General features: G+C 41.7%; 34 protein-coding genes, 3 long non-coding RNA genes and 1 other non-coding gene across 87 annotated transcripts; 14 read left to right on the top strand and 24 right to left on the bottom strand.

Moving 5' to 3' along the window:
• The first annotated feature begins 8,977 nt into the window (after positions 1-8,977).
• Positions 8,978-16,780, top strand: nmu (neuromedin U). Of its 3 annotated transcripts, XM_054790316.1 has the most exons (9): positions 8,978-9,261; positions 13,062-13,117; positions 13,223-13,279; positions 13,348-13,401; positions 13,466-13,495; positions 14,889-14,960; positions 16,355-16,408; positions 16,485-16,527; positions 16,641-16,780. In XM_054790316.1, exons 1-8 carry the CDS (start codon positions 9,018-9,020, stop codon positions 16,518-16,520), a joined length of 603 nt encoding a protein of 200 aa, XP_054646291.1. In that variant the 5' UTR covers positions 8,978-9,017; the 3' UTR covers positions 16,521-16,527; positions 16,641-16,780. The 3 variants fall into 3 exon arrangements, with proteins under 3 accessions (XP_054646291.1, XP_054646292.1, XP_054646293.1); XM_054790317.1 differs by lacking the exon at positions 13,223-13,279; XM_054790318.1 differs by lacking the exon at positions 14,889-14,960.
• A 1,382-nt stretch (positions 16,781-18,162) lies between these two features.
• Positions 18,163-29,662, top strand: si:ch211-121a2.4 (transmembrane protein 205). 4 transcript variants are annotated; one of them, XM_054789665.1, is made up of 6 exons: positions 18,163-18,936; positions 19,645-19,741; positions 24,255-24,360; positions 25,941-26,159; positions 26,737-26,900; positions 26,968-29,662. In XM_054789665.1, the coding sequence occupies exons 4-6, from the start codon at positions 26,060-26,062 to the stop codon at positions 27,268-27,270; spliced, it is 567 nt and encodes a 188-aa protein (XP_054645640.1). In that variant the 5' UTR covers positions 18,163-18,936; positions 19,645-19,741; positions 24,255-24,360; positions 25,941-26,059; the 3' UTR covers positions 27,271-29,662. The 4 variants fall into 4 exon arrangements, with proteins under 4 accessions (XP_054645640.1, XP_054645641.1, XP_054645639.1 ...); XM_054789666.1 differs by lacking the exon at positions 24,255-24,360; XM_054789664.1 differs by lacking the exons at positions 26,737-26,900; positions 26,968-29,662 and having other exon boundaries at positions 24,255-26,051.
• Positions 28,944-42,888, bottom strand: LOC129188732 (UDP-N-acetylglucosamine/UDP-glucose/GDP-mannose transporter-like). The gene is made up of 12 exons (XM_054789670.1): positions 42,767-42,888; positions 42,545-42,578; positions 42,375-42,461; positions 42,218-42,285; positions 42,064-42,135; positions 41,917-41,985; positions 40,614-40,716; positions 37,608-37,700; positions 37,043-37,110; positions 36,844-36,922; positions 32,498-32,580; positions 28,944-29,854 (listed from the first exon to the last, which is right to left on the bottom strand). Exons 1-12 carry the CDS (start codon positions 42,874-42,876, stop codon positions 29,749-29,751), a joined length of 972 nt encoding a protein of 323 aa, XP_054645645.1. The 5' UTR covers positions 42,877-42,888; the 3' UTR covers positions 28,944-29,748.
• Positions 42,889-43,538: 650 nt separating this feature from the next.
• bloc1s2 (biogenesis of lysosomal organelles complex-1, subunit 2) lies at positions 43,539-46,673 on the top strand. Of its 3 annotated transcripts, none has more exons than XM_054789668.1 (5): positions 43,539-43,635; positions 44,689-44,805; positions 44,887-45,006; positions 45,073-45,177; positions 45,632-46,673. In XM_054789668.1, the coding sequence occupies exons 2-5, from the start codon at positions 44,763-44,765 to the stop codon at positions 45,661-45,663; spliced, it is 300 nt and encodes a 99-aa protein (XP_054645643.1). In that variant the 5' UTR covers positions 43,539-43,635; positions 44,689-44,762; the 3' UTR covers positions 45,664-46,673. The 3 variants fall into 3 exon arrangements, with proteins under 3 accessions (XP_054645643.1, XP_054645642.1, XP_054645644.1); XM_054789667.1 differs by lacking the exon at positions 43,539-43,635 and adding an exon at positions 44,354-44,546; XM_054789669.1 differs by lacking the exon at positions 43,539-43,635 and adding an exon at positions 44,364-44,436.
• A 94,515-nt stretch (positions 46,674-141,188) lies between these two features.
• plpp3 (phospholipid phosphatase 3) lies at positions 141,189-178,341 on the bottom strand. Of its 2 annotated transcripts, none has more exons than XM_054789634.1 (7): positions 177,810-178,341; positions 160,059-160,213; positions 155,481-155,573; positions 155,222-155,409; positions 153,387-153,444; positions 148,433-148,609; positions 141,189-142,745 (listed from the first exon to the last, which is right to left on the bottom strand). In XM_054789634.1, exons 1-7 carry the CDS (start codon positions 177,943-177,945, stop codon positions 142,617-142,619), a joined length of 936 nt encoding a protein of 311 aa, XP_054645609.1. In that variant the 5' UTR covers positions 177,946-178,341; the 3' UTR covers positions 141,189-142,616. The 2 variants fall into 2 exon arrangements, with proteins under 2 accessions (XP_054645609.1, XP_054645608.1); XM_054789633.1 differs by lacking the exon at positions 160,059-160,213 and adding an exon at positions 159,663-159,820 and having other exon boundaries at positions 177,810-178,333.
• A 706-nt stretch (positions 178,342-179,047) lies between these two features.
• prkaa2 (protein kinase, AMP-activated, alpha 2 catalytic subunit) lies at positions 179,048-202,269 on the top strand. Its single transcript, XM_054790228.1, has 10 exons — positions 179,048-179,301; positions 180,570-180,711; positions 183,220-183,313; positions 184,296-184,440; positions 185,905-185,992; positions 186,208-186,432; positions 186,496-186,658; positions 189,966-190,304; positions 190,370-190,496; positions 193,430-202,269. The coding sequence occupies exons 1-10, from the start codon at positions 179,202-179,204 to the stop codon at positions 193,678-193,680; spliced, it is 1,674 nt and encodes a 557-aa protein (XP_054646203.1). The 5' UTR covers positions 179,048-179,201; the 3' UTR covers positions 193,681-202,269.
• Positions 196,119-211,414, bottom strand: LOC129189008 (FYN-binding protein 1). 2 transcript variants are annotated; one of them, XM_054790227.1, is made up of 20 exons: positions 211,164-211,414; positions 209,563-210,623; positions 209,349-209,482; positions 205,330-205,521; positions 204,970-205,255; positions 204,805-204,902; positions 204,680-204,708; positions 204,566-204,600; positions 204,078-204,243; positions 203,612-203,771; positions 203,406-203,529; positions 202,205-202,239; positions 202,054-202,141; positions 201,944-201,978; positions 201,669-201,738; positions 201,497-201,568; positions 200,154-200,173; positions 199,274-199,307; positions 198,322-198,421; positions 196,119-197,357 (listed from the first exon to the last, which is right to left on the bottom strand). In XM_054790227.1, exons 1-19 carry the CDS (start codon positions 211,170-211,172, stop codon positions 198,325-198,327), a joined length of 2,745 nt encoding a protein of 914 aa, XP_054646202.1. In that variant the 5' UTR covers positions 211,173-211,414; the 3' UTR covers positions 196,119-197,357; positions 198,322-198,324. The 2 variants fall into 2 exon arrangements, with proteins under 2 accessions (XP_054646202.1, XP_054646201.1); XM_054790226.1 differs by having other exon boundaries at positions 196,120-197,354.
• A 5,872-nt stretch (positions 211,415-217,286) lies between these two features.
• dab1a (DAB adaptor protein 1a) lies at positions 217,287-540,907 on the bottom strand. Of its 10 annotated transcripts, XM_054789423.1 has the most exons (21): positions 540,810-540,907; positions 516,826-516,988; positions 485,523-485,649; positions 417,706-417,786; positions 355,150-355,200; positions 301,480-301,759; positions 270,002-270,141; positions 263,541-263,639; positions 257,396-257,527; positions 252,294-252,413; positions 251,976-252,014; positions 251,564-251,626; positions 247,370-247,423; positions 242,677-242,856; positions 239,157-239,219; positions 238,988-239,084; positions 236,176-236,576; positions 234,935-235,130; positions 234,708-234,856; positions 225,390-225,486; positions 217,287-217,510 (listed from the first exon to the last, which is right to left on the bottom strand). In XM_054789423.1, the coding sequence occupies exons 6-20, from the start codon at positions 301,550-301,552 to the stop codon at positions 225,406-225,408; spliced, it is 1,887 nt and encodes a 628-aa protein (XP_054645398.1). In that variant the 5' UTR covers positions 301,553-301,759; positions 355,150-355,200; positions 417,706-417,786; positions 485,523-485,649; positions 516,826-516,988; positions 540,810-540,907; the 3' UTR covers positions 217,287-217,510; positions 225,390-225,405. The 10 variants fall into 10 exon arrangements, with proteins under 10 accessions (XP_054645398.1, XP_054645396.1, XP_054645397.1 ...); XM_054789421.1 differs by lacking the exon at positions 485,523-485,649; XM_054789422.1 differs by lacking the exons at positions 485,523-485,649; positions 540,810-540,907 and adding an exon at positions 520,792-520,979.
• On the bottom strand, positions 540,798-573,994 carry oma1 (OMA1 zinc metallopeptidase). 3 transcript variants are annotated; one of them, XM_054789433.1, is made up of 8 exons: positions 573,341-573,994; positions 572,124-572,352; positions 571,884-572,057; positions 571,699-571,806; positions 566,875-567,003; positions 565,928-566,002; positions 564,347-564,496; positions 560,671-562,634 (listed from the first exon to the last, which is right to left on the bottom strand). In XM_054789433.1, the coding sequence occupies exons 1-8, from the start codon at positions 573,679-573,681 to the stop codon at positions 562,371-562,373; spliced, it is 1,470 nt and encodes a 489-aa protein (XP_054645408.1). In that variant the 5' UTR covers positions 573,682-573,994; the 3' UTR covers positions 560,671-562,370. The 3 variants fall into 3 exon arrangements, with proteins under 3 accessions (XP_054645409.1, XP_054645408.1, XP_054645407.1); XM_054789434.1 differs by lacking the exon at positions 560,671-562,634 and adding an exon at positions 540,798-540,913 and having other exon boundaries at positions 571,884-572,352; XM_054789432.1 differs by having other exon boundaries at positions 571,884-572,352.
• A 4,636-nt stretch (positions 573,995-578,630) lies between these two features.
• On the bottom strand, positions 578,631-589,164 carry mysm1 (Myb-like, SWIRM and MPN domains 1). 3 transcript variants are annotated; one of them, XM_054789453.1, is made up of 19 exons: positions 589,067-589,164; positions 588,756-588,825; positions 588,589-588,659; positions 588,366-588,440; positions 588,056-588,131; positions 587,867-587,965; positions 585,878-586,434; positions 585,664-585,794; positions 585,493-585,596; positions 583,740-583,817; positions 583,567-583,649; positions 583,421-583,487; positions 583,290-583,340; positions 582,015-582,089; positions 581,703-581,891; positions 581,496-581,628; positions 581,316-581,421; positions 581,188-581,245; positions 578,631-579,028 (listed from the first exon to the last, which is right to left on the bottom strand). In XM_054789453.1, the coding sequence occupies exons 1-19, from the start codon at positions 589,120-589,122 to the stop codon at positions 578,744-578,746; spliced, it is 2,364 nt and encodes a 787-aa protein (XP_054645428.1). In that variant the 5' UTR covers positions 589,123-589,164; the 3' UTR covers positions 578,631-578,743. The 3 variants fall into 3 exon arrangements, with proteins under 3 accessions (XP_054645428.1, XP_054645429.1, XP_054645430.1); XM_054789454.1 differs by having other exon boundaries at positions 583,421-583,475; XM_054789455.1 differs by lacking the exon at positions 588,756-588,825 and having other exon boundaries at positions 589,067-589,146.
• A 694-nt stretch (positions 589,165-589,858) lies between these two features.
• On the bottom strand, positions 589,859-639,988 carry suco (SUN domain containing ossification factor). 3 transcript variants are annotated; one of them, XM_054789449.1, is made up of 24 exons: positions 639,729-639,988; positions 616,145-616,262; positions 614,604-614,696; positions 614,221-614,537; positions 613,731-613,871; positions 613,303-613,489; positions 611,478-611,568; positions 611,148-611,269; positions 609,581-609,648; positions 609,385-609,492; positions 608,802-608,907; positions 605,502-605,522; positions 603,592-603,647; positions 602,908-602,996; positions 602,318-602,383; positions 600,218-600,304; positions 599,187-599,244; positions 597,611-598,885; positions 597,447-597,534; positions 597,267-597,371; positions 595,923-596,077; positions 593,242-593,333; positions 592,827-592,882; positions 589,859-591,963 (listed from the first exon to the last, which is right to left on the bottom strand). In XM_054789449.1, exons 1-24 carry the CDS (start codon positions 639,779-639,781, stop codon positions 591,406-591,408), a joined length of 4,110 nt encoding a protein of 1,369 aa, XP_054645424.1. In that variant the 5' UTR covers positions 639,782-639,988; the 3' UTR covers positions 589,859-591,405. The 3 variants fall into 3 exon arrangements, with proteins under 3 accessions (XP_054645424.1, XP_054645425.1, XP_054645427.1); XM_054789450.1 differs by lacking the exon at positions 605,502-605,522; XM_054789452.1 differs by lacking the exon at positions 613,731-613,871.
• A 1,896-nt stretch (positions 639,989-641,884) lies between these two features.
• tmed5 (transmembrane p24 trafficking protein 5) lies at positions 641,885-646,684 on the top strand. Of its 4 annotated transcripts, none has more exons than XM_054790884.1 (5): positions 641,885-642,230; positions 642,482-642,540; positions 642,670-642,767; positions 642,885-643,014; positions 645,245-646,684. In XM_054790884.1, exons 1-5 carry the CDS (start codon positions 642,179-642,181, stop codon positions 645,461-645,463), a joined length of 558 nt encoding a protein of 185 aa, XP_054646859.1. In that variant the 5' UTR covers positions 641,885-642,178; the 3' UTR covers positions 645,464-646,684. The 4 variants fall into 4 exon arrangements, with proteins under 4 accessions (XP_054646859.1, XP_054646858.1, XP_054646857.1 ...); XM_054790883.1 differs by having other exon boundaries at positions 642,834-643,014; XM_054790882.1 differs by lacking the exon at positions 642,482-642,540.
• On the bottom strand, positions 646,497-656,182 carry LOC129189298 (uncharacterized). 3 transcript variants are annotated; one of them, XM_054790868.1, is made up of 8 exons: positions 656,146-656,182; positions 651,711-651,755; positions 651,222-651,263; positions 651,033-651,131; positions 650,883-650,948; positions 649,693-650,797; positions 647,301-648,535; positions 646,497-647,215 (listed from the first exon to the last, which is right to left on the bottom strand). In XM_054790868.1, the coding sequence occupies exons 2-8, from the start codon at positions 651,748-651,750 to the stop codon at positions 646,608-646,610; spliced, it is 3,195 nt and encodes a 1,064-aa protein (XP_054646843.1). In that variant the 5' UTR covers positions 651,751-651,755; positions 656,146-656,182; the 3' UTR covers positions 646,497-646,607. The 3 variants fall into 3 exon arrangements, with proteins under 3 accessions (XP_054646843.1, XP_054646842.1, XP_054646841.1); XM_054790867.1 differs by lacking the exon at positions 656,146-656,182 and adding an exon at positions 655,900-656,035; XM_054790866.1 differs by lacking the exon at positions 656,146-656,182 and having other exon boundaries at positions 651,711-653,920.
• On the bottom strand, positions 654,066-684,245 carry dnm3a (dynamin 3a). Of its 4 annotated transcripts, none has more exons than XM_054790869.1 (23): positions 683,956-684,245; positions 683,084-683,335; positions 681,846-681,919; positions 680,132-680,281; positions 679,856-680,059; positions 679,688-679,786; positions 675,629-675,789; positions 675,417-675,559; positions 675,203-675,338; positions 674,661-674,728; positions 674,450-674,588; positions 674,282-674,368; positions 674,081-674,151; positions 673,946-674,006; positions 673,511-673,537; positions 673,000-673,104; positions 669,489-669,598; positions 666,824-666,935; positions 666,243-666,404; positions 664,178-664,395; positions 664,002-664,112; positions 659,005-662,983; positions 654,066-657,131 (listed from the first exon to the last, which is right to left on the bottom strand). In XM_054790869.1, the coding sequence occupies exons 2-22, from the start codon at positions 683,218-683,220 to the stop codon at positions 662,947-662,949; spliced, it is 2,412 nt and encodes an 803-aa protein (XP_054646844.1). In that variant the 5' UTR covers positions 683,221-683,335; positions 683,956-684,245; the 3' UTR covers positions 654,066-657,131; positions 659,005-662,946. The 4 variants fall into 4 exon arrangements, with proteins under 4 accessions (XP_054646844.1, XP_054646845.1, XP_054646848.1 ...); XM_054790870.1 differs by having other exon boundaries at positions 666,830-666,935; XM_054790873.1 differs by lacking the exon at positions 664,002-664,112.
• Positions 655,353-655,423, top strand: trnag-gcc (transfer RNA glycine (anticodon GCC)). Its single transcript has one exon. It is a non-coding gene; the product is annotated as a tRNA-Gly (tRNA).
• On the top strand, positions 659,244-663,121 carry pigc (phosphatidylinositol glycan anchor biosynthesis, class C). 4 transcript variants are annotated; one of them, XM_054790879.1, is made up of 4 exons: positions 659,244-659,879; positions 660,147-660,378; positions 660,900-661,091; positions 661,184-663,121. In XM_054790879.1, exons 2-4 carry the CDS (start codon positions 660,151-660,153, stop codon positions 661,556-661,558), a joined length of 795 nt encoding a protein of 264 aa, XP_054646854.1. In that variant the 5' UTR covers positions 659,244-659,879; positions 660,147-660,150; the 3' UTR covers positions 661,559-663,121. The 4 variants fall into 4 exon arrangements, with proteins under 4 accessions (XP_054646854.1, XP_054646855.1, XP_054646852.1 ...); XM_054790880.1 differs by having other exon boundaries at positions 659,249-659,879; positions 661,232-663,120; XM_054790877.1 differs by having other exon boundaries at positions 659,254-659,879; positions 660,900-663,119.
• A 128-nt stretch (positions 684,246-684,373) lies between the features above and the next one.
• On the bottom strand, positions 684,374-707,609 carry mettl13 (methyltransferase 13, eEF1A lysine and N-terminal methyltransferase). Of its 2 annotated transcripts, none has more exons than XM_054790875.1 (9): positions 707,446-707,609; positions 694,446-694,718; positions 693,910-694,384; positions 693,267-693,466; positions 693,015-693,204; positions 692,428-692,589; positions 685,184-685,396; positions 684,977-685,108; positions 684,374-684,905 (listed from the first exon to the last, which is right to left on the bottom strand). In XM_054790875.1, exons 2-9 carry the CDS (start codon positions 694,611-694,613, stop codon positions 684,640-684,642), a joined length of 1,806 nt encoding a protein of 601 aa, XP_054646850.1. In that variant the 5' UTR covers positions 694,614-694,718; positions 707,446-707,609; the 3' UTR covers positions 684,374-684,639. The 2 variants fall into 2 exon arrangements, with proteins under 2 accessions (XP_054646850.1, XP_054646849.1); XM_054790874.1 differs by lacking the exon at positions 707,446-707,609 and adding an exon at positions 695,369-695,614.
• Positions 695,759-699,335, top strand: itpa (inosine triphosphatase (nucleoside triphosphate pyrophosphatase)). 2 transcript variants are annotated; one of them, XM_054790886.1, is made up of 9 exons: positions 695,759-696,041; positions 696,227-696,284; positions 696,370-696,434; positions 696,524-696,597; positions 696,675-696,706; positions 696,790-696,902; positions 696,977-697,053; positions 697,608-697,759; positions 698,682-699,320. In XM_054790886.1, the coding sequence occupies exons 1-8, from the start codon at positions 695,979-695,981 to the stop codon at positions 697,720-697,722; spliced, it is 597 nt and encodes a 198-aa protein (XP_054646861.1). In that variant the 5' UTR covers positions 695,759-695,978; the 3' UTR covers positions 697,723-697,759; positions 698,682-699,320. The 2 variants fall into 2 exon arrangements, with proteins under 2 accessions (XP_054646861.1, XP_054646862.1); XM_054790887.1 differs by having other exon boundaries at positions 695,953-696,063; positions 698,682-699,335.
• On the bottom strand, positions 700,333-701,765 carry rangrf (RAN guanine nucleotide release factor). Its single transcript, XM_054790888.1, has one exon. The coding sequence runs from the start codon at positions 701,613-701,615 to the stop codon at positions 701,046-701,048; it is 570 nt and encodes a 189-aa protein (XP_054646863.1). The 5' UTR covers positions 701,616-701,765; the 3' UTR covers positions 700,333-701,045.
• vamp4 (vesicle-associated membrane protein 4) lies at positions 702,496-712,748 on the top strand. 3 transcript variants are annotated; one of them, XM_054790890.1, is made up of 9 exons: positions 702,496-702,667; positions 703,335-703,452; positions 703,734-703,835; positions 706,902-706,948; positions 707,130-707,180; positions 707,502-707,602; positions 710,561-710,640; positions 710,720-710,771; positions 711,828-712,748. In XM_054790890.1, exons 2-9 carry the CDS (start codon positions 703,450-703,452, stop codon positions 711,851-711,853), a joined length of 462 nt encoding a protein of 153 aa, XP_054646865.1. In that variant the 5' UTR covers positions 702,496-702,667; positions 703,335-703,449; the 3' UTR covers positions 711,854-712,748. The 3 variants fall into 3 exon arrangements, with proteins under 3 accessions (XP_054646865.1, XP_054646864.1, XP_054646866.1); XM_054790889.1 differs by having other exon boundaries at positions 703,332-703,452; XM_054790891.1 differs by lacking the exon at positions 703,335-703,452.
• Positions 712,276-725,763, bottom strand: LOC129189309 (uncharacterized). Its single transcript, XR_008572782.1, has 5 exons — positions 725,674-725,763; positions 722,161-722,362; positions 717,592-717,686; positions 717,079-717,515; positions 712,276-713,867 (listed from the first exon to the last, which is right to left on the bottom strand). It is a non-coding gene; the product is annotated as an uncharacterized LOC129189309 (long non-coding RNA).
• myoc (myocilin) lies at positions 716,930-725,379 on the top strand. Its single transcript, XM_054790876.1, has 5 exons — positions 716,930-717,521; positions 722,141-722,206; positions 722,294-722,377; positions 723,366-723,577; positions 724,057-725,379. The coding sequence occupies exons 1-5, from the start codon at positions 717,086-717,088 to the stop codon at positions 724,636-724,638; spliced, it is 1,380 nt and encodes a 459-aa protein (XP_054646851.1). The 5' UTR covers positions 716,930-717,085; the 3' UTR covers positions 724,639-725,379.
• Positions 725,764-726,693: 930 nt separating the features above from the next.
• prrc2c (proline-rich coiled-coil 2C) lies at positions 726,694-758,250 on the bottom strand. 2 transcript variants are annotated; one of them, XM_054789318.1, is made up of 34 exons: positions 757,874-758,250; positions 746,363-746,530; positions 746,053-746,227; positions 745,840-745,949; positions 745,591-745,713; positions 745,162-745,460; positions 745,013-745,092; positions 744,785-744,924; positions 744,466-744,553; positions 744,213-744,396; positions 743,497-744,139; positions 742,668-742,840; positions 742,326-742,584; positions 742,028-742,238; positions 739,487-741,943; positions 738,381-738,535; positions 736,295-736,449; positions 735,709-736,150; positions 735,545-735,630; positions 735,270-735,464; positions 733,159-733,416; positions 732,997-733,089; positions 732,766-732,867; positions 732,311-732,479; positions 732,011-732,223; positions 731,807-731,928; positions 731,517-731,671; positions 731,203-731,434; positions 731,016-731,126; positions 730,731-730,925; positions 730,558-730,658; positions 730,031-730,157; positions 728,042-728,287; positions 726,694-727,961 (listed from the first exon to the last, which is right to left on the bottom strand). In XM_054789318.1, the coding sequence occupies exons 2-34, from the start codon at positions 746,475-746,477 to the stop codon at positions 727,728-727,730; spliced, it is 8,448 nt and encodes a 2,815-aa protein (XP_054645293.1). In that variant the 5' UTR covers positions 746,478-746,530; positions 757,874-758,250; the 3' UTR covers positions 726,694-727,727. The 2 variants fall into 2 exon arrangements, with proteins under 2 accessions (XP_054645293.1, XP_054645295.1); XM_054789320.1 differs by lacking the exon at positions 757,874-758,250 and adding an exon at positions 755,935-757,857.
• Positions 758,251-759,244: 994 nt separating this feature from the next.
• On the bottom strand, positions 759,245-765,869 carry LOC129188582 (flavin-containing monooxygenase 5-like). Of its 2 annotated transcripts, none has more exons than XM_054789321.1 (10): positions 765,679-765,869; positions 764,505-764,643; positions 764,228-764,416; positions 763,397-763,562; positions 762,252-762,394; positions 761,793-761,989; positions 761,231-761,378; positions 760,947-761,154; positions 760,795-760,867; positions 759,245-760,344 (listed from the first exon to the last, which is right to left on the bottom strand). In XM_054789321.1, the coding sequence occupies exons 2-10, from the start codon at positions 764,634-764,636 to the stop codon at positions 759,927-759,929; spliced, it is 1,674 nt and encodes a 557-aa protein (XP_054645296.1). In that variant the 5' UTR covers positions 764,637-764,643; positions 765,679-765,869; the 3' UTR covers positions 759,245-759,926. The 2 variants fall into 2 exon arrangements, with proteins under 2 accessions (XP_054645296.1, XP_054645297.1); XM_054789322.1 differs by lacking the exon at positions 765,679-765,869 and adding an exon at positions 765,532-765,665.
• Positions 765,870-769,294: 3,425 nt separating this feature from the next.
• On the bottom strand, positions 769,295-778,673 carry LOC129189218 (flavin-containing monooxygenase 5-like). The gene is made up of 7 exons (XM_054790681.1): positions 778,343-778,673; positions 778,051-778,188; positions 774,573-774,761; positions 774,321-774,486; positions 774,103-774,245; positions 773,838-774,034; positions 769,295-769,758 (listed from the first exon to the last, which is right to left on the bottom strand). Exons 2-7 carry the CDS (start codon positions 778,180-778,182, stop codon positions 769,599-769,601), a joined length of 987 nt encoding a protein of 328 aa, XP_054646656.1. The 5' UTR covers positions 778,183-778,188; positions 778,343-778,673; the 3' UTR covers positions 769,295-769,598.
• Positions 778,138-786,815, bottom strand: LOC129189219 (flavin-containing monooxygenase 5-like). Its single transcript, XM_054790682.1, has 11 exons — positions 786,678-786,815; positions 785,440-785,628; positions 785,172-785,337; positions 784,954-785,096; positions 784,689-784,885; positions 783,813-783,948; positions 783,228-783,444; positions 782,302-782,374; positions 781,641-781,960; positions 778,343-778,435; positions 778,138-778,232 (listed from the first exon to the last, which is right to left on the bottom strand). The coding sequence occupies exons 1-10, from the start codon at positions 786,807-786,809 to the stop codon at positions 778,389-778,391; spliced, it is 1,620 nt and encodes a 539-aa protein (XP_054646657.1). The 5' UTR covers positions 786,810-786,815; the 3' UTR covers positions 778,138-778,232; positions 778,343-778,388.
• Positions 786,816-787,009: 194 nt separating this feature from the next.
• Positions 787,010-803,543, bottom strand: LOC129188907 (flavin-containing monooxygenase 5-like). Its single transcript, XM_054790049.1, has 10 exons — positions 803,412-803,543; positions 802,250-802,438; positions 801,983-802,148; positions 801,765-801,907; positions 801,500-801,696; positions 794,774-794,909; positions 794,461-794,677; positions 793,373-793,442; positions 789,219-789,579; positions 787,010-787,126 (listed from the first exon to the last, which is right to left on the bottom strand). Exons 1-10 carry the CDS (start codon positions 803,541-803,543, stop codon positions 787,010-787,012), a joined length of 1,728 nt encoding a protein of 575 aa, XP_054646024.1.
• An 8,068-nt stretch (positions 803,544-811,611) lies between these two features.
• LOC129189118 (flavin-containing monooxygenase 5-like) lies at positions 811,612-830,115 on the bottom strand. The gene is made up of 10 exons (XM_054790473.1): positions 829,148-830,115; positions 824,344-824,476; positions 824,071-824,259; positions 817,778-817,943; positions 816,208-816,350; positions 815,931-816,127; positions 815,421-815,556; positions 815,106-815,325; positions 813,663-813,735; positions 811,612-813,486 (listed from the first exon to the last, which is right to left on the bottom strand). Exons 2-10 carry the CDS (start codon positions 824,473-824,475, stop codon positions 813,120-813,122), a joined length of 1,623 nt encoding a protein of 540 aa, XP_054646448.1. The 5' UTR covers position 824,476; positions 829,148-830,115; the 3' UTR covers positions 811,612-813,119.
• Positions 830,116-831,463: 1,348 nt separating this feature from the next.
• LOC129188458 (flavin-containing monooxygenase 5-like) lies at positions 831,464-849,741 on the bottom strand. The gene is made up of 11 exons (XM_054789009.1): positions 849,577-849,741; positions 848,027-848,165; positions 840,837-841,025; positions 840,593-840,758; positions 839,850-839,992; positions 839,565-839,764; positions 837,761-837,896; positions 837,473-837,692; positions 836,002-836,074; positions 835,670-835,922; positions 831,464-835,599 (listed from the first exon to the last, which is right to left on the bottom strand). Exons 2-11 carry the CDS (start codon positions 848,156-848,158, stop codon positions 835,444-835,446), a joined length of 1,668 nt encoding a protein of 555 aa, XP_054644984.1. The 5' UTR covers positions 848,159-848,165; positions 849,577-849,741; the 3' UTR covers positions 831,464-835,443.
• A 191-nt stretch (positions 849,742-849,932) lies between these two features.
• plpp6 (phospholipid phosphatase 6) lies at positions 849,933-856,395 on the bottom strand. Its single transcript, XM_054789010.1, has 2 exons — positions 855,769-856,395; positions 849,933-851,360 (listed from the first exon to the last, which is right to left on the bottom strand). Exons 1-2 carry the CDS (start codon positions 856,226-856,228, stop codon positions 850,993-850,995), a joined length of 828 nt encoding a protein of 275 aa, XP_054644985.1. The 5' UTR covers positions 856,229-856,395; the 3' UTR covers positions 849,933-850,992.
• A 508-nt stretch (positions 856,396-856,903) lies between these two features.
• Positions 856,904-874,806, top strand: prdx6 (peroxiredoxin 6). Of its 3 annotated transcripts, none has more exons than XM_054789013.1 (6): positions 856,910-857,125; positions 866,006-866,051; positions 866,929-867,085; positions 867,917-868,057; positions 868,150-868,296; positions 874,579-874,806. In XM_054789013.1, the coding sequence occupies exons 1-6, from the start codon at positions 857,074-857,076 to the stop codon at positions 874,702-874,704; spliced, it is 669 nt and encodes a 222-aa protein (XP_054644988.1). In that variant the 5' UTR covers positions 856,910-857,073; the 3' UTR covers positions 874,705-874,806. The 3 variants fall into 3 exon arrangements, with proteins under 3 accessions (XP_054644989.1, XP_054644988.1, XP_054644986.1); XM_054789011.1 differs by lacking the exon at positions 856,910-857,125 and adding an exon at positions 864,439-865,397; XM_054789014.1 differs by lacking the exon at positions 866,006-866,051 and having other exon boundaries at positions 856,904-857,125.
• Positions 874,807-888,482: 13,676 nt separating this feature from the next.
• Positions 888,483-892,115, bottom strand: LOC129188729 (uncharacterized). The gene is made up of 2 exons (XR_008572689.1): positions 889,378-892,115; positions 888,483-889,258 (listed from the first exon to the last, which is right to left on the bottom strand). It is a non-coding gene; the product is annotated as an uncharacterized LOC129188729 (long non-coding RNA).
• Positions 892,116-979,193: 87,078 nt separating this feature from the next.
• Positions 979,194-981,174, top strand: jun (Jun proto-oncogene, AP-1 transcription factor subunit). The gene has a single exon (XM_054789661.1). It carries the CDS (start codon positions 979,511-979,513, stop codon positions 980,480-980,482), a length of 972 nt encoding a protein of 323 aa, XP_054645636.1. The 5' UTR covers positions 979,194-979,510; the 3' UTR covers positions 980,483-981,174.
• A 2,760-nt stretch (positions 981,175-983,934) lies between these two features.
• On the top strand, positions 983,935-987,353 carry si:dkey-86e18.1 (uncharacterized protein LOC557342 homolog). Of its 4 annotated transcripts, none has more exons than XM_054789726.1 (5): positions 983,935-984,059; positions 984,693-984,733; positions 984,822-984,896; positions 984,967-985,159; positions 985,239-987,353. In XM_054789726.1, exons 1-5 carry the CDS (start codon positions 983,993-983,995, stop codon positions 985,691-985,693), a joined length of 831 nt encoding a protein of 276 aa, XP_054645701.1. In that variant the 5' UTR covers positions 983,935-983,992; the 3' UTR covers positions 985,694-987,353. The 4 variants fall into 4 exon arrangements, with proteins under 4 accessions (XP_054645701.1, XP_054645703.1, XP_054645702.1 ...); XM_054789727.1 differs by having other exon boundaries at positions 983,962-984,059; positions 984,803-984,896; XM_054789729.1 differs by having other exon boundaries at positions 983,967-984,059; positions 984,838-984,896.
• A 9,907-nt stretch (positions 987,354-997,260) lies between these two features.
• faslg (Fas ligand (TNF superfamily, member 6)) lies at positions 997,261-1,002,401 on the top strand. Its single transcript, XM_054789852.1, has 4 exons — positions 997,261-997,586; positions 997,780-997,834; positions 997,913-997,978; positions 1,001,729-1,002,401. The coding sequence occupies exons 1-4, from the start codon at positions 997,290-997,292 to the stop codon at positions 1,002,148-1,002,150; spliced, it is 840 nt and encodes a 279-aa protein (XP_054645827.1). The 5' UTR covers positions 997,261-997,289; the 3' UTR covers positions 1,002,151-1,002,401.
• A 9,205-nt stretch (positions 1,002,402-1,011,606) lies between these two features.
• On the bottom strand, positions 1,011,607-1,015,662 carry LOC129189093 (lymphoid enhancer-binding factor 1-like). 3 transcript variants are annotated; one of them, XM_054790420.1, is made up of 8 exons: positions 1,015,555-1,015,662; positions 1,014,221-1,014,292; positions 1,014,023-1,014,084; positions 1,013,873-1,013,941; positions 1,013,631-1,013,790; positions 1,013,443-1,013,550; positions 1,013,308-1,013,344; positions 1,011,607-1,012,006 (listed from the first exon to the last, which is right to left on the bottom strand). In XM_054790420.1, the coding sequence occupies exons 2-8, from the start codon at positions 1,014,257-1,014,259 to the stop codon at positions 1,011,933-1,011,935; spliced, it is 549 nt and encodes a 182-aa protein (XP_054646395.1). In that variant the 5' UTR covers positions 1,014,260-1,014,292; positions 1,015,555-1,015,662; the 3' UTR covers positions 1,011,607-1,011,932. The 3 variants fall into 3 exon arrangements, with proteins under 3 accessions (XP_054646395.1, XP_054646393.1, XP_054646394.1); XM_054790418.1 differs by lacking the exon at positions 1,015,555-1,015,662 and adding an exon at positions 1,014,944-1,015,090; XM_054790419.1 differs by lacking the exon at positions 1,015,555-1,015,662 and adding an exon at positions 1,015,070-1,015,090.
• Positions 1,015,663-1,016,877: 1,215 nt separating this feature from the next.
• LOC129189370 (transcription factor 7-like 1-A) lies at positions 1,016,878-1,025,765 on the bottom strand. 2 transcript variants are annotated; one of them, XM_054791019.1, is made up of 8 exons: positions 1,025,514-1,025,765; positions 1,022,796-1,022,867; positions 1,021,416-1,021,477; positions 1,021,268-1,021,336; positions 1,021,036-1,021,192; positions 1,020,850-1,020,957; positions 1,020,737-1,020,773; positions 1,016,878-1,018,976 (listed from the first exon to the last, which is right to left on the bottom strand). In XM_054791019.1, exons 1-8 carry the CDS (start codon positions 1,025,646-1,025,648, stop codon positions 1,018,660-1,018,662), a joined length of 957 nt encoding a protein of 318 aa, XP_054646994.1. In that variant the 5' UTR covers positions 1,025,649-1,025,765; the 3' UTR covers positions 1,016,878-1,018,659. The 2 variants fall into 2 exon arrangements, with proteins under 2 accessions (XP_054646994.1, XP_054646995.1); XM_054791020.1 differs by lacking the exons at positions 1,022,796-1,022,867; positions 1,025,514-1,025,765 and adding an exon at positions 1,021,977-1,022,086.
• An 11,258-nt stretch (positions 1,025,766-1,037,023) lies between these two features.
• Positions 1,037,024-1,040,566, bottom strand: LOC129189371 (uncharacterized). The gene is made up of 3 exons (XR_008572792.1): positions 1,040,494-1,040,566; positions 1,037,181-1,037,235; positions 1,037,024-1,037,115 (listed from the first exon to the last, which is right to left on the bottom strand). It is a non-coding gene; the product is annotated as an uncharacterized LOC129189371 (long non-coding RNA).
• Positions 1,040,567-1,049,372: the final 8,806 nt, after the last annotated feature.

Here is a 1,049,372-nt window from a genome sequence, read left to right as displayed (position 1 = left end):
TACAAGAATAAACTCATATGGAAAAAAAATGTAACAGAATTGAAATATTAAAGAAGAGTTTATTTTAAATGTAATATTAGGAGAAACAAAGTTACTATTACGAATAAAAGACATAATTACAAAAACGAACATGTATGAAAGAACAGCTGCAATTTTACAAAAAAAAAGTGGTACTCAAATGAGGAAAAAAGTGGCAATTTTACGAGAATAAACTTGTTATATATATATATATATATATATATATTTTTTTTTTTTAAGTAGCATTTCATTTACATAAATTAGCTGAAATGCAGGTTTTTCTTGAAATATATAACTTCCAAGCATATCTGCATGGTTGGTTTACAAAATATTAAAGTGGGCCTTGCATCCTTCCATTTTCATTTAGCCTTTAGTGAATGTAAGATCAGGAAAGAATTTCAGGAATCGGGAATGTGCATGGATCCACTGTAATCACAAAATTCTAATTCCTACAACGTAACATAATACTGCAACACAGCTTGTGTAAAATGAGTGTAAATTAATTTGCGTGCAGTCAGTCAATGTGAAAATGATCACATTTGCCTCGGTGATACTTCCGATAGTCCATTATTAACAGCAATAATAACATATTGTATAACGCGAGTCCAAAGTTCTACTCAAACTGACACAGAAGGTGGCAACTTTCACTTGAACATCCATGATGGAGATAAAGTGCAGGATGTTTGCTGATGAAAAGAACGCTGCTCAACTTCCTGTGCTTTAATGTCCTATAATATGGAAAGTCAGGCTTGCCCTACTTTGATTGAGGATCTTTTTAGGAGGATGTGACTGGCTTTCTTCTTGTTTGAAGAGCTGTATGACAATGACGTATTACAGCTCCCACGTCAGACAGAGCTCCAGCTGCATTTTAAGATGTGTAGCGAAGCGTTTTTGTTAGCTTTTTACAATGTGGTGCATGTGTACACAGGTCCAAGGTGGTATCATATTACACGAGTGAGAATTACTGTTTGTCTGGGACTTGTTGCTAGGCAGAGTTCATAGGACTCAATCACAAATGCTCCAAAGGCCAATTTAAAAAAGTACAAATACTGTACATTCAAACCATGCCCACTAGACCAGGGGTGTTCCTTGAACAAGCAAAGTCAAATGCTCAAAAAAAAAATAAAGGCAACACTTAAATCACAATTACAGTCACACTTCTATAAAATCAAACTGTCTACTTAGGAAGCAAAAAAGATTGACGATCAATTTCACATGCTGTTGTGCAACTAGACAACAGGCCAACAGCAAGACGCCCCCAATAATAATAATAATAATAATAATAAATGTCACGGGCGGCGTGTAGCCGATAATTAGGATCCATAGATGCAGAGAGACAAATGTCCGTGTAACAAAAAATTTATTCCAAAGTCCAAAAAGAACAGAAACGTCAACAGGGAAAAAGTACAACAAAAACTCCGGGCCTAGCCGCGGCAAAAATATAACACAAAATAATAACTAATAACACGGGAATAGCAGAAGAAAAGACAAGGGGTTAACAAAAAACACTGTTAGCAGGACAAAAATGGCAAGAAGTGAAATAGCTGCTGAAAACCGAGCAGACTCTAAAACAGGGGTGTCAAACTCGTGCCATGGAGGGCCGAGACAATGCGGGTTTTCTTTCCAGCCGGTCACTAAAGCAGGTGATGTTAATGAGCAACACCTTCAATTTCAGAGAAGGAGCTCATCAATTAAATCACCTGCTGAAGAAACCGGTTGGAGAGAAAACATGCAGCGTCTCGGCTCTCCATGGCACGAGTTTGACATATGTGCTCTAAAAGGTACAAAGTGCAAAACAAAAAGCCACTGCTGCAAATCCAGCAAGCAGGGAATACAGGTACTCACAAGGCAAGGAAGGGTAGACCAGAAAGCAAGGGTACAAGGAGTTACTGAGACAGTGAGAGCAGGAGACAGGCATGCATGGGAAGACAACCTGGCAACAGGTTGAAGACAGAGCAGGGTATAAGTAGTCCCAAAGATAATTGACTGCAGGTGTGCGTGAGCTCCTCCCACGAGTGGACAGGTGTGCTGCAACACATAACAGACAGAGGGCAGCAGAGCAGCACCACAGCTCATGACAAATAATACATTTTATTTCCATTGATACTTTTTGTGTGATTTTCTTGTCAACGTATTCAATAAGAATATTTCATTCATTCAGGTCTAGAATGTGTTATTTTAGTGTTCCCGTTATTTTTTGAGCAGTGTATTTTCCCCCTTTAATTAGTAAATTGCTAAAACCAATCCGGTGTAGGTCAACATGTGCTCGTGATGCTAACTTTCTTCTAGAAACCTTTTTTTTCCCATTTCAGTGTGGCCCTAATTCTCTTACGTAACATTATAATGCGGGCCATGTTTATGTTTGTTCTTAGAATGGGGGTGTCCAAACATTTTGGATACAAGGGCCACACATGTAGCTATGCTAAGAAGTTCTATATAGTTCAAGAAAAAAATACATCTCAGCTTTGTCATATAAGTGAAAATATGTATTATAGTATGAACTATGCTCTTTGCTCTTTTTTCCCCATTTTTGCCTCCAGGAACAGAAAGGGCAGGGGCAGAGCGAGCCAAAGGGCCCACCAAAGGGCCTGCCCACCCAAGTCCACCAAACGCAATGCCCAGCAGACGACATGCTCAGCGACACCCTCAAATTCCCCGCGGATTATTTCTTCTGAACCTGATTAATGATGCGAACTGAGGTTCCACTGTATTTGTTTGAACATTTACAGTCTCTCACACAGACATCCAGTAAAATTGCAAAATCAGAGCTGTAAATCTACGTAGATCCGGCATTTTTTCGCTTGCGTCTTTTCCACAGAACCAAAGAAGGCGGCATTTTCCTGCAGCAAGATGCAGTTGATACAACACAAAAGGAAGGAGTAAGTGAGTCCTGGGTGTTGTACGTCACACCCCTGTAATGGGAATGATTTGGACATGCTTGCCAAAGTACGCGTACGCGTGTACAATTCAGCACGTTTGAAAAGGAGTAGGAAGAAGTTTATTCAATCCTAGCCATTCTCCACGTTTCAGCAATGACTGATACTTGGTTCACTTCCTGTCTTTAAATGTTACAATTTTCTAATGGGGAAATCAAATTAGAAGGATCGTACTGCCTGGCATTGTGGACTATTGCCTTACACACAGGTAACGTCCCGCCTCTGTTACTACCTGCGCCAGGTTGACTTAATTTCCTGAGTCTGTGTTGATGCTGTTTATACAGAAAAGATTAAAAACTGTGCGATGGGCTTCTAATCTGCCATTGATGACTTTGTATTAAATATGAAAACAAATGTCAATGATGTACATTTGTCCCTCGTAATATCGTGGTTCGATTATTGCTCCCTCGCTAGATAGCGTTTTTTCAGAAATTAATTAATTAATAAACAATCACTTTTTCGTGGTACATTATTGTCTATTATTAGTCAAAACATATTGAAATACAAGTGATATGTAGTAATGACACAATAGTGAAATAGAAAAGTGAAATGAAATAGTGGAGCAGCCCCCCTGGAAGGGATGTGGTGAACTGTCAGTGGGGGGCGTGAGAGGCAAGGAGGACTTTCAAGACCTGCCAACATGTATGAACTTGTCATACTCAGCATGCAATTTGACTCTTGTATTTGCTCTTATGCTTCATTGCACTCCATTTTGTTGCATTTCGCTGGTTTCAGTTTCGAGCTCAGTCTGTACAGTACAGATAAATCAATAGATACAGTCTTATCAGTTTCTCAGTAGTATCTCAAATCAGGAGGGGGGGGGGGGGTGTTTGTGGTGGTGGGGGATGTCCCCCAGAAAATAAGTGAGAACCACTGCATTACCTTAACACTGCATGAAGCCATGACGTCAGCCATGGCACATCCAACATGATAGAGTAAAAAAAAAGTCTTCCGCCCATTCCGTGTGGAAGTGGTATCTTTTTGGCTTCCTAAGTTTAGAAGAAATAAATTTGAGGCTAACTGGTTAGCTCACTAGCTTGTTAGCTCGCAAGCTTGTTAGCTTGCTAACTAGTGGCTGTCTCGAGTCCCTGCAGTATAAGAGTTGCAATGTGATATAAACAACAAATAATAGGACTGTAAATGTGACTATATCGGTGCTATTTCATACCTACAGGGCTCTAATAATGTTAAAAAACATATTTAGAAAGTCAGAAACAGGTTTTCTGTGCTCTAAGTATGAATACATTTCATTTGTTAACATTGAATCCTATATTGCGGAAATTCATTTATCGCGGTCGGGTCTGGAACCAACTCACCACTTTAAACGAGGGGCAACCCTATTTCCATCTTGACTGCTGCTGTGTTGCTTGACATGACCGACCGTGTGTTTCCCCGCCAGTGTAAAATCCCCCTCAGCACCTCTGGGTTTTGACTCAAACAAACCTTTTTTTTTAAACCAGCGCATGCAAGTCCCAGTCATAATCAAGTCGTTTAAAGGTCATGACATTTCAGTGCCTCCAAAGAACCCCGGGCCCTCAAGGGGAGCAGGATCAGGACGCTGAAACAAACTTGTCATGTTTCGAATCCACTTGGCCTAAGGATTAATTTTGCCACGGATGCAAGCTCTATATTCACTCGTTCGTCATTAGGACTTTTTTGTCCCTCCCTGAGGATGTGTGTGGTTGAGTGTGGGAGGATGACGAGGGTGTGGACTCCTTGGAAGTGCTCCATCTTTGCTGATCTGGAATCCTAAACACATTTGAGACCTAAAATACCATTTCTTGGTTATTGGTACTGCATAAAAATCAATAAACGTGATGAACCTGGATGTCTTTTCTTCATCTTGCACTCTACTGAATGCGGACATCATTACGGGACATTGGAAAAATAATGTTCATGGGTTAAACAAAAAAAAAAAAAGAAAAAAGACGACGAATTTTTGCGAGACCTCGCAAAACATTTGCAAGATTACGCAATACTTCTGCCAGACAGTATTGCGACTTATTACGACCCCAAATTTGGAGTTCTCAGATTCAGTGGCCATTATCAGCTGTTAAACCTCAGTAGTGACACTTTAATCAGGAATTAGATCAGGTACTATAACAATTAGAAGGTACAAAGTCCAAACTGTGATTAAAATGCTGCTGCGTCCATGTCAGCTAGTAGCAGATGTTTGTGTTCTATCTTCAAATTGAAAGCAGCACATTCCTTCATTTTCTGACAGGACAGTGTTTACTTATAGGACAAGCAGCGCACACAAGTGAAAGAATTCCATGTATGGCGTCATGTTGTGTGTTGTAGCCTGCCTTATTTCTGGTTTTATGCTCTTATTTGATATTCCTTCCATTTTGAATGGTTTGGTTTTCTGCTGCTTTTACGTTTCTTGATTCCACAGAGCGGTACCCTCCTCCAAGCCTCCCTCCTTCCGTCCCTTGTTCTGGTTTCGGCGATGAACGATGTCTGGAATTTGCCTTTGGAAGGGGGGCTAGTACCAGCAGCTGTGCGACTGATGATGCACAGTCCGCTCCTCTCATTCCTTCACCAGCAAGCCAGGACGCACAACTCTCTGCTTCACCGGCAAGCCAGGACGCACAGCTCGCTCGTTCTGCTTCAATTCCGGCGTCGTCCTCACTCAAGTCCGCTTCGCCTGGAGTTCCTGTCATGGCTCAGCCCATCCACTGGCTCCGCCATGCATGCCGTCCTGGCCGTCCCCCGTAGGAGTGCCGCCGGCTTCGCTATGCATGCCTTCCCGTCAGCCTCGCCGGGCATGCCGTCCCCCGGGGAGTCCTGCTGGTTCCGCTGAGCTCACCATCTCGGCCGTATCCCGCAGGGGTCCCCCTGGCTGCACCGGGCCTGCTGTCCCCGGAGCAGTCCTGCCAGCTTCGCTGGGTCTGCCGTCCTGGCCATGCCCAGGCTATCCTCCGGAGGGGTCCTGTTGCCTTCGCTGCACCTGTTGTCCCGGCCGACCCCCGGAGGGGTCCTGCTTGCTCCGCCGGGCTTGTCGTCCCGGCTGGCAACCCACCACGATGTGTGTTGTAGCCTGTGTGACAGTTAGTTTATTTTCACTTTTATGCCTTAGTTCCGATTTTATGCTCTTTAATGCTTTGTATTCCTTCCGTTAGCTCTGTTCGGTTTTCTGCTGCTTTTACGTTTCTGGATTTCACACATACGCAGCTTATTTAGGTTTGGATTATTTAGTTCTGCCTGTGGTATCTGTTCTCTGTTCGTGCATTGTGCTTCGTAGCTCGTCTGTTGCAACTATTATTAATTAAATGATTTTTACCTGCTATTGGGTCCCGTCTCTTCATACTGAGGTCATCGCCACAACACCACCATGCCAAGAAGTAACACTACAGTTACAATATCACTTTATACCTCTGCAATTGTACAGTAAGGGATGAGCAAATGCTGACGATGGAAATTGAATGTTGCATTTCCGTCCAATTTTTGCTATGTGGAGGCAAGCTATTACCGGAAGTGTGTCGTATAGCTTCACATAGTTTAGGACGTTTTGTGAGATAAATGCAGCCTATCTATCAGTCAGCTACAGATAGAAGTAGGCGATGAGAGTTTTCTTCAGCCAGGAGTAGGCTAACCTAGCATCATGTGCGTAGAGTAATGTTAGCACTTTAGCATAGCTATGCTAGTGTTTCCCACGTTGGAGTGCTTGTGTCCCACTCCTTAATGTTAAGTTTTACGCGATAAATGACATCTGTTATGTTGTGCAGAGTTGCAGTGTGAAAACCAATAAAAATTGCTCTTCTTGGAGAGACACACTCTGTCAGCGACACAAACACAGCTCATGAGCATTACAGACACACAAAACAGCGTGTTGCTAGTAGGGCTTACTAAAACGACTTTTCAACTGTCAAAATTCCAGCGTCAAGGCTAGATTTTAGCCAACACAAATACACTATTGTGGGACCACTGACACTTACTTAAAACAGTTGAAAGTTTCTACAATATGGGACATTTTAATGTTAACTTCCTTCCACAGGTTGTGGGATGCTTTGGATCATGTGCTGCTTGTATACTGTTCTAATATGGATTTGCTGTTCTTATCAGTGGACTGCAGCATGTTGTACACTTACATTCATGATCTCTTGATTGTCGATTTTGACAATGATAAATACAGTACCTTTTACAGAATATTCAGTTTCTTTTTTCCCCCCAATCTGTAGTTGTCTTCAATGCTTTTGGATGCTGGTGAGCTCAACACTGCTTTATTTCTTTGGAGAAACACCTACACCAATACAACAGGGGTGTCCGGACTTTTTCCATCAATGGCCACATACAGAAAAATGACAGAATGCGGGGGCCATTTTGTTTACTAAACATGCTAAACCTAACCCATCGTTGGTCAAAATATGCAAATAAGTTCAATATAATTAAAGAAAATTCAGCCTACACAGGGGCTTCCTGGTTTAATGGCAAAGCAATACTTTACACTCAAAAATATAAGCGCAACACTTTTGTTTTTGGTCTGAAAACTAGTCAGTATCTGGTGTGACCACCATTCGCCTCAAATAGGTAGTATTCCTTCTTTATAAACATAATGGAGCCATCTAGACATGAAATCACACCCATATAGCCACCTTTACATTCATATTAGCCAATATAGTAGATATAATCAGAGAAAATAAGCCATTCAAGACAGTGTACCTTTAGGGGAGCAGAAACAGTGGCAGACAGGAAGTGATTTCGGGCATTCAGAGTTGCGTTTTAGCTTGTTGTGGGCTATGGCTGCAACAGTATTATTATTATTACAGTGTTATTATTATTGTGCCTGTTTTGAGATGATTTAAACCTGCAAAAAAAGCTGATTGTTCAAGTTGCTGACACCTAATGACCAATACTACATTCACAAGTTGGTGGTTTTAATGACTTGTACTGTATTTGTATTTTAGTTCATTTAGCCATTCTTATGCTTGAAAATGCTTAATTTGGGCAAAAACTATGTACAATTTGCTTAAATATGCATATTTTGGACTCATAATAGACTGTAGTCAACAACAAACCAGCAGTCATTTATAAATTACTTAATTAAAAAAAAATGCGATAGAAGGCGTGATGTTTGAATCATGATGCAGCGAGGGACAGCTGTATGCCGATCCAGAGCATCCCAAACATGCCCAATGGGTTACATGCTGGGTGAGTATGCTGGCCATGCAAGTACTGGGATGTTTTCGTCTTCCAGGAATTGTGTACAGATCCTTGCAACATGGGGCCGTGCATTATCATGCTGCACCATGAAGTGATGCTTGTGGGTGAATGACACAACAACGGGCCTCGGGCTCTCATCACATATCTCTGTGCATTCAAAATGCCATCAATAAAATGAACTTGTGTTGTGGATGCAGTGCCCCATGGGGGCAGTAGAGTTATGGTATGGTATAGGCAGGCGTGCACGTTATGGACAACAAACAGGTGCATTTATTGATGCCATTTTGAAGATAGTGAGCATGTTTGGGATGCTCTGGATTGGTGTATAGCCCCGGGCCATCCCCAATACAGTTAAACTGCACATTTTGGAGTAACCTTTTATTAAGGCACACCTGTGCGATAATCACACTGTCTCCTCTGTATCTTGAGATGCCACTGACACAAACTGAGACAGATTTGTGAACAATATTTGAGAGAGATAGGCCTTTTGTGTACATAGAAAAAAGTTTTAGATCTTTGAGTTCAGCTCATGAAAAACAGGAGCAGAAACAAAAGTGTATTTTAGAAGCAGTGCAATATCTTCTCACATTCAACATTTAACTTGTTCTTTACAATGAAAAATGAGCTGTGGCCCACAAATACCATGATACTACGTTTATTTGCGATTGATATAACCATCCTAATATTTTTACTGTTGTTTTTATAGCCTGTGGGATGCAGTACTGCAAACTCCAAGTACAGCGATAAACATATTGTAATGATATTAGTACAGGTGTACCCAATGTTGTGTCCACTGGTGATGCCATGAAAACGTACCTCCTTCTCCTTCACGCCCAGTGCAACCTCCTGGTCCAATCCCATCTCCTTCCACGCGTGGGTCTCCAATGACGCAGTCCAGCAATGCGCCTTCATATTTCTCTGACTCCAGAGTCCCAACTCTCACAAATACATACACGGGCAGAGAGAGAGCAAAACATGCAGAACCAGAACCAGAGCCAGATCCAGAACTCTTTCGTGCAGCGCGGAGCCTCCAGCAGCAGCAGCAGCAGCTTGGCGAAGTTGAGCGGAGGAAGCATGAGTCCACTCAGCGTGACCGCCATCAGCCTCGCAGCCTTGCTGGTCCTCGTCACCCCACTCTGCCACAGTAAGTCTTTTCAACAAACTTTTTTTGTTTGTTCTAAATCTTACTTTGAAGCGGAAATAATTTGTTAGGTCTTAATTTGATGGTGAAATATTTATGTTTTCAATTAACCTTAAACAAATGTTTATTATTAAAAAAACACAAACGCAAAAAATAAAATAAAAAACTATACAACCCACAGTGCATGTGCACTTATTCATATTAGTAATAGTTATTGATGTTAGTGTTATGCATGCCTTTTTGTCGTTTTAATTCTTGATTTGCATTTTATTTATTTATTTACTGTCATGAAATCCATTCTGTGCATCTCATTAAGAATGTCGTTGACCTTTTTCAGTAGTTCCATTCAAAAAGTGAAACTCATAACAGAGCCACGACACAGGCTGAAATTTTTATAAGCCTGTATTTCTGAATTTCTCAATCATTTTGATGATTATAACTGATCCGGCTAATAAAACCCCCAAATTCAGGATGTGAAAAATAGTCAAAAAGCTCAATATTGTAAAAGTTTGTGCTCTGATCCACAAATGACCCGCAAAACCTTCCTAACTTTTGCATGATGGTTTTTTTTTTGCATGTTTATTGAGATGCATCTTAATTTCCCGTAGTGTTCTATTTTGTGTTTACAAGAACATCAACTAAATATGCAAATAAAGTCATTAACATAATGCATGCTGTTTGGTGGCCTGTATGTTTTATAATGAAGTCAGTACAGATTTATTGACATTATTTTTAGCTGTCTTATCTGCAAAAAAAGATACCGCACATAAACCTTTATTGACGCAATTGATGTGACTTATTGGTCATTTGCACTGGAGTGTCTGAAAGCTTTGATTTGTATTGTTTAGCACAATTAGAGTGACTGTTCTCGTAACACCATTATAACTTTTCTTGTATTACAGTGGCACCCGATCATGTCGACTCCCCTTGGATTGGCTGACTGATGTCAACATAGGTGGTTATAGCCGAAATCGAAACCAAAACTAGCCATTGCGAGCAAATTTATTTGCAGTTTAAATTACCTTGTGTACAAATTGTGCTCTATATATAAACTTGCCTTGCCTTGCCTTGATTTTGACCAGAGACGCAAGGCGAATGGCCGACAATAAAAGATTTTTGAACCTACGGCAGTTTGTTGACATAGTTTTCCTCCCTTCTTCTGTTTTTGTGTGATATTGTAGAAGTACTGTATAGTACAGTATAAGGTTCTGAGCTGTGACTCAGGGGTTGGGCTGTAGGGGGCATTGTTGTTTGCCTGCTAGTTAACCCCCAAATTGCAAATGACCATAACTCTTAAACTATTGAAATAATTCCAATTCTGAAGCGAGATAGTCTGCTCTCTGTAGTGATATACTGGACCTTACGGTAATCATAGGGACTACGTCACAGCAGCTCCTACTAACCAGAGTGGGTGGGGTCTGTGTGCAGAGCAGGGAGGCAGCAGGGGTATGTGACGGACAGAGATACAAGAGCCAGCTTTCTAGAACAACGTTCTGCAGAAAAGTTATATTTTATCAGACATTTGGTTTTGTTTTTTTTCACCCTTTGCTTTGCTTTGCTGTTTGACACATTTTTGCTGTGTTTTGCGTGACTGCAAAAAATGTCGAGGGGTTTGTCGAGGAAGTAAACAAGGAGGGACGTTCACATACTCTTAATATTCAATGTTTTACAGTGTATATCATAAATCCCAAATCCTTTATTCATGTACAGTTGTCCCTCGCCACTTTGCGCTTTGAATTTTGAGGCTTCACTGTGTCACGTTTTTTCAAAACATCAGCGCAGTTTCATGGTTGACTACAAAAATACACAAATTTAATCAAGTTTTACTTATTTCTGGCAAAGATGAAGCATCTTCAATCATAGAACTAGCTAAATGAACTCAAATACAAGATAAGACATTCAGATGCAAGTTTTGGATATGTAGTATTCTTCACTGGTCACTAGGTGTCAGTAATGTTACATTGATAAGACAGCAGCTGCAGTACTTTGCGTGACTCTCCCAATGCTAACTTGTGAGTCTATATTATTTCTTATTTATGTCTTATTTTGATTATTTTATGTCTACTATTTTGGGTAATACGAATGTCGCGGTGACTATAGGGGTGTTATTTCATGTATACAGGGCTCTAATAATGCTAAAAAACTGTATTTAGAAAGTTGTAAGCAGGTCTGGAACCAATTAACCGCTACAAACGAGGCATTACTGTACATTCGAGGTGTCAGTAAAAACCTGTAAAATTCAATTCTGTTTTTGAGGTGGTCTGTTGTAACATTTTTAGCGTTATATCGTTACTATGTGACTTTTTTCTTCTTATTATAGTGTGATATACTTTTTTTCGGCACTTTTTAATAGCTAAAATATGACAAATAATTCCGGGTGAACTATTACAATCAGGGTCACCGAATAGGGAGAAAAGTTAGCACATTCCACAAAAACGAGGTAATACTTAAAAAATAACAAGGGGGGGTTGACGTGAATTTTTTTTCATGGGGCCCACAATTCCTGGCAGCACCCGTGGTTACAATGATATGCGTTAAATAGGGTGTGTGTATGCATATATGTAAGACTGGACTGCCCACTGCCAATGAGCTGCACCATTGTCCTCCCAGACTACTGTTGTTGGATACCATCACAGAGAGTTTTTTTTCTTGGATGAGTTGAAATAGAGGAAATGTATGGGAAACGATTTAAAAGGAAGAGCCACGGGGAAAAAAAGGGTAAAATGTGGGAGTTTGCCAGGGAAACGTGGGGTCGACATGTATGGCCTATCATCCACCCATCTACTGTCATGGAAAAAATGGTTAGACCAACCTTTGTTTTTTCAGTTTATTTATCCATTTTAATAAGTAAAGGCACATTTGTTTGGACAAATATAATGATAATAACAAATATAGCTCAAAAGATTAGAATTTACGAGCTGAAATCTCGCATCACTTAAGTTCATACATGAATAGCTATAGTGTTGTAGTGCTAAAAAATGTAACTCTTATGAGCAATTTTTGTTGTCATCGTTATATTTGCCCAAATAAAGGTACCTTTAGTTGTATCAGGCATTAAAATGAAGAAGAAACTGAAGAAACAAGTGTAGTCTAATCATTTTTTCCATGACTGTATACATTCATCATCCATCTGATAAGACAGCTCCATTTATCATCTATATACATTTACCACCATCCATCTGTTTCATCTATTCATCCACTCGCCATCCATTCATTTATGCAACTATCCCTTCATCCACCCATCTGATAGATAAACCCACTTATCCATCCTTTCAGCATCCACTCATTTTATACAGCAGATATGGTTCACCATTTATTCATCCATCAGTAAACCGCCATCCATCATCCAACAGCCATGGATTCATGATCTACCACCTATCTACCCATCCAACATCTTGCTCCATCATTCGTCCATCCGATAGACTCCATTCATCTACCCATCCATGTAATCAGTGATGTGCGACCTCTTTGCGTGACACGTTCCTCTGGTGTCAAAGTGATCTTTGCGCTGGCGGCGGGCTGTCAGCTGCGTTCCATGGTGTGTTTTTGCTCGTCAGCCACGCTGCTTCATCAACATGGGAAGCAGCGGTGGAGTATTTTGAGTATTGAGTATTTTGCCTAAAGTATATCTCCAGCGGGGTCGCTAATCGCACGTCAACATAAGTGCATGTTCTAAAGTAAGAGCTTTTTACGTAGCTAATGGACGCTCACGGCAATCATCTGCAAAACACAACGGGAGAAGCTCTACCATCAGGGCATCTTCGTCATCAGACTTTAGGTTTAACGGCTATTTGTTTCTTCAGGTGCTCCAGCAGAGCTTCAGCAAGCCACAGCAGATCAGAGGCAGCTTCTCAGCCAGGTATGCAGCATCTTGTCTGCTCATCCTGCTGTCTCTTCGTATTTTCATCTTCTTATGTGTTCCCGTTCCTGCCGCTCATCATCTGCTGGGATGCTCTACATGCAGATGGATGCTGCTTGCTCCTCTTTTTTCTCCGCAGACCTCAAGTTTGCTCTCAGCGAGGTGCGCGTTCATAAGCTGGCTCAAAGCAAAGTAAAGATGTAGAGGGTTCACATTATTGTCTTTTCCAGGTGTCCGATGTCTTGGGGGAAATTTGCATCCTGATGCTGGTTCAGAAGTCAAAGGTGAAGCTAATCTTTCTGTTCGAGTGTAAAAAAGTAATGTAAAGTGCTTTTCTTCTTTTATCAGGAGCTTAAAGGGCGAGGAAATAACAAAAGGGTAAGAGCAGCAGTCATTTTCCTTTTTTTCCCCACAGTGGACTAAACAATAGGTACACTTGCACCATAAAATGACAGGAATTATGCCTTCACAAAGTTTAACTGCACTCAATCATACCTAGAGCCATTTCCGATATCAATGTGTGCCTGGGAGGCGAGTCTCTTCATTTTCAAAGATCTACATTAGGCCTGTCACGATAATCAATAAATCGATTAACTGAATGATAAATAAAAGTGGATCATTTAAAGAGAGAAAATAAATTGACATGTGCATGCTTCTTTGTTTTTCTCGCTCTCGTCTCTCTTTACCACACAGGCTGGATGAGGGTTCACTCTGCATCGTTTATATATACGTTCTATATACGCCACATTCTATAAGCGTCTTTGTCCCAGTAGGTGAAGGTGGGGCTGCTAGTGAGTTGACCCCAGAGAAGTCCGCCAGGTTCGGGTTAGCATAAGTTAGCGTCGTGAGCAAGCGAACGCAAGTGTGAGTGAAGGCACAAAAGCGGTTTCTAAGCCAAATGCCACAGCCCCAGTGTAGGAATGTTTCACTTTTAAACAGAATGAACAGTGTGAGTGTATGAACACCGACAAACTGATATGTGCCATTCGTTGGAAAGTAGTGACGATGAAGATGGGGAATACGAGCAACTTTCATGCGCACCTCAAACACAACCATAATGTCCAATTTTCCCCACTGGAAAAAAAAAAAATACCGCTGGAGGTGCAGCAGAGCCTTCGTCCCGACAGTCAACGCTTACTGAGGCGTTTGGCCGGCAAAGTAAACCTAAACAAAACTGCACAAAATGGTGCACACTCACAGACAGTGTTGTTTGTTACATGTTATGGAATAATACCCAAATGTTCATTATTTATTCAAGTGCAATTTTCTTTAGACTTGATACTCCATTTTGTGTATTGTTTTTATTGTTGTGTGTGCTTTTTATTGGAGTGTTTTCTTTTCTTAATAGAGACAGAGAGACAGGGTCTATTTCTTTTTGTTTTTGGTTGTGATTTTTCTTTAAATTTGATTTTCATTGGGAGGTTTTTTGTCTTTTTTTTGCTTAATTTGTTATGTTGTTTAACTTATTTTATTTAACGGCTCTTGACATTCCAATTACAATGTTGAATACTCTTGAGAAATTAAAGTTTATTGCTTTTTATACGATGTACTCGCATTATTATGCCATATAATTAATGAAAAAAATTGTCTAAGAAAATGCCGTCAATAATATCGATTATCGACAATAATTTGTAGGACAATTAACACCCAGCAAAATTTGTTATCGTGACAGGTCTCGTCTACATTCACTTATTTGATTATAAAAAAGATAAAAGGATTTTTTTCCCTATGCTTTCCTATGGGATTTGTTTTTATGTTTGTGTGTGAACAGAACCCTATACAGCCTCTCCTGCATCTGGTTTCTCATCTGCATACCCGAAGCGAGAGAGGACTGTCAGTGCAAGTATGTGTCACCATCACAGCCCTCCATTTTATGAAATAATACCAAACACAAACCCTCAGCGATCCTAAATACTACATTCTCTTGTATTGCATCTCATGTGCTGCTGTACTGTATTGTGTACCACATTCATGCAGAAGATTGTCAATGATTGTTTGCCTCTTCATGCGCTTGGGTGTAGTAATGTTGTTTCACATTAGCTGTTCTTTCCCAAGCTCAGCGTAATTAGGCTTTCACATTACAGCAAGTAACACAACCGAGCACTTGCATTAAAGATTGTTGTGAGCTGAAAAGGACAGGAAGTGTTTGTGTGTCCTATTAAGCACGTGAGATGCGGAAGCAAACAAAGCATCAAGGTATCATATACTGTAAGTGAGTGCCCCTCAGTAGAGAACAAACAGTGGAATTTTGTTTGTGCAGTTTGTGCAATCAGCAGTGTACACTCTGACAATAACCTCCTGCTAATGCAACAACATCAAATATTGCGATTAAAGCACAACGCAGGCCTAACTTAGAAACGGAAACCATAACGTGTATAATACGCGTTGAACGACATATGATGACGGGACTGTACCATTTTTGATCCAGAGGTTAGAGTTTCATTTAGAGTCAAACAGCAAATAAAGAACATACATTTCAAGAATGTTTTTTTTTGTTTGTTTGGTAGCAACCTACTTCCTGGTTCGTGCACGATAGGCTGGTTGTCGTTCTATTGTGACTGAAGCAAAAAGTAGAATGAAAATCCGGAATTGCTGTATCTTGAAAACCACAACATAGGTGCACATTATTTTTATTTTTATTTTTATTTTTATTTTTATTTTTATTTTTATTTTTATTTTTATTTTTATTTTTATTTTTATTTTTATTTGTCTCTAAATGTATATTATTATCATTATTTTTTAGTTTCATTATTATTACTATCACTAAATGGTAGGGCTGTCACAAGATGTCGTGAGATTAAAACTTGACAATTTCTCGTTCAGAAAAAAGTCTCGTGGGCACTAGGCCTGGGCCGATAATAAATTAATCACTCAATAATTTTGCCGGTCTGAGTACGTGTGCATGTGTGTCTGTTTTCCCCGTCTCTCGCCACCAAACAGGCAGGAAGAGAGTTCACTCTGTGCATCGGTTTCAGCACCCGGCCGCGGTTGTTCCACAGAACAACGGCATGAATGGAGTGAGCCCTTTTGTCAGTCATACAGTCTCTTTAGCTCGGTGGGTGGAGGCGGGGCCGGTAGCATACACACAGAGTGCAGAAGAGTTTAACATCATCTAAATTAAATTACTAGATTGAAATATATTGCCACATATATATATATTTTTTATTGCACTTTTCTTAAAAGTAAAGTTAAAATCTTGTCTCGTCTGCAATCTACTAAATGGTCATTTCCACACAGGCTGAACTTCAGGGACCCGCTGGAATCCAGAGCAGAGGCTATTTTCTCTATCGAGTGAGACTAAGAAATCAATCAAAAAAAGTAACCCTTATTATCATCACATGATCATTAGATGTTTGTTTTTTTGCAGCCACGAAATGGAAGAAGAGATTTAGAATACAAGTAGCAGAAAGGTAATCCCTGTTTTTTGCTACTGTCAAGATCACTGTATGACAATAGCACCTTTCACAGCCTCATTACAAGCTAATTGCAACATCATCGGCGCGTGTGTGTGCATGTGTGCCAGTTTGAGCAGACCACAGGACCCGCCGGCTGCTGCGGCTGCAATGGACCACCCAGTGACCAGGACTCCACAGCCCTCTGACACTGCTGTTTACTGAATGTACACCCACAATATAATAATAATACTAATAATAATAAAAGCACTACTCATTTGTCCCGTTTGTATTTTGTCCTATATAGCCCTATGGATGTGTGATTAGCAAGTCAAAAAACGTTCATGTTAGGTTAATTAGAGACTCAAAAGGAGTGGTTCTCAACTGGTTTGGCTGCGGTACCCACCATCACCCCTTAATGACAAGCGGCAACCTAAATTGCGGATATTTTTCAACTCAAATTTCTCAAATATCTTGTATTTAATGAAAGGTTTGAATATGAAGTAGTACAAAATAACAACAATGTGCCAGCACAAAAATTTTCAATGAACATTTCTGCAATAATACTTTTTAATCCACAAACTCAAAATTATTCCGACAAAAAGTGTAAAGCGCTAGCATCAAGGCTAACATGCTACCTCCGCAGACAGATAACAGAGTCTCAACAAAGACTCCAGTTAAGTTCCATTTGAGAGGCGTACTTTTAAGCACTGTAAGGCTGAACATACAGAAATGAAGTATGTAAATTATAACTTACATATTACAAAATAATTTATTTGTGACATAAATGAAATGCATTTAAGCAAATGCGCAAGCACCATCCTATACTGAAAACCCCTGATTAGCATTGTTGATTTTACATGTCGACTTCGAACACCTCCAACTAAGATGCACATTCCACTAAAACAGCTGATGTATAAAAAGCTCAACAAGAGGCAGGATTGTGGCACATTCAACAGTTTAACAGCCATAGACTAGTGACGTGCGGATCGATCCTGAAATATTGATACTTCCGATACCAGCTACACAATGCGCTAAAATCGATACTCAAGTCTATATATCGATACTTTTGATACTTGGCTATATTGCAAAACACCCTCGCTACCTCAATATACTTTAGGGTTTTAAATTAATAAATGTATTAATTAAATTAATTAGTATATTATGAATTTCTTAAAATAAAGTAATTTATTTAATTAATAAATTAATTAAATATCTTGTCTTCTTTATGCTATGATATGAAATACACCACTTATCCAAATTTACCAGACACGTTAGGTGAAATTAGGTATTAAGTATCAGATTGGAAACGAAATTAGTAGTATAGCACATCACTACAACAGACTACAAACGACTGTGGGTTTAGCACTACAGAGCGTTGTCGCCACCTATGGGAGAATTAATATACAACATCACAGTGCACTAAAAAAAACCTTCAGAATAAAAGCGCAAGATTATACCAAGCATGTGCTTGAGGCTCTGGTACACCATTCCAATCACACAAACACACATACACACACTTCGACGCTCTTGCCCTGTTTACATGCTGCTAATTCGGTATTTGGCCGTAGGTTGTTCGCCTCCGAAGCGCTCGGTGGCGCTTATGCCCCTTTCAATGCGTGTAAGTATAAAGCTTTTCCGGTTGACCTATGACGTCACATCAAGCCAAGGCGTCTTGGCGGCTCGTCACAAATGGGTCACAACCACTGCAGACATGAACGAAGTAACGGCTAAGTACATGGCGTACGTGTTGTACGCCTTAATACTGGTACACATTAGAACTACTATGGCTCTTGTGGCTATGGTGATATTCCAAAGCAGACAGCAACAGCGAACGCTCATCGAGTGTGCCATGAACACGACGTATGCTTTTTCCATTCGACTATCAAAGTCCTCTCGGAATTGCTGGATGCGAGTCAGAAGCAAAGACTGGTGGGAGAGAGTGGTTTTAACAGAATTTTCTGACAGCGAATGGAGAGAAACTTTTCGAATGTCGCGAGCTTCATTCGATAAACTTTGTGGATTAATGGAAGGAGTTTTGAGTCCGGAGGACAAGACCGTTCGTGCCCCGATTCCGCTTCAGATGAGGGTTGCCATTGTTCTGTACAAGCTCGCTGGTTCTGCGGAATACAGACTTGTTGCTAGCCAGTTTGGCGTTCACAAGTCCACCGTGAAGAAGTTTGTGTACTGCTTCTGCAAGGGAATGACCTCCTCAGTGATACACAGCCTTATTAAAGTGCCTACAGTGGAGGAAGCCATCGATATCGCACGTCGGTTCGAACAGAAGTTTAACATCCCTCAGATCCTTGGCTGTATCGATGGGACTCACGTTCCAGTTTTGCCTCCAAGTGACGGATACAAAGACTTTCTGAACCGCAATGGATGGCCTTCATACGTACTTCAAGCAGTGGTGGACGACATGTATCGGTGAGTTGGAAATAATATACAAGTCTAAAACACACGGATGCAGTACATATACCCAACGAAAATATAAATGCAAGACTTTGATTTTTGCTCCATTTTTCATGAGCTGAAATCAAACATCTAAAACTTTTTCTATGTACAAGAAAAGCCCATCGCTCCCAAATATTTATCACAAATCTGTCAAAATCTGTGTTAGTGAGCATTTCTAATTCATAATTCGTCCTCCTCAGAGGCAAATGAAGATGTTGATTAAACAGCATGATTATTGCACAGGGGTGTCTGGCGTTGGCCACAATAAAAGGCCGCTGTTGGATTGGATAATTACAGGCAAATTGTGCTCACACCGGATACAGATTGGTTTTCAGACCCCCTCCCACCTCTTCCCAATACAGTTAAACTGCACATTTTGGGGTGGCCTTTTATTGTGGCCAACTTAAGGCACCACATGTGCAATAATCTTTGTGGTTAATAATTCCAAGAACGCAGCCATACTGAGCTAGCAAGCTCTGTGGAGCATGTGATCACTTGCACACTGATACCATTATCGGCGGAAAAAACGATACTTATATGAACCGCTATTTAATTTTTATGTCAGTATCAACCAATAATACATAAGTAATATATGTTTGTGTATGTAATACTTTTCATCGTATCGTTATTTGTAAAAAAAAAAAAAAATCAAGTAATGTTTGCTTGTATTGTTACATTTAGGTTTTGGAACATCAACTGCAAGATGCCAGGACGTGCACATGATGCCAATGTCCTCAGACAGTCAGCGTTATTTGCACAGGCACATCAGTTACCAAAGGTTTGTCAATTTAAACAAATGTTAAAATATTGCCACATCCATTTTTTAGCATTTTGTAAGAAAAAAAAAATCTGGACTCCGTATGACACATCATTTTTAGGAACCCAGAGAAATCAACAGAATTCCTGTCAACCTTTTCCTCCTTGGTGATCCGGCCTACCCCCTTATGGACTGGCTCATGAAGGACTACATCCGTTCCCCAAATATCACTCCGGAACAGGAGTCGTTTAACGTTTATTTAAGTTCTGCTCGGACAACTGTGGAGATTGCTTTTGGTAGACTCAAGTCTCGCTGGAGAGTGTTGCTCAAAAGAAGCGATTTTCATTATACATTCACGCCGCATGTTGTGGCCACCTGTTGTGCGTTGCACAATTTTTGTGAACGTGAGAAAGAAACCGTCACTCCGGCCTGGCTAGATGAAGCAGCAATTTTGGAACATGACCTACCCCAGCCAGGGATGCGGTCATACCACGCAACAGACTGTGCAGGTGGTCAGAACGTGAGGCTGGCTTTAACAGAATATTTGAAATTAAATTTTCCTCTGCGTAGGTAGGTCATTGTCTTCATTTATACGAATGCCGACGTCTACATTCACACTTGTAATTTTTTTTTTTATTTTGCCCATCGTTCACCATCCTTATGTGAAACATGAACACATATTTCTTTCCCTTTTTATGTGCGTTCAAACGAGAGAAAACAAGTTAGTATGAGTCAGCTAACAATGCACACCATGGGAGGTACCTATTTTGACTCTAAAGCCCTAACAAAGAACCCTCAAAAAACGCCAATATTATTATCATCAATGTACTTGTTATGCATGATCACAACATGTATATAAGACAATAAAACGTTGTTAGAGTTTTTTTTTTTTTTTAGAAGGTTTATAGTCGAAATAGGTGCCTCCCATGACGTGCAATGTTAGCTGGCTCATGCTAACTCGTTTTCTCTCGTTAGAACGCGCAGAAAACGGAAAGAAATGTGTTAATGTTTCACATAAGGATGGTGAATGATGGACAAAATTCCAAAAAGTGCAGTTTTCCATTAAGTGTGACATGTTTTTATTGAAATAAGTTCAATCAAAAACTGCAAAAAAAAAAAAAACCCTACAAAAAGTCAAATAACATCAATTAAAAATAATACAGACCCTTTCCAAAAAATTTGAGTGTCATGGAAAAGTTGTTTAGTTTCCATAATTCCATTCAAAAAGTTAAACTTTCATAGATTATAGATTCAGGACCCACAATTTAAACAATTTCAAGTGTTTGTTTATTTTTACGTAATTTGGGCTTCCAGCTCATAAAACCCACGAAAACAGGAATTCAAAAAATTTGAATACTGTGAAATCACCATTTACTTCTCAGTTTTTGCAGAAAAAAAAGAAAGAAATTAGGATCACATCAAATCAATCAAAATATGGTACTTTCAAAACGATATGTCAATCTTAAATACTTGGTTGGGAATCTCTTTGCCTTAATCACTGCCTCGATGCCACGTGGCATTGAAGCAATCAGCCTGTGGCATTGCCTGGGAGTTATGGAAGCCCAGATTTCCTTGATGCTTGCTGTCAGCTCTTCTTTGTTGTTGGGTCTGGTGCCCCTCATTTTCCTCTTGAGAATACCCCATAGATTCTCAATGGGGTTTAGGTCCGGTGAGTTGGCTGGCCAGTCAAGCACTGTGATGGCATGGGCATCAAACCAGGTTTTGGTGCTTCTGGCGGTATGGGCAGGGGCCAGGTTCTGCTGGAAGATGAAATCTGCATCTCCATACAGATCCTCAGCAGAAGGAATCATGAAGTCCTCTAAAACATTCTGGTAGACTGTTGCGGTGACCTTGGATTTAAGAAAGCAGAGTTTACCAACACCTGCACCGGACTGTAGATATTTCACACTGGACCTCAGTCAGCTTGGGTTCTGTTCTTCACCCGTCTTCCTCCAAACCCTTGGACCTTGATTCCCAAATGAAAGCCACACTTTACTTTCATCGGAAAAGAGGACCTTGGACCACTGGCCAACAGTCCAGTCCTTCTTCTCCTTGGCCCAGTGGAGACGCTTCCTACATTGGCTCAGGTTCAGAAGTGGCTTGACCCGAGGAACCCGACAGTTGTAGCCCATCTCCCGGATGCGTCTGAATGTGGTGGTTTTTGAAGCTGTGCCTCCCGCCTCATTCCACTCTTTCTGGATCTCTGCCAGATTCTTGAATCTTCCCTGTTTGATAATCCGCTGAAGCCCACGGTCATCTCTTTTGCTGGTGCATCTTCTCCTGACACATTTTGCCCTCCCTCTAGACTTTCCATTGATATGCTTGGACACAGCACTCTGTGAACAACCAGCCTCCTTAGCTATGAACTTTTGTGGCTTACCCATCCTATGGAGGGTATCAATGATGGTCTTCTGGCCAGTTGTCATGTCATAATTTGAGCTGGAAGCCCAAATTATGTAAAAATAAACAAATAAATACTTGAAATCGTTTAAATTGTGGGCCCTGAATCTATAATCTATGAAAGTTTAACTTTTTTAATGGAATTATGGAAATTAACTTTTCCATGACATACAAATTTTTTGGAAAAGGTCTGTACTTCATAAACTTAATTAAAAAAAAAGTTCGAATTTTTTTTAAATGCAAAAAATATCTGCACAAAATACAAAAAACTTTAATAAAAAAACATGTTGTAATATTTTTTTTTAATGTCCCAAAAATTTGATGATATATAATAGGGTTGTGAACGATAAACCGATGCGACCGGATATCCGGTTTGATGAGCAAACAATTCGGCTGTGCCGGTAGAAGCCTCTTGTGTCGATAAGAACCTTTCCTGTCCTTAAATCTTAAGATAGTCGATTGTGGAGAGACTCACCGGGTGTCATGAGAGAGGCAATCGATTGAGCGAGTGTCTTAAACAATGGGAGAGACCGGGTTGCTGGCAAAAGGATTGTCGCGCATGTGCCATAGCTCTATTAGTCTGATTACCATTGTTATGACATTTTGAGTATGGAATTATTTACTTTTCCAAGCTAAGACCGCATTTTCATCTGTGCTTGGAAGAGATGGTCATTATTTAAGGGGGTTTGCACTATTTATTTATTTTTGCATTATTGATTGGACTGAAGGTTCAGACTTGTTTTTTCATTGTTATATTTTATTTACAGTGGTGTGGAGAAAGTGTTTGCCCCATTTCTGATTTCTTATATTTTTGCATTCTTATTTTTCTTATTCAATATTACACAAGTGCAGTTTTTAAATGAAACTTTTTATTAGTAAGGGAGAAAAAATTCAAACCTTCATGGCCCTGTGTGAAAAGGTGATTGCCCCCTAAACCTAATAATTGGTTGTGCCACCTTTTAGAAGCAACAACTGCAATCAAGCCTTTGGGAAAATTTGCAATGAGTGTCTTACAGCTCTGTGGAGGAATTTTGGCCCACTCATCTTTGCAGAATTGTTGTAATTCAGCCACATTGGAAGGTTTTCCAGCATGAACCACCTTTTTAAGGTCATGCCACAGCATCTCCATAGGATTCAGGTCAGGACTTTGACGAGGCCACTCCAAAGTCTTCATTTTGTTTTTCCTCAACCATTCAGAAGTGGACGTGCTGGTGTGTTTTGGATCATTGTCCTGCTGCAGATGGCCGGACATTCTGCTTCAGGATTTTGTAGCAAGTCTTCCAGGTCCTGAAGCAGCAAAGCAGCTCCAGACCATCACACTACCACCACCATATTTTACTGTTAGTATGATTTTCTGAAATGCGGTGTTACTTTTGCGCCAGATGTAATGGGACACACACCTTCCAAAAAGTTAAACTTTTGCCTCATCAGACCACAGAGTATTTTCCCAAAGGTCTTGCGGATCATCAAGATGCTTTCTGGCAATATTGAGACGAGCCCTAATGTTTTTGTCCAGCGTCTTTCTTATGGTGGAGTTATGAACACTGACCTTAACTGAGGCAAGTGAGGCCTGCAGTTCTTTGAATGTTGTTGTGGGGTCTTTTGTGACCTCTTGGATGAGTCGTTGCTGCGCTCTTGGGGTCATTTTGTTTGGCCGGCCACTCCTGGGAAGGTTCACCACTGTTCCATGTTTTCACCATATATAACGTTTTTCATACTGATAGATCTCAATTAATCTCAGTTACATTTTAACAGGGGGGCACTCACTTTCACCCAGGGCCATGTGGGTATGGATTTTTTTTTCCCTCCCTTAATAATAATTACATGTGTTTAATCTGAAACATTTTAATGTGACAAACATGCAAAAAAAGAAGAAATCAGGAAGGGGGCAAACAGTTTTTCGCACCATTGTAACTGCCAACACATGGCACGGAAACTATCTTGCAGGGGTAGCACGTTAAAAAGCTTTAATGTAATACGGCATTTGAAGAACAAACGGCTGACGGCATCGTGGGTTTTCAAGGCTTACGATGTGATCATCATTCAAATGCAGCCATGTAGCTAACACTTGCCCGTATGTGTGTGACAGTCAGAAGGCAAAGCTAACAACCCGAAAAATGATTGTATTAATCAGGCGAGATGTTCCCCGAGTGCTCTCCCACTTACCTGGAAGTCCTGCTAGAGCTCCACCAATGTACTCTCGCATCCAAAGTCCCCTCAAAGAAGGCACCTCATCCTCTGTAAGTTTCATGAGTGATATATGTTCTCTTCTAATTGTATTAGTAATTACCTATTTTTTTGGGCCGTCTGGCGTTCAGAAATTGGCCAATAGCACTCATCATAAATAAATGTATAATTAATCCATTTAATCAGTATCGGACAATTTCAGTCCTGGATGATCGGTATCAGCATCGCCAGGATACAATTAATATCTCCGAAAACATTGTCACACTGTGTTTATGAATCCGTTTAAACTGTAGGTGAAATTGACTGCAGATGGGAGTGAAACTGTGCAAATGTAACGCCATCAGACCTCTTTATCTTGTATTTGTATTTATATGGAATGTTTATTATTTATATATATATATATAGTATGTGTAAATGATCTAATAAATGATTGCACCATCATCTAAAATCCTTTATCTACAATGACTGAAATGAACGATGACAGTGGGTGTAGTTTAATGTGATAATGTGTAGTGGGCAGCGGAATAGTTATTGGTTTCCGTTTATGGTGACTGCTGATTGAGATAAGGGATGAGATTAAATAATCTTCGACCTTAGCCTGGTCTAGAGCAGGCGAACTCCACAGAATAAATCTCCATGGCAGTTTATGACAGAACATATCCCACTTTCCACTATCCCACTTTCGTGCAACCTGTTCACGCATAAATTAAGCCAGGATAACCAAGATATCCTAGTTTTGTCCAACGGGCCCCTGGTTTTCAGTCATCACAATATGATCTCCCTAGCATAGAGAGTCTTGTTTGGTAGATGCACAATTCAACCACTAGATGGCAGTAAATCTGACGATGGGATTGTTGTGGCCCAACTTGAATTGTTAATGTTATTTAGTAAAGTATAGCTATAAAATCGGGTAGCATTGGTGATATACACTGCTACAATTTCTCTGACCGGTGGGTGACCAAATCCAGGTGCTCCTGAAGGATGCCCGACCAGAACAAACTGTCACTTTCTTTCTCAATTGTCCCTTATTAGATGCAACACGATCAACACACGCTCTTCTATCGACACTGTAGGTGGATGTGGTTCTGCAATTATATAAATGCAAAGTAAATAGACGCTTGCAACTAATCCAAACATTAAATATCAAATGTTAATTCACCCTGATTGTTCACATAAGCGCTAACAGTTAAAAAGCGCCATGTCCAACGTACATTTAAATCCCTTTAAAGAGCGCATTAGGCTTATACTGCCCTCTAGCGATGTCTTGCTAATGTTTACAGCTCGCGTTTTTGTAACCTTGGCGCTTGTTAGCCAAACTTTGCTAGCTAAGATAGCAACGGTACCGCTGCGTACAAAGTTTCATTATATAAACGTCACTTTTATAACGCCAGTGCTTTTTAATCCACAGCGTGACGTGTTTTGCTTTCGGCAGGTTTATTTTGAGGTTAGTCTGGGTAGTTTGAGGTTAGCCATGCTAACGGTGGGCGTGCTCGTTCTTCGACTTAGTCTCTGGACAACAGCAGCAGCTCGGAAGTGGTTCAATTTCTGCACTTATTTCCAACTCATTAAAAAATATATATTTGACATACAAAATGACAACTTGACAAGAACTACACTGCTCCTTGTATTTTAGGCGTTGCATGGTTTCGATTCATTCTCTGACACCGCCTTCCTTGGCTTTACCGGCCTTTCCGGAAAGTTCTGTTTTGGAGAGTTCACCCTGCAGTCGAGGGCGACACCAGAGCAGCAAGCATGGCCGCCGACCAGGAGCCTTCATTCACCGTCAAGCTGACCCAGCTGCTGCTGCTCTCCACATACTGGGGGATGCAGATTTGGGTCACCTTCATTTCAAGTGGGTATAACACACACACACACGCACGCACACGCACATACACGCACATACACATGCATACGTTTCCACTGCATTTCATAGTTCTGTCTTGAGGGCACAGTGTTTGTATCATGCTGCCATGTTTGCATTTTGGACGATATCATCAAGGTAGCGTTAAATTCCTCAGATTTGTTGGTCGAACGGCATTTTGAAGCGCTTCTGGCATTTGATTTGTTGGGGCCACACCTCGGCTGTCGCCAGCAGTGAGCTTGCATCGGCGCCAGCTGATCGGGAACAGGATAAGCGGTAGAAAATGAATGAACCAACGACAAAGAATGATTTGGAGCTGTGGTTGTGTGAGGTAGCAAAGGCATGAGGTGTGTCCGAGATTGTGAATTATGACATTTGTCATCTGAGGAGAGAGTAGAGCAAAGGTTAACAGGCTTCATGTTCCTCTTTGCAACTTCGAAGCGTCTTTAAAAACAGGTTTTGGCTCCTTGTTGTTACATGTCTCTCATTTCTAACACAAGTTTCATTCAAAGCTTCAATGATGAAAAATGTGGGAATGCGCTGCCACATTGTGTTTTGCGCACAACAGGCTTTGTGATGGACAACCACCTGAACAGACACACGTACGGCTTCATTCAGAGCCGCCTGGTTCCCTTCTACCTACACCTGGGCTCCGCTTGCGCCTTCTTCAACCTCACCATCTATGCCATCTATCATCCCAGCGACATGCTAGACGACAGAGAGGCCTTCCAGGTTGGACAAGAAGTGTCCTCATACAAGTCTGAATAGTTTCCTAACCACTCTGCCCACTCACTGACAGATCTTCATCTTCTTCGTGTCGGTCACCATCGCGGCCATCAACGCCCAGTGGTTCGGCCAGATGACGTCGGAGATCATGGCCGACATGCACCTTGTCGAGCAGGCGTGCGGACTGGGCCAGGACATCGGCCTATCGTCCAATCGCGAGGCGTACGCCAAGCTGTGCGAGACGGACGCCAAGTACCGCCACCTGAGCGGGCGCCTGTGGCTCTACAGGCTGCTGTCGGCGCTCTGCAACATCTGCTGCATCGCCTGCAACTTCTACAGCCTCAGCTACATGGCCGAGAACCTCAGGGCGCTGTGATGCCGACCCACAGACTCTTCATTCCCTCCATCAAGGCCACTTGTTTTTTTTTTTTTATAAGGAGTAAATTATATATTTAATACATCTGTGCCTTATAATTCATGAAAGCATGCACTAGATTTGACTACTTCACCACTTGCCTTGTGAGAGCAAATGTGCCTTCACCAAAGTAAACATTAGTGAGTTGCTGCTGCCCAGTCCTGCTCCTCCTGTTTGGGTAGAACCCACGCCCAAAGGCAAGTTTTTTTTGTTGTTTGTTTGTTTGTTTCTCCGGGCTGGCAGCATGTACTACACCTTTCACAAGGTGAACATCAAAACTCTTGAGGCGAAACACTGTCAGACGTTCACAACCATCATTAAGCATACTGCTCACATCCAACATGTTCAAGCATCTGCTCCTATGAAAGCGACAGTAATAAGAAAGCAAAGTGGTCAGATTTTTGTTTTATTTGTAAAGTAAGGAGTTGTTCTCTTTTTCAATTACAGTTTAATTTAAATGTATTTAATCTATTGTACTGTATTTTACATGTCCGTGTGTTCTGTATATACTGCGAGTGACTGAGGAGTCTAGGAACCGAACTCGTACATAACCCAAGGACCACCTGTAAATCAAAAATGTATAAATGATTTTTAAAAAAATTGTACATAGTGAGCAGTGGAGGCAGTACTCAATGCAGGTACTAGGCTGCAGTGGTTGCTTAGGATCTGTTTTGGTGCTAACTTGGAGGGCCTTCAACAAGTTCTGTTGGAACGTATGAAGCAAGGCTAGGAACTGCTGAGATGAAGGGTGTTTGTCTTGAGCAGTTGGCATGTAAAGTGCATGACTCCCCAGGTTGTGTGTGTAAGGGAGGCACGTTTTTCAAGTTAAGCCTTAAAGGAAAACTGCAATTTTGGGGGGAATTTGCCCATCATCCACAATCCTTATGTAAGTCATGAACACACTTCTCTTTTCTGTCTTCTTAAGTTATAAAAACAGCTAAAAAGAGGCAACTTATTAATGCACAGAACTCGACACACCTATTCCACCTGCAAAGCCCGCTTTTACAACACCCCCAAGGTTTTATATACATGCCGTGACCATGTAGTAACAGCTACATTCCCAACATATACTGTAGTACTTACAGTATTTTGCCCTACTGTGGTCATTTTAAGTATTACCGGTTCTTCCTTCCCGGGTGCATTGATTTCACATAGCAACAGAAACAAACGCAAACACTAGGGTCAACTTTTCCAACAATGTTAAAAACAATGCCTCTGTAGCTTGGTTAACATGCAGGTCATATTATGTAAATGCCGTATTTTTGGTGTTTTTTTTTCAGAAGGCTTTATAGGCGGAATAGGTGTGTCTCATTACATGCATTCTTAGCCATCTCTTATGTTTTTATATCTTTAGAACGCACTGAAGAGACGTGCGTTCATGTCATAAGGATTGTGGATGATGGGCAAAAGGTCCGAAAGTGCAGTAGGTGATCATGTTTTGACCTTTGACTGCATCTAGGACACATAAATGGCAACAACAATGCAATATTACATATTTTTACTATGTATGTAAAGTTTGGGGTTTTAAGCTCTTTTCTTGAGGTGTGGAAAATAAGATTGTCAGAAAGCCACAAGTTGTGTGGAATAATTTCTGTGGATTTGATGATGTTCTTACTCAGGAAACACGTATGTCAATTATAAGGTAAAAAGCCAAAGCCGCAAAAACTTGTCTTGTGATCTGTAAACCTTCTGGGGACAAAAATTAAACTTCAAACATGAAGCAAGCTCAGCAAAGTTGAAAAAAGAGCAAGTGGCTCATCTTTTTATTCAAAATGTGCTGACATGCTCATCTCATTTAAAACCTTTTTTTGTACAAATCCACACTGAAATCAAATTCATGGGAACTCCTGCTACAGCATTCACAAATTGATAAAAAAAAATTGTAGCAGACTATTAAGAATGTAGATATTCATTGAGAATTTGGTTGTAGACAAAATGGTGAGGCAGGCTGCTCAGATAAAAGTGCCCCGACTGTAGCTTTACCGTGTACCGTTACTGCATAGAGAGCCCACCACACACACTGTACATCATGTAGCACTAAGTGTACCGTCTCCCAAACTTAAAGCCGAGGCTGTGTAACAGTGCATGTGCAAACATAACGTAACAGACTATTAAAGAGTGCACCGTTTGACAGTGTCAATGCATTGAAGGCATCCTATGTTACATTCTTGTAAACAGCTAGGTCACAAAATAACAGCCGACTGTGTGTATGTTATGTAACATCTCTAGGAATGTCAAATATGTCTCCCTTTTCAACACCAACAATATTAAAATACAAATATAAAGACAATACCATCTCTTAAAAAAAATCTTGTAACCATAGTAGCAACAGGAGGCAACCATCAGTTCCCTTGCCTTTACTTCTTGTCATAAATAAAAAAGAAACACTTAAGCTGTACACGCTATATATATAAAAAAGAGGTAAAAGAGAACCCAGTGTCATACAACAACCTTGCCCTTGATTTCCATTTTGGTGCTTTCACTGGCCTTGATGGGCTGCTCCTCTCTCAGAGTGATGAAGGAATACACCAGGCTGGCTGCAATACTGCAATCACAACAACAACAAAGCTAAATGTGCATTGGCGCACACACACACGGGATTGATCAATCCGATCTAGTATTGGTATCAGGTGCAGATACGGGTGTAATTGACTTATCGGAATTTGCCTGTAATGTAACTGTACCTAGCACGGCTGAAGTATATTAGTCCAGAGCCGTTCGTTTAAGTTACCGACACTATCAAAGACGGCAATGCTGACAAAAATCATTATCACTGGAGGACGACGACGAAATGATAACATAGGGAAGCCATGCTAACCGCTAAGCTAGCTTGAATGTAAAGTAGAATGTAAAAACAGTAAAGTGTTTCGTACACTAACAGACGTCTACCTAGAACTGCGTTACTGCCCAAGAGTAACCAGCTTTGAACAGGACACTACTGCACGGACGACCTACAGTGTGAAGTGACACACCGGAAATGACGCAAGTAAGCTGGACTGTCTTCTTCTTCGGTTTTATGGCGGTTGGCATCCTTCACTTTGGTGCATTACCGCCCCCTTCCAGTTGTGTCATAACTGCAGTCACAGCCTCACAAGTGCCACACGGAAACATGCTTCCTTCCCCATAATAAATAGTAATATATGATAAATAATAAACACCTTACTTCGCTACCCCATGTTCACCTTCCCTCATATTGTATTAAACAACCCTGTGCATCTTAAATACTCAAACAACTTCATTTGTTGTGTCCTTTCACCCATGTCCACTTTTCCTTTTAGTGTTATTCTTCCATTCCCATCAGATCCCTGCTCATTACCTCCCTTTGTGCATTCTACCTCCTGCACCTCAGTACCACATGCGCAACTGACTCCTTTTCCTGACACTTCACACAATCCAGTGTCATGCTTCCCCAGAACTTTCAATGTTTTGTTAACAGCAGTGTCCTATCCTTAATCTTGTCATCCCAACTTCTTTTCCTGCTCTTACCAAAAATTCTTGAATCCTTGACCTTTTGCTGGATTTGATAAAGGTGTCTTCCTCTTTTCTCTTAGTCCCACATGCTTTACCAAATTTCGTTAATGTTCCCCTTTATCGTGCTTTTCACCGCTGTCTTTCTTATACTTACTTGCATTTCAACCCTACGAGCCCTCTTGGCCAACTTGTCTGCCTTTCCATTCCCTTCCACCTCTACATGTGCTGGCACCCAAAGAAATGTGACCTGCCGCCCTTATTGTTTATCTTTGTGGCTGTGCGCAGAATCTGATATAGAATGTCCTGTCTGCCGCTGCTGACGAAATGATAACGGTCTTCTCTTGTGATGCTAACTCCACCCATTTGACTGCCACCAACACTGCAACCATTTCTACTTTATACCCACTCCTTTTCCTAGTACAGTCACCCAAAATCCTGTTACCCCTGTATCTGGACTTTTCGTCCTGTCAGTGTATACCTGTTCAAAGTCATCATATTGTTATTCTACCAAATACAGTAGCTGAATGCACTCAGTAGGTCCACTGTATTTCCTGTCCTTTTAATTTCTGACAATGATAAATCCACTCTTGGGCTCTTTAGTCTCCATGGGGCCTCTTCAGGGTGCAGGGCTTATTCGTACTCCTATTTCCAGCTCCTTTGCTATTCTATTTCCTACTTTGGCAAAATGCTCACTGGTGCTCTTCCCATTCTCCCAGCTTTCCTGTAATACATCAATTGTTGGGTGATTGGCTCTATTCCCCCTCAAATTCACCGAAAAATAAGCCATCAGTTGCTTCCTCCTTATCTCCAGTGGCATTTATCCAGTCTCTACCAGGATGGCAAACTGAAATGTGTTTTGAAATGGTTCTATTATTTATATGACAAAGTTTTAAACCGTTTCTTAAGTTTAGACTACAGTACATAGATTGGGGGCTAACTACTTAGGCCGCTCGCTTGCTAATGTTATAAAGCCATGGCTGTCTCTTGTGTCCCTGCAGTGATCCCGTAGCCTGCGCATTACTGTTGAGCAATGTGGTTTAAACAAAGAATAATAGGAGTGTAAAGGTGACTATAGGTGGTATTTCATGTCTACAGGGCTCTAATAATGGTAAAGATTGTATTTAAAAAGTCAAACAGGTTTTCTAACAACAAAAATATTCGATTAATTATATTGAATCCTACTTTGCGGAAATTCACTTATCACAATTGACAGCGATAAACGAGGGATTACTTTAGTTGGGATTTTTTGACATCGCCATCAGCAGTGACTTTCCCCCGCTTCGTCCCGTGAATCGAGTTTTGGTCAGTTTTTGGTGTTGAAGAAAGTAGTTCCAGCTAGTTGGTGGGATGTTTTGCTTTTCAAAACAATATGCGTTCAAGAGAGTAACATTTGCATCACAAAACAGTTTTCCATGGAAAAGTCAGACCTCACAATCGCTCAGCGTTATTTTCCCTGCCTTCGTATCACTTTGTAATGTCACCACTTTCTTCAACACCAAAAACTGACCAGAACTCACGGGACGAAGTGGGGGTAATTCACCGATGATGTACTACACTGATGAGGATATCAAACAACTTCATGTCAAAATATCCAAAACTATCGCTTTAAAGCAAACAGAGCTCTGGTATTGGCAGATATCCAAATTCAGGTATCAGGATTGGAGCAGAAGTGAAAAATGTGTATCGGTGCATCCCTAACACACACGCACATTATTACCTGATATTCAAACCTATGAAGTTAGTCCAGGAGAAGATGTAGTCCCCGATGAGCACCATGCCAATGTATGTCACCAGGACATTCTGCAAGACAGGAGGGGAATGTTAATTTTTTTGTCCGTTTTCATGACAGTGGAAACACAACCTGTTCAACCCCAGATTTGTTCCCCTATGAATAAAATAACTGAAATTAAAAGGCTATTCTAGCATTGACCCCTTCCAAATTCTGGGATGTTTTGGGGGGGAAAAAGTGCCTAAAGTCATGCCCAAAGTAAATATAGAGTAGAGAGTAGTGGCACGGCTTTGCGCTCTTTTGAAAGCTTTCTCCCCAACAGACTGAATACCAACACTAATACTTTATTTCCCAACAAGACCCTGCCCAGACCTTAACTTGCTCATCCAGTACGGGTCTACTGATAATGCTGTTGTTACTACTGATGATGCTGCTGCTACTGGTGATGCTGTGCTTGTGTCTAACTGCGACCCTCATGCTTATGGGGCTGCTTGTGCACCTTTATCTATTATCTATCTATTGGCCACACAGTAAGGAGATTGGGACAGCCTGGGTTCTAATCTCTGCTTGGGCATCTCTGTGAGAAGTTTGTATGTTCTCCTCATGCGTGCGTGGGTTTTCTCCGGGTCCTCCGGTTTCTTCCCACATTCCAAAAACATGCATGTTAGGTTAATTGGTGACTCTAAATTATCCATAGGTATGAATGTGAGTGTGAATGGTTGTTTGTCTATATGTGCCCTGCGATTGGCTGGCGACCAGTCCAGGGTGTACCCAGCCTCTTGCCCAAAATCAGCTGGGATAGGCTCTAGCATACCAGAAATCCTAACAATTGAATTAAGATTAAACCAACAGACAGCCAAAGATATCAATCACAGCATGTGATTATTCCTTCACTCATTAAAACTCAAACTTTGTATTGCAAAAAGGATTGAGTCTTATTCATATCAAAGCATGGAGCCTAATTAAAAAAAAAAAACTGATTACATTAGTGTTTGGGCTCAACAAACCAAGGCTGACATTTTTGTTTTTTTCTGCAACATGGCTAACAAACCAAGTGTCTGATAATGACATTGCTCTTCAGGGGTATAATGTTATCAGGACTGATAAGATGTCTGCCTTCTAGAGGTGGAGGTGTAGCCCTTTTTGTTAAGGAAAATTTCTCAATCAATGTTATCAGCTCTGTTGTCTGTCACAAAAAGTTTTGAATATTTGGTGTCTCCCTGAGTAACAGTGCTACCTGTACAAAAAGTGATTGTTGTAGGAGTATATCATCCTCCCTCAGCCCCATCATCTGCAATTTCTGATTTTTAGCTCATCAAATATCATCTCACCTTTCCTCAGAGAGAACATTACTGGGTGATTTTAATCTTGATTGGCTTAGCAATGTGTCTGATGGTCTCAAAGACCTGTGTACTGACCTAAACCACACACACAATGATTTCTGCCTCAACAAGGTCTGATACAGCTAACCTTGAGAAGGCTACCTTACTGGATCTCATTTTAAACAACAAGCCACATAACTTAAAATCCTCTGGAGTTCTCCCTCATGACTTTTGTGATCGCTGCCCAATAACTTGTATTAGAAATGTTAAACAAGAAAAATCTAAGCCTCATTTTATTACCAAAATGACTTAAGAACTTTGTGGATCCTGATTTTTATATGATTTGTCCTTGAGTGATACACATTCTATAACTGCTATGCCGGATCCTACCTTAGCTCTTAATGATTTTGTTCAAACTTTTAACTCTGTTGCTGATAAACATGCACCCTTTAAGAAATTTAGAGTAAAGAACTGAAATAACCCCTGGTTCTTCACCTCACAGGCCATTGCCTGGAACAAGGCCTGTGCCTCTGGACTGAGTGATGACTGGCAGTATTTCCGTTATCTCCGAAATAAGTGCCTTGTTGAAATCCGTAAATTTAAATCATCTGACTATGTTGTATGTTAATCAGACTGCTATGGCAATCCATCAAAGTTCTGGAAAATAATAAAAACTCATCATCTTTACCAGCACAGATCTCCCAAGACACTGTCTCCATCTCTAATAAAAGTTAACTGTGATATTTTCTATAAACACTTTACCACAAGTCATATCTTCCAAAACATAGGCCAGAATGTACCAATCAACAATTCTACATTTACATCAACAAACACAGAACACCATAGTTTTTCCTTGAAGCCTTTTACTATAACTAAAGTGTTCAATGTCCTCCATAATTTGGATCTCTAGAAGGCAATCGAGGCTGATAATTTGAACTCACGGCTTCTCGCACTTGCCACACCAGTTATGGCTGATGTTCTACTGCATATTTTTAATCTGACTCTGTAAACCGGGTGCATTCCTAAACTAAAACAGGAAAGCAGCTTATGTAACTCCTCTTCATAAAGATGGTCCCACAAATGAACTGAATAACTGTCGGTCAATTTCAAAATGACCACGCTAGGTGAAAATAACATCTCATAAGTGATCAGATTTATTCCTACCTACTTAAGTATAAAATCCTAAATATCTCTCAATCTGGTTTAAGACCTGGACATAGCGCTGTGTTAGCAACCATGAAAGTTGTGAATGATATTGTGCATGCTTTAGACAACAAGTGTTTACGAACTGAAACCCTTGTAAGTAGCAGTAGTAGTAGTATAGGAATAAATCTTGTCGTCCTCACTACTGCAGGAAGCAGATAATACAATCTACATTTTTAGCGGTTGTAGACTCTGGAGATGTCATTTATATGCATGCTTCACCTACTACATTAAAATCACTTGATTCAGTCTATCATGCTGCCATTGGGTTTGTTACAGGTGATGACCCACCAATGTCAATTATACCAGAATGTTGGCTGGACCTCATTAGCCCTGAGAAGAGAGCAACATTGCTTACTCTTTATTTATAAAGGCTCTTCTTCATAAATTACGTGCTTATTTAACAAATTTACTAAGTTTTAAAGGTATTCGTTTACTCCACGCATGCTCAAAATCCCTTAGTTCTAAATATCCCACATGCTGGGAGTGAGGTTGGAAATGTTGCTTTTGAGTATTTTGCACCTTTTAAAGGGAATAAGCTTTGATCACAACTCCAAATGGATATTTTTGTTCTTTTTGCCTTTGAAATTGTTGTTTTAATTGTTTTATGTTTACATTTAGGCCGCACGGTGGTCTAGTGGTTAGCACGTTGGCCAACACAGTAACAGCTTGGAGATTGGGAAGACCTGGGTTCGATTCTCCCCTGGGCATTTCTGTGCGGAGTTTGCATGTTCTCCCTGTGTGCGCGTGGGTTCTCTCCGGGTACTCCGGCTTCCTCCCACATTCTAAAAACATGCAGGTGAGGTTAATTGGTGACTCTAAATTGCCCATAGGTATGAATGTGAGTGTGAATGGTTGTTTGTCTATATGAGCCCTGCCATTGGCTGGCGACCAGTCCAGGGTGTACCCCGCCTGTCGCCCGAAGTCAGCTAGGATAGGCCCCCGCGACCCTAATGAGGAAGAAGCGGTATAGAAAATGGATGGATGGATGTTTACATTTATATTGTGATTGATCTGTTGATTTTTTTTCAGAAACCTGTGCCTTCCAAATAACTAGTCTGGTACGAACTGAAAAACAGAAAAGTTGCCACAGCTTCATGGTGCGTTCTCGCGTGTAGTTAGGTACTCTGGTCGGGAACAAAAATGTAGAAAAGATGTTTAGTGCAGTCTGGTTTATGTTCACACTAGTATTTTTGTCAGCAGACCAAATAATCCTCTCTGTTAAACAAAGTCGCACCTCCATTGTCCAATATCTTCTGGGTCACATACACTCACTATAGCAGAATTTTTGACCAGCTGAGATGTAAAGAAGAGGATATAAATCATATAAGACATTAAAAAGGTTTCCAGAGATGCGCTTCAAGGAGACGCCGTTTCTGACGACTTCTGGAACCATCAACACGACCCCTTTGTTGAAAAGAGCCACTTTCTCATAATCTTCACTTAGCTTTCTGTTGGGTGTTTTTAACCATCACATCTGGTATATCAGCTGTCTGTTAGTGCGGTCAGCATTCACAATTGCCTCACTCAGGCCTAGAGTCAGCTGGCAGCCAGACTGAGACTCATATCTCAGGAGTTCTGGATCTCCCAGTTTGGTTCTGGACTGCCATTACTAAACAAACTCTAGTCCCTTTAAACTGGACCAACTATGATGAGTGTGAACACACCCAGAGTTCTTACATAATCACATTTCAAATTTGACAACAATATTACAAAAATGTAGTATTTTACACAGGTTTCCCTAAAGGTTGAAATTCTATATGATTTTCCGGTTATAAGCTTCCATTTTACTGTGTTTGCGCTGCTAACCTTGATGCATCCCACAATGGTGGTGGTCAACGCAGAGTTGTACAGTGTACACAACACTGTGGAGTACATGAGGACAAACCTGCAAAAAAAAATAAAAATACCCGCCGCATCATCACACAAAGTTCTTAACTCAACACTTTGAATGCACAGGAAAAAAGATAGCACACTATCAACAACACGACAGTTGTGATCTTCTTACCCCATGATGCAGGAGAGGAAAAGCTGTATGAGGAAGAACGCATCTGACCAGCCGTCATACGCCACAACCTCATGAGGACAAATTAACATCTTTTTAAACCATTTGAAAAATCTATATGCTTTAGTGCTAATGTGGCCCACTTTTCTCGTTATACTGATCTAGCGAGCTGTGTATGAGTCTTGCCACCATCACAATAAAAACAATACACAGTAAATAAGTATAAAAGTATGATAAACAATATAGAGCAAATATACTTAAATATGTCTGTGTACTTGTTGGCTTAATATACATTGCCAAATTATCGAGTATCGGATTACCAAGCTGTTTTACTCTGTATCAAAGAAGGGGAATTTCTTTTTGAATGCATGGTGTAGTCAGTAGTAGTATGTGCTGCTGTAATGAGGTGCATAATAGCAGCTTTGTGTCTTTCTGGCTTCTGCTGGGCCTCACACCGGAAAAGTAGAAGGTCTCCAGCAGCTTTTGAGCATTAACAAGAGTTAGCTCACACTTTTGACAGCACACACCCACATAACTATTTAGGATTCCTGAAGAGAACGTCGCTTACCTTCTGCACGTCTCCAGTCACTTGAGCAAACAGCAGAGTGGGCAGGATCATGAATAGTGCGTTATAATACAGCAAGCCATATTTGCCCAGCTCCTGTCAAACGTGTGAGAAAGAAGCACGACAATGAGCTCGGTCCACAAGCTGTTACCTCTTTAGTTGAAGTTGCCCAATTTTGATTCACACAACAAACGTCTTTTTTTGGTGTCAACATCACAACTTAAGATCTGCCAACCTTGAAGAAATGTTCTGAGTATGCCAGCCCCCCATAGGGCCACTTTGATATTTTTATATATTTTGCTTTTTTAAAAAGGCTAAAAAAATGTTTTTTTAAAAATACACTCCTGATTAAAATGTTAAGACCATATGGAAAATTGCAAGAATTTACATCTTGCACTGTTGGATTTTAAGGAGGTTCGAAGTAGAGCTTCAAAAAGCAACAAGAAGAAATGGGAGTGAGACAGAAAAAAATTGAGTACCGTAAAGCACCGTGTATAAACCGCACCCGTGTATTAACCGCACCCCCATTTTCAGGCTCACGGCGGGAGAACATTTTTTTTTAGTTCATAAATGCTTGCCAACTCTTTCATCTCAAATCAACATGCGTAAAAGGTACTAAACAATTTCAAAAAGAAGAATAAAGGAGAAATCTGAACTTCGGCATCTAGATCTTTAATATTATGGCTAAGCACAGATTAATAATAATAATAATAATAATAATAATAAAATAAAGAAATTTGCAATTTTTAGAGATGTTTTGATATCTTATCTTTCACGGCTTCTCTTTTTCTCTATTATTATTTTATTGCATTGCTTCAGTGTGAATTTGAATAAACTCCAACGTTGTATTGTATTTTACAACTGCAATGTTTTAATGGAAGCTTAGGTTAGCTTCAGTGTATATAGAGATCGTTTCACTGTGTGAAAATACAGACAGCCATCAGATAAGTTAGTTGCATACACAAGCATTTTCAGCAACTGTACAGCAGAGGGCGCTAAAGTCAAAGCAACTGTCTGACCCACAGACGGCTATTCTAAAATGGGCTTCTCGTCAATTTCTGCGTCTGGGCACAGACCTGTCATCGTGTATAAACCGCACCCCGATTTTTTGCTTCTTACCAGTGGAAAAAAAGTGCGGTTTACACACGGTGCTTTACGGTAAGTAAAATAATCAAAAAAGGAATCAGTACTGAGTAGCTGCGCTATTCTTGTTAATCAACTTAAAAATTGGTTTGGGCATGCTTGATGCCAGTGTTTCCAGGAGTCTAGTGGGTATATTGCCCCAAGTGTTGAAGATGGCTTCACTGAGGGCATCCACTGTCTGGAACTGATGTCCATTTTTGCACATTTCTCTTGCCATCCATTCCCAAATGTTCTCAATTGGATTTAGATCAGGGGAACACACAGTATGGTCCAAAACTGTGAGGTTATTCGTCTGGAAGAAGTCCTTTGTCAGACGGGCATTGTGAACTGCAGCATTGTCCTGTTGAAAAACCCAGTCGTTGCCACACATAAGGGATGCTCCCTGCACCATGTCCACATAGCCAGCTGCCATTTGACGCCCCTGCACAACCTAAAGCTCCATTGTTCCACTGAAGGAAAAAGCACCCGATCATGATGGTACCATGTGGAAAACAAGGAGATCCCACCTGAGAGGTTTTCTACCCGGCACAGTCCTGGAGGGGGGTCCATCATAGTCTGGAGTGCTTTTTCATTCAGTGGAACATTGGAGCTTCCGGTGGTGCAGGTCGTCAACGGCGGTTGCTTACGTGCAGATGTTGCAGCGGGCATCCCTGAGGGCCCTGGTCTGTGTGGTAACAGCTGGGTTTTTCAACAGGTCAACGCTGCAGTTCACAATGCTCGCTTGACCACGGACTTCTTCAGGGAGAATAACATCACTCTTTTGGACCATCCTGCATGTTCCCCTGATTTAAATCCCTTAGAGAACATTTGGGGATGGATGGCAAGGGAAGCTTATAAAAATGGCCATCAGTTCCAGACAGTTGATGCCCTTTGTGAAGCCATCTTCACCACTTGGAGCAATGTTCCCACTAGCCTCCTGGAAACACTTGCATCAAGCATGCCCAAACCAATTTTTGAAGTGATTAACAAGAACGGTGGAGCTACTCATTACTGAGTCCTACTGGGAACATTTTTTGTTCTGGTTTGGAGAGTTTTTTGTTATTTTTTGAGCGATGGTCTTAAACTTTAGATCAGCTGATAAACAGCCTATTTCAGTTTAATTGTTGCTTTCAATAAATTACCTTTTCAAAGTATTTCTTGTCTCACTCCCACTTCTTGCTTTGGCATATTGTAGCTTTACTTAAAACCTCACTGAGATCCAAATGTGCAAAATGCAAATTCTAGCAATTTTCCAACTGGTCTTAAGATTTTGATCAGGTCTGTATATGACCATGGCTGTTTTGGCGTGGTTGTTAGTTTCAAAGTGATTGCTGATCGACCACCTCCCATCATCTTCTTCTTAACGTCTGGGCAAAAGCCAGTATTTTATATCCACACAAAAACATTACAATCCACGAGATTGGCGGATGATGTGTTTCCTAGCATGCTTTGTTGTGTGTGTATTGTAGAAATCCAAAACTGCACCAAAATGTAAAGGGTCTTTCCCTTAAGTCAGCCCAATAACATACTAAGAAAATGCACCTTCCTGGTGGAGGAAATCAGAAAAAATACATCACATAACTTACTTTATAATTCAGTGAAAGGTACACCTAGCTCCAAATTTTTAAAAAGAAGATTTTGCTGCATTTCTGCCAAAAATGAAAACTAACAAAACATTTTATTGGCCAGTAACGAGAATAAGGCCTTTGTTTAAAAAAGAAAACATATAGTAAGTAGGTCAAAAGTATGCAGAGAGTTCCTTGAGAGCAAACGTTTAAGGACAAGCCTGCTTCTCACATTCACGGACACTCCAGCCTGATTCCAAAAACAGCTCTCGACAAGCCAACAATGGCTGCTATTCATGCGCGGGTGCCGAGTGCCACATACCTTTGCATCTAATTTCTGCTTCATGTACGCGCCGTTGGCGGCGGTGAGCACATCATTGAGGAGGATGACGATGTAGCCTTGCAGGTCAAAGGACATGTCGGCGCTGCGAGACAAGAGGACGGGTCAACGTTAACGTTGTGTCTTTGATGTTGTCATTTACTCAACTGCAGAATGTGCCAGGCAACTATTGAAGGTAAGGCATTTACAAATATAATAAAATATTAATATGACACATGCATTATGGCAGCCATTGCTATTCTTCCTCTTCCTGTGCACCTCTTCCCTAACTTTCACCAGTGAGGGGTGCTCTCTTGTCAGCAGATATCAGATGTTTTATTGCGGCTATCGAGCAGCTTTTGTTCCACTTGTACTTTCTCTTTAAAGTTCAGCTTTCCGCACACCATTTATTAATGTAGTGTCACATACTTTTTCCACAAGTGCAATTGAGTTTTTTTTTGTTGTGCTCGATAAAGACATGAAATACCAAAAAAGTGTTATCATTATTTTAAATAAAAGGCATGGAAATTAAATACCAAAAAGCCAAGAAATTCCAAAAGGTTCACATGCTTTTTCTTGCCGCTGTATGCTAAGCCTGTGAATCTTCTCATTCATCCAGGTCATTTTATTCTCAGGACATTCAATCAATCGCAACTGGACTGTTCAAGTTGTCTTAGAAGACATTTTGCCTGCCATCCGAGCAGGCTTCATCAGTTCATGCTCAAAGACGAGGTGGGACACACCAGTCAGACTAGATAGGACAGCTGTATCTGTGTGTCCCACCTGGTCTTTGAGCATGAACTGATGAAGCCTGTTCGGATGAGAGGCAAAACGTCTTTTAAGGCAACCTGAACAGTCCAGTTGTGATTGATTGAATGCCCTGCGAACACTGTATGCTAAGCAATCTGAACAGAACATCCACATATTCACTTTGTGCTATATCTGCAAATTAGTAATATTGAATGTATCTCATTTATAAGAATTTGTAAAATATTCCAGGGCCAATAAAAAAATAAAAATTACATTGCGGGCCAAAAATGGCCCCTGGGCCGAACTTTGGACACCCTTGGTATACAGAGTACCGTCAAACCTAGGATCAGTCCAACAATTCAGAAATTGACAAGGGTCAATAGGATTGCAGGAAATGAATTGAAAATGAATGAATGAGTACTGTGTGTACACTTGAGAAAAATCTCCCCAAAAGAGGCATATCAGGGCAGGGAGAGCACTAATGAGGGCAATTGAGGTGAGTTAACAACCTAGTAAATCTGGATTTAGTGAAAAAACAAAAACAAAAAACAAGTACCTTGCAGCTATGAAGGCCCCGAGGATCATTGTAAATACCGTCAGCTGGACTGACCTGGAGAATTTCTTCCTGTCGAAAGACACTACAATGAAACCTATTGTATTTTTTTTTTAAAACAATAGTTGAGTCCAAACAGAAGGAACTGACTTAAGCAGAAATCCCTCGGTCAGCATTGTGAACAAGATGGAGAACCTCCTGAGGACTGTAAACATAGGCAAACTAGGAGGAGGAAGGAGGAAGACAGAACGATTAAACACGTCAGTGAATTACCTTCCATGGAACCTCTAATAAGACAACTTACTTGAGCCTTTTCGTTCCACACAGACCCGTAATTTGATTACCCACATAAAGGAGAGGTAGAGGAAACGTCTAAACGTATGCATGTTATTAATAAGGCAATAATTAACAGAGTTTATAAAAACACAAATACATATCGCACAGATGGTCATTCTTCTTACCTTGCGTGGTACTTTCTCGTCTAAGTCCGGGAAGTTGATCACCCTCGCAGCCTTGCCCACCCACAGGACAAGCACCGTGGCCAACATCTGCACACATTTCCAATCACTGCATCTTTGCTATAATTCAGTCAAGCTTCTTGTGTTTTTAGGGAAACGATTGCAACACTCACTTGCCCAATACCCACGCATATTGACGACGGGAACCTGGAACACCAATAACCACGGTCATTGCTAGTGAAGTCAGTTAAAAGTGTATTAAATTTACACATAGCAGGAGTGGAAAGCTACTTTAATAGCAACAGTCGTATTATTCTTAGTAGTATGTCATGCTTGCCTAACAGCTAGCCCAAAGTTGTATTGAGCTAACTTAGCAATTTCCAGCCCCTCGTTACCTGTAGTGGGTCAGCACATTCTTGTTCACGACCACGATGAGAAACGAGCTCAGTCCGTAAAAGCCGGCGGCGAAAAGCTTCACAAACACCGTCGGAGGTTTGTCCGCCATCCCCAACTAGTTCTCATTCCCTTCTGTGTACTAGTGTCTTCAGTCCTGCCATTGCGTTGCTCTTCCCTCCCCATTCTCTCTCCCCGTTACACTACTTCCGCCCAAATTCTACTGCTGTCTCAATTCGCGCACTTCCGTACTTACACTTTAAGGTACACTGCCTACTTTGACAGTGTGGAGCTATCCCAAATCGATTACTGCCATTGCGCACTTCATGAAAATGACAATCGTTCCTCATATTCGGCTCCTTTTTATTTGAGAACTGAGTATAACATCCGAGCACTGGCGGCGCACTGCATTTTGCTGTAGTTCGCATTGGAACGCACTGACGTACTCAAATAGTGTGGGAGTAGGCGAATTTCAGCGTCCTAAGCTAAAACTTTAAATGTCACATAAATTAACTATAGTACACCACACAGAACACAATTACTTTTAAGTACGTCTTGTGTGTGGCTGTAGTACTGCTGACTGTAGAACATATTGCCCCTCGGGGATAATAAAATTACCTTGACACTTGACCATATTGAGATTTGACAGTTAAAAGAAGGAAGCACTGAACTCTACAACTGGAATGGCCCCGATCGCTTGCTGCGCATTGGAGGCCTGAAGCCATCGGAAGTATATAAGTCGCCATGTTGTTTCACCCAAAACAAGAAAGCCTCAGAACTAAGAGGAGTTCGAGATGCCGTCTTGTGCTGCTATTAATTGCACAAATCGTGATACTCGTGAAAATCGTGAGAAGGGACTTACATTTCACAGGTAGGTAAATGCTTATAAATAGTAAAAATTGTTTAAAAAAATAGATACTTTCAATCTGTAAGCATCTTTTCATCTAAGTAGTTGTAAATTACCACTTATTCTCCTTTAGATTTCCACACTGCAATGCTAAACTTTTAAAGCAATGGGTAGCATATATGCGGAGAGACAGGTGGATTCCTGCAGCCAGATCGCAACTCTGTTGTAGTCATTTCACCGAGACCTGCCAGACTGTTAGATTGCGACAAAATGCAGTTCCAACAATATTTGACTTACCTGATCATCTTCTAAAGGTATGTGTTGCATTTAACTTTGATACTAGGTAGATCCTTTTCATAACAAATACCTTGTGAACACCGAAATTGAGTTGTTATGCATTGTAATTTCACACCATAGAAGTAGGGAAAAAAAACTTAAACTGGAGGGAAATTTTGAGATTTGAGTCTAGTAAATTTAATCTGTTTCAATTGAATTCTTGTTAATTCGTGTTAATTTTTATACCGAAACATAATAAATGTAGTGAATGAAGATACATGGATGTGTATGCGCGTGTGCTCTTTTGGGTGAAGCAAGATGGCCGACCAATGGCTTCATGCGGTCAGCAAGGACGCCCCTTCCAATAGTATAGAGTTCAGTGGAAGGAAGGCTAACGCGATGAATTTAGAAGGAGGCGTGGCAGTGTGCTTTTGAGCACCGGAAGTGGTTGGCTCATGTGACGGGGGGGGGGGAAACTGGGCGTCATAATAGAAATATACTAATGGCTGCCACGGGAGACGACGCTGCCGCAATGGACAGCATCTCCAGGTCACCTGGTGCACATTCGGCTCCTCTAATCGTCACAGTAGAATGTAGGAGTAAAGGAGAAGGCTCAGAGGACGCACTGGTGCCCATTATTAAAAAAAACAACACCAACAGTGAGCCATTTTCCTTTACAGGTTCCGTAGCATGCTAATGCTAATATCGCATAAACAACCCAACTACTTACACCGCTTATATGGTGCCTTCTGTCTTAGAACGAGTATACTTAACTTCAACTTCGACTTTGTTTACGTTTAGGTGATGGCGGTGTGGAGACAGCAGAAGAGGCTGTGGAGCCCGCAGAGCCTGACATCAACGAGTTGTGTACCGACATGTTTGAAAAGATGTCCGTCTTCCTCCAAGGAGAACTCACTGGTGTCTTAAAATAATGCACTCATTTTGTTGTGTTTCAAGGACCAGAACAGACATTAACATTTTTTGGTTTATTTATTTCAGCCACTTGCGAGGATTACCGTCTGTTGGAGAACATGAACAAGCTAACTAGCCTGAAGTACATGGAAATGAAAGACATCAGCATCAACATCAGCCGAAACCTGCAGGATCTCAACAATAAGTGTGAGTCAAGCATAATAATTGTTTTTTCTTCTTGACCCTCTCCAGTGAATGTGTATTCTATTTTAGATGCCAGCCTCCAGCCCTACCTGGACCAAATAAATCAGATTGAGGAGCAGGTATCCGCACTAGAACAAGCAGCTTATAAACTGGATGCGTATTCCAAGAAACTAGGTACGAAACTTGTCTTGGTAATACATAAACCCTGGGATCTTAGATTAGTAAGTGTGAAAAAGGTTGATTCTGTGTTTGTTTTGCTTTTTGTTACTGTGCTGATTAAACTTACTGACAAATCAAAATGTTTTTTTTAAAAAAGGCAAATGCGTGAAGTGACGTGCCTTTAACCTTAGTCGTTAAAGTTAAAAACGGGAGTAGTATTGTTTTGATATTAACGGTACCTAGTTTATTTTTATGCTTGGATGCGTTTTTAGGAATATTGCCACTTAAAACACTGCCTGTACAGTTAATTGGTTAATTGATCGCAATAGTTTGATGGTGGTACCTTCTGCATAGCATTAAGTCCTCCAGTAGATGGCGATGTCACACTACAAACCAACCTCTGCTTAAACCCTTATGAGAGCATTTTGTTTGACATCTTTCAGCATGAAGCCTGCCTTTCTCTCCACAGAGGCCAGATTCAAAAAACTGGAGAAGCGTTGACTGTATCACAGATGCAGTGCTCCAATACCTACGCTCCTTCTCTCTTCACATCGGACACAGGCTTGAGACACAAGGCCATTTTTGACACCCACAAGAGGGTTAGTGAGCAGGGAGCAGATGAAGGCTGTGGGGTTTGAACGCCTATATAACTGACTTAAAGAAACCAAGGTGTGTATGCACTTTATCTAAATAGAAAGAGTATCAATCAGTTTGAACTGTATAGAAGATGCACACTAACTCCCTGACAAACAATAGTAATAGATGAACCGCACGAGTTGAACACCACTTATCAAGTGTAGTAACATACATGAAGCGTGCACAAAGACTACTGACGGTAGACATCTTCCATGACAAGCTTAATACGTAATTTATGGAGCTGCTCTCCATGTTAGTGCTTTTTGTAGAAAAAAAATCTGCAATTTGACATGAGTGAAATGTTGTTTTACATGTCAACATTTTATAGTCAAGGCTTTTAAAATAAAACACGACGTGTATTTGATTGCACTGACCTTTCATTCAAGGTTGTCACAGGTTTCTGTTGCAGTCCGACCCACTGGCCGTGACGCAATATAATGAGATCCAGTTCATGAATTGTGTAAACAGTTCTGCATTTACAAAGACGACAATGTTCAGTTTGGTTTGACACAGAAACATTTAAATGATGAGCGTTTCCCACTGGACTGCAAACTGTGAGGCTGAGATGAGGTCTTTGTGTAATTAGCCTTGACGCATGCGCATGTCATCTTTATGGATGCTGTGAGAGAGACAATAAGTGAAGAGAAAAAATACATGAAAAGCAAAACAAATAAGAACTTTCTTCTGTTGCTGCTTTTTGTGTGTGTGTGTGTTTTTTTTTTTTTTAATGTCACAAGCAAGATGGCGCTGCCTGTGAGGACCCACTGTTCGTTGAGAAGAGTGATATGTTCTTTAATGTTAGCGTCTTCAAAAGTGTCAAAAGACCAATAAAAGTTGCTAGATTTGGCACAAATCTAGAAGGGTTGGCAACACTCCCTCCTGCTACAGCTTCTTATTCTCTGGCGGACCAGGGGCCTCACTTATAAAACTGTGTGTGGAAATCTGACTAATAGTCTGCATACACAGAAATGCAAAATGTGCGAACTGACAATATTCAGACCTAAAAAAAAGTGGCGAACGCACACATTAATGCAATTTGTGCTTTATAGATCTAACCTGCTGGCCAAATGTGCGTACGCAACTCCACCCCACGTCACGCCCTCTTCATGGCTTCAATTTGCCTGCCATAAATGGTCAAGGTAAATTGGCTCATGAATGTGGCATCCATATTTAATGACCCTTGATTGCATTTCGCTCAGTTTTTCTGAATCATGGCTGCTGAGAAGCCAAAGATGAAGAAATTTACCGAGACTGAGGTGGAAATCTTATTTGGAGAGCTAGAGGCCCGTAAAAACATAATATTTGAAGGACACAGCAGTGGCATTACGAACAAGAGGAAGATGATCGAGTGGCAGCAAGTAGCGTCCGCTGTCAGCAGCGTCAGTGGAGCGTGGTGCACCGTGGCAGAGCTTTAAAAAAAGTGGTTGGAGGGCAAGGCACACATTTCACACATTTTTAGTGAGCATGTTTTTACATTTTTCCTAATTGATACAGTGTTTTGGATTAATATAAGCATAGCAAAATCTGTTTAATTTAAAAGTGGACGCAATGACTCAAAATGAGGATGAAGTTTTGTCAAAAATTAATTTCTGTAATTCCAGACGGATAGTTTAAAAATATTTAACTTGATGACATTAACACCATGAAAACACTGTCAAAACTAAACCAAACCAAACCAAAATATTACCTATATTATAATTATTTTATGAGGAACTAATGTATGTTATTTCAAAACATAACAAAATAAAAGAGTATGTTTACGCACACGGCCCTGACACCGTCCACACAAATAAAGGCCGTGGTTTTGCAACAAAAAACTATTATTTTTTTGATAAACTGTCAGGTTGTGTATGAGCTGTGTTAAAAACCTTAGTTCTGATGCCATCTACTGTATGGAGTTGGAACGACAAGTTACATTCACAGACGTCCCGTTTATAACGCGTTTGAGGACAAACATTTAGCACCAAATGTATTTGTGACATAAATAAATAAATGTATGGGAAACACTGATGATCATGAAAGAATATGTCTTTTGGTAATGTTAATGGTTTTGAACATGCTTAAAAAGAAGTATTAATGGTTACGCTCGCATAATTCAATATGTCCAGAAAGGAGTAGGAAGAAGCAGAGGATATTTAATCCTATATCCCTTCTCCAGGTCTCAGCCATTACGGATAATTTATTTACTTCTTGTGTTTATATTTTTACCTGTTACGTACTAGAATAAAGTAACTAAACTGTAAGTAAACTAAAGAAGGAAGAGTAAAAAAGATATGGTTGCGGTTCAAACTGGTGTACGCAGTTATTGAAAGTACTCCAATTTTTTGACACAGCTTTTGCATTGGGATTGATTGTGCAGCTGTACTGAAGGTTATGGCTGGTGAGTGTACAGTATACAGTATGGATTATTCAGTAGTAATAAGCAGTGTGCTCAAAGCAGCACAAGCACATCAACTTTTTACTCCATGCAACTGATCATCTTGACCGATCTCGACCCATCCACTGTTTCCCATAGTATGAGTGTACCTGATAGGTCCTGCACATGTGTTTGTGCAAGGACTAATCCAAAACAGGTCTCTGTCATTAATCCAGTTGGGGCCTCCCCTGGCCACAGAGGGAACTCATTATTCATACTGTAACATTATTTACTGTTGCTGCATTATTATCCTTCCATCTCCTACTTTTTTCTCCCGCTGCTTGTTTGCAGCACCTTGGGGTAGAAATTCAGCTTCTCTCCTCCCAGAGGCTCACAATTGGGGTCCATTAAATGATTCTGGGTTTTGTAAACGCTGTATGGGATGCCAGCAATCAGTCAAGCACAGAGGAGGTGACGTAGTAATTATAGGTAAATGATTCTTTGGTTACACTGTGAAATTACACACAAATGAGACTGCACAATTACGATACAGTTTGGGTGTGGAAATTCACTGAACGCTGTCCTAAACGCTTATTAGTGGTAGAATGCAGCATACATAATACTTAAACCACAGTAAGGAACTACAATTCTGCAGTAAAAAGCAGGTACACTGTATATATATGCAGTTGCAAAGTCAAAATGCCAAAAAATGAGAATTAAAAGGGTGATTAAGACATCACTGCATATCATAGCAATCTCCACATACCATGCAAATGTGCTGCCTAGCAGCTGAGATCAAAGACATCTTTTTGAGACTTATTCCAGTGTTCAGGTGTACTTAATGATCTGTCCTTTGCAGATGCAAAACAAACTAATCATCCCTTCGGTAATCGTTCGACATGTAGCTCCACCGCTTAGCTTCCCAGAGAATGTATCTTGAGAAAGTATTAAACATAAAGCAGGGAGAATCCGCGGCGGCTGAGCATTTCACGCTATGAATCTAACCTAAAGTGGAGACTGGGCCGGGGAACAATAACTAGGCTGGACGCCACGCCGCAGAGTTGTGTAACTACAGAGCGAGGGCAAAATATTGTGAAATGGCCTTCGTGAATGAGAAAGAACACACAGTCCTTTTAATGAGCACATTTTTTTTGGTGTCATAAACAAATTGTATTTTCTTGCTAAACTGATCTGAAGGTCCTTTTCATGCTTGCACACAAACACAACCACAATATAATAAACGGTAATGAAGACTAAAAATACATAGCCTTTAGATATCAAACCAAATGCTCAAAATTCATAACTGAGCATCTGTATACTTTTAGCATTGTCTGATACAGTAGTTTTCAACCTTATTTCAGTAAAGTACCCCTTGTGGAATATTTTTTTTTAGCCAAGTAAGCCATTTTTGGCTGAAAAAACAACTAAGACACAGCACTTTAGCATCACTATTGGATTTATTGCTATTCAAAACAGTGCTCGCTGTAGAGGTCTTGTTTGAAACATTTGGAAATAAAAAAAAAAAAAAAATAACTTCAATTGCCAACTTAATTACGCTTAAAAAGCTTTGTGCACATAAAATAATTACCAACTTAAAATGCCCTTTTTTGTCATTATAACAAGGGTGTGTTCTTAAATGCAAATTCCATCCCTCCGTCTTCTACTGCTTATATGAGGTCAGGTCGCGTTTCTCATTTTGGCCGCTGCAAAGTAAATTATTTAATATTGTTTTTTGTAGAGATTAAAAAATAGATAAGCCTACTATAACAATTCTCTACTGTTCATTTCTTTGTTTACCCACTGATAAACCTTGTTTATCGCAGTTAATTGGTTCCAGACCAGTGATAAGTGAATTTCCACGAAATGCATAAAAAAACCTTTATACAACCTTTTAAATATGGTTTTTAACATTATTAGAGCCCACTAGACATGAAATAACACCACAATAGTCACTTTTACAAAAATTTGAATATTGTGTAAAAGTTCATTTTCTTCTGTAATATAATTCAAATTTTAAAACCTTCATATATTCTAGGTTCATTGTGCATGCAGTGAACGATTCAAAACCTTTTTTTGTCTTAATTTAGATTTGTATGGCATACAGCTCAAGAAAACCCCCAAATCCATGTGTCATAATATTAGAATATTCTGACAGTACTCAGTTACTCAGTCTCAAAGTACTCTGTTTGCTAATTTAAAAATCAGCTAATCAACTCAAAACGCCTGTTAAGGTTCCCCGAGCCTATAAAAACTTGTCAGCCTGGTTCAGATCACAAAACCACAACCATGGGGAAGGCTTCTAACTTGACTGATAAGGAGAAGACCGCTATTGACATCCTCCATCAGGGGGGCAAGAAACAAAAATAAATTTCAGAAAAAGTTGGCTGTTCAAAGTGCTGTTCCAAAGCACATAAGAGGAAAGCTTGTTGGAAGATCAAAATGTGGGAGGAAACGCTGCACAAGCAGTAGAGATGTCCGGGAGCTTTAGAAAATTCTGAAGCAGAGCCGCTTCAAAAATTTGACTGAGCTCACAAAGCAGTGGAATGAGGCTGGACTGGGGACCTCAAGGAAAACAGTCCTCAGATGTATCCTAGAAATGGGCTACAGAAGCCGGATGCCCACGGTCAAGCCACTCCTGACCCCAAAACAAAAAAGAAATGTCTGACCTGGGCTTTGGATAAAAAGAATTGGACTGTTGGCCAGTGGTCCAAGGTCCTGTTCTCTGACGAAAGCAAATGTCTCTCATTTGGAAATCAAGGTCCTAGGGTGTGGAGGAAGACTGGAGAGGCACAGGACAGAAGCTGCCTAAAGTCCAGCGTGAAGTTTCCTCAGTCTGTGATGATTTCAGGTGCCATGTCATCTGCTGGTGTTGGTCCACTCTGTTTTATCAAGTGCAGAGTCAGTGCAGCTGTCTACCACGAGATCCTGCAGCGCTTCATGCTTCCATCTGCTGAAAACCTTTTTGGAGATGGTGACTTCATATTCCAACATGACCTGGCACCTACCCACAGCGCGAAAACCACTAGTCACTGGTTTACTGACAACGGTATTACTGTGCTGGACTGGCCTGCAAATTCAGCTGACCTGAACACCATAGAGAATCTGTGGGGTATTGTGAAGAGGAAGATGAGTAACATCAGACCCAACAACAGAGATGAGCTGAAGGCCCCTATCGAAGCATCCTGGGCCTCCGTAACACCTCAACAGCGCAACAGGCTGATTGCGTCCATGCCAGACCAAATTAAACCAGTGATTCATGCAAAAGGAGCTGCAATCAAGTATTGAATACAGGAATTAAACAATTTTCAGTGGATTGAAATTTCTGTATTATGAATCCCATTTTTTATTGTTTTGATGAAATATTCAAATTTTTTGACACATTGATTTTTGGTTTTCATGAACTAAATGCCATAAATATCAAGATTTAAAAAATAAAAGGCTTGAAAAAATTCCGTTGATGTGTAATAAATCTAGTACATATGAAGGTTTATTTTTTTTAATGATATTATAGAGAACAATTAACTTTTACACAATATTCTAATTTTTTGACATGGCTCTGTATAGTAGACATAATTAGAGAAAATATGCTATTTAGACAAAAATAAGACTCATGCTTGTGTGTCTCACAAAACAATCTTAACATTACTGACACCCAGTGACCAGTGTCACAATGTCATCACAGCGTCTTTCAATGAGTCTTCCTGAGTGTCTTTATATTTGTGTTTTAGTTCATTTAGCCATTTTGAAAAGGCTTAATTTAAGCAACAAATATGTAAAATTTGCATAAATATGCTTTTTTTTTTAAACTAATAACAGGCTGTATTCAACCACGAAACAGCATGATTTGTTAACATTTTTCAGTGAATGCACATAATTCAAAGCAAGTGGCAAGGGATTACTGTATTGCAAAATGACACCCTCTTTCTTGCGTGCACTCAATGCATCCACAACAATGGAATAAAAACCATCAAAACTGCACCCACAACCCTGAATTAAATCAGTAAATCAATGACAGTAGAAAGACCAAAAAAAAATCTATGTTGTGATCATCATGTTTGCATCCATACAAGGCAGCCAATAGATCTGGGAGGTATTTAAGCGCAAATATGAGCCACATGTAAGATGTGACAGTCCTTGCCACGAGAGAGGGGCATGACTACCCACGTGAGGTCTGAATTTGGCACCCCAATCACTCACACCTTCTTCATTCATGCACTGCACTGTACACAAACAACACTGCACAACTGCGGTATGTAGTATTCTACATTGGTCAGCAATGTTACTGTAATTATCGGTGAGACACAAAATCACCAGACTTGCCAAAACAACAGGCTTTTATTGCAGATTTAAGTTATCTCACAACAGGAACAATAATAATAACATAATGATCACAATAATAATTATAATAACAAGGGCTACTGTTGTGACCGTAACTCAACTCCGAACCACTGACGTCACATCCTGTCCGCCACCCACTCATCTCCCTGTACAATACATGCAAGCATGTTTGATTTATGTCTTATATGGCTTTTCTGTTATTGTATATACTGTGTTGGGTAATACGAGTGCAAAGGTGACTGACTATAGGGGTGTTATTTCATGTGAAGAAGGCTCTAATAATGGTATTCAGAAGGAAAAATATTCCATTTATAAACAAGGAATTATTACTTTGCGGAAATTCACTGATCACGGTCAGAACTGGAACCAATTAACTCGTTTATATGAGGGATTACTGTACAACTGTATAACGAAACGCAATCACATGAGACTGACGGCGAGTTCCGAAACAAATAAAACAACATTTTACTTAACAATCATATGAGTGTAAAAATAAGCTAACCACTGCTCAATAGCACAATATAAAACAACAAAATACTCAATACACTAGGTCCCCAACTTACGAACACAATTGGTTCCAGACGACCGTTCTTATGTCGAATTGTTCTTAAGTAGGGGAAAAGGTAATATTACCAATGATATAGGTATTACATGTACGTGTATACATATACAGTATATGCGTATGTATGTAAATATGAGTTTGGATGCAGTAGTAATATTAAACGAGGATAATTAATGAAAAAAACAATAATAAAAGTGATATAATAATCCGTAATGATAAATGTTATTTACCTTTGAAGAGGAGTGGTCGAGCATACATCGTTGGTTGTGGTGGAGGAGGAGGAGTTATTGAAAAAAAGGACAAATTGTCATCGTCGTTAGACTCTTCTAAAAGAGGTAGTGGTCTGTGGGTGTTGTAGAATTAAGCAGGCCTATTAACTCTTCATAAACTTTAATCACACGCTCTGTCCGGATTGTACAATTTAGCTTTCCTTTTAGCTTTACACTGTATCTCCCCAGCGTCTAACTCTTCCTCTGTTGGTCCCATTAGCAGTGTCACAGTGCCCTCTACTGGTCAAGCATGTACAGTAGCAGTATAAATACTGATTGAGTGACTACAAGGCAAAATAAAATAAAATATATACCAGTCGGCTTGTGTTCGTATCCGTGAATGCTCGCTAGTCGGGTGTTCGTAAGTTGGGGACCTAATGTATTGACTTTAATGACAAATATAGAAGTTGTTAGGTGATTTTTGGCGCAGGTGTGCCTCACACATCTCACTTTGTAACATTCTCTAATGTAAAAAGAAGTTAGCCACTATGAAACATATGGAATTTCTGGTGTGTTATCTTCTCTTCTCAATTTGCATTTCCCCCCCAAAAACTTTGGTCAAATTGTGAGTTGTATGACGTTCACTAATCTGATGTGAGGCCTTGTCCAGCCTTTCACAGGCGGTCTGTCAGAAGCCTCTTTTTTACAACCTGTAAAAAATCTGCAATTTCCCAGCTCTTTCGCTATTTTAGGTCGAGGGTTTTAGGGTTCTGTATAAACTGTTATTTTATTGTTATTTTAAACTGTTTATTTTTCATCATCTGAGGTAGTATTAGAGCCGTAATAAAAACAGTACGCCGCCCCTTGTGAGGGTATTTGGCAATGTTGGCACAAAAGCCTCCCACCCTGTTGTGTCGCTGTCCAATATCAGATACTGTATGTGTATCTCTGTGTAAAAGAGGCTCACTTCCAAAGATGGGGACTTACAACCTGCTGAACCTAGCATGAAATCAGGCCTGCATGTTCTCTGCTGTTGGTCTTACCAGCTTGACGCCTGCTCGAGGGCCCAGCCACCATGTGTGTCCAGTACTGTGTCTAAACGGACTCAGGCGTTCTTGGGAGATACCCCACACAGACTCTTTGGCACCAGAAGCTGAGATGTGAGAAGCTTGCTCAGCCCTGCGTGCGTTTTATATGGTAAACTGATGGTGACAAATAATTTAGTGATTTACAGTGTGCATATGTGGCTTTGAAGACCAAAGGCACATTCAAACATTAAGTGATTTCAAAAAAGAAATGTGATGATTTTGCATTGTGTAAACACACTGCTGGCAAGTTCGTAAAACCCCGTTGCAAAACCGACCATCGTGTGGGTGCTTTTTGTTCTAGGCCAGCAAAAGCACACAATGAACATCACGGCACACAAGATGCAACTACGAAGCAATATCCACTGATTTCACCAACAGTAAACCTGTGAGCTCTTTTATGCAATCATCCAGGAACTAGAGTCAAGTTGAACAAAGCTGGCAAAACGAATAGCAACATGCACACGTTGACTAGAACTGAACCAATTTTATTTTTTCCTAAAACATGTAAAATATCATTGAAAACATCAATAGAAAATAATTAATACACTTCTGATCACTCTGAATTTTAAGACCAGTTCAAATATTGCAAGAATTTACATTTTACACTGTTGGATCTTAAGGAGCTTCGATCCATCCGTCTATTTTCTATGCCGCTTATCCTAATTAGGGTCGCGGGGGTATGCTGGAGCCTATCCCAGCTGCCTTTGGGCAAGAGGCAGGGTGCACCCTGGATTGGTCGCACATATAGACAACCATTCACACTCACCTTCATACCTATGGACAATTTAGAGTCACCAATTAACCTAACATGCATGTTTTTGGAATGCGGGAGGAAACCCACGCACACACGGGGAGAACATGCAAACTCCACACAGAGATGCCCAAGTGGAGATTCGAACCAAGGTCTTACCAATCTCGAGATTGTGTGGCCAACATGTTAACCACTCAGCCACCGTAAGAGTTTGTAAGTATGTCAAAATGCGAAAAGAAGAAATGGGAATGAGACAAAAAAAATTTCAGTAAGCAACTTTTTTGCAAACATCAGCTGACCAAAAGTTTAAGACCACAGCCTTTAAAAATAAAAATCTTGAACAAAAACGTGGATGATTGTGATGTTACGTCAGGTATTCACATTGTCATGATCTCTTGATGGCCTCTCGGAATGTTGAGCTGCATAAGCAAGGCCTCTCGCAGCACGCCATTGCTGCTGAGGTTAGGCGCAGTAAGACTTCTTCAAAGATCATGAGGGTTATAGTGTCAGACCCAAAAAAATGTCACCAGCCCTGATCCAGAGGATCTGATTGGCTGACCGTCAAGACACTGGACCATACTCGGCCCAAAGGAAGATTGTAACTGGTGGTGAATGTAGTCCAATAACCATCAGATGGCATCTGCGAGAGAAGGGTTCTAAGAAGAAAAAATGTCTTCAAAGGCCTCATCTCCTTCAATGCCACAAAATTGCCCTTTTAGAATTTGCACAAGAGCACCAAACATTGGACATTGAAAGGTGGAAGAAAGTTTTATGCTCTAATGAGAAAAAAATGTAATCTTGACGGTCCTGATGGCTTCCAACATTACTGGCATGACAAGGAGATCCCACCTGGGATGTTTTCTACACGGCACTGAGGAGGGGGTGCCATGATCTTGGGTGCTTTTTCCTTCAGTGCAAGCATATAAATGTCTAAATAAACTAAAATACCAATATAAGGCATTCAGAAAAGGCATTGAAAGGAAGTTGTAAAATGTAATATTACAGTATATATTATATAATACAAGCCACTAGTTGTCAGTAATGTTACATTATGTTGCATTGGTGAGACGATATCCACCACAGTACTGGAAAGTAAAAAGGTAAGAACAAGGAACTCTCCTAATGCTATTACGTGTGAATCTATATTATGGCTCATTTTCTATTATTGTGTCTCCTACATGACATGTCTGCCATGTCACGCCACATCAAAGAGGCTGCCGACCCCTGGGCTGGACCGTGACTCTGATTCCATTTATTCATTTTTCCATCATCTTTTATAATCATTCATTAGTGGTAAATACCTAGACATTTTACAATTTAAAAAGTTTTTTACGTGTGAGGCATATTGTATGGCATTTTTATGGCTACGCCCATGACTTTGGGCGAGAGGCGGGGTACACCCTGGACTGGTCGCCAGCCAATCGCAGGGCACAGTTAGACAACCTTTCACACTCACATTGGCAGTTTAGAGTTGCCAATTAATTTAACTTGCATAGAGAATCCCCAAGCACGCACGGGGAGAACATGCAAACTCCACACAGAGATGCCGCCGATCTCCTGACTGTGAGGCCAATATGCTAACCACTCGGCCACCGTGCGGCCCTTTTGGCTATTATAAGCCAGGTTTTTCTCTTATTTGTTGTCTTTTTTGTCTTTAAAGATCATTGTCACGTATCACACGTATGAGAGACGGCATCTGGAGCAACAAGTGAGGACACGGTTCCCTCTTGTCAAGGTTCTGTTCTGTGTTAACGAGAGCACATTGGGTCAGTTTGTGTGGGGACATCCAATAGAACATTGAATTAAACATGCTTTCATTCCCTATTGAGGCTATTAGAGTTAAGTGAAGTTTTGAGAAAGCCAAAGCACAAAATGTACAATGCAACAATACTTTCTGGAGGCGATTCATGGCTTCATATGCTGTATATATATTTGATTCAATAATCTAATCAGCTGACATGCTAATAATGTTAATAATGTTGTTTCCTTTTCTCTTCTGAACAGGGTAACATTTTAGCTGCCAGATATTGTAACCCAGGAGAGTCCAAACTTTTTTCAGCGAGGGTCACGGTCAGAAAAATTGAAGGATGCGGGAGGCCACACTGATAAATTTTTTTTACATTAATGATGCTAAAACCATCCCAGTGTAGGTCAAAATATGCTATAAGATCTCTGAACACAACATAGACATTGTGTTATTTTTTACTTATAGGTGACAAAGCTAATTAGTGTAACATATAATCCATCCATCCATTTTCTATACCTCTTCTTCCTCATTAGGGTCACGGGGGCATGCTGGAGCCTATCCCAGCTGACTTCGGGTGACAGGCGGGGTACACCCTGGACTGGTCGCCAGCCAATCGCAGGGCACATATAGACAAACAACCATTTAGAGTCACCAATTAACCTCACCTGCATGTTTTTGGAATGTGGGAGGAAGCCGAAAACCCACGTGCACACGGGCAGAACGTGCAAACTCCACACAGAAATGCCCAAGGGAGAATCGAACCCAAGTCTTCCCGATCTCCAGGCTGTTACTGTGTTGGCCCACGTGCTAACCACTAGACCACCGTGCGGCCCTTCATGTAGTCATATTGTGATTAAATAATTGTATTTTTTACAAAATGCCGAGGGCCATTTAAACAAACAAGCTGCAGTCCTAAAATAGCCCCCAGGCTACACTTTGGACATCCTTGCTAAAACACGACTGCTTTCAGTCAACAGGCTGCAATAATATATGACACCAGGGAGCATAAACATGGCTGCACCTGACTCAGCAGGGTGACCAGGTTGCTTGTGTGTTTGCTGCTTGTAATGGCAGTGACAGGCTCAAAAATATCTGTTGTTTTTGTAGGTGTATCTTGTATGTGCAGTATTTGCTGCCCACAGGTTGTGTTTTTGTTGGCCCACAGCATATAAAAAAAAGAAGAAATAAATTAAATGGCCTCAGAACAGGAGTGCCCAAACTTTTTCCAGCGAGGGCCACTTACTGAAAAATGAAAGGATGCAAGGGCCACTTTGATATTTTCTAAACCAACACATGTAGACATACTGTACTAGTAAGTTATATAGTATTTCAGGTTAAAAAACATATTATAAGAATGTCTTTACTCTGTTTTTCCTGAAATACAGTATTATGGCTTTATTCCCATAATATTATAGATTTTTCTGCAACCTAATATTCCAAAAATTACGTTTAAATTTGATTTGATTCTCATATTACGACTTGCAAAAATAATTTTTTTATTATTTTATTTGTATTTATTATATTATATCATATTTATTTATATTTTATTTCTAAATGTATTACGAGTTAATTCTCGTAACAATTGCAACTCTTTCTCGTTAGAATCAAACTTTTTCTCAATATTTTGACTTCTCATAAAATGACAGCTGTTTTTTCATATTCTTCTGCGTTATTTATTTGTTTATTTTTGTACTTTTCTTGTTGAATCATATTTTTTTCAATAAAAAAACAGCCGGATGGCCGCAAATGGCCCATGGGCCGCAGTTTGGACACCCCTGCCCTAGAACATTACTAAATATGTTAAGGACAATATTGAAAAGAAAACAAAAAGTTACCAGATAAAACTTGTTTGCCATTTTAAAAAAGTATTGACCTTGATTTGGATATTGAAAAATAATTTCATTAAAATTGCAGATTAAAAAATTACATTAACCAGTAATTTTTTTAAATTGCAGATTAGAAAATTCTGGTATTACATTTGACTTTGTCAAAAAAAAAAAATACCAAAATGTGTTGGCTTGGACACTATAATATTTATATAGTATTTGGGTAATCTGGAAATTTATTAATTAACATTCTACATTACAAAATAGTTAGGCTTTAAAATGATTAAAATATTTTATCAAATTAATCACAGTTTTCAAATGAATTAAACATGATTAATCACCATTTGCCACTATGTGTAAAATATGCCCATTTTTCCTGTAAGAGAAAGATAAATGACAGGACACAATTATATATACACTACCGGTCAAAACACCCCAATTTTAAAACACCCCAATTTTTCCAGTTTTTCATTGAAATACAAGTCGTTCCAAGTCCAATGAATAGCTTGAAATAGTACAAAGGTAAGTGGTGAAGTGCCAGAGGTTAAAAAAAAGGTAAGGTTACCCAACACTGAAAAATAATGTGTATTGTTGGCAGTTGGTGCAACTAATTCCTACAGATGTTCCAAGTTCTGGAGTACTTACTACCTCCTCTGTCTGCATAAAAACAGTGTTCGGAACACGCTGTGGTACTGTGAACATCAGTTGAACAGCATTGTACTGGAGAAAGTAATTTGTTGTTACAAAAATGGCAAGAAAAAAGGGAATTAACAATGGAAGAGAGACAGACCATCTTAACACTTAAAAATGTAGGTTTTTCCTCCAGAGAAATTGGAGTGTTGGAAAACGTTTGACCAGTTGTGTGTATTTTTATGTATTAACATCTCCAAATGAACTGAAAATTTCAATCAAGCACACGTTTGAAAACGCTAGTCTCTTTAATAGTAGCAGAATCGCATTTTAATTTATTATGAGCCATGAAGGGTTGCTTTCAAAGACACCACGTAACTTAAATTGAATTTACATGTTATGAGTGTACTGTGGATGTATTTTCTGGAATTTCTGAGCACATTTAAATGCATCAAATTGTACTTCCGGAATAAGAGTTCCGTTTATTGAGTGATAACAATATCGACTTACTGTTTTTCTTTGTCATTCTGTTGATTTAGACCACACATACACGCACAATGAAGATGTTGTGATTTTCGGAGTGTCATTCCCAGGATGAGCCGAGTAGAGACGCGTTTGTGCGTAGGAGTCGGAATTGCACTGCGGTCAGAAAAAAAGTCATAAAAGAGCGGCAGACTGTGTTTCTGACTGTAACAAAGAGATGTGGCTTGACATGACGGGCATGTGTTAATGACGGTAAAAATGTTAACATAAATTAGTGACTGCCGTGAACGCACTATTTTTGACAGCCCTACAAAAAAAAGGAAAATATTTTATATGTAGTCAGCTATATCCATCCATCCATTTTCTATGCCGCTTATCCTCATTACGGTCGTGGGGGTATGCTGGAGCCTATCCCACTGACTTCGGGCGAGAGGCGGGGTACACCCTGGACTGGTCGGTAGTCAAATGTGAAGAATATCAAATATGTTATGATTCTCTCTATAATGTTGATATCGATTTCAGAAGTGTTTATTTTTTATTGATTTTTGTTCAAATTTTGTGACAACATTGCTATTTGACACGATTAAAAAGGGACAGAATAAGACTCTTAGGGTGAGTCCAGCTACCCTACGGAGGAAACTCATTTCAGCCGCTTGTATCCACGATCTCGTTCTGTCGGTCACAGCCCAAAGCTCATGACCATAGGTGAGGGTGGGAACATAGATCGTCATTGAGTTATCCGGGGTAGTCAAAACGCTCCCCAGTGGCAAAGCTCCGGGAGTGTAGGAGTTTCGCCCTGAATTCCTCAAGGCTCTGGATGTTGAGGGCAATCATTGGCAAAATATAAAAAAACAAATACGCCACGATTCCCACCCTGAGATCACTACCAACAGGATCAGTGTGTTTGATTGCTCGCACTAATGAATCAGTTTAAGCCAAAATCCTCCCCACCCATCTCTGCCGCTGGTACATTTTAGCGACATCAGTGAGTTTAACTACATATTTTACAATATATGTCAATATATAGGAGATTTTGGGCATTTGGATTGTTGCAGCATTCTGGAACCACTGCACTCTCTGATCACAAGTGTGTGAAAACCCTCTTCTTTTCGTCTCCAAACCCTCATTATCCTATCAAAGCTAAGACCCCGAGGACCTGTCCAAATATTAAATCAGCAGGCATGTGGCCTTTCATTCGGGTGTGTGTTCATGCTGACGTGCATTTAAATGTGCGCTCTTAGTGTGTGACTAACCAGCTTGTTATTTCTATTTTGAGAGAAAACAGGAAGCTGCTTTGACAGCAGCTATAGTGTAACAGTAAACACACATATGTATATAATATGTTCCTGCCCCTCCGGCCTCAGGCGTCATGCGTAGAGGCAAAAAGAGAGAAAGAAAGAAGGGAGGCATGATTGATGGCCTGACCCCCTCTAGTTTGAGATTCGAGAAGCGTGTAGCAACTCTAACCTACAACAGATGTGTGCCTTTTCATAGCATCACACTCTTATGAATACATAAGAAATGGGTGACGGGGTTTATGATGTTTGCCGGAGCGTCTTGAACGCGAGCGAGCTGTTGTCTGGGCGTGGAGACAGAAGTTGGTTTGTTTGGTAAACACGTCCTGCCAAAACACAGTGTTTTTTTTTTAAAGCAAACACGTTGTTTGCGGTTCTTGCTGGTAACACGGACACATAAAATGACTAGAATGGCACTGAGTCGAGTACAGATGCCTACCAAGTTTGAACCAAAATCATCCAAAGCAATTTTGTTTGCCCATCCATACACTATGTTAAGCAGGACTTACATCCCGACGTATGTGTTACCACACACACGGGCTCCGCAATTTTTGGGAAATTTGTTGGCCGTGGCCAGCACGTAGAGGAAATGGTATCAGAGGGGTTGCAAGTGTGTCGTACCTATGGAGCAAGTGGTTTGTGACACCCACGTGCAACTTGTGTGTGCTAGGTGTGCTTCATGTAAGGCTGTTGTATGTTTCACTCACTGGGGGCATCGAACGAGGCTTGTGAAGCCCACTCACTTCTATTGCAAAATGGGCATACTGACTTCCTACGGCACCTACGGCTATCATGACCGGGAGAACTGTACACTCTGTACAGCGGGAGGAACCGCCCGCCGTGGCTGGGTAAGGTGCATTAAATGTCGGATATGCTATGTGAGCAGATCGCCATGCGTACACGGAGGTCGGGAGAACCAGAGTGTACAGCTGGAGGAGTCACGGGAGGAGCTGCTGCCGTGGCCAGGCAATGTACACAATGTACTTTTAAACTTGCGACACACGCACTCCTCCTCTGCCTTGCCCTTGCGACCTGGCTGCGTGCAAGGTTTTCCTGCATGCATGCAGAAAATAATTTGCATCCCAATTTTCTTCCTAGGGGCTTTGCGCGCTGTCTGCGGGTTTGAAAATCCGTGCGGGCAATGTGTGTGTCTCTTGCGATTTTCCCCATTTGTGCACGTAGCCAGCAAGTAGAAGCACGTACATTGGGATTTAAGTCCCGCTTTAGCAGGCCACTTTCTGGTTCATGGATGATGACAAAAGCCCACTGGAACGTACCATTTTTGATTCTGAAGTGAGAGGAATGGTTTTGTTGTGACAAAAAATCAGGAACACTTATTTTTAAAAACTACATAGATAATAAATATATTTATCAGGGCTGTCAAATGATTTAAAAATGTAATCAAATTAATCATGATTAATCACCATTTGCAACTATGTGTGAAATATACCCATTTTTACTGTATTTTATGAACAAAAAGATAAATGACAGGACACAATTACATAAATATTTGTACGTATTTGGAACAGTTAGGCACCAGAAACAATGTGATTGTTTTTGGTATAAGTATATTAGTGCGTGTGTGAATGTATAAACGAGAGGAATTAACTTAAATTTCTTTGCAGAAAGGCGCTTTATGAAAGTAAGCACATTAACTTGTATTCATTTGCAGCGCAGCCTTGACCCATCAGCGGTCTTAATAAATTTGTATTATTTTATTCTGTTAATTTTGTTATCTTGAGGTAAAAAAATAATTATTGAACAGGTTATTTCCCATGTATTCATATTTATCCAAAACATGCATCAAATTAAATTCAGGTTTGAGTCAAATAGTACAAAAATCACACACAAATAACACAAATAAAGGCAACTCCCCCCCAAAACAATCCACCTAAATGTTTATTTTTCTAATATTTACCTATTGGCCAGGGGGCCTTGGAATTGTCTTACGGCGCCCCTGGTCCATAGCACTCATAATAAATAATTGAAAAATGTAAAATGAATCCATGTGGTCGGTATTGGCAGATCTCACTCGTGGATGAGCAGTATAGCATAAAACCCTGATCGGAGCATCCCTAGTTGTGATGGTACTGATGTGATACCGATGAGAAATAAATTACCCAATTTACGTCTGGATTGCACCCAAACCTAATGGGATCCTCTCCACAAAATTGTGTGTTTTTGTAAATTGTGTTTTTTGCGTCATCCTGTTAACAATCGGCCACATTTCTGAGAGGCTGACTTCCACAACGCTCGCCGTCATGTTAGTCTGTAAGGACGAAGCCTGAAACCGACACATCCCTTATGTAGTAGTAGTAGTAGTAGTAGTAGTAGTAGTACTTTATTAATCCCACAGCAGGGAAATTCATCTGTTACAGCAGCAAGCAAGATACACAAGTAAAGAATGCATAGTGACACATGGTTCAGGTGGTGCAGGTGTTGTAGAGCCTGATAGCGGTCGGTATGAAGGACCTGCGGAACCTCTCCTTCTTACACCGTGGGTGTAACAGTCTGCTGTGGATGTCTTTGCGGCCTCTGCAAAGGGAAATCAAGTGTGCATGCAGAAATATCCTTACGATTATAATATCAGCAGCAAAAGGATGAGGAAATGGCTATTTTGAGAGCAGCCAGCAAGAAGGGACATTGGCTGTGTTTAGTAAACAAAATGAGTATGTGAATTGTGAGTGCGTGTGTGTGAGTGTTGTTAAGGCGTGCCTGCCGGCCAACCTCAGATTCCCTCCTGTGCGACGTCATGTGACTTCCCCTCTTTGTTTCCCCAATTCTAAAAATGCCTCCTTGTTTCATGGTTCTCAACAACCCGTCTTCCTCCGTTTACTGAGGTGTGTGTGTTTGTGTCTGTGTGTGTGTGTGTGTGTGTTTAGAGATACCCTATATAGTCACTACTGAAAACAGGAAGTGCAGAGATGCAGATGAGGATGCTGAAGGGTGTGTGCATTTCCTTTCGTAGTGTAGTCAAGGATCATGTTAAACATGTGGAAAGGCGATGATGATGATGACCTCAAACATGTACTTTAGCTCCAACGCTTCACCACTCAACTCTGTACAGAATAACCTCCAATATGGGAATGTGTCCCCCAAAGACAGGCATGATGTAACTCCATTCTCCCTGGGTCATCACAGCTGTATTGAATTTTAATAGGTGTCATATTGTTATTGCATTTCACTCATTTTTCATCATACAAGGATCGTAATGGCTGCATCCTGACTTAATGGAAGTCCAAGAAAAGCAACACATGCTTTTGTCTTCAATGAAAAGTGGCTCGAGCCCAGGTTACTTCCAGCATTTCCAAAGCTTTCCTTACTGGGGCAGGATAACAATAAGAAGGTATAGGATGCACTTTGCAGAGAGCGCTGATAAGGTGATCTCTAGGGACATTTCTCAGTTGGACGGTAAACGATAAAGGGCTAAGTTTTTGATGACAAAACCACATGAGTGTTGTGTATGACTGTGTGGAGCTGATTGTAATTATATTTATGTAAGCATCAGGGAACGTATCCTCTTCCTGCAATTACTGCTGTGATGAGTCCAAAAATAATTGTTTCATTGTTAATCTAGAATGGCTCTGAGCACAGCAAGGCTAAACATTGTAATATTGCGTTAGGTCCAATGTGGACTCAGAATTGTCTTGTGTCTTCAATAAAAAACATGCACAGTAGGTGAGGCGCATTGAAGACTTTGGATTGTCTTTGTTATTTGGAAAAATGTACATTTGGGGCATTGAAGATGAACAAACACGTATGATACGTTAACTGACAACATTTTCTTTGACGTTTACAAGAATGTACGTGATGACTGATGACTTCTAGTTGTCTTCAATGTTTATACATTAAAAAACCTGTCATTAATTATTACATTAATTTACATTAATTTAACCTGTCTTTGCAAAAACATGCATGTCCATTGAAGACTCTCAGCGGTCTTCAATGTTTACAGTAACACTTACGTCATGTCCACATACATTTTCTTGCAGTGAGGACTATTATAATGACTATTATATTTCCGATTTTTTGGCTCATATGTGACCTGTATCAGATTGTTCATGTCAGTGTGAACAGTACAATTCAGAGTTTTTTCAAATGCGATTAATGCCTCATTCGTATGTAGATATAAATCCGATATGTATCCGAGCTACTGCAGTCTAAACGGTGAGGTCACATATATCCGACCTATACGTCATTGAATGGTGCCGTGCCAGACTTCGATAAAGGTACTCACTGATATAGGCAAAAGTTCTTCTTGTCATCTGAAAATTATTTAAAAAAAATGTCAGTGAAGCGGGTCACGTCAATGTCTCCCCACTCCTGGCTCCAACATCCACCCTCATGCTCCTCAGAACAGACGTCGCAGCAAGTTCTCCACAAACTGCCAGTGCCAGAAGTATTGCCCTTTTTCTTCTCAATCTTCATAATTTGGTTGAGAAAATTTTGACACAAAATCCTTGAAATTTCCACAAATGCGACGAGGAGATTGAGGCAACTTCCGTAAACACACAGCATAAGCGTTTGACATCATGCTTTTGTGCATGGGCGTCACTTCCTGGACGCTTTGTGTTCACATTTTCAGTGAAGTCACATGTTTTTTGTTAATGTGAACGACCACATAAAAGATCGGATTTTAACAAAAAAATCAGTGTTAACGTCACCTAAGTTGTCATTGATGTTTACAAAAATGTATATTAGGTTCACTGAAGACTCTCGTTGATACTGCCAAAAACACATACCTGTTTAGGTTAATTAACACAGGTGGGAGAAAGTTTTTTGCAAGTCTCAAGTAAGTCAGGTGTTTAATTCCAAGTTTCAAGTAAAGACATGCAAGTCCAAGTCATGTCTCAAGTCAAGGCAAGACAGGTCGAGTCTAGTCTGAAGTCATGGGCTTGAAATTTTCAAGTCCTTGCAAGTTATAAGCACTGTTAACTGTTTACCAAATAAAATACTATGACCTCGTAATAACGGTCACGTTAGTTGAACACTTTGAATGGGGACACATTTTACACAACACACTCACTGAAAATTTGCAGTATTTTTATATACAGTCAAACCTGTCTTAGCGGCCACCTGTCTATAACAGCCACCTGCCTATAGCGGCCACTGAAAAATCCCCCGCAGAAAATTTGCGTGTTATAGACCCTGTGTATAGCGGTCACCTGTCTTACGTGGCCAGCGCCCACCCATTTTGTATCCCTTGGTCAATATCTGACGGCATATAGTGGCCAAAATGCTGACTCAAGCAGAAGCTTCATGCACGAAAAAGTTGCGTTTTTCAATCAATGAAGCCGTCGTGTGTAGACTTTAATTACTGAGTCCTAGCTCAGTCACAATCATTCACAAGATCCACACAAACTGTCAGTAGTTCGGCATAAAAAAAGCCGTTTTCTTACTTTGCAATGCCGCCCTGCAAAGATTCAATGACGGCCAAAGCGGTAGTCTTCCCACTTTGCAATGCCGTCGTGAATAGATTCTAAAATGGCCAAAACACCTGAATAAAACATCTAAAATTTCACTTAATTGCCGACTAATTAGAGATTAGAAGCCCATTCAATAAGAAAGGAGCGATGGTATTGTAAGTTTACGACGGTCTTCGCACCTCCTCCGCACTCTATTGTTCACGTACACACCCATTCATGACTGCTTCACGCGCATCCTGTTAGAGCCCATTCCTCAGGCTCGTTCAGTAAAATTTTTATTTCTTGCTTTTAAAATCGTGTTTAAGAAAAAATAAAAGATGGAAATTAATTAAAAAAAATATTTATATTTTTATAATTTTATTACCTTCTTTGATTTAATTTTTAAAATTATTTTTAAACAATAAATTTTTAATTTTTGTGAACATGTTAATATGTGCGTGCACAAATTAAAAATGGCCGCCAACCTGTCTATAGTGGGCACTTTTGCCATTTCCCTTCAGCGGCCGCTATAGACAGGTTTGACTGTGGTCATCAAACTAAACTCTCGATGCCAAAGTCCAAGTCAGGTTGCAAGTCTTGTCAAATCGAGTCCAAAGTCATCAACCTTGTGACTCAAGTCTGACTCGAGTCCAAGTCACGTGACTCGAGTCTACACCCCTGGTAATTGAAGACTCTAAACTGTCTGTAACGTTTGCTCAAATGTACGTTAGGTTAATTGAAGACGAAATTGTACATTTACAAAAACGTATGTGATTCTAAATTGTCTTACAAAAATACTATTGAAGACTTATTACTCTTTACTGTACAAAAACGTACATTAGATTCATTGAAGACTTTAAATCGCCTAAACAAGTGCGTTACTTTAACTGAAGACTAAATTGTCTTTATTCTACGTAGAATAAAGGCCCAAACCCTATTGCAATCTGATGCGAGTGTCTGCCCGAGTATCTGCACTGAGGCTTGTTTGTTCCATAGAACAACAGCATGAACGGAGTGAGCCCTTTTGTCAGTCATACAGTCTCTTTGTCTCGGTGGGTGGAGGCGGGGCTGGTAGCATACACACAGAGTGCAGACGAGTGTCACGCAGTAATAGTGAAATTAGTAAATTGCAATATGTTGTTATATATATTTTTAATATATTTTCATTGTGCTTTTCTTAAAAGTAATGTTAAAATTTTGTCTCGTCTCATTCTTGTAAACCCAATCTCATGTATCGTCTTGCCTTGTGACTGTTTCGTAACACCCCTAATAGTTATACAAACTTTATCAGGACTTTATCAGATACAAAGGGACATACTGTATTTTAGGTTAATCAGAGCCTTTAGACAAGGAAATGCCATTAGAGAAACTTATGATGGGTCTGTATGACATTAATGTGTATCTCCACCTCTTCAGCTCTCCATTTCCACACACTCAACAGAGGATCCTGACTCCATCCGGAAATTCTATCCCTACTTTGCGGCCTCTCGCTCTTCTCTTTAAAGGCTGTTGTGGTGCTTCTGCTCTATTTTGGGACCCTGTGTGTGTGTTGTTTGTGTGTTTTCCGGTTTCGCCACTTGGAAATAGCGCTGGCCAAAAAGAGGAGTCTTCGATGTCCACCTTAAGACTGGTGCCATAAACAACACAGAATGGCATCTGCATGTTGTCTAAAAAAAGCTACGTGATGTTCAAAGATGAGCACAAATCTCAGGCCTGCTTTGAAGAAGACTACAGGGAGAGTATTGGGAGGCAGATGATTTATGAGGAAGAATTTATGAGGAAGGAACTGTCAGTATGTTCTGTGTGCAGCCATTGTGACACCGTGCAGCATTTGGCATTGGAATTAAACACTGGGGGAGCTCTGACCAGCAAACACTGTTTCTTAAAACCATTCCCTACCACCTACTGAACTGGGACCAGCTATTAGAGACCCCCTCAAAGCACCTTGAGGGCCACCACTGCTGTCAACCAAAGCTCATTTTGAAAGCAGGAGCCTACGCACGTGCATGCACTGTTGTTTGTCTGGCTGGGGATCACAGGACATCAGTTCTGCATTGCTAATATAAACTCTAGGAGATAAAAATAAAGATTAAAAAAACAACATAAAAGCCTCCTGTGGGAGTCGGGTTCATGCCTAAACACACAAAAAGTCACAATTTTGTCTGATGTCACAGTCCCGTTCCTTGTTGACAGACAGGATTTCCTGTCAGCAGGTTGTTTGCCTTACATGCTGTGTGCACAAGAAGCAGTGGGGGCTGGGTTTGAGACCAGCACCTGACCTCTACCCGGGTCACCTGCTCTGGTTGTGCCTGTGGCACCCTAACTTCCACCATGCACATTCGTGTAGTAATGAAAGTGAGGTCCACAAATGGCCTCCAAGGAGAAGAAGAGTATCATCTCCTCCCTTCAGGCCCGAACAACATCCCCACGGTACCGCCAACAGTTCACAGCCGTCACTCAGCATCAGTGGGGGTCCACTGTGTGTGCACACAAACACATCCAAGCCCCGCCCCCTCATATCGCTCCACACACCTGCTTTTGCTTTGTGGGGTCAGAGGTGAGGCATAGCTGGATCATGATCACAGGTCAGTCATGAGGCAGAGAGAGAGAGCGCGGACGGCCGTGACTTCAAGCAATACTGATCCCACAACACTTGTTCGCCGACACTTTTTGATTGACAGGGCTCATTTGGCCCGAGTCCCAGGGTGTATTTGTGGCTTATCGTCTTATCGATATCAGCTGATAGCAGAGCTCCGCATGAGGCAGCTGCTGGTTCAAGGAAATGTTGCAGTATACGGCTTGTCTTGCAACATAAACTCTCTAGTAAGAAGACTTTGGGGAATGACATATCCACCAATCAGGAGAGACTAATAGCACAACACAAAAGTAAATACATGAGGTGTTACAGTGGAACACGCTTCAGCATGTCCCGCTTATGTCCACAACCTGTCTATGTGGACCAACTCATCAAGTCCTGGTTCACCGTGTTCTTCCTATTACTTAAAAGTGCAGCTGAAGTTGACATTGACATACATGGTCAACCGCTTTTGTTGACATAAAATTTGAGAGCTAAAGGGGTAATTTCTATGAAAATTGGGTCAGTTTATGCCGACATGTGTTGTAGTATTGTTAACGTCTTCATTATCGCTAAGCAGCGTGAAATGACAACAGCGACATAACTACTGTCTGGGTACACATTAAAAACGTACACATAGCGACTTCCTGTTCAGGGCAAAGTAAGCTTGAAAATCAAAATTAACCTGGATTTTACCACAGAAACTAACAAAATACACCTATTTATTTAAAACAAATTTTTTAGATTTTATCCAGCAAAATAAATATTTGTGTCAGCGTGTGTTGTAGTATTGTTAACTTTATCATTATCGCTAAACAGTATGAAATGACAACAGCGGCTCTCGTCTTTAGGGATGTCCCGATCCAATCTTCAGAAATGGGATTGGCTGTCGATTTTGAAGATCGGATTATATAGGCTTCCGCCATGAGACTGGGCCGATCCGGTTGCCATATAAAGTTGGTAACTCTGGGCCACACTCCAACATGGTAGGTGCGGTAATGCGCCTCAAAGCGGGCTGCTACTCGACTTCTGCAACCCATAAGAAAAACAAAACGCAACACCACCATGCAGACATGTCTGCGGTGTACCATGGTGAAGTTAGTTCCATGTTGAACAATGGATATTCGTCTCCGTAGCTACAGTGGTAGTTTCCCGTCACTGTGCCTGGACTCCTGTGCCATTATGCGGGGAGCTCACATGCATCGTTACATGGCCGTGGCCACCCTTGGTCACTCTCCAGCCACCCCACTGGCCATCTAGACATCTGAGGTATCAAGTTTTTGCCACCCCTATGTGAGTAATGGTCTCACCTTGGTTACCTCAATGAAAAATTTCTGGCTCCGCCCACTGCTCGCACGGTATGTGCTTTTCTAACCGCTGGTTGTTTATACTAGAGACTGTCAACAAATTACTATTGCGCTGAAGAAAGTTTGTTAAAAAAAAAATGTTGTAAATCACACCACAAATTGATCGATAACCATGTCAAATGATTAGTCCTACGCTAAAACTATTTTGCACACCCATTTTTTCCAATTTTATCTTTTATTGGTTCTTTTGCTGGATTAGGGACCTGATTCTCAGAGGTTTGTTACAAAAGCCAAACAATATTGTTGGTAATAAAAAAGGAAATTCAGCAATACTTCGGTTGCATTATTTTTAATGCTTTGTAGAGCTATTTTAATAACCATATTCAATTATTCAATTCTATAAATTCATGTTTGTAACAAAAGCTTATTATTAAAAAAAAGAAAGGAGAGATTGGTACGGGAAGGGATCGGCAAGACTATAAAAAAGATCGGATCGGAACCCCAAAAATGTGGCTCGGGACTTCCCGTTTAAAAACGTGCACACAGTGATGTCCTGTTCAGTGCAAAGTAAGCTTCAAAATAAAAGCATGGCAGTAATAACCTGGATTCGGCCCCAGGTTGTCCTGTAACTAAGGCGTAAGTGGAACAACTTGAGTTCAATTAAATGTTTTCAGAGGAGGAGAATGAGGACTTAAATGTTGTAGTACGAATGAAGAGGTTTTTCTTTGTGTTTCACATACAGATGACGTTTTCCAAAGGATCCCCATTCTCACAGGGCCTGCAAAAATGTCAACAACAAAAAAACGCTGTCATTTGTATGCCAGGCCAGTAGTTGGCAATGTCACTTTGTAAAGAAACATGCCACACATGCTGGACACAGCAACTGCTTGTCCTGCTGGGTCTCACCCAAAACCATTTTTTGAATACTCTTGGTGGACGACCGTGTCAAAAGCTTTCCACTTTGAGACTCGTTCTTTTTGCTAGCTGCAGAATCCTACTGTTGAAAACAAATAGGCAAAATGCCACAATTTTTTTTGTTTTCCATAAAAGAAGTAGATTCATCCACATTCAAATTTTATTTGAGGTCACTGAAACTTTAATTCGCTCTGAAAAATTTCAATTTTGGTATTGGCTAGTCTCCTTTGTGTAAAGTCATGGTTTATTTGATTATTCTTTTGAATTGATTATTTATGAGAACACAGTCATTAACAGGAAAAAGGCATTAGATGATCAGCAACTACAGATAACACGTGAAACAGCACTGCAATAATGTATTAACATGCAATAATTGAATTGCAAGTGTGTTGCAATTTGTGACTTTTTACAATATATTTACCTCTAATGATATCATCAGCATCCCCCCCTACCCCCCATTACCCCCTTATTATTATTATTATTATGCCTTTTTCTTGTAATTTGATATGTGTCTTTAAAAATACACTTTCAGCTGTGGCACTTGCAGTTGCATAGATGACAGTGAAAATTGTTTTAATATATATCAGTCACATGCCATGGAGTCATCCACTCCACATGTACAGCACAATATGATTACCCTTGTTTGCAATGTTTCATGTCTCTTACTACATCTTCACGAAATTGCTTTCTTCCGGCTTGTCATTGGCTAAAATGTACATAGCATTGGGGGTTATAGTACCACCTGCCTAATGTTTTACAGCATATTTAGCATGGATGTTTTGGTCAGAGGTGAACAAGTCTTCAGGCGACCTTTCAACAAGGCTGCCCTTTTCCAAACGGTATCTATTGATTCTTTTCCCCATAGATTGCTGGAACGAAACCATCTGGTGTGTTGAAGTCCTGTACAGCGCTTTTCCACAGCTAGATAACAGATGGTTGCTTCAGGTTTCGCTTGTGAAAGTGAATTACTGTACTTGTGTGTGAGCTCATAAAGAAAGCACCATTGCACGTTGTCGAGTTAATTAGGTTAAGTGACTGCTGTTGTTTTAGTCTTACTCTTTCAACAGGTGCACGCTGACATAACTTCCATGTTGCTTTGATTATTCTCATGTCATGGCAATCACAGACTCATGCAGAAGGCTGTCATGATGGCACAGATATAATTAAAGAAGACTGAAGCCCTAATAGTAGTAGTAATGGGTCGTTTCTTGCAGTAAATTTCAATATTTCCTGCATTTTTACTCATTTTAGCAGCAGCACAAATAAGCAAGGATCACTGATGTAACACCAAGGACAAAAGTGCTTACATTCTCTTTTAGTGGTGTCTATTTTCACTTCATTAAGTTACTTTGAAGTCGGTAGAGTAGTCATGAGGAAAAAGCCTGTAATGGTGGTTCACATTAGAAGTAGTTACTTGAAGGACAAAATCTAAATCTAATCTGATTATGAAATAGTCTTTCTGATTAGAAAATACACACTTATTGAATAAAAAAATAACACAAACACAAAAGAAACAGAGAAAATGTAACTTTTCTACTAATTACAGTTACTTTGTGTTGTGTTCAGGCGTCACATATACTGTTGCCTACTGTATACGCTATAGAAGGGGTCGCCAACACGGTGCCCGCGGGCACCAGGTCGCCCCTAAGGTCCACATGAGTCATCCGCCAGCCTGTCCTAAAAATAGCTCACTTTCCAGTGAGCTGCATCTAATTACATTTTTTTTGGTTGCTATTCTTGTTTATATCACACTTACATGTAAAGTGGAAATGGGCGCGGCCATCTTTAATCACGCCCCAAGCGCCGGCACCCGCGTTGTCACCATGGGCACCGAGCCCACCCGTTCCCACGCACCGCGCACCTGGCTGTCTGTCGAAGGCAAGCGGCGTCCTGCGAAGCATGGTCGAGCTCTGCCTCCCAACATACCGTCAACAGCCGTCCGGTGTTTCACTTGCACAGACGCTAACACAATCACAAGGAGGTGGGTGATCAACAATCTCTTTATTACACAGAAATAATGGCTACTGTTGCCCGTAACCACGCCACCAAAAGCACACCAGCACATCTTCCGGACACCCAAAACAGTCAGACAACCAGAACTCAAACATGTACTATATCAGCATAACTTTAGGGTTGCTACACTATATAACCCTCCCCCCCCTCCCCAAATATAACATTTGTTATATTTAACAAATGTTAACTATAAATGAGCTCTGACATGGTATAGTTGAAGGTGAGTACTGTGCGCATGACCAAAACGTAGCGTTTGTGGAAGTCATACAAAACATGGTGGAAACAAGCTACTGGGCGCAGCGAAATTGAGGAGATGACTGACCCCCAAAAAGGTGGCAGAAAAAAAAAAACATATACCGGTACCATATACCGGTACAGTAATTTTCACGATGAATGGGGGGTAGAGTTTTTTTAAGGCACAATGTGGAGAGACATTTCACAACGTGTCACACAAGCAACCATGCTAATTACCCACAGGGAAGCCCGTGAGTTAAAGGCAGCTTTGTGCAAACAGCAATCTTTTTTTCACAAGACTGGTTAAAAACTCCCAAAAAGCAACCAATGCCTCATTTAGAGCTACGCAATTTTTGATTAAGAAAAATAAGGCCTTTTCAGGTGGGGAGGTTGTCAAAGTACCAATGATGGTAATTGCTAAAACTGTACTTGATGACGAGAAATATGTAATCTTCATTCTATGCACAAGAATTACCGTATAAGTCACACTTTTTTCAAAGTTTGGCTGGTCCTCCGACTTATATATCAATATACATATATAATTTAATATGTTTGTAATTGTTAACGCATACTGACTAACCTGAGCTAAGAAGTGAACATTACCATTGACAGCCATGAGTGAACGCTCAAGGCTTGTGACCACTATATGCTGCTCCTTCCATTCAGTGATGTGGAATGAGACTGGGAGTTTGGTGAACTTGATTTTCGATAATTTGCTTGTTGGACTCGCTGGCTTGTACAGTCATCAATGCCACTTTGCGTTTCGCACATCGCTCCCTCATGCTATCGCAGTTTAAAAAAAAATAATTAATTAATAACTGATTGCTGTTTTATGGTTGACTATCGCCTATTATTAGTAAAAAAATATTGAAAGACAAGTCATGTAGTATTCTACTAGTATTCACTAGGCCTCAGTAATGTTACATTGATGAGACATTACCTTACATTAACTTAACTTGTACTGCATGGAGTCAGTCATGGATGCAGAGTAAAAAACGTTATCCTCCCATTCCGTGCAGAAGTGGTACATTTTGGGGTTGTATTGGCTTGGCATTTGCTGGCTTTCTTGGTCTCTAGTGAGGCCATATTTTCATGAAATGGTGCTCAGTCTTAATAAAAAAGTGTTTGCTGCGTGACGCTCCAACATTTACAAAGTTGTTGGACCCGCGTCAAACCAACTTTCTGACAATGGATTCCTGCGGTTAAAGTTGGAGTTGCTTTGCAGAGTTTGGACCAATTACGCGAGCCATTTATTTGGCAAATACAATCACACAGGTTGGCGAGTAAATGCAGCGTTGAACACAATAACCTCAAATGTACATGCAGAGTTCCTGGAGTGCTTTCAAAATGAAATCTATGCTGAGTCAAACAAAAGAACATGACCACAACAACAACAGTTTATGTCAAAGTGTGTATTCTGATCCTACTGTGCCTGGAGTTGATGTGATATTTTTGTGTGTTTCTGGCACACTGAACCAGTAACCTTTGACCTGGAGATGGATTCGGTGTGCGCTCCAAATGAGAATGACCTCATGCCGAACCTAGCCCATCGGTCCTCCCCGTGATAAAAGGTACTGTAGGTCTTATTGCATGTTTTTCTTATATTTATCGTTTACCTCCAGGCATTGTTATTACACGACTGGATAGCGTTACTGTGAATATTATGTTTTCTATGCGTGTGCGTCTGTGTATCCACATCTGTTTTTCATTACTTACAGTTCACACACATCCATGTACATAGCCATCACACACATACTATTAAACATATACTTCATATACACAAAAGTCTGTTTCTCAAGACATTTTGAATTTTTGTGTATGAATTGAATATCCCATATATATCTATTTAAAGAAGAAGGAGCCGCACGGTGGATGAGTGGTTAGCATGTTAGCCACACAGTCACAGTTTGGAGAGCTGGGTTCGATTCTCCCTTGGGCATTTCTGTGTGGAGTTTGCATGTTCTCCCCGTGTGGATGGTTGTTTGTCTATATGTGGCGACCAGTCCAGGGTGTACCCTCTCGCCCAAAGTCAGCTGGGATAGGCTCCAGCATGCCCCTGCGACCCTAATGAGGAGAAGCGGCATAGAAAATGGATGGATTGGCAACATGCTGACATGTCATTCGCCATGCGGTGCGGTGCACTCAGATGATAGGCTCGGCTGCACACTTAAGATTCACCGCAGCTTCATCTCAATTTTCTGCATGGGTTTGATGAGAAAATGTTTGATGAGCCATTTTTACTTCAGAAAATGCAAAAAAAAACCCAACAAAAAAACAGATTATTTTGTTTTGTAATTTTCAAGTGCCCAAACAAAGCATTTCTTTATTGAGTGAGACTGCTGTATAACGCCCCCCCAAACTTTCTTTGGGCCAAAGAAAGTTGCGAGTGTCAGCAATTTGATAAGGAAGGTGAGAAACATTGGATTCGATCTTACCAGGTTGTACGGGAAGTCCACATCAACAATACGTTCCACCCAATCGTCATTTATAAATATTTAAAATTGCTTTCTGCATGTAAAAGTAATGATTTGGTAATATTTTTGTGTGTCTGGAATGGATGAATTGGATTTGCATTATTTCCTCGGTTTTCATACGTTTTGGTTTTCGTCTGACCTTTTGGAACGAATTAATAAGACAAATTGCGACATCATCCATTAAGTTTTATGTTGAACTCCTCCATCTTGGTTCCAGCACATGCAGTGTACCATAATTGGTTGTTTAAAAGTTGTGTAATGGTTTTGTTGTGAAGCCAGCAGTTGTGAGAGCGGTGTTGACACACTTACCTCAAGCATCTTAAATCATGCTTGACAGTACTATTGGAACGTAGAATACAATAAAAATATATCAGACTGAGAGAGTTCACTAGAAAGGTGACTGGAATCAATTAGAGGGGCGTGCAACAGCCAGGAGAGATAAGGAAGGAGGCGTCGCTACATGGCGCAGGTGTGTTTACGTTACATAGTGTCTTTGCCATTAGTAGCACACTTTGGCAACGTGTGGTGCTGTTGAGCAGCTGACTTCTCCAAAAGGGACCTGTTGCAAAAGACCAGTGTGTGTGCGTGTGCATGTGCGTGTGTGTGATGACCTGTAGATAGACAGGGTGCAAAGTGGATAGAACAACATATGAGATCAGAGTGTTATCACCACAGCCTGAGGCCACTTGGTCTCTGGAGAACACTTAATTAGCTTGTTAATGTGAATTAAAACTAGACTCATTCCATTCAAAGGCCCTTGCATGTGCTCTGGTAGAGCTCCGAGAGAGTGTTGTGTTTTATTCCTGCACATGTGCACTGTAATATCACATTCAAATGTTGGTTAAATGAGGAAACTGTATAAAAATGGTCATGGTTGAGTTTTTGAATATACTTGACAAAGTTACATTGAAGTGTTTACATGTTCACACATTTACATGTTACATGTTACACATTTCAACATGACCGAAAAGGAGTAGAAAGAAGCAGAGCTTATTCAAGCCTTCCCCTTCTCAGTGTCTCAGCAATCCTACTGATAGTCTGTTCACTTCTTGTGTTGACCATGCACTTTACTTTATGCATGTGGGGTATATTTTAATTCACAATGTTGTGGCAGCTAGGCGTAATATAGGAAGGTTCAAAGTACTCAATGAAGTGTTTAAACCTGATATTACTCACCACTGACAGGGGCTCGCTCTTTTTTTGTTATAGCTAATGACTTCTTGCAAATCCCATGGGAGTTCTCCATGTGATGCTGCTTCATATGCGCGATGAGGTTCGTCGTATTAAACTTCCCCGGTTCTGTGCCATCACGGGAAACTTGCACATGACAAGTTTTGCACTCAGCTGCAACGTCTTTTTACTGACACAGCTGCTCCTTGTTACTTTGTTAGCACGCTAGCAAACACTGTTGTTGTGATCACATGGGCTCTATCCGGTAGCTGCTGGATAGACATCCTGGGGTGAAGTCTGGAATTTACTGTTTATATTTTAGTGCCAATATTAGTGATTTGAGATATAGGCCAAGATCTACTTAAGTACGGGATATATGACAAACAATACCTTCATTTAATACCATTTCCTCTCTGCAAACAAAAAAAATCTCCCAGATTTATGGACTGCTTGTTTGTTGGTTATTCATCTACAAATGTTTTTGAAATTGGTTTATTTGTAACAAAGTAATCCTGCTAAAACACACAGAAAAAACAAAATCCACACAAATGCAAACATTGAATTACTGTGCGTTTGAGTTTGGGGTTTATTTTAGCCCCTGTCCATTGCCCTTGTGTCCATATGTTTCCTACCATCAAGCAGCTATCTATCGCACCATACTTAGAGTGGGATGTACCTTGCCTAACCTAAAGGATGAGGCAGGCTGGCATGTGCCGTCAGTACGCTTCCTCTTCGTACGTGACAGTCACACGCATCTGATTCTATTTGAGCTAGTTCACCTACGAAGCAAAAAAAAAAAACTAAATTGTGAGTTCAGCAGCAGGCTTTGCTGTGTGCGGCGCCAAGAAAAACAGCACAGAGTTTAGATGTGGAGAGACCGTATCCTGCTGGCCCCCGCTGCACTGTGTGACTGTATGTGTGTGTTGCTGGAGGAAGCCATTGGATCAACATGCACAGAGATGTTTGGGTGGGTGTATGCATGCACAAGCAGCTTTAAAAGGCCCTGAGTGTTCATATTAATGCACTTTCGGGGTCACGTCAGGTTCAATCACCTCTGTCACCTTTTAACCTGGTGGTATCATTTTGCATTAGGGACAAATGGCCCACCAGATGGCACTGTGGCAAAATAAGTTGCTTACAAAGTGGTGCAAAACTGATGTGTATAAAGAAGCAAATCATCAAAGTGTTCTTGTCATGTTCATCACTTCCTGTTCCTGCTAGCTCTCCTTGTCCTTTCTTTTCCAAAATGCATTGTTAGCACGACTAAGGTATGCCAACTTGATTAAATTGGACTTGATGGACACAAGTAATTAGGCCCCACAAAATCTGCCAATGAAGTGTATGGTTTCAACACATTTGAATTAAAGTCAATAATTTAAATATTGATTTATTTATATTACACATACATACACAAACAGATGTGCCATATAAAAAAAAATCTTGCAGGGAGAGTACATAGTTTTTGTTCACCTATGTATTTTATGTTTAATACAGAACAGTGATCAACTTGCAAAATGAATGAGAATTAATGGCATGATCCTTAGCAAAATATTTTGCCATTTAAACAGCTGAGTGGGTGTGGCTGGTACGTGCTATTTATTTTTTTATTATTGGCCAATAAGTGGCTGGCAGCAAAGAATGAGGGAGAAAAACGTGAGCGTTTTTGTTGAGGTATGTTGCTCTGTCTGATCGGCAAAAATGTTATGTCAGCTGTGAAGTTTCATAAGGAATCGCTCATAATTTTGTTCGCCGTTGTAAAAAATATTGGAATTATTAAAGCCGATCAAAGTGGTATGCCACCATTTTTTCTTTTTTAATGATAATATGAGAACATATAACAAAGAATATGAGTGATTTTGCAGATCTATGCCATAAAGTTCATCCTGTTATGAGTCGCTTTCTTACTTGATGACTTAATCGCCGACGTACTACCTGGCATCCGGGTCGCAAAACATTGAAGCCGTCAGTGGTGTCGTAAGACTTTAATGAAGCCGACAAAGAAGTGATGCGTGATTCATCACAAAGGGCACTGAGGTACCACGCTCAGAATGCTTTGACCTTGAGCCAGCCAACTGAGGGCCTCTAAAGGCACAAACAAGTGTACAACAAAGAGTTCCAAGCTGCAGGATGCTTGTGGATATGCCTTTGGACATCTACTCTGATACTCTTGTGATGTGTTCAAATGTTCTTCAGGGTATACAGAATAGCTTGCAGCTAAGGATGAGATGTTTATTTTGACAGCTAAGCCAGCAGTGTCCAGCTGCTTTCACTTTGGAACAATACTGGAGATTCAGCCTCCATGTGGTTCTGATTTCATCCTCCTCCTGAGATGCCTCCCTCCACTTTCTCCACCCCCACCATCCTTTCTCCACGGCCCGCTGTGGCCTGCATCTTCATTTCCTGCATATCTCGCCTTGTCTCTCATCCCTTCGTTTCACAATCGGTCTCTTATTTGTCTTATAGTCCCTTCACAAGGCCCTGATGATTGGAGCAGATGAAGTCATGAAAGGATTTATGTGTTATTGTGAGGAAAGGCAGTTGGCTAATCTCTCAGTTATTGGACCCAATGCTCCATTTCACACTCAGCAGGAGGCGTATTTACACCCTTCTCATACAGTTAGATCCAAACGTATTTGGACAACAACAGAGTCATTTTGAATTAAATTTGTCCAAATACTTTTGCCATGGAAAAGGGAGGTAGCTACTCTACATAAAAACGTCTGTAATTTTCCAAAATGGAAGATGCCGTATTTTTGTGAACTCACATGCACTCACGTTAATAGTTTGTTTGCTGTCTATTTGATGCATGGTCTCTTACAGTAACTGCTGGGAGTCTTGTCAGCTCATACCTCTCCAGTTTCACCATGTGGTCCAACTCTATTGGGCCTTGTGGTTGCTGGCCTCCTCGTTCCAGTAACGTGCTCTTTGTTTTTTCCCCTACCCTTCCTTGGTATCCTGTTTCAGATCAACACAGGCACAAACATAAACACCAGCCCATGTGTTATGTCCGTTGTGTTGAAAAGACACAGTTGCTATCTGACAATTGCCATAGTGACCCAAATATAAGACAACCCCTCTTTTTCCAGACCCGTTTTTGTAAAAATATCAATACTCCAGGTCACTGGTTGTGTAGGAGTGAGCGACAGGAAGAAAAGCTCAAAAAATTGGTTTGCATGTATAAATCTCTCGACCCGGAATATAAGATGACCTGCCATTTTTGAGACTTCTTTCCGAGCAACAAAAATACTCTTATATTTGGGTCGATACGGTATTTGGATGTTGTCACACGTGATCGACCGATAACTGGGTCAACTGGGTCGTCACATAAAGGCCTTTTTTTAATGCAACAGCCCATAAGAGATCCATTTAAAACTGGGTTATTTTGGTTATGATGCAACTTCTCAGTCTGCACCGGCGAAAGTTGGCAAAAAAAACTTTAAAACTCCTTCCTTACGGAGCGAGAATGAAGCTAGCCTGCGTGCGACTCATGGCTATATGAGTGTGTTTACACCATGTTGTGCATTTTACGATGCCCGCTGATGTTGTGCAAGTTCTGAGTGAAATAAGGACAGGAGGCACGTTTATCTTTACACCCAGCTGTCTTAACGGTCAAGACACATTCTCAACCCACAGAACACACTTCCAGCCTTTAAAATAAGACCGCCGTTTGCCACACACTGCCTTTAATTGTGTAAACAAAATAAGGGTGTCATAAGAAATATCTTACAAATTGGAATTGCATCGGTGACTGCGTCTTCCACAAGCACAAACCCTACAGTATTGTACTTTTTATTCACCTATAGTAATAAGGAATCTAAATGGACTCTAAATGGATAGGGCTGCTGACTCTACACTCTACATGCATGCAACAGAGTGTGGTACGCCATTGAGCAGAAAGTCTGCCATGATAGTGAGCAAGAGAGGTGGGCGGGGCTAGGCGCACAACAGTGGTCAATGTATTCACTTGCTCAGAGTCTAAAATCAAATTATGCGCTCTGCATACACTTTCATGAAGTGAAGGAATGTTATTCACTGTACACAATGAATATATATGTATATATATGTAAATATATGGCATATATGGTATATAGCCGCGCGGTGGTATAGTGGTTGGCATGTCGAGAAGACCTGGGTCCGAATCTCCGTTGGGCATTTCTGTTTGCATGTTCTCCCTGTGCGTGGGTTTTCTCCGGGTACTCCAGTTTCCTCCCACATTCCAAAAACATGCATGTTAGGTTAATTGGAGACTCTAAATTGTCCGTAGGTATGAATGTGAGTGTGAATGGTTGTTTGTCTATATGTGCCCTGCCATTGGCTGGCGACCAGTCCAGGGTGTACCCCGCCTGTCGCCTGAAGTCAGCTGTGATAGGCTCCAGTATACCCCCGCGACCCTAATGAGGAGAAGCGGTATAGAAAATGGATGGATGGATATATGGTATACAGTATACTGTATATAAATATGACCTACATGTAGATGTCAAAAAAACCTGAGCAGCAGAATGAAAGAAACTTTTTCCTTCTACCGGTTTTGTCCTTAGCCTATAGCCTAAATCATCATCATCATCACATATTGTGTGAGAGTCCCACACAATATATACTTTGTGAGCGTTGTCCACTGTCCTATTTATTTAACAACCAGTGTTATAAATCTACGTTTTTATCACAAATACCTGTCTTTGTCTGTGGGAAACGTGACAAATCTGTTTTTTTTGGACCCACTATTGGTGTAATTGGTGGAGTAACACAGAGTACAGAGTACAGAGTGCAGAGTACATGTTCACAATGCTATGTTTCTGGATTCTGCTCAACATCATGTCGGCCAAACCTGCACGGGGCGTACTACGGAAGTGGATGCCGGGTTGACAGTCCTATCCATTTAGAGTCCTAGTCCATGATAGTTTGTGTTATTATTTTTTTTCTTTCCAACCATATATTTAATTACATAAAACTTTTTAAACCTAATATCAAACATTTTTGTCGCCAATATTTTCACTTTTACTCCAAAATGAATATCAAGCATCTAATTAATCGAGGTCACTTGTCAGGTCACTTGTCTCTTTTTTTCCCACTCCTGCCTCTTGCGCAAAATAGCGGGTATTCTCCGTGTAGAGAGGGAAGCACGTTGTCATAGATTATTTTGTATCATTCCACATGACCATGTGCTGTTAAAAAATAGTACAATATTGTGGTATGATCACATGATCATGAGTTGGCTGACTCCTCTTTGGTTGATTTGCTGTGAAGCTAATCAATGGCCGACCGCCACTGAATTAACACGCTGGCTTTAACTTTAAATGAATGCAACCCAACTTGTCAACAGGAGAAAATAGTTGTGCAACAAGGACGCTGCGTTGGAAGGCAATGTAGTTTCTGATATGAAGGCTTGTTGTGATGGATGCACGCTGACAACCTTAAAAGCTCTCTGGCGAGTGCTGTGCATCAACACACAATATCCTCAACTACACCGCTACCCTGGGGATTATAGAATTAGCTTCATTGGAGCCACATTGGTGCGGTGCAGGAATTGAATGTTTGGAATTGAATTACGTTCTGGGGGTTCAGGGACATGATAGAGGCAAGTCAAACAGCCCCTGGCTCGCAAGTAAATGTATGACGTGTTGCTCGGTCGGTCTGTGTTGAATTAGTAGCGCGGAATCATTACTCAATGGAGAGAAGTGAGGGTGGAACATGGATATAAGCGAAGGGGCTTTCTAGAGAGGTTCAAGTGCACCTCCTTGCAGTTGATGGTGGTCTAGTTAACGACACATCTGCACTTGGATGACATGTCTGGAGGTCTTTGTTGGACACTTTGCTCCCTGTAAACATGACAAAAATTACAGTGACTTTGTGCTAACGGGAGGAGGAGACAGTGCACCATAAGATAATTTTTCTTTTTTTTCATTTTCTATATTTAATACAGAGCAATGATTAAGATGGGAGGGATTTCCTATTTGACTCTCTAAAGTTACCCGCCTGGTTGAGCCAGCCCCGTGAGTCGACAGCGCTAGCCGTCGAGCTAACAGCCCAGACTGTCAACTTGTTGCCCAGCACCTGCTCCTAAAGTTCCAGGGAGTGAGGTTTACCAGTGTACATCTGCACAGCTGGATCAGTTCCCCTTTGTTACACCTATTCCTGCCGACTCTCCCTGTCCTCTCTTGGTTGTGTGAGGCAATAAATCAAAACGCCGAACATTTTCCACTTTGTCACTCAGAAATGAAGAAAAATTTCATGCATGGTCTAATGTGAACCTATATGGAGAAAAAAAGAAAAAATTCTTACCTTAAATTCCGGATTATCGCGCGTCCATGAATACAGTTGTCCCTCGCTACATCGCGGTTTTTCAAAAATCAGTTAATAAATGATTGCTGTTTCATGGTTGACTTTGGCCTATTATTAGTCAAGACAAGTCATATGTAGTATTCTGGTCACTAGAGGTGTCAGTAATGTTACATTGATGAGACATTTCTTTACATTACATTACTTACAGCCAGTTCGACATGACAGTGGAAAAAGGTTCTCCTCCCATTCCATGTGGAAGTAGCACGTTTTTGGCTTCTTACTTTGTCTTTGTCTTTCTTCCTTTTTCTTCTTCCTCACTCAAACACATTCTTAGGCTAGCTAGTTAGCGCGGTAGCATGCTATTGTTGAAGCGGCAGCCGTCTCTTGTGTCACTTCAGGGATCCCGTAGCCTGCGCATGAGCGGTGCGCAATGTGATGTAAACAACACGAGCAGTATTGTGTACGTCTATGTATAGCAGATTAATGTTACACTGCCTGTCCTGTATATCATTCAAGTGAGAAACGTCATATTGACGATGGATGACAGGCTGGTGTTGAGCTATTTCGTTAACACCATGTGATCGAACCACATTACGTTTGAGTTACTACAACAACAAGGAACTTTTCAAATGCTAATGGTGAGTTATGTCTTATTACTGCTTATTATGTCTACTATAATAGGTAATACGAGTGTAAAGGTGACTGTAGGGGTGTTACTTCATGTCTAGAGGGCTGTAATGTTAAAACCCATTTTTAGAAGGTCATAAACTGGTTTTCAAAGCTCTAAATACGAAAAATATTTATTAATTATTGAATCCTACATTGAATCCTACTTTGTGGAAATTCACATATCACGGTCAGATCTGGAACCAATTAACTGTGATGAATGAGAGATGACTATATGACTGTACTGACCAAATTTAAAGAGAAAAATATGTTTTACATATATAGTCCACACTGTCTATAAACCACAGGTGTCCACGTTGTAACATGGGATATTTACACAGAAAGACACACTATAAACCTTGCAATCCAAACTACACTCGGTGGTCCCAGCATCACTTAGCTTCGATAAATGAGTCGTGAGACGCTTTTTTCATCGGAGTTCAACAGCTGTTGCAGTCCAAGCAGAAGCTGTAGTAAATATACACTTGATCAAACTTACTTAAGATTTGATATTTGTCAGATCAAAACACGATCGCTACAAAACGTGATTTAGCGTCCACTTCACAACTTCCTGAACCTGCACTCACGGCAACTGTAGCATTTTTAGCCATAAATTAGCCGCATCACCGCGTCATTGTTTAAGCCGCAGGGTTCAAAGCATGTGAAAAAAGTGCCGTCTATTATAGTCTGGAATTTACGGTAAATGGGTTGCTTTTTAAAGGTCCCCCATTACGCAAATGTGACTTTTCAATGATGATGGGTCCCTAGAGCCTGTTTATGAGCACCAAACATCATCTCACTCACTTGTTTGCTCCACTTGAGAGAAGAGGCGCTCAAATGCTTGCTTTTGAAGTTGTGTCTTTTCATGATGTCATCAAGGAAAAACCTCCTTCCTCATTGCCTCTAGCTAGATGAACCTGTGTTGTGTATACGTCCACCATTTTATGGAGGTCTTCTTTGTAAAAAAAAAAAAAGGAGCCAGGAGCTCGGCTAACTATTTGTCAGCTACAGATGTTCAGTGAATAGGTTCACCTAAAATGATGTTGCTGTTAAAATGTGACTTTAATGTTAGCACTGTTGCTATGATCCAATAGCTATCCTAATGTTGCTAATGTTCGTGTACTGCTGTCCCACTCCTTCATGTTACCTTGTATGTCATATATGGCATCTGTTACGTCGGACAAGCGCTTAGTGAGTTACAGTGTATATGTAAAAAGTTTACAACATTGTCATAAATATAACTGTCTTACTATCGCACAGTAAAGTCGCTCGCATGAAAAGCGCTCCAGCGGATGAAAACGCTTTCATATGCGTCAGCAAGCATCCACACGTCTGTTACCCGGAATGCTGCGGATGCTTTGCAGATGTTGCTTTCCATTCACTTTGATATGTTGCTCTGGTTTTTAATGAAAGCCACAGAGGGGAAGAAGACATTGTTGGAGGATATTTGTCAAAGAAATGAGATGCAGGTGAACTCTGGACTCAATCACAATCCTGTTTGTTTGTTCACCAAGAAAGAATGAAAGAATGATGACTGTCTTTTAATAGGCTTTGTTGTGTGTTTTGAAACAAGGAGAGATTTTTTTTCTGGATGTGATTGTGTGTTCGTAAATGTTTTTATATACACCATAAAATGGTGTGGCAATTAAAACTAAATACGCTATTCTTCTCACTCTTTGTTTCATGTTTTTCATTTTCATTTTGAACTGAACTTTGCTCTTTCATTTACATGACAACAGTGTTTTAAATTAATAAGTCATGCTTTTTCGTGGTTGAATACGGCCTACTATTAGTCAAAAAATATGCTTATTTAAGCAAATGTTATGTGTTTTTTGCCTAAGTTAAGCATTTTCAAGCATAAAAATGGCTAAATGAACTAAAATACAAGTAGAGTAGACGGCCCTACAATGTAATTAATTCGTTCCGAGAACCTTTATGTTATAGGGTTTTTATGTTATATGAAGCATAAAATAAATGTAGATAGCCTAATCTGTTCCAAGATCTTCCCAAACTCATCCCCTTGGCACTTCAAAATATTTAAAGTCCACTAAATATGGTGGGAAAATATAAGAAAACGTTAGCATAAACATAGTAGAGTAACATTCCGATATAAAATAAGGTAATAAATAAGATTACTGTAAATGAATAAAACTGAAAAACAAAAACAATCTTACTGTTCACGAGATGTCTTGATCAGGAGCGCAAGTGGAGACAGGAAGGAGGAGGAGGACTAGCCTGAGTCAAAACGCGACTCAAAGAGTCTAAGAGTCAGCTGGTCTCACAGACAAACGCACACGCACTACACGATAATGCTGTGTGCAAAATTTTAATTTGTAACTTAACTTAATTGTTTAAGTTAGTTTAAGGGGGACTACGAAGACGAAGGAGTTTGAAGAGACAAGCCTGTCTCGCACACAAACTCACGTACGCGCTGTATAACTCAGCCAATGAGATGAGAGCGTAGGCGGTGCCCCGATAATCAGCCAATGAGATGAGAGCGGAGGCGGTGCCCCAAAAATCTGCCAATGAGAGCGTGAAGCGTCAGAAGGCGTCACCAGTTAGTCTGAACTTGCAATGACTTGAGGCATTAATAAAGTTGATTGGAAAAAAAAAAAAAACTTGCACCGACTTGACGCTTTATGTTATATGGAACTTCTTCCGTAATACGATGCAAAAACTTTACATAAATTCTTCACGTTCAGTGGAATTTACGTAAAAGGAGGTTTATGTTATGCGAGGTACTACTGTACTGTATAAGGCATTCAGAAGGCACATTCAATAATGTCGATGAAATTTAGTATTCCACACTGGTCACTAGGTGTCAGTAGTGTTACTGTAATGTTTGGTGAGACACACAAGGATAATACTTAATCCCTGTAACAACAACCTGTTATTGCAGGTTTGAATTATCTCACTAAATAATCCCAAATAAAAATGCGTGTTACTTTTGTGGTCGTTACCCACCCAAAACTGAAACTCAACTCTGAACCGTCGACGTCACTTTCTGTCGGCCTCTCTTTCATATTTATAGTAACACACACGAACACGAGTCTTATTTATGTCTTACATGGTTTATTTAGTTTTATTGAATTTTTTAACAAGTGTAAAGGTGACTATAGGAGTGTTATTTCATGTCCAGAGGGCTTTAATAATGTTAAAAGCTGTATTTAGAAGGTCATAAACACGTTTTCTATGGTCTAACTATGAAAATATTCCATGTATAAATAAAGAATTCACTTATCAGGGTCAGTCTGGAACCAATTAACCGCTATAAACAAGGGATTACTGTATATGTAACTTTTTCCAGTATTTTTTTTCAAATGTATTTTCGAATAAATATTTAAAACTGTTTCTAATGTTTTTGATTTTTTTTAATGCAATTTTGTTTTAGAATTACATGTTTGAAACAGTTTCTAATATTTTGGAGATTTTTTTTAAGAATACAAGTACAATGTAGTATAATAAAGCCACTACAAACTGCCGTGACAATAAACGTTTAAAAACTCTCAACTCCCTTTCTCCGAAGAATAAAATACTGCATTAAATTTCACATTAAAAAATATTTTTGTGAAATTGTTTTGAAATAATGAATATTTAAAAATACTTTTAAAAAATAACAAATGAGAAACGGCTCTCAGAATGATGCAGTGCAGTAGTACAATACTGCAAACTACAACCACAATAATAAACACATTATTATGACTATTATATGAATTTTCTCAGGGCATTTTGTATTTTTTGGTTGCGGGTGTCACCAACTGTTCGTATGCTAAGGATGGTGTGTGGATGCATACAGTTGCCGGGTCTCTGAGGGCATCAGTTTGTCATTTCCTCCATGCTTGCATACATGCAATAATCTGTGTGAGCTCACACTAAATCAGTAAAACCCACAGTGGCCTTCGATCTAGTATGAATCAGTGGATGTGTATCATGTTTGCTCAGGTGCCAGCAACACCGACACCTCAACTCTTCCACATAAACCTGCTAAAATATTCACTTTATCTCATTCACATGACATATATGTTGTGGTGTTGTGTAGAAACTCGGTCGTTCTTTTCCTCCTCTCCACTCGTTAATAATAAACACCTCAAATAAGAAATCAGGATCAGATTTTGGCCCGGATGTTGAGCAGAGAGGCAACCTGAGCATGGTTTCAACTTCTCATCTATCAGTCTGGCAGAGGTTCAAGGGTAAATCAAATTTAGGGGTCTGGGTTGAGTGGCTGTTTTGCCAGAGGCGACAGTCACACACACGCCGCATCAAACTCATCCAGGCATCCCTTTAAGGACCTTTGGAGCTTAGTGTACTGGGAACAAAAACGGGCCTTCCCCAAAGCATACAATTGTCCAAAATGTTAATGGTAAAATGGTAAAAAAAAGAGTGCTCCAGCTATGAATCCAGCAGGAGATGCTGTCTCACAAGTCAATTCACTCAACATCAGCACCAGAAAATGCTTTGACAAGACATGATGTCGTGTAACTGCATGTTTCGTAAGTACAATAGCGTATACTGTATGCCTGTAATTGTTTCGTAACGTGTAATACTGAACAAACAAGTCAAGGAGATGATAGACTTGGTGCCCATAAACAGGCTCTAGGGACACATACTACTGTTAGAAAATCAATGAAAAGTCATTTTTGCGTAACAGGAGAACTTTAAGGTGCAGCAGAATCAAACTGAATCAAACTTTCTCATTCAGTTATTTGAATACTTCCAGAATCCTCTCAAGCTCAGATGAATTGACAGCTATTCTGCTGCTGCTACCATGGGAAAAAGGGATGTGCGAGAGAGAGAGAGGATTTGTGACTTAAGTCGGTGACAAACACTCATTTTCCGCCCTGATAGGCAGCACAGTGGGAACTTCCTGTAGGCAGCACACTCACACAGCAACTCAGTGGTCACACATGAACTCTTAACGACATGTTATTGTAACATCATAGTTACTTTAAACACGAGTCCATCCTTAGTCTAAAAAGTATTCATTTAAAACGTTGCCATCTAAACGCTTTGAACAGTCTCCTTAACTTCCTGAGTATGTGTGAGTTTTTTTAGAATGAATTTTTTTTTTAATAAAAACCGTTTCAACTACTTTATTCTTTATTTAGAAGTTAAAAGTATTTTAAATATTTTCAAATATTTTTCAAATATTCTATGGAATAAAATATTTTAAACTTCAAAATGTTTTGGATTTTTTTGTTATTAATATCTTTAGAAAAAGATCTTTTTAAAAATAGAATATTTTAAATTTTGGATTTGCTCAAAATATTTTTTGTATAAAATATTTTAAAAGGTTCAAATGTTTATGATTTTCTTAATGTTTATGATTTTTTAAAAGAAAATAATTAATAATTAATAAAATATTTCACACTGTTTATAGTATTTATGATGATGTTTTTTATATTATAATTTATTTTGGAATTTTTCAAATTTTATACAATTAATTTAATATTTTATATATTAAAATATGTTTTAAAAATAGTCATTTTTCACACACCACACACACACACATTTTTGCAGTTTAGAAAAAAAATTAATGAAAAAAACATACTGCCAAAATCAGACTACCTGACAAATGATGTCCAATCATCCAGTAACGTTTCATTAAAAAAAGAACTTCTAAATTTACAGTAATGTGAGTAAAAGTAATTTGCTACTTTCCACCTCTGTTTATTGAATAAAAGTCAACGATCTCATCCTGATTTCTCTGTTCCTCCATTTCACCAGCTCTCTTGAAGGAAGTCCAAGATTTATAAATTTAAAAAGCCGCTCTCCAAAAGCCATTTGTTTGGCTCAAAGTTCTTCATCACATTCTTTCCATGGACCTAGGTGCACGTCCACGTACGCAAACATGTCCACGTGTGTTGAATGAGTTAGGAGACATGGTAAAGTCATCATTTGCATGTGTTTGATGACATAAGCTAGTCATCGGCCTCTCTGTGCGTACACAAACTCCAGCGCTCAAGCTCCAATTCAGGTGAGAGCGATAGATCTTTTTGGAAAATCAAATCCAGGAATCACAGCCTTAAGGGATGCCACCAAATACTACAGTTCACTCATCAGCACAATAGCTGATGTAGTTTCCATTGCAGTAGTAGTGATGCTAGTATAGTATTAGCAACACTCCTAAATAAATGGGAATAATACATTAAATAAAAAAAATCATTACAAAATTAATAAAATCCCTTGTTGTATTTATTTACAATGTGGCAGGTTTTCTCTGTGTGTCTTTCAAACAGATATCCTGTAAAATTGCAGCATTAGAGTAGATTCCGCATTTATTAGTCTGTGCATTTCATACGGGACCCAGTAAACGAGGATACTGCAGCAACTGTGTGCGCTTTCACACAGTGCCACGGCATCCCGCCATCAGATGGTGGTTGAGAGAAGTGAGTATTAGGTGTGCTGCCTTTGCGTTATTCCCTTTCATACAACCACTGTTTTGTTTCTGATACAACCACTGAAGATAAAAAAAAAAATCCCAGGTTAACAAAAGGCGGTCATTTTACTGCTTTCATGGGATGTGTGAAAGGACTGAGTTGTTTTTTCTCGTAAAAGCAAGCTCTTTCCTGTGTTTTTTCCGTGTACAGTATGTGCTGTTCACACACAATCCAAAAAAGTGGGACGTTTCCGCAATCAGATATTGAGATGCGTGATCGCGTCAGTGACTGTGGCAATTACTTTCAACACCCCGGGAAAAAGGGTGGAAAATTCCAAGCTTTTAATACTCAGTGTGAAAGGGGCTACACAGTAAGTTACTGGTCAGGTTTTTTCCGTGTCGTAGCTGTTCACACAGAACCTACTAACGTTGGACATTACTGTAGATAAGTTGTGTGTTCACTCAGCGAAACAGAATCCTGGAATCAGATAATTAGATGCGGCTTTCCTGGGTTGACCTCCGCGTGGGTGCTGTGTACACAGAACAGCGATCCTGGAAAAAGGGGCAAAATTCCCGGCTTTTTGTTACTGGTGATGTTTTTTCCCTGTCTGTGCTGTTCGCAATAGGCTAGTTAGCTGTTTCAAGGTATACCACGCTATGAAAAAGTCAGGCTTCAATGTGCTGAAACCATGGGCATGACATGTGTTACTAAAAGTCGTGCAACTTGACCGTTGGGGCTTAGACAGCAGTGACGTTAGCTGCCTCGTTACCAACAAGTGGCGCCGAAGTGGCAAGACGTGTGCCCTCGTTTTGCATCCCGTAGCGTGCGGATTAGTGTGTATTTCACATGGCTTTGCAGCTATCCAACTAATGTGTAAGCACATAACACTATTTAAGTACATTTTCGACATGTTAACATGAATATCAAAACCTAATAAGTCGTAAATGTCATTGTTTAATTGCTTGTAGTGTAAACACACACATATTTACACTACATGTTGCAGCTTAAAGCGTATAGTAAATGACAAAATACACTAATATAGCATTAAAAAGTGAAAACATTGTACTCAAGTGACCGATTCCTTCAAACGGATGCACAATTACAAAATTTACTCCATTTTTACAGCAGGTTTCCCTGTATATGCATGCGCAGTAGCGGTAGGTTGCAGAACTTGATGAAGGCACACCTGTACAAAACCCGCCCGTACGGCCGTGCTGTTGTCATGTCGACATATTACTCACGTCGAGGGTCACCAAACGTGGAGATGTGGTTCAGAACAGAAGTCGAGGATAAGTGGTATAAACCGTTGACTCTCCACTGAACAACAAGCAACAACCCCGTAGCAACAGTTGCTAACAACAGTCACAGGACCCGGAAGTGAACCTTGGTGACGCAAACAAATGTATAAAAACTAAGCAAATACACGATCCACAGTTCCAAAACACTTGTGGACAAGTTGTGACCTGCATATTCACCATGCAGTGAAATAATAATGTAACATCACGAGTTTTAAACAATTATTTATGTTGTGACCTTTTTAGAGCCACTGATTGAGCCAGTGATTGCGTTTATTTGATTTTTGCTTTGTTTGTTTTAATTGTTTTTATTTATTTATTTTTTTTTCACTGAGAAAAAATGTATGATCTTGTTCCATGAGTCGCAAGACTAGCCAACACAGACTGCATTAAGAACTGCCTTTTATTTATTATTTATTTAGAAATAATTCAGTTCTTGTTTTGTTACTTATTTTAAATACATATGTTCCACTTCCATCATGGTCTATTAATGGTGTTTAAAAATGACTGTTCAACAAAAAAAACTGTTTTCCTCTTCTTGTCAAGATTGATATTTCAAAATAACACATTTTCCAGCTGTAATTATAATACCGTGAAAACGTGATATTTTAGTCTAAGGCAATCATATGTCAGAATCTCATAGCGTCCCATGCCTAGTTCACACGGAACCCAACAAAGCCGGACTAAATGTGTGACTAAATGTGTCAGTAACACTGAATCCTGCAATCAGAGCATTCGTTTCGTACCGTCGCCTTCCCATCTCTGTTACAGTCAGCAAATTGGCGGAAAATGTATGGCTTTAATTGAGAGTTTGAAAGGATTGGTTTGTTGTTGGATATAAAAAAACAGCTTTTTTTCCCTTGTCGATGCTGTTCACACAGAATCTAATGAAACGGATATTAAGGATCAAGTCACACAGCGACATGGAATCCTGCAATCAGATGATTCGATGTGGCTTTCCAATATCGTCTTTCACACAGCCGTTGTACCGCTGATGCTAGTGTGCTGAAAAGTCAACTTTTAGGTCAGTGTTGTTAACACAGAACAGAAACCTTGGGAAAAAGGCTTCAATAGGCAGTGTGCAAGGGGCTATTGATTGTTTGTCAAAAAAAGCCATCTTGGGTAAAAGAGGCGGTACAGCATCTGTGTGACATAAATGTTTTATAAGTACTTTACAACCAAATCAACAATATGTACTGTATATGCTGACAAAAGGGTATTTAGGGAGTACACTCTGCTCTTAGTATTTCTTTCCAAAGTGACATCGCCAACTACTGCATGTTCCATCATTTTCAGTTGTTTTGGGGGTTTTTGCAGGTCCTTGTGAACAGTTTTGTGTTGTGTGTAGTGGCATAGACAACCTACCACATGACCAGTCACAGGCGAGCACTTACCACCTTGCCCAGACATACCTTTACAAATGTCATTTAGGCGCATTATTAGCTAATGTGCGTCATGTGGCCAAATTGGAGCGGTGCACAATTTAAGGACAGGCAATCACATTAGGCAGGGGTCTCATAGGGGTTAGGGTGAGCGGGAAGTCCTGCTCGTTCCTCTGGTGTCTCCACCTCTCAGCATCACATGATGTGTGTGTGTTTGTGCAGCTTTTCCAGACGAGTCACATGGAAGACAGTTAATACACTCTTCAGGAGAAAAAGTACACACTTGATCCTAGTTTAGGGTGTAAAACTGCTGCTTTTACACCCTCAAAACTTCCAAGTTAACTCCAGTTATTTAGTTACGCTGTGGGGTGAATTCATATACGGTAGATCTGACCTTGAGGGACAGAAGTATAGGGACAGTGCACCTGCGAACCATTTTGTAAACACATTACTTTAAGATGTTGGGCAGGGCTTCATGTTTTGGCCCCTAAGGAGAAAATATCACCCTGAGTAATATAAAAAAAAGTTCTGAGAATTAATTGTGGTGATATTATTATTCCATATTTCTTTTAAAAAGTAAGTCACTGTTGATGCACTCCACTGCTGATGGGGATTTCATACAACTTCATGTAAAAAAAGACCAACTATTCCTTTAATTCTCATGAAACAATCATTTTTTTCCGTATAATATTATTAAGTTATCATATCGCACAGACTTAATGCTAGCAGTATGACGACAGAATTCTTTTAAAAATTGGACTGCTTAAAATCATGATTTAATTAGAATTTCTCCTCATAATGTTGTGATTTTAAGCTTGTGATATTACACGCGAATTCTTGTACAATTTGGACACATTTGCTTGTAATGTTATAACCTAATTTTGGGGATTTTAAAAGAAAATTGGTTTTTCACCATAAAGTATTTTTTTCTTGTAAAACTACAAATTAATTCTCGTAAAAGTCTTTTCTCATTTTACAAGTTTATTTTTGTATGAACAATTTACAATACATTTTTCCTGTTATTACTACATTATTCTTGTAAAAAAACATCTTGTAATAAATTATGACTTCATTCTCCTAAAATTCTATATATTTTTTCTTCATAATACATTTATTTCATGTATGTAAAATTGCTAATTAATTCTTGTAATATCGTGACTTTGTTCATGATATACAGTATAGACTTGATGCTTGTAATATTATGATTTCATTTTCCTGATATTTTTGTCACATGTTGACTTTCTTAATTTTATAATATTATTTGTGTAAAATTACAACTTGTCTGATAATATCTTTTTGTCCTTGTAATATTATGATTTTATTATAATATATGACAATATGACTTTAATGTTGTAGTGCTGTTATAGTTTTTAGTTTTTCCTTTTTAGTCTGGCCCTGTACTTTGTACACACACCTACACATGCACACAAACACGCACACACACACACACACACACACAGTTATTGGGAGAATGAACAGAATAAGATTTTCATTGCATGGTATAACTGCTGTTTTACCATGCACATGACAATAAAACTCTCTTGAATCTTGAATCTTGAATCTTGAAAATCATTTATTGCTCATTTAGGAAATGCCTCATAGATTTAATCATCTTTGGAAATGTTGATTTCAGTCATTTTTTGGTTGGTCAGCAGGCCTAATGTGCATTTATGTGTGTGTGTGTGTGTGTGTGTGTGTTGCATCAACACAGAAGGATTGTGGGGGTGGAGGTGGTGGGGTGTCGCTGCAGGGTAGTAGTGAGAGAAAACTGCTTACTCAGCAGTTTTTCTGAACATCATTCCCAGACTTTCATCCGGACTCTGGTTTATGAATGATGTTCAGGAAGCAGCATGAGACGCGGCCCAACGTGCACTTGTTGCGCACACGCACGCACACACGTACACAAAGTTTGGCGAAGAGGAAAGCTTTGATGCAGCACAGCATAAACGCTTTTTCTCACCACGGTTGCATAATCAGCGGCCTTTAGAAGCGGCAGCCAGCTCGATGAATGCCTAATGAAAACATCAGCGGCGCCTACAAACATATTTGCTCTTCATTTTACTCCAAAGCTCGGATTTGTGCGTCTTCATCAGAGGATGGTGGAGATAGCACAGTGGGAGCTTTGTGACCTGCAACAAAAGCTGCAGCGTATTAAATTAATGTTCATTCCTGGCTAAGTGGAGGTGTGCCAAGATGGTGGCATCCCTGGCTGAGAGAAAGTGTTGGATGCTGAGCTGCTGTTTATTACTTGAAGGTTCTGCTCGTTTCCTTTAGGCCAGTTAACAAAACAGCGGTGAGATGCTGACAGATGCAAACACCACCCTGGGAATTAGGATGGTGTTTTTGTTTATGGCTCATTTCCAGTCGCGGTGTGAGTGCACCACACTGCTAGCCCGAGATGGGCGCATTCAGGCCGGAGGTTAAAGGTCAGGAGGTCAAGTCATGGGAAGGACTTCCTGTTCAGACGTCAGCTTGTCTCACCCGAAAGACGAAGAACAGGCAAGGCTTCGGGATGAACTCCACACTTAGATTTTGCTTTTCCTTCTCTTTTTTTAAGACCATTGATGGCAAGAGGAAAAGTGTGACGACAACCATAGAATCGAAAAATGTAACTTATTTTAAACAAGGACACTGCCTGTCCTGGCTGCTCAGTAGAACATGGTTGGCGTAATTCTTCACTTTCACTTACTGTTATTTTAAAGCGGGATCACACTCCTCAGCTTCCCTGGGAAGGTCGATTTGTAGACCAAGGACACGCTGGAGGGATTATGTCTCACAGCTGGCCTGGGAACGCCTTGGTGTCCTCCCGGTTGAACTGGAAGAGGTTGCCTGAGTCTGGACTTCCCTACTGAGACTGCTGCCCCCGCCACCCAGACCCAGAAGCGGAGGAAAATGGATGGATGGATGGATATTTTAAAGCAATTGACTTCTTTTTACACTTATTTCTCAATATAGTGTCACCTTATACTCATAATATTGTTAATGAACCTTTTTCCTTTTAAATGTGTGACTTTTTTCAGCAAAAATCTTTTCCTTGTAATAGTACAACTAAATTCAAAATGACATGTCTCATATTGATGTTGACTCAGACTGCGCCAATCGATGCCAGTGTGTTTGATCACTCCCTTATACTCTTATTATGTGTTATTGTTTAGTTTTATATACTTATTTATTTAATTTTCTAATCAGCGGTTAACTTGTTTTTGCATTTGTAAGAAAGTTATATTTTTCTCAAAATGTTATGGCTTCATGCTTGTAATTGTACAACTGGAATTATTTCTAGTCGTACAGTGTAAATTTTTCTTGTGTCATGACAAAAAAAATACTATAAAATAGCTGTAGAATGATTACTAGTCGTATAGTATGACACATTTTTGACACAACAAAATTCTCATAAAATATGATGCATTTTTTTCACGTTACAACCTTTTTTACTTTTACATTTACTATCATATTGTGTACTTTATATACACTTATTATGCCGTCTTATTTTTTAGATTTATATACAAATTTATTTTAGTTTTATCATCAACGGCTAACTGCATTTTACACTTTATTGATGTTACCTTTTTGCCTAAAATATTATGACTTTAAGTCTGTAATATTATGACTTAATTCCTGTAAATTCATGAGTTTTTTTTATTATTAACTTGTATTATTGTGCCATTTGCATAACAAAAACAAAGATACAGTATTATTCTCATATAATTATGACTGAAGATTTATTTTTGCTCATTATATTACAACATTTTTGTTTTATTATTGAATATTTATTGTATCCTTATTATATACTCTTATTATGTAGACTTATTTAGTTTTATATGCTCGAATGACACGATAACCAATACACAGTCACACAAATGCACACGCAGACATGTGTACCATGCTAGCATGCTCAGCTGTTCTAGATATTCTAACCCTCCAAGTCACTCCGATTCCTCCACCCTGAATCATCAAAGCCTAGGTTGGCGCTGGTGGTAGTGGGTCATCATGACTAACTACTCAATGAGGACAATGTGCATACAGCAAAGATCATCAGCTCCACTATCTTCTCCATCCATCCATCTTCTATGCCGCTTATCCTTACTAGGGTCGTGGGTATGATGGAGCCTATCCCAGCTGACACAAACAATCATTCACGCTTACATTCATACCTATGGACAATTTAGAGTCGCCAATTAACCTAACTTGCATGTTTTTGGAATGTGGGGGTGCAAAATCTGCACAGAGGTGCCCAACGGAGATTCAAACCCAGATCTTCCCGATCTCCTGACTGTGTGGCCAACATGCTAACCACCAGGCTAACCGCTAGGCCACCGTGCGGTCTTCTCACTCCTTTAAAAACATCTTTGGTCCCCTTTGTGCACATAATGTCCTCTATGGTGTAAAAGTTTAGTGTCAGGCATGATATTGCATCCAGGTGGACGGGTCCTGACAGCAGTAACTCCTTGCACAGCAGCTTCCCAGAGTGCACGCCTTCTCTTCTTACACCACGGACCCACCTTCAATAACGCTTGCTATGCTTTGATCGCACAGCTGCTATAAATGGTGGCCATGAGTCCTGATCTACCAACCTTGGCACTGCCTGGTAGACCTAAAAACAGTTACCGCCAAGTGAGTGTGTGTGTGTGTCGGAAGTAAAGTGCGGCTGCAAGGTCAAGCACCAAATTTGTCATGTCTATTTTTACATACACACCCCACAGATCATGGATGTCCAAATATGTGGCATGTCGGCCATTTGCCCACGGCTGTTTTTTTTTTTTTAAATTGACCCGCGGCACATTCTAAAAATATAATTTAACAAGAAAACTAAAAAAAAAAAAAAGAAGAAGAAAAAAAGACAGCAGCTATAATGGAAAAAATCTGCAGTAATTTTACAAGAATTAAGTCAAAATATTCGGAGAAAAAGTTGTAATCTAATGAAAAAAAGTTGTAATTTTACGAGAATATAGTCAAAATATGTGAGTCGTATTTTAACAAGAAAAATAGTCACCATGTCACGACAATAAACTACTAATATTATGAGGAATAGCACAGAGTTGAAATATTAAAGAAAAAAAATCTGTTATTTTTTTAAAAGTCGGAATACTATGAGAAACAAACAACACTAAATAAACTTGCATTTTTTTTTATTAGATTGGGAAAAAGTTTGAATATTATGGAAATAGAGTCGAAATATTATTAAAAGAAAATTAATGAAGATTATTTGAAAAGAAATTTAAAATATTTGGAAAATAAAAAACAAACAAACAGAAAATATGGGAAAAAAAGCCCAAGACTGAAGTTCAAACTAATAATACACTTTTTCACGTATATCACAAAGCTGAGATGCTGTTTTTTCTTTAAATGTATATAACTTCTTAGCATATCTACATAAAAAAAAAAAATGTATTACACAAACTCACAATTTCATCCGTCCATCCATTTTCTATGCTGCTTATCCTCACTAGGGTCACTGGAGCCTATCCCAGCTGACTTTGGGCGAGAGGCGGGGTACACCCTGGACTGGTCGCCAGCCAATCGCAGGGCACATATAGACAAACAACCATTAACACTCACATTCATACCTATGGACAATTTAGAGTCGCCAATGCATGTTTTTGCAATGTGGGAGGAAACCAGAGTACCCGGAGAAAACCGACGCACGCACGGGAAGAACATGCAAACTCCACACAGAAATGCCCAAGGGAGAATCAAACCCAGGTCTTCCCGATCTCCTGACTGGCCAACATGCTAACCACTCGGCCACCTCCCAAATTCCATTTAATGAAATTTAAATAAATTAAATTACACAAGTAAAGTATAATATAGTATGTTGAAACCTAATAGATGAATTTCTAAAAATATGATTAAATAATAGAACCATTAAATTAAAACGTAATTGAAAATATACAGTAATTAAAAATGTAATTAATTTATATTTTTAGCAATTTATTTATTAAGTTTCAACAATTTCATATATATTTAACCTAAACATAAATCCATTAAATATGCATTGGATGAAAGGAAAAACTTCATTAAAGAGCCAAGTGACACAGTGTAACTCTATACAGGTACAGTAAGTGAAGTATAATGTAGTATAATATGGTGAAGCCTAACAAATAATAGTAATTAAAAAACACCACACAAGACAATGTGCACTGTATGTAAAATAGATGTAACGTGTAAGTGTTATTTACTGCATGCATCCTTCCTTTGTCACTCATTATGTGATCTTTGGTGATGGTCATAGTTACCTCCACCAAGGCCACATCTGAGGTTGGTCTGTTTTCACCTGGTCTGTCCGACAGCTGGGCGGAGCCTTGGAAGGCCCTGTTGAGTCTTGAGAGAGATCTGCTTAACGTTGCAGAACTTTAACGTAGATTTGGCCGAGGTAGCCTTGAAAACACGGAAAGTATTTGTTGCAGAGAAACAGACGGCCCAGGCTTATCACTCACTTGATCATTTGCAGAGCACCTGCACACCTTCAGGTTATTTTTATTGAGGTTAAATTAAATTCAAACCATTTGTTGCACATTGAGGATTATTATTTTGCAATAACATCCCATTCCCATATGGGAAGTAGAAGTGCAAGTACAAAAGCTCCCCTCTCCAAGCATGCGTCTCGCTTTCAATTCGGATATTGTTCACATGGCGTTCGTGTCTGACGTGCAACTATTTAAGCTCTTCCTTCTGTGCATTATTTATGAGCCTACTTATCATCTCATGTTCACCAGGAGAGCTGGAGCCAACACTGAACACTCCGGATGATCCGAATGGTCGCAGGGTATATGGATGCCACTTGGCCTCTGCTTAAAGGAACCGGAGATTCAAAATGTCACGTAAGTGTCAATGTAAGTGTGAAGCAGATCCCGGTGGTTAAATTAAGGAACGAGCTCATTTTTCCCTGATAACTTCACACCATGACTGAAGTGATGAGACCCTCCGCAGGGACTTCAGGCTTCCAGTAAGTGTTGCAAAATAGCACCACTGCCAGATATCTTTGGTCCACTAAGGCTGTGATCGTGTGTTTGCCTGGATGTGCTCATGGTTGCGTGCACGCGTGCGCTTCAGTGTCAGCGTGTGTCAGACCATCCAGCTCACGCATTCCTCCAGGATGGAGTCACAGTCCTGGAAGAGAACCTGCTGCCTGGCCATCAACACAATATTTTCAAGAAAGCGCAAGTGCATAGTTTCATTCTTGATATCCCAGAACCTGCACTTGTGCATCCCAGTTGAGCTCCAACCTATCAGCTCACCTAGTAGCAGGTGGGCCATCACTCAAAGTGTCTTGACTCCAGTAGTTTAGCCTCCTCCTGAACCTCACATTTTTTTCTGGCATATGTGACAAATCAACATTTTTCATCGTCTAGTGAACTTCTTACCTTTTGTTCCACTGCATCTCATTCAACAACATAATAAACTATGGGGAAACTTTTGACTGGTATTGCATACTGTATATACAGTTTAGACCACAGTTTTAAAATATTACCAAAAATGGAACCAAAATATTGTATTTGTTTGTATTGTTGGGCTGTATTGTGTGTGTCCAAGCTTTTGGCCTGTACTGTGTATTATAGTGATCTTGTAAATATACAAGATCCCCGTTAAAACATAACTGTGGTTTATCACACCTGAATTCAATTCGCCACACCCAGGCCTCGTTACTGCCACACCTGTTCTCAATCAAGAAATCACTTCAATAGGACCTGCCTGACAAAGTGAAGTAGACCAAAAGATCCTCAAAAGGTTGACATCATGATCTAAAGAAATTCAGGAACAAATGAGAAACAAAGTAACTGAGATCTGTCAGTCTGGAAAAGGTTATAAAGCAATTTCCAAAGCTTTGGGACTCCAGCAAACCACAGTGAGAGCCATTATCCACAAATGGCGAAAACATGGAACAGTGGTGAACCTTCTCAGGAGTGGCCGGCCAACCGAAATTACACCTAGAGCACAGCAACGCCTCATCCAAGAGGTCACAAAAGACCCCACAACAACATCCAAAGACCTGCAGACCTCACTTGCCTGAGTTAAGGTCAGTGTTCATGACTCTACCATAAGAAAGAGACTGGGCAAAAACGGCCTGCATGGCAAAGTACACTGTGTCTTTTAACAGGTTTTGTATAGTTCCATCTATTTTTTGCTAATCTTTTATATTTGCATTGTTCTCTTTAGAATCCTTTTACTGTTGTTTTACGGAGACAATGTTCAACATCTGTCCAGAAACAATAGATGAAAAATAGCCTTTTGTCTAATTCTGGTGCATTTGCAGCAATGCTAAGTAATGTACACTGTCCCTGTCAAATAAACCAAGAAAATAACTAAAATAAATAAATAAGACGAAAACCACTGCTGAAATAAAAAAATTGTTTCGAAGAAATCCGGAGCAAGCAAGGTTAGCATGTGTGCTCATCTGTGTGGACAAGGCATGCGGTCTCATTACAAATTCAATGTTTCGTTCTCGTGATATAGATCAAAACTGTACATCTGCCAAAACCGGCTGCATTTATGACACATTCTGTCCGTACTAATGAGCAGGGGCGTTTTCAGGAAGAATCTTCAAAGAAAACTTTCTTCTTGTAGACTTTTTAGACATTTTAGCGCATGACGTCATCTTTTTGGTGAGCCAGAGCCAAGCAGCGCTGGGTGGGTCCTGGTGAAAGTCCCATTTTTTTTTTTTTTTTACAGGGGACGCTGGAATGGTTCAAACTGGGATGTAATTTATGGTATTTTTTGTAGCATTTAAGATTAGCAATAATGTTTCTGCCATACTGGATGATTTATGCCACAGAAATGTTTTCTATGTTGAGCTCGTCTTACACTTGCTGTAAATTGGGATGGAAAACAGACTCCTTCTCGTGTGTCCACGCCGTTGAACGTCCTGTCCGTCTCTTATGTAGCCGAACATTCTGCAGATTGCCACCATATGTTATGTTCCTCCACACGGGGAACATTAGAACATGCCTCAGGATCCTTCAATACACGTCGGGGCCTCTTTAGGCGAAGTAACCATGGCAATGCGGGCGGTGTTTTACCTTTACACCTTTACGTCATGCACAGATCTTCTGTCTTGTGTCTCTTCACCTCCTCCATACGTCACCCTCATCCGTCTCCCCCGGTTTGTCCATTTTTCACAACATAGCAAGCTAGATTTGTGAACTACTGTCTTTAACTAACTAGATCGGGGTCGGCAACCTTTAGCACCAAAAGAGTCATTTTGCCTCCTCTTCCAGTAAAAAAAAATAGTCTAGAGCTGCAAAACATTACCCAGCTTATAAACTAGTAAAAAGTGTAATGTTTTTTAAATGTTACCTGTTTACAACAACAAAATTCAACAAACAAAAGTGCAGCAAGCATGTGTAGGACTCCTTTAGACACTAAACTCTGTCAGCGTTTTTGAGTGGTCCCCTTATTTGTTTAAACTTAAAACAAAATGTAGCCAACAAATTTCTGCGTATCAGTGATGTTTGCACAATAGCGTGAACATTCTATTTGTCCTATCCTTGACTATCTTTGCACAGAGAGGTATTCTTTCATTTTCGGAATCATTTCCTGTTTGTTTTTTCATTGGGAGAAAAGATGCTCTGATATTTTTATGAACGATTCTTTCATGTATTCTCCATCTGTGAATGGCTTCCTTCTCCTTCCAACCTCATGTGCAGCCCAGTGTCGCCAACTTGGCCATTTTCTTACTAAATCTGGTGACTTATTTTTCCAAAAGCAACTAGTGGCAAATGTAGAGACTGGTAGTTGGAGGCTTAGTGAAAGCACTGTTTTTTGGTGGACTAAGTGAAAGCACGTATTGTTCTGCGGTTGCTGTCGAGAGGTCCGCCCCGCCTCACAGCAGTCGCAAACGGTCAACAATCGGGCACACTATCTGCCTTTCCCGGAGTCACCTTCATGACACCAGCGTGTCACGGGCTCAAACACATAGCCACAGCGCACTTGTCGTTATAAAACATATTGCTATGCTCTCATTAATTAGATCATTAGTTATTAGAATTGGTTAATTCAGACTCAACTCAAAACTCCCTCACCTTTTTTGTCTCCAGTGAGACTCACTGCTTACACTAGCCTACCTCCCCTTCCCTTGCTCATCCAATCAGCAGCCAGAACGCAGTCCAGATGCATTCACGGACTTGCGGATAGTCGGATAGTTCACATTCTTTTTCAAAATGCACATTTCCCCTGCTTCGGTGTTCAAAACAATCACCGGGAGCCGCAACAAGGAGGCTGAAGAGATAGATGACACCTGATGTGTCGCCCTTGTAAAGTGAGTGACGAGCGAGTCATGTGGTGGGTAAAGCGAGAGAGAGCAGTGAGTCAGTGTCCAACAGCTTTATACATCTTGTCCTCTTCAGTGAAGACATGTTGCCATAAAGGTCCTTTCCAAATGTGTGTGTGCTGTTCCTGGCTGCAATAAAAGACTTCCCAACACATTGGAGACAATATAAAGTCTACAGCTCTCTTTTCGGAGCAACAAGTCACACATGCTCACGCCGACATGACTCTTTGCTTTTATGCCCGACAGCTGATTGCACTTACGTGTTGTAAACGCGCCCACAAAAAAAGAACAAAGCGCTCAAATTGAACGCCTCGTTTTACAGCACGTTGGACACAAAGATGAAGGTCATTGGCCCAGAGCTGTTGTGGCCCAGTTCAACATTGGGATAGCACTAGCATATTTTATTTTTTATTTTTTTTCCTTTCTGCCATTTAATGTATTTTGCTTGATAGTGTTAAGTGTAAAGATACCAACAATGAAAATAGTTTTAATAGGTTAAATATATATTTTTCTTTCTGTTATGTGATTTTTTTTTTTTTGTATAGCACTAAAAGTGCTGTGTAACGTTGACTATTTACGAAAATTTAAATGACAATAAACACAAAATAATGATTCTTGTATTTTATATAAAATATAATTTAATGTACTTTATTTAATTTATTATTTATGCTTATGGTCATTTAGAACTGTGGCTGAGGATTATACTTGTATAATATAGTTCTATTACTTATGTTCATATTATTAATAATAACTATTAATAATTACGTATGCTTTTTTTCAGATTTTTTTTTCTTGGATACCATCTTTTGAATGTGTCAAAAATGGATTCTTATTAAAATAGAATAAAATTAAGTCAAGTCAAAACATTAATGTCTAAAAATCACACAGTTTGCAGGTGGGAGAGTGTGCTTGAAAGGAAACTGTATCGTCATCACTTTATTATATTCGGAGGATACTTCTGACAAACTATGTTTGGTAGAGACATGAATAGTCATTCTGGTGTTAAAGTGCAGGTCAACTTGACAAGTTCATCACGCAGGTTTACAGTCTGCATGGACGTGGATCTCTTAAGCACAAGCCTCACAAGCTGCTGTTTTGTCAGACTGCATATACTTAACAGTTAAGCTTTGCCGTCATAAACCTTAAACAAGCCACAAATCCATCTATTGGCGCAGGTGAGCATCACTTGAACATCTCGGCCCTGCAGATCCCCTGAGGGAATAGACGAGCGGTGGTTATGACGGCCAGTCATCATCACCTCTGTTTATACTTCTCATCTTTCAGGCCCCTCTTGCCTCTCGCAGGACTCGATCTTTTGACTCCCAAAGCGGGAGAAGGGGGTCTGCAGTTTGGTCAAACCCCCCTTTGGACCCGGCCAAAAGGCACCACACAGAAAAGTACAAAGCTCACAAGCAAGACGCCAACAACATCAGCTTGTTTTTGCTCTTTGGAGGTGGTCCCTACTTAGAATAGAAAAAAATATTGTGGAGGATAAACCAGCAATGCTTTGATGCAAACCCAACCAGAACCAAGAATCCAAAGTCTTTAACTTGGAGAAACCAAGGAGTGAAAAAACCTACCTGATCTGTACTGGCAGCATTTACCGAAACATAAATGGACTGCAGCATAACTGGTTTTCCATTGAAAATTAACCCCACAATTTTCCAAGCACAGTAGAACCTCTGGTTTAGAGTTTGACTTCATATTTTGGTAAAAATGCAGCTAAAACCCGGAGTTTGTACTTGCCGCGCTGAGTGATGACACGGGACAGCATAGCAAGTCCCTTTGACACAAGATGTCTTGCAAAATCAGAGCTGTAACGCTAGATCTGGCTTTACTCTGGTGCTTAAGTATTTTATTTTATATTAATCTCATCTTTTTCATTTTAATTGAAATAATTATTTTAATTATATTGAGTTTTTGTAGGTCCGCACGGTGGCCGAGTGGTTAGCATGTTGGCCACACAGTCAGGAGATCGGGAACTGGGTTCAAATCCCTGCTGGGCATCTCTGTGTGGCGTTTGCGTGTTTGCATTTTCTCCAAGTACTCCGGTTTCCTCCCACATTCCAAAAACATGTATTTTAGGTTAACTGGCGGCCTATTCATAGGTACGAATGTGAGCGGAATGGTTGGCTATATGTGCCCTGTGAAGCGGCATAGACGATGGATGGATGGATAAATATTTGTATATGCTGTTACTTATTTTCATGTATTTTTTTAAATTCCTATTTTCTTTTTACGTACTGTTATGTGGTGGCACTTTAGTAAGATCCCAATGTAGGGGTCACCAACCTATGGCCCATGGGCCACATACAGACCTCAGGAGCGGAGCATTCAATCTGACGGGCCATGCAATCTCTAAAAAAAAAATAAAACCCCAGAGGAACTGACCAAAATAATAAACCCACAAATGCTTGTAATATATAATTATAAATATCTACACATTTTCTGATGAAGTTATTATGGCCCTCAGAAGACCTTATCATAACTGAAATGACCCCTAATAAGAAAAAGTTTGCTTTTTAATTTTTTTGTGTGTGATACTGCCACAGAAGGGTGCTAGAGATGACGAAAGTGTGACCATTGAACCGGAAATGCAACCTATTTTGCTGTGGATTAGCAACCCAAAGTGATACACACGTCCTGGCTGCTCAGCAATACAATAAGTTTACAGTTCCTACATTTCCCAATGCCTCATGCACTTTCCTGGTACCCGCTGCAACGTTAGCAAGACTATCACACAAGTCCTTTAACACAGTGTTGTCTAAGATTGAGTAAATCAGCCGGAATGTGAGTGGAATTCCCGCTGGAGTTCCTGCGGTTGAAACCAGCGAAACCTTGTGGTTGATTCCCAGCAGAGTGCTTGTAGTAAACACAAGGACGCGCCATGCCGTGGCCACCCACCACCCCTGCAAAACAGCTTGGCCGACTTTTGGTATTTCAGGTCGATCTGTGGCAATCGTTCCTTCATAGGTCATGTAAGCAAGACGGCTCTCGGAGCTGATCAGAGTGCTGAGAGAAATATGACATGATTGCAGTTAAAACTTTAAAACTGTCCCTCTGCATTACAATGTGTTGTCTTTTTTTCATTTGCGCATGCAGGAAATGACGCCGTAGCTTAGCATGTTGTGTGCTTGAGTAGTTTGATGCCTTGCTCGTGAGGCCTCAAACAGGAGACGAGTATTTCTTTAACTACTCGTCCCAATTTTGTAACAAATCTTCAACCCAAAGCGGGGTCTGAGGTCCAAAACTACCAGGCCCCAACGAGAACAGGACTCAGAAGCAGTGCTCTAATCACTGATATGTGAGGCCCTGGAAACTACCCTGCATAGGTTGGTTTTCGAAAAGTGCCTATGAAGCCAGAGAACTTCAAATTGGAGACGTTGTCCTTGTGAGCAAATCAAATCCTTGCGATCTGACAGTGGTCAAAAATAAACAAGGCCAACAAAAAGTAAAACAGGAACTAGCAGCTTTGACTGTTACGTCCTGTCTGGGCCAAAATGTAAACATTCCTGTTAAAACATCGAGACCCTCTGAATTTTTAAATTTTGGCACCGAAATGGCTATCTATTTAAAATTTCACAAAACCTAAAAATGGTGGCTCCAAACTAAAAAATAAAAAAAAATCAAAATGACTTAGTAGATTTGTCCCAGAAGGCTGTTCTGTTCAACCTTTGATTTGTTCACATTTAAATTCAATTTTAGCTGTAAGAATCAATAAAAATAGAATAAATCCATGACCTTCACCATCATAGCACATTTAAATACTGTACAGGTAACATTTTTGGTATAACCTTTTAGCAATAGCAATAAAATGTGTTTTTAAAGTGCGTACCACTTTCTGCATGAAGTTCATTAAAAACAGTTTTGATTGAATTAAAAACGGTTTTGGAGGGTAAAAATGCAGACTTTTGAATCAGGGATTGTTTTGAAAACATTGCAGAACATGAAACATGTTTGAAAATGTAAATAAATAAATCCCCTTAGTACAATTGTTATTAATACACCCAAGAGAGAAAGCACACACACAAAAGAGATTGAAAAATATGAACGACTTAAGGCTTTTTGACCAAATGTTAACATCTGGTTACTTCTGACAGAATTTTCCCCTTAAGAATCAATGAAAACAGAATTGTTTTTTTGTTTAACTAATTTCTGAGTTTTAAAAAGTGTTGGTTTTTTTTGGTAATCCAAAAACCCTCCCATTTTCTCTGCGAAACTCCCGTATTTTGAATTTCCTTCCTGATACTCTCCCGTTTAAATAGTTTCCCTTAAATTGACTGTATTTTAACTTTCATCAACAAAATTACAGTATTTCCAAAAAATGCAAATGTTGACTCGTATGAAAGGGTGCTTGGGGGACAGACAGGGGTCAACGTTAATGTGACACAGTGCAGTTTATGACGTTGCTTAGTTCAATCATCATTAGCATACTGAAGTGAAAGGGTAGAAAACACAAGCAACTTGAATTTTTTTCCCCTAACTTTTAGGTCCAATTCCAATTGTTTTCTATTCCCCACAAGAATCCATGAAAAAAAACAGTTTTACCACGTTGTTGTGTAAAAGCACTTTAAGTTCGATTGTCATCATTAATTTACCGATGGGAAAGGGCAGAAACTCAAAAAAACTCCCCAAAACATTGAGAAATACAAGCAACTTTGGACTTTTAGACCAAATGTTTGGTCCAACTTCAGTTGTTCGATTGCTGAAGCGTTCCATTTGAATCACTGGCAATGAACATCGTAAACTCAATATTTAAAAGCGTGGTCAGCGTTAATGTGCTTGTCTGTCTCTTCGCAGCCATTGTAAACATTTACAACAGACTTTCTCCAAGTCCAAGAACCATGTCGAAAAGTGCCCAATCAAAATCAATGCATTCCAGATAAGGGAATGATTCATGCGACCATGCATGCCTCCCAAATCTCCCTGATAGGAAAAACCTGAGCAGGCACCAGAAGGAGTGTCGACTGTCCTCAAGGAAGACCATGAAACCTGCCAGGACCCATGGTGACAGCCTTTAGAGCTCATCTCTAAATAAGCATCTATATTATAGAATGCTATTGTTCCTGGCAGTGACTTTCACCCCGTGCACTGTTTGTGTTTGTGCACAGGAAGTGCGTGGAGGAGCCCCACTTCATGATGATTTACCACCGGCTGGGTGGAGTCTTCCAGCTTTCCGAGGGCCAGTTTTGACTGAATGTTGTTTGCGGCGTAAATGACTGCTGCCATAACAAAGCATTCTTAGCACTCTTCCATAAAAAAAAAAAATCTTTCAGCAGCTATTCAAGAATGTTGCTGACTGTGCACACTTCCCATCGATACGCTAATGGCGGCCATTAAGTTTATTGTGGCCTTCCGCTGAAAGAGTCAATGTTCTTCCATTCAAACAAACATTGACAACCTGGTTGTAATTGCAAGAACGGCCGCTAGATGGGTGTTATGGGCCCTCAGTGATGCTGTCTTCAGGGGTTTTGGAAAAACTGCTTGGTTCAAAAGTCTTAAGCCACCACTAGTTTGTTCTTCATGGCAGTCCTAATAATACAATAGCATATTACCATTAGTATTGATGTAAATGTACTGTACTACTTTATTATTTACTAGAGTGTAGAAGGCTGAACTATTAACAGAAAACATCTAAAATGATGACGTGTGTTGTCAGACCGTATTGTAATGAGCGCCAATTTCTGCAATCAGCAATGTGCCCTCTGACAATAGATGGCAATGAATGCCCTTTATTTGAGTTGCAAAAGACAGCAATCACTGTCCTACTACTCAACATAAGAATGTAAAATACATCAACAAAAAGTAGAGGTGTCATGAGACACTCAGTTCATGAGACGAGATGATGTATGAGATTGGGTCTATGAGAATAAGATGAGACGAGATTTTAACTTTACTTTTAGGAAAAGTTCAGTGAAAAAACATATGACAATATATTGCAATCTACTAATTGAATTTGTACTGCGTTATTGTCTTCTGCGCTCTGTGTATGCTAGCGGCCCCGCCTCCACCTACTGAGACAAAGAGACTGTTTGACTAACAAAAGATCTCACTTCGTTCATGGGTGTCCGTTCTGTGGAACAAATGCGCTAAGGTGCTGAAAGCAATGCACAGAGTGAACTCCCTTCCTGCCTGTTTTGAGATGAGGAAAACAGACACGCATGCACATGGCAACATATTGAGGCTGGCAAAATTATCCATTTCATTTTCATTTATTGCGTGATTAATGTCCCCTGTCCTGCGCTCTTATTTTGGCAAGGTATACTTCCTGTTGGGTGGAAGAGGCAGACACTTCACGCCTGGTGGCAGCGCAGCTGTCGCCAATCACTGTTAGTGGCTGTTAAAATATCAGAGTCGTCAGACGTACGGCGCTTGTTCATTGTTGTTATTGTTGATGGACGTCGTCTCCTTACCAGTGCTGTCACCTAAAAGAATTGACTTACCTGTTTATACTATTTTCGTATTATTTTCCCACAGTTTTTCCTCTGTCGCTTTTGGTTTTTGTTCTTGTTCTCTTGTGAGTTCCTGCACCTGTGCAATTAAAATACTGTGGCGCATGTTGGACATAATTCACCCATAGGAACTTTATGTCAGTTGCAGTTTCACCTGGGCCCTTATGGTTGAGGGACCCTTGTTTTTCCAGTAGCGAGACATGTGCATTTTGCTCTGTCAGGTTGTAAGCTCGAGAGGAGCAGGGAAATAAATGTTCCCAGTTGCTGTTCCAATAACTCCGCCTGCGACTCCTTCTTCCTGGCACCACATTGGTGACCCCGACAGTGGACCTGTAGTCTCCGGGACCACAGCGAACACAATGGCGGACAACGCCACACTTAAGTTGCCAGAGTACTGGGAGTCGGCACCTGAAGCGTGGTTTGCGCAGGCCGAGGCGCAGTTCGGTCTTCGCGGCATTGAAGACGACGAGAAGAAGTTCTGGCATGTCGTTACGGCGCTAAACAGCAGGACCGCGTCCCAGGTGGTCCGCTTCATCACCTCGCCGCCGGCCCGGGATAAATTCGGCGCGCTGAAGGAACACCTACTCAGGGTGCACAGCCTGTCCCGGCGTGAGCGGGCTCGTCGGCTACTGGACATTAGCGGCCTTGGCGGACGCTCACCGACTCAACTAATGGACCATATGCTGAACCTCTTGGGCGACGAGGAGCCGGGTTCGCTTTTCAGGGAACTGTTCCTGCGACAACTCCCCGTGCAAGTGCGCACCGCCCTCGGCAACTCCGACGTCTCGGACCCGCGCGCTCTCGCAGAGGAGGCAGAAGCCTATTTTACTGCGACCCCTCATACGGCGCACGAGCAAGTGGCGCCGGTGCAAGCACCCTCCGAATACCTGGCCCCTGCGCGCGAGATGCGCGCATCAGCCGACCAGCGGGGGAGTCGACGGGAGCGCGACCATCGAGAAGGCTGGTGTTTTTACCACGCCCGCTTCGGGGCCAAGGCGAGGGCATGCCGGCCGCCATGCACTTACTCAGCGGCGGGAAACGCCGGTGCCCGCCCTGTGTAGTGGCCGGGGTGGCGGGCACTCCCAACCAGCTGCTTTTTGTGGTGGATTCTCTCTCCGGTCGCAAGTTTCTGTGCGACACCGGCGCGCAGAGGAGCGTGATACCGGCAGCGCCTGGGGAGCAGGATGATGCTTCACCCGGTCCAGCACTCCGTTCAGCGGATGATACACCTATACGGACGTATGGACTAAAGACTTTGGATTTGCGTTTTGGCAGTCAGCGGTTCGTGTGGGAGTTTATCGTCGCGGACGTCGCCTTTCCCCTCCTTGGGGCGGACTTCCTTTGTGCGCACAACCTGCTGGTGGACGTTGTTAATGGACGCTTGGTGGACGCTCGGACATTCCTTTCCATTCCCGGGGTCAGGGGTGCGGCCGGACTTATTTGCCTTTCCAACTCGCTCGCGGAGGACAATGTGTTTTGCCGCTTGTTACGTGAGTACCCAGACCTCACCCGCCCCACCTTCTCCGCCGTCTCCGCTAAACACGGTGTCGTTCACCGCATTGTCACATCTGGCGCACCAGTGCATGCCCGCGCGCGTCGCCTCGATCCGGCTAAACTGTCTGTGGCTCGGGCCGAATTCGAGAACATGGAGCGGCTGGGGATTGTTAGACGCTCCAGCAGCCCCTGGTCGTCTCCGCTACACATTGTGCCCAAGCACGACGGAGGGTGGAGGCCGTGCGGGGATTATCGTCGTCTTAACGACGTCACCACGCCCGACCGATACCCTGTGCCTCACGTGCAGGACTTTTCGGCGCACCTCGCCGGTTGCGTCGTGTTCTCCAAGATCGACCTGGTGCGCGGCTATCATCAAGTGCCTGTTCACCCCACCGATGTTCCCAAAACGGCCGTCATTACGCCGTTCGGGCTTTTTGAGTTTTTGAGGATGCCGTTCGGGTTGAAAAACGCTGCGCAGTCTTTCCAGCGGTTAATGGACTCAGTTCTACGGGACATGCCGTCCGTGTTCGTCTACCTGGACGACATTCTTGTTGCCAGCGAGGGCGTTCAGGAACACTTACAGCATCTGAGGGACTTGTTTGAGAGACTGAACGCCCACGGTCTTATCGTGAACCCCGCGAAGTGCGTTTTTGGGGTTGAGTCTGTACAGTTCCTCGGCCATCTCGTGGACAAAGACGGCGTGGTTCCGCTCCCCTCCAAAGTAGAGGCCGTCACCGGTTTCGCACGTCCACGGTTGGCGCGGGTACTCAGGGAATTTTTGGGGATGGTGGCTTACTACCATCGTTTCATGCGTCACGCGGCGCATGTCATGCGGCCGCTGTACGAAGCACTCAGTGGTATGTCTCCCAGCCAGGTCATTGAATGGTCGGCGGATAGGTTGGCGGCGTTCGAGGCTACCAAAGCTGCACTCGGACAGGCGGCGTTGCTGGAACATCCTCGGCCCGACGCACCTGTGGCCCTCACTGCCGATGCGTCTGATTACGCAGTGGGGGCGGTCCTTGAGCAGTGGGTTGACGGCGCCTGGCAGCCACTTGCCTTTTTTAGTCGCCAATTGGCGCCTCGTGAGCGCAAGTATAGCGCTTTCGATAGAGAGTTATTGGCCCTTTGGTTAGCGGTGCGTCATTTCCGTTTTCTTTTGGAGGGCCGTGACTTCACCGCGTACACGGATCACAAACCTCTCTCGTTCTCGATGTCGCGCACGGCGGAACCGTGGTCTGCGCGGCAACAGCGACAACTTTCGTATATTTCGGAGTTTACCACCGACATCAGACACGTCTCGGGGAAGGCCAACGTAGTGGCTGACTGTCTGTCCAGGGCGATCGCTAGCACGGTCCAGCTTGGTTTGGACTATGCCGCCATGGCACGGGATCAAGAGCATGATGACAGCGTGCGTGCTCTCCGTTCTGCAACCTCTGGCCTACACGTGCAGCGCGTTCCAGTTGGCGACTCGGGTGCCGTTTTATGGTGCGACGTTTCTTCCGGTGTTGCTCGCCCTTTAATCCCTGCACGCTGGCGGCGCAAGGTGTTCGATGCGGTACATGGTCTTTCCCACCCGGGTCGTAAACCGTCCGCAAGACTGGTGTCCCAAAAGTTCGTGTGGCGTGGTCTCAAGAAGGACGTGCTGGCGTGGTCCGATTCCTGCGTTGCTTGCCAACGAGCCAAGGTGCAGTGCCACATCAAGATGCCCCTCGAAACCTTTCAGGTACCTGAGCGCCGTTTTGACCACGTCAATATTGACTTGGTTGGGCCGCTGCCCGAGTCACAGGGGTTCACGCATCTGCTCACCATGGTTGATAGGACCACACGTTGGCCCGAGGCCGTTCCACTGTCGTCCACGTTCACGGCGGACGTAGCGCGGGCGTTTATTGGTACGTGGGTGGCGCGTTTTGGAACACCTTCTGACCTTTCGTCAGACAGAGGCGTGCAGTTTACGTCCGAGCTTTGGGGCGCTGTTGCCGGCAGCTTGGGAGTTAAACTGCACCGCACCACCGCTTATCACCCGCAGACGAATGGGCTGTGCGAACGTTTTCACCGCTCCATGAAAGCTTCACTTCGTGCGTCTTTATGTGACGGGGACTGGGTAGATCGGCTTCCATGGGTGCTGCTAGGTCTCAGGTGCGCACCCAAGGAAGATCTGCGGGCGTCTTCCACAGAGTTGGTTTACGGCCAGGTGTTGCGTGTCCCCGCAGATTTTGTGTCGGAAGCGACCGTTCCATGGTCAGCCGCGAATCAGAGGGCTGACCTGTTGGAGTTCGCCGGCAGGTTTGCCCCGGTCCCGACCTCGCGGCACTGCGTGCCCGATGTGTGCGTTCCGGCTTCCTTGCGTTCGGCGAAATTCGTTTTTCTCCGGCACGATGCGCATCGCGGGCCCTTGCGGCCACCTTATGACGGCCCGTATAGGATTCTGGAGCACAGGGACAAATGTTTGGTGTTGGACATTGGGGGCCGGAGGGAAACTGTCTCACTGGACAGAGTTAAACCTCCGTGTTTGGACCCTTTTCTGCCGTCGGAGGTTGCAGTACCTCCCCGCCGGGGTCGTCCCCCTGGTCGGCGTCGGGAGGAGTTAACGGATTCGTCGGTTCCCTCTCCCTCCGCCTTGGGGCCGCCGCGGGTCTCTTCCCCCCGACCTCCCGCACCTGCCGCCTCCCCACGGCGTACGCGTCGGGGTCGGGTGGTAGTGCCTCCTACCTATGCTGATTTTGCGTATGGGTGAATTCTGGGGGGGCTTGTGTGGCGCATGTTGGACATAATTCACCCATAGGAACTTTATGTCAGTTGCAGTTTCACCTGGGCCCTTATGGTTGAGGGACCCTTGTTTTTCCAGTAGCGAGACATGTGCATTTTGCTCTGTCAGGTTGTAAGCTCGAGAGGAGCAGGGAAATAAATGTTCCCAGTTGCTGTTCCAATAACTCCGCCTGCGACTCCTTCTTCCTGGCACCACAATACTTTTATTTGCACTCCACCACCTCTTCTCTGCATTCTGGGGGTCAAGCTTCCGACAGCTCAACCGAAACGTGACAGCTACATCTTGTAACACCACTAACAAAAAGCCTAATGCCACAGCACAAATCATAACCTCTCTATTCCTGAAAGCACTCTTTACCTTTTACCTTTTCAAACAAAAGTAAGTAACAGTTCCATTGCAACTCCAACATCCATCCATCCATTTTCTGTACCGCTTGTCTTCACTAAGGTCGCGGGTATGCTGCAGCCTATCTCAGCTGTCTTTTTAGGCGAGAGGGGTACACCCTGGACTGGTCGCCAGCCAGTAGCAGGGTGGTTTAGAGTCTTCAATTAACCTATCATTCATATTTTTAGAATGTGGGAGGAAGTTGGAGTACCTGGAGAGAATCCACACACGCATGGGAAGAACATGCAAACTCCACACAGACTCCACACTTTACCATCATTGACGATACCGATCGGTAATCGTATTGGTATCAGTCATGTGATCTGTATCTGTATCAGTTTGGAAAAAAAATATCGTTCATCCCTAGAAAATGTAGTACATTCCTACATTTTTACCAAGATCTGCACCAAAGTTAAATGGCTTCAGGCATAGAGTTACACGGAAAATGTCTGTGCAGTTGCTAACAATCAAAACAATATCTCTCCTCCTTGTACTTTATTGACATTTCTATGGCTTTATGGGAGATCCCCTGCCCGCATCACGAAGAGATGATTGAGGACAATTTGCAGATGAAACTATTGCGTTTGAACGACTCTAAATGATTGCCATGTTCATCCCCTGACAGCTTTGATTGAACGCCCCATTCAGTCTGCCAACTGAGAGACTTTATGGATGAGTCCTCCTGCCGCCTGTCGTTGTGTTTGTGTGATGTGGGATTTAGTTTTGCGCCCTCTCCCTCTCTCTTGCGCTCCATAAATCAATGAGGTTTTAGACAGTCTGAGTCTATTAGACACCACGGTCACAGTGACTTTTATCCCAGGCCGTCCGTTTTAAACCCTGCTATAGAGCTTCAGCCTGGATGGAGACTTAAAGGAAAACTGCACTTTTGGGGGAATTTTGCCCATCATCCACAATCCTTATGTAAGACATGAACACACGTCTTTCTCTTTTCTGTGCGTTCTAAAGATCTAAAAACAGATAAAAAGAGGCAGGTCATTACTGCATGTAATGGGACACACCGATGCCGCCTACAAAGGCCGCAATTAAAACACCTCCAAAAACCTCCAACAAGGTATTATGGTTTTAGATACATATTCTGATCATGTAGTAACAGGCACATTCATGATAACACGTAATACTTGCAGTATTTTGCCGTATATTGTCCTTTTAAGCATCCCCCGAATATCCTTCCTTGGGGCATTGATTTCACATAGCAACATAGAAACGAACGCTACACCTAGCATTAACTTTTTCAAACTCGAAAGCAGCAGCAGCTCCAATATGTGGTGTTACCTTTCGGTGGTGGCCTGAGGCATTGTGCTAATGCTAGCGGACTAGAAGTTATTCGGTGTGGTGTGGCAAGGTGTCAGTACGCCAGTGAAGTAGTTCTTTCGCATAACAGTGTTAATAATAATAATAAGAATGTCTCTGCAGGTTGGTTAATATGCACATCACATTATATGCAAAATGGAGCTGATTTACAATATAGTCAAACACATAGATAGATACATAACAGAGGGCAAAATCATATAAAATATGTCCATCCATCCATTTTCCCATGCTTATCTGGGTTCAGCAGTCCGAGTAGGGAAACCCAGACTTCCCGGTCCCCGGCCACCTCCTCCAGCTCCACCGGGAGGACACCAAGGCGTTCCCAGGCCACCTGTGAGACATAATCCCTCCAGCGTGTCCTAGGTCTTCCCTGTTACCTTCTCCCGGCTGGTCATGCCAGAAGTAGATGGCCGAGCCACCTCAACTGGCTCCTCTCGAGGAACAGTAGTTCTCCTCTTAGACCCTCCCAGATGACCGAGGTCCTCACTCTATCTCTTAGGGTGAGTCCAGCAAACCTGCGGAGGAAACTAATTTCAGCCGCTTGTATCGGTCACGACCCAAAGTTCATGACCATAGGTGAGACACGGTCGAACGCCTTTTCCAAGTCCACGAAGCACATGTAGACCGGTTGGGCAAACTTCCATGTACCCTCCTGTACCCTTGCAAGGGTGTAGAGCTGATCCAGTGGTCCACGATCGGGACGAAAACCACATTGCACCTCCTGTAGCCGAGGTCGTACCCTTCTCTCCAGCACCCTGGAATAGACTTTTCCAGGGAGGCTGAGGAGTGTGATCCCTCTATGTATAAAATGTATATTTTGCATGGTCGCATTTTGATAAAGTTTGACATGACACTGATAAACAGATAAGTAATCATCCTATCTATCCATCTATCTTTTATTCCAGTCTGATGTTGGCATCCATCTGTTTGAACGGCTTGAATTTGAGCTTCACTTTTTTTGTCCACTCACGATGGCTATGGTTTACAGTAAGTCCGAAGTAAAAAAAACAAAAAAAAAAACATACAACCAATGATAAAGCCTCATTTTAGGGGAATCCCCACTCACAGAGACAGGTTTTCACCGCTGCGACGTACAGGGACTGGAACACCAATATAAATGGAATCTTCAAGAAAACACTCTTATTGAACAAAGTAATCATCAAACTTACTTATTCGTTCATATAATGCCCTCCGTTCTCCTTGCGGCATGAGACGTTCAGATGCACTCGTAATTGTGACTGTTAGGCGCTAATTGTTTTAAATTTGTATTTACAGTACGTATCCCCTATTACAATTGCCATTCTCCTGGGGGAACGCGTACCCCAATTTGGGGACCTAGGACCGAGATAATTGGGTAGCCAATGTCAAAGTTGTGATGTTTTTGGAAGTGTTGTGAAATGTTCAACTTTTACAGCTTTCTTACTTTGCTCACTTTTAGGGGATTAAGCGCTACATAAAAGCAAGAACCCTGTTGATTTTGAGGATTCTGATCGCCAAGGTCAAAGGTGAGAATGGCAATCATGTTGCTTTTTAGCTTTCTGTGTTTTTTTCGGTAAACGTAAAAAATGTATGCCAAAATCTCACTTAGTTTGAGTGCATTTTCCGGTTAGCGTACAATATGGCATACGCCTTGTGCGTGAGTGCAACTGTGTCCTTAATGAATTTTTTATCACAAAACGTCCTATTTAACATCATATTAGCTTGCTAGTACATTCCAGACGTCAGCTCCGTCGCTAGCCTATGGTGTCATCGGCTGTTGACTCTGTAGTTCTTTGCGAACTAACACAGTTATGTCAAAAGTCTAATCTAAAATGTTAACAAAACACGTTTTTATAGTTTTACGACTATAGTTATACATGTATAAAACAAATTTAAATGCATATAAATGATGCATGAAAGGGAAAAATAAACATTTAAGGTTATTTTTACGTTGAATGAAGACGTGTTTTTGGCAAAGCTGCAATGTGGCAGGGATCAACACGGACACCACCTTCCTGTTTGGCTATGAGTTATTTCTTCAATTCAGTCGTGTTTCTCACATTCTTTATCAAATGCCAGCACTTTATTTCACTCCATTTTGGGTTAGTTTGTGTTGATCTCACTGCCACATGATGTCTTTGGCAACAGTCACTTTGTCAATGAAGGACAAAAGTCACCTCAAATGCCCCTTTATCCCTTTCATTCATCATGTTTTGAACATGTTTTGAATTGTTTTATGTATGTCAAACTATAAACTGTGTTTTGTGTGAACATTTTTGGCTTTTTGGAACGGATTAATTGGATTTACATTATTTCTTATGGGAAAAATTTATTCGGTTAAAGTATGTACGCTTTGGTTAGAACCGGACCTTTTGTAGCGGATTCATGACGCTAACCAAGGTTCCACTGTATATTTACTGTGCCGTAGTTTCGTGGAAAGTCCATTTTTGTTTCAGCAGAGCATGTCATCCTGCTTCTGCCTGTGGATTCGGACATTCTGAGTCATTCCTCTTCTTATTAGTCGGGAGCAGGTCATTTTCATTCCCGAGTGATCCCCAGTGATTCCCAGCGTGCCAGTGAATGCTGACACATGTACAGCTCAGCTTGAGGGACGATTCATTCATTGTACCAGAAACGATGATTAAAACATGTGCCGCTCATTTCCCTAGAAAAAGAATGCGGGAAGTTGGAGACTTTGTCTTTTATTTCTTTCATCTTCAAACAAGATTGCCAACGAGATCCACGTACACATAGGGCCACATGAATTTCATATTAAAGTGGAACCCGCTTATGTTGACTGACCTAACCAACCTAATCGAAATCGAAACCAGCCTGCACATTTACTTGTGAATAATAATCAAGGATTTTTCAACCTATGGCTGTTGACATATTTTTATTTAGATTCTTCAGTTTTCAGATTGTATTTTATACTCTTATCTAACAGAGCTGCTGCTTAGCGATAATGATGATGTCAACACGAAAAAATACGTTGACGTAAATGGGCTGATTTTTCAGAGAAATGGTGCTTTTGGATCTCAAATTTTATGCTGAAAAGCGCTCGACCATGTATGTCGATGCAGATTTAAACCGGCACTTTTTCGTAATGGGAAGAATACGGTGGATTGGCGTACAATAATCCCTCATTTATTGTGGTTATTTGGTTCCAGACCCGACCATAAGTGAATTTCCGTCATGTAGGATGAATTTATACATTTTATATTTTCATAGTTAGAGCAAAGAAAACGTGTTTATGACTTTCTAAATACAATTTATTTTAACATTACTAGAGCCCTCTAGTCACCTTTACGCTCCCATTACCCAACAAATAATCCATTTAAGACATAAATAAGACTCATGCCCGTGTGTGTTGCTATAAATGTGTTCCCTGGGGGAGTGAATGGGGGTTCAGTGTTGAGTGTCAGCTTGCCGTGGGTTAGCCACAACAGTAGCCTGTGTTTTTATTAGGGATTGTTGTGTCTGTTGTGAGTGACCAGTGTAGAATACTACATATCGTCAACATCTTTGAATGTGTCTTTTGAATGCCTTATATTTGAATTTGACTTTATTTAGCCCCTTGTATGCCTGAATGCTGCTTTTGAGCTGACAAACATGAACTCAAGCTGAGTCTTCCAAGGTGTAATCCATCTGCTCCCACACACAATCCAATGTTTTTCTTTTGGATTTCTTCTTTAATTTTACAGAGTAAGCAGGAAGCGTCCTCTGTGTCGCTCTCAAAATGAGATTATCGTATGAATTCATTTTGATTCCACCTCAGAGCACCTCCATCCTGACAAGTTCCCCAGTTCCTCCCTGTCATATGTTTCCGGAGGCTCGGTGTGACATAAAAACGAGCGGATCCTGATGGGTCGAAAGCTTTGTTGGTTCAGGATAAGTGGGCAAGTGTCTTTTCCTGGGGAAATGAGTCTTGTGGAGATAAGCCCTTGGAGTGCTTTTTTTATTTGGGGAAGGTCTGACGCACATGCTGCCAGCGCCATCCTCACTCTCACCCACAGACGTGGGTGAAGGGTCGCCCAATGCCGTACTTCCCATTCATCCTCGCGTCCGTCCGCCTGCTCTGTTATAGTGTCTCTTAGCCTGCAATGAAACATACTGTCCAGCAGATAGACGGCATCCTCATTAGCCTTCTGATCCCACGTTTCATGCCTTGCTAGCCACATCATCTCCTTTCCAGGAAGACCAGCAGTGCCATTTTTCTTCCTTCATAAATAATTAGAACCAAGTGGAATTTCCTGACGGCGGCAAGAGGCTGAACTTTGACACGTAGCACCGCCTAATTAAAAAAGATAGCCAGGCAACATGATAGGATTTCATGAATTCATGACATTTCGGAAAGGTTCACATCCTCCGAGCAGCTTGAGTCTTTCTTACCCTTTATTTGTTTCTGACAGGGCATCAATTTTAACTTGACCTCAGAGCAACTGTTTGACCTTTCCGGTGATGCCGGTCACCCACTCTCTTATGAAGCCGTCACCAGAAGCCAACTTGGCCATCCAATATATGGGAAAAACAGAAAATCTGTTACAGGGTCAAACCGTGCCAATGTTTTAATTACATTTTAACATTACTAAATGTCACACAAGTGTAAAAAACACTTGTTTTGATTGAAGGCGTAATACAAAATTGATTTGCATCACTACTTTTTAACAGTAATTGTCAATAAAAAGAAGTGTAAAAAGAAGCTAACCACTGTTAATTATATAACATAAAAAACAAAACACTCAATCTAAGCTTCTTGGACAAAGGCGTAAGGCAAAATTTAGTGGTTTTGCGACTTTTTTAAACATTCTTAATTGTCACAAGTGTAAAAAGAAGTTAATCACAGTTACTGGTAAAATACTAAATCAACAAAGCACAAACTTTTTTCATGAAGGCAAACAATAAGCAAGTACGAGTAGGCAGTGACGGTTCTGGCTTGAATGACACCCTGGGCGGACCGATGCTGTGGCGGCAACCTCGGCATCCCCCCCTTGCAGCGCCCCCCAAAACAATGCCGCCCTGGGCAATTGCCCATATGGCCCATAGCTAGAACTGACACTGCAAGTAAGGAACGCTTACACAAAGTTCAAAAGCATGTTAGGTTAATTGGTGACTCTAAATTGTCCATAGGTATGAATGTGAGTGGGAATGGTTGCTTGTCTATATGTGCCCTGCGATTGGCTGGCGACCACTCCAGGGTGTACCCCGTCTCTCGCCCATGGTCAGATGGGATAGGCTCCTTGAGTTGCGTTTTTGCTTTTTAACATTCTTTCCATAAAAGTGTAAAAAGAAGTTAACCACAGTTACCGGCTAAATACTAAAACAACAAAACGCTGTCAAAGCTTTTTTGACCAAAAGCAAAACTGTGTTTCATTTCAAGATTATCGTGCAAGTGTAAAAGGAAGTTAAACACTGTCAATGGTACAACATAACAAAAAAGTCTGCAATACAACACTCGTCTAAAACACTTGTATTAGCTTTTTTTTTAAATGCAATTGTTTCAATTTTAAACGCTCACAATTGTCATACAAGTGTAAAAATAAGCCAAATAACCATTGGTACTGATGAAACATGCTAAATTTAGTTGTGTCTTCTTCTTCTTGTCATTCTTGTCTTAAACGTGTGATGACACTGTTAATAATATCAAGTAAAAACAACACTCGGTCTCAGCTGAGGAATGCAGAATTGAGTTGGGTCGCTACTTTTAAAAAAAACATTCTTACTGTAGTTGTCATGCAAGTGTAGAAAGAAGTTAACCATAGTTACTGGTAAAACATAACAAAAATGTAACTGAGTCCACACTTTTTCCAATAGGGTGTCATGCAAAGTTAGCTTGCGTCAAGACTTATGAACATTCCTAATGGTCATACAAGTGTAAAAAGTAGTTAACCACTTCCACACATAAAATGAAAACACAAGAAAAGCAGTCATGTTTGAATATGATGAAAATTGAGGACGTTATTGTCATATAGCTTTCTGTGTATATTCTTTCCCCATCTGTTGCTATCCTGCATGTGACCTAAAAGAGCCTCACATCAGTGAACGGCAGTCAAATCCCGCGTCTGGATTGTTTTATGTAGAATAAAAAAAGAAACCCAGTTGAACCTCAGAGGAGTTGTTTGGTTTTGTCCTCCCCTGAAATCAATTAGGATTTAAAAAAGAAAAACCTTACATGTTTCAGATTATAGGGAGATAACAAAAGAGAGCATCTGAGACAGTTGAGGAGAATCTGAGTGTTGCATAATAAAGGTCTGGCATTCAAAGAGCTGGGAAGAGTCCAAATGAAACATACTGTAACAGGGCTTAGCTGTGCTTTGCAGCTAGTGGGAGTTACCATGCAGGCCTTGCAGTCCCACGTTGACAACCTGTGGATAATAAATAAAAAAGATGGATAAATAAAACGTAACCTGATGGATGATCCCTCACCTCTATATCCCCTCCTATATTTTATCCCGACATGGACACGGACTGTTACCGATTTGTTTTTTTTTCCAAAAAAATGCCTTCTCTTCGCATCCCTATTCATTTTTTTTCTCTCACTTTTATTAGTGTGTTGTCCCTGCAAGAAAACCACTTAGTGCCGCCCTGGGACCATTTGGGCCATAGTGTTATGCATGAGCATGTTTTAGTTTTCTGCAGTGTTAGGCAAATTACTTTTAAAAAGTTATAGTTATAGTTACTTTCCCAAAAAAACTGAATTACAGTGGAACCACAATTAGCATCATTAATCCGTTCCAGAATGTCATGAACGGCTAAGCCGGGGTTAGGTTCCCAAATGCAGAGAGCGACGCTTGATGGTGAACAAAGGTTTTAATCTCCAAAAAATAATGGTTTTCACAAAGCAAAAAACGAGATCAGAGTCCAACGAAAACACAAAGGCCGAGCCCAGCTAGGAATAACAAAAAACACAACTACATAAGGTAGCAGGGAAAAGGCTTAGGACAACAGGTAGCAGGAAAAGGACAAGGAGTCTCTTATAACAGAAACTGCAGAAACACAGGAACTACCGCTGCTGGAGTAGCCGAGCAGGGATAAGTACTCACGATAGCACTATAGCAAGAGGACCAGTCGGGAATAGCTAGTACAGTTGGCTCGAGGAGCGACATAGCAGAAGGTACGATCTGGCACCTAACAAGTCCAAGTGCCATGCCTAAGTACCCGCCGCCTGTGATAGTGTGCAGGTGTGCGCAAGTAGCTCCGCCTCAGCTTGGTGGTAACTGCAAGACACAGCAGACAGGCGGCAGCAAAAGGACAGACACAGAATGTGACACCAGAAGGTCCGACTTAAACCAAAACGTACTCCAACCCAATCAATTTTTCCTATAAGAAGGAATGTAAATCCAATTAATCCGTTTTAGTATAGTCCATGACTGTATATGATTAAATTTCTTGAACCTCACTACGAAATAACATCACGTCCTCACTTTAGACAGAAAGTTATACCAGCACTTTATGAAAAAGCTAAAAGTCAACAAGCTATCACACGCGCAACACAGAGCTATTTAACTGTAACTGTCCATTTGCCACAATGTTTAAACAATTGTTTAAATACAACAGTTTTTATTGTATTTTATTATTATTTTTCTATTTTAAAAAACTGATTATTACTACTTATTAATTTATTTGAAATATCACCCAAATGGGTCGCTTTTATTTATTTAAAACAAAGTTCTGTTTGCATTTTTTTTAATAAAAGCATTTTAAGTCTTTTTGTTCTCCCTTTTTTGTACCGAAAATTAACCAAACCAAGCACTTCAAGAAACTGAACCGAACCGAAATTACATTTTAGCGTACCGTTACACCCCTACAGAACAGCATATGCTAACTGAGGTTCCACTGTACTCCTTCATAAATGTAATTAGTTACCCCGGAAAGTAATTATTGCCATTACTTGAAAAAAACCCCCACTTCAAATATGTCAAAGAACTGGGATTGAGTTTTAGTGCTTCTAAGAGATGTTTGCAGTGAGTCACTCACAAAAGACGTTGCTTTGCTTCTGCATGTTCTCGGCTTTGAAAATGACAGTTTTAACTCGACAGATCCCTCTGGCTCGCCATTGGTCCATTGAAGTTTTCTTACCTGATGTGATGTTTGCAAACGAGTCTGGTCTTTTGAACGGCTCTTTTCAGATGATAAAAGAGACGTTCACCTAAAAGAGGTGTTCAAAAGACTCGACCCCTTCGTGAATGTCACACTTTTCTAAGTGTGTGAGTAACAATGGCGTTTGTGATGCCGATATTTGTAACACTGGTTTTGTGTGACTTTGGAAGCATTTTTTTCCTCAACAAACAAATGTCGGAGGCATGCGAGACCATGTGACATGCTTATATACTGTATCTTTAACCCTTTCGCCTTTAACCTTAATGAGGTTAGAGGTTACGCAGATAAAAGAGTGAACAAAAAAAACAGACTAACTTTGCACTCCTTGATGCTATGATAAACGCCAACGCATTATCTTATCTGCTGTTTTTCTTCCACGCCACACAAGTCAGGGAATCGTGGCACGGAATTCCAACGCAAGTAAGCGTCTACGTATTTCAATGAACCAAAGAAACCTCCAGGCCAGGAATCACGCAGGTGGAAATCCAACATGGAGGGAGCCATAAGGCAAGTAGCAGATGGCGCTGTCACTAAAATATGACAGCTGCCTGCTGGTTTTACACGGCTCACAGCTCAGAAGACCGCAGCATGATGTGGTCGAACAGGTCTGGTGTTTGAGTGATTCTGCAGAGTTCACAGCGGTCAAGTACTGCAAACTTTTACATTCACTGAATGTAAAGATTACATAAAACATCTCACATTTCAGCAATCATTGTTACTGCAGTATATCTTGCCAAGGGACAATAAAATATAAAGTAAACTTTCAAGTAGTCATTGAGTCAGTCAGTCAGTCACCAGGGAGATGTGGTTAATTGAGGGGAAACATGAATCCTTACATGTACTGTGACATTGTGAAGAGCTGCTCCATGGTCTGGGGCTGCATGAGTGCTGCCGGTACCGGGAGCTGCGGTTAAATGAAAGGTAAACATGAACCCCAACATGTGTTGTGATATTCTGAAGATCCGCTCCCATGGTCTGGGGCTGCGCGAGTGCTTCTGGAACCGGGGAGGTGTGGTTAATTGAGGGGAAACATGAATCCCAATATGCATTGTGAAATTTTGAAGATCTGCTCCCATGGTCTGCGGCTGTATGAGTGCTGCCAGCACCGGAGTGCTCCAGCTCATTGAGGAAAAATAAAACTTCCAAGATTCATGACAGTTTTCAAACACACCTCCAAGATGAAAAGGTGTTAGGGCTGTACTCATTTTGAGGGGATACTATGAGGTTGTTCTACCCCACGCTGGCACCGCTCTACAGCATTCGAGCTTCGACAGAGTCGCTCGGTTTACGTCTATTGTGAAAGGGGGTGTTTATCGTTAATAACCAGTGGGAAAAGCAATTAATTGTACGACATGGACATCGTTTAGGCATGAAGTGCCTGCAGTGATTTAGTTCCAGGCTGAGTCAGGTAAATAACGTCAGAGTGTGGGGGGTGACTCTGACTTCCCGTATTTGGCCCCAGCAGCCTCAGTCATGCATCAGGAATTGAACGCACGCACTCACTCGCTTGTGCTCTTATCCAAACAGCCCAGACGTTCTTACACAAGCGGTCGCATCTGACGCCGTGATGACGCTTACGCATGAGTATCGTCATCATTGTCTACCTGCTGGGTTCTCTGGAGAAGGAAAGGTCGGAAGGTGGCATGACGCCACCCAGTACCAAAGCAAACATTTGGAAAATGTGCCTTAAGGTTTTTATTTAGTACAGCTGCCTTCATTTGACTTTTTCATTGTACCATTGTTTGCCCCCACTCTCCAAGTCATAAAAAATGTGTATTTTACCCTTTGCTGTAGAGGGTACTTTTGGTATCCTCTATTGTTACCAAACGTGAAGGGTACTAAAATAACACATCAGTAGTATCACTAATGATGCTACCTCTGCTTAGCATTGTGGTTTATTAGCTTCAAACATGTCTTGCACTCGGCGAGCTAAACGTTCAATCTTACTTGGTTTCAGTGTATCATTGGCTAATACCTTTTGTATTTGTACAATTATTTCACATGTATATGATTCACGTTTTATGAAAACAATGGAAATTAGTACTACCAGATGGAGTTTGCCTACCAGAGGCCAAAAATTAACCTAAAGTGTAATGTCTAAAGGTACACCGATACCTGAACAAGTATTAAGGTGCTGTCTGCCTTGGTTAGGTACCGCAAAGGAGACGCTGAATGTCAAATCTGTGTATTCCACCTTTTTCCTGCTGCAACGCTGCGAGACACGCCCCACGCAACACACACGCACACGCATTAGTTTATCAGCTTTGGCAAAGTTTAGCTACTAATGTTAGCCATCTAATGGTGCTCTCAAAAAGAACAGTTCAACTTTTTGTCACAAGATTTGAAGGGTACCAAAATAACTGATTGTCATGTACCATTTTAGGGGATCTCGACATGGGTACCAAGGATATTAAGAGATCTGTTGTACAGGTTTTTTTTGTAGTTTTTTTGCACACTTCTATTGTCAGAAGATATGAAGGGTAGCAAAATAGTTTATCCATACTGGATTAGGGATCATTATGTGCTTGGTAATGTTGGCCTCACAGTCTGGAGATCAGGAAGATCTGGGTTTGAATCTCCGTTGGGCATTTCTGTGTGGAGTTTGCATGTTCTCCCCGTGCGTGTGTGGGTTTTCTCCGGGTACTCCGGTTTTCTCCCACATTCCAAAAACATGCATGTTAGGTTAACTGGCGACTAAATTGTCCATAGGTATGAATGTGAGTGTGAATGGTTGTTTGTCTATATGTGCCCTGTGATTGGCTGGTGACCAGTCCAGGGTGTACCCCGCCTCTCGCTCGAAGTCAGCTGGGATAGGCTCCAGCATACCCCCGCACCCCTAATGAGGAAAAGCAGCATAGAAAATGGATGGATGGATGGATGTGCTTGGTAATATGCCAGTTTCTGGCACCGCACCACTTGTTGACAGCATAGCTTTGTTAGCGTGTTAGCTGCAGGGCTCTTTATGAGGATGCAGTGACGCTGGCCTGTTCTTTTCATTATGTGCTTTTTACCTTGGCTTCAGCTAAATGAGGAATGTGTATGTTGGACCAGGACCAGAATGCTTTCTCTTCCTCTGACCTCCTGCAAGCTCTCAGTGGAGGTCATCTTCTCTGCATCATTAATAATATCAGACACGAGAGATGGTGTGTGTGTGATTGTGTATGTGTGTATGTGTATGGAGAGGTGTAGGAGGGGGTGCCAGGCTGGGCACTAATACAATGATGGGAAGGAAGGCGTGTTTGTGCCAGCTCCAATTTAACATTGCACAAGCTGTGAAACCAGAGTGTGTGTGTGACCACTACACACACCACAAAAACGTCCACTAAGTGCATCCAGAGACACAAACACACTATTTTCCCAGGATCTGATTCCCAAAACCACACATCATCCGTTTCCATGACACATGCACACACACACTGTGATGCTACAATAGGATCCGCCACTAGTCTGTAATGTCGCCATCAAGGAAGCTGCGGTGTGAGCTGTCATATAGATTTTGTCTATGTGCTCCATTTGGCGCACTGCTGAGGGACTGATCAGTGTCTTTTCCTGCTTGTGCATATCAGCAGGAACCATCAAGTAGCCTCCTAATTGCCTCGTTACCAGATGCTACACACACACTTTAGGCCGCTAACAGCTCCCTCCTGCTCTTCTAATAAGGCCATAAAGACAAGTGGCATTAATGCAGCCTGTTAAGAGTAACTTTGCTTTATGTCTACGCACATTCTGTAACCGCCCTGTGGTCCACCAACCAGGAAGAAGACGCTTAAGGCCAGTTTCCATCAAGCACTACATTTCAATCACTTTGATCCAAAAAACCTCAAGAGTAGCAAAGTAACTGATCTGCACTGGAAGACTTTTACCAATATTAGTGGTACTACAAGGGTGGGGTTATGCACATAGAGGAATTACTGTGTATTTGCATTTAGAGTAATAAAGGCACTTTTATGCAAATTAAACAACAGCATTAGATTTTTTTTGTATTTTCTTTTAGATTTTTGGACATTTTTTTGACAATAGCAATAAAATATTTGCATTTAAATAATAATAATAATAAAATAAATAAAAAGAAACATGACATTTTTTCCAAAATGTATTATTAAGCAATTAAAACAAAGGCAGAAGTATTTTAAAATACAATATATATTTTGTGAACTTTTTTGTTACTGTTGGGTAAACTTTGAAACGATGTTTACCACAGCCTCAGCCTGTCTTTTTAAGTAGTGAAATATAATTGGATCAGAAATAAAATGGACCTATTCACATTTAGAATGAGGACATTTTTAAGCAAATAAAACAATGGCGGAAGAACATTTTCAATGATTTTATTTTTTTTTACTGTTTTTGCACATAAGGTCAAGTTTAGTCTGTTATTTTATTTTTAATTAAATAAATCAACGGGCCGCACAGTGGCCGAGTGGTTAGCATTTTGGCCACACACCAGGGTTCGAATCTCCGCTTGGGTATCTCTGAGTGGAGTTTGCATGTTTCCTCCCACATTCCAAAAACATGCATGTTAGGTTAATTGGAGACTCTAAATTGTCCATAGGTATGAATGTGAGTGTGAATGGTTGTTTGTCTATATGTGCCCTGCCATTGGCTGGCGACCAGTCCAGGGTGTACCCCGCCTCTTGCCCGTAGTCAGCTGGGATAGGCTCCAGCATACGCCCGTGACCCTAATGAGGATAAGCGGCATAGAAGATGGATGGATGGATGGAAATACTGTAAATCAACTTTCGTACATAAGCTGGTCCAGTTTAAACACAGGAAGTGAGCAACTACTAACATGAAGAGGTGGTAGGATTAAATAAATGTCACTTTTTTGGACATGTTTTATTGTGCAAGTGAAAACATGTGACTTTTCAATGTACTGTAACTTTGTGAACTTTTTTAAAACTAAACCATTACCATGTGATAAACAAGTATTAAAGGGATAGTTCTGATTTCTTGACATGAAGTTGTATGACATCCCCATCAGCAGTGTACTGCAGCAACAGTGACTTACCCCCACCACAATTAGTCCCGTGAGTCCAGTTCTGGTCCGAGAGCCGTGACGAGGAACGGAGTTCTACTTAGTTGCTGGGGCCATTTTAAGTCAAGAGTTTGGCTTCTCAAAACAATATGCGTTCAAAGGAGTAATACAGACCTCACAAAACGCTTGGCGTTATATTTGTCTCCTGCCGTATCCCTGCGCACTATTGCCTGTGTGTCGCCTCGTGTGTATGTGATGAAGACGCTCGCATCTTCTTCCGCTGTGGAACATACAGTATACGTAAACAAGATGGCCGCGGCGCTCCGTCATGGTAGAAGAGTGGCATTACCGCGAGCATCTTCAACGCATACACATGAATGCAGAGGTGACAGTGCGCAGGGATACGGCGGGAGACAAATATAACGCCGAGCTTTTTGTGAGGTCTGATTTTTTTGAGGAAAAAAAAATCAGAAGGGCTGCACGGCTGCACGGTGGCCTGGTTAGCATGTTGACATTCAGGAGATCGAGAGTTTGAATTGTTAGATATTATTTTTACACCTTTAGATTCAGTCTATTAGGTCAGTGCATTGTCTGTTTAATAGCTTTTCATAGGAGGCCTTCCTGACATACACACTCGCATAGCACAATCAGAGTTGCGCAACACTTACATGTGACTGATAAAAAAAATACTGGGAGAAGAGGCAGACACACAAAAGATACATTGTTCTCACTGTCTCACACAAGTTTAACTTTCAGTTTCAGATAAACTTAACTTTCACTTTCTAGAGGGGCGCGGCAACTGCTACAGTATATAGACTACATATACAGTACAGTAGAACCTACCTTGCTGTCAGTTTTTAATACAAATTGAAAAACGTATGTATTGTGTGATCATTCACTACTTCTCTGATAGTAATGACCCAGAATAAAAACCAGAGTTTTACAAAATGTCCCCGTTTTCCCTGCGTATACTTCCTCCCAATTCCAAAAATATGCATGTTATCTTAAGTGGAGACTCTAAATTGTCCATAAGTGTGAATGTGAGTGTGAACTGCATGTATGTGCCCTGTGATTGGCACACAAAAATAAAATAAATAAACATACTTTTCATACAGATCATTTTAATTATCTTAAGTTTGTCTTTTTACTCTTTGAACAGATGAGTAACTGGTGAGATGGTGTCTTGAGGCCCGGCATTTATTCCATTTCAGGAAAGATGGTAAGTTACTTTCCTCACTGAACTTTCCAAAGTCAGCCCACGTAAACAATCTCAGATATTTAGTTTTCTCCACTTCGCCATATTGCTGTCTTGCTTGGACAGGAAGTGACAGTGGGATGTGAGTAAATCCTCCTCCAGGCCCACCGACTGCATACATCATCCTAATATTTCACATATCCCCAGTCAAGCTGGATAAATGGTGCTTCTGTAAATGTTCAATACAAAAACTAATTCAACACACCCTCTCTCTCCTGGGAACTTGGCTACATTATACCTCAGTGGTCCAAACATTCAGACCCCCTCAGTGGGCCTTTCTCTGCTAGCCAAGGTCCATCCAGCTCAAAATTTGGGTAAGAAGGTGTTCTGCATATAGAAACGACGTGTGAATGGGGGATTGTGGGATTGTGGCCACAGTGGCAGCTTGCAGGGAGAGAAGCGAACCGTTCACCCTGGCTGGAGCTCAGCCCTGACTTGAGTACACACTGTCAGCATTAGCATGGAGATTTGTAATGAATACACTACTCTCTGAGCCTTCACGCAGGGAGCCTTCATCTAGTCTCCTCTTGCATTTATAACACAATCCCATCCCATAACAATTACAAAAAAAATCTGAAGTGCAGGACTGCCAGATGTTCTCCAAATGGTCGCACCAACACGTCTCAGCTGGACAAAATCACCAAAAAATTAAAAATGTTTGAACATTTGGCCTTTATTTTCTGGCTATAGTATATTTAATTACACTTAATGTCACTGAAACCTTCATAGGGCACTCAATGAACTGAATGATTACATTTCTGGGAGAAATCAGCTGGTCCTAATGTCTGTTTTGACTTTTATCACTTTAAGTTACCACATATGCGTCCCTATTAACGAAAGACTCAGACTCAAGTTTAATCCTTCATCCTTCCACGTTTTGAATAGGTAACGCCATCATACTGGTCAACATTTGCAGAATAAAATAAGGGAAATGTTCCGTAAAAATAAGGGTAAATGTGGGGAAATAAGAGAAATTCTGCTCTTCCACAACCATTTCCACAAGCCCTCCCAAAAAACACAATATTGCAAGAATAAAATTGTAATTTTACGAGAATAAAGTTCTATTACAAGAAAATAGTAGAATGTTTAGTTATACTATTACAAGATAAAACTGTTAGTTTTACAAATACAACATGGAAAAAAAAATCACAATTCCACAAAATTAAACTCATAGTATTACAAGAAAAACAATCATAATTTTACAAAAATATTGCTCTATTTTGAGAAAAAAAAACTACTACTATGAAAATAATGTCATAACATAATGAGAAAGCACATTTATTTTACAAGAACAAAAAAGAAACAAATTTTACAGCAGGAACATACTATTACAGTTAAAATTACTTTTAAAACAAAACAACAAAAAAGTAATTTATGAGAATAAATGTATAATTTAAATTTAGAATAAATAAATCATGTAGAATATTAGTCATATTATTTCAATAATTTTACAGTCATTAAATTGTACTATGAAGAGTAAAAAATTGTACAATAAAACAGACGAAAACAACTAATAATTTCACTATAGAGTTGTATTATTATACACCTGGCATATACAACTGTCAGTTGGGCTATTGAAAGTGTCCTAGCTTTCCCCCATACATGGCACACCTTGCCAATAGCACTCATCATAAATATATTGAAAAATGTATAGTTAATACATATGATCGTTACTGGCCAATCTCACTCATGGATGATCTGTATTGGAATTGGCAGCATAAAACCCTGATGTAATAAACGGGTTTGTTACGGCACAAAGAAGGAGATGAAGTGAGTGAGAACAGACAATAAACAGAGCCCACAGAGGAGGAGGAGGAACACAGCAGGAAGGCTGGCCGCACACATCATCATCCAAGCAAGCCTTTGGCTTTCATCCCTCAGCAATCTGCGCTACCTGTTAACCCTTTCCACTGTCCTCACCTCTGACCTTTAACCTCAGTGGTTAGCGTCCTGTTGTTTATCACCCATTTGTGATGCTCAGCAACTGGGGAGGGGCTCCTCCGAGACGCCGGGTTTTTTCCCCCTTCCTTTGTAGCGCATCCATCATCCGGCATTGCCTGGAAATGAGCGTCATAACCAGAAGGGGGATTCTTGTACATGCTGCTGTGCTTACGTTTGTAATCTGGCCCCCGAGTGGAAGCAGATGTTGGTATGATGAATGTAGATGGAGCAACAAAAATGTGTCACCTCTGCGTGCCCTCCTTCAAGCATTCACTTTCCAGATTAGGGAGACAGAGATGAAGATTCATTTTATTATTGAGAAACGGTCGCATCTGACGCCGTGATGACGCTTACTTCCAGAGAGCATGAGTATCGTCATCATTGTCTACCTGCTGGGTTCTCTGGAGAAGGAAAGGTGGCATGACGCCACCCAGTACCAAAGCAAACATTTGGAAAATGTGCCTTAAGGTTTTTAATTAGTACAGCTGCCTTCGTTTGACTTTTTCATTGTACCATTGTTTGCCCCCACTCTCCAAGTCATAAAAAATGTGTATTTTACCCTTTAGAGGGTACTTTTGGTATCCTCTATTGTTAACAAACGTGAAGGGTACTAAAATAACACAAAAAAATAAGTACAATTTGCTTAAATATGCATATTTTTGACTAATAATAGGCCGTAGTCTACCACGAAACAGCGATCATTTATTGAAACAATGCGATAGAGCAAGGGGGTGATGTTTGAATCATGATGTAGCGAGGGACGACTGTACTGCTCAAAATTGTCCAATGTTTTGCATCAAGAAATGTAAGGATTTTATTCGCTGACACAGAAACCATACACTCCATGGTGGTAAAATAAGTGTAAAAGGTAAAAAAGTGAATAAAATAATCAATAAAAATGTAAACACAAAAAAGGGCCCTATAGGCTTAATAAAAGCACTTTTAAACTGTGTAAATTTCAGCAATAAGCCTAGATTACACTTCCACAATGCCATTGAGGGACTTCTTAGACCGTACAATGTCTGATTGGGTAAAATTATTGGGAAACGACATGAATAACCAACGTTTTCCCATGTCACGTGTTTATAGTTGTATCTGTTAAAGGGAGAATAATACAACAAAATAACTCCGAAAGTATTTATCTGCATGTGAGCAGTAACGCTGTCAAGGCAATGGTGCATTCTGTCCACTCCAGGAATGAAGCTTTTAAAAAAACATGTGAGTGCAGTAAAATACTCATGGCGTACATTGTCCCCTTTAGAGAGGTCATAAATATTCATGGACAGTTATTGTGTTCACTCTCAAAGGAAACACTATCTTTGTTGCTCCAACAGGCCTCACAAAGACAACAAACAAACATCTGCTGAGAGTTTGGAGCGTTGAGACGATTTGCGCAATGAAAGTGAATGGATGCTCGGTGGACACTTCATTAGGTACGCCTGCATTGTGAATGGGTTCCAATACAAAAATTCTGCATAACACAATAAAATTGTTAAATTGGGATCACCACAGCGAGTCGATCGCTTGAATGGTCTTGGCTTAGTTTTTACGTCGGATGCCTCAATGACGCGACCCGGGCTGGGAATCAAACCCATGCCCTCTGCTATGAAAGACAGAAGCATGTACTATTACAGCGCCATCTTAACATCTTAATCATTTGATGTTATTATTAAATTAATACTATTATTATATATTATTATATTAGGGCCGCACAGTGGTCTAGTGGTTAGCATGTTGGCCACACAGTCACAGTCAGGAGATTGGGAAGATCTGGCTCCGAATCTCCGTTAGGTATTTCTGTGTGGAGTTTGCATGTTCTCCCTGTGTGTGCGTGGGTTTTCTCCGGGTACTCCGGTTTCCTCCCACATTCCAAAAACATGCATGTTAGGTTAATTGGTGACTCTAAATTGTCCATAGGTATGAATGTGAGTGTGAATGGTTGTTTGTCTATATGTGCCCTGCCATTGGCTGGCGACCAGTCCAGGGTGTACCCCGCCTGTCACGAAGTCAGCTGGGATAGGCTCCAGCATACCCCTGCGACCCTAATGAGGATAAGCGTTATAGAAAATGGATGGATGGATGGATTATTATATTGTTAATTACTTAAAATAAAAAATACTTAGATGTATTTAAGTGTTTATTTCATGGTTGAATGTGTTTCATTCATGTAGAAAGGCCATTGAGTAAATGAAAAAATACCATTCATTACAAATAAATGTCATCAGATGATTAAACAGTTATTAAATAAAAACAAATGTCAAAAAAGTATTCATTCATTCTCTATGCCGCTTGCCAGCTGACTTTGGGCGAGAGGCGGGGTACACCCTGGACTGGTCGCCAGCCAATCACAGGGCACGTATAGACATTCATTCAGCAACCACTCATCCTCACATTCATACTTATGAACAATTTAGAGTCACCAATTAACCTAACATGCATCCACACAGATGTTCAGTGGAGATTGGAACCCATACCTTCCAGATCTCCTGACTGTGTGGCCAACATGCTAACCACTATGTCACAATGCGGCAGTCCAAAAAATATTTAAGAAAATAATAAAGAAATACATCATGAAATAAATATATTGATCATGAAATAAATAGTTATTTAAATAATTTATTTCATGTAATAGTAAAAAGTTTCAATAGAATTACTTATATTATATGATTATATAATATATTTCACAATTTAATGACTTATTGGGCAATTTGATACATTATTCTTTATTATTGAATAAGCTATCTACAAGCTATATTAACTTTACTATTACACATTTGAACCTTTTTTTTTTCTTTCTCTGTTAGAAAATTGGTATCCTTGGTTACATGTTAAACACAGGAAGTGAGTAGACTATGAGTAATTGCTGTTACGGAGAAGGGGTGGGATTAAATAAGCTCTGATTCTTCCTACTTCTTTTTGGACGTGCTGAATTGTGCAAGTGTAAACGTGCAATGTCCTTTAATGTAACTTGTTAAGCATGTTCGAAATGAATCATTACCATTTCACATTTTAATTCATTCATGTTCAATATAACTATTTAACTGGCTTTGAGAACAAAAACTCCCTGTTTGATGGTCTTAGTTTTTTTGTTTATTACCATTTTAATACTTTTTCAAACCCATTAAACACCCTGAAAATGCATCATGTATTGTTGCTGTAACTATGAAATTAAAAAGCAATAATGACTTGATACGAGGCGGGCGACAATGATCAGGCCATCAACCACATGTGGAGGTTGACTGCAGGCCAAAGACGAGCATGAAATCTCCCATAAAGGTTGTCACTGGCCGTCCCCCCAGCCCCTCTTCTTTTACAAAACTACACATGAAGAAAAAAAACACTCGTGAGCAGATAAGGTCCTGCGGGGTTAATCATCAGCGAGGGTGACAGATTAGTTGGGTCATGATGGCGATCCATTCCGACACATCCATAAACAAGCGGGACCAGCTCGAAGCTGATGACAGGAGAGCTTTGGGAGTTTTTTCCTAAAACATAACTTACAATTTAGCCCGCAAGACTTCATCACCCGGCCCCTAAAAGAACAGAAACAATAGCAGGCATGAGTGATGTGCACCATGCGCTATAATTCTTACTCTGCGGCTGTTGCCAGCTCATGTTTCAGCCTCAAATGTGCACATTCCACGAGATGACTGCAAGCGGCCATCGCAGTGTGAGCAGAAGGGCCGAATGCTGAGCAGGTCATCAACGTGTAGATGAATGCACCATCGATGACATGCAAACACACGAGGAAGGCCAGGAAATGAGGCAGCCGACTCGTAACTATCATTCCTTGACTGTGCATACGTACTTTAAAGCTGCAATAAGGGATTATTGGTAATGGTTTATTTTATTTCGAACATACTTAACAAAGTTACATTGAAGTCCATCACATGTTTACGCTTGCACAATTCAACATGTCTGAAAAGGAGTAAGAAGAAGCAGAGCTCATTTAATCCTGCCTCTTCTGCATGTCCACAAAGGAGTGGAAAGAAGCAGATTTGATTTAATCCAACCCCTTCAAGATGTCCGAAAAGGAGTCAGAAGAAGTGGATCTTAATCCTACCCCTTCAGCATGTCTGAAAAGGAGTAGGAAGAAGCAGAGCTCATGTAATCCTGCCCCTTCAACATGTCCAAAAAGGAGCAGGACCATGACAGTTTACCAGAGGTGTGGCCTCGAGTCACACGAGTTGGACTTGAGTCAGATTTGTGTCACAATTTTCATGACTTTGGACTTAACTTGACAATATCCTGAAAGACTTGCAACTCGACTTGGACTTTGACATCACTGACTCGGGATTTAACTCAGATTTTAGTCAGATGACTTGAAAATACTTGAGATTTTCAGTGAATGTGTCCCCATTCAAAGTATTCATCTACGTGATCGTTATTCCTGTATGTCACTATGTATTTTCTTCATTCTTATTGTTCTACTTTCTACTGAACTCCTCAAAGACATTTTTTTAACTTGGTCATAAAATGAAATGCCTGGTACATTATTTTTTCCGTGGAAGCATTAAAAATTGGAACGGAGGAATTAGGTTAATCCCTCCTTCGTATGCTCCACAATTAACATGAGCCTCAAGTCTAAGGCCATTCCGCGCCCCCTCATAGGATTGAGCTTTTATTGGGACATTTTTTAAAAACTGCCAAAACAGACAAAGAGGTAGTGTTCTCATGTGGGATCATGAGCAGAAAAACACCACGTTAATCCCTGATGTTAATCCTGCTCCCGCCTACTAGACACTGACTTTATTTTGGTGGTAGCATCCAGCACCCCGTTGTGTCCTCCTTTTACTGCACATCATCTATAAAACCAGGTTAATACTTAAAATGTGCAAAAAAATGTATTTTTACCTTTGTGCTATACGATATTATAATGATCGCGATCTAACGAGTGCAATATCAATGTTTTGTCCCAACCCACGTAGAAATGGTAAGGTGAGATGTTATGTTTCCATCATTTCTTAGTAGGGGCAGCGGTTCCACGACATACGAGGTCTCGCGATGTTGCAAGATTCATGAATATATCTGGTTTTAGAGAGAAGCTATCTCGCGAGAACAGGGCAGCCAGAAGCCAACCAGACTGTTAGCTGCAGCATCGCAACTGTGAATGACAGCACAGGTCTACAAAATTTGATGAAGTTGCAGAAACAAGAATGAAAACCATGCTTTTTAGCTAATTTGAGTGCGCTGATTTAAAAAATTATATTGGCTTTGTCGTACCGGGTCGTATTCTTTCGGAAATGTGATCTTATTTTTTTACTGTTGCACGCTGAAATGCACAAATTAATGTGAAGCTGTGAAGACAAAAGCAGGTACTAAGTGATGGATATGGCATAAATTAAGCACAGGAGGAAATACAATTACTTGGAACATAATGTTATGGTCACAGCTTCCTTCTATTAGATCAGGGGTCTCAAACACAATTTACCCGGGGGCCGCTGGAGGTAGAGTCTGAGTGAGGCTGGGCCGCATCAAGTATTGGGAGTAGGGCTGGGAATCTCATGGTACCTCACGATACAACACGCGATACATGGCTCACAATAACAATAATATCTTCATACAGTAATAGGGTGAATCAAATAAATAAATAAATCATTTCACAGTTTATATTTTGCTGCATTCAGCTGGGATAGGCTCCAGCTTACCTGTGACACTAATGTATCTTACCTGTGACAAGCGGTATAGAAAATGGGAATTTTTTAACCGCATTTTTTAAGTGACTCACTCACTTTTAGTTCAGTGTAGGCTTATGTGTGCATCCTACGAGTCACATTGACTTGTCGCAGGCCGTACGTATTACAGTCATCTTTGAAGACAAGTCACGGGCCACAAAATGTGACTCGTCGGGCCGCAAATGGCCCACGGGCCACGTCTTTGAGACCCCTGACTTGGAGCTTGCGGGCCGTATTTACAGTAGTCTTTCCTGTCAAGTCGCGGGCGGCAAAATGTGACTTGGCAGGCCGCAAATGGCCCACGGGCCACAAGTTTGGAACCCCTGTATTAGATTGACAGGAGTCTTCCGCATCCGAAGATTCAAGTATCAAACTCCAGCAGTAGTCTGCTATCATACTGGCATACCATCTTCCCGATACCTTTTTTCCATCACCTTTATGTCTTGGTGAAATCTTGCCTTATGACAACTGCACTAAGACCGCTAAGAGAAGTGAAGCTCAACAAGATGGAATACCACTCCTGCTTCTAGTGGAATGAACCAGTGAACCACTGCAAATTGAGCAGTTTCACCAAGAATCTGGCTTTCACAGCTGCAAATCTAGCGTACAGGACGCAGATTAGAAATTGATTTGCTTTGATTTTTGTTTTTGCTATATGGCATTTTTAAGCTTTTTAGGAGGAGTGAGCAGAAGATTACCAAAAATGAAGGCTGATATGAAAAAATGGACATCAGATTCTGGACATCAGATTCTAAATGTAGTGTAGTACAACGTAATATGGAAGTGGCATTGCGTGAGGCAGGATTGGAACCGCACATTGAGTGCTTTACGCACACTATAAACCTTGCAATCCTACATGCACTCAATGTTTCCAGCTTCACTTATTTGCTCAGGTAGGTGGCTGCTTTTTTTTTTTTCCTTTGCTTTTAACAGCTGCTTGGGTTGTTCATGTCCAAACAGAAGCTGTAATAATTGTACACTTGATTAAACCTAAGATTTGTCAGATCAACATACAACTGAGGCATAAGACTTCTATCGAAACGTGTGAGAGGCCCTGATCTACCAGATTCAGTAGAACGGATGCGGCAGCAAATTTGCAAATTACTTAAAAAAGTAATCAGTTAGAGTTACGAGTTACAAAAAAATAGTAATGGAATTACTCCTTCATAAATGTAATCTGTAACCAGTTAAAGTAATTATTGCCTTGCTTTTTTTGAAAAACCTTCAAGTATGTGGCATGTGCCGTTGAGAGCTTACCATATTAGTGCATAATGCAACGGCCTGCTTGTGTTTTGTGTTAATATTCAAAGTCTCGATGTCCGTGAATGCACCTTGTGTGAGATTGGTTGAGAATGAGGATGCATTGTGTGGTTGAGGATAGGAAGCACAGACGATGTGCAACTTGTAGATGTTGGAACTGAGCGCTACTGCTGACACGTTCAGTTCAGAGCATTAAGAGCGTCAGACTGTGTGACTGTTGGGACGCTTCAATAACAACGTTAACAACTGTTTGTAACAGTAACGGTGTTGTAACATTTGAAATAGTAATTAATTCAATGACCTATTACTGGAAATCAGTTACATCTTACAACACTACTTGTTACACATAGCATACATAAACTTGTCTAATGATCCTGATAGCGCTGCTGTTTCACTTGCCCTTCCTGCCATTCAAACAGACTAGTGGGCGAGACTGAGGGCCAGAAACTTTTTGTCATTGGCCAATGGGCATAAATATTTGTTTTTCACAAATTCTGCCTAGAAACAAGTGACAAACCACACTTGGCATTCAGACAAGAGAGGATGTTGTCCATCCAATTGTATGCTCACAGGAATTAGTACGGTTAGCAACATAAGATGGCCACGTGACTACAAAATGAAGGTAAACCTAGGCGCAGCTCACTGAGAGTGCAGAGAGGTTCGATGTAATGACTCGGGCCAGCACGGCTCCTGCCAAAAAACGCGACCACAACATGGGCCTCTTTCGGGCTTGGCGCCGGGCCCTCGGCTATTATAGCCACGCATGGCTAAGCCCAGTCAGGACCGCCAGCTGCTCACAGGCAGCACTTTGGTTCTGATTCTGGGCTGTTTTTTTTTGTTCTTAAATCTTGCTTTAAAGCTGACCTCGGAGCAGATGTACTGTCAGTTTCAATAAAAGGCCATGCTGAGGGTAAACATGCAGGCCATAGCCTTGAAAGCATCAAGCAACGACTTGTTAATCTCCTCATGTTTGGCCACAGTGGTGGATGAATGATGTAAATATGTGCTAACACTGCACATGCATGATGTAACTATGTGCTATCAGTGCACATGCATGATGTAAATGTGCTATCAGTGCACATACACGATGACTTGTAGAGTCAGTAGCGATGCCAGTCAAGTTTTACTTTGCTTTGTGGTGCACAAAATGACAAAATTACTCTGCTGGTTTTGGTCACAATCACAAACCGTGAAGTGGTTTGGTTTGCTTTTCTTTTTTTCTACTTTTTCCTTATTCTTCTTTTTTCACACGATGACACCAGATCCATTCAAGGATGTCACAAGGTGTGGGTTAAGATTAATTAACCTTAGGCCCTGTCCACCCGGGAACGCTCCCGAGGTTTTTTTTTTAAGCGAAAGTTGAAAAAAATTGCATCCACACTGTTGGATAAAATAATCACATCCACACGGGAACATATTACTGGTTGAAAACGATGTAGTACATAAGGCACACCTGCATGTGGCGCTGTAAACACACACAGAGACAAACCCATGTGACACACCAAAACAATAGAAGAAGAAAGAACGCATGCGCATAAGGTCAGGCGTCTTCTGCTTTGTCTGACTTGTCTAGACTGACGAGGAATTGGAATTGTTGACTGGTAGTCACACCAGGCGAAATATTCTGATATTATTTGGGATTTTTGGCAGCTGTACACAACCGCTCACTTGTGGTCATGTGATGGTAGCGGTTTGCTTGTCTACACGGCAACAACAAGCTGGCGTAAGCAGATTTTCCCACTCTGGAAGCAGTTTTCAAAAAATACTGTTTCAGGGCACCCAAAAAGCCAGTTCCGTGTGAATGAGAGGCTGAAAACATTCCCGTGTGGACAGGCTCTTAGCTCTAACCCAAAACCAAGCCCAGGCCCAGTCCGTTGTCTTGTGAGATGTGGCTCGTTAGGGTTAGTTTGTTTTACAGTTTGGCTTCAGGTTATGATTTGAGTTTGTTACGGCTTGGGTTTGTCTTAGAGTTATGGTTTGAGTTAGGTTTAGTGTGTTATCATGCACATGCACTGAGAGCACATATTTACATTTTTTATCTGCCATTGTGGGAGAACACGACTAAGCAAACTGGAGTTAGGGTGCTGTAATAATTATATATTTCAAAGTTGGTGAAATAAAAAAATTCAAAGCCAATGTGTGTTCTTAATGAGCTTTTTATTGCAAAGCACATGTAGTAGAGCTAGGTACAATTTGCAGAAAAAACAACAGCATTGCCACTATTTCTTCTGTACAAAAAACACAAGACAATACAAAAATACTAATATGGGATGTAATAAAATTGGGTGCATATTACAAACCTTACTATGACAATCTACAAAGGTTGACTCATCTAGATACAAAAGTCTTTCCGCTGATTGCTTTTCAAGCAGCACTTTGTAAAGAACACAGGTCTGTAATCATAGTGGATATATCTAAACATGTACACAGTTACTTTTTAGTGATCTATACATTATTTATACATATATATATATATATATATATATATATAAAACATGAAGATATAACGCAGAGAAGTGATCGGACGGACTACATGATGATGAAGATGTGCAACAACGTGATGACTGAAAGGGGGTGCTGTAACAATGAGAAGAAACATTATAGATCCACAGTTTTTAGAACCACAACTCCTTACACAGGTTTTTTGACACACAAAAACAGCTCACAGCGCACAACTCTCATACACCTCTACACACTTATTCACTACAACACACACACCTTGCCAATGAGCGCCAAAGGGCTGCGTTGGAGCCCCTCCCTGCCAGCAGGAAGAGCCCCAAACATCCCAACATGATGTGGCAATCCTCACCCTGTTTCCATGGTGATGCACTATGACCCCGCCCATCGTCTTCCTGTTTGGGAAGCCCCCACCCAAACACAGAGGGAGGAGCACGGCACAGCCATGCCCCCACACATAAGGTGCCTGGAGAAGCCACACCCACCCACCCCGACTTGATCTAAATCTAAGAAATGCAACATCCCGGGTTTGGGCTACACCGAGCGCGCTGGGAGGAAAGCCCGATGAGCTGACGTAAGAAAAGTTGGCGAGACATTCAAAAATCGCGTCGTCAGGTTTCGGCTTTGAGGCGCACCAGGCAGCGAGTGGTGATCATGGACAATGAGCTTTCAAACAAACAAACACACAAACTAACAGTGCTTTAAATTACATTTCGCTGTAGTAAAATCCTTCCTGTCGCTAAGGAAGTTGTTGCTGCTCCAAGGCCACAGAGACTTCAGAGAGTAAACATCACTAAAATTCCATCTCTCCTTTTGCAGGAGGTCTCTTCTTGTTCATGAATGCGGTTTTTTATTACCTCCTTCAAGCTCCGCCTGTCATTTTCCCCTTCATAATAGCTTCCAATTAGATTCAGATTGCTGTTGTAGTAGTAGTAGTTAACATAATATGAGCGGACCCTGCTGTCTCAAAAGGGACATCCCGATCCAGAATGAGGACGAGGGGTGGGGGCAGCTACATTCTACTGTCCAATGGGAGGGGAGCAGCGTCGTGATTGGCCGCCCGGTCGCAGAAGAACGAGGAAGAAGTGTGGGAAGAAGCATGACCTCCCTCACACCATGTTGTGGTGGTTGTTCCGCTCGATGATGTCAGATGAGGGCAGCAGCTCCTTCTTGATGGGCGATGGAGGGGGTGTGGCTGGTTTGACCCTTGGCTTAAACAGGTCGGACACATAGAACACCTGGTGGGGGAAGAAAAGAGGAAGAGGATTGAAGTTTCTTTTACAACAAATAGCTAAAGACTAAACCCAACACCTAACACTAACCCTAACATACACCCTAATCTGAACCACGCCCCTACCCTGATCTACACCTAAACCTCAGACTAGGGTTGTCACAAGAGTCGATACTTCGATACCAATTCAATATCAAAACACACATCGATACCTTCTTTTTTTTAGGTATTGTCAGTACTGACTATGTGACCCCCCCCTCGGCAAGCCCTATTGACTCTAACTGCCCACTAGGCAGTATATGCGGAAGTGCACTGAGGCGACTGAGCAGCTAAATCTGCGTATTAAGTGAATTTCGTTTTTTTGTAAAGTAGCTTGCAAATTCCCAAGTTTGCTGTTGTTTTGGACTTGTTTTCAGAGCTTGTTTCTCTAGGCAGTCTGGGCTGAAGAAGAACAACGCCTGCTATCTTTAAAAAAAAAATGGCTGAACATACACAGGGAAAGCACATCGACTGGCCTCAGCAGCGAGCAAGGTACGCGTGGAGATACTTTGCATTCGAGGCGGATGCATACGATGCCTCCAACATTTTCAAACCAAAGGAGGAAACACTTTGAACCTAGCTAACCACCTGAAAGACAGACGTGTTTCAGGAATTCAAGGTGATAAAGTTTCAGTTTACTATCACTGGTGTCACATGTTATACATGACCCGAATATACGGTTCCTTATGCTTGTAGGCTTCTAATACTCGCTCCCTTATATGAACAGAGGTGGTTAGCTAATAATGTAACGAAACCATCATGACAATGGTGACATTATGAGATGTTCGCTGACAGTCTCAGAGCTGATGTTATTTGAAGTAAACCTTTATTTTCCTTTCACACTGTAAAGCAGGGGTCTCAAACTCACAGACCACAGGCCATTTGTGGCCCACACTGCAACCCACTACACGGCCCACTACAATAAAAATGGAATTTTTAAAATGTAAAATAGTTGACTATTCTTATTTGTTTTTATATACTGGGAGTCTATAGGTCACTGCTGGGTTTTTTAATGTATAGTTACTTCTTGGCAGCTGCTACGGCAATTTAAATTCTGTACAAAAAGATGTCGGAAGCACAGTGATCTTAAAAACTTTTTAAAAATGTGTATATTTAAAAATCCATTGGTTGTGTTTTTTTTTATTGTGGTATCGAATAAGTATCGAGAATTGTGGAAACACAACACCTAACCGTACCCCTTACCAAAACCCAAACCCAAATTCTAATGACTTTGAACAAAACATTAACTAAAATACGTCAAAATGTATTCAAATGTGATTCTACCTGGATGTCTAGCAGAGGTGCCAAAATGTGTCAGGCAAAAGTTACATCACAAATTGCCAAACACATTCTGAACACTCCTGAACACGCCAGCAGGTGACTAATCCTGGAATCACTTCAGCACAGCTCACACCGACCTGAAATACAATATATTCTGGCTAATCCCCAAATTTGAATGGCTGTGGTGGAGAATTCCCCTGAGAAGTTTGACGGAAGAGGAAAGAATTGCACGCAAAAAAATCTCTTCCTGGCATCTTTGATGACATCATACAGGAAATGAGGCAGGAAGTGTAGAACTAAATGTGTCTGTCATCGCCCTATTAGTAAAATACCCACTGACCAAATTATGACTTTCAAGGGTGACCTTTGCCAGGTGGATTGACATCATGCGCTGCCTTCACACTCTTAAAGGGCGCCTTTGTGCAGGCTGATTAGTTTGTGCAGTGCATCATGACAATGTATATTCCATAATTAGGGGGCTCATATGTCACTCCCTCTGAGACGTCATGGGAAGCCGTGGAGACTGTTCTCCCATCGGAGGCAGCTGTGCTGCCGAAACCTTACGACCTTCACCCCCTGAACCCGTCACGGTAATTAACTTATGGCCACTTCCATGACAACACACACGTAGGCTCGTCATACAAAGCACTCAGAGTAAGAGTGTGCGCTCACGCCTCAACTTGTGTGTCCTTAACCACAAGTGAAATGTCAGGGCTGACACATAAAGATGCAGATGAGTCATGCAGGAAGAGAATGCGCGTGCAGCAAGAGTTAGTCACCAGCAGGCAAGCATGTACTCTCATTAGCGTGTTAACCATTTGGGTTGCAGGACTCTAAGTTAATGCGCTTGCCAAAAATGTCCCCGAAAACCACATAAATGTTTGTTAACAGTTTCACTAAAATAATGACAGGATCAATTAGCAAATTAGCAGTCAATTAATTATGCCGGCAAAGCCATTAAAGCAGCAGCGCAACCACATAAGTATTGGTAGTAGGTTTTTCCAGGAGCATTTTGAAGTGGCGAGGCATTTATGATGCTTTCAAGACGGCTGCTAAGGCGGAAATGTCCTACTTGGAGCTCACAAAGTCCAACCTCAAAGAATCTAATTTGAGCGTAAACAAAAAACATGGCTGATGACCACAATAAGCTACTACTGTATTGGCCCGGATAGAAAATGACATTTTTCCCCTGAAAAAAGTCTGAAATAGACAGGTTGTCTAATATTCCGGGGTCTACGGAGGATTTATGCATGCAAATTATCAGGTGGTGCAACCTTAAAGAGTTCCACTTGAATGTAAACAAAGGACATGATTGACAACCATGATATTGACCCAAATATAAGACGGAATTTAGTTTTACCTAGGAAAAACGTCATTTTTATTCTGGGTCTATAGAGGATTTAATAGACCTCAAAGAATGCCAGTTTAATGATGTGTTGTCTTATATTTGGAGTTAAAATGACTTCTCCCCAAGTCAAAGCTTTTCTTCCTTTCACTCACACAAACCAGTGACCCAGAGAGATGCAGCCACTTGAAAAAAGTGTCTCAAAGAGTTTATAGTTTAACCTTTTTTGTATTGCAATCTATCGGGATGCGTACCAAAACTACCATTAGCAGGCGATAGTAGATGTCGGTGCTGAATTAATAGATACTAATTTTGTGGCACCGAAATGAGGCAAAAATGAAAGTTCTTTTCGTGAGGGTGTTACGCTTGATGCAATTTTTTGTCCTGCACAGAAAACAATGCGCATCTCACTAACTCAGCCATCTGCAGCAAGTGCTTGAAGGTGATATTCTGATAGTAACGTCTTGTAAGTAACTTCATTTTGCTCAGTAATACACAATTCTTGCATGTAAGATGAAGTAGCAAACATTGTAACGGCTGTCTAACATGCCACAGTTGTTTAGCAATTATCATTTCCTGCTCATGTTATGCGTAATATATATACAGTATAAGTACAGCGATACCTCGGTTGTGCGTTTTTTGGTTAACATGCAAAATTTTTGTTAAAACTTTGCTTTGGCTTGCGTTTGCCCGCTTGTTTAGCGTCCAAAATACCGTCTGGTTTGTTTATGCCGCCATCTGGGCTCACATGACCAAGATGAAATCTCGCAATACTTGCATGTGCAATGCATTGTGGGCCGCGGGCACCATTTTCGAGCATTAACGTTTGTTTATATCAGAGTTGTAGAGAGATACACGGCGTAACAAACGCATGGACTGCACAAAAGAGAACGGTGATGGGCCATACCGAGACAAGGATGCAAGACATCCGATTTTTACAGCTTAAGACCATCATCATTTCAGAGGTATGTAGACAAAGAGCCGTGCTGTGTCGGCACGAAATGACCACGTTCCCCTCACGACTTACTTACATCTTGTGAAGTAGTGTTTACCTAATGTACAGTGCACAACAATAGTACTCATGACGTGCATTGTTCCCGCATGGGTATGCATTGTCACCACCACTTCCCGCATCCATGAAGCAGTCGTGGCATTATTTGGTCCTGCTGCGTCCTTTTTGAAGCATTGGTTCAGGCACTGTTTAAGCACCGGTGCCTTTTCAAAAGTAGCGATGTAGCACTCGTATCGGATAATACTAAACGATAACCAAACAATCTGCGTGCAATCCACTTCAAACTACAATTTTAACAAAAGACCATTTCTGTCTTGAAAAATATTTGCTGAAAAATGGGTCCTGAATACGAGAGGTTCGTCTTATATCGTGTTGCTGGTTGCAGACAAGTAGTGTACTTTATGTTGCCTTTGTTAATTCAAGACGAAAATAATCAACAATCAATTCCATATGACACCCATCTCCTGAATTAATGTACATCAGCACCCTAGAAAACCACCTCCCACATACACCTGGATTTTGAGATATACTGTAAATTCATGCATTATTCACTGGAGAAAGTAAAGCGTGTATTTTGTGTTGGTGGTAACCCTAATCCTTTCATGTGTAAACTTCTATCATGTAAGTGTTATAAATGGAACAAGTTTCCAATGTTGGTGCAGCTGCAGTGACGCATCATTATGTGTCATGTATCTTTGAATACAAGAGCCCCCCGCACCGTCCCCCCCACTGCAATGGCTGACCGGTCCAGTCTTGACCGCGGCGACAATGAACTTTTAGAGAGAAAAAAAACAAAACAACAACTGGCAAAGAGCTTTCGCCCAACAGCTGCTTCCTGCTGGATGTGCTCCTTTGACCTTTCTTCACGCCGCCTGTTGAAAAAATGGCTACCGCCGCCGTCTGATACGTAGGACGCACTTCCTGCTTTGGGTTTCCCTGTGACTCTTTAAAGTCTTTGACATCATCAATCATCATATCAGTGAAAGGCCAAACGGCAACACAAGCACTCTTCAATGCATCGCAGCATGCAGTGTGAGTATGTCGCCACTCCCCGTCTCTTTTTGAAGGGGGGGTTAAAGAGGTAACTGTAGCCTTGGGCAGCCTGGAATGACAGACATGCCTTAAAGTCACACGATAAGGACTCCGCCCTCATTAGTCTGGCAGGTATCCGTTTCGGAAGACACTTTTTTTCCCCATAATGGCACACATGGGGGCGATGTGTGCATGGGATAATTTATACAATGTTTGCTTCCCTGGTAAAAAATAATCTCATTGAAGTTAACTACGGAATAATTATTTATTTTATTTTAGCGACGCTTAAACACACACACAGGAAGTGAACAAACTATCAGTAAGTGCAGAGATACGGAAAAGGGGTGGGATTAAATAAAGATCTGCTCCTTGTTATTATAACACTTTGATGATGCTAGCATGTCTTCCAAAGCATTTTGACTACGACTCATAGGGAGTGCCATAAATGTAATACTGGAGAAGCGACAGTGGCGCTTGAAGACCCCAGCATGCGTGGTAAAGTGTGCCAAGGTCTGTCTTGGCGCTACTGCTCCATTCTTGCAAGATTTTATGATGCTAATCCCTTCCGAGATGCATGGATATGACTGTGTGTGTGCGTGCATACTTTTCCCAGAGGCAGCCTGTTGTGCCGCAAAATAATAAAAAAAAATGAAATAATTACAGCTTCAATCCAGTTTCAAAGGCTTATCATTTTTTTTCCTCTCCAAGCCAACGCAATTTTGCTGGCTTCTGCTATGATGATGACGAAAATCATATGGAGGCGTACGTTCACTCTTTGCACACCACACATGGCTCCGTGCATGTGTTCTTCATTAAAGGGAATCGCATTCTCCTCACTTCCTGAATCACTGCCACCGTTTCTATTTCCCAACAAGGCCAAGTGGAGCAGAGGGAGCTTATGTGAGAGCTAAGAGGAGGCAGATGTAATCCAAAGAACGCTATGAACACTACATAGCTGGATGTCCAGTACAGTGTAAAGACTCACTATGCAGTAGGCTACCAGGGCTCCCTGCACAAAGCCCGCCAGGACGTCGGTGGGGTGGTGCTTGTGGTCAGAGACGCGCGACAGGCCGGTGTAGAAGGCCATCATCAGCAAGGTGAACTGGAGCAGTGGGCGAAGGAGGCGGGCGCCACGCCACGTGAAGCGGGACTGGAGATAGAACTGCAGAGAGAGACGGGTAATGAGTATTTGAAATTGGACAATGTGACTTGACAATACCGTAGACCAGTTGTCCCCAACCTTTTTGTCAAGTGACTTTTGGCACAATCTTACCACTGTCACATGACTTTTGCCACTAATTTTCCGCCTTGCAGATCCACACACACATGTCTTGAGAGTCACACTGCAGTAAAGCTAGAAATATATTCACAGATTTGAAATTCCAGATCAATAACTGCCAAGCGAACGTCTGTCTGACAGCAAATGATACCGCTTTCCAACAGTGGTAACATTAAATCTTTTTTAATGAAAACAAGCAGTTCTCTGTGCAGTATGACTTACATTGATCTCTATGAGCTGCCGGCACAGAGACCAGACCACAGGGACCGTCTATGAATGTTGAGCATTCAATAATTTCACTTCCGTGAAGTGTAGTGCCACTAGACTCACCTCACGCATTAATTGCATCCTACCAGTTATACTACAGCAATTAGTTTGGGGAACGGTGTTTTTATATAGTTTTGGGGAAATTTTTTGGGGGGAATGACATTCAATCATTTCACCTCTGTGAGGTGTAGTGCCACCAAAATCACCTCACACATCAGTGACATCCTTCTGGTTATACTCCACCATTTAGTGCTTTTCCATCATTTGGGGGATTTTTATTGGGAATATCATTCAATAATCATTCACTTCTGAGAAATGTAGTGCCGTAAAAATCACTTCACACAGCAATTACCTGCTCCTGGTTATACTACACTCTTTCACATAGTTTTGGGGAATTCTTATTGGGAATATTGTTCAATAATTTCACCTGTAGACGGCGTTGCACTGTCATACTCAATTCAACCACTAACTGTCTCCCGCTGGTTATACTACAGCATTTAGTTTGGGAAAAGGTGCTTTTACGTACTTTTGGGGAATTTTTATTGGGAATAATATTCAATAAATTCACCTCTAGAAGGTGTTGCACTGTCATATTCAATTCAACCACTATATGTACCATGCCGAATGTACGACAACCCTTAATTTTGTAAAAGCTGCTTTTACATAATTTTGGGGACAATTGTTCAATCATTTCACTTCCGCGAACTGTAGTGCCACCAAACTCACCTCACACATTCATTACATCTTCCTGGTTATCCTACAGCAATTAGTTCAACAAGGAACAAAATGGGACGGCTCGCTGCTCGTCGAAACACAATGAAACAAAACATAATAAACTTAATGAAGCTACCTTTTATAATTTTTTATTTTTTTATCGTTGCGCCTGCAAGTTTTCCGCAGACTGGTTCGGCCCCCACGGACCGGTACCGGGCCACAGCTTGATGGTTGGGGACCCCCGCGCAGCCTTACTCAACAGCCTTATTAAATGACGTCAGACTGGCACACACGTTCAGTTCAAACCCTGGGAGAGTTTTTGTCAACGGTTTTGCAGGAAATTCTTAAAAACAGTGGCCGATTTAAAAAAACAGCAGAACACTCTTGTTGTAAATAGGATCCTTGACTGCCGTTTTTGCAGCAAATTCCTAAGAAACAGTAGTGCTTGTTCATCTGTTGACTTGCACCCTGCATACACACACCCACACACACACACACACACACACACCTGTGGTTGTGATTCTAGAACACTTCTGCTGTATTCTGCACCGCCTTTCTCACCCTGCACCTGCAACACTGCTGTGTTTTTGCGGCTGGGGAAGTCTAGACTGAATCAAAGAGGTCGTGGCCGAGCAGAAGTGGAGAGTCCACATTGCTTCACACACTCTCAACTGCCTGTGACCTGCATAGATGGGCCTGTTTCATGCTTCTACCTCCCCAGCTGTAAAAACATCAGCACTACAAAGAAACACACTAGCGTACACAGTTTTACATGAGGTTGCATACAGTACCTCCTAGAGGTTCTGGGTCATGATCAGGACCACTGGTAATTTTTACCAACATATTTCCACATACACGCTAAGCAGTGAGGTCAGACATCCTCTCATTTGCATTCAGCCTCCACTTCCTGTTTCTCACACCCTAGAAGACCTCAGCCAAGGTCTACCCAGCCTAAAAGCCTTACGTCTTATAATCAGTCAGGCTAACAATATCTCGCAGACGGCCGCAGCCAAGCCTAAAGAGCCCTTATAGGTGTGGACCCCTTAGGAAAAAAAAGTCTCCTGCGTGTTTCCTCTAGGACACTCTATCATTGTTACTTCTTCTCCGTTACGGAAAGGGAGGAAGGGGATCCCTCCCATCCCTCCCGAGTTTTTGGCGGGGTTGTTTAGACTGCAGACTTCCTGTGCGTTGGGTTCTCAGGTAGTGGGCGAGGACGGGCAAAGCAGCAACATCCTAAACCTCTCAAATGGAAGTTATGAGTTGACAAGGTGGTTTGGGGGGCCACATGAGGGCTTGGCTGGAGCCCAAACAAGGCTATGGTGATGTGGGAAAGTGTGGCAGACAAACAGGGTGGAATTCCCATAGAAAAGAATGAGCACTTATTGAGCAAACATGCCTTAAACACCTTCTAATTGTGCTCTTTTTGGAATCATTTCCTTCGTTCCTTCCTCTGCTACGTGAGGCACCTGTGCCCAAGCCCCAATTTAGCTCCAAACCCCGACACTTAAGAAAAGGTTAAGGGCTCAATAATCAAAGTATCCACCTAAACCACAGATGTCAAACTCAAGGCTCAGGGGCCAGATCTGGCCCACCATATAATTTTATGTGGTCCGCCAAAATGTGGAAATAATGCATTTGATAAAGGTTGTTGTTGAAAATTGTAATGGATGCAATTTAGTTTTGCTTCTGTGAAAATGTGAATTGTACTATGTGATGTATTTCATTTGAACTTGTATGCATGTTCAAATAAATTAAACCATTACCATCACCATTGATGTAACAAGACTTTTAGGTACCACAGCCCCCCTTTTTAGAATAAATTAGACAATAGTTGTGTATTTGAACATCTGCTTACCACTATTTTCCTTGACTCCTGATTTCAAAACCATCACTTTGTTGGTAAATAATGCTAATAATGAAATGCAGGGGCAATTATGGAATCAAAGGACGAGATGTTGGTACATTTATATGGTTTCACAGTTATAAGCAACCTTCAGAGACAACCTTAACCGTGATGCAGCCCATGAGGAAAACAAATTTGTCAGCCCTGAACTCAACACTTTTGCGTTTTAGCTTGGTTGAGCTTGAATAATTATTGCTTAAAAATGCAATAGTTGAAAAGTGCCTGGACTGTGACACATTAGACCAGCATGCCATCTAGAACCACATGTATGTGGTGTTATGAAGCAACATTGTGGAATCACTGTGTCAAAAAGTATCCTCAGACTCCCCAAAAAAACTGGTACTGATGTGACCCGAACCGCCTGATGTGAGTCGAGAGACAACAAAAGACAGAAACAAAAGCAGCTGGAGCAGATTCCCATGGAGGCAGCGACAAAAGCGACACAAAGTCTGGTGGTTCCGAAAAGGAATCCAACCCGCTCCTGGAACATCTTCTCCCCCCTTCCCTCCTTAATTGAGAGACTGAAATGAAAATGAAATGAAAACACACCGAAAAGTGTGATAAAATGACAACAGAGGAAGGGGGTTTGTTTTACATGCCCCTTCATCTTAACACCAGGCTGCGAGGAAAAAAGGCATAGCTGTGGTTCAGACCACAAATATCATGCGCATGTTGTTTCTATTTGTCCAACAAATGTTTGGCTCTTTGATATTTTGTGCATAGAATTGTAGTGTGCACACATCACAAGACATCCCCCAGTACCATCTCTGAAAGTTTCCGCTCAAACCACATCAGTCTTCAATGTTTTGCAGGAAATTGTTTCCAGGGTGGGTGTCTGTGTGTGGGAAAGGGGTGGATAGACTTTTGGCGTGTTTGTAGATTTATTTATTCAAAAAAAAAAAAAACAGGGACAGTGCATATTAATTAACATTGTCGTGTAAATATGCAAGATAATAGCCAGTGGCCATTTTCCATTGTTGATGTTAAATATAACAATAATATTTTACATAAAAGAAGACAAGAAAAGAATAAAAAGACTGTGTTATAAAACCGTGTTCATTTGACAGAACCATGAATCTGGGGAGACATAAGGCGATTGAGTGCTTAAGTGCGTTGGTATTAAAGCACTCGAGTGCTAAAGTACAGTTTGGGTGCAGAAATATTGATTAGCTTACTGGTTACCCTGCTAAGTGATGTGACGACTACTCCAAATAAGTCAGAATGATAGCTGCTAACATACAACAACAACGAAGGGTGTCCTGTGTTTTGTCAGGGTAAGGAGACTGACTGTATCCGAGATGAGACTGAGGGCAGCAAGGAAACGGATGACAAGTGGAGATTGTTGAGTAATAATACTGCAGCGTCCAGAAGAAAAGCACACCAACGGGGTCTTTTATCTATGAGGAGATTGAGGGCAGTGGAGTCATATAGTGTGTGTTTATTTTTGTCATGTCTGATGGTGCGTAATTTAGACCACCGGAAGCATTAAAATTCCTCCAGGGGGGCTCAGACGCTCACCAACAGGTGGATGGTGAGAAGTGAGAGAAGGGAGGGGAGGAAGTGCACTTGCAGCAGCTGCACTGAAGAAAACAGGTGGAGTGTATCCATCCAGCCACGCTTCACTCCAAGGAGGATGTTTTGTTTGCTTCGTTAGGGTGCCCCACCTTAACTCCCACTTGTTGGCTACCATCAATGAAGCACTGTGGACCATTTTGTCCACGGAAGACCCTCTGACATCCCCCTAACTTTTGTTGATGTGACGTGTGAGCTACTTACTGCCAAGTAGAGCATGGTGTACATGGAGAAAGAGGCGTGTCCAGAGAAGAAGGATTTCCTGTGGAGGAGAAGACCATAACTCAGTGTTACTCTACAGTAGAGTGTGTACATTTACACTTTCATACATTTTTCTCCACTCGAGACTCCAAAAACATCACTGCCTTCATCAAAGATTATTATTACAGACAACCTTGAATACATTTTATGAGTACTCCCACACGGCAATCTGAAAAATCGAAGGATGAGGGCGGTACTGTGATATACTGTATGTGTGTATATATATATGTGTATATATGTGTGTATATATATACTGTGTATATATATATATATATATATATTCACACACACACACACACATATACTATATATATATATATATATGTATATATATATATATATATATATATATATACTGTATGTGTGTGTGTGTGTGTGTATATATATATATAGTATATGTGTGTGTGTGCGTGTATATATATATATATATAGTATATGTGTGTGTGTGTGTGTGAATATATATATATATATACTGTATGTGTGTGTGTGTGTGTATATATATATATATATAGTATGTGTGTGTGTGTGTGTATATATAGAGATAAATATATATATACTGTGTGTGTGTGTGTATATATATATATATATATATATATACAGTATGTGTGTGTGTGTGTGTGTGTATATATATATATATATATACTGTATGTGTGTGTGTGTGTGTGTGTGTGTATATATATATGTATATATATATGAAGGATGTGTGTATATGTGTGTATATATACATATATATACACACACATATATTAGACACGCATACAAACACACACAATTACCTGTAGACATGTTACTCCTAATTATCACACTACTACTATGTGAGGTTATTTAAACTACATAAAAAAAGATTAAAAAGAAAGGAAAAGTGGAGAATACAACCTATGTTGTCATGGTTGTGAGAAAAGAAAAAGAAAACCTGTTTGCATGAGGACAAACGCATTAATACCATCATTTCCGGACTATAGAGCGTACCGGCACATAAGCAGCGACCACTACATTTAAAGACAAAAAAGATTTGTACATACTTAGTCTGCACCTATCCACATTGTAAGACCGTAATTTCTCATGTATAAGCTGCTACGTTTTTCTTAAACTTTGAACTCTGCGTCTTACACAGCTAATATATGACTACGTTCTAATCTCGTGACATCTCCTTTACTTCAGAACTATTACTAATAGTTTAAATACTGTGCCGCTTGCGAGCCAGAGAGGAAAAGGTAGCTCTTTCTTTGGCAGTAGCCAATCACGGGCTATCAGTGCACTAACTTGACAGCTGCATCATATGCATTTCTTTGTGTGTTTTCAATGATCAGGGTGTGTGCATGAAACGCAAAAAAAGTATATGAGACATTGCGAGATTAGAACGTAAATTAATCGCATCACTGTGTAAGCCGCAGGGTTCAAAGCATGAGAAAAAAGTTGAGACTTATACAGTACACCAAAAATTACGATATATTGGAAATTGGTTTTGTATTTGTATATATATTTAATATTACTGTATACTATTCTGTCTCTCTATTTAGTGTTTTGTTTTGTGTCAAAATGATGGCTGTACTAAAGAAAACAATTAGGCTCCATTAATAAGGCAAATGTAACCATTTACAGTTTGACGCCGGTTCTACGACAACTAAAATGACATAACCTCACCAAAATTGAAGAAAGATACCAATTGTGGCTTCTCAATTAACAGAACTGGCCCCTGTGTTCTGGAAACAAAACAATCACTGTGGCGGACTATGAATCCAATGTATCCCTCCTGATTGTCGCGCGCTCCCACCAACCTGGCCTCTTGCACGTCGCTGTCCTTCCCACTGCAGGTGTACTCTGTGACATAGCCCAGCGAGCAGTTGATGGCGGAGAAATCCAGTTTGCACACATCCAGGAAGTGCGGCCTCATCCGGCCCACCGACACCTTGGCGATGTCTGTGAAGGACTGGCTGATGGCGCAGCCGAAGATAAACACACCTATCTGCGAGACAACACGCGTTATTGGTTATTGGAAGTGCTGTAGTTAGCGGGAAGAGAGCGTAGAGGGCTGACCTGTTTGTAGAAGGCCGCCACATAGGGATTCCCCACAAAGGATTTGGTGCCCTCGTGCAGCTGGTGAATCCTGTAGGACTCTCCGATCACAATCTACAAAGATAGGACTGGTTGATCTTTGAAGGAGGTGATGGAGATGAGCATGCAGTACTCATGCAAGGACAGAAGGGACACACACACACACACACACACACACACATAGAGAATGAGCATGGCCTGCCTTTCCCTCGGGCAGTTTGGATGTGATGACAGAATATTAACTAATGGTGATGCTTTCATTAGGAGATGAGAAGATAAAGAAAAAGTCAACACAAGGTTAAGGAAGTAGGAAACCCCTCCTAGGCATGGTTCCTAAACAGACCATTTCCATGTACAGTTAAATGCGGTACTGTTCTGCTCGGTGCCGTAGGGTCCAACAGGTTTTAAAGAGATCCTAGCATTAATACGTCTACCATGAATGGACTGGCTTTGATGTGATTTAAATGGTACTAATGGTCTTAGCTGGGGTAGACTGTCCCCCCTGGGGTATTCCAACCAAGCGGTTTTATGTAGCCTAGGGCCCCATGAAAGGACCCCGTCTATACTTGAGGAAGGTTAAGCCCAGGCTAGCCTTCGAGCCAGAAGCCTGTCAATCACGTCCGAACCTCCAGGAGTGTCTGAATGACTGGCTGCGAAACAAGGCTTCAGTTTCTGGTTCCTACTTTAAATCTCATCCCTGGAAATGCAACTCAAGGCCCTGTTTGCGTATTATTGTAGTACTGTGTGTGTGTGTGTGTGTGTGTGTGTGTGTGTGTGTGTGTGTGTGTGTGTGTGTGTGTGTGTGTGCGCGCGCGCGTGTGTATCAGACCTGATAAACACACATATCCTGCCTGATGGGTGGTCGGTCAGCAGGCGGGATTCCAGCCAGAGCAAACAAACATTGGAGGTTTATTGGTGTGTTTGTGCTATTGTCTATGAATCAGTGAAATTAATGACAGAGATTAGAAGCCCCAGAAGGCCGATAGCAGACGTAAAAGCTTTACAGTATTTGGACTGTCAACATGAAGATTCAGTCTCCAGCATCTCACACTTATTGTTTTGCGTAGAGATAAGACAGCCAGTACGACGACAGGGAATTCCCTTACTCTCACATTTCAGCAAACATTTTTATTGTATCTTCTCAAGGGGCGATGCTATAGAAAGTCAATTATAATATCCACTAGAGTAGTCAGTGTACTGCTTGCCATGGTCTGGGGCTGGGAGATGCGGTTCTCTCAAGGAAAATATGAATACCAACATCCTAAAAAGAGCTGAATCTCTCCATGACAGGTTTCCAACCTGACAACGGGCCTAAGCACGTCTCCAAGATGACAACTGCCGTGCTGAAGAAGGTGAAGGTGATGGAGTGGACAATTGAGGAACCTTTTGTACCCAATTGAGCATCCTCAAGGAAGGAAGGCAAGGTGTCTAACATCCACCAGCTCCATCAGTGATGTCATCATGGAGAAGTGGAAGAGGATTCCATGCTAGAGACGACAGTGCTAGATAACAATGGTGCTCACACTAATATTCACATCAAGGACACAATTTGGACATGTTAGCTATTTAGCCAATAATGTGTTGACTCATTTTCAGTGGATAGTAATTCTACACTGCTATACAAGCTGTACACTGACAACTCTAAAGTGTATCACCCCGTGACAAGATACCGTATACTGTAATAAAGTGACTTTTGTGCGATACCGTATACAGTATATGTGCCTTACATACTTAGTGCCGGCATGAAAAAAGCCGCGTCGGCATGGCAGCAGACGCCACTAATGATGCACAGCTGCGCCAGACACGTCAACGTTTGCCCACACACATGAACGTGTAACTGTCACAAGCACATGGCCCTCCTGGTTCTAATAAGCAGAAGCGCTGAGCTAGTGTGTGCTGTGTTTTCAGTGTGTGTGCCCGCCAAGTTGAAGCGTCTCGTTGTGAGTCTGGGAGCTGCAAAGATCATTTAGCCTGAACCACGTGCCACTAATTGACACATACAAAGCTGACCACATGTCATTATAGCATGTTTCCACTAACCTCGACATCCCAACCCCCCCTCCCTCCCTCCGTTCCTGGAGTCATCCCTTCAGTGGAACACGAGTCAAGGAATGAACTTGGGCTACCAGCTCTTCAAGTATGGGATGAATTCTTGCCTGTGTCATGCTTCGGGACACTGGGGGCCAGGGGGCCCAGGATATGAGCGGGAGTTATGGGACTCATAAAGTGTTTTGGCGAGCATGTGTCAGCTTGAGGGACCGGTTTGAGGGGGTTTCTTACTACCACTTTCGTTAAAGATACATGAAACAAAATGGAGTATGATTAAGGAAGTATGGAAGGAAGAAGACATGTAAATCACATTTAGGCTGTATTCACACTTGTCACACTTGGTTTGCGTGAAACATTTGCTCTGCTAGGATTGGGTCGTTTGGCCAAGTGTGAACACGATCATCCGGACTCTAATGTGCACCAAACAAGTGGACCGAGACCCATCTCTCAAGAAGTCCCTTTTAAAAAGTGATTAAATAGGAATACATTTGTAATAATAAATACAAATAATATAATGAAACAGCCATTAAACAAGACAAATAAATCAAAAACATTGATAAATGTATAAACACTGCAGTAAAAATTTTGACTGAAACACACAATTTGTCAGTAATTTCTGTATATAAATTGAGCAATAGCTTATTGGGCATAATCATTAAAGGAAATGTGTTTCTTAATACAGTCATCCCTCATTTATCATGGTAAATTGGTGCTAGAATTTCCGCAAAATAAAATGATTTCTTTATAAATTGAATATTTATGGCATAGAAAAGCGGTTTCTGGTCTTCTACGTACGTTTTTCAAAATTACTGGACTCATTTGTATTGACCAATATAGCAGATATAATCACAGAAAATGAGACATTTAAGACAGTTCACCTTACCGTTTACCTGAGTTGAGTTTTAGCTTGTTGTGGGCTATGGTCGCAACAGTAACACGTGTTATTATTAGGATTATTATTATGTTGTTATTATTGTGCCTGTTGTAAGATCATTTAAACCGTCACTAAACGCTTGTTGTTCCGGCAATCAAGTCTGGTGCTTGTCTCACTGAACAATTACTGATACCTAGTGACAAATGTAGAATACTACATTCACAAGTTGAATGGTTGTCTTAGAGGCTTATACTGCATTTGCATTTTAGTTCATTTAGCCATTTTTATGCTTGAAAATGCTTAATTTGGCCAAGAAATATGTACAATTTAGAAATGGTGGAAGTACTATTCCTGCTCTTCTCTCCCACTGCGTGTGTGTGACAAAGGCGCTCTTTAATAGTATATTTTCGCAGATTTTCATGAAATCGGACCTGGTAGAACTAGCACAGTATAAAAACAACACTCAACGTTGGTCGTCTAGCACGTAAAGAAAGCTGCCCAATCATTTGCTTTATGCATTCATTTTTTCTGCGCTGCCTTTGGTCCCATGACAAAAACTACACTTGCACCAAAAAAAAACGTTCTCACTTTAATGCGTCTCTTTGCGCTGTCATGGGACTAAAAGCTACGCAGTACGCAACATATGCATAAAGTAAGGATTTCATTGATCATTTTTCATGACATACCACATAATGTCACCCCAGTATTCCAGACCAAAACGTCATGTGCTGGGCTGAATATGCAGGTTATTTTTACATTCTGTTATAATTCCCAGCTCGGTTTTCACCATAAGCTTCTAAAGTATACTCTTAAAGGGCAATGTTATCACATACACAGAGGGAGGGAGCAGAGCCCTTTCAGTGCATTAGTCATTTCTGCAAACTTTTTGCTGTCATTTTTAACACTGGTCTGTGTCATTGGTTTCTGTTGCGTAGCAAACTGCACCTTGAGTTCACTTGCAAGTGGACCGACACCCATCTCTAAAGTGGTCTCGGTCTGCTTATCTAGTGCACACCAAACTTTGGATGATCATCTTCACACTTCACACTTGACCAAGCGAACCGTACTGGCATATTAACTGAACCAAACTTGACAATTGTGAACGCACCCTTAGGAAATATGGATGACTCAAACACACTGGACTGAGGTGGATCTGCTAGCACCTGATGACTAGTTGAAGAACACCTGATGACTAGTTGAAGAAGAAGCAAACAAGTGGGAGGTGTTGGATGTGGACTTACAGAGATGATGGCAATAAGAATGCCAACACCGCAAAGCATGGCATCACTAATGGTGTCGCCCTCTTTTTGGGGGAAGCGGATGGACTCGTCCGAACAGTAAAACCCGCGCTGGTACGGCTTTATGGTGCTAGTCTCAATGATCAGGAAAGGCAGGCTAGCTACAAAAGAGAGAGGGAGAGGTAGACAGGAAGGAGGAGAGAAGAGAGAGAGTACCAGGTCAGTGACACGGACATAAACAGGAGAGGACACAAGGAGCGCTCTAGCACCGGGGGGTGGGGGGTCAGCTTAAGAGGACGTTATTTGAAAAAAAAACTTCCAAAAACAAACTGCCCCCGTTTCTGTCTCCATTGTCCCCCGATGCGAGGGTGCGCTCGTTGTGGCGGGTGGGCCACTTACGGACACCGCGGGCAGTGTCAACCCGACCGAAGTGAGCACCGAGGAGGGCACGGTGCTGTTCTTGTAGGGGTACTTCAGACTGGAGTCGCCGCAGTAAAAACCCCTCTGGTATGGACGAATAGAAGTACGGTGCAGAACCAGGCTGGGCAGCATTGCTACACACACACACACACACACACACACACATACAAATGCTTGGATGGATGGATGAACACACACACTCATACACACTTATATCAACACCTGCTGCAACATGAACTTACCTGTAACCTGAAGGAAAAATCATTACAAGACCTCACAGGTGTGTGCGTGTGTGTGCAAATGGGACGTTGATGCAGCAAACGCTCTCCTGCTGCTCTCATGACAAGAGTGACACCAAGCTGTTTATCTTTTAACCACCCCCCCTCCCGAGCAAATAGACACTAAGAGATTAGGGTTCATCACTGGAGACAAAGGAGCACATGGTACTGTCCTGTCATATAGAGGATCTTTGTTGCTCTTTTTAAGGACCTACTGCAAAAACACTAGTGCTCCAGTCATATACAGTAGAGGATCTTTGACTAGCAGTGTATTCCTAAAAGCAGCAGTGTGCCACTATCATATCGATGACTAGTGTTTTTGCAGTAGGGCCCTCAAAACAGCAGAGTGCTCCTGTCATATATATGATCTTTGGCTAACATTTTTGCAGTGTATTCCTTAAAAACAGCAGAGAGCGTGTGTCTTTGATGAGCTTTTATGCAGTGAATAAGGTCGTTAAAAGCAGCAAATCACTTCTGTATTATAGAGGATCTTTGACAAGCGCTAACATAGTGCTTAAGTTTTTATTAAAAAATGTATACATTTTAGAGGAAATGATACTTAAAATATCAAAGCATGTTGGAGTTGAATCTTCTAGGTTACAGGGATCCAGGGTGCCATTCCAGCTAGAACTTTGCTGTTCATTAACCTTAACAACATCTCACACTTATCTTCCAAACCTTGCATGCAAAACTTGACTTGCAAACTTGAGGGAATTTTTAAACTGCGTGTACATTTAAAGGCAAACAAATCCAAGCCCACCCAACTGTGGAACATTTCATGAGCACATGTTTGGCGGGCCTACACATCGCTGCAGTCGCTCAAGACACAGAGGCGTCCCGAAGACGCCCACATTTGATGTTTTTGTGCGGGCGGCTCCTTCGTGTGATTGAGATTTGGGTCAAAGCGAGAGGTTTCCCCCGTGCTTGTTCCAACCTAATGAGGCTAGGAACCACAAACCTCGTCTGACGGTCGAGTTGGAGATTGGATTACAGGGCCTGTCCTCAAAAACACACCAGAAATTCAGAGCAGAGCTTCTTATACAGAGCCACTTTGCATGCCAGGCTTGGACATCTGCTCCCACTTGAAGCAAGAATGCATCGCCCCAGGTGTCGGACTGACCACTGACTTAATATTAAAGCCATGTATACTCTTTCAAGCACTCTGGTTTGCAGACTGGGCTGCATTCCTCCTTAAAGTGAGCGTCATTGCAGTTGATGAGGGTAAATGTAGTCTAGGCAGGTGCACAAAGCACTATCAGGCTGCAGACGCCATAATTAAAATGACAGAACTGTTAAAGGTCCCCTGTTATGCCAAAATGACTTTTTTAATGTGCTGGCATTGGTAATGTGTGCCCCTAGAGCCTGTTTATGAGCACCAACCGTGAGATAAATGTATCATCTCCCTCACTTGTAGAAGAGCTGCTCAAACAGTCGATTTTGATGGCTTTTCATGATGTCATGAAAGAAAACACCCCTTCCTCGTGGACGTGATATTGTCTCTGACCCCCTACTATGTCAGTCAGCTATCAGTCTGACGTGTGAGCTGTAAGTTTGATTAGCGTCATGTTGCTGTTAGAATGTGAAACTTCTTATCGCTACGTTGTCGCTTGTGATATATGGCATCTATTATGTTGCAGAGTTAGAGTGTATACTGTATGTAAAAAGTGCATATAATGCACACCAGCAGAGACAGGCTTCGACAAACACAGCTCATTAGCATTAAAGCTACAGACACGCAAAATTGCGTATTCCCAGTTGGGCTTCATTACTGTCTAAATTCCAGCATCAAGGCTAGATTTTGGCCAAGTACTTCCAACACACTATTGTGGAACATCTGAGACAATTAATTGAAAAATAGTAGAATACGAGACCTTCAATTAACAAATCCTGTCACTATTTATCCAATACATACCGTACATCTTTTAAGATTGTTTAAAAACCTACAATATGTCAACAAACCTTACCTCAACCCAAACAACTTCTTGTTTTTGGAATGTGGAGGGAGTAGCAAAAAAAAATAATCACATTTTGACCGCTGGTTTAAAAAAAAAAAAAAGCATTCACATGAGTTCAAGAAGAAAGTGCCCATTTAATAGATTGGTCTGCTGTTGAACACCATGTGATTATCTCCTGAGCCTTAGGGGTCAACTATTTGGACATCTTGAGGGAAAAGTGGCAGAGGGCAGCAGATGGGATGGACGCAAAGACCGGCACCTGCGCAAACAGGGTGCAGTGCCAAGGCTTGATGGCCTCCAGACCAGGGAACCAGGCGTGAGCCCATTCCTGGAGAATGGCAATGCAGGAGTGTCAGCGTGATGTGAAACAAGCGCAACACTTCGCAGACATTCATGTGAGTTGCTTCAGCTTCATGCCTGAGTGAACTTGGCAGCGCTTTAATACCTTAAACACAGTGAAAACACCAGTGGGCGTTGCGCTAATGCCGCGCGCAAAGCCGTTCCCGCTGGGTAAACACTCATCACGAGTTGAATCGTTCCATCTTGTGAGCGGTGGAGAAGGTAGAGGAGAGGAGGGGAGAAGGGGGGGGGGGGATTCTCATGCTAATTCTGCAAAGTGAAAGAAGGTTATTGGCTTAACTGACATGAGAAACACGAGCACGCTAACCAAGGCGGAGGACACCATGGGAAACTGGAGTGGACCCCAGTTATAGCTGAAAGCCTCCCTTGTGTGTGCGTGCGGCCACCCCTACCAGCATGTTTCCACCAAATGGTACAGTTCAGTTCAGATCGGTATTGTATGGATTGGAACGCCAAACCCACACCTGCAATTTTCCATTCAAATCGCATTATAGCACAATGTGAGCTAACCTGCCCTAAGGTACCATCATTTTCAGTCACTAGGTCACCCTTAATTTACATTTGTGGCACCCCTTATAGGTTGTGCTCAAAATGCTTTGGAATACATGGTAGCATACATGTAATAAAGTTTGGATTTATTTTGTGTGCAGATTTCGCCTTTTGCGTGCAGCAGTTCAGGAGTAGAAGAGTAAACTTATGCAAACAAAGACATACAGTCAGGTTTATGGCAATGGTGCAGAAAGTAGCATACCAAGCTGAATGAAGCAGTACTTCCTAGGCAAGTCTAGAAAACACCCTCCTAAAGCAATGCTGCAGCTTCATCTGCTAGCGTCTGCAGGGGGAAGAAACATGAACTCCTTTGTTGGGATAAAGGGGGCGAGGGGTGGGGGTGAGGGGGGTTTGACCTTCACAGGGGCCTCCTGACCTGGGCTGAGTGGGAGAGGTGCGATTGTTGAAAACAAAAGTGAAGTGGGGAGAGAAAGGAGGTGGGCCAGCCCGCCGTGCGTCAGCGTATTACAAAACATTAGCTTTATGAGGTCGGTAACATTCACTGACGTTCGAGATCAGCTTGAAAACAGTCAGGATTCTTGCCGCTGTGGTCTGGGCCCTCTCCGGCCTGGGCCGCTTTTAAAAACCGACTCTAGCACCGTTATTCTTCACAGCTTGTTAAAGCGTACGAACACATGAGTGTGTGGCCGCTCCAATGTTGGAGGGAACAGTTCTATTAGTCTTATCAGATGCGGTCATGCATTTCTCCCTTTAAGCCTGCAAGGGGAAACCACCGCGGACCATTTGACATCACTCGCCTCCCCAAGACCTGAGAAGGGAGGAAAAGGGGGGGAGAGAGGTACTTCTCCGTCTGCTTGAAGTGGTGTTTATGTGCAGAGTTCACGGCTGGGTCTTGTACCCGTGTGACTGCCATTCACTCAAAATCCACACATCTTCACATGCTGCTGCTGCATGGACACGATTGGACCTTTCGAGGTACCGTACACTGGCTTGTCACCTTCAAAAGCACTGCTTTACTATCCTTAACAGAGGTGGGAGAAAGTCAGTGTTTTGCAAGTCTCAAGTATGTCTCAAGTCAAGACACATGTCCAAAGTTATAGGCTTGAAATTTGAAAGTGAGTCCTTCCGGGTTTCCGCCACATGTAATTGATAGTGGTGCACCGGCATTGCAAAATAAAAGCCACCACACCTTACAAATGATTACAAATATTTTTTTAAAATGAAAACAATGTTAAGCCAGGGGCCCAGTGGCCACCTCCACAGCTGGGGGACAATTTTGACAAACGTGGCTCTGTGGCGGCAGAACATTAGCTCAGCCTCACTGCCGTTTCCGCTTGGACGCATTTAATTGCAGCACACAACAGTGGCGGAGCTACGGGGTGGCCAGTGGTGGGTGTGGCCAACCCTGGTCACTCTCTGGCCACCCCACTGGCCATCCGGACAATTCAGGCATCAACTTATTGTCACCCCTATGTGACTAATGGTCTCACCTTGGCCAACAATGAAAAATTTCTGGCTCCGCCACTGGTCATGTGATAACAGATTATGGATAAACTAACTCCTATATCTAAAGCAAGTTATCTGTTCACTTGTAGCGGCTAGTTATGTAGAAAAAAGTCCACTGCTTCTTTGCTGTGCTTTGCGTCCTGAACTCAGCTATAGAAATGTTTGTTTTTGTTAGTTTGTTTTTGAAATATAATTTCATAATTGGAAAATGTGCCCATTGCTGGAACCTTTTTAATATGTTAACATTTACTTTGGCTGCATTGTCTTTTGCATAATTTTCAGTGTTTGTATATCTGTGTATATATGTTTGACAACAAACGCTAACTGCATAAAGTGCATGAAGTGTATGTACTGTATAATGAACGCTACGTAGCTATTTTCACTGGCATACTCTATTACTCAGGTTATGCACACAACTGCTGAGCAATTATGTGTAATTATCTTTATTACCATATTGAATTGTGAATTACTGAAGGATATCAACTATGTTAATGACCTGTAAACTTTGAAACTGTGAATGTGAAATACTGATCATTAAGTATTTAGTATAGTAGTTTCAAAGTTTACTGGTTAGATTTTCTATATGTTATACGTTTCATGGTCAGAGGTAGATCATTTTGACTTGTAACTTGCATGCTGAAAAAGCACATATTGACCACAATTACTTTGAAATAAAATTTAAAATATCATAAAAATGTTTCGTTCCGCTTTATTTGAAAAAGGTGCACCGGACTCGCCTGTCTGCCCTGTTGTCACTTGACAGACAAGGAGAGGAGGAAAAGAATGAGGGAAAGGTACTTAAAGTTAATTAATGCATTTCTTGTTCAAACGTGACCTTCAACGATCCAAATGTTCACATTGTTAGCGACAGTAAATTTAAATATTAAAAAAAAAAAATTGCTGCCACAACGACGCAGCAGCGGCATGACCTTCCATGCAGCCCACCACCACAGCTTCAAAAAATTCTAGAGGAAACACTGTCCAAGTCATAAGCACTCTCTTAGTGTCTCCCAAATAAGATGCCATGTCCTCGTATTATGCAAATGGAAATTAAATTTTCTTCGGTTGCATTTTGACACATCTCGGTGTTAATCAGTACCACCCCCCCTAGCAGTCTGGTGCTCACAAAAATGTAAGCCCCTCCCTTGTTGTTTGCTCTTAAACCTGATTGGATGTTAAGAGATGCATTCAATGAGGAAGATTATGTGGGATTTGGTGTCTTGCCGAAAATGATGTAATAAAGGTCACGTTAGTGCTATAATTTGAATGGGGACATATTTTACTCAACACACTCACCACTGAAATCATACATATAGATATTTTACTGAACCCCATTTTCTCTCAGTTTCAGAAAAGGTGTCAAATTTTGACTTCAAACCGTCATCATGTGTAGCGTCAGCAAATTTTGCCAAACTTTTTAATTTCCTTTGTTTACACCACAGAAGTGTACCAGAAAAGAGGAAAAAAAAACTTGATGATAACCGCAGAACCGGAAAGGGGCAGGAGAGTGTCCGGCTGCTCAGTGCCACAATGACGTCAAAGGGCGAGTAGTTTTACTTAATTTTAGTTGTATTATACTCTTATGATTACATGTTTTTACATGACAGAAGGTTACCAGCAAAGAGGAAACATGTAATGATAACCATAGAAATGTAAAGGAAAGTGTCTGACTGCTCAGTAGACGGATGTCTTCATAGCGTAGAGTAATTTTACTTTATTTTAGTTTCATTGTAGATGGTTTACTTCCTTTTTCCCCTTTCATAGAATGTTAAAATACAACTTAAAATATTCCCTGTAGTTTTTTGTTTTAAAGAATTCTTTCAATTTACATTATTTCCAGTGAGAAAAAAACCTCTACAACATAGAAGTCAGCTAATGTCATGTCATGGACCACATTTTGTTGAGTCGATGCAAACCATGTTTGTACACTTGCTACGTGAAGGTTGCGTGACACAAGTTACGTAGTCAGTGTCCATTTGATTGGCTTTTGGGTTAATTTTGGTATCGCGGGAGATTAGCAGCAAAGGCTGTTTTCCAAGTCTGAACGTGTTGATCCCTCAGACATAATGACAACAAAAATAGGAGCGATTATACTTTCGCTGGGGTGGCGATAGCTGCGTATGCTGCATCATAGCCCGCTGACATAACGTGTAAAAAAGAAACACTAACAGCTTTCCTGGTTCTGCCAAACTAACAGAAGATGAACAGCAAACAATGGCGGTCTCATGACAGCTAGATTCCACTTGACGTGATACTAAATATCCCTGTGCATCAAGAAGGCGTCTTCAAACTCCAACGCTAACAACCAGCACCCGTCTGGGCTGCTATTCTCATTTGAATAGGCATTCGTGGCTTTCTGGAGCAGAATTAGAACGAGATATCCTGATTATGAGCGAGCGAGTGTGCTGCAGCGTCAGTGTGAGGGGTGAATGGCATGAGAGGAGGAGGAGGAGGCGGGACCAAGCAAAGGAAGCTGTATTGTGGTTTGCCCTAATGGAGGATTTCCTCCTCCTGTCACTCAAATGCAACATGTGACCTGTCCTGAGAAAGACTGAGGCGGAGAGAAAAGAACAATTGGGTGGAAGGTTATAGCAAGGGGCGGAACAAGAGGGGCTCCCGACTTCATCTTTCTGCACTCTATCAAATTTTGCTGTCTTTGTCCAAGAAAATATATAACAACATGACACCCGATGCCTGTTCTGAGCAGGACTTAGTAGTATTTTGCACAAAAAGTAAGCGTTATTAACTTACACTTTAATATAATGCTAATATTTTAATATTTCAGCGTTAATGTTTGAGAACAACTCAAATGAAGCTCATTGAATGACACTGGATCTACGGAGATCATCATAACTTCAGCAAAACCGAAGCAAGAGATACCGTTTATGGCACATGTTGAGATCTGAAGTATCCATACCAAAGCGCCAATGTTGAACCTGACCAAAATAAACCATGACCTGTGTTCCACGCACAACAAAATCACTGTGGCAGATGGACAACTATAAATCCAATGCACTGTCTGAGGTGTTCAAAAGCTATTATTCCATTATGTATATGATTATATGATTTATAAATATATAAAATATAAATATCTAATGATAATAAATATGTATTATTTATTTAAAATACTTAATAAATTTATTACATTTATTATCCATCCATTTTATGGACCTCTTGTCCTCAAAAAAAAATAAAATCTTAATTCTTGTGCAAATATTTTCCTCATTCCTATATAGAAAAACATATTGCTGCTGGAACAGGATTTTGTACACAAAGTAAGTGTAATTAGTAGAAGCTGTTTTGTTGTTGCTTTTGTGTTATTTTTATTCAAGAAAAAAATATTCAGTTTACCCCGTACCCTTCATGTAATTCTTTTGTTCATTCATTTTACTTATTTATGTGGAAAACTTAACATTTTCACATGTTTCATCATCAGAAATATAGAATTTCAGCACTTTTATGCCAATATACATGACATTTCTCAGTGTTATAGTGTTGTCACCTAAACTGTGTGCCATTGTGTCCAGGCCAATGTGTATAGATCGGTTACTTCCAGGCCCATCCTGGTCTCTTGAGGAAACTTGACATACTTCCAGCAATTCAAAGCAAGTCTGCCTATAGCAAACACTCCAAGGCTGCCTCTGTGTGTGGATATCGTGTGGCCTTTCAATATGTGTATGCAGGACAAACAGGGAAAAATATACAAAAAGTTAAGCAATATATCTTACTTTCTAGATTTTAAGCGACCAAAACAATAAAAGTTTTTAGAAAAAGCTCTCGGTGTGATGCACACAGACAGTAATAAATAATGGCGGTATCTATCAAAACTGAGCATTATTAGCGTCCTTAATGCTAATTTATTGATTTTGTTGTGGCTAACTAGTGCATGCATATGCGGCATCTTCTGTACAATAGCTGGATGTACTTCTCGCTCTGCTTTGCTGATCCCTCCTGATGCTGTTAAGGCATTAATACTGTCCTGTGTGCTCCTTTGCACACAATGGGATTAACTCAGAGCGGCTCTCGGATCTCAGCTCTCTCAAATCCCGACTAACGTTTTGTTGTCTTGTTTTTATTCTACTACTTTGCTTGCGACTTTGGTCAAAACACGCAAGCGACTTACTGTCACCTCTTGAATAAAGCCGCCCTCCATGCTAGGAAAGCCTCCGAAAGGTGTGTGGCTTTTGGGAATGTAGTGTGCAGGCTAGCTAAAATGCATGACAGCCCTTGGAAGTAGCCACACAGGCCTGAAGGTGAAAGGTGAGGAAGGCTCTATGATTATACTGTAAAAGAGGAGCGTCACTTTAAGGCTGTCTCTTGTGTCTGTGTGGGCTCGTGTGGGTGTCAGTGTGGATGACTGTGGCTTTGCTGGCAGCGTCTGCAAAGATTTTCCTCCCCAAACATTTTTGAGATGCTAAACCACGGTAGGCTTCCGCAGTCCAAATACACAAACCGAGCTTGTTGCAAGCAAACTTTAAAGGTCCCACAATAGTGTATTGGAATTGTGTTTCCCACAATTTAGCCTTAATGCTGGAATTTAGACCGCTTAAAAGTGCTTTTAGTAATCTCTACTGGGTAGGCTCACATTTTAAGAGCAACATCATGCTCGGTTAGCCTATTAGCTAAGGAAAAACAATATAATCAGACTTACAGCTCGCACGTCTGGAGTTGACTGACGGATAGTTGGCCGAGCTTTATTTTGAGATGTGTAGCAAAGCCTTTTTTGTTTTGTTTTTTCAAAGATGTCCGCCATGAAGTGGTGGGCTTATAAACAGGGCAGGCTCATTTGCTAGGGGAGGGTCAGAAGTGGTGTCATGTCAGTTAAAGAGGAGGTTTTTCCTTCATGACGTCATAAAAAGCTGCAATGTCAAATGCGAGCATTCTTTCAAAAAGGGTGCAACAAGTGATGAGATGATAGATTTTATTCTCGCGTGTGGTGCTCATAAACTGGCTCCAGGAACACACGTTACTGTTAGAACATAAAGCACATTTTGTGCAATAACGTTGTAGGCATGTGTGCATACTGTACAGTGCATGTATGTTCATGTACTTTTTTGTTTCCATGCTGATGTGTGTCACAAATGTACTAAACAACAACACAGAGGAGTGGCTGAGGTCAGCAGAGTGAATCCCTGCCCTTTTACCCCTCTCTGTTGCGGTAGCCGGGGGCCTCTAGCTGAAGCATGTGCTTACTCAGAGAGATTTTATTCACAGGAATAAATGCCACTTTTTTTCCACAGGCACACGCTAGCTCACTCTGTGGAGGCCTTTCAGCGGCAGGTACCTGCTATTGCCGTTGGCTTGCGGGCATACTTTAAGACTTTAAGAGATGTCGGTGCCGCTGTTTTGTCAGAAATCAGATCCGCTCCCCCTGTTAGTGAGCTGCAGGAGGCCAGAGGATATTTATAATGTGTTTTAAAAAAGATCAACTCATCGACTGCGCTCTTGAAAGGGCAGGACGAGCGCTCAGCTGCTCCAAAGGAGGGGAAATGTGAGCAGAGCCCGAGGGGAGTGCGGGGTTGGCTGGCTGACTGGGCGTTGCTGTGTCGATACCATAATGGCATTATTACCCCTCGGGACAAAAAGTCTGGCTTGGCGAGGCTTTGAAACCTGACGCCTCTGTCTGGACATTCCTCCATCACGCTCATCTGCTCCTCGTTACCTTGCTCTTGATCAGGGAGGGGACAATGGGCGTTAAAGCTGAGCCCCCTGTGTGAAGGGTCTGCACAGCGTTGCGGTGCAGGGAGTCCCTGCTTCTTCTCTGTATGTAAACAGGATAAGGCTCAATGGCCGAGGCGCGAGATAAAGGCCTCGCTCCAATAAAGATGCAGAGGAGTTGATTAGGGGCAGAGAGTTAGCCCCAGATAAGCGCTACGACCCGCAATGCTACTAAACAATGAGGCTCAGAGCGGCAATAAACTATTGATAGATCATCACTGAACTATTTGCACCCATCCCCCGTTAAACTGTTGGTCCTCGTTAGGAGAAACAAAGGAGATGCATCAAAAGGCTTATTGTCCTCTGTGAAACAGTGAAATATCCCAACCCCCCATTCCCACTCCAAACGTCTCTAAATCTCCAGAATATGCACACACACACACACACACACACATAGACACATAGAGAGGATTGTCGTGGGCCGCGTAGTAAGAGAAAGTGACAGACAGAGAGGCCTGTGTAACAGCAGGGGAGGCCCAAGCCGGGACAGCATGGTGCACCACAGCCATGCAGCAACGACCGCAAGCTTTGTGTTTGGCAACTGTGAGCAAGCACTGATGCACAACCATGGATACTTTTCACACACAGGCCTCTTGTTTTCAAATAACACAACTGCATCTACCCGATAGTATTGACTCGTTTGGACAATTGTATGCTACCAAGAGGCTCTTTTGTTCCAAGTGCACAAAGCAAAGGACCATAAAAGCATGCTGAGATGGGTTTGGTCTGGAAGACCTTGACCTGAAGTCCACCAAATACCTTTGGTAATAGTTTATTTGTTTCAGAGATGCAAAGTGGCATTAAGGAACACCGCATGTTTACATTTGCACAGTTCAATATGTCTGAAAAGGAGTAGGAAGAAGCACAGCTTATTTAATCCTACCCCTTCTCCATGTCTAAGCAGTCATTGATGGCTTGTTCACTTCTTGTGTGTGACATATGCAATAACATGACAATTCTTATTATGTTTGACCAATTTCTTAAGAACAGTTGACTTGCCACAACACCGTTTTACTTGTTTCAAGCAAATGTTTTTAGTCAAATATGTCAGCATGTATTTTAGTAGTTATTAATCAAATTGGTCAAACATTGTAGGAAAAAATATATTGTTAGTGAAGTATTTTCAGGCATTTAATCTTGCTTAGATTTTACTTATGGAATATTTTAATATAACATTTAATATTAATAATATAATATTTAATTTTTGCACCTGCAACTTCACAAATGCTCTTTTAGACACGGCCAAATGTGGCCCTCCATGCAATAAAACCCCAAAGAAATCCCCCTAAACATACTCAACATCCACAAATGCTCCTTATGGGTATTTATATTTGTTTCCATTTATAAAATTGAAATGGTCCTCAATAAGAAAAAGGTTGTCCACCCCTGTTCTATAGGAATGGACAAAAAAATCCATGTAATTTACTAAAAGGCCTTCCCAGAAGAGCAGACGCAACCACTTCCTGTCAGTGTAAGGGCGTTGTGTCCCGATACTTTTGTCAAAATGTGGTAATATAAGAGTGTAAGCTAGATATAAGCCAAGCGCAAGAGAAAGCACCCACAAACTCTTATTTTTCATGGGAGTAAACAACATTATGTGCCCGCAAACGCGTTATAAAAACTCACAAACGCACAACAAGCTAAAGTTTACAGCGCTCTGGCCTGGAGGTGTAACTTACATTTATCTAAATAAGCACTTTATGGAGTGTGTGTTTACCTGAGAGGGCTGTAATCATAAATGACAGTAAAGACTATTGTTGGCTCCTCCTCAGTGCAGCGCCATTGTCAAACTGTTGGTTGCCATCAAGAATAAAGCAGATGAAAGACATCTGAGATGCGAGACAGTCACATCAGTCAAACTGATGCCTTCAGCGTCACCACGGCGACCACACACACACGTGCAGAGTGCACAGACGTTTTCACCCAGCGTCCATCTAATGACAGCCCATGGGACACAAACACACACACACACACACACACCTCTAACAGCAGCCCTTGTCAGACACACGCACACCCCCCGGGTGTGTGTCGTTTTAGTCGCCTGGCACGAACCGGGCCATATGTCGCAATGAGGGAATATGATGCCGCAAAAACCACCACAAAATTGAGACACATACTAAAATATACAGCCAAAAATGCATGCTTGCATTCACTGCATACATTCCTGCAGGGCAACGGCTGATCTTCAGTCCACAACTCACCGCAGGCAGACAACAGCACAGCATGACAGATCACATAGTCTGCATCTTCAGGATTGCTTTTGCAAAGATTTCTTGTGTGCGAGTGACATGTACGTGTCACAAATGTCACAGAGTACGTTTATGTGCCAACTATGTGTCTATTTCCCAAGTGACCTTTCACCCCATTTGGCAGCATCGGCAGCGGGACTGAAAGGAAACTCAAAACATTCAGATTGCATGTGGTCTCTGGCAGTTTCAATGGTACTAATGTAGCTTGAACTGGTACATATTAGATTGGATTACTAGGTTTTCCATTCTTTGTCATCTTGCCATAACATATAAGGTTCATGATGACAAAAAACACATTTGTTTTTAACAAAAACAAAAATAAGATATTATATATACTGTATATATGTTTATATATACAGTATATATATATATACATGAGCCTTAGTTTGGGAAACCCTGGTTATCTGCACACATAAAAGAATAATTTTAAAAAACAACTGCTTCTACATTACAACTCAATCTCAAGCCCTCAAGTGCATGCCAAAGCAACATGTGGCTGTATAAGACCTAACTGTGAAAGTCCATTTTAGCCAATCGTAGGCCTGAAGAAAGTCACTTGCGGAAAAGGTGATAACGATGGCTAATCTAGTCGATGTGGACTTCCGCCCAAGTATCACATATTTGAATACAACGTCAACCAAATGATAAACAAAAATAATAATGCTTAAGGAATAAGCAACCAGCAGTGGTTTAAGGGGCTATCTGCACAGGAACGTTTTCAAGTCAAAACAGTGAAGTATTTTATCGTTTCAGCCTCTCATCAACATGGAAACAGCGTTCTGGATGCTCTGAAACAGTATTTTTTGAAAACGGCTTCCACAGTGGGAAAATCTGAAAACACTGGCTTGTCGTTTTCGTGCAGACAACCGACACCGCTGTTTTACGAAAACGATGACGTCACAGACCAACGCCACCCCGTTGCTGTCCCGTGACCAGAAGTGAGCTTTGACGACAAACCACCATAACATCTGAATATTTCGACTAGCATGAAGCAGAAGTCATTCCACTTCTTATAAGTCTAGATGAGCCTTGGAAAGCGGAAGATGGCGCTTTTGCAAGACGACTTATGCGCATGTGTTCCTTCTTCTTTTATGGTTTGGTGTGTCACATGGTTCCGTCTGTGTGTCTGTTTACAGCGCTACACGTAGTCGTGTCTTGTGTATTACATCGTTTTCACCCAGTGATCCATTCCCGTCTGGATGCAACTATTTACTAATGCGGCACAGTGTGAATGCAAATTTTTTTCAACCCGCCAAAAGTCCAAGTCCATTGGTACCATACGGTATCAGCTGACCAGGCACTAGAAATACCTGCTTTAATACTATGCACAGAAAAGAATGACAAAGTGATCAACCGTTTACTATGCGTCATATTGACTCTACCTTTGAGCTTCCCACCTTTTTCCGGCATGACACCACACGCAAATAACCATACCCTCTGCTTCACTCACAAAATGACACCAGATGTCAGATCAAGAGTCCTTTGGCTGCTGCGCTGCAGCCAGATGAAGAATTTGAAGAGAATTCTGGAGGAAATATTTATGGAGCGGCTCAGCATTGAAGTGGAACAGGGTTAAAGCTGTCCTTCAGCTTTAACGAGCGGCCACATGACTGAGTGACTGACCGACTGGGGTGCCATAGCGGCTAATGGTGGAGGGAAGGATATTGGGTTCATGCCCATGGGATGCTCATGAAGCTGATTCCTCGGGGCTAAAAGGTTGACTGCAGCTACTAATTTGCTTGTATAGCACTGATCTAAGAGCAGAATGGCAGCTCATGTTAGGACATAATAAGCAACATTAGTAGTGTGTAAACGCCCCAGACAATCCCAATTTGGATCAACATCAACTCCCATGTACAGTAAATGCTCCAATTTACGCCTCCATCCAATATACCGCATAGTCTCCTTTATCCACCAAGTGTGTGGTCTGCAGACGAAAAGAACCGCTGGGGTCTTTTATTAGCTCTGGATCAAAAAACACAGGTGTTTACAGCTGTGGCTGTAGGCAACCTCCTGATGGCTAGGTGCATTTGAACTATCGTGAGTGGTCAGCTTTATACACCTCTGCATGCGCTTTCAAATGTTGGTACGCAGCTGCTGTCGTTGTGTTGTTTACAAGGAAGTCATCACCAACAGCATTGGATCTCTTGCTGCTGTGGTGTGAAGTATACTTGTTAATGATACAGTACAACCATGTGGCCAAAAGAGCTGTGCTTCCTTTCTACTTTCTCATGCACTCCAAATCATTGTTAAGTGAAAAAAATAACATTGTTATATAGTGTGTGAGGTTTCACATTTTAGCAATAACAGTTTGTTTCCTGTTATTTCCAATTAACGCCCTGTCCTTTTACAGTTTCAGTAAATAGACACAACGGCTATAATAAGAGAGAGCATTTGGGGAATTTAACAAAAATGTCCAAAAATGCACTAGCAACTGTTTTTTAGTCCTTTGACCTCCTTGGCAGGAATTCCATTTGTATTTTTTGTTTTAGATTTTAAATAGCTTCTCTCTACAACACTGCGGCCCACCTCTTGTGTACTCACTGGCACAAAAGTGCTTGCATTGTGCAAAAAAAAACAACACAACCACGGCTAATTTTGGAAGAATAAGACTCAATGAGAGTGTGCGACATCAGAACAAACAATTGTGTAGCCGTTTTCAATGAAATGTCGCAACTTGAGGACCAGTTGTGTGTAATTATAGACTCAAACGGGCTGCTCATAACAGGAAAAAGCTCAAGAAATTGCAGCCAAATTCTTTAACAGTAGTTGCCGCCACGTGTTTTCGCCTGTGTGTCCATCCTGCTGTGTTTATGCATCATTAGCAGCTTTGATTACCAGAAGCAATGCATGCAAGAGAGGCCCCCTTTTTGTGCACAATTGTTGCCTGAGGTTGTGTTGCTGCCTTCATAGACAGTGTATTTAAAATGTATTTGTGTGTGTGTCTGTGTGTGTGTGTGTGCACCAGCTGGTAGATGCATAAATGTATAGTGTGCACCTTTTCTCTTCATAACAGGACAATCTGAGGCCTTCACACACACCCACATTCCTTGTTTCTCATTCAGGACACACACACCCTCTCATCCTTTCACCCCCCTGCCCCACCCAGACCACTCAAAATGGGCCAACCAATCACCACGGAGCTTCCAGATTGTGTTTAGCATGACAAAAGTGTCTGTTGCATTGACAAGCTTGTGTGTTCTTGAGCCTCGAGGAAGTCGCTTTATGCCAGAAATTTGCCCCACTCATCTGTCTTTTTTTTTTTTTAACGAGAGCAGATGAAAGGCAAGCTGTAATAGTTTGCGAGCTTCTGCTACAAGGCAGTGAAAAGACATTTGCAACATCTCCAGGAAGTAAACTGCGGCTGTGTCACATGTTTGGCTTACTCTTACAACTACTACTCTGGCCTTGATGCTTTTTCCATAGCGCTCTGTGGCGCTGTTACTCCCACCTGCTCTCTCCGCTAAAGCCTGGTCAGCCACAGGTCCTCCATCCTCTCCTCTATTAGATCGGAGAGGCAATCCCTCATGCCGCAACACATGCTTAAGCAATTATTCCGTGCATTCCCTCGGATAGGGCTGCATAAGGAGAGCTTTTGATTGAGAGCTTCTGACAGCATCTGAAGTGGAGTGGTTGGAGTGGAGGGGGCAAGCTGGCCCAGGATTTGCAAGATTCTGAGAGGAAGAATGAAAGTGGAGCGCTATTGCCTTAATCCTTTGAAAGAGAAGGTAAAAAGTAACAGCACAGCCAATAAGAAGCTGAATCTGGCTACGAGGATCCAACAAACAAATTACAAGCGTAACAAATTACAACTGATGTCACAAGATGCAGTGGAACCTCAAATGCCCTATAAGTCACACAATTGGGACTTTTTTGTGACGACACCACAGATGACAACAATTCTGAAAAGTGTGAGGATGGCCATAGGACTGCTCTGGCTATTTAGTACAACAGCCACAATAAACAATAAAGGAGCCCGATGTACACTGCGGTTAGCTTATTTTTACACTTGCATGACAGTTAGGAATGCTAAAATCTTCCTTAAAAGGTTTTATGGTGGTGACAGTTTGTAGAAGGGTACCATTAGGGTACCATTAAACGTGTGATGATAACCGTAGAACCAGAAATAAAATGTACTGCAACAAAAGTGATACACAGGTCTCTGGCTTGCCTGCTCAGTACAACATGGCCAAGGCCAATCAAAAAGACATAGACAAACAAAGTTTTTTCACTTCTTTTTACACTTTTTAAAATGTGATCTGAAAACAAATACGCTTCTACAACTACAGATTGGAATGATGGTGACGGTTTTGCTTTAAAATATCTTAATTATTTACTCCACAAGTGCCTTTTTCTTTGGCTATTGTGCACTTTTAATGTTTGCAATGCCACCCTATAAGAGTATTAGTGCTGATAAAAATACTTAAAAGTGTGACGTGACCAAGGCAACAGAAATGGAACTTATTGTGACAAAAGTGATACACACGTCGCTGTCCTGGCTGCTAAGTACAATATGGCTAAACCCAATCAATAGGACCTTAACAATAAATGTGTACGAGTGTATGTACACAGTGGTTCACTTATTTTAAAGTCATTAAAATATACAGTATACAGTATGTATATGATACAGATTTTTAGGTAAGTTTAATTGTTTTTAGGAGGTTTGTCATCAAAATCAATGGAAGTGAAGGAGGTCTGTCTGGAATGGCACCTTTGAATCTTTCTGTAGGGGTCAAATGAGCAAAGTTTAAAGGGGCAGAGAAAAGGGGTGGAAGGGGGTTCTATTTAAAGGGCAGGTCACAACACTTCAAAACATTTATGCCCCCAGGGACATGCATACTGGCAACGGGGCATGTACAAAGTGAGTGGTCAGATGCTGACCTTAAATGATAGCACTGTAGAAAACATGCATTAATGTCAATACTTAACACTTTATAGTGTGTTTTTGTTACATACAATTGAATGAATGCGGTTCTGGAGCACCATGATAAGGAGCTTTATTCTTGATAATTTGCAATACTTTTTAACACGATAAGCTTTTGATGGACGACCGTTACAAAAGTCGCAACTTTTCATTCATTTCCATGCGTTGTCTGGAGGAAAAAAGTGCATACAATTCAAGAATGACAGATATAAATGTATGTATGCACTTACCAAGGAGAAGACAGAAGATGTCCAGTGCTATAAGGAGCTTCCTCTTGCTGTTGTCAACACCATTGTTGTTTAACGTGGAGGTTCCACCGTTCCTTGTCTCTTGGGCCATGGCTTTCTCATACATGTACTTTTGCATTGGACAACTCCACGTTCCGGCTCCAAAAATCTCCACGCACACTCACACCACCACCACTACCACCACCACCAGGCTTCAGGGTAAGCAAACGCTCAGTCCTCAGAAATTAAAATTAAAGGCGAGGTGTGTGGAGGTGACTCTTCAGATCTGCTGCTGAATTAAAATGAATAACAAATATGAAGAGTATGAAGTTACCAGCGACTCTAAAAAAATGAATGGAAGCCTTGAGCCACTTTCTAAATCTTTGCAAGTGAAAATAGTGGCGCACATCGACAGACGCTCTTGTTATATCTTCTCGTCCTCCTCTTCCTCTCCCCGCTCTCTCTCTCTGTCTCTCACTCGCTCTTTCAAGTTTCCCCAGCAGATCCAAGGCTCGGCCCTCCATCCCACAAGGAAAACTTTATGAGCAGCGACATGCAGCTGAGCGGTTGTACTTGCGCCCCCCAGTGGACACAAGGCTTTATGACACGCGCAGGAAATTGTTTTTTTTTTTGCTCTCCATTCATACCATTAGGTACGCCTATACAATCTAAAATTGCAAATTTGCAAATACGATCATGACGAGATTTGAAAAGGTACATGTGCATCTCAATAAATTAGAATATATTTGTTTGATAAGTTTGTTTATTTCAGCAGATTAATTGAAAATGTGAAACTCTTGTATTCTATAAATTGACTACACACAGAGTGACATATTTCAAGCAGCCCTCGTGTCCAGCACCAAAGGATATTGGAGAATAAGTTGTTTTCAGTATAAAATACATTTTTGAAACTTTTGTAACCTTACAGAGTACAACAATGTCAATGTGAATTTCGCTTGGAGATGAGTAAAGCGTCTATCAGTGGCTGGCTGTAGCATATAGTACTGTGTAGTATAGAGCTAGCCTGCCATCTTGTGGTTAAAAGCGTAAATTACTTCAACTAAGACTTCGTCGTCCAATTGATTATACTTTTCCAGGGATTTTGTTCACCAACCATTTCCATTTCAGTTCGTGATTCGACGTTTGTGAGCGACATGCAGTACAAAATAACGTTTTTATATGTATATCATTAATAACACATTAGCAGATATGAGAGAGCGTGACCCAGACGTTGGAAACAAAGTGCGTCCATGGATGGTCACCTTAAAAGCCGGGAGAGGCGGGGTCAACTCTGTTCCCCTTGAGCAAAAGACTAGGAGCGACCCGCCCCGCCCCTTAGTGCGCGGGGCTGATTGACAGGCAGCACACCCACCACTACCGTCGGTAACGACGAAGATGGCAGAGCGGCAACAACAGAAGCACGAAGGCAGGGTGAAGATCGGCCATTACATTCTCGGCGACACGCTCGGAGTGGGAACCTTCGGCAAAGTGAAGAGTTAAGTCGTGTTGGGAGTGGTTATTATGATTGTGTGCGTTTGGGTTCTGAAGTTGTTACTGTGAACCCCCTAGCCCCTTCACCTGTTTTGGACGTGCAGTGAGCGATGGTAGTGTTTTTGCGTAGCTGCCAGAAGCAAGGTGACCAACGCAAGCTAGCCACTGCGTAAATATGCTTTGAGAATAAGCTTGCTTGAACGTCAAATTCCTGCAGCAAATACACTATTAGTCGTATTGCTTGGCAGATGGAATTACGCAGACTATCCTGCGATCACGAATATATGAAATTACACACACGTTATTGTCTAGAGTTTATATTCTAGTTGTTTTTTTTGCCCCTATGTTGCGGGGAGAGGACACCGGTTTAGCCCTGACCTAAGAAACCTACTGATACTGTTTGAGATTAATTTGTTAATGCGACTCAAAGTCAGTTGTCGTAATTACCCTGTTGGGAGCTAAACGTAGCTATTTAAAAGCATATTCGTAGGGGGACAACATTATACCTTTTATAACATTAACATAGCTTGTGATTACACGTCAGTGTTTCTTGCTAGTTTTTGACCACCTTGTGTGTGTGTGACCTTGTGAGCTTGCAATGTAAACCATCAAAATAACATTTAAGAGTGCATTAAATGCACTCCCATGTGTGTTTACAAGTTGGAATATATTAAATAAAAACATTACAAACACCTAATTTAGCCTGAAGTAGCATTAACAGGGCTTATAACAGCATTTCTAATGCATAGTAATTGATGTGAGTAGTGAGGCTTTGTAGATACATAAACAAATGTTCCACTGTAAATAATGGGAGTGTGTGCAACAGGTTTCCAAAACAAGCCCATTAGCACCCTCACCCATGGCACCCATATGCTCGTACACTGTCCAAAACATAAGGAAGGTACGCCTGTTAATCGAATGAGATCTTGTCCTGCTTTAGATAGCTAAATAAGGTAACAAATAGTAGAAATAGCTCCAAGTAACATGCAGTAAAGTGGAAACTTCAACCTCATCATTAAAGCAATGCCTTTCTGACATTTTCAGCAAAATATCTTTGTGCTTCCTGTGAGATACCTGGTGTTGTAATGCCTTTTATGGCAGAGGGCATGGGTTTGATTCCCGCATTCCCAGGAAGGGCATTTGGTGTTAAAACTAAGCCAAAACCCGTCACGAGATTGACTTGCTGTGGCAACACCAGACAGGGAAAAGCTGAAAGTGAAAAAGTTCATTTGCACTTCCTGTTTTACATCTTGTTTTCCTTGTTGTCAATAGTCGGGGAGCACCAGTTGACGGGCCATAAAGTGGCGGTGAAGATCTTGAACAGGCAGAAGATTCGCAGCCTGGATGTCGTGGGCAAAATCAAGCGAGAAATCCAGAATCTCAAACTGTTTCGGCACCCGCACATCATCAAGCTGTGAGTGGAGAATACTGTAAATGCTGTTTCATTGTAGCCGGAGTGTTTTATTCACTTAAAGCACAAGAGGATGGGCCGTTAATGGAAGCGGTCAATATTTTCAGACAGTCTGTTATTTCTGAAATTTGAAAACTAATTTTATATAACAAGTAATAATTTGAAGTGCATGAGAAAGCGGAAAGGAAAACGGGAAGGAAAACATAGGTCTCTTTGATCACATGGGCTTTATTTATCAAGTACTTGTATATTGCACAACACAGAAGCAACAGAACCAATGTTGTAATAGCGGTAAGAAGCGTTAATACCCCAGGTGAGTGCATTGCAACCAACACAGGGTTTCTACTACATGTAATGGATTGTGGCGCACTGCCATGATAAAGTAAAAGCTGCCACACCTTAGAAATTGAGGGGTTTTTTATATGTTAAAACAATGTTAAAGAATATGTTGTATGAATGGACGTATGTGCTATATCAGGGGTGGCCATTACGTTGATCGCAAAGGTAGTGCGGGTCGATCGCGTGTGTTACCCACATCATAAACGTCACGTTGTATATATCATATGATCAATCAGCTGACATTAAGGTCACTGATTCCCTTTTGCGCCTCCACGGCAAAGTAAATGGAGAACCATCTTTCATCTTTATTATTCCCATTCCGAATAAACTGAGCAGTAAGATGCCTATATTTATAACAGAAGTTGTCCGTTCACTTGTAGCTGCGTTTCTTGACGTTTATTTGTGAAACTATTGTTTCATGATTAATTCGGAAAAAGTGCCCATTGCTGGAACCTTTTTAATACATTGCCATGACTTTGGCTGCATTGTCTTTTGCATAATCATTTTGACTGACATACTACTCGGGTTATGTACACAACTGTTGACAAATTATGGGTAATTATCTTTATTGCCATATTGAATTGTGAATTATTGATTGATATCAACTATTTTGATAACCTGTAAACTTAGAAACTGAATTTGAAATACTAATGTAGTATTTAGTATAGTAGTTTCAAAGTTTACGGTTAGATTTCATGTACATTATATGTTTTATAATAAAAGGTAGGTCATTTGGATTTGTAACTTGCATGCTGAAAAAGCGTGTGCACCCCTGATATAAATGTACATAAATTCTCACATTTATAAATATACTAAATACTGTATATACTGTATATATTCTTTATGTTTATAGTAGGAGGTAGATCTTTTGGACTTCGTCATTTTAAAAATAGCTTGCAGGCTGAAAAAGTGTGAGCACCCCCTGTGCTATATAGATACATGTATAGCCTATTATTTATGCAGATATTGACCACAATATTAAATTAAATCTCTCATATCAATATCAAATAACATAGAATGTTTCACTACGCTTTATTTTGAAAAACGTGCACCAGAATCACCTGTCTGCCCTGTTGGCACTTGACAGATTAGGAGAGGAAGGAAAAGCAGAGCGAAAGCCTGTTCAAGTATGTGAAAACGACCCTAAAGTTGACATAATTACAAACAGTAAATTTAAATATAAAAGAAAAGATTGCTGCCACAGCGACTCAGCAGTGGCATGATGCAGCAGTGGCAGTCCGCCTCCGATGCAGCCCACTACCACAGCTTCAAAAAATCCGAGGGGAAATCCTGCAACAGTACAATGTGTAACAAGCATTAGTATCACACCAACAGCTGAGCAGCTTAACCAACATTTTAAATTGCATACAGAGATAGATAAAGCTGCCTGATACTTAAAATGCAACTACGGCCAACATGTGGAGTTAATAAAAACCTAACCATTTACCATGCACCCAGCGACTATAGGAGACTGCGGTCAGTTGAATAGAGATGTCAATTGGAGCATTCACGATAGTCTGTTGTGGTGTTGCTTTGCTTGTGTGTGTTTGTTTATTACAGCTACACTAGCTTGAGCATGCCCACAGGGCTCACAGGAGGTAGAAAGAGCATACAGAGGTAAATCAGCTAAAGCTAATGTACCTGTATAGTAGAACTCTCCTGCATGGCTAAATCCTCATCAAGATGTCTGGGCCCTGCTTATAGTTTTCCTTTGACCTTGCCTACTTCCTCTCTCTCTCGCTCACTTGCTCTATCTCTGGCCTCGCTCTTCTGCCAAACAGCGTCTCAACAATGTCAGTGTTATTTTTAGGCCCCCTCAGCAAGCGTTAGTGCTCTGTCACACTGTAAGTTATGGTAGATATGTGAGCTCTTGAGGTTGTGTGCTGTGGATCACTGCAACTGACGTATACACAACCTTTACAGAGGGCTTCAGGGCACTGGATGCTGATGAAGCTCCCCCCCCCATGTGATTAAGTGCCACATTCCCTCCTAAAAGCAGCCATTCATGAGACTGTGACCTTCTATAATAATCATTACTCAGCAGCCATATATCACAGCTGGCTTTTAAAAAAAATATGTTTCAGTGCCTTTATGGAAAGTAGGTTTTGCAACAAGATAGGAACTTTGTATTGATAGTTTTGGACTTTTTGCAAATGGAAATTTGTCTTTCAGGTACCAAGTGATCAGCACACCAACAGATTTCTTCATGGTTATGGAGTATGTGTCTGGAGGAGAACTCTTCGACTACATCTGCAAACATGGACGGGTAAGAAGTAATTTAATTGTTTGCTGACTGAGACTGAAGGACTTGTTGTGAACCACTCTTATTTTGGTGTCCTTGGCATGAGCAGCAATCATCATTCACAGTATTGGTTCAAAGTGTGGCCCAAGGGCCACATTCACCCTGCAGCTATATTTTTTTCATTGGCCCTCAGCACATTCTAAAAATAAAATGATTTCATTAATAAGATACATTATTAGATATGACGAGGTGATGGTCGAGCAACAATCACTTAACTGAAACGAACAGGTTACTGTCGGCCGCAACCACTCCAAACAACATCCACAGCCATCTCTCTCACCGTGCACCCACACGCCCGGATCCCTGCCTTCCTCACACTCATCTAATCACCAATAACGACATGTTTACGGCCTCAAAAATAGTGTGAAATAAAAACTTAGAGGGAAGAACAAACAAACAAACACAGAGAACGTAATTTCTTGTTTGTTTTTGTTTTCATTGTCTTCATTGTTTTGTGGGTGTTTACAGCCTAAAAAATATGCATATTTAAGGACATTTTACATGTTTTTCGCCAAATTTAAGCATTTCAAAGCATTAAAATGGGTAAATTTACTAAAATACAAATATAAGGTTTTCAGAAGATGTTGCGATGATATGTAGTACTCTACACTGGTCACTAGGTGTCAGTAATGTTACTTTAATGAGACAATAGCCAACGCAGGAAGTATTATACAGAACAGGAAGTAAAAAAAAAAATGACAAGGAACTCTCTCAGTGATAATATGTGAGTGTATTTTATGTTTTTTTTTCTCTTATTATGTCAGTTATATTGGGTAATAGGAGTATAAAGGTTTAGTATTCAGAAGTATTCAACCTTCCGGCTATATTTTGACTAAATAATAATAGCAAATAATAATTGATCAAATAATATTTTGATCGATGACCAAAACCCAAACATGATAAACAAGAGTTCGTAACTCCTTCTTTTCCCTCGTCCTCTTGTCAGGTGGAGGACACAGAGGCCCGCCGCCTTTTTCAGCAAATTATCTCAGCCGTGGACTACTGCCACCGTCACATGGTGGTCCACAGGGACCTCAAACCTGAGAACGTCCTACTGGACGCCAGCAAGAATGCCAAGATTGCAGATTTTGGTAGGATTTTCTTCACAGAAGCACCAAACCCTACATTGGTTATTGATGGTTGATTCTTTAATTATGTATGGGCATACATGTTCCACCAAAACAATATACAGTTAAGTTTGAAGGTGGGATTTCAAAACAGTTTTGCCATAATAATATAATAGTATTAATAAATAAAAATAATCTTTTTCAGGGTCAAAGCTATGGCCATAATGAAACCATTATCAACTGTACATGCAATGTTTGAAATAACATTTGAACATTATCAACTGTCGTACAAGTGTAAATAGTTACTGCTGTATAATAAAAATATAAAAATATTTCAAGCATTACAGAGGCATAGTGGTTAAAAAATGGAAAGTTGACCTCATGCATGCTGTTATACAAGTGTAAAAAAAGAGCTATTCACTGTGTAATAAAACTAAAATATAACAAAACTACTTACTCTGTGATGCATGATGGAGACATATAATTTAAGGAAGTGGACAAAGAGGCAGACTAGAGGGGAGTTCACTTCATGCACTGTGCTGTAACTGCCCAAGAAATGCAAACAGAAGTTAACTGCTGTGCTATAAAATTAATGCTGGTAAATTTAACGTATGTACATTCTGTACTTGTTTGTTCTCTATTATTGATTTATATTATTATTGTCATTTTAGCCATATTGGACTGAACAGAGAATATGTCAGATTCTGTGGTTATTATCACACTTTTCCTCTTTAAAGGTGTTGAAATTTGGAGGTTCCATTGAATATCACCAACCAAGAGGGAAATACATTTTTCAAGCACCCTAAGGCCAAAGTGAGCAGAGGGGTGCGAGGGGGGCCCGAGTGACGTTTCCTAGCAACGGGCAGGTCTCCATATCAGGTCTGGCAGGACGCCTTGAGGCCCAGTGTCACCTGATAGGGAGAGAGAAACACAGGGGTTGTGCAGCGGGATGGCGTGTTTTGTTGAGGGAGCAACGAACTGGCGAGCAGTGAGAGGGCGTGTTAAGGACGGCGGGATGAAAGATAAACGGAAATGTCAGCACGTAGCACAGTGTCTGGTACCTAAGTGTTAGGCTGAAGTCCTGCCAGGTGTATGGGGGAGACTCATCCCATTAGATGGGCTTTCTGAGCAGAGATTAGAGACTTGGCAGGTAAAGGAGGATAAAGATATGTGTGTTGTTCTTACTTTTTCTTAGATTCTCTCACCTCACAGCCCCACCGGACACAACATTAGGTGCACCAAAATCCAATATGAGAGCTCAAAAAATAATAATGCCCACTATTGATGAGGTATCACTTGAAATATATTTTTATTATTGGAGGGTTTTTTTTATACAGAACCGCATTGCATCACACTGAGTGTATTTAGCTCAATGAGAGAGGCAAAATATTAGAAAAAGCTCTTAGTGTGATGCATTGCAGTGCAACAGCATTCGGTGTGACATTGTGCAGATGTGCCTAAAGTTGTGTATTTGCCACCTGCCAATAGGTCTGTCAAACATGATGTCCGATGGCGAGTTCCTGAGGACGAGCTGCGGATCGCCCAACTACGCTGCCCCAGAGGTCATCTCTGGAAGGTCTGAGTGTGTTACAGTGCATGAATATTTCACCTATCCATTAAAATAATGTAGTTTTCAATTTATTGTTTTAGTTGATGAGTCATAATCTGGCTGGACTGACTTTAGCATGCACACTAATTAACTAATTCATCTAGATTAGGCCTTGATGATTTGTTTATATACAGGTAGAAGTAGTTGAGGGTATATACAACAGTAAAGCCTTCTCATCACAGGCTGTATGCGGGCCCAGAGGTGGACATCTGGAGCTGCGGCGTCATCCTGTACGCCCTTCTCTGCGGCACCCTCCCCTTCGACGACGAGCATGTTCCCACGCTGTTCAAGAAGATTCGAGGTGGCGTCTTTTACATCCCGGAGTACCTGACCCGCTCGGTTGCCTCACTGCTGATGCTCATGCTGCAGGTTGACCCACTGAAGAGAGCCACCATCAAAGACATCAGGTCCTGAGTCGGTCCCTGAATCTAAATAATGGCAGAGTGGCTTCATGTCTGTCCTTCTTTCAGGGAGCACGAGTGGTTCAAACAGGATCTGCCAGGCTACTTGTTTCCTGAGGACCCGTCGTACGACGCAACGGTCTTGGACGAGGAGGCTGTCAAGGAAGTGTGTGACAAGTTTGAGTGCACTGAGTCTGAGGTTGTTTCCAGCCTCTACAGCGGCGATCCTCAGGTACACCCAGTCAGCCATAGTCACCATCTTTTTACTGTTTTATTAGTGTGCTTGTATCAGTGGTATTTTCTAATATTTAGGTTACCTAATTCAGTTACTTAGAGAGAGGGACGTAACACAGTAATCCCTCATTTATCACTGTTAATTGGTTCTAGACCCGACCGTGGGAAGTGAATTTCCGCGAAGTGGGATTCTTCATTAATAAATCAAATATTTTCATAGTTGGAGCATAGAAAACCTATTTACGACCTTAAAATAAGACTTGTGCTGGTGTGTGTTGCTGTAAATGTGTTCCGGGGCTAGGGGAGCTGAGTGAGGGGCGTACGGGAAGTGATGTCAGGGGTTCAGAGTTGAGTGTTATTTTGGCTTGGGTTACAGCCACAACAGTAGCCCGTGATTATTGTGCCTGTTGTGAGATCATTCAAACCTGCAATAAAAGCCTGTTGTTCCGGGGCAATCAAGCATAGTGCTTGTGTGTCTCACCAAGCATTACAGTAACATTACTGACACCTAGTGACCAGTGTAGAGTACTACATATCAATGTCTTGGAATGCTTCTGAGTGCCTTATATTTGTATTTTAGTTAATAATTTGACCATTTTTGTGCTGGAAAATTTGCACATTTCTTTTTTTTACGAATACATATTCAACCACAAACCAGCATGATTTATTAATTCATTCAATCTCAGCCATTTTTCAAAAGACAACCCTTCAGTACCGCCCATTTTAGACGATTTTGACTGATCTTTCAAGGCACACAGAATATTGTGTTCTATGGTTATATAAACATGGAACCTACCAAAAGAAAGACTAGATTCCCTTCTTTCATCAGAAAAAATAGTTTGTTTCCACCTTTTTCCGTTCTTCAGTAATCAGCAGTGGAACATAGGCAAGTTTCAGGAAAATATAAGTTCCCAACTAGAAAAGGGAGAAAATGAGCTTTTTGTGAAAAGATACAATTTAAGCATAACTTTCACTTCGGCACAAATATCTTTTGCTTTTGTGACAGCTCAAATATCTAAACAACTACAGTATACCAACATAAACAACACAAGGGGTCGTTTTACACCAAAATAATTTATTCACAAATATAACACCATGAACTATTTACTATTTTTACATTTGGAACTCAACTGTGTGTGCATATGTGTGTGCGTGTGCATGCGCTAAAATTTCCCTACAATGCGTAACCTTCTGCACGCTACACTGCTCCACGCTCTCACTTCCTCCTACCTGTCATGTGTGATTTTTCCATCTATGATCCCTGCCGAGCTCAGAGTGCAGAGTTGCATCATCACCTGATTTTGCCTCTCACGCAAAACTTTAAATACATATAAGTACGTTGTTGGGATCGGGCGTTCGGGTTTAAAAAAACCTATAAGTACGTCTTTGGTATTGAATGCTTAATATATGTTTGGAAAACAGAATAGAGTGAAGCCCCGAAATTACTGGGATTACTGTATTATACCGGTTGTTCTGGACTATAAATTACAGGTTTTTCATATTCCTGCAATTTATAGTTGGGTGCGACTTGTATATCCCAAAAAAAACCCTATATATATATATACATACAGTCACACTTGTCTATAGCGGCCACTAGAGGGAGTCTGCAAAAGTGGCCGCTATAGACAGGTGGCCTCTATAGACAGGTTGGCGTCCAGTTTGAATGTTGACCAGTAGAGGAAAAAAAAGGAAAAAAAAGGGGAAAAAAAATAATAATAATGTTGACCAGTAGAGGGCACTGCGGACTGCGGATAAAAGTTGTACAGCACTACTAGGCTTGTTATTATCATGGTTCATGGTTTTAATCCTGAACATGCTTGAGTCAAACAGTAGCACATCACATAGTATTAGACAGCAGCTCATAGACACATAGACAGCAGCTCAGAACAAACACACATCTCTCAGCATCGTCTCTCCTTCCTGCTTGCCCACAAGGCAAAGGTTAAACAAGCCCCACTACATAGCTGTCCAGCCAATGCCTGTAAGAAATGACACCGTTTATTTCCTGGTGTGCACTGGTCAATACTGTAATGCCGCTTGTTGTGGGGAAGGAGAGTCATGTCGCCGATGCACTTTAATGGCTTTATTAACAGCGGAGAACACTGCAGTACTTTACATCCACGCCAACATAAACACACTTCCCAACTCTCTCCAAACTCACAGCTAGCACTGAGCCTAGCTCTCCTGCTCGGGACGCCCACCGTCACTTCCCGTCACTTCCTGATGAACTAAAGCTGTAATGACGACTCTGCCGTATAAAAAGTAAAATATTAAAAACAAGCGTAAGACATTACTAGCACAGCTTTGTTCTGTGGGTCGTGGATATATTCTATCAGTTATTATTAAGCCTCTAGCTTCCTTTTAGTAAGTAAAAACCTTGGCTATGATTGCACTACATTGTCATGTAGACCTACAAAGTACACTTGGAAGAACAAGAGGTGAATAAATGTATTGCAACTGATGTGAAACTGAAGAGGGGTAGGATTAAATAAGCTTTGCTTCTTCCTACTCCTTTTTGGACATGCAAAATTGTGAATTGTACTATGTGATGTGCTACTGTTTGACTCATATGCATGTTCAGGATGAATTAAAACCATGAACCATGATAATAACAAGCCTAGTAGTACTGTACAACTTTTATCCGCAGTCCGCAGTGCCCTCTACTGGTCAACATTATTATTATTATTTTTATTTTTTTTTTTCCCTTTCTTTTTCTTTTTTTCCTCTACTGGTCAACATTCAAACTGGACGCCAACCTGTCTATAGAGGCCACCTGTCTATAGCGGCCACTTTTGTAGACTCCCTCTAGTGGCTGCTATAGACAAGTTTGACTGTATATATATATATATATATATTTATTTATTTAACATGTTGAAACATGTTTTAAATGTTAAATCATACTGACATGAACCACGATGTGGACATTACCATTGACAGGCGCAAGAGGGCGCTCTAGGCTTGTTTTTCTGGTTTTCATCAATAGATTCAGTGGTATGGAATGAGATTGGGAGTTTGGTGAACTTGCTTGTTGGACTCGCTTGTTTTGTTAATTTAGCCTATTGAGCTTCCCAGCGACGTTCTTTATGCTATTGTGTGGCTGAATAAGTGTTAACGTGTAACTTGCCTTTCCCAATTCATTCATGACGCAGTTTTTGACTGATGCGACTTATAGTCCGGAAAAATGGTAGCTCATGTATTGGATCTCTTTAGACATGTATCTAGTGAGTGTATAAAGTAGTAAGGTTTGTTGATACATTATGATTTCTCCATATTTGCTGTATTTAAAAATATTCTGCCCCCCGCAGGACCAGCTTGCGGTGGCCTATCATCTCATAATAGACAACAGGCGCATCATGACACAGGCCAGCGAGTTCTACTTAGCCTCTAGTCCGCCTCAAGGCTCCTTCATAGAGGAGGGCATGCCGCTGCCCCCCGGGGTCAAGCCCCACCCGGAGAGGATGCCACCTCTGCTGGCTGACAGCCCTAAGGCCCGCTGTCCCTTGGACGCCCTCAACACCACCAGACCCAAACCACTGGCCGTGAAGAAAGCCAAGTGGCACCTGGGCATCAGGAGCCAGAGCCGGCCCTACGACATCATGGCCGAGGTTTACAGAGCCATGAAACAACTGGGCTTTGATTGGAAGGTACGCCCAAAATACCTCTGTTCCCTTTCATAGCACACACATTGACAGCTGAATTTGTGCGGTAGGTGGTGAACCCGTACCATCTGCGAGTGCGCAGGAAAAACCCAGTAACAGGCAACCTGGTGAAGATGAGCCTGCAACTCTACCAGGTGGACAACAGATCCTACCTGCTTGACTTCAAGAGCATCGACGGTTGGTGACAAACAAAAACACAGCTCTTTACCATATAGTGATGCTGGATTATATTTACATCAAGCCAGAGTACGGTTGGGCATAGAGTCTCGAGCATCGACGGGAACCTGGGACTAACATTCGATTCTCCAAATGTTCGACCATTCAAATGTTTTTATTTCAAGTCCTAGTTTCGATGCCCACTTTGCCGACCGGAAGAAATAGCCGCGAACACGAACAAAGAACCAGCAAGCTCCAGCGAAGAAGAAGAGGCTAAAATATTTAGCTTAACTTCATAAAAAAAGTGCAGTCGGCTCAGTGCAAAATTTGCAACACAATGATGTCATGCAAAGGAGGGTGCAACATGATTACTGTTCACACATTCTTGGTGTAGAAATAACAGAGTACCACGTCCTTGATGCGCTACCTTCTCAACTTACACAACACACTTCCAGTCTTCAAAACAAGAGCGCTCTGAACTATATTCTGTTTACTTGGATTAACACAATAAGGATGTCATAAAAAATAAATTACATCAACACTGAGGCAGCAAACAAAGTATACTACATTTCAAAAGTAAACATCTTTTGTGCATTAAATTTATATTCAAGTAGAATGCTTTGATATTTATACTTGTATATTGGTTGAAAATACCCCTTTAAGAAATTTACAGTAAAGTTAATAAAAAGTTGATGTCATTAAACAATTCATTGAGAAGTTCAGACTTCTCATCCAAAAAGAACTCTGGTTAGCTCCATCATTTAAGCCATGCAAACCTTTATGACTCTGCCTTTTAAAAGCATCCGTATCGAGAATTGTTAGGAACGGGAATCTAAAGTCAGGCTTCCTTTCAAAGTCAGCTTTGATGTCGCTGTACTAGGTTTTTATTTTTATTCAATACCGTGCATGATATGATGCATCTTTCTTTGTGAGAGCCACAGAGTCAGTTGATTTGAGGATTTATAATTTCAGTTTATACATCACAATGTGACAAAGCTGTATTGATGTCGATGTGACATCAGCATTAGCAAGTGCAGTGATGTTGCTAGGTGCGCATCCTGCATTACTGACTCATAAAATCTGAAATGACGCAGTCAACTTGCTATCGATGTGTACCAGGGACACACCTCATTTCTGCCATGAACAAAGATTCATTGTGAGCAACAACTCGTGTTTAAAATCTAAGTTACTCGCAAAGACCTGCCAACATGCACATATGTTTTGTACTCGGCATGGATTTTGACATTTAAATAAGCATGTACATGTATGTCTTTGCTGCTCTCCAGGTACGTATTGTATTGTGTCTGAAAGCCTATATTGGCCTAATGCGCAGCGTTAAGCCAGAATTACGTAGCTCCCTTGAATGCATCATCACCGGACACAAGGTGCATGGACACGGCAGAGATTATTTTTCTCAAAGTGAGTGTTAAACTATATCCAGTAGGACATCATCTATGTCTGAAAATATTACAGAGATGTGACAATGTGTAGTCATGACGTTATTGATTTTATGATTGTTTTTTTGTTACTCTTTGTAAACGGTCCCTACTAGAGTTGCCAACTCCCGGAAAAAGAACCGACTTGACTGTTATTTATTTACACTCATTATTATTTTGAGGATAAGACATTATTAAGAGCAAAGTAGTTTGACACTTTCAAAAAGTAAGTTAGCATTTACCACATAAACATCATAGCCACTTGTTAGCTTCCCCGTGGGACAAAAACAAGACAAAATATCACTGTAATAAAGACACATTTGACCAGACCAGAAGCTAGGCAAATAGCTCTAGCTAGCTAGCTGTTGTTGACAGCCAGGCTCAGTGTGTTCATAAAGATGCCAGTAAAGGCAAATGGCAATGAGATTGATAGGCAAGCGATCAGACATGCTGGCATCGATTGGCTTAGCCTGCGACAAGCTGTCGTCAATAGACTCCACATTTTACTACGAAAATTTTGATTCTCATGGTAATAAGGGAAAAAAGTGCATCCTTTGTCAACTCAATACAGGCATGTACTTTATTTGTAAATATGGGATGATTCCGTTTTCAAGGGACGGTTGGCAACCATCGTCCATACGCACTCGTCTCAACGTCAGCTGTCAGAAAAGCACAATGTCCTATCTCCTGCTCTGAACACAAATGTTGCTGAAAATCGGCTTATAGTTCATTGTCTGCCTGTCAGTGGCTAGAAAGAGGCATCGTTTGTGTCTCCCCTTCTCTCTTAAATTACTACCGTTCAATAGCGACGATGGAACAAAAGATACATAGTTGTGGTTAGTGAATGTTGTGGTTCCTCACAGAGTCGAGCAGGGATGTACAAAGTACGGCACGGGAGCCATTTGCGGCCTGCAGCACATTTTATATAGGCCCGTGGCACATTAAGCAAAATGACAAAAAATGGCAAAAATAGATGAAAAGGAATCATGTACTGTGAACATTTTAAATGTTGATGTTAATAATAATAATAACACGCTGTGAATTTCAGATAACAATTTCATGTACTGCAACATTTGCACTACTTGCAGCAGCACAGGCACATCCATGCACAAAAATGCTACTTTATTTGAATATTGGATGCCATGTTGCTTTGCTATAAATGTTTCAGATATGGAAATGTAATTTGTTTTATTTCAGATGTCATTTTGAACTTAAATGAATATATCTGTGAATTGTAACCATGTCATACCATACCAAGTTTAACCCTACAATTTAAGAAAAAGAAGAGTACTGTATAAGAAATTGATTTTTTTTTTTTTAACTGGTGACCCAATGAACCTCAAATCACCACCTGTGGGTCTCAGGGACTCACAACATTGAAAATCTATCAACATGGCTGCAAGTGCTTTGTGGCAATGTTGTCAGGTTATTGATTTGATGTTTAAAACAAAAAGATAGGGAGTTTAATTTACACTGCAGATGAGATTGTCAGTTATTGAAGTCACTGTGTCCTCACAGACGACATCACCGAGGCGGTGGGCTTCAAGTCGGGCTCGTCCACCCCTCAGCGGTCCGGCTCGACGGCGGGCCTGCACCGGCCTAGACTCAGCATGGACTCTGCGAGCTCGGCGGTGGAGGTGCTTCAGCTCAGCTCGTCGCTGCCGGGCTCGCTGTGCGGCAGCTCGCCGACGCTCGCCCCGCGCCAGGGCTCGCACACCATGGACTTCTTTGAGATGTGCGCCAGCCTCATCACCACGCTGGCCCGCTGAGGCTGGGAAAGACGGAGGGCGGAAGACGGAGGAAGACAATCAGATCAGAGCAAGATTTTTGTTTGAGGTGTGGGGACTGGTGTTCCAACAAGCTGATCCAGGAGCAGGCAGGTGAGGGCTCAGTGTCCCTTTTCACCTGAGGGAACATCCCAACGCTGATCAGAGGTCAGTCTGTTGTCTGAGAGAACACATGATGGTTATCCATGTATATTATATTTCTGTCACGATGTAGCTGAACATGAGGCACTGCAAACAAAATCACTTTATATAAATCATACAAATATTTATTTTTGGATAGATTATTTCTAGGCATTGAGCACACATTTATTTAAAAGCTTTTTTTTAAATTGCTACTGGGGAGCAGATTATAGAAATGAGAGTGACAGAAGGGCTGTAGTAGATTATTAACATTTATGACAGCACAGACACGCACCATCTCTCACGCAGGCTCCAAATATATCTCCAAATCTGATGGCATCTTAATATAAAACACTTGTACTTAATTCAAGCAAGCACGACATTGACAAGACACAGCGACCTGTCACGTGGACAGTAAATTAAAAGCAAGACTGCTGCTCTACTTTGAACTTCTTCATTATTTCCCAGTCAAAAACTAATGAAAGTGCCCATCACTAGAGCCTCGTGCACATCAACGGCTCCACCCATTTATTTATGCCAATGCTGTGTTTTTATTTTAAAATGCAACTTTAACACTTAAACAAGCCCTGTGAGATGGTGTGTGCAGGACTGAAGACGCCACAGAAACCTTCCTCCGGCTGCCTTAAAACAAATGCAACCAACTCTTTATATATGTTGTATGTACCAGTATGTGTGTATCATGTGACGGTTGAGGGTCGAAAGGCAATTTTTTTGCTGAGTTTGCACACAAGACTCCCGTGTGTCTGTACTGTTGGCTGGAGCACAGTCTGCTGGTCAAGTACCACATAGCAACACTATTTCTGTTTCTGAATGTGCATTTAATGTAAAAATAATATTTTGAAATATATACTCTCTGCTTTACGTTGACGGGGAGCACTCGTGCACTGTTGCCTTTCTGCTGTTAAGCGTTCCGAAATCGAATCGCACAAAACTGCCAGTTTGTCGTTGGATTTTGTCAGGAGTGTTTGGGCCATAGTGGAGGGGAAGAAGATATTGCAAACAGGAAGGGGTTAAGAAAAAAAAGTTGTAGTTTTCATGACAACAGTGGTAATGCAACAAATGTTACTCCAATAAAGTTTTAAATTTGCAAAAAAAGTTGTAATTTTTGGAGGAAACATTGTTATCCTACCAAAATTAAATTGTAAAGTTCTGAAACAAAATATTGCATGTTGCAATATCATGCAAAAAAAAGTTATTCTGCAAGAATAAAGTCAAAGTTGTGAAGGTACAAGGAGTAAGTTCCCACGAATAAAGTCAGGACGTTGTACCTTTTGAGAAAAAAGTTGCAATGTTACGAAAAAGAAACGTTGCAAAATAGTCATTTTACAAGAGCAATGTTGTAAAGTTACAAAAACAAAGTTGTGCATTTTGAGAAAAAAGCCGTAATAGAAGAAGTACGTTATGAAAAGAAAAACAAATGTCCAGAAATAAGTTGTAGTAGAAGAATTAAGAAAGTGATCGTACATTTCGGGGAAAAGTGGTAATATCGCAAGAAAACAAAGTGATGTCATCTGACTTGTAAAGTTACAAAAATTATTGAAAATTCAAGAAAAATGTAGTAAAAATTGTATATTCTGAAAGTAGTAAATGTAAATGTAAATTAATAAGAAATGGTGAAGTTACGAAAATATTAGTACAATTCAAGAAAAAGTGATAATATGGCAGGGGAAAAACGCTTATGTGCAAGTCGTAACGTTACAAAAAGAAAGTTGTAAAAATAGAAAAAAGTCATAATGTCACATGACAAAAATTGACAAAAAACGAAAAGTAATTTTGCCTTATTTCTTGTAGTCAAACTTCGTATTTTTTTCTTTTTCTGTGTGGCCCGAATACTCCTGAGATTCATGAAAAAGTAAGCTAATCATCATAATCATAAGTCATTCATTTACATGAAATCCTTCATGTCTTCTGTTTGATTGTATTGCTCAACATATTGTACTGTTAGGTGGGGAAACCACTCCCCCAGTGGAAGGCACATGCAACTGCACCCACACAACTTCCTGTCAGGCCTTCTGCAAACACGCAAGCAAACACACACACACACACACACACACACAGCTATGTCCTAAATGTCCAACAAATTTGCAGTATTCAGACTGAATGGAACAAAGTCTTGGCATGTTAGTTATGTAAACTTGTAAAAACACATCACATGCAAACCGCACATGTGCATTGTTTATCTGTGTTGGGCCGTCTATGTCTTTTTGCGTTACCAGACGTTAATGTGGGCGTCTCTGCCTGGCCGTTGGTGTTTATGTCGTTATGCACTGCATGAAGTTGCTGTTATGATTTTTGCACTTTAATAAGTATTTATTGAAAAAATATAACAATAAACAAACATACAAAAGGAAGATGTGTTGTGATTATTAGTTTGTGGAGGGAAGGTCTTGGAAGGTACATAAAAAGTAAAGAAAATTGTGGGGTTTTTTTTGGATGATGTCTCTTTCAGAAGATCCCGTAATGCACAATTTAATAATGCCTAATACAAGAATTCATGTCAAATTGCGAGTAACTGTGTGATAGTTTGGGTAGCCACATAAGAGGATTAAAATATTAAAAAATATGTAAAAATGCATATGATGATAAACAGATTGTTGAAAACAAATTACAAGAAAGAAATCCGTATGTTACGATAATAAAGTATGTTTTTAGAATGAAGTAGTAAATATCATGGAAAAAGTTGCAATATTACACCAAAGAAGATGCACAAGTGGAATAAAGTAACAATATTATGAGAAGAACATTCAACAAAAACAAGTCGCAATATTACCCGAAATAAGATGAGAATTAGCGCTGCTAAGTTACGAGAGTAACACCGGAACTTCTGAGAAAAATATCACAATACTACCACAAAGGAGTTAGGTTACTGGAATAAAATTGTATTTTTCAAGAAAAAAAGTGTAAAGTGGCGATAATGTTGTAAAGTAAAGAAATTGAGACTACACAAATAAATTGTTACAAGAATAAAGTTAACTTAATAATAGGTAGTCTTGTATTTAGTCTTGTAAAAAAAGTATTGTGAGAAATCAACATTTTTCACCTTTAAATCAAAGGTTTTTGCTACCGGTCTTGTATCGGATGTCATTAGATGTGCGTTCAGTTTCCGATCAGGCATTCATGTTGTAACGAAAGACGTTCACAGATAAAATTTGGATGAAAATGGAGGACATGCTCAAACAGAAGACAGCAACTAAAGAGAATGATTAGTTAGGAGTAATACATCAAAGATCGTATGTGGTGAAAACACTAAAGTGGTAAATGATGGCGTGGTCCCATTTCACGATAACCATGGAAAAATCCAATCCTGATTGCATGCGGCTTGTAGCTCCTTTTTTCCAGGGAATCAACAGTTCAAATTACCCATCTTGGTTTATTGATTTCTCACTGAGACCAATAACACAAAGAAGTCCATTGCTGAGATGGTACCACTCTCTTTATGAATCCACACGGTTTTAAAAAAATAAAAGAACAGTTATAAAAAGTCACAGTGTGAAGAAAAGTCCCATCTTCCTGGTCTGCTGCAAACAAAAATAAATACGTCTTAGCATACACTCAGTACTCAGCAGCAGGGTTGGGCATTGTTTGAACTTGAACGATTCCGATTCCTCGTTTTGATTGCGGTTCCGACGCTTTTAAAAGGCAGGGTCATAAAAGCTTGCATGGTTTAAACGAGGACGCTAAACAGAGTTCTTTTTGGATCAAATGTCTGAACTTCTCCATGAATTTTTAATTATATGAGCTTTTCATCAAATTTACTATGCATTTCCTACAGGTCTATTTTCAACCAGCACAAAATATCAAAGCATCCAACTTGAATGTAGATGTTATGAAGTTGTTGTTTTTTTTTGCAGGAGTACATTTTCACAAAAGATGTCTTTTAGTAGTAGTCTACTTTTAAGTAGTATACTTTCTTTGCTGCCTCAAGGTTGCTGTAAGCTATTTTTAATGACACCCTTATTTTGTTGACACAAGCAAATGGGAGCGCTCTTATTTTGAAGGCCGGGAAGTATGCTGTGTGAGTTGAGAAGGTCCCTTGACTGTTACTAATAGAGAGGGATTGTGCAAATGATAAACTCGCCTAGTTATTTACGCCAAACTTCCACATCTGCCAACATCCTGAAACTGTCGGTTACACTGGCATGAGACAGACGTCATGAACGTGTGAACATGAATCATGTTGCTCGTGCACGCATGACATCATTGTGTTGCAAATGTTGCACTGAGCCGACCGCGCTTTTTGATGAAGTTAAGCTGCTTCTTTATTGTTATGTTATTCATTATGTTATGTTGAGTTATGCTGCTTCTTCATTGGTGTTCGCGGTTATTTTTTCTGGTCGGCAAAGTGGGCATCGAAACTGGGAATCGAAATACAAAACATTTGAACGATCTCGGGAGAATCACAATGTTAGTCCTAGTTCCCATCGATGCTCGAGACTCTATGCCCAACCCTACACAGCAGTGATTATGATACGTCATCCTTGCCTGTCACTCCTTGTTAACGTCGGCGTACAGCTCTGGAGGAGGTAAAATCAGCATGTCAGGATGTTCGAAGCCCTCTTCCTGGATTGAACTCGCCTGTGGCCTTGTTAAAAAAATGAGAAAAAAAATCAGAATGAATATTAAAATAAGTATTCAGTATGCTCTCTCTCAAAAAAAAGCCGATTAAGTCATAAAGGTACGAGAATAAATTCGTAAACCTTGAGAAAAAAAAGTCATAAAATTATGAGAAACTCATCCATATGGAACAAGCATCGAGTAGCTATGAGGAATTAAGAGAATAAATTCACAAAAGTACAAGAATTGACTTGATTGAAACAGCAAAGTATGAGAATACAATTGTAAACTTCAAGAAAAAACAAGAACTCCTCACACATAGATCGTATAAATAAGTGGTAACGTTACGGGAAAGTAGTCGTCATGTTCCAGAAAAACATTGCAATGTTACACAAATAAAGTCGAAAAGATATTAGACTTGTAAAGGTACCAGAATGACATTGTTCACTTTGAGAAAACTAGTTGCGATATTACGGAAATAAGTTGTTGAGAATAAAGCCACAATATTTCCAGAAAAAGTTGTAATTACCACTTTTTGCACTATTTTTTTCACTTTTTTTCTATTGTGTTATTTTTTTCCTCTCATAATATTTTGACAAATAAAAAAGCATTGCAGATATATAATATTGCAGTAGTCCTATTATGTTACTGTGTTAGAGCAAATACTAATAGACAAACATAGTCATTGTGTTACTCCAAATATGGTCATTTCCTCAACACTCGTTCACAGTCACAAAGACTCATTCACTTCCCGGTTGGGGACGTGTGGCATTCCTACACAGTGCTGGCATGCTGTCTGCAGACACGCTGAGTGTGTCTGCGTGCGTGTGTGTGTGTGTGTGTGTGTGTGTGTGTGTGTGTGTGTGTGTGTGAGACTTACTGATGAACCACGTTTTCTCTGTGATGTACAAGACCTGGGGAGCAACCACAAGTTAATGACTGCTCGTGACACCTGACAAACAACGAACCTCACAGGAGGGTTCCATGCTACTGAAATATTCATTTACACACTGAATAATGAACATGAGCATTGTTATTGTTGTTTAGGCAGAATGTGTCATAAGACTTACGCAGGTGTACCTAATGTTATGACTGGTGAGTGAGTACCGTGGAATATAAAATGTAAACTTTGTCCAGAAAACACTTCTTCCCTCTCTAGGGACGTCTGCTATCGACAAACAGTGTGCAGATATGTGAAGTGGTTCTCCTCACAAACAAGCTGATGTTTATCTAACACACACACACATACACACACACACACACACAAAACCACATTTGACACAGATACACACACACACACACACACACAAGACCACATCACACAACGGGAGCTTGTTCATTTTTGCCCTTCTTCTTCCCCAAGAAGACTTTCAATGAGTTTCAATTAGCTTGGAAAAGCTGTTGTTTGTGTTTTTGAGGCGGTGGAGTGTGTAGACATATCTGACTTGTCCAAACACGCCATGTCAAAACAAGAACACCAGCGATCGTCACTGATACCTCAGACAAGTGCAAGTACACGAGTAGCACTCGAGCTAGCTGAGTTCGAAGGTTCCAGCAGTCTCCAATTCCTATTTAGTGTCAGTCTTAGATCCTGGATATGACAGGAGCACTCTACTACTGCAAAAACGCTAGCCAAAGATCCTCCATATGACAGTTTCTTTCTTCTTCACTGTCTACTTTTTAGGGATCATCGTTTTTCATGCAACAAGACAGGATCTTAATATTTTGGGCAAAGATATGATTTTTGAGGCATTACTTACTTGTTTGGTGTTCAGTGACGCTGTAAAAAAAATAAAATGTATTAATAAATAAATAAAATACAAATAAATTTTAAAAAATGTATTAAAATGTTATTTGCATTGTTTTGTTGTGACGGTGTGGCATTGTGTTACATTGTGTTTCATTGTGTTGCCTAGTGATACTTGTACATTGTGACAGTGTTCCATCATGTTATATCGTGCTCCATTGTGATGTACTGTGTTTAGGGATGCTCCGATCCATCGGCCACCGAACAATATAGTCCCATTTCCGTGGAAAAGCACGTGATCGGCGTATGCCGATAAATGCCTTTCCACACCCATCACAAAAGCCCATCACCTCTGGCTAGTACGCCTTGGAGAAGCGTCCCCGCCCACTTTCCTTACACTGTGCAGGCCTGCCAAAGCCAAACATACCTGCCATTTGTGAGAGCGATATCAAATGAAAAACATGCCTCACATGGGTAGCACGTTAAAAAGCTTTAATTTAATACGCCATTTGAAGAACAAACACATGACAGAGTATGGTGAGTTTTCGAGGCTCACGATGTCATCATCAGTCAAAGGGCGGCTAACGCAGCCAAAATGGTGGACAACACTCGCCCGTGTGTGCCTGACAGTCAGAGGCTAAGCAAATAACCTTGGAAATAACTGAATTCATTGGACGAGATGGCCAGCCTGTCAGCAGTGCCGACAGCTCTCTCACTTGGAGCCCCGCTGCATGATACCTGGAAGTCCTGCTAGAACGCCATCAAACTACGAACTCTCCCATCCAAACTGTCCTTAAAGAAGGCGTCTCATCCTCCGTAACTCATCCTCTCATCCTCACCCCCCCCACCTTTTATTTTTTAATAGTTACCTATTTTTGGGGCCTGTATTGGCCGATTTCACTTCTATCGAAGATAATCGGCAGCATAAAACCCTGATCGCAGCATCCCTAATTGTGTTGCATTGTGTTACATTGTGATACAAGATACAATGTGTTGTATTGTGGTACATTGTAACACATTGTGCTACGTTATGACAGCGTTCCATTGTGTTACACTGTGATACACTTTCTTTTACTTTGCTTTACTTGACTTTATGACAGTGTTACATTGTACATTGTGACACATGATGCTATGTTGTGACAACGATACATTGTGATACATTATGACAGTGTTACATTGTGTTCTTGTGACAGTGTGACATCGTGTTGCAATTTGCTGCATTGTGACACAGTGTGTTGTGTTGTACTACGCTGTGATAATCTTGCTACGCTGTGTCGTGTTGTGTTACATTGTGTTGCACAGTCTGACTGTGTGTTCATGTGTAAACTGTGTTACATTGTGTTGCTGCAGGCCTACCCGGCAGTCGGCTGTACAGTTTTTGGCGAACGGAAAAATGTGGTCAACTTTTGAAGTGCTTCATTTTTGGCTCTGATGAAAAGATAATATATGACATGATATTATTTTCATGATACGCAGTATGATATACAGTATTTGTACTTAATGTGTTAAAGTAAGCGTGTCAACTCACTGTTCATGGGCTCCGCCTGCACTGACGTCACTGTGACTGTGCTGGTGGTTCACATGGAGTTCTGGGTTGCCTTGGAGAACATAAAGCCAATATTGGGAATAAACTTTATTGAACAGTACAACCTGCTGCTTATACGACACAATTCCTGTTTACGCCAGCAGTGAGTCACATGTCTGTCTGTCTCTCAAAGACACAACACACTCAGCCAGCTGAGATATTTGATGAAGTTGGAGAAAATGGAGAAAGTGGTCAACAATGCACGCTGGCTTTCTTACCTACGTCCGGCAGGGAGAATGCACGGCTGTGGATCCTGCAGATGGACACATAACAGCATTGAGGGATGAAAGACAAAAAAAGACAAACGCCACGTCCAACAATAACTCACACGGCATCTGGGAGGTACACAACTGCGTTGGTTGGAGATGGGAAAGTCTCGTCGTCGTCTGCCGCCCATTCCTCGCTGTCATCTGAAACTGAACACGCCAAACATGAAAAAGTTGTGTGCAGTCACTTTGTAATGAAGAAGAAACACTTACAGCTTTCTGCTGAGTGTGGGAAGTGATTTGCAATGCTGGAAAAAATGGAAAAATCATTAAAAACACCATAAATACTCATTGTACTTTCCATGTTTGCTTCAGTGTTAACATAAAGACTCTAAATTGTCTGTATTGGTTACAAAAATGGGTATAAACTGTCTCTGTTGTAAACACAAATGTATGTTTAAGTTACACTTGAAATTGTCTTTAAAGAAAGTTACACATATTTCATATGTATATTCCAGGCTGAAGTTATCTGAAAACACTGACCGATTAAAGTGGAGAAAGAAGTCTGAATTTTACCGAATTTTTTGGGAGGCTGACATTTTTTGTCCTACCTTGAATGTAAGATTTTGCTTTAAATCAGACTTCAGAAAAATGGTCCATAAAAAAAAGTGTTGCTGCCAATCGAATCTAATATTATTAATAGTACTATTAATAAGTAAGTAGAATTTTATAGTATCGTTCTAGTAAGTAAATACTCCTTGAAATACTGTATGTTTTATGGAAATTCTCTTTGTTTTTTGTATGTACATCAAAATAAAATAAAAAAAACAGTTGAGATACTGTATAGCCAAAACCTCCAAAGTACAAATACCTTTTTTGATATGTAGCTTTCCAGCTGCTGTAGCTTTAAAAGAAAGCTTAAAGTTGAAAAAAAAATATGTGAGTTCAATAATCAAATAGTTTTACAGCAGGTTTTGGGAAGCACACTTTTTTTGTCATTAGGACCTTGAGTGTGTTTGAGTTTTGTTTTTTTTTAACTGACACCAGGAAAAACAATGCACAGAAAATCTAAATTGCTGCCAGAGCATCACAATAATAATAATAATAATAATAATAATAATAATAATAATAATAACAATACAAATAAAACACTTGAGCAATGTAAACAAGGTAAACATACTAACCCTTTTTGTCAACAAACTGACACCGTAGGAAAAATAATGCATGACATAAGTGCTTCTTATTAATACTAATATTACTTGAAATTAACTTTATGCAAATTGTTTTTAGTTTTATAAGATTTTACAGCAGTTTGTGAGAAGATGACATTTTTAGTCGTTAGGGACAAATGTGTGCCAATATTTCAATGACTTCTTAAGGGTTCATTTGAATAAAAAGCACACACAAAACATACGTCTAGGCCCTTATGGATATGGGGTGGTGTATCGAATGAACACATGTTTTCCATACGTACTTGCTTCCTGTGTTGGCGACATCAGAATCCCTGAGTTTGCTGGTGTGAGTGGGGGCAGCTTTCTTTCCCAGCTCCAACATCTCCTTGATGTCCAGCTCCACGTGGTCAACTGCGACATACCCGTCTAAAAAAAACAACAAAACCACTGATGAGGAGTCCGTTTTTCAGTGTGCTCATCAAGCATCATGATGATCATGCTAACTTACAGTTGTTGGCGAAGTCCCGTGCTAACCATTTGCCTTTGGGACAGTTGGTGGTCCTGATGATGCTGATGCTGTCGCCGTTACTGACGGGCAGGTCGTCCTTGCGTCCTTTCGTCGTCACGGTGACAGTCGCATAGTACATGGCCTCCTCGTAACCTGAGATCTAGTGAAGATAAAAAAAACATTCAGGGATGAAATTAGTAACGAATTAGTGGACTCCTTGATCGCAGTACTTGGCTGCAGCCAGCCGAGGCGCTGTTGATGCAGTTTTCACTAGAACGTCCTCTTCTTTCCTTTTTCCTTCCTAAATCTCAGCAGCAGTGAGGCAATATTTACACAAAGTACTCCCTCACACCTGCAGGCGCTGCCCAGGTCGGCCAGTCCGCTGGGAGGAATGAATCCCGACAGGTTTGTACGCCCATCACCAACACGAGCACCCACTCCCTCCCTTTGGCGACGTATGGCTTACCTTGAATTTCTTCTTCATCTCCTTCTCCCTCTTCTCCTTCTCCTTTTGCTCCTTCTTCTCCCTCTCTTGTCTCTCCTTCAGTTCTTTCTTCTCTCTCTCTAGGCGCTGCTTCTCTCTCTTTTTCAGCTCCTTTTCATCAGGACCTTCCACCACATTCTTGTCATTTCTGCAGGACCACACATAGAGTGAGAGTGAGTATTTGTAAAGAAAGTAAAAAAAAAAAAAAAAAGCAATATAAACAAATATTTAAAAATAATGAGAGGATGAAGTGGACAAAAATGGACATACAATTTATTTTAAAATATACTTTCTTTAAACAGACTTTAAAGTCAATAAAATAAAATTAATGAAAATACTCTTTAGAAAAAAGCCCCTTTTTCAATGTTGTTGAAAAAATATTTTTTGTTCAGTGTGAAGGGAAAATAAAGATAAATAGCAACACAAACAAACAAGCAAATGAATGGCTAGAATGAAATTAAAAGCCTTACTTTCCCAACCTGCCTGTCTTGGTTTTCTCTTCATTCTGCAAAAAGGAAGCGTGATGTAGTTTACACTTAACTGTGACTCTCTTCAACAGACAACTGACAAACAAATACGCTTACAAGTTCTTGCGAGGCCTCGGCATATGGATCTGTGGTAGGACACAAACAAATTTCAATACTGTTGGTCTGTCTACCTGTCTATCACCTATCTAGCTATCTGAATACCTATCTATAGTTGTTCTTACTCTTTGGAGGTCCTTTCCTTTTCTTGCCCCCGTCACTCTTTGCCTTTTTTTTAGCCATGTCGTCGTAGTAAGAATTTCCCGTAGCGACGCTGTTGTGACTTGTGGGTGAAACACAGAAGTGAGATAATCTTTCTACCTCATAAAAATTGAATCAGTGCATCCTACCCTGCCATCGCTTGACTGTCCAAGGGGATGAAAAAGGCCGACTCTGCCTGATAGGGAGGTGGCTGGTCTGGGTATTTAACACCAAACCCTGTAGCCCCCTGGGGTGTAGCTCCTGGCATCACGACACCATTGCTGTATGATGGTGGAAGGGTCACTCCAGCTGGAATATCTGGACTGGTGGACCCCCCATTGGTCCATTGTGGCATCTTTGGAGAAGCCCCGCTGTCAAGGTATCCCACATTCCTGGTGTCTTTCTCTGAGAATTCCAAAGGCACTGCAGGGATCTCTAAAGTACGAAGCAGCCAACATCAAAATCAACATGAAAACATCTTCAAGTGCAACAGTGAAGGGAAACATTACGTTGGAGTGGAGAATTTGGGATAAAGTCAGGAAATTTGAGGTTGGAAGGTTTGGCAGGCTTCTGTGGAGGAGCCGCTGGAGTGACTTGGTCCGGGGGGACACTCCTGGGTCGAGGGGGTGGGACCACCAACAACTCTGGCACGTCTTCAGTCCCATCTTGGTCTATGCCCTCTAATGCCGGAGAGCCTTGTCCTGCAGGCAGTTTTACACCACATTAGTCCCAAAACCTCAATTTGCGGTTTTTGTTATCACTCTTGATGTCTCACTTCCAGAGACAATGCAATCAGAAAAAGTCCAAGTTGGACCTTCAGGTGAAGGAAGGAAGTCATCAGCAGGTGAAAGCGAGCCGAGTGACAAGAGTTGGATTTGTGAGGAAACCAAACCAGTTGTGAAAGAGACGCTCCTCCTGAATGTTTGTCGTTAGGTTGACGTGCTAATCTTTGCTGTAAACGCACTACAGAGGAAATGTCGAACTTTTACGACATTTCTACCATACAAAGCTTTCAGCAATGAGCTCTCAAAGCAGGAAATCCAAAAGAGGATTCCATAGACCGTCTTTGCTACAAAACCCATTAACCATCATCGTGCTAATGGATGCCTTGAAATCTTTCATCATGCCTCTTTCGTTTGGATTATTTGTCATTTTTCATCTTGCAATTCCCTAAAAAAACTATCTATGGACTGCTAGCAGGTGTAGAATACTATGAGAAGGTAGTATTATCTTTAGTATCAGCTAGAAAAGATACTATGGTCACATTGCTGCTGCGTGTACAAATGTATTTTTCCTAAGTAATCAGACATGAAGGTGCATCGCCAAGTCTCAAGGGGTTTTCCAAAATAACCTATTGACACTGAAAGTGAAAGTACTACAAATGGAAAACAACGTCCTGTGGCCCATGCGGCACCACTGCACAAGGCAAAGTCGCAGGTGACTTAAACTGTGTATGTGATGTACAGGTAGAGTCCACACGGGACTGTACCGATTTTGGAGCCGGGGGGTGACGGGCTGTATGGTGAAACTGTAAAATGTGCGATAAAATCCTTACAAGACACAATTGCAGTCATCCCTCGCCATTTCACGCTCCGAATTTCACAGCTTCAGACTAGCACAGTTTTTAAAAAATATAGGATTTAATAAATCATTGCAAAAAAAACACAAGTCGGATTGATTTAGAAATGTTTTTTCACAAAATTCAAGACCACGAACAGACGTTTCATTTGAAAAAGCAAGTTATTCAGCTACACAACAGCATAAAGAACGTAGCTGGGAAGCTGAATAGGCACAATTAACAAAACAAACGAGTCCAACAAGCAAGTTCACCAAACTCCCGATCTCATGCCACATCACTGAATCTATTGATAGAAAACGTTGTCGCAAGCCGAGAGCGCCCTCTTGTGGCTATCAATGGTAATGTTCACTTCTTGGCTCATGTCATTCAGTTTGATTTAGCATCTTAAATTTTATATATATATACTGCTATATAAGTGGCACCTGACTGTATGTTGCAGGATCAACCAAACTATGAAAAAAGTGTAATTTACAGTCCGGAAAAAAGGGTATAACAAGTCGTCCCTCAACACTTTGCACTTCAAATTTCACAATTTCACTATATCATGGTTTTTTAAAAATATATTAATTAACAAATCATACTTTGTGGTTGACTACGACCTAAGAGTCAACACATATGCATTATTTAAGCACATTTGACATATTTTTGGCCTAAATTAAGCATTTTCAAGCATAAAAACCGCTAAATGAACTAAAACACAAGTATAAGGCATTCAGAATATGCATTGAAAGACATGCTGTGATATGTAGTACTCCACAGGGGTCACGGGGTGTCAGTAATGTTACATTCATGAGACAAAAGCCACCACAGGAAGTACTGGAAATAACAAAGGAACAACAACAATGAGCTCTCCCAGTGCTGGCATGTCTCAGTCTGTATTATGTCATATTACTTATTATGTCTACTATATTGGGTAATACAAGTGTAAAGGTGACTATAGGGGTGTTATTTCATGTCTAGAGGGCTCTAATAATGTTAACAACCGTACTTAGAAGGTGCACCAAAATTGAATGGGATCTTGCTATGCACCCTTGCCACCTATATGCCAAGTCTTTGTAGCTTTGCACTGAACAGAGGTAGTTATCATTAGTTATCAATTATCTCTAAACCATACATTTTTTATACAGCTTATTCTGTTTAGAGTGACAGGTAAGCTGGAGCCTACACCAGCTACACTTTTAACAGCAGTTATAGTGCTCTTGTAAACATGAGTTGGAATTGATCTCATGGCCAAAGAGACGGCTTTGTTTTGTTCACAATGATGTTGATTACGTACATCTGGGATTATGGATTGTTCAATATGAAGAATTAGGTGGTGGTAATGCACGGGAGAGGATTCCGGAGGCTTGTCACTATGACGGGCATGCTTGAAATTCCTTCAGCCTGCGCTGATGTTTTAAGCGCACAAGAGAAATGTCAGGACTGTTCCTTTATAGGCTTCCCTCTAAGTAGTCAGAGTACAGCTTGTAAGGGAGTGTAGGTTTACTGGCCAATGAAAATGTATCAACACACAACCGTTATTGTCTAAATATCTGGCAACACAACTGAGTAGCAAGATAAATGTGTCCCGCATGGTGGTGGTCGTGTCATGATCTGGGGCTGCCGCCACTGAGGGGAAAGATAAATTCCAACATTCTGAAGAAGTGCATGATCCCCTCTGCAGTTGTCCAACATGATAAGGAGCACCAACACGCCTCCGAGATGACAAATGCCCTGCTGAGGAAGCTGAAGGTGAAGGACTGGCCGAGTATGTCTCCTCCACACCTGAACCCAACTGAGCACCTGGGGGGTGGGTATCCTCAACTGGGGGGACGGAAGGTGGAGCAATGGAAGGTGTCGAACATCCACCAGTGATGTCATCAAGGGAGAGTAGAAGAGGATTCCAGTAACAATTCCGTGCCCAAGAGGGTTAGAGCAAGGCCGTGGGAGATAACAATGCTGTTCACACGAAATATTCACACCAAGAACACAATTTGGAGATGATAGTCACTTGTGTTGCCATTTATTTAGAAAACAATGGCTGTGAGTTGACTCATCTTCAGTGGATAGTAAATCTATACAGCTTTGCCAGCTGTACACTGACTACTTTAAAGTATATCCACGTTTACTTTCTATGGTATTGTCCCCTGACAAGATATAATAAAATGCTTGCTGAAATGTGAGATATGGTACAGTAGATCCCCCACAAATTCACATAATCATGTCCTTTTTCTGCTTTAAATTATTTTGGGGTTTTTTAAAATGGTAAATTAAATAGAAAGTGGTTTGATGGCGTTATCTGCAGAGGAAAAAAAAAAAAGTACTGCAGCTACGAATCCAGCAGAAGGCGCTGTCTCACAAGTCAATTTACTGAATATTTTCCAGCAGGAAGATGCTTTGACAAGATGTGATGTTGTGTGCCTGTAATAATAAGTACAATGCTGTATACTGCCTGCATGGAATTGTTTCTTAATGTGTAAAACTGAATAAAAATGTGTTTAATAACTGTGAGCGGCATATTATAGGGCAGGGGTCACCAACACAGTGCCCGCGGGCACCAGGTAGCCCCCCACGACCACATGAGGCGCCCGCAGGCCTGCTTTTCATTCAGGTTTTCAGTTAATAATGTGAGAACACTAGAAAGAAAAGTATTCTGAAACATCAAATGTGAGTTGTGGATACCAGCATTTTGTGAATGTTTTGGTAAAACAAGCACATTTGATCTGTTTGGGTTGAAATAAGGTATGATAATCATTTCTACAAAAATGAGTAGCTCGTGGCCATTTTCATTTTCTAAAAGTAGCTCTCACGAGAAAAAACAATACCATCATGATGACTACTGTGCATGATACCATCATGATGACTACTGTGCATGATACCACCATGATGACTACTGTGCATGATACCACCATGATGACTTTTGAAATCGGCGTTTAATTGATAGACCCCAAGAACAACAGGAAGACTTACTGTGATCCATGCCGTTGAGTTGTCTGGCCGTCATGGAGTCATAGTCGATGGGTGGGAGATTTGTAAGCGTGCTCTGAGGAAGGTAGAGATCCTCAGGAGGAAGTGTCGCGCAGGTGGAATTGTTCGTCTGGACGCTGAGAAGAGAAGTGTTTTCTGGTTAATGCTTTATCGGGATTTTATTATGTAGTAATAATAAATCAAGTGTTGCTTTTACTTGTTGGTTAGCTTCCTGCGAGCATTCTTCAGAGCGTTCAGGATCCTCTGGTCTGCTGGGGAGGTCCTCCTCACTTGGTTCATGTCTTCCGCCCTCTCCAAGGCATAAATGGGCGACAATGAATTCTCAGCTTGTGGAGATGATGGGAGGGACAGAGGGTCTCTGGGTGGTGGGTTGAGCAGCGCGGCTATGCTAATAGGCGGTGGAGAGGAGACTTCAGGCGGAGGGCTGAAGATGGTCTGGTAGATGGTTGGAGAGGTCTCCACTGGGCTGATATCACCTTGACTGTCAGGTATGTAAATGGGCAGGGTGGGGGTTTCCATCTCCAGTGGGGCTTCACTCACAGAGGACGGGAGGTTTGGAGGTGGAATATCTGGAATGAAGGCGGGGGGAGGCGTGAAGCCAGGAGAGGCAGGGTTTGATTCCACTCCACAATCAGATAAGGAGAACATGTTTGGTGCTTCTGAGGTTTCAGGCTCCGAGTCTTCAAACTCAGGAGGTGTGGGATAGACTGGGGCTGGTCCAGGAATGTCCAAACTGGGGGTGTCCAAGGTGGGATCAGCTGGAATGTCATCTGAGTTACTTTTTGCTGACCATTTGAAGCCCATTAAGCCGTTCTTCTTGGTGGTCTGAGCTTTAGGGGGCACTGGGGACGACAGCAGGTCTGCAGTGGTCACCACAGGGAGCTTCTCGTCTTTACTGCTGTCTTTCTTCTCATCAAGCTCCTTGCTTCCTTTCACCAGGTTGTCTTTGCCACCCCTCAGCTTCCCTTCACTCTTATCCAGCCCCTTGGAGTTAGTCTTGATGAGAGGCTTCTTACTGTCCTTATCATCCTTGAAGACCACCCTGGGGACCAAGGTGTTCCTTCCCTCCAGGCTCTGGTTGATGGAGGTGAGCAGGGATGGGCGAGCTCCAGCTGGGAGGTACTGCGTGGGGCTGTGGGGAGAAGGGACCACTTTGGGTTTCTCTGGGAGGGCGGGTTTCATCCTGGGCTTCTGCCTTATGAGGAGATCTTCCTCTTGGAACTTTGCCCTCAGGGCCTTAAAGTCCATCGTCTCATCCTGGTGGAGATCAAGACAAGTTCAACACAAGCAGCATTTCACTCCTCATCAAGAAAGTATCAACCAGAGTTTGGTGTCTGAGCTAACTCTTTTACTGCTGAACTGCTGCACACAAAAGGGTAAAAATGAGTTGCCTGTGCTATTAGCTTTCTGAAAAATACACCACATGGCGGCGCTGTTATTAAACCCCAAAGTTTGACCCCAGCTAGTCGCATTGACTTGAAATTGCACAACGAAACACCCAAAGTAACTTCAGGGTGTTTAGGCCAATCACCAAGGATTTTGGTACGCACCTTTAGAAGACTGGCAAGCACGTGTGTGTAAAACATCAACCATTCGTGTATTGATTATAAAACTTTGTGTGTTACATGCATGCTAGCATGTCTTACAAAGCATTTTGACCACAACCCATAGCGAGCGCCTCAAAGGTCATTTACCGTCAAGCAAAAAAGTAAGGACACCCCATGTGAAGTATAGCAAGGCAGCAGTACTATCATAATACTTGCTTGCATTGGTTCTTACATGGTGAAGATAACATACCTGATTCATTTTGATGTTCCTGGAAAGTAGGCACAAAATCCAACAAGTCAGCCTCTCATCTTAGGTGCCACCCAAACATGTCAACCAAAAAAAACAAATAAATGCAGCCTTCTGGTACAAAATCCAAACAGAAGAGTGTGTGTTTGTCACAGCGGTCCCATGCGTACTGCAGATGGTTGCTTCCAGTGGCGGAATGAGGCCAAGTAGGAGTCTTAAAACAGTCCTATCCCGTCAAACGAGTCAGTCCCAGGTCCATTGTCAGCCTTTAAAGACGGATTGTCAAAAGTGGTTGGATGCTTTTTTTTTTCCATCCTGAAGGAATGTGGCCGGGCTGGTGTGATCGCCATACGTGAGTCACTGTCATGAAACCTCGCCACTGCCCCAGAAGTTGTGTACGTTTTTTAAAAATCAATAAATACACAATAGGACTCTTATATGTGATATACAAAGACTGTGGAATATTTTGATTTAAGAACAGATGACTTGAGTGTGTTTTTTTTCCAATTTCTCTGTAACCTCCAGCCTGTGAGACATGAGAAACAAGAGAAGAGGTTGAGCAACATTCCAGGATGGTTACACAGAATAAGACACCGTGTAAGCAGGCAGGTGTAATATAGCATACATCACATAGGTGTCGCACACACGCACTTTCATGACATCATCATCCTCTCTATGACCTGTCTGCAGTATCTCACCAATTTTATCCATGGAATGTTAACGTTTAACCTCAGAAAAACTGACACTTGGGACCCGTGGGACCTAAATGCACCCCCTTGGAAAAAGTGCTATAAGTCACACTTTTTTCATGGTTTGGCTGGTCCTGCCACTTATACTCCGGAGTGACTTATATATGTTTTTTTTTTCCCACTGACAAACACGAGAGGATGCTCTAGGCTTGGGTGCCACTACCTGCTACTCCTATCACACCTGTACCACTTACAATGTAAACATCAACTTAGAAAGACAACTGAGAAAAACGGAACACAAATGGCCCCCAAAAAGAAAATGACATTGTGCAGATTGCGAGCTGCAAGTAAACTAGTTACAGTATGTTATGTTGTTTAGGCTATAGTTATCTGAATAACTTCATATGTTACGTTAACATACCACCTGTTCACGCTACGTTAACAGACGCCTATTTAGCCTGTTGTTCTCCATTTTATTGTTATTACTGTAACTTGCCTTCCAAGATGAAATGTCTGCTCTTGGTCTCTGATTTTATAAAATAAATTTCCCCCCCAAAATGTGACTTACAGTCGACTGTGCGACAGTGCGACTCATATGTTTTTTTCTTCTTCATTGTGTATTTTTGGTCGGTGCGACTTATAGTCCGGAGTGACTTATAGTCCGATAAAGACGGTATTTGTTTTTTCTACTTTCAAAGCTTAAATGTTTTATTCAGCTTCAGCCCTAATCAGAAATATAAATCGTTATTCCTTTTTAAATATGTGTTCACTTTATTATGTTTGTCATCACTACGGCACACCCCCTATTTTAACACACAAAATGATGAAGTTCAGAGTGCAAATTTAACCTGATGTCAATAAATTATAGCAACAGCGATTTTGATGCACTTTTACATTTTGAGCAGTACTAGTTTATACAAAATGACCCCAAGCACCCAAATGGATCCTATCAGAAATGGTCCTACAAAATAATCATATAAATGAGTATTTCTTCCAGTTTTTTTATTTTTTTTTTTACATTTTTAAACCAATAGTGCATGCCCTATTTTAACAGGAAATATGCATGTGAAATATTTGCAGTGTACAGTATGTCAAATTATAGCAACAGTGATTTTTATGCATTATTATTTGTGCAGCAAAACTATTGTTACAGTCATACCTCATTTGTCGTGGTTGACTGGTTCCACCGCGGTAAGTGAATTTCCGCGAAGTAGGATTCGATGTTAAAAAATCCAACATTTTTGTATTTTAGAGCATAGTAAACATGTTAATGACTTTCTAAGTACATTTTTTTTTAACCATTATTAGAGCCATGTAGACATGAAGTCACACCCCTAGAGTCACCTTTTCACTACTATTATTTTTTGTTAACACCTTATTGCTAATGTGCAGGCTATAGGATCACTGCAGGGACACAAGAGACGTCCATAGCATGCCAGGGAGCTAACTAGTTAGCCTCCAATTTGTTTATTGTAAACTTAAGAAAGGGTTTCAAACTGAGTGGGGAAGAAAGACAATATAAGAAGCCAAAAACCACTTCCACACAGAATAGGAGGAGAAATTATTTTCACTCCTTCATGTTGGACATGCCATGGCTGACAACGTTCAGTATGTCGGTAATGTGATGTAATGTCATGCACTGTTGCCAATTCCTTAGTAAGAAAAGTCGCTATTGTCTGTCCTAGAAGTTGCTTGAGGATGTCATCACATAATTTGCATGTTATTTGCAGGTGACGTAACATGCTGTCGGAAAAAAGCATAACCTGGACAAAAAAGTGAGTAAAAACACATTAATTACCTTTAGAACTACAAATAAACTTGATTTGTTGATTGAAAACTAGCCAACACTTCATCAAAATAAAATAATTTAATTTTTTTTAGCTTAGCCAGCGCCAGCGTCCTATTGTAATGATTACATACGGACTCACCACCAGCCTCCACCGTTTATCTTGCAGTTAGGACTACTTGTTTATCACACAACGTTCTTCCATCACATGTTCTGACATACTGACAGGTAAGTGACTGAGTCTGAATGAGGCTTGAGCGTAATGAGTACTCATGGATGCATAGAACTCCACTATGCTCTGACTGCTTTGGGATGGAGCGGACCTCAGCAGCACCGGCTGCTGCTCAGTGAGAACAGAAACTGCAGAAAAATAGGCGCTTTCACTTTTAAGTCCCAAAATCCCAGAAAACTCTGCAATGACGCCAGAAAACATCACTAGATTTGTCACTACTTGCTTTTGAGAAAATATGTCGCCAGATTTATGATGTTTTGTGTCATTACTGACACCTAGTGGCCAGAATACTACATAAACCTTGTATTTCAAGACAAATAGGCCATAGTCCACCACGAAACAGCAATCATTTATTAATGAATTTGTTTTTTCAAAAACAGTGATAATTCAAATTTAGCGAGGGATGACTGTATATCAAAAACTCACGCTTATGACCCTCACGACTCAAATGGATCCCTTCAAAAAGAGTGAAAAAAGTATTTTTTTTTCCCCCACTTTCAAAACGCAACTCTTTTAATTATCTTAAAGTTGAACTTTTAATCATATTTTTTTTATCACGTCCTTATATCCATATCTACTGTATATATATATAGCTTTAAACTGTGACGCTTCTAAGGGAAAAAAGTGAGGAAGAGAAAGAGGAAGAGGAAGCATTGTGGTGACAGCTTGCATTAAGACGTCGCCACCGCAGCACAGTTTGACGGTCCATCAAGAGTGTGTTGAATTACCGCCACAGAATGTGTCACATTAACGCGAGGAGGGAGGGTCACCTTTGCACCACACACACACTTTCACACTTTTACAAATGACAACAACAGGAACATAATTGGGATGTGTTTATTTGGAACAGTAATACATGGTCAGTATATGGAAATCAAGAGAAACCGAATAACAAAAACAAAAAAAGAAATCATCTAAAAAACCCACCGTAGAATGTTATACTGTATATTCATCAAGATAAAAAATAATGTGTCAATTTTACATTAAGAAATTGTTAGTTGAGGTAAACCCTAGAAATGTTCCGCTTCCCTTTTTTTTTTTCTTTGCTCATAACAGCAGTGGCTTGATAATCAACATGAGGGTCCAAAAATGTGTGATGTGAGGAAGACTCTGGCCATGAAACAGGGAGTCACTGGATGAAGATGCAGTGGTTCATCATATGGATTAGTATGATACAGGAGACCCTCTAAAGTTAGTCAGTTTGTATGCGTTATCCTCACAAGAAATAATGCAAATAGAACTTATAAGGTTACTGGGGATCACTATTATATCATTCATTGTTATTATTATATTAGTGGCCTAGTGGTTAGCATGCTGGCCGCACAGTCAGAAGACCTGGGTCAAATCTCCGTTTGGGCATTTCTGTGTGGAGTTAGCATGTTCTCCCGTGCGTGCGTGGGTTTTCTCCGGGTACTCCGGTTTCCTCCCACATTCCAAAAACATGCATGTTAGGTTAATTGGCGACTCTAAATTGTCCATAGGTATGAATGTGAGTGTGAATGGCTGTTTGTCTATACTGTATGTACCCTGCCTCTCGTCCAAAGTCAGCTGGGATAGGCTCCAGCATGCCCCCACCACCCTTGTGAGGACAAGCAGCATAGAAAATGTAAATATTATTATAGTAATAAACATTTATTATTATTATATTTGATTATTATTATTATTTTAATGAATTACTCCATTGGTGGTGCTGCTCCACTGGTGGTACGTGGGTTCCATCTAATGGTGCTATGGAACACTAGATTTCGTTTTGAATAAGAATAAAATGGGATCACAAAACTTACACATGTGAAGCAATCGTACAAATAAGAATTGATTTACCGACGGTTCACTGAAATTGATTTCAAATTTTCCTTTGCTGAAATATTAATGTTTAACTCACCTCAGATGTCCCAAGCCAATTAGCTAAAATATTTCTCAGGTGATTCTCTGTGCTGGAAAAGTAAAATCACAAAAAAAAAACCCACAAAGCAAGAAAAGCTAAAGAAAAAGCCAAACACACAGTTTAGATGCAAGATCATGGAAACACATTGCTGCCGCCCAACAGTTTTGCGTTTGAACTTCCGTTTTCCGCAAGGAGTTACAAGTTTAGTCAAAACGTTGTACGTTTGTAAATTTTAATTTAATCCGTTTCACTTCTTTCACCGCTAGAGTTACCTTTTAACATCACGTATTTTACGAGTCCGACGTGGCAACGCGGCAGAGATCCTCTTCATTTCTGTCAGCATCATGTGCCAATTTTTGCTACAACGTAAAAACACAAGTAAAAAGGTAAACCCTATCAAGTTAAAGTGTAAAGAAAAATGGTACAATTAAAACTTCCTAACATAAAAACTGATCAAGTAAATATGTGAAACTCATCAAATAAAAACGTAAAACTCATCAAGTAGCAGAATGGGCTTTGGAAGAATATTTTTTTATTGAAAATACCTTCCCCCCACACCAAAAAAAAAATCTAAATTTGTTTGATGAGCGAACTGTTCAACTTTAGAGGTTCCACTGTATTCTAAAGGGGGGGTGAGCTGCATGAGAGGAATATAGGCAAGGTATGGTGCCGGTGAACTGTAAATTTGAGAGGGGGACAATGAAGACAAGCAAAGGCAGGGAAAACGCATGTCGCTATTGCTTGGATTAAGAATTTGCATAACTGGAAGCCTCCCTATTTGATGGCACAGGGGTCCAATGCGCTGTTGTACTGTAGTACTATAGCAGTAGTACTGTACTGGTAGTCGTGATGGTGCTGATGTTTATTTACAAAATGGCCAATCCCATGATCAAGATGCCTTTGAAGCCACTCTACGACACCCCCTACAGAGCTGAACCCCGCATTGTGGCTTTCATTTGAATTATAAAATTGTTTTTTTTTTTTTTTTCAAATTTACTGTTCTTAGTTCTTTCCCGTCATTAGTATTGTACAAAAGCTAGAGAGAATGTCACCATGGTCTCTCCGGCTGCGTTTCCTTCACGTTTTCTGGTCCTTTCAGTCTTTGTCTGCGATGAGACACATGAGGCCAGTGCATGTCCAACTGTGTGTGTGTGTGTGTGTGTGTGTGTGTGTGTGTGTGTGGCGAGTGAGTAGCTCCCAGAGTTTCTACACAAGTCCAACCAATCAAAATTCCAAAGACAGGCCCTGCAGAGTCCATCTCCACTACAAGGTCCACACTTTATCCCATGTTTATGTGTGTGTCATGTATTTGCCAAGAGACATGGAGGCACCGCTCGATTCGGACCCGCCTTTTTGCAGCAAAGTCACTGTCCAGGAGGCAGAAGGAAGCAAGGTGATGACAAAGATGGAGGTGCAGAGTGAGGCTGGCTATGAGGCGAGACGACAGGAGAGGAGAGGACAAGGTAGGGAACTCTGGATCTGTGTCAATACCCTTCCTCCATGGAGCGATGCTGGGGAGAGAAGAGGCTGTAGAGGGGTGGGGGAGGAAGAGATGGCTCTTGATGGGAGTAGATGGCACAAACACACACACACGCACACACACACACACCCACACACACCCACACACACACACACAGTCACACAAAGAAATGAAGCTTCTCCTCCAGTCTTCTCAGTGCTGGTCCGGGCCGCCTTCCTGTGTGTGTCTCTTTATTTCTTCCCTTTGTTAATCTGGGCGTAGAGAGGGTCCTTCACCTTCTGTGGGAGACAATCAAAGACAATTTTTTTCTCTTTTTCTGGAATGCATAATACTAAAACTCTAATTTATAAAGTAAAGCACCACCTCCGCTACTTGCAGATTATTGGCAACATCAACACGTGGATGTTTTCCCGACAATAACACAACGTATGATAATAATACTGCACTATGGCTATATTACTCTGCATGTACATGACTCCTAACTAGTTATCTATGACTATGTACACAACCAGTCAATAGTTTGTAGACAACTTCATCATGATATTGAATGAGAAAGTGTCTCGAAATTTTTGACTGGTAATGAACAAATCAGAAATATTCTTATAGAAACTTTTTACTTCTTAGATGGTATTTTATTTAAACTTACTGAATTTATGATTTTATATTTTCATGTAAATAATATTTATAGTAACAATATTGTCATACAGTGTAAATGAAAAAAAATATAGAATACAAAAATACATATTCAATATTTTCCTATAATTTAAAAAAATGACATACAGGGTGACGACAATTTAATATATTCCTATTGTTAAAAAATTATTATATTAAATATTAAAATTACATTTTTAAATAATACATAAATAAATTAAAAATAAATAATAAATAATAAAAAAATTAAAATCACAAATAAATGAAATAAAAATTATGTAAGGGATAATTTTTATGAACAATTAACATACTGGTATGTTAAAAAGTAGATGTGAATGTGTCCAGTGCATAGTAAGCTAACAATAGATGGCGCTATAACCCCTAATTATAACATAATTGCCAATCAAAAACCTGAAGAAAGTAATATGTGGAAAAGACATACAGTAATAACGAGCAAAATTGAGGTCTAAACAAGGAATATGGACACACTTGAATAGAAAGTATTATGAAACAGTGCTCATGCAGGGAGACAATAGTTTACATTATGACAACTAAAAGTCACTTGATCCAAAAGTTCATATGAATGTAGATTTTAAAAAAAACTCCTTCGTGGGACATGACAGGATTCCTGGTATGTTCCTAATGTGACCACCAGGTGGCAGTAGCACACAAGCCTCTCAGAGATCCATCCTTTCTCTCAGCATCTTCAGGGTTCTGCTCATTAACTTGATACATTTCTATGTTCATGTTTCCTCGCACTTCGGCCGGCGCTCTTCCCTACAGAAGCGTGGACTTCCGTCTTGAAAGAACAGTTGTGACTCATCCCGTCTGTTCCGCTGCAAGCGAGCCCGAGGACAAGAGCGGATGATGGAGCCTCAAAGCGAAGCAGCTGCAGTCACTCACAATGGGCCGCTTATTATTGTACATATAATTACAGTCGCCCACTCCATCTGCCGTGCAGACAGCTTGATGGCAGGGCCGGCCTATAATGTTGTGGAGGACTTCTCTCACTCAGCAAAGTGACTGTGAGTTTGAGCGCTCCCACACACGCACCAAAACACGCCACTGAATGGATAGTGAGTGTGAGAAGAATGCAGAGGCGGGGAATTTATGAGGATGTGACAGCGCTCTCTAAAGGCATGTTTCAATCAGGCAATGCAGGTCAACTCTGTTTGAAAAGGAACCCTTTGGCACAGTAATGCAGTTGGAGTTTCCACCTTGAGGGCAAGCTGTGTCATTTGTGAACATCAAAGCTGCCTCTTTCACACAAAGAGGCCGGAAAATTGGTGGATCTGAGACAGTGTATTGGCCTGTGTCTTTCACACAGAACCAAACAGAAAGGCGACAATTGCTTTCAACACGACATGCAAGGAGAAGTGAGAAGTGAGTCTCTGACGTCCTGACATCACTCTCCGGTCACACCATAGCAAAAAACCCTTTCTATTACAACTCTGATACTACCTGAAAAGCTGTCAAATTCAGGCTTCAGCTTCACCGACTTTGCCCGCTATGTGTCACAAACTTGCCGGCTTTTGTAGGCTGTGTGAAAGGGGCTCAAGTAAACCGCCAATGAAATCAATGCAGACAAAAAACACAAAGTAAATAACGAGAAAGGTGCACAGTAGAGTGCAGATGCCCGTCCAAGATATTTCAAAACATGCACCCCGACTGTGTTGCCCTTGCTATTATTTTCCTGACAAATAAGCCACATGGTGGCGCTATTATTAAACCGACAAATTTTGACCCCTGTTGACTTGAAGTGTCTAGAACAGCTCAATGCGGTCTACAAAACACACACTATAACTGTAGGGTGTTTCGTCAAATCACCACAAAATCTGGTACACACCTTTAAGGAATTGAAAAGCACAACCCTGTAAACTTTTAGCAAGATTGGTTGAAAAACATGGCCGCCATCAAGCAAAACGTCTTTAAACGGGCACGGGCGAGACTAAGCTACTAAGTGGCGGTAAGTCATTGACCATATGTCCACTGATCTAACAAACTGGAAGTTATCTGTATTACATGCGTGCTAGCATATCTTCCACAGCGTTTTGACCACAACCCGTTGAGTGAGCCGCCACATGACTGCATGTTTGTATTTTTGTTTTTAGGATTCAGAAGTTGCAAACAACTCACAAGCTAACCCAATTTAAAGGGTTGTCATAAGGAACGACCAATCAATGTATCGCTATGTCTCGTACCACAATGGCTGCACCTTGAAAGGTAAGTTATTTTGGTAGTTTGTCATAATAATATGTAATGTAATGTAATAATAATAATAGAAACAACAAAATGCAAGTACTGTAAAAAACAAGCTATAGTTCTCAGTGGCGATGACTTCCATGACACCGCATCACCGGCACTAAATAGTATGAAGCAGAGAGAAGACCACCTCAAAACGTGCTGCTCAGTTGCATTCGCCCAGTTCCGTCTGGGAGGGCTGAAGCTCTGGCAATTGTGACAGTCAGCAGAATGCTGCTGCCAGCCCCCCAGCCAGTCGCTCGGAGCGAGGCGACAACTAGCGGATGTTGAGAGCCTGCGGTGTCATCCTGCAGTGTCACCCTGCATCATCTCGGCAGCACCCTGTATGCTGCCGTATAAGGGGAAAAGTTAGGAGAATTCCAAGGTGCCCTGACTACCAGGGGTGATGGGCTCCCAACGTGATTTTTTTTTCATGGGGCCCAGAATTCCTGGTTGCACCCCTGCTATTGGCTATAAGATATGAAAATGGGAAGCATAAAATCACCTTCATTTAGACCAAAACATATTTGACTTACTTTTTCAAGAGAACATTTATCACTGGTGAAACGTACAGAGGTTGAGACGCCTTCTTTAAGGAGAGTTTGGATGTGAGAGTACATAGTTTGATGGCGTGCTAGCAGGGCTTCCAGGTGTCATGCAGCGGGGCTCCAAGTGAGAGAGCAGTCGGCAAACCCGGTGTCTCCCACCGCTGAGAGAGGCTGGTCATCTAGTCCGATGAATTCAATTATTTTTTGGGCTATTTGCTTTAGACTTTTGACTGTCACGCACATACGGGTGAGTGTTGTCCAGCGTTGGCTACATTAGCTGCCGTTTGACTGATGATCACATCGTGAGCCTTGAAAACTCACCATACTCCGTCATGTGTTTGTTCTTCAAAGGCTGCATTAAGTGAAAGCTTTTTAACGGTTTTTAGGGTGCAACATTTATATTACTCCCACAAACGGCAGGTAAGTTCTACAAGGTAGACATGTTTGTTTTGGGTTTAGCATGCCTGTGCAGTGTGAAGGAAAGTGGGAGGGTGAAACTTGCTACAGGCTGCATGCTGCAATAGTATGCGCCAGAGGTGATCAGCTTTGAAAGGCATTTATCGGCATATGCCGATCACATGCTTTTACACGGAAATTGGTCGATATTGATCGGCGGCCGATTGATCCCCAGTATGCAATAGCTGGCAAAGGATTTACCCTTATCCTGTTCCGAAGCCTAACCCAGCTGACTTGGTAGGGCAAGAGGCACGGTAGAGTTGGACAGAATACCAGAGTCTTTTACAAAACTATATACGTGATTTTTGTATTAAATACTATAGAGAGGCCTCTATGGACTGAGTTTTGGATCTTGGGAGAAACCAAACATGCAAACCCCAAACCCTGCAAAAAACCCAAACAATGCATTATTTGTTAAACTGTTTGCACAAACGGAAGCAGTTTCAAGGGGCTATAAAAATTAGGGGTACAACAATACAGTACATATCTCTGTATCGAACCGTTCCATACTATGAATCAAACGATACAGTAACCCAAATCAGGACCGTCGCAGGGCATCAGTCAGCTGACATCAAAGTCCCCTGTTGATTTGCTGTTGCTCCTCTGTGGCAAAGATAAAATCCCTGCAAGTGGACGCAATCAGCTGCTGCCACTGTGGCTGGCAGCATGCAAAACTGCAATATCATCTTTATTAAGGATGAGCGAGTACACCACTATCTGCATCTGTGTCTCTGTGTCTGTTCACCCATCTAAATTATCTGTATATGTATCTGTACTCAAAGTGGGTGTGGTTTAACAGGAAATGGGTGGGGCTTAAATCGGTACATTATTTTATAAGTCTGAAATTGACATGGATTGATCACAAGTGGCTATATTTCTTGTTTATTATTCAGCTATATGTGTACTGTGTATGTGTGTAAGTGATCCGGAAGACTTTATTATTTAATTATTTTTTAATGATCTGTGTGATGTTGGAGATTCATGTAAACATCCAGTGATGGCAAACAGGGAAATCATCTGTCAGACTTGTTCACTGTAGTTTTCTTAAAAGCACCGCGTTCAGTACTAAGAGCAAAGTTTTCCAACTGACTTTACAGTATATCACCAGCCAAATTAGAAGCAAGCAGACGGAAAAAAAAAAAAACAAGACAAAAAAATAAAAAATAAGACTTGGAGCCGAGCACAGATTTGACCTTGAAGAAGTGCAGCAGAATGCTACTGTTGATTTTGGTTTGAGCACTTGTTTGCTCATTTCAAAGTGTAATAAAGTTTTATGAGCTGATTAAACACAGATGGAAGGGTCAGGATTTTGGCTAATGCCAAGCCAATGAGTCCTGGAACGGTGGCACTTGTGCCATTTCCTGTTTTAGCCTCAAAACGTTTAATTTCTATCTTTTTTGTGTTTTTTGTCCAACTATAACTTATGTTGCCAGCTATTTCAACAACAATGGCTGTTTCCTGAGTCATTATCAGTGGATAGTAAATCTATAGTGCGATACAAGCTGTACATGGACTGGTGATAAGTACTGTAATTTCCAGTGTATAAGCAATTACTTTTTTCTTGAAACCTGGAACCCTGAGGCTTATACAGCGGTGCAGCGAATTTATGGCCGTGTTCTAATCTTGTGACATCTCCTTTACTTCAGAACTACTACTAATCATTTAAGTACTGTGCTGCTCGCCATTCAGTGAGGAAACAGTAGCTTTTTCTTTGACAGGAGCCAATCACTGCTGCTTCCGGCTTATACACCGGAAATTATGGTCCAGTGTTCCCTCGTTTATCGCAGGGGAGAGGTTCCCAAAATAGCCCCCAATAAGTGAAATCCGCAATAAGTAGCCAACTTTATTATTTTTTCTACCAGTATTACGTATGTTTTAAGGCTGTAAAACCCCTCACCATACACGTTATCCACTTTTCTCAGACAGGCATTAATATTTTCAAACCCTTCTCTCTTGTTTAAACACTTTCAAAGTTCAAATTTCGTTTGAATTTTAATGATCAACCGACTAGGGTGTACACAAAAAATTATTAAGTGACTCACGCGTATTTAACTCCTCTGACTGTGCCTCTTCGTCCTGGTGCTGCTCCGCTGAAGCATTTTTGTATCCTTGTTGTATTTTCCTCCTCCCTTTCCTCTTCCTTGAACCAAAGATTCATTTACAGTATTCCGTAATCGCGAAAAAGGTAGTTATGGTGACCATGAAGGAGCAAAATCTCAACATACATGTACGGCGTACGAAATATCCGAATGTGCGTTGGCCATATTAATTACGTATGCGGGGTGCATGTGTGGCGCATGACACACATAGGAGTCCGCAAGTGCGACGTACAAGAAAAATGTACATTTTGGCTAAACCTGACACCAGCAAACGTACGAAAGACACATGTTGGCTGTATGGACGACGCATGAAGATGTACATAGTGCGTAAGTTTGTCTTGCAACCCGTAGGGCCCATTGAGTTTGTTTGACATGACATGAACCTCTGCTGCCGGTCTGCTGCCGGTCTGCGGCCAGTCTACGGCTTTTTTTGCACGGAGTCTGTAAGACCAGTTGTGACCTAAGCTTAATGTTGTGTGATAACATTGTGTTATGCAGTGCAGTCATACCGTGTGTTTCCACTGAAGTCCATGCTACTAATCCATGAGGGCAAAAGGAGGTCCTACTCAGTTATTAAAACAGTGTTTCTAATCAAATGCCCAAGTATGTGTGTGTGTGTGTGGGGGGGGGGGGGGGGGGGGTGCTGTCTAGATGCGGAGAGTTGTTGGCATCAGGAATGGACAAGAGCAGCGAAATGAGATTGTTCAGTGAACCGTCGCTGTGGCGGGTCGTTTCACTGGCGAGGCTCGAGAGGCTCTCACTCTGGACGACCCCCTGAAATAACCCCCTCTCTCATGACTGCAGTGAGACACACACACACACACACGCGTGCACACACACACATGTACACGCACACACACACACACACATATTGGCTGTGATACCAGCACAGTTGGTCACAGTATCAATCACAGGTGTGCTTGTCGCAGGGATAAATGGGCCTAATAAGCAGGTGTGTGTGTGTGTGGTGTGCGTAGGTGTCTAAAGTCGACGTGATCGAGCAAGTAAACACCATATGGGAGGAACATCATTGGAGCGGCACCAAAGCTGCCCACCTCCAACAGAGGAACAACTTGGAGCCTCTGGCCAAAACACTCCATCTCGCCCGCCAGATTTACCACTTAGTCACCCCCCCTTGCCACCCCTTTCAAACTCCACCTGCTGCCCTTCAGCTTCCAGACTCTCTGAAGACGAGAGGACGGGTTGCCATCCACTCTTCTCCTGGAGTGAGGGGGTTGGTAGTGAGGTAGGAGGCTTCTTGGGTTTTTAATTAATGCCAATTAGTTGGGGGCAGTCATTAATCTTGGCAGCCCGGAATTAGCTGATGAAAACAAAACCTTTGCCGCCTTTTTCTCATGACTGAGTGCCAGCAGCTATCATTAAAGAGCCACCGTCTGGAAGCATGCGGGTGAGGACACCGGATGGCGGAGGGTCGTCTTTGAGAAGAGTTTGTCAACCTAGTGTGGTGGTGGCGGCACCTAAAAGACAACTCAAAAGCCCCCTTTTATGCTGCCTGCAAAAGCTGGTGGGTTATTTCCTTGTCTCCGTCTATGAAAGTGCGACCTCAGTGAATGAACGCTGACTTTGTCGTTGCTCTGACTTGGAATTGGGGAACAAAAAAGGTGCGACAAACTTGTGAAGTTTTTTCCTTAGAGAGAGTTATTTCCTCACCTCCATTGTTAACATTTTTGCTAATGTGGGGTTGTGTCTTGTTCTGTATAAAGGGCACCAAGAAAGCAATTTTCCATGACACTGCTGAGAAGCTGGTTCTGTTTGAGGTTGATTCCTTCCCTCTGTCACCAAAGTGCTTGCTCATGTGGGTTTTAGTTGGTAAAAGCTGGCTTTGTCGCTGTTCTGTGTAAACAGCACCAACATAGAGCTGGGAAACATAGTCAAAGTCTCGATTCTACTTCAAAGGTGTCTTTCTTACAGTGAGATTATCCTTGCCTCTGTTACCAAAAGGCTGACACAATGTGGTGCACTATGGTCACATGATCATGCTTGGTGGATTTGCCTCAAAACTCACACATGAGAGATCAGGACACAGTGAAAATGAAGCATTATCGCATGCCTTCCAATCACAAATGTCAACACTGGAGGAAACAAGATGGAGATGGATGATGGCCATATCAGGCGAAGAGAAGGAGAGGGGTTATACCTACCCTGCCCTGTTGCTATCTAGCTCCCAGCCTCTGGACTGGCCTGGTCTGGGCTGGGCCTTGTTGGCTCACTGGGGCAGGGCGACTCAGAACCACAAGCCTAAAAGCACCAGTGAGGCCATGGAGGAGCAGGAAGAGGAGATAAGGTTGGAAAGAAGAAGATTGTGAAGAATTAAGAAGGGAAAGAGAAAACATCTACAAGTCAGACTGCAGGTTGTTAACAAGAAGGGACGTGACAAGGAAGTAAAGAGGAACAAAGTTGTTAAAGCTAATAGTCTAAGGACAGGGGTAGGAAACCTATGGTAAATGGCCCACGAAACCACTTGATCCGGCCCACCATGCGATTGTAAAAAACAAAATAAAACCTAAAAGAATGCTCATAATATATCATAATAATCATTTCTTTGATGTTGCAACACATTTTTGCATACATTTACGATAGCCCTCTCAGAGGAAAATGGTTCCCCACCCCGATCTAGGATCCAAATTGCTAAAGGAGGTAAATTTTCACTCAGCTCCAAGACAACAAAGTATAAAGAGGTCCGACATAATTTAAAACAAATAAATAAAAATAATGTAACCTGACCCGATGAGAATTGACATTAGTATGTGAGCAACGCTTTATAAGGTATTTGGTAACACAAACCTCGAGACAAATGACATGCATCTCCTTATAAGGCAGTACAACGATGTGGTGATGAAAATTAAATATAACAAAAGAGTAATGTGGATGCTAATGTTTTTAAATGTATTTTACATTAAATAAAAAAAATATCTAATTTGTTAAAGTACACCTTTTTAATATTCAAAAAATGTTAGGGATGGGTACCTTTCACATTTGAACCAATACGGTACCGATGCCCGGTACCTGGGAATCGGTACAGGTACTCCACGGTACCAACTTTATGTACTTTTGTGTGTGTTTATATGGTTATTAAAAAAAACTATTCACATGTTTTTTTCAATGTAAAACATTTATCTCTCGATATATAAAAAACAACAAATATATAAAATATATCTAACTGATATATATATACAATATCAAAACAACATCCAACTGTTGTATTGTAACATAACAGTTATTTCACAAAATTCATCATAAAAACCGTGATGTTTTTTCTTAATAAAACCTAAAACGCAAATATTTCTTTGGATAAAAGAGGAGGGTGAGTTTATACTTTATTGTTAGTCTATTGCGACTCTTTATTTGTAAAATGAAGTGGATTAGCTTCCAATTCTTCAATATGTAGAAATGTAAAATGTAAGTAATTGATAAGCCTTCTGCATTGCTGATATTTGTGAAGCTCAGTTGCTATTACATATGTATATTCAGCAGAAGAGTGTGCTACTCACAAAGCACACTGAGTCATGTTAATGTGAGCCATAGAATAAACACAGCATTTTCTGCTTTCGCAAATGTGCTAATTTCAAAAAGTTCTCAATTACCAGCATGTGATGGGAGAACTTTGAGAGACGCTGGCCGAGATAAGTTATTTTATTTTGATGAACTTATGGCCAATTTTAAATGAACAAACCAACAATCAAGTTTATTTGTATTTCTAATCCTAATTAAGGTGTTTTTACTCACTTTTTTGTCTCTCCGAGGTCATGCTTTTTTCCTACAGCATTTTACAACATCATATGCAAATGATATGCAAATTAGACTATGATGTCATCTACAACTTCTAGGACAGCCAATAGCTACTTCTCTTACTGAAAAGTTGGCAACAGTGAGGGGGCGATTGTGGTCATTGAATGGGGTCTGCTGGGAACGTCTGGCAGAGTCCAATGAGGGAGTTTTAACTCCCACCTCCGGGAGAGCTTCGGCCATGTTCCAAGGGAGGCAGTGGACATCGATGTTCCTTTACTACATTGTCGAGGCGGCTGATTGGGGCTGTGGCCGTATGGTGGTCGTTTCCTGTCGTGGCGAGAATCCCAGAATCCGTTGGTGGACACCAGTGGTGAGGGATGCCGTCAAGCTGAAGAAGGAGTCCTATTTGGCCTTTCTGGCCCATGGGACTCCGGAGACAGTTGACATGTACCGGCAGGCCAAGCGGTCGGAGGCCCTGGCAGTCCAGACGGCTTCGAAGAGATTCTGGACCACCATCCGCAGTCTCATAAAGGGAAGCAGTGCACAGTCAACCCCGTTTAAGGTGAGGATGGTGTGCTGCTGACCTCGACTTGAGATGTTGTGGACCGGTGGAAAGAATACTTCGAAGACCTCCTCAATCCCACCGACACGTCTTCCAATGAGAAAGCAGTGCCTGGTGACTCCGTGGTGGACTCTCCTATCTCTGGGGCTGAGGTTGCCGAGATGGTCAAAAAGCTCCTTGGTGGCAGGGCCCCGGGGGTGGATGAGATCTGCCCGGAGTTCCTTAAGGCCATGGATTCTGTGGACGTGTCTTGGTTGACACGACTCTGCAGCATCGCGTGGACCTCGGACCTAAGGTCTATTCAAGGGTTCTGGAGAGGAGGAACTACCGGAGTATTTGAATCATGGATTAAGGAAGAGCAGTGTGGTTTTCGTCCTGGTCCTGGAACTGTAGACCAGCTCTACAGCTCTTAGCAGGGTCCTTGAGGGGTGCATGAGAGTTTGCCAAACCAGTCTACATGTGTTTTGTGGACTTGGAGAAGGAATTTGACTGTGTTCCTCGAGGAATTCTGTGGGGAGTGCTCCGGGAATATGATTATAATTCAGGTGGTTCTTTCCCTGTATGACCGGTGTTAGAGTTTGGTTCACATTGCCGGCAATAAGTCAAACCCGTTTCCCGTGAGGGTTGGACTCTGCCAGCGCTGCCCTTTGTCACTGATTCTGTTCATTACTTTTATGGACAGAATTTCTAGGCACAGCCAGGGCGTTGAGGGGATCCGGTTTGGTGGCTGCAGGATGGGGTCTCTGCTTTTTGCAGATGATGTTGTCCTGCTGGCTTCATCGGGCCGTGATCTTCAGCTCTCACTGGATCAGTTTGCAGCCGAGTGTGAAGCGGCTGGGATGAGAATTAGCACCTCCAAGTCCGAGTCCATGGTTCTCACCCGAAAAAGGGTGGAGGTCATCTCCGGGCCGGGGATGAGATCCTTCCCCAAGTGGAGGAGTTTAAGTACCTCGGGGCCTTGTTCACGAGTGAGGGAAGGATGGAACGCGAGATAGACAGGCGGATTGGTGCGGCGTCTGCAGTGATGCGGACTTTTCATCGGTCCATTGTGGTGAAGAGGGAGCTGAGCTGAAAGGCAAAGCTCTCAATTTACAGGTCAATCTATGTTCCTCCCCTCACTTATGGTCATGGAGTTTGGGTAGTGACCGGAAGGACAAGATCACGGGTGCAAGCGGCCGAAATGAGTTTTCTTATGACTGGGCTCTCCCTTAGAGATAAGATGGGGGCCGCGTGGGGCCGTCCGGTGTGGGGTGTGGGGGCCGGCCTCTCCCCCTGGTGGGGGCGCGGGTGCCTGAGCCCAGCTGCCCCCGCGGAGCCATCTCCCCTGGGTGGGAGGGTGGTTTGGGTTGCCCCTTTTTATTTATTTATTTTTATTTTATTTTTTTTTGGTCCCTGCTGCCTGCTGGTGTCAGGCTGGTCCTTGCTTCCGGGCCGGCGGTTGTCTCCCTCCCTCCGGGGTTTCCCCCTTGGCGTGTTGGTGGATGGGCGGGGGGTGGGGCGGTGGCCGGTCTGTGGCGTGGCGGTGGGCGGGGCGGGCGGGGGCATCTGCTTGGGCGCCGGGCGCGGGCCGCTCCTCTCGCGGGCCCGGTCGTGCGGTGCTTGCTTCTCTGTCCCTCCCTGGCGCCTCTGGCCTGCGTGCTTCGTGGGTGCGGCCGTGCTCCGCTCTATGTGGGGTCCGGTGCTCTTGTGGTCGTCGTGGTGTTGCTCCCTTGCCGGCCGTGGTGGTATGCGGGGGGCGCGTGGGCGCGGCTCCCGCTGTCCTGGTGGCGGTCGGATCTGCCTTGGGGGCGTGTGGCTTGTCCGTGGTGTTTGGCGGTTCGGGGGTGGCGCTGTGAACGCTACCTCCGGTGGGGCTCCGGTGTTGGGGGGCGCTGGGGCTATCGCCTCTGGGGGGTTGGGTGGGCCGGACTGGGCATCCTGGCGGGCCGGGTAGGGCCTGTGGTGTGTCCTGCGGCACGCCCGAGCCTGGGCTGTGGTGGGCGGCCGGTCGGTCATGTGTCCTTGGTCCCCCCCCTGCTCGGTTTGGGCGGCGTTGGGGTGTGGGGCCCCCGTCCTTCCTGTGCCACTGCACCACCTCACATATATATAGGACACTGGGGGGTGGCCTACGGTCGGGCGTGATTGGGGAGGGGAGCTGCCTTGCGGGGCTCCTTTGCTCCTGCTGTGCCACTGACCTGTTGCCCCCCAATTTTAATCGCAGAGTAGACACTTAGGGTTTGGGGGGGCTGGCCAGGTGAGGGGCCCTCCGAGCGGCAGCTGTCCCCCGATTTTAATTGCATCATTAGCTATCATCCACATACACTCCATATACATGCACACAGATACACCATCCTCTTTTATTTTATTTTATTTATTTATTTATTTTTTTTAATTGCATCATAGACACTATCACACCTTATCACATACACGGGTGGGGCGGGCTGGATTGGGGTGCCTCGTGCACCTCGGCGTCTGCCCGCCAGGGTCGGCGGTGTGGCCGGGGGCCTGGCCGTCGCGGTGGCTCGCCCGGGGCGGCCTGGCCTGTGGGGTGCCCTTGTCTGGTTCGCCTGCCCTTCCCTGGGGTAGCCCTCTGGGGCCTGTTGATGCCGGGGCTTGCGCCGGGGGGGGCGGCTTGTGGTGCCCCCCCTGGACTGACACGTGCCGCGGGCGTCTCTGCGCTCTTGGGGCGGGTTCGGCGGTCTCCGGGGGGCGGTGCTGGTGCTTCGGGTGGCCCGTGTGCTGTCGCGGCGGCCGGTGGTTGCTGCGCTGTGGCGGCTGCTGGGGCGCCGGGCCAGCTGGTGGGTTGGGGCTTGGTCATGCTTGCGGGTACTGTGGGCCTGGGTGGCGGGGTGGGGGTGGGGGGGCGGGTGCCCTGGGGCCGGGCTCGCTGGGGGGGGTCGTGCTCTGCCGGGCGCTTGGGCGTCTGTCGCCGTTGCGCTTTGTGCGCTGCCGGGCCGCTGTCTGTGTCCTCGCCTCCCCCGGTCTGTCTGTGGGCTTGTCGGGGGTGGGGCTCCGGTGCGCGGGTGGTGCGCTGTCGGCTCTGGTGGCATGTGGCTGGTCTGGCTTCTGGTGGTTTGTGGGGGCCGTCGGCTGGTCGGCTGCTGGTCTCGCCTTCTCGGCGCTGGTGCTTGGCCTCCCTGCGGCTTGGGGTGTGGTGCTCCCGCTCTCTCTTCGGGGTTTGCTGGCCCGCGGGTCTCGGTTGGCGCTGTGTGGTGGTTCGCCTGGCTGCTCGCCCGTTTTCCCGCCTGCCTGCTCGGTTTCCCGCTCTCCTCCTCGCTGACTCCCCTGTCTGCCTCGCTGGCGGCGTCCTACCGCTGGGGGGGTGTGGCCGGGTGTCTTCCTGCTCCCCGGCGGTCTGCGCTCTCCGCCCCTGGGTTCTGAATCGTATGTCTGGGACCCCGGGGTCCCCGGCTCGGCTGCTCCTTGGGTTACCAACGGGGGATAGGGTGGGGCTTCCAGGTGTCGGGCAGTCGACCACTGTGTGTGTGTGTGTGTGTGTGTGTGTGTGTGTGTGTGTGTGTGTGTGCGCGCTTGAGTAAGTAAGAGTGTGTATGAGCGTGCGCATAGGGGTGTGTTTGTGCGTAGGAGTGTTTATGTGCGTGTGTGTGGGTGCGTAGGAGTGTGTATGTGCGTGCGTGTGTGTATTTTTATTTATTTATTTATTTTAGTTATTTATTTTGGGGGGGGGCATACAGGGGTTTGCTCCGTGGGGTCAGGTGCTGGGCGATACATCTCTGCCGCCCGTGCCTCCGCCGGGTGGGTGGAGGGTGTGCCTCCTGCATCCCTTGGCGGGGCGGCCCTGTGTCGGGGGTCGGGCGGGGGTTGGCCCGGGGCGGGCCGGGCTCCGCTCCCTGGGGGTGGGGGTGGCGGTGGGGGGGAATTGGCGCTTCCGGCGCGGGCGGGCTTCTTTCCGGCTGTGGAGGCGTCTCTGGGCCTGCCGGTTTGTGGCCCCCGGTACCCGTCCGCCTTTGTGGGGTGTGATCTTTCGCTGGTCTCAGGGGTTGGCAGTCCTCCGGCCCGCTGGCGCCCTGTCCTTGGCTGGGATTACCTCTCTTCGGCCCCTTACTGGTCTTCCCGGGGGGGGGGGCTCTCTGGGCTGGCTCTTGGGGCACTGATCTTTGTGCTGCCTGCCCCTATGGGCCTGGTGGCCTTCTGGCGGCCGGGGCCCGGCCTTGCTATTTGGGGCGGGGCTCTCTGGGAGGTGGAAGGCGGCCCCTTTCCTTTCATGCACTCTCAGTGACAATCACACGCCCACATATTCCTGCACCTTTATATATATATGAAGTCTTCCTTACATACAGAGATACCTGTACATATGCACGCTCACAGTACATACGTACTTCCCCACATTACTCACTGAGTTATCCAGGGTGTTATTATGTTGTTGGTTTTATTACAGCGACGGTGATTTCAGCAGTATGACTATATATATATATGTGTGTATGTGCGGTATATGTGTGTATATATATATATATATATATATATATATATATGTATATATGTATGTATGTATGTGTATGTATGTATATGTGTGTGTATATGTATATATATATTTTTTTTTTACAATGATGTGCATTACAGTAACTTTGATTCTATTCACTATCATGGATAATCATTTCATTACTACAGTTATGTGTGACTGTTTCAATGCGGTATTATCATGGTGATCACTATCATAATTCATCATTTCATGACTGCTATTGTGTGCGACTGTTTCAATGCAGTATTGTCATTGTGATCACTGTCATAGGTCATCATTTCATGACTGCTATTATGTCTGATTGTCATTGACAGCTTTGTCATTGTGGTTGTTGATATTGATTTGTCCTTTATCCTTGTTCGTCTTTATAGTTGTCACGGACATTTATTTGCTGATGTCGTTCTGTATGTTTCTGTTGTTCTGTCACAATTGTTGTTGTTGCTGCTGTTGTCCTTGTCTCTTGTCTCTCTTTTTTTTGTTTTTGTCCCCTCTCGCCCCCCCCCCCCCCCCCCCCCCCCCCCCCCCCCCCGTTTCCTTTTCTCTTCTTCTCTGTCCCCTCCTGCTCCGGTCCGGGCGCTCCAAATTTGCTTTATAACAAGCATCAAGGTCGAATAAATTTTGTATGACAGGGGAAGTGTATATCACACTTCTCTCTGGCAGAGTAAATCTGTTGAGCACTTGACGGCATTTAGGTATACAATTCTATCTGCTTTAAAGGCTGGACAGGACAGGGGGAAAAAAAAAAAAAAAAAAAAAAAAGAGATAAGATGAGAAGCACTGTCATCCGGGAGAAACTCGGAGTAGAACCGCTGCTCCTACGCCTTGAGAGGAGCCAGATGGGGTGGTTTGGGCATCTGATCAGAATGCCTACCGTATGCCTCCCTAGGAAGTGTTCAGGGCCGGTAGGAGGCCTCGGGAAAGACGTTGGAGAGATTATGTCTCTCAACTGGCCTGGGAACGCCTTGGGATCTGCTGGGAGGAGCTGGACCAAAGTAGCTGGGGAGAGAGAAGTCTGGGCTTCCCTACTTTTTAGCCTGCTGCTCTCGAATAAGCGGAAGAAGGTGAATGGATGGATGGTAATCTACCAACCTGTTATTGCCGTTGTATACTTATCACCAACAAACAAAATGTTACGTCACATCAGATTTTCATTAGGAATACAAAAATTACGTTTTGGTGTTAAACTACTGATGTTTGACACAAACTACACTGGGATGAGTCCAGGCGTCTTGTCACTTATTAAAAGTGTCTTCTTCTAGAACATCCTGAAATTTATTAAACAGGTAGGTTTTATTGTATCCATATGCTTCAAAAATATGACTTATTTCAGCTTCTGTAACTTTAAGTTGCCTCCTTGCTGGTGTAAACATGTCCCCCTCTCTCTGCCTTCCTCATCATCACGAACTGAATTCAGTATCGCCAGTAGCGACGCCATGACACTCCATGGAGACGAATGCAGGCTCCAAATCATGGTGCCTTTTGAGTTTATCTGTGTCGGTGCCCTGGAATACTGACGGAATTCGGTCACTGCCTATAATAGTACCGTTACCGGTTCCCATCCCTATTTTAAAAAAATTATATATTTTTTCGTTCCTATAGTTTTGTTTTCTGTATATTCAAGGTTTTTCCAATAAAATTTTAATGTTTAGTAAACATTTCAAAATTAAAATCCGTGGAATAATAGCTACTCATTGTACTATAATATGGTTAATCTATTACAAGGAATTTGCAAGCAAACATGGTTATAAGAGCATCACACACACGAGCTTCCTCCATCGACCGGTTGCTTTTTACACCTCAAAAAGTACAAGCTGTTGTTGTTTCCCTCCCTGCCTTCACTCCATCATCACTTGTCTTTCTTTTGCGACCTTTTCATCACACCGTGCCGCACCGCCGCTGTTGTACACTTTTGATGTAGTTGTGTAAAGCTTCTTTGTGTTATTGAGGGCTGGTGACATTTGCAGGCGTGTAAAAGCCTCTCTCTCCTTTTGTTTTCTCCTTAAAATGGCCTAAAAAAGAGAGAGAATGTTTCACGCCCTGGAGAGTGCGCAGCAGAGAGTGGAAGAGGAGGAAGGTGTTAGAAAGAGCTACAGAAGGTCAGCAATCTACACTCCACTAAAAAAAAAAGGGAAAATAAATATTAATTAGAGCTGGACACAGCTTTTAGAAGTAGTCATGTTTAGTGGTTTTACTGCTGCTTGTAATGATGCTCTGGTAAGTGCAATGGACTGTTGAGAGAATCAACCTAATAATGTTATGTGTGATAAAAAAAAAAAGCTAAATGCTATAGACACATAATAGGAACTGATGTCTTTCTTGTGGTGTTCACGAGGAATTTACATTGACAAAATTTCCTTGATCGACCACAAGAAAAATTAACCGTCGGTTAATTGACTAACCTTTCACGATTTCTTAAATATTTTTGATAATTTTAGATGTTAGATGTTTTTCTTAAATCACAAATAGTATACAAAATATTTTCCTGTCCAATGCAAAGAATGTATGCCCACATTTTTCTAGTGTTTTGTTTTCGTTCCAAAACAACAAAAAGAAAATTACATTATAAATGAATTTTATATACAAATGACAAAATTACTTAATCACTGCTGCTCACATCCACTTTTGACATTTGCATGCTATCTGGGGATTGCTATGATATGCGATGATGTATCAACCGGCACACAATCACACAGTGAGACAAAAACTTACAGCATCTTCCTCTGCGCTCCGGGTCGGGCTGCCTTCAGCTTCCCCAAACGAGTCGTCGGTGGGGGGGTCCGTAGCATCCGTAGGTGGGTCGCTGACGTGCGAGGCTGACGATTTGGTGGGTGAGCTCTGGCGGGGAGCAGGGGTGGGGGCTGTGGGTCAGGATTGAGGGAGGAAAAGCTGAGTCACATGGGTGATAAGGTTGGTCAAGGGAGGAAGGGAGCGCTCACGTGAGTTGGTGGATGGCGTCGTGGAGGTGACCGGCGTCAGGTTCATCTGCGAGATGTCAAAGTCGTCGCAGTCGTCCGTGTCCTGGGCAGTGCCGACGCGGCTGAAGTAAGTGCTGAATGCCTCTGAGGTCCCCGTTAAGCTGGGCTGATCGCCCTTCTTTGACGGCATCGCTGGTGGCTTTGCCAATTGAAAGTCCTAAAAGGGAGGCACCAGATTTATAAGGTAAACACAATGACTAGGAATCGATTGCTTCATGGCACCACCAAGGTAAGTGGCTGCGGGCACAGTGGCCTTTATCAGCAACCACCTGCACCACTTCCACTTGCATATTTTTATCTGCTATCTGTGACTGTCCGGTCCAAAGCCAAGTCCTTAGAGCAGGGCTATTAAACTAAATTGTTCTTGAGGACAAACTAAGGAGGCGCCAGGAGGGGGGCACACTTCTCCCCTCACTATTATTCTTATTTTGTATATAACGTCAGTGCAAGGCTCTGCCATACCTACACATTTTTACTCCACCAAAAACAGTAGCTAGAAGACATCAATACTAATGTAATAACAAAAACAGAAGAAATATGTTTATACTAGTCAAAGATCTCTATATGACAGGAGCACTCTGCTGTTTTTAAGCACCTACAGCAACAATGCATGTCAAATATCCTCATTATGACAGGAGCAATCTGCTTTTTTTAATGTACCTGCTGCAAAAATACTTGTCAAAGATCCTCCATTTGACAAGAGCAAAGTGCTGTTTTAAGGATGTGTGGCAAACACACTATTCAAAGATCCTCATATTCTGCTGTTTTTACATGTATGCTGCAAGTCACTCACAAGTTTTGAATTGAACTCGCAAGCATGTATGATGTCATTCACGGGCGGAGGCACCAGTTGAATAGCCCTGTTTTCAAGACTGAGCTACTGCTGTCGAGTGAGTTATGAATTATGAACGCTCACTAACACAAACTTAGACCAATTTGTAAACAAATATTTGATAGACAGGCCTTTGTGTACATAGAACAAGTTTTACATTAGAGTTCAGCTCATGAAAGATGGAGCAAAAACAAAAGTGTTGCTTTTGTATTTTTGGTGAGTATGAGAATCTTCAAAAACACAACAACTTTTGCCAAATGCATACTTTGGTTTGACTTCACTTACAGCTTCTGTCATTGGGAGAACTCCCTTCCAGTCCAATACACCAAAAACTGCAGCCAGGACACTATCACTGACATGGAGGTCTCACCTTGAACATCTCTTTGCCCATCTTTTTCGCCTGCTCCCCATGCTGCGGACTTGAAGACGCAGAGGGAGCTAGAGCCGAAGCGCCTGCACCTGAATGGGTTTCGCCGGCCGGGGTCATGGCGGTGACTGGGGTGAGAGCCTGGAATACGGCGGCGGGCAGAGTGCCCACGGGTTGGGCAGGGAGGTAGGCTGCTGGGGGGAAGGCTCCGGCTGCCATGGCTGCCCACTGCTGCTGGGTGGCGGGGAAGATGTTGGCCTGGCCCCAGATGAGCGGCTGGCCGCCTGGCAGCACCTGGGCCACCGGACCTAGAGGGGATTGGACGCCGAAGGCCAGCGGCGTCTGGGAGGCGAAAGCCTGCTGCGACCAGTGTCCGGAGGGAACCGCTCCCATTGTCACATAACCTGGTGGTGAAGAATGTAGTCGTTTATTTGGAGGAGGAAGCAGATGCAGCACCTTGACGAGGCACGTGAGGGTGCAATTAAAACATCCACAGCTTTTCTTCTGCACACACACACACACACACACACACATATATAATAAGCCATGCATCACCAGAGAGTGCTGCCCTACTTCTGCCTGTAGTTAATGTAGCATCTCTTCATGGTCACGCTGAACTACCATAATTACCTCCAGAATGAGGCAGCATCGTTTCATTGAAACACACTCATTAAAATTGCTCAAATTCATCAGCGGAAGCGTCATCTCCAGTGTTATGCACTTGCTCATCTCCCCCGTGCCTTCTGTCGTTGACATTCCACCTCGCTGAGAGCGGGGCGGGGAAAGTGTGCGCTCGTGTCTCATCAGGGAAGTACTAGCTAGCGAGAGGTTGCGGCCACTTCTTTCGTAGGTAAATCAGCAGCATCTGAGTCAGCGAGTTAATGACGCGTTTTATATTCAACACACAGCCGATGCCACCTCCTCTCCTCATCAACATTTCATTTCTATTCCATCCCTCCCTATTAATCACATCCTGTTCCTTTTACTTCCACTCTCACCGCATCCTATAGGCTGTCTTGGATAAAAATGGCCTGCGTTTTGATCACTATTAACCCTTTGGAGTCCAGCATAGTTTTTGATGTTTTTATGTATTATTTCATCTTAAAAACAGTTTATCTTGCTTTGGTTTTCTTTTTTTCAGTAGAGCCTCACATGTGTGACTGTATATAGTGTATTATATACATTAGGCCTAAAATCACTCAAAGAACTAAAATTAGTGTGCGGAAAATATTTTTTTCTTTAGTTTAATAACAAATAATAAACCCTTAGTATGCAAATCTATAATATATCATTCAAACAAACAAACAAACAAACAAGGTTAAATGTGGTGAAATAGTTATTATAATAATTATTTACCTTTATTTATTTACCTTATTTATAAGGGGGTGGGGCACTCAGTAACAATTTATAAAATTGTTAAAAAAATAAGTCCCATGTCCCATTCATGTTTTGTCCACATCAAGAAAGCAACATGGAGGGAACAGTCAGGGCCTTCGTTACCCTTTCCAAGCCATCACTTGCGTCGTCTTCATGTCACTTGGTGTCACTTGGCCACTCGATGGCATTGCTGGCTCACCTTACCTCCCTTTCCTTCTGCCATACCTGTTGATGCATTAATTGATTGACGACGAGCATTTTTCCAACAATAGGAAAGTGGTGTCATGTGTCGTTGCCTGTTTACTTTCGCCTTCAAAGCGACTGCCTTTATGAACATTACTGATTATACATCGGGTTTTACTTGACCAATTTTCACCACTTAAAGACTCATAGACAGTTTGAAGGCTGCACTTTTGATGTGAGCTGAAAGGGTCTGTCATCATTCTTATATTATGCTGCGGCTGCATTTTCCACATCCATGAGGGCAGAGACTCCTGAGAGTTAACAAGAATGTGGAATTTCATCAAGCTAACATTTTTATCACTGCGGTTATGTTGTGTCGTCGCTACGTCACAAAGAAACAGGTCTCCCAACTTAACGATCTGCGGGAATAAGTGACGATTGTTTGCATTTTGGCCACACAGTCAGGAAATCTGGAAGATCTGGGTTTGGATCTCCATTGGGTATTTCTGTGTGGAGTTTGCATGTTGTCCGTGTGCGTGCGTGGGTTTTCTCCGGGTATTCCGGTTTCTTCCCACATTCCAAAAGAAATGCATGTTAGGTTAATTGGTGACTCTAAATTGTCCATAGGTATGAATGTGAGTGTGAATGATTGCTTGTGACCCGCGACCAGTCCCGGTTGTAACCCCACCTCTCGCCCGAAGTCAGCTGGGATAGGCTCCAACATACCCCTGCGACCCGAGTGAGGACAAGAAGCATAAAAAATTAATGAATATATAGAATTTGCTGAAACATGCATATTTTTGACTAATAATAGGCTGTTTTTAACACTGGAACAGCATGGTTTATTAATTAATATATTTTTGAGAAACAAAATCAAACAAATTCAAAGCGCGAAATGGCGAGGGATTACTGTATTCTTCTACTCTTGCTTTTGCATTTTTCATTCTCCTGTTCAGGGACACATGTGAGCAGTAGCCTATCCCAGGCGGGGTGCACCCTTGACCGGAAGCCATGCAGTCAATCACAGGCCAGTCATTCATTTCAGAGGATTCGTGGTCGGCCTCGCTATCAAAAGACACCAGCCGTTCTATTTGATTTTAATCAAAAGTTGAGAAAATGCCTACCTATGGGCGATTTTAGTGTCAGACTAAGCTCACAGTGGACTGTGGGGGTAAACGAGACGGAAGTGCCAACCACATGCTCCACATTGCTGGCACCACTGGTTGGAAAAAAAAGTTGTGCATGTTTTTAATACCTGAGGGCACAGACGCAGGATTGAAGGGAGCAAAGAGTTCCGTGGGAGGCTGTAGGCCTAGCGACGGATCAAGGGTGTTAGCAGGGGAGGCGGGGGTCTGCAAAATGAAAGTAAACACTTTAGACTTTAACTTAAGTCCTGCGGTTGTGCATGCATGGCTGCTACTCACCGATGGAGAGGTTATGTCAGGAGGTGTTGACATGTCTCCAAAAATCTCTAATTGGTTGATATTCTGAGAATCACACAAAGCACACACTGGAAGTCAGGTTTAAATGTTAAACGGATGCTGTGACGTCACAAACAGTCTGGAGCAGTTTAGCATGCGAACATGCACGACACACTGCATGCGACGAGCAGGTGGCAACCTACCTGAGGACTGTGGAGGCAACAGAGAGGAGACAACAGAGAGGGGATGGCAGAATGAGATGAAATGATCATGGTGACATACCTACCAAAGTGATATCTGTCCCCAACAAAGTGAACCAGCAGCCTCTCTGGGCCCGTCATTACCGTCCTCCTATTGTGGAGGATCAGTGATGGGACTTGCTATCAAAAGACACCAGGCTTTCTATTTGATCTGAATCTATTCTCTATTCTCTATCTCTCCGTCCGTTCTGTGCATTAATAATATCTTAAGGCCAGCACGAAGCGAAGCAAACTATTTTTAGTTGTAAAGGAATTTAAGGCCTTGAATGCATGGTCCGAGATTTGCATAAATCGCGGATACGGATAATTTCTTTAGAGATAATGAATGTTCTTAGAATATCTTCCCGCTCTCTCTCTGCAATCACACATAAACCACACGGCTCTTTAAAAAATATATATATATTACATCTATCAGAAAATGGAATCAGTGTGCATGGTGTTTTACATTTATGGGCCTGGATGGTGATTTACCAGAACAGGAAGCGGTGGTTTCTGGGGGATGGGAGGCTGAGTTATGGGCTATTGCAGCTGTGGAAAAGAGATGAAGATCACGCAGCAATGCAATAAGAGAGATATTCATGATAACACCGCAGAAGAATGCCATTGAACGCATAAATAAACTAATATACTTTCCAGTGCCTTTCATTTAGTGTCTCTGACGCCAAGGTATTGGTGTCTTCCTGATCGTGCTACTTGCTTATTTATTTAGTCATTTTAAAATACTCTGACAGTTAAATACACGTGTATTAGAACTAGAAAATGTGAGGGAAATCAAATACAAGCAGCCTGGATGGCATACTATACTATACAGACTTGCTGACAAAAGTACAATAGTGTGTGTATGTGTGTATGTCTTTAAAAACAAATACCCGCTGGGGTCTCAAAGTAATGCTATGTCAAAACACATTAACGGCTGTGGCTGTAGACAACCTCCCAAGGCATTTGTGTGCAGATCTGTAAGGCGGAAAATTTGTTCCAAAACTCATGCGACTGTGGTAAGATTGCGCCAAAAGTCATGTGACAGTTTTTCGTAGTTGTAGAACAGTTTGTTGTACTTGAAGGAAATTTCTCGCACAGTACCGTACAGCACCGTGTATCAACCACACTTTTTTTCCACTGGTAAGAAACCAAAAATCGGGGTGCGGTTTATACACGATGACAGGTCTGTGACCAGACGCAGAAATTGACGAGAAGCCCATTTTAGAATAGTCTGTGGGTCAGACAGTTGCTTTGACTTTAGCGCCCTCTGCTGTACAGTTGCTGAAAATGCTTGTGTATGCAACTAACTTATCTGATGGCTGTCTGTATTTTCACACAGTGAAACGATCTCTATATACACTGAAGCTAAGCTAAGCTTCCATTAAAACATTGCATTTGTAAAATACAATACAACGTTGGAGTTTATTCAAATTCACACTGAAGCAATGCAATAAAATAATAATAGAGAAAAAGAGAAGCAATGAAAGATAAGATATCAAAACATCTCTGAAAATTGCATATTTCTTTATTTTTTTATTATTATTATTATTAATCTGTGCTTAGCCATAATATTAAAGATCTAGATGCCGAAGTTCAGATTTCTCCTTTATTCTTCTTTTTGAAATTGCTTAGTACCTTTACGCATGTTGATTTGAGATGAAAGAGTTGGCAAGCATTTATGAACTAAAAATGTTTTTTTCCCCCGCCATGAGCCTGAAAATGGGGGTGCGGTTAATCCACGGGTGCGGTTTATACACGGTGCTTTACGGTACTTATGTGCTTACACAGTACTTAAGGATATTTATTTGTAATTGAAGAAATAAGCTCCTCTGTATGTGTAAAACATGCTGCATTTGTTTCTGAAGCAGGATGTATTTGTTAGGTCACTATGTTCCTTATTCGCAAAAGAAAATGCATTAGTTTGTGAATGATGTTTTGTATTTGCAAACTACACTGAGTTTGTTAGTGAATCTGTGGGCGTGAGTAAAACATGTTTTGTGTGTTTGTGAGGTTTTGACATGACTTTAACTCCATAGCAACTTGTTAGCAAGGAAACCAGAACTGGAAGTCAATGTTCCCCAGCTCAGCCGCCCGTCTATGGCATCATCAGCGGTTGACGCTGTAATTCTTGGCTAGCTAACACAGTTAAGCCACAAGTCTCTCCTTTTCTTATTGATCACGGCTGCAAAATAACCCACAGTGGAGCCAAAAAAAAGTTGCTAGCGCCAGCATTTTGATAAAGAAGGCGAGAAACACTTTGAATCCAAGACATAACTAAAACACGGAGGTGTCATCTGTGCGGATATCTCTCCCCCTCCTCTGCTCCTGCTGATAATTGTGACAATAAATGTTCTTTTTCTGTGTTCATTTGTACGCATTTCAAATTGTTTTCTACATTACATCTACAAAAAGTGCTTTCGTTAACATTTTTGGGTATCCGGAACAGGTTCATTGGATTTGCATTATTTCTTATAGTAAAAACTGATTACGTTAGATTATGTTTTGATTAGAGTCTGACCTTCTGAAACAGATCAATGACGCTAACCAAGGTTCCACGATAACTGCATTTGAGCTATTTGAGCTCAGCATCCAGCAGCTTTATCTACCTCTGTATGAACTTTAAAAATGTCAGCTGTTGGTGTGTTCCACTTGCCGTACTGTTGTGTACAATGAAGTGGTATTAATGCTGGCTGAGCAGTTTGCTCAATACCGTTATTACAAAACTGGTTCTGTTGCTGCTGTGTTGTGCAACATACTTGTTAATAAATGACCACGTGATCAGAGAGAGCTACAGTATGTTTTTTCTTCCACTTTCTCATGCTCTCCAAAATCATTATTACAATTGAAAAAAATGAAGTTTTTATATATAATCAGTGTTCACATTTATATCATCTCTCCATTTATTGCCTGCTTCCAATTAACGCCCGGGCTAAAATTAGAGCTTAAGTTACCACAATCTTACACACAATCATGTTTCCTCAAAATTGCCCAATAAAGTTGGGGATGGGAATACTTGAGCAAATGTAAAAGGCCTAAAAATTTGAAATATTTTTCATTGATATGAAACGTCTTTTAACGACACCTGCATGCCAACCTTTCTGTCCTTTGTCTCTTCAAACACTTATGCAGGTATGACCGCTCCAATTCTACTCTTCGTTGCTATGACAACAGTAAGGTTACATGTTTTATTCATAAACGGGTCAGGAGTCAGGGGGCGGTAACGATGACAGCGGGAGCGGCGAGGTTGTCTAGGGAAGTTTTAAATACCAAGACAACAACCTTACCTGAGAAATCATTTCCGGGTCTAAGTCTATGAGATCGGCCACTGCCTCATGCTGCTGATGCTGATTCTGATGATGCTCCTGATGCTCACTGAGTCCCGGTTGGGGGAGTTGCGGATGACTATGAAGATGATGATGTTGATGATGATGTTGGTGGGGGTGGTGGGTGTTTGGATGTCCGTTCTGCAATCACAACCTCAGTGTTAGAGCGATGGCAGGTGGGATGTGGATGAGGGTGCATCTATATTAGCAGTCTTTCACACAAGCCTGATTTAGGAGGGCAGATGTTGCTCTCGCCAGGTGCTCTCATAGAAGCACACAGGGGATTTAAAGAGGTTTAAAGCTCATCCCTACCTTCAGTCTAAACTACAGCTCTGAGCTCCCTTTGTGTTTCTCTAAATCCTCCTTACTGTGGTAATAACCACCGAGAGGCACTCAGATACATCTTCATCTGTCCTCTTTTAAGAATATTTAAACTTTATAATAATAAAACAAAGCTTTACTTCTATTGTTTTGTTGCTGCCATAAACAGACGGTTATAGCAAGCGATAAACATGCCGTGAATTATAGCAGACCGGTGCAACAATTGTGCTTAAACCACACCAATCAACAACGACCCCACAAATGTTCTATTATGTTTACTTGAGCAGATGCAATTTGGACAAACAAATGTGGCTAGTAGCCAACTTGTGTAAGAAATCAGGCATGGATAGCTAAATACTACATACGTAGCAGGCATGGTAACCAAATGCTACATTGCAGAATAGGTAGCTGAATGCTATAAGGCGAGCAAGAAAAGTGTCTCTTATTTATTTCTCTGGGAGTTGGCAAGCCTAGATGCAACATGCCTAAATAGCTAGGTAGAGCACACCTGTCAACTTGGGGTTTTGAAAATAAAGAGTCTTTGTGCTAAATAACTGAACAGATTTTCAATTGCTACTACGGTATAAGTAAATCATATCTAAACGCTACATGCTAGTTTCTCCATGACCGCCATTATTATTTCTGTGGTGTGGTCCAGTATTCCCATGCATTCATTGCTTTGTCCTCATGCAGCCACTGCTTATCAATTAGCTATCTCTGAGGGGGGAAACAGTAATTACCTGCGCACGTGTTCCCGCAAGTAATTAATGCAGCCTCTATAATTAATGGCATCTTGCTGAGCCCCTGCTGAGTGACTGATCACAAACAGTAAACACACACACTCGCTGAAGTAGACTCACACCAGCACGTAAAGATAATAATCGGCCATAGTTGTCGGTAGGAGGACCACAAGGCACAAACGGGTGTTGATTCAAGACTCCCACTCGGTACAGGGTCAAGGGCTTGGTAGATTGGAACAGTCTGGCGAGGTTGTGTGTTTTATTGATCCATCGCTGTTTAAGATGGCGACACAGTAAATAACACCAGAGATTGCTTCGCACGCTGGGTCATGTTGAAGACCGGGCACTATCATTTCATCGGAAAAGTTGCAATGATGTGCTTTAAAAGACGCTGTCTGCCATCAATCCTGTCTCGACGATGAAATAAAGGCTAAATCCACTCCAGAGCTGCTCTGCAGGTAATCACTTTCCCCCAAAACGTTAAAAGCATCACAGCAGCAGCAGAGGGTGATGAGGCAGAAAGCATCCAATTGCAAAGTGCATTATTTCTACATTGTTAACCACCATGGGAGTTCTTTTTGTTTATTTTGGCTATTAACTCAGCGGGTTATTCACTCACAGTGTACAGAGAGCTGAAGCCAATCCTGGTTGAGGCTATTAGTAATTATTATTCAGTTTCGTATGGTATAGTACACAATTTCACCTGTCAGAATATGAATCTGTGGTGACTTTAGGAACTTTTGAAGTATGAAAGTTAAAGTCGGATAAATGGCAAATGCTGCACAGCTGAAAGGACAGCTAAATGCTACATTGTAGGACAGATGTCTTAGTGCTCAATAACTGAATAGATGAGTATTTGCTACATAACTGTGGTGGATAGCTAAGTGCTTCACCGCGAGGATGCGTGTGGTAGCCAATTAGTTGCTTAATCTATTGTAGAGAATTATTTTCACGGTGTGAAATTAATTATTGATGAATTGCATCTTGGCATAGACAAAATGGAGTGTACTACTTGTCTGCAACCAGCAGAGGCGCTGTTGATTCAGTGTTGAAAAGAGTAAACTCTACAGAAACACCATTTCTGACAGTGTAACCGTATTAGCTCGAGTGTATAGCGTCTTTGTCATCCGGCGTAAACACTTAGCCAAAACCATTCATGCAATTGACTTGCTATGGCGAACCCTAACAGGGAAAAGCCGAACGTGAAAATTAAAATAGCGTCTTTGCATTAAGAGGAGTAGATTGACGTGGTAACAACTTCATTTTGATTTCATTTAGACAAGATTTTAGCCGCATTTCGGTTATTACTTGATCAATCAGACCTCAACAAAAGGTATTTACTGTACATGCCTGTGATCCATTTATTTGTCTATGATTGCTACTCTGACTCACTGGGGGGGGGGGAGAAAACACTGAAACCCAGCTCAACGGCAGCAAAAAATTGGATTTGCTCAGTTGCAGACACCTGCCAACATGACAGCCATCCAAATCACAGCATGTGCCGCAGGACGGGTGAGGCCAGACACACAAAAATATGTACTGGGGTGCCTGTAAGCTTCTTACCAAAGCTCAGGGTAAGATGGCCAAAGGAGAAAATGCAAGACTAATTCCGAACCGACCAAAAATTCACAGAGCCTGTGTTGTTAAGATGGCCCCGTCCAGTTTAGCCATTTAAAGGCACACACACAGAGAGAGTGAATAGACTGAAAATGCTGCGCTCCAGGTATCAACAAGGGATGGAGCGTTGAAACCCTTTATGGACACAAACTCTTACAAGCACGCACACACACATATATGTGTTCGCGGGAGAGCAGGGCGCTTATTACGACTTGGGAGATTTTAGCAGATTAAATCCACCAGCAATATAAGCCGCATCTTTATGGGCAGATAAAGAGCAGTGGAGTTACAGCCGTTGCAGTCTGACAGTAGCCAAGGTCATCTTTCATTATAACTGCCGGCAGCGGGAAGCCAATAACTAAAAGAAACCAAGAACCCTCCACCAACACTCCCACACAATTACACAAATTACACTAACTGGGATTTGCAGCGTAATTTATGCGCAGGTAAAGGTTGAACATTCTAGATAGAAATTCAGAAATATGAGTCAGATGTTTTAAAAATATATGTATAAATGTACAACAACTAGCTTTGATATTATGACCACCTGCACAATCTAATGAGATCCAGTACCAAAATGTAGCCTTTACAAATATAATGTTGTTCAGTTTGTCATGGACGGTATTAATTAAACTGCAGGTTTATTATTGAGCTTGCAGTTTAAAGTGTGGTACGGCTGTAGTGTAGTAAGACAGAGTTATCATTTGGATTGATTTCTTGTTGGTTCGTGTTGGTCAGTTAGTCAGCAGGGTTATGCGAAAACTGCAGAACTGTCCATCCAGGGGCCAGGTATGGTTGTTTTGTTTTACAGAAAAACTAAACAAGCGCCCATCCATTGGATGTGCAATTATCTGTACGACAACCTATGTGTCAGTCTGTCCATTAGCCCGTCTATCTACTTATCTAGTGAGGGCTATTATTTTAATCACAGTTTGTTGTGAATTTGTTTGTTAGTTTTCAGCACTTTGCAAAAATAAATGACTGACCGTCCATCCATTCATGAGAATCTGTCCATCCATCTGATTATGCATCTTCTCGTCCATATGCCTGTCAATCTATCCGTCCATCTATCTGTCTGAGTGTTCCGTGGCCTTTCCATCCGACACTTCCCCAGTTCAATCATCCATTATTCATCTGCCCATAAATCTGTCTGTTCATCTATTGATCAAGAGTTAGCATTTTGATAGCCGTTTGTTTGTTTGTTAACAGGATCAGGCAAAAAACTGCCCAATCCCTCCTTCCGATTGTCTATTTGTTTGCTGAGGATGAGGAATAAATGTGCGGCGACAAGATTTGTTTTCACTTTTGCCAATCCAGTTGCATTAGGAAGAGCAAGTGGTGCAGTGCCCCACCAGAATCCAGCAGATGTTGCTGCACCAACAAGACTGGAGTGGAGCAGGACTGCCAAGCATAACCCTATTACGATTGTTCGTCCCTGTGGGAGGTCTGTGAGTCACAGTGTGCTATTCCAGTTGTCTTTGTAATGGCAGAATATTCAATAAGATCTCATTAGATTATGCCGTGCATAGTTGATGTATAATATGTTTAAATCCGTTCATAGAATGTTGACAGTGGCAGAATGTGTCACAATATAATCTGGTAGAAGGTCATGCGGGTTTATAGTGGATGCACCAGCTAGCAAACCACAGCCAGGCATGCTTGATTGAGCACAACAAACACGTTTACACACACACAATACACAGTTATGGCATCCGCACATGGAGCACAAGGAAGGAGGGCACCAGCCACCACAAGCAAAGGAGCAGCGCACTGCACAAAGCACTGGGTCCCAGCAAACCTCTCAGGGGAACCATAAATAAATCACACCCAGTGGGAGATACACTGACTGACGAATCAAGAAAGGAGCAAAAAAGGGCACGGGGAAGATCGTGGAATGGTTGGACGAGCTGAGAGGTTTGACTGAGGATGGGGAGGCAGACTGGCGGGAGCGGGCAAACACGGTGGGCGTCACTCACTGGGTGTCGCTTTGGGACGTCATAGACCCCTTCCTTCTGTTGACTGGTGGGAACCTACACAGCCGACCAAGAATTTAGAGCACAGCCAAGACAGACTGTTACCTCCGGATCAGCCAGAAAATGACACAAAACATCTTTACGCGTCAATTTTTTTATGCACATGTCTAATTTTGACTGTTGCTCATGTGGAATATTACTCAATTATGTTGTGCAGTTGCGACATTTTGAAGCAACACTTGGAAGCAACAAGTGGAAGGCCCAAATCATTCAGACCGACCTAGTTTGCTGCCTAAACGGGCAGCGAAACAAGTCATACTTGAAGTACAATATTTTGTAATAGTATAAATGATGTAAGAGACACAAAGTACAATTTTAACAAAAACAACGTTTGTGAGAATATCATATTTTGTTTTTGGCTGCCTAAATGTGCAGTGGAAGAAGTGAAACAGGCTGATGTTTTGGAGTGGTTCTGACCATATGTAGGAGTTTGGTAGACGACCATTTTAAACTCTGTTGCCGTGTAAAGCTGCAAGGCAGACTGGTGGAAAATGAACAAAGTGACGCTCTCAAGGCTGGAAAAGTTAGCATATCAACACTTCTGCAAAGTAATAACGTCCACATCTTCAGTTGACGAGATCTTTACTTTTTTTTTTTCTCAGAGATTGTGTTCTGCAATTGTGAATATACAGTTTTATTGGAATATAATGTCTTGGAATAACAATTTCTTAAAGTAGCTCAACTACATTCATAAACAATTTATTAAATGAACTCCAATTTTACACAGTCATCTATCAAAGAACTTTCGTTAAATACCCATCCCTAATTTGGCAGGCAATCACTTTTATGTGTGTGTGAGATAATCAGAATTAAAATCTGGAAAGTGAGACCTCATCGAGGAGGCTAATCAGTCGACTGTCTCTTTAAATGCGGACTCAGATAAGACTGCTGTGACATGTAATAAGTCAGTGTCACCCAGACGAAGACATGTAATATTTACATGTCGCAAAAAATGAAAGATTTGACAGAGTGGAACATTTAGCGCAGATAGCAAACTGATTTGTTTTAACTTGTGTGGTTTGGACACAATAGGTATGTTTCCATTGAGGCAATGTAAGTAAATAGATGGGAATAACCAGGTGAAAAATCAAGGGGATGCTAATTTTCTTAACATGAACTTGTGTATTGTTCCATTTTATGAACTAGTACAGAGAATCTAGACTCATTATTGTCTCTGGAGGATTGGAGTGGTATGACCAACCACAACTACGGTTTATGCTAAAATGATCTTCTGAGACAGTCAAACTTTTTAAGTGAAAAAGTCAGGAAAAGTGGCAAAAGATAATAAAAAAATTGGTAAGAACTTGGCATAACTTTAGTGTCTTGGTGGCGCACTTAAAAAAAAAATTAAATGGGATGTAAAAAACAATATTCCTAATTGATTTTAGACAAAGCATATTTAACTTGGACAAAATGAACCCATTAGGAACCTCACTTAGATGCAAAGGCTCACAGAAATTTTATTCTAAGCCAAGGGCTGGTTGAGGCTGGGTAATATTTAAACGTGAGCTGCAAAAGCAGCTTTAAAAAATAATTGGAGCAAATCCAACGTTTGTGGCGCTGTAAGAGGACTACCAGAGAGACATGATGTACTCATCTCCATCATGCAACTCCACATATCTGCGATGATTAGTAGAAATAAGCACAAATCCCCACAGTTTTGGTTTGGAATGTTTGCTTGAAATATTTTGGGTTATATTAGGGCAGAAGCACAGCTATACAGTAGCGTGTGGAATAATGCTGTGGCGTTCCCTGTGCGGATGTTTCCTGATGGGAGTGTGTTGCTAAATGAATGTAGCGGAGTCTGTCCCTTTTCTTTCTATGCCGTGTTTACTTCCTTCACATGTTTATTTCCAGAAGCTGCCATCTTTATTCATACATTGGCCCCTCTGTGGCTGGAGGCTGCCTCACGTTTTTTTTACAGCTCGTGCGTGTGCACGTCAGTGCTCTTTTATTTTCAATCCATTTTATTTAAAGATCAAACGAGTCTGGTGATTAATCTTTCTTTCGCTGGCTTTTCTTTCATCTCCGGCAGAGAAAAGGGGTGGAGAGAATGAGAGGGTCCCGCCTTCTGCACCGGCCAGGAATAACCTCCGCATCCGTTCATACACCCCCACCTTCCTTTGGTACGCCCCTCGGAGGTCTACCCATGTCTCTACGGAGAGCGCCCAGGGAACAGGTTGCCTCCCTGGTCTTGTTCCCGACGGAATGTTGGCTTCTTGTTTGCCTCACACAATCTTTTATTCCCATTTGAATCTTTTCCCCTTAGCTTATTAAATGTGTTAAAACTGACCCAATGTAAATACAAATGGACTGAAATATAAGACGATGAAAACCTTAAACATTTTAAGACAAAATCTACTACAAAAGCAGACTAAATGAATCTATCTATCTATCTATCTATCTATCTATCTATCTATCTATCTATCTATCTATCTATCTATCTATCTATCTATCTATCTATCTATCTATCTATCTATCTATCTATCTATCTATCTATCTATCTAGCTATCATTTGAGGCTTATATGCCAGCCATCATTTTCCTCCGCTTCCTCCACCAGGGGAAGCAATCTCAGTAGGGAAGCCCAGACTTCCCAGTCCCTGGCTCTCTCCCGGCTGGGCATGCCCGGAAACACCTCACCAGGGAGGCGTCTGGGAGGTATCCGGACTAGATGCCCGAGCCACCTCAACTGGCTTCTCTCGATGTGAAGGAGCAGTGACTCTACTCTGAGCCCCTCCCGGATGACTGAGCTCCTCACCCTATCTCTTAGGGTCAGTCCAGCCACCCGATGGAGGAAACTCATTTCAGCCACCACCTGGGGCAGGACCTCATTCTCAACCCAGAGGGAGCAATCCATCCTTTTCTGACTGAGAACCATGGGGATTTTGAGGTGCTGAGTCTCATACTAGAAGCTTCACACTCATGCAAACCGCCATCATCTACATGAGGCCATCAGGACCACATTGTCTGCAAATAGCAGAGACAAGAGGCCACCGAACTGGACTCTCTCGACGCCTTGGCTGCGCCTAAAAATTCTGTCCATGAAAATTATGAACAGAATTGGTGACAAAGGGCAGCCTTGGCGGAGGCCAACGTTCACTGGAAACAGGCTCGACTTACTGCTGGCAATGCGAACCAGGCTCCTGCTCCGGTCCTACAAGGACTGAATGGTACGTAGTAGAGCGCCACCAATCCCGTACTCCTGGAGCACCCCCACAGCACACCGCAAGAGACACGGTCGAGCGCCTTTTCCAAGTTCATAAAGCACATGTAGACCGGTTGGGCAAACTCCCAAGTACCCTTCAGGAGCTGGTCCAGTGTTCCGCGACCGGGACGAAAACCAAATTGCACTTCCTGTAGCCGTGGTTCGAATAACGGTTGTACCCTTCTCTCCAGCACCCTGGAACAGACTTTCCCAGGAAGGCTGAGGAGTGTGACCCCCCTATAGTTGGAACACACCCTCCGGTCACCCTTCTTAAAAAGCTTATACGATATATATATATATATATATATATATATAAAAAAAAACAGACTTGGTCTTATCTTTCTGTTATCAGTGACATTTTTGTAAATTTTGGGGTCCTGGACCTCACTCAATAAAGAAGATGTGGACGTTATAGACGTGTTGTTCTTGAAGATTAATAGCATGATGACTTAGTGAGCCAGAGCACAGCCTCGATTTACAACCTACAGTAACAATTGTCGGAGGAGCACCACCTTGTGTTGAAAGTAAGAATTACGATGCGGGCAAGCCCAGGCTTAGGCCATGTCCACACGTCCATGGATATTTTCATATTATAGTAGTCATTTACACACATATTTTTATATGCGTTTTGGCCTTTTGCCCAAATACAAGCACAGGTTTTGTAAAACATGCGTTTTGTAAAACGTCATTGTGTGTGGATGTAGATGTTTTCGACCCTATAGTTCGGAAGTATACGTTTTTTTTATATCAGTATATACAAGTATATTGCCGTGGTCCAATAAAAAACACCAAAATGAAATTTGCCCACGGGTCAGATATTGCACACCACTGTGTTACGGGAAGCGGGAAATCATCACTGGCCAACATCCTTGACATGAACCCTCCCACGACTTGCAAGGATGATGAGCAAGTTTGCGAGCTGGTGAGTACCTGATAAATGCTCTCTTCTGATTGGTCGCGGATGGGCTCGTGTCCGGCCTCAAACACAATGTACTACAGCATCGGAAGCACAGAGGGGACACGGGAGGAGGAGGAAGGAGGAGAAAAAAAAGAAGAAGAGGGAAAAAGTGGAAAAAGTCGAGAGAAAATCAAACAGCATTTTCCATTAGGTTCTCATTTTAAAAAAGACGTGAAAGAGGGTCAAAATGTAAGAGGCAAATATTCCCACAGCAGTTCATCATGCACCCAAAAACATGCACCCCAGAAAAATCACAATGTGGATTGTGGTCTTCCTATTAGTACCCAGCAGGGGCTGTCTCCCCACAGTGCACACACATAGGAGCAAGCCAAGAGGTGAGGGGTGGAAGCGGGAAGAAGCAAGGATGGTGAGGGAGGAGGTTACCTGGTAGACCGGGTCCTCTAGATCTTCCTCCAGAATCGTCTGCAGATGAGCGGAGCCAAGAAGAGAAGGGAAGAGGCATAAGGTTTAAGCCGGAGGAGCAGAGCGAGTAGGCGGAAAGCATAAGCAGAGCAAAAAAAAAAGCATCTTTGGCTTCCCAACATTGGGATAATAATTTTGCAATCACCAGACAGAGAGAATAAAGCACAATAGGCAGAAACCTCTCATTGTGTTCCAAGTCTTAGTGGCGTCTTAATGTCCAAGGTCTCTCAGACAAGAGTAATTATGGCAGAAAATAAAGACATGAGTCAATGGAAGTACCTGGTAGACAGCCTGCTCACACTGTTTGTCCTTCTGGGCCTTCTTCTCCATTTCCTCCCTCTGCTTTATCTCATAGATGAGCTGGAACAAGTCCCGCAGGTCCAGAATCACAGGTTCAGCCTGGCGGGGACAAGGCAGTTAATCTCAAACACACAATCACACACACTTGTAATGTAATGTAATGTAACTTCATGTTTGAAAAAAAGCTGGATGAAATACATTTGTCTAACAATTAAAATTTTTGTTTCACTCTATGACTAAAGTAAACCAAATAACACTCTCACAAAACTATCTCACTTATTCAGCCAACTAACTCATTCAATCAGCCAACTCACTTACAATCAACTGAATGACTCACTCATCGAGTGACCGACTATCTTAAAAACTAACAAAAGTAAAACAACAAAGTAAAAAAGTAACTGACTAACTCACTCCCTCAGCAACCACCTGATTAAATAACTCACCAACTGACTGAGCAACTAACTAACTCTCTCACTCACCAAATAACCCATCAACCAAACAAACAATTCAATAACTCACTCAGTCAACTGGCTAACTCACTCACCCATTCAACCAGCCAACTAACTCAGTCGGCCAACTAACTCACTCTCACTCAGTCACTCATAAACCAGCTGACAGACTAACTTAAAAACTAACAAACGGCCGTAAATTCCAGACTTTTGTCACACGCTTTGAACCCTGCGGCAAACAATGATGCAGCTAATTTATGGCTGAAAGTACAATTCCCATGATGATTAGAGTGCAGATTGAGGAAGTAGTGAATTGGAGTGGTGAAGTCGACGTTAATGTCACGTTGTGAAGACTTATGCAGCGATATTTTCATCTGACAAATCTTGAGTAAGTTTGATCAAGTGTAAATTGCTACAGCTTCTCCGATGAAAAAATGTGTCACTCACGTCTCACTCATCAGAGCCAACGAGTGACGGTGATGGGAACACTGAGTGTAGGTAGGATTGCAAGGTTTATAGTGTGTCTTTCTGTGTAAATATCCCATGTTATAATAATAATAATAATAATGATAATGCATTTTATTTATCAGCGCCTTTCTAGGAACCCAAGAACACTGTACATAGACAAAGGTTAAAAGCAAGACACACATTAAATAAAAAAAAAAAGAAATAAGACAAAATAAAAAAAAAAGTCATGATAAATTATAGAGAATATGATGTCCTGAATAAGTGGGTTTTGAGTGTGGATTGGAAGAGAGAAAGAGAGTGGACAAAATGGACACCTGCGGCTTATAGACAAGTGCGGCCTATATACAGTATGTGCAATTTAGTGGGTGCGGCTTATATTCAGGTGAGGTCAATATTTTGGAATTTACAATAAGTAAATAAGTAACTAACTGAGAAACTAACTCCCTCACCATCCAACTAACCAACCAATCAATCAAATCACGCACCAACCAACTGAGTAACGTAAAAAGTCACACTCTCACTCACTAAATAACTCACTCCCCAACCAATCAAACAATTATATAACTCACTCACTCAGCCAACTAGCTAACTCACTCACTCACTCGTCAACTAAATTACTCACTAACTCACCCAACTTACTCACTGACTTGTCCACCAACCAAATAACTCAAAGCAAATAACAACCACCCAATTAACTAAGTCAGCCTACTAACTCAATCTCACTCAGTCAGGCATCAACCAATTGGCCGACTAAATAATAATCAGAATCAATAACCAACCAACGAAAAAAAAAAACAAAACTCACTCAGCCAACTAAATACCAACAAGCCAACCGTCTCAATAACTCACTCACCAAACAACCAACTAACTTAAAAACAAAACAAAATATTTTGAAATATTTTAAGTATATTTAAGTATAAATATCTGTCACTCACTCACGTACTAAATAACTCACTCACTAACTAACGACCGGTCATCAACCAACCAAGTAGGTAATCAACTAAGTAAATATTATAGCTTACACGCTCTCCAACCAACTAACTAAACAACTCAGTTAATAACCAACCAACTTAGTTAACTAACTTATCTCACTCACCAACCGACCATCAGCCAACTAACTTAAAAACTAACCAACTAAATAAGTAACTAACCTTCTTACCTGATCAAAACAATACTCCTTGGTGTATTGTAAGTAGAAGCCCAATGCAGTAGTTGACAATGTGAGTCACACAATCGTCTTCTATTGACTATATAGTGTTGATGCGGTGGCATGTTGTCAAGAATCAGCACTTTCCTCACTGATGAGTCTTCAAGTCCATACGATATTTTATCTTTAGGTGTAGAAAGCCGAGCCTCAACTTGAGATCCTTATTAAAGGCAACAACTGAAGTTGATTCCGCGTCGTCTGCTGTGTCAGACATTGCCATTGTCACACTGAATGATTTGAACAAAGCTGTATTTCAAGTGAGCAAACAAAGACACAGCAGTCTCTCTATGAACTTCATCACTTTCCTCCAGGTTTACCTACCTCTCTGAATCTCAGACTCTCCAACAGACTTCTCCCTATGCTCAGCACTTATATCGACTGTCACCCAACAACCAGAAGCAGCCTCGGAGTACGACGAGAGTTTCAGACCTAATCAATTATTGACCGCCAGCTTTGTGTAGTGCAACCAGAGTTCACAGACGGAACGCCGCCTCGCATAAAGCGGAGCTCTATTTTAACATTGGCGTTCCGCAAGACAGTTTTCCTCCGCCTCACATCACTCTTGACAGACACGCCTGGGGTGGTGGTGGTGGAGGGGGAGCTGGTTGAACGTCTGCTCCTACTGGGCCTGACAGTGGAACATATTGTCACTCTGTCAGATTCACATCGCCTCGTCTTTGAAAGTACATATTCTAACAGTCTCTTCATGCCAGCTCACATTCCCAATGACTCCCTTTTTAAGAAAAAGAAGAAGCCCAGAATCAACCGGAGTGCTGGATGGTGGAATTTTCAGAAAGCTTTGAGTATGGTTGCTTCATCAAAACAAAAACCCAAGGAAAATTAATTTGATAAAAGACCATGCAATGTTAGTCTGTTGAGGCTAAAATTAATTTTTATAAATAATGTATTTTATTAAATGTCTCAATGGAAAAAGTTCACAAAATAATAAAAATCAGGAATGTCTGATAATATCAGCCCACCGATATTATCGGCCTGATAATGGCATTAAAATGTAATATCGGTCAACATCGGTATCATATTTTTTTTCTTATAATGAAAGCCGATATAGCCCTTTAAGCGCCAAAGTCGCAACGTTGCTGAATTTGCTACTATAGTGCATCGTGTAGTTAATACTTTACACCAGGAGATGGCGGACATCTCTGTAACTTCAATCTGAGCGGTGTTTGTGGGCGTGTTTCTGTGCAGAGTTTGGGAATTTGTGGACTTGCAGCGAGGAGTCTGATAGCCGTGGCAGTCCGCACGCGGGGCGTGCTTGAGCCTATGCTTTGCTTGGCCGTGTTCGGGGTGGCAGGGCGTGGTGGGTTGTCACGGCACCGCTGGTGGTGGAGGGTGGGGTGGCGGTAATGTGGAGGAGCGCGGAGGTGGCGGCTGTCGGATTTCTCCGATGTTTGCTTACGCGAGTTGTGCAGTGTTGTTTGTGGCCATGTTGAGAGGCTAATTGCTGATGCTGTATCCATTGGCTTTGCAGCAAATGTGAATGGATGCATGGATAGTTGGATAGATGGATAGCTACAAATTTACATTTCCAGCAGCTCTGCAAAAATGTCGTCATGAACTTAATCACTTCATCACAAAATAAAACAACCACGGCAAGACATGAGAGACAGAAAAATACAAAAATACAATAATAATAAATAAATAAATACAGAACAGATAACACCAAATTTGTAGTGCAATAATACATAATAATAATAATAATAATAATAATAATAATAATAATAATAATAATAATAATAATAATACATAATCGGTATCGGTTCATATCGAAATCGGAAATTGACAGTATCGGCATATTGGATAACGGCAAAAAAGCCAATATCGGACATCCCTAATACAAATATAAGAAAAGTATTGAAAAATAAAATAAAATAACAAAAATAATAACAGTTATTTTAAAAAATGTATGACAGCACTTCTAAACTTTTCTTCGAAACAGGTGTATGTCAACTTGATGAACAGCCCACTATTTGTGGCATGGGTAAACATACTGGTGCATGTGCAAGACTTTCACCGTATATGTCAAGGCATGTCTGGTCAACTTGAGAACTGTACTTTTAAACAGATTTCAGTCTGCAGAGAGCATTTGGTGTACAGCTTTCCTGGTACAGAGAAATTCATGATACCACGTGCCTAAATTATTCTTTTAAATATTGTATATATATATATATATATATTTATATTTTAAACGTCACACTGGAAAATCCTCACAAAAACAGGAAAACATATAAAACATTCATTTAAAATGAAAGCTAATATAATAAGAATATACAATAAATGATTAATGGAAAAATGAAATACAATATATTTTCTTAAAATACAGTTAGTCATTTGGCAATATTTTACTCATAAACAACTTGCTGAGCCGTAGAAAGTTCTAAAAGTAACCCCTAATGGTGACTTTTACTCAGGCACACGTCAGGTAAATGTCAACTAAGGTTGACGGATGGCGGCTTGACGTTGTTGCGTATGGTGACACCCAATTTTGTGATCTCTGATCTATGCCGTAATAAGGCGTGTGTGTGTGGGTGACTGCACTGGTTGAGTCAAAGAGCAGCACTGGGAGGATGGATGTGCCATTAGAGCTAGTGACACACACTCAAAGTCTCATCGACTCACTATGGGAAATCAATGCAGCTGCCGAGCGAGCCAGCTGGATCCAAACGGATCACACGGGCGCAACAAGAGGTCCAAAAGGGGGAATTGGATATCATACAGAGCGCATTTGGTGCAGCATTTAACACTCACATAACACAAAGCAACGCAAACAACGCAATGGGATGGGAGCTGCTGTGCAAAGGTCCCTGTCTAAATGTCAAGAGGTCTGCGCTATTGAAAGAAAAGGCTAATAAATTATACATGAAGCTAGGGAACGATGACAAAATGTCTTCAAAGAAAGCGTACAAATGTGCACATACAACAAGAACAACAACGCTTACAGATTGTGCGGTCTTGATGGCCACAAAGCGGTGGTGGCCTTCCTTTCCGCAGACGTAGCCAAAGGCTCTGTGGTCTGTGATGTCCTTGGCGATGTAGGAGATCTCGTGGACCGCATGGTGGTGTTGCAGGACCTGAAGGAGACCCACATTAAGGCTTTCATTTTCATTTTATACTGTTCCCCTTTTACTGTAACTCCAGAATTGATTTTGTGTCGTAAAGTGATCTACAACGCTTTTGATCCCAGTTAGCTCGAACATCTTGGCTTGAAGTCAGGCAAGATCAATAGGGTTCTTGCTGTGACTCTTAAAAGTGGGAATTTTGAGATTGAGATTGCGACAAAAAGAAACAAATTTGACTTCCCAAACACTAATCCCTGCTGGAAGTAGAAAGAAACTGTCCATGTATTAATGTAGCACTCTCAAAGGTGGATCTTGTATGCAGTGGTAAACTGTTTCCAGCACCCCTGGCCTCTTCACTGTAGTCTCAGTTGGGGGCGCCGCGCTGGCATCGCCCATGGCAGATGGCGTTGTTATTTTGTGTGCCCGTCAAGCTGTCGACTTGATACCTTTGTCTAATATTACCACTCAACACACAAACACACAATGGTGCTAAATAAGTGTCAGATACACGCTGGGAACAAACACACACATTAACACACACACACACACACACACCTGCTGTTAATCCTTAACAAGTCATTCATATTTAATAATTAGAGTTATGATTATCAGTGCTCCTGCTGATTGACCTGAAAGTGACAGGCAAGGCGGCAGAGAGGTGTTATTCAATGATCTCTAGGTGGCTGCTGAGGTGACATAAGTGTGTAATAAATGTAGTCTTCAAGGTAACAGTGAAACAGCTGGAGGACGGCGACTGTCTCTCCCCAAATTTAAATTGATTTCAAGTCTTAAAACTCAAAAAACATGACAATCATCTCAGGTTCAATTAAATGTGGCAGTGGCGGCACCCATAATTAAAATGGGCCATTCATTCACTTGATAGATGACATCTTTACTTTTTCTTGATATTATGATAGATACAGTAGACAGCAGGACATCACGGGGTTCTCGATTTTCCAATCTCTGTGTTACGTTGTTTCGTGGTTACCAACGCACTCTCATAAATTAATTAAAACTGTCTGTCAACATGAGACGTGCTCTACACTATGAAGAGAAAATGAATCCAGTATACACTCAACAAGAATATAAACGGAACATTTTGGCTTGTGCTCCCATTTTCCATGAGTTGAACTTAAAGATGTGTACACAAGAGTGTCATCTCTCTCAAAGATTGTTCACAAATATTTCTCAATCTGCATTCATGAGCACTCATAATTCATAATCCAGCCCCCTCTCAGGTGTGGCATATCAGGGTGCTGATTAGACAGCATCAATATTGCCCAGGTGTGCCTAAGGCTGGCCACAATAAAAGGCCACTGCAAAATATGCAGTTTAACTGTATCTTACTGGTGCACCTCTTGCATCTTTGTCCTTTTCTTGTGTCTTGCTATATAGACAACATACAGTACTTCTCCAACTTCAAGCAGGTGTATACCAAAAACATGCAAACTCAACTGTCCTCTCTGCATGCAGCCGTCCACACACACACACACACACACATGCACACACAGTCAGGACTCATGTCACATTCACAGTCCGAAATCAGAAAACGTTTTCATGCCACAGTAGTACAATAATACAGCATTCTTCAGCATGTTAAAGGATCTGCTCCTATTACATCAATAGTGAGCAACATAGATTTTTTCTTCTTCCTTTTTTTGTCCTTTACTGTTTCATGAAATTCTTGTATTTAGTGTTTTTATTTCCGTATTGTATGTCCTTCATGTGTTCTGTGTACAGCGTGAGTGAAGTGTTAATTTAGACATGAGTTCCAACTTACACTAAAATTGGACTTACAAACATGTCATAGGAATGGAATTCGTTCGTAACCTGAGGACCACCTGTATTACCTTTAATGTCTATTTATTAGGGGTGTCACGAGACATTCAGTTCAGGAGACAAATCGATACACGAGGCTGGGTCTACGAGAACGAGATGAGATGAAACTTTACTTTTAAGAAAAGTACAATGAAAAAAATGTAAAACATATATGACAATACTGTATATTGCAATCTACTAATTTAATATCTACTACGTTACACTCTTCTGCATTCTGTGTGTATGCTACCTCCACCCACTGAAACAAAGAGACTGTATGACTGACAAATGAGCTCACTCCATTCATGCCATTGTTCTATGGAAGAAACGTGCCACAGAGCTGAAACCAATGCACAGGAGTGACCCTCCTCCTGCATGTTTGCATAGATGAGAGATGAGGAAAACAGACACGCATGCAGATGGTAATGTATTGAAGCCGGCAAAATTATCGAGTTCATTTTCATTTATTATGTGATTACCGTTTTTTCTGATAAGATAAAAGCAGTGTGGGGCCATTGTTCGTTATGGACCACTCTTCAAACTCTTATTGTTTGCACTTGCACTTTCCTAAAAAGAAACATTGTAAACTAGGGATGTCGGCCTGCAGCTTGTTCTATATTGGTCCTTGGCTTATTCTAAAACTAAAATGTATTATTAATGAGATTAATGAGCGTGTTAACAGCGGTAACTATCCATCCATCCATCCATTTTCTATACCGCTTCTTCCTCATTAGGGTTGCGGGGGCATGCTGGAGCCTATCCCAGCTGACTTCGGGCGACAGGCGGTGTACACCCTGGACTGGTCGCCAGCCAATGGCAGGGCACATATAGACAAACAACCATTCACACTCACATTCATACCTATGGACAATTTAGAGTCGCCAATTAACCTCACCTGCATGTTTTTGGAACGTGGGAGGAAGCCGGAGTACCCGGAAAAAAAACCCCACACACACACGCAAACTCCACACAGAAATGCCCAAGGGAGAATCGAACCCAGGTCTTCCCGATCTCCAAGCTGTTACTGCGTTGGCCAACATGCTAACCACTAGACCACCATGCGACAGCGGTAACTAATTTATTTAAATAATTACATTAAAATTATCAGCGTAATTAACGCATGTGCACCATGTCAAGCCACCCCTCTGTTGTGACGGCACACAGAGGCACAATAGTGTCCCCACAGTGTCTAACGCTCTTTCCTAACCTTATTATGACCTGAATTCAATGTTCCCTCACTACATCGCGATTCGCCTTTCGCGGATTCGCTTTTTTGTGGATTTTTTATGTGCAATTTTGCTTTGAACGCGCTTTGTGTTCTGCGTCCTTGTGGTGTATAAAAGCAATCTATTGGTGCTCTGTTGTATGTGTCTGTTATTTTATTTACTATTGCTACCAGCAGAGGGTGCTGTATACTCATGTTGAAGACGTGTGCAGCTCCACCTGTCTCAGAATGTGTGCCTGTAGATCATATTAGTAAGACACAGTAGACAATAGCCTGCTAAATATAGAGCCACAACAGTCCTTATTGGCTAAGGGAGAACTCACCCATTGTGTTCTGCGCCCTGATTGGCTGTAGACCATTGTCAATCAATCTCCTTTGTGCTGTTTCCTGTTGTGGTCAATCGTCGCTAGCAAACCACCTAACTGTGTGAGTTGGTTTGCTATTTTGTGGTGATGGAAACGAGGCCTTTGAAGACATTTATGTTCTTCAAACCCTGCTCTTGCAGATGCCATCTGATGGTCATTGGACTGCACTCGGCACCAGTATCAACCTTCATTTGGGCCGAGGATCGTCCCGTGTCTTGACAGACAGTCAATCGGGCCCTCCGGCTCAGGGCCGGTGACATTTTTTTTGGGGTCTACCACTTGTTTGTTCCATAACCCTCAGGATCTGTTAAGAGGTTTAAAATGCTTGTCTTACTGCGTCCAACCTCAGCAGCAATGGCGCACTGCAAGAGGCCTTGCATTCGACTGCATTCCAAGACAGAAAGCTTTTTTGCCTTTGCCATCAAGAGATCATGACAGTGTGAATACCTGACAGAAAATGACACTGATTTTGTCTTCTAACGACTGTGGTCTTAAATTATTGATCAACTGATGACCAGCCTATTTCACTTTAATGCTTGTTTGCAATGAGGTGCTTACTAAAAATGTTTTTTTGTCTCACTCCCATTTCTTCTTTTTGCATTGTAAAGCTCTACTTAGAACCTCCTTAAGATCTAACCGTGCAAAATGTAAATTACCGCAATTTTTCAAGTGGTCTTAAAATGTTGAATAGGAGTGTGTATAGCCAGCTGTACTCAAAGGTCACACTAGATTTGTACATATTTCGGGGTCAATACTCCATCACATCACTTGCACAACGTAGCTGAGTGCTAACAGTGAGTTCTTGTGCAAGTGTGTGTTTCCTACGAGCGTGCATGTGTACGAGAAAGAAAGGACGATGGCCTCTGTGAAGATTAATGTCTCCTCTCCTTTTCCCCTCCATCTCAGACGCCACCTCCCTCCTTCTCTCCGGACGACCTTCCCCTCCTCCAGGAGCGCGGCCATCCATCCTTCCCTTTTGCCCGCGCCACGCATCCATCCGCCCATCTGGCTGAGTGATGCACAGGAAGGGAATGAGACTGTCAAGATCCGTGAACCTCAGCAGAGTCATTCGGGCCGTCTCTGTCTGTGCCTGGCGATCCATTAGTACTGATAGTCAGGACAGCATATCGCTATAGTTAATATTAATGTGCGGAGACAGAGGACAAAGTCTCCCTATGGGGAGCTTTACTTTGACATATGCTCGCCCGTCCCTCACCACATCGTCACCCCCTTGTGTCTTTATTTCACGTGCTGCTTTGCTTCCTCCAGCTGTCTCCATCTTTTGCTGAACAGAGTCCGATCCGAGTAAGGGGGGGACGAGACAAAGACTGATGACGAACATAAAAAGAGGCATGAAGAATCACGCCGCCGGGGATGAGCTTGTCCACTTGAAATATGGCCGCCATGCGGGAGGCCACTGGTCACCGTGTCCTGCCTGACGAATACGGACGCCGCACCTCTGAATTACGCCGCGATACATGCTGTTGGGGTGTAAATCTCAGGCTTTAGCGCCTGAGCTAATAAAGGCAGGTGCAGCAGGGGCAGCTAGCTCACACTGATTCACCGCGAAGCAGCTTACATTGCACAAACATGACTGTAGAGGACATTTGTGGCGCCCCCTATAGATTGTGGTTAAAACTCTAGCATACATGTAGGCCTAATACAGAATTCGTCAAAGTTTTATAATCATTACACAAATGTTCAATGACTTACGGACAATTTGCTAAGTCCCAGCAAAAACGTTGTGCTTGATGGCGGCCATGTTTTTCAACCAGTCTTGCTCAAATTTTACACACATGTGCTTGTCAGTCCCCCAAAGGTGTGTACCAGATTTGGTGGTGATTGGCCCAAACACCATAAAGTTACAGTGGATGTTTTGTGGGGCGCATTCAGTTGTGTGAGACATTTCAAGTCAATCTGACATATGGGCGTCAACCTTCGCACAGGACATCATAACAATACATGCTGGAAAATACCGTCGCCCTATATGCAGGATTGAAAACCACCCCAGTCAACCATATATTGTTCTCGAACCTGAAAAGTTGAACACAGTCCAATTTGTTTGGATTTTAAAACAAAGTTATCCCATAGAGAACAATAGAAAATGAATGAGTCTGTTCCTGTGATTGGCTGGCAACTAGTCCAGGATATACTCTGCCTCTCACCTGAAGTCAGCTGGGATAGGCTCCAGCTTACCCATGAACCTCACGAGAACAAGCGGTATAGAAAATGGATGGGTCTTCCAAAATCAGACTGTTGCCATCATAAAATTGATATTAAATGTACAAGTGATGTTTAAAGTTACAAAGTGTAAAAAGAAGTTAACCACAATGATAAAAGTACGAGCACAATGACCGGCAATATAAGGAAGAATGTCAACAAACAAAAGTGTGGGATGCTTGCGGCGAGGCAGACAACTGGGGAACCATGTTCTCTCATCTACCGAGGCCTTGTTCTCAGGGTTTCAATTAGGGGCTCCTGATTTCCCCTGGGGGCCCACGTCCTTCCTTCCTTCTCACAGAGATGCCTCATTAATAGCAAAAACACACACAGACATTTAAACATGTTGCCCTAGCCATTAACACACATACAAAGACAGACATAGTGGTTTGCTTACCCCTGACTTCTCATCAAAGATCTTGATCCCTCCAAAGGAAACAGTCAGGAAGACTTTCTGCTTGTGTTCTCCTTTGGAGCGAGCTGCTGCAGCGATACCCTGGGGGCACAAATATTGAACAATTTAAAAAAAAGGCTCTTTATTGCAAAAACAAATGTAGAGTAGCAGCCTTGAAAGCTGTCATGGCAAGCTGAGGCTCAGTCTTTGCATTCTTAGGCCAACAATCTGAATTGAAATAAATAGCAGCACGTCAACATACAACCAAGAAATCTAAGTTGAACCAATGCTAACGTCGGTGTAACCCTTATGGTCCACCCCCGCGCACACCTGAAGCTCGAATTAGGGTCCACCAAATCAGAGTTGAGAGTGTTAGACATCAAGCTAAAAACCCGAGCTGTCAACTCTTATGTGGAGTGCGACTGGTAAGGCGTCAGGGAGTGAGGTTTACCATTTTATTTTCACACAGCTGCACCATCCGTTACATTGGCAGCTTGGGGAACATCACTCCATGTATTCCTGGTCTAATATGCATTGTAGGTTTATTTTTATATTACTATGATAAGTGATCGAGGAAAAGGCTTCTTGAGACGTCATCTGTACTTCTGTGTAGAAGGTGTCGGACGTTTCGCTCCTCATCCGAAGAGCTTCGTCAGCAAACTAATAAGTGCTGGTAGCTTAGGCCTTAAATACAGTAAGAGTGGGCGGAATTGGTGTGCCAACACCCTCCTCCTATTGGTTCGTTACACTAAGCCTGGGCGGAGCAGTGGTATAATCCTATCCTGTTATTCACACCTACGATAAAAGGGAAGTGTCGCTCCCTGAATTGGGTATGAACGACTCTGATACTGGCTTGTTAGCATCTATTGTTCTGGCTCGGCCCTGCCTTCACCTCATTTGCAAGACTAAGAGCTGTGGGTTTTGGTCTCAGTAACCTGCTGAACACAGGGTCCAAATTAAACCTCAAACCACCATTCCGATTCAATGATGGGTTCTGTTGTTTGACAAAAATAGCTTCCTTTACTCCTCTTTCAAACCATCTGTTTTCTTTGGCCAAAATCTTTACCTCGCTGTCCTGAAAAGAGTGATTGGTAGCTTTCAGGTGTAGATGTACTGCTGATTGAGGACCACTAGCATTGTCCCTGCGATGTTGATAAAGCCTTTTTTGGAGCATTTGCTTAGTTTCCCCAATGTAGTGCTCTTTGCATTCCTCATCTTTACAGTGGATGGAATAGACCACATTGCTCTGTTTCTGGTTTGGAGCCTTGTCTTTAGGATGCACAAATTTTTGTCTCAGGGTATTTACTGGTTTGAAATAGGTAGGAATTTTGTGTTGCCATAAGATCCTCTGGAGTTTTTCGGAGACCCCCGCTACATAAGGGACTACCACTCCTCTCCTTTTTGCTTCTGTGGGCTTTTGGGTTTCTTTCCCTACTCTCTTCTTTTGACATTTGTTAAAAGCCCACCGTGGGTACCCACAGGTTGAGAGCGCTCTCTGGACATGTTGTGTCTCCTTTTTCTTTCCCTCAGCACTAGTTGGTATTTGTTCCGCTCTATGTTGGAGGGTCCTAATAACCCCTAGTTTATGTTGTAGTGGATGGTTTGATTCAAAAAGCAGGTATTGGTCAGTGTGTGTGGCCTTTCTAAAGACCTCTGTAAGTAGCTGTCTGTCCTTTCCTATAATTACCTTGCAGTCTAAGAAGGCTAGTTGGTTTTCTTTAGTGTCCTCGCGAGTAAATTTGATATTGGTGTCCACCGCATTGATGTGATCTGTGAAAGACTGAATTTCTTGTTTTTTGATTATGACAAAGGTGTCATCCACGTATCTAAACCAGTGCCTTGGTTTTGTCCCTGAGAAGGATGTGAGAGCCTGTTTCTCCATCTCTTCCATGTACAGATTCGCCACTATGGGTGAGACTGGTGAGCCCATAGCACAACCATGAATTTGTCTGTAGAATTTCCCTCTAAACTGAAAATATGTGGTGTTAAGGCAAATTTCCAGTAATTGGCAGATGTGGTCAGCACTAAGTTTTGTTCTCCGATGTAGAGTTGAGTCCTCGAGCAGTCTCTTCCTCACCACCGAGACTGCTGCTGAGGTGGGGACCACCTGAGACAAAAATTAGTGCATCCTAAAGACAAGGCTCCAAACCAGAAACAGAGCAATGTGGTCTATTCCATCCACTGTAAAGATGAGGAATGCAAAGAGCACTACATTGGGGGAAACTAAGCAAATGCTCCAAAAAAGGCTTTATCAACATCGCAGGGACAATGCTAGTGGTCCTCAATCAGCAGTACATCTACACCTGAAAGCTACCAATCACTCTTTTCAGGACAGCGAGGTAAAGATTTTGGCCAAAGAAAACAGATGGTTTGAAAGAGGAGTAAAGGAAGCTATTTTTGTCAAACAACAGAACCCATCATTGAATCGGAATGGTGGTTTGAGGTTTAATTTGGACCCTGTGTTCAGCAGGTTACTGAGACCAAAACCCACAGCTCTTAGTCTTGCAAATGAGGTGAAGCCAGGGCCGAGCCAGAACAATAGATGCTAACAAGCCAGTATCAGAGTCGTTCATACCCAATTCAGGGAGCGACACTTCCCTTTTATCGTAGGTGTGAATAACAGGATAGGATTATACCACTGCTCCGCCCAGGCTTAGTGTAACGAACCAATAGGAGGAGGGTGTTGGCACACCAATTCCGCCCACTCTTACTGTATTTAAGGCCTAAGCTACCAGCACTTATTAGTTTGCTGACGAAGCTCTTCGGATGAGGAGCGAAACGTCCGACACCTTCTACACAGAAGTACAGATGACGTCTCAAGAAGCCATCTGGATGGACAACTCCTGTACGACTGAGAGCCTACACAGACGTATGATAAGTGATATCAGACACTGTGGTTCCCAGCATTCTTCTTCCTAGTTAATACATGGAAATCTGGCTTTTCGTCATGTATTCGTTCCAAAACGCCCAACAAATGACAAATGTATGCAATTCCCACAGGAAACAATTTAAATCCAACAAATCCCTTCCAGACAACCAAAATATATATATAAAAAATTGTTTTATAAAGAATAATTATAGTTTTGCAGAATACAATGTGAAGTAATTATAAAGGAGGAATGGATGAAACTTTGTTATTGCTAATTTGCAAAAAGTGATTAGATTAAGAGGCATTTTTTTTAATTACAAAAACAAAATAATGTTGTTTTTTTTTTCAAATAACCACAAAGTCACTTTTTGTGTGAAATCATACAAAATTCAAATGCAATATAGCACTTATTATTGGATGTACAAAAACTGAGACAGTGTACGAAAACTGCGGCAAATCTTTTTTCCGACAAAAAATGGATAATATGAAAACAGAGTTTGACTGTACTTGTACTTGAAAAGGAGCATGTCAACATTTGAAAACAGTCCCACATCAAAAAACACTCACTACCAAGGTACCTAGATGAAGCCAATGCTAACATTGGCAGCCTGGGGAACCTTACGCCACGGATTTCCTACTACTGTATTGTCTGTCGTGTAGGTTTGTAGGCCTTTTCTGTTTTAGCTTTTAATTTTAAGTGGTAAGAATAAAGTCGAGAATCCCTGGCGGTGCAATAGTACACGCTTCTGCCTTTCATGGCAGAGGGCAAGGGGTGCGATTCCTGTCAGGCGATTCCCCTCGGAGGAGTTTGGACACCCCTGCTATAAACACTATATGCTTGTACAGTTTCTTATAATGGCACGTTAAGTTCTTTGCTCAGTCCAATAGCTCTCAAACATTTCAGCTTGTGTTCTGCTTTGGAGGTTCCACTGAAATTGGTGTACGTTAAAATGACAAAAAAATGAGCAAAACAGTGAGCATAGAAGAAGACAAGACACGTGCATCTCTAAGTTAATTGTTGCAACGCCTCATGAAAACATAACTGCCAGAACTTGTAAGTCTATGAGTGCGTCTTGAGGGCTGAGATGTTGACCTGAGCTGCATTAGCATCGCTGAGTGTCAGGGAGGAGGGAGGCTGCAGGAGCAGGGCGGAGCGCCATGAAGGAGGAGGCGGTGAGATCAGAGAAAAGCAGTTGATGGATTTCCTGTCGCAATAAATGAGGAGGAGGGAAGCCGTTTGATCAATGAGCTGTCTGTCCTCTCTTCAGCCCTCCACACCTCAAGCTGAAATTTTCACCACACGTGGAAAAAAAAAAGGCAAGAATGCGATTCCCCCCTCATTCTAATACCTCCTGCAGGACAATAAATAATGAATAAGGCTCTTCATGTTGTCTGCAAACTCTTTTTGCACATTTGAACACTTTCTGGTGATTTCAAAATCACCTGAAGCTGCTTTTTTCTTTTTTCCTCCTTGAGCTTCCTCATGCCTCATCTTCCTCTCCCTCGCCTCTCATCCGAATTATTCTCCCTTTGCTGTTAACTAGCCCATCTGTCTTCCTCTGCCTGTAATTGTTCCTGTCCTTGCAAATGAGACTTTCACCCCGATGGCCCTCTCATCCATATAAGCTAACCTCGCCTCTTCCTCACGCACTCATCATCCTCACCTCAGTAGCTTCAGCACCTCCATTTCTTTCTTATTTTCTGGAAAACTAACTTCTGGGAAAAAAAAGACCTTGTCAGAAGAAATATACACACTGTTGCTCCAAAGCTCCCCCTACTGTCCTGTAGTGTTACTGTCAATGCTGTCATTCCAGCCTGGGTGTTTATCCATCCATCTTTTATGCGGCTTATCCTAATTAGGGTCGCGGGGGTATGCTGGAGCCTATCCCTGCTGACTTCAGGCAAGAAGCGGGGTACACCCTGGACTGGTCGACAGCCAATCGCAAGGCACATATGGACAAACAATCCTTCACACTCACATTCATACCTGTGGACAGACCATCTTAAACACTTAAAAATGTAGTTTTTTCCAGAGAAATTGAAGTGTATACACTGGGGCTGTCAAGCGATCAAAATATTTAATCGTGATTAATCACACGCTGTCCATAGTTAACACATAATTAATTGTCATTAATCGCAGACAGAATTTAAAAGAATCTGGAGTAACTGTCCCTTTCAAAGATCATTTTAAAGTTTTTAATGCAGTGATCAACATGAGACTGGATAATATCCTTGCTTTATGCACATTTCTGTTTATTAAACATTCAGTTTTTTTGCTCAACACAGCTCAACACAACATGGACCTCAATGGATAAAAAAACAAACACAATGCGCAACAGGTAGACATTGGTAAGGTAAACTGTCCATCACTCACATATCATTCTTATCAGGCAAATAATCTCACAAAATATAATTGTGACTAACATTACAAAGAAAGGTTTGCAAAAACACCCAACAACCAAGTGAAATGAAAACAGGGTGTTAGAAAAAGAAATATTGACAACTTTCAAAAAACAGCGTGCTCAAGAACAGTCAGTAGTTTTCAGAACTAGGACTGTGACAATATACTGTAGTGCTGTCAGGCTGTAGCTTATAATTCACTTGTTTCTTTTGCAGAGACTCACACACACACACACACACACGCACGCACACACACACACACACACACACACACACAAACACTCTTTTACACACACTTCATCACACTTTTCTTAGTCTGGCAACTTCAATGACGTGGAAGTACAACACCGCGGGTTTTCAACAACTTTTATTCTGACTGACACAAGCCACCAAACAGCTGTCCTTGGCTATGCCTGGCGGTAGCTAGCAGCTCATAACCCAAATTTTAGCTCGCAAAGCAAAAAATCAGCCGAGAGAAGGCTCGCATCTAAAAAACACTCGTTAATTGGGACACTCATGTACCAAGGTACCACTGTATAAATGACAATAAAAAATACCTGCAGTGCTCTCTCCACTCTGGCATTTAAGACTCCGTGACAACTCAACTGTCAGTGACAGAAGATACAAATAACATTGGTCTTGTCGAGAGAACCATCTGCCAGGGCTTTGAAGCTAAACTATTTGAAGCTATTTTTGCTCAATATTTGTTCCCGCTTGTGGCTCCACATCAACCGCCACATGGCTGCATTTCCTCAAACTATGGTGTGGGCTGAGTGTCAAACAGGAAGTGCACACGTTCACTGTGCGTAAAAAAAAATAGTGCCGTTAAAGGGAATTTCCTTTAACTCGTGAACTTTGATAGCCATAATATCTAATTTTTTTTATTTGAATTGAGTTTCAGCTCAGTTGAACTGAAGGTCTGGAACGTTATACTGTACTAAATAAACATTAAGCATTATTAGAACACCTCCACCCCCAAGAAGAAACTATTCTATTGTATTATTATTGTACATAGTTTATTTTTGATTGATTAATAAAACATTTCTTATATTTATGTTTATTTGAAATAAAAAAAGTAACTATAAATATTAAAGAAACAAAGAAAAAAATCCAATCTATTTGACTGTAAAAGTGAGTCATGTCAGTATGATATAGTAAAGGGGGGGACGTGGATGTGTATGGGGGCTGTCCTTACCTTGAGCTTCATCATGGAGTCCTGACAGAGTTTGTCTCCACGGGCCGCAGTGACCTCGTCCAGGCCAATGAGCTTGGCCTTGTAGCGGACGCCATCGCCCTTAAAGCGCCTGATGAGAGTCGCCTCGCTGCGATCCTGCCCTGCAAACACACACACATACACACACTTATAAGTCCTCCGTTCAAGGCCCTCCATCATCTTTTACCTCGGGATAATCAATCTGCACTGAGCAGAAAAGATCCCATCATTGATCTAAGCAAAGAAAAGAAAAAAATGTAAGTCGTGAAGTGTGCTATCATATGAATGACACTAATCAATACACGTGTGTCTCTTTTTGGACATTTTTCTAATGAATTAATAGCGTGACAGTTTCTTTCTCCCCTCTCTCTCTCTTTCTCATGCTCTCTTCTCAGCCTCCATTGTGTGAGCGTGTCATCACTGTGAGAGTGTCAGCCATGCCGCTCACGTGTTGACCTTGCTCTCCACTTTCTGGTTTATCTCCTGCAGCAGCAAAGGAGATGGACTCCACTGTATTGTTGTTTTAACATACACTGAATATGAGCTCCAATCCAAGAGCTCAAACACTCTGCCTTCACAAACATAATGCAAAGTTTGGATTGAAGTATTCATTTAACAATACGTGTACCATTGTGAATGTTTCTAATATTTTGTCCCTCTCCTGGAGCTAAATGAGGTCAACCAAACTGCAAGGAGTCCTCATTTAAAGCTATAGAGGTCCACTTCAGGTTAATAACAATAATAATAATAAGAATTTTCTTCTTCTTACTATTATTAATAATAATAATAATGGTACATTGGTTTTATATATTTTTCCAAGGCGCTCAAAGACAATAACTAACATATTATAAATTACTGCTTGTTGCAGACAATCTTGAAGAAGTGATTTATTTTTTTATTTAATTTTAATACATTTTTAACATAACATTTAATTGAAATGTATTTACCTTCATGTGTTTTTAATATTTGCTGTATTAATTTACTTAATTAAATTTTTTTTTAATGTGTTTATTTTTGTTTAATTTCATCAAGCTCTGGAACGTCAACAACAAGTAAACACAGATTACAATCGTCATCAAATGCAGGTATGAAGGTAAAATAAAAATGCATCATAACAAACAAATTATTAAATTAAATAATGGTAATGGTTTAATTTTATTTGAACATGCATACAAGTTACAGTGGAATACACCACATAACACAATTCACACTTCCACATGTACAAAAGGAGTAGGGAGAAGCAAAGCTTATTTATTCCTACCTCCCATCCGTTTCACATCTGTTGCAATACATTTATTCACTTCCTGTATTTCATATGTGATCTTTTCAATACATAAAAAAATCATTAGGTAATGTAACAACATGGTAATATAATTGTCAAGGTTTTTCCACAATCATAATAATATAGTAATCATACATAATAATCAATATAATAATAAATACAAATAAACATAACATAACAAGTTCTTCTTCCTTTTAAGTTTAGTTTTCCCCTGAGATCATATTTCTCCTCTCTTGTAGAAAAGTATTGTATGGCATTTTTGGGTAACAGGTTATAGTTTGCTTTATGCATAATTTTTGTTGTTTGAAATTTTAATGATTGATTTTAGGAATAAAAGGTTTGTATGTTCTCTATATGCGGCATTATGGATTATCCCAACTGATCTTTTTTGCAGTTTTGCTTATATAGTTAATACCCCATATCTCCACACAATAAGTTAGATATAATAATACAAGAGAGCAGTATTTAAAATTTAGTTAAAATGATAACATTCAAATTCAGTATACATTATCATTGTTGACTGATGGCTAATTTTTCTACATTTCCTACATTAACGTACAATAAAGTTGCTTTCGAACAAGGCATGCACACACTAAAAAATAATTACTGTAAATATTAAAGAAACCAAGAAAAAAGTTTAAAAGTAAGCATTTTGAGTTACTGAATTATGACTTGACAAGCTATATTTGAAAAAAATATATTTCTGGACAATCTAAACTAATATTAACACATACATATTTACACAACATTTTTGGGGTTTTCAAGATTCAAGATTCAAGAGTTTTATTGTCATATGCACAGAAAAACAGTGAAACACACACAGTAAAACAGGTAGAGTTACCTGGTACTACGCAATGAAAATTCTTTTCTCGTTTTAAAGAAACATTTGATGTTATACTGTGAAAGTGAGTCATCACATGGGAGGATTTACAATGCACATGATTGATGTGTTTTTTTTCCTTGTTAATTACTACTACTACTACTACTACTACTACAATTAGTACTACAAAGGCCACAAAAGATGCACTGATTAGAATAAGACTAGACTGTACATCCTTGATAGTTGATTAAATGACACTAGTTTGCTTCCGATCTTATCTATTGCATTTTATTTCTATCCATTCTATGTAGTGCGAGGCTTACAACCTTAAATGACAACAAAAGGTGGTAACATCATAACTCTCAGTGTTTCTTCTATGGCCTGAGGCGATGTGAAGTAATGCATTTGCTCTGCACTGACAGGGAATCCCTTTTTATGTTGTCTTTTCACCCCCAGCATCTTCTCTTTCTCAAATCAGCAGGTAGCGCATAGAGAGCGTGCACAGCAAAGTGTAATGATATTGCAGCATCGCGCACATAATATATGGACGCATTAGTCGCGTGACCCTCGGAAGGTCGTAGTGGAAGTGATGAAGAGGTCCCATCTTCTTGCAGGCAGTGTGTTGTTACTAGAGCTGTAACGGAATCTGATTACCTAGTAATCGGATTTTTCGGTATTGAACGGTATGCGTATTTGTATTAAACTACTTTATGACTTTAGGTTCGGCACAACCCTGTACTGTATTATTGTGCGCAGGATATTCTTTTATTTAATTCATTTTATTTTTATTCAGTTTTTGCAAGCTGAGCCATTTAAGAAACGGGTGTCCAGACTTTTTCCAGATTGTGAAATGAAAGGATGCAAGGGCCACTTTGATATTTTGTAAAATAGATATGTTAAGGATACGTGAACATATGAACATTTAGATATGTTTTGAACAAAAAAAAACAGCATTTCAGCTTTGTGACATAAGTGAAAAAACTTGTTATTAGTACAAGTATGAACTTCAATTTTTTCTCCTTTTTCCAAATTTTTGCTGTTTTTTAATTTTCCAAATATTTCAACTTTGATCTTGAATAATCTTTGTAAATGTTCTTTGTGTAATATTATGACTTCATTCCCATTATCTAACTTTTCCCCAACCTAATTGTCCAAAAAATACTTCATTTTGTTTGGTTTGTCTGTCATAATATGACAACTTATAAATTTAAATTAAATTGTTTCTTTAATATTCCACCTCTATGCTGCTAAAATGAAATTACTTTTCCTCATAATATTAAGAGTTTATTCTTGTAAAATTGCAACTTTTTTTCCTCATTAGAATACAACTTTTTCTCTTAATATTTTGACTTTATTAAAAATCTATTCTTTTCAACTTTCTGCAACTAAAATGAGGTGTTCGTTCCTCATAATATTACGTTATTCTCGTAAAATTACTACTTGTTCTTGTTAGATTAAAATGTTTTGTCCTTTCATTTTTGGCTTTATTCTTGTAAAATTACTGATTATTACTGATTATATAAAATTACAGATTTTTTTAGGTTTTTGTTAAATTATATTTTTAGCATGTGCCATGGGCCAATAAAAAAACAGCCACAGGCCGCAAATGGGCCCCCGGCCACACTTTGGACACTGCTGAATCTATTAGTTGCCCGGCGAACATAACTGAGTGACGGACTGGTGGAGTTGCCACTGAATTTCCGCCTCCACTTTGAGCAGCATCCAGTGTTGCCAGGTCTGCTTATTGTCAACGACTTTGGGCTTGTTTTTTTGTAAAGCAAATTCCAGAGTTCCCCGTTGTTTTGGGCTTAATTTCAAAGAGCTAGTCGCTTGTTTCTCTCGCGAGGCCTGGAAACACAGTCAAGAGTCTCACAACATGGTAAGGGAGCCTGATGAGCTTAACCTTAAGTCCCCTGTTTGGGAACACTTTGGTTTCAGTATAAAATACCAAGATGGAAATCACAAAGACAAAGCAGCGTGCTGACACGCTGGTATGCACTCAGAAACACGTCTAACATGCTAAAGCATCTGAAGTGACACCACCCAAATTTGAATGTTACCGGCATGACTAGAAAGAGCAGTTTGGTGCAAACTACGATACTGTTGTCGTATACCAAGAGAGTTTCCTTGACCTTTCTGCTCATGCTAAAGAAATACCACAAAATTACAGATTGTTAAGCGCACCTGAATATAAGACGCACCCACCAAATTTAAAGAGAAAAAAATGTTTTAGGCTGCTGCGGTCCAAACAGTCCAAGTTGAAGCTGTAGTAATTCTACACTTTATCAAACTTACTTAAGCTTTGTCAGATCACAAAGGCTAAGTAGTTTTATGGGTTTTTTTGCATTTCCCAAAATGAACCAAACCGTGACCGAGGTAGGTACCAAACTGTGATGATTACTCTTTGTGTCTTTAACCTCGCAGAAAGACACAATAAGTGAACATCTGCCGATGTGTCAGTCATGGCTGCTTGACAGGACAACACAGTGAAAGTAGTTGATACACAAGAAGAAGTTTATGTAGGGAAGGAGGAGGATGAAGAGGAGGATGGATGGTGATGGATGCTTGAGTGAGCAAGGCCTCCCTGGATAAATGTCAGTCAGGATTAGAGCGTTATGACAGGCAGAGGCCCCCTCACAGACACACATGCACGCACACACACACACACACACACACACACACACACACACTTGTGATCGATGGCAGGTACAGTAGTGTGGAGGGCCTTTAGGGAAGCCCCCAGCGGCGCCCCCGGCAACCGTAACCTTCTGTCTGCTTAGTGCCATTCCATCACTCTCATCCCTCAAGCCAACACACACACACACACAAAGCTTTCATTTACATGGAATTTGATTTCTCTCATCTCCCATCATGCAACAGGGTAACAACCTGCCCACCATGGCGGAAATGAAACTCAACTGGCGTCTTTATTGAGAAGCTGTTATCTGACTGCTGAGCAAGCAAGTACAAACCAAACATTAGCAGGAGCACAATAGAAAACCTATACAGACACTTTTTGTAAAAAATAATTTGGAGTTTGTGGATATTTTCTTTAAATATAAGATATATGACAAATTTTACATTGAATGATTTACGCAATTTGGGTTGCCGCTTGTCAATAAGGGCTGATTGTGGGTTCTTCACCCAAACCAGTTGAGAACCACTGGTCTGAACTATGCCATTTGCTGTCCACTGATTTGCCTTCCTCTAGGATGAGCTGTTTAACGGTACGAGCTGTAAGTTACTATCTCAGCTAGCATTTACGCTTACGTGTTGTAGAGATGTCTTTCCTGAGACAATGGGACGTTGTTAAACCATTGGGGACCTTTTGGACACGTATTCTTGTTAACGCCAGTGGTGCAACTAAACGCTCATCCAGTAAAACAGCAGCAAAGTGTAAGCTCGATAATGCTTAATGAGCTAGCTCGTTAACATTTATTAGACATTAGAGACCATTGGTGTGAGGCTCGTGGCCAACAACGAGCAAGCTCATTGGTTATCAGCTCGGAATCATCGGGATCGGCAACAACAAATCTGTGTTGACGTCGCAACAGACAAAATGTGCACACTCGTCGGTTTTGCAGCAGTCCCGCATTGTTTCTGGCAGCCAGTAAAGAGCGTGGCTTGTTTTCTCGCAGATGTAGAAGCGCCCGCAGGCTCTTAACTGCAGCTGGGAAGCTTCCCAAGCAACACTCAACAGCACACGAGGGAGCCTCACAATTAATCCCGCTCTGATGCCCCATGCCGCACTGTGTGTGTGTGTTTGTTGTTTCACCTCTCAGACACTTGAACACTTAAAAAAACACACACTCACACACAAACAGTTTAGCCATCAGCTTCATCCTGGCACATTGATTTAGCACACAAAAGCTGGCACTCAACTGACTAGATGCAAATGTCGCTAAAGCGTCGCCGCACTCGCTGGAGTGTAAAATGCGATGATAAAGTGCGACTGGTGGAATATAAACAAATTGCCTCGCATAAGCTGACGCACGCTTTTTTTCTTCTTTGTTACCATCATGTTATGAAGAGGCTTTTTCTCTTTTAGAGTTTAATTTGCAGCAAGATGCATTCAGACGCACCCGAGTCTGAATCAGTGCCAGCAGATGAGCCCTATTGATTTTGAAATGAGACAATATGGGAAACAATTTGCATCTTTTCAGCACTATTACTGATCTAAACTTGGTATAGTTGATTTGTTTCAGGCATGCTTAGTAAGTTACATTAAGGAACAGCACATGGGTACATTTGCAAACTTCAACATGTCCGAAAAGGAGGAGGAGGAAGCAGAGCTTATTTAATCCTACCCTTTCTCCATGTCAATTACTGATCATTCATTCACACCAGAGGTGTCCAAAGTCCGGCACAGGGGTCATTTGCAACCTGCAACTTGTTTTATGTTGACCACTGGCATATTCTCAAAAGACAACTAAAGATGGCCTGCATCAGAACATTGCAAAAGAGGATCAGGGCCATAATGAAAACAATAAAGTGACTTTGACGCGATATGATTACGATTGTCAACAACAAAGGTCAGTGGTTCGTATTAGTAGCTACGGTCCATGTTCCTTGTTGCCTCTCTTCTGGTCACAAATCAACTATCCAGTTTCAAAACGTCCAAGAATTATTGTAAGATGTCAGCTCAAGGGCCCTACTGATTTTGATTGATATCTGAGCCAAGATGCACAAGGTAGTAAAGGTCAACGCAAAACTTCTTAGCTTTTCTTTCTCTTCTTCAAACTTTCAGGCACTGCTCCATCATCTACTTTTTAGGATATCAATACTTTTGACTGTGTCTTTGTCTGTTGTATTAGACATCATTTTCAGGTATAGCCATGACAGCAAAACCAAAAGAAAAACTGCAACTAATCCTTGGATGGGCAAGATGAAGTTGTTAACTTTGTCTTTCTTCTACTTCCCCCCACACTTAAGCATCTTAAGACCACCTGCTGCTGTGACCTGGACCACATGAGGACACACCTGAGCTGTCTGTGCACGCAGCGTGTGTGCCCTGAGGCGACGGTCCTCTGGATAAAGACGGCGATCTCACACAACTGATGTGAAAGTCACCTTGGAGGAGCATACAGGTACAACTTTCAACTTGTTGTTGTTGACAGTTGCTTCCTAAGAGAGGTTGAGGGTTCTTTTATTAGTACAGACAGAAAGTTTGTTCCATATCAGAGGCTGTATTCTTCAGGAGCTGCTACGAAGGCAGATGGTGTCACAACAAAGCAAAGGCTTTTGTCCTTAAAGGCGCAGGATTCAGGGAACGCAGGATTCATGGCTTCCATCTTCTCAGGATTTATTGCAAATAAATGCTTCAATATTTTTCTTTTACTCATCTGAACATCTAATGCCAGATATGTGGCTGTGGGGGCCTCTGCACAAATGTATGATGTTAATAATGTAGCCACCTAGCACTGCTGTGTTAAAGGGATAGTTTGAATTTTTTGACATGAATTTATATGACATCCCCATCAGCAGTGTAGTGCTTCGTCCCATGAGCCGAGTTCTGGTCGCTTTTTGGTGTTGAGGAAAGTAGTTCCGGCAAGTTGGTGGAGTCACTTTAGTAAAGCATTTTGATTCTCCAAACATTATGCATTCAAAAGAGTAACACATTTGCATCACGAAACAGTTTTCTACAAAAAAGTCGCGTTTTTCCCTCGCCGTTCGTGTCACTGCCCGCTGCCGCCTGTGTATGTGTTCCACAGTGTTTACATGTGCGGAGGATGACTGCTGCAACACGAGAGAGTTAAACTGAGACAACAGAATGTATCTGAATCACCCTATATGTTCCATCGTGTTCCTGTCACAAACACCGCTATTAGACAACTTTGGCTTCTCGCCATATTTGCTATAAAGTGGGAATCACAGTGGCCAGGATGATAATATGTGTAGTGCACACTTCAGCGAGAACGTTCACGTTCCAACACACTCAAAACAGAGGAAGAAACATGTTTTGAAGAGTTCTGCTGTTCCATCACCCCAGGTAAGAACTAGCGATAACTTCTCTGCCCCTCCTCTCTCTCTGCCCATTCTAACTCCATCTGACGAAGTTCAGCATCAGTGTATTCCTGTTCATATAAAGGTCAAAGGTCGGCCTTGTGCTAAAAGGAATGTCGCCATCACTTCATTCATTGTCAGACATGTTTACTTGCACTATCCCAGCAGTAAACACTGCGAAGCAGGTGATAGGAATGCGCGCAACTGTTGACAGCTGGCGGCAGTGCGCAGTGATACCAACAGAGAGAAAAGAACGCTGAGGGATCGTGAGGTCTGACTTTTTTTGTGGAAAACGGTTTTGTGATGCAAATGTACTACTCTTTTAAACGCATATTGATTTGAGAAGCAAAACGCTTTACTTATGACGCCACCAACTCGCCGGAACTATTTTCCTCAACACCGAAATCAGACCAAAACTCGGCTCAGTGGAGTGGAGGAAAAGTCACTCTTGATGCACTATACTGCTGATGGGGATACAACTTCATGACAAAAGAATCTGAACTATCCCTTTAATGCTGTGTTACAGAAATGTGGGATTTGACATTTTCAACCTCCAACTAGGAAAAGTGCATCGGCAGCTTCTCAGGACACGTCAATGCACCCCAACTTGACCGAGACGGAAACATTTGGTGGCGTCAACTGAAACATTGGATCAACTAGAACTTGTAAACGCAATTTATTTTGGCTTGTTTTCCCAGTTCTTGGGACGGCATTGCTATCGGAAAAACAGTCAACAATCACACAATTTTAAAGGTTTTCGAATTGTATTAAAAAATAACAACAATTTGGTAACAGCGCTGGACTCTATCATCAATGAGGAAGATTGAAGAAAGAGGTCTGAATCAAAGTACACATATTCTATATCGCAGTTGCTGTGCCCGTTGAGCAAGTGAACGTGAAATTGCTAATACTTCAAGGCTGGAATTTGTAACCTCCTAAATTGTATATTTCCTACTTCCCAACAGTTTGGAATGCATCATAAGGGTAAGGGGCAGGAATACAATAAAAAGCTAACAATGCTAACAATGTGGACCGCATTTCACATTCCGCATTCAGGTCAGTGCTATTCCACTTATGCCCTCTAGATGGCGCTAACGCAAATTGCTGACAAGAACAAGAAGAAGCAGCCATCAGTTAGAATGCTAAAGCTAAAAACAAAGCTATGAACAACGTCTCTAAAGTAAGTCTATGAGTTGTCATCGGGCTAAAACGTGTCTTCACGCAGATCAGTAATGAGGCTTTTGCAGTAGTTGTGTTTTTTTCTCCAGCAATTGTTGCTGCTTAAAGATACTGACATGTTATTTTGTCACCATTTGTCTCAGTCTAAAGAAAGCCATCTCCTTCTTAAAATGTTCGCTGCAGGCTGAGAAGGCTTCTTCAGCTAGTTGTTATGCATGTCGCCACAACCCCGACAGAGGGCTATTCTTGGAAGGCGCTAATTGTTGTTTCTCAAAGTTGACTTCCAGGAAACACCTCCAGCATCTCACGGAGTCAAAAAGGCAAACAGCTCATCTCACTGCTTTCAGCTTGAGCGTATATATACAAGTATGTGTGTGTGTTTGTGTTTTTAGAGTGTGTTGTAGGCTCATGTCAGTGTTATAACCACAACAAGACGCACGGTGTACAAGGCTGCAACATGAAAGAGAATTTACCGTGTTTACATCAGCTCTTTGGTTAGCAGTAATAAAACCACGTAGACAGCAGTGGTTCGTTGTATCATTTTGCGGGGGAATGGAATCAGTTGTACACACACACACACTTCAATGAGATTTTGCATTCACATTTGAATAAAGATATAAAAACAGATAAAGAGGCACCAAAGAATGCATTGAAAGGGACACACCTATTTCACCTATAACAATAATGATGCTCGATTTACATAATGTGACGTGCATATTAACAAAGCTACAGCGACATTGTTATTATTATTATTAACATTGTTACGGCGAAGAACTATGTCACTGGCGTAGAGACACCTTGCCACACCACAACGGCTAGCTACTGGCTTCACCACGCACTCACAGTGCCTCGCTCACAATTCCTCAAGTCATACCGAAAGGTAAAGATACACATTGGAGCTGCTGCTGTGTTTTGTTTATGAGTTTGGAAAAGTTAACGCTAGGTGTAGCGTTCATTTCTATGTTGCTGTGTGAAATCAATGCGCCCAGGAAGGAAGTTCCGGTAATGCTTAAAATGACCGAAGCACGGCAAAATACTGTAAGTATTACATGTTGTATATCATGAATGTACCTGTTACTGCATGTATATACAACAATAAAATGTTGTTGGAGGTTTTTGGATTTGTTTTAATAGCGGGCTTTGTAGGCGGAATACATGTGTCCCATTACGTGCATTAATGAGCTGCCTCTTTGTTTTAGCTGTTTTTACTGTATACTGTATCTTTACAACGCACAGAAAAGAGAAAGACGTACGTGTTTATGTCTCACATAAGGATTGTGGATGATGGGCAAAATTCCAAAATTCGTTTAACATTTAAGCTTCAGACCCTGCAAACATAAAGCATGTTAGGTTCAAATTGAATATGACAAATGTTGACAAATATATCTGAGAACATCTTTCCATGTAAAGTGTTAATTGCTGCCAATTGTACAATCTAGATGCGATCTTGATTAAACTTAGCTTGATGTTACTGCTTCTGACATGGCAAACGCATAAGACATTATGTTCAAATTGTATAATATTTGACAGATAGTCACATTTCTGAATTAGTTCAATGAGCTTTTTCACATCAAATTTCAATTACTACCACTGGATCAACTGATAATTGAACTTGGTTTGATATTACCGCTTATGACACTGCATACCCCTAGTGCATCATGTTCAAATTTAATGCGACACAGCTACAAGAATCTATATCAATTTGTTAAATGGAATTTTCCATGTAAAATTTTGGAATCTGGATCAGATCCAGATTAAACTTGTCATGAAATTACAGCTTGTCACGCTTGTTCAATGAGATTCCCCATGTCAAATCGATGGATACACCTGGATCTGATCTGGATTAGTCTGGATTTGACAGTACAGCTTCTGACAGCACGAACATCACGCACGTAGTAAAAAAATCTGCTTTTATTTGACAAGAATACAGTCAAATACTGTCAAATACTGAAGCATCTGAATGAGTTCAATGGAATTTTTCCATGTAAAATTTTGGAATCTAAATCAGATCCCGATTAAACACGATTTCACATGGCAGCTTGTCACCCTGCAGAAATAGACCTACCACCTCAACACCTTAAATGACATTTTCCACATGATAAAATCTTTCCAGTTGCGTGATCTAGTTCAGATCCAGATTAAAATTGTTTTGATATAACAGCTTCTGATTCAGCATGCACATAGCACGCACATTGTGTTCAAATTGGATACGAATTGCCTGAGATATAAGTGTCTGAAGATGTCCAATGAGGTTTTCTATGAAAGGCTGAAAGTGACACACGGTCTGATCGGAATTAAATGTTTTCTGACATTGCCGCTTCTGACACTGCATACACACAGTACATTATATTAATCATACTTTTTGACAGAAACATAAGCAAACCTTTTAACCAGAACTTTCCATGTCAATATTAAATTGCTGCCAATTAGGCAATATGGATCAGATCTGGTTATTAACATTTTCAGCTTGTGATCACACATCCACATGACAGCTTATGTTCACGCTGAATACGATGTAACTGATATGTAAGTGACTGACCTTCTTATATGGCATTTCACACATTTCATCACACACAATTTAAATTGCTGCCAGTTGAACAATCTGATTCATATTGGGATTGATCTTGCATCCGTGTTGCAAATAATATTAACAAGTGAATATGATTTAACAAATACATAAGCAAACATGGTCTAAGGGATTTTACATTCATTTTAAAGTACTACCAAATGCTCAATGTGGATTAGATTTAATGTTATTTGGTTTGACATTACAGCTTGTGACATTGCATTCATATAGCACATCATGTTCAGATCGAATATGATCCGATTATGTATGAGTGGATTTCCCCACCCAATCTGGATCGGATGCAGATTTGACCTGGTTTGACACTTGAGCTTCTGACAACTTCTTCAATGAGATTTTCCATGTTAAATTGAAATTACAAGCATAGAAGGAAATGTTCAATCTGGATCAGATCTGATCACTTTAAACATACTGGATAGACATCCAGTCGACACCAGATATACCACAACCGAACCACATCGGTTCTGAGTGGTTGATTTGCTTCACACTGTGTTCACACATCAAGCGGCAACAGCAACTACACTTCAAATGAAAACAGACTCAAGGGTGCTAGTGTGAACGCACCATTATTAATCTGATCCAAATTTATAGCTTCAATCTCCTTGGACTAAACATCTCACCAAGGGCAACATAGCGGCCATGTTTATGTGCATTTATGAGCATCAGCTATGTTTGTGTGTGCAGCTGTGTGCTGTCCGCCTTCTGACAGTGTGTCACAGCATTACAAAAAAAAACAAAGAGGCTCTCATCCTTTCATGCAACGCTGACTCCGCTCCCCCCATGGGCCTGAACCACGGGCCACTCCTGCACCACAGCAATCATTACAAGAGGCATTCTTGTGCCACCAGAGGCTCTCTCTGTAAGAGCTTCAGGTATCTCCTCAAAACTCAGTAGTCGCCTTTTCATGCCGAGTCCAAAGTGGTGCCTCTCGTACCTGACATCATCCTCCCCTCCCCAAAATCTGGGGCCCACTTGAATTCCTGTGGCCCTACTCCAGTTCCAAGTGAAGCCGCAGCCTTGGGCTGTCAGGTGGGGGTTGCGAAATAGAGCGGAGAAGCAAAGCTGGGTGAAGGAACATCAGAAGGGAATGAAAAAGGAAGAGCAAGTCACCTGCTAGTGTGTGTCCACCTCACACGTTCATCACCTCTGCTACAGTGGAACTCATTTATATGTCCTAAAGCTTGAAGAACATCTCTCTGTTCTTGTTTCTCACTACCCTAAGGCTAATAATAGGAGAATAAAAACATGCACAAAAAAGGCAACAATTTTGTTTGTCTCCTATTTTTCATGAGCTGAATTCAAAGATCTAAAACTTTTTCACATACACAAAAGGCCTGTCTCACGCAAATATTCACAAATCTGTGTTAGTAATTCAATTCATAATCCATCCACCTCACATAGTGGCAGACCATAACAGTATGATTGTTGCACAGGTGTTCCGTAGGTTGGACACAATAAACAGCCGCTCCAAAATGTACAGTTTAATTGTACTGAGCGGGTCCTGTGGGGGTCCAAAAACCCAGTTAGTATCTGGTGTGACCAGAGTGATCCTGAGGCCCATTGTTGTGCTTTCAATCAACAAGCATGATAATGCTGCAAGGTATGCTGGGTACTGCCGCGGCATCTCTCCTCAGCGCTGCAATACAGCTGCTACAACGACGTATCCATTAACGTTAAAATCAGCGCACACTTGAATGTTTTAACGTTTAATGTTTTAATCGCCTGCACGTGTCTACCACTGCACAAAATGAAACCAACACCTTTGTTTTTTTTAACCTTACGGCAATAAATCCAAGTTCTGTTCTGAAATAAGGTTTAAAAACATGACATAATGTAAATTACTAATTAGCCAATGTTGACACTGTCAATCACTTAAAGGGTAAAAGGTAAAACCCGCCCCCCCACAAAAATCAAGGCTCTTGTACCTTCATGCAGGCGTGGAAGGTTGTTTGGCATCTCCACCCTGGCCAGAGTATTCCTGAAGCTCCATTTCCAGTGTCCTAAAACGCCATCTTCATGTGAACAAAAGGCTGTACGCAGAAAATACGCCTTTTCAAATTCACCCGAGTTCGTGAGTACACGTCCTTAGCACACCTAATATATGCTGCATTTACCCTGCAAAAACTTTTCAACTGAAGATAGAAAAGATGAGACGATGAAAAGAAAGCTGTAATATCCAATGTTCAAGACCTTTAGTGCAGCTGTGATTGTGGAAATAGACAACAGCAGCCTGTCAATATGAGACAAATATCAAATGTCCTTTCAGTACTCAGCAGGGCCAGTGTTGTCCTCCATTGTGTGCGTGTGTGTGTGTGTTTGTGCGTGTGTGTGTGACATTGGGATGTTTTCTCCTTTTGTGAAAATTATGAGCAGAGAGCCAACGGTTGCTATGGTGACTGTAGTTAGTAATGCGGTTGAGAAGGTGAACATACTGATACGATTACACCAACTATTGTACACACTACACATGCACAAACTACACAGACACTGTGACACAATGGTATGACGGTTAAATAAAAGGCTTTTAGTGTTGCACACTGTATTTTGAATAAAGATGTTTTTGACCATGAGTGTGACACGTGGGCGAATGAGGCCTGTTGGTAATGTGATGGATATGATGGAAAGCTCATACAATGTAAAAGCTGGTAGATGGCTAATGGTGGAGTTAGGTGGCATACTCCAACCAGCAAAGGCACTGTCTGATAAAAAAAAGCTTGTCACAACCCATTTGAAAACACTGGAAATAGGAATACAGTAATCCCTCGTTTATCGCGGTTAACTGGTTCCAGACCTGACTGTGATAAGTGAATTTCTGCAAAGTAGGATTAATTAAATTGAATATTTTTGTAGTTAAAGCATAGAAAACCTGTTTACGACGTTCTGAATTGGATTTTTAACAATATTAGAGCCCTTGTCACGTTCGTCAGTGACCTGTCTTCGTGCTCTATGTTGCTCTAGTTCCTGCCTTCTCCTGGCCTGTGTTTTTTTCCCTTGCAGTCACACCTTGAGCGGGCTGGAGGCGGGGACGCTGGGCACACCTGTTACTGATTACTCGCCATCCATTTAAGCTGACTGCTTACAGCTGGACGCTGCTGGTTCTTTGGTTTTGACAACCGCCGCCTGCTCACACGTGGACTCCTACCACGCTGCCAGCCTTTTCCCTGTTTCTGGTTTTTAGCCAGGCTAGCCCAGCTGTTACCCAGCTACCCAGCCAGCTCCTTCTATTGTGTTCTTGGACTATTTCATGGTGACTCTTAGTTTTGCCTTTTCTGCACCATCGCCTTCTGTTACTCTGTTGGATTTTGCCTGCACACTTGCATTAAAGTGTTAAACTACGTCTAAAGCTCCCTGCCTCTGCTTCTGGGGCCCCAACCCCATCTCCACTCGTCACAGAAAGAACCAGCCAAGAGGATTATGGACCCCGCAGAGTCTGAGCCCGTAAAACTGGCACTACGCCACCAGGCGCAACGCCTGGGCAAGCAGGAAGAACAGTTAAACGCTTTGGGTGCATGTGTAAAAGACATGTCAGACAGACAAGACGCCCGTATGCATGCTCTGGAGGCTCAACTTTCCGCTGTCTTGACTGTCCTGCAACACGACGCCTCAGCCACGGCGCCGCCAGCTAACTCAGAAACACCCACCGACCTCCCACCCACGTCCGACGCCAACTCACCTGCATGCGGCCCGCTGCTGTCCAAGCCTGAAAGGTTCTCCGGAGATTCTGGCGACGTAAGATCTTTCCTCACTCAATGTGAATTACACTTCGAGCTTCAAGCGGCAGCCTTCCGCTCCGAGCGAGCCCGGGTCGCCTTCGTCACGTCCCACCTAACCGGAAGGGCAGGAGCGTGGGCCACGGCGGAGTGGAGTCGCCGATCTTCCATCTGCTCATCCTACGCCGCCTTCGCCAAAGCCATGGAACAGGTATTCCAGCGGACCCCCCCCGGCCGCGAAGCGGCGCGCTCTCTGCTACGCCTACGGCAGGGACGCCGCAGCGCAATGGATTACGCCATCGAGTTCCGCGCGCTCGCGGCGGAGAGCGACTGGAACGCCCCTGCTCTGCTAGACGTCTTCTTCGACGGGCTCGCCGACACCATCAAGGACCAGATGATCCCTCTGGAGGCTCCTGCGAACCTCGATGACCTCATCGCGTTGGCGATCCGCATTGAGAAGCGACTCAACGATCGCAAGGCGGACAAGGGACGCTCAACTCCTGGACACGGCCATGGCGGATACCCTGCTCACCAGAACCCGCCTCGGCAGTCCACTCTCGACTCTCCTCCGGCACCAAGGTTTGACGAGCCCATGCAGCTGGGAGGAAGTCGCCTCACACCCGCCGAGAGGAACCGACGTAGACTTCTACGTCTATGCATCTACTGCGGCCAGGATGGTCATACCATTTCCCGCTGTCCCGTCCGCCCCGACAGCCCACGCACTCAAGCTTCCCATCCCAGCCCTCCACGCTCTCCCATGGACACGCCCCCTGGCACTACTTCCTCATCGGACACGGCGGGCAGACTACAACTCCCAGGTACACTCTCCTGGTCTGACGGACAAATAGATGTTTACACTTTCATTGATTCCGGAGCAGATGATAGCTTCGTTGACGAGTCCTTTGTTACACAATTTAGCATTCCTGTAACTAAATTACCTGTGTCCAAAGTAGTGCACTCCCTTGATGGGCGCCACCTAGCGACCGTTACACACCAAACCGTTCCACTTTTTCTCCGTATCTCAGGTAATCATCTTGAATCTATGCACTTTTACGTCATTCCCTCCCGCGCGGCACCCGTTGTGCTCGGGCTTACATGGCTACTTAAACATAACCCACACATTGACTGGGCTAAGTCTACCATTATTAACTGGAGTGTTTTCTGTCATTCTCACTGTCTTAAATCCGCATGCCCACGCTCTTCGCCCGCGCATGTAAGGCTACCTGAAAAGATTGACCTTTCCTCCATTCCCCCTGTTTATCACGACCTTCGGGAGGTATTTAGCAGTGAGAGAGCCCAGTCACTTCCTCCTCACCGGCCATATGACTGCGCCATTGAACTCCTCCCAGGTGCCGCATTGCCATCCGCTCGGCTATATAACATCTCCAAACCTGAGAGGGAAGCCTTGGAGCAATACATCTCCACCTCTCTTGCGGCCGGCCTCATTCGCCCCTCCTCGTCACCATTAGCTGCTGGATTTTTTTTTGTTGATAAAAAGGACAAATCTCTACGACCTTGTGTCGACTACCGCTCACTCAATGATATTACTGTTAAGAACAAATACCCTCTGCCATTACTGGACTCTGCCTTTAACCCCCTTCATACTGCTAAAATATTTTCCAAGCTCGATCTCCGTTGCGCCTACCATCTGGTTCGCATCCAAGAGGGTGATGAATGGAAAACTGCGTTTAATACTCCCCTCGGACATTTTGAGTATTTAGTCATGCCCTTTGGGCTCACCAACGCCCCTGCCGTTTTTCAGAGTTTTATAAATGATGTCCTTCGGGATATGCTTGGCCGATTTATTTTTGTCTATTTAGACGACATACTCATTTTCTCCTCCTCACTTGAGGAACACATTCAACACGTTCGGTTGGTCCTCCAAAGGCTACTAGAAAACAAATTATATGTCAAGGCAGAGAAGTGCTCTTTCCACACCCCTACAGTTTCCTTCCTGGGCTTCATTGTGGAACGTGGTCAACTTAGTCCCGACCCGGCCAAGATTCAGGCTGTGGTCGATTGGCCCGTTCCTACATCAAGGAAGCTCCTTCAAAGGTTCCTAGGCTTTGCCAACTTCTATCGTCGGTTCATTAGAAACTTCAGCCGTGTCACAGAACCTTTGACGAAGCTCACATCTGTTAAAACCCCTTTTACATGGTCCCCAGAGGCTGATTCAGCATTTACTAAGCTAAAATCTTTATTTACTACTGCTCCTGTGCTCATTCACCCCAACCCCTCTTCTCAATTTGTCGTCGAGGTTGACGCCTCTGACACAGGCGTAGGGGCCGTCCTCTCCCAACGCTCGACCACCGACCAGAAGCTGCACCCCTGCGCCTTCTTCTCTCGTCGCCTGACCCCTGCGGAACACAACTATGACATTGGCAACAGGGAGTTATTGGCCGTTATCTTAGCGCTGCAGGAGTGGAGGCACTGGCTGGAGGGCTCGGAGCTCCCCTTTATTGTGCACACGGACCACAAGAACCTGGCATACCTGCGCACGGCCCAGCGCCTCAACCCCCGACAGGCACGGTGGGCCCTTTTCCTCACCCGGTTTAACTTCACCCTGACTTACCGCCCGGGCTCTCTGAACAGCAAACCAGACGCTCTCTCCCGACTACATTCTCCTCTCCCAGAGGAACCCCGCCAGGAATTTATCATCCCACAGTCCCGTATTCTTGGTGCCCTTCAGTGGGATATTGAGAAGCAGGTGGCCAACGCTATCAAGGAAGTCACTGCTCCTGAAGGATGCCCTGCTAACCGGCTGTTTGTCATCCCGAAACTTCGCCCCGATGTCCTTCAGTGGGCACACGAGTCAAAGATGGCGTGCCACCCTGGAGTCTCCCGCACCACGTTCCTCCTGTCGCAGCGATTCTGGTGGCCCTCCCTTCGAGCTGATGTCCGGGAATTCGTGGCCGCCTGTCCCATTTGCGCCCGGAACAAGTCGTCTCACCAGGCCCCGGCGGGCCTTCTCCGGCCGCTTCCCATCCCCTCCCGCCCTTGGTCCCACATTGCACTGGATTTTGTTACAGGACTACCCCCATCCAACGGCAAGACAGTCATCCTCACTATAGTGGACCGCTTCTCCAAGATGGCTCACTTCGTCGCACTCCCCAAGCTCCCTTCAGCACTCGAAACTTCGGACCTACTTGTTTCCCATGCCTTCCGACTCCACGGTATCCCCCTGGACGTGGTCTCGGACAGGGGACCGCAATTTACATCGGCAGTCTGGAAGGCTTTCTGTAAATCCCTTGGAGCCTCGCCCAGCTTGTCCTCAGGCTATCACCCCCAGACCAATGGTCAAACTGAACGAGCCAACCAGGATTTGGAGGCCGCCATCCGCTGCGTCTGCCATCTACAACCCGCCTCCTGGTCCTTCAACTTACCATGGATCGAATATGCACGCAACACCCTTATCAGCGCTGCCACGGGCCTCTCTCCATTTCACGTGGCTTATGGATACCAACCCCCGGCGTTCCCCTCGCTAGAGTCGGAAGTGGCAGTCCCCTCCGTTGATGCACACCTGCGCCGCGCTCGCCGGGCCTGGCGCAACACGTGAGCTGCCCTCGCACGGACTTCTACACGCAATCAGCGTTTAGCCAACCGCCACCGCTCGATTGCTCCTGAGTACAAGCCGGGACAAAGGGTGTGGCTATCATCCCGCGACTTACCTCTCCACACCGAATCTAAGAAGCTTCAACCCAGATACATCGGCCCTAAACCCCATTGAACGTGTCCTGAACCCCTCCTCGGTCCTGCTCCGCCTCCCTGAATCCCTCAAGATACACCCGGCTTTCCACGTCTCCCTCCTGAAGCCCGTCTCCTCCAGCGCCCTTAGCCCTCCGGAGGTGCCTCCTCCTCCTCCCAGGTTGGTTGACGGCCACCCAGCATTTACGGTCAAGGCCATTTTGGATGTGAGAAGAAGGGGCAGGGGTTTCCAGTATTTAGTGGACTGGGAGGGGTACGGCCCTGAGGATCGCTCGTGGATCTCCCGGTCTCTCATCCTGGACCCCACTCTTCTCTCGGACTTTTATAGTCAATTCCCTGAGAAGCCAGGTAAGCCGCCAGGTGGCGTCCATTAAGGGGGGGGTACTGTCACGTTCGTCAGTGACCTGTCTTCGTGCTCTATGTTGCTCTAGTTCCTGCCTTCTCCTGGCCTGTGTTTTTTTCCCTTGCAGTCACACCTTGAGCGGGCTGGAGGCGGGGACGCTGGGCACACCTGTTACTGATTACTCGCCATCCATTTAAGCTGACTGCTTACAGCTGGACGCTGCTGGTTCTTTGGTTTTGACAACCGCCGCCTGCTCACACGTGGACTCCTACCACGCTGCCAGCCTTTTCCCTGTTTCTGGTTTTTAGCCAGGCTAGCCCAGCTGTTACCCAGCTACCCAGCCAGCTCCTTCTATTGTGTTCTTGGACTATTTCATGGTGACTCTTAGTTTTGCCTTTTCTGCACCATCGCCTTCTGTTACTCTGTTGGATTTTGCCTGCACACTTGCATTAAAGTGTTAAACTACGTCTAAAGCTCCCTGCCTCTGCTTCTGGGGCCCCAACCCCATCTCCACTCGTCACAGCCCTCTAGACATAAAATAACACCCGTTACATATACATTTACACTTGTATTACCCAATAAAGTAGACATAATAACAGAAAATAAGCCATTTAAGACATAAATTTATGTTGCTGTAAATATGTTTCGGTGCTAGGAAACAGGAAGTGACGTTGGGGGTTAGAGTTGAGTTTTACGTTGGCATGGGTTACAGCAGCAACAGTAGCCTGTTTTATGTGCCTGTTGTCAGATAACCAACAATAAAAGCCTGTTGTTTCAGTGTGGTGTTTGCGTGTCTCACCAAACATTACAGTAACATTACTGACACCTACTGACAACGGTAGAATATTATATCGCATCACGATGTCTTTAATGCTTTTATGCTTGAAAATTGCGAAATTTGAAGCGAGAACTGGCGAGGGATTACTGGGTCAAGCTGTGGCCATTAAAAACATCAAAATGCTTCCTAATTGTTCAGGTGATTTTTTTAAGTAACACTCTCAAATGTAATACACGTGTCAAAAGAAGTTAACCACTGAAATGGGTTAAATACAACAACATCGTTAATCTTAACTGGTCTAATCTTAACTGCTGCTGCACCGTGAGCCGCAAAAACTCACCATACTCCGTCAAGTGTTCTTCAAATGCCATATCATAGCTTTTTAACGTGCTACCCCGGCGGGATATTTTTTGTGGCGCGTGTTGCAGGATGCAAACTTTACATCATTCTCACAAATAGCATATAACTTCCACACAGCAGAGATGTTGGGTTTGCAGCCGCACGCCTGCGCAGTGTTGGGGGGGGGGCACCACTCAAGACATCAGAGCAAGACATATGTGATATTTTTTTCTTAATGGGCATATGCCGATCATATGCTTTTTCACAGAAATCAGCCGATACTGATCGGTGGCCGATCAATCGGAGCATCCCTAATTTTAAATGTTGGTCGAATTCAAAATTGCACGACTTTAAGGGTATTTTAACTTAGCGTTCCTGCTTTGCATTCTTGCCGACTCTCCCTGTCCTGTTGCAAAAGCACAGGATAGGCTTTAAGGGCATCATCACAAATCCTGCCTAGCAACAAGTGGCCTTAAGTACTGCAGTTTACTGTGGTTAAACACCACTGGTGGAGCAGCATGATGAATATATTGTTGTCATTTTCCGAGAAGGATGTCACATTGTGCCGTTTTTTCCCCACCTTGTGTCCTCTCGCGTCCACTTCTGGCCTCCAATGACAAACCACAACAGCACACAGAGCCAATTCAATTCAACCTCAGTCTGATTGGAGGGAACAGATCTGATTACATCTCATGGAGGACACACACACACGCACACGCACATACGCACACAGAAACAGTTTTTGTATGGACCGACAATACATAAGAAAGGGTGGGATGTCAAAGGTTGAGCCACATAAAGATAGGATGACACATTTAAAATACGGTTATTGTGCCAGAGAATCCACTGGGGACACATATGATGCTGAATGTCTGCAGTGATTGCTCCAGATAGACTGCATGTGTGCATAATATCCACAGAAAGGCGATAATGTGTTTGCTAATCACACACTAGAGACAAACCATCTCACATGCACACACACACACACTATTGTCTTTTACGCCGCTGGCTGTCAGCCATACTGCACAAACACACTTGCACTCGTGCCACTGGTACATGGAGGGAGGGGTCATCGTGTGTGTGCGTTATTATATGTGTAGCCTGCACCATTAAAAAAGGCAGATGGAGTCTTGTCTGGACATGACATGAATTATGAAAACAGTAATTCAAAAAGAAAAAGTCTAAAAAGGAGGCAAGCTGGACACTATGATCTTATATGATGATTGTTCAACAACACAAAGGAAGCTGCTTTGAAATCAGTTTGGACTACACCTTTTCTTTAAACAATCAACAATTTTGGGACATTTTCTATTCTATAATGAGAAATGCACTACTAAAACAAGTCCTCTCTCAGGATCAACATCAGTGTCACTTTTATTTCATTCATGTGTCTCTGTGTCTGCTCTCTCGATCCTTTCTCTACTCAGTCTGCCATGCAAAAAAAAGGTTACTTTATGAATGTGTTTCTCCCTGCCATGATGACTGCCGAGCAACAAGCAGCCACGCAAAATAGAGGTTTTACTGTTATTGTATGAATGTGTCACTTGTGTCTGTGTCGGCTCTCCCTGTTCTTTCAAAGGGGCATCCTCTGCCCTGCCCTTGGACATGACTGCAAATTCTGTCTAGCAAAAAGTACCCACAATACCGCACCCACAATAATTTTATGAATGTGCGTCTGTGTCCGTATCGCCCTGTTCTTTCTCTGTCGAGTGTGGCAGCAGTGCTCTTTGCCATGCACTTGGGCATAATTATTGCCAAGCAACAAGTGCTCATGCCAATTAGGTTCCACTGCTATTTTATGAATATCGGTTTGTGCCCATCTCTCTCTTTTCTACCTGAGTGGGGCAGCAGCGCCCAAGTGGACACTCACTACATTCTCACTTCCTTTCACATGTCCCAATACTTTTGTCCATAGTAGTAGTAGTGCAAGCAGACGAGAGAGAGTCTGAGCGGTGAGATAGACACAATCTGTCTGGATTTACTGAGGATTAGGAAAGACTACTCCACTTCAAGAACAGCTTGACCACTAATAATCAGAGCGACCCATCCGGCGCCGCATCAAGCAGAATGCTGCGCTCCTTCAAATGAGAAAAGGTCAAAGGTCATCTCTACCTTTGTCATGGCTATTGAAGAAAAATAGAAGGCGAGGAGAGGCAGAACATGCAGTGATTGCGTGATACACAACAGTGTCAGCGTTCTTTCTGCATTCCTTCTGTGCAGTGAAACAAAAGGCTCGAGATTAAACAGCTCTGTCTCTCTCGCTCTCTCCTGGCTGTGTCTTTTGCTGCAAGGTCATTTAGGAGTCACAATAGAGTGAGGAAGAGGAAGAGGAGGAGGAAGAGGACATTAGAAGAGTGAGGGACCCCTCCCTGCGGCGCCATCGCCATTTACACCGTAATGATGATCAGCTATCTAGACGACTCATATTCATTTAGGGAAAGGAGCGAGAAGGCTAGACAGGAAGCAGAAAACGTGAAAGGAAAGCTGACACCATACACAACAACTGGAGGAGAGGGACTAGAGAATACCCTTTAGTCAAATTTTGAACATTTGGATTATTATTATTTATGACCCCCACGGTCAAAGGTCACAAAATCAAGACCATGTGACTGACATCAAAAGGCCGGAAAACCATAAACGGACATCTGGACATCATGAGGTGACCTAGAGGTCAAAAGTCATATTTCATAGGTCATATTTCATAAATCATAAATCACAACCACCTGTTTGACCCTCCCATTTCTCTGAGCGCATGCGTGTGTGTGTGCGTGAGTTTTCGGCCCTCCTCCTTCTCTGTCATTAATACATTACATTCAATACATATTTATTGAGACGTACTACTTTCACCCTCTGTAGCTGTTTGACCACTTCATTGTATTTTAGTAGCTATGTATGAATGTTGTGTTTAAAATGAAAAATTCATGCAATATTAGAATTGCCTTTAAGCGCTCTGAGAGCAACTCACATCTAGCACATCCAGGCCCACCTCCAGCACCTCTCACACCTCACTTGACCCATCGGTGACCTCGGCCCGCAAAGTGTTAGATGTCTTATCAAGACCATAACTAAGTCATAAAGATGTTAGATGTCTTATAAAGACCATGAATAAGTCATAAAGATATCAATTGCTGGTCAAGAAGTTAGCCAGACCAAACCATAATATATTGTTGTTGTTGTTATTAGCATTATTATTATTATTATTCAAGGTGTAGTTGCGCAGAGATGTGGTGGGTCTCATTGTAGGGGGCGATATCCAACTTCTTACACAACTGGAAAAATATCTGAGATGTCTGAATGGATATGATGTTTCTAATTCATTTTATTTCTTTATTATTTTTCAATTTGTCTTTTCTAAATCACAGTCAATACACGAAAACATTTTTGACCTATTTTTTTACCACTTTCTTCATTTTTTCCTTTTAGTACAGTTGGAACGTCACAGTTAAGAAGTTGGTAATTACACAATATGCATGCCATCTATACATTACTTTGCATGAAATCCTACTGGTATCATTCACTGGTGCAATATAGGATCTTCCTAATTTGATACAACAGGATGCTCTTTTTGTTGTATGATGTCATCTTCTCTATAGGTGCAATACACACGATACAGATTTTTTGTTTATTTCCAAACACTATACCACTCTAAGTGTTCAAAGAAGATAGTATTTCCAAATAATTACAAAAGCAATCTTCACTCACTCACTGTATTGCAAAAAAGATCTGTGAGGATAATTCATAATGCCAAGTATAGAGAACATACAAACCCTTTATTTTTAAAATCACAGATATTAAAATTCGCAGATTTAGTACACTTTCAAACCGCTAGAATAATGTATAAAGTTAATAATAACTCGTTACCCAAAAATCTAATCAAGTATTTCTCGATCAGGGAGGAGAAATATGATCTTAGAGGAAAATTAAACCTAAAACATTTATATGCGAGAACAACGCTGAAAACCCACAGCATTTCCGTGTGTGGAATTAAATTATGGAACGGATTGAGTAAAGAACTCAAACAATGTACAGAGATGAGCAAATTCAAAAAACAATACAAGCAGTTGATGTTTGCTAAATACAAGGCAGAAGAGTCCTGATTGTTCTGTCAGGTTTGTTATTTTATCTTATTTATTTTTTTATTTTCTATTTTATTTTATTTTATTTTATTTTATTTTATTTTATTTTTTATTTATTTAATTAAATTTTATTTTTTATTTATTTATTTATATTTATTTATTTATTATTATTATTTTTTTATAATTTTCTTTGTTGTGTTTAAAAAAAAAAAAAAAAAGCTTTGTTCTTATTTATTTATTTATTTATTTAGTATTGTCATCATTATTATCATTATTATGAATGTTCTTTCTTTTTTTGGGGGGAGGGTTATCTCACCGTTATCTATTATGTGTTATCCTGACTATCACTGAAAACATGACATGGAATCCAGGAAGTGAACTACATGTACTGTACTAGATGTAGAATGGATGGGGGGTAGGATTAAATAAGCTTTGCTTCTTCCTACTCCTTTTGGACATGTGGAACTGTCAAAGAATGATTCATGAGATGTATTCCATTGTAACCTTCATGTTCAAATAAACTAAACCAAACCAAACCAAATATTTCATTTCATTATAAGTCATAGGCTATACTATTTAGACATTGGAATCCTTCGCAGTCCTTCGAGTGTGTACCTTACTAGTGAGCAGTAGTTGACAAACACAGGAAACATTCTCAGTATTCACATACAGTAAAAATAGTTACGATAGATACATGAAATAATCGGTTCTAGTGACAAACTGTCACCAGCACAAGACTTTTTACACAAACTTAGATGACGAACATGCTGGTGAGCATACAGCGAGACACACAAGGAGATTCAAACCTATTGGTCCAAAACAGTCATTCACCAAAGTCCACATCTAGCAATTGCTCCTGCATAACCCGTCTTTTTCAATCAAAAAGACAAGAAATTCTTTAAATATCTTTGACATGAACAGCTCATATGGTAAGTTCTAAAAAGCACCATCGTCATTAATAGAGAAATGTTTGGTAATTTTTTTTCTTCCTCCATTCCAACAAGCAGACACACACATGAGCGATCTGATCAACAGAGTTTGCAACATTGATCCCATTTTGGATCTCCTCCTGAAGAGAAAGTCATCCAGGTTGAGGTTTATGATGAAATGATGGAAATGAAGGAGAAGCAGACATTATTTAATAAAAACATGTTCTGACTTGTCTCCAGGACAAGGGGGATCTCAGGGACCAGACCATGCGTGCTCAATCTTTAACCCCTTTCACCAATACTCACCAATACCACCAGCTGTAATCGCTACATTTTACTGACATCCAGACCTTCATCGAGGGAAGAGAAACTATTTTTTTCCCCTATTTAACGCTTAAATCTTCAAGTAATATTAACCCGTTACTTGTTATCACAAGAGCATCACCCATAATTTGAAAAGATTCCTAGAATAACATTCTTATAATGGTATTCTCACCCTATGTAAAACACTGCTTTCTAAACTTTGAGTAATATCTGTGTTAAAAAAGTGGTCATTAGAACTTCCTATACATTTCCTTTTCATCTCTGACATTCTCATCGCAATATGCTTGATACTACCATGCTGCCGTGCAAATTCATAGCATATTCAAATTACTGGTAAATAAAACGTGCATTATGCATACCAAAAATGCATACCACTTTCTCTTCAATACGTTTAATTTTGTTACAGTCGGCTCCTTCCGAACCTAAAGATTGCGCAATGTAAGTAAGCAAGAAGCCAGACGAGCACCAACCTCTACAACATCTCTACAAATTGGGATTATGGCGACAATGAATGGACCCCCATACCCTTTTATCAGCTGGAAAGGAAACAAGATTCACTGCAAACATCATCAAGCTCTTCTGAACCTCGCTGAAAAAATGTCTGGATCAGACAGTGTGGGAAATAGCACAATCTGAATGTAACGAATGCATCACAGAACATCCCAGTCAGTTGCAACATTCATGTGGAACACAACAAGGAAGTGTCATTTACATCAACCACTACAGCAAGGTAGTTGAGAGTGTTTTCCAACCTACTCTGAAAAACGCGCTTCAACAGGTCTCATATGTAGTATCAGGATATGGTGGAAAGTACAGAGAAGAGGCTTCTTTGTGCTGCTGAAGCAATAATGTGTGACCTGGTGGAGAAATCATGCTTGGGTCACATTCAGGATGACGACAAGGAGCAAGGAAACGTGCCTTTACATCATTAACATGGAAAAATATCCGTGGCTTTCTTTAAATGGTTGAACAAAAAAAACATGACATTTATCTCATATCTCCTTTTGTTTTATTAATGTTTATATTCTGTTGTTTTTTTTAATAAAACATTTGTATGATTACCTCACTTGTAAACTTCAAATGTTAAATTTAATCGTTTTTAAAGCTGGTGACTGTCGGTTAAGCACTGCAATGGGGGCGCTAGCATTCCACCGTCCTATATCCTGCCCCTCTTCCTGCTCAGCCATGATGGCTTATTATCCATAGCTTCTCTGAGAACGTGTACATGTGTGTGTTCCTGTGCACGAGCCATTCCTTTTTTTGGACAGAACAACAAATCTCATTCAGTATAATTTTTAAGCATATCTGCCTTTTTTTGTACATTTTTGTTGGGTGGTGGTCTTATATTTTTGGGTGAAAAAGTGTAATTTGTGTCAACAGTAATTAAGTCAAGAATGGGAAATAGAATAAATAAGATCAAATATACGTAGGAGTAAAAAGTTGTACAATCATAAATAGATGTTGTATCATAATACAATAATACCTTTGATAATGATGACAAAAATGACAATAAATAATGGTTCAATTTATTTTGAACATGCATACATGACACATTACAATACATTACGTTACAATTCCCAATTCCTAATAAAAGAGTAGAAAGAAGCAAAACTTATTTAAACCTCTCTGTTTCACATCAACTGCAAATACATTTGTTCACTTCCTGTATTCGGCATGTACCCTTTACCAATTCTGAAATAACACATTGAAGAAGGAAAAAGGAAAAGGTTTCTTTCATACTGCTCCAAGGACTTCTACGTCCCTCTACTGAGCAACACATGTCCCTATGTATATCCTACAAACATGTTTCCGTACTCATAATGCAATTGAGATTGAAATGAGTGAAATCTTGTTGGAAGATTGGGCTTATTGAAAAGTAAATGCAGCACTGGTGAAGAAAAGAGACATCATTGAAAACCCATGGACACACACACACACAGACAAAAGCGACAGGAGAAAGAGGAGGGGGGAAAGAGGAGGGGCAAAAACTCACACGCTCAAACCCAGAGAAACGGGAGGATCGAACGCACAGTCACGCGGTCGTGATAAATGATTTATTAAATATGACCTATGACCTATGAAATATGACTTTTGTCCTCGAGGTCACCTCATGTTTCCAGATGTCCATTTTATGATTTCCGGCTCTTTGATCTCAGTCATGTGGTCATGATTTATGAGTTATGGCCTATGACCTATGAAATACGGCCCTATGACGGAATGTGGCCTATGATGGAATGTGACCTTTGGGGTCATAAATAGGGGGTCATAAATCTCTTTTTTTAAACTAAAAGGGCATTTTCTATTCTCTCTGAGGAGTGTTAGCAAAGTTTACTATTCACCAAAGTGCACAATACGTGTGATCAAAGATTGCATTGGACTTTCATCACACTGCTGTGTGTGTGTGTGTGTGTGTGTGTGTGTGTGTGCGTGTGTGTGTATAGTGTTTCAATGTCTGTGCGAGGTGGAATGACCCAGATCAGAGGAGTGATGAGTCTGTAGACAAAAAACATTCTAAATTATAGCTTGTTTCATGTTGGTGGTATAGTATTTAGATATTGCATTTAGGCTAATGCAGCCTTTGCACTCTATTTTTATTTTTCTATTCGATTTCAATTACTTTTAAACCTTCTTTTTTTACCTTTTATTTCCTATTTTTCTTTTTCTTTTTATTATTGTTCCTTTTATTCTTGTATTTGACTACCTCTGCACATGATACACAATTACTTTTGTGCAGTATGCGCATTTTCGAAATATACAAAAATAGACAGGAAATTGTTTATAAAATCAAAAGAAAACCAAAAGAATGACAACAAGCATCACCTGCAGGCAACTGATGACATTAATTGAATTGCTTGTGATGAGTCAAGTGATGTAAACCATATTGAACAGACAGCACTGATATGCAGATGGACTTTTTCATGTTAAAGTTGGCTACTTTTTCTTTAAATTTAACACAAATACGGGAACAACTCAAAAAGACCAACATACTTCAGTGTTTAAATTCATTCAAAATAGGGCTACACATGCACTCTGCATTTCTGTTAGTTGAATTCTGTTGGTGTAACAGGTGAAATTTTAAAAAGATTCAAACTTGGAAAGGTTTCGAAGGTGTGTAGTGTTTTGCAGCTCCAGACTATCTTTGTTTAATGGAAGAGGAGGCAAAATGGCTCTTTTGAAGGTAAAGGTTGCCGACCCCTGGTATAGTGGTTGGCATAGCCAAAGCAACATTTTTAAAATTCATTCATTTTTGTACTTTTATTTATATATTTTTTTTATCTTGGGGGTATTTTACAACGTTTTATTTTGTACTTTTACTTCTTGTACTTTTCACTTCTACTTTGGGATTTGTATTCATTATTTATATTATATTATATATTTATTTTTTTTATTATTCTTATTCTATTTTATTTCCTCCCTTTTAAAAACATTTTCATGTGACTTAACCTGCAAATACTGCACATTATGCAATAATAATATTCATTGATTTGTTATTCTTGTATAGTGTAGTAGTTGTAATAGTGGTAGTAATAGTAGCAGCAGCATAGTTAAATCTATTTCTCTATTTCTATTTTTTCTTTTCTTTAATTATATTTGTATTTCTTTTTATATTATTAATCTTTATTATGTGTGCCTTTTATTTATTCTTCTATTTTGCATGTTTTTATTTTTTTCTTATTTCTCTCTTGAATAATTGTGTATGTATCTGGATTGCCCTCCGTGGTCAATAAATAAATATTCTGACTTGTTTTCATTACAAACGTTGACAGTCAGACAAGGTTTAAGGTGATGATCATGTATGTCTTGTCTATAAATAGTACATATTGTATGTGTTGTATGTGTGTAAGCGTTATGCATGAAAAGGCAAAGAGGAGATGTTACAGCACCCCCAAGTCTCCATGCTGAAGGCAGGACATTAATCTTACCTCTCATATGCTCTTCTGGGCTTCAATCCCAGTACTGTGTGTGTGTGTGTGTGTGTGTGTGTGTGTGTGTGTGTCTTCATCTGTCCAAATATAGAGAGCAGAGTGAATGATGAACATGATCTCCATTGTGGTGAAACAATAGTGTTTCTAAATAGGACATAAGGGGGCACCAAGCCTTCCCTCTCTCTCACACACACACACACACACACACACACACACACACACACACAGTGTCCTAGCCGTGTTCAGCATTCGTGCTACATCAATCAGGTGCTTATTGGGAGAGAGCTACACGCCGCTCTCGCAGTCAGCCAGGTGGCACCGAGCAGCTGGGCGATGGCTCTCGGCCCAGCCCAGCCTCTGACATCACCTCTGCTGTGGAAGCATCTCACACACACCTGCTAGTGGCTTCACTCACACACACACACACACACTAACACACACACACACGTGCACACACACACACACCTGCGTCTGCTTGATCCTCAACAATGGCAACCCCGCCTGCAACTGTTTGCTAGCACCGCACCGGTCGTTAATTACCTGTGAATTACACTTGAAATCATATTTTACAGTAATTAGCGCTGAAGTGACCTTGTCTTCCAATCTCCCACGCGGCCTGACAACACACAATAAAGCAACGTCCGTGAAACACAGGTCGGCCAGTCAGAGAGCAGCACGCAGCAGGCTCCGCCCAGAGGGAGGGCCACTTCATTCAATGATACATGTTACCATGTGTTTTCAAACTCAAGGAGAGGAGCAAAACATTGTGACTGGTAGAGGGCATTTAAAAGGAAACTTAATTTCACATCTTAACTTATGTTAACTATATTTCTATCAAAATCAGTAGGTGTCTTGTGGCAACACATGGCAATGATCCCCAAAAGACTGAGGAAGAGCTGTGACTAGCAGAGCCCCAAAAGCGGAAATCTAATAATTTGTTACTTTGACTGATGATACCAAAGCCATATGTGTGAAAACTCCCAATCAATAGTATTATTACTTGAAAGTATAATATTAGAAATGATGAGTTGTAGGGCTCATTTAAAAGGGAATGTTATCTGGAGCAATATTTCCATCAATATCAATAGGATTATTGTGTCATCTTTCCATTAAAAGACGTAGGTTTCCTGTGGTGATAGAGGTTATAGTCCCTGAAAGAGTGAGGGAGATTATTTGAAAGATGTTACTGGAAGAGATCCAAAAAGGAGGGATGATTTCTTTGTCACACATTTCTGTCAAAACAATAGGTTTCCTGTGGTGAAAAGAAAAAAAAACTATAGATATAGAATACATGTAAAAAATATAAAAAGCAATAGATATTATCATGAATAATAAACTGGAAAAAGAAAAAGTAATACATGCCGACCGATCTAATGTTTTACTTCAGCTACCTCAAATGTCAGATTTTGTTGAAAATAAATAGTGTTCTTTGCTTTATGTTAAAAGATTTGTCGGGTCGTACCTTTCCTCTTGGCATCCCGCCTGAGGCTGCCGGGCCTGCTGAGTGGCGGCTGGAGCTCCGTCTCCGTCGACATCCTCAGGGTCCGACTGAGCTGGGCTGGCCTCCGCTCGGCTCCTCGGGGGCTGACGACGTGGCGATGGCGGGTGCGTGCTTGGGCGCCGGGTGTGCGTGCGTGGTGGCGGCGCCGGGCGTGTGTGTCCAGGCACACGGGCTCATGGGAGAGGGAGGGGCAACTGTTGCTTCAGCCCTGACACAACATCCAGCGCACACCCGTACGGAGCTGTAGATACACAACACAGAAGGACAAAACGGTTGGACAGTTGTTTTGAACGCTGGCAGGCATGAGAATGAGATGGTGTCCTGGGGCGACGGAGGGAGGCGGGGTGGCTTGAACATGTTGTTTCACAACAAAGTGAAACGACCTGATCTACACTTCTTGTCAATAAGACTCCTAAGCATGCAGCACTGCTTAAGTAACAGCTCTGCACCTGCACTGTGAAAAACTGAAGATTTTGTGGCTTGAAATGAAACTTTTAGAAACAACACTGGCGAACATCAAGACTCAGGTTGCTCATGACTTCAATGAGACTTCTGCAGCTAAAATGCACTCTTACTACCCCACTACAGCAATGAGCAAAAACGCATTACAGACGTCCCTCGCCACATCGCGGTTTGAACATCGCACCCTCACTCTGTTGCGTTTTTTTCAAAAATGAATTAATTAATCAATTATCACTGTTTTGTGGATGAATATAGCCTATTATTGGTCAAAACCAATTATATAAAACATTATATATAAGTAGGCCTGTCACGGTAATCAATAAATCAATTAATCCAATGATAAAAAAAAAAAAAACAAAGCCAATAATTTTGCCGGCCTCAATAAATTGACATGCGCATCCACGTGTGTGTGTTTCATCTCCTTGTCTCTCTTTACCACACAGGTTGGATGAAAAAGAGGGTTCACTCTGCATCTGTCTGTGTGCATTGGTTCTATAGTGGAATGAACTGAGAGAATGAACCCTCCTCTCATTCAGCCTCTTTCTGGAGGTCGGGCTACTAGTGAGTGGATACAGAACACAGAACAGTGCTAGCTCCAAGTTAGCCTCGTGAGCCAGCATACGGTAACATGAATGAAGGCACAGAAGCGAGGATTTCTAAGGCGAATGCCTCAGTCCCAGTGTGGGAATATTTTGGTTTTAAACAGAACAAACAAGGTGAGCGCATGAACAAAGACAAATCGATATGTGGCATTCATTGAAAAAGAAGAAGGAAGAAGAGGAATACGACCAACTTGCATGCACACCTGAAACACAACCATCCTTTTCAGTTTTCCCAAATGGGAAAAAAAAAAAAAACACTGGAGGTGCAGCAGAGCCTTTGTGCCGACAGCCAGTGGTTACTGAGGTTTGGTCAGCAGAGTAAATATAAAACAAATAGCGCAAAATGGTGCGCGCTCACAGACAGTGTCGCTCGCTACATTACAAAAGAAATGCAACCTTTCAATATGGTTGAAAAGCCAACATTTTGGGAAATGTTAGAAATGTTTGACAGACAATACGAATTGCCTGGCCGAACGTACATGTACGTGTCACAAACAGCAATTCCTGAACTGTATAACCGACTGAAAGGAGACGTGTTGAAGGAGATCAATTCAATTCAATTTTATTCCGCCATATGTGGTCCAGCTGAAATATGACCGCCTACATTAGTTGAACAAAACATTACATAACTGCGTGTGTAGTTTTTTTTGTTCGTTTGTTTTTTGTTTGTTTAATTTATTTAAAAGCTTGACATTCCAATTACAATATTAAATACTCTTGAGAAATTCAAGTTTATTGCTTTTGATTCGGTGTGCTTTCATTACTATGATGAAAAAATTGTCTCAAAAATTGTTGTCAATAATAGCGATTATCGACAATAATTTGTAGGACAATTATCATCCAGCAAAATGTTTTTATGAGACAGGCCTATATATAAGCAAATTGTATGTATTATTTATAGCTAAATAGCTAAATGAACGGAAATACAAATATAAGGCACTTGGAAGATGTCATACGTAGTGTAACAGCTGGGACGCCTTAAAGAGGCGGGGCCTGGGAAGTATATATATATATATATATATATATATATATATATATATATATATATACAATATATATATATATATATGTGTGTGTGTGTGTGTGTGTTGGGGGAGGAGGTTCATGGCCGAGACCAGGGATCTTGCTCTCAAACATTTTGGTGACCTCTGATTTATGACATCCACAAAATGTTGCAGTATCGTACGATGAGCTACTTTGTCTAACAGGCATTACTTCGGGCAGACCCAGTTCATTCTTTTGTTTTTATCATTTTGAATCCCACTGATTCCAGGCACGATCGCAATCCTTGACCAATATCTGTTAGCACCTGAAGGCATCATCTGTTGCTACTCTTCGTGGTGTGTTCACTGGCTGCTGCCAATTGAAGCCCAAAACAGGATGTGTGAATGTATGAAAAGCATAAATGCAGCCAAGTGTCGCCAGGTGCAAAAACTAAAAATATCGGTCCTGACCTCTCCTCCCCCATCTCCATCTATTATTGCTCAAGTGCAGACTTGTGCTTCGTGAGGAAGAGAGGGAAATCTCTTCCATTAAAAAGGAAAAAACCCGACCCTGTCCTTCGCTACGGTGTTTCCACGCGCATAGGAGGGCCCCTGTAAGCCTTGGGCGAGAACAGATGAATTGAGAGGCTTTTAATTTGCCACCGACAGAAGAGAACAGAGTCCATTTAATTCCGGCAGCAGAGGCCGTGTCGGCAAAACGCTGACAATATTCTTTATCTGGTCCAAACACACTGGAAAAGTGTGAGTCACTCCAATTACAGGCATTATCTGCAGCCCTGCTCCAGCAAATGAATGGAGAGAGAGAGAGAGAGAGGAAAGAAAGAGTTAGGGAATATAAAACAGTAGAAAACTGGTAGAGCACTTAAAAGGAAACAGGTGGTCATGTGACATTTGACTCTCTTGAGTTCAATTTCCCTCAAAATCAATAGGTATCTTGTGGTTAAACAGGACAATCATCTCCAACACATTGAAAAATAATGGGAAGCTGTGACTGGTAGAGCAATATTAAACTGCTGTTTTTTTTTTTTTTTTATTAGATATATTCCGCAAATTTTCTTGCATTTTTGAGGGCCTTTACATGCATGAAAACTCACCAAAATTTGAAAACGTGTCAGGTTAGGTGAAAAATTTGATATTTCAGGGGTCCCAAACATGACCCCCCAAAACTCACTCAGTAGCACCCCCTTTAAACGTTGAAAAACAATTTGCCCCTGCCACCAGTTTCACTGAACGTCACAAAATATGGTGGCAACTTCAATCATGGCGGTGTGCACAAAAAAATTCTCGAGAACCCATGTTCCAAAGCAAACAGAAAGTCTGGCATTTTGGTTTAAAACCAGCATTTATATTTCAACAAATTAATCCTAGGCACTTTGACCAAAAGAACCCAAATGAAAATCACGGATACTAGACAGACGGGCGATGTTATATCGTGAAGCATTTTAGGCTGTTCTATAAGACGTGAGGGGGCATGGCAACAAACTTTGATTATCAAGTAGGCAATCTGCTACTAAACTGGATACGCTAATAAGTCAGCTCCATGAGGTCAAATAGTCTTGATACATATGATGAAGACGACACCTTGAAGCTATACATACAGTAGGTCACTTCCTGAATTCATCTCAGAGCCACCAGTGGCATCAGGAAATTGAATGCACATGCCCTCCGACTCACATGAACCCTGAGCTGTGTGGGGGTGCAAGGCCCCATTCCGTTAATTATTATTATCATAACAAATCAACAGGGTTCTTGTCATGATACACAATAATACGATTGATTTGTTGTTTTGACCTTTGCTACCTCAGGCATGTATATTGAAAAACCATTCAAAATTAATAGTGTTCTTGCCAGAAAATACCTATATATATACAGTCACGATACAGAAAAATAAAACTGTGGAAGACTTATTGAAAGTTGTGACTGGTAGAGCATTAAAAAGCAAAGCAAAAAAATGTTTGTGTACACAGTCACCCCTCGTTTATCGCGGTTAATTGGTTCCAGACCCGCCCGCGATAAGTGAATTTCTGCAAAGTAGGATTCAATATTAACTAAAGGAAATATTTTCGTAGTTAGAGCATAGAAAACCTGTTTATGACTTTCTAAATATTGGAGCCTCGTAGACATGAAATAGCACACCAATAGTGACTTTTACACTCCTGTTATTCTTTGTTTACATCACATTGCACAGGCTACGGGATCACTGCAGAGACATAACAGACGGCTGCCGCTAGCATAACAACCTACCAAGCTAAGTAGTTAGCCTCTCCAATTTACTTATTCTAAACTTAAGAAAGTGTTTTAAATGGAGTGGGGAAGAAGGACAAAGAAGCCAAAAACTTGGACTAATAATCGTTCATAGACAAACACGACACAGCGATCGTTTATTAACTTATTAATCGTTTAATTAGTCGAAAACTATGACTGGTAATGAGCAGTTCAACGGAAACTACCGGTAGTACTAATATGATATTTGACCATAGCTCGCTAGCTATGCCACCTTGAGTGGGATATCATTCAAAACCAACAGGGTTCCTGTCATGATACAGAACAGTATGATTTTAGAAGACTTACTGAAAGCTGTGAATGGGACAGCATTAAAAAGCAAAACAAAAAACTGTGATTTGTTGTTTTGATCTGCGATACTTCAGCAATTCATACTAAAAAAAAAATAATTCCAAATCAATAGAGTTCTTTTCATGATACAAAATAATACGACCGTGGAGGACTTATTGAACGCTGTGACTGGTACAGCATTAAAAAGCAAAAAAAAAAAATGTGATTTGTTGTTATGACCTGTGCTATCTCAGCCATGTATACTGAAAAATCATTCAAAATCAATGGAGTTCTTGCCAGAATATAAATAGTGAAAAAAAAGTTGAAAACTATGACTAATAGTGAGCATTTCAAAGATAAGAAGTCCTAATAGGAGGGGGAAATGGGAAGCCAAAAGAAGTAAATTACGAGAGGGATGGACTCCCACACTCCCCTTTCCACGCTACTCCCACTTTCTCCTCCAGCCTTTGTGTCCTCCAAAATGTGTTTATTCCCCTTTAAGCTCGAGCCTTTCAGGCAGCATCTGGAGCTTGTCTTTAAGAAAGGCAGTTGGTTAATCCTCCACTTGGACCAGAAAACACACTCACACTTACGTCTGCAGACACTCCTGGCTTGCATAAAGCAAAATTTATGAAGACTAACACTCTGCCAAGAAATCTCTATTTTATTTATATATATATATATATATACAGTATATATATATATATATATATTGCCAAATCACAGCAAATGTTATCTCAACAACTACTTTGGCGACAAAGGCAAGGAAAAACATCACTCCAAGGCAGTTTGATGACTCTTCATTTGTAAAGTCATTGAGATAACAACAAGATGAAGTGATGTTAGATTGGAGTCCAATTCCTAGTGTGGCAACACACATTCTGATTCTGAGATGTAGGGCAGCCATTTTTAGAATAGAGATTTCAGGGTGGGGAGGTGCAACATCTTCAGAAAAACTAAAGAAAAATAAGACACTTTTAATAAATCTGTTAAACTAACTTCAACCATGTGTTTTGTTCCCTATTGATCTACTTAAGGTGTGTACATTCTAAACAATGATTTTTTTTTTTTTTTACAAGACTAAAGACAAAATACTAAGAGAAAAAGCTATAATCTAAGGAGAAAAAGTTTGAAATTTACAAGAATAACGTCGTAATTTTATGAGGAAAACTAACGTTATTTTTAGTTAGTATTTTAATTTTATTTTAGTAGCATAAAGTTTAAACACTAAATATTAAAGATGATGTTTTTCAAGGCAATATTATGAGAAACAAGCAAAACAGTGAATAAAGTTGTCATTTTTTTTTTAATTAGGCTGCGGAAAAAGTTACAAAAAATTTGGAGAATAAAGTCAAAATATTATGGGAAAAAGGTCATAATTACGAGAAGAACATTTACAAGAAGAAAGTGGAGATATTAGAAACAAACTGGCTCTAATTTTTCGAGAATAAAGTCCAAATATTAACAGAAAAAAATTTGTTTGGAATATGTTTTTTAACATTTTTTTTTGTTTGTTTGTTTTAATTTTATAGCGCCAATTTCCTGCAGTAGCCATCTCAAGGCCTTTTACACATTGAGCAGGTCCCACATGAGTAAGCACTTTGGCGACAGAGGCAAGGAAATGGTAGAAGCTAGAATAGAACCAGTTCAGGCTTTTAAAAATCCACCTACAAGACCATAATGCAATGCCTGCAACACAACAGTAGCTAGCCCATGACTAAAAAGTAAAAAAAAAAAAAAACATGCTGTAGAGCCACTCTCCAGATGTCTCCTTGGTGCCACATATGCTTGTTCCTCCGGAGGAGGCCAGGAGAAGACTCTTTCTTTGGGACCAGCGCTACATCTCCAGTCCCCAGAAGGGAGAAAATCGTGATATCTTCACTCGCAACTGAGAAATGCCCTCAAGCTGTACAGATAACGAGGAAGTGAGGAACCAACAGAAGCCATCAACCCGGAAGCAAGCGAGCTAAAAGTAGTGTTGTAGTCAGACGTGAACACGACTTACAGCGTCTGGATTTAGACAAGTCAAGTCTGAAGCCGGCGAGCCGTAAATTGGATGTCCATACAGGGGATGGTGCCAACAGGCTGGGATGTCAGGATCTGTATGTGTGTGTGTGTGTGTGTGTGTCGTAAGACTGCGGCCAGAATGCTGCCAAAAGGAGCTTAGTGGCCAGGAAATCAATAAAAGTCTGCCAGGCGGACGGCAAGGGAGAAACGGAGCTGGGATGTATTTGGACACTACCCAACAGCAGGAAAAACACCCATCCACCACCAAAACGCTGTCCTATTTCTCCATCCTGCCAACCACACAAGGTTATACATGTGGTTTGTAACCATTACACCAACAACAAATCAAAATCATTGACTTTCTAAAAGATTTTAGAGTTCATCTGCAGGAATTTTTAAAGCATTTCTGCAGTCAGAGGTCGCTGTCAAGACATAACGAAAAGACCACAGTGCTGGAGTGTGCTACAACAGACCACTGAAAAAAATACTTTGAAAGTTCATTGCTTTGCATTATTTTCTGCTCATTTGGTCCTCAAACGGATCAAACAGGCTAACCCCTACAGAAAGTAACAGTAAAATCAGCAAGTGGAACAGAAAGGTCCAGGCCAACAGTTTTTGTGGCTGTTGCCGAACTGGATTGGAGGTATTACTCCAAGACCACATAAACTAAGACCAATCCATACTGAGACCAGGTTAAGGCTTGTGTGAATATGTATAAATCTACCAAACGTGAGCAATGTTTACAATGTTTACACTTGTCCCTGATGTCTGAGTTCAAGACATGGTCAAGTTGAAATACAGTTGTCCCTCGTTTATCACGGCTAATCGGTTCCAGACCCGACTGCGATAAGTGAATTTCCGCAAAGCAGGATTCAGTATTAAAAAACAGAATATTTTCGTAGCTAGAGCAAAGAAAACCTGCCTGACTTTCTAAATACGGTTTTTACCAGTATTAGAGCCCTGTAGACATGAAATAACACCCATATACTGTAGTTACTTTTACACACCTATTGTTCTTTGTTTACACCATATTGCGCAACACTAATGCACAGGCTACGGCATCATTGCAGGGCCGCTCATAGCTTATAGCAAGCCACCAAGCTAACTAGTTAGCCTCCAATTTATTTGTTCTATACTTATGAAAGTGTTTCAATCGGAGCGGGGAAGAAGGACACAGTAAGAAGCCAAAAACTTACCGCTTCCACACGGAATGGAAGGACATTTTTTGGACTTTATCATGTTGGACATGCCATGACTGATTCCATGTACTGTTAAGGTAATGTAATCTAATGTAATGTCTCATCGATGTAACATTACTGATGCCTGGTGACCAGAATACTACATATGACTTGTCTTTCAATATTTTTTGACTAATAATAGGCCATCGTCAACCACGAAACAGCAATCATTAATGAATTCATTAATTGCTGGAAACAACGCAATATAGCAAGGGGGAAATATTTGAACCTCGATGTAGCGAAGGACGACCGGACCATCAAATCCGAGACAACATCGATACAAAAATGGTCTTGAAAGCTGCACCAATTTCAAGACTGAAAGAGTACTAGCAACATCCTGTACTGTTGTCCACCTACCGCTGATGTAAGGGACTACAGTATATACATAAAGATTGATTGATTGAACTCCTACAAATACCGAATATAAGACAATATTTATCCGCACAAAAAAGGTCACTTTATATTAATAGGTTTGTATATGCAAACCAACAGGTGACAAGCGACTCAGAGCTTTTCTTCCTGTCTCTTACACACAACCCTGTCATCAAACAAGGGTCCACTTGAAAAAGGGGAGTCGGCTTACATTCATCTCAATACAGTATATCAAGAATTTTTTGGCGTAGGGTAAACGGATGCTATATCCTTGGTGGTTGTTCAAAATGTCTTGATGTCATGAATAATATCAAGGTACAACTACACTAAGTGGGTCATTCAGTTTCCTTCCCACACTCTCTCCCGACGCCACCTTTCTATGAGTCCTTATCAGTGGTACAATTGCACACCCCGTAGATAAATAATCCAGACAATGTGTGCCAAAGATCGTCCCTTTCCACAATCTAGCATGTTACAAAATATTCAATTTATGAACATTGTGGTTTAGCGTCACAAATGGACACATTGACACAACTACTCCTACATTGTGCGTGAAACACCAGCTGCTTGCAAATGAATAAAAGTGATGGACATATGTCCATCAAAGACAAAGGAGAGGAACAAATGGTCGCCCTCAGTATGGAAACCTTCCAAATGTGCGAAAACACTCAAGAAAGGAATTATGATTGACTAAAATGGCTTACCGGTAAGCTAGTCCTAAGACGCTGCAAGTGTCTGAGTGAGAGGCAAACAACTGACAAAGTTCACCCTCAACCCGACTGCTGCAAATCACTGGACTTTGTCCGACGCTGAAAAAAATGAATCGTCATTGCTCCTTCAACAGGCACCTCAAAAATGTTCAAGTCCATTTCATTCATCGGCTGTTGGAGTAATTACATGAAATTTTCCACAGTCTGCTCTGATGATCAATAATCCATTAATCTGTTAGAGGAAAACAAACTCATTAAAAATGACCTTGATGAAAGTATGAATTGTATTAGCTATTTTTTCTATTTATGGTTTGTTAAATATTTTCACAGTGAAACGGGTGTCGAAAACTTGTGAAATTGAGTAATAGGAATGAAAGACAATATTTAGCTTGAAAAATCAATAGAAATAACACTCCAAGACGATAGCCCTGTTTCCCTGCATTGACATTAGATGATTTAATAATTGTTTATTTGGTTAAAGTGAAAAAAAAATTATCAAAATACCAAAAAGTAACTGGATATGATGAATAAAACAAACATTTCTTTTCAAGCAACGTTTATCTCGAGTCAATTCAAGAGAACTACTTCCACATTCAAACATATAACTTCCATTGCTGACTTTTAGGATCATTTTTGCTCGGGTTTGCAGACATAAATCAGTGTAAATTTTGGACAAATACTTGCCGTTCCAGTTTTTGTCAACAACCTTTTTTCCCTGACAAAAAGCGAGATGACAACTAATCAAATGGAATGCACGTTGACGAAAACTATGACAAACGGACAGTCTAATCAACAAATAAAACTGAGGCAAAAATGTTGAAAGAAATGAAATTCAATCATATTTAATTAGAGGTCAGTTAGGAATAGAATCCGATCACTGCTATTTTACCTGCATGTGGTGCGATTATCGCGGCTAAAAACACAACTAACTTGAAGCAGCAGCTGCATTTCATTTCAGTTAAAACAACGTAACACTTAGGTTAGTGTGAGATTGACTTATTAATATTTTCATTGAGAGGAGATCTACTTTTTGTTATGAATTGTATGACTGAAATGCTTTCAAGGAAGCCTAAACAAAGGTGGTTTCAAGGAAACTTGAAAGATGCCTTATCCTTTACAGTAATCCCTTGTTTATCGCGGTTAATTGATTCCAGACCCCTTCATGATCAAGTGCATTTCCGCAAAGTAGGATTCCGTATTATAAATCAAATATTTGTGTAGTTAATGTATGAAAAACTTGCACTTCTAAAAATGTTTTTAACATTATTCGCAGACATGAAATAACACCCATACTCTCTAATATCCTGTTACTTTATTACCCAGTATGGTAGACATAATAAGAGTATATAAGCCGTTGAAGACATAAATAAAATTCATGCTCATGTGTGTTGCTATAAATGTGTTCCCTAGGGGAGCTGAGTGGTGGGCATACAGGAAGTGAGGTCGGGCATTCAGAGTTGTGTTTCAGCTTGCCCTGAGCTACTGCAGCAACGGTAGCCCATGTTTTTATGAGGGATTTTCATTAGGGATTATTGTGCCTGTTGTGAGATGATTCAGACCTTCAACAAACGACTGTTGTTCCGGCAATCAAGTCTGGTGCTTCTCTGTCTCACCAAACATTACAGTGACATTACTGACACTTAGTGACCAGTGTAGAATACTGCATATCATCAAAACATCTTTGAATGCGTCTTGTGCATGCCTAATATTTGTATTTGAGTTCATTTTGCCATTTTTATGCTTGAAAATGCTTTCAGGCAAAAAACAATTTGCTTCAATATGCATATTTTGTGACCAATCAGAAGCCGTATTCAACCACATGATTTATTCATATATTTTTGAAAAACCTCGAGTAAAACCACGAAATTCGAACCACAATGTGGCGATGGATGATTACATACTTTTTATTTTAGTTGACTGAATTTGCTGCCATTTCAGCTGACTTTGCTGTGAAATTTAGTCAACTAAAACTAGACTAAATGTAAATCAATTTATATGACTAACTAAAACTAAAGCAAATTTTAGTACAAAAAAGGACTCAAACTAAATTATTAAAAATGTGTCCATAACATAAAAAGTTTCATTTAAAAACTGCATTTTGTGTTCAGTTGTGTTGTTACTGACTAATATTCACATTTGTTTGATGATCTGAAACATTTAAGTGTGACAAACATGCAAAAACATAAGAACCCGGGAAGGGAGCCAACACTTTTTCACACCACTGTATATTAGCATTGATGAAAATGTCTGCAGTTTTGTCAGAACTGAACACCATTTATTATTCATTCAAAGAGCAATGAAAATACTTGTCTTTAGAGAAATCCGGCTGTGTTCCAGTGTATAATTGATTGTGTTTTTTATAGTAAACTATCAAGGGCAATTATCAGCAATAACTTCTTATTTAGTTGGTTTTCCTACAGGTTGGATAAATAATGCAAATCCCAATTAAGAGGTTTGCTATGGTTTGTTCTGCGGTCTGAAGCCCTCAAAGCAGAGGTTTCTCTGCAAGGCCATTGTCATTAAGCTACAGTTCATTGTACTAAAGATGCCCAGTCAACATGATTTAGAACCCAACCATCCCCGCTGCCCACCCTCCGGACCCCCATCAGCACGGCCTAATGTGAGTGATGGATCGACTCCATCTGTGGAGTGGAAGAGAGCACCATCGTGGAAAGTAAAAATAGAGCTTGCTGGAGCACAAGACTGAGACTTAATGAGGGATGCAATTATCAATTATTCAAAACTCTTAATCATGGTGCCGCACCACACTGTTGCAGAAACACACACTGTACACACACACACGCACACACACACACTGACTTGCCACAGGCCTCCTGAGGCGTCGCCACAGGCAGACAGATACAAATAGATGAAGAGTGATCAAAAAACAAAAAGGTTCCTGTTGGTCTACCCTGTGTTTGCATCATTTTCAAACACAACTCAGTGAACGAACATAGCACACAGGAAGTGGAAACATCATCACAACGCAACATATTTCCATGTACACTTACTTTAGTTCAATATTAACTATAACAGACAGTGACAGTAACTCAGTTTAAGGTCAATCGACCAGAGTAAAGATTATTTGTGCAATATTGTAAGGATGTTTCCATTAAGATGCTAGCTAACTTCACCATACTTTTCTTCATATTCATTTAAAATGTAAACCTTTCCATAAATGTACTTAAATAGTCAAAAACAACAAGTGTGATAGATGTAGTGACCAAAAAAAAACAACCCACAATAAAGACGAGTCAAGATACTGCAATCCAAACTGACAGCAAATTTCATTACTGAGATTCAGCATTGAGTACTAGAGTGTCTTGCAAACTAGGCTACCAAACAAGATAAGAAGAGCCTAAACACATACACAGTCAGCTTGCACTCTAAAGAATGTGCTATTGATGGTTAAATGGTATTGCAGTTGTCCCTCGCAATATCGCTGTTCAATTATCACACCCTCGCTATATCGCGTTTTTTCAGAAATTAGTTAATTATTGGTCGCTGTTTCGTGGTAGACTATGGTTTATTATTAGTCAAAACATATTGAAATGCAAGTGATCTATAGTGTTCTGGCCACTAGGCAGCAGTAATGTTACATAGATGAGACGTCCATCTTTACTACATTACCCTACCTTGCACTCGATGTAGCCAGCTATGGATGCAGAGTGAAAAAAAGGTTCTCCTCCCTTTACGTGTGGAAGTGGTAAGTTTGTGACTTCTTATTTTGTCCTTCTTCCCCACTCGGTTTGAAACTCATTCTTAAGTTTAGAAAAATAAATTCGAGGCTAACTAGTAAGCTTGCTAGCTAGCGGCTGTCTAGAGTCCTCGTAGCATAATAGTTGTGCAATCCGGTGCAAACAATGAATATTAGGAGTGTTATGGTGACTACAGGGGGTGTTACCAAAAATCATATTTAGAAAGTCATAACCAAGTTTCTATGCTCTTACTAGAAAAATATTCCATTCATTAACATTGAATCCTATATCGCGGGAATGAATTTATCCCAGTTGGGTGTGGAACCAATTTACCTCTATAAATTAGGGACGCCTGTCCCTCTGGTGATTCATGCCATTGTTATGTGCTTGCTTTTGAAGTGTTTCATGACATGGTGAAGGAAAAACGTCCTTCCTCATGGATGAAATACCATCCCACCTCTGATCCACCCGTAGCTAGATAAGGGCATCCCGTGTAGACGGCCACCATTTTACAAAGAACAATGTAAAAAAAAAAAGCGGATTTATAAAAATGATAAATAAATCAGGCTTTGCTACACATCTTAAAAACTACAATCATCTATCTGTGGGTCAGATGTAGCACCTGTGTTCGTAAGGTATCAAAGGATCAGATATCACAAAAAGAAGAGACAGAAGAAGAACAGCTGAAAAAAAATGAGGACCCGTCATAAGGTAGAGTTGTAAACCACCCACAAGACAACTTTTGAGAGGAACCCTGACGGTATAGGACTAAGCACATCTTATGCACAGCCCTGCCACTATCCGGGCCATCAGTCTGTCAGACTTCCTGCCCACGCACTCTCATGTGCACACACACACACACACACCTTATTTTGCCCACACTCCTACCCCCCCACATCAAACACACATGCACAGATCAATCTTTTACTGAGTGCCTCTGTTTAATAACACCCTGTTGCTCCTGATGGATCCTGGCAACAGGGATGATCTAGCGGTGTGCCGTCAATATCAGAAGCACTGATAGACATTTCCAATTTCAGTTCTGGTATTTGTTTCTTAAAATTGTTTTAATTTATTCACAGTAGTATATTATCTTCATTTAGCGGCGTGTCTCTTAGCTGCGCTGCTTCCTGTACATGTATGTGTATGTTCGATTTTTTTGTCAGATTTCAGCTTCTTTGCGTTGCCATGTTAGTCTAATCTGCTTCGGGCCTTCAGAATCAGGAGGGCTGACGGAGGTCACTTAAACTATATTTGCATTAAGGCTTTCTCTTTAACCAATCAGATTTCAGAGTTGCCTGACAGGGCACACAGTGACGTCAGCCTTTTTCCGTCCTCTGATTGGTTGATCAGAGCACTGTTCGACAAATTGTCTGTAGAGATCTGGAAAGGAGTATGGATTTTGTCTCTAATGCCACGCCTTGTTATATTGCGTTTTTGCGTATATTAATGTTTTGTGTAATTGCTACGTGATAGAGGTGGCATTAAAAAGTAATTACATTGGTTAAGTTCCCCCCTAAAGGCCCAGGTGTCAAGTGCAGTGCCTGCGACTGAGCCGACCACACACACACACACACACACACACACATACACACATGCACACGTACTGAGCCCCATGACAAACCAACTTGCCGTCATCAACAAACAGCGTTGAATCATCGCCAGATTATCAGGCTTGGGACAGGATTTGCATAATTCCCCATTGGTGACTTGTTGCAAAGTCTTTGAACTTTCGTGCAACACACACACATGCACGCACACACACGAATGAAGCCAAAGTGCAGAAAGTTCCCGGAGGTGAAACTCGATACCAGGAACTGGAAAATAGACCCTTTTAGCACCTTGCTGTCTATTGGACTGGCGGTCTGCATGAACTCTCCCAGCGTGTGGAGAACATCGGCATTCTCTTGTGCCTCCCCCTCCCGAGTCAATACAAAGCTCTTAAAAGACTGGAAAAAGAGGTGTGTGTGGGTGTGTGGTACAGAAAGTGGGTGATAGAGCGAGGTTTTAACATTCAAAGGTCATTTTGTCTCCATCTGTAGCAACGCCATGGTGCCGTTTGTGCATACATGACTGCAAATGACAGTTGTGGCGCCCCCTGTGGGTTACGATCAAAATTCTTTGGTAGCAACAGCGCCACCATGTGGTGTATTTGTCAGAAAAATAAAAACCCAGGCAACACAGTAGGGGTGCATGCTTTGGCACCCTTTTGACTGCAGTGGCTCAACCAAGCAAAATAAAAAAAAAACTTCCCACAGGACTGCAATCTATTCATGGAGGTGGTGGTTGGGAGAGTGGGCATGTAACAACGTCATAATCTAATTTGCATAATCTCTCATGATGTATTTGCATGCAATTGTAATGGACGCTGTAGGAGAAGGAAGTAATGTTGCAGCCCCCTCTGAGTGCTTTGAGATGGCGCAGTGGCCCACAGCTGCTCATTGAGAAGAGCAAATCGTGAGGTGTGTTTAAAAGCAGTGTTACACACACGATTCCATTGTTACAGGGGTGTCCAAAGTGCGGCCTGCGACTGCTTTTTTACGGGCCCATGAAAGACTCTAAAAATACAAATGAACATGAAAACATTAGCCAAAATGGAAAAAAACAGTAATTTTCCAAGAACACAGTCGAAATATTGGTAGATTAATGTCACAATATTACAAGTAAAAAAAATTATCTTACCGGCAAAAAAGAAATAATTTCACAGGAATAAAGTCATAATATTATTAGGAAAAACATGTCATTTTTAGAAGAAAGTTGAAATATTAAAGACAAAATATGTTATTTTTTAAATAAATATTATGAGAAACAAAACCAAAAATGAAGTTGCAAATGTTTGAAAATTAGGTTGGGAAAAGGTTATGATATTAGGCAAATAAAGTCATAATATCGAGAAAAAAAAGTTGTTATCTTATGTGAAAAAAGTTGTAATTTTACAAAAATAAAGTTGTAATATTCTGAAGAAAAAGCATGTCATTCTTAGAAGCATAAAGTTGTAAAAAGTCATAATATTATGAGGAAAAAAAGAATGAAGTTGTAAATTTTGGAAAATTAGGGTTGGGAAAAAGTTATGGGAATAAAGTCGTAACATAATATGAGAAGAAAATGTAAAAAAAAACAAAAAAAACACCAACAACAGAAATGGAAAAACAAGCAAAAACGTTAAGGAGAAAAGTCCATACTAATAACACGCTTTTTACCTAAAGTATATCACAAAGCTGCGATGCAGGCAGTTTTTTCTTGACATATGCTGGCGACCAGTCCGGGGTGTACCCCGCCTCACGCCCGAAGTCAGCTGGGATAGGCTCCAGCATACTCCTGAGACCCCAATTAGGATAAGCAGCATAGAAAATGGATGGATGGATGGATGGATGGATGGATAGTATATAACTTCTTAGCATATTTACAAAATGTCAAAGTGGCCCTTACATCCTTTCATTTTTCCTATGTGACCCTTGCTGTCAAACGTTTGGACACCCCTGTATTATAATGTGTTTATGAATGAGGACAAACAAGAAGCACCAAATCTTTTTGTGGCGGGCTGCAACAAATAAATACTGAACACAAGCTGTCATCACCGTATGTGTGTTCTTGTCTATGTGTACTTGTAGCACAACTGTTCACAATGCACCAGATGGGGACATTTTGGCTGGTCCACACAAGAAAAATACAAGATGACCTCCCTTCATGCCAAGAGATGGTGTGTGTGTTCAGGTAATGATGGCCCGCTAAGGCACCGTCCCACCCCGTTAACAGCCCAGCCTCTCTGCACCATCCATCATAGCACGGCACCGCTAATGACACCGATACATAGACGGGTACACAGGCACGGCGAGGAGGACAAGGATTGATAAAGACAAAGGAGTAAGGGAGCCGTAAAGAAAGAGAGCCTTGGGAAAAATAAACAACAAATAGGATTTTTACTACTCTAGCTTTTACTGAGCTCTAAAACCTTGAATTTGGATCGGAAAGAGAGGGAAAGACGCTGAAGAAGAGGCAAGCGGCATGAAGGAAACGTGCTGTCACAAAGTGGGCAGTGAAAGCGTGTGTGTGTACTTGTGTTTGCATATGTGTGTGTGTGTGACTGGCCTCAGCAATCTCCACCTTCACACACACAAGTACACACAACAAGTAGTAGTATCATGATACAGAGGTTGTGCGATGATCGATACAAGAAAATCACTTGCAGTACTTTCAAATATTTCTGTGACTCCAAAAGAAAACTTATAGAATCTTTTTAAAAAATCGAATCCATTCCAGGACCTCACGTGACGTCACGCATGATGATTGCAATACACAGTCTATCAAGTTTTGCGCAAAGCTTCAATTAACGCATCAATTTAAGCAGCCACAGAGTCTCCTCTAGTCACCGGATGCATGGTCTACAAAAGCAAATAACTGCCAGGGGGAAAGAAAAAAAAACATTGACATTAACATCTGCGGCTGTAGGCAACCCCTTGATTTAGTTTTTTATTAACTACACAAGATGGCAGTAGCCGCATTTTACGTATCAGGAGTGTTCAGCAACCATCAGCTTTATCTACCTCTGCTAGCACTTTAAAATGTTGGTTGTGCTACTTAGCTGTTGGTGTGAAATAACCACCAAGGTCTCAAATTAGCACCAGGTCAAAAAAACATTGGCATTAACAGCTGTGCTGCTCCTGATTTATTTTAGAACTTTTTAGCAGCTTTATCTACCTCTGGGGCCGCACGGTGGCCTGGTGGTTAGCATGTTGGCCACACGGTCAGGAGATCGGGAAGATCTGGGTTCGAATCTCCATTGGGCATTGCTGTGTGGAGTTTGCATGTTCCCCCCGTGCGTGCGTGGATTTTTTCCGGGTACTCCGGTTTCCTCCCACATTCCAAAAACATGCATCATTGACCACTCTAAACTGTCCATAGGTATGAATGTGAGCATGAATGATTGCTTGTCTATATGTGCCCTGCGACTGGCTGGGCCACACCAGTCCAGGGTGTACCCCACCTCTCGCCCGAAGTCAGCTGGGATAGGCTCCAGCATTCCTGCAACCCTCGTGAGGATAAGTGGCATAGAAGATGGATGGATATCAACCTGTGTAATAAAAGGTTGGTTGCGCTACTCAGCTGTTGGTGTGAAAGGCATGAGTGTTACACTTGCCATACTGTTGTTTTCAATTAACTCATCAGCGCTAATAATGCTGGATGAGCAGTTTCCTCCTTCCCGCTATTACAACATTGGTTCTGTTGCTGCTGTGTTGCACAATATACTTGGTAATGACTGACCATGTGGTCAAATAAAGCTACATTTTTCTTTCCACTTTCTCATGCACTCTCAATCATTATTAACGGATGTACTTGTCATATATGATGACTTTTGGTCTCTTTCTAATTATCGCCTGCTTCCGATTCCGGTTTAGGTAATTAAAGGTAAACTATAATAAGATCATTTACAGTAGTTCCACTTTAGGGTTTCCAGCATACAACATGATGTAATAATATTTCTGTTTAAGGTTTCTTTCTTACAGGAGAAAATACGTTTTTCCTTGCCTCCGTTGCCAAATGTGAGGTTCAGCTGTTTGTTTCAGTGAGTCAAAGCTGCGCTTTCCAAAGAAAGGTGACAATTACTCAAAAGGGGCTTTGATACTGTGTTCTTTTTAAAGCAGTCTTCTATTGTTCTGTGATGTCGCCCTAGAGATGATATCTTTATGTGTTCTTTATTCCATCAGGTAGAAGCCTTGAGAGGGTTACTGTTTAAGTATAAACCTTCCTGTTTCTTCTTCCCTATCTTATTCCGAATGCGCTTCTTTGCGGCCCGGAGTGAGGCGGAGGCCAGCGGGGCTGTGAAATTGGCCTGTCAGATGCCTCCACTGGCCAAAAACACAAACTGAGAATATGCTAATAGACTGCAGATTAAGATAGAGTACAGTAGTAGCTGCAGGCAAAGCTACATTGATATGCAGTCCTATGCACACACACACTGACTGAACCTTTAATGCAGCGTGGAGTGGACGGAATGGTAATAATACTCTAATGGCCCGCTGTTTGATGAGGATGCAGGTGAAGACATTTTATGTCAGATGCCTACCTATAGAAGATGTTGCACAAAATTATACGTTTATCATTTAAACTGGGACTATATTCCAAAAAAGATGGATTTTTCCACAATATTGAGCCACAAAAATGCTATACTTCAATACAACACAGCTACACAAATGTTGAACTTTATTTTGAAAACACTACATTTACACACAAAATACTTTTTAATCAACAAAAACACTAAACCTAAGCACAAACATTTGATATTTTACCTAAAAAACACAATATTGCATATACAGTATCCATCCATCCATGTTCTATGCCGCTTCACTAGCGTCATGGGGGTATGCTGGAGTCTATCCCAGCTGACTACTGGTGAAATGCGGGGTACACCCTGGATTGGTCGCCAAATGCTCTTCTGTCATAAATCACCATATTTAGCCACACAAATTCTATATTTTGCCTCAAAACACGATATTCAGCGAACAAAATTGCTATATTTCACCATGCAGATACCATGGATCTGCACAAACTTAACATAAAAGCAAAAATAATACACACACTACTCACAAGGCATATTAGGCTTTCGGGTTAATTTTGCTGTTCATCTCTTTGTTAGTTGTGTAAAAAAGTACTGAAACACTGAACAGTTGAACGTGTGCATTGAAAAGTTAAGAGAAGGTCACATTAAGTTTACCTGTAAAGGTTACACTGAAGTGCATTTAAGGCTCATTTGGAAATTTCACCCGAAAGCCTGATATCCCGAACTTTTTGTGAGCAGTGCATATTCAGCTACAGATATTTTATATTTTACTAACTATTTAGCAGCAACAAAAATGCACACTTTTCCAAGAAAAACAAGTTTCAGCCACAGAAATTGTATATTCTGCTTTGAGAAGTCAATATTTAGTCACAAAATATTGTATTTTGCCACAATTTCAAAGCAGCTATTGGGTCCTGCCTCCAGTAGAAACGAGACGGTTCTAGTTTCACCACTCTGAACCATCGTGTGGGCAACTCAACCCAACTGCTAAAAACACGGCTTCCATCTTTCCATCAGCGCACCACCAAAGGCGTTGCAGGCTTCTTCATCTTACACCAGAAGCTCCCCTAATTTAAAAACCTCCAATGACAAATACGGCTTCTTTCTTCTTCCACTTTGAATGCTTATCTTTCGTCATCGTCCTGTCTGCTGCTCTCTCACGGGATTTTGCCATCTGTACACGAACAGGTGACTGATGTGTTTGTGGTCTACTTCCTACCTCCCGACTTAGCAGCCAGAACTCCTCTCCTCCTACAGTGAGGAGGCGTAGCGAGGTAGCAGCAACTGTCACGTACTTATTAGCATGTGAACGTTTAGCAGCCTGGCTGAGGATGGAGTTTAGCTAATTAGTCTCGACACTGCAAAACAGTGAGAGTGAGGGGTCTGTCGGCTTCGCTCGTTAGTCTTACAGGTGAGCCGATAAACACTTTGAAACACCTGGACGTGTTCGCGATAACCTCCACGCCCCCGCCCGCCCCCCACCTCTGATGGGGTTCATCACAGACTAGACTAGACGATGCCAGAATGCACACCGTGTGTCATTCCAGCCAAACTACACCAATATTTCAACTGGCTATGTAAATCAATAGGGTTCTTGCTCTGACAAGTAGTGAGGAAGTAGTGGACAGATGTGGTCTACTGACCTCACCTTGTTACCTCTTAGAAATCCAAAAATTGCCCTCAGAAGTTAAAAAAAAAAAGTTGGAAGATTATTTGAAAATAACTGACAGATTGGTTGAAATTTAAGAAGCGTAGAACCAGCTTGGATTAGCTGCAATTCAAAAGTTTTAAAAATCATTGGGGTTCTTTGATAAAGACAAGATAATTTAACCATGGAAGTTGAATGACTGGTTTAAATGATTGGAACATTGATTCCAGACATTTTGTGTAAACGGTCGTCCCTCGCTACATCGCATTTGAACAGTCTATCGCGGCTTTTCAAAAATGAATTAACAAATGAACATTGTTTCGTGGTTGAATATGGTCTATCATTAGTAAAAAATACATGCATATTAAGCAAATTGTATGTATTCATGGCCTAAAGTACGCATTTTCAAGCATAAAAATGGCCACATGAACAAAAATACAAATATATGGCATTCAAAAGACATGATATGAAGTGTAATACAGTATCTGTGACTTGTGTGCGCCATTAAGAGGCGGGGCCTCGGAAGTGACGTGTGCGATGGCAGCTGGCTAGACTTGACTGTTAGTGAGTGCTAGCAGCAGGTTGTCAGTGTAGAGAGTGGCCGACAGCAGCTCCTGTGTGATTATTCAGTGCATGTGTTCTCTCCTTGTTAACTCATTCAATCCCGGCCGTTTTTCAAAACACAACCCTTTCAGTAACGGGCATTTTAGACGATTTTAACTGATTTATCAAGGCACACAGAATATTGTGTTCTATGGCTATATAAACATGGAAGCTACCAAAAAAAAGATTAGACTCTTATCTTTCATCAGAAAAATACATTTGTTTCTACCTTTTTCCGTTCTTTAGTAATCAGCAATAGAACATAGGTAAGTTTCAGGAAAATATCAGTTCCCAACAAAAAAAATGGAGAAAAACAGCTTTTTGTGAAAAGATAGATTTCAAGCATAAACTTCACTTTGAAACAAATGTTTTGCTTTTGTGACAGCTCAAATATCTAAACTCTACCACAACATAAACAACACAAAAATGTTGTTTTACACCAAAATAACAATTTATTTATAGAAATCACACCATGAACTATTTACAATTTTGACATTTGGAACTAAACTGTGTGTGTGCATGTGTGTGCTCTTCCACTTCCTCTTTGCTGTCAAGTGTGTTAATACATGCAAAAGATTCATGTCGAGCTCCTATCAAAAGCACTTCTGCCACCTTGTGGATATTTTTCTGGCTTAAAACTCCTTTAACAGTGACATCTATTAGTGTGCACTTACATCACCACCTCTTTTTGCCTCTCGTGCAAAAAAACGTAAAAGACGTATAAATACATCGTTGGGATCGGGCGCTTGGGTTTATAAAAACTTCTAAACACGTGTTTGGTTTTGAATGAGTTAATAAAGCGATTGCAGTGCATCGTGAGTCTCTGCTTAACCATAATCAGCGGCAGTAGAGTAGTATTCTACACTGATCTCTAGGTGTCAGTAACCTTACACTGATAAGAGCCAAAGCAGGAGCTGTCAATCATACGAGTCTATCTTACCTTATTTATGTCTAAGATGACTTATTTTCTATGATTATATCTACTATATTGGCTAATACAAATGTAAAGGTATAGGGGTGTTATTTCACACCTACAGGGCTCTAATAATGGTTAAAAAAAAAACTATTTCGAAGGCCATAAACAGATTTTCTATGCTCTAACTATGAAAATGTTAAATTTATTAATATTGAATCATACATTTATCATTTACATTTATCACATTGAGTTCTGGAACCAATTAACCGTGATAAACAAGGGACGACTGTAATTTTAAAAATGAATTAAGGTTTCTTTCTTCTGTCTGTGAATACTGTATTGTCATTTATTCGGGTTATTGTATTCTCAGGGCATTGAATTGGATTGTTCAGGTTATCTTAGAAGACGTTTCGCCTCTCATCCGAGAAGGCTTCATAAGTTCTTGTTCAAGTATTAGACTGGACAGCTACAGTCTGAGGGGATGGTGTAGAAGCCAAAGTATGTTTCCTCTAAGGTAGAGGCATGCCTCCAACAACTCTTTTGTGGTTCAAAACAACTGTCGTTAATATACAGTGGAGTGAGGCTCCTGCCCAGCCAACGACAGTTGCTTGGGTGGAATCACCCTCGTTAGTATTCTATCCAGTTGTAATGATGGATCATGGATGCACCTGAAACCAAAAGTTTGCTATTTTGAGAGGTTAAATTCTGGAGTTCTTGCTCAGAGATATAGACATTAACACTTGTTGGTTGGACAAAGGTGACCAAAATGTCCAAAACCAGTAGAGAAGAGCTTTTGCTTAGGTTAACGACAGCAAAAGGTTTTAAACTAATCACAGTTCTGGAATAAGCTTTTAATAGTAATATTCTAAAATTTTTTAAATGTAATCATCAATCAGTGTAATCAACATGAGGGAAGAAACCACGGTCCGCCTCTGTTAACCGTAGAAATCACTAATGGCAACCAAAATGAAGCCAAAGCAGCAGGAAGACCATCACTGGTCTGCATTGATATTACAAGTATTACTGCATATGTGTGTGTGTATGTGTGTATGTGTGTGTGTGTGTGTGTGTGTGTCCCTGAGGGCGAGGACGTGATGGATGTCAGCGGCGAGGCTAATAAATTGCTTGAGGTCAATCCACTCGGCTGAAGAGGTCCACTCTTGGGAAGGTCCATCACCTGATATGGCTGCAAAATCTCCCTGCGGCACACATGTACGTATTACTGCTAGCCCCTCCACAAGCCGTTCATCAGGATGGGGATCATTAAGTCCTTTTCTGCAGAGAGCCATTTGCAACTGAGACATCTGTGGCGCCCCCTATGGGTTCTGGTCAAAATGCTATGAAAGACAAGCTAGCGTACATGTAACACAGATATCCTCATATTTGTATAATTATTAGACAAATGGTCAATGATTTATGGTCAATTAGTTGGTAAGTCTTGCCTGTGCTCCTGCAGACACGCTGCTTGATGGCAGTCATGTTTTTCAAGCAACCTTGCTCAAATTACATAAAACATGAAACACCATATTCACCATTTCCTCTAAAACACAAAATTTCATACAAGAACTTACATCATATCAGGGGACCATTTAATTACCCACAAAAATGCTTTGGTTTTCCCCAAAACACCATCTTCAGCAACAACATTAATATATTTTACCATGCAAACACTACCCCAAAAGTAAGTAAATTGCCAAAAAAACAATATTTTCAGCAAAAAATGCTATTTATTTCCACAAAAGCACTACATTTAAGTACCAAAATATGCATATTTGAACTTGACAAACAAATACTTAGCCATAATCCCGTTTTTGGAAACAAAAGTTGTATATTCAACAGTAAATTATGCTATATTTTACTGTCGAATATACAACAACATATTCAGACATGAAATAGCTACATTTTTCCAAAAGCCACCACCACATAATAGCACAGGCAGCACAGTAGGGTTTGTCACATTTTCCCCCATTTATGTGTAATATACTCCATAGTTTTCACTTTGCTGCAGTGGCCCTCGTTCTCTTCTTGGATAAAAGTGTCCTTATTGTGACCAAAAGCCACATTCAGAGAAATCGTGTTGCAATGCCTTAAAAAGTGGGGGCCTCTATTTTGGGAACAAAGAACATGTACCCACCACATATTAGATTGAATGCTCAGGTTAACGGCAAGCCTACGGGACATGATGGGATTGTGTGTGCGCGCGTGTGCGCGTGTAATTGCACTCACCCCACACACACACACACACACATTCAGTATCGGTACATTAGCAGGCTAGGCAATGTTCAATTAGCACGACTTGCTTTCAGATAATGACTGCTCTCCATCGTAGCACTCTGATTAGCATGATAAGTCATTTTTTCAGGGTTTTAAAAGACCACCCATTCAGCCACAGGGGCCATTGCTCACTGTGTGTTTGTGTGGGTGCGTGTGTGTGTGCGTGTGCGTGCACATGAAGCTGGATTAATGGGAGATCTAAGAGCCGCGAGGTTAAATGACTGTGAAGTGATTTGCAGGTTTCAGTGACATGTAATAACCACAGAAACAGCCCATTGAAATATCTGACGCTGACAACATGACGCGTACGACTGCATGACGGCTCGACGCATGCATACAATAGCACTTAAACAGTGGGTGTCCAAACTTTTTCCACCGAGGACCGCATACAGAAAAACTGAAGGATGTGGGGGACCACTTTGGTACATTTTGTGCGGTAAATACGCTAATGTAGGTCAATATATGCTAAACCAGTGGTCAGGGGGTCAAAATGTGAGTTGTGGACACCAGCATTTTGTTAATGTTCTGGTAAAACAAGCATATTCGCTTTGTTTGGGTTTAAAATAAGCTCTGAAAATAAATGTTACAAAAATGAGTAGCTCTTGGCCATTTTCATTTTGTAAAAGTAGCTCTCACAAGGAAAAACGTTGATGACCCCTGTGCTAAACCATCCGAAGAAAACTTTCACCTCTCAGCATTGTGTTCCAGTAATCCCTCGTTTATCACAGTTCAATGATTCCATACCTGACTGGATGTGATAAGTGAATTTCTGTAGGATTCCTAATTTATAAATGGAATATTGTTGTAGTTACAGAACAGAAAACCTGTTTACAACCTTCTAAATATGTTTTTGTTAACATTATTAGAGCCCTCTAGACATGAAATAACACCCCTATAGTCAACTTTACACTTGTATTACCCAATATGGTAGACATAATCAGAGAAAATAAACCATTTAAGACATAAATAAGACTCACATTCATGTGTGTTTTGTTTTGGTGGTGCAGACAGGAAGTGACATCAGGGCCACAGAGTTGAGATTTAGCTTGCTGTGGGTTACGGATGCAACAGTAGCTCGTGTTAGGGATTATTGTGCCTGTTGTGAGATAATTCAAACCTGCAATAAAAGTTTGTTGTTCCAGAGAGCAAGTGTGTGTGTGTGTGATCAAGTGGTGCTTGCGTATCACACTGAATATTACTTTAACATTACTGACACCTAGTGATACTTCCTATTATCACATACCATGATATTATCACGTCTTTGAATGCGTCTTTTGAATGACTTATCTTTGTATTTTAGTTCATTTGGCCATTTTTATGCTTGAAAATGCTTAATTTAATCAAAAAATACTAAATTTGCTTAAATATGCATTTTTTTTTTTTTACTAACACTAGGCTGTATTCAACCACGAAACTGCGTGGTTTAATAATTAATATATATATTTTTTAAACTGTGATGCAGTGAAGCCGCAAAATTTGAAGCACAAAGTGGTGAGGGATGACTGTATAGGAAAAACAAATTAGTGTAATATCTAATATCTCATTAATATTTACCGTAAATTCCGGTGTGTAAGCCTGTACTTTTTTCTTAAACTTTGAACCCTGCAGCTTATACAGCCAGTGCGGCTAATCTATGGCTAAATTCTCATCTCGTCACATCTCCTTTACTTCCGAACTACTACTAACTGTTTAAATACTGTGCCAATGGCAAGTCAGTGAGGAAACGGTAGCTCTTTCTTTGGCAGGAGTCAATCATGACCTATCAGTGCACTCACAACGAGCTGGTCAACCCACTGGAAATTGCAGGAGGTCATTATATATAAGAGTATAACAACATAACAGTCTGATTCAAGGTGTCATCTTACTGAGAACAACACTAAATTCAATTTAACTCTCCAAAAATATACCTCAGAAATATACAAACATGTACTAATACCATCTGAGCAACGCATTAATTGGAGCACTGCAATGATGTCAGCCTCCCTCTGGGCTCTGTGCACCAGGCTCCTTTGGCTCCCTCTGGTAGACAGAGGCAGCACTGCAGCGCCATCCATCTACAGTATGTCGCTTGTCCTCCGATGAACTGCTCCTCTGACAGTGATGCATTATGGGTAGATGTTAAAATAGCTGTTGTTATTTTAAACTCGTATTGGTACATGTAATGTATATTTCCTAGGTACCTTTTGAGTGTAAAGAAGCTGTGTGATGACTTTAATGTTTTTTTGTAAGATGAAACCATGATTCAGACTGCTATATTGAGTAATGACTTCCTGCAATTTCCAATGGGTTGACAAGCTCATTGAGAGTTTTTTTCATAGCTCGTGATTGTCTCCTGGTGCCTGGTCCTCACGGACTCGTGCATGCAACAATATGACATCTTATGACGTGGACACGAGCAGCTTATATATGTGGCTTGTATATGAACAAATCTGTTTTTTCCTCTAAATTTCGTAGGTGTGGCTTATTCACCAGTGTGGCTTATACACCAGAATGTATGGTAATTCATTTTATTTGTACAATATGTTTAGGGCCAATAAAAAAATCCCTTGACACCACTATCCATACATTTGTCTCTGCTCTGTCCAATAGAAAAGACTCTATGTAAACTGGTTAGTTGCTGTTCAATTTTTGTCGCCAAACCAAGAACATCCACTTTTGACCTTGTGAGAGAATTTTAAGTAAACAACTGTCATCCCGCTACTGCTGACAGGAGGCTGCAGATTTTGATCCACAAAATACAAATCTCAAAGGATCTTTAAAAGTAACATACCAGCCAAAGCCCTATTGATTTTTAGGGATGTACAACACCAGATGACCAAGGTAAAAGTAAATAAAACGTTTTTTTGCATTGTATTGCAGGTATTGTATTCAGGTGAAAGTTCAGAGCCATACGTCTTTAGGTTCCTACATATAGTACATTCTATGCGTGTTGAATATAAGACAACCCACATACTCAAAACCTGCTTTTGGGAAAACATTTTAAAGACAAAAACATTTTCGAAGCAAAACAAAAAAATTAAACTCCTATTTTTTAAGCTGCTAAACAGTTGTTTGATGCTGTTCATTAATCACTCTAATCTGCTCACAACCTTTCAGACATAGTTTTTTTCAGTGGGTGTTTGTCGCGGCTGTATTTCCCCAGTTTACTGGTGTGTATATGAGTGACAGGAAGAAATTCTGGGACTCTGGAATTCTGGAAGTTGTTTGGCACCCTGTGTCGGGCTTGCCTGTATACATCTCTAGACCTGGAATATAAGATGGCCCACCTTTTTCAGACTTTTTTCAGTATGGTCATTATGGTTTATTTTCTATACTACTTATCCTGGTGAGGGTCAGAACAAGGGCTGGAGCCTATCGCAGACAATTATATTATGCTAAAGGTACAAAAAGGTACATTTACAGTATGTTCTTAAGGAAATAAGATCTACTTCTTCTGACTCTATTTTTCACACATATTAAACTGTGCAAATGTAAACATGTTCTTCAATGTAACATTGTTAAGGTTGTTCAGAATAAACTAAACCAAGTTGTCAATCACGTGTAACGGGTAGACAAGCAGAAGCGTAGAGGTTTCCCAAACTTTTTCAGCTCAAAACCCAAATTTGGTTCCTTTCCAAGACTTAAACATTTAAGGTAAAAGTAACTTTAAATGTTCGTTTATGCCTTTCATTCATCATTTGTATGAATTTAAAATTGTTTTCTTCATGTAAAACTATAAAAATGTGTTTTGTGCAGGTGTTGGTGTTGGCTTAGCTGGTGGACCATGCTGGTATATGTTGGTTTAGCTGGTGGCCACCAGCATAGCATACCAGCACAAAAGCACAACATATGCTGGTCTATGCTGGTCATGCTGGTAGCTGGTATATGCTGTTTTTTCCAGCAGGGAGTATCGGCTGATCTCACTCATGGATGATCGGTATCGGAATCAGCAGCATAAAACCCTGATCGGCGCATCCCTAGTTATGTGTTAACATTTTTGAGACTTGTGGCGTAACTGTGTTAGTTAGCAAAAAAAAAAAAACAACACAGTCAACCTCTGATGACATCATCAACGGGGGACAGAGATGACTTTGTTTCCTGTTTCCACGTATTAGCAAGCTGCCTACAGGGCTGTTTTGTAATAAAAATACATTAAGAACACGCAGTGTATTAACGACGCATGCCATATTGTACGCTAACTGGAAAATGTACGCAAACCGAGGCAACATTTTGGCATGAATTTTCAACTTTAACTGAAAAACATGCAAACCAGGGTGTACACTAACCAAGGTTATACTGTATTATACTGTATACTATATAAACTAAACAGTTCAACCTGCATGAGGACAAAGGTAGTGTAGAACTTGGTACACAGGCAGCATCAAACATGCTAACTGAAGTTTGCGTCCTCATTTCACTGATACTAGATCAGTGCCAATTGATAGAAACTCATGTGGTTCTACGGAGTAATCTACTGGGGACGTCTAATGATGTCCAGTCAATCACTGAATGAGCTACACTATCCGCTTTGTGACGTTTGTCTTTGACAGAAATTTCTGCGTGAGGACGCTCTAAGCTACTTTGCAACATGTGAAATTGACGGTACAGGCGCGCTTTATTCCCCCCCACCCACCCACCCACAAAAGGTTGACTAATACAATAAACGCACACTTACAAGCTCTAAAGCTCTGCTTTTTTGCAGCTTAAGCACAAACCCGCTAAATGTCTCTGTGGTGGTTGTGATGTCTGTAACTGAGAGCCTGATTTTTTTTGTTACTGTGGTTGTTATTATCGAGATCGCTAATGTGTATTTATGTGGGTCAAATCCTCTTCTGTGACTGCCGGTAAACAACTAAAAGCCAAAAATGTCATGGTGGCCACAAGAGGGATGCATACTTGGTCATCGAGAGCATGCTGACATTAACAAGAGTGTGTTCCTTTGATATTTCCATTTTTAAAAAAAGTGAATGTCAACACATGCCAAGGCTATCTGTGGGTCACCACTTATGGATTTCATGTCAGTCTATATCTCAACAGCCGTTTATATAGCATACATGTTAAAAAAAAGGTAAATCTTCTACTCCTGAACCGCTGCACACAAAAAAGTGGACTTTTGCCAAATCATGCATGTTGCCCGTGCTATTATTTTTCTGAAAAATGGTGGTGCTGTTATCAAACCCCCAAGCTGCTCCCCATAAGTCAGATTGACTTGAAATTTGTCACACGCTGCTCAATGAACTTGACAAGACAATCAGTGTAACTTTAGGGTGTCAAGCCGAATTACCACTAAATTTGGTGTGCACCTTCAGTAGACTGACATGCACGTGTGTCATGTTTGAGCAACATGGCTGACATTAAACCAAGGGTGTCCAAACTTTTTCCACCGAGGGCCACATGCTACTTTGATATTTTGTAAACCAACACATATAGATATGCTAAGAAGTTATCTATATTTCAAGAAAAAAAACCCTGCATCTTATCTATATATTATGGCTAAAAAAGCATATTACTAGTGTGAACTTTTTTTATTTTTTAATTTTCCAAATATTTCAACTATCTTTCAAATAATCTTCTCGCAATATTATGACTTTATTTCCATAATATTTTGACTTTATTCCCATAATATTGTATAACTTTTTCCCCAATCTACTTTAAAAAAAATTACAACTTTATGTTGTTTTGTTTGTTTGTCATAGTATTGCAACTTAAAAAAAAAATCTGCTCATAACATTACAAGTTTATTCTCGTGAAATTTGTTTTCTTGTTAAATTATATTTTTAGAATGTTCCGCGGGTGAATAAAAAAACAGCTGTGGGCATCTTACCAGGGGCACGGGCAGGACTTATCACTTGACCAATTGTGGAATGATTATACAACTTTGAGGGGGTGCCACAAATGTTAATTACAGAATATACTGTACTATTGCTGCTGTGCAAAACAGGCAACAAGTCAACAGGACGAACACATCTTTAAGAGGTATTAAATCAAAGTCAGCAAGCTACAAGCTGCTACATTTTGTATGTTTCTTTCGTAATTGGAAATTAACCTGTGATGAGAACATTTCATGAGCCGTGCAAGCTCGTAAAAGTAAAAATCCAAGAACCAGTTGGGTGCGACGGCGAAGTGCTGACAGCTGACAACTCTGTTAATGAGTGAAACGCTTACCGGACAAATTTTCATCAAGCGGTTACGTTAAGCTCGGTAACAGTAATTAATAGCTGCGTCATCTATGAAATAGACCTTTAGGTTACCCTACCACCGTGGTTATAGAACAATAACAAAAATTGTACCTGTTTCTGGATGTTGTCAAATTTGGATTATTGGAAATAGGGATAGGGATTTGACTGCATTTTCTTTGATCGACTACCAATCGATTGATTGTTATTTTTAAAAACATGTTTAATGGAATGGGAGAAACTCACTGTTAATGTTCTGAGCTGCTGTTTCCAGGCCAGTGTTGTACTGAGCAAAAATTTAGCAAATTTGACTTGACAATTTGACAATTTGTTTTGTTCCGTTGACAGATTTGGCAAATTTTTTGTTGTTTTTTTTTTTTCTTTAAGTAAAAGTCACATTTGGAGTCCGAAGACCAGAAGCTAAGCGGATAACTGTAGTTAACCGCTAACCAGCGACAGCTAGGCAAAGCGTGTAACAAAGATGCAGGAAGAGTCCAACTGAGATAGATTTGATATTACGTGACAAGCTCAATACAATTTGTGACACAGCAGACATGTAGGATTTGCGGCTGCGCGCCGATCGGTCTTTGTCATCGGCTTTGAAAGGCATTTATGTGCATACGCAGATCACATGTTTTTTTATGGAAATCGTCCGATATTGATCAGTGGCTTATAGATCAAAGCATCCCTAATAAAAAGTGGTCAAACATACAAAAAAGTATTTTTTTCTTTTCTTTCCAGTGTAGTTAAATATGTTTTTCTAAAGCTAGCAAACTAATTGAGTCAATCAACAGCACCTCTTCTGGTTGCAGCCTAGTACTCCACTCCATTGCTTCAATCCGCAATTACGTGTTATGTGTTCATTCATTACACGAGATGTGATAATGACATTAGTTTGAGGTGAGAGCTGCTGCCTATATCGGCATCAGTTATTGTATATCATAAAATGAAGTGAATATATCGAGCATCTCTGAACTGCTTGATGGAATTGGAGACTAAATAAGAACTCATCTATAAAAGACCCTTGGGTTGCCAAGTACACATATGGACCTCCTACTCCACTGTCCACAATTGCAGCTGGTTCCAGTACATGATTCTGTTTATGATGTCCTTCAAGCCCAGCTCGTCAGCTCATAACATAACATGCCAAGAAAAAACAGGCAGAAACCCTCTGGAAAAGATTTCCGTATGTTTCCAATTCATTGACAAGCAGCTAGTGTCTTATGTTGAAGGCAGTCAGGAAAATAGTAAAAACATCAGCGAAATGTTCTGATAGCCACTGTGGTAACGTCGTTGCTCATCTCTTCATGTGAGGTGCCATTGTTTACAACTTTCCTCCTATTGTCACTTTTGGCTGCCCCTTCTATAGACTTTAAATGACACCTGTGGCACCCCCTATGGGTTGTGGTTAAAAGGCTGTGGAAGCCATGCTAGCATACATGTAATACAGATATTCTCTAATTTTTGTAATCATTAGACAAATGCAGTCCACGGTGGCGGTCCCCCTTTTTAAAAAAGGGGGTCCTCCTTTTTGTGTGTTCCAACTATGGTGGGATCACACTCCTCGGCCTTCCTGGTAAAGTCTATTCAGGGGTCTGGAGAGGAGCATCCGCCCGATAGATGAATCTCGGATGAGGAGTAGTGTGGTTTTCGTCCCGGTCGTGGAAAACTGTGGACCAACTCTACACTCTCGGCAGGGTCCTTGAGGGTGCATAGGAGTTTGCCCAACCAGTTCACATGTGTTTTGTGGACTTGGAGAAGGCATTCAACCGTGTTCCTTGAGGAATCCTGTGGGGAGGATGGGGTACTGGACCACCTAATTTCAGCCAGTGGCTCCCTGTATGACCGCTGTCAGAGCTTGGTCCGCATTGCCGGCAATACGTTAGACTCGTTTCCAGTGATGGTTGGACTCTGCCAAGGCTGCCCTTTGTCACCGATTCTGCTCATTACTTTTATGGACAGAATTTGTAGGCGCAGCCAGGGCGTTGAGAGGATCCGTTTCGGTGGCTGCAGGATTGGGTCTCTGCTCTGTTTTCTTGCAGGCTTCATCAGGCCGTGATCTTCAACTCTCACTGGATCGGTTTGCAGCCAAGTGTGAAGCGGCTGGGGTGAGAATCAGCACCTCCAAATCCAAGTCCATAGTTCACGCCCGGAAGACGGTGGAGTGCCATCTCCAGTTCAGGGATGAGTTTAAGTACCTCAGGGTCTTGTTCATGAGTGACGGAAAGATGAAGGGCAAGCTTTTGACAAGCAGATTGATGCGGCATCTGCACTGATGCGGACTCTGAATCGGTCAGTTGTGGTAAAGAGGGAGTTGAACCGAAAGGCAAAGCTCTCAACTTACCAGTCGATCTATATTCCTACCCTCACCTAGACCCAAGACACGTTGGAGAGACTATGTCTCTCAACTGGCCTGGGAATGCCTCGGGATCTGTCGGAAAGAGCTGGATGAAGTAGCCGGGAAGAGGGAAGTCTGGGCTTCCCTGCTTAGGCTGCTGTCCCCGCGACCCGACCTTAGATAAGCGGAAGAGGATGTAATGGATGAATGGATGGATGGATGGATAGACAAATGCTCAATGACTTAGTTGCTTAGTTCCCCCCTCTGCAAGGTGTTTTGCTTGATGGCAGCCATGTTTTTGCTAAAACTTTACAGACATGTGATTGTCAGTCACCTAAGAGTGTTCGGCCACCCTAAAGTTACAGTAGGTGTTTTACAGAATGCATTGACCTGTGTGAGAACTTTCAAGAACAATACAACTTCTGGAATTCAGACTTTGGAGATTAATAACTGCGCCAGATGAGTTAAAGCTTACACACACGCAAGAGAGACACATGCTCGTGCTGTTAAATGGGATGGTGAGTCTAAACCGCATGTGCGAGTGTAGTGGCCCTTACCCATGCACATACGTTTTGCTTGATGGATGCCATGCTTTTCAACCAATATTGCTCAAATTTTACACTCATGTCAGTCCTCTAAAGGTGTGTACCAAATGTCATGATTATTTGGCTAAACACAGAAAAGTTCGGACAGTAGCTAACCATGAAGTCAGTTTGTCTCATGTCCATAACAAAGAAGGAGAAATTAATTAGTAAGCAGGTTGAAAAAAGGGGGAAGAAAGAAAGAGAGGGATAGATATAAAGAGGAACTCCTTGGAGGAAAACATCTTTCCATTTCTGTCTTATTGCAACTTTGCTGCAGTCTCAAAGTGAGTGTGTGTAAGTCAGCGGCGTCGCTCCGCTGGGAAGAGTCGCTAACAACACCCCACTACATCCCAACCTCCATCCCCCTCCAGCAAAACTGAGCATTCCCGCTCTCCTCTCTGTGCGTGCTGCACAACATGCATTCATTAGCCATTGTGCTCCTTGAATAAAGAATATGGCATCTCCTCCACACTCGCTCGCAGGCTTTTGGAGTGGGTGGGGGAGAAAAGAAATCATAATGTAATTTATAGTACTTGTTTGCAGCTTCCTCTTGTGCACCTAAAATGACATGAAGAGCGCGTAATTCAGCCTGGCTGCTCACAGGTACGAGGCTGTACATCACTGTGTGTGCGTGTGTGTATGTGTGTATGTGTGTGTGTGTGTGCACGGTCTTGTCCTTCTATCTTTGTGTGGCACAACTCTTGACATCCTGCATTGTATTTTCTGTATTCAATGAAATATAAACGTCTGAAAAGTCAAGAAGAAAACATGGAGTTGTAACCATCATTGTACAAGTTGTCAGCCAATCTTGAGTTTAACTCCGCAAGTGTATTTTGCTTTTACTTGGGGGTTTTTTTGTGTGTGTGTTGAAAAAAAAGGTGACAACCACAGAACCAGAACTAGAACCTACCACAACATGGGTAGCCAACATCTGGCTTCACAGTACAATATCAACAATACACCTAATAAAGTACTAATTACATTCACAGATATTAATTTTAACTAGCTGACGTCAATGTAAATACATTCATTTTACTAACAAAACACTTATACCTATAAAAGACCCTCTCGTTATGCATCTGTCAGGCATCGCTTAAAGGGTGAGTTATTTGGCTTTATTTTTTTGGTGGTATTTACTGTTATGGAACTGAAACGATGAGACATGGGACAGGGGAATGTACGCAGTTTGGATTATGCAAAAGGGGCAAATTGTTCAATTATTCAAAAGCAACACATAAAAAGGGAAAAGTTTTATTTTTATTTAGTTAACTAGCTAGCTAGCTACTTCCTGGTTCATGTGTGATGATGTAAGACAATAGGACTGTACCATATGTCATTGTGATGCGGGGGGAACACTTCCATTGTGGCTGGAATGACAAACCAAACCAAAAATAAAACAGTGGAGCAATAGTGAGTGAGTCCGCAGGCTACTTCGACGCTCATGTTTGGAATAGATGGACGGGACTGGAACAATTCAATTAATTTGGCATTATTTCCTATGGGAAACACTAACGGGAATAGGAACAACTCAGATGTCAAACGGCAATACAGTAATCCATCGTTTACTGCACTTTGCCATTAAATTAACAGCTCTGCAATGTTCTCCGTTCACGTTCTGCTGGCTGTTGATAAAAGTCAAATACATAAGTTCATAAATAAATAAGTCATAAAAAAATTGTTATTTGTCATAGTTAAAAAAAACAATTGCAGACACAGCAGCGGCACGACACAGCGGCATCAGTCTGACCCTCCCATGAAGCCCACCACCACAGCTTCAAAAGATCCTGGGGGAAACCCTAAATAAGAAATAATAAGTAAATAAATAAGACTCACTAATTGTAATATAAAATCACACGTTAGCATTTAGAGAGTTCCTAGTTGTTCTTTCTTCTTTTTTTTTTACTTCCGAGGCTTCCAACACAGAACACAGCTCAGCTCGGACACTCCTCTTCACTCTCTCTCCCACAACAACACTTACTCTTTATCCACCAGTAACATTAACAGTTCACGAACATCAGAATTTCCATTATTTTTCAACATTACAACACCAACAGGTCACTACAGTAACATTACTGACACCTAGTGACTAGTGTAGAATACTCCATATCATTGTGTCTGAATGCATTGCCTTTCAATATCTTATATTTGTATTTTAGTTCATTTTGTAATTTGTATGCTTGAAAAGGCTTAAGGCCAAAAATACGTAAAATTTGCTTAAATATGCATATTTTTTGCTAATAACAGACCGTATTCAACCACAAAACAGTATGATTTATTAATGAAAAACAGTAATAAGAGTGAAGCCATGAAATTTGATTTCAATGTGGCGAGGGACGACTGTATATTGTCTTCAAACTTCAAGGTTGCACTGTAATCCAACTTGTAATTGCTCAACATTGCTAAATCCCTTTCAAAAGGCAAACAAGAACAGATTCAAGAGAGTAGACGAAGGAGACAAAGATGGACTTCAGAGTCAAGAATTGTCAACCGGACATGAAAAGCAGTTAAAGACGGCATAGACGGGGTGATAAGAGACAAAAATAAAAGACGATGGCTTATTGATTTTGTGTCTCCTATGAAGCTAAGTGCACTTTGCTGTGTGCTATAATGCAAAAAAAAAAACAACTTTCTACAAGATTGCCTCACTCTTACTTCACACCACACCAACGAAAGTGCACGCGCGCGTGTGTGTGTGTGTGTGTGTGTGTGTGTGTGTGTGGACTGATCTTGTGTCTGCAGATGCTAATCCCACATGTTGGCGGCGGATTGCAAGTGTTTTAAGAGATTACAGATTACAGCCTGCAGTGGCAGATTAGCTGGCAGATTGACCTGCCCCTTCACATATACATCTACCCCACCCCATATTTAATAGTTAATCGCAATTTTAAAAAATATATATACTGTAAATGCTGTAATTATAGCGAAGGCGTTTGTTTACAGGAGTGTTCATTGACGAAAATTGGAGAGAGGCTTTTATTTATATACAGTATAACAAGTTATTTTTTTACCATGACTAATTGGAGTGCATGGGAAAGTGGAAAGGAAAACATAACTATCTTCGACCACATGATCATTGACAAGTGTACTACACTTGAGTAGCAGCATTTTAAAGCACACACAGAGGTAGATAAGGCTTAAGGCTGACCACTCATCATACTTCAAATGTAGCTACTGCCATCTTGTGGCGTTAATAAGAAGACTACATTAGGAGGCTTCCTACAACCACAGTCAATGATTTCCGATCTGTTATTTGCTTTTGTAGCCCCCACAACTATAGAGGCGCTTTAGTTGATTGAAGAGGGGTACACTATCAAAGAGGGGTACGTGTACCCCCAGGTGTATGCCAATTGTCATAGGGGGTACGTGAAAAAAAATTAAAAATAATTATCGCCAAACACTCTCAATTACGAGTGTGCCGGAACGCCTCGCGGCGCAAGAGGAACGGAGCAGAAAGGAGACGGAGCGTGAAGTTGTCCATTGTTTTGTGTGCATCATCCCAAATTGGAGGTGAATTGTTCCGTATTATTTATTTATGTATTTATTCTTATTCTATTTTCTTGTTTTTCTTTTCTTATCTTGCCTGTCTTGCCTTGATTGTTTATTATGACTTTATCGTGATTTTTGGAGAGCTGCTCGAAAAGTGAATTTCTCTTGGAGATTAATAAAGTCGTGCCCTGCGATTGGCTGCCGACCAGTCCAGGGTGTACCCCTCCTCTAACCCGAAGTCAGCAGGGATAGGCTCTAGTGAGGATAAACGGCGTAGAAGACGGATGGATGTATGGATTAATAAAGTATCTATCAATCATATGAACAAATATTTCATTTACTGTATATTGGTGTTCCAATCCCTGCACAAAAACCTGTCACTGAGTGAGACTTTATCGTTGGGTGTATGCATTTGTGTACTTTGAATACTGCTCTATCATGATTATTAAACTTTGCCCTTCAGTTTGGTATGAAACGAATATGCAGACTTAAACCATAGCCATCGTGAGTGGACAAAAAAAGTGAAGCTCAAATTCAATCCATTCAAACGGAAGGATGTCAACATTAAACTGGAATAAATGATATGTAGGATGATTACTTATCTATTCATCAGTGCTCATGTGAAACTTCATCACAATGTGACCTTGCAAAATACACATTTTTGACCCAGATTTATGATAATTAATTAACCAACAAGTTATGTTCAATATTTCGAGTGTAAAAAGATGTATGTTCTTTAAGTGTGGAGGAGTAGGGGGTACATGGCTTCTGGTCAAATGTCTGAAGGGGTACGCAACTGTAAAAAGTTTGGGAACCACTGGAATAGAAGGTTTATTGGAGCAGTTATTTGTTCTTGTTGCTTCCTGCCACCTTACAAATGGTATTTCAGTGTTGTACAACAATAACAATACATAAATTATTGTGATACATACAAACAAAAATACTACTAACATCTCTCATTATGATGCAGTGCACTTCTACACCACAATAATAAACATTGTGTATCACATGTGGCCCCCGAGGGACCAAAAAGCCTTGATATGTGGTGCACATACAGTATAAAAACACATAAGCACTCTCCCACAGGACTTCGCAGGAGTTACGGTCGATAATTAAGTGTAGAAAAATGCCCACAGGATGTCAATCATTGGGAAGAGAGCAGTCAATTCTCACCATCGCCATCATTTACCAGGATGTCTCTAAGTGACAAAACACCAAAACATTTAAGAAGCTGTGGAAAACATCTCAGCGTGAAGGGAATACTACCATGCTGCTTTGCCTTCAAGTGGAAGAAATTGAACATTTAAGGAAGATGTGCGCCTCTGCAGCATCCCAAGCCCCCACTGAGAGGTAACGAGGACTACAGGAAGTCTTGGTTCCATCCTCATGTCCACAGAACAAACAGTACATCGACTAACTGATGAGATACAGAGCAGGAGATCCATCTTACAGTCTACTTTACACACATAATAATGCTGTCAGATAAGTATTAACATAATACATGCATGCATGTCTCTCTCTCTCTGTCCCGCTCTCTTTAAAGTCGCAAAAATACATTGCCAAGCATGACGTAAGCCAAGATGTCAACAAATCTTGAAAGATCACATGCCATCAAAGACGTATTAACAATATAAAGTGGAAGCTCAAAAGTCAGAGCTACAATTCGTGAATCAACTGGCAGAAAAATCTGCCTCTAAAGTCGCAAAAAATCTTGCACGATGACAATGGCTATCAGAGAAGCAGTCACCATGCAAAGTGGAGCCTCAAAAGCCAACCCTACCGATGTGACCAAAGACAACAAATCTTGCAAGATCACAGTGCTGCAAGAGAAGTATTAATGATAATGTGTACAAACTCCAACGTCCAACACACTTCGCACTTTGAACAACTTTTGAGCTGAAGTCGCAAACATACATTGCCAAACATGACAGCCAAGATGTCAACAAATCTTGGCAACAAATCAAATCAAAAGTCAAACCTACAATTCGTAAATCTACTAACATTTTCAGGAAAAATCTCCATCTAAAGTTGCAAAAAAACATGACCAAGCATGACATGAGCCTAACGATCTTGCAAGATCACAATGCTATCAGAAAGGTATTAATGATATAGGGTCGAACCTTAAAAGTCAACCCTCCAGTTGGTAAATGGACCACCGTTTTCAGGAAAAATTTGCCTAGAGAGTTGCGAAAAATATTGCCAAGCCTGATGTGAGCATCGATAACACAATGCTATCAGAGTGGTGTTAACGGGATCAATGTTTTCTGGCAAAATATACCTCTAAATGCATGAAAAACATTGCCAAGCATGACGTGAGCCGGGATGCCAACAAATCTTCCGAGATCTCAGTTCAGCAGGCATCAAAGGGTGAGCTCCTACTTTTTCTTTGGCTTTTTTTGTGCCACAACAAGGGGTATTGAGATCGGAGGAACGTGAGATGACAAGACTATAGATCGTGAACCTAGCTCTCTCAAATGTAGGTGGTAATGTTTTATTGTTTTGCTGTGCTAATATTAATGGTGCTTAACTTCTTTTTACACTTGTATGTCCAGTAAGAATGTTAAAACATGTACATGTACGATTACTGTGAGTTTTGTGATGTATTATTGTGTATTGTTGAGTATCAGATGGCAATTAGCCTCAGGTTAGAATCTGATGAGTTGACATTTGAAAATTTGAAATGTTCATTAACATGCAATGTCCCTCCCAAATAAACGTCTATTGTAAAATCAAGTAAAAATGTGACTTAAAACATTGCCAGTACAATTAATAATGGTGTTTGAACTGCTGTGTTTACTAATATGGTTGCAGTTCGCAGTGCATCATGCTGAGCTGTTTCTAATATTATTGTTACCTTGTTTAGCAACACAGAGCATGTTTCTAGTCATAAAATCCAAATTCTTCATCCTCACTGTTGTAATGTTGTTGCCGGTGAGCATAGTGTATATTTATTGTAATTTGAATGACAGGCCTTGGGTAAAAAAGCACTTTTCCACTAGAAATACAAAATAAAAGGCTACTTCTGCAAAGGCTGGGAGGACTTTTAGCGACAAGAACCAGCTTCAAGTGATTTATATTCAACACTGCACACTCCTAAAACAGCTTTTTAGTGCACAACTGACGTCCAACAATACCTGCACTGGAGCAACGTGACTTAGGGACACACAAATGGGGTGGGTGGCTGGACTAGCATAAGGAGCTGAGATTTGAACGAGGGCAATAGAAAGCACTCAATAGTTTTTTTTTCCCCCCCTCCCTTCTTTCTTTCAGCTTCCGAACAATACTTGTGGGGTTACTATGACTACCGGGCTCGCCCGCTGGGCCTATACAAGCAGAAGTAAGAAGAGGGATGTTTGGAAGCAATGTGTTGGGGAGGGGGGGACTTTTAAGTACCACAACAGGATAATACATTTCGTGATGCATTTATTGAAGTACTTTAATGATCCAATACAACAGCTGTATCATATATTCTGTCTTAACCCTTTATAGGGTGCACATTTTGTGTTTAAACTCCTAAAAATCATACAACTTAACTTTCTAGTGATTCTGTACACTGTATAGAGAGGCGTGTGGTGCCCATTTTGACAAAAACATGCCCCTCTTGGCCTAAAAAAAATTACAAATTTTGACATCTAACATCCGGAGTACTGCTAAATATCAATTTAAAGTGCAAAGCACATTTTAAAAAACACTGCAATCTAACAAAAATTAAATATTGCATTATCAATCACAGCTAAACATTATTTTTTATTATTAAAGTTGAACATCATTGATTCAGGACCAGTCCACGGTGTACCCATAGAAGATGGGTGGATGGAGTATTGATTCAGATCTTGTAGTCAATCTGTGCAGGTGTACCGAAAGATGTGGCCAGTGAGCCCCTCTGAAGGCAAGAAAGAACTTAAATATGTGATTAAATATAATTTAAAAAAAATAATAATAATATTAACAATTACAATAAATTTAATAAAATGTTTATTTTAATATATAACAATATTTGGGGGGGCGGTACTACATATTAATCAACTATTTCAGTCTATAACTTGCAAAAAATTATCCGAAAATACTTTAATATTTGATAAATGTCATGAAAAAACTAATATTATACTTAAAGTGACAATAATAAACATTTTGGTCAAAATATTAAGGAGAGTCACACTCAAGTTGTGCAGTCAAACACACCATGAAAGCGAGTCTGCCTGAGAAAGTGACAAGTGTTGAACATACTACCTCAAAAGCACACCCACTAGATAAACCCATTTAACCCATTTTCCTGGCGCACACACACGTGCGCGCGCACACACAACAATGATGAGACACCCGGCATCGGCCGCACACATCACCGGCAAACCTCTGCACACTAAACCAGCCACCGCCTCTTTCTTATTTCTGCACATTTAAACGTGTTGATCCACTTCACAGACAACCCAACCGGATACTGAACGCGGATGCCCCGACAGGAAGTGTGAACGTGCCTAAATAAACTTTCCGTGCATGTATTAAAGCACTTTAAATTGTGAATTAGTGGTGCAACACGTCATGCTGATGATGAGATGCCAAATGAATGCAGCAGTTTTGCATCCCCACCTAATCACACACGCACATGCACGCGCCTATATGTTGCATTGCCCCGTCACACACACACACACACACCCGCGTGCACTAAATGTCAATGCACCAACAGATATTACATTGCAGTGAGTGGAGGGCATCACTTTGCCAGTTCATTCCAGCACTCACCTTTGCACCTTGAAGGCAAACAGCAGACTTAGTTCCCATTTTGAGTTACAAAAAAGAAGGTTAGTGGTATATTTTCTTCTCTTTTTTTCTTAGAATCCAATCCAATCCAGCGTGTCTCCTCCTGGTTCATTCACACATCCACAGAGAGTTGGAGCAGGGACATTTATAATCCAGTTGTCCATCCCGTGGAGAGAGCGAGCACAAGGAGCTTCCTCACATCTTTTGTCCTCCTCTCTCGCTCATCTCTTTCTTCCTTTCTAAACACAATCCCTTTTTCCAAACTATGACAGTCTTCTTTCAGTGCCTTTTCCACACTATCCTCCCTCTTCTTCCGCTCCTCTCCTTTGCTGTGCTCTCCCTCTAGGAGGTTGCCTGGTTACCTCCTTCTGCTGCACGCCAGCCAATCACAAGAGAGGGCTCCGCTTAACCCCTCCACCGCTGGAGTGTCCTATTTGCAGCTTTCAAGGGAAGGGGGGTTGTGGGAAATGTATATTAGCAAAGTATAATGAGGAGGAGATGAAAGGCGAGGAAAGCTTGGGAGGAGGATGTACTTCCCAAACTTGACCATGAGGAGGTTATGTTTCCCCGCATCATGTCCTGTTCCCCCATTATGTAAAACTGACTTTTAAATGATATTCTAACAGTAATAAGAGACCCTAGAGCGTGTTTATGAGCACCAAACAGGAGAAAATGTTATCATCCCCCTCTCTTGTTTTATCCACTTTTGAGAGAAGAGGCACTCAAACGCTCAATTTTAAAGCCACGGTCAGAAAAACTCATGGACATGATAGATGAGGCCGCCCCATGTATGCTCCCACTACTTAAATTTGGACAGCTTTGTAAAAAAAAAAAAAGCTTCACTACACGTCTTAAAACAAAGTCTGGAGATCTGCCAACAAGCCGTCAGTCGGCAGCAGTTGTGGGAGCTGAAGAGCCCATATTCTAAAGTTATTCACCAATTCTAAATAAGTCTCAGAGGGCCTACAATAGTGTATTGGAAGTGTGTCCAAAATCTACTCTTTATGCTGGAATTTCTACACTTTAAAAGTAGGGATGCGTACCGAAACTCGTGCCATAGTTATGGCACCGGAGCCAACGTACACTGAAACACTAAGTGGCTATCAGTGTGTATCAGTGCCTCATCCATCCATTTTCTATGCCGCTTATCTTAATTAGGGTCGCGGGGGTATGCCGGAGCCTATCCCAGCTGACTTTGGGTGTGAGGCGGGGTACACGCCAGCCAATCGCAGGACACGTATAGACAAACAATCATTCACACTCACATTCACACCTATGGACAATTTAGAGTCGCCGATTAACCTAACATTTTGGAATGTGGGAGGAAACCCACACACGCCAGAACACAGCGAACATGCAAACTCCACACAGAGATGCAGATTGCAAAAAGTGCTTCAAGGTGATATTGTCGAAGCAACATCTCATAAGTAATGCAATGTCCCCACAGAGACGTTCTTTTGAAACTTTATTGCCAACCTTAACACACCAATAGCAGCGCTCAGTTCCAATACGATTAACCAAACACTAAGCTCTTTCTTCATCGCTGTCCACAATACAACACTTCTCATTATCCACCAGCGGCGAGCTAAGTGCATTCACAAACATTCTGAACATCAACAATACAACACAGCACATGGCCAGAATGGTGTATCAATGATCAATTTCTGCTCGTGTTCTGTATTGCTGCTGGTTTTGCTGTAAAAATTATGATTACTTGTGAATTTTATTTCATATCTGCGAATTTGTTACTTAGGTATAATTGCATTTATATTATAAATAAGTACAGTCGTCCCTCTCTACATCACGGTTAAAACATCGCTCCGTCGCTCTATCGCAGGTTTTCCAAAAAGTAATTCATTAACAAATGATCGCTGTTTCGTGATTGGCTATGGCCTATTATTAGTCATATTGAAAGACAAGTCATATATAATATTCTGATCACTTTAGGGAGGATTTTTCCGATTTAATACTGAGTAAAGTTCAGGCTGGTATCAGCAATACCAATCTGATACCGATGCTTTGCGCAAATGCACCTAACGTGTCGGGAACATTTTTAAAAAGTAGTGAATTTCAAATCATAGCATACTGCTCCGCTAGCATCTGTCTCCATCTCCATCTGTGAAGTTAGTGTGGAGTTTCCCCCGCTTTGCAGAGCCAAACACCTACATGTGCCCTCAGGAGGAAAAGATGTGACAAGTCATATGTAATATTCTGCTCACTTTAGGGAGGAGTTTTCCGATTTATAATGACTGAAATTCAGGCTGGTATCAGCGATAACAATCTGATACTGATACTTTGCACAAATACAACAAACGTGTCAGGAGCATTTTAAAAAGTGTATTGCAAATCACAGCATAGCCCATAAAATAAAGAATATAAGACAACAAAGTCATTTATTCGTTTATTTTAAACAGCTGCATATCATTTCAACAGTAATTTCAACAGGTGTCAGTAATTTAGTTACCTTCCACTGTGTTCCTGCTAATGATTTACATTACCTCAAATTAAGTATCAAAGTATCGATATTTTTGATTTGAGAATCAATTTTAGTGTCTAAAGATCTGGTATCCGAGGTATCGATATTTCAGTATTGATCCGCACATCACTACTCATCATGGAGAACGCGTGGAGAGGTGCAAGTGATGCGGCTTTCATGTTGAAGGCAATCGATCTAGTGGCTTTTTCTTGGGTCTGCCGGTGGACCTTGGCAGCCTCGAGTGGTGTCGGGAGGTCCACTGTCGCCAGCAGGTTTCGGGGTGCTGGAATGCTGCGTTTTGGAGAGGCTGTTTTGTTTAGGGGCGGGAGTGACGCTGGTAGCGACAATGAAAGAAGGGGCTGTTCGGTTCCAACTTGAAGAGGACTATTTTAGTGGTTTCAGTTCCCAGGAGGAGGGCAAGGACAGCAATGAATGACTTTTCTGGTAGGCTACTGTTTATCTAGCCGTATTACACAAACTTTTAGGCACTGTTTGGGGAAAAAGCATTTATTTAATTAAAAGTAAAAAAAAAAACTTTCTGTGTAACATCTTTCAATGTACTAATTATCCCATGCTACAATGTGGACACCTGTGGCTTATAGATCGGCACGGCCTATAGATCATTTTTTCTCTTAAATTTATTGGGTGCGGCTCAAATACCGGTGCACTCTATACTGTAGTTCGGAAATTATGGTATGTCACATACAACAATGTAAAGTTAAGGAGTGGAACTTACAGCTCCCACGTCTGTAGATGGCTGACGCACAGTTGGTCCTTAAGTGGTGTGCTTATACACTTCTTTATCTGTACACAGCACTCCCACACCTCCGTCTCTTTGCCTTTTCTGTTGATCTGATCTCCTTACCTCAGCATTGCCACCTCATCTCAGTCTCAGCTTCCTTCGCTCACCTTTTACTCCCTCATCTTCTTCCCTCGGTTTGTCTCAGCTCGGCTGCGCAAACAAATCTAACAAAGCAACTCTTTCTCTCACCACTGTGGCACAACACAGTTCTGATCATATTTACTCACAGAAAAAAATATACCGCATGTATACTTCCATACAAACATCTTGCTAAAACGTTTGCTTGCTTTTGCTAGTAGATCATAGCGTTCTTGTCATTATTTAGCTGTCCAAGTTCCAAAATAAAAGAAGACAATGTTGCATTGCTCTTGAAATGAATCGTGCCACGATCCAGACTTTGCTACTCTGCTAGCATCTGTCCCCATCTCCGTCTGTGAAGTTATTGTGGAGTTTTCCCCACTTTGCAGAGACAAACACCTACACGTGCCCTCAGGAGGAAAAGATGTGAACACTTGCTGTGCAAAGATAAGACAACCTGCTTTCCTTTCTGATATCTTTGCAGCATGCTAATGAGACAGAAAACACCATTCCGGGAGACAAATACTGAAGAGAAAGGGGTGATTTCCTCGGGAAAACTTTATTATTAACCTCTGCTCACGAAATTTGTAATAAACTTCATAAAACAAGATGCTCCTTGTGGCTGGGATGACCAGATCTCATCTAAAACTGACAGTATCCCACAAAATTAAGTACAACCCTTGCATTTCAGAAAACATTTGTATCACAGTGTCTTCACAAGGGACAATAGAATAGAAAGTAAACTTGGATATACTATAGAGTAGTCTGTGTACAGCTTGGTGCTGCATGAGCGATAACGGCATGTATTGCGTTATGTTTACGCATAAATTATGCACTTGGTACCCAATTCATGACCGCAAATGGCATGCATTGGCTTAAAATGACCACGCTCCCACACAACGTATTTACACATTGTCAAGTATTGTTTACTTCTTCCATATAAGTATGCAGTATTATTTATTGAATTGAACTGAAGTGAATTGAATTCTAGTGCATGACAACAGTAGGCGCAACGTGCATTGTTCCTGTATGAGTATGCTTTGTCACCACCACTTCCCGCATCTGTGAAGCAATTGTGTTATCATTTGGTCCCGCTGTGTCCCGAGTGATGCCACGCAACAGCAGGCATCACCCCTAGCTTCATTAATTCCCTTATTTGCAAGGGACCTACAAGATGTTGAACTGCAGAGAAGAAGCTCTTATTGCAGAAAAGAAAGGTAAGTCTATGTTATCTCACAGCTGCAGAAAGAGACTGCAGAAACAGCGGGAAGGAGGCATAAACTAGCAAAAAGGAGGCATGGACAGCATGAGAGAGGGAATTGCAGACACCAAGACATCGCTTTGGGCAGTGTGGTCACTTATTAAGAGAAATTCACAAGGAAGATCCAAGAGGCTCCAGAAATTCCTTGAGAATTCCCCCAACTTGCTCCAAGAGGTGGGGCATACAAGTGTAAATGTGGTTTAACGTCCAACAGTGATGTCATGACGGAGGAGTGGAAGGGGATTCTAACCTGTGCAGCTTCGCTCATCTCCATGTCCAAGAGGCTTAAGGCTGTGCTAGCTAGGAATGGTGCTAAATATTCACACCAAGGACGCAATTTAGACATATTCACTGTGAAATGTGCCCCCTTGTGCTGCCAGCTATTTAGACAATAATGGCTGTGTGTTGACTAATTATTAGTGGATAGTAAATCTCTACTGCTTTACAAGCTATACACTGAATACTGTAAAGTATATCCAAGTTTACTTTCCATAATATAATCCATATGCTTTCTGAAATGCGAGGGCTGTACTCACTTTTGTCTGTTACTGTTTATATGAATACAGTCATCCTTTGCCACTTTATGCGTTGAATTTCACAATTTCACTCGATCAAGGTTTTTCCAAAATATATTTATGAATAAACTATGTTATTTCTTGTTTGAATACGGCCTATTTTTTTTAAAGCATAGTTGAGCAAATGTTACATACTTTTTGCCTAAATTTAGCATTTACAAGCATGAAAATGGCTAAATGAATTAAAATACAAATATAAAGCATTCAGAAGATGTATTCAAAGACGTTGTGATGAAATGTAGTACTCAACACTGGTTAGTAGGTGTCAGTCATGTTACTGTAATGTTTAGTGAGACGCAAAATCACCAGACTTGATCGCCGGAACAACACGCTTTTATTGCAGGTTTGAATGATCTCACAACAGGCACAATAATCCCGAATAAAAATCCCTGACAAAAACACAGGCTATTGCTGCTGGTGTAACCCAGAGCAAGCTAAAACTCAACTCTGAACCCCCGACATCACTTCCTGTCTGCCCACCATTCAGCTTCCTTAGGGAACACATTTATAGCAACACACAACAGCACAAGTCCTATTTATGTCTTAAATGGATTATTTTCGCTTATTATGCCTACGATATTGGGTAATACAAGTGTAAAGGTGACTATAGGGATGTTATTTCATTTGTAGAGGGCTCTGATGATGTTAAAAAAAACGGTCCTAAACAGGTTTTCTACAAAACTACAAACTACAAAAATATTCGATATATAAATTTACTGATAAATTTACTGATCATCGTTTGGTCTGGAACCAATTGACCGCAATAAACAAAGGATTACTGTAATCGGACTTTTGTACATAAAATAACAGTTGTACCAGACAGACCTGTTGAAAATGTTGCCCAGAGGTGGTGACAAGGAACATCTACTACGACGGCTACCTCAGGCATCCCTTTTTTCCATTCCACTGTTTTCCGCTTCTCTTGGTCTGGGTCGCGGGGCAGCAGTCTCTGTAGGGAAGTCCAGACTTGTAGGTCCCCAGCTACGTCCTCCAGTTACACGGGGAGGACCCCCAAGGCGTTCCCAGGCCAGCTGTGAGAAATAAACCCTCCAGAGTGTCCTAGGTCTGCCCCGGGGCCTTCTCCCTACTGGGCATGCCCAGAACTCCTCACCAGGGAGGCGTCCGGGAGACATCAGGACTAGATAGATGCCTGAGCCACCTCAACTGGCTCCTCTCAATGTGAAGGCGCAGCATCTCTACTCTGAGCTCCTCACCCTATCTCTTAGGATGAGTCCAGCCACCCTACGCAGGAAACTAATTTCAGCCGCTTGTATCCGCAATCTCATATTTTCGGTCATGACCCAAAGCTCATGACCATAAGTGGAGGTGAGAACATAGATCGACCGGTAAATTGAGAGCTTTGCCTTCTGCCTCAGCTCTCGCTTCACCACGACAGTCCGGTACAGCGACCGCATTACTGCAGATGCTGCGCGGATCCGTCTGTCCACCTCACGCTCCACCCTTCCCTCACTCGTGAACAAGACCCCGAGATGCATGAACTCCTCCACCTGGGGCAAGATCTCGCTCCCTACCCAAATGGTGCATTCCACCTTTTTCCGACTGAGAACCATGGCCTCAGATTTTGAGGCACTGAGTCTCATAACAGAAGCTTCACATTCAGCTGCAAACTGCCTGAGTAAACGCTGGTGGTCACAGCCTGTTGAGGCCATCAGGACCACATCGTTTGCCAGATGGTGATCAGTTGACATCTCAGCCCCTCTCTTCACCTGTGTGTCGAGAACATGCAGACGCAGGTCTGATGATACGACTACAAAGTTCATTATAGACCTGTGGCACAGGGTGTCCTGGTGCCAAGTGCACTTGTGGACATCTTTATGTTCAAACATGGTGTTCGTTATGGACAAACTGTAGTTCCCACAGAAGTCCAACAACATCACACCGCACGGTTCCAGATCGAGGAGGCCGTTCCTCCCAAACACGCCCCTTCAAGTCACACTGTCATTGCTTACATGGCCGTTGAGGTCTCCCAGTAGAACTATGGAGTCATCGGCTTGGGTGCTCTCCAGCACCCCTCTGATGGACTCCAAGAAGGCTGGGTACTCCGAACTGCCATTGGGCGTGTACACACAAACAACAGTCAACCCAAAGGCGTAGAGAAGTAACCCTCTCGTTCACCGGGAATGTCTCCAACACGGAGGCACCAAGTCCACACCAGCTCTCCCAGCTCCTCTCCCCTGCAGCAACTCCAGAGTAGAAAAAGGTCCAGCCCCTCTTGAGGAGTTTGGTTCCAGAGCCCAAACTGGTCAAGGTGAGTCCGACTATGTCCAGTCAGAATGTCTCACTTGCCCTTGCAAGTGGTGGGTTTCTTGGGGGGAAATCGCGTGTGGCTTCTTCGGGCTGGGCCCGGCCGGGCCCCACGAGACCACTGACCACCAGGCGCTCGCCTGCAAGCCCCTCTCCCAGGCCTGGCTCCAGGGTGAAACCCCGGTGTCCCACGTCTGGGCAAGGTTCAGTCCCTCCTCTTGTTTTTGTTCATAAGGGTCTTCTGAATCACTCTTTGTCTGGTCCGTCACCTAGGACCTGTTTGCCTTTGGAGACCCTACCAGGGGCATACAGCCCCGGACAACATAGCACTTACGATCACTCAAGCACCCAAACCCCTCCGCCACAATAAGGTGGTGATTCACGGAGGAGCCTCAGGCATCCTGTATCAGGTGTTACTCAAATCTTACTTATTACTCTTGGGCTGACAAAAAGTAACAATCCTTGAAAGTTTGAAGTGGATGGGTGGAAAATGGTGATACACAGCTGGCAAAAGCTTTATGTGTCATGCATCATTCCAAATTAACTGCGTTCTTGTGCAGATATAGGACAAAAAGGTAGACTATTTTGCAGAAGAGTAGTTGAGAAGAAAGATCGGGAGAACATCTACAGTGCAGTTGGGTAAAGTATTCTCCTCCAAGTATTCTGCATCATGTTGTTTATCAAAGGAATGAGCAAAGCGGATGTCCTTTAATGTCACTTCACTGAAAAGATGATATGCATTAAGATTCAGTCTGTGTATAGAATGTCACAGAAAAGAAAAAAAACAGGAGTGTTGCAGTGCTTGAACTTACTTTTGACAAAGAAAATAATAAGTTGTTCAGTACACCTCATTAAAAAGCATAACCGTGCACACAACACTACAACGCATGCATCCAGCCATACTTCACTTTCATCACAGCTTGTCAGGCATCAGTCCCCGCCTGTAAATAAATAAGAGCGTCCTTTTCAGACACCGTCAATACGTCTGGAGGTGAATTTACGAGACTGTAACAAGATTAGCTGCGACCTGAGTGATCACGTAGGAGCCGACGGTGACCCTTTCACTGACAAGCTCCCACAATGCAGCAGGGCTGTGTATCCAGTACAGGTATGTCCAGTATGTGCATATCACGATTATTTAAAATGCCACAGACAGTATGTGTGCTCTTTTAAGAGGACGCTGAAACATCATAGGTCATCTTATCAGTTGAATTTATGTATATACAGGCTAAACCACATATACATTACAGGTATAAACCAATAAACTCATTGTAACTACAATGACAATTGTATGTAATGACAAACTACAATGGCAACTACAGAGGAATAAAGCTGATGAGCCATACAATAAAGTTATGGGAAAGAGTAGTTGAAGCTAGACTAAGGGCAGAAGTGAGCATTTGTGAGCAGCAGTATGGTTTCATGCCAAAAAAGAGTACTACAGAGGCAGTATTTGCTTTGAGGATGTTGATAGAGAAGTACAGAGAAGGCCAGACGGAGCTGCATTGTGTTTTTGTAGATCTGGAGAAAGCTTATGACAGGGTGCCCAGAGAGGAACTGTGGTATTGTATGAGGAAGTCTGGAGTGGCAGAGAAGTATGGTAGAGCGGTGCAGGACATGTATGAGGACTGTAAGACAGTGGTGAGGTGTGCTGTAGGTGTGACAGAGGAGTTCAAGGTGGAGGTGGGACTGCATCAGGGATCAGCTCTGAGCCCCTTCTTGTTCGCTATGGTGATGGACAGACTGTGGAAAAGAGGTGAAGAAGCGTGTACAGGCAGGATGGTACGGGTGGAGAAAAGTGTCAGGTGTGATGTGTGATAGAAGAGTTTCAGCTAAAATGAAAGGAAAGGTGTACAAAACTGTGGTGAGACCAGTGATGTTGTTTGGTCTAGAGACAGTGTCAATGAGGAAAAGACAGGAGACAGAGCTGGAGGTAGCAGAGATGAAGATGCTGAGGTTTTCTCTGGGAGTGACCAGGAAGGATTGGATCAGGAATGAGTACATCAGAGGGACAGCACATGTTAGAGGTTTTGGAGATAAAGTCAGAGAGGCCAGACTGAGATGGTTTGGACATGTCCAGGGGAGAGATAGGGAATATATTCTGTAGGTACAAGGATGCTGAGTTTGGAACTGCCGGGCAGGAGGCCTAGAGGAAGACCAAAGAGGAGGTTTATGGATGTAATGAAAGAGGACATGAAGGTAGTTGGTGTGAGAGAAGACGATGCAGAAGACAGGGTTAGATGGAGGCAATTGATTCGCTGTGGCGACCCCTGAAGGGAAAAGCCGAAAGGAGAAGAAGAAGAAGAAGAAGAAACTCATTGTACAGCAGCAAGTGGCGTACTTGTCCAGCAACTACACTATGTACTAACACATATTATACGATACCGTATGAACAATCAAATGCCATGCATACAGTGTCAAAAGCGATATATTTTGACATAAACTTAAAGAATGTAAGCCATCTTCTAGGGCTGTCATGAGATTTCGCAGATTAAAAACTGACAACATTTCTCGTTTGGAGAAAACATGTCTTGCGAGAACAGGGCAGCCAAAAGCCAATCAGACTATGAACTATGGCATCGCTACAACAATGATAATAAATTTAGTATGAAAGTGGCAGTGTGCGAGGCATTATTGGAAGCGCATATTAAGCGCTTTACACACACTTTAAACCTTGCAATCCAACCTACCTTGGTGTTCAAAGCGTCAGCGTCAGAGTCACGTACGGATGTTTTTCCATCGGAGTGAAACAGCTGCGGCGTGTGTTAATATGCAAGTAGAAGCTGTAGTAATTCTACATTTGATCAAAGTTACTTAATATTTATCACATCAAAACGCATAGCTGTTCGGACTTGTCTGCACTCTTAATCACTGTTCCCATTAATCACCATCAACATTAATAATGGCAGCACCGGGTCTGCTCGGAACAGGTGTCTGACAATAGCGCACCACGGCGGCCACAGCGGGTGGGTCCCCCGCTCTATATTCTCGTTCTCCTGACCTCCGGGGCGGCACCTGGGCTGCCCGTAGCATGTGTCCTACACGAGGGCGCACTGTGGCAACCGTAACTCCGCTTCAAAACACACCTCATATGTAGAGGAGATCCATGTTGACAATTTAGCTGCATTGTCGCTATATTTAGCGAGTCGGGGTGTACATTAAAAGTGAAAGACTTTATCCGGTAATTAAATACAAGGGGTCAACAAAGGCGAATCTCCACCTCTGATTGTGCAGGAGCAGGGCAATGTGGGTCCGAAAGCTCTAAAACCTCCACAATGCCACCCTGACAGGCAGACACACTCCTCCTTTGCATAGCAATACTTTGCCTTGTTGGCAAAACACACATTGGTGTCCAAAGTGTGGAGCAGGGGCCATCTGTGGAACATGGCTCATTGCAGAAATAAAGTAAAATAATAATAACAGAGAGTACTAATTCCGTACATTTACACAGTGAAAGATGGCATATTAAAGGAATTATTGCATTATTATGATATACATTATTTATCATTGTTCTTACAGTATATATTATTATAATAGTGGTTTATTTCAGTGGTCCCCAACCTACAGGCCTGGAGTGGAACACCTTAACTAGTCTAGTGTTAAGACACTCAAACTTTATTTACAGTGGAATCTCTGTTAGCGCCCGCCCTGGTTAGGATGTTTTTCGGTTAACATTAAAATTTGCACCAAAATTTTGCCTCGGTTTGCGTACATTTTCCGGTTAGTGTACAATATGGCGCGCATCTTGTTATGTTATTAATAACTGCGTGAGTTCAACTGTGTTTTTAATGTATTAAAACTGGAACCAAAAGTCAGATAGACAGTATAGACAGTATAGTATAGACAGTAGTGTCTATGATGTCATCAGCACGCGACTCTCAAAAATGTTAACACATTCATATATATGACGAATCAAAGAGATAAATGGACATTCAACAGTACGTTTACTTGCACTGAAGACGTGAATGTTCCTAAAGACACGATGTGGCAGCGAGATCAACAGGCACTGGCAGCATTGTTTCACTCTGCTCTGCCGCAATTGCCGACTGACAGGCAACACGCTGCAGCTACGAAGCACGGTGAAGGTAGTAGTGGTCCAAACCATTTCATGTAGCTATGTTGGGGTGGTCAGTCAATATGGATATATGTCAATATGTTTACTTTTGGTTGACGTGGATATTTAACTGTTACTACCAAATACAAGAGATTGATTTCATTGTTTTCTTGGTATATACACAGTATTTTTAAAAATCACAACCAGATAGCAAAATCAGTTTACCTATTTAGTTGTAATTGTCCTCATTTTTCCTCCATTTACGGCACCCTTGCACTGTACAATCATCAATGCTCAGATGCACTTCCCTTGGGCTAAACTAATTCAAACCCAGCCTGCACAGTCAATAGGTCTTATGATGGCTCCAGCTTGACCCGGGAACAGCTTATTTCAATTTACTTGAATTCCTAAGAGGAAACTTTGCAAAACATTGAAAAATGATTTATCTTGCAGAACAATATTTCTTTCCAATATTTCTTGAACCTTTATCCAGATTTGAACCACATTTTAATGGCCCAAGTCATGCCATGTCATCAAAGTTTTGCAGCACATCCCCTTGTTTTATACTATTCCCATCATCCTTGTGCATACATTAGTGAAATGGGAAGCAGGAAGTAGTGATACCCCAGAAAACAGACATGTTTAGAAACTCACCTGAGCGTCACCACACCTGGTATCCATATCACAGCTCCTCAAAGTGTGCACCTGCAGGAGAATGAGAGGAGAAAAGGGGGGCATTAAGAAAAAGCACTTGTCAGGGAGGCCATTAGAGCTATATTACAATACCAATCTGTGTGTGTGTGTGTGTGTGTGTGTTTGATTCTCTTTTTGTGACTCTCAACGCCAGCGGGAAGATGAGATCATTACCTGTGACTGCGAGGCTAATGTTGCACAAAGCCGGAAAACACACACACACACGCACACGCACACACAAACGCATACACACATAAACTGAGAATAGATGAGGCTAATGCAACCGTGCCTGAGGAACAAAAACGGAGGCGACCGCGGGGCTCGTCTCCATTTGGACACGATGGCCTGTTCTACAAGCCAAACCCTGAGATGACAAGAGACAAGAGCAGCACGATGAATGGAGGGACGTCTAATTGGAGACAAGATGGGAATGAATCCCTCAATTTTCCGCTACATGAATGAATAAAAGGCTGCAGACGTGACGAGAAGCCTCCGCCACCGCCACCGTTAGCTCATTAGCACAGGTGCAACTTGGAACAGCAGCGAGTTCTCAAGCTCTCATGTACTTATTAACAAATGAATTGCTGTTTGTTGTTTAGCAGGAAAAAGACAACAGACCATGGCAGAAGGCATTAAAGCTGCTTTTCACGATGCCATATAGGAAAACTCTCCTTCCCCAAGGCTTCGCCACACATCTTAAAATAAAGCTAAAAGCTGTGCCAAGTTTCTGTCAGTCAGCTACAGACGTGCAAGCGCTAAGTTTGATTATTTTATGTTGTTGTTTGTGATATATACAGCAGCATCCATAAGGCAGTGTTACATATACTGTATATCTGTAAAAAGTGGATAAAGTGCAGAATAGCGTTTACTATACAGTATACTGCATATAGAGACATACTGTATATAAGACCTGGCAAAATAAATGAGTTCTCCTTTATTAGTAGTTCACACATGATGAACTACATATGGGAATGCGGTGACGTCCACTTCTGCAGTCATCCCCCCCAAATTGCCTCTTTCAATTCCATTTTTGTTTCCAATTTCAATTACTTAAGCATTACTGGTGAGCCGAAACACTATTAACAAACTCATTTTGAAAAAAAACGTGCTATGTCTCTTCTCTCTCTCGCTTTCTCACCCCCCCCCCACCCCCACCCCAGAGCCACACACACATACACACGCTATGCGCCCCCCCCCATTCATAATAGTCATGTTGCAATCGCCTGAATGTGAAGATGCAAATAGAAATATTGAATATTAAGTGCACATTAATTCCAGGCAAGAAGAGTATGAAATGAATTAATCATGGCCTACGAGGTTGTGTGAAGTCTTTTATCCTTTTATTCTTATCAGCTTTATGTGCTCCTGTGATGCACCACAGGAAATTAACAGTAGACAGCATTTGTCTATATACTGTATACTATCAAAGAATATTATATGCACTGTACAGTGTATGGCAGGGGTGCCCAAAGTGCGGACAAAAGACTTTTTTTAAGTCATGATATTATGAGAAACAAACAAAACAAAATAAAGTTGTAATTTTTGGAAAACTCGGCTGGGGAAAAGTTACGGTATGTTAGGAACGGAGTGAGCCGCAGGAGGGGATTCCAAGACGCGTGAGTCGACGTGAGGGTTGGAAATGGTTTACTCCAAGCCAAAAAAGGGATAACAAAGGCAGCAAAATACAAACAAGGATGCGGCAACAAAAGGTGACCCGAGTGCAGACGGGAAAAGGCTGAATAACTAAGAGAGCTACCAAAAGGTGTAGAGCAGGAACAAAAAGCGCTGCTGAGTGGTCAAGCAGGATAGTACTACACAATGCTTACGCTGCTGAATAATCCAAGCAGGGAAAAGAAACTAGCAAGGTCACTAGCACAGAGACAAATAGCATCAGAAGGTAGCAGGGAGCGCCTGGGTCGTGGATAGTGGATCAACGATCTGGCAACGGTGTCTGGAGATCTCGTGTCTTAAGACTGGTCTCGTTAATTATCTCCAGGTGTTGCCAATCCGCTCCTCATGATGGTGTGGCGAGTGCACTGCGAACATGAGCACAGGAGAGGGCAGCAACGCAGCACACAACACACCACAGTATCCCCCCCTCTTATAAAACGCCACCTGGCGGTATACCTGGCTTGGTAGGATGAGACGAGTGGAAGTCCACGAGAAGTTGAGGGTCCAGGACACAGGAGCGGGCGACCCAAGAGCGTTCCTCAGGCCCATAACCCTCCCAGTCAACCAAATACTGCACCCCCCTCCCCCTCTTTCTCGCGTCCAGTATGGCTCTCACTGAGTATGCTGGCTGGCCATCGATGATGCGGGGCGGAGGTGGGGCCTTAGCCGGAGGGCACAGGGGGCTGGAGTTGACCGGCTTGAGACGGGAAACATGGAAGACTGGGTGTATCCTCAGTGTGGGGGGTAGCTTTAGTTTGACTGCTGACCTGTTAATTATGGAGTCTACCACGTAGGGACCCACGAACCTTGGTCTCAACTTCCTGCGCGTGCCTGTGAGTGGCAAGTCCCGAGATGATAACCACACCTCTTGTCCTGGAATAAACGTGGGTGCCGGGATACGGTGCCGGTCCGCCAGTTGCTTGTTCCGAGCCGCTGTTCGACCCAAAGCTGTGCGGGTGTCCCGCCAAACGCGCCGGGCTCGCCTGAGGTGGGACTCCACTGTAGGAATGGCAATCTCCTTCTCCTGTGAGGGAAACAGGGGGGGTTGGTAGCCGTAGACAGTCTTAAAAGGGGACAACCCTGTGGCAGTGCTGGTGAGGGAGTTATGCGCATATTCCACCCATGGAAGGTGTGCGGCCCAGGAGGTGGGATGTAGGTGGCAAACGCAGCGAAGGGCTGCTTCCAGGTCTTGATTGGCCCGCTCTGTCTGGCCGTTGCTCTGGGGGTGATAACCCGACGACAGACTGACCTTGGCGCCCAGGGCTCGACAGAAGGCTCTCCACACCCGTGATGTGAATTGGGGGCCCCGGTCCGACACGATATCCATGGGGATCCCATGGATGCGGAAGACATGTTTGACAAGTAAACGTGCCGTTTCAAGAGCTGATGGTAACCTTTGTAATGCGACGAAATGGGTCATCTTTGAGAAACGGTCTACAATGTTCAATATCACAGTATTACCCCGGGATGAAGGTAGTCCCGTGACAAAGTCCAGGGCGATGTGGGACCAGGGTCTGGGTGGGATCGGTAGCGGCTGGAGTAAGCCTGCGGGTGGGCGATGGGATGCCTTGCTCCTGGCGCAGACAGAGCAGGCTGCCACGTACTCCCTGGTGTTGGTAGCCATGGACGGCCACCAAAATCGCTGGGACACCAGGAATAGGGTGCGTCGAACGCCCGGATGACACGAGATCTTGGCTGTGTGGGCCCACTGCAGGACCTCGGACCTGAGGTTGGGAGGAACAAACAGCTTACCCCTGGGGCACCCCTTCGGCGCGTCGACTCCCTTCAAAGCTTCGGACACTTGTTTCTCCACCTCCCATATGACCGCCCCCAGCACCTTGGCCCCCGGCACAATGTGCTCCGGACTCCTGGCCTCCTCCACTGTGCTGTGAATCCGGGAGAGTGCATCGGGTTTCGCGCTCCGGGAACCAGGTCTGTAAGTGATGGAAAATTCGAAACGAGTCAGAAACAGAGCCCAACGTGCCTGGCGAGAGTTCAATCTCTGAGCAGAGCGTATGTAGGAGAGGTTCTTGTGGTCCGTCATGACGAGGAACGGCTGGGTGGCGCCCTCCAGCCAGTGCCTCCACTCCCGCAGGGCAAGCACGATGGCCAGCAGCTCCCGATTCCCCACGTCATAATTCCTCTCAGGTGGTGTGAGGCGGCGCGAGAAGAATGCACACGGGTGCAGCCTCTGGTCGACTGGGGACCTCTGGGAGAGAACTGCGCCCACTCCTGTGTCCGAGGCATCAACCTCCACTAAGAACTGTAAAGACGGGTTAGGGTGCGTAAGAACCGGTGCTGAGGTAAACAATGTCTTAAGCTTGCTAAATGCTCTCTCCGCCTCCGGGGTCCATATAAAAGGTAGTTTAGTAGATGTCAGCCTCGTCAGAGGTTCCGCTTTAACACTAAAATCGCGAATGAACCTGCGGTAGAAGTTGGCGAAGCCCAAGAACCTCTGCAAGTGCTTCCTTGATCTAGGAGAGGGCCACTCGACCACCGCCTGTACTTTGGCGGGGTCGGCACGTAGCTTTCCCTTCTCCACTATGTACCCCAGGAAGGTGGTGGAGGCGGAGTGAAACTCGCACTTCTCGGACTTCACAAAAAGCTTATTCTCTAAGAGCCGCTGGAGGACCTCCCTTACATGCCGCACGTGCTCCTGTGGAGAGTTAGAAAAAATTAAAATGTCATCCAAATATACAAAGCAGCTCTGTCCGATCAAGTCACGTAAAACATCATTTATGAGAGATTGAAATACGGCGGGTGCGTTGGTAAGCCCGAACGGCATAACTAGATACTCGTAATGACCCATAGGAGTATTAAAAGCCGTCTTCCACTCGTCTCCCTCCCGAATGCGGACCAGGTGGTAGGCGGAGCGTAAGTCTAATTTAGTGAATATGCTCGCGGTGTGAAGGGAAGAGAACGCCGAGTCCATGAGAGGAAGAGGGTACTTATTCTTAATAGTAATATTGTTCAGACCTCTGTAGTCGATACAGGGGCGAAGGGAGCCGTCCTTCTTAGACACAAAAAAAAACCCGGCCCCCATAGGCGAGGAAGAAGGACGAATGAGCCCTGCGGCGAGAGATGACGAAATGTATTCCCTCAACGCTTGCTGTTCAGGTTGGGACACATGGTATAACCTAGAGCTGGGATAAGGGGCATCAGGAACTAGTGTTATGGCGCAGTCATATGGGCGATGAGGCGGTAAACTCAGTGCTGCATCCTTACTGAACACGGCTCTCAGATCATGATAAATAGGGGGAACTCCGACAAGTTTAATCCTTTCAGTGGGCTTCCTGGGTGGCGAATTCTTAGGGAACGCGGAGCATAAACACCGCGCGTAACAATTCCCTCCCCAGTTAATAATTCTACCTGACTCCCAGTTGAAGATAGGGTTGTGAAGTCGCAGCCAAGGGAGGCCCAGGACGACAGGAGCCGACTGAGAAGGCATGATATAAAATCTAATGTTCTCATGGTGATTACCGGAGAGCTGTAAGGATAGAGATTCGGTTTGGTGAGTTATGATTGCTAGTAACCTCCCGTCCAGGGAATGTACCTCCTTGGGGTTAGGCAGCCTAATCTTAACCAACCCGTGCTTCTTAACCAAGTTAGCATCTAAAAAGTTATCGTCGGCACCCGAGTCGACAAGCGCGACTACGGCTATGTGTATGCCCTGTCCTGTTAAAGTCCCAGCCAATTGGAGCCGTCGTTGGCCCGGGGGAGCTGTCCTATTGGACGACTCCCTCGCCGCATACTCACAAGCCGAAGGGTGAGAACGATCCCCTCCGGGGGGTCGATCCTGAAGTGATACCGGTTTCTCGGAAGTCTCTGAACTGGTTGGAGACCTGGGACGTCGTCTGGGCCGGTTGGGACATCTCGACAGCTGATGGCCGGAACCAGCACAGTACAGGCAAAGATGAAGACGCCGCCGGCGAGAGCGTTCCGTGGACGAGAGCCGTCCTCCTCCTAGTTGCATGGGTTCGTCGAGGGATGACGAATCCCAGCCCGAGTCCGCGTTGCTCCGGGTGTGCCCCTCGGAGAGGGACGTCTGGTTCCGACGTGGAGTCTCCCTAGTTGCCCCGCCATGGTTGGCTCGCTCCCGGTGAACGCGATCTCTTTCCCTCAGTCGATCATCCAGGCGGATAGCGAGGTCGATAAGTTGGTCGAGTGTGGTGGTATCGTCACGGACGGTAACCTCATCCATGACACGAACCTGAAGCCCCTTGCGGAAAACGGCTCGGAGGGCGGGTTCGTTGAAACCGCTCGCTGCCGCTAGTACACGGAATTCGACAGAAAAGGTGGCGACGGACTGGTTGCCCTGCCTGAGGTCCAATAGTCGGCTTCCAGCCTCGCGATCCCCCACGGGATGCTCAAAAACCTTGCGTAATTCGGTCAAAAAAAGTGGCAAGGAGGTGCGAATGGCCGGGTTGGATTTACTTAAGGCGATGGCCCAGGCAGCTGCTTTATCGACCAGTAGGCTCATGACAAACGCCACTTTGGCTGAGTCCGAGTCGTACGTGTGGGGCTGCTGGTCAAACACCAACGAGCACTGATGAATAAACTGTTCGCATGAGCTCTCGCTACCCGAGAAGCGGGGTGGAGGCGGTATGCTGGGCTCACGGCGTGTGGTGGGGGGTGAGTGAGAGGCTTGCGACTCACCGGTGGGGCTTCGGTCGGAGGGGGGGTTGGCGCCGGTGGCGCCGCTGGCGGCGAGCACCTGCTCCATCCTTGAGTCCAATGATTGAAAGTTTGTGGACATGGAGGACAGCGCTTCCATGATCTCCCGTAGAGTACGGGAATGTTCGCCAACAAGTGCGCCCTGGTGTGCTAGGGCGGAGCGAACCCGGTCGAACTCCGCGGAATCCATGTCTTTTGGCCAGATCGTTCTGTTAGGAACGGAGTGAGCCGCAGGAGGGGATTCCAAGACGCGTGAGTCGACGTGAGGGTTGGAAATGGTTTACTCCAAGCCAAAAAAGGGATAACAAAGGCAGCAAAATACAAACAAGGATGCGGCAACAAAAGGTGACCCGAGTGCAGACGGGAAAAGGCTGAATAACTAAGAGAGCTACCAAAAGGTGTAGAGCAGGAACAAAAAGCGCTGCTGAGTGGTCAAGCAGGATAGTACTACACAATGCTTACGCTGCTGAATAATCCAAGCAGGGAAAAGAAACTAGCAAGGTCACTAGCACAGAGACAAATAGCATCAGAAGGTAGCAGGGAGCGCCTGGGTCGTGGATAGTGGATCAACGATCTGGCAACGGTGTCTGGAGATCTCGTGTCTTAAGACTGGTCTCGTTAATTATCTCCAGGTGTTGCCAATCCGCTCCTCATGATGGTGTGGCGAGTGCACTGCGAACATGAGCACAGGAGAGGGCAGCAACGCAGCACACAACACACCACACGGTATCACGAGAATAAAGTCAAAATATTATGGGAGTAATGTCATAATTAAGAGAAAAAAATTCACAAGAAGAAAGTTGAAATAGCTGGAAAATTCAACACAAAAAGCAGAAATGAAAAAACGCAGTAATTTTAAGCAGTAATTTTACAAGAATAAAGTCAAACTATTAGAAAAAAGTCGCAATTTTATGAGAATAAACTCATAATATGATGAGGAATTTTTTTTTTAATTATTTTAGTAGCATAGCGTTGAAATATTAAAGAAATAATATGCTACTTTTTAAAAGTCGGAATATTATGAAAAACAAACAAAACAAAGTTGTAATTTTTGGAAAATTAGGTTATGGGAAAAAAGTCAAAATATTATGGGAATAAAATAATAATATTCGCCTGAAGTCAGCTGGGATAGACTCCAGCATACCCGTGACCCTAATGAGGAGAAGCGGCATAGAAAATGGATGGATGGATGGATGGATAATAATATTCCGAAAACAAAATTTATCAAAGTTAATTAAGATAAAAGTTACCATATTTGGAGAATTAAAAAAAAAAAATAAAGCAAAAATGGGACCGAAGTTCATAATAATAATATGCTTTTTCACCCATATCACAGTGCTGATTTTTCTTGAATCATTTTTCAGTATGTGGCCCCAGGTGGAAAAAGTTCGGACACCCCTGGTAAATGGTATACAAGCGTGTTAAAATATAACTTCACCCACATTTGTGGCGCACCCTATTCTCAATGTTTGATAATCATTAGTCAAATGGCCAATGACTCACAAAGGCTTTTTGATGTATGGTGGATATTTAAAAAAAAAAAAAAAAAACCTGACTGTGTCCACACTTTTCACAAGTACTCACTAGTATGTGCAGGTATAGGGAACGATACTGTGTATCTGTAAAATATCTATTGTATATATTTTCCCGGCCAGGGTTGCATCAGGAAGGGTATCCGGTGTAAAAACGAAGACAAAACACATTCAAGTATGTGGTTCATATGTAACGCATGCCACCTGGTGCAGCTGTGTGTAAATTAGTAAACCTTACTCCCTGATGCCTTAAGACACTGAGTTGACAGCTCGGGCTTTTAGCTTGATGCCTAGCGCTCCTAACGCTCATTCTGCTGACTCTGGTTCGAGCCTGAGCCCTACCAGGTGGGTTACACATAATCTGTATAGCTTGATATTGAAGTAGACGCACTGTTTACGATAGTTGTGTACATAACCTGAGTACCGGTAATATGTCCGTCAAAATAGCTACATACAGTAGCGTTAGTTGTTAGACACACACTTCATGTGTTACGTCCAGTTAGCATTTGTTATCCCAATATACAAGAAATGAAAATGATTACGCAAAAGACAATGCAGCTGAAGTCAAGGCAACATATTGAAAGGGTTTCAGCAACGGGCACATTTTCCAGTTCATCATAAAGTAATAGTTTAAGAAAAGAAAGTGTAGAAAAACACGCAGTTCTATCGTGGAATTCATGACGCAAAGCAAAGCCATCAAACAATTCACTTTTTTTCTGAATAATTAGCCGCTACAAGTGAACGGATAGCCTTTGTTATAGATATGGGCATCTTACCTCTGGGTTAGCTTCCTCTGAAAAATAAAGATGAAAGTTGTATCTCTGTGTGGAGTTTGAGACGTTTGTTCATCATTGCCGCGGGGCAGCAAGAGCGAATCAGGAGGGGAGGTTAATGTCAGCTGACTTATGTCATATGACATCTACAAAGTGACGTTTATGCGAGCGTCCAAAACTACCTTTGCGATCGATCGGTAGCCCGCAATCGACATAATGGGCACCCCTGCTATAAAAAAATATTTTACTAGTCCTTAATGCATTTTCATCCTCCGTATAATTTTGCAATGTTTCACTCAGCTTTTCTTCATCTTTTTGCCACATCACTCTCTATCTCTTAAGCTGGGTGGCCCCCCGCAAGCCCCTAATAAGCTATGATGAGTCCTCCACACTTGAGCACCCTTCCATCAGACACCCACTGGGACCCAAACACACACACACGCTCATATAGACACACATGATGACAGCCATCAGCACGGCAATTAATGGTTCTGTCTGCTGCACAGAAAAGCAGAAGAAGAATCACGTGACTGGATGCTAACAGTATTATTAAGCCTGGATTATGCTTCTGCGTAGGTCATCCCCTTTGACGCCGTCTTCTTCATTTTAAATTCCTTACTCGGGGTTATACGTGTGACGCGCAACTGTCCATCTAAATGCTCCTGATGTCGTTTACAACTGTCAACTTGTAGTTTTTCTTTTCGACCATTTAGCTTGGCAGCTTCCTTTCGTGCGAACAATGTCAATTAAAGAGAGACGGGGAATGAATCCATGTCCTACAACAGTCACTTTTATTGCAAATGTTGATTCAAAATCGGAAGAGAAGAGGTGAAAAAAAAAATCATCCGCATCACAGCACGTCAATCAATTCAAGAGGGTTTGGAGGAGGATGAGGAAGCCGGCATAGCATACGCTGGCAAAGGAGCATAAACCAGGCTAGTGCTGGTTGTTGGTAGCATGGCATAGCATAGCATAAAACATAACATAGCATAAACTACAAGGTTAAGGTAGAATCCTTTGTGCGCCACTGGTTAGTTAAATATATGACATGGTCTCCGAACCTGCTGACTAAAAACCTGACAAGCTAATTGTATGTCACCGTGGTCTAAATTAAGCATTTTCAATCATAAAAATGGCTAAATGAACTAAAATGCAGTTAGTTAAAATAAAGTCATTAAAAAACAAACACTGATGAACTGTAATATTCATCACTGGCCTTTAGGTGTCAGTAGTTGACAAGCACCAGACTTGATAGCTGAAGCAACAGGCTGTTATTGCAGGTTTTCATTATCTCAAAACAGGAACAATAATAACATAATAATCAGAATCAAAATCAGAATCAGAATCACCTTTATTGGCCAAGTATGCTTACTCAAACAAGGTCTTTGACTTTGGTTAATCATAATCATAAACATACCACAGGCTACTGTTGTGGCCGTAACCCAGCTAAAACTCAACTCTGAATCCCCGACATCACTTCCAGTCCACATGTTTGTAAGACATTTATCGAAAAACACATAAGCATAAGTCTTATTCATGTCTTAAATGGCTTATTGTCTGTGATTATATCCACTATTTTGGGTAATATGAGTGTAAAGGTGACTCTAGGGCTGTTATTTCATGTCTAGAGGGCTCTAATAATATTTAAAAATGCATGTAGAAGGTTGTAAACAGGTTTCCTGTGCTCTAACTTCAAAACGATTTGATTGATAAATAAAGAATTCTACTCTGCAGTAATTCACTTATCACAGTCAGGTCTAGAACCAATTAACCGTGATAAATGAGGGATTACTGTACAAGGATGAAAATTAGTGTCAAATAAAACTCCCCAAAATAAATGTCACTGATAACACTCATGATGATTGGACACCACATGACAGAATACATCATTAATTAATAATGTTTTAGTCATGCGGCGTAATTTGGCCCCATAATTATAGCTTAGCTTCTTGCTTTGTGTGTGTTAGAGGCAAAAGCAAAAGAAGGCATTCGAGGCGCTTCCCATGCTAATTAACAACCGTGATGGCGACAGACATGAAAAGTAAGGATTGCTATTGGATTTCCAAAGTTTGTGCTCTTTGTCGATATTATCTGTGTTGCAGAAATAGTGTGTGTGCTTTGCAAACAGCACATTAATAATGACTTCCACTGCAAATAATGATACAGGACGCAATTATCAGAGCCATACAACAAAACCACGATATTTCCATTTTTATCTATGACTAACAGTTTCAAAAATATACATAAAATAGAAGAATAGAAGATCCTTGTAAAAGTCTCTGCAGGTTTGGAGACGTATCATATATGTATATCACATCGCTGTGGCTAAAATACTTGACATTAGCAACCTGGAATCGTGGCATAAAGAAAAGAGTGGAAACACGCAACCCATCAATAGTCCAGAACCAAACCGATTCCCAAATTCTTGACCATCCCCTTTAACCAAGATTGATGGGACTTTCTGGGGGTCTCTGTAGACCACCTAGGCAGGGTGTAGCCACAGACATTGTCCCAATCCACCATTTATGTTTTGTAGCACTGCAGTTGGTAGCCCAGCAGAGCGCTGCCAAAAAATATGATAGGATACAAAATAGGTCATATTGGTGGGCTTGTACACAAATATATTTCATAGGTCCTGTAAGTGAACTAACCTAAATGGAGCTCCATTTGCCTCAAAAAGAAGGATAGGATCTGGAATGAGGCCACACAGAAATGGGTGGAGGTATGACTGAGAGCGGGAATCATAAAGGCGAGGTGGACGGTGGGGTGGGGGGAAGGCGGTGCAGACACAAGACCACACTGTTAGCATACTGATGCTGTAGGAAGTCATGCAGTCAGCCTCGTCGTATTGTCTGGGCAATTTCATATATGGGATTATGGGAGGGACGTGCACTTTACATGAGTGTGTGTGTGTGTGTGTGTGTGTGTGTGTGGCATACAAGTATGTACTTGTACATATACTGTATGTGTGTGTGCTCCTTAAGCATGCTGCTGTTGATTTATGCAGCACGGGTCTGCTCCTGCAGAGCTTCTCTTATCACAACAGCGAGCTGTTGCAACCCTCAGGAACCCCCATTTTGCTCACACATTAAAGACCATTAAACCAATAAAATGAAGCCCACATGAGGTAGCACGTTGGCGACAGAGTCAAGGAAAAACTCAGTTTTCGGAAGAAACCAGTGTGGTGCAGTCATGTGCCTCGACCACCTAGTCCTTGATGGCTGATGTGACCCTTTGCACAATAATGGTCCTCAAGCTTCAGCTTTATATGTTAGCAAGAATGCTATCATTTTGCAGTTGCTAAAATGCCACCATTTGAAGTGAGTAGTAGTATTTTAAAGTACTCCAGGCAGGCCAGTGACAAATGTTTCATTCGAGCACATTTTATTTATTCTTTTCTATACAGTAGCAAAAACCAGGGATGCGCCGATCGATCGGCCGCCAATCAATATCGGACGATTTCCGTGGAAAAGCATGAGATCGGCATATGTCGATAAATGCCTTTCAACTTTGATCACAAAAGCCGATCACCTCTGGCTAGTACTGCTGCAGCCTTTCGTGCGTGCGTGCAGTGTAGCGCCCACTTTCCTGCTCTCTCACTGCGTGCTGCTGGAAGTCCCGCTAGAGCTCCGTCAATGTACTCTCACATCCAAAGTCTCCTTGAAGAAGTCATCCCTGTAAGTTTCACCGCTGACATATGTTCTCTCGAAGAAGTAAGTAAAATGTGTTTATCTTAATTAGGGTGATTTTATGGTTCCTTTTTGAGTATCTCAGTCATGCTAACCGAGGTATCTTCTATTGGAGGGCAGACGGGCAGGTAGATGTTTCACGCTCTATCCTCTAACCGTTTGAGATTATTGTTATTCATACGTCAAAGCAAGAGCTCTTCATTTTTTTGTGAACACAAGATGGTTGAGGCAGCGGTGGTACTCGCACTTCTCAGCCTGCCATCGTTAAATTGGTTAATATCACAACGAGAACACGATCTATTTTTAGTCACATCTTACTGTCGTATGATATGGCGACTGAGGTCGGATAAGAGTTTTGAAAGGCTCCTTGTTTGTGCTCTGTCTCGACGAATCTTAATTTCCCCGAGGGCACACACCCGAGGAGTCAATAAAATGCTATTTAATCTATTTTCCACAAAATCTCTGTGAATGTTTTCCAAATAAAGCAAGAGCAAAGTTGATTTTGAATATCAGACTCATGATCAGTGACGTGCGGTGAGGTTCATGGTTGGTGAGGCGCTGACTCGTTTGGAGTATTTTTTTTGTTGTTGTTAATACAAGTAGCTCATTTAGAGTAACAAGAAAAATAAGACAATAATTCACTTTGGTTAAAAAATAGCTGTGAAATACTTAATTATTTTGTATAAACTGAAAAACATTGTGGTCTTACTTTTATTTCTATATGAAATGCATGCGCCCTATCCAGGAAAAGCTCTGATACTTTGTTGCAAATTCTGATCACCTTCTGTTCAGCTTGGATGTGTAATCCTCCATTTTGGCAGGCAAATTCATTCACTCATACATAAAAATATATTTTTTGCATGTGACTTGTCGCTAAAGATAACTGAAGTCGGTGCTGCTGTTTATGTATTTCAATTGAAGGACGGCAGCGACAAGCACCTTCCAGCTCACCCACGGCCCCGTCCCTTCAGGATGAAGCGAGTACTGTAGCCCCTCCACATATGACATTTCTCTGTATTTCATTGTCCGATTTGTAAGAATCATGACGTCACACTCACATTAAAGACGTTACACTCGAGTGTTAAAGTCACGCCAAAACCTCGCAAGCACACAACATGTTTTACTCACACCCAACAATTCACAAACAAACTCAGTGTGGTTTGTAAATACAAAACATCATTCACAAACGAATGCATTTTGTTCCGAAAATAAAAAATGTACTTATCAAACAAATACATCCTGCTTCAGAAACAAACACAGCATGTTTTACACATAAAAAGGAACATATTTAAAAAACTAAACTCTTTCGAATACTAATTCTCCACCTTGCAGATCCATGCTGTATTTGTTTCCGAAGAAGGATGCATTTGTTGGATAGGTCCATTTCTTATTCGTTTGAGAATCGTTGGGCGTGAGTAAAACATGTTTTGTGTGTTTGTGAGGTTTTGGCATGATTTTAATTCCATATTACCGGTACACAGGCTGTAGAACGTCATGTTGTATAATAAGAGTTTCTGTAACATTACATTATTGGGGACATGCTGACAAACAGAAATTGCCATACAACTCGCGCAGCGCTCTCAGTTGACTCGGCTCGGGCACTTGAGCCTAGAGGAGAGATTCGCCACAGCCTCGTCTCATGTTTCTGATCTGTATTTGAAATGTGCAAATGCACTAATTATTACTTAAGAAAATGTTAAAAACAATTGGACCCATACACAAAAGAAATTTATAACACAAAAAAATTGACACAGTTTAATAAATATATTTATCACGTGACTGATCAAGATAACCGAGCTGGTCAGAGATCAAATTGGCAGAAAAATATTCCATGTTAGCACTTTGCCATCCACTCTTAGGGAATATTGGCAAGCATTCAATGCATATCCAGTTTTTAATCCACATTTGGAAGAGCACCAATTCTGGTCTGAAGATGTGTGATTGCATGCGTTTTTTACTCAGCACATCCAAATTGTGCCTCAATGGGAGCATAACATCAGAATTGTGTCACTGGAACCATGCAGTGTAAAGTCAAGTCAAGTTAGGCTGCAACAAGTAAAGAGTAGGAACTCATTCAGTCTTCTAGAATATAGCATAAGGAATCAGACTTGAATGCATCCCACACAAACAAGCTAAACTAAAGGACTGTGATCAGACAACGACACCTCCCTGGCTCAACAAAGTCTGCAAGGAGGACACGTGCGCCACAGGGGGCGCCGAGCCATGGTCATTTCCTCATTCTTTCATCTCTATGCGGCCAACTACGTACAGCGGCGCGGCACATTCCATTAATGTAAAGTGGGGTTTGAAGGACCCTAATTTATTGGCTGTGCAGATTCGCCTCCTCTCATCTCGTTGGCCAACACCGAATACTCCCCTCGATGCCCACTGACACACAAGCACCCTGCGCTCAGCATTTTTGCCGCACTTCCTCCTCATTCCCTTTGTCTCCCCTAAGGTCCATCGTCCTCATGATGTTCTATGTCCAAGAACACACATGATTCATATCTGACACAAGAGCCAAGGACATACAGTATGCATAGTTATTTCCAATTATTGGCACTTGACCTCTCCTAACTCTCGGCCCATCATCTTTAAACTATTCCACGTCAAAGCAAGATTGGCATTGATTTGAAGAAATGCCTGAAACAAGATGTCTAAAGTAGCTGAGGGCTAAATCAGATTACTCTGAACATTTTCACCCACCCTACCAGGTACAAATCTCAACGAATTGTCCAACGGCCAGTATTGCTGGATGCCAATGCAAGAATAGTATTTGTTTTAAAGAATATCAAACCAAAAATATTACAAGCAGCAGAGGTCATAGGTGAGATCAGTATGTTAAAAGTTCCTTTTGATGTTTTTTTTTTATTTATAACTTTCCCTCAACCTTTTTAACTATTTTCCGACATCAAAGCAAGAAAACGATTGCTTTTGGAAGATGGCGGAGGTAGCTGAGGTGAAAGGCTTTGTAAATTTAAGACTAATATTGTGCCATAGTCAACCATAAAACAGCAGCTGTTTATTAATTTTATTTATTTATTTATTTTAACGCGATATAGTGAGGGAGCAACACGAGCGAGGGACGGCGAGGGACGGCTGTACCTTAAATTCCAGACTATAGAGCCGCAGGTGTCCACGTTTTAACATGGGATATTTAGTACAGTGTTCCCTCGTTTATTGCGGTGGGAGAGGTTCAGAAAGGTTCAGAAAATAGCCCGCAATAAGTGAAATCTGCTAAATAGTCAACTTCATTTTTTTACAATCATTATAAATGTTTTAAGGCTGTACAACCCCTCACTTTATACACTTTTCGCAGACAGGCAATAACATTTTCTGGCATTTCTTTCTTGTTTAAACACACTCAAAAAAGTTCAAACCTTCGTTTGAATTGTAATGACCAACCTACAGGTAGGACACAAGAAATGATTAAGTCACTAACGCATATTTCAATCCCGTGACCGTGCCTTTTCGTTCTGGCGCCGTTCCGCTGTACGTTAGCATTTTTGTGCAGTTGTTAAAACATATTGCTGCACATGAACCGATGATTCATTTACAAGCTAGCAAGAAAGCAAGCTAGCAAGAACGCAAGCTAGCGATGAAACAGGAGACATGGCAGGTCGGCACGAAGGAGATTGATTGACCATGGGCTACAGCCAATCAGGACGCAGAAAACAATGGGCGGTGCAGACAGACGAGAGAGGGAAGAGAGAGACACTTCCCACAATGCAATTCTTCTTAAATGGCCAGGCTCGGCCTGTAACAAGCGTTCATACGCTGTAATTTAAAAAACAGAAGCACTAACAAAATTCCACGAAACAGCAGCTCCGTGAAAGGTAAACCGCAATGGAGCGAGGGAACACTCTACATAGAATGATGTTACACAGAAAGTGACTCCAGAATGCACAGACAGGAGCTTAGTGCAGGTAAGAAGTCTTTTAATGGGTTCAGGAAGGAAAAATTAACAGAAGGTGTCTGTGCGAAACAGAATAACAAAGCCACTGAGAGGAAAAAGAGAAAGACAAAGTTCGCAGGGATTAGACTCACGTGAGTACCGCCCACGCTCGGTCTAAGAAGCCATCTCATTACAAATGCGCTACAGCCGTAATTGGTATCGAGCCAAAAACTGAACTCAACGCACAACCAGAAACAAACGGCAAAATGAGAGCACAAACCGGGAATAAAGAAACGCCAAAGTAAGAATACAGTTGATTTTAAACCCAAGATACTTGACCACAGATCAGTACTTTTAACAATTGCTTCAGAGGTTTTTTTTTAAATACAATCCATCCATCCATTTTCTATACCGCTTCTCCTCTTTAGGGTCGCAGGGGCATGCTGGAGCCTATCCCAGCTGACTTCGGGCAACAGGCGGGGTACACCCTGGACTGGTCGCCAGCCAATCGCAGGGCACATATAGACAACCAGCCATTGCTGCACGGTGGTCCAGTGGTTAGCATATTTGCAAAAACAGTAACAGTCTGGAGATCAGGAAGACCTGTGTTCGATTCTCCCTTGGGAATTTCTGTGTGGAGGTTGCATGTTCTCCCCGTACATGCGTGGGTTTTCTCCGGGTACTACGGTTTCCTCCCACATTCCAAAAACATGCAGATGAGTTAATTGGTGACTTTAAATGAAATGAATGTGATCCAATTTGAACTATTTTTGTACTTCAAAGCAAGAACACTATTGCTTTTTGGAAGATGGAGTACACAAGATGGCTGGGGTAACTGAGGTGGCCAAATTGTTTGAAATAAATGTTCCTTTGTGGCACTTGACGTCACAACCCTCAAGGAATCATCTTTAAGTTTTCATGGGCCATTGCTACAAGTATAACATCAAACCATCATCACCATACATCAAACCCAAGATATTTGAGGCAACTGAGATCATACTGTAAGTCAGATCAGTGCTTCTGATGTTTTTCTATAACTTTCCCACAAGCTATTTAACTATTTTGCTGTCAAAGCGAGAACACTATTGCTTTTGGAAGATGGAGTACACAAGATGGCTGAAGTAACTGAGGCCAAAAGTCAATTCTGGGGCAAATGTCCTTGTTAGCACTTGTCATTGCAACTCTCAAGGACTCATCCTCAAATGTTTCATAGCCTATTGATTTGCTAACCACTATTAATGGATTACGATGTCCTATCAAGGCAACAACAATACTATTGATTTTAAAGAATATGGATTGCTAGGAGCTGCGTGCTACATATTCATGGTGAGGTGGGGACGCACACTTAATTATTTAGAGCCTTTTCTTTTTGTGTGTGTGTGAGAGAGTTAATTATGTGGATAATTTATGAACAGTTGCAAGTGGTTTCTCCTTTAGAGAGGTCACACGCTGCCCTGATGATATAATGTGTGTGTGTGTGTGTGTGTGTGTGTGTGTGTGTGTGTGTTTTTGATTGGCCTCATAACATATGCTCATTTAACCAGTTATATCAACCGCGAACGCTACATATATGACATAGATTGAAAAATATTAAATAAAGTCTCTTGGTGGAGCAAACGATTAATTGAGGAGGAAATAGGACAAGGAAACACATGAGGGATTTCAAAATAAACTATAAGACGGAACTCAAATCAATTATGGCTGATTACTGAACACTTCCAGTCATTATAGTCATCCCTCGCTACATTGCAGTTTGAACATCGCTCCCTCACTCAGTTTTTCCAAAAATGTATTACTTAATAAATGATAACTATTTTGCGTTTGACTGTGGCCCCTTATTGGTCAAAAAAAGACAAATCCCATGTAGTATTCTGCCATTACATTACATCACATCACCTTAACTTGCACTCCACATGAAATCAGCCATGGATGCAGAGTCCACCATGACAGAGTGAAAAAAGTTCTCCTCCAATTCCGTGTGGAAGTGGTACATTTTCAGCTTCTAACTTTGTCCTTCTCCACTCAGTTTCAAACCGTTTCTTAAGTTTAGAATAAATAATTGGAGGCTGACAAGTTAGCTCGGGAGCTTGCTATGCTTAAAGCGGGAGCCGTCTCTTGTGTCCCTGCAGAGATCCCGTAGCCTGCATGTAAAAGTTGAACAATGTGGTGTAAACAAAGTCAGCAGTAGTGCATAATGTGAGTTATTATGTCTTATTATCGCTTATCATGTCTACTCAATTAGGTAATACGAGTATAGAGGGGATGAGAGGTGGTATTTCATGTCTACAGAGCTCTAACGTTAAAACTCGTTTTTAGAAAGTCATAAACAGTTTCCTGATGCTCTAACTACGACAATATTCAGTTTATTAATATTGAATCCTACTTTGTGGAAATTCGACTGTATTCATCCAAATTACACATATTGGTTATCTAAATCACAAAAGGCACCTACTGTACACATAATTCGAAAGATGTTTGTGGAAAATGTGCATTTAATCCTTCAAAACATTTCTAAACATCTGCTGAGGATCATCCGGTGACCTGTTTCCTATGTTATCTGAAATCAATACAGGTCTTGATACACAGTATACAGACTGAGCAAGCTGAGGATGCTGCTTTTAGCTCCTGTACGAATCCGCTACACAAATAAATCACCTTTTAATGTGTTTTTTAATTAATTTCCCAACTTGCTTGTTTTGTCTCATAATTCCGCTTGCTTTTGTTTGTTTACTTTCTTCCTCGCCTCCTCGTGCACGCCTGCCGCGAAGCACTTTAGGGTTATTAGCATGAAGCAACGTGCTGCACAAACAAAATTTAAGGAACCGGGTGTCCCCCAGTTTAAAAATGCCGGCGCTAATGAACGTTCTCTCGTGCTACCGCTTAGCCTAGCATTTAGCCTGCGCTAACAGCCGCTGTCATGGGAACGCTAAGGAAAAGTTAGCACAAAAAAAATCAACAACAAAAGTTAATGAGAGCTCGGAGATAAGAGAGAAGAGGCGAGGACACACACACACACGTGCACACATTTCAACACAAACACACACACGAACACACATTGTGACAAGCCCGGCTTTAATTAGACAGGAAGGAGTGCATGTGGAGAAAGACTAACTAAGTGTCCACATCGATACTGCGTTGTGAGAGAGAGAGAGAGAGAGAGAGACAGTCTGGAGCTCATAGACATGGAGGAGGTGGATAAATTGGAGAGGGGCCAAGACTCAGAGGGCACCGAAGAAGAAGAGATGAAAACATAGCAACGCCTGTCTGAAGACGACAAGTACAGTATGAGGAGAGACAGCATGTCCACCAACTGGACATCAGCTCAGATTGTAGTGTCTGGTCTGCGCTCCTCTTACAAAAAACCCAACTCCATATAAGCCAGCCTTTAAAGACGGAGGCAAGGAAAAACAATCTCAGAACAGAACACAGATCCCACCTGCCCTCATTGTTTGGTTTTAAATGGATCAACCCCCTGACCCAATGGACCAGTCACAACTGGCCTTATGACAAAAACCATCATGGTTGACACTGAGAAAGTTTTTAATTCAAGTCCTATAACTATACAGCGTCCTGTAGTAAAACTAGCACACTTAAAGTACACTAATCCCAGATTTAAGTATCCATCCATCCATCCATCCATTTTCTATGCCGCTTCTCCTCATTAGGGTCGTGGGGGTATGCTGTAGCCTATCACAGCTGACTTCGGGCAACAGGCAGGGTACACCCTGGACTGGTCGCCAGCCAATCGCAGGGCACATATAGACAAACAACCATTCAAAAACAATTTAGAGTCACCAATTAACCTAAAACCGGAGTACCCGGAGAAAACCCACGGGGAGAACATGCAAACCTCCCGATCTTCAGACTGTTACTGTGTTGGCCAACATGCTAACCACTGGACCACCGTGCGGCCCCAGATTTAAGTAGTGTTACAGAAATCCCTCACTACTTCACACTTGATCACAATTTTTCAAAAATTACCATTAATCAATTATGGCTAACAGAGGATTTGAACATGTAAGTATGATGGTAGAATATGGAATATAATAGCGTGTAACAAAAATACAGCTTCCTAGCCTTTCCTCTCTCCTCCTCCTCCGCACACACCCACCAATGACCACGTGACCACGCCCTCCACACCGAGACAGCGACCTAAAACTGTCTCTGACAGCCCCTGTTTGTGATGCACACAAGCACCACACTTGATTGCCGAAACATCAGGATTTTATTGCAGGCTTGAATGATCTCAAAACAGGCACAATAATCCGTAACATGGGCTACTGTTGCGGCCCCTGCCAAGCTAAAACTCAACTCTGAAACCCCGACGTCACTTCTTGTCCGCCACCACATTTTGCTCCCTTAGCACTGGACCACATTTATAGCAACACACACGAGCATTAGTGTCTCATTTTTGTCACGAGTTATGAGTGTCATGCTATGTACAGTATTTATGTATGAATGTCACAACACTTATTTATGTCTAAAATAGCTTATTTTCACTTAGTGTGTCTACTAAATTGGGTAATTTGAGTGTAAAGGCGACTATGAGGTGTTATTTCATGTCTACGGGGCTCTAATAATGTTCAAAACCATATTTAAGTTTGTAAACAGGGTTTCTATGCTGGATCATGTTGTTAACGTAATAGTAAATCACGATATAGTGTAATATATTACAGTTACACAGGTACTACATGTATTAGTAGTCAACTTTAAGCATACAAATATCTCAGTATGAAAGCTTTTTCCCAGCATACGCCCTGCTTGGCGTATTTTTCGATTTACATTGAAAATTTAGCCTCGGTTTGCGTACAATTCCCATGTACCATATGGCAGGCGTCTTGTCGCGTTATTAATACACTGCGTGAGTCCAACTGTGTTTTTTACGATAACATGTCACTGGTAGCAGCGTATTAGCATGGAAGCCAGAACCGGTATTCAGTGTCCCCCAGCTTCGTCGCCGGTCTATGATGTCATCAACGGTTGACTCCATAGTTTTAAGACAGTTACACCACAAGTGTGCTTTTCTTACTGATCATGGCTCCAAAACAGCCAAAGAAAGTGAAGAAACACTACTGAATTTAAAAAAAGAACTCATAGCAAAAAAACAATGTTACATTAAATGTCAATTTAGCCATTTCATTTGGCATTTATATATATTTACATCCATTTCAAATTGTTAAAACTATAATTGTAACACTATAAAAATATTATATGTTTTGTGTTCGCATTTGGGGTGTTTGCAATGGATTAATTGCATTGGCATTATTTCTTATGGGGAAAATTGATTTGGTTAGAGTACGTACTGTATTGGTTTGAGTTGGATCTTCTGGAACAGATTAATGACGCTAACCGAGGTTCCACAGTACATATTTTATACCTTGTAATATCTTAATATACTTAATAGTGGTGCAAATATGAAATTAATGTGTATAAAAAACCATTTCATAATTCATTTGGGGCTCATTGGCTTTGTTATTTTCTGTCTTTCTGTTCCTGCCAACTCTCCCTGTCCTTTCTGAGTTGTGTGGGGCAGCTGATGTGCTACAGGAAAAACACCAAGGTGACCGGCGTTAGATTCTGCCAGCCAACAGATGAGAATCCAAGCTACTTTACTGCGCTGGTTGTTAAGTTTTATAGTGATTCACATCTACTATTTGCTGCCTGTGCGGTTTAGTACATCGAGAAATTGGAAATAAAATAGTTTTCCTTTCCAATAGGTTGACACCCCACCTATTTTTCTCCATTGGAGAAAGGTCTCTACGTGAGGATATGTGGACTCTGTGAGGTCAAAGGCTGGGGGAAGTGATTCCTGTTCCCTTCATCACTGCCATCCCTTCCATTTCACCCTCATCACCTCCACTTCTCAGCCCATTTATGGCCTCCTCTCTTTCACTCTCCACTAAAGTTTCTCCCTGGCCCGGCACAATCAATCAGTTTAGGAATTACTCATTTGCTCAGTGTGACATATTCTCTGCGGCGCCGAGAACCCGGTTAATATTCTTCCCCCTCCTCCGCACGCGACTTGATAGAATCAGATGCTATTTGTCTATTAAGGGGCCGCTGGGATATTTAATAAAGGGGACGTAATAACTGAGTGTGTGTTTGTGCAGGAGTGTGAGTAAGGACTCCTTCCTTCAGTCACCTTGACGAGGAAATTAAAATGTCCGGTGTGGGTTTCATTCTTTTTTTGTGCGTGTGAGATGAAGACGCCAACGTCGCAAAGTTAATTTTCTATTAGCTACAGTAACCCCCACCAAGTCTAATTGATTAAGGTGATCAAACGTAATTTGGATTAGGCCATAGTTATGGATTCATTTGACTTTTATGAATGCTAATTGACCCTCGGTGGCCACAAACCCACCAGTTGGAATCTGCAGAATTGCTCTTTAGAAGACTTGCGTGCTTGTTTTACCATCTAATTCCACCTCCCCTGTATCCATATCTACCTAACGCCGGTACACAGGTCACCGCTCAGAAAGTACTTTATTATATCTTGTCAAGGTGCTTCACAACATGAAATAATTCATGTTTACCAGTACCAGTACCAGTTTACCATCATGCAGCCCCAGACCATGACGCTACCACCACCATGCTTGGTGGCGGCAAGACTCAGTTAAGATAAGATAAGATAAGATAGAATAAGCCTTTATAAGTCCCACAAGGGGAAATTTCTGGTTTACAGCAGCAAAAGTACAAGATCACATAATAGAAGAGTACAAAAGCCAACAAGAGCAGAGAAAGTGCAAAATCAAGTTCATAAAAATCAATAAGATATGTACACTATTTATACCTGTGTACATGTTAGTCAAGCCACAGGTTTATTGCACAGTTTATTGCACGTTATCTCACTTCTCACCTGTTTATACTGCTATACAAGCTACACTGAACAGGGATGTACCAATCCACATTTTTTCTCATTGTGATTCGGATGCTTGAATTCAAATACGATTCCAATACCATAGCTCTGTTTCTTTTAATATGCAACCGCGCCAAAAGTATATCCGCAAACATATCCAAAAAAGTATCAGTGAAGCGAATGCACACAGATAGAAGCGGTCAGCCTGATGCGTTCATGGCTTCACAGACAGTTGGACAACACTGAACTTTTCACATTGCGCATTAAATCTGGGTCGCTACATTATCATTAATGGCAACAATAGCATGTATGCTATGCATCAGGTGGCATGCCTGTGTGTGTGTGTGTGTGTGTTTGTTTGTGTGCGCGTGTGTGTGTGTGTGGCACGAGTGAGGAGGACGGCTGCAGTGCAAGTGTGGTGACTGCTACGTTCACTGGTACTTTTGTGTCTACAGTACATTTACTGATATTCTTCTAGCTACGTTTGCTCACAACACTAAAGCACAGGCATGGCTGAAGGACTGGAAATGCCCACAGGTGGAATTGGAAATGTCTAGTACTTGAACCACCAACCAACCAACCACCATACTGATTCTGGATTGGATCAGATGAGCCCCATCCTAAAAACTGACTCTACATTATTTCCAAGTGTACTTTCTATTGTAATGTCCCTTGAGAAGGTATACTGTAATATAAATGCTTAATGTGAGGGATGTGCTTACTTTTGTGAGGTACTCTATTTAGTTAGCAGATTTATGCAAACTACAGCACTTTTCCATGAAATTGGTGAACAGGCGGCACATGAGCCTTGCAAGAACTCATTACATTTTGATGCCAATCAGAATAAAAATGCATATGAGGGATGTTATGTTCTCTTGCCACCTATTGTCACTTATACTTTTAGTCTCAGTTAACTGCTTATAGCAAAAAAAACAAAAATAAAAACTTATTACATTTACATGATAAAGATGTGGATTGACAGTATAGTTTTTTAATAAGTTCTCTGTATGTCCATATCACCTTGACCCCAAAGTTGGTACAGTCCAGCGCAGTCCATCCACAGAGGAATTTACAGTATGATGCAAAATCCACTGCCAAACCGATGTGGACATATTCTGCTCGTTGTTATTGATGAACCACCACTTTGTGCAATAGAAATATAGTCATTCCTACTTCACAGTTTGAACATCGCAACCTCATGCTATCGCAGTTTTTCAAAAATTGTTGGATATGGTCTAATATTAGTAAAAAAAAAAAAAAAGCATATTTAAGAAAATGTACATATTCATGGCCTAAATTACTGTAATTTCCAGTGTATAAGCCGCCACTTTTTTCTCAAACTGTGAACCCTGCGGCTTATACAGCAGTTCTCATCTCGTGGCATCTTGTATACTGCAGAACTGCTACTAATTGTTTAAATATGTACTTCGGAAAACGCTACTACTACTAAAACCAAACAACACAAAGAAGCCACCTTTCTTGGTGTTTGCTAACGCTGCCGCTTTTGTTGAATGCATGCAAGCACACTACAGTTTACATTGAGCAACCACAAGCACAATTTATACTAAAATCAAATGTAAAACATTGTTGGATTCTGATTATTCAATAACACCATAAATATACAGCCTGTTATGTTGAATGAAAACAAAAAGGAAAAGTAACATATAGAAGAGGGGACATATTGGAATTTGCGCAGCGATCGCGTTGTTGACACACACAGCACAATAACTCTAGCAGAGGTAATGTGAAACATCCAGCAAGTCCCCAAGTGACCCTACGTAAAACTTACGCAGCATACGTAGCACACAGGCATACATCATATTCGCTCACATATACTATACATCAATAAATACAAATACAGATAGAATAAACTAGGGATGAGCGAGGACACCACAATCTGTATCTGTATCTGTATCTGTATCTGTATCTGTATCTGTATCGGTATCTGTTCACCCACCTAAATGATCTGTATCTGCATCTGTACTCGGAATGGGCGGGGCATAAACTGGAAGTGGGCGTGGCCTAACCGGAAATGGGTGGCGCTTAAATCGGTACATTATTTTAAGTCTGAAATTGACATGGATTGATCAGAAGTTGCTATGTTTATTGTTTATTATTCAGCTATACTGTATGTGTACTGTGTATGTGTATAAGCCACTGCTCTGTTATGACGACAGACAGCAGCAGAGTGTAGCTCCTCCCCACAGAGTCTGTCGCTCCTTTATAACTTTATTCTGACCTGAACACATCAACAGCAGTGCAATTCAAACACCATGTATGTATTTCCAACTCTAAGCAAACTAATTAAACGTCTCTTAAAAACGTACTTGGCTACGAGTTCTTTCTTGAATTGAAAAGTGTGTCTCACTTTTCAATTCAAGAAAGAACTCGTAGCCAAGTACGAAGGTGGCGATTTCGCCAGATTGTCTGGGAATTCCGCATCAACGATAAGTTCCATCCTGGGGAATAAGGAGGAAACGAAGGGGGCTGATGTTGCGAAAGGGATAAAAGGTGTCAATGAAACAGGGATCGACAAGCATTGAAGATGTTGAAGGTGTTGTTGGTGTGGATTAAACCCACCCCTCCTCTCCTCGCGGCCTTCAATTAAAGTACAAACAAGTGATGCCTGTTTTCGTACATTACAGTTTTTGTCTGACTTTTTGGAACAGAATACTAACGAAAACTCTTGTTGAAAGTAAACGTCTGTTGACAAGCAGATGTATTGTTGTATATTGTTGTAAATGTATTGTTAAGAAGCATTGTTGCAGGCAAATTAGCTTGCAAGCACAAATCATATATCTTTTACTCACGTTCGTACGAAAAAAAATGATCAAACATAAAAGTGAATCTTGTTTAGGGAGAAAAAACACAGCACTGATATTGCTATTCAAGCAAGCCGCCCTTTCAGTTCCTGCAAGGGAGCAATGACTCTTCCCCCAGAAGTAGATATTGACGAGAGGAGATGCTGCCACTGATGGAGAACAATTGGTGACTGACTGCTTTTACCCATTCTGCTGCAATGACTTATTGATCAGTGCAGTGGGATACAACAAAGAAGATTTGCCTGCAAGGGAGAGAAGTGCATCTCACAAAAGAGGAAGAATTTTTAACACAGCTTCCCTTTGTAATGGATCTTATTAGATTGTGCAGGTGTGCCTAATAACGTGCCCTGCGAGTGTATGAATAGGTTGAACCAAAAGACAAAAACATGATTTCGCACAGGGGTTCTCAACTGGTGGGTTGGGACCCAAAAGTGGGTCTTGGATCCATTCTGGGTAAATATATACAGTATATATATATATATATATATTTATATATACAGTAGTACCTCGCATAACGTAAACCTCCTTTTACGTAAATTCCACTGAACGTAAAGAATTTATGTAGAGTTTTTGCATCGTATTACGTCAGGAATTCCATATAACGTAAAGCGTCAAGTCGGTGTAAGTTTTGAAATTCGATTTGTTTAGCGCTTGGTGACGCCTTCTGACGCTTCATGCTCTCATTGGCTGATTATCGGGGCACCGCCTCCGCTCTCATCTCATTGGCTGATTATCAGGGCACCGCCTACGCTCTCATCTCATTGGCTGACTTATCCAGCGCATCCGTGCGTTTGCGTGAGACATGCTGCTCCCTTTAACCTCTCTTCCTTATCGTAGTCGCCCTTAAACTAGTTTGCACGCATTGAAATCTCTTCTTAATGTTTTTTCTTTGTTTTAAAATTACCGTGATACCGTGATAAGAAAAAAAAGGGAAAAGTTGTCGATAGAAAGCAGGAAATGATCCAGAAATTTTGACGCTTCGCGCTCTCATTGGCTGATAATCGGGGCACCGCCTATGCTCTCATCTCATTGGCTGATTATCAGGGCACCGCCTACGCTCTCATCTCATTGGCTGACTTATACAGCGCGTACGTGAGTTTGTGTGAGAGACAGGCTTCTCCCTTCAACCTCCTTCCTCTTCGTAGTCCCCCTTAAACTAACTTAAACAAGTTAGTGCGTGTGCGTTTGTCTGTGAGACCAGCTGACTCTTAGACTCTTTGAGTCACGTTTCGACTCAGGCTAGTCCTCCTCCTCCTTCCTGCCTCCACTTGCGCTCCTGATCAAGACATCTCGTGAACAGTAAGATTGTTTTTGTTTTTCAGTTTTATTCATTTACAGTAATCTTATTTATTACCTTGTTTTATATTGGAATGTTACTCTACTATGTTTATGCGTTTTCTTATATTTTCCCACCATATTTGGTGGACTTATAATATTATTTTGATGGGCCAAGGGGTGAGTTTGGAAGAAACAGTGTTTGCCCCCTTCCTGAGTTCTTATGTTTTTGCATGTTTGTCACACTTAAATGTTTTGGATCATCAAAACATTTTTATATTAGTCAATGACAACACAACTGAACAATGTTTTATTATTAAGAGAGAAAAAATCCAAACCTACATGGCCCTGTGTGAAAAAGTGATTGCCCCCTAAATCTAATAACTGGTTGGGCCACCCTTAGCAGCAACAACTGCAATCAAGCGTTTGTGATAACTTGTAATGAGTCTCTTACAGTGCTGTGGAGGAATTTTGGCCCACTCATCTTTGCAGAAGTGTTGTAATTCAGCCACATTGGAGGGTTTTTCAGCATGAACCGTCTTTTTAAGGTCATCCCACAGCATCTCAATAGGATTCAGGTCAGGACTTTGACGAGGACACTCCAGTCTTCATTTTGTATTTCTTCATCCATTCAGAGGTGGACTTGCTGGTGTGTTTTGGATCATTGTCCTGCTGCAGAACCCAAGTTGGTTTCAGCTTGCGGTCACCAACAGATGGCCGTACATTCTCCTTCAGGATTTTTTGGTAGAGAGCAGAATTCATGGTTCCATTTGTCACAGCAAGTCTTCCAGATCCTGAAGCAGCAAAACAGCCCCAGACCATCACACTACCACCAGAGGCTCACTTTTTATGACAAGTTCGATTAACTTTAACAGTGATTAGAAGTGCATGAGAAAGTGGAAAGGAAGACTCAAATGTATACGTGTTATACTGTACATTATTATATATACAGACCATCACACTACCACCACCATATTTTACTGTTGGTATGATGTTCTTTTTCTGAAATGTGGCGTTACTGTTACACCAGTTGTAATGGGACACACACCATCCAAAAAGTTAAACTTTTGTCTCGCCAGAACACAGATTATTTTCCCAAAGGTCTTTAGGATCATCAAGATGTTTTCTGACAAAATTGAGACAAGCCTTGATGTTCTTTTTGTTCAGCAGTGGTTTTGGTCTTGGAACTTGTTTTTGTCCAGTGTCTTTCTTCTGGTGGAGTCATGAACACTGACCTTAACTGACGCAAGTGAGGCCTGTACTTCTTTGGATGTTGTTGTGGTGTCTTTTGTGACCTCTTGAATGACTCGTCTATACACACACACACACATTCATATACATATATATAAAATCATGGGACATGTGAATTCACTACCGAGCAAGATAGACAAGCTGGCAAGAACGTCAAGACCTTCATGGAGTGCAGCTTATTTGTGCTTCACTGAATGGCTAACAGCTAGCGTCCCGGATGCTAACGTGAGGAGCTGGCCGATTTCAGTACAGTCAGAGCGGCCAGGAACACAAGAGCCTGTGGAAAGTGCAAAGGAGGTGGACTTGGACTGTATGTGAACAAACTGTGGTGTCATCCTAGCCATGTGAGCATTACAAGGTCCATCTATACAACTTTTTTTTTTTTTTAACCGGTTTTCATCATCGGGAAAACCTCCGATACCGATATAACATTTTTATGCTAATGTCGGGCCGATATTATCGGACATCCCTAATATATACATACATACATATACTGTATATATATACATATATGTACTGTATATAAATAAAACAACACACTGCGAATACTGTATGCATGTGTGTGCAGAAAAAGGCATGTGAAAAAGTACAGCATACGTCAAAAAGAACACAGTGTTCATATCTCTGGGTCCTGTGCGCCCAATTAGAGCTGATCAAACCTCGCAGAGTGATCGATCATGCTGACCTCCTGTGTGTGCAGTAGATATGTAGCTTGTCCAGCTATCATGTCAGCAAACACACCACGGCCCATGTGTCTTTCATAATAATAAGAACTAAAGCGTCATGTCATGCCAAAAGCCAGCCTTTTCGACACAAATTTGCCCATTAACTGGTCTGCATATGATCATAAATCCGCACTAAAGGTTGAGGTGCTCCTTAGCCAAGTGCATCATCCTGCTTCATTATTCATACTCCCCATCTACATATGCAAATTACCTGATGTTAAGGTGGCAAAAGTGGAGGAGGAGACAGAGGTAGGGATGGGAGGTTGCAGAAATGCTCGATTCAATTTTGTAATGTGCAGTTTTTATAGCTCAATGTGACCTATATCGGACTTCAAAGAACAACCGGCCCACATGTGCAAAAGGAGCTGATCACGGTACAGATCTGTAAGGGGACGGAGTCAGGAATGAGGCCATGAATCCACTTAGTGACAAATGTCGGCAGAATACAATGTCAGTGTAGCTTGAACTCCAATTTAATGTTTCTAAGTGAGTTCAAAGTAGCCGAGGTTTCCAGCTTACGCAGATGGCACCGGATTGTGATGTTTTCATGTGGAAATACTGCTTCTGCCTGGACGTTGAGCAAATGACAAAGATGTGCTCGATCAACAATCACTTTATTGAAACCAACAACCACGGTCGTAGATAGCAGCCATCGCCCCCTCCTTTTTTGTGGCTCATCCAATCAGTCAGTAGATTGGAAAGTAGACGTTTCAAGCCGGAAAGAATGAACAAGAACACGGATATTGAAAAAAATACACATTTCCACCACTGCGATTTCACCTTTTCATTGCTGTTCACGTATGTGTTTTTGTAAACACGGAATGCAATTAGCTAGCCTGATAGCCCAACAACAGCATTAATGCCGTGCAACAAAAAATGACCAGAATGTGAAAACATCTTTGTGAGAGTGACATCATAAGACAATGCCTCACAAGTACATGTATAATATGGCTAAAGAAAATACAGGAATGAAGGAGACAAATGCATACCAAAAGAACAAGGTTTGCATTCTTACTACTACTACTACTACTACTACTACTACTGCTGCTGCTGCTACTACTGGCAACTTGCATGAGCGGCTAGAGTCTAGCCGCTAGACGGAGAAGGAACCCGGGTGTGCTGTCAACAGCAAAGGTTTCCGGTCCACAGCTGACAGACTGCAACAAGCGGCCCATTAGTGGACATACTAGGAGACGCTCTGCTTCCTGTCTCTGCTCGCCTCCTCCAATAGCCTTGATTAGGGCTTCAGGGAGAAGGCGAGAACGGTGAAGGGCAGCAGAGAAAGAGGGGGAAGATGATGAAAGAAAAGAATGGGACGTAATATCAATGCAGAGGCATATTGCAAAGATACTGACTTTTTCTGTAAATTTGGCTCCCGTTTCGTTTCCCCCGCCCCCACGCAAATAGTTTTGTCAATAGGGTTGCATTCAACGTCATTTCGCTGACACTGCAAAAGCAGCAGAATGAAAATTTGATTTTTTCCATGTTGGAGGGGGGGTTGTGTGTGTGGGGTTTTTTTTAGGCTTGGCTGTCAGGGTGAGCCTGTAATTGAGAGTGGTTTTGAACCCCACCACCCCCACCAACGTACACCTTCCTTATACTGGCTGACAGCGAGACACAGTCCGGTCTGTTCACACACAAGCTGCTTCAATTAAATTCAGGGCCAGTGGCAGCAATGTGGAGATTGTGGAGTTTAACACTGCAGTGACCAGGACGAAAACATGGCACACATAGAGAAAGAGGGAGAGACAAGGCTGGACGACCGAGGCCCAGAGGAAGCATCACGTTTGACACATGTGACCTCCCTGTGCAGACCCACGCAGTCATGATGCTCCATTGGTCCACACTGACAAGCTGCTGTTACTCTAATTGGCTGCAGAGTGGGAATAAAAGGCCCAAAACACAACTGGAAAGCACCACAATAACAACAAGAAAGAACATTGCAACCTGGGTTTTCAAATACATCTCCGAGCATGGCGTATTTTCTTCTTTTACTCTCACACAGTTCATGCCGAGCTCCAAATTTGAGATCTCGTCATCATCTCTCTCATCTAACGAGTCAGGACTATAGCTTTGGGCTATTTGGCAAAAAACATTTATGTTCTTTTGCTTTAAATGAGCAGCTCTCACTCCGCCCCATCAAATAAATCCTGACACCAAACATTCACTAACAAGCGTGCGCAGACGTGAGCCCTTTGATTTCCCAGAGTATTTCTCAGCTGCAACGAGGGGTGTGGAGTGGGGGGAGGGAATAGTTCAAACATTCGGATTTTGGTGGCCCAAAAAAAAGGGGGTGGGAAATGTTTTTTAATGAGTGAAAGGAGTTTACGTGGTCTGCGTGCTACAGAGCCGGTGCTAATTGCCACCAATCCCTCTCGCCGAGTCCTCAAACCGTCCAATTTGCGGCGGCGAAGAGGAAATTCTCCGTGTGCAATCAGATAACACGCGGTGCAGCCGTGAAAAGCTTTGGCACCGAGTCAAGATAATGGCAGGGTTTTATGCCAAATCTCATGACACGCTTTTCTGCTTCTTCTTCTCACCTGCAAGCAAATCAGGAATAACTAGAATGACGCTAAGTGGAGAGGAGACCTCCACCGAGGCAACGACCACACTCATTTTAGAACACCGTAAATGTTTCAATTTGCACGCTCCACGCACTATCCCGTTTCCTTGGCAACATAACAGCATTTCAGATGCACAGGACAACTCAGAAAAGACAAGGAGAGGTGGCAGGAAATGATTCAGGAAATGGATTATGAGACACATTTACTTGCTTTAATATGTTGGTTCCACTACTCAGCTGTCGGTGTGAAGCTCATGCACACTTCTCGGCAAAAAACAGGTACATTTCCTGTTCTATGGTTATCATCAAACTTTTTTTTTTTTACCATGAGTGGTACCCTTTAAGTGAAACTTTTTCCAACAAGGGCCACATACTGAAATATTACAGGATGAATATATATATATATATATATATACACTAGGTCCCCAACTTACGAACATCTGACTTGCGAACAGTCGGAGAAACGAAAAGCTGACTGGTCTATATTTTCATGTATTTTGCCTTTTGGAACTCCATATTTATACTGCTACATGCTTGACCAGTAGAGGGCACTGTGACACTGCTAATGGGACCAACAGGTAGAGGAAGATGCTGGGGAGAGAGTGTAAAGGAGAAATTGAAAGCTAAGTTTTAGCTGTATGATACCACCTGGCCTAATAGGCCTGCTTAATTCTACACCACCCACAGAACACTACCTCTTTTAGAAGAGTCTAACGAAGACGACCATTTGTCCTTTTTTTCAATAACTCCTCCTCCTCCTCCACCACAACCAACGACGTATGCTCGACCACTCCTCTTCAAAGGTAAATAACATTTATCATTACGGATTATTATATCACTTTTATTATTGTTTTTTTCATTAATTATCCTCGTTTAATATTACTACTACATCCAAACTCATATTTACATACATACACATATACTGTATATGTATACACGTACATGTAATACCTATATCATTGGTAATATTACCTTTTCCCCTACTTAAGAACAATTCGACATAAGAACGGTCGTCTGGAACCAATTGTGTTCGTTGGTTCCCAACTAACGAACACAACTGGTTCTAACTTTCTTCTTAATAATATTCGACAATTTGACTTTATTCCCATAACATTTTCACTTTATCCTCATAATATAATAACTTTTTTCCAAACCCAGATTTCCGGACATTGCAAATTTTTGTTTTATTCATCTTTTTAAAAAAATAACTTCTTTTTTCTTTAATATTTCACCTCTATGTTACTAAAATGACATTATTTTCTCATAAAGTTGCAACTTTTTTGTCATTTTGTCAGAATACAACTTTTTGACTTTATCCTTGTAAGATTACAGCTGGGGTTTTTTTTTATTTTGCATTTTAAAAAAATAATAATTTTCCAACTATTTCCGCTTTCTTCTTGTAAATAACTTTTTCTGCAACCTAATTTTCTACTTTAATAGTTCAACTTTATGCTACTAAACTGGCGTTTTTTTGGTAGCTTTCTTCTTAAATTATATTTTTAGAATGTGCCGTGGGCCAATAAAAAAAAACAGTCGCAAGTCGCAAATGACCCGCATGAAGCACTTTGGACACCCCTGGTGTGAGTGGTGACATCACAAAAAGCCAAAATTACAATTTGTGTACAAGTTCTGATGAAAATCTTTGTTTGAATTCCAGATTGTACCATCTTCCACTGTCTTCCACAGCTTCCACTGTATTCAACGTAGTAAATACTGGGGCGGCATGGCTCAGGTAGCAGGTTCGATCCTCCGTCCTCCCGTGATCGTGGCATTACGGCATCCTTGGGCAAGATACTCAAGGTAAATGTGCTAACAGTGTCAAAGTGCTTTGAGTGACTTGGAGGTGAAAAAGCGCTATACAAGTGAAAGAGCATTTACCATTTACAAAATGCTAGTGCTAACGCAACCTTTCCACGCTGGTTCACCTTTATCATAAAGCAGCAACATAGTCACAATAGTGTCCCACTACACTACTGCTTTATTGCAGTGACTTCAAACTATAGTTCTGTGCTTAACATCACACTTTTTCCCTGCAATTAGTTGTACCCTGCAGTGGTGAAGTTATTTTTTTTACACAACTGTTCATGCAATTTCACTTGGAAATAAGGGTGTTTGGAATTTGGAAGCTGTATTAAGTTGAGTTTGGCAACTCTGAGCAGTAACATTAGCTTTGATGCTAGTGTTAAACTAACACATTATCAAAGACCACTGAAGGAGTATGAGAAGTTATTCCGATAAAGCAGTAGCAGTATGCTACACTACTGCTCTATTACAAAAGTACTCCACTTCCTTTTCTATGGTTGTCATCACACTTCTACTCTCTGGCGTCACAAAAAGCCCAAATAAAAATTTTTCATATTCCCAGTTGTACAATCACAATTTGGTAAATACAAAATCAGCAGTGGTATACAATGCTAGCTTAGCACTAGCATCAGTGCTAACATGTCCAGGAGGTAATGCAGGGTCAACACCAATGCTATTCCCTTGAAAACAAGGTAGCTTTAGCATCATAAAATGCTTTTGATGACGGGTTTTAAAAGGTCAAATTATGAAATATTTCAACTTTAAGGCCAAAACATCTATCATATCATATCATATAACATATCTAAAAATAAATATACATCTAAAAACTACACTTTTTCATTGATTGGCTGGGGAAAATCACATGGTTCCTTGTCTTGTACTGTACATAATAAACACATTTGCAAGAAAAAAAACATGACTCTGATAAACCAACACCATCCTCCCTTAAAAAAAAAAGACAAAAGAAAAAATTTGACATTCAATTTCCTGAAACAGGTTTCGCTCCAGTGGCATTAAAAAACTGCTTTCCTCTCTCACCATCATCTTCCTCCTACGTCCTCAGGCTGAGTGAGACATGAGAGCCAGTGACACGAGGTAAGTGATTCCCAAGCTCACTTTCCAAACAGGTGCAAAAGCCAGCAGCAAACATGCAGAGAGAGCCTTACGGCATGGAGGTGGCTCAAGATGTCCTCACAAAGACAAGACGTTCTCCTAAGAAAAAGGTGGGATTGTGCTGCACAAACCAAGAAGGGCAAGACTATGCAAGAATGTGCGTCTCTTTCCTCCATCTTTATCGATTTCTCCGCGCTGTTTATTTTATCGCAGGTGTCAGCATCGCCCTGGCCCCCTGACTAGACATGTAGGAGTGACTGTCTAGACAGGAGGCAGGCACACAACCTGGACTTAATACAAGAGCTGGATCACGAGGTCTGCCTTGACAACGTTGTTCTACATTTGGACTTTTTCTTGTTCAGCATCTAACAGTTATTTCAAGTTGTTGCAACGTTCTATGATGGAAATACAACAGGCTAATCTAAAACTCCCCTTCAGACCCGATGGTTCACCTTCACAACAGGGGTGTCCAAACTTTTCCCACCGAGGGCCACATACTAAAAAACTGAAAAAATGCTACAGGTGGGGTCCACCCTGGACTGGTCGCCAGCCAATGGCAGGGCACATATAGACAAACAACCATTCACACTCACATTCATACCTATGGACAATTTAGAGTCGCCAATTAACCTAACATGCATGTTTTTGGAATGTGGGAGGAAACCGGAGTACCCGGAGAAAACCCACACACGCACGGGGAGAACATGCAAACTCCACACAAAAATGCCCAGCGAAGATTTGAACGCAGGTCTTCCCGATCTCCTGACTGTGTGGCCAACATGCTAACCACTAGACCACCGTGCGGTCCTATTTTAACTTTATTCTCATAAAATTATAGCTGTTTTTTGCATTTCTGCTGTTGATGTTTTGTTTTTTTCCACAACTATGTTCCTGTAAATTTCCTACTCTGAAAATGATGGACTTATACACCCAGAATATTTTGATTGTATTCTCATAACATTTGAACTTTTTATGCAACCTAATTTTCTAAAACTTTTTTCCGCTGTTTTTTTTTTGTTTGTTTCTCATAATATTACGACTTAAAAAAAAAAATTATCTTAATAATTGACTTTACTTTTGTAAAATGATTGCTTATTTGTCCATTTTTACTAGGTTTTTAAAGAAAGTTTTCTTATTAAATTCTATTTTTAGAATGTGCCACGGGCCAATAAAAAAAAACAGCCGTGGGCCACAAATGGCCCCCAGGACACACTTTGAACACCCCTGCTTTACAAGAAAATGAATGATGTCTCAAAATGTCAACAGCCTGTACTTTCTCTAGTAAAAAGCTGTAAAACTTTGCTTTGGCTTATTTTATTAGCGGCAGGCTTTTCACTTGCAATAATCTGATGTTTTCATCATCTCTTGAGTTTTTAGGCTGCAACATATTTCTAAAGGGGATTTTCGGCACGTTTTGCAAAGATTGTGTGTCGCGTTTCCCCACAGTACAAAGACATGGTGGCAGGCAGGGTCAATAAAGTCTTTTATTAACACCAGAGCGGCGTGAGGGATCGCACACCTAAGCCTCCCTGGGAAAGTCTATTCCAGGGGGCTGGAGAGAAGGGTCCGGCCGTTGGTCCAACTTCGGCTACAGGAGGTGCAATGTGGCTTTCGTCCTGGTCGCGGAACAATGGACCAGCTCTACACCCTTGCAAGGGTACTGGAGGGTACTTGGGAGTTTGCACAACCAGTCTACATGTGCTTTGTAGACTTGGAAAAGGCATTCGACCGTGTTCCTCGCGGTGTCATGTGGGGGGTGGTCCGGGAGTACGGGATTGGTGGCATGCTGTTATGTGCCTTTCGGTCCTTGTACAACCACAGTAGGAGCCTGGTTCGCATTGCCAGCAGTAAGTAGAGCCTGCTTCCGGTGAACGTTGGCCTCCTCCGAGGCTGCCCTTTGTCACCAATTCTGTTTAGAATTGGGGGTCCAGTTTGGGGGACTTAGGATCTCATCTCTGCTATTCACAGATGATGTGGTCCTGATGGCATCATCGGGCTATGATCTTCAGCATTTACGAGTGTGAAGCTTCTGGGATGAGATGCAGCACCTCCAAATCCGAGGCCATGGTTCTCAGTCGGAAAAGGGTTGGGAGCAGGCTCTTGCAGGCTCTCCCCACGTGGAGGAGTTCAAGCATCTCGAGGTCTTGCACATGCGTGAGGGAAGGTTGGAGCGTGAGGTCGACAGGCGGATCAGCGTAGCGTCTGCAGTAATGCGGTCGCTGTACCGGACCGTCGTGGTGAAGAGAAAGCTGAGTCGGAAGGTAAAGCTCTCAATTTACCAGTCGATCTATGTTGCCACCCTCACCTACGGTCGTGAGCTAAGGGTTGTGACTGAAAGAAGGAGATCGTGGATACAAGCTGCTGAAATGAGTTTCCTCCTTAGGGTGGCTGGACTCATCTCTTAGCTCGGTCATCCGGGAGGAGCTCAGAGTAGAGCCACTGCTCCCTCACATCGAGAGGAGCCTGTTGAGGTGGCTCGGGCATCTAGTCCGGATGCCTCCCAGGTGAGGTGTTCGGGCATTCCCAGCCGGGTCCCCGGTCCAGACCTAGGACACGCTGGAGAGAATATATCTCACAGCTGGCCAAAAAACTCCTTGGTGTCCTCCCGGTGGAACTGGAAGAGGTGGCCGGATGTCTGAGCTTCGCTCCTGAGACCCAGACCCGCATAAGCTGAAGAAAATGTATGGATTGATGTTTTGTAGCGTACGTTGGACTGGACTTGACTGTAACATTTTAAGATAATCCCACCTGCGGGGCAAATGGTGTTGGTATTTGTGGCGCCCTCTATTATTTTTGCAGTTTTATGATGACTGGATGAAAGTCAATGAGTTACCGTGTGGCCAACTGGCTGTTCACCCACCAAAGAAGTTTTGCTTGATGGCCGCCACGTTTTAAAACCAATCTTACTGATATTTTACAGACATGTGCTTGTCAGTCACACGAGAAGCCCATTTCATTTATTTTGCTTCTAATTTAGTAAGGCCAGCAAAGGATTTTCCCATCAAAGCCCCCTGGTAGGAAACAGGTTCCCCTGCTTTAAAATTGTGCAAGCTTGTCGAATTTTAATGACCCCAGCCCTCCACCTCCCAACCCCCACTACTAGCTGTGCTCCAATCTCATCAGAATCAAAGCAAAGAAAAAAAACCCACGAGGGGAGCGATATGGAATCAGGCCACCAGGACCCTAATTAGTCTTTTGGTTGTTGATGGTGAGATTTTAAAAGAAAGAGATAACACATAAAAGCAGAAGCTCTTTTCGGAAGGGAAGGGGACTCGCCTGCAAGCTGTCATGTTGACATGTGTCACTTTAACATCACACGCCCGTTGTGATCTTTGTGTGAACGACCGTTCGCTCTACTCGACATAACACACACATACTGTATATATTTGTGTTAGTGAGGGCTCCCCAATGCTTGTGTGGCACCTCTCAGATGTTTTTCATAGCCCAAATGTCATATGTTACTGTAAAGGACGCATGAGACACCATGACAGCTGCAGACCAACAAGAAACAAAAGAGTTGAAGACAAAAGATAAGCGTTTAGTAGCTTGGAGGGACGCAAAGAAGTCAAAATCGGTGTAAAACAAAAAAACGTACAGGTGAACTATAGAAGTAGCTTTAATGATAATGATGTTTATTATTTCATGACTTCGTCATCACCATCACCATCACCTGCACCACTTGAACCATGTTGTAGTCACTATGTCCCCATGTATTCTTTACTTGCGTATCTTGCTTGCTGCTGTAACAAGTGAATTTCCCTGCTGTGGGATAAATAAAGTACAATACAGTACAATGAGCTGTTTCGGATATTAAATGGGTAACCAGATGAATACTTGCATGACATACTGTGGCATTATTGTCTCCACCAAGAATCTTCACCAAAAAACTACTTTACAATATTTGTGTCAGGTTTGGGAATCAGTGAACTCACATTTTGAAAACTATATTTTTGATGAAAATTGCAGTTTTGTACATTATTTCACATTTTTCTTATTTTCTCAGTAAAAATAAAAAATGGTATTATTACGTTTTGAATAAAGTTGAGGTTGCCTCATTTCCACCCACCCCCGCAAAAATTAATTAATTAATTAATTAATTAATTAAGGGTACACAATAAATATCGAACCAATACTTTTGGCAAGTATTAAGATTTATGACAGCATACCAATGAAGCCGATAAATATCTCCAATAACATCCTCCATCATTCCCGAAGACACCAACCCCCGTCGGCCAGCGAACCACTCCGAGCCATGGTTTGTACTTCTGAGTTGCTGCTTTTTTTTGTTTTGTTAATTGTAGTGATATTTAGTTATGGAAGTGAAGCCACCAAGCTTTAGTTGTATATTGTGTACAATCCATCCATCCATCAATTTTCTATACCAATTCTCCTCTTTAGGGTCGCGGAGGCATGCTAGAGCCTATCCCAGCTGACTTCGGGCGACAGGCGGGTACACCCTGGACTGGTCGCCAGCCAATGGTAGGGCACATATAGACAAACAACCATTCACACTCACATTCATACCTATGGACAATTTATATATAATTCATATGTAATTTATAATTATATATCTGATTAAGGACAAACGACAAGTACTGTTTGTCAAATCCAATTTTTTGGGGGGTCGTTCTTACCTCCAAACTACAGTTATATCCAAATTTTAAATAAAATAGATACAGCGGTGTGAAAAAGTGTTCGTACCGTTCCAGATTTCTTATTTTTTTTCCATGTTTGTCACACTTAAATATTTCAGATCATCAAACAAATTTAAATATTAGTCAACGACAATATAACTGAACACAAAATGCAGTTTTTAAAATGAAACCTTTTATTATTAAGGGAGAAAAAATCCAAACTCAAGCTAACTGGCCCTGTGTGAAGAAGTGATTGCCCCCTAAACCTAATAAACACACAATAAACACACCAAAAATACATGCAACATTTTGATTACATTTTTTAAATTAGTTTGGAGAAAAATATGCCCACCGGAATATTTTTTAATTTTTAAAACATAATGCAGGATATGTTTTTAATTAAAATATAAATTTAAATAAATTAATTATTACATACATTATTATTTTTTTTTTACATTTTTGTTATTTTCCTCAGTAAAATTGCAAAATGTTACCATCAAATTTGGGAGAACTTGTGGTTGCTGGAAATCTCCCACTTCCTTAAATAAATAAATAAAATAAAATACATTTCCTAAAAGTACATCCAAGTTTGTTTTTTTTTTCATTCAACTTTGGAAAAAGCTCTGCCTGTTGGAATTATTTTTTAAACATGATACAGGTTAGGCATTTTATTATTTTTAATTTCCTTAGTCTTTCCATAAAAATAATATTATTACATGTTGGTTGATTAATAAATAAATAAAATAAATACAAGTTTTTTTAATTTCATTTTAAATTTTGGAAAAATAATATTAATTTTTTTTAACATTTCTATATTTTCTTTATTTTTTTTTTTAAGTAAGTTTAAATTAAGCTATGTATGTGGATTTTTTCCCCCCCTCAGGAAAAATACATGCAAGTTACCATTTTTTAAAATGCCATTTTATAGAAAATTGTGTCTACTGGAATATTACAAAATTTTTTAAAGCATAATGCAGGTTATTTTTCCCCCCTTATTTTGTCAGTCCAAATGTCATGAATCTTAATGACAAACACGGATTCTATTTGGTGCGTTTGACTTCAAAGGAGGTGCACTGGGTTTGGTTGGCTGAAATCAGTCAGGCTGTGGTTTGGATGGAGTGGCGCTCCACTCGTGGTCTTGATTCCACCATTGCTTCCAATGAAGGTGTGCATTACACTAAAGTCATGTGACATCTTTAGTGTGTGCGTCTCAAAGGCCGTCTTGAGCCAGCCTTTCAGCGGGTTCATTTCTGCTTGACTTCTGCGGCTAAACGGGTTTGCTTTTCAAATGTCAGCTCACAGAGGGGGTACGCTGACTACATACACTCCCCATTGTTTTCCCAGCAAAATGGAGCAAGAGGAGGAGGAGGAAGAAACGGGAGCAAGTGGCGATGATGACTCAAGCCTGACTCATTGTACCGCCTCATCGATCCATCTGTCTGGGAAGGAGCTCCGCATGGATCTACACCGCTACCGCTATCTGTTTTTCTTTTATCAGCTTGTACGTCATTTGCTTTCCTTGCCATAAAAAGTTCAAAGTGACACAGAGTGAAATAGAAGCGAGAGCTCGCACTTCATGGCGTGTGATAAAAGCCCAAAAAAGAAAAATGCAGTGAATATGATGTGTGCACTTTAAGGTCAAAGCTGTAAAAGCCACAAAAGGCTACAATGATGTGTTCAAAGTCTTTTAATAAGACGCCATCTGCAACCTCAAACCTGGAAGTTGTGCTTGAGTAAAATAAAGCATGACACTAGTAGGCCTCTGGAATAAAACCTTACAAGACATCTGCGCCGCAAATAAGTGCAGCAAGCGCCTATCCTGTAGCCCCCATTAATGCATTTTATTGAGACGAAAGCAGCATCAGTTAAGAGCTGGAAACAGTTGGTGTTAGCTCAATGAGTCTGGAACTAAATGCTGCACTCTTTAAAAAGCCACTTGAATTGGTAAACCTTATTTAAATGAGTCCATTAAAAAAGCCATAGGATTTGCATTTATACAAGGTGGACTCATCTAAACCAAACAGAGCCAGGCTAAAAGTGCCAGTGAAGAAAAGACTCAACCATTCAGACGTGTTATATTTGCAGTAGGAAGGCTGACTGACTTTCATTTAACTGTTGTTAAAACAAAAGTCCGAAGGGAAAGGTCAGCAATCACACTAGAAAGCCAAGGAGAACGCATTAAAATGACGCTGGGGCGTCAGTCTGGGGCGTCCAAAATGTTTCCAGCAAGTGCCACGTACAGAAAAATGTAAAAATGTGTGAGGGCTACTTTCATACATTTTGTGCATTAAAGACCAGCTCAAAAGCTAAGCTAAGTCCATTGTATGTCAATACAGTGGCACCTTGGTTAGTGTCATTAACCATTCTAGAAGGTCCGACTTAAACCAAAACCTATTCTAACCCAATACATTTTTTGCATAAGAATAATGTAAATGCAAATAATCCATTCCAGAAAGCCAAAAATGTTAATACAAAACACGTCCTTAATAGTTTTGCTCGCAGAAAACCATGCGTATAAATACATATAAATGATGATTGAAAGGGAAAAATGAACATTTAAAGTTACTTTTAGACACAATGTGGCTGCGAGATCAACACGGACACCACCTTCCTGTTTTGCCATGAGTGATTTCTTGAATTCAATACCGTTTCTCGGCTCAGTAACCCAAAATGGAGCCAAAGAAAGTTGTAAGTACCAGTACTTTGGTAAAGAAGACGACAAACACTAATGAATTCAAGAAAAAAACTCACAATGATGCTAGCAAAACACAAAGGTGGTGTCCGTGTTGATCTCGCTACCACATTGTGTCTTTCATAACAATCGCAAGAAAGCAGAATTCATCAAGCATTGCATTTTTCACCCACTACTGATGATGTCTTGTTGCAATAGTAATCCTGCGTTCAGTGTAGGAATGAGCGAGTACACTACTATCTGTATCTAAATGATCCGTATCTGTACACGGAGTGGGTGGGGCTTAAAGCGGTACATTATTTTAAGTCTGAAATTGACATGGATTGATCAGAGGTTGCAATATTGATTGTTTATTATTGATCTATATGTGTATTGTGTATGTGTGTAAGTGATCTGTAAGACTTTATTATTTAATTGCTTTTTAATAATCTGTGTGAAATTGGTGATTCATCCAAACATCCAGTGATGGCAAACAGGGAAATCATCTGTCATCCTTGTTCACTGTAGTTTTCTCAAAAGCACCGCGTTCAGTACTACGAGCAAAGTTTTCCAACTGACTGTATATCACCAGCCAAATTAGAAGCAAACAGAAAAAAAAAAACAGGCTGTGACCGACGCAGCACCAGTTGTTAACAGCTCTGTCTGTCAAATACACCGCGTACGTTACGAAACAAGTTTACCAAGTAACTTTAGATACGAACCGGAATAGAGGCGAGCTGAGGAAAGCCTAAAAAACCCATCTGGAGGGGAGGCAGTGGGTAACACGACAAGAGCTGATCTCAACTCTGTCTTGCCAATTGCACCGCGTAAGTGAGTGAGGCACGGCTCCTCTCCGGCCGCAGCCTGCAGCAAGTCTGTCTAGGGAGGGGCGGTCGCTGTGTGTGACTGGCCAATCACAGAGCATGAAGGGTAAATACATAAGTAGTTAGCCAATGAGGGTTTTCCTTCAGCACGAGTACGGATAATGACGAGCTGTACTCGTTTCATGCTCGTACTTGGCAAAAATGCATTACCCGTAACGGACACTCGTCTAAAACGAGTACCCGGCTCAGCCCTAGTTCAGAGTTTGAGAAACACTATTGAATTCAAGAAATAACTCACGGCAAAACACAAAGGTGGTGTCCGTGTTAATCTCCCTGCCACATCACATCTTTGTAAACCATCTGTGTTCTTTGGTTTGAAAGAGGAGTAAAGGAAGCTATTTTTGTCAAACAACAGAACCCATCATTGAATCGGAATGGTGGTTTGAGGTTTAATTTGGACCCTGTGTTCAGCAGGTTACTGAGACCAAAACCCACAGCTCTTAGTCTTGCAAATGAGGTGAAGGCAGGGCCGAGCCAGAACAATAGATGCTAACAAGCCAGTATCAGAGTCGTTCATACCCAATTCAGGGAGCGACACTTCCCTTTTATCGGAGGTGTTAATAACAGGATAGGATTATACCACTACTCCGCCCAGGCTTAGTGTAACGAACCAATAGGAGGAGGGTGTTGGCACACCAATTCCGCCCACTCTTACTGTATTTAAGGCCTAAGCTACCAGCACTTATTAGTTCGCTGACGAAGCTCTTCGGATGAGGAGCGAAACGTCTGACACCTTCTTCACAGAAGTACAGATGACGTCTCAAGAAGCCTTTTCCTCCATGGACAACTCCTGTACGACTGAGAGCCTACACAGACGCTTTGTTAACTTTTATCACGAGGTCTGCCTTGTATTTTGTATTTACCATCTTTTAGCTCAGTGGAGCTAAAAGTAACCTCAAATGTTCATTCAGTTATATGCATTTAGAATTGTTTTTTTGTAAAACAAATTGTAAAATCATAAAAAAGTGTTTTGTGTTAACATTGTTGTGGCGTAACTGTGTTACGCTACTAGTCAACCTCTGATTACATCATAGACGGGTGACAAAGCTCACTTTCACTTCCCGTTTCCATGCATTAGCAAGCTAATAGGCTCCTAACAAGGACGCTTTGTAATAATAATACACATTAAAAACACAGTTGGACTCACACAGTGTATTAATAACATGACAAGACGCGCGCCATATTGTACACTAACCGGAGAGTGTCTGCAGACGGAGCCAAAATCTTGCCGTAAATTTTTAACGTTAACTGAAAAACACGGTAACAAGCAAATTTGTGTACCATCTACAGGGCAACCCGCTTATGTTGAAGCCCCTCCGACGGGCTGACTGACATCAACGTAAGCGATAGTTGACATAAGCAAAATTTAAACGGAAACTCATGAGTTGGTTGACATAGACGGACAGGTTGCAGACATAAACAGTTGACTTAAGCTGGTTCCACTGTAATAATATGTGATAAGTAGCTCATTAATGTTAATAATTGACTGTTATTTTTTGAAATTATCAATTTAAACGATGAGATTATGAATTATTACATTATTATTGTCTCAGAATATGTCGAGGGCCAAATAAAAACAATCCAAAAATGGCCCCCGGGCCACAATTTGGACGCCCCTGTTGTAAGTACTGTAGTATAAGATAAGAATAGCTGACATATTATATCCACTACAAATGATGAAAGGTGTTTTGTCGTTCGTTAGTTACACTGCAAAGACTGAAAGCAATATTAAATAAGATCTTCCCTCGTTTATCGTGGTTAATTGGTTCCAGACCCAACCAAGGTAAGTGAATTTCATAGTTAGTAATTTTCATAGTTATGGCACAGAAAAACTGTGAACGATCTTCCATTAGAGCCCACTAGACATAAAAATAACACCCCTATAGTCACCTTTACCATTTGCTTTACCCAATACAGTGGATATAATCAGAGAAAATAATACAAATTTCATAAATAGACATAAAGACATAAATAATATAACATAGATTCACACATTAACAGTTCCTTGTTTTTTTTTCTGGACAGCATACTTCCTGCGGTGGCCATTGTCTGCATTGTAATGGCGGCTATAAATGGCTTTACACTCCTATTACCCAATATAAGTAAGAAAAATACGAGTAAATAAGCCATTTAAGACGTAAATAAAACTGTTCGTGTGTGCCACAGTAAATGTGTTCCCTAGGGGACCACAGATGTGTGGAGGACAGGAAGTGACGTCGGAGGTTCAGAGTTGAGTTTTAGCTTGTAGTGGGTTTTGGCCCCCATGTTATTATTATGATTATTATGCTATTATTATTGTGCCTGTTGTGAGATAAATGAAACCTGCAGTAAATGCCGGTTCTGGCGATCATGTTTGATGTCTCAACAAACAATTACTGACACCTAGTGGCCAATGTAGATTACTACATTCACAATTAAAATGCTTCTTCTGCCTTGTGTTTGTATTTTAGTTCATATACAGTAGTTAGTTTTAGCAATTTTTATGACTGAAAATACTTCATTTAGGCCAGGAATAAGCACAATTTGCTTAGATGTGCTTTTTTTAAAACTAATAATAGGTCGTATTCAACCACAAACCGCAATCATTTATTAATTATTTTTTGAAAACCGCGATAGAGTGAGAGTGCGATGATCGAGCCGCGATGCGGCGAGAGATGACTACCTGAAATCAGGGTCACAAATACTTATTTTTGAAAAACAAAAAGCGAATCAGAGCTTTTCTTCCTGTCACTCAAGTTAGCAAACAACAGAAGCGGAGCAACGATGCTAGTCCCATGATGCTGTTCCCATGTGAGCATCAGAGACAACATTGTCACTGAGTCAACTCTGGCGGAGATGCAGGTGTTGGCAGCTGGCACTCATGTGGGATTCGTGCGACCACAACATCTCTCACGCACACGCACGCACACGCACACATCTCCATACAGCATGTTGCATGAACGACAGACTGAGAATCATGATGACAATGTGAGATCCTCTGTGCATCAATAATGCAGTGTGCAAGAATCAAACATCCCACAATTCCTCGCTCTCTCCATCCCCATACTATTATATTCCTACCTTTAAAGTAACTGTAAGTGATATGATTGTACACATGGCAAGATTATATCTACTAAGTGTGCGCGTTATTCATTCAGGCACTTAGCTGCAGGCGTACACTTGACTGAAATGTGTGTCGTAAGCAAAGAACACAACAACCATGACAGATGAGAGCTTCTGGAGACGCACAAAAGCACACAATCACACAATCACACACACAGTGTGTATGCACGTGCGTCCGTGCGTACGTGTGTGTTTGTGCCAACACAATGACCGCATGCCTGTCAGCAGCCGCCACGCCATTGTGCCACCGCCTACATGTGGATTGTCTGCAGTTGGTTGCAACGCTGCAAGGGTGTCGACGTGCATAATTACGTTGCTTCAAATGCATGTTCTGTTCAACTCAATGGCAATGTTTGTTCAAACTGAAAATGCGTGTGTGTGTGTGTGTGTGTGTGTGTGTGTGTGGGTGTGTGTGTGTGTGTGTGTGTATACATCGCTATTAACACTGAGTAAATTACTTTTACACTTATGATCATTTTACAGTTTAACAGCTTTTAACTTCTTTTAACACTTAAAAATGACTTGCATGAGTCTTTTATCATCTGTACGCAAGACTATTAACAGTGGCTGACTTCTTTTGACGCCGCACGGTGGCCGAGTGGTTAGCATGTTGACCACATAGTCAGGAGATCGGAGACATTCCAAAAACATGCATGTTAGGTTAATTGGCGACTCTAAATTGTCCATAGGTATGAATGTGAGTGTGAATGGTTGTTTGTTTATATGTGCCCTGCCATTGGCTGGCGACCAGTCCAGGGTGTGCCCCGCCTCTCGCCCAGAAGGAAGCTGGGATAGGCTCCAGCATACCCCCACGACCCTACCGAGGATAAGCGGCATAGAAAATGGATGGATGGACTTCTTTTGACACTTGTGACAGTTATGTTTGTATGTTTCACTATTAACACTAGTTAACTTATTTTTACGCTTGTGACAGAATAACAGCTTTTTGTCATTAAAGCTCAGACTTAAGATGCTGTTATTTTTTTATGTGTTGCAATTCACAACGATTGACGTAGTTTTACATTTTTGACGAGAATGCTTCGACTTAAAACAATGTAAATGTTTTGTTTAATTATGTTATTTTTGCTATGATTTGAGTGTGGAGCTGTCGAAGGCCGGAGCCCCCGTATGCAGAGACAGGTGCAAGGTGTAAGAAAAAAAAAGTTAATAAGCATGAGCAGGTGTAAGTACTCGGAGTTTTGCAGGCAACAGTCAATAAAAAGCAACTGAAAAAAGTCGAGGAAAAGGCTTCTTGAGACGTCATCTGTACTTCTGTGAAGAAGGTGTCGGACGTTTCGCTCCTCATCCGAAGAGCTTCGTCAGCGAACTAATAAGTGCTGGTAGCTTAGGCCTTAAATACAGTAAGAGTGGGCGGAATTGGTGTGCCAACACCCTCCTCCTATTGGTTCCTTACACTAAGCCTGGGCGGAGTAGTGGTATAATCCTATCCTGTTATTAACACCTTTGATAAAAGGGAAGTGTCGCTCCCTGAGTTGGGTATGAACGACTCTGATACTGGCTAGTTAGCATCTATTGTTCTGGCTCGGCCCTGGCTTCACCTCATTTGCAAGACTAAGAGCTGTGGGTTTTGGTCTCAGTAACCTGCTGAACACAGGGTCCAAATTAAACCTCAAACCACCATTCCGATTCAATGATGGGTTCTGTTGTTTGACAAAAATAGCTTCCTTTACTCCTCTTTCAAACCATCTGTTTTCTTTGGCCAAAATCTTTACCTCGCTGTCCTGAAAAGAGTGATTGGTTGCTTTAAGGTGTAGATGTACTGCTGATTGAGGACCACTAGCATTGTCCCTGCGATGTTGATAAAGCCTTTTTTGGAGCATTTGCTTAGTTTCCCCAATGTAGTGCTCTTTGCATTCCTCATCTTTACAGTGGATGGAATAGACCACATTGCTCTGTTTCTGGTTTGGAGCCTTGTCTTTAGGATGCACTCATTTTTTTTTTGTCTCAGGGTATTTACTGGTTTGAAATAGGTAGGAATTTTGTGTTGCCATAAGATCCTCTGGAGTTTTTCGGAGACCCCCGCTACATAAGGGACTACCACTCCTCTCCTTTTTGCTTCTGTGGGCTTTTGGGTTTCTTTCCCTACTCTCTTCTTTTGACATTTGTTAAAAGCCCACCGTGGGTACCCACAGGTTGAGAGCGCTCTCTGGACATGTTGTGTCTCCTTTTTCTTTCCCTCAGCACTAGTTGGTATTTGTTCCGCTGAAAAAAGTCTTTGCTAAAAACAGGTAAGTACTGGGAAGTAAAACAAAACTTCTTGGTGACAGCATGGATGAGTGAAACAGTGACAATGAACCAAATTATAAACCCAAACGATGACTGATGGAACACAGCTGGGCACGCAGCGCCACTGGGGTAAAGCGGCTACATCTTACAGCCAGCAGGAAGTACAGCATACCAAATTAAAAGAGCACAAAACAGGAAGCGGCAATTCCTGTTCTGCGGAGCAAGACAATTTTATGTTTTATTTTATTCAATCTTTTGCATGTTATATCGTTTGTACTATTAGCACTGGTTAACTTCTTTTTACACTTGTGACAAGAATAAAACCTTCATCATTAAAGATGGGATTTTAGAATAAAATAAAATAAAATAAAATAAAATAAAATAAAATAAAATAAAATAAAATAAAATAAAGCTAAGACTTAAACATGTTATTGTTCGTACTATTAGCAGCGGTGAACTTCTTCTAAAACTTGAGACGAGAATAACATCTTCGCCATTAAAGTTAAGATTTTGACATTAAAGAAATAAAATCCAATACAATTGTAAATATAAAAAAAAATCACGAATTTTAAAAATATAAGACTTAAGCATGATTTAATGTTTGTACTTTTGACAGTGGTTAAGTTCTCTGTGCACTTGTGAAAGAATAACACCTCTTTTCACGAAAGCTAACACTGACTGTAAAACTTAGGGTCACTTTGACCCCATTCAATGTTTGTCATTCAAAAAGTAGTAGTCATATTTCATGACTTTTCCTAATTTGATGGCTACAATTAATTGAGCAGAAAATGATCACAACGCTATATTTTGACATATTGCACGCATTGGTGCTCCCCTGGGGTCAGTTTGCAGAGTTGATATATTCTTCAAACCCAGCTTCGCCCACGTCCCCACTTTCAGCTGCCACCCATCTCACACTGCACTCGACCCCTTTAGCCCCCTCCTGTGAGTGGTGAACCCACTGGAGGAAGGACCCGCTTTGCCTCTTTGGGCTGTGTTAACGCCGGTTAAATTCCTTTCACACTTGTGACAAGAATGTCACACGCGCATTACGCTGGCATCAATTGCCATTAAAGTTAATAATGTGAAGGTTAAGAGTGTTTTATTATTTCTTCATGTTACGATTAACATTTGTTAACCTCTTTTCACACTTATATGACGGTTAGGCATGCTAAAATGTGTGACTCAAAAAGTTGGTGGCGGCAATAAATTGCGTTCAACTTTAGAGGCTCCAGTGTGCTCCATTGTTCTTTATTATGTGGAAATGCTAAGCAAAGCTCCAGTAATAAGGCTGAAATGCTGGCAAACCGTTGTTTCTCCTGCATCGGCGCCACCGAGACAAATTCCTGTGCATTCATGGCAGTCTGTGATTCTGTCATTCCTTTCCTCAACTCCCACCCGTCCTCCTCCTTCCTAATAGCGGAGACACAGTCAACCGTGCGGCCGGTCCCAAATGCTAATAGCGCTTCGTCTGACTCCTTTCCTCCTCTGCAGCGTTCTGTCTAACTGCTTCACCTGCAGTCTAAATGGCTCTGACAAGCACGTACACGTACGCACACACACACACACACACGCATAGGGACATCAAGTCATCCATTTTTTGCTGACGGGCCGCACTAGCCTGCAGAGGGATATTACTTAGCGGTATTGCATTGCTTGCACTTGCAGCAGAAGAAGGAAGCGTATTAGTCAAAACGCCATTGAGGAGGAGCCAGACGACACAGAGGCTGAGCGGGGACACTTGTCCTCATTCACACTCATCTACTTATAGAAATAAGCAGAAAAAGCCATCAGGGCGAGTTTTGTGGGGGGGATTTGTGTCCTGCTGGGATGGCGGCGGTGGCGTGTCATGGGGGTCGACTTTATGACTTCTATTCAAAGACATATTCCGAGGGGAGGCGCCACGCATGATGCCTCCTTTTTGGGGGGGAGAGGATTGAAGCATGGAGAAAATGAGAACAGAAGTAAAAACTGCTGCGGCCCTTTAAGGTTTACTTCTTAAGACATTATAGACATCAGCAGACAGGCAGGAAGAGACGCTAATAAGAGCACAAACAAGGATTTTGATGGCTTTTAGGGGGGAAAGTCCACCTCATGAACACTTCTGGGTTTTGTTTGACCAAACCACAGACACCCCAAATTCCTGGATGTGACGCTAAATAAAAGCCCAGTGGCGTTTCAAGTTGTAGAATTCAGAATTTCATCAAAATTAGACCTTTCAAATTGCACAAACATCCAGACACCTCGCCATCCATCATGCTCAGTGAGCCGCTGCAATATTTTGACACAAGGCATTCTTTTTTTTGTTTCTTTTTTTTTTTTAGCTTTTTTGTGTTTTTCATGAAGGGTAGCAGTGATGACAAATGGAAAAAAAAAAACCCAGTGATGATAACCATAGAACCAGACATGAAAACATATTCTGCCATGAGTGAAATGGGTAAAAAAAAAAAAAGAAAAAAGACTCTTCTCTCTGCTGTTCATGACGATCAAATGATTACATATTGCGTCTTGAATTTTTTTTCAGTGATGGTCAAAAAATGACATACTGTGCCTTTCATTCCTCAATGACGGTCCAACAATTGCATATTGTGTCTTTAAATTACATATTGTGTCCTTAACTTTCTCAATGATGGTCCAACGATTACATATTGTCTCTTTAATTAACATATTTAATCTTTCAACAAATTGTGTCTTTAACTTTCTCAGTAATGGTCAAACGATTGCATATTGCGTCTTTAAATGACAAATTGTGTCTTTAAATTTCTCTATGATGGTGAAATGATTACATTTTGTATCTTTAACTTCTCAATGACGGTCAAATGATTAAATATTGTGTCTTTAACTTTCTCAGGGATGGTCAAACAATTACATATCGCGTCTCTAAATTACATATTCTGTCTTTAAATTTCTATCTGGTGGTCAAATAATTACATATTGTATCTTTAACTTCTCATTGATGGTCAAGCAATTACATATTGTATCTTTAAATTACATATTTTGTCTACGATGGTTAAATGATTACATATCATGTCTTTAACTTTCTCAGCGATGGTCAAATTATTACGTATTGTGTCTTTAACTGGTCAAACGATTACATATTGTGTCTGTATGTTTCTTTAAATTCCATTAGAGATGGAGACACTTCCCGACTTGTATTTTCCAGGCATAGTTGAGCCTTTCGTGTAGGGGAAGTGGAACTGGAGGAGGGGAGTTAGGATTAAGGCACAATGAGTAAAAAAAATGGAAGCAGAGGGTGATACTGTTGGGGGGAGAGGCTGCGGCGCTAAAGGATGAGAAACGAGGGCACCGTCCAACACGCTTGTTTCCCAGAGAGCATTTGCATAGAACCAATGAGGACGGAGATTTGTGTCACGCTTGTTTGCATACATTAGCATAAATTAGCCTCCTTCCCATCACAATGCCCGTAGTGATTGTTTGGGATGCAGAAAATGAGTGAAGCAACATTTTGACACATACTCAGAGTGTGTGCGTCAGGGCATCTGTACACGTTTGTGATGCCATCTGTAATCATTTCAACTTGGCAAACGAACACTGAACCCCCCACCGCACCCCACCCGTCTGTTGCGTAAATACACAACACTTACTGGCCACAATATTAGGTACTTACCCCCACACAGACTTTTTAATACAGAAAGTAATATCAATATTTAAATTAACAATATATATATTTAGGTAACCAACATATTAGAAACTGCTTTCACTCTGATCCACTGCAATCTCAATCAAAAGAAACTTTAGGAACACTTTTTAAACTACTTAGTCATGTTATACTGCTTTACATTATTACCTTTATAAAGGCTGAATTATATGAATTGCAGGCGTACTTAATGAAGTGTCTGGTGTGCGTATATACTGTATGATCATTACAAATATTTTGCAGTAGATTTGCAACACAAACAGTAAAAAAAAAAACAAGCAAAAAAAACCCAATAATAATCACACTGAACAAGAACAGCCCCTAGTAGAGCGCAGACCTCCACCAAGGCCAAACAATCCAAATTGAGATCAGTACACTGTAATACAGCTGCATAACCATTAGGATTTATGTTTTATTCAGTGAGGAAATTACGAGGATATTTGCAAAAGTGGGGGGAGGAAAAAATCATGAGTCTGACCCGCATGGTGGGGTTAATCATATAGAAGCTGCGCAATATCAAAGAACATCACCTAAAAAATGCTGCACTGTTGTAGCACATGATAGTATGCAGCAGGCCAAGGTCTTCCGTATCAGCTGCAGACAACATCAACTGAAACCTTAAGAGAACGAATGCACAGCGCTGCTTTTTCTCTTTGAACGCGTCCCTGTTCAACATACGTCAACATCAAACTGGAGATCACAGAAAAAGACATACGCTGCATCCTTGCAGACACACGGACGAGAAATAAAGAGCAGGAAGATTCTATTTCTAATCGTTTCATCCTGACAATCAATCTGAACCAGGAAGTGCAAAATAATGCAGAGATGAAACACATTTGGCTGGTTTTGGTTAAAACGTGTGTGTGCGTGTGTGTGTGTGTGTGTGTGTGTGCGTGTGCGCGCGCGTGTGTGTGTGTGTGTATGTGACCCAGTTTGCCGGTGAGAAAGAGGATCCAATTGATCCGAAATGGCTGCAATTGGAATCTAAATAGGACCTGCAGCGATGCTTCTATCCGCGATGTTGTTGTTGAAGGCCAACCTGCCACCCCCCTCCTCCTCCTCAAGTACATATCCCACAATCCTCCCCAGTCTCAGCATTATGTTGGAGCGCCTTCAGCTCCCACCGACATGATAGAAAGCAGGAGTTAGCGAAAATGAGGGGTTGCACAAGTCAAAACTAAACAATAGAGTACATAAATAAACTTCATGTTCGGTGGTCCACAATGCATTGCAGCAAAGTGGCGACTGTAAAAGGAAAAAATAAATAAATGCACCTGTGCAGCATTTCCCTGAAAAGATAAGGGCTAAATTATGGGATTCGTTGGTAGCTGGTGACATTTCTAATGTTACTTTGCCTCTGTGTGTGTTTGTGTGTGTGTACGTGCGTGTGCGTAAATGGTCACACATGCATAATAAAGAATAATAAAGCTTAATGTAAAGTCAATAAATATAAAAGTAATTTTGTCCACACCTTTGCAATCATTGCAAACAATAACAGAAAGACAGGAGTAACATCCATTTGAGGATAATGCACTAAGTGTACACTACAGCACAAATATTACAATTAAGACTGGAGAGAATACCCCTAAGGGGACATGAGCGATGCTGAGAAACCTTTACGAGATCCTGAGAAACTTTTGCGAGATCCCAAGTTTTTCAAACCTTTTGTTTACTAGCGGTATTTCCAGTCGGAAACAACATTAATTTGCCTTCTGATTCACCAGCTTCCAATATTCTATTTATTGATTTTTTTGGTTTGGTTTGGTTTAATTTTACTGAACATGCATGAAGGTTACAATGGAATACATCTCATGAATCATTTCACACTTCCACGTGTCCAAAAGGAGTAGGAAGAAGCAAATCTTATTTAATCCTCCCATATTATTCACTTCCTGCATTCCATGTAACATTTTTCCAAAATAATCTGTGTAATAATAAATAAATAATAAATAAAAACAAGCATGACAGAACAATAAGTATAATATTCAAGCCTCTTTTGCCTTATATTTACTAAACATCAACTGCTTGTATTGTTTTTTGAATTTGCTCATCTCGGTACATTGTTTGAGTTCTTTACTCAATCCGTTCCATAATTTAATTCCGCATTCTGAAATGCTGTGGGTTTTCAGCGTTGTTCTCGTACATAAGTGTTTTAACTTGAATTTTCCTCTAAGGTCAAATTTCGCCTCTTTTATAGAGAAATACTGTACGACGGTTTTGGGTAACAAGTTATTGCTAACTTTATGCATTATTTTAGCAGTTTGAAAATGTACTAAATCAGCAAATCTAGTATAATAATATGGCACTTTTAAGGAAATTGAAGGTGTTACTAACTTAATGTTAGATCATCGCTCCCTCACTATATCGTGTTTTTTCAGAGATTAGTTAATTAATAAACGATTGTTGTTTTGTGGTAGACTGTGATCTATTAATAGTCAAAACTAGGGCTGTCAAATGATTATCATTTTAAATCAGATTAATCACAGTTTTTAAACTAATTAATCGTGATTAATCACCATTAGCAACTATGTTTGAAATATGCCCATTTCACTCTCTTTAAATAACAAAGATAAATGACAGGACAGGATTATCTACAGTATATTTCACACTGAAGTACAGTAGCACCTCTCATAACGTAAACCTCCTTCTACGTAAATTCCACTGAACGTAAAGAATTTATGTAAAGTGTTTGCATCGTTTTACGCAAGAAATTCCATATAATGTAAAGCGTCTTATTTTTTCAATCAACTTTATTAATGGCTTACAAATTACAAAAAACAGTGCATCAAACCGTGGACAATGAAAAATAACAGTTGGATAACAAAAACACATAAAATAAATCACACAGAAATCGAGATTAAATAAATAAAAAGGTAACAGAAAAGTGATGAATAAATAAATAAATTAAAAAAAATAAAGATAATAATAATAATAATAATTAATAATAATTAGTTACACCCGGGGACATGAGCAATGAAAATTAAATTGAATTAAAGATATTGAAGTGGGAGCACAGATTTCATAGCTTTCTTGTTATTACCAGAGGATATTGATTTGAAGTACAGCTTCAGTTCTTTCATGAAAACATAAAAAAGGGGTTTCAAAAGGGGCAAATTTAAAGTCGGTGAAAGTTTGTTTTTTTTTTAAGTCGGTGCAAGTTCAGACTAACAGAGTACTGTACACTTGGTGACGCCTTTCAGTTTTATTCATTTACAGTAATCTTATTTATTACCTTATTTTATATTGGAATGTTACTCTACTATGTTTATGCTAACGTTTTCTTATATTTTCCCACCATATTTGGTGGACTTTGAATATTTTTGAAGGGCCAAAGGGGTGAGTTTGGGAAGATCTTGGAACGGATTAGGCTATTTACATGTATTTTACGCTTCGTATAACATAAAATCCCTATAACATGAAGGTTCTCGGAACGGATTATTTACGTTGTAGGGGCGTCTACTGTAGTTTTAAAAGCCTGACTCATTTAAAGAGTAAAAAAAAAATACTAAACAATTATTTATCACCACAAATGGCAACAAACATCAAATTTGGTCATATTTTCCAACACTAGGCCAATATATAACAAAGGGATTCCTCCTATCTTTAACATTGTTTTGACCTCTGAGCTAACTTTCCAGTAGTGATGTAGCAATGCAGTCACCTACCTGCACGTAGAAGCATGAAGAAAACAAATAAAGACCACACTTGTATCTGCTGGGATTCCCATCTGAATATTTCCATGGGAAATCAAACATGTGTCAGCGTGATGGACACAATAAATGGATGAAATGTGACCTAATTTACAGTGTCACAGCTTGATGAGACATGAAGCAGGCAGCGTGTCAGCATTAATAAGACACGTGCACAACAGTGGAAAGCTACAGTATTGTCTTAATTGTGCATCAATGTGCATCTGCCTGTGTTGTTTACAGTAGTGTAAGTGTGTGTGGGTGCGGTCTTCATTCTCAGCAGGAGACCTCCTTGCGTCTTAACAAGGTTTTAAATGAGTGCTCTTCGTGACTGTCTAACAAGTTGGGTTTTTATTGGTTTTTGCAATCCAGAGAGACACAAGTGCACACACTCACACCGTACACTGACATAAGGAAATGATAACTAGGCAACAGAAACATGACAGAAAAACACAACTGGAAAATAACAGAAGTACCGACAGGGAAGTAAACAATTTAAGTGGCTACTGTATATTATAGACAAAAAAAACCCAACTCAAGTACTTCAAATATACAGTATTGCAGGCAACACTGGGACATAATTGTACATGTACGATGGCCTACAGGCGTATTGGAACAGTGAGGTCAATTTCTTTATTTGTGCTGTAGACTGATTACATTTGGGTTTGGGTTTGAATATGAGACAAGAAAGCAAAATGCACAGCTTCGAAGAGAGCACCTTTTGTTTGAACCCACCCATTTTTCGTGTGAGCAAAAATACTGGATGTGTGTTTTGTTGCCCAGGTGTGTTCAATTGCATTGCTTTTTAAATCAATGAATAACACTGAATGTCTACGCTCAGTTTCAGGTCGGTAGGTTTCAACATGAAAACCCGAGAGCTGTCTGTGAAAAACAAGCAAAGTGAATGTGAAATGAATCAGAACTGTTGCTCTCCGATGTCAAACCCAAATGTTTTTAGTAGTGATGGACGGAAAATTGGCCGGGCCGATATCCATCCATTTTCTATGCCGCTTATCCTCATTAGGGTCGTAGGGGTATGCTGGAGCCTAACCCAGCTGACTTCGGGCGACAGGCGGGGTACACCCTGGACCGGTCGCTGTAAATCGCAGGGCACATATAGACAAACAACCATTCACACTCACATTCATACCTATGGACAATTTAGAGTCACCAATTAACCTAACATGCATGTTTTTGGAATGTGGGAGGAAACCGGAGTACCCGGAGAAAACCCACACACGCACGGGGAGAACATGCAAACTCCACACAGAAATGCCCAACGGAGATTCGAACCCAGGTCTTCCCGATCTCCTGACTGTGACTGTGTGGCCAAGATGCTAACCACTAGACCACTGTGCGGCCCCTGGGCCGATATCATGGGACGATATTTGGCATTTTGACATGTATCGGCATCGGCCGTTTTTTTAATCCGACGGCCGATAAGAGATCAATTTAAAACTGAGTTATTATGGCTCTGATGCAGCCAAGCCTGTCTGTCTGCACCGGGGAAATTTGGCAAAAAACTCCTCTCTTACGGAGCAAGAATGAAGCTAGCTCGGTTAGCTTAGTTTAGCAGAGCATGCCAGTGCGGCGGTGTGTGTGCGACTCATGGCTCTATTTGTGCGTTTATGCCGTGTTGTGTTTTACCACCTGTTAATGTAACCAAGCTTTTTATGACGTCCACTGACGTCTTGCAAGTTCTGAGTAAAACAAGGACGAGAAGCACGTTTATTCTTGCATGCAGCTGACTTAACTGTCGAGACACATTTTCAACACACACAACCAACTTCTGGCCTTCAAAATAAGAGTCTTAATAATGGTCGTATTTGTATAAACAAAATAAGAGTGTCATAAAAAATATCTTCCTTAACCACAAGCAAAAACACCATTGCACCTGTTTCACCTATAGTAACATGGAATCCATGATAGTATGTGTTTTATTATATTTTTTCTTTACAACCATATATTTAATTATATAAAACTTTTTAAACCTAAATATGAAACATTTCTGTCGCCAATATTTTCACTTTTTCTGCAAATGAATATCGGCTCCCAATATCGGTTATTGGCCTCCTTGACTACTAAAAATTGGTACCGGTATCAGCCCTGAAAACGTGAAAAACTGAAAAACATATCGGCCGATCTCTAGTTTTCAGCCTACGACAAAAATAAAGACACTGGCCTTACTGTCTCAATACTTCTGAAGAGCACTGTACTTCGAACACAAATAAAGAACATTGGCAATGAACGAAAGTGTCTATAATTATGTAATATAGCAAAGGGACAGTGGGAAATTAAGAAAGCACTGTAAGGAACTAAAAAAAAAAACGGTCTCTCGCAGTGCTCCACACACACACACACACATGCACACGAATCCACACACACGCGCACACACACGACAAAAACGTTGTTCCATTATTCAGTTTTGCCCACCTGTCACGTACACATGGTACAAGTTTGGTGTTAATTGTGCACGTCACCTAGGACAAGTTCGTTTTTGCAGGACCACTCAAACAGGCTAAAACAACACTAAACAGGCTTCCAATGAAAAGGGCCCACTTGCTTTTTGGGGGGGGGAGTTGGGGAGGGGGGTATGCTCACAACTCATACCATGATACCAGATGTAAACTGTCACCACACCTGAAAAACTTGGTGATTTTGGGGGATATGGAAAAGCCCAAAAAAGGTGATTCGCCTAAAAATTGTATTAATGACAAAGAAGCAAGAGGTGCACATTTTACATGACAGCGTGACATTCAACAACTGCACTGTGAATCAGATTTCCACATATCCACATCTGGCATTAGATCAACACTTCACAAAGCTTCATTCCTCAGAGACCAGCTAGCTCGGAGCTGCGCTGCCAGAAGACAAAAATGTGCCCTTATATTTATTTCATGTTGCCTGCGTGTGTTTGATAGGCATTCATTTCCCTACAGAAACTACAACCCAATGAGGCATCATCAAACATTAAAATGAAGCGTGATTGATTTTCAAATATTTGCATTTGGCACAGAAAAGTGACTTCTGACAGCATGAGAGAAGTGACAAGAAGGGAGGGTGTAAATAAACGTACCCGCAGGCGGCAGGAGATGGCATACACAATTGTGCCAGACAGACACAAAACCACATAAAACATACGAACAACAAACATTCAACGCCTGCCACTAAAGAACTTTAGAATAGAGCTGACGTCTTGTAATGTTTTATGCCGTCGTGTGCCGCAAAATAGGCCTTTTTTCTCACCCACTATGTTGCATACACAAACTCCACTGCCACTCACAAGAACCAACCACATTTCTAGTGATGGACGATAACCCACATTTTGTTGTTCTTACCAGCACATCCATCCATCCATTTTCTATACCGCTTGCCCTCACACTCACACCTATGAACAATTTAGAGTCTACGGTTAAACTAGCATACTTTTGGAATGTGGGAGGAAGCCGAAGTACCACGAGAAAGTCCACGCCCGCTGGGGGAAAACATGCAAACCCCACACAACCACACCATAATTCATTGTTTCACGCTTAAATAGATTGTGGTTTGTAGGTAACTGTAGCTAAACCAGTTATGCAGGTATACAAAATAAGTATATACTCAACGATACTTACCCAACAAGTCTATTTAGCCTTTTAGCCTTAGTCTTTTGTTAGGGGTGTCCCAATCCAATGCTGATATTGGATATCGGTCTGATATCAGCAAAAATAACCAAGTATCGGATTACATCGGCCTGCACCTAAAATCTCTGATATTGACACTCTGATACAAGCAGTCCACCCCATACTAATTAGGGGTGTAACGATTCATTCACTACATCAATGCATCGATTTATAGTCCTATGATTCAATCGATCTGGGTCCTCAAGTTTCCATTCAGGATGACATATATATCAATCTAACATTGTTTAAAAGGTAATCAATCGATTGAATCGATACCAGGAAATAAAGCATTGGATTTAAGCACAGTGTGTTTTTTTTAGCACTTTTATTGATAAAGATAATGATAAAGTTAAACTTTACTCGATTAAGTTTGCCTGTCTGCGACGTCATCGTCGTGTGCTTCGTGGAAATGTACGACTCGTTTTACTGCCCAAACCAAATCCCAGGAAATAACCTTTAACAGGTAAGACTTATCAATTAACTTTGACAGTATTTGGCCCATAGACTGCATGATTTGGCCATTATAACTTTGTTTTGAGAGCATAATTTGCCGACGTTGTGGAAAACACTGTATTCCCGTGCACAGTTCATTCATTGTCATCACCCACTCTGTCACTATTTTCAGACATACTTGCTGAGGAATTTGCAGAATGTTCTTCACCTTTGGGTGTAAAGTGCAGGTTTGGATTGCACTATTTAAAGTAAATAATAAATCATGGCAAGCTATACCACCCTCTGTTCATCCTGATTTTTTCCTCATTTTCCTCATTTTTTGTGCTAATTGATCATTTATTCTTAGGTATGTCAGCATTATTAATAATGTTTACCAGATTCCCTTACCAAAAACAATGGGAATCTAGTAAACTTCACCTGCACTGTCCAGTATCCAGGTATTTAGTTCAGTCACACTGGTTGAATTTTTGGCTAAAGCGTTACTGAGTCGATAGTCAAAAATAACCCGTTAATGGTGGTAACTAAATTATTGAATGAATTACGTTAAAAGTTTGGGTGTAATTATGTGCATCAAGGCAAGCCGCACCTCGCTGTTATGACCAAAGACAGAAGGCACAGCGTAGAGCCCCCTGTGACCTGAACACATCAAAAGGAGTGTAGTTCCAACACTGTATACTGTATGTATCTCCAACACACAAACACATCTTTCCATTCATCCTGGGAACTTGAACACCTGAATAAAATATGAGTCGCTAGCATGTTGGGTTTAGCAGCAAATTGGAAAACTATGGGAAAAAAAATGTCTGAATACAGTTCTGACCGTTTTTCGACACAATTGCTGTTTCTTTCTATTGCCCACAGATAGGATGTGTTGTGAGAGCAAATACACACATGTACGTGCCAAATGCATGTGTGCAGTCATACAGAAAGACTCCTCCAAGCAAGCATTGGTGAGGTCAGCCAGTGAGAATCTGAAATAAATTGTTCTCCGATGGGATCCTACCAGACGACAGCAGAGATATATTGTTCCTTGCTCATTATGCATGAAATACTGTTTTTTTCTGGATGTTCACAAGTGCAAACTCCTGCAAGCCACCCACTTTATCCAATGCGTTGACGCTTGGCCTTTTACTCCGTCGCCCAGCCAGCACATTACCGGCATGCGACCTCACCATGTGCTGAAAAAGGAAAGCATTTAACCTCCTCGCCTTTTCCGCTCATGCACACTGGCAAGAATCTCATCTTGAGTTCATTACGACGCAACAACAGTTATCTTTCACTTCCACAGAAGGAACGTACAAACACATCTGGGGTAAAAAAAAAAATCAAAAATCTTTCATTCAAGAGTGTATTCCTATCCGTATATCTGTAAGGTGCCGAGGATCCATTCCTGCTGTGGCGTTATATCAGCGAGAACATCAATCTACAAGAGTGACATTTAATCCCAAGCCTGGGCAGGTAGAGAAACACACAAATATGCACACAACACATGCACACAGACATATACTGTCGATGCATTGAGACTAGGGATGGGCATTAGTGCAAAATGAAAAAAATATAACAAGTTTAGAGCCAATTGGATCAAAATTGCAAAAATGAAATGTAAAAGCATCACAAAGGACTGATTATTTTGAGCTTTTAGAGGGTAATCATGCACAAGAGCATTGACCATGCACATAAAAGCAAGAGGACCCACCCCACACAGTCTCATCTACGTGTCCCATGGGCGCCCACTGGATCCTGACCACCAATCAGAGACCCCGGCAGAAAGACATCCTGTGTGACATCCATTTGGGTCCAGTCAAGAAGACGACTGATGCAAAGTCATCCCATCAGTTCGGAAGGATTTTCCTCAGAGACTTGGTACCAAATGAATCCAGTCTACAAGCTAAGGTTGCTGATTAATGTCCAGGTCCTGTAGCCATAAATCAAGCTCTGGTTGCTCCAGGGAAATGGTCCCCCACCACTGGTTGCCATCCCACTACTCCTCAGGGATTTATTTCATGCAGAGAACCTTTTGGTCTTTAGCCAGGACACTCTCAGTCCAAGACATTCTGATTCCCAAGACTAATTCTCCATCTCGGGAATCACAGCGCATGAAGTAGAACAAAGCAGCTGGGTTCTGTGGGTCAGATGGATATTGCAACATTTGTGGATATGCCATCTTGGTTGAAGGGCTTTTCCTCAGAGACATGATAGCAAAGGTGTCCAGTCAATGACTAAGGTCACATGGTTACTGCCCATGTATCGCAGACAAAAAGCAAGAGTATGTTTTGGAGGTGTTGCATTTTCCCCCACAGTTAAAAACATCAAAGACTAATTTCCTGCCAGTTCCTGTGGCTAACGTACAAACAAGATCGGAATTTGGTCGCACGAGTGCTACATGGTTGGCGACCCACTGTTCCTTAGGAATAGGTCCTTTTGGTCTTTAACCAGGACACACTGAATCCAAGACTTCCAAGACAGGTTCTCCATCTTGGGAATTGCATAAAGAAGGAAGTACAAAGACAGATCTGCTGATCCAGCAGGATTCTGTACGCTGGACTAAGATACTGTAACAGTTGTGGACATACTCGACGGTGGAGAGGATTTTCTTCAGGTACTTGGTACCAAGAGGGCGCAAGCTTTATCTTAGGTCACTGGCTAATGTCCAGTCTCACACCTGTAAAGCAAGACTGGGAAAATCAGGACTCTAAAACCATGGATGCTTATCTGGAAGGCTTGTATCAACCACAGATACAGGGGCTGGGATCAGTATCCAAAACGTTCAGTCAGATTTGAATGTTTAACCAAAAAAGTTATTCAGTGCAACAATAAGAACTCCACAAAGATCATAGCAACATATGCAAAATCAATTTTGGTAGATGGTACTCACTTCAGTCTTTGGCCTCCTCACAGCATGATCCAACACCCAATCCATCCAGGTATTGAACAGTGCAAGAGCAAGCCCGCATCCCTGTAGGACGTATATGAAAAGAAATAAAGAAAATGACACGTACGAAGACAGGCGCACGCAGACAATAGCATCGGTAAGTGGATGTCTGATAATATTCATGAAGCAGCTCTTATTCATGCATGGAGATCCAACCGCGAAGAAGTCCCAGCAGGGATCTTAAGTCTCTTTATAGGGATGGTCACAAAGGCCCAATCCCCCATATTAGGAATCAAATTGTCTTTTTTGTTACCCAGAATTGGCTGCACATATCTATTCATTCAGCTGGACCTCATGTGAAACCACTGTCAGGTTCAATCTGTACACTGTATTCTCACAATAATACACCAGTACACAACCAACACGCACACTTCTAATGATGGCATCATCTTTTCATTTTCCTCACCCTTGTGTTTCTTTAAAGAAAAAAGAACATAATCCTACCTGACATTTTTGTTTGTTTGTTGTGGCACCCCTGGAGGTTTGTTAACAGCACATATTAACGCTATTTTCTATTGTTTAAAGCGAAGGTGCAAATTAAAGTGGTGTTGCTTTTCCTCTTGGAAGCCGTCTGACACTTTCTACTATAAACACCACACACGCAGCTAACACATTTCTGTGAAAAGCTGTTAAATATCCACTTATCATGGTTAAAATAATGAAAATAACTATGTTACGTTGAAAGTGTGAAGTAGCATGACCAGGTCATCAAACGTGAGGCAACCAGGTAGATGCCAGGTGGCGCTATCAGAAGCTTGAAGAATATCATTTTTGGAATATGTAACAAAGCGTCCTGAAGAAGCCAGGGAATTACACAGATTCCCACTGTAATTGGGAATTGTTTGTCCAATTGTATGCTAGCAGACCACTTCCTGGGTCATGAAGTAAGTATTATATGATTTATTCAATTCTGGAGCAAGGAATTTGTGTCGTTTGTGTTAGTTTGTGCATTCGTATGCTTGCTGGGAACTTCCTGGTTCACACAGGATGACTAAATGCAACAGAAGCATACTACTTTTGATTGGCAGGGTGATAGAGTCCGCTGCAACTTAAACTGCAAAAACAAGAACTTTTCTTTGAACAAAAATGAAAAAATTGTAGAATGATGTAGTTTTTGTTTCTTCATTTGTATATTGGTAGCTACTTCCTGGTTCGTGGATGTTAGACAACAGGACCGTACAATTTTTAATTGTAGGCAAGAAGTGATGCATCGTAACGAAAATGGCAAAAAGAGAAAATGCATGCATCTCATTAAAAAAATTGTGGAATGATGTATTTGTTTTTGTTTGTCGATATGCTAGCAGAGTACATCTTGGTTCATGGAGGATGATGGAGGACAATGGGAGGATACCGTTTCTGATTCTGATTTTTGTTTGGTTGTTAGCAATTCAGACCTTAACAAATATTCAGATGAGACTCAACCATTTGTATTTTAGGGCAAGGGGAACAACGTCATAATTAGTTTGAAGAGAGAAAATATATTTTTCAATTACAGTCGTCCCTCCTTTATCGCGGTTAATCGGATCCAGACCTGACTGCGACAAGTGAATTTCTGTAAAGTAGGATTCAATATTACAAAATTGAATCTTTTTTATAGTTAGTTTTATAGTTTTTTATAGTAAGAGCCCTGTAGAGATGAAATAACATCCCTATAGTCACCTTTACACTTGTATTACCAAATATAATGCACATAATAATAGAAAATCATCATAAATAAGATAAGATAGAGTAACACGTTAGCATTGACACATTGACAGTATACGTCCTGGTGGCTACTGTCTCGTCAATGTAACGTTACTGACACCTAGAGACCAGTGTATGTACTGCTGCTGTTTGTGGTTGAGACTTACAGTGCACTTCAATCGCTTTATTAACAAGCAAAGAACACAAACAGTAAACATTCACACAGGAGCTGCTGTTGGCCACTCTCTACACTGCTAACCTGCTGTTTGAGTTGGCACTCAGCTACAGTCAACAGTAGCTGACGTCACACATGTCACTTCCCAGGCCCTGCTTCTTAAAGGCGCACACAAGTCACAGATACTGTATTACACTTCATATCACGTCTTCTGAATGCTTTATATTTCTATTTTCGTTCATTTTTCCATTTTTATGCTTGAAAATACTTTCTTTTTTTTTTTTTTTTTTTTTTTACAAATGATAGGTCGTATTCAACCAAGACACAGAAATCATTTATTAATACATTTTTGAAATGCCATAGAGTGAGTGTGCAATGTTTGAGTGTAGATGATGTCCTACCTGGTATACAAAGTTTAATAAAAAAAACAGTTTTGCAGTTTTTGCATAACTAACTGCTAACCTGCTAACTAACTAACAAATCAGCGATCAAAATAATACAAAGTCTCCACGCTTAATGGAAGTAAATATACGTTATTACAAGAAATAGCAGTGTTTGTGTGGACATGGCCTCCCTCTCTTCTCTCCAGCCATTCCTTTTCATTATGTGCTTGGCTAAGTGTTCTCCTGCTAAAAGACGGCCCTTGTTGCGATACAATTAGTCTATCAGCTTTTCATTTGGTCTTTTATTACTACACACTGGAGATTGAATTATACCCTTTAGTTCCATTTCCTCTCTGAGGTTTGACCTTCCAGCGAATCGGCACACATCTGAGCCCAGAGCCTAATAAAACTAACATATCCTTTTTGGATTTTTTTTTTTGTTAGGGAAATTACATGCAGTGCTGCATTAGATAGCGAAAATGAGATCTATAATGAAGCAGTGATCCAACGTGTGTCCCACGTTTACCAGGGCCGAGACCCCAATTTGATTCCCGGCAATTTAGCCGCTACACTAGAAAACAAATTGGACATGTGGGAAGTCATATTCACACCAAATGTGACATCCAGCGTCCTTATTTATTTAGGGAGTCAATTAGGATGCAGGACTAGTAAAAGGGGCCTGTTCTTGATTTTTAAAAAAAGGTGAATGGAGACACGGTAGGTGGCCAAATGAAAGAAGAACAGCTAGCAGCAAGTTTGACATTCAAAATGCCAATTTACTCAGTGAGCCCATGACCTTAAAAATCTATATATTTGGAAGTGTCATGTTGTTATAGTGTGTCAAGGATACAGAAACATGGACACAGTGGGTTGCTCCTTGGCCCTCAAAGCTCCAGCTAACAATCAGTTACTCCGCATTTTCCCCTTCGGCCCGGCTCAATAAATCACTCTTCTAGCTTCATGACAAATCCATCCCAACAAGCAAATTTAAGCACTGCAAACAGTCACACTGCACTGAAAAGCCATGACCTTTGACACTTTACGTGATTGGATGAGGACTACAAGTTATAAGCCATGGTCCCTTGAGGAAAAACACAGTGGCCAAAGAAGGGTAAGAGTAAACTTCACATATCAAACAGCATTTCCAACTACATTGTTGGTGACTAGAATAAAAATGCTAAGTCGACAAGTGTCCAGTAGGCTACGTGCCTGAAATGTTAACATGACAACTGCCAAGTATGTGCCAAAGTTTAGGCAGTAGTGCTATAAATCCTAATGTAAAGCCATTTCAGCCAATTAGAAGATTAAAGAAAGTACCGTAAATTACAGATTATATCATTAAAAAAAATTCACAAGCTTTGAACCCTCCATCTTTAAACAATGATGCAGTTAATTCATGGCTAAAAGAACTGCAGTTCCCATGATGCTGAGAGTGCAGATTCAGGAAGTAGTGAAGTGGACGCTCATATCACGTTTTGAAGTCTGATGCAGCGTTTGTGTTTTGATCTGACAACTCAAAAGTAACTTTTATCAAGTGTATAATTACTACATTTTCTGCTTGGACTGCTTGGACCGTGGCAGCTGTTGAACTCTGATGAAAAAAAGCGTCTCGCTCATCGGAATGAGTGACCTTGAAACACTGAGTGGAGGGAGGATTGTAAGGTTTATGCACTGTAGTGTGTAAATATCCCATGTTACGTGGACGCGGACACCTGCGACTTGTATATGTACAAAAAATGTTTCTCTTTACATTTGGTGTGTGCGACTTATATTCAGGTGCACTCAATAGTCCAGAATTTACGGTACTTCTGCTAAAAACCGTTGAGCCCTTCAAGAATTTGCTCAGTAGCGGATCTCTGAATTGTTGAAAAATTCCTCCCCTAAAGCGTTTGTTTCACTTAGCAACATGAAATTTGGTAGGTGACGCACAAAAAAGTCTCAAGCCTGAAAACACACAGGAAGTCGACCCTTTTGGTTTGAAGCAGATGTTCGCCATCACCTGTCTTTCAAAGATTTACTTCTCGTAGAAATGTTGCCCCTTTGTTACAAAATTTTGACACAGAATACTAAACAAACGGGTCATAGCTTGTAAGCGGAGCATGGCGGCAAACTTTGATCACCCGTCACAAAACACAAATCTGTACTGGCCAGAGCTGAACCAAACCTTTTGTGTGTGATGAGTGTTACAACTCATATCCCTACTTGCAGAAAAGTATGGACACATTAACTCAATTTGAGCTTAGTATACTCTCAGTAGGTGAAAAAAAATATTCCTACATGTCGATTCAGAAACAATCATGGCCACATGTGAGCCTACCAAACCCCATATAGAAACGTATCGCCCATATACACAGGTACTCACTTCTTTCAAACGACACACACACACAAACACACAAGGTGACAGAAGTGACTGATGACTCGACTCAGCTGATGTGAGACAGGTCGGGGATAATCTCAGATCCTCATTCCGTCTCAAGGGAATCACACTGAGGTAGCAGCAAACAGCATATTATAGTGCCTGTGTGGCTTTATTACAAACACACAAACACATAGCACAAGCCAGTCATGTGGAGTGTGTCTTGTCCCCAGGGGAGGATATAGGATAGCACACAATCAATACGCTCCTGTGGTTTGTCCATGTGATCCTCCTTGAACAGACCAAATACGACTATGGCACACAAAAACACACAGGCGCGCGCACACACACACACACACACTACACTCTTCCAGTCTGCCACAGCCGTCCCCCACTCATCCAAAGTACACATAAACTTTTCTCCTGTATTAGTAACAAACGAGCGACCACTCTGCAAACGTATCCCCTCGTGTGACGACACCTAGATTGTAATTTATGTCATTTTCTTTAGCGCTCAAGCACGGCGGGATCATTAGCTGCACCATTAAGCCGAAAGATAACACGGACAGTTCGCTTGCTTCATCCACCAGCCGCTGTCGTCTACCATCTGTCTCCTCAATGTGTGTGTGCAGGTGACTGTGTGTGTGTGCGTGCATGGATGACGAGGCACATTTCAACTCGAGTCGATTTTATTTTAACTTTGAGATACCGGCAAATGAAAACGTTACACAGACAGGAAACGACTCCCTCCTGAGCTCCCCTACGGAGCGACAAATTGGCGACAAGAGCGGGAGCACAATGAAAGATGCGCTATGTAATGTAGCAGAGAATCAGCCCTGGTAATGGCTTCAGGATGGTGGGGAGGAGCAACACACACACAGAAACACACTTGCACACACACAACTAGTTTGCCTGTTATTCAGAAGGAGGCAAAGACAATTAGACAGCTGTCAGGGCTGATGTGAGGAGGAGGCTGTAAAAAAAAGAGACAGAGAGCTCATGCAGAGTCTCTCAGGTGGAAATGTCACCTGTGCAGAGCCTTCATATTCCTGTAGTCAAATCGTGTTTGATTGACATCTACGGTTTCCACAGCAACACAGAGCCAGGAGTAGCACTGCTATTTGTCAGGTGAAACGCAAAAAATAACCAACAATGCATTCCAGCTATTGTCCATCGAATGAGTTAATGCACACTGGAAATGCTCTAATAAAAGCGTTTTAAATTATACATGTGTAAACCGCCCTGTTTCGCACTGCCTGCACCGGGGCTCGAACACTGGACCTTCGCAATGGGAGGCGAGAGCGCTGACCACACGGCCAAAAGCCCGGACTGTTGACCGCGTGTTCAGAGCAGCTCTCAAGGCAGAGGGAGTGAGGTTTACCAACGTACACTTGCACAGCCTCACAGGCTGGCATCCGTTACACTCACCCCCTCAATTTAATTTACCAATTTAATTTTTAACTTTGCCCTGCAATTGACTGGTGACCAGTCCAGGGTGTTCCCTGTCTTTCAACTATACACAACTATACAACTATATTGCACAACCAATGTTGTAATAGTAATAAGGAGCTGCTAAGCCAGTGGGAATACTACTGATGAGTTCACTGTAAACAACAGCACAGCACGGGTAACACACCAGCAGAGTAGTCATACCAACATTTTAAAGCGCATGTAGTGGTAGATAAAGTTGCTGAGTGCTGAACTTGTGGAGTATTTTTTTTTTTTTTAAAGCATCAAAAAGTTGCCTACAGCCACAGTTGTTTTTGCTTTTGTTTTTATAGACAACAAAAAGAGATTTGGTGGTTAATTGAATAGATGCATTAATTGGAGCATTTCTTTATGTTCCAGCTTAAACAGTATATAATCAATATACTAGGACACACTTCTTAAATAGTTAACAAATCAATCTGGGGTTGATCCAGACCAGAGATCATAATTCTTCATCTGAGCAAGACACTTTTGTAAACGGTACGCTTCCAAGTTGGTGGGAATTGTTTGAAGAAGGGTCTTTACTCTTGCCCACGCGCTCACATTTTGTAGAAAGCCTGACAAGAAGAGTGAAAACTACAAAAAGGGAAGCAATTGCACACTCCTTTCAGCCATTATGGCGAGTTCTTTTCAGCTATTCTTATTTATTTTCTTATTTTGTATAGTTTGACTTTATTTTTTTTAACATGAACAGCACACACTTGAATGTGTCATGCACCAGCTGAGGTCATTGGTGATGTCCTTATAAATGAGGTTCCACATAAATGCCTTTGGAGGCGGTGTCATCATCATAAATATACAAGAGCATCTGTTAAAGGTTCACACACGTCGTCCCAGCCACCGGAAGGGCGTTGGCTTTTAGTGTGTTACTTTCTTTTGCACCTCATCCCCCACCCCCTCAACCCACTCTAACTCAGTCCTCCCCTGACACCGATGACACCCCCCAGTAGGAGGTTGCATGCTTAATGGTCACAGAGACAGTTGGATTTGCATATTCATGAGTGCTAATGAATGTTCCGGCATGAGAATGATGAGAACTTCCCAAAACGGGCCATATGGTGAAGGGTGGCCAGGGTGATACAATAACTTGAAGTCCTCTTTTGGAGTTTGTTTATGCATCTTGTTCATGAAGAATGAAGTAAAAGTGACTTTTTGTTATCCCTAGAGGTTTTCTGTCACAATTCTACCAGTCACAGCTCTGAAATGAACTTCATCAAACTTATTTCACAAGGCCAGAGCAAGAACACTACTGAAGTAGCGGCTTATACACAGGAAATTGTGGTATATTAAATTTTTTCACGACCCCAGAATTGACAGTTATGTATTTTTTCAGCTTTATAAACCACTGTATGTGTTGCTGCATGCAATCACCTGGTTATGGTTATCAAAATAGATGAATAAAATGAGCTGAGAGAACACTGCAACAACTTAAAACAAAATCCAATGTAAGTTTACTCACCACCGACAACTCACCATGCAGAGGTGTCGAGGGGCCGTGGGAGGCAGGCGGGACTACAGTATACTCATAAAACTTCCTTAAGGTCTGTTTGTGTCTTTATGTGTATGTATTTACAGGTATATGTGTTTGAACAATGCTGGTGCCAGCAACTCAAAAACTGGTTTGTACAGACAATAAATATATGTATATTATATTATATATATGTATTATATTACACGTATTATTACAGATTGTCAAGAGGAAAATATTATGTCCCCTGGGGGGACATGACAGAAAATAATTGAGAAAAAATGTATAATTGACTGCTTTCAGGAAAACAATTAAAAACCAGCAAAATCCAACATGAATCTAAACATCTAAACGTGAATTTAGAGGATAGAAACAGAAAAGCAGGCTGATGCATTAAGACAAAAAACTAACTTTAAGAGGCATTTGAAAGAAAAAACTTTCTTGTACAAAACAAGACTGACTGCTGCTTTTAAGATTGGCATTTAGTACTTGAGAACACACACACACACACCAAATATAAATGCAAAGTGTTTTGTCAAGGCCGCTAAGAGTCTAATTGCCGCGTTTTCAAAGTGAACAGAGGAGATGAAAGTGTGTGCCGAGTGGGAAGAGAAAAGAAGAAAGAGAGAGACAAATCCCCGGAGAGAGTCGCTCCTCAAACAGGTGTCGTTTAGGAGTGTTCCATCTCATCAGCGCCACCACAGAGAGGATACAGGTTAAGTTGCGTGAGATCACCGTGACAACGCATGCAGCAAATGTGCCCACAATAGAGCCTGTCAATCACGCATCTCTCTTCAAGGTGCTTCAACATCCACGTGGGCCCAAATCACAATCAAAAGCCTTTTCTCTCCTGTGGATGTGATGCCTAGCGCTGCTTGTCAACACTTTTCCTGATATTTTGATTGCACATTTTCCCAGCTGCAGCCCACATGCATATGTTATTTGCATGTTTACACTAAGCCTCTTTGTGGTGACGTCAATGTGTGGATAGTCCTGAAAATGCGAACTGGAAAATAAATAGCGAATCCAAATTTAAAGATGTTTCCACACCAAGAAAAAATAATGGAGGATAAACTAACTAAAAAACGGGCAAAAAATGATGAACAGTGGTTGCCGTGGTGACCTCAAGTCACCTACTTTAGGGGTGGAAATGTCTCATTTTAGATTGGCGAGGAGTCCTGCTACAAGTGCTTACATGTATTTATTTATTTGTATTATTTATCTGTATTAATGTCTCTTGTTGTTGCTTAATTTATTGGTACATATGTTTCTTGTCTTTCTTTTCTTGGGAGAATGAACAGAATAAGAATTTCACCGCATAGTATAACTGCTGTTTTACTATGCACATGACAATAAAACTCTTGAATCTTGAATTCCTGTTTTTAACCTAATGTATGTTTACCTCTATCTACTGCTTTGAATATTCAGCCCCCGAAGCTGGTTTAACTCAGAAACATGGAATTTGGTAGGCATGTCTATCATGAGTAGATGCACAAAAGAGCCTCAAGAATCCATGCCGCAAAACCCACAGGAAGTGAGCCATTTTCATTTGAAGCTGCCGTTTTAAGGTGATTTGGGCCATTTTCATGGGTTCCCTTCAAAAGCAAACTTGTCTTACAGAGTTTGTCCCATTGCTACTTAATTTTAACCACATATCGAGGGAAAGGCTTCTTGAGACGTCATCTGTACTTCTGTGAAGAAGGTGTCGGACGTTTCGCTCCTCATCCGAAGAGCTTCGTCAGCGAACTAATAAGTGCTGGTAGCCTAGGCCTTAAATACAGTAAGAGTGGGCGGAATTGGTGTGCCAACACCCTCCTCCTATTGGTTCCTTACACTAAGCCTGGGGGGAGTTGTGGTCTAATCCTCTCCTACCATTAGCACCTCCAATCAAAGGGAAGTGTAGCTCCCTGTAGTTGGGTATGAACGACTCTGATACTGGCTCGTTAGCATCTATTGTTCTGGCTCGGCCCTGGCTTCACCTCATTTGCAAGACTAAGAGCTGTGGGTTTTGGTCTCAGTAACCTGCTGAACACAGGGTCCAAATTAAACCTCAAACCACCATTCCGATTCAATGATGGGTTCTGTTGTTTGACAAAAATAGCTTCCTTTACTCCTCTTTCTAACCATCTGTTTTCTTTGGCCAAAAGAAGAATTTGCTTAGTTTCCAAGCACATTGGGGAAACTAAGCAAATGCTCCAAAAAAGGCTTTATCAACATCGCAGGGACAATGCTAGTGGTCCTCAATCAGCAGTACATCTACACCTTAAAGCTACCAATCACTCTTTTGAGGACAGCGAGGTAAAGATTTTGGCCAAAGAAAACAGATGGTTTGAAAGAGGAGTAAAGGAAGCTATTTTTGTCAAACAACAGAACCCATCATTGAATCGGAATGGTGGTTTGAGGCTTAATTTGGACCCTGTGTTCAGCAGGTTACTGAGACCAAAACCCACAGCTCTTAGTCTTGCAAATGAGGTGGAGCCAGGGCCGAGCCAGAACAAATAGTTGCTAACGAGCCAGTATCAGAGTCGTTCATACCCAACTACAGGGAGCTACGCTTCCCTTTGATCGGAGGTGCTAATGGCAGGAGAGGATTAGACCACAACTCCCCCCAGTCTTAGTGTAAGGAACCAATAGAAGGAGGGTGTTGGCACACCAATTCCGCCCACTCTTACTGTATTTAAGGCCTAGGCTACCAGCACTTGTTAGTTCGCTGACAAAGCTCTTCGGATGAAGAGCAAAACGTCTGACACCTTCTTCACAGAAGTACAGATGACGTCCCAAGAAGCCTTTCCCTCGATGGACAACTCCTGTACGACTGAGAGCCTACACAGACGCATTTTAACCACATATACTAGACAGATGGGTGAAGCTAAATTTCAAAATGTTAACGTTTTCGTCACAGCATTTGGGCAGAGTGTTGCGACAAAATTGGATCACTCGCCATAAAAGATGAATCTGTAACAACTCCAGCTCCATAAGGTCAGAGCCGGACCAAACCTTTTGTGCGTAATAAAGTTATCTCCTACATAGACAAAGTGACTGATGGACTTCCAAAGTTCCAGGATGGATGCGTTTCCCTGGAGACAAGAAAAGGGAAATCTGGACAGAAGCAGAGAGTGATGTCACACCTATTATCACACACTCACGGTCGGTCACTCCACACAGGACTCCATCAGTTGTGCTCCTGTATGCTTTCTCACGAAACAATCTTACCCTACAGAATACTTCTTGTCAGGAGCGTATACTTGTGTGAGTGCACATTGTAGGTCCCTGGGATCTTACGCTTCCCTGTTCATTGTTTGTTGCCACCAGCACAATCTGCATGTTGATATGAGCTCATTAAGCTCTTAGAGTTGATGAATGTAGATTATGTATGGTGGTACCATGCGGTGGATGTAGCGCACGTGCACACAAGCACACATGTGCACAGGTACAATGAGGGATTGAGTGCTTTGACACACACACACGCTCGCACACACACACAAGCACCGTCTCTTCTTGTCAGACCTGAAAATGTGAAAAAACAACAAGTATTAATCCGTCCATTGTAGGTCATGTGGAGAAGCTTTTTAAGTTGCCTTTTCATGTATTCCAAAACATTAAAAATGGCGGTATGTAAAAATAGAGGACAAAACAAAAACGTTGAAAAATGTTTTTTTAAAAACAAAATGACCCAAACATTTGAAAAGAGGTCTCCAAAATAGCCACTACCTAGTTTTTTGCTCTCTGTCTAATCCATCGTTTATATTAGACACTTTTTAATGGCAAAAGCATTAAAAAAGAAAAAGTCATTTTGGCCACACTTAGACATTAGAAAAAAAATGATGGTGGTAGTAATGATGACAAGTGATAATAATGATGATGTTGGAATTAATTTTTGTACTTTTTGTGTTTTTATTTGAATGTTATTGGTTGCTTAATGCTTTTAAAATAAATTATCATTATTGTTATTATTATTATTACAGAACTTTGGTTAGGGCCGCACGGTGGCCTAGTGGTTTTCTCCGGGTGCTCCGGTTTCCTCCCACATTCCAAAAACATGCATGTTAGGTTAATTGGCGACTCTAAATTGTCCATAAGTATGAATGTGTGAGTGAATGGTTGTTTGTCTATATATGCCTTGCGATTGGCTGGCGACCAGTCCAGGGTGTACCCCGCCTCTCGCCCGAAGTCAGCTGGGATAGGCTCCAACATACCCGCGACCCTAGTGAGGATAAGCGGCACAGAAGATGGATGGATGGATGGATGGATGGAACTTTGGTTAGCATCATTCATCCGTTCCAGAAGGTCCAACTCTAACCGACACATACTCTATTGGATTCAGTTTTTCCAATAAAAATAATGTAAATCCAATTAATCCGTTCCAGAAAGCCAAAAACGTTCGTTAACACAAAGTACATTTTTATCGTTTTACAATAGTAGTTTTACATGCAGAAAACACTTCAAAATGCATATAAAGTATAAATGAAAGGAATAAATGATCATTTATTTAAGTTATAAAATAAATTGAAGGTTACTTTTACCTTCTGAACTCATTTTGAAGAAAAGCAGAGATAAACACTACTGAATTCAACAAATAACTCATAGCAAAACATAAAGGTGGCGCCCGTGTTGATCCCGTTGCTCCATCGTGTCTTTGCAAACAATCACATCTCCATTGATGGTGAAAGTAACCTCAAATGTTCATTTATCCCTTTCATTCATCATTTATGTGTACTTATATGCATTTAGAATTGGTTTCTACATGTAAAACTATGAAAACGTGTTGTGTGTTAACATTTTTTAAATTTGTGGTGTAGCTGTAATAAACAACCACTGATGACATCATAGACGGGTGACGGAGCTGGCTTGAGGTTCCTGTTTCCATGTATTAGCAAGCTGCTAACAAGGATGTTTTGTGATAAAAATACATTAAAAACAGTGAATATTACAACATGCGCACTATATTACGCTAACCGGAAAATGTAAGCAAACCGGAGCAAAATTTTGTTTATTACGTAAAATGGCGTAAATAAAAATTGGACGTTAACCGAAAAACATGCTAACCGCGATTCCGCTGTATTATTGTTGTTGGTATTATTATTTTTTTTTGTGTCATATTTTTATGTCTTCTCAATTGTAAATTTCTATTTCTTTCTAAGTGTTGTAAAACTGGGATTGGGTTTGAATTGGGCTTGTTTTCTCCCCTTTTGTTATTGAAAAAAAAAGTCTCCATCTAAGCTAGCAATGGTCCGATTGATCGGCCACTGATCAGTAGCGGCCGATTTCCATAAAAAAGTATGTGATCGACATATGCCGACCAATGCCTCTCAGTGCCGATCACAAAAAACAATCCCCTGTGGCTTGTACTATTGCAGCCATTATTTCAGCGTGCAGAGAACTCTGTGTGTAGTGTAGTGTCCCTCTCCCGCTTTGCCTTCACACTGCGCAGGCGTACGGCGGAAAACCCAACCTGTCTGATGTGTGGAAGTTACCTGCCATTTGTGAGAGTGATGCAAAGTTTGCATCCTGCAACACATGCCACAAAATATCTTGTCGGGGTAGCAAGTTAAAAAGCTTTAATATGGCATTTGAACTATACGGCACTATTTTGAGATTTTGAGGCTCATGGTGCAGCAACAGCCAGTAGAATGGCAGCTAACGTAGTCAACATTCACTCGTATGTGCGTGACAGCCATATAACACAAAAAATAAGTGGAGGACCAGCCTTTCTTAGCAGTGGAAAACATCGGGTTCTGCATAGTGCTCTCTCACTTGAAGCCCTGCTACCTGGAAGTCCTGCCATATAAAACCAATGGCTCTTCTGTTTGAAGGTTAAAAACCTAATGCAGCAAAAACAGAGGACATGCATGGTGTGAAATAAATTCAGACATTCCCGTTTTTTCTTCTTTACTATGTCATCACTTTGAGCGTCATCCTGATATCCACAGAACCCACATTGACTTAAATGATCGTTTTTTGCAACAATGGCGCAGAAGGAGGTGACGTCAGGCTGTAACTGCTTAGATGCGCTTGTTGCTCTGTTTCCAAGCAACAAGCAGCAAAGAACTGAGTCAGTGCTGACCCCGCTGGTGGCAGGAGGTCAATGCTAACAACGCTGCCAAGTAAATGTTGAATTGAAATAAAGTAGCAGCTGGAAAAGGCACAAAGATATTGAAGGCTTCTCTGGATTCGTCACATAAACTCCAGCTGATGTGCATCCATCCACTCGGTGCCTTTTTGTGTGCATATATTTGAAGTGACCGACTGAGCCCGCCGGCACACCAGTTGGAATTATTCATGGCGTGGAAGTCCCTTGAGACCTTCCAGCCTCAGCGCTACAAATGACTTCCTTCCGCCTTGTATATGTGCACACTCCGTAGCTCCGCGTTTCATGTTCTTACATGAGTAGAAACGTAAACAATGCATGGATTTAAGACGACAGGCTTACAAATCCAGCTCATGTATTAGAGCTCATTGTGCAGTGTGTTCCTAATGTTGTGGCCAGTTCCTGTACTGTACTGGTGTGTATGCTTGAGCGTGTGCGCGTCGTTGAACAAATAGAGACAACTCCCGCTGATTGAACATGGATGTCAGCCTTGTAATCCAATCACGGGGGCCTGAAAATCAAATCCCGACCAGAATCTAAGAGATGAGTGCGTCTATGGAGTGCAGGGAGCCAAGTGTTGCCCCGCCTAGGCCACAACACACAGCAGATTTGGAAAATTGGCGTTTGCACTTGATAAATCACCCGTTAATGTTGGGCTGTGGTTAATTAACATTTAGGCAAGGAGCAATTTTGTTGATGGCGCTAGCTGCTAAACTAAAGGAGGCTGATTTGTGTGCAGTGGAGGAAGAAACGATACTGGGATAAAAAATATTTTCACACATGGGTGTGCAAAGTCAGGCCTGGGGGCCATTTACAACCTTTAACTTGCTTCTTTTTTTTTGGGGCCTAATAAAAAATGTTAAAACGTAAAAACGTTAAAACAGGGTGCAGCCCTGGTGTCAGTTATATCAGTGGTCCCCAACCCCCGGGACGTGGGTCATTTGGTACCGGGCCGCACAGAAAGAAAAAATAACTTCCATTATTTCTTTTTTTTTAATGTTTTATTTTGAAAAGTGTCCGGATTCTCTCTGTTACATCCATCTCACTTGACGCATGTCCATTGTGCGTGTGCTAACTTTATCTCATGCCGCACAGATAGACTACTACTGTATTTTTACCATTTTTCTTTCACCTCATATTTGGTGTCAAATGCTGATACTATGTGGGAATGCATAAAGGTAAGTTTTGATGACTTATTGAGTGCTAATGTGCACATTTGTCTCAAGTTAATTCATGCTAGCGTACTGCCTTTTACCACACACGTCAAACAGCAATGTAATAATCTCTCTGGAAAAACTTGGCTGGAACTTGAACTGGTGGATGGTGGGTCGGCATTCCTTTTGTGCTTTTAATTTGATGTTATTCATGTCTTAGTTTTACACAATACATAATAAATAAGATAAATTAGTTCGCTATAATGTACGAACCCCCCACCCCCCGGTCCGCGAGAGATTTGTGGGAACACAAGCCGGTCCGTGGGCCAAAAAAGGTTGGGGACCGCTGACTTATATGATTAGCAGCTTGTTTTTTATTGGGCCACAGCACATTGCAGGAAAAAAACCCAGCAAAAATGGGAAAAATAGAGCAAAAAGTCCAACTGTAAAAAGAAGGAAACAATATCAAAGTATACGCATTCATGCTACAGCCCTTTTACCTGTACCATCACTTCTAAACTGCTGCTTTGCTGAAGTTCCCTTTATTTGGAGTCCTTCTGATTATTTCTATTGTGCAAGGTGGCAGCTGTCATTAATTACTTGCTACAGGAGTGATTGTATGAATGAAATGACACGTTTATCTCGCACATAAATGAAGTCACAGGTGAGCGAGCGTGCTGTGGGTTTTGACTTTTGGATTATGTGTGGTCTTTGTATTTTATTTCTGTTATGAAATGTTCAGGGATTCCATTTCAGAGCCTTTACTTTGAAGCACTAAAAACTGAACATACAGAAATAAAACATGTCACGATGGCTTAAGACAGAAATCATTTCTCTGTGACATTCAACATTAAAAACAACACAAAAATGAGAGGACCACTGCAATATAGCCATTTTCTAACTCGGCGATGTTGCGCTTGTGCATGCGCATCGTGCCGTGCCTTGGCCCACCTCAAGGAGGGAAAGTATCCCAAACTGTATCTGGATTTGAACTGTATTCTAATTTGTTTTTCTAATTATCTCATCAATGTAACATTACTTACACCTGACGCCTATTTGTTTTTAATATTTTCTTCAGTAAAAATAGCAGAATTTGAAGATTTCCCGATCAAATACAGAAAAGAAACCGAAGATGAGGCCCCCCGGGTGAGCGTGGCTTCTCGGCTACCGTGCACACTGAGGTCGATCATGTTGTAATTTCACTGCCAAGATGGAGGATTATATACCCCAACTCACCAGGAGGTAATTTGACTTTTACAACAAAGTATCAGAACTTATCCTGGAAAAGGAAAGGCTGCAAATATATAATTATTCTCCCCTTTTTTTTGGTTGTGAAAACTGTATTAACTGGGGCTGTCACAAATAGGGCGTTAACGAGAGTAACAATTTATTTAATTAATTACGTTACATTTTTTTTGTGTGTAATTAATGCATGCGCACCATGTCAAGCCACCCTTCTCTATTATGACGGCAGACGCACAATAGTGATAGCAAAATAGCAATAGTGTCCCCACAGAGTCTTTATTCTGACACATCAACAGCAGCGCAATTCCAACACCATATATGTATCTCCAACTTACAAACACATCTCTATCCAACACCATATATGTATCTCCAACTTACAAACACATCTCTATCCAACACCATATATGTATCTCCAACTTACAAACACATCTCTATCCAACACCATATACTGTATGTATCTCCAACTTACAAACACATCTCTATCCAACACCATATATGTATCTCCAACTTACAAACACATCTCTATCCAACACCATATATGTATCTCCAACTTACAAACACATCTCTATCCAACACCATATATGTATCTCCAACTTACAAACACATCTCTATCCAACACCATATATGTATCTCCAACTTACAAACACATCTCTACCCAACACCATATACTGTATGTATCTCCAACTTACAAACACATCTCTATCCAACACCATATATGTATCTCCAACTTACAAACACATCTCTATCCAACACCATATATGTATCTCCAACTTACAAACACATCTCTATCCAACACCATATATGTATCTCCAACTTACAAATACATCTCTAACCAACACCATATATGTATCTCCAACTTACAAACACATCTCTATCCAACACCATATACAGTATGTATCTCCAACTTACAAACACATCTCTATCCAACACCATATATGTATCTTCAACTTACAAACACATCTCTATCCAACACCATATATGTATCTCCAACTTACAAACACATCTCTATCCAACACCATATATGTATCTCCAACTTACAAACACATCTCTATCCAACACCATATATGTACACGTATCTCCAACTTACAAACACATCTCTATCCAACACCATATATGTATCTCCAACTTACAAACACATCTCTATCCAACACCATATACTGTATGTATCTCCAACTTACAAACACATCTCTCCTCAGAACGACACTTCCTCATAGTCACTGGACAACAGCGAGATGAATTCCAGGGCATTCCGTACCTCACAACAATGTCTTTATTATGCATGTATGTGTGGTCTAAATAAACAGAAATGCAAAGAAAAACAGTAGATGGATATTCTTATCACTGACTTAGTAACTGTTAATGCGGAAGTGCAAATTGCTGCATTTAAGTATGCTCAGAAATCCCAGAAAATACACAAAAAAAACATGTGAATTCAACTGAAATGACGTGGTGTCTTTGAACACAACCCCTCACTGCTCATAATAACACAGTTAAAGTGTGATTCAAATGTTCTGCTACTATTAAAGGAACTAGTGTTGAGTAAAAATACACATAAATTCTAAATAAAATTTCAGACGTGTGCTAACTTTTAGCTTGATTTCAATTTTCATTTACTTTGGAGTTGTTACTACATACAGATACTGTATATATAATGCTGTCCTGTCATTGATCTTTCTTTCAATAAGATACAGTAAAAATGGGCATATTTCACATGTACATGGAAATGTTGATTAATCATTGTTATTTATTTGAAAACCGTGATTAATCTGGTAAGAAAAATGTAATAATTTGGCAGCCCTACTACAGTATAAACACTCCAAAGGAATCAGTGCCTCACCAGCCGTGAAACTCACCACACATCGCTGGCATACATAGAGCATGCAGTGACTTGAAAAAGCAAGCGTGTGGACGTGAAAGGAGAGAAAAGTCAGGAAGTGGCATTGAAAGACAACTATGCCACTTGTCTGTATTAACATCTATTTTGTCAGCTGCCTTTTCAATCAAAGCAAGCAGGTGCACAAGTCACAATGTCAGTGCAAGCGTTAAGAAATACAAAAAAGGCACCTTTCTTTCCACAAAGCGCTCATTAAAAAAGCCCCCGAGTGTACAATTAGCTAACTATGCACGCGTGTTAAATAAATAAAAGGCTCTTTTTGGAATGCGTAAGCATGAATAAGGTTAGCGCTGCCCTTGTATGTGTAAATGGGTTTAGCGATTGCGGTGCGCGCTCCCTCCGCTAATCACGACTGTTTGTTCCCGGGCTGAATGCTAACGTCAATGCTAACCGGCTTTAGTGGGAGGCTAACCGCCGTCTTGTAAATTGAATTAATTCGCAGGAGCGTGTCAACAATGAAGCGGCACCATGAGAGCAAGCAGCTGAATCCTAAAGTGACTGCCTTACAAGCCGCGTTGCGCCTATTTTCAATTTGTCTGCATAAATCTTCCGCCTTTTTAACTTTTCAATCGGATGCATATTGACTCCGAGCAGCAAGAACTTAAACTGATTTTAAAAGAATAAGAAAACGCAGCCACCTCCACTGCCTCAGTGCCAAGTTAATAAGTTGCATTGACTTCCTTTTATTCATCCACTACAAATGCCATCTCTCTTTTTTTGGTGCAACATAAAATCTTTCCAAAAAGACAGACTCAATAACACATGTCTACACAGACAAATGCAATACCAGAAAACTCTAGACAGAAATATGTACTATTGTTATTAATGAGGCATGGAGTATATTTCTGCACAACACTATTTATTTTCGATCCCTAACAGCTCTATTGTTCACCCGGGATAGAAAATAGATTCAAAGTGGTGTGTTAGGTTTTTTCTTAAGAGTCACCCGGCGCCTAAGAGGCAGGCTATGTGTCACTGGGATGGCGCACGGCTGTGCTTTGCAGCAACATAACCAGGTTAGTGCTAAAGCGGGAGATATATGGAGACGGATGATGCCGCCTGTCGTAACTTTATTTGTTCCTGCACACGCGGATGTTCACGAAGCCGACTCGCTGCATTCACTTCACACGGAGCCTCCACTCGAACTTATAAGTGTGAAAAAATGTGTTTAATAACAATAAGATTGAACTGAAGTTATGGAATCTTCCCAGAAGACGGATGCTAGCCGCCAGTCACTGAGTCACCATACAAAGACTGAACCAGTAAAACCATACATTTTAATGTACTCCTAAGACCTCTCCTGGTTGAAAGTAAACCTTTCTGGAAGTTAGAATTGCTCCAAAGTGCATCTTTGCATCATCTGTTTACTTCCATGGAGAGCTGAATAGAAGAATGTACTGTATAGATATTAGCATGGGCTCGGGGCATATTACAGTAATCCATCATTTATCGCGGTTCATTGGTTCCCAATCAGACCGTGATAAGTGAATTTCCACAAAGTAGAATTCCTTGTTTATAAATGAATTCCTTCTACGAGCCATTTAGGAGTATAAGACAACAAATCATCAGGGGAATGTGGATTGGGGTGAGTCATACCAGTCAAAATATTCAGATATTATGTTGGCTTGTCGTCCAAAAAGCCTTCTGGTCACTTGATGACAGCAACAGGATTGGTGACATCATTGTTTTCAGAAAGTAGCAGTTTGCTTGTCTACATGGAAACGACAAGCCAGCATTATCCGATTTTACCATTCTAGAAGCCGTTTTGAAAGAAATCATGTTTCAGGTCACTCAGAACACCCTTTCCGTTTGGATGAAAGGTTGAAACAACAAAATACTTTCCCGTTTTGACCTGAAAACGTTTCCGTGTGTACAGGCCCTAAAATGTGACGAGATTTCTCGTTCAGAAAAACATAGTTTTGAGATCATAAACAAATGAATGAATTACACGATAAATGAAAATGAATTCGAGAATTCCGCCGGCCTCTACTGTATATATTGCCACGTGTATGTGTATCTGTTTCCCTCGTCTTTCGCCTCCAAGCAGGCATTTTTTTTTCTTTTTCACCAAATGCCAGAGCCCCAGTGTGGGAATATTAATAATGAGCAAGGTGAGCCCATCAGTATGCCGAATGCATTCGAAAGTGGTAGCAACATAAAAACAACAAAACGAACTTGCCGACCTCAAACATAACCACCCGACCCAGTTTTCCCATCTGGGAAAATGACTACCCATCAAGATGCAGAATCTTCGTTCAGACAGTCAACACTCACTGAGACCTTTGGTCTCAAAGATAAATACAAATGGAACAGCGCAAAAATGGTCTGAGTTCACAGAAAGTCATCACAAAAGAAATGCTACTCTTTAATACAGTTGAAAAGCCAGCATTTCAAGTAATGCTGCAAACATTTGACAGACAGTACAAATTGCCTGTGATTCCACAACTTTCAACAAAGTGAAAGATGACATTTTAAAAGAAAAGATTGCATTATTATGATATACTTTATTATTACTATTTATTATTATTAGAGTTGTCCGACGATATCGGCCACTGATAATTATTGGCCCGACATTGACATAAAAATGTGATATCGGCCAACATTGGTATTGTTTTTTCCCATCAAGTTTTTATAGTCAAAAAACTTTTACCGTCAGACTTGCAACATCAACGACATTGAATTATGTAGTTAATACTGTGCCGCTCACAAGCCTGGGAGGAAGAAGTAACTATTTATATAGCAAGCAGAGTAACGGCAGAGCTCACAACAAACTTACCAGCGCCACAGAAACCAGCGCCATTCTTACTCACGGTGTTTTTAAAGAAAAAGCAACGCAATAGGTAGATAACAACAGACAAGAAACTACCAACAAATAATGCTGAATAATCAACTATGTGAGCCCAAAACGTGTAACTTAGCAGCCATTTAGAACAACAGTACAGCAAAGCACGCTGGGAAACAGGAAGTGCTATTCTCAAAACCGTACACGTAGGCTCTGAGCCTTATATCAACGTCGCTGCCATATTGGATGCGCTTTAAGATAATAAATAAATGTACTTACTTTCATACAGCGCCTTTCTACAAAAAGATGTGAGTTAATGCCTCTCGTTCATACATTTACACACGCACTAATATACTTGGGAAACAGTTCGGCACCAGAAACAATGCGATGGCTATAGAGTCCACCCTGGCCACATCACGCTTCAACTTTTGTGGCTTCATTCTACCACATTTTTTCAAAAATATATTAATCAATAAATCATTTTTTTCGTGGTAGATTACAGCCCATTAGTAGTCATAAGATATGTATGTTTTACTTTCGTTATGGCCTAAATTAAGCATTTTCAAGCACAAAAATGGCTAATTGAACTAAAATACAAACAAGAGACATTCAGAAAATGCTTTGTAAGTCTACACTGGTCACTAGGTGTCATTAATGTTACTGTAATGACCTGTTGGTGGTGTAATTCTCATGTTTGTGAATGCACCTCGCTGTTAATGTTACTGGTGGATAAGGAGGAAGTGTTGTTGTGGGAGAGAAAGTGAAGAGGGACAACTGTGCGAGATGAACTGAGTTCTGTGTTGGAATTGAACACTCCTTTTGGCGTAAAGGTTGGCAATAAAACTTTACAAGAACGTCAGACTCTGTGTGACTCTTGAAGAACGCTGCATTACATTAGCCACCGAGAGAAGTAAAAAAACAAACAACAACAAAGAACTCTGTGAGTCTCATATTATGTCTTATTTTCGATGGTTATGTCTACTATATTCGGTACTAGGAGTGTAAAGGTGACTTTAGGTATGTTATTTCATGTCTGCAGGGCTGTAATAATGGTAAAAACCATATTTAAAAAATCATAAACAGGTTTTCTATGCTCTAACTACAAAAATATTCTAATAATGTTAAAAAAAAATTCTAACTCTATCCTCTAACTCTAAATATCCCTCTACCTAAAAATTCCATTTATAAAGAAGGAATCCTACATTGTGGAAATTCACTTATCACGATTTGGGTCTGGAACCAATTAACTGTGATAAACAAAGGATTACCATAGTTGCTTCAATGTAACATAATAAAATATTACTGACACATAGTGGCCAGCGTAGAATACTACATATCAAAATGTGTATTTCAGTGTGTTCTCTGAATGCCTTATATTTGTATTTTACTTCATTTTGCCATGTTTATGCTTTAAAATGCTTAATTTAGGCCAAAAATATGTCGTATTTGCTTAAATATGCATATTTTTGGACTAATAATAGGCTGTAGTCAACTTCGAAACAGCAATCATTTATTAATATATATTTAAAAACCTTGATAGAATAAAGCCGCAAAATGCAAAGTGCGACGTGGCCAGGGACGAGTGGAAGTTAAAAAGAATACATTTGTCATGAACTGCTACCGGTAGAGTGCCGAATAGAATAATCTGACAAATCGTTGACGTAATTGACCGTATTGTTGTTGGGTGTAATTGAAAAATAAATCAGGCTCCATATGTGACATACAGCCAAACAATAATCCTTAAAAGGTCCGTGTAGAAGTGCGATGGGTAGAGCGCTGAAGAGAAAACCTGCATCTATACATCTGATCTCGACCTCCGCCATTATTGTTTTGGATATCACTTAAAAATCAATTGAGACCAGTCTGTTTGTGACAAAGCCATAATAATTCCTGGCAGTTTAAAAATACGACTTGTCTAGAACCAAAGAAAGAAAAATGAGGCTCCAGATGTGACGTTGACCTTGGCTGTATTGTTGTAGGTATCATTCAAAAATCAATCAGGTTCCGTCTGTGACATAAGCCAACAATTCCTGAAAGTCTTAAAATAGATTTGTATAGAAGTGCTGCAGGTAGAATGCAGAAAAGAGCCATGCTCCTACAGATCCAACCTTTGACATCCGCTTCTTGGGCTGTCTTTTATAGTAGATCATCAACACCTAAATCATTAGAGTTCTTGACCTTGGCTAACATTTTTTAGTTATGGCTCAAAATGAAATAGGGACTGTCTGACATAATACAATAATCCATGAAGTTGGAAAACAAAAAACTTTAGGTAGAGCAATAAAGTGCGCCGACACATCTGATTTTCAACATTTTGAAATTCAATCGGGTTCTGTGTGTTTGTGACAAAACAGTAATTCCTTGAAGTTTTAAAATAGATTTGGCTAGAAGTGGTACAGGTAGAGTACTGAAAAGAACCGTGCTCCAACAGATCCAAGCTTTGACATCAGCTATTGGGGCCATCTTTTGTTTGGTTTAGTTTGGTTTGGTTTAGTTTATTTGAACATGAAGGTTACAATGGAATACATCTCATGAATCATTCTTTGACAGTTCCACATGTCCAAAAGGAGTAGGAAGAAGCAAAGCTTATTTAATCCTACCCCCCATCCATTCTACATCTAGTACAGTACATGTAGTTCACTTCCTGGATTCCATGTCATGTTTTCAGTGATAGTCAGGATAACACATAATAGATAACGGTGATAGATAACGGTTTTGTAGTCAAACATCAGTCTTGTTCTCATTCGTTTTTCTTGTCGAAAATTTGTGTTGAAATTTTGCCTCAGTTTTCGTACACTGTGTCTGCACTTAACAAACTAGTCCTTTTCACCTGGACTGTACTGTTCCACAAAATCAAGTGCATTTTTTATTGAGTGTGGCTGCTAAATAATCCGGCATGGGGCCAAAGAAAGTTGCAAATGCCAACACTTTGATAAGAAGGTGAGAAACACGATTGAATTCAATCTCGCCAGGATGCACGGGAAGTCTGCATCAACAATAAGTGCCATCCATTCGTCATTTATAATTATTTACTTTCAGGTTTTTCCGTTTTCTGCATGTCAAACTATATTTATTCTCTATAAAATGTATTTTTTGTTAATATTTTTCCCTATCCCTGAAAGTTAAAAAAAAACATATGGGAAGAACACTGAAGGAAACATAAATCCACACATCCGATGTTCAACAGCCGCCATATTGATTTGATATTGATTGATTGATGTAGTATATTCTTTAGATATAATATTGTTGATATTATACTGTCTATATGCGCCAAATCTGTTTTTACACTTCCAATAATTAGTGTTTCGTCTTGTACTGCTACGTGTAGAGCCCTAAAAAGAAATGTACTCTTACAGATACAACCAGTGGCGGTTCTAGCTATGGGCGACATGGGCAATTGCCCAGGGTAGCATTCTCCAGGGGGCGCCACGGGGGTGGAAAGAAAAAAAAATGCTCAGATCTCATCATGTCCTCATCAAGTCTGCGCGTGTTGCTGATGGGCGCCCTCTACAGGCGTGATACTCCCACCACGTGATGTGGATCAAACCAAAGAAGAAGCGAGGGGGTGGGTGCCGCTGAGCCTCAGCCTCAGGTTAATTACAAGGTAAAAAATGTCAATTACAACAGTAATTGCTCAAAAATGAAACATAATTAATTGTTAATATTATATGAATTATATCGCAGACCAAGAATCTCAAACATGTTATTTCGCAACGAAATAGATAAAAGAATGGAGCTTGTTGGGGGCGCCACAGCTTCGGCCTGCCCAGGGCGTTATTCAAGCCAGTGTCACTGGACACCACCTTTGACATCTTTTCTCTCACCACAAAAAAACAAAATTAGACGTAAAAATACCATATTACTCCAGCAGATCAACGAGCTTGTAGTTATTTTCTACCTAGCAAACAAATAACCCAACTATTCTTCTGTGTGAAATCTGTGCCATGCATTGAAGAGTGATGTGTGGTATTGAGTAGCCTGCTTAGGCCTTGAGAGCGCTAATGGAAGCAACAGGGGAGAAAAGATCATTGATTTCCATTGAGCAGGTTTTAATAAATATGGTCGCTTGCTTATTGAGCAAGGAGGAGGAACTCGTCACCGTCACCTGAAAATAAAAAATAGCGCACACGCCACTCTCCTGCACTCATCGTGCGTCACGACTGAGTGCGCTCTAATCAATAGCCAATTAACGTACACAGACACACTAGTGGAGTAACATAGCCTCCTGAACTCCTCTTTAAGACTTGATGGCTGTTAGTGGATAATTGTTCACCCCCCGTTTACTTTCTCTCCATAGTGTCTCACAGTTAGGACAGAAAGCATCTAACATTTTATTGTTCCCAAAGAGAAGTCATGTTTTAGTGACAGTACAAGCAGGCATTCAACAGAGAGCCGTCTATCGATTAGTTATCCTTGCGCACAATGCAAAGGACCTACTCTTAACTGTCACTGTTGGCGCCTCAGTTTAAGACAAGCCAAGACGTCAGCTAATGGCAGATGCTTATGGCCTTTTTGTTAGAGCAAGAAAAAAATAAAGTATTGATTTTGAAGCAAAAAGGACACAAAAAGATGGTCAAAGTACCGGAAATCAATTTCCAAATCAATCAGTCTTTCAAAATAACTTTTCCCTTTGTTGAAGGAAGATCCCGATTGATTTTGAATTATGAACGGCACAAGAAAATATCGAAAGAGCCAAGTAAGTCTTCCAAATACATTTTACTTGCTTGCTTTTATGACAGTTACAATTTCTACCCGCCCTATTGGTTTTGATATCCGCCACAGAAATGGTCGCACTAGACAAGTTCTATGGCTTTCATCACAATTTTCAGCTAACTTTAAAATCAACAGAGGAAGAACTCCAATTGTTTGAATCTAATCATTTCCATTGTACAAGCTTTTATTATTGTTGGAGCAAGATCCCGATTGATTTTGAATGAGACACACTTTCCAACTAACGTTTTGCAAAGCTTTCTTTTGCTCCAAGAAAAAGGATTTTGAGAGATTTTCAAAAACAACATGGCCAAGGTAACTTATACCTCACACCCGTTCACAGACCCTTTCTGACAGTTCACGTCACTCCAATGCAGGAACCCTACTGATCTTGAAGCAACGACCCAAGTGATTCTGGATGACATCTGACATTGGATGGCCAAAGTTTCTGCCTGTCGCAAGCAACGTTTTGCAAGCGTTTCTATTTGTCAGAGCAAGAACCCTATTGATTTTTATATGATATAGACATGGCCCGTGACACATGCTGCACATATAATTAAACAAGTAAAATTAAAAAAAAATTCAAAAATGGAAAAATCAGCAGTAATTTTACAAGATTAAAGTCAAAATATTAAGAGAAAAGGTTGTAATTTTACAAGTATAACATTGTAATATTATGAAGAAAAATAATGTCATCTTAGTAGCATATCGTTATTAAATATAAAATATTAAATAGTAAAATTAAAATAGGGCTGCACGGTGGCTGAGTGGTTAGCACACAGTCACACAGGCCACACAGTCAGGAGATCGGGAAGGCCTGGGTTCGAATCTCCTTTGGGCATCTCTGTGTGGAGTTTGCATGTTCTCCCTGTTTGTGTGTGGGCTTTCTCCGGTACCCTGGTTTCCTCCCACATTCCAAAAACATGCATGTCAGGTTAACTGGGGACTCTAAATTGTCCATAGGTATGAATGTGAGTGTCAATTCTTTTTTTTCTATATGTGCCCTGCGATTGGCTGGCGACCAGTCCAGGGTGTACCCCACCTCTCGCCCGAAGTCAGCTGGAATAGGTTCGAGCATACCCACGCGACCCTAATTAGGATAAGTGTCATAGAAAATAGATGGATGGATGGATATTAAAATAAAAATTAAAAAAATAATAACATTGAAGAAAAGTATTAAAGACACTATGTTATTAAATAAAACAACAAATAAAGGTGTAACTTTTACAAAATTAAGCCAAGGAAAACTGTTATGGAATACTGGAATACTGGAATACTGTTACAAGAATAAAATAAAAATATTATGGGGTCATAATTACGAGAACAACATTTACACGCAGAAAGTTGAAATAGTTGAAAATAAAAAAAAGCAGAAATGTAAAAAAACAGCTGTCATTTTACGAGAATAAAGTATTATTTTAACAAGAAAAAATAGGCGGGATTTTACGAGAATAAAATCGTAATAGAATAATGTCCAACAAAACAAAAAGGATGAAATAAAACTGTCATTGTTTGACAAAAAGTTATATTATGGGAATAAAGTCATTATATTACCAAAATAAAATTTAAAAGATTAAGAAAAAGTTGAAATATTTGGAAAATTAAAAAATAAAAAAATTGCAAAAATGACAAGACTGAAGATGATACTAATAACACGCTCTTTTTCACCCATATCACAAAGCTAAGATGCAGATTTTTCTTCAAATATATAACGCCCGCGCATATCTACGTGTCTTCCATCTATTCATTTTCTATACCGCTTCTTCCGGGGGCATGCTGGAGCCTATCCCAGCTGACTTCGGTACACCCTGGACTGGTCGCCAGCCAATGGCAGGGCACATATAGACAAACAACCATTCACACTCACATTCATACCTATGGACAATTTAGAGTCACCAATTACCTGCATGTTTTTGGAATGTGGGAGGAAGCCGGAGTACCTGGAGAAAACCCACGCGCACACGGGGAGAACATGCAAACTCCACACAGAAATGCCCAGGGGAGAATCAAACCCAGATCTTCCCTATCTCCAGATCGGCCAACGTGCTAACCACTAGACCACCGTGCGGCCATCTACGTGTCTTGCTTTACAAAATATCAAAGTGGCCCTTGCATCCTTTCATTTTTCAGTATGTGACTCTCGGCAGAAAAAGTCTGCTCCCTGCTCTAGAACAAGATGGCCAACATTGAACGTCAAATTGGTACACGCTCAGCTTTCTATCAGTCATGCTTGTCAACCAATCTTCCGTAAAGCTTTCCCTATTGATTTTGAATGATATGGGAAAAGAACAATGATCTTCATCTTCGATCTTCATCAGCCACAATTTTCAACTAAGTTCAACAGTTTTCAAAACTTTTTTCAAAACTACTAATTTGAATGACGTGGTAGCAAAGATTGTTGAGGAAAGCTGAGGTCTCTCTGGGTCGCTCTCTCGCTTTCTCTTTCCAAGCCGGGCTGAGCCAGAGGGATTATTAGGCAGGACAAGGCCTCGCCCGGTGCCGTGTGAGCGTGATAATGAAGTGTACACAGGAGAGGATTACACCACCAACTCCTCCACTGGTCCAATCCTGGTTTGTGAATTTGCACAACAACACACCTCGACACCATGGTGTGTCTTTCTCCCAGCAGTGCAACTCTGATATGATTACAAGCAGGTGTAGGATGTTTACATGGACATAAGAGCAGATACTCACCCGAGGGGGAGTGAGATTTAAAACATGCACCTTGGTAGCCCATGTAATGCTGAATCAGAGCGTGGTGCTTCAGTTTAGAAAATGTACCTGGTGAGGGAGAGCATGGCGAACGCTGTGTGAGCAAAGCAGGGCAGGAGAGAGTTTAGAGTTTAAAGCGGGAGTGCAGTACTTAACATGACCCACGCACCTTATATTATGGAGGATTGAGTGACAATCAGAAAGGTGATATAGAATCTGGACCCGCTTGTATGACCGTTCCGAGCTACCTCTTATGTCTTGGGATGGAACTGAGATAAAATCAATAGGGTTGTTGGTTGGTCGCACAAGAATGATCCCCAAAAGCTGCTGCCTCTGACATCTTTTTCAGCTAGCATTCAGAATTAATCACATTATTACTCTGACATTTTAGACGTAATCCCTGCCGACAACACACACCAGAGCAGATGCAAACCACTCATTAGCAAGAAGAATCAGAAGGCCAGGATGGAATTTGCCAAAAAGTACAGGGATGAGCCTGAACAATTCTGAGACAAAGGTTTTATGTTCTGAGGAATTTCCTGGAAATGAAAGCTGAAATTCCTCTTTTTATGTCAAACCCAAATGTTTTCAGTCTACAGCAAAAATATAGGAATTGGCCTCACTGTTCCAATACTTCTGGAGGGCACTATATACTGTAATATGACTGGTGCACAGGGAATATACAACTACAGACTTCAAAATAAACAGCATTATTGCTCGCCAGGTTCCCTCCTTTGCAGTCTTTTCAGGAGGATAGTAAAGATCCATACATGGATTCTTATCATCCAAAACCACACTCATGTATCACACCGCCTGTGACTGTGATCCAGCTGCAGCATTTACTACACACTCCCAACCCTCTTTCCATTACCTCCATTCCAGAACCTCACCCATTCATTCATCCATCCATCCATTCATTCATCCATCCCCAGCTCATCTCTGGCCTGTCACAGCAGCAGGACACCATCACAGCCATCTCGGTGTGTGTGTGCATGCGTGTGTGTGAAGACAGTGGTTGTATGTCATGCCATCCTCTGCCTGCAGAATTGTGTTATTGATTGGACTTATGTCCTCGTGCTCTATAGTTGGCCATGACTGCATATTTAGTCATGGGCGCGGAGGACTGGAAGACAGAAACTTAAGATGATGGAAGGAAGGAAGAAGGAGATGTTTGAAACATTGACTGGGTGGGAATTGTTGACGGAACATGGAAAATATGGACTTACAGTAAATGCTGTTATTGTAGCCGGACCATTTTACGTAAACCGCAAAGAGGACAAGGTGTTAATTGGAAGCAGAAACTCATATGTTCAACAATTACACTTCACTTTACTAACTTTAATGATATGAAGTGAGTGACAAAGTGGAAGGGAAAACATGGCGCTCTGAGATCACAAGCAGAGTGGTGCCTTGGTTAGCGTCATTAATCTCTTTCAGAAGGTCTGACTCAAAGCAAAACAGACTCTAACCAGGGCAAGTTTTCCAACAGAAAATAATGTAAATCCAATCAATCTGTTCTAGACCCCCAGAAATGTTAACACAAAACAAATTTTATAGACAATAACTAGTAACACAATAATAGTGTTACATGCAGAAAATGTTGCAAAATTACAATGACAAATAAACGGAGAAATGAACATTTAACATCACTCATGTTTATTTAACTCTTTGCAATCAACCAGAGAGGAGAAGGTTGGAATTGAGTTTTGCAGAGAGGGAGGGGGAGGAGAGGAGATTATGCTTGGAGGGCAATCCCTTTCTTTTAACGGTTACTGCACTCGTGGCACAACAAAATCTATACAGAGAGGTCTGTTAATGACATATGCAGTTTTACATTCAAAAAACTATGCCACAACTATATTTTCGCTTATCCGGGTCTGGGTCGCGGGGGCAGCAGTCTCAGTAGAGGAGCCCAGACTTCCTTGTCCCCGGCCACCTCCTCTAGCTCCACCGAGAGGACACCAAGCCGCTCCCAGGCCAGCTGTGAGACATAATACCTCCAGCGTGTCCTAGGTCTGCCCCTGGGGCCTTCTCCCAGCTCGGCATGCGCGGAACACCTCACCTCACCTCACAAGATGCCCAAGCCACCTCAACTGGCTCCTCTCAATGTGAAGGAGCAGTGGCTCTACTCACCCTATCTCTTAGGGTGAGTCCAGCCACCCTGCTCAGGAAACTCATTTCAGCCGCTTGTACCCGCGATCTCGTTCTTTCAGTCACGATCCAAAGCTCATGACCATAGGTGACGGTGGGAACATAGATCGACCGGTAAATTGAGAGCTTTGCCTTCCGGCTCAGCTCTCTCTTCACCACGACGATCCGCCTATCAACCTCACGCTCCAACCTTCCCTCACTTGTGAACAACACCCCGATATACTTGAAATTTCCAAACCGGAGAGAGCAGTCCACCCTTTTCTGACTGAATGGCTTCGGATTTGGAGGTGCTGAGTTTCATCCCAGAAGCTTCACACTCTGATGCAAACCGCCCCAGTAAACGCTGAAGGTCACAGCCTGATGAGGCCATCAGGACCACATCATCTGCAAATAGCAGAGACAAGATCCTAAGGCCCCCGAACTGGACTCCCTCTACGCCTTGGCTGCGCCTAGAAAGTCTGTCCATGAAAATTATGAACAGAATCAGTGACAAAGGGCAGCCTTGGCGGAGGCCAACGTTCACCGGAAACAGGCTCGACTTGCTGCTGGCAATGCGAACCAAGCTCCTGCTCCGGTTGTACAAGGACTGAATGGCACACAGTAGTGCACCACCAATCCCGTACTCCCAGAGCACCCCTCCAGGACACAGTGAGGGACACGGTCGAATGTCTTTCCCAAGTCCACAAAGCACATGTAGACCGGTTGGGCAAACTCCCAAGTACCCTCCAGTACCCTTGCAAGGGTGTAGAGCTGGTCCAGTGTTCCATGACCGGGACGAAAACCTCGTTGCAGCTCCTGTAGACGAGTCGTACCCTTCTCTCCAGCACCCTGGAACAGACTTTCCCAGGGAGGCTGCGATGGGACGTTGTATCTGAGCTCCAGCGTGCGCAACAAAGCACAAAAGCCCTGCTTCTCTGTGAGGGAGTGGCTCCGTCATCGGCGGCGAGTGACACGCGCACTTGGCACCACATACACGCGTACACCTGCACTCTGGTTCCCGCATTCAGTTTATTGACATGGCAGCACACCGAGGGTACACACTCGGTGTTCCAGCCTGTCTCACATTACATCCATTGCATTCATTTATGGTGGAGACGTCCTTAAAAATGCAATTTTTTCATAGGATATCGGGTGTATTTTCATTCGTATACATGTTTGTTAGGTAGATTACTTCTTCCGCTTCAATTTTGTATCGGATTTATACTGAGCGTTGAACCACATGGACTCATACGACAGCTTTTAAGTCCAACTTTAAGCCTTTCAAACTCATGGATTGGAGACAAGATAAAATGTATATAGGATATTAATTCACTTAATACCTATGTGCAGACGAAATTTCATAAAAATCTTTTTACCCAGAATTACTACATGTCGTGTTTACATTGTCCTATTTTCAATAAGGATGGCCTTGATTGTAAATATAAAAGCAAATAAAATATGGATAATTTAGATATCATTGTAACAAAATCATGCTGAAAAAATGTTTTTCTCAAATATGGAGTGGATGTTGGTTATTGTCATTGATGATCGCTAGGTTTTCCTTGTGGTTAGTGTGAGGTGAAAATGAATTCGCAGTGTGCTGCTGCACTGCAGTGTGAGGCACATACGGTACATGAAAAATATGACACTTGATTTTTTTCCCTGGACTTTTTGATTATCTAAAAAAATGTAAATGGCTACTCTGTTGACTTTAACAATGGAATTTTACAGCCTAAGTTATTATATACTTTATAGTATGGTTGTCCATGGGTCGATCACAGCTTGACTCAATGTTAAAGCAATGGGAACCAAAGGCACTATTTCCCGCTATGAACCTTATTTCATATTTGGGGTGAATGAGGTATCAAATTAAAGTTCAAGTCATGTTTTATCAGATAGAATTAGTCACAGACTTGAGTTTACATATTTCAAAATGTTGTAACATTGCTTCATAGACTGCATGATTTGGCCATTACAACATCACTTTTAGAGCATAATTTGCAGACGTTGAGGAAAACGCTGATTTCCCACGCACAATTTATTCATTCATATGTCTATGTGGTAGAGGGAATATAAAACAAACACGGAAATAGTGGCAGGCAGACGCAGTAGTTTGCAAAACTTTTACAGCCATGTCGAGAAGCTAATTGCTGATGCTGTATGCATTAGTTTCACAACAGATATATGTTAATTCCACAACAGGAGATATGTGATGTCACACATTTCAGTATCGGTTAATATCGGAATCAGAAAATGAGAGTTCGACAATATCGGCATATCACATATCGGCAAAAAAGCCAATATCGGACATCCCTAAAACTGAAACTGAAAAATTCACTGTAAACAGTCCGACGTGTTTCACACCAACAGCTAACCCACGTTTTAAAGTGCATGCAGAGGTAGATAGTTCTAGAAGTACTCGAAGAGTATACTGATGACACAGCATCAGGAGTAACTAGGGGTTCAGTATCTTGCCCAAGGATACTTCAGCACAATCACAGGGGGACTGAGGTTGAACCCACAGCCATTAAGTTGCATGGCGACCACTCTACCACCTCAGCAATGCAGATAATGCTGATGACTTATGATACTTCAAATGCAGCTACACTTCCATTGTTTTTTGACCCGGATTTTGCTATCTGAGTTGAGATATTTTTTCACATATAGGAATAAAACAATCAAAAACAGTCTTTTTTTTTACTTGTTTTGGCAGTAAAAGTTAAATCCACATTGACCAAAAAGTAAACATCCATAACAACCAACCAATCTGCATAAAATTGTTTGTTCCTGCGTTGAGCACACAGACCGATGATGGTGCTTCCTAGCAGGCAGTGCACTACAACGCTGCCTAGTACTAAAATAAAATCACTTTTTCAAAAAAGGAAAAAGCAAGAGAGGAGAGGGAAGAAAAAAGACATTTGTATAGTACTACAAGGGCTGTGTTGAAAACCGGAATCATCTAGTATTACGAAAGGTTTTCTGGTCTGTCACCAATAATGAAATAAAATGAAAGATTTCACACATGGCTCCCACGTATATACCATTATGTATATACAGTACCATTACGTATATACTAGGGGTGTCACGTGACACTCCACGAGACGAGACGATACACGACAATGTGTCTATGAGAAAGAGACGAGATGAGATTTTAACATACTTTTAAGAAAAGTACAATGAAAAAAATATATGGCAATGTATTGCAATTGAATTTCTCTTCTGCACTCTGTGTGTATACTACTGGCCCAGCCTCCACTCGCCGAGACAAAGGGCTCACTCCGTTCATGGCATAGTGCGATGAAACAAACGCACATGGGTGCTGAAAGCAATGCAGAGTGAACTCTCTTCCTGCCTTTTTTGGAGTTCAGAGACGAGGAAAACACTCATGCACATGGCGATGTACGGCAAAATTATCGAGTTAATTTTCATTTATTGTGTGATTGATTCATTTATTCATTATTGCCCTAGGCCTAGTGCCCACGAGACATTTTTTTCTGAACAAGAAATCGCGAGACACCCTTCGTATATACCATTATGCATATATCATTACACCACAAAGGCAAAGAACCAGTGTTCGATGCCAATCTGTGCCATGTTCCTTTTTTCTGTTTTCCTGTTATTTTGTTCTAAAAATAAATTATTACTCCAAAACATGCATTTAACAAAATTCAGGTTCCAGTCAAGTAGCATAAAAACAGCTTTTAAGGGTCAGTTAAGAGATGTAGTGACCATGGTGATTTTTTTTCATAGGGTCCAGAATTCCTGGAGGTGGCCCTGGTGAATCCTTAATGTACAAATCTTTTTTTCTCTTTAAATTTAGGGGATGCGTCTTATATTCAGGTGCTCTGAATAGTCCAGAAATTACAGCACTTGGGCATCAGCTGTGTCGGTATTAATGTATTGATATTGTATCACAGGTATTGCGATAATGATATTGTGTTAAAGCTAATATGGCTACTACACACTCATGTAGATATTGTTTTGTTACAGATAATACAGAATAAGTCCAACACAGTCCAATAGAGTCAACAATGAGGGTATGAGTTGATGTACTGATGCAGGCTGTGTAGCACTAAGATGTTGGCTGATAGGCCTGAAGGTGAGCCAATCAATTATTCCCCATCGTCAATAATTCAGACTTGACCAGGGGGCTTGTGAGTGTGTACAGGCCATCACATGTGCACACACACATACACACACACACACACACACACACACACAACACTGGCCAGTGGTCTGATGTGATTTAAGATGACCAGTCAATGTGGATCCAAGGCTTCAGAAGGACCTGGGCTTTAAATTATTGCTGGTCTTAAAGACAGAGGGCCAGCAGTACCTTTTCCCCATCCACGGTAAATCCTTGTTATTCCAGCTCTCACATCTTGTGCTAGCAGAGTATAAGACAGGTTATACTGCTGCTGTTTTACACTATGCTTCCTGACAAAATCTTCTTTTTTTTAATGGTTGTTTGCATCTTCTCCTGCAGCCATTAAAGTGAAATAGGCTGTTCATCAGCTGATCTAAAGTTTAAGATCACAGCCTTTAAAATCCCAAATCTTGGCAAAAATGTGGATTCAGTTACATTTTCTGTCAGGCATCCACAGTCACAATCGCTTGATGGCAAAGGCAAAAAAGCTTTCTCTCTATTTGAACATGGTCGGATTGTTGAGCTGCATAAGCAAGGCCTCTCGCAGCGCACCATTTCTGCTGAGGTTGGACGCAGTAAGACATTCATTTGAAACTTCATCAAAGATCGTGAGGGTTTTAGAATAAAACATTCAAGGGAGAGACCCAAAAAAAATGCCACCGGCCCTGAGCCGGAGGACCCGATTGGCTGTCCGTTAGGACACGGTACGATCCTCGGCCCTCGGCCAACTGCAGTCCAATAACCATCAAACGGCATCTGTGAGAGAAGGCGTTTGAGAACAAAAAACGTCATCAAAAGCCTCGTCTCCTTCAAGACCACAAAATTCCCTGTTTGGAGTTTGCATGAGAGCTCCAAACATGATACATTGAAAGGTGGAAGAAAGTTTAATTCTCTGATGACAAAAAAGCCTGATGGCTTCCAACGTTACTGGCATGACAAGGAGATTCCACCTGAGATGTTTTTCACACGGCACAGTGCAGGGGGCGCCATCGTGATCTGGGGTGCTTTTTCTTTCAGTGGAACAATGGACCTTCAAGTTGTGCAGGGCCGTCAAACAGCAGCTATGGAGATGTTGCAGGGGGCATCACTCATGACTGAATTCCCTCGTCTGTGTGGTAATGACTGCCTTTTTCAATAAGACAACGCTGCAGTTCACGAAGGAAGTCTTCCAGAAGAATAACCTCACTATTTTGGACCATCCTGCGTGTTCCACTGATCTAAATCCAATTGAGAACATTTGGGTAGATGATGTTATATCATTGTACATCTAATATGCCACTATATAGATGAGCACAGGCATTTTAATGCACAATCAGGTTGAATTTTCAGACTTCTGACTGGCCAAAATGAGCATGGCAACCGGTGAATGTGCTTATTTGTGGACAGACATTTTGTAACACTCCTTGTTTGAGAGGGAATGTGAATGTGTTTTTGAAAATGTCAGCGTTTGTGTGAACGTAGCCTAAAACCACACGCTTAAAACCTTAAGAGTCTTCCCTGTGGAGCTATTGTATGTCCTCATGCAGATGGTCCAAAGAGAAACAGGATAATACTGAAATATATTTCAGTGTGGTTAAAAAGACGCCCTGGTTGTTCGCCTAACTAACATGAATCAGATGGTAGAGTTCCTGAGGTGGTACATTTCCAACAGACAGAATTAAAGAGGTACAACTATCTTACTCTTTAATCGTCTGTCTTCATCTTTTACTGCCTTTCATTCACAAACACACACACACACACACACACACACACACACATTTATGCAGTCAAACACCGCCAGTGAGTCTGACTGTGCCTTTCCTAGATTCCAAACTCGTCTTTCTTTGTTCATGTTTTCTATTCAAATATGAATGGGCACTTTAAAGGAGAATTGGACCATTTGTCTTGCGTGAGTTTCTTTTTGGGTGCAACTCCTCGGCTATTCATCCACAATCTGCCGGATGAAGAAAATGCTCCTTTTTTAGCGCTCCAACTTTGAGATGAAAGCATCTAGGACAGTGATTCTCAACTGGTGGGTCGCGACCAGAAGCTGTTTTCGGTGGGCTGAGGGGCCAAAAAAATCATATAATGACCCGATATCCGTGAATGCATCTCACGTCTGTGCTATTTGCTTGCTAAGCCACCACGAGGTATGTGCCATGTTTGTGGGCGACTTAGTCAAGCTTGAGAGGGAGGGGAAGGATATCGACTGTGGACTTTACACGCGGTCCGTCCGACACACAGCTGCAAACTCAAATGTGCTATTCAGCTGCGGCCTACCTCTCACTACCTCAAATTCACTGCACCTTAACGTCTTTTCATTAGGGGCTGTTTTCAACTGGCTCAAAATGACACCGCCAGTGCTTAGCAAAGGCTAGAGATAAACAAGATATTTGAGAAGTTTGCATTCGCAAAATGTTATTTGGGTCGGTGCTTGTCATTGAAGGGTGAAGGGTGGGTCCCGCAGCCAAACAAGTTGAGAACGGCAGAGATCAGCCAAAGAAGCTAACAAATACAGTCACAAAGCAAGGAAGGGACAATGCGATAGAAAGTAAAACCACTGAAAATGAGTCAACACACAGCCATTTTTGTCTAAATATTTGGGAACACAAGCGACTACATGTCCAAATTGTGTCACTGGTGTGACTATTTAGTGTGAGCACCATTGTTATCTAGCACTGCCTTAATCCTCTTGGGGTGCTGCACAGGGTTCCTCTTCTACTCCTCCATGATGACATCACTGGACTCCTCCAACTTCCTTCCTTGTTGCAGGAATGTTGGAATTCATCCTCCCCCTCAATGAACCGCAGCTCGCCAGTACCGACAGCTCACACGCAGCCCTCGGATCATGCCGCTACCACCACCATGCAGACTATTATGTTGCTACTCACATATGTTGCCAGCTATTTAGACAATAATGGCTGCGTGTTGACTCATTTACATGTACACTGACTACTTTCAAATATATTCACTGCCCGTTTTTCCATGTTTGCTGTTTTTCAATTTTACAAATATTTCATCTTCACTGTGAACACTGTGAATTTATTCCCATAATATTTTGACATTATTCTCGTCATATCACAACTTTTTCCCCAACCAAATTTTCCAAAAATTGCAACTTGTTTTGTTAGTTTTATTGTGGAAATTATTGTAAAATGTATTTTTTTTTCATAGTATTACAACTTTAAGTCCGTAATGTTTTGTTTGTAATTTTACAATTTTTTATAGTAATATTATGACTTTATTTTAATGTTTCTTTATTCTCATAAAATTACTAATCTCTTCTCATTTTTTGTTGTTTTTGTTGTTTAATTGTATTTTTAAAATTTGTCGAGGCCAGATAAAAATCCATCCATCCATCCATTTTCTATACCGCTTCATCTTCATTAGGGTCGCGGGAGTATGCTGGAGCCTATCCCAGCTGACTTCGGGCAACAGGCGGGGTACACCCTGGACTGGTCGCCAGCCAATCGCAAGGCACATATACAGATAAAAATGATTTTTGGTAAAATAAGTTCTAATCCACATAAGTCAAGAAAAATGAATAATTGAAAACAATTGCAAATGTATTCAACCCTTTTCACCTCTGCAGACCGCAGTTCAATCAAGTATTCATTATACCATAACTTTTAAGAGCATGCTAATTAGGGGGGGAATAATTCAGGACGAATAATCACTGATTTCATTATGATATATACTCGTTTTATCGTTGAAGCTGTTGTAATTAGTCAGAGAAACACGCGACAAAGACTCTCATGAAGGCCCAAATGTTCCAAAGAAAGTAGCAATACCTTTTTGCAACCTCCAAAAAGTGTGCAAACTGGATTTATAATAATAGTCAACGACAGTCTGTATGTATTATTCCACTGAGCTGTGGCTTATGTTTCTGTTTGGGGTTTGCCTTTGTCATTACATTATTCATGCACCCATTAGGTACTTGTCAATCAGCAGCATTGATTGGTGACTAGAAAGAATTATCCTTAGTAGGAGTCGGAGTAGCAGCAGTAGTAGTAGTAGTAGTAGTAGCAGTAGCTGCCATGTGTATACAGAGCTTTGATTAAAAAAAAACAAAAAAAAACTTCACTACACATCTTAAAATAAAGCCCGGAGCTCTGCCAACTATCCTAGCTACAGGTCTCACTTTATAGTGATTTTCAACATATATCACATTCAACAACATAACATTAAGGAGTGAGACAGGAGGACACAAAGGTTCACAACGCTAGCATGTGAGCTACAGTGCTAACATTACACTCATGTTCTAAAAACGACCAAAAGCCAAAATGATGAAACTCACACCTTCTACATCTGTAGCTAAATAGTCATCAGAGTTTCAGGCTGTATTTTAAGGTGTGTAGCGAAGCCTTTTTTTTTTTTTTTTTTTTTTTACAAAGCTCTCCGACAGGAAGTGCTGGACGTATAAACGAGGCAGGCTCATCGAGCCAGGGGCGATAAGATGTGGGATCAAATCCATGAGGACGGAGGTTTTCCTTTCATAATGTCATGACAAGCCGCAACCTCAAAAGTGAGCGTTTCAGTGGCTCTTCTCTCAAAAGTGGAGCAATCAAGTAAGTACATGATTTTTCTTGCGTTTAGTGCTCATAAAGAGACTCTAGGGCAGTTGTGCTTCTCAAATAGTGGTGTGGCCCCCTCCCTTGGGGGTTGGGGGGGGGGGCGTGAGAGGCACGGAGGACTTTCAATATTAGTGCAGACCTGCCAACATGTATGAATATATCGTACTCAGCATGCAGTTTAACTCTGAAATAAGCTTCTATGCTTCACTGCTCTCCATTTTGTTGCATTGCGCTGGTTTCAGTTTCCAGTTCAGTCTGTACAGTACAGATACTCAGTTTCCCAATAGTATGTCGGGAGCGCGAAAACATTTCTGTCCCCCGGTGGGGGCATGACAGAAAATAACTGCGAATCACTGCTCTAGGGAAACGTATTACTTTTAGAGCATCATTAAAAAGTCACTTTTACATAATAGGGGACCTTTTACAGTTAAAATACAATGTTAGAAAGTAACAAAATGCAAAAATGCATGATCATATCCATTCATCCATCTTCTTATCCTCACTAGGGTTGCGGGTATGCTGGAGCCTATCCCAGCTGACTTCGGGCGAGAGGCAGGGTACACTCTGGACTGGTCGCCAGCCAATCGCAGGGCACATATAAACAAACAACCATTCACTCTCACATTCATACCTATGGACAATTTAGAGTCACCAATTAAGCTAACATGCATGTTTTTGGAATGTGGGAGGAAACCAGGGTAACGGAGAAAACCCACACACACACAGGGAGAACATGCAAACTCCACACAGAGATGCCCAATGGAGATTTGAACCCAGATCTTCCCGATCTCCTGACTGTGTGGCGGACATGCTAACCACTAGGCCATTATATGAACTGTTATTATTGGTACTTTTGGAGCTGTCTAGATGAAATTCAGGGTCCTAAAGACACCAATGATCAAGCTCTCAAATGAGGTTTTTGCCTTGTGCATGCGTGTAATATGTGCCCCATCTTGTGCATGAAACAAGATGCAGGATACATGATGACAAAGGTGCATGCAACACCCTCCCCTCCTTTCCTTCCTCCCTCCAACCAACCAGCGGTGAACAGCCTGCCTTTTAATTACCTGCACTGTGATAAAGACAGCAAGCTCGTGTATGTGTGAATGTGTGTGTGTGTGAGAGAGAGAGAGGAGTGGCTGATGCGTGACATTGTAGCGTGCCTCATAAACTGTAAACTGATATCTGTGGCTTCATAGCCAAGAAGAGTAAAAGGAAGGTTCAATTTGGGAGGTTGGATTGGAGAGGAGGTATGTGTTGTGTGTGTGTGTGTGTGCGTGCGTGCATGTGTATATGCATAAAATGGAGCTGAGTGTGTGTGTGTGTACGTTAAATCAGCAAATCGCGGCTCTCGTGTGCAGCAGATTGCCTCAGCTCACACCACTGCCTCCACAAATTAATGCCATTGATTTTCCTCTGCAAACACACACTTATTTCTTTATATACATTTTTAGTTTTTTTTGCATAGTCCCGCACACATTAACAAACATACACACTTGTTAAAAAATTAGGTAATGGCATGGGAATCTACTCAGAGCGGTTAGTTAGGAGTAGGTTTTACTATTAACAGTGGTTAGCTCGTTTTTACACTTAATTTTGCCCATCTAAAATCCATATGTGGAACATGAACACACATGTCTTTCTCTTTTCTGTGCATTCTAAAGATATAAAAACTGATAAAAAGAGACAGCTAAGAATGCACCTAATGGAACGCACCTATTCTGCCTATAGAGCCTTCTGAAAAAAAGCTGCAAAAACATAACGTGACTTGCATATTAACCAAGCTACAGTGCCATTGTTATTGCTTATGGCAAAATACAGTAAGTATTATATGCTATCATGAATGTACCTGTTACAGCATGGTCACAGCATGTACTGTATATAAAACCATGCCGCCTCTTTTTATCTGTTTTTATATCTTGACAACACACAAAAAAGATGTAATGGTAATGGTTTGATTTATTTGAACATTCTTTTCACATCAGTATAAATCACATATCACAATTCACAATTCCACATGTCCAAAAGGAGCAGGAAGAAGCAGAGCTCATCCAACCCTACTCCCTCTTTGTTTCACATCAAATTGCTAACACATCTCACATCAATTGCTGATACATTTGTTCATTTCCCATTCAACATGTTCCCTTTGCCAAGAGAAAGACATGTGTGTTCATGGCTTACATGAGGACTGTGGATGATGGGCAAAATTCCAAAAAAGGAGTTTTCCTTTAGCAGTATGTTTTACTATCAACACTGATTAGCTGCTTTTTACACTTAAATGACAAATAGCAAAAGTGTATGTTTTACTATTAACGGCTTAGCTCCTTTTTACACCTAAATGACAACTGACGGAGTACGTTTTACCATTAGCCATGCCTAGCTTCGTTTTACACTTTAATGACAATTGACAAATGCATTCACACGCTCAAATGGGTCAACACTAAAGTGTTTTGTTTTATTAATTAGCAGCAGTTAGCTTACTTTTAAAATTTTAAACGTGAGATCTTTTCTTTTTTTAATGTGATGCCACAACGTAATTCGTAGAATTAGTTAAGACCGCTCGCTTACAACATGGCCTGTACGCTTAATAAAGCTTTTACAATGGCCGCAGTTTGATCCTGGAACAGATTATTCCTGTTTTACTTCTACTTCTAATGCTGAAAATGGGTTGAAAAGGTGAGGTCAACTATCGCACCGCTGTGGATTGTGTTCAACCGTACCTCACATTGGAATCACTACTCTGTATTGAATATAAAAGCAACAGACGAAAAGAAAAAACTCAGTAGGGTCGCCGCTGCAGTCAAGTGTGTGTGTTAGTGTTTGTGTGCGCGTTGGGAGAAACCGGCAGCCTGTTGAGCAAGGATAGTTGCAGCAGTCGTGTGAAGAAAGACTACCCACACACACAAAAACACACCCATACACGCCTGCCATCTCTAATGATGATTTATGCTCAGGCCGGGGGGGGCAGCCATGCATAACTGTAGCAGCCACAAACACACACAGAGACACAGTCAAGGGATGCTGCACCCTTCCTAGCCCCGATGCCCCTCTAAAGGAGAAAGAAATGACAAGATGGATATGTTGTAACAGCTGTGAGCATCAGGCCAACTGTACAAATGCATATTGATGAATGACGAGCGGGGTGGGAGGGGGAGACATGAAAAATGCATGCACGAGAACGCAAGATAGTTATTTCCCCCGTTGACTAGCGCAGTCTGAGCTCATTTACCATTTGTTATCTGTGACACTTGTGCAGACATCCAGTCTTTTTACAGATATTACCTCGCAGGAAAAACACTGTTCTTTTGTTCTCATCTTTACACACAGCCAACTAAGCTCTTAGTCTATTGAAAACACGTTTGCGACACGTACCCCGCCATCTGCACAAACATAATGAATGCACTGTACGCACACTTCTCCTGAGATGTGCTCTTTGACTTGGAAGATAATTAACATTGTTTGCTCCGAGTAAACAAAGATCTCACACAGTCCTGCTGCGTCTGTGTATGCGGCAAAGGCGATAAAGCCTTGTCGTCGTGCAAATTTAAACAGCAGATCACCTTGCGATGTAATCACCAGTCAAGATACTTAATGTTCCATAATAGTTCACCCATATTTCATCTTAATCACTGACAGCATTGGTGGAATTTTGCATATCCTTCATGGTTGCTCATGAGATTTTAGTAGTATATATTACACATATAAGTGTCATTATAATAGAAATTTGTTACGGATATACTGTATATTTTGAAATATTATTCTTTGATGTCATAATAGTGTAAAAAAATTTTACCATAAAACCTATAAAAAACAGTGTTAATTTTAACGATGAATGACATGGGCGTAATGCAAAAGGGATTTGCATCACTGGTGCTCCTCATGCATCTAATTTTTTCTTACATTTTTCATTACAATAAATCTCTATTAAAGCTGCACGCAACGCTGAACCGGCTCTCGTCCTCCCCCACGCAACTCGGGGTACACTCACGCATGTACAGTCGTCCCTCGCTACACTGCGGTCCGAACATTGCACCCTCACTCCATCAAAATCAATGAATGAATAAATGATCGCTGTTTTGTGGTTGAATACAGCCTATCATTAGTAAAACAATATGCATTTTTAAACAAATTATACATCTCCTTGGTGTAAATTAAGCATTTTCAAGCATAAATATGCCAAAATGAACAAAAATACAAATATAGTTATATAATACAAATATAGTCCTTTACTTCAGAACTACTACTAATAGTTTAAATACTGTGCCACTCGCAAGTCAGTGAGGAAACGGTAGCTCTTTCTTTGGCAGGAGCCAATCACGAGCTATAAGGGAAATGTCATGCCTGCCACCTGCCAGGCCTTGGGGCCCCGCCCTCCTCTTGGACCTCCCCTTGCCTGCCAGGGGTTGCACAGGTATTTCTCATCACTGCTCATTACCTGGCCTTTATCATGCCCTCTAGTTTCTCAGCCATTTGTTGTACTAATGTTACATCCTAGCGTTCATAGTTCTTGCCTTGCCTGGTTTTTGACCCCTGCCTGTTTTTGCACTACGCCTTCTGCCTGCCATCTTAGGACACGTCTGTTTATATAGACTGATTTCCTGTGTAAAGACTTTTGCTCAAGTATCAAGGCTTACCCGAGATCTGTTTCCCGACTCTGCCTTTGGATCCACCTCGCTGCCACAAGCCTTGACAGGAACTCACGACGAGCTTATCGACTCATAGGAAATCGCAGGATGGCATTACTCAATATAAAAGTCTGACTCACAGTGTCATCTTAAATGGAAGGCAAAAATCATCACACAGCAACTTAACACTCAAAAGGTCGCTAAGAAAGTACCAAAAACAAGTACCAATATGAGTTTAAAATAAAAAACAGCAACTATTTTAACTTCTTCCCATAATGCATTACAGGTTTCCCTCGTTTATCGCGGGTGTAGGTTCCCAAAATAGCCCGCAATAAGTGAAGTCCGCAAAGTAGCCAGCTTCATTTTTTATACAGTCATGGAAAAATGATTAGACCACCCTTGTTTCTTCAGTTTCTTCATTCTTCATTTTAATGCCTGATACAACTAAAGGTACCTTTGTTTGGACAAATATAACAATGACAACAAAAATAGCTCATAAGGGCAACATTTTTTGGCACTACAACACTATAGCTATTCATGTACGTAAGTGATTAAGTGATTAAGGTTATTATCAACAAAACCATGGAAGTTTCTAGGTATCAGCTCTTAAATTATGAGTTGTAATTGTTATCATCTTTATTTTTGTCCAAACAAATGTACCTTTAGTTGTACCAGGTTGTACCATCAATAAACTGAAGAAACATGGGTGATCTAATCATTTTTTTTACATGAATGTATGTTTAAAGGCTGTAAAACCCTCACCATACACTTTATACATTTTTCTCAGACAGGCAATAACATTTTCTCACATTTCTCTCCTGTTCAAACAATCTCAAAAAAGTTCAAACCTTTGTTTGAATTTTAATAATGAGCCAGGTCAGACACAAGAAATTATTAAGTTATTCATGCGTATTTCACTCCCATGACCATGCCTTCTTGTGCGGGCGCCGTTCCGCTGTCCTGTAGCATGTTGTGTCCTTGTTAAAACGTATTGCTGCAGTACGGAGACCCGGAGGGGACACAGAGAAAAAAAATACGATTGGAAGAAAAAAAAGAATGAACTTTTGAGGTGATTTGTGAGGTGAATTTTGTGATTTATTAACAATAATTGTTATGAAAATTCCCCCCAAAATGTATTATTTAAAAGCACATTTTTCCAAAGTTTTTTGCTGTAGTATGAACAGGAGGAGGTCATTGATGAGTGGGATGAGTTTTGTGGTTCTTCTCTTGACAGAACTGATTCTATTGAAAGTACATGTTACAGAAGTGAATTTATTAAACAAGAGTCATAATAAAATTCACAAAAAGTATTTAAAAGCATATTTTCCAAACTAATTGCTGTAGTAATACCAGGAAGGAGTCACTGATGTGTGAGGTGAGTTTTGTGGTTCTACACGTTACAGAAGTGAATTTATTAATAACCGAATAAAAATTGCCAAAATTATGTAAAAGAAAAACTTGTTGCTTGTTGTATACATTTTTGTAGTTCTCAATATAATCAATGTATTTTTATTTACTTTTTTAATCTATCATACTCAAGTTTTTTTCCTACATCTCTTACATCATATGCAAAAAATATACAAACTAGCCAATGATGTCATCAATCAGCCAAACAGCCAATAGATACTTGTCTTACTGAGGGGTTGGCAACATTGATGCCAACCGCCATAATACAGAAGAAAAAGAAGACATTTGTAGACGGTCCCTGCGCTCCGGTCTCGCTGCCGGCTTCTCACAGAGATCAATATAAGTCAGACTGCATAGAAGACGGCTCGTTTTGATAAACACTGGGTTGTAGCTGTTTGTCTGTGTTGCCACGGTTGGAAATATGTATGGCTTGCTGTGTTAGAACCATTCACTTGGGCGTTATTGATCCCGGAAGATTGAATATGTGAATGTTTCCAGCTTTACCACAGTCTCTTAAACACTTTTGCGAGCTCTCGCAAAATAGTTTCGCGTTGTCTCGCAAAAGTTTCGCGAGCTTTGGCAAAAGTCTGTTCTTTTTTTTTTTTTTTTTAACCCATCATATATTTTTTTTTCTTCATGTCCCCTCCGGGGCTCCGTACTGCAGTCCTCCTCCTTGAAACGAAGGTTAATTTACAAGCTAGCAAGCAAGCAAGCTAGCGATGACACAGGATACACGGCAGGGCGGCACGAAGGAGATTGATTGACAACGGTCTACAGCCAACCAGGATGCAGAAAACAATGGGCGGTGCAAACAGATGAGAGAGGGGAGAGAGAGCGAGAGAGAGAGCGAGAGAGAGAGAGAGAGCGAGAGACTCAACAACCTCCCACAATGCAATTCTTCTTAATAAAAACAAGAAGCACTAAAAAAAGCCGCAAAACAGCGAATCCGCGAAAGGTGAACCGCGATAGAGCGAGGGAACACTGCATCTTCTTCTCTCGTTCTCATTTTTGTTACATATTTTACAATATTTGTACTCTGTCCCATCTTAGTTAAAACATAGTCAGACTGCAAAAGGACAAACCCATTAGAAGAATGTGTTCCTTATCTTAAGACATGACATTTTTCTAATGGATGTGTGGAATTGCAATCAGTAGCCTCCATGCTGGAAGGTGATTAATCTTAGATTGGCGTTTCTAATAGAATATAAATCATCAACCCACTCAAGCGTTGTGCCTGAAGCTGTACATGTGATCTTTAAATATGTTTTTTTTTTTTTTATTCCAAGTTGGCTGTGTCAGCGGGGAAATTAGGAAAAGCAAAGCAGCTGTGTATACACTCGGCATTAAGAGGGGGATCTAATCAAGGCAATCAAGTCTATTTAGGGCAAATGGAATACTTCATACAAATAGTTGAAAGCCATTTTGCTTTCACACTTTTATTCCTCCTCACAGGTTAGTTAGAGAGCCAACGTTCCATTCAAGCTAACGGTATTGTGGCGCTCACGAGTCGCACAAAAGACATTTCAAAGTACTTCAGCTTGCTTGAAGATATTTGAGCACAGAGTAGCCATAACAGAAGTTGCTATGAGTTTAACACACAATGCACATGCTCGGCGTGCATGCATGTCACAAAAGAGATCTTCGAGAAGGAAAGGATTTTAAAATGGATGCTCTGTTGCTATATTCCCATTGGACCAGTGAGTGAAAGCATCCCTTCAGCCTTATATGGTCGGAACAAGTAGAGATCAAGATATAATGTGGGTGTCCTCGACCAGGGGTTCTCAAATGCTCTCAACCTGGGACCCACATTTTCCAGTAGTCATTAAGCAGACTATTTATTTAATAAGTCATTTTTATTTTTTTTTATTGTTATTATTTTTACACTTTTACACAAGTAATTTTTATGTTTATTTATTATTATTTTTTACACTTTTATTTATTATATGTCATTTTAATTTGTACATATATTTATTTTTACACTTGTCATGCTTATTTTTATATTTATTTACTGATTATTTCATTTTTTATTTTTATTTATTGTTATTTTTTACACGTTTATTGAAGTCATTGTTAACCAACCCACCAGTTAAGAACCACCACTCTAAACCACCGCTGAATGGATTTTCATAAAAATGTAATTAGTCATGTGGCATGAATCAAAAAGTAAATACATACATTTTGTTCAGAATCTGGACAGCTTATTTGGGAATTTTTAATTGCTCAAAGAAAACTTTCCATATGTTCGTCTATACGTGCCGTGCGATTGGCTTGCGACCAGTCCAGGGTGTACCCCGATTCATGCCCGAAGTCAGCTGGGATAGGTTCCAGCATACCCCCGTGACCCTAATTAGGATAAGTGCCATAGAAAATGGATGGATGGATGGAAAACTTTCCATATCTTTTTCAGCTGTTTGGCAGGCGATACAGTACATGATGAACACAATGATAATAAGCATTACTGCCATCTAGAGGCCGGAAATGGAACAGCATTAACTGCAATGAACAGTTCAAGTCTTATTTTAACGTTTAATAACAAGAAGTTGACTCAAATTACTCAACTGATTTCTTCTCAGTTTCTCATAGAACAGTAACACTAACTGCTAATATGATAATTTGGTGTGGCCATTAACAATCATATTGATAAAAATTACTGCCACCTACAGGCCTGGTGTGGAACAATATTGACTGCAAAGTACAGTTCAAGTTTACAAGTACACTCCCAAGTTTTTGTATTGTAACAATTAACAGAAGAAACTGATATTTGCTGTCTTCTACTAAGCTAGAGAACTCTACCAGTTTGACAATAGAGTTCAGCCTTAGCATTGTGATGCCTGTGCTTTCTTTGTTATCGGCAACCTTTTCTACAAAATCTTGTGAGAAGCAGGCTCTTTATGCATGTGCAACACGTAGACGTCGCGTGATTAAAGCTCAAATTCAATCTCATTCCCACCCCAAAGGACATTTGAAGTCATTCTGCAGGGATCTGCGGCATGAAAAGAGTCAAACATACGGTGACTGGTGTTGCTTTGGTTTGCCGTCGCTCAACAAACCACACAGGAATACTGCGTTTAGCTAGCATAACTATGTGTCAGCCTCTCTCTTTCCCCCTGCTCTCCATTCCCATCTGTTCCCCCCTGCTTCCATTATCTCTCCTCCGCCTCCATGCAGGGCTGTGTGGTGTCCTTGCAACCTCCTCCATCATCCCCACACTGCAACTTGGAGGCAGTCCAAGCCCGATCTCTCGAGTCCTGCCTGGGTGACTAACATCCCTACTTCCTCCTCCCCCTCAGGCTTTACTCTGGGCCTGTTGGGCCTGAGAACTGGCAGCTCGTGGCGGCCCATTGTTGGAGGATTTAACCACACACGGCAGCTATTGTGCAGGACACACACCTCGACATACCCGGGGTCACACATTCCCTGCAAACAACGGCGTCTGTTCCACGTGAAATCACACCGTAGATTGTGACTATTGGACAAGGTGTGAGCAAATGTCACTTGTGTATGCCCGCCAATTAAACCAACTGAGGTTATTGATCAGCATCTGAAAGCCACTACAGTAGTAATTGCGTAATCCACGGCACATGATAGTCTGAGATGAGCTTTATCACAGGCAATACAGATAAGAGGGTCCTTCAGGGTCCAGTCTGTGTTACAGTAATGCCGAAACACACCAAGGCAGAGGATACAGATGGCACAACATTAGGTACACCTGCATGTCAAACAATCAATATCCACTGATATTTTTTGTTTGATTTTGTCCCCCTGATGAAGGCCAGATGGCTGAAATGCGTATAAACGCAGTGTTCCTCTTGAACCTTTTTTTTATAAACAATAATATTATCTGCTCCTTCGTGAATCACCACCTTATCGTGGCGGAGGGGTTTGTGTGCCCGAGGAATCCTCGGAGCTACAGTATGTTGTCTGGGGCTATATGCCCTTGGTAGGGTCTCCCAAGCCAAACAGTTCCTAGGTGATGGGCCAGACCAAGAGTGATTCACACCTCACACCTCGACCGGACGAGGGATCCCTGGGCCTCACCCTGGAGCCAGGCCTGGGGTGAGGTGCTCGCAGGCGAGCGCCTGGTCGGCCTGGCCGGGCCCAGTCTGAAGAAGCCACATGGGATCTCCCCCACGTAGATCCACCACCTGCGGGGGCAAGCATAAGGGTCCGGTGCATTGTGCTTTGGGTGGCGGTCGAGGGCGGGCGCCTGAGCGACCTGGTCTTCGGCAGCCAAAGCTGGTTCTTGGGACATGGAATGTCACTTCTCTGTTGGGGAAGGAGCCTGAACTTGGGAGAGGTTGAGACATTCTGACTAGATATAGTCGGATTCACCTCGCCCTACAGTTTGAGTTCTGGAACCAAACTCCTCGAGAGGGGCTGGGCCTTGTTCTACTCTGGAGTTGCTGCAGGAGAGAGGCGGCGAGCTCGTGTGGGTTTATTAATAGCCCGCCCGGCTCGGTGCCTCTGTGTTGGAGTCATCCCCGGTTAACAAGAGGGTCATTTCTCTACGCCTTCGAGTTGGGGAAAGGGTCCTGACTGTCGTTTGTGCTTACGCGCCAAACGGCAGTTCAGAGTACCCAGCCTTCTTAGAGTCCATCAGAGGGGTGCTGGAGAGCACCCCGACTGGTGACTCCGTCATTCTGCTGGAAGACTTCAACACCCTTGTGGGCAATGGCAGTGTGACCTGGAGGGGTGTGATTGGGAGGAACAGCTTCCCCGATCTGAACTCGTGTCGTGTGATGTTGTTGGGCTTCTGTGCGAACCACAGTTTGCACATCACAAACACCATGTTCGAACATAAGGATCTCCACAAGTGCACTTGGCACCAGGACACCCTAGGCCGCAGGTCTATGATAGACTTTGTAGTCGTATCATCAGACCTCCGTCTGCATGTTCTGGACACGCGGGTGAAGAGAGGGCCTGAGCTGTCAACTGTCAGCTGGGAACGTTTGGCAGAGTCTCCCATTCGTCAATATCTTCAACTCTCACCTCCGGCAGAGCTTCGCCTGCATCCCGTGGGAGGACGAGGATATTGAGTCCAAATGGGATCTATTCCGTGCCTCAATTGCCGAGGCAGCCGATCGGAGCTGTGGCCGCAAGGTGGTCGGTGCCAGTGGTGGCGGCAAGCCTCAAACCCGACGGTGGACACCAGAGGTCAGGGCTGCCATCAAGCTGAAGACGGACTCCTATCGGGCATGGATGGCTTGTGGGAATCCTGAAGCAGCTGATAGGTAACGTGGCTGAGGTACCTGGGGTAGTCAAAACTCCCCAGTGGCAAAGCTCCGGGGGTGGACAAGTTTCGCCCTGAATTCCTCAAGGCTCTGGATGTTGAGGGACTGTCTTGGCTGACACGTCTCTTCAACATTGCGTGGAAGTCGGGAACGGTACCTCTGGATTGGCAGACCGGGGTGGTGGTCCCCCTTTTCAAGAAGAGTGAACGGAGGGTTTGTTCCAACTATAGGGGGATCACACTCCTCAGCCTCCCTGGGAAAGTCTATTCCAGGGTACTGGAGAGAAAGGTACGACCGTTAGTCTAACCTCGGCTACAGGAGGTGCAATGTGGTTTTCGTCCTGGTCGCGGAACACTGGACCAGCTCTACACCCTTGCAAGGGTACTGGTACTTGGGAGTTTGCCCAACCGGTCTACATGTGCTTTGTGGACTTGGAAAAATCATTAGACCGTGTCCCTTGCAGTGTCCTGTGGGGTGTGCTCCGGGAGTATGGGATTGGTGGCGTGATACTACGTGCCATTCGGTCCTTGTATAACTGGAGCAGGAGCCTGGTTCCCATTGCCAGCAGTAAGTCAAGCCTATTTGAGGTGAATGTTGGCCTCCGCCAAGGCTGCCCTTTGTCAACGATTCAGTTCATAATTTTCAGAGACAGAATTTCTAGGCGCAGGGCGTCGATTGGTGGCCTTAGAATCTTGTCTCTGCTGTTTGCAGACGATGTGGTCCTGATGGCCTCATCGGGCTGTGACCTTCAGCGTTTACTGGGGAAGTTTGCATCTGAGTGTGAGGCTTCTGAGATGAGACTCAGCACCCCCAAATCCGAGGCCATGGTTCTCAGTCGGAAAAGGGTGGATTGCTCCCTCTGGGTTGGGAATGAGGTCCTGCCCAAGGTGGAGGAGTTCAAGTATCTCGGGGTCTTGTTCATGAGTGAGGGAAGGTTGGAGTGTGAGGTGGACAGGCGGATCGGCGCAGCATCTGCAGTAATGCGGTTGCTGTACCAGATCGTTGTGGTGAAGAGAGAGGTGAGCCGAAAGGCAAAGCTCTTAATTTACTGGTTGATCAGATAAACATAGGAAAATGGATGGATGGATAGATAATATTATCTGTTCCCATAGGAAATAATTACAATTTCATTATTTTGCTGCTTTCATTAAAAAAACGTTCTTGTTTGCTATGTGTTTTAAGTTACATTTTAATATCCTTAATACATGTGTAAATTAAATCTTAAACTGAAATCAGTCAAACTATTCACACTTTGGAGCTATACACTAGGTCCCCTAGTAACGAACACCCGACGTGCGAACACTCGCCGATACGAACACAAGCCGACTGGTCTATTTTTTTCATGATTTTTTTCGAAAATTGCCGTATTTTGTCATTTAAATTTTTTCGAAATACAAAAGCGCTATTTTTGTATTGCGCGCCATTCCGCCGCTATGAATGGTGGGTAGCAGCATCCCTCTCGCGTGATCTTTCTCATTTCGTCGCTGCACTTGTCGCTGATAAACATTTCGGAGCACGCCATTTGTACCCCATTTGATACTTTACAGAGACGTTTGTTATCCGTTATCATGGCTGATAAATCGAGTGCAAGTGCTAGTAGTAGTGGCTGGAAACGTCAAGCAATTTCTATGAAAACGAAGGTGGCCATCACCAGGAATTTGGACGGTGGCGAGAAAATGGCTAATTTAGAGCGTGCTTATGAAGTGAATCGCTCAACCATAGGCACAATTTACAAAGGCAAGGTTCGAATTATGGAACATGTGAAGACTTCTGTACCAATGGCATGCACTATCATTACAAAGAGGAGTCTAACGACGACAAAGATTTGTCCTTTCTTCAATATCTCCGCCTCCTCCTCCACCACCAACAACGTATGGTCGTCCACTCCTCTTCAAAGGTAAACAACATTTATCATTAGGTATTATTATATCATTTTTATTATTGTTTTTTTCATTAATTATCCTCGTTTAATATTACTACTACATCCAAACTCATATTTACATACATACGCATATACTGTATATGTATACACATACTGTACATGTAGTACCTATAGTACCATTGGTAATATTAATTTTGATTCGACTTAAGAACGATTCGACATAAGAACGGTCGTCTGGAACCAATTGTGTTTGTTAGTTGGGGACTTATTGTATAGTGCATTTTTTAATAGGTATTAATGGAATAAATACAGTGAATTTATGTTAGAATATTTATGCTAGATACTCAAGCCAGCATTGCTACAACGCCCAGGGCCGGGGCTTGTTCGTATCACAGTGGCGTTTCAAAACTGCAAAAAAGTTTAACAGAAACACCCCGAGGGCTAAAGGAATGTGTGATTTGAACGGACGACAGACAACTGGATGGCCAGCCCTTTCCCATCTTTGACGATACCGGCTTTTTTGGCTAGTAAACCTCTTTCTGAGCTGCCGCTATTTTTCTTAATGTTTTGATAACTGTAGTGATGTCATTGTTTGAACTTTGTTTGAGTCATTCTTATCTCCAGGTGTGCTCAAACTACAGTTAAATCTAAATCTAAAAAATAATACAGATAAAAAGTGTTGGTATCTGTATCAGTCTTGAGAAAGGCTTGAAAAAAAATACTGTATATATTGTGCATTCCTGATGTAAACAGTACCCAACCCTAAAAAATAAATTACCATTAACTTCATTTGATGAGCATTAGTGCCCACTAAAGAAGTGGGGTGGAACAAGGCACCATAAGGCACCATTAAATACAGTATAAAAGGAAGGCATATTAAAGTGGTTGATATACCTGTATATGAAGATGCTTAATTTGGTGCCACTTGTAGCTGTCAAAGTTTTGACACAGTTCTTGTGTTAGCTCCCATTCGTGCCGGTGTAGCTAATGATTTGGCCAGTGAGTATATGCATTCATGTATTCAAGATAAGAAAATGTTTGAATTGCAGCACTGAAGCTACTTAGGGCTGACATCTTCCCATGCAGTAACCAAACATACATACACACATATTTGCCCAACTAATCCTGCCCAAATAAAGCCGGGCGCCTGGGGCCAGCCATGAGGTGACAGCGCATGATGGCAGAATAGATAAAAAGGGAAAGACGAAACAAAAGTGGAGAAACGGAAGCTGTGCTTGCTGTGTCCCACATTTACATCTCCACCCTCTCTCTCTTTACTCTAATCACACCACCCCCTTTCCCTGCCTCTTTTCACCAATCTGCACAATCCTTTCGCCTACAAGCCAACACCCCCACCCCCCCAACAACCTGCACTGCAGAGTCCCAGCAGCAGCTCACAGGAGAGGTGGCACACTTTGAGGATAAATTTAGAAATGAAGCACAATCCCCAGGCCGACGTAGAAAAGAAGGAAAGTAGAGACAAAACACACACACACACGTGTCTGATCACATGCACTAAAAACTCGACATACTTTTGACACATGAAGACGTTACAATAAAGCAAATGTACTATAAAGGACGCTTGGTGTTGCTTTGTTGCTAGCATAGGACAAATGCAGTGAGTTAAATTGGAGAAAATATAACAAAAATCAACAATAAATTTGCAATACTACATATTGCAAACATTTTTACAAGACTAAATACTTTTAGAGTGCAATTGTGAGGTTAGTAACTTGCACAAACTTGTCACAAATTAGCACTACACATGCATTTAACACAAGCGGTGCCCCACAAGGGTTGTGGTCAAAATGCTTTGAAAGACATGTCAGCATACATGCAATACAGTAATTCCTCATTTATCACAGTTAATTAGCTCCAGACACAACCGTCACAAGTGAATTTCCACTAAGTAGGGTTCCTTATTTATATATTGAATATTTCATTAGTGAGAGCATAGAAAACCTGTTTATGACCTTCTAAATTGAGTTTTTAACACTATTAGAGCCCTCTAGACATGAAATAACACCCCTATAGTCACCTTAATACACTTGTATTACCCAATATATTAGACATATTAAGAGTGAAAAGACATAAATAAGACTCATACTTGTGTATGCTGCTGTAAATCTGTTCCCCAGGGGAGCAGAGCCAGTGGCGGACAGGAAGTGACGTTGCGGGTTGAGAGATGAGATTCATCTTGCGTGTGTTATGGCAGAAACAGTAGTTCGTGTTTTTATTAGGAATTATTGTGCCTGTCGTCAGATAATTCAAACCTGCAATAAAAGCCTGTTGTTCCGGCAATCAAGTCTGCTGCTTGTGTGTCTCACCGAACATTACTGTAACATTACTAACACCTAGTGCATCTTTGAATGCTTCTTTTGAATATATTTGTAATTTAGTACATTTAGCTATTTTTATGCTTGAAAATGCTTAGTTCAAGAAAAATGACATAACATTTCTTTACATATGTGTGCATTTTGACAAATAATAGGCTGTATTCAACCACAAAAGAGCATGATTTATTAATTAATATATTTTTGAAAAACGGTGAAGCTGCAAAATTCAAACCGAGAAGTGGCGAGGGACAAATATACAGATATCCGTAACATTTTACAATCATTAGACAAATGTTCAATGACTTATGGACAATTAGCCTCAGCCACAGCAAAGTTATTTTGCTTGATGGCGGCCAGGTTTTTCAATCAATCTCGCTCAGATTTCACACACACATGCATGTCAGTCCCCTGAAGGTTTGTACTAAATTCAGTGGTGATTCAGCCAAACATATTAAAGTTACAGTAGATGTTTTTGTCAAAAGCGCTGAGCTCTGTGACACTTTCAAGTCAAACGAACTTGGGGTCAATGTCAAACATTTGGGGTTTAATAACAGTGTGCAGCAGTTCAGGAGTAGAAGAGTAAGCTTACCCAAACAAATACATGCTGGACTCGCATGCCGACAGCAGTAAATCTGCAAAACGTCTTGCTAAAATGAAACTACGGGGGTCTATTCCAACGCTTAACTGATTAAGAGGTGTGTCACAATTCATTACACATACAATATCTCACAAAAGGATGACATCTGCAACCATTATATTATGTCTCAAGGGACAACACTATAGAAAGTACACTTGGATAGAATTCAGAGTAGTGTTCAGCTTGAAAACAGTATAGATTTATTATTCACTGAAAATGACTCAACACACAGCCATTATAGTGTGAGGTTGTACTGACGTTTGCGCAAAACTTCAGGGTGCATACTATAGCTCACTATGGACTCTATTTTTTGTAGTGCTGCTATGTGGGTTAGGACTGACGCGAGCCAGCACTTCAGCCTTATAGATACTTTATAATTCGCTCTGCCTTGCGCTATGAGATGAGCAGAAACTTATCATGCTCCTCCATTCCACAGAGAGTTGGTGGGGGATTGTGCTGTAATGGGACTCTTAATACCAGTCCGAACCCCCAACGAGAGGGAGGGTGGTATGGCAAGCGAGCGACTTTAGGCTCAATGGGGGAGATGGCAAGAGAAAGGGAGGAGAGTGACTTTGAGGCGGCAGGAGGACACTTGGCTTGTAGCATTTGTAGTTATTGGAGAAAGACAAGAGCGCACACACGCTATGAAAAACATAAGGGCTGATAGGCATCAAGTTTGTGTTTTTGTGTGTGCTCATTAACAGCATACAGTTTGGTCTTGTCAGTGATGTGTCTAGTTACTAGATTTAATTAGAAAGGAAAACTTAGCTTTAGCAGCAGAGGGAGCCATCCCATGGTCGTTCTTTGTACCTTCAGCAGAGGCGCCGTCACCTTGCCCTTCCTCGCTGACTGTGGGGGCATGGCCCTGGGACCTGCAGACGTCTCTCCAATTCGTCATGGCAGCGGCCACGGGTTCTAGCGACCCTCCTCCAGTCCTCCCTCCGCCTACTCTGAGCTACTGAACTGAGATATTCTTGCATCAGGGGGATACTGTCATGTCCCACATGACAGGTTACTTTAGTTTGGTTTTTCCTTTGTGTATACGTGGTTTTCATTTGTAATTCGTGCTACTACTTAGGTGGAGCTGTGGCCATTATTTGTTGCCAGTTCATTTCTCACATTGGTTGCTCTTCATGCCCAAGCTACACCACGTGAGTTATTTGCTTTGAGGACTGTACTTTGTTTGCTCGTGCCCTGGCTACTTTTGTTCAAATTATGCCTTGTGCATTTCCCTTTTGCTTTGCTCAAATAAAGAGCCCTTTAGACTGCACCTGGCCATCATGTCTTGGCATCCGGGGGTAGTGCACTTTACTAATAGAGCAAACCGGAACATCGCTAATGAATTCAAGAAATAACTCATAATAATAACAATAACTTGATTGACAGTAACTCTGTCAATAATCAAATCTTCAAGTCAAGTTAGAAGTGATGAGAAATGTTCATTTATCCCTTTCATTCGTCATTCGGAACGGTTAACAGATTTGCATTATTTCTCAAAACTTGATTCAGTTAGAGCACGTTTCAGTTTGAGTCGGACCTTCTGGAACAAATTAATTACACTAACCAAGGTTTCACTGCAATTTTTTATGACATCAGGAGGTTGCCTATAGCCACAGATGCAAAAGCAAGTCTAATTAGAAACCCTGGTGGTGCTTTTGTAGACCACGCACCCTGCACCTATAGAAAATTACTGTTAGTTGAACAGAGGTGTTATTGGAGCATTTACAGTAACAATTACCTAGGATGAGTTTATTCAGGTACATGTCATGATGAATCGATGTACCGCCTTTCAGTCCATTAGGTGCACTAGTGGCGGTGCTATAATTTTATAGTTCTCTTGAGTTTTTGAGTATGTCAATGCCACCAAAAGGCGAGTCCCAGTAGCAATAATCCCAAAAGGTTTCCTGTCACCTTGAGCGATATACAATATAAATCACCAGGACTCGAAACAATCCAAAAAGTTGCTATAATGCAGTGTTATGAAGTGATGGAACAAGTCAAGCTAGTGAATGACATGATGATGGAGAAGTGCACGGCAGTATGTGGCATTTCTCTTATTCTACTCACATTGGAAAGCGAATTAAATCATTTTAAACTACAAATCCTTTGTGTTGCGATGAAGTTAAAGTAAACCACTGTTCTGCCAGAACTACAAGATAACAACTGCAGCTCCTAAGACCACACTGATTCCAAATATTGGCAACCAATGAGATAGGCTTGCACAAACGGACAGAGCGCTCTCCTCTTGCGTTCAATAGTGAGTCGGAATAGTGAGTCAGTCCATGTGTGGTGCTGACCGCTGTTGAAGAGCCCATTTACGTCTAACCGAGACAAATTGTCCAAGAGGGACACCGGAGAAGAGGACAAGAGGGATTTACTTACACTAGGCACACTTGGCTGCAGAAATAAACACTAGTGGGAGCACGACAAATCAATAATCTGACTGGTTAAAACACACACGCGTGCACGCTGACGAGTCTGGTGTGGATCGATACTTGTGGTGCAGCAGCTTCCCAGTAAACAACGCTAATGAACACACATTTGTATGCAGCAAATATCACAACTAACCGTCACTGCAGAGGAGTCGGGGAGTGTTTGCAACAAAAAGACGACCTCAGCAGTCACGATGAGAGGTTACATATGATTAAATGCACAGCGACTAAGTGTCTACTGGACAGAGGTAACACACACACACTCACACACACACACACACACACACACACACACACACTGGGGGGTGAAATAAACAAGACACTTAGGGGATCAACCAACCATGCAGCACAGCACATCAAAAAAGCATACTGTACCTCACAACCCTCACATGTGAGCAGCTATTTTGTATCTTGTCTAGGGACAACACTATATAAAGGATACAGCCTGCATGATTGTTACATAATTCATTTACTGTGATTATAAACCTTGACTTCTATTGTACCACATTGTTATACTACCTTGTCATTTTCTTATGTGCATGGCTCAGATCAAGGGTACCCAAGTGTTACATTTTGGGTAAAATTTCAAACTCGTGGATAGACCTTGGTAATGCTATAAACACAACCTTCAAACATTGCAAAACACACACCCAACATACCAGAGCTCGAGACATCTTCCACTTCCCATAGCAACCCTCCGAAGTTCACTCTTTCTTAAATGTAATTTACATAACTCGGTGTCCACTTTATGCTGTTATCTCTGCATAGATTTGACTTTTGTTAGAAAAGTAACTTATATTTGAGAGAGTATCATAAAGTAAATAAAAACAAGTGACAAATCTAGATCTTGAGTTAAAGCTCTGAAAATATGGCCAAAAATAAATGCAGACACCGAGTTATGTACATTACATCTTCCATAGTGGTACACAAACTTTCTTGCCATTCTGTAATCTGTGAACACATTACCTCACTACTGTTTTATGTTACAGAGAACAATACAACACACATGCAGAAAGTAGTTTTTTCAACTTAAACAACCCAACTCCTATATATTTGCATGAAATGCCACTCATCACAAATGATAAAAACGAAAATCATGAGGGACAGGCCGATCGCTTCTGGGTTATGTACGGAGCAATTTATCAACGAACACGCCACAATTTATTTGGTTCGGATAATTGTAAACGACATATAATATGAAGGATAAAAGTAAGTAAAATCTGACTAGTTATGATGAATAATTTTGCCCACTTCGTGTGTTTTTTTCGCCGCTTCGTGCACGTACATAACTAGGACACGAACGGCTACCTACGAGAGGTCAAAACAACGGCTGACAAAACGAGTTACACTGCTCGATAAACACAAAATTTCTAACTCACCCAACGAAAAAAATCATTTCAAAGTGCATAAAGATCTTCTCCAATATATATAAAAATGAAAAAATCTTACCTTAGACTTGACAATGGTTGTTAAACCGCCGATTGCTCGTCGAATTCAGTGATACTGCTTCTCCGAACTCGTGACTGAACATACATAACGCTGACACAAAATGCCGGAGACGACGACACATTACCCTGCTGAACGCGTATTTGGCGAATAACCGGCGGAAGGATACAAGTTTTGTTTGGCCCAAGAAGGCACTTTTTATTTTCTAATTCAATATTTACTAGCAATACGCAATTTACGTTGTGAGCTCGAAGTGTACGTACATAACGGGCAGGACACAAAATTTGGGTGTGTTAGACTTTTGTTCAAATAATCTTATTTTACTCTTTTATACACAAAAAATCATTTTAGTTGCAGAGTTGCGTAATTATTCCATGAATACATACCATTTTAATCATCACGGGGTTTGTTTTTCCATGGAATTATGTTCTTCAAAATTTTCATCGGCAGGCGGACACGAAGGTTATGTACGTTTCACTAATGATTAGACAACAGTTATTTTTTTTTACACTGAGAATATTTGAATAAAACACATTAGAAACCAATTTCAGACATCATTCTTTAGTTCTAAGTAGAAATCATGATAAAATTATCAGAGAAAATATTGTTTATTTCACATGCTTTACATGTAACATTTCAATGTCCAAATATAGACACTTTTTTACAACATAGCCGTGCTAGCGCAAAATAAAAACATGAACAGACTTAATTTATGGTTTGGTAAGCTTCCTCACTCTATAAACGTCAGAGTGATAGGGATAGTACACATTGTTAGAACAACAATTTCAAATACTACTGAGTGAAGTTGAAGACAGCAAAGGCTACCCTTGATCTGAGCCGTGCACTTACGTATTTCAAAAAGAGTACATTTGGAATACAGGAAGTGAACAAATGCATTCTAATTGATGTGAAACAGGATTAAATAAGGTAGGATTAAATAAGCTTTGCTTCTTCCTGCTCCTTCTTGGACATTGGAATTGTGAATTGTACAATGTAATGTATTCCAATGTAACTTATATGCATGTCCTAAAAAATGAAACCATTGCCATTACCACAATTTAGAAGAAACAAGTTTAAATAGTTTAAATTGTTAACAAAAACAGTAGAAATGGAGAAAAAAACGCTGTAATTTTATGAGAATAAAGACAAAATATTAACAAAAAAAAGTAATATTCTAACGAGAAAAAAAGTCAACGTTTTACAAGAGTAAACTCGTAATATGAGGAAAAAAATGTCATTTTAGTAGCATAGAGATTAAATATTCAAGAAAAATTTTTATTTTTTTAAAAGTCGTAATATTATGAGAAAGAAACAAAGTTGCAATTTTTGAAAAATTCAGTTGGGGAAAAGTTATAATATTAAAGTAGGGATGCTCCGACCGATCGGCCACCGATCAATATCAGACGATTTCCATAAAAAAAAAAAAGTGATCGGCATATGCCAATAAACGCCTTTCAAAGCCGATCACAAAAACCGATCGCCGTGCGGCGGCAAATTCTACATGTCTGCTGTGTCACGTAAGGTTGCCAACAAAATCATGCCAACGTGTTTGATCAGTCCCTTAAGAAATCTATCTCAGTTGTTCTATTCTTGCATCTTTGTTTACACGCTTTGCCTAGCGTGTCACTGACTGTACTTTACATACAGTAGCTAGCTACCTAGCAGCTAGCTAGGGTTATCCGCCTAGCTTCTGGTCTTTGGACTCCCAATGTGACTTTTTACCACAGTGACATTTTGTTTTTAAAACAAATAAGCTATGTGGTTAGTTCAGAGCTCATTTTTGTCCCGTGGGGAAGCCACAAATGTATGTCACGGTCATGGGGTATGTATTAACTTATTCAAGTGTCACTGAACAATTTTACTCTCTTGTTGTCATTACATATACTAATTATGTCTTGTCCTCAAAACACTATTTGTGTGTGGTTGTTGAATGAACATAAACACATAGTGTGTCCAGTCTTCGGACTGTGATACTATCACAGGGGATCCTAGCTTGCCAGGTGATTCTGAGTAGCTCACAAAAAAAGACTATTTGCTTCAACTCTTAATACTCTAACTGTCCAAGTCAGACTTTATGCCTTTATGCAATAACAAATGAGCACAAAAGAGCATAAAGACATTGGCCACACTGCTTGGTAAATACAATTTAAATGTTGCCACTCATAAATAAAACAGTTTACAGCTCCGATAGTGATGAAAGTTGGAGACCCCTGCAACCTGGACACTGATTTTATTCTGTTTTACGTTGAGCAGGACAGATTTCTATTTAATACAGATATTGATTTGGATTATTTTGCTCTGTTAATTTTGTTACCTTGAGCTAAAAAAATAACTGAACAGCTTATTTCCCATGTATTCGTATCACTCCACAACATGCATCAAATTAAATTCAGGTTTGTGTCAAATAGTTCAAAAATTGTTTCACACAAATAAAGGCAAAAAAAAAAACCAACAATCCACTCACATGTTTATTTTTTAATAATTACCTATTTGCCAGGAGTCTTTGGATATGTCGGCGCCCCTTACAAATACCTCTCATCATAAACATGTACAGCCAATCCATGTGATCAGTATCGGTATCGGACGATCTCACTCATGGATGATTGGTATCGGAATCGGCAGCATAAAACTCTGATCAGAGCATCGCTACATTACAGGCCTAAAGTCAAAATATTATGAGAATAAAGTCATAATGTTACAAGAAGAAAATTTGCAAAGATTATGTATGAAGAAAGTTGAAATATTTGCAAAATTAAAAGAAAGCAACAGCAAAAATGGGGGAAAAAGAGCGAAGAATAGTCTTTTTCACCTACAGTCTTCCCTTATATAAAAAGGTTAATTGGTTCCAGACCTGACCACATTAAATGAACTTCCACGATATATAGGATTCAACGTTAATAAATGGAATATTTTTGTAGTTACAGCATAGAAAACCTCTTTATGACTTTCTAAAGCTCTGTAGACATGAAATAACACTCCTATAGTCAACTTTACACTCCTGTTATTCTTTGTTTACATCACATTGCAGCTCTTACTCTGCAGGGGCTCGAGACAGCTGCTAGCTAGCAAGCTAGTGAGCTAACCAGTTAGCCTCAAATTTATTTCTTCTCAACTTAAGAAGTCAAAAACTGACCACTTCCACATGGAATGGGAGGATAACTTTTTTTTCACTCTACCATGTCGGGCATGCCATTGCTGACTAAACTTTAAGGTAGTGTAATGTAAGGTAATGTCTCAATGTACATCCATCCATCCACCCATATTATCCTCATTGCTATCATTGTATGCTGGAGCCTATCCCACCTGACTTTGGGCGAGAGACGGGGTACACCCTGGACTGGTCGCCAGCAAATCACAGGGCACGTATAGACAAACAACCATTCACTCTAGACTCGTCAATTAACCTACAGTAATATGCATGGCTTTTGTGGAATGTGGGAGGAAACCGGAGTACCCGGAGAAAACTGTCTCAATGTCTTGTGTCATTACTGCCGCCTAGTGACCAGAAAACGATATATCACTTGTACTTCAGTATATTTTGACTAATAATAGACCATAGTCTACCACAGAACAGTGATCATGTATTAATGAATTAATTGCTGGAAACCTGCCATATAGCGAGGGAGCGATAATTGAACTGCAAAACTGAGAGGGACCACTGTATATCACAAAGCTGAGATGCAGTTTTTTTCTTGAAATATACAGTCATGGAAAAAATGATTAGACCACCCTTGTTTCTTCAGTTTCCTGTTCATTTTAATGCCTGATACAACTAAAGGTACCTTTGTTTGGGCAAATACAACGACAACAAGAAGAGCTTATAAGAGTAAAATTTTTTGGCAGTACAATCCTATAACTATTCATGTAAGAACTTAAGTGATTTTGATTATTGTCAAGAAAACCATGGAAGTTGCTAGATATCAGCTCTTAAATTAAACTCTTATGAGCCATATTTGTTATCATCATGATATTTGTTCAAACAAATGTACCTTTAGTTTTACCAGGCATTAAAATGGATCAATAAACTGAAGAAACATGGGGGGGGGGTCTAATCATTTTTTCCATGACTGTATATAACTTCTTAGCTTATCTACAGCACTTGTGTTGCCTTACAAAATATCACAGTGACCCCTGCATCCTTTCATTTTTCAGGATGTGGCCCACACTGGAAAATGTTTGGACACCCCTGGTTTAAGGCAATAATAATTACTTTAGAAGCCCTGAAGTCATACAATTGGAGTTCAAATCGTCACGCAAGTCCTCAGTGTACTTACTGCTTGAGAACTCGGTTCATGGAAGCATAAGTATTGTTTTGCTTTTTCTTTGGGTTTTGCAGCAAGAAGCTCTCCAATTCTCTCTCACATTTTTTTCAAGAAAATATAAGCCAAAAGACAGCAGGTGTGACATCGGCTGCTTCATGAATGCAAATAAAATCAGATTAGATACTAAACAGTAATCTCTTGAGCTCCACTGTCAATTAAAATTACATTTACCAGCACATAAGCTTGTTTTCTCTCCCACACACACACGCACACACACAAACACACATCCACAGGTGTGTGTGTGTCATATAAAAGTAGGGGTTTGCATTGCTGCTCATTCAATGCCTGTATATCGTTTTCTTTCATTTAAAAACTACCTTCTTCGACTTATCTCGTTCTATTAGGCTTGGGATGGAGGTCAAGCAAGAGAACACATAGAATTGAATCAGCGCCTCCACCTTGACACTTGTGATTGTGCAGGGTCATTGACACAGATGCGCCATGGCGGCCTTGCACCTTGATGACAACAACGTGACAGATGACACATTAGGTTCAATGCACGTGATGACAGGCTGCAAATACATCTCTCAGCGTGCTGCCACGAACTGCAAGCACAATAATAAACATATTGTTACATTAATAGCGCCAGTATCAAAAGGAGAGACGTACAGATTAAACAATTCTACACAAACGTGCATGAAACTATCTTGCGGGATGTCTAGGTCTAAGAATGTCTAAAAAAAGCAGACAGTGTGATGCAGCCAATTGGCATATGTAGGCCAGCAACATGACACAATAATATACAACTATAACGCACAACTCAGTTCACTGCTACAGTAAGCCCTTGCTTATCGCAGTGAATTGGTACCAGACCCGACCGTGATAAGTGAATTTCCTCCAAGTAGGGTTCCTTACATATAAATGGAATATTTACGTAGTTAGAAAATCTGTTTATGACATTCTAAAGTCAGTTTTGAGCATTTTAGCAGCCCTCCAGACATGAACAAACTCGGGTTGGGCATTGTTTGAATTTGAATGATTCCAGTTCTGATTCCTCATTTCATTTCCGGTTCCTAACAATTCGACTTTCCGATGCTTTTAAGAAGCAGGGTCATAAAAGTTTGCATGGTTTAAATGAGGGCACTAACCAGAGTTCTTTTTGGATCAAATGTCTGAACGTCTCAATTAATTGTTTAATGATATGAACTTTTTATCAATTTTACTATGAATTTCTTACATGGCTATTTTCAACCAGTATATAAATGATAGACAGATAGCTAGATAAATAGATACTTTATTAATCTCCAAGAGACATTTCCAGCAGCTCTGCAATAATGTCATAATAAACATAATCACTCAAACATAAAACAAACAACGCAACAATAAGAATAAATAAATGCGGAACAGATGTATAATAAGGTAATAAGTCCACTCCTGTGTGTTTATTTTATCGCTCCCCCTCTGTTGTGTTGAAAGCCGGATGGCGTTGGGGAGGAATCATCTGCTTAGTCTTTCAGTGGAGCAGGACAGTGATAGTAATCTGCCACTGAAACTGCTCTTCCGTCGGGAGATGATGCTGTGTGTGTGTGTATATATATGTATATATATATATATATATATATATATATATATATATATATATATATAAAACAATAAAACAATGGCCCATATTTCAAAAAAACGTTACAAAAAATTGCTGTAGTTATTTACAAATTATTAAATTTTTAATTAATTTAATTAATTCATTAATTTAATTTAATTTTACATGTGTATTTTTGTGTTATTACATTTGAAAATACTGTAAGAATGACAGATTTGTACAATTGCCTCTTTATTTTATAATGTAAGATTAACGTCTACATTGACAAATGTAATCGTTGAATCATATCGACTCGAATCGTATAGTTTGTACACTGTATCAAATGATTCTGTTTTTAAAATATATCGTTTTTGAATCGTATCTTAACTTGTGTATCTATATGCGTTTACCACAAAGAGATTTACATCCCTACTTATTAGAGATAAAAACTTCTTTCTATCTGTGATTAATTGCAATTAATTATGAGTTAACTATGGACAAAATGCGATTAATCATTTTATTTCATTTTAAAAGAATAACATTTTTTCTTTAATATTTCATCTTTATGCTACTAAATAGAATTTTTTTTCCTCATAATATTACACGTTTATTGAAATTGGGACTTTTGTTCTCGTTAGAATACGTTTTTCTCTTAATATTTTCACTTTATTCTCGTAAAATTACAGCTGTTTTTTTCTATTTCTGGTGGGGGGGTTTTTTGTTAGTCTTCCAACCATTTCAGGTTTCTTCTTGTACATTTTATTCTCGTAATTATGATTTTGTTCCCATAATATTTTGACTCTCGTAACTAATTTTCCAAAATTCCAACTTTATTCATTGTTTTGTTGTTTGACCCTAATGAGCAACAAGCAATATAGAAAATGGATGGATAACCATAATATAAAAGAAAAATGATACCAATAACAACATACAGTAAAAGCTATTATCTCTTATGTGCATTTTGAAAAATATTGTGTTGATCGAACATTCATTTCTTCATTAATTTTCGTGTTGAAATCGTTTACAATTGTGCAAAACATGTTGACATAAAAATATTAAGTAAAAAAGATGCTGTGGGTGCAATGTTAACTTTTTGGTATTTAAATCTAAAAAAATACACATTTGTGGAAAATATTGATATTGTTTTTATGTCTATCATACTGATAATACAATATTTTTGACAACGAATTTTGTTCATTTGCGGATAAGAGTTGATTTTTTTTTTTAATCATCATAAAATGTAAGTATGAGCTCTTCCTATAGGATTATGTGTGTGTGGGGGTTGGGGTTGGGGGATGGAACCCTGGGTGCTGCACTGGGAGCTTTGGGTCAGGCTTAAATTTAATGGCTGGACTGAGGCTAAATGAGCTGAATTAATAAGGTCTGCTCCAAGCACTTACACGCCTGCTAAACATACATTGTGTGTGTGCGAGTGTGTCATTATTAATTGGGTCATACTTCAACCACTTCATCCCCTCATCAGCGTCTATGTAGGTCTGTAGGACATCCTAGAAGTATGCCACCTTTTAACATGACAGTACATTTAAATAAAGGCAAAAAAAACAAATATTTTTTTATTGGTTATTTTATTATTATTTATTTTGGGCACATTGGTCTCCTTTCTTTGTGCACGTATCAGAATTTTTGCAGACAAAAGCAGAATATCAATGACATACATGTCCCAAGGAGATGCTTTGTAAGTGTGTGTGCGTGTGCGTGTGTGCCTGTGTGTGTGTGTGTGTGTGTGTACCAGGCTAAATGTTGGCTTAGAATTAAAGGGCAATTCCCCCGTGTGTTCATTGAACCAGGCTGGTACAGAACTAAAACATCACTCCCCCCCCACACACACACACACACGGCCCCTCTACTTCCATGCTTGCTTCCTTCCTTCTTTCCTTCCTTCCCCCCCTCTAAGCTCCAGCTCATTAACCCTCACTTTCGCTGTCGACTACCTTCTGACAAACTGGTGTCGACATACACGTCTCCCCTGTCATGTATTCATCCCCCCAACCCTTACACACAATACACTCTCCCACACACACAAACATAATTCAGAACTGGACCCCTTCAGCAGCAGGGGTCTGGCTCCCCATGAATGAGGTCAATCATTCCAACATGATCAGGTGCAACCTTGCAAGAACAAAGATGTGTGTGTGTGTGTGTGTTATGGTTTCTATGCATGTGTCACCCACTTAGCCTGTTTTGCGTCTACAGTGAAATCTCTAAAGTAGAAAACAATCCCATTTTCTTCCTGATTGTCCTGCCTTGGTGGAGAGAAGGGGGTGTGTGACAGACATACTATAAGAATGATGATTGGCTAAAGGAAGGGCACAATTTCAGCGGTCAGCCAATCAGTGCCAGAGTTGAGGTAGTACGACACACACGCAAACACAGGCGAGCTCGATGCAACAATGGCGAGCCGGGGCGGTATGTGCAGTTAAAACTGGCGTTTTAAGGATGAAATTGCAGATACGACTTCAACATCATAAAGCTGTTGGATGCTGACCACTCATAATCTGTTTGTGGTTAAGGAGAGATGCACAATGCATTTCAGTCGCTTTATTAACAAGCAGCAAGCTGCGGCCCCAAGTCACACCAATCACGCACACTCTCCACACTGCTAACGCTCAGATAAACACTGTCAACTCTCGCTAGTTGACATCACACATGTCTCTTCCCAGGCCCCGTCTCTTAAAGTAAACTTTAATTAGTAAACATAATCGTGACACACTGAAATAGTCTTTTTGAACTCGGGTGAGGGTCCATCTTGCACCTGAACAAATGAATTCAAGTACAGGAAAGTGAAAAAACTGCCACCACCGGATTTGTGGGGAGCTCATCAGAAGTTCACACACATCAGCAGGATGTTGTCCAAATGTTTTCTCAGCAATATATCGTCTGATTAAGCTGAATTAATGAGGCTCAGTGGAGCCAAGTCTACTTTTGCATTCTTACCTTCTTGCAGAATCTCTCTTTCTCTCCATTCCTCAATCACCACACTCATGACATCAGCTTCCTCGTCTTCCTCTCCTAGCTAGATGAGCCCGCACTGTTTATACGCCCACCACTTCACGGAGGACAGCTTTTTAAAAAAGAGAAAAGAAAGAAACAACAGGCTTTGCTACACATACTAAAATGTACAAAAGCCTGGTGCTCTGCCAACCATCTGTCAGTGAGCGACAAACATGGGAACTGAAAGTTTTATCATATTGTTTTTTTGTTTTTTTTTTCAGTGGAGAAGCTCACTTAGTATAATGTGGCTGTTAAAATGTGTGTAAGTGTAATGCTAGCATTGTAGCTCTTTCATGTTATATAGTTGTATGCGATATATGGCATCTATAATGAGACAATTGCAGAGTTACATGATAAAGTGCACAATGGCACTTCTTGGAGACACACAGACACCCTGTTGGAGACAGGCATGAACAAGCACACCTCATTAGCATTAAAGCTACACACACACAAAAGCCAGTGTGGCTTACTTAAAGCACGTTTACCCTGTCTAAATTCTAGATTTCACACCCTTTCAATATGATATGTGTGACATCTGAGACGCATTTAAAATGAGTGACAACAAGGATAACATGGGGCCTTTAACAACACGTGCCTTTTAGCACTGGAATACTTTAATTTGTGTTAACTTTAAAGCAGGGGTCGCCAACCCATCGATCGTGTGCTACTACAGTAGTCGATCTTGGGGACTTTGCCAGTCGATCACAAGAAAAACATTTTTAAAAAGTATTATATCAGTGCCCTCACTTCCCAGAGAGCGACCAACAAACACACATTTTGTCCACTGAACACGCCCGTACGCCTCGCCACTATCCAGGCAGCAACCCGCGAGCCCCAGAAAGGAGCCCAGTCCCCAAAACCTCGCCTCGTACACTGACTCTCCCCCAGCGCTAGCAAAAAGGTTGAGCAAGAAAGGGAGAGAGTGACATCGCTGAAGCGATGTGCTTGCGCACACAACAGTAATTATTGCACGCTAATAGGGCTCAAAGTCTGCCTTTGCTACCTCAAAGTTAAGGCACAAATAAAGCTCCACAGTCGTGCACCTCCAAAAAAATCTTTGAGCTGCGACAACGCCGCTCGTTAAGGGCCGACCGACTGTTGTAGCGCATTGACCAGCCCCTCTCTCCTCGATCTGCAATTGCAGAAAAATACAGAAAAATGCAATGAAAAAAACAGTAACTGGATAACTTACTGGATTTAGAGGCACACACATTGCAGTGGTGTCTGACAAGCAAAGAAATCAATCAAAATGTCTTGCATGCATTGCACAGGCGTTCATGCACATAAGACAGTATCTATTTAATTGCAATGTCACCCTGAGGGGAAACGAGAACAAGACCAAGACGGCGGAGGCGGCTCTTGAGTGGGGTCAAAGGGCAACGGTGAGAGACACAAATTAGGATTAGGTGTCTCCTTCCCCCTCCTTGTTCATTAAAGCGCTTCAGAGGTGCTTTTAGAGGGAAATAAAAATGGCGCCTCCCCCAATGAAGAGAGCTTTTCTTCATATAAATTAGCACGTGTGTCAATCAGGGTGCAGTGGTAACTGGATCCAGAAGCCAGTAAGGGGTCAGGAGTCTGGAATTTTGATGTACAACAATTCATTTCAATTTAGAGCCAAGCGAGACAGGCTTATCTCTCTGGCAGCTTCAGTTCGATGGCGCAAAAAAAGGGGGGGTTTGGGTAACACCAAGGAGCCGCGCGGCCACCAAGCCCAGATAGTGACGCCGATAAACTAATCGCTCAAGATAAGAAGTCATAAGCTGGTTACACTTCACAAAGTCAGCTCCTGGCACGCCGCAGTAGTCGCCTCCGTGATTCACAAACGCTGGAGAAGAAGTTGAAGGCGAGAGCAAAGCTTCAGTGACAGCATAAAGCCGCGTTTTGGATGCCGCAAGCAGAGAGAAAACTCAAGATGCTGCTTGAAAAGCATGGGAGAATGAGGACAAATCTGTAGAAATTTGTAAAAAAATATATTGTTCTAAATAAAAACTATATAAATATATACAAATAAAAAATATCGATAAAATGTTTTTAATTTTTAACCATGTCAATTGGGTAACACGTTATTTTAAAAAATAAGGACAATGATCAAATCCATGCCATTCTATTTCTTTTGTCAGCATATGGAAATCACAGATGGAGGGGGGCGCCGCCATATAAAACCTCGCCTAAGGCGCCACATCAGGTAGGGTCGGCTATACTTGTATGAACTGTGCATGTTCAAAACTCTTACTTCCTTTTTAGTTCATATGCAAACATGACCATATAGAAGTACATCTCAGTAAATTAGAATATCTTTGAAAAGTCGCTTTATTTCAATAGTTCCAATCAGAAAGTGAAACTATTCTAGATTCAATACACATGGACTGAAATATTTGAATAATGTATTTATTAATAATGTTGATAATTATAGCTTACAGATAGGGATGTCCGATATTGGCTTTTTTGCCGATAACCAATATGCCGATATTGTCCAACTCTCAATTTTCGATACCGATATCCGCTGATACCGATAGGTGTAACATGACATATCTCCTGTGGTTGTGAAGCTAATGGATAGAGCATCAGCAATTAACTTCTCATCATGGCTGTAAACAACATTGTACAACATTGTAAAATATCTGAGAAATACTTACCATAGGCTGTGACATTTGTTTTAAAAGTCAACAGAGTAGCCATTTACATTTGAATAGATCATCAAAAAGTCCAGGGAAGTGTCATCATTTTCATGTAGGCCTAGCACTCTAGCCAAAATTTTTTATTGGTGTGGCCAAGGTGAGACCATTACTCACATAGGGGTGGCAATAAGTTGATACCTGAAATGTCTAGATGGCCTAGGGTGGCCACGGCCACCCCTGGCCACCACGTAGCTCTGCCACTGTGCAGCAGCATGCATGCGACACTACAAATTGCATGTATACAGTAATTCCGGGCCAAAATTAACAGAGTTTGCACCATCAGATTTTAATGAAATTTCATCTGCAGATAGCTATTAAAGTTCATTTATATCCTACCTACTGTACCTTTTATCTTGTCCTGGAGCTCAGATCCATGAGTTTGAAAGGCTTAAAGTTGGACTTAGAGGTGGTCCAAAAGTGTAAACCCGATGCAAAATTGAAGAGGAAAAGTAATCTACCTAACAAACATGTATACGAATGAAAATACACCCGATATCATATGAAAAAGCAGCATTTTCATGGACATCCCCACGGACTCTCCTAATCGAGCGCACACACACAGCGTCAGATTTTATCCTCGCTTACTTCCGGCATTGGTTACAGTCCTACTGAGGATAGGCAGCATATCTAGAAAATGGATGGAAGATAGTTTGCTACTAGCTACCAACGCTTGTTTACATGCTTGAGAGGCGGTTTGATGAGGTCATCTTTTGCACACTGGCAAATACGGGAGCCCATTTTATTGTGGGAAGTCTAAGGCACTCCTGGGCACTAATCATGGTGTCTAATCAGTATCTTGATATGGCACACCTCTGAGGTGGGATGGATTATCTCAGCAAAGGGGAAGTGCTCACTATCACAGATTTAGACAGATTTGGGAATAATATTTGAGAGAAATGGTGGTATTGTGTATGTGGAAAAAGTTTTAGATCTTTGAGTTCATCTCATATAAAATGGGAGCAAAAATAAAAGTGTTGCGTTTATGTTTTTGTCGAGTGTAAGTATATCGTGTAATTAACAACGCCGCCACGAGTGGCTGCCTTTCAGGCAGCTCTGTTTGTTTATTTTAGCACATTTTTACGTGCCATGAGAGCGACGTCCGGCATTGGTGTGATTCCCTGTCTACCAACTGATATCGAGTTGGCCACGCCGGAGCTGAGATAAAAGTCAACCGGCTTGCGAGGAAGCCTTCGGTACCTTCTGTTATCATGGGAAACATAAATTCACTACCGGGCAAAAGATGTCAAGACCTTCAAATTTAACGGCTAAGAAGTAGCATCCCGGAGGCTAACGAGAGGAACTATCCGACTTCAGTACCGTCAGAGCGGCCAGGAACAAAAGAGCCTGTAGAATGTGCAAAGGAGGTGGGCTTGCACTGAATGTGAACAAACTGTGGTGTCATCCTAGCCATGTGAACATGAAAATGTCCATCTACACAGCATTTTTTTAATATCGGTTTTCATTATCGGGAAAAAATCTGATACCTATGTCTAACAATATCACATTTTTATGCGATATCGGGCCGATATTGTCGGCCCACCGACAGGTAATAAAAACCCCAAATTCAGCACCTCATAAAATGAGGTCAATAGCTTGCACCATATTCTAATTTATAGAGATGGGCCTGCATGAACATACAGCAATCCCTCGTCTAGCGTGGTGAAGTGTTTCCAAATATTTTCATAGTAAGAGCATAGAAAACCTGTTTACGACTTTCCATGTGTTCTGTGTGTGTAAATAACTGTCTTCCGGATGCGTGGACAGGAAGTAACATCGGGGATTCAGAGTTGAGTGTTAGCTGGGGTATGGCTACAGCTGTAGCCCGTGTTATGATGATGATGATGATGATGATGATTATGTCATTATTGTGCCTGTTGTGAGATAATTCAAACCTGCAATAAAAGCCTGTCGTTGGCAAGACAAGTCTGGTGCGCGTGTTACTAGTGACACCTAGTGGTCAGTGTAAACTACAGCTCATCAACGTCTTGTATTGCCTCGAACTGTATTTTTTGTATTTTAGTTCATTTTGAACATTTTTATGTTTGAAAATGCTTCATTTAGGTCAAGCATAAGTACAATTTGCTTATACTTTTTTTTGGGCTAATAATAGGCCGTAACCACGAAACAGCAATCATTTATTAATTACTTAATGTTGGAAAAGCGCAATAGAGTGAGGGAGCAATGTCCGAAACGCCATGCAGCGAGGGACAACTGTATGCAGTATAAACATTGCCATGTGCTATGTTTTCGTAAGCTATGTTTGTGTAAGCCATTGCTTCTCAAATAGCGAGGCAGCCCACCCTCGGGGGGACGCAGTGAACTGTCAGGGGGACCGTGAGAGGCAGGGAGTACTTTCAAAGTTAGTGCAGACCTGCCAACATGTACAAATTGATGATACTCAACATGCAATCTGACTTTTGAATACGCTTGGATGCTTCATAGCTCTCCATCTTGTTGCATTTTCCTGGTTTCAGTTTCGAGTTCAGTCCGTAAAGTACAGATAAATAAATAGATAATATCATTATTATTCAGATCGGGGGGACGTGAAAACATTTCTGTCCCCTGGGGGGGGGCACGACAGGAAATAACTGAGAACCACTGTAAACAAATGCTTCTCCTCCTGAAGTGCTGCACACAAAAGGGTGAAAATGTATCAAAACATGCGCCTCTTCTGTGTGGTCTGGGCTATTATTTGTCTGACAAAAACACCACATGGTGGCGCTGTTAAACACCCAAAGTTCAACCCCCATAAGTCAGTGACTTGAAATTTCTCACACAGTCTCACACACGTTACAAAACATCCACTCTAACTTTAAAGGAAAACTGCACTGTTGTTTTGGAATTTTGCCCATCATACACAATCCTTATGTGAGACATGTGCGTTTCTGTGCGTTTAAAGATATAAATACGGCTAGCCACTAGCTTCACCACACACTCGCCCGCAGCGCGTCAGAGCCACGCTCTCAACGCCTCGGACCACTACCAAAAAGGTAAGGCTACATAATGGAGCTGCCGCCACTGCTGCTGTGTTTTTACTTTTGAGTCTGTTAACGCTAGGTGTAAGCATTGGTTTATATGTTGCTATGTCAAATCAATGCGCCCAGGAAGGAAGTTCCGGTAATAAGGACCAAAAAAGGACCAAAATACGCCAAAATACTGTAATTTTTACATGACATCATGAATGTACCTGTTACTACATTGGCCTCAGCACGTATATCAAACCATAAAACCTTGTGGGGGATTTTTGGTGTTTTAATAGTAGTCTTTGGAGGCAGCATAGGTGTGTCCCATTACATGCAGTAATGAGCTGGGTCTTTTTATCTGTCTGTATCTTTACAACACACAGAAAAGAAAAAGACATATGTGGTCATGTCTTACATAAGGATTGTGGATGATGGGCAAAATTAAAAAAAAAAGGTGCAGTTTTCCTTAAAGGTCAAATCAAATCACCAAGAGATTTGGTACACGCTTTTTGGGGCCCAACAAGTGAAACAAGTAAAATCCGAGCAAGATTGGTTGAAAAACACGGCCGGCATCAAGCAAAGTGTCTTTTCTGCAGGGACACGGGCAAGAAATTGTCCATAACTTATGAAACATTTGTGTAATGATTATGAAACTTTGAGGACATCTGTTTTACAGTATATGTGTGCTTGCAAAGCATTTTGACCATATCCCATAGGGGGCGCCACGATTGGCGTGTCTTGTATGATGCATTTCAACATTCACTATATCTTTGTAAAGGCAAAATCTCTGATAGAGCCCCTTGTGCTTGTGTATTAAGTGCTTGTTGGAGAAGAGGTAGTACCAGGGATGCAGCCAGTTGAATTCAAAAGCTTATACAAGCACTTTAAACATATTTCTAACCCCTTATAAATCTTATAAAAAGGACACTACTGCTAAACAACAATTAATGGCCTTGTATTTGTGTTTTCTTTACACTATGTTTCTTCCAAGTACACCGTTTTTCTTGAGCCACGTCCGACAGCGCAATTTGTAAACACCATAAAATGTTAATTATTCAATTAGTATTTATTATTGCCCGGCTGAGCTAATCTCGCTTGGGCAGCAGCAAAGAAAATCCGCTGGATTCTCCTTTTAAGTCACCAAAGTTAACTTTCCAATTAGAATGCATAGGGTCCTGCTGCGCAATGTGCAATAAATAAAGAAATAAAAGGAGGCGAATAAATGAATAAGGCCGCGCTGTTAGGAAAACACACAGACTGAGGGCAGCGCAACCCCACAGCTTTGTGATACCGCACCCACCCCACCCCCCCACAAAGGGGGTCTTTAGTAATCAAACATAATTATCATTGTCACAATGTTGTCAAACAAAATGACAATCAGTTTCACACGTACGCTAATCCTGACAGCCTACATGTTTATTCCCCAAGATGTTCCGCTTTACAGCTTTGTTTGAGCGCTTGCAGGCTACATAAAAAATACCAATAACTGTCAACATTTTTTGCATTTTTCTGACATTTTCACGTGAGTCATGCATTCATTTTAAATGTTCCCATAGTCTACTATTTTTCAACAATTACTGTATAAACAAGTCAAGAATGTTTGTCTCCAAGAAGCACGATTGTGCACTTTATCTACTTTTTACGTATAGACTCTAAAGCGGCGGACCCAACCCGCCGGACCTGTAAGTGCGTGCTGTCTACTTGCAAAAGCATGGGCAAAATTTGGGGATCAGTACGGATTTGGGAGCATGCAAACACGACGTAGCATTTTTAGTGCAGAAGGAACTTTCGCTGCGTGCGAGCTGTGTCGAGCTATGGATGACGTGTGACGCGCGTACAGCCAGCGAGCGTGCAGCGCACTGAAACCGTGAGCACGCATGTGGTGGGTGCTCTGTCCGTCTCAGCACTTCCCCAGTCCAGTTCGGCTGTACAATGAGTGCGCAGAGGTCGCGTGGACCGTGCTGAGTGAGCGCGTGCTCCGCGCTTGCAACGCGCATTGTGTGCACTGATTTCTGCAGTGCGGCAAAGCTGATGGACGAGTGCCGGCATTTTGTCTCCGGGATGCCGAGGAAGGAGGAGAAGAAGAAGAAGAGGTTGGCTGCATCTGCGGCTCAGAGGGCCGCGGATGCGGCCGGAGGGGCCCAGCAGAAGCATTGTTTCCCTCAAACAACCAGTTGAATGTAAAGGGATGTTCCACCCCTGACAAACTTTAGTGGTAAGGCTGCATTCCAAAAAAACATTACATTTTAATTTGAATTTGTATTGGAAAAAGCATGGGAACACGTCTTGAAGTTGGAGTTCCTACTTGATGTAACTACTTGATGGCACCTATAAAAACATAAGGACACCAACTCATGAGACGAGACGATGCGCAAGATTGGGTACACGAGACAAGACAAGATTATCCCATTCATTTTAAGAAAAGTACAATGAAAGAATATTACTGGACAAACTTTTACTTTTACTTTTATTTAAACGAGTCACAAAACAAGGCAGGTGCAATATTATTGTCAACATTTTTTTGAGTCCAAATAAATCACTGTTATGATGATATATAATAATTAGAATAAATAACAATATATCATCCATCCATCCATTTTCTATACCGCTTCATCCTCATTAGGGTCGCGGGGGCATGCTGGAGCCTATCCCAGCTGACTTCGGGCGCAACATATCATAATAATGCAATATTTCCTTTAATATGTCATCTTTCGCTCTGTAAAGTTGCGGAATTGGCGCTTGTGGCATGTATTTTCTCACAGGCAATTTGTAAATTAGTCTGTCAAACTTTTGCAGCATTTCTTGAAATGCTGGCTTTTCAGCTATATGAAAGAGCATCATTTCTTCTACGATGACTTTCTGTGAACACACACAATTTTTGCACTGTTTTGGTTGTATTTACTTTGCCGACCAAACGTTATGTGAGTGTTGACTGTCAGAACAAAGGCTCTACATCACAATGTTTAGTTTTTAATCCCAGATGGGAAAACAGGGTGGGGTGGATATGTTTGCTGCCTTTTATGTTGCTACCACTTTCGAATAAATTTGGTATACTGGCTCATTCGTGTTGATGGGCTCACTTTGCTCATTATTAACATTCCCACATGGGGGCTGTGGCATTTGGCTTTGCAAGCATCTTTTTCCTTCCTTATGTCTACTATGTTACCTCCCCCACAGAGACAAAGCAACTGTATGACTGATAAGAGGGCTCACTCTGTTCACTGTTGCTCTGCGAAGCGTCTAGGTGCTGAACCAATGCACAGAGTGAACTCTCTTACTGCCTGTTCGTGAGAGACGGGGAAAACAGACGTGCTTGCACACGGTCATGGAAATCACATAGCCATTTTTATTCATCAGTTTTTTTTTCTGAAGAAGAAATCTTGTCACGTTTTATTTGCGCAAGATCTCGTGACACTCCTAACAAACATAAATACTGTATTTATTGGTTACGCTACATGTCAGCATTTTGTAACAACATGGAAACTGGTTGTGACCTCCTGCAAAAATGCAAAGGCTGCAAAAAAAGGACTGAATTTGATGTCAGGGCTGCTAGAAGTGAAATTGGGTGTGCACGAACTAAACAAACACTAGCTCTTTTATATACAGTATGTTTAACTGGGGGTCAACTTATAAACTCAAGGCGGAACATTTCCCAGCAGTCTCAAACGCAGCACGGGCTTCTTTCCACATCATCAATACCCATTTCCATCCATTCTGGGACGCCTTCTTTTCTCCTCGTCTGCTACACTGATTATTTTTCATTTAGTGCACACACAATCTCGTCCCATTCCCGACCTCCGCCCCGTTTAGCGCGTGGCGAGCTCCGTCGGCAGGGAAAAGAAAGAGGCTGCTCAAATGTCATCAGCATCAAGTCGGAATCTCAATCATCTCAAATGGGATGAAGGCAAAAAAAAGGGGAGTGAGATGGTGGTGTGTGTGTGTGTGTGTGTTTGGGGGGGGGTGCTAGTGTAGTGCTTGCGATAAAGCTGACAGCACACTTCATTGGAGAAGGAGGGAGGTGAATTTCATTACCCCCCCCCCCACTCCCCACCCACTTCCATGTCATTCCATCTCACCCCCCCTCCTTCTCCCTGCCATTCCTCCACAATCCTATTGTAGATATTAACTAAAAAGGCGGCAGAGTGTCTCTGGCCTGCGGCGCCGCCCGGTTCAGGTGACATTTTGACAGAGCGGGCCTCGGGCTTGTTGTGCTAGCACGACGACGACGCAGATGGGATCTATAATTGAAGGCGGCTAGCCAGTTAGCGGCCGCTTTAGCCGCCAGAGAGCGGTGGAGACACTTGTGAGGAAGAGTGTCTCCTCAAACATGCCATTGTCTGCTATCATAGCTGGAGGTGATGGCGCTATTAAAATGCAGAGAGACCCCACAGCACCCCCCACCACGCACACTATTCCCACTCCCCTCCACCTCGCTTGAGAATGTGTCATGGTGGAGAGAGGTGTCTTTGGAGTAATCCACTCTCTGACAGAAACCTGAGAGCACCCCATCCTCCTCTTTACCGCTCCTGAATAAATCTTTAATGGAGGTTTTATTGTCCCTGATCAATATGCAGGACTGTGCATGTTTATGCAGCTTCATCACACACACACACACACACACACACACACCCACACACACATTTTGACATACTTCACTCACTTTGTTTAGCTTTTTGGTCCCCACAATATCATTTAGGTTAGATTAACGTCCCCACTAAGCTATAATAACAATAAATATATATACACAACTTTAGGTCTTGTTCTGTATGTTTGGTTGATTTCTGATTTAGTCAGGGTGAAAGGAGTTCATACTTCAACTTTTTTTCTTACAGACCAGTGAAAAGGAATGTCCGCACAATGAATCTTTGTGCCACACAACGTCAGAAAAACACGAACAATCGCGAAAGAACAACCCGCAAACGCACGCGAACAACCCCGAGCTAACTAAACCGAACACGTACGAGAACCTAGGAAACAAATACAAACACACCAACAGACAAACACAAACACATGAGCGAACAAACACGTACAGTATGAACAAACACACAAACGGACAAGGACTAGCCAAAGCAAAAAAAAAAAAAAAACATGTACGCAAACACACAAAGGAAGACAAACGCACGAACCCACAAACACAAACACACAAGCGAACAAACCCGAACGCACACAAACGAGACAAGACCAAGCATGTACGCAAACACGCAAACAAAGACAAGCACAAAGGAATGCAAACAAATGAACACATGAGAACAAACACACAAAAGAAGAACCACACATCCGAGCACACAACACTTCGTTTGACTTTTTGGTTCCTGCAAAGTAATAATGCACACTTCAAGGGTTAACACAGACGTGACTGAGGTTCATGGGTATCCAAACATTTTCCAGCAAGGGTTATATTGTGAAAAATGAAAGGACGCAAGGGCCACTCGGATATTTTGCAAAGTAACACATGTACAGTACCTGTAGATACTGTATGTTAAGAAGTTACTGTATGTGCATTGTTTTTAAAAAACTGCATCTCAGCTTTGTGATATACTGTAGGTTTAAAGTGTATTATTAGTATCAACTTCAGTCTTTGCTCTTCTTTTCCCATTTTTGCCCATTTTGCTAAAATATTCCATCTTTCCTCTTAAATAAAACCTTTTTTCCCCCAATCTGATTTTCAAAAAATTACAACTTAATTTTGTGTTGTTTGTTTCTCATAATATTACAACTTTACAAATCTACCATATTTTTCATGAATATTTCAACTCTATGCTACCAAAACGACATTGGTTTTCCTCATAATATTAGAATGTTAATGTCAGAGTTTATTCTTTTGACTTTTTGTCTCTTAATATTTTGGACTTTATTCTTCTAAAATGACTTGTTTTGTCTAAATGTTTTTTTCCATTTCAGTTGGGTTTTTTTTTAATTCTCCAACAACTTTAAACTTTCTTCTTTTAGATTCTCTTCTAGTGATTTTGACTTTATTCCCATAATATTTTGACTTCATTCTCACAACTTTTTCCACAACCTAATTTTTCAAAAATTACAACTTTATTCACTGTTTTTTTTTCCTTCATAATATTACAACTGGAAAACTGCACTTTTTGGGGAATTTTGCCCATTATCCACAATCCTTATGTGAACACATATTTCTTTCTCTTTTCTGTGGGTTTTAAAGATATAAAAACTGATCAAAAGTGATAGCTCAGTAGTGCACGTAATGGGATAGATACACCTATGCCGCCGACACAGACCGCTAACAAAACTCCTCCAAACACCACCGACAACATTTTATGGTTTTATATACGTGCTGTGACCATGTAGTAACAGGTACATTCATGATGACATATAATACTGACAGTATTTTGTGTATTTTGGCCATTCTAAGCATTAGCAGTAGCAGTAGCCTTACGTTTTGGTAGTGTTCTGAAGCGTTGTGAATGTGACGCTGATGCGCTACAGGCGAGTCTGTAGTGATGCTAGTCGTTAGCCGGCTAGTAGCTAGCCGGTGTGTTGTGACTAAGTGTCAATACGGCAGTAATGTAGTTCGATCAGCGTAACAATGTTAATAATAATAATAATAACAATGTCACAGTAGCTTGGTTAATTTGCACGTCACATTGTATGTAAATGGAATGTCGTTGGCACTTCTTGGAGACTTTTTCAGAAGGCTTTATAGGAGGAATATGTCCCATACATGCAGCCATGAGCTGGCCCTGTTTTTATATCTTTAAAACGCATAGGACAGAGATCGACAAATGTGTTCATGTGTCACATAAAGATTAGGGATGATGGGCAAAATTCCAAAAAACAAACTCTTTGTGGGATTTTTATATATTGGGTAATACAAAACTAAAGGTGACTAAATGGGTATTATTGCATGTCAAGAGGGCTCTAATAACGTTAAAAAACATATTTAGAACATTGTAAACAGGTTTTCTATGCTCTAACTATGAAAATAATATGACTATGAAACTATGAAAATTAATATTGAATCCTACTTTGCAGAAATTCACTTTTCATGGTTGGGTCTGGAACCAATTAACCGCGATGAACGAGGGATGACTGTATATGTAATTTCAGCAATACCTGAAATACTTCACTAGGTGACAGTATTTCTTTACTCCGTTACGTGTATGTCAAAGAGTGGGTAGCTTTACTTTATCGTCATGTTATTATACAGCAGGGGTCACCAACATGGTGCCCGCGGGCACCAGGTAGCCCCCCACGACCACATGAGGTGCCCGCAAGCCTGCTTTTCATTCAGGTTTTCAGTTAATAATGAGAGAACAGTTGAAAGAAATGCATTCTGAAATACAAAATGTGAGTCGTGGACACCAGCATTTTGTTAATGTTCTGGTAAAACAAGCATATTCGCTTTGTTTGGGTTTAAAATAAGCTCTGAAAATAAATGTTACAAAAATGAGTAGCTCTTGGCCATTTTCATTTTGTAAAAGTAGCGCTCACAAGGAAAAACGTTGGTGACCCCTGTATTACAGTGTTTAAAGTGTTTTACACTTGTATGACTGGGACAAATGTTACGCAAGATGTTGCCTAAATGTCACTTTACATTATTGCCAATGTTTTGAAATTAGACCAACTTGGATGTCAACCAGTGAATGGATTGGGTTCTACTGTAATTCTTATCCAAGAAAGATCATTGTGTTTTTGTGTATGGTAGGATGCAGGATAGCAATAACATAACATTGTTTACCTATAACACGCACACACACACACACACACATACACTTATGTCTGTCATTTGCCTGCACATCAATCATAGGTTTGTTGTCACTTACACAATATCTTCCAAGTCCAGACAGTGAATCAGGGATTGCATTCCATGCGGGCATTGTATCTTTTTGTGCCTGCGCATTCACACACACTGAGGGAATGAACAATGTTTGCTGTCAGGTTGGGGTGATTGCAAAATGGCAAGATGAAAACACATCACTGTTTGCCGTTTTCCCCTCACTGATTATAAAATAAATCCCATTTTAATCAGAGTGAGCTTTTAATGTTGGCCATTTAGCAGGGTAGCGTGTTTAGTTTGTGCTGTATTGTGTTTTCCAACAGTAGGTGACTCACTTGCATGTTACCCTTCTGTACAATGGCACATGCGGGAGATGCTGCTATCCGTTGACTTCCTGCCAAGTGTACCAGACAGTCAGTTTGGAATGCTACAATGTTGGATGCAGAGTCATATAAACAATATGTGGCGTGTAGGAGGTGAGCGTCTAGTAATCAGAAGGCTGCAAATGTATTCAGTCTTCATCACAGTTTGTATGAACCGGCAAAAAGGTGCTTATGTGGAACCATGCAAGTTTTATTGGCGACAATTCAATGCTTTGTGTGGCAGCTTTATACAGTTTGTTTCACTTTGCCATCTAAGCTACTCTGTTTTGAATGCATTATATCCTGTATTTGTTTCACTGTGCTTTATGAATTCATGAATCTGTAAATACTAAACTAATAATATTATAGAAACACTAGGATTGTGAAATGATGAAACTATGTAATCGGATTAATCAGTTTTCAAACTTAATTTGTCACGATTAATCACCATTTGCAACTGTGTCTGCAATACGTCAATTTTTATTGTATGTTACTAACAAAAAGATAAATGACAGCATGTGATTATATGTATTTATATGATTAACAGCTCCAAATGAACTGACATTTTAAATCAAGCTAAACGGTACTACACGTGTAAAAATGTATTTACTCATACAACAATCCTTGTTTATTGCAGTTATTGGTTCCAGACTTGACTGTGATAAGTGAATTTCTGCAGGCCGAAGTAGGATTCCTTATTTATGAATGGAATATTTTCATAGAGCATAGGAAACCTGTTTATGACCTTCTAAATATGTTTTTGAACATCATTAGAGCCCTCTAGACATTAAATAACACCCCATAGTCACCTTTGTACTACATAATAACAGAAAATAAGTCATTTAAGACATAAATAAAACGGTGCTAGGGGACGTCAAGAGTTTAGAATTGAGTTTTATCTTAGCGTGGATTACAGCCGCAAAAGTAGCTCAAGTTAGGGATTATTGTGCCTTTTGTGAGACAATTCAAACCTGCAATAAACGCTTGTTGTTCCGGCAATCACGTCTGGTGCTTGTGTGTCTCATCGAACATTACTGACACCTAGTAACCTGTGTAGAATACTACATATCATAACAGCGTCTTTGAATGTGTCTTCTGAATATATATTTGTATTTTCATTCATTTAGCCATTTCTATGCTTGAAAATGCTTAGTTTAGTCAAAAAAGTGACATTTGCTTAAATACGTATATTTTTGACTCATAATAGGCCGTATTCAACCATGGCACAGCATGCTTTATTAATTAATATATTTTTGAAAAACCATGATTGCGTTAGATTAGAAACGTAAAGTGGCAAAGAACGAGTCCGTCACTGGTACCACACTGTAGTGGCATCACAAAAAGCTGAAAACAAGCAAAACACACTTGCGGAGTTAATCCTTAGGAAGCTAATGGTTTCAAGTCAAAATTGCTTGACTTTTAATGCACATTTTTCCATAAAATGTTGGTTGAAGACCACACGGTGGCCACAGTCAGGAGATCGGCACCCAGTGGGTGCGTGGGTTTTCTCCGAGTACTCCGGTTTCCTCCCACATTCCAAATACATGCATGTTAGGTTAATTGGCGACTCTAAATTGTCCATAGGTATGAATGTGAGTGTGAATGGTTGTTTGTCTGTGCCCTGCGATTGGCTGCCGACCAGTCCAGGGTGTACCCCGCCTCTCGCCCGAAGTTAGCTGGGATAGGCTCCAGCATACCCGCGACCCCAGTGAGGTTAAGCGGCATAGAAAATGGATGGATGGATGGATGCAGCAATAGTGAGTGATTGTGTAAGAAATTAGAATGGGATGCACGTGTAGGTCACGTTTTGTGTCCCCGAAAGACTCGAACGTTGAAGCGTTTGTGTTCATGCTTATCATGATAGACACACATTCTGTCTGCTTTATATTCTATAAGTCACAGCCACTGGCCTCGCCAGAGACCCGCTGCCTTCCCAAAATGTATTTGTCAAATGTGTCTTTGTCTGAGTATATATGTGTGTGTGCGTGCGCGTGCCCGTGCGTGTGTGTTAGAGATAAACATGAAGCTCAGAGTGCTACACAAGGACAGAGATATGTCCTGATGGAGGCAAGCAGCGACCTTGCTGCAGGGAAGTTCTTCTCCACAATGGCTGAGTAATAATACAGATTTTACCAAAAGACTCCCCCCTCCCACACCATCTCCACCCCTCACTTACTTTCACATCTTTTCTTGTCTTTTTTCTTTGCTTACTTGCACATAAACTATACTTGATAAGCAAGCTGTGAAATGGTAATGTACCACCAAGGTGTGTTATTGTTACCTTCCATTGCACTGTACTATGTCAGTGGTCACTTTAGCTGTGTTATAATGTGAAAGCAACACATGATGACCTGCTGATCTGTGGACTATAGTTTTAATCCCTCAATTTCTGAATTCAACATTAAGTCCGAAGAGTGACAGCGGCAATGCATCGTCTCTTCCCTGCAGCTTTTCCATCATTGCAAAACCACATAAGACTGAAACAGGCTGTTTTCTTATCTATGTTAAATGAAACAAGGCTATTATTTACAAATTCAAATTTGTGTTCAGTTGAAGAGGACATATTCAGCCATTCAGGTTTTTGGTCTACGTGTGCGTGCAACTACCGTATTTTCCGGACTATAAGTCGCTCCACAGTATAAGTTGCATCAGTCAAAAAAATGTGTCATAAAGAGGCAATGTGTCATAAAAAAAACATACCGTGTGCAGTAGGTGACATTTACTGGTATTTATGATTGAACTATCATCAGAGCGAGCATTTTTTAGGAGTCTCAACTACACAGGGCTCCAACCGTGTGACTAAGTGGTCGCATTTTGCAACTAAAATTTGAGACACTGTGAAAAAAAATACATTGATTCGCACGTGTGCTACCGATTTTATTTTATTATTATCAAATACTTTTTGTTGCTGATAAACTTCTGCTCCACACTTCAGCCCAGTAGTTGACTGTAATGCGCAAATGAAGTAGTTTGCCAGCCAACATTAAGGAGACAAACACCAAAGAAGAAGAAGGCAGGCCGATGTATGTGAGAGTGGCGGGCGGCGATTGGCTTATGTGTGAAAAGAGGGCGGTATTGGAGTTACAATGTATGTAATGTATTGTATTTATTCATTATGTGTTGTGTATGGAAGAAACACAAGCACAATGTAAACAAGGATCTTTTTAAGATGACCATGAAGCTGTGAAAGCTGAACGTGAAGGAAAGATGACTACCAACAACACATATTCAGCCTTTACAATAAAAGTGCCGAATTCTGTCTGAATGTCTCCGAAAAGTAGCTTCCATAGTCTCAATACACTTAGGGCCGTGGGGGGTGGGCACGTGACCCTGCCGCCTCCAACTGACTGGGATCTCATAACAATGCCCCCCCCCCCCTTTCTGTTTCTAATTGCATTGTAGACACATCAACACTCACATAAACAGATGCACATGCACACTCACATCACTCACTAGGATCGCAAGGGACAGGGTTGAAGAAGAGCCAGTTGGGTCAGTCCACCACTGGCCAACCATGCCGCCCCGCACCTCATTCACCCACCCACTGAGCTGTTTTTGATGCCCTACTCCTTATTTTTAACTGCACAGTAGACATCAGGGGATCGAGTGGGGGACAACTGGGTTAGTCCCGCTGTCAAGCATCCACGGGACAACGCAGGCATGCTTAATTACACCATGGACACTTACTGTACATTCCTACACACATAGTTACACCTGAGAGGAGTGGGTTAGTTGGGAGATGGGGGTGTTGTTGACTGTTGCCTGGCACCTCTGTTGCCCCGCCTGCTAGGTCCTTGGGCTTGTCCTCGCGCTCCACTATGAGTCCCTCCGTCGGTTGGGTACGGGACTGCAAGGGGGCGGGGTTTGCGAGGGTCTCCTGCAACCTTAGGGCCTGGACGGGGACTCAGGTGGTCTGGGCTGAGCCCTCGGGGACCTCCATAGCATGGGGGTGGCACACCGCCAAGAATTTAGGCCTAGAAAACTTACAATTTGCTTAAATAGAGTCAGGGCGCACTGTTCAAACAGAAATGTAGCCTGACTGTATAACACTTCATTTTGCTGCATCCAAAACATGTACTTTGACCCTAACTCCGACAAAACATTACGTCATCGTTTTCCATTACTGTTTCTGTGTATGTACAGAAAAACTAAGGAAACGGTGAGGCACTTGTTAATAACACTGAAAATTTGAGACACAAATGTAAAAATGTCAAGTAGTCAGTTGTGAAGTTACACAATAAATCCTGAATGATTTTTCTGTGTGATTTATAACATGGCTTGTGGGACTCCTAAAGCAGCTGGCAGGTACCGGCAGGCCAAGCGGAATGCGGCTTCGGCAGTGGTTGAGGCAAAAACGTGGGTGTGGGAGGAGTTCGGTGAGGTCATGGAGCATGGTTTTCAGTCAGCCTGGAAGAGGTTCGACGACTCAGAAAGGGAAAGCAGGGCCCAGTCCACACTGTTTACAGTGGGGACGGATTACACCCTTCAAGTTGGGAGTGAGGTCTTGCCCCAGGGGGAGGAGTTTAAGTACCTCGGGGTCTTGTTCCTGAATGAGGGAAGCTGCACCGGACCGTCGTGGTAAAGGGAGAGCTGAGCCGATCTATGTTCCCTCCCTCACCTATGGTCATGAGCTTTGGGTCGTGACTGGAAGATTGAGATTGTGGATACAAGCGGCAGAAATGAGTTTCCTCCGGAGGGTGGCTAGACTCACCCTAAGCGATAGCGTGCGGAGCTCAGTCATCATGGAGGGGCTTAGAGTAGAGTCGCTGCTTCTTCATATCGAGAGGAGCCAGTTGAGGTGGCTCGGGCATCTAGTCAAGATGCCTCCTAGACGCCTCCATTTTGAGGTGTTCCTGGCATGCCCAGCTAGGTGGAGGCCCCAAGGCAGACCTAGGACACACTGGAGGTCTAGACTTCCCTATAGAAACTGCTGCCCCTGCAACCGCATCCAGATGAGCAGAAGAAAATCGATGGATGGATGGATTTATAACATTGCTCTACGTCCAGGACGGGATGAAATGAAGAAAAATGAAATGAAGAAAAAGCATGTAAGACAAAGCACTGTAGTTTTTCTGATATGTAGCCTACATAGGTGTCTTTTTCCTATAAAGCAACAGTTAAACATGAGTAAAAATGGCCAAAAAAAGACAGCAAGTGAAAGGCTGGAGGGCAGGGTGAGAGTAGCGAGGGGCGACCGAGGCTACAGAAAGGACGACGCTTTCATTAGCGAGATTGATTAGATGAATGTTGAAGCTAACGGCCTCTCTGCTCTTTAGCTAAATGCCATCTCTGGGCCTATCAGCAGCCGCTTCAACAACAACACATAAATTAGCGCAACAGAGACGACGAGATGGGGAAAAAAAGTGTAATCATGAGAAGCTCTCACCGTAGTGTGTCCGTGGAGGCCTGAGAACATAAATAACAACAAATGGCTGACGACCTCATTAAGTGGCAACGCTGTAACACAACTGCATGGAGATGTATTCTGTTTGTGTGGCTGACTTGAACCTGGACCCTGATTTCATACATCTGTGTGAACAAAGTACTTTCACACGTGCTGCAAGCTCCTTTCTAAAATGTTGCCTTTTATAAGGAAACTTAAGTGTGAAATTCGAAAGGATTCCAAATGATAATCACGCTATAGAGTGTCCTAATTGGAAAAAGCTTCATCCTTCCAGGCTCATACTCCTTAGACACCACAAAAAGGAAAAAAAGAATGTAGGTTGGACTTTCTCAGAATGTGTCAGACACAGACTGATATGATTTTGCATAAACAAATATTATTTTCCGCCCTGCTGACTGCATGCGAAGTTGGGGTTTTCTGCAGTAAGAGGGAACAAAACAGCTGAACTATCAGGGCCTTCTGTGGGAATATTTCATAACACTTCTATTATATCAAACATCTGATGCTTCTGTAATGTATTTCCATTTTATTTTATTATTATTGAATATTTTTTGTTGCTGACAAACTTGTGCTCCACACTTCAGCCCAGTAGTTGACAGTAACACGCAAATTAGCTACTTTGCCAACCCACATTTACTCCTAAAAAGGAAGAAAGGAGACAAACACAAAAGAAGAAGGCTGGCCGATGTGTGTAAAAAGAGGTCCGTATGGGAGTTAATAGTATTTATCAGTAATATAGTGAAAATGAGAGGAAATAGGAATATTTACTTTGCAAGTCGATTTTGTGTGCGTCTCTAAATTTTCTGCTTGCGCACCTAAAATTTAAATTTAGGGGCCGCTGTCCAAGGAAAAAAAAAGTTAGTGTGGAGCCCTGCTTACTCCTCTTCACTATCTTAACCCCTCCTTGTCCTGTTCGGTCAGGAGGGTCTTGGGTTCATGCTATTAAATCTGTAATGATATGCTAATGGCACGCAAATCCCTCCCACAGGAGTCGACTGCTGGAGGGAGGCTTCAAAAAGGAAACAGAGGAAGTAAGTAAGGAAGCATGGCTTTGTGCTACATTTGTATGGGCGCTCATGGAAGGCACGGGCATTGATCGCGAGTGTAGAAAAATGTTTCTGATTTATCTTGGACGCAGGATACAATATAGGACTTTCAATATCGGCGCTCAGCAGGAAAAACTCAGCAAAATAGAAACACTCCATCGGTCCCCTGTGTGCGGCTGCAGATAGGAGGCGAGGAGGCAGGAGGGCCCAGATAGCAGAGGAAAAAGACGCTGATTGGGAGTCATGGAAAGGCTGACAAGAAGAGGGCAAAAAATACATTTTCACCTTCCTTACTGTGCTGTGCTGCATGACTCATGCGGCTCACATCGAAGCAGAAAGAAAAACTAAATTATTAGGTAGGACAAGAGCTACTTTACAAAGATAATGCCTCGATGGACTTCCCTGCCCAAGAACATGTACACATGCCATGAATGTTGCACTTGCACTGCACAGAGATTCAAACCTGGTGTTCAGGTTCAACCATACTGAGAATGTCAGGTCGAGGTAGTTGCGCATTCAAAGTGCACTGGTGTGCTGCATCGCAACGTCCGACACACTGACATGACGCGAGTACACACAGCTGCACAAACACACACCCGTCTATATATGTGTTCACAGTGTTCTGTACTGTAGGCTGCTGCAAATAGAAAGTGTAGTGTAACCTGGACACCACTTTAGTTTTGAATACTGCAGTGCCCTGAGCTAATGTTAGCATGAGGGATGTCCCGATCCGATCTTCAGGATCGGAATCAGCTGCAGACCCGGCTCTTTTTTTTTAAGATCGGATAAAAACGGATTTCGCCACGAGATTGGGCTGATCTGGTTTTCAAAAGAGTTTTCAGCGTGACCACTGCCGTATGACGTTACTAACTTTGTGCCACACTCAACATGGTGGGTGACGATAATGCGCCTAAAAGCTGGCTGCCACCCGCCGAGCAGAAGAAGAAGAAATATAAGCAGAAAGACTCAAAATAATCCATGTAGTTCAAGGCCCCAGTGCAGTCACTCATGCACAGGTACATGAAAGCACCTTGAACATGTCACATAATTAGACCACTGATCGCTCTTCCCGCCAAATAACAAAAACTCAAAATAATCCACAAAGTCCAAAGTAATTGGTTTTAAAAACTGTTACATTATTGTACTAATATGACGTTTGATCACAGCTGTACGTCAAAGCCGCAAAAGTCAATAGAGCTCTTGATTTGACAGAAAAAAGAAAAATAATTAACAGTAGTGAGGGCAGGGCTAACCACTCATCCACCGTCCAGTTTCTGCTTCTCTATGGGCAAATAACAAAAGACCTGAGAAATATTTCTGCAGAGTGTCATCGACAAGTAAGCACGTCCCTGGGTCTGGGCCATGCTCGAGCACACTGCACTCAGGCCCGTGCTGCTCATTAAGCACAAGAGCGAGAGGTGAGCGCTTCAATCAGGATATTAGGACAGAAGATGAAATGACCAGAGGATGAGGAAGGAGATGGAGCTGTGCAGAGTTTTCCAAGGTTAAAAAGAGGGGAAGAGGAGGAGGGGATTCTTTGGCTGGACGCCCAGATGTTGTCCTGTGTGTGTCCTGCCCACCTAACATCTCTTAACAGTAATAACGTATTCCCTCCCATTAATGTTATGGATCAGAGGGCATATTATCGATCCACCACCTCAGCTATATAGTCCTCTCGCTCCATTTCCCTCACCGACTTCATTTTTCTCCGCCGCCTGCTGCTCTTGCTGCTCTCTGGCTTCATTTGAAATTTCTTGAGCACATTTCACACCAAAACTTTCTTTAACCCGGCGTGTGCACCGTTCCTTAGAGGGTGTGTTCACACTTGACACGTTTGGTTCGCTTTGGTCAAATGTGAATGCCATCATACAAATCTCCATCTCCGTTTGCAAGTGAACTCTGGTGTGGTTCTGTTCACTTGAGATCAAATTTCAATGCCACATGGACCAAAGACACAGACCTGAAATCACGCATGCAGAAATGGCAAACATGTAAATGAACATGTGTTGGAAGTGCTGCTCACTGGCCAGCTCTTTCTGTTAGTGATGGGTCGTTCCCGAACTAAATGGCTCTTACTGCCGGCTCTTTGAAGTGAACAATGAGAGACTTTTTTTCTTTTTAAGTGAACGAGTTGTCGTTTTTTTCCCTCACTTTTTCTGTTAAATGAGAAAAATGTGTGGTCAACACTAAAAAGAAGGGAGAGGGAGGAGTTACATACAAGCAAGCTGGAAAGGTGAGGAAAATTGGAAGCGGTAAACATTTTAGTTTATATTTGATTGTGTAGTGTTTTGCTGTTCTTGTGTTGTTTCACTGTAAATAGTTATACAAACAATATACAAATATACAAACAATACACACAGATATAAGTGACAATGGGCTGTATGCCCTCTGAACGAGTCACATACACAGGAAATAATACCAATCACAACCCTTAGTGTCGGAGTTGCCACGTTTTTTTTTTTTGGCGGTGCATGTTACCCAACACAGGAGGTTTCGCCTCAACGCAAAAGCATAAAACAACTTTGATCCCGCTGCAAGTCTCAGGGAATCATCTTCAAAATGTTTCAATGACATTTTGCTTATGTCAGCAAGACATAGCCTTTGATAACGCAGTCTGACAAGATGGGCAAGAAAGTGGAGTACAAAGGTTTGTAGTGTGGGTTTTTTTGTCAGAACTGCATAATCACTAACCATTTTAAAATCGACTGTCATTCTGTTCATTCCCACAGAAAGAAAACTATGGATTTTGAGAGGGAGGTAGTTAAGCCCAAAGTTGTTTGCTGTAGCTGAAGTCAAAGGTGGCACCACATTGTCACAATTTGTCAGCACACTAACGTTGCAAACGCCATAGAAACAACATTTTCATGAAGCCAACCAGTCAAATCCAGTCCAACAGTCAACATGTGGGACTTTACCGGTAGATATCAAGAACATTAAGAAAAACAAATGCATTATCACATAAGTGCCCTCCCCTCCAGGAGAACGACCAACAGACCTACAGTACCAACAGGCAGCAAATTTGACCCTTGAACTCACCTGCACGCCTTGGCGCTCTCCAGGCATGCACCCCTTCCCTGTGCAGCACACACTGCACCGGCTCGCCCTGCAAACTTGCATTGCATGACGTGTACCTCCGAAGAAATCGACTCATTAAGGCTGACTGTTGTAAAGCATCAACCAGCTCTAGCCCCAACAACACTCCCTCTCTTCCCTCAACCACCATCGCTTTCCTACGACGGGAAGCCACTAAGTCAAATAGACTCTTGGTTTGCTCACCTGCTGAATCCTGACCAACAGCCACAAAAGTAGAGATGCCCAAAGTGTTGACTCCAACAACCAGCAAGCTTTAATAACACAAAGATTTGTATTTAAATATGTATCCCTTTTTAAAAAAAAAAAAAAACTTTCTCCAAAATAGAAAAATACAGTAGTCCCTCAGTTATTGCGGTGAACTGGTTCCACACCCAACCGTGATAAGTGAATTCCTGCGAGTAGGATTCCTTATTTATAAATGAAGTATTTACTTAGTTAGAGCATAGAAAACCACTTTGTTCTCATTTTTCGTCTGTCTTTCATCACTGCATAAGCCAGGGGTGTGGAAAATGTTTTCCAGCGAGACTTGCCTTCACATCCCAGTAAAGTGTTGCTGAAAATCCTGGCAGACTGGATGAAACCTCAGATAGAAGCTGTACTCGCAGAAGAGCAAGCCGGCTTTCGGGCTGGAAGGAGCACTGTGGAACAGATCTGCAGCTGTCGCATTCTGTGTGAAAAGTTCAGAGACCATCAGCGAGAAATACACCATAACTTTGTCGACTTCAAGAAAGCCTTCGACGGGGTATGGAGGAAGGCACTCTGGTATACAATGCGGAAACATAACATTGGTCCAAAACTGATCCAACTCTGTGAGTCGCTATGTGATAATGCCACTAATGCAGTGATGTATGACAGCAGGACTTGGGAATGGTTCCAAACCCATGTTGGTCTCAGGCAGGGATGCATTCTCTCGCCAAACCTCTTTCTGGAGCAGATCATGATGGAAGCACTCAAAGATTTTTGATGGCACAGTCGCAATCGCGGGAAGGCCAATCAGCAATCTGAGATTCACTGACAACATTGACCTTGTTGCTGGAAATAGAGAAAAGCTAGCAGAGCTAGCAGAGCTGAGTTCGCGGCTAGACATTGCCGCACGCTGATATGGTATGGAAATTAGTCATGAGAAAAGTAAGATAATAACGACTTCAAGACAGAAAAAACAAGATGACGAAGCACAGGAGATACGGGTGGATGGGCACGCGCTGGAGGAAGTCCACCAGTTCAAATACCTGGGCGCCATGATGAATGAAGAGGCCACTTCAGCAACAGAAATAAAAACTCGAATGGCCATAGCTACTGCTCAGTTGGCCAAGTTGAACCACATCTGGAGAAGCAGAGAGGTGAGAGAGAAAACAAAGATTGAGCTGATGAAGGCACTGGGGACCTCGATAGCCCTATTCAGATGTGAATCATGGACGCTCAGCAAGAATCTGGAGAAGAAAATAGCCACTTTCGAGATGAGATGTTTCTGCCGATTACTCGGAATTCATTGGCACGATCGCTGCACCAATGCATCGGTGCTGGGAGAGATCAGGAGGAAAATCTGGGATTATGAACCACTGCTGGACACAATGAAGAGAAGGAAGCTGCAGTGGTTCGGACATGTCACTCGACGGCCAGGTACACTAGCGCACACGGTAATGCATGGTCAGGTGGATGGGCGGCGAGCTCAAGGAAGACCAAGGAGGAATTGGGTAGATGATGTGAGGATATGGGTGGAGAAGCTGGTGGAAATCTGCATGAGAATGGCGCAGGATAAGGAAACCTGGAGAAGGACATCTCAGTGCCCCAACAGCAGAAATGCCACGGGTGTGACATGACCTGACCTTGCCTCCACAAACTAGAAAAGCACTGGCCATAGAAAGGCGCCATAGTTCCCCCCCATATTGTGATTCACACCAAAATAATAATTGTGTATTTTTTGGATTATATCACAATGTTAAAGAATGCTTTAAAAATTTTCCTGGATCCAAATGGTGATCCGGATCACCCCCAAAATTGAATCAGTTCTTCCATATCCCACTTCCGGCCTTTCCTGAAAATTTCATCCAAATCCATTTGGAACTTTTCAAGTTATTTTGGACACAAACAAACAAACAACTGATAAACGGCAGCAAAAACATAACCTTCGCGCTGGGCTTGCACTTTGCGGAGTTAATATGAAGAAGGCGTGGGGGTGGGACGGGTACTTTGATACGTATAATAGATCTCATTAATAATGAATTAATTTTATTTTTAGAACATGCCAAGGGTCAATACAAACAATCTTTTTGGACACCACTGGCATAAACAGTCTACCTATTGTTACACAGTCTCTATTCTTTTCTCTCCTCATTACAAAATGTTGGGGTGTTGGAGTGGGATTCAATAAACTCTGCTTCTTCCGACATCTTTTCGGATATGTTGAATAATGTACAGTATAGCACAACCAAAATCAAGGACAGAATGCTCATGATTTTCAATGATCAGAGACACTCAAAAAATACATTGTGGTGCAAAGCATCATTTCATTATATCTCTGAAACATCTCAGACAACAGGAATGCCAAACAATCATTCCCCTCACTGTCAGAAGCGTGACAACACATTCATATAGGAACAACAAACAGCACCGCTCGTGACACTCTGGAAGGAAATGAAAAATGCTGCGCGGCTGTCCCGCCTAGTGACGTCCGGGATAGTGATTGTGTTGACTAAATGTGATTTCCAAAGGAGCAGTGACTCTCTGGAGGCAAAAACATCAAAGTTATTACACTTGAACTAATATCACAGGCTGCCAATCACCTGCAAAGCATGTCTTTAAGCACATTGTGCCACAGCCACTTTACTGTATGTACATTTAGATGCAAAAAGAATGGGATTTACATATCATGCACTGAAATAAATGCAGAATGAAAGCAGATATATGCAGACAGGGCCTCGTTGTGAGGATAATTGTCATCTTCATCTCAAGAGGAAAGGAGAACCCATCGTCCAAATGAGGTGCAGACACTTCCTGTCAGAGTTAAGCGGCAATCAGTAACCCTGCATCATGATTGGCCAAGGTCGTGGCCTATTGGCGTTTGCAAGAGCTCTTAGAAGCTCTTAAATGAGGCCAGAAGGGGCGGAGCCTACAATAACATTACACAACCTTTAGCCAGTAGTATAAAAACAACAAAGATGTAGTGCAGACAGCACTTGTAAAGTCCCAGTTAACTGTTTTTTAAAAACTGCCAATCGTGATGTTCTTTTTTTTTTATAGTCAAACCTTGAATTTTGACACTTTTGACCCTAATCAATCCCATGCGAGCTGCATTAAAGTCAGCTATGTGAACCACTACATTACCTACTGAGGGTTGCATACTGACATTGCCACTGCCAGGCTAAAATGGAAAAACATACATATGCTGAGAAGTCTTAAATATTTAAAGGAAAAATAACCTTTATTGGTGTTTATATTTGCACGTATTTTCCTCTGCACTGTCTCGCAATTGGCCTTGGCACTGCGTGTCATTTATTTATTTATTTATAGCACGCCTGCAAAGCATGAAGACTAGTTTGTGCACCGTTTGCGTTCTGTTGACGCATAAATTCCACACTTGGCACACAATTCATGACCAAAAATGGTGCATGTTGGCATGAAATGACCACACTCCATTACGCTGACTTATTTACACCTTGCCAAGTACTGTTTACGTCTAGTGCACGACAACAGTATGCACGGCACACATTGTTCCCGCTTTGGTATGCACTGTCGCTACCAATTCCCGCATCCGTCAAGCAGTCGTGGCATTATTTGGTCCTACCAACAGTTGGCATCACCCCCAGCTTCATTAAATCCTTTATTTGCAAGGGAATTGAAAGATGTTGAACTCCAAAGAAGAATCTCGCATTGCAGAAAAGAAAGGTAAGTCCATATTATCTCATAGCTTCAGAAAGAGAATGTGAAAAGAGCAGGAAGGAGGCATACACTAGAAAAAAGGAGGCACAGACAGTGTGGGAGAGGGAATTGCTGACAAGAAGACATTGCTTTGGGCATTGTAATCACTTATGAGCAGAAATTCACAAGGAACATCCAAGAGGCTTTGTATAGGCATAGGTTGCGGTGCGTTTGTGGTGCGTTCACCCTGCTGTTCACGACTAGTTCACGGAATTTATGTGTGGCACAAATTTTGCACATTTAAACATTTTCTTTGCACGCAGCCCTGCACAGTTTACACATACTTCACACCTGTTGATCCATTACCCAATTTACCCATTGGCACACCAAATTGCGTACCACTGTGGGGACAAAATGCGTGCAAGTGTAAACGTGGATTTTGTTTTCAAGTTGACAATGCGTATTTGGCTTATTAGCACCAATATTTCAATTTTTGCTCGATCGTACATTTTTCTGTTATTTTATTGAGTTTTGTTTCAATGTATTTGTTTTATGTGCTGCAGGCCAATAAAGGCTGCAGGCCACAAATGGCTCCCGGGCCACACTTTGGACACCCCTGCATTTACGCGTGGCCATCTGAAGGACTGGATGGGGTACTGCCACACTTGCCCTACTACAAAATTCACACTGTTTGTGTGTTAAATTATGTAATTGTGTTGATAAAAACAACAAAAAGCGACTCCTTTAATAGCACGTTTGAGCCATTTTAGCTTTCTGTAATCAAATACAACAGGTATGTCAACAGGAGCGATTCACTGCACTTAAACAACCACTGTCATGCACACGCACACCGCACGACCATGCCCGAAATATAATACACGCAATCATCCTCATTCCACTGCAATCCCAAATGATGAGACTGCACTGAGATGGAGATAAATGAGCCCTCATTACAGCTATGAGAGGGAAAGTACTTCTGCTCATTTCATTGCCTTTGTGCTTGGCATTTACCACATCCAAGGATTCTTAAAAAGGACACAAAAAGGACGTATTGCACACACAAACACATGAATATGTGCATTACTATGGTGACGGTGCACACAAACATGCAGCGCAACAAAGAAATATGTGCATTTAAATTGCTCATTCATATACAGCGACCATCCACAGAGGCGGTGCAGCATATATACAAAGATAATGGGAATCTCTGTCAGGATAGATGGAGCAAAGACCTGTACCTCTCCTACTCAAATCAGCGGTCACGGTAGCAAAAAGCAGTTGAGGGCGCGTCCGATGACTGAAGCAGATTTGAGCCATCAAAGTTATCAAAACGCTGCTTCATTGGAGGCAGAGGAGAATGTAATTGGATTTTCCACTCTTGGTTAAACAGATGATGGTCTGCACATACAAGCTGGGGGGGGAAAAAGTTATGAGCGCTGGGCAGCCGAGGCTCATGTATGGACACAGCGGCGCTCACCACAACAAACTGCGATATTGCAGAAGGGGTACAGACGTCTAAGAAAAAGTAATATTACACCGACAACGACAGTGAATATTCTGAACAGGGGCAATACATTGGAGCAACCCAGTGTGAGTGTGCGTGTGTGTGTCAGTAATTTTCAGTGAGTCAAGCGCCAGACTTGATCGCCAAACAGGCTTTTATTGAAGGTTTAAATGATCTCCCAACAGGTACGATAATAATACACATAATAATAATTATAAACATTCTAATAATAATATTTATAAAATAATAATATAATTATAATAATATGATAAGTAAAAAATATAATAATAACACAGGTTACTGTTGCAGCCATAGCTCACAACAAGGTAAAACTCAACTCTGAACCCCTGACGGCACTTCCTGTCCTCCACCCATTCTGTTTCCCTCGATGTCCTTTCTCTCCCGCTGACCAAGTCACCCATAAACGTGTACCTCGTGATGATGTAGCAAGCAAATTGCACAGAGGCAAGGTGCACTTACGGACATCGGGTCATTTGATTATTTTTTTTGGCACCCAAAAGTGGATCGCGACCCACCATTTGAGAATCCCTGATTTAGCAGATATAAGACACAACAAGATTGTAGCTGTAGAATGTATTCCAGATTGCACTTTGTTCATTAGGGTTACCTGTTTGCTAACAAACTATGGGAAGAAGCCAGGGGACTTCAGTTAAATGACTGAATTAGTACTTAAAAAAATAGGTATAAATTATTTAGATACAAGTTGTAAATTACTTTTGAACAATTTTCAACAATAAATATGTGCTATAAATATATGTTTATAAATATATGTGTCAGTCGGATTAATGGGGTTTAATAACAGCGCCACCAGGTGGTGTATTTGTCAGAAAAATAACAGCAGAGGTAGCACAGCAAGGGTGCATGTTTTTACACATTTCTATTCATTTGTGTGCAGCAGTTCAGGAATAGAGGAGCGAGCTGACTGATCTCAACCACCTGATTGGATGAACTGGAGTTAGGCTCCGGGTTTTCATGCATGACAACCTTGTGAGTTCTTACAGGACTGGAATGACTATGTACTGCCGTGAGACACATTCACACAAACAGGAGCTGCCAGGGTGGGGCGAGGCAGCACCCAGGCCACAGTGATGGATAGGAGATTTCCCTGCAACAATCCATTAAGAACACACCACAAAACACTGTCACACGTCCCGCTCTGATATTTACATTCTGCTCTCCACATCTCTATATTCCACAAGGACACATCTAACTACCGTACCGCATCTGCTTGTAAAAACTGCACATCTTGAAAAAAAACTGTGCATGAAAGCTGAGAATTTAAGACAAAACTCCATAGAATAAAATAACGAGATGGCCATGAGGTTATTTCAGTGCTTCTCATGCAGAAGCCCAAGCCCCTCATGCAGTGGTTTGTACAGATAAAGACATTTATCTTACAGGTTCTCAATAGTATTTCAGATCATGGGGGGTTGGGGGAGGGGAGTGATAGAAAATAATTGAGAACCGCTACGTTATTTCAATACAGTAATCCCTCGTTTATTGCAGTTAATTTAACATTATTTTATTTAACATTATTTCTACTTTATTTTAACATTATTAGAGCCCTCTAAACATGAAATATAGTCTAGAAATATACCCTATAGTCACCTTTACACACGTATCCCAATATAGTAGACATAATAAGAGAAAACCAGCCATTTAAGATATAAATAAGACTTATGCTCATGTGTGTTGCCGTAAATGTGTTTCGATTCCAGGAAGCTGCATGAGGGGTGGACAGGAAGTGACTTTGGGGGTTCAGAGTTGAGTTTTATCATGGCTTGTTGCCCATGTTTGGGATTATTGTGCCTGGTGTGAGATCATTCAAACCTGCAATAAAAGCCTCTTGTTCTGGTGCTTGTCTCACTGAACATTACAGTAACATTACTGACACCTAGTGACCAATGTAGAATACTACACATCATCACAACATCTTTGAATGTGTCTTTTGAATGCCTTAAAATTGTATTTTAGTTCATTTTGCCATGTTTATACTTGGAAATGTGTAATTTAGGCAAAAATGAACAATATTTCAAAACTAGTATGTATCTGGGTTGTATCTGGTTCTTGTCCAAGAATACATTTAGTTACTTAGTCTTCAGTACTGAATAAGATATCTACAACCTTTCTGCCTACCTCCTGTATACAAACTACAAACTTTATTTTTCCAAATTATTTTTCCCATATAAAATCTGGTGCATGCTAAACACAGGAAGTGAACAAACTAACTGCTGAGACAAGGAGACGGGGTTGGATTAAATAAGATCTGCTTCTTCCAACTCCTTTCTGGTCATGTTGAATTGTGTAAACATGAAAGTGGAAACATGTGATGTGCTTAACTTTGTTAAGCCTGTTTGAAATAAAGTAAACCATTACCAAGAAGGATAAGTGTGCTGCTTTATGGGATGATGAGAAGGAGACAAAGATTTTGTTCTTTGAGGTTAAAAACTGTACTTTCTATGCTCATCTCCCAGCACTGACGTATTTCAAGTTTGCACAGTGGAGACAAGCAGAAGCACCTGATATAATGTACACATGCAGACTACTGGCAGTAGTACACATCAGGCACTCACCTGATGGACTGATGGCTCACTCCCAGGTCCTCTCCTTGGCCACCACCCCTTCTCCTCCTCGCTTGGTCACTCCCTCAGCTCCCGCTCCCTTTTTCCCGACAGCCGGATCCTGCGAGAATCCTCGCGGAGCAGCAAATCCCGAGCTGGTCCCTCCCACGGAAACCTGTGGAGAGCAACTGCAGTTGAAGTGGAGGCGATGGAGGCTATCGGGGTGGCGGAAGGATGGAGGGAGGAAGGGAGGGAGGAGAGGGAGAGGGAGGGCGTTAAGGCAGGATAGTGTGGCTGCACCAGAGGAGTGCATCAACACGTTCGGAAACCTCCCAATGCTCAGCGCTGCAGAGATGAGCATCCCACCATCACTACACCCCTCCCTCCTAACCTGCATCTATCCCCACATCCCTGCATCTTCCTATCGCACATTAAACAGCATCCCTCCTCCACCTGAAACAGGCGTATCACAACCAGTCCCATTCGTCAAGTTACTGTGCTTCACTTACGTTTAGAAACAAAACGTGACTAACAGGAAGTAATTAAATGTCTTTCTTTACCTTGAGCACTTAGACATTAAAGTACAGTGCATCAGATCCACATAGGGGTGTCAAATATTTCTGTAACTGGTGTGTGGGTGTGGGGCACTCGCATCTTCTTTACATTTTATTTCATTAAACACACTCATATGTGGGTCAAGATATTTTGGAATAATTTTTTGCAATAAGTGCATAACTATGAACCAGAACCACTAGGTCAGGGGTCGGTAACCTTTACCATCAAAAGAGCCATTTTGCCTCCTCTTCCAGTAAAAAAAAAAAAAAAAACTGTAGGGAGACGCAAAACATTACACTGCTTATAAACTTGTAAAAATTGTAATCTTTTCAAATGTTACCTGTTACAACCATAAAATTCAACAAACAGAAGTGTGCCTACATGTGCAGGCCTACTCTGAAATAATATAAACACTTAACTCTGTAAGTCTGACTGAGTGGTTCCCATAGTTGCTTTAAATTAAAACAAAATGTAGCCAACTTTAAGATGAAAAAGTCCATCAGAGTTCTCACATCAGTGTAGTTTGCTCAATACCATATATGACTGCGCTGAATTGTCATGAAGAACCATTATATTGGTCCTGTCCCTGACTGGCAAAGAGAGGCATTCTTTCATTTTCCTGAAAGAAGAATTTCCTGTTTATTTTTTAATTCAGAGAATAGATGCTCTGAAATTTTTAAGAATGATTCTTTCATGTATTCTCCATCTGCGAATGGCTTCCCATTTCATGTGCAGCCCTGTGTTGCCAACTTGGCGATTTCCTCGCTAAATCCGGCGACTTTCCAAACCCTCTTGGTGACTTATTTCCTCAAAAGCAACTAGCAACAAATGTATAGACTTTTCGTGACGTCGTTGGGAGATTTTCCTGGTATTTGGAGACGTGGAAGTGAAAGCACATATTGTTGAGTGTACAGCCAGCTGCAGCGGCACACTATCTGCCTTTCCTGGAGTCACCACCTCAGTGATCAGCTTGTCACGGGCTTCGAGTACATAGCTACAGTGCGCTTCTCGTTATAAACATATTGCTATGATCCCATGAATTACATTGTTTTATTTTACTGCGCAGTAACTTACTTCATGGCTGAGCCGGGTACTCGTTTTAGATGAGTATCCGTTACGGATAATGCATTTTTGCCGAGTACGAGCATGAAACGAGTACAGTTCATCATTATCCGTACTCATGCTAAAGGAAAGTCCTTATTGGGTAACTACTTATGTATTCACGCTCTGTGATTGGTCAGTCACACACAGCAAACGCCCCTTCCTAGACAGACTTGCTTGCTGCAGCCGGAGGAGCCATGCCTCACTTTTTCACGCATAGACAGTGACTGATGATGTCTCTGTGCTTACTCAAATCAGTACTCAGTTTACCTCAGCTCGCCTCTATTTCAGTTTCTATAATATTTAAAGTTAGTTGGTAAACTTGTTTCGCAACATACGCGGTGCAATGGGCAAGACAGAGTTGAAAATGGCTTGCGTCTCGTTAGTCACTGCCTCCACTCCGGACGTGTTTTTTTTAGGTTTTCCTCAGCTCGCCTATATTTCGGTTTGTATATAAAGTTACTTGGTAACTCGTGCTGCGTTGGTCACTGCCTATGTTTTTTGTTCCGTCTGCTTGCTTCTAATTTGACTGGTGATATACAGGAAAAGTCAGTTGGAAAACTTACAGTTCATACAAGGCTGACAATTTATTTCCCTGTTTGCCATCACTGGATGTTTGCATGAATCACCAACTTCACACAGATCATTAAAAAAGAATAAAATAATAAAATCTTACAGATCATTTACACACATACACAGGTCACATATAGCTAATGAATAATAAACATATAATAAATAAACATCTGATCAATCCATGTCAATTTCAGATTTAAAATAATGTACTGATTTAAGCCCCACCTGTTCCCAGTTAAACCACGCCCACTGTGAGTACAGCTACGGATACAGGTAATTTAGATGGGTGAACAGATACAGATACGGATACAGATACAGATACCGATACAGGTAGTGGTGTACTCGATCGTCCCTAGTGTTCAATGCAGGTAAAATGACGTTAAATGTTAAGTTCTCCATTTCATATGTCATGTTTGTGGCATTGTTTTTTTTATGTCAAACTCCATGTTAAAGAGCCTTTAACAGAACTCTCTGCATAGATTTTTCTTGGCATGAGTGCAACAGTTAAAAACGGGATTGCCCTCTAAGCAAAATCTCCCCTCCTCCCCCTCCCTCTTTGCAAAACTAGGTAAAGGTGATGTTAATTCATCAGTTGTCCATTCATTTGTCATTTGTAATTATCCTTGCATTATTTTCTGCATGTACAACTATAATTATTGTCTATTAAATGTGTTTTGTGTTCAAATTTTCTGCTAAAATTATTTGTCATGGGGAAACTTGCTTTGGTTACAGTCCGTTTTGGTTTGAGTTGGACCATCTGCAACGGATTAATGATGTCAACCAAGGCACCACTGTACTTTAGAATCAGACAGCTGTTTTGGTGACATCAGAGTACCACTCCAAAGTTTGGAGATGATTTGTCATGTTATTCAAGGAGATGGTGTGGCCCCACTTTTGACTGGTACGGTAGGTCAAACGTAATACAGTGTAGGTTAAGGAATTACAGTTCAGAAAGAACTGAAAGTAATTTACCCAACACGACTTAAACATGATATTTTCCTTCATTTTATGCCAAAACATGCATTTGTAAGCTATATTTCCCATCTGCTGTGCAAAATTACAACAATACAGCGACTGTACTTGCATCCTCAGTTGGCGTTTAAGACAGCAGAGGGGAAATGTCCAAGTCAATAAGAGAACCTCGAAAAGCTCCGTTAATAAGGATATTAGGGGGAGGGGGGGGACACTGCTGCTTTCCCTCACTGAAACAAGGACACTGAAAAAAGGGTCTTCTCCAGTCCACTGCTGTTGCTATGGTCACTGCAATAAACCCTAACAGTGCTCGTGCGTGTCATCTACAAGGAAACACAATTTCACTTTTAACACGCTCCGAACATCATTACTGCGGCCAAATAACTTCCGACCTGGTCTTCTTCCTGGGGAGCACGTTAAAAGTAAAATAAAGCAACGCTCCAAAGAACAAAGGGATGAAGTACACAGTCAATGCTGCATTATTATTCATACACTAAAGAATGTATCATTTAAGATATTGAAGTATCTACACTCGGAAGTCTCTAAAAAAGAACCAGTACAGTCAACTAGCAACAACTGACTTTTGACAGAGGGATAACCTGAGATGAGCAGCAAGCAAAATACTCAAGTACAACAATAGCCGCTCAAGCTAACTAGCTTACTCGTCAGAAAGTGAGAAAGCTAAAGAACGAGAGCGAGACTGAGCTGTAGAACTACAGCGTGAGATAGAGTTTGAGTTAGAAATCGAGTTAGAAAGCAAGACCTAGAGAAAGAGACCTTGATCCAGCTTCCTTTTGTGTCTGACCCGAGGGTGCTTGGTTTCATTTGTGGATCGAGTCACTCTCCTTGACGTGAGGAGCCAGCCAGAAAAGGTTGCGGTTGCGGATGCATTTGTCCCTGAAGTTCTTCCATTTCTTCAAGCACTGTGTCACCTCTCGTCCGGTGTTTTGTGCGATTTCCTTCCAGGTGTAGTTGAACATCTGGGAATCTGTGTACTGCACAGAGGAAGGGTTCTACAAGTGGTCATACTTTCGAACTTCTTCACTCAGACGCTGCTCAATTTCCTCCATTGTTTTTGTTGCTTATTAAACCATGGCATTTTAGCAGGTGGGAGAAAAACAATATAAGCCGGAAATGACGTAGCCAAACCTGACCAATCACAGCTCTAACGTCATCCAGTACTTAGGTTGCGTTCACAGAGCAGCAGTTTGTTCAGCTTTCAACAAACTTTGTCCATTTGGTTGATGAGCCATCTTCTTTTTGGGAGTTTTAAATGCGCTAACGTCTCTCTGTTCATCATAAGAGCACTAGGGAACCAGAAAACAAACTAGAGCAAGAGAGCGAGTGAGCTAGAGCAAGCGCGACAGCTGGAGGGTGAGAACTAGAGCGACAGGATGAGAGACCAAGGGTGAGAGAGCAAGAGCTACAGCAACAGAGAGCGAGAGCGAGATAGACCAAGAGCTTATGCTACAGCTTTAGAAGAAAAGAAATGGAGAGCGAGACAGAGCTAGAAAACTAGAGCGTGAGATCAAGATAGAGCGAGAGAGTTTGAGCCACCGAAGAAGAAAGTGAGACAGAGAGTGAGAGCCAGAGCTACAGCTAGAGAGCTAGAGAGCTAGAGAGCTGGAGAGCTAGAGAGTTAGAAAGCTAGAGAGCTAGAGAGCTAGAGAGCTAGAGAGCTGGAGAGCTAGAGAGTTAGAAAGCTAGAGAGCTAGAGAGCTAGAGAGCTGGAGAGCTAGAGAGCTAGAGAGCTAGAGCGCTAGAGAGATAGAGAGCTGGAGAGCTAGAGAGCTAGAGCGCTAGAGAGCTAGAGAGCTAGAGCGCTAGAGAGATAGAGAAAGCTACATTCTTGGCCAAAAGTTTTGAGAAGTATTTTCATCATTCATTTTCACAAAGTCTGCTGCATCAGTTTTTATGATGGAAATTTGCATGTACTCCAGAATGTTATGAAGAGTGATAAGATGAATGGCAATGAATTGCAAAGTCCCTTTTTATCATGAAAATGAACCAAATCCAAAAAACATTTCTACTGCATTTCAGCCCTGCCACAAAAGACAGCTGACATCATGTTAGTGTTGTTAGGTTAACATAGGTGGTTAACATAGTTGAGAGTGTTGACAAAAACAAAGGATGGAGATGACACTCATCCTGATTGAGTGAGAATAACAGACCGGAAGCTTTAAAAAGGGGGTGGTGCTTGAAATCTTTGTTTTTCCTCTGTTAACCACGGTTATCTGCAAGGAAACACGTGCAGTCATCATTGCTTTGCACAAAAAGGGCTTCATCGGCAAGGATATTGCTGCTAGTAGGATGCACCTAAAGCAACCACTTATCAGATCATTAAGAACTTCAAGGCGAGAGGTTCAAATGTTGTGAAGAAGGCATCAGGGCACCCAAGAAAGTCCACCAAACGTCTGGACTGTCTCCGAAAGTTGATTTAGCTGCGGGATCGGGGCACCACCGGTGCAACGCTTGCTTAGGAATGGTAGCAGGCAGGCGTGAGTGCATCTGCTTGCACAGTCAGCTAAAGACTTTTGGAAGCTGGCCTGGTATCAAGAAGCGTACACAGAAGCCACTTCTCTCAAGAAAAAAACATCAGGGACAGACTGGCTGGTTTTCTGCAAAAAGAAGACTGGCGTAAAACCATTTTCTCTGATGAATCCCCTTTCTGACTATTTGGGACATCCAGAAAAAAAGCTTGTCTGGAGAAAAAAAGGTGAGCGCTACCATCAGTCCTGTGTCATGCCAACAGTTAAGGATCCTGCAACCATTCATGTGTGGAGTTGCTTCTCAGCCAAGGGAGTGGGCTCACTTGCAATTTTGCCTAAGAACACAGCCAGGAGTAAAGCATGGAACCAAAACAACCTCCAAATGCAACTTCTCCCAACCATCCAAGAACAGTTAACTCACTAACAATACATTTTCAAAGGCAAAAGTGATACTGTAAATAAGCAGCTTGGGGAACAACATAGTAACATAGTATCATCCGACAAAAAGATCTAAAAACACAGATGCGGCAAACTTTGTGAAAACCAATACTTTTCATTCTCAAAAGCTTCAGCCACGACTGTCGATCTAGAGAATGAGAGATTGAAAACTAGAACTCGAGCTAGAGAGCAAGAGATAGAGAGGAGGGACAGAGAGATGGGGATAAGCGAGGGGAGCTAGCAAGTGAGACATAAAATGACGGACCAAGAGCTAGAGAGCAAGAGCTACAGCAACAGACAGCTAGAGCTAGAGATACCAAATGCTAGCGCTACAGCACTAGAGATTTAGAGAGCAAGAGCAAAAGCTAGAGAGCAAGAGCAACAGCTAGAGAGCCAGCGACAGATAGTGAGAGCTAAAACTAGAGAACGAGAGACCGGGAGCTAGAAAGCGATAGAGCTACAGAACTAGAAAGACAGAGAGGTAGAGAGCAAGACAGAACGCTACAGCAAGAGAGCTAGAGCTAGAGAGCAAGCGACATGGAGATCGAGATAGAGTGAGAGAGCTAAACAGTGAGCTCGAGATAGCGCTAGAGAGTAGGCTGTCAGTGCAAGAGTGATAGATCAGGTGAGGCTAACGCTAACTGGCTGGTTTAAAAGACTATGCTAACAAGCCAACTAAAATAACTAGATAACTATAAACATATGCATAGATTCATACAATAAGCAGCAAACAAATCACCAGCAAAGAGATTTGGATTAGCTTGCTGTTTAGCTTAGCTCGCTGATTGTGGCTAACAAGCTGGGACTGACAGCACAAGAGCTTTTCATTCATGTCTAAAGGGAAATGAAGCATTTATTTAATTCCGTCCAGGCACGAGTGAGTCTGTGAGAGCCTGTGAATATTCCACTGAGCTTATGAAATGTGTCCAACCTGCAGGAGCATCAGATCGAACTGTAAAAGCTCATTAATTACAGACGGTTGCCGAGCGACTGAAGAGGAAAAGGCTGGTGTGAGTGTGGCCGAGGGTCCCTGTCGGAACGCTGAAGCAGTGGAATCACCGCACGTCTGCTGTTGCTTTGCATTTGGGAAGCAGTCAGCAAGCGCAGGAGGGTGTCAGATGTCAGAGGTCGTTGGGGCCTTGCTGACAAAGGCGCCTCTGGAATATTCACAACACGCGAGAGGATTTTTAAAAAGCAACTAAATAAATAAAACCCTCTGTAGTGGTCACTGACAGACATTAAAAAGAGGGAAAGGTGTGATATCATGACCTTTGACCCTAGGCATGCAACTCAGTACTCTGTGAGCGATCACTTGTAACTTTGGAATATTTTGGTTCAACTACCTCGGGGTCGATCATGACAGTTGTACACCACTGCAGACTACAGCCAGCAGTCATCTTATTTGGGCCAAAGGACAACTTTTTTCAATTGAATTTGTATTTGAGAAAAATATAGACATTTATTCAGCCAGTGGGGGTGTTCTTATATTTTTTTGGTTCTAAAATATGTAATTTTGAGGTTTAATTGGTCTGAAAATGATTTATTTACTACAATTACACAACAAATGATCTTTGTTCATCTATCTATGCCAGTTGCCATTCATACAACATTTTTGTTGGGATTTGTTTTGTAAAATATAGATAGACATTTTAGAGTAGTCTGTGTAGCTTCTACAGCGATGCAGCCGTACGATCACTGTAAATGACTTAACAGTCATTGTGGCTAAACATGTCTTGCCTACAGTCAAACACGGTGGTGGTAGAGTCACGATCTGGGGCTGTACGAATGCTGCCTGCACTGGGGAGCTGCGGTTCATTGAGTCTGTGTGTCTGCGTGCTGTCATGAGTCTTAAAAACATCGTCACACCTTACATCAGGGGTGTCCAAACCTTTTCCAGCAAGGGTCGCACAGTGAAAAATGAAAGGATGCAAGGGCCACTTTGATAGCACCACGTAGATATGCTAAGAGTAGAGATGCTCCAATGAGGGTTTAATTCTGCTGATTCCGATACAGTCATCCATGAGTGAGATCGGCCGCTATCGATACGGATCACATGGATTAACTGTACATTTTCCAATTTATTTATGAATGCTATTGGCCAGGGTCGCCATTAGACAATTTCAAGGGCCCCTGGCAAATGGGTAATGTTCATTAAACAACAACGGACAAGGACAAAATATAGTTAGTATAATGACAACAATAGACACTTGAAAAAGTTAGTATGTACTTCTCCGTGGGACAAAAATGAGCTCCAAATGAACCGCAGTGCTTGTTTGTGTGAAAAACAAAATGTTACTGTGGTAAAAAGTCACATTTGGAGTCGGATAACTCTAGCTAGCTGCACCCGTGAGCAGCTAGGCAAAGCGTGGATAGAAAGATGCAAGAGAAGTCGAACACCAACTGGTTTGTCAAGGGATTGATCAAACACACTGGCATCGTTTGGTGTAGCCTGTGTCAAGCTGTCAAACAGAAGCCATGGTGGTTTGGAATACGGGACAACGTGCTTTCCTTGTCGGCTCAATGCGGGCGTTGGGAACCCTACATGTACATTCATGTCATGTTTGCGTTGTCGTGACATGAATTGCCATATCGCCGGCACATGGCATTTGCCGATCACATGTTTTTTCAGACGATACTATTCGGTGGCCGATCCAATGCAGCATCCGTAGCTCTGAGGTTATATACATTTCATGAAAAAACTGCATAATTTGTGATATAAGTGAAAAATGTTATTTATATCAACTTATATCAACTTGCTCTTTTTTCCCATTTTTGCTGGGGGGTTTTTTCCACATTTTATAAATATTTCAACTTTCTTCTTAAATAATCTTAACAAATTCTCTTTTTGTAAAATTATGACTTTATTTCCATAATATTTTTACTGTATTCCCAGATTACAACTTTTTCCCCAACCTAATTTTCCAAAAATTACAACTTTATCCATTGAATTGTTTTTTTTCTCAAAATACTGCAACTTAAAAAAAAAAAGTATTATTTCTTTAGTATTTCAACCGTATGCTGCTAAAATGACATTATTTTTCCTCTAATATTACGACGTTACTCTTATAAAAAAAGTTTTTCTTCTTGGATTGCAACTTTTTTCTCTTAATATTTTGACTTTTTTTGTAAAATGACTGGTGATTTTTCCATTTTTGCTGTTGCTCAGGGTTTTTTTTTTATTATATTTTTTGAATGTGCTGCGGGGCAATTAAAAAAACAGCGGCAGGCCGCAAATGGCGCCTGGGCCACACTTGGACACCCCTGCCTTAAATCAGTGACAAGAACTACAAGGCGGCATCTGCCTAAACTGAATAATGGGAAGAGTTGATTCCTCCCGTGGCGCCTATGATGACACAGCACCACAGGAGGGCCGAATGACGGGACAAATGTGTTTTTTCCTCGTGATGGATCACAAAGTGGAGTCGGGAGGTAAACATTTGCATGCGCTAATTGGACTCGTTAATGGAGAGACTTAAACGATGTACTTATTGTAATGTATACACACACACACAGTACAGTATGGTATGCAAGAGCACTGATGAATACATTTCACTGACTCAGTTAGCAGAAAGGGGGAAAAAAAGACTCTTTACTTACTCAAGCAGCGTCGCCAAAGAGGCTTTCAAGTAAATTGAGTTTGGGTTTAGGGGCCTGTTTATATTAATGAGTCCTCTGCCGCTTGAGTTGGAGCCAGTGCTCTGTGTTATTACCTGCTTGATAATGAATGCCAGCTTGGCTAGCAGCACTTGATGGAGATTGAGACACACACACGTACACACACCTATACACACACACACACACAGTAGATAATGCTGAAAACTGCCATTGGCTGGCTGGCTACAAAAGATTAGTTGTCATGTCCCTATTTTAATTCAGTGTCTGCTGAGAACTTTGAGCACACAATCGCAAACAAACGGCCATCAGTTAGTGTGACAAAACTGTGACAGACCGCAGTGTTTAGGTCCGGTAAGGCCTATCATTAATTAATGACCAAAATAAAGTGCTTTGAAAATATTTAGCGCCCCTTTTCTGTGCACAGTATCTCAACTCAACACTCTATTTTTCCACCTTCAAAAGAATAGCAACACTCCTTCTGGTGAAGAATAAATATCACTTAAGTGCTCATGACACCAAAACACGTGTTAATCTTGTTATTGCAAATCGCAAAATAACATTGAAAGGCGTATTTCTTGTGTTAGATGTGTGTTCTAATGTTTAAATATTTATGATTTGTTATCATTTCCGTCACTTCTTCCGTGTCTGGAGGAGGCGGAGCAAGTGACGTCAGATCCGGGCAGTCCCACCCAGCTTCAGTATAATGCATTCTCTGATATTATGCTCCACTTCTCCGTCAATTTTTGATGTTGTATATTTCTTTATAATATGCCCACTCGTTGTGTTGAAGGCTTTTGCTGGAACTCTCGAGGAGAAAGAGTAAGCTTGTTCACATTTCTAAAAGACACCATTAGCCTCGTCAGATGTGTTGGCAAACTTTGTAGGCCAAATTTTACTGCCCCACAGACGGAAATAAAAAGTCAAAAACATTATACAAATAAAATGTGAATGCATTTGCCATTAATTGCTGTTTACTTTTTTGTTTACATCCATTATTAATTTATACCCGATTCCCTTAAAAAAAACAACTTGAATCTAGTAAACTTCACCTGCACTGTCCAGTATCCAGGTATTCATTTCACAGTCACACTGGTTGAATTTTGGGCTAAAAAGTTACTGATTCAATTTAAAGTTACTGATATGAATCATGATACCGTGATATGAATCGAATCCTAATTAAAACGAATAGTTACACCCCTGCTTTGAAGTATTCCTCCCACCAGTCCACAACATCTCAAGTCGAGGTCAGCAGCACACTGTCCCCACCATCAACAGTGTTGATTGCGCCCCCTCCTGAGATGGTATCCGTGCATGCAAACATAGCTCGCAGTGATACAACGGGAGAGAAAGTGACGCCGAGCAATTTTGAGTTCAGATTTTTTTCCGAGGGAGCATTTCTGTGAGGCAAATGTATTACTCTTTTGAACGCATATCGTTTTGAGAAGCCAAACTCTTTAATTAAGTGGCCCCGCCAACAAACTGGAACTACGTTCCTCATCATCGAAATCCGACAAGAACTCAGCTCATGGGACAAAGTGGGGGGTAAGTCACTGTTGATGCACTACAGTACACTGCTGATGGGGATGTCATACAACTTCATGTCACTGTTGTATGTGATATACAGGTATGGCATCTGCTACATTGGACAGACTGTAAGATGACAGAACTGCACCATATAGTCCATTCTAGTACATTTTTTGCAGTGCAAGTACTGCCTTTTTTTTTCCGCTTCCGCCACATGCCGTCACAGTTTAGTGTGATATAAATGTGGCGTGTACTTGCATTTAATTGTGACAATCAGTATTTCAACAAAATCCGAATTTCTATTCAATTTCAGCAAGTTTTTGTTAGTAAATTTTGATTTGTATTCTAGTTCAGCGGCTTTCTTTGTGCGTGTGCATGTGGTAGCATCTTTGAACGAAGCTAGATAAACCTTTAATAATTCACCGCTCTCTTTTAGCTTGCAGACAAACTGTGAGTTTACACTGGCAGGGGATTCAGGTAGCGAACGCATACAGTAGGACACTTTGATTTAGTCACACAAGCACACTGTGTCACAGTAGCGCTTCCCACAGCGATATAGCAGTCTATACCACCTACAGTATATCTCCTATATTTCCTCCCCAGCTGCCTGCCATGATATGGTGACAATGTTTATTTTATTTCTTTTTCGACCTTGCAGCGTTTATGTGATTGCAGTTGCAATTGTTTTACTCTGTGATGTTTGTGTCTCTGGTTTTGCATCGGTTTGGAGCGTTAGGACGTTGCTGGCCCTTGTTGGCCACCCTATATAGGAGACTGAGGGCGGCTGCAGCAAAGTGGAGACTGTGGAGTTTTACACTGCAGCGCACAGCAACAGGGCAAGCTAATGTTAGTTGGTGATTATTCTGTGTATTCTCAAATATGACAAAATCTGCACAACCAATGAGCTGTGGATTACATCATCCATATGGTATCAACTCAGTACACAGTAGTGTACTCATAGTACTTGCTTTCTCACATGGAGAAGTGTCAATAGCTACCGAAGCTTTACTATTTGTATCATTTTTTTGCATGTTTGTCAAACTTAAATGTTTCAGATCATCAAACAAAATCAAACATCGAACACTGAGGCAAGTGATGCCTGCAGTTCTTTGGACATTGTTGTAGTGTCTTTTGTGACCTCTTGGATGAGTCGTCGCTACGCTTTTGGTGTAATTTTGGTTGGCTGGCCATTTCTGGCAATGTTCACCACTGTTCCACGTTTTTGCCATTTGTGGATAATGGCTCTCACTGTGGGGGAGCTGTGAGCTGGACCTCATTGTTCTAGCGGGAACATAAACAGACAGTAAGTCAGAGACATAAGTATGAAGCAGCCAAAACCATTCAGCAATTTAAACACCAAGAGATTTTGAACTGGATCCTGTAAGTAACAGGTAACAAGTGTAAGGCGGCCACGACTGGGGTATATGTTCCCGTCTCTTGGAGCCAGTTAACAGGCTCCAACAAGCCGTGAACTTCAACTTTCACTGGATCGGTTCGCAGCCGAGTGTGAAGCGGCCGGGATGAGAATCAGCACCTCCAAGTCCGAGTCCATGGTTCTCGCACGGAAAAGGGTGGTGCCATCTCCGGGTCGGGGATGAGATCCTGCCCCAAGTGGAGGAGTTTAGGTGCCTCGGGGTCTTGTTCACGAGTGAGGAAAGGATGGAACACGAGATTGACAGGCGGACTGGTGCGGCGTCTGCAGTGATGCGGACTCTGCATCAATCCGTTGTGGTGAAGAGGGAGCTGAGCAGAAAGGCAAAGCTCATCATTTACCCTACCCTCACCTATGGTCATGAGCTTTGGGTAGTGACCGAAAGGACAAGATCACGGGTGGCTAGGCTCTCCCTTAGAGATATTGTAAGTGAGAAGCACTGTCATCCGGGAGCGAGTCGGAGTAGGACCGCTACTCTTCCGCATTGAGAGGAACTAGATTAGGTGGCGTGGGCATCTGGTCAGGATGCCTCCCGGACGCCTCCCTAGGGAGGTGCTCAGGGCAAGTCCAACCAGTAGAAGGCCTCGGGGAAGACCCAGGACACGTTGGAGAGACTATGTCTCCCAACTGGCCTGGGAATGCCTCGGGATCCGCCAGGAAGAGCTGGACGAAGTGGCCGGGGAGAGGAAAATCTGGGCCTCCCTGCTTAGGCTGCCACCCCCGCGACCCCATCTCTTTTCTGTTTTTCTCAATAAGCTTAAGGAAGTTAAAGAGAAATCCATTGCTTAATATCACTGAGACAGTTCAACAGAGCAGAAAAGGAGTCTGCACCTGATTTCAAAGGCAGATAGATTTGCAGATAATCTGCAAAACAATGGAATGTAATGTTGTATTTTGAAATAATACGTAGACCCCAAAGGCAACATATACAGTGCAAGGCAACAAGGCTGAGCCCAAAATGGAGCATTGTGTTGTCATTGACTAATTTAAATTTGTTTGATGATCTGAAACATTTAAGTGTGACAAACACACACAAAAAAAAGAAATCAGGCAAACACTTTTTGCCGTTTGCTTTTTCTGTCGTTTGAATGTGTTTCGGCTAGTGAAAAGATTACAGTCATCCCTCGTTTATCACTTTTTCTAAACCTTTCTTCAAAATTAAAAATAGTCCCTCATTTTTGTGGTCTAGACTTGACAGTGATAAGTGAATTTCCACAAAGTAGGATTCCTTCTATTTATATAAATGGAATATTTTCATAGTTAGACGATAGAAAACCTATTTTCAACCTTCTAAGTACTGATTCTCACACTATTAGAACACTTAGAGCCACCTTTACACTAGTATTACCCCATATAGTAGACATAATAATAGAAAATAAGACATAATATAGACTCACAAGTTAGCTAGCATTGCTAGAGTTCCTAGTTGTTGTTTCTTTTTCCACTTGCAGGGCTTCTTGTGGTGCCTGACGCTCATTTAAAGTTTTATTGTCTTTGACGCCGATAGGAGTGCTTCCAATGCAGAACACAGTTGAGCTCCCACCCAAATCTCCTCTTCCCACTTTCTCCCAAAACAACACTTCCTGCTTATCCACCAATATGCACATCAACAGCAAGGTCAGTTCAAGATCACCGGAATTTAGAACATCAACATTACAACAGGTGGTAACATTACTGACACCTTGTGACCAGTGTAGAATACTACATATCAGTGTGTCTTAATGCATTGTCTTTAAGTGTCTTACATTTGGGGCGGTATGGCTCAGGTGGTAGAGTGGTCATATTCCAACCTGAAGGTTCGATCATCCGTGCTCCCGTGATCATGTCGAAGTATCCTTGGGCTACTAGACGCTGAACCCCCAGTTGCTCCTGATGCTGCGTCATCAGTAGGTAAGTGTGCTAACAGTGTCAAAGCGCTTTGAGTGCCTTGGAGGTGGAGAAAGCGCTATACAAGTGAAAGACCATTTGTATTTTAGTTCATTTAGTCATTTTTATGCTTGAAAATCCTTAACTTAGGCTGAAAATACATACAAATCTGCTTCAACATGCATATTTTTACCAATAATAGGCCGCATTCAACCACAAACCAGTACGATTTATTTATTCATCCATCCTTGAAAAACCGTGATAGAGTGAAGCCACGAAATTCGAACCGCAATGTGGTGAGGGGCCGCTCTGGAGTTAAAAATAAGAGTCAAACATACAAAGACGCATGCTTGTGTTTGCCAGTGATCAGTACTGAAAAGGCGACATCGAAAGCCCGTGTCTAACTTCATACACGCTGAATAAATTGTCCGCTAACTCAAATTTGTGTGTCTGAGGTCATTGCGCATTCCGACAACGGCGGGAAGCCAGGCAGGCGTGACGAGGCGTGACGAGAGCACAACGCGCAGGGAGACTACGTGTGTGTGCCGACACGATGCACTCGAGAGAGACAACCAACGCTTCGGCCATGTTTCAGCATTCTGATGCCGCCAGCTTGATGCCAGGTGTTGACAGCTTTGCTTCCATGCAGCCTAGCTGTGAATCCAATGCATAGACAAATGTGTAAAGCTCATTAATGTGCATATATAGAAGGACTTTTAAAGGCATTATCATACCATAATTGCTCCAGCTCTCACTCCATTTCATCAAGTTGACTGAAATAACGGAGGGCACCAGTAGAATTATATGCTTAATATTCATGGCTCTTTTAATAAATCACCATAACATTTCTCTCCTCTCACCCATTGGTGGAAACTTTCAAGTTCTGTTTGTTGTTTTTTTTCTAGCGCTACAAAACATCCACTGAAATTTTAGGGTGTCGAGCCGAATGGGCACAAAATTAGGTACACAACCTGACTGACAAGCATGTGTAAAAGTTGGTTGAAAACACGGCAGCCATCAAGCGAAACATATTTGCAGGAGCGTGGACTGGAGGCACCTAAATGCCCATAAGTCATTGACCATTTGTCTAAGGCAGGGGTCGCCAAACCGTCGACCGTGAGCTACTAGTCGATCTTTGGGACTTTGCTGGTCGATCGTGGGAACATTTTGAAAAAAATGCATGATCATATCACTGCCCTCACCTCCCGGAGAGCGACCAACAGGCACGCATTGTGTCCACCGTATACGCCCGTACGCCTCGCCACTATCCAGGCAGCAACCCGGGAGCCCCAGCAAGGATCCCAGTCCCCAAAACCCGGCCAGAGGTACACTAGTACACCGGAAAAAAGAGCAAAAAGGCATAATGTACAGTTGTCCCTCATTTATCACGGTTAATTGGTTCCAGATGAGATAAGTGAATTCCCGCAAAGTAAGATTCAACATTAACAAAATGATATTATTATTATTAATATTATTGTGACTCACAATATTATTAAATATGATATATTTTTGTAATTAAAAGCTGTTTATGACTTTCTAAATATAATAAATATGATTGTTAGCATTATTAGAGCCCTGTAGACATGACATAAAACCCCTACAGTCACCTTTACACTCCTATTATTTTCGGTTTACACCACATTTTCCATGTGCAGGCTACGCGATTACTGCAGGGACATACGAGACTGCCACCGCAGGGCACGCCACCGAGTTAACTAGTTAGCTTCCCCAATTTACTTATTCTAAACTTACTCGATCTCAGCCATGGCATGTCGGCTCGGCTCGGCAGCCAGTTTCCATGCAGTGTGAAATGTCATGTAGTCTAACGTCATCGTTACTGATGCCTCGTTGCCAGAACATTACATGTAACTTGTCTTTCAATATTTTTTGACTCATAATAGTCCATAGTCAATTAATAAAAAATAATTGCGGCAGTGATGTTCGAGTAGCGATCCAGTGATGTAGCGAGGGACAACTGTAATGAGAAAAAGTTTAAGGTAATGATACTAATAAAAATGTGCTTTGTCACCAGCAACTCAAAGATGAGATGCAGGTCATTGTTTTCTTGATTTAACTTAGTTGGTTTAGCCTGTTTACAAAATGGAAAACATCAAAATGGCCCCTGCATCCTTTGATTTGCCAGCATGTGGCTAAGGTTTGGGAGACTCTGTATGAGAGTCATAACTATGCATCAATGTTGTCATTGTGTCGTCAATCAATGTTCATAGAGGCTAATAAGACATTTTCAAATAATTGTCATAGCTACATATTAGTTGTGTGGATGACAAATGTGTTTAATTAAAGCGTCCCCCAGATTGTCATGTGTGTTTTAGTCATCCTTCATGAGGTCGAGGTTACGAAAACACTTAGCGACAGGCTGCTCTTTGCCAGCCTGTACCCTTCCCACCCACAGCAAAGAGTGCGGCAGCGTGCCCTCAGCGTTACAGCCAGATGACATTTATGGCATGACAAGACACATTTAACACTTTGCACGGCTTTAAACACGCATATACACATTTATGCACGACGCTGTCTGGTTAAATGTGACATTTCCGCCACGGTTAGGGCTCGCGAGAGGGTGACGCCTGATTAAAGGTTATCTGTTAATTACAGCGACAACGCGAGGTCATATCTAGGTGACAGTCTGCCTTTACACCCCTTGTTTTCACACAAGCAGGCCACGTTTGCATTACAACGCCTTAGAAGAGGTTTTATGGAAGTGCTGCAGAACATGCACAATGCATTCCGGGCCAGTAGGTGGCAGTGTGTGACTTTATAAGGATGGCAAATACATGCTTAGAAATACATCCGAGGTTGTTCTCCTAATGTACAATACAGTGAACATCCAATTTTGAAACCATTTTTCATGAAATGATATTATGGAAATGGTAATTACCTGTTTCAGGGTCATACTGAAGCCACTCCGAAACCTTGAGTCATACAAGTGTAAAAATAAGTTAAGTATTGTTTATATTAAAAGATAAAAACAATAAAACAATCCATTAGAGGTGTCATGTGGAAACGAGTTGTAGAGCGGATCTCACTTTTTAATGACGTCTGACAAGTGTAAAAAGAAGTTAATCACTGTTAATAGTAAAAACAGTAAAGCCTCCCTCTGCCTACACTCTTGATCAACATTTTAGACCAGTTGAAAAATTGCAAGAATTTACATTTTGTACTGTTATCTTAAGGAGGTTCTAAGTAGAGATACGGGAGTGAGAGACAAAACATTTTGATTACGCAATTCATTGCAAACAAGCATTAAAGTGAAATAGGCTGTTCATCAGCTGATCAAAAGTTTAAGACTACTGAAACCCCCCTAAAATAGATATCAAATGTTGAAAAAAAAGAGTCATTAATGAGTAGCTGCGCTATTCTTGTTAAACACCTGAAAAATTGGATTGAGCATGCTCATGCTTGATGCCAGTGTTTCCAGGAGGCTAGTGGGAATGTTGCTCCCAGTGAAGATGGCTTCACTGAGGGCATCCACTGTCTTTGCGTAAACGTCCCATGCCATTCATCCCCAAATTCAATTGGATTAAATCAGGGGAACATGCAGCATGGTCCAAAAGAGTGAGGATATTCCTCTGGAAGAAGTCAGGTGGGCACCGTGAACTGCAGCGTTGTCCTGTTGAAAAACCCAGTCATTACTACATACTATTGCTATTATTTTATGCTAAAACATGAACAATTGTGAAAACTGTAAATTAAAAATGAATATATACAAAAGCAGTTATGTGGAAAATATGCACGGGCTGCGAGATCACTGCAGAGACACAAGAGATGGCGGCTGCTTTAAACATAGCAAGCTAACGAGCTAACTAGTTAGCCTCCAATTAATTTATTCTAGTGGGAAAGTGGGGAAGAAGGACAAAGTTAGAAGCCAAAAAAATACCACTTCCACACAGAATGGGAGGAGACCTTTTCTCCATGCAGTGTTAAGGTCATGTAATGTCAGGTAGTCTCATCAATGTAACACTACTGACGCCTAGGGACCAGAATACCACATATGACTTGTCTTTCAATATTTTTTGACTCAGAAGAAGCCGTGGCCAACCACAAAACAGCGATCATTTATCAGCGAGGTTCATTCAGCGAGTGACGACCGTATGTCAAATTCCAAATGAATTTTATGGGCAAAAAAGTGAGCATAATGTTATCATGATAACCCAGCATCACCTGAACATCAAAGAATGAAAAGAATGAAAGTGTTTATTATCGAATGCAGCAGTGCAGCCACAGCAGTGGGGGCGATTCTGCTTCCTCCTGGCTCCATTCCACCATGTCAATGTAATCATGTTAGCACATGGAGAAGCTATTGTCACTTGCTTGTGTCAATGCTAGCAGCCTCTTTCAGAGCAAGAGGACACGCAGCATGTTGCACTGGAAGCAGAGCAGGGCAGAAAACAACAAAAAAAAGGGAGGCCATTTCACGCACTCCACAAAGCCACTTTTTAGTCGCAGTCATTGCTCTTTTCTTTTGATCCAGCTTTAAAAAGGAGCTGCGGGCCTGCGACTTGCAATTTCATTTCACAGAAAACACAATTAGCCAGCACAGCGACCATACAAAGAGGCTTGGAAAAGACTTTAGTTACGCCCAAAACACGCATGCTGATGTGACTGTGTCATCAACTACGGTTTGGTAAGCCTTTTTTGTGTGTGGGTACCAAAACCAGATGCCAATCAAGAGTACCTAAAGGGTGGATCCAGACACCCCGTCATCCACTGATTGCTCGACAAAGGCGACCCCATCAGACCCAAAATAGCTACCATGGCTGACTTCCGAGCTGTTCAAAGTACAACCTTTATTAACTAGGGAGACCATGTTTATGAGTCATATGTGGAAAAAGACGTTAACCACCGTATAATAAAACTAAATCAAAGTAAAACTACTCACCCTTTGATGAGAGACATGTAACAGAGAGGGAACGGGAAGATGTTTGTCAGTGGCCTTTTATAGTTATTCCAGGAAATAAGTGTAGGACACATAAAAGCACTGTCCTGTTTAATAGTCATCTTAGCTTTGTGTTAGAAGTGGCAAAACATGAATCATATATCTCATAATAATGATAAACTTTGGACATCCCTGGTTTAGATGCTCACTGAGCTAAAGTCTATTCTTTATTGTTTTGCTGTCATGTGGTTCTGACAGGGTCCAGCCCGCCCCCTCCTCTTCTCCTCTAACCAGTCTTTCCCTCTCATTGTGCTGCCATGAGGTAGCTTTCCCCCTCCGTCCTCGCCTGTCAATGTGATCCATGCGCAGAGACCTGCTGAGGCAGCAGCAGCAGGAGAGAATATTTACAGATCAGTCACACAGAGGTGCGCCCCACTCCTGCTGCACGCTCGCAGCTGCTCGTCAATCACTGCTGCACTATACACTATAGCTCTATAGTACCACCACACACACACACACACACACACGCATTTATTAGCTGCAAGCACAAAAGAAGCACTCAAACAAACAGACCCACTGCACATTCAAATGAGACGCAATCCAAAAAATATCAGACCACACAAAGATAATGATGCTCAGTCTTGACACTTGACACTGTCATTATGAGTTTGCATGTTATTCCCGTGTGTGAGTGGGTTTTCTGCGGGTACTCCAGTTTCCGCCCACATTCCAAAAACATGCTTGTTAGATTAATTGCCGACTATGCGTTGTCCATGGGTATGAATGTGAGTGTGAATGGTTGTTTGTTTACAGTATATGTGCCCTGCCATTGGCTCGCGACCAGTCCAGGGTGTACCCTGCCTCTTGCCCAGCTTGCCCAGTCAGCTGGGATAGACTCCAGCATACCCCCGTGACACAAGGGACGACAAGCGGCATAGAAAATGAATGACTGAATAATAAATTGTATATTATATTTAAATAAAACATACTGCATTAGTCACACAAAATAATTAACAATATGTATTATATACTTAACTCAAACGAACCCATTAACAAACAATATAAAATAATATTATTTTTAGTTAGAATGAATCGATGACTCAACAAAAATGTGTAAAGTCATATATTTCATCCACATCAATGTGTTATTCACCAAAAAAAGACGTAAATGAATAAATAAATACATAAATTAATTAATTATATTATATTATATTTAGGGATATCAAATAATTAAAAATTTCAATCAGATTAATCACAGTTTTCAACCTAATCGATCATGGTTAATCACCATTTGCATCTACCTGTATGTCTGAAATATGCCCATTTTTACTGTATTTTATTGAAAGAAAGATAAAAGACAGGACAGGATTATACATACTTGTATTAACAGCTCCAAATGAAGAGAACATTTAAATCAAGCTAAAAGATAGCACACACATCTGATAAGCTATTTACCTAACACTAGTTTCTTGAATAGTAGCAGAACGTTTGAATCACACTTTAACTGTGTTGTTATGGGCAATGAGGGGTTGCATTCAAAGACATCACATAATTTAAGATGAATTTACATGTTTTGAGTTTATTTTCTGGGATTTCCGAGCATACTTAAATGCAGCAAATTGTTCTTCTGCATTAAGAGTTGCAAAGCGGGTGATAACAATATTCACTTATAGTTTTTCTTTGTCTTTCTATTTATTTAGACCACACATACATACATACATACACACATAACGCATAATAAATGTGATGTTTGGAGCGTCCCTGAATGCATCTCACAGTCCCTTATACCCCTTATCTTAGCCCTTAAACACCGATGGTTTTGCGCATTGACGAGAATCAAGTGGTGTCCCAATTCTCCTTAAATCAAGGGGTAAGGGCTAAGTGCTAAGGGGTGTACAGCCCTAGAAACCAAGTGTGGTCACGGACCAGACTTGAAATGAAGGGGTAGGCAGAGTTTATTTGGATACAACACTCCTGCAGCAGAGCGGAGACCGAAAGAAACATATAAAGTAATTAAGTAATTAAGCATAATTACTGATTTTCACTGTAACACTCTGCGCTGTCCCTCGTGTTTTATTAGATATTCAATCATTCGCTCCGCCACGTAAATATTTGCCATGTTTGAAATTTTGGCTATCGCTAGTTATACCTAGCCGGTTAACACCGATATCTAACTTCACTAGAATATACTACATTTCATAAATGATTAGACAATGATTAGATAGAAACCACACTAGCCTGTTAATTGCAAGTTGTATTTTAAAATCGCTCGTTAACAACGGGACTCTACATTACTGAAGTGTACTGTAGCTATCTAAACAGTCATGTAACAGTACATCGTAGTGAAGCCTGCCACCATGGTCCACCAATTCTCATGGTGAGATATGTTTATTGTATTCATGGATGGTCAGGAAGTGAGTTAAATAAAACATGTCAACAACATGGCCATATGTGGACAGCAAACCAGGGGCCCGTTGCACAAAAGTAGGATTTCGACATCCAGGATAAATGACTGAGCTGAGCTCAAAAACCCCAAATAAGAGTGTCTAGGCTTAATTGGTTACGCAAAGCCCAAGCCAGGATGAGTAGACACAATCAATCCCGGATCAGTGCGCGTACGAGGCTTCCTTAAATAGACCCCGCTGTCGATCACAGAGTCACCGATTCACCATGGTAACGAAAGCGGTGTACTTTCCGCCGACGGAAGCGGAAATCCTCCTAGAGGCTTACGAAGATGCAAAAGAACAAATTTTAAAAAAAAGGCAACGCCATAACAGTCATGAAACAAAGACAGAAAGCGTGACAAAGTATTACAGAGAAGATTTGCAATAATTTGCAAAAGTAGAGCGCACGGTGGTCTCGTGGTTGTTAGCATGTTGGCCACACAGTCACAGTCTGGAGATCGGGAAGACCTGGATTCGATTCTCCCCTGGGCATTTCTGTGTGGAGTTTGCATGTTCTCCCGTGCGTGCGTGGGTTTTCTCCGGGTACTCCGGTTTCCTCCCACATTCCAAAAACATGCATGTTAGGTTAATTGGTGACTCTAAATTGTCCATAGGTATGAATGTGAGTGTGAATGGTTGTTTATCTATATGTGCCCTGTGATTGGCTGGCGACCAGTCCAGGGTGTACCCCGCCTGTCGCCCAAAAGTCAGCTGGCATCGGCTCCAGCATACCCTTTATTGATAGGAAATATTTATTATGAACAATTTAATTAATCTCATCTGACTACGGCACAGCCAGAAAGCGGTGAAGTGTGATGACGTAATGAGAATCAAGTGGTGTCCCATTTCTTAGTGGCTTCTTCCCCTTGGCCCTAGGTTTTAAGGGGTAGGGGTAAGACAAAGAGGGAAGGGCTAAGGGGTAGAACTGGGATTCAGCCTAAAGTTCTAAAAGAGCGTCAGATTCTGTGTGACTCTGTGGTGACGCTACATTGTGCTGCCATTTGTCATCACAGAGAGGCGTGGTTTGACATGTGTTATGCGTTAATTACGCAAAAAAAATGTAAATGTAATTTAGAAATGAGTTATTATATTATATTATATTATACTATATTATATTATCCATTCATTTTCTATGCTGCTTGTCCTCACTAGGGTCACGAGGGTATGCTGGAGCCTATCCCAGCTGACTTCGGGCGAGAGACACCCTGGACTGGTCGCCAGCCAATCGCAGGGCACATATAGACAAACAACCATTCACACTCACATTCATACCTATGGACAATTTAGAGTCACCAATTAACCTAACATGCATGTTTTTTGGGAATGTGGGAGGAAACCGGAGTACCCGGAGAAAAACCCACGCACGCACGGGGAGAACATGCAAACTCCACACAGAAATACCCACTAGGTTTAGTGCGGCCCCATATCATATCATATTATAATAAAATGAATGCATTATTTTTTAAAGGGTACAATTATGTTCTATTCACCAAAAACATAAATTGTTTTCATATTGTAAATAAACAGTATTTGATTAAAAATAATGCATTATATCCCCCAAACATTAGGTTAATAAATTACAAAATAATGACTTGATTAAATAGTTTTCAATAAATGTAACATTTATAGTTGTTTTTGTTAGCTGCTCCCTCCTATTTGACAGTACAGGTGTACTTAATGTTTTGGCCAACGAGTGCTTACCTCCAAGAGCACGTACTTCTCCATCTGAGAAAAATCTCCTCAGCAGAGCTCAAAAGTGTTGAAATATGTTGTCATATTTCTTTTTAAACAGCACGTCTTGTTCCTGCAACCTTGTGATTGCCATCAGCTCAGCTCAAAGACTGTTGATGGAATCTCTTTTGCACTTCTTGCTGATGTCCTCCGACATTCTACTGTGTGCACAAGACAAAGTGAAAAGAAGCGACTCTCGACAGCGTAGTGTAGGCAAACAAAGTGCTGCCAAAGAGAGGTGTTGCTCCTGCTAACTGTCAGCTCACCAAGGTCAACATCGAGCACACAAGCAAGTGCATATGTTGTGTGCACAGTGTATGTGTGTGCGTGTGTGCGTTTGGGTTTACAGCATGGCTACTCACGCCCAGCTGGTTCACTTGTACGCCGTCCCTCAAGCTGACCCTGCTCAGCATCCAGGTTCCTCCTCCTCGTCACCAGCAGGTCAAGGTTTCGAGGCCCTGACGTGCTGCCAAGTGAACAGAGCACACATATCAGACATCAGAGTCACACTCACGGTCGCACCTGAGAACCGTTCAGGACGACAAATTGGCAATGACAAGCGCAGCCATTGGAATGCAGAGGTCGGTCTCCACCATACTGCTGCTCCAACATCATGAAGCTTGAAGACACACATTAATAAGTGTCAAATATGCACACTTTTCATTGACATCTGTGTTAATCATGTGCTGTTTCTCAGCTGATGTCTCATTGAGTGAATAGGCGACATACCGGGAGCGTAGTACACAGTGTATATAATACACATATTGAAGTGTACGGACAGAAGTATTTGATTTGAGATAGCACCGTTTTTTATTTACTATCACATTTGACTGGCATGATGCTATAGATGAAAAAATATGGAAGTTAGCACCGACTGTTGGAAACATACTGTTTTCCCTCAGTTCTCTCATCGAGTTAATAAAATAAAATTCAACACCATAATGAAGCAGTAAATAGCAGACACGTGCTCTTCGCAGGATGAGTCAATAACTACACCAGAGTTTGCACAGTGAGTGGTGGAACATGGGCTAATGATGAGTTTTGGTGAGGATCTGGATCTAAACGTGCAAACACAGGTCGGTAAGACTATTAAAAAGGAGGCCAAAAAATGTGGATGGGGACATCCCTACTTATTTATTTCATTGAATGTAACAAGCACATTTTCAACTTTAATAATGATTTTGGAGTGGGTGACAAAGTGGAAAGGAAAATGTAGTTAAGTACAATCATTTCCAGTGCAGCGGTGTATTAGCTGCATCCACTACATTTAAAGAGAAAAAAAGATTTGTAATTATATACAATATACTGTAGGTCGCACGTGTCTTTCAGTCGCAAGCGCCCATGTCGTACAGATGTTACACGGAAAGATTTGTTCAAGTTTTGATTGAGTAAATGCTAAATATATGCGTGTATGTGTAACATGCATACATTTCACTCCAACACTGTGGATGTTGCCCACTCATGTTACTTCAAATGACCATTTTGTCAAGTTTATCAAAGACACTACATCAACAGGTTGCCTACAGCCACAGCTTTTCATGCCAATGTTGTTTGATCCGGTGCTTATTCGAGACCGTGGTGGTTATTTGGAGACCAAAAGAATGCACACAAAAACAAAACAACGAGCTCACATCCATCATATTTCGCTACCTGCATGTTGGAAAACAAACCTTCAGTTTGCCAGCCCCTTTGTGTGTGTGTGTGTGTGCCACTTGTTTGGAAGAAGGCCTCAAGTGAAAGAAAAAGTTGAGCCAACTCCGAGGCAGACATGAATAACTGAAGAGGGCAGGAGAGGAGAGAATGGCTTGTGCAATATTCATCTGTCATATTGAGTGGACTGCCAGCCACTGGTCCATGCAGTCAGTACTTACGAGCTCTCTCAGATGACTGAGGATGCCACGCCGCGTCCATCTTCATCCTCCTCCTCCTCTTCTTCTTCTCCCTGCTCCTCCCCGTCCTTCTTCCCTTTGCCACGTCTCTTCATCCCCTTCTCATGTGCTGCCATCTCTCACAAGAGCGTGGCACGCCCGCGGGCCAAATTCAATTATAGACCAAATTAAAAGAGACGCTTCTCCACTCCCTCAGTAGACAAAGAGGCGGCCACACAAGTACTAAATACATACACACACATATAGGCTGCCGCTCACAGGGAAATATCACTAGAATGTCTCTAGTAGTCAAGTGACACAACTTTTAGTAGTTGCTAACTTAAAGGAACACTGTACTTTTTTTGGGAATTTTGCCCATCATTCACAATTCTTATGTGAAACATGAACATATTTCTTTTCTGTGCGTTCTAACGAGAGAAAACGAGTTAGCATGAGCCAGCTAACATTACACGTCACAGGAGGCACCTATTTCGACGATAAAGCCCTAAAAAAAAAAAAAACTCAAAAAATGCCAACAGTGTTCCATTTACATACTGTAACTGACTTGTATATTAACCAAGGTAACCAACCTTAACCAAGGTACAGCAATATTGTTACTGCAGCAGCTAACAAACAAATATATTCATCTGGCACGGTAACACGACGCCTCGCTAGTCTCGGCGTCACTCACAACGCCTCAAGCTACTGCAACGGGACAGACGGAAGAGTGGATACTATTGGCTCTCAATTTCGCTATGAAGACTCAACAAAATGCTCGGTTGCTGTCAGCATTTTTTACCTGAGGACTGGAGCACAAGTCTTGTGCTGGAAGACACAGCCATCCCAATGAGAACGGACATTTTAAGTGTCGTCGCTGTTTCTATGCTGCTGCTGTTGACGGAAGTAGCGTTAGCTCCTATGGGCTATGTCAAATCAATCAATCAAATCAATCAATACGGCAAGATACTGTAAGTATTACATGTTATCATCAATGTACCTGTTAATGCATGATCACAACATGTATATAAGACAATAAAACGTTGTTAGAGGTTTTTTTAGAGGGCTTTATAGTCGAAATAGGTGCCTCCCAATGTTAGCTGGCTCATGCTAACTTGTTTTCTCTTTTTAGAATGCGCAGGTAAGAAAAAGAAATATGTGTTCATGTTTCACATAAGGATTGTGGATGATGGGCAAAATTTTTTAAAAACTGCCATTTTCCTTTCAAGGTCCCACTTTGTAGCATCTTGTTTTTTATTGGCTTGTGGCACATTGTGGAACTAAAATGTAACCAAATAAAAGTAAAAAGTAAAAATAGAGAAAAAAGGAAAAAAGGAAAAATAAGAAGCTGAAATGTCAATACTAATACTTAATGTCTAATTAACTAATTATCTTTGAATATATATCGTTTTTTGTTGCCTTTTTAAAAAATAAAAACATACATATAAATATCAAAGTGGCCCGACGCATACTTTGATTTCCAGTATTCGGCTCTCAGTGGAAAAAGTTTGAACACCTCTACCCTTGTAGGAACACACCGTTTTGTGTCTCTAGCTCAGGAGTCGGCAACCTTTACCATCAAAAGAGCCATTTTGGCCCATTTCTATGAAATTAAAACCCATTTGGAGCCACAAAACCTATTTGACCACTACATATATAGTTTCCGTAAGCGTATTGTCACATTCCTTTTCTGTCTCCTTGGCGGAGTGACAAGCCACACCTGTTGCCTCCTGGTAATTAGTCACATTTCTTAATGTCGTAACACACTGACTAGTTCCAGTTCCAGTACCACGCTCCATGCCTCTTTAGTTGCCATTGTTAATTAACGACAATGGAAGCTAACAAGCGAAATAGCCGACCAGCATCACGGTTTCTCACCCAGCTGACCCACCAGAAAAAACTGCCCCTAGCACTTTGGTGGAGAATTGCACGGCACACGCTCAACTCCCACGCAGAACTTTAAAAGGCTCATGATGGCATCAGATGAGATGGCGAAGTATAAACCAGCTGGAGCCACAGGAGAACGAAAACAGAGCCGCATGGGGCTCCGGAGCCACGGGCTGCCGACCCCTGCTCTAGCTTAATGCTAATGAGCTGTGTTTGTACCCAGTCACATTTTCATAGCAACATCTTGCTAGGTTAGCCTATTCACTGAAGATAAACAAAACGATAGGACGAGGACAAGCCAACCAGAGCAAGAACCATCATCAGTAGCAGCCATCTGTGTCTTTGCTGAGCGACAAATACAGTAATCCCTCGTAACCGTGATAAGTGTATTTCCTCTAGGTAGGATTCCTTATTTAGAAATGGATTATTTTCGCAGTTACAGCATAGAAAACCCGTTTACTACCATCTAAATGTGGTTTTAAAGACATGAAACAACACCCCTATAGTCGCCTTTACACTTGTATTACCTAATATAGTAGACATAAATGTGTTCTGGTGGCAAGGACAGGAAGTGATGTCGGGTGTTCAGAGCTGAGTTTTAGCTCACTTGGCATGGGTCACAGCCTCAACAGTGGCCTGTGTTAGGGAGTATTGTGCCTGAGAGATAATTCAAACCTGCAATAAAAGCCTGTTGTTCCGGTGATCAAGACTGGTGCTTGTGTGTCTCACTGAACATTACAGTAACATTATTGACACCTCCAGACCAGTGTTGAATACTACATATCACCCCAGCATCTTTCAATGAGTCTTCTGAATGCCTTATATTTGTATTTTAGTTCATTTAGCCATTTTCTGCGTGAGAATACTTAGTTTAGGGCAAACAATATGTAACATGTTCTTAAACATGTATATTTTTGCCTAATAACAGGCCGTATTCAAGCACAAACCAGCATGATTTATCAGTTAGTATCTTCTTGAAAAAGCGTGATAGAGTGAAGCCGCTAATTAGAAGCGCGGAGTGGTGAGGAACAACTGTAGTCGTGAATTTTGAAGCAGGTCCACCAATTACGAAGCTCCGCAGGCGACCTCGGCTGCCTTTTACACCGTGATTAGATCTCAAGCCGCCAGGCAATGTCGGGCCCTCCGTTGTACAAAAGAACAAAAAAAAAAAAAAAAAGCTAGTCATGAAATAAACAATATTGTTTTTGTACGCTGATTTAAACAGCTTCAGTTCTTAGAAGGGAATGACAGAAGAGAGCTGGACAAAAAAAAAAAGGCGTGACAATGTTGCTAAATAGCCTGAGGACATGATGCTTCTGCTGTTGTCGAAATGCAACAAGCATTTTGCATGTTTTTCTTTCGTATTTATGAAGCAGAACAACTGCCATGACTGCTGGGCGGCTTACATCAAGCACAAATCTTTTACACTTGTTTAATACATGGGGAATTCCTCAAAACTTGACTGACTTTTTAGGGGGGGAAAAACTTCAATCAAGTAGTCATGCAGCTGTTTCAATGCCTTCTTAGCAGCAATAATAATAGCAATAATTGCACATAAATAGCACATTTAATGAAACTTACCTTATAGAAGGATGAATAAAAATGGGTATCCTATTAAAAATATCCGTCATGGCATACATTATACAGTTCTGATCAAAAGGACTAGTACAAAAACTGCAAGAATTTACACCGAATGCACAGAATATGCCCTGTTGGTTCTTAAGGGGGTTCTAAGTGGGGCTTAGGCAAAAAATAATAATAATTTGAGGAAGAAATGTATTGCAAACAACCTATAAATAGGCTGATCATCAGTTGTTTAAAAGTTTAAGATCATAGCTGAGTAAAACCAGACCCCCCTAAAATAGAAACATTTTCAAAAAAGGAGTCAGTAATGAGTAGCTGCTTCTGGTTTGGGCAAGCTTGATGCCAGTGTTTCCAGGAGGCTAGTGGGAATGTTGCTCCAGGTGGTGAAGATGGCTTCATTGGACGGCATCTGGAACTGATGTCCATTTTTGTAAATTTCCCTTGCCATCCATCCCCAAATGTTCTCAATTGGATTTAGCAGGATGGTCCAAATGAGTGACGTTATTCCTCTGGAAGAAGCCAGGCGGGCATTGTGAACTGCAGCATTGTCCTGTTGAAAAAGCCAGTCATTGCCACACGAACAAGGGCCTTCAGGTTTGAGGGATGCCCCCTGCTCCACAAAGCCAGCTGCCGTTTGACACCCCTGCACAACCTGAAGCTCCATTAGTACAAAAGCACCCCAGATCATGATGGCGCCCCCTCCACTGTGCCGTGTGAAAAACATCTCAGGTGGGATCCCCTTGTCTTGCTAGTAACGTTGGAAGCCATCAGGACCATCAAGGTTACATTTTTCCTCATCAGAGAATAAAACTCAAATCTTGTACAAATTCCAAACAAGCAATTTTGTGGCTTTGAAGGAGACGAGGACTTTGAAGACATTTGTTATCTTAACACCCTTCTCTCACAGATGCGGTCTGATGGTTATTGGACTGCACTCAGTAACAACCTTCATTTGGGCTGAGGATCCTCCCGTGTCTTTCCGGACAGCCAATCAGATCCTCCGGCTCAGGGTGACATTTTTTTGGGTCTACCACTTGACTTTTTTGTTCCATAACCCTCAAGACCTTGAAGAAGTTTCAAATGACTGTCTTACTGCGTCCAACATCAGCAGCAATGGCGCGCTGCGAGAGGCCTTGCTCGTGCAGCTCAACAATCTGACCACGTTCAAAAAGAGAAAGCTTTTTTTTCCTTTGTCATCGAGACAAAGCGTCACGACAGTGTGAATACCTGACACAAAAAGACATTGAATCCACAATTTGCCAAGATTTTGGCTTTTAAAGGCTGTGGTCTTCAGCTTTTGATCAGCTGATTTAATGCTTGTTGACTTTAATGCTTGTTTGTAATAATTTGCTAACACAATTTATTTTGTCTCACTCCCATTTCTTCTTTTTGCATTTTGAAACTCTACTTAGAACCTCATTAAGATCCAACAGTGCAAAATGTAAATTCTTGCAATTTTTCAACTCGACATAAATCAGGAGGGTATCTTCTGTTTTTCTTTTGTTGTTCAACAAGGTCTGTATTTGTGTAACCAAGTACAGTATTTAAATATCTTCACACAAAGAAAATATAAAAACTGCAAATAGTCATCACCGATGGGAAAAGTTGTGCAATTTTACTGTCCTTTTTCAAATGTAATTTAATTTATTTATAGAATTTATGTGCAGGCTGTCTTTTATGATGTTTCGTAGTTATGGCACACTCCCATCAAATATTGATACTGTCCAAAAATATAAAGAACTTATGGGCGTGCGGCAGAAAAACACAGTACACGAAGGAAGGACAACAGAACTTTTGTTCTTTTTAGGTAAGTTTGTGTCAGTTATTATGTCTCCCAAGCGTAAGGAAGACTCTTCTGAAGGCCTTGTGTCAAAGAAAAGGAAAGTGAAAAGTGAAGGACTGAAATGTCAGCCAACAATGGCCGCATGCTTGGTCTCAGGCAGTCGTTTCCAAACTTTCCACAGTCCTGTCCTCCTTCAGACATCTGACCTGAGACCATGTACTAGGCCTGTGACGATAATCAATTAATCGCACGATAAATAAAAACAAACTCAATCATTTTGCCCGCCTCAATAACTTGACATGTGCATGCGTGTTTGTTTTCCTCGTGTCGCTCTACCAAACAGGCTGGATGACAAGAGGGTTTACTATGTGCCTTTATCTCAACACTAAAAAACTGCCGCTCGAGGTGCACTAGAGCCTTCGTCCCGGCCAGCACGTCGAGGAAGTGGTATCAGAGGGGTTGCAAGCGTGTCATATTTATGGAGCAAGTGATTCGTGACACCCACATGCTTGCCGCTTGCCCTCCATTGATAGCTTTTAGATCGTGACTGCGGCATGTGACTCGTGCGAGCTAGGTGTGCTTCATGTAAGGCTGTCGTACGTTTCACTCACTGGGGACGTACCGTGTGTGGGCATCGTACGAGACTCGTGAAGCCCACTCACTTTGATTACAAGATGACCACACTGGCTTCATACGGCACCTACGGCTTTCGTGACCGGGAGAACCAGAGTGTAGAGCGGGACGAGCCACCCGCCGTGGCCGGGTAAGGTGCGTTAATGTCAGATACGCTATGTGAGCAGCCGCCGTGCATCCACGGAGGTCGGGAGAACCAGGGAGGAACCGCGGGAGGAGCCACTGCCGAGGTCGGGCAATGTACACAGTGTACTTTTAAACGTACGACACACGCACTCCTCCTTTGCCTTGCTCTTGTGACCTGGCTGTGTGCAAGGTTTTGCTGTGTACACACAGCAAATACAGTAATTTGCATCCCAATTTTGGCTTTGTGTGTTGTCTGCGGGTTTGAAAATCCGTGCAGGCAATCTGCGTGTCCCTTGCGGTTTTCACCCGTTTGTGTGCAGCGGTTCAGTAGTAGAAGCAGACACAAACAAATACACCCCGTATATAAAACACATAAAGGACATGATAGCCCTCCACAATACAGCAGGCGCACGTTTCTACTACATCTTGACCCGTCTCTTGTACTGTTCATCTGCATAAGTGCACCATGCAGTGACTAAAAGCCTAATTAACCTAATGTACTCTATAGAAGAAACAAACAGGATTTGGAAGTGTTGTTATGACAACAAAATAGACCTCATTATACTGCACACACATGATCGACAAATAAAAATGACTCAAGATATTCTCTATACACACACACACACACACACCCACACACACACACACACACACACACACACGGCCACTAGTGTGTCTATCATTGATATTGGCAACCTATCCACATATGATGGTGTGTGTGGGTGTGTGTGTGTGTGTGTGTGTGTGTGTGCATGCGCCAGACAGGCCTGTTCTTGTTGATAAGAACTACACACACACACACACACACACACACACACGCACACACACACCCTCCACCCGGGAGGCATTAATGAGCCCTCAGGACAGACCAAGAGCCTCTGCACCAAATTATTATTTTTTTAAGTCTATATCAGCAAGCAGGAGGTTGTGTGTTTGGGACCAACAGAGCACCCGCATGACCACATTTAACTTTGCCTTTAATGGTACAAAAAAGGTCAATTAGGTGTGTCCCTGGGAAATGTCCAACAGCCAATCTAAATTAACTGTGTGAGAATGAGTGTGTGTGCGGAAAACAATGGCCGACAGGAAGTATTCATGGTGGCGCTCACAGCCTTGGCAGTGCTGGAAGTGCCTCAAGGTGAGACAGGAGGTTGAGATGTCACGCTGCACACACACACACACACGCACACACACACATACAGAGGTAACTGACTCTGCTTGTGAGGCACAGGTGTGGACTCCAGTCCCAATTTTGATGACCTTGGACTCGATAATATCATAAAAGACTTGCAACTCGACTTGTACTTTGACATCAGTGACTTGGGACTTGGCTTGGACTTTAGTCTGATGACTTGAAAACATTTTTTTTTCATGAGTATGTTAAGTAAAATGTGTCCGCATTCAAAGTATTGAACTAACGAGACCATTATTGGGTCATTTCATGCTAGACACCTAATGTTCTCACAGAATCTGCCCTACTGAGTACATCCATTGCTGTCCTATCAGGTTCAACAGCAGAAAACGAGGGTACGGCTTACATCCCTGTGAGCGCCAGACTTCTGGAGAGTGGCAGTGATCAACACTGTGATCTGCATGCTTGCATTTGCAAATTACAAGGTCAAGGCATTTTATTTGGTAAATACTTAAACAGTGCATCCCACTTGTAAGGTTTACAAGCACTTGTAAAATTTCAAGCCTGTGACCTGACTTGATCTGTCTTGCCTTGACTTGGACTTGCATGTGACACTTGACTCGAGACTTGGGGTGAAAGACTTGAGACTTGCAAAACACCGACTTTCTCCCTCCTCTAGTAATTGGAGACGCACTCAATCAATCCCAGGACAAGTGTTTACAAAAGCTGCATTTGAGCATCTTGGAATAGATCGCATTCAAAAAAATCTATAAGGTTCTTGCCCTGGTATCGACAGAAGTCCAGAAAGTTTAGCTGTAAATACCACAATAGAGGAGCATCAGAAATTTCAAGGATCGAAATGTGAAAAAGGCTGATGTTTGCCTACTTTATTGACTATGTAGTAATCATCTGACAATATTACGCACCAGGGGCCAAATGTATAAAACTCTGTGTATATTTCGGTGTAGAAATCTGTGTGTTCACAGAACAGGAAACATGCATACGTAGTCTTTCCATCAGATGTACACTGCCAGCCAAAAGTTTTAGAACACCCCAATTTTTCCAGTTATGTATTGAAATTCAAGTCGTTCAAGTCCAATGAATAGGTTGAAATGGTACAAAAATAACGTGTATTTCGGAATTATCCAAAAAAGCCTGTTTCAGGGACCACAAAATGGGTCAACAATTTAAAGCTGTTCTGCAGAAATGGAGGTTGATCAAGCCTGGGCAGTTGGTGCAACTACTTCCTACAGGTCTTCCAAGTTCTGGAGTACTTACGACCTCCTCTGTCTGCATAAAAACAGTGTTCGGAACAGACTGTGGTACTATACCCTCGTGAACATCAGAGGAACAGCATTGTACTGCAGAAAGTAATTTGTTGTTACAAAAATGGCAAGAAAAAAGGGAATTAACAATGAAAGAGAGACAGACCATCTTAAAACCCTGAAAAGTTTAAGTTTTTCCTCTAGAGAAATTGGACGGTTCTAAAACTTTTGACCGGTAGTGTATAAAACTCCACGTACGTATATTCCCCCCTGATTTTCCTTCATACACATCAACCATCCTGAAATTATGCGCATGTGAACACGTCTTCTGACCATGCCCATAACTCACCATAGATGTCTTCCAACACACACCCACAATGACCTTTTTTGCATATAAAGAGAAAGGATTTTTATTTCACTTTGAGTCGGAAGCAAGAAAAAAACTGAGAAAGAAGAAGCGCAATTTCACAGATTGTGAAATGGAAGTAATGGTGGAACAAATAGAAATAAGAAAATGTGTGTTATTTGGAAGTTTGGGGCACAGGGATGACAAATACTTGTAAAACAAAGCAAAAGGAACGGCAGAAGGTAACAGAGGCTGTGAATTCAGGGAGTTCTGAGACAAGAACCCTTGAGGAGATTTAAAAAAAAAAAATCCGACATTACAAGAGAGGTTAAAAAGCGCATTGCTGCCCACAATCACACTGTGTGCGCCACCGGAGGAGCAGAGGGAACCCCAGTGCTCTCTCCACTGGATGAGCGCATGGCTTCCATTCTAAGCGAAACACCATCAGTGGCATGGTGGATACAGATGAGCCTGCGCATCCAGACACAGCCATCTCGCCTTAAAGAGTCTGTCGCACCGCTCAACTACAGCGCCCGCCCTGCTGTGTACAGCACTATACTGCACCTGTTGCGCATTTTGGGGATTTAAAAATGGTGTAAGTAGCTTGGGCTTCAGTGCATATCCCTTGTCATCTGAGATATTTAATATTTGGTTTGGTTATTTTTTACTTATAATAAGATATAAATAACAATATTAATATGATAGAAATAAATAAGTTAGGATACTAAGTTCTTATTTAATTACATTCTAACAAAGAAAAAAAATCTAAATGTATTCTTATGTATTATTTTGTCCAACCTAATTTCAGTCGAAGGACTGTGTATAGGCTGTGTGTGGAGCATGCGGCCAGTACGCACATTCTCACATTTTTTTATGTATAGACATGGTTTACACATTTGACTTGCAATGCATCTACCGAAACGCTCAGAATAGTGCACACATTCACAGCCTCACTATTAAGATAGTGACACACACTCACGTGGTATAATTTGGTCTGGTTGCTAGACAGCATGTGTCTGCTCTGCCGACTTTGGAGTATTACTAGTTGTTACACACACACAGTGTCCGTCAGGTTATTAAAGCAGCAATGCAGCTTATTACTCTGCCTCAGCGCCACTCAATTATTCAGCTGGAGTCCACAGGGAGAGGAGGAGCAGCTTGCTGTGCTACTTACTACACTAAGTAGGCCAAAGAGACGCCGAGCAAAGTGTGACACACACACATGCACCAACGTCACAACCGGTGAAGTAGCAGATAACACATTGTAGGAGGTCGTTGTGTCATTCCAAGTGTGTGCGAGTCGGATATGGTGCATATGTTCAGTGTAAGCAGAACAAATCTGTCTGGAGGGGAAAATAACATCTACTCACCATGGTCTCAACGTGACGTCATCAAAAATCACAAATCAAAAGTGAAGGCTTCCACTAACACAGGGGTGTCCAAACTTCTTCCACAAAGGGCCGCATACTAAAAATCAAAGGATGTGGGGGCCACTTTTACATTTTCTAAACCAACGCATGTAGATTAGATGAGACATTTTTTATATTTTAAGAAAAACAGCCGGCATCTTATCTTTATGTTATCGGTGACAAGCATATTATTAGTGTGATTTACCTTTTTTTTTCCTTATGTTGCACTTTTTTTTGCTAATTTTTTCATTTCCATCCATCCATCTTCTATGCCGCTTATCCTCATTAGGGTCGTGGGGATGTGCTGAAGCCTATCCCAGCTGACTACGGGTGAGAGACGGGGCTCACCCTGGACTGGTCGCCAGCCAATCGCAGGGTACGTTTTTCCATTTTTATTAATTTTCTTACAAATATTTCAACTTTGTTCTTGTACTTTTCCCCCCCTCTTAATATTAGGTATTTACTCTCATAATGAATGGTTCAAACTTGGTTGGTGGTTCAATATTTTTCGATACAAAAAATTCCATGAAAAAAGATTTTCATGTCACTTGTAACTTGTATTTTACTGAAGTGACCAACATTTGTTCCAACTCAAAAGTACTGATTTTAAATGAAATGTATCTGGTGCAGCTATACCTGCTTCATTCTCTGCTGTGCATACTTAGGAGTTAGAATCATATGAAACAAAACAGCACCTTGTAAAAAATAATAAATGAAATAATAAAGCATTCACAATTAGACTTAACAAAATAAGGCAATAACGATAATTACACATAATCCATCAATTGTTCTGTTCATAGATTCAGTAGTGGCCCCTGGTAACTATGGCCCTGTCCACACGGGAATGCTCCTGGGGTTGGGTTTTTTTTTTTTTTTTGGCGAGTTCACACTGTGTCGGATCAGTAAATAGCAAATAGTCCACACGGGAAGAGCTTAATGGGTGAAAATGATGTACTACATAAGGCCCACCTACATGTGGTGCTGTAAACAGACACACAGACACAACCATGTGACACTCCAAAAGAAAAGAAGCAGAGAGAATGCATGCGCACGTTTGTCGTCTTCCGCTCTCCGGCTTGGATAGTATTACGATGAAGTGGAATTACTTCTGCGAGTCACTTTGGAGTAGAAGACAAAAAAAATATCAGGAGATATCAGCCGACTGGGAGTCAAGCCAGTGGAAATATGAATAATCATATTAACTCATCCAGTGCATTGGATAAGGTATTGGCATGGATCACTTGCATGTAAAACTCGACAGCAAGCAGGAAGTGGAAGAGCACGGAGGAGTGTAGCGTGCAGAAGGTTATGCATTGCAGTAGCATAACAGTGGTTTATTTGGTCTCAAAAAATATTGACAAAAATTTGTTTAGCGTCAATTTGTGGGGCAATAAACATTTCAAAACGCACCTGCATTGTTTTTTGACTGGGTTAAATAAAAAAGTTTGTCCAGTTATATTTTTTCATTGTATGTTTCTTAAAGTTAATGTTAAAAGTCTCGTCTCATTGTCGTTTGCCAAATCTTGTGCATTGTCGTGTCTCGTGGGTTGTGTGTCTCGTTACACCACGACTCACATCAGTTTCCCGGCAACATTTACCGAAAGTGGCAGTTTTAAAAGAGGCCGTGCACATCGCGTTTTGAATTTCACACCTTCACTCTACCACATTTTTCCAAATTATATTAATTAATAAATCATCGCTGTTTTGTGGTTGACTATGGCCTATTATTAGTCACAAATATGCATATTTAAGCAAATTTTACATCTTTTTTGCCGAAAGTAAGCATTTGTAATAAGCATAAAAATGGCCAAATGAACAAAAATGCAAATATAGGGCATTCAGAAATAACATTTAAAGACAAATTGTGCTATGTAGTATTCTGCACTGGTTACTAGTAAGCAATGTTACATTGATGAGACAATAGCCACTGCAGGAAGAACCCGTGTCCAGAAACCGGAATAACAAGAAGGAATTCTCCCAATGCTAACGTGGGAGTCTATAATGTCTTATTTTCTCTTATGTCTACTATATTGGATAATCCAAGTATAATGGTGACTATAAGGGTGTTATTTCATGTTTAGAGGGCTCTAATAATGTTAAAACCCGTATTTCGAAGGTCTAAGGTCTAACTACGAAAAGATTCCATTTATAAGTAAGGAATCCTACTTTGCGGAAATTCACTTCCCAATTAACTGTGGTGAACAAAGGATTACTGTACAGTAAAATAATAAATATTGTTAAAGTAGTGAAATGCATGGCAACTATATTTCTGACTTTGCAAAATAAATAAATACACAGAATAAAATACAAATTGTCAATAAAAGAAATAAATAATCTATTAAATAAGCATTCTTAAAAGGGCCTGTATGCAACGCTCTACAAAATTCTTATTTTTTTAAACCAGAAGAATACAAGAACACCACTACTGGCCAACACATTGTACAAAAACAATTCCATACTTTTCGCAATTGCGACTTAAACTGCATGAAAATTGCTGTGAATTTTTGTTCGGCTCGAATAAAATAACACATGGCTGTGACTCAAAGGTGTTGGTATTCACGTACATGCACACACACTAAAGCATTCTCAGAGAGGTGGTCAATGTACGTATAACAAGTCATGTTGCTACAGTATGACTGGCTACACACTCATTGATAGGTAACGTTAGTAGTTTAGTAAAATGGCGACATTAGCTGACGACACCATAAATGGCGCGTGTGCGTGTGTTACTGCGGTGTATTCAATGCAGGAAGAGACGGGATATCATGTTCCAATATTGGCGCCCTCTCGGCAGCTGACAGTACAGTGCCTTTAAAATATATCCACACATATACGATAGCGGAATGGTAAAATAACTAGAATATAAGCACATAATAATACGCACATACTGTACATACTTAGTGTATATCGCTACATGGGTAATTGTTTTGGGTCACTTTTTTTGTCATGCAAAAGAACACACATTGGAAATAGTACAAATGGGCTCCAAACACAAGGTAGAAGGAGAAACAATCATTATGGCAATGCCTGTTTATTCAGTGGTGGTGGGGGGTTCTTATCACATTTGACGTGTTAATGGGGGCCAGCTCGTGAGCGAATGCGCTTGTGTCTGCTTACAGCTATTTACCAGGGATATGTAAGGGATTAAGCCTGGAATACATCAGAATAAATTCGCAATGTAATCCTTACGTGTGTGCACAGGTGTGTGTGTGTGTGTGTGTGTCTTTTCTGTGACGTTAAATTTGACGTAATATTAATTTTTCCGGCAACCTAAGGAAAGCCTGCTTGATGCCGCTTACATGTTTCATCAAAAAGACCACATCTACATGTCGCGTTGAGTGCAGATGTTTAGTGACAACTGAAAGTTTTTCATTGATCCACTAACACTATCAGTGCTATTGATCGCAACACTGGACTGCTGTGTGTCTGCTTGTTTGTTCAGGGAGGCTGATACACAATAAAGGTATTTCTGCAGGTTTGTTTTTCAACCTGGGGGTGGACATGGCGAGAGAAAAGCGGAACAGACAGACAGGCAGACGTAGCAGAAAGTGTTGCAAAAGCACCTTTGCCTTTCTGCAAGTTTTCTTGGTTAAAAGCAGCGATGTCCAAAGTGCAGCTTGCTGGTCGTTTTCACCATGACGCTTTTTTTTTTTTTTTTTAATTTACAGAAGTACCTACCTCAGTTAGAGTACGCCCCGGTTACCATGTTTTTGGTTTACATTTAAAAAAGTACACAAAAATGTTGGCTCTGTTTGCATACATTTTCCGGTTAGCGTACAATATAACGGGCGTCTTGTTGTGTTATTAATACACTGTGTGAGTCCAACTGTGTTCTTAATGTATTTTTATCACAAAACGTCCTGGTGAGCATCATGTTGGCTTACTAATACATGGAAACAAGAACCGGAAGTCAGCTCCGTCGCCGGTCTATGATGTCATCAGCGGTTGACTCTCAAAAATGTTAATACATGACAAGTTTTTATAGTTTTACATGCATAAAACATACCTAAATGCATATAAATGATGAATGAAAGGGATAAATAGACATTTACGGTTACTTTTACCTTCACTGAAAACGTGTTGCTGGCAAAGACACGATGTGGCAGCGGGATCAACACACGACACCACCTTTGTGTGTTGTCATGGGTTATTTCATGAATTCAATAGTTTTTCTCCAATATTTACAAAATAGTTGTTAAACATTTCAACGACCTCATCCCTGTTAGTGTTTCCAACCATAAAATAGTGAGGGTAGTCTGCTTTCTTAATACTGTTCTTTATAATACTATTTAAGATACCCCAAGTTACTCTGGTGTTATTTTTATTCTTATCTAGTAAATTAATATAATATTCCCTCTTGCACACTCTCAAGATAGTTGTCAGCTTGTCTTGTACTTTTGTTCTGCTTCTTTAGTTTGCTGAATGATAAATGTCCTGTATAATGTGTTCTTCTTCTTACAGGCGTTTTTTAGTCCTTTTGTCATCCATGGCTGGTTGTTTTTCTTTTGCTTCTTGGACTTTTCTTGCCAGGGACAGTTCTTATCATAGAGCTCCATATAAGTGCATAGAAAGTTGTCATACGCTTCATCCACATCTTTTGCACTGTACTCTCCCATCTTTGTTCTTCTAGATCTTTCCGAAAAGCGCTGATGCTGTCCTCTGTGCGCAGTCTTTGAAAAGTCTTTCTAGCCACCTCCTGTCTTTTATTATAATGTTCATTGTAAATTAGAAACACTGGAAGATGATCACTGATGTCGTTGATAAGCAGACCACTAGTTGTGTTATTATCAAAGTCATTGGTGAATATATTATCAATAAGGGTGGCACAGTGGTCTGCTATTCTGCTTAGTCTGGTGATTTTAGGATATAGACTCAAACTATACATTGTATCTATGAAGTCATCTATTTCCTTGTACTTATGTGGATTCAGAAGATCAATATTGAAGTCTTCACATATAAAAATTTGTTTTTGACCTACTGTATGTCTGTAAAGGTTGTCTTAATCCAGTTCTCAAACATTCCAATCCTTGACTTTGGAGTTCTATATAAAGAACTTAACACATTTTTGCTTTTTTCTTTATAGATTTCAATTGTTATACATTCTAGGATGTTGTCAACAACAAATTACATATTCTTCACCATTCTATGAGGTGTGTTATGAAGTCGAACAGGTGAACGGTGCTTGGAAAGTTGGCACTTAGCCAAATGTAAAAAGCGTCAACACAACCGCTTGGTGATTAGGGTTGCAGACATCCAAACATCTACGTGTTTTTATGACAAATCTTAATTAACTTTGATCAAATGTAGAATTGACGCTGGGAACACCGAGGTAGGTTGGATTGCAAGGTGTACGTAAAGCACTTAATGTGCGGTTCCTATAATACCTCGTGCACTGCTGCTTCAATATTACTGCATTATCACTCATAGCAAAAATGCCGTAGTTCACAGTCTGATTGGCTTCTAGCTCCCTGTTCTCGCGAGACACCTTTTTTGCAAATGACAAATTTCATCACGGTTTAATCCCTACATGTCAGTACTATGAAAACTATTGAAAATGCCCAGGAAGTCTTATTTCAGCCATTTCCTCTCATTTTTCACTTTTTCTTGCATTCCCCTCCCGCCTGTGCCGCCACAGTCCTCCTTCCTGTCACACCCTCCATCATGTCAGAGGAGCGTTTATTCAAATTGAGATCAAGTGCGACAGACAGAGAAGCAGATGTGCGCTCTGGTGTACCTGACAGTCGTGAGGATCGATGCAGTCATGAGCGCTGTGTTAACATCCTAATCTCTAATAGCATCACAGCAGACACACACACACACACACACACACAGATCAACATGATAAGTCAGCAAGAGTCCATTAGAGGAAAACTTGTATGTGGAGTTGAAAGCGAATATCAAGATGACCCCGCGCTAGAACGCCACAAACGCGAATGCTTGTGCTAATGCTAAAACAAAAAAAACACTGAGGAAAAAAAATTGGCCATGGACTTTTGGGTCCAGACTGCGCCACTATAGGATCTGCGCACAACTTGCCCCACTGATGTGCACGCACACTGATCTTGTGTTCTCGGCGCACAGCAAATGCTTGCAGCGCAACAAAATAAAATCCAACCTGAGCTGTAAATAAAATAAACACATAACAATTGATTCCGTACCATTTTGCAATGCAACTCCGTGAGTGACAGGTGACAACAATAAGTAACAACACAACGCCAAACACTGTCCGGCAATGATGAGATCCTGTTGGTACGTACTTACGTCCATAATGTAGTACATGTCGCTGTTTTGCAGGTTAGCGTATACCTACTGGTGCGGCATAGTTAAGGGAGCGAAATGCTGCTTTCTAACCCGTATTATGGCTAAACGAACGGGCAGTGCCACATCCACTCACCAAGCTGGAGTTAAAAAAAGAGCTTAAAAAAAATATATATTTTAATATATATTTTTTTTTAAATGAGAAAGGGCTGCTCTGCGCCAGTTTTCTGAGTGAAAAGTGTGGACTGAATGTGTGGCTTAGCCGTGCGTGTGGTACTGGCATGCTTTTATTTTGAGGAAGTGTTACACTGAGTTTGCCTGAGTGATGCAGAAGGGACCGGAAGGTGGTTGTTTTTTTCAGTTGCGATTTTTTTTATTTTATTTTTTTCTTTCGACAAAAGCAAACAAACACAGCAAATGTGGTATCACGTTCAAGTAAATGTTCAGAATGAAACCGTGCCAGAACAGGTTGCTGCTTCAAAACAGAAAGGAAATAGAAATGGAAAATGAAATGATAATCTAGGTGTTTCCTGCATGATTCAGATAATGAACTGGATGAGATAGCTCCACGGCTTGTTTTGTCTGAGGTAGACCAAAATGAAAGCTACATTATGAAATACAACTTGCTCTTGAACCCACTCATATACGTACAAAATACCACAGAATGGAAACTGGGCTAATGTAGCCTGTTTTAAATAGCCTTGATCACACAGTACAGTTAATGCTAATGCTACTTCTAAATTAAAAACATAGGGTGACCATATTTAAAATATAGTAACGTAATAACATAGGGTGACCATATATTGATTACTGAAAACCAGGTCCCTCAGCCCGGCAATGAGATACTCAAAAGTTTACTCAAAGATGCCTTATAGTCAGTGACGTGCAGTGAGGTTCACGGCTGGTGAGGCGCCGACTTCTTTGGAGTTTAGATAGCATATGACCAATTTTGTTAGGTTCTGTTGTGTTGCCTCCGTTTTGTTTTACCTTGGTGACCTTTCCTTTTTTGTTTCCCCTTAGATCCTGTGACTTCCTGAGAGGGCCATGCCACGAGGTGCACCTGTAGCCACTTTGCCATTAGGAGTATTTAGCTACCTGGCTACAGGAGGAGGAGGAGGATGTAGGATTATACTGCTTTGTCTGCATGTTACCTGAGACACACTAGAGTTCCATCTGCTTCTACTCACCTAGTCAGTTGGTATTAGTGGCTCTTGTGTGTGCTCCTGTCAAGTATTCTGTATGCTAGTCTCCCGCCCTCCTAGCGCCTTGTGACACCGTTCTGGTCACCATCCCTTTTTGTTCCTCGTACTTTTTTCCTGTTATTTGGTTCTCCTATGGTGCCTTTTGTATATTGCTACCTTGTTTTGCACCGTCTCCCTCAGTTTTCTGCATTGGAAACCCCTTGCCTTTTGTGTTCATTATAACGCTTCAATTTTTTAACTCAAACAGTGTGAAGTGGCTCTGCGTCTGGGATCCTTACCTGTAACAAATGTTGCCTTACTGGGACACTTTCCCCTGAGTGTGTGTCATACAGAAATACTTTAACTGCGGATTAAACACAATAAAATATTCACCAAAATCAAACACCCGCATTCTAGCAGTCGTCTTACGCAAATGTCCTCACAAAGAGAAACATTCCCATGACAAAAGTGTCAAGAGCTGAGCCACACAAAGACAGAAATACAAGGACACATGCAATATTCCTCAGCATGCTGCATGTTTATGTGCGGCAGTTGCCGGGGAGGTCAAAGTGCAGCCAGAGTGCATGTTGGGACACGGCGGCGCCTCCCACACAGCAGATGTGTCCTCCACTCTCTGTGGGAGTGCTCTTCCGTTTCTAAGCATCTCCACAATACCAGGAATATACCTGCCAGCAGTCTTTACGGCCTGGTGAGACGTCCCGTGTGGGGGCGTCACAGAAAGGAAACACAACACTGAGAAGAAGGAGCTCAGGCTCTTTCTTGAGGGGAAGTTGCACATCTTTGTCAAATGTTTGATTTAAATGTAAATGTAAATGACAGCAGCCCACAAAAAGGACACAAGCTCTCTTTCGGCTGCCTTGTCAATCCTTCCAATTTGTCTCTCTGGCCTCTCAAGCTACAATCTCTTTATGCCGCCTGTTGCATCATTGTTCAGCTATTGATGGTAGTGTCCATGCCAAACTGTGAAGATCATGGAGGCTCATTCTGAAAGAAAATAACGCTGGTTTTATCATGTTAAAAAAAATTAAAACATGATAAAAATAATTTATTTAAATCAAAAAATTCTGACCTATAAACTGCAATTTTCAAGTAAAATATAAAATCCGCTTAGCATTTTCCTTGTAGAAGTGCTGCAAATGCATCAGATTGCGAGGTCATCTCACACAAGCCCCATATCATTTTTTCTTACAGTGAACCTGTTGCTTTGTTAATTTGAATGCTGTTTTTCATCATTGCTCCATGGTCACTGCACCTCTTGGCCCCAATGCAAATTAACTGTAACGATCAGAATTTGTCAACAGATTGTCATATCTGCACCTTTGGTCGTACCCTTACCAAAAGGCAACGGGCTCTTGTTTGGAACATGCGACACGCCTCCACAAAGTTTCACACAAGTCGGAAAGTTGCGTCGTTTTTGTGTAATTACGCCAACAAACTAATCAAAAGGTGATCAAAGCAATGACATGAACCTTTTCACTCAATTGGAATCAGGATTCAGGATTAGTGGGGGTGGAGCCAAATCAAGCCGACGTTGGTTAAGCTTGCCAAAAAAAAAATAATAATAAAGAAAGTAAAATCTTCTAGAACAGACTAGAATTTTGCAGTATTACTACGATACACAATCTCCAATTGTATTACTGGAGCAACAAAGAGACATATTGCAAATGAAATAATACATCAGTACACTCAGAGCCCTGAAGGCTGTACACCGAGTGAGATCTCATGTTTCACATATTTGTTTTGCTAGCTCATCAATTAAAGACGGCAATCGCTCCTCCCACAAGCTGATGAATGATTGCGATGCCACCAGTGGAGTTCCCCAGTGTGGGATAAATAAAGTTGACACATCTTACCGGTGGCGTTGTGGTGGTGAGAGCCAGAGGAGTGGAGCCAACTCATCCTGGCTGGGAAGTTAAAAATGGCTGCGTCTGTTTGTGATGCAGCTAGTAGTTAAGTAGGTTGATGTTTAAATACATCTCCAAAACGTTCACTACAGACTTGAATCTGGCTTCTTCTGCTTGTTAGAACTTGTCAAACTACTGACTGATGCATTACTGCCACCAAGTGGTTGGAAGCTGTAGTTTAACTACATGTGCCTTCTTCAATTGATTGCATATGCAGTCCTATGGTAAGAAACCCTGCTCTATATAACAAGACTGCCAAAACACTAGCCAGAGATCCTTTATGAGACAGTGATCTGGTGGCTTTTAGAAAAAATATGCTCGTCCCTGCCAAGTTTTGAACTGAAATCGCCGGCTGCTCTGCTGCCATTCCCAGGCCACCCGTTGAGTAGCCCTGTACAAGTGCAATGATTGTATCATGGATTTATGTGGTTTTCCTCCAATTTCCTGCATTCTTTCCTGAGGGTTTGCCCACTGACAGCAGAAGAAGAGTAAAGAAGTCTTTAGGGAGCAGCACCACAGCCGTCTCCACTCATTGAGTCAGTTGTCCAGCATTGAGAGGAGCCTCCACCACGACCTCCGACGCCGGCTCACGGGCTGAAGAAGGTGGTGGAGTTTGGGCGAGCAGAGCCACAGCCACCCCTGTGGTGGGCCCTTGTGACGGCTTCATCGGGATACCGGCTCTTTCCTGGACCTTGGCATCCTCCAGCAGCACGCGTACACTCTTGGAGAAGACGATGCGAGGGTCGGTGGACGGCAGGGCGGGACACACACAGCTTTCCCTCAGCTCCAGAGCCTAGACACACAGGCAACGTGGGATTACAGTATAGTAGGGTGGGGACAAAGTTCAAGGTCAGATGGCTAGTTTTCAGGGTGAGCACCACACAGCCTGTTATCCAACACAGCCCCAATCTTCTTGGGCATGGAGATGACCAGAGCTGCACGGGTTGTTGCTGGGATCCTCTTCCACTCCCCCCTGATGACATCACTGGTGGAGCTGGTGGATGTTGCACTCTCCCACATTTCTTCTTTCTTTCTGCTTGAGGATGTCCAACAGGTGCCCAATTGGGTTCACATCGGGAGGAGACATACTTGTCCACTTCATCACCTTCAGCTTCCTCAGCTCTTCTTCAGAATGTTGGAATGAACCGCAGCTCCCCCAGTGCCAGCAGCACTCATGCAGCCCCAGACCATGACGCTACAACCACCATGCTTGATTGTAGGCAGGACACAGTTATCTTGCTACTAGCATGTGTTACCAGATATTTAGACAATAATGGCTGTGTACTGACTCATTTTAAGTGGATAGTAAATCTATACTGCTATACAAGCTGTACACCAGGGCTATTCAACTGGCAGCCAGCTGGTCAAAACCAGCCCAAGAATGACATCAGACATGCCTGTGAGTTAACTTCAAATCTTGGCTGACATCTTTGCAGCACATTCCTAAAAATATCAGCAGGTCTTGTCATGTAGTGGATCCACGATTAATGTTTTTTTTATATAACAATAGAGGGCTCCTCTCATATACAGGGTCTTTTGACTAGCTTAAACATATTGCTGATGTCGGAATTTATGACATTATATACAAAATAAGAATATTAGTGATAGGAAAACCCGAGCACCCTGCGACATTTGGCTTTTTCTTTTTAGTTGAATAGCCCTGCTGTACACTGACTAGTCCAAAGTATACCTAAGTTTCACTTCTATAGTACTGTACCCTGAGAAGATATTGTGTAATAAGCATGCACGTGAGGGGTGTAGTGACTTTTGTGAGAACGTGCCTAAATAAAAAGCATGGTTTGTTGGCTTAATGAAGACTAGTGCGTGTCCAAATACCTCGCACATCACAACAACACACAGTGAGGGCAATGCCTCTTTCATGGAAAGAGCATCCACATCAGCAGACTCTTACTGTGCTTGGATTGGAGACAAGGAGCACACAGACGGAGGCACTTTGTGCTTTTCAACACACATACAACTGGCATGGACGCACACCAGTACAGTGTACCTGTGGCTTCACTTTGACTACAACAATGGCCGCCACTCTGGGTCAAATCCACCATACAGGAGTCAGCAGGACAGGCAACACACACGCATAAATTTACACACAATTAGACAACCACTGAGGCACCTGCTGGACAATCAAGTTGCTCAGCCATCTGCTTGAAGAGCCAACTCAAGGTTAAAGCCTCTCTCACACGCACACACACAACAAGAAACAATGACCATGAATGCCGGAGCCCGGAGATGCGTTTGACTGTGTTGCATCCAAGCCTGCAGGTTGTGAAATGCATCTCTCCAGACGCTTCATTAGTACCGTGTGAGCGTTCCTCAGGTCCTTTTTACTTTAGGGAGATATTTTGATGCAAAAAATGCAGCAAGGAGACTAATTATTGTGTGTATTTTTTATCTTTTTACAGTGTGGGCCACCAACTCTTGACATCACACCAGTGGGCACACGTTTGCTTAACAAAACATAAATAAAGATTTAGCATGTGTGCATACTTGCGGCACGAGGCGGTCCAGTTGCGCCACTCGGTTCCTGTGAGACGGATGTGTGGACAACCACTGGGGCAGGCTGACTTCTCCGCTCAGCTGGTCCCGGATCTCCATCTGCTGCCAGAAGACGGGCCCTGCACGCACATCTGCACATGCCTGTAGAGGACACACGAACACACACACGCGCTCAAACAGGGCATGTGTTGCTATCCTCGAAATTGTATTGTATTGGCTGTGACAGCATTTGTTTACTTTGCCAACTGCGCCACCTAGTGGCAAATATGGGCATTACATTGCATTAATTTGAGTATCAGTATTGGTTTATTTATTTATTTTTTAAAGTATTTGTTACAATTATTATTTCAATTTAAAAAAAAAGACATTTTTAACAGTGGCTGATTCGCAAACTTGCAAAACTGCTGAACTTGCTGCATCATGATTTTAATACTGTGCTGCTCACAAGTCTGTGAGAATAAGGTAACTCTTTATTTAAGTGAACCACTCTATGAACCACTCTATTTAAACAAGCAGAGTAACAGCAAAGCTCACTATGAACTTACCAGTTCCTTCAAAATCACAGGAGGGTTACCATTCCACACACTAGTCTTACAGTGTTTTTTTTTTAAGAAAGAGCTAAAAAAAAAAAAAAAAAACATCACACAGCAGCGGGTAGATAACAACACAACAGACAAAACACTACCAACAAATAATGCAGAGTAGCCGACAACTATGTGAGCTCTAAACATGTAACTTAGCAGCTTTTTACAACAACAGCACACCGGGAAAGCTCTACACCAATGGTGTTTTGAGGACAAAACATAATTAGTATAACGACACCAAGAGCGCAAAATTGTTCAGTGACGCTTAAAAAGTTAGTACGTACCCCATGAATGTGATATTCACTTATAGCTTCCACGTGGGACAAAAAACGAGCTCCAAACTAACCACATTGCTTTTTGTTTTAAAAACAAAAAAGTGGTAAAAAGTCAGATTTGGAGTACGAAGACCAGAAGATAGGCGGCTAACTCTAGCTAGCTAGCTAGCTAGCTGCCGCCAGTGACAGCGAGGCAAAGCGTGTAAAGAAAAATGCAAGAAAAGGTTTGATAAGGGAGTGATCAAACACACTGATCTAACACACTGGCATCGACTGGCGTAGCCTGTGGCAAGCTGTCAAACAAATACGAGACAAAGTGCGTTCCTTGTCGGCTCAATGTTGGCAACCCTGTGGCAACCCTATGTGACACAGCAGACAGGGTAGGGTAGGGTTTGATGCCAATCGTGTTTTGTGATCTGATTTGAAAAGCATTTGTCGGCATATGCCGATCACGTGTTTTTTACGGAAATAGGCCAATACTGATCGGTGGCCGATCAATCAGTGCTTCCCTATACACACGCACACACCACACACAGTATATGTCTGTTAAATGTTAATATGCGTTGTTGCTTTGTTTCACGAAGGAGGAAATTATGCATCTCGATGAAACTGATCAAATTAGAGTACGAATAACAGTCTGGCTAGCTTTGCAAACATAAAACATATGAATACTCCTTACAGTGTTAAAATGCGATGTGAAGATGATAGCGTACCTTAGCGGCCAACTGCAGTCCAACTTGATCTGCCTCTGCCTCCAGCTTCCTGCTGTAGGGACGGTTGAACATCAGCTGCAGGGGGCGCCACACAGATAGTCAGTAATGTGACTTCAGTCAAGCTATTGTGCAAGTCAGATGTGTCCGAACTTTGACTGCCCAAGGCCACATGTTGAAAAAATTAAATGTCCAATGTAGATCAATAAATGCTAAGCCTGTGGTTCACAAACATTTCACAGTCGCGTACCCCTTCAGACATTTGATTTGAAACCATGTACAAGTAGATGCGCACATACAACCAGGAATAAAGCCTCATTTTCGGGGGAATTCCCACTCTTTCATCCTGACCCGCACATACATTGACAGGTTTTCACAGTGTGGGGTTTGGAGCGCCAATATGAATTCAGTCTTCAAGGTTAAACAAATCAAACTTACTTACTAATCCATATAACTCACACTTCCTTCTTTCTGCTCTGACTGTGCGCTGTGAGGCATTCAGGCACACTTGTAATTGTGAGTGTGAGGCGCTTATTGTTTTTCCTTTTTATTCACATACCCCCTATGACATTTGACGTAGCCCACTTTGGGAACCTAGGTGCTAAGCTAGTTGAAGAAAACATCCGTATCTTAGCTTTTACAGTTATAAGTGACAAAGATATTAGTGTTATATCTAATTTTTTTACAACATGCTGAGTGCCAATAAAAAAAACAAGCTGCTCTGTATACTTTGGCATATGTGGTGTTTAACTTCTTTTTGCACTTGTATGCCAGTTAAAGGAAGCAAAACTGTCACTTAAAACATTCCTTACACCGTTAATAAAGTTCAGCGCTATTGAGACTATTTCCATGAACAGGATTTCCCATGGGAAATCAATCATCATCTTTGTGTTGGACCTTAAAAGTTCCACTGTGTGGATATAAATATTAAAATACTGTATGTGAGCCACCTGTGTGAGTTTGTCCTGTGCCCATTGACCCAGCAGTGCAAGGCTGTCCCGAGGACACACAGCCCATATGGCGGTTAGCAGGACCACAGACAGGAGGTCCACCACATGAGTCAGGCTGGCCTGTTCCGCCTACGTAGGACGACAAGGTGGAGGTGAGGTTAGGAGGAGAGGGCGGGGGGAAAAAAGCAGGTAAGCAGGAGTACACAGATTTTGATCTCATTTCAGTGCAAGTTTATGCAGCATAAGAGCCTGGTGGGTAATATGTCAATGCTCATTCCCTTCATCTAATGAAAACCTCCTTGCAGCATTTCCTCCCAGGCAGGCGCCCAAAACCCACAACTTCGTTACAGACTTATTTTTTTAAGCATCAAGAATGGACTTTTAACGAGGCGGTAAACACTCATGTGCTTCGCCAGACAAGATGAGATGAGAGGTGATGATGATGCAACAACACCGCAACCTCATCCATCACAACACCATGTAGAGACAACAATGGAATGTTCACTGCGTTTTAAACACTTTTTGGGCACTAACTGTATCATATTGTATTTCTATTACTACCAAAAGCTCTTTAATACAAACAGTAAAATGTCATTCACTTTTATCATCCATTCTTGTGTTCTCATTCTCACAGTATTTTTACCTTATTGAACCTTGATTTAACCAGGAAACACTACTTTTTAAAAGTATTACAAAAATGAATATTACAGTAATCCCTCATTCATCGTGGTTAATTGGTTCCAGACCCAACCGGATTCCTTATTTATAAATGGAATATTTTTGCAGTTAGAGCATACCTGTTTACCACCTTCTAAAAACGGGTTTTCAACATTATTAGAGCCCTCTGGACATGAAACAACACCCCCATAGTCGTCTTTGCACTTCTATTACCCAAAGTAGTAAATCATAAGTGAAAATAAGACAGAAAGTACCGTAATATAAGCTCACACATTTAGCATTGGGAAAGTTCCTTGTTGTTCTTCCAGTTTGTGGACAGTTTTTCCTGCAGTGTCTGTTGTCTCATCAATGTAACGTAACGTAACAATACTGACACCTTGAAACTCTTCTTGGGTACGGGCACTATGGTGGTGGACTTAAAGCAGGTCGGTACAGATGCTTGTGCAAGCGACAGGTTAAATATGTCAGCAAGCACATCAGCTAGCTCTGATGAGCAAACCCGAAGTGCACATCCTGAGATGTTGTCTGGCCCTGCTGCTTTTCGTGGGTTTGTTTTGTTCAGAACCCTGCGCACATCAGCTGATGTCACCATGAGAGGTGAGTCCTGTGTGCTCCCCAAGTCCAGCCACCCTCTCTGCTCATCAGGAGTTTGGGAGTCAAAGCGGGCCTAGAACTCATTCAGCTCATCAGGAAGTGTGGTTTGGCTGGACGTGGCTACGCTACTCCGCTGTCGATAGTCTGTGATGTGCTGGAGCCCCGCCCACATGCACCGAGGGTCTGAGGTGGAATAGTAGCCCTCCAGCTTCTGTCTGTACTGCCTTTTGGCCTCTCGTATGGACCTTCTCAGGTCATATCTGGCCTTTTTGTAGTCCTCAGCGGTGCCCATGACAAATGCAGTCGAACGAGCACGTAGCTTAGCCCTTACATCACAGTTCATCCACTGTTTTTGATTAGGGTATTTTCTGTAATACTTGGTGGTGGTAACAGTCTCTATGCATGTGCTAATGTAGCCAGTAACAGCAGACGCGTATTCATCCAAATCAACAGTACAATCTTCCCTCCCCGCTGCAGTTTTAAACACATCCCAGTTTGTGCAGCCAAAGAAGTCCTGAAGTACTTGATCAGTTTCTTCATTCCACACTTTAACAGCTGTACTTACAGGGGGAGCTTGTTTAAGAAGTTGTCTGTATGTTGGATAAAGGAATATGGAGATGTGGTTGGCCTTTCCAAAGTGGGGTCTTGGAACAGCCTTCAAAGCACCTTTCATGTTGCTGTAGACTTGGTCCAGGATGTTATTTTCCCTTTTAGGAAAGCTTACATGTTGGTAATATTTGGGAAGAACAGTCCTGAGGTTACAGTGGTCGAAATCGCCAGATATAATGAATACAGCGTCTGGGTGTTTTAGTGCCCGTACCCAAGAAGAGCAACATGACCTGCTTGAATGACTATCGCCCTATAGCACTCACTCCTATTGTTATGAAGTGCTTTGAAAGGATCGTCATGACCCACATCAAAAAGAGCATCCCGGCAACTGTGGACCCCCTACAGTTTGCATATCGCCAGAACCGGTCCACGGATGATGCAGTCAACACTGCCATCCACACAGCCCTTTCTCACCTACAGGGCCAGGACACATACTGTATGTCAGAATGCTATTTATAGACTATAGCTCTGCATTTAATACAGTCAGCCCCCACAAACTCACAAATAAGCTCCTCACACTTGGCCTGTCACCCCTCCTCTGTAACTGGGTGTTTTACTTTCTAACAGGCAGTCAGAGTCCACAATTGCACATCCAGCTCAAGAATTGTGAGCACTGGGAGTCCGCTCCTCTACACGCTCTTCACCTACGATTGCGTGGCCTCCCAGAACAACACCAGCATCATTAAATTTGCGGATGACACTACAGTCATCGGACTGATCACTGGTGGTGTTGAAACATCATACAGAAGAGAGGTGGAGGACCTCATAGCTTGGTGTCGTGATAACAATCTCCTTCTCAATACAGATAAGACAAAAGAGATGATCATCGACCCAAGAACAAGGGAAAAGGAGCCGCATAGACCCCTGTTTATTGATGAGACTGAGGTGGAGAGGGTGAAAACCTTCAAGTTCCTTGGCACACACATCAGCGAGGACCTCACCTGGTCTCACAACACCCAACAAATTATGAAGAAGTCCCAAAGGAGACTGTACTTCCTGAGGAGACTGAGGAAATTTGGCATGTCCACCACAATCCTGAGTTGCTTCTACAGATGCACTATCGAAAGTGTCCTTACCGCCTCCATCACTGTTTGGTACGGTAACTGTACAACACGTGATAGGAAGGCACTCCAGCGGGTGATCAAGACCTCACAGAACATTGTTGGGGCAGCCCTCCCCTCACTGCAAGACATTTATAAATCTAGAGTCCTACGAAGAACACACAACCTCATCAAGGACAGCACACATCCACAACACTCATTATTCACACTCCTACCGTCAGGCAGACGCTACAGGAGTTTGAAGTCCAGGACCACAAGGCTGGCAAACAGCTTTTACCCACAGGCCATCAGGCTTCTCAACGAAGCACTCGCACACGCTGCATGCAACACACGCACACACTCATAGCACTTTATTATTTATTTATTTATTTATTTGTATTAATGTCTCTTCTGTTGTTGTTCCTTAATTTATTGGTATATATGTTTCTTATGTATTTGTATTAATGTTTCTCATGTTCTTATTCTTTCTTGTGTTTTCTTTCTTTTCTTGGGAGAATGAACAGAATAAGAATTTCATTGCATAGTATAACTGCCTGTTTTACTCTGCATATGACAATAAAACTCTTGAATCTTGAATCCTTGTGACTAGTGTAGAATGCTACATATCACAACGTGGCTTTCAATGCATTTTTTCAATGCCTTAGATTTGTATTTTGGTTCATTTAGCCATTTTTCTGCTTGAAAATGCTTCAATTTAGGCCAAAAATACGCATATTTTTATGCAATTATTTATTTAGATATTTTAATGTATGATAGAGTGAAGCCACGAAATTTCAAGTACGATGTGGTGAGGGATGACTGTACTGTATATCCATATTTATTAGCATACCTGTGTATATATAAAGTGTATAAACTGCCTATTTTAATGTTTTTTTTGTGTTTTTCAACAATTAAATAATACATGTTGTAATATATATATTTATTTAGATATGTATACTAAAACTAAATATTTGATTTTATATATTTATTTAACCAAAAAACTATTAAAAATCCAAGTCGGGCCTCTTCTTCTGAAATTTCTGCTTGTTTCGTTTGCTTTATAAATAAAGGCAATTACAATTAATTCATACTTAAAATATATTAGAAATACAGGTAATACAAATTTGTAAATTCCGGCCGTCATTTGAAATGGCTTCCAGTGTGTTTTTTAACTTTTAAGTAAGCAGAAAAGGCTGCACGGTGGCCTCATAGTCAGGAGATCAGGGGTTTTCGTATCTCCGTTGCAACATTTCTGTGTGGAGTTTGCATGTCCTCCCGTTTTCTCCCAAGTACTCTGGCTTCCTCCCACATTCCAAAAATATGCATGTTAGGTTAATTTGAAACTCTAAAATGTTCATAGGTTTGAATGTAAGTGCGAATGGTTGTTTGTTTATATGTGTTCTGCGATTGGCTGGCCAGCAGTCCACAGTCTACCCCGCCTCTCGTCCCAAGACAGCTGGGATAGGCTCCAGCATACCCGCGACCCTAGTTAGGTTAAGCGGGAAAGAAAATCGATGGATGGGTGAACCACAAAACAATTACCAATCATTGCTGTGCAGTGAAACGCATGTATCTCCAGATTTTATGACATAGAGAAAAATGTATTTTTTGAGGGGTGGGGGTTAAAAGTAAAAAATTCACAAATTATTTATTATTATTACTGAAATTAAATAATTGTATTTACTGAACCTTTATTTAAGCAGGAAATAGGGTTGTCTCATAACAGAAAAGCACAGGAACAATATCGAATGCATACAATGTATGCAAATGATCTCTCACACACAGCTCTCTGTATTTTGCAGTGCAGTTGTACACCACACTCTAAAGCTCTTGCCATGGATCTCATAAGCTGTGCAGGTGTACCTAATGCAGTGGCTTGTATCCCATGCAGTTTTTGACTTACAGCGTGTCCAAGTAAGGCGTGAGCCATCTCGTGTCCTAAGACGATGGTAAGCTGGTGAACATCTGCCACAGCTTCCAGCATGCCAGTGAACATGAACACTTTTCCATTCTACAAAGTAAAAAAAACAAGAGTCAAGGTCAAAGTCAAAGTTTCACATGAGCAAGTTTTAAAAGGTCTTCACTGACCGGAAGGACAAAGGCGTTGGTGTTGGGACTCTGCACCACGTGGACGCTCCATGTGACGTCGGACATTTCTGCGAGGTCCTTGTTCCGCTGGGCAAGGTGCTGGACCACCTGCTGTACCACCTGATGACGGGCGTCACTCTCGGGAAGCATCAGCTCAGCAAACTCCTCCATGTACTGTACAACAAACAATAAACAACACCATGTGTCATGCATCGTACTCATTACGTGTATATCCCGCACCGCTGCCGAGGTAACAGCCGCCAGCTCCATGTAGTTCTCCCTGCTGAACACCAGCAGGCGCGTGCGTCCCGTCACCGGCGACTCGTCCAAGTGGGTCAGGAGGAGGAGGGCCACGATCACTGCCACCACGCCAGCCGCTGACGCCAGCCGCCATCGCCGCTGCCAGGCCCACTGGCGGAAGAACTGGCGGCGGTTGTTGGGGAGCGCCACCCACCACTTCCTTACACTCCTTCAACAAAGATAATATAACAATAACTACAAAAAACAGTATGCCAACGAATGTTAACAATGCTAGTAGATAGCATGCTAGCAATCGGCATGGATACATTATTGTGTTTACATGGGAATGTCTTTTGCTTTAGTGGACAAGTGCTAAATTTCAATGTGATGAGCAGAATGCTAACATGCTAACAGGAAAGTTGGGTACAGAAAGCGCAAAGGCAGGCAGACACTATTTTGTGTGAGGATACTGAAAATGCTAATACAGGTGTTGTAGAGCCTGACAGCGGTCGGTATGAAGGACCTGCGGAACCTCTCCTTCTTACACCGTGGGTGTAACAATCTGCTGCTGAAGGAGCTGCTAAGGGAACCCACAGTGTCATGTAGCGGGTGAGAGGTGTTGTCCATGATGGACAACACCTCTCATCTATGTTATTGTGTTAACACAAAAACATCTAAAGGCATAAGCGGGGTGTCCAGAAGAAACTTGGCAGCAAGAAAGGGTACATTTTTCTTTATGTCATGTTGTAAAATAATATTGCTCTGTAATACTGGAAAGTATTACATCTAAGGTCTTTAAAGACATACATCCCTCAGGTATGGCATCTCTGCCAACCCGGCTACTTCTGTTTTGTTCTGCGAACTTGCACAATTTCTCTCATGCAGTTGTTTTTGGGGTTTGTGAGTGTTTGTGAGTGCATTTTTTTTTTGCATCTGTTTTTGATCCAGTAGTGTTTACGCCAAAGCAGCATTTTGCCATTACGTTTCTTTTATCATGTTTGTGTGTTTTTGGTTTTGAATTATTTCATGTGCATGTGGAGCGTTTAGACGTTGCTGCGTGTTTACCCCTGTCAGCCACCTTGTGAAAATAATAAACATTATATGTTCTACTTAAAAATGTACAAATAATGATAACATTTGGGGGAAAAATATCTAAAATATTTTAATTGCACTGTTTTATAACATCATTAGTTGTAAAAATGTTAAATAAATCATACCTGCCCAGTATGATGGCCATAAGCTTCTGTATGGGCTTGAGCACCATCCACAGAACGGGAGTAGGCAGGGCCCCCACTGGGGATGAGGTATGGAACTGGCTCCTACATGGAGGTCTGTGTACTGGGTTAGGCGTTTTGGACAGGACCGTCCCCGCAGTGACGTGTGGAGGGAGGGAAGGTCCACCGTGAGAGGCTCCAGGGTGTGGAGCTCGTTGACAGCGGATGTGAACGGACACAATATGCACCCTCCTCCCAACTGTTGAGCAGCACACCTGGGGGTGTCGTGTCAGGTGTGCCCGGAACGAAGACAAGGGCAGCCCCCTGAATAGGTGCAACATCATGACGGAACTTTCTAGAATATTCTATATTGTTTCGCCTTCTCTTGCTAGCTAAGGAGCATAGCTAAGCGTTCTTGTAATACTTATGCTAATGCTAATTACCCTATTCCGGCTGTCAATGTCACGCTAGCATCGTGTGACCTTCGTCACATTTATCCAAGTTGCGCTAGAACATGTTTTCTGTTATTGTATCCAAAATATAATATATGAATAATATAAAAGTAAATTCAATGATAAGCGACTAGAAATGTCATCACATCCATCCAACATGCACCTAACTTTGCCTGTTCTGTTCAATGGAGTTGCTCCGGCATACAAAATAAGTCCCCATCGGAAACAACAACTCAGTAACAAGAGTTCCGCGTGCCTCAATGACTCCGTAATAAATAGGAGCTTTAGAATGTTTACTTTATTATTATTCCAATATCTCATACCACACAATTGCATTCTGTTAATTCGACAGCGTTAACTTGGAATTGTGTGGCTTGAAAACACGTCGGTTTTTCATTATTAGTAGCATTTTACTTTAATTGTTATTAGTGTATGTCCACCAGCATTAAATGTATTTTACTAGAACAGTTCAAAAACTGGGGCCTATGCTTGGCTTTCCCTGGCCCTGGCATTACCGAGCTATGCTTTTGTTTCGGGTCCTGCCGCGTGTTGACTGTCCCTTCACTGCATGGCAGAGGTGGGCGATAGTGCAAGTTTTGGTATCGATCCGATACCAAGTAAATTCAGGAACAGTATGACTGATACTGATACCTTCATACCGATACTTCTCCCCGTGCGTGCGCGGGTTTTCTCCGGGTACTCCGGTTTCCTCCCACATTCCAAAAACATGCATGTTAGGTTAATTGGCGACTCTAACTTGTGTGAATGGAATACTATCTGTGCAGGAACAAAAGCACGATGGGGTGAACTTCTTGTCAGCTGGCACCTCGCAGTTGTTGCAACACTTCAAAGTGTCTCGAGCTGGCTTGTTGGTGCCCCCTGACAACAAACGAGGATGCCAACAAGCCTGCTGAAGGAGAGCGCGTGCTGGCAAACAAGGACGTTTTGTCAGGATGACATTTAATCCTGAAAAGAATGGCAAAGAAGAGCAATGAAGGCTGTTTCCCGTCCTCGCCGCGTAGCTGTGGCAAGCCAGCTCGTCTGCGGCACCGCACATCTTTTTGTTGATCCGACTGGATGCTGCTATTAGGACACAAACATTCGCACTTTAAAACACAGTCGACCTCCCAAACACGTGCACAGTTATCTGACAGCAAAGTTACTGTATGTTGTGTCACAATGATGTTCTCAGTTCTCACTTTGTATGCAATCCCCTATTTCTTTATTCAACAAAATAAACTATATGATGAAATGGAGGTCATCCAGTGGCTCTCATGCATGTTTTTCTCTGCTTGGTTACACTTTGAAAGACAGCAGCATGTTGCCTGACAGTGAAAACGTGTCTTCCTGCGGGTAGGGTGTGTATACAGTAGCACAGTATTCCCGATCATCATTTTATTATTTGTGTGATATGTAGACACTTGGAAACATACCGTTGTGTTACGCTGACACCATGAACAATACAGCAATGTGTTTTGTCGTGTCCTGATGCACTTTGACCTGCAATCTTACACAAACAGGGCCGATACAGGTGAGAAGTGAGGACATGGAGCCAATCTGTTTGGGCAGAACATGTTTTTGATGTAGTTCATTATGAGGCAGTCAAGGCTTCATGCAATATGCGTAAATACTATTGAAGTATTTTTACTACATTCTTTTTACGTTTTTATTGTGGAAATCCTTTCTCCAGTAGTACACAGTCAGGGATTTGTGTTTATTGCTCATGGGAACTTTTAGCAGTGAGTGTCTATGTCGCTTAGGGCAATCAAATCTGTCAATCAAACCCATCACAGGCCACTTCTAATTACTCAGTCACAGTATGGTACTGCCACTACGCAATACGTACCCGGAACACAATTGATTCGACGGCGTTCTATGTATGTGCAGAACGTGTCTACATCCGGTCGACCTATTTTGCGGCAGTCACATGTTAGGCATGAGTAACCTACGCAAGCAATACAGCTTTTATACAGTAATTTAGCTTAATAATATAGCTTAATAATTTTCCTGGAATCACTTTGTGTATGACATGACTGGAATAAGGTATGGATGATTGCTCACAAGTACCTCATTGCTAACAAGGAGAAGGAAGTATCTTTCAGAATTATTCGCAAATGCTATCCTGCTCATCACTACATGACCAAATTTAGGAGAGATATTAATACGGACTGTTCTTTTGTGGGGACCACCCTGAGACTGTTTTACGTCTTTTCTGGCATTGTCCACACTCCAAAAACAGACGCATTACTGATCACATCTTCAAGGGCTTTTTTTTTTTTTGCTTGGGAAAATGTTTTTTGCTTTTATAGGAGATCTAAGAAAGAAGAAAGGGCTTTTTTTTCCTTATAAATCTATTGATTATTTTGGCCAAATTTTTCATCCACAAATGCAAATATTGCAGTAAAAATTAATTTCATTTTTTTCCTCAAAAATGTTGGAACAATACATTCAATTTCTAAACATATCTGACAACAAAAAGGCTCTCACAACATGAACAATTTGTTCTGATTTAAATGTTTTTATTTGATGTAACCCCTGGCTGTGTTCTTTGGTTTCTGTTAGTTGTATACTTTTATTGTATACTTGTTTGCTGTTAATATTGTTTTGTTTTTTAAGAAAAGGACACGTGTCCGGTTCGTGTACGTTGCACTAAATCAGTGATTAACACTGATCTGTATAATATATCTGGATAGCTCATTGACCTGTGAAGCCACACGGCCGCCATATTGCCACTCGCAAGAAACACTTCTCGACAAGCTTTTGCATTCGTGGTGAACTTCTTTTATTAATTCGGATTGGACACAAATTTTGCCTTAAGATGCCTGCATGTGCAGCTATTAACTGCACAAATCGCCAGTTCAAAGGCTGTGGACGAACATTTCACCTGTAAGTATGATTGAAATGTAGATTTATGATTGATAATTTAAGGGTTTTGCACTGTCGATCTCTCAGATATTTTCGATCGTGTAAAATTCCTCTGATTAAATGTATGTCCAGAATTGATACGTTTATATAGCTCTATAATAGCTAAGAGGAAATTTACGTACTTTTTTGTTGTATCATGATATATGTATTTTTTTAAGGTACGAAGGTTGCGTTACTTGAAGGAATGGGAGAATCTCAGTGCTTCCATGATGCTTACCAGGCATTGTATTCAGTGCAGTTAGCAAGCCAGTTTGCATACAATTGACCCGGCATGACCCTTCATTTTTTTTTGCTGCTGAATGACTGACGTAAAGGGATTCATTCATATGATATGTTCTGGAAAATAATATCACTGAACATGCATACCGGTATGTTTGAGATTGCAAACAACGTATTGTCTTACCCAAAGCATATGGTTTTGTTTCAGTGTTGTTGTTGTTTTCTGTGCGTGTTTATGGTTATTATTACATTATGGTTATCACATATTATTCTTGTGTTTGTTGTTCAAATATATTTTTATATCAGAAAAGAGGTTATTTCTATTTCATAACACAAACAAAAAATCAGCAAAATGTTAAATGATTTTAAAACTTGTCCAAAGTCACTCTCTTTTATGATTCATATTTTGTACAGACGAGAGCATAGTGAATTGTATGAAAGTAAGAATAAAAAAAAGTAAAGGATCATGACCATGGATTTTAGTGGAAAAAAGGGATGGGATATGCAGTTAAAATGAAAATCTCTTTCCAGAGGAGTAAAACTATGCATTGCTATAGGGGAGTGCTGAGCCAGGGTGCAGAGTAGAATTTTGTCCCAAAGGCAATGAGAATTGGAAGGGGACAAAGTACATTTAATAAAGCCAAAAGACAGAGAATAACGTATCAAAGCGTTTTTAAGGGACGAAGGTTGCGTTACTTTAAGGAATGGGAGAATCTCCCCGCTTTTTAATTTAAAATATAGATGTTCTGCGAGCCTCTTCATCTGCTTTATACACTATGTACGCTGTGTGAATATAGTCGAGATATGAGTGGTAAGATGGCGTCTCTGTGGCTTCAGCGGCTTGCGACGTATGAGCTATCCAGATATATAATACAGATCAGTGATTAAACATTGAGCCGCGAGCGCCCTCTAGAGGGCCGCAAAAAATATGTTTTGACCCTGTGGTCCATAGGGGCCACAAGACACTACACAGTTGTAATACACCTTCCCACCACACGTGGCAGTAATGCGTCCGTCAGTCAGTTAACTGACGGGCTGACTGATTACAAACTCTAACAAGCGAAAGTCTGGAGCATTAAATACACAGTGCACATACTGTACAAAGAGGGTTGTTAAGAGGTAATAACATCGAGTTATGGCTGTTACTGTTCGTTTGCCACATTATATGAAGAGCAACTTCTGCCTCTGAAATGCAAACATAAGAACTGGTGATGAAAAGTGTTACATTAATTTGCAGATTAAAAGGCTGAATTTTCACTTGCATGTTGCTTGGATTGTATTGAGTTTCAGAAAACATGTATTACTTTAATTGTGAATTTATCACCCTATATAGCATTTATCATGTCTTTTTCAACAGTTTTGTTTTTTTGAGCCTGTCATTTTTGATGCAGTAAATGTATTTTTGTTCAGCCTGACTTGAGCGTTGTTCTTTTAGCCTGACTTTAGCTTTGTCAGTTCCATGAATTGATAGCCTGTTCGACATGGTGTTGTATGTAGGATATATGCAGGTTTATGTTCCAATGTTTATGTTCCAATTATAAATCTCTTTATGATGAGCATGTAGGTTAGACATAGTTATTGAATACAAATCCAATCCAGAGTAAGATTACCAATTCAGTGTTAATATTTGACTGGGCCCCGAGGTGAAAATGGTTAAGAAACCCTGCACTAAATGTCTCTTTGACCACACACAAACACTGCATTGATTGTTTGGATTAAAATTACTTTACTGCTGTTGCTGTGTTGAAAGATGTACAAAATGTTTACTTAGTAAATAAAAATGTCATCAACATGACACTGATATGGTGCGTCACAGTAAATAGTCGTGTCCCGTTGACAGTACGGAGCCGAGATGTAACACTGTGCTGCCATCAGTCTCCGAGTTTGCTTTGTCTTGCGCGTTGGCTCCTCGGCCAGACTCCTCATCGTCGTCTGCTTCCTCTAGGTTGCCCGAGGTCAGGTTATTTAGCTGCTCGCTCTCTTGCTGCTGTTTGGTGATGAAGTCGGACAGGAAGAGCGTGTGGACATGAGTGAGGAAGGCGTCTCCCTCCTCCTCGGGTAACGGTTCCAAGTACCTGGCCAGCGACGACAGCATCTGTGTGACCAAACACAGCACTACCATCATTATCTGTTCTACTGTCAATCTGTGGCCACCATAAAACCATTTCAAGTAACATTTTGCTCTTAAATGTTACACAAGTGTAAAAACGTCTAATATTAAAAACAAGCGACGTTGCGTAGAGTGAAGCTGAATGCCCTGCGATTGGCTGGTAACCAGTCTACCTCTCAGGTGTAGCCTGCCTTTCACCCAAAAGTCAGCTGGGATAGACCCCAGCACACCCCCCGCGACCCTAGTGAGGTTAAGCGGCATAGAAAATGAATGAATGAATGCTTTCTGCATGTAAAACTATAATTATTCTCTATTATATGTTTTTTTTTAATATATGGGTGTCTGGAACGGATTAAGCTGATTTACATGAAAACCAAGGTTCCACTGTACATCATCGGACAGCTTACTTTGCGGACAGTTGACTGATACAGTAATCCAGGAGTTATAACTGAAAACTCGGTCAACACAAGTGTGAGACCAGGTGCAAACAAGCACATGAATGCTACTCACCTTCAGGGGCAGACCTGCTATTAAGGCAAGGTAAGCAATTGCCTTAGGCCCCCAACATGTAGGGGGCCCCCAACCAGCTGCCCCCACCCCAACCAGCATGGGCCAGTGTCACCACAGCCAGCAGCACCCCCAACTATATTCATGTATAATTATGTTAGCATACTAAAAAAACAAATATCAGAACAAAAAAGAAAGCCACCTGAAAGCTAAATCCATATTATCTGCCCCCCTCTACAATGGACTGCTCCATGATGATGGACGGTAATGCACCTTTGTGAGAAGCTAAGTGTGAAGCTACTTAAAATGAGGCGAACTTTCCAGAGCGGGTCCGAGAAGAGCAAACGGCGAGAGGACGCCAAAAATATTTTGCCTCATTGTCGAAGGTGTCAAGATTCTTTACGGTGTTGGTAGAAAAAAATGTCAACGAGCCGGTGTAGGACAAAATTTGGACCCCTATAAAACTGTACCCGTGCCGGTTTTGCACCAAAATCAGCGGTCCATAATTTATGCGTTTATGTATGCATTAGGTGCCAACTACCGCGGGCTGTGAGCAGAGTTCCAGTCGGCTACCGGATGATGCTGAGCTTGCTGCGACACCTCACCTACGTGTCAAGTCCAGTGAGAAACTACAGCAACAAGTAGGACTTTAGTAGTTCTTTGACATTTATGCAATGAAAAACATGGACAACAATACGGATGGACTTCAACAAGATAATGAGCAGCCACATTATTTATTTGTACAAATATGAAAAAACTCCATTGGACTTCTCCCCCGTGGAAGGCATGGAAAAGGGGAGAAAGCAATAGTTTGCGAAACGATGAGAGTTTGTGTTCAATGGGGGATGGGGGGGATGAGTGTGTGAGAGGGTAATTATTTAGACATACTGTATATATTTTGAAGCACTACACTTTAGTTGCGTCACAGGATTCATGTCTAAATAATCTCTCTCTCTCTCTGACACACACATGAACACCCCCTCTCTCTTTGAACACAAACTCTCCCTGTTTCTGTCTCACACACATAAACATAAGTCATCTTTGCAAACTATTGACTTCTCCCCATTTCCATGCCTTCCCCCGACACTGAACTGATAGTTACGACTGTTGGCATATATTGTTTAGTAATTGCTTATGTTACATTGTAATTGTTTATCTTCACCCTCAATATACACAGCCACTTTCTCTTTCTCTCTGAAACACACACACACACACACGTTGTGATGATGTCTGGGTTGTTTCTGTTCAAAAAGAAATATCTGGCATTTTGACATACACTGGTTTTATATCTAAAACGTTATTCTCTCATTCTGTTCACGCCGTGTTAATTTAGTACAAGTTTGTACAGTATTTTGGTAAGGGCCTTTGACGGTGCCTTTCCTGCTTTTTTGTGTTAAAATAACATACGAAGAGGGCCGCTGGCTATGTTCGCCTTCGACCCCAAAATTGCTAAGTCCGCCACTGCTCACCTTGGAAGCCTCACAGTATTCCAAAAGCAGATCAAAATCCAACAAAACACAGCCCACTGCTGGGTCGCGACCCATCAGTTGAGAATCACTGATTTAACGCGTGTGAACAAAATGTCCACACTGTTCTTTTGAGAACGCTGTTAGCCGCGAGAAAATGCATGCAGTTACCTTTTCCAAACAGGTGAGGTGCGAGTTCCTTCGGAAAAATCTGTCCATGTGCACGCTCCTGCGAATGAAAGAACATGTTAGGAACGTCCCGTGAGATAAATGGTGATGGTTGTGTTGAGGTTTTGCACCCTGGTGTTTGGGAGTATTTATGGATGATCCACAGCACTCTCCTTAACATCTGATCCCAGTTTGGGATGTCTTGTGATGGCAGGAAGTCGAATTTGTAAGGAACCTCTGGAAAGAGGAAGAGTCAACTTGACTTTGGCACATTTTGATCCGACTGTGACGTTGGGCGTTTTGATGCATACTTTGCATTCCAGAGAGCTCCTGGCTGTCCTTCACCAACAAGCATGTTGTCTGGGAATGTGGGGAAGGATTGGTTGGGTCATACGGGCTCACAATCATCCCAATAAAGGGGGCGCCGCCACGAGAGAAATAACTCTGAAACAAAAGTCTCAATGAGCATCGGGGTAGGTTGAGTGTTCTTGCGGTAACCTCCACTCTCCTCCTGTTACCTGGAACTGGTCCTGTGTGTTGATGTCCCGCATGGACGGATTGGGGTGGAAGGATGGATGCGAGTGGTACCAGCCCACAACGCTTAGGCCCAGAGAGGAGAGCACATCGCAGGCCTGTGTCTGAGACAGCGGGTCCATCTCGCATTGGAGCCCTGTGCTCACGCTGTTGCAAGGCTCTGCTGCACAGATCTATGCACGCAGGCGCACGCACACACACACACACACACACACACACACACACACACATATATATATAATCATATAAAAGGGTCCATCAAGTGTACATGAGATTGCTTAGTAACATTGTCCTACCTTCAACATTTTCTCCTCCTCATTGAAAGTTCCACCAAGCAGACCAATGACCTCCCCTCTCGAGACGTGGGCATGCTAAGGATCAATAAAAGAGGATTTGTTATTTTCCATAAGACATTATGTCACACGCTTAATACCGTGATTGTCAGTGACTTTCTTCTCCTCAAATGCTAACCTGTTTTTTCTACATTACAACTTTATTTTATAATACAATTTTTTTCTTGTGCTTTATTGTTGCAAAGTTACATGTTTACCTTGTTAACAGTACATTTAATGTAAAATCAAACATTTTTAAAATTTTCTGATGTTATTATAAATGAGGAATTTAGTCTCATAAAATGCCTTTTTTTGTTGTTGTACAACTTTATTTTATTATTTCTTGTGATACTTCACTGCTGTAAAATTACAATTTTATTCTCTTACACAATGTTAAAAACATGGGTATGGCTTCAAATCACTGTAGTCTGTGCATCATGTCCCTCAAAGTAACTGCACTGTCGTTAGTACCCCTTTTCGGGAGAATCTCCCATTTGTGTTTCCTTGCTTGTTACTCCTCGCGACACTCACTTGCAGCACTCTGTGCGTGCACTCGATAGTGACCCGCCTCCCCCCACTGCGACAAAGAGACTGAATGACTGAGAGGAGGGTTCACTCACTCCGTTCATTTCACTATAGAACCAACGCACCAAAGTGTTGAGACAGATGCACAGAGTGAACTCTCTTGTCATCCAGCCTGTTTGGCAGAGAGGAGGAAAACACGTTTGCACGTCAATATATCAAGGTTGGCTAAATTCTGAATTTTCACTTTTAAAAATGTGTTAAAACAATTAAAATTATATTGTTTTAAAATGACATTTTTTTTCCTGTAATACTACAACTTTACTACTGTGATATAACTAGTTAATTCTGATAATATTATGATAAAATTTTTGCAGAATTATCTTTTTTCCTTCATTATTTCAAGTAAATGAATTCACCTAATATTATTTTTTTCTTGTATTATGTAATTTTCAACATTATTAGTTTTTCTCTCCAAATAGAACAATATTATTCTTGTAAAATTATGAATTTGTTTCTTCTATTAAAAGTTTATTTTTGTACAATTATGATTTTTTCCCCCTTGTAATTTACAAATTTATTCTCATAAAATTACAACTTTATTCCTGCAATATTATTATTTTTTTTACATTCACTTACAATTACGACGTTCGTCTTTAACATTTTGACTTTATTCTTGTAATATTTTGTTTTGAATTTGTGTGGGCGTGTGTTTACCATGTCCATAATGAGAAGTGTCTCAGCACACACGATGACCTGGAATGGTTCCTGTAGAAAAAAAAGCTTTTTAATACAATGTATTTCATGCAATACATTTGACGTATAATACAATGTACAGTGTGACTGACCTGCACATCCTCTCCAAAGGACCTGCATGGAATGAGCTGGAAGGGATCAACAGACCTAAAAGAAATACTGTAAATAATAAAAATGCTTACAATAGTATAGTTTTTCCACGTGTGCAGTGGGGACTGCTGTAGTGGTTGCTGCCCACCCTCTGTGTCTGGACAACTTGCAGGCTTTGGGCTGCATCGCCAGCCGCTCTCTACGCAAGGCCAGCTCCTCTGCGCTCAGATGCTAGCAATCACAATGAATGAATGAATGAATGAATATGTGAATTAGCATAGCCGTATGGTGGATGCATTTGTAGTAAGTGCGTCTACTAACCTCATAGGTCTGTCCCTCAAGGTGTTTGGCGTCACACCAGTTTCCCCAAGTGTCCCTCACGCGGCGCTTCCTGGTCCGCTACAAAACACACCAGTTAGCTTCAAAGGTGACATCTATTAACTCGACAGGGGTTAAATGTTGGAACTGCTCGAGGGCTTTCAACAAAAAAATGCACAGAGCTCAGATTTAACCATTTCTCATTGGACAGAATGGAAATGGAAACTGTAAAGACTATTAGCTCTATAGGCTATGTTCTGAACTGGGGGTGTCCAAACTTTTTCAAGCGAGGGCCACAGCGTGAAAAATGAAAGGATGTTTTGGAGGATATTTTGTATGCTCAGAGGCTCAAGAAAAAAATGCATTTCAGCTTTGTGATACAGGTGAAATGCTACTAAAAATGGCCTCTTTCCCATAATATTCTTGGAAAATTCCCACTTTTGTTCTTCATTCGATTATGATTTTTTTAAATATATTTTGACTTTATTCCTGTAAAAAAAAATTTCATTTCTGATGATTTTTTACATTTATTTTCCAACTATTTAATTTCAGCTTTCCTCTTGTAAATGTGCTTCTCGTAGAACTTTATCCCATAATATTTTTGATCTTTAAAAAAAAAAAAAAATCTATTTTTTCTTTCTTTCAACATTGTTACTAAAACAATATTTTTCCTCATGTTACGAGTTTAGTCTCGTAAAATTGCAACCTTTTTTTCTCGTTAGAAAACTATTTTTTTCCTCTTCATATTTTGACTTTTTCTGCTGTTTTCCATTTCGGCTTTTGATTTCTTCGGTAGAATTTTGCAAATATTTCAACTTTCTTCCTGTATATTTTCTTCTCCTAATATTTTCACTTTATTCGCATGTTATAAACTTTATTCATTGTTTTTGATGTAAAAAAAAATAATATTTCAACTTCATGCTTTTTCATCATACTTTTCATTGATTTTCCCATTTTTGCTGCTGTTGTTTTTTTTTGATAAAGTTTCCTCGTTGAATTACATTTACATGTAACCGCCCAGGGGCCGCACTTTGGACACCAATGTTCTAAACTAACATTCTCAACTGTTACATGATATGTAGTTACATAAAAAGTTAGCAGCTGTTAACATTATAGTAAAAGTATTACCACAGTTCTGTGGTCTGATTGCTTTGAATGAGAGTAGTCTAACTACTTTGGAATAAGTGTTACAATAATGGCCAAAAATATAATTTCAATATTTATCTCTTCCCTAACAGACCTCTTTTTCCTCTGACATCTCGATTCTAAAATTTCAACCAAACTATGCTGCCCTACTCTGCCTTGGATCATCTCCGACCTGGTATTTAAAGCGATTGATCGGAAAAGGGTGTGCGGGATCATTTATTCAATGCCACAGAGTGCCAAAATTCAGCAACGCCGAGCGCGTTGGAAGGCACAGAAAGTGACGATGCGCACGCAGGGACTGACCACTCGCAAGCGGAGAGCGGCAGCGAGCAGTTATTCAGAGACGGCGCGTGAACAGAGTGACGGCACACGCACAGGGCGTTTTTTATGCGCACGGATAATAGCACCGTATTGACGCCATATGAAAAATAAAATAAAAATTTAAGCCCAGAATTCTTCGATGCTCAGGTGTACTTGCATACTCTGTGGACCCAACAAAGACTATAAAAATGGCTACCTATTATACTCTGCAAACCTAAAGAAAACACTTCAAAAGCGGCACCTGCCATACACTGCAGACTGAACAATGACTACAAAAATGGCTTCCTACCATACTCTGCAGTCTTTGTGCCAGCTGATAAGCCTCCAGCACATCTTTACCGTCCTTGTGCTTGGAGCGGTCCACCACTTTGGGTCGATTATACACGGCTTGTTCTAAAAAAGGACACCGAAAAAGGTTTTAAAACAAAATCCAGGTACACTGGACAAGGAGTCGGTTTACCACAGTTGAAATTAATGGCGCCAATGAGTTCCAGGTAGGTATGTATTCTCCCGATGCAGTTGACGTCGCCACAATTCTTCAGGCCAGGCCGAACCGACGTCTTGTTCAAGTACTTGGGTTTGCTCTTCAGCCTGAGAGACAACATGGGTGTTTAAACGTCTGGCGTTGGTGCAGCCTTAAAAGGAACAAAAAGTGTGGCATGAGTCTGGTTTACCACTGATCCAAAATGTAGTTTCTGATCTTCAGGTATCTTTCCGGGGTCTTGGAAGGACGTCCCTCAAAGAACTCCGGGATGGCTTGTTTCTCATCCTCGCTGATGGTCTCCATGTCCAACTCCAATTCTTGTTCAGGGACCTTAAGTTCCTCCTCCTCTTCCTCCTCCTCGTCATCATTCTGCTCATCATGATCTTCTTCTGATCTGACAGCATCCACAGCTTCATCACTTTTGACCTCCTCCTCCACTTGCTTGTCTGCTTCATCTTTGTCCTCCACATGTGGCTCATCATCACCACGCTCCTCCGGCAGACGACATGAAGTTGCAGTTGAAAAACTGTTAGGACTGTTAACCAGTTGCTCACACGTCTCCTCGTTGTCATCGCCGTCATCGGTGAGGTCGTCGGTGATGTCTACCTCCTCATCCTCGTCGTCAACCAATTTCTTAATGCGCACCATATTTGCCAAGGCTGCAGCGCGGCTGGAGGTAGGCTGAGGAGGCTGCAAGGACGGCGCAGGGCCTGTAGAGGGAGCCCCGACATTGGGTGCCACTTTGGCCTGTGGAAAGAAAAAAAAACAGTTGAACAGTAAAATACTCTCAATCCATCCATTCATCCCTTTTCTATGCCGTTTATCCTCATTAGGGTCACGGGGGTATGCTGGAGCCTATCCCAGCTGACTTCGGGCGACAGGCAGGGTACACCCTGGACTAGTTGCCAGCCAATTGCAGGGGCATACAGCCCGATCCATCAAAATAAAATATGATGAACACATACTGTTTTTTTTTAATTGCCTACAATAAATAATTAAATACAGATAAGACACAAAAGTGCAAAATTTGGGGTTATTTGTATAATACTTTCTTACACTTACTTGCTTAAAATGGCACAGCTACTCATTGCTGAGTCCTTTTTTGAACATTTTATTTTTATTTTAGGGAGATTAGGGTTTATTTTTAGCTATGGTCTTAAACTTTTGATGAGCTGATGAACAGCCTATTTCAGTTTAATGGTTGTTTGCAATAAATTACAGACATTTTTTTTTGTCCCACTCCCATTTTTGCATTTATATACTTATTATATATATTATAAACTTGACTTAAGCGCTTTTGTCATGATAAAAGAGTGGGCCTCAAAAGGAAGCCTACAGGCCACATCGGGCCCACCAAAGCTTTTTATTTGGCCCGCCAAACATAACCCAAATAATGTAAACCATTCAGTAACAGAAGAGTGCACACTCATGTACTTCCTCTGCTATGCAGGGGGCAAGAGCGAGACATATATGTCACAGTGAAGCAGCAGTAGAAGACAGCTCTTTTAAACAGATATGGTACTATGAATTCTTTCAAAAATTCTTCCAAATTCTTCAAAAAAAAAGTAAGACACTGAAAATTTGACTTAACAGCAACTGGACTTTTAAAAAAAATATATATATACACTGGTGCACAGGGCCCCTTCTTGCTTTTGCATATTGTAGCTCTACTTAAAACCTCATTAAGATCCAAATGTGCAAAATGCAAATTCTAGCAATTTTTCAACTGGTCTTAAGTTTTTGATCAGGTCTGTATATCGTACATCACCATTCAACATACGGTAAATATATCGGGATATGAGTTTTGGTCCATTATCGCCGAGCCCTTCCGGTGCAGAGATGATAAAAGACTACATGCCATCTGCTGTAAATCGGGGGGGATCTAATGTCCAAAATAAAAACTAGGTCATTTATTTGCCACGCTTTTATTTTTATTTGAAATACTGCTATGATTCAAGGTATTTTTTTGTACTTTTAATTTACTTGAAACATTGCTTTGATGTTATTTTATACACTTTTGTTCTCTTTACAGCTGTGATGCACTTTGGGACCTTACATTCCAAACTGGGGCTCTCTTCATTATATATTTGAGTAGACCTCTCATAAAACATTTCTATTTCCGACCTATTGAAAATGTTACACCAGCAGAACCCAGACATTGCCAGTCAAATAAACTCACCTTGTGTTTAAAATGCTGTCTGGCATAGCTCTTGACTTGAAGAACGGTGCGACTCCCCACCACCTTGGCGATCTTTGTCCATCTTCGTCCAAACTGAGCCTATCGTGACGACAAGACAACGCACAGACATGCTCAGGCTTGCTTTTAACAATGAGATGATGGTATGTTTCTTTTAAAACAGCAACACACCAGTCCCTCTTCAAATAGATCTTTCTCCTGTTTGGACCATCGGGAGGAGGAGGAGCTTGCGGTCTTGGCTGGAGACCTAAACATGCAACAAAGTCATTTACAAAGTGCTTCTTATATTTTTGTTTCATTATTGAGAGAGAAAAAGCACATAACTGAAAACAGCTCAGATGTAGTTATAAACCAAGAATAAAAAATGCAGAACAAAAACAACACAATATTGTTATGGGACATTTGTAATACAGCCCATGTGTTATATATCAAATCATGCATGTGTGCCTTCTTTGTATAGCAAAAGTAAGGAAGGACTTACTTTTTTACTTTGGGCTTGCTGTTAGCATCACTGAACCAAATATCGCTGGGTATCTCCTTGCCTTTCAAATAGTATCTACAAATAGTTTAGGTCCACTTTAGATAGCAGTGTTTTCGTTCACAACAAAAATAGAATGGAGTATAAAATATGGTGACTGTAAGAAGAATTCCACGAAAATACAAATAAGCGTGGTAAGTTCACGGGCCATGGGAAGAAAGGATACTGCTCCTCCAGGAGCATCCTCTGGATCACCTCTCGGTTTTCATTGCTGATGGAGCTGTCCAACTCCCAGGGCTACACAGAAAACACAATATAATGTCAAAATAAACACAATCAGATGTGATTTACTGTGTAAGCATTCCAACTGTTGTTTTGATTTTGTTTTCTTACAAGAATACCCGCGTCGCTATTCCAAGCAGACTGCAGCTGCTCCTGTACCAAACCCCTGCCATCCTGCTCACTGATACACATAAAATGTAATAAAACAAATGATAAAGTAAATGATTATTAATTATATTTGATGAATTAAGACGTGAATAAAAGTTATGGTAACGGCTGATAAGACGGCTAAGCTCAACTTTAGCTTAGCCCGTTGAAGTACAAATAAGGGACCAGCAAGTCCGGAAATTGAAGTCGAATAGAGGACATACAATTATATGTCTGACCAAACGAGCATCATCCAAAAAGAACAAAAACATTACCTTATATTAGTATCAAACTCGTCACCCTCGATGTCAACATCCACCTCGTCCTCCATCTTGAAGGATCAACGCAAACAGCCGCAGCGGAGGGGATCTAGTAACCATAAGTGACAGCGACACCTTGTGGTTGGAGATGACCGGAAGTGTCAGCGACACGGTGTGGCTGAAGGTATAAACTTTTCAATTTAATTATTTGAAATATAAACTTCAGCGGGTCGCACGGTGGCCGAGTAGTTAGCATGTTGGCCAGTCAGGAGATCTGAAAAATCTGGGTTCAAATCTCCATTGGGCATCTCTGTGTGGAGTTTGCATGTTCTCCCCGTGTGTGCGTGGGTTTTCTCCGGGTACTCCGGTTTCCTCCCACATTCCAAAAACATGCACGTTAGGTTAATTGGCGACTCTAAATTCCCCCCTCTCTAAAGTCCATAAGTGTGAGTGAGTGTTTCTTTATATGTGCCCTGCCATTGGCTGGCGACCAGTCCAGGGTGTTCCTAGCCTCACGCCCAAAGTCAGCTGGATAGGTTCCAGCATACCCGCAACTCTAGTTAGCATAAGTGGCATAGAAAATGGATGGACAAACTTCAGCTTTAGTATCCAGGATTTAATAATTACAGGGACAAAAAAATGCCACGCTCTTATATACGTTTATCCATACATACTGCAACTTCAGTAAACTAATAACATGCGGCATAATCTTATTTAAATATGCAACCTGGTGTCACCAAAATTTGCAGGACATGTTTCATTTTTACATACCGGTAATCCTGTGCACGAAACAAAAGAAGACAAACGTGAAAGACAACAAAAGTTTTATTTAAAAATTCACAGTTTCTAGATGGCCCTACATTGTTGTAGTAACACATTCCTGCTAAAAACAAACAAAATACTGTGCAGCCATTCAGAGAATCACAGAAAGAAAAGGGGAGAGAGAAAGAAAGAAAATATAGCACTTTGTTTAAAAAGGTAGAAAAAAATAATAAAAAAAGGCATGAGGAGTCATTTAATGAGAGCTTGTAGGATCCCTACAGGGCGAGAGTGACCTCTGTTAACTGGATTAGTTAACAGATATTGGACATGACGTTTTATGAGGGTAAAAATGAAAAAATAATCTCCTAATATGAACACACATACAAACATGTCAAAGATTGAAAAACACTTGGGGAACACACACAATCCATATTTATAGTGTTTCCAAACCACCATCTTTGCCGTGTTCCCTTTTTGAACAATGAACAAAACACATGTGAGGGAACACACAGAACGATGGGAGACACGCTAAAGATCCTTCTTCACAGTAGGGGGAAAAATCGTGCAAAGTTGGTCAGAGAGGACCTCGGTGGATGTAAAGAAGATAAAGTAGACCCTGTGATGGAGTAGTGAGGGAGGGCGTGTATGGTTCCAAGTCTCTGTCAGAATAAACACCCAGCCTATCAGAAAATACATATGTTTAAAAAACAAAATACACAAAAAAAGATAAGCCTTGTCAGACTATGCAAATGGACACTACTGCTGACAATGCAACAAACACCAAAAAAGAAGCTGAGATAAAGGGAGAAGCATTACCTTAAGCTCCTTTTCCACCAATCAGAAAGCAGCAGCAGCAGCATGAAGATCCTAACGATCCATCTCGTTGGGTAATGTGACCGCTCCCATACTTAGCCATCCGTTATACACTGTGCGTCAGTACCAGTAAGTGAATGCTTTCCTGTAAGTTCTATGACCCAGAAACTGCAGGAGGCGGAGACTGGCCAGCCAGTGCCTAACTAAAAAAAAAAAAAAAAAATTCTACAGAAATAAATAGATAAATAAAACGGATCTTGCATATCTGTGCATGCGGTGCCTCAATAAAGATGCGAGTGAAGATGATCTCAAACGCTGCTGCTGTAGTAGTTAATTAAAACGTTTAAAATGAAACATTAGCTGTTTTTTCTTCATTCGGCTGCTCAGGAGTAGACTGACAGAGATGGAGATACAAAAAAACTGGTCCCCAGAGTCATCAAAGTGATAGGAGGAAGAATGAGAAGAAAAAAAAAAAACAACAGATTGTAATGCGCCTCCCACATGTGTGAATACTTTGTGGATGCTCTTGTAGGAGGAACTACGTTATGTGCTCATCTACAACAAATAACACACCTTGACCACACAAACATTAAAAAAAGTTCAATGGTCATAAAGGCACGTAAGCATTAAAAGGTCTTTGAAAGGGAGTGGATGCGGACAAGACACAGTGTCCTGGGTGCTCATGGGAAATGTGGTTCTTTGGGATGAATGTTGTGTATGCAACGCTGCCTGCTACCATGTTAAAGTAGTGTTTTTGTGTAGCTGACGTGAGTGGGTGCTCAGACGTGTCCGCTGACAGCAGTCACCCTAATGGTCCCCACACTAATCTGCTTGCTTCCCTTCATCAGCTGCTGCAGGCTGGGCAGCGACGGCACTTGCTCCTCCGGCATCGGTGGGAAGGGCAGGTCCGTCTGCCGCGACTTCCGCCTTTTGCTCAAGCGCCTTTCCTGGCGGGACTTGGAGGGCGGCGGCGGCCCAAAGGGAAGCTCGTGGCCATTGCACAGGCCCGCCAAGGAGAAGACGGGCGAGGGAGGTGGGAGGCGGCTGGTGAAGGACTCTTCGGAGTGGGTGGAGGAGCTGCAGCTATTGGTCTCTGAGGGGAGCTCCTTAAAGGGGCGGGGGGGCAATGATGGCGTTTCCACCAGAGGAGGAGGAGGAGGCGGAGGAGGAGGAGGAGGAGGCAGTGGTGGTGGCGGTGGAGGAGGAAGAAGGGTAGGGAGTGGAAGGCATGAGTGGAACCCGTTGCATTTGATTTCACCGTTAGTGGGGGGAGCTGTCGGGTCGGACGCCTTCAGAGTTTCCACTTTGTCCAAAGATTTTGCTTTGCAGCGTTTCTTCTGCAGGAGAGGAAGACGCAACATTTAAAAGGAAACCTATAACATGTAATACTTACAGTATTTTTACGTTTTCTTGGTCATTTTAAGCATTACCAGAACTTCTTTCTTGAACGCTCTGATTTCACAGAGCCCTTAGCAACTAATGCTACCTCCGTCAACAATAACAGCATGGAGAGCATCTTCTGTGTTTACTCTCACAAATAATGACAGACTTTGTTATGTTCGTTGCTTATTTAACAAGCCAGGAACAAAACCAGGAAAAATATTGAAAGACAAGCTATATGTATTATTCTGCTCACTCAGTGCCAGTAATGTTAAATTGATGGGAAAAGATATTAGGTTACTTAATACTACATGTAGTCAGCCATGGCATGTCCACCATTACATAATGAAAAAGTTCTCCTCCCATGTCGTGTGGAAGTGGTACTTTTTGGCTTCTTAGTTTGTCCTTCTTCCTCACTCGTTTGAAACCCTTTTAAGTTTAAAATAAATAAATTTGAGGCTAACTAGTTAGCTCAGTAGCACAACATGTTTAAAGCGGCAGCTGTCTCTTACAGTATGTCCCTGCCTGGTATTTTATGTCTACAGGGCTCTAATAATAGTAAAAATCGTATTTAGAACATCAAAATCAGGCTTTCTATGCTCTAACTAGGGAAATATTCAATGTATTAATACTGAATCCTACTTTGCAGGAATTCACTTGTACTATCATTATGTTACTATTTGCTAATATGTTACTATCCATTCCTGAAATGCTGAATTCAGTGTAGAAGATGACACTAATTTCTTCTCCACAAGTAATCAGAGGCTGACCAAGCCCTCACATCACACACAAACACAACCAAGTGGTAGTATTACTGTACCTTTTTCTCAGGAGAAAACCTTAGAGGTTCTACAATGTATAAGTCATCTGGACCTACTGGAATGAGAGGGGTGGGGGGTGGTTAATAACAGGAAAACAATAAGTAACAAATCAGCAGATCAAAACAAGCTCTATTCTTAACCCCGCATGTGGACACAAGCTGGCACTGACAGCTTTCCACCTCAAGGACACACATGCGCACGCACACACAGTGTAATAAACAGCAGGGCAAAAAGCAACAGCAGGACAACAGCCTGTAAGAGTGTCTTCAAGACACAGGAGGTGCGAGATGGTGAAGTTAAGAAGCAAAAAACTGCAAAAATTGACAGTGTTTCCCATGTAAACTGATTACCATTAGAGCACACTGATTGTTTATGGAACATTTAATGTGGGAGGGAGAGTGGATGTGGCCTTACCTTCTGTAGAGGACAGGTGGAAGGACGTGGAGCGAACGAGAGGACAGGTCACCCTGCGCTTGAGGCTCATGTCGTCATAGGAGGAGAAGCATCTGACGGCAAAATGATATCATGTTACTAAGCGCCAGAGGTGTAGACACATTTTTGCTAATAAGAAAGAATAAAAAAAACATAAAAGGTAGGTAATTTATCGGTGCTCTGATGTCATAGTGCCATTGTAAATGTCATTGTTTAATAGGTTGAAAAAAGGCTACATTTCATGATATCAAGTGCTGATTCATGTTGTTAACATGTTCACATGTATAGCATCATACACCATTAAATGTCATTATTTAATAGGATTTACTGTAAAACACAGTATATATGAAATTACAAAATACATTAATATTGGGTTATTTTGATCAAGTCTGATCCTTGTTTCTCAACAAACATTACAGTAACATTACTGACACCTAGAGACCAGTGTAGAATACTACATTTCATCAACATCATTCAATGAGTCTTCTTAATGGCTTGTACAGTCAAACTTGTCTATAGCGGCCACTAGAGGGAGTCTGCAAAAGTGGCCGCTATAGACAGGTGGCCTCTATAGACAGGTTGGCGTCCAGTTTGAATGTTGACCAGTAGAGGAAAAAAAAGGGAAAAAAATAATAATAATAATGTTGACCAGTAGAGGGCACTGCGGACTGCGGATAAAAGTTGTACAGCACTACTAGGCTTGTTATTATCATGGTTCATGGTTTTAATTCATCCTGAATATGCATATGAGTCAAACAGTAGCACATCACGTAGTACAATTCACAATTTTGCATGTCGAAAAAGGAGTAGGAAGAAGCAAAGCTTATTTAAGCCTACCCCTCATCAGTTTCACATCAGTTGCAATACATTTATTCACCTCTTGTTCTTCCAAGTGTACTTTGTAGGTCTACATGACAATGTAGTGCAATCATAGCCAAGGTTTTTACTTACTAAAAGGAAGCTAGAGGCTTAATAATAACTGATAGAATATATCCACAAACCAGAGAACAAAGGTGTGCTAGTAATGTCTTACGCTTGTTTTTAATATTTTACTTTTTATATGGCAGAGTGTCATTACAGCTTTAGTTCATCAGGAAGTGACGGGAAGTGACGGTGGGCGTCCCGAGCAGGAGAGCTAAGCTCAGTGCTAGCAGTGAGTTTCGAGAGAGTTGGGAAGTGTGTTTATGTTGGCGTGGATGTAAAGTCCTGCAGTGTTCTCCGCTGTTAATAAAGCCATTAAAGTGCATCGGCGACGTGAGTCTCTCCTTCCCCACGACAAGCGGCATTACAGTATTGACCAGTGCACACCAGGAAATAAACGGTGTCACTTGTTACAGGCATTGGCTGGACAGCTATGTAGTGGGGCTTGTTTAACCTTTGCCTTGTGGGCAAGCAGGAAGGAGAAACGATGCTTAGAGATGTGTGTGTGTTCTGAGCTGCTGTCTGGTGGCCGCGTTCAATAAATAAAGTTGGCAGAAGAAACAGGAGAAGTTTCCTTCTTTGCTTCAGAGCTGAATAACACTGAAAAGTTAACAGACTAGTAGCAAACGGAAAAGAAGACGGCTTTGTTTGTGTCGAATACAGAAGATGAGGACTTTGATGGATTTGTGGATGAGGATTGATGAAAAACAACGTGAGTACATTCTAAAATACTTCAATTAAGTACAACCGAACTCAGTTTTGCTCCCGCTGCCGCATGCATGCTAGCGTATGTTTGTGTTTTTTTTTTTATTGTAGCGTCGCTGGGAGCACGTCCTGTTCCCAGCCTAATTTGCGGTAATGTTTTGGTGCAAATGCTCTTAAAGTTACATGTTTGACCAGGAAATAGCAAGCTCAAAAGAAGACGGCTTTTTTATGTGGAACAACTGACAGTTTGTGTGGATCTTGTGAATGATTGTGACTGAGCTAGGACTCAGTAATTAAAGTCTACACACGACGGCTTCATTGATTGAAAAACAAAACTTTTTCATGCATGAAGCTTCTACTTGAGTTGGTAATTTGGCCGCTATATGCAGTCAGATATTGACCAAGGGAGACAAAATGGGTGGACGCTGGCTGCATTAGACAGGTGACTGCTATACACAGGGTCTATAACATGTAAATTTGCTGCAGGGGATTTTTCAGTGGCTGAGACAGGCTAAGACAGGTTTGACTGTATTTGTATTTTACTTATGACAAATGTTATCTTATTTGGTATGTATTTTGCATTGTTTTCTGCATGAGAAACTATAATTATTTTATAAAATCTGTTTTGTGTTAATGCTTTTGAGTGTCTGGAATGGATCATCATCATTAACATCATTTCTTATGGGGAAAATTTATTTGGTTTTCGTCTGATCTTTGGAAACTCTGTTTTCGTCATGAATCCTTTCCACTGTGCTGTATTAGGAGTGGTCCGCATCCAGCGGCATTATCTACCTCTGCGTGTGCTTTAAAATTGTGGTCCTGCTATTGTAGTCAGCTGTTGCATTTGTCGTACCTTTCCTAACAATGAACTCATCAGCTTATTAATACTTGCTAAGCAGTTTGCTCCTGACTGCTATTACAACATTGGTTCTGTTGCTGCTCCGGCTATAATTACACCATTTACAGTATTTGTATTATTTTATATTATCATGAAAAATGTCAGTTCTTCCGCACCAATGCCTGGAGGGGACACACACCTCTTGGGGCTGGGGTAGTTGTTGCTCTTGGGAAGAGCAGCTGTGTCGGCTTTTGGGGCGGCACAGGAGCTTCGGCAGCACTGCAGGCACATGAGGAGGCCCAGAAACACGCACAGAACCAGAGAGACCACAAGGTAGCTCTGGCGGTCAGATACCTGCAGAGGGAAAATTGTTTCAAATGTTGACAAACAACAAACAAATACAATGGGAATCCATTTAAGTTGACGGCCCTTGGATTGGCTGACTCATGTTGGCATAAGCGGTTGTCACCATAACTGAAAATACTCGAGCTGTCAAAGTTAAATGCATTAGGAATTTTCCTTTCATGACAGTATTTTTTGGACGCGCGATTAACGTGCGCACATCCTGTTTTGAGCCTCGGCCCACACCATAGTTTGAGGAAACGCAGCGGTGGATGTGGAGCTACAAGGGGAGACTCAAATGACCCATTTGAGTCTCAAACTCGACGCCGATAAAAAGTGACCAAGCATGTATGCCGACGTCAACTTGTGCGGGCACTTTTCAGCAATAAAAACAACACTGTGGACCACGACTTGATTTGGTTGACATAGTCTGGTTGTGGACATAAGCGGGTTTGACTGTACAAGGACAGTCTAAACATAACACATGTTGCATTGATTGCTTGGCAAAGGAGTCACACAAATACTGGACAGTCATCCCTCATCACATCACGGTTCCATTTTCGCAGTTTATTCTATCACAGTCTTTCAAAATATATGAATAAATATATTATGAAATCATTTTAATTCATGGTTAACTATGGGCAATTAGTCAAAAAATGTGCATGCTTTTAAAAATGCAAAATTGACATATTTTAGTGCTAAATTAAGCATTTTAAGCCAAAAAAATGACTAAATAATATAAAGCATTCGGAAAATGCTTTGAAAGACACACTGTAGTATGTAGTATTCTACACTGGTCACCAGGTGTCAATAATGATACATTATATTACACTGATGAGACAATAGCCACCATACTGGAAGTATTAAAAAAAAAAAAAAAAAACAAAACAAGGAACTCTCTGAATACAAACATTGTGTGTCTAGATTATGTCTTATTTCCTAGTATTATTTACATCTCGTGCAGTGATTCCGTAACCTGACGATTAGAGTTGCGCAATGTGGTGTAAAGACAATAATAGGAGTGTAAAGGTGACTAGCGGGGTGTTACTTCATGTCTACAAGGCTCTAATAATGCTAAAAACCGTGTTAAAAACAGAAATTCACTTATCACGGCTGGGTCTGGAACCAATTAACCGCGATAAACGAGGGACGACAGTAGTAAGAAATCATATGGAGTGTGCAAGTCAAACAACGGCGTCACCTCTTTCTGAAGCTGGCTGACGGTAAGAGTGAGATTGAGCATCAGTTTGGTGACGTTCTCGAGCTGACTCTGCAGACCCTGAATGGAGTCCTGCTGCTTCTGGTCCTGTACCAGAGAGGAAGTAAAGCAACATCAGATGATGTAACAAATCATCCTGTCACTGACTCCTTGAACACGGACCTGCTCCTCAGCAATGCGGGATGTGTTTTGCAGCTTGATGATGGTCTTATTGAATGCCCTCTGCATCTCCTCCATCTGTTTGCGGTATCTAAGCAACACAGGGGTGACATTTACTGTTAGTTATCAACAAGGCTAATAAAAATGTTTGTGTCTAGTGGTTCCACCTCTGGCTGAGCTCCTCCAGATATCTGCTGGACAGACTCATGTTCATCTCCAGTGCTTTTATCCTGTTGTTGAGCCTCATGAAGACGCTCTCCTTCTGGCTTGAGCCGTGCACCGTTGCTACGTTCCCATTTCCAGCCAGGCTGTTGTAATCGCCGCTGTTATGCAGCTCTGCGTAAAAATCTGTGGCAGTGCGGAGCACGGCCCCAGTGGTGCTTAGCAGGTCCTCATCCGCTGTGTCCTGGGGGTCTCCGCTGTGAGGGAGGGGAGCCGCCTCTTCCTCCTGAGAATCAGTTTTATGTGGGTCCCTGCTTTCCACCCCCAACTTAACTGCATCAGTGTCTGTCAGTGGTGGAGCTGTCGGTTGCTCTGTGGGAGGGTGGACAAGGTCTTCAGGCTTTGAGGCTGTAGGAAGAGCTTGCACAGGTTGCTCCTTAGCCGTGGGGAGTGCAGCATCTGGAGAAGCCATCTTCTGGGTTACAAGTTGTTGGTCTGTGTTTGTGATGAAGGTGGGGTTGATGCTGTTCAACTTCATCTCTAGGAGAGTGGTGGTCTGGAGTGGGGGAGTTGGGACAGGATTCAGGGCTGCGTCTTTGATGGGAGAGGGCAGCACATACTCGTGGGTGGGGGTGGGCTGCATCAGGGAACTGTTGATGTCAGAGAGGCTTTGAGGATCAAGGGTGGAGGTTCTGCTCGGCTCCAAGAGGAAGTCGAGCTGTGGAGTGTGCGCTTGAGAGGTGTGGGCGTCAACGTCCAGTGTGGAGGTGACCTCGCTTTGGCTCGGGGGAGGCACCGCCATCTCTGGAGCTGTTTCAGTGAAGGGAAGAACCTCCTGTGAGGGTGTGGAAGGAGGCTTGGATACCTGTGGAGGTGAGTCTGTGAGGGTGGGGCCTTTTATATGGGGGTGTGTTTGTGCATAAAGTCTTCGAAGTCGTTCCTCGGCCAGCACAGCAGAGCACCAGCGGTGGAGCAGCTCAGGCAGGGTTGCCATGCAGGACAAGGACAGCGAGGACAGGGACAAAAAAGGACAGTACAAGTGGCTCTCCCACTGGTTCCTGCCTGCTGCCTCCTCCTCTTGCTTCTCCTCTTCATCCTCACCCTCCTCCTCCATCAGGGTGACAGTCGACTGTCTGGGCTCTTCTTCATCTTCCTCTTCTTCAACAAGAGTGACAATCTGTCTGTCTGTTTGGGATTCAAGGGAGGGCGACGCTGAAGAATCCCTGGAGGAATTTGAGTCGTCGCGGGTGGTTGGGTGTTCTGGCTCTACTGGTTTTTGACTGAAAAGGAAGGACAAGTCAGATTTAGCAGCACATTTACCTCACCTAATTGCCACGGTAAGGAGAGGTGTTATCCAAATGGAGGCTGAGGGCATGAAGAAAATGGAGCGCTGAAGGAAAGTGGAGACTGGAGCAGAACACTGCAGCCTCCAGAGCTAAGCAACAGTCTAAGCTAATGCATGTTAACAGATACTTTACTGCCACTGTATTTACAAAAAAGTGGTATTTTTAAAAGGCACTGCATGGTGGAAACGTAAAGTAGAAATACGTAATGTTAGTTTTGAATGTTTTGGGGCCTTACACAGAAGATTCTTGAGCGATTTCAGCTGGCGTGGGTGTAACCTCTGCTGTCACGTTACCTGGGATTGGAGCAGAAAACACAAAGTCAACACTAAAAATAAAAATAATGTTGCAAAAAGAGGCAGAGTGGTAGCTCCAGGGAACACAGGCAAGAAGAGGAAACAGAGTGGAGAACAGAGACCCCCTTTCCTCACAGTTCCTGGCTCACAAGCCCCATTATTTGGGCAAGTCAGGAGATACTAAGAACCGGTCTGATCCAGTTCCAACCAATATCACCCGGAGATGTAAACATAGAGCCAGGAGCACAAGAGGACAGAGGCACAAGGAACTGAAAGTTTGTACACAACTTTGGCATAAATAAATATACATGTATGCATAACCTATCTTTTAGTTTATTTTATGACTACGTACACATTCAGGCATCACACCACTATTTTATTACAGAGTAAAGACAGGCATGCAAATTTGATGAAGAAACAAAACGTAGACACCAATGTATGCATGTGCACTAAACCTGGAACTATTCATTTCATTCAAACAAGGACAACAATGAAGGACTGCAGCTGCTTCAAAAGACAAAAAAAAGGAAGCGCAGCAAAATCAAGTGAATATACATCATGTGTAGCAATATGCCAATACATCTATGGACAAGCAATGCAAGCCCTTAGATGTGATGCATCAATGTGGTGACTCAACAGTCAGTGGGCCGATTGAATCAGGAATAAGTCACTGATGCTTCAATATGGCTTGTCATCTTGTGTGGGGCAAGAAGAGGACAAGTCCGAGCCTTCAACCAGATCGTAAAAGGCAGGCATCGTCCATGTAATAACGTTAGACTAGGTATCACCAAACCTGCTTCTATGCATGAAACAAAAAGGAAATGGTACAAATATAATTGCACCATTTCCTCCCCCCCCCCCAGCACTCATTTGTATAAGGCTATATTACATTTTATTACAGTATACTTACTTTTAAGATGGAAGTCAGGATGTAAAAGAAGAAGAAGAAGCACAATGAGGGGCAAGTACGTACCTCCTGCCTCTGCTCCTGCTTCCTGCAGCTCAGGTTTACCACCCAGCACATTAGCAGCAATGTTGTTGACCATGTTGAGGATAGCATCTAAAAAAAAAAAAAAAAAAATACAAAAACACGCACACGTTATTTCAGACGCAAAATATTCCGCTGCTTTTCATGAACTGGTGCTCAATCGGGAGATCCACACACTGGCAACAGTAACTTTTAGTTCAGTTCTACTCAAATAGTGGGGCGGGCACCCCTGGGGGGACATGGTGAACTGTCAGGGGGGGCGTGAGAGGCAGGGAGGACTTTGAATATCAGTGCAGACCTGCCAACATGTATGAATTTGTCATACTAAGCATACAATTTAACTCTTTAATACGCTTGTATGCTTCACTGCTCTCAATTTTTTTGCATTTTGCTGGTTTCAGTTTCAAGTTCAGTCTGTACAGTACAGATAGATAAATAGATATCAGTTTCTCAATAGTATTTCAAATCGGGGGGGGCACGAAAACATTTCTGTCCCTCAGTGGGGCATGATAGAAAATAATTAAGAACCACTGCACTAACGCAAGTGAATCAGCAAAGACAAGTATAGTGGTGTGAAAAAGTGTTTCCTGAGGTTTTTGTTTTTTTTTTGTCATACTTAAATGTTTCAGATCAACTTCACAGAACTGAACACAAAATGCAGCTTTTAAATGAAACTTTGTTTACCGTGTGAAAATGTGATTGCCCCCCCTGTTAAAACATAACTTGACTGAGATTAATAGAGTTAATTAATTCAGTGGAAAAGGTTATAAAGCCATTTCTAAAGCTTTAGGACTCCAGCAAACCACAGTGAGTGTGGTGAACCTTCCAAGGAGTGGCCGGCCAACCAAAATTAGCCCAAGAGCGCAGTGACGACTCATCCACACAAAAAACCCCACAACAACATCTAAAAGAGCTGCAGGCCTCACTAGCCTCAGTTAAGGTCAGTGTTCATGACTCCATCTTAAGAAAGACAATGGGCAAAAACGGCCTGCATAGTAGGGTTCCAAGATGAAAACCACTGCTGGACAACAAGAACATGGTACGTCTCAATTTTGCCAGAAATAATGACCTCCAAGACCTTTGGGAAAATAGTCTGGTGTGACGGCGCAAAAGTTGAACTTTCTGGAAGGTGTTACTTTTACACCAGATGTAATGGGACACACCCATTACATCTGGTGTACACCAGATGTACCGCACTTCAGAGAAAGAACATTATACCAACAGTAAAAATACGGTGGTGGTAGTGTGATGGTCTGGGGCTGTTTTGCTGCTACAGGATCTGGAAGACTTGCTGTAATAAATGGAACCATGATTTCTGCTGTCTACCAAAAGATCCTGAAGGAGAATGTCCGGCCATCTGTTGGTGACCTCAAGCTAAAACCAACTTGGGTTCTGCAGCAGGACAATGATCCAAAACACACAAGCAAATTCACCTCTGAATGGCTGAAGGAAAAACAAAATGAAGACTTTGGAGTGGCCTAGTCCAAGTCCTGACCTGAATCCTATTGAGATGCTGTAGCATGACCTTAAAAAGGCGGTACATGCTGAAAAACCCTCCAATGTGGCTGAATTACAACAATTCTGCAAAGATGAGTGGGCCGAAATCCCTCCACAGCACTGTAAGAGACTCATTGCAAGTTATCACAAACGCTTGATTGCAGTTGTTGCTGCTAAGGGTGGCCCAACCAGTTATTAGGTTTAGGGGGCAATCACTTTTTCACACAGGGCCATGTAGGTTTGGATTTTTTTCTCCCTTAATAATAAAAACTTTCACTTAAAAACAGTTGTGTTTTCATTGACTAATATTTACATTTGTTTGATGAGCTTAAACATTTCAGTGAAGCAAACATGCAAAAAAAAAAAAATAAAAAAATTAGGAAGGGGTCACACTTTTTCACACCACTGTAGGTGAAAACACTGTGGAAACATTCAACCCTGAGCCCCAAGAACATGACTAATGGAGCATGTGAAAATGCTGACGTGTGCTTGTGGGAACCCACCCCACCCCCAGCCTGCTGACTACAACCCAAAGAGCAGCGTTCAGCCTAAAATTAAGACACCGCTTTCATTTGTGTGTTTACGTACTTGTCGCAGAGCCAAGCAGGTTCTTCGAGGCCTTGTCTTCTGATGGCTGGTAGCCGGGTGGATAGTCTGAGGAGTTAAACACAGTAGTGTCGGTATTTCATTTTTAGCTGCATACTATAGAAATTCAACTTGCATATATTGTATGCTTTAGAGTAGTTAGCGTGCAGATCACAACACAGTGTCTAAAATCGCCAGCAACACAAGTGAGTACACCTCAGTCCAAACTGTGTCCTTGGCGTGGCTATTTAGTCTGAGCACCATTGTTATCTAGCACTGCCTTAATCCTCTTGGCCATGTAATAGAGCAGAGCTGCACAGGAATCCTCTTCCACTCCAGCCCCAGACCATCATGCAACCACTACCATGCTTGACTGAAGGCAAAAAAACCAATTAACTTGCTACTCACTTGTGTTGCAAATTACTTAGACATCCATGGCTGAGTGCTGACTCGTTTTAATTGGATAGTATATCTGAACTGCTATACACTTGCTACTCTAAACTCTGATTTGCTCTAGTATTGCCCCTTGACCATACATACTGTCAAAAAAGGCTCGCTGTATCGCCATTAATGAGCTGGGATGACCATCTTACCATAGTCTTCATCCAAGTACTCCTGCCTTTCAGAAAGGTACTGGGAATCAATCTGCTCATATTCCTCCACCATACTGGTTCCAAACACCCTACACAAAACACACATGCTCAGTTACGCCCACAAAGCTGCCGACACAGAAGAAAGGTTAAGGGTCGGTGTTGCAAAACACGCTGGGATGATGAAATCTTTGTGAGGAAATCTTTCATGGATACGCTGCAATGATCACATATGTAGGAGATGGAGCACATTTTGTGTTTTTGTTGTTTTTATGTTCAATGTACATCTTATGGCTGGAAATGACTGATAATTGTATTTTACATTTTAACATTGGATATGTCTGGACTGAGAAACAGTATGAAGTATCTTGAACATGGAACTGGCAAAATTTTTAAAAATTGCAATAGCGTCTTGCCTACGGGTGTCCCAATACGATATTGATGTTGATGATATTGAAAACAAGTACAATCGTCCCTCATTTATCCAGGTTAATAGGTCCCAGACTCAACAGCGATAAGTACGATTCAATATTAATAAATGGAATGTTTTCATAGTTACGGCTTAGAAAACATGTTCTTCTAAATATGTTTAACATTATTAGAGCCCTCTGGACATGAAATAACACCCCTATAGTCACCTTTACATAACGCAATAAGCAATGGTGCCAGCCTTTTCTGCAGTCTTACCTGAAAAGACTGAGGGGACAAAAGTGCTCAGACCCAAAATGGGAAAGCAGCTCAACCTGTAAACACAAACATAAAAGATTGACAGGCATGAGTTAGCGGCAATGCTAATCCCAACTGAGTATGCTCCATTTTGCACCTTTTGGAACCTTGGTTAGTGTCATTATTCCTTTCCAGAAGGTCTGACTCTAACCAAAACGGAAGCTAACTGAATACATTTTTCCCATAGGAAATAATGCAAATCTAATTAATCTGTTCCAAAAAGCCAAAAATGTTAACACAAAAGACATTTTTATAGTTTTACAATTAGATACTCAACAAAAATATAAACGCCACACTTTTGTTTTTGCTCGCATTTTTTATGAGATGAACTCAAAGATCTAAAACGTTTTCCACATACACAATATCACCATTTCTCTCAAATATTGTTCACAAATCTGTCTAAATCTGTGATAGTGAGCACTTCTCCTTTGCGGAGATAATCCATCCCACCTCAGAGGTGTGCCATATCAAGATGCTGATTAGATACCATGATTAGTGCACGGGTGTGCCTTAGACTGCCCACAATGAGATGAATTCTTATTGTATGTAGACAGGAGTTCACGTCTCCTTGTATTTTGTGAACATCAACTGCTTGTATTTTTTCTTGAAATCACTCATTTCAGTGCATTGTTTGAGTTCCTTACTCAATCCGTTCCACAACTTGATTCCACTTACAGAAATGCTGAATGTTTTTAGTGTTTTCTGTGCATACAAGTGTTTTTGGTTTAATTTTTTACCCCAAGATCATATTTGTCCCCTCTTGTTGATTGAGTTGTTTTACGTTTTTGGGTAGAAGGTTATCGTTTGCTTTATGCATAATTTTAGCCGAGTAAAAGTTTACTAGATCAGCAAATTTTAATAATTGTAATTTTATAAAAAAAAAAAAATAAAAAAAAAAAAAAGGGGTTGTGTGTTCTCTGTAAGTGGCATTATGGATTATCATAAAGTGACCTTTCTTGTAGCAAAGTGAGTGAAGTGCACTTTTAGAATTATTACCCCATCACGCCGCACAGTAAGTTAGATATGGTAATATCAGTGAACAGTAGAGCGTATGTAGTGATTTTTGGTGTAAAACTAATTTTTCTTTATTCAGTATTGAGGTATTTCTTGACACTTTATGTTGTATATTTTTAATGTGAGATTTCTAGTTCATCTTCGTCTATTACGATCCCGATAAATGTATTTTCGTTTACCGTCAATGTCTACGCCATCAATTTGTATTTGCTCATACGTATCTTTTTGCACCAAATAGCATTACTTTACTTTTACTTAGGTTCAAGGGATGGTCTGTTTTGATCAAACCATTAGTATATTTAATTCATCTGTGATTTTTTTTTAATTTTTTATTAGTTCTTGTGTGCCGTCTCCAGAACAGAATGCGGTTGTATCGTCTCCAAATAATACTAGCTTTAGGACTTTACAGATGTCATTTATATATAGATTGAACAGTTTTGGTCCTAGGATCGACCCCTGGGGTACGCCGCATGATATATTTAACCTCACGGATGTATATTCTCCTAGCTTCACATGTCTGCTAAGTAGCTTTTAACCCAGTTCAAGACTAACCCTCTGATTCCATATCTTTCTAATTTTGTAATTAGGATAGTGATTAATTGTGACAAAAGCTTTTGTTAAATCCATAAATACAGCAGCTGCACACTTTCTGTGGTCTATAGCATTGGTAATTTCCTCTGTAATTTCAATTAGTGCCATGGAAGTTGACTGATGTTGCCATGATGTTGGCTCTGTATCCGTGTTGGCTATGAAGATAGCGCTCACATGAATTCATGACATGCCCCCCCTTAAGGTTTTAAGACAATGACACTTAGGACACAGCCTTGAGACACACAGAGAGAGTGAAAAATGCTAACCTTGATGTACTTGATGAACATCTGAGGCAAAGAGAGCAAGACAACAGGACAGAAGGAGGGAGAATTAAAACAAGATGATGAATCAACAAGAGTTTCTAGCACAAAGTTTGAGGCATCTTAGACTGAAAGGTTTGGCTCCTCAATAAGAAATGCAAGGACTATCTACTTTATTCTGCATGGTTGCGCAACAACTCCACAAGATGCTTGCGTGGAGATGTTTCTAATGTAAAGAGTAAAAGTAAAAGTAATGTAAAGAGACGGACAAGGCAGCATGTCCAGCTCAACAAAAGACATGAAAAATCATGACATGACATGCCATGGTCTACTTTAGCAGTACGGTGAAGCAAAAAACAAGTTAAGACAAAAATATTGAATAAAATAATATACTTTTTTATATATATATTTTTGTACTATAAATATTTTTTTACATGTTAAAAAAATATATATTTTGTATTTTAATACAAAATATTTATTATTTTTTATATATATTGTTTACGTAATATTTGTTTTTCAAGCTGATACAGATAACTTTCTGGGCAAAACTCAGAACTCAGTTATTTTAACCACTGGTTAACCCCTAACCACCGGTTAAATTCTTAACCCACCGTTAGCTAACCAACCGTTAAATATGTGTTGTTCAAAACATGGTTAGTCACGTCGTTAGCTAACGGCACCGTCAAAGTTAACCATGCTAAGCTAAACGTTTAACAAATGAAAACAAGCAATTTATTTATTTACCAATGTTTTTGGTTGAAAGTATTTTGCTAGGCACAGGCTGTTATAGTTTGGAAAAACACTGAAAGTCCGCTCGCCCTCAAAGTAAGAGTCTTAGGGTTCAACCTAATATTGGTGCCAAGATGATAATACATAGAATAGCTATTCATGTATAAACGACATGTTTTATTTGTTATTGTTACACAAGTGTACAGAACACAGCTTTCAGTACATTGTAAAGGCAAGACTATGTACGCCATCAGACACACTATACTTCCAAGTCCTCTGGAAAGCTTAAAAAAAAAAAAAAAAAAAAAAAATGCAACTAACTATCGCCTCAAATTGCAAGTTCATAAAAATACAATCTTGTGACGCCAAAAAAGCCTCAAATAGCTCAATTTTCAATTATTCCATCAAAATAGTTCTTCTTAAACATGACTAAGAGAATTTGCAACCTTAACACGGTTCAATAAAATCATCCCTTAAAATCTAGGCACTTAAATGCATGTTTTTCTGTCTTGCAAATATAAATAATTTGTCATGTGCTGAATAGCTGCAATGTACATTAAAGTGTGAAGTAATGCATAACCCAGACATCAGCAATGCACGCAAGGAGACATGACAGTATAGCAACATGACGGCAGCGTTAGCCGCCAACTCCATCTTGAGAGTTAACCACCGGTTAAAAAGTTAACGGTGGTCCTTAGGTGTGTTAACTTTAACGTCAAGTTCACAGCCGGTTTAAGTTAACCAAGTTTTGGACAACAAGATAACGATGCCGTTAAAGTTAACGGTCGGTTAAGTCTACTTAACCAGTGGTTAAATAAATAACCGAGTTTTGAACAACTGGGCCCTGATCGTCAAGACCGCTAAAACATTTTTTAATATACACTTTCATACATATAGACACACACACACACACACACACACACACACACACACACACAGTGGTGTGAAAAAGTGTTTGCCCTTCCCACCTGATTTCTTTTTTTGCATGTTTATCATGTTTAAATGTTTCAGATCAAACATGTGAATATTAAATATTAAAAAATATTTAATTTGAATATTAATTTATGACACAACACAACTAAACAGAAAATGCAGTTCTTAAATAAAACTTTAGTATTAAGGGAGAAAAACAAATCCAAACCTACATGCCCCCTACACCCTTAAACCATAACTGAGATAAATTTAGATTTATCAATCTGGAAAAGGTTATAAAGCCATTTTTAAAGCTTTTTTGACTCCAGCGAACCACAGTGAGAGCCATTATCCACAAATGGCATAACTTGGTGGGAAAAAAATGACATGAATGCTGTGCTTTGCATTCTCTTCTGGCTTGTCTAATCCTGATAAAGTGCTGTTAAAATAACACCCTACAAATTAAAATATCAAGGGAATATACTGAATCTGACACTTTAGCTCAGGGGTACTCACAATTTCTCAGCCTGCGAGCTACTTTTACAAAGACCGAGTCCCAAAGATGTACCTCCTACTATAAATATATATTTACTGTCTTGATGAATAATGAGTATATACATTGTACATGTATATCTGGGTGCACGCACATAAAATGTAACCGGTAAACATTTATGGTAAACTACTGTACTAAATACTAATGATTAATGTCACTCACAGTTTAAAAGTTTACATGTAATAAAAGTAGCTGATATCATTCACAAATAATTCACAATTCAATTACATATGGCAATAAAGATAATTACACATAATTCCTCAACATTTGTGTACATAACCTGAGTAACCGTAAAATGTTCACCAAAATAGCTAAGTAGCGTTCATTAGATACACACTTCATGCATGTCCAGTTAGCATTTGCTATCAAACATTCCAGATGTACAAGGAATTAAAATGATTATGCAAAACACAATGCAGCCGAAGTCAAGGCAAATATTGAAAAGGTTTCAGCAATGTGCACATTTCCCAATACATATCGAAATAATAGTTTAAGAAACAGAAGAGTAGAAAAAGACATTTCTATAGTGGAGTGAATGACACAAAGTAAAGCCAACAGTTGACTTTTTTTTTTCCTACATAACTAGCCGCTACAAGTGAACTGACAACTTTTGTTGTAGATATAGGCATCTTACCGCAGAGTTAGTTTATCCATAAATCGGAAAAATAAAGATGAAAGTTGTATCTCTGTGTGTAGTTTGAGACGTATGTTCATCATTGCCGCGGGGCAGCAAGAGCGAATCAGCAGGGGAGGTTAATGTCAGCTGATATGTCATGATACAGTATCTACAAAGTGACGTTTATGCGATCGACCCAAACTACCTTCGCGATCGACGTAATCGGCACTCCTACTTTAGCTCACACATGTACATGTGATGGACACACATTGTGACTGTCATTAACAGAGTGACATTTCTTCATTCAGTCATGGAATTACACATGGTGTTAAATTACCATGAAGTCATGAGGGGCTTTCGTGTGCTTTAAAGCAAGCCCATGAATGCATCTACAAAAAAAAAAACTACAGACCAGAATGACTACATACACTGTTCTTGACCCCTTTCCTAAAGGCATTAGTGTACTTTTGCAAAAGACAGAAATGACAGGGCGTACCTTCACATATTTTGCATAAAGCTGCTCATCTAGTGGAAAGCTCTGAACAGTGCGCTCATCACGGGCGTGGAAAGTCCCTAGCTTCACCCACTTGTTGGTGGGATACCTGCAAAGACAGCGACGGCAGAGTGAGGTCAGTTAGTCCAAAACTGGCGAAGGACGCATGCCAAACACTGGTGCTAAATGCCACAGAGTGCTAGGCATGAATCAAGGGCAGTCCGTACATGCCTGAGTGTGCAATTTATGAGGTACTGGAAATATATACTGAAGGTTAAAATGAACGACAAGGCAAACATTTTTTTTCCCCAAAATGCTGATAGAGAAGCTAGTGATTTCACCATTTTAAGTGTCATTGCTGCACATGTGCATGAGGGATTAACAATATAAAATATTTATATAAAAGAAGCATAACACATTAATTATGAAAGCTCTTAATGCAGAAGGCCTTGCCGACGTCATGCGCCAGCCACAATATAAAGACTCTTCCCGTATAATGCAGTGCATATCTAGCAACAACACAAATCAACTAATATTGTTGCATTACAACTGAAATCTTGTGTATGTGGAGTTGTGTGTAGTGTACCTGTCACTGAGGAAAACCAGGAAATCTTTAGGCGTGGATGAGAAGAGCTCAAAGTTTGCAATGTCCAGCTGCTTAACTTGTATGGACTCACAGAGCTCAATCACAAACCTGCAGAGAGATACAGAGTCGTTCACCTAAAAAGGCAAACTCATCATACTGAAGAGACCCTTTCTGCGTTCATGTTTCTGTCACTTACCAGATTTTGTTGCTGCAGGGATTCAGCATGTAAAGGTCCATATTCTCCATGAGAATAGCGGAACTGCTCTGAGTAAGACAATAAAAAAAAACAAACAACGTTATAATAAATGGGCAAATTATAGCCAGGGCATTTATGTACCAAAAGGGAGCTCATTGGGAGCAGGCAATAACAATTTTATGATTTGGAGCACATGAGAAAGCAAAAGAGAAAACTTAGCTCTCTTTGTTCACATGGCCATTTATTAACAAGTAGTCGTCCCTCGCCACTTCATGCTTCAAATTTCGCGAATTCACTCGAAAATAAATTAATAAACCATGCTGTTTCATGGTTGAACACGGCCAATTATCTGTCAAAAAAAATACACTTATTCAAGCACATTTCATGTATTTGTTGGCTACATTATGCATTTTCAAGCATATAAATGGTTAAATGAACTAAAATGCAAACAATAGGCATTCAGAATAACGCATTCAAAAGATGCTGGGACGATATGTTGCATTCTACACTGCTCAATAATTGTCAGTAATATTACGATAATACAGTATTCGGTGAGACACACAAGCACCAGAATTGATCGTCGGAACAGGCTTTTAATGCAGATTTGAATTATCGCACTACAAACACAATAATCCCTAACACATGCTACTGTTGCGGCTGTAACGCACGCAAAGCTAAAACTGAACTCTGAATCCTGGACGTCACTTCCTGTGCGGACCACCGCAACACATTTCTATCAACAGACACAAGTATGAGTCTTATTTATGTCTTAAATGGCTTATTTTCTGTTATTATGTCTACTATATTGAATAATACAAATGTAAAGGTGTTATTTCATGTCTAGAGGGCTCTAATAATGTTAACAAGCGTGAAGCTTATAAACAGGTTTTCTATGCTCTAACTATAAAAAATATTCCATTTATAAATAAGGAATCGTTCTTAATGCACAACACAGCAGCGACAGAACCAATGTTGTACTAGCGGTATGAAGCTAACTGCCCAGCCAGCTGCTGAGTTCACTGTACACAACAGCAAGTGTAACACGCCTGAGTTTCACACCAACGGCTGAGTAGTGCAACTGACATTTGAAAGCGCAGGCAGAGCTTGACAAAGCAGCTGGGTGCTGACCAAATAAAGCTACTGCCATCTTGTGGACTTATTTTTTTAAACTGCATCAGGAGGTTGCCTATAGCCACAGCTGTTAATGCCAATGTTTTCTGAACCAGGGGTCTAAGACAGTTCATTACTTTTCGTACAAAATCCTACTAAACCCAGGGTTTTATTGTAATTACAGGCCAGTATGCAAGTATGTGCATGTTATCAGATCAGCAAATAACAGTTGTGAAAGCCAGATTTGCATTACTCCTTTCTTTTTCTTTTTAGGATTTAATTAACCTAATTAGCAAAAACAATTACATGAGTATGTTAATTTGCACGCCATACATATAATGATGTAATTGAAAACAGTGCATGACACAGGGAATGCCATTAAGTTAAAGTCGCCATGTTATCCATCCCATCATACAATCCAACATGATGACGTCTGCATCTTAAATTGTGTGTCAACCTTGGCCTCGTTGTTTGCAGACAGTATCTTAGCACCGCACTCCACCGAAGCGTAATTATTCTTGAAGTTTTTCTGGATCTTCTTCACTGGCTGGATGCTGCCGCTAGTGGTGGCGTGGAGACCTGCAGAAGACAGGACAGGACATTAATGTCTGAAGACAACGTGTGGATGGAGAGGATGAAGCGAGGGAATTAGGCAACACGCATCGCTGACTGCTGCATATTGCATGCACAGGGGCAGGGATGAACATGCAACATAAAAAACAAAAAAAACAAACAGTAAATGACCAGAAAATAAAACAATATAATAGGATAACCAAGTATGTCTTACTTGTCTGCTCCATCCACTTGCTAAATGGCGGGAAGTCGTCTTTGCTGGGGACCGAGGGATCAAAATCTCGGTCAGGAGCAGCTTGCCCCACCTGAAACACACACAAACATTTAAAATCAAACATACAGTTTTGTTAATGATTTTGACTGGCACACAAAGTGAAATGGGAGCGCTCCAATTATGTAAAGAGTAACACTCAGATGCATTTAGTTGTGAATAACCCTTACGATGTACTGTACAGTATTACATAATTCAATGTTTGGACCTCTGATGCTTAAAATAAGCGCAGACTCCTACAAAAGGGCCAAACACACATACCTATCCTGCAAAGACCTGACTTTTTTCCGATCGACTATGAAAACATAACCACATTGAGCTAATCAGGCCTCGATTAAAAAAACAAAAAACAAAAAGCACATCATGAGCAAAGCGTCATCCACACGACTCAGGTGACCTTGTAAAACATTAATGGACTTCCCGCTGTTAGCGTAGCAGCGCATTAGATATTCAGCAGCGGCAAGAGGGGGAGGATGCATTATTTGTACAAAGCCAGCACGTATGGATGCACGAGGGTCCTTGCAACTCATTGCTACACATTAGCTTCAGAGCACGAAAGGCAGCCGTCAGGAAGCTGAAATCGCTTTTCCACAACCTGCTCAGGCCGGCCAGGTCACTCACATTTTCCACTGCGATAGAGCAGCTTTTGTCCAGTCTCTGCTCATGTCATACTGAAAAGAAGAGATACCGTACTGGAACTTATGCAAAGGCAATCAGTCCTGCTTTAAAAGGTCCCGCATTCTAGTGTTTTCCAATGGTTTTAAATAAGTAGCAGCAGTGGGAACACATCATTCTGTGTCTGTGTGTGTGTGTGTGTGTGTGTGTGTGTGTAGCAGCTTTAATGGTAATGAGCTGAGTTTGTCCACACCTGTTTCCAAGTGCGAGTCTCCAAGAAGTGCACTTTATCCTCTTTTTACATACGGCATGGTATTTTTTGCAGCGTTCAATCCCCACCATATCATAAAAAAAGGATGTATAAAGACTTCGATTGGCTGGCGACCAGTCCAAGGTGTACCCTGTGCCTCCTATCCAAATTCAGCTGGGATAGGCTCCAGGATACCCCCGCAACCCTAATGAGCATTAAGCGACATAGAAAATGGATGGGTGGAGATGTATAAAGATAACTACAATTAATGAAAAATAGTGGTATATAAACCCTAGTACCCACAAAATATTCATGCCACCATAGTATTACTGTAGTCCTTTGTTTATCACGGTTATTTAGTTACAGACCCGACCGCAATGAGTGAATTTCCACAAAGTAGGATTCAGTATTAACAAGTGGAATATTTTCGTAGTGAAAGCACCCTATTATCACCTTCACATTGGTATTACCTAATAATATTACCTAATATAAGCGATAAGACATAACTCACACATTAGCATTAAGAGAAGTTCCTTCTAGTATCTCAAACGTAATGTGGGTCGATCGCATGGCATTAAAAAAAATAAAAACACGGACGTCAGCCTATTAACACTATCCTCACTATGACGTTTCTCACTTGGTTAATATACAGGGCAGCCAGTCTGATTGTATAGATACATATACATACATTATTAACTTAACATTTTATTCACTTGGAGTAAAAGACATATTACTGCAACAGTCCATTTTGTACAACAGGGGACCTTTAAACCTTTTTACATTTCTTCTTAAGAAATGATTGCATTGACGCTCTTTATTTATTTTACAGTATTTACCTGCTTATTTCTGTTGACATTTTAAGTCTTTGTTTTCTTTCTCCACAGAATTTTAAACAAGACTGACCAGCTGATCTTGGTGCTCGGAGGCCTGCAGATTGTTGTCCTGTTCCTTGTCAGCCTGTCCCGCCTCCTCCTCCTCCTCCTTTTCCTCTTCCTGCTCCACACAGCCTGGTGCAGACTGAGCCACTGTGTCAGGACTGGAACCACAGCTCTGGTCAGACTGTTGGTCCTCTGGGTCAGCCTTGTCATCGCTACATCAGAAAGTTAGGGCAGATGGGAGTTGAACATATTTGAGTGATGGCGCCACAATGTCACTAAGATGTCAACAATTAGGTTAGGTTATGGTCATGAGCAGGCAGATCACAGATGATTCAAGCGAAATGAGAGGAGAGTACGGTCAGCGGTCGATGGCAGCGCACAGCGGAGTCAATCATATCTTTCTCGACCTGCGCTTTGATTATCGCTTCCATAGGAGGAGGCTTGCAAACTCACCTGAGGAGGGGGCTGCCAAAAAGGGTGTTTTCACAGGTTGCCAGTTTGGCGGGAATGACCCTGCACTGCGAGTCAGAGTGCTCAGCAAAGACAAAGCTGTCTGCTGGGGGCTCATCTCCTGCACTGGCAACCCACACTGCACTACGGGGGAAAGAAAGGACATGGCATTTACCACATCTCCTCAAGATGGGGAGAAAAGGCAGAACATTGGCTGCACATGAGGAGTGTAGTTGGAAATGTCATGCCTCTCTGTGAGAAGGCTGACATTCTTCCAGAAGGTCCCACCCAGAAGATGCACTCCATAATCTCTTCAATCCTCCATGTCTATGAGGAGTGTCCATTCGTGCGTGTAAGGTTAGCACGGTGCAACTCTTCCACCAAAAATGACTTGGCAAGATTCACATAAGAATGATCGGTTCCACTTTGATTTGTGATCCAAACAAGGAAAAATTGGAACAATAAAATGCAACAAGATAAAATAAACTCTTACTCTGTGGGAGTTGGACCAGCACTCTGTGAGGTAGGTGTGTTGTCGGCTTCATGCAAGGATGCAGCAGCAGCGGTGTCAGTGTCAAGGAGCTTGGGGGCAGGAGGGGGATCTGGGGATGCTAAAACTGACTGTAGGGTAGAGAAAACTAGAGCTTCCTGGTCCCGGTCCTCATGCTGGACTTGGGTGTCTAACTGCAGGTCCGAATCAAAAACCGGATATGATGAGGGCTCTGGCTCAGGAGCGACAGGTAGTGTAACAGACTCTAAGTGTGCGTTCCTTTCTTTTTCCTCTTCCACTGCTCCATGTGGAGTCACAGTCTGCATAGAGACATAGAGAACTCATAACACTAACACTCTTAAGAACATTTTTTTTATTAGTTATACCTGTTGTTGATGACCTAGTGTTATATCGTGTACTGCTCTCTCGGCCTCTAGTCCCACAGCGTGGGAGGTGTGTGTCGTCCATTCTTCCACCTCCTATGGAATACAAAAAAAATAATTTAAAAAAGGTAGAGTTCTTAAGTAACATTTAAACCTTGAAATCATCATAAAAGTGAAAACGAGTTCCTAAAAACGCTCCAATTAATTTCTCTTTTCAAATACCCGCCGAGTCTCTTATAGTCGCTGGGTGCGTGATCTACTAAAGCAAATAATTGCCCAAGTCTCTAATAGGACTGGGCGATATGACCTCCAATCAATATCACGATAAATTGCGCAGTTTTACTTTGACAACAATAAAGGCACGATAAATTGCCCGACTACTATATATCTTTGCCATCTGAAAATAATTGCAGGAAATGCAAATTCACTGCTTTTTGTTGATTTATTGACCAACTGGCACACATTACCTTCAATAAAATATAATGCACGTAATTGGGCGCACCTATTCCGTCTATAAATTAGTCATAAGGGAAAGAGAGGGGGACAGATATATTTAAACTGACGTCATTTTAGTGTGCATTAGTAGCCTTTTGTGGCACCGCAAACACGACAGGACAGGACACGAAAGGAGTTGCAATTGTTATCCAACCACAATGCTAAAAAACTGAGATTATCTTAAGCAGGGGTGGGCAAACTACGGCCCGGGGACCAAATCTGGCCTGCCAAAAGTAAAAAAATATGTGACACACAACTTAACCTACCCACTGCACTGTCTGGGACGTAAAAAAAAAAAAGGAGGGACGTTCACATACTAGTCCATGTTTTATCGTTCATAGGTCATATTGTATACATCATTTATTCATGTACATTCCGGGTGTCCTACTTAAATTTCCTTATTTGATGTGGTCTGATGATTAAAGTGCTCCTGAAAAAAGGGACACAAGCACATACATGTATGATTGTATGACGCTTTCACTCAATGTGGCCCGCAAGTCAAAAAGTTTGCCCACCGCTGATCTATAGTATGTATGCATAAGGTGTACTGACCTGAACTAACTGGTATCGCTACTCCTCCACGCATCCCCCTGCTCTATGACTCAACTAGATAAGTTTCTGACAACGTGGAACTAGGCTTCTTTTTGTAAGACAGAGCTGGATCTTATCTCTTGTACACCATTTTGAAGCGTTTGATGCAAAGTTACAGTCAGTCAGTGAGATCATCAGGCGTAAAATGAGCAGAGTAAGTTCAAGTTAGTCAGATCTCCTATCATGAAGGCTATTACTATAGAGGACTTCTTACACACACACACACACACACACACACACACACACACACACACACACACACACACGCACATAATCCTGAACCCTATCCAGGATTCACCACCTCCTCTCTCGAGGTCAATAAGAGCTTGACCCCGCTCGCTCACCAACCATCTGGGTTCTTCTTGAGTCTAATAATACCGCTCCCACACAGACAAGGTGAAGCGGCCAATGTTAATGCTAAAATATTTATTTTAATTCGAGAGGAAGTGTGGACAGACCTGGAGTTTTGTGGAGTCCTGTTCCTGCTTGTGGTCGTCAGGGTCGTTCCTGTCTCCAGCAGGCTGCCTGGGGCCAGACAAGCTGTGCTCTGAACAATAGGCATGATGAATGGGGTACCTACAACACACAACAGCGGAGAACTGTGTGAATAAAGGCTTCTTTCCAAAGGTTATGTTACATACATACAATACATACAATAGTCGCTATGAGTCTTAAGCTTTCCAAGGCAAACCGCACTCGCATGATGGCACCAGCTTATTATTGTTGTCTTATGGTGTGACAAGAATAAATGTCAGACGCATGGTAGCATTTTTGAGTAAATGAATGCTTGAGTCTGGCAACGAGAATAAATGAGTTAGAATTGGGAAGGGTGAGACGCAGAAATAGACAAAAGAAAGTGTTGCAATGAGGATGACGCAAGTGATTGATGGGAAAAATCACTTTGTTTCACGATAGTTAATACCAATAAATGACCACACCCTGAAGCTTAGCGTGGTTTGAGCATTCATTCATTCATTAGGCCAAATATTATTTGTTTTTAAAGACTGGATTTTCTTTTTAATTCACGTGACTATAAATGACAGTTGTGGCACCCTCTGTGGAATGTGGTCAAAATGCTTTGAAGACATGCTTGCTAGCTAGTTGCAGCCTGCAACATTTCAAAGTAGTTGTCACTGCGCAATACGTACCCGGAACGCAATCGGTTCAACTGGGTTCTACGCATGTGCAGAACGGGTCTATATCCGGTCGGCCTAATTTTCGGCAGTCACATGTCAGGCATGAGTAATCTACGCCATCAGTCCATCTATTTTGCGGCAACAAGCGTCCCCCTCCTCTTCCCAAAACGTTAAGAGATAGAAATTTGAGAAATAACACCATAGTCAATCTTTTTTAGTTATATCATATCCATGATGCAAGTGGACAATTAATACGCTAACCCTTTAACCCTCTTTTCTTTGTTCCATAAATTATTTCACCTTTTTTTTCGCCACAAAAAAAAAAAGTGTAAACATTTCTTTTTTTAAATTATTTAATTAAATTACATTACATTATTTTGTGTAATTAACACACGCGCACCAGAGCAAGCAGGGCTGTTATGACGGCAGGCGGAGCACAGCGGAGCATCCCTACACAGAGTCTGGCGCTCTTTTATAACTTCATTCTGACCTGAACACATCAACAGCAGTACAATTCCAGCACCATATAATGTATGTATCTCCAACTCACACACGTCTCTAGTCCGTTCATCCTGGGAACGACACTTCCTCATCCTGTGTGTGTGTGTGTGTGTGTGTAAATAAACAGGAAGATCAAGAAAAACGAAGTGGATATTCTTATTACTCACTTCGTAAGTCTTAATTCAGATGTACAATTTTCTACATTTAAGTACGTTGGAAAATACACTGAAAACAAGTACATTTAACCTAAATTGTGTGATGTCTTTGAACGCAACTCCTCATGATAACACGGTTTAAAGTGTGATTCACATGTTCTGCTACTATTAAAGGGAATGGTGTTAGACAAATAGATTTTCATACTTGTGTGGTAACTTTTAGCTTGATTGACATATTCAGTTCATTTGGAGCTGTTAATACACACAAATATATATAAACTGTCCTGTCATTTATCTTTCTGTTCATTAAATACAGTAAAAAAAAAATTGGCACATTTCGACATAGTTGCTAATGGTGGTTAATCATTATTAATTCATTTTAAAACTGCGATTGATCTGATTAAAATTTGTAATCATTGGACAGCCCTGGCAAATATTGAACATTTCACTAGCACGCAGCCCCACACAGTACACATACTTCACACCTGTTTACGACCAATTTACTCATCAGCACGCAAAACTGCATACCACTGTGAGGACCAAATGTGTGCAAGTGTAAATGTGGCTTAAGACATTAACTTTCTTCTACAAGTATTAGAGCCTCTACCTTGCACGAGGCCAGAAAGCTTGACCCACCTTGAGCATAATACTAGAGTAGGGACGAGCGGCAGTCGTGTTAGCGCCCTGTCAGCTGTCAGGAAAGGAGATGAGCAGTGGGTGCACACTACAGCCCATGGGGGACAGCATGTGTGTGACAGCTTGTGCAAAGTGAGCCTCCATTGACATTTGACTTGTTTAAGAGACCACATAATACATGGCAAGGATGTCTGGAGAGCAGCGGTGCACACACCTAGGAGATTTATGAGCACCATACATACAGGCACATGGCATTTGAAGCGGAAGTGCAACACTCTGCATGTCATCCAATTGCAGGACAATCACATTGTGATTAAAATAAGATAAGGCATTCACCCAGGACTATTAAAAAAAACAATGTGCTGAATAACACAGTATGCTATCCTTGCGTCCAAAGAGAACCACAAAAGCCAGTGTAGGAACCTGAAGTAGACAACCATGTGAACCATGAGAATATGGCTATAGGCTAAATTTAGGTCAACTGCTTTAAAGCATCTTGTGTTGCATGAATGTTTCCCCATGTCCTCCTCGACCACGCCACGAATTACAGATGCACAGTGGTGGCGTCTTTACACGTACAGCATGTCAGGGACCATGACACTTAGCTTATGTAACAGTTGGTTCAGTACAGAAAAGCCCACAAAGGATAATGACATCATGTTAAAAGCGACTTGGCCTTCTGGTGGAGTCTTTGCTGTTTGCATGCCATTTTGTCGTTCAGAGCTTCTTGAACTTTGCATAGCATTCAAAACCACGAAATGAAACATGCAACAATAAAACATCTCAGGGTGGCAACTTGGCAGCGTGTCACAGTCTAAGCCTATCAATGCCAGCGTGTGTCATCGCTCGCATTCAATCTACTTTTCTGCCATCTTTGTTTACACACACTGCCTGTCTCTCTGGCGGCAGCTAGCTAGCTAGAGTTATCCGCCTAGCCCGTGGTCCACGGACTCCAAATGTGACGTGCTAACTTACTATAAGTGTAACTTAGCAACCTCTTGCTAAGCTCACTAAAGAATATTTGCTTCAACTCTTAGTATTTTTTATCACTCTTCAATTCAGACATGATGCCTGTATTTAATGATAAATGAGCACAAAATAGCATAAAGACAATGAGAACACTGTTTGAGTGGAGATGCGCTTTGTAAATGTACAATTTAAATGTTGGCAGTCACATAAAACAGCTCACTTCTCCTTGCCTTTTGTCAAAATAGCTTTAATAGTGCTGGAAGTTGGACACACCTGTCCTATCATAAATCTGCACAATCAATTTATAATCTTTTATACTGCCCTGTTAAAGCAGGAAGATTTCTATAAGAAAGATTTAAATCTTAAATTGTGTCTTTTTTTTTTTTTTTACAAAACAATATATATTATTGAACCATTCATTTCCCATGTATTAGTATTACTCTAAAAATGGCATCAAATTAAATTCAGGTTTGTGTCAAATGGTACAACAGGCGGGTACAACAAGGTGTCCTGTATTTATTTTTGCAGAAGTTGGCAATGTGCCAATTTGCCATTTTTATTTTATTATTAAGTATTTTTTTTAAACCCTATGGAAGAAAATAGAGCATTATACAATGATATCAAGCTTCTACAGAATGATATCAAGGCACTATTACAAGATAATGCTGCCTTGCGCACCACTCTTGAGGAAGAGAACGAAGCAAAGGAAAATGTCACCGAGCAAATGAAATACATAATCGATGAGATGGATCAGAATGGACGAATGAAAGATGTGATCTTCACAGGGGTCCAAATTACACCCAGTCCAAAGACAGGGCAGTCCAAAACAGAAGAGAACCACAGGAAATGGATGTTCCTTCACCAAAGCACAAATTGCCAACTTCATACAATCAAAAGGAGGTGGATGTGGATATCGACACCATCAATACTTGCATCCCATGGTATGGCAGAAACAACACCACGCCTGTCATCATTAAATTCACCAATGGGGAATTCAAACCCACACTGCTGAAACAGGGGAAAAAGCTAAAGAGGTACAAACATCTACATGAATGAGCATCTGACAAAACGCAATGCTGACATCGCCAGGAAAACACGCGACTTGAGGAAGTAGGGAAAGCACAAAGAAGCAAGAGTGCTTGTTGTCAAAAGATATCGATCTGGATACATATTAAAGATCATATTAACATGACAGCAAGGAAAATGGAGGATACAACCACAAAGGAAAAAAAACATGCAGTTAGAAGGATTCCATTCAATAACATTTGACATTTAGTATCATCGTTACAAGGGACTGCTCAACAAAAGTGCTGGAATTAGTAACCCATGTATCAACTGTACATTCAATGACACTCACAGTACAACACGAAAGACGACAGGACAGGAGGACCTGGAAGTGGATCTGGACAACAACAGGAGGGAGAGGGGTGGACTTTTTTTTGTTTCTTTGTTTAAAAATTATTATTATTATTATTATTATTATTATTATAATAACTGCTTTGATTGTATGGAAGAATAATGTAAATGGTGAATTAGAGCATGTAGAAAACAGGAAGTGAACATCGGCATTAGCTACTGATATGATACAGAGAGGGGGTAGGATTAAATGAGCGCGGCTTTTTCCTACTCCTTTTCGGACATGTGGAATTGTGAATTGTAACATTAAGCGTTCAATGTAAACTGCATGCAAGTTCGAAATAAACTAAAAGATTACCATTGCCATAAATCACTTTTACAGAATAGGGGACCTTTAAAATAATCCAGTTGTAAATGGACGCTTATGATTGTTTTTAAGAGTATCCAAACAGATGACCACTGATGTCTTTTTTTTCCCCAAAAAGAGGCAAATCAATCATTTTAATAAGCATTGCTTGTTGAAATACTTGCATGTCATACATTGCATCACACCACACAAGTTTTTTTGTGAGCACATCCCAGAGTAAACAATCCTGTACAAACTTCCGGGAGCACTACTGAAAAATGACTCACCGGGTCAATAAAAAAAAAAATTAAAAAAAAAAACCGGCTGTTCACAAAACACATATTTACAATGGGATTAAACTAAGTAATGGAAGTGTATTCTCAGCTTCTAAACCTGACCCAGCCTCATGGGGCAAAGGTAGTGTCTGGGCTTATTCAGCATCCTGGCCATGAAGGATTACAGCATTCCTTGTAAATGAAAAGAAAACAGCCTCAAAGGTGGGGGGGGGGGCCCGCCGGCTTCGGGGGAGTGGCGTGACCCACTTTTAGATATTACGCAACAGCATGAAGATGAAGTCCTGCCACACAAATGGATGGCAGTGTTTAGGCACCATAGAATAATAGTGCTTAAGTGCACCATGTACGCTGCATAGCAACACCATGCGAGCGTGAGCTAAAGGCGGAAGAGCCTTAGGCAAGACGAACCACTCCGCAACTGAAAATACACTCACTCCTCTTTTTACTTCCCTACTTCAATTTTGAGACCTACTGGTATATAAAGAAGCAAAACTGAGAATATTAGAGCAGGCTCTCACCACTACTTTACACCAGAACCCAAATAAATTGTTTTAGTTTATAGATTCTGGATGAGGGCAAACATTTGAAAAGAATAAAGCACTTCCACAAACACAACAAATGACAATCGGTTTCAGGTATCTGAACATGTCAAATAAGATTATTTGTTTTACCTTTACATTGCAAGCAAGTGCAAAATCTGGTTTGGATCCAGCTAAAACTTGTGGATTCCAGGTATAATATGCTCTTAATGTTTTAATAACATTCTTGGGAAAATACTAACCATAAAAAATGAGTGAGTTGCAAACAGAAACTGTACTCAAAATGCTTTTGTACTGTTGCCCAATTTACACATTTTACACAGTGAAAACTAATTTATTGCTACACCACATTAGCCTCTTTTACACAGCGACTGATTCCACAAATAGCCTCAGCAGAGCCGTAACAAGACGATCCAACAAAGTCAGTATTGCCGCAACTGCGTGCACTTTCACACAGTGACACAGCATCCCAAAATCCAATAGATAGGTGATGAAATCAGCACAAGCTGATACTGGCAATTGCTTTCAACACATAAGGGTGGGAATTCCCATACACATGCATAGCCCTGCCTCTGTTACGACTCTGATACTACTTCTGGCAGGATATTGATCGGACAACTTCAACTTTGCCCCATTCTGTGCCAGTGCTGTTTTTTATGCAACAGCTACCCACAAAAGTGGGAAAATCTCATTTTTAGAATTCTGTGTGAAAAGAGTTGTTGATTACACACAATCTGAAACACAGTAATTGAAGGGTTCCGTGTCTTGTTCAAGAATGTTTTGCCAAGACTGAGGGAATCGTACACCACCTAATAAGCCTCTCTTTCCATTTCCAGTTGTTCCAAACAACCAAACCTTCCTATCGGATATTACCTGTTGGTGTTGGGACCAGTCAGAATTACCAGATAGGTCAGTCCTTTGATGTAGGGCAGCAAGAAAACAACAGGTTGAAGATAGTTCAATCTGCTGAGTCAAATAGTATCAGCAGCTGCATGGCATGCCATCAGGGCCTTGATCCCTTCATGATCAGGATGGTGTGCGTGGTGATTACAAGTGTTCCGTGGTGTCAAGCGTGACAGCACACGTGAGCGTGGTTGGACCTCCTGCCCTTGCTCTTGCTTTTGAAATTCCTTCTGTGCACTCTCACAAAAGCTGAGTCAGGAGGATACTGTTGCCCCCGGCCTCAAGGGAAACGAGCTGGGCCGAGTCAGAAGATGACGCTGCTCTAGCTCAGACAAGGAACGCGAGCGGATCTGTGAGCCGCTTTCCGTGCTCTTGTCCTGGCCTTGATCTCGGATCAGCTGTTCATTAAACACTCTGGCACGCAGCCGTAATTGAAGCTAACTGTGATGTGCACTAAACACTCATCTCAAATTTTTGCACTGTGGAACTGAGAGTATAACCTCAACTAGGGGTGCAAATCTCTGGCTCCTCCACGATTCAATGCGATGCATCTTTTTTTGTGATCAATAGTTTGCAAATTTTTTATGCGTGATTTTTTCTGTAAATATAATTTCTTTTTACTCACTGTGTACTACTAAAACAGAAGAAGAAATTAAGAAGAGCTTTCAATGCATGCAAACTAGTTTAAGGGCGACTACGATGAGGAAAAGAGCTCACAAACAAACATGAACGCGCTGGAGAAGTCAGCCAATGAGATGAGAGCGTAGGCGGTGCCCCGATAATAAGCCAATGAGATGAGAGCGTAGGCGGTGTCCCGATAATCAGGCAATGAGAGCGTGAAGCGTCAGAAGGCGTCACCAAATGTACTGTTCGTCTCTCTGTCGCTTGCACCGACTTGATGCTTTATGTTATATGGAATTCCTTACGTAATACGATGCAAAAACTTTACATAAATTCTTTACGTTCAGTGGAATTTACATAAAAGGCTCGCTTTATATCCAGCGGGTGCGGTCGGCGTTTACGGTCAGCCATTTCCGCTTCCGCTTCCCGTCAGCATCAATTGCCGTTTATGAATCGATTCATAATTGTCAATGTCCGCATCATGATGCATCTAAGAATTGTTTATTTCCCACCCACCTCCAGTATCAACATGATACACTTGAGATCTGGTGCCATACGTTATCTGGAGACAGTATAGTATACTGTTGTACAATTCAACAAGGATTACAACTACATACCCACCCACGTGTTATTTAAGAAGAATTCAGTTATTTTGTTATATACACCGTGAAACCATTATATTTTTGCCAAAGTTAACATAGCGCATTGTGGACGAAAAATCTTTTAAGCAAGGAAGTAGGCCAGTCACATCTGCCAGGGAAAAAAGGGAATGTGAGTTAGAGTTTGCACATGCATTCGCATTTTTTCCCCTCCTGTGAAACAGCAGTTTGCTCTACAGCCAGCTGATGCCTCTATAAGCCACCACTCCACTGGTGCATCCTCAGGGCAGGCAGAACTGGGGGGGTAGCATACTTGTGACAAATTGCAGGAAACATCTGATGGGACGGATGTCTTCCAAGACCTCCTCCACAGGAAATGTGACATAATAATGAGCCTGAATATTAAGGAAATAGTTAGGACACGTAGCATGGCATTATCCTCATCATCATCAAAACTCCAACTTCAACTGCTCCAGAGACCCGGTTGCGGGGTCCCAAAGTTGTTTTTCCTTTAAATGCATCATGCAAAATTATGATAAGGACGTTCTAGCAGCAACAATGTGTCCCTGGAGCTTGTTTAAGAGCACCAAACGTGAGAAAAATCTATCAACTGCCTCACTTGTTTGCAAGAAGAGGTGGTCAAACGGTCGCTTTTGAAATTATGGCTTTTCATGGCGTCATGAAGAGAAAAACATCCTTCCTCATGGACATGGGACATGATACCACCCCGGGCTAGATGAGCCCACGCCTTCACAGATGAGTTTTGTGTTTAAAAAAAAAAAAAAAAAAAGGCAGGCTTTGCTACACATTAAAATAAAGCCTGGAGCTCTGCCAACAATCCGTCAGACAGATACAGGCATGGGGGCTGTAAGTTTCATCATTTTGTTTTTCCTTCAGTGAATAGGGTAACCTAGCATGATGTTGCTGTTTAAGTGTGAGTGTAATGCTAGCATTGTCATGTTTGTGTCCTCCTGTCCTAAGTCTTAAGGTTATGTTGCTGTACATGATATATACGGCATGGACAGAGCACATTTGACATTTCATAATTACATACTTTTTCCAGACTCAGTCAACAGATGTGTATTATTAGAGCTGCAACAATTGATGAATTGATGAGAGATCAATTATTCAATTAATTGACAACTATAACTGTCTAGGGCCTTGGTTCCCAAAGTTGGGTATGCGTACCCCCGGCGGTACGCCAATTGTCATTGGGGGTACATGAATAAAAATGAAAAACAATTAGCACCGTCATAACAGAACGAAGAAATGACACATGGTATGAAGTATGAAGGTATGAAGTGTGAGGTATATGAATAAGTAAGTAAGAGTGTTTCATCTTGAAGGTTTAACTTATATTGGTGTTCCAATCCCTGCACTGTGAAAACCTGTCAATGTATGTGCGTGTCAGGATGACAGAGGAGACATTCCCCTGAAAATGAGGCTTTATTGCTGCTTGTATGCATTTTTGTACTTTGGATACTGCTTTATCATGTTTGTTCAACTTTCCCTTTCAATTTGGTATCAAATTTATGTATTTATTAATAATTAATGATGTAGATTTAAATCATAGCGATTGCAAGGGGACGAAAGTGAAGCTCAACTTCAACCCATTCAAAAGGGAAGGATCCCAACATCCGGCTGAAATAAATTACAAATTATCTAAATTTGACCATTCACAATACTAATTTTTGACCCAGAATTACTTACTATAAAATGAATTCACCAATTAGTATTCTCTTCTAAACTCTTCTAAAAGAAGGGGAAACTACTGAGGTGGAAGGAATTGGCGCTGAAGGCGCAGACGAAGGTGTAGGCATTGGTGGCGAGTCACTTGGTGACGACGGTGCAGGAGTAGCAGATCTACGTTTGAAGAAGCTTTCAATGGAAGTTTGTATGGTCTTCCTTTTCTTCTCCTTGTAGATGATACGGTAGCACTGTAGAGCGCCATTTTCCAACAAATTCAAATGACAAAATATCGCAATTTTCGACAAAATACATGAAAATATAGACCGGTCAGCTTGCGTTCGTATCTCCAAATGTTCGCAAGTCGGATGTTCGTAAGTAGAGAACCCAGTGTACAATATTGTTGTCGGATATAGGTCCAATATCAGTCTAAAAAACAAAATCGGCCTGCATCTAAAATCTACGACATTGGCAGTCCGATGCACAAGCACCTCGTTCCAGTATCCGTGCCAGCACTTCTATCCAGCATGCAGCACCCATGTGATCCTAAGAACAGCGTGTGCTAGTGTGTTTAGCCAGGAGCAGCAGTGATGTCAGCTGTGTGGCAGTATTTTTTGTTAAAGCCCTTAAAAGCACTTTTAAAAATTTGCAAACATATGCAAAGCATGAGAAACTGCCACGAGAAGGCAAAAAGTCATTGGCCATAACATCAAATAGCCAGCCCCTGACGGAGGTGAGTAATGTCGGGTTTAAAAGCTTCATTGAGCACTTTGTGCCACGCTACATTATACTTGTACAAAGCCTCCACTACATGTGTCGATAAAACGGCACCCCAGATGCATAAAGAAATACACGGGGCAGTTTTTCCTCATACCTACTGTTGCTTACTATTGTTCTCTGTTTGAGGAATATCACTTGATAAAGCCTTTTCTAACATTCCACAGTACTAAACAGGTAATAAAAGTCCGTATGATTCGTGCTGATATTGGATCAGTATCGGACGATATTCATGGCTACAATATCGTGCGGGAAGTAAAAATGTAGCTGGACAGCCAACAATGTATTGTTTATCTACAAAGAGAATAAAGTGCACAATTGCACTGGGGATTCTTTGCTGCTGTAAACACACCTTAAAGATTTCAGCTTAGCATTAATTACATGGTATCAACTTTTCCTTTGCCTGGCTCTTACACTCGCTGCCTCATTCCCGTAAGTGCTTTAAATATTGCGTGCCGACTTGCTGTATCGCGTAAGAGGCACATAGCACATTAACGCCCACTGTCAGAATGACATATACACGGATAATCAGACTTACATCTACACAGTTGAGCCTATTGAAGGCATGAATAAAACCAGTCCTGCCATTTTAGAATGTTGTAAATTTGTATTCAATTATTTAAATGGTCCAAATGGTTGCGATACTGCACCTGATTGAAATGAATGATGACAAATGTTTAAATAATGGCAGTGGGGGTAGTTGAGTGTGATAACAATGCATAGTGTAGTTGAATAATTATTGGTCTCCGTTTATGGTGACTACTGACTGAGATAAAGGATGAAGTACATCCTGGACCTTAGCCTGCTCCAGACCAGGCTAACGCCACAGAATAAATCTCCATGGTAACTTATGTCAGAACATATCCCACTCTTGTGCAAATGGATCACAGATAAGTTGATCCAGGATAACCAAGATATCCCGGCTTAATCCCTTATCCTCGCTCACAAACACATTATATTGGCTCTGTCTGTGTGGCTTGTCTAACATAGTTTCAACTCTGTACAATAGATGCCAATGTAGCGCTGCATAGTCAGAGGCAATTTGCTTAAAGGCAAACTGCGCTTTTTTGGGGAATTTTGCCCATCATCCACAATCCTTATGCGAGACATGAACACAGATGTCTTTTCTTTTCTGCACATTCTAAAGATGTAAAAACAGCTAAAAACACTGAGCTAATAATGCACGTATTGGGAAACACTTATTCCACCTATAAAGCCTTCCTGCCCCGTTTACATATAACGTGATAAGCATATTAACCAAGCATATTAACCAAGCTAAAGCAACATTTATTGTTACATCGATCAAACTACTCTATTGGTGTATTCACACCTCGCCACACCACACCGGCTAGCGACTAGCTTCACCACATACATGCGCTCTCAATGCCTCAGATCACTATCAAAAGGTGATGCTACATATTGGAATTGCCGCTAGGCGTAGGCATTCATTTCTATGTTGCTATGTTGAAATCAGTGTGCCCAGGAGGAAAGTTACGGAAAGGACCAAAACACAGCAAAATACTGTGAAAAACATGTTATCATGAATGTACCTGTTACTACATGTTTACAACATGTATGCAAAACCATAAACCCCTGTTGGGAGTTTTCTGGAGGTGTTTTCATAGCCGTCTCTGTAGATGGCATAGGTGTGTCGCATTACATTCAGTAATGAGCTGTCTCTTATCTTTTGTTATATCTTTAGAACACATAGAAAAGAGAAAGACGTGTGTTCATGTCTCACATCAGGATTGTGGATGATGGGCAGAATTACAAAGTTTTCCTTTAAGGAGGGTGCTCTTACAGTGCAAACAGACAGATGGTCATAAAACAGAACGGCAGTCTTACACACGGTACAACCCAAAAGATAAACAGTGCAACACGTAACAGGTACTCAACAACAATTAACTATGTGGGGATCAACGACTAAGTTTTAACAGCAAACACGCACCTTTAATTGTCCTGCAAGGCATGCTGGATACCCCAGCAGTGGCGACTCCCGTTGACGGTACAATATAGTGAGATATTAGAAGTACAATGGCGTGCACATTATTTTGAAACTAAGCGCACACTTACACTGAGCCCAAGACACACCATCAATGTTGTATGAGGCAAACGTACGTGAGTCTACCGCTGCATGAAATGAAACAAACACCTGTAAGTCAAGAACTTCATGTTGTGTTCTTGATTACTACAGTTTAAAAACACAATAATGTTGCACATTTCCTATATTTTACCTGAGCACTGAAAGACCGAGTTTTGCATCATGGTCAACTTTGCAAATTAGCCATGATGTCATCTAGCCCCACCCGCCTCCTCTCCCCACCCACCCCCTAAGGTGGGAAACGCTGAATACCACACTAGCTAAACCTGTCGGGCCTCCTCATTTACAAGGATCCTAACATGACCATGCCAGTACTGTGACGCATTGCACTCGCTTGCAAAAAAAAAAAAAAATGACACAGGAGTCTTTCTCCCGAGGCCTTGAGTGCACCAGCAGGAACACACAAACACACCTCTATGTGCCAACAAGTAACACTGCTAGTTGTGTACCAAATTTTGTGGCAATTCGGCTGAATAGCCTAAAGTTATATTGGTTATTTGTAGAGTTCAAATGCATCAAACTGATGGGTTAATCGTCGGGGGTTTAATAACAGCGCCACCGGTGTATTTGTCAGAAAAATAATAGCACAGACTGCTCAGCAGGGGTGCGTGTTTTTACACATTTTCACAGTTTTGTGCACAGAGGTTCAGGAACAGAAGTCTTTTTTTTTTTTTTTCAGTGTTATCCAAGTGGTCGAATAAGAGACAAATAGATCGGTTTCTGCTATATTGTAAATGCCAAAGAGAAACTGTCTCTAAAAATGACTGAGCGGTGCAAAGACCAACAGTCACATGGTGGTGGGATGCCAATGATGCCCTGGTCCTCTCAGTCCCACAGGGATCAAAGAGAGGCTTGCCAGAGTGGCATCGGGAGCATTGGGATCAGCACATCGGAATAGGGAAACAAGGAGGCAGTCATGTGGTTTAATGCAATTTGATAGGAAAAGCCACTTTGCCAGAGGTGGGGTGTGTGGACACGATAATGCCTGTGCGCTTTCTTAGGCACAGCGGGGGTAACCCCCCCGCCCCCCCCAAAAAAACTCATTACACCTCGGTACAATGTATTCTGTATGATGTACTGCAGTGTGGTAAAACTGTACTGTGGATGTTCCAATGCAAACTGTGGCCTCCTGATACATGACGCTGATTTTATTGGAGATTCTGCCATTCCAAACCTACAGTATTCATCCTAGTTTGGGAAATAAGATGACAGGAAACTTTAGCGTGTGATGCCAGCCCTATAAGTCTTGAGTGGCAAGCTCCCGTCAAGTTCTAGCTTGCTTTGGAACACAACGTTCCCATGCAGCAGTATGGACAAGTCCTCTTTGTGGTAATGACCCCCCAGCTGGGGGTGTGGAAAGATGCTCGCACACTCAAACAGGACGAAAAGTAAGCGTGCTTGCAGCGAAAGGTAAACAGCAACGAGCAAGCGAGGGGGGGATGGGAAGAACATTTTCTACAGACTCAAAGTGAAGAAACCACTGACTTGCGTCTTTTACAACAGAAATCCTGCATAACAGCCACATCTGAGGTTTTTACACAGAACCCAGAGAGGTGATAAACTGCAGCCACTGCGACACAGCATATACATAACAGCAACAATTGTTTCCAACACAACAATCGCACACAGAATTGCCGAATTGGGCGATAAAAACAAAATCTGTTAAACGCAGAATCTTGCAAAAATGGACATAATGAGTGAAATACTGTCATTGTGAAGAGAAGGAGCGTTTGTGTGGGGGAAATATTTCCCCGTCAGATCACTCAATCGTGGTGGAATCTCATCAATAACACTAGCCTGCGCCCTCCCGAACTAAACACTGAAACACCAGCAAAAGTTGGTGAAAAAACTTGGAAACTCCTCTATTATGGAGCGTGAATGAAAGCTAGCAGGGTTAGCTTAGTTTAGCAGAGCATGATAGTGCGGCTCTATGAATGTGTTTACACTGTGTTCAAACCAGTGTTTTACGATGCCCGCTGACATCGTGCAAGTTATGAGTGAAATAACGACGAGATTATTCTTGGTCGTAGCTCATCTTAACCGTCAACAGCCACTCTCAACACGTCCAACACACTTCCGGCCTTCAAAATAAGAGCGCTGTTTGCCACATACTGTCTAATTGTAACAAAATAAGGGTGTCATAAAAAATGTCTTATATTAACAGCGCAATTGGAATTGCATTGGTGACTATGTCTTCCTTAACCACAAGCACAGACATTACAGTTTGTTGAGGATTTTGTAGCAATGTGTGCAGAGCTCACATCCCATTAGAAAAGTTCGCCAAGCTACATCCATTTCTGAAATACTGGGCAAAATTGGTCAATGAGGTATTGCATCAATAAATGTACAGATTTTTGCATTTGCTTTTACTGTCACAAAGTACACACTCAATGCTGGTAAAATAAGTGTGAAAAGGTAAAACAAAAAATTTAAAAAGACTTTTAAAAAATTTTAACAAAAAAAAACTCAATTTGGAAAAAAGTAAAACAGAATTTGGGTTGCATGCCTTTTTGAACAAGTCGTATGCACACAACAAAGTGTACTCAAATGCGATCACTCAAATCAATCGCAGCCCTTAAGGCCATCTACTCGTGCATGTGCGACCAGATAGAAGTCCACGTCCCGTATAGAGTTGACAAGGTACGCACTTTGGCCCTTATTACCGTGAGAATGAAAAATAGTCTGTGGCATGTGGAGTCAACTGACGACAGCTTGTCATTGGCCAAGCCTATCGATGCCAGCGTGTGTGATCGCTCAACTTTCTTCTATCTCATTACCTCTGACTTTTACGTACGTGCTAACTTACTTTTTTAAAGTGTCACTTAACAACTATGCTCTCTTGTTATCATTATAATGATTGTCTTCAACACACTAGTTGTGTGTCTAAGTTGTTGAACATATACACGTAGTGTACGCAGCTTTGAGATAGTGACTCTCTCCAACAGATAGCTCGTAAGCATCTCACCAAAGAATATTTGCTTCAGCTCTTAGTAGTTTATATAACTGTTCAATTCAAACATGAAGCCTGTATTTAATGACAAATGACCACCATATAGAATTGAACAATTCATTTCCCATGTACAGCAATCCCTCGTTTATCGCGGTTAACTGGTTCCAAACCAGACCGTGGTAAGTGAATTTCTGCGAAGTAGGATTCAATATTAATTAATGGAATATTTTCATAGTTAGAGCATAGAAAACATGTTTATGACTTTCTACATATGTTTTTTGACCACTATTAGAGACATGTAGACATGAAATAACACCCCTATAGTCACCTTTACACTCCTATTATTCTTTAACACATTGCTAATGTGCAGGCTACGGGATCACTGCAGGGACACAAGAGACGGCCACGGCTTTAAGCATAGCATGCTTTCAAGCTAAGCCTCCAAGATAGCCTCCAATTGATCTATTCTAAACATAAAAGGGTTTCAAACGGAGTGGTGAAGGAGGACAAAGTAAGAAGCCAAAAACCTACCAAACGGAATGGGAGGAGAACTTTTTTCCCCACTATATCGTGTCAGACATGACATGGCTGACTACAAGCAGCATTAAGGTAATCTAATGAAATGTCATGTCTCATCATTGTTTTGTGTCATCACCGATGACTTACTTGCCTTTCAATATTTTTTTTTACTAATAATGGGCTATAGTCAACCACAAAACAGTCATCGTTTATTATTCATTACATTTTTGAAAAACCAAGATAGCATGAGGGAGAGATGTGAGGGACGATGACTGTAAAACAGGCATCAAAACAATTTCAGGTTTGTGTCAAATCGTACAAAATTTGTTTCACACAATTAAAAGCAGGTCAGATTAGCTGGCATGGCCAATAAGGTGTGCCTTGTTTCTTTTGCCGAAGCTACCAGTTAATTTGCCAAATGTATTGTTATTATTGACAAACTTCTGCTCCACCGTCCAGCCCGGTAGTTGACAGTAATGCACAAATGAGCTTGCCAACAAACATTAATTCCAAAAGAAGAATACAGGAGATGGACACCAAAGAAGAAGAAGGCAGGCCAATGTGTGTGAGAGTAGGGGGTGCGAATGGCCACTGGGATTGACTTGCATGTGAAAAGAGGCCAGTATTGGAGTTATAATGTATATGATGCCACCAAAGAGGCCTACAAGAAGCTAGGGACAGAAACAAGGTGGTTAGAGAAGACATTTGCCATTTATTGTTCAAGCATTTATCAGAAATACAGTGAAAATGAGAGGAAATGTAAACTTTGCCCCAAAAAAAAAAAAAAAGTTAGTCTGGAGCCCTGAATTAAACAACCGCCACTCTCACAATCCACCTTATCAATTCTTTCTGTAAACACGGGCGGCCACAAACACTCTCTGTCTACCTATTACAAATAAAAACTACTACTACGCCAGATCCCGACAAAGACTGCTGCCAAATGAAGTAAAGACGATTGAAGTCATTACATTGCTCGGCAAGCTGCTACTGTTAGGAGTTTGTTTACAGGCCAATAAGCAAATAAAACACCGTTGGTCAACTTGTTGACACCCGGGAGCACTAAACAAAATGTACAAACTTGAAGAGTCAGCTATGTAAAGAAATGCAAGCACTCGGGAGCTTGATTTGCTATGCAGCAGAAGGCAGGAGGAATACAGAGACAGTCGACAGAGCTCAGTTTGCTCAGCAGTCTCCATGGCCAGTGGGCAGGAACAATCGACTGCCAGTCCGGCTCAGCCTCCACAGCACACAAAACTGGATCATTCTGGTCTTGCTTGCAACTTACAAGACCGACCTCATGCAGCTATAGAAATTCCAATGCAACTTCTGGATTTTTTAATTTTTTTTTATCATCACCACAAATAAGTGTAATTTTCATTCAAACTAATTCAATTCAATTCAATTCGGATTTTGCCAGTTGTGTGGAACTGATTATTGATGCATCGCTTCTTGAAGCTAAAGAGCCAAAATGGAGAACACTACTTGGCTGCAAATTGTGCATATGTACATACGGTGTACATACTGCAGGTGTGTTGTGTATGTGTGTATGTATGTATAAACATGCCAGTGACCTTCAAAAAAATACAAGCATGTATCAAGAATGAAGACTAATCCAGATTTTAAAAACACATACTTTTCCTACTATAAATCTATAACTCAAACGTTCCCTCATTTGCCAAATGACTGGGCATCATTTCATTGTTCAGAATTCCTACACCAAACAAAAAACAACAACAACAAAACTGTCTTCAAACTGTGTTATTATGACACCCCCATGGTGCTGCTCCACCCCCATTCAGTGGAAAGCAGATAGCACTCAGAGAGCCTCTTCTTCCGTTTCACCGCCATTCACTTTTCGGTGTCAAATTAAAAGGGTGGCAGCGAGGGACGCGAGCGCTGTGAGTGACACTGCTGCTTATGTAACGGCTTCCTCGTGTAGTCGGGAGCGCTTTTACGACGTTGACCGAAGGCATAGTTCTTTTAACGAGCCTGCTTCCATCTCTCCAGCGTGAAGGAGAAAATAACACACGCTAATAAAAATTCCAAAAGCGATCCTCGCAGTTTATGAGAAGTGTCACCTATAGGTTTGGAAACATCTTTGACATGCAGATGAAATAATGAAATCTTGTGAAGTAATATGTTTTGTCTTCCAGTGATGGACTTTGAAAGGTCTCATATTTGTTTTAGAACTTTGCATGCATGACCTACGCATGGTGCTTTAAAATGTTGAAGTCCTTTCCACAAATTGAAATAAAAACTAAAAATGTTTAGTTGAAATAATGACGGCTGTTATAGCTCAACCTACTAATCATTAATGTTGATGTGTAGTTATGTAAAGACACATAAAATAGCTGGCAGATAGCTTTATATTTACGCTAAAAGGACTACCGGTCCCTTGATGCTTTGCGTGCAAAAGCAGGTCTAAATTAGACGATGTTTTGAAAGAAGTCATATGCAGCGATCCTGTTTTGATCAGACAAATCTTAAGTAACTTTGATGAAATGTAGAATTATTACAGCCTCTGCTCGGACATTTAACAGGGACAGCTGTTGAACTCAGACAAAAAACAGAACAAAACAACAACAACAACAACAACAACAAAAAGAGGGACGCTGAGAACACCGAGTGCAAGGCTTATTGTGTGCGTAAAGCATGTCATGTACAGTTCCAATCCTGCCTGGCGCACTGCCACTTCCATATTATCATTCACAGTAGCAATGCCAGAATTCTGGCTGCCCTCTTCCTTACACATACTTCACACCAGTTTACGACAAATTTACTCCATGGCACGCAAAATTGCGTACCTGTGCAGGGACAAATTTTGCGCAAGTGTCAACATGGCTTTACTGACAGATGACAGAGCTGCTGAATTTAACATGTGTAGCGAAGCCCTTGTATTTTACGGCTGTCAAATGATTACAAATTGTAATCATGATTAATCACCATTTGCCACTATGTGTGAAATATGCCCATTTTGCTGTATTTTATGAACAAAAAGACTGTGACACAATTATACATATATGTATGTATTAACAGCTCCAAATGAACTGAAAATTTAAATCTAAAACATAGCACACGTCTGAAAATGTATTTGCCTAATGCTAGTCTCTTTAATAGTCGCAGAAATTTTGAATCACTCTTTAATCGTGTTATTATGAGCCATAAAGTGTTTCGACACCACGAAACTTAAGCTGAATTCACGTTTTGAGTGTAGATGTATTTTTGGGGGATTTCCAAGTAAACTTAAATTCAGCAAATTATACTTCCGCAGTAAGAGTTATATCAGTGAGAGATAAGACTATCCACTTAGTGTTTTCTTGTCTTTCCGTTTATTTAGACCACACATACCCGTATAATAAAGACGTTCTTGTGATTTTTAGCATGTCAGTAAATGCACCTCCCTGTCGTCATGTGACAATGAGGAAGTGTCATTTCCAGGACGAGCAGACTCATACGTGTTTGTGAGTTGGAGATACATACAGTATATGATGTTGGAATTGCACTGCTGTTGATGTTGATGTGTTCAGATCAAAATAAACCTATAAAAGCGCAGCAGACTCTGTGTGACTCTGTGGGGACGCTACTGTGGCTCTGTGTCTGCTGTCAAAACAGAGAGATGTGGCTTGACATGATGCTACAAAATGTTAACGTAATTAATTAAATCAATTAGTTACCGCCGTTTTTTTCCTTCTCTTAGTGTCATGAAAAGCAGCAACTTCAAAAGCAAGAGTTTGAGCGCCTCTTCTATCAAAAGTAGACTCATAGGTTTTTCCCAGGTTTGGTGCTCATAAACCGGCTCTAGGGACACAGGTTACTAGTGGTGTCTCGATCCGATGTTGACATCGGGACGATATCAGCAAAAAATGTTTCAAGTGTTCTTTCAATATGGTTTGACTAATAACAGGCCTTAGTTAACCACAAAAGAGCGATCATTTATTAATTCATTGTTTTGTTTTTTTTTTAAACCGCGATAGAGCGACGGATAACTGTATTGTTATTGGGCGATATTCAAGGCTGCAATATTGGTATTGTATCAGACGTGAAAAAGTTGTATCGAGACACCCCTACAGATTACTTTTGTGTACGAGAGCGCATCAAGAAAGCCAGCGTCAGGTCAGGGAGACAATTTCCTCCTTTCTTGTGCAGCGAGGCTAACGCTCCACAACCCTTGCTTAGTCATGATGCCGCTGATTACCAAGTGTCTCCCGTCTCGGGGGACGTCATGTTAAATCCCAAGCTGGTCAATTAGCTTCAGTTATATCTCATCAGTGATAATTGGGGTGTGAAATGATTGTAATCTAATAAGCCTGTGACACAGGGATGGAATCACGTGACGCTGCAATACATTTGACACTTTTACAATATGTTTTACATTGATACCGCAAACCCAAGCCTGAGCTAGCATACTAAACAATAGCACAGCTCTTTCTAATAAATTAGCACAAGGAGGCAGCATACATTGTTGCAATGATAAATAGCAAATAAAGCTAAATAATCAAACACATATCCATCCCCAGGGGTTCTTAGAATAAATGTTCAGTCCACTGGGATGTGTGAGAGTTGCCACAGAGAAGGCAAAAAGGTGTTTTGCATTGGTAATGAAGTGTCTGTGCGTCACTTCATGCTCATTAGCTCGTTTGCGTCAAAGTGGAAAAACGCAAGCAGAAATGAAACAAACATGCGAGGCTTGTATCGCTCTGTGCTGGTTTGCAAGCACTGCCAGCTGCTTGGTTATTGATTTAACCATTTAGGTGAGTGTTAACACTACACTTACAAATACATCTTAAGGAGAGAGGTAGAAAATGTCGCCCAGTCCTGCTTTGCCTGCTTTCCAGTTAAATCTTATGAGTCTTGTCTAGTTACTTCAAGAACTATCCAAATCTGCTTGTCGTTAGAAAAAGGGCTTAGTGTGTCAAGCACCCTGACGTAGAGGAATTCGTATATAAGCAAACCAACTAGCTGTTTGTCTTAAACGTGTAAATCAACACTCACAAAATCAATCAATCCTTATCTGTTATTGATATAAGATATGTCATTGCTTCTGATGCAATGAGGAAACAACAACAACAACTATTCTTATCAGCTCGCCAACCAGCAATGACAAAGGTATGAGCAAACACGGAACTACACAAACCTTCCTGGAAATGTGTGTGGCAGAACTGACTATTTCACTACTATATTTGATTCAGGGATTTACCTGTGTCGCTTTCATAATATTTTCCATTACACACAGTGGTGTAGTTACAATCTGTATGTGTTTATGTAGTTTAGAATTAAAGTGGTACTTATCAACTTGTTAAGAAGTCTGATTTACCCTAAGGTCTAGGGTCACAAAGTGGGGTACCCAATTATGATGGGGGTACGTGAATAAAATGTAAAACGCCTAACACTCACAATTACGAGTGCGCCTGAATGCCTCACGCCGCAAGGAGCCCGGAGCAGGAAAGAGGCAGAGCGTGAAGTTGTTAATTGCTCTGTGCGCATCATATGAACAAATAAGTAAATTCGGTGATTATTTTGTGCATTAAGAGTGTTTCAACTTGAGGTTTTCACTTATATTGGTGTTCCAATTAATCCCCACATGGCGCAGGGGTGAAAACCTATCACTGTAGGTGGGGATTCAAAAATGATTCTTTATTGTTGGCTATTTCGGATACTATTAAAAGGGATACTTCAAAAAGGGATTTTTTGCCATGAAGTTGCATGACGTCCCCATCAGCATTCTAGTCCATTAACAGCGACTTAACCCCCACTTGGTCTCTTAAGTCCAGTTCTGGTCAGATTTCTGTGATTAAGTACGTAGTTCCGCTTAGTTGCTGGGGACAATTAAGTAAAGAGTTTGGCTTCTCGAAGCAACATGCGTTCAAAAGATGAATACATTTGCATCACAAAAATGCCTTCTCAAAAAAAATCAAACTTCACAAAATGCACACCTGTGCATTCATGTGTATGTGACGAAGACACTGGCATCTTCTTCCGCTGTGGAACGCATACGTAAACAAGATGGCCGCTGCGCTCCATCGCGGAAGTAGATGCATGCGTCTTCGTCACATACCCAAGAATGCACAGGTGAAAGTGTGCAGCACTACGGCGGGAGACAAATATAACGGCGAGCGTTTTGTGAGGGGGGGGGGTAAGTCGCTGTTAATGGACTACACTGCTGATGGGGACGTCATAAAACGTCATGTCAAAAACTACGAACTATCCCTTTAAGAAGGAGGCAGTGGTTCTTTTAGAGTTGGGACACCATGGAAAGATTTTATCAATATACGCGTGTCTGTCCAGAGGAACGTGGGTTTGCCCAAAGCAGGGATTTTGTCCAAAAGGGGTGTGTGTGTCCAAAAGGTTGTGTATGGTCTTCTTGAGTCACACAACGCACACAAATGATGGACATTTCATACTCAACAAGCAGGATCAAAACTGGAAAACTGCTATCAGTGCAGAGCTAGCTTTTTTTTGTAAGAATGGTACAATCAGGTGCATCGCGGAACTCTTCGGGTACAAGTTGCGGCTGCGTTCGCTGACACTTGGAAATCACAGGAAACACACCCAAACCTGCACATACAGCCTAAATCACGTGATATTTACAAAAACAAGCACTTGTTGCTCATAACAGTAAGACGATATTATAAAATATTATATACTTACTATAACAGACATCAATGTTAAACAAATGGACTTTCAGACAGATACTGCTTTATCAGGATTGTTTAATTTTCCCCTTCAATTTGGTATGAAATGAATATACAGAATTAAATCATAAGTGACTAGAGTGGAATAAAAGATATGTAGGATTATTACTTATCCTTTTATCCAAATGTCACCATGCAAAATACACACTTTTGACCTGGAATTACTATAAAATGAATGAACGAATTAATGATGTTGAATATTTCAAATGAATTAAGATAAAAAGTTGTTTTCTTTTTAAGTGTGTAGGAGTAGGGGGTACATGGCTGATCAAAAGAAGGGGTACATGACCGTAAAAAGTTTGGGAACCACTGCCCTAACATCTTAAAATGGTCTCTCTCATAGAAGTGGAATAAAAATAATGTAATTATATATATTTGGGGCGTATTGATAAGTTACGCATCTGCTGAGTCACTTATGGCGCCGCACAAAAAGTTTAAAAACAAACAAACTGCAACCTCGATTCACACCAGCATGCGATACTCCTTTCTAAATGATGACGATTCTTTCGATTTTACTTGACAAGCTGGACTCAAGCGCCTCTAAGAGCTACCGTTGGCATGATGGCCGTCATTTCCCTGGTCGAATTGTGGCATTTGTCAACTCAACTTGCATTATTTAACTTAACCAATGAGTCCGGACCAGGCTTAATTTTAGCCCCTAATTTTACATATTAAAAATAGCGTTTAAATCATGGTGGCAACTGAACCCAAAAATATTGCACACATTGCTTAACATTTTCATGAGTAATGTATTGCCAACATATAATTTACCAGATGAGAGAATCGTCATTTTAATTCTAAAGAAAATCGTGACTGATATTTTTTCCAAAATAGTTCAGCCCTAGTCAGCTGTTCAGACCTTTCATGAGTAGTTAAACAAAGTGACAACATATACCAACACTTAGATTTTCTTATATTTGTTATGTTCACTATCGGCCACTATACAGGTGATATTAGCTCGCTTGGATGGTATCAAACGACATTGCCAAGCTAACCTACTATAGAAAATATTGCACTGTACTGTATGGGACTTTAATTATAAAATTAAGTATAATTATTTTATTTGCCTTTACTGTCACTGTGGAACTCGCCGATAACGTTAGCGCTCTACTACATTGATGCCAAATGGACCCAAGCAAACAAGACAAAGCCAGGCGGCGTTGACGTGACGTTTTAAATGGTCCTCAATGACACTTGTAACTATGATGTGTCATGAAATTAGAACGTCTGAAGGAAATAAAGATGTGTGGTGACTCTTACCAGCACAGGAGAGCTACAATGAGGCACACCAACACAACACGCAGCCTCTTCATTATCTTCCCGCGGGGACCAACATCCTCGCTCTTTGGGGGCTTCTTTTTAAGGCTTCGCGAAAACAGCAGAAATAAAATAAACCTCTCCTTAAGTATAAATGAACGAATGTAGCTGGGGTCTATCCTTCAATGTGTGCTAATTAAAATTGTGTAGACCTTGTTCCCTTTTAGCTATCAAGAAGACTGCTATTGACGGCTAGCTGCTGGCTCTATGGCCAATTCGACCCCTCCTGCTGGCAAAGCGGCCAATCAAATGAGAAACAGCAGATTCGCCAGCCAATCAGAGGGGACTAAGCAACAACTGTGTTCAACAGCACCGCCCACTGGATTGAGTTGAACACTGTAGGACGCGTCATCTTTTCTCTTTTGATAACAACTTAATGATGTAACAGAGAAATAAGTAAACGCAGATGTTACACTTATGAATGTGGTTGGCACGTTTGTTTAAACGTATTGTGTGCAATACAGTAGCTTGCCTTTCTCATTGCCACCAGTTTCAATTCGCGCACTTCCACACTTAAAGACTTCTTTGAGTGTGAGTCCTCGTTAAGAAGTACAGCCAAATGCAATGCGTGTACCCGGATGTTGCACATAACACGTCCCAACGCGAGTGCAGTGCGTGCATTGATGGAGCCGAACTACCCCATCACCATACTGGCTACAATCGAAGAAGGGAATGGAATGGTTGTGATTCACAATTTAATAATACAGTAATGAAAAAACAATTTGAAAGGAGAGAAGAACAAGAGGACGTGGATGAATATTGTGTTGGTCATTTTTGGTAAGTGCGAAGTCACAGTGCACAGTGCACTGCAGTCGGCACCAGTAAGGGCCTTAATTTGGGTCGAAGACCGCCCCCTGTCTTGATGGACAGCCAATCCGATCCTCCGGCTCAGCGCAGGTGTGATTTTTTAGGTCTACCGCTTCACTTTTTGGTTCCATAACGCTCAGAATCTTTCAAAAAATGTATAATGACTGATTTATTGCACCCAACCTCAGCAGCAATGGCACGCTGCGCAAGGCCTTGCTTATGCAGCTCGACAATCCGACCACGTTGAAAAAGAGAAAGATTCTTAGCTTTCGCCATCAGGAGGTCATGAAAGTGTGAATGCCTGACAGAAAATGAACATTTTGAGCAGATTTTGGCTTTTATAACCTGTGGTCTTAAACTTTTGATCAGCTGATAAACAGCCTATTTCAGTTTAATTGTTATTTTCAATAAATTACTTTTTCTCACTCCCCCTTCTTGTTTTTGTATATTGTAGCTCTACTTAAAACCTCATTAAGATCCAAATGTGCACAATGGAAATTCTAGGAATTTTTCAATTGGTCTTAAGATTTTTATCAGGACTGTATTTATGGGTGGGCAACAATAACTTCATGATATAGTTTAAATTGTAATTAGTTTTATTATATCCAAACGAAACGTCTTTTTTATATGCTTGCTTTAACCAGTAATATTTTATTGACGCGTGGGAATTAGTGTAATTAGTATAATTATCTGGGAATTAGAGTACCTCTGTGATGCTGTTCTCCCGGTACAGTTTAAAAACCACATTTCCCACAATGCACGTCGAAGGTGTGTCCTAAAAATTGCCTGATGTTTAGAAAATGTCAAAATTACTTATTTTTACGCAAACAATTTTTAATCCAAATAAAGTTGTATACAAATATTTTCTGATAAAAATAATATTACTCAATATTACTGTAGAATTATTTTGTACTACTCGTACTGTTGAAAACGACACATTTCTCAAAATGCACTTCGTTGAAAACATTGCCTGTACTGTATGCATGGCAAATTGACTGACAGGAGATGTCCTCTTTCTGCTTTTTTTCATTTGGAATGTTTTTATAGTTTGCGTCGAGAAATGTCACATCCAAATACATATTTTGGTTTTACAAGTACTACTTTCTGATATTACATATGAACGGTGTAAAATGTGTAAATTTGTTGCGTAAGTAGTTTTACAGACATTTCCCAGAATGAAGTCCGACGAACATTTGAATCGAAATCAAGATTTATAACAGTATTTATTTGTATTTTTATAAAAGCCAAATGCACATTTTAAATCAGGCGGGGTCCTGAGGTTTGCAGAGTGTTCAACTGGAGTGAAGTTTTTGGGCAACCGTCACTACTAGCTTTCTCTTCACGCGTTATTCGTCTTTACTAGCTTACTTTACTCGTCGCTACAGTGGCTGGCAACTGTAACGCTCTTTTGTGTTGTTGTTGTGTCTCTTAATAGTCACGGACGCGACTATGGAGGCCGTCCGGACGTTTTTTTGCGTTATCACCGTATTGTTTGTTGTAGTTTGCGAGAGGTTTTTGGCGCTGGCCGCCTTCTCCCAGTCTCTGGATAGCGACTTCACATTCACTCTGCCCGCTGGTCGCAAGGAATGTTTCTATCAAACTATGAAGAAAGACGCCTCCTTGGAAGTAGAATATCAGGTCATAAACGCTGCAAACAGTGCTTGGGAATTTAAAAATGAAGCAGAGTAAATTAAAGTTAGGCTAAGATCAATATTTGTGAAGCATGTTGGCGATGCTTATATGTGATTCCTCTTCATTTGTCTTGTTAATGTTAATATGAATGCAACGAAAGGGGGTTAAATATCTTCATTTTCACCTTTTTGGAATTTTGTTTAGAATGTCACACTTCTCATTCCACTTATTATTATTGTTGTAATCCTCTATTTTAGCGGTGCTGCAAATTTCGGTATCGATTCAATATCAAGTAGATACAGGAACAGCATCGCCAGTACGGTACTTTTTTATTTGAATCTTCTTAATTCAAATTTTCAATTTGTTGACCATGATAATAGTCACTATATTTAACTAATTTATTTCTTAAAACGAGCAGAACTGAACATGTGCACGTCATTCACAGGTATTGGACGGTGCAGGCCTCGACATCGATTTCCACATCTCCTCTCCCTCTGGGCAGATACTATACAGCGACCACCATAAGTCAGATGGGATGCACACGTAAGTCAAACACTCAAACACGGATGGCACCAAAACATCACCTGTAAAACTCCCCGTCTCGTCCAGCATTGAGACCGAGGAGGGGGACTACATGTTCTGCTTCGATAACACGTTTAGCACCGTCTCGGAGAAGCTCATCTTCTTCGAGCTCATCCTGGACAACATGGACGCCGATGAGGAGCCTGATGACTGGAAAGAGTATGTGCACGGGACGGACATGTTGGACATGAAGCTGGAGGACATCATGGTGAGTTGGCAAGCGAGCAAAACGTGTCCAAACGTCTGATACAAGCGGTGTGTGTGTCATAGACTTTGTCCATCTAGTGTTTGCCTCATTAGGGGCGAAGCGACCCAAGCATGCAGTGAGTGCATAACGTGCTATGAACTCTCGCCTATTAACTCAAAATAGGCCAACACAATTGTTCCAGCTTGCAACACAGAAGTTGAAGAACTCCACCCCTGGAATTGTGTGTCTAAGGGCAGGCCGGCGTCGCTTTGATAAACAGGAACGAGCAGGAAATGCATCTTCCAGATGACTTTTGTTTACAACACCGTCCCAACTCAACGTGGTTTAACGTCTGTGTTGCAAAGTGTGTTGACTGCAGCTCCAAAAGCTTCCCCACGCAGCTGCTGCCTAATCTACTTGAAGTAGGCTGTCCTGATCGCACAAACTCACAACACACTTGGTGCTGTGGTTTTATCTGTTGTAATAACATGATACACTGACCAGACAGTAATAATCATTATTATTGCTATATTGTTATATTCAAGGCCACATAAAATGATGTAATAAATAATAATAATAATTATAATCAAGTATAATAATGCAGTTGCAATGTGGAGGTAATTTTTTTAAAGGATAAATTATGAATAAACAGTTATAATTCCAGGCTTGCAGTCAAATATTATTGGTTATAAAAATGTAGTATTAAAATGACAATAAGAATCTATCCATTCATTTTCTCTACTGCTTGTCCACACTAGGGTCGTGTGTACGCTGGAGCCTATCCCAGCTGTCTTCCTGGACTGGTCCCCAGTCAGTCGCAGATTGAATAATAACTGTTAGTATTATTGCCATCTTTATATTTTATTTGACATTTTCACGAGTTACATGGGATATGCTAATCTTCTGTATAATAAAAATAATAATACATAAACAGTAGCTCTTCACCTTGTGATCAACACATGTGGATCAATGCCTCGATCACAAAAAAACGATCACCTGTGGCTTGTATTATTGCGGCTTGCAGAGATCCCTGTGTGCAGTTTAGCGTCCTGCTCTAATGTCTTGCCCAGTGTCCCCACCCATCCCCCTTTCCTTTACAATGTGCACATGTGCCGTGTGGAACTTAGAATGGCATTTATGAAAATGATGTCAAGTTTGCATCCTGCAACACATGCCACAATAAATGATCTTGTCGTGCTAGCACGGTTAGTTTTCAAGGCTCGCGGTGCAGCAACTGTCAGACGGCGGCTAATGTCAACACTCGCCCATATGTGCGCGACACTCAGCAGTCTAAAGCAAATATCCCGAAAAACAATTGAATTCATCGGACTAGATGACCAGCCTCTCTTAGCGGTGGAAGACACCGGGTTCACCGACTGCTCTCTCACCTGGAGCCCCGCTACCTGCTGCATGGAAGAGCTCCATCAGACAATGTACTCTCACATCCAAAATCTCCTTAAAAAAGGAGCCTCGTCCTCTGCAAGTTTCACGAGTGATATTATGGTTAGTCAAACATGTTTTTGTCTAAATTAAAGTGATTTCATGGTTCCTTTTCCCAGATCATATAGTCAGTAGCAGGGATGCAGCCAGGAATCCTGGGCCCCATTTTTAATAATTACCTATTTTGCGGGGAATTGTCCTAACTTTCCCCCCGTGATGGCGCTCCTTGCCAATACCACTCATCATAAATATATTGAACAATTTACATGTAATAAATGTGATCGGTATCGGCCGATCTCACTGATGAATAATCAGCATTGGAATCGCCAGCATAAACCCTGATTGGACCGAGTAGCTTAGAGAGTGCGTGGATGGCGCTATCTTCAGGGGAAAAAAGAACGCTGCAGCTATGAGCCAGCAGAAAGATGCTTAAGAAGACGTGATGTTGTAACTGCACATTTAGTAAGTCCAATAGCGTATACTGTATGCCTGTAATTGTTTCTTAATATGTAAAACTGAATATAAAATGTGTTTAGAGAGATATATTACAGGGTTTAATGTATCTCGTTCACGTTTTAGCATTTTTTGCCATTTGCGGGGCTACGTAAGTGCCACAAATAGTTCGGATCTACTGTCATCACATTTTTATAGCTAATATTGTTCTTGGTACTCAGAAAGACTCATTGATAAAAATGATGACCATTGTATGTCCAAAACTTCGACATTGTCTAAGTGGAAATTGGAGTCATATGTTCAAAAAGGGTTGTTTACCTTTTATTCATGTCATCTTCTTTGGTTCCTCCCCCTCCAGGACACCATCAACAGTGTGAAGGCCCGCCTGGGCAAGAGCATACAGATCCAGACGGTGCTGCGCGCCTTCGAGGCGCGCGACAGGAACCTCCAGGAGAGCAGCTACAACAGAGTCAATTTCTGGTCAGTGGTCAACGTGGTCGTGATGATGCTGGTGTCGGGCGTCCAGGTCTACTTGGTGCGGTCGCTTTTTGAAGACCAGAGGAAGATTCGTACATAGCGTCACCCAGGGAGGCCTGGGAGACGGCGAGCGAGAAATGGCGACATTTCTGGAGAACTTACATATGCACACTAACACAACAGCTTTTTTTAGGTCTTCAAACCACTGGATTTGTCATTTCCACAATGGGACATCATATTTTTATTACAAGACGTTTAACAGGTCTTAACCTAGAATTAGTTACACTGGTGACACTTTTGTGTACCTAAATGCTGTTGCGTGATGCAGTTCTCTATCTGGCTGATCCGGTGTTGTGTTCAAAAAGTGAGTTGATCTCTTTTGAAATAAAGATTATACCTGTTCCTGAACAACCACAAAGAAAAACATGGAAAGGTGCTGCTGTGACTGGAGGTATTTATTCATTTACTTGTAAATGTGTAAAATAAAAGAAAATGTTTTTAACACTTGGATTGTTGGGCTGTCATTCTACAAGTTTAGTCGCTGACATCTGTAAGTCAAACCTCTTTTCATACGCCCTGGTTTTCATTTAAAATGTTCGTGCAATATTGCACTTAACTAGTCCATTTGCCCAGAACTGTATCGTTAACATGAAATCAAGTGCCCAAGCAAAGCACCCTCCATGTTGCTGACTTACTGTACAGTTTGCATTTTTTTTTGGCAGGTTTCCATAACCTGCCATGGGGCCAAAGAAAACTGCAAGTACCAGCACTTTGATAAGGTGACAAACACTAGTGAATTTGATCTCGCCAGGATGTACGGGAAGTCTGCATCAACATTAAGTTCCTTCCATTCCTCATCTATAATTATTGCACATCGTTTTCTGCATGTAAAACTGCAAAATGAAACATTTAAAAAATATATTTTTTAGGTGTCTGGATTTGCTTTATTGAATGAAAAACTACAGTGGGTAGACAGGCTTCTACCGCACCTCTGGAGTGAAATCCACTAATGATTGCTCTGGAACAGGTGGAATCTTTTCCATAATCCTTATTTTTTCTCAATTTCATCACTATATCACCCCAAATATTAAATGAAGATTGTCAATATCGATGCATGGAATAAACAATCAATGTAATAAAGAATATTTATTTGCCTGGTCATTTACAGCTAAAGGCACTCAAGGGTACAATATGACTGTTAATACAATATTAATACAATTTAACAGTTTTGAATAATACATTTTTCATGAACTTCCCCACCGTTGTTTCTCCTTTTCATAGAAAGGAGAGTCCTGGAACTCCCTCCAGCTCATCTCTTTTTCCATCCCCTGCTGTCTGTAGATGGAGAACACCTTGGCAGGGCAGTAGATGTACTTCCCTGGCAGCCCGGGAAAGCCTGTGTGGATGTGGGGGCTGTTCGGGCCCTGCCTGAGTTCCATTTTGCAGAACCTGCACTTCCGTCGAGGTGTTGTAAATTCCTCCCTCTTCCTCTTCTTTTGCTGTTTTTCCTCCACCCTCTTTTTCGTGGCATCCAGCTCCCTCTGGAAGAAGTCTGTTTTCACAAAATCCTTCAAGGGCATCTTGGAGCATGTCAGACCTTCTGCTCTGTATGTCTCGAAAACCTTTGTGGAGCAATAAAAGTATCTGACAGGGCCCTGTTGGTAGAACTCATGGATGGATCTCCCATCACCTTTATATTTGGATTTGGGCTGGCCACAGTACAGACACTTCTTTGTGTGGGGTTTCTTTGACAGAGGGGTTGGTTGCTGGTGCTGCTGCTCTTTCTCCAGGATGGCTGTGGTCAGGGTCTGAGCAGGTGGCGGTGGATCCATTAGCAATAGAGGTGTAGAGTCTAGGCAAATATAAAATTAAACATATCACGGTTATTTGGTTCAAACAAAATAAAACTATTACGAGAAAAGGTATGAAGTTTTTACCTGACTTTGGCTGAGGCTCAGACACAGGAAATACAGAGCCTGAAGCACTGTCACAGTCAGCAGCTGGAACAGGGGCCGCAGTAGTAGTAGTAGTAGTAGTAGTAATAGTATCTGGAGTAGTAGTGTGAAAGAGGGGAGGGTGAACAGAGAACTTGAAGAGCCTGGTGGGAGGTGTGGCAGACGGCTGGACTGGCTCTGATCCTTCATCAGACAGGGTGCATGCAGAAGGAACGCTACACACTAAGGTGGTACAGTCAGGGTCCTTCTTGCTTTTATGTTTGTCCCAGTCTAAGGGGACTGGACGACAGTCTGGCTCCCTGTACTCCAGTCCAAACCTCTCCCCAGTGTCTTCAGCTGCCAGATAAAGACCAGGGTACTTCTCTTCTCCCAAGACCCGTTTGGACACAACATTCAAGGTGTGCATCAATGCAGGGTCAAAAACACGTGGAAGACAAACCCCTGGCTGCTTCAGGTCCAGCAGACGCTGATAGTTCCAGCGACACACTCCTGTCATGCTCTGGGCCTGGAACAGCTCTGGGGACACCTGCGTGCCGGTCACCCACTGAGCCTGGTGGAAGTGGAAGCCCTCCTTCTGAGACGTGCCTCTGATGGGGATCCAGACGGGGACTGTCGCACGCTCACCTGGCACATGGTTAAGTTGGAGTGTTCCTCCATGGCGGTACAGTATGGCCCCCTCCACCTCTGGATCACTGAGGCAGCCGCGCAGGATGTGGACGCGCTGGATCCTCCATGTCTTCAGCATTGAGGGCTTAAACAGAGGCAGGCCGTTTGGGTCTGTGGTCAGGTAAAAGTGCTGCAACACCCCCTCCACTCTCTGAATAAGCTCCCCCGGCTGAGGAATCTTCACTCTGCAGTGCTCCCGAATGTGTTGCTTGGTGGGATTCGCGGGCTGGATGCCACAGAAGACATAAGCATCCTGGAGCCTCTGCAGGTCTTCCTGGTCCACCACAGAGAAGGCAGCTGACAGGAACTGGGCAAAGGAGCTGTACAGAGGGTGATGTTCCGAGGCACATTCACGGAGAAATCGTCCCATACAGCCAAACAAGTCCAGCTTGACGGTGATGCTGGTGTTGTAGTATGTTCTGGATGCGCAGTTATTTAACAAGTTCCCAGACGTGACCTCAGCAACAATCCTGTCTGTTGTTCGCCACGCATCCCAGTTCAGATGCTCCCCCGCCAGAGACTCTGCCACTCTGAATGGTGCACAGCAATCCCTAAGAAACAAGACAAATAATGCATAAATGACAAATACATAAACACAACACTTTTGGTTTTGCTCCCATTTTTTAATGAACCGAACTCAAAAGATGTCGAGCCTCTGTATCTCAAATGTTGTTCTAAATCTCCCCTCACAGGGGTGGCATAGCAAGATACTGAGGAGACAGCATGACTATTGCACAGGTGCCCACAATAACAGCCCAAAAACCAGTCTGTGTCTGATGTGACCGCCATTTGCATCAAATACCATATATACTGAGCACTGGTGGATTATTTGGGGGTCTAAGGCGAACATAGCCTGGGGCCCTCCTCATGTGTTCTTTTAACACAAAAAAGCAGGAAAGGCAGCCTTAAAGGCCCCTATCAATATACAACCTTGCACTAAATGAATACCGCATCAACAGAATAAGACAATAAAGTTTCAGATATAAAACCAGTGTATGTCAAAATGCCAGATATTTCTTTTTGAACAAAAACAACTCAGACATCATCACAACAGGTGTGTGTGTGTGTTTCAGAGAGAAAGAGGCTGTTTGCCTAAGGTGATTGCCTACTTTGCCTTAATGGTAGGTCCGCCCCTGATGCTGAGCCAGAGCATCCCAAACATGCTCAATGGGTGACATGTCCAATGAGTATGCTGGGATCCTGCAACACCTGTGTTGCGGATGGACTGGCCCATTGTGGTGGTGGGGTTACGGTATGGTATGGGCAGGCGTACGCTATGGACAATGAACACAGGTGCATCTTATCGATGGAATTTTGACTGCGCAGAGATTATGTGATGAGATCCATGAGCATCACCTCATGCTGCACAGCATGAGTCGCAGCACATTTTGGAGAGGCCTTTTATTGTGGCCAACTGAAGCTCACATCAGACAGACTGGTTTTTAGACCCCTCCGCAGACATCCCCCAATACAGTTTAACTGCACAATTTGGAGTGGCCTTTTATTGTGGCCACGGTGCAATAGTCATGCAGTCTAATCATGATAAACGCTCACTAACACAGATTGAGACAGTTTTGTGTGGCCTTTTGTGTACAGTCGTTTGAGTTAAGTTCATGAAAAATGGAGGCAAAAGTGTTGTGTTTCTCTTTTTGTTGAGTATAATTACACATAACAAACATAAAACGTATATAAAATGATGAAGCCTCACCTGTCTACCCACTGATACTGGGCTTTCTCAATGCCAGCCCTGCTGTAGCGGTTTGAGAGGCCCTCATACATCGGCCGCAGGGTTTTCTCAGTCACAGACTGCACCATGACCCAGGATAAGATCATCCAGTTCTCATTCATCACAGCATACGATGACATGGCGCCGGAAGAAAAGGTGACATTCTTGGCCACTTTGTGGCTGTGATCTGAGCGGAGAGCCTGTCCAAAGGTACCCTGCAACAGCTTCTGAATAGTGTCTCTCTGGTGCTGGAACTCACGCAGCAGGCAGTCAGTGAGGTACTGGGCTGACACAGAGACCCCGTTCCAGCCATCAGCATCACTGTAGCCCCCAAATGGCTCCGGTTTTCTGTTGGTCTTTTTGCCGCAAGTTCCTGCCTTATCGTCCATCACATTCTGGCAACAGAGGAGATAGGCCAGGTTGGCACGCTCATATTTGAGATGCAACATCTCTGTGATCTGATTGGCCATGTCCGTGGGGGATTTTCCAGTCCGCCTCAGCTCATCCAGGACTGACTTACAAATGGCCTTCTTGTAGGTCAGTAATGCTGGCAACAGATTGGTAAACCTCTGGGGAAGCTTTTCCAGCCAGAGTGGGTTGTCAGCATACCACTTCCTACGGCAGCTCTTACAGCACAGCCTGGATGACAGCAGGTAGTACTGACCAGTGAGGCCCACAATCACTCGTGGTCTCCCGACTCCAGCAGAGGCAACACGGGGTTGAGCACAGTCACCCGTGCACGGCAGGGTGTAGTTGCTTTTCAGCCGCCCCATCAAGTAGTCATTCTCCGGCTTCCAGATGAAAAAGGGATGAAGGTGAAAACACTTGGGGGACGGCAGATCGCTCTCACTGCTGATCAGCTCAGGCTGGGGAGGTAAGCGCCACAGGGAGAAGGTAGTCATGGGGCTGCTCACAGGGCGGGAGCCTGGCCACAGACCCATGGACTCCAGCTCGAGCTTCATCCACTGTCTCTGCTGAGGGGTGCAGTTCCAGTGACCGACCTCCTGGTCGTAGGGCAGAAGTTGTGGAGGAGGAGGAGAAGGAAGAGGAGGAGGATGAAGCATGTTGATGGCAGCTGTGGGTTGGCCTGGTTGGAAAAGTGAAGACATATATAAGTCAATTTTAGCACAAACCTCAAAACGTAATGCAATCTACAGATAAGTGTTGCTTACTGTGAGGTCCCTGTTCAGGTTGTGGCTCTGATGCAGCTAGAGTGGAGGCTGCAGCACTACTGGTCTCTATAATGACACAAAATGACAATTATAAAGTAAAGTGTGTTGATTTATATCAGCTGCGGTAACGTGGAAAGATAGCTAACGTACCTTGAGCAGGCTCTGGGGCCTCTTTGGGCTTAGCCACCTCTGGCAGCAGAAAGGTCAGCTCCGGTGGACAAGGCAATGGCACCCTCGGAGGCAGCACAGCTGGAAAAGAGTAAAGAAGTGTGGGTGCATTTCACATTCAATTCTGCACAGTTTAGATTAAAACGGACAAACATCACTTAAAGCCTTTACCATCTCCTGATGCATCCAAAACGTCCGGTGCAGACTGTGCGTCTAAAAACAGAAGAAACATGATTACTTAAGTGATAAATTCAGATATTGTCGTGTCTGGTGCCATTAGTAGTGGTTAGTAGTGTCATTAGTAGACTCCCACCGCTTCTACTGCTCATTTGAACGTTTGGCTTTTTCATATGAACGATCTTTTTTGTGTGATGTTCAGTCCATATTAAATTAGACAATCACTTGAGCAGGAGAAGCCAAGTGGCTCACTGCAAACACATACCTTCTGGTGTTAATATGCAAACATCACTCGCCATTTCATTCATTCGCAAGTACGTATTCAAATGACACGTACGCTCTCGTAGATTGTATCAATTCATAAGTCACTTGGACTTTAGGTAGAACACACATAAAAGGAACAAAAGCAGAACGTGACCAGAACATGCGGTCCCAAAATGCCCTTTGAGGCAGGACTGAATATTTAAGAACTTCTCTCTGAACCTGAAGCACGTAGCAACTCTGCAGCTGATGTCTTCTTCATTTTCTCTGCAATGATAGAAATAATATTAATACATGTTATTACATCACCAAGATGGCGCCACGGACGGCCACCTCGCTGTTTAGCTCTCTTGTACATTTGGTGTCTTTCCCTATTTGTTCTGTTTTTTGTGAGTACTCGCTGCTCAAATCCTCCAGAGAGGAACATATAAACTTTGGACAGTCCTCTACTGGAGTTTTTTCAATGTTTTTCATTGATCTGGACAGTTTTGTGGAGATTCTTGTTGGAGGCTCTCTCTATGGGATGGGTAGGAGACGTAGACAGAGTAAGTGCACAGGAGCGCTTGTCGAGCTGAGGCAGCGGGAATTAAGCATGGCGCTTCCGTCATTACATCTAGCGAATGTCCGCTCCCTAGCAAACAAGATGGATGAACTGCTGCTTCTCCTTAAATCAAACATCAACACAGACTTTCGTAGATCCGCTACTTTGTGCTTTACTGAAACTTGGCTCAGTGAACACATCCCAGACAGCTCCCTACAGCTGCCGGGGCTTTAAACTTTTACGAGCGGACCGCGTCACACAGCTCTCCATGTGAGTTCTCCTCGTTTGTGCTATTAGGCATCTACATTCCACCTCAAGCCTGTGGATCTCAGGTACTAAAAACACCTGGTTGACCAGATAACAGACGTGGAGGTAAAATATCCAGACTCCCTTCTCATCATACTTAAGCAAATCTCACCCACGAGCTACCAAAATATAGACAGCACATAAAGTCTCCCATCAGGGACACTAATATATTAGACCCCCGTTACAGTTTTAAAAGATGCTTATCGCTCTGTTCCCAGTGCAGCTTTAGGACCGTCTGATCACTGTCTGCTCCATCTCATCCCAACCTACAAGCAGAAATTAAAAACTTCTAGGCCTGCAGTGAGGACAGTGAAGAAATGGACAGATGATTACAGGCCTGCTTCGACTGTACTGATTTGAGTGTTTTTGAAGCTGCAGCCTCAGACCTCGGCCTATTTTTCAACAGTCACATGTTATCTGTAATGTATGTGTCACTGCGCAATACGTACCCGGAACGCAAATGGTCCCGCATATGCGTAAAGACTACGTCACTTCCTCCTTTGGCTAATTTTTATGACAGTGCTTCTGCAACATCACTTGCCGTGGTAGTTATTATTTTTTTAAATGGATGAACATAAATGGTCAATAACCATACTTCATATATGTAATATGTTGGGAGGTTATTTTATAAGGAACTCTTGTGAAAATACTTCGTTAGCATGGGGATGTTTCTATTGTCTTATGACATCCACCAAGACTGAGCTTTGTAAAAACTTACGCAATGCACGTAGCGCAGATGTAAAGGTTATATGCGGTGACATGTAACATACATAAATAAATAGAATGCAGTTATATTTCTATGTAAACAACCATAAGTAGAGTGCAATGATGGATTAATCTGAAGGATTCAGCTTTCTCATTTTTTTTCTAAACGGGGGAAATATCATCCATCCGATCATATCTTCCTAGCAAATGCTTTTGTGTTATTTTTTCAGTGGTGGAAAAAAAAGGTAATATAATTCATGGAACCAAAAAAGAGGGCTTATAAACTGTCCACTTGCACTATGTATATAAGAAAAAAAAATTGATTATGTTGTTATTTCTCACATTTCTATCTTAATAACACACACAAACATTATTAAAATTTCCAAAATTACAACATAATCAATCTCTTTTTTCTTATCCATCGTATCCATGGTGCAAGTGAATAATTCAGTTTTTTCGCCACTGAAAAAAATACAGACAATAGCATTTGCTGGGAAGATATGTTTGGATGGAGGGCATTTCTCTGTTTAGACAAAAAAAAATCTATCTGAATCCTCTACATCAGGGGTCACCAACGTGGTGCCCGCGGGCACATGAGGTGCCCGCAAGCCTGCTTTTCATTCAGGTTTTCAGTAGAAACAGTAGAAAGAAATGCATTCTGAAATACAAAATGTGAGTTGTGGACACCAGCATTTTGTTAATGTTCTGGTAAAACAAGCGTATAGTGGGTTTAAAATAAGCTCTGAAAATAAATGTTACAAAAATGAGTAGCTCTTTGCCATTTTCATTTTGTAAAAGTAGCTCTCACAAGGAAAAACGTTGGTGACCCCTGCTCTACATTAATCCGTCACTGCACTCTGCTTTTGGTTGTTTACAATCAGATATAACTGCATTTTATGTGTTTTATTCTGTTTATTTACATCCGTTTTACTTAACCGGATATGACGTTTACGTCTGAGCTGTGCGCATTGCGTAACGTTTCATTTGGCTCCGTCTTGGTGGAGGTCATAAGTGGTGGAGGTAGAAATAATAACCACTAATAAAGCTTCACTTCCCATCCAATATATTATATATATGAAGAATGGTTATTGACCATTTGTGTTCATAAATTAAAGAAATAACTACCACACCACGTGACATAGGAGAATTGCTATAGTAAAAATAATGCAGTAAGTGACTTGACTCTCGCGCATGCGTAGTACCGATTGCGTTTCCGGGACGGATTGCACAGCGACAATGCCTCTGGTACAACAGCGCCCCCACTTGGATGAAAAGAGGCACGTGAAAAAATGTCCAATATCAGGCGCAGTTAATGGTGTATCCTGTTTGCCAATTGCCATGCATTGATTAGGTCAAATTATCTTACATTTTGGGTTTTGGAACTGTTGATAGGGGGTGAAACTATCATACGTCTGGCAACGCTGCTTGAGACACGATTGTTGTTTTTCAAATCGTGCGGGATAGAAGGCTCACAAACGCGCGCACTAAATGCTGCACTAAATGAAACCAATACTTATAAGTCACTCACTTCATGTTCTGTTGTTAAATTGGGTTTAAAAATGACATAATCTCGTGGATAAATTAAAACCCCCGAACTCTCGGTGTTGAAAACCTGTTGGTGTGCGCGCACAGGTCTCAATCGAGAGTACTGGCGATTGCCCCGAAATGGGGCTTTATGGCTGTTTTTTTTTAACATAGGATACTAGTTACTACATTAGTTGCATTATGTTTGTTCAAAATCTCCCTTTCGGTCTAATATCAATTTCAAAAGCAGACTTACATCAATCATAGCACTCATCGAGTAGACAAAAGTGAAGCTAAAATTCAACCGGTTCAAATGGAAGGATTACATTACATCAGATTACGATAAATGGTAGGTAGGATGATTACCTATCGATTTTTCAATGATCATGTGCAAGTCCTACCATGTCTGGGGCATGTCCTGTCAATGTTCAAAAGACAATTTGTCTGTGCTACATTGATTAAACAATTATGTTAACTAGTCAAATAAGATAAAATGTTCATAGTTCCCATATGCTGAAAGTGTTGAAAATTTCATTGAGGTCGGAAAAATAAGCAAGATACGGAAAGATAAAGAGTTTTGCGCTGTTGATCACAGAAGTCATCGTTATTAATGAAGCTAGGGAAGTGAAGGCCTTTATATTTAAAAACACCCCAAACAGACCAAATATTTTATTACGTTAGCTTACTGTGTTGCCACGCCGAAGTCCAGGGCAACAATGAAAGGACAACTGTGCGCGCGCAGCGACACCTCTGGAGAGAAATATACCACATCCAAGATATGTGCATATGCATTGGTGGTTCAGTGGTAGAATTCTCGCCTGCCACGCGGGAGGCCCGGGTTCGATTCCCGGCCAATGCAATACATCTTTTGAGGGGGGTATTCACACGGAACCGTCTTCTACAGCAAAGTATTTTATCGTTTCTGCCTGTCACACGGAAACGGCATCCCGGGTGACCTGACATCTTTTTAAAATGGCTTCCAGAGTGAGAAAATCAGAAACTCTACAAGTAATTCCACTTCGTCGTAAATCCGGATGAGCCTTGGAAACCGGAAGATGACGTACTTACACGTGTACGTTCTTTCTTCTTCTACTATAGTTTGGTGTCACGTGCGTCCGTCCGTGTATCACACATAGGCATTCCTTGTGTATTACATAGTTTTCACACAGTGACCCATTCCCGTCTGGATGCAACTACACTGCTCAAAAAATTAGAGGAACACTTCGAAAACACATCAGATCTAAACTGGGGGAAAAAATCTTTCCTGATAATAAGTGGGTGATGTATTAGTAACAAAATGATGCCACATAATTTGATAGAAATGAAAATTATCACCCTATAGAGGGGTGATCTATAACGCGTAAATTTGATGCGGGGGTTTCTTCAGTGGCCACTATAGGCAGGTGGCCGCTAAGACAGGTTTGACTGTATCTTCATTCTTGTATTCTTGTACATGTATCTTCAATGTGTGTCTAAAAGCAGAGGAAGCACGATTAGCGACTGATAGATTTCGTTCATTCAAAAAACATCACTCACTCACTATTTCATTCATTCAAAAGTATGTATTAAAATGGCACTTACCCTCTCGTAGATTGTATTAATTCATAGTCACTTGGACTATGAAGAACAAAAACAGAACGTGACAAGAACACACACATGCAGTCCTAAAATGCCTTTTGAGGCAGGGCATTATTTAAGAATTATTTAAGTAGTGGTGGTGCATTATTTAAGAAAAACAGGCTCTTCTTCATTTTCTCTACAGTGACAGAAATATTACAATTATTATACAACAACAAACAGAGGCTACATTAATACAAGTGCAGGCTATGCAATGACAATGTGAGATTTTACACACAAAAACAAGTGCACAGGACAGAGACAGTAATTCATGAATGGGAAGGCTATAGTGTAATAGCATAAAAATGTATCAAATTGCATTAGTGCGATTATAAATTTTCATCCACACTCGAGACTATGTACGTGCGTGCGGTCGTACAATGAACAATAGCGGTAAAAAAAAAAACTAAAGCTAAACCACTATTAAAACATTATAAAAGCACCCAAACCACCACAGACAATTTGAAAGCACAATCAGAACTAAACAGAAATACAAAAGCGTGTTTTTGTCGTCGTGTCGTCGCTCGATAGCTTGTTGTTATTATTGTGCAATAGCGGTAAAAAAAACAAAAGTTAAACCACTGTAAACATTATAAAAGCACCCAAACAAAACAAAGACAAAAGGACAAAATATATTTCGGTAGCTTAGCGTATTTTTTGTCGTCGTGTCGTCGCTCGGTAGCTTGTTGTATTATTGTGCAATAGCGGTAAAAACAAAAGTTAAACCACTCTAAACATTATAAAAGCACCCAAACAAAGCAAAGACAAAAAGGACAACATAATTTTCGGTGACTTTTTGTCGTCGTTCGGTTGCTTGTTATGTTGTTTACAGAATGAATGGGAAGGCTATACTGTATAGTGTGCAAGCACGCTAAAGACTAAACAGAACACAAAGCAAAGACAAAATATTTTCTTACCGTGTTTTTGTCGTCGCTCGGTAGCTTGTTATGCTGAAGTTCAGAAGTTCAGAAGGACAGAATGAATGTTTTTGTCGCTTTTTATGCAGTATACACCTGAAGGTGCACGCCCACGCACCGCGCGGCACGCCCACAACTGCACACGCACTGAGCGCCACAGCGCCACTCCTAGCCAAAAGTCAATAACATCCATAGTGTTTTTTCACTACCATTGAAAATGAATGGGAAACGGTTTAGGGCAGTTTAGCTGAATTATCCGCGGTGCCCGACGGGGAGTGATACTTTTCCCCTTATTAATAGTTTGAAATGGAGTGCAAAATACCGTCTTTGGCATATATCAAAGTTAGGAGAACTACAACCTCTTGGTAAAACATTTAAAACGGGGGTCCCCAGAAGGTAGCGCGTGAGCTAGCAATAGCATGCCAATTTTCAATTTTCAACTTACTGGGGTGTAACCACTGATCTGTATAATACAAGGTATATCTGGATAGCTCATTGGCGATGACTTGTGAAGCCACACGGCCGCCATATTGCTACTCGCAAGAAACTTCTCGGACAATGACTTATGTGAGTTAAGTCTGTTGTTAGTTTGTTACCCACTCACACTAAATGCAAGGTTAGTCTTCAGACTAACCTCGCACAACAGGTGTGCTTGAGCTTAGTCATAAGGACTCAGGTATGATAATTTTTACAAATTCTGTCGATATCATACCATACCTGAGTCATAACGGCTTTACATAGGGGGCCATGGGGGATATGTAAACAAACAACCGCGACTAGACTACAAAATAATTTGCGGGGTTGCTTGCAAATATAAAAAAATATGCTTTTTTTGTGGTTTTTTTTTTGGTTTACCCGAATTTCAAATGAACCCCCATATGGAGACAATGTTTATATATTATTACATATTATTCCTGTTGTTTTTTGTTAAAATATACTTGTATATCAGAAAAGAAGTTATTTCTATTTCATAACACAAACAAAAAATCTGAAAAAAAATCAGCAAAATGTTAAATGATTTTAAAACTTGTCCAAAGTCACTCTCTTTGATGATTCATATTTTGTACAGACGAGAGCATAGTGAATTGTATGAAAGTAAGGGAAAAAAGTAAAGAATCATGACCATGGATTTTAGTGGAATGGGATAAAAAAAAAAGGGATGGGATATGCAGTTAAAATGAAAATCTCTTTCTAGAGGAGTAAAACTATGCATTGCTATAGGGGAGTGCTGAGCCAGGGTGCAGAGTAGAATTTTGTCCCAAAGGCAATGAGAATTGGAAGGGGAAAAAGTATATTTAATAAAGCCAAAAGATAGAGAATAACGTATCAAATCGTTTTTAAGGGACGAAGGTTGCGTTACTTGAAGGAATGGGAGAATCTCCCCGCTTTTTAATTTAAAATATAAATGTTCTGCGAGCCTCTTCGTCTGCTTTGTACACTGTGCGAATGTAGTCGAGATGTGAGTGGTAAAATGGCGTCTCTGTGGCTTCAGCGGCTTGCACGGCGGCGTGCGACGTATGAGCTATCCAGACTTATTAGTACAGATCAGTGGGTGTAACCCACTGAACTCTATACTACTGGACTTGGGCGTCCCTGCTGACCGCATGAAGCCATTGGTCGGCCATCTTGCTTCCCCCCCCCCCCCCCCCCCCAAAAAAAAATCACACACGCATACACACACATGTATCTTCATTCACTACATTTAATTTGTTTCGGTATAAAAATTAACACGAATTAACAAAAAATCAATTGAAACAGACCCAAATGTCAAAATTTCCCTACAGTTTAAGTTTTTTCCTACCTCTATTTTGTGAAATTACAATGCATAAAAACTCAATTTCAGTGTTCACAAAGTATTTGTTATGAAAAGGATCTACGTAGCATCAAAGTTAAATGCAACGCATACCTTTAGAAGATGATCAGGTTAAGTCAAATATTGTTGGAACTGCATTTTGTCGCAATCTAACAGTCTGGCCGGTCCTGTCGAAGTTCTCCTCGGTGAAATGACTACAACAGAGTTGCGATCTGGCTGCAGGAATCCACCTGTCTCTCCGCATATATGCTACCCATTGCTTTAGAAGTTGAGCATTGCAGTGTGGAAATCTAAAGGAGAATAAGGGGTAATTTACAACTACTTAGATGAAAAGATGCTTACAGATTTAAAGTATCTATTTTTTTAAACGATTTTTTATTATTTCTTAGGACTTAACCTACCTGTGAAATGTAAGTCCCTTCTCGTGATTTTCACGAGTATCACGATTTGTGTAATTAATAGCAGCACAAGACGGCATCTCGAACTCCTCTTAGTTCCGAGGCTTTCTTGTTTTGGGTGAAACAACATGGCGACTTCTAAACTTCCGGTGGCTTCAAGCCTCCAATGCGCAGCAAGCGATCGGGAGCATTCCAGTTATAGAGTTCAGTGGTGTAACCGTGTGGTGTGCTTTATTTTGAAGGCTTAAGTTTTACCAGCTACCGGATTTATTTCGCTCGAGTGTTGTCGCGTGGACTGTGCTGCTCTGGCAGAAGCGATTTTTTTAAATGAAATACGACAAACTGTTATAAAAGAAGGGGTGGGTCGGGAAAGGAAGGCGAATCAGGGTCGATTCTCGGGGAAAACTGGAGGGTTGCTGTTAGCTGTTGATTGTTGACTAGAGAGCATTTGTCTACACGCCAACAGCCAGGGAGCGCTGTCAGCTGTACCGCGTACCAACAGACTACCTTCACTTCGGAAATCAACCATGCTGTCAGAGTAGCATTGGCGCTCAAAAACGTTCTCCTCAGGTAAGATGTTATTAATCCTTGATCGTTCACTTGATTATTAGTTATTTAATCTATAAATAATACTAGAAAATGCAATAACACAGATACATGTTCACTTTGTGGTTTGACCAAGGAATCAAACCGGAAGTGCGATTTAACTCGCGATGTTGTGTAAATATTTACAGATAGACAGTAGATTAAAATAGTTAACAATAAAGTAACAAAAAAGCCCTTGCATACTACTACTGTAACATGTTTTTTTTGTTTTAATTTTGTGTCGGGGCTCAGAGTGATGGGGCCAGACAGCTACCCTGGTCCAGCCGTGCCCTGGAGAAAGGTGTTGTGGGAGCGCCAGCCCTACCCGGACAATTACGTGGACCGCAGGTTCTTGGAGGAGTTACGGAGGAACGAAGGCATCCGTCAGTACCAATACTGGGCCGTGGTGAGAGAGGCCGCCCTGGTGGGGCAGCAGCTGTCCTGCGTGGCCATTTTCATCACTCTCTGGCTCTACATGGAGCAGGTAAAGCACACTGTATTGGAAAACCCCGGAATGCTGTCACTGATAGTGCCTTTTGGCTACTCATTGCTCGTTTTTTTGCATACACTAGTCTCCTTTTGCAGTGAATAGTCTTAATTTGCATTTACTATGTGCTTTGCATCATATCCATTATCTGTATTGCTTGTCTTCATTAGCGTCATGGGCTGGAGCCTATGCGAGCTGACCGTTTGGGTGAGAGGTGGGGCACACCCTGGACTGCTCGCCAGCCAGTCATAGGGCGCATGTAGACACACTCACATTCACACCCATGGATATGGACAAGCCTCCACTTAGCCTTCCATGCGTGTTTGAGATGTGAGAGGAAGCCCTATAAAAGCCACACAAGCATGTCTAACAGATAACCTTGATCTCCTGTTGCTGTTCTCTTAAATTATAAATAAGTTTGCATTTATGGTAACATGCTAAATGCATTTCATTGTCTGTGCACCTGCACAATGACAACAAAGTTAACACATTTTTCTCTCATGTGCAATGGCTTTCAGGGCCTGCTGTCCCCAGAGAGACTACTTGGAACCAGCCTGGCAAGTGCCCTGCTGGGCTACGGACTGTACCAAGTCCTCACATCCCAGCTGGAGTGCAAGACCCGGACTCGTCTCGCTGACTTACAGAGTGCCACTATCTTCCTTTCCTTCACTTTTGGCTTCTCACCTGTGCTAAAGACCCTAACTGAGTCAGTGAGTACAGACACGGTGTATGCCATGTCGGCAGTCATGCTGCTGGCCCACCTGGTGTCGTTCCCTTACGCCCATCCCTCCCCGCCTGGCAGCTTGTCTTTGAACGCGGCGCTTTTTGCGTCTGTCTGCCTGGCCTCCAGGCTCCCAGGGGCCCTCCACACCTTCGCCATGCTCAGCTGCGCTCTGCTGATCTTTGCCCTGTGGCCGTGCCTGCTGATGAGGATGAGGGACAATGCCCCATGCCACTTCACCAGCGCGTGCGCCGGGGTTTGTGTGGCGGGTGCGAGTGGCCTGGCGTTGCAGTCGCCCGGCGGGGCCGTGCTCTTGGCCCTGGCAGTTCTGAGCGTGACGCTGCTTTGCCCCGCACTGCTATTGTGGCTGCAGAGGCACAAAGACAACATCCACGGACCCTGGGACGAGGCGGAGATCCACGAGGACCTCAGCTGCTTCCTTCACTGAAAACCTGAGTGAAGCACATAAAGTAGATGCACTGGACACTTCATTAGGCACACCGGCACTATCTAATGAGCCAACACATCACTTAAAGATAATGGTGTTTTGACTCATACTGCTATAGAAATGCACTGCATAGCTAAATGGTATATCAAGTATTACAAATAGCCAATCACAATAATAAACATTACTTTATTTGAAGGCAGAATTTTTGTATTGGATCTCATTAGATTGTGCAGGTGTACCATTAATTTGATACATTTGTCAATCCACATTACATTATTTTAGCAGCAGAACCCCTTTTTAAAAAAATGGTCCACTTTTGGACAACCTGTTATTTACCTGCAGTTTTTTGTTGGTTGTAGCTGCTATTTAAAAATTTTACCTCAACAGTTAATGAAAGGTGTTGACAGGACCCAATGATTCTGTGCATGTTTTTAAATCAAATATAAGGTTAACAGTGTTTGTAGTGTTGACTGTAATGGCTTTAATTACAATACTGCAGTGGCATCAATGTCACCTCAAGATTTTTAATACAATTCATGGATTTTAGGGTTTAAAAAATTATGTAAATTGTGTAATAAAACACAGGGTTACTATAATTTGCTCTGCTTATTTGTTTTCACTATTAACATGGGGAAAACCTGTTTGCAAAGACGTTACGAGCGTCCTGTAACTTGTAGCATCAGTATTTCGTCATTGTTTTTGACGCTAAACGTTTTGACCTGTAGAGGGCAGCACGCTCCTGCCATATAAATTTAATGGAACACCACTCATTGCAATACTTAAATAAAATACTTATTCTGTCTGCCTGCTTGTGTGTGTATTTGTTTTTAATACAGTCAGAAGCTATACATTTTATATACACTCACCGGCCACAACATTTGGTACACTTTCACAATTAGGCGGCATCCAATACATGAGCTGTATCAAAACCCAGCCTTTACAAAGATATTTTTATATTGAAACGTCCGAGTCCATTTATCAGGCGGACACATTTTTTTGTATTGCATATGTGTACCTAATGTTGTACCCGGTCAGTGTATAACAGCAATCTAACAACTGATCTTGATATATATTTTAAAGTCATAAGGTTTGCTAATTGTTTGGCAGTTGTAATTTTGCAGAAGGCCCCAAATTCACCACAGCTGTAATTCAAATTGTTCCAAATTAAAGATGAACGTTATTCAAAAATAAAACACCCTCTTTATTTAAAAAAAAGATTTAAAAAATAGTGTTTTATAGAATAGCTGTTAATTATATTTACACTGGCACTTGAGGAAAGTCAGCAAACAGCCGAGCACATTCCTGCCACTGCGGCCAAAGCTAGAATGAACAAAACAAGCTCACGACTGCTGGTGGGTGAGGCGAGGGGAGGCAGATGGGTCAGTGCCATGCCCTCCTATTTGGTGTTTGCTGGGATGGCTGGAGCGGGCCTCCTGGGGACAATGATCAGAATCAATGATAAAAAACTAAACAGCATCTTGTGTTGAATTAGCATAGCATAAATAACATACTGTTAAAATCAACAGCTGCATTTTAGTACACAGAGAAAAAGGGACAGGAAACGCAGTGCTTATATGGAGTCAGGTGTGGGTCTTTTTTTCTTGGTCAGTCACATTGTAATGACCTTTACAGTATATGTGTAGTTATGTTTGTTCATGCAGAGAGATAGTAATAAAATGTCAAATTCGTTGGTTTTGTTTTCTTACTGAATGCACTCTGAAATGCACTGTGCACATTATGAGTTTGTGTTGTGCTATGTTTGCTTGGTTTGATTAAAACAATTACATGCATCATTTTTAATATGCAACTAAGCAGACGTGAGAGGCCCACTCTGCTTGATTTCAGGTCGACCAGCAAGAAGCAAGGCAGGCTATTGATTGAGAGGGCTTGGCAGAGTTGGGAGGAGGGGGGGGGGTGATTATTATTAGAAAACATCTATTTTCATATGTCATTTTATTTGTCAAGTGTTGCAAGTACTGCATATATTTGAAGTCTGCATCTATAGGGTAAGAAGATGGATAAGGTAAGGGGGACAGGAAAAGAGGTGGACCGTGAGCGGGAAAGAACCTAAAAACCATTGGAGAGCACAGAGGAAATGAGACAGGGCGAAAAGGGAGAGACAGGCCAAAAGCAGGGGAGGAACCAGAGTGAAGAAATGTACAAGACAAAGAGGAGAGAGGGAGGGAAGAAAAATAACGGCCATTGCATGAGGGAAATCGTGGAGGGACGGCAATAAAACGCGCGGGAGTGTGGGGTGGGGGGCAGAGAGCGAAAGACGACAGCTTGACAGACCTGTTGTCTCTGTCTCCAGCAGAACACATGCAGAGAGAGAGAGAGACAGAAAGGGGTCCAGTCTGCTCCAACAGCCAATATGAGAAACACATTTTGTAGCAGACCCCCGCCCAGCTCAAATAACAGCGGCGTGCACCCATAAGCCCACGCGGCTTCTACCTGGGCACACAAGCTGGGCCGCGGCCGGACGGGTCAGCATGAGCGGGAACAGGTGGGGCGCGGCCACGGGTTCGAGACTTGCTGGCAGTCACCTTTTTAGGGTACGTTGTGCTGCGTGGTGGAGAGGGGGGTGATACTGCAGTCTTATCGTGATATTTGCGCAGGATGGTGCGTACCTGCAGGGCTGCATCCAAGATTGAGAGTGGTTCAAGGGGGTGGAGTGGTTCGAGGTGGAAAGTTCCCCGATGATGGTGAGCGCCGCTTGCAGGGCTGCGTGTATACCGAGCACTTTCTCCCGACACTGCCGCTGCTCGGGTGACTCATCCATCAGCGCCGAGCAGTCTCCCACAGCGTAGAGCTGGGCCAGGAGCTCCGAGCTAATGAACTCTTTCACCTAGCCAGAGGGATTATAAACAGATGCCACAAGTCAAACATGTTATACTCTTGTCAGCTGATATTTCACCATGGTTTACGGCACTTCTTATAAATGGCCGTTGAAAATATGATTTTGTACTATTTTTCTTTTTGGAGCCACTGGAAAAATAATCAGAATCTGTGGAACCTCTAAGGTCAAATACAGAGCCCTCCAATTTGCTATTGTTTAATGATAATGGAATTACCGTAATTTCTCCGGTGTACAAGCGGCTACTTTTTTCTTAAACTTTGAACCATGCGGCTTATACAGCAGTGTGGCTAATTTATAGCTAAGTTCTAATCTCATGACATCTCCCTTACTTTAGAACTACTACTACAGTAATCGTTTAAATAGTGTGCCGCTCATGAGTCAGTGAGGAAACGGTGGCTCTTTCTTTGGCAGGAGCCAATCACAAGTGCACTCACGACGAGCTTGTCAACCCACTGGAAATCGCAGGAGGTCATTATATATAACAGTACAACAATATAAATAATAAATTGTCTTTCACTTGTATAGCACATTTCCGCCTCCAAGGCACTCAAAGCACTGCTAGCACATTTACCAACTGATGACACAGCATCACGAGCAACTGGGGGTTCAGTATATTGCCCAAGGACACTTTTCAACACGATCACGGGAGGATGGAGGAACAAACCCGCAACCTTCAGGTTGGGAGACGACCACTCTACCACCTGAGCCATGCCGCCCCCATTGTCTGACTCACGGTATCATCTGACACTACTACGGATTTTAGCCTTTTAAGAGGACACCGTGACACAGACTTTTATATTGAGTGATGACCTCATGCAATTTCCAGTGAGTTGACAAGCTCGTCGACAGGTTTTCATCGCTAATGATTTGCTCCTGTCAAATAAAAAGATGCCTGGTCCTCACGGACTCGTGCGTGCCATAATATGCCATTTTTTGACGTGGACATGTGCGGCTTATAGTCCGGTGCAGTTTACATATGTACAAATCAGTTTTTTTCTCAAAATTTTGCGGCTGCGGCTTATACACCGGAATTTACGGTAATCTGTTGCCATCATAAAACCATTACTGACGCAATGTTTTAAGTCCTGGGTTTTCAAAGTGTGATGCAGGTCAGATGACCTCATTGGAGGTGCACCAGCTTGAAAGAAATAACAGCTGATACACAATTACTAAAACACTCACAATTTTAACTTCAGTGGCGACAGCGTAATGTAAAAATGTACCGGACATAAGTCGCTACTTGAGTATAAAAACAGGTTAAAAAGAGTCTGATTTCTTTGAATTCGAGTCTGATTACTTTGCATAACTTCTGCTGTGTCCAGCCGCGGGGTTATGCTGCCCCCAGCTGACTTTGGGTGAGAGGCAGCGTACAACCTGGACTGGTCACAAGCCAAATGCAGGCACATATCGACAAACAACCATTCTCACCCACATAAACACCTTTGGGCAATTTAGAGTCTCCAATTAACCTAACATGCATATTTTTGGAATGTGAGAGGAAACCGGAGTACCCGGAGAAAACCTACGCACGCACGGGGAGAACATGCAAACTCAACACAGAGACGCCCAAACGGAGATTCGAACACAGATCTTCCCGATCTCCTGACTGTGTGGCCAACATGCTAAACGTCCGCTGTGTATTGTTTTAAAACACCCTGTTGGGGCTGCTCCCCATTTTTGCAAAAAAAAAAAAAGGCACACAGAAAGCCAAATAAATATCAAAGAATACAAGTTAATCTGTTGACCACTGAAATGAGAAATGAGGTGACTCAGCAGACACATGATGAAGATGGAGGTTTGGGTTCAAATGAGTGTGTATGATGTGCACGGCGTACGCTGTTGATCATCAGGTGCATGACGGCCTTGGGCATCAAGTCCTTGACTGTCTTATGGATAATGCTCATGTAAGATTCCACCAGGTTGCGAATGGTTTCCACCTGGCGCTCCAGCTGAGGGTCGGTGAAGTTCTGTGACACCGCATTATCCAGCGTATGGACCTGGAGGGGACACACACACACGCGCACACACACACAAAAGTTGTGTACAATCTGTCACACTGATGGGAGGACTAGATCACCATTAGCGGGGATAAAGAGAGCAAAATGGAGGGGCGGCATATGGGGGAGTGGGCAGGGGGAAGGAAAAAAGGGGGTGAAAAGACACGGATCTGCTGATTAGAACCAGACTAGAACACACACACACACACACACACACACACACATTGCAGTGACATCAGAGGGCAAGAATGCTACGCCGAGGAGCGAACGACAGCGCAAGATGGAAGGGGTGGGGATTTTTGCAGAGGAGAAGTAAATGGGGGGGGTGCAAAGGCAAAGTGTGCATGGAGCTCAAGGGTATAGGGGTGGAGGTATGGGGTCACGAGAGGGTTTTGACAACAGGGGGTCACGGTGCTCACTGCGACCTCCTCGGGGTAGATGCCGGCCCGAAGCATTGAGGACTTCCAGCTGTCCAGCTCCTCCTGACTGTTACAGGACAGCTCCAGGAATTTGTGTTCCTTGTAGACATTCCTGTAAGTTCATACAATAAATAACATTACTATTATGTATAACGTCCTATATATGATTGACACAATATTGCCAAAAGTATTGGACCTCTTAATCTACACCTAAATCTTAATACCTCATCTTATTGAGAGGTTGTGGACAATTTGAACATTTCCTTAAAAACCCCCAAAGGAATGAACTTCAACAAACGGTGAGCCAGCCTCTGGGTGAAGGGACAATACTATGGGAATTAAACTTGGACATACTACTTTATGGTAGCCACTGTACAGCTTTAATGGCCTTGTCCATTTGTCTACTGAAAATAAACCTTAATCCTCTTGGGCATGGAATTGCTGTCGCTAAATGAGTTATCTTCTACTTCTGCATTATGACACTAATGGTGGAGCCGGTGGATGTTAGACAACTTGCACTCCCCTGCTATCCTTCCTTATGCTTTTATGCTTGAGAATGCTCCACAGGTGCTCAATTGGGTTCAGGTCTGGAAGAGACATACTTGGCCACTCCATCACCTTCACCTTCACCTTCCTCAACAAGACACTTGTCACCTTGGAGGTGTGTTCGGGCACCTTATGAGGTTAGAAAACTTCCATTTGGCCCAGTTTCCCAAGGAAGGGTCTTTAGATTGTTGCAATTCATGTTTCCACTTTGTGAGCCCCAGCTCCCCAGTGCCGGCATCACTCATGCAGCCCCAGACCATGGCGCTACCTCCACCATGCTTGACTGTAGGCAGGACACAATTATCTTGCTACTCACTTGTGTTGCCAGCTATTTAGACTGTAACAGTCCCGTGTTGAGTCATTTTAAGTGGATAGTAAATCTATATCACCATACAAGCTGTACACTGAATGTACTCTAAAGTACATTGTCCATTGAGAATATTCACTGTAATAAAACAGTTGCTGAAATGTGAGATATTGTGTATTACAGATAAGAACTGCAGCAAATTAAACAGCTGATACTAACCCTATCATCTCATTCATTGGCTGTTATTTGGAAACCAGTGCAAAAGATGCAGACAAGACCCCCCCCCCCCATTCTTCATCAGGCCCACAGATATTTATGTAATTAAAAGATAATTTGTGTTATAATTTATAGTCCCTGCAAAGCTCCAGGACTCCATGAAGCTTGGCCTGGGTCCACTGTGACCGCATAGCCCTCTTATGAGTGCTCTCGCGGCTGCAAGCCTCAACTAAACTTTAAGGCTATAATTGTGGGATAATTGGCAAGTAGTAATCCTATTGATTTTGAATGACACACAAGTCAGGAGCAGGAGGTAGATAGCTGATGTCAAAAGTCATCGTCCGTCAGCAGTTGCTTTTCCTTGCTGCCTCCTTTTCCTTGTTTGCTTGCATTTTAATGTCTCTGCGTCTACATCATGATCATCATCATCATCATCATCATGGAAGTGCTTTGGCTGTGGAATCAACTCAACCAGAAAAAAAAAGCAATCTGCGTCCCATCTGTAAGACATTTTTGTTTAATCGCTCAGTTGTTTCTTCCCTCCTCTTGCTGTTCCCGTCTCACACTCACAACCTCAAATATGTGAAATCTTTGAGCGTGTATGAGACAAATTCAGCGAACACCAGAGAGAGAGAGCTATGAGGGGAGATCAACAAAGAGGCTGGAGCTAACACTGGGTGAGGCTAATAATTCAGGGTGTGGTGGCTAGCAGTCAGGGCAGCAGGCCAAGAATGACAATATTCAAGTGCTATTACTCTACAACCAGGACACATGTGCGCACCGAGACTGGAGTGCACAGTAAAAAGTGTTCTCCGTGCAGATTTATCACACATCCTAACTATATCTTCTCTTGTGGAGTTATTTTTACACATCTGGAAGTAACCCTGCTGCTTGAGAGTAAAAGGCATTTTTCTGATTAGTGAAAATAGAGAAGAAGAAAGAAGTCCGCAGAGGAAAAGGTGGGGTGGTGCTAGTGGTGGGGGTTCAGAGTCAGAGGACAGATTTTGACACATTCCTGGCTGATGCCGCTGATATGCTTTGGTCCTCCCCACATCTCCTTTCCCGTTCTTCTTCTTCTCGCTTCTTTTTTTCTGTGGCGAGTCGAGCAATTCTTTCCAAACAAGAGCCGCCTCATCTCTGATCCAAGCACTCTGGCTTTGATTAGCTGCTTAATGAGCCTGCCATCGGTATGCTGTGGTCCACACACACACAGAACCTGCATGTGGAAGCGAATGTGTGTGTGTGAACGTAGCATAATAAACACAACACACATGCGCTGGGCCTAATCAGCTCCAATTACACTCTCTTTCCCCCTCTCTTATGTTCACTCCATCTGTTTCACACACTTTAAGGCAACAAATCAGTGCGGTCCGCTGTCTGCCATATACATGGAGACAATAAAACCGCCGCCGCTGGTACCGACTGGATATCTTATCAGCAGAGTGGGCCAGGTCACAGCAAGGGCATAAAATGCATCTTCCCATGTTTTTCCTCCCCTTAAACATGCACCAGAACAGCAAAGCAGGTGACAGGAACACAAACTCCAACCCGCCTGCTCTTGCTGACTCACACACTCACAGGCCTTTATGCACAGACCTTGACTCGGTATTGAAGAGTGCGAAGGCAAATTTGCTGGACATGAAGCCCTTGTCCACATCACGGAGCTTCAGGTTGTCCAGACGAAGCATGTACCTCTTCTCAGTCTCCTGGAGAGTGGAAAAAATAAAAAGATGAAGATAAAAGTTGACAGTGGTATGTGTGGTTAAAATATGATACAGGTGCTTTTTTGATTTTAACAAAAAAAACTGTACTCTTGGGCCTAGTAGTAATACAGTCACATGTCTGGTACTAAACATTTTACAGGCTGCGTCCTGAAGAAGTAGGCAGCCAGCTGTATGGAGGGAGGTGTGTGTGTGTGAGATGCAGAAGCCCACCAACTAACTGGTATGGGGGCACTGGTATGGGCATGTCGATCATCACATCCAAGGACATTTGCATGACAGTTTAAGTGTGGAGGCAAGGAACGCAAGAGCCCAAGCTGGCAGAGAATGACAGAAGTGGGGGAAAAATTAAAAAAAAAAGGTCGGTTCCACATGTGAAAGTGATTACTCAGATTCAGGCTTCAACACAACATTTCTCCAAGAGTGAAGCCCACCCTCCACCCCCTCATCTCTCTTCTGTAACCTTCAGGGGAAAAAAGGGGGGCTTCCATAAGGCTGCTAGAAGGTACAGCTGTTGATGAGGTAGTCTTGGAGGAAGTGTGACTAACACGGAAAAGAAAAGTATGTCTTGCAAACATTTTCTTGAAACTAGTGTGTCTGCGTGTGTGTGTGCGCACAAGATGCACCGGTTGAACAATCTGGCCTTCCCTCTCCCTGTGCTCCCCTGAACCCTACGACTCTCTTCCTCTGTCGCGCTTTCCTTTTTTCCCCTCAAAAAGGGGCCCACTTCCTGTAACAGAGGCCGAGCACACAAAAAAAATGACAGAAAACGATTGGTGCTCATACAGCAACATCTGGGATCGTTTTAGACGAGAGGGGGGAGGAGACTGGATAGAGTATAGGGTGCTCCGAGAGGCAGAAAGTAGAGATGAGGAAGGGGAAGGGTAGAGAGGGAGAGAGAGAGGTTAATTTTGCAGGAGGAGATGCGGAAAACGGGTCGAGGAAGACTGGAAAAGTCCAAAAGTTGATCCCGGTCAAGCCATATATGGCTGCTCGCTTCCTCCCTAATGCTCGCTCTCCCTTTCTCCATTTCCTTATGGCTTCCTGAGCTCACAGGCAGGACCCGTGAGCCCAATGAGTCAATGCGCCACGTCAAGACTGGATACTATCCCAGGACGCAGTCGAAGCAACATCCCGAGGAGTGGACGCCCGATGCACAGAGAGAGGGGACAAGATAGGAGAGAAAAACTTTTTTGCCGGGTTTTTTTTTTTTTTTGCCAAGTGGAATCATGCCACACAGGCAGTCGAGAGAGAGAAGGCTCCTGCTCCGTCATCCCAGTGTTCAGACTACCTGTTCAGGATCTTGGTGGTGTACAGTAGTCTGCACATTGGTTAGACTGTGCACGGAAATGCTTCGAGATAAATGGGGTTCCCTGAGAGCGTGCATGTGCTCTGCTCTGCTCAAGAACGCACTTTTGCATAGGCCAACTTATACAGCAGCTTTTAATTACTGCAATTAGATGCTGCTGATTGACTGGTAAATCTGTGAAAAATGTCTCTTTTGAGTAGATTTATTTAATGCACTGTAGAAATTCCACCTCCCATATTGGGTGTTTGGTGTTTGTGCATGGCTACATAATGAGCACTTGTGGTTGCAGACATCTTGGCTCTGCTTTTGGACATACTCACATGGGTGTGTGTGTGTCTTAAATCTGGTGGTGTCAGAGTCGTGGCGCGGTATCATACATCAGGACTGCTGTGTCTGAAGCAGTGTCTTAATGGATGTGATATATGAAGCAGGCCTCACATACACACCTATACATATGTTCACACAGAGGTGTGTAGATTAAGTGTATGCATTAGTTAGACATCTGTTTATCCTCAAGAGGGGCTGCAGGAGGCCTGGCAGCTGAGGAGGGTGAAGGAATGTCTGTCTGCTCAGTGCACAGTAGAGATAAGTGTGGTCGCTGCGATACGGGATGAGAGAAATGGGTTGTAATCCAGGAAAAAAAGGCATGGAGTGTGGCGAAACAAGGGATGGAAAAGGTAGGAAAAGGAGGGGGAGAAACAGTCATGTGGGATTTCTCTGGGCAAGCTCTTGGAAGTTGGTGTTTGGACAACGTTTCACATTTTCCAGCCAGGAATGTGCAAAGTCCCAGGGAAACTGCCAACCACAGAGAGAAAGAGAGAGAAAGGGGGAGGAAAAGGGAGGTAAAGAAATAGAACATAAAATCAAAGAAGTTAGGCGGGGAGGCAACTAGAGGAAGAAGGAAAAATGTCTGTGGAGGTAGTGTGGGCGGAAATGTGAGAGTAGCGAGAGAAGAAGCAGACGCTTGGCTTGTATGCATGCACATAGGGCCGCGCGCGCGCGCAGACACACACACACTCACACACACAAATTTGGAAATGCCAGATCTGATCCACAGCAATAAAGTGGATGACTGAAAACGTGTTCTAGCCTCCCATTCGCTGAACCCAGATAAACCCTATCTAGGGATGCACGGTGACACCATCTTTAAACGCTTACACGCTCACCTATGTTAAAGTTGTAAACACTAAGTAAGGAGATGACAAGCACTCAGTGTGTGTTTTATGAGTGTGTGTGTGTGTGTATACAATGAGCATGCCCGGGGCTGCTGCGTCTGGGAATGTTCAGTGTTTATCTCAAAAGCAACCATGTGTGCGTCCAAAAAGAGTGTATGTTTTTCTGCGCTATTTGCATGCCAATTTGTTTACATCAGGCTGTGCATGTGTACTGTATACTGTATACACAAGTATGTCCTCTGTGTGTGCGCGAGTGTTTGCTGGTCTTTGTTTGGATTGGGGCAACTCCAGCTGTGTCAAAGTGAGCCATTCCAAATGCCTGAAATCCCAGAGAAGGAAAAAGAGGGGGAGTAAGGGAAGAGTGAATGGAAGGTTGAGACCAAAAGGGGAGGAGTATTGAGTGAGGGGGATGCAAGTGGCAGGACCAGGTGGCAGAGGAAGGATTACACAGGTTTTGCTAATGCAAAAGGCAAGGTTCCATAATTGAAGTATAGCCAAGCGTGCACTCTTAACTATCATATCTCTCAACCAAGCATCACAAATGTTAACATTACGAGGTGCCTTTTTTTGTCCTGCACATCTTCCCATGACGTCAGCTGTGACCAGACTGTTGTGGTGTGTCTGCCTGTCTACACTTGCTGTGCAGACCTTCTGCTCCTGTACAGCAGGCACAGACAGGCAGACAGATGGCAACCCCACTGACACCAGGACCGTCCGCTTCCATCCACCGAAATGTGCCTGGCAACAGGTGATGGGGCATACTGTATCTCCACTGCACTATATCGTGTGGCATGCAATGTGTTTTGAGCTGAGCTGTTTTAATAAAAATGTATTTGATGTACGACTGCTGTTGTTTTTATTTATTTACTTTTATTAGACGTACACAAGTGCGAAGGTCTCACCTCATCATCCTTGAACCAGCAGAGGCTCTCAGCAGTGAGAACGAACCAGTAGTCCTTGGCAATGATGCTAATGTTGGTGACGGTGAGCCAGCCTTTGTGTATAACCTGCATGAGAAGCAAACGTAAAGTACTTAGAAGAGAAATTTTGTGGACTATGAGGTGGTAAAACAGGTTGTTCGTGGCAAAGGACCCTACTGGTAAACATAGAGCAAAAGTTGTGAAAACTGACAGGATAAAAAGATCAGACCAGCAATTTCCAAGGACAGATTGTGGAGCTTAACACAAACTAAAGTCAGAAGAGGCAAGAGGAGATGATGAATAGATGGAATGAAGAACTAAAGTGGGGAAGAAAGGTCAATGTTAGTAGCGTACACATACAACAACAAAAAAGCACAATTAATGAAGCCGCACAAGCCATTTTTGTGAGTGTGCACCAGTGCAACCGTCATGCTGGCCCAGAATCCTGTGCACACATATGTCCAGTAGAGGCTTAAAGAGATAGGTATCCTACTATTAGACTCGAGGGACGGGCCACACCCTGGAGGGAAACACAAAAAAATAACATGCCTGCTCATATCAACACTTGTGCCTCATGATTCTGATCATATAACATTTAACCAAAGGTGACGACATCTCTAAAGAGACAAAGGTTCTGGCTTTAAAAGCAGCAAGTGGAATGCGCTACTCGCTGTAATATGCCAAGAACAAATCATCGTCATTGGAAACACTTCAGTAAAAGCAGAGTCTTTCATTCATGTGCAGCAATGGAGGCGCATTAATTGTGCATGTGTGGGCCATTAACGGCACTGAAGGGTGGAGGGGAAAGGTAAGAGGGCAGAAAAGCTCGATCCTTAAATTGAAAAAATATCCTGCGGACAACTGCTGAGTGTCACATCAAAACATGCAACTCTATTGTTGTAAACAGACATGTTAACTGAATTCTCACCTGTTGTGCTCCACTGCCTGCAACATTCTTGTTATCACTTCGGTTGCATGTGTTCTGAGCACTGAGAGACACAAATGTTATTATTCTACTGCTTTTAATGCACTTCTACTGTATGCGGGAAGAGCGTTTACTCACTGAGCAAAGCCAATAAAATCTTCATGTTTGGTATTAATGTAAGCAAGCTGCATGTCGATAAGCAGCGAGATCTGAAGAAGAGGAGATATACAGTACATGAAGTTGAAGGAAAAACAGTAAAAAATAGAAATAAATAAATAAAAAGGTCAAGCTATCCAGTAATGAAAAACAAATGTGCAAGCCCAAAAGTGCGTGACTGACCTGATGGCGGCATGTGCTCTCTTGGTCTCTAATTTCAGCTGTGACAATTCGCTCAATTTCATCCCGCAGTTTGGGAAAGGAGCTGAGCTTTAGGGAGAAGTCTGTTTAATTCAGTCAACACTTGTGAAAGGCCTTTTGATCTATGGTGGTACCTGTGCTGACGCATACCTTATTGATGCACTCATAAACGGTGGCCACCAGTTCTTTACTGACCATGTCGACAAATTCAAAACATGGCACTTTCAGCTGCGAGATCTGCTTCTTCACAATGGCCTGAAAAGCCATGTCGGGGGTGAACAGACCTGTCCTGTAGCGGACCGGAAAGGGGGAAAGTCAATTCAAAGTCAGGAAATGATAACAACATAAAGGATGCAGCCACCTGACACCATGGATGTTTCTGATGGCATAGGCGATCTCCTGCCGCAGCTTCCTTTCATCACACTTTATCTGTCACACAAACAACACAGGCAAGATATAATACACACGTGAAAGAGGTAGGCCTGTAATATGGTAATAAAATTGTCGTTTTGTGAAGTGATGAAACACACAAACGCGCTAAAACCTGGCTGACCCAAGATGGCCCAGGTTACTAGGGGGTTGAAGCAGGTCGGATGAGTCACTACAGGCTTATGCAAACTCTCCTAAGGGATCGTCGTCCTAATTAAAGCAAGAACCCTGTTGGTTTTGAATGACTTCCAGTAAGGGTGCTGATACAAATGTCACATGCTCATTATGATCTGTCTACCATCATAATATTTGTCATTGTAAGAGGAGTTTTAAAAACCTTTGGAGGAAACAGTAAATTAAGGGGCGTCAGTGGGGATTTGTGAGTAGTGATTAAGTCAAAATGCAGCAAAGTGATACATGATGAAAAACTATTACTATTACTATTACAACTATTACACAAATCAAAAAACTTACCTTAAGGAGTTCATATGGGAAGCGCTCATGGAAGATCCGGTTGATCCTCGCACCACCTGACAGGCTCACGGTGTCTACTTCGTCTGCTGAGCCCTCGATGAGCTTCTGAACATCGCCAGCCAGGTGCTGCACTAGCCTGCAAAGACAAAGAAGTATTGGGAGACCTACTGCAAAAAAACACACTTAATACAGACTTGTAGAGTGAGTGACTGACTTGATGAGTGTCTTAGTCCTGCCAATGGCGTCGTCACTATCATATAGTTTATACGTTTCAACTTCTTTACTGATGGACGCAAGCTGGCATTGCAGTTGACTGTGCAGCACAGGCAGACTGTCCCGGATGTGCTTTGTCAGTTGCTGCAAACAAACACCATTGAGCGAGAATTCACACAAAATTACATCTGGACCACTCTGCACTACTTTCACCTGGTTGAGGCTTCTCTGTAAATATGGCGTGCCCATTCTGTTGGAAATGTCTCTGTAAGCCGGGTGGGACAGGAAGAAGTTCTTCTCCGCAATCAGGGCTGCCTGTATATCCTTTTTCCCGTCAATGTCCTTCTGACTGCGGTTCACCAGCCCGATATAACCTTGGGGAGGAAAGGGAAGTGAATGTGATCGGTGTGAGGAAGTGAAGTAGCGTGTGATCCTGCATTTTTTTTGTTTCATTATGAACGCGCAGCAGAATTGATAGTTGATTCATCACCTGTTGAAGAAATTGACAGCACAATACTGAACATAGTGGTGGTGTAAAAAGTGAAGACACCATTTACAAGCTGCAACAATTTTTTTAAATGGCCCACAGCAAATTCTCAAGATAAGATTACAATTAGGGCCAATACTAATAACTATGTAGAGTGGTGAGAAAAAGTGTTTGTCCCCTTCCTAATTTTCTTTCTTTTTTTTTTGCATGTTTGTCACAATTAAATGTTTCGGATCAAATAAATTTAAACAAATTTAAAGTATTAGTCAATGACAACACAACTGAAAACAAAATGCAGTTTTTAAATGAAACTTTTTATTATTAAGGCAGAGAAAGACATAAACACTGCAATGAGTCTCTTACAGTGCTGTGAAGGAATTTTGGCCCACTTATCTTCGCAGAATTGCTGTAATTCAGCCACATTGGAGGGTTTTCCAGCATGAACCGCCTTTTTAAGGTCATGCCGCAGCATCTCAATACGATTCATGTCAAGACTTGGACTAGGCCACTCCAAAGTCTTCATTTTGTTTTCCTTTAGCCAGTCAGAGGTGGACTTGCTGGTGTGTTTTGGATGATTGTCCTGCTGCAAAACCCAAGTTGGTTTCAGCATGAGGTCACAAAGAGATGGCCGGACATTCTCCTTTGGGATTTTTTGGTAGAGAGCAGAAGTCATGGTTCCATTTGTCACACCAAGTTTTCCAGGTCCTGAAGCACCAAAACAGCCCCAGACCATCACACTACCACCACCATATTTTACTGTTGGTATGTTTTTCTTTGTTCTTTTTCTGAAATGTGGCGTTACTTTTACGTCAGATGTAATGGGACACACACTTTCCAAAAAGTTCAACTTTTGTCTGGTTGACAGACCATTTTCCCAAAGGTCTTGGGGATCATCAAGATGTTTTCTGGCAAAATTGTGACAAGCCTTAATGTTCTTTTTGTTCATCAGTGGTTTTCGTTTTGGAACTCTGCCATGAAGGCCGTTTTTGCCAAGTGTCTTTCTTATGGAGGGGTCATGAACACTGACCTTAATTGAGAAAAGTGAGGCTTGCAGTTCTTTGGATGTTGTTGTGGAGTCTTTTTGGACCTCATGGATGAGTCGTTGCTGCGCTCTTGGGGTTATTTTGGTTGGCCGGCCACTCCTGAGAAGGTTCACCAGTGCTCCATGTTTCCGCCATTTATGGATAATGGCAATCCCTGTGGTTTGCTGGAGTCCCAAAGCTTTAGAAATGGCTTTATAACCTTTTCCAGACTGATAGATCTCAATTAATCTCAGTTAAGTTATGTTTTAACAGTAAGTTTAGATTTTTTTCCCACCCTTAATAATAAAAAGTTTCATTTAAAAACTACATTTTGGTATGACCTTAAAAAGGTGGTTCATGCTGGAAAACCTTCCAATGTGGCTGAATTACAACAATTCTGCAAAGATGAGTGGACCAAAATTCCTCCACAGCGCTGTAAGAGACTCATTGCACGTTATCACAAACGCTTGATTGCGGTTGTTGCTGCTAAGGGTGGCCCAACCAGTTATTAGGTTTAGGGGGCAATCCCTTTTCCACACAGGGCCATGTAGGTTTGGATTTTTTTCTCTCTTAATAATAAAAAGTTCCATTTAAAAACTGCATTTGGTGTTCAGTTGTGTTGTCATTGACTAATATTTGAATTTGTTTGATGATCCGAAACATTTAAGCGTGACAAACATGCAAAAATCAGACGTCAGGAAGGGGGCAAACACTTTTTCACACTACTGCAGACAACTTTGTAGACACAAAAATTGATAAAAACAAAACAACGGTTTATCAATACATCTTCTGCCGTTTCATCTCTCAACTACGCTTGTTTGGTTTTAACTACAGATGAGGCAATACTCGTTCTAGACGAGCATCCGTTACGGATAATGCATTTTTGCGTTTTGAGTACAAGCATGAAATGAGTACGTCTCGTCATTATCTGTAATCGAGATGAAGGAAAATCCTCATTGGGTAACTTCTTATGTATTCACTCTTTACACTCTGTGAGTGGCCAATCACACACAGTGACCACCCCTCCCGAGACAGACTCGCTACAGCCAGAGCTCTTTCACACACAGTGACGCTCTGCTTGCTTGGCTCGACTCCAGCTCACATTATCTTATTTTGCTCTATTTCGGCTTGTATAATATTTAAAGTTAGTTGGTAGACTTGTTTCGTTACGTATGCGTTGAGTATGCGATCAGTTCAAAACGGCCCGTGTCGCGTTGGTCACTACCTCCGATACAGACGTTTTTTTTTTCGGTTTTCCTCAGCTCAGCTCATATCTAAAGTTACTTGGTAAACTTGTTTCGTTATGTACACGGTGCATTTGACAAGACAGAGCTGTAAATGGCTCGTGTTATGTCGGTCACTGCCTGTGTTTTTTTTTTTTCATCTGCTTGCTTGCAATTTGGCTGGTGATATAAAGTCAGTTGGAAAACTTTGCTCGTAGTACTGAACGCGGTGCTTTTGAGAAAACTACAGTGAACGAGGATGACAGATGATTTCCCTGTTTGCCATCAATGGATGTTTGCATGAATCACCAACTTCACAGATTAGTAAAAGATAATTAAATAATAAAGTCTTCCGGATCACTTACACACATACACAGTACACATATAGCTGAATAATAAACAATAAACATAGCAACTTCTGATCAATCCATGTCAATTTCAGACTTAAAATAATGTACTGATTTAAGCCCCACCCATTTACTGTTAAACCACGGCCACTTCAGATTTATACCCTGCCCACTACAAGTACAGATACAGATAATTTAGATGGGTAAACAGATACAAATACATATACACATAGTGGTGTACTCGCTCATCCCTAGTTTTGAAGCGTTTAATAAATACATAAAAGGTGAAGAATATCAAAGTGGCCTCCGCTACATTAAATTTTGATTTTCGGAGTGCCAGTGAATACATCTCGCTGTCTAGTGGCAATGAGGAGGTGTGCTTCCCAGGACGAGCTGACTACAGACATGTTTGTGAGTTGGAGATACATACATGGTGTTGGAATTGCACTGCTGTTGATGTGTTTATGTCAGAATAAAGATATAAAAGCATGGGGACACTACACTATGCATCCGTCTGCAGTCATAACGAAGATGTGGCTTGACATGATGCGCATGCGTTAATGCCGCTAAAACTTTGTCTGTAATTAATGAAATTAATTAGTTACCGCCATTAGCGTGCTATTTTTGGCAGCCCTATTAATGATATATCAAATAGAAAAGTTCTATCAAATATAATATCAAAAATAACTCTAAATCTAACTTACTAATTTCAGCAATAAACATAGAACACCAGTAGGTGCCAGTATCACTCGACAAGTACCTTTGTTCCCTCTCAATTACATTTCTATGAGGAGTCTTCAATGGGTGAATAGTTTTACTTTATTTTAGTTTTATTCAACAGTGGTAAACTTCTCATTGTACTAATATGACTATTCAAAATGTTAACTTAAAACACTGCCTGTACTGTTAACAAATACTTTATGGTGGTGACAGTTTGAGCCTGGAATAGATCATTTCACTTTACTTGATTTCCTATGCACGGCAAACACGGCAAAGTCAACTATATCTACAAAATAATACTGTAGATGTAACAGCATTAGGCTCCCTGACTAAAGTTCCATCTCTGTGCAGCTGACTTCAGGGGCTTTTCCGTGAATAATGCATTAGCTTTTCGGAAGAAGCATGAAGGGGCCTGCACCTGGTAGCGCTTCACTGTTAAGGCCTTGTCTCATCACATGTAAACACACACCCACCTCTTCGTAGTGGAAGCAGCCTGTTCTCTAGTATTTCCCGCGCATCTGTTCCTTTATCCATCAGGTCCAGCATGGTGATCACACCTATTGTGCGCTGACCTAAAAAGTGCAGTGAAATGAAACTTTAAAAGCTGTGGCTGATTGACAGCTTAATCACAATCAGCTCACCTTGCGGGTCAACATCTTTGGCCAGTTTGAGCGCGTCCGAGTTGGCCAGGTCTGTGTTGGCGGGCGTCACGGCCAAGATGAGGCAGTTTTTCTGACAGATGTACTGCATGATCATGTCTCGTATCTGGTATTCTATGTCTGATGGCTGGTCGCCCACGGGCACCTTGGTGATGCCCGGCAAGTCCACGAGAGTCAGGTTGAGCACTGCATAAGACATGACATTAACATGTAGACAAGTTTGACAGTAAATGTGTTAGAGGAAGGAACACAAGTTACCATTGGGGGAATAAATCCGCAAGTTAATGGGGATGGGAGAGATGCCTTTTTTGGAGCCGGTGATTCGGCAGGTTTCGACTTCTATTTCCTGGCGGATCTCCTCAAAATCTGTGAACTTCTTTCCCCGGCAGTGTAAAAATTCACCGTACTCTTGGAAGCCAGGCCAAAAAGCACAGATAATAAACAAATTAATTACAAAGGTATATCCTGTGTTGAACATTGTTTATGTGGTTTAATAATTGAGGGGACAGAATGCTAACATGTCAGTTAAGATTGTTATTGCACAAAAGGCCAAACGGTCCTCATTTTCTCTCCTCTTTGCCATCTAGTGGAGGCTTCAGGAATGTTCAGCAATATTGATTGCCTATATAACAGCCATCAGGAGCATGAACAGGGATATCCAACTTTTTTTTTCTAACTTATATACACAAAACCAACACAATATGGGGTCAAACTATGAAAAGTACTAAAAAGGAGTAGAAAAGTACTAAAAAACAGATTGTAACTTCAACCACTTTGTTTCTTGTAACACTTGATGTTGTTTCTTTTCAGTGTGGCCCTAATCCTCCTTTGTAACATGGGTTGCAAGGTTGTGTTTAATTTAATTTTTTTGCATTAGGCCACAAATGGCCCCCAGGACTGCCAACAACAACGTAGATGGTCTAACACAGGTGTGTCAAACTCGTGCCATGGAGGGCCGAGACACTGCAGGTTTTCTTTCCAGCCAGTCACTAAAGCAGGTGATTTTAATGATCAACACCTTCAGTTTGAGGGAAGGAGCTCATCAATTAAATCACCTGCTGAAGAAACTGTTTGGAGAGAAAACCTGCAGCGTCTCGGCCCTCCATGGCACGAGTTTGACACATGTGGTCTAACAGATGAGCCAATATATAAAATTGTTTATATCGGTGGTTCCCAAAGTTTTTACAGTGGCGTACCCCTTTAGACAATTGACCTGAAGCCATGTACCCCCTATTAATGCACACTTAAAAAACAAACCTTTATTTTTTTTATCTTAATTCACTTGAAATATTGGACATAATTGGTTAAATAATTTTATAGTAGGGCCGCACGGTGGTCTAGTGGTTAGCATGTTGGCCAACACAGGAACAGCTTGGAGATCGGGATCTGGGTTTGATTCTCCCTTGGGCATTTCTGTGTGGAGTTTGCATGTTCCCCCCGTGTGCACGTGGGTTTTCTCCGGGTACTCCGGCTTCCTCCCACATTCCCAAAAACATGCAGGTGAGGTTAATTGGCGACTCTAAATTGTCCATAGGTATGAATGTGAGTGTGAATGGTTGTTTGTCTATATGTGCCCTGCAATTGGCTGGCGACCAGTCCAGGGTGTACCCCGCCTGTCGCCCGAAGTCAGCTGGGATAGGCTCCAGCATGCCCCCGCGACCCTAATGAGGATGAAGCAGTATAGAAAATGGATGGATGGATTTTATAGTAATGCCGGGTCAAAAATGTTTATTTTGAATGGTCACATTTTGATAAACTTTCACATGAGTACTGATAAGTATATAAGTAATCATCCTATATATCTTTTAGACATCCATCCATCCATCATCCACCACTGTATATGTTTAACAGAAGCATACATTTTAAGGGGACAATTTTTGCAGGCCTATCTGACATAATCTGCGAGCTGGTGTTGAAAAGGAATGTTCTAAGGACAACATGCATGCATGGCTGATTCAGAAGTCTTGCTCACCGGCGTCAGCATGGTGCAGCTGCAAGATTAAAGGTCTACGAGTGACAATTCCTGAACCACGTGGAAGGAAGTCTCTGTCGGAGAAAACACACTGAAGAGGAGAAGGAAACACACACGTGCCTCCACACAAACACAAAAGATGCGCATCTTTGGCTGGAGTATCAACCATGGTGACCCTCGACAAAACTTCTGTTTACAGGAATTTATTGTTGATACTACAGAAAGTGTCACCAGAAAATCCTCTCCTTTTCCATATAAATCATACCTCAGGAAGTTTTATTTTTTAAAGCACATCCTGCCCCAGATCAAATCGCTGGCACTGAGCCTGAATTAGGGTTGGGTGTCATAACACACCATGCAATCAGTGGAGACAAAGGAACTGAAAATATCATTGCACACTCAGGAAGGAAGGCCAGTATAACAGTATAACTGGAAACAATTCCTATTTGCTCTATGGGGACAGGTCTCTCCTCTACCTCACTAAACCCGCACTTCCCCCATTTATTAAGCCAAGGCACATATTTTACGGCATCTCACAGCACAACACCAGATAAAAAGATCACAAAAAGTATATACAGTATGTCATCAGGGCTGCCCCTGGCCAAATTGGGGCCCTAAGCAGAATTTTGGGCCTCACTCACATTGGGCCTCTACGGGGCAGCTGGGTCTCCGCATCTTTAGGACTTAACTGACCTATTAAACGCAATTTTTATACTATTTGACTTGAACCTGAATTACATGTTTTGGAGTAATATCAATACATGGGAAACAAATTGTGCAAAATAACAAATTTAAAAAATGTCTGGGGTTGGGATCGAAACGGCATCCTCTGCCTTTGAAGGCAGCTGCTGTACCATTACGCCAACCGTAACTGAGAGGTGAGTGGGGTCAATTCTGATATTTTATTCTGTTATTCTGCTGTGTGCTGTCAATTATTGTGGCAGTGAGTCCAGGATTAAATTACTCTGCCAGGATTAAATTTACCCCTCCCCCCCCACCAACGTGGGGACAATAAAAACCAGTAGCATTATCGCAGGTTTAAATGCTGCAATGGTGGGGGACTCCAAAAGGTAGCTTGAGATGTAAAAGCAATTCCCCACGATGTAAACTGCAGTCGATGACAGATGTGCGTGTTAGTAGAAAACTAAAAGTTGGTGTTATAGTGCAACACTGTCCTTTCATAATTGAAAAAAAAGGTTGGAGACCCTCAGTGCCCAGGCCATCCAAGGAAAGCTTACCTGCCCACAAAGTTCTCCAGGACAGAGCTCTTCCCGCAGCTCTGGCCACCCACAACAGCAATCTGCGGCAGCTGAAGGGAGTAGCTCTGCCCAGCACCGCCCAGGGCGTCTTGGAGGCGGTTGATCGTGGAAATCATGCTGCTCAAAACAGGTAGCGTCGCTGTTGTGAAGTTGGAATTTCCAAGCCGAGGAACAACCCCTGAACACCTCAGCTTTGCAGAGGGCTGCTCATGACTCAACAGCAAGCTGGAACTATGGCGAAAGATGTTTAAAATAAATAAATAAATAAACCATTTCTACTCTAAATAGTGGTTACTTATTTATCTGCGATAACACAATACACCACACTGTGGCGCAAATTAGTACTACTATCTCTGTACTGATCATTAATGATAATGATTTATCATATTATTCACCCTTGATCTGTGAACAAAAAGCATAAAAGGCGACATGATATGTAAACATAATACATAAATACACAATGCTGTCGTCGTCAGATGCGTTCAAAGGCTCTGTCAGGGGGCACTTTCTTGTGATTGCTGCGTTCACGTACGACACTCCATCGCGTGGTTGCCCCTAGCAACGCCCCAGTACAAGTACGTTAAAGACCCACATTTTCTACACCACTTTAACGGCAATTGGTTGAGTGGACTTTTACTTTTACCTGCCTCACGCAATGTAAAGGTTATTGTTTAAAAGTGTATCTATAGTTTAAAAAGCAGGGGCGTGTTGCTAGCTGTTGTTGGCACATTCACGAGACAGTTAGCAACATCGTGGTCACATTCGAGCTCAAGCTGCCCTTAATAACACACTTTAAAGACAATTTTCCGATTGTTTGGCTCACTTTCCACAAAGTTCAAATTTATCCTTACCTCCGTGTTGATATGTATAAATCTGGCGGTGGTGCTGAGCGGGCTCCATAGTTAGCGATCAGGGAGAAGTAGGAGTGGAAGGAGAAAAAAAACTTTTGACAGCTTGCTAACGGGCGCGATACGACTGCGCATGCGCGGAAGGAACAACTTTTTTTAAGTAGCGTGATTCAGATTACATGTACACAAACAATGCGATACTATTTCTTATAAAGTTAACGTATTCCCTCCAATATAATCTACTCTAATGCATTTTATTGGCACTGTTGCACAAAAAAGAAGAGAACCATAGGGGAAGAGCCCACCACTCTCCAAATAACTCTTCCTCATTCCTAGGTAGTGACGTATGAGGGAACTGATTGCAGTGCACAGAAACACTTCAACCTAAATTAATAAGTCTAAGGGAATAGTGAACGCCACATTTTGGTGAACTATAAAATATGACACTGCTTTATTTGCGGTAGCACATGCAGGGCTTTATACTAAATAATAAATAAAAGTGTTACAATCAACCCTCCATCCATTTTTTATGCAGCTTTTCCTCATTAGGGTCACGGATGAGCTGCAGGGGCCTATCCCAGCCGACATCCAACCTTTTACACTCACATTCACACCGATGGACAATTTAGAGAGAGTATATGCACCACACATATAACACCACACAGAGATGACTTGTCCCGGACACACTCACTCTACTCTCAAGTCTTTCAACAACTCTGCAATGTCTATTTGTGGCCTTCTGGTCACATCCGAGTGCAGCGCACCCTGCAGTCGGTGGCTCGCTTGCTTCAACGACGTTAACGAGACGTTTTCCCTGCGATGGCAGAGGAGCACTTCGTTCACCTCCCCGTCAATCTTCCTGGAGAGGATAGTCGGGAACAGGCGGCTCACACGCTCCAGCACGTCTTTCCTCAAGGCGGAGTCACGGCACACCAGGTTGAGAATGAAAACACCTAGCCCGGGAGCCATAAAGAGGTATGAATTGGCTTGCATTTTTCATGGTTATTAAAAATATACAGCATACCTTTAGGGGTTAGAAGGCTACCGACTTTATCGAGGATGGAGCTTTCTACAAAGGCAGCAGGTGGACTGCTCATACCCACTGTGCTATCCTTATTGTCCACATCGAACATGATGGCATCAAACAAGCGGCTACCTACAAATAAAAAAGAGCTACAGCCACTTCTTGCTCTGTATTATTTATATCCCTAACAAACCTTCCACCGTTAACCTTCTTTTTCCAAGGCACAGATGCGCTCAAGGCCGTCCCCGAGCGTGACGGTCAGGCGATCATCGGGTCGGAAACAGAACCACTCCTTGGCCACTTCCAGCACCGCAGGATCGAGTTCCACGACCTCGACAGAAACTCCGGGTACAAAGTCCCGCAGAAACTGAGGCAGGCCTCCTCCTCCGAGTCCCACCAAGAGCACCGATACTGGGCCATCTAAGGAGACGTAGAGGTCAAAAACAGTTCATATCTGATATCAAACGATCATATCAATTCAGAATCTGAACTAAATTGTCAAGAAAGATGCCTCTAAAGATGACAATCAAGAGTTTCGGGGAATGCCACCACAGAAGAGTACCAGTGATCTCAAAAAGGAAAAGTGTAATGATAACCATAGAAGCAGAAATTTGAGTGACTTTTGAAAGTGGTATACACAGTCTGTCCAAGCTGCTCGGTGCAATATAATAATAATAATAATAAAAAATGAAGGATGAGTATACAGTTTATTGCAGGGGTGCGCCGATTCCAATTTTCTGGCCAATCACTGATCTTTAAAAAGCTTGACCTGCTGATTCCAATTCTGGCAGATAACATTTTTTCTTTATAACTGACAACATACACCCTTCAGTGTTCTAATCTTGTTTAGTTGAAAAACATTTAACAATTCCCGTGTAATAATACAGCTTGTAACAATACAAACATGTTGTTTTAACTGCACATGAGGTAGCTCTCTTAAATATAAATAAAAAGTTTAGAAAAATGCTGTCCAAACTGCTACATTTTATCAGTTCCGTGCCTTTTATTTTTCACAAACAAAACTTGCACAACAGATTACATTGCAGACCTGATTTGAGCTTCTTACCAAAAATAAAGTGCACAGCGACAGAAAATGGCTGGTTGTCCAATGTCATGGACTAATTTTCCTCAGAGTAGCTTTGCTCTTTTCAACGCTCATAAACACTACCAGTGGGCCGCTGCTTGGCTGGCTTTCAGACCTTTGCAGAGGGAGATAAGACTGATGGATAGAATCAGTTTCATATGTAAGGATCGGCCGATCACCGAGCCCCAAAAATTAAGGGAATCGACGCCGACCGGCCAATCAATCGCTGCATGTTGAGTTTATTGTTTTTACCTTTTACTAATAACAGTCCCTAACTCGTTTCTACACTTGTATGACAGTTAGGAATGTTAAAATGTGGCTTAAAATATCGCCTGCTTGCTAAATGAAGGTCTTATGGCTCCATTTCAATTTCCTATCTGATCCGGGGCCACCAGCGAATGGCGAAAATCCACGAGGAATTGACACACCCATAAAAATGCCTATATTTAACACACGACTCGCTCGCTTGACATTGGCATTCTGCTCCAATTTCAGATCCATCCGTCTTCTATGCTGCTGATCCTCACTAGGGTCGCGTGTATGCTGGAGCCTATCCCAGCTGACTTTGGGATAGGCTGGTCGCCAGCCAATTGCAGGGCACATATAGACAAACAACCATTCACACTCACATTCATACCTATGGACAATTTAGGGTCATGCATAATCCACACAGATGCCCAAAAAGGAGGTTCAAACATAGATCCTCTTGATCTCCTGACTGTGTGGCCAACATGCTAACCAGTTGGCTACCGTGCGGCCCCAATTTCGGATCAGTTGCAATAAAAGTGACTGTTGGAATTACTAGATTAGAGTCAACTCCAGAACCCTCCCCCTTCTCTCTTTAATATTAAAAGCATTTAAAGTATAAAACGCATTGGTACTCACCACTAATGAATAATAATGTAAGATGAACACATGGGATAGAAATCACAGTGTAGAAGTTACATATAAGTTCACGTTACGTCTCACAGTAACTATGGTGCGGTCAACGACGGTCCAACAAAGTGCGACATCTCAACGCTTGACAAAAAAAACATTATCAGTGAAGCATAAAGACAAAAACATATAAAAATTGTGGCCTTTTTTAAACAGTGGTACGTGTATGCTGTACATTGTAGCTGTATAATCGTGTATTTATAAATTACTACCGACTTAGTGTGAAAGAGATACAGTGGGTTGCAAAAGTATTCATACCCATGAGCAACACTCAATTTCTCAGCACAGAACGAAGGAGAAGTGCGTTTCTCCTGTGTGCATGAAAGGAAATACCATAAACATGACAATCCATCACTGTTTTTGTTCATAAGCACTCTTTACTATAGATAGATTGCATAAGTCTGTATTTCATTGTTGCAAAAGTATTCATACCATTGCACCAAAGTTGGCATTTTTAGTCGAAAATGATTGCACACCAAATGCTATTGCATCACAGTGTCACAAGCCTGCATTTAAACACTTGTGACTCGTATAGGCTTCATTACTCCCTATAAATTGTGCCCAATAGTCACCTGTCCACAGTCATCCTATGCTTGTTAGCAGACAACAGTCATGAAATCGAAGGAGATGTCAGAAGACCTCAGAAAGAAAGTTGTAGAGAAGCATAGAAATGGACAAAGCTATGCAGCCTTTGCAGGTTCACTCAATGTGCCAAAAAGTACTGTTGCATCACTGGTCCAGAAGTGGAAGCGCCATGGCACCATTGTGAACCTCCGAAGAACAGGGTGTCCCTCCAAGATCACTGCAAAAGGCAAGAGGAAACTGCTAAGGTAAGCAAGAGCAAACCCCTCCACAACTATTGAAGACCAGAAACAGTCTCTCCAGGTTGCTGGGACTAATGGACACAAGTGAACTATATCCCGCACTTTACACAAGGAAGGTCTCTATGGGCGTGTTGCAAAGAAGAAGCCATACCTGAAGAAACAACATCTCAAGGCTCATTTGCAGTATGCTACCACACATCTGAAAGACACTTCAGCGATGTGGGAAAGAGTGATCTGGTCAGATGAAACAAAAATTGAACTTTTTGGCCTGAACACCAGGAAGTATGTTTGGCGCAAAGCCAACACAGCTGATGATCCTGCTCATACCATCCCTACTGTGAAACATGGGCGGTTTCTCTTCCTCCGGCCCTGGTGAGCTTGTCCGTGTACAAGGGACTATGAATAGTGCAAAACACATTGACATCCTGGAGAAGAACCTTTTCAAGTCTGCAAAAAGCCTGAACCTTGGGAGGAGGTTTATCTTTCAGCAGGATAATGATCCAAAACATCCAGCTCAAGTGACACAAGAATGGCTCAGGAAGAAGAAAGTGAAGCTTCTAGACTGGCCAAGTCAGAGCCTGAATCTCAACCCAATAGAAAGCCTGTGGCGGGATCTGAAGATTACCGAGAGATTAGAGGGGGACAAAAAAAAAAAAAAGAGAGAGACAAGAGACAAGGACAACAGCAGCAACAACAATTGTGACAACAAGAACAAGACAACAGAAACAGAATGACATCAGCAAAAAAAACTATAGTCATACTGCTGATATCACTGTCGCTGTAATAAGACCAACAACATAATAACACCCTGGTTAACTCAGTGAGTAATGTGGGGAAGTACATATGTACTGTGAGTGTGCATATGTACAGGTATCTCTGTATGTGGGGAAGACTTCATATATATAAAGGTGCAAGAATGTGTGGGCGTGTAATTGTCACTGAGAATGCATGAAAGGAAAGGGGCCACTTTCCACCTCCCAGAGAGCCCCGCCCCAAATAGCCAGGCCGAGCCCCCGCCGTCAGAAGGCCGCCAGGCCCACAGGGGCAGGCAGCACAAAGATCAGTGCCCCAAGAGCCAGCCCAGAGAGCCCTCCCCCCCGGGAAAACCAGCAAGGGGCCGAAGAGAGGTAATCCCAGCCAAGGACAGGGGACCGGCGGGCCGGAGGACTGCCAACCCCTGAGACCAGCGAGAGATCACACCCCACAAAGGCAGACGAGTACCGGGGTCCACAAACCGGCGGGCCCAGAGACGCCCCCACAACCGGAAAGAAGCCCGCCCGCACCGGAAGCGCCGTAACCCAAGGAGCAGCGGAGCCGGGGACCCCGGGGTCCCAGACATACAATCCAGAACCCAGGCGCGGAGAGCGTGGACCGCCAGGGAGCAGGAAGACACCAGGCCACACCCTCCCAACGGTAGGACGCCGCCAGCAAGGCAGACAGGGGAGCCAGCAAGGAGGAAAGCGGAAAACTGAGCAGGCGGGCGGGAAAACGGGCGAGCAGCCAGGCGAACCACCACACAGCGCCAACAGACACCCCAACAGACAGGCGCCGCGGTGCACGAGGCACCCCAATCCAGCCCGCCCCACCCGTGTTTGTGATAAGGTGTGATTGTGTCTATAATGCAATCAAAAAATAAATAAATAAAGTAAAATAAAAGAGGACAGCTACAAAAAGCTGGTCTCTGTGTCCCTGAGGGGTGTATCTGTGTGCATGTATATGGGGTGTATGTGGATGATAGCTAATGATGCAATTAAAATAGGGGGACAGCTGCCGCTCGGAGGGTCCCTCACCTGACCAGCCCCCCCAAACCCTAAGTGTCTACTCTGCGATTAAAATTGGGGGGCAACAGGTCAGTGGCACGGCAGGAGCAAAGGAGCCCCGCAAGGCAGCTCCCCTCCCCAACCACGCCCGACCGTAGGCCACCCTCCAAAGTCCTATATATATGTGAGGTGGTGCAGTGGCACAGGAAAGACGGGGGCCCCACACCCCAACGCCGCCCAAACCGAGCAGGGGGGGGACCAAGGACACATGACCGACCGGCCACCCACCACAGCCCAGGCTCGGGCGAGCCACAGGCCGCAGGACACACCACAGGCCCTACCCAGCCCGCCAGGATGCCCAGTCCGGCCCACCCAACCCCCCAGACGCGATACCCCCAGCGCCCCCCAACATCGGAGCCCCACCAGAGGTAGCGTCCACAGCGCCACCGCCAAACACCACGGACCAGCCACACGCCCCAAGGCAGATCCGACCGCCACCAGGACAGTGGGAACCGCGCCCACGCGCCTCCCGCATACCACCACGGCCGGCAAGGGAGCAACACAACGACAACCACAAGAGCACCAGACCCCACATAGAGCGGAGCACGGCCACACCCACGAAGCACGCAAGCCAGACGCGCCAGGGAGGGACAGAGAAGCAAGCACCGCACGACAGGGCCCACGAAAGGAGCGGCTCCCCGCCCAGCACCCAAGCAGATGCCCCCGCCCGCCCCGCCCCCCGCCACGCCGCAGACCGGCCACCACTCCACCCCCCGCCCATCCACCAACACGCCAAGGGAGAAACCCCGGAGGGAGAGAGACAACCGCCGGCCAGGAAGCAGAGACCAGCCAGACACCAGCAGATAGCAGGGACCGCCCGCCAGCCCCCCGCCAGCCCCACCCCCAAGCTCCCGGCAAAAGCCACCCCCTGACCGCCCCACCCCGGAGCAAGCATCCCCCCGCCGATCCCGGCCAGCTCCACGCAGAAGAGCACCACGCCGCCCGCCCCCACGCGCACCCACCCGCTCACCCGCCCACGGCCCCCACACCCCCCGCCCACCAAGCCACAGCGGCCCCGTCCCTGAAGGGAGAAAGCAAGGGATCCCCCCCACCCCAGCACCACGCACCCCCCACCCCGAGCCCAAACCACACATCTGCGACCCCCACCTCCGCACCCCCAGTCACCCGGGGGACAACCACAGGTGCCGGAGGACAACAAGCGGCTCCCACCTGTCACACATACAGTACACCACACACATAAATCGGTAAAATAAAATAAAATAAAATAAATAAATAAAATTAAATTTTTAAAAAATAAATAAATAAATAAATAAAAAGGGGCAACCCAAACCACCCTCCCACCCAGGGGAGAGAGCTCCGCAGCTGGGCTCAGGCACCCGCGCCCCCACCAGGGGGAGAGGCCGGCCCCCACACCCCACACTGGACGACCCCACGCGGCAGCCGAGCAGGAGGGCCCAGGGCAGACCCCGCGCCACCCCCAGAGGCAAAGCAGGCAAGGGAGAGCCAGCGCCACCAGCCGCACACGGGCCCCCCAGCAGCAGTAGGTGCCCGGCACTCGCAGGATGCAGCACCCCGCCGACCCACCACCCCGGAGGTCAACCAACGCCGCCCCCTGGACGGCCCCCCCGACCCCGCCCCATCACCCGACCCGGACCCCTCCCCACCCCCACCCACTAGCCCCCCCAGGCAGGCAGCCCAGCAAAGAAGAACCGGGACACCAAGCCCGCCCCCGCCTGCCCCCGAGGTACCAGGGCCACCCAGCGACCAGGACCACACCCCATGCCAGATGAACGAGACCCCCAGGAGCAGAGACAGACACCCTCACCCCCCTTGTTCTGTGCCAAGAAATTGAGTGTTGCTCATGGGTATGAATACTTTTGCAACCCACTGTACGTTTTCTACAGAAAAAATGGCCTAATTTCTGAGAAAACGAATAACAATTGGCAGGACACACAGTAATCCCTCGTTTATCGAATTTAATTGGTTCCAGACCCTACCATGATAAGTGAATTTCCGCGAAGTAGGATTCCTTATTTATTAATGTAATATTTTCGAAGTTGAGGCATGGAAAACCTGTTTACAACCTTCTAAATACATTTTTTTCCACTTGTATTACCCAATATAGTAGACATAAGAGAAAACAAGATATAAAATAGACTCACACATGTTAGCAGTGGGAGAGTTCCTTGTTGTTGTCCGTTTTTTTTTTTACTTTCGTACTTCTTGTGGTGGCTATTGTCTCATTGTAACATTACTGACACCTAGTGATTAGTGTAGAATACTACATATCACAACATGTCTTTCAATGCATTTTTGATTGCTGTATACTTGTATTTTAGTTTATTTAGCCATTTTTATGTTTGTAAATGCTTAATTTGGGCCATGAACACATTAAATATGCTTAAACACGCACATTTGCTTACTAATGATACCCCATAATCAACTAAAACAGCGATGATATATTAATATATTTTGAAAAACAGTGAGTTCCGCGGCTTCACTCTCAAAGCCTAATGTGGTGAGGGACCACTGTACAGCCAAACAATCCAAACAATCAAGGCACACTGGATTTTACTACTTGGGCACCTTAATTAAAAAACAACTAGTTTGCTTACAAACAAAGTAAACTGAAAGAACGTGAAGATTCGCACCAGGCCATTTGAATTAAAAACAACTGACTGATTGATTTGCATATAGGTATAAGATGTATGCAGTGACGTGCCCCAGCACGGCAAAGTTGGCGCACCAAAGCACATGAATTGTAGCAACATCTGTAACAAAAGCAGCTGTTTTCAACGGCTGGTGCGACTGTCGGTTGACGTATACCTTTGTCGTTTCCCACGCCCAAGTCCAGCATGGCGAGACCAGCCACCATGACTTCATGGTGGGCGCAGCAGAGGAAACCGCTGTGCACTGACAGAGAGGACGACGACGGCGCCGCTGAAGTTTGTTTGGTTTTCTTTTTGCTCTTCTTCTTCTGACTTGATGCTGGCGGAACAGAAACGCAGGAGTCATTGTCTTATTTTTTTCATTTTGTTATTGTTTAATAATAGTTTAAAGTCAATAACATACTTACACTATGCATTGCGAGACAGATTGCTAAAGATGAATATGTAATGTAATATCTCATTCATATGCTTTAGAATTGCTGAGGGCCAATAAAAAAAATGAGCTGCGGGCCGCACTTTGGAAACCCCTGTCCTCCGGTGAGAGAGTAAACTAAACTCCACAAATTTCAATGCAAATATTCAGTTTTCAGGGGAGGAGGTTTTTGAATCGGAGTACATTTTTTATTCCTGTGTAAACTCAACAATGAGATGGAAAGAAATCATTCCAAGCACTTTTCAAACCTTTAAAATGCAAAAAAACAGCACACAAGGATGCCAAAATGAATCAGCAAAAATGTGACTAACCGCTAATCGAGGAGACGAGGCGACTCTCAGACTGCACCAGCGCAGCGTTGGACAGGAAGACCAGTCTGCGATACAGCTCGCCGTCCTCCCCTCTGACATTCTCGACGCAGTACTCGCCACTGTGCTTGCTCTTGCCCCTGCTGACAACCTCGCGCCAGCCCAGGTCACCGCCAACAGACAGAAACGGGACCTGAACCGGAGTTACAGTCAGTACTGTCGTGGACTAAATCTTGCAGATCGTGTGCAACCTACCTGCTGATTGTCCGCCATTCCCGGCGGAGCCAGTTCCATCACCATTGGCGAGAGTTCAGACTGGACAGCCTGCATGTCAGTGTACTCTTGATTCCTGTGCATGGCCACAATAACCAGGCGGCGAAAGTTAGCGCTGGCTGCCAGCTGCCTGCGCCCCTCACTGGAGCTGTAGAGCCATGCTGTCTCACTCCCTTGAGGCACTAAAAGTGGGTAAAAGAAGGATTACTAATACTGCAGACACATTGGTATTCATACCTACAGGCCACAACTGTCTGTCACCTTCTACTCCTATAAAACTATATCTATAAAACACCCGCTGTAACTTTAAGAGAGTTTGTCGAATCACCATGAGATTTGGTGCACACCTTTTGTGGACTGAGAAGCACGTGTGTACATTTGAGTGAGATTGTTTGAAAAACATGGCTGCCATCGAGCAAAACGTCTTTACAAGAGCATGGGTGGGACTGAGCAACTAATTCTCCACAAGTCATTGACCATTGTCTCGTGATTATAAAACTTTGGATATCTGTAAAACATGTATGCTAGCTTCCAAAGCATTTTCACCACAACCAATATGACTGTTACAAAAATGAATCTAACGTTGCGGCTAGTCAGTGATATGAAAAAAAAAGACTTGTCTCACCAATAAAAATGGCAAATTGGTTGGACCTTCGCACTTTAGTCCCCGGGGGTGAATCCTGCACAGTGAGGGTGTATCTAGGCAGACCCGTCTTTGCATGGCACAGAGTGAGTGACAGGTCAGTGCTGACGTCCATCCCAGTGCGGAGCCTCTTCCTCAGAGCCGAGTATGCCTGACGCTCCCGCACGGCCATCAGCAAGTCAGCCACCAGCGTGAGGCGAGTCGGGGTGCCGTCTTCACCGTGGCACATTTCCAAAATGGGCGTCGGCAAGGCCTGGCGGAACTTGGTGCAGACCAGGACGAAAATGGGCAGAGCAAAGGAGCCCTCCTCCTCGTCTGCTCTGGTTTCTTCCTGCAGGCAGTGGAGCCGCACCGCCCATCCGAGCTGAGCAAAATGCTCCACAGCAAGACGGATCACGCTTTCTTGGGCCAGCGTGATGCATACATATCTACCACCGACACTCAGCACACGGCCTACCTGCAAAGACACAAAATCACTGTCCTGCCTGTCCAAACACTCTCACCATTTCCTTGTCTACCTCAGTGAGCATATTCCTCGCCAGTGCTCCTTCTTCCTCAGCTGCCATCGCATCCAGAGTGCCCTTGTCCAGAGCTGCCTGGAAGCACGCGTCCTCATATGGCATCTGAGTAGCGTCCACCTGCTGGAAGGTCAAGCCAGGCCGACGATCGGTGTTCCTCTGGTTCATGTGGGACACAACTGTCTCACTGATGTCAATGTTGGTCAGATGTTTATAGCCGACGTCGTACAGCTGCTCGCTCAGCTCTGAGTTGCCACAGCCAACCACCAGCACCTGCATAGCAGAGTAGAGAATAAGGTTTCTTACAGGATGTTCTCAGAGTGCATACTCACAAAGTGTCATCAGCAGGTCACAAAAGACATACAGAGAGACTGGAAGAGTCACAGAAAGGCATTATGTATGCTTTCCTGTGACAGGATAGCAAGCTGAACAATGAATAGTTGGTCATGTGCATTCAAATGTTTTGAGAAAGTCAAACTAAGTTGACCTGTATAGTTGGAGTGCATTTTAGTTCATCCTGAAATTTCACCCAAAAGCCCATTTTTTTAGTATAGTTATTCGTTTAATACCTAAAATATGTGTTATTAATAATTAATTAATGTAATTTTCAGAATATGTCGAGGAAAATGAACAGAAATGAACCCCGAGCTGCACTTTGGACACCACTGTCATAAAATATCTGAAATGTTTATATAACCGTTTCAGACATTGTGTCTCATTTTCAACACGCACAACGTTTGAGTTGAGATCTGCCTCATAAATAAAGTGTATTTACACCTAACCCAAGAAAGTTGGACACCCCTGCTCTGCAAGTTTTCTGCATGCTAGCTGCCATTTGCATGACCAAAAATGACTTGGGGACGCAAAATTTATTACAATACGATTACATGATGCTTATGTGATTGGACAAACTATTCTTTTACCTTGTCTTTTATTTTGATGTACTTATGCAGCACGCCACACAATTTGTTGTAGTCTCCATACCACTCGAAGGACTTCTCTCCGCGCTTCTTAAAGAATCTTTCCCAGTACTCGGCCGAACTGAACTCCTCGGCGGTACGCGGTAACAAACTCATATTTGTGACAGAATATGCTAAATACAGTATTAGCTACAAATCTTAAGCTAACTATGACACATTACACTCCACATGGCATTTTTGAACAGATGTTTCCGCCCGGACAAGGTTGCAATCCGTATCACTAGCTGATTGGACGGGCGTACTTCAAAAAGCTCTCTGATTGGCTGAAACCAACACGCTGGGTCCTTTCCGTATTACAATAAAACAGGGCGTCATTGGTTCCTGATCGTTGGCGTTCCTTGAGAAAAACAGGGGAGCATATACGCATATACATGAATTTGAAAGGGAAAACTGAAATTGTGGTTTATTTATCACCAAACTATGCACTTGTAACAAGTTACATGCAGTTCCCCGTTGTGTTGGTCATGCGCACTTTAAGCCAAATACTTTTGCTTTAAGCAGACTACCGCCAATACACCAAAGACGAAGAAAAAACCTAGGAAGACGATCCAACATGGCGGTGCCGGCGGGACGGTCTGTCGTATTTGTGACAGGAAACGCAAAAAAACTTGAAGAGGTAAAGCGAAATTCTAGTCATGGTAAGGTGGAGCGTTATGTGGCTTTATTTCCGAGTGTTTAGGCGATGTAATAAATTATCGAGTCTTTAAATCGCTCGGTAGAGACGCCTGCTGGTCAACCAAAGTAACCATGAATGCCCTCAAGTCGTACTAATCGATTGCCGATTTTCTTTTGGTTCCATAGGTGATTCAGATTCTGGGCGACACGTTCCCCTACAAACTTATATCAAAGAAGATTGACTGTAAGTAAGACCTTTTGCAGCAATAACACTCTTAATAAACCATTAAATATTATATTCAATACCAATGGATGTCATTTTCTGGTAGTGCCAGAATACCAAGGGGAGCCAGATGAAATCTCCATCCAGAAGTGCAAGGAGGCTGCACGACAGGTACGTTCACTTGATTTATATCAAAGCAACTTTAGAAACACAAAACTGCACATATGGGTCTGAAATGGGCATGGTCTGTCTGTGTTCAGATTGATGGCCCAGTCATAGTGGAGGACACCTGTCTGTGTTTCAAGGCACTGGGAGGCTTGCCTGGCCCTTACATGTTGGTTTGACAACTATTTCATGTTAATGTTTTTCAATACTTTAAAGCTTAAAGTAACTAAATGCTTTGTTTTGTAGAAAGTGGTTCCTGGATAAACTCAAACCAGAAGGTAAGCATTAGAAAACAAATCAACATGTTCTTGTCACACACAAAGTCGCAGCACCAACATCTTGTCCGATGTTCCACTCAAAGGTTTGTACAAACTCCTCGATGGATTTGAGGATAAGTCAGCGTGGGCCCTCTGCACCTTTGCATTCACACCCGGAAAAGACCAAGCGGTGGAGCTCTTCAGAGGAATAACCCAGGTCGACATTTGCTTTCGAGGATCTCTCGCAAATCTTGGCGTATTGTCTCAGTCTAATGTGATTTGTCTTTTTAGGGCCACATTGTGAAACCAAGGGGACCCCCAGACTTTGGATGGGATCCCTGTTTCCAGCCAGAGGGCTATGATAAAACGTAGGGGGCGCTTGTGCTTTGTTGCTACCTACCACAAGGGGGACCCAGAGATTCAGGGCGTACTCACACCAGGCCATTGTACTGTGCTGGACCCCTCCTGGCCCCTACTGTCCTGTGTTCATGCTGAGCATTTGAGCCAGTCGTTCTTATTGTTTATTTGTCCCAAAGTTGAAGCTGTTCTCAATTGCTTGCGAGCGGGGCGATCGCCTTAATTCAATGACACATTCTATTCTGCTATTTTGCAATTTATTTGACTAGTGGACTATTTTCAATCATTATGGTTAGTTATTGTGCACAAATTTGCCTCTGTCCATGATCCCAAATAGTACTGCAAGCCAGCAGTAGTGTTGTCAGTTACATTATTTGTAAAGTTGTCACCCTTTCTTTACAACACAACAGAAAATTGTAGTAATGAGCCAGGAATTGGCATTATATCTAGGTTTGAGAGCGGCTGCTTCCTGCTTTAAAGTGATGTAAAAACACATACATAATACATAAAATCCCTGCTTTTGAACTTGTATTCTAACGATTGAATCCTCTTCCTTGTTTCTCAGCTACGCAGAGCTTCCTAAAGATGTAAAGAACTCCATTTCTCATCGATACCGGGCACTAGCGGCCATGTCGGAACACTTCTCGCCGCACGGCAAGAGGAAGAAGACAGACAATTGAGCCACCATGTTTGGTCAACATTAAGAGTCTACTGCAAGTGAGCTTTTTATGTAATTTGCTCATAATAAATGTCTCTTTACTGTTTTTTTTTTGTTTTGTTTTTTTTAAACATGTCTGTTATTCTGAAGAGGGTGAAAATATGCAGTGACCTAAGATGTAACCATGTGAGATTTTAGCTTCCAACATGGAGCATAAATCATACACACTGATGATGAGAGCAGCAGATTGCGGCCTAGGGTTGGCCAGGGAGATAATGATTGTTCAGGCTGCGTGGATGGATGAACGGATTGTGGAGGGAGGAGACACAAGTAGAAGCGGTCCAAACAACAGCAACTACAAGAGAGTTTGGATAGTACATAAACCCTGGAGTCCCAGTATAGAAAGTCCACATGTGACTGGCAAATACCTCCAACGTGCATCTGCGAGTGCCGCACGTGCATTTTCTTCCGGCAACTCAAAACAAAAGGCGCATACGTTCACGTTTATGTGGGGGAAAAGTGAACAATTACCGTTAACCCACCTTATAACGGGGCGTCCAAAGTGTGGCCGACAGCTAGAATCACAGATAGAAGCTTTTATCCATAAGAAGTAGGGATGTAAATCTCCGTAGTAAACGATTTGATACGTATCCAGATGCACGGGTTAAGATACGATTAAAAAAAATATATATTTTAAAAACAGAATGATTCGATACAGTGTACAAATGATGTGATTCGTTTCGATATGATTCAACGGTTATTTTTTTTTTGATGTAGACATTAATCTTAGATTATAAAACAAAGACGGCAATTGTATAAAAGTGGTATTTTTACAGTATTTTCAAATGTGTAAAAGAGCACATCATATCCTCAGGCATGATGTAAGGCAGAGGTCCCCAACCACTGGCGCAATGATAAAACAAAAAAAAAACTTAAAAAAAAATCAATTCATCCATCTTCTATGCCTCTTTTCCCCACTAGGTTTGCGGGGGTGTGTTGGAGCCTATCCCAGCTGACTTCGGGCGACAGGCGGGGTACACCCTGGACTGGTCGCCAGCTAATCGCAGGGCACATATAGACAAACAACCATTCACACTCACATTCATACCTATGGACAATTTAGAGTCGCCAATTAACCTAACATGCAAGTTTTTGGAATGTGGGAGGAAACGCACGCACGGGGAGAACATGCAATCTCCACACAGAAAATGCCCAAGGGAGAATCGAATCCCCGTCTTCCCGATCTCCAGACTGTTACTGTGTTGGTCAACATGCTAACCACCAAACCACCATTCAAAATACATTTTCTTTGTCAATTTCTGTTCCGTATTTGTTTACTCTTGTGGCGCCATATCAAGTGCCACACTGCTGCATTTCCTCAAACTACGGTGTCGGCAGAGGGTCAAACAGGACGTGCGCACGTTAATCTCGCCAAAACAAATCGTGCCGTTGAAGGAAATTTCTCATTATTACCCCGTTAACTTTTACAGCCCCAATTTCTAATAATACACTTAATCATCTACACAAAGTTGACATTTGTCTTTAAAAATACTGTTTTTTTCCATATGCTTTGACTTTTCGGACACCCTGCCACCTTCCTTTTGTTGGAAGAATCTTATTTCAACATTACATTAAAGGCCTGCATGGAATAATCAAGCATAAAAAAGGTTCACCACTATAAGTTAAAAAAATAAGTCAAACTACGCACATATACTGTATGAAGTATATGTGACACGTGATCATTTTGTTTGACTTTTGAAGCCTATTTTCCCCTTTAAAATTGCTTTTTACATGGTTTACTTTGAAGGGTCCACTGTATTGCACAGAAAAAATAAAAATAACTGCAAGACATACAACTTTATATTAATATTGGGTAACTATAAAATATTTCAAATATGGGGAAAGGGATGAATATTTTGATGTGGCTTCCTGGAGACAAGATAAATACTTGTGGTTGTAAGACATACCTGACTCACTCCTGCTGCTTAAAGCTCAAGATGCTCGTATGTCACATATTAGGAATAACAGGAAGGGGGAAAAAAGGGTGCTTTGTGCTGCATACCAAACCACTGACTGCGGGGTTGTATTTCAAAGCAACTATTAATGAGGCTCAAATAACTCCAGTATATATATATATATATATATATATATATATATTTTTTTTTTTTAACAAAGATGACTTTTTAGGGTTCAAGCTAGTGATTGATGGGAAGTGTTGACCTCAAACACATTCCAGCTGGTATTATTGAACTTTAAAACCCAAGTGAAGTCTCTGTGGACATCCACAGCTCCGTGACCGTGCCCTGCATTTTATCGGCCGCCAACTCTGGCGCTGCTTTTCAAATGATTGCATGAACACTGTGGAGACACGCATGTGTGCTCTGTGCAGAACATGCATAATCTTAAGAGTTGTTTGAAACAAGAATCGAATAAGGTTCTATACACATCTGCATACACTCAAGCTGTGTCATTAAGGCTCATGCACTATTCAATAAATTAACAAAAGCGGGAAAACAATTGTGCACATTTATGCCTTACCCATTCTCCACATCTCCAAAATGTATTATGGAAATCAAATAAAGTAGTTTTTTTGGATATTCCTGTCCACTAAGTAGCCAACAACAGTGATTTTTTTTTAAATGTCCTATCTTGCAATGTAAACAATCTTACATTTGCATGCTTGCACCTTTATTCAGATCTGCATCAAAATGTCATGATTTCTTAACATAAACATTCGCCACACCTTCAAAAGCTTTCAGGGAAATTACATTGATCGTTTTTTGCATTGTTACGTCTCCTAACTCGGAAAACACAATAAAAACAAACTTGAAACATGTCTTATCTTGCAATATAAACAGTCCTACATCTGCATCCAAATGTGATGATTCCTTTATTTGCCAATTCCCCACACTGCCAAAAACTCTCACAGAAATGATTTACATAGTTCTTTCACTACTTAGGAAATGGCGATGAAAACAAACGTCAAAAATTTCCTATCCTGCAATGTAAACAAAAGTTGGGGGAAAAAAACCCTGCAGCTGGATGCACCTTTATCCAGATCTGCATCAAAATGTTATGATTCTGCACACCCCGGAAAGGTTTTATGGAAAAGAGTGAAGTCGGGGTTTTTTTGCATACTTGTGTCCGCTAACTAGCAAACGTCAATTAAAACAACTTTGTGCAAGTAAAAATGTGACAAAGCTGGAACAATTGTCTAACGTATCAGTCACATAAATCCTGGGACACTTATGTTGAGAGACCATGCATTTTATTTTAGTTAATAAAGTGAATTTGAGCCTTTTTGTTGCATGATGGAGGATTCGAAGTCGGTGTCACCTGCAAGTTCTAACCGAACAGTTCCGGGTTGTGCAGAGTCAAGGACCGCAGCAGATGCTGAAAGTCGTCCACAGTCCACGGTTCTCCACCAGAGCCACCAGCCACTGCACTGCTGCTTTCGGGGCTAATCCTCTGCGGGTCGTTGAACGTCACCAGAACTTCTGTGTCGAACTGTGGAAGACGGAACACACCCAGGTGGATCCTCACCCTATTCCTCGCCTCTTCGTTGTACTTGGAAACACACTGGGTCCCAGTGAGCAACCACGCGGAGGTGCACACCGACAGGGAGAGCTCGGATTTGGGTAACGGGACCACACTGGTCACCTCCTGTGCCTCAGGCTGTGAGGCGGCATTGCTGCACGCGATGTCCTCAAAGTGATACCGGGCTGCCTCCTCGTCCCCTACATGGGCTTGGTACTCCAGCAGCTCCACAATCAGGCTCTGGTCGGTGTGAGCGTGGGCGAACACCTCCTGATTGTCCGGGATCTCTCGGAGCTTGCTGACGTCCGCGGCGCTTTGAGGGATAACAGCCGAGAACGCGCCTCCGAAAAGCGGGTGAGTCTCATTGACAGACTGCATGTCAAGACACCACCAGATTTATTTCATAAAACAATGCTCAAAAGGATGAAAATGTCCTAAAAGTAAGTTTGAACTATGCCGCCATTACTACACGAAAAAGTTGCTTAGGTTTTTCCGGGTAGGCTTTCTTCTTCTTCGTAACGTAGTCTCTTAACGGGTGCACTGCTACCACCACAGGTGAGGCGAAGAGAGGCCACTCGAAACCTCAGTATAAGGGTGGGCGGTATTGGGCAAATGTTGCGATAGCGATGTTTTACTTGATTTTTTGTCAAGCGCACGGAATGATTTTGTGATTGGTTGATCGTGATTATAAACACAATAAAATACAGTACAAATATATGAGCCAAACAAAAAATTGTAACAATGTATTCATGAACAATTTAGCGATACATAAATAAAACAATATAGAACATGTAACAATATCAACAGAAAAGACAATTATTCCCTTTTATTACATACATTTATTTGAGCAACATAAAGTCAATAGTGCAAAAATAATTAAACAAAAGCAAAAACTACTATTTGAACGAGCTCTTAATCAAATAATTTCATTTAGTTTTAAACAATATATAAAAATATAATAATAAAAATATAAATCAACAACACAACAAAAAATTACAAATATTTGTGAAAATAAATATGCAGTGGAAGAGAACCGATCCGCCATACTAATGGGTACTTGGGTACCCATACTGGGTTGATCTGTCCATAACTTTTCATTCTGTTAAAATTAGTTTCACTGTGTAGAAGCATGTTTTTAATGTGTTTCGTTGTGTTGTTTTATACATCTAAAGCAACTCGGATGGGAAAATATAACGTAATAAGAATATAATAACATAACATCTGCCTCCTTCCAGCTTTTTCTCTGCGTTCACTTCCTGGTCAGGTGACCAGACGCCCGCTAGCAAGCTAGCTGTGATAAAGCAGCAGACTGTCCGTAACATCCACAAACATGATCCTGTTATTGACGCCTCACCCTCCGGATAGTGTTTGGTGAATCCTCGCAGCTTCCTCAAACAATCACCACTAAGCTCTTACGTTGACACCAAAGCGTGAGTAGGCCTTCGTAGAGGTTGGGTTCTGTTGCTGTGCGAGGGGAATACAGGCTCTGTAGCTGGCAGCTACGTTAGCATCCTTAGCTTAGTGGGTGAGGTGGCTACGACACCGCAAAGGAGCACTGACACAGCCTCATTAGCGATGTGTACGTTCGTATTGGCCGGAGGGGTGTTTTTGTAAAATCTTGTGAAATATTATTGCTTATTTATAATTTAAAGAACTAGCTATGTGGTAGGGATGTTGCCATTTCACATACTGCAGTGGTTTTCGTCTTTCGTCTTCTCTTTACATTTCTTGCATTCAAATAGTTTATGTTCAGTCATTGCACCTTCACGTGTCAATGGAGGGCCGAGACACTTCAGGTTTCTCTCCAACCAGTTTCTTCAGCAGGTGTTTTAATTGATGAGCGCCTTCCCTCAAATTGAAGGAGGTGTTGATCATTAAAATCACCCGCGTTAGTGACCGGCTGGAAAGAAGACATAAGTGTCTCGGCACTGCATGGGGCGAGTTTGACAGCCCTGACCTATTTGTTGACAGTCCCTGCAATGATGTTGCATTCTGCTGTGCGTGTTCTGTTACTACTAAAGCCTAAATGCTTTCCTCATGTAGATCTTTCCCTCCCTCTCTCCCTCTCTGTCTTTCTGTCTCTTCACACTTTAGCAGCTTCTCTTCTCTTCGTTTTCTGGAAAGTTCCTCTCACTAAAAGGCCAGTTTCCAGTTGCCGTGCCAGAATTGGACGCGGGGAGAAAGCCACAGTTTCAAAACTGAACTGGATTCAATGGTATATGTTTTAGAGTCAGCCGGGGTAGGATTGGTTACTTTGAGATCAAACAGCATAAACAGGCTTGTTTTTATGTACGTCATGAAAGCAAGTTTGTCCCAAATGTACACGTTAAAGTCTTCTAAGATGGCACACTATTCAAAGAGAGGGCAGTAGAAACCAATTTCTGACAGGAAATAATAGAAGTAGTCTGTACCAGGGTCAAACTGCTGCCTTCACAAACCTTTTCTATCTACCCAGGCATGTTTTTCTTAGTAATCAACCTTTCTGTGCTCCTGCAGAGGGAGCCCGAACGGGAGGAGCAGCTCAACGCCGACATGCCCCCCAAGTTTAAAAGACACCTCAACGACGACGAGGTCACGGGATCCATTCGCAGTGAGAGGGTGAGAAAGAGCGTGGCCTGCCGACAACGATGATGATGTGTGTGTGAAAGTTTTTTCATGGACGCGCTCACCAGACTAAAGATCACAATATATATTTAGAAATAAGTCATTATCAAGACGACACGGAAGGCTGCGGATCACACAGTTTGCTCGTTATGTTAGCTTGAAATAACCGCTTCAAAATGATGTTGACGCTAATAATACGAACTGCTTCTCTGTTGTTGCCATGGTGACCCAGCATCGCCTTGATGCACCTGTCTCAACACCTTTCTTGTTGTGTTAGCACAAACATCTATGCTAACTTGTAGAGTTGTGTGCAGTGCTGATAAAACAGTGCAAAAAAAAAAAAACTGCAGGGGGAGCCTTGGAGGGTAGGGAAAAAAAGGAACTATTCCTTACTGCTGCTGTAAAACACTGTTTGTGTAGGAAGGATTTGTTTGTAAGCAACTTCCTGTTTACAGATTTTGTTGCGTCACACAATTTCTCTTTTGTGATGGGTAGGTTTTGCTGTAAGGTGCTGACATCATCATTTATCATAGGCAAAGCTGACTGTATTTGAATGAAATATACCACGCTGATGGCAAGTTTTAATCTGAAATCAATGAACCCTTTATGTGGGTCATTCATTTATTTGTGGAGGCTCACCACTCATACATTTCAACTGCCATAGATACATTTGGCACTACTTTTGTTTTGTAAAGGAAAACTGCACTTTATTTGGCATTTTACCGATCAGCCACAATTCACAGAGACATAAGCACACAACTTTCTCTTTTCTGTGTGTTCTAAAGATATAAAAACAGCTAAGAAGAGACAGCCAAGAATGCATGCAATGGGACGCACCTCTTCCGCCTATAAAGCATTCTGAGAAAACTCAAAAAAATGCCAACAACGCTCAATTTACTTAATGTGACGTGCATATTAGCAAAGCTACAGCAACATTGTTATTATTGTTGTTATTAACATTGTTACGTCGAAGAAGTACGTAACTGGCGTAGTGACACCTCACCACACCACACTGGCTAGCTACTAGCTGGCTAGCGACAAGCTTCACCACACACTCGCCCGCAGCGCATCAGTGCCGCACTCAATTCCTCAGACCACTCCTGAAAGGTAATGCTACATATTGGAGCTGCAATATGTAATCAATTTCCATCCATCCATCCATTTCCTCATTACGGTCGTGGGGGTATGCTGGAGCCTATCCCAGCTGACTTCGACCGACAGGTGGGGTACACCCTGGACTGGTCGCCAGCCAATCGCAGGGCACATATAGACAAACAACCATTAACACTCACATTCATTTGGAAATAACCTAACATGCATGTTTTTGAGAATGGCAGAGAACATGCAAACTCCACACAGAGATGCCCAACGGAGAATCGAACCCAGGTCTTCCTGATCTCCTGACTGTGACTGTGTGGCCAACGTGCTAACCACTACACCACCGTGCGGCCCGTGTTTTTGTTTTTGAGTCTGGAAAAGTTAATGCTTGGTTTCTATGTTGCTATATGAAATCAATGCACCCAGGAAGGAAGCTTAAAATGACCAAAATACTGTAAGTATTACATGTTATCATGTATGTTCCTGTTACTACATGGTTAGAACGTGTAAATAAAACCATAAGACTTTGTTGTTGGAGGTTTTTTAATAGCTTTTTAGACGGGATGGGTGTGTCTCATTACGTGCGTTAATTACCTGCCTCTTTTTCTAATCTGTTTTCATGTCTTTAAAACGCACAGAAAAGATAAAAATATGTGTTCATGTCTCGTGTGAGGATTGTGGATTTTGTGCAAAACTCCAAAAAAGTGCAGTTTTCCTTTTAAGATTTGGCACTACCTGTTGGCTTTCATCCACAAACACATTATAATGGAACTGTCTGTGTCGCTTGTTGTTCCAACTCCATACAGAGGATGGCATCGTAATGTTGCTTCTTAACAGGCTTAATGTGCACCTGGTCAGCCACAGAATGAGAAGATGTAGCAGGAGGGAATTTAGAATTCAAAAAACGACACCTCTGGTCCAATAGGACATTTTTGGAGACTCTTGGCATGAAATCACATAGAATATAGTGAGATATTAGATGTACAATGATGTGTACATTATCTTTAAAATCAGCACACACTTACAAGAAACCCAGCAAACACCATACTTTTTTTTTTATTCGTCTGTGCATGTTGTAAGGCTCATGCGCACACATCTACCACTGCAAAAAATGAAATCAAAGCCCCTCCGTCAAAAACGTGATGTTCTGTTGTTAAATAAGATGTAAAAACATGAGATAATGTTGTCTTGCATCAAATGTCCTCCACCATCCTGCACGTGATGGTGTATATGCCAAACGGAGGTAGCTCACATCATCCCACTCCCTTTTCTGGGTTGTGTTACTACCCGCAGTGTGCTGTGGATACTCCATCAGCCTTTTGTTTGACACGAGTCTCTGTAGTTCCAACAGCGCCTGGAGGAAGTGTCTGCTAAACTCCACATAATCTCATGGAACATCCCGTAATAATGCATGCGCCATGTTTAGATAAACCCACGATGGAGAGGCCATTTTCTTCTCTCCCAGCAACAATGAGTTTGTGCCCTCTCGTCCAATCAGAAAGCCAGCCACGTTGGGAAAATTCTCCTCTTGTTGTGAGAAATTGAATGCACCTGTCCGTGCTAATTCACCATGAATAGCGTGTGGTGTCTGGTGGCGCCCCTTCTTTTAGACTGCTGCTCTTGATATACACACACTTGTTCCGTTCACTTGTTGGAATGGATTCGGTGCTCTTTTGATGTAAGCTGAGGTGTAGACAGCAAGTCATCGAAGTAAATCCACTTAAATTCACTAGTCACAACGTGAAGGTACACCTCCAATACGAAAGCTGTGGACAGCGTGCCTTTCACAAGGACAATAACGCTCACTTTTTATGGGCTATTATTTAAGTAGTATGTTTATGGTGTATGCATTTATGACAGATTCCATACCTAAACTGCATATTTAACTTTGACCTAGGCTAAAATAACAAAGATTAGTGCTTATTTTAATGAACAGAGAGCATTGTACCTTTGTCCTAACAGAGGAACCTATTGGAAGAAGACTCTGATGAAGAGGAAGACTTTTTCCTGTGAGTTTATGAACATGTTCAAATGTCCATTGTTGCATTTCCATGGCTTAAAAAGTGCTACAATTTCAGATAAATAGCTCGAAATTGTAACCATTCATTTCATACCAAGTAACTGCCTGATGATTTATGTATTTTTATATTTTTTAATAAAACACTGTCTTGTTTGCTACCTGTTCACCAGGCGGGGACCGACAGGACCCAGATTTGGACCCCAGAATGACAAACTCAAACAGTGAGTCCAAAAGACATTCCTTACTCAGTGCCAGAGGTCAAACATTGTGTTTCCAGCTCACAAGTTTTTGGTGCCTGTGTATGTGTTACATAACTAAGCGTGTTGTGTTTACTGGAGGCTGCAGGTTGTTAGCGCATTGTGTAAGAGGGGCCCGTTCGCATGCATGTTATTGTGTAACCCTGTCCCCCTCCTCTTTGCTGCCTACCTCTCACCCCTAACACAGAGGATTTATGTGGGGACCACCCCAGTGTTCATTCTTACTTACGTCAGTTGTTGTCAATGTGCTCCTTAGCCATTGTTGCTAACTCATGTGGTCCTTAGGGTGCAGTCACAGGTGGACGAGGTGATCGACGTGATGCAGGAGAATATCTCCAAGGTGATAGAGAGGGGCGAGCGTCTTGACGACCTGCAGGACAAGTCAGGTGAGTTACACTGGACAGGGCTCCAGACTGCAAATAAAGGGTCGCATTTTGCGACTAAAGTATGACATATCGCGAGTAAAATTTTCATCCAATCACGCAGCGACCAGATAAAAGTACGGCCCTTAACAAGGGACACACTTTGTGCCTTATTACCGTAAGAATGAAAAATGGTTTGGAAAATGTGGAGTCGATTGACGACAGCTTGTCACAGTCTAAGACTATCGATGCCAGCATGCGTGATCGCTCATGTTTGAATCCCATTCGATCGACATTTCTACCATCTTTGTTTACACATTTTACCTGGATCTCACTTTCTTCTGCCTCTCTGGCAACAGCTAGCTAGCTAGAGTTATTTGTCTAGCCAGTAGTCCACAGACTCCAAATGTGGCTTTTTTCTTCTTTTTTACCATGGTGACATTTTGTCTTTAAAACAAATAAGCAATGCCGTTTTTTTGGAGCTCATTTTTGTCCCACAGGGAAGCTACAAGTGGCTGTCATGTTCATGCAGTATGTGCTTTTTTAAGAGTCACTTAAAGGGATCGTTTGGATTTTTTTTTTACATGAAGTGGTATGACATCCCCATCATAGTACATCAACAGTGACTTTACCCCCCCCCCCCCCCCCCCATGCCTACTCGATAAAATCAGACCCTACAAATCGCTCAGCATTATATTTGTCTCCCGTCGTATCCCTGCGCACTGTCGCCTCTCCATTCTTGTGTATGTGATGAAGACACTCACATCTTCTTCTGCAACAGTGCGCCGCGGCCATCTTGTTTACGAGTGTGTTCCACAGCGGAAGAACATGCGAGCGTCTTCATCACATACACACGAACGGAGAGGCAACAGTGCGCAGGGATATGACGGGAGACAACTATAACACCGAGCGATTTTTGAGGTCTGATGCAAATGTATTACTATTTTGAACGCATATTGTTTTAAGAAGCCAAACCTTTTACTTAAATGACCCAGCAACTAAGTGGAACTACGTTCCTCATCACGGAAATCCAACCAGAACTGGACTCGCGGTACCAGTTTGGGGGGGGGGGGGGTAAGTCACTGTTGGTGTAGTACACTGCTGATGGGGATGTCATACAACTTAAAAAAAAAATCTGAACTATCCCTTTAGTAGCTCATCAAAAAGATTTGCTTTGCTTCAACTCTTGCTATTTTTATAACTCTTCAGTTCCGACATGATGCCTGTATTTGATGACAAATGAGCACAAAATATCATAAAGACAATGAGCACACTGTTTGAGTGGAGGTGTGCTATGTAAATAAAATACAATTGAAATGTTGCCAGTCACATAAAACAAACATAGCTGACCTTTCTTTTCTTTTTGTCAAGTAGCTTTAATAGTGCCGGAAGTTGGATGGATACACCTGCACACTCAATTTATAATCTTTTATACTGCCCTGTTAAAGCAGGACAGATTTTTATGCAAAGGACATTTAAATCATTATTTTATTCTGTTAATTGTGTTTTTAACAAAAAATCTTATTGAACAATTAATTTCCCATGTATTATTACTCTAAAACAGGCATCAAATTACTCGATTAAAGGCAAAATATATATATACTGCTCAAAAAAATTAAAGGAACACTTGGAAAACACATCAGATCTAAACTGGGGGGAAAATGATCTTGAATATCTTTACTGATAATAAGTGGGTGATGTATTAGTAACAAAATGATGCCACATAATTTGATAGAAATGAAAATGATCACCCTATAGAGGGGGGAAATCAAAGACACCCCAAAAATGAAAGTGAAAAAATGATGCAGCACACTGGTCCATTTTGCCAAAATGTCATTGTAGCAACTCAAAATGATTCTCAGTAGTTTGTGTGGCCCCCACGTGCTTGTACGCATGCCTGACAGCATCGGGGCATGCTCCTAATGAGACTACGGATGGTGTCCTGGGGGATCTCCTCCCAGATCTGGACCAGGGCATCACCACGGTACCTGGACGCATGGAGGAGATTCCAGGAGACAGGTAGTTACTCCAGGAGAGCTGGACAGGGCCATAGAAGGCCCTTCAACCCTCAGCAAGATCGGTATCAGTCAGAATGATACAATTTTGATCACATGACATTTTCATATGATTCGAATACCAGATTGATAGTTGAATCACACATCGACTATTCTAAGACACCTCTATTAAAATGTCTATTGTATATCGTTTATATCGCTCATTCCTACTATGTATGTGCAAAAATAATATGAGCATCTCACAAGGTCACTCAATAACACACATGCACACGCTCATTACAGTCTTTGATCACCTCAATGATAAAGACATTTGACAGTTGCCAGTCTTTGGCGTCCACACAGCAGCCAAGCCAGACAACAATGCGCATCTGGAACACATTGCCGTGCGTTGATCAGTGTGTCCCCCTTGGGCGCACAGTGCAGGTGCACAGTGTATGACCCTTGCAGTTTGACTCCAAGCGCCTCTTCCTGCTTTTGTGTGGTTACATTCCTCGGAGTTAACAAGCGTCTTCACAGGAGCCTCGTCGCCTCTCTGTAGTGGCGGCGGGCTAGTGGTCACATGCACGTGGAGGCAGCAGACGCATGACAAAGACTCCCAGGAGAGCTCCAGCCTTGGACAAGGAGACTTGTTTGCATGCCAACAAGCTGTAACCGTCCTGTTAGCATGCGTAAACGGCATGTTAACAACAAGATGTATCCAGGCAACGGTGAGCATGAGGACATGACGGAGCGTTGAGTAGTAGGCAGGAAATGTGTTTTTGTTCTGTTGTGTATAAATTGGCAACGTGTGTGAGCACTCTTTCATGTGTTCTGGAACTTTTACGTAACTCTGCATCAGGCGGTCTGAGTCACCTCCTAGCAAACATGATACCCCACTTGTCCACACTTTAAAAAAAAAAAAAAAAAAACCTTGCCTGCTCCTAAAATGTTTTTTCTCCTCACATGTCCTCATGTGCCTTTTTTCCAGAAAGCCTATCAGACAACGCATCGGCTTTCAGCAGTCGAGCCAAACAGCTGCACAGGAGGATGTGGTGGAGGGACATGAAGGTACGTTGTCATCCACTTTTGTGTATCATGGTCATTGGTGTTGAGCATCATGAGGGATTGTTTGGCTTGTCTTCTTCAGATGAAGATGATCATCGCTCTGGTAGTGTTGGGTCTTCTGCTCATTATCATCAGTGAGTATCCCACATACACCCGTTTGACTCCCTAAAAGATGGGTTGATGCGCATTGGTCCTCAGCTTTGCTTTCCCGACTACCCAGTGAAATTGTTGTCTCCAACAATACATCTGTAGATGTGGGACTGCTTGCCCCAAATGGAGGAGTTTAAGTACCTCGTGGTCTTGTTCACGAGTGAGGGAAGGATGGAATGCGAGATTGACAGGCGAATTGGTGCAGCGTCAGTGGAGTGATGCGGACTCTGCATCGGTCCCTTGTGGCGAAGAGGGAGCTGAGCCGAAGGGCAAAACTCTCAATTTACTGACAATTTATCGTTCCTACCCTCTCACATATGGCCCTAAGCTGTGACCAAAAGGACAAGATTGCAGGTACAAGTGGCCAAAATGAGTTTTCTCCGTAGGGTGGCTGGGCTCTCCGTTAGAGATAAGTCATCCGGGAGAAACTCAGAGTAGAACCGCTGAGGAGCCAGTTGAGGTGGCTTGGGCATCTGGTCAGGATGCCTCCCGGACGCCTCCCCATGGAGGTGTTCAGGGCACATCCGACCGGTGGGAGGCCTCGGGGAAGACCCAGGACACGTTGGAAAGACCGTCTCTCAACTGGCCAGGGAACACCTCTGGATCCGCCAGGATGAGCTGGACGAAGTGGCTGGGGAGCAGAAAGTCTGGGCTTCCCTGCTTAGGCTGCTGCTCCCGCGACTCAACCTCGGCTAAGCGATAGATGTATGGATGGGCCTTACTTTCATAGCATAAAGACACAATAGCAGCCGCACTCTGTCCCTCCACAGTGTTATTCTAAACCCGCACATAAAAAAAATTATTGTTTAAAAAATCCGTACATTGATGTGGACACAGCCTAAGCTTGCCACAAAATGACATTTCTTATGGGATAGTTAACTATGCAACCAGAAATGGAACTTGGGTTTTTTTTTGTTTTTTTTTTAATTTGAGGCATATTTTTCCCAGAAATTTGGTTGAAGCCCGCATTGTACCACTTTTGGCGTGTTGGGGCTATTTTAAAATGTCTTCTAATCTATTTTTGTCTCTTTCTTGTCCAGTTCCAGTGATTCTACGGTATCGCTAGTCTCTTGAGGAGGAGGATGACGGACGATACTTTTCCTCTTCATCTGTGGGCTCTCTGTGCATGGTCCTCCACTCCAGCTCGGATCGTGCCAACCAGCCAGTCTCCACCCCACATTGCAATAGAATAATGATTACTTTTCATAGCAGCACAACACAATGTGCTAGCTAACAACAAAGAAGAGGAAGGTCACACAAAAGTGAGCTGTCGCTTTCCACCCTCATCAGACTCCAGTGTGTGCACCTTTTAGGTACGCTACTACTGCCTAGCAGGAGAGTACCGACAATAGAAAAAAAAATGTAGTTAAAGCTTGAATCCTTATCTGCGACAGCCATCTTGTGCTATTTTCAACAAGCCTGCACATGCACCTCAGACGTCTGCCCATGATTCCACCACGTGCATGCTCACTCTTTCTCAAGGGGATGCAGGGTGAGCACGTGCATGTTCCGCTGCACAAAAGCGATGCAGCGTCTGAGATGCATCTTCTCCCTCTGATACCAAACGTCCGCCATCGTCCTCCATAGCTGGTTATCAGGGCCGCATCAAAACCAAAACCTCCAGGTTATGAATGTTTCTGGGCCGGCTTGGTCACCCCTTGTCCCACTTGCTGCAGACGGTTGAGTTTGGTCCAGTACTGCTTCTAGTTTTGTCTCTTATTTCTGCTGTGATGTATGAAAGGTGAGGGGCACGTCACCTTCTCACCTTTGCATTCCACAGGTCATACTGCGAGGAATTTTCCATTTCAAGCTGTGAATAACTCCACATTGTCATGTTATTGTTCTTAATTTATTTGAACCTGTAAATATTGATTCTGTAAGACGACACAATACTTTGGCATTCCAACCCTTACTTTTTTTTGTCTCCCCCCTTTTCCTGAAATAAAGTGCTTTTAAAGGTCCGTTCACCGGTTTGATCTGGTTTGAGTGAGTCGCCAGGCTCAGGCTTGTGGAGGCCTTCCAAGCCGTAAAAGATGGAGGGACAGGTTGGAGGAACGTGTGTGTGTGTGTGTTGTGGGGGTGGGGGGGTATGGTAGGAAAGTTGACAGGAGATGAAAAGACGAAGAAAAATAAGTCTGTGCCTGAGCTGTCTTTTAAATCCCCTCATTAGGTTAGCATTTTATTAGCATCAACTTCTCCCTAAAAGTCACAGCGTGTCGGACCTCGTTCTTCTCACAGACCCTCGCCATCGTGACTCTGCCCTTTGCGAGGGTAACTGTTAAACACATCTACCTCATCACAGGCCTGTTAATATGAAAAGCCTTTGATTGTTCAAGTGGAGGCGGTGACCGTCAGTCCATGTGCAAGAGAGCGGGAAAATAAAAACATCATTCTATAAATGTCTGCATGAGGGGACATTTTCATCCCTCCCACATTGGCAGCACAGGATGTTTTGGTGCTCTGTTTGACGGCTCAGACCAATGACTTCAGATTCCGGGCATAGCGGCGGTTACGTGAGTCACATGAAAGGGAATCAAACTCACAAGAAGATGAAGGAGAGGACAACGATGCCAAGCTCTATTAGTCAGCCACTGCTGGGAGGATGATCTGGGCGGGTCAGTAGCTGGAAGTTAAGACAACAAGTCTCCAACGAAAGACACTTTAAACCCTTTGGATTGGGTTTATCAAAACAACCATGGTTTTAACGCTTAATCCTGCGCTCCCTTTTAACCACTTCGTTTCTGCTTGGTTCACCTCACCAGCCTGAGAACGCATCAGAAGTTCGCCTACAGTCTTGGCCAAAAGTTTTGAGAATGACAAGAAATATTAATTTCCACAAAATCTGCTGCCTCAGTTTGTATTATAATTTGCACGTATCCCAGAACATTGTGAAGAGTGATAAGATGAATGGTAATGAACTGCAAAGTAACTCTTGGTTATGAAAATGAACTTAATCCCCAAAACACAATTTCCACTGCATTTCAGACCTGCCACAAAAGGACCAGTTGACATCGTGTTAGTGATTCTCTAGTTAACAAAGTTCTTGAAATGATTGTTCTTCCTCTGTTAACCATGGTTACCTGCAAGGAAACAAGTGCAGTAATCATTGCTTTGCACAAAAAGGGCTTCATAGGGGAGGATATTGTTGTTGTCAAACAATCAGGTAATCAAGCACTTCCAGTGAGTTTCAATTTTTGTGAAGAAGGCATCAGAGCATCCAGTGAGGTGAAGACTTTTGGAAGATGGCCTGGTGTCAAGAAGGGTAGCAAAACATCAAAAAACATCATGAATAGACTGGTATTTTGCAAAATGTACAGGGATTGCGCTCCTGAAGACTGGGGTAAAGTCATTTGTCTCTGATGAATCCGCTTTCCGATTGTCTGGGGCATCCAGAAAAAAGCTTGTCCAGAGAAGAAAAGGTGAGTGCTACCATCAGTCCTGTCTCATGCCAACAGTAAAGCCACCTGAAATCAATCTTCTGTAGGGTTGCTTCTCAGCTAAGAGAGTGGGCTCACTCACAATTTTGCCAAAATAACGCAGCTTATGTCGACATCCCATATATGTCGACCAACTCATAAGTCCCAATCCACTGTGTTATTATTAAAAAGTGCCCACTTAAGTCAACATACATGGTCGACCTCTTTTGTCGAAATAAAGAGGTCATTTTTACAAAAAAATGGTTCAGTTTGTGTTGATGTGTTGTATTATTGAGATCCTACGGAATGGAAAGCGTGTTACAAATAAAATCTATTATTGTTATCGTTATTGCTAAGCAGCGTAAAATGATGACAGCAACATAACTGCTGTCTTGGGAGACAGCATTAAGAAGTGCACAGAGTAACTTCATGTTCAGTGCAAAGTAAGCTTGAAAATAAAAGCATGCCAGTATTAACCTGGATTTTACCACAACTGATAAAATGCCTATTTTTTTTTAAATTTTTTTTAGCTTGTTAGCCACCAGGAGAAGGATTGGCGCATGTCCTGCAACTATTCTTATAGTAGGGAAGACATACAACAATAACATATTAGACAAGAGCATAAAATATATGAAAGCAGAAGAATCAAATCAAAATAACCCCCCCCAAAAAACCATTATCATCGCCAATCCTCCTTATCCATCCATCCATCCATCCATTTTCTATACCGCTTCTCATCATTAGGGTCGCGGGGGTATGCTGGAGCCTATCCCAGCTGACTTAGAGCGACAGGCGGGGTACACCCTGGACTGGCCAGCCAATCACAGGGACAATACCTATGGACAATTTAGCCTAACGTTAACCTAACATGCATGTTTTTGGAATGTGGGAGGAAACCAGAGTACCCGGAATACCCCACGCACGCACGGGGAGAACATGCAAACTCCACACAGAAATGCCCAAGGGAATCGAACCCAGGTCTTCCCGATCTCCAGACTGTTACTGTGTTGGCCAACATGCTAACCACAGTGCAGCCCTGCCAATCCTCCTTATGTCTCCAGCAAAGTAAATAGTTAGTTTTGGTGTTGGTTATTTTGACATCAGTCAACCAGCCAGTCCGAGCAGCTTCAACATAAACGGGTTCCACCGTAATCACAAATGAACGACCGACTTTCTTACATATTTCACCTGTAGGTGGCTGCTGTCCCAATATTTTGTGTGTATTGGTCCTGAAGTCACAAGGCAACCAACAACAAAGAGGAGTCAGGAAGATGAGGAGGGTCGTCCTGCACTTTGCCACCCCCGTGGTGTATCTATCTGGGATCCAATCTTTCATCGTGCAACCCGGCTGAAAATAAACGGGATCACAGTGGCTATCGCATGACGCTAAAAAGTCAGTGGCGCTTCAGCTTGAGAAGAGATGAAGAGCGGCAAATCCAAGCTGGCAAGCAGGCTGACAGGGCCTCACTGAGAGGGGGCAACGGCTCCTGGCAGCCCCCTCATGTTGTATTAAGCAGATTTATTGACGAGGGAGTCTGCGCACGCACAAAATGGACACAAGAGTTTGGAGAAAAAAGCCCTACTTAGCTCAAACATATATCATGGCAAACATGCCATATTTGGTAACTTCATGGAAAACAGAAGTCTTTTCCCTTGTTTTAGCTGAGAAAGAAAAATTAAAAAATACTTAATAATAACTAATGTTAACTAATTATATACAACAATAAATACATTTGTAACAATAAATACATGGTCATGGTAATTAAAAAAATATCACGCAAGTAAAAAAAATGTATTTAAATCATTTTTGAGGGAATGTATATTTATATATCTAAGAATTTTAATGAGTACCCTTTCGGGCAGGAGTGTCCAAACTCCACATTGATGCGTTTTGTGCATTAAAGAAGCTAAAACGAATGTATGTCAATATATGCTATACTATCTCAACAAAACATCCACATGTCAACTTTGTGTTATAGATTAAATCAGTATAATATCTCATAAAATAACTCAACAATAATTAATTCCTGTGATGTTATTTTTTTTGTGAGGGCCAATAAAAACATGAGCTGCGAGCTGACAATGGCCCCTGGCCTGCACTTCAGACACCCCTGCTTTAGGGACACAGGCGAGATTCTGACATAAAAGATAAATAATCATGGTGTCACGTGGCCTCAAACAGCATCCAATTATATTGTTGTTTTTGATGCAGCCACTAGAGGGCATTGTTGTATGAGCTCAGGGCGTGATTGTTCGATGTAGTTACTGTATTTAGTTTATCAGTATTGGTGAGAATTGCCATCCCTAATACTTTTGCGCATATAGTGACCAAGGGGGCTCGGTTCGCGCTGTGACCACCGTAAGGTGTCATCATTTGACTCGCGGTAACCCACAACCCTTCAAAATGACACCCCTGGAGGCTGATGAAAGGGGACACTGGCCCCCTGCCTCACGGCCCCCCTTCGGAAGGTAACTGTATCTCAACTTTCTTGTCAGCGACAAACCTCATCTAAATTCCCTAGAAGGTATGGGAATGAGGATATGAAATAAAAAAACACAAAAATAAAAAGGTTTGTTTGGTTTTTGGAGGGATTAAAAATAGGACATGCTGAAAAAGCCAAGCATCCCCTCCTCCTCCTCCCTATCCATCTTTCTCCACTCCCTCCCTCCTTTACACCTCTTCCACTCGTTCCCTCCTTTCTAGCAGACCTGTATAAATATCAGTGAGGGCTTTGAGGAGAAGTCAGTGTAAGCGACTTGCACACAGGGAAGACAACCTCAGCCAAAGACAACATACCTGCATTTGGGATTTAAAAGCACCTGCAGGGGGGGCGAATTTTGCCTGAGAGTTCCCAAAAGAAGCGGACTTCCTTACCTCCATCATGTTCCTCCTGCTCTGCCTTGTGGGGCTTCTGGCCCAAGGGGACGCTCAGGACCGCGCTGCCCTCTGGAGGGGGAACGACCGTAGCGGGCGATGCCACTACACCTTCACCGTGGCCAGCCCCGCTGAGGCCAGCTGCCCGCAGACTGGAAGCCCAGAGGTGGAGGGCCTCAAGGCCAGACTCTCCCTGCTGGAGGCGCTGGTGTCCAGGCTCACTGGCGCCACCACCCAGGCTGGAGGCCGGAGCCAGTCCGAACTTCAGGAGACGCTGACCCGCACGGTGGGCGAGAGGAACCTGCTGCAGGGGGAGAAGGAACGCCTGGAGAGGGAGCTGGGCGGGCTTCAGCACCGCATGGAGGAGACGTTGAGGGAGATGGAGAGACTGCGGAACAGACCCTGCCCACCTCAGAGCCCCATGGTGCCGCCCAGGGCTGGAGGTAAGAAACACAACACCACGGTCACTCTTGTGGTACTTTACTGTATCAGGCGGGAACCTTTTGTGGTTACCTAAGCAGGAGTTCGAAACAGATGCCAGGTCAGTTTTTTGGTCAGCAACTGTCACTTCAAGCTTTTTATGGAACAGCAAGCATGCACACATTTTACTGGCAAAGGGTAACAAAAGAAAACCACTGTTGTCATTAGTTTTCATTTATATACAACCACACATGCTTTAATATTCTATTTCTTAAGAAAAATCATACTGATAAATGAAAATTATTATCATACCGACGTGTTAGAATTTCAAAATAATAATAATAATAAAAGGTACAAAATTGTGAGATTTCTGAAAGGTATGGTTCTCCTAAACCTAAAAAAAAAAGGACATAATAAAAATAATGCACATCATACCACAAATAATAATAGTTATTATTACTTTTTTTTCCTCTGGTGGTCCATGTTGACCACCCACTTAAGTTACCAAATATGGTTCCGTGTTTGATAAAAAGGGTGAAAGCATTATGACGCAATAAAAAAATGCAGTGATGCGATGCACACATGCAGCGCACTCCTCTGATGATGCATTTGCTGACAAACTCCGTGATCAATGGGAGGTTTTGGGGGAGAAGTGGTGACACGTGTCATCTATGTATGGAACATGCACAGCGCACAACTGCAGCCGCAGCATGATAAACTTGTATTTCCTGCTAGCACTCAGCGGAGAGAGACAAGCGTTTTAAGGTTGATGTTTGCTAAATACAAGGCAGAAGAGTCTTCATCATTACACTGATTGTTCTGTCATGCTTGTTTTTTATTTTTATTATTTATTATTACACTGATTATTATATAAAAATATGACACGGAATGCAGGAAGTGAATAATATGTACTGTACAAGATGTGGAATGGATGGGGGTAGGATTAAATAAGCTTTGCTTGGTCCTGTTCCTTTTGAACGGTGAAAGGATGATTCATGAGATGTATTCCATTGTAACCTTCATGCATGTTCAAATAAAACTAAACCAAACCAAACCAAGGTGGACGTTTGGATCGGAACACACACACACAAAGGTCCGGTTACTTACTATTTATGAGTCTTTATGACAGGCGGGCTTCCCTTTGCATGGCGAGCAGGGTGCGAAGTGTTCGGGTTAGGAAGTGGCGGGTGGGTGGGGGGTGGCGGTGGGGGGCATTGAAATGCGACCTGGAAGTAAAGGTTCTAAGAGCAGGTCTTAACTCGAGGCTTTTAATGACGCCGGATGTGTAGGGTGCATACATGCTCCACACGTAGGGAAGATATCTCATAGCCAAGAATGTTAAGTAAGCTGCATGACTGTATTTGTTGAGGCCAAACGTCCATCTACACCCCCATCTACACCCCCTGCCCCCATACTAGTCTGCTTAGCACCCCCAAAAGGCCCTTTTTTGCATTGGCCTGCAGACATAAATCCTTCCTCATGTTTACACCTGCAGGCTGAACCACATGTAAAATACATCACACCACTTTCAACAAACACACAATTCTCTACACATATTCCACAATTGCATGAACTCAGTCGCTACCTATTACATCGTCCATCGCTACATCGCGGTTCGCGCATCGCGCGCTCACTCTGGTGATTTTTCAAAAATGAATGAATTAGTAAATTATATATTTTTTTAGGCCCAATATTGCTCTTGCATATTTGATCGTGATGAAATGTTTCGTGGTTGAATGTGGCCTATTATTATTTAATTATATTCATATTATATTATATTTATTCTAAAAATGCATTTTCAAGCAAATTTTACTTATTCTTGACCTGAATTAAGCATTTCCAAGCATGAAAATGTCTAGATGAACTAACTAAATGAGCTGAAATACAAATACAAGGCAGAAGAAGCATTCTAATTGTGAATGTAGTATTTTAAATTGGCCACTGGGTGTCAGTAATTGTTCGGTGAGACAGACACTAGACGTGATTTACAGAACAGACATTTTTGCAGGCTTAAATTAGCTGCAGGCACAATAATAACAACATAATAATAACAGGCTACTGTTGGGTCCATAATCCTGGACAAGCTAAACCTCAACTCTGATCCTCCGACATCACTTCCTGTCATCCACACATCTGTCCACCGGGCACTAAGGTCCCTGAGGGAACACATTTACTGTGACACTGCTCGAGCAAGAGTTTTATTTACGTCTTAAATGGCTTATTTACTCTTATTTTGTCTACTATATTGGCTTTTTGGCTTCACGAGTGTAAAGCCATTTAAAGCCGCCATTACAATACGTTGGTGAGACAATAGCCATCGCAGGAAGTGCGCTGTCCAGAAAAAAACAAGTGTGAGTCTTCTTATTTATGTCTAATGTGTCTTATTTTCTCTGATTATATCTTCTATATTTGGTCATACAAATGTAAAGATACTACTGGGGTGTTATTTCATGTCTAGGGGGCTCTAATAATGTTAAAACCTGTATTTCAGGAACAACGTAAACAGGTTTTCTATGTCATAATTACGAAAATATTCAATTTATTAATAATCCGTTGGGTGTAGAGTTGCTGACTACTTCGTGGAAATTCACTTATTGCGGTCAGGTCTGGAACCAATTCACCGCGATAAATGAGGGACAACTGTACACCGATCATAGTGATTTGACTTTCTGTTGAAGTCTCGTCTTCCTGCTCTGTCATTGGCTGGCTTTTCAACGATGGCTGATGCATCATGTGTCGTCATTTAGGTTACGCTCGTCTATAAAGTCAATGGCCAGTCTGTTTTGTTCGTCAATCATTAGATCCAACACAGTCTATGGCTGTTTCTCATGTCACACACTTCCACACTCAACATTCTGAGTGCATGAGTGCGTTCCAATACTGTACAGTAAAATGCAGTGTACTGTCAGTTCCCGAATGTTGCACTCAACACGCCCCGCTGTATGTGCAGCGATGGAACCCCAGCACCCTCAATCATCTTAGCTATGTAATGGTTGTAATTAGCAATTAAAAAGGAGAGAAGAAGACGAGGAAGCGGATAAACATTGTGATCGTCATTTCCGGTAAGTGCACGACATTCATTGATTTGGGACAGCCCTACAATTTCAAAATTTGCACCGTCAGAATGAACTACGCAGTTTTCATAGTATACTTGTATGTACAGACAGAAGTATTCCATTTGAGACACAGTCTTGCTCTCCCTTCATGAGTGACTGACTAGTAGCCCACCTTGAAGTCAGTAGGAAATCAGAATCCCCCACTTAATGTTGTTAGTGGTCAGGCGACACGTCAATCATCACATGCGGCACAGTGAGCGTTCGTAACATCTGTCATACTTCGTGTAGTCATTGGTCAGTTTTTACACAGAGTAAAGTGACTGGTGTGAACTTCATAGAGTCATTGATCAGTCTACAGCACAGTGACTGATCATAATGTCTCCCAATTTATGCCATTATCGCCTATGCCATATCAGTCACAGCATAGTGATTGGTCTGCATTTCATACAGTCATTGGTCAGTCGACTTGTCAACCATTACACACGCCCACTTTATGTAGTCATTGTTCAGTCTACACTGGGAAAGCCTAATATGGTCTGTCAGGACGTCAAAATCAGTCTCCTGTCTAAACCTCAAAGGGCTGATGGAGGATCTAGAGGAGGGTTTCAGGTCCACTGAGAACATCTGTTGATTGTAAACAAAGACGGGGCACATGTGGAGCATGTGCACATTGGGGAATAGAATATGGCTATTTACCCGCAATGATGATTAAGCTACGTCCATTAATCCCTGGGCTTGCCTCCTGTTTTTCATACTTTCTTTTGCCCCCATGTGATTTTTTTCCACGTCCCTTCATCATTTCTTGTTTGCGTGACTCCATCATCCCTGACCTCCACATGCAAACCATTAAAAAAAGGCTTTCTGCATCATTAAACCTCACTGTGCGCACCACACAGCCACTGCACGTGCACAACGTCAGCGTGCAACGTGCGTTTTACTTACTTACTTTTGTGTGGAGGCGCATACACAACTTCACAGAGGGTGGCGTGAAGGTGCAATGACGGAGCGGGCCAACCAAGTGGACAGCGTGGGGGTGCCACAGGGGTGTCATGAGTGTGTCATGTCATCTTCCGACTGGCTGTCTCCACAGCAGCTGGGAATGTGCTCAGCGGGTGTCCCTTTTCTGCTGTCAAATTCCCTGCTGTCATTGCTGTCACACTCCCTCACCAAATACACTTTTATTCATGGGTGGACTTGGTCCGCTAACTCCCACGTACGAATACATCAAATATAAACTACATTGACTGTCACACTATGCTACACTATCAAAAATGTCCAGACAATAACAATGTAAGTGTATGTCAGGGGTGTCTAAACTGTGGCCTGTGGCCATTTGCGACTCGCAGCTCATTTTTTTAAACTGAAAATGAGACAAAAACTTTTAAAAACTACAGCTAAAATTTGGGAGAGAAGTGAAAAAGAAAAAAAAAAAAGGCTGAAAGTAATGAGAAAAAGTTGCAATATTGATTATTATTATGCTTGGCATCTTAGCATATTGGATTGGTTTTAACTTGTTCACAACGTTACAAATATCAAAACGGTTAATTATTTAGAACACTTGGATCAACTTCTTTGTGTGTCTTCAGGGTCGAGCCCCGTGTCTCACCTGATGGCGCGTCCCAACAGGCAAGGTGACAGTAGCAGTCTGAGAGGTGAGTCCGCTGCCGTAGCATCACGCCTTCACATTCAACTCAACACAACAACAAACGTGTGGACTGGTGGATGTGCTTCCGTGACAGACTCGGCATGGCAGCAGGGACACGCCGGCTTCCAGGAGCTCAAGGCCGAGGTGACCGAGGTCCCCGCTCCTGAGGAGTACACAGGTTTGGAAACTAGACTCTTATCTGTGAAATGAACTACGCAACATACAGTAAGCACTGTTCAGTTGAAGCTGTAAGTCAACTTCCTTACTTGGACGAGTGGGTGGAGTTAGAGAGGGGCCAGTTAAAAATGCAGAAAGAGGTATTAGGGAGTAGCCTGTTAACAAACAAACATTGAATTGGTTGGTTGAGTCTACCTGTCAATCACTATGCACAGCATACACACATTTACACACCTACCCATGACTAACATTACCAACCGATCAATCATTACAGTAGACAAAGAACAGTAATTGGTCAAAATGCAGCTCGATCACTGCGCAGTCATTGGTCAGTCTACAGTGATTTGCCGGACGGTTTCGCTCACTTCAATCAGTCATTGGTCAGTCTGTATGTCAATTATTACATGCAACAGCAAAGACTAACCTCCGCACTGATTTACGTGCGAATGGCGGCTCATGGCGTTGTTAACAACTGGGAGTCAACTTCCCTGTTCAAAGGAAAGGAAAGGAACCAATTATAATTGACCAAAACAAAAAACACACATACACACAAGGTAAAGATGATGATGATGACGTCTGGGTGTCAAGTCAACCCTTCCTTTGCTTCCACCCGTCTGACCCGCAAACATGACACTGGCCAACATGACACCCCCCCACACACACACACCAGTAACAAAAACACCCCCATGGTGACAGTCTCAAAGCAAATACTGCTATTTATACTGCAGCATTTGGGGAGAGAATACCAGCCTCGTGCGCCATGGCAACAGGATGTCTCACTCTGATGACTTTGACGACATGAAAGTTCCCACCTAACTCCCAAATCCTACACCTGAGAGCAAGGGTGTGTTTTCAGGAGGCGAGAAACCGCCTTCAAGTCTTATCGTATTCCCGCCAGTCAGTTTTGAGTACAGGGTGTTCTTGGTCAATCTCGGTCACAAACTCAACATGAACTCTTTCACACAAGTCACTTTCTCCCTCTTCTTCAGGTTGTGGCGTGCTGGTGTCAGTGGCTGAGCCTGTCACTCACAGGAAAGCTGACAGCATCGCGGGAAAATACGGTGTCTGGATGCAGGACTCTGAGGCCGTGGCCCCGTACGGGCCCAACATGGCGTGGCGCATCGACACCATCGGCTCTGACGTCAGGCAGATGTTTGGATACGAGGACATGGAGCAGCTCTCTAAGGGCTTCCCCACCAAGGTGGGTGTCACAGTACCGCAAAGTACCATATTTCCTCAAATAAACAGTTGTGCCTCAATTGGTCGCGGGTGCGTTGCCTTGGTCCTGCAATAATTACCACTTTCCAACTAGCTATACCATTTAGTCCGGTACGCTACTTTAGGCTGTGTAGCTGATGGCAGATTAGCATAGCACAAAGGACAATAGGATAGCGTGGAACTGGACAACAAAGAGGAAAAACACAAGCGTAAAATAAAAGCATACATACTGTATGTGTGCAGGTGAGTTTTTTGCTTTAATTAATCGGGTTGCAGATCTTATTTGAGCAGGTTTGGTCCGGTTGCATTACTAATGGGTCAAATACGCAAAAGCAATATTAGGCCTCCAAGGCCTCCTCTCAAATAGATGCCTTGCTTCCAATAAACACTATTATAAATCAATATTTGAGGAAATAAGGTGTTCTTCCAAGAAAAAGTGGATCTGACTTTGGTGCTGGACAGGTTCTGCTGCTGCCGGAGCCGCTGGAGAGCACGGGCGCCACACTGTACCGAGGCTCCCTGTACTACCAGAGGCGCCGCAGCCGCACACTCATCCGCTTCGACTTGGCGTCCGAGAGTGTGGCGGCCCGCCGTGACCTCCCCCACGCCGGCTTTCACGGTCAGTTCCCCTACTCGTGGGGGGGCTACACCGACATCGACCTGGCCGTGGATGAGCAGGGCCTGTGGGCCGTCTACTCCACCAGCAAGGCTAAGGGCGCTATCGTGCTGTCACAGCTGGACCCCCACAGCCTGGAGGTGAAGAAGAGCTGGGAGACCAACATCAGGAAGAACTCGGTGGCCAACGCCTTCGTCATCTGTGGGCGGCTGTACACGGTGGGCAGCTACACAGCGCCCAACACCACCGTCAACTACATGTATGACACCGAGACGAACCAGGGCAAAGCGGTGGCCATCCCCTTCAGGAACAAGTACCGCTACAACAGCATGATCGACTATAACCCGGCCCAGAAGAAGCTGTTTGCCTGGGACAACTTCCACATAGTCTCTTACGACCTGCAGCTGGGACGCCCCATGGCTGTCTGAGGCCCGCCATCCACCAACCCTCTCCCAGAGAAGTGACTTTGGCTCACCTGGTCTCGCTTCAAAGACTCAGAGCTTTATTTAGGGTGCACGGTGGCTGAAAGCCAACAGTATCCATGTGTAAGAGCAGCAACCATCAGGGGGCGATGTAGACCCTCCAACTTGCTGAAGAGGAATTATTTTTGTACCGCCTTTGAGTTAGATGTTTGTTTTTGTTGTTTATTTGTGACGATATAGGCAATGTCCACATGGCAATGGGTATTTCTTGGAAAGAAAACGTTTCAATGTATTTTTCACAAGGGCAATGAAGTTCTTCCAAAAATCCTCTTTTATTCTTTACCTTGAATAATGTCCCAGCGTGCTCTTTTGACTCTTTGCTCGTTTTTGTATTTAAGTGTGATGTTCTTCACCATCAGCCCACATGACCTATGGTCCCTGTTTCCCTCCATTTGCCTTTGTGCCTTTTCCGGAAATGACTTTCTTCTGCCTTCACATACGTTAAAATGGCCTCACGATTTGGAGGTTATGGCGCAAACTGTTGCTTTGTTGCTATTGCCTGTAGTACATAGGCAATAATTGCGTGTACTTCTGGACGTATCAGTTCATGTGCTCTCTCACTTGCCAATTTGAACTGACCATTGTGTATGTACAAATATACCATGTACCATGTGTGAACTAGGTGACATTATCACATAATATATAAACCAAAATATAGAAAACACTCCACAGCAGGGGTTTTTTTTTGCTCTCTTCCTTTCCTTTCATACCATCATATTGCATGGATTTCTAAATTGCAGTCAACTAATGTACATTGTTCTTAAAACAAATACGTGTTAAATTACACAGTGAGTCTTAAGGATAACTCAGTCTTAATTGTACTACAACAGCTTGGACCCTTTTGTCCCTACAAAAAATCTCGTAGCTAAGCTAGTCAACGCAAGCAAGCTTGCGGTTTTGACAAACAATTTAGCAAACAAATACAAGTATAAAACACTTTTCAGAGCAACATTCTCAACCACGTATATATCATTAAATTACCTTCAAAATTACATTCAAAGCAGCTCCGATGCATTCATGTCAACGTAGGAGAGAGGAAGGTAGATAGTTGGCGCCTTGTACTGACATGACCCAGGTATCGCGGTGCGTTCTGGGAGTTGTAGTATACCGGTACCTTTTGTGTTAAACATGAGCATAATTACCTGTATGGCACGATTTCGTGTGCGTTTTTGATTTTGCAATTATAGACTTGCTTAAGGGGGTCTTAAAAATACTGTATTTTGCGATATTTGAAAAATAAAATCACCTCCTGAGGCAAAAAGCTAGCATAAGCAAAAAAAAAAAAAAAAAAAAAAAAAAAAAAAGTACCGTTACTGCTATTACATTTTGCCCTCTACTAGTAGGGACATTCTAGTAGTCCCATTTTTCTTTTCAGTTCACTTATTTAAAAACAAACTTAACTTTTGAGCATATTTAAATTGATTACTCTATATATTTACTTGAATAAAACATCAAGCTAAATGTAATTCATTTTTAACGTTAGGACGCTTTCCACCTCTAGTAATACATTATACACACACACACACACACACACACACACACACACACACACACACACACACACACACACACACACACACACACAGTACTACTAAAATTAGCCCTAATATTGTGGTCAGTATGCATCATCGGTATCTTTGAGGATATACAACTGTTGCATTGTCACCTTGTGGTCAAACGCAGCAATTACAGTAAGTAAACAGCACACACGAAAGGCATCTGAACAGTATATTATTTTTTATTAGTTTCTGTAACCAAACCAAGAGAATGTAAATAAGACCGTACATATTTTAATACAGCGATGTAACCCCTGTACAAGTACAACAACAACAAAAAAAGAGAAATCACCAACCCTCCCTCCCCTCATCCATCCTCCAAAAGCAAAGAACTCCACTTCAGAAAACTAACTGAAGGAGCCATCAAAAGCCAAACGATGAGAGTATGGTCGGTTGGTTGTTTGGGAGGCAGCAGTGAAGATAGGAAACAGCACTGATTGCTCTCATCAGTAATACAAAAAAAAAAAAAAACAGGAAGTGTCCATCTGCCCATACATGCTGCATAATTCACATTTCACCTCCTTCGAAGTCTTGTTTTTGTTGTTGTGAGGGTTCAACGCCACGTCTATCGTGTCAACAAACAGCCCTGACATGGCTGACTGTCTCAAATCCAGCTTAGGGCACTGAAATCAAACACGAGTAGCAGGTCGGGCTGCTTAACTGAAAGTGTGTATGTGTGTGTGAGAGTTCAATCATCAACAAGCCATCCTAAAAGGCTACGACGTCATCCCTGCGCTTTTTAACCTTTGGCTAAATATACGGGAGTGTCCAGCGTGCCTCTCCCCCCTTTACAAATGCATCTCACACACAGATTCACACACGCACAGGCAAGGAGACGAGAAAGAGGGAGAGTGAGAGAGAGCGGAAGGCAGGAGCAAATGCTCACTGAAATGACAGATCAACCTCTGTGATTCAAATAAACTGCTGCACTTTTCACATAAAAAAGAAAAAAAGATGGATTTCACGTTGTGTAGCCTGAGCCTGACGGGGCTTTGTGGGAGGGGATGTGTGTGTGTGTGTGTGTGTGTGTGTGTGTGTGTGTGTGTGTGCGAGAAACCGTCAAGTGAAAGCGCACAAATCTCTGGATTAGTTAAACCGTTTCTCTTCCACAAGATTGTTTGTACTACAAAAAAACAAAAGCAGATTGATTCTTTCGTGAACTAAACAGGTCCAAAGTGGTCCTATTTAGGCAAAAAATGTTTAAAAAGAAAGGAGTTCAACTCAAAAGAGCTATAAAAAAAAAAAAAAAAAAAAAAAAAACTCAGCAGCAAATCTCATTGATTCTTTTGTCATCTACTGTCACAGTAGATCTATGGAGCAATTTGAGCAGCCATTTCTGAAAAAGAGCAAACAAATCCGAGTCAAACAGTCACACCTCCATATGGGACACCGCCCTGATCCGGCTCTCGTTCCTCCCCCACATACACAAGCACACACAAAGAGGTGGTGACAGAGTGGCTGGATTCTCCCGTCTGTTCTCTACTTGCCCTCCTCTGGCTTGATGGCCTGCGGTTTGATGGGCCCGGTCCGTATGGGCTTTGCCGAGGAGACGGGCGGCTTGTCTGCATCGGGACGCTCACTTCCCATTTGGTGGTTGGACGCTGGGACATCCAGCGGGGGCTTAACTCCCTTGCTGGCTTGTGGAGTCTTGAGCTGCTGTTGCTCCGAGAAGAACTTGTGAGTGGACTGCAGAACCTCGGCCCGCTGTTTAGCCTACAGGAGGAAGTAGAACAGCGGATCAGCAACAGATCAAAAATTGTGACATCATGTGATTAGTAAAGACGCCCTTTAACCTTTAGGTCCTGCTCAGCTTTCAGGGCGGCCTGCATTCCTCTAGGAGCCAGAGGAGGGCCACCGGGCCCTCGGGGAGGGTGTTGGCTGTGCTGCGAGTGTTGCTGAGGTCTGGGATGGGGCACCAGGCCGCCGCCCACGTTGGCAGTCATCGGAGGCCCCATGGCTGACCGCTGGACCCCTCCGGTAAAGGAGTTGGCGTGAGGTGCTCTCACCAGGGGGGACACCAAGTTGGGTTGGGACAGCATCTGAACACATACAAGGCCTTCATATACAACCCCTGGCAAAAATTATTGAATCACCAGTCTTGGAGGATGTTCATTCAGTTGTTTAAATTTGTAGAAAAAAAGCTGATCACAGACATGACACAAAACTAAAGTCATTTCAAATGGCAACTTTCTGGCTTTAAGAAACACTAAAAGAAATCAAGAAAAAAAGATGTGGTAGTCAGTAACAGTTACTTTTTTAGACCAATCAGAGGGAAAAAATTACGGAATCACTCAATTCTGAGGAAAAAATTATGGAATCACCCTGTAAATTTCCATTCCCAAAACTAATATCTGCATCAGATTAGATCTGCTCGTTAGTCTGCAGTTAAACAGGAGTGCTCACACCTTGGAGAGCTGTTGCACCAAGTAGACTGACATGAATCATGGCTCCAACACAAGAGATGTCAATTGAAACAAAGGAGAGGATTATCAAACCTCTTAAAGAAGGTAAATCATCACGAAATGTTGCAAAAGATGTTGGTTGTTCACAGTCAGCTGTGTCTAAAATCTGGACCAAGTACAAACAACATGGGAAGGTTGTTAAAGGCAAGCATGCTGGTAGACCAAAGAAGACATCAAAGCATCAAGACAGAAAACTTAAAGCAATATGTCTTGAAAACAGAAAATGCACAGCAAAACAAATGAACAAATGGGAGGAAGTGGCTTTACCTGACATGCAATCCCATATCATCAATGACTGTGGAAATTGACATGTTTTCTTCAGGCAGTCGTCTTCATAAATCTCATTGGAACGGCACCAAACAAAAGTTCCAGCATCATCACCTTGCCCAATGCAGATTCGCAATTCATCACTGAATATGACTTTCATCCAGTCATCCACAGTCCACGATTGCTTTTCCTTAGCCCATTGTAACCTTGTTTTTTTCTGTTTAGGTGTTAATGATGGCTTTCGTTTAGCTTTCCTGGATGTAAATCCCATTTCCTTTAGGCGGTTTCTTACAGTTCGGTCACAGACGTTGACTCCAGTTTCCTCCCATTTGTTCCTCATTTGTTTTGCTGTGCATTTTCTGTTTTCAAGACATATTGCTTTGTTTTCTGTCTTGACGCTTTGATGTCTTCCTTGGTCTACCAGTATGCTTGCCTTTAACAACCTTCCCATGTTGTTTGTACTTGGTCCAGATTTTAGACACAGCTGACTGTGAACAACCAACATCTTTTGCAACATTGCGTGATGATTTACCTTCTTTAAGAAGTTTGATAATCAAACTTTTTGTAAAAAAAATTGGCAAAAGCAATCAGAGAAAGTTGGAGCCAGATTGATGAAGAGTACCGTTTGTCACTCATTAAGTCCATGCCTCTGAGACTGCGAGCTGTTATAAAAGCCAGAGGTGGTGCAACAAAGTACTAGTGGTGTGTTTGAAGTATTCTTTTGTTGTTGTTGTTTTTCATGATTCCATAATTTTTTCCTCAGAATTGAGTGATTCCATAATTTTTTCCCTCTGATTGGTCTACAAAAGTAACTGTTACTGACTACCACATCTTTTGTTCTTGATTTCTTTTAATGTTTCTTAAAGCCAGAAAGTTGCCATTTGAAATGACTTTAGTTTTGTGTCATGTCTGTGATCAGCTTTTTTTCTACAAATTTAAACAACTGAATGAACATCCTCCGAGACTGGTGATTCCATAATTTTTGCCAGGGGTTGTAGAAAGAGCTCCTGGTCATGTTGACAAGGTGTTATCGGGTTCAGAGGGCCTCCTCACCTGTGGGTTGAACTGTCCTGGGAAGTGCTGAGTCATTCTCATGCTGCCAGAGTTGGGTTGAAACTGCTTCTGGTACAACATGCTGTTCATCTTTGCAGACTGGCTGCTGGGGGAGGTGGAGCTTGCCCTGCACGCACAATCACAACTCACTCCATACATACCCCGTTTCATCCACTGACCATTAAGGATTGTGTTTTTCCTTTTAATAAGGTCAGTGAGCAGCATACCATGCACTGTCTGGAAGGAGGTACATATTACTTCACACTTAAAATTACACCTATCCATGAATGAAGCCAGCTAGTTTAGCTCATTTACCCTTTCCACAGTTAGATGATGTGACACTAGCACAGCACATTTGGGATGAAAATAAACAGGGGCTGTCTACACTTTTTCACAGAAGGCCGCATACAGAAAAGTTAGCTGACAAAAAATTGTTCTCATGTTTTGTATGTGCCGCGGGCCAAAAAAACACCAAAAACATTTGGCCGTGGGGTGCAAATAAACCCGTTATATTTAGTGGAGCTTACCTGTACGGGCTAGATGTGGGCGTCGTGCTCCTAGCACTGACTGGAGGCGTTCCGGGCTTCACGTCCATCCCACCACCAAAGAGTTTTAGATCCATGTCCATCTGCAACAACATACAAATCAAATCAGAGCTGCGCTTACGGAGAGACACAGTTCTGCACCACACAGACAGCACCTTGCTGGTGGGAGGCTGCATCATGCTGTGGTTGGGACCCATGAGACCTCGGTACGGCTGGGAGACAGGAGGCTGTCGGTTGATGTTGGGTGGCTGCGCCTGGGGTGGGGTGGGAGGCATCGCCAGGAGGGGCTGACCTCCACCCGAGCCGAAGTTGGCCAGTGAGAGTTGGGAACCTGGCAGGGGGACCGTCACCTAGAAACACACACACACGTTTCGATGACGCAACTATGCATCACAGTAAATGTGTTGCTTTTACTTGTTAATATTTTCTTCCTTCCTTACCTGTTGCATTGCAGACGAGGGAGACTGGGTGTTGCTGTAGTAACTACTCTGGCCATGTTGCTGCACCTGCCCAGAGTACATGTTTGAATGCTGATTCATCCCCTGTCGAGCCTGAACAAAATACACGGACATCGTCATATAGCCAAAATGATTGAGAGTCGTACATTTAGCGTGAGCCGACCATTACCTGCAGCAGGTGGGTGTCAATGAGTTGGGAGCCCCCCATGCCAGAAGGCTGGTTGAGCTGTGGCTCAAACAGGATGGGGATGTGCTGTGTGGACGAGGGCTGCTGGTAGGCCAGACTGGACTGAGGCTTTCCTAGCTCGGGCGCCTGCACGCCGGGATAGCTGTGCAGGGAGGGCCCTGACAGCATCATGGACGGCTGTGACAGACTGCTCTGCATGAAAGCCTGCTGAGACCTGAGGTGACACAACATTCAAACATCCTTGGTGAGTGAGTTTAATCTGTTGAGACATTCTGTGGTAGTAAAATGAGTGGTACCTGTAAGGCTGCAGTGCGGAGCTGAACAGGTCCTGAGGCTGCGAGACTGGTGGGCCGGTGCCGAGCCCGAGCTGGGCCTGGTGTGTGTGTTGGTGCTGAGGCTGGCCTTGCAGGGGAGCGTATATTGGGATGGGAATCTGCTGCACTGCTGTTGGCTAAAGACAGAGTACTTTTTAGTAATAAGAACACTGTGGACCGGGACGTGATGAGTTGGTCCACATAGACAGAATGTCGACGTAAGCGAGTTCCACTGCATCATGCAGAGTGCTTTTGGCCTTGACTTTGCTTACCTGCGAGAGGCCTGGCTGGAAGCCTTGTTGCTGTGCCAAAGAGGGAGGAGCCAAGCGAGGGTGGGGGGTGCTGAAGAGATGGCTAGTGTCCATATAGAAGGCTGGAATCTGAGCTGCAGAACCTAGAGACAAAAAAAGCATTTCCAATTACCACAATCATCCATTCAGTCTCCAACAGCACTTTGTTATCAACGCTGTACTCACCTGCTGCAGACTGAGATACGTACACCTGTGGGGTCTGCTGCTGCTGAGGCAGCAGTGGGGGCACACAACCCAGCTGGGAAAAGCCACTGCTACTGCTGGACGAGGCCAGGCTTCCACCTTGCAGCTGCTGGGGCTTCACCTTGCAGATGTTGGGCGGATCAGAGGCGGTGGTGGTTTTGGTGCCGAGGGACGACGTCGTGTATGTGCCCGAACCTGCATGATGGGAGGTGAAATCACACACCACGAGTCTAACACAAACAGATCAGAGCTGTGTGAACAATTTGGATGGGGGTTACTTACCTGATAGCGAGGTGCTGGGTGTAACGGAAGCCACAGGGATCTGTGGCATGGACGCCGAGGAGAATGAGTATGAGGCTGCGCAGGATGTGATGGGGGAGGAGGAAGAGGTGACCGGGGAGTTCTTCTCCAAACTTGGCGAATTCTCCCACGCTTTGCGAGCCGATTCCATCTGACAAAATAACGGTGTTGCTTTTAATGCCAACACACATATATACAGCTCATATTGCATATTAGGAGTGGGCATAGTCTGCAATTGATTGTGTCTTGAGGCAATTAAAGCAAAATGGAGTGCTGTATTTTAAACCAGCAAAGGCGACACTGATCCAGTGCCAACTAGTCTGAAGATCAGCAGCTATAGGAGGTTGAGCTACATCCATACTACGGTAACGCTTCCAGGCAGCCTTATTCAGCTCAGTAAGATAATGCCATTGAAAGAAGAGTCAAAGTATGTGTACCTTTAGTGTTAGGTCAACAGTGGCTGGGGAGACTGTGCTGAGAGAAGAGCTCTGCTGCAGGGTCTCTCGTCGAGGAAGAGGCAGAGAGTGTGGTAGTGCCACCTAAAAGGTACGCCAAAAAAACAAAACAAAAAAAACAAACAAACAAAAAGCTACAATCATGTTGTACGATTGCTTTAATATATTACTACATTGGCAAAAACATGTATGCCAATCAAATAACATACTCACATTGGCTACCAGACTCTCTTCCATTTTATTGCTTCCCGTTGGAACACTATCTGCGAGAGAGGAGGAAGGGGTAGTGTAGTCTGTGACGGACTCCTGGAAAAGGAAAGATGCAAAGTCTCATACATGAATGAAGACTAGCATAGTACTTTGTATAAAACTTACTTTGGAGTTGCTGGTGTACTCTGCCGAGGGGACTGTGATCATGCCCTCAATATCTCCTCCCAGCTCGGGCACGGTGGCGTCACTGGCCGTAGGACTGGACTCTGCGGCCCTGCTGACACCTCCGCCCGGCACCCCTCCTTCCATCCCCTCACCTTCGCCTCCACGAGCATCTTTCGCCTTGCGGTTCTTCAGGTAGCGCTCCTTACCAATGGGACCTGGCTTGTACTCCTTCGTTTCCACCGGCTCCATGTCAGGGAGCTATGGTAAAGGATTAAAGGCATGTTAAAGTTTATAGTCTGTATGCAGTGGAACTTTATGTCGGTCCCACGTAAATGTCAACAACCAGTCTCTGTTGACCAACTCATCAAGGCCCAAGTCCAGTTATTCTCATTACTAAAACGTTCTCAATTAAGTTGATGTCGACATATATAGTTGACCGCTTTTGTCTACATGAAATTTGAGAGCGAAAGGGGGCATTTCTATGTAAAATTGGTCTGTTTAGAGTAGACGCCCCTACAACGTAAATAACCAGTTCCAAGAACCTTTATGTTGTAGGGTTTTTATGTTATACGAAGCGTAAAATACATGTAAATAGCCTAATCCGTTCCAAGATCTTCCCAAACTCACCCTTTGGCACTTTAAAATATTCAAAGTCCACCACATATGGTGGGAAAATATAAGAAAACGTTAGCATAAACATAGTACAGTAAAATTCCAATATAAAATAAGGTAATAAATAAGATTACTGTAAATGAATAAAACTGAAAAACAAAAACAATCCTACCGTTCAAGAGATATCTTAATCAGGAGCGCAAGTGGAGAGGAGGAGGAGGAGGAGGAGGAGGACTAGCGTGAGTCGAAACGCGACTCAAAGAGTCTAAGAGTCAGCTGGTCTCACAGACAAACGCGCACGCACTACACAATAATGCTGTGTGCAAAATTTTAATTTGTAACTTAATTGTTTAAATTAGTTTCAGGGCGACTACGAAGAGGAAGGCGTTTGAAGGGAGAAGCCTGTCTCGCACACAAACTCACGTACGTGCTGTATAACTGAGCCAATGAGATGAGAGCGTAGGCGGTACCCTGATAATCAGGCAGAGATGAGAGCGGAGGCGGTGACCCGAAAAACAGTCAATGAGAGCGTGATGCGTCAGAAGGCGTCACCAAGTGTTAGTCTGAACATGCACCGACATGAGGCATTAATAAAGTTGATTGAAAAAAAAAAGAGACTTGCACTGACTTGACGCTTTGTTATATGGAATTTCTTCTGTAATTTTTCATGTTGAGTGGAATTTATGTAAAAGGAGGTTTATGTTATGCGAGGTACTACTGTATTTATGTCGACATGTGTTGTAATGTCATCATTATCGCCAAGCAGCCTGAAACGACAAAACCATAAACAACATTATTCTCTACATTTTTTTAAACCAAATAAACCACAGTTATGATAGAGATGTATTTGATATATAATATGTAAATGTCTTTGTGATAGACAATTCCCCACAATTCAAAAATGATATATTTTAAATACAGAACAATTTGATGCAGTGTACAAACGATACGATTCGGTTCTACGGTTAATGTTTGTTGAAATCTTACATTATAAAATAAATGTTGCTGAATGAACATATTTTTCTTTGATCAATCCCACACTCAAAATGTCATACCAATAATAACATAATAATACAATAACGTATACAATAACGGCTTGAAAATCTTTCGAGGTGATTAGCTAGGCGATGACTAGTAAATAGCTGGCTATCGGCTGGCTAGCGACAATCCTTTCACCAGCAGCACAGCACAGTGTTGTTTAAGAGACACTGTCAACTGATTGCTTCTCTCGCGTTACCCGGTGCATGTCTCCACAATCGATTAATGTAAAGAATTATGACTATTATTATGATTATTATCGATACAGAAAGCTTCCACCGGGACATCCGGTCGCATCGGTTTATCGTTAACAACCGTAGTAAGTATGCAAAGTCACAAGTAAAATGGCTAGTTTCGGGTTTGGTTGTGTTGACAACCGCTTATGACAACATCAGTCAGTCTACGGGGAGTCGACATCTACGGTTTCCACTGTATTGCAAAAATTTGCATCACAGATTTACCTTCTGTGTTTTGATTGGTCCAGCGCGAGGTTGTTTTTGCCTCTGTTCTTTGGGAGCAGGGAGCTTGTTGTCGGTAGTGGTCTCTAGCAGAGCCGGCACACCATCACTGTCAGTGCTGCCAGCGGATGATGGTGCCCCAAACTGAATACTGTCAATTGCCAGTTCTACGCTGCCCTCTGCTCCAGGTTTACCACCCTAAAACGGAACAATACAGAATAGTCACCAGTGTACTTATCGGATTATCCATGAGGTAAGGAGGGGGCAGGTACACAAACCTCAGACGATACTGTGCCAGTAAAGGAGGTCAGTGGTTTGTTCCAGGCACTCACAGAAGGTGGCTGAGGAGGGCTGATTGGACCAACTGCAAGACATATTTAAGAAAAGATGTTTTGATTATTTCCATTCAGCCATCAAATTTAACAACAGTGACTCAACGTACGCTTCTTGACTTCGGGGAGGGTGGTGGGAACTGCTACTTTCTTTTCCCACAGTTCGGTACCCAGTGTGCCGTGCGTTTGTGCGGCTGCAGGGGGCAAACTCTTTGAAGTGAAGTCTACACTAGCTGGCGGGATGGAGGACGGCACCGTTACTTCCAGGGTTTGAGGGGAAGTGGCAGCTGGCTGGGTGGGGGCAAGGTGAGGATGCTGAGGGGCAGAAACGGCTGGCGGCTGTTGTTGGGTGTGCAGGGCTGGTGCTGATGGAGGCTGAGATTGTGAAGAAGTCTGATGTTGTTGCTGCTGCTGCTGCTGCTGCTGATGTTGCTGCTGCTGCTGCTGATGTTGCTGCTGCTGTTGCTGCGACGATTGCTTTTTAGCAAATCTTGGAGGCAGTTTTCCTCCTCCAACCCTGTTTTTGTCACCAGAGCCTTTTTTACCCCAAGTCTGAAAGCACAGTATCAAAAATACACATATCAATGTATCACAAATACACATATATATCTAACATGCAGAGCAATAAACCTGGTTGGCCGTAAAAGATGTTGGGATCCGAAGGACTGTTTAATGGTAATCTTTCTGTCCTCCTACCTGTGTGGTTTGCTCTTCCTTCTTCCGTTTCTCCTCATCTTGGAGCCGTTTCTGTTGCTTCCGAGAGACCACCTCTGTGAAGCCATCATCGTTGGTGCTGGACTGCGGGTCATCTGTAGTGGTGACCTCGGGGTGGTCGTCAATAATTACAACACCTACAATAAAGTGGGTGTTTAGAGGTTAGTTTTGTTTTCTTCTTTAAAGAGTGATGTCAGAAAGTGTGCCATTGTAAAACACTAGGGGTGTCACAAGATCTCGCGACATTAAAACGTGACAATATTTCTCGTTTAGAGAAAATCTGTCTTGCGGGGAGAGGAGGGCAGCCAGACATCTATCAGACTGAACTAAAGCATCACTGCTATGAAAAATATGGAAGTGGCAGTAGTCAAAGCAGGATTCAAACTCCACATAAAGTGCTTTACGCACACTGCACACCTTGCAATCCTACCTGCATTCTGCATTCCCAGCGTCGCTCATAACACGTGACGTTTTTTTCCCTGTCCGAGTTCAACAGCTGTCGCTGTGTTCAGGGTTTCCGCCACATGTAATTGATTGTGGTGGTGCACACCTTAAAAATGAGTTGTTCTTTCTAACTTGAAAACAATGTTAAGTAATATATTGTATAAATGGATATACTGTATATTTTATATAGACACATATATAGCTTATTAATTACGCACATATTGACCAAAATTTCGTTGAAAACAGCTTAACATATAAAAATGTTTCACGGCACTTTATTTTGTTAAACATTCACTGGAATCAACTGTCTGCCTTGTTGTCTTATGTTGATGTACACTTTGTTCCTTATTATTGTGAGAATGGAAAATAGTCCGTAAAATGTGTAGTCAATTGACGACAGCTCGTCACAGGCTAAGCCAGTGTGTGATTGCTCATGTTTCAATCTCATTTCCACTTTCTGGCACCTTTGTTTACACATTTTGCCAGGCTAGAGAGGGAGTTAGCTAGCTCGTTTTTGTCCCATGGGCAAGCTACAGGTGCCTTTCACGTTCATACCAACTTACTTTTTGAAAGTGTCACTTAATCTTGCTCCCTTGTTATCATAGTAAAACTTATGGCTTGTCTTCAAAACACTAGTTGTGTGTCTAAATTGTTCAACATAAACACGTTGTGTATCCAGCTTTAAGATAGTGACGCTGTCTCCAACAGGTAGCTCGTAAGCTAGCAGTAGTTCACCAGCTGATGAGTAGTTAACCAATGAATATTTGCTTCACCTCTTAGTATTTATTAGAAGTGTTCTAGTCAAACATGATGTCTGTATTTAATGACAAATGAGCACACCGAGTGAAGATGTGCTTTATAAATAAATTACAATTTAAATGTTGGCAGTCACATAAAATAGCTCACGTCTTTACGTCTTTCTTTTTGTCAAAGCAGATTTAATAAGTTGGATACACCTGTGCTCAATTATACTGTTTATTTCTATAACAAAAAGAGTTAAATTGTTATTTTATTTTGTTAAGTGTTATTTTGAAGTAAAAAAAACCAACAAAAACTGAACAATTCATTTCCCATGTATCGTGGCTTTTTACTTTTATCAAAACATGTGATAGTAGAGTCAAAGTTGGACCTACTTCTTGGTACAGCATTCTAAGCATCATGGGAACTGTAGTCCTTTTTAGCGTAAACATAAAAGGTAATGCGCCTCAATCAATTTTACATAACTACACATATCAACATAAATGATTAGTAGTAGCAGCTCCAACTACCGTCATTATTTTAATTTCTATGAAAAAAATTTACATTTAAATTTACATTTACAAATTTACATTTTTACAATTTTTGGAACTTTTATAGATTTTGAACAGTTAAAAACATCATTTAGTTAATGCATGCAAAGTTATACGATATTTCAAAATGTGCCTGCATTGTTTTGTGACTTAGTTAAATAATAATTTTAAAAAACAGTCTTTGTCCAGTCCTATATTTTGTCACTGAAGTTAAAAAATAAAAAATAAAATAATGGTAAAATATTGTCTCATCCTGTTCTTGTGAAGCCAGTATCAAGTATCATTTCATAAGCGAGTGTATCATTACACCCCTATAAAACACAAAGTTGACTTACTGGCATAGTTGTTGAGATCAAACTGAGACAGAGCATTCTCTTTGGGCTTCTTGACAGCCAGCTTGGTGTCATCTTTGCGTCGTGCAGACTGATCTTTGGCAGGCCTCTGAGCTCCTCCAGCAATTGGTGTCTCAGAGTTTTGCTGAGAGGCAGGGCTGAGAATTTTTAAAGGAAAAAAATAAGGCATTTCCATTAGAGCTTATGTCAAACCATAAACCAGATTTCTTAGACTGCCATCTTCAAACAAAGCATAAATTATGCCGAGATAAAAGTGATGGCAAATGTTCAATTTTCATTTCATTTGTCATTTATATGTATTTTGCATTGTTTTCTGCATGTAAAAGTACACTTATTCTCTATAAAATGTTTTGTTTTTGAAGCAACAGTGACTTACCTCCCACTTTGTTCGGTGAGCGGAGATCTGGTTGGACTTCGGTGGAAGAACGTAGTTCCGGTTAGTTGCTGGGGTCACTTAAGTAAAGAGTTTGGCTTCTCAAAACAATATACGTTAAAAAAAGTAATACGTTTGCATCACAAAACAATTGCTAACAAAAAAGTCAGACCTCTCAGTCACTTGGCGTTATTTCCTTTCCGTTTGTATCACTATACGCGCTTGCCTGTCCATTGTTGTGTGTGTTCCAGTGTTAAATACGCGGATGTAACACACACACACACACAAAACAATGGACAGACGAGAGCGCATAGTGATACAAACGGAAAGGAAATAACGCTGAGTGACTGAGAGGTCTGACTTTTTTGTTAGCAATTGTTTTGTGATGCAATCGTATTACTCTTTTGAACGCATACTGTTTTGAGAAGCCAAACTCCTTAAGTGATTCCAACAACTAACTGGAACTACGTTCCTCTTCAATGAAATCCAAATAGAACTCGGCTCACGGAACAAAGTGGGGGGTAAGTCACTATTGATACACTACACTGCTGATGGGGATGCCATACAACTGTCAAAAAATGTGAACTATCCCTATAATATGTTATTTTTATTCCATTTTCGTACGTTTCGGTTTTGGGTAGATCTTTCAAATGGATTAATGATGTTAACAGGTACCACTGTATTTTTAAGAAATGCATGTTCACTGTAAACTCACCCTTTACGGCCACCTTTGGCTCCTCCCCTCCTCTCCCCCTTCGCACCGGCGTAGCTGCGACCCGGTTTGGCCCCACTGTTGCCTCTGCGATTCTGCCTCTCTATAGGCCTCTGGCTTGAGAAACTCCTCTTGCCTGCAGCGACTCCCTCGCGCTTTGGGGAGACCACTCCTTCAGGTGGGCTTTTGTTGGGTGTCAGAGACCCCTGAGGGGGTGCGAGCACCGGGGTGGAGGCAGTGGCTGCTTCACTGTTAGCAGTTTGTGCTCCCCGCCTCTCTTCGCGCTCTCTCCTTTCATTGAAGTCGCTGCTCTCTGAGGCCGTCTCCCATTCCTCGTTAGCTTGATCCGATGAGTTTTGGTTGGACAAATCGGGGGACTTGGTGCCGACCGCAGTGACGGTGGGGCTGCTTGTCTCGGAAAAGTGTGCTTCAAGAGGAGAGGGGAGGCTTGGTGCAGGTGCTGCTGCTTCAGAAGAAACAGTCACAGGGGTTCCTGGTGCTCTCGACAAAGTTGGTGAGACAGATACCGGTGCAGACATGGAGACAGCAGCAGTAGCAGGAGCAGGTACAGGAGGTAGAGGGACAGCGGGACTCGGGACCGGATCTCCGCTTGCTAGAACTGCAGCCTCTCGTTCCTTTAGCCGCCGAAAGCGTGGGGGCTTATCCTGCCTGGGAGGTCTTGCTGGTCTGGACCGGCGGGGTCTCTCTCTGCTGCTCTGAGGGGCAACGTCCATAAATTTCTTGCAGTCAGATCTGGGTGGCCGTCGCTCAGACGGCGGATGATCATATCGTGATGTGGACTCCATGTCCTCGGGTCTGAAGGTCTCCATCGGCTTAGAAGGCCACTGAGAGGAGGAGTCTCTGGCTGCTGGCCTTCTAAGAGGGGCGGAGCGAGGGCCTCCTCGTTCCCTAGCTCCACCTCGTCTGCTATACAAGCCACCTCTTCCTCGGCGAGAAGGCTCTCCTTTAGGAAGAAACCCTGGTTTGGGTCTGTCATCATCCATTCTTGAGCCCATCTTTTCAGCCATGTGAGGAGGTCCAAAGCCTGGCTTGTGCAGGCCTGATCGGCCCTCACCAGGGAGCTCACGTCTAAGTGGACGACTAGGTTTGGTGCTAGGCTCACGATCTGAAGGTCCTGTATCACTTGCAGACTCCCTACCACCCTCACTTTCAGAATCAGTGTCCGAGCCACGACGGCGCCTACGTTTTGGTATAACCTCGAAGTCGGAGCTCTCGCTGCGCGTCTCACTTTCCTCCCTGTTCCGGAAGGCTGCAGCTGCACCAGAAGGTAAATCTGAGCGGGGTCGAGGTTCTCGGTGAGGGTACTCCCTGCTTCGGCCACGACCACCCCTGCCTCGCCCGCTGTATGTCCCACGGAAGCTCCGGCCTCTGGAGTAATACTCGCCACGACCTCGACCTTTGAAGTTCGAGTCAATAGGCCACTCCCTCTCTCGATCCTTGTCCATTTCTTTGTCCCTCTCACGGTCCCGCTCCCTGTCTTCTCTTCGGTAGGTGCGCAGAGGAAGATTTGACTCTTTTCTGAAGGGCAGTTTGGGCTCTGAGTGTTTGTCGGTGCTGGGTGGTTTGTCAGCTTTCTCTTCCTGTGAGGAAGAAGTGGGAGCGCCGGAGGAAGTTTGGGACTCTCTGGCTTTGGGGAGGCTAGCTGGAGTTTCCTCAGCCTCAGCAGCTTCTTTCTTGGCTTCACCTTGTGGTCTGGAGCCTTCAGATGCAGATGAAGCAGCAGCGGCGGCGATGGCAGCGGCAGTCACAGTTGGAGCTTTGGAGGACTGGTCCTTTTTGGTCCTGTCACCCCTTTCTCCTCTCTCGTGACGCTTCTCCCTCTCTTCTCTTTGCTCTCGTTCTTCTTTCATGTCTCTTAGAACAGGCTTCTTTATTGGACCAGATCTGCGGAGGGGTCTCTCCCCACCGGGTCCTTCTCTGCGACCAAGGCCGGATCTTCCACCCCAGCGCAGATCAGTCTTCTGTTTACTAGGAGTGGGTAGAGGCAACTTCTCTTGTTTGTGTAGTCCGTCGGCGGGTGGCGTGGCCCTGTTGCTGGTCACTGCGATCTGTGGGTACAGTTCGTTCTGAGGCTTATCATCGGCCCTGTCAACGGTGTCCTGCAGCTCTAGTGCTTTGTTTCCCAATGGTAGCCCATCAAACCTGGGCTCATCCAGCTTAAGGGAGTGGCAGGAACCCTGGGAGACACTTCTCTGCAGCATAGCTTTGCCCAATGCTTCTACTTCTTCCCCACTTGGTAGACCCGCTTCATCAGGGTCGAAGCCTGAGGTGACAGGAATCCGGTCTATAGGTCCAGGCACATCATCTGGGCCCTGTGAAAAGGTTGGTATGGGCTCAGGGGTGTCCCTAAAGAAGTTACTTTTACGGGAGTCCAATGCACTGTGTTCCTGGGGATACATTGTTGGGAGACCCCTGTCCAGATCTAAACCAGATTCCATCCTAATGAGAGAGAATAAAATGCTGTTAGACATATGGAATTTGCAAAACATATGCACCATTGCTTGTGCTTTTTATTTTATTTACCTTGGCTCCTTGATGTCATCCCGCACTTTAGGAGGCGTTACGGATGGCAACGGTTCAGATGGCGGGTATGGGTCAGATCCCCACACAATCCTCGAGTCAGAGGGCAAGCCATGGTCACGGATGGGTCGAGTCAAGTGGTCGAAGGAGTCTGAGCTAGAGCTAGAGTTGTCCCCCGGCTCTCTGCGAGCAATCTGCTTTGGCTGCATCCTCCCTGAAGACAACATGGGAGAGAGACTGGAAATCTAGCTTGCTCTTAAACCAGCACACGCTGAAGAGGTAAAATTCAAATCTGTCTTACCGGTGTGAATGTTTGTTGGCATATCCATGGGAGGGCGCCCCGACACCATGCGTGGGTCCATGTAGGATTGCATCATGAGCCAGCGGGGGTCGAAGCCCATGGAGGCCATGTGTTGGTGATGCGGTCCGATGGGTTGATACATTGATCGATGTTGCTGCTGTTGGTTTTGTGCCGTTCCATCTACCCTACTGCCTGATGGTGACACGGAGCCCCCACTCTGCTGTTGCTGCTGATGCCACTGCTGCTGCTTCATTTGCTCCTATTATATTACAGTACAGTCATCTTCTAGCTTGCTCCATGAGAAACACCCAGATGAGTGTTTTTTTTTTTTTTTTTTTTTACCTGTTGTCTGAGGAAACGAGGTGGCAGAGATTTCTGGAACTGCTTTGAGTAACCGGAGGTGAGGGAAGGACGCATGGCAGTAGCCGCCTCACCCTCCAGCTGTGGGGAAGCAATGGCTACGTCCTCACCACTGGGAGCGTCCGTAAGAGGCAGTGACAGGTGCGGTTCATCCACTGCGGGAGAACAAAAAAAAAACAACATGGAAATGACATGCGGTACAGAAGGATAGGGATATTCAATGTATAGACTAATGCAAGGCCCTATAGCAGGCGTGTCTAAACGTCTTCCCCAAGGGCGTCATACTGAATAATAATGAAAGCATGCAAGGGCCACTTTGATATTTCAAGAAAAAAAAACTGCATCTCAGCTTTGTGATGTAGGTGAAAAAGCTTATTGTAAGTATGAACTTCGGTCTTTGCTCCCCCTCCCCCCTTTTTGCTGTTTTTTTTTTTTTTTTTTTACATTTTCCAACTATTTCAATTTTCTTCACATTCTATGGTGACATTATTCCCACAATATTTTGACCTAAATTCGATAGGTTTTTCCGCAACTAATTTTCCAAAAATGGCAGTTTTGTTTGTTTCTCACAATATCAAAGTAACGCCTCCTTTCTTTAATATTTCAACATTATGTTACTAAAATTACATTTTTCATTCCCATAAAAATGCGAATTTTTCTCTTAATATTGTGACTTTATTTACAGCTGATTTTTATCCCCTCTTCCTTCTTAAATTATATTTTTAGAATGTGCCATGGGCCACAAATGGCCCCCCGGCCGCACTTTGGACACACCTTCCTTATGGGATCAGTGGTTTGTTTGCAATCTCACCTTTGTTGTCCTCCATGTTGAAATAGTCTCGGATAGGCACTGTTGTCCTTTCAGTTTGGTTCTCATCGGCGAGCGGACAGACCTCAGCCAAAATGATTTCCCCCTCGCTGGGAGGCTCAGGACCTGTGACCACAGGCCTCTGTACAGGAGAGGGTGGCCGGTGAGGCAAGGGAACCTCCTCCTCTGCGCTTGGTTCGACTCGTTCTAGCTTGACCCTCTCCCCATCCTGATCCGTCCTCTCAGTTAGAGGAGTCTGCACTCCAGAGGCCTGTGGCTGTAAAACTGAGATTGAAGGTGCAGGACTGGATGCAGGATCAGGTACTGATGGAGCGTCCACTTGTGGAGTGATGCCCAGGACGCCCTCATCACAGGTGGTCTGCGGCGGGCCAGCTTTGCCCTCAGTTGACTGGCGATGTTTTTCATTGAGACGTTTGAGTTTTTCAGCACATGCAGCAAGGCGTTGTTCTTCCATCCTGCGCTCTTCTTCCTCTCGCCTCCGCCTGGCTCGTTCCACAGCTTCAGAAATCTCAGGTTTCTTTCGCTTCTGTCGCCAGGCCTCAGAGTCCTCATCGGCAGAAGCACCTGGTGCAGCCAGTGGTTTGCTGCAACGTGGAGCTCCGCCGCTAACTGTACGAGCACCACCCTTGGAGGTTTGCAGAGTGATTATGTAGTTCATTCATGGGTAGTCACGTGATGTGTGTGCAACACATTCCTACCTGGTAGTCTTGTGGGGCAGCCACTTTGTTGTACTGCCCCACACTGCCAGGCGATGGCGCTCTGGGATCTACACAGTCCGCCCATGATGTTTTACCAACTTCGTGCTCCTCTGAACCCTCCTTCCAGCCCTCCTGAACATCTGGAGGCCGCGGTCTCATACGGTCGACTTTACCCATCCACTCCCTGAAAATGTATGTGTATTCAATTGAGGCTGACCCAAAATGTGTGGTGCAAAAAATTTGAAATACTTACCAGTTTTCTCCTTTCTCTTTAGCAGCTTGGTTCTCCTCATCGTCACTGAAGTTTAGCTTCTCTGTGTAGTCGACCTCCATTTGAGCTCCTTAAATGTGGAAAGGATGATCAACTTGAGAATTCACTGAGTCCTGATATTACAGATGTCTAACAAAGCCTTCCAATTTCAAAATGGCAATGTACCCTTCATTATCTGCATGCATCTATCAGTGTTTTCTTGCCACAAAAATTTTCTGCGAAATTGGGAGCGTTGGTGTCTAGTGTCAGTGGAAGCTTTTGGTTTAACCATTTGTGTCAGTGGCAATACACTGGTACCGACCTGCCCACCCCTCATCAGCATCCGTGTCCAAGTTGTCCAGCTCTTTGAGTTCTGTCGCGCTAATGATAGAAGGTCGGTCTGGATCCTGGAGCCACGACTGAGGGGGTGGCTGCTGGGGTCGTGCTAAACGAGGCGGACCCCTGGGAGGAAGACAGGATGAACAGAAGGAGTGAAATCTAGCTTACAATTAGTCTCAAAGTTGATGTAAAAATTTTGAACTCCTCTCACTTCGCTCCATCTTGTGCCACAGGATATCGGAGGTTTCCTTGCCTTTGGCCAAATGACATTTGAGGATATGCGTGAAACATCTGAAATAAGAAGATGCAACGTGAAGACGAAACAAACAATCTGAAAAGTTTTCCTCATAAGAGGCTTACATAGGATGGCATCATGCTCCTGAACGTGGGGTCGAAGTGGGAGGGCACGCCAGCTGGCGGTTGCTGTCCACCGTTAAGCTTTGGCTGAGAAAGGCCCGAGGACGGCATCTTCTCCCTGCCATCCCTCTTCTCCCTCTGGCTGTCAGTGTTGAGATTTCGGCCAGCCTCGTCTGCTTCCTCAGGCCGTGAGGAGGTATCGGGGCCGGCGTTTCCCTCCTCTGGTGGCCTGCTGTCCATCTCAGAGGGGCTGGGTGCCGCGTTCAAATTTCTTCCACCACCTTCACGCCAACTGCCAACATCTGTCAGGATAAAAGAAAACATTTTATTTTTCCACTGGATATACTGATGGGAGGCATGTGGATTCTTATTGCAAAAGAAACAAGGAGTGTAAACAATGAATGGCATCTAAACGCATGATTGCGGCCATACTTTGAGGTCTGAGGCTGGGACCTGGTCCATACGGCTCCTCCTCTTGGCCATCTTTCTCCCCATCGCCAGACGCCTGCAAGCTGGGAAATTCTTGGTGGAAGTGGCTGCTCACACGAGGAGCTCCTGTCGACACAAGCGCATGTTCATTGATGTCAATGTATGCACATGCTAACCATCTTATTCATTGCTTATGAGAACCTCTTTGGTGTCGTGCATGTATGGTTCAGTGTGTAGCTTCCTAATTCATACCATCAAGTTGTATCTGCTTGCTGTTAGCCCAAGAACGGCTTGCCCCTGTGGGAAGCTCTTGAGGCGGGAGCACTGCTGGTTTGCTCTGGGGTGGGGGTGTCTCCTGTTGCCTATGGTACAAAAATAAACAAAAAAACACAACAGAGCAGCGTTGCCAATCATGTGACAAATTTAAACATGAACAGTCACACACAAAGAAGTGATTAGCGCTACCTCTCCTCTCCTCCCTCGTTTCGAGACGCCCAGCCGCTACCGTCTTTGGGGACAATGTTGACGTTTGGGTCGTTTCCCTTGTTCTCGGCTTTCAGGCTGGGCAGGTTGGCTGGAGGGGGCATACGCCTGCTGGCAGCAACTTTGCCCAAACTCTGCAGGCCATGTCTGGCAGCAACTGATGTATACAAAGAAAAGAAAGGTCAAGGAAGAATGAGTTTAGTGTTTACCGTCCTTGAAAGTCTCATCATAATGTATGGATGTGCCGATCAATAAAAACACAAACAAGTGGACAGAGGCGGTGAGGTCCTACCTGCAGTTTTCTGGGTTTCCAAAGATTTGCCCTTATAAGTGTTGAAAAGGCTAAGGGTTGCATACTTTGTTTTGCCATCCTTTGCCTTGGTGCTCTGCCCTGACTTCTCGGACATTTCGCTGGACACTCATTGAGTCTGGTCCTTTGGCCTCGCCCCAGAACCAGCTCCTAAAAACACAAAAATAATGGAGTAGATGTGAAGGACGTACCATGAAAAAGATGACAGATTAAATAAAAACAGAGCCATGGACAAAGCAGGCATGCATTGCTGCGACCTAGTCACACAGAGGCCATGTATTATTAAGAGGGAGACGGCAGCAGAGGGTGCGTGTTTGTGGCTGCCACAGGGCCTATTTAGTCAGCCCTAATGGGAACATACACTTTTGTGTGTCTGTAGATTTAGTGCTAATCAACTGTGTTTGTTCACGCGTGTCTCCAACCGGCTGCGTTTCTCCCAAGAAGCGCTACTGAGGCCGTAAACCCTGAATTAGGTCTGGGTGATTATATGATTGTGATCAGCCATCAATTTCAAGTCGATTACGGTGATCAGCAGTGAGCATATTTACTCGATCAATCATGGGGGAAATGTCCGTGACAACAACCAATATGAGTCGACCTTTTCCTGCTCCACTTCCGTTTGTAAGTTGCTGGAGAAGTAAACAGAATGACCAGAATGATGTGGAACTAAGCGCGGAGCTGAGGGCAGCAAAACAAAATAGCTAAAGTACTTCCAATTTTTAAATATAGAGACAATCAATTTATAAATTATCGACCAGTTTCCTTATTACCCCAGTTTTCTAAAATTATCGAGAAGCTATTCAATAACAGGTTGGCTAAATTTATTAATAAGAATTAATTACTCGCAGATAGCCAATACGGATACAGAGCTAACATTTCAACGTCCATGGCACTGACTGAAATCACGGAGGATATTACCAACGCTATAGACCACAGAAAGTGTGCAGTTGCAGTATTTATGGATCTCACAAAAGTTTTAGATACAATTAATCACAACATCCTAACAACAAAATTAGAAAAGGTACGGAATGAGAGGATTAGCTTTGAATTGGGTTAAAAGCTACCTAGCTAACAGGAAGCAATATGTAAAGCTAGGAGAATACACATCTGCAAGTTTAAATATTACATGTGGCGTGCCCCAGGGTCCAATACTGGGACCAAAACTGTTCAACTTGTACATCAATGACATCTGCCGTGACGAAAAAGACTTAGAGTTGGTATTATTTGCAGATGACTCTACTGCCTAATTTCTGCAAGTTTAAATATTACAGGTGGCGTGCCCCAGGGTCCAATACTGGGACCAAAACTGTTCAACTTGTACATCAATGACATCTGATGTGACGAAAAAGACTTAGAGTTGGTATTATTTGCAGATGACTCTACTGCCTAATTAAAAAAAGTCACAATGAAATGGCCATATTAAAAAGATGGTTTGATAAAAATTGATTTTCGTTGAACTTAAGTAAAACTATTTGGTAATAGCAGAAAGGACACACACGACCAAATACAAATAGACCGAGTGGACATTGAAAGGGTGAATGAAAATACATTCTTTGTGATGATAATAGATTACAAATATACAACATAAGATGGCGGGAAACACTTAAATATTGAATAAAGCAAAATTTATTCTTGATCAATAATCACTTCATACTCTTTCCTGCTCTCTGGTATTACCATATCTAACTTATTGTGTGGAGATATGAGGTAATCCATCATTTTCTATGCCGCTTATCCTCACTAGCGTTACGGGTATGCTGGAGCCTATCCCAGCTGACTTCAGGCGAGATTATTTGACTGATTATTATATGCTAATTCTATTTGTGAAAAAATCTTAATTACATCATACTGTTACATTACTTTATTCTTCTATGTATTTCTAAAATAAACCACATACAGAATACAGGAAGTGAATAAATGTACTTACTTAGATGTGGAACGGATGGGGGGGTAGGATTAAATAAGCTTTGCTTCTTCCTACTCTTTTTGGACAAGTGAAAATGTGAATTGAATTATGTCATGCATCCATTGTAACTTGTATGCATGTTCAAATAAAATTAAACCATTACCATCTTTGTTTTAAGTTCAAACACAACAAAAAGTACAGGGAGTTAACAAGCTCAGCAGCAACTCTTGTCAAGTTTATAAAAACATATATAATAGCTCCATGCATTTTTTCAGCCTTCATCTTAGCGTAATGCCCTGCGACCAAACAAGACCGAACTGAATTTCTGATTCTCACAATCACACACACAGGCTTCTACGATCACGGACTGTTTCCACATTGATATTGCCACCAGCGCTGTTTCAAATGATTCACAGACATATTGGGAGGTACTACGAGCTAGCAAAGCTGCCGCTTGTGTTTACTCCGCTCTTAACATTACGTTATTATAGTAGTCGTGAGCTGTATTTTTTTTTCATGGGACTTTCATGCAAACACACTATTTTCCACATTTTTACTGTACATCCTCCCCATTGCTAATAGTCTGCTGAGCCTTTAGAGCCAGACAGGCGAACTAACGTGACGGTATGGTAACCAGCCTCCACCTTGGCTGCTTCCCTCTAATAAAACAAGTGAATTGAGTTTTTTCTCTCTCAATCAATCACACACATGCTTTTACTATCACAGACTGTTTGACAGTCAACATTATCAGGAGCTTTCTTTCAAGTAATGCACAGACATGTCGGGCGGTACTACAAGCCAGCAGAGCAGAGCTGCCGCCGTTTCCTCCGCTCTTACGTTATTCTGCTGCTCACTGTAACTTTAGTAGTAGTTGTGAGATGTGGAGCACTCGGATGTTTATGACAATTTCAAGAGAGCTTTCTTAGTTTACCTTGACATGTGTGTTGGCTCTCAGGACGTTCTCCACATGAGACAACTTCCCTCTCAGCTGTGTGTGTGTGTGTGTGTGTGTGTGAGGACAGCCACTTCAGATTGCCTCTGCCACTAACAAGTGCTGTGGCTTGCTTAACCAATCAGATGGCGCTGTGGGTGGAGCAATGTTGGAGACAGAAGTCGCAGCTGGCAGGAGAGAGAGAGAGAGAGGCACATCTGAGCCGAAACGACCCAAATGATTTCTTGATATCGGGCCCGTCGGATTTAAATAAAGGCCAATCTGTCAACCACTATTGTCGATACGCCATATTATTGACAACATTTTTGAGACATTTTTTTTCATAAATTATTTGGCATAATAAATAGGGATGTCCCGATCCACATTTTTTGGCTTCCTATCCGATCTAATTTTTTTACAGTCTTGCCGATCCGAATCGGGGTTTTTTGTTTGTTTTTTTAATAATAATAATAATAATAATAATAATAATAATAATAATAACAATAATAATAATAATAATATGTAGTATGTTTTGTTTTTTTTTTTTTTTACAGTATGAATGCGCATTCTGTCGTTTTGTTCTGCATCCTGATTCGCTAATGGAGGACCCACATTGTGTTTTGTGTCCAGATTGGCTAAGGTCATGTGTCCTTTACAGTACAGAATGCATTCAGATTGCCTAATTTACATAATTGTTTGATCGCTAGCAGTGTGGCAAGTTTTCTCCCCGAAAAAACTCACAATGTCGACAAAACGCTCTGCACAGACAAAGGCACCTGCAGTTGCACCCAAAAGGCAGAGGAAGATTCTCACCATTGCACAAAAAGTTGGAATTCGGGGGGTGCCGTTACGGAATAAATGAATCTTGGTTTCGTACCATAAAGAAGGAGGAAAACAACATAAGGCCGACAGCAGCAATAAATTTGAACAAGGATGCAAAAAGGGTTGTAACTGTCCGCAACAAGACCATCGTAAGGATGGAGTCTGCTTTAGCTTTGTGTGTCACTCTGCGGTAGATACAGCTGTGAATCGCCCAGAAGAAGAAAAAATTAAAACAAGAGTGCCAACAACTACCCATAACTATGTTCTTCACTCGGAAAAAGACACCGGCACCAAGGGCTTAAAGGGAAAAAGAAGCTACAGCAGAGCCGTGCCAGGACGAAAAGGCACGGTTAGAGGAACTGTAAAATGCATGAGTCACTATTAATAAATTTTTATGTGTCCAACCTCATAGATTCATCATTAAATATGACAATAAATGACAATAAAACTCTCTTGAATCTTGAATCTTAAAATTACATTTGTTATTTCTAAAAACTATCATATTTTTCTTTTTATAGGAAAACATTTATACCCAGCCCTGAATAAAGCGAAAGAAAACGGATGGAAGTACGTTTATACGTTTATTACTCAAATAAATGTTTTGGCCTAAAACAGGTTTTGATCTTTGGTTTCATTCTATAATACAGTAGTGTACTTATTTACCTACGAAGCTTTGAGTGTGTTTAAATGACAGAAATGAGAGAAAAAGTTAATGCCTGTCTGAGAAAAGTGCATGGTGAGGGGTTTTACAGCTTGAAAACATAATAAACGAAAAAAACATATCCCGTAAATGAAAAGACACATACTGTAAACAAAAAACATAATACAAAAAAACATATCCTGTAAAAAAAAAAACATGCACTGTAAACGAAGAAAAAACATATCTTGTAGATGAAAAAAACGTATCCTGTGTTCTGAATTTATACTGTTGCTGTTATACTGTTTATACAGATTTCCACAACAAAAATATTTAAGTTACATTAATTGTGTATTTTTAGCAAAAAATATATATTGAACAATTCATTTCCCATGTATTCGCATTACTCTAAAACAGGCGTCAAATTAAATTTCGGTTGGTGTCAAATAGTATAACATTTGGTACTTTTGTACTAGTCACATAGTACTATTGGAATAAATAGGTCAGGTAACAGAAGGAGGCTCGACATTTTAGACTCACTCTAAGTGCTATCAGCAACCTTGCCATTAACTAACAGTTTTGCAATGTCCTCGGTTCATGTTCTGCTGGTTGTTGAAACAAGTTAAATCAATAACTTAATAAATAAGTCATAACATTTTTTGTCATAATTACAAAAAAAAAGCAGACATCAGCAGCATGACACACTGGCGGCAGTCCACCCTCCCATGGAGTCCACAACTACAGCTTCAAAAAAATCCGAGGGGAAACCCTGCAACCACATCGCGAACATGAAGCACCATCACACGGGAAACTCATACAAGATGGCACAAAGTAATTAGCTTCAACAGAAAAGCATGAGCCCTGTCGGTGGTGAATAACGTCAGGTTTAAGGCAGAATCCCAATTCTTACCCCTAGGTTTTGCTCATTCACAAGAATCAAGGTGTGTCCAGATTCTCCTTAAATCAAGGTGTAAGGTGTAATTGCTACGGGGTGCGCAGCCCTAGAAACCAAGTGTGGTCGTGGAGCAGACTTGAAATTAAGGTGTAGGAGGAGTTTAATCGAATACCACACTCCAGCTGAAAGGATGACGGAGCGGAGACAGAAAGAAGCATATCAATGTAAATAATTAGGTATAATTATTGATTTTCAAAGTAATATCACTCACGTTTTATTAAATATTCAATCATTTGCTACTCCACATAAATATTCCCCATGTCTTGAATTGTTTGTTGCTGCTAGTTATTACTAGCCGGCTAACACCGATATCTAACCACCGCATTCTACTGCATTTCATATATGATTAAACAATTATTAGACAGCGACCACATTAGCTTGTTAACTCTAAGTTGTATATTAAAATCCCTAGCTTGCTAACTTGCTAGCAAGAGGGGGGGAAAAGTGTACAGTCAAACCTGTCTTAGCGGCCACCTGCATAGAACGGCCACCTGCCTATAGCGGCCGCTGAAAAATCCCCCGCAGCAAATTTACATGTTATAGACCCTGTGTATAGCAGTCACATGTCCAACGCGGCCAGCGGCCACCCATTTGTCTCCCTTGGTCAATATCTGACTGCATATAGTGGACAAATTACCGACTCAAGTAGAAGCTTCATGCACGAAAAAGTTCCGTTTTTCAATCAATGAAGCCGTCGTATGTAGACTTTAATTACTGAGTCCTAGCTCAGTCACAATCATTCACAAGATCCACACAAACTGTCAGTTGTTCCACATAAAAAAGCCGTCTTCTTTTGAGCTTGCTATTTCCTGGTCAAACATGTAACTTTAAGAGCATTTGCACCAAAACATTACCGCAAAGTAGGCTGGGAACAGGACGTGCTCCCAGCGAAACTACAATAAAAAAAAAAAAAAAACATACACTAGCATGCATGTGGCAGCGGGAGCAAAACTGAGTTCGGTTGTACTTAACTGAAGTATTTTAGAATGTACTCGCGTTATTTTTCATCAATCCTCATCCACTAATCCATCAAAGTCCTCATCTTCTGTATTCGACACAAACAAAGCCGTCTTCTTTTCCGTTCGCTACTAGTCTGTTAACTTGTCAGTGTTGTTCAGCTCCGAAGCAAAGAAGGAAACTTCTCTTGTTTCTTCTGCCAACTTTATTTATTGAACACAGCCACCAGAGAGCAGTTCAGAACACACACACCTCTCTCAGCATCGTCTCTCCTTCCTGCTTGCCCTCAAGGCAAAGGTTAAACAAGCCCCACTAAATAGCTGTCCAGGCAATGCCTGTAACAAGTGACACCGTTTATTTCCTGGTGTGAGACAATGTGCACAATGTGTGTCAATACTGTAATGCCGCTTGTTGTGGGGAAGGAGAGACTCACGTCGCCGATGCACTTTAATGGCTTTATTAACAGCGGAGAACACTGCAGGACTTTACATCCACGCCAACATAAACACACTTCCCAACTCTCTCGAAACTCACAGCTAGCACTGAGCTTAGCTCTCCTGCTCGGGACGCCCACCGTCACTTCCCGTCACTTCCTGATGAACTAAAGCTGTAATGACACTCTGCCGTATAAAAAGTAAAATATTAAAAACAAGCGTAAGACATTACTAGCACAGCTTTGTTCTGTGGGTCATGGATATATTCTATCAGTTATTATTAAGCCTCTAGCTTCCTTTTAGTAAGTAAAAACCTTGGCTATGATTGCACTACATTGTCATGTAGACCTACAAAGTACACTTGGAAGAACAAGAGGTGAATAAATGTATTGCAACTGATGTGAAACTGATGAAGGGAAGGATTAAATAAGCTTTGCTTCTTCTTACGCCTTTTTGGACATGCAAAATTGTGAATTGTACTATGTGATGTGCTACTATTTGACTCATATGCATGTTCAGGATGAATTAAAACCATGAACCATGATAATAACAAGCCTAGTAGTGCTGTACAACTTTTAGCCGCAGTCCCACAGTGCCCTCTACTGGTCAACATTATTATTATTATTTTTTCCCCTTTTTTTCCCTCTACTGGTCAACATTCAAACTGGACGCCAACCTGTCTATAGAGGCCACCTGTGTATAGCGGCCACTTTTGCAGACTCCCTCTAGTGGCCGCTATAGACAAGTTTGACTTGTGACATTAGCGTTTTATATTAGCTATTCTAAACACTCATAACGCCGCACATCGTAGTGAAGTCTGTTTGCTGCCAATTATAGCCACCCCAATCCACAAACAATTCTCATGATGAGATATGTTTATTGTATTCAGCATACAGTATGGATGGTCAGAAAGTGAGCTAAGTAAAACATGCAAACATCTTTTTTTTGCCATTACTCTTTTTTCAGCACACCATTAATATACTACTGTTATTATTGTTATTATTGTATTTCCAATGAGTTGATAGTTGTAGCTCATCAGTCATGCATGTGTGTCATTCCTGCAGGAGATGATGAGCCAACTGAAGTCAGCGCTCTGCTACACCACACAGCACTCCACGGTCATTCAACATCTGCAAGCCCAGTATATAAAAGTCAAATGCAACAAAATGCTATTCTGGACTTTCTTACATAGGAATCAGAGAGAACATCAAAGACAAGAGGAGAACAAAGCCAGAATATGGAGGTTTTGAAACCTTGAAATAATGCTTGATAAGGTTTATACATTTGTTGATGTTCATAATGTTTTTTATAATTTTACTCTATTTCGTGTGTTATATGTGATACATTTTCTATTTTTTTTTTATAAATGCTGTTACAGTACTGGCTGTAAGCTGTTATTTATTAGAGTTGCTTGTTGTTTGCAATAAATGTCACAGTTTGGAAAAATGTGTGCATTTAAAAAAAAAAAACATTGAAATAATGTAGAAATATATGCACTTTACTTTATGGTAGGAAAGATTTATTAGGAACAATTTAATTCTCTCATCTGCCAATGTCACAGCCAGATAGCTGTGAAGTGTGATGACGTAATGAGAATCAAGTGTTGTCCCATTTCTTAGTGGCTTCTTCCCCCTGGCCCTAGGTTTTAAGAGATAAGAGAAGGGGTAAGACAAGGGGTAAGTAGGGCCCTATATTTTCAGCGTTAGCGGAATTGGCCAATAAAAACGGAATCTACTGTTAAACGTGGAATCTCAATGATATTGACATATTATGAATGAAATCCTGTTATCATGAGGAGAAGAAATATTTGTGTGGGGAAATATTTCCCCAGCGGACCGCTCATTCATAGGGGCATGTCCTCACAAACACTAACAAACCCTCTCCTGAAGCAAGTCCGTGAAAACACTCTTCACCAAGCATGCGCTCATGTACAACAGTGGCCAGTGTAAGCTGGCTGGGTTAGCTTAGTTTAGCGGAGCATGCTAGTGCGGCTGTGTGTATGTTTTAGATAATGTCACAGAGCGTTTTAGAATGCCCGTGCCCACTGACCTTGTGCGTGAAATAAGCCACAACTGCAAGAGCTACCCAGCTAGCTATCTCACTTGGTAACAGTCAAATTACATTTTCAACACACACCATACTTGCGGATGTCAAAGTGCGGCGTACATCCTGTAATAGCTGTAATAAAATAAGAGTGTCTAAAAAGGTTTTTTTTTATTTTTTTTTTAAGAAAGCATACAATAGCAATGAAACGTTAAAAAATACTGTGCAAAGAAGAACAAAGGATGGCACTGTGTGCGTGGCCGTAGCATACAGAATACAATTGGGGTCTCATCTTTTAGAACAACTATTTTCTGCAACATGTGAAGTTGTCTGTTCATCCCAGACTCTGTTTACTCATCACAAGAACTGAAATTTACTGAGCAAAGCATTTAATTGGACAAGCGGCATAGAAAATGGATGGATGGTCCTGCAATACTGCCTCTGTCCACCAGAGGGTGCCCAGAGGCACCACTGAGTGCTTTGCTCAGATGCAGTGCATTACGGGAAAACTTAAACATTGTTTTCTTTTTTCATTTTAAACTCGTATTGGTACTTATATTTCTTTGGTAAACCTTTTGAGTGTTAAGTTGCTGTGTGATGACTTTAGGGTTCATTGTAAAATGACACTGAGTCTGACTGTTACATTGAGTGGCACAGTATTTAAACAATTAGTTTAAATTAGTTAGTTAGTTTAAACAAAGTTATGAAGAAAAGGAGATGTCACAAGATTAGAATGTAGCTGCACCGCTGTATAAGCCACAAGGTTCTAAGTTTAAGAAAAGGTAGCGACTACACTGGAAATTACAGTATTCTAAACTTTGTGTTTCAAATGAAGTGGGGAAGGACAAAGTAAAAAGCCAAAAACTTACCACTTTCACTTGAAATGGGAGAACTTCTTTTCACTCCATGCCACGGCTGACTCCATGCAGCGTGAAGGTAATCTAATCTTATGTCATGTCTCATGTTTCTAAAATTACCGACACCTAGTGACCAGAATACTACATATAACTTGCCTTTCAATATTTTGACTAATAATAGTCCATAGTCAACCACGAAACAGAGGTCATTTATACATTTTCGAAAAAAAGCAATAGCGTGAGGGAGTGATGTTCAAACCATGATGTAGCAAGGCATGACTATTTCTTATTGATGACGGCTGCAAAACAATACACAATGTAGCCAAAGAAAGCTACAACTGCTAGCATTTTGACAAAAAAGTTGCGAAACAATATTGAATAATTTGTTACACAACACAAAAGTTTTGTCCATGTGTATAGCTGTCTTGTTGCTCGTCATCTGCATCTTTGTCAACGATCGTTGTAGTGTTTTGTGTTAACATTTTTGGGTGTTCAGAACGGATTTGCGTTATTTCGTATGGGAGATATTGGTTTGGTTAGAGTACATTTCCGTTTGAATCTGACCTTCTGGAACGGATTAATCCCACTAACCAAGGTTCCACTGCACTTGGTCACTTTAATGCAGGCCGTTTTGCGTTCACACCTGTATTTTTGGTAAGGACTAAATAATGCTCTCAGATGAGCATAAAGTCAAACCTCGATTGGACTGCGTATGTGGCACGTCCATTGTCTGACAACCTCACACACCAAAAACAACAGGGCGTCTTCTGGGTAACGTACATTTGTACGACTTTCCTTTTTTCCAGCTGTGATGTAAATAAGACAAATTATGTAAAGCTGTCAAAAAGGTGCTCGGGGATGTTTTTCCAAGCAGACTGTGTTTCTAACAACTTCAATGTGTAATGAATATGACCGCTTTGTTAACAAGAGCCAGGTATGTTTAACTACTATATTTATGCTTCTAGGTTTACATTTAACTATTTTTTTTGATAATTCTCACTCAGCTTTCTGTTGTGTGTTGCTATGCATTGCCTGGTTACAGGCACATCTGGTGACACCATATCCGCTGTTTTGGTCTGCCGGTGCGGTTGTAGTTCACACCTACCTCACTCAGGACTAAAGTCTGCTGGAAGGTAGACCAAAACCCATGTCTCACGCGGTCTCAGACCCCCACCCCCTGTGGTCCTCGACTGCGTTCATATATGACCAAATTATTCTTATTTGCAGAGCAACTGTAGTCTGTTTTAATTAGACCATAAATTACTCTAAAAAATGTCAGGCCCATGACAGACCTCTCTTTTGTGGTGAAATGGTACCAGTTTTAGTTATTGACTGTCCAGTGGATGGATAGACAGCCTGCCTTATTGTTTCTTCCTGGTGGAAAAGGTTGCACATGTTACAACATAAAACTGACTAATTGTATATAATTTAATGACAGCTTTCTACTCTTCACTATTCCCTTTGAAAGTCATTTGATTCTGTGAAATTTGTCTTGATTCCAGTGAGAGTGGAAGGATTCACAGCCGTTACATTTGACTCCCAGTGAACGATGCCAGCAACAATAAAGTGTCGCATCCGTTATAAATTAAAAAGGTAAAAAATGGGGGTGCGGACAATCCTTCTAAGTCTAGCTAACAGTTACCGGTGGATGTCTGGGAGGCTCATACAAGCACACAGGCCTGCCTGGCTCAAATCACACCGGGGCACACTTTAAGCATAAAACCCCGTCTGTGTGTAAACTCCATACTTTTACAAAATGTGATCATGAAGACGGAATTTGGTGTGAGATAGGCACCCCCAATGATAACAGGCCAGCTAGCATCGTGGTTTCGTTTCTCGAGAGTCGCCATCACATCCTCTATGAGCCCCTTTAGAATGTAGCCACAGTATGCTACCAGCTAGCAAGTCCAAAAACTTGATATTTTTCGGCGTATATTCCTCACAGACCTACCTGCCAGTGCCGGTGCCTTCTTTGTCCTTTAGCGCGATGTACAACTCGGCTTCAGAATCCTACTTTTCAGCCCGTTGTGCGGCGGTGGAGTTTCAGCGTCTAGCCGGCGGATTACAAAAGCTGGTTAGCTTTTGCTAACCCCCCCACTCCGGCTATAGATGGTTAGCACTACGGCTGCCAACAAAACAGCCCTCGGAGTCTATTCTACGTCTCGGGCGCTAGTTTAAAGCCGACAAACGCTCCTTGTCGGTTCGGCCTTCGCTTGTAGAAGCCGGTTCGGCAGTTGTCCGGTCGGCTCTGGGTCCCTCCACGCCCGTTTACCGGGAGCAAGAGCGTTCTTTCTAAGGTGAGTGAGGCCCCGCTCGCGCCGCGGCCCGTCACACAATCAAAGATGGAAGCTTGCGGTTGCCAAATATGTCTTTATCATATCCCCCACTCGGGAATCATTATACCTCGCTGGCACTAACAGAAAAATAAACAAAATGTCGACACTGTTTATACATATTATTAATCACAATTTACTAAACAATGCACTTGAACATATACAAACTGAAGCAGCCATCGACGAGATGTATTGTAAAAAATACAAGTGATTCATGGGGTGTTTGAGAATTTTTTGATTGAAAATTTTGATTTTGCAAAAAAAATGACAGGTGATAGTACTACTGTAGTGTATTACAGCATTGTACCAGGATTTGTCTGTGGTTTTACTTTATTGCATACAAATTTATTCATAATTGTACAGATGTATATTATTTAAAAAGCCTTTAAGGACATGTAAGTAGAATTAGTCATAATTAAATCTTTAAAGAAGTTTTGATTTTATACTAAAGTCGTATTTGTATCAACGCTCTCTGTGTCAACGACAGTTATAGACCGCTGTATCAACAAACATGGCAACCCAAATGCTAGTTTGTCACGTGGGTACGAATCTTCTTCCGGGATCATCCGGTGGCTCACAAGCTGGTAGTATTGATTCATTTTTATTTCAATAGAAAGTTAATTTCCTTGGGTGCTGATGTGTTGGAGTATACATATTCAAATCATATTTTTGCAGCATAACTTGTAACCGTTTTGAACAATTTTAGTTTTTAATGTGGTGTCAATTATTGTGTAGTATAAATTGAGTAAAATGCAAGTCATTACAAAAAAAGTGATTCTAGGAGCTGGAGGGGATTTGCTTCCGTTGCATTCAGTCGGATGAGTCACAGCATCGTGGTGCTTTTGCAGACCCGCCATTAAACTTGTCTCCATGGTGACCATTAGATGGCGTCAGCGCACCACGTGCGTCACGTGAACATATATCGGAAGAAGCACAGTTGCCTCAATTCAACTTTTGTGGATGATTTTATAAACAATGAATGAAACGTATAAATTCTTTTTTTTATTATTTTTCCTCTGCGACTGAGGCTATAATCACGTGACATAGAGCTGCCTTTACATTCACTTTGATTGCTCCCCATTTGTGCATTTTGGCACTCTGCTGGTCAATGTTTCAAACGCATTTTTTAAAGTTTCACCTAATCCCATTCTGTACAGTAGATCCCCATGGGGAGAAACTTGGAACATAACCTCCACGAATAATGAACACACTCATAAGCAGCCCTTAAAAATCCTATTTTTCATACTCCAAATGCTGTAATATGCCTCTCACAGTTGTTCAAATTTTAAATGAACATTTACACATTAAGAAACAATTACATGAATACAGTACTATACTTACAAAACAAGCAGTTATACAACTTCACATCAGCACTGTAATGCTGAAATATGTTATGTGAATTTACTTGTAAGACAGCGCCCTCGGCTGGATTCACATCTGCAGCACTCTCCCCCCCCTGCAGATAGTGCCACCAAACCACTTTCTTATCATACAAAAACTAATTTACAATTTAAAACAGACAAAACGAATCCACAAATATGCAGGGGGAGCAAACACCCTACACTAACCGTGAATAGGCAGGGATCCAGTGTACAGTAATCAACTTTTCAGGTGTTACCTCCCTCTTCCCTTCATATCACTATCATGAATTAATTTTATGTTAGTCACCACTCAGTGTCCCAATGTAGGCAGGCTCACTTTGAACCTTTCCAAAAACACAGTGGGGTCTTGCAACAAAACAGACAGGCTGCTCCTGTTAGCGTATGCGGTCACACCCACAGCGGTCATCAGAATCAGCGGCCACTTCAGAGACCTCTTGGCTTCGGCTATGTCGCACGCTCGGGTCTGCATGGGCTGGACCACCCTGTCCCACTGAGTGAGTATGGCTTGGCGTGCTCCGGCCCACTTCCCTGGACCTTGGAGACGGTACTGGTAAGGGGTCATGGGCCCGAACAGCACATTCAGTCCCAGCCTAGGGTCGGTGAGTAGCAGCCTGGGGATGTTGGGTCGGACCCCCAGCAGTACCGCTATCTCGTCCATGTATACGCTGTAGTCCACCTGGATGGTGTGTCTCTGACTGGTCACATATCTGAAAAAAAGATGTGGCACACTCTAGATCACTGGACATGCCTCTTTATCAATTAATCTATCAATCAGTGTTAACTAGACATCATAATATCTGAATTCTTCTAAGACATTTCTCACAATTATATGCTTCTAACTTTGCAAGAACATTTTGGAGGAGGCCATTTTCTGCTCCCAGCACACAAACATGCCCCTTTCCACGGCACGGTTCCGACTAGCTATCAATGCTTTTCCATTGGTAAAAGCAGATAGTACTAGGTACTATTTCTACCTGGTCAGGCTGGGTTTTAAGCATGCTCTGAATTCTGCAGTATTATGTTCCAAAGTCTCCACTTTACTGCTGTCCGTTTCCTCTCGGATCAAATTTTGTGCAGGGATGGAAGAATGTGTCATGTTTTCTTCCTTTTTCACTTCATGTCTGTGTAATATCCACATACTTGTATATGCGCGATACCTTTTAGCCATGGTCTCCTCCTTATACTGGATATCATCCAGCATGTCAGCCACAGAAGGAAGCTTGATGCAGCCTGACGAAAAACACATTTAACATGTCCATTACAAAATACAAGCAAGATAAAAGGTGCTTGTTTACAGAATCAATCCTACCTTTGAAAACCCTTGTGGCCCACCTGGCCTGCATCTCAGAGATGGGCATGATTGCCCCCAGCGGCTGTACCAGGCCAATAACAGCTAGCGTGGGACGATCCAGCTCTGGAGGAAACACATACTTGAACAACGACGTCTTGTTGCCCGACACAGAGACCACATGCGAGGCCAGGAATGGAAAGGAAAACCTGTAACCTGTGGCAAAAACCTACAAAAAAAAAAAAACAATGAGCGGCATTTGCCCCTCTTTATGCCAAAGGGAAGACATGATTTTGGCAACGTACCACCAGGTCCACGTCCTTCACAACGCTGCCATCGTCAAACTCCACGCTGGAGCCGCGAAATCTGCGGATGTTGGGCTTCACCTGCACCGTTCCGGACAGGATGCGGTTGGGAAGCTCGTCGTTAACGGTGGGATGCTGGCTGAACAACCTAGGATGGCAATATAGATTGGCGACTCCATTAACACCAATGCAGTTCAACACTAGAACATGATTCTATGTTAATTTAATTTGTTAAAAAAATTGAATAATTATTTTTATTTCTTATGATTATTATTAAGTATTCTTAATTAATTACTTAAGTTATAGTTGCTTTGGTGAAAGATTTAGGATGGGTTAAAAACTGGGGAAAAAGACGCAAAAAACACAGCACAAAAATGACCTCTGATCCCCTTCTACGAAGATCATTATCACAATCAATAGTGATACCTGTGACCACGCAGGTAAATAATCACTGATATCTAAAAAATACTTCAAAAGCAAGTGACACGCCTTACTATGCATGCATCCAATGTCTCATGCTATCTAAAATCAAAATAAAAACAATGTGAGTGCAGCCAGCTACCTGTGATTTGGCTTCAGGTTGTACAGGCTGTGATTAAATCGGCGGTTAAGTTGGCTCTCTGCCAGGCCACACATCACGCCAAAGGGAAGGACCGCTTGGATCAGTGTCATCACCCTGTTAAAACCCAAATCCAGGGGCACGCCGTTGTTTCCCACCCTGTTCAGGACCCATGCCCCTCTTCGCGTGCTCAGATAAAGCTGCAGGGAGGACAAAAGGTAGTAAAGTGAACCGAACGGCGTTACACTCTAGTCCTGTAGGTGGCAGTAAGGCGCATTAGGGAGTGGATCCTAAACGCCACACACAGGCTTTTTTTTAGGCCACTGCCCTACTTGGCCAATTCCTTAGCAAAAATATGACTAATCATCTTTTAAAAGCATCGTTTTTGGACACAACTCTTGAACTGAGATTCAGTAATGCTGTATCATTACTGCTTTGAGGATGTTACAAAGTACACAGGACCTGCTTAGTGACTCGGCTCAGTTCCACGGCGATGTCCCCTCCGGAGTTCCCAATCCCTACCACCACCACCCTCTTGTCTCGCCAGTCTTCGGGAGTCTTGTAGTCCCGACTGTGAAAGTACTTGCCCTCAAATGTGTCAATGCCTGAAGAAACAAAAGACTTGCAGTATCACAAAAAGGCAATCTTCTCAAGGCACAATACTACAGAAAGTAAACTTGTCAATGTATAGCTTGTATAGCAATATAGTACAGTGTTATTGTCCACTGTGAATGAGTCAACACACAGCCATTATTGTCTAAATATCTGGCAACACAAGGGAGCAGCAAAATAATTGTAAGAGCGCAATTGTACAGTCAAGCATGGCGGTGGAAGGGTCATGGTCTGGGGCTGCATGAGTGCTGGCAGAGCTGCGGTTCATTGAGGAGAAACATGAATTTCAACATTCTGAAGAAGAGCATGATCTCCTCCATGGCAGTTTTCTCATTCCCATTCGCTTTCAGTGAGTGCTAATTTTCTTTTCCCCCAAAGCTTTTTTAGACACTGAATTTATCTAACACATATTTTTCCTGTTTAATTTTGTGAACTGATTTCTTTTCACATGATTGTATGCAGAAAATTTCATTTAAAATTTTTTTATGTGTTTTAAAATTCAGTTTATTTAAAAAAAAATCAGTTTGCTCAAATACGGTGTTTTAAAATTTTGTGAAAAAAAAATTTCAAAGACACAGGTCTTGCAAAAACCAGGAGTGTATGTGTGAGTTTTGAAACATCGAAATTATTTGCACTTTCTACAACCTGAACTGAATACACATTTTGCTTATAAATTTAATTCAATGAAATTTTCTGCATAATTAAAAAAATTAATTAAATTAATTAAAAGTCTTTGGTAATAAAGAAAGAAAATTACCCTTCATACAATACTGCAATATAAGCTGTACACTGAGTATTCTAAAGTATATCCAAGCCAACTTTCTATAGTATTTCTATGCTAGAAAAATACTGGCCAATTGTGGACTTTCACATCCGATCAAGGTTGAAGACATTACATTAACAACATAAGTGTGTTGCATAACCACATTGTATAGTTACAAAGGTTGATTCTCTACGTAACACATACATAGCCATTTTAAGCCAAGAAGCGGTACCTGGGAAGTCCTGAACAGGCAAGTTGGGGTGACAGTGGTGTCCAATGCAGATCATCACTGCGTCAAATATGTGTTTACTCTTTTTGCCATCCTTGTCCTCTGTCCCAACCTCCCACTGGCCGGAACGTGTGAAATCGGACCTCTGCTTCACCTGCAGGACTTTGGTCTGAAGGGACGACAAAATGATTGTCGATAACGGGCAAATACACAGTGGTCCAGTGTACTGTTGTTATAATAATTAACAAATATATTAAGCAACAGAACCAATGTTGTAACAGCGGTAAGGAGCAAAAGGCTCAGCCAGCATTTATACACCTGGGGAGTTGTCACACAAGTTTCACACAAACAGCTGAGTCACGCAGAGGTAAAAAAGTGCATGCAGAGGTAGATAAAGCTGCTGAATGGTGACCATTCACGATACTTAAAAAATGCAGCAACTGCCATCTTGTGGAGTTAATTAAAAAAAACACATCAGGAGGTTGCCTACAGCCACAGCAGTTAATGTTTTTTGACCAAGCACTAATAAGAGACCCCGGTGGTTATTTGCTTTTGTAGACCACGCTCCAGGCGACTAACGAAGACTTTGCGGTTAACTGAATGGAACGTTTAGGGTAATATTGTGGCAGTGAAATCACAATGAAATCATTACATTTTGGCACAATATGGGCAATAGTACGAATGTTATGTTTACTTTTCAGTCATTACTGTCCACATGCATTATCGACACCTACAGGACTGGGGTGGAATAGCAACACCCAGCAGGTCAGATTTTTCCAATTCAAATGAGTATGATTTTGCTATTTTTGTAAAGGCATATTTTTTCATGCTTACGTTGAAGCGTATGTGCTTCAGGAGCCGGAAGTGGTCGGCGTACATGCGGAAGTAGTCCATGATGAGTGTGTTGTGCATGTAGTTTGGGAAGTGTGCAGGGATGGGATAGTCGCTGTAGCACATCATCTCCTTGGAGGTGTTGATGATGACAGAGTGATAGATGCTGGCCCGGTCCTGCTCGGGGTTCTCCTGCAGCCCACAGAGAGAAGAGACAGGAGATGTTTCAAAATCGCTTCTTTTTTTAAATGTATTTATTAGAGACATGTTGTTGACCCACCTTGAACCTCCACAGGCCTCCGACGTCATCGCTGCTCTCAAAGCAGACGGGCTCCAGCCCCTCATCCAGGCAGCACTTGATGCAGGCCAGACCCGAGCTACCTCCTCCAATGATGGCCACACGACGACTCATACTGCAGCTGTGGAAGAAACGGTGGTGAGGATCATTTCCTTCCACACCCAATGCTCCATTGCAGCAAAACCCAAACACTCCAAACACAGAAATAATCCAAAACGCACAAACAGCATAAAACAAATGTAACGGGCAAATGCTGCAAATTAAAAATGCTGCAATGACATAAATGCTGGAAGATTAAAAAAACAAACAAACAAAACAACAACCCAAAAGCAAACAAAAAAATGCTGCAAATAGCACATACACACACAATCCCCCAAAACAACTGTATGAGAGAAATGCTGCAAGTCGACAAAATAAAATGAAACTTAGCCACGCTACCGGGGCACCTTACCTGAGGGATGTCCCTCTTTAAAGACAGGAGCGGGATGCCAGAAGAAAGTTGTCTGACTTTGAAGAGGCATAATGAAAACGTACATTTTTCTTTTGGTCGCTAACATTAGCTACATAAATTGGTTGCGTGATAGTATTGTAAAAACGTACAATATTGTTACAATATTGTATCATTTGTTTTGGCATTTGTAGCATTTTTATTTTGTATTCTTTTGATAATGAAACATTTATGTGATTCCAGCACTTAAAATTTTCAGCATTTCCCCGTTGTATTTTGTTGTTTTGCATATTTCTGTGTTTGGAGCGTTTGGTCGTTGCTGCTTGTCGACCACCGTACTTGACGGTGTCTAAACTGCTCTTTTGCACTCACAACACAAATTCCACAAAAGCATGAGCTGCAAGTTATGTTAGAAAGCTGCCCAACAACACAAGCTGTGCAATGATAAAGTGTTAACCTACATAAACAATGGCAACCACAAGCAAACGTCGACATGCTTTAAGAAGTAACAAAGAGGACGCTTTGAGAGCTAGGTTTCAAAACAAGAAACACGTAGCTCACCAACACAACCGGGCGAATCGCCCGAATCTCACACTGTAAGTGAAAGCAGCACAATAAACGAGCAGAGAATCTTTTGAGGTTTTTTTGTTTGCAACAAAACTTGTAGAGGACGACACGACAACACAAAGTATCGACGTTTCTTCTTACCCTATGAAGACGAAGTAGTGACTGGGGCTTGTTTGTTGTCCTTTGCTGCTCGATGGTGGGCGGAGTGGACAGACTCTGACCGGACTCCTGAACTCATCACGCCTGAGTTACTTAACTGGTGGAAAAACAAACACCCCGACGCCCATTCCCGGGGTTGATTAATATCGTGATGATGATTTGGTCTTTTCCAGTGAAATTCTACACAAGACGAATTCACCATGTAACTTGACACAAACACTTCCTGGTACATGATGCTGCAAAGCCATAAAGTCAATTTGTCATATTTACGCTTTTTTTTTTTACTCCAGTATCTATTGATTCATTTATTTTTAATATATTCACTTATTTTATGTTACTAATTTTATTTACTCTTATTACTTTTTTCTGTATTTTAGCGTCTTTATTTCTTCTTTTTCCTTTACCATTGCACAACCTGTGTAATTTCTGTTAGTCGTTTTTATGATTTTTTTTAGTCGTATTTGCTAATGCTATTAGATTTTTTTGAACACCCTTTCCTTCGTCACAGCGTAAGTCAGGGTGGTCAAACTTTTTCCACCGAAGGTCGCAAACTAAGAAAATGTTTAAATATACTTAAAACGTGCACCCCTATTGGGTTTCCGGTGCTATTATTTTTGCCACATGGTGGTGCTGTTATTGGACCCCAAAGTTTGACCTCCCCGACCCCCAACACCTCCATAAGTCGGACTGATTTGAAATTTCTCACACAGCTCAATGCCCTCTACAAAACCGTCGTTGTAGCTTTAGGCAATTTAGTACACACCTTTCGTACACCTTTAGGCAATTGACATGCCAAATGCTCAGTGTTTTGTTGTTGATAAGGGATTCAAATGAAAGGAAAACCCTGGATTTTGACAAAAAATGACTTTATTACAAGGTGCAATTAATTAAAAATATCAAAACTATCTGATGCTAAATAAAAGCTGCCTCTAAAACAGTGAAATTCATATCAAGCGCAATAAGATGAGCGATGACATATCTTATAGAAGCCGCAGGTCAACAGAGCGGCACCTGAGAAAACCATCATGATGATGCCGAGTCCATGAGGAGAAGGTCTGCTTTTGGCCTCTGGTGCCGCTTTTCGGGTCTGGAAAGGCTGAAAGACACGCTCCCACTGAGTGAGAATGGCCTGTCGAGCTCCGTCCCACTTCCCAGGCCCTGTCAGACGGTACTGATAAGAAGTGCACGGGCCCAAGAACACGTGGAATGCCAGCCTGGGGTCCGTCAGGAAGAGCCACCAAAGGTTTGGTAAAGCCCCCACCTGCTTGGCTAGCGAGTCCAGGTAAGGGATGACGTCCACCTGGAGGGGGTTCTTGTCTGCATTGGTGAAGCTAAATGAAACAATACGGCAACATGCTGTGCTGCATTCACAAACTAGCTAAGCGTCTAGTGCTTGTGATGTAAAACTGTAGCACAAAAGCACAAAATATCAATGTGCAATATTTCTATGCAGATAAACATAAAACAGCTATAAATGCAAGCATCACAATGTCTTACTTTTGACGCATGGTTGCCATTTCTTTCACAAGGTCCTCTATCATGGTTTCTTCTAAGGGAAGGCTTATTAAACCTGCGGGGAGGACATGAGCAGGAAATCCATTATCTGTTTTACAGTAATTAATAAAGGTTCATTTATTTTTACACTTTTGTTACATCTATACAATAAACAAAACCGTCCTCATGATACAGCCTATGAACCGCCCCGCGCTAGGTGAAAGTGCCCCATGTATACATCCACCACTTCACAAAGATTTCGCTACACATCTTAGAACAAAGCCAAACCAACACTCATGTTCCCAGTAAGGCTTACTAAACTGTCTTAATTTTGGACGCTTTCAAACACTATTGTGGGAACTCATATATGTACAGTGTTCCAAATTATTATGCAAATAGGATTTTAGTATCATAAACATAACATTTTTTGTTTTTCAAATGAAATTCATGGATGGCATTGGCTCTTTGGATTACTAATATCAATCTTGGACTGTCATAATTAGTTTGCCATATGAGACCAATTAAATTAATTAATTAAAATGATGTCCACATTATTAAATTAAGCATGCCAAGATTTTATGCAATATGGGAAGGAAAAAGGATCTTTCTGCTGACAAAAAAGCGTCAAATATTGCAATGCCTTGGACAAGGCATTAAAACATTCAATAATTCACAAAAATGTTTGTACGGTGAAGAAATTAGTGTCTGATTCAGAAGACAGCCGGGATTGTGCTGATGAAGGCATAATGAGAAAGGTTTCTGCCAGATAAATGTATGAAATCAAGACAGCACCTACTAAAAAGCCATTAAAAGCAGCAAAGGGGGATTTGAAGCTGCTGCTGCCTCTGAAGTCCATGAACTTCAAAGTGTAGGCTCCTCCAGAGGCTGGCAGTGATGCATAAACCTACTGTTTGGCCACCCTTAACCAACACTCACAAGCAGAAACTGCTGCAGTGGGCCAACAAATACATGAAGACTAATTTTCAAACAATCCTGTTTAGTGATGAGGGCCGTGCAACCTCGGGTGGTCTGGATGGATGAAGTAGAGTATGGCCAGCATATCTCAACAAGGCTGTGATGTCAGCAAGGAGGTGGCTGAGTCATGTTTTGGATCATCATTCAATCATTGGGAGAGATCTGGAGGCCCTTCATGGTCATTGAAGGTGTGAAAATGACCTCAGCAAAGTATGTAGAGTTTCTGACTGACCACTTTCTTCCATGGTACAATATGAAGAACTGTACCTTCTGTAGCAAAATGACCTTCATGCTTGACAATGCACCATCTCATGATGCAAAGAATACCTACCTCTCTGTCATTGGCTGTTATGGGCATAAAAGGAGAGAAACTTATGGTTTGGCCCCCTTTTTCCCCTGACCTCAACCCAACTGAGAGCCTATGGAGCATCGTCAAGCAAAAAATCTATGAGGGTGGGAGGCAGATCACAATAAAACAGCTGCTGTGGGAGGTTATGCTGACATCTTGCAAAGAAATTCAAGTAGAAACGCTCCAAAAACTCACAAGTTCAATGTAAGAATTGTGAAGGTTATATCAAAGAAGGCATCTTATGTTAACATGTAACTTGGCCTGTTAAAATGTTAGTGATTGAAATAGCTTTTGCTTTCAGTAAATATGACCTCCTTATGCTGCAAATTCAATATAATGACCATTTTCGGTCCTTACCAACAAGTGAAATGCTTTGAAACTCTGTTGTACATAATAATGTGGAACAGTGGATTTGAAGTTTTTTATTTTTGAAAAAAATACTCTTATGATTGTGAGGTTTGTTCAGTATCATTCAAATTGCACTCTAAAGGTTGATGACTTGAAAATTATGATGAGTGTAATTTACATTGACTATTTAGCAAAATCAGAGAAAAATGTTATTTGCATAAGAATTTGGAACACAGTGTAATGTCAAATGTTGAAAAGGGCTATAATATGGGACTTTTGCAGCTATCAGTGTACTGTACCTTTAAAGACCCTTGTGCTCCAGCGAGCCTGCATCTCAGACAGTAGGTTAACGGCACCGCTGCCATCAATCAAGCCCACCACGGCCAGCGTAGGCGGGGTGAGGGAGAGTGCAAACACATGCCTGTAGAGACGATGCCTGCAGCCACATTTGCTTTGGAGACTGGCAGGCAGGAAGGGGAAGTTGTAGTCGTAGCCTGTGGCAAACACCACCGCGTCCACCTGGTTACAGAGGCGTAATCACTATTACACTTCCTGTTTGTTTTTATACCATTCACAGCCTGCTTGCATTGGGGCCAAGTGGTGTAGTGACCAACCAAATCCAGCAGATTACTTTTTTTGAAGTGCATTACTGCCACCTACAGGACTAGAATGGACCAGTGTGACCTTGCATGTTAGCCGGACATTGTAGTTATTATTGAGTTATTCAGTTATTTATTTACACACTTAGACACATACTCCCCTTGTCTATGACGCTACCGTCGTCAAACAGCACGGCGGAACCGGAGAAACTTTTCACGTTTGGCTTCATCTGTACACGACCTGCGATGATACGAGCTGGCAGGTCGTCGTTCACGACAGCTACCTGGGAAAAGAAGCTGCCGACAGGATAATAAATAAGTAAACAAAGAACAACGTTTACCTGGTCTGGATGCATGTAGTTTAAGGTCAAAACGCAATGTTCTATTATTTATCACTTTTATTTGCTCCCTTTAGGGCAATATGGTAATTGACCACCACCCTGGTAGATTCCAGTATATCTTTCATGCTTTCATGCTTTCATGGTCATACAGTATACAGTATAACCTTGGTTAGCGTCATTAACTGAAACGGACGTTAACCAAATAAAATTTGCACATCAGACATAATGTAAATTCAATTAATCTATTACAGAAAGCCAAAAATGTTAACACAAAACCCGCTTTTATAGTTATACAATTATAGTTTTACATGCAGAAAACAATTTGAAATGTATATAAATGCGTCTAAATGACGAATGAAAGGGATAAGTGAACATTTAAGGCTACTTTTACCTTCATTGAAGATGTGATTCTCAACGTGATTGAAAATAGGAAGGTGGTGGTGGTTGATCCCACATCTTCATTGAAGGTAAAAGCAACCTTAAATGTTCATTTATCCTGTTCTCTCCCTCTGTTGTGTTGAAAAAAAAGCTGCATGCCGTGGGGGAGCAATGATTTGCTCAGTCTGTCAGTGGACAGACAGAACAGTGATAGTAATCTGCCACTGAAACTGCTCTTCTGTCGGAAGATGATGCTGTGCATTGGATGATGCTGATTGTCCATGATGGAAAGGAGCCTCCTCAGTGTCCTTTGCTCTGCCACAGATGTCAGGCTATCCAGCTCAGAGCTAATGACAGAGCCTGCCTTCCTCAACAGCTTGTCCAGGCATGTGGCGTCCTTCTTCTTGAGGTTGCTCCCCCAGTACACTACTGCATACAGTACCACAGTCTGGTAGAAGATCTGTAGCAGCTTCTTGTTTAAACAGTATTGAAGAACGCCTGAGGAAGTACAGACAGCACTGCCGTTTCCTGAATAGAGCATCTATGTTGGCAGTTTATCATCCAGATGCCCTCCACGTATTTATAGGTGTGAACCGCCTCCACACGGTCACCTTTCATGAGAACAGGTTCTGGGTGTGTCCTGTTTCTCCTAAAGTCCACCACCATTTCCCTGGTGTCGGTGGTGTTGAGGTGCAAGTGCACCAGTTGACAACGTCTTGGATCAATTTTCTGTACTCATCCTCTTGTCCCCTCCTGATACATCCCACGATGACCGTGTCGTCTGTGAACTTCTGTACATGGAAAAGCTCACAGTTGTTCTGAAAGTCAGACATGTGCAAGGTAAACAGAACAAGAGAGATCACAGTTCCCTGCGGTGCTCCCGTGCTGCTGCTCAGTGTCGGACCTGTGGTTCCCCAGTCGCACGTACTTAGTAGAGGTGGGGGAAATAATTGATTCTTAAATGAATCGCGATGCTGACATTGACGATTATTAATTGATTCATAAATGTCAATAATCGATGCTGATGGAACAAAAAAAAAAACAGAATAAAAAGTGCGGAAGTGCCTTCCAGACAGTTTATGGTGGTGCACCTAAGTGTAAGACGCTACCAAATTTTTATTAAAAAAAAAAAATTAGAACAGAACATGGGCCGCACGGTGGCCGAGTGGTTAGCATGTTGGCCACACAGTCAATCAATCTCCGCTTGGGCATCTCTGTGTGGAGTTTGCATGTTTTCTCTGGGTACTCCGGTTTCCTCCCACATTCCAAAAACATGCATTTTGGGTTAATTGGCGACTCCATAAGTATGAATGTGAGTGTGAATGATTGTTTGTCTATACAGTATGTGCCTTGCGATTGGCTGGCGACCAGTCCAGGGTGTACCTCGCCTCTCGCCCAAAGTCAGCTGGGATAGGCTCCAGCATACCCCCGCAATCCTAATCAGGATTAGCGGCATAGAAAATACATGGATGGATTGAACAGAACACATACAACAAACATACGGTACATAGAGTATGTACATACAAATATGGCAACAACTTCAAGTAAATTTCCAAAGAATGTCAGAACAGGCTATTATAATAAAATATAAAAGGCAAACGATAAGTACAATGCAATTAAAATAAATTAAAAAATATGACATTAAACAAACAAAGGTTTTATTAACTAGGGTTTTCCACTAGATTCAAAACATTAAAAGACGCTACCAAAATGCCCGATCGTAAACTCGTCTGGAAGCATTTTGACTTTCATGTAGTTGAAGATAAAAATGAGCTGGACAAGAGCCAGACAATATGCAAGCTTTGTCATACAAGCTTAAAATATTTTGAGAACACTACAAATATGACAAACCATATAGCACGTTTCCACCCAAACCAGGAGGAAAAACAGCCAGCTGAAGTTGCTGCCAACCAGAGAACCATCGAGCAGGTTATAACTAATTTTCCACCCAACTCGGAACAGGCAAAGCGAATCACAAAGTAAATCGCAGCTTTTATTGCAAAGGATTTGTGGCCGTATTCGATTCGGCTTTGCCTGTGCATTCATGTGTATGTGATGAAGAAGCTTGCGGTAATGCCACACTTCTTCCAGGATGGTGTGTCGTGGCCATCTTGTTTACGTATGTGTTCCACAGCGGAAGATGCGTCTTCTTCACATACACATGAATGCACAGTCGACGGGATACGGCGGGAGACAACTATAACTCTGAGTGTTTTGTGAGGTCAAATTTTTTTGAGGAGGCATTTTTGTGATGCAAATGTATTACTCTTTTGAACCCATATTGTTTTGAGAAGCCAAACTCTTTACTTAAATGGCCCCAGCAACTAAGTGGAACTACGTCCCTCGTTCCTGGACTCATGGGACCAATTGGTGGGCTTAAGTCACTGTTACTGTAGTACACCGCTGATGGGGATGTCATACAACTTCATGTAAAAAAATTCCAACTATTCCTTTAAATTAAATTCAGGTTTGTGTGAAATAGTACAAAAAAGACAATCTGCTCAAAAGTTTACTTTTTAATAATTACCTATATACCAGGGGCCCTTGGAATCGGTGCCCCTGCACTCACCATAAATACATTAAAAAATGTACAGTTAATCCATGTGATTGGTGTCAGACGATCTCAATCATAGATCATCGGTATCGGAATTGGCAGCATAAAGCCCTGATCGGAGCATCCCTAATAAAAACGGATTTTGTGTTAAGATTTTTGATAGTCAACTGCTGCTAACATCATAGACGGGTGACACAACATCTGGTTCCGGTTTCCATTTTGTTTAGCTAGCTAATAGGATGCTAGCAAGGAAGTACATTTTGTGAGAGAAAAATACATTAAGAACACAGTTGGACTCACGCAGTGTATTACCACGCGAGCCATATTGTATGCTAACCGGAAAATGCACGCAAAACGAGGCAAATTTGTGATGTAAATTTTCAGAGTTAACTGAAAAATGTGCTAACTGGGGCGCCACAATCTGGAAAAAATTCACGGTATTAAAACTAGCTACTGTATTACTGTTAACTTTTAAAATGGAAAAGCTCCCATTGATTCAAATGTACAGCAATGGCCAATGAATATTACTACAAATGATAACAAATAAGTCATCATTTTTGTACATAGTTTTTCATATACAGTATATATGTATGTGTGTGTATATACTGTATGTGTGTGTGCGCATATATCCTTTATGCATAGTACAGTATATACCGTATATAGATATATATTCTGTATATATAGCATCTTATATACTATACTTATACTATACTTATATATGTATATAAAAACATATGTATAGAGAAAGATAGTAGATAACAGTTTGATTGATAGAGAAATAAACTACATATAGAGCGCCAGGCTTTATTTTAAGATGTGCAGTGAAGCCTGGGCGTATTCATGGAGTTGGCTCATCTCTACCTATGGGCAGGCCAAAAGCCGTATCATGTCCATGAGGAGGACGTTTTTTTTCTTCATCACGTCATGAAAAGCCACAACTTCAAAAGCGAGCGTTTTGAATGCCTTTTCATGCAAAAGTGCAGCAAACAATATGGTAGATTTTTCCCTCATTTGGTGTTCATAAAAAGGGTCTAGGGTAACATATTACTGTTAGAACATCACTAAAAAAGACATCTGTATAGTCGGGGACCTTGAAATCTCACCTGTGTTTTGGTTTGAGTCCATAGAGTGTGTGATCAAACGTTCGATTGAGCTTCTTCTCCGTCATCCAGTTGATCCACCAGGGAAAGAGCCTCCTTTTCATCACGTCCATCCGAGAGTTCCCAAAAAGGTCCTGCGGGAGGCCGCCGGGCCCCACACGGCCCACAACCCATGCTCCACTCCTGCTGCTAAAGAACACCTGTGGCACAAAGACAATGACAGCACTGCTTGTTCACTGGAAATCCAGACGAGGGATGATGATGATACCTTCTCAGCCACTCTGCTGACATCCACAGCGATGTCGCCTCCGGAGTTCCCAATCCCGATCACCACCACACGTTTCCCCTGCAGGCCCTCGAAGCTGCGGTACTCCCAGCTGTGGAAATACTTGCCTTCAAAGCTCTCTATACCTAAAAAATAACCCCATGAGATGTGTGTGTCAAGCTGAGGTGATGGAAGTGCAGAACTGTCATGTTCGATTCTACCTGGGAATTCTTTGAGCGGCAGGTGAGGTGTGGTGTAGTGCCCTGTACAAACCATTACAGCATCAAAAATGTGACTCTGCCTCTGGCCGTCACGTCTCTCGGTGCACACCTCCCACTGACCAGTGGTGGCGAAATCTGGAGTCGGCCTCACGCTGACCACAGCAGTCTAAATGACACAAGTTTTACTACAGTAGACTATCCACCTGCTAGCAGATCCTAGGTTCCCTCTTGTTGCCTAATTTTGATTCCAACCTGCAAGCGGATGTGCTGCAGCAGCCTGAAGGTCTGAGCGTACAGTCTCAGATAAAGCATCACCTCAGAGTGGTGCATGTTGTTTGGGAAGTGGGCAGGAGGCGGGAAGTCGCTGAAGGCCATCATCTCTTTGGAGCTGTTGATGACCACTGACTGGTAGATGTTGGCTCGCCCCGGCTCCGGCTCCTCCTGGAGGATCACAGTAGAACACATTGAGCTCTGTGAGAAATTTCGAGTCAATACGATTTATGGGTGTCAAACTTTGGGGTTTAGTAAGAGCGCCACCATGTGCTGTATTTGTCAGAAAAACGGTAGTAGTAGGATGCATCCTTTCACACATTTTCACTCTTTTGTGCGAGTAAGCTTACAGACAGAGTCATGGAAAAATGATGTCACACTTGAAAGCGCAAGATCTTTAATTGTCTAAAACTCACTGAGCGGCTGTCAATGTCAGATTCACCGTCAAAGATTTATTTTACAGTGTGATTGACTGAAGCAGAGTAGACATCCTGCCCTCTCATCGCGCCTTCCAAAATGTCTACCCTCCTCTTTCTTCCAATGATACTTATACTGACCCTGCCCTACTCAGGTCAAGAAAATAGACATATCAACTCTATTTGGTTTGGTTTGGTTTAATTTTATTTTGAACATGTATATGTCCGAAAAGGAGTAGGAAGAAGCAGAGCTTATTTAATCCTACCCCCTCTTCGTGTTACATCAATTGCTAATACATACATGTGTATACATACACACACATACAGTACATATATATACACATACATATGCACATACACAAGTACACACATATATACATATACAATACACACATATAGGTACACAGGTACACAGGTACACACACACACACATATATATATATACACAATATATACATACTGTATATATTTTTCCTGTCCTATTCCCTTTTCCTTTTCTATTTATCCTATCCTTTCTCTCCTGTCGATATCCTCATCCTCTTCGGTATTGCACTGCGAGTGACACTGGCTTTGTATACAAGAGTTCCTTTTATTAATTATATTGAGGTTATTGCTATGGAATGTAGTCCTTCTCGTTGCATTGGTCTGTCTTGTTTCCTCCATTATACTTATTGTCACAGTAATATGATCTTTAATATGCATCCAGATCGCTGATATCTTGGACAACAAGCACTCTTGTGACTCCTGGACCTCCTTTTAGTTTGATGTAGATTTTCCCGTTAGTGCTCCAAGTGTTTTGAATCTTTCCCTTCTTCCTCAAGTCTGGTGCTTTCTTGGCGATGTCGGCATTGTGTTTTGTGAGATGCTCATTCATGTAGACATTTGTGCCTCTTAGCTTCTTTCCCTGTTTCAGCAGTGCTGTTTTGAATTCCCTGTTGGTGAACTTAATGATGACAGGTGTGGTGTTGTTTCTGCCATGGAGTGGGACGCAAGTGTCAATACTGTTGACATCGACATCCACCTCCTTCGATTGTAGGAGGTTAGCAATCTATTGCTTGATTGAGGGAACATTTCTTGACTTGGGTTTGATTTGGAGCCCTGTGAGGACCACATCATTCATTCGTGCATTCTGATCCATCTCGTCAATGAAGTTTTTAATTTGCTCCGTGATATTCTCCTTTGCTTCTTTCTCTGCCTCAAGGGTGGTGCGAAAGGCAGCATTATCCTTCAAAAGTGCCTTGATGTTGTCCTGTAGAATGTTGATATCATTGCATAATGCTCTATTTTCTTCCGTGGGGTCTTTAGTGTCCTTAAGCTCAGTACATGAGGCGGCTTCCATAGGTTTTATAGCCTCCTTGACAGCAGTGCACAAGGCAGCGTTATCTTCCAATAATGCCCTGATATCATCCTGCAGAACCCTAACATCCTTGCATAATGCTGTATTTTCTTTAGGGTTTTTAGCTTCCTTAAGAGCAGAGCGCAAGGCGGCATTGTCATTCAACAGTTCCTTAATATTGTCCTGCAGAGCCTTGATATCTTCCACAGGGTTTTTAACCTCCTTAAGAGCAGCGCTCAAGTCTGTATATTCATCTTGCAACTTCTTGACTTCTTTTCTTAGTTTTTTGATAGCCTTGCTCTGTGCTCTATTTTCTTCCATAATGTATGTGATAGACTTGCTCTGTGCTCTATTTTCTTCCATAATGTATGTGATAGACTTGCTCTGTGCTCTATTTTCTTCCATAATGTTTGTGACACCATTACTGACATCCATTATGACTTCTAGGAGGCTGTTGTAACTAGCTTTAACTTCTATTTCCAGAAACGATACAGCCTTCCTTATAGTTATATATGAAGTAAAATGTGTCTCTGACATTGAATGCAGATTCTCAATTGCTCGCATTATTTGTGGTAGAGTAATCTCTCTACTATCCAAGCAACTATCTAAGGTTTCTGTTATCTTATTGAAAGCATTTTTCACATCTTCGTATCCTGGAATTGTTTTTATACCCACGCCCTCTGCAGATCCTAGAGTTGTTTTTTTTTATCAGGAAATTCAAAGCCAGAATAATTTTTCTTTGTGTTTGGCATTGATGCTAGGCAACTAGTATCACTCTTTGATGCATCAACTCTTTGAACTTCAGCAGTTCACTAGTTAGCTAGACTTACTAGCAAGTATCGATACTTGTATCTAGTGTATTTCAAGGAATCTGTACCTCTCGACTATCCAAGTTAAAGTTGGGGGATTCAGCAAGCAGCACTGATCTTGTGTTCATGAATTGTAGTCAGGAAAGCACCAAAATAGTTGCAATTTCCAATATCATCAACAGAGTTCCTGCCATACACGTCCTTCCCCGTCAAGGGAAACAAACAAAGAAAAAAGTTTGGCTTTGAATTACCAGAGGAACACCTTTTTTCTGGTTTGTGCTGGTCCTATTGGGGGGTTTCCGCTCGTAAATATCTTATGAAGTCGCATGTATTGTGTGATTAGGTATTTTTTGCCTAAATTAAGCATTTTCAAGCATAAAAATGGCTAAATGAACTAAAATACAAATATAAGGCATTCAGAAGACGCATTCAAAGACGTTGTGAGGATATGTAGTATTTTACACTGATCACTAGGTGTCAGTCATCTTACTGTAATGTTCACAAGCACCAGACTTGATCGCCTGAACGACAGGCTTTTATTGCATGTTTGAATGATCTCACAACAACAGTTGTAAACAGGTTTTCTATATTCACAGTTATTCTATAAATATTAAATTTATGAATAAGGAATTCTACTCCACGGAAATTCACTTATCATGTCACAAACATAAAAAAGGAACTTAGCAGCATAAAGCATAAGCATTCATTGTTTGGAAGGTGGGGCTAATGAGCGCATGGCAGACAGATGGAGGGAATGCATCAATATCAAAAGTAACACGCAATAAAACAAGGCCTCACTCTAACACAAGTCAGGTCTACACACACAGAAGTCAAACACAAGGTGGTTTAAGTCCATTTAGAAGTTGAATCTTCTGTTTAAACAAAGTACAAGCCGTCACCTTAAACCTCCACAGACCACCAATGTCATGGCTGCTCTCAAAGCAGGTGGGCTCCAGACCTTCATCCAAGCAGGCCTTGATGCTGGTCAGACCCGAAGGCCCGGCGCCAATCACGGCCACCTTCTTCACCATGATGGACTGTGGATGGGTTGACAGTGAGGACATGTGCTATAGGTGAAGTGCTTTAACAGGGAAGACAAAGACCAGCTCTTACTGGAAGTCAGAAAATTCTTGATTATGGTAGTTGAATGTGAAGAATTCAGGACAAATGCAGCTTTGGAAATCAGCATACCTACTAGTTTTGAGATTATCAGTCGTTCAAATATCAATACTGGCGGTCAGTAGTGGGTCTTGAAGTGATCAGCGTCTGCTCCTGGAGCAAATCCTAAAGAGAGTGACTGGTCTGTCACATGAACTATTCTGCACATTGGACTAGAGTCAAAAGATGAAAACAGCTATAAATGTGTAACCTTTCAACGGTAAATGTGTCATTTTGGGGCAAGACAAAGTGAGTGCCAGAACATTAATGTTTAATATGCCTTCCGATTATATAATGAATAAAAATAATGAATAATGAATTAAAAAAGTACTTCTAGAGGGCAGACCACTGTGAAGGCCAACAAATTTGACTAAAAAGACGTGTAGTGCCATGTTTGCTTGATGTGTCGATCCTTTTGTTAGTTCGTTACTTGCTAGTTCATGGAGGACACTAAGAATGGACGGACGGTGACATTTTTATTCTGGTATGATTAGCACTAACTAGCCAGTCAGCATAACATAATAACTAATATTGATTAAAGTATTATCCTGCCAACCATCCCTTGAAAAACACATTCATCCTGTATTTAGAAACACAAGTACACATCCTGTATTGGAAAAAAAAGAATAGAATTAATTTTATTGTCATTATGCACATGTACAATGAGATACAGTATATGCACATAATATATATAATATCCACATGTACAATGAGATACAGTACAGACCCTTTCCAAAAAATTAGAATATCATGGAAAAGTTGTTTAATTTCCATAATTCCATTCAAAAAGTTAAACTTTCATAGATTATAGATTCAGGGCCCACAATTTAAACAATTTCAAGTGTTTGTTTATTTTTACGTAATTTGGGCTTCCAGCTCATAAAACCCACGAAAACAGGAATTCAAAAAAATTTGAATACTGTGAAGAAATCATTTACTTCTCAGTTTTTGCAGGGAAAAAAAAGAAAGAAATTAGGATCACATCAAATTAATCAAGATATGGTACTTTCAAAACGATATGTCAATCTTCAATACTTGGTTGGGAATCCCTTTGCCTTAATCACTGCCTCGATGCGACGCGGCATTGAAGCAATCAGCCTGTGGCATTGCCTGGGAGTTATGGAAGCCCAGATTTCCTTGATGCTTGCTGTCAGCTCTTCTTTGTTGTTGGGTCTGGTGCCCCTCATTTTCCTCTTGAGAATACCCCATAGATTCTCAATGGGGTTTAGGTCCGGTGAGTTGGCTGGCCAGTCAAGCACTGTGATGGCATGGGCATCAAACCAGGTTTTGGTGCTTCTGGCGGTATGGGCAGGGGCCAGGTCCTGCTGGAAGATGAAATCTGCATCTCCATACAGATCCTCAGCAGAAGGAATCATGAAGTCCTCTAAAACATCCTGGTAGACTGTTGCGGTGACCTTGGATTTAAGAAAGCAGAGTTTACCAACACCTGCACCGGACTGTGGATATTTCACACTGGACCTCAGGCAGCGTCTTCCTCCAAACCCTTGGACCGTGAGCCCCAAATGAAAGGCCCACTTTACTTTCATTGGAAAAGAGGACCTTGGACCACTGGCCAACAGTCCAGTCCTTCTTCTCCTTGGCCCAGTGGAGACGCTTCCTACGTTGGCTCAGGTTCAGAAGTGGCTTGACCCGAGGAACCCGACAGTTGTAGCCCATCTCCCGGATGCGTCTGAATGTGGTGGTTTTTGAAGCTGTGACTCCCGCCTCATTTCACTCTTTCTGGATCTCTGCCAGATTCTTGAATCTTCCCTGTTTGATAATCCGCTGAAGCCCACGGTCATCTCTTTTGCTGGTGCATCTTCTCCTGCCACATTTTGCCCTTCCTCTAGACTTTCCATTGATATGCTTGGACACAGCACTCTGTGAACAACCAGCCTCCTTAGCTATGAACTTTTGTGGCTTACCCATCCTATGGAGGGTATCAATGATGGTCTTCTGGCCAGTTGTCATGTCTGCAGTCTTCCCCATATTGAACCAAACTGAGACAATTGAACCAAACTGAAGCAATTTAATGACACCTGGGGAAGCCTGTGCAGGTGATTTGAGTTTAGTAGATGATTAGTGTGACACTCAGTTTAAAACATTCATGCCCTGCAAAATTTGGGCTGATTTCTTCACAGTATTGAAATTTTTTGAATTCCTGTTTTCGTGGGTTTAATGAGCTGGAAGCCCAAATTATGTAAAAATAAACAAATAAACACTTGAAATCGTTTAAATTGTGGGCCCTGAATCTGTAATCTATGAAAGTTTAACTTTTTGAATGGAATTATGGAAATTAAACAACTTTTCTGTGATATTCAAATTTTTTGGAAAGGGTCTGTATATGCTATATGCACATAATATATACAGTATAATATCCATCAATTTTTTATGCCACTTATTCTCACTAGGGTTGTGGGTGTGCTGGAGCCTATCCCAGCTGACTTCGGGCGAGAGGCGGGGTACACCCTGGACTGGTCACCAGCCAATTGCAACAATCTTTCACACTCACATTCACACCTGCGTAAGCTTAACTTATTTTCTGCTGGATGGTATATGCAATACAAGTCATCAATAAACTGCCATTTTATTTTAAAAATCATGACCAATTAAAGGCAGACGGCTTACTTCCCCCTCACATAACCAGTGCTTTCATTGCAAATTGAAGCTATTTTTCTGAGACCGTTATTTTGTTAGATGCCGTCTGACAGGCTGTAACGAGCAGCCTTTTTTAATTGTAAAGGCCAGAGATGTGCTGTTTTGTCTTTGGCTCCTGACAAAAGTTGGCGGCTGTGTGTTGTGATGTTGAGATGAAGCTGTGTGATAATAAAAAGTGCTTCCCCACTTTCATGGTTGCCATCCTTTGCACAATGTCAGAGGACATCTTATTAAGACCTTTCGTTATTCATTTACAATCCAAACGTGAAACTTGGAAATAATTCCAGACTGTTGTAGCAAGATTGTTGCTGTTTGCATTGTTGCTTTTCAAGGAATGAATTGTCCATAACTCATTGACTATTTGTCTAATGATTACTGAGGATATCTGTATTACATGTATTCTAGCATGTGTTCCAAATCATTTTGGCCACAACCCATAGGGGGCGCTATAATATCATTTGACTGGAGGTCAAGCGGGCTAATAAAAATGAGTTGTGGACCACAAACAACAGTGCTAAATATTATTGCAAAAATTATTGCAATTCATTAAAATATCAATTAAAACTAACTGGTGCTAAATAAAAGCTGCTTTTAAAACAGTTAAATTTACATCAAGACCAATAAGATGAGCGATGACATATCTTATAGAAGCAGCAGGTCAACAGAGCGGCACCTGAGAAAACCACCATGATGATGCAAAGCCCGTGAGGAGAAGGTCTGCTTTTGGCCTCTGGTGCCGCTTTTCGGGTCTGGAAAGGCTGAAAGACACGCTCCCACTGAGTGAGAATGGCCTGTCGGGCTCCGTCCCACTTCCCAGGCCCTGTCAGACGGTACTGATAAGAAGTGCACGGGCCCAGGAACACGTGGAATGCCAGCCTGGGGTCCGTCAAGAGGAGCCACCAAAGGTTTGGTAAAGCCCCTACCTGCTTGGCTAGTGAGTCCAGGTAAGGGATGACATCCACCTGGAGGGGGTTCTTATCCTCATAGGTGAAGCTAAATGAAACAATACAGCAACATGCATTCAACAAACGCAGTTAAGCATCTATTGCTTGTGATGTAAAACTGTCACACACAAGCACAAAATATCAATTTACAATCTTATGAAATTAAACATAAAATACGTGTAAATGTTATTTTTTTCACTTTGGACCCTGTCAGAGTCGCCACAGCAAGAAAATCACATGAATGGTTTTTGGCTGAGTTCTTCCACTGGACGCCCTTTCTGACAGAGCCCTGGGTGGGAATCAAACCATGCCCACTGCCATGAAAGGCAAAAGCCTGTACCATTACACTACCAGGGACAAATAAACGTAATAATCACAGTAATATCTTACTCTTGACGCATGGTTGCCATTTCTTTGTCAAGGTACTCTCTCATGGTCTCCTCTGAGGGAAGGCTTATTAAACCTGCATGGAGGACATGAGCAGGAAACCCATTTAGTGTTTTTACAGTAATTAACACAGGTTCACTTATTTGTACACTTATGTTGGGGGGGGGGTCGTACATTATAGCGATCTAATTTATCTTATTTATTATGTATTGTGTAAAACTAAGACATGAATAACATCAAATTAAAAGCACAAAATGAATGCCGACCCACCATCCACCAGTTCAAGTTCCAGCCAAGTGTTTCCAGAGAGATTATTACATCGCTGTTTGACGTGTGTGGTAAAAGGCAGTACGCTAGCATGAATTAACTTGAGACAAATGTGCACATTAGCACTCAATAAGTCATCAAAACTTACCTTTATGCATTCCCACATAGTATCAGCATTTGACACCAAATATGAGGTGAAAGAAAAATGGTAAAAATACAGTAGTAGTCTGTGTGGCATGAGATAAAGTTAGCACACGCACAATGGACATGCGTCAAGTGAGATGGATGTAACAGAGAGAATCCGGCCACTTTTCAAAATAAAACATTAAAAAAATGAAATAATGGAAATTATTTTTTCTTTCTCTGGGGCCGGGTACCAAATGGCCCCGGGGTTGGGACCACTGATCTATACAACGTTATGTTCTGTGTTGTCGCTCTGCTGCCGCCTGTCTGCCATGTCTTTTCAGTGCACCACCTTCCTCAGAATATGGCTTTCTAAAAGCATAATTAAAAGATCTACATTTCAGCGCCAATGCTAAATTTTGGACACTTCCGATACACTATTGTCAGAACTCTGACACTTAAGTTAAAATTGTTGTAAAATACTATAACTTGGGACCATGAATGATTTGCCGTACTTTGCAGCTATTACCATACTGCACCTTTAAAGACCCTCGTGCTCCAGCGAGCCTGCATTTCAGACAGCACGTTGATGGCGCCACGGCCGTCGATCAAGCCGACCACAGCCAGCGTTGGCGGAGCCAGGCCGGGCGGAAACACGCGCCTGTAGAGACGATGTCTGCCACATTTGCTTTGAAGACTGGCAGGCAGGAAGGGAAAGCTGTAGTTGTAGCCTGTGGCGAACACCACCACGTCCACCTGGTTACAGAGGAGTAATCACTAATCTACTTCCTGGTTGTTTTTTATACTGTACATCAACTGTCAACCATTACAGTCTGCTTCCAAAGCTGTGATTGCAGTCACTTTTTAAAACATGTGCATTACTGCCACCTACGGGGCTACTGTGGAACAGTATGGTCTCGCTGTACATTTTTGAGGGTTTTACTTTAAGTTTTGCGTTGAGACATTATTCCATCCATCCATTTTCTATGCCGCTTCTCCTCATTAGGGTCACGGGGGTATGCTGGAGCCTATCCCAGCTGACTTTGGGCGACAGGCGGGGTACACCCTGGACTGGTCGCCAGTCAATCGCAGTGTTGAGACATTGAACACACACAAACACTCACCTTGTCTATGATGCTCCCGTCGTCAAACAGCACAGCCGAACCGGAGAAACTTTTCACATTTGGCTTCATCTGTACGCGACCAGCTATGATGCGAGCCGGCAGGTCGTCGTTCACAACAATTCTTTGGGAAAAGAAGCTGCCAAAAGAATGATAAATAAGTCAGTAATGAACAAAGTTACCTGGTCTGGTAGTATCAATAATAAAGATAATTTTGGAAGAAAAAAAGTTCTCTTTACGCACAAACAGACCGAAAACAAACGGATTGAAACTGTAGCCCAAATACATAGTTACCATACTGTGGGTTGCCCACCAGTACCACCAGTATGAGCCTTGACTTTGTTTTTCAGAGAGGTTGTGTACCAAATAAATATGCACATTAGCACTCCATAACCTCATCAAATCTTACCTTTATGCATTCCCACATAGTATCAGCCTTTGGGACCAAATAGGTGAAAGAAAAATGGTAAAAATACAGTATAGTAGTCTATCTGTACAGAGTTGGACAAAGTTAAAAGGTGCGTTAAAGGACTGTCAAACAAAGTGGGACAAAACTCCTCTCGCATTATACATGCAAAACGTGGGATTTCTAAACGTATATTATTTTTTGAATAACATAATGGCCCATATTTCCAAAATTAATATCCATACATACATAAAATTTGATGTGGTTATAGTTGCGTATCAAATCGTTTACCGCAAAGAGATTTACATTTTTACTTATGATAGATAAAAACTCTGAGCTTAAGTGAGATTAATTATGAGTTAACTATGGACAAAATACAATTAATCACAATTAAATATTTTAATTGACTGATAGCCCTAGTTAGAACATCACTAAAAAAGACTTCTGTATAGTCGGGGACCTTGAAATCTCACCTGCGTTTTGGTTTGAGTCCATAGAGTGTGTGATCAAACGTTTGATTGAGCTTCTTCTCCGCCATCCAGTTGATCCACCTCGGAAAGAGCCTTCTTTTCATGACGTCTATCCGAGAGTTCCCCAAAAGGTCCCGCGGGAGGCCGCCGGACCCCACACGGGTCATAACCCATGCTCCACTCCTGCTGCTAAAGAACACCTGTGGCACAAAGACAATGACAGCACTGCTTGTTCACTGGAAATCCAGACGAGGGATGATGATGATACCTTCTCAGCTACTCTGCTGACATCCACAGCAATGTCGCCTCCCGAGTTCCCAATCCCGATCACCACCACACGTTTCCCCTGCAGGCCCTCGAAGCTGCGGTACTCCCAGCTGTGGAAATACTTGCCTTCAAAGCTCTCTATACCTAAAAAACAACCCCATGAGATGTGTGTGTCAAGCTGAGGTGATGGAAGTGCAGAACTGCCATGTTGGGTGCTACCTGGGAAGTCTTTGAGCGGCAGGTGAGGTGTGGTGTAGTGCCCCGTACAAACCATCACAGCATTGAAAATGTGACTCTGCGTCTGACCGTCACGTCCCTCAGTCTGCACCTCCCACTGACCAGTGGTGGCGAAATCTGGAGTTGGCCTCACGCTGACCACAGCAGTCTAAATGACACAAGTTTTACAAGACTATCCACCTGTAGCAGGTCCAAACAATGCCATGACCTACATTTAGGTTCCCTCTTGTTGCCTAATTTTGATGCCAACCTGCAAGCGGATGTGCTGCAGCAGCCTGAAGGTCTGAGCGTACAGTCTCAGGTAGACCATCACCTCAGAGTGGTGCATGTTGTTTGGGAAGTAAGAAGGAGGCGGGAAGTCACTGAAGGCCATCATCTCTTTGGAGCTGTTGATGACCACTGACTGGTAGATGTTGGCTTGCCCCGGCTCCGGCTCCTCCTGGGGGGTTACAGAGAGACATGAGTGCAGTTGCAGAAATGGTGAAAAACGTCCATGGGTACCTGAAAATATACCAAATGTTGCATTATGGGAAAGAACTGGAAGCGTGGGGTCATTTGTACATACAGTAGCAACATTTGACTCCACAACCAATACAGTATACAGTATTGCCTTAGAAAATTGTTCTTTTGACACTTTTTTTCTTAAACATTACACAATGCAACATTCCCAGAAACTAGTTTGTAATTCTGGAATAGTTTAACACTTTTCACATGAATTAATGGGCTATTTTGTGTTATTCATTCAAATGCAATACAGTGGAACAATCACTGATGATTTAGGTTGTCATGTCATCTGTTGGTGTTGGTTGACTGTTTTTTTGCCCCCCACAGTCCACAGTCAATGCAGTCATCTACCAGGACATTTTGTGCTTCCTTCTGCTGACAACCTTTATGATGATGTCTGTTTCCTGATTTTCCAACAGCACTTGGTACCTGCCCAAACTGCCAAAGATACCAAACGCTGATTCGGTGACCATGCTGTTACTGTGCTTGACTGACCAGCAAACTTACATGCCTGAACCTTAGACTAGAGAATCTATAGGGTGTTGTCAAGAGAAAGATGAGAGACACAAGACCAAGCAATGCAGATGACCTAAAGGCTTCTATCAAAGCAACCTGGGCTTCCATTATACCTGTGCAGTGCTGAAGGCTGCTGGCCTCTATGCCACTCATTGATGCAGTAATTCATGCAACTACCATGTCAACAACTACTACAATGTCAGTTATAGAGTTTTTGCACTACTAAAAAAAAATAATCCAAGCATTAATGCAGCAGCATAAAGCATCAGTTGATTGGCTGCAAGGTGTGGCTGATAAGGTAATGACAGACGGATGGAGAGAATGCAACAATCCCGAAAGTAACACGCAATAAAATAAGGCCTTACTATAATACAAGACATGTCTAAAATGTATCACAAGCCAATCACAAGGTGATTTAAGTCCATTTAGAAGTTGAATCTTCTCTTTAAACCAAGTACAAGCCCTCACCTTAAACCTCCACACACCACCAATGTCACGGCTGCTCTCGAAGCAGGTGGGCTCCAGACCTTCTTCCAAACAGGCCTTGATGCTGGTCAGACCCGAAAGCCCGGCACCGATCACGGCCACCTTCTTCACCATGCTGGGCTGCAGAAGGGGTGACAGTGATGACACATACTACGATGTGATGTGCTTTAACAGGAAAGACAAAGACTAGACTAGCTCAGTAGTGCTTAATTGGAAGTCAGAAATTTCTTGTTTAGCTGAATGTAAAGAATTGTGGTGCAGCCAGGAAAAATATCTTGTTAGCATAGTTATGAGTTTCGATATTATCAGTCGTATCAGTACTTTTGTTCAGTAGTGGGTCCTGAAGGGATCAGCGTCTGCTCCTGGAGCAAAATCCTGAAGAGAGTGACTGGACTATACCCTGACCACATCTGAACCATGTGCACATTGGACTGGAGTCAAAGGATTAAAACAGCTATAAATGTGTAATCGCTAAATGGTAAATGTGTTATTTTGGCACAAGACAAAGTGAGTGCCCGAACATTAATGTTTAATATGCCTTTATACTGTATGATTATAGTGGAACCTTGGTTGGCATCATTAATCCACAAGGTTTGACTCTAACTGAAAAGTACTTTATGCGAAACTATCATTCCTAGAAAAATTCAATGAAGGTAAAAGTAAGCATACTGTAAACATTTTTGAATTGTTTTCTGCATGTAAACCTACACAAAAGAGTTTTGTGTTAACATTTTTGAGACTTGTGACGTAACTGTGTTAGTTCACTTTTTTTTTTTCCGTCATCACTGCATAAACCAGGGGTGTTCAAACTTCCACCCAGGGACGCAGACTGCAAAATGAAAGATAACATGCACCCATACTGTGTTGCCTGTGCTATTATTTTTTTGACAAACACGCATTGTAATGTTGAACACCCCTAATTTAGTAGGGGACTATGACAGAGTATTAGGGCCTCATTGGAAAAAAAAATCTGAGATTTTGAGAATAAAGTCATAAATTTACGAGAAAAAAAAGTCGCAATGAAAAGGGGGGACATATTTGACATTTGGCCTTGGGCAAAGGTAACATTCCGTCTTTTTTCTTGTAAATTTGCAGCTTTTGTCTCTCGTAAATTTACAAGAATAAAGTTGAAAATTTACGGGAAAAAAGTTGTAAATTTACTGTTACGGTTCGGCAGAAGCCGGAACTCGGACCCCAAGACGTGTGAGCAGGAGGTTGTATCAAGACTATTTATTACAAACAGTAGGGGGTAATAAATAGCAAAAGATGGAAAAAAGAAACACAAAATCACCCGGAAGCAAACGGGGAAAAAGAGGAACTACCAACTAAGGAAGCTGCCGAAAACCGGGCAGAATAAAAGGCTAAACTCCACGAACAAAAAGACACTGCTGAAAACCAAGCAGGTAAGATGCAAAACAGAAAAACACTCACGCTGCCGGAGAAATCAACGGGCAGGGAGATGGCAGGATTAGCAATCTAATGTTCTAGGATAGCAAGCCTGGAATCGAGTAGCACTACAGCAACGAGGCCGATAAGGCAAGTCTGGCAACAATCTGGCACCAACGGGTGTCTGCTAGAGGCTTAAGAGGAGGTGCCAGATGAGCTGCAGGTGCGTCAATTAGGACCCCAGGAGGTGAGGAGGATGAGCTGTAACGAAAAAAACAGAAGGGGGCAGCAGAGCAACAAGCTAATCCTGACATTTACACTATGAAAAGGGGGGACTTTTGTGACCTTTGGCCTTGCGCAAAGGTAATCTTATGACTTTTTTCTTCTAAATTTACGACCTTATTTTCAAAATCTCACATTTTTTTTCAATGTGGCCCTAACACTCTGTTGTAAGGGCACTGACAATATATGTGTAAAATTTGAGCAAGATTGGTTGAAAAACATGGCCGCCATTCATCAAAGTGTTCTGCACGCTGTGTTTTCTTTAACACCGAGTTCCATTGACGTCAATCCAACCCGGACTAATTTATATGGGCATGCCCAGGCAAACGCTGTAGGCCTGCTTTGCTATGCTCTGTTTACCGTGTTAGCACATATGGCTCCCAGGAAATGTTTGTTCGGGTGTGCCTAAAGAGGAAAGCATCAGGCAGAAGTGGCTGTTTCTGAAGTCCGACACCTTTCCAACGTTACTTGGTCGTGTTGAAGAGTCAGGAGAGCAAGCTGTAAGTAACAATTTATCAGTGTCCTAACTGTGTTTATTTTGTGTAAGTAATCGGAGAAAGGGGGTTCGGCAGCTGTCTGGAAGTCTTTGGGAGGCTTGGGAGTGTGACCAATCACAGCGGAGTGCGCTCGGCGGGAGGCATACCTGGAGGAGGGCTGGGGGTGGAGTAAATTACACAGACTGTTTGGGTGGGAGGCAGGAAAAGGTGCAGAGTCTGGAAAATCTAGAAAGCTTTCTGTGCAGGTTATCGTGTGTAGCTGCTCTATAGGAGTCCAGAACTCAATACAAAGGTCCGCAAATGATATAGTCCCCTTTAAAAACAAGTAATAACGAGTAAACAAGTAATAAGATGAGACATGGCATATTTTATAGAAGCAGCAGGTCAATAATGCGGCGCCTGAGAAAACCACCATCATGATGCAAAGTCTTTGAGGAGAAGGTCTGCTTTTAGGCTCCGGTGCCGTTTTTCGGGTCTGGAAAGGCTGAAAGACACGCTCCCACTGAGTGAGAATGGCCTGTCGGGCTCCATCCCACTTCCCCGGCCCGGTCAGACGGTACTGATAAGAAGTGCACGGGCCCAGGAACACGTGGAATGCCAGCCTGGGGTCCGTGAGGAGGAGCCACCAAAGGTTTGGTAAAGCCCCCACCTGCTTGGCTAGTGAGTCCCGGTAAGGGATGACGTCCACATGGAGGGGGTTCTTGTCTTCATAGCAGAAGCTGAATGAAACAATCAGCAGTCAGGGGAAGCAGGAGAGGCAATAAAAACGAATCATGATAATATAAAATACTGTAAATATTTGTCCCTTGAACTGTATTATAAATGGATTTTCTTTATGATTGAAATTGTTTTTAACATTTTCTTGAGCAAAAATTCCTGAATTTGCACATTTCCTGATCAAATACAGGGCAGAACCCTAAGATGAGGCTGCCATGAGCGTCTGTTCTTGGCTTAGTGTGCAAGCCCTGCCTCCCATCTGGATGCGCATTGAGTTGGATCATGGTGGCTGCCAGTTTCTGTTTCTCAGCATGTCACCAGTAATATAATGTTGCAGGAATATTTATGTACCATGACTTTCTACAGCATGTGTAATGTCTTTAACATCAGTGTGACATCATTATTCATCAATCAATAAAATACAAAGATATGTCATACGGGAGGCACTTGCAGTACTCTCTTCATGCTGAGTGGTGAGGGCATGCTTAAGCTGGAAGGTGCTTGTCACTGCCATTTTCCATAGGGATGAAAAGCCAGCATTTTTTATTGACAGCTGGAGAGGAACAAGTCAAGTGCTAGATATTTTTATGCTCCGCTGGAAGAATGAATGAATTTGACTGCCAAGATGGAGGATTTTACACCCAGGCTCACCAGGAGGTGATTAGACTTTTACAACAAAGTATCAGCACTGGAGAAGAATAGTTTACATGTATACAAATAAGAGGTACATGTCAAGTGCTGCAGGACAGGAATCATCACTTCCTGTTCTGTTGCTCTTATTTTGGTATGCTGCACTTCCTGCTGGGGGTAAGATGCAGCCTCTTTTCCCCAGTGGAATTGTGTGCAGCTGTTGGCGATTGCAATTAGGTGGGTTTATAAGCCCAGCGTTGTTACAGGCATGGCGCTGGTTCATTGCCTCTGTTTTCTTCACCTGTGCTGTCACATGAACGGTCACCTTACGTGTTGCTTCTACCAAGTCTACCATTTGTGTTTTCACAGAGCCTTTATCTCCGTCGCCTTTTGTTGCCTGTATCCTGCACAACTATGAGTACCTGCACCAGCTCGTGTTGATTAAAGGACTTTTATTTGCACGCTTTTTAAAACCAAAGTGAATTATTCTCTCTTCTTTTTCTTGTTATTGTCATAATGAGCACCCTGCATTAACATAAAAAACTCCAAAGGAGTCACTGCCTTAAGAGCCATGAACCTTGGCTTAGGGGTCATTCCATGTCATTTCAACCAATGGAGGGCACATATGCCTACCAAACCCTCTCAGATTTTGTTATTATTCACATTAAACAGTCTCTATACCATACAAACCAAGAATCCAAAAGATTTTTTTCAGAACTCTTATTATTAAGGGAGTAATTGAGGAATATTTTGCGACTGTGCGGCCATGCCCATTTATCTTTAAATACAGGGTCAGGCAAAACGATCTGACACATTTGTAGGTTAAATAAAAGGCAAATAAAGTAAAGAAACAAAAAAGTGTTTTTATTTTCAAAAAGTACATATAATGCCATTTTTTGTTTGTTTTCTTTGTTTCTTTATAATGCCATTGTTTTTTGTTTCTTTTTCAGTTGTTGCCATGAATTGGATTGGTGAGCATCACGCTTTCATTGTGGAAACGTTTATCAAAACAAACGAATCTGTAACTGCAACACAATGAGCGTTCTGTTTGCACTTCAAACTTGGTAGACATGATCCTGTACCAGCTCGAAACACAATCTTGTTAAGGGTTACAAACTTCAGAGCTACTGGATCTGCATTGAGTGTGTGGACTATAATGGATCCTATTTGACTGATTTAATTTTTAAAACATAATGAAACAGAATGGCATGATATGAAAAAAATGACATTATATGTACTTTTCGAAAATAAAAACACTTTTTTGTTTCTTTACTTTATTTGCCTTTTATTTAACCTACAAATGTGTCAGATCTTTTTGCCTGACCCTGTATAACCCTTGTTTTCTGCACAATTATTAGTGCGAGGTTAACCAAACTTTGCTCCTTAGGTTAGTCCTTCACACAGAATTCAAATCAGTCAGATTTTCAATTGGGGAGGGGTCATTTTTGGGCCCCTAAATCTCAGGTTTCCCTGAACCGATTTTTTCAAGATTTGCATGTTATCTTCTTTGGTACCTCTAGGATGTCTTCTCAAAAAATTAGGAGTGTGGTTTTCCTTATTGCAGAAAAAAATGACAAAACAGATGAGGACCCGGCCTTTGCGTCCTCCCACATTGCCCAACTTCATATGTAGGTGAACATGATGTACATGCTTAGATCATCGGTTTATTCTGTGATTAGTGGTTCTAACCAATAACCAGATTTATATGTAAACTCCCAATGTATAAACATACAATGTAAATATGTTTTGGGGGTGTAAATTCACTTTGAGTTTGAGTGACCATCCAGTCTGGATAGCACCGATTATTGCGATAATCATGTGGCATTTGACCTGGCATTGAAAAAATGATGCCAGACCTGCCAGATGTCTGACTACCATATTTTAGAAGATATAAACTAATCTTAAACTAATCACTTGGCATACCTGGCCTTTTGGTGCCAAGCGTCTGACCCTTCAAATCCAAATGAGAAATGTCAACATCATCTTGTTAAAAAGGTCTTCAACTTTGAAATAGACAGCGGTGACAGACAAGGTGGTGTCTTGGCTACATTGCAATGTTTGCAAATATTTGCTCAGGGTGTGTTGATCGGTTGATAGTCACCTTAATTATTCCATGTTGCCAGTGTTTTGACACCTTTTTTTCATGGTGTGTTTCTCGGCTACTGTCTCAGCTTTGAAAATGTACCAGACCGAAGAATTAATCGAGGAATTACGTGTTGCTTCAAACCCTATAAAATGAGATGAGCAGTCCAGCGATTACATAGCGTATCAATCATGACAGAAGATACTCTCTCCTGCACAGCTGGGCCAAAATTAGGATTACCCTGTCATAAAACACATTTTGTACGCAAAAAAGGATTACATGTTATTTCAAATTTGTCAAAAGGAGATGTAGACTTGTTGGTCTGGAGGAGTGGCGTATCTGCAGCTAACTTCCAATCTAAATGTAACAGTGTGTTATCGTCACCATGAGGTTTATTTACAAAGATGTGAAGATGACCAGAGACAATGCTGCGCACCGGAAACCTGCCAGGAGTAAGTTCTTTGATTAAACCTTAGTTCTATTATCTTTTTCATAACCTGTCAGAACAATTAATGGTCAAGCAATGCAACATACTGACTAGGCGATGAACCAGTGGACAAGACAGAGGCAAGATCCAAATCTTGAAAAAATCTGTTCAGGGAGACCTGACATTTTGGGGCCCAAAAATGACCCCGCCAAAAATTGAAATGGAAAATCTTTCCTAACTTTGTAAGTTTTGAGAATACTTGATTCACATTGATTTCCAAAATCTGACTGCAGATTTGAATTCTGCATGAAAAACTAACCCTAAGCAAAGTTTGGTTAAGCTAGCACTATTAATAAATAAGGATTATATTTCAAGATAAATGGGTATGGCCGCATGGCAATGCGAAATATTCAATCCTTAATTCTTTTTCATTCTTGGTTTTTATGGTATAGAGATTATTTTATGTGAATAAGAACAAAATCTGAGGGGGCGTGGTTCCACCCATTGGTTGACTTGACATGGAATGGCACCGGATGCCCTTCCTGACGGAGCCCTAGCCAGGACTCAAACCAATGCCCTCTGTCATGAAAGGCAGAAGCGTGTACCATTACACTACCAGGGACAAATAAATATGATGATCACAATGATATCTTACTCTTTGCGCATAGCCATATCTTTCTCAAGGTCCTCTGTCATGGTTTCTTCTGAGGGAAGGCTTATTAAACCTGCAGGGAGGACATGAGCAGGAAATCCATGAAGTGTTTTACCGTAATTAATAGCGGTTACCTTATTTTCCCACTTGTGTCACATGTATACATTAAAAGTCCCTTCCTCAGGGACATGATCCCACCTATGATCCGTCCCAGCTATGTGAATCTGACCCATGTATACACCCGCCACTTCAGAGACTTTGCTACACATCTTAAAACAAAGTCAATAGCGCTGCCAACTGTCAGTCAGCTACAGACGTGGGAGCTGTAAGTTTGATCATTTTGCTTTTCTTACACCTAACATGCTGTTGCAATGCTGTTAAAAATGTGAATGTAATGTTAATGTAGCTCACATAGCTATGCTAGAATTGCTAACTTTCATGCCCTCCTGTCCCACTCCTTAAAGGGATAGTTCAGATTTTTTGACATGAAGTTGTATGACATCCCCATCAGCATTGTAGTCCAATAATGGCGACTTACCCCCCACTTGGTTTCTTAAGTCCAGTTCTGGTCCCCAGAAACTAAGTGGAACTACGTTCTTCATCATGGAAATCTGACCAGAACTGGAGACCAAGTGGAGGGTAAGTCTCGGTTATTGGACTACAATGCTGATGAGGATGTCATACAACTTTATGTCAAAACATCCGAACTATCCCTTTAATGTTTGTACGTCATATATAGCATCTATTACGCTGTACAAGTGCAGAGTTACAGTGCATATGTCAGAAGTGAATAAAGCGCATAACAGCTCTTCTTGGAAACACACACTCTGTCAAAGACAGGCGTGAGCAAACACCGCTTATTTACATTAAAGCTACAGACACACAAAATGATCTCTTCTCAATAAGATCCTACTAGAAGCACTTTTAAATGGTCTAAACTTCAGCATCAAGGCTTGATTTTGGACAAAACACCTACAGTACAACACACTACTGTAGGACCTCTGACACATAATTTAAAATTGTTGAAAAAAATACTATAATTTGGGACAATGAATGATTCACCGTATTTTGCAGTTATTAACGCACTGCACCTTTAAAGACCCTTGTGCTCCAGCGAGCCTGCATTTCAGACAGCACGTTGATGGCGCCGCGGCCGTCGATCAAGCCCACCACAGCCAGCGTAGGCGGGGCGAGGCCGAGTGCAAACACACGCCTGTAGAGACGATGTCTGCTACATTTGCTTTGAAGACTGGCAGGCAGGAAGGGGAAGCTGCAGTTGTAGCCTGTGGCAAACACCACCACGTCCACCTGGTTACAGAGGAGTAATCACTATTGGCAATTCCTGTTCCATACTGTAGGTTGAGAAATTAAACACACAAACGACAATCCAGACAAGACAATCACCTTGTCTATGATGCTGCCATCATCAAACAGCACAGCCGAACCGGAGAAACTTTTCACGTTTGGCTTCATCTGTATGTGACCTGTGATGATGCGAATCGGCAGGTCATCGTTCACGATAACTCTCTGGGAAAGGAAGCTGCCGACAAGATTATAAATAACTCAATAATGAACAAAGTTACTTACATTCTGATCCTAAAATGTATACGTAATCTAAACGCAAAATACAGTGTTTTAAGATTTATATATTAAGGGTGTCACAAAAGAGACGAGACGATACACGATATTAAGTTCATGAGAATGAGATGTTACCATCACTAGGAAAACTACGATGACAAAGAACTGGACAAAAACTTTTTCACAGGCACAAAACAATGAAAGTACATTTTAAAATGTTTTATTTACTTTGCATGCATAACTTAAGCATAATGTTTTTAACTGTTGAACTGTTGAAGACAAAGGTTAAAATAATGATGGCAGTTGCAGCTGATACTACTAATCATTTACAGTATGTTGATGTGTTGATCAGTGGCGGGAGGTAGTTCTTAACTGTTCCCAGCATTCATCTGGACAGAGATGTCAGATGTTCCTGGTATCTGTTGGAGCCATCCACCCAGCTTGGGAGTTACTGCCCCCAGTGCTGCAATCACAAATGGCACCACTCTTGCATTGACACATCACATTTTCTCTCGCTCTTGCTTCAGCCCTTGGTATTTCTCCAGCTTTTTGTGTTGCTTCTTCCTGATGTTGCTATGACTTGGGATTGCTACATCTATCACTACTTCTGATGTTTATCTACCACCACCATCATGTCAAGCTGTTTGGGCATCACCAGTTTGTCAGTCTGGATATAGAAGTCCCACAGGATCTTGGCCTGGTTGTTTGCAACCACCTTCGGTGGTGTTTGTCATCCTGATTCTGGGACCTCTAGTCCATATTTGATACAGATGGTCCTGTGCACTATTCCTGCTACCTGGTGGTGCCGCTCCATGTATGCTCTTCTTGGCAGTATCTTACCCCCTGCTGTAATGTGCTGTGCTGTGTCTGGGGCTTCTTTGCGGCCTCTTTTGAGCTTGGTGCTTGGTGTTTGTTGGTGGTACATGTGTAAACCGCCCTGTTTCGCACTGCCCGCACCGGGGCTTGAACGCAAGACCTTCGTAATGGGAGGCGAGGGCGCTATGCGACTAAAAGCCCGGACTGTCGGCCGCGTGTTCAGCGCAGCTCTTGAGGCAGAGGGAGTGAGGTTTACCAACGTACACTCGCACAGCCTCACAGGCTGGCGTCCTTTACACATGCCATGCAGGGGCTTTTCTTTCTTTGACAGCCCATTATGGCTCCTCCACATTACTGGGCGTCTGTTGCCGGAGACATTCATTTAGCAGGCCATCTTCTTGATATATTCTTGGAGGCTTGTTGTTTCGCCTGGGTAGTGCCTGTAACACTCACGGCTTTGAGTTGGCCTCCAGAGTTGTCTTCGACAGCCTCACTGAATTCTTGATTAAGGTTCTTAGCGTCCTGTTATGTTATACAGCTCCAGGCACTCCAGTATCCATGTGTGTGACATTGAGTCGTAAGGGTTCTTGTAATCAATCCAGGAAGTGCATAGGTTAGTGATTCTGGCCTTACAGTCTCGGGAAATTGTCCTGTCAACCAGTAGCTAGTGTTTGGTGTTATCGCCAATACCCGTCTGTGTGCTGCTTATGTATTGATCCATATGCATACTCACTTCCTATGATGCCTGATAGGACCTTCCATGTGGTGCTGGTTGGTAGGTTGGTTATTGCTCGGTAGTTAGTGCTGTTGCCTTCTGGGAGTCCTTCGTGATGAAGACATAATCAGGAACACGAGCTGGATTTAGTCCGACCTTGGGTTAACCATTCGGGGTGGGTCACCGATGTTAGCAGCTGGTTCATTTGTGCTACCAGGCGTTCTGTTGTTATGATGACTGGGTCTTGTTCTGGTAGGTTGCTGTGCTCTGCTTGTTAAGCTACTAGTCATTGGGCGTTGGTGTTGTGTGACGCCTCCGTCTCCCACGCACTCTTCCAATATTGGCCGGTCTCAGCCTTGGATGGGTCTGTTATGATCTTGCTATCCTACCACTGAGAGTAGACGATAGGGTGGGTTGTTGAGAACATCATCTTTATTGTCCTAGCATCTACCTCTCTCCTGCACCTCTTCAGGTGGGTAGCTAAGGCTGTGAGTCTTTGCTTGCAATTTCTGGGTTTTCCCTGGTCGCCAATATTTTTTCATCTAACGCCTCTTACGATACAGTTTTCAACTGATCTTTTTTTCTAATTAATACACTTTGGGGAACTATTGTTTTACATCATGTTTCTGCGGAAGCTGAAGTGTGTTACTCTTATGCTAACTAACGATCCTTTGAAGACAGTGTTGAATTTCGTGAGGCAATGTTATGTCAAATTACATCGACATTAGGTCGCATCCTGGTCAGCCCAACAACACCGAAAATGGTTTGCTGTGAAAAAAACTTCACAAAGAAAAAGCCTCACTGCAATTAGTCTCTGCATTTTCGCTCTCTGACTTGGCTCCTCTTCTTAAAAAAAATGTTTTAAACTTTTCCTCCAAAGAAAACTGTATTTTGGACTCGAATCAACATTGAAGAAAATTATGACTATTTCTACAAAAAGGAACAACTTGACAAGAGACTTAAGAGATGGTGCGAGTGCCTCTTCGGGCAGGCTGGGACACTATCAGCTGACCCCGCGCACATAGTCTGGATGCGACTCTCCATCACCACCATCAGAAATTGTAATAAATAGAGTGCATCATTTTTACAGAAACGTTGAAGCACTTGGCAATCACATTGAAGCACATGTTCAAAGATGGCGCCCTCCGTGGCAGACGTCTCTGTGACACTCTCCCGTGTTTTTCTATTTTTTGCTATTTTATTGTTCATTTTGGACATTCAACACACTCACGCATTACATTACAACAGAGAGACACTTTTGAACATCGGCAGGGTTCACCATGAACTTTCATTTAGCCTCTCAGACTTTGCCTTTCTTCTGCGCCGGGAGAACGCAGCAGCCTGCGGACCTGGTGAGCTGAATACCCGGCGAGCAAAGCATCCGAGGCGTAAACAAGGCAAGCGAGCCGGCCTGCATGCTAGGCTAAAAGCTAGAGCGACGAGGCCACCGCTACCAAGCCTGCTGCTAGCCAACGTCCGCTCTCTTGAAAACAAGATGGACGAACTACGAGCAAGGATTACAGCTCAACGTGAGATCAGGGAATGCTGTGTCCTCACCTTCACAGAAACCTGGCTGACGGAGGATATACCGGACTCGGCGATCCAGTTGGAATCATTTGCTGCTTACCGGGGAGATCGGACTTTAGCGTCTGGTAAACACAGAGGTGGCGGCGTCTGTGTTTACGTAAACAAACGGTGGTGCACAGACGTACAGACGATGGAAAAGCACTGCTCGCAGGACATTGAGCTTCTGATGGTGAAATGCAGACCTTTTTATTTGCCTCGTGAGTTTAGCGCTGTGTATTTAACTGCTGTTTACATCCCACCACGAGCTAACACTGCTAATGCACTAGGCCTCCTGCATGACATCATTGATAAACACGAGACCAAACACCCAGACGCTGTATTTATTATATCTGGCGATTTCAACCACTGTAACCTCAGGACTGTCCTCCCCAAATATTACCAGCATGTGAGCTTTCCCACAAGGGAAAATAACATCCTGGACCAAGTCTACTGCAACATGAAAGGTGCTTTGAAGGCTGTTCCAAGACCCCACTTTGGAAAGGCTGACCACATCTCTATATTCCTTTATCCAACATACAGACAACTTCTTAAAAAAGCTCCCCCTGTACGTACAGCAGTTAAAGTGTGGAATGAAGAAACTGATCAAGTACTTCAGGACTGCTTTGGCTGCACAAACTGGGATGTGTTTAAAACTGCAGCGGGGAGGGAAGATTGTACTGTTGATTTGGATGAATATGCTTCTGCTGTCACTGGCTACATTAGCACATGCATAGAGACTGTTAGCACCACCAAGTATTACAGAAAATACCCTAACCAAAAACAGTGGATGAACTGTGATGTAAGGGCTAAGCTACGTGCTCGTTCGACTGCATTTGTCATGGGCACCGCTGAGGACTACAAAAAGGCCAGATATGACCTGAGAAGGTCCATACGAGAGGCCAAAAGGCAGTACAGACAGAAGCTGGAGGGCTACTATTCTACCTCAGACCCTCGGCGCATGTGGGCGGGGCTCCAGCACATCACAGACTATCGACAGCAGAGTAGCGTAGCCACGTCAAGCCAAACCACACTTCCAGATGAGCTGAACGAGTTCTATGCCCGCTTTGACACCCAAACTCCTGATGAGCAGAGAGGGTGGCTGAACCTGGGGAGCACACAGGACTCACCTCTCATGGTGACATCAGCTGATGTGCGCAGGGTTCTAAACAAAACAAACCCACGAAAAGCAGCAGGGCCAGACAACATCTCAGGACGTGCACTTCGGGTTTGCTCATCAGAGCTAGCTGATGTGCTTGCTGACATATTTAACCTGTCGCTTGCACAAGCATCTGTACCGACCTGCTTTAAGTCCACCACCATAGTGCCCGTACCCAAGAAGAGCAACGTGACCTGCTTGAATGACTATCGCCCTGTAGCACTCACTCCTATTGTTATGAAGTGCTTTGAAAGAATAGTCATGACCCACATCAAAAAGAGCATCCCGGCGGCAACTGTGGACCCTCTACAGTTTGCATATCGCCAGAACCGGTCCACGGATGATGCAGTCAACACTGCCATCCACACAGCCCTTTCTCACCTACAGGGCCAGGACACACACGTCAGAATGCTATTTATAGACTATAGCTCTGCTTTTAATACAGTCAGCCCCCACAAACTCACAGATAAGCTCCTCACACTTGGCCTGTCTCCCTCCCTCTGTAACTGGGTGTTTAACTTTCTCACAGGCAGACCCCAGTCAGTCAGAGTCCACAATCGCACATCCAGCTCAAGAATTGTGAGCACTGGGACCCCACAGGGGTGTGTGCTGAGTCCACTCCTCTACACGCTCTTCACCTACGATTGCGTGGCCTCCCAGAACAACACCAGCATCATTAAATTTGCGGATGACACTACAGTCATTGGCCTGATCACTGGTGGTGTTGAAACATCATACAGAAGAGAGGTGGAGGACCTCATAGCTTGGTGTCGTGCTAATAATCTCCTTCTCAATACAGATAAGACTAAAGAGATGATCATCGACCCAAGAACAAGGGAAAAGGAGCCGCATAGACCCCTGTTTATTGATGAGACTGAGGTGGAGAGGGTGAAAACCTTCAAGTTCCTTGGCACACACATCAGCGAGGACCTCACCTGGTCTCACAATACAGTACAAATTATAAAGAAGTCCCAAAGGAGACTGTACTTCCTGAGAAGACTGAGGAAATTTGGCATGTCCACCACAATCCTGAGTTGCTTCTACAGATGCACTATCGAAAGTGTCCTTACCGCCTCCATCACTGTTTGGTACGGTAACTGTACAACACGTGATAGGAAGGCACTCCAGCGGGTGATCAAGACCTCACAGAACATTGTTGGGGCAGCCCTCCCCTCACTGCAAGACATTTATAAAACTAGAGTCCTACGAAGAACACACAACCTCATCAAGGACAGCACACATCCACAACACTCATTATTCACACTCCTACCGTCAGGCAGACGCTACAGGAGTTTGAAGTCCAGGACCACAAGGCTGGCAAACAGCTTTTACCCACAGGCCATCAGGCTCCTCAACGAAGCACTCGCACACGCCGCACGCAACACACGCACACACTCATAGCACTTTATTTATTTATTTATTTATTTGCATTATTTGCTTGTATTAATGTCTCTTCTGTTGTTGTTGCTTAATTTATTGGTATATATGTTTATGTGTTTATGTTTCTTATGTTCTTATTCTTTCTTGTGTTTTCTTTCTTTTCTTGGGAGAATGAACAGGATAAGATTTTCATTGCATGGTATAACTGCTGTTTTACTATGCACATGACAATAAAACTCTCTTGAATCTTGAATCTTGAATGTTAAAATGTCAAAAAAACATTTTCAAAACCTTTGACTTAAAACTGATAATAAGTAAATACATTTGATTTTTTATTTGTTTATTTTACAATTGAGATTTCAGTAAACAGTGTCCTGCTCCCATGAATATCAAAATGTAAATATTTTTCTTCAAAAACTGAAACAGAACAAGTGGTACTTTATTTTAATATGCAAATTGGTAAGAAAATAACAACTTGATTTTTTGCTTGCTATATCACGCTTTTGGTACCCCTTTCAGGAGAATGGCTCGTATTCAGTTGAGTATAAAACGATTTTGACAGTTGATACAGACAAGAAAGTGTATTATTCCCTTCTTCGTCTTTTTAACCTCTTAATGTGCATCCTATAGTAATTAACATAAAACAAACTCCAAAGGACTCAGTGCCTCACCAGCCATGAACCTCACTGGACATCACTGGGTTAGTTGTGTTTGTTTGGCAGTGTGGGTAAGGTGTTCGTATGGATCACTGCACATAAAAAGCATCAACCTTACAGCATCAAAGGGTTGTTGCCTCTGACTATTTCCTGTGTGATTCAAGCATCCATCAGCCTGGATGTGGCCTATGAGCCATAGTTTTCCAACCCCTGCTCTTAGGTCACATAATACTGCTCCATAATAGCGGACCGTGACATCTCACCTGTGTTTTGGTTTGAGTCCATAGAGTGTGTGATCAAACGTTTGATTCAGCTTCTTCTCCGCCATCCAGTTGATCCACCTTGGAAAAAGCCTCCTTTTCATCACATCCATCCTAGAGTTCCCCAAAAGGTCTCGCGGGAGGCCGCCGGACCCCACACGGGTCATAATCCATGCTCCAGTCCTGGTGCTAAAGAACACCTGTGGCACAAAGACAATGACAGCACTGCTTGTTCACTGGAAATCCAGACGAGGGATGATGATGTTACCTTCTCAGCTACTCTGCTGACATCCACAGCAATGTCGCCTCCCGAGTTCCCAATCCCGATCACCACCACACGTTTCCCCTGCAGGCCCTCGAAGCTGCGGTACTCCCAGCTGTGGAAATACTTGCCTTCAAAGCTCTCTATACCTAAAAAACAACCCCATGAGATGTGTGTGTCAAGCTGAGGTGATGGAAGTGCAGGACTGCCATGTTGGGTGCTACCTGGGAAGTCTTTGAGCGGCAGGTGAGGTGTGGTGTAGTGCCCCGTACAAACCATCACAGCATCAAAAATGTGACTCTGCGTCGGACCGTCACGTACCTCGGTCCACACCACCCACTGACCAGTGGTGGCGAAATCTGGAGTTGGCCTCACGCTGACCACAGCCGTCTAAATGACACAAGTTTTACAAGACTATCCACCTGTAGCAGGTCCAAACATGCCATGACCTACATTTAGGTTCCCTCTTGTTGCCTAATTTTGATGCCAACCTGCAAGCGGATGTGCTGCAGCAGCCTGAAGGTCTGAGCGTACAGTCTCAGGTAGACCATCACCTCAGAGTGGTGCATGTTGTTTGGGAAGTGGGCAGGAGGCGGGAAGTCACTGAAGGCCATCATCTCTTTGGAGCTGTTGATGACCACTGACTGGTAGATGTTGGCTTGCCCCGGCTCCGGCTCCTCCTGGGGGGTTACAGAGAGACATGAGTGCAGTTGCAGAAATGGTGAAAAACGTCCATGGGTACCTGAAAATATACCAAATTTTGCATTATGGGAAAGAACTGGAAGCGTGGGGTCATTTTTTACACAGCAACATTTCACTCTACAGATATAATCCCTCTAATTCTGGCATATTTCAAGACTTTTCACATTAATTAATGGGCTGGGATTTTTCTTTCATTCAGACTGCAAACTGATAGAGTGGAATCCGCTTACGTCGGCACCGCTTACGTGTTAGTATTTTTGCTATGAAAATATGCCCATTTAAGTCGGCATCAACCTACATGGTCGACCGCTTTTTTTGGACATAAAATTTGAAACCCCTATAGAACAAGGCCTTACTATAAGGCAGGTCTAAAATTAAAGTCAATCACAAGGTGGTTTAAGTCCATCACACACATCACGCACATTGTTGGGGCAGCCCTCCCCTCACTGCAAGACATTTATAAATCTCGTGTCCTACGAAGAACACACCTCATCAAGGACAGCACACATCCACAACACTCATTATTCACACTCCTACCGTCAGGCAGACGCTACAGGAGTTTGAAGTCCAGGACCACAAGACTGGCAAACAGCTTTTACCCACAGGCCATCAGGCTTCTCAACGAAGCACTCACACACGCTGCACGCAATACACGCACACACTCATAACTTTATTTATTTATTTATTTATTTATTTATTTATTCATTCATTCATTCATTCATTCATTCATTCATTCATTCATTCATTGGTATTCATGTCTCTTCTGTTGTTGCTTAATTTATTGTTATTAATGTTTCTTTTGTTCTTATTCATTTTCTTGTGTTTTCTTTCTTTTTGGGAGAATGCACAGAACAAGAATTTCATTGCATAGCAGAACTACCTGTTTTACTGTGCATACGACAATAAAACTCTCTTGAATCTTGAATCTCTCTTGAATTTAGAAGCCCTCACCTTAAACCTCCACAGGCCACCAATGTCACGGCTGCTCTCGAAGCAGGTGGGCTCCAGACCTTCTTCCAAACAGGCCTTGATGCTGGTCAGACCCGATAGCCCGGCACCGATCACAGCCACCTTCTTCACCATGCTGGGCTGCGGAAGGGGTGACAGTGATGAGACATACTACGATGTGATGTGCTTTAACAGGGAAACAGACACTGCAAAATTTTGCAATGTTGCAATTTGCAATTCACGCAAATTCGACCAATCCCCGCAACCTCGCAATTTTGTACAATCCTTGCAACTTCCCCACAGATTTTGGCCAATCATTGTCATTTTCACCAGCCGAATTTGTCACTGGGCGGCTCTTAGATGCCCACGGCCGCTGTCCGACCAATCAAACGTGCCCCTGCATCACCCACCCACGTCCTCACTTCCTTGTTTGCATTCACAGAGATACTGTATGAACGTGTGATGATCAACTCTCAGAGTCTCTCATCTACCAAATGACCGCTATAGCATTCAATAGTTCCCCAAAGTTCTCAAGGAAAGCAGAGATGAACTACTTGCAAGTAGTATTGCAACATAAGCTACAGTTCACGATGGACAAGCACTTTTCAAGCGTCAAACAAACACAAAGAATGTCTGCAACTTGTGGTCAATGGGGCAGACAGCGGACAATACGTTAAGTGAGCCTTTGGTGGTGTTTGTTTTCCAAGCCATGCATGCACTTGTGTGAATTGGTCACATGTGTAAAAATGGCAGCAGGTGGAACACACTGCAGGTGACTATTGGTTAGGAAATGTAGGTAAATACACTAAGCCTCGAGATACACTTTATGAAAAAACAATATATTGAAAATTACCTTAATAGGCATATGTGCATATTAGGGCTGTATCAGGATGCGTATTTGTATCAAAGTGTGCGGTACGGGACTTTAGGTTCGGAACGACCCTGTATTGTGTTATCGGGCGCAGGATTTAATTGAATTGAATTTATTTTAAATCAGTTTTTCAAACGTATTGTTGGTGAGCACTGCAGTAACACACTTCACCCTTCGCGGAAGCGTGATGTAAAAAACATTTGCCCAAAGTGTATTGCTTACATAAAATAGATCAGTAGAAATCCTGATCATAACACGTATCGTGGACATTATGCCATATTTCTGATTTTGAAGCAGTGCCACTTTTATTATTGACTGAATTTTAACAAAAAAAAAGAGAAATAACACGCAAATACTCTGAAGTTCACATGTTGTGTCAAGGCAGAGGTCAGCTCATGTTTTCTCAAAGCTTGGTCCAAATACATGTTTTGGATGCGGCAACATTAGTTAGGTGCACAATGAGGTGTTATACTTGGGAAATCACAGCAGCTGATAGGTAAGTTCCACCCTTTTGTATTATTTATTCCATTGTCTTTGTGACACACTTTTGCATGTCACAAAACGACGATGTGCAAACGGGCTGAATTGACATCAGAACATGTTTTATACACAAAAGACACAAAGAAAATATTCAACACTGTTTCCCCTCTTTATTCAGTGTGTTTGCACCATATTTGTATTTGGTTATGACTGCAAATGACTGTAGTCTGTGTGTCATGCCCCTCGAAGGGACGCCACCCCCCCAGTCCGCCTGTCAGTGTGTGTGTATTGCTATTTTCATGCTGTGTAGCAGGCTAACTATTTACATTTATTTTTACAGGGAGCCGCTGCTGCCCTGTTGTTCACAGTTTCTCTTTAATGTTCTTATTTTAGCTCTTTAGATCAAATTGGTGATTGTCTGAGCGTAGCCATTGCCCTTTTTTTAAGGAGATTTGGCATTGTTTGAAAGGTTGCATTAGCTCTCTCTCAGCTTGAGCTGTTGACCTTTTGGCGTAAAGTACATGTTTCGCTCTTGATCTGTTGGAACCAACTCTGTGCACTTTATAGACTACACTCGAGCGCCCTAAACCCCTTCGGCCCCGTCCTACAGCCATTTGGCACGCCATCTATGCACTTTACCTTGACTATTTGGGACTTTAGTGTTTGATTAATTTAGTATAGTTATTTACTGTAGGTTGAGGTTGGTTTGATTATTACTACTTTATTTTGTTTGCCTTGTTAGGGTTTTTTATGCTTTGTTGATTTGCCCTTAAACCCTCAAATTAGAGCAAAGGGTGTAATTCCTATTTACCTTTTTAACATATATTTGTATATTACAGTAACCGCCTTTACTAAGTAAAAGTTGTGCTAAATAAATACATTTAAAAAGACAGTCCCACCTGGGCCCTCACACAATTTGCACTTCACCTGCTGTCTAAATGTGCGTACACAACTCACAACTCCATCCCACGTCACGTCCTCTCCACACCTTCAATTCGCCATAAGTGGTCAATGCAAAGTGACTGATGAATGCGACGTCCATATTTAATGACCCTTGATTGAATTCATTCAATCTTGATTCACTCGGTTCTTCTCTTCTGAATCATGGCTGCTGAGAAGCTGAAGACGAAGAAGCGGAACTTCACCGAAACTGAGGTGCAAATCTTAGTCGGAGAGCTGGAGGCCTGTAAAAACATAATATTTGGAGGACACAGGAGTGGCGTAACAAGAGGAAGATGAGCGTGTCTGCTGTCGACAGCGTCAGTGGAACGGGCCGCACTGTGGTAAAACAACAAAAAAATGTTTTGTGTGTGAGCATGTTTCTTCATTTGTCCTAATTGATACCACATTTTAAATGAACATAAGCTGAGCAAAAATCTGTTTCTTTCAAGTGTGGACGCAATGACTCAAAACGGGGATGAAGTTATGTCTAAAATTAACTGCTGGTATTCCAGACGAATAGTTTAAAAATATTTAACTTAATGATGACACAAAGGCCATCAAAATGTTAGGTATATTATAATTATTTTATGAGGAAAAACACTAAAATTGCTTGTAAATGTAAATTCACAGTAAGTTCCTGGCTAATAATTGCATGACTTTTACAGTAACGTAACAGTAATTTGTAGTAATTTCACTGTTACGATGGTGTTTGTCGCTCTGCTGCCGCCTGCTGTGTATTTGCTCTCTGTGCAGCTTCAGCCGGTGTGGGTGGAGTCCCCAGCACACACCTGCAGGCAATCTCATCAGACACCCTTCTTATACTCAGCAGCAACTAGGGACCAGTGCCAGATTGTACTCCTTGCTACCTGTACCGCTTCGTCCGGCTCCTACCTGTTCCCCGCTTTCTGGCTCACCCTTGTCCCTCTGCTCAGTACTATTTCCTGTTACACTAGTTGTTGTTCCAGCTCAGGTTTGCCTGTAGCGTTTCTCAGTTGTATCCTAGTTATTTCCTGTCAGCCTTCTGCTGACAGCGTCTTGTGTTTCCACTTTTGGTTTGTGACTTTTCCTGTATTGTACTTTACCCCGCTTGGGACACTTTGTGTTATTAAATACTTTTTTGTATCTATTTTTGGTCTGCTTCCCTGCGTTGGGTTCCGCCCCTTTTACAAGTGGCTACTCCCACTTGTGACATTCACAGCTGTCTTATTTTTTTAATAAATTGTCAAAAAAAGAGCGAGAATCGGAGCACGAAGGACATATTAGCTCTGTGTCTTGTAAACTTAATTCGTAGAATTATTTAATTGACAATCTGATGTTTGCTATAATTAATATTAATCGAACACATAATATTATCATGATTATAAAATAAAATGAAGTATTCAAGCGCTGTGTTGTGTTTTTTCATGTGTCTTTTAGTCTTTTAGATGCTATACGCTCGTGCGGAATGGTGTTGATGATAAATGACAAATGATATCCATCGGTGTCATGTCAAATAACACTTTCCACAACGGTTTTTGGTCAGTGATGGCGTGATGTTTTCATGCAATGATGGCTAAATCTTTATTGGCTTCCACTGCATGTTTATTTCTTATATATGATTTCACTTCACCACTTAAAATGTGCATCACCTTTTTGCCATGTCTCCAAAAGGTGCATACGCCAACTACAAAGGTGGCGTAGCCGTCAGCACATTCTAACGTCAAGTTGTGTTTTTATACAGGAGGCACCATACTTGGCGGGGATAACGGCGTACGCAACTTTTCGCCCCCACCCAAGCTTCATAGATGAGGCCCCTGGTCTTTTTGTATTCATTTGCCTTTCAATTTCCTGTGTTCATTTGGGTAACAGGAAACCCTCTGTTGAACGTCCATACCAGCAGGCCTTACGCCCCTCCCTTGCCCCAAACGGTTACACGATCATTATGTCTCACACGGAAGATAAGCGTTCACAACTTGTTTGATTGCCTTGTTTTCAACCATGTCATGCCTTTATGCAACACATCTTGCACACTCACACAATTGTAGCAAAGATAAAAATTGCTATGATATGCACCGTTAATCACATTAATTTGCCGAACATTATACAAGAGTCACCAGAATAAAAATAGAAGAATGAGCCGAAGGATGATTCGTGAGTGAAAAATGGGGATAATAAACTATACTACTATCTTCAACTGTAATAAACACATGGATTTTTATGAGGGCACCAACACGTCAGCATGATCACACGTCGTCGTCTGTCACAAGACGGTCCATCAATCACAGTAAAATGTTAACAAATAGTAAAGCTTGTTGAAGACACCTGTGATCATCCCATGATTCCCCCCCCAAAAAAATAACAATAGCTTGCCATCACCACGAGGCTATGAGGTGGCTCTTCCATACAGCATGGGGGGTGGGGGTGGGGGGAGATTAGAACATTAATTGGAGTGATAAACAATGCAATCATGTTAAATTGGAGCCTGTTGACATGGGCGATCAATGTTTCCTACCAGATTAACTTGAATGGCTTTGTCTGTTTTGTTTCTAGAAGTGTTTGTTCTCAACAAACAAAGGTGTGTGTTCTAGTGGTAGGTAATGAAGAGAGCATTAGCGGCTACCTTTTTATTTGTTTTATTTTTAACCTTGGTCCGATTCCGGCTGCTCCCACTTTTATATGTTACTTTTTCATCTTATTTTCTTGCAACAGAGCAGGCTCTGTAATGTTGGTGGTACATTTATCGTGTTTATATTGAATATTCGGGCATTTATACCGTAGGATATCTTTTTTGTCCATGTCATTTCTGACATGCTTCATATGAAGCAGTTTGAGGGAATGACACGATCAAAAAGATGAGTTTTCCACAGCTGGTCTGTGGAGCCACTTAACACGGACGCCAGGTGAACAGTGCATTCACCTATGTACTTGCACATACACACGCACACGCACTTGGCGCTCCTCACTCACCCGTTTACACCGCTGTCCCATTCAGTTGCATTAGAAATACTATCAACACCTTTTCCCCTCTTACCCGCCGTTCGAATACATTCATGGGCGAACACTTCAGAGCACTTTATTTATACAAAATAACACACGCATACACGCCACAATATAACTTACCTTGCTTGCTGTGTTCTCCAACAAAAACCGGGCAGTAACTTCCGTCCTGTAGATCAAGTGACCGAGGCGTTATGTTAGGAAACAAAAAGTGCTACACAAGACAATTATGAATATGATTATGAATTGAAGCCCGATAGGAGGGGCTTGGGATTTATAAAACATGTGTTAGTTGAGTTTTCAGGCAGGTAGTGTACCAGGAGTTACAAGCCAGGTAGCTGGTCTGACTGCTCTTGTGCTCCCATTGAATGAAATGAACTAAAGCATTTTTTCTTTATTTTCCCTTTTGAAAAGAGTTTTTGCACATTTTTGTGGGCTGTTTTTACTAAGGATGTAACGATTCATTTGATTAACTCTTCGGTTCGTATCATTATTTGTGTTTGCCGATACATTCCTTCATTTGCAACAGGGGTCTCAAACTCGTGGCCCGCGGGCCATTTGCGGCCCACCAAATCGTATCTTGCGGCCCATGAATGGACATCAAAGAGTAGTGTAACTGCAGCCCACAACATCCAGGCAAGCTCAATGTTACTTCCATACTTAGAGGGGCAAGTAAACACCAACACTGAACTAACAGTGGTGTTATCACATGGATGTGTTGTGAATTGTATCGTATCGTGAGGTACCCTGAGATTCCCAGCCCTACTCCCAATACTTGATGCGGCCCAGCCTCACCCAGACTCTACCTCCACTGGGCCCCAGTGAAATTGAGTGAATGAATACCTGGATACTGCACAGTGCAGGTGAAGTTTCCTAGATTCCTGCTGTTTTTTGTAAGGGAATCATGTATAAATTAATTGTATGGATATATACAAACACGCAGACAGCAATTAATGGCAAGTGCACTCACATTTTATTTGAATAAACAACACTTCAGGTTGAATTAACAGGAGATGAACCTTTTCTGCGGTCATTTTCAATATTGCATACATTTTCGATAAAGTAATAAAGTAAGTGCAACCAACATTTCAACAGTAGGTTTGCCAGCTACTTCTGCTTTTGTTTTTCCAACATAAAAATAATACAATAGTAATATCAAAATAAAGTGCAACCAACATCTCTTCACTTTGAATTAACAGTAGAGTTACCTGCTACCATTGCTGTTGTTTTTCAACATAAAAATAATACAATATTCATATCAAAACTAAAGTATACATTTTCAATAAAGTAGTAAAGTAAGTGCAACCAACATTTCAACAGTAGGTTTGCCAGCTACTTCTGCTTTTGTTTTTCCAACATAATAATAATACAATATTCATATCAAAACTAAAGTATAACCAATATCTCTTGAGGTTGAATTAACAGTAGGTTTACCTGATACTTGCCACTGCAGGAGGTGCGTGTACGGTCAGCGTTGTGTGAAATCCCATGATGCATTTGTCATGTTGCAGTGGTATTTTACTTGACCTTCACATAGCCTATAGAGCGAGCGACTTATTTAGAACATCTCCCTCTTTGCAAAAGCCAAGTGTTTCCACACACTACACCGGAATGGTAGCTTAATTATTACGTTTTGTTGTCATGCTTGCGCGTGGCGATGACGTCACAGACAGGAAGACTGAATCAAGTAGCGCCTTTGTCATTAAAAGTGCTCAAAAAACACACATCCATATAAAGCCTGCTATGCTTAAATCAATGCTTTATTTCCTAGTATCGATGCAATCGATTGATTACCTTTTAAACGATGTTAGATTGATATATGTCGTCCGGAATAGCAACTTGCCGAACACAAATCGATGTAGTGGAATCATAGCAATATAAATTGATACATCGATGTAGTAGATGAACCGTTACACCCCTCGTTTTTACACTTTGGATTTACACAATGAATATCATTGGAGCAATTAATTCAGACTTTTGCCGGAGCTGAGAAGAGCCTCGCCACAACTTGAGTCTAATATATACACAACAGTACAGTACAGTGGAATCTTGGTTAGTGTCATTAATCCGTTCCAGATCTGACTCTAACCCAAACGTGCTCTAACCAAATCAATTTTTCCCATAAGAAATAATGTAATTCCAATTAATAAGTTCCAGAAAGCCAAAACTGGTAACAATTAAAGATTGACATGCAGAGGGCACTTCAAAATGCATATAAACACAAATAAATTATGATTTAAAAAAAATAAATGAACATTTCAGGTTACTTTTACCTTCATTGAAGACATTATTCTTGTCAAAGACACGCTGTAACAGCAAGCTCAACACCACCTTTGTGTTTTGCCAATATAAATAACCCAAAATGGAGCCAAGAAAAGTTGCAAGCTGCAAACCTTTGATAAAGAAGGTGAGAAACAATACTTTGGTTTGGTTTAGTTTATTTGAACATGAAGGTTACAATGGAATACATCTCATGAATCATTCTTTGACAGTTCCACATGTCCAAAAGGAGTAGGAAGAAGCAAAGCTTATTTAATCCTACCCCCCATCCAATCTACATCTGGTACAGTACATGTAGTTCACTTCCTGGATTCCATGTCATGTTTACAGTGATAGTCAGGATAACACATAATAGATAACGGTGAGATAGCCCCCCCCCCCCCCCCCAAAAAAAAAGGAGAGAACATTCATAATAATGATAATAATGATGACAATACTAAATAAATAAATAAATAAGAACAAAGCCTTCTTTTTTTTTTATTTTTTTAAACACAACAAAGAAAATTATAAAAAAATAAATAAAAATAAATAAATAAAAAATAAAATTTAATTAAATAAAAAAATAAAAAAATAAATAAAATAAAATAAAAAATAAATAAAAAATAAAAAAAATAAAAAAAATAAAATAAAATAACAAACCTGACAGAACAATCAGGACTCTTCTGCCTTGTATTTAGCAAACATCAACTGCTTGTATTGTTTTTTGAATTTGCTCATCTCTGTACATTGTTTGAGTTCTTTACTCAATCCGTTCCATAATTTAATTCCACACACGGAAATGCTGTGGGTTTTCAGCGTTGTTCTCGCATATAAATGTTTTAGGTTTAATTTTCCTCTAAGATCATATTTCTCCTCTCTGATTGAGAAATACTTAATTAGATTTTTGGGTAACGAGTTATTATTAACTTTATACATTATTCTAGCGGTATGAAAGTGTACTAAATCTGCGACTGAACCCGGTGATTGGCTGGCAACCAGTCCAAGGTGTACCCTGCCTCCTGCCCAAAGTCAGCTGGAATAGGCTCCAGCATACCCCCCACAACCCTAATTAAGCGGCAGTGAAATTGAATGAATGGATGAAACACTGCTGAAGTCAATAAATAACTCATGGCAAAACATCAAGGTTGCGTCCATGTTGATCTAATTCTAAAACTATAAAAACTTGTTTTGTGTTAACAACAACAGAGTCACCCGCTTGTCATCATAGACAAGCACCAGAGCTGACCAGATAGTCTGCTAACAAGGACGTTTTGTGATTAAAAATACATTAAGCAGACAGTGTATTAATAAGACGCGTGTCATATTGTACGCTAACCGAAAAATGTAAACAAAATGAGGTAGAATTTTTGCTAAAATTTTCAATAAACACTAACCGAGGCGTATGCTAACCAAGGTTCCACTGTATAGCATATTTTTTGTTGAAATCCTGTGCTTTTCGGGGTTAAGGTTACAAAAGAACACCGAAAACCTTGGCAACAAACTACAAAATCACAAGCTGATACTATGTTACTGAAAAAAAACAGGCGTCAAAGCCTAGGAACTTTTAAAAATAAGGTGCCACAAAATTTGGGATTTTAGGCTGCAGCAATCAAAAAAAAAGCCAGCCAAATCCTAGAGAGACCTGAAAGATAAAAAGTAGCTCAACAGCGCTTAATTGGCTGAAGGAACAGGTTTTATTTTGCAAGGCGTATGGTGCATTCGAGAAAAATCAGTTGTCATAAATTTCATTAGCTGAATGATGTGGTGCATTCAGGACAATTCTGACTTACTACTTCTGAGATTTCAGCCATTTAAATATCAGTACAAGTGGTCAGGAGTGGGTCTTGAAGTGATCATTGTCTGCTCTTCAAGCAAAATCTTTAAGAGAGTGACCTGAACACAACACCTGAACCACTCTGCACATTGGACCGGAGTCAAAAGATGATAACAGCTATAAATGTGTAACATATAGATGGTAAATGTGTCATTATGGTGTGCGAAACAACGTGAGTGCCAGAACATGAATGTTTAAATGCCTTTATATAAATGTATGTCATACAGTAGGTGGAGTTCATACATGCTACACAGTTCATACACGTGACACCGCAAAAACTGAAATGAGTTTGATGTTCCAGTATAAATAAACTAAGGGGTACATAAGGAGGACTGGAGGATAGAGTCTATCATTTATTGTACAAACAGCAGCACAGGAGGGCTGCTCCTGAGAAAAGCACCATGCTCAGTTTAGAAGAGCTTCTAGCTTTGGGTACCACTCTGGTCCTGCCGGCTTTAGGTACCACTCTGGTCTTGAAGGGACGGACTACTCGATCCCACTGAGCGAAGATGGCCTGACGAGCTCCGGCCCACTGGCCCGGCCCAGTCAGTCGGTACTGATAGGACGTACATGGCCCCAACAACACCTGCAGTGCTAGTCTGGGATCTTTCAGCAGGAGGCCTGCGATGCTCGGTCGAACCCCGATTTTATCCGCTACAGAGTCCAGGTAGGGGATGTAGTCCACCTGAATGGGGGTGCGTTCAGAGCAGGCGTACCTAGGCAGTAAAAGAGACCAATGCCTTTAGCATCCATCTTCTACAAACTTCCTCAAACTAATCCTATGAAAGCTCCATGTGAACCACTACACTACCGATGACCCACAAAGACATCAAACTTGCTTTGAAGCTCTACAGTGCCTCTAATAAATGAAAATAGACCTTCTTTTCTGTACCTGTTATGCATGGTTTCCGTTTCCGTTGCTATTTCATCTAGCATGGTCTCCTGGGGGGGTAATTTTAATAAACCTGGACAAAAGAAATGACAAATGAAAATGTGATAACCACTGAAGCAGAAACGGACATCAGAAAAACCAAAACTTGAAGGCCCACACGTGAGCCTTCAGCTCAGCGAGCAGCTAAAGCAGGGGTGTCCAAAGTGAGGCCATTTTTGGTCAGGGGCTCGTTTTTTATTGGCCCGTGGCATATTTTGAAAATATAATAAATGTATTATTGAGATATATGAATATAACACAAAGTCATTATGTGAATGTTTCGTTGAGACAGCTTATACCAGGGGTAGGGAACCTATGACTCACGAGCCACATGTGGCTTCTTTGATTTCTCAACACAATAAAATGTATTTATTAAAAAAATCTTGCTGACATTGTGAAGTAAAACATTACAGTGTTAAAAATAACTTTCAAAATATATAACATACGCATACATTTGAATCTATCTATCCATTATCTACCTCAGTGTGGGTGGCACCAGCCAATGCCAGCTGTCCTTCTGCAGAACAAACCCTTTTGACGAAGAAGATGAGGAGTACTGTGCAAAACTATGCAGCACCAAATGTCATTTTAATGGTAAGAAGTATTTTATTTATTATTGGTTAGGCTTTAGTATAACAACGTTATTAAAAAGAATAAATTCAGACTTATTATATTCTAAAATTGTTGATCTTGCTTAAAAATGCACATGTTTAGTTGTATTCAGTGTTAAAACATATTATATGACATTTTAAAATACAGTCAAACTTGTCTATAGCGGCCACTAGAGGGAGTCTGCAAAAGTGGCCGCTATAGACAGGTGGCCTCTATAGACAGGTTGGTGTCCAGTTTGAATGTTGACCAGTAGAGGGAAAAAAAAGAAAAAAAAGGGATTTTTTAAAAATGTTGACCAGTAGAGGGCACTGTGGGACTGCGGATAAAAGTTGTACAGCACTACAAGGCTTGTTATTATCCACGACCCACAGAACAAAGCTGTGCTAGTAATGTCTTAGACTTGTTTTTAATATTTTACATTTTATACGGCAGTAATGGCAAATAGGATGAATATGATGATAACCATAGGACAGTAAAAGGAACTGTGAAAACGATTCACACGTGTCTCTGTCGTGGTTGCTGAGTACAATTTGGACAATAATTGTGAAGAACATGTTGTTTTTTAATGTTCTGTGGTTTTAATTATTACAGTGGTTAGCTTCTTTTTACACTTGTATGGACAGTTAAGATGTTAACAGTTTGACCCCGGAACAGATTGATACCGCTTCCATTATTTCCTATGGGAAAATATGATTTCTTGTGCCCACCCTTAGAGCTTCCACTGTAGGGGCTCGTGTGGTCTATATAGTCTATTTCTATGTCGAAAAGGTGCAAGGTAGTGTGTGTATTAACCTTTAAACACTCTGGTCGCCCAGCGGGCCTGCATCTCAGCCAGGGGTGTGAGAGATCCGAGGCCATGGACAAAGCCCACCACGGCCAGCGTGGGTTTGGAGAGTCTGGCCGGGAAGACGTGCTTGTAGAGACAAAGACGATAACCCGACTTCTCCTGCAAGGCTGGAGGCAGGAAGGGAAAGCTGTAGTTGTAGCCCGTGGCAAACACCACCACGTCCACCTGGAGAGCAGAAAGAAGAAACATCAAACGAGGGAGGTCTGTTTTTCTTGTTGGGAGTTTGGAAACACATGTCCCATCCTGCTGCAGGGCCTTACCTGGTCTATAGCACTACCGTCAGCGAAGACCAAAGCAGAACCGCGGAACTCTTTCACGTTGGGTTTCACCTGAACGCGCCCCGAGATGATGCGAGCTGGCAGGTCGTCGCTCACCACAGCGTTTTGTGAGAAGATCCTGCCAAGCCAGGAGGAAAGGAGGATAATCTGATGGTAATGTGACTGATGAGATGATTTTATATCGAGTTCAACCGATCCACATTGTTTTTCATACAGTGGCTTGTACAGTAAATACAGTAAATTAAGGGGGTTTCTGACTGAAAATATCTGAAAAATCCGCCATAAAAAGAACATTTTAGAAAAAAAACATCTTCAAAGTTTCAGATTTTTTTAACATTGGGTTTAGATATTTAATCTTGCTCGGATTTCAGTTTTTGCAGTGTGATGTGTGGGAACTGTGTAGTGTGTATGAACTCTGCCTAGTAACAAGAGTGACCGCACAATATTTGTCATGAGACTTTCTGCAAAGGAAACATGACGTTATGATGATACCCGTGTGGTGGTTTCAGTCCATAGAGTTCATGATCAAACACGCTGTTGACTTTCTTCTCCACCATCCTGCTGCTCCAAGAAGGAAAGAGTCTCTGCAGAGTCGCGTTCATGCGGGAAGTACCAAGCATGTCCACTGGGAGGCCCCTTGATCCCACGCGGCTCACCACCCACGCTCCGCTCCTGGTGCTCAGGTACACCTGCAGGTACACATGCTTCTTGTTATCCATTCCTTCACAATTACGTTTGGATAACAGCTCTTAAAAAAACGTCAACGCACCTTTTCCGCAACCCTGCTGATATCCACAGCGATGTCGCCTCCAGAGCTCCCGATCCCGATCACTACTACTCTTTTCCCCTGTAGACCGTCAGTGTTACGGTATTCCCAGCTGTGCAAGTACTTGCCTTTGAAGCTCTCTATACCTGAAATATGGTCAAATTGCTTTGATGTTTTAGTGATTTTTTTTAATTAGCAGGATAAAAAAACAAAAACAACAACAGATTTCCACTAGAAGGGCCCTATCCTGCTCATTTCAGGGGCTTTTAAAATGCTATTGGGACACTATAGTAAGTTTCTTTTAATAAAATACTCTATAAATATCAACTTATGTACAAGGTAAATCTGCATTCTTCTCTGTCAACATCTGCATTCCTCTTGGCCGCCACGCTCGGATTCCGCAACCCACTCCCCCTCCCCTGACCACGCCTGCTCTGTTGGTTAGGGATCGAGGGTTGGCTCCAGCCCCCGAACACTCACTCACAACACTCACGCTACAACACATTTTGCAACACACACCACTTTAGTTTCATTCAATGATTAAACAAGGAAAAATATGTATCAAAGTGAAACAAACCACCATCATGCCTGACAACACCATTACGAGACCTGCGTTTTTCCACACTCTACAATCATATTCATTGATGTTACCAAAAATGATCCAATAAAAGCCTATATGCAATTAGCCCCACAGTCTAATATTAATAACAGAGGTGTTCAAAGTGTCCAGTGTGTCTTTTTATTGGCCTGTGGCACATTCTAAAAATATAATAAAAAATTAAAAAAAATTGTACTATAACAAGAGAAAAATGTATGAAGATTATTTAAGTTAAAATATTTGGAAAATTCAAAGGGGGGATACGAATAATAGGCTTTTTCACAGCTGAGATGCAGTTTTTCTTGAAAACTACAGGGTCACGCAAAATGATCTGACACATTTGTAGGTTAAATAAAAGGCAAATAAAGTAAAGAAACAAAAAAGTGTTTTTATTTTCGAAAAGTACATATAATGCCATTGCCCTTGCATCCTTTCATTTTGTTAGTATGTGGCCCTCACTGGAAAAAGCTTGGACATTCCTGGTCTACAAAAGCAAACAACAACCTGATGTCATTTTTAAAAAATCACCTCCACAGCAGCTGCATTTGAAGTATCAAGAGTACTCAGCATCCAGCAGCTGTATCTACCTCTGCAGGTGCTTTAAAATGTTACTGCTCAGCAGTGGGTGTGGAATGGGTGCATGTTATACTTGCTGCACTGTTGTTGACAATGAACTCGTCTACCGTTTTAATGCTGCCTGAGCAGTTTGCTCCTTACCGCTGTCACAACATTGGTCTTGTTGCTGCTGTGTTGTGCAATATGCAGTACTTGCTAATAAGTAATAATGTGGTCAAAGATAGCTATGTTTGCCTTTCTGCTTGCTCATGCACTCCAAATCAATATTAAAGATAAAACATGTACTGACTTTTCACATTTTGCTCCTCTCCAATTATTGCCTGCTTCCAATGAAGCCTTGGCTATAATTATAGCACGTATGCTGAATTGAGAATGAGTGAAGACGTGTGAGGTGGCTACCTGGGAAGTCTTTGAGTGGCAGGTGAGGCGTGGTGAAGTGTCCCGTACAAACCATAATGGCGTCATAAACCTGAGTCTCTCTCTGACCGTCACATCCCTCGGTCTCCACCTCCCACTGACCAGTGGTGGCAAAATCCGGAGTCGGCCTCACGTGGGCCACAGAAGTCTGAGACCAACACAGCAGAACAGACAAAAAAATACACTTGAAGAAGAGGACTTTTGTGACTCGGCTATTGTTGCTGCTCCACAATACAGGGACTGAATCAATGATCCTCCTAATTTTTCAAATGTCTGAGCATACAGACACAAAAGAACCGAGCATTCCTTGGACCTCTGTGAGTGCCATCAGATGTGCACACTGTAGCACTGTTGACAACTTTTCAGTGAGAAAAGTAGCTATCGGCTGTCCTGTCATCGTCTAATTTGCATATCATTTGCATATGATGCTGTAAAAATGCTGTAGGAAAAAAGCATAACCTCGTAGGAGAGACAAAAAAGTGAGTAAAAAGACATAAAATATATGACTAAAATATGAGACATATTTAGAGTTATTTCACAGCTTTTGTTAAGTACATAATTCCACACGTGTTCAGTCATAGTTTGGAGAATCTACAACGTAAATAGTCATGAAAATAAAGAAAACACATTGAATGAGAAGGTGTGTCCAAACTTTTGGCCTGTACGGTATATTTACCCAAAGAATTGTAAGCTAATCCACTTCATTTTACAAATAAAGAGCAGCAGTAGACTAACAATAAAATACAAACACTCATTTATCCAGATTTACGGAAGATTAAGAAACATTTGCGGCTCTGAAGCTGACTGCACACTGCCAGCCTGTGACTGCCTTTGGGCGGGGCGGACCTGTCAACAGCACCCGTTGTCCAGTTCTGGTCAGACATCCGTGAGGAGGAATGTAGGAACTCTGCGTTATATTTGTCTCCCGCCGTATCCCTGCGCTCTGTCGCCTGTCCATTCTTGTGTATGTGACGAAGACGCTCGCTTCTACTTCTTCTTTACGTACAGTATGCGTTCCACGTTCTAAGTCACTGTTGCTGTAGTACACTGCTGATGGGGATGTCATACAACTTCATGTCAAAAAATCCCAACGATCACCTTTAAGCTACATATGGAATTCAATCCACACTTGCTACTTTAGCTTTGCAGCACGTTTTTCATAGCAGCCCTTTCTCATTCTAAAAAGAAAAAATCTCACCCAGACTCACCTCTTCCAGCCCAAAAGAACCGCTTTGGGTTGGTATGTAGATGTTTCCTTTCGCCTTAGCACGTGTTAGCCCCATTTGCCCCATTAGCTATACTCTAACCTGGAAAACAGCGGCATATACTACGTAACGCACTGTTAATGAATTGATTGGCTGCGGAGGTAAAAATAAATCTTACCATTGGCTGGACAGTGTTGGTCACTGTGTTATGTTGTTACCGCTTGTTGTCGCCTGTCACTCACGGAGTTGCATTGCAAAATGGTAGAGAATAAATTGTCATGTGTTTATTTTATTTACAGTTCATGTTGGATTTTATTTTGTGCGCCCCATAAATGTGCTGTGCGCTGCGAATGCTGGAGCAGTACGCGATTGAGCGGGTGCGCAGCCTAGAGGGAACTTTGGGCCTCATTCATGAACATCTTCTTAAAAGTCTTCTTAAGAAGTGTACTTAAGAAGGCGTGGGTTGGAAAGTGCGCCACATTCACGACACGTTCTTAAGTAGGGATAATCGTTCGCACCGGTGTTCTTAGGTTGATGAATGCCAACTGCGATGCACGTGTATGTAAGGCCTAGTTTGCATAGGTCACCGCCTATTATTTCCCATACAAGGTAAAAAATGTGCCGTGCGCAACAGGCAGCTGGAGGCGGAGATGGCAACGCGCAAGGGCAAGACTGAGGAGCAGCTGGACAACAAACGAAAGAAAAACTTCAATTCTACTGAAATAGAGGTGCTTTTACAAGGAGTGAGCGAACACAAGACCACCTTATTTTCACGTGTATCCACCGGTCATCAGGCCATCCAAAAAGAGTCGGCATGGAGCACCATTGCAGGAAACATAAATGCCGTTTCCACGGAGAAACGCGCCACAGCAGAGGTTAAAAAGAAGTGTTTTGACTTAAAATAGACTCAAAAAAAGATTGGACTGCACCGGAGGGATCTGGAGAAAGCGGGAGGTGGGCCATCAATCAGAAACCAAACCATTTCGGAAACTCTAGAAAATATTTACACAGTCATGATGGAAAAATAAAGTCAAAATACATAGTTTGTGTGTGACAATTTATTTTTTCTGTGGTTACATTTGATAAGACGCTGCCTAATTAATACAGCAGCCCCGTGCTCCGGCTCAAGACGTGGCTGGGGGCGCATGTCGTTATCTGGGGGTTTTGCGTGCGCAATAGACACACCACGTTTCATTGCGATGTTATTCTGATGATCCTGCACACCTGCAAGAACAGAGAGGGAAGCCTGAAGCAGGACATCAAATATCCGTCGCTTTGAGCAAATAAATCTACATGGTCCCTTTACATTCTCTCTCTGTGCAGCGCACGTCCAGCCAGCCTTTTTTTTTGATGAATTTGGATTTGAATATATATTTATCGATGGAGTACATTTTAGTTGTTTTGATGATAAATAATTGTTGGGATATTTTATTTGCACTACATTTTTTGGGATCATGTTGCAAAATCCATCATGAGGGCGATTGCGCATTGGGAAAGTGCAAGCTTTGCTTGTGCGTAAGAGTCCTCCTGAGCGTTCGTAGAATCTGTTCTTAGATCTAAGAACTGTGAGTTAAGAATACGTTTCGTGAATGCCAAAAATCTTTGTAAGAAGGCTTTAAGAACACATTTGTGCATAAGAACGTTTGGTGAATGAGGCCCATTGATCTGAACAGAGGTAAACTTCTATGGAAAACATGTACATGTATCAGCTTGCCTTGCTGGTTCTTCCAATGGAATGTGAAAAGTCTTCTAAAGGGTATATGAAGGCACTGAAGTGGTTCCAGACAAGAAAACCTGCCTAGCAACAAGCGTCCACACTAATTTGACAGCAACTTAGTCCAGATGGTGCTGTGTTGCTCTGGTTCTAATATGTCTTTCAAATGCAGTGGAACCTACCAACATGGAATGGCCCCGAAAGTCGTTCAGATTCTCAACGAAAAATTTGTGTCAGAGGTCAAACTAAACTTGAGCGTTTGTGGGTGATGTCAAGCACAGTTTGAAGCTCATTTTCGGAAACACTTGCTTCGAAAGTCACACAATCTTGTGACGCCACAAGTGTTTTTTTGATGTTTTGGTGGTGGGTTTTTTTGTGGCACGACACAATGATGATAACCATAGAAGAGGAAATGAGACTGAACTGCAACACTGTACAGCTTTGACATGTGTGCAGGATATCCACTGATGCCAAAATTCGACAGTCCAACCCTTGGTATAATGTGGAGTTCAAAAGTCACACTTGGAATTATGTATGATGTGAAATCATGTCAGACATCACTTCAGTGACCATTGAAAAGATTAACTTTCTTTGGGATGCAACATAATAACATTTGTCTATTGAACAACCAATTTTCTGTATGATTCCAAACATTTTTTTTTTTTTTTTTTTTTTTACATTTTCTTAAGTGAAAATTGATGAATTTGCAGATTTCCTGGTCAAATACAGGGCAGAAACCTAAGATGAGGCCACGCCAGCCTCTCTTTTCAGTTTAGTGCACATGTCGCAAATCGTTTATTGCAGAAACATTGATTATACACCCTGACTTTCTACAACCTGTATAATGTCTGTAATGTAAGTGTGACATTATTCTTGCTAATCGGACACTAAAATACAGAGAAATTGCATGCGGGAGGCATGCCCCCTGAGCTGGAAGGTGCTTGTCACTGCCGTCTTTCCGTAGAGAGGAAAAGCCAGCCTTTTTTTTGACAGCAGCTGGAGAGCAAGTCAAATGCAATATATTTTTATGCTCTGCTGAATGAATGAAGGAATTTGACTGCCTAAAGGTGATCAGATAACAAAGTATCTAAAATTTTTAGCAAAAGTGAATTATTCTCTTTGTTTTTTTATCCTATTAATGCGCAAGCTGTGCACCGCACGTCACTGCTGATGATACACTACAAGAATGATTCATGCAGCAATACCTACAAAAGACCACTAGAGGCCAGTATCACTCTGTCAGCCATCTTGTAAGGGGGAGTAATTTTGCTTTTTTTGGTTTTATTTAAGTTTTTATTTACTAAAAAATGTATATACATGTATATAAATGTATATACATGTGTTTATGTACTAAAAAATGTATATACATGTGTTTATGTAAATATACTGAATTTGTATGTACTGTATGTGTATTTTACTTATTCCTACAGTTTTTCGCTCTCTCTCTGGCATGGTGTCCAAAAAAGGTGAGTGCTCAAAAAGGTGCCTATAAATAAAAACTAAAAATGTTTACAAATTTTGTCTGATTTTAAAGGATACCACTGTAAAATAAAAAAAATCCAAAAAAATGTGTATAACATTATTCTATCCATTTATCCATCTATCTATCTATCTATCACATGACACTCCTGATCAAAGTCCTAAGACCCGCTGAAAAATTGCTAGAATTAGTATTAGTAATTGTAGTAGCGCTACAATATGCAAAAACAAAAAGGGGGAGTGAGACAAAAAAGTAAACAACAATTCAACTGAAATAGGCTGTTTATCAGCTGATCAAAAGTTTAAGACCACAGGCCATAAAAGCCAAAATCTGCTCAAACTTTTCATTTTCTGTCAGGCATTCACACTTTCATGACCTCCTGATGGCGAAAGCTAAGAATCTTTCTCTTTTTCAATGTGGTCGGATTGTCGAGCTGCATAAGCAAGGCCTCTCTCAGCGTGCCATTGCTGCTGAGGTTGGGAGCAGTAAGACAGTCATTCTACATTTTTTGAAAGATCCTGAGCATTATGGAACAAAAAAATCAAGTGGTAGACCCACAAAAATCACACCTGCGCTGAGCCGGAGGATCTGATTGGCTGTCCATCAAGAAACAGGGCGGTCTTCGACCCACATTAAGGCCCTTACTGGTGCCGACTGCAGCGCAATAACCATTAGACGGCATCTGGGGGAAAAGGGTTTAAAAAACAATAAACTAATTCAAAGACCTCGTCTCCTTCAACGCCACAAAACTGCCCGTTTAGACTTTGCCAGGGAGCATCAAACATGGGACATTGAAAGGTGGAAAAAAGTTTTATTCTCTGATGAGAAAAAATGTAACCTTGACGGTCCAGATGGCTTCCAATGTTACTGGCATGACAAGGAGATCCCACCTGAGATGTTTTCTACCCGGCACAGTGGAGGGGGGCCCATCATGGTCTGGGGTGCTTTTTTATTCAGTGGAACACTGGAGCTTCAGGTGGTGCAGGGTCGTCAAACGGCGGATGCTTACATGCAGATGTTGCAGCGGGCAGCCCTCATGACTGAGGGCCCTTGTCTGTGTGGTGACAGCTGGGTTGTTCAGCAGGACACAATGCTCACAATGTTCACAATGCTCGCTTGACCAAGGACTTCTTCAGGGAGAATAACATCATTCTTTTGGACCATCCTGCATGTTCCCCTCATTTAAATCCCATAGAGAACATTTGGTGATGGATGGCAAGGGAAGTTTATAAAAATGGCCATCAGTTCCAGACAGTTGATGCCCTTCATGAAGCCATCTTCACCACTAGGAGCAATGTTCCCACTAGCCTCCTGGAAACACTCGCATCAAGCATGCCCAAACCAATTTTTGAAGTGATTAACAAGAACGGTGGAGCTACTCATTACTGAGTCCTACTGGGAACATATTTTTGTTCCGGTGTTCTGGAGTTTTTTGTTATTTTTTGAGCGATGGTCTTAAACTTTTGATCAGCTGATAAGCAGCCTATTTCAGTTTAATTGTTGTTTTGAATAAATGACTTTTTCAAAATGCTTTTTGTCTCACTCCCCCTTCTTGTTTTTGCGTATTGTAGCTCTAATTAAAACCTCATTAAGATCCAAATGTGAAAAATGCAAATTCTAGCAATTTTTCAACTGGTCTTAAGATTTTGATCAGGTGTGTGTGTATATATATATATATATATATATATATATATATATATATATATATATATATATATATATATATATATATATATATATACATATATTAGAGACAATACTGTATAAAAAAAACATCCCTTTAGTGAAAGACACTTCTAAATTAAACTCGTGTGCAGTCTCTACAGCCATGTGATCAACCTGTCAACAGAGTGCAGAAGAAGAGGATGACACTCACCTGGAAGCGAATGTGCTGCAGCAGCCTGAAGGTCTGAGCGTATAGTCTCAGGTAGAGCATCACCTCGGAGTGGTGCATGTTGTTTGGGAGCTCGGCAGGAGGCGGGAAGTCGCTGAAGGCCATCCTCTCTTTGGAGCTGTTCAGGACCACAGAGAAGTAGATGTTGGCCCGTTCAGGCTCTGGTTCCTCCTGGTGCACAACAACAACAGTAACACATCGCTATCGCAACATTGTTATTCCACATATTGGCCACTAGGTGCAGTTAAATGTCACCTTAAACCTCCACAGACCACCAATGTCATGGCTGCTCTCGAAGCAGGTGGGCTCCAGACCTTCATCCAGGCAGGCCTTGATGCTGGTCAGACCTGAAATCCCGGCGCCGATCACGGCCACCTTCTTCACCATGCTAGAGGGTGAAAAACAGGTTTCGAATATTTGGGCTTACCGAGTTCAAGGCAGATGCTTGCGATCATTTAATATGTTCTATAAATACTGTCTTTAGCATACAGTTATGTGAAAAAAATGTTGCTATTCTGTTTGAATCACACATGCCTTGATGTAGATTTGAAAATATGTTTTAATTTTGACATTATGAACATTTAACATTTGGCTGCACAAACTGGGATGTGTTTAAAACTGCAGCGGGGAGGGAAGATTGTACTGTTGATTTGAATGAATATGCTTCTGCTGTTACTGGCTACATTAGCACATGTATAGAGACTGTTACCACCACCAAGTATTACAGAAAATACCCTAACCAAAAACAGTGGATGAACTGTGATGTAAGGGCTAAGCTACGTGCTCGTTCGACTGCATTTGTCATGGGCACCGCTGATGACTACAAAAAGGCCAGATATGACCTGAGGAGGTCCATACGAGAGGCCAAAAGACAGTACAGACAGAAGCTGGAGGGCTACTATTCCACCTCAGACCCTCGGCGCATGTGGGCGGGGCTCCAGCACATCACAGACTATCGACAGCAGAGTAGCGTAGCCACGTCCAGCCAAACCACACTTCCAGATGAGCTGAACGAGTTCTATGCCCGCTTTGACACCCAAACTTCTGATGAGCAGAGAGGGTGGCTGAACCTGGGGAGCACACAGGACGCACCTCTCATGGTGACATCAGCTGATGTGCGCAGGGTTCTAAACAAAACAAACCCACGAAAAGCAGCAGGCCCAGACAACATCTCAGGACGTGCACTTCGGGTTTGCTCATCAGAGCTAGCTGATGTGCTTGCTGACATATTTAACCTGTCGCTTGCACAAGCATCTGTACCGACATGCTTTAAGTCCACCACCATAGTGCCCATACCCAAGAAGAGCAACGTGACCTGCTTGAATGACTATCGCCCTATAGCACTCACTCCTATTGTTATGAAGTGCTTTGAAAGAATAGTCATGACCCACATCAAAAAGAGCATCCCGGCGGCAACTGTGGACCCTCTACAGTTTGCATATCGCCAGAACCGGTCCACGGATGATGCACAAACTCACAAATAAGCTCCTCACACTTGGCCTGTCTCCCTCCCTCTGTAACTGGGTGTTTAACTTTCTCACAGGCAGACCCCAGTCAGTCAGAGTCCACAACCGCACATCCAGCTCAAGAATTGTGAGCACTGGGACCCCACAGGGGTGTGTGCTGAGTCCACTCCTCTACACGCTCTTCACCTACGATTGCGTGGCCTCCCAGAACAACACCAGCATCATTAAATTTGCGGATGACACTACAGTCATCGGACTGATCACTGGTGGTGTTGAAACATCATACAGAAGAGAGGTGGCGGACCTCATAGCTTGGTGTCGTGATAACAATCTCCTTCTCAATACAGATAAGACTAAAGAGATGATCATCGACCCAAGAACAAGGGAAAAGGAGCCACATAGACCCCTGTTTATTGATGAGACTGAGGTGGAGAGGGTGAAAACCTTCAAGTTCCTTGGCACACACATCAGCGAGGACCTCACCTGGTCTCACAACACCCAACAAATTCTGAAGAAGTCCCAAAGGAGACTGTACTTCCTGAGAAGACTGAGGAAATTTGGCATGTCCACCACAATCCTGAGTTGCTTCTACAGATGCACCATCGAAAGTGTCCTTACCGCCTCCATCACTGTTTGGTACGGTAACTGTACAACACGTGATAGGAAGGCACTCCAGCGGGTGATCAAGACCTCACAGAACATTGTTGGGGCAGCCCTCCCCTCACTGCAAGACATTTATACATCTAGAGTCCTACGCAGAACACACAACCTCATCAAGGACAGCACACATCCACAACACTCATTATTCACACTCCTACCATCAGGCAGACGCTACAGGAGTTTGAAGTCCAGGACCACAAGGCTGGCAAACAGCTTTTACCCACAGGCCATCAGGCTTCTCAATGAAGCACTCACACACGCCACACGCAACACACACTCATAGCACTTTATTTATTTATTTATTTATTTGTATTATTTACTTGCATTAATGTCTCTTCTGTTGTTGCTTAATTTCTTGGTATTTATGTATATGTGTTTATGTTTCTTATGTTCTTATTCTTTCTTGTGTTTTTCTTTCTTTTCCTTGGGAGAATGAACAGAATAAGATTTTCATTGCATGGTATAACTGCTGTTTTACCATGCACATGACAATAAAACTCTCTTGAATCTTGAATCTTGAATCTTGAATCTTGAATTTAAATACAGTGGTGCGAAAGAGGGTTTTCCCCCTTCCTGATTTCTTATTTGTTTGTCACACGTTTCAGATCATCCAACAAATGTCAATTTTAGTCAGTGACAACAATGCAGTTTTTAAATGAAACTTTTTATTTTTAAGGGAGTATAAAGTCCAAACCCACATGGCCCTGTGTGAAAGTGATTGCCCCCCTGTTAAAATCTAACTGAACTGAGATTGATTGAGCTCTATAAGTCTGGAAAAGGTTCTAAAGCCATTTGTAAAGCTTTAACATGATATGACTGTCTTTTCATGCCATTAAATGCATCTAATTATCAATGAATACAACTACTCAAATTGATAAATATGGGAATATTGTGTGGTTCCTACTGCACAGATTTATGGACAATGATGCCTAAATTTCCTGTGGGTAGTAATGACAACTCCTGATTGACTCCTATTACTGATGATTGATTTCACTATGTGGTATAGAGTGTATTGGTGAGGGTTTGCACCCATGTGTGTCAACACAGCAACAGCATGGAGCAGGCAGATCAGCTGACAGGTCAAGCAGTCAGTACATTTCCATGCACTAAATAAGTCTGATTACTGAAATAATCTGGTTTCTCCATTTTTCACACCTCAGCGTGACATCCCTGATAATATGCACAGTATGCTTACAGCATGAACAACGGGAAAAAAAATCCACATATTGTTTCAATACTTTTTAAATGCATCTCCACTGCCGTTATTGGCCATACGCTGTGTGCCTCCCAAAACGCTAGATGGTGCTTATGTTTCTTTCAGCATGGGTAAAGGTTTGGCTTTTCTGGTTGACGTGTTAAATCACATATAAAGAAAGCAGCGTTGCCAGTTTTGCTTATTATACGCGACTTTGGGCTTGTTTTATTTTTGGAAAGGTGCTTGTCTCTCACGAGACCTGGCAATCAGGTGCCCGTGCTATCAACTATGTGTCCGTTGACGTGATTACGCAAAACATTTACCAGCCAGACACACGTGGCGAGCATCTTCACCTGGATGGCTAGCAATTTGCACAGCAAATACAGGTCGCCTCAGTGTGATGGCTACTTTTTTGCATCTTCCTACATTCATATGTACTGTGCATCATGTCTTTAATAGCCACTAACGGGAGTCACAGTTGTCTTTCTCCACATTCACAAGTGACCCGGCACCAATTTAAATCGTTGCTAATAATTACCATAATTTCCAGTGTATAAGCCGCTACTTTTTTCTCAACATCTTATACAGCGGTGTGGCTAACTGAAGTACTAATCTCGTAACGTCTCATTTACTGCAGTACTGCTGCTAACCATTTAAACACTGTGTCACTCAATATAACAGTCTGACTCACGGTGCCATCTTGCAAAGAACACTAAACTCATCACACAGCAACTTAACACTCAAAAGGTGTACCTAAGAAATATACAAACAAGGATCAAAACAAGTTTAAATTGAAAAAAAACTATTTTGAAGTTTTCCCATAATGCTTTGCGTCTGAGCAAAGCACTCATTTGTGCCTCCCGGGGCGCTGCAATGATGTCTGGGCTTCTCTGGCTCCCTCTGGTGGACAGAGGTAGCATTGCAGCGCCATCCATACATTTTCTATGCCACTCAACAATGGGAAAACTTTAAAATGTATTTTTTTCATTTTAATCTCATATTGGTACTAGTTCATATACTACACCTTTTGAGTGTTAAGTCACTGTGTGATGAGTTTAGTGTTCTTTGTAAGATGACACCGTGAGTCTGACTGTTGTATTGAGTAATGGCATCCTGCAATTTCCAAGGGGTTGATTTGTTTTCAATTTTTTTTTTTTCTCTTTGATAGAAGGATATACATTTCTCTCTATGAATGACAATTAGTTGCTAAGTCCCGCCCATGCCCCCGCAAAGGTGTTTTGCTTGATGGCAGCCATGTTTTTCAACCAACTGTACTCAAATTCTACACACACACGTGCTTGTCAGTCCCATAAAGACGTGTGCCAAAAAAGAACCACCAAAATATCAAAGAACACTGGTGGACGCTTACTCCACTCAAGTATCACAAGATGTGTTGACGTCACCATTTTTCCTAAAACATTTTGGTTGAACTCCAAATTATACCACGTGGGCAGGAATTTGTGTTGCAGTTGTTAGGCATCTCGGGGACGGGATTTCACCCCTGGAATGTGTTAAATTCAGCCATGTGCTCCACTTTTTAACCAGCCTGAGAGATGAAGCAAACTGTGGAATACGAAGAGCTTCTTTGAATGCTTTGAAAGAGCATAGCATGCTAAAAATGAGTACATATGAGCAAAGCCTTAATGTATATTTAGAGTGCAACTGTCCTCACACGACAGTCCAGTCTACTGCAGCTTGTGAAATACTAAACTAAATGAAAGAAGAAAACACACAGTACCTTACAAGTTCCCTTTTTTGACAGTGTCTTCAGCACGATGTCCTTCAGTGCCATTCATGTCACAATTTAATTGTCTATCTTGAAAAACCAGTTTTTTTTTCCAGCAGCTCCTCCCCCCTTTCTGCAGAGAAGCCACACAGAGATTTAAACATACCGTACATACAGTACAGTTGTCAGCTGGAGGCGGCAGCACACTTTAGTCAGAAAGTTGTTGTTTTGAACGCATACAGAATGGGAACTCTGGTGGGTTGAGAAAGCATCCTGCCACTTTAAGTCAAGAGAGTGTCATATGTGTTCTGGAGAACGTGGTGGAACACACAGCTATTCAAGCCCAGGGGAGGAGCTATTATACTGTTATATAACATGAATGTGCCATAAACACACAAGCATGAACATATGGACACAATGAAGACACAGAGTGAGGCAGTGGCGTCACTAGGGTTTGAGGACATGGGAGATTTAGCCCCCAGGACAAGCACAGGATGTGCAGTACAACAACAAACACAGATTTGCAACAGTATGTTGAGAGTTTTTAGAGTAAGTTTTCATGACTTAAAAACTTCTCATGCTGTTCCAGTAGGCTCTGTGTGCTTCAAAAGGTACACGCATGCTGCCTTACAGAGTGAAAGCAAGGTCCCAGGGAAACTCTGGGTGGAGAATGTTTTTGTAAAAAAAAATATCATGCCAACAAAAAACAAAAAAATATATTTTTAAAAATGCAACAAATTATTTAGGGGTGCTTAAGAATATTTCAGGGACTCTTGAGCTCCACTAAAATAAGCCTGAAGTCGCCACTGGACTGAGATCAACACCATGGTCCATCCATCCGTTCTCTATGCCGCTTATCCTAATTGGGGTCACAGGGGTATGCTGGAGCATATCCCAGCTGACTTCGGGCGAGAGGCGGGGTACACCCTGGACTGGTCGCCAGCCAATGGCAGGGCACATATAGACAAACAACCATTCACGCTCACATTCATACCTATGGACAATTTAGAGTCACCAATTAACCTAACATGCATGTTTTTGGAATGTGGGAGGAAACCGCAGCACCCGGAGAAAACCGACCACGGGGATAGATATAATACATTTATATTTTATATATTGATTGGGGCCGCACGGTGGCCGTGGGGTTAGCACGTTGGCCACACAGTCAGGAGATCGGTAAGATCTGGGTTGGAATCTCCGTTGGGCGTCTCTGTGTGGAGTTTGCATGTTCTCCCCGTGTGTGTGCGGGTTTTCTCCGGGTACTGCAGTTTCCTCCCACATTCCAAAAACATGCATGTTAGGTTAATTGGTGACTCTAAATTGTCCATAGGTATGAATGTGAGTGTGAATGGTTGTTTGTCTATATGAGCCCTGCGATTGGCTGGCTGGGATAGGTCAGGCTCCAGCATACCCGCGACCCTCGTGAGGATAAGTGGCATAGAAAAAGGATGGATGGATATATTTAATAAAAATTAAATTAAATATATTATTTCTATAAACTACTTGTAATCACTCACTCAGTTAACTGTAAAACAGTTATATTAATATTTGTACTGTACTTATATTAATGTTAATAATTCATCAATCAATCAATGCAAACAGTTATTCTAAAATCTACTTGTAATAATTATTACAAGTTAACAAAACAATATCATCCTACAGGTCTCAATTACTCGCAGATTCTTGCCATTCACTGGTGGTCCCAGAAGGTAACCTTGGCATTCAGCTGGGATTTACAGCACTCCTGCAAGCTAACAAACTAACTAGTAGCTCATTAAGTAATTAATCCTGGCAGATAGGTATCTAACTGACTGACTGACGAGCAAGTTAAAGCTCTATAAAATTGTGAGGAAAGCAGCTAACTTTTCCTGGCTACTGACAAACTCACAAACCAGCTATGATCTATGATCCAAACGTAATCGTAAAACCTACCACAGGAGCTAGTAAACATGAAAACATGACGATGCTCGCTAACAAACAGGGACCTCTACAAAATGTGTGCACATTTCTTTTGTAGTTTTGGCATAATCCTGCCAGATAGAACTAACTAAAACTAATCAACTCTTGAAAGAGATCACCAACAGCACCGAAATATGTTTTTGTTTTATTTTCAAAATGCTTAAGGTGGCCTTTGACCCACCTGTTGAAACAATTGACAGCATATAGAGTACAGTGTGTATGTCCTATATACTGTATAATACAGTATAGATGGTCCAAAAGTTAGGATGGCGCACATTGATACCAGACTTCTTGGAGACACATTTTGGCTAGGGTGACCAAAGGTCCTGTTTTCCTCGGACATGTCCTTTTTTTCATGTCCTGTCCTAGTTTTTCTTTTTTTAAAAAAATTGATTAAATTTTATGGTTTTCATTGTTTTTCATTCGGTCATAAAATGTATGGCCATTAGAATGGTGTTAATTAACTTAATTAACTAATATAGTTAAAGGGATAGTTTGGATTTTTTGACATGAAGTTGTATGACATCCTCATCAGCAGTGTAGTCCGTCAACAGCGACTCACACCCCACTTGGCCCCCTTAGTCCAGTACGGGTCGGAGTTTGGTGATGAAGAATGTAGGTCCAAGTAGTAGCTGGGGTTTCACAAATAAGGAGTTTGGCTTCTCAAAACAATATGCAGTCAAAAGAGTAATACATTCGCATCACAAAAACGCCTACTCAAACCTACTGTGGTCTGTTTTTTTTGAGTAGGCATTTTTGTAATGCAAATGTATTGTCACGCGCTACGGTGACACTTGTCGCCTGTTTTAGTTTTGTGCTGTTTTCCATTATGTTGTATGTTATTGCTGACCTCTCCTCTGCTTACTTGCTCAGACGGTGACACCTCCTGAGCTGGGCGGAGCTGCCGGATCCCTGCAGCTGTGTTCAATCAGCTACCTTTTTAGTCTCCTCACCTGCAGCCAGCCAGTGCTGGATTATTCTCCATGTTGGTGCTTCCAAACCATGTGCACTTCTCCTGCTTACCTGTATTCTCCTGTTGCAGTTCTTCACGCTACTCCAACCAGCTAAGTCCACCTGCTGCACCAGACCTCCGTCCAGCTCAAGTGGCACTCCAGCACTCTTTAGTTCATAGCTGTTCTTGTTTTCTGCCCACGGTGCCCTCCTTAGTTTTTTTGCACCGTCGCCCTGAGTTCCTGTTTTGTGCCTCCTCTGTTGTTCATTAAATATATTTTGAACTTTTGGACTAACCCCTGTGTCTGCATTTCGGGATCCAAGTAACACGGCTCCCTGAGTCTGACATGTATTACACTTTTGAACGAATATTTTTTGAGAAGCCAAACTCCTTACTTGTGAAACCCCAGCAACTACCTGGAACTATGTTCTTCATCGCCAAAATCCAACCAGAACTGGACTTAGGAGACCAAGTGGGGGGTGAGTCGCTGTTGATACGCTACACTGCTGATGAGGATGTCATACAACTTCATGTCAAAAAATCCGAACTATCCCTTTAAATTTATTTCATTTTACGTAGGGCTGAAAAATGTTAATCATGATCAATAATTAATTAATCATGATTAATCACCATTTGCAACTATGTGTGAAATATGCCCTTTTTTTTTTACTGTATTTTATGAACAAAAGAGAAATGACATTATATAACAATATATAACAGCTTCAAATAAACTGAACATTTTAATCATGCTAATAGATAGCACACATTTTAAAATAAACACCAGTCTCTTCACTAGTAGCAGAACTTTTGAATCACACTTTAACCGTGTTATTATGGGTCATGAGGGTTTCGTTCAAAGACACCACATCATTTTTGATGTTGAATGCACTGTTTTGAGTGTACAGTTGCTCCTTGTTTATAGCGGTTAAAAGGTTCCAGACCCGACGGCGATAAATGAATTTTTGTGATATAGGATTTAATATTAATAAATGGAATATTTTCATACCTAGAGCATAGAAAAATTGTTTATGACTTTCTAAATACCGTTTTTAACATTATTAGAGCCCTGTAGCCATGAAATAACACCCATATAGTCACCTCTACACTCCTATTATTCTTTGTTTACAACACATTGCTCAACTGTTGTGCTGCAAGGACTCCAGACGGCAGGTAGCTAGCAAGCTAGGGCACTAACAAGCTGGCAGCGAGCGAGTGAGCTAACCAGTTAGCCTAAAATTGATTTGTTCTTAACTTAAGAAGCCAAAAACTTTCACTCTATCATGGACATGCCATGGCTGACTTCATGAACTCATGCAGTGTTAAGGAAATATAAGATAACGTCTCTATTTTGTGCCATTACTGCCGCCTAGTGACCAGAATACTACATATCACTTGCATTGTTTTGACTAAAAATATACCATAGTCAAACACAAAACAGCAATCTTTTGTTAATTCATTAATTTCTGAAAAAAAACGTGATATAGCGAGGGATCGATACTCGAACCGTGATATTGCGATTTCTGGGATATCCGGGCATACTTAAATGCAAACTGTACTTCCGCAGTTACGCTAGTGTGTGATAATATCCCATTACTGTTTTTCTCTCTTTCATTTAGAGTTTGGCTTTCATTTAGACTAAACATACTATACATATAAAATAAAGATGTTGTTATGATGTTCGGAGTGTCCCTGAATGCACCTTGTTGTCATAGTGACAATGAAGAAGTGTCGTACAGAGGACGACTAGAGACGTGTTTGTGACTTGAAGACACATATATGGCGTTAGAATTGTATTGCTGTTGATGTGTTCAGGTCAGAATAAAGTTCTATAAGACCGGTATTGTGCCCTCATCTGTCGTCATAACAGAGAGGGGTGGCATGACATTGTGCACATGCTTTAATTATAAAAAAAAAATTAATATAATTTAAATAAATTAGTTACCGCCCTTAATGTGCTATTTTTGACAGCCCCAATTTTTTGTACTTATTTGTCCAGGAAAAAGACGTATTATCTTCTTATAAGCACTTTTTTAATACGAAAAACACATTTCTAGCATTATTTCATTCCAGAGATTTTAAAATGATGTTTGCACCAGTGAAACTTATCAAAGAGATATTATTTTAGGCATAATAAACCCTCTGAGAAGCCTACATTGGCGTCAAAAAGTGTTTGCCACCCTCCTGATTGCTTATTTTTTACAATTTTTAATTGATTGTCACACTTAAATGTTTCAGATCATCAAACAAATTTAAATATTAGTCAATGACAACACAACTGAACACAAAATGCAGTTTTTAAGTGAAAGTTTTTATTATTAGGGGAGGAAAAAAAAATCCAAAGCATGCAGGAGTGGCCAGACAAACAAAATGACCCCAAGAGCACAGTGACGACTCATCCAAAAGGTCACAAAAGACCCCACAACAGCATCTAAAGAACTGCAGACCTCACTTACCTTAGTTAAGATCAGTTCCACCATAAGACAGACACTGGGCAAAAACGGCCTGCAAGGCCGAGTCCCGGGCCGAAAACCACAGCTGAACAAAAAGAACATGAAGACTCATCTCAATTTTGCCAAAAAAAAAATATTTGGGAAAATATTCTGTGGTCTAACGAGACAACACATTAACTTCTTGGAAGGTGTGTGTGCCATTTCATCTGGCGTAAAAGTAACGCTGCATTTCAGAAAATACATCATATCAATAGTAAAATATGGTGGTGGTAGTGTGGTGGTCTGGGACTATTTTGCTGCTTCAGGACCTGGAAGACTTGCTGTGATTAATGGAACCATGAATTTTGTCTGTCCGGCAATCTTTTTGTGACTTCCAGCTGAAACCAACTTAGGTTCTGCAGCAAGACAATGATCCAAAACAGACCAGCAAGTCCACCTCTGAATGCCTCAAAATAAACAAAATGAAGACTTTGGAGTGGCCTAGTCAAAGTCCTGACCTGAATCCTATTGAGATGCTGTGGCATGACCTTAAAAAGGCGGTTCATGCTGGAAAACCCTCCAATGTGGCTGAATTACAACAATTCTGCAAAGATGAGCGGGCCAAATTCCTGACTCCATTGCAAGTTATCACAAACGCTAGATTGCAGTTGTTGCTGCTAAGGGTGGCCCAACCAGTTATTAGGTTTAAGGGGAAATCACTTTTTCACACAGGACCATGTAGGTTTGGATTTTTTTTCCTCCCTTAATAATAAAAAGTTTCATTTAAAAACTACATTTTGTGTTCAGTCGTGTTGTCATTGACTGATATTTACATTTGTTTGATGATCTAAAATGTATCTGAATTGGTGTCTTTGGCTTAAAGTATGCCTCCTCTCCATTAGTATCAAAATGACTTTGAGCATCATTTCAGTATCTCATTTCCGGGCTGAGGGTCTGGTTTTTGGAAATCAAACTATTGTCACCCTAAGTTTGGCCATCAGGTTGGGAAAAACAGAAGGGTCTCGAACATGAACGTAGAAGACTGCGGCTCCTCCGGCCATGAGGGAGAGGCTCAGCTTGAACAGGCGACCCGAAATGGAGCCATTTTGTTCCTGTTCAGGCACCTGGAAACAAACAGGAAGCTAACATCTAGAACCAACGCTCCCAAAACGAGTGATGCGATTGATGGCCGACCTTCCTGGTCTTCAGGGGCTTCAACATGCGGTCAAACTGCGTGAAGATGGCTTGCCGGGCGCCCTCCCACTTGCCGGGCCCTGTCAGGCGGTACTGGTAGGTGGTGACAGGCCCCCACAGGACCCTCTTGAAGAGTGGGTAGTCGGTGATGAGGAGCCACAGGAGGTTGGGTCGCACTCCGATCTCTCCGGCCAGGTCGTCCATGTAGGACACAAAGTCCACCTGTAGCGGCGTCAGCTTGGACACGATGTAACTGCAGGGGACACGGTGAGAAAGATGAGCGTAAAATATGTAAATACGGAACATTTGTTGCGAAATATGATGACGCGTACGTTTGGTCAATGTCCTTGGTGTCTTTCTCCACAGCCTTGACCATGGCCTGGTTTGAGGGCAGCTTCTTATGTCCTACAAGATGCAAAGACGAAGACAATTTGAAGTATTTTACATCCCGTGTGTGATTTTACTGTTACAATTTTCACATTTGGACCTAAACCGTGTGTGTGCGTGTGCATGCGCTCAAATTTCCCAACAATAGTAACCTCCTGCACGCTACACTCCTCCACGCTCTCACTCCCGCCATGCCAAGCTCTTATCAAATGCACTTCTGCCACCTTGTGCCCGTGTTTATGACAAAAGTGCTCTAACAGTGACATCTTCAAGTGCACTTGTGTCATCACTTTTTAACTCTCGCACAAGAAAAACGTAAAAGACCTCTAAATACGTCTTTGGGATTGGGCGTTAAGGTTTATAAAAATGTATAAACACGTCTCTAGTATTGAACGAGTTAAGTGAATTTTAGGTACAATCACACTTTTTTACATTTTAAATAAAGTTCCTTCCATGTAATTTGCTTCATGCTTGTGGAAAAGCTCGGACCGGTGAAGTAACCAACATAACTAACATGCCAACAAGACTGCACGGTGGCGGAGTGGTTAGAATGTTGGCCCCACAATCAAGACAAACTGGGTGCAAATCTCTGTTGGAACATCTCTGTGCAGGACCTACGCATTCTCCCCGTGGGTATTCTCTGTGTACTCTGGCTGCCTTCCACATTCCAACAATATGCATGATAGGTTAATCGCAGAATCCAAAAATTGTCCACAGGCATGAATGGTTGTTCGTCTACAGGAAAATCTTTCTTAAAGAATCATACTCATGTAAAAACATTTTGCTTAAATCCAGTCTCATAAAAGCAAATTTTATCTCAATTTGTGAAACTTATAAGAGCATTTGGCTTACTTCTTACCTTGCAATAAGAACATTTTACTTAAATCTAGCTATGTGATTAAGAACAACTTGCTTATTTTAGGACTTATTATATTCTTAAAAGTCCCAAGAAAAATATTAAAGTCATAAGAATTCTAGCCAAGCAAATTATGCTTACACCATTGGCAAAATCTTTTGCTTGAAGTAAGAACAGTCTGATTTTAAGATAATTTGGGCTTCTTTCAAGTATAGCTGTTTTTGCAGTGCAGGTGTTGAACTTCAGACTGTGGTGCCAGCTTTGCACATTACCTTTTCACACAAATGGTGTCCCCCCCCCCCCCCCCCCCCCCCCCCCCCCGTTACCTCTGATCATGGAATATTGACAGTAAAACAACAATAAAGCCACTTTCTGTTGCCAAAACTATACCAAGTCTGCTGTAATAAGCACACAGAACACAGCGAACACGTAACTTCAGCGCCATTGCTTGGTTTGGCAGATAAAATATGGGTACAGGGCATTACACACTGCTGAATACCCTATTACACAGGTGATGTCCCACCTCTCTTCCGGCATTCACACTTTTTTGACAACCTCACCTTTGAAGACTTGCGTGGCCCAACGTGCCTGCATTTCGGCCTGCGCCATGATGGCCCCGAGGGCGTGGATGAAACCTACAACGGCCAGGGTGGGGTGCTCCAGGGTGGGAGGAAAGACGTGCTTGTACAGACCGACGCGGTGCCCTGACTTGTACAGAGCACTGCTGGGTAAGTACGGGAAGTCATAGTTGTAACCCGTGGAAAACACAATGGTATCCACCTGAAACAAAGACACAAGGAAAGGTTAGAACTTGGTGTTGAAGGTGAAGCTTCCAGAAAAGTTCTGACCTTCTCAACAACGCTGCCGTCGTCAAACAACACAGAGGAGCCACGGATTTCCTTGACGTTGGGCTTGATGATGACTGACCCAGAGAGAATCTTATAAGGCAGGTCGTCGTTGATCACTGGTATCTGACTGAACAACCTGAGGGCAAGTTGGAGCAAAAGATCAGTCACCAATTTACATTGTTTAATATACACTACATCCATCCATGCATTTTCTATACCGCTTCTCCTGATTAGGGTCGCGGGGGTATGCTGGAGCCTATCCCAGCTGACTTTGGGTGACAGGCGGGGTACACCCTGGACTGGTCGCCAGCCAATGGCAGGGCACATATAGACAAGCACTCACACCTATGGACAATTTAGAGTCACCAATTAATTAATTAACCTAACATGCATGTTTTTGGAATGTGGGAGGAAACCGGAGTACCCGGAGAAAACCCAAAACATGCAAACTCCACACAGAAATGCCCAGGGGAGAATTGAACCCAGGCCTTCCCGATCTCCAGACTGTGACTGTGTGGCCAACATGCTAACCACTAGACCAGCCCAATACAGTACATATACATTCTATTGACCAGTAGGAATGTTGCTCCAGGTGGTGAAGATGGCTTCACAGAGGGCATCCACTGTCTGGAACATGTCCATTTTGTAAACTTCCCTTGCCATCCAAATGTTCTCAAATGATTTAGATCAGGAGAACAGGCAGGTCCAAAAGAGTGAGGTTATTCCTCTGGAAGAAGTCCTTTATCAGGCTGGCATTGTGAACTGCAGCAGTGTCCTGTTGAAAAACCCAGACATGGGCCTGGTCTGGCCTGGTGTTTTCATGCCCTCTAGTGGTTCGCGTTCTCTGCAGCTTGGGATCTGGGTTGTGGGTCTGGTACCCCAGGGTCCTCTGCCCGTCTGTGCTTTTCGGCGCCCGACTCAGGGTGCATACATACACAGTACATAGTACTTCCCCACATAACTCACTAATTTATCCATGGTATTGTCATGTTGTCATTTTTATTATAGTGATGGTGATGTCGGCAATAAGATTACTAACAGTCAGTCTTATTAAGGATCATATTTTCATTATTAGTATTTCCATTAATAAGTACAACTGTCTCAATACAGTATTAGCACTGTGCTTGTTGTTATTTTGTTATTTCTATTGTGGACTTTATGGATGTCATAGATATTTGCTGATGTAGTCCTATCATTGTTTCTGTTGTTCTGTTGTCGTTGTCTTTCTCTGTATTGTCCCCCATCTTGTCCCCACACTCCCCCCTCTGTCTCCTTTTCACTTCTGTATCTCCTAAGGCTCCGGTCCGTCCGTCCATCCATCCATCCATTTTCTATACCGCTTCTCCTCATTAGGATCGCGGGGGTATGCTGGAGGCTATCCCAGCTGACTTGGGGCGACAGGCGGGGTACCGCCTGGACTGGTCGCCAGCCACCCACCGAGACAAAGAGACTGTATGACTGACAAAAGGACTCACTCCATTCATGTTCTATGGAACAAACACGCACCAAGGTGCTGAAAACAATGCACAGCGTCAACTCTCTCCCTGCCTGTTTGGAGGCGGGAGGCGAGGAAAACAGACACGCATGCACATGGCAATGTATTGAGGCTGGCAAAATTATCAAATTCATTTTCATTTATTGGGTGATTGATTCATAAATTTATCATCATCCCAGGCTAGTGCCCACAAGAAATCTTGTAATGTTTTAATCTCGCAAGATCTTGTGACACAATTTTTATTATTGTAATGTTAATTGCTTGGCGGCATCATTGGCATAAAGAGACTTTACAGTGCAGAAGCTGTACCTGTGGCTGGGTTTGAGAGCATACATGGTGTGGTCATACATGGCGTTGAGTTTCTTCTCGCCTAGCCAGTTGAGGAACTTCATGGGGAGGAGCTGGAACAAGATGTGGACGAAGCGAGTGTTGTACTTCATGTCCACTGGCATGCCGTCATCCGACACTTGTCTGATGACCCAGGCGCCGCGGCGTGTGCTCATGTACACCTGATGTGACCACAAGGAGGAAGATGGAGATGAGAGGACATGACAGTGAGATGGCATGGTAGACGAAGAAGATTGAGCTCCTGACTTGCTCTGCAAACTTGCTGCTCTCCACCGCAATGTCACTGCCCGAGTTCCCGATGCCGATGACCACCACTCGCTTGCCAGGCATGTCCTCTGGACCCTTGTAGTCCCAGCTGTGCAGGTATCGTCCCTGGAAGGTCTCAATTCCTGCAGCACAACATCAACATCTTCAGGCTTCATCTACTGCATATCTTCTTGAGGGTCACAGGAAAGCTGGAGCCTATCCCAGCTGACTTTGAACTAGACGAAGTAGGTCAAGGGTGATTAAGAAAGGAGCTATGAGAGAATTGATCCTACACAGGTTGCATGAAAATATATGTACACCACTATAATACTTCCCAAAATGTTTAACATTTTAATTGTTAATTTTATAGAAAATGCAAAATCTAAAATGTCATTGAAAAAAAAAAAAGATTTCTCTGTGGAAAAGAAACCCTGATTATAACTGATAACAGATTGCATGCATGCAAAACATGATATTCACTGCTTATATAAGAATGCAAAAAGAGGAGGTGCTCAAGGAACTACACGGTACCAGACCCCCCCGGCCTCTTTGACGGCCACGTCTGGCCCATGTACTTGAAACATAAGAACATCAATGAGGATCCTTTATTGCTTATATATTAAAAATGTTTTATATATATATATATACATACATATACTCACATATATACTTTTTTTCATACCATACAGTGTATATATGAATATAGATATACCATATACTGTATGTCATATATGGAATGGAACCTGGGAAGTCCTGAAGGGGCAGGTTGGGGTAGGTGTAATGTCCTGAGCAGCAGATGACGGCATCAAAGACGTGCATCTCCTCCTTCCCATCCCTCCTCTCCGTCACCACTTCCCATTGGCCCGTGCGGGAATAATCTGGCCTCTGTCTGATGCACTTCACCATGGTCTAGAAGATGCGCACGTCAGGAAGGAAAGAAGGTGTCCTATCAAATATAAATTGAAATAAAAACTGCATGTGTCTCACCTGGAAGTGGATGTGCTTCAGCAGTTTAAAGTGCTCCGCGTACATACGGAAGTAATTGAGGATTTTCGAGTGGTGCATGTAGTTGGGGTAGTCGGCCGGGATGGGGAAGTCGCTGTAGCACATCATCTCCTTGGAGATGTTGATGGTGAGGGAGCGGTAGATGCTGGCACGATTGGGCTCCGATACCTCCTGCAGGGAAGTAGGCAATAAATGTCAGGGAGCATCTAAAGAAGGAGTGTCCAGAGCCAAAGTATGTCGTCGTTTCACTCTGTTTAACAATACTACAACACATGTCCACATAAAAGGACCTATTTTTCATTTAGAAATGACCCCTTTTGCCTCTCAAAATTGATGTTCACAAAAGTGATCGACCATCTAGTTCGCCGTCGACTTAAGCTTGCACTATTTATTGGCAAGAAGGGGCTTGGTGATTTGATTTGTTGGTCGACATAGACATAGATGGGTTGTCGACATAAGCGGGACTGACTAAATAGGTATTTAACTTCTTAGCATACTGGATTGATTCGATCCTGTATTACTATGTGTAAAATATGAAAATGGCCGCCACATTTTTTTATTTTTCAGTATATAAGCATCGATGGAAAAAGTTGGAACAGTTTGGACCAGATTTACTCCACCAGTGTTTTTTTGTTGTTGTTTTTTTCTTTGTTTTTTTATAACGCCGCCACAGAAAGGTAAAAAAGTACAAATCTTCTTGCACAATTAAAACATGATAAGGTTTCTCATTGACAAAAAAGCTGTCTCGCGATAATGAATAAATAAATGAATGAATCACACAATCACAAAAAAAAAAAAGAATCACAAAAACAGGCCCCAACGGGCCACCCCAGGGAAAGGCAGTCGCACCAGACAAAGGCATCCCACAAGCCAGGCCACCCCGGGCGAGCCACCGCGACGGCCAGGTCCACGGCCACACCCCCGATCCTGGCGGGCAGGCGCCGCGGAGCAGACACGAGGCACCCCAATCCAGTCTGCCCCACCCGTGAATGTGATGAGGTGTGATTGTGTCTATTTTACAATTAGACAAATAAATAAATAAAATAAAATAAAAGAGGACAGCTATGAAGAGCTGGTCTCTGTGTCCCTGAGGGGTGTATCTGTGTGCATGTATATGATAGGGGTGTATGTGGATCATAGTTAATGATGCAATTAAAATCGGGGGACAGCTGCCGCTCGGTGGGCCCCTCACCTGACCAGCCCCCCCAAACCCTAAGTGTCTACTGTGCGATTAAAATTGGGGGGCAACAGGTCAGTGGCACGGCAGGGGCAAAGGAGCCCCGCAAGGAAACTCCCCTCCCCAACCACGCCCGACCGTAGGCCAAAGTAGGGGAGACTGGGGACAGTTGCAACACTTTTTACATTACTCTCAATTACTCAGAGATTATTTAGACTAGGCACACCAAATCTTTACATAGTAAACCTACATCTGTCTGCTAAATAGCCATACCATTTATACATAAAACATATCAATCACAATATTTATTTGAATAAAAAAAATTCAGACGTTGCAACTGACCCCAAACCTGGGGACAGTTGCAACACCGATCAAGAACGGTTGCAACATATCAAAAAACATTACATTTCACCAAAATTGTATGCTTTTTGTTTAAATAACCACAGTATACAATATTAAAGTATTTATTAAGTTTATTTTTGTATAAAAAATAGGCCTACTTTGAGTTAATGTGCAAATGTTACGGAAGCTATAAAAACTCAATATTTCAGTTTGGGACAAAAAGAATAGAATAATTTGGAGTGCAAACACATTTATTAAACATGTGAACAAACAGAGAACAGTTTTAGTGAACAAAATTCACATTTTTTAAAACTCCAGTGAATATGAAGTTTGATTTTTAAGTTTTGTTAAAAGGCACACAAATGCTTAAAAATAAAACTGCAACACTCGCCTCTTCCCCAACAAATCTCTGTCTCGTGAACTATTCCAGCAGCTTCTGAACTATTCTGCAGAACCCAGAACATTTCTGCTAGCTCACAGAAAAATTAAAAACAAAACAGAAATTCTTTCATTCAGAGTCTCAGTTGTGACATTTGTAGACATCATCACTGGTCCAGCAAGTGGTTTCTCTTTTGATGTTGTGCTTGCAAGATTCTTTCTTTTTTTGTGGAACCTGAATAATGTGATGTGGCATATGTCAAAGGCCTTGGCCACTGCTCTGACTGATTTGCCTTCATCCGTTATTATATCTGAGGCTCGTTCCAAAATACTGGGGGAACCCCTCTGTTAGTGACTCCCTTCCTCCCTCTTGGCATACTGAAAACAAACAATACAATTTCTATATTTAGATGATTTATTTACTATATGACAAGTTTATATGATTGTTTTCACAGGAAAATGTATTTAGTTTGTTCCAAAGCACAACACATACAACAATAACTAATTGCTCATTTTTGCTCAACAAGCTATTTGGGGAATTATTTTGTTTATCATTAGCATTAATGTCTTATTATGATTCCCTATTCTGCCCATCATGAGCAGTAAAATATATTAATTGTGCCTAGTGTGGTCTATTTTGATATTCGCAACTGTTGCAACCGTCCCCATAGTATCAGTCACGACAAATCCCCACGTGCTAACTAGCCACAGTGACATTGACAAATGTAAGCAATGTTGCTGAATAGTCAACAAAACAGTGATTCAAACCAGGTAGGTTTGGAGTAATTCATACAAAATATTAGGATAGTATGACAAAAATACAGCTCGTGAAAAAACTACTACTAGCTACTTTCATACCTCCAAAACAACTTTGTCTTGATAGAAGCTGGACCAGATGCGCAATATGGCCGCTTTCTTCTTGGCGACTAGAGGGTCTAACTGAACATGTGCAGTTTGAGTGTCATCACTCTAGCATGTTACTGATTAGACAAATAAGGCTTGTTGCAACCGTCCCCTGTTGCAACTGTCCCCAGTCTCCCCTAACTATATGTATGTGAGGTGGTGCAGTGGAACAGGAAGGACGGGGACCCCACATGCCCACACCCCAACGCCGCCCAAACCGAGCAGGGGGGGACCAAGGACACATGACCGACCGGCCAACCACCACAGCCCAGGCTTGGGCGAGCCACAGGCCGCAGGACACACCACAGCCCCTACCCGGCCCGCCAGGACGCCCAGTCCGGCCCACCCAACCCCCCAGAGGCGATACCCCCAGTGCCCCAACACCGGAGGTAGCATCCACAGCGCCACCCCCAAACACCACGGACCAGCCACACGTCCCAAGGCAGATCCGACCGCCACCAGAACAGCATGAACCACGCCGACGCGCCCCCCGCATACCACCACGGCCGGCAAGGGAGCAACACTACGGCGACCACAAGAGCACAGGACCCCACATAGAGGGGTGCACGGCCACACCCACGAAGCACGCAAGCCAGAGGCGCCAGGGAGGGACAGAGAAGCAAGCACTGCACGACAGGGCCCACGAGAGGGGGAAAGATGACATATTAAAGGAAAATGTACATGATTACACATTATTATTATTATATATTATCATAACATTAATGGTTTATTTGGTCTCAAACGATGTTGACATATAATACTGAACAATTATATCGTTGTGTGTCAATTTGTGGGCAGTAAACATTACAAAACACAACTGTATTGTTTTGTGTCGAGGTTAAATCAAACTTTGTACTTTTCATAGAATTAATGTCAAAATCCCGTTCCCGTGGATCCAATCTCATGCATTGTCTCAGCTCGTGAGTTGGGTGTCTTGTGACACTCCTGATGCTAATAGAACCAGATAAAATAAGGCGGTACACACGTCTCTCTGTCCTGGCTGCTCTGTATAATATGGATAAAGCAACAATAAGTCAGCCCACATTTCCCTACTCGTGTCCAATACTCATACTGTAAATTAGTACATCATTTGCTGTTTTATTGCAACAGGGAACACACACATCGCCATTTTTCAGCCACAGGTTGGCTCAGAGTCGTAATAGTTGTGATGAAAGTAATTGTGGTATTGTGTACCTCACCTCACAACAGCTGTTGGCTCATGATTGTGCGATGGTGTGTCGCTCAGGGAAACCGCACACAGTTGCGGATATCAAGGTTCATTAGTCTTGCTATACAGTGGTTTATTTATTTTGAAACTTAAATGACGGTTAAGCATTAAATGTTACACAAAACTATGCCTCCACAGTTAACAAATGCCACAGTTTCCTGCAGGCAGAGGCACCGCCAGGAATTCTGGGCCCCAGGGAAAAAAACACTTATTGTCTTAATGTTTGATACTACCAATGTAATATGTGCTGCTAGTGCTTGCCCATGCAACAGTCTGCATATGCAAGAGAACATGCTAAAGGCGTGGTCATGTCAAGAAAGATTTGGAAACGCCGGAAGACAAAAAGCACTGCACGCAGCACACAGCAGCAACAAGCTTACAATTACCGGTGAGCGCACCTGTGTGCTAACTCCAGCCACACCGAATCACCAAGTCAACAACAGCATACAATAGCAAAGTTCAACAAAAGGCCATCTTTTACAGTCTCCCTGTAAAACTAAAAAATGTTAAAAAAAAAAAATTGCATATGCAATACATTAACGTTTAAATCTGCCAACAAGAAAAAGTTGAAATGGAATCATTATGTGGAAAACTAATTTGTGTTTGAAGTTCTGTCATTGCAATTTTTCTTTTCTGTAATGCCACAGACTCATTGAACACAGTGTTGCTCACCTTCTTCACTGGGACAGGGAGGGGTAAAGTTATGGGGCGACAAGGATGCTGCTGACATCTGTTGTTAAATCTGGTAAATGGGGCAGGGACAACTGATTTAATAATACATGCTGAACATTTACCTGCGCTGATTAACTGTTGGTTAAAAAGGAGTGAGATGAAGGCTAACACAACATGCTAACACGCCGCTATCTTATTTCATTGTGGACATTAAGCTAACAGGTGAATTTCCATGACAAACAGACAGCTAGGCTAAAAAAAAAAAGGCTCACATATTGACACCCTTTTCGTTTTTCTCTCTTTGCTCACCTTTCCCTCTTTCCTTTTTTCACTTGCAGACTTTATTTTACTAGGCACTGGCAGCATTGTTTCACTCTGCTCTGCCGCAACTGCCGACTGACAGGCAACACGCTGCAGCTACAAAGCTGGTAGGCAGAAGGTAGTAGTGGACCAAACCATTTCATGTAGCTATGGGGGGGATGGTCAGTCAATATGAAAGTTTACTTTTGGTCAGTGAGGATATTTAACTTTTACCAAAGACAACAGATTGTTTTAATCGTTTTCTGACGATATATATATATATATATATATATACAGTCAAACTTTTGCAGACTCCCTCTAGTGGCCGCTATAGACAGGTGGCCTCTATAGACAGGTTGGCGTCCAGTTTGAATGTTGACCAGTAGAGGAAAAATAATAATAATAATAATGTTGACCAGTAGAGGGCACTGTGGACTGCGGATAAAAGTTGTACAGCACTACTAGGCTTGTTATTATCATGGTTCATGGTTCATGGTTTTAATTCATCCTGAACATGCATATGAGTCAAACAGTAGCACATCACATAGTACAATTCACAATTTTGCATGTCCAATAAGGAGTAGAAAGAAGCAAAGCTTATTTAATCCTACCCCTCATCAGTTTCACATCAGTTGCAATACATTTATTCACCTCTTGCTCTTCCAAGTGTACTTTGTAGGTCTACATGACAATGTAGTGCAATCATAGCCAAGGTTTTTACTAACTAAAAGGAAGCTAGAGGCTTAATAACTGATAGAATATATCCACCACCCACAGAACAAAGCTGTGCTAGTAATGTCTTACGCTTGCTTTTAATATTTTACTTTTTATATGGCAGAGTTGTCATTACAGCTTTAGTTCATCGGGAAGTGACGGTGGACGTCCCGAGCAGGAGAGCGAGGCTCAGTGCTAGCTGTGAGTTTCGAGAGAGTTGGGAAGTGTGTTTATGTTGGCGTGGATGTAAAGTCCTGCAGTGTTCTCCGCTGTTAATAAAGCCATTAAAGTGCATCGGCGACGTGAGTCTCTCCTTCCCCACAACAAGCGGCATTACGGTATTGACCAGTGCACACCAGGAAATAAACGGTGTCATTTCTTACAGGCATTGGCTGGACAGCTATGTAGTGGGGCTTGTTTAACCTTTGCCTTGTGGGCAAGCAGGAAGGAGAGACGATGCTGAGAGATGTGTGTGTGTTCTGAGCTGCTGTCTGGTGGCTGTGTTCAAGAAATAAAGTTGGCAGAAGAAACAAGAGAAGTTTCCTTCTTTGCTTCGGAGCTGAATAACACTGACAAGTTAACAGACTAGTAGCAAACGGAAAAGAAGATGGCTTTGTTTGTGTCGAATACAGAAGATGAGGACTTTGATGGATTAGTGGATGAGGATTGATGAAAAATAACGTGAGTACATTCTAAAATACTTCAATTAAGTACAACCGAACTCAGTTTTGCTCCCGCTGCCGCATGCATGCTAGCGTATGTTTTTTTTTTTTTTTTTATTGTAGCGTCGCTGGGAGCACGTCCTGTTCCCAGCCTAATTTGCGGTAATGTTTTGGTGCAAATGCTCTTAAAGTTACATGTTTGACCAGGAAATAGCAAGCTCAAAAGAAGACGGCCTTTTTATGTGGAACAACTGACAGTTTGTGTGGATCTTGTGAATGATTGTGACTGAGCTAGGACTCAGTAATTAAAGTCTACACACGACGGCTTCATTGATTGAAAAACGAAACTTTTTCCTGCATGAAGCTTCTACTTGAGTTGGTAATTTGGCTGCTATATGCCGTCAGATATTGACCAAGGGAGACAAAATGGGTGGCCGCTGGCCATGTTAGACAGGTGACTGCTATACACAGGGCCTATAACATGTAAATTTGCTGCGGGGGATTTTTCAGTGGCTGCTATAGGCAGGCGGCTGTTCTATAAAGGTGGCCGCTAAGACAGGTTTGACTGTATATATATATATATATATATATTTATATTCATATATATATACATACTTTTTTTTTTTTAAACCATAATTAGATAGCCACATTCGTTTACCTATTTACTGGGGCCCCTCTCAGTCAGGGGTCTTTGGAATTGTACTAACTTTTCCACCCTTTACGGTGCTCCTAGTGTGTGACATTTGCTTCCTATGGATTTTTTTGTGGTTGAAATGTGCACAAAGGAAGGATTTGCCTTGAATCTCCAAAGTCCGCCAAGGTCATCGCTGCTCTCGAAGCAGGTTGGCAGCAAGCCCTCATCCAGACACGTCTTGATGGAACTCAGACCCGACGGGCCGGCGCCAATCACTGCCACTTTGTGCACCATGGTGGAGCTGCATGAGCCAAACAAAGCCAATTAATTACATTTTGGTACTTTTTAATGTTAGATTTCATGCATGTCTTGTTTAGGAAAAAACATAATACAATATTATGAACAGAAGTCCTCCTCTTACAAGAATACAGTGACAATATTACTAGAAGAAAAAACCTAGCAACAGTTTGATGTTATCCGTACGAGAAAAAAAAAATAATTTTACAGGAATTAATTGGTCAATTATACAAATACCAACAAAAAGCACAATTTTGTAGCAAAAATGGTCATGAGAAAAAAGCCCTACTTCTGTTTTAGACGATATGTATTATATGTATACTGTATGTTGCAATATTAGGAGGAAAAAATACCTATGTAATTAGAATAAAGTATTAATTTTATGAGAAAAAGGGTACTAAAATTACAAGAAAAACAGCTAATGTTATGAGACTAAAGTTGGATTATTATGAGAAAAAATATTAACATTTACAGAATAAAATCATCATTTTCCAAGGATTTTTTAAAACAGAAAAATCATTATTGCAAAATTAAAGTTGTAGTGTGAGGACATCAATTGTGCACAAGCCATACAAAATAAATAAATTCAGTGCGTTCTTTCGTCCAGAATACGTGATCACTTTTTATTTTAAAGAAAAGCATGCAAAAGTCCACTTGAAAAAAATATGATTTTCACAGTTTAACTTCTTTTTACATTTGTGTGGCATTTGAGAATGTTAAAAAATGGGATGTTCGTGGTGCATTTGATGAAAAATAAAGTCAATTTACAACAATAAAGTCATAATACAAGAAAAGTAATATTTTGAGAATAAACAAAACATTGTACTGTTACCAGAGAGGAAAAAAAAGTCCTGGTAAATAAACTGGTATAATATTAGAAAATAAATTGTGACAAAATATCTATTATGAGAAAATGATACACTGCAAAATTATGACAAAAAACGTCATATTACCAGAATAAAGTCACAGAATTTGAAAGTAATGACTTTAAGGAAAAAAGGTAACACTACAGACTAAAATTGTAATTGTTATGAGGGATGGGAATAAATTGATATTACAATCTTATATTAAAATTACATAGCATAATGACACCCCCCACCCAAAAATTCTAAAGTCAAAAGAAATATTTATGTTACTGGATTTGTGTCCTAATATTATGAGAACAAAATAGTAATTGTACGAGTCATATGAAAAAACTCATACTTGTACAAGAACTATGTAAAATGTTTTAAAAAAAAATTAAAATGACTAAATCAATGCCTTTTGGGGCAATCAGTTGACATATTGCACATAACAACCAGATTTAAAAACAAATACAACAGATTGACAAGCTTTTGAAATCAAACAAAAATAGCATGCAATCCTCTAAAAAAGAAGACCGCCAATTCTTACTCTGTGTGTGGAGGGCTCCTTACCTTTATGGTCTTACAACAGAAGTGAGTGTTGCTGGCGAGTGGAACACACAAAGTCTGACAGGAGACCTCTTAAAAATGTCCCTCAAGTTCCTTATCTCCACCCCATCTCCCACACACACTTGATCCAATCACAACAAGTCATGGCTCATGATGGACTTTTATGGCATTGGATTTTCACAACTACAGTACCTACCATGCAGCTCATTGCATTATAATGAGCATCCAGTTGTGTGTACGCACGTACACACACACACACGCCCGCACATGCTTCTGGAAAGGTATTAATATATTTAAAAAAAAACAAAAAAAACAATCCTGTTACATAACTAAGACCGGAATCAAATTTCTGTCACGCATGCACACAAACGACTAAAAATGTAAGTGTACGGTAAGTGAAACATACATTGAATTTTGAACTGAATAAGACTTAAGTAAGCTTACCTTCAGCTGCATAGCTTGAATTGTTAAATCAATACAAAAAAGACGACATCAAGCAAAGGTTAATGAACTAGTGCGTGTGTGTGTGTGTGTGTGTGTGTGTGCGTGTTCAAACAAAAGCATTGCTCAAACTGAACCACCTTTTGGAAAAGCTACACAAGCAAAATATGGACTCAAATAAGAAAAACATTATACAGTAGTTTTATGTTAAATGATGTAAAACACCCTTTTTTTCCTATCCCAAATCATGTGCATGGGATTGTAAATGTTCCTCAGTGGAATGTAGGGGTGTCCAAACTTTTTCCAGCGAGGGCCATTCACTGAAAAATGAAAGTGGTCAAGGGCCACTTTGACATTTTAGCAGCCCAGAGCACTTTGATCTAACAAACGAGGTACCAATATCTGAGCCCAGGGTCATATAACGCGGACCCAAAAATGAACAGATATGAACGTCTGCCATGGAGCCCCCCCCCCGCATGTGGCCACAGGGACCCAAAATAAGGTGCTGAAAAATGGGCTGGATCAAATTTTGGTACCATATAAAACTGAATTCACATGAAAAGTTACATCTTACTAAGCACTCTGAATGACTCCTGCCAGACAAATTGTCCACTGTTTAAGGGTCGCGAGACCCCCCAAAAAGGGTCCAAAATATGACCTGGAACATTGTAATTACCAGATGAAACCGATGTGAGAGCCAGCACAAGGCCGCCCAGATAGTCAAGGTCAAAGGTGAAAACACGACATGCATTCTTGTCCCCTATTGACGAAATGCTGTTTATATGCTGATAACAATTATTTACAGGATGTGCTGCTGACTGTGAATGGAGAGTTCTGCTGGAATGAACCACAATATGAACAACTCCATAATTACATGGATTGGAATGCACAGTCCTCACAGAGATAATAAAAACAGTGTAGCTGTTACTCATATGTAATAATAATAATATAATAGTAGTCTTTCAGTGTGCTAGCTAGCTATGCAAAGTGTCCCAGCAGCCCTTGCAGGCTTTGAGGCGAGAGCCACAGCATCTCCACCAGGTTGTACTGGCAGTAGCCCATCCAGAAGCCGAAGGCCACGTCGGTCACGTTGTGTCGGCCCAGCATGATGCGGCTCAGCCCAACCGTGGCCACCCACAGCAGGACGAGGACTCTCAGTGGGGCGGCGAGCACCAAGTGCGCCAGCAGGAAGCGGCCACACATGGAGGCGCGTGTGGCGTGGCCTGAGGGGAACGAGTAGCGGTCCACAGAGAAGGTGGCAAACATGTCCATACGGTTGTGGGCGGGCCTGCGCCGCCGCACCGTCGCCTTGACAACGCCGACCAGGACCAGGTCCAAAAGCAGACCTGGATGCAGGAGGTGCAAAGAAGACTGATCACCACTGCGATACACAGATGTGGAGTAACTATTTACCAAAAATGTACATTGCGGGAACTGTCCTGGCAAAGTTACAGGAGCAGGTTTCTCAATAGTTCAGCTTCGGCAGAGGTCTTTGCCTCTTCAAAGCTTTGTGAAAATCAGTCGAGTCATTGTTACATAATCGTACCAGGACACATTAACTAACACAGACTTTTAGTTCTCATTTTTGTTTAGTTTGGCCACAGCGGAGGTCTGTGCACTACCAAAATGTACCGGTTTCTTCCACACACAGCAGAGTGAGACAGACCTCCGTGTCAAAATACAAGAGAACAGCGCAAATCCAGTTTAAATATCGATATGAATAATATGTTTGTTTTTTATATTGTGCTTAAAAGAAATGTCTGTCTATATATATATATATATATATATATATATATATATATATATATATATATGGAAAAAAAATTTCAGTTGAACAGTCATTTTAAAATATTATAGAACATATTGGAAGTGGAACCTATATATTTAAAATAAAACAAAAAATAACTGGATTATTTCAAAATAAATAAATACAATGCAGTTGTTAATGTAGTCTACACATAATCATTAAATAAAAGCTAAATGCAAATAAATGCAATCACTGACACACACAATCACTGAAAAAATGCCAAAAAACATAAATTATTGAAAAAAAACGTAATTATTATTTCATAGCATGGTGAATGTGGAAGTCACAACTTGTCCACATGTGTTTTGGAGTTGTTGGATTATGTATTCGCTGCGTTTTGATTAATTCGCTTGCATCATCAAGTTTCACTTCCACTTCCGGGTCATGTGATTGCTGTTAGCAATTGTTGCTAAGTGGTTGCTGCTTGTTGTTCAGTGGAGAGTAAATGGTATACACCACTTATCCTTGCCCCCTGTCTTGTTCTGAATCACATCAATATGTCGACCGACAACAATGACAACAGCGCAGCCGTATCGGTGGAATGACAACACGTGTGCCTTCATCGAGTTCTGCCACCTAGCGCTACTATGCATGCATACAAAGAGATACTTGTTGTAAATGGAGTAAATCTTCTAAATGTGCATCCCTTTGAAGGAATCTTCCACGTGAGTACAATGTTTTCACTAAATAATGCTATACTAGTGTATTTTGTCATTTACTTTACATTTTACGCTGCAATATGTGGCGTCAATACATACGTGTACATTAAATAGCTTCAAAGCCATGCAAAATTAGGGGTGGGAGAAATAATCGATCCTTAGATGCATCGCAATGCGGACATTGACGATTATTAATCGATTCATAAATGTCAATAATCGATGCTGACGCAACAAAAAAATACAAAACAAAAAAACGGAAAGCGGAAGTGCCGCCCGGACAGTTTATGGTGGTGCACCTAATTGTAATGGGCACCACACACGGGAGGCGACAAACGACTTGTCATTGGCGAAAACTCATCGCCAACGCGTAGCGAAGCCTGCACACGAGCGGCGACGAGTGGCTGTGACCAGCTACACTGGTGAGTGACGTGTTCACATCCAGAGCGAATTGTACGAATCTCCCACGGTTTTCAATGGCTGTCGGATGTGGAGGGAATTTGGGGGGTGTCAAAGTACTTCAGAGGAGGAAAAGCGTCTGCTGTTGATCGAGTACTGTTGCTTGTACCGGATCTTGCAGGTACTGAAGATAAACTTACATACACCGCTGCTTTTTTCTTTATATCGCTATATTCCTTTTTTTTTTTTTTTCAGAAATGCCAAATAGCTCCGGGAAATTAATCTGTTTCATGATTATTTTAATTGTGGATCATTACAAATATGCTTTGTTTTAGTAGTACACAGTGAGTAAAAAGAAATGATATATAGAAAAAAATTATGCTCGAAAAGAATTGACAAGCTATTGATCACAAAGAAAGTTGCATCGATAATCATCACAAGCCTCTGAATTCTAATCGCATCGAATCGTACACACTAAATCCACACTCTACGGAATGCAAAACTCTACAAGGCACATGCCGCTTGATAATAATGAGGCAGATAACGTCGCTGTTATCAAAGCCAGAACTGTGAGGAAATAACACAGGACGTGACAAAGTATTTCCACACAGTGGTCGTGCTGGACCTCCACTTGGACGGTATGATGGACTATTTTAGTTGTTTTGAAACAGTGACTTTTTCATACCCTGGTAGCTTTGCTTCTTCCTACTCCTTTTTGGACATGCAAAATTGTGAATTGTACTATGTGATGTGCTACTGTTTGACTCATATGCATGTTCAGGATGAATTAAAACCATGAACCATGATAATAAGCCTAATAGTGCTGTACAACTTTTATCCGCAGTCCGCAGTGCCCTCTACTGGTCAACATTATTATTATTTTTTCCCCCCTTTTTTTTCCCTTTTTTTCCTCTACTGGTCAACATTCAAACTGGATGCCAACCTGTCTATAGAGGCCACCTGTCTATAGCGGCCACTTTTGCAGACTCCCTCTAGTGGCCGCTATAGACAAGTTTGACTGTATTTGTTGATGCACCGCTCTGAAAAAAAAAACAAGTCCTGCAGGCTTGTACAGTTCAAAATACCCTTTTATTTGCCCATTTCTGCTCAATATTTGTTCCCGCTTCTGGCTTCACATCAGCTGCCACGCCGCTGTGTTTCCTCAAACTACAGTGTGGTGCGAGGGTCAAACAGGACGTGCGCATGTTAATCGTGGGCCAACAAAAAAATTAGCGCTGTTAAAGGAAACTTCAGTTAACGCGTTATTAACTTTGACAGCCCTGTTAGAAATACAAATTACCTTTCTTCTGTTGCTTCCTTTTGTCATTTTTTTTTTTCTATATGTGAGGGGCCCACAGCAACACCCACTGCTTGTTAAGAGCATCAAGTGCTTTCATGTCAGTCAACAAAAAGACCAGAAAAAGGCACAAGATGCCGCTTGTCGCTTTTTGAACAAGAGAACCTGAGGGGTCTAAAGCAGTGGTTCTTAACCTAGTTAGATCGAACCCGAGGGGTTCGGCGGAGCCTCCGCCACGGAGGTTAAGACACACCAGATCCATTAAGTCAATTGGTGATGAATTGACACTGGCTGCAGATAATCACATTACATTGCTTGCCTTGTTCAATCACTGCTGCGAAGAATTTAGCGCACTCGTGGTGTGTTCCATTTGTACTTGGAAGTCGGAATTTCCGAGTTCCTAGCGGGAACACCCGACTGAAACGCCCCTCTGAAGTCGGAATGTTCAACTTGGAAGTCAGAGCATCCACACCACCTCTGAGTTAACAATCAATGATGGCTGCCTCGTGTGTAAACGGTAAATAATCAATAAATAATTTATAAAAAATATTGCTATAGTGTGAAGTTTTTTTGACTTGGCATTTGGAACGCTTTTAACTCAGAGATCACGTCACTCTCACTCCGACTTCCCAGTTCCGAGTACAAATGAAATGCACCATCAAGTAGTCAACGTGTGACTGATGTGGTAGCACGTCGTGTGATTTCCTTCTTAATATTTGAATCCATACTATGTTGAGCAAAATAAGAAAGTGGTCGGACAAACATGTACAGCAGGGGTCACCAACGTTTTTTCTTGTGAGAGCTACTTTTAGAAAATGAAAATGGCCACGAGCTACTCATTTTTGTAGAAATGATTATCATACCTTATTTCAACCCAAACAGATCAAATATGCTTGTTTTACCAAAACATTCACAAAATGCTGGTATCCACAACTCACATTTTATGTTTCAGAATACTTTTCTTTCTAGTGTTCTCACATTATTAACTGAAAACCTGAATGAAAAGCAGGCTTGCGGGCACCTCATGTGGTCGTGGGGGGCTACCTGGTGCCCGCGGGCACCACGTTGGTGACCCCTGATGTACAGCATTCACATGAATCACGGACCGTGATGGGAGTCAGCGTCCTGTCTCTGTCATTTTGTGCACCAGTAAACAAACATATACCTATGTCTTGAATTTGAAAAAAATATATATTTTATTTTTCACTAAAGAAGGGTTCAGTGAATGGGCATATGAAATTGATGGGGTTCGGTACCTCCAACAAGGTTAAGAACCACTGGTCTAAAGACTTGCATGCGCTACCAAAATGTACTGGTCAGTGGTCCATGCGCCATCCCCACCACAAAGTTTTGTGGGAATGAGTTGAGGAGTTTTTCTGTAATCTTGCTAGAAAACACAGATAAACATAAGACATTTGTTAATTTTTATAAAGTTTGGTCTTGGTCTGTGCTTCACTCCTCCACAAAGTTTTGTGGAAATTAGTTGAGTAATTCACACGTAAACAAACTTTTTCCAATAGGTTGCAGACAGTTTGGCCCTGGCGGAGGTCTGCACTCAGCAATCTAAGTACATGATAAGGAACAGCCGTTCTTACCAAAGAGGAGGTTGAGCATGACCTCCTGCCCGGCTGCACTGTCGCTCTTGTAGAGGCAGTAGGCGGTGCCAGCCAGCCAAGGGATGCCGTGACCCGTCACCTCGATAAGCTTCATCAACGGTCGCACACTCCCCCAAGACGAGTCCTCCCAGGCGCACACCCCCAGCCGCTTGGAGAGCCACAGGTCAATGGCGAGCAACGAGCTAAGGGCCACGCGGAAGAGTGACGGGTTGAGACGGATGCCGTCCTCCTCCGACGGCCCATGTCCGCTCGCTGAGCCGGTGGAGGAGCTGGAGCCCCGGCGGCGTGTGGGGCTCTCCGAGGCTCGCAGCCGCGCGGTGGCCGAATCTGAGCTTAGCGGTTTGGTCAGCGACTTGAACTCGTAGCGGCCATTGGTGCCACCGAGCACCGGGCTCCCTCCGCCTCCGCGACCGGAGTGTTTGGCCTTAGGTGAAGACATTTTGTGTGGTAATATAGGTGCCGTGAGATAGCACCGCAGTGGGGGCGTTTCCGCAGTATTGTGCTGCCTGTCGCCGCTTTATGTCGTCAACTGGACGGTAGAGTATTCCAATCACGTACTGAACCCACTGGACGCCATATTTGTTTTCTCCTATTATTGCAAAGACTCATGGGAAATTGAGTTTTTAAACCAAAAGCAACCGCAGAATAATGTATTATTATATTAAACGAAATAAACAATTAAAATGTAAACAAAAGTACTAAAATTTTGAAAAACAATGTGAAATAGCTGCATTAACCTGTGTATTTATTTAATTTAATTTATATGTATATAATTGTGGCACAAAATCCTGACCCAACAATGTTTCAAAAGAGAAAACATGCCATTATAAACGTGGAAATGTGTCCTGGTCTGTGATACCTGTGATATATTAACTGGTTAGCATAATATACATGACAAGCTACACTATTTTAATAGTATTAAAACATTTAAAATAACACAGCACACACAGTATACTATCTGGAAAATATGTGTACAGTATTTAGTATTTTTGTATCAAGATGTTTTACACTAAATAGCGTACTTCCTGATCTTTCACACTGTATTGCGCCGTTGCAAAAGAAAAAAAAACCCTCCATGCTTATCTCTCATTGGTCGATAAGTTTCATGAGTCAATCCCTCTTCCGGGTTTGCACATATGGCGTTGCTACCTAGCATAGAGTAAGGACTGCCGCTCACCTTGATCCTCCTAAAGCCGCAGTTCGGTTTTCTTTCTCCCGCCTGGACCTACCAAGAAGACCCACTCATGCCTGGAATTCTGCTGGGTGATCAGTTCCCCAACTTTGATGCCGATACCACGGTCGGCAGGATTAACTTCTACGACTTCCTGGGCGACTCGTACGTGCATGTTCACTTTCTGTTTGACTCAGTGTAGCACAAGCTTCGATCTGCGCAACAAAAAATGATAATTTTTACGATTAAAAACTAGTATCAATTCTTACTGTTTTTTCACACACGCTGACCTTGATCACATTGTCTGGCATGCTGGCCTCCATTGTAGCCTAAATAATATGCTTTCTGTACAATTGTCAAATTACAATACAACACACAAAGTACAATACAACACTGAACTTCATCTGCATACAATATGCATTTATCATAGCTTTATGCTGACTGTAAAGGTAGATTTAAACAAGTATTCTGTTCTGCTAGGCTATTATTTCACGTTTTTTAAATTTCAGTATAAAAGAATATTATTCGTGTTGTCCTTCCTCTCCAACCAGGACAAGGCTTACATTGTGTGCTTGCCCTCCAAAACTGTCACGCATTGAGGTTCCCAGGCTGTGTGTGGGTGTGGGTGTGGGTGTGGGTGTGGGTGTGGGTGTGTGGCCGCCTGGAATCTTGAAGGTTTACAGGCATGCCAATGTGCACATAAGAATCAGGAGCATTTACTTCTTTCCTTTACCATGTGAATCATGTTGGAAGCATGTGATGCAGTAAAATTCATGAGGCGGCAAACTCATGTGACGCCATAAGATCAGTAATTCCAATTGTTACATTCCTTGCACAGAGTACAAAATGCACTTTAAAGAAATCACTAAATTGGTTCATTTTGACAGTAGTTTTAGTCAGTTTTTTTGGACTGTAATGTCTTAGTTTTATTCCCAAGTTAATCATCTAAATAGATTTAGTTTTAGTTTACTACTACATCATTTCAGTTAACTAAAATGACCAGTTTTGTCAACCAGGTCCCAAGGAAGCTAAAATAGCTGTGATTGGATATACGGTTGAAAGGTGAGGTTGGCATGCACTGTGTGAATACACACAAACATTTTTTTTCTCACTATCTGAAATTAAATCAGACTAAAGTTCTCCTGTTTTAGGTCAGCAAGGATTACCAAAATCATCTTTACTTTCTAAATACTGCAATTATGAGCGAGAGATCATTTTAAGAGACTTTCTTCAAAGTCAAAAGTCCATATACACAAAGATGACTGTCTTTAAACAATGTGAGAATGCCCACATGCCATGGCTTTGGGAGCTTCTTTGAGTTAGTTGGAGGCACATCTTTGCATGTATCTTAAGGCCACACCTCAAACACACTGTTTCCTTGTATGACATTATGGGAAAACCAAAGAAATCAGCCAAGATACCAATAAAAGAATTTTGGAAGTCTGGTTCATCCGTGCCTGTTCCAGATGCTTGAAAGTGCCATCGAGTGTTCAAACAATTATCCCCAAGTATACACAACATGGGAATGTCCAGCCATCATACAGCTCAGCAAGGGGACAGGTTCTGTGTTCCAGAGATGAACATATTTTGGTCCGAAATGTTCAAATCAATCCAGAACCAAAGCTAAAGACCTTGAGAAGATGATGGCGAAGCTTATAAGAGTGTGTCATTATCCACAGTCAAAGGAGTCTTGTCCTGACAAGGGCTAAAAGGCCAATATACCAAGAAGCCATTAATCCAAAACGGAGATAAAAAGATTAGTTTGTAAAGATAGACAGTGATAAAGACACTTATTTTTGGAGACTTGTCCTGTGGTCTGATGAAGATAAATTGCAACTGCTTGGCCATGATGATCATTGCTACATTTGGAGGAAAAAGGAGCACACTTGTAAACCTGAGAACACCATCCCAACTGAAGCTGAAGTATGGTGGTGGAGGCATAATGTTGTGGGGCTGTTATGCTGCAGGAGGAACTGGTGCAGTTGATGAAATAATGAAGAATGAGAACTATGTGGAAATATTAAAGCAATGTCTTCAGCCATCAGCCAGGAATTTGAAGTTGGTCACAAAGGGGTCTTCCAAATGGACTAAGAACCCCTAAGCATACCATCGAAATAGTCATAAAGTGGTTTAAAGACAAAAGTCAGTGCTTTGGAGTGACATCACAAAGCCCTGATCTCAAGCCCATAGAAAAATTGTGGGGCGTGCGAGCAAGGTGGCAAACAAAACTGACTCAGCTACACCAGGAGTAACGGGCCACAATTCTAGCGAACTGAGATGCTTGGGGAAGGACACACAAAACACTTTACCCAAGTCATGCGCTTTAAAGGCAATGCTACCAAATACTAAGGAAATACGTCAACTGACTGAAGAAAGTTCTAAAATATTCTGTCGAAATTGCAGCGTTTGGCGATTAGAAATAATTTAGGTAATCCTAACTGACCTAAAACATGCAAGTTTGAGTTTGGTTCAGATAGTGTACGGTGAGATATGTTGCAAACCCCTGACCACAACAACTAGCCAGTCACCACGGATTACATTTCAACAATTAAAGATATGAACTTCATAGTAAATGGTGTTCATTTCGTGCTTTAACGTTCAGGGGACGTGCTGTAATGAATAAAAAACATACTCCGGTGGTGGTCACTGCTCTAACCATACCAGAAGAACAATCCATTCTGCGCATGTGAGGCCTACATCACTTCACTGACTCATTGTTTTTGACAGAGCTTCTGTGACTTCACTTGCCGTGATTTATATATTTCTATTTTTTTACATTTATGAACATAAATGGCATTCATTTAGACATAACAAATGAACTACAAAATTATAGTCATGGAAAACATGATTAGATCACCTTTTGTTTCTCCAGATTTTTTCATTAGAATGCCTGGTACAAATAAAGATACCTTTTGTTAAGACAAATATGACGACAAAAATAGTTCATAAAAGTTTTAATTTTTTGGCAGTACAATGCCATAGCTCAGGGGTGGCCATTACGTCGATCGCGAGCTACCAGTAGATCTCCAGGGTAGTTTGGGTCGGTCTCGTAAACGTCACTTTGTAGTTGTTATATGACAGTCAGCTGACATTAAGCTCTGCTCCTGATTCGCGCTTGCTCCCCGCAGCGTTTCAAGCTACACATGAAGATGCAGCTTTCATCTTTATTATTGTGATTATGGATGAACTAACTCAGCGGTAAGATGTCTATATAACTAAAGTTATCTGTTCACTTGTAGCGGCTAGGTACGCAGAAAAAAGTGTATTGTTGACTGGCGTCATGAACTCCACCACAGAAATCAGTGTTTTCTACACGTTGGCTTCTTAAACTATTATTTCATGATGAAATTAAAAATGTGCCCATTGGTGAAACCTTTTCAATATGTTGCCTTGACTTCGGCTGCATTGTCTTTTGCATCATCATTTTAAATTCTTGTATATCGCTAATGTTTGATAGCAAATGCTAACTGGATGTAATCCATGAACTGTGTGCCCTAATGAACCTTACATAGCTCATTTGACTGACATGTTACCAGTACTCAGGTTATGTACACAACTATTTAGGAGTTATGTGGAATTATCTTTATTTCCATATTGAAGTGAATTATGATAGCAACTACTTTGATTACTTGTCAACTTTGAAAATGTGAACGTGAAATACTAATCATTAATATTTACAATAGAATTTCAGAGTTTACTTGGTTACATTTTGTATATGTTTTATAGAAAGAGGTAGTGCGTGCACTCCTGATCTACATGTATAATGTACATAAATACGTACTCACATATATTGTTTAAATAAATATAGTAAATATATATACTCGTCATTTTAAAAGTAGCTTGCAGGCTAAAAAAGTGTGATCACCCCTGCCATAGCTATTGACATAAGAACTTGATTTTGGTTATCAGGAAAAGCATGGTAATGGCTGGATATCAGCTCTTAACTTGAACTCTTTTGAGCTATTTTTCTTGTCATTACATGTGTCCCAAAAAAATGTACCTTTTAGTTGTGCCAGACATTGAAATGAACAGGAAACTGAAGAAACAAAGGCAGTCTAATCATTTTTACATGACTGTGAACACAATAAATATAAAACAAAAGTGATGTGATATTTGAGTGCAAAGATGGATTCGTTCATTTACCAGCTACAGTTTTATGCTAAACAGAAATCATCCCAACATGCTTTGCTAGCATGCTAACATTTTTGTGGTTCGTTTTTTCAGTGCCGAACCCCCCCCACAACCTAAAATTATTTATACAGCCAGGAAAGAGTCTTATAATTTCTCCACTTTGCACAAATTATTAAAATATTAAAACATATAAAATAAAACTGTTTCACTGTTTTTATGTGGAACAACTGACAGTTTGTGTGGATCTTGTGAATGATTGTGACTGAGCTAGGACTCAGTAATTAAAGTCTACACACGACGGCTTCATTGATTGAAAAAACGAAACTTTTTCCTGCATGAAGCTTCTACTTGAGTTGGTAATTTGGCCGCTATATGCAGTCAGATATTGACCAAGGGAGACAAAATGGGTGGCCGCTGGCCGCATTGGACAGGTGACTGCTATACACAGGGTCTATAACATGTAAATTTGCTGGGGGGGATTTTTCAGTGGCTGCTATAGGCAGGCGGCCGTTCTATAAAGGTGGCCGCTAAGACAGGTTTGACTGTAGTTAATTGTTATGTTTGGTGCTTGCTTAACAAATCAAGAACAGCGGTGTGCAATAGAGCCCGACCAATATGGGATATTTGGGGACAATATCAATATTAGCGACTGAAAAAAGCTGATATCCAATATATCAGCCAATATATGAAAAAAGAACATTGATATAGACAGATATACAGTATACTGTACATGAACAGAATATCTTATAATACCCTAAATATGATTCAACACAAAGAAGCAAAAGTTGAATTGGTAACACTGTCCACATAAGGACATGCCTCTTTGGGATTTACTTTTAGATGTTGCCACACATTTGTAGTGCTGGAGTCCTGGCTAACTTGCACACTGCAGATGTTACATCTAACGTAACGTCTGTTGAGTCTTTTGTGAAGCGGCAGCGTACCTTACTCTTCTCATCTGCCTGTGAAATGAAAATATATACATTTAGTGAATCTCGCTAATTAGCCTAGAATTTGATACTACAGTTGAACACTTGAATTGCTGAAAGTGATAATACTTACATTGGTGTGAATAAGTGTTTGCCCCCTTTCTGATTTTATTTTTGTTGTCACACACAAGTTTCAGATCATCAAAGAACTTATTAGTCAATTAGTCAATGACAACACAACTGAACACAAAACGCAGTTTTAAAATAAAACTTTTTTTTAAAGGAGAAAAAAAAAATTCAAACCGGCCATGTGTGAAGAAGTGATTCCCCAACAGTAAAATATGGTGGTGGTAGTGTGATGGTCTGAAGCGGTTTTGCTGCTTCAGGACTTGGAGGACTTGCTGCGATAAATGGAACCATCAATTCTGCTGTCTACCAAAAAATCCTGGAGGAGAACGTCCGGCCACTCCAGCAGGACAATGATCCAAAACACACCAGCAAGTCCACCTCTGAATGGCTAAAGAAAAACAAAATGAAGACTTTGGAGTGGCCTGGTCATAGTCCTGACCTGAATCCTACTGAGATGCTGGAAAACCCTCCAATGTGGCTGAATTACAACAATTCTGCAAAGACGAGTGAAACAAAATTCATCCACAGTGCTGTAAGAGACTCATTGCAAGTTATCGCAAATGCTTGATTGCAGTTGTTGCTGCTAAGGGTGGCCCAACTAGTAATTAGGTTTAGGGGGCAATCACTTTTTCACACAGGACCATGTAGGTTTGGATTTCATTTAAAAACTGTATTTTGTGTTAAGTTGTGTTGCCATTGACTGATATTTATAAACTTGATGAGCTGAAACATTTAAGTGGTACAAACATGGTAAAAATAAGAAATCAGGAAGTAGACAAACACTTTTTCACACCACTGTATATGCATGTACAACGTGAGCTGTTTTGAAACAAATTCATGATGTGTTTATAAAATGCTTATTCACAACATCTTACCAATATCAATTAGTCATTTTAGCTGTATTACTGTTTTGCAATTTGCAGTTGCTACTAAACTGTATACTTGAATTCTGAAATACTTTCCACTGATGTAGTTTGGTTGACACTAAATGCACTTGCTGAATTGCACAGTTTACTGATAAATCAATAAATGTGCTTTACAATTTGAAACAAGTGTATTTAATTATATGGGTTAATGTTTGTCTATTTGGCCTACAATAGAGATTTTAATTGTATTGCTGATGATGCAATCTAAACGTGTCTCGCAAAAGATAGACTGACAAGCTCCAACCCTGCTACGCATCGTCAATGTAATAAGTAGGGGTGTCACGAGACACTCATGACAGACGATACGCGATACATTGGGTTTGCAAGATGACATTTTAACATTTTTAAGAAAAGCACAATGGAAAAATATATAGCGATATATTGCAATCTACTAACTCTATTCTGCACTCTTGTGTAAGCTCGTGGCCCACCGAGACACTATTATTGACAAAAGGGTTCATTCCGTTCATGCCGTTGTTCTTTGGACCAAACGTGCCAAGGTGCTGAAAACAAAGCCAGAGTGAACTCTCTTCCTGCCTGTCTGGAGGCGAGATGCGAGGAAAACAGAGATTCATGCACATGGCGATATATTAAAGCCGGCAAAATGATCGAGTCAGTTTTCATTTATTGTGCCCACGAGACATTTTTTTCTGAATGAGAAATATTGTCATGTTTTTATTTTGAAGTACACCACACTTGAAGAACTTCCTTTATATGTAGTTAAGCAAGCCCGACACTTAGTATTTATCTAATTCACAGTATCCTTCCTTATGAACAAGACACCCGTTTTTCCTGTTTTCTATCTGAACCACTGACTAAAACTAGCTGGCTGTAGTGCCTTTGGAATGGTTTGCACTCAAGGAAAGAAACCCAATACTTTTTTTCTTTTAAGCCTCTGCAGCTAGTATTTGATTTTTTTTATTTAAATTTATCTGCAAAATGATGTTGTCAAGGAAGGTTCTCAAAATACTACATTTCTTGAAATAAAATAACAATTGGGCTTTCTTATGGCCTGTGCAAACCCTTGTGAAATGGTTGTTTTTCCATTATATGCCAAAGAATATATTGTAATATAGTTATCACTGGGGGTGTCAGGAGACACCCAACTCACGGGACGAGGCGATACACGATATCGGGTCAACGAGAACGAGACGAGATTTTAATATTAATTTGAAGAAAAGTACAATGAAAAAAACAAACTTTTTTTTATTTGACTTGACTGAGTCACAAAACAATGCCGGTCCATTTTAAAATGTTTATTGTTCCACAAATTGAAAACAATATTGTCAACATTTTTTGAGACCAAATAAACCACTAATGTCATAATGTAATAATAATATTATGCTATGTTTCCTTTAATACAGTATGTCATCTTGCGCTCTATAAAGTTATGGAATTGCCGTTTGACATGTATTTTCTCACAGGCAGACGTTTGCAGTATTTCTTGAAATGCTGGCTTTTCAACTTTATTAAAGAGGAGCATTTCTTTTGCGATGACTTTCTGGGAACACACCCCATTTTTGCTGTTCCGTTTGTATTTACTTTGCAGATCAAACATCTCTTGAGTGTTGACTGTCGTTTGTAGTGGCATTTGGTTTGGCAAGCACCACTTTTCCTTCTAATTTCTACTGTGTTGCCTTGCATTTTCCTTCACGAGGGTCCAGTCTTGCTGTGTGTATGCTAACGGCTTCACCTCTCCTCCCACATAGACGAAGCGACCATTTGACTGACAAGAGGTCTCTCTCTGTTCCAACACCGTTGTTCCTGTCTAGTTGCTGAACCAATGCACAAAGTGAAGCCTCTTCCTTCCTGTTGGAGGGCGAAACGAGGGAAACAGACACGCATGCACATGGCAATTTATGGAGGCCGGCAACATTTTTGAGTTCATTTTAATTTGTGATTAATTAATTTATTATTGCATCACAATATGGAATGTAGGCCATATTCCCCATGTCTAGTAAGTCTCTCATGTCGTCTCACATGATGATGATTGGATAAATGCCATTAACGGGGTGATGGTTATAACTTGTTACATCCATTTACTTGTGAAGGCCCACAACTACTGAGTTTTGACCACCACAGAAACAATTTGGTGCTACCTAATAAGAATTTATGTTTGCACGTTTATGCGGAGAACATTTACCTTGAAAGTGTCACTTTCATTAATATGACATGCACATTACTGCGACCCTAATGAGGAGAAGCGGCATAGAAGATGGATGGATGGATAGATGGATGGATGGATGGATGGGCATGCACATTAGATGATAACTTCATCTACCTCGTCCACCACAGTTAGACTGCAGCCCTGGGGGAAACACGGTATTACATGTCCACCTACTGAAAAAGCAAATGACACTGGGTGTCTTTTTCATATTTTTTATTTTGTAAAAAAAAACAATCAAATGTGTTAAAGGGATAGTTTGGATGTTTTGACATCAGAAATCGCTCAACGTTATACGTGTCCCCGCGCACTGTCACCTCTCCATTCTTGTGTATGTGATCTTCATCTGCGAGCGTCATCACATACACACGATTTTCATCCGCAAGCGTCTTCCATCATAATTTTTGAGGAGGCATTTTTATGACGCAAATGTATTACTCTTTTGAAGGCATATTGTTTTGAGAAGCCAAACTCTCTACTTAAATGACCCAGCAACTAAGCAGAACTACGTTCCTCGTCACGGAAATCCAACCAGAACTGGACTTGTGGGACTAAATGGGTGGGCAAGTCACTGTTGATATAGTCCACTGCTGATGGGGATGTCATACAACATCATGTCAAAAAATCCAAACTATCCCTTGAAGAAAAAATTGGACTTGTCAGCTTGTGTTGATAGCATGAACATTTCAACTTTTTCTCCTTACATGAATCCATTTTGCTCTTTATCCTCAATTTTTGTTTTTTTTTCTTGTAATTATGTTTTTAGAATGCACCCCAAGATGCATTTTGGATGCAGCTGCTTCAGATGCTCAGTGAGTTGAAATCTAACAAGATTTGCTAGACATGGCGGTGGTGCCTTTTTTGCCTTTTTTTTTTTTTTTTTTTTGAATGGGGTTTTTCATGAAAATGCACTAAACTATGTCAGAAGCATGTTTGGGGAAGGTCTTGCTGATGATTGCAGCGATTTAATACATCAGACTAACTCAAGGATATTGAAACGTTTTCCAGTGATAGTGATAGTGATAGTGAAAAATGAAAGGATGCAAGAGCCACTTTGATATTTTGTAGAGATATGCTAAGAAGTTAAATTTATTACTAAATTTATTACTAAAAAAAAATGCATCTCAGCTCTGTGATATAGGTGAAAAAGCGTATTAGTGTGAACTTGGGTCATTTATGCTATTTTTCCCCCCATTTTGCCGTTATTTTTTTAAAAATGTTTGAAATATTTCAAATTTAAATGTTCTTCTCATAATATTATGTTATACTCTATGATGTTATAATCTTTTGACATTATTCCCGTAATATTGTACAATATAATATTAAAACTTTTTCCGCAACCAAATTTTTAAAAAATTACAACTTTGTTGTATGTTTGTTTTTCATAAAATTACTTCAATTTTTTACTTTAATATTTCAACATTATGTTAATAAAATGTCATTTTTCCTCATAGTATTACAACATTATTATCGTAAAATTACTACTTTTTCATGTTAAATTACAGCTTTTCTCTTTAATATTGTCACTTTATTGTAAAATTACTGCAAATTTTTCCAAATTTTGCTGTTTTTAAGAAAATTGTTTTCACAGGCCAATTAAAAAAACAGCCGCGGGCCGCAATTTGCCCCCGGGCCACACTTTGGACACCCCTGAACTAACTTCTTACCTTCACCTCTCTCATCGGGCAGATGGGGCATCCTGTTCTCCCACCCGAAGGACTTCACACCCGTCTGCACAACTGAGCTGGCCTTCGCCGCCAGCATCAGCGACAAGTTCACCATGCGCAAAGTGAAAATGATCGCCTTATCTGTGGACAGTGTGGAGGATCACAACGTCTGGATCAAGGTGGAACACACACACACACTTGTAGGAGCATGTATAGAATAAAGTTTGCCGTGCCACGTTGGGTCAGGTCCCATAAAACGCTGCACTTGTGTTACATAACTTAAAAACACACACAATGGACCTGCAAATATTTAAACATTGTTTTGCTTGTTTTATAAAATGTTGATATTTGTTGATAATTGACCCTACAGTAATCTATTCCGATAATAAGTAACTTGCTGCAGTAAGAGTCTTACAAAATCCAAAGGTGTTCATCACTTAGGTTGGTGTTTTGTGTTGTTGCTTATGTAACTTCTCAGGTCACAGTGAATTTTCACACATTTTGGTGTTTTGCTTTTCCATCCATTTTCTATGGTTTAAGGTCGCGAGGGTGTGCTGGAGCCTATCCCAGCTGACTTTGCGAGAGGCGGGGCATACCCTGGACTGGTGGCCGTTGACACTCACATTCATACCTACGGACAATTTAGAGTCGACAATTAACCTAACGTACAAACTCCACACAGAGATGCCCAACGGTGATTCGAACACAGGTCTCCTGCCTGTGTGGCCAACATGCTAACCACTAGGGCACCGTGCGGCCCTGTGAAAGAGATCACATCAAAACATACAGAAAAAGTTGAATTGAAACAATTTATTGGATTAGATTTATTCATGAATTCACTGCGGTTATTACTTGTTATCAACAAACTTGTTTTTTTTGTTTTTTTTACCTCAAACCTTTTACCTTCTATTTATACAGATGACACTTTTTGGCTCCAGCAGACATGTAATCTATTTGTCTACCTGTATGTACAGTATGTATCTAAACACTCTGTCTGTGTGTCTTTATAGGACGTGATGGCATTGAACAACTCCTCTGCTGCTCTGCCCTTCCCCATCATTGCAGACAGCGGCAGGAAGTTGGCCACCTTGCTGGGCATGATGGATCCCGACGAGACGGACCGGGAAGGCAATCCGGTCACTGCTCGCTGTGTAAGACCAAACACCTTCATCGCTGTAGCCACATTAAATAATCATTTTAGAAACTCATAATAATAAGCGGATGATGTTCTGGCTTGGGTCAGGTGTTTGTGATCGGGCCTGATAAGAAACTGAAGCTGTCCTGCCTCTATCCTGCCACCACTGGGAGGAACTTCGACGAGCTGCTGCGAGTTATTGACTCCCTGCAGCTGACTGCGCAGAAGAAGGTGGCCACTCCTGTCCACTGGAGGGTACGCACGTTTTATGTAAAGTGGTGTGGAAACGCGTTTGCCCCTTTTCCTGATTTCTTATTTTTTTGGACGTTTACACACTTAAATGTTTGAGATAATGAAGCAAATTTAAATATTAGTCAATTAGAATTAGTCACATTCCAAAAACATGCGTGTTAGGTTAATTGGCGACTCTAAATTGTCCATAGGTATGAATGTGAGTGTGATTGGTTGTTTGTCTATATGTGCCCTGCGATTGGCTGGCGACCAGTCCAGGATGTACCTCACCTCTCGCCCAAAGTCAGCTGGGATAGGCTCCAAGATACCCCTGCGACCCTAATGAGGATAAGCGGCATAGAAAAGGTCTTCCGGGAGGAGCTCAGAGTAGAGCCGCCATGCTTCGCTCACTCATGACACTGAGCCGACAAGCCAAATAGATTTGTAATTTGCTCATAGAGCCCACGCCACAAGCCCGACTCCGACGAAGATCCACCAAATTAGGGGTGCCTAATTAATTAAGTGCGACCCAGGGGCCATCGGCAGACCGTGGCCAACTTGTCATTGCATCAACAGCAAAAATTGTAAAAATAGAGCAAAAGACACAATGAGAAAAAGATGAAACGGTAACACCAAAAACCAATAATAACACAAAGCTCTGTATTTAAATGCATAGATTTAAATATCTATAACTTTACTTTAAAAAACTTTCTACAAAATAAATCTATAAATTAATATGTAATAACATGTATATATAAACACACACACACACACACACACACACAGACACACACATATATATATATATATATATACACCATAAATAATATAAACACAATACTTGTTTATGCTCCCATTTTTTATGAGATGAATTCAAAGATCTAAAACTTTTTCCACATACACAATATCACCATTTCTCTCAAATATTGTTAATAATAATATTGTAATATTGCTAAATCTGTGATAGTGAGCACTGCTCCGTAGCTGAGATAATCCAACCCACCTCACAGGTGTGCCATATCAAGATGCTGATTAGACACCATGATGAGTGCACAGGTGTGCCTTAGACTGCCCACAATAAAAGGCGACTCTGAAACGTGCAGTTTTATCACACAGCACAATGCCACAGATGTCACAAAATTTGAGGGAGCGTGCAATTGGCATGCTGACAGCAGGAATGTCAACCAGAGCTGTTGCTTGTGTATTGAATGTTCATTTCTCTGCCATAAGCCATCTCCAAAGGCGTTTCAGAGAATTTGGCAGTACTTCCATCACCTCATGTTGCAGCAGGATAATGCACGGCCCCGTGTTGCAAGGATCTGTACACAATTCCTGGAAGCTGAAAACGTCTGTTCTTGCATGGCCAGCATACTCACCGGACATGTCACCCATTGAGCATGTTTGGGATGCTCTGGATCGGTGTATACTACAGCGTGTACCAGTCCCGCCGATATCAGCAACTCCACACCGCCATTGAAGAGGAGTGGACCAACATTCCACAGGCCATAATCGACAACCTGATCAACTCTTGGCAAAGGAGATGTGTTGCACTGCATGAGGCAAATGGTGGTCACACCAGATACTGACTGGTTTTCTGAGTCCCCAGACCCCCCACCCTCTAATAAAACAAAACATATTTCAGAGTGGCCTTTTATTGTGGGCAGTCTAAGGCACACCTGTGAGGTGGGATGGATTATCTCAGCAAAGGAGAAATGCTCACTATCACAGATTTAGACAGATTTGGGAACAATATTTGAGAGAAATGGTGATATTGTATATGGAAAAGGTTTTAGATCTTTGAGTTCATCTCATAAAAAATGGGAGCGAAAACAAAAGGGTTGCATTTATATTTTTGTTGAGTGTATATATATATGTGTGTGTGTGTGTGTGTATATGTATATATATATATATGATAGAAAGCCTATGATTCAATGCTGCATACATGGATCCTGGAATGTCTGAAGCTGTACAAGGTCAACACCACTCTAAGAGCCTTCGTTGCAAACTCAATGAGGCTGTGGCAGACCACCCTTGAGGCCAACTTCGAGCCAATTGCGCAAGTCTCCATCAAATGTGGCACATGCCAAGAAGATGCTCTGTCCCCGCTGCTGTTCTGCATAGGCCTGAACACACTTAGCCAATTAATCAACAAGATTATGCTAGGCTATGGATACCGACTTAAGAACGGGGCCATCGTCAGTCACCTCCTCTAAATGGATGACCTCAACCTGTACGCTAAGAGTGAGCGAGACATTGACTCACTGATCCACACCACCAGGATCTACAGCAGGGCAGAATGTCATTGGGACTGGAGAAATGTGGCCGAATGGTAACAAAGAGAGGGAAGGTAGTCCATACAGAGGGTGTTGCACTCCCAGAGAGCAGAAGTTGAGTTAGTAGATGTTAGTAGATGTTGAGGAGAGCTACAAGTACCTTGGGATACCACAGGCGAATGGTAACCATGAAGAGGCCACAAGGAAAGCTGCAACGGTCAAGTATCTGCAACATGTAAGGCAAGTCCTGAGAAGTCAGCTCAATGGGAAGAACAAGATCCGGGCAATTAACAGCTATGCCCTGCCAGTGATCAGATACACTGCTGGGATAATAAGCTGGCCAAAGGAGGAAGTTCAGACCGCAGATGTTAAAACACGGAAGCTGCTCACCATGCACGGAGGGTTCCACCCCAAATCCAGTATCCAGAGGCTATTCGCTAGGAGCAAAAAGGGAGGCCGAGGATTAGTGAGCATCAGGACCACTATCCAAGATGAAACATCCAAGCTCCACGAATACATCAGGAAGATGGCCCCAAGACATGAGGCACTTAGTGAATGTCTCAGGCAGTGGCAACTGGAAAAGAAGGAGTTGGAGGAACCATCATGGGAGGAAAAACCCCTGCATGGGATGTACCACCGACAGATAGCTGAAGTGGGCTAAGATCCTGTGGGACTTCCGAATACAGATGAGATAGTTGTGGCCAACCAAGCGGACATCATGATCATGGACAAGCAGCAGAGGACAGCCATTGTGATCGATGTAGCCATCCCCAGTGATGGCAATATCAGGGAAAAGGAACATGAGAAACTAGAGAAATACCAAGGGCTCAAGGAAGAGCTGGAGAGAGCCTGGAAGGTGAACGCAACAGTGGTGCCTGTGGTCATAGGAGCACTGGGGGCCGTGTCCCCCACACTGGAGAAGTGGCTCCAGCAGATACCTGGAGAAACATCAGACATCTCCGTCCAGAAGAGCGCAGTCCTAGGAACAGCTAAGATACGTATGCTCAGGACCCTCAAGCTCCTAGGCCTCTGGTAGAGGACCTGAGCTTGAGATGAACAGCCACCCCCCCTACCAGGGGAGATGGGGGGGTGGGTGAGGAAAGAGTTTATATTACACACACACAGATCTTGCGCAGGTTCACGGCCAATAGGTTGGTGACCACTGTCGTAGGGGGTACTTGAATAAAATGAAGCACAGTCAGAGGAGACACTCTGTGTGTGTGTGTATGAACAAATAAGTCCGTTTGATGATTATGTTGTGTTAATCTTGAAGATTCCATTTATATTGGTGTCCAAACCCCTCACTGTGAAAACCTGTCAATGTATGTGTCAGGATGAGCGAGTGAGGCAAAACGAGGCGTTATCATTGGTTGTATGTATTTTTGTAATTCGGATAGATTCAAGATTCAAGAGTTTTATTGTCATGTGCATGGTAAAACAGCAGTTATACCATGCAATGAAAATCTTATTCTGTTCATTCTCCCAAGAAAAGAAAGAAAACACAAGAAAGAATAAGAACATAAGAAACATAAACACATAAACATATATACCAATAAATTAAGCAACAACAACAGAAGAGACATTAATACAAGCAAATAATACAAATAAATAAATAAATAAATAAAGTGCTATGAGTGTGTGCGTGTGTTGCGTGCGGCGTGTGCGAGTGCTTCGTTGAGAAGCCTTATGGCCTGTGGGTAAAAGCTGTTTGCCAGCCTTGTGGTCCTGGACTTCAAACTCCTGTAGCGTCTGCCTGACGGTAGGAGTTTGAATAATGAGTGTTGTGGATGTGTGCTGTCCTTGATGAGGTTGTGTGTTCTTCGTAGGACTCTAGATTTATAAATGTCTTGCAGTGAGGGGAGGGCTGCCCCAACAATGTTCTGTGAGGTCTTGATCACCCGCTGGAGTGCCTTCCTATCACATGTTGTACAGTTACCGTACCAAACAGTGATGGAGGCGGTAAGGACACTTTCGATAGTGCATCTGTAGAAGCAACTCAGGATTGTGGTGGACATGCCAAATTTCCTCAGTCTTCTCAGGAAGTACAGTCTCCTTTGGGACTTCTTCATAATTTGTTGGGTTTTGTGAGACCAGGTGAGGTCCTCGCTGATGTGTGTGCCAAAGAACTTGAAGGTTTTCACCCTCTCCACCTCAGTCTCACCAATAAACAGGGGTCTATGCGGCTCCTTTTCCCTTGTTCTTGGGTCGATGATCATCTCTTTAGTCTTATCCGTATTGAAAAGGAGATTGTTATCACGACACCAAGCTATGAGGTCCGCCACCTCTCTTCTGTATGATGTTTCAACACCACCAGTGATCAGTCCGATGACTGTAGTGTCATCCGCAAATTTAATGATGCTGGTGTTGTTCTGGGAGGCCACGCAATCGTAGGTGAAGAGCGTGTAGAGGAGTGGACTCAGCACACACCCCTGTGGGGTCCCAGTGCTCACAATTCTTGAGCTGGATGTGCGGTTGTGGACTCTGACTGACTGGGGTCTGCCTGTGAGAAAGTAAAACACCCAGTTACAGAGGGAGGGAGACAGGCCAAGTGTGAGGAGCTTATTTGTGAGTTTGTGGGGGCAGACTGTATTAAAAGCAGAGCTATAGTCTATAAATAACATTCTGACGTATGTGTCCGGGCCCTGTAGGTGAGAAAGGGCTGTGTGGATGGCAGTGTTGACTGCATCATCCGTGGACCGGTTCTGGCGATATGCAAACTGTAGAGGGTCCACAGTTGCCGCCGGGATGCTCTTTTTGATGTGGGTCATGACGATCCTTTCAAAGCACTTCATAACAATAGGAGTGAGTGCTATAGGGCGATAGTCATTCAAGCAGGTCACGTTGCTCTTCTTGGGTACGGGCACTATGGTGGTGGACTTAAAGCAGGTCGGTACAGATGCTTGTGCAAGCGACAGGTTAAATATGTCAGCAAGCACATCAGCTAGCTCTGATGAGCAAACCCGAAGTGCACGTCCTGAGATGTTGTCTGGCCCTGCTGCTTTTCGTGGGTTTGTTTTGTTTAGAACCCTGCGCACATCAGCTGATGTCACCATGAGAGGTGAGTCCTGTGTGCTCCCCAGGTTCTGCCACCCTCTCTGCTCATCAGGAGTTTGGGTGTCAAAGTGGGCATAGAACTCATTCAGCTCATCTGGAAGTGTGGTTTGGCTGGACGTGGCTACGCTACTCTGCTGTCGATAGTCTGTGATGTGCTGGAGCCCCGCCCACATGCGCCGAGGGTCTGAGGTGGAATAGTAGCCCTCCAGCTTCTGTCTGTACTGTCTTTTGGCCTCCCGTATGGACCTCCTCAGGTCATATCTGGCCTTTTTGTAGTCATCAGCGGTGCCCATGACAAATGCAGTCGAACGAGCACGTAGCTTAGCCCTTACATCACAGTTCATCCACTGTTTTTGATTAGGGTATTTTCTGTAATACTTGGTGGTGGTAACAGTCTCTATGCATGTGCTAATGTAGCCAGTAACAGCAGACGTGTATTCATCCAAATCAACAGTACAATCTTCCCTCCCCGCTGCAGTTTTAAGCACATCCCAGTTTGTGCAGCCAAAGAAGTCCTGAAGTACTTGATCAGTTTCTTCATTCCACACTTTAACTGCTTTATGTTAAACTTTCCCTTTCAATTCGGTATCAAATTAATATGCAATATACTTGAATCATAGCGATTGCAAGTGGACAAAGGTGAAGCTCAAGTTCAACACATTCAAACGCAAGGATCCCAACGTCCGGCTGAAATAAAAGATGTGTAGGACAAATACTTACCTATTTATCAGTGCTTATGTATCAGAATTTGACCATGCAAAATACACATTTTTGAACACTTTCTGTAAAATAAATTAACCAATTAATTGTGTTAAGTGTGTAGGAGTAGAGGGTACATGGCTTCAGGTCAAATGTCTGAAGGGGTACGCGACTGTGTAAAGCATTTTGACAATAACCCATTGTGGCCGCCACAAATGTCAGTTAACTGCACTGGGTCATACTGCGCCTAATATAATGGTTCTTACTGTGTGTTTTTTAGCCTGGGGACAAAGTCATGGTCCTTCCAAACATTGCGGACGATGAAGTGACTAAGCTCTTCCCTAATGGCGTGAGCACTAAAGAGGTGCCTTCCAGGAAGAAATACCTGCGCTACACTCAACTCTGAAGACCAAAAAAAAATACATTCACGCACTACAAGGTCCATCAATGAAGCAGATTTAGTCATGGAAATAGTGTCTTCCCAAAATAAAAATAAAAAAGCGCTGAAGTTGTCTCCTGTCATTCCTCTGTCTGCCACTAGGTGTCGTCAAATAACCATACAGAGCCCAAATGTGATGCTTCCGTTGTAGTTTAAAGTGATGGCCACTTGGTGTCACTATTTAACATCCAGAAACAGCAGGCTGACGGTTGGTGCTGCTGTGGCAGGTTTTGATGGGGAAATCAAAAATGAAGAGGGCCAAGAAGACCACGCGACAGCGTCGGGGTTGTCCAAACTTCTTCCACCTGTATGCAGAAAATGAAGGATGCCACTCTGAATTCCATTAGATGCTAAAACCTGTCTAATACAGGTCAACATATGCTAAGCTACTGTAGTCGAACAAAATGTGTGCACTCCTGTACTTAGTTATTTAAGTGCATACAGTAAGTGTGGTCACTCTTGAGAAGTATCGCAAAATGCAGTGCGCTGTCAGTATCTGGATGTTGCAGTCAAAACGGAAATACTTATTTTCACTCTCGGCTTTCATATGGCCCACTTTTTGTATGATTCAATTGGTTAAAAAATTTTGCAGAAATTTTGTATTTCACTTAAAAAACTAGCCCGTTGGCCCTGTACTATATCGTCCTGTGAAATCAAGTGCCCAAACAAAGCACCCGATGTGTTGCTGACTCAGTCCATTTTTTGTTGTCACTGCTAAATAACCTGCCATGGGGCCAACGTAAGCTACGAGGAATACTTGAACTATCAATCTCACCATGTTGTACAGGACGTCCTCATCAACACCAAGTTCCATCCATTCGTCATTGTTTTCGGCATGTAAAACTATATTCTATGTAAAATGTGTTTTTGTTGATATTTTTGCATGTCTGGAACAGATGAATTGGATTTACATGATTTCCTGTGGGAAAAATTGCCTTGGTTTCTATGTGACGTTTTGGAATGAATAACGACAACCGAGGTACCATTGTACCACTGTTCCAGGAAGTGAAGGAGCGCCACTCCTGCTAATATTACTGCAACTACTACCAGTACCACTAGTACTACTAATAATTATAATAATAACTCTTAAGTTAAACCTTCCACACATCCTCTCCCTATATATATCACACTATGTAGACACCAATACTGATCAAATAACATACCACAACAATAACTGGACAAGTGCTTAGGATGTCAGGCAGCACAAAAAATACCCAACATACAACTTACCCTTCCTACTCCTTCCTCTTATGTTCATCTGTCACCGTCTTGTGTATGTAGCCTCATCCATCCAACACTCGGAAGGTAATACAACACCCTAAGCCCGATACCAGCGACACACACACACACACACACACACACAGTATGTAGTAGTGGTGATCAAAGTGCTGTGAAAGAACCGGCCTCCTCCACCAAACTATGCTTATCACACACAAGATATTTCCCTCTCAGACAAGCCAGGCTCCAGTTTTCCTGAGGATTGATAACCAGGCACCAGCCAGCCAGCAAAACAAGCTCGCTACTCGTATTCTGTAACATTTAAACCCTCCTGGGAGGATTTACAAGCTGGATTTGACTAGTCTACATGGTCAGGCTCTGGCTAATGTGGCGATGGTATGTGAAGCACTGAATGGCAAAACAATTCTTGCAGATGCTTAATGATAGACACAATTCATAATAAAAATCAAATACAAAGACTCAAAATAAGCCAAAAGTCAAACCCACAGCTCACACACTCACCCAGTTGTGTGCGTAATAAAATGTCACTGAATTCATGCGATTGCTGCTCTCCCAAAAATGAATGACAATGGCAACCTTGCACACAATAGATAATCAGAACGACTCCAAATGAGACCAGAAATATTCCACAAAGTAATGGAAGTAATGGTAGTAATACAGCAGAATAGAAGATACAAGTAATTCATGCTAGCAGAAACTCTGTGCAAAATAATCAGAATGACTCCAAGTAGGACTGGAAATAGTCCACAAAGTCAGAGAAATTGCAGTAAAACACAAGAATAGAAGTGAAGGGACAAGTAAACGAGCAATGGCAGAAATGCACAGTGTGAATGCAGGAGAACGAATAAGTATGCCTTTAGTTGCCAAGTCCCACTCGTGCCAAAGACGTTTTGCTTGATGGTGGCCATGTTTACTGTGTATACATTTACCGCGTGTGTGTGTTGATTTCATGATGGAAGAGGTCACTGTTCCCATGTTGTGCATCAGGCATTGACTTTATCACCTGACGCTGCCCGTGACCTCCAGGTTAACAAGCCAGAGACCAGCGTGCACGCACACACACACAGGCAGAGCTATGGCGTGATGCTTTCCAGACACACACTCCCTCCCTCCCTTGGCACTCACCCTCTCCCACACAACACCCCCCCCTTTCACCACCAGCTCCTGCTTATCAAACCTTTTTTTTTTGCGCTTGGAGCTTCCCTTTTTCCCATGCACAGACAAAACACTGCAGCGGTGCCAAGGAGGGGGGGCTCCCTACTGCTCACTTGAGGAGGTTACGGCCCTGCAGGCTTTCTCCGCACCTTGGAAGTGAAGGTCAGACACGCACACGTGCGGCGACCTCAGGATCGGACTGACCTTTTAAGCAGCCACACCACCCTTGAGCTGACACATCCACACGCGCTTAATGCAGAGATGAGCGTTATTGTTTTGAAGGCGCCTCGTAAATACAGCGTGCAGACAGGCTGTTAGAAAGAAGAACGGGCGCGTACAAACAGTTTGATAAATGCGGAGGTAAAAGTGCAATCACTCTCTCTGCTTCATCTCTATCAATACCGCCATCTTCCACCCTCCTCCTCCTCGTCTCTATTAGAGACACATTGATCACCAGCTGCTGCCATATCACCTGACTAATGGCAAAGGGTGTCTGGGGCTTTTAAAAAGCAGCCAGCAACAGTGCCAAGCGCTTCATCACCGTGTCAAGGCAAATGGCTCCTCTGGTAATAAAGTGCACCGCCTATACTGTATATATATATATATATATATGTGTGTGTGTGTGTGTCACATAACACATGAGGACTCTACCATTTAAATGGGACGCAATGCACAACTCAGTAAGAATCACAGACCACCAACACTCCACACTAAACCACTTTAAGTCATTAATAACCTTTTCTAGCATACTGGAGACACACAGAATTTAATTTCCCGCTCAGCGGTAGATGTGTACAGTACACTCCTAATTGTCATGCTGTAAATATGACTCCCTGCAAACATTATTGAACGCATGATCCCTAAAAATGTCGCTTTTTTTAAACAAGCTTTTCAATGGGCCTCAATGCAGTAGAGCTTCCAAGGTCAAATAATACAAAAATACATCTCTAAAGTTGCACAAAAACTTCACTTCAGTATCAAAAGCAAGGGTGGGGAACCTTAAAAAATGGTCCACAATAGAATTTGATCCAAAACAAAAACAAAACAAAACAAAAAAAGCCAAAGTGAGTCATTATACCAACAAATATTCATAATGTGCGTTTTTTTTTTTAGAAGTGTATCAGTGACGGCAAAGAGGGAAAGTGTGATGATAACCATAAAGCAGGAAACGCAACCTGTTGCGACATAGAATGTCCTGGTTGCTCAGTACAATATGGCATCAATGCTAAAAGAATGAAATCAAAGCAAAGTCATTTGTGTTCACTGTGAAGAGAGTCACCTGACAGTCACACAGTGTTTCCTTCATGCGTCATAAAAAGGTGAGACATTTTGCTGCGTTACTTTGTAGTTTTCTTGAGTCTTTACGCAGCATCTTTTTACACATCACGTCAGTTAAAAATGTTAGAAAGGACTCCATCAGTCACCCTTCCCAATAGTGAAATGCTTGGAGTCTTTTATTTTACGTAGTTTAGGTGTATTTAGTCTTATTATACGGCGCATTATCACAGTTAAGAATGTTTTATGATGGCGACAGTCCCTGGAAGACATTATTTCTATTTGCAGTGTTTCCTGCGGGGAAAATAGCTTTGAAATATGAACAAATGAGAGCACCCTGCAGCCGCACTCTGAGATGTGACGTGGACGCCACAGGAAAGGAAGCGTGAGGGCCTGCAGCGTGTGAAGAAAGAGGAACTAAACAAAGGCAGAAAGTGGGAGAAAAAAAAGATACAATTACAAACCCACAATGCTGTTTTTCATCGCTTGTGTTCTTTTCCACGAGTTTATTTTTCTAAAAGCAAAGGGCAGCCAGTGTTAGAGGGCAGAGGGAAGGTGCCTGTGAAACTCTATCGCTGGAGGGAAAACAGGCCGAGTGCCACTTTGGTGTGTGTGTCTGGTTGGGCGGTAGCATCGGTGAAGAAATTGGAATAAAGTTGACGAGGCTGCATTGCAAAGAGAAGAGGTGACGCGATGTTGCCATGGCAACTGTTTAGGGTTTGGATGATTTTTTTCCCCAAACCATAATGGAGCTCATAATGAAAGCAGTCTGGCTTTCCTGGCTCTCTCTCTCCCTCTCGCTCTCTCTCTCTCACACACACACACACACACACACACACACAGAATGGAGTAACACATGTTTTGCTTTATAACTTGTTTATGTTCATCCAGCAGGGAGAGAGCACAGCCATGCTCAACTATCAATTAAAGCCATGATAATAAAGCCAGCCAATAAGAGGAACAGGTCTGTGTGATAGATACAACACTCAACTGCAGCAAGTTGAAACAGCATCATACTAATTAATATTCTATATGATATACATAATATACAGTATATGTCTTTCATATGGCCTCACCCCACCAGAGAGCTTTCAGGCTAATAAAAGTGTGTATTAGCGAGGATTTGAGCCAATACATGTAACACATGGACAGTAATAAGTCTCCGTGTGTGTGTTAAAAAGCCTGGGAGGTGTGTGTTAGTGTGTATGTTAATGTCTCCCCCCTGTCCAAGTATAATGAGCTCCCCCGGGGCCTCCCTCTACACCCTCCCTCATGGCTCCCACTTTTCTCTGTTCTACCCTCCTTCAAACCTGGCCCGGTTAACCCCACTCATACCTCCTCCGAGTGCCAAAGCAAGCAAAAAGTACTTATATTGTGAAACTTTATGGAGGGTTATAAAGGAAACTAACACATGGCATCTGTAAAGCTGAAGCTGACAGTAGAGTTTAAAGAGAAAGTTAGCGAGGAGTTTGACAGAAAGCTTTGAGAGTGGATTTAATTAATTCCACTCTATTTACTCAATAAGCTTGAAAGATTTTTCAATTTTGTAGCGGGCTGTGGCATGTATTGTGAAACTTTTCGAAAACTCCGGTTTTAGAATGATTCAGTTTTCAAGAAAATGTTTTGCTAAAATGTATTTAAATATTGCATGTAACCAACTAGTCCGTTTGCCCTGGACCGTATCGCTCCCTCGTGAAATCGAGTGCCCAAACAAAGCACCCTTCGTGTTGCTGACTCACCGTCCGTGCATTTCATCTGCTAAATAACCCGCCATGGGGGGCCAAAGAAAGTTTCGAGTACCAGCGCTTGATAAAGACGGCGAGAAACACCATTGAATTCAATCTCGCCAGGATGCACGGAAAGTCCGCATCAACAAAAAGTTCCATCCATTCGTCATTTATAGTGATTTTGCATTGTTTTTCTGTGTGTAAAACTAAATTATTCGCTCTAAAATTTATTTTTTGCTCATATTTGTGGGTGTTGCCCAGGTTTTTGTACGTTTTGACCTTTTGGAACAACTGAGTAATGAAAACCGAGGTACCACTGTATGTGTTTTCACCTAAGAACCTTACTTTCTGGCTGTATTCTTCAACAACGGGAGCATCCTTCCAACAAGCTTTGGGTCAGTGACTTGACCACAACCGGCGATGATGCTGCAGCAACCTCCATCCTGCCCCGAATCTTTTTAGAAGGGGGCACTAATGGGGTGGGGATGCAGTTAGCTGCCCTTTTGTGGTGTGTGGATGATGAGTGCATGTAGCCCACCTGAGGGTCATCCTCATCCACAGTTGGTGACCTTTGATTCCATTTGCTGGGATCACACTGATAAAAAACGCTGGCAATGACTTCCTGACACGCAAAGGCTTTTTTTTGTCATTATAAACCCTTGGTCATAGTTCATGTGGGATTCAAAGTTAAATATTTGCTCTTCAAAGGTAACATGCATGAAGAGTCGCTGCATATTTATAGCTCTCTTGTTGTGCTGCAGTATTTCGGTGGGGGCCTGTTTGGGTCAGTGGTGATTTGTTCACGAGCGGCGGGACAAAGTGAACAGACCCGAAAACTTGGTCCAGGACATTCCCTGGCTCTCTGCCGTGGTCCTGATGTATTCCACTGAAATGCAAAATGCCACAGCTTTCCTAGAGGTGTACTTAAAAAAAAGCGCAAACCAAAACAAATTTAGCATAAACCGGATTAGAATTGTTTTCCTGACAGCGGGATTAAAAGTTATACAGTCGTCCCTCTTTTATGGCGGTTAATTGGTTCCAGACCCAACCGCGATAAGTGAATTTCTGCAAAGTAGGATAATATTCAATATTAATTGATGGAATATTTTCATAGTTACGGCATAGAAAACGTGTTCATGATTGTTTTTTAACATTATTAGAGCCCTCAAGGCATGAAATAACACCCATACAGTCACCTTTACATTTGTATTACTCAATATAGTAGGTATAATCAGAGAAAATAAGACATATTAGACATAAATAATACAACAGAGTCACATGTTAGCAGTTGCAGTTGTTTCTTTCTGGACAGTGTACTTCCTGTAATGGCGACTTTAAATGGCTTTACACTTGTGTCTGTGTAGGCTCTCAGTCGTACAGGAGTTGTCCATCGAGGGAAAGGCTTCTTGAGACGTCATCTGTACTTCTGTGAAGAAGGTGTCGGACGTTTCGCTCCTCATCCGAAGAGCTTCGTCAGCGAACTAACAAGTGCTGGTAGCCTAAGCTTTAAATACAGTAAGAGTGGGCGGAATTGGTGTGCCAACACCCTCCTTCTATTGGTTCCTTACACTAATCCTGGGGGAGTGGTGGTCTAATCCACCCTTAGCAGTAGTTACTGCTAAGGGTGGCCCAACCAGTTATTAGGTTTAGGGGGCAATCACTTTTTGGATTTGTTCTCCCTTAATTCTAAAAAGTTTCATTTAAAAACTACATTTTGTGCTCACTTGTGTTGTCATTGACTGATATTTACATTTGTTTGATGATCTGAAACATGTAAGTGTGACAAACATGCAAAAAAAAGAAATCAGGAAGGGGGCAAACACTTTACTATATTTATGTATATTAATATCTATTAAATTTATATATTTATTTTTTCTTTCGATTTTTTTTTATTTTAAAGCTTGCTTTTCATTAAACACAAAGTCACTGGAAGTCGGGCCTCATAAGTCACTCACACTGTACACAGAACACCAGAAGGAGATCAAATACAGTAATAAAACACTAAATACAATCATTTGAATAGTAATTGAGTCATGAAATATAAGTTTTAAAAAGTAATATAATGTAAAAGCCAAAGCACTAACAACCTTTCCATCTCAATAGTAAAACCACTACACTGCTAGATTATTACTGTTACTTTCATCGGAGCAGATCCTTTCACATGATGCTGTAGCGACCTTTGTGATGGTTTTGGTTTTGGATTTGGTTTTGTGATTTCGGACTGTCTTGTCATTGAATGTGACATGAGTCCTGACCGTGTGTGTGAGTGCTGCTTGCAGAGAGGACAGGTGAGTTTGCTGGTGTTGTTTTGGCATGGTTCGGCCGACAGAAGCCTGTTTGTTTTTGCACTGAAGAGATTGTTGATCGACCACCTCCTCGTCATCCTTACAACGTTTACAGAACAATTACAGCTAATTTTTGGGAGCGTGTACTGGTTTTGGAGAAAAGAGGGTGTTACTTGCAGGGTGAAATGGAGGAGAAAGGACGTTCAATGGAAAATGGATCCTTGCCAAGTGGCAAAGTGTCCTCTTGGCTGTCTGCTGGTTTTATGTCCATCACACACGTCTCATCACTGAGGGCACGCCGCATGTATAAATGTGTGTCATTGTGTGGAATTGTGTGCAAAGTGTGTCTACTCGCTACAACTTGTTCCTTTAGCCGTAAATATGAAAGGAAGCAACTATTTCTCTGGACGTGTAATTTAGGCTCACTTCCTGTTTGGCGACCCATAAAGACAGATGATAACATGCTCAAGGAGACGCGCCTGCCGCTACGTGCTGATGTGTGCGTGAGAGCATCAGTCTGACTCCTCCTCCACTGCCGTGTCCTCCTTGAAAGAAGAGCATTGTCTGCTCTTATCTCTCTATCTCCAAGGAGGGGAGGAGGGCCGCCTTCTTGCTTTAAAGTCGTGATTCATGGTCACCTCTCCACGCTGACAAAACAGAGCACATATTAGCCCGTGATGGATGAACGGCGCTGTGGACCAGCAGGCGGGTCGGGAGGTCACGTTGGGCCTTAAGGACATGACAAACACACGGGATAAAATTAAGAAAAAAGTTATACACATAATGGGAACCGTGGATAGCACACAGGGGTTTACTGAACGACAAATATGAAAACGATCGTTTGCTCTGGTTTGAATCAAAGAGTCAAACACCTGCAGGCGATTTGGACACACCAACTTTAATGTACAAAAAAAAAATACTGGAATGCCACACTTCACCGCCTTTCACTGTCTTTTAAACAAAACCATTAAAAACTATTTCCAATCATTTGTTTGGGAGAGGAATTCTTCCAAACAACCCGCAAGGCATGCCGGTAAGTCTACGCACACATTTCCCCAACAGAAAGTTACCCAGCATGCCTTACGGGTTATAAATTAGTATAAAATAGTATTGCAGACCTGCCAACCTTGAAAAGACACCAAACTAAGCAAATGTATTCTTATTTTTAAATATTCTTTTTAAACATGAATACAGTAATCCCTCGTTTATGGCGGTTAAGTGATTCCAGACCCAACGGTGATCAGTGAATTTAGGATTCCTTATTTATTAATTAGTTAAAGCATAGAAAACCTGTTTATGACCTTCTAAATACATTTTTTTTTACATGATTAGAGCCCTCTAGACATGAAATAACACCCCTGTAGACATTTTTACACTCGTATTACACAATATTGTAGACAAAATAAGAGAAAACAAGACATATAAGACATAAGTGATATGTGTGTTGCTGTAAATGCGTTTCCAGGGGGAGCTGAGCAGCTTGTCGTGGGTTACGGCAGCAACAGTTGCCCGTGTTTTTATAGAGATTGTTATTTCTGTTGTGAGATAAGTCAAACCTGCAATAAAAACCTGTTGCTCCGGCGATCAAGTCTGGTGTGTCACACCAAACATTACAGTAACATTACTGACACTTAGTGGACAGCGTAGAATACTACATATCATTCACAGCGTCTTTGAATGCGTCTTCTGAATGCCTTTTATTTGTATTTGAGTTCATTTAACCATTTGTTTGCTTGAAAATGCTTAATTCTGGCAAAAAATACGTGAAATCTGCTGCATTATGCATATTTTCCTGACAAATACTAAGCCGTATTCCAACACAAAACAGCACGGTTTATTAATTAATTTATTTTAGAGTGTCCCTCCTGTCAACAAATCACAGTGGAACATTCAACAATTCACCACAAAGTTATTATTAGCGGAAATGAGCAAAACAGAAGCGATTTGAGCAACATTAGGTTCATTTTGTCTTCTTATTGATTGAATGTTCAAGTTGTTATATGCAAACAACTTTTTAAGGTATGCTGTGTGGAAATTTTACCTTGACAATGTTTGGACATGGAAGTACAGCTGCTAAGCGCCACGTCACAGCGGGCAGCTGACCCTTCTGAAGAAGACTGCAGATGACAGTCGAGTCTGTCAACGTGACTGTCACCATTATTTCACCATTCAGCGAAGTTTGCATATTCTTTTTTTTTTTCAACTATCAAGGAAGCCTTTTATGAGTAGCAAGAGAAGACAAGCTCAAAGAATACAAAACATGAGCCAAGAGCATCATGAGAACTATTAAAAAGATATAGCCAATGTCAAATGCCAATACTTTCATGCATTGCCTGAAAGATTAGCGCACACGCGCTCGTCAACGAAGACAAACAAGCACAGCAAAGCGCTGGGGTGTAAAAGCGAATAGGTTACTCGTATGAGGATCATTCGTTTTCATCCTGTCCAACGCTCGTATTGATACATAACGCTACGCAGCATGCTATAGTGCAAGCATTGTTTCTGCACCTTTTATTTTTGAAAGTTCCCAGCAGAGCAGTAAAGCACAGTGGATGCAATAAAACAAAGCGCTCTATTTGAATGCGGCTGGAGGGCTTGATATGGGCCGCTGTGTTCTGTAAAAAGTATCAGGAAGAAAAAAGGAAAAATGCCCCCCGCCCGCCCCAAATTCCCCCAGCCATCCGCTCCTTCTGGAGAACGGTGCTGGGAGGGAGCCAACGCCTCGACAAAGAGCGACTGTGCTGCAGTAAAAGAACGAAGCACTGGACAACACCCTTCACCTCCAGTCACCTTCTTAGCTTGCCTCATTGTTTAACAGAGGATTCCACATTTCACATTTTTCACCAACAGTAAATACGTCGTGAGATCGCACAATAGTGGATTGGAAGTGCAAAATCTAGCCTTCATGCTGGAATTTAGACAGTTTAAAAGCATTTTTAGTGAGCTTTTTTTTTTGTTTTTAAATAATGTTTTACATATATTTCAACTTTATTCGTGTGAATCTTTTTCCTCATAATATTATGACTTTATCCCAAAATATTTTAGGTTTTTTCCCAACCTAATTGCACATTTATTCTTTGTTTTGTTTTTTTTCTTTAATATTTCAACTTTATGGATGTAATATGTTTTTCTTCATATTACAACTTTATTGTTGAAAAATGACCATTTTTCTCATAAGATTACCACTTTTATCTCTTATTATTATAACTTTATTCTCCTAATCTTTTTACATTATTCTTGCAAAATCACTGCTCTTTTCTTCCATTTTTGCTGTTTTTTTGGGGGTTTTTTCCCTTTTTATGTCTTATTTTTAGAATGTGCCGGAAACCCCCCAGCTGCGGGCCACAAAAGGCCCCCAGACCGCACATTGGACACCACTGGTATTGACTTTTATACATGCAGTTGTGGTGTTCCTTCCCTGTTTGTCCTATGAAGACAAAAATACAAGTGACACATCTTACTAACTTATACACTTAAAGTGTTTTGTAAAATTTTCCCCGTAATGCTGTGCTCTGAAAAGCATTTTTCTATCTTCATCTTTATGTACGGGATGCCAGATGGTGCAGCTGTGTGAAAGTGTTTTGGTAGACCTCACTCTCTGACACCTTAATAGCTGCACTGGACAACAAGTTGACAGCTCTGGTTTTTAGCTCGGGGACTAGCGCTGCTCAACTCTCTTCTGCTGACCGTGGTTGGAGCACCGGGCATACGCGATGGCAGACCAGATGTGTCACGGCACCAATGTAACCCGTCTCCTCAGGCCCTGCGAACGCCCAGGTCTCCGAATAAGAATTGAGAGTGCTAGACATCACGCTAAAAGCTCAAGCTGTTAACTTGATGTCCAGTGCGACCCTGAAGGAGTCAGGATTTACCAACATACTTTTACACAATTGTTATATTTACAAATATGTGTTTTCAAGGTTACATTAGAAAAACAGATTTGACTTTTATTTAAAAAGAAGAAAAAAAAGAAAAAGTTGGTCTCGACTTCCAGTGGATCGCTGCATATTTGCAATTCAGCATTCGCACTTTCATAAATGTGCTGTTTTTTGTTAAAACATTTTTAAAAATTCATTTTTTTTCTGCTAGAGAACCCCGCCCATTCACGATTTTTCTCTCTGACAATAGTAGGGGTGGCCAATATCAGCGAACAACAAGTGTCGGATTATATCACCCTGCCTCTAAAAGCTCCGATACTGGCACTCGATACAAGCAGTCGATTCCAGGCTTCGCCACAGCACGTCTATACAGCAGATATCCAGTAGATCCCGTGTGATCACAACTAACCGCAAAAAAGACGTTGAAACTGAGTGAAAAACTTGTCATGCACAAGTTTCCCATGGTGGCGCAGAACCGGGCAAGTTTAATAAGACCAAACTCACAGCACAATTGAAGCAGTGTTACATGGGAAACTCCCAAGGGACGACGAGAAGTCATTAGCAATAACAGAAAAGATGACCAGCCCCTGTCGGTGGTGAGTAAAGTCGGGTTTAAACGCTTAATCGAGCACCTCAAACCTCGCTATACTATGCCTAGCTGCCACTACACTGTTGATCAAATCATACTGCAGATGCATAAAGAAGTAAACGGGTCCGTTTTTGTCATACCTACTGTTGCTGGTTGTTGTTCTCTGTTTGAGTCAATCACTTCATCAAACGTTTTCTAACATTCCACACTACAAAATAAGCCATAAAAGTGTGTATGATTCGTGTTGGTATCGCATTTATATCGGTACCGGCCGATATTCAAGGCTGCAATATCAGTATCGGATCGGATGGGAAAATGTTGTATCGGGACACCCCTAGAAAATATGTTGTTTTTTAAAAAAAAAAACAGCATCATAAATAACACAGCATACAGTAGAGCACAGCTGCAGCCACTTACCGCAGCTGAAAGGCACAACAGTCACTTTTATTAAAAATGTTGATCAGAAATCAAAGGAGAATTTCAACGGCAAGTTATGCAGGAGAGTTTGGAGGGGGAGGGGCGAGCCAGTGTCGTGTACAGTGTTGCCTTGACGCAGGAGCATAATCCAGGCTGTATTAGAATGTGAAAAACAGAAAAAATTTGTATCAGCGTTTCTGTTAGTCACCTTTTTTTTCACAATTCGCTGGTGGTCTTTGGCTGATAGAATCCTTACAAAGTGTAGTATCTGGAAGCCAGTGATGATTTATCATGCCTCACAGTCCTGCGCTCATTGAGGACTGTCCATCACGTGCGCGGTCCACCACCACCACCACCCCGCCCCTCCCACTTATTCTCTCCCTCTCTCTGTCACGCCAAACTTGACCTTTCCCAACATGACCGCAGGTGAACAGAGTGCGCTTTTGGCAAATGTCAGGAACAGAAGAGAGAAGGGAGGAGAGGAGAGGTTAAAATGCTTCTTTGACAGCGATAAGACCAGGGAGAGTGAGAGAAAGTGGGAGGACGAGAAGACGAAATTTGAACGGCGGCCAAACTTTTGTAAGAGTAGCCGCTCCGCCCGCAGCTGTCCTGCTAATCTTTCCCACCGCTCGCTCTCGCTGCACATCTGTCTTCACTCCTCTTAGACCCCCCCCCACCACCACCACCACCACCACCACGATGAGAATCTGATCACTAAAACAGAGTACCAGCCCACACACACACACACACACACACACACACACACACGCATACACACAACATATTGTATGTCTCCAAAGCTACTACATTTACAATACATCCCTCTGTAGGCACCTTTATCGTAACCCTTAGCTAAATTTTGTATTATACGTGCCAAGTTAGTGTGTGTAAGTCCAATACACTCCCATGCATGCACAAACAGTACCCCCCCCCTTGAGGAAACCCGATCCTCTCTCAGCATTTCAAGTTCAAACGCTGTCTAAAAGAGAAAAAGGCAATTTGGTTGGTAACTGGAACAGAACACCCTCATGAACGTGTGTGTGGGAAACGGATGAAAAGAAATTAGCGACCTGCGTGCGTGTGCGTATGTGTGTGTTTGTGTGTGAGAGAGGCTGCATGGAAACAGGTTCCCAGATTGTGGTTTGACTTAAAAAAAAAAAAAAAGAACTATTTAAGGAAGTACTGTGATCTTTGACTTTTTATTTTTTGCATGCATGCACGGACACATTGTCACACATACATTGTAATTTGTAAAGCAACAACCTGTGGTGCTGCTTCATTTCCAAGTTGTCAAAAAAGCCTCATACTCAGTTCATCACTTCATAATCCAAGTCATTTCAAAGCAACCACCCCCTACTTATACAGTACGTTGATTAGTGGATCTTCAAACGTCATAAAACCTTTGTTAGTTTCAAAAGAAGCTACCAGCAACTACCTGATAAAAGCAAAATGAAATAAAACCACACACGCCTGGAAGACACAAAGGTCTGTCAAAAAAGCCCAAAAACACAACTACTTTAGAAAGTACTTTAGATCTCCTGATGTCTTGTGTGCCTCATGATGACGGTTTGAACTCCAAGTTTTGTTCAAATTTTGATCCATATATTCAACGAAAATCTTGGTTGAACTTCAAAATTGTACCACTTTTGCGGCGTTTAGAATCAACATGATTTCTTGGTTGACTTTCAAGTTGTTCTAATTTCAAAGCAATCCCCTTACATATAAAGTCAGCTGATTAATTGCAGGTTCAAATGGTCACCATCATACAAGTGTAAAAAGAAGTTAGATACTACAGTACAATAAAACTTTGAATACACCTTGGAGACGCCATCCATCCATCCATCCATCCATCCATTTTCTATGCCGTTTACTAGGGTATGCTGGAACCTATCCCAGCTGACTTCGGGCGAGAGGCGGGGTACACCCTGGACTGGTCGCCAACCAATGGCAGGGCACCTTGGAGACACAAAGGTGGGAAAAAAAGCCAAAGAAAAAACAAAAGAGTACTTTAGATCAGATGTTCCAGGCATGCCCAGCCGAGAGAGACCTAGGACCCTAGAAGGATTATGTCTCACAGCTAGCCTTGGTGTACTGCTGGTGGAACTGGAAGAGGTGGCTGACCAGGAAGTCTGGACTTCCCTACTGGGACTGCTGGACCTGGATAAGCGGAAGAAAACAGATGGATGGATGGAATTGTACCACTTTTACAGTGTTTACAATCAACTCAATTAGTTGACTGGTTGACTTTCAAGTTGTTGTAATTTCAAAGTCATTTTCTAGCAAAAACATATCGAGTCAACTGACTAGTTGCATGTTCACACCTCTGCCGTTATAAAATCTTTGTTAACGGTCATACAAGAAGCTAAAAAGAAGCTACTACAGTGGATGTCTGTACTGCTTAACGTAAGATATGCCTTTATTAGGCCCACAAGGGGAAATTCTTACTTACAGTATATGGACAACTTGTCTATTTGGACCATCATCATCAAGTTCCAGTCCGCCGTACTAGAACGTCAATGTCGACATGACATGGCTGATAAAATTTGAGAGCCAAAGGGGTCATTTCTATGAAAAATGGGTCCGTTTATGTCGATGTGTTGTAGCATTGTTAGCTCCATCATTATCGCCAAGCAGCGTGAAACGACAACAGCAACTTAATTACTGTCTCGTTGCATTGCATTAAAACGGGCACACACTGACTTCCTGTTCAGTACAAAGTAAGCTTTAAAATAAAAACATGGCATTATTAACCTAAATTGTAGTTATGGTTTATGTTGACAACCGCTTACGTTGACATCAGTCAGCCGGTCCCAGGGGCGTTGAGATAAGTGGGTTTCATTGTAAATACTGTAGAATAAAACTAAAACAAAGTAAAACTACTCACGGTTTGACGACACATAATGGCAGGAAGTGATGCTGTTACCGACAGGCTACAAAAGGCGCCATTACAGGCTTGTACATATCACGCATATGAAGGTGTGCCAACTTGGGGATTTTTTAACATTTTTTAACAAAGTGGAACGCTCTTCTCCATCAGCTTGGTGGTTGCCAGGTAAACAGGCACCAACCCTGCCCTCCTCCCTCCCCATTCTAGCTTGCCAAGCTATAAGAGCATCAATAAAAATCAGCTCAGATGTCCACCATATGGCCGCGTCTTTAACAAGGACAAAAGTGCTCCGGCCTCCTCACAGCTGCTTCGTCCTGATGTCTCCTAATGCTTTGTCTTTGCCTTTTAATTCCACGGACGCTCCTCCACTAACCATGCTACCACCCTTACGTGGACTTTTGGCCAAAATGTAGACACAAATCTACATTTTGCAGCACCACAACCTTTAGTCCTTAACAATCAGAACTTTACCTCAAAATTTGGGTCTTGAGGTTGTTTGATGTTACTACTGTTAATAAGACTGCAATCAGGCACTAGAAGAGATTGAATCTGTTCGGATCTCCATTGGACATGTCTGTGTGCAGTTTGCATGCTCTCTGTGGGTTTTTAAAAAAAAGGCAATGAATAGTTTTGTAAAATTTTGTAAAATAGCGGGGGCCACGTTGAGGTATATTTCGTAAACCAACTCATGTCGATGTGCTAGTTTAATATAGTTTGGAAGTTTAATATGTTTTTTTAAAAAAGCAGCCTCCATCTGAAGCTTTGTCTTATAGGTCATGGGTCATCTGAAAGAAAAATTTATTCCCATTATTTCATTTTTTTTAATGTTTTATTTTGAAAAGTGGCCGGATTCTCTCTGTTACATCCGTCTCACTTGATGCATGTCCATTGTGCGTGTGCTAACTTTATCTCATGCCACACAGATAGACTACTACTGTATTTTTACCATTTTTCTTTCACCTCATATTTGGTGTCAAATGCTGATACTATGTGGGAATGCATAAAGGTAAGTTTTGATGACTTATTGAGTGCTAATGTGCACATTTGTCTCAAGTTAATTCATGCTAGCGTACTGCCTTTTACCACACACGTCAAACAGCGATGTAATAATCTCTCTGGAAAAACTTGGCTGGAACTTGAACTGGTGGATGTTGGGTCGGCATTCATTTTGTGCTTTTAATTTGATGTTATTCATGTCTTAGTTTTACACAATACATAATAAATAAGATACATTTGATCGCTATGATGCATGTTTTTTTAGTGTTTTTTTTAGTTTTCCTGTTTAATTTATTTTCAGAATCTGCCAAAGGCAATTAAAAAAACAGCTTTGGGCCACAAATGGCCCCCAGGCAGCACTTAGGACACCCATGCTGTAGATGGTGCAAAAGCCTGCACTGAAATATAACAAAATTACAATACAGCTCCACTGACGATTCCTACAAAACTTTGTTAGGGGTTAAATATTGTAGTACAAATCCATATAAAAATGCCGATTTTTTTTTTCTTGTCGCTGTTTAAAACCAAAATAGTACAAGTCCGTTCATTCTCTGTGAACCAAGAAGTGGCCTGTTGGAAAATACAGACGCTCAAAACAAACACAAATATGAATGAAGTTCTTCCCCCATTTTGTTGTCTTGGGATTCACGCTGCCTATGTCAAATGTCTCTCTGTCTATCTAAATGCAATTTAAGCATGCGTGGCAGGAATCAGCATGAGGAACAGGATGAAGAAGGCCAGCTTGAGATAGGAGGGCATGAAAAATGAGAGTCCTTGACCTTTTGTTACCTCCAGGGATGGATGATTGCATGAGAACACACACCCCCACTCACTCCCCCGTAAAGAGCTTTAACTAGTGGGATGGACGGCTGAAGGCTCGTTGTTGGGCGTGGCGCTGTCTTTAAATGTGTGCAAACGGGGGTCTCAGCTGCCTTGCGTCCATTAGCCGCTAATAGGGACGTCACTCAGGGGCTTTTAACGCTGCTTGTTAGCACGGAGGGGCAAAAAGCAAACCTGCAGCCAGCCCCCCCCCCCCCCCCCCCCCCCCCCCCCCCCCCCCCCCCCCCCCTCCATCCTCATCCACATCGTGCATTTCATATGCAGGAACACCTGTGCACATTTCCCCCCCACACAATGAAGGGGATATCCCTCAGCGAGGTGACAGGTGTGCGCCCACTAATTAAAGCTTAGCGCTAATGACAGTGCGGCCAATCTGATGCCTGCCTGAAAACAAAAAGCCAGGACGCAAAAAGCTGGCACGAGTTGATGTGTTTCTTGACAAGAAAGAAAGACTGTTTGTATTCATTCAGAGTTTCATACTTTGAACTTTACATGGATGATTGTGGCACACCCAGATGTGCAGCTTTCCAAATGGTATTGTTGCCAGACTGATGCATTGGATTCTTCTTTGTCAATTTATTCAGACTCAGTGGCGGGTGGTGCATTAGGTACCCGAGGCTTCAGTGGGAATTTGACCAGCCAGAAGGACCCATATTGTTTTAATAAATAATGATAATAATAACATATATTGTCATACATTGCCATTTACCCTGACTAGGACTCAAACAACAGTCCCCTGTGCCCAGTGCCAACATTGTTACCCACTACGATATAAGTTCCTTATTGGCTGTAGTGCATTAATAGTTCCAGCTTGTAGTTGAACAATGCCAGCTCACTGCTTTTGTCTTATTTACTAGTCTTTGTCTATTTACATCAGAGCTGTCAAGCGTCAAGTATTAAACTAAAAAAAACAAAATAAAAACAATACATATTCAATAATGTATTTTTGGGGTTTTTAAAAAATGTATTAGGAACGCTCCACAGGTGGCCACTGGGCCACATTTTGGAAACCCATATGTGTTTCGCCAGGAAGCTGAGGCGTTGCCAGGTAACAGAGGAGTGTGTTCCAGCTTCGCCTTGTTGGCTCTGTCACTGGTCGGGGGATGGGTTGCATTGTGGAGGGGTTTATGCTGCTTTCAGCGTTGCACGGTGATACTTCTGCACAATTGGAGGTGGAGCTCCACTCCCGCTTGCCTGCGTGGCGGATTATTTGCCACATCCACGATGCAAGAAACACACTTTTAACGTGTACTCCTACTCAATAATTGTCAACATGGATCTCTACGCATTAGGTGTGTTACGACGCGGAGTTGGTTGCCACAGTGCCATTACCATACCATAATGAAGCAAAACACCCACTTAACCCTTTATCACCAATACATCGTCACCAATACACTTTTCATTTATGCTACTAACTCTGTGCAAACTATAACTTAATGACTTAACTTAGCTTGTTTAACAGTTTTGCTGGCTGGACAAAAAATCCAACAAACACATACACTACTTGAAGCAGTCAAGAAACAAGCTACTAAATGAAGATATTAGACTGTTGGGAATAAATTAACATAATTTAATGGAACAAATACGAGAATTGAAGTTGTAAATGTAGGTCGGTGCTTCTGGTAGCAGTTAGGCCAGCAGAGAAGGCTGTGCTGGCCCTGACTACACACCACTGTTAAGAGCAATCTGTCATAATTGTTGATAGTAGTTATATAGTAGTTATAGTAGGAGAACATGTTAATTTAGCTGACTATTGGTAATGATTTTTTTATGACTTTTATGACTTTAAATATGGCACTTTTTCCTTACTTTACATTGCAGTATTTCGCATTTTTGCACAGCGTTCATTTGGGAAATGCATTTAGTATGACCTGACGTTAGTTTGAGGGAAGAGCTGCTGATTACAGTGGTATTGTTTGATATCGGTATATTGGATATCGCCCCATAGCGCTCCCTTCAAAAAAGGCAGATCAAACACAATGACAAACTTGCATTGTTTCGTTATTAAAAAAAGGAAAATATGCTTCAAATATCTGGCATTCTTTTCACGAAGGACTGTGCATGAATATCTAAGACTGTAGCTTGGTTGTGCATTTTTAAGGGTGACCCGAGGGTTCCTTCCGATCCAGTCCCCAGAGAGGGAAAAAGAAAGAGTGGCGAGGACGGGGCCAAAAATGCTCTGACCTCCTAGCGCTCTCTGGAATGCCAAACATGAGGCAGGAAACAAGCTGCACATCTATGCTGGCGTATAAAAAAGAAGGATTGTGTGCAGTATGAAGTGAGGGACAGTGGCGGGACTGATGGGAACATGCTGCCAGGCAAAGGGGGGAGTGCTCGGCGTGGGTGATTTTGGCAATTACTTCTAAGAGGGACGACAATTAACCCTCAGCTTCGCGGTGACCCTCTCTTTCACATACTTAACCCCTCCAAGAGTTCACAGGGCAACAGGCTCTAAGTGGCCTGTGGGTGGTGGTGGTGGGAGGCAAATATAAGGGTGGGACACTGAGAAGAAACCTGCTGAGAGTAAAAAAATAAAAATACAGTCAGTAGAGGCAAAAGAGAAAAAAAAGTGCATGTTGGTGCAAATCTGGATAAATGTCCGGATTGAGGTATTTATTTCCTTTTTTTGTCTTTACATTCCGCGTACATTGGCTCAAGTTGGGACATATGGAACATGTCTAGCATTGTTCAGCCTTGGTGGAGGTCCAGCCATTGTTGTTTGCTTTGAATTTCCTGTATAAATGCTTTTGTTTTGCTACTTTTCTAGCCTGGATATAGCAGTGTTAGCTAATGTGTGATCATGTATCATGGTAGCTCAAAATTTGAATGCCCCAAAAGTCGTATGAAACGACCAGGCTCTTTGTTCCCAGGTAGAGAGAAAGAGAGATTTCGGAGTTTTCAATCTTTTAGTGAACACTCCGAGGGCGTTCAGACGAAGGGTAGAAACGTCGAAACGAGGAAGTAGCTGCCCTTGCGAGGGTGTGACCGCTCCCCTATGTGGATCAGTGGTCAGTCTATATGTCTGCATCTAACTGGTTCCAGCTTGTGTCAGTCTAGGGTATGGGTGTGTACAAGCTGCAGCAAGCAGATAAGGTTGTCAAGCAACCTATCTGTGCAAAGTTCAAGCAACAGCACGTCTATTGTTTAATCCTACAGTGCTTCCACTGTTTAATTCTAGCCATCTCTAACACGTGTAATTTGGAATTCCACCAAAATAGTCCTACAATACACGCCTTAAAAAATTGCAGAAAAACTGTGATGTCATGAGGTACAGCCGACGAGTTAGGTAAGTAGCCGCTAGCTGCTATAAACAAAGGTAGAAGGCTTTATTAGCCAGTGGTAGATTTCTTTTTATACTTGCATGAATTAACGTTAAAGCAAGCACTTTTATCACATTTATCATGAAAGCCAGGAGTGTTTAAATGGTGTCGTAACGTATCAATTACAGTGGTTAACTTATTTTCACAACTGTGTAACAGTTCATGTTTAAAAGATGACTTTTATTCCGAACTCTGCTGTCGTCTTCAAAGCCAAGAGGGTGTCAAAAGAGTATTTGGTTGTTACACCCACCTTGTAGCGGCTAACGTTGTTGGGTGTTTAAAGACTGTTTTTTTGTTTTAACAAATTAATATTGCAGTGGCTATTTGACACTTTTTACACTTCCGCGACAGTTAACGTTACGGCCTTCTCCTTTGTTATCAAAGCCAAGCGCGTTGACAGACAGCCAAGCGTGTTAATTATTGTAGTTGTTAACTTCTTATTACACTTGCGTGACAGTTACTGTTTTTAAAAAAAACATGAAGTACTTTTATTGCGCACTCCTCATTCGTTATCAGAGAGAGTTGAAATAGTGTTTTAATGTATTAATATTAGTGGTTAGCTTTCTTTTCCACTTGTGTGAGTTATTGTTTTACACTAACTTTTATTAGATCATTTTTTTGCACTTTTTGACAGTTAATGATACAAACCATTACAGTAATCCCTCGGCCCGATGAGCTTCAAATTTCACAGCTACGCTCTATCACGGTTTTTCAGACATTTTAAAATTAAATAGATCATCACTGTTTCTTATATACGGCCTATTATTAGTAAAAAAAAAACATATTTAGGCTAATTTGACATATTTTCTGCCTAAACAAATCATTTGGTATAAACATGGCTAAGTGAAGTAAAATACAAATACAAGGCATTCACAAGACGCATTCAAAGTAGGGCTGTCAACGGAAATTCCTTTTAACGCCACAATTTTTTTTTGATGCGCAATTATCGTGCACACATCATGTTTGACCCTAGGCCCACACCGTAGTGTGAGAAAAGGCAGCGGCGCCGCAGCCGATGCCGAGCCACAAGCAGGAACAAACAGAAATGGACAAAGAAAAAGGGCACCCTGAATGGCAAGCTTAGCCTCAAAACCCCGGCAGATGTTTTTCAGACAAGACCAAACCACTTGCATTCACTGTCGCTGGGAACCGAACCGTTACCAGAGCACGCCAAGTCCAAAACACCACCAGCTGGACCCAGTTGGAGAAACCGCTGGAACGCTGCTGGTATTTTTTATTGTCATTTATACAGCGGTACCTCGGCATACAAGTGTTCCCACTGCAATCTCAAATTTGGGTTAAGAGCTGCTAGTTACCGACAGGCGTAGCCGAAGACAGCTATTTGGAAGGCTTGTGTCACCTTAGTATATGGGGAAAAAGCGGAAGTGAGTGAGCACACACACAACGCCCAATGAGATGACAGTACAGGCTCGCAAAGGAATTTATTTTTCTTATTTGCTTGAAGAAAATGATATGATGATGAAATGATAATGTCTATCTGTTGTGTTTGTTTTTTTGTACGTTGAGGTCCATTTTGTGTTGAGCTGTTTAAAAAAACAGAACATTTAATAAACAAAACATTTCAAAAAGCAATCACATTATGCAGTCTCATGTTTATAGGTGTATCAGCAACTTTAAAATGATCTTTCAAAGCCACACATGTTATAGATAAAAACATCTGTCTGCAATTAATTGCGATTAATTATGAGTCAACTATGGACAAAATTCGATTAATCACAATTAAATATTTGAATCAATTGACAGCTATAATTCAAAGATGTTGTGATGATATGTCGTGTTTGAAGCTGGTCACTAGGTGTCAGTAATTTCACGTTGTTGAGACAATAGCCACTGCAGAAAGTACTGTCCAGAACAGAAAGTAAAAAAACAACAAAAAGGAACTCTCCCAATGCTAATGTGTGAGTCTATATTATGTCTTATTTATGTCTTAGACGGCTTATTTTCTGTTATTTTTTGTCTACTCTATTGGGTAAAAATAAAGGTGACTATTGGGGTGTAATTTCATGTCTAGAGGCCTCTAATATTGCTCAAAACCATATTTAGAAGGTCGTAAACAGGTTTTCTACGGTCTAACTTTGAAAATATTGTTAATATTGTAATTAAATGTTCAATTTATAAATAAGAAATCCTACTTTCATTTATCACTTATCATGGTCGAGTCTGATTTATATGGTAAGTGAGAACATTGCCTGTAGACCTAATTAAGCTTTTATGATGATGACACTTTGTCCCTGGAACAGAAGAATTCACTTGCCATTAATTCCTATGCGAGAAATAGTATTGAAATCCAAAACAAATCCGAGTTATTGTACTGTAATCTTCTGTTCCCCCACCCCCGGTGGCGCGCTAGTGGAAGTGACGCGTCACAGTCTTTCAGCCAAGATTAAGGACCTTTTGTTACTCATTAGCTAGGCTTGCAGAAGTACCACATACACACACATGCACATCTCCTTCTACTGTAATTCCAGGGTGAGTAGTGTACCTGTGACCCAAGCAAAGACTCACAGCCTGGGTATGCCTCCCCTGGACCCCCCACACCCACCAGCTCTGAACACTGGAGCCAGATTGGCCCGAGTGGCTCCCCAGAGATGGTCAATGGAGGTTGGACGATGGCGGGGGAGTGGGGGAGTTTGAGACACATGCAATATGCATTTCACCCTGCAGTTAGTCACACAACATTGTTCATTTTTACACTGCATGCTCCAACTTAACCCCACCAGTATGTATGCATTGTGTATGTTTGAACGGAGCCTGTCAGCAGCGCTAAATGCAGAAGAAAGACGTCAAACGAGGGTGGAAAGAAAACAAAAACACAGCTGGGACAAAGTCTCAGGTGAGGAAGAAACGCCCTTTCTTTGAAAAGTCCCCACTGCAGTCGGCTGTTTAAGCTCTTTACCATGCTTCACGCATTCATGCCCTTGTGTCTGTACACTGACTACTCTAAAGTATATCCACGTTGACTTTGTATAGCAGGGGTTGGGAACCTTATTGGCTAAGAGAGCCGTGAAAGACACATATTTTATATATTATATCTTTATATTTTTTAACACTGAATACAAATGCATGAGAATGTTTTAGATTTTGAACGTTATTTTTAACACAGTGATTTCTATAATGTTTTACTTTAAAATGTCAGTGGGAAAAAATGATTGTGTTAAGAAATGTCTGAGAGCCAGATGCAGTCGTCAAAAGAGCCACATCTGGCTCTCGAGCCATAGGTTCCCTACCCCGTTCTATAGCATTGTCCCTTGACGAGATATGTTGTGAGCTGCAATGTGAGGGGTGTACTCACTTTTTGTGGAATGTATAAAAAGAGGCCGGTGGAGAGGATGTGAGCGCTTCCACTGATTACAGAGTCAATGTTCGCAGCATCAGCAGGATTGTTTGACTCATGCCAAACATCCAACTGGCCCTTTAAGTGCACTGCCTTGTCATTAGTTTGACATGCACGTCTGCAGCAGGGTCATTGCGGGCGACAGCGATGTCAGGTGCACACGCTTGCAAGAGTGTCTTCATCATGCAAGTACCAATCACATAGCTTTGGCTTCATAAGGAATTATGTATTAGATGTATGTTAGCTTTAACATCGAGGTTATCATGGTGACTGACTTATTCCACAAGAGCTTATTTGACACCCATTGGCCACAATATTAGGTACACCTGCACAAGATCCATTACATTACAGTCCTGGCGATTTAATAAAACACAGTTCACCGTAGATCATATATATACATATATATATATATATAATATATATATATATATATATACACTAGAGCTGTCAAAAATAGCGCGTTACGCCACTAACGTTTTTATTTCATGATTACATGAACATTTTTTCCATCATTAATGCACGCGCATCATGTCAAGTCACAATGCTCTGTTATGACAGCAGACGGAGCCACAATAGCGTCCCCACACAGAGTCTTCCGCTCTTTAATAACTTTATTCTGACCTGAACACATCAACAGCAGTGCAATTCACCAACACCATATACTGCATGTATCTCCAACTCACAAACACGTCTCTCGTCCGCTCGTCCCGGGAACGACACTCCCTCATTGTCGCTAGATGACCACGAGATGCAAGTGACGTGGTGTCTTTGGACGCTACCCTTCATGGCTCATAATAACGTGATTAAAGTGTGATTCTGCTACTAGCATTAGGCAAATACATTTTGAGACATGTGTGCTATCTTTCACCTTGATTTAAACTTTCAGTTCATTTGAAGCTGTTAATACATACAAATATATTCTGTATAATTATGTCATTTAAAATTCAGCAAAAATGGGCATATTTCACACATATTAGCAAATGGTGATTAATCATGATTAATTAATTTGAAAACTGTGATTAATTGATCAGAATGTTTAATCATTTGACAGCCCTAATAAATATACATACTTATGCTGTACTGTATATACACACACACACGCACACACGCACACGCACGCTCGTTGTTTGCTATAATTGCGGTTATTACTATTGCTGTTTTGGCACTGTCACAGAGGTATTCATGCAACAATATTATACACAATAATGTTATGCAATAACGTCATATTGTGGTTGTAGTTTGCAGTGTTGTACTGTATCATCCTGCTGTTTCTAATATTTTGCCCCACTCTTGCAGCGAAATGCAGTAATCAAAATATTAGGGAACCCCTTTCAGTATGATGCATTGCACTTCTACAAAGCAGCAAACTCATTATTACTCCCATAAGGCATCATTTTGTGTACTAAGTGTTGTGTCCTGGAGGGAGGACTTAAAAAAGTCAACAGACAACACGTACAAAAGTGGTCGGCCAGCACCATTTTTTCACAAAGTCTACTTGGCCCTCCCTCGTCTGTCTTTCATCACACGCTTGGCCTAGGTCCTGTTTCACGGGCTTAAATCTAATCAGGAAAATCAACTCCATCTTGGTCTTTAATGAAAGCGAGGGGCGGAGGGCTGTCCAAGGTGCTGCTCTGCCCTGTTATTCTTTAGAAAGGTCTCGCTGCTCCGGGAAGGAAATCTTCACAAGTGGATTAGCTAAAAACCCAAAGGAAGGAAGAAACAGATCTGCTGGACGACGTCGCGCTGCACACACACATACGCACACACACACACACACAAGCTGAGGTGTAACAGCACACACCGCTGTGGAGGTTCTTCCCTTCCAGGGCCCTGAATCAAACAGGAAAAACCAAAACACATTTTCACCCTTGGCCCTGACATATGGAACTTGTACTGCTGGTGTTTTCTTTTCATCTGGCCGCCATGGAGCTGAGAGGTTTGGACAGTGTCCTCTCTGCCCTCCTCCTCCTCCCGGGGGTGCTGTGCTGACCCCCATCAACAGGCCAGGACGCCCACTTACTGAGAACAACAGCACCTCATACTGAGGACAAGGACACTACATGACAAATATAATAATATAACAATACATTATATCGACACGGAAAATGCTACGCTGATCGTCGCTCCACTTTTTGGAGGAGGATTTAGTATGCTCTGGGACGGCCTCTCCACCAGTCTAGAATGTGGGAGTAGAAAGACGGAGTGGTCTGACCCATGTTTGTGCTAGAGCAGTGGTTCCCAAACGTTTTACATTCGCGTACCCCTTCAGACATTTGACTTGAAGCCATGTACCGCCTACTGCTGCACACTTGAAAAACATAAACCATTTTTTCATTACATGAAATTGAAATATGAAACATGATGAATTGGTTAATTAATTTTATAGCAAGTAATTCTGCTTCAAAAATTTGTATTGTGCATGGTCAAATTTTGATAAAAGTTTTACATAAGCACTATAAATAGATAAGATATGAATTTGTCTTGGAGATGAATAAACTATCTAAGTATTCGTCCTGCATATCTTTTATTTCAGCCGGATGTCGGGATCCTTCCCTTTTGAATGGGTTGAATTTGATCTTCTCTGTTGACCACTTGCAATTGCTATGATTTAAATCTGCATATTAATTTGATACCAAATTGAAAGGGAAAGTTGAACAAACATGATAAAGCAGTATCCAAAGTACACAAATACGTACAAACAGCGATAAAGCCTCATTTTCAGGGGAATGTCTACTTTGTCATCCTGACACGCACATACAGTACATTGACAGGTTTTCACAGTGCAGGGATTGGAACACCAATATGAGTTAAACCTTCAAGATTAAACACTCTTAATACACAGCATAATCATCAAACTAACTTACTTATTCATATAACTCGCATAGAACAATGAGGAACTTCATGCCGGGTCTCCTTCCTTCTTTCTGCTATGACGGTGCGCTCTGTGCTATGAGGTGTTCAGGTGCACTCATAATTGTGAGTGTTAGGTGGTAATTGTTTTTCATTTTCATTAACGTACCCCCAATGACAATTGGCATACCCCATTTTGGTAACATAGGTGCTAGAGTAACCAACACATGTTGGCTGACTTGATACAACTTCTGTATGAGGGAGTATAATGCCATCCCACAGTTGTGTGTGACCAGGATGAGGTGGAGGTGCAAGGCAGTTGTGGCTGGTTCTTCCACATGGTACTGAGGCCCTACTCATTAATGCCACTAACTACCATTAGGAAGGAGGTGCCAGGTTGTTGTCACAATGTATGAGTCTTCTACACACTACTGAGGAATGGCATCCCACAACAGTGTGTGATCAGCGTGAGGTGGAGGAGGTGTCAGGCTGTTTGTGGCTGTTTATGGGTATTTCACATGCTTTTGAGGCTCCAAACTATTGAGGAGTGGAATGGCACTCCACAGCACTGTGCCACCAGCATGAGGAGTATGTGCCAGGCTGGCTGGCTGGTTCTTCCACATGCTACTGAGGCTCCTGTCTATCGAGGAGTGCAATGCCATCCAAAACAGTGTGTGACCAAGCTGGTGACCAGCATTAGAAGGTGGATGCCAGGTTGGTTCAACTGCGCATGCTTCTTTCACACGGTACTGAGGCTCCTGACTGTAGAGGAGTAGAATGGCATCCCACAGCAGTGTGTGACCAACGTGATGAGGATTGTGTCTCTTTCTTTCTTGCTACTAATAACATTTCAATCATCTAATCCACCAAAGAACACCCAATAATAGTCACCTGCAACAGTGTAGTAAGCTGTTTGGCATATGCAATTTACAATGCATTTATTGTACTCAGTTATGCTTCCCATCCGTTAAGACAAATCTTTTCCAATATTATGTTCAACAATTGTTGCACTTCTTGTTCAGAAATAGTGCTTCATTATTTTTGCTCAGAAGGCAATAAAACACTCTGAATATCTCATTGTCGTAAAAACAATAAATGATCATTTCCCCTTTTCTCCCTTTTCTCTTTCGTTGCAACACTCACGCTGTACTTTTAAGTGGTTTGACCTGAGGTGGTCTTGTACGTTAGTCAAGCTAACCGCAGCGGGTCTTGGCTGGTGACTCATGCAGTGCAGCAACCTCAATCCTGTGGCGTAGGAGGGAGGAGAAGGGGCTACCCTGACTGAGCAGAAGATACACGCTGTGACTTTTTGACGGTGTCACAAAACTCTGCAGAGTGACACAGCTGCTGCAGAGGTGGACACAAATAAAGGGCAACCCCTTCACCTTTGAAAAGGTTACAGGTTTTTGCACATTACACCTTCTCACTTGTAAACTCCAGCAAAAGTTACAACAATGACTGGGATTTTTTTTGTTTTTTTTGGATTCCGCAGCTGACAAAACTGTCCTGTAATTTCAAGTAAATGAGACCCTCACGCTTACAGTAAGTATCATTTAAAAGCCCGTTCTCATGAGAATTTAGTCACTTATACAAACAAAATGTAGAAAATGTGGAATACTGACATTTTATTTTTGGTGACGACTTTTGTTAATGAATTTGAGGAAAATATAACTATTTACGTGATTAAATATTATTCCCTAAATATTCTCATACATGTTAATTTACTATATTAATAATTTTTTTTTACAACATATGTATCAAAACAACGTCCAACTGTTTGTACTGTAACATTGCAGTTGTTTCTTCAACATGAAAACCCTGAACTGCAATCCGTGGCTGACTTAGCAATTTCGGGGCCAAAGGCGAACACAGCCAGAGGCCCTCTTCATGTGTTCTTTTAACACAAAAAAGCAGGAAAGGCAGCCTCAAAGGCCCCTATCAATATACTGTACAACCTTGCACTAAATTAATACGGGGTGAACAGAATGAGAGAATAAAGTTTCAGATATAAAACCAGTGTCAAAATGCCAGGTATTTTTTTTTTAACAAAGACAACTCAGACATCATCTCAACAGATGTGTGTGTGTGTGTGTGAGTGTTTTCAGAGAGACACGCACAAATACCTCTCTCTTTGAACACAAACTCTCCCTGTTTCGGTCTCTCACAGACATAAACACTTTGCAAAGTACTGCTTTCTCCTCATTTCCATGCCTTCCATTGGAGAGAAGTCAAATGGAGATTTTTCATATTTGTACCAATACATAAAGTGGATGCTCATTATATTGTTGAAGTCCATCCGTATTGTTGTCCATGTTTTTCTTTGCATAAATGTCAAAGAAAGAAAGTCCTACTTGTTGCCGTAGTTTCTCACTGGACTTCACACATAGGTGAGGTGTCCGGTAGCGGACTGGAACTCGGCTCACAGTCTGTGGTAGTTAACGCCGGCTCGTTGACATTTTTTCTACCGACACCATAAAGAATCTTGAGACCTTCGACAATGGCTACGTTTACATGCAGTCAAATAACTCTATCATAACCGGAATATTAGAAGTAACCGGTTGCGCACGGCCATGTAAACACCAATAACCCTTTTGAAAAAACGGAATATGCTCATATTCTCTTTTTTAAAAACCCGAAAATTACCCCTGGGTTGCTCCTTTTCTAACCTGAAAATCGGGTCATGTATACGCCCATTGGGATATCCCGATCAAAAGGAACATTCATTTTTGTTCTAATCTAAAGGAATCTTGTGTCTTTGGCAGCCACTACTTGTAAACATGACGACACGCAAAACCCCACACTTTTGGAGCGAGGAGGAAACAAGCCACCTCGTTAGTGTGGTGAAAGACAGGAACATTATGTCTTTTATTGACGGTAGAAAGTACCGCAGTAGCAAAATCTATCAGAAGGCGAAGCAGCGTTTGTACGAACGCATCTTCAAAAGTGTTTGGGGGGATCTGGGGATATATAGCATGGATGTGGATGGCACAGCTCCGGCTCCATTTCCTATTTCTTCACGTTCTCGCCTTCCATTAATGAAGAAAGTGAAACAGAATAGTGTCAAGTACTGGGGGTGGGTCAGTACCAGCACCAAAACGCAAACAAATGCGTTCATTATCGGCCGTGCCAGTGTTGTTGTTGTTTTTGGAAACAGGAAGAAGAAGCGGAAATGACGTGCATTGCGTCATGACGTTTTCCGTGCGGCGAGACGTTGTCCGTGCGGGTTTTTTTTTTTTTTTTTTTCACGTCGCGCATGTAAACGGGTTATTTCGAATGTTTCAGAAACCGGAATATTGACCTGAACCCGAATATTGACTGCATGTAAACGTAGTTACTGAAGCAATATATTTTTTGGCGTCCCCTCGTCTCGTTTCTGTGAAAACTGTGATAATATTTATTGGGGTCAGTCAGTCAGTCAGTCGAACCCGTGTGCCAAGTGCCAGCGCTGTTACCCTCTGAGCTGCCCAGCCATTTACAAAAACAATGAACTCTAACACAATTTTTTTATCTAATTACATTACAAAACATAAATCATTTTCATAAAATACATCTACTCACCAGAGATGTCAATTTCTCTTCCTTCATCAGCGATCGTGGGCATACCTTGGCTTGTCAAACAGTTTTGCTCTGATCAGCCAGTCACAGGACAGAGAATCGTTGACGTTATTATAAGCCAGTTAGCTGGCTCTGAGGCGAAAGTGAAATTTTATTGGTTGGAGACACAGTACCATTTCTAATAGTGTTGTTAGGCTTGGCGCACAGCCAAAGGTTGGACCTCAACCCCCAATGCAGAACAGACAAAACCAAGGTGTAGAGAAAAAGTTCAATACAAAAAGTGCACTCCAACGAAGTAAGAAAACAACACAACAGCACACAAAAGCAAAGTACAACTCAAAAGTACCGGGCGAAGCCACACAAAAACGAAAAAGAGTGCTACTGGAAAAAGCCTAGGAGGCAAAAATACTGGTAACTCAACAGGAAACAAAAAGCGCTGCTGGAAAAAGCCTAGCAGGGAAGTAGTGCTACAACTACACCAAACACAAAGTGCTGCAGGAACTGCCAAGCAGAATAAATTACCGAGGAGACTTCAAGAAGAGCAAACGACCAGATAGAGCAACACACAAGAATGCACAACTAGAGGTAAAGTTGAGCGAGGAGCGAGTGAAGTCCATGAAACAATCTGGCAAAGAGTGAGGCTCCAAGCAAGGCTTAAGCAGGCCTGATTGAGATTGCTCTCAGGTGTATGCAGGTGGTCCCACCCCGGCAGGACCAGCAGTGCACTGTAAGAAAGCAGACAGGCGGCAGCAGAGCAGTCCCAGCAGGACATGACAAGTGTTTCAGTGACACGGGCCAGCACTCCTGATTTTGAAGGCCCTGGGCGGATTACATTGACATGGCAACACGTAGAAGCTGAAATCTGGTTGGACAAAAAAAACCATACACATATCAAGATCCTACTACATGAAGATAATAATCTTTAGGGAATAAATTAGAATAAATAAATAATAAATTACAATTTCAAGGAACAAATACTAGAATTTAAGTTGTAAATGTAAGATGTAGGTCACTGCTTCTGATAGTGTATAGCACACACACACACATACATGTATTGTTTACATAGAATTTTCTTATATTATAACAAATACATAATTATAGTCATATATAAATCGTACATCAACAATCCAGTTGGAGTCTGTGACAATAATAAATTACCATATATGACTCACGCTAAAACTGTTGTGGTGTCACACTGCTTAGTGGCAGTGATGATGTTGGCAATACTACAACACGTCGCCATAAACGGACCAATTTTTCATGGGAATGACCCCTGTGTGTCCCAATTTGCACGTCAACAAAAGCCATCGATTTAAGCATCCTATCTTTTCTGTATAGGTATTTGGTATTTTGTGCTTTTTTTATCTTTCTGCTGCTGTAACATTGAAATTTCCCTGTTGTGGGATGAATAAAGTACAGTGTAATCTGATCAATCTAATCTAAGCAGGTACTTTTACAGTAATAAGAAGAACCCAGTGAACCGGGACTGGATGAGTTGGTCAGCATAGCGAGTTCCACTGTATTTAGATTGGGTGAAAAGGGAAAAGTGCCAAGAGGAAAGTCCACAAAAGTAAGTTCCCTCTGCTGTCAAAACGAGTCTCCCAGCGTTGTGTGTGCATTTGCAACAACTCCTTCCTGATAAAGCTTGCACAGACGTCTGGGCTTTTTTTCCCGATGGAAAATCCTGGCCTGTGGGTACCACAGGCGCTCTTTTCTTTCCAGCTCCTCCCATCCACCTGATGGCTTTTCCTCCGCTCTCCCAACATCCAGACGGACCGAGCCAAGAGCCAGACCGGAACACAAACACTGGCCGGAGAGCAAAGCTGGCAGGTGGATAAAAGGCGGAGCTCCGACCGTGACGCTACACTCAAATTGTGGAAGGGAGTGAAGGAGGCAAGGAAAAGATGGCGGCTGAGAGATGTTTGTACGAGAGAAGAGAGAGAAACCCAGACACAAACATAAACACTGCCTCCCACTTCAATGGTTCTTCTCTCTGGACCGCTGCTTCACCCCTCCCTCCCCTCTGACCTCCCCACACCGCCTCCGCCACTTAGCCGGCCATAAACAAGTGTAACATGGAAAGCATCAGGCCTCACCCGTGACAACTTATTGCAATGAAGTCAATGAGAGCAGAGACAGTGCCCGCTCTCATTAAAAAGCATTGATTTGTATTCAAAAGGTTACTCACTTGAAAAAGCTTAGTTTTTACCCTTGGCAAATAGGTCATGTTTAGGATTTTTTCTGAAGAAATAATTTTTTCACAAGACTTTGATAGGATTTTGTACAAAACCGGACTGCATTTAGTGGAAAAGTGACATATGGTTGCAGCCTTACTGCTAATGTTGCCAAATTTAATTCGCAGAAATATGCAACAAAAAATGTTTTCCATGAGAATTTAGTAGGATTATGTACTAAAGTGATTGTATTTGGTGGAAAAGTGACATACTGGGAGGTTATTTGAAACAGCTTTGTTGTACTGTTGCCAAATTTAATTTGTTTGAACAGCAGAAACAAGAATTCCACAAGAATGTAGCAGCATTTTGTACAAAAATGAGTGACCTGGAGAAGCGTTACGAATAAACATGTTTTTGAATACGTATGTGTGGGGAGAATTTTGTAAAGAACATGCCTGTATTCATGAGAATTGAGTATGATTTTGTATTAAAAAATATTCTATTTAGTTAAATAGTGAGGTTACTTGAAATAATTTAGATTTGTATCTTAGGCAAATGGACAATGTTTTTAATTTGTATGTACATCATGCGCAGAAATATGTACCGTATTCTCCGGACTATAAGTCGTTTTTTTCATGGTTTGGCTGGTCCTGTGACTTATACTCCAGAGCAACTTATACAGTTTTTTTCCCACTGACAGCCAGGAGAGGATGCTCTAGGCTTGTGAGCTAGTATCTGCTACTCCTATCACACCCTGTACCACTGAAAATTTAAAATGTAAACATCAACTTATAAAGACAACTGAGAAAATGGAACCCAAATGCCCCCCCCCCAAAAAAAAATCATATTCTGCAGATTACAAGCGGCAAGTAAGCTAGTTATGTTATGTTGTTTAGGCTATAGTTATCTGAATAACTGTTAATATGTTACGTTAACATACCACCTATTCACGTTGCGTCAACAGACGCCTATTTAGCCTGTTGTTCTCCATTTTATTATAATTACTATAACTTGCCTTTCAAGATGAAATGTCTGCTCTTGGTCTTTGATTTTATCAAATAAATTTTCCCTAAAAAATGCGACTTACAGTCCAGTGCGACTTATACATGCTTTTTTCTTCTTCATTGTGTATTTTTGGCTGGTGCGACTTATACTCCGGAGCGACTTATAGTCCAGAAAATATGGTAACAAAAAACGTTTTGCAAAGGAAAAAGGATTTTGTACACAAAGTTGTATTTAGTAGAGCTGCAACAATTAATTGATGAAACGATGATTAATTATTTATTTTATTAAATATTTTTTTTATTTAAAAATGTAAATATCCTCTGATTTCAGCCTCTCAAATGTGAATATTACTTCCTTGGTCATCCATGAAATCAGACCTTTGTGTTTTTGGCAAAACAAGATATTCACGCACATCAGCTTCGACTTTGGAAAACAGTGATCTACATTTTTGCCTCTTTTCTGACATGTTGCGGACCAAACCTCTAACTGTTTGGTGTTTTGTGTTTGGCTCATATTGATTTGGTTTGTCTAGGGCAGGGGTCACCAACACAGTGCCCGCGGGCACCAGGTAGCCCCCCACGACCACATGAGGCCCCCGCAGGCCTGCTTTTCAGTTAATAATGTGAGAACACTAGAAAGAAAAGTATTCTGAAACATAAAATGTGAGTTGTGGATACCAGCATTTTGTGAATGTTTTGGTAAAACAAGCATATTTGATTTGTTTGGGTTGAAATAATTTATGAAAATCATTTCAACAAAAATGAGTAGCTTGTGGCCATTTTCATTTTCTAAAAGTAGCTCTCGCAAGAAAAAACGTTGGTGACCCCTGCTCTAGGGCCTAAACAGTTACTCCATTCATCAAAACAACCAGCTTCAGATTAATCGAATAAGAAAATAATTGTTAGTTGCAGCCATCGTATTTAGCAGTTATCTGAACTAGCTCTGTAACTAAATTTGTATATGCAGAAATATATATCAAAAAATGTCATTGCACAATTGGCCATGACGCAAAACTCCAGCCAGAGAGGAGATTTTTAAAACCTCAGAGTCAGTGTTTGTTACTGTATTTTACATTTTATTTTAACCTGTTTTTGTTGTGTTCACAAACAATAATGTTTTATTAGTAAAGGTATTGGTAGGTTATCAGTTTGCGGAAGATAGGACGGGTAGGAAGGCAGAGTGAGAGTGAAACATGCCAGATGCACGCGCGAACACAATAATCGTGTACAACTGTACAACACACACACACACATACACACACATAAAGTGTGCAGTTATCTGGGTTGTCTAAAGACACACTGTCACAGATTACACTCCTGGGTCTGACTGGTAATGACTTCATACACTGCTGGCACATGACCAGACGCACACGCGCACACATACACACACACACACACACACACACACACTTGTATTGTCTCGCCAATAGAGAGTGACCATTTATGTTGTTGTGACATAACACTCAACAGTCCCAGTCACTATATGGACAAAAGTATGGAGACAGACCTCCTACGCAATCAAGGTTGTAGAGATGGTCGAGTATTGAACAAGTCGTTCAAGAAGAAGGACGCTACACGCCTGGACAAACTGGTGAGGAAGGCAGGCTCTGTCATTAGCACTGAGCTGGACAGCCCAACATCTGTGGCAGAGCAAAGGACACTGAGGAGGCTCCTTTCCATCATGGACAACCAGCATCATCCAATCCACAGCATCATCTCCCGACAGAAGAGCAGTTTCAGTGGCAGATTACTATCACAGTCCTGCTCCACTGTCCTCTCCACGCCATACGGCTTTTTGACACAACAGAGGGGGAGTGATAAACAAAAAAACCCTGGGCTAAGGATAGGTAGGGATAGGACTGGTCGTATAAACTTTTGACGTATTACTGTTATGATGTATTAGTATTATGATGTAATATTATTATTCATTATGTATTATTGCACTACAAATTTGATGTGATCTGTCCCATATTTATTTATTTGTTTATTTATTGTTATTCTATTTCTCATTTTCCTTGTTTCTCATATCTTTCCTGGATTGTTTAATTTTATCTTGTGATTTAAGTGATGAAGTTCATTTTGACAAATTTGCAGAGCTGCTGGAAATGTAAATCTATCTATCTGTCTGTCTATCTATCTGTCTGTCTGTCTATCTGTCTATCTGTCTGTCTATCTGTCTGTCTGTCTATCTGTCTGTCTATCTGTCTGTCTATCTATCTGTCTGTCTGTCTGTCTATCTATCTATCTGTCTGTCTATCTATCTGTCTATCTGTCTGTCTATCTATCAGTCTATCTGTCTGTCTGTCTATCTGTCTGTCTGTCTATCTATCTGTCTATCTATCTATCTATCTATCTATCTACCCTGCTGCCGCTAGTAGAATTAAAAGTAAATTGAGTTTAAGTTTACCATCACTGCAAGGTTGGAGTCGATCACTTTGTTTATAAAACAGAAAAAAAGAGCCAGCTCATTACTGCACGTATGGGACATACTTATTCCTCCTATAAAGTCGTCTGAAGAAGTCTCCGAAAAGCGCCAACAATGCTCCATTTACATATAATGTGATGTGCATATTAACCAAGCTACAGCAACAATGTTATTATTATTATTAACATTGTTACGCCGATCAAACTACATTACTGGCGTATTGACACTTAGCCGTACCACACCGGCTAGCTACCAGCCGGCTAGCGATGAGTTTCACCACAGACTCGCCAGTAGCGCGTCAGCGTCACGCTCACAATGCCTCAGACACTACCAAGACGTAAGGCTACATATGCTGTGCTTTTATTTCTGAGTTTGTAAAAGTTAACGCAAGGTGTAGTCGCTCGTTTCTACAATGTTGCCATGTAAAATCAATGCGCCGAGCAAGAAAGTGCTCTGGTAGAATGGCCGAAATAGGCAAAATACGCAAAATAAGTATTACATGTTATCACAGCATGGTCACAACATGTATATAAAACCATAAAACATTGTTGGAGGTTTTTGGAGGTGTTATAATGTAATAGCGGTCTTTGTAGATGGCATAGGTGTATCCCATTACGTGCACTACTGAGCTGTCGCTTTTTATCTCTTTTTATATCTTTAAAACACACAGAAAAGAGAAAGACATATGTGTTTATGTCTCATATAAGGATAGTAGATGATGGGCAAAATTTAAAAAAAAAGTGCAATTTTTCTTTAACTCAGTTTTAGACAATTGCATGGGTCCAACTTTTGGGGAAGATGTTTTCTCTTTAGGGATGGGAATCCAAAACTGTCTTATTGTTTTCAGCGTATGCAGCTTGAATGCATTTGTTTGCTTTGAAACATACTGTTAGCACGCTGGTAGCGTTCCCGTCACTCGACAGCAGTGTTTCAGTTTCAGCGTACAGACGTAAAAATAAATAAATAAATAAATTCAGCCCCATATATACGTAATACTAAAAATTAAAAAGCGATCCTGTTTTTTTTTCTGCTTCCCCCACCTTCGGAAAGCTGCTCCATCTCCACGTCACTAGCAGGCATGCTCGCCCGCCCCAGTTCGGTAATTGAGCTCCAATCTTCTAGTCGGAGCGTAAAGACTGTAAGTTTATACACTCTATTTTTACATCAAGAGGACGCTGGTGTTCCAACTACTAAAGGCCTCACACACGCACAGACACACACACACGCACAGACAGTCTCGCCACAAACTGCTTGGTGTTTGTTTAATATGGCATCTCACTAAGAGAACAGTATATCCTGCTGCCTCCTTTATAAGCACACGACTCACACAGTACTGACACAACTCAATCTACACATTATCTCGTATAGGGTGAAAGGAGATCATCATAGTATTTTTCAGACAAAATGTACCAAAATGCCCCCAAAGGTTGGATGGCAAAAGCTGCAAAAGGACTAGAACGAACACACCCATACACCCACACACCGACACACCCACAGTCTACTGTGGTGTAAAAGGCTGATCCCATCATCAAGTGTCCCTAAAGGTGGGATGCCAAGAGATGTGCCAGACAATGATAGAAAGACAAGAGGGTGCATGCATGCATACACACACACTCAACTGAGGTGAAAGGAGCTCAATTTTCAGCAATTTTCTTGCAAGGAACATTCAAATTGTCCCAACAACGGAAGCGTCACCAAAGGTGTGGTGTCAAAAGCTGGGCCACAGAATGACAGAAGAACTAGAACACGCACACACAGTCTAATGAGTTCAAAGGGTTCATGCCAGCAGTTTTTTGTGAAGACCAGCCAAAAAGTTCCCACAGGTGGGATGTCAAGAGTTGGACCACAAAATGGACCGATCAAAATTTCCCCACAAGTAAGTGCCCCCAAAGGTGGGATGCCAAAGATAGAAAGACAACAGCACATACACACACACACACACACACACAGTTGAATAGGATGACAGACACTACCATTTTTTGCATGTGACCAGCCAAAATGTCCCCACAGGTGGGCTGTGGCTGTGCCACACACAGAAAAGAAACACACACACACACACACACACACTCCCACACAGTGCCAGCAGCTACAGCCTTCTTGGCACCGTCCAGCTTTCTGTCACTGAAAAAAAAAGGCATCTGTTTCGTCTTTCTTTTCAAGCCGACCGTTTGGCATGTCTCAACTCTCGCCATCTCCAAAATTGCACACTTACACAATTACACACACACACACACACACACGCAATGACACAAAATGTAATCACACACACTGGCACCGGTATAGGAATCTGTTCCGTCTGTGCACAGCAAAGAGGTTTAGAGTTTTAGACACAGTTTAGATGGTGGACTGGGGGGCTCGGGAGTCTATTTTCAAATAATCCAGTGCCGTTGCTAATTTCAACTCCAGAACCAAATTCAAATTTAGTCGCTGTGATACTCGGTTGATGTTGCTAACAGACGTGAAGACAGTTGGCAGCACGTGTTGTTCTATTTCTACTTTACTGTCATTTAAGTCGCACCGAGACCCTTTTAGCCTGTAGCCCATTAGCTTAGCTTAGCATAGCACTGACTGTGTCGCAGTTCGCACACTTCCGTACTTACACCCACAATGAGAAATATGGCACAATACTGTACAGTGCAGCGTCAGTACCCAGATGTTGCACTCAACACACAATGGTCAGTGCAGTGCACAGCGACGGGGCCAAACCACCTTCAATCATCGTCATCTTTGCTACGTAGTGGAAGAGGAGGGACTAACTTGAGTGGTTGCAACACAAGAGAAGAAGGAGAGCTGCTTTCCGGTCAGGGCACAACAACAGTTTGATTGATTGATTTGAGATAACACTATACTGTCAAAATGCACACCCTCAGGAAATAAGTATGCAGTAAGTATCCATCCATCCATTTTCTATGCCACTCTATTCGGCGGTATGCTGGAGCCTATACCAGCTGCCTTCAGGCGAGAGGCCTGGACTGGTCGCCAGGGTGTATCCAGCAATCGCAGGGCACATTCATCACACTCACATTCATACCTATGGACAATTTAGAGTCGCCAGTTAACCGAACATGCATGTTTTTGGAATGTGGGAGGAAACCGGAGTACCCGGAGAAAACCCACGCGCACACGGGGAGAACATGCAAACTCCACACAGAGATGCTCAACGGAGATTCGAACCCAGGTCTTCCTGATCTCCTGACTGTGTGGCCAACATTGTAACCACTCGGCCACTGTGCGGCCCACATAATAAACATATTAAAGAATTGTTAAATTATTAAATTGTAATAAAAATTACAGAAGTATTCCATTTGAAACACAACCATTGCCATCTTTGAGAGAAATGAAAGTGAATGACAGGAAGCAAATGTCCAACGAAGCGCAGAATAATGTTTTTTTGGTAAAGTGACAAACATCCAGTACGTAGAAAATCAGTCAAGTTGGTGTCGATACTTCTTCATTTTTGTGGCAGATGAAGTGAGTCATAAGTGGGGGGGGGGAACCCTGTGGGAATTCCCATTAATATTCAAAAGATATTCTTCAAAACCCTCAACAGAAACCGCCAGTAAGTCGCCATCATGCACTATACAACTTGACAAATTATAAACAAAAGTGTGGTCTCGTTGGCTATGCTAGGCTAACTTGGTTTAACATTCCACCCATCCATTTTCTATGGCGCTTATCCTCATTAGGGTCGCGGGGGTATGCTGGAGCCTACCCCAGCTGACTTCAGACGAGAGGCAGGGTACACCCTGGACTGTACACCCTGAATTCATATCTATGGACAATTTAGAGTCTGCAATTAACCTAACATGCATGTTTTTGGAATGTGGGAGGAAACCGGAAGAAAAAGCACACACACGGTGAGAACATGCAAGCGCCACACAGAGATGCCCAACAGAGATTCAAACCCAGGTCTTCACGATCTTTTGACTGTGTGGCCAACATGCTAACCACTAGGCCACCGTGCGGTCCTGGTTTAACATTCAAAATCATTAAAAAAAACAAAAACCTTCAGTGCTCATCGTTGTCCAGTCCTGATAAAACTGCTGCTAGAGCAGCGACATCCACGTTAATCTCCAAAGTAAGGCTATTTTTTGTTGTAAAATAAACCATGGCTATCCTGTGTAGACAAGATTATTTGACATTGTTCAGTTCTCCAAACTATTTGAAAAATGACAAAGACAATGACAAAGAATGGATTTTACTTTTTTAACATTAAAAATCGTACATTTCCACAATCCTAACATGTCTCTGACGTAAGGGTTGGAACATGGGACGCACCCAGCAAATCGCCAAAAAGCTTAACCTTCCACCTCTTGTAACAGCTTTTAACGCAGCTTTTCGATGCAGTGCCCCTGAATTTGGCTATATTTTACGAGCTTGGTGTCACAAGCTTCGCAACATCCAAAACCATGCCCCCAGCCCCCAAATCCACCACCCCCAACTGATGCTGAGTTTTCCATTCATTTGTTTTTTGGACAGACAACAACTGAATCAGTCTGCCTCACAAGCTTATTGTAACACTTAAGGTCCTTTTAAAATGAAAATGAACACTTTTTACTCTTACGTCATATATAAGGATTACAGTGTAATCTTAAAATATGCGGTCATAATGGGAATCAGTGAGACCAAATCGGTCCTGAGGGTAAAGTGTTGGCATTTATGTATATTTTACAATACATTAGATTCTGAAATTGAAAAAATAATATTAAAAATCAAATGCTGCCCAAGTTTTACACTATTAGCCTTAAAGTGCTTTGTAGGAAAGGACAGATGTTTGAGCACACAATCTCGTTCCAGTTTGCGTAGTCCTTACATTAGTGATTCTCAACTGGTGGATCGGGAACCAAAAGTGGGTCACGGGTCCATTGTGGGTGGGCCACAGACAGCTAGTCGAAAGTTACAATAAAATATGCACCGTAATTTCTACTGTATAAGCCGCTACTTTTTTCTCTGGTTTTGAACCCTGCAGCTTGTACAGTGACGGATAATGTATGGCTAAAAACATCATCTCCCATCATGCTTAGAGTGCAGCTTCGGGAAGTAGTGACGTGGACGCGTCAAGTGGAAGCTAATATTACGTTTTGAAGTCTTATGCGGCGATCTCTGACACATCTTGAGAAAGTTTGATCAAGTGTAGAATTACTAGAGCTTCTATTTGGACTACCCGATCCGCCAACCGTCCACTATCACCAACGGGTTTCAAAAGGCTGGACTACTGCGTGATGAAGAGGATAGCTCGTTCCGATGTGGACACCTGCGGCTTATAGACAGGTGCGCTCTTTAGTCCGGAATTTACGGTAATATACAACCAATGTCTGACTTTTTTCTTTTTTAAGTAAAATTGGGCAGTATTTTAGCCATCTTCCTCATTGATATACTGTTTAATTATTGCACAGTAACAAGTAAAATATTTTATTTTGTAGTTTTATTTAGTGTAATTTTCTCAATTTTTCTCATTTCCTTAAAAAAATGTCTTAAGAAATTCCTCTGAAATGCCCTTGGACATTTAATTATGTGTATTAATATTCCAAATATGACATGGGTGATTTAAAAATAAAAAATACATTAACTTGTTTGACTTAAATAAAAATGGGCCACGGCTTAATGACCACTGGAAAATGTGGGTCCAAGGTGGAGACCATTTGAGAACCCCTGCTCTCCTCAATGGTCAGAACATTACGTCACGGTAGGATTAAATAAGCTTTGCTTCTTCCTACTCCTTTTTGGACATGCAGAACTGTGAATTGTACTATGTGATGTGTTTAAGTGTAAGTATTTGTATGCACGTTCAAAATAAATGAACATGTTGTGCAAAAATACTTGCCACACGCTTTAATTAAGTCTTAGATGGATTATTTGCTGCTGCTCAAACAAAGACATTTGTGCCACCATTCATCACATTAGGGATCATGTTCACGTTAGTCCTAAAATGTGGTAAAAGTAATCCATCCATGTGATGTATTCAAGTCCAGCTTGGTGTCTTTGGGCCTCAGAAATGGGGTAATTTGTTTTGTTTTAATAAAGCGGCTGTTTTTCTTGGGTCAGATTGTCAAGGAGCAAATTGCTTTCTAATCACATCACACATGGAAAGTCCAGACGATGGCGGGCGGGCAGAACGCGGCACACATCGATGATACACACTCACACGTCGCTGAGTATTAACACACGTCTGTTTTCATTGCAAAGCAAAACATGTCACTTCATTTGGCCCAGTTTAGAGCACGGCCTCAGTGACGGACAGCAGCCGCGTGGAATCAAGTCTTAACCACAGTAAAGAAGGAAAGAGCTTACAATAACAACTTTACTTAAAGTTTAGTTCGTTAAGTAAATACACTAGAGGTATATGAATACTCACAACTCAGGATTTATCTTAAAACTATAAAATATGGTTCAAAACTTCAACAAGAATCCTGAACGAAAGGTTGGTTTTTTTTGCATTGCTGTTTTTGAGTACTTTGATGTCCTTTGTTTAACTATAGGAGTATGCCAATGAAGCTGGAATAGTCATGATACTGCACGATACGCTGCTAGTTCAAAGGTCAAGTTAGATATTTTAAATTAAAATTTTTAATTTTGAACTTGTATTTTTATTCCATTTGAATTTATTTATTCATTATATTTATTTACTATTTTATTTAATAACATTTATTTCTATTTATTATTATTTTTCAACCATTTTAAATGCGGCTCAGAGGTGCTACAATAGTGTTTTGGAAGGTTGTTGTGCAGAAAAAGTGCTTTAAAAAGTTGAAAAATGCTTACACGCCATTTTGTGTGTCTGTAGCTTTAATGCTAATGAAACGTGTTTGTCCCACAGATTGTATGTCTTCTTACATAGGTTAGCATAGGTTTACAGATGTTAGCCTATTCTCTTAAGACAAAGGAAATCATCAAACTTACAGCTCCCACACCTGTAGCTGACTGACGAATACTTGGGAGAGCTTCAGGCAGTATTTTAAGATGTGTAGCAAAGCCTGATTATTATTGATTTATTTTTTGTACAAAGCTGGTCTCCGTAAAGCTACGGGCATGTCAGAGGTGTCATCATATCAATGAGGAACGAGGTTTTTCCTTCATGACATTATGAAAAGCTGCAATTTTTCGCACTTCATCAAAAATGAGTGTTTGAGCGCCTCTTCTGCAAAAGTGGAGCAAACAAGTGAGCTTTTTCTTATTAAAAAGTCACTTTTGCTTAACAGGGTACGTTTTAATGAAGAATGCTAACAGCACAGAAAGTGGCAGGGTGTTTTCCTACCAATCAAACTAAAAAGGACTTGGTGGAAGGGGTGGAGGGTTTAGAAGGGGGAGCTTACAGGCCAGGGTACATTTCCAAAACAGGAAAGGTCAGTGTTGTGGCTTTAGAGACGAGAGCTTTAGAGACGCTAAGAGCCTCCATTCTGGGAGCTCTGCCCCGCTCGTCTACCTGTTGACTGGATGCGATTTACTGCCGGCCTCTAACATTACACAGCGCATTGTAAATCAGCGCTAAATTATAAATAGGCTCAAATTGTGCCACTGGGAATTTATTTTCCAAGTCTTGTACTATACAGTCCATCCATGCTCATACAGTACATACAAGAAATGTTCTCTCACTAATGAAGAGAACTTACGGTAGATGTCTTTGAGCAGCCTGTTCTTGTAGCGTCTTCTAGCCGTTTGGGTGTACCCAAAGAACCCAATTAAAAAACAGTCATCATCTGAAAATCCAAACCAAATGAAGGGTTAGGAGCAATTTATAACACCGAAAGAGACAAACTTACCGCCAGAGTAGTAAAACCAGTCAAAAGCCACATAAATAAACGCCGTTGAAACTAAATTAATGATGAGTATGTCTTTTTAGGAGAGCCACCAGTCGTTAAAGTAGTAGTTTGGAATATTCCATTCTGAAATCTCTTAATGTGAGAAACATGCTTGAACCACTGAGTGTTTTTTTCGTTTGTAAAAATGAATTTAGCACTTATACTAAGCGTACTTAATCCAGAACCTGAACGGGATGAAGTAAAGGCCTTCATGTCCCAGGTTGGATATTTTATTTCACTGCTTTTTACATTGCTGTGATTTCAGCTATAGGGGTGCTTGGATGATAGTGAATGATACGCTGCCTGTCCAAATTTCTAAAGGGATAGGAAAATCCTTTTCTCAACATTCTGAACTCCTTTTCCCGTGCCATCGCTGTACTTAAGTCTATCAATAGCACCTCTGCTGGTTGCATCCAAGCAGTGCACTCCAGTTTTCCTGTTGCTTCAAGACAAAATTAATGGACCAGCAATTCCCGACAGGATTTTTAACAACAAACTAATCAATTAATTGATTAATATTTGTGCATTAGTCGCTAAAAAAATTCAGAAAATGATGCTATATCATCATAGCGTTATTTTCAACAATCGAGGACAAACAAGCCTCAGTAATGTGTGTGTTTCATGCAAATAAAACAGTAGAGGAAGTTGTAACAGTCTCTGGCCTTTCTCTCCAGAAGCAGGTCTGCAGGCTTTTTTGGGGGGTGGTTTGGCAGAGGAGGGGAAGCCCAGAGGAATAAAACACGCTTCAGCTCCACACCTGCAGCACACAAAAGCTCTCTGTGTCAAACAGTCAGTCAAAAGTCAAGAGAGGCTCGGGTACCACCAGGAAACATGGCGCAAGTGTGTCAACAGAAATGCCATTTTCACTCAAATACAACAGTTACCACTCAAAAATGTTAAAATATATAAACTGCTTAGTGCTGGAAATATACTCCACTCCACAGCGAATCGAAACCAATGAATGTTTTCTTGTTCTGTAACTGAAAATCGGTATTAAAATGAGAAATATGATTCATTCACTTTAAAAATAGTCGAAAAATAGTCAATAAAAAATACAAAAGTTGCTTTTGTTGTCATAATAAATTTCTTGCTTGTAAAAAATGGTTTTGTGTTTATTATTATGGGAAAAGTGAATAAAGTGCATGCACCTCACATATGTTGTGGTTCGCTCCACCTGACCTAACAGTGTTTTCCTTATGTGCCTTTTGAACTAATATTGACACTGCAGCTGCTGAAACACACCACATGCCTAATAGATCTAATTTTCAAACATAATTATCTCCAATAATAACATCAAATACAAATATAGAGTATTATTATTATTATTATTAGAAATAATACCCATGTGTTTGTTGTTGCCCCTGAGAGGATCCTCCCTGGAAGCTGAGTAAGGAATAATTGTGCTTTTACTGAAATACTCCTGGAGTGTGTTTGCCACTTGTTGCTAGGCAGACTTCACTCATAACGGCTCTTTCGGCCCCCTAAAAAAACACATGCACAGCCCATCAGGCTTTTTCAATCACAAACTTGAGTGTCCTTTTCCCGCTAACATTGATAAAATATCCACCTTCAGTGATGGGAATGAAGAGGAGCAGCAGGAGGAGGAGGAGGAGGAGGATGGAGGTTGGGCTAGAGGAAAAAGAGGCTGCGTGATGCGGTGCAGGGAAACAGACAATGAATGCAGCATCAGCATCAGCAGATAAAAAGCGCAGGGATGGAGGGGGGATGATGGTGATGATGTGATGCTGTTCCAGTAAGGCCCTCAGCATCGCCTGATGACTCACCTGATGTAAGACTACATCACCTATGGCATGAGATCATCAGGTGACTAACATCACCACACCACCGTGCACCAATAGGAGGGGAGGACACTGGCTGATGGAATGAAACAAAGCTATTGCAAGAGTATAAGGGCATAATAATCGTCTTTGCTGTTCAGAACTCAAGTCGATGACGTGGAACTAATTGTAGGAATGGATTGCAACCAGCAGAGGTGCTGTTGATTCAGTCGCAACGAGCTTGCTGTCTAAAGAAGTACAGCGTGAAGTCAGTTATGGGAAATTTAAGCTACTGGACATTCGGTAATATCTGGGTAGAGCCTCAATACAACACCGGCATAGAAACAGGAGTTCAGAACATTCCGAGACATTGTCAGATAAATAATTTAATAATTTAATTTACTTTTCTTGGATACGCCACATCACGTCACTGGTTGCTTGGCAGAATCACAGGACTCTTAACAGCACCACAACGAAAAATAACATCTCAGCCACGCCACGCTCATGAAATTATTTTAAATACAAAACAAGAGGCTCACGACACTGTACCCTTTGTTTGACTGTGTTATTGCCGACTCTCCCTGTCCTTTCTCTGCTGTATGCAGCAGTGGAGCCCTCTGTTCCAAGGTGCATTGTGAGACGTATGACAGTCCGTTTGGTTGGTTGGCCTTAGGGGCTCAACTGATTTTGCCCTGCGAATTCTGCCTGGCGACACCTGGCACTGCAAACCTGACATCGAAGCAATTCCTGTGAAAACGTCAAAGCTTTTCCGAGCATACGGGCGAGCTCATTTGTTAAACATATAAATCACCTCTGCTACTGCAAGATGTTTTTTAGACGTGGTTATTCTCTCCATTATGTTAACAATTCATGATGATGGCAAGCTTACAGCTGGCATATAATACTAAACACACACTCACTTTTCATCAGGCTGATGCTAAATCGCCACATTAGTGTTGTCTGCAGCAGGTCAGAGAGAATCTGAGAGAATCTTAACGGGATTGTCCTTCACCACAAACTGCATTTTAAAGCAATACGCTGAATTATTAATTTGCCTTATCTGGCCTTGTGCTGATCTGGAAGATCTGGAACGCCAAGTACTTAAGTTGCGGCCCAAACGACACTTTAGAGCTGTGGGACGCGCGTCTGGTTACATAGGAGAGGCACTTCAATTATGTTAGAGGGATGGGGGGGAAGATGGTATCAAACTGAAAGTGCGGCGCAGATAAACTAAGCTATTTTATTCGACCGTAATGCCCAATCACAGTGGTACTGACCTTGTTACTCACAGGCTGGTGGTTTATTATTGATGCTGAGAAACATGAGTGGGTGCTCAGAAAGCAACGCTGCCCTGTTACAGTAAGACACCAGGGGCATTTACTTTACTGACACTTACCCAGAACCAGAGCCTGTACTTTTCTCCTCATTTAGGGGTGATGAAAGCAACGGTGGTCGCAGGGCCCTAAAAAGCACAGAAAGGAGAGGCGAGGTCTTGTTTCTGGTGCTACTGCCCCCACCTCTTGAAACGCAGGCCCACAAAAGCCACAGCACAAGCCATCCGAAACTAAAGCAAACACCAGATTCTCATCGGGGACGTGTAAACGGCTGTGGGAACACACAGCGACGTGTGCGCACGGAAACTATTTCACCGCCTCGCCGTGCCAAAGCGCGTTTTTCATCGTTCTCTGCGAAGTCTGAGTGCAAAGAAGAGAAAAGTCCAGCGTGTTTATTTTGACGCACTCACAGAACTGTTTCACCTTTGAGGGTTACCTTTCACACAACCATGGTCCAACCCTGATTCACTGCGAGCTCATTTGATGAGTTTTTGTCCCAGCACGTTGTAATAAAAGTTGAGAAATGAATCCACGAGAGGGCGCCTTTCTGAATGAGTTCCTAACAGACCCATCTTTCAGTAAATGATTGGCTTTGAACCTCAAGCACTGCCCATGTGGTTTATTGTGGTACTGCAACATTTCCGGATATGGATGTCTTTTGTCTTAAAACAAAAGGTTTTATTAAAAAAAACAGTATGGACGTCCATACTTACATTAGACAGATTCCATTTGATTAGTCAGTTAATTGACTGCAAAGAATGTTTCTCGTCTTGAGGTCATTGACGCGATGTGGAGTGATGTGCTTGGTTGCCACCAGCAGAGGAGCTGTTGCTTCAGTCAGTCAGTTATCCAACTTGCTAACCAAAACAGCAGCACCTACAGAAGCACATAAACAATTCCTCAGATAAACCTAAGAAATGTGTATGTGGGGATAGCTTTTTGTGTTCTAGGACATTCTGACCTGTGGTCACCCTGCAAAGTTGTGTGCTACAACATCACCCGAGTCTAATGTGTTCTTTTACATTTTGCATTTTGTCTATATTTCTTTTTCTTTAGGTTTTAGACTCCAGTTTCACTTGGCTGCATTATTTTTTTCCAATGGTTTCTAATGTCTTATTTGAAATCTGTTGCTAACCAAAACAGCAGCCCTTACGGTCGCGCCATATGCCTGTAAGCAGTTCCTTGCGTAATATCAAAGATGAGCCTAAGTTTTGTTGAGACGTCTTTTCTGACGATTACCATTCCGCTCTGCAATGTTGCCTGCATTCATTTTTACATTGTGCCTTACTTGTTCCGCCCAATCTTGCCGTTTTGCAAGATTTTTCTATAATAATCCTTTCTGTTTTGCTTTCAACCCCAGTTTCACTTGTTAAAAGCAAATAATAAGCATCTCTTCCCTCCCACATCTGTTCTTGAGTACCAAATGCCCATAGCCACTTTTATGGAAATATGGTATTTATAGAGGAAAACAAAAATTTACATACAAATAGAAATAGGTTTTTATTTTACAATTGATCAATTAATTGGTCGCACAGCGTGATGCAGTGCAGTTGTGCACCACTCCAAAATAAAACAACAAAAACAAGCACATTGCTCCACTAATTACCTCTGTTGACTGTATCAATCAAAACTGAGCATGATCATTGGATCTTGTTAGGCTATGCAGGTGTCCTAATGAAGCGTTCCATTTAATCTTAATAATTTAGTAAGATGTCATGTGTTCAAATGATGTTACTCAAACACTTATGCTTTCTGGGAAAAGCCGAGTGAGGCAGAGGGGTGCTTTTCCAGGCAGTCATGTGACCTTCGGGAGATCCCTCGGCAGGCTTGTTCTCCCTCTCTCTCTTTCTTCCACCTTGTTTCCTCGCCTCTCGTCTCCTTCGCTTGTGTCACCAATTTCCCGTCAGCTAATCTAACGCAACCGATTTGCCCGCCAGCTCCTCGTATCTGAGCAGCGTCTGTTCTCCTGATTGAATTATTCAGTCACGACACAAACACTCAGATAAGACGCTTGGGAAGGCGACTGGAGCTCCCCAGGAATGGCCATGCTCATCCTCGGCTCAGACGGCGCAAGTGAATAACTTTGCTACATAACGAGCGGTCACAGTGGGTCAGCTGCAAATATAGACGACGGCCTGATACAGAAACCGGTCCGTGGGGGGTGGGGGTGTCTGTTAGAGGGATCAGGTGTCCCCCATGCTGCCATCATGACACAGCAAATGCGGCCAAGTAGCTTCTAAAGTAAACACATGCAGGAGTAAACACATATTAACACTCATTAAGCTACACAATGGATTTACATGGGACTTTGTGAGGGGGTGAGGATGGATATAATACTCGTTTAATTCAGGAGCCTGGCCGCTTCCGGCTATAGAACATTACAAAGGAGGAAAAGACCAAAAGCCAAGGTTACAATAATAAACTAAACATTATTATTTTCACTATTATTATACTTTATTCATACCATTTTTACTCTCTGTCACTTTACTGTCTTCTATACTGCATATAGCGTCGCTGCTATTGGAAGCTTAATTTTCTTTAAGGAACAGGTCCAAGGGATCAATAAAGTTCTAATCTAATCTAATCTTATCGTCTGCAGCAACAGGAGCAACCCGGAGCACACTGCTTGGCTAGTTTGCTGTCTAAAGAAGCACAACATGACGCCAGCTATAGGGGGTTGAGCTACATCAACCTCCACTCGGGTTTAAATTCATGCCATGGAAACAGGAGTTAAGAATATCCAGAGGGCCTATTCATTGGACATCAGTTTCCGTCAACATTTAGTGAAACGCCTGTCCCTGGTGATAATGGTACAGTCCCATGGTCCACTGTGGTCTCAGCTTCCATGATACTGTCAATTACCTTTAACCCTTGAGGGCCCTTTTAAAATAAAGTTACACGTTTTACCCTTAGGTCCCTCTCATGAAAATGTCATAAAAAATGCATTTTATAATTTTCATGTTTCGATGCCCTTTTTCATTGATTTCTTCAATGGGAAAAAACAGAAAATATGCAATATATTATAAATAATTCTAAATGAGGTGGAATATCTGATAACAACATTGACTTTAAGGCATTATTCTTTTTGAAGGGCCGCACTGTGGCCTAGTGGTTAGCATGTTGGCCACACAGTCACAGTCAGGAGATCAGGAAGACCTGGGTTCGAATCTCCGTTGGGCATCTCTGTGTGGAGTTTGCTCCCCGTTTCTCCCCGTGCATGTGTGGGTTTTCTCCGGGTACTCCGGTTTCCTCCCACATTCCAAAAACATGCATGTTAGGATAATTGGCAACACTATGAGGTGTGGTATGAATGTGAGTGTGAATGGTTGTTTGTCTATATATACAGTACGCCTGTCCAGGGTGTACCTCGCCTGTCGCCCGAAGTCAGCCGGGATAGGCTCCAGCATACCTGACCCTAATCAGGAGAAGCGGCATGGATTATTTTTTAAGCAAATGAGTTTATTCAAGAAACCTGCACTTGCTTACCCTTATTGCCAGGTCCTCACAGGAGCTTCATTCCAAAGTGGCAAAAGGCAAAAATACATAATCTAGCATGATGCATCAAACTTTTAAGCAGAAAAAGTGTGAAAAAGTGTTTGCTGCCATCCTGGTTTATTTTTTTATTTGCATGTTTGTCACACTTAAATGTTTCTGATCGTCAAACTAATTTAAATATTAGTCAATGACAACCCAACTGAACACAAGATGTGTTCATTCTCCTTCAGCATTGTCAGTTAAATGTTTTATGATGACCAGAGTTTGACCCTGGAACCGATTAATTCTGTTTCCATGACTTGCTATGAGAAAAACACTGGAAACAAATTGCATTCAAGCTTATTAGTGGTTCTACTGTAATTACAAGATATTTGCTGGCTTGTAATATACAAGATATGAACAAAAGTATTGGGACGCCTGGCCGTTATGCACACCGGAAGTAAAAATGAAATAAAATAAGCAAAGAGGTGCCCTGTCTTGCAGCTTTAACAAACTCTCTACTCTGTTCATGAGGTTAGACGTCACTGATACAGGGCACCCCCAAACTTAATCCATGCATGCCTCCCTTGGGTGTGTCTCGGTACTGTCAAGTTTCTCAAACATGTCCGCCATTGATGTCAAGCTCCTTCCACACACACGTTGACCTCCCTAAGGTCAGAGGTCAAGCGGCTACCTCTGCTTCTCGGCGTGCAGAAACATAACAGCTGAGAGGAGGATGTGGGGTGTGCATGTGTGTGTATTATTTAAGACGCTGAACAAATAAAGCTGCAAATGTGCTGTGGACGGGTTGTTTATTTAAACAAAGGGTGGCTGGGCGGTTAGAATGTGCCGCAGTGGTGTGTGTGTGTGTGTGTGTGCGCGTGTGATATTAAGAGCAAATCAACACAACGTAAGTGATGATCTGACACAAGGAAGGGAGGCTTTTCTCACTCTCGCTCTCTTCTGCCCTGCTGTCAATCAGCAGCAGGAAACAGACGAGCTATTCTGTTCCTTGGCACAAGCGGTTCAAGCGTGGCCAGGGAGAGCACTGTGTGTCACACGCTACACACACAAGCTTCCCTCTGTCACACACACTCAGTCGTGTCTCCCACTCTTGTACAACAAACTCGGCGTTCACGTCTTGCAGTCACCACACTCATGCCAACACATAAAACCAGCCTGAGTTGCCCGCACGCCCGCCCACCAGACAGTGAATCCCCTTCACCCGCTTCATCGTCAGCCTTACGTAGATGCATCAGGCCACAATGAGCTCTAATACAAGAGCTTCAACCATGAATGACGGCGAATGGGATAAGTGTCAGAAAAGGATTTGATTGACTGTAATTTAATGCATTTCAATTGTGTTTTATTGACTGAAATATTTTCATTTTATTATAGTCATTTATTTTTAAATAGTTTTATTTTGTTTACATGAAACAATTTGAACAATCTATTGATTTGGCAGTCATTACTTTTAATTAATGTTAATGATATATTTTTTAGGTGAATTGATTTAACCTGCACCACAACTACAGTGCCTGACAAAAGTTTTGTCACTTTTTCAAGTTGGAACAATAAATAATAACTTTTAGTTGCTCATTTGGATTTGGAACTAACTTATATAAAAGGCAAAAGCCTCTCGATCAGGGGTCTCAAACTTGTGGCCTGTGGGCCATTTGCGGCCCGCCGAGTCACATTTTGCGGCCCGTGACTTGTCTTCAAAGATGACTGTAATACGGCCTGCGACAAGCCAATGTGACTCGTAGGATGCACACATAAGCCTGCACTGAACTAAGAGTGAGTGAGTCACTTAAAAAATGTGGTAAAAAAATTCCTATTTTCTATACCGCTTGTCACAGGTAAGACACATTAGTGTCACAGGTAAGCTGGAGCCTATCCCAGCTTAATGCAGCAAAATCTAAACTGTGAAATGATTTATTTATTTATTTGCTTCACCCTGTTACTGTATCAAGATATTATTGTTATTGTGAGCCATGTATCGCGTGTTGTATCGTGAAGTACCCCGAGATTCCCAGCCCTACTCCCAATACTTGATGCGGCCCAGCCTCACTCAGACTCTACCTCCAGCGGCCCCCAGGTAAATTGTGTTTGAGACCCCTGCTCTAGATTATGCTTATTATAGCAAAATAAAGTCTTGTATTATTAATTGAGTTGTACAATTTAATTAGGACACAAAGGTCAGATTGTACTTGTCTTGTCGCATACCAAAATAATGTACAGTATAAATTATATTTTCCTTTAAAAACACAAACATGCTCCAAAAACATCAGAACCTAAAGCCAGGGTTCCTTGGTAAGAAAAATGAATATTGTGTAAGCATGCCATGAGCTTGGAAGACTCCATCCATACGTCTCAGCAGTCACTCCAATAACTCGTCTGGAAGGCAGTCTTACACGAGTCCTACACTTCATGAACATTCTTTCCTTTCATCTTCCAAGCCCCCTCCTTCTTCTACCCCCAAACATGCCCAATAATGTTCATGACTGGGAACTGTGCTGGCCAATCCTGGAGCATCTTGACCTTCTTCACTATCAGGAACTTTAATGTTGCGGTTGAATTATGAGAAGGATCCATCCTGCTGTAGAAATTTGCCCTCTGTTGCAATTTGGAAGGTAATGGGCAACAAGAATTTCGAGACAACTAAACAATCGTGTTGCATTTGCCAAGGCCCACAGTTGCAGAAAGGATAGACAGAGGAAAAGTGGCAGAAGGCTGTTTTTAGTGCATCCCAATCGCTCCAAACACTGCAAAAGGCATGCTGCCCATTCCTTTCCAAATCATGAATAATACAAGACTTTATTTCGCTAAAATAAGCATAATCTAGGGCCGCATGGTGGCCTGGTGCCCATGTTGGCCACATAGTCAGGAGATATGGAAGATGTGGGTTCGAATCTCTGTTGGGCATTTCTGTGAGGACTTTCCATGTTCTCCCCGTGCGTGCGTGGGTTTTCTCCGCGTACTCCGGTTTACTCCCACATTCCAAAAACATGCATGTTAGGTTAAATGGACACTCTAAATCAAGGGTCCCCAACCACCGGGCCGGGGCCCGGTACCGGTCTGTGGGAGGGGCCGAACTGGGCCGAGGAAACCTTTCAGGCGCAATGACTAAAAAAATACACACACAAAAAAACATTTGTAAATAACTAAATAAATTTTTAAGTAGATGCATAGCAATTTTGGAAATATGGGCCATTATTTTATTCAAAAAATAATATAGTTTGAAGTTTTTGCATGTACACTAAGCCCCCTACTAACGAACATCCGACGTGCGAACATTTGGAGATACGAACACAAGCCGACTGGTCTAGTTTTTCATGTGTTTTGCCTTATAAGTCCATATTTATACTGGTAGATGCTTGACCAGCAGAGGGCACTGTGACACTGCTAATGGGACCAACAGATACAGGAAGACGAGGAAGAGGAGAGAGGAAGGCTAAGAGTTTTATGATACAACCCAGACGGAGCGTGTGGTTAAAGATTATGAAGAGTTAATAGGCCTGCTTAATTCTACACCACCCACAGAACACTACCTCTTTTAGAAGAGTCTAACGACGACGATTTGTCCTTTTTTTCAATAACTCCTCCTCCTCCTCCACCACAACGACGTATGCTCGACCACTCATCTTCAAAGGTAAATAACCCAAAGTGAGCTGGCATAGGCTCCAGCATACCCCCGTGACCCTAACGAGGATTAAGCAGCACAGATAGTGAATGAATGAAGCATAATCTAGAAGCATTTCATAGGAGCAATTTCTTAATCAGAATGAGCAACTAAAAGTTATTATTTATTGTTATAAGTTGGACAAGCAACAAGACTTTTGTCAGGCACCCTATAAGCTATAGACAATTATTGAATGTATTGTGTTTATTTTAATTTTACTGATTTTAATTTCATTTGGAATTTTACCTCGCACAGTTAGAAGTATAGTATACAGTATGTATATATATATGTAAGTATATGTATTGAGATCTCTAGCATCAGTTTTTATTCATTTTACTGGCTCCAGCTCAACCAAGTGCTGTAAAAAATGGTATTGTTATTAAATTATACAAAACGTATAATTTAATTAATAATAATATATTAATAATAATTTTATTTTATTTATTGCCATTTGATTTTGAACATGAGCGGACCAAGTATTTTGGGTCAGTCTGAGTTCATTTATTTATTTAACTTTCCCAAATCCTTGACAATTCTTTCGCACTCTCGTGCTTTTTTTTCCTTACGACGCTCCAATACCTTGATTCACACTTGTCATGTAATTTGCATGAGCTGAGGTCATTCTTGTTGTATTTGTGGGGCAGCGTCGTCTCACTTAGACGTTACGTCATCTCCACAAGCGAAGTTACAAATAAACATGTGCACGAGCAGCCACGTGAGGGAAAAATAATAAAGAGTGGCTAGTGGCTGACTAAACACCATTTAAAGTAAATGTGATTTAGGATTTGAACCTCTCACTGTACTGTTTTACTCTTTTGGCCACTCTACCCATCACAATTCTCAAGGCTCTTTTGCTAAAAACGACGATATTATTGTTGCACATCCACAAAACAACTCTAACTAACTTGGAATGTTATCCAGCGCTGTTTGGGTGAGATTACAGAGGTCAAAGGTCAGGTACATGTTTATATTCAGCGCTCTACCCGTCAATTTTTAAGGCCAATGAAAAATACAGCGTGCATGTTTCTTTTCAGCACTCGAGCAGTCTCCACCCGTCAAGCTTTAAACCTTTGGGATTGTCAGTATCCAGACATGGATGCTACACATTTTTAAGAATATGCGACCAAAGATCCAAAGGGATCTTCGTGACAATAATTTGAGTTGAAAATCGAATCCTACGACAACCAAGGTTCCACTGTAATTCATCATTCATGAAATATATTATTAGATACAATACTACTGTGGAGTGAGCTGCGTTGCGTCGCCCATCTATGATGCCATAAGAATTTGACTCTCAAAAAATGTTAACACAAAACACGTTTTTATAGTTTTACAATTATAGTTTTACATGCATAAAACAATTCTAAATGCTTGAATGACGAATAAAAGGCATAAATGAACATTTAAGGGTACTTTTACCTTCAATGGAGACGTGACTGTTACCAAAGACACGATGTGGCAGCAAAATCGACCACCACCACCTTTCCTGTTTTCAGCCACATCAAGAATCACGTCTTCATTGTGGGTAAAAATAACCTTACCTGCTCAGTTGCACCTTTCATTCATCATTTATATGTATTTATATACATTTACAATTATTTTATGCATGTAAAACCATAAATGTAAGACTATAAAAATGTGTTTTGTGTTAACATTTTTGGCTTTCTAGAACAGATCAATTGGATTTACATTATTTCTTATGGGAAAAACTGATTTGGTTAACATCAGCTTCAGTTAGTGTCTGACCTTCTGGAACAGAGTAATGACGCTAACCAAGGTTCCACTGTACTTTGCTTTGTCAACAATAACATAAAGCCAACATGTGGCTGTTGTGTTTAGATAGGTTAGAATATACAGCCATCCCTCACTACATTGCGGTTCGAACATCGCTCCCTCACTCTACAGCGGGTTTTCAAAAAATAATGAACTAATAAATGATCGCTGTTTCGTGATCGACTATGGCCTATTACTGTATTAATAAAAAAATATCGAAATCAAGTCATATGTAGCATTCTGGTCACGAGGTGTCAGTAATGTTACATTGATGAGACAGAACATTAGATTACATTACCTTAAAAGAAAACTGCACTTTTTTGGAGTTTTGCCCTTCATCCATAATCCTTCTATGAGACATGAGCACACGTTTTTCTGTGCATTTTAAAGATATAAAAACAGCTAAAAACAGGCAGCTCACTAATGCACATTATGAAACACAACCTATTCTGCCTACAAAGCCCGCTATTAAAACACCTCCAAAAACATGCAATTCTTACAGTATTTTTGCTGTATTTTTAAGCATTCCCGCAACTTCCTTCCTGGGCGCATTGATTTCACATGGCAACATAGAAACAAACGCTACACCTAGCATTAACTTTTTCAAACTTGAAAATAAAAACACAGCAGCAGTAGCGGCAGCTCCAATATGTAGCGTTACCTTTTGGTAGTGGCCTGGCGCATTGTGAGCGCGGCGCTGATGCTCTGTGAGCAAGTGTGCGGTCGCTAGCCGGCTGTGGTGTGGCAAGATGTCGCTACGCCAGTAAAGTAGTTCTTCGGCGTGACAATGTTAATAACAATAATAATACCAATGTTGCTGTAGCTTGGTTAATATGCAGGTCACATTAAATGGAGCGTTGTTGGTGCTTTTTGGAGGTTTTTTCAGAAGGCTTTATAGGCGGAATATTTGCATCCCAATACGTGCATTCGTAGCTGTCCCTTTTTAGCTGTTTTATATGCTTACAATGCACAGAAAAGAGAAAGACATGTGATCAAATCTCACATAAGGATTGTGGATGATTGGCAAATTTGGGCAAAAAAGGTGCAGTTTTTCTTTAACCCTGCATGTAGTCAGCCATGGCATGTCCGACATGATAGAGTGAAATAAGTTCTCCTGCCATTCTGTGTGGAAGTGGTAAGATTTTGGCTTCTTACATTGTCCTTCTTTCCCACACCGTTTGAAACGATGTTTATTTATATTAAATCCTATTTTGCAGAAATTCACTTATCATGGTCAGGTCTGGAACCAATTAATCACGATAAACGAGGGACGACTGTAGTGACCTACAGTACATTGGATGGATTTTAATGCACAAATTGTATCAAAATTACCCCCCCATCCTTAAATTTTTATGTAAAAATTTAGACACCGCAGTCCTAAGTGCTTGACATAGTAAAGGTCAAAGGTAATGTTTCTTTTTTTGGTCAGTGTTCTACTGGTTTGCCTCCTTTTTACTTGGCTGTCCCTGAACCTTTGGCAATTCTCTGCGATCATAAAGACAATAAGTGAACTGATGGACACGTTGCCTAAAAAAGCATCAGTTTGAATGGAGAACCAAGCGGCCAAGAAAGAACCAAGAGTTTCCCTCTTATCTAACAGTCCACCCAGGGAAACCACAACGCTGCTGACCCGTCCAAGCCAAGCTTCCAATACTCCAGCCATAATTAAACTTTTCCTTCCAGACGCTCCAACGTCCAGCGTCACTCCCGAGTCAAAGCACCACCGCAGGGAAACGGAATTTTCTCTGATGGGATCAAAACAAGTCGAGAGTTGTAACGGCTTCGAGTTTCCGACATAGACAATGTTGCCAGATTCCAGCGCCTTGAGGGACACCGGCACGCCACAATGAACGCTCTGTCTGAGGAATAACGAGTGCACGGGTGCACACACCCTTACACCCTCACTAAGCCACACACACACACACACACACACACACACACACACACACACACACACACACACATACACTGTGTTTATTAACTTGGGCTTGGGAAAAGTGTACAATATTCCAGTGGCTCTGCTTTGGAATCTTTGCCATTCCTGTGTGTCAAAAGTGATTGCATGCATGTCTCTGCATATCCTGCTAAGGTGGAAATGTGTCTTCTAAAGCTGCTTTTTGTTTAGGTTCACTCGGGTAATCAAAAAATGGAGGGGTGTGTGTGTCTGGGGTCAGGCATCCCATTTAGCGATTGGCTCCTTGCAGCAGACACTCGGACAGCTCTGTAATCCGCACTGTTTCTGACCGTGGTGTCATGGTTACATGTTTTGCGAGTGGCCATCTTTGTGAGGGACAGTGGAGCCCTTTGAAGTCGGTACCGCTTATCATGTTTTTCTTATTACAAATTAAGTTGACGTGGACGGCTTTTGTCAACATACTGTAATATCTGAGAGCCAATGGGATAATTTCTCCGAACAACGGGTCTGTTTATGTCGACATGTGCAGTATCGTTAACTTCCTCGCCATCGCTGAGCAGCGTGAAACAACAACAGCGACTAATGTCTTCTGTCTAACTACTGTCTAGTTATGCAGCATTAAAACAAGCACACAGACTGACTTCCTGTTCCTGGCAGTACCAACCTCGATTCTTGTTTCAGTTTATGTTGACAACGGCTTATGTTGGCGTCAGTCCATCAGTCTGAGGGGCATGGAGATTGTAACTACTGTACAATAAAACAAAAATAAAGTAACACTACTAATCTTTTGGCGACACATAATGGAGAGGGAACAAGAAGCGATGCGGTCATTCAGAGGTTACTTCCTGTTCAGTGGCAAGTAAGCTTCAACATAAAAGCATGGCAGTAGTGACCTGAATTGCACACACATTTTTAAAATGTTTTAGATTTGTGAATGTATGAAAGCTTAAAGTAAGTACAAAAGAAAGTACAAAATATCATATCATATGAAAACAGAGGAATCACAGTAAAAATCGGAAAACCATGTCAACAAACTGCTGTAGGTTAAAAAAAATCCTTTATTATTGCCAATTTTCCTTAGGTCTCTGGCCAAAGTTACAAGTGAATGTACAAGCAATGGCTAGTTTGGGTTATGTCGACGTCAGTCAGCCAGTTAGTTACACTGACAAGCTGGTAAAAGTCCTAAACAGTCAACAGGCACACGCTCTGTGTAGCATGGTAGCATTTTTCTATGATGCGAGGGCGTCTACCTGGAACAACATCGGAATTTCAAGTGGGTGGCAGCTGTCAGGTCCAGTTTGCAACGGCTCTCTAAAAGATGTGACTCCAGTTGCTACCACACACAAGTGGTTCTCTTCGAAACCACTTTTTTTTTTTTTTTAAACTAAACCACACTGAGTGTCGTCACCAAATCCTGTACAGTGGAACCACTTTGTGGAACACACCTGAGAATGTACAATTCAGAATTCAAACAAACTTTTCCAAGGGATTTCGACACTTAGTTCTACCAGTGCCATGTGTCACTAAAGTCTGTTTACGAGCGCCAAACGAGAGAATAAAGCTCTGCTGACTATCTGTCAGACATGGGAGCTGTAAGTTTGATCGTTTTGTTTTCCTTTTTCCTTTTTTGTTTTCAAAATAGGCTAAACTAGAATGCGGTTAAAATGTTGCTATGCTAGCGTTGCTAACATTTGTGTCCTCCTGTCCCACTCTGTTGTTACGTTGTTGTATGTGATATATGACATCTACTGCAAAGTTAAGTGGATAAAGTGCACACATGCGCTTCTCAGGGACAGTCTGGGAAGACTATGGTAGTCTAGTTATATTAGATTTTAGTAGTTAGAGCACAGAACACCTGAAAACTTTCTAAATACAATTTTTACCATTATTACAGCCCTGGAGACATGAAATAACACCCCTATAGTCACCTTTACACTCATATTACCCAATATATTCCATATAATCAGTGAAAATAAGCCATAAGAATCGTGCTCGTGTGTGTTTCAATAAATGTTTTCCGGATGTGTGGACAGGAAGTGTCGAGGAGTCTGAGTTGAGTTTTAGCTGGAATACAGCTACACAGAAGCCCGTGTTATTATTATGATGATGATGATGACAATCATTATTACTATGTTTTTAGTGTGCCTGTTGTTAGATAAATAATTATAAAATAATAAAAGCCTCTGGCGACCAAGTCTGGTGTGTGTTCCTAGTGACACCTAGTAGACTACAGTTCATCAGCCTCTTGTAGTGCCTTAAAACTATATTTGTTATATTTGTACTTTAGCTCATTTAGAAAATGTTTATGCTTGAAAATGCATAATTTAGCCCAAGAATATGTAACATTTGTTTACATATGGATTCTTTTCCTAATAATAGGCCAGAGTCAACCACGAAACAGTGATCATTTATTAATTAACTTTTGAAAAATCGCACTAGAGTGACGAAGCAATGTTCAAAGCTTGATGGAGCCAGGAACGACTGTAAAATGGGACCTTTAAGATAATCCAAGGTGGTATACATCAAGCTTCTCACAGAGATTGCGTACCAGTACTAAACTGAACTGCTGGGTGGAAACAGTGCTTACATTTTGATAGAGCAGATTAAATATTAGCCACTATCAGTACACCTCCACTCAAACATTCACACATTTTCAGACTGTGCTTTCTGTAAATATCACAATCCCGGGCCCTCCTTTTGCCTTTTAACTCGAGTTGTGATACGGCGTGTAGGATTAGGTGACATTCCCCAAAACCTTTCAAATTAGGCTGCCTATGAATCATTTGCAAACTGTGTGCAGCTGTACAAGTTAAAGTTATCACCAAGTACGACTGGCATGCTTTGCATGAAAACAAACATGTACGATAACTGCAACTTTAAAATGCATAAACAAGGTGAATGTTTAGCTTTGGAAACACGTACGTGAGACATAAAAGTTAGGTACATTTGCACAGTGAAGGAGAAGGAGCAGAAGAGAATGCTTTCATCTTCCCAACACTCAGTGTCTTATCTCGCAGGCTCGGCCCAGCTATCGAGAGTAAACCACAGGGTCTGCACTAAGAGCTCAAATTGAGGCCGCGGTCCCTATTCTTCCTGTTAAACATTAGTCCCAGGACTCCCCCCTTGGCTTTGTGCAAGTGTGTGTTTGACCAGATGTGTGTTTTCAGCTTGTAGGACCTGGCAACAAGGTTAGCATTGGGTTTAGAGGTTCCCTCTCTGTAGCAATATAATAACATTCACAATAATAATAATTCTGAACATTCATTTATTTGTCATTTTGATGGGCAACATGAAAACACAATTTATCACCACCACACTCCACCACGGACGTAGTCAGTGCCATTAAAAATGGAAAAAAATAAAATAATAACACAATTTTTAAAGTAATGCTAGATTTTAAATGCTCGATTTTAAAGTAATGCTAGATTATTAGTGTTCCCGTGCATTACTTCATTATTTTTATGTTTCTTTTCCTATTTTGTACACACAGATTCACTGGTTCTTCTTTGTGTGAAACATAGTCCATCCATCCATTTTCTATACCGCTTCTCCTCATTAGGGTCGCGGGGGCATGCTGGAGCCTATCCCAGCTGACTACGGGCAACACCCTGGACTGGTCTACATGTACCAATTGCAAGGCACATGGCACAAACAAGCATTCACACTCACATTCATATGGACAATTTAAAGTCACCAATTAACCTAACATGCATGTTTTTGGAATGTGGGAGGAAACCGGAGTACCCGGAGAAAACTCACGCAGGCACAGAGAGAACGTGCAAACTCCACACAGAAATAGGGAGAATCGAACCCAGTTCTTCCCGATCTCCAGACTGTTAATGTGTGGCTAACATGCTAACCACTAGACCACCGTGCGGCGTGAAACACAGTAACAAATTTAAATAATGAACAAATTAGAACAATGAAGAAAGAAACAAAGACAAATGTCATTGTATTTTTAATAATAGCAAAAATAAATCACAATATAATATGTATTTATAATATATAACATAAATTAATAAAATAATAACTTAAATATTATATATATTGTTATATATATATAATAACTTAACTTATATGGTAACAACTAATAACATTTTATTGTACACAAATGTGTTTATATATTTTTTTAATGTAATTAACTTCTTATATTCATTTTTAAATATTTGTATTTTAGTTGAGGCCGAATCATTTGTAAAAATTAAAAAGTAAAAACACCTGATTTTTCTTTACTGTTCTGAAACTAATTGTTGAATTGATTTATTTTTAGCTACTTTGGATAAAAGGATGGGACATTTTGACAGAATGCTGTCAGGGGTTTCATTGACATGGCTGGTGACAGCATTAGGCACCAACTACCTACTACCATAATACCTCGATGATTGCGTCAATCAAAACTGGAGTATTAATCCATCCATCCATCCATTTTCCTCCGCTTATCTGGGTCCGGGACGCGGTGGCAGCAGTCTCAGTAGGGACGCCCAGACTTCCCGGTCCCTGGCCATCCCCTTTAGCTCCACCGGGAGGACAGAAACACCAAGGCATTCCCAGGCCAACTGTGAGATATAATCCCTCCAGCGTGTCCTAGGTCTGCCCCGGGGCTTTCTCCCGGCTGGGCATGCCCGGAACACCTCCCCAGAGAGGCGTCCGGGAGGCATCCGGACTAGATGCCCGAGCCACCTCAACTGGCTCCTCTCGATGTAAAGGAGCAGCGGCTCTACTCTGAGCCCCTCCCGGATGACTGAGCTCCTCACCCTATCTCATAGGGTGAGTCCAGCCACCCTACAGAGGAAACTAATTTCAGCCGCTTGTACCCGCAATCTCGTTCTTTCGGTCACAACCCAAAGCTCATGACCATAGGTGAGGGTGGGAACATAGATCGACATAGAGGAGCATAGAGCTTTGCCTTCTGCCTCAGCTCTCTCTTCACCACAACGGTCCGGTACAGCGATCGCATTACAGCAGACGCTGCACCGATCCCCCTATCAACCTCACGCTCCAACCTTCCCTCACTCGTGAACAAAACCCTAAGATATTTCCTCCACCTTGGGCAGGACCTCATTCCCAACTCGGAGGGAGCAATCCACCCTTTTCCGACTGAGAACCATGGCCTCGGATTTGGAGGTGCTGAGTCTCATCCCAGAAGCTTCACACTCAGATGCAAACTTCCCCAGTAAACACTGAAGGTCACAGCCCGATGAGGCTATCAGGACCACATCGTCTGCAAACAGCAGAGACAAGATTCTAAGGCCACCAAACTGACTCCCTCGACGCCTTGGCTGCACCTAGAAATTCTGTCTATGAAAATTATGAACAGAATCGGTGACAAAGGACAGCCTTGGCGGAGGCCAATGTTCACCGGAAACAGGCTCAACTTACTGCTGGCAATGAGAACCAGATTCCTGCTCCAGTTGTACAATGGCACGTAGTAGCGCACCACCAATCCTGTACTCCCCAAGCACCCCCCACAGGACACAGCAAGGGACACGGTCAAATGCTTTTTCCAAGTCCATAAAGCACATGCAGACCAGTTGGGCAAACTCCCATGTACCCTCCAGTACCCTGGCAAGTGTTCCACGACCAGGACGAAAACCATATTGCACCTCCCTGTAGCCGAGGTTTGTACCCTTCTCTGCAGGACCCTGGTATAGACTTTACCAGGGAGTCTGAGGAGTGTGATCCCCCTATACAGTAGTTGGAACACACCCTCCGGCCACCCTTCTTGAAAAGGGGGACCACCACCCCGGTCTGCCAATCCAGAGGTACTGTTCCTGACTTCCAGAGATGTGTCAGCCAAGACAATCCCTCAACATCCAGAGCCTTGAGGAATCCAGGGCGAAACTCGTCCATCCCCGGAGCTTTGTCACTGGGGAGCGTTTTGACTACCCTACATACCTCAGCCACGGTGATGGAACTGTCCGCGTTCGTGTCCTCAACACTCTGATTCCTCTGTGGAAGGTATGTCAGTGGGATTGAGAAGGGCCTCAAAGTATTCCTTCCACCGTCCGACTATATCCTCAGTCGAGGACAGCAGGCTCCGTCCCCACTGTAAACAGTGTGGACCAGGCACTGCTTCCCCTTTCTGAGGTGCCGGACAGTTTGCCAGAACCTATTTGAGGCTGACCGAAAGTCGTGCTCCATGGCCTCACCAAACTCCTCCCACAACCGAATATTTTTCCTCGACCACTGCCGAAGCTGTGTGCCGCTTGGCCTGTCGGTACCTATCAGCTGCTTCAGGAGTTCCACAAGCCTTCCATGCCCGATAGGACTAGTTATTCAGCTTTACGGCAGCCCTGACCCCTGGTGTCCACCATCGGGTTCGGGGCTTGCCGCCACGACTGCCGCGGACCACCTTGCGTCCGCAGCTCCGATCGGCTGCCTCAGCAATGGAGGCACAGAATAGGGCCCATTTGGACTCAATATCCTCATCCTCCCCCGGGATGCAGGCGAAGCTCTGCCGGAGGTGAGTTTAAGACTTGGCGAACGGGAGACTCTGCCAAACGTTCCCATCACACCCTCACTACACGTTTGGGTCTCCCAGGTCTGTCCGGCATCCTCCGCCGCCATCTAATCCAACTCATCACCAGGTGGTGATCAGTTGACAGCTCAGCCCCTCTCTTCAAGTCTGATGATACAACTACAAAGTCAATCATGGAGCTGAGGCCTAGGGTGTCCTAGTGCCAAGTGCACTTGTGGACATACTTATGTTCGAACATGGTGTTTGTTATGGACAAACTGTGGTTCACGCAGAAGTCCAACAACATCACACCGCACGGGTTCAGATTGGGGAGGCCGTTCCTCCTAATCACGACTCTCCAGGTCACACTGTTATTGTCCACATGGGCGTTGAAGTCTCTCAGTAGAACGACGGAGTCAAGAGTTGAGGTGCTCTCCAGCACCCCTCTGATGGACTCCAAGAAGGCTGGGGTATTAATATCTTTGTAAATTATTACCTTTTGGATACAGTTCTTGTGTTGGATCTTATTAGATGTGCATGTGTCCCTAATGAGTGGTCGGCATGTGTATCGGCGCTCTTGTGTATGCGACGTTGGCTCGTCGATCAGACCATGCATGTTTTCTGCTGACCCTGAACGCAACATGGGACTAAAAGAGAAAAATGGAGACAAAAGACAGAATGCTTTTTGATGGACAGGCAACCATTAACTGCCTTCTCCTCTCCCCCTCTCTGTAACTCTTAGTGTAAAACACACAGACACACACACACACACACACACACACACAATGAAGGAAGACAGCCTCGGAAAGGATAAATAGTCAGGAAAGCAATTCAATCAGTAAGAGATTTCCTCTGTTGAACTTACCTGCAAGTACAAGCAAGCCTGAACTCCTCAACTCTCTCCCTTCACACACACACCCACACACACACGCACACACACACACACACGCACACACATAAATAATGAGAGGAAAGGAGCTCATCATAGGATTTTACAGCTAATTTTCAACAATTTGCTGCGTTGTGAACAAACTAAACACGTCAGCGAGGTTGTGTGACAAGTGTGGACCACGTTGTCTTACTCAGAACATTGTTTTGCAGACGTGTGTGTGTGTGTGTGTGTGTGTGAGAGAGTGAAACAAGCGGCCTGTTTCAGCAGAGTGTTTTATTTTGTCCGTGTCCCAGCAACGGAGCTGTTTCTGCTTACCTCTCTCTCTCTCTCTCTCTTTCTCTCTCTCGCTCTCTCCGCTCTTTAGACCAAAATGCTCCAGGCTGCTTTTCCACGTGTGTGTGTGTGTTTGTGTGTGTGTGTCGCACATCTGCTTCGCATTGGGTAGGATCAGTCAACTGCTCTGTTACGGCGAGGCAGCGTGCGATGGTGGCGGAGGAGAGTGGGTGTGATGGGTGAAGATGGAGAAATTTGGGGAGGTCGGAGAGAAAAAAAAATAACAACATGGGGCAATAAATTAGGTACACCTGGGCTACATGCAAAATAAATGTTTGATATAAAAATGAAAAAGGGGAGCTGTAAAAGTCCCCCCCTGCAGAGGCAGTATGGTTTATGTTGGTTGTAATGGAGCGAGGATGGATCACAGTGGTATGAAGCTGCCAAAAAGTAGAAGGGGGGGGCAAGAAAAGGGGAGCAAGGAGAAGGGTCAGCGGGTTTGTTTGGCTCTGACCCTCCATCACCTCCTCCTCTACCTTTTTTTTTTAATTCTTCCTCTTCTTCTATATCATCTCAGTCCCGCCTGTGGGTGTTCCCCATGGTCTCTCACGGCGGTGCCAGCTAATTACGGGACTTCACTTTGGGAATATTTATTGCAGGCTGACAAGTGGCGGAGAGGTGAGAGCGTACTTGAGAAATGGCCACAGTCACTTCCCCCGCTGCAGTGAAACATTCGGCAAGGGCACTGAACACTGATTTGTACTGTGGATTTGGACAGATATTTAGTGTGTTTGTGACTTTCGTCCACACACAAACACGTTTTTTTTATCAATAAAAACATATTTATTATCTAATGTAGTTCATTTCATGAAATTACATAAAAATTGATGGATCACTTTGATACTTTTATATACATTAAAGATGCTAAAACCAATCCAATGTAGGTTACAGGGATAGTTTGGATTTTTTTTAAATGAAGTTGTATGACATCCCCATCAGCATTGTACTACATCAACAGTGACTTACCCCCACTTGGTCCCGTGAGTCCAGTTCTGGTCGGATTTCCGTGACGAGGAACATAGTTCCGCTTAGGTGTTATTAGGTGCTATGTGCTAGGTGTTATTATATTTGTCTCCCGCCGTATCCCTGCACACTGATGCTTGTGCGTTCATGTTTGTGAGACGAAGACACTTGCATCTTCTTCCACTGTGGAACACACATGTAAACAGGGTGGCCGCTGTGCTCTGTCACGGAAGAAGATGTGAGCGTCTTCATCACATACACAAGAATGGAGAGGCGACAGTGTGCGGGAAACAAATATAACGCCGAGTGATTTGTGAGGTCTGATTTTTTCGAGGAGGCATTTTTGTGACGTATGAGATTTATTGCTCTTTTGAACACATATTGTTTCGAGAAGCCCAACTCTTTACTTAAGTGGCCCCAGCAAGTAAGCGGAACTACGTTCCTTTTCATGGAAATCCGACTAGAACTGGACTTGTGGGACCAAGTGTGTGTGTGTGGGTGTGTGTGTGGGTGTGTGTGTGTGTGTGTGGGGGGGGGGGGGGGGGGGGGGGGGGTGTAAGTCACTGTTGATGTACTACACTGCTGATGGGGATGTCAGAAAACTTCATGTCAAAAAATCCAAACTAAACCTTTAGTATATAATAAGCTATTTGATAAAAAACACCCACATCTCAGTTCTGTGTTAGAGGGGACAAAGCAGTGTGATATCTAATAATATATAATGAATTGAGGTATTTTTACAACATGCCGAGTGCCAGTGAAAAGAACAAAGAAAACCGGGCTGCACTTTGGAAATTGCTGTTGTACACTAAAATATAAAGTATAAACTACACTCCTCAACTTTCAGCAACCATTTTTATGACAGTGTATCTCCTCAAGGGACAAAACTTTAGAAAGCAAATGTGGATATACTTTAGAGTAGTCAGTGTAAAGCTTGTACAGCAGTATAGAGTTACTATCCACTGAAAAGGAGTCAACACACAGCCATCATTGTCTAAATAGCTGGCAAGACAAGTGAGTAGTAACATAATGGTGTCTTGCATGGTGGTGGTAGCGTCCTGATTTGGGGCTGCAAGAGTACTGTCAGCAGTGGGGAGCTGCGGTTCATTGAACATGAATTCCAACATTCTGAACCCGAGCATGATCCCCTCTTTGGCAGTCCAACATGATGAGATGACCAAACACACCTCCAAGATGAGAAGTTCCTTTCTGAGGGGGCTGAAGGTGAAGGTGAAGGTGATGGAGTGGACATGTATGTCTCCTCCAGACCTGAACCTGAGAGCACCTGTGGGGCATCCTCAAGGGGAAGGAAGGTGGAGGAGCGCAAGGTGTCTAAACATCCACCAGCTCCACCAGTGATGTCATCATGGAGAATTGGAAGAGGATTCCGGTAGCAACCTGGGCAGCTGTGCTGCAGTGCCAGATAACAATTGTGCTCACACATTTGAACATGTGAACTGAAATGTACTCACTTATGTTGCCAACTATTTAGACAATGATGGCTGTTTGTTCACTCACTTTTAGTGGATAGTAAATCTATACTGCTATACCAGTCGTACATTGACAACTGTAAAGTATATCCAAGTTTACTTTCTGTAGGATTGTCCCTTTAGTGATGAATGTGTTTTTCTGTAGTTTTTGGGCGAGCAATTGCTCTTTCTGATAAAGATACCCATGTAGATGTGAATTTAGCTTGAGTGTGTGTGCGTGTGAGTGTGTGTACGTGTGTTTGTTTGCATGTGTGTGAGTCCGTCTGGCATGAACCCAGAATATCAACGATGAGGTGCTTGAACTTTGGACAGCTGAAGTTGCTGCCAATTGAGTATTTTGCACGCTGGTAAAGAAAGATATTGCACACCAGCTGTGAGGCGTTCACATCACTGATACAGTAAGTATGTTTTAGCGATACAGTGTGTTCAGTTGCTGACAAATGTCATCGCACATGACATGATATCGACGTCATATCCATTGACTGTCAAGTTTCAAAACAATGTCTCCCATAGGAACCGCTTTCTTATGTCGCAGCAAGTTCAATTTCCTGTTCTGTGGTTATCATCATAGACACACACACACACACACACACACACACACACACACACACACACACACACACACACACACACACACACACACACAGAGTGGAGCATGCACAAAGGTCTACATTGTCAGCCATATTTGTAACCACACAGCCCATCGACCATCCCATCTGTGTTTTTGCCACAAACCACCTAATAACGTGCTAGCAAGCCCTTGACAAAACAAAAACTCTGCACAGACAGCAAAAACATGTAAGCGCTGAATGTCTCCCCTTTAAAAGAACATTTGGAAGAATTTCCTGTCCCACTTCTTCTCTGTCTACTTTCTCTACATCCTCCCGACCAATGAAACAACTCACTGACCCACTCTTCATATGGTATCTTTATAAGCACTTGCCCACACAAAAACAGATACCATGGAAGCTCTACGGTCCAATACAGTCCAACGATTGATAAAATTATTTATACAATAGGAAACAATAGAAAGAGAACTAATCTGCATCTGCTATCGCGGCCATAAAACCTTTATTAACTGGACATTAACAGTCGTTTACAAGTGTAAAAAGAAGTTAACTTCTTAATATTAAGGTGTGAAACTTTAAAGACATAAGTGCAATGGGGCGCATCACGCATTGCATGTTTTCAATACTCAAATGTACAAAAAACGTTTACAAAATAAAAATGTACTGTAATCCTTATTTTGGAATAAATGTGCCAAAAAACAACTAAGAAATAAAACGCAACCAACGCTAGTCAAAGGGGACGTGTTATGCTTTTCCTCTTTTCTGACCTATAAATGTTGTTACGTGTTCTCGTGTTAAACAATGCCAACACATCAGATAATGAGGTTTGCGCATTTGGAAGTGAGACCTGAAAGCAGTTTTGGACGGCTCTGCACGCTGTGTTTTACACAGTAGGCCTGCCCTCCCCCCGCTCTGCTTCGCTGTGCTCTGTTTACCGTGTTAGCACGTATGGATCCCAGGAAATGTCTGTTCGGGTGTGCCTAAAGAGGCAAGCATCAGGCAGAAGTGGTTCAAGTTGCTGATTCCCGGCCAGCAAGACAAAAATATGCTTATCTGTCAACGGCATTTCACACGGGACTGTTTTGTGAACATGGGCCAATACGAAGCTGGACTATCCGCCAAACTGTTGCTGAAGTACAACGCCTTTCCAACGTTAGTTGGTCGTGTTGAAGTGTCAGGAGAGCAAGCTGTAAGTAACAATTTGTGGAGGAGTGTCCTAACTATTTATTTTGTGTAAGTAATCGGACAAAAGGGTTTTGGTAGCTGTCCGGAAGTCCTCGGGAGCGCACAGCAGAGTGGGCAGGAGGTGTACCTTGAGGTGTACCTTGAGGAAGGCCGTGGGTGGAGTAAGTTACACAGATCGTTTGGGCGGGACGCAGGAAACACTGCAGGAAGAGGTGCAGAGTCTGGAAGATCTAGAAAGCTTTATGTGAGGGTTATCATGTGTAGCTGCTCTATAGGAGTCCAGAATTCAATACAAGGCCCGAAAATGAGTATAATAGGTCCCCTTTAAGGACCTACTGAAAAAAAAAACGCATGTCAAAGATCCCCTATCTGACAGGAGTAATCTGTTGATTTTAAGGACCTACTGAAAAAATGCGAGCCAAAGATCCTCTATAAGAACGGACTGCTCTGCTGTTTTTAAGGGCCTACTGCAGAACAAAACACAAGTCAGAGATCCTCTCTATTACAGGAGCAATTTGCTGATTTTAAAAACCTACTGCAAAAACGTGAGTCAAAGATCTTGCTCTGCTGTTTTTAAGGACCTACTGCAAGAAAAAAAACACTAGTCAGAGACCTTCTATATGAGGAGGCGCAAAAACCTACTGCAAAACACTAGCAAAGATCTTCTATATGACAGAAATGCTGTGCTGTTTTTAAAGGGGACCTATCATACTAATTTTCGGGCCTTTGCATTGAGTTCTGGACTCCTATCGAGTAGCTACACACGATCACCCACACAGAAAGCTGTCTAGATCTTCGAGATTCTGCACCTCTTCCTGGGAGCCATTGCTCGACGTGCTAACACTGTGAACACAGCAAAGCAGAGTGGGGGTGCTGGGTATGCCAATATAAGGAAGTGCAGGTTGCATTGACGTCAATGGAAGTCTGTGTTAAAAAAAACTCTGTACTGTAAAACACAGCGTGCAGAGCCGTCCAAAATTGCTTTCAGCGCAAATGCCCAAATGCGCAAACCTCATTAATTGACGTGTTGGCCTCGGTTAACACAAGAATACATCATTGTAACAACATTTATAGGTCAGAAAAGAGGAAAAGCATAATAGGTCCACTTTAAGGACCTACTGCAAAAACACGAGTCGAAAATCCTTGACTGTTTTTAAGGATGTACTGTATAAATATTAGTAACTCCCGGGTTTTGAATAAAAATGCCAATGTTTCTTTTTCAGGTTTGAGATGGGCTAAGCAGCACCTGACAGCCTACAAATGTGTTTTCATATGGACAAAATGATCTTGAAACATGTGTGAACATTCATTTTTTAATATTCTTTCTAACTCAGGGTGGGAAACTTAAAAAAAAAAATCATTTACATGTGAGCCAAACACACATGGATCTGGTTAATTTCCATGTGGTGGTGGTGTGCTTCAGAGTTCTAGTTCAAGACAAAAATCTGGTCCTTGTCCCTTCTTGACCTACGTGCACACACACACACACGCACACACACACACACACACACACACACACGCAGTAATATCAGAGCCAGTTGGTGTTTTTGCAGCACTTAGCGACCCCAGTATTCCCTTACCACAACAACATCCAATCACCTGCCAGCTCCTGACCTCTGACTTCGGTCACAGAGTAAGTAGACGGTGGTGGGGGGGTATGTATTACATACCAGAGCGTGGGGGGGGGTTGGTCCAGGAGTGGTGATTTTGAAGTGTCCTCTAGCTCTAGCTAGGCTCCAAACATGACAGCTGAGGGACAAAAAGAAGGAGGAAGGCTGCTGGCTGGCCATCAACATGTACAAAAGTTTTGGTGTCATTTTTGCAGCAGCTATGGCAAACTATGTTTACACTGCCGTGACTTCAAAAATTCTTCATTATCACCCATTCTCTTTATTCTCTTTGGTTTCAGATTTTGGCTATGTCGACAAACGCTAATATCAACATCAGTCAACCAGTCCAAGGGGCGTCAACATAAACAAGTTCCATTGTGTATGATTTCAAAAACATTTGCCAGAGAAATTTTTTAGATGTATTATTACATATATTTTGTTATATAATAAAAGCTATTCATTGACTAGCACTATCTCGGTCTTATCAGAGCAGAAACTTCAACATTGCACGCTCCATTGACCATCCTTTTTGCCACTTTTTAATAACGTGTGTGTGCGTGTGTGTGTGTGTGTGTGTGTGTGTGTGCTCTCTGCAGTATGTCTTCTTATCTGATCAGAAAAGTCTTCCCTCTCTTCCCTGTAGTCGTTTCAAGACAATAACGCTAAATGGAACACGGCTGAATTATGGGAAAACGCTCGTCTCACTGGCAATTAGCGTGAAATAGGCCTTTTTATTTCATTAGCCATGCACCCAAGAGTATACACACACACACACACACACACACACACACACTTACCCAGAGTGAGTAAGGTATGCACTTGCTCTGTTTTACATGGACGGTAAAGAAGCATTACATTAGTTGCTGAGCACATTAAACTGCATCAGATAATAGCTATTGTGTATAATACTCATGACTCAGCACTTTGCGGGGATTGCTGCTCCTTCTCACAACCACTAAGTGAAGTAAATGAATTAAGTGACTCCCATTGTCTAGTGTGTGTGTGTGTGTGTGATAACTACCCATGCAGCGTCAACCATAAACACATATATGACCAGTATTTAGACTGATCCCTGCTGTATAGTGAGACAGACAGCTATACAGTAAATGTGTGAGGAGGAAATCCACGGCGTAATGTTTCCAGTCACTCAGCACAAAAAGCAGCAAAACCATCATTTAGACATTTAGGAGAAACCAGTCACCGACTCTCATGGACCGGAAAACTTTTTCCTTATTTCACTGTTATTGTTGGTCCATATAGATTACATACAGTAAATCCAATATCATACGTTATTTAACTGTCCTCATCTCAACACAGGTGTACATAAAGTGTATGATACAGTAAAAACCTTTAACCTTAGGACAACTGTATTATTTCTTCTTATAAAGTGATCAGTTTTTGCTTATTTTATGAATTTCTTATAAAATTGCAATTAGTTTTTAGTAATATTGCAACTTGTAAAATTATGCTTTTTTGTAATATTATCATTTTTTTCTCACCTAATATTAGTAGTATATAGTATAATGTATATACAGTGTATATATATATATATATACAGGTATATGTATATACTGTATATACTATATATAATATAGTATCTATTGTTGTAAAATTAATATTTTTCTCTCACAATATTCCAAATTTCTTGTTAAATTGTGATATTTTTCATAACTATAATTATGTATATTTTCTTAATATATTCTGAAATTCTTTCTCCTGTAATATTATGACTTTATTCTCCTTAAATTACATATTTGTTCTTATAAAATTCTGAGTTTTTTGTCATAATATTGTGACTATTTTCTTTAAATTATATTTTTACTAATATAAAGGTTTTTTTTCCCTGTAATATTATGACTTTATTCTCCTTAAATTACATATTTGTTCTTATAAAATTCTGAGTTTTTTGTCATAATATTGTGACTATTTTCTTTAAATTATATTTTTACTAATATAAAGGTTTTTTTTCCCTGTAATATTATGACTTTATTCCCTTCAAATTACAATTTTGTTCTTAAAAAATAAGTTTTTCCTCATAATATTTTGACTTCAGTCTCCTTAAAGTACATTTTACTATTATAAAATGATTTTTAAAAAAATGTTTAATCCTGTTTTCCTGTAATATTGCTTTTTTTTCCTCATATAATTATGAGTTTTTCCCCCATAATACTACGACTTTATCGTCCTTCCATCAATCCATCCATCCATTTTCTGCACCGCTTGAACTCACTAGGGTCGCGCGTGCCGGAGCCTATCCCAGCTGTCTTCAGGTGAGAAGCGGGGTACCCCACTTCTCACGAAGCGGGGTACACCGCTTCGTGAGACAATGGGTGGACAATTTAGAGTCACTTTATTCTCCTTAAAAAAACATTTTTACTATCATATACAGTAATTATGAGTTTTTCCGTAGCATGATGACTGTATTTTCCTTAAATTCCTTAAATCTTTGCTATCATTAAACAGTTTTTTAATCATTTTTTCTCATAATATATAATATATTCCTCATAATACTGCAAGATAAAAATTGTTCCGGTAAAACGACAACTTTCTCGTCTTATTTCAACTTTATTCTCGTACTTATGACTTTCTTTTATTCTATTCTATAAGTAAATTCTAATCATTATTATCTCGTTTTTTTCAGTGTGGGCCAAGCAGTCTTTCCGACGTGATTCTGTGCAGAATCAGTAATATATTGAGTAACATATTGATTGAAAACGTGTGTTGGGGAGGTTTGACTGTCAGACAGCAGCTGTTGGTCTGAGTGTGGCTCCATGCGCACAGTCCAGCATGTCAGAGGCCTTAACGGGGACTAACGAGATGTAAGCAAAGGATTACGGCGCTGGACATCCCACAGACAAGTCTGTCTGCCTCCACGCCACATAAATGTCATCACCTCGATAAGGACTGATGGACGGACAAGAGTTTGTAAGGACCGAAAGCGGCTAGACACACAAGGGAATCTGAAAATGAAGACAAAAACATCATTGAAGGGAACAACAATGCATACTGTAACACCTGAGTGACATCTGTGTTGCGATACACTTCTTGTTGAACACTCAAAGACACGTCTTGTTGTTGCAAACAGTTTGTGGAATCCTTTCTTTGGAGATTACACAACACACACACACACACACAAAATAACACGCATACACAAAGGAACAGCAGGTGTGGACATTTGTTTATATGCACGCTGGTATGCATGCTTGTCACTCTGCATGTTCTGTTTCCCTGCCAAGCCAGAACAAGTCAGGTGAGCTGAAGGAAGAATTTACTGATGGTTTTGTTATTATTAAGCCTCTAACTTTTACCATATGAAATAATTCAACTTGACTGAGTTTGTGCCGGGGTCAAAGTGTCATCATCATAAAACCTTTATTAAGTAACTGCTATACATTCTTACATGTCGTTGAAAGTGTAAAATGTAGTTACACTTGTAGGATGATGACTGAATGAGCCTAGGCCGCGAGACTCTTTACAGTACAGCTGCTGTGTACTTATGGTTTTTCTATTGTCATTAATGTGGATTTATTGTCACCATATTGGACTGAGCATTCAGGACTGAGACGTATGTGCTGGTCCAAAGAAGTTCATTTAGTGATTCTTTGGTCATCGTTCAAAGCAAAACTTTGCTAAATCTGCACAAACAAGAAGTTTTACAAGATTGTTTGATGTTTTGACCGTTTACTTCAACTTTTGAGGCATATTTTCCAACAATCTGCATGAAGATGAAGATGCGAGAGTCTTCATCACATACACATGGAGAGTCGACAGTGTGCAGGGACACGGCGAGAGACAAATATAACAGCAAGCAAATTGTGAGGTCTGATTTTTTTGAGGAGGCATTTTTATGATGCAAATGTATTACTCTTTTGAAGGCATATTGTTTTGAGAAGCCAAACTCTTTCCTTAAATGGCCCCAGCAACTAAGTGGAACTACGTTCCTCGCCACGGAGATCCGACCAGAACTGGACGCACGGGACCAAATGGGGGGGTAATTCACTATTGATGTAGTCCACTGCTGATGGGGATGTCATACAACTTTGAACTTTAACATTCATTCTGTCTCCCAAGCGTGAGGCAGACTCTTCTCTTTTTAGAGAAAAGGAAAGTGAAAAGTGAAATGAAAGTAAACATCTTAAAATGCTCAGAAAGGACAGGAATGCAGACAAACATTGGCCGCATGCTTGGTCGAAGCCGCTCGACTGTCACAACCATCATGAAGGATAAAGATGGTATCTATGATAACTAAGCAGTCTGTCCCTGCCTTGTGGTGAAATTAAGGAGCTGTTCTCTTTTTTTTTAACACCGTTTCATTTCATCATTGTATTTCATCTCTTTATTATGTACTGTATCTGATATGTCCTTCATGTGTTCTGTGTACAGTGTGAGTGACTGAAAAATGTAGGTAGTGTTCCGACACTAAAACTGGACTTACGACATCATAGCAACGGAACTCGTATGTAGACCAAGGACCTACTTTAATGTGAAATGAAATGGGGCCTAGGACTTAACTTTGTGGAACGCCATGGGGTGTAATCAAACATGCATCAATGTCGACACCGTTCTGTCTAGCAAGAACACGGCAGCCAAGTCCAACAATGTTGCTTGGCTTTTTTAAATTAAAACCAGACGGAAGCTTAGCCTGTTATTATGATGTTTGTTGGACATACAACAAACTCCAAAAGACAATAAAGCGCAGACATGGGGCAATAGGTTCTAATATCTCTTAAAAATAAGGCCAGGGGAGGAGTGAACTTGGTGAACACAGCGGGGGAGGAGGCTGGAGAGGTTATACATGGGTGAGGATCGTTAGGCAATAAATTTTTCCGCTTAACCTTTGAGAAAATAAGCCATTCTTTCAACTCAAACTAAGAAGACATAATGTGTGTGTGTCGTGCGCAAACAAGAACATCTGTCGCTCCTGACAACAAGCACGCGTGAAGGTGGCGTCGGAAATCTTCCTTTCATACGCTCCTTGTCTGCCAGTTCTGTGAGCAGAGGATGCACCCAAGCTAAATGTTGACTGTAGTACAGTTTGTCCGAGACGTGACAGAGGAGTGATAAACACAAAACATCTGCACGCGTACGTAACATGAAGCGAGGGAGGCCAGGGGAGAAATAGTCTGACAAAAGTGAGTACACCCATCACATTTCAGCAAGCATTTTATTATTTCTTCTCAAGGGACGATACTATAGAACATGAAATTGCATATACTTTCGAGTAGCCAGTGTACAGCTTGCACAGCAGTATTGATTTAGTATCCAGTGAGAAGGAATAAACAAACAGCCATTATTGTCTAAATAGCCGGCAACACAAGTGAGTAGCAAGATAATTGTGTCTTGCCCAAGAGTCATAGTCTGGGGTTGCACAAGTGCTGCCGGCACTGGGGAGATGCGTTTCACTGAGGGAAACATGATTTCCAACAGGTACGGTTACACTGTGAAGCAGTGAGTCCCTCCCTTCGGCAATGCAAGTGAGTATACCTCATAGTGAACATGTCCAAATGACGTCCTTGGTGTGACTATTGAGTGCGAGCACCATTGTTATCTAGCAGTGCCTTAATCCTCTTGGGCATGGATTTCACCTGAGTGACACAAGCTGTCTTCGAATCCTCCATGATGACATTAATGTCGGAGCTGGTGGACGTTAGACATCTTGCACTCCTCCATCTTACTTACTTCCGCTTGAGGATACCTCACAGGTACTCAATCGGGTTCAGGTCTGGAGGACCCCATCACCTTTACTTTCAGCTTCCTCAGCAAGGTGTTTGTCATCATAGAGGTGTGTTTGGGTTCCTTATCATATCAACTGCCATGGAGGGGATCAGTGCTCTTCTTTTTTCTCTCAATAAACCGCAGCTCCCCAGTGCTAACAGCACTTGTGCAGCCCATGACACTACTACCACCATGCCAGATATTTCAACAATAATGGCTGTGTGTTGACTCATTTTCAGTAGATAGTAAATGTGTACTGCTATACAACCTGTACACTGACTACTCTAAAGTACATACAAGTTTACTTTTTCTATAGTATTGTCCCTGAAGGTACACAGTCATAAAAATGGTTGCTGAAATCATAAAATGAATTGTTAGAACAACCTTTAATGTCCCGTACTTTCAAGAAAACAGATTACAGCTTTTGTTCATGTGTATGTGTGTGCATCTGAACCATAATGATCAGAGGAAGCAGCTGCATGGGCTTGTGCGTGTCGGAAGAGGCGGGACTGGCAGATAACCTATGACCTCTCAAACAGGAAGCTTGTCGAAAACCTCAGGAAGTCGCACTCGGTGGTGGGGGGGCGCCATGTGCAAAAACAGTGGTTACATTTGCAGTGGTGTATGTAAAAAAAAAAACACACAACTCAGGTGCACAAACACAATGAGTTGTTGTCTTTTTTTAGGAGGTGTTCTGACTGCAAGTCTGTGCCATAAAAACAGGACAAAACAGTGACATGATAGCGTGCGGCGTTTTAATGTGTCCTCCATCAATCAGTCATCATTCGCTCTGCATGTTTCCTACCTAACTCTTGAGCAGCTCTCTATAAAAACTCCACCTCGGGCTGGAGGAGGAGAAACTGGCACTGTGCCGTTTTTAGCTGCACTGAAAGGAAGCAGCCTGAGTGTTTTTTATTGTGACTCCTTCCTGACGCTCTCAAATCTTTACACGGCAAGCTACTAAAAGTGAGAACATTTTTATATTTTAGAGATTAATAGACAGACATCAACAGGGAATGAACCTGCAAAAGCGACTGAAAATGCTGTAATGCCAGGTCAGTAATTGGCGAGGACACACTGTAAAGAAACACTACAGCATGTGCATATGTCCTTTTTAAAAGATGTGTCCCTGGAGTGTTTATCCTAGATGTGTCCCTAGTGTTTATGAGCACCAAACATGAGAAATACACTATATCATCTTGTATCATCTCCCTCACTTGTTTACACCACTTTTGAGAGAAGAAGTGCTCAAATGCTCACTTTTGCGAGGTTTTAGGACATCACGAATAGAGTTTCCCATAAGGCTGTAATGCATTTGTGGCGATGGTTTGCGGTGGGGTGGGGGCTAGATGACATCATCTAATTTGCATAATTGGCCATTTGCTTCATGGATGCTGTGGGAGACTCAAAAAGTGAGTCAAAAACATGAAGAGCAAAACAAATATCGTAATTTCCGGTGTATAAGCCGTGACTTTTTTCTCATGCTTTGAACTCTGCGGCTTGTACAGCAATGTGGCTAATTTATGGCTAAAAATACAGTTCCCATGATGCTTAGGGTGCAGCTTCAGGAAGTAGTGACGTGGATGCTAATACCACATTTTGAAGTCTTATGCAGCGATTGTGTTTTGATCTGACAAATCGTAGGTAAGTTGGATCAAGTGTAGAATTACTACAGCTTCTGTTTGGACTACTCGGACCGCCAACCCTGACAGTTTGATTTAGCGTGAGTTAATTAGTCATGCCTGGTGAGTGGGGTGCATGGATGACGTCATATAAAGGCAACTGTTATCTTGCTACGCTGTGATCAGATGTTGCGTTGAATAAGCTGGGTCAGCACATCCGCTCCAAAACAGAACAAGTTTGTGAGTTTTTGTCTTTTCAAAGAATGACTTCAGACGCCATACACTTCGGATGCTACATTGGTGGCAGCGGTATTTGGAGTGGGTCACATGGCATTCAGAGCCAGCATGTCCACTCCAAAAGAGTACAAGTTCGTAAGTTTTTATCTTGTCAAAGAGTGACTATAGATGTCCTCGGACACTACACTGTCACCAACAGATTTTGAAAGGCTGGACTCCTGCGTGATGAAGGGGACAGCTCAAGCTAAAGGGCTAATTTGCCTTAAGACAAAAGACACCGAGAGCGACAACAAAAAAGAGAGAGATACTAAGGAAAGTGTGTGACGAAGGAATTATGAGACCGTTCACCTGTGAAGAAGAGGACAACTTTTGTGATTTTACTTCCCAGGAGGAGGATGAGGAGGACGGCGATTAATTACTTTTCTGGTAGGCTACTGTTTAGCCATTTTACACGCACTGTTCGGTGCGGTTTAACTAGCCTATTATACTTAATGTTTGGCACTGTTTGGAAAAAAGCATTTATTTCATTAAAAGTTTAAAAAATCCATCTGTGTAACATCTTTCTGTGTACTAAATATCCCATTGTATGTCATAGAGACCTCCGACTCATAGGCAGGTGCAGCCTATATATGTACAAATCTTTTTTTTCCCTTTAAACATCCTCTATAGTCTGGAAATTACATTATGTTTCCAAATACATGAACTGTTGCTTTTTTTGTCATCTATGTCATCTTTTAATGTCACAAACACACATTCCACATGCTTTTAATTAAATGTATTATTTTAAATGTGGAATGGGCCCATGGCAGGACCTGCTGCTCATTGAGAAGAGCGATGCATGCTTTTCGAGGCAAAAAACAGAGGCCAAATTTTAGGGAAACAAAAAATGTATCATATGAAACCTTGGGCGTACGAAAACAGTTTGACTGTAAGGGACGTAAGTAAAGTGACTCTGCTGGCCACATTGGCAGTGCAGTAAATGTGGACTTTGTTAGAGAGCCACACAAACCACGGACCACCATTTTTTTTTTTCAGGTTGAGCCTCATCCTTGCTAATGCTAACGTCCATCCCAACTGACATGGCTGGCAAATATCAACACACTGCCAAGAGCGTCTCCCAATACGTGTCAGGTGGCTGTGAAATGCCACCGTGACGGTCTGTTGTCAAAACAGGTTAGCCTCCAGGGCAGCAGTGCATTCTTGGCGTGTTTTATGCTCTTCAAGTGCGACATCTAAATGTCACCCTCGACATACATATCCATAAATTGCGATTTCAAGATGCTTGTCACTTCGGCTGTCGGCGCAAGTAATTGTGGGGGCTACAAATCAACAGAAACAAGCAGGTCTCACATACTTGGGAAAAAAAATCTCTGAGGCTAATCTGGTTTCGCTTCTCTGCAGCAAACCGCACACACATCACACTACTAGGCGCCCCCTCCCCCTTGCCATGTCTGCAATTGGACGCACTCACAGGCCAACAAACCAACACTGCGGAATCCTACTCCGCTGCAACGTCACTCGCGCCCACTTTGTGAGCCAACATGGCAGCGAGCAGGCGAGGACCTTTTCGTACGAGTTGCCTCTGCGGCCGCCTCCACATCTGCTCGTCTCCATCTCACAAAGCACAGCACATAAATCTTGGGGAAAACCTTATAACGTGCAAAGAACGAGCGATAACGGAATAATCTGTGGGGGTTTTACATGAAAACAAAAATGAACTAGAGCGCTGTCTCTTATTGTCTGGGCTCTAAACTTTCAATTTCACAGACAACTTCGATGCACTAAATTGTAGCACAACAAATGACAAATGTACTAGTTGGTCAAGTTCAACAACTTCACCACTGAAATCTGACATTTTGACACTGGAGCCTATGACGTGCGTTGTGTTTTAGCCCATAATTGGTCACACAAGTTTTAAAAAAAGCACCATTTGCTTTAGTGATTAAATGCCTTCCATCATCCTATCAGATATTTGCAAAGAAAATTGCTGCTATGCCATTATTACTAGGTGCTTTTTTGTAAAACAACTAGGGGCGGCATAATCACGAACGGTACATGCCTCCATTTTAAGGTTACTGTTCTGTTTAAGGTCACAGTAAGGGAACAAAATGCAAAACATGAAAGTTTTAAACAGCTTTAATGATTCTTTAAATTAAACGTAATCAACTGCAAGCTGCTAGCAGGTAATTCTCCAATGAATAAAATAGAAAACTCCAACATGAAAGTGTGAAATCTGAATTATGATTTTATTTTCAGTCCTTCTTGCCTGAAGTGCAGCAATAATAGTTCCAAGCTTGTAGCCCCGTTCCCCATCTCTACTGAACAACGGTAGAACACTGCTTTCGTTTTTCCACTTGTCTTTGTCCCTTTATGTGTTTCACCGGGAAAGCCAAATCAAAACAAAGGAGGAGGCTTTTCAAGCTCTGGATTCTGCTTGGCACGATCGCTAGCCCTGACTGTATATTAAATATTCTATACTGAACATTAGGATTACTAGATTTATTACTAAATGGAGCACACCGGCAGGATTGCTCGAGTTCCTGTTCCTGGTCATGTCCTACTTATTGCAAGAGTTTGAAAAAAAATTGATACAAAGCGGTAACTTGGGGCAGAGGACTCTGTGTCTGTGCACCAACAAGCAGAAAAGGACAGGGAGATTAGGCAAGAGCACAGTTTAAGCAAAGAATCAGAGAGACAGACATTAGAAATTATTCCAAGACAAAACACTATAAAGGAAAAACAGATATTATATTTGACCAATCACTACTCTAAATGGGTCCTATCATGCTCACTTTGTGGGTTTGAAATGATACCAGTAGGACACAAATTTTGATTTAATAAAATACTCCCTAAATCTCAAGTTGTGTTCAGAGTAAATGTGCATTCCTCTTCCTCCTGGCCGACATGATCGAATTCCGCAACTTCATCCCTGACAACACCAACTTGGGTCAGGAGTTGAAGGTAGGCAGTGATCATGAGGTAGGTCTTTAGCGCCTCAAAAACAAACAAAAAATCCCATTGCTGCCTTACTTTGTTTTAGATACACAATTCTTACATCCAAAAAAACACTTTCTGGTTGCAGATTATCTCTAGACAACATGCAAATTGCCATCCATGGACTTCCTAAAGTTGTGACTTGAGATATTCAAAAGATCTCCTGGCAATCTGGAGAAGTTTGTACCCAACCGTTCACGAGATTTAGGAGTGGCATAAAAATGAAACCGGCGGAAGCTCATATGGCACCTCCACATCATGTAGAACAAGAGTACAACATTTTAAACATTTACATAAGTCTGAAAAGGTGCAAATGTAGGATAGGACTCATTAAACATACTATAATGGTATTAGACATATTATAAACAAAGTTAAAATACTGTAACAAGCTTTTTCCCCAATCCAAAATGGCCACAGGTAATAATAATAAAAAAAGCAGCCTTTCACTTCCAATATAATCCCAGCAAGGCCCCGAGGGCAACCAGCCCCAGCTGTGTTATCATTAGTGTCTGAAGCGGACCCGTCAAAGACTCACAAAGTGACACACATCTATGCACAATGCCTAATTACTGCCAGTTAGCTCGCTCATTTATCGTTATTACGCCCAAAATGACTTCCTCCACTGCCTGGTGGGATACGCGTCAGCCTGGAAATGTCGTTTAGATATGTGGGCCCCGACGGACAAGACACAATTTAGCAATTATAAAGTAAAACGTACAAATCAGTTCCTCTGGCTTTATTGGTGACACCTGCAGAGTCTGACAGTGAGGCGTTCATAACCAAAACGCGGAGATACGCCAGCACGCCCGCACGTAAAAAGGTGCCGTTTAAATACGATGAAAATTTTACAGTGTCAGGCAACCTTCGGCCCGAGGTACTTCCAATTAATAGCGAATATCAGCCTGCCGACACTCAGGTGTTTATCCTTTTACAATAATTAGTATGTAAAAAAACAATGTCCAGTGCAAAAACAATGTATGCGATGAAAAAAAAGTGGACCTGTGCAAAAGAAAACCCAAATTTGAGCCCCAGATGGTATTTAAAGGTCCCATGTTATAGCATTTTTCAACCATTTTAAACAAGTCTCAAAGGTCCCACAATAATATTGGAATCATGCTGGCAAAGTGCTCTTAGGAACACGCTGTCTTGTGTGTCTGTAGCTTTAATGCCAATGAGCTGTGTTTGTCCAGCTTGTCTCAGAGTGTGTGTCTCCAAAAAGCACTATTGTGCATTTGGCATGGTTTATTTGTTTAAAAAATGCTTAACAAGATGCATTATGGAACGTCACATGGTTTATCCACATTTTACATATGCAGCGGAGCCTCTGTTTTTGTACGCCCCAGTTTTCACCTAAAGTTATTGCCAAAAATATCAGATTTCATACACTGCCTTGGTTATCATATGGCCAAACAGTGTGCCTAACAAACTGATCCGTTTGCCCGTATATCATTCCATGGAATTGAGTACCTGAATAAAGCATCCACGTGTTTGTGACCCAGTCTCTGTGAAGAACGGATAGTGGTTCTTTTAGAGTTGGGACATTACAGATTCCGGTCAGGGAATCATTTAATCATCTTTATTGTTTGTTTGTGTGTGTGTGTGTGTGTGTGTATGTGTGTGTGTGTGTGTGTATTCGCTCACACACAAAATGATGAACAAGTTGGATCTGTTTTCTTCCTTCCTCCTAATAAGCGCTTTGTGCCCTGAGCTGATAAGGCATTCAAGTGCACTGCGTATTTCTAAGTGTTTTTTTATTGAGTGAAGAAGGTGAGAAACACTGTTGAATTAAAAACAGAACTCTGGCAAGGTATTGAAGGCAGTAATTTTAATGTAATTTAAAAGTTCCTTAGTTAACACAGGTTGCAGGGGGAATGGTTTAACGGAGATGATGATTGTAGCTGCTGCTGAGGTTTACAATAAAGTTGAAGTAAGCACGTATACAGCTCAAGTTAAAGCTGGGTTTGGAACAGACGAGAGTGAACTCAGTTCCTCCCTCCACAAATCACCGTGTTCACAACAGTGATGCTAAATGTTCATTTAGCTGTTTCATTTATATGTATTTTGCATTGTTTTCTGTAAAAGTATAATGTAAAACTGTAATTACTCTATAAAAAGTGTGTTTTGTGTTAATATTTTTGGGTGTCTGGAATGTTTTTATTGGATTTACATGATTTCTTATGGGAAAAATTGATCAGGTTTTCGCATATTTGCCTTTTGTCAGGACTTTTAGAATGGATTAATGACAAAAACCGAGGCCCCACTCTACTGTAACGCTTCACCAAGGTAATAGACGCCATATTTCACAGACAGCATGGGATAGCAGGACACATATGTTAGCAACACTAGCATGGCTACAGTATGTGAGCTACAATGCTAACATTAGCAACATCATGCTATGTTTGCCTACTTGTTGAAAAAAAACAAAATGATCAAACTTACAGCTCCTACATCTGTAGCTGACTGACAAAGAGTTGGCAGAGTTCCAGGCTATATTTTAAGATATGTAGCGAAGCCTGTTTTTTTTGTTTGTTTGTTTGTTTGTTTGTTTTTATGTTTAGGTGGTATCATGTCCATGGGGAAAGAGGTTTTCCCTTCATGACATCATGAAAATACACAACTTCAAAAGCTCGAGTCTCTCACCTTTGTCGCTTGTAAACAGGCTCTCGGGACACATATTTCTGTTGGAACAAAATTACCGTAAAAAGTAAATTCTGCACAATAGGAAATCTTTAATCATCCTTCAAATTGGTATTCACTAAGAAGATAATGGTGCAAGTAATCAGTCGCCTTCTTATCATGAAATCTCGCAAGCGAAACAAAAATACCTGGACTTGCTCCAAAATGTCATAAAAGGTAATTCATCCGCTCTTCACAAGGTCGGATGGAAATCTGTTAAGCAGCTTTTGCGTCACCCGACAAAACCAACCAACAAACAAACAATGAAGAACTTTCCCCTTCTCGGTGAAATGAAGCAGTGAGTCATCGTGACAGTGCACAACCTTTACGGCATCACTGGATTCAAAAACAGAAACGGAGACTTTAGTGCATTCATTATTAAAAGCAAGACGACGCCCCTATTAGAAATGTAGAAGAAAAGATGCCTTACAAGTTCTCTGTATGACTCAGGTGCACATGAATCAATCATTAATCAGAATCACTTTTTGCTGTACAATTGTTGTGTAACACAAGTGATTTCAATATAATGATGGCCAACCTCACCTACTTATTTTAGTTAACACCGGTCTGCTTCATTTGTGTGGGTTTACTTATATTATATTAAATAAGCAGCCTCCGTACTATAAAACATATGCATAAAACAAAGAAAAGTACAATATTCAATTAAAACACTGTGCAAAACACACTTTAAAATAAATACTGACTCACTATCAGTGCGAGCCTGTTTTCCATGGAGAAGATGATAATAGCGTGGTTTGAGGCGCATTAGTGACAGGCAGAGCTTGTTTTTACCATCCAGTTTGCGGCCAAGTCTTGTTTCGGTAGTGCTCAGCACCGAAAATCCAGTCTTACACAATAAACAGGATTGGAACGGCAACGTTTCCATTGTAATTGTGGAAAGTTTATATTAACTTTAACTTTAAACTTCTCCTCGTGCATAATGGACAAGGACACAAGGGATTTGGCGTGTTAGCATGCCTGGAAGCCACAAACACACTGTATTTTAAGGTAGCTGCTGTTATAATGACAGTTGAATTTTGCTTTCTTATCTCCCGGTAACCTCATTGCCTCAGCCCAAGTTTCGACCGAGGACCGAATACTGCAAAATCAAAAGGATGTGGGGACGATTTGGATATTTTTAATTTTGTAAATAAAAAAAAGGCTAAAAAATACGATTAAATATATTTAAATAAAAAACTTTGTCAGCTTTGTGTTATTGGTGGCAAAGTGTTCTATTATTAGTCTTATAGTATCAAAGGTCTACTTTTTCTCGTTAAATTGCTCGTTTTTTTTTCTCCCTTTTTGTTGCATTTTTTATCTTTTTAGTTTTAGAATGTGCCACAGGCCAAAAAAAAAGGGGGTGGGAATGGTAGATGTATTAGGAAGTTATATATTTAAAGAAAATAAACAGCCTGCATGTCAGCAAACATGGCTATTAGAATTATTGTTATTGTTATCCATCCATCCATCCATTTTCTATGTTATTAACATAATTATTAGTAGTGTCTTCATTTTCTTTCTTGTTTTCTTTTATTTCTAGCTGCTGGGCTGCACTTTGCTGCGATTGTCTGGTGACCAGTCCAGGGTGTACCCCCCCCTCTCGCCCGAAGTCAGCTGGGATAGGCTCCAGCATGCCCTCGCGACCCTAATGAGGATAAGTGGTATAGAAAATGAACGGATGGATGGGTTGCACTTTGGACACACCTGCGTCGCCAGGGTTGAGTGCGTGACGTGATATCAAATCAGTGAGACACCACAACTGTTTAGCTGGTTATCTTCCTTTATCTTAAGCCAGCAGTGGTATTTGAAAAGAGAAGGGGAGTGTCATTGTAGCTGCAAGCAATCGATGGGTTACAAAAGTCACTTTTATTGTAAATGTTGATGCAAGGTAGGAGGAGAAGGACTCTGCGAAGGTGGGCTACGTGCGCTCTGAACAAGTCGTATACACGCTGGAAATAATGTAAAAAAGCCGACTAATCACAGCTTTGACGGTCCAGGTCTGCATTTTACAGCTGCTAGTAATCTCCTTTGACACAGGTGAAGCATCAAACGTGTTTCTCAAGGACTACTTCAAATATACGAGGTCCAACGTGACCATGTGACTTTCCAGGGTCAGTCTGTCTCATCATGCCGAGAGACACACTGGGAAGGAGCCAAGTGCACATCAGCTCTCAGCATAGTTGCATACAAACATGTCTGGAAGACTGACCTCGCCATAGACAGAGCCAAAAGCTTGCTTGAGCCATCTCACAAGCTGCTCTGTGTTTTATCACATACACACACACATGCACGCACACACACACATAGAAAGAGAGGTTATACAAACACACACCTGCAAGCAGCTAATGCATGTGCACACAAGAGGCTGCGATAAGAGCAGGAGACCTTAACGCTCCGCGATAGACAGGATTCCAACAGCACACTCAATCACTCTTTGTGTGTTTGCATGTGAAACGTGTGCGTGTGTGTGTGTGCACGTCAAAGTCAGTTTCGACCGTTCCTCTCTGACAAACCAGTCTGACCGCACAAATATCTACACGGCAAGAAGAGAGGTGATTTTTGGAAACACTTCTCACGGCCAGAGTGCCCCGAGCGACACAGCAAATACAGCAAATTAATGATTGGTAGACAGGGCGGACGCGCATTCCACAGAGTTAGCCACTGGTGGCAGCCAATGCAAACTCTCGGTGTATACGCACACATGACAATTATCAGCCATATCACTGAAGATGTCTGCGCAATATGTTGTGAAACATATTTAAGAAAAATTCAGCTTTTACAAAGATAATGCTCACTTTGGACTGACACTTTCAGAATCCAGGTCGACTACTGTATTATAGAGCTGTTTCTAATATTTCACTTCCCTGATTGAGGTGAAATGAAGTGGAACCGCTGCTGCGGTTGTGCAGCTCGCCATCTTTAGGGGAAAATATGCCTCCTAAAGGAAAACTGCGCTTTTGTTTTTTTTATTTTGCCCATCATCCACAATCCTTATGAGAGACATGAACACATGTATGTCCTTCTCTTTTCTGTGCGTTCTAAAGACATAAAAACAGCTAAAAAGATGGAGCTAAGAATGCTCATAATGGGAAACACATTTCCGCCTATAAAGCCTTCAGAAAAAAACTCCAAAAAACTCCAACAACGCTTCATTTACATATAATATGACATGCATATTAACCAAGCTACAGCAACATTTTTATTATTTTTAACATTGTTACACCAATCAAACTACATTACTGCCGTATTGATACCTTGTCACACCACACCGGCTAGCTACTAGCAGGCTAGCGACTAGCTTCACCACACACTCACCCGCAGTATGTCACAACGTGCTCACAACGCCTCAGGCGACTACGGAAGGGTAAAGCTCAATATTGGAGCTGCTGCTCTGTTTTTATTTTTGAGTTTGGAAAAGTTAATGCTAGGCGTTGGTTCCTGTGTTGTTATGTGAAATCAATGCGCCCAGGAAGGAAGTTCCGGTAATGCTTAAACGAACCAAAATAGGACAAAATATTGTAAGTATTACATGTTATCATGAATGTACCTGTTACTACGCGCTCACAGCATGTATGTAAAACCTTGTTGGAAGTTTTTGTAGGTGTTTTAATAGCGGCATAGGTGTGTCCCACTACATGCAGCAATGAGCTGTCTCTTTTTATCTGTTTTTATATCTTTACAGCGCACAGAAAAGAGAAAGACGTATGTGTGCATGTCTCATATAAGGATTGTGGATGATGGGCAATATTCCACAAAAGGTGTAGTTTCCCTTTAAGAGCCATCAAGCATCAAATGGTTAATGCTGTTTTGCTTGTGTTTGGCTCCCCCCCCCCCCCCCCGATGTAAATTAGCATCGAGCTAGGTCATTTGTCTTAATGCATTTCGTTAATGTCGAAATTATTCTTATCTTCATTCATAATTGGCATGCTTTTTTTCCTGTATGTTCAGTTTCCAAAGTAAAGGCTCTGAAACGGAACCCAATGGGAGTCTTTACTGAGAACCTGTTATCTGTCTGCTGACCTAGCAGGTAGACAGCAAACGTTAGCAGGAGGAGAACAACAAGTGAAAGTCCCCCCTGCCCAATGCAACCCCCCGACACCTTGCGCCTCCCCCCTGGGGAAGAGGGGCGCCCCACTATTTGGGAAGTACTGCAGTAGATAGAGTCTTTTAGCATTTTTATGTATTTACTATAAGCAGTGGCTAACTTCTTTTTATATGTGTCATAATAACACAGCTCCAAAATGAATAAAGAGGGCTGAAAGAGTGCTGTGTTGTTCAGTGGTGACAGTCAAGAATGTTAAAATGACACATACGGTCAAACCTCATCATAAGAGACATGTACACCGAGCACTGAAAAAGAAGACAGATGTAAACTCAAGACACTTTGCAACGTTAATCCCTAAATCTCCACAACAATCTCGGCTCAGCTTCCCCAAGAAATTCTAACCACACCTTTTTCCTGGCAGTGATTTATTGAGCAATAGCACAGCACGGGGAGGGGGAAAATAGCCATTGCAATTAAAACTAAAATGCAAACAATACTTAAGATAAGATACAGAACATCAATCTGCTAATAGCTGTCACATAATAGTGTCAAGCTGTGAAAAATGGCACAAGATGGACCAGACTGACAAGCTTTGCATTATTTGCATTCAAGCACAAATGCAGTAATAATGATAATAATAATAGGGCTGTAATAATAATAATAATAATAATAATAATAATAATGACTGTTATTATTATTGTAATTGTTATGTGATTACACTAAATGTAACATTAAAAATGACGTTTATGGAAGTTATTTAATTTGAATGAAATGATTTATAGTTTACGTATGGTTCAAAACTGATACTATGTATCTGGCTCTGCCTAAATTTCAGATGTTTATTATTACATATTCCTGGCCTAAATTTTAAGACTAGTTGAAAAATGGCAAGAATTTACATTTTGCACCGTTGGATGTTCAGGAGGTTCTAAGTAGAGCTTCAAAATGCAAAAAGGAGAAATGGGAGTGAGACAAAAAACATTGTGAGGAAACAATTTATTGCAAACAACCATTAAAGGCTTTTTTTGTCTGAGGTTGAGAATTTAAAAAAACTATATTGTGGAATCCTCCTTGTCGACTGTTTGAAACAAGTCAAAGAAAATATGACAATAGAAGTTGTCAGGTTTCTCAGGTTGTAGACAGGTGCGACAGAGCCGCTGACAGAAGTCCAAAGAATGCTCAGGTCGTTTTTGTGCATGCTCGGATACTTGAAAAATTACTGGGAACACTGCCTTTACGTCAGTCGCTTTTGTTGACAACCTGTTTATGTCGCACTACTGATCAAGTCCCGGTCCATTGTGTTCTTATTACTAAAAAGTGCCCGCTTATGTCGACATCAACATAAATGGCCGACTGCTTTTGTCAACAAAATTTGAGCGCCAAAGGGGTCATATCTATGAAAAATAGGTCCGTTTATGTTAAAATGTGCAGTATTTTTTACTTTATCATTATCGCTAAGCACGGTGAAACAACAACATAGCTACTGTCTAGTTACACAGCATTAAAACGTGCACACAGTGGCTTTCTGCTCAGTGCAAAGTAAGCTTCACAATAAAAGAATGGCTGTATGAACCTGGATTTTACCGGCGCAACTAAAAAATGCACCCATTTCGTTTTGTTTATTGTTTTAATAATTTAACGATTGCCATACAGTATAAGACTTCAACTTGGCAAAGGTAACACAAATGCATTGTAGTCTGTGTGAGATAAATCGAGTTTGGAATACTAAATCAAAACTGTAAATAAAACGTGTGTATTCAACAGCAGCACTCCCAAGTTCAAGTTAATTTCACCACAGGACAAAGAGTCCATTTATCCGGGGAGATGAGAGACAGTGAAGGGGCTGAGACAGCGGGGGAGAGGGGAGGGACAGAGGAGGACAGGACATGAGCGAGAGGAAAAAAAAAAAGACTGACAGGGAATGTTTCAAAATAGCCGACACTGGAATGTTGGCGGACGGTGCCACATACGCTCGAAATATTTGTTACTCGGTCGGCACGGCAACGGACAATTAAAGCGTTTTATTGGCCGATCCAAACAATAACAACAGACAAAGAGAAAATACCTGAAGAGGAAGACTTTGCGATATGAGAGGAGTGTAGAAATTAGAATGGGTTTGGCCGACAGGAAAAAATACAAATAAAAGAAATCCCACGGTGGTTGTTGAGAATAGAAGTACATGTGCAGACACCCGCACAATCGAACAAGAGCGACAGTAGATGAAGATAGTTTGCATTGACATCTGTCGGAGAACTTATTTCACACTTGTCATTTTCGGTCCGGCTAAAACGAACTTTAGTCAATTTCCTGTGCTAACAGAGTTCGTTGGGTCAAGTGTGAACACAGTCCAGGACCAAAACAACCTGACGAAACAGAGACCACCTGAGAGTTGTGTCTTGATCCGCCTTGGTCTAGCAGACTAGAGTCCTGAATCAGGTACGTGTGAACCAAAACCAAACCAGACCGCACAAAAGTGACCACCAAGCATGATGTGCGGTGAGGTTCATGCCTGGTGAGGCACTGACTCCTCTGGAGTTTTTTTTATGTTCGCACAGGTTGCTCATTAAGAGGATAGCAAGAAAAAGAAGAATGTTTTCAAATACTTCTTAGTCCCATTTATTTATTTTTTTCCTAACTTAAAAACATGTGCGTTCTTACCTTGAATCTGTAAAAGTCTGTTCACCTCATGGTGAGCATTCATTCATTCACTTATGCAGTAGAGCAGGGATTCTCAACGGGTGGGTCACAAAGCTGCTTTCAGTGGGTCGTGTGGTTCTATGCCTGGGAAAAAACAAGAAAATGTAATGACCCGATGTCCGTGAATGCACCTCTGTGCTATTTACTCGCGACGCTGCCATGGGGTGCGTGCCATCTTTATTGGCAACTTTGCCAAGCTTGAGCAGGAGGGAAAAAACAGTAAGTGGGTCCCATCCGACACACAGCTGCAGATATCTGCTGGAGAACAGCGCGCCGTGACGAGAGGACAGCGTCTCACCACTGCAGCTCACGTTGTGTTGCAAATAGTCCCTTTAAATCACTGCTTCTCAAATAGTGGGGCGGGCCCCTGGGATGGCGCGGTGAACTATCAGGGCTTTGAGAGGCAGGGAGGACTTTCAATATTAGTGCAAACCTGCCAACATGTATGAATTTGTCATACTCAGCATGCAATTTGACTCTTAAATATGCTTGTATGCTTCACTGCTCTCCATTTTGTTGCATTTCGCTGGTTTCAGTTTTAAGTTCAGTCTGTACAGTACAGATAAATAAATAGATGTTATCAGTTTCTCAATAGCATTTCAAAATGTGGTGGTGGTGGTTGGGTTACAAACATTTCTGTCCCATGACAGAAAATAATTGAGAACCACTGCTTTAAATGGAAGATATTTGAGAAGTTGAGTTGAAAAAAAATCAGCAATTTGGGTCACCACTTGTCTTTGAGCAGTGATGGGGGGGGGGTCCCACAACCAAACCAGCAGAGAACCACTGCAGTAGAGCATCAAAATATCTTACATTTGGCTTGCTGCTCTCCAGCTGTCAAAAAGGAAAATGCTGGTTTTTCCTCTATATGGAAGAACAGTATGCACCTTCCAGCTCACGCACAACACCACCCCTTCAGGATGAAGTGGGTACTGCAAGTGCCTCCTGTATGACATTTCTTTGTATTTTATTGTCCGATTAGCAAGAATTATGAGGTCACATTTACATTAAAGACATTACATTCATTTTCCGTTTAGCGTTCACTTGAAAGTGAGGCAGTGAGTCACCTAAGCCAGAAGATGGTGCTGCATCAAAGCCTACTACCGTTTAATGCTCATGACTGCCACCTACAGAACTGGAGTGGAACGGGTTAAGATATTATTTTGTGCAGGTGTACCTAATGTTAGTTTACATATATTTTGCAGTTATTTTTTTGTTATCATTAAAATGCTTTCTCCCAGCTGGACCAAGCTGTCCACTTTTTAGAGGCTGTTTTGCTTCCAAAATGTGTCCCTGAAAGAAGGCAAAGTCAGGACATACTCTTAATTACCACAATTGAGACACAATGGTTTCTTGCAGGAAAAAAAAACATGATTTATATTAACCTTCACCAGGTTTCAACTGTGATTGTGAAGGATCCCTGGGAGACAGACCCTCTTGTCCTCGCACCACTCAGTATTGATCAGAGATCAGCTTTCATGGCTCTCTTGCTGAGTGCTGAGTGTGTGTTTGTGTGCATGGAAGTGTAAGAAAGAAAGGAGAGAAAGAGGAGTAAGGAGTTGCTTGTCTAAAGTTTCATAGGCTGGACTGCATTCGCTCAAATATCCAATAAGGGCAGAACATGTTTTAAAGAAACGATATGTTAGAAATTGACTTTTTTTTTTAAATGGCTTTGAAAAAATTTGCTAATTTGACATTAGCAGGTGCTCATCTTTAGCGTCGGTGGACCAGTCAAAACTTCTCTTATGTTAGTGCTAGCCTTAGTGCTAGCCTCATTGCTGTCATTAATGTCCTGTATTTATTTACTGTAAGCACCTTTAAAGGGCCTTATTATGTAACAGTGACTTTTTTAATGACGTACCAACAGTACAATATGTGTCCCAAGGGTTTATTAACACCAAATGTGAGAAAAATCGTCTTCCTCACTTGTTTGCTTTTCCACGTGGGTATGCCCACCACTTGACGGAATACAGCTTTGTTAAAAAAAAAAAAAAAAAAACAGGCTTCGCTACATATCCTAAAATAATGCTTTTTAAAAATGTATTCACAAACCGTAGTAAAACAACTTAAGGATCCACTACTGTGTGTGTGTATTGGTGGCAGCAGGAGTGGGTTTCCCTTCAGGAGGCTTATGTATGGGGGCCCATAATTTGGCGTCGCGCCCCTGCCTTTAAAGCAACACACAAAGAACAAACTGCTACACTTCCTCGCTTCGTTCTGCAGTTGTCACCCTCCTCCTTTCTCCTCCCTTTCACCTCTTGATTGCCTCTGAAAAGGCCGGCTGGAGTAACCAGCAAGTCCAAACACATGCTGACAAGCTCCCTGCCACACTTTCACACAAAACAACACACCTACGTGGCCCCCAGTGCTGAAACAAAACATACACACACAACACAGAGTGAATAAGTGAGGTTGGGAAGGTTCCCCCAGCTTGCAGAGCTAAATGGAGTGGAACAGGTTAGCATTGCTGCCATATAGCGTCCCACCTGTACAAACACAGCCCTCACACTCACACACACAAAAAAAGGCCTCCATCTGGACCGAGGTACTGCTGGTTTTTAATAGCTATCGATCATTTTCCCTGGTGACACACACACACACACACACACACACACACACACACGCCTCCCTGTTACAGCCAGCTGAGGGCTCACATACACAAGCCTACACACACACTCCTTATATGCAGAGTAAAAAGCCACTTACTTTGCCTTGACTTTGTGTGTGTGCGTGTGCGTGCCTGCTTTTTTTTGTAGATGAGCTTATTTCATTTACATAATGAGGCACAGACACACTCTCAGAGATTAAATTACACTGGGGAAACAAATAAAGAATCCAGCATATCCCTACTGCTGGAAGGATGTCTTGTGTGGCCTTTAATTACAATAATAACAATATTCATATTCATAATGAACCTGAAGAACTCCTATTGACAGTGCTTTATTGTATTTTTTTTATTGACTGACTCATTATGTATTTAAGTTTTATTTTCATATGCGGTATAACCTCCAGGGTCCCAGGAGTTGCGCAAGTTGGATTTCCAAATTGTCCACACAAATACGCCTCAAAAGTTAAAAGTCTTTTTTTTTTTTAAATCATGTAATTCAGTTCAGTGAGCATTTACAGAATTAACTCCACAAGGACTTTTTTTGTGGTGCCACCACAGAAGGCTACCAGTGAATGCAGAAAGGACAGGTGTGATGATAACCATAGCACAGGAAATGGAGCATACTGCAACATAGGAAAGAGTCCACAATAGCTGCTCAGTACAGTATTAGCAATACAAACAATTATATATCAATTTCTTACACAAATTAATGTTACCAAGCAGAATAGCATGTATCTGAAAGCATACAATGCTAATGGCTAGCATGAACATGACCAGAGAAGCTTGCCCAAAAAAAACTGCTTCCTGTTCCCTGTCAGGTATCTTCAAAGGATGAGTAGTTTCACTTTATTTTTATTTTATTTTACAGTGGTTAACTTCTCTTAGCATGTATACGACAGCTAAGAATGTTACTTCAAGTATTTCCTATATACCTGTAGTTAATAAAGGTTTTACGACAGTTTGTGTCAATGGGGGGGGGGAAAGTGTGTGACATGACGCCACAATATAATATGGCAAAAATATAATAATTTCATGCATTAGCCTACAATGGGAAAACACAATGGAACACAGTAAAGATGTCAAATATCACTACTTTTCTGCCAAATGAAATACCAGCATGACAGAATATATGATTTGTTTAATGTAAAGGTAATGACATAAAAAAAAATATTTTAAATCAAAGTCAATGAGGCATTTTTTTTTACCACAAAGGCTTCCAGAGGGAATATCTGACACTATATTTGAAAAATTCTAATGCAGTCAAATTAATTGTGTTCTTAACTTTGACATATCCAAGACTGCGAAGAACAAAAACTTTAAAATAATCCAAACTGGCAATTTAATTAATTAGTTCAAATCCTTAAAATGACAGAACATTTTTTTGTAGTTTTTGAGCAAGTCGTTTTTTTAGGTGATTTATGAACAAGTAGATGTAAATATTGGTGTAAGATGATAAAGCGGTAAGGTGACAAAGCGTTTTTTACATATACATTTTTTGCCATGAAGGTGCCATGCGAAAGCATCTATATAAATATACGAATTCAGTCAAATCAATTGTACTGCATATCTTTGAAACATCCAAAACTGACAATCACCAAAGCCCTAATATCCCCCTATCCTTTATTATGTATGGGAAATAATTCATTTTCCGTGTGCTTTTTGGTAATTTTGTAAACAATGAAAACAAATCAAACTAGCATTTAAAGGGTTAAAATCCTTGAAATAACTGAATTGTTGTTTGGCAGTTTTGAGCAAGTCTGAAGTTGTTTGAGTGATTTATGGATGAAAAAAAAAAGCGATGTAAATATTGATGTACAGTAGGATGATTTAGTAGCGGTTTTTGTGTATGTGTACATTTTTGGCCACGAAGGTCCCCACAGGGTGGTAAATTTGAGTGCACAAGAATTTTTTTTATTAATATTTTTTCTTTTTTTGTGCTGTGGATGGCAATAAACTATCCTTGATCCATAATAAGGTTTTAGTAACCCTCCAAACAACAAAAAATGTGGAAATAAAAGCTCTCGCAGCCCAGTGATGTCATCACACACTAAGCCCGAGTGAGTTACAGAGCACCGAGAGCTTCCAAGAAGCCGATCGATATTCTGCGTTGATTCTCTCCAATAAATCCGACGTTTGATTCGTCTGGGTAGTTAGTGGCGATTAATTGTGAAAAGCTAATAAAGTCTTTTGGGGCTGAGAGGTGCCAGCCAGGCTTGGTTTTTCACGCTTGGTTTTATGGAGCAAATTAATTAAAAGAAGAGCGCCCTGAAGGAACCTCGTCATCGGGCATGGAAGGCTTGCTCACTCTTAGTCAAGGGCGGAACAAGAAGACATCACTTCCATGTGTGTGCGTGTGCATGTGTGTGTGTGTGTGTAGTTCTAATCAAAAACACAATGATCCCTGCCTTTATGCCATCACAGTAAATCCGGGAGGCAAAGAGGGACATTTGTCATTTAGTGGTGCCTTTGCTTTTTCATTATAAAAAGTGGCTGCCACCACGTCTTATTAATCTATGTGTGTGCGTGTTTGTGTGTGTGTCTAAATTATAATTCAAGTAAAGTCTGTAGGGCAGGCTGAATGTGATGAACGACAGAGAACAAAGAGGAAAAATGGTGAAGGAAAGGGGGTGGGTGTCTCTTTTAGGTTCTCGAAAAGGCAAAAAGACATCATACAGCTTTTACTCAAGTGCGGAATCCAACATGTTGCCTTTACAAAGATACTAATGTGAAGGAAGAGAGGAATGAAATGAACATTATGTTTATAGTTGTTTGTGAAGACTCCCATCAAGCCAGGTTATGAGTTTATCTCTCTATCCACACACCAAAAAACATCTAAAGCAGCTGTGTCCAAAAGTTCTTCTACTGAGGGCCACATACTAAAAAATCTAAGAACACGGCAGCCATTGTGGTATTTTCAATTTTGTAAACAGGCTAAAACCAACCCATGTGGCTAAAAAGTTCAAAGGTGACAACCTTTAAACTTTTTCCATTGCTTTCCGGTCATTTTTCCACATTGTTGCTCTTTGCTGTTTCCTTGTTTAAACGTATTTTTTGAAAATGCCATGGAACAACAAAAAAGAAGTTTAAAGTCACAAATGGGCGCCGGGCCACACTTTGGACACCCCTGCTCTAAAGTTGGATGCCCTGAAGGTCCATCAGTTCAGAATACAACCAAAACGTTCAGTAAATATGACTCTAACGTTGCACAAAGTGGCTGTTTTGTTGTCTTACAGTGGTTAACTTCTTTTTACACTTGACTGACCGTTAAGAATCTCCAAAAGTGAGATGACTCGGGGACGGGAATCACCTTAGCATGTCGGCAGTCATCATTAAAAGTGTTTCATAAGCCACTTTCACACAGAGATCCACCAAATCCTTGTGACATCTTTCCCCCTACGCATTTTACACTCTACAAAAACATAAGCGACCTACAGTAGACCTACAAAGATCTACAGTAAAACTTTTTCTATGTACACAAAAGGCCTATTTCTTCCAAATATTGTTCACAAATCCGTCTAAATCTGTGTTAGTGGACACTTCTCTTTTGCCGCGATAATACATTCACATCACAGGTGTGGCATATCAAGACAGCATGATTACTGCACAGGTGTGCCTGGGGCTGGTCACAGTAAAAAAAAAATTGTTTGGGTTTTTTATGGTGACTTAAAGTGAAAGTGGTTTGATGCCGCTAGTTGCAAGGGGAAAACAAGAGCTGCAGCTTTGAATCCAGCAGAGGCACTGTGTTACAAGTGAATTCCCTCAGCATTTTCCAGCACGAAGATGCTTTATCAAGACATAACATTGTGTAACTATATGTTTTGTAAGTACAATACTGTGTACTGTATGCCTGGAAATGGCTCCTAATGTGTAAAACAGAATTATATGGTATAATGTTTCCAATATAGGCACTTTAGGGCTTTTTATTGGTTGGTGGGTTTTTTCACTTGAATAATGAGAATCTACTGTGTTACTTCATTTGAATAATCTCATGAAAATCAATATACAAGCGACCCTCACCTCTTTGTGCTTTGACTTTTGTGGCTTCACTCTTATCATGGCTTCTCCAAATATACCATCATTTATTTACTTTTTTCTCAAACTTTGAACCCTGCGGCTTATACGGTGCGGTGCGGCTAATATGTGGTCATGGTCTAATCTTGTGACATCTCATATACTTCAGATCTACTTGTACTACTAATCGTTTAAATATGTATTTCGGAAAACGCTTTTTTTAAGACAGTCCATCATAAAGGCAGAAAAGTTCAGGAAACAACCAAAGAAAGTAGAGAAGCCACCTTACTCGGCGTAACCCTGTCGCTCTTGTTGAGTGGAGCCGGGTACGCATGCACACGCCGCGTGCATACAGCGAGCAACAACAAGCACAATTTATACTAAAATCAAATGCAAAACATTGTACCGTGGAACTTATGAAGTCCAGAACAATAACTCCAGCAGAAATTAATATCCAGCAATTCGGCAGTATTTAGAAGGTCGTAAACTAAAAATATTCCATTTATAAAGAAGGAATCCTAATTCCCCAAAATTCACTTATCACGGTCGGGTGTGGAACCGAATAACCGCGATAAACAAGGGACGATTGAAATGTTTTCGAAGTTGAAGCTTCAGCATTTTTTTTTCTTTCAGCGAAACACTTTCCTCGTCATATTGCATTAGCTAATTTTTGGTCGGCACTGAAGTTAACACCACTGTCACTTAAAGACTCTCTCGTCTTAAATGGCATCACTCGCCGCCACGTTGCGTCACAGCTCATTTCAATACATCAACGACACCACTGTAGAAACTCAAACAAAGCTCAACAACCACATGTGCAAGCTTTCTTAACAGTCCAGCAGAATCTCCACAGTGCCATTTTTTTTAAATAGCAGCTGTAACAACAATAGTTCTCACGGGGGGGCCAAACCATTGTGACTGCGTCTCAAAAAGCTTCAGCCGGCTTTCTCGCCATCTCAACCCCGTGGACCTCAAGGGAAGTTCAGTTTGACGCAAGCAAGGACCGCTAGTTATATTATGCTGCTTTCTGTGGCCACCATAGCAACACACACACACACACACACACACACACACACACACACACACACACACACATAGCAAGAAGCAATCTGAGATTTTAGCGAGATTTTAAAACAATGCAAGCGGCCCACAGCCTGTTTCCATCACAGGGGAAATCCGGCCGCCCTGACAGCCACTGATAGGAGTAAGATGAGAGGGAGGGAGGGAGGGGGAAAAAAGAGGAGAAAGATAAGAGAAAGACAAAGTGTGTATGTTGGAGGGGGTTTAAGCGAAGGACAATACAGAGGAGGGGAAAATCATCATCGGGATGGAAGGAGGGAGGCAGGGAGGTCAGGATTAAAAAGTGAGAGGCATGATGGGAGGAAAGGCTGCAGAGAACTCAGGTCAGGATGTAGCTTAGCAGGAACATACAGTATAAAGCAATGTGTGTGTGTGTGTGTGTGTGTGTGTGTGTGTGTGTTTTCAGTCTTTCTTGGAGCATCATTCGATATCAGAGCAAAAATTCTGCAGATTTTTAATATCCACTGATGTGCTCGAGCTAGCAGGGGGTCAAAGAGCTTCTAATCAAATAAAAGCCCATGCTCAGAATGATTTACTGGACCTCAGAAGTCATTTTACCCACGCGCATCAACATTTTGGCAAACTACCATGCTGCGGTTAACCCTGTGTAACTTGAAACACGGCGGTCATTAGGGCAGAAATAGCATATTGAAGCATTTAAGGCGTCCGCGTTAAATGCAACTTGAAAGTATATAAAACATAATTTGCTGCAATGGTTGACTGCTGCTGTGAGGGCACTGAAAAAGAGTGTAATTCAAAAGAGATAATAAGCCTGCAGTGACATCATAGGTTTTACCGCCACCATAGATGGGCACAGGACCACCAGATCATAATTCTTTCATATGTTTTAATTCAGACGGAGAAGTCATGAATAGATGAATGGGTGGATTAATATTTCAGACCATGCCACAGGAACAAAGAGCCCTCACTTTGCTTCTATCACTGCTACAACTACAGCTACAGCTACAATTTGCGTCTGTTTATAAGCAACCCACCTGAATGGACTAACAGGATCACACCATCTTTAATTATGAGGGGGTATGGCTCTATCATGAGTCAAACAGCAAAACAAATACAGTGGAACCCCGTTATTAATTCGTTCCTAAAGGTCAGACGAAAACCCAAAACGTAAGAACACGGAGGCATTTCTTTCCGCATAGGAAATACTGTCGTCCCTCGTTTATTGTGGTTCATTGGCTCCAGACCCGACCGTGATAAGTGAATTTCCGCCAAGTAGGATCCAATATTAATAAACAGAATATTTTTGTCATTAGAGCATAGAAAACTTGTTTCTAACTTTTTAAATACGGGTTTTAACATTATTAGAGCCCTGCAGACATAAAATAACACCCAAATATTCACTTTTACACTCCTATTATTCTTTATTTACACCACATTGCTCAGGGTACGGTATCACTGTAGGGACATAACAGACAGCTGTTGCTAGCATAGCAATCTACCAAGCTAACGAGTTAGCCTCTCCAATTTACTTATTCTAAACTTAAGAAAGTGTTTCAAACAGTGTGGGAAGAAGGACAAAGAGGCCAAAAACCTACCACTTCCAGTCGGAATGAGAGGGGAACCTTTTTTTCCACTCATTCGCAGCCATGGCCTGTCAGCTTGGCTCGGCTGGCTCAATAGCCAGTCTCCATGCAGTATGAAATGTAACGTAATCTAATGTCATGTCTCGTAACATTACTGATTCCAAGTGACTACAATACTACATACAAATTGTCTTTCAATATTTTTTTGAAACAGCAATCATTTATTCATAAATTATTTCTGAAAAAAGTCAATATAGTGAGAGAGTGATATTCGAACCGCGATATAGAAAGGGACGACTTTGTCATAATTTAAAAATATTTTTTCATTCTACTTTTCGTAATATTAATGATAAAATCTTGTGTCGTTCTCATAGACCCAATCTCATGTATCGTCTCGTCCTGTGAACTGAGTGTCTTGTGACACCTCTATTAGCAACTCAACTGAATGGACAAACAGGACTATACCACCCTTAACTATGAGGGGGTATGGTTCCATCATGAGTCAAACAGCAAAACAAATACAGCGGAACCCCAGGTTTCGTTATTAATTTGTTCCAAAAGGACAGACGAAAACTTATGAAAACTGAGGCAATTTTTCCCATAGGAAATAATGTATAGAATATATAAATAAATACACTTTATAGAGAATAATTACAATTATATAATATTATCCATGCAGAAAACAATGCAAAATAATTAGAAATGATCGCGCTTTTTCTTGAAGCGGTCTTCCCAAGCAACCTGGCAATATGGAATTCAATAGTGTTTCTCGCCTTCTTTATCAAATTGCTGGCACTCGCAACTCTGTCTGGCCCCATGGCAGGTTATTTAGCTGTCACACTCAATCAAGAATCCTCGGACGGTGAGTCACTAACATGTAGTGTGCTTTGTTTGGGCACTTGATTCTGCGGAACGATACAGTACAGAGCAAACGGACAAATATGTTCTGTGCAATATTGTACAAAAACTGAAAAAGTGTACGAAAACGGAGGCAAACATTTTCGACAACAAATGAATCATACGAAAGCTGGGGCTAGCAAAAACCGAGGTTTGACTGTACACTAAATTCCTCCACTACAAGGAAAATATTGTGGTATTGCGGTATTTTTGTTTTTTTTGTCAGCTGGCTACTTTACTACCTGGTTCACTGTGGATGATGTTACGAACGGACAAACGAAACCATACAATTGATTTACTCTGAGAGGGCAACAAAAGAAGGTTCCTCCCTGCGCCAAAAGAGAAAATAACAGTGCGCCGTATATGCATTGGTTTGTCTGTCTATTGTTAATTGTTATTTAACAGCGCTACGTCATGGTTTATGTACGACAACGTAGGACTTTATGAAAGGATTTTAGATCAAAACAAATTTAGATTCTGGGGCAAGCTAAGGGAAAACTGTTCCATTATGACTCCATAACAAAAACAGAAAATTGCTTGTTTGTTTGTTGGTCTGCCTATTTGTTAGTTAGCATGATACTTCCTGTTTCTTGGCCAATGACAGACCGGGTGGAACAGTTACACCGTGACTCAAGCAGCAAAAAGACAAACCAATCATACAGTGTTGTATTTGCTTTGATATTTCCTTCTACTGTTAGTTAGCAGGCTACTTCCTGGTTTATGGAGGGTGACGTAGTAATTTAAAAATAGACAAAGTGTATCAATCAATTTTACGTAAAATTTTGGGATGGAGGCGGGGGGGAACAGCTCCATCGTAACTTGGGAAAAAAAGGAAATTATCTCTAATGAATGTGAGCGGAAAAAAAATTGTGCTGTCATATGTGTTTGTCTTGTCTGCTTTTTAAGATAACAGGCTACGTCTTGGTTCTTAGCATATTGAAATTAGACGGTATAGGTGGAAACAATAAAATGTGTACAGTAACCAAGTAGTTGGTGCATAATCCTGCTAGTTAACTCACCAACGAGCAAACAAAACAATGGCAGAGGCAAAGTTAATATCAAGTGCCTTGCAATGATCATGAAGCAGAGTAGACTATATTCAGCTTTATTGATCGCCACCGTGTGACATTACATACAGCAACACATAAAGACAGTATTAGCAGCAGTAAAAAAAATAAAATAAAAATCTGACTGTGGTGCCGTTTTACGATCCGGTTCATCCTCCTTAGAGCCAGCCAGCGCCAGGGGACTGATTTACTTGTCGCACAAGGTGGCGGGGGAGGACATATTTAGATGTGGCGCGCTGAAGACAGCACCCACTAAAGCTGGCGGGGCAGAAGATGACCCAGACAGATGGAGTGGACAAGTTAACCTTCCGCCATTAAACTAGCACTGATTTCTGACAAAGGGCCAGGGGACAATGGACTGCACTACACTAATTACACACTCTGACATGGATAATAGCAAAATGTACTTACACTTTACAGGTGGGGTATATATATTCGGGTCTCTATTTCCCCTTGTTTTTTTAAATAATATTTCGCAGTTACGCTCAGTTAGAATAAGAACATCCGTCAATTTTACCTTTGTGGACTTGCAGTGAGAAATAATTATTTCGGTATTATTACAACTCAGCAGAGATTTTGATCCACTCCTGTTTACAAATTCTCTCGAAATCCTGAAAGTTTCAAAGTTGTCGCTTGGCACCTCGAAACTCCCTCCAGACATTTTCTATAGAGACTGGCTAAGCCACTCCAGGATCTTAATGTACTTGAGCCACTCCTTTGTTGCCTTGGGACACGGTCATGGGTCTTGAGAGACCCACTCACGACACATCTTCAGTGTTCTTGCTGAGGCCAGGAGGTTCTCAGCCAAGATTTGTATGCAACATGGCGCCGTTCTTCAGCCTCTCAATGCGATAAAGTCTTCTAATATCCTTAGCAGAGAAACTACCCCAAAGCAGAATGTTTCCACCTCCTCCATGTTAGACAGTGCCGCTGTCGGGGTCGGACTTTACGCATAAGAGAAACAGTTCCATCGTGACTTGGCAAAAACACACCTGACCATGCAAAAGAGAAAAAATTACGGGCCATCCTATTTCAGTTTGTTTGTTCATCCATTTGTTAGACAGCAGGCTACTTATTATAAAATATGTACCACACATTAAGTAGCGCGTAATTCTCTTAACTAACCAAGATGTTATAAACTTTAAATCCGACTGTGTGTAACTTTATTATTTTTCAATGTGGCCCTAATCCTCCTTCAATATTTTTAGACTAAACCACGTGGCCCAACAAACAACTGAATTTCGAGCCACAAACGATTCCCAGGACGACCTGGGTCCTATTTCTGTTTGTCTGTCAGTTTTTGGTTTAGCAGGCGATTTCATGGTTTAGGAGAATTACATGGGACTTGGGCAATGTGAGATTCTGGGTAAAGGTAGGGGAAAGAGCTCACACATGAAACACACATTACCAGCCCCAACAAATAAACTGACGACTGCAAGTCACAGCCACTTTGAACAATCTATGTTAAAAGCGTGTGTGCTCTTGCATACGGTATGAGCCACTGAACATACATTTGTTTTTTTTGTCATTTCTTTATAATTAATATGGTGTTACTCTTAACAGGCTATACATAGTTAATAGTAATGCACAGTTGTCATGTTATAGTAGTTTTGCAGTCATAGAAAAAAACGAGTGGTGGTGACATTTGCTGATGATATTTTGGGCAGCTTTAAAAACACCTTCGTGTACTTGTCCAAACAGTTTGTAAATGTTTTAAAGCATAAATGGACGACTAACCCTCCGTAAAAAGCAGCCGCCTTCGATGCTGGCTGTCCCGGTCGCCTCTGACAGTCGAGCGGGTAACCAGATATTCAAAAACAATACGTCATCCCACAATGCACCACGCAGCCGCTACGTTCACAGCATTACCTCATCCCACAATCCACCGCGAGATTTAAGAAGCTTCTGGGCGGTGGCAGGAGGGGTGGTCGCCAAGGCAACGCTCCTTATCGGAGGCGGGGCCCACCTCAGGACACGCCCCCCAGCCAATAGGAGAGCCCTGTCGTGACATCATGGCTATTTTTGGAGAGGCAGCGGCAGCAGATAAGGTTAGCTTCCACGCTGTACAACTCAGAGTGTATACATGTCCACGCAGGGGGAAACACCACAAGACATCTTGATCCTGAACTGAAAAAAGTTGGGAAAACACCCCACGGACTCTCTTTTTTTAAAAAGAAAAAAAAGTTTGGATATTTTTCACTACACTGAATAAACAACAACCGCCGACTCAGACTGTGAGACGAAAGTGCCGTTTTGAAAAGTTTGGTGGGACTTTTTGTCGACTTTGGGAAAACTTCAACAGCTGACAACCAGGAAAAAGTGAAAAGGGACTTGTTGTTTTTCGGTTTCACTTCTATGTATACCAAGATGGAAACTACTTTCTATGACGACTCACTCAACGCTTTCTCCCAGCACGAAAGCGCCGGCTTCGGATACAGCAGCTCCAAGACGCTCAAACACAACATGACCCTCAACCTGGCCGACCCTACCGGCACCCTCAAGCCTCACCTCCGGGCCAAAGCCAGCGACCTGCTCACGTCCCCGGACGTGGGCTTGTTGAAGCTGGCCTCCCCGGAGCTGGAGCGGCTCATCATCCAGTCCAGCAACGGACTCATCACCACCACGCCGACGCCGACACAGTTCCTGTGCCCCAAGAATGTCACCGACGAGCAGGAGGGCTTCGCCGAGGGCTTCGTACGCGCCCTGGCGGAGCTCCACCACCAGCACATGCCTGGTGTGGCCGGCGTGAGCGTCACCTCGGCACCCCAGAGTGTCAACACCGCTCTGCCGCCAGTGTCGTCCGTAGCTGGGGCGGCTGTTTATAACAGCAGTAACCCGCCAATGCGGTCGGACTCACCCGTGTACGAGGATCTGAACACGTTCAACCCGGCCATAAGCACCGTGTCGGCGCCAAGCTACACCACCTCCGCCCCGAGCGTGTCCTTCCCCATTTACGGGCAGCCCTCCTCCTCTTCCTCCGCCCATCTCCCGCGGCTAGCCGCGCTCAAGGAGGAGCCGCAGACGGTGCCCGAGATGCCGGGGGAGACGCCGCCTCTCTCCCCGATCGACATGGAGAGCCAAGAACGCATCAAGGCCGAGCGGAAGCGCATGAGGAACCGCATCGCCGCGTCCAAGTGCCGGAAAAGGAAGCTGGAGCGCATCTCCCGCCTGGAGGACAAAGTCAAGAACCTTAAGTCCCAGAACTCGGAGCTGGCGTCCACCGCCAACATGCTGCGGGAGCAGGTGGCCCAGCTCAAGCAGAAGGTGATGAACCACGTCAACAGCGGATGTCAGCTCATGTTGACGCAGCAGCTCCAAACCTTCTGAGCTCCTAAAGGAGTCCTGCAAAAAGACTGCAAGTTGAACCAAAATGAACGCTTCCTGTGAGTGGACGTGCCTCCTGGATTGGGGTGAAGTGGCAGGAAGACCGAGGGCTGTGGGGGGTAAATAAGTACCCTAGTACCATGCACTTGTCCCCGTGGGGCATCCCACCGGAGGGGTGGGGGGGTGCTCTGAACTGGGACAGCGTAACTATGAACCAAAAATGGAGCATGGCGACTAAACAGAACTTATTTCTCCCTGTTTGCCCGTCTTTTCAGAACTGGACAAGACTGACATTTTCTTCATTTCACCTCCCAGCTCTGCATGGACGTGAGCACCAGTGGAGAAAGACATTCAGTATTAGAGGTGACCTTTGAACCTGCAATAGACTTTTCTTGCTGCAGCCATATTGGCCCTCACCAGTAAAGCTGGGCCAGCTCTAAGCATATAGAAAAAAAAACTTCTTGAGTTACAGTATACAACTTTTTTTTTTAATTGTAAAGAAGTTTTTAGAAAATTCAAGATTTTTTTTCTAAAGTCATTTTGATGGGGTTTCACTCATTGTTATATGTATATAAGAGCAACTCGGAGTACTTATGTTTACCATTTGTAATAAGAATTATGTATAATTTTTTTATGTTTCCTTTATTTCTGAACACTTGAGTCATATTTAAGAAAATAAATCTGTACAAAATGAAGCAACAGTGTGTTCTTGACGTGTGTGATAGGAAAAAGTGGGTGTGCCATGTAAGCAAACAATACAACATGTTGCAACATGTTGCAAGGTCTGAGAACTCTCTGTACCTGCTGGTTAAATTCCATTACATAGTGCTCGCATCGATCCAGGCAACAATGACAGACACAGCTTAACCAGCCAAAGGAAGAAAACTGTCAATCCTACAAGTATATGCTATGCAGTTGTTTGACATTACTTTCTGCACAAACCTTCATTTGACATGACTTAAAACAAAAAAGTAGAGATACCTTGTCAAAGTTTATTTGAAATACTGTAAACCGAAAACATGTTTTCACTTTTAAGTGAATTTGGTTGTCAATAAAGTTATAGAACATTGCAAATACAGAAAAAAAGAAAGGGGAACTGTATTATCAACACACTAGAAGTTAAATAAACCACTTTCAGCTGAATAAGATGTGAATATATCACAAATAACAAAGAACAGTACATGAGTCTGGATTAACACCAGTTAAATAAATAAATACACACTTTAAAGTGATTTAGACGCAAATATACTACACTTTATGTCAAAGTTAAACAACATTGCCAAGAAAGACAAAAAGAACATGTGAGTCTATCTTATTAACACACTAGAAGTTGAATAAACCAGTGTAAAGTGATTTAGATGCAAATATATTACACATTGTAATATTTATTGCCAATAAAGACAAGAATGTTTTATTATATTTTATTACAATAAGTTTAATAAACCACTTTTAGGAGAATTAGATGCAAATATATTACACTAGTTTGTTAATAACGTTATACAACACTGCCGGTGAAAATAAAAACATGAGACTGTCTTATTGACATACTAGAAGTTTAATAAACCACTTTTAGGTCAATTAAATTGAAATATATTATACTATTGTCAATAAAGTTACTGTATACAAAACTGCCAATAAAGACAAAACATGAGATTGTCTTATTAACACATGAGAAGTTCAATAACGCACTTTCAGGTGACTTAAATGCAAATATATTACACTAGTTTATAGATAAAGGTATAGAACATTGCTAATAAAAACAAAAACATTTGAAACTACCTTATTAACGTACTAGATAGAAGTCGAATAAACCACTTTTAAGTGAATTAGGTACACATGCATTTGTAATTAATTTGTCAATAAAGTTATAGAACATTGTACAAAAAAAGAAATGTGATACTGTATTATCCACAGATTAGACGTCGAATAAACCACTTTTAGGGTGACCTGAAGGTGCAGATGTATTAAACTCCTCTCAGCCACACCTTCTTGGATTATGCAAGTCTTAATAATAAAAACTTTATGAGGTTGTAAATCCAGACTGTAGCTGCATGCTTACAGTTAATGAAGCCTCCTATTAGCCCAAATGCTGTGCAGTATATTATTAACAGCAGGTGACTAGGAAGGTATTTCAATTTATTATTATAAAATGTGTCTACTGTCTACCCTAAACCTGTGCACACAATTAAACACTAGAGGGCGATACAGGCCAAGTATGTTAACTGTTAATTTATTTCGTTGACATGCACGTATTATCTCTACAGCATAACCACAACTTGTGAATTTATTTGTATTAAATATGGTCATAAACAAATCCACTTGAAAGGATTTGACATAATATATCAATAATTATCAAGTAATTATATATTGTATTTTTGCTCATCACACAATGAATTAAAATGCAATTGCGCGTGCAGTTTACACACGTTTCAGTCTGTGTTCTAATGAGCTGCTTTCATCTTGATCCGATTTTCTCAAACTTTGGGCGCTCACATGACATCATTCCGGAAAGTGGTGCCCTTCCTTACCATATAAGGGGAGGGAACGCTCGGATGACTGCGTCACGCAGCAAAGGGGGCGTGTTTTACGGGAAGCGACTCTCCTTGTGTAATCTCCACAGATTACGGTAAATCCAGAGACATTTGTAGAAAGACAAAAAGAGAGCCCGTTTGCTTCGCAATGACAAAAGAGCTAAAATATATGTAGAAATTTGATCGGAAGGGTTCCCATTTTTGAGAGAAATGCACGCCTGATACATTTGCAGGACACTTCATGGCAAACAACACCAAATGTTGCTAAACAGGTGTCATAGGATAACATTAACATCAATAAAGGAAGAAAATAATCACCATTGTTATCTCTGCAATGTACGTAAGCTACTCAATGTGTTAATGGAAGCTGTTTCCAAAAAATGCCAAGTATACACCATTTGTCTGAACGAACTGAACGTTACTAAATAAATACACTGCATACATGTCTTATGTATAACTCATTCATTTATGCACAATTTTAAAAGTACACGCCCTGTGTTCCACACTTAGCATACGTAATTGTGTTCACTCAAATGTAAAAATGCAGTCCGCCTCCAGTTACACTCCCCCAAATGGTGAATGTGCAGCGGTGGATACGTTCCTGCCTGAATGTTATTGACTATTTACGTTCAATTATTTAAAAAAAAAACACAAAATAAATATACTAAACACAGAGGAAGGGAAGCGTCATTTCCGGTAAGAGCGTAACGTCGGCAATCGATTTGGGACAGGACTACAGTGTCAAAAATCGCGTCTTCACGAACTCAGTACACAGTTCCTGAATACATGTATAGATATACACTATATGTATGTGTATACGTATTATATTTATATAAGTGTAATTGCGGAAGTGCGCGATTTAGAACACAACCGCAGTGCGCTTGACAACACCGCGAGCTGCTCTCGCGACATCACCATGTGACGCATCACGTGACTTTGTTTACTTCCGCCGTCTTGTCCCGGACGAGTGCTTTCTGTCCACATGGCTAGAAACGAAGAAAAGCAACACGGGAAGTTAAACAGACTTTGGCTTCAGAAAGAGAGAGAAGGTGCGTAGCTAGTTGCAAAAGAAAATAGTACAGACATGGCTGATTTTTTAAATATTATTGTTTATTACTATGACGCCTAGCTGCACGACCCGTTAGCCATATCCATGCTAGCTGGGTGTTGCTCAGCTGGCTTTAAATGCATAATATAAGAAAAAATACATACAATTAAAGGGTATAACACATAATCAGACACGTTGAAGTCAGTATATTCACTATTAAACTGTTAGTAGCTCGGTTTTTAGCCATGTGGCACATGCTCTGCTGTCATGTTACATGCTGAGGAAGTACTCTGCTCGAAAAAATAAAAAGGTAACACTAAAAAAAAACACATCCTAGATTTGATTGAATGAAATATTAAATACTTTGTTCTTTACACAGTTAAATGTGCTGACAACAAAATCAAACAAAAATAATAAATGGAAATTAAATTAATTAATTCCTTTATTGGGGGTGTCTTGCTGTCCACCTGTTGTCTATTCCATTTGCACAACATCATGTTAAACTGATGGTCAATCTGTGTTGCTTCCTAAGTGGACAGTTTGATTTCACAGAAGTGTGATTGACTTGGAGTTACATTGTGTTGTTTAAGTGTTCCCTTTATTTTTTTGAGCAGTGTACTTACTATCATTGCAGAAGGCCGACTAAAAGATGTCCGGGAGCAGAGACCCAAGCTGGTAATGGAAGCTTTTACTTTATTGTCAACCCATAGCCATCCCTGGTGATGCTCACTTTTCCAAATACAGTATGTGCCGTACTTTACAGTCTACACTTAATTCAGCGTCCTCTGTGAAAAAGTGGATCCCCAGCATCATGAAAGAAATGGAGTATTACCTGCAGGTAATTTACTAGTGATTGTTAGGGTGTAAGAGAAAAATGCCAACCAGTTTTATACTAATTTTGTTTCCAGCAATCCCAGCTTACTCATTACCCTGAGAGGAAGATAGCTGAGTTCCAGCTGAACATCGAGGCCTTGGAAAAGGAGTACAAGCGCTTCATTACCAAGCTCAGAGTACTTGACCCCACCTGTAAGCACAAGCCGTGGACCCCCAGGGCCTACTGTAAAAGGAGAGCGGCGAAAGAAGAGTCGACAACAAGCATTGGTAAGTGCATGCAGTGAAAAGAGAAACACTGATGCTCGTAGCTGGCAGTGGAGATGATGTGTTATGCTTACATTTGCAGTGAAGAAGTCTCGGCTTTGTGAGACTGACAGCTGCCAGATTCTAGGTGAGGCTGCCCCTAGTAGAACCTCAACCCGACTGGTCAACCACCTGGAGAGCAGTTCCATCCCAACTTCAGGATGCAAAGAGGAAGCCGCTTCTGAAGACCAAGACCAGCCACTCTCCTTCGACCACACCCGCCTGGCGATGGCCTCTGCTGCCTTTAGAGGCGCGTTGGACCAGCGAGGCTTCTCTCAGACGCAGAACCTAGCAAGGATGTTGCAGCTTACTCTGCCAAACCTCGGTAATTCTGCCATAGTTCCGGCACCGGGGAGAGGCAGTGACATGGCAGCAGATGTTGGACAGAAAGATGCAGTGGAAGAACGGAGGACATCATGCGGAATATCTCAAGACAAGACGGGTCATGTCCTCGGACTTGATTGTTACGCTTCTTCTGGAGACGAGTCAGACACGTGATGCAAAAGTGACTGTTTAATAATGTTCTGACAGTAATAGTCTGTTTATGAGCACCAAACGTGAAAAAAATCTTTAAAATCTCCCTCACTTGTTTGCTCTGCTTTTGAGACAAGAATCACTTAAACACTTGCTTTTGAAGTTGCGGCTTTTCGAAACGTCATGACACCACCTGTAACCCGCCCCCAGCTTCATGGAGGACAGCATGGTAAAAATCCAAAACAAAGTAACAGGCTTCACAACACATCTTAAAATGCAGCCTGGCGCTCTGCCAACTGGCCGTCAATCAGCTACAGATGTGAGAGCTGTAAGTTTGATGATTTTATTTTTTTTTTTAGCAAATAGTCTAACCTCGCGTGATGTTGCTTTTCAAACGTGAGTGTTAGCACTATAGCTCACATAGCTATGCTAGTGTTACTAATGTTTGTGCCCTCCTGTCCTACTTCTTCATATTACGTTGTTGTATGGGCATATGACCTCTATTACATCGACGAGTGCAGCGTTATAGTGTATATGTAAAAAGTGGATGAAGTGCACAATAGCACTTTTGGAGACACACTCTGTTGGACAAACACAGCTCATTAGCATTGAAGCTACAGACCTGCAAAATGGAGAACTCTAAATTTTAGCATCAAGTTTAGACTTTGACAACACACTCCCAGTACACAACTGTGGTACCCGCCTGTCACAGCTGATTACTCGGGGTATCACAAGACAATATTGGGTCCATGAGAACATTATTTTTAAGAAAAGTACAAAAAAAAGCTATTATACTTTATTATTGTTGTTGTGATTGTTATTACAATTGCTTTTGTTTGTATTTTTTGGTGGTGTATTTGTGTGTCTTCTCTTTTCGACTGTTTTGTGCGTATTTTTGTGAGTTGGACTGGGGTGGTGCTGGGGCTGTTTCCTTTTTATATCTTTTATTAATTAAATAATTTAAAAATAAAAGTACAATGAAACAGTCCTTATCTGGTCCCTCCACTATAGTTGATGATAAAAAACTAACCACTTTATATCTTAATTATATACAGTATACACTCATCCATTGCTACATCGCAGCTCAAACATCTATCGGTTTTCCAAAAAATAAATGATTAGCCTTACGTGGTTGACTACAGCCCATTATTAGTCATTGCTCGGTCAAATTTGTCTTTTTTTGAGAATACATTGTTAAAAACTAAGCATCACATGACTGTACATGTATTCATCAAGTATTGGAGTATCACAATTCTTAAGACAATTATGATGGTAAAAATGCATGTCTTCTGATATAAACCTCTGATACAAATGTGATGCAAAATTGACTTGTTTGATACCTCCGTCCATCTTCTATGCCACTTATCCTCATTAGGGTATGTGACATATTTATGACATGCATAATAAGATGCTAGGTGGTTGTACTGTGTAAATAATTGATCATTTTAGTGGACAACAAAGAGACATCACTACTTAAACAATTGTAATGAGAGAAGACCAGCGAGACCACTGGTGTGTAACAACTATTGTTCCTAAGCTGCAACTGTGTTTAGTATTGAGTAGTAATTCAAAGCTACTCCTCCTTGATTCAAGGTTATCAACCTCACCTGACAAGCTCCTGTAAATAGTTGAAGTGTTAAATAAAACAAGAAAATCTACTGGAGTTGACTTGACAAAGCGTCCTCGATGATCATCTCAACCTTTTCAGAGTTCACGCTGTCTTAAGTCCAAAAGAACTTGACATATGCATATTTAAGTAAATTGTACATATTTTTGGCCTAAATGTTCAAATCATAAAAAACGTCTAAATGAACAAATTCAGTATAAGCCATTTGTACCAACATTTAACTTGTGAATACAGTGGTAGTAGTATGTAGTATTCTACATTGGTCACTAGGTGTCAGTAATTGCTCAGTAAGACAAGTGTAGCTTAGGGCTGGCGCAAGCCAGTAGTTGGACCCCAATGCAGAGGAAAAAAACACTAGATGGGAATAAAAGTTTTAATCCAAAAGGCAGCTCGCCACCAGGGCAAGAAAAGCTTTATAAAATACAAATACAAAGTACAACTAAACTAGTCGGGCGAAGCCACACAAAAACCAAGAACAAAAAGCGCTGCTGAAAAACACAAGCAGGAAAAAATACTAACGCGAGAACAGCAAAAGGCTGCTGGAAAATGCAAGCAGGGGAGAAAAGCTAAATCTGCTGCTAGCAACAAAGGTAGCCTGTGGAATACACCAAGCTGAACTAGTACTTACGGAATGCTAGAGTAGCAAATGACCACAAGGTACAACACATGAGGGAAGTTGAGCAGAGAGCGAGTGCAGTTCAAGGTAACAATCTGGCAACGAATGAATCACACAGCATGGCTTAAGAAGGCCTGATGGCTAATCGCTCTCAGGTGTGCACAGGTGGCCCCGCCCCAGCAGGACCAGCAGTGCACTGCAAAAGACAACAGACAGGTGGCAGCAGAGCAGCAAAAGCAGAACATGACAACAAGCACCAGACTTGAACAACCGTCTTAAATGGCTTATTTTTCTCTGACTATATATTCTATTTTTGACTATATATTCTATTTTGGGTAGAAGGAGTGTACAGGTGACTATAGGGGTGTTACTTCTAGGAATGCTCCGATCAAGGTTTTATGCTGGTTTTATACTGATCATCCATGAGTGAGATCGTCCGATACCAATCAAGTGGATTAAGTGTCCATTTTTCACTTTATTTATGATGACTGCTATCTGCTACACAATTCCAAAGGCCACTGGCAAATAGGTCATTACTAAACAATGACCTTTTGAGCGTTTTTTTGTTTGTTTATTTGTTTTTGGCCTTTATTTGTGTAAATGATTTTTGTACAATTTGAGACAAACCTGAATTTAATTTGATGCATGTATGGAATAATACCAATACATAAGAAATCAACTGTTCAATAATGAATTTTTTTAGTTCAAGATAACATTTAAAAAATGATACAAATAAATATCTTTATTAAAGAGAAATCTACATTGCTAATGCACAGGCTACAGGATCACTGCAGGGACACTTTACAACATAGCCTTTTGACAAGCCAGACTAGTTAGCCTTTAATTTATTTATTCTAATCTTAAGAAAGGGTGTCAAACAGAGCTGGGAAGAAGGAGAAAGAAAGACAACTTACCACTTCCACACAGAAAGGGAGGAAAAACCTTTGTTCATTCTATCATGTCAGACATGCCATGGCTGACTACATGCAGTGTTTAGGTAATACAGGGTAATATCTCATCATGTCATTACTGATGCCAAGTGACCAGAAAACTACACGTGACTTGTCTTTCAATAATCCTGGACTCATAATAGTCCATAGTCAACCAAGAAAAAGCAATCATTATTAATTAATACATTTTTTGAAAAAACCCTGATAAAGTGAGGGAGCGATGATCGAACCGCGATGTAGCGAGGGTTGACTGTATATCGAGGCTCATTTTCATTTATTGTGTGATTAATTAATTTATTATCACAAGACTAAACGAGAAATCTTGTCACGTTTTAGAGATCTCGTTACACCCCTACTGATTACCTCAATGAAAGATGTTCTGTTTTCATCACAATATACAGTAGATTCCTGTTTTTCAAGGTTACGTTCCGAGCCTACCAGTGAATGGCTAAAATACACATGAACATTTACAATAAAAGTGATTGCTGTAATTATTAGATTAGATTCAGCTCCAGAATCCTCCCGTCAATATGTTCAAATATGCCTCACACACTTATTAAACGCATTTTAAAGTATAACACGTATAGGTACTCATCACTAATGCATGATAATGTAAGATGATCCATGGACCCATGGATTCTGAGTCACGGTGTAGATGTTACGTTTCAGTTTTGCACTATGGTGCATTCAAGGTTCCGCCAAACCAAGTGCAAAATGTCAACGCTTGACAAAAATACATGATCAGTGAAGCATGAAGACACAAACATGTAAAAATGGTAGGCTTTTTTAAAAGTGGTACAGTACATGTATGCTGTACATTTTACCTGTATTATATTTATACATACTGTATATGTATAAATGAGAGCAAATACTTGATTTTTACCGCCTCTTTTTTTCAACATATTCTTCAAATGTTTTTAGGAATCTTATAGCAATTTGTCAGGAGTCTCTGTAGCGTGTGGAAAAAACCCACAATAGTTTGGCACCTACTACTCATCATGTTGGTCACACAATGCTGAGGGATGGCGTTCAGGAGTCAGCCAAGGTGATCGCATCGGCCACTCACGCACAAACACGCTGATTCTGAGTTGGGTTGAAGCTGCTGATCTTTTGTGCGTTTGACATTTGAGTTAGTTCCCAAACCTTTACTGTGTTTCTCTGATCAGCATGGAAACAACAGGTGGACAACTGTGTCAGTGTTCACCTTGCAGCACACGCGTGCCATTATCGTGACCGCAAGTCCCTGCAAAGCGCAACACGCAGGGTGCAAAAATCGATGATTCATTGGCTCCGATGTAGCGGTGGTGAGCTGACACAGCACATTTGCTCATTCTGGCTCGACCAGCTAACCAATGCCTCCCACCCCCGCTAGGCTGTTACGCAGCTGCTGCTGCAAGGAACGCTTTCAGTATTACACGTCTGGGAAACACATGCAAAATACTGCACGGTCGATATTGAAAGTAAAAAAAAATTATGTAGCAGGTTTTTCTGTTGGGTGGAAAAAAGTCATAATTAAAAAAACCTTTTTCCAAAAAAATGTGATCTATAACTTCTTATAATTTATTGAAAAACAGTCTTATTGGGGGGGAAATAACAAAGATAAACCAACTTAAAGTGCTCTGTTTTGAGATGTTCTTAAATGCATGATAAACTTTTTTTTTTTTTTTTTAATGTCTCAGACAGATTAAAACTACCATAAATGTTCTGTGCCGGCCATATTTTTTGTAAAGGGGTAAATTTACAGAATAAGGATCAAATACTTATTTTCCCCACTGTATGCCATATACACTCCTGGTCAGAATTTTAGGACCAGTTGAAAAATGTTCATTTTGCACTGTTGGATCTTAATGAGGGCCGCACGGTGGTCTAGTGGTTAGCATGTTGGCCAACACAGCAACAGTCTGGAGATCTCGATTCTCCCTTGGGCATTTCTGGGTGGAGTTTGCATGTTCTTCCCGTGCGTGTGTGGGTTTTCTCCGGGTACTCCGGTTTCCTCCCACATCCACATCCAAAAACATGCATGTTAGGTTAATTGGCGACTCTAAAAATTGTCCATTGTTTGTCTATATGTGCCCTGCGATTGGCTGACGACCAGTCCAGGGTGTACCCCGCCTGTCGCCCGAAGTCAGCTGGGATAGGCTCCAGCATGCCCCCGCGACCCTAAAGAGGAGAAGCGGTATAGAAAATGGATGGATGGATTTTAATGAGGTTCTAAGTAGACCTTCAAAGTGCAAAAAGAAGAAATGGGAGTGAGACAAAAACATTTTAGTAAACAATTAATTGCAAGCAAGCATTAAAGTGAAATCAGCTGATGAAAGGTTTAAGACCACAGCCTTTAAAAGCCAAACTCCTGTGCATTCAATGTCATTTTCTGTCAAGTATTCATACTGTCATGATCTTAAATGCGGTAGGATTGTTGCCATTGCTGCTGAGGTTGGACGCAGTAAGACAGTCATTTGAAACTTCTTAAAAAATCCTGACGGTTTCTAACATTGCTTATCCAGTGGAGGGGGCGGCAACATGACCTGGGCTGCTTTTACCTTCAATGGAACAATGGAGCTTCAGGTTGTGCAGGGGCGTCAAACAGAAGGTGTCTCCACACTCACGCGCACTAGTTACGTTGCTGCCACCTAATGATAGCAATTTGACATTGACTATCATTGAATGTGTAGCACTGCAAACACTTGATCACCTCTTCTGAGACTGCTTTTGTGTGTGTGTATATATGCGCTACGGACATGTACGTGAAAACCAGGCAATTTTTATGCAGTTTAGCTTTTACCTGTGAAAAATATGCACATTGTTTGTACAATATGTTCTTTTAAACCAGTATTTGTAGCATATGCTACACTTTGGTAGTGTTCTTATACCTTTTTGGTCATTTGGAACCGAAGACGTACAGTAGCTTTAGGAAAAATAGGGTTTACAATGCTATTATGAAACTACCGCAAGTCTTGAACTCTTTAAATAATTCCAACAGTTTCTAAAGATAGAGACTGTGTGGTGAAAGAGGGGCAGAGAAGAACGCTCTGGCATACCTGGTCACTTAACAGCATGCATTAATGCAAAAGTTGAAAGTACTACTGAACAATGGGATCCAAGCACATACAGCAGATTGGATGACACGCTGACAGCTCCAAAATTTGACAAATCACTCTAGGTGGACAGTTAGAGGGTTGAAGAGGTTCATGGCAGCATTCAGTTGCAAAGTACTGATGTCAGTGAGCGAGTCAGCGCTGCATATCTCCCAGCAAACAAGTTGACAAGGGGCTCAAAGACCACAACGCTGCAGAGGAAATAGACTTTCCTGTAAGCTCTGCGTATTGAGTAATTCTTAATTCTTAGATCTTGTGCAGGTTCACGGCCAAGACCAGGCATATTTGCTCTAATTTTGTGCATGAAAGTGACATAAAACATGATCAGAAGTCCTAATGTATTAAAATTACCTCATTTAGCACATTTTCAAACTGGAAAATTATGCATAAAGCAAACAATAACCTGCTACCCAAAAATGTCATAAAATACTTTGCAAAAACCTGTAAATTCCATTCTTTAAGGTGGTCTGTCATATTTTGAGCATGCAGGAACGAAAAGCATATGTTTAAGGTGCTCCTGAAAAAAGGGATATATAGAGTCCTCCATCATTTGCCACTTGTCCTCACTAGGGTCGCGGGGGTATGCTGAAGCCTATCCAGCTGGCTTTTGGACGAGAGGCAGGGTTATATACAGTCACATACAGTGGTGTGAAAAAGTGTTTGCCCCTTCCCGATTTCTTATTCTTTTGCATATTTGTCACACTTAAATGTTTTAGATTGTCAAACAAATTTAAATACAGTATTAGTCAATGACAACACAACTGAACACAAAATGCAGTTTTAATTGGGATCTATCTGTCTGGAAAAGGCTATAAAGCCATTTCTCAAACTTTGGGACTCCAGCAAACCACAGTGAGAGACGACTTATCCAAGAGGTCACAAAAGACCCCACAACAACGTCCAAAGAACTTGCCTCAGTTAAAGTCACTGTGGCTCTACCATATGAAAGACACTTGGCAAAAATGGCCAGCATGGCAGTGTTCCAAGCCGAAAATCACTACTGAACAAAAATAACTCGTCTTATTTTTGCCAGAAAACATCTTGATGATCCCTAACACCTTTGGGAAAATACTCTGTGGTCTGACGAGACAAAAGTTGAACTTTTTGGAAGGTGTGTGTCCCACTACATCTGGCATAAATGTAACGTCATACCAACAGTAAAATATGGTGGTGGTAGTGTGATTGTCAGGGGCTGTTTTGCTGCTTCAAGACTTGGAAGACTTGCTGTGATAAATGGAACCATGAATTCTGCTGTCTACCAAAAAATCCTGAAGGGGAATGTCCAGTCATCTGTTATGATCCAAAACACACCAGCATGTCCACCTCTGAGTATTTGTAGAAAAACAAAATGAAGACTTTGGAGTGGCCTAGTCAAAGTCCTGACCTGAATTCTATTGAGATGCTGTGGCATGACCTTAAAAAGGCGTTTCATGCTGGAAAACCCTCCAATGTGGCTGAATTACAACAATTCTGCAAAGATGAGTGGGCCAAAATTTCTCCACAGCGCTGTAAGAGACTCATTGCACGTTATCACAAATGCTTGATTGCAGTTGTTGCTGCTAAGGGTGGCCCAACCAGTTATTAGGTTTAGGGGGAAATCACTTTTTCACACAGGACCATGTAGGTTTGGATTCTTTTTCTCCCTTAATAATAAAAAGTTTAATTTAAAAACTTAAAAATGTTGTGTTCAGTTATGTTGTCATTGACTAATATTTACATTTGTTTGATGATGAAACATTTACGTGTGACAAACATGCAAAAAAAAAAAAAAGAAATCAGGAAGGGGGCAAACACTTTTTTACACCACTGTATGTGAAATGATTTTTGGGACAGTGACAGTATTTATGATTTTTGCCATGTCTTTTAATCACCACGATGTATTTGAAATAATACAAATTAGGCTTTCATCTTGAATTTAAGAGAGTTCCTTCAAATACAGCATTAAAAAATATGGCATTTAGGAACTACACTACAGCCATTTAATGCAGAATAACCTAAATTGTTTGAGAAGGGCCCCACAAGGTCCCAATAGCGTTTGGGTCAGGTGAAGAATGGGGGCATGGCTAGTGGAGTCCTGTCATGCAGAACAATCATGGGCTTCTTGAAAGGTTTTCCAAGACATGAACTTCTGACAAAGACAGCAATGACAAGCAGCTAGATCTACACTGGACACCTTTATGACTCTGCCGGGAGTTATTTCTTCAATTCCATCGTGTTTCTCACCTTTATCAAAATTCTGACACTTGCAACTTTATTTGGCTCCACTGTGTGTTGTTTTGCAGCCATGATCAACAAGAAGAAACTTGTGTGTAACTGTGTTAGTTAGCAAAGACCTGCAGAGTCAACTGCTGATGGCCTCATAGATGGACGACAGAAAGGGGGGGAGAATGACTTCCGGTTCCGGTTTCCACGCAGTGAGTCTGACTTTACAATAAGGTACACAAAAATACAGCAGTTAATTGAGGAACTAATGAAGGACTAATGAGGAACTAAGGCACATAAATTTAAAGTGGTTACTGAGGAACTAGTAGTAGTTGTTCCGGTTAGGTCGATCCATTCCTCATTAACTACTGTCATTTTGTGTACCTGATTGTAAAGTGCAGTGTGCTAATAACAAGTCTAGGGCTGTCAAAAATAGCGCGTTAACGGCGGTAACTAATTTATTTCATTATTTGTTTAAAAAAAGTTGCGTAATTGAGGCATAATGATCGTGGCAAGCCACGCCTTTCTGTTATGATGAGACGCGTAGGCACAGTGTAGCATCACCACTTTTCTAAATGTATTCTTACCTGAACACATCAACAGCAATGCAATTCCAACAGCATACAACTCACAAAGACGTCGGGCGAACAACATTTATTCATTGTCATTTGACTATCGCGAGATGCATTTAGAGACACTCCGAACATCACAATGTCTTTTATGCGTGTATGTGTGGTCTACATGAACAAACGTGGATATTCTTATCACTCACTGTGTAACTCTTAATTTGCTTAATTTAAGTACGCTTGGAAATCCCACAAAATACACTCAAAACATGTAAATTCAGCTTAAATGATGTAGTGTCTTTGAACGCAACGCCTCATTGCTCATAATAACACGGTCCAAGTGTGATTTTATGGAAGCCTGTTTCCACCACTGAAAGAAAAAAAATATCCCAATGGTACGTCATAATTACGAGATAAAAAGTCAAAATTATGGGATGCAAACAGTGCATGTGCCGAGTGCCCCGTGACGAAGGCTCCAGTGAACAAGGCGACACGTGCAGTTTGTATCCAATAATTTAGACTTTTCTCTTATAATTACCTCCGCCAAGCGCACTGCGAAGCGCAAGCGCAGCACAGAGCGTATGTTTTTGCCGGCGTTTATCTGTTTGTTGTGTTCAAAATAAATTGAAAAGTTCTCGATGGATTTGGATGAAATTTTCAGGAGTTGTCGGAAATGGGATATGGAATAACTGATTAAATTTTGGGGGTGATCTGGAGAAATTGAAAAAATGGTCAGAGCACTAGAAAAAAAATACAGGACAAGTTTCCATCAGGTTCTACAAAATATGAAAGAATGAAATGTAGGATTATTATTTTGTTTTGGTGTGAATCACAATATGAGGGGAACTACTGCGCTTAGCGGAGGTCTGCGTCTCCAGTTATGACTTTTTATCTCATAACTTTGACTTTTTATCTCAGAATTCGGGCTTTCCTATCTCATAATTATGACTTTTTATCTTGTAATTTTGACTTTTTATCTAATAATTATCACTTACCATTGGGATATTTTCTTCTTTCAGTGGCGCAAACGGGCTTAAACTAGTGTCAGGTAAATACATTTTCAGACATTTGTGCTATCTTTTTTTTTATATTTGTATATTTATATTTGTGCTATCTTTTAACTTGCTTAAAATGTTCAATTCATTTGGAGCTGTTAATGCATACAAATATATATAATCCTGTCCTGTCATTTATCTAAAATTGGGCATATTTTAGCCATAGCTGCAAATGGTGATTAATCATAATTAATTTCACAACCATGATTAATCTGATTAAAAAGATGCGCGCCATATTGTACGCTAACCTAGAAATGTATGCGAACCAAGGCAAATTTTTTGCACACATTTTTAAACCACAAACAAAAAAATAACACGTTTTTACATCCAAATTAATTTTACACATAATTTGGTATTATTTTACATCAATTTAAGTAGCAAAACAAATCTAAGGAGCCATTTGGGATCCAAAATACCCAGCTAACCAAATGAAGCGGCTTCTTTAAAAGAGGCGAAATTCCCGTCAGGTTTGTGCAAAATGTTGCTGACTCTCACCGTGCACCAGCACCAGCAGTCTGTGTGTTTTGACGCACTGTGCAAAGTGAGCCGCAATATTAAAGCATGGCGACAGTAAAGGGTCAATTCACAACTGGAGGGGTACAAACTTTAACTTTGTTAAAGAAATTGGGGCAAACGAGAAAGGAAAATATATGTTATTTAAAAGTAGGACAGGTGGCTGTGAGTCACTTGTCCTTTTCTTGGAATCTGGTGACTGATTCTGTGGGTCTGCTTCCTGACCTCCCTCCCACGTGTTAAAACCATGCCGTACTACAGCGTCTGACAAACACGAGTACAGCCCTCACGTTTCAGCAGGCATTTTTATGATAGTATCGAAAGTCAACTTGGATATATACTTAGAGTACATGTAGTCAGTGTACTGCTCCTAGCCACTGGCAACACAAGTGTAGCAAGAATTGTGTCTTGCCTAGTCAAGCTTGGTGGTGGTACCATCATGGTGTGGGGATGCAAGAGTGCTGCAAGCACCGGGGAGCTGTGGATCATTCTAACCCTAACCCTAACACACCTGCAAGATGACAAACACCTCGCTGAGGAAAGTGAAGGTGATGGAATGGATAAGAGGGGGCATCCTGTGGAGCATCCTCAAGCTGAAGTAAGATAGAACTACTTGCAACTCACTTGTGTTGCCAGATATTTAGACAATAATGGCTGTGTATTGACTCCTTTTCAGTGGATCGTAAATCTATACGCCTATACCAGCTGTACACTGACTACTTTAAAGTAAATCCAAGTACAGTTTCTAAAAGAAGCATGCCATTAAATAAGCATCTAGTAAATTGTGTCTTGTTATTCAGTGACTGCAAGAAGTTTGCTTTCCGGCCACGGTGATGACGTTAGTGATGCGCTCACATGCAAGCCCCCATGTGTGCACTTGGGAGGAATTTGTGGTTGGAGGTGTTCTCGAGAGCATACACCCCCTTGCATGCAAGATGACACATACACACACACAGACACACACATACATAATTGTATCGCAGTTGGACCAGCACCATGAGCTGTGACCGGAACTGTCCCTTCCCACAAGTGTTTGTTGTGGATGGAGGTCCACAACAGCATCCGCACCATCAGCACCACCACTCAGACCAGCTTCCAAATGTGGTACCCTGCTGGTCCTTCCCGTCTGCCCAGGAAAGGTTGAGGGGTCGGAGGGCGCGCGGTGGCTTCATGGGGGTCATCCCTGGGCTCGCCACAGTCATGCTGCTGCTTTTTGTGCTGGTGTTTGCGGCGCTGGGCTTTGGGGGGTACCAGATATACAACATGCAGGCAGAAATGAGGGACATACGCAAGGTAAGCAACAAACTCTAATGCGCATATTGTATGCATTTAATCGATTGGTTACATCAGTCTAGATGTTTAAACTCAGAAGTTCAGTCTGTGGTCAGTAGTCCAAACAGAGACAGGATATCCTGTCCCTTTAATTCTGAGAAAGCAAGCGGCTGTGACTTCGTGGTAACCATGCACTATTGTTTTTTGCTGACAGATTTCACGTCAGGTCAAGCAGATGCAAGAGCTGAGCAGAGCAGAGAAGCAAATCAGTAAGACTCTATCATCACGATTCCTTTAAACCACCATTTTGGCAAATTGTGCAAGAAGCAACAATCTGATGCTTTCAGGCTCCGATGGAGGAAAAAAAGATGAGAAGAAAGAAAAAGAGGAAAGGCCCGCAGCGCATGTCATAGGTAACATTTTTATTATAAGGATAAAAATATTGGGGCACACCTCTTAATTAACAAGTGACTGTAGTATACCCTTTTAAGACAACTGTACGCTTCCAATTATGTAGGAAAAGCTTGAGAAGGGCCATTTTCTGTCTATAAAAGGTCCACAAAAGCATGCTTGGATAAATTTGTTGTGGAAAAACCTGTGGCCCTAACCTCATCAAACACATTTTGGAACCTCACAAATGAAAGTTATTTTGGGTAAAGGGCAACAAATTCCCAAAGACACTCTCCAAAGCTGCATCAAAGATGTCAAAGATACGTCGTTGGGGTGGAGTTGGAGGAGGAGATATTGAAAAAAAGGACAAATCGTCGTCGTTAGACTCTTCTAAAAGAGGTAGTGTTCTGTGGGTGGTGTAGAATTAAGCAGGCCTATTAACTCTTCATAAACCTTAATCACACGCTCTGTCCGGGTTGAACAATTTAGCTTTCCATTTAGCTTTACACTGTATCTCCCCAGGGTCTAACTCTTCCTCTGTTGGTCTCATTAGCTCTAAGGTTGCATTAACAGTGTCACAGTGCCCTCTACTGGTCAAGCATGTAGCAGTATAAATACTGATGGAGCGACTACAAAGCAAAATAAAAAAAAATATAGACCAGTCGGCTTGTGTTCGTATCCGCGAGTGTTCGCCAGTCGGGTGTTCGTAAGTTGGGGACCTAGTGTATGCAAATAAAAATACAGTACACTTGGTCCCCACCTTGCGAACATTCGCGGAAACGAACACAAGCCGACTGGTCTATATTTTATTTTATTTTGCCTTGTAGTCGCTCAATCAGTATTTATGCTACTTTACATGCTTGACCAGTAGAGGGCACTGTGACACTGCTAATGGGACCAACAAGTTTGGTTTGGTTTGGTTTGGTTTAGTTTATTTGAACATGAAGGTTACAATGGAATACATCTCATGAATCATTCTTTGACAGTTCCACATGTCCAAAAGGAGTAGGAAGAAGCAAAGCTTATTTAATCCTACCCCCCATCCATTCTACATCTGGTACAGTACATGTTGTTCACTTCCTGCATTCCATGTCATGTTTTCAGTGATAGTCAGGATAACACATAATAGATAACGGTGAGATAGCCCTCCCCCCAAAAAAAAGAAAGAAGAAAAAAAAATTATATATATATATATATATATATATACATACACATACATTAATAATAATAATAATAATAATGACAATACTAAATAAATAAATAAAAAAGAACAAAGCTTTTTTTTAACACAACAAAGAAGATTATAAAAAAAAATCAAAAATAAAAAAAAAAATAAAATAAAATAAAATAAAATAAATAAATAAATAAATAAATAAATAAATAACCTGACAGAACAATCAGGACTCTTCTGCCTTGTATTTAGCAAACATCAACTGCTTGTATTGTTTTTTGAATTTGCTCATCTCTGTACATTGTTTGAGTTCTTTACTCAATCCGTTCCATAATTTAATTCCACACACGGAAATGCTGTGGGTTTTCAGCGTTGTTCTCGCATATAAATGTTTTAGGTTTAATTTTCCTCTAAGATCATATTTCTCCTCTCTGATTGAGAAATACTTTATTAGGTTTTTGGGTAACGAGTTGTTATTAACTTTATACATTATTCTAGCGATTTGAAAGTGTACTAAATCTGCGAATTTTAATATCTGTGATTTTAAAAATAAAGGGTTTGTATGTTCTCTATACTTGGCATTATGAATTATCCTCACAGATCTTTTTTGCAGTACAGTGAGTGAGTGAAGATTGCTTTTCTAATTATTTCCCCATATCTCCACACAATACGTTAGATATGGTAATACTAAGGAACAGTACAGAGTGTGGAGTGATTTTTGGTCAAGAACATATTTTGCTTTATTCAATATAGAGATATTTCTCGCCACCTTTTGTTGTATATATTTAATATGAGATTTCCAACTCATTTTTTCATCTATTATAACCCCAAGGAATTTATATTCTTCCACTTTTTCAATATCCGCTCCATTAATTTGTATTTGGTCGTACGTGTCCTTTCTACTATTACCAAATAGCATTATTTTAGTTTTACTTAAATTCAGAGATAATCTATTCTTGTCAAACCATGACTTTAATATGACCATTTCATCCTTGACCTTTTTAATGAGTTCTTGTGTGCTTTCACCAGAACAGAAAGCGGTGGTATCATCGGCGAATAAGACCAATTTTAAGTTGTTTGTTACTTTACAAATGTCGTTAATGTACAAGTTAAACAGTTTTGGTCCCAGTATGGACCCCTGGGGTACTCCACACGTGGTATGTAAACTCCCAGATGTATATTCTCCTAGCTTTACAAATTGTTTCCTCTTTGCTAGGTAGCTTTTAACCCAATTCAAGACTGAACCTCTAATTCCGTACCTTTCTAATAATTAGAGGGAGACTGGGGAGAGAGTGTAAAGGAGAAATGCAAAGCTAAATTGTAGCTGTATGATGCAACCCAAACAGAGCGTGTGATTAAAGTTTATGAAGAGTTAATAGGCCTGCTTAATTCTACACCACCCACAGAACACTACCTCTTTTAGAAGAGTCTAACGACGACTTGTCCTTTTTTTCAATAACTCCTCCTCCACCACTACCACAACGACGTATGCTCGACCACTCCTCTTCAAAGGTAAATAACATTTATCATTACGTATTATTATATCATTTTTATTGTTTTTTTCATTAATTATCCTTGTTTAATATTACTACTGCATCCAAACTCATATTTACATACATACGCATATACTGTATATGTATACACGTACATGTAGTACCTATATCATTGGTAATATTACCTTTTCTCCGACTTAAGAACAATTCGACTTAAGAACGGTCGTCTGGAACCAATTGTGTTCGTAAATTGGGGACCTAGTGTACAGTGGAACTTCCAAATTCAAACAAAATTTAGTCTGTGACACTGGTTGACTTTCAAGTGGTTCTAAAGTTTAAAAAAAAATCTTCAAATATAGGAAATAATCTTAATTGAATTGATCTGTTCCGGGGTCAAACTGTCTCCATCACATTTAAATTTTTAAAAATAGGTTTATTGCTGTATGTTAAAAAAAAACAACTAAAAAGTACAATTACTCAGCCTGTGAAGATACTTGACCATCAGGTGATGTACTTCCATCCTGTAAACGCCAGTTTTTAACCCACAGACTGGCTTCACGAGAGTAAATAAGCCATTTAAGACGTAAATAAAACTCCTATTTGTGTGTGTCACAGTAATTGTGCTCCCTAGCGGACCGGGCAGAGAGATGTGTAGTGGACAGGAAGTGACGTCGAAGGTTCAGAGTTGAGTTTTAGCTTGCCGTGGGTTATAGACCCAACAGTAGCCCGTGTTATTATGACTATTATGTTATTATTATTGTGCCCATTGTGAGATAATTTAAAGCTGCAATAGTTGCCTTTTCTGGTGATCACATCTTGCCCTTGTCTCACCGAACACCAACACCTTGTGGCCAATGTAGAATACTACATTCAGAATGTATGTACAGATTTATGTACACTATATAAAGTTGGTGCACGCAATGTTGATGTTTAATTAACTCACCAGACTCTTTCCTAAGTAAGTTTTTATGGTTATCATCACACTTCAAATAAAGATGATGGCATGACGCATAGTGATGCTTTCAACTGTGAATTTTCAGGAATATTTTTCCAGTTTGGTTGAACTCTAAATTGTACTGAAGCTTTTACTCCTACACTCATTCCTACAGGTCGAATAGAAAAAGTCACCTTCCGCAAAACCCTGCGTTGGGACCCGCGGGTGAGCAGAGCGTTTACTGCCGGGGGCGTGGCATACCAGGTGGAGGACGGCGCACTGCGAGTCAACCGGAGTGGACTGTACCACGTCTACTCACGAGTGGAGCTCATCTTCAAGCAATGTACGCCCACGTCCTCCTTTGTTCACAATGTGTTTGTGAAAAGGGTAGGGCATCCCCTTGAGCCCGTGACCCTAATGGAGGCCCACAGGGCAGGATTCTGCTCCCGGCAGGCGGAGCACGCCTGGACGGCCGACAGTTACCTGGGTTCGGCTATGCGGCTGGAGGAGCGCGACAGAGTCTTGGTGAACGTGTCGCACCCTGAATATCTGAGTCACTCGCATGCCGGCAACTTTTTTGGCTTGTACCAAATCTGAAGACTGACTCAGGAGTCACCCATACACCAAAAGTGTCATGGTGGAGATTATACAAGGGACATTAACACTAACGGAGTGTGTGTTTTTTTTTTTTTTACATATTTATTCATCCCTTTAACAGTTTTTAAATTTCTTCTCATATGATGAACACGAATGTCCAAAATGATGTTGATAAATACATATTATATTAATATATCATTTCTCATTAGGCTTTTATTGTCTTAATTTTTGTATTTCTCCTTTAGACTTCTTCAAAGACACCACAGTGCAACAGCTTTTGCATTTTCTACCGCACCCCTTCTTCTCACCTCCGCTTTTCTTTATGCCTGCATGCTACAGAGCCGTTAAAAGGTGGCGAGAAGAAGCAAGGCGACTAAAGATGTGCATGCCAGACCCGCAGACACTCAGCCCCGTCACGCTGTACCCTGCTGTTCACTTCCTTCCTGTGCTAATACCGTGATGGTCTCATGTACTTAAGTACATACACTACGCACTGTATGTGCTGTGTCTGCTTTGGTTAATGTTCTAAAGTCAAGTGAAGTCCATCGACTTTCAAAACCACATTTTCCCATATAGGAAAAAGTGCAAGGTGAATCTGCTCCAGGGTCAAACTGCCGTCATCATAAAACCTTTGTTAACTACACAGGCAATGTAAAGAGAAAGAAGGCAATTATGAAACTTTTTCTATTAATTGTTTTACATTCTATATATATTAATACAATTAATTCAATATATACATTTAATATACATTTAAATGAATAATCTATATATATATTATTGAAATAAATCTGATATTTAAACATTCTTAACCATCATACAAGTAGACTACTGTATAAGAAAATGAAAATGAAGTAAAACTCACCCTTAACGGAGAGGGAACAGGATTGTTTGAAGAGCAATACTGTCACGTAGTGCTGGAGTTAATGAAGCTTTGTGATATTTGCTTAAAATTATGACGCTGCTGTTAAGTTACCGTTCTGGTCCTATGGTTATCACATTTTCCCCTCTTTGACTCGACTGGTATCAAAGAAAAGACAAAAATGGCAATGGTGAGGTGTTTTACTCAGGTCATTTAAACATTTTATGTACAGTTAAGAAAGGGTTTTAGAATGGTGACCCGTTTGACCCTGCAACGGATTAACTTGACACGGATTTCACTCTTGTGTTGTGATGTGACATATGCACTTCATTACCATATGCTTTTCAAGCCGGTCAAAGCCCAAAAACCTCAGGCGGGGGCAGTTTCTTTGGTAATAATGCTATAAAAACAGGTACTTGAGTAACGGATGCCAGCCTGTGAGGCTGTGCAAGTGTACGTTGATAAACTTCACTCCCTCTGCCTTGAGAGCTGCGCTGAACACGCGGTCGACAGTCAGGGTTTTTGGCCGTGTGGTAAGCGCTCTCGCCTCCCATTGCAAAGGTCCTGTATTCGAGCCCCGGTGCGGGCGGGTTACATTGGTGCCGTGACCCGGATGGGAGTGAGGTTTGAGGGAGTGAGTGTACCGGATGCCAGCCTGTGAGGCTGCGCTAGTGTACGTTGGTAAACCTCACTCCCTCTGCCTTGAGAGCTGCGCTGAACACGCGGTCGACAGTCAGGGTTTTTGGCCGTGTGGTCAGCGCTCTCGTCTCCCATTGCGAAGGTCCTGTGTTCGAGCCCCGGTTTCGGGGCAGTGCAAAACAGGGCGGGTTACACTTGCGTTAATGTACTTGAGTATATTTTTGTACTTTTACGTAGTATCCACAGTTTGTGTCTGTGCTTGTGCAGACTTCACACCACATTCGAGTCTTTACGAATGGAGTAAATCGATCAAGCCAAACCATACTTATAATCATCGATATCAGTCATGATTTTGTCATGGCGTCGTCACGTTTGTTGCTCATTTGCATGTGCTTCTGGCACAGCAACAAAGGCTCCAGCTTTGAAAGCGAAAGTAAACTGGGCAATGAAACATGAAGGGGGAGGCTTCCGCCGCCGTCACCATTTGCTCACAGGCCTCCAACAGACTCAGCGTGGAGAAGCCAGATTGACCTCCGAGGCCTCCCGCATGACACAGACATCACTACAAGACTGCAGCAACAACGGCTGAACCATCGTCACGCACATGCTTCTGGGCCTGGGGGTCTGATGCGGATGCTGCAGCAAACACCAACAAACAACATTGAAAAAGTTCATTTTATAACTTTAATAATGACTAGGAGTGCATGAGAGAGTGGAAAGGAAAACTCAAACATATACTTGCTATACATGATTATACATACACTGGGTGGTTGAAAAGTAACTCCCTATTTAAAGCATCTTTATTTATTGGAATTGTTTGTTATTTCATCTATTTCCTTTAAGATGATTATTGGGTTTAAAATTTGGAAGCCTTACAAGCATGGCTGAACGTCTTACTATCTGGCAAGACTTTCTAGTGAAATCAGCTGAGGATATTCCAGTCCAGCCCGAGCCAATGTTGTAACAGCAGAAAGGAATGTGATAAATGCTCAGCCATCATTAATACACCTGGGGAGTTCACTATAAACAACAGTAGGCAAATATAACACGAATGAGTTTCACACCTACAGCAAAGTAGCAGAATTTTAAAGCGCACGCAGAGGTAGATGAAGCTGCTGGATGCTGACCACTCATGATACTTCACATGCAACTACTACCATCTTGTGGCGTTCATAAAAAAAGACATGCTTGCTTCGAGATTCATCAGGTAATTGAATCCAGGCCGTAATTGGGTAATTGTCAAGTAGCTGCATTGGGCTGAAAGGGATAATGCATAGGCTAATGTGAGGGGTTTTTCAACCAATACATGATGTGTTTATAAAAGGCTTAGCGCACACAAAATGGATGGATGTATAGTTACAAAAACATCTTACCAATATCAATTAGTCCTATTTTCTAGCTATTGAAAAGAGTGATTCAGAAGACCCTATGACAGTGTGACCTGGATGGGGTGTAACTGGGAGGGACGGCCTCCCTGATCTGAACCCGTGTGGTGTGATGTTACTGGACTTCTGTGCGAACCACAGTTTGTCCATAACGAACACTATGTTCGAACATAAGGATGTCCACAAGTGTACCTGGCACCAGGACACCCTAGGCCGCAGGTCTATGTGCAACTTTGCAGTCGTATCATCACCATATTGCCAATATATTGGTCGGGCTCCAGTAATTACTACCTTTGCTGAGTTCCATATTTCATTCAATATTTTATGCTTTTTTTCTATGAAATCTTGGGGACGGATGGCACATGTGCTTAGCAAAGCCTATTAATTACATCCTGGTGCGAATAGTATAAAAATGTACATAATTTCTCTTGTTATCCTTGTAAAGGCTACATTTCTTATAGGGCTCTTGCGTTTGATGTCATGACTTGGTGCAGGTGTACCTAATATATCAGGTGATGTACAAACTAATTTTAAAAATCATGAAGATGAAAAAAAGGCATCTTACTTTTTTGCCCCAATTCCTCTTCTTCTTTTTGCCCTGCACACAAACAAATGTTGCATCAAATGTTGGCTTGTTGCATCCAAGACCGGACTCAGGTGTGTGTGTGTGTGTGTGTGTGTGTGTGTGTGTGTGTGTGTGTGTGTGTGTGTGCAAGACAGAGAGACATACATAGTTATCTCTGCAGGACCATTGGGGATACATGCTTGCGTGTATCTGGTTGAGTGACTCAGCTTCCCGGAAGTATTTCTCCTGCTCCATCCTTGTCAGTGACTCCATCAGTACACAACTCAATGAAGAGTAACACAACGACAACACTGATAACACAACACACTCACCATGTGGCCCTGGACTTGGCTGACATCTGCGCTGTCTTTATTGACAAACTTGGCCTTCTGTTTCTTCATGAACACCATGAAGGCGTTGGGGGGCTTTTTAATATATGGCCTGCCATCCACCTGGGTCGCAGGCTTCCTCTTTCGCCTCCCAAACAAAACAAAAAAAGACAATGTGAGCATGTGTCGCCTCCGTGTGGACGTGTAAGGTAGGACATCATGTTGTCACAGCTTACATTGATGCTGCTGTGGAGAACCACCAGAAGATATTATGGATGCGTATGCGTATTACGGATGTACTGTATATATTGCATACTACAACATTATCATCAGGATTGTCAAACTTCTAACTGACGCAGTGGGGGGGCAATTCTTGACTGTGTTCTCGGTTCTCTAGCATTTAGCCAGGTACGGCATCTGTAAAGCTTTACAGTTTAATGAGAAAGTGCTAACATGTTCCATTTACTTCTGTTTTTTTTTTTTTAAATCCTCAAATGTAATCAATATCAATGCAAGTGATGTCACGTAACGTATAACTTTGTCCATGAACTAATTCAACCGTACCTAAACCTTTTTATTTTTAGTAGGTTCTGGGCACATTTTGGGCAGATGCACACATATTGAAAAGGAGAAAGTAGGGGAGACTGGGGACAGTTGCAACACTTTTTACATTACTCTCAATTACTCAGAGATTATTTAGACTAGGCACACCAAATCTTTACATAGTAAACCTACATCTGTCTGCTAAATAGCCATACCATTTATACATACATTTATACATAACATATCAATCAAAATATTTATTTGAATAAAAAAAATTCAGACGGTGCAACTGACCCCATACCTGGGGACAGTTGCAACACCGATCAGGAACGGTTGCAACATATCAAAAAACATTACATTTCACCAAAATTTTATGCTTTTTGTTTAAATAACCACAGTATACAATATTAAAGTATTTAATAAGTTTATTTTTGTATAAAAAATAGGCCTACTTTGAGTTAATGTGCAAATGTTACGGAAGCTATAAAAACTCAATATTTCAGTTTGGGACAAAAAGAATAGAATAATTTGGAGTGCAAACACATTTATTGAACATGTGAACAAACAGTGAACAGTTTTAGTGAACAAAATTCACATTTTTTAATACTCCAGTGAATATGAAGTTTGATTTTTAAGTTTTGTTAAAGGCACACAAATGCTTAAAAAATAAAACTGCAACACTCGCCTCTTCCCCAACAAATCTGCTGTCTTGTGAACTATTCCAGCAGCTTCTGAACAATTCTGCAGAACTCAGAGCATTTCTGCTAGCTCACAGAAAAAAAACAGACATCTTCTTCCTCTTCAGAGTCTATTTTGATATTAGCAGTTGCAACTGTTGCAACCGTCCCCATAGTATCAGTCACGACAAATCCCCACGTGCTAACTAGCCACAGTGACATTGACAAATGTAAGCAATGTTGCTGAATAGTCAACAAAACAGTCATTCAAACCAGGTAGGTTTGGAGTAATTCATACAAAATATTAGGATAGTATGACAAAAATACAGCTCGTGAAAAAACTACTACTAGCTACTTTCATACCTCCAAAACAACTTTGTCTTGATAGAAGCTGGACCAGATGCGCAATATGGCCGCTTTCTTCTTGGCGACTAGAGGGTCTAACTGAACATGTGCAGTTTGAGTGTCATCACTCTAGCATGTTACTGATTAGACAAATAAGGCTTGTTGCAACCGTCCCCAGTCTCCCCTACTTACATCATTATTGCTGTAAGGCTTTTTCAAGGTTTGCTATTATCATCAAAATATTTAATCATAGCACATCTTGAGAAAACTATGATATTTGATTATTTATATTAATTTAACATGGTCCTGCAGCCTCATGGCTAGGTTGGGTGCCCTTCATTTGAATCTTGAAAAAGTCATGAAGAGGCCGAGCAACGGACATCACGTATAGTAAAGCCTTTCCAAAGCAATTTTGACAAAACTTAAATTTCTATATTCTTCATCTTACCAGCTGATAATGGTCATGGAGGCCTGCATGATCATTCTGCAGACAAGCAGCAATTTGGAGGGCGTTTGTTTTCCCCATCTCATCGTCAAATAGTTCCATAACACAATCCCAGGCAATTTCACTCACGTTCGCCATCTTTTAGTTGGCCCGACAATCGTTAGGAGACACATCGTGAAATACGGAGCCCCGGAGGGGACATGGAGAAAAAAATATGATGGGTAAAAAAAAACAAAAAAACGAACTTTTGCGTTCCCTCGCAAAACCTTTGCAAGATAACGCAACACTGTTTTGCGAGGGAACGCAAAAGAGACTGTGGTAAAGCTGGAAACATATTCACATATTCAAACTTCCGGGATCAATGACTCCCTAGTGAATGGTTCTAATACAGCAAACTATACCCATTTCCAACCGTGGTAACACAAACAAACACCTACAACCCAGCATTTATCAAAACGAGCCGGCTTCTATGCAGTCTGACTTATATTGATGTCTGTGAGAAGGCGGTAGCGAGACCGGAGCGCAGGGACCGTGTACAAATGTCTTCTTTTTCTTCTGTATTATGGCGGTTGGCATCAATGTTGACAACTCCTCAGTAAGACAAGTATCTATTGGCTGTCCTGGAAGGCCATACATGACGTCGTTAGCTAGTTTGCATGTTTTTTGCAAATGATGTTGTAAGAGATGTAGGAAAAAAACATAAGTATGATAGATTAACATAAATTTGATAGATTAAAAAAGTAAATAAAAACACCTTGATTAAGAACTTCAAAATATATACAATGCAACAAGTTTGTGAAAATGGACTTTTACATAATTTAGGACAATTTTTATTAGGTTAATAAATTCACTTCTGTAATGTGTCGGACCACAAAACTCACCTCACACATCAGTGACTCCTTCCTAGTATTACTACAGCAATTAGTTTTGAAAATGTGCATCCAATCATTTTTGGGGAATTTTCATAATAATTATCGCTCATAAATTCAATTCTGTCACATGTCCTTTCAATAACTTCACTTCTGTGAAGCGTAAGATCACAAAATTCACCTCATAAATCAATGGCCAAGTGAAGCTATTGAACGGACATGTTACACAATTGCATTTATTAAACAATAAAATTTCCCCAAAATTATTTAAAAGCACATTTTCCCAAAGTCTTTGCTGTAGTATGAACAGGAGAAGGCCATTGATGATTGAGGTGAGTTTTGTGGTCCTACACATTACAGAAGTGAATTTATTAACAACCTAATAAAAATTGCCCTAAATTATGCAAAAGTCCATTTTCACAAACTTGTTGCTTCGTAAATGTATTTGTAGCCAATGACGCCAAATATCGCCTTCCAGAACAGCCAATAGATACTTGTCTTACTGAGGAGTTGTCAACATATGCCAACCGTCATAATACAGACGAAAAAGAAGACATTTGTAGACGGTCCCTGTGCTCCGGTCTCGCTGCCGGCTTCTCACAGAGATCAATATAAGTCAGACTGCATAGAAGACGGCTCGTTTTGATAAACACTGGGTTGTAGCTGTTTGTCTGTGTTGCCACGGTTGGAAATATGTATGGCTTGCTGTGTTAGAACCATTCACTTGGGCGTTATTGATCCCGGAAGATTGAATATGTGAATGTTTCCAGCTTTACCACAGGCTCTTTTGCAAGCAAAAGTTCGTTTGTTTTTTTTTACACATCAGATTTTTTTTCTCCATGTCCCCTCCGGGGCTTCGTAGTAGAATAACGTTCATGAGGTTAAAAAAAATAACTGTCTTATTAGTGTTTGATTGGTCATATACAGTCACGTGACTTATTTATTTTAACGGACTTTACGCTGCCTATCATTGTTTGGCCGGTAGATGGCGCCATTAGAACGTCGTCTGGGCGTGATTACTAGAACATTATAAATCAATTTTCCATACATCAGTTCATTTTAAAAAGTCTGACACGATTTTACGCGTAGCAACATTATATTTCCATGTTGAAAGTGGAGTTTACCTGTTGGCTTGTTTAGCTAGTTAGCCTGACACTCTACTTGCTAGCAAGCTACCTAGCTTGTACTTCAGTCAAATTTAAACTCGAAGCTAATTTCATCAAGAAGTTGCAATGTGCTGGGGTGGTGAAAGAATCATCTTCAATAAAAAAGCCACTTTAATTTCCAACATTTGTTACTTACATTCTTGATTTGAGTTGTTCCGTAATGTAGGTGTAATGTGCGCCATCACCACAAGATGGTACTAAATAACCAGGTCAAATGGCTGCCCTTACACTGTTGAACAGTAACCACCATATCACTCCATTGTATGGGAAGAACTGAATAAATAGCGGCAGTATGTTGGTTAAATGAACTAATAGAAGCAGTTTTCCTATTTGAAATAAGGCTGTGAAACACTATGTGCTTACAGAAGACAGAAATGGATTTGATATTGCAGGTTGATGATCTGATGAGTAGATCATCAGGTTTATGTCTGGTTTAACCCTCTGGGGTCCCTAAGGACTTTTTTTTTGTCTTTGCGGGTAAATTTTGGCTTGTTTTTTGCTCATGACTTTGATTGTGTTAGTCCATACGGCATGTTTTTTTTCCATGAAAAATCCTAAAATTCAAAATTTGTTCCTAGGTCAACCGGACGCACACGTCAAATGTCCCACACCTTTGGGTCCCTAGAGGACAAAAAAGTTTACTCTCAAAAACTGCAATAAAAACATAACAGATTCATAATTTTTCTACTTTTTTTCTTAACCCTCTAAATGCTCATTTGATTCAATGATGCCACTGTTTTTGCTTAGACAATATATACAATGGATGAGTTGTCTCTGCACTCTTGGTGTAAATTTGGTTGGCCAGCCACTCCTGGGAAGGTTCACCAGTGTTTCATGTTTTGGCCATTTGTGGATAATGGCTCTCACTGTGGTTCGCTGGAGTCCCAAAACTTTAGAAATATAAAATAAATACCCTTTTCCAGACTGATAACTCTCACTTAATTATGTTTTAACAGGTGGTGGGGGCAATCACTTTTTCACACAGGGCCATGCAGGTTTGGAATTTTTTTGTCCCTTATAAAAAGTTTTATTTAAAAACTGCATTTTGTGTTCAGTTGTGTTGTCATTAATTATTAATTACATTTGTTTGATGATCTGAAACATTTAAGTGTAACAAGCATGCAAAAAATAAGATATCAGGAAGGGGGCAAACACTTTTTCACACCACAGTACAGACACACATATACATATACTGTATGTATAATTAAGATAAAAATTTGCAAATATGGGAAGTTATTGTTTATTAGCAAAGGTGACAATCATGTTTATGAAATCCATTCTTCAGTTTGTGTGTTTTCTTTTAGATTACTTTAGATCCTTCTGATTAATGGAGACAATGACTAATGTGTTTGTTTGTGTGCATTATATCAACCAAGAAGTTATATATTACGTGGAGATCAAGATTGAACTATTTTCAGTGACAGCGACATGAATATCCACTCATCGTATGTTTTGTCTTTGTTTATTTACACCACACACGGCATAAAGAACACACACACATCTAATTAAAATGTAATAAAATATTAAAAAGTATCTAAAAAAGATATATATATATATATACTGTGTGTATGTGTATATATATATATATATATATATATATACACATTTATATATATACGGTATATAGGATTTTTTTTTAATGTATATTTTTTACTCACTATTACTTTTTTGTACTATTATATTACAATCATTATGATGAGCATAAAAAAGTCTCTGACACTGAAGGCCAAAGGGCAGGGCAGGCCATGAATAGGGCGGCAGGGCATCCAGGTGCTCCATCATCCTCAGCTCACCTTTAAAACTGAGCAACTGTGTCCTGCTGTCTCAGTTGAGTGCTTGTGTTGGCGGCGCTGAGGGGGAGGCTTCTGCCACAGTCGCCATTTACGCACAGACCTCCAACAGACTCAGCGTGGAGAAGGCCAGATTGACCTCCGCGGCGTCCCGGATGATGCAGACGTCACTACAAGACTGCAGCAACAACGGCTGAACCATCGTCACACACGTGCTTCTGTGCCTGGGTGTCTGATGTGGATGCTGCAGCAAACATCAATACACAAATATACATGTCAGCGTCAGTGTAAAGCGCAAGAACGACAGGGCGTTCATTGGAATCAGGCATTCATTGAAATCATTGAAAATTGAAAAAGTTATTTTTGTAACTTTAACAATGACTAGGAGTGCATGAGAGAGTGGAAAGGAAAACGCAAACATATACTTGCTATACATGATTATACATATACTGGGTGGTTGAAAAGTAACTCCCTATTTTAAAGCATCTTTATTCATTGGAATTGCTTGTGTTCTTTAATCTACTTCCTTTAAGATGATTATTGGGTTGAAAATTTGGGACCTTACAAGCATGGCTGAACGTCTTACTATCTGGCAAGACTTTCTAGTGAAATCAACTGAGGATATTTCTGGCTGGTTTGAGAAGCTGGTAGCCAATTCTGGTGTCCATATGGAATTTTAAATAAATCCCCACACTAAACACTTTCCTCTCATATCCATTTCTCGTAAAAATTATAGTTGATGAATGCATTATCAGCATTTAAAAATAAGTAGTTACTTTCCAATCAAAGCTGTATTTTGCATAATACAGCAGCAACAGAACCAATGTTGTAACAGCAGAAAGGAGTGTGATAAATGCTCAGCCAGCATTAATACACTTGGGGAGTTCACTATAAACAACAGTTTGCCAAGTATAGCACGCATGAGTTTCACACAACAGCGGTGTAGCAACAATTTAAAGCGCATGCAGAGGTAGATAAAGCTGCTGGATGCTGACCGCTCATGATACTTCAAGTGCAGCTACTGCCATCTTGTGGAGTTCATAAAAAAGAACATGCTGGCTTCGAGATTCGTCGGGTAATTGAATCCAGGCGGTAATTGGGGCATTCATGCTATTCTTGTTATTGCAACGGTTGAAGTTTGTAGTGTAGAAGCGCACTGGATCAGACTGAGAGTGCATCTCATGTCACTAAATAAGGTACATATTGTTAAGTGAATGTAATTACTACCTGTGCTGAGTGCCATATTTTATTTATTTTTTTTATGTTTTTTTATGCCAGTTTGTTGCAGAATTATGCAAAAACGACAGCCCTGATTCCTACGAAATCTTGGGGACGGATGGCACATGTGCTTAGCAAAGCCTATTAATTACATCCTGGTGCGAATAGTATAAAAATGTACATCATTTCTCTTGTTATCCTTGTAAAGGCTACATTTCTTATAGGGCTCTTGCGTTTGATGTCATGACTTGGTGCAGGTGTACCTAATATATCAGGTGATGTACAAACTAATTAAAAAATCAGGAAAATGAAAAAAAGGCATCTTACTTGCTGTTTTGCCCCAATTCCTCTTCCTCTTTTTGCCCTGCACACAAACAAATGTTGCATCAAATGTTGGCTTGTTGCATCCAAGACCGGACTCAGGTGTGTGTGTGTGTGTGTGTGCAAGACAGAGAGACATACATAGTTATCTCTGCAGGACCAATGGGGATACATGCTTGCGTGTATCTGGTTGAGTGACTCAGCTTCCTGGAAGTATTTCTCCTGCTCCATCCTTGTCAGCGACTTCCACTGTGGAACATCAGCACGTTATCAGTACACAACTCAATGAAGAGTAACACAAGACAACACTGATAACACAACACACTCACCATCTGGCCCAGGACTTTGTTGACATTTGCGCTGTCTTTATTGACAAACTTGGCCTTCACAATCGGTCTCTGTTCCTTCATGAACACCATGAAGGCGTTGGGGGGCTTTTTAATATATGACCTGCCATCCTCCTGGGTCGCAGGCTTCCTCTTTCTCCTCCTAAACACAAAAAAAGACAATGTGAGCATGTGTCGCCTCCGTGTGGACGTGTAAGGTAGGACATCTTGTTGTCAAAGCTTACATTGATGAGGTTGGAGCAAGTGGGGAGGAGTAGGAGCAAGGTCCATAATCATAAAGCAGCTGACTGTTCCTGCAAACAGACACACACACACACACATTAGACAACAGCAGGTGTGTTGGGTGTGTCTAAATAGCAGTGTGTGTTACTTACATGACCCCAACAGGATTTTGGCTGATGACCTCTGGCTGGATCACCAGAGGGGCAAAACAGACCTATTGACACACACAATGTTGTCATATGTCCAGCAGGTGGCAGCATTCAAATTGTAATAAATGCCATTTTTATGATCATGTCATGCATATGTGATAAGTGTTTTTGTGTGTATTGTTGAGTAAGTGAGGGTCTTACTGTATGCAGAGGAGCAGCCAAGTGACTGGTGGACTCCATTCTCCCAATGTGTGAAGGTTCCTGCCACAGATGCTGTGGAGAACCACCAGAAGAAGAGATTATGGATGCATATTACGGATGTATATATTGCAATGTATTACAACATTATCATCATTATCATTGTCAAACTTCTAACTGACACAGCCGGGCACGATTCTTGACTTTTTATTGAAATGTTCCTGGTGTTCTGTAAAGCTTTATAGTTTAATGAGAACATGCTAACATATTCCCTTCAGTTATGGTTTGTTTTTATCCTCAAATGTAATCAATATTAATGCAAGTGATGTCACGTAACGTATAACTTTGTCCATGAACTAATTCAATCGTATTGAACCTATTTATTTTTATGTTTAGTACATTCTGGGCACATTTTGGACAGATGCACACATACTGAATACTAGGAAATACTTACATCATTATTGCTTTTTCAAGGTTTGCTATTATCATCCAAATATCTAATCATAGCACATCTTTAGAAAACGATTGTATTTGATTATTTATATTAATTTAACATGGTTCTTCAACCTTTCTAGTTTGAGTGCCCTTCAAGTAATCAATGACTGTAAAACTATGCATATGAATCTTGAAAAAGTCATGGGGAAGTCGAGTAACGGATATCACGTATAATGAAGACTTTTCACTGCAACTTTGACAAAACTTACATTTCTATATTCTTCATCTTACCTGCTGATAATACTCATGGAGGCCTGCATGATCATACTGGGGACAAGCAGCACTTTGGAGTGCGCTTGTTTTGCCCATCTCATCGTCAATTAGTTCCATAACACAATCCCAGTCAGTTTCACTCACGTTCGCCATCGTTAGGTTTAGTTGGCCCGCCGATCTTAAGGAGACGAATCGTAAAATAACGTTCAAGAAGTTAAAAAAATAACGGTCTTATTCGTTTTTGATTGGTCATATACAGTCACGTGACTTTTTTAACGAACTCTTTACGCTTCCTATCATTGGTTGGCCAGTAGACGGCGCCAGTAAACGTTGTCTGGGCGTCCGTTACTAGAAGATTCTGGATCAATTGTACATACATCAGTCCATTTTAAGAAGTCTGACACGGTTTTACGCGTCGCAACATTATGTGTTATCCATGTTTTAGGCGGAGTTTATCTGTTTGAAGATGACTCGTTTAGCTAGTTAGCCTGACACTCTGCTACCTAGCAAGCTACCGAGCTTGTACTCCAGTCAAATTTCAACTCGAAACTAATTTAATCAAGATGCGATGTACTGACGATGTGAAAGAATCGAATTAAAGAAGTTAATTTCCAACATTTTCTACTTACATTTCATGGTGATTCATTAAAAGTTGTTCAGTAGTTTAGGTGCAATGTGCGCCGTCACCACTAGATGGCACTAATCACCAATTCAAATACCACCATAATCACTCCATCATATGGGAATAACTGAATAAATGGCTGTAGTATGTTGGTTAAATAAACTACATTTTACATGTTGCTGCTTTAATCCTCTTAAACCATTTCGTCTTATGAATATCATGACTGATACTGCAAGAAGGCGTTTTTCTTCTTGTATTTGAAACAAAGATGTGAAACACTATTCCCTTACAGAAGACAGAAATGCATTTCTGGGTCTCAGGATTAACCCTCTGAGGTCGCTAAGGACTTTTTTGTCCCCGCAGGTAAATTTTTGCTTGTTTTTTGATGGATGAATGATTCCGTTGGCACCAGATATGCGGTGTCCCCTGTATTCCATCCATCAGTGTCCTCATGCCTGAGGGCCCTCGTCTGTGTGTTAACAGCTGGGTTTTCTCAGCAGGACAACGCTGCAGTTCACAATGCTCGCTTGACCAAGGACTTGTTCAGAGAGAATAACATCACTCTTTTGGACCATCCTGCATGTTCCCCTCATTTAAATCCCATAGAGAACATTTGGTGATGGATGGCAAGGGAAGTTTATAAAAATGGTCATCAGTTCCAGACAGTTGATGCCCATCTTTACCACTAGGAGCAATGTTCCCACAAGCCTCCTGGAAACACTCGCATCAAGCATGCCCAAACCAATTTTTGAAGTGATTAACAAGAACGGTGGAGCTACTCATTACTGAGTCCTACTGAGAACATTTTTTGTTCTGGTTTGGAGAGTATTTATTTTTTGAGCACTGGTCTTAAACTTTTGATCAGCTGATAAATTGTCTATTTCAGTTTGTTGTTTTCAATAAATGACTTATGACACTCCGCCTTCTTGCTTTTGCATATTGTAGCTCTACTTAAAACCTCAAGATCCAAATGTGCAAAATGCAATTTCTAGCAATTTTTCAACTGGTCTTAAGATTTTGATCAGGTGTGTATTGTGTATATATATGTATATGTGTATATATATATATATATGTATGCAAGGGTGTATTTCTCTGCTATATGGTTTATTTTAGTAGCAAAGTTGACAATCATGTTTTTTTTTTTTTATTTCATTTTTGCTGCAACAGCATTTTGTTATAAAGTGGATTTTTGTTATTTGAGATCCTGTTGAGTAAAGGAGACAATTACTGTGTTGTATAAACCAATAAGTTTAATGATTACAGTATGATATACTGCTGATGATGAGTACAGATATGAATATCCAGTCATTGCATGTTTTGTCTTTGTTTATTTGACCACACACAGCATAAAGAACACACACATCTGATAAAAATGTAATAAAAAATATTAAAGGATTGTCTGACCTGACTCTAAAGTGCCCCAACTCTTAAAAAGAATACCATAAATTCCGGTGTATAACCCGCTCCTTTTTATTGATCTTTGAACACTGCAACTTATACAGTGGTGCAGCTAATTTATGGCTAAATTGTAACCTCGTGACATTTCCTCTACTACAGAACTACTACTAATTGTTTAAACACTGTGCCACTCACGAGTCAGTGAGGAAACGCTTTCTTTGGCGGGAGCCAATCACGAGCTATCAGTGCACTCACAATGAGCTTTTCAACCCACTGGAAATCGCAGGAGGTCATTATTTACAACAGCATAACATAACAGTCTGCCTCGTGGTGACATCGTACTAAGAACACTTTACTAACACTAAACTCATCACACAGCAACTTAACACTCAAAAGTTAAACCTCAGAAATATACAAACATGTACCAGTATGAGTTTAGTTTTCCCATTATACATTGCATCTGAGTAACGCATTGGGGAGCCGCAATGATGTCAGCCTCTCTCTGGGTCCTCTGGCTGCCTCTGGTGGGCAGAGGCAGCATTGCAGCGCCATCCACCATTTTCTATGCTGCTTGTCCTTCACTGAAATGCGTTGTTCAAACCAAATACATTATGGGTAAACTTTAAAATGCTTTTTTTTATTTTAAACTCATATTGGTACATGTTTGAATATTTCTGAGGTATACCTTTTGAGTGTTAAGTTGCTGTGTGATGAGTTTAGTGTTCTTTGTAAGATGACACCGTGAATCAGACTGTTAGATTTAGTAATGACCTCCTGCAATTTGCAATGGGTTGACAAGCTTGTTTTATCATAGCTCACAGTTGGCTCTTGTCCTGGTCCTCAGGAAACTCATGTGCGCCACAATGTACCATTTTACTGTATGGCCATGTGCGCCTTATACACACTTACATATGTATGTACAAATCTGATTTTTCCTCAAAATTTAGTGGGTGCGGCTTATATATCGGAATTTACAGAATATTACTACTTGTTCCACTTTCAATCATTAACAATCATTAATACCACTGTTACATCAAAATATTTGTCTATAATATACATATATAACATATTCTACTCATAAAACGTTCGGGATATGCGCAACTATGTTATAGAACAGCAAGTTTTGCGTTAAGTATTGATCACGTTGGACATGTGCATTACAAATTACAGAAGCTCAAATTAAGTTCACCTCTAAAGGTTATTTTAGGTTCATCCTGAAATGTATCCGAAATATCCCTAACTTTTTGTGAGTAGTATACACGTTTTTTACTTACTCACTGTTTTGAGTATTATATCACAATCATTAATACTGTTTACAATAGTGGTTAGCATGTTGCCACACAGTCAGGAGATCTCAGGAGATCTGGAAGATCGGGGTTTCGAACCTCCATTGGTCATCTGTGTGGAATTTGCAAGTTGCATGTTTGTGGGTACTCCGGCTTACGTCCACATTCCAAAAACATGCATGTTAGGTTAATTGGAGACCGAGTGAGGATAAGAAATAGAAAACGGATGGATAATTTCAAATTTTTCCACAATCAATAACACTGATAATAAAATAGAAATCCATCCATCCCCTTTCTATACCCCTTCTCTTCATTAGGGTCATGAGAAAATTACAAATGTATTGCTGGTAAAGTTAATTTCATGCAGTTTTTTAAAAAAGACAACATGTTTAAAAAAAGTCTCGATGTAAAAGTCTCAATGTCTGACTCTAAAGGCCAAAGGGCAGGGCAGGCCATGAAGAGGGGGGCAGTGCACCCAGGTGCTCCATCATCATGAGCTCACCTTCAAAACTGAGCAACTGTGTGCTGTCTCTTTTAAGTGTTTGCATTGGCGGTGCTGAGGGGAAGGCTTCCGCCGGTGTCGCCATTTGCGCACCAGCCTCCGACGGACTCAGCGCGGAGAAGGCGAGGTTGACCTGCGAGGCCTCTTGCATGACGCAGACATCGCTGACAGACTGCAGCCAAACCGTCTGAACCATCGTCACACACCTGGTCTGGGCCTGGCATGGGGGCTCTAATGCAGATGCTGCAGCAAACGGTAACACAAATATACTCATCAGTTGCTTCAACATTCTACACGCCATTTGGGGCAGTTGTTGGAATCAGTATTGATTGGAGAGAGGCTCACAAGTTCGATTAACTTTAACAGTGATTAGAAGTGCATGAGAAAGTGGAAGGGAAGACTCAAATGTATACGTGTTATACTGTACATTATCATACATACAGACCATCACACTACCACCACCACATTTTACTGTTGGTATGATGTTCTTTTTCTGAAATGCGACATTACTTTAATGCTATATGTAATGAGACACACACCTTCCAAAAAGTTCAACTTTTGTTTCATTGGACGACGACCACGGAGTATTTGCCCAAAGGTCTTGGGGATCATCAAGATGTTTTCTGGCAAAATTGAGACGAGCCTTAATGTACTTTTTGTTCAGCAATGGTTTTGTCTTGGAACTCTGCCATGCAGGCCATTTTTGCCCAGTGTCTTTCTTATGGTAGAGTCATGAACACTGACCTTAACTGAGGCAAGTGAGGCCTGCAGTTCTTTGGATGTTGTTGTGGGGTCTTTTGTGACCTCTTGGATGAGTTGTGGCTACACTCTTGGGATAATTTTGGTTGGCCTGGCACTCATGGGAAGGTTCACCACTGTTCCATGACATTGGTGGATAATGGCTCTCACTGTGGTTCGTTGGAGTCCCAAAGCTTTAGAAATTGCTTTAGAACCTTTCCCAGATAGACCTAAATTAGTTATGTTTTAACAGGATTTTTTTCTCCCTTAATAATAAAAGGTTTCATGACTTTTGCTCACAGCAGCTCACGTCAAACAACAGCTACGCAGCTACTCACCTGTATGTGTGTGACAGTCAAACGGCTAATCTATCCATCCTTCGGGTGAGAGGCGGGGTATACCCTGGACTAGTCGCCAGCCAATCGCAGGGCACATATAGACAAACAACCATTCACACTCACATTCATACCGATGGACAATTTAGAGTCGCCAATTAACCTAACATGCATGTTTTTGGAATGTGGGAGGAAACCGGGCGCCAAAGTCTCCTTAAAGAAGGCGTCTCATCCTCTGGAAGTTTAAGGAGGATGTTTTTGTCTAAATCAAGGTGATTTTATGGTTCCTTTTTTCATATCATATAGCCAGTAGCAGGGGTGCAGCCAGGAATTCTGGGTCCCATGAAAAAAAATCATGCTGCCCCCCCTTCTACTAATGTTATTAACAATTACCTATTTTCTGGGCCCCTTGGCAGTCAAGGGACCTTGGAATTTACTTGACTTTTGCCCTTTATACGGCACCCCTGGCCAATAGCACTCATAAATAAACTGAAAAATGTACAATTAATCCATGTGATCGATATCGGCCGATCTCAGTTCTGGAGAATCGGTATTGGAATCGGCAGCACAAAACCCTGATCGGAGCATCCCTTGTACATATTCATAAGTCAAGGTGAAATAAAACATGAGAATTGTTACCTTTGCTGGGTGTGATACTGTGACGGCAAGATTTCTTGTTTTGTATGCCAGTTTCTTGCAGAATTATGCCCTGATTCCTATGACATTTTGAGGATGGATGCCACATGTGCTTAGAAAAACCTATTACAGTGTAGTGCAAATGGTATGTACAACATTTATTTTGTTGTCCTTGTAGAGGCTGAATTTTTCAATCATGCTTTTGTGTTTGATGTCATGACATGGTGCAGGTGTAGTGGATGGTGTGCAAACTAATTAATAAAAAAGCTTACAAATAGGAAAAAAAAAGCATACTTGCTCTGTTGCCCCACTTCCGCTTCTTCTTTTTGCCCTACACACAAACAAATGTTGCATCAAATATTAACTTGTTGCGTCCAAGACTGTGCTCAGGTGTGTGTGAGACATACATAGTTATCTCTGCAGGACCATTGTGGGTACTTGCTCGCATGTATCTGGTTGAGTGACTCAGCTTCCCGGAAGTATTTCTCCTGCTCCGTTTGTGTCAGCGACTTCCACTGTGGAACATCACCACACTTTCAGTACACAATGCAATGAAAAGCAACACAACAACACTGATAACACAATGCACTAACCATTTGGCCCAGGACTTTGTTAATTGTTGCGCTGTCTTTATTAATAAAGTTGGCCTTCACAATAGGCCTCTGTTCTTTCATGAATAACATGAAAGCGTTGGGTGGCTTTTTAATATAGGGTCTGCCATCCCCGTGGGTCACTGGCTTCCTCTTTCTCCTACAACAGATAACGTGAGCATGTGTTGCCTCCGTGTGGACGTGTAAGGTAGGACACCTTGTTGTCAAATCTTACTTTGATGAGTCTGGAGCAAGTGGGGAGGAGAACATGCAAGGTCCATAATCATAACGCAGCTGACTGTTCCTGCAAACAGACACACACACACACACTAGACAACAGTAGGTGTGTTGGGTGTGTCTAAATAGCAGTGTGTGTTACTTACATGACCCCAACAGGATTTTGGCTGATGACCTCTGGCTGGATCACCAGAGGGGCACAACAGACCTATTGACACACACAATGTTGTCATATGTCCAACAGGTGGCAGCATTTCAGCTGTAATAAATGCCATTTTTATGATCATTGAACATGCATACGTGATATTTGTTCAAGTGTTAGTGTGTGTACAGTGGTGTGAAAAAGTGTTTGGCCCATTCTTGATTTCTTATTTTTTTGCATGTTTGCATAAATGTTTCCGAGCATCAAACAATCAAACAATTTAGTCAATGACAACACAGCTGATCACAAAGAGCAGTTTTTAAATGAAACCTTTATTATTAAGGGAGAAAAAAATCCAAACCTACATGGTCCTGTGTGAAAAAGTGATTGGCCCCTAAACCTAATAACTGGTTGGGCCACCCTTAGCAGCAAAAAAAAAACTGCAATCAAGTGTTTGCGATAATGATGAGCAATGAGTCTCTTACAGTGCTGTGGAGGAATTTTGGCCGACTCATATTTGCGGAATTGTTGTAACCACATTGGAGGGTTTTCCAGCATGAACCACCTTTTTAAGGTCACACCACAGCATCTCAATAGGACTTTGACTAGGCCACTCCGAAGTCTTCATTTTCTTTTTCTTCAGCTATTCATTCAGAGGTGGACTTTCTGGTGTGTTTTGGATCATTGTCCTACTGCAGAACCCAATTTGGTTTCAGCTTGAGGTCACCAACAGATGGCCGGACATATGCCTTCAGGATTTTTGGTGGACAGCAGAATTCATGGTTCCATTTATCACAGCAAGTCTTCCAGGTCCTGAAGAGCAAAATAGCCCAGGACCATCACACTACCACCACCATATCTTATGATGCTCTTTTTCTGAAATGCAGCGTTACCTTTACGCCAGATGTAATGGGACACACGCTTTCTAAAAAGTTCAACTTTTGTCTCGTCAAACCACGGAGTATTTGCCCAAAGGTCTTTTCTGGCAAAATTGGGGTCATTTTGGTTGGCATGCCACTCCGGGGAAGTTTTGTGTTTTCGCCATTTGTGGTAATGGCTCTCATTGTGGTTCGCTGGAGTCCCAAAGCTTTAGAAATTGCTTTACAAACTTTTCCAGACTGATAGATCTCAATTAATCTTAATTATGTTGTAACAGGGGGGTAATCACTTTTTGACAGAGCAATGTAGGTTTGAATTTTTTCTCTCTAATAAAAAGTTTCATTTGAAAAATACAAAACTGCATTTTGTCTTTAATTGACTAATATTTAAATTTGTTTGATGATCTGAAACACAAACACAAACATGCAACAACAAAAAAAAGAAATCAGGAAGGGGACAAACACTTTTTCACAACACTGTATTGTTAAATAAGTGAGAGACTTACTGTTTGCAGAGGAGCAGGAAAGTGACCGATGGACTCCATTCTCTGAATGTGTGGAGGTTCCTGCCACAGATGCTGCGGACAACCACCAGAAGAAGATATTATGGATGTATATTACAAATGTATATATATTGCAATGTACTACAATATTATCATCAGGGCTGTCAAACTCCTGACACAGCAGGGGATGATTCTTGAGGATGCCACATAATTTGATAGAAATGAAAATGATCACCCTATAGAGGGGGGAAATCAAAGACACCCCAAAAATGAAAGTGAAAAATGATGCAGCACACTGGTCCATTTGGCTAAAATGTCATTGTAGCAACTCAAAATGATTCTCAGTAGTTTGTGTGGCCCCCACGTGCTTGTACGCATGCCTGACAACGTCGGGGCATGCTCCTAATGAGACTACGGATGGTGTCCTGGAGGATCTCCTCCCAGATCTGGACCAGGGCATCACTGCGGTACCTGGACGCATGGAGGAGATTCCAGGAGACAGGTACTTACTCCAGGAGAGCTGGACAGGGCCATAGAAGGCCCTTCAACCCTCAGCAGGATTGATATCTGCTCCTTTGTGCAAGGAGGAACAGGATGAGCACTGCCAGAGCCCTACAAAATGACCTCCAGCAGGCCACTGGTGTGAATGTTTGACTAAACAATCAGAAACAGGCTCCATGAGGGTGGCCTGAGGGCCCGACGTCCTGTAGTGGGCCCTGTGCTCACTGCCCAGCACCGTAGAGCTCGATTGGCATTTGCCATAGACCACCAGAATTGGCAACTACACCACTGGTGCCCTGTGCTCTTCACTGATGAGAGCAAGTTCAACCTGAGCACATGCGACAGAGGTGAAAGGGTCCGGAGATGCCGTGGAGAACGTTATGCTGCCTGCAACATCATTCAGCATGACCGGTTTGGTGGTGGGTCAGTGATGGTCTGGGGAGGCATATCCCTGGAAGGACGCACAGACCTCTACAGGTTAGATAATGGTACCCTGACTGCTATTAGGTATCGGGATGAAATCCTTGGACCCATTGTCAGAACCTACGCTGGTGTAGTGGGACCTGGGTTCCTCCTGGTCCACGACAATGCCCGACCTCATGTGGCTAGTGTATGCAGGTAGTTCCTGGAGGATGAAGGAATTGATACCATTGACTGGCCCCCACGTTCACCTGACCTAAACCCAATAGAACACCTCTGGGACATTATGTTTAGGTCCATCCGGCGCCGCCAGGTTGCTCCTCAGACTGTCCAGGAGCTCATAGATGCCCTGGTCCAGATCTGGGAGGAGATCCCCCAGGACACCATCCATAGTCTCGTTAGGAGCATGCACCGACGTTGGCAGGCATGCGTACAAGCACGTGGGGGCCACACAAACTACTGAGAATCATTTTGAGTTGCTACAATGACATTTTGGCAAAATGGACCAGTCTGCTGCATCATTTTTTGATTTTCCCCCTATATAGGGTGATCATTTTCATTTCTATCAAATTATGTGGCATCGTTTTGTTACTAATAAGTCACCCACTTATTATCAGGAAAGATATTCAAGATCATTTCCCCCCAGTTTAGATCTGATGTGTTTTCGAAGTGTTCCTCTAATTTTTTTGAGCAGTATATAACTGTGCCCTGTCATTACATTTTTGTACATAAAAAAGAATGGGCATATTTCACACATAACTGCGAATGGTGATTAATCATAATTAATTTGAAAACGTGATTAACTAGGATTACAATTTTTTTATATCATTGTACAGCCTTAATATACATATATACATATGTATGTTGTGTTTACATATTTGACATAACACAAGGAACGTCTTCAATATGTTTAAAAATGAAACATTATCATTTTAAAAAAACATACATCTAATAAACTCCCTGTACCCTCTGCAGTTGAGTACACTATCCTGAGGCTGTACACCCCTCATATTTCTGCAAACATGTTATATCTTTTCATGGGACAACACTGAAGAAAAGACAGTTGGAGGCGATGTAAAGTAGTCACTTTACAGCTTGCTTAACAGTGTGAATTTCCTGTCCCCTCAAAATAACTGCCCTTCCTTTGGACGCTGGGACACAGGGCAGTATTCCAACATGACAATGACTCCAAGCACACCTCCAAGTCGACCACTGCATTGCTACAGAAGCTGAGGGTCAAGCTGATGGACTGGCCAAGCATGTGTCTGGGCCTACACCCTATTGAGCATCTGTGGGGAATCCTCAGACAGAAGGTGGAGTGCAAGGAGTTAAGGCAGTGCTGGAAAATAATGGTGGCCACACAAGCTGTACACTGACTACTTTATATCGTCCCCTGAAAAGATATAATAAAATATTGACAAAAGTGTGCGGGGTGTACTGTACTCATTTATGTGTTTGTGTATTGTACATAGCACATTCTGGGAACATTTTGTACTATATACTATGAAGTACTTATATCATTATTGCAGTACGACTTTTTCAAGGTTTGCTATTATCATCCAAATATTTAATCATAGCACATCGTTATAAAACGATGATAGTTGATTGCTTATATTAATGTAACATGGTTCTACAGCCTCGTGACGAGGTTGGGTGCTCTTCAAGTAACCAAAGACGGTATAACCATGAGTAAACTATCTAAAAAAGCTAATGAAGAAGTCGAGCAACGGATATCACGTATAGTAAACACTTTCCACTGCAACTTTGACAAAACGTACATTACTATATTCTTCAACTTACCTGCTGATAATGCTCATGGAGGCCTGCATGATCACACTGAGGATAAGGAGCACTTTTGAAAGTGCTTATTGTGCCCAACTCCTCATCAATTAGCTCTAAAATGGAATCCCAGTCAGGTTCACTCACGTTCTCCATCGTAATGTTTAGTTGGTCAAAGTTTTATCTTGTCGCGAGTGATTGTTGCGACGAATCATAAAAATAACGTTCACACTATGAAGTTCGAAAAATAACTTATTTCTTATTCGTCTTTGGGTCGTCATATACACTCACGTGACTTTTTTTTTAACGAACTCTTTACGCGGCCTACCATTGGTTGGCCAGTGGGCGGCGCCATTAGAACATTAGAGCGTCGTCTGAGCGTCCATCGACTAGACCTTTCAGGTAGTGATGTGTGATACCAGTTATTTGTTTGCCGATTCGTTACTGAGCAAAATTCAGCCTGGTATCTGCGATACCAATATTTTGTGCAAATACACTTAAAGTGTCCGGTAAATTTTAAAAAGTAATGTATCTGAAATCATAGCATAACTCATGAAACAAAGAATATAACACATTAGTTATTTATTTATTTATGTTAAACAACTGCATATCTTTTAGACTCACTCTGAATAATTTAGCTACTGTCCAATATGCCCTTGTTAATGATATACATTACCTCAAATGACTGAAGTATCTAAATATGGATATTTTAATTCCAAATTTAGAGCCTAAAGAGCTGGTATCGGTGATATCGATATTTCAGTATCGATCCGCACATCGTAACTTTCCAGAAAGATTGATCTACAGCAACGTCATATATCAGTATGTATATGTACATCAGTCCATTTTAAAAAGTGTGAAACTATTTGAAGGTTTTAACATTAAGTTTTCATTTTGAAAGTAGAGTTTACCTGTTTAAAAATGACTTGTTTAGCTAGTTAGCCTTACGATTTGTTAGCTAGACAGATTGCTAGCTTGGAGGCTACCCTATTTGAATTTCGACTCGAAGCTAATTTCACCAATGAGCTGCGTTGTACACAGGCCGGAAAGGATCACATTAAATTAAAAACACCTTACATTTCATAACAGTTTATTATTTGAGTTGTTCATAATTTAGTTGTAATGTGCGACGTCACGTCATTAAATTGCACTAAATTGTAATGGTTGCACATACACTGTTAAATGGCTGGAGTATGTTGGTTAAATGAAATATATTTTACATGTTGCCGCTTTAAACCAGACATAAAAATCAGATGATTTACTCATTAAATTAACATGCAATATGCATCCTTCTTTCTGTCTTCAATAGTGTTTCACAGCCTTCTTTCAAACACAAAACACTCTACAAGAATAAAAACCCGTTGTGCTGTGGACGGGACATTTGCTGCTGTGGGGCTTTCCAGTAATGTGATTTTCTGCAGTTTGTCCAATAAAAAACAGCAGAATTGATTGTGTTTTTAAAGGTAGGAATCAGGTGGGTTAAAAAAAAACACAGACCCAATTATTTCATCAATAGTTTGAGGTGATTTTGGTCATTTTTAACAACACGCACCTTTGTGGTGGGCATGAGTACTTACTACTACAACTACTACTACTTAAGAAATTTGTGTTCTTTTCTATTTATAGTCGAGTGTTGTCTTTCATCGTCATCCTCCTTGTCAAGTCCTGGCACATCCATGAGAGGAAATTTCCAGAAGCTACACGAGGAGAGCAAAGGATGGAAAATTATGGCTTGTGTGAGGAGGTGAGGCTGGAACAATATGGGAGGGGTGGGATAGTCTGTAGTGTAGCCTCTGGGAGGGTTCCCAGGTCCTTTTTAAATTGGGACTTCCGTCTGAGTTTTGTCTCTTGACTGTGGGAGTGTGATTGACAGTCCTGAAATGGAAAGTACTGAAAATACATGAGAGTCAGAGTCTGCAAACACCTGATAAGTTTTCTATTCATTTCCATGAATTCAGGGCAAATCTACACTTAACTGCTCTCCAGCATACATTCTTACACTGTGGTTTGAGTAACCACTGGTACCACCAGGCTCCATCTAGTGGTACTCAGGGACACCAGTGAATTTTATTTGAATACACATAAAATAATAAAACATTGTGCTTAACTAGTCCGTTTGCACATGTTCCCATTCCTCGGAATCGAATGCCCAAGTGAAGAAACCCACACGTTGGTGACTCAATCTTGTCACATTATTAATACAGTGTATTAAATACACTGTTTTCTTAACCTGACTTTATTACAAAACATGCCTGCTCTCAACTCCCACCTGGAGGTCATTGCCCCCCAGCTCCTTTGCCCCTTTATGATGTCATAAGCTCTTTGCTAACTAACACAGTCACACCACAAGTCTCTGCTTTTCCTCCAGATAGGACTTGAAACGGGACAACCAGAGATTCCCACCAAGTTTTCAAACCTCTGTAATAAGATCACATGGTCATCTGTGTCAAAGGCAGCGCTCAGGTCCATCAGAACTAATACTGAGACTTTGCCTGCATCTGTGTTGTCACCTTGATCAGAGCTGTCTCAGTGCTGTGGTGGGGCCAAAGCCTGATTGGAAAGTATCAAACGCATTGTTAGACAGGAGAAAGTCAGTAAGTTGTTGGTTACAACCTTTGCTAAGACTCCCCAAGAATGGCAGGTTTGATATGGGCAAATAGTTACCCAATACTCTGGTATCTTCTTCTTTAGAAGATGCTTAATGACAGCATTTTTTTAAGCCTTTGGAAATATTCCAGTCTGAAATGAGATGTCAACTAGATGAGTGAGTTCTGGTAGCAAACTGCTCAGCAGCACAGACTTTACACATCTAGTGGGTAACTTCTCACTTTGACCTTGTTTGAAGAATTGATTGATTGAGTCCACATGATGACACCTTTGTGTTTTGCTCTGAGTTCTGTCTTGAATACTATAGTGCTTAGGTTCCCAAAGTGGGGTACATGTACCCCCAGGGGTACACCAATTGTAATAGGGGATACGTGAATAAAAATGAAAACAATTAGCGCCTAACACTCACAATTACAAGTGTGCATGAACACCTCACGGGCGCAAGGAGAAGGGAGCAGAAAGGAGCCACAGCAGGAAGTTGTTCATTGCTCTGTGAGCATTATATGAACAAATAAGTAAGTTTAATGATTATTTTTGCATTATGAGTGTTTAATCTTGAAGATTTAATTTGTATTGGTGTACCAATAGCCACACGGCGCAGCAGTGAAAACCTGTAACTCTGAATGGGCATCACCCTGAAAATTTGGCTTTATCGTTGGTTGTATGTATTTTTGTACTTTGGATACTGCTTTATCGTGATTGTTGTAGTCACGCCACCTCAGTGCGAGCCTAATGTTCCTCACCCACCTTGTTTTTCCGGGGAGGCGTCATCATGTGAGCAATTCCTCCACCAATGCTCTCTTGTGTTCAACCAGCAACCCAGCACATATACCTCTGACTCAGCCAAGATCGCGTTTGTGATGAGTCTGCTCACGGACAAGGCAGCCGCGTGGGCAATAGCGGTCAGTAAGGCAAAGCCTGCTATCCGCTCTTCATTGCCCTTTTTTTTAGCGGAGATGCGGAATGTGTTTGACCTTCCCATTCGGGGTAGGGAGGCAGGCAGCCGCCTGTTAGATATGAAGCAGAAGGGTCGTTCCGTGGCTGCTTTCTCGATAAACTTCAGAACATTTCTGTGTCAGCACTTATTGACTCCGGGGCTGATGATTGCTTTTTAGATTCTGGGTTTGTTAAGAAGCAAGGACTTAAGACTTTACAGCTTCAGCACCCCAGGGAGGTACACTCTTTGGATGGGCGCAGCCTGGCAGTGGTTACGCACCAGACTGAAATGTTGTCATTTCATCACGGATCCATCAGGTTTTTTGTCATTCCTTCCCAGGCTGCACCGGTCGTTTTAGGATTAACATGGCTCAAATTACATAACCCCACTATAGATTGGTGCAAACCAATTATTAATTGGAGTAATTATTGTCATACCAGTTATTTGCGGTCTGCTGTGCCTGACACCTCCAAAATTGGTGTCAAAGGTGTCGGCCCCGGAGCAACAGGCTCTTAAGGAATATATTTTGTCATCCCTCGCCGCAGGTCTCATTTGGCCCTCGTCTGCACAACTTGAGGCAGGCTTCTTTTTTGTTGAGAAGAAGGATAAGTCCTTAAGGCCATGCATCGACTACCGGGGGCTCAATGACATCACCATCAGAAACCGGTACTCGTTGGACTCAGCGTTCTCTTTCTTACACACGGTTCCAATGGTCACCAAGCTAGATTTACAGAACGCCTACCATTTGGTGTGTATACAGGAGGGAGACGACTGGAAGACCGCTTTTAACACCCCTTTAGGTCTTTTTGAATACCTCGTCATGCCATTTGGGCTCACTAACGCTCCCGCTGTCTTTCAAAACCTCATTAACAATGTCCTCAGGGACATTGTTAGAGAAATGTATATACGTGTATATAAGTTATCACCCATTTTTGTAGAAATACTATTGCTTGTTGTATTACTGTACCCTTGTGCACAGAAAGGAGCAAGCAGGCCCCGTGAGAAGAACAAAAGACCAGTCTTGTGTGACTCAGAGACATGAAGGAGTTTTGAGTTGCTCAAGGCCAAGCTACACTTCTGCTCCTGGTCTTATCCTGTGATGTTAGAAAAGTGATTTAAACACATGCATGATAACAACACACACACACACACTTAGCCTTACAGAGTCCAGCTGTAGTAGGCCCCTTCCTTGAGAAGCTGAACTAGGGAATGCCCAATAGAAAATAAAGAGGTTCGAGAGGTTTTTGGAGAGCCAAGAGTTTTCGGAGAGCGTATTCAGAGCAGTTTGGGAAGGCAACTCTGGTGCGTCCCTTCCGTTCTCCTCGCGAGTAAAAAGCTACGCTTGTTGTCTTGTCTCTTCTGTAATTTTGCTGTGTTTTACAAGTGTCACAGGAGTTTGAACCTGACAGACATGTTTTATGAGTTTTGTTTTGTGGTCCCCAGTCGACCAGAGGCTCCACCTATGCGCATTCTTCTTGCGTCGCCTCACCACCGCAGAGAGAAATTACGACATGGGTAATAGGGAACTCCTGGCCATCCTTCTCGCGCTGCGGGAGTGGAGGCATTGGCTGGAGGGCGCAGCCGTCCCTTTCGTGGTGGTTACAGATCACAAGAACCTGGCTTACATAAAGACTGCTCAAAGACTTAATTCACACCAAGCACGATGGTCCCTGTTCCTCACTCAGTTTTTTTTTCCATCACCTACAGACCCAGTTCCGTAACGTGAAGCCCGATGTCCTATCCAGGGTTTTTGGTTCCGTGGAGGTGGACAAGCAAGTGGAGACCATCATACCTATGGCCAAAGTGTTGGGGGCCATCCAGTGGGAGGTGGAGAAGAAGGTGGCTGAAGTGTCCGCTGGGAAGGAGTTACGCAGGGGTGTCCGGCCGCCAAGCTGTTTGTGCCTGCAGAGCTAAGGTCGGACGTGCTTCAGTGGGGACACTCTTCCAAGTTGGCCTGCCACCCGGGAGCTCGGCGCACACAATTTGTGGTGGCCCAAAGATTTTGGTGGCCTTCTATGTCGTCCGACGTCAAGGAGTTTGTGAGTGCCTGCGCCAGGAACAAGTCCTCCCACCGTCCGCCAGGAGGATTATTACAGCCATTACCCGTCCCTTCACGCCTATGGTCTCATATCGCCTTGGACTTCGTCACCGCTCTTCCCACGGTCGTTCTCAATATCGTTGACCATTTCTCTTAGATGGTTCATTTCGTTGCCCTACCCAAGTTGCCGTCGCCGTTGGAGACGGCCCACCCCCTTGGTTGGACACGTGTTCTGGTTTCATGGCATCCCCGCGGACTTGGTATCAGACAGGGGACCCCAGTTCTCCTCTCAGGTGTGGAGGGCGTTTTGCAAGGCTTTGGGGGCGTCTTCCGGGTATCACCCACAATATCTAACGGCCAGACAGAGTGGGCAAACCAAGACCTGGAAGCCGCCCTGGGCTGCGTTTGCCACTGGCCCCCTTCTCCTGGTCCTCCTACCTCCCCTGGGTGGAATACGCCCACAACTCCCTTGTCTGTACGGCCACAGGTATGTCCTCATTTAAGACTGTTCTTGGTTATCAACCTCCTCTGTTTCCGTCACAGGAGGCGAAAGCATCCGTCCCATCTGTGCATCTCCATCTGCGGTGGGCTTATCGGGTGTGGAGGGAGACCAGAGCGGCCTTGTCCCGGACAGTGGCACAGAACAGCCAGTTGGCGGACCGCCACAGGATTCCCGCACTCGCTTATCAGTCTGGCCAGGACGTGTGGCTTTCATCTAAGGACTTAACGCTGGCAGAGACTTGCAGAAAGATGGCTCCAAGGTTCGTGGGGCCGTGTGTCATCTGTCAAGCTCAAGCTTCCACCTGCACTCAAGACTCACCCTGTCTTCCATGTGTCCCTCCTCAAACCCGTCACCATGAGCCCGCTGTTAACTCCGCCGCGTGTTATTGATGGTCAGCCGGCTTATACGGTGAGAGCCATCTTAGACTCTAGAAGAAGGGGGAGGGGGTGCAGTGTCTGGGTTGGGGAATATGGACCTGAGGAACGGTCATGGCTCTCCCGCTCCTGTTTCCAGGACCTGTCACTCATCTGCGACTTCCACCGTCTCCATCCCAACAAACCAGGTATGCCACCAGGGGGCGTCTTATGAGAGGGGGCTTCCATCGTGGGGTTCCAAACTCTATTTTGCTGGTGCATGACAATATTATGACAATAACATTCACAAATATTGTGTTGTGAGGTGTATGGCATGTTTTACTGGCAGTGATAGCTACAACAGATAGCACATTAGCTAGCGCGGCTGTTAAGAAGCCACACTGCATTAGCCACCAGCACTAGGCTGGCTATTATGAAGCAGGAGAAATGTGAATGACTTAGTGCTACCTTGGCACACTTTTCCACGGTCTAACATCTTGTGGGTTTTCGACTTTTAATTTCCATCTGCAGGACAAATTGGAAACATTTGTCCCATGAAGTGTACCGATCTGATGAGGCGAATGGTGTCTTTTAGAAATGTGAACACGCTTAATCCGTCCCCTCGAGTGTTCCGGCAAAAGCCTTCAACACAACGAGCAGGCATAATATAAAAATATATATAACAAACAATAGCAATTCACCTACAACTGGAGCATAGAAACATCAAATGCATTGGAGTGAATGGGAATGTCCGGGTGGGATGGTCTGGTGTAGACGTCACTTGCGCCGCCTCCTCCGGACCTGGAAAAAGTGACAAAAAATGTTTAAAATTGTGAATATTTCAATATTCAAGCACACATCAAACACAGGAAAAAATGCCTTTCAATGTTATTTTTCTTGTCAGAAATAACAAGATTAACAAGTGTTTTGGGGTCATGAGCACTTTAAGGGTTAAATATTTGTATTGTCTTTAGTACATCAACCACTATAATACATGGCACCAAACAAAAATCATTGGGCCTCATTCACGAAACGTTCTTACGCACAAATGTGTTCTTAAAGCCTTCTTACGAAGATTTTTGGCATTCACGAAACGTATTCTTAACTCACATTTCTTAGATCTAAGAACAGATTCTACGAACGCTCAGGAGGACTCTTACGCACAAGCAAAGCTTGCACTTTCCCAATGCGCAATCGCCCCATGATGGATTTTGCAACCTGATCCCAAAAAATGTAGTGCAAATAAATTATCCCAACAATTATTTATCATCAAAACAACTAAAATGTACTCCATCGATAAATATATATTCAAATCCAAATTCATCAAAAAAAAAGGCTGGCTGGACGTGCGCTGCACAGAGAGAGAATGTAAAGGGACCATGTAGATTTATTTGCTCAAAGCGACGGATATTTGATGTCCTGCTTCAGGCTTCCCTCTCTGTTCTTGCAAGTGTGCAGGATCATCAGAATAACATCGCAATGAAACGTGGTGTGTCTATTGCGCACGCAAAACCCCCAGATAACGACATGCGCCCCCAGCCACGTCTTGAGCCGGAGCACGGGGCTGCTGTATTAATTAGGCAGCGTCTAATCAAATGTAACCACAGAAAAAATAAATTGTCACACACAAACTATGTATTTTGGCTTTATTTTTCCATCATGATTGTGTAAATATTTTCTAGAGTTTCCGAAATGGTTTGGTTTCTGATTGATGGCCCACCTCCAAATCCCTCCGGTGCAGTCCAATCTTTTTTTTGAGTCTATTTTAAGTCAAAACACTTCTTTTTAACCTCTGCTGTGGCGCGTTTCTCCGTGGAAACGGCATTTATGTTTCCTGCAATGGTGCTCCATGCCGACTCTTTTTGGATGGCCTGATGACCGGTGGATACACGTGAAAATAAGGTGGTCTTGTGTTCGGTCACTCCTTGTAAAAGCACCTCTATTTCAGTAGAATTGAAGTTTTTCTTTTGTTTGTTGTCCAGCTGCTCCTCAGTCTTGCCCTTGCGCGTTGCCATCTCCGCCTCCAGCTGCCTGTTGCGCATGGCACATTTTTTACCTTATATAGGAAATAATAGGCGGTGACCTATGCAAATTAAGGCTCACATGCACGTGCATCACAGTTGGCATTCATCAACCTAAGAACACCGGTGCGAACGATTATCCCTACTTAAGAACGTGTCGTGAATGTGGTGCACTTTCCAACCCACGCCTTCTTAAGTACACTTCTTAAGAAGACTTTTAAGAAGATGTTCGTGAATGAGGCCCATTGTTTCCGTCCCTCACTTGCTCCCAGAACAAACATAACTCTTGATTGTAACGAGTCCAACTCATGGACTAATTGGACACAATGGAGTCGTAGAAAAACATGAAGGTGGTGTCCATTTGCCTGTCCCTTTCTCCCAGCGACACAAGAGACAGACACAGCTTTAACTCCAGTTGTGTGAAAAAGTGTTTGCCCCCTTCCTGATATCTTATTTTTTTGTTTGTCACACTTATGTGTTTCAGGTCATCCAACAAATTTAAATATTAGTTAATGACAACACAACTTAACACAAAATGCAGTTTTTAAATGAAACTTTTTATTATTAAGGGAGAAAAAAAATCCAAACCTACATGGCCCTGTGTGAAAAAGTGATGGCCCCCTAAACCTAATAACTAGTTGGGCCACCCTTAGCAGCAACAACTGCAATCAAGCGTTTGTGATAACTTGCAATGAGTCTTGCAAGCGCTATGGAGGAATTTTGGCCCATTCATCTTTGCAGGATAGTAATTCAGCCACATTGGAGGGTTTTCGAGCATGAACCAGCTTTTTAAGGTCATGCCACAGCATCTCAATAGGATTCAAGTCAGGACTTTGACTAGGCCACTCCAAAGTCTTCTTTTTGTTTTTCTTCAGCATTCAGAGGTGGACTTGCTGGTGTGTCATTGTTGTGCTGCAGAACCGAAGTTCGTTTCAGCTTGAGGTCACGAACAGATAGCCAGACATTTTCCTTCAGGATTTTTTCGTAGACAGCAGAATTCATGGTTCCATTTATCACAGCAAGTCTTCCAGGTCCTGAAGCAGCAAAATAGCCCCAGACCATCACACTACCACCACCATATTTTACCGTTGGTATGGTGTTATTTTCTGAAATGTTAATTTTACGGCTGATGTAAGGGGACACTTTCAAAAAGTTCAACTTTTGTCTTGTCAGATATTTTCTTGCGGATCCTCAAGATGTTTTCTGACAAAATTAAGACAACCCTTAATGTTCTTTTTGTTCAGCAGTGGGTTTTGTCCTGGAAATCTGCCATGCCCATTGTCTTTCTTATGGTGGAGTCATTTGATCAGTGACCTTAACTGACCTGACCTTAACTGAGGTAAGTGACGTTTGCAGTTCTTTGAATGTTGTTGTGGGGTCTTTTGTGACCTCTTGGATGAGTCGTCGCTGTGCTCTTGGGGTAATTTTGGTTGGCTGGCCACTCGTGTGAAGGTTCACCACTGTTCCATGTTTTCGCCATTGGTGGATAATCACTGTGGTTCGCTGGAGTCCCAAAGCTTTAGAAATGGCTTTAGAACCTTTTACAGACTGATTAATTTCAATTAATCTCAGTTAAGTTATGTTTTAACAGGGGCGGACGTCACTTTTTCAACAAAGCCATGTAGGTTTGGAGTTTTTTCTCCCTTCACAAAAACTTTTATCTGCTAACTGCATTTTGTGTTCAGTTGTGTTGTCATTGACTAATATTTACATTTGTTTGATGATCTGAAACACTTTTTCACACCACTGTATATACTGCATTGAGCACAATACTGCACATTAGTCAGACCAAAGGGTGAAATACAGTGGCTTGTTACACGCAATATTGCAATAACTGGGACAGTGTTCCACTGTATTTCTCTCCAGTATTGTTGTTCAGAAATCTGTCTAAATCAATGTTAGTGAGCATATCTTTTTTTTGCTGAGATGTTTCATCCACCTCACAGGTGTGGCATATCAACATGCTAATTATCATACAGCATGATTATTTCACACATGTGCCTAAGGATGGTCACAATAAAAAGCCACTCCAAAATGTGCAGTTTTGTAATATTTGGGAAGTTTAGGGGAGGAATGTATTGCAGTGTATTTGCCGTGGTAGGTTGTACTTGGTGGCGTCATCATCTAATTTGCTTAACTGGCCATGACGCATGTGCATGTCATTTTTATGGATACCGTGGGAGGCAAAAAGTCAGCAAAAACATGAAAAGCAAAACAAAAAGAATCCATGTTTGAGATTTGTTAACAAGCAGTGTTATGATTTCATCTGCTGTCCAAAGTTGGAACTACACGCTCCATTCACAAGCAGTCCCATTATAGTGTGTTTATGACTGAGGTAACGAACAGGTAACGCTAAATTTATTTGTGGCCGGCTGCCACAAATAAATGTATGTATGTATGTATGGGAACCACTGCTTTATTATGCAACGCTGTATTAATGCAACTTTCCTCACGGTGTGGCTCATTTGTAGTTGTGTTTATTTCTATTAGGCAAGATGTCAGCTGTTGCTTACGCGCATTGGTCACATGAGATTTTGGTGTACCGCGAGTTCAGTTCAGTGTGTGTAAAATATTTGTAAGTGTAATTCTGTAATTGAGACAGAAATGATTCTATATTTTACAAAAACGTAAATAGACATCTTACATCATCTTTGTACAAGAAATGCACAATTTGAAGTCACGCACATAGAGAAAAAGTAGAAATAAAACGGAAGCAAGTTTAGTTGGCGGTGAGAAAGTGTGTGAGCAATGCTATATTTTGCAGCAGAAGGATGACTTGTAAAAAATCAACACAGTACATACTGTAATTGATTTGCACATGAGGGCAAGCAACAGTCTAATATCCACACCTTCATTCAAAGTCCAGTAGGACAATGTGGTGACGGTGTCCAGGTCAGAGTTCATAGACATGGAAAGAGCCGCCGGTGTGTTCGGATCTGAAGTGGACGCTTATTGTGCTGTTGTTTACCAGCGTGATCCTCAGGAAAAAGAAGACCTCGTGCTCGCACGGCTTGGCCTGTAGTTTAATCACATCTGCATTCCACATCTGCTCGAGGACTACATCTTTTTTTGGGTTGGCACTCGAGAATGTCAGCCAGCCATAGATCAAGTAGATGGCTGCTTTGTCCACACTGAAGATGTCCTGGCGTCCTGGTCCATTACTCCCTGCGGGAGGAAGCGAGAACCGTCAGCACTCACTGGGGGAAGCTAGAAATGAAAGGGACGCTTACTTTTTAGCGTGCATGTTATGTTGACTTTTGCTTGGCTGCTTGGTGGTCCTGTGTCCTAAAGAGAGACACATGCATTGGTTACAAAGGCATCCTCTTCATTGCACGTATAAAGAGAAAAGAGTAACTAAGTAACTACTCCCATTAAAGCTTTTTTTATCGGCCCTTGGCACATTCTAAAAATACGATTAAACAAAAAAATTCAAAAAACCACAGCAAAAATTGAAAAAAAGCAGTAATTTTACAAGAATAAAGGCAAAATATTAATGGAGCAAAGTCATAATATTAAGTTGAAATATTAAGGAAAACAAGTCACAATGTCATGATAGTTATGCCATAATGTTATAGTTATAATGTTGTTATAATAAAGTCCAAATATTACATAACGTCATACTAGTCCGAGAAAAAAATGTACAAGAAGAAAGTTGAAATATTTGTAAACATTTTTTTAAAACTGCAGGAAAATGTAAGTAAAATTGGAGAAATACTTCATATTATTAATACGCTTTGTCACTGATAAAATGAATAAATACAAAATTATATATTTATATTCTCTGTATCTCTGCATTTCTACATGGGTTGGTTTAAAAAATATATAAAAGTGGCCCCGGCATCCTTTGATTTTTCAGTATGTGGCCCTCGGTGGAAAAAGTTCTTTTTACAGACCTGCCAACATGTATGTATGCATTTTTCTTTCATGGTACACGTTTTACCCTTGAGTAAGTACACTTGTATGCTTCGCTGCTTTCCAGGTATACGTTTTGTTGCATTTCGCCGCTGTCAGTTTCGAGTTCAGTCTCTGCGCATAGCTTGGTGTGCACCTCCGCAGCGACACATACCTTTAAGGCTGCGATTGGTGGGCTTGTAGTACGTTATTTCCTGTGTGTATACGTGTCATTCAGAGAGTGGACAGCCTACGTCCACGAGCACCTACTCCTCCGATTTCAGATCAACATTTGCAATATAAATGACTGTAACACATCAATTGATGTCACGTCACGCACTCAACCCAGATGAAGATGAAGGCTGAATCCCAATCCTACCCCTTACCCCTTATCTTACCCCATACCCCTAGGTTTTGCGCATTCACGTCAATCAAGGGGTAGGGCGTAAGTGCTGAGGGGTGTGGTTTCTACACGTTGAAAAACCATCTATCTTATGCCCGCCAGGCATAGCCGGTGAGTTGCTTAGGCCACTTAAGTAAAGAGTTTGGCTTCTCAAAACAATATGTGTTCAAAAGAGTAATGCATTTGCATCCCAAAAATGCCTCCTCGAGAAAAACTGTCTTTGTTTATTTTAAAAGGCGGCCCGTAGAAAACTGTGTAGAAAACTTGCTGAGCGGTGTAGGAAATTGAGTACTGGTGGAATTGACTTCCCTGCGTTGGATATATAAAGAAGCAAGTCATCAGCATACAAGGATACTTTGTGTTCCATGCCGACTCTATTTAGATCGGCTGTAGACACATCAGATCTAATACTGCCAGGGGCTCTATGGCTAGAACAAACAAAAGGGGGATAAGAGGGCAATCCTGACGTGTCCCACGGTGCAGATCAAACTGGTTGGACAATACAGTATTAGCCAAAATCATGGCCACGGGTCCGGAATATAATAATTTGATCCGAGAAACAGACATTGCCCCAAAACCAAATTTCCCTAGGACAATCTCTTGTTGGAGCCCATTGAGTTTCACATTCAGTTTGGTGAGTAACGTAGTAAGGTGAGGGGTAAGAGGTGGCCTGCCATGATGGCTATTAGCGCTGACTTGCTAATAGCGGTAACTCCATCAACCAGCTTCTCCGTCATTTTTACAGGTTTAGGAGGCATCCTCTCAGTTCAAATGTGGCGGCAAATGTCACGAAAAAAAAGGGAACAGGGTCGTCCACAATTTAGGACTAGTTAAAAGTCAGTGGGAGTTAGACAGTTGGGCAGTGAGAGTGCAAAGCAAACACGTCTCTACTCCATAAAGGCGGAACCGCAAGTCGTAAGCTGTTATTAGCGTTATTTGTTGTTTTGCAATAAATGGCACAGTTTGTAAAAATGTGTGCCTTTTATTACAAAAATGTGTTCTAAGGCTAAAGAACAGTGAAATAATGTAGAAATGTATGCACCTTATCTTAGGAAACATTTATTACCAACAATTTAATTGTCTCTTCTGCCTATGTTACAGCCAGCAACCGGCGAAGGGTGATAACGTAACGAGAATCAAGTGGTGTCCCATTTCTTAGTGGCTTCTTCCCCTTGGCCTTAGGTTTTAAGGGGTAGGGAAGGTGTAGAATTGGGATTCAGCCAAAGTGTTTTTTAAGTGCCCTTGGCTCATTTGTTATTGGCCTCTGGTACGTTGTCGAAATATATACATATATATTTTAAATGGCAAAAATAGAGCAATATGCATAATGTAATGAGAAAAAGCTGAAATGTGGATATTACTAAATAAATAAATAAATAACACAAGCCTTTGGCCTTTTTACAAATTTAAAGAAAATATAGTACAAGCACAAAAACTTCCCACCTGGGACAAATAACACGAAGTGTATACAGAATGCATGCTGTACTGCAAAATGATGTGTACAAAAACAATACTATTTTCAGTGTGAGTACCGTACACAGCATCTGAGGGTTGCACTAAAATCACAAAAGATCTCTCACCGGCTTGCCCGTGCACATATGATGGAGAATCAAGGCTGCTAATGCTGCTCCCAGCACCAGTCCTCCCAATACAGCCGCTGCATGTCCGAGGGGTCGCCCCTGTCTGACCCCAGCCGAGCCAAGACCCTCTGGGGCCATGTCCAGGTTCACCTCTGCCAGGGTATGCTGCTCTTCTCTTGCCTGCTGTCCCTCCATTAGCTCTAGCCAAGGATTCATGTGGTGTTTGACACAGGCGCTCATGCTCATTATAAAGCATTGGTCACGCCCACTCGCATTTCCAACTTTTTCCCCCAGGTGCATGTAGACAGAGAGGAATACTCACACCCACGCACAACGTGCCTCATAAAACACGGCACTATTACAGTAGCGTATTGCGGTTATTCTTGTCAGCCTGATTTCAGGCTATGTCTTGCACGCTACAGCTTGTCCCAGCTGACTTGACTCTGGATATTTTTAAATATATATCTTATCTTCCTACCTGCACGCTCAGAAAGAGCTACGCCCCCACTCAAAGCATTTTTTAAATAGAAATCTCCATCCACATACACTACAAGCACATTCTTCTTCAAGTGCATTTTAGTCAATCAGAGGCCTGAAAAAGCAACATCAGCTGACTTGTTCACGCATTGTTAGCTAGTTAACATATTAGTTTGTGTGTGTCTGTCTTACCTATTGTCCTAGCTAGTTAGCTCACCAGGTAGCGTCAACATCTATGTCATGGATGGCCCTGAGGAAGACTGAGGTTTCGTTGTACTTCGTTTCCCATCTTGGCTAAAACGCAAGCGGTGATTGGATTAAAATACAAGGGTGCCTAAAAAAAACACCGGGATTGGAAGATTTTGCTTGAATTGACACAATCACACACCTGGAGAGACTGCAATATCTACCAAGTTAGCTCAGAAAAGCTAGTTTGTAATTTTTGTTTGCTGGTTATCTTGTCAATGAATGTACACCTACCCTAGTCATCATTGTTGGGAAGCTATCTTAACTGTTTGTTTTATTTAGTTATTCAGAATATTCATGCGATTTCATCTTGCTAGCTATTGTAACCATCTATGTATAGCTAACTTGACTGGCCTTGCTAAGAACTATTTACTTACTTTTAGTGAGCAAAATTTGTGTGATCAAGCCGGTTTACATATCTATCCATGAATCTATCTAGCTGTCTATCCTGTTTAATGAGCCATGGTATCTTACTAAAGTGTACTGAAACAAAAACCTGCCAAAAAGTGTTGTGTCCTAAACAAACACTCATGTTTCAGGTTAACGTGTTTACTTTGCATAATAACCTCAGCACTTTTACATCACTGTTATTATAACGTCCACACCCACGCACCCACCCTTGAGAGTTGCGAAGTTTCATCATCAGTGATGACATGCTCAGTTTCATGGCTGGACACCTAGGCAGCTTTTTGCTGCCACAGCATTATCAGTGCTACTGTGTCTGTCTTAGATAATGTTCTCGTAATACAAGACACTATCAGATTTTATCATTTCATCATTATGATTTCATCATTATTTATCATTATCATTGTGTTTGTAAAATCACAACATTTTATTTATACAATATTTCTAGAAATACACTCCTGATCAAAATATTAAGAGCAATTGAAAAATTGCAAGAATTTACATTTTGCACTGTTGGTTCTTAAGGAGGTTCTAAGGAGAGCTTCAAAATGCAAAAAGAAGAAATGGGAGTGAGACAAAAAACATTTTGAGTTAGCAATTTATTGCAAACAGGCACTAAAGTGAAATAGACTGTTCATCAGCTGTCAGGTATTCACGCTGTCATGATCTCTTGACGGCAAAGGGGAAAAAAAGCTTTCTTTCTTTGAACGTGGTCAGATTGTTCAGCTGCGTAAGCAACGTCTCTCGCAGTAAGGCAGTCATTTGAAACTTCTTCAAAGATCCTGAGGGTTATGGAAAAAAAAGTCAAGTGGTAGACACAAAAGACTTCAACCGGCAGGACACTGGACAATCCTCAGCCCAAATGAAGGTTGTTACTCGTGCCGAGTGCAGTCCAATAACCATCAGATTGTCTCCTTGGTTCGTGGAGAATTACATTCTTTTTTTTTCCTCTCTCTCTCTCTCTCTCTCTCGCTTAGGCAAACCTACTCACTAAAAAGCATTAATCTAAACTGTCTTTGTCGCCCTCGCACTTTCACGCCTCTCACAGATAATGAACACTTTCTTGCCAATGTAAATAAAAGCCTAGAGTCATTATATTTGTTGGGGAAGAATTGTTGATAGAGCTTTCGTATTGGTATTTGTATTAGACTGTGTGTTGTTTCGGCCATTTGTGCTTACCTGCTTTCTTCCAGATGGCAACCTTTGAGCCGGCCTTGAAATCATTTACCGGAGGTGTGTTTTGGAAGTGCGCAAGCTGTGTTGTTTTCAGAAATTAGGTCAAACCACCGTTTGGCAATCAGAGGAGGTCCTTTTTTTATATTATTGTTCCGATATACAGAACTAACTCTATGATATTTAATTGCAAAGGAGCTCTAAAAACTCTAATAATGCAAGCAGAAAACCGATCTTATGTATTGATTTTTCTTTTTATTTACACGGGATCTACTTCTATGTATCTTGTGTATCTTATCTATCTTCTATCTATGTAAGTTTTAGGGTTGTAAATCTCCTTGTGACAGACGATTTGATTCGCTTCTCATGATAAAATGATATACACTGCTCAAAGAAATTAGAGGAACACTTCGAAAACACATCAGATCTAAACTGGGGGAAAAATGATCTTGAATATCTTTACTGATAATAAGTGGGTGATGTATTAGTAACAAAATGATGCCACATCATTTGATAGAAATGAAAATGATCACCCTATAGAGGGGGGAAATCAAAGACACCCCAAAAATGAAAGTGAAAAAATGATGCAGCACACTGGTCCATTTGGCTAAAATGTCATTGCAGCAACTCAAAATGATTCTCAGTAGTTTGTGTGGCCCCCACGTGCTTGTACGCATACCTGACAACGTCGGGGCATGCTCCTAATGAGACTACGGATGGTGTCCTGGAGGATCTCCTCCCAGACCAGGGCATCACTGCGGTACCTGGACGCATGGAGGAGATTCCAGGAGACAGGTAGTTACTCCAGGAGAGCTGGACAGGGCCATAGAAGGCCCTTCAACCCTCAGCAGGATTGATATCTGCTCCTTTGTGCAAGGAGGAACAGGATGAGCACTGCCAGAGCCCTACAAAATAACCTCCAGCAGGCCACTGGTGTGAATGTTTCTGACCAAACAATCAGAAACAGGCTCCATGAGGGTGGCCTGAGGGCCCGACGTCCTGTAGTGGGCCCTGTGCTCACTGCCCCGCACCGTAGAGCTCGATTGGCATTTGCCATAGACCACCAGAATTGGCAACTACACCACTGGTGCCCTGTGCTCTTCACTGATGAGAGCAAGTTCAACCTGAGCACATGCGACACTCATTATTCACACTCCTACCGTCAGGCAGACGCTACAGGAGTTTGAAGTCCAGGATCACAAGGCTGGCAAACAGCTTTTACCCACAGGCCATCAGGCTCCTCAACGAAGCACTCGCACACGCCGCACGCAACACACGCACACACTCATAGCACTTTATTATTTATTTATTTGTATTATTTACTTGTATTAATGTCTCTTCTGTTGTTGTTGCTTAATTTATTGGTATTTATGTTTATGTGTTTATGTTTCTTATGTTCTTATTCTTTCATTTGTTTTCTTTCTTTTCTTGGGAGAATGAACAGAATAAGATTTTCATTGCATGGTATAACTGCTGTTTTACTATGCACATGACAATAAAACTCTCTTGAATCTTGAATCTTGAATGCGACAGACGTGAAAGGGTCTGGAGATGTCGTGGAGAACGTTATGCTGCCTGCAACATCATTCAGCATGACCGGTTTGGTGGTGGGTCAGTGATGGTCTGGGGAGGCATATCCCTAACCTCTACAGGTTAGATAATGGCACCCTGACTGCTATTAGGTATCGGGATAAAATCCTTGGACCCATTGTCAGAACCTACGCTGGTGCAGAGGGACCTGGGTTCCTCCTGGTCCACGACAATGCCCGACCTCGTGTGGCTAGTGTATGCAGGTAGTTCCTGGAGGATGAAGGAATTGATACCATTGACTGTCCCCCACGTTCACCTGACCTAAACCCAATAGAACACCTCTGGGACATTATGTTTAGGTCCATCCGGCGGCGCCAGGTTGCTCCTCAGACTGTCCAGGAGCTCATAGATGTCCTGGTCCAGATCTGGGAGGAGATCCCCCAGGACACCATCCATAGTCTCGTTAGGAGCATGCACCGACGTTGGCAAAAAAAATTTCAATTGAATTCAGAATGACCTCTAAATTCCAATTCAGTTCCTGAATTTGAATTGCAGTTGCAAACAGGAAGCAGAATTGCAATTCAGAGTTGAATTGCAGGAACTAGAATAGAAATTCCATGAAATTCAAAGAAATTCATGATGCATAATTAAGGTGTATGTAACAGTGAAGCTTTACATTATATATTTAAAACATGAATTTGATAAAAAAAAATATTATTATATGGACTTTATGTGCACTTACTCATATAAAACATCATTAAAATTGTAAAAACCTTCAAATTGTTGGATAGGAGGCTAGAACAATCTCCCAGAATACCTTGCTTTATCCAAATCTTTAAAATGACTGTCCAACTGATATGTGATGAGCATTCATTTCACTGAATTGCATTGAATTCAATTCCACTTCCTGTAATTCAAACTTAATCATGTGGGGTGGAGTACTTCAAATTCAAATTCATACATTGAATTGAATTGAATTGTGAAATTCTCAATTAAGTCACTGTTGATTTACTACACTGCTGATGGGGTCTCTACAATCGAAGGATTTTAGCCGATTTTTGTTGGTCCAGGTGGCTGCTACCGATGCTGCCCTATCTCTCACTTGTCAAACCGGATGTCCGGTCGCATTATCATTCAGAACCCTAGTATGGTTCCTGGCCACTGTGTCTGCAATTAATTAGTGGCTTGTTAAACAATTTCAGACACCATACAATCATGTTTAGCAGATGTGCTTGTATCCTGTGAGTGGGAGAGTGGAAAGATACTTGGATTGAATGAGATCCAAGGGAATTTTGGCGCTCTCGTATTTACTTGGCACGTGACAATGATAGCAATCTGAAAGGGGTGCTGTGTTATTACTGGCGTGCTGCCCAAACTGTTGTCAACATTCAAAACATGCCAAAACACAAGTGCGTCCTTCCTCTGCTGTCTGTTTAGATTTTGTGTGTTTTAGTTCATTTATATTTTGTATAATTATATACACCTGATCAAAATTTTAAGACCAGTTGAAAAATTACAAGAATTTACATATTGCACTGTTGGATTGTAAGGAGGTTCTAAGTCAAGCTTCAAAATGTTTGACACCCCTGCACAACCTGAAGTGTCATTGTTTGATTGAACGAAAAAGCACCACAGATTATGATGGACCCCCCTCGTGTGGAAAACACCTCAGGTGGGATCTCCTTGTCATGCCAGTAACGTTGGAGGCCATCAGGACCATCAAGGTTACATTTTTTCTCATCAGAGAATAAAACTTTCTTCCGCCTTTCACTGTCCCATGTTTGGGGCTCTCGTGCAAATTCCAAACCAGCAGTTTTGTGATGTCAAAGGAGACGAGGCCTTCAAACACATTTTTTCTTCTTAAACTCCTTCGCCTGGAGTGCATTCGGCACCAGTAACAAACTCCATTTGGGTCGAGGATCATCCCCTGTCTTGACAGATGGCCAAGTTATTTACTCTTCACACGTTGGAGGAGTACTCAAATGTACTGTATGTCATCTCCTTTAGAAGTATATTTCGAAAGTTTTGTTCTCTATAATTAGGGCAGGAAAATGGTCCTGAGAGTGGTGCAATATGTAGTGTGGAAGGGAGACGCAAGAGAAGCCACTTTCACTTTTGATTAATGTTTGACACAGCTGGTGACGAAATGCAACTTGGAGCACAAAGGACAATACTTAGACTAACACTGAAACAGGTACCGAGTTTCATGCACGCAAGCAACAAAACAAGACAGGGTAAATTCTGTATGTGCGTGTATATATATATACACACATATACATATACAGGTATATATATACATGGAAAAAACTATTACACCACCCTTTTTTCTTCAGTTTATTGATTCATTTTAATTTGGACAAATATAACGATGATAACAAATGTAGTTCATAAGAGCTAATTTAAGAGCTGATATCTAGCAACTTCTATGGTTTTCTTGATAATAACCAAAATGATTTAAGTTCTTACATGAATAGCTATAGCATTGTACTGGCACTTATGAGCTAGTTTTGTTGTCATTGTTATATTTGTCCAAACAAAGGTACCTTTAGTTGTATCAGGCATACAAGAAACTGAAGAAACAAGGGTGGTCTAATCATTTTTTCCCATGACAATACATGTATGACACATTCCCCAAACCTGCTGACTAAAAACATGACAATAGAGTCACCTCAGTTTAAAGTTGAGGTGCACTCAAAACATGCTTATTTTTTGCAGTGTCCAATTACCGATGCATCATAAAAAAAACATGTGAAAAAGATAATTGTACAATGGTAAGTTGGTAATGGTAATGGTTTAATCCATCTGGAACATGCACACAAGTTACACTGGAGCACATCAAATAGTGCAATTCACAGTTCCGCATGTGCGAAAAGGACCAGGAAGAAGCAAAGTTGATTTAATCCTACCACTCATCAGTTGCACGTCAGTTGATAATACATTTGTTCACCTCCTGTTTTTCAGATGTACTTTTTGTCTTTTGTAAATGCCTAGGGAAGTTCATGAAAAATAGTGGCAAATAAAACCTTGCACTCACGGAAACATATGTCAGTGATAACATTCATGATGATTTGGACACCACATCAATAATGACTTCCACTGCAAATCATTTTACAGGATGCAATGATTTTACAGTTACCGTGTTCCCTCATTTATCGCGGGGGATAGGTTCCCAAAATAGCCTGCAATAAGTGAAATCCGCAAGGTAGCCAACTATATTTTTTTTACAATGATTATATACTGTATGTTTTAAGGCTGTAAAACCCCTCACCATACACTTTATATACTTTCCTCAGACAGGCATTAACATTTTCTCACATTTCTCTTGTTAAACACTCTCAGTTCAAATTGTGTTTGAATTTTAATGATAAACCTACTAGGTTGGACACGAGAAGTTATTAAGTGATTCACATGTATTTCACTCATCTGATCGTGCCCCGTCATCCTGGCACAGTAGCCTTTTTGTATCCTTGTTAAAAGATATTGTTCCTGTTGTTGTATTTTCCTCAAACGGTTAGCTTCTTCTGTTTCTTCTATTGTTTACAGTATTGGTGGTTAGTAAGCAGCTCACATGGTTAGCTCGTTTGGTCGCCATGACCACAACAGGAGACGGCACGAAGGAGATTGATTGACCATGGTTTACAGCCAATCTGGACGCAGAAGACAATGGGCAGTGCAGACAGAAGAGAGAGAATAGAGAGAGACTGTTACCACAGAACTACAACACTCAACTTCCCACAATGCAATACAGGCCCAGGCTCGGCCTGGAACAGCGTTCATACGCTGTATAAAAAAAAAAAAAAAGCACTAAAACTGCTAAAAATCTGTGAAACAGCGAGTCCGTGAAAGGTGAACCGTGATGGAGCAAGGGAACACCGTAATATCAGCGCCACTCACCCTGTTTTCCCAGTATCCCGGGTTAAATCATCATAAATCATCAATCAAGAAAAGACAAACAATATCCAAGATTCATTTTATCATCACTATATCTCTGTAATATACCAATTACAACTAGGGGTGCACAATAATTATTGGGCCAATATGAGGAACTATGACACCATACGATACTTCGATAACATCAAAAATAGCTCAGATAACCGATAATTTAAAAAACTCCAATAAGGCAAGATTGCCTGCACTGTGGTTTGTGTTACTGGGCTAAGGTGAGCAAATCAAGTGCTCTTTTTCTGTGACGTGCTCATATCCAGCTTCAACACATCAAAGCTTCTCAGCCACCTGAAACACCAGCATCACTACGACTGTGTTTTGAAAGCTTACAAAGATGCCTGCGCTGTTAAAGAAGCGGCCAAAAAGCTAGCCACAAAGAAAGGCCCTAGGCTTGTTCTTATCGCCGCGGTGTTTCAAAAGTGCAAAAAATTTGCCAGAGATGACCCTGGGGCTAAAGCGAGCTGTGATTTCATTGTGGATATGATGGCACTGGACGACCAGCGCTTTTCCCTTGTTGAAGATAGCGTCTTTTTTTGGCTAGTAAACTACTTAGACCCACGGTTTGAAAAAAATAAACGTTTGTTTCTAAAAACAGAACTGATCTTGAATTTTGTTACTGTTGAATTTTGTTTAATAGTAGTGATGTCATATCTGGTTAGGACGTAGGTCCCCAATGTTGGGTTCGCAAACCCACAGGGGTGCACCAGTTGTAATAGGGGGTACATGAAGAAAAATGAAAAACAATTAGCGCCAAACAGTCACAATTACAAGTGTGCCTGAACACCTCACGTTGCAAGGAGAACGGCGCAGAAATCAGACCGAGCATGAAGTTGCTCATTGCTCTGTGCGCATTATATGAACAAATAAGTAAGTTTGATGGTTTTTTTGTGCATTAAGAGTTTAATCTTGAAGATTTCATTTTTTTGGGGTTTCCAATCGCGGTGAAAATCTGTCACTGTGAGTGTGGATTCCCCTGAAAGTTCGGTTTTAGCGTTGGTTGTATGTATTTTTGTAGTTCAGATACTGCTCCATTGTGCCTGTTGTTGTGTCTTTGGTTAGAGATTGTATTTTGTAATATTAGAAAAGCACTCAGTGAGTGCACACCTCCGCCAAGCGCCACAGTTCCCCCCGTATTGTGATTCACACCAAAATAATAATCCTACATTTTTTGGATCTGTCTTTGTTATTTTATAGAACCTGTCAGAAACTTGTCCCGTATATTTTTCCAAGTGCTTTGACCATTTTTTGTGGCGTCATATGCACAAATGCCAAAAATGGTCCTATCTTGCAATGTTAAAGAATAATTTTAAAAATTCCAGGATCCAGATGGTGATTCGGATCACCCCCAAAATTTAATCAGTTCTTCCAGACCCCATTTCGGACAATTCAGAAAATTTCATGTAAATCCATTCAGAACTTTTCAAGTTATTTTGAACACAAACAAACAAACAGATAAACGCTGGCAAAAACATAACCTGAGTATCGTTTGAGAATCGCATTGCCGGGCCAAGTGTCCTGATTTTCTGTAATTAAAATATGCTCACCCTACAAATAGGCAAGTGAATATCCTAGCAAAGTTAGATACGTCCCGGTCAAAACCTTAAAACCAGTCGAAAAATTGCAAGAATATGCAATTTGCACTGTTTGATCTTATACTAAAAAAAAATATAAATGCAACCCTTTTGTTTTTGCTCCCATTTTTTATGAGATGAACTCAAAGATCTAAAACTTTTTCCGCATACACAATATCACCATTTCTCTCAAATATTATT

The sequence above is a fragment of the Dunckerocampus dactyliophorus genome, chromosome 10 (assembly GCF_027744805.1).
Source record: "Dunckerocampus dactyliophorus isolate RoL2022-P2 chromosome 10, RoL_Ddac_1.1, whole genome shotgun sequence".
Taxonomy (NCBI): Eukaryota; Metazoa; Chordata; class Actinopteri; order Syngnathiformes; family Syngnathidae; genus Dunckerocampus; species Dunckerocampus dactyliophorus.
This window is presented reverse-complemented; position numbering and strand designations above follow the sequence as displayed.

Coding starts and splice junctions, on each gene's coding strand:
- prkaa2 (XM_054790228.1), top strand. CDS start 179,202: ATGGCAGAGCGGCAACAACAGAAGCACGAAGGCAGGGTGAAGATCGGC. Junction 180,712..183,219: donor CACCCGCACATCATCAAGCT/GTGAGTGGAGAA, acceptor TTTGTCTTTCAG/GTACCAAGTGATCAGCACAC. Junction 190,497..193,429: donor TGACTTCAAGAGCATCGACG/GTTGGTGACAAA, acceptor GTGTCCTCACAG/ACGACATCACCGAGGCGGTG.
- myoc (XM_054790876.1), top strand. CDS start 717,086: ATGTTCCTCCTGCTCTGCCTTGTGGGGCTTCTGGCCCAAGGGGACGCT. Junction 717,522..722,140: donor GGTGCCGCCCAGGGCTGGAG/GTAAGAAACACA, acceptor GTGTGTCTTCAG/GGTCGAGCCCCGTGTCTCAC. Junction 723,578..724,056: donor CTAAGGGCTTCCCCACCAAG/GTGGGTGTCACA, acceptor GGTGCTGGACAG/GTTCTGCTGCTGCCGGAGCC.
- si:ch211-121a2.4 (XM_054789663.1), top strand. CDS start 18,224: ATGAACGAAGTAACGGCTAAGTACATGGCGTACGTGTTGTACGCCTTA. Junction 18,937..19,644: donor GTGGTGGACGACATGTATCG/GTGAGTTGGAAA, acceptor TGTTACATTTAG/GTTTTGGAACATCAACTGCA. Junction 19,742..19,841: donor AGGCACATCAGTTACCAAAG/GTTTGTCAATTT, acceptor CATCATTTTTAG/GAACCCAGAGAAATCAACAG.
- LOC129189118 (XM_054790473.1), bottom strand. CDS start 824,475: ATGGTGAAGAAGGTGGCCGTGATCGGCGCCGGGATTTCAGGTCTGACC. Junction 815,557..815,930: donor GGACTGAAACCACCACACGG/GTATCATCATAA, acceptor CTGGCTTGGCAG/GATCTTCTCACAAAACGCTG. Junction 813,487..813,662: donor ACGGAAACCATGCATAACAG/GTACAGAAAAGA, acceptor TTTACTGCCTAG/GTACGCCTGCTCTGAACGCA.
- si:dkey-86e18.1 (XM_054789726.1), top strand. CDS start 983,993: ATGGCTAGAAACGAAGAAAAGCAACACGGGAAGTTAAACAGACTTTGG. Junction 984,897..984,966: donor AAATGGAGTATTACCTGCAG/GTAATTTACTAG, acceptor TTTTGTTTCCAG/CAATCCCAGCTTACTCATTA. Junction 985,160..985,238: donor AGAGTCGACAACAAGCATTG/GTAAGTGCATGC, acceptor TTACATTTGCAG/TGAAGAAGTCTCGGCTTTGT.
- LOC129189093 (XM_054790418.1), bottom strand. CDS start 1,015,078: ATGGCGAACGTGAGTGAAACTGACTGGGATTGTGTTATGGAACTAATT. Junction 1,014,293..1,014,943: donor TCCATGAGTATTATCAGCAG/GTAAGATGAAGA, acceptor GGTTCTCCACAG/CATCTGTGGCAGGAACCTTC. Junction 1,014,085..1,014,220: donor TGGCTGCTCCTCTGCATACA/GTAAGACCCTCA, acceptor GTGTGTCAATAG/GTCTGTTTTGCCCCTCTGGT.
- pigc (XM_054790878.1), top strand. CDS start 660,151: ATGGGGCCAGACAGCTACCCTGGTCCAGCCGTGCCCTGGAGAAAGGTG. Junction 660,379..660,899: donor TCTGGCTCTACATGGAGCAG/GTAAAGCACACT, acceptor AATGGCTTTCAG/GGCCTGCTGTCCCCAGAGAG.
- plpp3 (XM_054789633.1), bottom strand. CDS start 177,945: ATGCAAAAGTACATGTATGAGAAAGCCATGGCCCAAGAGACAAGGAAC. Junction 159,821..177,809: donor CATCTTCTGTCTTCTCCTTG/GTAAGTGCATAC, acceptor TCTCTTTTGTAG/CTAGCCTGCCTTTCCTGATC. Junction 155,574..159,662: donor TTCTTATTGCCATCATCTCT/GTAAGTCCACAT, acceptor CTATCTTTGTAG/ATTGTGATCGGAGAGTCCTA.
- prdx6 (XM_054789011.1), top strand. CDS start 865,340: ATGATAACTTCATCTACCTCGTCCACCACAGTTAGACTGCAGCCCTGG. Junction 866,052..866,928: donor GCAGCTGCTTCAGATGCTCA/GTGAGTTGAAAT, acceptor CTCATCGGGCAG/ATGGGGCATCCTGTTCTCCC. Junction 868,058..868,149: donor ATCCGGTCACTGCTCGCTGT/GTAAGACCAAAC, acceptor GGCTTGGGTCAG/GTGTTTGTGATCGGGCCTGA.
- LOC129189370 (XM_054791019.1), bottom strand. CDS start 1,025,648: ATGGAGAACGTGAGTGAACCTGACTGGGATTCCATTTTAGAGCTAATT. Junction 1,022,868..1,025,513: donor TCCATGAGCATTATCAGCAG/GTAAGTTGAAGA, acceptor GGTTGTCCGCAG/CATCTGTGGCAGGAACCTCC. Junction 1,020,958..1,021,035: donor ACAAAGTCCTGGGCCAAATG/GTTAGTGCATTG, acceptor GATGTTCCACAG/TGGAAGTCGCTGACACAAAC.
- LOC129188732 (XM_054789670.1), bottom strand. CDS start 42,876: ATGGCGGACAAACCTCCGACGGTGTTTGTGAAGCTTTTCGCCGCCGGC. Junction 42,462..42,544: donor TATGCGTGGGTATTGGGCAA/GTGAGTGTTGCA, acceptor AAATGTGTGCAG/ATGTTGGCCACGGTGCTTGT. Junction 42,136..42,217: donor TGTGGAACGAAAAGGCTCAA/GTAAGTTGTCTT, acceptor TCCTCCTCCTAG/TTTGCCTATGTTTACAGTCC.
- faslg (XM_054789852.1), top strand. CDS start 997,290: ATGAGCTGTGACCGGAACTGTCCCTTCCCACAAGTGTTTGTTGTGGAT. Junction 997,587..997,779: donor AAATGAGGGACATACGCAAG/GTAAGCAACAAA, acceptor TTTTGCTGACAG/ATTTCACGTCAGGTCAAGCA. Junction 997,835..997,912: donor CAGAGCAGAGAAGCAAATCA/GTAAGACTCTAT, acceptor TGATGCTTTCAG/GCTCCGATGGAGGAAAAAAA.
- itpa (XM_054790886.1), top strand. CDS start 695,979: ATGGCGGTGCCGGCGGGACGGTCTGTCGTATTTGTGACAGGAAACGCA. Junction 696,285..696,369: donor TATATCAAAGAAGATTGACT/GTAAGTAAGACC, acceptor ATTTTCTGGTAG/TGCCAGAATACCAAGGGGAG. Junction 696,598..696,674: donor GGCTTGCCTGGCCCTTACAT/GTTGGTTTGACA, acceptor TTTGTTTTGTAG/AAAGTGGTTCCTGGATAAAC.
- nmu (XM_054790316.1), top strand. CDS start 9,018: ATGCGCCTTCATATTTCTCTGACTCCAGAGTCCCAACTCTCACAAATA. Junction 13,496..14,888: donor GGCGAGGAAATAACAAAAGG/GTAAGAGCAGCA, acceptor GTGTGTGAACAG/AACCCTATACAGCCTCTCCT. Junction 14,961..16,354: donor AGAGAGGACTGTCAGTGCAA/GTATGTGTCACC, acceptor ATTTCCACACAG/GCTGAACTTCAGGGACCCGC.
- mettl13 (XM_054790874.1), bottom strand. CDS start 695,521: ATGAGTTTGTTACCGCGTACCGCCGAGGAGTTCAGTTCGGCCGAGTAC. Junction 693,467..693,909: donor CCAATTTGCCATTTTTATTG/GTGAGACAAGTC, acceptor ACCCACTTTTAG/TGCCTCAAGGGAGTGAGACA. Junction 692,590..693,014: donor CCTCGTCTCCTCGATTAGCG/GTTAGTCACATT, acceptor CTGTTCCGCCAG/CATCAAGTCAGAAGAAGAAG.
- oma1 (XM_054789432.1), bottom strand. CDS start 573,681: ATGATGTTGCACCTATTCAGGGGGCTGCCCTTGTCTTCGTTCCGGGCA. Junction 566,003..566,874: donor CACAGGACAAACTCACACAG/GTGGCTCACATA, acceptor CGCCCCCTGCAG/CTGATGTTCAACCGTCCCTA. Junction 564,497..565,927: donor GACTGCAGTTGGCCGCTAAG/GTACGCTATCAT, acceptor TGTCCTCTACAG/GCATGTGCAGATGTGCGTGC.
- LOC129189008 (XM_054790227.1), bottom strand. Junction 202,240..203,405: donor GTCGCCAACACAGGAAGCAA/GTACGTATGGAA, acceptor CATTTTTTCCAG/CATTGCAAATCACTTCCCAC. Junction 201,739..201,943: donor ATTCTCCCTGCCGGACGTAG/GTAAGAAAGCCA, acceptor ATGTTCTCCAAG/GCAACCCAGAACTCCATGTG.
- jun (XM_054789661.1), top strand. CDS start 979,511: ATGTATACCAAGATGGAAACTACTTTCTATGACGACTCACTCAACGCT.
- dab1a (XM_054789423.1), bottom strand. CDS start 301,552: ATGTCGACGGAGACGGAGCTCCAGCCGCCACTCAGCAGGCCCGGCAGC. Junction 234,857..234,934: donor GACGCCATCCACCAACTCAC/GTGAGCGCTCCC, acceptor CCTGACCCACAG/CCCCCACCCCTGCTCCCCGC. Junction 225,487..234,707: donor GGAGCGCAGAGGAAGATGCT/GTAAGTTTTTGT, acceptor TGGTGCTTTTAG/GCTTGTGGTTCTGAGTCGCC.
- LOC129188458 (XM_054789009.1), bottom strand. CDS start 848,158: ATGGTGCACAAAGTGGCAGTGATTGGCGCCGGCCCGTCGGGTCTGAGT. Junction 840,759..840,836: donor TGAAGCACATCCACTTCCAG/GTGAGACACATG, acceptor CGCATCTTCTAG/ACCATGGTGAAGTGCATCAG. Junction 837,693..837,760: donor ACGGCAGCGTTGTTGAGAAG/GTCAGAACTTTT, acceptor TCTTTGTTTCAG/GTGGATACCATTGTGTTTTC.
- bloc1s2 (XM_054789667.1), top strand. CDS start 44,390: ATGGCTGCCACGGGAGACGACGCTGCCGCAATGGACAGCATCTCCAGG. Junction 45,007..45,072: donor GCAGGATCTCAACAATAAGT/GTGAGTCAAGCA, acceptor ATTCTATTTTAG/ATGCCAGCCTCCAGCCCTAC. Junction 45,178..45,631: donor TGCGTATTCCAAGAAACTAG/GTACGAAACTTG, acceptor TTCTCTCCACAG/AGGCCAGATTCAAAAAACTG.
- rangrf (XM_054790888.1), bottom strand. CDS start 701,615: ATGCAGTCTGTCAATGAGACTCACCCGCTTTTCGGAGGCGCGTTCTCG.
- prrc2c (XM_054789318.1), bottom strand. CDS start 746,477: ATGTCCGAGAAGTCAGGGCAGAGCACCAAGGCAAAGGATGGCAAAACA. Junction 731,435..731,516: donor TCCGCACTGCAGCCTTACAG/GTACCACTCATT, acceptor GTGTCACCTCAG/GTCTCAGCAGGCTTTCATGC. Junction 730,659..730,730: donor TGCAGCCTCCCACCAGCAAG/GTGCTGTCTGTG, acceptor ATGTTGTTGCAG/ATGGACATGGATCTAAAACT.
- tmed5 (XM_054790881.1), top strand. CDS start 642,042: ATGGAGGCCGTCCGGACGTTTTTTTGCGTTATCACCGTATTGTTTGTT. Junction 642,768..642,833: donor AAGTCAGATGGGATGCACAC/GTAAGTCAAACA, acceptor CGTCTCGTCCAG/CATTGAGACCGAGGAGGGGG. Junction 643,015..645,244: donor TGAAGCTGGAGGACATCATG/GTGAGTTGGCAA, acceptor CTCCCCCTCCAG/GACACCATCAACAGTGTGAA.
- LOC129189298 (XM_054790866.1), bottom strand. CDS start 651,915: ATGTTCCTCTCTGGAGGATTTGAGCAGCGAGTACTCACAAAAAACAGA. Junction 651,132..651,221: donor TTTGGATGCATCAGGAGATG/GTAAAGGCTTTA, acceptor ACTCTTTTCCAG/CTGTGCTGCCTCCGAGGGTG. Junction 650,798..650,882: donor ACCTGAACAGGGACCTCACA/GTAAGCAACACT, acceptor TTTTCCAACCAG/GCCAACCCACAGCTGCCATC.
- LOC129188907 (XM_054790049.1), bottom strand. CDS start 803,543: ATGGTGAAGAAGGTGGCTGTGATCGGTGCCGGGCTATCGGGTCTGACC. Junction 802,149..802,249: donor TGCAGCACATCCGCTTGCAG/GTTGGCATCAAA, acceptor TGTGTCATTTAG/ACGGCTGTGGTCAGCGTGAG. Junction 787,127..789,218: donor GCTTCTATAAAATATGCCAT/GTCTCATCTTAT, acceptor CTTTGACTCCAG/TCCAATGTGCACATGGTTCA.
- dnm3a (XM_054790869.1), bottom strand. CDS start 683,220: ATGATTTCCACGATCAACCGCCTCCAAGACGCCCTGGGCGGTGCTGGG. Junction 681,920..683,083: donor CTGGAGAACTTTGTGGGCAG/GTAAGCTTTCCT, acceptor TTTCTCCGACAG/AGACTTCCTTCCACGTGGTT. Junction 674,152..674,281: donor AGAGCACATGCCGCCATCAG/GTCAGTCACGCA, acceptor CCTCTTCTTCAG/ATCTCGCTGCTTATCGACAT.
- LOC129188582 (XM_054789321.1), bottom strand. CDS start 764,636: ATGAGTCGTCGTGTGGCCATCATTGGAGGAGGTAGCTCGGGTCTGGCC. Junction 764,417..764,504: donor GAGGCCTGTGGAGGTTCAAG/GTGGGTCAACAA, acceptor TGTGGGCTGCAG/GAGAACCCCGAGCAGGACCG. Junction 763,563..764,227: donor TGAAGCACATACGCTTCAAC/GTAAGCATGAAA, acceptor TCGTCCCTTCAG/ACCAAAGTCCTGCAGGTGAA.
- suco (XM_054789449.1), bottom strand. CDS start 639,781: ATGAAGAGGCTGCGTGTTGTGTTGGTGTGCCTCATTGTAGCTCTCCTG. Junction 596,078..597,266: donor TCAGCCAGCTTCAGAAAGAG/GTGACGCCGTTG, acceptor TTCCCTCTGCAG/GTATCTGACCGCCAGAGCTA. Junction 593,334..595,922: donor AACTACCCCAGCCCCAAGAG/GTGTGTGTCCCC, acceptor TTTTGCCGTCAG/ATGCTTCTCCTCCTATGACG.
- LOC129189218 (XM_054790681.1), bottom strand. CDS start 778,182: ATGGTGAAGAAGGTGGCCGTGATTGGCGCCGGGCCTTCGGGTCTGACC. Junction 774,246..774,320: donor GCCGCTCAAAGAATTCCCAG/GTAGAATCGAAC, acceptor GTTATTTTTTAG/GTATAGAGAGCTTTGAAGGC. Junction 769,759..773,837: donor GGACTCAAACCAAAACACAG/GTGAGATTTCAA, acceptor TCCTGTCGGCAG/CTTCTTTTCCCAGGTAGCTG.
- plpp6 (XM_054789010.1), bottom strand. CDS start 856,228: ATGTCTTCACCTAAGGCCAAACACTCCGGTCGCGGAGGCGGAGGGAGC. Junction 851,361..855,768: donor CATGCTCAACCTCCTCTTTG/GTAAGAACGGCT, acceptor TCCTGCATCCAG/GTCTGCTTTTGGACCTGGTC.
- mysm1 (XM_054789453.1), bottom strand. CDS start 589,122: ATGGAGGACGAGGTGGATGTTGACATCGAGGGTGACGAGTTTGATACT. Junction 588,132..588,365: donor AGCAAGCCCAAAGTAAAAAA/GTAAGTCCTTCC, acceptor TTGCATGTTTAG/GTCTCCAGCCAAGACCGCAA. Junction 581,246..581,315: donor AAATACTCCCAAACACCAGG/GTGCAAAACCTC, acceptor TTTCATTCGCAG/GAGCGTGCACATGGACAGAT.
- LOC129189219 (XM_054790682.1), bottom strand. CDS start 786,809: ATGGTGAAGAAGGTGGCCGTGATCGGTGCCGGGCTTTCGGGTCTGACC. Junction 785,629..786,677: donor GTGGTGTGTGGAGGTTTAAG/GTGAGGGCTTGT, acceptor GTAACCCCCCAG/GAGGAGCCGGAGCCGGGGCA. Junction 783,445..783,812: donor ACGGGAGCATCATAGACAAG/GTGAGTGTTTGT, acceptor CTCTGTAACCAG/GTGGACGTGGTGGTGTTCGC.
- vamp4 (XM_054790890.1), top strand. Junction 703,836..706,901: donor GATCCATTCGCAGTGAGAGG/GTGAGAAAGAGC, acceptor TTGTCCTAACAG/AGGAACCTATTGGAAGAAGA. Junction 707,603..710,560: donor CGACCTGCAGGACAAGTCAG/GTGAGTTACACT, acceptor CCTTTTTTCCAG/AAAGCCTATCAGACAACGCA.